We start from the raw sequence: 1,123,319 nt of genomic DNA, 5'->3' as shown, positions 1-1,123,319 counted from the left end.
ATCGAGTTTGGCATTTCTCTTCTGAACGATAAGTTGAAAAATCGAATCTTGGTACGTACGCTTGTACGCGCGATCTTACGTTTTTCTTTAATCGAACGTTCATCTTCGAATGATCTCTGTGCTATACTCTCGTTAAGGTACACAAGAGCCTGGATGAATTGAAAACAGCGATTGACCCAAGAATCTTGCCGAAAGAGTACGGAGGAGAAATACCACTTAGCGAGATGATCGGTATGTATATACGTATTGATAATCGTTCACCGTCGACGATGTAGTTTTAGTTTTAGTCAAAGTTTCAGTTTGTTTTGCTTTTCAGCAAATTTCAAGAAGACTTTGAGGGAACAGAGGAATCGAATAAAGGAGCTCGACGATATGTACATAGAGATTACATCGGCGGATTGTCATTATGTTTCGTCGAACGACGATTTGTGCGGTATCTCTGGCTCTTTCCGCAAACTCGAAGTCGACTGATATTCTTTCTTCCTCTCTCGCGTCTCTTCGCATTCTTTCGCTCCTAGCGAAACGATTTAAACGAAACTCGAATTTATTCGCGCTCCTAGATAAATATTTATTCTTACCTCGTGTATCAGAATTTTCCTGCCGGTGGTATTAGTTACCTATGATCGTTTCAATTTACGTACAACATAGAATAAGAAATGACACACGTTGCACATTCTTAGGAAAGTAATTCCATCTTTAACGTACAACTGCAAGGTGTTGCAAGTTCGCAACTGTCCAAGTACGAAACAGTGTACGTGATAATGTAAAACGTACCGAAGAAAACAAACATTTTACGTACGATTATATCGCATGAAATTTCTTTTTAGAATTATACAATACATCCCAACTCAAAAATTAAATATCATTTGAATGATGAAAAATTGTAAAATAACACTCGTAAAAACGTATTTTGTATATATATATATGTATGTGTGTATATATATATATATATATATCGACGCTCTTTCTTCTCCTTCTCCTTTCGCTCTACATTTATCAAGCTTCGTTAACATGTACAAGTTCGCACTCGTGTAGAATCTCTCTTAAAAATTCTGTACTCGCGGGAGCTGTGGTGTAGAAATTTCCTGCAACGTACAGAACGGTATCTGTGACCGTATTGTCGATTGAATCGTAGAACCGCGCGACGTCGACAAAATCTTCGATAAGCGATCGAACGATATATAATTGAAAATAAAGCATAAGCTTACAATTACTTACCCAAAAAATTTTTCGCGTTATTATCGTATGAAATGACCTTACAATTGCTCCTATGTAATATTTTAAATCCTAAGCAACGAAATCGCTCGTCCGTTTTATAAAGAGTACTATTTTTCTGTAGATTCAAATGTGGTTGTCCGCTAAATGGATTGATGAAGTCTGCCCAATAACCCATTCTCCTCAATTTTGCACAAATGTCTGAAGCAGCTAGCACAAACTGTAAATAAAGGAAGAAACAATTTGTACAGATCGTATTGACAATACGCTGCCTGGTTTACACCGGCTACTCTTTAAATACGTAGACAAGGATACTTTTTGGAAGAATTTAATAAAGTCGTACATACTTACGTATTTAGCTAGCTTCTCGATTTCTGTTTCTTTGTTCCATTTCATAACTTTTGGGTTAATCGATTGACTGACAGTGACAATAGTAAGCTGGGGAGAACCAACGTCTAAACATCCAGGAAATAGCTCCTCTATACCTTTTCTTAGCAACAAAGGGCATTCCTGTGCTACATAGTGAAGCTCTGAATTCTGATTGCTCCTTTTCGAACGACTGAACAAGCGAGCAGATTTTTTTTTTGGATCATCTACCAAGATCTGTTTGTTGGGTTGCAGGTCGACTAATTGCGTCCTGACCTGAATGGTCGTGGTTACATCCGACCAGCCGGGACCAATGCTTCCTGGTAAATAAAATCTGAATCCCCTTGGTGTTAAAAGCTCCCAATTGGAATTTATTCCAAGTACAGCACCATCCACATCTGGAAACGATCGAGAACGACTATAAGAAAAGGATTTTTGTTGTCGTCGCGAAGAAACGATTACAATTACCACTTAAGTTTTCGCTATTTGCCTGGACGATTTTGTACGAATCGGTGCTTTTATCGCTACGTCGAGAGTAACGACTCTTTGAAAATACGTTATACAAGACCGTAGCACTAGTTTTCTTGGCATATTTTACGCAAAGCATCTGAAAAAGTGACGTTTCATAGGTTATGTACTACCATTTCTCTTCGTAAGATCGAATTCAATGAATAAGTAATTGTCGAATGATCGTCGATTGAATCGTATTTACAACTGTGCGGCAATTAAGTTAGTATTGTTAAAAAAAATCTCGTTACCGTTGGATCACGATTCACATGCTGAATTAGAAATTTCTTGATTAAAGATACCGTTTTGTGATTGGATTATCTAACCTTACGAACGTTTAATTCGTCCGTATATATTCAACTACATAGATAACACGATATCGAATCGAACGCGACGTCATTCGTACAACAGAATTTAAGGAGATGAACATGATCGTTTCATCGCCAGATGGCACTATACGTTCGTCCTTCTCACGACTGTGTATGTATACAGCTGTATAATTAAGGGGCATAGAACCGTTTGTTACCGATTGCGCACGATCTGCATTATCGAAAACGCGCGTTCGAAGGAAGAACACCGCTCGTATTTGATTCACGGTATACCAATACCAAAATCGACAACGGTGTCGTTGATATCGTTCGAACGCGCGTGACAAAGTTGAATAAACGCAGGGTGTGCGTCACAGGTGTGGGATCTCTTCGAAGATTTTGATCGGAGACGGATGTTTGAATAATTGAGAGAGTTCGCGTCGCCTCGTCGCTTCTAACCTAAAAAGTCGAAATGGCCGAGACGGAGCAAGATTTAGGAGATCGTGCTGACAACGACAATTTAAAACCGGATAAACTGTTTATCTTAAAAAAATGGAACGCCGTGGCTATGTGGAGCTGGGACGTAGAATGTGACACTTGCGCGATATGCCGAGTTCAAGTAATGGGTAAGTTAGCATTCAAACGCATATAGTCCATAGATTAAGGCGTTTCTTGGAGACTCGTTTTGTTCTCCGTTTACGATAGATAAGATCGAAACGATATTAAACTATACCTATTCGACGAACATACTTACGAACACATCGATCTTGCCGTTGTTAGCGACTTTGCGTTTCTTTTCGTATCCTTTAGTCAACGATCAAATTTGTCCCAATGAGCAAATATATATCGCGTATATGTGGAATAACGTATGGTGTTACCTTACACGAAAAGCAAGACGATAGAATCGACCGGGGGGGGCGGGTATAAAAAGTCGCGTGAAAGAGCAAGGACAATGAAACGGACAAAGCTAGAGAAGAGAAGAGTAAAGTGTATTTTGTCAAACGTTATATTTTAATAACTTAGAAATGTACATGTCAATTTAACGCGAATGGAAATAATAGTAGTAAAGTTATAAATCTTCGAGCGATATTTTCTCTCAAAATTTGGCAAGCACCCTACGCCTAAGCGGCACGCGATAGAAATGTTAATTGGGTAAATAGAAACGAGAATAAAAAGGTAAAAGTAGAAGGAAAAAGAATGGGTTAGGGCGTACGAAACAAAGCCTTTCCCGAGGGAACACGTATTTCTCGTGACGCGATAGATCTAGATCGTACGTGAAAGTACACGAGATAGGAATGTTTCGTAACGTTTTCTCCTCTTGTCCCTGTGATGAGATTCGGAATGATGATGCGAGAATAAAGGCAGTTTAACCGCACGACATCGAGAACGATGCGCATATATCCACGCATTGAGAAAGAAGAATGGAAGAGAAATAAGGTGTGAAGAAGGAAAAGAGTATGAGGAAAAACGAGTTGGACCGGGACACGGGATAGGACAGGACGCGCGACGCTTAAGTACAAACGAGATTCGATTGAACTGAAACAGATCTCGGTACATATTATCGGAAACTAGGAATAAAAATGAAGAATTAAAAGCGCATACTGTGTAAAAATCGCGTTACAAATATATATCGTTGTATAACGAGAACCGATTCTCAAAGTATATACATGCATTCAGTATATACATGTGTACGCAAGAAATGCGATATGTCGTGCGCCATTGTGCGCGATACGTTTCTTTCGTGAGTTACATCAATCTCAACGATGAAAAAATAAACGCGTATTATTTTACCTCTATTTCTTAACTTATATCTGAATGATACGATTTAGTTCGTTGATAGATGACGCAATTGTTCATTGACGCAAATCGGTAACTACATACATATGTACAAACGCGACGGTCGATATTGATAGAAATGCACAAGAATTATCTGTACGACCGTCGCGTAAAAATTTTATTGTCGCGATGATACAGAAGGAAGAAACGTTTGTTTTTCCCTTTTCGACGTTGTTTATAACGCATTTTCTTAAGTACAACATATCGGTGTACTCGAATCTATACACACGTGTACTAATTAAATAATTCATCCTTGTCGTTAATCTACTCGTATACCTTTAGTAAAAGTACTAATTTGAGGTAGACCCTGTAAAGTATTTGAAATAAGAAAAATAACGGTTACGTATGACGTCTAGTCAACGGATCGTTCTCTCAAGTTGAGCTTGCGTTCGCGATTATGTCGTTAAACTATCAGCCGGTCTTGCGTCAAGCAAGCGTTTTTCGTAAGTACATACAAACAACAAGCTGATCTACCGAAACTTCCGCTCTCTAAAACTTCCTTCGTCTTTCCTCTTTGTTTCTTTTTCTTTTTCTATTTTCGCGCGTTTATCCTGTTACTTCCTTCGGCTGCCATCTGCTCGCACCTTTCCAGGAAGCTAGACGCAAAGGAAATAGTTTGTCCGACAACAAAGAGTATTTGGTGTTTGGTTTAGAAAGAAATAAAAAATTGGTGTTGTCGGAGCGAACGGTTTTACGTGTAAGGTCGTTTGGAAAGGGGCCGGAATAAAGAGACGATCGGAGAAACGAAAGTGAACGAAGCAGAGAGCAGCCGCGTACGAATCTAAAAAGGAGAAAATCGATCGTCGAAAAAGAAGAGAATCGATCCGGAAGACGGTTCTCTCTAGACACGTGCCCTTCGCTCGTTCTTACCGACAGACCGAAGGAACTATACCTATATAGGATTCGTTCGTTTCATAACGAAGCGAAACACGCGCGTGTTAGTGCCGACGTCGCGATCATCGTCACGTTAGTCGAACGGACTGATTGGCTAACTATCGACGTTGAGAGCGAACGAGAGAGGAACAATTAACAGGCCATAGGCATAGGCTTCATGTTAGCGACCGCACTCATTCTTCTCACCGGTCCGGTGAATCTTTTCTCGATTTCCTCGAGAGATCTACCTCGCGTTTCTGGTACGCTGACGATTACGAAGATGAAACCAACTAGAACGATCGTACCGAACATCCAGAAAGTGCCGTACGGTCCGATCACCGAAACAATGTCTTCGTATGTCTTCGTTACGACGAACGTGCAACTCCAGTTGAAGGCCGTTGCTACGCTGGCTGCCGAGCCGCGTATCTTAACCGGTAAAATCTCGCCCATCATCAGCCATGGAATCGGGCCAAATCCCAGAGAGAAGCCGATTACGTAAATTATCAGACTCATTAACGGTATCCAACCGAACGCCGTCACGTCCACTCCTGTCGCCTTCACGTAGAAGAACGTACCGAATGTGAATAGAGTTAGACACATCGATATAGCGCTTATGTACAGCAACATTTTTCTGCCTAGTCTGTCTATAACGGATGCCGCGACGAACGTTGAAATGAAGTTTACGATACCTACAACGATGGTAGAGATGTTCTCGTCGATGCTACTTCCAGCGTCCTGAAAAATACAATCCGAATAATCCGAAGGTTAATCTTCGCTTCTTTGTATATATATATATATATGTGTGTGTACATTTTGTTCTGTTTCTTATTAATCTCCACGCGAATAAGAGCAGAAACTTACCCTAAAAATTTGAACGGTATAGAATATAACAGCGTTGATTCCCGAAAATTGTTGGAAAAACATTAGGCCAAGCGAGATGAAAAGTGGCTTCAGATGATTTTTCTTGAACAGTTGCATGAACGCACCCTGCGAAACGTTACGTTCGCTCTCGGTGTGTAACTTTTGAACGGAGGACAGTTCGTCGGTAATGTCGGTGCCTTTGCCTCGCAGCCATTGCAGCGATTTTCGCGCCCTTTTTGTCTTTCCCTTGGAGATATACCATCTAGGAGTCTCGGGAATCACGAACATCAGAATCATGAACGGTATCGGTAAAGCAGCGCCGAGTAACGCGAGATTTCTCCAGTCTAGATACATGCCGGCTATGAAGCAGACTAAAATTCCTGAAGAAATCAAAAGGCAAACAAAGTTGGTTGGATTTCCATCGCGATATCGATACTTGGATATCTCGATAACCGGAATGGAGAAGCTGCTCACCTGTATTACCAAAAGCAGTTGGTAAGAGACCGAGGGTACCACGCACCTCGGCTTGTATCGTTTCACCGAGATACACCGGTAGCGAAAGCGACGCGATGCCAACGCAAAACCCACATAGAGCACGACCGGCGAGCACCATGGCAACGTTCGCTGCCAGGGAGATTAGTAGCCAGGCTGAAACGATATCGATCGATTAGTCGAGAAGTTAGCGACATCAGGGGATCGTCGCGATCTGAACGATCGTCGAAACGTATTGTCCGTTGGAAAATTGGAACGGGAACGCAGCCGTACCTGCGATGAAGGGTAACGCGGTGGCCAGAATAGTGTTTCTTCTACCAATGTATTCGATGCTTGGTCCACCGATCATACCTCCGAAAAGCGCGCTCAACGGCATAATCGATCCTATCCACATGCCCTGAAACAAGAACGCATAACGCATAACTATCGTGTCCCGATCGGTTCTCGATCGTTTCTCGATCTTGGCTTCCCGATCTTGTCGTAGGCGCGAGCGGGTCTTGTTGTCCTATTCGAGCTCGCTCGTCGACCTTCGAATATAAACAAGTTCGGGGTGTAAAGGAAATACGGAAGGAAGGAAGGAACGAAGAAATTGTTTAAGGAACGTTATCGCGCTAGCGTAGACCTTGATCTGCGTACGACGGCGATCGTCGAGAGACGGCGAGACATTGAGGAACCCGGAAGCATTTACACGGCGTTTATTCACGCGCGCTATTAAACCTCCAGGCGCATCATCGACCGATCGAAGGTTGTGGTAAATCACGGCAAAAGTCGCATGGCGTAACAACGTAACGACTACCGGGAGGTAGCGACGTAGCAACTAGCAACGTAGAGCGACTTAGCGGCGTGCCGGCATCGATCAACAAAGAACCAATCGCGTGTCCCGCCAATCGAGGCTGGACAAGGCGCGTCGATGGTTGTTGAACGAACGAAACGCGACACAGGGTCGTATGGGAAACGCGTCGAATCGTTGATTCTACGTCGCATTGACGCACTCGATGGGTTAAACGCTCAATCATTTATTGACCCTTTCTCGATATCGATGGTGTGTATATATATATATACAGACACACATACATATATATATATATATGTGCGTGTGTGTGTATCTTTCCTCGCGTCGTTGTTATCCATTGTCGTCGTCTCAGGATCGTCGCCCTCTTTCGAACGACCGACGCGAAACGATGTTTTTCGCGTAACGCATCTTTGCCAAACGCGATCGTTTTACCTAGTTACGCGTGGATTGAAAAGAAATTCGCGATGGAACGGTAAATCACTGGTTCGCGTGATCGAGAACGACGACGGAAGCATAATCGAAATACGTTCGAAAACAAACGTGCCTCGGTAACGATCGCTCGACCTTGGCTCGGTCTTCGGATAAGAGGAGAATTCGGATAACGTCTTCGTTACGTACGGTTTCTCGTTTCATCGAAACACCGGAGATTGCGCGATCTCCTCGCGAGGCACGTTTGTTTAAAAACAATTTTGTCCACGAGAGACGGTCGTCCCTTCGGTCCCTTCGTTCCTCCCTCGGTTCACCCTTCCGCAACATCGTTCTTACATCTCGATACGTAACGGAAAAACTTTCGTTCCTACTTACGGTTTCTTTCGTTACTTCGAACGTAGCCGTCGCGTTGTCCCGCATCGAAACCAAACCCGGGGAGGTATAGGAGCTCGAGTAACCTACCACCATGGAACACATGGACACCGACAAGGCAGCCAACACCTGAAAACATTTCGATTAAAACATCGATTAATACGGTGGAAAGAAATTATCGCGAAGCGTGGCCCGATCGAAGCGACTCGTAGAATCACGTGGTAACAACTCGCGGTTAGTTTCATCAGCTACGAAATAAGCTACTGGTTGTAACAGCGCGATGTTTACGAGATAATATCGGTCGAGCGAGATCCGGTAAAATCTCGACCGATACTCGATACGAAAGGTCGAGCAGTGGTTATACGCGTAGGAATAAACGACGAACGAACGAAACAACGGAAGACGAGGGACGCACGCACGCACGCACGCGTAAGATCGTTGATAACATCGTTGAGAGATTTCTATATAAAGTACACAATGCCGTTATGTGGATACCTGAGTGAAGGTGCATTTAGCGACTGGCGCGTTGCCCGGTAATTCGATGTTCACATGGGTATCAGCTCGCATAAGAATCTTCATGATCGAGAATGTAAAGGAGACAAGGTCGGACGAAAAATTTCACGGAAATGTCCTGCCAAAGCGTCACGATCCTTCTCGCCTAGACGTTAACCGCTCGATTTTCCTTTCGAATCGTAGGTTGCCGGAAAAACTGTTCCAACACGCTCGCGATTCGCGCGTGCCGATCAACGTCGATTTAATTTTATTATTACACCGTATCGGATCGTGTCCTTTCGACCATTTAACTGTCGGCGCGTCGCGTTGGCGAGATTTGCTGTCACTATTGTTGGCTTCGCGTCCTCGTATGAAATATCGTCTCTGGTCCTGTTGTTGTTATCGTTCTTGCTATTCCTCGTTTACTCCTTCCTCTACTTTTTCTTCGTCTCTTTCTACTTGCTCTTCTCTTCTTGCTGGCGCTGTCGCTGCCAATGTTGCTGTCGTTGGTGCAATTGATATTTTTTTTTTTTTTTGTCGTCAAGGTTAACGGTATCGGTATCGTTGTCGTCGTCGATACGATGCGGTCGGAGCTGTCGTTAACGTTGACGTTGTTCCCGTATATCAATTACACGCTATTGGTACTCGTGGACCGACGGGTGGTTCCCTGTTTATATAGGGAAACGATGCTGGGGGGCCGCGACTATCCCTTCCCTTGTCATTGCGAGGATCCATCCGTCCGCGAATCGGACGATTATACGTACCTACGGTCGTATGTGTGCGCGCCGCTTTCGCGTACGCGGGGTTCTATGCGTGAGCGTAACTCGTGCCATTCCTTCGTGCACGTTACTCGATCCCGGCACGTGGGACTAATTTCGAGAGATCGTCGAATAGAGACAGAAGAAAAGAGAAAAAGAAGGAAAAGAAAGAGAGGAAACGAAGGTGTCGATCGCGACAAACGGCCGGTCGAGTTATCCCCTTTAGCCGCTGGCCGCTTCGTTTTCTTCGAATACGTTGGCCGCGATCGAACGAGTGGCTTATTTAAAAAGAGAGCCTTGCCTCGGAATCTCGCGACGGAACCGCGTCGTTGTTGCGACCGGCCGATCTTGTTACTCGCGACCTTCTTTCGCGTTGCGTAATCTTCTTTGTCGGAGCACAACGCATCGCTCTTCTTTTTCTCTCCCGCGTGCAAGTACGAGCTACCGTGTTTCGTTCCAGTTCGTTCCATTCCGTCCCCTTGGTCGTTGCATCGACGCGCGATCGGCGGCAGACGATCTCCGTAAACCGAGATATACTACGCCGTCGACTATGTCGATGGAAGATGCATGCAAAAGCGTTTCTGTGATCGCGAACGAGAGAAAACGGTGTGATCGAACGACGCGGTGCGATTCCACGGCATCGTTCGTACGCATCCGTAACGATGCTCGTGCGATCTCGACAGATCGTATTGAAAAGTTTCGTTGCAATTTGACGTTCGTTCGGTAACGTTTAAGATCGAACGGGCTGATTTAAGGACGATCGAACATGAAATTCGCGATAACCGTTGATCGGCTACACGCCTCGCTTCTCTCTTGTCATTTTGCACTATTAATTGTTTAATATGATGCGCAAACGTCTCGAGCGTACGTCAGCGATGTACATACGTGGAAGGAAATTAAGTCGTTAGTTATTATCAGAAGCGTGCAAGGTCACCGTAGTTGGGTACAAACGTGCATGCACGCATGCGATGCATGCATTCGCCTTTTGTTTTCCGCAATTGCCTCTTTCGATAGAGAGATCACGAAACACGCGCGAGATCAATGCGCAATTCCTTCCCCTTTCCTCATTTTTACACCTGTCCCGTTTGCTTTTGCATCCTTTCCCATCCGTCTATACGTACACCCACATCTTTCAATTCATAGACGCGACTCGTGTCGTCTTTTTCTCTGTGTGTTCTTTCGGACCGATTTAGTTTGCTTTGGATCACTATGTAGCATAGTTTAATTCGAGTCGGACGCGTGCCACGAATAAAAAGAGCGTGGCGTGACGATGAGTAAAATATAATCTTGTTAGCGATGGTTTAATTGCGAGTTCCGCGCTCCACGTTCAACGCTCGACGTACGTACGAAGAACCGACGACAGCTTTTCGAATACCGGATGCCCATTTTTTCGAATCGAGCAGCATCGCGTTCGTTTTGCGTACTTTCGTAATATCGTGTTGTTCACGATATTTATCCCGTTTGCGCAACACAAATATAATTCTGAATATACACACACATATATATATTATGTACACACACATGTATATATGCACACGCATACGTAATGTAGATGTCGTAAGCACGAAGATCACGATGCCCTCGAGTTTAGATCGAATGACTGACAGGGCGGAGAAGGCACGCATGGCATTCGATTCGCGTGAGAAGGAAAAGCGTCGAGGGCGAGAAGCTTCGGGATCCTGAACCGCTATCGCGATGCCGCCTCGTGCAACGGTCGTGCAAGATTCTTTTGAAATCGCGAAACCTTCCTCGATCGTGATATTCATATATTCGCGCGTATTCGATCGTAAGACTCGCGTGGCGGACGAGTCCGGATTCTAAGAGACTCGAGGCGAGTCGGAAGGAAAATGGATCAAGGATGCTTCCTCGAGTTATCCTTGAAACTCGTACGCGAGTAGAAAAGAACGTGGCCTCTGTCGTTTTCTCGCGGTACGTAACTATCTTCTCGTCGAAACTCGTACGACGTGGAAAACGGATTTGCGAATGGTCCACGTGTTTCAGCTGTACACGGTAACCGGTTTCTCGACAATCGTCTTCCCTCACGACTCGAGAATTACGCGAACGCGACTTCGCGATATATCGTTCGCGGTATTTGTTGCAACGCGTCTAAAGTTCTGACCACCGTGTACGAAAGCAACGAAAAGATTAAGAAAACGAACGACGAATTACCTGATTGGCAAAACGCATGATGGATGGTTTCGGTTCCTTCTGGAACTGCGTACGCATAACGGTGTCCGAGTCTTTGGTCGGTTTGACATTTTGAGAACTCATGCTTGGCTTTGCGAGCTCAATCCCTGTATACGGGGGTTCACCGACCAACAATGGATCGAGTTGTTTGTAATCGTGATCGATACCCTTGTCGAGGGGATCGTACATATGAGACCCGCTCAGGGTCTTCTGATGATTGTTCCTCAAGTTCTGCGCATAGTAGTGGTTGCTGGAGGCGGTGACACTGTTGCCGGAAAGAATCACCTTTTTCTCCGCGATCAAGGCTGTCTGGCTGTTGAACGGACTCGCGTTCGTCGCGATCGTCGTGTTGGACGAACAATCTAGGTTGATACCCGAATCGTTCGTGACCGATCTCGTAACCGGAGGCACCCTCGTGTAATATTTTGGTAAAACGTTGTGTTCCTGTAAACAGATAAATTTTCCATCGTCAATTTTTCGTTTCTCTCGCTCTCGCGTTTCTTCTCTTCTCTTCTGTTTCTTTCCCTTCCGTTTTATTTCGTTCGATCTCGCGTTCGCGTGTCATCGCGCCATACGAGATATCAGTTTTTTCGGTCGATAGTCCGAGGCAGAACGAAGCAAAGGCGAATCATCACCGAAAAAATAATAAAGGCGATTCGACTTTCGATGGAAAACCGAATCAGCGTTTATTCGACCGATCCGAACGAAAATCGAACTTACTTGCTTGGTCGATCGGTCCTTCTTCTTTCTTCTTTCTCCTGGTGGGGACGTGCACCGCTTTCCCGTATACGCTTTTCGTGGCAAATTTTCTTTTATTCGAACCGGTTTAACGGAATTTATCGGAGAGTATAAAGAGATACGCGTTTAGTCAACGAACAGCAGAGAGCTACGCGAATCCAGCGTTCGCCGTGGAACGATCGACTGCATATATCAAGGGGATGATGGAATTTTCAAGTTGGAGTATTTATACTAGTTTCGTTTATCGGGAGTCGTATAGAGAGAAACAACATGGAACGAAAGAAAGAGTAGGATGCATGTAACGATTATCGTAACGAACCAATGACGAAAAACGACAAAGAACGAGAAACAGCGTGTGATTCTTTCTCTACCATTAGATGACTTTTACTCCTGTTTATCGATGACCTATGTTGAACCCTATGTTCACGATCGAATCATGAGCTCTTTACTTTCGCGAAAGTTGTGTTTGTGACTGCGACGCATCTTGACACGTATGCCGATTCTACTTATCTCGAACTGTATTACGATCGATTCACCGATTTCTCCGAATTTTCCAAATTCTCCGAAAATCGTATCTGACGGCAAGCAACGCGTATATCACAGACCCGCTACAATCTCACAATGACTGCTTATCGACGTTCGTACAAAATTGAAAACGTACGTACGTCGATTTCCCGAATGATCTAGACTTGCAAATATATCGTTTTCGCATTCTATTCGAATAATACCGATTGTTTTTATGCGAATGTTATATAGCATTTTCCACGATCGATATTCCATATTTCCTATAATTATAAAACAAAATATTTTCTGCTTTCAACGACTATCTATCTCCCTTTGGCCCTGGCCTTTATACCCGGTACATTTTTTTTTTATCATTTCTCAACCCCTTTCGTCCCAACGCGACGCGCTCGTTTTCCTTCTTGTTCGTCTTTCGCGTCTCTATCGTCCGAAGACTATTACTTCTCTCGCTAATTAGATTTCCAATTGCCGGAAATCTATTTTTTCTCTAATTCCCTTATCAAATTGAACTCGTCGTGCTGGATCAGCCGGCCGATAGTAAATTATAGTCTCGTTGCTCGCATTTAAGAAACGATGATTTCATTGTTTTCATTTGTGCTATCGTTTCTCCTTTGGACTCAATAGCCGATCGTCCTCGATACGGACACCACATATTCGCGATTTGTACTAACTTGCCGCTCATTGTCCTTCGTAGTGCTAAATAAATATAAAAAGAACAATGAACGCGCCTTTTTGCTGTGTAGTTCTCGCACTATGTACACTGTACAAACGATCTTCGACCTTTACGATCGTGACACAGCGGTTCGTGAACCGAACCACTCCAACTAAAAAAACGTTTAAAAAAACGCGGGCACGAGCGTGCGCCCGAGGTCGCCCGCTATGTACATATATAGGTTCGATATCGCCAGATTCTCGTGGCGCTATCTAACGTGAACGTTGAGCACCGTTAACCGACGGACGAGAAACGAATTGGAGTTGTGAAAATGGTGCGGCGCGTACCCTGCGATCGCTGTGTTCGCATCACGGACCATCGCCAGTATTATCTTTCGAGTAACTCTCGTTTGCTCTTGACATTTTCCGTTCGGCGTTTCGCGAAATTTTTCAATCTTACTGCTACAAAATCGTGAAAAATTCATCCTACGTCGATCTTTTCGAAAAATCAACGATTTTCATAGGTACGTCGTTATTTTCATCCGGCTGCGTTCATAGATCTTTAACTCTCCAACGTTGTCTCTCCTCCGTGTACATATGTACGTTAAAATATCGCAAATATTTATATTTCGGCCTCGTCGACGTTTTTGATACGTCAAAGTCGCGTGATAGAACGTATTGCGAAATAACGAGCGTAAATGCTAATGAAACGTAATAAATTCATCGATTCCAGTCGTGCTTTTGAAAAAAAAAAAAGACAGAAAAAACGTTCGTTACATCGTCGACTTCAAACATACCGCTCGAACGGAATTACGTAAACTTCCATTAAGTGCGTTCGATATTACATTTGCTATTCTGTTTTGGAAACGCGCGTAGGCCCGTGCAACAAGCACGTACTTTCATAGTTCCATTTGCCGTAGTCTAAATCGTACGACGATACTATTTTCGTTTCTTCCGAACATTGCCGAAGAAAGACGTGGCTATCGTTTCGTAAAAAGAAAATGAAATTAACGCGACATGTGCTTGCGTGGAACGGGAACGTAGAAAACGAGAGCAACAAATGCAGCCGATAAAACAAGGGAAAAGAGTATACAGAGAAGAGAAGCGGATACTTTGCAGCATCTTCGTACAAAGGCGCACCGATTTCAAATCCAAATGTAACATGCGTGATCGATATACATTCGAATCGAAATCGAATCTCTTAACTCGATGTTACGCCTCTGTCGTATTTACTATCGGTAAGAAAATATGAAATTCACGATATTCGTAACATCGTTGTGGTATTACATAGTTTAAGTTGTGTAAGTTGCTCATGAAAATCAATTTGTCACGTGTTTCGTTTACATATGAATGCCGTATATATATATGTCGAAGACGCAGGAAGGGATTTCATCGATATGCGGAATACGTGTGAATGCGCGCGCATCAGTCTAATCCCAGTGATCTTGGCCCGACCGTGAATTGACGTTGAATGCTGGCGTTTGTGCGCACGTTTTAACGATACGTACAAATACCGCGTGAATCGAAATCTGCATGGATGTACATTGTACACGCAGATCTCGATTCGCTTATGATACTTATATATAATGTTCAAGCTCGTCGATTCGGTTATATGTCACCGAAGCTCGTACGTTTATGGCGGAATGTATTTCTAGAAGCAAATTGATATTTCTATCGATGATACGTAGTCCGTCTTGGTTTAGCCTAACAAAGATAAGGTGCGTGTGTAGCTAGAATCGTTGCAAAATTCTTTTTACACGAGGTTCGCTTCGGTAACATTTTAAGAAAAACTGTAAAGACCGTTCGAATCCCTCTCGTATTGTAACTATGACTCGACGAAGGGCATAGAACGCAAACACATCGTATGCATTTATCGCAACAAACAGAAAAGTAGAATGCGAAAGGATGGAAAAGAAAGAAACAAAAAGTGGCGACGTTCAAGGATATCGAATATCAAGGGTTACTTTTGCGTTTATGTATGCGAGCGTGTAAACGAGCAGAAGCAAAAAAAGAAAGAGAGATTGTCGGACCATACATCTACGACATGGCATACTCTGCGCTTTCACTCGGCGATTCCGCGCTCTATGACTCGATCGTGTTCTATCCGTACATCGCTCGATCGACTGGATCCTCTCGACACGACGAATCTTGCATGATGTTTCGAATGAATCTCCGTGTGGAGGAGATCGACGGGAGAAGCTACGCACATGTTCTCTATATGCAGATTTCGAAATGAAGGTGCGGTTGACTTAGAGCAATACATAGTGTGACGTACCAGCGGCGTAGACACTCGTGGCTGACGAAGCATTTTAGCGCTGCGTCCGTGACAATTAACGTAGAGATAAGTCGACTGCAATATCCACATCTTGCTGGCCGAAATATATTATGCTACGGAAAGCGGTATAGCGGGGAGCATTAGATAATAGTTAGTAATCTTTGATATCTAGCCTGTCAGTGTCTACGATATACGACTCTTTTGATGTTGCTACGTACCTATGTATCTAAGCCGTATGGCGTCTTACCTACTTCCCCTCATTTCTTCCCCGTTTCTCGGCGATTCGCGACAGTACAGCATCGTCGTCGAACGCGACGCGATACAATGTATAATAAACACGAATTATGCTAATCCATTTTCGAAGCGTAGCAGCTTTTTTTACGACAAACACCGACATACGTGATCTCGCGTTGCTATAACTCCCGTTCCGTAAAATTTCCCGGATTTTCAATAGCGAACACGCTTCTAATCGAATTCCGACTTTCCTTCTGCATTATCTCTTTCCGTTGCGTTTTATTCTTCGTTACAATCGTATTGCGTCGAGTGTGTCGATATTCGTGGTATCGAAAAATGAAAGAGCGATGAACCCCCGTTGCACCAACAACCAATGTTGATTTTGACAATTAGCTTGACAATGGAAAGAAATGCTTCGAGTAAAACGCGTGATTACAAACGGTACGTATGTATTAAACAGTGCCCTTAATGGAAACACAGTGACGAAGAACGTACGATGGTGAGAAGATTCGTCTTTCGAACTATCAATGCACATCGTTTACTCTATCAATATACGATCGGTAAAGGAATAAGATCCATACGGTTTGACAGCGTGCGCGTGCGTATTTGTACAGGGTGTAAAAAAAGTAAGTGTAAAAACCACTATAACGTAACTCTACACCTTCGGGTCGATGGAGATTCGTAAAAAAAAAAAAGTCCGCGTAAAATTGATCTTGATCTTGATCTTGGAATTCTAGGTTAAGTCTTTCTTATTGCATCGTATTCTATTCATCAATAAGGATCAAAGTCTCGGAGGAACTATGGGTCGCAACTCAACCGTTCTCTCGAAAAGAATTTTTAAAGCTTCGGTAATTCTTAAAGTGTCTTCGGCTCTGGTATTTTATTCGGATTGGAAAATATTTGACTAGAATGACACCTTTTAGGGGACTTTGAGGTTGCCGAAGCCGATAACGAGGCTCTTTTCTCATGGAAATAAGACTTAAAAAATGTAGGTCAATCTGTCGATGTGTATCTCGCTCGTGGATTTTGACCGTACCTTTTTTAAATTTTGGTGCTCTTAACCTGCTGTATGACTTACTCTCTATACATTTGAGTCACGAGTATTGTATTAGGTTTGGGTCGATCGTTTATTTTTCGGTCGTCGTGAGACGACCGCTTAAGCCGTGATCATACAGAAAGCTGTAAGCGGTGAAATAGGCATTTGGAACAGTGGTATTGGTTGTTCCGACACTGATTGCGCCGCTTACCGCTAACCGCTCTGTACGATCACGATGTTGCGCGGATTTAAGACCTTCGTCGGCCGAATGTTCGTAAGACCGAATTTTCAAAACCGTTCTCATTTCCGTGAAAAATGAACCTCATTCTCGGCTTTAACGACCTAACCGATACCATCGAAAAGGCACGTTGAGATCAAAAATTTTCCTGTCCGAAAATTATATTTCATCCCAGATTTGACTTTATTCGCAATGTGTTTACATTTACAATCAGAAAATAATTAGCGTGCGATTGACAAAGTAGATGGAAACTATAGACTAACTCGCAAAATGTTATTTTTCGACAAATTAGCGAGAAATAACGGAGATGTTTACGCGTGGATGAGGTTCGAAGGCAACGTGATTTTCAGCGGCTACGATTAACAATTTGATAATCAAGAATACTGCAGCGTCTTAACCTCCCGGGTACGGCGTAGAATTTCGCTTTTTTATCCTAGCGGCAGGCTGCGTCTCTTGCAGGCGCGACACTCGATACTCCAATTTCGTGTGATAGAGTTAAAAAAAACTCGAAACTTACGATTTCAAATTCTCTCGCGGTAATACTTTTACTTGTGACGGGGCAGAACTACGTTTTGACGGAGCATTTCGAATGACATTCTCTACGTGTAATCTGAACTCGTCCAAGAAATTGACCATCTTATTAGCCACGCTTATTGGCGCCGAAATTGCAACGCGAACCACGCTTCTCTGGAACGTGCGTTGTTCGCAAATGAATATAGCTGTTCTAGTAGTAACACGTTCAATGAGCAAAGTGTCAGGAGCTGAGCTCGTAGAAATCCCCATGCAATGATTGAAAAATCTAATCGAGGACGTTCCACCATCGACGTATGGGTAGGAATTTTTGGCAACCGCATTATTAGCCTCGTTTATTTACCTACACCGATAAAACGCGCAACATATTCGCAATTACGGCACATTGTGAATTCAGTAAATTTAATCTTTTCCAGAGCTACGCAATCGCTCTTGTTCGCGGCCGTCAAGCGACTACGTGCCGGACAAACGCCGTCGCACCGAAGAGGTTGAGAATTATTGAAACTTCTACAATTTCTTTCCGAGAGAACAGTTGAGTCGCGATCGATAGTTTCTTTGAGGCTTTCGATCCTGACGATAAAGAGGAAAATATGCTGCGCTAAAAAAGAATTTAACCTTGGCTTTTAAGGTCAAGGTCAAATTGCTTTTTTTCTTTACAAATCTTCGATACAAACATTTTCTTTTTACAAATCCCGATTGACTCAAAGGCGCACAATTGCGCTATCAATTACGTTGGTTTTGACGCTTATTTTTTTTTTTTTTTTTTTTTTACACCCTGTACGTAAGTACGTGTACGCATTTCATTTCCAAAACAATTGGTTTCTTTTACGTGCGATATTTATCGCGGATACGTGGTTCGGCTGACGCGCTCTGAGACTTTTTAAATGGAATCTTCAATAAAACATTTCGAAATAAAATATACGACGAAAAGAGAAAATAAGGCGGCAGTACATACAAGGTAGAACAAATTTCGATTTAACAAAAACAATGAATGTAGTATGTATTCGATGATTAAATGTTCGAGTGTGAATGGTATGGAAGAAGCGGGTCCGAAAACACTTAGAAACTATTGTTAACGATTAAAAAATACCATTTATTGAAAAATATGTTTCTTGTATTACAAAATTTGTCATCTTTTGATCGGCACACGCCGATCGACGATTCTGGTGGACGACATGTCCTAAAATTCAAACTTCGATATTATATATATATTTCGCGTTTCGATAATTAGGAATTACGAATATCAATACGAACGCAAATGGTTAGAGCGGTAACGATGACTAACAGCAACAGCGTTTAAAGGTCCTCTTACTGTCGCGACGACGCAATCTCGTTTATTCAATGAAACAGGCGCGAACACCATTTAACCGATAATGATGCAGAGGCGTGATGGTTCGTCAGTGACCGAAATTAGCTACCTCGTTGATTAATGCACGAAACGTTACAATCGTCGCTTGCGTTTACCAAAATCAAATGCTTCTATGCGATACGTATTTAACTGAATCGTAATAATATAGACGCGCGGTTTTAACTGGACGATCGATATTTTTGGACGGTGGCGGTCACGTACCAAGCGCTGCCGAGATTCAAAAACTCAAAGAAATACTAAAGACAAGTATGAAAAATACATATAACATAAACGCGCGCGAACACATGAACGTTACCGCGATGAACAACACCGAACGTCACAGTCGGTATGTACCACGAATGTTCAAGTATCGTTCGCTTTGCGTGTAGCTTTCGACATACGATACACCCGGCAACCTCCGCCGACATCGATGCATGCGATCGTCCTTTTTAAATATAGAACGAAGAAATTTCGGTACGAACGAAGGGATGCATACTGACTGAACAGAAAAAGCAATGAAACAGACTACTGGTGATGTACGGTAAAATTTCAACATTTTCCATAAGAGAGGGGATAGTCAAGAAAGGTAAAACGGAGAGACAGAAAAGTGAGAGGGTGAAGTAAGCAGCAAGTAAGAGAGGAGCAGAATGGAAAGCCCAAAGATTCGAGTGCTAGTTAAAAGGATCGTAGAATTTCACGTGCGTTCAAACAAAACGTACGTATACTGGAGGTATCGATCAGCGTGCGAGAAGTACAAGGGCATGAGAGAACGGTAACTGAAACGATTGAAAGTGAAAGAGGAAGCGGAAGAGGAAGAGGAAGAGGAAGAGAAAGGCGGCTAAGGAGGATAATTTGAAATGAGATTAAGATGATATAAGCGGTGAATGAGAAGGAAGATGATATATGATGAAAAATTGCGAAGAGTGACGATAGGTGGTGACGTGATGTGACGGCAGAGGCGCCGGCCACAGAGTATACCGGGCGACCGGGCCTAGCGACGTCGGCGGCGGCGGTGGCGGTGGCGGTGGCACGTACAGTGGAACTTTCCAGAAGCACGGGAGGGGAAGAAAGAGCAAAGCGGTGAGAGTGCGGAATTGTGGAAACAGACACGGGAGGAAGAGAGAAAGAAGGTACCGAAAATGAACGAGGGAACACGAATTGGCGACATGGTTAGGCGAAAACGAGCCGGCGGAGAACGGACGGAATATACGTCGATTACGATCGGCCGAAACCGCGTTACGTGAGAGATAACGTACGTACATATCTTACCTTCGTTTTTGAAAAAGACACAAGGCACAGAGGCCATGGCTGCATCATCTGTCTCCTCTGGGAATTGGACATTTTGTTGGCAGGCCTCAAAATGCTCTCGTTGTGTTAGTGCTGCGTCGATAGTCGGACTGGTTCGCGTCACCTGAATCCCCGTGTTCTACCCACAACCAGATTCTCGAAACTCCCTATCGACTTTCTTCTCTCTCTCTCTCTCTCTGTCCTCTGCTATCTTTCTCTCGCGATTCGATACGAGACTCGCTTTGTGTTTCCTCGTTTCACGCGTTTTCACGATTGCTTAGAATCGCGTTTACAGTGCGTCGTTGACACTGTCACGAGGTGCGTGAAATCGTGCGCGATATACAAGCAGAGTATATATATCGCGCTTCCTTCGATACTTCCTTAATACAAGTATAGATTCGAATAATGATCGATGCGAGTCACGCGGTCTTTACTTTTCAAATAAACGTTCTTCTTCCTCTTCTATCTCTTCTCTCAACGTGTGTACACAACCACCCTTACGAGACTGCGCGGCAAATGACTAAAGTCTAAATGATGCCGCGTGGACGATTCAACGTATTTCTTAGCTAGCTCGAGCTTCGAGTTCGAGACCGAACCCACCACCACCACTGCTAAGCGGTACCAGCGACACCACAGCTACCCTCCTCTCTGATGTGCTGCTGCTCCTGTTCGTGCTATGCTGTTCCGTGCCGTTCCGTGCCGTCCCGTGTTCTACTGTTTATCCGTCTATATGCTTCCAACGTTCTTGCGCTATTCCTGCTACATCTGCCGCATCTGCAGCACACACGTTTATCCGTCCCTGTGTCAATGATCGCGGGATCTATTAAACAGTCGATCACGACAAATCCTTTCGATCGTTTCTGTTTTTCTTTCTTTACCGGTAATTACCGACTGCAACGTCGATTTCCGTTTACCGATACGCTCGTTTCTCGTCTGAGTCACTCGAGATTAAGAGCAGCGTGGTTTACACGTAGTTCGAACCGTTTTTCAAATTATTATCGTATGTTTGTTCGTGATGTTGTCCGTAAATTTAGATGTTACAAAATATGAGTGAAATGCACTTTTACGTGTGTTGGAACTTTGCTAATCAGATCGGGGGGTTTGTCTCTTTTATATAGAAGCCGGTGTGGTCGTAAGCACCGCCTCCTCCATTGGGGCGCGCGCCGCTGGTGGGGGATATGCGCGCTGACCTGGCACTTCCTCTCACCCTTCTTGTCCATCGGTCGGCTACGTTTCGCCTCGTCTCTGGCCTCTCGCCACCCCGTACCAATACTTCGTCTCGTCGCACTTTATCGTGTCTCGCTTCACCTCGCTTCATCGTACCTCGCTGGGCATAGCTCTGCCCTACCTCACCTCGCCTCACCGTGAATCGCATCGCCTCGTCCAGCCGCGTCAGCTTGCTGTAGTCACGATGCCACGCGTTATCCTGCGATTTCTCATATGAATTCGATGCCGACTGTAAACCTAACGTATACTCCCTTGTAGTTTATATGCAATGCCATGTTACACCATTAGATCTAATATATCACACCATTTAAATCTCGTTTATTTTTCGGACTTGTCCGAAGTCGAACTTGGATTCGCTTTCTGTTTGCTTCCTTCCCTATCTATCTCCACCGTAGATTCCGAGTCCGACAATTGTTTCACTCCCGACTATGATATTCCCGTATGATTACGATTCAGGGACATTTCGCAAACATACACATGTATACATATGTATAGTTGGTTTCTTACAGTAGGAACAAAGAATACACGAATAGTAAGAAATGAAATCGGAACGTCGGGTTTCTCCAATGATCAAACTACGACGCCAATATCCTCCGGACTTTTCACGGAAGGTTCCAGTCGTTCGACCTCGTTCGGTCGCGACCGTATACAGTCGCCCTCGATCCTGTCCATGCGTACACGCGTATAAAATCTCATCTCTTAACTGCATTCTCTTTCGTACTTTTGAAAATAAATTATAATCGAGATCGTACATTTTGATTGCACTCAATCCGCAATGTTTCAATGTTTCACACGCTCGATCGTATATAAATTACGATAACACAGAAAATAGTCTATTGGATAACCGGTTTTGTTTGCGTCACTAATGTTTTATTTTTGCCCGAGAAAATTTTTCCCTTTTCTTTTTTTTTTTTTTTTTTTTTGTGCTTTTACTATCGTAAATTACTTTGATAAATTTTAATACAGCGGTCGAATATTGCCTGCATGTACTGCAATTTACATCCATTTAAACGAAAGCAAAGGACGTCTAAAAGGCAAAAAGACGGTAAAGGTCTTATAAAGTTCTGCCTTTACACTTGAGGTTTGTCTTTATTTAAATTCACGAAGCAATCTTATCTTCGTTCAGACCGATAGATATAAAAATCGTTAAATATTCCTAACGAGATCAAAGTTGTTGCGATCAAAGCCGTATTTGTTGAACTTGAACTTTACATCGGTATGCAAAACGCTATTTAAAATGACATCCAATTAAGCATAAATTTTTCTACGCATTATCAAAACGTAATATGCGATTAATAGTCGAGCATCATCGCATCTTTAGCCGTGAGTTGTTTGCTAGCAACGCACATACATATGCATAAGGCAATAAAGCACGTGTAACACAGCAGAATGTATTAATATACGCGTATGTACATATACGTGTCTCTTAGTGGATATACAAATGAGCAGCGTAACGTGCAGCGATTGATCGCAATTAGCATCGTCTAGGGACAAAAAAATTACCAAATATCAAAAATCGCTATCAAATTGAGGAAAATTTCGATGCGATTTGAAAGAGAGGGGAGGGCGCGAGAGACGATAGGAACTTAGGAGCCAATGAGAAAAGAGTATTGTTTTTTCCTCTTATTAGTGTTATTCTTGTTAGAGTGCCATCTGATAATCGTCTGTAGTCATCTTATTAGAGCGCCTGAAGCGTGGCATCGAATTCAGATTTTGATATTGAATTCTAGATGAGAACGACGACTACGTTGCAAATATCGTTTCGACCGAAGATCAATTTGTTGTCTTCTCTCCGTTTCTCCGATGATCAGAGTTCTTCGACAATTGTCGCATATCGTTACATCACGGAACACGGTCAACTCATTGATCGATAGGGGTTAATCGATGAAGCAAATTGTTAGTATTGTATCGAAGGAAAAATACCTGGTAGTTTCAATGATTGATAAAAATTTACGAATGCGACACTCTGACGCAACAAAGCAAATCGAGCCAAGTTGGTTCGTTCGTAACTTGATAATGTTTAACGTCGTTTCGAATATTCGCTTTATTTATACGTGCAGAGAAAGAAAAGTCGAGTCGGAAGTAAAAGAAATCGTTCGTCAAAACGTGTTTACGTTTGATAAAGCGAAAGGTATTTCGTATTAAACGGTGTGTTCCTTTCGCGTATATATAGAAGGAAAATGTGAATGGGCGCGGCAATAAAAAACGACTAAGTGTGATACGTTTACATGCAATATGTATTGATCTATATTGCGAACTTTGATTCGATACAGATGTTTTCAAAGTGTTTTCGAACATACAAGTAGTAGCAAGGTAAGCTGGAATTAATAGCGCGCAATTTTAATAGCGCAACGCGAACATCGGGAAGGAACATTCGCACGCGCGCGCCATTCAATAGTTCTCGTTGAAATATCATGCAGTTCCGTCGTCATCTGCCGTCTGCCAGGCCAGGCCTCCTAACGACAGAAGTTCCTCGATCCTACGTTCCTCTCCGTTGAAGTCCAAGCGTATGATGTAAGTACATATGTACGTTGCTCGATCGTCGATCCTCCGCATGACTGACTCGAACATTTCGATATACCTAATTAATGCTAATCTCACGTTCGTTTTGACGGTCCAGACGACGTTTATCAACAGAACGAATTAATTAAACGATCGGCGTACGATATATCGATATCGATCGGTCTTTATTGGCTGTCGGATCTCGCGAGAAGATATCATCTATAGGGCGCGTTCTTCGAACGTTCGAGAAACTCGTTAGTAGAGAATCGAAGCGATGGATGCAGTTAGATTAGAGGCATAGCTCGTTGACTATCAGCAATATCATCGGCGTTAATATCCGCCGATCCTTACCTTTCCCATTCTAAAAACGGAGTACGATAAATTATTTTCTCCTGTTACCAACCGAATACGATTACTCGTTGGTCGAAGTTTGAATCTAATCTTAATTCCGTTGCATCGATAAATTACGCTTTGAGGAAAGTTACCGTTGTTTACCAATGATTGCCGACGATCTGGGTTAACCGAAGAGCAGACGAGTAAAGTTAGTTGGATTGTTGTCCCGAAACGGGTCAATTCCCGGCAAATGTATAAAAAGATACGTTTGGTTAGGTCGCGTGTTGATTGACGCGGTTGATGACAATAAGAAAGTAGATGGAAAATAAGAGAGAAGGGAAGAACGCTCCAGAAGAAGCCTCTAAGCACGGTGGCTGATGCACGAACGCCTGTCGTTGTCCCGTTTGTCAGAGTTAATTGGCCCGATACCCTGCTCGCCTAAGACCCGGGGGCACGACTGATACGTTTGTCAGGATCCCCCGGTGTGGGTCAACGAGAAGTAGTTCTTGAGAATCGTTGTCGAAGATTAATCGACCAACTATCGTTTCTTTAGAACCGTCGTGTCGTGTAACTCCCATCGTAAACGTTTCAACGTTCGTCATATATCGCCGATCGTCGACTCGGCTTACTTTGACTTATTCCAGCTAAAAATATTATACCCGTAAATGATACGCGTAAGTTTATTTCTAATTCTCTGAAAGATTGATTTCTTAGTATGTAATTACTCTCAACACACACACACACACGCACATCGTATACACGTTCATCAGATAAGGCGGTGGAATTTTACAAGGCATACACATACACTTGTACATACTTAGGTACTTCGTATACCCGAGACAACAGAGGCCAACCGAGACGATATCGATGATACTTGTCGATCGTCGGCTGGTTGGTGAATAAACTTCTCTTACACGAAGAGTATATTTTGGCTTTTCACAAACGATTCGTCGCTGAAAACTTGCTAAAAGTTATATTCTCGTTATTGCAATAAGATTCTACGACTTTACTATTACAGTGTAAGCGTTGCTTTATATGTTATCCAATTAAATACCTACTCACGTGTTTACGTCTGGATTATCTACAATTTTCCATTAAATTTTATCAATGTCATAAAGGTATAATACACACGTGATTAATAAAAAAAAAATTATAGATACCGCTTAATCACCCTATTTTTCCTTTTTTTAATTTTCAGATGCGTGTCTCCGGTGTCAAGCGGAAAGCAAAAAGGACGATAGCCGACAAGATTGCGTCGTAGTTTGGGGAGAATGCAATCATTCGTTTCACTACTGTTGCATGTCTCTTTGGGTGCAACAAAACAATCGTTGTCCATTATGCCAACAAGAGTGGTCCATTCAACGAATGGGAAAATAACCAAACCAAACGAGCGAGACATTAACCACAGCCTCTTTATTTCCTTTATCCATTGTTTGTTCTCATTCTCTATCCCCCCTTCTCATACACCACGTTTTCTACGTTTTTTCCATTATTCTTCTTCAAATACTTCCTTTTTTTTCCCCCTACCGTTCTTCAAGTTACGCGCTTTAAAATTTGAATTACGTAACTACAAAATCATCCTACTTGATCAAAGGTGGAAGCTGCTTGAACTTAGGATCCTATTATAGTCGGTTTTAAATTCGATCAAAGTATGAAAATATGTGCTTAGTACGTAGGAAGAAAATCTTTCCTGATCGCCTCTAGTCGAATAGTATCAAATTATCGAATTTAACGTGTCACTGGATAAGTTTAGAGGGTGGAATTTTTAAAATTAGACCGTTGCTAATTGTATCGATCAATTGCAAACAGCGATATGAAATTTCAAAGTGCGAAGTGCATTTTGTGCGCATGTCTCCTTATCTATTATAAGATAATGTGATTACTTTATTCTTAATATCTATCGATATCTTATTTAGTTCCAATTCAGTTACATCATAAATAATGCTAAAAATTATCGGTTGATATCGAAAGAAAAGAAGAGAGTTCAATGTCCATGCTTCGAGTTACGCAAATATTCTTGACTAAAATAGTGTTCTGCCATGCGGGCTAACGATTCTCATAGCTCATTCGTTTGGATTATTTTTAAATAGTTATGTCACCTCTATAGAACTCTTGCGAAAAATCGATTCAATCGAATTTATTCTAAAGTGCTGTTATATCTTGAGTGCTCTATATTGTTTGTAATAAAAAAAAAACGAGATAGACTAATTCGCTAGTATTAGGTTTTATTGACGGTTAAACAGAATTCTGACGAATTCGGAAAATTTCGCGACAAAATACAAAACGGGGTGTACTACGATGTGGTACGACTCGACTAGCACGTAATCACCACAATCCGACGCTCGAAGGTCGCTCCTTTCTTCTCTTCTTCGTTCGTAACCTGTTCGTTTCTACTATCCCCGTCTGGTTCGTCTTGGATCTTTCTTTTTTGTTCCCCTTCCTCCTTGTCAGGGCACCCGCCACCGTGTCGATTGTCCATTCTATCGTTGCCTGGCGTTACGTGTCGTCACGACTACGGAGGCTCGTCTGGAGGCTCGACCAATCGGATGGTAGAAGGGCATAACAGCGCTTATATTTATGACCTCGCAGTTGCCGTCACCTCTCGTGTTCCTTTTTTCTTCCTCTTCTATACCCTGCGCTCTCTGCTCCCTGCTGCTATCCTCTATCCCTTCTTGATTCTCCTGCCTCCGGCGAGTCTTTCTTTCTTCCTCTACCATCGTTACGAACCTACATATACTATACGTAACATACGCACACATGCACGCCTAATCTCTCCTACTCTTTTATGCCACCATTTTTTCTCCTGACTATTTCAACTTCAGTATATTTCTTATATGGAATTTACCTGATTTTTGAGAATTTAAACGACACGATAATATAATATTTCAAATTTAATTTTTCATTAAAATTCTCAATCGATCGATTAATCGATCGATTAATCGATCGATAATGTCAAATTTATCTGCAGTTTTATATACAACCTCACCATGTTCGGCTACTGTTGTGGTAGGCAATTAAGGGTTTTACAATTTTTACGTAACGACTACTAATAATATTCTCTATTTTCGTTCAATTTTTTCTATATTATATTTATGTGGAAATTAGCATCGTCGGCGTTTATCGTTAAAATTATCTCACTTGTTATTTAAGGACATCTACATACATTATTGATAAAAATAAAGTTTCGTGATTACAATAATACTTAGCACGAAGTGATACGATATGTTAGGTCGTGCTAAACTGTGAAAGATACGTGATTCAACAAGGAATAAAGTGAAATAGAATTATTTGAGAAATAATTAATTATTTTATCAACATTTTATATAAGCACACAATCTGACGTATACCATACCGAAATTGCGTGACTATACACACGTGCACGTTTGTGGAGAGAAAAAGAGAAGAAAGCGAAAGAGAGAGCTAGGGAGAAGAGAAGAGAGAAAACAGTTAGGCATTGATATGGAATGACGCAATACCCCACAAGTTTGTCCGTCACGTTTTTCTTGAAAGGCGGACACGCGACGTAGGTATGTAGACTCGAGGTCAACTTGAGTCGAGCCTCCACAGAACTTGCCTTCTCATTGGTTCTAATTTAGAACTGCGGGACTGGACTGTGGATCTACAGTATAAAGTAATTTATCGTTTTGTGATATATATCGTTAGCTCTGCTGCACGCGGTTATGAATATTTAAACATCAGATAGATTATATTCCAAGTATGTCGATAAGTATAACTGTTCGTCTTGTACGTTAGAAAACGTGAATTTATAAGGTCGCTAAAGTAAAAAGTCACGTTACGATATATTTCTTAAAATGAATAGCGAGAAAAATAAGCAGATTAGCACATGCCGGTATGCGAATACGCTATCGCACACAGTCACGTAGTAATAAACAAACATATATGCCTTGTAGATTTGTAGATTGTATTATATTGGTTGCTTTTCTCTTTTTATCTTCGAATTTTATATAAAAAATACGCTCAGTCAGTGAAGAAAGCATTGTTGTAAGCAGATTGTATATTATATTTTCGTTACGATCACGGAATTCTGTTACTTTCTCCAACAAATATTTGACATATGTATCGCGCAATGCGAATTCCTTGCAGTGTAGTTTCCGAGAAAACATCGGTTAAATTTGGTTGAGAAACGTCAGTGGCGCCAATGACCAAGCATACTTAGCGCGAAGGCTCGTCACATTCCACCAATCGGCTAAATGGTATTTCAAAATATCTTTCTATCCGAATCGTACGGTATCAGCGCCTCTGACGATTATAAGGTAAGATAAATCGATTTCGTTTCATGTATTCATACGATTTCTATCTTTTCTTTCGTCGACGTCTCTTAGTCATCGCATAATACATAGTATATATCCTTGAAAGAATCGATGTTGCACGAGAATTTGTGGATTTTTTCGAATTTTCATATATTTTCTATTCTAATCGAAATATTTTTTGAATTGGAAGAAATATCGAAACGTAATGTATACATTTTTTAATTACGCCAACATGTATTCCTTAATGGATATCGAATTAAGGTATCGAATGTAATGGGATCAACGATTCAGCAATCGATTTATTTTTTTGCCATTGTAATAATGTAAATTCTTATAGAAGATATTGTGTTATTCGTGGAATAAAAAATGCATAATAGACTTTTTATTACGTCTGAAGTATATTTTTGTAAATCTATTGATTAAATTTATTTTTTATTTTGTCATATATTTTTGATTTCATTCTATTAAATTGTTTAATATCAATTATGGATAGTCAATATGTTATCGTATACATACATACAGATTCTGTAGTCGCAGGCGTGCACCTCCATGTGTACAGGTAGAAAGAAAAAGAAAGAGAGGCAGAGGCAAATGTCATTTGTGAAGTATCTTGTAAGGATTACGACAAACGCATAACGATTGTTTCGCATAATTTTTGTTTCTTAAATTTCTATAAATGGCGAGTAGCTAGGTAATTCATTTCACTGTACGGTCAACGTTCTTGCTTAAATGTTTCATCTATGTAATGAAATTCGATAATATCTACATTTTGCAAAAATTCTATTGCGATGCATATCTTAAATTATCGTTATCATAAATCATCTATCCGATCGATGGCCTTTGTCCGTATTGTATTTTGATCTTTTATTCGATCAAAGTAAATGGCATTGGGTATGATTGCGGTTTATCTTAAAATATATTAATTAATATAATGGAACACCTATTGTTCAAAACTTCTCTAGTTAACTCCACATGAAATATCTACATGTTGAAAAGTACGTTAATAATTACAGATGTCTATTTACTAACGGCATATTTTTCTTAACGCACTTTTGAACCTAAGATATTTTGTTATATGTTGTGTTATATGTATATTAAGAATACTGAAGAAAGCGCACTGGATCTAATATTCGAGTAATTTGAATCACTTTATGGCGATTTTATCACGTTATTTTATCAGCCTCAAAAGATTAGGCGATTGTTTGCCGAGCTGCAACAACTTTTATTCCAGTCGCGTACATTTAAAGCGTTATACCAACGCATATCAAATAAATTAGGATAAAAAAATCGATGTTTTGCTTTTTTTAAACTACACGACATATAAATCGTCGATTTAAGCAATGTATTAATCGACGCTAACTATTCCTTTCTCAGAATACTTCAATTTGTCTTATTGACACCCTTGAATTAAATATCACTACTTACTAGTTATCTTAAGTACATGCATGACAGCAATATTTTAGCAAAAATATTTTTATTCCGCCGATTAGTAATATCTCTCGTCGTCATTTAAATCAACAAAGGGAATGAGATTTGTGTCTATTATTTTGTGAATGATTTCATAGGTAACAAATAGTGAAATCGATATCGAAATGAAAGTTCTAAATAGAAGAGCACAAAAATAGTGCTGCTTAAGGCACTTGAATGTGTACAATACTTCGTTAAATAATTCGGTATAAAAAAGTATCTTTTACAACGTTAATGCCTATCATAGGCAACGTAGATAAATGATATAACGCTTCTACATTAAGGCCACAATGGAATGTAAGTTTCTTTTTTCAACAATCAAAGGCCACTTAAATGTTCCTATATTCTATATATTCTAAAATGTACCATCTAACAACAAACTAAAAAAAAACAATCGTAAACACGATTACGTTTGTAATCTATGTCCGTGTTAATAAATCAATTACCACACCCGTCTTTTTACACCAACTTCTCAGCACTTAGCAGTTCGTATGCCTGGAACCCCTCATCAATGGAATTAAAATACTTGGACTCTGTGCTTGCCTAAGAAATGGATGTTGTAACAATTCAGTAGCCGTGGCTCTTTGCGCCGGATCACGAACAAGCATTCTTTCCAAAAACCCTTGAAGACGCGGACTGACCTTTTGAATAACAACAGTGACAATCATATTAATAAATAATCCATATAAACCATATCATTATGTCTGCATAAATAATATATTGTGGAATATTTTGAACTCACTTTATGAGAATTTTTCAACTTTGGAGGAGGCATATCTCTAATACGTCTCATAGCTTGTAAAGGAGGTTCGTTAAAAAACGGTGGCTCTCCGTCAACCATTTCGATGATCATTATACCTAATGACCAAATGTCTACTTCAGGACCGTATGGCAACCTGAAGCGGTGAATGCATATATGAATACATATACATATATATACATGTACACAATATATCATTAATGAATCGAAAATAGAACACTCGTGCGAAATTGAACAGAAAAGTTATAATTCACCTAGAAATAACTTCTGGGCTCATCCAATATGGCGTTCCAACGAGAGACTTTCGCCTGGGCAATTCTTGAGACACTTGAGCACAAAATCCAAAGTCGGATAATTTAACTCTACCATCGGCTGTTAGTAATATCGAATCAGACTTGATGTCCCTATGAATAACACCTTGAGAATGTAAATATGCAAGTGGTTTCAAACATTGAGAACACACTGTGGCAATCTGACTTTCGTCCATCCGAGAATGAGTGACAATATCCGTAAGCGCTCCACCTTCAAGGTATTCCATCACGACCCATAATTCGTCATCTACCAAGAAACTGTCATACATTTCGACAATATTCGGATGGTGGTAGTCTCGCATGATAACCACTTCGTTAAAAAGTAGTTCACGCCGCTGCTGTTTTCTTAAATCCATTTTCTTTACTGCCACTTGCCGATTTGTATTTTTTTCAGTTGCTATACATACTGTTCCAGTGCTTCCTTCTCCGATTTTAAGAAAATTTTCTAAATTTTCTCTTGGATCGCCACGACTTACCTACAGTATTACGTAGTATAACAGTAACGATTAAAACGAAATAAAAACTGTCAAGTATCGTATTTTTTTCATATTGATTATTGATGCTAATCTTTAGTTTCTTACCACCATCTGTAAAGCCGCTCGAAATTGTTCATGAGTGAGTCTTTGTTCTGCTGTTTGTTTGTTCGTCGTACTCGAACTTGAACCGACTGCTAGATTTCCCGAAGATAAAGCACTCTTCATATTTTGATTTTGATCAGGTGTCGAACTGTTTCCGGAGGACGGTAGATTGGACTTTGACAAATTATGCATCGATTGAGACGTTTCAATAGGTTTTTTTATATGAGATTGCAAAATGGATGGATTTTCTGGCGTACTGTAGGCTTGTGAATATTTATTAACATTATGCGTACTCAATTGGCTCAACGGTCGCTGTGAAGCGATGGATCCAACAGGTGAAATTTTAGGTTGCAGCTTATGCAAAAGAGTATTTTGAGTTACTTGTTGATCCCTCGAGGATGTTTCGATATGTGAAGCCTGTATAAATAATGATATAAATTTTTAAACATTGATAAAATGTAATAATACTTATGCATAGCACTGCTTACCTGAACGTTTCCGTTGTATTGTCCAGACGTACTTGTAGTCATCTGAGTATTTAGCCTATGAAATTCAGAATCTACGAGTTGGGGAGTACTAGGACTTTGTATAGGACACTGTGGGGTTGTAATGGGACTCAAGTTTTGGAAATTTAAAGATAAATTCTGGGCATTAGAACCAACATGCGTTAAATTGGGAGATGATTGCATATTTGGATTGAGATTCTGAAGATTTGGGATCATATTTTGCGCATTAGGATGCAACGTGCTTGCAACATTGGGTGAATTTTGTCTCATTTTATCAAGGTAATTATGTTGCTTTCCAAAATTAGTATATCCTTGTACTTGATTGGTACTAGAAGGTATTTCTTGACCTTCTGGCACAGATGGTGGCAAATTACTATTATGCCTGTAACATAAAAGTGTAATAAGATACTTAATAATTATAATAACACCTACAATAACACGTTTGTTATATACAATAACACCTATAATAACGTCTTTCTTATTTATAATAACACCCTAATTTCACACATATAGAAAAAGGTTACCTGTAATCCCTTCTGAGTCTTGGTGGGCTTGAAGAACGAAGAGAGTTAGATCTAGCAACTGTGCTGGTTTTGGGCAATCCATTTTCAGTATTTTTGTCACCGGTAGAAGTCCTTCCTTTTGGATCATTATGCCCTCGAACAATAGTTTTCAGATCTAAAATTTCCGTGGGTGTAATTTCACTTGGATCCACCAAGGGTAATGGTCTGTTTGTAGATTTCAAAATTTGATTGTTTCCAACAATAGAAGCCCACTGCAATGGAAGTCCAATAAACTTTCCTTCGCGTTTATCAAATCCAGTATGTACACGATGTTCAAAATTTGTCGGAGTAGATATTTGTGGTTTCTTCTTCTTTTTGGCAAACATTGCCCTTCCTACAATAATTATATTAATATTAAAATACTTCAGATACAATTAAAATCAAAGAGTATAATGCTTTAAACATCTGTATATGTTAACATGTTTGCAAAACACGTAGTCCAACGAGTATTTAATCATATATTTCAAACGACAAGAGGATCCTGGAGAGTAACAGATTTGAATCTGTCAATTGTATTTGTTGCAAGAGCATCATCTTCTCAAAGAATAATTTTGATGTATTATAGAATATATGTGATAATCGAAAATGATTGAAAGATTAATTGTTACGTTCTAAGAGGAAATAAAGATGTAAATCGTAAAAAATTATGCGGTAGAAAATTTAGAGAAAATAATAAAGAGGAAGAGAAGCCAAATGACAGCAACGCCTACCAGTACGTGATGCGACCGCCTTCAAATAGTTTCTTTGATCTGTTGGTTAGATTTCACAGGAATTATTGTTTTCCGTTAACGTCACACAGTTTTGAAAAAATGCCAAACTTAAAATAGTGCCGAAACATAAAAAACTTGGGTAATTAAAATAAGTAAATACGACATTTAGCCTTTCGACAGGTCGTTCACACACCGGCGCTCCGCGCGGAGAGCTTACGAATCTTTCTTGGCATTTGGCTCGTGACAATTTACTCAAATGTGCGTGAGGTAGCACCTGCAATGAGATTACCACAAAGAACGTAACGCATAGAAAACTGTGTCGGGAGAAAGCAATTGCCGATCATGATTCGAAAAGAAAGGATACATCGATTCACAATCATTCTAACTCTGCCTGTTAGCGTACGTATTGTATATTATGCGAACTAGGAACACATTTTTTCGAGAAACAAATTGAATGAAAACTTTTGAAATTGTGCGAAATGTTCATAAAGGAACATTTTTTGATCTTAAATAAAACAGATACGAGTATTTAAATTTTGAAATAAATTTTATCAAAAAATATCTGAACTTTAATACCTGTATATATATAGATCGGAATGATAAAAATACTCGATTCAATATCTCCACTGTTGTGTGTCTTCCTACGGAACCTACTTTCGCTTAAACGTATATATACGTGTAACAGTTCTTACATATATTAATTACGAGTCTTGAGTTTAACAAATAGCATTTGGGAAAGATATTATACGTATAAATCAAATATGTGCAGTTTGCTGTACTCGCAATCTGTATTTTGGAAAGATTGTTAAATTGTATAAAGAACGATTGTACGGTAGGAAGATATCATTCATAATATCGTGAAACGTTTGGTTTTTCTTCGAAAGAAAGCGTTTACAGGATCTAGTTGATCGATCGTCCGAACCTATCAGAGCTATTAAAAATGTACGAGAGAAAGGAGAAACGAGAAACTATTTCCCCCGTCTATTTAAAAGTTAAGTTGACAAAAAAATGTTTCATCGTTGTTGTTTCCAGTTACTTTCACAAGTGAAAAAGTAACCTGTATGTTAACAAGCAACGACGTTAGAAACAAATTTCGTTTCTCACGCCCGAGAACAAGTAAAGTATTAAACATTTTACTATCTTTTTCATGTTGTAAGGTTATTATCGTGAGTATTTAACATTGTCATTTGACATTTTTATTGCTGTTCACGCGTAAGAAAAGAAAGAAACGATAACAATAGTATTTAAAAAAGTTTGAATGCTATGAATATGTCAAAGTCAAAGATGGAACGTTCAACAGATGTATTTTATAATTAGTTGACATTTTTCAAATAATTTTTGTTTATTGTTAATCTTAATCGGATTTTCGTTGCTCTCTTAAAATAAGAGTGGCAAGAACAGTCAATATTCAGTTATATATTAGTATATATCTTGATATGGCTGCTGATGATTCTACCGAGATTCAGTATTATTATTCGATACGTAATGAACGGAACAGATGCAAGAAAGCTCCTCCCATTGCCAACCTATTACCCTTATAATGTCTCCAAAACATTATATTTTGAAATAATGTACGCTGTTCAATGTATCAATTTGTTGATAGCATCATTTTGTTATATCAGGGTCGATAACCTTTTTGGAGTATTAATCCTTCATATTTGCGGTCAATTAGAAAATTTTCGCTTTCACCTTGCAAATATGAAAGATTCGAGATATATCGATAATCACGTTTTAGGAGTTACTGTAGAAGATCATATACGACTCATCAGATACATATGAATTTCGATTAACATTGTTACACAGGTCTGCATTATTTTCTCTTATTTTTTCTTTCCAATTTACAAATACATATGTATTATACTATGTTTTTATTAAATATACACAACTATAATTATAGAGCGATTAACGTGATCGAAAATATATCGACGCTGTTGTTTTTCGTATTGTTGATTAATTTCGAAATAAGTGCCTGTATCTATAGGTTATTATTAATCACAGCAAGTGAATTGATTTATAGAATTATGAAAGGTAATTGCGAAACAAATCGCAATGTTAATGATAGTGATATTTAAATTCTGATATTTCTTAAATATATATAGATATCCGCTGGGAAAGAGCGATTTACCGTACTTCAAGTGGTCTACTTATTCTGTAATTTTATAAATACATTTCTTCAAACGTCTCTTTATTTCTTGGCAGAACAAATGTTAGTAAGTCAAATAGATGGAGATGCTTAATACCGTTTATTCACGATTCGTTGCATCATTTATTGGTGTTCATTCAAAGTCTCTTTACGACACATGTATGCATATAGTCCGAAGGAGTGCACAATACTGCGTACGAATGCGAGTGTGTAAGCCTGAAATTCACGAAAGCGAAAAGCTTGATTATAATCATGGCAAGATCAAAGAGACCGCTCCATTTAACCACGGGAAAATTATTTCCTCTAACGATGCTAACGTTTTATAATGTAAGAAGCCTACTTTTCTTTCCTTTTCTTTTTCTTCTTCTGTCTTTGTCTTTTACCTAGCATCGTTTACCAGATATTAAAAGTATCGCTCTATAGCTATATATCCTTCCTACTGATAGTGTTACATTAAGACATTACAATTTATGAACATTCACCAGCCAATCTAATAGAGTTCTCCCTAGTTTACATCACCAAAGATGCTTAAACGAGGCCCTTTCTATGAAATAGATCATAAATTTTTGGAGAAAAGATAAACATGGATAGAACATTGTGTGCTTCCAATAATAAATAATAATATCATTTATAATAGAAGCAAATACATAAATTAACGTTAGAAATTTTTAATTCATTATTTTTGTCTATATATACATATACTTCTCTTCGTTATATGAGCAGTAAAGATACAATATACGTCAATTTAATCTAATATTATAATCTAATTATAATCTAATTTAATATAATCTAATTATTATAATTTAATTATTATAATGAGGTAGAATGTATCGAAATAAACAGATTTTTCCGACTATTCGAATAAAATAAAAAAATACATTTAGAAAATAATAATATTTCTATGAAATATTATCAGTTATGTTTAACTAGGGTTATCAGAAGAATGAAGAGGAGAAAAAAGATATTAAAATAGATAATTAAAAACGAATAATTTCATATAAAATATTTGCAATAAATAATTCGAAATAAAAATAACTTGATCCGTTCTCTTTTTTTGTTTTAATAGATATACGTCATAAATAAATATATACACATATAGTATGTATTGAAAAAGATGTGTTCTGTATATATAATATATCGTTATCGAGCGCGATCATTCAAGTAACAGTTCCGTGTAAAACTTGTTAGATAGTGGTATGGTCAAGCAACGAATTTACGTATGTCTTATATACATACAATTGTGCAGTAGATGTGTGGTATTTATGTAACGTGTGCTTGTCATGTGTGGTAGAACGCGCAGTATAGTTTCGTGATATAGAAGTAAATCGATCGATTCAATAGATATAATTTTTTGCAAGAAAATAAAAAGATATCTGTATAATCGTAAAGAGTACAAAAAATTGAATACGCTAAAACGGAAAACAAGCAGAATAGCAATTAACAGATTTTGATTTGCTCGTTCTGCTCTGTGGGTGAAATGTGTAATTTCCGTAGTAAGTATAGATATAAAAAAATCATCGTGTGCACTTAATTTGGTTGTAACAAATAACGAAACGGAATTATCGTATGAAATAGAATCTTACAAATAAAATGATTGCATGCGTAAAATTCTTTGAATCGACTAAATCGTTCGCCGTATATATACATTTAAGGTTACACGACTCTACGCTATTATTGACTACATTTTTAAAACATTATTTGTGCTTTTTATGCTATAATCAGGTTGTTTATATGCAAAACATGATAAGACCAGATAAATAAATAAATTTCTCTTTCAGACTAAATCATAGCAAATGGAAGATTTTAAAGTGAAAGATGAACCGATGGATGCGTTAAACATAGACAGTCAGGTTATGGTAAACGTTTTCTATGAAACAGCAGCACCATACAATACAATGCTTCCACAAGGACTCTAACTTAAACCTTACTTTAAGGACGAAAACATTGTAAGCGTTGTACTTAAAGAAGAACCAGGCGATAGATTTGATCCAGACTACATGGAGGACATCTGCTCTGGGACATTCGAGAAGGTATTTTTACCTATCGAAAATAACGAAGTTGACTTCTCTAATGAAATGGTAAATTTCGTTCAAAATTGTCAGCGGTTGAGTTTTGTTTGTAGAAGAGTCAATCGATCCAACAAAACGATTCTAGGTAAAACTCGAATTGGATGGGGAATCCAGTAGTCATCAAAATTGGACGGCACAAATTGCAAGCACAAATTTGTGTGAAAAAGAAGATGGTGCTATGCAAAGGTGCTTAACCAATCCAAACTTTGCTCAAGTACATGACGCAGAGAAACATCCTGGGTTTTGTCAAAATGGACAGCAACCGAAATTTTATAAAATACAATGTTCAATTTGCAAAAAATGGTTTTTGAATAATGATTCTATGGTTACTCATTTGAGAATGCACTGTAGTGGAAATCAATGTGAAGTTTGCCAACAAAATTTTCAGGATAATTCTAGTTTACATGCTCACATGTTAACTCATGTTGGAATGAGCCCACTAGAATGCAATGTCTGTCAAAAGCGATTTGCTTACAAATGGTGTTTGCGTAGTCACATGCAAATGCATGTGCTAGAAAAACCATATGACAATGATGCGTTACAACAAGTGTTTATGAAAAGACCAGATTCTGAGCATGATCAATCATTGAACATAGAGGAAAGAGTATTTGAATGTGATGTTTGTCACGCGACATTTAAAGAGAAATCTAGTCTAAATCGTCATGTGCTTACTCATACAGAGGAACGTCCATACAAGTGCGATGTATGTTTTGCAGCATTTAGGGAAAAAGCAAAGTTGAATATGCACATGACATTACACAGTGGAAACAAACAGTTCAAGTGTACAATGTGTCATAGATCGTTCACACAGAAAACAGCATTGAACAACCATATGTTAGCGCACAGCGGTGAAAAACCGCACGCATGTAATATTTGTGAAAAAACGTACAAACGAAAGTCAGAATTAATAAGGCATACAATGGTTCATACTGGAGAAAGACCATACGAGTGTAAAGAATGCCTAATGACCTTTCGCGAAAAGGCAAAATTAAATTCTCATATGCTTGTCCACACAGGTGAAAAACCACACGCATGTCAGATATGTCATAAGGCTTGTGCTCGAAAATCAGATCTTAATAGCCATATGCTATTACATACCGGGGGTCAATATGATTGTAAAGTCTGCGATAAAATATTTACACGTAAGTCGGATTTAAATCGACATACTTTGATACATACGGGCGAAAAGCCATTTGCGTGCGAGCTATGCGATATGGCCTTTAGAGAAAAAACTAGATTAAATTCTCATATGCTTATGCACACTGGCGATAAACGGCACGCCTGTCATATTTGTCAAAAATCCTTCAAAGAGAAATCTTCGTTGCGGAAACATATGTTAAGTCACACTGGTGATAGACCACACGAATGCTACGTATGTCATAAAGCATTTATTCAGAAAACAACGTTAAATAGTCATATATTAGTACACGCAGCAGAACGACCATTTGAATGTAGTGCATGTCAGAAAATATTTAAGGATAAAGCAATGTTGAAAAAACATTTGTCCGTGCACACAAACGAAAAAACCCACGAATGCCTGATTTGTTTAAAAAAGTTCACCCATAAAGCTGCATTAAATAGTCATTTATCAACAAATCATACATCGTAATCAACGGGATCTAGTCTATTATATTTCGGCTTTTAGTTTCTTTCTATTAAGCACTGTTCGTATATAGCCGCGTAAAGATGATTACGTCTATCTACATCTGTTTTATATGCTGACCGACCCAAACGACCATATTCTTTTCTGTATATCTTTACGTACAATAAATTAATTTCTAAATAATTTTTGACGATCCCATCTTTTTACCTCCCAATACCTCTATATGACAAATGAAATGTGTTTCATTTATAAAAACATATGTATATTAGGTTTTTGAACGTTTATTATCACAATTATATTAGCTATTAAGTTATAAATTATATTAACGATATAAAGTTTTTTACGACTACAATAATTAACATATTGATAATTGTGGTAATAGCAATATAAAAATGATTTTAATACTTTCAAATTAATTCCAGGAATTTCATATACGCGTACAAATCGAAAAAGATCCTACCACAGGAAATCTTTGATCCTACGATCCGATTTTGTGCTACGTAAAAAAATTCCCTAGTATGACGTAGCTTTTTTACCAGATTAGTAAAAGGAACAAAATTTAAGTTTAAATAAGTTTTATCGTACATAATAGATATATAATGTTTACATTTTGATCATTGTGTCAATTTATTGTTTACTATACAAATTACTACAAAAATTACAATTTTCATTTTACAGGTTAACTAATTATCATTAATTATATACGAAAACAGTTATTTACAAATACGAGTCGTTTCGAAATCTACTCAAAAAGTTATTCTTTATTAAAATATATGTAAATATACCAAAATGATAAAATATATAAATTCTCTGTAACTGGGAATTGATTGAGAGAAGAACTTTGCAAATGGAATTATCACAAAATTCTCGCATTTCGTCTGATGAAGGAACAAAAGGATTTGATTTATCTGCTGGTAAAACATGGATATATCCTGAGAATTATCCTATCAGAGATTATCAGTTCAATATAGTTCAAGCATGTTTATACAAGAATACACTGGTTTGTTTACCCACTGGTAAATTATTCTTTTAAAATATTGCATACAAAAAAGCATATACATATATTCTATTTCTCTCTTATATATATATATTTTATTCTTATTAGGATTGGGGAAAACATTTATTGCTGCGGTTGTAATGTATAACTTTTGGAGATGGTATCCGTGTGGGAAGGTTGTATTTTTAGCACCCACCAAACCATTAGTTGCTCAACAAATTTTCGCATGTCATAATACAATGGGAATTCCTAGTATAGAAACTATCGAGCTTACAGGTATATCAGTGATATATTAATAATCCGTTAAATGTTTTAGATATTATATTTACTTTACTATCAAAATATGATATTTTTACAGGAGCAGTCAACCACAAGCAGCGTGAAATAGCTTGGTCAAAAAAGAGAGTAATATTTGCTACTCCTCAAGTTTTCCATAATGATTTAGACAAAAATGTTGTACCTAGTGATTTAGTAAAATGTGTAGTTATAGATGAAGCTCATAAGGCATTGGGAAAACATTCTTACTGTGAGGTATCTATTCCATACAAGAAAGTTATTATTCATAAATAAATAAATAAAGGAACATCAAAAAGTTTTAATTATAATGCTTATTAATAAATTGAATAATGTGCAGTATGTTTTATATTCATAGTGCATTCGAATATTAAATGGGAAGAATCAAACTTTCAGGGTATTAGCCCTTTCTGCTACACCAGGAAATAAAATTGATAACGTTCATGAGGTACATTTTGTTATATAAAAATTACTAAAATGTATATAGACATTACTAAAATACTTTTTATAGTTGTACTATAGTTTATACAAATAACTAAATTGTCTTTTATAGGTGCTACAGAATTTATTAATTGCTCATATAGAATTAAGAGATGAAACCTCTTTGGATATTATACCTTATATTAATAAAAGAAAAGTTGATATAATTTTAGTACCACTTAATAAAAAATTAGCTGAATACAAAGAGAGGTATATCTTTATCATGGATCGTCATGTTAAAATTTTACTTCAACATAATATCCTTCATGGACATACAGCAAATATTTCGAAAGGAAGGGTAAATTATACTACTAGATATTAGATGGTAATAATAATAATGTAAGACGATTTGTTTCATTGTTTTAGATATTTCATTTATTAAAGGAATATCAAAAGAAAACACATAAATCAGGAAGTTATGGGCAAATTATAAAGACATTAAATATATTAATGACAATGTATCATGCTTATGAACTTCTGATTAGAGATGGACTTCGAGCATTTCATAAATTTTATCAAAGTATGGAATTCTCATTTTGTTTTCAGTTTATTCATAAAATTCACATTTAACTACTTATTTCGTTGTTCAAATAGATCATTCTGATAAGTTTTGGATGAATGATGAACCACAATTGCAGACATTGCTTGAAGATATTACAACATATCTTGGCCCATTCCCGGATATACAGATTTTATGCGAAGAAGCTGGAATGGAAGTTCGTATAATCTTATATAAAATGCAGCAGATTTGATATTTTTTATGTGTAACTCGAAAATTAATTTCAGATACCACAAAATCTTATATTTGGACATACTAAGTTTGACAAGTTAAAAGAATTACTTCTACATCATTTTAAGAAAAGTGAAGAGAAACAAAGCGATACAAGAGCTATAGTTTTTGTCGAGGTTTGTGATTTTCAAGTTCATTGCTGCAGTACAATTTTATTATTGTTATTTTATTATTTCTCTTGTACAGTATCGGGATATCGTGAGTGAAGTTTATATTCTATTGTTACAATGCCGACCATTAATAAGGCCACAAATGTTTGTTGGCCAAGCTGGACAAAAACAAAAGCAACAGATAAAAGCGTTAGAGAATTTTAGAAATAATCATGTTAATGTTCTTATATCTACAAGTATAGGTATGTAGTGTAATATATAGAATAGTATAAAGGAGTAACACACTGTTAATGAAAATAAAGCTTTGTGAAATATTTTCGCCTGATATTTAATAGGAGAAGAAGGATTGGATGTTGGAGAAGTAGATTTAATAATATGTTTTGATGTATCTCAACATTCACCTACGCGGTTAGTACAAAGAATGGGAAGAACGGGTCGAAAACGCGATGGGCATATAATTATTCTAGTTACAGATGGAAAAGAACACGAGGTAGTAAAAAACATAACATTCCAAAATATTTAAAATACTTCATATATTAGATGATAATGTTATTATATTATAGACATTAAAATCCACAATGGCTAGAAGAGATTCTTTGAATTATAAGATATTAAATACAAGTAATATTTTCTCTTCGCTTTATCAAAACAATCCTCGTATGATCCCTGATGTTTTCACACCGGAATGTCTAAGAATGCAGATTTCTGTGCAACCAAAAAGTCCAGTTACAAAATATAAACAGAACAAAGGAAAATCAGATAAAAAATCAGAAAAAAGATGCCAGAATACCTTAAAAAAAATTAGCAATACAGGTAACAATCTTGTAAAATTGTTTTCATTACAGTGTTTTTTTGTAAGTTGTTTTAATAAATACGTTAATTGTATAGGTACTTTAGAATCCAATTTTGAATCGCAAAAAGATGGAGCTAACTTTTCAATGATGAAATATTTGAAAATCGAACAAATTAAAGAACACAAAAAGGGTAGTTCCGAAATATTTAATTCCAAAATAATTCAAAATAATAACGGTTGTAAAGCTATACCGTTATCAGATGTGAAAATTCTCTCTTGCGATAATGAGGCTGTTGATTTTCTCACGATATGCGCTTTAAGGATCTCTGAAAAAGAAGAGAAAATAAAGAATGAATGCAAAATCGATAAATGTCACATATCATCATATTCTACTAAAAAAGATTTTTTTGAATTTTCTATACCTGATATTAAAATTCTTGATTGTTTAATCACATTAAACGATGTCATTCCACTTAATTGTAATAAAAATAAATTAGATAACGCTAGTGAGAACAACGATGATAACGATTTGTATTATAACGAATCTGTATTGGAAAGTAGAATAACAGAAGTCGTTGACAACTCTCAACGATTATCGTGTTCTAGATTTGAAGATTTGCTCGACGATAGTAGTGATTCAAACGAAAACGATTTATTAGATAATGAAGAAAATAATCCTCGAAATTCCAATATACACTCTATTTGTGATCTTTCGATCGCTTCCGGTCGATGCGTAAAGAACGACATGTTAGAACCAGTCGAAGCAGGAAATAAAAATAACACGTTGCAAGATTTGGAATTTAGTACGTTTGAAAACCTATTGGACGAAACATCCGATGATTCTGAAATTGATAATTTTGAACGAAATTGTACAAAAGATACCGATGTTAATAACGATGTACAAATAAAAAATTCTCCCAATGATATAAAGTTAGATCATAATTTCAAATCAAAAACCAATATACGTTTGGAAGGGACGATCGAAATAAACGAAAATTTGTCTTCCACTTCAATTCACCAATGTAAACGTGATTTTGAAAAAAATTGTAACGAAGGAACGGCAGATAAGAGTAGTTACTCGTCGAAAATGCTTGAATTTGAAGATAATCGTATTTTTAACATAACGCAAGCAATCAAGGAAATATCTCACATAAATTCAAACTCGATCGACTCGAAAACCATCGAGGAATCCGAAGATGATATATTTCAAGACGACAGCTTCTTACTGCAAATCGATGACCAGTCAAATTCTGATAAAGAAATGGTTAACCCAATCGAATATAAAGATGAACAGACTTTTGATAAACCGGGAGATCCAAACGTTTCGAACGATACCGAGTTAAAAGTGGAAGAATTCGAATGGGACGACGATTTTGAAGTTCCGACTGACGCTGTAGAAAATTATACGAAATTCAACACACTTGGAGAAAAACGAAAGAGCGAAACATTGGTAGAAACGGAAATCAATCACGAGGCATATTTTTCAGATAACGAAGGATGGATTTCGTTTAAAAAGCCAATGGATATCTCAAAGCAGAACGCTTCTCAATGTACGACTATAGCGAAGAAATTATCGAACGTAAGAAAATGTCGAAATTCAAAGAACAGTTGCTCGAGAAATAAGAACGATTCGATGAGCGATGAGTTATCCGCAAAAGAGGAAAGAAGCATTTACTTCGTCGGCGAATCGAACGATACAAGAAGATGTAAAAGTCAGAAGAACGAAGTAGAACGTTTCCGAAGGCGTAATCGCAAACGAAAGTTAAGAAAACCAAAAAATGAGTTTATATGCGAGGAAGCCGAGGTCTCCGCAAATGACGATACAACGGATGAAAGTTCTGAAACCGATGATGATCTAGAAGATTTTGTTAGGTATACACAGGATATACATGATACATCTGACATGCACGCTCATTACTTACAAACCATTAGGAGCCCGATAAAAAGACAAGGTGATTTCCTTTTCAAGCAGCAACGTACGCCTAATTCTAGTATAGATGTATATTCACAGGCTGTAGCTCAAACACCAGAAAATTATATTAATGTAAGTAAAACAAATGGTCTTGCGAATATAAAAATAATGTGCAAACGCATAGATTTAAAAGCGGTGATGCTGTTTTTCAGGATTCCTTTTGTATAGCAGAAGATAAAAGCGACGGCGAAGATATTACTCGAGACAGCGAACTGTCTGAACTAGAGAAGGCTGAACTAAAGCTTGAGAAACGAAAACGTAAACGGTCTCGTGGTAAACAATCGAACCGGCAAGCGAAAAGAAATAAACGGAGAAATATAATAAATTATTTTAGTAGCAGCAGCGAAGACGAGGCTGAGATATTGCGCAAACAGATAAAGGACGAATCACTGTTGTTAACATAATTATGAGGTATCCTTAACGCGATCGAGTGTACATAGTGATAAACCGATAATTTTTTTTCACTTTTGTAATATATATTTATTCCATTCATCGGGGATAAAGAATAAATAATATAATTCGGATTTCGTACTTGAATCGTCATCACAACCTTTTTCAGAATAGGAAATAGCAGTAACTCGTAATGCACACAAACAAACGTAACGCGTTATACGATCACAGGTGTGCGAGGAAACGCCATTTCAAAAGTGAAATTTCTATTCATCGCTGATCAGTCTTTGATTATACTTGGAATTTGAAAACAAATAACTTTCCCCGATGGTAATTTACTTGGACGACCTTCACTCCTTTTTCAGTCTTGAAAGTATATGAAGCTAGGACTACGGATATTTTGCTCAGTCATTTGGATCGAAAGATTAAAGATTTTATGAAAGAGTAAAGATTTTATTCGTTCTAAAGGTATCTACTAAATTCTCGTTCAATGTTTGCGAAGCGGAGCTATGGTTTTGCCGTATTTTGTAGTTTACCGATTCGTAAACGAACGAATTTCTACTTAAATGTCGTTTGGCAGGTAAAAAACCAGGTGGTAGAATTAGCTACAAAGACCGTAAACGCGGTTGCCTTTTTAATTTCGAAAGCTCTTGATAAATATGCAGCCATACAAAATGAGAGATGCGGAGGTACCAAACGAGAAAAATTGCAGGAGGCGATCAAAGATTCAAGCACCGAATAATGCTTTCATATGGGGACATTATCAAACGTTGAAAATTTATTTCGTTCGAATTATTAATTGAAAAGAAGGTGAAATTGTCTATTAATTGGTAAATACTAATACGATGGAACTATTTTAATTGTGTCGGAGTTGATTTTTATATAAACCTAAACCAATGCAAACGATGCTACATGGTATTATTTTTAAATAACAAGTAATTTCATGTGAATTGTGAATTACGTTTGTCTGGATCGCTTTAGTTATTCGATTTACAAAAATAAAGACGATAAATCGAATATTTAAGTATTAATATCTACTCTAATCTCTATCCAGAAAAAGCCTGTTCGTTTTTGATCGTGTGGTCAGCGAGTTGTTCGAACGAACGCGTGAACAAAGGACAGACAGACAGACGGACGAACGAACGAATGAATAGATAAGCCGACCAACCGGTTTCTTTTTAGTTTTCTAAATACCCGTTGGATGCTGGTTGATTGAGATCAGCACATCGCGAATCGTTGTATTAATAGAATACAGTGTATCGCGCGGAATTGTTCGTGTAGTATTCGATAGCATTGTCTGGACTCGTCGTTGTTCTTATTCCTTATCCAACAGTAAGTTGAAGTCGAATAACCATGAAACGTGTCGTTGGAATAACTGGAATAATGGGTAAGAATAATTTATTTTTCTTGTGGAGAACATAAAAAACATATGAAAACATAATCGAGAAGTGAATTCAAACGATTTTTCAAATGTACACATAAATTTTTCCGGACGATGTAACAGATGAACGATGACGTTTACTTTAGCTTAACATTTTCACGACCGGTTTTATTAATTCAAACTTGATGTTTCTTTTTCCTTATTCGATCGCTCGGTCCATAATCATGTTTGAAAATCACGATCGTCGTTTACGATCATACGGCGATATTATTTACTTTCAGGATATCTGCTGGTTTCGTATATCGTTGTCGTGACCCTCGTTATAAAACAATGTAAGTCAGAGATAACGAAATCTCCGTCTTATTTGGATACGAACGGAACTACAAGCACTGGCCCTGTGATCGTTAACCGCGACGAAGACGATGAGATTTTTGTACCTTATCAAGGAGAACGTTTTAGCATATTCGATTGGGCATTGTTTAGAGTAATAAGCATCAACTTTTAATTACACAACAATTGTATACATACACATGTATATATACTTTCATTTTGACAACATTCAATTCGCATTATCGTAGACTATGAGCAGGAAATATTCTGGCAATATGTTGCTCTCGCCGATATCCTTAAAAATCGCATTGATATTATTGTACGAAGGAGCTCAGGATGAAACTGCACACGAACTCGCTACCGCGATGCAATTGCCCGCCAACGAAAATGTTATACGAAAGAGATTCTCCACTATTTTACAATCGCTCCAGGTAAATTTCCGGAAGTCTGAATCTCGTGAAAATCAACGTTAAAAAAAAAAAAAAAACAAATACGACGACACGCAGATTTTCTTTAAAAAATAATTTCTTGTCGCATCTCTCACAGACCAACTCTTCAGCGTACGTTTTGAACATTGGAACGAGAATTTATATTGATTCAAGCATTTTGATCCGACAAAAATACGAAGCCACTGTGAAAGCCTATTACGACACCGACGTAATTTCCGCGAATTTATCTGACGCGCAGCCACTCGTGCAAGCGATTAACGATTGGGTCAGCAATATTACCGATGCTAACATAGATCGAATGATAAAAGATGGTAAAAATTGAACAACGATAGTAAGCAGCGATAAAACCAAGTACTTTCGACAAACGAGTTTTTCTTTTTCAGAAGACAATATTAAGAATTCTTTGATGCTGATCATGAACACGCTTTTCTTCAAAGGATCGTGGCGTCGTAAATATTTTTCTCCGGAAAATACACGAACGGGAAAATTTTATACGATCGATAACCGAACTATAGACGTACCTTTTATGCATACGTTTGGTCGATTTTATTACACCAACTCGCCTGAATTAGACGCCAAAATTCTACGAATTCCATATGACGTACGTTCTTCCTCTTTCTTTTTCGTTTTTTTTTTCTTCTTATTTTACCTTATTTTAGGGGCGCAAGTTTGCCTTGTACTTGGTATTACCACGAAATAGAACATTAGACGGAATAGAACACCTCATCAACGAAGTTACTCCTTTCGTGTTGACACGATGCGTATGGCAGATGGAAAATCTGCCTATCGATGTTTCTATTCCTAAGTTTAAATACCAGTTTTCCAGTCACATGGAACCCGTTCTCCGTGAGGTAGCTTTTCTCCTTTCACTTTCTCCACCTTTTCCCATTCCATTCGTTTACATTTGTTTCGTTTCAATACTTCTACATTTTTGTTTCATTAGGTTGGTATTCGCAATATTTTTGATGATACCGCGACATTAACGGGCATAGCTCAAACCAGACGAATTTCGAGTAATCTCAAAGTTTCTGATATTTTACAAAAAACTGGAATCGAAGTGAACGAAAATGGCACTATGGCTTACGTGGCTACTGGTAAATTTTCCTCTTTTGCTCTCTCGTATACGTATACATATAAAATATTACTTTCTCCGCTTTGTTTCCTAGAAATTGATATTGGGAATAAAATCGGGGAGGAGACCTTCCATGCCGATCATCCGTTCTTATTCTACATCGAAGATGAGTCCACAGGAACGGTTATGTATATCGGCAGGATGATGAATCCTCTTGATACAACCGGTAGTACCGCTAGCTGGGAACAATACTTATCTGAATCGTCGCCCAAGCCTAACGCAGGGATATCAAATACAGGTTAATCTCTTCTTCCCGGCCTTCGTGACAATGGGTTTTGAAACAACAATTTTACTTTACAACTAAATACCAATTTCAGATAACGTAATGTAAAGATACAAGCATGATTTGATAACTATTCTATACATTCGTTTCTTTCTATACTAATCGTTGCAGAAATAAGTACTTAAACGTCTTTGTATACCAATAGTTAATAAAATACAAACATCTTCCTTTTTCTTTACATTTACTATACTGCTTTTTACTACTTTACTATACTATGTATATTTGTCTATGTAACATAGCGACTGCTGCACTCGTATTGTACGAAGGTTCTTTTCCTAGGTATACTTAAAAATTACGCTTATTCTCTTCCTGTTTCGTGACATCATTATACGGTTCTTTAATAACTTGTATCAGTGGTAACGGATAATGGTCTCCTGTCTTCCTATTTCCACAATGAACGAGATAACACACCACATACGATTATTAATATAAAACTATTTTTAGACTCGATTTCCCAAGCAGGCTTGAATGCCGAAGATCGAAATAATCTTTTCAATATATACTTTCCACAGGTAAGGTGAACTCGACGTCACACGGGTCGAATAATCGAAAGAAATTAAATCCGATATAATCTTTTCCCACTGTAGGCACTAAGCAAGAAATATAAAGATGGAAACCTAGTATCGTCGCCTGCAAGTGTTAAAACAATCTTGACAATGTTAATGGAAGGTGCGAATGGTAATACGAAATCGGAAATTATTTCGGTATTAAGATTACCGGAAGGCAAGTCGCGCAGAGGAGAACTCGCACAACGTATTCTCGCTTCTTTAAACGTACGATATCGAAGTTCGTCAAAATATATGTATATAGAACTGCTACGACTAAAGGCACGAAATCTTTTTAATTTCAGAGAAATGAAAACGGGACGGAAATTGCTTTGACCACACGATTGTGGATACACGAAAATTTACGTGTATCAAATAATTACAAAAATATTCTACGATCACGTTACCAAGGAGATATAGAGAGTGTAAATTTTATGGAATCGCAAAGTACCGCGCGCCATATCAATGAATGGGTTCGTCGTGTAACGCACAATACGATCTCTTCGGCTTTGTTATTAAATGACCTTCCACCTGATACGCGTCTCATTTTGACTTCAGTCATCTATTTTAAAGGACTCTGGTTAAAATCGTTCGATAAGGCGAACACGAAATTGCAATGCTTCTATATTCCTAATGGAGAATGTCGAAACACGTACTTCATGAAACATGGATCTATTTATCGATATGGTTATATACCCTCCATTGAAGCATATGTTTTAGAAATTCCATACTCGGTAAGACAAAAATCTCAAACGCAATCACCGAAATAAATGTAACATATTTTATTATAATGATGCAAATGCATTGATAAATTTCCCAGGATGGTAAAACATCGATGTTGACATTGATGCCAAGGTCTAGAGAATATGATCCATACCTTCGGATATTATCCGATGATTTAATTACTATTCCAGTTTCTGCGATCTTAGCAAATTTGAAAAAACAAGATATTACTATTCATCTTCCGAAGTTCAATATTGAGAATAATCTTAATTTAGTGCCCACGCTACGACACGTATGTATTATCGTACACGAATTTACTTTTAATGAGAAGCAAAGTATACTTACTAGTAAGTAAAGATTAGTGTTAGAATTATTCTCGTTTCAGTTGGGTATCGAGAATATATTTCAACCTAATACGAATCTGTCCAAAATGATTTCTGACAGTTCGATACATGTGACTAGTATCTTGCAAAATGTTAAGTTGGAAGTAGATGAAGAAGGAACGTTAGCTGCAGCCGATACAGGTTTTTGAACCTTTTTTTTTTTTAATTTGATTCATCTATAAAATAGTTACAAAAATATAGTAATAGAATACTGTTACAGAAATCGGATATAAGCTTCTGTCATCATGGGGTAACGACGTTAAAATGGACAGACCATTTCTTTTTATGATTATTGATTCCGTTTTAAACATGACTTTATTTTCCGGTCGCTTTATCGAACCACTGTAAGTAGTACCGACTGTTTACGTTTAAATTAATTTGTGTTACATTATGCAATTAAAAGTTATATGAAAATATTAATAATATATATGATTTTTATTTTGACAGTAAATAAATAACATAAACACAAATGATATTCAAATATTATATTTAAAAACATAATACGTGACCATCACGCATGTTGGAAACTTTTAAGTTAAAGAAAAGGGGAAAAAAGGGAAATTGTGGAATGAACGTAGCATGAAAACAAGGAAATTTATTATTTTATTTCGCGTTAAATGTCAAAAATTAACTAAGAGAATAACGTACTAAAATCAACAAAAATGTTTAAGGAAGTTTTTTCCATACTAATACGAATGTAGACGAATATAGATAGTAAATAACTGTAAGGATAAATAAAAAATATTGTACACTTACTTTACTGACGCTTTGCTACAGCCTACAACTGAGAGTGTGACGAAAATTGAAACACACCAGTCTTATTTTATTGACGGTCAGTGATGATTTGTTTCGTAAGGAGTGGGGTAATCGGTATTCCCCTCTCCCCTGTCTCTCATCGACGCGCAAAGTTTTGAGTACAGGTGTTTCGTTTTCGTTACGCTCACATTTCTTAACATGCAAACTTATACTACCGTGGTATAGGAAATTTGGTTTCTCTAAGCAATATAAATTCATATCATATTTTATTCGAATTGTTCTTTATTTATACAATAGCATACCTATATGATGCACACAAATATACACATCTAACATAACATAATTAACACTTTTCATTGCTGTTCTTCATATTGGTGTTTAATATGTTTCCACAGTTTCTGAAACAAAAATTATAGATCATGTTGTCTGACTCTTATTTTCTTTTCTTTTTTTTTTTTTTTATTTTAAGTCTAGTATATCTGTTATGCAATGCTTTTTATAGAATTACTAAAATTACATTCAACTTATGTAAATGAAATATTAATTTATATTACTTTACATAACTTCATTCGTGTACAATTTACAATAGCGTATGATATATTATTGAATGCTTTATCAAAAACATAAAATTAAATGAGATTGAGCATGAGATTTATTATACAATGAGAAATAACTAAATCGAACTAGTACTATTTTAATCAATTTGTTATGCAAAAAATTAATATATTTTTAAAATATACAATATTTCTTACTTGTATTTATATATTTATACATACCCCCTCATTCACACTCTCGAATATTTTATCCCCAATCATATCAAATCCTCGTTCGAAGAAAAAGGTGGCTGCTAGAATGCTGAATGTGAATGTAGAAGATCTTTTAAAAAGGGTATATAAAATAGCCATTATCTTGACTTCGATAGCTATTTTTCGAACAAAATTATTAATTTTACAAGCTCCTTTTATTATCGACCGCAAGACAGCAGCGCTCTTTATATACTTATTCTTATTACTCTAATACAAGACGAAATGACGTAAATGATCGTTAGGTTATGTCACAAACCATATATAATACAGATCTATCATTCAATGAAAATTTTTATCGTATATTTCATGTAGATGAGCACTTTGTGTCACTTGCAATGTAAATTAGTATTGAGCATAAAATAAAATTACAACTACAGAAAAATCTGTTACAAGTTACAACATTAATAATGATATGAAATTATATAGTACGGGGCGGGCCATCGACATACGATTGTAAATGGGATAGAAAGTGAAGAGTTCTATACGGGTATTCGATTCGGCAACGCGCCAGTCCGACATTTGCCGAACTACGTATTCAAATTATCAAGTACATATGTTGGGATACTTCAAATTTTCAATTAATGATTGAATTATAGTACTAAATTTAAATTCCTCTATCTTTTGATCCGATTCCTTTTCCACAGTAAAATTATTTATCGTGATCTTATTCGATAGAAATATTTATATGGATTATATGATAATAACTTACACGAGATATATTTAACATTAGTTAGGACTTTATTTCAAATATACAATTTTATTATAACAACCTGTGTAAAATTTGCGGCTAGTAATAATAAAATAGTTTATGTTGTATGTCTTTAATTCGTATATTTTGAATTATAAAATCGTCTTACAATTAACTTAAGTACTTGAATTTAGGTCTTTCCCTTCAAGAGATAGCTTATATTAAATCAGAGTCATAAAAATATATTTTGATAAATTATATTAAAATACCTGATAAAGTATAACACTGTAATGTATTCTTTTCTATCTATCTATAATGGATTCTTTTCTATCACGTTTCAATAAAAATGAATAATCAGCTAATAAACAATTATGCTGATTAAATTACTTTCAAATAGCGTCTTCATAGTTTGGCATTTAGATCTTGAATTTTTTTCTTGCTGCATTGTAGATTTTCAAGGATATTATGTACTTTTCAAATACTTTTTAAATTTTGTTTATTAAAATATTAATGTGATTTCATAAGAATCCCAAACAGTGTACATTTTAGTGATTTAAATCAGGTGCACAGGATGTAGTAAACAAAGAATGCAGCAAGAAAAGAATATTACAACAATGTATAGTTATAACTTGTTTAATAATTCAGTCATATCTGTAATGTAAATTAAACAGATTAATCTACTTAAAGGATGGCACGTATGTATATATACATAGTAATAAATTGAGTTATCACAGAAATGTGAGAAAATTTATCATGTAAATTACTACATTTATAGGATTTAAAAAAAATTAATTATCAGTAACTTTCTCCTTCCCTTGTATCATTCAAGATTTCTTACACATGTATATCTATTAGATACATGTTTGTATCTCATAAGTACATTATAAAAAAAAGGTTCTTAAATTATTTTCATTATATATAAAATGATAGTGAAATAAATTTCACTTGTCTATCATTAAAAAACAATTTGTTTCATATATCTTCGCATAGTTATATGTTTAGGTATAAGCAAATATATGAGTTCATATAATTCAGGACATAATTTGTTACAATTGACAAGTTATATCCAATTAAATGCAGGTACTCCTCTTTTTGTAAAATGCTCATTTAATATTTATCTATTTAAAAAGTCTCTTTTCATATGAGAAAAGGCTATGAACATTTCCTTCTTGTTGAGCAGAATATGTTCTTCTTTCAAATTTTAATTCTCCACTATACATCATAGATCTTAAGGTAGATATAGACTTTGCACCGATATCTTGGCATCCATGTTTAATGCCATATATTAAATAGGATAAAAAATTTAAAACAGTTCCTCTGTCAATTATTGAGCCACTAACACCTTGAGCTATTTTCAACTTGTCCATTTCATTATGAAAGTACCTATCCATTGCTGAACCATGTGCATCTTTTCTATTCATAGCTTCTAAGGAGCCCATGCCTCTATATTTCTTTAGACGTACACCATCACGAAAAAAATATTCACCTGGTGCCTCTAAGGTACCAGCTAATAAAGATCCCATCATAACTGTGCTAGCACCCAAACTTAAGCTTTTAGTAATGTGCCCAATAGATTGAATACCACCATCAGCTATAATAGGTACACCAAATTTCCTTGCATATTCTGCAACTTTATATACAGCAGTTGCTTGAGGTCTTCCCACAGCCATAACTTCTTGAGTAATACAAATAGATCCACAACCCATCCCAACTCTTAAAGCATCAGCTCCAGCTTCTATAAGATTTTTAGCTTGCAAAGTTGTTACAACATTCCCTGCAATTACCTGCAATTCTGGATATTCTGATTTAATGTACTTAATCATATCAATTTGATATATAGAATTGCCTTGAGAAGAATCCAAAACAATAACATCAACACCAGCTGTAGTAAGATGTTGCAGTCTTTCTTTATCAGCATCGCGTGTACCAATAGCAGCACCAACCAACAATTGTTTATTCTCATCTTTACTAGCATTTGGATAGCTACGATTCTTTTTCAAGTCAGTTCTTGCCATTAAAGATACTAATTCCCCTTCCTCATTGACAATTGGGAGTTTTCCTTTTCTAGACTTCTCAAGAATTACATTTGCCTCTTGTAATGTTACACCAGCAGTTGCAGTGATCAGATCCTCCAATTTTGTCATTATTGATTTCAATTTTATGCATTTTTGATCTGTTGTATTCTTCAAAAAATCAATATCCCTAGATGTTACGATGCCCAATAGTTTACCTCCAACTTTTCCTGTATTTGTAATAGGAACACCAGAAAAGCCATGTTCAGCTTTCACATTTAAGACATCTTTGACTGTGTGATTAGGTGATAGAACTACTGGATCCCTAATGAAACCATGTTTATATTTCTTGACCTAAAAATCATAAAAATTGAAAAAAAAAAAAAAAAAAGATTTAGACACATTGATGTCTGGAATAGCTGAATTTCAGTTCAAGGGTCATAAAATTATTGTTCTTTTTATTTAAAACATTCATCTTTACAAACGCATAACTTAAAATTAAAACTTACATTTTTGAATTTTACGCATAGAAAATTATTCAATGACAAAAAAAGGTGTCAATAATTTTATGTCTCTTAAATCGAAGTTAGATCGGAAATTATTTACCGTTGATTTATATGTTGTCACTAAACACTAATAACATTATTATCCGAATCGAAAATCGAAAATCGAATCGAATTCGAAAAAGATCATAGATACAGATAGACGAGATGAAACCTGTATTCCATTTATATTAACGGCAAATGTGTCTGTGAGGGGATGTGTCGTGAGTTCCGATAAAAATTTCGCGGTTGTACTAGACAAACGAAAATGTTTAAATTAAAAAATATATATATACCTTATGTACTTCGTTGGCTTGATATTCAGGCGTACAATTATGATGTATTATGCCAATTCCTCCACATAGGGCCATGGCAATAGCCATGTCAGATTCTGTAACTGTGTCCATGGGAGATGATACTAGCGGTGTTTTAATCATAATCTTCTTTGTCAATGGCGATAGTAAATCAACCTCGTTGGCAGTAAAATCGATATAACCGGGTAAAATAATAAAATCATTATAGGTGATACCATCGCCGGTAGCGAATAATTGTGCTGCTGAAAGTCCATCATCTGGTAAGAGTACATCTGCCGGTTTTCTATCACAGTTACCAATCATAGAGTCTGCCATTGTTTTTTTCTTAATCGACGATTATTTGTGTGAATTCGTGTCCTTTCTTGTCGTAGAAGATTATTTGTACTTCATTAATATTACAACTACCATATGACGAGATGATATATCACGCTTTTGTAGCACTGACGTTAAAAATCGCGCGTCTTTCCCACTCCCGCGTGTGTTGAACCGGAGATCTCCAGGCAAAATGACCGAAGTCAACGTGCGCACAGTGCATTTATAGCTTGTAGCAGCTGTAGCTTATGGCGTTACAGTTAACGGCCAGCGTTGTTGTTGTTACCGGGTGGAGGGAATAAAGGGAAAGGTCGGAAGGTAGTGGGGGAAAATAGTACAGTTATTAACTAGTGATGTGTACTCGTATTGTAGATAAATGAAAGGATAATAACGATGTCTACTTTAAATCGATCACTTCTTCCCTTAATGCCTGCAATTTTATACAAAATGGGATATGATGTTATTCACATGAAATTAGGGGGGGTTTAAGTCATCATTTTATTCCTTTCGAAACTGTTTGGGAAATATAAGCCTTCGAATTTTGTGATTTTTGTTCATTGTTGAGAAAATGTGTTGTACGTTCCAATTTATATCTCGGAAACTATTTATCCTATTGAGTAAACTTCGTTTCGTTTAAATCGGAAAAATAACTTTTTCTGAATAAATGTTTATTACATTGAAAAATTATGAACAAATTTTTATTTTGCAAATTCCACTTCAAGGTTGCGTTTTTAAAAATTCCGAAAAGTTACTATCAGCTTAAATAGCTTAAATAGCTAAATCTTGTGTAAGGACCACGTGGTCCGCTTTATGGCTTTCATTTCATTACAGGGTCAATACTGTTATTTATACTTACAACAGAATTTGGCTGATCCACTTTTGGCCAATAACAATACTTTTATAATAATCAAATTTCTACAAGAATCTTATTTGTAAAGAAATGTCATTGTATGGTAGGATCCACGAGAAGATGGTGGATTCTTTCCATCAGGATAGAATAAGAATGGGATAGAAAGGATAGGATGGATGGCATGGATAGAATTATAGGATAATTTTATGAGTCAAGGATCTCTGTTTTTGTCTGAGACATTCATAGCATGTTATACATGCGCAGAATGAGAACCTTCTTGCATTCTATGTTGATTTTTTTATATTGAATTTTCAGACTGTTTCTTCTATGCTTTCGGTATATGATAGTTGAGACCTGCTTATATGCCCTTTGCCCACTGACATGTATAGTTTGATATAATGTATACTGTTTATACGAGATATGAGATTACCATAAACCAGCTATACTACAGTTGAAGCAAATTAGAGACTATATATGCCAGCGCCTCTATTGTTTGACTGATGTATTAAGGGAAAATGACGCAAAGTTCAAAAAGTGGAGTTTATAAGAGACTAAACTAATAATGTAATACAATAACATATTATTATATTATGTATGCAATATGATATACGAATAGCAAAATAGTAATGCAAATTGCTTGAAATTCAAAAAAGTTAACTACAGCAAATGAAAATAGTGTTGTTAAAATACGCATATAAATGTAATATGAGGTAATATGAAGTAATGATTAATGAAGTTCACAGAAAGGGAATAGTGAATTTAAAATATTTCTAACATTTCTCTCTCTAGTTTATTATTGTGGATAAAGAAGATGTACTTAAACAGTTATATCACATCGTATCTATTAGTGACAGTGCTGAATGCTGTGAGGGCGAAGGGGAATACAGGGAAGTAAAGTACAATGGTTGAACGATAGTGGCGCTACATATTAAAGCCATGATATGTCCAAGATCGAGTCGTTTCATGGAATCTTGTATTCATAGTGTACATATCAGTGTCTTGATCTGGTAACGCTAGTCATAGGCAAGGATTACACATATATGTTATATATACGTAATCTTACTTTATACTAGATCAGTTATGTTAGAAATTAAAAGTGCAACATTAAAATGTTAAAAGGATTTTACGAAAACTCAAGCCATGTAATATATCTATTTTATACCTTATCTGTGCTAATATAAAAGCAAGAGAAATCATGAGCCACGTCAGCGTCTGCTCAATTTCAATTAATAAGCAACTTCTCTTAAGAGTGAGTGACGGTGATCAATGCGTGTCATTCTTGACAGATTGTCATTGTTCTGTCAGAAGTTCCGGGAGATTTCTGTAAATTTTTTGTGTAATGGCACATCATTTCGAAAAATTTTTGGTATGAATTTGTTATGTCGAATAACATGGAGCCCGAAGAGGACGAAATATCTTTGGATTCCAATGTCCCAGAAACGATTACAGAGATGTCAGATCCTATTGAAAAGCATAACCTAAAAGTTAGGCGAAGGAATGTAATTGAAACAGTAAATTTTGTATCAAAAGAAGAAATTTCTGATACGAAAAGTGATGTACCTCTTGTAAGAATGTCCGATTCTACGAAGGCATGGTACGATAATATTATGCCGCAAATACCTGACATCGCAGATTTTAATTTGTCAGGTAAACAAAACGGATCGTTAAATCACGAAGACGATAAAAATTTATTAGAACATAATTTTGGTGATACAGAGCCATTGACGAATAGAGAACGGATGAAGATAAGTGTTATTCGAGGAAGCGTCGCCAATCCAAACCTAACATTAGGAGAACTGAAGCTACTGGGTTGCAGCAGTGAGGGTTTAGTTAATGGTATTTTATTGACATGATCATGGATTATTATCAATAAGAAACCTTTACATGAATAATACAATGTAATTTGCTGTTATACCTTTGTTAAATGAAAATTGTATTGTACAAACTTATTTAAGATAGTAAAACATAAACTTGTATAGGTTCCTTATTGAAAATAATTTTATAACATGTAATTAAATCTTGTAGTCATAAAAATGATCTATAGATGATATACGAAGGGCTTTGTGGCCAACACTATTGCGGCTCCCGGAAGAAACCACTTTTTCTGTAACTGGACTAGAAACTATACACAGTCATATACCAAATGAGGTCTACCAACAAATATTAAAGGATGTAGCACGCAGTGGCAGCCATATTTCGCAAAATGCTACACAACATGAGATTGATCATTTCCATGAACAGCTAACACAATTAATGTGTTGGGTTCTTCACAAACATTCTATGTTGAAGTTAGTATTATATATACATTTACACATCACATGCAACATTTCCATATTGTTATCATTGTGGGAAAGCTTGCTATAGACATATGTATGTTGATAATACAAAATAAAATAATACGTACTTAGTTATTACCAGGGATATAATGATATAGCAGCAACTGTACTTCTTGTCATGGGCTTAGAAAAAGGTTTGCGTGTACTTGAAAGCATTTCTTTAGAATTCCTTGAAAGATTTATGGAGAAAACAATGGAAAAAGTGAATCAAGAATTATTTTATATATTTGCACTCTTGGAGAGAGTGCATCCCACCTTATTAGAACACTTGGAAAAGTTTGTATAATATAAACATATATTATATATATTTGATAAATACATATTTTACATGATATTTGTACAGAATTTTAAATTGAATCTATTTTATGTTATAGTGTAGAATTATTTCCGCATTTTGCATTGGCTGAATATACAACATGGTATGCGCACAAGTATGCGGAAAATAGAAAACTGTTACACAGATTATTTGATTACTTTCTTGGCAGTCCTCCATTGATGCCTCTTTATCTAAGTACTGTGATCGTAGCACATAGAGCAACAGAAATTTTTAATACTACACCTGATATGGGTCACACGCATAAAGTTTTATGTACTGTGAGTAATGTTTAATAAAGTAAAAATGCACTAAAGTCTGTTTATTTTATATAAGAATTATCTTTATTTATAGTTACCGGACGACCTACCTTTTGAAACGCTTCTAGTTGAAGCAAAAAATTTATATCGTGAATATCCACCTGAATCTATAAGTAACGATGTTAGAGAATTCGATCGAAAACGAAAATGTAAAGAACAAGAATGGAAAGCAAAGGCAGAAGCAAGTCGTCAAGAAAGAGAAAAGCAACGTCAACTCAGAATCGTAAAATCAGCGCCAAGAATACCGTATCGTATCAGAAGTTACAAAACGATCACGGTAGTAACTATTTTGGCTCTGGGATTGTATGCCTTTTTAAGATCTTCATCTGGTCTTAACTGACATTAAATGAATATAATCTATTTAGATTATAGATTCATTTATGTGTCCTTGAAACAAAATTCCATTTTATTTATATGCCATTGGTTTGGTAAATAAAACAAATTGTTGGGCACACAAACATAATGAAATAATGATGTACTATTATAAAATACAAGTGATAAGGACCGTTGATAATCTTATTAATCAGTGATTAAACGAATTTGTTTCTGAATGTGTTATAAGGAACATATTGAGCATTCCTGTGCTGCCTTTATGCTGTGTTCTTTGAAATCGATATGAACCTTTTGTGCACATATATTTACAGTATCAGAAATGTAAACAGATCTTTGAGATTGAAAGGGAGGGCAGAGACAAAGCATACATGTGCTTGCGAAAAAATATATCTGTAATATGTATATTTTGAAACATTAAAAAAGGATTTTTAAACGTGAAAGATATATTTGTTGTTTAGATTATTATCGTGTTTTTACGATCTGTGATGCAAGTATGTATATATTCAAATTTGCAAGTAAGAATTAACTTAGTATAACAACAAATTAATGGTTACTAATAAAAAAATATAATTTTATAATTTTATTTATTCCCATTTATACATTTTCAGTTATATTTCTCTTTGTCGTGTGTGATTTTTATCTGAGACTTATTACAAGAAATATACATTGCTGTAAACAATTTGTACTTTCAAAGGCTTTGTTTAAATGTAAACAAATTAAGTTATATTATAAATAGAAAAATCACATAATGTATGTTCTAAATGAATTTGTACCTGAGATATTAAGATAGGAAAAGTGTGCTAATAGATTTTTAATATATTACATAGATATTATAATTAAGAATAAAATTTCAAAGATAATATCAATGTCTAAAAGTATAAAATAAATAAAAACTATAATATATCTTTGTAACTGTCTAGCCATAGATGAACAAAAGTACAAAGCTGGAGTGTTATTATATTTTTCTAATATTAATATTTACTTAATGGAAAATATACTAATATTTGTATATATGTACACATAATCAAAAAAGTATTATTTCTCATTGTAATTTCTTATCGTGAAATATCATTATTGTATTTCTACAATTTATTACATCTTCTAGTTATTTGATTTGGCAATTACACTGGAAATTATACTTAAAGACATAATTCCTTGAGTAATATCATACTTTTAAAAGAATTTTGATATAATTTAATACAGAACTATTGTTAAGAATTTCCATGTGATTTACACCAGGGAAGACTTGAGAATAAACTTTCCGTTTTTGCTTACCCTGCCAATACTTACAACCCTCCAAACTTCTTAAATTTACAGTACCATCACCATCACCGGGAATTAACTGAGGAGTTCCTTCTATTGATATACCAGGCTTATAATATAACCTAGGAATAATTTATATGTAAACATCCCACGAAGCTTGTAAATTGCTATTAAACTGATGATAAGGATAGAATTAACATACTTTTCTACTGTATCTATGCCGCTTCCATACAAACAATGAACCTCAACCTCTGGAGCAGTAAAATCTAATTGATATTTTTCATTATCTTTCCTAAATTCCCAACCATTTGGAACATTTATATCTCTACAAGATTTAATAAATATCATTTTTAATAACATAAGAAAACTATTGAAATATTATTAATACTAGTAATTACATAATTAATTAATTATCGTATATAGTATATCTTACATCAGATAATCTTGTAATGTGAGTAATGTGTAGTTCTTTTTTTCTGACTGTACCAATATTTCTGTGTCTTTCCAGAATAATCTTGATGGCAATAACCATCCTAAGCTAGGACTAGTTATCTGTTCATCTTTCAGAATACTTTGGCGTAAAAGGTATGCGCCTAAATCATCTCCTACAAGAGGGGAATAATAAAAGTATAATTGCTTATATATATATATATAACATGCATACATATTATGCGTACTTCATACCAACTGCAAAGACTTTAAGTGCTTTAACACTGCCACCCCAAACAGCTGAAAGAGTAATCAGACAATTGATGTATTTGTCCTTCCACTTCTGAGATTGACGTTGTAAGAATATAAGTGACATTGGTCCACCCATACTGTGTGCTAGTAATGTTACAGGGACTTGATTATTATTGTTATATGTTTCTTCAACCAAATCTTTCAATCTATTGAAAAACATTTCATTTTCATCTAAAAAAGAGATAAAGATTTTCTCTTTGCATCATGGTAAAATTAAAATATAATGATATGTAAGCACAACTATGTAATATATATTTTAATAATGAATTATACATACTGGGTGCTTTTCTAAAATCATAAGGTGCACCACGCAAAGAATGATTTCTGACATATCCAAGTTCATTCACTAGCATGTTACCAATGTCTTTAAAGTATGCTCCAGGAGAAGCTTTACTTGGATCTAAATATTCAACAACAAATGGATCACCCCAACCTGGTATACGTATATCAACACCATCTTGATTTCTTGTTGTTCTTGTAATATTGTCATAAGTTAATTTCATATTGTCAATCTAGAATGCAGTAGACATATTAAATAAATAATTTGTTATATACTATTAAAAGTATAGGAAATATAAAATATAACAACAATTACCCAGCAGTCTATGATGACTGGTACAAGTAATTCTAAATTTAACCAGATATTAAAATATTCAGTAGAAACTTTCTCACATAAATAATGCACCACTGTGGTTTTGTTAATTTTTGCTTCCACTTGACTGCCACCATCGCCTGGAACTTTTAATACAATAATTATTATATATGAATACAATAATTCAAAATAATGCATTACGAAATTACTTCATATAATGAAAAATAATTACCAAGTATAACGGGAGATATTTGTTTATTTCTAGAATGCCACGACTTTACAGATAGAAAGCAAGATAAAGAAATAATCGTGTATATAACAAGATATAAACGCATTTTGTATTAAACTCTTCTACTGATTAGATATGCAATGACATTAAAATTGTACATTTCAATTTATATTGTATAATTGACACCACTATTTGGGATAGCCGTTGATTCAATCACAAACACGCACAATAAACAGATCGTTGCACTAACAATGAATTTTTTTCTTTTAGTCACGTAGCTGATAGTACGCAATCAGCTGATGACGCACACATTTGAGATTCGTCAATATGGAAAATATTGTACTCAATACGATAGTCGCCGATAAGCATGGGAAACATTCAGCCAAAAATAAGTTCCAAGAATTGTTGCCTCTAGCGGTCAAACGGCTGAACTATACGCACATTTCTCTCTCCAGTGCAGTTTGGTACTTTTGATGGGAGAAACCTGTGTATATACGACAAGAGGAGAAATTTCCACATCTTGAAAATGACGTCATATTCCAGGAATTTTTCAAAACTGAAGTTTTTGAGATTTTGACCAGAACTTTGAATCGACTTTACAATTTTATATGAAGAGAATATGATCTTGTAGAAGATGACAGTACTTCGATAATTCTTGGAGTTTAGTGTTATCTCTCGGAATTTTCGAAAGCTATTTCGCGGTCATTTTATTCTTCCTCTTTAAATTCCGCATGTTCTTAACCATTTTTCGATTTCATTTTTTTAATTCTGGTGGGTTTTTGTGGGATTTAATAGAGAAAAGAATAAATAACATGATTGTTGCTGAACTATTCTGATTTATTGAAACTCTTTCCAAATACATTTTGTATAAGTAATTTAAAATAAGTAATCTCATTTTTTACTTTCATTGTATTATGTACTGTATTGTGTGTTACGTCTGGCGACACTCTATCTAGACCAGGCCACACACCGCGGGCAAGATGGCAACCAGATGTCTACACATTTTTACTGCGTACCCTAAATAGCCTTAAGGACCTATCATAAATCTCAGGAATTTTCTAGCTAAGGTCTTTCAGATCTAACAAAGATCTTTTTACTTAGCCGTTTTCTAAAGTTTGTTTACTACGAGAAGACACGGGAAAGTTAGTTTTTCTCACGTATGATGCTTCCCACTAGCAACTTTCTATCGAGGGTGGCTAAGACACTTCCTAGTCCACCAACCTTCTTATTATCCAATTAGAAGCAATGTCTATTGCCCTCACTTTCCTAACCAAAATTGTCATCAACAAATCCGATGATCCTGTGTGCTAGACACACCCATCACTAGCTTTCCTCCAACACAGCATCGTCACTAAAACTTCCCTTATTCTTCATCGTTAGAATAGTCAACATGTCTGTACCGAGTTTCTATCCTTAAATCAATCACTTACTTAATTTGTACCTATGCATCAACGTAACAATCTTCTTTACAAAGTTGCTGAAATAAATATTAATTTATACGTGTTAATTCAGTGTAAACTCAATTGAACCACCCTTATTATCCTAACAGAAATAAGGGAATCGAACGATTCATGGCGTCGATTATTCGAATCGTAACGGGAATTTACGACTCCCGTTGACGCGTTTCTTCGAGATCGCGTCTCTCCGCGAACGGTTGAAACACTTTCAATGCACATCTTCATGCGCATTTTTAACAATGAAATCCAACTTTTCACAAGAGTCCCAAACACATAAATTTCATTGATAATAACGTACCGAATCAGTTTGTGCAAAAAAATTTTCCCGGTAATGGATGTTTTGAAGATTAATCTGACAGGTCTACTTTTGCAGCGACCTCTACCCTATACAGTGCGCACATTTTTTTTACGAATACACTTCCTCTCTCGCCGTTCATACGCATGTTACTCCTACCAAAGCACCGGAGAAGAAATATGCGTAGAGTTCGGCTGGTGACCGCTAGAGGCTTCTATTCTTAGTGCGCATATTTTGGCTGACTTTTCTAACATTGCATCGGCGATCTTCCTACTCATCCCTAGTACAATCTGTTAATACACACATATACTATAAGATAAATATCATGATAGAAGCTTGTCTAATGTCTGACAAAATAAGTTATAAGATAAAAACAATTACGCAAAATGTAGTATTATTGTAGGACAAATGATTAAAGCTGAATTGACTGAACAAAAAAATTATAAGATATAAAATAATAACATAAAATTTATATTTTCACAAAACAGAATAAAATACTGTTCGATGGAAAATGAAAATATAATTTATAAATCTATTACTAAATGATCAGAATGATATTTACGAAGCAATATAGGTATATATATATATATGTACACATACACATGTATAGACAACGTTTGAAAGTTCTAACCTAAAATTTTTGAATAATGACTATTACGTTATTTTTTAGCTGATAAATATCGAAAGAAATGTGGATAAATATTGTGTTGATATAAAGGAAATTAAAACTTTTGTTTAGTAATATATAAAGATGCCAACAGTTATAGCATTAGATGTGTCTTTATCAATGAGGCGTCCTATATTAGGAAGCGGATCTGGTGAAAATAATCAAATTGAACAATTAACAAGACATCATTTAGCTGTACATGGCATAAATGCATTATTACATTATTTGCAAGCAAACTCAAAATTGGAATTTGTGGCTTTAGTAAGTCCTTTCTCAATAATAAATAGTTCCTTATTACTTGTATTACTTGTACGTTTCTATTTTAATTTAGGTTGTGTTTTCCTCATTGTACGAAGTTATTTGCCCATTCACTCGTGATTATGATAGCATACGTTCGAAATTACAAAATATCGAAGAATGTGACAAGACTTGTATTGAAACTGCTCTTCATGGTGTCAATAATGTTATTATGGCAGAATGGGGTAATACTACTGCATGTCAAGTAGTGTTAATCACTGATGGTAATCCTGGAGTAGGACCCATGTCTTTAGGTGATTCTTTGAATTCCTTAAATGTAACAAGAGATGTAAATCCATTTCCGCTACCTTTTCCTTATCCAGGAAAATTAAGCGTTATTTGCCTTGCATCGCAACAAGGTATGTTATAATATGAGCATGCAATATTTCAGTAGTCTTAAATATGTTAAGTAATTTTAATCTTTTATCAGATGCTGGTTTACACATTGGTTTACCACTGTACCAACGTTTAGTTGATCTTGCTGGTGGTGATAGCGTAGTATTAGTGCCTGAAGCTCCACTTTCAAAACATTCGGTCACAACTTGTTTTCAAAAATTATCAGAAACTAATTATGTGTCTTTTCAAGGATATTTGAAGTGTGGAAATTTAGGTTCTCGTATTCTTCTTTCACCAGCACCTATGGTAAATAATAATGTGTAAAAGAAACTTACTTCAGGTTTTAAACAAAATTGTTACATTTCAGCCATATACTAAGAAGACAGATTTTGAATTAACATCTGGGTTAATGATATCAAAAACCATAGAAATTTGTGGATTTATATCGGTAGCAGATGTTGGTAGTCCTAGTGCTATATCTAGACATTTGGTGTTACCATTAGCCACAGAAAAGAGTCCAAGCATGCAAGGAATATCTTTAGAAGAAGATTCAGATACAGATGAGAATGGAGATGAAGGAAAAGTACCATCCTTTTGCGTGTTATTACATGGAGCATTAAAGGTAACAAAATTTCAACAAATTCAATACTTTTTAATTATATAGAAATTATAGAATAGATATTTTCTATAGGTTGAAAATATGGTAGCTCTCTGTTTGTTAAACAGTGAATGGTATGGATTTATATATTCATGGGCAGATACAAAAAAAAAGTCAAATTTAATGTTAACAGTATTAGAACCAGGTTTAGATGTTGTGCCTTGGTTAGGAAATTTCAGCAATTTAGGTCCTATTGATGCAGCTAAAGGTACTGCTGTTAGTTTTCCAGTTAGGCCAAATGACAAAAGGAGTTATACTCAAAGTGGACCTTCTTGGATTCGTCAAGGCGGGTTACAGTCAGATATTCAGAAAATTTTAAGGCATGCAAGAAAATTACCTGAGAAAACTCAAAACTTTTATAAGGTAAAGTAATAAGAGACAACAGAAAATTGTTGCGAATGTTTTTATCCATAATATTTTTATATTTTTCTGCAGGAGGTGAATCGATTACGTAAAGCTGCATCATCAATGGGATTTATAGAACTTCTAGAAGCAGTGGCTTGCATTCTAGAACGAGAGTGTACATTATTACCTCCAAATCTAAATCCTGACTGTACAATTCAAATGGGTCATGTAGCGTCTTTGATAAGGAAACCAGAGTTTTTAGAGCTTAGATACAATATACCACCAGCACGTACTAGATTTCAACATGGAGGATCATAGATAAAGTAACAACATATCTGTGACATATATATATATTTATATAAAATAACAATCATTTTTTTACATTAAGAATAAATTTAGTATTTTAAATAGTGATTTATTAAATACTACTTTGGACATACACACATACAATTATAACTTTTATATTATAAAGCTTATTGTCTATTGTTTTTTCATATCCTCGATAATATAATATAAAATTTCATATAAACCTTTTGCACTTTGTACACTTGAATACTGATTGAAATCTGGAACATGAACAAATAGTGTTCTTTTAGGTGCAATCTGTAGAGATTTATAAAATATGTATTCACATAAATATCTTCCTGCATTGTATGAAATACAAGCATTACATTTTGTTTTGTCTGAACTTTCATTAATTATGTTACAAATTTGTTTGGCATTTATTTTAGTTTCAAAAATTTCAGATTCAATATTACTTTCGTCTGGACATTTGTTAAATATATCTTTTCTTAAGTAACCATTACTATGAGCACGACATTCTATAGTTAAACATCGCGCTTGGCGACTTACTCCTAAATGTAGAACCACCTAACAAAAAAAAAGGGAAAGTAGAAAGTTGCTATTCATCGAATCGTAAGGTATAACTTGATCACAAATCAAAATTTACTATAGGTTTATACTCTTGCCAAAACTTTGGTACATATTTAGTTACATCTTCATACGAAACTGGAATCTCTTTTACGATTACTTCAACGTCCATCAATTCTTTCGAGTTAATGCATAGTTTACTTAATTCCTTTGCAGCTTCCCAACTAGCGTTAACGATATGATTATCAAATGGACCAAATCCAGTTACTAATACTATGTACTTTTTATTAACTTCCATTGTTAAATTCAACTATTTCACTTGAAAAAGCGAAGTTTCCTTCATTCCACTAATATTCCAGTAATTCACACAAAACTTTTATGATTTGTTGTTATCATGCTGTTATCATTTTGTCACAAGTTGATAAGAGTGATCTCATAAAGATCTGTCAATAAGGGAAAAAATGCTATTTCATTTACCTAACCATAATGTTCTATCTATATTCATTTATTTGATTTCATTGTAAATTACATTTTTCATTATATCTATTTCTAGGATATATGATCAAAAACGTTTATAAACATTAAATGAATATGGCTCTATAAGACATTTGACGTATAATATTATAATTTATTTGTGAATCTAAAATATATTTTCTTTGTCGAATGCGTGAGTCGCTATCTAGTTTGTATATTACCAATGATGCACAAGGGAGAATCAGTTGGGGAAAATGGCTGACGATACATTAGGTGATGTTTTGACAATTTACTCCGTTCATTACATTAATTGAGAGAGAAGTGTGTTATATTTTAAGATATGTCTTCAATTGTATTGTGAAATACGTACTCTGGTGAAGACTAAAAATATTTGTCGACACACGTGCCTAAATTGAAGAGGGAAATCTTGTCAAAACCTGTCTGGACGTGTTTCAACTAGCTGCCATTAAGAAATGTTCATTATGAACGTCTGAATAATCCTTTTCTATAGCCTTTGTGAAGATATTATGCTGTAGGATTTTTATATTGCTGGTAAATATGTATATGCAATTAAAATTCATATCTAAAGTAGATGAAATTTATGTTTGTATTAAATAAGTCTCTTTTTGTTAAAAATTGATACCATTTTATTTTAAAAAGAATAAATAATTGTTTTACAGGGAAATAACAATTACTTGTAGTATTTTAAAACAAGATAGTCTTCTATTTTAATTGATTTTTAAATAGTATACTTTGTTGTAGATAATCGAGACCTCCTTCGATTGAATCGATTGGCAAATTTATCTGATATAATAATACAATGATATTGTATAACGTAAAAGTGTTAATAACATTTCTGTAGAGGAGAAATGGAAATGAAATACTTTTGAGGGCAATAAGATGCCTGTCAATCCATTCAATAATGGGACAGCATTTCGCTAGTCTCAGGGAATTTTTTAGAATGGATAGTGAAAGGCAGTCTTCCGAAACATGTACTAATGTTATCCAGCCAACGCAATTAGAAATGATGAATCAAGATGATATAGAAAATTTACTGAATTTAAGTTTGATTCTTCATGAAGAATGCAAGACAGATGGGAGTTTGGATAATGATAATTTAAATTTAGACCTAGATAATCATAATTCTAAATTTGAAACTTTATACAGTCAACCAATCGAGACACAGGATTCAAAAAAGATTTATAATAATGGAAATGTTAATAAGGAAATATGTTTTAAGCAACAGGAAGCGTGTTGTAGTAGTTCTGGGGGTAGTAATACTAGTAGTAGTTCTGAAGATAGTAGTCCTATAAATCCTCCTTTAAGAAGATCTTCTAAAACATTATCATTTGGAAAACGAAAAGGTAAAAAATATATTTTTTATCTTTCTCATGTTTATATGTTTGTTGTGGATTTTATTAATTAGTTTTATAAATTGATATGAAATTTAATATTATTAGGTAAACAACGTAATAAGGATCAAAGTCCAGCGTGTACTCATATTTTATCTACAAAAAAGAAGCGAAGCAGCTGGGTATTAAAATTTAACTGCGCTAAGAATAAAAGTTCTAAAAGTACAGATATTATTCCTGGTCAAGGAAATAATAGTTTAGATTGTGTTTGCACTGGTTATAGAAGAACCGAAGAACACCCTATGGGAGCTGGTGTTATATTTAATAGTCGGTCTGCTCCTCAAAGTCCAGTACTACGACCGCTTCCTCCCAGCCCTGTAATCGACTTTTCAAGATTCAATCCAGAAGAATTTCCAATGGAAGTATGTCTTATTGCATCTGTAATGAACTTGTGTGTTAAACATGGTACTTAATAGTCTGCATTACAGGATTGTGACAAAAGAGCACGACTACAACGTGCACGAGAAATGGAGGAGGGAGTCGAACCTCCTCCGGGTTATAAACCTAATTATCCTTCGGCAATTCAAGTACATCCAAATGGAATAACAGTAGACAGTTTGGCAGCTTTGTTCCAAGCGCATGCCGGTATACAAGCTGCTGCTTTGACAGCGTTATCACAAATTGACTTTACGTTAATTCCAAATATCGAGAGGCCAGCGCATACGCAGGTAGATTGATTAACTTTTACCGGAAAAGAAGGAATAATTGATTTGAATTAGGTTGGTGATTATTAACCAGTATTTGTATATATTTTCACAGGTTGATTATGTTCATTGTCTTGTGCCAGATCTTAAATCAATTACGGCTTGTTCTTTTTATTGGGGTAAAATGGATCGATACGAAGCTGAACGTTTATTAGAGGGCAAGCAAGAAGGTACATTCTTGTTACGTGACTCGGCCCAGGAAGAATTTATTTTTTCCGTTAGTTTTCGAAAATATGGACGATCTCTGCATGCCCGAATCGAACAATGGAATCATAAATTTAGTTTTGATTCACACGATCCGGGAGTTTATGCTTCAGAAACGGTATGGAATATAATTGCATTTTTAAAAATATAAGTAGAAGAAAAAGTATATGTAAATAGAGGTATACGATGTAATATATACTCTTTCCAGGTGTGCGGTTTAATCGAGCATTATAAGCATCCATCGTGTTCTATGTTCTTTGAACCTATGCTTACAATACCATTTCATCGAAATTTTGCTTTTCCTTTACAACACTTATGTCGAGCAGTAATTACTACACGGACGACATATGATGGTATAAATAAGTTACAATTGCCAAAGACGCTTAAGAGTTATCTCAAGGAGTATCACTACAAGCAAAGAGTACGAGTTAGGCGATTAGATACTGAGAATGATTTACAATCAGATGGAAGATCCATATCATATTTACCTTTAATATAAATCTCTGTATTCATATTTAATAGAGTTTGTCAGGCATTATTTTATTGATTTTGCATTCGCATCTATCACTTTATTACAGTGATATATGTCTTATATATAATAGCAGAATTAATATCACTGCACGGGTATCTATATATATATATATAAATATATATATATATAAAAGCTATAATTAATTTTTTGTGAATGTTATAAAACTGAAAAAAGCTATTTCATTTTTTCTGGTAGTATCCGTCCTTTGTTTTCTTCACGTTGTAATATATTGCATATTTCCGATTATAATTACATTTGTTCGATATGTATCTCCATGATCGCAAATATTTCGGATAATTAATTTAAGAGTTTGCAAAACGGCCGATTTGGAACTACTACTTCCTTATTTATAATATTACAATGTTAAACATTGAAATTATGTTTGCAGAACACTTTGTGCTTAATAGAAAGATCACAATACATATTAGCAAACAAATCATACGCATATTCTACATAAAACGAAACATTAGTATAATTGACGTAGTTGTCGTTTTTATTTTTATCATGATCTCTTACATTTGCATCACAAATACATCTATATGTTAATTGAAAAATAAGAAAAAAGAAAAAAAAACAGTAACATGTAAATATATTAAAATAGCAGTTTGAAAAATACTTCATATTATAAGTTTTATGTAATTTAGTATTGAAATCTTTCTTATCGTGTCTTTTTTTAACATTTATTTGTAATTTAATTTAATCGATATTCATTTGAAATATAATTTGGTTTATACATAATTTTAATTATGGTTAAAAAGAATTAAAAATATCTGCAATCCAATACCATTGTGGTGCTTTATATCAGCATATACCTGTTGACTTTTATTTTTCAAAAAGTTTGATTCTCTTGCTCTGTCTATTTATAATATGAAATGATAGTTGTATTGAAAAACTGTCTGGTGTTGATGTTTGCTGTTATTAAATACAGAAAATAACAAGAATATGTTCTAAATGTATATAATTATCTTTGACCTTGACAGAGTAATTATCAGCAATCATATTACACTTTGAAAAATGCCAATATTTTATTACATATAGAAAGAACGAATGCTTAACATTTTACTATACATATAACACACATGGTCTTGGATATATAAAGACACATTTCTTTATATGATAAATTAAATTAATTTAATTTGTGAAGTAAAACGTTAATTAGATTAATTTAATTTATTAAAATAACTTAACAGATTAACACATAACTTTGAATGTAGAAATTTACTATTGGTTTAACATGCAATATTAACTATAAGTTATAATTTCTTTTTACTTTAGTCAAAACACAACGTAGTATAATTGTGTTACAATAAACACAGTGAATTAAGACAATATTTCTTTTGAGTGTAATGCGTATTGTATAATAGGCAGCATTATTTTACAATTAAACCAGAAAAAGAAAAAGAACAACGTGATCAGAAATATATCTGTATATAATATAGGAATAGTATATTAATTTTCAAATGTTTCATCACGATACTTTGTTAACATCCTTGAAATATATAGACTTACACGTTATAATATCGTGATCGAGTAAATTTTCACTGATGAAGTTTCGTGTATACTTTTGTGTAGATTTTTAAAAGGATACTGATGAAGTTTCTTTCCCATTCTTCAACCATGTATAACTCCGTAACAAGCATGTATCTAAAGTACCAATACTTTAAGAAAGAAAATAACCTTTGAAGCGGATTAATCATATTTGTTATTATTCACGAGATGCTCCAATCGAAATAATGAGGTTATGTACTACGAGTTAGAAATAAAAAGAACGTGAAGCGTGACGATGCGTTGATAAATTGATACCAGTTGATATATAAGATAAGTAAGTAAGTATATAGATGTGATACGTACCAACATTAAAGCGTGAAGTCTCACGAAAAATCGAATTCGATTACTCGAACAAATGATTAAATTAAAACCATGTTTAAGCCAAATGTTAACAATTCATTGGGAACCGATAATGAAACGATAGAAACAAATTTCAATACGCTATCCTTAATTGGATTATATACATAAGGAAATGTATAAAAAAAAATTTGCGAACACCATGGCTACCGTTAACTTACAAACGAGATTATGGGGAAGATCTTATACGTATATGTATCATTTTGGAAGAAAAGATAACAATTTTGACAATAGCGTCAGGATTTGTAGAAACTCTATATTACTATTTAAGAGAGATTTTTTAATATATAATCGTTAAAATTTCTCAATGTATTTTGCATTTCTTTATACTTTGCTACGGAACAAGCTTCTTCCAGTGGAAGCCATTTAAATGCTTGATGTTCGCCTGACAATCGAATCGGTTTCTCAGGATCTAATAATTCTGCTAACCAATAAATGACAATTTTCGGTTTTCCATTTGCTTGGTAATTTTGTTCTTCCTTCACGTTTTCGAAAATATTTAAATCATTAATCAATAGGCCCGCTTCTTCTTCTGTTTCACGTAGCGCGGCTTCCATGTCCGATTCACCAGGATCGACATGACCTGCACACAAAATATAGGAATCTATCACATGCATAATAACGTAGAAACGGTACCGTTCTTTCCTATAGTCCGCAAAAAACAGATTCGACTCTGTTGCTTTCTAAAAGGTTAGGTGTTGAAATAACGAGTAAACGAACGAACGATTATATTACAAACCTTTCGGTGGGGTCCAATGATGCGTGCCGTAAGATACTTGCATTAGAAGGTATTCGATTATTCCTTGAACACGTCGAAATACAACGAAACCGCAAGCGCGTGCCGTCATTGTGAGTTCACTTAAAAAATTGTTACTAGTGTTTATGTTTCATTCAGCCACGGAACAGATAGGCAAGTGGCGACAAAATAGCGACAAGAAAAAGCTCTAATTTAATTATTTATGAAATTAGATTCGAATAGCTCGACGATAGACGTTACTCTATTTGAATACTAATGTAATTAAAAGAATTGCATTACAGTAAAAATCGCATGGAATTATCTTAAATAATATAAAACTTTTGAAAAGTTCATTCGTATCTATCCATTTATCTTAACATTTGAATAGATAAAGCTAGAAGAAGAACCAGAAATATTATGCAAATATTATCGGAGAGCATTACAGGATACGTTACGGTATTAGGATTCCATGACGATTCTGAGAAATGTTTGTGAGAAATAGATATTATTCTCTGACAAATGAAATGTTCTGTTTTGCCTCGAGTCATATATTGTTTAACATTTCTCCTTTTACATCAGTGAACAGGAAACAAGTGTTTTACATATTTTTGTAGAAAGTCGAGGTTTTGGATATTCGTAATGAAAACGCGGATTTATAAATAAAAATAAAGAAATATATATTGACGTGTTTTTCAATTTTGTCTTGGATTTGTTTTCCATTTGCATTTTTTAGCATTCTTGTTCGAGCGATCGTATCACAGAACATTATGGCATGTTAAAAAATTGTTTAAAAGGATAGAACGTTTACCCTGTTGCGCGTGTACAATTTCGAAAGGAATTGGGAAACAATGTGTGTTACCATTTTATTATAAATGTTTCTGCTACATTTTGTTGGCTAAATACCGATCACCAGAAAACACTTAGCAAAGCTGTATGTACGTACCTATCTACAAATTGTTACGTGTATGTCGCATATGTTTGTCCGTGTGTTGTGTAGGTGTGTGTATATATGTGTGCGTGCAGGGCGAAGTGATGTCACTGGATGGATGACGAACCGAACCGAACCGTATCGAATCAAACCAAATCAAATCGAATCGAACCGGATCGGACCGGATCAGATTCGGTATTCGTTTCTCCCTCTATCGTTTTACTACTTACATAATAGAAAAATCACAAAAGCTTTTTGTTTCGCGGTGCGGCGCGATGAGGGTAAACGCGCGACACGAGCGAACCATGCGCTCGCCGTTTCGAATCGCTGCGCTGGTGTGTCATCCGTTCAGCTTTTCCATCTTACGATTTACTTGTCCACTAGTATTTCTCTTAAACTCGAGTTCTTCTCTTTAAGCATCGATCATCAATTTACATATTTATTTGACGAAGCAAGCGAATGGCGAGCGGCGAGCGAGCGAGCGAATGAACGAACGAACGAACGAACGAACGAACGAACGAACGAACGCACGAACGCACGAACGAACGAACGCACGAACGAACGAACGAACGAACGAACGAACGAACGAACGAACGAACGAACGCGCGAACGAAAGAACGCGCGAACGCACGAACGAACGAACGAATGTGTATTTATTTCGTTACAGTGGAATACCGTTTTCGCGCCTACTTGCATCTTACAGGGATATATCATTAACGCTACCGAAGGATCTTATTTTGTAACATTAATTCATAATTGCTATGGTAAAGATACAGTTTTCTACAGTATCGTGTCTTTTTTGCACAACGACGATTGCATCTGGAATTATACACAGTGCTGTTTCATTGACACGCGTGATCATTGCGAACAGATTCTACATTCTTTTTTTTCCCCCTTTTTTCGTTTACTACTTCCTCCTCTACTTTTCCATGTCTGCCGTTGCTTCAAACATCTCCTCCTTCCTCCCTTTTTATCTGTTCCTTTTGCTTCCACGTCCGTTTCTTTTCTCTTGCTTTCTTTTCTTTTTTATACGTAAAGGAATCGACAAAGGGAGAGTTTACGGATCGGTAATTCGGGCAGCGATTCGACTTGTGTCGCAAGGATCTTCCGTTCGCTGTATTACATATCATTCGTCGAAAATCGTGTCTGACATAGCATAATTATTCGTATCGAGCCTCTCGATATGAATAACACTTCAAAATACGAAGCTTCATCGAAGACTAGTCGAAAGATGATTTTTGCTTGCAACTTATTTGGGTCGTAAAAGGAAAAGATATTGATGAAGTTACACTTAAACGCTATACGCACAGTAGTTAATCGTAGATCGAAAACTGAGTTTTCGCGAATTCGTTCTACGAACGCGAGAACGACATTGTCACAGATCGTTGATAATAATACTTGGTCGTTATCGGTCGTTTCCGGCGACTCGAAAGAACCATGCACCGGAGAAACATGCGCTGAACAATGAAGAGTTTTCATCGAATTGAAAACGAAGATTTTGCTCGACGTTTGGAGGCACGTTCGTGTGATTTTTTTTTTTTTTTTAACGCGTGTTAGAAACGTGAAAAAATCATTCGAGTTTTGTATTTATTTAAATAAATTAGTCATTGCCTGCTGTGTAATGTAGACGATCGATCTTAGGCAAATATAAAAAGATTGCGCGATACTCGAGTCTCGAACTTTCTCTCTTTCGTTCTCCTTGCTTTGTTTGAATTATTCTTCTTGTTCTTTCTTCTTTCCCTTGCCTCCTCTCCTCTTCCTTCCTCTTTCCGCTCCGCTATTCCTTTCTCTCTTTTTCCTTCCCTTTTTTCGCCGTTTTTGTAAATTTCTTATTTGCATTCATAGTGTATGAGGCTTCATTTATTTGGTTAATTTAGTACCTTCGTATATTATATTATGTATATACACCAAGTCTCTCTAGACGCCTCTACATTTACAATAATTCCTAATTTAAGTTCATTCAACCGCGAATACATCTGCGAATAAAAGGTTAAATAGCGTAATAGTATATAGCCAATTACAATACTTAAATATAATCTTACATATTATCCTTCGTAGAAATAACAGATCTCGTTATCGACGATGTCGTGCGCGCGTGCATATTTGCTAGGTATATCCCGGAATCGCTTCGGAGCAAAGTACTTACTTGCATCGTTACTCGCGCGAGATATATACGAGTGGATTCGATCAATAATAATCCTTAAGTTACGATAATTAGTAGCTCCTCTTTCTCTATCTTGTTTCGACACGTTTAACATTGTGTCGTAATATTATTGGTACATTATTGATAAAAATAAAAATAAAAATATGTATAATAACAATAATAATAATAATAATAATAATAATAATAATAATAATAATAATAATAGTAATAGTAATAGTAATAATAACGCGTTAATTAATTAATTTGGCTGATGCCTACAATGTTGCATAGTTTTTAAACTTACGATATAGATAAAAAAGTAAGGTGTTGTAAAAATATTTGAAAGGATAAATGGTTGGGCGCGGACGTGTTGACACATTCGCGTAATATTACGAAATGGTTGAATTTCCTTCAACCTTCAACGAATGACAAGTGTGTAAAGATGCTTTTTTGTTACGAGTAAAAGTCTACGTATTCCTTTACAGATTACTCGAATAGTTTGATCGATTATGTACAAAGAGACCGCTTGTCTTCTTAAGTGCTCTTCACATATAAAACAATTCGAAAAGTGAACGTTGCGAAAAGAAAGACTCACGACGTGGTAGATGTTCTGCACAATGCGCGCTCGATCGAACGTCTCGCTCTAGAACATTCGTTTTTCTCCGAAAAATGCGGTTTTTCATCCCCTTGTTCCCTACTTTGTTCGCAGAGAAGACAGTTTGTCAATTCTATCGATACGCGTCGTTAGGCACAGTTTACATAGAACGTAATATGTTTTTCATTAACAAGTTTCGGCCCTGACGATTTAGCGGCAAGAGAAAAGAAATTCGAGAATAAAGAAAGCTCGAGTGTAATTCTACAAAAGTATAGAATGTAACCGAATATAAGATTGGCCTGAGTTACGCAAAACGGCAATTTTTTCAGTTTCACCGGAAACAGTGTTGTAACATCGATAAAATAACTCTCAATATATAATACTGTAAACGCGTAGCGTTTCGAGTTCTAACGTGACGGCGACCGTTCCTATATGACGTGTGCATGATCGAGCATGTCTCGAACGATCGATACGACGATGCGTACGATACCACCGAGGTATCGAGGTTGTCAGGAACTATCCTTTGTATACCAACGAAAAGAACGTCAAAATCGTGTTACCGCGATCGTAGCGTTCGATGATAATTCGACATTTCTGTTCTCCTTTTTCCTTCTTCCTTTCGCCTCGCCTCTTTTCCCATTTCCGTGGCCATTGGATTCTTTCGTTCATCGTTGTCCGATCGGCAACACTCCATTCTCCTCGCACTCCCAATCTTCCTGTCATTGTATCGGTCCGCGTGCAGTAACGATTTCACGAAGAACCGACTGTTTCATTTCGTTTTGGCACTCGGGAGTATTTGAATACGCGCGCGTTCAACGGTCACGGATCACAGTATCTTCGAGGCTTCCGAGTAAATAGCAGGACGACGACGTAACGCGTTGATAGATCGATGATCGACGATCGGTGATCGATGATCAGTGTGAGAGTTTGATTCGGCCGACGTTACTTTCGTTGTTCGACTGGGACAAAATTCGGGCAACCGTTCAAACGAATATTTCTCGGTTATTGGTTTCGGAACGAGGGTTAGAACCGGAACCAGAACTGGAATCAGAATCGGAATCAATATCGGTATTGGTATCGGTATGGACGTTGATGTCGGTGTCAGTGTCGGTATCCGTATCGGAATCGGTATCGGTATCGGCGTCGCCATCGGCATCGGCATCGGCATTGGCATCGGCATCGGCATTGGTATCGGTATCGGCGTCGGCGTCGGCGTCGGTATCGGTATCGGTATCGGTATCGGTATCGGCATCGGCATCGGCATCGGCATCGGCATCGGCATAGGTATCGGTATCGGTATCGGTATCGGTATCGGTGTCGGTATCGGTATCGGTATCGCTATCGGTATCGTCGACGAGGTTGAAGTCCCAGAAGAAGGAAAACTGAAAGTCGTCGGTAACCGTGAATCTGCGTCATCGATCACGAGAGCGTTATGGGTTGGCGCGAGTGGATAGAGCGCCTGTTGTCGGCAGTCACAGCTTGAGTTCGTTCGCTATTTTGCTAGCAATGTTTTTGAAGCCGATCGATGTGCCTGAGATCCGTTTGAACCGTACACCGTTCAGAGAAAGTCGTGGCAGTTTACAGACTTCTATTTCCCACTGTACTTGGCTATCTGTAGCCGCGTCTCCATGTGCGCACAGTAGCAGGAACCTTTCGCGTTGCTCGTACTGACACTTATTGGCGTCCAACACCTAGACAATCGATCGACACACATTAGTAAATCCTTTATACACGTTGTTACGATATTCGAAACTCGAGAAATATCAGAGTTTCCACGAGGCACACGAACAGAAACATTAAAAGGATATTTTAAGGATATACGATCCATTGCAATACCTTTCGAATTTCGGACATGATTTCGTTCGGATCTCGACTACTCGTAGTTTTCATACTCCAAGTGAAACGTAGACTGCGTGGTTTAACCTGCTCATCGTTAGTGGTCGCTCCGCTGTAACAAAAGAACGTTTTAACCCCTTGCCCTGCGATTTAAATAGCGAATGCGACCAAGAAAAGAAAGTGTTTGTCGCCTGTATGTAGCCCGAGGAACATACGTTTCATGCTCGTGTTGTTTACGATTGGCCCGAAGGGCGTACCACGTTTCTCGCACGTGTTTTTCGTGTTTGACTCGAAGGACGTACCACGAGTCTAACTCGACGTTGTGGATTAAGGGGTTCGATTTTTTCGATCAAGTTACGCGTTATCAGTACGAAGATTTTCGAGCGACTGAAACGTATCGGTTAATTGTCAAACATTCATCTATCGTTACCGCTCTTTTTCTGCGTTCTCGTGTCATATCGCATCCATGTCCCATTTCCCGTCTCGTCGTTCACAGAGATCTCGATAGTTGCGGAACACGTGCATCAAGATTCCGTAAGCCGTTGATCATTGAATGATACGAAAGACGCAACGTAAAACGTGACATGCGTGCACACATGCATACATACCGACACTTTTATAGGAGAACAAGCTAACAATTTTCCCGAGAAACGTGTTAATTATACGTAAAGACGGTCCAAGATTTCGAATTTGAAACAGCGTGTATCGCGGTTCTCTAACGTTCGATTTCTTTTCCTGTCCTTCTTCCGTTGCATTCCGTTTCGTTTCGCATCGTTCGAATTATCGGCGTGCGACGCGATTACACACAGAAACTTTCTTCCTTTTTTCTTGCTTGTCTCGCGATCGAATCGTGAGATATGAAAAAAATAATCGATCCGACCTAATACATTACAATATAGTTAAAATAATCACACAGCTGTAAGATAAAAGAGAAAGAAAAGAAGAAAGAGTGTGTGAAAAATTGAACGAGGAACGTTTTGTTCCTATGACACGTATATTGCTGTCTATCCACCCGATCGTTCGGGTGGTTCGTATACGGTACACGGTATACAATACACAATTACGATTATTGCGTGGCAAGTAACGCATCTGTATCGTATACGTATGCTTCGAGTATATACATCGGTGCTTTTCTATTGATATACATGTGAAACATTGCTCTTCGAATAACGAACACATTGCTTTACAGAAAGAGGCGTCACTCTATTCTACGTCGTAATGAGACTGTATGGTTTTACATAGCAGTTAAGCGTCGATAAAAAATAATCCAAGTAAAAATACAGATTCGAACGATTCATGATAACGAACGAAAACTTGAAAAAAAAAAAAAATGAAAAAAAAAAAGAAAAGAAAGAGAAGAAGTAGTAAGCGGTGAGAAAAGAAAGACAAAAAGAAAGAACGAGACAACAGAACAGAACAAAACGGATAAAATACGAAATTAGAATATGTGGACCATGGTATTATGGTATGTAGCAACGTACCTCACTACTGGGTGCTTGGGAGGTACGGATGGGTCCATGGGGCTGAAATAACAAAACAAAGGTAGTTGCAAATACTAAATATGATAAATCATCAAATCAAATTCAGGCAAATTCAGTTCATACGTTTAAGCACCACCATTCTTTCTATCACCATCGCATACCTATCGCGAACATTGGCGAGTTATACCAGAGATTGTTACAACGATAGATAGCATTGATTAAAAGAGTGAAACGAATTTTATTATCGTTCTTTTCAAGCATTTCGGGGCAAGATAAATAGAAACGAAGGTTAATTAAGCGCTTGTTACTCGTCTACGATGGGTCATACTTGTTGTCAATGGTACAAAAATACGTCCACGTATTTCCTGTCTCAAATGTTCGAGGATCTACGGTTCGAACTAAAGCTAATTGCACGCAACGCTTTTAACAAAAACGATATATCATACAACGCACACGTAGAATAATTTAATTGCTTTTGAATAGAGGATTGAGAAATAAATTGATACAACACATGTATAAGGCAGTTTTAACATATTTATTAATATGAAATTATTACTATTATTGCTCCTTAAAATTATTTTAAATAATATTTCTATTCACTTTCTATTAGCTATTTACTGCCCTCCGTATCGTAAAGATCTAAAGTAATCGCCTTTCAGATAGATCAATGAAAATTCTCGGTTCTCGGTCGATGATCCATCGACGAAAGGGGGGAAAAAACGAAGAAAAAAGAAAAAAAGAGAAAAGAAATATGCCAGACGTTTAAACAGTTGGATGGGAGCTGGAGTGCAGCAAAGAGCATTTAATATCATTTACAGGTGTGCTATATTCGTAAATCTTGCGTATAAAATCTTGCGTTGTTGGTGTCATTTCTCTTTTCCTTTATCCCTCCTATCTTTATACGTATTACAATATACACGACAAGTTCGAGATGCTTAAATTCCATTTCCTGTATCTTTCTCCCGTGCGCGTGAACTAGCGATCTACTTGGTGATCTCGGGAATGCGTTATCAATTGTTCTTTTCCATCGTTGGGATCTAAAGAATTTTTCAATGGAACCGAACGTTTTCTTTCGATTCGATACGAACGCGTGTCGTATAATATCGAAAATTACCAAGTTAGGTAGAGTAACTATAATAAAAGAATAATAAAAGAAATTTTGATCGATGATTAATCACGATGAACTGTTCTTTGATTCGAGAAAAACGTTGGAATTAACGCGCGAAAAGGTACTTTCGTATATCAGCAAGCAGCAGTCGAACCTCGTTCGATCGACGAAAACTCGTGACAAAATAAAAAAAGATTTTCGGCAGTTTTAATCGTTAAATTCACCCAAGGCCTTTCTTCATTCATTCTTTCGCTCGTTCGCTCGATCAGGCACCCACTTTCGTCACATGATCCTTTTCTTTCTTCACTTCACACCACAACGTATTACAAATCTTTATTTTACTTTCTTATTCTCTCTTTTGTAAATAACGATAGTTATTGTATCGTTCGGTATGTACATATTACGCATTTTCATCGGACTGTGTGAAATTTGTATCGATGCTTGAAAAACTAGTGCATAAGGTTTCGTATTCGTTTCATCGTTCTCTTTTTCTCTTTTTTCTTTCCTTTTTCTCATTTTTTTTTTTTATAGTAAAAATACGCATGAAATGTATAACATCGAAAAGAGGAAGGCACGCAGTTTCGACAATGATCTGGTTTACGCAATATTCGAGACCATTTAGACGATCAATTACCTGACAATTATCTGACAAAGAGGACGCTTGTATTTAAATATAGGATACTGTTTGCTCCGTTCTTGTGGTTTGCTTACGTATCTCTCGTACAAGTTATAAAACAAATAGGTATTCGCAAAAATATGACGTCGATCGTAATGGAAAAACGACTTCGAAGTTTACGAATTCGTATTATCGGACGTGAAACATTGTTGCGTTAAAGAAAAAAGACGTTTGAAGAATAGGTAATTTTCTGCTAAATCGCGATTACCATAAAAAATAAATTGTATATGCTTTTACTAAATTAACTAACTAGCATACTACATCAATCGCGATAGGATAATATCGCATATAAAAATATGGAACAAACCGTTCGAGCGTTGTTCGTTTTAAATCTTCGACATTTTCTTTTTTTCTTTTTCTTTCTTCTCTTTTAACAAAAGTTGCGTTTCTCTTGGACGCTACAGATAACCCATTGTTTTAAAACTTGACCTTTTCTTTATTCTTTCACTTTTGCCTCGCACTTGTTTAGTATTGAGATCAATTACGAAACAATATCGCGTTGCTTTAATGCAAAAGAAATGGAAAGCCTGATGTCGCTTTGCTCTTTTACTCCTTTTTCTCTTTTCATTTTCCTCGTCCGTCTGTTATCGTAATTATTACTATTAATATTTCTTTGCTAAATAAACTGTTTAGCGGTAGGAAGAAAATGCATTATTCGCGCAACGGAATAGTTTGCTGTTCGTTTACACAACTCGAACTCGAGGATCGAGCTGGAATTCGGAATTCGAAGGTGTCCGAAGGAAATCTGAATTTCCAGGATAAATACGTCGACGAGCAACGGATGGTTGCCGTTTCGATACGGCGAGTATGTTGTTAAAAAAAAAAAAAAAAAAAAAAAAAAAAAAAAAAAAAGGCATGCGGAGGAGAAAATACAATGGAATGCCTTCGACGATATACGTTACATCGTGTTTCGTAGCGATTCGGAATAGAAGTAAGAAAATGCATCGCGTATCGATGGAATCGGATCGGCCGATTCGTAACAACGGAGTGCGAAGCACGAACGTTAAGATAGGATAAGAGTGTCAAATGTAAAAAGGGAATACAACGAATATAAAATAACGAATGCGAAAGCTGCTTGTTAGCCGATAAAGAGGTTCAACGTGTCTGATATCGATTCTTTGAGAATTCGTCTCCGAATTCTTGTACGTTCGACGATTCATTGAATTGTTCTCGGTTCTTTTTCCATTTTGTGAGATATAATTTATTTTCATCGTTATGTTAGGAAGCTGTACAAAATACTTTACGAATGCAAATACTGAAACTATATATCATGAAATGTATGAAACTATATATGTCATATATTTACATAAATTACACGCATATGTATATTGCGACATACATGTACATTCGTATAAAAAAAGAAAAAGAAAAAATACATTCTCGGTTAAACAAAAGAATCGATATAAGAATTTTCTTATAGTTGATGATTCAGTCGAGTCTATCTTGCATTCAGCATCGAATGGAAATTTGACAATTGCGAACTTAAACATAATTCGCGTTTATTTCCGACGTAAGGGAACAAATATTTTGGATATCGATAGAAAAAAGGAACAGACACTGATAAGTAACGGAGAAACAAAGAACGAAGAGTCGATAAAACTCGTAACGCTCGGTTATTATCGTCGATAACACGTGTGTTAAGCTGTTCTCTCGTTCTCTCGGAAGTGAAATGGAGCGATTAATAATAAAAGATCGAATAAAGAGACGGTTTCAGCGTGTTGGTGTAACGAAGCGACGAATAAAATTACGTGGTTCTACTCGGGAGAATTTTGCTCGCGAAACGATCGACGAGCGCGTTTAAAAAATTATCGATATCCAATATATTTCCTCGAATTTACGGTGTATCATCGCTACGAAGTTTTAATCATTTCTCGATATATGTCTTTGATACAAAATCTAAGTAAAAGTTATTATCAGACAAATGAAGACAGAAAGAAAAGAAAATAATAGGAATACGCTAATGTTAGAAGTTATAGTCGGCCGGTCGATCGGACTTTAATTACTGTGCCGGTAAAATGTCTGTATATTGCCGTTGCTTGATATTCAGCGTGCGGCTCGCTCTCATTTCGGCTCGAGGGAAACAAGGCGAGACTTCAGCCTTCACTTAGAAAACCTGTCAACGTACGAAGAATTCTCATGTACTCCATTATTGTTGTGAAATGAACCGTGTGACGTTTGTTAGTACAATTATACCACTTTTACGAGGATCAAAGGATAGGTATTCGTACGTTTTTCGGTAACAAAAACAAAGCTATAGAACGTTCACGCGATGGACGACGATTGACGAACGTTGTCGCTTCATCGACAACGTCGAATTCGTCGGTAAAACAAACGTTCTGGTCAACTGATCGGACCTAAAGTAGACAAACGACAATTACTTTTCGGGAAAGGTCGCGAGGCTAACGAGGCAAAAACACGCTGACATTATTAAGCGGTACACCTGCATGTTTTCTTCTTCGCGATTGTTAATACGACAACGATGGATTTTACCGAATGATTCGAACCGTCAAGATTATATATTTTGTCCGTGCGACTTTTGGCACTGTCCACGCGTAAAAGGTCACGTTTGCACCGACATCGTTTCACGCGTATTTTTCTTCTTTTTTCTTTTCTCTTTTTTTTTTTTTTTTTAATCGTAAACACGGTAACAGCGATAATGATGGTAACGGTAACGGTAACTGTAACGATAACGCTAAAGGTAATAATATCGGAAACGAAAACAAGAACTGAAACGAAAATGGAAACGGAAATTGGCAACGATAGCGCGTAACGGTGTACCACGTGCCACGCGCGACTTAAGATCACGGTACGGGCGAAATACCTCCATCTCGTCTTTACCCTATTTCTCCTTTAGATTTGACGATTCTTTTTCCTTTTCCTATTCTTCCAATGTAACTCTCTTTCCTTCCTTTTTCCATTCCATCCTCTCTCTTTCTCTCTCTCTCTCTTTCTCCTGCTTTCTTCTTCTTCTTCTCGTCGTTCTTTTGTCAGTTTGCCACGAGACTAAAGACAGGAACTGGACAGACGGGCGAACGAGCACATCGTACCGCGACTACTCGCGAGCGCTACGCGTTACGTACAAAAGTGGATAAGTCTGTTCGATCAAGTAAACCGTTCAAAAGCGTTCAAAGGATCGGGTTATTCAACAAGATCAGGAATGATCGATTCGCATGAACCAGATCGACGAAAGATCGACGAAAGATCGATGAATTATCGACGATGAGTGGCCGACGTTTGTTACACGGTTATTTTAGGACGAAGAAGGTAAAACGAAGCTGACGTACGACGCGATGAATATACGTATAAAAATAGAAAGAGATTATGTATAGATAGGTACGTCTTTAAAAGATGAGCGGCATGAAAGTGCACGTTCACTATAGCTGGCAGGCTGAATTAGGAAAGGCACGATTTTCAACGCTAAGTCTAAGGGGATAAGGCTGCGGGCTGGCAGTTGCGGCGACGACGGCTGCGACGGTGACGGTAACGATGACGACGACGGTAGTGACGATGGTGACGACAAAACAGCGACAGCAACGGATTGTTGGATCGTCGCGCGTCAGGAAGACACTTCGCGTTCCGAAGGATCGTCTCGTTATAGGATGAACGCGAGAATGTCGCACTCCGTGCGCCTAACGGTAACAATATCGTAAGAACTTTTCTTTTATAATCAACGACAACGATCCGTCGACTCTGAAAAGCTTGACGATACACCACAGAATAACGGAGCGAGAGACGGAACATGTTATTTCTTTTCTTTTCTCTTCTCTCCTCTTCTCTTCTCTTCTCTTCTCTTCTTTCCTCTTCCGTTTCCTTTTTTTCTTTTCTTTTCGTTTCGTATTGTCTCGTTCGTTGGTCAAACGCATTCCGACATCCGTGGATCGTTGAGCCGGTAACACGGATGCTGTTACCATTGTTTCAGGCCGATAGAACGCGACGAGCTTGGCTCGCTGGTCTTGCTGCGTTCGCGCGAATTTCTCTCGCGCGCATCGGTCGTTAAGTTTTGCGCGTCTCTACGGCCATCGTTTGACGAAGCTCGAGCGATGTCAAGATTTAATCGGTTCATGTCCTGTAGCATACAATACACCGGTAAACATTAATCCAAGTGTGAAGAATTTGAGCGATGCACCAATGGCTATTATGCTGTGTCGGCAAATCGGACAGAATTTTCGCTTTGATCGAACAGTTGTGTCTATAGTACGTATCGACGATGCGTACAGTGACCATATCGTGAAAGTAGAAAAGATGCTGACGGTGAGACGAACAATCTGCATTGCTCTCGTTATTCTGTGGCCTTGGGTCTTCGCTTCGAACCGTTTTATCGCCTACGCTTTATCCCTCTACTCTACCTCTATTCTACGCGTACCAATATAACAACACGCATTTTTTCACTTTTTCCGATTATTGTAATGATCGTTGTATGCGACAAAATCAAGGTTCCATATATAAAGTATAGGTAAAGTACTAAGTCAAGGATATGCCTCGCTACAGTCGAGTCAAAAAGGGATGCACAATGAGTATGCGAGGTGGCCTGAACTCGAGCTGGCCAAGCGGTATTACTATCGTCGATGAATTCTTAGGATTTTCTTTCGTAAATAGGAACGTTTGAACATTAAGCAGACACGATAACGGTACGTTCGCTATGAAGGACACAGAACGGACGACGAATACATTTTTCCTATAATCGTTCTTCGTGCTTTTCTTCTCGGTTAACGAATTATATTCTTATATAGGAGAACGAGACAGGAATCGAAGGGAAATAGGTAGATAGATAAAGACAGATGAGAAATAGAAGAACGGTCATTGTCAAGATGTGTGCGTTTATGTATTCCGTGTGTATGTTAGTTTCAGTCTTTGTGCGCCTGTTTCTTTGTTTGTTTGTTTGTTTGTTCGTTTGTTTGTTTATTTGTTTGTGCGTGTATGTGTAACGATCGGTTAACGAAGAGAGTAGAGTCGAACTAAAAGGGTGCTATAGAAACCTGAGAAGCAGATGCTTATGGGATAAAGAAACGGCGAAAACGGCGTACAAACAAATACAACTACGAGATCGTATCGTGAACAAGCTACGTTTTTCGTCGCTTTCACTGATAATGGTCGCTGCTCGCTCATCGGGTTACTAATTGATCGTACTGTATATCGTTTTTGCAGTATATTACGTATACTTGTATAGAAATGTTACGTTAAATACGATACGGAAATATTTGACGTATCGATAAGAAATTTTTAGAATTACATAGTCATTGTGCATCCTTAAAACAGAAATATCATATCACATGCAAAACGATAGGTTCGACTCGTTTAAATTATTGTAGCATAAGTATAAATATACAGTTGAAAATCGTTCGTTTCACGGGATTAATTGCTACGCATGCATCGAAAGGCCCACTGTAAAAGCTTTTGTGTTTCCAACTTTTTCTTTCCGATATATAGACACAAGCGATGATTTTATAATCGGATTATAACCGTATTACAAGATCGAATGAAATACAAGCCTGGCTCGCGAATTAGAATCGAACGTATCGTACGTACACCACTTTTTTCATCGACTATCTTTTCTTTTTTTCTCTCCCTTCTCTTCTTCTGCTGCCGTTTCTTCTTCTTCTTTTCTTTCTTTTACTTTTACATTACTTCTACTACAACTTTACGTTTACTTCTTCTCCTTTCATTTCACGAACAAACAACGTTTTTCAAATCGGAGTGTGGTCGAGCGCGATTCGTTCGGTAAGAGGATCGGTAAAAAATTTGCATTTCCGAAAAGAATTTCATCGTTTATCGTACAAGGTTGATCGATTGTCGTCCATCGAAATTTTACGATTAGACACTTGGCCGAACTTCGATCGTAAGCTAAAGATATATTTGTGGACGAACGGTGGTACTTTACAGTGGTACATGTACTAGCATGCTGTCGAATACGAGAAACCGTTTTTTTTTTCTTTTTTCTGTTTTTTTTTTTTTCAATGTATGTACGTATAACGAATCGGCAAAACTTACCGTTTGGAGAACCTCGAGGATAACTTGGAGAAGAAGGACGGTCTCGCTAATGGACTAATTGCATTTGTGTCCTGTGTATGCGTATGACCCTAGAAAGTTCATAGAACACAACTATACATGGTAATACAAAGGCACGCGATAAATCGACTTAACGGTTTAGTTGTTAGCTTACAACGTCTATTTCGATCATCTTCGATCTATAGATCATGAAAATTTTCTAATCGATACTATAAAAAAAAAAAAGAAAAAAAAAATAAAAGAAAATGTATCGAAACTTACGAACCTGAGTATGATTTCGCTGAGCTCTATTCTGGCCAGAATGGAACGTACTACGGCTTGGGACATTTCTGGGAAATGCCGGTGTTGTAGGCGTTGCCAGTCTATTGCTTGGAGATACACCCAAACTAGTTGAGAAAAGATGATGTTTTTATTATTATTCTCGTAATTGATGGATAACGCGCGTGTCTATCGGTGCATAATACGTATATACATGTGTACTTATGTATATACATATCGATAATGTTTGCTTTGCCCGTGTCGGTTCTTTTGCTAGAAATTTGTGCATTTAAACGATACAAAAGATTCCTCGTTTCCGTTTCGTACATCTTTCGTTACAAACAAAAAAACAAGCAAAAGACAAGGATGCAAAATAAAAGAAACATAGGATGTAAAGTAAAATGTTCACTTTTCACGCGAATTCTTCCGTGAGGTTCAAGGGGGCAGTTGTAAAAGTAGATAATGCACAAGCGATCTTTGTATGTCTTGCAAAACAAGCTTCGACAGTCTGAGCTAAGAAAGCGGAATTTGAAACGAATTAGTTTGGTTTATCTAGTGAAAGTTAAATATGATTGGCGGGTATTATAAAATGCAGCGAAACAGTTTTGCGTTCTATTTGCGTATGCGTCGATAGGAAGTACGATTGTTTCGAAATAATTTGCTCCATCGAATTGACGAAACGCCGATTAAATTCGTATCGGTTAGAGAAGAAAGAATCGGACACGTTTGGCAGATCCGAGTTATCGATACGCGCGCGTGCACGTCGCACGGAAAATTTTATTCAAAACGATAGCCAATTTGATAGGACGACGACGTCGCGATCGTCGTATCTGGATACTCGACGATTCCGACGTTACGTTGCGATATTCTTTTCTCGCCGAGGCGTATGCCGTCACACGCGTTGCTATCTCAAGGCACACGCAAATTGTCGCGTTGCCGCGGCGTTTACGTTAAACCGTTTCGTGTTACAACGTATGGTTATCGGCTAATTTTAAAACGAAAGACAACTTGGAGCAAAAATGCGGAATGGTGTTTGGCTGTTCGTGTGTGAACACGGTGATTGTAGTCGTAGGCGCAGAATTATGTGCGAGAAACAAGGTAGTTTGGATAAATGAGAAACCGGTGACCAAAGCCGATGATCGCTAGTAGATAACTAACAACGACGATACTCATGCAAATTAGAAACAGAAATTAGATAAAACGAAGGTGATTATGAATAAATGACCAGAAACTGTCCTAGGACGAACCTACGAGGGCCGATTTGCATCGCGAACAACACGTTGTGCAATTTTTATGTTTCTTTCGAAGCACGAACGCGCCACACACAAGTTCTAGTTCTAAGAGAGTTAGTGGCCGAAGAAGAAAATAAATATGTAAAATATGAACGAATGAAAAGAATGTATTCGAATATCTTTTGTAGTTACAGAGTGCTCCAATAGTCTAACGTAAAATTCTGCCGAGTCTCGTTGAAATCGTCTAAGGTCAGCGACGATCATTTTTCCATATGGAACAGGTCCGATGGTCTCGACCGATCCGATCGAATCTCTCGAGCGGAATTTGAAATTTTGCACTTAAATTTTAAGCGATCGCTTTGAATTGAAATATACAAAGGTTCGTGGTAGAACGATGTAATCGCTGTGACCGGTAGAGCGGTACGTTAGACTTTTGTCGCATATCTAATAGAGGACTGTATACAGGTTGGCTGATAAGGCTTTGAGGATCTGTACCTCTGTCTAAGAGGGTCAGCAGTGGCGAGTAAGGAGTTGTGGGCGTTGCGTGGTTGAGGGTCCAGTAGTGAATGGTCGCTGGGGGGTACGCCACTCGAGGAACGGTGACCTGCGCTGATGCTCGCAGACTTGGTGTGACCCCGCGTTGGTCTAGTGCCCTCGCCAAGGCTGTGTACAAAACTAATCAGCACTCTGCCCGGCCCTACTTTTCTACGATTTCTATAGCTATTCGCGTCGACGTTACGTTTACTTTCTCGCGTTTCTCTTTACTTTAATTTCTCTCTTTTCTTCCCCTTTTTCTTTCGTTTTCTCTTTTTCTTTTCTTTTCTTTCTTTTTCTTTTCCTTTTTTATTTTTTCTTTTTTTTTTGCTTTAAACGTTTCTAAGATCCTCGCTGAATTTCTTTAGACGTTCGTGGTCGAATTTCTTCGTGACACGTATCGGAATTTCATAACGGAAGGTTACGTCATTCCGATACGCGAATGTTTCCTTATCGCTTCAACGTCAAACGACATCCCGTAACTCTTTTCCTTTTTTTTTTCTGTTTTTTAGAAACTGTTCGAAAGGGTAGGAACAAAAGAAAGGGAAAGAAGAGGAACGGAACGAACCGATGGTGGGTGTTGATTCGCGTGTTCATTCATCTACGTTGATCGTACTACATAGATACGTAGGTATGTTTCGTAGGACGCGATCGAATTCACTGAGAACTAGAGGAACAGGGTGTGCTACGCGGGGGTTGGGTGGATAATGGGTAGAGGTTAAGGTGAGCGGATGACAAATGAAAATTCTATCTGGCGTTGCCAATGATATTAGCACGCGAGAACTTCTACGATAAGGGGAATACGGAATGTGACGCTAAAACATAAACAGTGACGTATGTATGATGATGTTAATGACTGTTTTTATACACACACGCTGATAAATCTAGACATACGCTGGTAAAAAACAGAGTAAAGAGATATGTGAATGTAACTGTGATTCGGTATAATTTTAGCAAGCACTTGTATATGTATACACGTTTAATTAGACTATCTGTTTCGGTAGATCTGTCAAGCCATAAAGAAAGTGATCTGCAACGAACGATTGGCAGGCAGCAGCCAACATGCTAGAGCAACGCAACAAACAAAGAAACTCCCTGGGGCTTATCATGACAGATTTTTGTTATCGATCGGCCGGTTTTTCTACGTTTGTTCGTTAAAGTTAAAGAGTTAATCACCTATTACGTGGTTAGTAGTCGGTACAACGAAAACATTGTTGTTTAGTCAACAACGGAACACTGTAACGTATATACGATTACACGGGCCGCGCCTATTTGTGCGCGCGTTAACGAAATTTAATCGTTCGATCGACGTACACACTGGATCGTGCTCGCGATTCTTTCCAATACTTGCTGGAAAAACGATCGCGCTGTTACTTTTACGGTAGCAGGATTGAACGTATTGCCGCACTATCGCGCGGATCCAGCGTCTACGTTTCATCGACGCTACTCTACGATCTTTCTCGCCCTTTGATTTATCGTGAGAAAAAAGAAAAGAATTCTTTTTAATAATACGATTTGAAAAACAATTGGATATCACTGTACCTGGGTGCGTCGTTGGTTCTTTCGGTAGACGAGGAGGACGTTTTCGCTTGATCGTAGGAGATGGTACTACGTCGACCAACAGAACCAGGGGCAGGTGAGGTAAGAGGCCGACCACCACCTACCCCTGCGTTCATCGTATTGCTCTTGCCTGCCCATGCCCTACCACCGGGACTTGTACCCACGCCTAGAATGAACATTGTCACTGCAAGCCTCATTAGATATAGTTCAACACAAAACAAAGCAGCGTACTTTACTAAATTATAACAAGCATGGCAACGAGTACAAATAAAATTGGGGAGGGGCGCGCGCGTGTTACACCGCGCAAAACATTGCACAGCGTCTCATCTGCTTCCATTCGTAAAGAGAATCGCGTGGAATTTTGTTTTTCTTATTCGTTGAAACGATAAATGGTAGGAAACGTACGTGATAAATTCTCAGTGCAAGGATCATAGAGAGGCAGATGCGACGCTAAAATTACACGTACACGTACAATCGTAACTTTGTAACTGTCGTCGGTGTAAGCGAATGCGTAGACGTCGTTACGATCGATGTATTGGTTCAAAAAAAGAAAAAAAAAATGTAACTACTTTCGATACACGGTGATTTCGCTACTCTCGGAGAGTAAAGGACTACGACGATCTAGAATCAGCGCATAGCATCGATACGTCCTTGCGGTAACGTTTACGAATTAGGGGTAAAAACAAGACAAAGGGTAAAAGAGAAACCAACAAGATATAAATAACGAATTAATCGAAACATTGGTGGATTAGGGTACGAATCACGGGCAATCTTATTCAAAGCAGATACACGTTCGTGGAGGCTTTATACAATTACAGCGCCGCAAAAGACAATTGAACAGATACCGATCGAATTACGGTGGTACAAGTCACAGGATAACGAAAATAACTCACTAGTATCTAATTGGCCAGGACTGTTTTTAGGAGCCGAAGGTCGACTCGCAGAAACACGAGCGGTATTCTCCTTGATGGTGGCCGCGTCCACGGTATTTTGTCTCTTAAAATTACTACCGCTGCCACCAGTCACTGTTCCACCAGTCGTAGCAGTCGCGTGATTATGGTTCGTTGCGTTTCCTGGACTTGGTGCTGCTCCTAGCAAAATATAAACGTCGTATACGAAACAAGAATAGGATCAGTCGCGCGCGTAACAACGTGGGCTTTAGTCGTTACTAAGAGTTTTCCTACGAATATCCTCGTAATTGCTAATCCTTTAGCACGGGGAAACACTGAAAATCAAGAGAAACTCTCGCTGAAACATAGACACGTTCGATGATCGAATCTCGCCGCTACTACCTACGTAACAGGCTTCGTGATAATCTCCTAATCAACTGATAGATTTACTTCGTCTTTAAGGTTCGTCAGCGTGGCATAGCGTACGTTACTAAGCGATACGTCCAATTCGGATTGACGCAGAGGTTATTAAATAAGTTTACAGTGGTAATCGTTGATCTGGAATATGGCTGGAACGAGAGGTTTCACGGTATTTACTTACGAAGCGTTTCAAGACCGGACGAGACTCGTCTACTTGGTTTTGGGTTGCTAGCGGAAATACTTCTATGAACACCTCTATGCGACGGACTCTGCACAGCGCCACCTGTGCCTCCGCCGCTTCCGCCACCTCCTCCTCCGCCGCCGCCGCCTCCCGAACCAGCTTGCGGTGGAATGTTGCGCAGCGACAATGAACTGCCTGACCGCGAGCCGTCGGATTCAGGCTACGAAACGAACCATTTTCATTTCTACTTCTTCACCGATCGCGTTAACCTTACGCGGTACTTTCGATAAATCGAGTCTCTTTCCGTACTCACATCGGTTGTCTTTCTTCCTAAGAGTAAGTACGTGGCGAATACGTCATCGTACTTTGCCTGTCCTAAGGAATCTTCTATTTCGCTTCTCGTGTACCCCATACTAGCCAGGGCCTCTAAAACAAACAGGTGTAACGGCATAGTCACAACCACTAAAGATATCAGAACAACACGATCGATTCGATACAAGAGAAACATTACATCGCTACCGCTTTATACACTTTCGCGATTTTATACACTTATCGATACAAAAGAAACATTTTCAAAAGAAGCCCGGTGCTATGCTGTGCGAAAAATATGCATTCACAGACGCCTCTTACTACTATAATAATGCTATGGCTATTACTACTACCACTACTAGTACTACCGTCGCTAACACCGTTTCTAGTACTATCGCTATTACTATCGCTATTGCGCATAGTTTGGCGCACACATTAAAAACACAGCCAGCTCTCGTACGTAGTAAGATCGTCTGACGGTCCTATCGATGCGAAGAGTTCAAGAATCGTTTAATTACGACCAACCGTTGCTTCATTAAAGAGTCGTATACCGTTCACGGAACTGTATAGCACGTTCGATCCCGAGCAGCGTTACACGATGCGACGCGACGTTAGTCGACGTGACAACTGGGTGGTCGTAAATCATGCAGTTTTATTATTTTATGTAGAAACAATAAATAGTAAGTGTTATGTACATACTGGCAGACTCACCTATCCTCTTGTGGTCTTTATAATCAGGTTCAGGTTCTAAGTACGGTTTTAATTCATCGTCGTCATATCCCATGTTCATCCATTTGTCTCTCATAATAGTCTAGAAGCAGAGAAAAATAGGAACGCTCTAGAAGCAGACACCGTACACGGCCGACGATCGCGTTAATGTTCGCCGTGATTATCGTGTCTGACCGCTTACCTCTAGGGAGGCCCGTTTCGTCGGGTTGAGCACCAAAAACTTTTTCAACAGGTTTTCGCAATCCGTGGACATGTAAAACGGTATTCGATATTTTCCTCGTAGTACTCGTTCCCTCAGTTCTCTCAGCGTCGAACCGTCGAACGGCAGTGATCCAGACACCAACGTGTACAATATCACTCCCAACGACCAAACGTCTACTTCGGGCCCGTCGTACTTTTTACCTAAATGGCAAACAAATAGATCGATGACATCGCTGCTTTCTCTCGAAAGGAAAAAGAAAAAAGAAAGAGAAGAAGTAGAAAAGAGGAAAGACAAAGTATACCCTGGAAAAGTTCGGGTGCTGCGTAAGGAGGTGAACCGCAGAAGGTATCCAACTTATTGCCCGGAGTGAATTCATTGCTGAAACCGAAATCTGCGATTTTGATGTTCATCTCGCTGTCGAGTAGCAAGTTTTCCGCTTTTAAGTCCCTGTGAATGATCTTCTTTTGATGGCAGTATTGCACGGCAGAGACGATCTGCCGGAACTTTGCTCTAGCCTCCTTCTCCTTCATTCGACCGTGCAAAACCAAGTAGTCGAAAACTTCACCGCCACTAGCGTACTCCATTACCAGGTACAATGTTTTCTCGGTCTCGATTACTTGGAAAAGCTTCACTATGTTCGGATGGTCGAGCATCTTCATTATTCTTACTTCGCGGAACAGCTGTAACACGCAACAAACATCGATCACGTCTTCTCGTTAATAGCTTCGTTCTGACGATGATTCAACGGCAACTCGTTCCTTACCTTTTGAAGACTACCGGGATTTAATTGAGTCTTGTCGATGATTTTGATAGCCACTTCTTTCCCGGTAGGCACGTGCTTGGCAAGCTTTACCTTGGCAAAGTTACCCTTGCCGATCGTTTTGAGTAATTTGTACTTGCCGATGTGGGGCTCCTCCGAGGTCCGACTTCGAGACGAGAGTCGACCACCGCTACTCGACACTCCCACGCCATCCCCTGTCTGAAATAAACGCAGTAGATCTCGTTAGATTAAGACCGAATACGAGGGACGGTGGTAATTCTCGCATGGCGTTGCAGCTGCTGCGACAAAACTGAATTCTACCGACCGACTCAACGTTTCGATCGTTTACGCGAGATTTCTCTATTTCCATATATGATATATATATATATATATACATATATCACTCTGTGCTGACAAAGTTCGAATTTTGCTCGAATTCGCTCGAGTTTGTTCGATCGACTCGAGCTTGTTCGACTTGTTACCAGAGCGCGTCGAGCTTTACGCGTGCAATTCGCGTGTCGCGACCACGCGACCACGCGATCACGTTTCACATTTCCAGGGACGGAAACTCGTCGATAGGATTTAATCGAACCTCGTTAAAGAAACTTCATGCGAATTGCGTTTCTAATATCGCAGCGTTCCAGCGTACAGGCTGTGCAAAAATTTGTCGACGAAGTTGCATTGCAAAAGAAACGTGAAGATAGCTCGGAAGATGCAGAGATAATAATTTGCACAAGGTCAATTACCCGCGTATGGCCACGAGTGACCATCTTGCAAGAGGAGGCTGCAGCAACTTTCGAGGCCGCCAGTTTGATCGGTTTTTCTTCGGCGTGTTGCAAAGAAACAAAGAAAATCGACCGGCAATCGAGAAGATGTTGCTCGCAGCACCTTCTCCTTTATGGCGACCGACTCGATCGAAACAAGCTTTCGGCCGCTTCGGAGGTTAGCAAGAAAAGGGCATCAACGATCGGAACGCTCGAGCGAGTATCATTCGCTTCTCCGTCGTACTCTTCCCTGGCCATTTTCGTTCACGGTCGATGTACACCAAGTCCTTATCACCTTATTCATAAATCAGCCAGATAAAAAAGCGCGTATACGACATCGCAGAGGTAGGAAGATGCGTCAAAGCGGAACAAACTGTTTTCTGTCTTTTCTGCGAGGGATCCTTCCCTGCGAATCGCATAACGACACACACGATCGTTTTCTTTCACGCTCTGTCGTTCAACTATTTCATAAACGGTAGCAAGAAGACACTCGAGTTATCGGTCAGAACGGAGGCTTTTCCCGAGGCAACGACGGTTCGCGTTGACTTTCAACGAAAGTGGCAAAGACAGGAGGGGAAGGGATTCGTACGGTTGCGATCGGCAGCCATACAACTGCGTGCGCGTGTCCAAAGCGAAACGAAACGAAACATCGTCTCGTTCGAACAATCTTCGCGAACGATTGCCGAGTAGCTTCCTGTTTCCTTTCACAAAAACCAGTCCGAAAGCGTGCACGAATGTCGACGAATATTAGAAACAGTCGTTTACGAATCAGCACGTATCACTCAGACACTGTTTGCGTCGCAAGATTGGTCGCTCGACAACAGCGAAAGTGCACACTCGGCTGTTCGCACTGTCGCCTCGATGAATTCAGCGACGAGTAGTTCCTCCATTGGTGACAGCGAAGAACGAAAAAGGGGCGAGGAGCGTACATCGATGGGAAGAAACGTAGACTGTCCGGTCGGCCGACCCGAAACTCGTTAAACGAATCGAAACAGCGCTCGAACGGAAACGAAAAAAGCAGCGATCGACGCTCGAAGACAAAGTCCCGGAGGCGTGCCACGAACGCGAACGCGAGCGCGAGCGCGTACGCGTCTGACGTCACTAATCACAATTGGCGGCCTTCGTCTCTGGGTTAGGTCGCGCGAGGACCGAGCGGAACGCATCCTCGTCCTCCGGTCGGTGACAGATCCAACTCCAAGGTGTCGCCACGCGATATCACGTACGAAACAGGACGCGTGACGTCCAAAGAAATTTCGCTCGTCGTTGCGTCACCGTCCGACGACTAACTTCTTCCTCGTATTCGTCGGTTAGAGCAGACTCGCTTGCCGGCCGAAGAAGTGCACAGCCGAGGGATGCGAAAGGAGAATCAATACGCGTAATGCCGCCACCCCCTACTGCTGCTCTACAAGCGAACCACCCTTGATAGCCGAGCTTTCCCAGCTCTCCCTGCTTGTCCGCTTTCCCCTACGATTGTCTCGACGCGACCATCGCAACCACGAGCACGAACACGACCACGACCACCGGCGGTATCGCGATCATGGCGATCACGATGACGACGATTACGACGACGACCACGACGACGACAGACACGACGACGACCACGACGGCCGCGACAACGGCGACAACGACGACGAGCACGACGATGATCGCGTCTGCGCAAGCGTCAACCTCGGGAATAAGTACCGACTACCAACAACCCCTCTTACCAACTTTCGCGAATCATCTCCGTCCTCTGGGGCGCGCGATCGAAACCGAGTTTTCGCGTCGTCAGCTGATCACGCGTTCGATCGACGACCATCGCTGTTTCCGAATTCGCCACGTTCTTAATTCGATGGGAGAAGAACAAGAAGAAGAAGAAGAAGAAAAAGGAGAAGAGAAGAAAAGGAAGACGATCGAGCCGTGTCGAGCGAGTTACTTAACGCGAATTCGGTGTATTGCTCGGTTCGCAACGAGATACGATTTAAAGGGATTGGCGAGCCAAGCGCTGGTTTAACGCGTGAAGAGATTCGATATTTTGGACCGGGTCGCTTCCAATCTGCCGAGTCTGGAGGAAAAAAAAAGGGGAGGGGCGAGGAAGAAAGAAGATAAGAAACGGGATGCGAGGTAAAGCGTGTGACGCGAAAGTGGGAAATCGACTTTGATGGGTTTCACGATCGTTAGACGATACACCCTCGTACGAGCGAGTAGACACGCAAGCCATCCGCGTCATTCTAGCTGAAACGGACGAGAAGCAGACTGCGAGTCTAAGTAGGTAGGTGATCCGGGCGTGTATGTAAATGCGTTTACGCTGCTGTGCTCTCGTTATACTCGACTGGTCAGCCAGGGTTTGTAACTACGTTCGCTGAACGTGGATACGACGATACGACCGACCATCGGTCTCGACATCGCTCAGCATTCCACTTATTCTATCGATTCGATCGTTCGATCTGTATGAGTTTCGCTGCGATTTAACGTCGTTGTTCGGAGAAGAGATAAAACGATAGACGAAAATCAAAACGGAAAGAAATCGAAGAAGAAAAGAAAAGAAAAAGGTTTGAAAAGAGAAAAGATGAAACAATGCTTGTCATTGGGAAATTTCCCTCGACCATCTCTCTCTCACTCTCATTCTCTCCGTCCGCTCTCCAAAGGATTTACTACTTCTATTTAATTGCCGTCCATTATAAACAATATCTACCTCCTTCTCATTTATGCCACTCTTCTGCATGATGTCTGACGACGGTTTGATCGCGTTGTTAACCGCATTGGTTTGTCGCCGTTGTTGCTGCCGTTGATCTTTCTTCGCGTTGTTGTTGGCCCGTGCCGCGACGAACGCACGCGCTTGCTGCACCATCCTAGTCTGCGCTCGAAGGGGCACTTCCGCTTCCTGTGCTCGCCTCGTGTCCGAGGCTGTCCTTGATAATTTCGTCGTCGCTTTCTTCGTTGTAACGCCCGCGTTTCCCGTCGAGTTCCTCGTCGCGTCTCCTCGATGCAACGGAGAGGCCCTTTTCGTTTTAATTCATCGGTGGTCATTCTCTAATTCTGTCGTTCGTCGTTCTTTTTTTTTTTTTTTCTACGATTTTAGGCGTTAGATCGACGTGCCTCTTCGTCGCGCTTGCCTTCGCCCGGCTCTACGGGGCGTATTGCCGAGCGTGTTCGACGCTTCATAAAACGAACGACACGTCGATGATCGCGATACGCGACGCGTAGCACGCACGAGAAACGGATCTCGCAGAGTCACGCCTTCCCGGACGAATCAACGAACGAGAACGGAACAGATTTAAGGGAACCGAGAAAAAACAACTAAATGGATAAAAGATAAAAAAGAAAACAGAAAAAAAGACGAAAAAAAAAAGAAAAATGAGAGAAAGGAACGGAAATGGGACGGAAGGCCGTAGTAGTGCGCGTTGCGAATGCATGTACATACGCGAAAGAATTATTGTTTCGGTATGATGAGAAGAGAGAAAATGTTACCCCTCGGCTTCGTCATCCGTCACGTTTCGAAGTAGATCCTCGTGTTCCCTGTATCGAAGGTCCGTGTATAGAATTTCTGGCTCGAAATCCGAGCTGATCTCCAACTGGCGCGTTCTGGCTGCGAGAGTGTCCATTTCGATGGCCTTGACCTGCTGCTCCAATCGTTGAAGCATATCCGTACTCTCTGCACCCGAACCTTTTCGCTGTTTCAGGATCAGTTCGAGTTTAACCGGAAGCTTGGCGTCGCTGTCGGAACGATCGTCATCGCGTCGAGGACGAACCGCGATAGGCTGAACGATGTTCGAGTTTTTGAACGCCTTCAATTTTTCCTCGAGGCTCGCTTCGATCGCGATAGCCTTTTTACCGGCGATCGATGTCGCGTCGTTACCAGCGACGCTGGGTGAACGTTTGACGACACCACCCTTCGACGAAGGATTCGCCATGCTTCCCTTTTCTATCACTTGGAGACGATGATCGTGCTCCACCAACTCCCACTGCTTCAAATTGTCCATCGGTGTACGTGCTGTCGCCACGTACCTTCCGGGTGCCGATGTGAGACTCGTCGGTTCTCTGTTCGCGGATCGGTATCCACCGATGTGACGTTGTTTGTTCTCCGTCGTCGCGACGTTCGGCGTATCGAGGCTCTGTCGCTCGGTTTGCGATCGAATCGAGCCTCTGCTCGGTTGGGCTCGAGAGAACAGACTTTCTCGACCCTCCATGATCGATCGACAGAGAGGTTATCGCGTTCGAACGCTCTCTCTATCTCTCTTTCTCTCTCTCTCTCTCTCTCTCGTCGCGAGAAAGAAGAGATACACTCGGCGGGATTCGATAGTTTTCCACGCGTCGTCAGCAAACTTTGGGAAAATGTTCGAACGTCGTACAGCACCAGCGGTAATTCTTCAACATGGATCCTTCATCGACCGAATGGATCGGCTTCCACAGGCAGCTTGGCAGGTCGCGTTCTCTGTTAGAAAAACATGCGTTATCCTCGTTAAGGAGCCGCTGATCGCTTCGCTGGGCGACGATCTTCGTCGACGAAGGGACGATTATCACTCTTCACACGTTGAGACATTTATGTATGTATATTACCCAAAACCCGAGCACGAGGAACGAGGCACGAGGCACGAGACACGATCCAGCCGATTATCCTTCGCCGGTCTTATACTTTATTTCTTGTTGGCAACAATGACATATACATGTGTGTATGTGTATATATATATATAGAGGTATCGACAAGCAAAAAGCAGCGGCGCGTACAGACACACTTTATGTGAACACGAAAGCTTTCCTCGACCGAAGCGAACGGTCGTGATTCGTGATACTTTCTTGGCGATCGATCTCGCCAGAGTACCAGGTGCGTCGACTCGCGGACAGGCGATTTCGATTATTCGCCGATTCGAAAAATCGAAGCGTGAAGGTGATTATGGTTGCGACGATTGCGGCGAATACACAGGCCTTGTATACGTTGTCCGGCACGAATTTCTGATCGATGGAAATCGATGGTGGAAGGTGTCGATACACGGAAGGACAGGCAAACGAGGAAGAAACGAAAGAAAAAAAACAACTAACGAGAAAAGAAAGTGGATGGCACCGATGTTACGGTACTCCGCGCGATACATCGAACCGACCGATAAAGATATGCCACGCACGCGTCTTTCCAAGGTGTTGATTCGTCGATCTTCGAGTTTATTTTTTCACTTGCTTATCGCTCGATGGTCGCTAGTAGCTCGCGCTCGAATACGAAAAGGCACGTTTTCTCCAGCCGAACGAACCGACTGTTCCAATAGCCGGCGAATAGATATCGCTCGGCGGAAATTGTTCGAACGGAACGCCGCGGTAAAACTCGGAGAAAGCAACTTCGCAGTTAATTGCGAAACGGATCAGGGTGCGTTCGATGGAAAAGTTGGAATCGTTTCGAGTGCAGGTTGGTAAGCGCGATAAGAAACGCGTCTCTTTCCGTTGTAATAATCTCACGGTTGGCCTCGATGGCGGCGCGATATCTAAGAAACGGTACCGATTTCTCGACCAGAATAAACGCTTCGCACAAACCTATGGAAACGTATGCAAATTTCAAAAACGTAAACGGATAGGAGAAGAGAAGAAAAGAAACGAAGGAAGCAACGAATCTGTAGGCGGTTGCGAACGAACGTCGATGGAAGGTCGGAGAGGAAATATTTGCTCGATCGACCGTAGTCGTAATCGTTATATATCGAATACGCGCGACAATCTTTCCTTCGATTAAGTCACCGGTCGTCCAAGATGGAACGCTCGAGCGACGCGGCGGACACTTTGCGAAAAAAACGCGGATCGATCGCCGAAAAGGAACGAACGCTGCGAGGTTGCGCGTCAACGGTCGGCTACGAACAACTGGGTCCATTTCCCTCGAACGATAAGAGCACGACCGGCCAACTTGACTTCGTTAGACCGTTATCAGCGGTAGATGCTGATAAGCGATACAAGCAACCTAACTCGAGCTCGATTCCAACGCCCAAGTTGCAAGAATTTCTAACACGACCGAGCCAAGAAAAATATATTTTCTCCTTGTCGGTGGGAGTCATTTTTTTTCTTTTTTTTTTTTCTTTAATCGAAACGACAACAACGAGTAAAACCTGAAAACTGATAAAGGCGAGTCTTCGAACGAACCAACTTACTGAGTAAGGCGAGCCCTCGTCTTTTTTATCTAACGATAAAAGTATCTACAATAATTCAAAGTATCTGATAGATACGTATTACTCGAGGATTATCCGAAGGAGTTTCGCGTCGTAATTTTCCGAGAATTCTGCTTGTAATCGATTTTCGACGGTTCGTTTCGTTGCGACGATTCTCCGATCCGGTTTACCAAGACGAAATTCCCCTCTGCGGATTTTCTTTCAGAAATTTCCACGGAAAGAGACAATTTTTGAGCGGTGCATCGTGATCGATAACAAGAGATTTCCGTTTTCGCTTACTCGCGTCGACCGATTGTACAGGAAACGAGTGAGGTCAAGGAGAGACGGAGATGGAAAAAGAGAGAGAGAGAGAGAGAGAGCCTTCTTATCGCTGGTAAAGACGTTTAAATCGCGATTTCCGAGAAGGTTAAAATCTACCAAAGACAGTCAGCTATATCTATATATGTGGTCTGGAGGATAGATTCGTTGTCGAGATGATAAAGCGGAGGCCGCGCATTCTGCTTGCGCTGAATACGTAGAGGCAGTAAAGCATAAGTCGTGGTTAAGAATGGAACAGGTGGCTAGCAAGGCTAACCTGGAAAAGATATCTCACTCTTGTCCGATCGAAATCGCGCTTCACCCACGTGAACTTGATGCGAGTTCTCGTTTGCATTCACCGCGTGGCAACGTGCGTACATAAGTAAAAACAATCAACGCGAAGCAGCAGCAGCCAACTGTTTGCATCGAACGTTCGCCAGCGTTCTGGTCCATCGAGCGCAGATACTTGGATATCGGCGGTAAGCAACGCTAAATTTTTAAACATTCATTTCCATCGTACGCGTATTTCTCGTGGTTAATTCGGTGTGTAAACTTTCCCTTAAGTACGATATTAATCCGCGTATGGCGAATTATCCAAGATACAAGATAAACGACTGGTTCGAGAGAACTTGGCAAACTACGCCTACTCACGTACCAATTAGTCGTACGATTCTCGAGTAACGTTAAATTACACGCAAGTTACGTAAAGCCTCGGCGTCCACCTTCCTTTCTTTTACATTTTACCTTTCCGTATTCAGGCTTTGTCCTTTTTCGATCGTTCCCAATCTTATCTCGCTCGTTGGATAAAGAACAGGGAACCGTGTACAATCGTCGCGTAACGATATTCTTAAGAGTCTCGAATTCGTTATTCGAGTTGCGAAATGAAACGTATTCTATGCGCGTAAAGCGATTCCATCGAAAGCGAAATCGAGGGAAGAGTCGGAGGAAGGAGCGATCGAGCGAAGAGATTCGTGCGACGCATCGCCGATATATATCGCGTACATGTAAATTAGCAAGACGCGTCAGTTTTCGCACTTATTCACTGTGTTTGCCCGATTGCTTTCGATCGTTTCACGTACGAAAACGATAAAATCGTGAAAAGATGGAGCGCGTGTACTCGACGAACGGCCACTGAAACGGCTCGCGTCGGGCAGTCTCGCCGATCCCCGATGAGACTGCATCCGGTGGACGCGACGAAGCGCGTTACGTGCCGAGCCATGCCATGCCGCGCCACGACCATATGCCACGCTATATGCCGTCTTCGGCGCGACGCGAAAACTTCTCGCGAGTGCGAGCGCAACCGCGTACGCCAATTGCGGTCAACTGTACGCGCGATCGACGAAAGCCGTGCTCGTGAGTCACGCGCGCGATTGATCACCGAGTCGATCGAGTAAACTTCGTTTCTCGTCTCTCTCGGTTGTCGGCGTTCCTTTTCCAACGCGATCGGCCATCGTGTTAAGAGCTCAAAGTGCAAGTGCCGATAGCAGGTCTGCGTTTGATCGCTTCGGTACCCTCGAGCCGCCATCTTTTCTACTGCCGAGACCATCGACCTTGAGATCTGTTGGATCACGCTCGCGACTTCTGCTTTCGCCTGGTTGCCGTAGGCGTACCGAAACACGCGAAAATATTTTTCTTCCACCGTTCGACTCCACTAGTTTCGTATAAATCGTGTCCATTTCTTTACGAACCTGGCGCGTTTGTCGGTATAAACGGATCGGCGTTCAAGCGTTATTATCGTATTTCGAGTTTAGATCTTTGGCTGAAATTTTCCACGACGTCCGAACCGACCCACATGTCGGAGGATCTCGCGCCGTTCGAAAGGTCCCTTCCCTGAAGAGTCATTGAAAGTAGCTGCGAACGATACGTTGGTCGAGGATCGACGAATCATTAAGCGGCATTATCAACTGGAATAAACTCGACGAGATAGTTGCGATTTCTCGTGACCTTCCGTAGACTAGTCGCGTTCGGGTCACACATTTCTCTAACCTTTCGCGGAGAAGATTATCGCGTCCCAACGTGCACGTTTGACGCCGAGTAAATATGAAAGTTGACGTGCGCCGATGCAATGGCCCATTTCGCGTTACCTACGCATCCGACGATCGAATTCCGTTCGATTGGATTCTACCTTCGACGATTCGGCTCGAGAGGAATCATCAACTTCCGAAATTTACGTCTGACCGTCGTTTGTTCAAGTACGTGTATACAGGATGAGTCAATAAAAAATACTTTCTGAAACAACTCGTTGTCCGTTGGTTTCGTCGAAAACGTCTTAAACGAATTACGCTGCATTTCCCCAGGGTCTCGATGCTATTTCATTTTCTAATATCTTGCGTTTTCTGAGATATCGAGGTCATTCTTGAACTTTTCAGATACCGTGCCGTACATTCGATGCAGCTGAACGTTCTCTTCGAAGTATTAGAAAGGTATTAACTTATTTATACCGAAGAATCGTTAGTTTGGCAGATACTTTAGCTCCAATTTGTCAAATTCAATGTACGAGAGGCGAGGAAAGACGTGGGACGGTATTCTTTACCTGTTTACGTCACCTGTTTTTCGTGCGTTAAATTTGACAAATTCAAGTGAAAATATCACTTAAACTAATGGTTCTTCGATACAAGTAGATTAACGCTTCTTCGTAGAAAATGTCTAAACAAAAATATACGGTGCCGTTTAAGAAACTCAAGGCCAGCCTGATATCTAACGCGATATAAAACGTAAGATATTAGAAAATAAAATTGCATCCATCCTGTCGAGTCCCTTGAAATGCAACAGAATTTATTTAAAAGTTTTCGATAAAACCAACGAGTTAACGAGTTACTTTAGACAGTGTTTCTTATCGACTCACCTTGCACGTTAGTCAGGCCGATGGTTCGCGGAAGTGCGACGGCGTGAAAGAATTTTACGTACCTTATCACGCTCTCTATGCATTTATGGAGAACGAAAGGATAGGAAACAAAGGAAACAATGTTACAAAATAGCTTGTTAGATGGAATTTTACAAGAAGATAGGTCGGTAGATTCAACCGTTTCGTGTCTACGTTTTGGAAGGAATTAGCTTTAGCCTCTGTAACGAGGCGTAAATTTTCGTACCGCGTGTAACGGACTGTTCCGACAAAGGAAATTCGCCGTAACAAAGGAAATTGTGGGGTAGAACGAAGATCGCGCTCGTCTCGCGACTGGCCGTGAGCCGCGTACGAGAAGAGAACCCGATGAATCGATGCGAAACGAGAGCCAACGATTACGAAGAGTCCTTCTATCGTAGTTGCATCTTTTCCCGTTTTGTTATCGATCGGATCAATGAAGATCGATAACCGCGTGACGATAAATCAACGATAACGGCGATGTCGCGAGATAGCATACTTTTTTCTGTTGTCATCGCGGACATATCGAATTAGCGACACTCGCGTCATAGACGGCGAACGAAACGAAGAAACACGAAAAGTGGGAGAGTAGTTGTTTACCGAAAACCGACTAGACATCGTCGATTCCGCGAACACGATCGACCAAGTAATTGGCACCGATTCGTCAGTGACTCGCAATTTGTCTTCTTCCTGGCATCTCTCTCTCTCTCTCTTCCCCTCCCTCACTACTCGAAGATACGCACGACGATCGTTTTCTTCCACTTCCATCGTTGTTGTTGTTCGTGGTCGCAAGACAGGGGCACTTTCGTGTTGCGAAGGATCTCGCGATTATATTCGTTGGCGATCGTCGCGGGGAAGATAAACGACGAAAATTCCAAGCGAAATACGCACGCACGACTCCGAGTTGAACTCTCCGTATCGATACACTCGAGGTGAGACTAATCGTAAGAAATTTCATTTAGCGAGGAATGCGAGTCTTGGTATCGATGGAATATTCCCGTGTAGGCCGTAACCTCGCAGAAAAGTCAGACTTTCGCAGTAACCGAGTTACATTGGACGCCTGGCACGCCCCTTTCTATCATAGAGATAATTTACCAGCACCTTCAACGAGAAACTCTGTTCTCGTACGGTCGAGCGCACGCTCGTTACGACGGCTGCGAACGAGGAAACAGAAGAGAAAAAAAAAGAAAACGATTTAAAAAGAAAAACCACGCGGCCACAATCTCGATACGAACTGGTTAGGTTTCCGTTAACGTACATTTGCCTCTACCTTCTCTGTTCTTTCGGTCGGCAAGCGATCGAGCGTTTCGATTCCTCTTGTTTCCGTGATTCCAAAATCGAATCACGATAATGGGTTTATACGCGTTGCTCGCAAGCGCCGAGAACGCTTCGCGCGAAATACCGACTCGTTGTGTTTCAAACGAATAATTTCCTAATCGCGTTTTACAACTCGATAAACAAACGATGATTCTTATCGGGTTTTAATAACCACCGGAATAGCCACGCAACTCGTTCTGCCCTTTTAAATAATTCACAGAATTCGAATTCCCCAGATCTACACCACGCACCGACATTGGCCCGTTCAGTTCTCGGATCGACCGACCGTTGCAAAATGTATGGGAGCAATGCAACATTGTCGCTGTTTTCGCGCGATCTACCTATTCGTGTTGGTCTATGCTTATCAAAGGCTTTTTCGACACTCGTTATACTCGCGAGATAACGAACCGTTCTGTTCCTTGTTTACATCGTAGGAAACGTTCAACGGATGAAAGAACTTGTAAAATATACGTCTCCATAGCGATAACAATTTTACGATTTTCATGGAATTTGTTTGCGACATCGACTCTGTGTTTCGCCATTGTCCAAGTGTAACGGAGTAGAAGAAAGACTACGCGGAGACAATCGTTGCAAGTAACGAGAATATGTCGAAGCATCTGAATCAGGAAACAAGGTCTAGCGTCTACTAATTGTTTATCATGCACGTGTCCGTCCGATATGACCTAGCGTTGGCTTTGCACTTGTGCATGCCACGCGTATGAAAATATCTAAGTTGGTTTACATAATTCCTCCTTAATCGGTATCATATGCGCAATTGGGAATTTCGAATCGACACAGGAGCACAGTTATCACTACGATACTGAAGTGTCGATTTTCTTCCTAATCATCGCAGGCGAATCGATACTCGATATACGGCGACAGCTTCCGCGTTCCGACATGCGCGCGAACGGCGTTGTTCCTCCGAATATTCCACGGTACGGCTAAACTTCGAATTCGTTGCTAATTACGTATTTGTTGCATAGGCGCGGCAAATGCACGCGTCGCTTCGCGAACAACCACCGATGACGTCAAGCTCGTGTAATTTGTCCAACAAATTTCTTTCTCTTCTCTTCTCTTGCCCGATCGCGCGAGATCCGATCCGAACAACCAGCGAAACGCTAAAGAAAAGAAGGCGGAATGGATCGTTAGGGAAACTACGAAACACCGAATATCCAACGCTGTTCGATACCAAGAACCTATTTCACCAGCTGTTATATTTTAAACGGTGTCCAAAATAATTTTCAGTAAGACTACAGTCGGCTACGGAGGGGAATGTCGATTCGTTAGATGGAAACGGCCTTGATAAAACTCCCATCCAATGTCCGTACAAACGTTGCATATGCACGTACGGATGGACAGTCCCCTGATGGCTATCGCGGAAGTGAATCGTTTAAAGTACATACGAGCCGTTGTTAGCCGGTGTCGGCGAAAGATAGTTTACCGTCACCAATGGCAACTAGCTGTTTTTTTTTCCAGCGAGTTTCACCTCAATAGCAAAATCGCAACGCTGGATATTTGGACGTCGTAGAAAGCTGCTACCGTATCTCTTCTTCTCCTTGCAAACGGATTTTTCCATTTCCATACAAGCTGTTCGTAGCTTTGTATAAAAGAAATCGTAAGAATATCGGTACGTACGCGTGTTGGATGCGATTGCACGTTCGTGCTTCTCGATACATCGGACAACATTGAAAGTGTATTTAGCGCTTAAGTAAAAGCAAACTTGCACTTCGACAGTTCTTTTGACCCCCGATAATGTACGGAATAGATAGCTCAGCCGAAATGAATTTTAATAACTTCTCGTCGTCTTGTGTAACTCGAACGAGAGTTTCGACAAGTCGGTTTGAGAATAGGTGTGGCTTTGATCGAAGATTACGACGACCTTTGTAATCGCTTGGAAACTAGCGAAATACTATCGGACGTTGATCGCTGACAGACCGTAGCGAGTATGAATGACGAAATGCTAGGAACGTAGTCGTGCCGATTTCCTCTTATTCTACTTTTCTCTAAGATCGCGTAGAACCGATCGTGTGAACCGTGTACACGTTGGATGACGTCACTGTAATCGTTACTAAAAAGATACCGCCCACTCGACCAAGCTTTCAATCTCCGAGAAACGTCTGGCGTTGCGAAGGAACGCTATTCGCATATTCAAAGGCAGAATAGGTGTTAGTCACGTATGTAACAAATAAATTCGTTTCGTTTCGTTTCGCTAACCTAATAACGCGATAAAATCGCGCGTCCAGTTCGCCGTTTATCAAGGTCACGCATGTTTCATAACCATCGCTATATCTTGGCGATGCAGAAAGCGCGGATTCAACGAGTTCGTTACATCGAAATTGCGCAAAACTATGGAAATGTTGGATTTGCCTTCGAGGAGATGGCGAAAGCGAAGAAAAAGTAGCTACGTGTTGCGCGTATTTTCTCGATATCGAAAGAAACAACTTGTTGGAGTAGACACGGAATCGTTAGACGATTAAGTTGGCGATTTAAGCGGAAACCGATGGCGTATGATCACGCAGCCGAGTTATACGGCAATGTGTACGGCTGCGCGTACATTCTTCGATGGTGAAAGGAAAGCGAGTCGAGAAGCATACGCCAAGGTATGTATATATACACTGTGCGCACAGGTAATCGAGAAACGCACACTATCGTTCTTCTCACCTTCGTAATTCCTCGTCTGTTGTCTCTGTCTCGAAGAATGGGTCGTACAGGATACAGCGAGACGCTTAATCAAATTAACAGAGACGCACGAATGTTTGGGAAGAAAAACGCACACTCGTACGATAGATTAGATATCAAGAACACTACCGTCGTCGTTATGGCGTAAGTGTGATGTAAATGAGTTTTCGTAAAAAGGGAGCGGCGGAATATACATCGCCATCGCTTAAACAACGAACCGAATAGATTTCCTCTGCCAGCGGACCAATCGACGCGTTGCGTTGCAAAGGAGCACCCGGTCAAGAGAAACGGGCGTTTCACAAGCTACGATACATCTACGAGAATTCATTGTTCCGCAACGAAGGAAGAAGTAATTATCGCTTTGGAGTTTGCAGACGCAAACCTAATCAACCTTGTTTCGACGTTTCTAAGCAAGTCGTGCGCCGCACGCGTGTCACCGTAACACGCTCGAATCTACGATACGAGTAGAGTCGTTTCGCGACGTCTCGGCTCGTTGTAACCTTTTGCGACTCGTAATTCTAAGGGCAATTAAGCAGCAAACAATTATGCTATTGACGACTAGCACAGCTGGTTCGCGGAGACGCTCATACAATACCCTTATATTACAATAATTAAACAAGATCCATAAAGACGGTTCGTCGGAATTCGCACCGCTCGAACACGCTCGCGATGGAAACGAGAACGTTGTTCCTTTCTTGCGAGTTTGGCCTTCGTCGCCTTGCTGCGCCGTTCGACTCTTTTTCGTCCATTTTCTTAAGATCGAACGTACGCTTTTTTATTTTCAAAAGGCGAAACTCTGTCTGCAATGATCGACGCGTTGCGCAAGCGTAGACGATATTCTTGGCAGCTCGTCATTGCAGACATCAAGAGAAATAAATCGGTAATTTACGAGAAGGCTGATCACAATGCGATTACGTAAACGCGTGTGAACCGACCGAGCAGAAACCCGGTCGAATCGCACCGTGACAAACGGAACAATGAACCAATCGAGAAATCTGTAAGGCAGATGAAACAATCGATACGGACTCAGCCAAACCTGGCCGAACGAAGCGGGAAAATCGTAAAAGACACGACGATCGTCGAAAATATCTTCGTTCGCGCGAGACGTGGATTTTCTCGATAAAATTATCTCGACTAGCAGATAACTTCCAGCAGCATCGCATAGATAGACGACGACAGATATTCCGTATGCCGTTCGCACGCCTGGCGCTCGCGCGAACTATAGCGCGGAGAAAGGGAAGAATATCGCGAATAATTTTTCCACGACACGGCGTCGTTCTCTTACCTGAAGTCTAACGCGCAGCCTGGAGTGTCGTCTTCCGTAAGTGTTTCTGCTCGAATGTTGATCGGAAGATGGCGGAAGGGGGGGCTGAGATCTTCTGGCGGTTGGATCATTCGCATTGTTCGTTTTATTCCTTACAATGGCCAGGTTATTCGCGCGATTTCCATTTGCCGCCTGCACGGCCGCAGCGGTGTTCGAGGACGGCGCGTCCCGGTGACTTTTTGTCCGACGAAGCAGACGGCGCACGGTATTTTTCACGGTAGCGGCCAGATGTGTACCGCCACCTCCACCGCCGCCGCCGCCGCCGCCGCCTCCGCCACAGCGTTCGCCAGTTTCGTTAGCCGTTTTGTATTCGACCATTTTTGATCTGATCGTGGGCGCAGGTACCACTTTGTGGTTACCTGTCTCTGTCACGTACATTCCAGCCACGTTGTTGTTCGGCTGGGGCCCAATATCGCCGACTTTTCCTTTCGGTCTCTCTGCGCGATACCTGGCTTGCTGTTCTCTTTCCGACCGCTCTCTTCTTTTCGATACACTCTTTAGAAAAGTTCACACGTTTGTCGACACAACGACGGATCGGTTAACCGATAGACACAAAATGTTCTTCCACTTGTTTCTCACCGTGTATCTCAACGATACATCGATTAAATGGAACGATTCTCTGATGTTCTTTTCCACGGAAACCATCGAATCGTGGCAGAAACGCGACAGCTCGTTCAAATTCTCGCGCGTACAATCTTCCTCTAGAATTTCTGTTTCCTAGCAAGAAATCGATACACGTTTTACATTGCCTACGCTTTGTCCGTTGTCGTCGATTTCAACTCGAGAGGATGGCAAAGTATTTCTACGGGAGAAGAAGAGAAGAGAGAGAAGAAGAGGGAGAAAACGAAGGAAAATGAAGACTTCGGAAAACCAATACGATCGCTTCACGAATAACGTAATTGACTTGCGTTTGCTTTATCGAAAGACCGTCGATCGGATGGCGAGACGAAGAAACACGAGCGATTTTGTGCGAACGAGTATGAATCTATAAGGGTGCAGGTGTTGCCAGATTGGCGCGGCAGGTGGAAGCGAAGAACTTGTTTGAGTGGCCACTGTAAGTCTCGAAATACAACGAGTAAGGATTACAAGCGGTTTTTGTTCGAGAGTTTAACATCTGTCAAACGTGGCTAACTTTGCACGTCGAAACGATTAAGTTACTTTCACAAAATCGTGAAAAATCCTTTATTCCTTTCGAATAAGATATCTCTCTTAAGAAACGGATCCTCGTTGTTAAATACCTGGTGGTATCGTAGAAACTTGAAAGAACAGGCGAGCGATAACGAACTAATCGTTGGCAAATCCCTTTCTGTCAAACTACCTTATCTTTCGCCCCACGTTTCAATGCCGTTGCCGTGAGATTCCAACGAGTCAGAAACTCGTCTCTTTGCTCGCTTGCCACGCGTCGGCGACAATGGAAACTTTTGCGTACGCGATCGCACTAAGATTACGCGACTCGAACATCGTGTCGACATATACGTACAATTGCTCACTGTATGCACGCCGGACAATCGAATCGCCCAACAGCATGACAAACGTGTCCCCCCTCTTTCCGCAAGAAAGCGAAACAGCCGATGATATTAGACTCGCAAAATGTTCGATATTCCGATAAACCGACCTTGTCTTCAACCTATTACTCAATCATCTTACTATCGTGAATTATGTAATACATCCGAGCGTAGCTAACTCCTTCGGAACATGGTAGGACTATTCTATCGAAAGAGGAAAGTAACTCGCGATTAGGTCACGATTCGATGCAACTGGGTATCTGTCATCGATTCGATTCGAATACGCGTGCAAAATTCAACACGGTTTCGGTTCAACGACCGCCTATAATACACCTACATGTGTGTCGTTAAGTATTATAAGTTCGCGATAAAGCAAAGAAGTTCACGACACGAGATCAGCCGCGATCGGCAAACACGGCGTTATCCGCGATTCGTGCTTCGTCAGTTTCCAATTCCCTTTAAACGTAGCCACAAAACATATCCGTTACGATGTCGCGAGGACGAGTCTTTGAGAAGAATTCTTATCGAGAGTAACAAAATCGTTTCTATTCGGTTCCGTTTCGACTCGTCAATGACGTCTACCTGACTTTAATCCTTTTAGCGCTACCCGAAATAACACATCGTTGATCGTTCCGCAAACCAATAAACAACGATCGTTCACAGAGAAAATGATGTTCGCGTGGATAAATTTATCTATATCGGATAGTAGTGGTCGATCGCTCGGTCAAGTTTAAAGCCACTTTTGTCAAACCTGTTCACTCGTACCGTCGAATTCGCGTTCAAGCGGGATTTCCGAGGTTTTCACGAACACCGGATGTCAGCAAGATGTTGTCGCGAACGTACTCTGTTCAGAACTATGCGACAGTTTTGACAAAGACAGCTAGACAAACAGACTATGAAAGAGGCAGAGGTGGGGCAGAGATAGGAATGGAAGGAGAGTTATATGTATATATATATATATATATAGAGAGAGAGAGAGAGAGAACGAGAGCGCGTACCCGACTTCCTAATGTCGTTAAGTTAAACTAATTAGGCCAGTTCTTCGATACCCGAACAAGTACGTAACCTTAAGCTATATAGCGGTGCAAACGGAGATCGCGTGGTCCGACCACGAGGTACTTTGCCTCGTAATATTTTCCAGCGATCGGATGGTTGACAATTTTCGCGCAGACCGTGCGCGCGCGTGGCAGGCGTCAACGTTGACGTAACCGAGACGGTGTTCGACGACCCTTTCCATCGACGAACAAATACTCGATATCACTTTCGAAATTGCTTCTAAAGCGAAGCTCGTTCGAAACGAGATCCGTCGAGTTGCTCGGTCGGGACGATCACCGGGTTAATAATAATAATAAGTATATATATGTACACGCAGCTCGCTGTTTAGACTAACGAAAGAGTATTATAGGTTGAAAGACCGGTTCGACTAGATTTCTCGTCGAAGGTGCGAAAATTCGTACCGGGCTGTTTCATGTCGCAAAACACTAGAATTCCGAATTTTTCTTTCGGAATTTTTTGCCAAAATAGCGACAAAGAGAACGATAACCGACGGGCGATCTTGGCTAAACCTGTTGCATCGGCGGAACGCAAATTAAAAGACAATGATAGCGCGCAACGAGCGTACCAAACGAGTCGCGCAATGTCACCGATCCGTTCGTTACTCGCGTCACGCGTCTCTTGGTTGTTCGCTGCTCGCGCTAAGCTTTCGATCGATAATCGCCGTTGGCCGGTGTGAGTCACCGGCGAAAATGTAAATTCTTCTCGCGATCGATGCGCGGAATCATCGATAAACGACGATGGCGTTTGAAAAAAACACAGCGACTCGATGTTTTCGATATCAGAGGTCAGACATTTTTAGTTGTTCTTGGTATCAACTTCACTTTGCCGAGCATTGCCGTTAAGCCTACGTAACGTACAGTTATCGTCGATAGAGTTAACGTTCCAGACTTATCCTATCGCATACTAATTGACGCGCGCTATTATGCGATTCACGGTCGACCTACAACTCGAAATGTTCGTTCGCGATAAGACCTTTCGGGAAGTGTTCGAAAGAATGAAACGGAAGTGCGAATGAACTAGCGATCGAATGGTTTTCGCGCATCCTTCGCTTTCCACGCGTTCGTTCGTTACGATGGAAAGGCAATGGAACAGACTGGAACAAAAGGATACGGAAAGAAACACGGTGTATACCTTGAAGTTACTCGTTCACCTTCCGTAGAGCGCAGCATCTCGAGCAAAACGACAACAACGAGAAACGTTCTTGGGATAGGTAGTTCCCGCACGATCGACACACGCGCGACGAATTTCGATTCCGATCGCGTATTTGTTTATTAGGGGCAGCGACGAGCGATGAGAATCGTGTCGAGTTATGAGACAAAAAATCGAAGCGCGGTCGTGTCGATTTCCCGCTCTGTTTACCGTATCGGTCGACTAAAATCGAACGGAAGGCACAGGGTGACTCTCATCGAGCGAACCGCGATCGAAACGGAATTAGCAAACGAGTCGAGCGAGTATGCTGCTCGATCGCGAGTCTCTTGCTAACTGAACGTAGAACGGCCGTGACGGAGACACGCGAGCGCTCCGCTCGACCCGAGCTCTTTCGTTACTGGATCTTACACCGCAGCCGATACACTCTCTCCCTTTCTCGCTCCGTCTCTCTTCTGGCACGCATATGCTCTTTCCCTCTCCTGCTGTGCCCCCCTATGCCGTCTCGTGTCTAAGCGTGCACGCATATCACCGTATTCGACGCAACACGCGTAAACGACAATATCGTCGCTGCTGATTCGTTCGAGTATCGTTGCCGGAAATCGCAGACGAATCTCTTTCTCTCGTTAGATCGAGTCGTTTCGGGAAGACGTTGATTAGATTCGAAAGGTTACTCGTGGAACACAGTTGCGCACGAACGTGCGCGATATACCGACTCGAAATCGGTTTCGATATTATCCATTGATAAACGAGCGGCGAGACGTCGACCGTGCAAGCATCGGTAACGTTTAACGCCGGCGGCGGGTTAGGTCAGCAAATGCGCTTACGACTTGAACGACGGCCCTCTTTTATGCACCGTACGTTTACCCTAGTCACGTACAGCATCGCTGGACGTGCATGCATTTCTGCGTGCATCGGATGCCGCCGCTTGAATAGAAATTAAACAGTATCGCGCGCCTAGATACGTACGTTCGTTGTGCAACGAATATATTTCAAGCGAACGAACGCACGAGGTAGATGTGGATGGAGGAAAAGATAACACACAGAATAGATAGATAAAAAGGATCAGAGGTCCATTACATTAATTGACTTTAGAAGTCGGTGCATGGTAAAAGATGCACGAAACGAGTCTCCCGAGACCGTGTCCACGGATAAAACGTTTAATGTCAAGGTAAACCGGTTTGACTTTTACACGTGGTCCCTTAATCCCTTTGTCCCGTTTCTCACAGGAGATGGCGGTTTTCATCCCAATGGGCACCTTTCTCCGCCAGAGCGCCTCGTCTTCGCCATCTTCCGAGTACTATTTGTTTCTCTCGGTGCGCAGACGAAACCGAATAAGAAGATGATCGATCTGTGCGGCGCGATCACGCTGCAAGATGTTTGCCTGTCAGAGTGGAAAGTTCGGGGTCGATACGTTCAATGATCGGAAAGTTTCTCGACCCGAAGAAGTCCGCCGATATCTCACGTAGAAAGCGAACCCTATGCAACGGTATCGACTCGATGGATCGTGAAAGCGAGTGAGAGAACGGTTATCGATTCTCGAGTTAGCTTCGCGTACGCATCCTTGACACGATCCACTTGCACCCGTATCTAGATACCGACCTAGTTAATCGTTGGTTTACCGTTTCTTACGGTGAACCGAGCGCGAGGGAGGAGATTTTTTATTTTAAACGCAAAATGTGACACGCACGGGGGGTGCTACGCTGTGCTCTCGATTCAACGATCGATCATCGGGTACGAGCCCGCGGAACAAATCGTCCGATACGCTTTGCAAAGTTACGTCGAATCAGTTTTTGTAACTATAGAACGAACGATTCGTGCGTTAAAGCCGGCTACGATAAGCGCACCATAGACCAACTTTCTTACGATTTCTTCGAAATATTGACGATACGTTACTTGGTGTATTATCTATACGTGACGAGATTTCTAGAAAGCCTAGTCTTATCGAAAAGACGATATTCCTTTCCAAAGTCGAAAGTTTCGACATGTAATTTCTATGGAGCAAACCGCTGCAAAAAGACCTTTCTAATTAACGTCGGAAAAGCTCGTTTGTACGTTGCGTAAAATGGCTAGGAGAATCTTAAAAAAAAAGATAGGAGAATTCAGCTCGGACCTCGTGGTTTTAGAAAGAAAGGTTTTAGAACCATAAAGTATACAATATCGGTAATTTCGGCGTCCAAATTGCCGTATTCGTTACGATATGAAATTGCCATACTCTGCGCTTCTGAATTGTTTGTTAGTGCGCGCAGTAGAAAGTACAATCAGCCAAGAAATTTTTCCCTAGAGAGAGAATCTCAGACGTGCACGAAGAATATGGAATATTAGTGTGTCAGCGTGTTTTACTTTTGATGGATACTGTCGCGCTACAAATATCTTAATTAAACTGTTTTCCAGTCCTCGATACTTTTGCCACACAGTCCGTCGTTCTAACGAAAGTGACGCAACGATCGTCATCGTTCCTGTTTACGTCGCTTCGATAATAAAAGAAATCTTGCCTTCTCTTTCGATCGACGAGAGAACAACCAACGACCGAACGCGAAAATAGCTTTTCACCGAGAAGAATGGAAGGTTCCTTTTACTTTGTTAAAGATTAGCAGTTTTCGTAGGAATCCTGTGCGACGCGGATATTATTATTCTTCACAGACGACGAGTCGCGTGTATTTAACCTTCGATTTATCGATCGTCCAAACCTGTGCAATCAATGAGGAGTGGGTGAAGCGCGTCCTTGGCATTGTATTAAAAATAGAAGCAGTCTCGAAAGGACCTACGCACGGTAGGAAATGGGTTTAGGGATTAGGAGAAAGTGGACGATCGTCGACGATACGTATACTTGAAAACTCGATCCTCCTCGGTTTGGAAAGCAAACTAAGAACGGCGACGCCCCTTAATGCATTGCGCCTCGAACATATACAGGCAAACATATAGCCTGAATTTCCGCGTATTTTGCGAATGATCGAAAAGATTAAAAAGATTGCTCGAAAAGTTCCTTTCGATTTACATTTCGATTCCATTACAGTTATTGAATTATATAGGTGGCATTTTGTCCCACGACCTTTCTCCCATCTTTCGCGCGACTCGAATATTTCATCCTTCCAGAATCAGGTTTCTCGGCGAAAAACTTTTCGATATGGAAAGTTTTTTTATGTAGGACAAAGAGTTAAAAATCAGAAGGAACTTAACAAGTGCAATATTTCATTAAAAGTGAATGAGCACATTTAAAGATACTTCTAGCGACGTTTTTTTAATGTAATATACTTGAAAACAATTTCCCCGATGGAGAGGTACTAAGCAAAGTTTATTATTTTATTAAATTCCTTAAAAATCGGAACGAATTTTCCGAGCGATCGATATTATGTCAAATATATCGATAACGGTATTATTCAAGCATATCAAGTAATGTAAAAACGCATTTGTAACACTTCGTTTATAGCATCCACTGTTTCTTTTACCGTTTTAATTAACAGTAGTTAACGTTTTTATAGGATACCGCACGAAGTACGTAAGACGCGAGTTCGCGTCCCCCGTCCGTAATGTGTTAAGACGTTTCCGATCCTTTGAAAGTCAAAAGTTCGTGCCTACTTTGCTTTAAGGACAAGGAACGATCGCTATTAAATTGCTTGCTTCTAATATTGGCCGAGAGATACGATGGACAAGCACTTTCGTCAATCTCTCGTTGCACGCTCGCTCGGAGTAAACCCCCTCTCCAGCGAACTTCCCACCGTTCCTCGTCTTTGCTTTCAAACAAGAAATTATATACTTGTTATCGCGGCAAATCTTTGCTCCCAGATGTTCGGGAATAATAATCAGAGCACGAATCGATATCGTGGCATCGTTTTTTTTTTTTTTTTTACCTGATCCCTGCCTAACGACAACGAGATTTAGAGAGTAGGAAACTAACCGAGTAAAGTCGAGCAGAGTTACGTAATCGCACCGGGAGCGACGTAACCGCAGGCAAAAGAAGTTTTTTAAGTTGCGGTTTCCTTTTAACGAGCCACTCGAGGGGGGGACAGATTTTTCAGCCGAGCTGAAACGTAACGTGCAAATAATTCGACGAACGCGAGTCTGCTGTTGCAACGTTTGCCGTTCCTGTCAACGATCAGCGTCAAGATCAAACACGAAAGAGGACGAGACACGTGAAACATCCATAGTCGTCAAGCGCGCTCAGTCGATCACTCGACGTCGCTTTTGTTTCCCAATCTCGCCCGTATTCGATTAATCCGCAAAAAACTTTGTATCCTTGTCAGCGTGAAGACGTCTATAGTGACACGAAATCGCGTACAAGCCTATCTTCGAGAGATCAACGACGCCCAACTAACTACGGACAGTTAGTTTCCCGTTTCGTCTACACCCAGCATTCTGATGTTTTCCTCCTTTTTACGTAGCGTGTCTCAACGGCGGAATCGCGTTTTCGCAAAAAGTGAAACGCGGTCGCGCAACACGAACGTTTTCCTTCTGTCGGTGAAATCGCGAACACCTTTTTCTTTCGCGATGAAAATCGAGGATGAAGAAGACGCTTTGCCATGCTGGAAGAAAAATTCTTTTCCTTTTCGATGACCGCTGATCTACTTTGCCCGTTCGTACACCGATTTCGATCGAAATTCTTTCGACGTTTACCGGCTGAGCGATGGAAAGCGCAGATTTTTTAAGCGTTTGGTATATTCGAACGATCGTTCGATGGCGTATATACATTGTGTAGAGACACGGTCGCGCCGCGAAGCTGTTTACCGTTCGTAGGTGGAAATCGACGTGGAAACAATTGACTCGAGCCGAGACAGCGAGCTCGCAGAAGAGCCTACCGAACGTGGACAATTATTTCTCGATGAACGACTACGCTGCCATTTATGGCGTTCGCCGCTGTCGTTCTTGACCATCCAGCAGCTGTCTCGCGTTATTTTACAGACGCATCGAGGATAAAAGATTCGACGTTGCGCTCGAAGGCCAAAAGATGCATCGTTTCGAAAATTCGGAGACCCTGCGGTACGATCGAATATATAGAAATATTATTCAAATCGGTTTCTCCATAAAACTTGCACCGATGGAGGCCCAAAGAAGGAAACTTCACATCGTGAATATCATAGCTCGTTCGATATATATCGAAATATGTACCGTGCAGCCAACAAAATACACCATAGTCGATCACTTCTTTTGTCTCTCTCCTCCCTCTTTCCCTCTCTTCCCATTATATGGATTCGAGCGGAAAGACAAGGCTCGCCATCTGGCGTTGGCCGTGTTAAATAACCTTAAAACTCTATCGGTGCCCCGTTTATCGTCTACTTATTGTTAAAGTTTGCGTGTTTGAACCGCGACGCTCGGGGATTATCTGACGAGCATGTGCGTACACGGAAGAGCAACAAGAGAGTTTCTTCTTGCTCGTTTTTGGATAAGGCGATGGGAAAAAGAAGGATGGAAATTACAACGGCGGAAATAGGAACCGAGTCACGCTACAGGAAAGAATCTCGAACGATCGAGAAACCAGTTGAATCTTTCCAACGTCTTGGACGAGAAGGCTGGGAAAAGTACGTAAGGCAAACGTAAGGCGAGGCTTTCGTACGAAAGACGGTACATGGAGCTTCGATAATACGCGTCAGAGTCTGCGGCGAATTGGCGAAATGCCGTGAACTAAATTCACGAATAATTATAAACGAATGCGTTTAAGAAAGTGGCTAAAGTTAGATATCAGCTAGCGAGCGTAGAGTTCGCGGTCAATCGGATTCGCACGATTCAAGGTGAACGGATAACCCCGACGAGCCATGGACGAAGAAGCGTCGATGGTTCTTTACCAACGGATCCCGGTAACGTCACCCTCGTCCTTTGTCCCTAACGAGTCGCGTTTGATCTACTCGTTACGATTATAATACGCCTTACAAGATCGTAAATACGCTTTTTCAACTTAAAATATCTGCGTAAGTCGGGGCTTTCGCGGAGGCTGATTTGGCTGGTTCGAATCGTCGCTTCGAGAATTTAGACGATCGAACGATGTTACGACTTAAAGTTTCGCCGGTTGCTTCCACGTCGGTATACGGAAGGAGATGAACGAGCGAAAGAGCAATCGTTCGATCGATCCGACTTGTCGTTGCTCGGTATTGCCGGCTGAAACCGACAATTACCAACGCCAACGATTAAACGCGTCGGAAACTCGTACCTCGTCGACGCAAAAGAGAAGCTAGCACGACTCGTGGGTAAAAGAGAGACGGAAAGAAAGGGGGAGTGACAATGGTGGAGTGTCGTGCAAGTCGAATTAAACTCGACTGACGTACACGTATGACCTTTATAAACGAGTCAGCGCCCATGCAATCCTGGTCGACGCATAGTCCAATTGTCGCCGCGATTTGACGAGCCGGTAATGCTAGACATTCTCGTCGATCTTTTATGAAATCGATCGACTAATTCTTCTCTATTCCGCCTGCCCCCCCTCTCTCTCTCTCTAATATCTAAAGAAACTTAGCTAAAACAGTCGATGGAATTCCATCAACCAGAGACGATACTTAGGCGACTTAAAGCGGTACAACTCGAAATACGGGTCATTGTCGGCGTCGACTACGCCTAGATCGCTCGAAAATAACTAGTTGCGATTAAACGTACAGTTCGTTACGTTTCATCTGGCGCAGTGCGACGCTGGCCAATTTCTCTCCGATCATCGAAGCTTCTCTTCAAACTTAACCGATCGGACGGACCGTCTGCATTTTAAACGACGCGAAAATATAGAAAATTCGTATACTAGTCTATTGGCTAATAGGAGCAAGAAGAAGACAAGAATGGACAACGTGCCGTAGTTTGTACGGGCCAGATCGACGAACACCGGATGTACGAGGGTTTCGGCCGTTTAACCGGCCGATAAACGGATCGCGCGTCATCGACCGTACTACCGAATAAGTAGATTCTGGCGAAACCATATATATACACGTTCGATGTACCCTATTCAAGGTGTATGGGACGTTAAACCGGGCAGAGGTTGTACGCGATCGAGGAACCGACGATCGTTTCTGTGACGCATACGAAACGAAGACGTGAAAGCTCGGCCGGTCCGGAGAATAAAGCGTTCGACGGCCACTACCGCTGCGAGAGAAAATTCGAAAGCAACCAGTCGTGAAAACCTGTTCAGCCGAGTCATCGAGTATCGTTCGTGTCCTGATCCGCGAGAACAGAATGCCAGCTAGTCGATCGAGGAAAAATCGAGTATTCGCGTAACGATCGCGATAATTTTCGATCGAGTAAACATCGCGAATCGGTATCCCACGAATTCGATCGTTCGGGTTCTCGATTATCTCATTTTATCGAGAAGCGTTACGTTAGTACACTGCGATACCTCGAACCAAAGACGTCACGAAGCACCTTTAGAATTACGCGTCCGTCACAACAGAGCAACATTACCAAATATACACGTTTACGCTCGGTGGACGACTACGCTCGCGGTAACCGTATTCTCCGCAGCAACGACCATCTTTTTATCTTCCACGATACCAGTTCTACGATTCTGCTCGCAACATCAACGCGTCGTTTCGCGAGGTCGTTACGCGAATTCGTTTTTCGGTTACCGCGGACGTAACCCTTCTTCCAGGCGTAATCGTTCAACCTTCAACCATACCCTTAACACGTTTTGCGTGACAAGGCACATTATCGACCGACGAAACGGCGACCGTGTCGTTCCTGCGGTGATTACATTTTCTTCGGTCAGAGAAATGGAAAATATAGTTGGAACGCGAACCTACGAAATCGCAGCTCGGAGCGTCTCGGAGCGCGCGCCGACCGGAGATCGGAGAAGCCTGACATTTTCAAGCACTTTATGGTGCGCGGAAAGGACACGTTCGCACGAGCCCGCAAACACGGCGTGCCGTTTCGTCCTCGAGAAAGAACAGTTACGATTACACGAGCGTAACGAGCTTGGCGTTCCTCATGTTTTCGTACTTACTTTGGAGTTTGTGACGTGGTCGGCCGGCACTGATTCTGGAACGGTTTGCAAAGTGCTCCGCATACTAGCGGACATTGTAGGCCAGCCAGTTTCACTGCCTCAAACCCTCCAACGCTTCGACGATGCACCCTCTCCCCCTACGCCTGAAACAGAATGTACGAACCAACGATTAAAACTTCCTTTTCGGCAACTGCTTTCAGAATAGATTCAACGGTTTATGAAAATGTATCTCCATAAATTTGAAAGACAGCCAAAGGTACGGTCGTCCTCGTGACCGTCGCGTCGATGGTCATCGATGCGAGATCCAATTTAATAAGTTTGGTCCATCGATCATCGACCGACCGTCCTTTGTTAATAACGCGGCCAACCGAATACGTTCGTTTCGAACGGCAAGGAAAATCTGCTTCGTTGAGACGCGTGCGTTTTTCACGCAACGCTCGGAATCTACGCGCTACGCTCAGAATCTCCGCGTGGATCGAGCGAAAATATTTTCAATTCGTCGGTGACGTTACCGATCATCGTGACGCACGATCGAGGAACATTGCCAAATGCCTTCGATCCGTTTCGCCGAGAAAAGTTATTTGTCAGCCGCGTACCAATTCCGTGGAAAACGGCCTATCGACGATTTCCAAGTTTGATCTACCTTCGAGAGGAGTTGGACGCAAACCCGAGGTTCTACGATTCGGTACGCGAACGGGAACGTGAATCCTGCTGCGTTAAGTCAGCCATAGAAACCCGACCTGTACAGGTAGGCGAGAGAGTGAATCATACCTTGCTACCGACTGTACATCGGAACGTAACATCGGGCCAACTTTGGCTCTCGCCTGTCTGACCCGTGGTAAAAGTCTCGCGCTTCGTGCCGGTCTTTACGTATACAGGCTCGTGCGATCAGAGCTAACGAAAGCTCGGAAAATAGGAAAATCGCGTGCGAACGTATCGACTCGGGGAAAGCGGCGACGTTTCCAACGGCGAAAAAGAGAAAACGATAAACTTCGCCGCGTGGTGTATCCGAGCGTTCCAAATAGACGTTGCTTCTCCGTGTGACACTCGCGCACTGATGTTCGCTCGATTACCTTCTCGTCGACGCTTCCACCGTGTGTCTCCTCGGACAAAACCGACTTTTTCGCCAATCGATCGAACAGTAAGAATTCGAGAAAATGATCACCGAAGCGTAAATGGTGGACGGTGGATATTTTCAGTTTGGTTTTTGTCAAAATTTCCATCCAACCATATGGAACGAAATCTCTGACAACGAATACGAACGGAGGCCGGCTACACGATAGCGTGGAAAAGGAAGTTATCGATGAAATCGCGCGCCTTGTGTCAACCTTATCGCGCGTGTACGCGTTCGGACGTTCCAACGTGAATTTCTCGGGTGAAACAAGGTTGGCGAAAGTCGTCCCTCGCCACACAGATTATTAGTTCGTCCTGCTCCGTTGCAAACATTATCCTCGCGATACGAAACGATTCTGTGTTGCTGCGACTAATTTCGACCGGAGAATAAATTGTCCAACGTTCGCTGCGACGCACACCCTTCGTCGAGACACGAAACGCAAAGCGACACGCTTCCGCCTTTGGTCGACGACCACTTTACAACGGGAAAGCCACAGACCGACAGCTCGAACATATCAAATATTAAGGACGTGTACGCGTATCTTGTGTATCCACTGCGCGTATCGCATCGGAGATAGTAACCACGCGACAAGATCCGTCAATGGGCTCGAATCCGAACGAAGGAGAAACAGGTGTTTCGAAGATAATTTTATTCGGACACCTGCGAGGCGTTTCCAGCTAATAATAGAATGAGCGAGGGCGAGCGTGAGCGAATCGTTTGTGAATCGGTAAAACGCGGTCGCGTTCATATTCACGCTAATCGAGAAGAAGTTCGATTGGGAATTTCGCGGCGAAGGAATGACGCGTGCGCTAGCGTGGAAGGTTGAGCCGGCTGTTGAAGTGCGCGCACGACCGTGTCTACGATCGTGACTATACTCGTGGCCGCGGTACGAGAGATCGCGAACGCGGCAACGATTCTCTCGTTCGGTCGAAGGTGGTTTGCACTGGGAGCGTCGCGTCGGGCGAAATTAGGTTTCAGACCATCCCTATGAAGTGGGTCAGCGGTACACGCGCAGCAAGACGTGGCCGCTACAACTACTCCGAAAACTTCTCAAACCACCGGTCACCGCCGCCGCTATCGCTGCCGCTGCCACCGCCGTCCCCTTCGCGATCGTCTTTACACGCAAACGAAACGTTATCGTTTCGAGCTTGAGAATCTAACGAGCCGACGCGACTTACACTCAACAGAGTGAGAAAAACGCGTGCGCGTTTCCTATTTCGGCTCAGTGATTCGGTGAATCGCGAGGAAAGTTTCCCGTTTGTTTTGCTTCGCTTTGTTTCGCCTTTCCGTTAATTGTAGCGCGCTAGCCACGGACCAAGACTATTACATAAACTCGCGAACCAGGGTTCCATAACGTAATCCAAGAATAAATCGTTGGCTAACGAGTAACAACCAGCACTCGCACCCCTCTCCCTTTATACATCCTACCTACCTGTTCCCCTTCCTATCTATTTTCTTCGCTGGCTCGTTCACTAGGAAAAATAAAGTTTCAGATCGATCGAGAAAAGAACGGCAAAGAGACAAACGTGACGCTAAGCGGTGTAAACTTCGACGATAATAATACCAAGCTATTCGACAACAACCGGCGATACCTAACCGACAAACGCGCGCGCGCGCTCGTACGCAGAGGTATACATACATACACACACACATACGTATATGGGCACGTACATAGATAGACAGTCGAAGTACGAGTAACGACAAAATGCCAAGCTTTTCGCGCATCGAGCGTGTTTGCCTTTTAAGAAACGGTGCGCAATCGTTTGGAGAACAATGCTCGGATATCTCGGTGATCGTGAACCGATGGTTGTGAAAGTACAGAGGGTTGTTAAAAATGATCGATGCTCGTGATATCGTTCGAACGAGTCGCGTTAAATTCCATCGACATCGTCCGATCGATCGTCGTTGATGCAAACATCGACTTGTCGTTGCAAAAATTGAATACTCGCAAAATTGGTGCAAGTTCAAAACGAATAAACGAAATCGAGATAAGGAGAGAAATCGCGACGAAAAAATATTTTACGACGAACGATTGTAACAGTTTCGTGCAAAACAGGAAAACGCGATGATTCACGAATGATCGAAGACATCGATAAATCGATATTATAGCCGGTGATCGTTTCCCTGGGTCCGGACGCGTCGATCGAAAAAGGTTGATAGCATCGAGAAGCGCGAGTAACTTGCGGCGAAAGGTACAAGGGGGTCTGAGACAGGTAAAAATATATTTCGATTACGACGTGCAACACGTATGTACGTATATATGTACATACATATGTTACGCGAGAAAGCGATCTTGACAACGAGTAAGCGTTGGTTCGGCGACGTGACCATTTTTCCTTCGCTTTTTGCAGCCGAGTCGGTTTCACGCACTTTGACCGCTTTTTAGTCTGGAAACACGGTATTTCCGTGGTCGTGTATACCGCTCCGACATCGAAACGATACGTCAACGAGAAACCCGGCCTCCGGTCAGGCTCGAGGCATGCTCGTGACAGACGCGAACGAACAAAATGTGGGGTTAGGTCGGCGAACGAAAGCACGAGTAGGTGAGAGAGAAGCAGTGAGAAAATACGACGAGAGTCGCAGTCAAGGGGGAAGAAGCCTTTTCCGAGTTGAGAGCCACATCGGAGGAGACAGCAGAGAGAAGGAGAAATGAAAAAAAAAAAAAAAAGGAAGCAACTTCTCGCGACATGGTTCGCCGGCAACTCCTTCCTCTCGAGCCTGATTTTTTTCATACTTACCACCACGTTACACGATCGTGCATATAAACGAGCGATATGGTACGCGCGAGCGCAATTTCACGTATACGTAGACGGGAACACACGCGCATCCATACACGCCAGTCATACGAACGAAACCCACACCCACTTGTACTGCTAGGTAGGACGCAACACGGGGATATATCACTAGTCCGTTAAGATACGTACGCGTCGAGATGCATATACACGCGTACGAGTACGAAAGCAGCACGCGTTTATCTAAGGTAAAGTCTCAGCGTCGAAGTCGAGGTGCACGACGAAGACAGCGGTGGAAGTGGCGGCGGCGGCGGTGACGGCAGCGGCAGCGGTGGTAGCAGCACCAGCGGCTGTAGCAGCACCAGCGATTCAAGCTTCGTCTGCCGCATGCAACGAGTCTCCGATCTGAGATCGGCGACTAACACGAGAAATACACCCGAGAGACGATGGTGATCGGGTACCTCGGAGGCCGCACATCGGTACTCGCTCGTGTATAAAGGCGTGAGTGAGTGAGCGCACGCGCTAGCTCGCTCACACGCTATTTTTCTTTCTCTTCTCTCCTCTTCCCTTCCTTTCCTTGCTCTGCTCTTCTCTTCTTTTCTCTCTAGACAACGTTCCCTCTCGTTCGTTCTCTTTCCACTACGCCTCCTTTCCTATCTTTCTCTTACTCTTTCACTCTCTATCCCTCTCGTGTGCGCGTATACTCTTTCACTCGGTCGTTCTCTGTCACTCTCTTTAGATGTCCGTCAGTAACCTAGAAAGCGGTGGCGGCGGCCATTCAGGATTACGGGACTCCGTCCGTACGTCCGCCTTGTCCGACCGATCGACCGAGGGGATACAACCTATGTTTCGTTCCGACCACGAAATCCCAATATTTTAAACTCGATTCGACCGTTATGACCGTTGCGATCGATTTGACTAATTCGACGATTTTCACGCCACGAACTCGCATAAGCACATACTCCGTTTTCGACGGTCGACCACGGCGACGACGTTGCTTTCCTAACGGTGAGACGACGAAAATGCTATCTCGACCATGTGATTGACCTTAAAATCGTGAAAACTGTCCACAAAAATGACACTGTACTCCTTGGACGCAAGCACTACTCACTAGCCGCGATCTTGGTTGAGAGAACGCACCTTCGCCACGACAGATCGGCAAGAGCACTACGGAACTATGGGTGTGCTCCTTTTGCCAGCGTTCTTACGTTTAGCTCGTCGCGAGATAAATCAAAACCGAGCCGATCCTTTGATCGAGCGGCTTCGATACAAGAGATATTTACCCATTTGTGACAGATTTTCCGTACGAGACGCACCACATTAACGACCGTCCCCCACCTATTACCACATACAGACATTACCACACTTCGATTTTTCAAGATGGCGACGCACCGTCGTCGGGTCGAAACACGATGCGGATGGGCCGTAAAGTCGCGGCGCTGTAATCGTACTGATCACCGACGCTACGCGGCGGCGGCGGCGAACCATGCGATAACCCGCCAACATTCGAATCACCTATATATGCTCGCGACGCGTACCCTACCATCAACGACCAAATTCCCGAATTCGCTTCGAACGGAGGATATGTCTAGGAAAAATATCTCGTTTTCATACTTTTCTACGAATATTATTCGACGAATGTACACTGATACAGTTTAGCTTTGTTCGTTTCGAGTTTAACCTCAAAACATGGGATACTTCTGTCAGAGAGTCGTCTAATCGATAGCAAAATATTTTTGTAACAATTCCTCGTATATGTCTTTGTCGGTTTTTAAGAATAGACAAAAGATTACTCTATCCACCTGCAATTTCAAACAGGTATCAGTATCTTGACAAGCTACATCGAACTGGAATGTAGCCATATTTCATCAAAATGAAATCTTACGCTGTCTTTGTTGTCGAGTAGGAACTTCTTGACCGTTGATAAAGCCACTTTGGCTGCTGGTCTTTGAGGATATCCATAAATTCCTGTCGATATACAAGGAAAAGCAATTGTGCGCAACTCGTTTGCTCTGGCAACCGTCAGACTATTCTCATAACACTCCTTCAACTTTTCTGGCTTTTCACCTTGCGGACCAACCGTATGAATGACATCTAAAAAGTTATACCCATGAAAATACTATCCCTGACTATGAGTTTGTCATACTAACGCTTTGCAGGCAACATATAAGCCCCGGTTATCTTTGCTTCACCAACACGACATCCTCCCAGAGTAGCGCACTCTTTTTTTAAATTTGGTCCAGCAGCTTTGTGAATAGCTCCATCAACTAGGGAATAGATATTTTACACTTCTCGATATACCGGGCTATGCTTTATCGATTCTTATTTCTAGGGAATGTCCCTATGTATGAATACCTCCGCCGCCGCCGAGAAGACTCGAGTTTGCTGCATTAACGATCGCGTCTATTTCGAGGGAGGTGATATCTCCTTGCCATATCGAAATTTTCTTAGCCATTTCCTCCTCGACCTTCTCGACTTTCTCGAGATTCATTATACCGATATTTCCTTTATTTTTAGTCCAATATTCCACCCACGTTGGAATTTGGTCCAACGTAATTACGCTCCCTTTATAATATTTTCTTTTTTCTTCTAGTGGCATGGTCAAGAATTTCTCTATTCAACAGAAATTCAATGATAATCGACGACGTTTCGTGTCGTTTTATTTCCTATCGTTTCTACCAACATAACAAACAACCAACAGCAATCAAGTGTTTGCTCTATTTTAGAACGATATAATTTACATATCGATGTTCGCGATCGTATCGAACGATCGACAACATCAGCTTTTACGTAACTATCGAAATAAACAAAATAATCGTTTGCCTTACGTTTCTCAACTTCGAACGACATCTTCGCTTCAGGTTGATTGACAGACGTAGCAAAACTCTTCCGAACTAAGAAACGTTCAACTATGGGTCGAACTACGGCGGTAACTGCGAAACGATCGACGACGTTCGCCTGGAAATCAAAAATAATTCTCCTCTCACTACGCAGTTCACTTGGCCCTTGATATCCCCTCGTCCCTTACTCTGAGTGTCAACATAGTCTTCCACTCGAATAAATCGTTAACGACTTTTACCGATCATCGAATTCTACTTCCTCGAATCAAAAGTTCAAGCCAAATTCGAACCTTTGCAGCTTCGTATAGAATTCCAGTTTACACAGCGAGAACTATGCCAAAGTCTTGTTTTGTTTCTATCTCATCTGCGATCGTGACCGGTGAAAACGTAGTTGGAGGACAGTCGTTGCTGCAACGAAACTAGCATAGAGACATCTGGTGGAATGCGATGCAAATGTATCGCTAATTCTGCAATGCGTATGCGCCATCTGTTTCCATCATCGAATACTGTATTTAAACCGACATCTCTGTCCATACATGGTTCATACGCAAGATTCATTATAATTTTCGCGTTTTAGATATATACGATAAATTCTTTCCATAGTTTACCGTTCTTTGGCCTCGTACATTACGCTCCATATACCGCGTATGCAATTAATTTCCTTATTTTTATAATTTTCCTGAAGCTGATTAAAATTCAGCCTTCCATGATAATAAATACAATATAATAAAATACAAAATTTATTATAATAGATGTAACGTTGGTACGTATGGTGATTACCCATTGTGCAAAATCACTAGATTCGACGAACATAAACTTATTCACGTTAGGTAAAAGTACGTCAGAACGCAATTTTAATAATCGAAAGTTAGAAGGATAATGACGTAAGTGGCAAGTAACGGTCGTCATCGTTGCGGTTCCTTTTCGAAGAAGGTGGTTTATATAGATATCGAATGACAGAACAGAGATATACCGTTATTTGATATCGTTCTATTTATGGGTCAAATGTCCAAGCTTTGTCAGAAAGTTCTATCAAAATAAGGATAATATAATCATTAAACGTAATATTTCCGCGTACAGAGATGCTTGCGTACCTAGATACCTAACTTCTTTTGTCACTAGTCGTAGCTAGAACGGAATATTTTTCACGTTCGTTATTACCACCAAATATTACCGATAAAGAAAACATTTCGAGCTATCTGTCGAAACGAGAGCATCGTTCGATTTTACTATTCGTCGTCGTTTCATTCAATACAGTTGATGAATCATCGTTAAATAGAAATATCTATAGATCGAAGGCGCATAAAATTAATGAAAAGCGCGCCGACGCCGACGCTGACGCCGACGCCGACGCCGACGCCGACGGTGACGTTGGTGCCGATGCCAATGTCGAATCCAACCACAAAGTCAACGCCAACGCTAACGCCAACGCCAGCGCTAACATTCAACGTCATCAGCAACGCCACCCCGAAGAGAAATACCGAACGAACCTGTATTCTTGTGCTTTATTTCACTACGTTTCTGTGTATAGGGAAAGACTTTGCAGCGCATGCTAAAAGCTCCAATTATCGATCCATCTGCGCCTGAGCTTTCGCGTTCGGCACACAAGCTTCGCGTACGTCGCCTAGGTGAAATCGTCTTACGTGCAATCGACACAACCGACCAGATCAGGCTTATTTGTTTCATACTTGTCGACGTTGCGAGTACAGGCAAAGAGAAAAAGATGCCACACCGTATGGATAACACCAAGGCGATATTTATATTCTGTGAGTTTCTTCGATTAACTATCAGGCTTAGCAATAGGGCTGCTAAATTAAACTAAAAATCCAACTGATTCGATCGTGACGCAGCCAATCGACTTATCGTGCTGGTTAACTATCAAGTTGCCTTGTTCTACTTTCATCACGTTTGCAACATTACATCGAATATCACGTTGTAAAACTAAGGATTTTAATTAACCGAATAGTCGGAACGAGAGTAGGGGACATCGTGTCAGTCGAATTTCGCTGACATTTTCACGGGATTGAGATTTTCATCCCAGTGGTGCTGTATCCTTCTTGCTGTATTTTATAATTGCATCGTTAATTCGCTATGTTCTGTCGAAGAATAAGATTTTAACGCGAAAATAAGGGAGCAACGTTTCACCAGATGCTCCATGCGATAGCGCGCGACGTCATTTTCACGGGGCGGTTTTCATAAAGTCAACTACCCTGAATCATTCATAGGGAGTGACAGGGATGAGAAACTTTCATTGAGAAAGTCATCGACGCGCGCACCTTCCTGGGAAGAACAGTGGCAAAAAAATTATGATCAAGAAGCCTGGCTCGTCGTATCGTAACAAATGACTTTTTCTTTCAGGGTGTGTCCTGAGTACCGCGTTCAGCGTACCTAGCTCATCGCCGACGCCGCAAAAATTGGACGATCAACTATACACGACACGTCGGACACCGAAAATTCTCATCGACTTTCCAGGTTCCAAGTCCAAGTCGAAGACTTCGCCATCCCAGACTTTGGTAAGAACACTCTGCCACAACGTGAACGAACGCAATCGCGCAAACGATGTAGCAAAATGTATTCGTCATTCCCGCAATCTGCATCAAAGTTCGTTTCTTACATCTAGCTTTGATAGTAGTTCTCGTCATCGATGTACATACATACATATACACGAGTAGTTATCTAATTGAAGTCTTAGTAGATACGTATGCATTTGTTGCAAAACTATTATTTCCCAATCTGAACGTTTTATCAGCGCTCGCGATCTTTTTGCACACGATTCTATCGTGTGACCTACGATCATGATTCTTCACCTCCCTTTTTTTTATAAATAGTCCAAGCATAACCTGTTGCTCTTTTCGTATTGTTGTATCGATTACGATACCTGGACTCGATTAGCGATTCGGTTTGCAATTTTCACAAGGTAAAGGAATAAAGCCAGCTATTATCGTGCCGGAATATACTCATAGTAGATCGATGTGCGATCGATTAAACGATTTAAACGTAGAATATGACTCTTTATTTATCTAGAGAACGGACATTTATTTTAAATCCTCTTCTTGCAAAGAATAATCTTGATATCGATGCATTTTAAAGCTGGTGGGAAATTTGAACGAAGCGAAAAGTACTACTACAATGTCCTCGGAGTCAACAACGACGCATAGATCATCTTCCGTGGAGCAACCTTTGTATCGTCTGGACGGTAATAATGGGCAGGCTTGTATTCTTCTGCAAGTAGATGCCCTGATCACCGTGAAATATCGAACGAAAAAAGGAGAAGATGATGTAAGATAAGACAACGTAAAGAAAATGCAAGAGGAAAATTGTGAGAAAAGAATAAGGCATCGAATATTTCATTTTTTTTTTTTTTTTTTTTAGGAGGCGAATATTTATGTTCCGACCGACGCTACCGTGACCGGCAATTGCGATAACGAAAATACAGTGACTATGTTGCTCAAGTGGGATGCGTATATACTATCATGGAGCTTCGCAAAGGTAGGTAACACATCATTTTCTCTTGGCTACTAGTTTCCTAATTATTTAAAGCCTAGAGCTTATAGGAGTCGCAATATCGTCGAACGACCTGCCAGCTGATTTCCAAATAATTTTATCAACGTCTTCCTGATGCCGCCGTAACATTGAATAACCTTGAAATGTCCTTATCGTACGATAAATCATATATAATTTGACTTACATAGATATCATTGTACTATCCATCACTGCCAAAAGTACTAAATTTTTAATTACTTTGAAGACATTCAGGCAAGTGGATCTATTTTTACCGCGTAGGTTTACATCTAAATTTAGAAGCTTCGACCCCGTCCATAAGATGTGCACAATTGCTAACAATTACTGTTTTGTACCGAAGTTTCCCTCAGTTTCTTTTGGCGCGTAGTAAGAGTCGTTGTTTAAACTTTTGTAATCTATACGCATTTTGCAACTGCGTTTGCAATCTAACGAGCTTCTCCCGTACATGGAAATTAAATTAAAAAATTCAGATCATTTTAACGAAAATATCGTACTTCAGGGAAGCTACGTTTTTAAGGCGATAAACTAATTTGTCTGAACAAGTAGACGCGTAATAATCTTCTTTCCTGTAGTTATACGCTTAGTTATACACGAGCCATTCCTAGAAACGGCCGAGGTCACGAATGTTGCGTTACCCTCTCTCTCTCTCGTACAAATCGATACGCGACCAACCCTTTTTCCTCCTTCCAATTTTCTGCGATTCTATTCTTTCGGGATTTTCATCCGTGCGCGACGATTTTCGATTTCCGTTAATGCGGTTTCATCGTCCGAAAAATTCATCGTCCATCCTCCGATCGAAATTGAACCGATTCCGAAGACGACGGTGAAATAACGGAGGGAACGAATTGCTTTTTCAGACACCCGGTGGTGAACGTTGGTACGTGGAGAAGATCGAACTAACGTACAACTCCAGCGATCGACACTTCGTAAATATCGATCAACCAAGTAAGTCGATTCGAACGGAAGGCTCGCCGCGCGAGATGTTCGTTTCGCCGATCAGGTAATCACGAATCATTTTTGTTTCAAGACAAAACGATTAGATTGAGTACCGGACAAAAGCACAGCTCCATGCTGTTCCCGACACCGGTTGGAAAGTCGTATGCTTGCAGCGAAGAAACGGAAGTTCAATTGACCGATGGGAAAAATCACGCCATAGTGCTCCTCAGGTATTAACAAATATCAAGCGCAAAAATTAATCTTAGGAAATTCTGCCTAGACTATAGAGAATCGTGTTGATAATTAAGTTGACGATGGCTAATAATCGGCGGATGGATTTTTATTCGAAATTTCAGGGACATGAAGCTGCAGCCGTTCAAATTCAAGAACAACGAGTTTGCAGTGGAATTCTCGTGCACGTCGTTGAGCGCGCGCGGATTTCGGGACGAAACAGCGCCTGTCGCGGTTGGTTCGACGTTGGCTGCTGCCGTTCTGCTTACTATCACCGGCTATGCGGCCTATCGTTACTTCAAGGTGAAGAAAGTCAAATACGACACCATGGAGTAAGAGCTTTCTGGGGGACGCTGCCTAAGGCGATGCAACACTTGGAGAAGGACCAATCTTTTCTACGAGATGCTCTTCTCTGTGGTCGCGTAATCGTCGCTGTCGTGACGACGTGATACGATATTCTTTTGGTCCACCTTGATACAACAACTCATCGATGCAAACGTTCCTTGAAACTTCCGGAGCTACGTTCGTTTGAAACTTATATCCCGACAGTATACCAACGTCAACATTTTATCCATGATCCCTGAACGTTTGTAAACCATTATTCGCGTCGAACTATCCTATTCAGAGTTAACGACATTAACCGGAGGAAAAAGGAAACATCCGTGCGGTTATGATTGCCCAATTCGTGAAACGCGTTCTTTGCCATCCGTTTGGAACTCGTATCGATGCGTAGGCGTCAGATGAAACTTCATCGGTTCGTACTTTTAGGTCGGTCGCAAACGGCTACAACTTGTCTCTGTAAAAGTCGTTGGTTGCAAAAAAAGTCGATTGAGACGGATCAAAGTAACCAACGAGCAACGTTCGGGATAATTATTAATTAAAATACACCGTGTTCGTGTTAAATTCGTGTTCGCGAGCTCTGATGGTTGTATCGATAGATCTCCAATTGGTAGATATCGGTTCGCTTTTCCCTGTCGTGGATAACGCGGATTAATAAACATCGTCTACGTAGGAGGGAATACTCGGAAGACTACGTCGTTCGCGAGATACACCACTCTCTTTCTCACAAATCGTATACTTGAACTAAAATGTTTGTATCGTGTTTCGTACTTTTTATCGATAGCTAGTTGCGACGCGAGTCGCGAGCAATCTCGTATACATAATTCTAACGTATAGCGAGCGATCTCGAAGCGGATTAATCTTTTCTACGTTACGATATTCGTTTATACGCGTGTTGAGTTGATGCCGTTTGCTTCCGATGATTTGTCAAATCCTTCGCTTCGGTAATTTATATCATAAAACGATTAAAAAAAAAAAAAAAACAGAGAGAGAGAGAGGGAGAGAGAGAGAGAGAGAGAGAGAGTGTGAGAGAATCGTTGATTTCCTGGAAATTCCGAGGAAGGAAAGCCCTGATTGGCAGCTGAGAGTAGATTCGTTAGAAAAACGAATAGCATAGATGAGTACAATTCTATCGCGGTGATACTCAGATCATTCGGCATCGGTCGACGGTTTCAGATTGCTAGTTTTAAGCTTTCGTCATTTCTTCCGTTTTCAAATGTACATATAGTATTTAACAGCATCGTCGTAAACGTATCGTGTCGCAAATGACAAGACTCAAATACGACATTTACTTTCACGTAAACGGCCGAATAAACGGTAGATTCTACTTCGTCGAGTAGAAATCGTTTCGCTGTTTTATTTTAAGCGCGTTTGAAGTAAACCAGCGAGACAAAAGTCGTGCGATTTACGAATCGTGGATCAGCGTGTGGCATTTGCATTTTATATGTGTGACGATCGCTAGATTAAGTCGTTTCATTTTTATCTTCTAATTCTCGATGTAATATATCGTGTAAATATATTAGGACGCGATCGGCGAAGCTCCCTGTATAGAAAGCCCAACGTTTCCAACGAGAGAGAGAGAGAGAGAGAGAGAGAGAGAGAGAGAGAGAGAGAGAGAGAGAAAGAGAGAAGCACAGATACCTACGTTGCTCGAGGGAAATTCAACGTTAACGCGTAACAAATCGCGTCCCGATTAATTATCCGTATCGTTTGTCCGATCCGTCTTCTTATTCTTCGCAACTTCTTTTTCTATCGTTCGCGAAACGAAACCGCGACGCGATTCGCAAGCTTTGACGATCGCGTCGAGTTTTCGTCTACCTTAAGTCTGTTCAAATTCGTTACTAATCTAAAGTAACATTCGTTACTACTCTATAGCGTATGGATAGACCATTGTTACGTATGAATACATATCTTAACGCGTAAACTTATCCCTGAGACGATCGAGCGAAGGAATCGACGGTGAGCCGTCGTGCTTTGGGAACAGGCGAGGCGAATAAGCGAATGGACACGTGGTCGTCGATCTTTAATCAACGATATCGTAAAGGTTTTTGCTATGTGCGAGAAAGCAGAAAGACGAAGCTTGACGAGACGATTCAAGGGGAAGGATATCGAATCGAACGGCCGATCGACGACTCGATCCCAAACGTCGTACTTAAAAACGTAATGTGCACGCGTGCGTATATGTTCACGCGTGTTTCGCAGGAATAATATTACAATTAGGGATATGTGCGTAACACGAACCTCTGTCTTCCAAGCGTGTATTAAAGTTAAACTTTTGTGTGTATATACCTATATATATATATACACGCATAGAATACGTGTACATTTATATATACACACGTATTGCACATGTATATGCATATATTTATGAACATTTACACACACGTATGTTATATACACTACCATACATACACAGACACACGCGTACACACAGAAAAAATGTATTTGGAGAACGAAGGAGAGATATTATGGTTATCGCGTATCTCAATTTATCGGCATACATATCTAATAAAATTGAACGTGAAAATTAACGTGGTAACGATCGATTCGTGATGTTTCGTCTACAGAATGGAGAAACGTGTCTTCTTTTTCACGTAACCGAAGAAATTCGAAGGACGTGCGTCTCGAATCGAGTCGAGGATATTCTGTATAGGGTGGCGTGTGATGTCCGTTTGAATTTTTCGATACAATACAATTAGTTAGAATACGCCGGCATTGTTGATACGCAAAAATATGGTCTAGATGTAATTATAAAAATGTATTTTTGTGCTAAAGTCAATCTTATTATAAACATTATCGATAGATAGCGGTCGATTGAAGCGGTAGCTCGATGCCTGTGACTTTCACAGTTTCCCGTTACGAGGCGTTAGCAACGACGCAACGCGACGCGACGCGGCACGGCGCGGCGCGGCGTAGCGTCGCGTCGGCTAGCAATAAAATACACACATAGCAGGGGTTGTAAAGTACTTACGTTTATGGAAAAGAGATTACAGAGCAGGATACAAAGGTGAAACGAAGGCGCGAGGCCGCGGAAAACTTCGATGGAACGGGATGGAAGCAACGAATCTCGTATTGCTTGACATACGCATATGCAGCAAGCTTTGAGCCTCGTAAGAATCGATGTAACGAGCGGCACACGAGAAACAATGCGAAACGACGAGTTACGTGGTTAGCGCGCGTCAAACAGAATTGTATCATATCGATCAAAAAATAAAGGCTGTTATACAAGTTTGTTTGTTGCGTTTTCGATTAACCGGAAATTGGTTGGCAAGGTGTCGATGAACAGCAGAGACGATTAGACGGAGGACAGAATTTGCGCGTGGACCGTAGGTAAGTACGTAGGTGTGGATGGGAAGAGAAAGAAAGAGAGAGAGAGAAGGGGATCGAGCGACATAATAATTTCGGCTGGTAGTCCGTGGAAGAAGGCGTGAAAAGCACAGTCGAACAGGCTTACATTGGTCTCGTCGTCGTGCGGGGAGTCCCCCGGGATTTGCGCAACGCGGGGTACAGTTGTCGATATAGTTCATTGTCGCAATGTCCATTGAAATCTCCGCGACAATAGGTGGAGCAGGCTGATCGCATTGTCGTTCGCGTACATCTCGAATCCCTCTGGCTGGCTGGCTGGCTGGCTGGCTGGTTGGCTGGCTAGACCGATCTTTCGGAAAGATCGGGTCGGTAAGGAAAGGTTACGTCCGTTAATCTCTCGAATCTTACGCGACCTTCTACTTTTGCTCGTTCGTCGATCGTAAAAAGTATTCTCTCGAACGATGAAAATCGTTTGCGGAGGATGACGCGACGACGCGTAACAACGGCATCGCGAGATAACAGCGATCAGGATGTAAAAGGGGTTGGCAAAATAATTGAGCGTAATTGGTCAGGTTTGATGACAGATGCGATCCTGGCGGGGGTTCCAGGCACAAAGCAGGAACGGACGAACGAAGGAGGGATAGGGATAGGCAGAGGGATGCGGACGGGAAAGGGGATGGCCTATAATTTATAAACTAGGGGCTGTTTTGGGGTAATTGCAGATAACGATGAGGCGGTCCGGATAACAAGCCGACATGGGAGTCACTGGACACCCTGCCACTCCAGCATCCACCGGTAACACCATAACCTTCGTTATATACGGCTATTCTCTCGTGCTCTGTATCGTTCGCATCGCTGTCCAACCATAAGTTACGTCACGCGTGACACCGCCGCGCGAGGGATCTCTTAATAAATCGCGGCTTCTGCACTCCCGTTTGATGGCGTTGCTTTAATTTCCGCCGCGTACGCGATTAAAGGAACGACGAGCGATGGGAAGAAACGTCTGGTGAAGGATAGCTGGAAGAAAAGAAAAGACGCGGAAATCATCTGCGAGAAGACAATAGCGGGCGTTTTACCTAACATTTCGTAGCACGCGATCCGACTTTAACGGTCGAATAGGTTTTTCGTTTCCTCTTTAAAGCGTACTTCACACCTTGTTGAGCGAAATACGTACAGCGGTTAGCTCGCCGGGAATCCGTTTAGTTCGCAACAAAAGCCGCTCGAGCTACCTGTCCCCCCGGTCTCGAAAACAAATTGCGACCATATTGTGACAAGCTAGCGAGCCTCGAGTGTTTGCTTTCGAACGGTTAACTACACGATGAAGTTTGCGTAAACCGCAAAGGAGAAACGCCTACTATCGGATCGGATGTCGACAGCCGGTTAAACGGCGGGCGTTCTTCGATTAGTTTTCGCGCGTTGTCCCAAATTCGATCCGTTTCCTTATTACATCAACGTAAAAAGAAATACGGTGACGCGTGATATTATCGAAGCATCAGCCTCGCAGCACCAACGCCAACTCGTCCGAGGTTGGCTGTCGCGTTTTAATCGGCCATACACGTGGATGGACCGGAGAGACGCTTCCTGGAGGCGCTATAAATACAACTCTCGGAGGTATGACGCGATAATTACACGATTCTCATAACGCAGCGAATAGCCTGGACGACTTGACGGTGATAAGCCGATAAAAGAATGGCATGGCCTTGAAATGTTTGCACGGTCAGCGCAAAGAATCGTCGTAACATCGCGCGTTTCGATTTCGTCCCTACGAACTCGTATAGACGTGTCGGGTATCGCCGGTCGAAAAGTCGTGCGAGCTTCTATCGCGTTTCGCGACTATCCGACGATCGAAGGGTGCTTGTAGAGCACACTGTAAGCGCCGGAATTGAAAAACGTCCTTTCTCTATTGCAAAATGTTCTACTCGCCAATGAGAATACCGCGGCACAGAATTTAAGCGCAATTTCCTATTCCAAGTAGCTATTAATAACGTTAGAAGACGGTGCCACTGGGATACTACAAACGTTTCGAGTCGATCGTTTCTTCACTTTCGTTTACGCCATCTCTCTAAACGAATAAAAAGTGGCGCATCAGGATTTTTTCTACAGATACGTTTTTCTTTTTCGCGAACCTCGACCACGTTACGACGTACAAGTTTTCTCTTGCCGTTGAAAAATTTGTTTCTCATCGCTTACGGTGTTTTCTACAAACGCGCTTCGATCTTCGGCTCGACCAAACGAACGAAATTGATTTGTCGTCAAGAAAAATTCAACTTGGTTTCCCGAGGATGAACCACGAACGCGAAACGAGGGTGTAACGTCTAATTAAATAAATCTTGGTTGCGGTACGGACGATTTCATCGCTCGAAAGCCAGTCCCCGGGTGGAAAAGGGGGACAATGATACGCGGAACACGGGAATGAGAGACGTTGGAGGGCTGACGCTGGTCGCCTATGTACGCGCCTATCTACACCCCTTTGGGGTGCTCCGAACCGACAGATTCAACGATGTAACGCGACGCCCGCCAAACTTTCTCTTCGTTTGTTTCGCATTTTTTACCCCGTCGTTCTATCTTGTTTTATCGCGTGTCGTTCGTTTTATCGCGCTAGAACCTTCGATATTACCCACGAGGCGAAGAAATTTACGACAGAGGATCGAGAAAGTGGACGTCCGACGATTCGCTGAATTTTCGATTTGCTGTCGATCGACTCTTGAATGCGCAGGATGTCGTGTACGCGTACGTGGATACCTACCTACTGGTTGCGTCGTTCACGAGGGTTTGTCGGAAAAAGAGGACCGGAGAAAGTTTATCGGATTGGAAAGAGGATGAAAGTAGAGGTGCAGGAGATGGGGAAAAAAGAGAGAGAGAGAGAGAGAGAAGGAGACCGAGAGAGGGGAAAGGTTACAGGGAAAGACAGGAACGTGGCATGAATGGAGGGAGTTCATAATAACATCGAGGGGGCAACAGGGTTCTCTGTGTTCAGATGCTCTTTTCAAGAGTGAGAACCCTCCTCGACGCGCATTCAAGTGTTGCCGCTTTGTAATACCTCTTAATACCGCTCGCTGTCGACGTTATTAAGGATCCGGAACATATTGTCGACATAACAGTGGCAAATACCTCTATGGCGTCAAGCCTTTATTGTTGGTGTCAGCGCGGGCGCGGCCACGGCCACGCTGTTCGCGACAGGAAGCGGCGGATCCGGAGGAGAATTTTTTTCGTACAAATTTCGTGCTATCGTTCGAATCGATGTTCGGTTCCGTGGAACGTTTCGTCGTCGCCACGTCCAAGATTTCGCGAAAAGATCGTAGATCACGTTGTTCACGTTGTTCGAACGGATCGCGAGTTCGCTGAATGTCCGAACTACGAAATTTTGAAACGCAATAAACCGAGTGTGAGAACGAGTTTCTAGGGCTTGGCAGATTTATGCCACGATGCCACTATGCAACAGTCGTACTTTACCTGCAGATAAATCGTGCGAGTCAGCGTAAGACGACGCTAGTTAGAGACCTGCGTCCACCTTTTTTTCCCACAAAACTCACCTGACACAAGCCTCGCAGATAAGAGAAGGCCGAATGTGCCAGGTAGCATATATTAGGAACGGTTTTTTCGAGCGAGTGACACGTGCCAACGCCAAATCAAAATACCAAACGCGTGCCAACGCGCAATACGTAGGAGTTTCGTTTTAACGTGCGCGCGTCTTGCAAATGCATTCCGCGTTTCCTATCGTGCGAATAATATAGCATAGGTGTCCGATGTAAGAGGAACGAGGATACCACGTTCTTGCCGTTTCCATTTGATCGACGGCCCGTATAGTTGGCACGGTGCAACCGAGAGCCAGAACGCGAGAACAAAGGCTGAAACGTTAAAGAGGTGGCGCGTTCCTTTCGATGTTTCGAGGACGTAGCAAACCCCTTTTAATCCAGCGACTGCTTACCATCGGGTTCGTTTCCCGCGCGACGCGTCCAGCCGATGCGCGTTACAACAGGGACGATGACAGTCCACCGTTTCGACTACCCTCAAATCACCGAGCGCGCCTAACTAACCGTGTAATCGACAATTTCAGCCTATTAGGAGGTCCTACGTGTTCCCTTCGCAAACTACCTCGAACACGATTCCGTGGATACGCGCGACAAACGACAGCAAACAGCGATCAACGAATCTCCGTGCGCGTCTGTATTAAAATCGAAGCTCGCGTCGGATGAACGACGCGACTTTGATTCCACGTTATGCCGAATTTGCAACGTCGAGAGAAAAAAAGGAAAGAGAAATACACACGTCGAATCGACGTGGCTTTCTTCCCTAAGTCGGTATAAGAATTCGTTTATGACCGATCTTTAGAGAACTTAGTTGCGAGAGTGATAGCCAGCGCGGCCAGAATGGAGAAAAAAAAAACGCGCAGAAAACACAGAGAAGAACGATAGTGGGGTGCAAAGTTGTAGGAGAAATCGGTTTTTCGAATCTGGAACGCGAACCCACTGACACGGAACCGTGGCATAAAGTGGGCAGTGACACATAAAGAGCATATTTTCTGGCATTAGGAAGGTCCTGAGTAGCTACCTGTGTTCACGCTTGTTCGCGCTTTCCAGCCGAAGAATCTCCCTCACCGATCTTTCCACCAACCGTTAATGGGAAAATAACCGACGGATTACGTCGCCTAATCCACTCGTCAACGCGATATCGCATTGTTCCGCGAGACAAGAGGAATCTCGCGCTTTCGTTTTTTTTTTCCGCTTGCGAGAATCTCGATCGCGCCTCGTCTCTTCCCATCGCCAAGGATCTCCGTGATTTCGACCAGCGATCGCGTGTTTTCTCGGGAACGTGCATTTTCTCGAGAAAGCGAATCGAAAGGGAAGAAGGGAAAAAAAAGGAAAAGAGGGACAGCGTGGACGTATTAGACGCGGCCTGTCACCTGCGTATGCACCGAGCACGTACGTACGGAATAGCTTTCTAAAAATAATCGTCGACGATTCTAGTCGTCTCGCTTATACGCGATATGTACTCGACCGCGCGAAGATAGCCGCTATCTCGACGAGCCGGTGTCCGATGTCGGCCACCAACGCGACCACCGCGTTGCGTCGCATCGTGTCCGTACTTCCGATCCCCGCGTGCCGTACGCGTCGCTTATTGTTCGCCAATATTCCTTTCAGAGATACGGTAACCGCGCGACGACGTCGTACTCCACCGCGTAAGTACGCGTTTGTACGGAAATACGAGATACCCGATGCGACAGGAACGCGGCCCATGCAGAGATTCGTCCGTTTTCTCGCGAAATTTAACCCAAGTACGTATCGTCGTACTGCTACTGTACGTGTAGGTGGAACGACGGTTCCCGGGCAGCTGGCGAGCTTAAACGTACAGAAGCTTGGGAAAAAGACTCGGCTTCGTTTAACGAACTTTACGTAGGTATATATAGGTATAGGTATACGCGTTTCGACAACGTCCGTCAGGAAAGGTCTCTACTTGCATCGGAGCGTTGCTCGCGTGCCACTTACAAACGCATCGTCGCAAAGCCCTCTGTGTGCGCTTTGTTCGACGGGTTCAGGTGAAACCGTAGATACTTGACATCGTCGCGGACAGAGCGGTGGAACGAGCGTCGTTGTGAAACGTCGCGCTTTCGAATCTACGAAAGGCAGTCCGGTTTAATTTATCTGGATTTACACCGGTGAAGATGCCAACAGGCCGCTTGCCGACGAGTTTCGAGGGGCTGAACGAGAGGACAAACGGAGGATCGTCGAGTCGATTTTGCACAGAGCCATTTTGGAATGCAATTAAACGCGGTACAACGAAATACGACGCTGGTGCTGTGCTACCAGTGACGGTGCTCCGCTCCGTTCCGCTGCGTTCCGCTTTGCTTCGCTCCCTTCGTTTCCTCCCTCCTCCTGTCATCCTCCCATGATCCCATCGTGGCGAGCCTTCGCCCCGTCCCCGCTGCCTCCTACTCATCGAGCTAGGAATACCTCCGTTTATCCAGGTACGAGCTCGCTGCTCGCTCTCCGACCGAGCACGAGCTCTCTTTGCCGCGGCCCCTCGCAAAATCCAATCGTCTCGCGACGATCGTCGTAATCAACCGGAAACCGTCTGTCCCGCGACTCGCCTTCGAAACGGCAGCAATTTCGCGCCCAGCGAATTTTCCGGCACTCCGCGAAAGAAGACGCGAACGTACGAAAAGCGACCGACAAGAGGAAGAAAAGGAAAAGGACGAGGAAGGGGAAGCGCCGGGAATCGTTTTGATAAGAAAGCGCACCCCTGTCCTACGGGAACTGCGCCACGGGATACAAAGAGGGTACTCGGGGGATGAAGGCGAGGGAGGGAATAGGAAGACGAGGAAGAGGAAGAGGAAGCGGAAGAGGGGGGAGAGAGCGAGCGAGAGAGAGAGAGAGGGGGCGGGAAAATGGCGGCTCGGAGGTCATCCGACACCAAATCGAAGGAGACGCCATCGCAAAGCGCGGCACCGCCCCTCTATCATCGGTTCTTGCCTCTGCGAGTGTTATCGTTCCGTCTGACGCGCGCTTTCCAAATTCCACCGACTTTTCCTACGGACGACGCAACTCGCTGGATACGTCGAGATGTCTCGAGTCGAGTTTCGAAATTCTCTCATAACCGCGACTCGAGCTCCGATCCGTCGTCGGTCCGAACGATCGGTCGTTCCCGTCCAATAACCGGGTTTCAGAGGAACCGCGATGAGACGTCAACAAGCTACGCGCCAAGAAGCAAAACGCCAGGGAAAATCGTCGGAGACTCGCGACGCGATCCGTTTCTCGGCGGTGAAGTCACAGCTTGGGGAGTGACGCGGTGGGCAATTAGTCGGAAAAGGCGGAGCGGATTCAAAGGATTGGCAAGGCGTGGCGGACAGGATCGAGATTTTCGTGGCCCGTTAAAAGACACGTTCGTTTGTCTCTGCCAGAACATCGGCTTTCATTGATCTACGTAACGCCGACGGTGGTCCGTCAAGCTCGATGCTATTTTCATCCGCTTCCTGCCGACGGACGAGACAAGGTCCTGGCAGACCGCGCGATTCTGTTACATGCGTGTATACGTGTGTACAGATAAATATACGTATACATTGCCGTTACCGGTCGCAAATCGCTTTCTCGATCGAAAACGCGTTTCGTCGTTTACGAAGCAACCGGGTTGACGCGAAAGCGGCGAGACCGAGCGTAACGGAGACTCGAAACGATTTTTCCATCGTGTAAATACATCGGCCATGGGGTGGAGAGAAACCGGCGAAACACGCCGGTAGCGAACATCGCGTTGGCCGATAACAAGTTTTCCGCGCGTAAAATCACGCGCGTTCTCAGCCGAGAGAGAGAGAGAAAGAGAGAGAGAGAGAGAGAGAGAGGAAGAAAGATCGGGAATAGAAGCGAGGCGGAAAGAGGAGGACGAGCGAGACGGGAGAATGGTTGCCGGTGTTGTGAAATTAATCGAACGCGAGACGCGATAGCACCACGTAGAATCACAACACGGTGTACGGTAACGTTGTCGCGTTCCGTTTCCGGTGTTTGTCGCTGGCCTTGCGCGGTCTCGGGCGACGCGCGGACTCGCTCGAGTCCCCGCTTCGTCGCAGCCTGCTCGCTCGCTCTCGACTTTCCAGCGGTTCGACTTGCCGAGACGGAAGCAAAGTCGCTGGGAATTTTTCTGGCAATGTCAGAACCTGACTGGGGACGCGGCAACGATCCGGACGATCGTTCCTCGAGTTGGTCGAAGACGTTCACAGGTGAGGAAACACCGGCGAGAAGAAGCCGGTCTCCGTGGACACCGAATGGGGTGGCTTTCGGTCGGGGGTAGAAGTATGCGCCGCCCCCGTGCTCCTCCAATGGGACGAGCTCGCGCGCTCCCCGGCGACCAATGGCGAGAACCAACCGCTTCGCACCGTGCCGTGCTGCGCTCCACTCCTCGTCGTACGAGCGCGCCACAAAAAAATGAAAAAGGAGGCCGACTGGAAGACGAAGAGAGGGAGAGAGAGAGAGAGAGAGAAAGAGAGAGAGAGAGAGAGAGAGACAGCAGCCACCGACAACCTCCTCCGCCAACTGCATCGGCATTGGCATCGGTGCGGAGCGATCGGCAGTGCCATTGGCACCGCTACGATAATCGTTCGAGTTGTCAGTAGCAGCAGAACCGCGTTAACGCGCTTCCACGCGGAACTTTAGCCGACAGTTTTTTACTCTTCCTCGTACGATTTTCACTATCGCGGTCCGGTCGTCCAACGTCGACGTCGAATCTGTGAAGCAAGTGTGTTTCGAGCGGTGATAATCGGCGGATATCGGTGCGGTGTGAGCTGTCTGAATCGTCCGCGGCCAGGATGTACGGGACACGCGACCATTGAGGAACATCGTTTCTGGATTCGATGGAACTACGTCGCACCGGAGATACGAGTGACGCGCACCGGCAACAAGGATTTATGAATGAAGACACGAATGGCGGGGACGTGAATGAAGCGTGGTTTATCGAATAAACGTCGACCGTTCGAGCTGCGAATGCTTATTTTCGCGATAAGCTACGTCGGATCGTAGGTACGCACGGCACGAGTTGCAATCGCGTTTATTCTTCGATCGATAACGCGAGTCGACGATCGTGGTCGTCGCAGCTGGAACGCTCGAACGTCCGACGAACGCGGCGGCGGCGGCGGCGGCGGCGGCGGCGGCGGTGGCGGCCGAAGGGAATTTTCTTGCGAAGACGCGACGCGACGCGACGGTGAAACGAGCATCGAATGATCGGCGAGAAACGGAGAATCGACATCGAGAATGCCCGATAGCTCGGACCAACTATCGTCGCCGAACAGCGAGTGTAACAGCCAGATCGGTGGCATGCACCGAAACGCGTCCACCGGACAGTTTGACGATTCGTCGATGCCCGGCCTCGCGTTAACGCATCATTCGCATTCGCAAAACCTGACGACGGCGTCGAACGGTAGCCTGCAATATCCTCAAGAGTTGACCACTTGCAGTTCCGCGAATACGTCTACCAATATCGGAAACATCGGCGGACTTTCTCTGGGAATTACGGCCAGTAACTATACGCCGGATCAGATATCTTGTATGTGCAAGGCGTTATCGCAGAGACAGGATATCGAGAAGCTCACGAGGTAACCATCGTTCCTTGTTTCATATCTTTTACCTTCTTCTCTCTTTCTTTCTTTCTTTCTCCTTCCTCTCTTCTCTTCTCTTCTCTTCTCTTCTCTTTTCTTGTTTATTTTCTTTGCCTTTGTCTTCTGTTTTACCGATTCGACTGGTTCTCGAACGATCGCGATCTCTTTATCGTCGAGAAATTCGCGTTTCAGCCGCGGCCATTTCATGATTTTTCATCGACGTCGTTCGCGGACTCGCGGTCGATTCGACGCGACGCGACCCGTCGGTCGAAGCGGATCGTATCTAAAAGGAAGACACGATGTGTTTGGATGACAGGCTCCTATGGTCTTTGCCGCCCGGCGAGTTGCTTCGTCGCGACGAGAACGTGTTGATAGCGAGAGCCACGGTGGCCTTTCATCGAGGCGCTTACCACGAGCTCTACTCGATCCTGGAGAGCCATCCGTTTTCACCCGATCGACACCCGGAGCTACAGCAGATGTGGTTCAAGTCGCATTACAGCGAGGCGGAGAAGATCCGCGGTAGACCGCTCGGCGCGGTCGACAAGTATCGGCTGCGCAAGAAGTATCCGTTGCCGAAGACGATTTGGGACGGCGAGGAGGTGGTGTACTGCTTCAAGGAGCGATCGAGGAACGCGTTGAAACAGTGCTACATGAGAACCAAGTACCCGCTTTCCGAGGAGAAGAAGAATCTGGCGAAGGAGACCGGCTTGACCTTGACTCAGGTGGCCAACTGGTTCAAGAATCGACGGCAGAGGGATCGCACGCCGCAAACGAGAACGTAAGTCCTTCCTAGCGCGTTCTTTTCTCGCCTTGAAAATTCCTCGAGGACGACTCCCGACAGAGATGCGAAAGCGTCCTGCGAGCAAAACTTTCCTGCATGGAGGGCACGTGTGTCAACGGGGGGTCCTCGACTTTTCCATCGAGCAACAAGTGTTTCGACATGTGTATAGGGACGTGCGTTTTTCCTCGAGGGCCTGACCGCTTTCAAGACGGTAAATCATTCCCCGAACGAGACGCGTCTACGGAAATTATCGTGTTATGCGCGCGATATTAACGGTTCGTCGTCTTCCAGGCAAACATCCCGATCCACGATTCGTTCCCCATCGATCGAACAAAACACGAACTTCCGTCTCTTGTCGTTTGCTAGATCGATGCGAATCAGCCACGCAAGGACCACGTCGAACCCGTCCTTTTACACTTCGTTTCGACTTTCCGCTCGCTTCTCCTCTCGACGTAACTTTTTTCTCAGAAGGTTTGTGGCAACGATCGGCCGCGATCGCTCGAATTTTGCCGCTACGTAGATCGAGCGCGTGCAAAATGGATAAGGGTAATAGGAGAGAGAGAGAGAGAGGAACGTTGTTATGGCTACGACGACGTGGCTCGGTCACGGTCCGCTTTGGACCGTACGCTGACGCGACGTCGCACGCTCGCAAGTCCGCGATCGCTGGTTACGTTCGTTGTGCCACCGAGTTTCATCTTCTGCCTTCGAGTCTTTTCTTCGCGAAACTCGTGCAGAGGTTCGCCGAAAACGTGGTCGTTTTCGGTCGCGACAACGCTTCGGTCCGAGCCTCCTTCTCGTTCCGCCCCTAACGTCCCACTCCCTCGTCAAAACCTCTACGAAAAGGAAACGCGACGCCCTATTACCGTTTTATGACGCAGCTTCGGTTACGTCTCTCGTTTCACCATTGAGCTGTTCGCACTACCAATAGTTTACTACATAAAGGCCACGACCGGCCCTCTCCGATGCTATTTCCATCTATCTCGGCCGCGTTCCGTTCCGACAACCTTGTTTTTCCGTTTCCTCGCTTTCGTAGCGTTCTTCGGCCGCCTCGCGTCGCTTCCTTCTTTCGATTCGCGCCCGGTTAGCGCGCGATTAATCGCCGCCACGAAGGGTGCGCCGCCGTGTAGATGCTCGAAGGAAATCGGCTCCGAGTCCGCAGGCTGCTCGAGGAGCAACGGAGAAAAAGGAGAGACGCGTTTCGAAGTTCAGACCTTGGAGCACGACCATAAAAATGCGCGCAGTTCGTGGCAGGGCGACGAGGGAAGGTCGACGGCGGAGCGGTATAGAGACGAAGCGGCAGAAACCAGTGGTCAGGGGCGGAGCTGGTTGCACATGGACCACCGTGCGTGCACGTGCGTGTCGTCAACATTAACGTTAATACGAACGTTAACGCGAACACGTATACGCGATTTCTAGCGACTAACCGTGCGGAGATGGACGACGGCAGTGCGGCGACCGGGTGACGGGGAGAAACGTTCGCGCGTGCAAATGGCCGGGGAACGTTTCTTACCATCGACCGCGGAACAATGCGTCGCGAGCAGCCTGCCTTTGCTCTCCTTTTCTTCTTTTCTCCTTCCGACCTTCTCCCGGTGTGCCGAGGAAATTCTCGGAACGAAGGAACGCGTGTGCACTCGCGTGTGTGCGTACGAGTCCCTAATCGTCAGGTCCCTCCTAGGCCAAGGGTCATAGGTTTTTTCCGACTCGTAAGACAATGAGCAACCTCGCATATGTTTCTCGGTTCGAGCCTTTCCCTCGAATTTTCATCCTCGTCGAGACCCGTTCACGGGACGGACGCGAAGATTTATGACGGGTCAAGAGCAATTTCTCCTAACGACATTTTGTTTCTTCATCTAGGCCGAACAAGCCAGTGCCGCGCGTGTCTTTCGCGTATTCCAAGTCGAACGATCGACTTTCGTTCGAGTATCACGTCGCCTGTTGAATTCGCCTCTATACCGTTCTCCTCGTTTCAGGGATATGTTGCCGTTAAATTGCCAGAATAACGCTGGCAACGTGATCGGCAGTTCGGTGAGCAACGGAGAAAGCATTCAGTCGTTGCAAAACATCGATTCGAACGGCACGAATCTAGCGATGTCGCCGCTCTCGACGATGAGCATGTCGCCGGTCGCCGTGAACCCTTGCAGCCCGATGGGTATGAGCCCCATGGCTCCTCGTCATCCCAGATACGCAACACCGATGGTCTCGTCTTCCGTGCACACCACGCACCCTCACAGCGGCGGCCTCAGTCCCATGAACGACGTGAAAGCGCTGTGCTACGGACGTGGAATCTGCGAAACCGGTAAGCTCTCTTTTCCCATCGATTCTCTATCATCGATCGTCGTTACTCGTATGCGATCGAAATACTCTGGTTTCAGGTAAGGACGCGGAACAGAGTTCGGTCTATTACTCGAGTCACTCGAGCATGCATCATCAGTATTACCAGCAAACGCATCATCAGATGATGTCCAGCGCTCATCACTATCAACACCATCAACAGGGGATGCCGACCGGATACGAAATTACGCTTCCGCCCCCTCAGCACTCGACGTGACCAACCGACTACGAGACCGATCGAAACGACGCGACTCATCCAGGTCAAGCCGACGATTTGTTTGCTCGTGTCCACGCGTTTGCCTGACTCGGTGTCGCGCCTCTATGCCCGAGCAACGTTTGAAGGGAACCGCGCCACTAATCCTATCGATGCGCGGTCGAACCGCTTCGTTCCTAACGCGCATAACGTTCATTGTACATTTTTCCCATTCGCGAACGTTACTTTTTCCAAAAGCGTAGAAACGATTCAACGTTCGCGCGCGTGTTTTTCAGCCAATCAAGGCGCAATCTCTTGCGTAAAAGTTCTGGGAGGAGCCTTCCCTCGAAGGAGAACTGGTTTAACAGGCGCACCCTTCTCAAAGGTGTTCGCGATGGAGTCTCGTCAGCTGCTCCTCCCTCCTCTTTCTACGTACGAGTAAAACGACCGCGCAACCAGCGTATTTCACGAATGCAAATCGATATCGCGTCGCTGCGCGAATCACTTCCTCGAGCGTACGGTCTCTTCCTTTCGCACAGTCTCCTCGTAAATTCTTATCCGAACGCGTAACAGGTTTGCCAGAGTGAAACGCGCTGCGTGGCTCTTTAACGAAAGCGAGCCGCTTGCGAACGAAACCTCGCAGCTACGATTACTTTCATTTCCCAATTTTAATTCGAGCACGATCGATTTGTGCTATTCCTCCGCTCCGAAATTTAAATTCTTTCGATACGAAGAAGCGACTTCTGCTAGGTACTCGTTTAGGGTACGTGCGTGTGCGCGTGTGAAAGTTTGCCAATGTACATACGTATGTGTAGTACGTATGCATGTGTGTACGCATGTATGTATATATAGATCGATCACAGTGTTCAATTTCTGGTGCGAAATATATTTTTGACCGTAGAATCGAGCGTACGAACGGGCAATTTGCCCTTCGATAACTCGACTCTCGTGTCCCGAAAGAAAAGAAACGATCTCTCGGCAAACGATGTATCGCTTTGACGAAAATGTATTGTACAACTACGAGCGCGAGAGCGTGAGATGCGTTAGATGTATAGTTAAGTAAATCATAAATCTGTGAATCACGTTTCGATTTTTGTTACACCAAATTTTCATATTCCTTGCCTTGTAACGTTCGCGTTTCTACAGTTTAATCGCACGCGCGCGATATTAACGTATAAATGAGATGATATGATCGATCGTTCTCCGATTGATCTATTCCCGATTCGAATCACGTTCGAGATTAGTCGTTGAAATTTTAAAACGCATATCGCGAACCATTCGACGCGCATCGACGTTCAAATAGATATTTTCGGTGACATTATCGTCGGGAAACTAGATTATCGACCATGGGCAACGTGCCGTTAGCGTCCTCTTTTAACTCGTAAAGGAACTAGATTCGTACGATATGCTTTTTCCTCGTTACCTTCCGTTCCTTTCGATTTACGATTTACGAGTTTCAATATCTTTCGAGACTGGCAACGAACGCACATGAAAATGCATTCGATCCAGCGATGAAATTGTTTTCAATGACGCGCATGTACATAGCTTATTTATATTTACGAAAACTAATCGAATGGCTGATGGAAAAGAAGGGCGGAAACTTAAATCAGGCAAAAGATCTCGTCTACGTTTCGTCGCCTTTTGGCGTGAAAACGATGTCAAATATATATGTTTAGATAACGTATCGATTACAATATACACGGTACAACATATGAAACGTGTTATTCGATTTATGCTTTGATCGGTATGAAAGACGTATCAAAACAAGAAAGATGCACGCGACTCGAAACTCTATCGCTTTGTAGTCGTAAGGCGATCGAACGAACAGTAAAGTGGAATAAATCGTCGGTTAATATCGAATAACGCGAAAACACGAATGCAATAGGAGACGCCATCGATCGATTTTGAAATCAACGAAACAACGATCGAGTGCATCTTGAGATAATCAAGGTAATTTTAACCTGTACGACATAACGCATCGTTTAAAAACTTACAATCTGCTCGATCTCATCGATGATGGAAGAAAAGCGAGCGAAGTGACGCTTGCTAGTTGTTTGGCTTGGTTAACGGTTGCGCGCCATTTACGAACTGGCTCGATAACGACGTACGCTTTCTTACCCGTGGTATCGCGGTCTGCCATCAACGCCATCTACAGAGAATATCGAGTACTTTGGAAATAACCGACGCGTTTAAACGTTCCTCGTCTCTGTGATTCCAGTAAAAGTTTTTCTTCTTGGATTCGATATTATATTCGATCTTATAACCCTGCTTGTCTCGCGTTAACGATGGACAACGATAATCACTTTGGAAGAATCGTATCCACGGAAGACGAAGAGCTGGGCTTTCGACGTAAAAGGATCGTGTACCATCGTATCGAAGGGCTTGTCCATAGCGAATAGGTAATGTACGTGAAACGAATTATACCGAATGCTTTCTAATTATTCGATAAACGTAAAGTGGCGTTACGTCGAAGGTACGTGGAACTCGGTGGTGAAGAAATAAATTACCTATCAGCTCACGTACCTCTCATATACAATATATCACATATCAACAATTTTATTTAGTCTCGTTTTATTTAACATACAAGAGCTATCTTTTAAACATGACGCACGATTTCAATATGCATACGAGTTTGCATATATTAAATAAAGTCTAGGTTACATTGATATGACATTTCGTTACGGTGAAACTGTACACAAAAAGGGCGCGCAAGCACGAGACTATTCGTTTCTCGGTGTCCTCCTCGGTTGGCTGCTTTTCACCGCGTCTCCACCGCTCCGTGCTGAATTTTATTATTTTCGCGAACGTTTCGCGACGATCGTACCGCGATGTACGCGGCGGTCTAACGCTTCTCCGCGTTTCGTCCTCGATAGAAAATGTTGGGGCCAACAGTTGGAGAACGGCGAGCAGTGAACAGCGAACAGCGAGTTCAGGCAGAGATTTCCAAGACGGGACTAGATGAGATACTCTATTCTCGTTTAAAGGTTTTGGGAGCGGAACGCGCAGTAAGAACGCGGTGAAGAAGGAGAAACGACAGAGGCTCGCGCATCGCTGTCGCGCGTCACGGGAACATCGTACGAACCTGTCGTCGATACATATTGTCTCCAACGTACATTTACACGTACGAAATACAGTCTGCGATTAATCGACGATCGTTCTACATACGGTAGACACGACGCGCGCTTCCAATACGCGTACACGCGGACAATTTTAGCATTACTAGACGGTAAACGGTTAGAGACGATGTACAATAAGACGCGAGTGTCGCATTGGAAAAATATATGTACGCGTTAAGTTTAGGAGAGAAGGAATGATAAGACGAGGTTTCTAGGTGCGGGCACGCGCGTTTGCGTCCAAGCACACAGAGATATGTTTAATATACGTTTGCACGACAAATCGGTTATTTCGCGCGTTACAACAACGATCGGCGTCGGTGCGCCACAAACGAGACGCAAAGGAAATTCTTTCGTATTTCCATTAGGCTACGCTATTCGAAGGCAATTCCCTTCGATCGCCACTTTTTATCCTCTTTTTCTCTGTTTCTCTCTCGCTTACTTATACTACAGCTGCTATACATGCATCCACGAGTAGGCGCTCGCAACCTCCCATCTCGCTTCCCCTCTCGCTTCCCCTCTCGCTCGCTTTTCTCTCCCGTTCCTTTCCGCAGTTTCCTTCTTTCACAGTAACTAAGTACATTACAGGCTATGTTATAGCTGCGTCGTTATCGCTGCTGCGCGAGATACACTTGCTGCGTGATATCGAGTCTGTAAACGAGCACGATACACTCGAACGATCTCGTAGAACGCGCGCATCGCTTGTTAATATTTAGCGAGTAACGCCGCCGGGATGGCAAGATTGTACAGGACGAGTAGATTCTCGGATAGATATGTACAGGTTTGTGCAAAGTGAAAACGGAGCAGTGCATATTCGAAATTGCTCTGGATCAAAATCGAAAAGGGTTGGCAGAGGGACGGGGTGGGGGGGGGTGGGACGGAAGACGCTCGAGACTTCTTTTATCTTTCGTTAGAAAAAGATAAAAGAAAAAAAGAAAATAAAATAAAACGCGGAATTTGGTCGCGCGGTTGCTTTGAAATAAGAACGTCGCGCTTAATCGGAGATAAAATACGTTCGATTCTGACTCGAACGTAAGCGTTACGTTTCACAGAACGAAGCATACACGTCTTCATGTAGGAACAGTCTGTTTAAGCCGCAGGATCAAGCCTCCCAGCTTGCTGACTGTTCGTACGAACGGGGAAAGGATTATTATTCCCTCGTCTCGCGCGGTCGCTAGTCGATGACAAATTACACGATTACGACGATTTCATCCGCAATGGTGGAAGAAGATGACGTGCTATTCCGTAGTCGAAGATCTTGCGCGTCGACAGGATGCATCGTTAGAGACGAACGCAGCTTCAAGAACAAGGGACGTCGTTTAGTAATCGTTTGAATCGACGACGACGTTCATCTTGCTTCCTTGGCATCGATAGAACAAAACGCGTTCCACGTACGAACAATGAGAACGATAAGAGGGAAGAGGAAAAGGCAGGAGAATCGGTGGAAAAGAGAAGGCGTTATACCAAAGAAAAATAGGGGCACGGCGCGTGGGAATGGCATGGAAAGTGGCGAAAATATGACGCAAGTATCGGCAAGGCGAAACACAACGATGGTCCAGAGATCGAGGAAACTAATACTACGACTAAGTTAGGATGATCTCTACTAAGTTTATCGTTAGCGTATTTACTTCTGTTTACCTCTTCGTGATAATCACGCTAGCTTTTATATCATAATTTACACATCGCAACACGACATCGCATCGAATTAGGGATGGGGTTGGTAAGGGGGGCGTCTGAGAAGCTACCGATAGCCGTGGCTCACGGCTTTCAGCTTCGGTAACATTGTTCCAATTGTCTTCCCTTACGATCGAAAAACCGTCCGCTACTTACAAATAATACTGAATCTACAATATGGTATTTTTAACCGGTCGAACGGCAGGTTTGGACTCGCTGGCGGCGGTCGCGGTTTCTGGCGCCGTATAATCTCTCGTTCGATCTTCGTTCTCTCGTTCGACGCTGCGCGAAGACGTAGCCGCGCTTAAACACCGCCTGTCCAACCGTGTCTCGTGTTTTGCCCGGTTCGTCAGACAGTCTTTTACAAAGGTACGATTTTTTCGTTTCGATGCACCGGCGTGTCGTACGCTGGCACGCATTTGTAGTACTGCGGAGGGTAGCTGGAGTAAGAGGCGTCGGATGGCGAGAGACGAGCTCGGAATCGGCCGCGAACGATGTGAACGATCAACAGCACGCAGAGCAACGTCAATATCGCGATCAAAGTGATCGGTACCGTGCCCCAGCCTTTGCCTGCCGGATGATGTCCGCTGGTCGCTCCGTTTCCTTTCGCCGGCTGAAAACAAACGACGAATAGCGATCGATCGTCCACCGTGAGAACTCGAGGAGAAGTTGGTCGACAAGTTGGCGAATCGAACCAAGTCCGCGAGCTTACCGTAATTGGACAGACTGGACAACAAGTTCCCGGTTGCGGGGGCAACGGATCGTTGCAAGCTACCGAGCAAACAGTCTCTTTGCAGCTGAGCTTCCCTCCGGCTTCGCAGGTGCACGAGGTACACGAGTTTTGATGCCAAGTCGATCCTTCTGGATGCGTTCCGTTAAGATGGTCCATGCAGGAAGCACGACAGCGACACATCTACGGATCGATCGTATTGAGAATTCCACTCGGGGCAAAGAACAAACGGAAGGGACGTTTACTTACCGGACAGCCGCGTTTGTTCGTCTTGTAACCAAAGGCGCATCGTTTCCTGCATCCGAGCAGAGGCGGGCAGCCCGGCGAGTCTGATTCCCGGCACTTGCAGAACGTGCAGTCGTTTTCGTCCATCACCAATCCCCGTTCGCAGTGCAAGTCGCACTTTACTTCGGGACAAATCTTCTTCCCCTCGTCGTCCGTCGACACGGTGTCGGTGACAGGCTGCTCGAAGGTTTCCATATTTTGGCAAGTGCACACAGGGCACCCATCTTCGTCCTTCGCGATCTCGCAATTGACCTCGCAACGCGGCGCTTTCGGGCAAATCTTGCCGTCGTTGGTAGCCGGACGTTGCGTCATCGTCGCGTCGTCGTCCTGCAAATGGAATTCGATCGGACGTCGGCGTCGCATGACGTTTCACCGTTCGATACGTACCTTGGATTCGTCGCAACTGCACACCGGGCAATTATTTTCGTCCGTGGCGTAACCACGCTGGCACGTTAACTCGCATCCTTCCAACGATGTTCGACAGGGCAGTTGGGCTTCGTGAAACGTCGCGTTCGTAAGCGGCGGACAGTGAGGGCAACACTCGCCAGGATCGGGAGGAATCGCGTTTTCGCAGGACTTGCACATCGGTTCTTGACAGGATACCCCGTCCTCTTGACAAACGCAGTTCACGCAGTCCGACTGTTGCCATCGTTCGCCCAACTTTCTCGCCTTGCCCTCGTAGATACAATATGCTGCCTTCTTCGTCGTCTCGGTCGCCACTTCTATCCGGTAGACGGACTCTGCGAGACAAACGAAAACGTCGATGCACGTTACACGTGTCCGCGTACGCGATAACTCGTTCTTCGTCATCTATACGAAGGAGAATCGACACGGTCGCGATCGATAGGCTGACTCGACTCGAGGGAGAAACCGGTGGTCGAGAGATTCGACGTATCGACGAATAATCGCATTTGGGGAGCAGGAAAACGAACGCGCGTTACGTTGCCAGCGGCGAATCGTACCGGAGCTAACGTCCCGCGTGAATCGCGATCGGATATCGAAACGAACGCCATCGAGCTTCGAACGATCGGTCGCAGCATCCGAGCGCGGTCCTCGGCAACGCTCGGTTCACCAGAGTAACGACAAATTCGTAAGAGTTCAACAGGTATCGACGGGATGATACCTGCGTAAACTGACGATAGGATGAGAAAAGAGCACGATTAAGAGGAAAAGATTACCTGCGGGTCTACACTCGTAGAGTGGGCAACAGCTTCCGGGCGTCTCGCGATCGAGGGCAGGCCTGACTTGAACGGGCCGATGTCCGGGTTGACATCTAGCCGGCGGGCAGGGCGCGCACTCGCATTTTCCATCCTCGGTGAGCACGCTGTTCTCCGGACACGGTTCCGATCCTCGAGGGTCTATCGTACAAAACGGAACAACGCTTTGAGCGGAGTTTGTCCACGCGAACGGTTCGCTGCGTCGTATCGCGTCCAATTCGATCTCTTACCTGTGGGCACGCAATCGTAACGAGCGCAACAGCTACCTGGCGTTTCAGGGTCCGCTGGCTTCACTTGCATCGGACGTTGACCCGCTTGGCATTCGACCGATGGACAGTCGATGGCTGCGCATTTGCACTCGCCGTTCTCTCCTCGGACGCTATCCTCCGGGCAGTCGATGCCACGCGTGCCTCCTTCGAACAGAATCATCGGGAAAGTTAAATTTTTGACGATTTAAATTTTTCACGCCGACTTTCGTTACCGAACATCGGCTTCGTCTCGATTCGAACGTCAGGAACGAACGTGGAAACGCGTTATATTGCTCGACTGGCCGGCGATTTACGATCGTACGAAGCACTCGCGACCTTGCAGTTACTATAATGTAACGTGCACGTCGTCTCTCGATATTCGTCTACGCGACATCGTCTCGAGAGCATCCGAATCGGAACGTCGCACCACAGACTTTAGAAATCTCTACGCCTTTCTTTATCGACGTCACTCTCTCTCTCTCTCTCTTACTCGTCCTATACTCGAATACGCGTCTGTCGTTTAAACTCTTTGCACCGTCAAACATAAACTACGATAAGAGAGGATCCAGCACAGGTTGCTTCGTTCTATAGGATGTGACATCCTATGTCATCCCTTGATCATGCTTATAAAACCCTGATGCGAACGTCGAATATCACCTCGCTCGAAGTTTGAAGAATTATCAAGGACCTCTGCGTTCTTTATAAAATTACTCACGGACGAACCAACAACCAACTTACTGTCTTATCGCTTGTCAATTTTAACGCGCCAACCAGTCCCTCCGAACCGCCAATAGTCTTCAGACCATCGATCTATTCGTCTCGCTTCGATGTGGTCGACACTGCTTGCTCGAACGTATTCTCTTGCTAATCCTTACAGCGACAAAATTGACGTTTTTTTCGGAAAATGCAAATGGGTTTTAAAAAACTCGCTCTACAGTGCCAACATTCGATAACGATGGCTAGCTTCCCTATGCTAAACCGGGCTCTGTCTTATTGTCTTCGTTCGCTTGATCGTTCTCTGTATCGTTACCTGCTCGTCTTTCTTTTTCCTTCTTTCTGTCTTTTTATCTCTTTTCTATATGCTACTTTGTACGCGATTACGTTCGTACGAAAAAGAATATTCGAGTCGTTTAATACTAAATTAAATTAAATGAAAAAAGAAGAAAGAGGACCAGTCTTGGAGGGTACGGGAGCGGCTATCGTTCGGCGAAGCCGGGATGAAAAATGCTTTGGTTTTTTACCGTCGCTTCGAACGAACGCGCCGTTTTTTTCCATCGATCGATTCGTTTACCGTAATCTCGGTTGCGCTGCAGAGAACGACGTTGCTTCCCGTTACTGAAATATTACTCCCCGAGGATAAGGCAGGATATGGCACATTCCCAAAGAAAAATTGGCCACGCAAACAGCACCGACCCGGAGAAATCGTCGAAACCATACAGCCGCGTTTACCTGCTGGTCGCGAACAGGTTTCGATAAAAGAAGTCGAGATTGGTTAAATACGCTCGAACTTGGAACCGTTGCCAAGGCCGCACGATCCGGCTCTTTCGTACGACCTCGATACGAACATCAACGATAGCCAGAATTACGCGTGAAAATCGTTCCAACGTTCGCTGGCCATCGACCGGTCTGTGTATGCCGAAGGGATAACGATATTTTTTCGCCACCAGAAAGCGAACCGTTGTTTTCGTTTGGGTTCTCGGTCGGCTCTGTTTCGCAGTTGCACATTTCGATTTTTGATAACATCGCTCCGGTTGGCGGAAACGACGCGAAAGAAAAATAGCGTTGAGATTCGCCAGCGTGCCACGTGCCGGAAGGGACGTCGGTGAGAGATCGACGAGAAGCCAAACCATCTCCCCTCTGCCTCGATTGTGCGTCGTTCAGATCGACCGAATCTCTTCCCCCCCTCTCTCTCTCTCTCTCTTTTCTCTATTTTACAGACAAAAAGAAACGTAAGAGAATTTGGTCCCTTTTGCGTAATCATTGTTATTTATTCGGTGGCATCGGCGAGATAAATCCTTTGTTACAATAAACGTACAATTACATAAGCGTGTCGCAAAACAGAGGTGCACGTAGCAAACGAAAAAAAGGAAAGATCGATTCGTACGAGATTACGCAAGCGATTTCAGGATTTACATAGGGTCACGCGAGCAGAGTGGCGAAAGGTAGTTACAGAGTCAGGGAAAAAGTGGAGTTCGTTGTAGAAATTGTTGCCATTTGTAACTAGACTTTAAGGCGTATGGTTGGATCATGGCAGTTGGCCATAAAGCGCGCGATCGTTTTCTAACATAATTCGCGATCGACGAACGAAGACGACCGATCTACGGTATTTTTTTTTTCTCTCTCTCTACGAGGAATCCTTTGCACCGCGTTGCGTGGTTTTACCTCGTCGCGCAAGTATGGCAAAAATCCCGACACATTTCGAAAAGAAGATCGACTTTTGGTTTTCGCTTTTCATCCAGCTCGTCGCTTCTCATCGTGTCAAGGTCAGCGATCGATGCTTGGTCGTGAGAACGCGCGCGCGATAAAACGCGGCGTCCTATCAGCGAGCATCGACGATAATTTCCGCTGGCCAGCTTCGTCCATCCGTCAACGTCAAAGTCGACGTTTTCCTCCAACGGAACAGGACCCGATACTCTTTTCGACCGGCAATCGCAACTTTTTCTCTTTCGTCGCAACGCGTAGGCGAATAACCGAGGCTACTTTCGCGCGGTATTTGTCCTTGTGCCAGGTTATCCACGTCGAAGCTAACGACGTCGTTGGCTATAAGCACACATCCGCGTTCGTCGAATTCTCTCATCGAAGCGAAAGGTTTTCGCACACGTTGGGAAAACTCGGTGCGACGCTCGCCTCTCGACCGAGCACGTCATCCTCGTGTACGCGAACCCTTCGGATATAAGCAAACATTTACGGCTACCCTCTCTCGCGGATAGTTTGACGTTCGATAAAGCAATCAAGCGAAAGGTACCGAGGTTCGAGCTTCGCCTCGCAACGGACATCACGCGCGGCGTTCGCCGACAAAATTTTAAACAGCGTTGGAGAAGACGAGCTTCGTCGAACCGTTCCGGTGTCTGGCCGAGAGTAATCGAGCTTCCGCTTAATTGGCTTAACGTTTCGACGACGGACAACGAAGTGAAACGGTACGTCGCATTTCGCATCTTCTACGAGGATAAAAGAGAGTTGCTATCGTTCAGCGACGATGGAATTGGGCAAACCTCGTTTGCCGACTTTGCTTGCTTTTTGCCATTATCTTCGTATTTCTCTTCTTCTCTTATTTCTCTTTGCTTCTCTTTCTCGCTCGCTTTTTCCCATCGCGCCGAGAAAACGAGAATTTCCGGAGAAATTTTAACGGAAGAGCGCGCGAACGTCGAGCGTATCGACGACGACTCATCGGTCATCGCGAGACGCACGACGATCAAACTTGGGTCGAGCTCTCGTTCCTTCCGCCCTGATCGAGCGTCGTGGAAGTCGTTGAACGCATTGCGTGTCATTCCTAAAGATGGATGATCGCGGCGAGAACGACCATTATCCATGGCACGACATTGTCTCGAGTAATATCGTTGATGGCGTAACGCGTTCTCGATGGCATCGCGCGTTCCTCGTCGTTCGAGAAAGAAACCTTGCGGCATTTTCAAGTCGCCTTCGTCGCGACATATTGACTTTCTGTCAACGAGGTCGGGCCTCGCGTTTCTACGCCACTTAGCACACGTTACCGCCGTTTCTTCTACGGCGCTGGGTTTCATTAGACGTAGCTGCGGTCATTACGACAACCCTTGTACCTTAATCAGGATTTAGTACCCTTCTTTATACTCCCTCACCTTGTCTCGGTCATCTGGCAATCTCGTACGGCCAGGCAAAGAAAAATTAGTTTCAGAGGACTTGGAATTCTTTTCTCAGGTTGCTTGCTTATAAATCCTGCTAGGATATTGATAAAGGCTGGCCAACGAACCTCTACGCCTCTAAATATAAATTCTATCCACTAGCAACCGGGCGATCGGTTACTCAGGCTACTTTTCTATTTAGAATCTTAAATGGATTTATCGACTGTCCACAGTTCCTTAGCCGTATCAATTTCCAAAGACCGTGCTACTTTTCTCCGGACCGCTCTTTCTTATTTTATCCTCCGTGTTTCTCCAGATTTCGCCACATGGACGCTATCGGCCGTGTGTGTGAGCTGGGCCACGCTTTATGCAATAGAATCAACTTCTCTTCCACCTCGACCAGCTGTCTGAGAAAGAAGATCTACGAAACAGAGCGGTTTTACTCGGTTCACTCCGCAGGAACACCACGAACGAAACGAGGACGAGAGCTCCGTTTTTCGGTGAATCGCCTGCTGCGTTCGTCCAAAGTGAGACAGAGTAATTCTGTCCCTAAAAGAAAGACGAAGATTCGCCCTTAGCTAGCCACAGCCAACAGCTAGCGTAGCTTATTATTATATCCACATGTTCGTCTTGTTCTTTGGCGGCAACTGTATCGTCCCGACACTTATCTTCCTCCTATCGGATTGCACGCCCGCGTGCAGACGATTCTCTTTGCCGTTTAATAAATAAATAAACTTCACGATGATTCTCCGTCGCCAGTGACATATCTAGACGACGTTTCCGTCGTGCAGAAATCGTCGGTGCCTTTTTCCTAACGTCGATTTCGCAGCCCGGCGGATTTCTCCTCTCGACAAATCGGTTTTACGTGGTCGCTTAAATCATCGGGTGTGGCCAGAGCAGCAGGGGAAAGAGGAAGAAGATAGCAAACTGTCGGCTGTCAAAACGAAATTACTTAATTCCGGCTGCATCCTTCTGCTGTCGCTACGCTGCCACGACTCGCTCGTAAATTCACCGGTGATATCTTTTAACGAAAGAGACGGATCCGGAGATGGAGTCGAGAGGCTCTCGATATTCTTTCTCCTATGAATCATCGACTGGAAAAGCGCGTTACTTTGTTCGTCCGCGCCGCTTCACGACCCAGCCCCATCCACTCCAGGGGCAGAGCTGCGTTATCCGTTATTCGCTTTTTTCCTACATCAGCTAGTCGGACCGTACAGATATAAAGATTGAGTGCACGATTGATTTGAAAAACCGATATAGCAAGAGAGAGAGAGAGAGAACGCTGTCCTTGTGCGATAACGCGTAGACATTCGTACAGTGAACATAGGCTTGGCAACTAAGTGATTGCGGATTTTGTCATTAGCTGGTAATTACAAAATCTGCAATCACTTAGTTGCCAGCTCAATACGTAGAATGCAACTTTGAACGCATACCGTGCGACGCTTGTAAAATCGTATGGCAACATACGGACGGCGTTGCTGCGTCGCTACAGGAACGCAGAAATAAAGTTCTTCTGCGCCACGAAACACGGATACGCACGTATGTGTTTCCTTGTTCTTGCAACGTGCTGAGGTGATTCGTCGCAAACAACCGCTCGTCTGCGTCGGGTCTAACGTTTATCAACGTTATTTCATTTCGTACGTATCGCTATATTTGCAACTCGTTTACAGCGAACTTAGAGTTGGAAGACGAGTAGACGCGGCGAAATGGTAAAAGGGGGAGAAAAGTGGAAACGGTGAGTCAAAGCTACGAACGCACCTAGTTTCCAGCCACCGTGAGCTTCGTTTCCCTTCGCTTTGAAATCGCGCGAAGCCCTCCATCCGCCATTAATTCCTTCCGGGTCTTTGTCTACTCCGTAGGTAGCAGATGCTCGGCGTTCCGCATTTTCCACGTCGCAGTCGTGGCCGCGACGCGTTCCACCGGCCAGTCATCTACTTTTTTCCCCTTTCTATCCTCCCTTCGTCCCCTTAGTTTCCCGCTATTTCTCCTCGTTGCTTTATTACCTCGCGAAAATGCATCTTGGAAAGATATTTCGCGGTTTACGAAGTCGAAGAACGTTCGATTGCACGACCGCCACCGGTGAATTTTCGCGTTTCCAAGCGCGATCGACGAGTAATCGACGTTATGCAGCGAAGCTCGACGCGAATACTAAAAACGTAGGAAAAAGCTTGGATAAATCCAATCTGGCAAATGCAGGGTAAACAGCCGAGCCAAAAAGCGGCCGACGAAAATGATATATCTTGCTGAAATCATTAGCCTAATTGAAATCGGATATGTGGATGAAACGAACGTAATGACCGAAAGAGACGAGCCGAGCCGGTTCGTTTTCAAACGGAGCGAAACTGCGCGAAATCAACGCGATCGATCGACGAAAAAAAGAAGAATTCGCCCCGAAAAATCACCAGAGTGGTAGATCTTAATTGGCTTTTCCTTTCGCGGTGAAAAAAACACACTTGTGGCGAAAGAACATGAAACGAACTGTTCATTAACGGCATTCTATTCGCGAGTGGTTACAAGATCTTGTTCGATAGTTGGAATTCTTTTGCCGGGGATCGCGCTTCCTCTGATCACCGGCTTTTGTCTCTTTTCTTCTTTTTCTATTTTTCCTATTTTTTCCTTTTTTCATTTTTTTGGAAAAACAAAATTCACTCGTACGTCCGAACGCACGAACAGAGCGGAGGGCCAATGCGTACGCGCGCGTATACTCTGGCCTTTTCATCCGGGGCTTCGTTTCGCTTAATCCTTTTCATTTCGTTTGAAAGGACTCATCAAGCGTGAGAGATAAATCTGCTGCGCGCACCGGCGCACGGAAAACCGTGACGCGAGCTTGGAGCCTCGGTAGATTCGAAAAATCTTGTTTCGCGTGTCGAGCCTGGGCTCGGTGTTTCCAGGTGCATCGCCGATCCGTTCGAGCGCAAATCCTCGCCAAACGGACGACTTCACGCGATCGACGAGGGAGAAAGCTTTGCGGCGCTTTCGCGTCAAACGCGTCGTCGACAGAGAAAACATCGCTACTCGCCAAGGATTTCGACGGAACGAGCATCGCTTCCGATATTTTCGTCGAAACGAAAGACGCGCGCGCCGCTTCTCTTTCGGCTCGTGACTAGAAAAATAAACGGAGGAGCAGCGTTTCTAAAACCTCTTTCCATCAAATCCTACATCGTCGAAAGTTTTCTTTTCTTTTCCTCTCGCCCGCCGAAACGCGCGTTCCTGCGAGGAATTTTCGGTCTTCGATCAAATCGGATGGTTTTTCCCTTCCAGCAGCGCGTTTCCTTGGAATCGCAAACGACGATCGCGGTTTACTTGCTTAATTCGCGCGTACTTGCCAGCCAACGCGGCCGCAATTTCTTCTCGTTTCGTGGACCTCGTTACGCCGAAAAATGCGGTTGGGTGACGCGCGACATTCACGCGCCACGGACTCTAAATAAGCTGGAACTTCTTCTCTGTACGGTGCTCGGTATCGCGGTCGGCGAGCTGGGCAAACGAGTCCGCGACGTATCGTTCGTTGGAAACATTCGCGAGCAGCTAGAAACGCAATTTCACTTGTAAACGCGGAAATGAACTGCAGCCGAAAACCCATTACCGAGGCGGTGTTATCGACTCGCTTACTCGATAATATTGCGCGGTTGCTTCGACAGGGAAATGGCCGTTCGATCCGTCGGTAGTTTGGCGAAACCGAGATTCGAAGATTACACGGGGAAATAAAAGTTACGAGGACCGATAAGAGCACTTTGCTGACGCGAGTCATGCGCGTCAGCGCTACGAAACTCTACAGCCATGTCGCCAGGCAAAATTATTTACTTCGTTTATTCGTTTATTTATTCGGTCAACGAGCCGCAGCGTAGCCCTGTGTTGGAAAATAGACAAAGAGAGGGAAAGAATTGATCTGATAGGGCACAGATATAAAAGTATTAGCTAAAAGTATGCTGCGTTTTAAGAGTAGGTTTTAGAATTTTATTTTAAAATTCCTACTTCGTGTTATATTTTTTCCCCAATGATGTAATGACTTTCGTAACGATAACTAAAAAAGAATGATATAACGAATTTTATCTTGTTTTCTATGTATTCAAACTGAAAATAATTTTGCATTAAGGCTACTTATACCAATACCAATGAAAATGAGTGGTACTTGTCAAAGTGTTAAAGGATCCTGCGATCTGTTTATCGAAGCTCGATTAACCATTTTCCTCGTTTTGTACAACTTCCCACGCGTTTTTAAAATTTTTACTGCGTATCGTTCGACACGATGATACGAGCTATCAGGAAAATTCCGGATCGATCGCTAGATCGCTAGATGCTAGCGCTAGAAATAGCACAGCAATCAAAACGACGTGTTCTACAATTTCATAAATGTGTCAACCTTCGTTTAGGGATTAATAATAGGAAAAATCTACTGCATAACATGGAATTCCTGAAAATTCTGCAAGAAAGTAATAAATCAATAAATATAAAAATATTCTATTATTACGTATTTTTTAAAGACCAGTCATTTTCATTGCTTTTGGTAGAAATAGCTTCGTGTCAACTATCGGTAGTTCTAGCGTTAACGAGGAAGACTCTCCGTTAGAAAGATGCGACGCTGGGGAAAAACACAAAAAGAAAGAAGGGGAAAGATATAGACGGAGGTTCGTAAGTGGCGATGAATATAAAAACTGTCGTATATTTTCTAAGAAACGTGAGATCGATAAGGACGATAAGGACTGCTGAAGTAGATGGATATCGTGGCGTACAGCTGTACAGAGTTAACGAGGTGGGCGATTCGATTAATGCAGTTCAAATAGCCGTAGGTATTACGGCGCTGCTGCTGTTATTTCGAAACGAAAGAGATTCTCGCTGATGGCTATAGCCGAGAACGTTATCGAAAATCGCGATTAGCCGCGCGAAAAAACGGCGTGGCGGAAGGGCAACGAACGAATTATACGAGATAGATCTAAGAAGAACGCCGTCGGTGAAAGAGACTCCCGGAAGGTACCGAGTCGCTCGGCGACGTTGCGTCGTCGACGTTTTCCACGCGGACCTTGATCCGTGTGGGCCGTCGAGTGGAAAGCATTGAAAAAGGGGAGATAAAAAAATTTGCAAAAGAAAGACGAGCGCAGAGAGGGAGGGAGGGAGGGAAAAAATGTAGAAAAATTGTCCAGACGAGGCTGAAACGAGCAACGTTCACCGACGTGTTCGTTTGGCATGAATAATGTAGTTTCTGGCACGAACGGGTAAAGCGAAGAACGAAAAAAGAGAGAGTAAGAGTGGGGAGTGCACGGTCGTTGCCGGTGCTCGACGAACTCTACGTGGTAGTAGCCGAGGTATAAAGGATGGAAGGGTGCGAGCGAGCCAAGAGGGAAGAAGCTTTGATCTTTTGTAACCGTCGAATTTACGTTGAAAAGTTAGTAAACGTCGTGACAAAGGCTCTCCAAGTTACCTTCTCGAGATCGGTGTTCGAGCCGCTTCGGTAAACGCCTTATTTCGCGCGTTCGCCGGCTAATCGAATCTCCTCGAAATAAGTATCGTTCGAGTCGGCCATCGAAGTTGCGATTAATCGGTGGAACGCGAATTACGACGTCGCGGAGACACGATGAAAATTCCGGCACGTAAAAAGAAAAATGGCAAACCGGGCAACGACGCGCGTTGCTGCAATCTATGTAACGAGGAACCGGGCAAGCCGAGCGAAGGACCACGTTACGTGGAAAGCCGGTGTTTGCATTGCCGCGTCAGCTGGTCCGTTACCGCTGATAGCTACGCCGTAGACATCGTTATAATGGAACGCGTCAGAGTGCCTTTATGTCTTTCGCGATACCGAAAGCGTGGCTGTCCCTCTCGCCTCCCATGAACTCGCTTCGCCTGCAATTTCCCTCGAAAATCGAACCGCTTTTTTTCAGAAACGCTTCCATATGTAATTGTACTTTTGATACCAACGTATCGTTTGCTTGCGAGAGATTGAAATTTGTTAAACGGCCTCCTTTGAACTTTTTTAATCCTCGATCCTTCGAACTATTACAGCGCACCGTAATTGGACAACGCTTGGAGAAGGCGGCCGTCATCTGGTCGTCTAATCAACTAAAATATAAACGACTCATTGAGAGGATGTAACACGGTTCCCTTAGGTTTGCGGCTTATAAGTTGGCTCGGCGTATCACTACGATTACACAGGCTAATTATATCCTTGTTGAATCTGCGATCGACCAGAGTCCTGTAGAATCGTCGCGGTTTTGTTTTTGCTTTTTAAGAATCGTCAATGATGCTATTCGTTGTCCGCAACTTATCCAACTGTTAAATCTCTGTGCTTCTCCTCCGAGGTCGTTTAGATTCGCAAGGACTTTTTTACGAATCGTAACCGGTAGGTTCGCAGCCTTTGAACCTCACTAAGCACCGGTTTAGGTCTCTTTAGTATCGATATCTGTAACTTCGGAAATTCGCTTGAAAATATTTTACAACGCTTCAGCCAGTTTCAATTGCGTGTGACGCGTGTACTTGCGTTTACGCGATCCATGACCTAACCCCGTGAGAGATTTCTAAAATTAAATTCCGCGGTTAACTGGTTGATATAAATATTTATCGTCACGCGTCCCTTGTCGTATGCGCGTTCATGTTACCACTTAATTACGTATTTGCCATTATGGATGGGGATTTGTCATCCGAATAAAGATAAATAAATATATATTTTTTTACCGGCGCCACTTTGAACTTTGGAGTTACATTTTCATCTAATCTTTCACATTCTTATCTTTCGAAGATGATCATATTGACAAAATGACCAGTACAGCGTTCAAAATACGTAATCGGTTTCATTTACAGAGCATCTACTTTCAGATTATTTTAAGAGCGTAAACACATTAAGAATTCTATGCTGCACCCGTGTTCGTCCTCGCCCGAAGTATTGTTCCGTTATTTGGTCGCTCTATTGTCGAAATTGTCTGCATCAGATTGGAAGATATTCAACGCAAGTTCTTGCGTCTGACTGTCCGCCTCTCGAGTAGTCCTATGTTCTACCATGGCCGTAAATACTCAGTTACAACGTATCGGCTCCACCTAACGACGTCTTCCGTTTGACCTATTCTTTGCACATAATGTGTCAAACGTCCTAATACAATAGATCGTGCCGAAAGTTTAGCGCATTCCGATCTTTGGATTTCTTCGCCTTCTATTAGACACCGTCCCCTTCTCTGCTAAAAATTCCAACGAACCTGCTACGGCCAATATAATTGTCTCAATAGGATTAAACCCTAGCTGTAGTTTCACCATTCTCCAATAGTTCTCACATTGCACGTTACAATACCTTCTCCAGTTCATGCCGCAGTCGCTAATCTACTTTACAGTCGATGCAACGTAAGACAATAACAAACAACAAACGTAAATTTGTCAATAACGAGATTCATTTCTTTTCTTTCTCTACTTTCATGCAGATTACTTTTTTCGTTCTGTATCAATCGTCGTATGTTACAGGGCGTACGTAATCCGGAAATAAATAATTTAATTATACTTTAACATATTTCTGAGCTTAACGACGCGTTCCTGCTTCGCTTTCGTCTCGCTCGTTAACTTCGAAACCCTCTGATCTCGCAACTCCTACATTCGTTTTTCCCTTTCAGCAATATATAGATAATCCTATTATCCCTTTCAGATATAACATAAGGATTAACAAGCACCTACTAATTACTCAATTACTTGACACGATCAGATCCGCAGGCTAAAAACATTACTCTCTAGATTTAAACATTAAATTCAGCTAGAATCAAACATACGATCATCACTTATTATTCACGTTATAGTAACACGCCAGAATAATTTAATTATAATTCTCAATGAGAATTGATTCGAAACTACTTCCAAATAAAGAACAAATTTTCCCTACTATATCACAGGGCCAATATCCGTCAATAAATAATAACGATAATAAATAAACGAACGTTTGCTCGTCAAAAATGGCAGGTTCGTTGCGTTTCGTTCTTTGCGAGGAAAGAAAGTTCGTCGGCTCGGTAAACCGGATCTCGAAATTGCCATTATTTCGCATTGTTCCATGGCTGGAGGTACGGCTGGACGCGGTACAATGCCGTGCGACGCTATTCGGTGTTAAATGAGCGCAACGCTCAAATTTTCAGCCGTCATGCATCCAACTGTTTGTTCGAGTAGCTCGACCACCGGCCGCCAACTTTCCAGAGTTTATCGAACGAGCGTACACGCGACAGTTCGTTGGGTCAACCGTTGCGCCGGCGATTGTTGTCAGCTTGAAATATTTGTCGGTGGATTTTATAGAAGAGCGGTGATGCGTCTCGACTGTTCCGCGAAGTCATCGCGTAACTGCGACCACGATCTCTCCACCGACGGAAACGTGGAAGCACGCGACGAGCCACGTTTCTCTGCCTGTGCTCGTTTAACTCGATTTCTTCGAAGGACTCGCTACCGGAAGAAGGAACAGATCGCTGATCGAAATCGTTCTCTTCCGATCTTTCTCGACCAAGGACATTCGAATCTCTGTAAGCACCGCCAAGTATAATTCCGTTCGCGAGCATCCGGACACCAACCAGATTGGTACAAGACGCGACGATCGATCGTAAAGTATCGACGAAACGATCGTTCGATGAGAATTTTATATTCGCGCGAGATCGCGGTGCAATGCTTGAAATAGAAGAAATTTGTCAAAACTGGACGATGAAGGTTTTCTAAACTAAACTGTATCGAAAAAATTGAAGGTAGATTAGATAGGATAGCAAACTCCGAATCTGTATTGTAAAATCACCTATACCATAGCATCTATTTTTTTCATTTTTTTTTCAAAAATCTACCCCTCGCGTTTTCCCTGTCCCGCTTCCGCATACAGAGGAGGAAACGCCAGGTGCACCTGTCTCGGGATGAAATCTCTTTAAAATACGTGGAAAAGCGTTCTCTGCAATCCTATGACGCATTCCTGGGCTCGGATAACGAGGGAACACGATAATATCGAATGACAAGAATGACAAGATCGATGAAAATGATGATCGAACACGCGGCAAGTATCCACAGACGAGAGGAGAATTAGTTTTCGTTCTATCAAATCGACGAGATTATTATTACAACATAGAATATACATATACGGAACCTTTATACGGTGTAACGTTTCTTAATCAAGTTCTCATGAGTGTTACGATAGGTACTTATGAGGAGCGGGTATAAGTCGTGAATAGCGGCGTTGAGAAGCTCGATTAAACCGTAGAAAGGTAACATAACGTTGGTTAAAGCGGCAGACCAGCAACGGTTACGAACCCGAATATCGGATCGTTTTCTGGCGGTAATTTTCTCTCTTGTCCGAAGGCTTCTCGCTTCCCTGGAAAACCAACTCTGGTTCATCCGCGATCTCTGTCGATTTCTCTCGACGAAACGGGCGCGAACCGAAAAAAAGGGGGGGGGGAGGGGAGAACATCGTGGAAAATCCATATAAACGGGGAAACATCTCCTCGTTCGTCCGAGAGAGATAGAGATAGATAGAGAGAAATAGAGAGACGTGTACCCGACGAATTTAGATTTTCATCGTCTCTGGCAAATAAAATCGAATAAATTCGATTTCGAATCCAATTTTCCTCGACCTCGGATCGCAAGCGTACACCAGGACGTCCATTATTGCCGCCATCGCGGCGGTCACGGAGAGGGAAGACTAGATTATTAGGTTTTCCCTTCGTTTTCGATTCATTCTCCGGTTCAGAGTCCTTTTCTCGACCCCTATCGGCCATCCTCCCCCATCATCGTCGTTCCAGCTGTTCCACGTTCGTTTCCGCTTTCATCTCGCAGACCGCGAAACGTCAAAGCTTTCGACCGTTCGCTTCCGTTCCGGTATATCCGGCTACTCATCGCGATCGTTCGTCAAAGGTTTTTCCAGGGAAATACGTTGCATAGAGGGTAATCGTGAGTTCCGCGGGAGAACCGTGCGGCATCGAGCCGACCGTGCGCTAATCCCATTAACGAGGAACCGGAGCATTTTATTTAAAGTTCGGAGAACCGAGCGCTCTAGTAATGATCCAAGCACGCCGTTTCTGCTCGATTATTATTAGCCTGGGATTATCGCGGCCACGATGTATTTGAAAACGAATTACCGGTGGAACAACGGACAGGCTGGCGCCGGTGGTAGGAGGGCAAGGGGTAGAAAACGAAGTGGATCGAAACAAATTGCACCGAATTGTTCGGCGATAGAGGGCGGAAAGTGCTCCGGACCGTTCATAATCCTTAAACTTGGTAAAATATTTGACGAGACGCGGCGAGCGCGTTTTCCCGCGGCACGCGTCACGCGTTTATTTAACGCGTCGCGTTTCCCGGTTCGATACGTTCGACGCGTCGAAACCTCGCACGTGTCGCATGTAACGAGCGTTATCGAGAGCTACTAATCGAACGTAACGAATTTCACGACCGAAACTCGTCTTTTTCTCTCCTCGCCAAAACTTTTCAACGAGATACAAATTTTTGTCACACGAATCCAGTTAACCGGATTCCGTACGCGACGCGTACGCGATACGCTTCCGACTTTTTCTCCGATTTCACCGACAGATTCGAGTCTCGTATTTACAAAATCTCGTAATATCCGCAACGAAACGCGCGTCCTTTCTTCTCTTCTTTCTCTAATCGCCCTTATCCTTTTATCTTTCATCGTATTCTCTTTTTCCTGCTTTCTTCTTTACGCTCTTCGTTGTTGCATCGCACCGATCCTTTGCGTATTTTACACCGACTCCTTCCACGCTAATGAGAATCCATTACCGTGCACGATACAGACGAACGAGTGGATAACGTCCGTTTGGTTTACGTCGTTTCGCGATCAAATTCGGATCTTCGTTCGAAACAGTCGAAACCCATCTACGAATACGTACACTGCGAAACGATTTTTACGATCGACGGATTGGACGTCCGATGGAATCTTTTTCCTTGCGACGGGTACGGGTCGTCTGTCGGTATTTTCAGCTAAAAGCATCGAAAGATTTTACAGAGTCGAGTCTGCGAGGAAGCAAATCACTGATCGCAACGACGATCGCATTCGCGATACCGATACACGCGCAGCAACGAGTCGGAAGCAGCGGAAAGCTCGGTCGCGGATATTCGAGCGAAGCGAATGGCTTAGCTCGATCGCAAGCGAAGCTGTCTAGAGCATTCAGCGAAGTAAAGGCGAAAAACGTAGCTACGCTCAAAGGGACGGACAAGAAGAGTAATCAAGCGTTTTGCGCATTTCCGTTGGTCGTTGGCAAGCGAGTGAAAGCAAAAGGAACGGAAGAGGGTAGCGAAGGGAACGCGAAGGGTGGGATGGGCGGGTCGGAAGCAGAGAGGAAAATTCGCGACAGCTCCGACGTCGAGGACGACGAAGCAGAGGCAAAGGCAGAAAAGGTGCAATTAGTTAGCTAACAGGCTGCGGGAATGAAACGCAGCGGAATTAGCGGACAGCCGCTGTGTCGCAGTTTCTCGAGACGGCCGAGATCGAAGATCAGAGAAAAGTTTGTCCGACCGCGGATACGCTGTGTTGGTCGGTTTCTCGATTCTGAGATAGAAAGACGCGAACGAGCTCGAGGTCGAAGACGAGACCGAGAGAAACGTCGTCATCGATGGCAAGAGCAAGGTAAATACCACTTTGGGAAACGTACGGATCGGCCACGATCCAACAACAACGGCAAGATGCTTCCCCTTCGAAATATAGTTTCGCCAACGCCAAAGTCCCGTCGGACTAAAAAAAGACTGGCAAGTCGTTGTTGCGTGGAATGGGTGTGTCGGCCGTCGGTCGAGCAAAGAAATAAGGTTAAACCCTGCGGGGTAAAATCAGACACCACCTGTTATCGCAACGACGTAGAAATCGATAGGTACGGCGAAGAAGAATCCGTTTCCCTCGTCTTTCTCCTTCTTCTCTCGGTCTTTTTTCTTTTCTTCTTTTTTTTTTTTCTCCTATCCTCGCTCCCTTTATCTTCTCTTTTCTCACGGTTTGTTCGTAATTTTTCTTTAACGACTCGAAACGAACACCGGACTCCATCGATTCGCTCGTCACACCGAGAGACGATTGTTGGCTTTAGTTTTCTTTAGAAGAAACTCGAGCGAGATCGAAGGAAGAAAGAGAACGTGCAACGAAATTTCATGGAACGCGAGCCGCGACCAACATCGGCGATTCCTCGGTACCGTTGCAGAAAAACCTCAGTCGGCGTATCGCTCGGATCGACCGAATTCTCGCACCGCTGCGTTCCCCTTCGATCTACGCTTTTCATTTAGCCACCCGACTATATTAATTATCGTCCGCGCAATATGCATATCGTACGAAAGTCAGAATAATACGTTTGCCGTTAATCACGCTCGTATCGATGCTGGCGGTGTTGCCCGAGTTTGGATAATACGGTGGAGTTCGATTCTTTGAAATTTATAATACACGGCGCGCGTGAAATAACCCCGCGTTTCGACGTTCGCCTCACCGTGCCACCCTGTAAAATCGAGGACCGTTATCAAGGAGAATAAAGCGAGCGTGATAAATTTGGTGACGCGCGTGATTCGTCGCCGACGCAATGGGAAACGACGCGATACGATACCTTCGATAAAAGCGCGTCATTTAATTATCCTCGGTAACTTTTTAGCCAGGGACGTCGATCGAAAATTACGGGTTGGCGAGCGACGCGCGACGCTGCAATTATCCTGCTACATCGTTTTCAGCCGTAACTTGCGCGTAATCCAACGAAATTCACCCACCTTTGATATCGAAACGAAATTATTTTCCGGAACGCGCAATTTCATCGCGCAACCGACGCTACACCACGTCGATCGTTTTACGTTGCCGCGCGAAATCACCCATGAAAAAAGTACATCTTCTCCGGCAATTATCGTAATGGCTTCGGTAATTAAATCGATTTCGATAACGTTCCCGCTCGTCCGTTGTTCTCTAGGGTATCGTTAGAAATCGATATTTCGGTTTCGCTCCTCCTCCTGCTTCTCGTTTCGCTTTCCCTCTTTGCTTCCTCTCGTCGCTCGTCGCTGTCCGTTACAAGCTCGGTTCTACACGCGTTCGCCTCTCCGCTAACCCAAGTACGTTTCACTAAGGTTCTCGAAAACGCTCATGCGCGTCTTTCCAAGATTCCGATCGCTGCTCCGATCGGATCCACAGATCCGGACGAAGCGACTGCGCGAAAAAAGCACAGCTACCACGTTCACGGAAGTATACGCGATGAATGGATAATTGGTCGCCTCTCGTCGACGACAGACCGATCGACCGACTCTCGTTAACGCCATTGTCTCGAGAACCGAAAACCATCGTCGAGCGATATCCGTGCCGCTGCTTTTTCGCCTTTTCTCTCGTCTCTTTGCCTCTCGTCGTTGTTCCCTTCGTTTCGAAAATTGTTCTGGCGGACAACGCGAGAACTCGCCGCGTTCTTTCTCTCCTCCCTTTTTCCCGCTTTTCTTTTCTTTCTTTTCTTTTTCAACGGAAATCTTTCAACGTCGAACGCACGCGTTAAGCGCACAGCCGGATCTTAAGAGGATTCGTTAAAGTTACGGTCCGCTCTTCGTTACCTCTACCATCCCCGGGGATTCGCGCTGGCAAGATAGAGGTGTCGCGCTTTAAGATATTCGGTTAATTTCACCGATCTGCCGGATAAAGCGATTAATTTTCCAGCAGAGAGATACGGCAGCCGGTGCAACGATAAAAACGTCGCTATATTTTACGGACAAAGAGGCAAACGCGAATTCGTTAATTTCGACAACAACGACGTCTCGTTCGTTGATTGCTCCGCTTTCCGTGTTCGACGAGACAACGAAGATGAATTATTCGGTCGGATACCAGAGGTGCCTGTGCGACGTCGAACGAAGCTACCGGCAGATGGAAGTACGAACTTTCGAAAATCGAAACGCGATGGGTTACTGGCTTTTCCCTCCGTCGCAGTTTCGCTTTTCCAAGCCGATGGAGGTTTCGCCGACGGAGGATACGCGTGGCGACGATGCCGACATCGGCGTCAACGACGACACTGAAATTTTATTACTACGAGCGGCTGCGACGCTCCGGTCGCTCCCTTTAATCCACTTTAGCAACACGCTGCCTGCTGCCGAGTTGGGCGCTTATAAATTTGCTGGCGTGTGTGCAATTATGTAAAACTCTGGCGACCGTACGGCAAGCTTCCTGAAATTGTTTAACGTCGGAATAACTCCGCCTTTCGGCATGCGCAAGTATGACAGACTCGCGGAGCAAGTTTCTGCGCCGACGACCGTGCTTTATCGTGTTTCTTCCAACTTCGTGGCGTACCTCGACCAACATCGGCACGTAATCGGCTCGTTATCGAACAAGATAGGTAGCCGATGGAGATCGAGCGTCTGCAAAGATTGGGACGCGTCTTTGCCGTGGAAAAGAAAAGCGTAAAACGAGCGATAAGGCGCATGCAACGTTGCGATGGTGATCGATCCACAGCGTCGACCAAGCTCTGCCTTTGCATTGGGACGAATTACGGTGGTCGAGTAGGCGCGTTTGATTTAAGCGAACGACGACCGGCAATCGATAACGGGAACAACGTCTAATAAAGTTCTCTGCGTTAGCGCGATGAGAGATGGAGCACGCTGCGATTCCGTTTACGCCATTAATGTTCCGAAGGCTCGATTACCGCGCCGCATCTTAGCTATAAATCACGCGCCTGGCTAACACGTGTGCCACGCTAATCGAGCGATTAACATTCCGAGTTTAATTTGTAGTACGAAGCTGATGCGACAGCCGGAGGTGACGCTCCGCTCGATCCGCTCGAACGTCGATCCCTTCGCAACCGAGGGGATCCGATCTGCTCCGTCGCGACGCCTCCCTTCCAAAGAATGTTCGCGCGGAAGAGGCTTCGTTTCGTAATTTCGACGACGGCCAACGGGGGGAGAACTACGAAGACTAGTCAACGCATTAGGGCGATTCGTTTTGAACACTGTCGGAGGTACTCCGCTAGGAGGAAACGTTAGAATATGACGAAGAAGAACAGGTTCAAGATACCGCCTACGTACAATATATAAACGCGTACGTAAACGTGCTTCGAACGTTTAAAGCTCGAGTTCAAGCGGAGGTCTTCGTGTTAGGTCTACGCTTTCAGTTTCGATTCTAACTCAACGAGAATACGAGAACGTGGGAAGGTAGGTTTTGTGGCGAGATCGGTATAAGATAACGAAAATGTAACCAGAAGCCATCTACAGCAGGAAGGTAAAAAAATGATTAATAATAATACTTTGCGGGTTAGGAGACATTAGGACAATTAAGCCACGAACGATTTATTAGTTTTGTCCCGAAAGATACAACGCGCGATACGAAATACAATTTCACCGCTAGGTAGAAATCTATTAACTTAATCGCCCGTATCTACGAGTCAGGCGAACATCACCAATTACCGCTGGATCTTCTTACTAAATGTCACGCTTAAACAATTCGACAACTTGGCTGCAGAGAAGCTTCCCTCTATCGCTAAGCGTTATCAACGAGCATCCAGGGTCCTATCTCCTTGATCTTTTCTCCAATTACACGTACTGGTCCAAGGGTTTGCTGGCACGAGCGAGTGGACGTCCTATTTGCGAATTTTCATTAAGCTTCTCTCACACGATTAATCGCAATGTCTCGATGAATAAGTTGGCGTCCCTTGGCATGGTTGATTCCATAATCTCCTGGTTGTCACGCTGTCTCGAAGGCCGTGCCCGAATAGTTAGATGTGCCAATACATTCTCCAGACATAGCAGAACGTCTTGCTCCGGAATATCGCGACTCTCTCACCTTGGCTCCCTTTTATTCCACTTATTTATCGACGACATTGGATACGATATTACACACCTCTACGCGACCGACGTGAACATTTTTCCTAAGATCGAATACCTCCAGGATATGTGTTACTTTTACGGCAGCACTTAGCAAACATCGCTAACCGATGCAGATCCAATTTCACGATTCTCAACATTTCTAAGCGTAACGTCGTGCAATTTCAGAGGAAGCACGCGCCTTTTTTCTATCATTACGCTGTTGCTAACGTAATATCACTGCTTTACGGGATCTTGGAATTGAAGCGTTTGCTTCAACCTTGTCCTTCCGGCCGATCGCATTAAACGAATCTTTATCTTTTAAACAACCGCTGCTGCCTGCGGAGCTGTGGGTCTTATTACGCGAACAGCATTCAACTTCACCAAAGTCAATCCCCTCGAAATCTGTTACTCCGCTCAGATCCGCTCAGACCGTCTCGAATATCGTTCGATCCACGCCATCGAAATCGCACAGGTTCCATAGGAAAAATTTCAAATAAATTTCTCTCTTTCGTTTCCTATAAAATCCATCAGCCAATCTCGCAAACTTCCTATAATTACTTATCCCATGATTTAAGCAGGCGAGGACTTTGCAGCGACTCGAACAACTTGCGCTTACATTCCACTTATCCTTCATTTCTCAAATATTAAATTATCGCGTTGGCTGACCGGACATTCTCGGTTTAGTTCGATTTAATGCTCCGCTCTGCGGAACCTTAAGCGTTATCCGTCTTGTTCCATGCACTTGCACGTCGAACCAAACCAGCGTTGCTGTTAACGATCGCGATTAACCGCATTTGCAGACAGGCCAATTCGTCTAGCCAGCGACTGGATTTTTTCGCCTCTTCTTTCCCTTCATTTTTAAACCGTAACAAAGCACTCGTTACGCGATCTTTCTTAGCTCGGTGGTTCGCGCCCTGTGCGTGCATTATATTCACTTGTTTCTCAATTTATTAACACGTTGACGCCGGCGTGTACCACCGGTGGGTCACGCGAGTTTGCGCGCCCGAATGCACGCCGTCTCACGGAGAAAACCCTGAATATCGGCAACGGCGTCAACGTGTTAAGCTTCCGAAAGGCTGCTACCTTTTGTTCCGCTTCTCTCCCGCTTCTCAGACGGTCGAAGACTGTTAATCGATGTAGATAGATAAACAGACAAAGAGATAAAGAAACAGCGGGCGCCAGAGACATTCAAAATTGGACGAAACGATTGAAAAGTTAGAAGAGCACGGATTACATTCCCCGACCGGATTTTACCTGCAGAATCGTCGAACGTCTGGTGTCGTAATTAAAGGATTTAATCGGAGAAACGATCGAGCCACCCCTTTCACCCGTATTATCGGCCCGTTCTCTCGTCTTTGGTCGTACTCTCGCGATCGGTGAAACGGCGGAAGCAATTAACCGAGAGCCGTGCTAGCTCGACGGAACGACGCGGTGATATCTCGCAGCCCACCTCTTATCTGTCTCTTCCGTTCTCTCACGGAACGATTCTCCGTTCGAGAACGCAGTGTTCGCGTTTATCGCCGCGAACGAGCGAGCTTCCTCGTTTCGTTCGAACGACGCGCGATCCCGCCGAAAGATATTCGCTCGCGGGACAAACGACCCTGACTCGGCTAAATGTATTCCGCTCTGCGCTACAGCTGAATCAGTTGCTCGTCAACCTTAAAACGCGTGCTCACGTTCTCCAGAAACGATCTGAATTTTTCCGACCTCGTTAACGGAATATGCAGTCACGCCGATAATAATATTGCTGATAATTTCGACATTTTTCTTTCTTCTGCTCTTCTTTTCTTTTTTTTGGATTTCGTTAACAATTTCAAGCAATCAGTTAGAGCGTCTAGTTTATAAGGCACACCTCTGTTTTTGTTTGTTCCGACACTCGCCGACAGCTTTATTCCGCTTACTTTTCCGTTTGTCCGTCTCCGAGTGGAATTTCCGTAAACGAAATTTCAGCCATTTGCCAGCTAGAAAGCTGACATTTTGAATGCACGCTCATTTCCGATGACGGTACGATATAATTTCAAAAAAATTGGCTCTTTGTGTATTCGCTTAACATAAATACGGGCCGAACGCGTATCGTTGGACGACAGAAATCAAAGACTCAAAGTAAAAAATTAATTTGTACAAATTGAGAAGATTGAAAAGAATGGATTTTTTATTAAGAAACCGAAGGAAGGAAAATAATTTTCTTCGTCAGGTACCATCGAGTGATTGAATTTAACAATAATATACCGCCAAACCTGTATATGTTGATTATAAATAAGGTATCGCACAATTGTTGGAATCGTATTATTAAAAATAAAGAAACCGACGGATTGATATTGGATTACTTGCAAAGTTTTCAGAATTTTAATACTCTCAAAGACTCTCTGTTCGATTAGATAAATCTCGGATTTACGACTTGCGTCGAATATTCTTCTACCTTCCAAATATTCAAATATTCCGTTACCTCGTGATCGTTAGACGATCGCCTTCGTTAGAATTTTTTTCATTCAAAAGAATAGAAGATACGTTGGCCAGACGCAGGATGCATCGCAAGGTTAATGCAATCAGCCAGTCAAGGGCTTTTTATTTCTAGTAATACGAGATGAACAATAATCGGGTGACCCTGTTACACGGTTATCGCGTGTGCTCATCATACACAGGTTTCTCTCTGTATTATTGTTACATTCAATTACTTCATGATATCTGATTAAGAAAATTGTTTTCCTCTCTTTAGATTCTTCTTTAATTTCTTTTATTCTACATTTTTAAAGAAAACTCAGATTTTTAACTTTTTTGTAATTCATATATTTCTTTCTCCTATTTGCGTTTCATTCGTTTATTTTATTTATATTATCGTAGAGAATTATTTTTATACATTGGAAAAATGTATGCTCGTTTGTTATTTTAAATAAATAAATAAATAAATCTTGTCGGTGGGAAAGGTATTCATGAAATTCGTAACGCGCAACGTCAATCCATTTTTCTTTACGATCTACGCGCGTTTTTTAAACGTCGAATATTCCTTGCGCGATCATTCATATGTCATTCATCTCTCGTCGCTTTTCTTTCTCATTTTCGCGAACACGACTGACCGTTCGCCTATTCTTTCTCAAACGCGGATTAGATATTTCCAGCCGTTTCAAGGAATCGTTCGAGGAACAACGAGAACTGTGCGATCGATCGGACGTCATTCCGCGATCCTCCACGTCGAACAAGTATCCTGACGCGTGAGCGCGATTCGCAACGAACGTTCTTCGCATCGTTTTTTCGTGCCTTAATCGTGCATTTTGTAACCTCTGGAAATTCAATTTGGATTTCGACCAGGCACGGCGTTTACCGAGCACCGGTTATCGGATTACTTGACATTTCCCATTAACGGGCAGGCTGGCAACGTCTAAAGCTTATCGTCTCGATCCGAGAGGTATCAGTTTTCCCTCGGATTTAATCGAGTTTTCTCGAGGATTTAATCTTGTCCGGTTTACCGGTTTACGATATACGCGTTACCGCGTTAGCAGCGCGCTTCTTCCTTTGTCGCGATGAAGAAACACTACGAGTCGATCGTCTCTCGAGCTCCAAGTGTTTTCTAATTCGATCGGAATCGAATTAAACAATATCGAATAAGCACCCGGTGGAACAAACGGACCGGAGTCGATCGACGCTTTGGAATATGTAACACAGCTGGCAAATTAATTACAAATTTCGCTTGGCCCACTTCTCCCATTCCATCTACGAAATTAAATTCCAAATTGCACGTGGATAATGTTTACTTTGTCGTTTACTATATCCACGAGTTCTATCTAACGGACGTGGCGCGCTTTCTCATCGCTGCGCTGCACCGGACGTCGACCGAGGTCGCGTCTCATCCCACCTGAATGCTCGTCAACCGATCAGTGAAATTCTTGAATGTGAATCCCCATAGACGCGTAAAGATTAATATTGCTTGACCTATTTGTATTTATGCCCTCCAGCGAATACCATTGTATCCGTACGATGTGACGCGCGTAGAATTATACGTCCTACCTATAACGCGCTCATCTCCACAGATTTACCGCATCGTGCGCCAAAAACAGATTGAAAATTATCTGCAAACGTCATACAATTCGCTTTAATCGCCAACTCCATCGTTTATCCGTACGCTGTAAACGTTATCAATCGCGCGCGTGATCTTGCAACGTTCTTTTCTATCAAATAGCGGAAAAAGAGCGCGCGGTTTGTTGGCTGGTAATCACGGCAAATCGAATTTCGCGCGGTAATTGATAAACGCGATGCGTGATAAATTGGTTTGTCAGGTCCGCGAATAAAACAGCACGAAACATTAATTTAGATCTTTAAAGAAACCGCATGTTATTTCGGTGTCACGCTCTCGTGCCATTTATTGTCTAATTAGCAGTTTCTCTGACCGCGTAGACTTCTTCTCCGTGAGCGACGACGTGTCATTCAAGCGAACGAACTGCGACGCGTTATCTCGATCCTAAATTTATCTGTCGTTTTAAATGCATGTATTCTCATCCCCGTATACGAATAAATAAATAAATAAATGAATGAATGAATGAATAAATAAGTGAATAAATCAATGTTTATTACTGTTACAAAAGGGCTTTGCTCGTTCGTTATACCAACGAATAAACAGATAAATAAAAACGCGTGGTCGATCGTTGTTGCATCGAATTTACAAGCGCGTCTATCGTCTTTACGTTTGAATGGCTTTGATCGGACTGAATTACTAAAGACGTATCTCTGCACGGAAAGATAAAGTTCGCGCGATGGGTTGCGAAATGCGAAATCCTCGATCAGAGGCAACGGGACGCGCGATACGAAACCGATCGAGAAATCTGTTGCGCGCGTCATCGATTCGATGCAGGCGCCAGTAAACGTGATAAACAGTGTCCGGAGATCCATATCCTTTCGCGAGAACATCGACTTCCCGACGAACGTCTCGATCTTAAGTCGTAAGATCCAAATTCGATAAGCTTGGCCGACGCGACGGCTCTTCGTCGAGCGTATCCGGTAACGTCGACGCGTCGCGTCGTATCGCATCGATCCGCTCGTTTAATTAAGCCAACGAAAGGATTCGACGATGTCGCAGGATTCGACTAATATTTGACGAGTAAAATTGGAAACGAACGGGAGCGAAACAGGGCGAAACGGAGTGGAAGGAGGTTCGGGCGGAGACGGAAGAGGAAGGAAGAAATACGTCGGCCCCGTGACCGATGAAAATTTCTTTGTTTGATCTGGCAAATCGAAGTAGCGAGATTTAATAATTATCTGTCAGCCGTGATTAGTCTGTTCTTAATTATTATTAAGTTCTTATCAATTGTAACCATCGATCATAGAATACCCGTTTAGTTGTGTAACTTTCCCCCTTTTTGTGTTACTAATGAGGTTTTTCCTTCAACAGAATAAAATAAAGTAAAATAGAATAAAATAAAACGAGACGAAATCAAATGAAATGAAATAAAATGAAATCAAGTGAAATAATATGAAATAAAATGGAACGAAACGAAATGAAACGGAATAAAATAAAATAAAACAAAATAACATTTTTTGTCTCTGGTCATTTCACATCTGGAACATGCCTCTGTCATATGGCACTTAGCGAGACCGGCTTGAAAAAATCCCACATTTTTCCGTCACTTAAGACCGATACTCCTATGCAATGGAATAGCCACAATGGCATAATATTCAGATTCAACTTACAGCCCCTAAACAATAGACGTACCGTTGCGAACATCGTATTTCTTTGCAAAATCGTTAATAATAGGATTTGCTGTTCTGCTTTTCTTCATCCACTGAAGTTGTACGTATCGCCCCACACTCTCAGACATTCGAACCTATTTTTATCAACGTTCTTGTACATCCGAATGCGGTCGCACGGATATCATCGATGGACTTTCGCGACACGGCTAACAGATTTCACGATCATTTTCATCTTTTCTCCTGTAGAGTCGAACGTCCCATGTACCTCTTTTTTCGCCGTATTATTTACGTACTAATTTCACCTGGATGCGTGTTGATCGACGTATTAATTCGCCTTCGTTGCGCACGCACAGACACACTACAATTAACTCGCGTAACCTACGCGTAATATACGCTGCTTCGCGATCTATCTACTTGCGCTTTTCATCGAGCCAACAATTTTGCTTTGTTTCGCTCGTTCGATATTGCTCTAAAAGAGACCCGTTTATTATACCGAGCAAACAGATAAAACGAAATAGAAAATAAATCTCGTTTCGCTCTTTTTTCGCTGCTCGAACCGCTCGTTTTCCCGTACGCGTTGTCGTCTCTCGTCCACCGCAGCGGAAGAAGATCTTTACACGCCGTCGGCTTCGACTTTGGCCGACGACCGCTGAAAATCGTGGAAGCTTTGGTCGACGCGTTACCATGTACCACTGATTCTCCACCGCACATCCATATTTCACGAGTATTTCGATACTCGTTGTCGCACAAGCACCTAAATACGCGTGAAATAATGAACGAGTATACGTCTTTTTCTTACTCGCTTTTCTCACCGATTTAACACGTTGACTGCCACGCGTGCTTTCGATGAAATCTCATTCAGGCCACGAGTATGGTATAGATTATTCCCACCAAATGGTTTCTGATGCCACCACAATTAAAAAAGGAATCAAACGGTACCGAAAACTTGGCGTTCAACTCCTCCTGCGAATTTCTCTTGTAAACGCTTTGACGGTTTACAAAATTGCAACAAGGAAGGATGTAAATATTAGAAGATTCAGAGAATTATTACCTGCAAAAGAATTTAAAGAAAACAACAACTTATTGTCCAAATCGTCCCGACCAACCTCAGCTTTGTGTAGAATGCTTTAAAGTTTTACATTCTAAATAATTTTCCTAATAAACCATTTTCGTATTATGTTTATAACAATTCAATAGTTTCATTACTTCCCGTGGGCGATCTTTTCAAATACCTACGACGATCCTTCGCAAGTAGTCAAATAAGCGTCGCTCTAATACGGATGACGCGGCCCTATCAGAAACTTTGCTATCGTCCGAATATGGGCGACACGTCGATCAACGTGTTAAGCCGCGTCTGTTGCAAACGAAACACAGGTGTAATAATGGCGAGAACTGTGAAAGAATAGCTGAAAGAGAATGCACCTAGGGCTTTTGACGACATCGTTTGGAGGAAGCGATAAGGAGGAGAAGCTTGGTCGGGAGAAGCTGGAAGAAATTGCGACGCAAGCTGAGTTACAGGAGCACTTGGCGAATTTGTCGAGGTATCGCGCGGCCCTTTCGAGATGAAGCGCGTGAACGCGAAGAGAAACGAGATTCGATCGAGCCCCAACGGAGCCGATGCAACGAAAGCGATTAACCGAAACGGCCGAGCGACTCGAGCATCGGAGAAACCAGCGCGAAAGCCACCAGGGGAAATCACGTTGCGTCGTACGCTAAAGGTCTTGTAACTTATTCCCGACTGTTCTAGAGGCTTCATCGTGGAGAAGGAGAGGCGGTTAACGTGTTTGCGAGATTCACGACGCGAGACTAGATCGTTTCCTTTCATGGACACGGAGCGGCGCGGAGCGACGAATCAAAGCGGCCAAGAGCAAACGAGCGGATCTTCGGATCGTCGAGGAAACGTCGAGATATTCGGTAGAGAAATCCGCTTTATAATTACGCTACTTGAATAAACGTAGCCTCCGGAAGAATGCGAAATTACTTGCTGTTAAGCACTGTGCAACGTCGTACCGCTTATGGTTACCATAGTTGTTTTAATAGGTTGATGAACTTGGCTAACTCCATCCACCATAAGATTGATATATTTAATTAATCTATGGAATCCCTAAGATCCTTCTTAACACAGATTTTACAACTTGTCTATCTTAGTTCTTAATACTACACCTCAGCTTCTTCCTCCTAATTGTTAATTATCTTTTCTTCACTTTTTATCGGCTTACGTCTTACTATCGTTCCTGTACATCCTGCGTATTTCTTCCCCGCTAAAGGGATTTTTCTTTCCGGTGAAACCAACAATAAATTACCAAATTTTTACCAAAGTTACCGACGCTCGAGATTCTTGGTTTCGTATATACAGCGCTAAGGTTTTTCAAGCCGGCCAACGCTCCGATTAGGCTTCGCTTAGGCTACTGCTCCGTCACCTGATCGCCTTAGCACCGATATCTCATTAAGAATATAGAACGTACGCGACACACACTGCTACGCTTAGGTGGTCACGTTTTAGACTATCCCGTGTCTCTTAACGATCCACGATTATTCTCAAATTTTACACTGTCTAAACCTAACGATGCTCGGACGCGCAACGCTTCGTCTAATTTTTCGTCTAATTTTCTACAGAAAATACCGAACGGCATTGTAAATGGCGCCGAAATTACGAAGCACTTTAATTTATGGACATCTCGGTTCTCTATCGGACACCTTCTTAAGCAGCCTTCTCACCTCAACGAAATTATATTTTAATAGGCTCGTCGTAAAGATCGATCTGTACTGCCAAGAGATTAACTGTCCTTGTTCTACCTACACCTTCGGGCGTATCTTTATTTTCTTTGTCCTCCAGTTATCTACATTTTTCCATTTGCGAGGATGTATACCGCAGGCTGCGCGTATAAATAAATCGGCAGAGATCGACGAGATCGGTGGCAGCGTAGTAGCGTAAACGAGATTCGAAACAGAGACAGAGAGAAAGACCACCGGCTGCATTGGATAAATTCGTCGAACAAATCGGCGGTCCGCGTGTTTCGTTTTTATCGAACGCCTCGTTGTAGCAACAACGATCGACTCGCACATATCCTCAATGGAACTGTGCAACTCGACCACGTAGAGTCTGCATTTTACCATCGACCATTCGAGTTTTCGTCAACCGCGTTGTTCGCGGAAGAGACTCGACCCAACGTTCCACGCGCGCGTCGTTCCCGGGACGACGCTTTCGTTGAAGTTGGTCTCCGCCACCGCGCGCCTCCGATCGCTTCGAGAGTATCGCCGAGTTTTGCGACGATTGAAAATTTGACGCGCTGCTCGGCGATCGATCGAACAGGATCGAGAGGAACCGACCGAGTTCTGTTCTGTTCCGAATCGGCGATACGCTCGAGGCGCTGCCCCGAAAGAGAAGGACGACGAGCTTACGAGATTCGACGCACCGCTGAACCGACCAATGATTTTCCCCGGACACGGAATTGTAGCCGCGTTCTAACAAACGTTAAACGCGTTTTAAAGAAAAATCAACACCGTCGCTTTATGGCGAAAGCAGCGAAATAAACACGAGGATGCGTTTGTCCTGTTTCGATGCGTGTGCGCGGTTGATGCTTCGGGCGACTGCAATTATCATAAATTTCAATAGTACGTTAGAGCGAACAACCGCGTCGTTGTAATATTAAACGCACCGGCGTATCGGCTCGCCCACGTGTTTATTTTTACAAACGAATCGGACGAAACGCAGCGGGACACGGCGTGGAAGGGCGCGTCGCAAGGCGGACGGAGAGAGCGCGCGATAAATCGGGAAATGGAAAAATAAAAAGTCTGCTGGAGCGAAACGTCGAAATCGTTGGAGGGCGAGGCTAGGGAAGAGGGAGGAAGGCAGAGGATGCCAAAGGCTGACGAGGTAAATCTTGCCGGGTTCGATTCGAGCCTCGAAATTGCCAGGGAACGCGTATAATCGAATTGCCGATGTCCCATACCGTAGGCCATCGATGCGATCAATTAAAATAACAATATGCTCGATGGACCGCTTTGCATATAAATTAAAGGGGACACGGTTCGACTGTATCGGCAGTTTTCGCGGTTGCAATCGCTTCCCCTAGTCCGGTACACGGCGGTGGCGGGCCGACGCGACGTCCGGTACCTGCCACACGGTGCCCACCCAGTCCGCAAAATCCGCTCGTTTCCGAGACTGCTGCGTGGAGCAGATTCGAATGCGTCGCGTCGGATCGAACGATGGTAACGCGGGGCAAAAAACAGGATGGAAAAAGCTCGGCCAAAGGTTCGCGAAAAAAGGACGCGTATTTCCACGGTTTAATGGCAAATAACGGTGATACCTCGTCCCGCGCGCCGCCCCGCCAACCACCGCGTTTTTCCAATGTTTCTCGTTCGATCGCATCGTCCCGCGAAATTTACATCGCGTATTCCTATTTTCTATGAGCGTTCCTCTCGCCGGTCCGAATCGATTCAACGGATTTAGATGGACGCGGAGAGCGTTCGAGGGCGGACGTTCTCATCGTGGAAACTCGGTTGGAAAAGTCCGACGACTCTTCTCCTTCCTGTCAACTTCCGATAGAATCTCGGCAAGGCGAACGCGCTCCATCTCCTCTGCCGCCTGACAGCGATCGTACTTGCAGGCGCGAGTCGCATCGTTTTTTCTTTTTTTTTTTTTTATGTTGTTCGCACGATTCTATGGAATTTTCCGGAGTTACGGCTCAGATGGAAGGAAAGAAGAGAGAGAGTAGAGAAAAATCACGGATATTGTTCGGTTCGAGAGGCAAACGACGAAGAGAGAGAGAGAGGAACGGGAATCTCGTGGACGTTACGCGCGGTTTTGTTCCGGAGGGAACACGATCTCGCGTGGTCAAGATGAAAATGCTTTCGCGGTATCAAAGTGCAGGCATTTTTCAAGCCGGCGAAGCATACATTGCGAAAGAGAGATGAGCCCATTTCGGAAGATTGACTGGCGTTGCAGTTGCCGCTTTCGAGGGAAATTTTCCCCCGTTTTCGATTCTTTTCTCTCGGTGCATGGTGCGAGTGTTACCACGCTGCTTCCCATTCCTCTTCGCACATCGATCGGACGAGACCGCGAACGCCAACGTTTCTCCACCGATCTTTCGCTCTTCTCGCGGAGGAGAGGGCGAGCGAAAGGCAATTTACGCGTCCGCGTCGTGAATCACGCGGTTCGAATTAATTCGCTCGACGTTCCGGCCGTTCCAAGGTTTAAACTGCGGAGGCAAACGCCTAGGAATTCTGCTTTCGGCTCGATCGGTCGACGGCTCTCGCCAGACGCTCGTTTTTCTTCTCTCTTGCCATCGACGAGCTCCGGGAAAACTCGAAACTCGGAACTTGGATGGGAAAAAGTTTAGGTCGGAAGATTCGAGTCGGCTCTCTGCGAGTTCGAGGGAAACGGTCACGAGGAGCTTGCCCCGAGTGGTTCGTAGGTCGAGACATCGGTCCGTTTTAACGCGTCACGCGGATTATCGAGCACTCGGCAACCGTGTATTTCAGGGAATTACCGAAATACTCGAATATTCGTCGACTCAGTTGGCGAAAGTTGATTCCGTCTGAGTCGTGGACTCGTATCCTCGCTGTTACTCCGCAAGTATATCGATCTTTCTTCCGATAGAATCGGAATGCCACCGTCGCGCGTCGGTCTCGCTCGACGTACGAGCCCTGCAGCGGCGTTATTAAAATTTCCCACCGTTGCTCCATTTCCTTTCGCGCAGAAGCGTGGCTTCGAAAAACCGAAAGCAAGTATTTCGAGAAAATTGGGTCGACGAAGATTAGAAAAAGTGGCCTGGAGCGAAGCAGCTGCTCGTCGAGGGAACGAATCGCAAAGTTACGCGAAAGCCACGGGGCAAAACGACGAAGAAGGATGAGGAAGGGAGAAACGTGCGAGAAAGAGAAGAAAACGACGCGTGACGAACGGTTTCTTTGAACGATCCCGATCGAGGAAAATCGCGAAGCTGATGCTGACACGGCCGTTATACATCCGCGATGAAATACCGATCCGAGCTGAACCGAACCCATCGGTTCGAACAGTTTCACGGGATCCGCGTAGACTTTGCGAATCAATCCGCTCCAAGCTCAAACGAAACTTTCTTAGCCCCGATAACGCGAAAACGCGCGTGTCGCTCGACGCGTCCGACCCAAAGTGTTTCCTTCTGTTTCATTACTATCGCTATCCTTGTATGTAATTTGTTATTACTTGTTACTTTCGCTTCGATACGTTAGAACTTCCTTTGCATTAAATTGTTGCCTTTGGTTGGTTTGCTGGTCGAGCAGCGATTAAGTACATTCGCGCGTCAGAGACGTACGGTAGAAATTTTGGAAATTTCCCGCCTTCGAGTCGGAACTTGCGACGAATATCGCTGACGGCTGTTATGCGTCGATCTCAAGTAAACTAAACTTAAGCTCGCTCGTCTCACGGAGGATGCCAGCGACCTTGATCCTACTGTTTAAGTCGACGAATGGTCCGTCTCCGTTTACCTTTCGTAATCGCATAAATTATTCAATCTCTACACGGTCCTGCGAGGATATTCAGAAAGCTTGATACATCTTTAGCACGTGGTTTGGCTTCTACGAATGGCAAATAATTTTTCGTTTCCTCGGGTCGTTCGGCGCGTTTAAAAATTCTTCGTTTAAACTCTTGTAATATGTACGTGTACTTTGCGATGCATCGAAATCCAATCGGTTCTTTCGCGTTTATTCGAACGTCCAAATTGAAATTAGAAATTTATATCGCGTCAACTGCGAGGTCGACTGCATTGGCTTTTCGTTTAAGCGACGCACATTCGTCGATGCGGTGCTCTGCTTTTGGTACTGAGACGCCGGTACTCCGATGATCTCCATTTTCGCCATTGTTTCTTCAACGCGACGAGTACACGATGGAAACGAGAAAGGATTAGAAATCGCGTCGTTTGTCGAACGCGATAGCCGGCGCGTAAAATCTGACAAAACGCCGCCCACCCTTTGAAAAATCTAACGGAAGGGTTTGTTCTCGCGTCGAGTCGTTTCTATCTTTCTTTCTCTCTGCTTTCGTCCGTCCATCTTCTCTGGCGCGTCGTCGTTTATCGAGATCAGACAAGATGAAACGAGTATCCGATATTCGGGAACGAACACGGTGCAGTGCTATATATATCTTTGTTTCGTTATTTATTCACCGGTGTTTCGATAAGCTCCACGATATATATATATACACATATATTTGCAGCAAAACGAGATGCCTTTCGCGTTAAAAAAAATTGGCGAAACAGCGAAGGGAATTCTGTTTAATTATTTACGGGAGCGGTGGAACGTGACTACGCGCGAACGCGAACGCGAGCCATCGGATTAGTTAAATGGATTCCGACTGCTTTAGACGTCGTACTGTCGGCGGTGAAACGACGATAAATAGAGAAACTCCGTCGGAGGATAATTAAATGGAAAATTAGCTTAGAAAATGGCGGTGCCGGCCGACCGTTGATGCGATGGCAGGACGGAAAGGCGATTCTCCCCCGAGAGGTACGATTTCGTTTCCAAAGATAGCCAACATTTGGCAGAGCTCGTTACATTAACGTAAATTGCGGAGAGATTTGAATGGGACGAGGAGAGCAGGATGAGTCGTCGTTTGCCGATATTCAACGAGTTTTACCTGTAATAACGCGACGACGTATGTACGCTTGATGGCGATGATCGCTGTAAATCCGCGTCGATTAATCGACAATCCGTTCGCTACAGCTAATCGGAAAGAGAGCGATCTCTACGCGGAACGAGAGAAACGTTTCCGACCGCATAATCTCGTTATATATCGTCGACGGATTAGACCTATCTATTGCCTATTTATTTACATCTATTTTGCAGTAATATCCAGTCTCCGCAGCGTAATTCGCGTATCAACGACATTGAGTGTTCGGCATAAATTGTTGACGAGACTCGTTGTCAGACATAGCGGTGATCCTTTGCCTTCTGACTCTCGCAATTACTACACGCAGTGCTAAACAACTATCGAAATATGTATAATTTTGTGTGCTAGATTAGATTGGTCACGTGTGACACACGTATGTGAATACGAGTGTGTGGAAGTATGTGTGTGCGTGGCGTCTCGAAAAACAGATGAATGTATTGGCAGTCTTGTATGGAAGATGGTGAGACAAAGAAAGTGCCGAGACGCGTGCAAATGTATATCGACGAAGATCCTGCAGATCGTTCATTAAATAAATCTATAATTATTTTAATATAAATTCCAAGTGTAACCTTTGCGTTCCTTTACTTTTATTTCTGCAATTAAGATACGCGATTCTCAACGATAACCTTAATCCTCTGACGTCTCTTCTTTTTTTTTCATTTCCAGTCTTTTATTTGTACATATTATTCGCAAGTAGTTTTACGCGAAACAAGCAACGATTGGCTTTCGCTGTATCAAACGATAAGTATGTGCGTGCTGTTATTGCCTCTGACATTGAGTAGCAAGAAGAAAACATCTTGACATCGTGTCCGTAAGTAGAGTAGACAAGGGTCTTGTAGCTTGGCCCTCGTTCATTCGATCATTGTTCTCTCTTTACGTATGTACCTCCCGCATCGCTGAGAAATTACTCCGTTCTACGTACACGGCAGCAGCGCAGTACTTAAAGCTGTTTTAACTGCGTTAATCGAATTACACATCTTGTTAGCTACGTACGCTACAACGTCGGTCTATTTGGCCAATCCTTATCATCGTTAACACGCTCCTTAGAACGTGTAGTTTAGATTTTACGTTCATCGCTACTCTCCCAAACCTCCGTCTGCATCTTTCTCTTTTTTCCCCACTGCTTTTCTTCCTTTTTGTTCCGTGCACGCGTATAATTTATCCTTCTCCGTATCGCATCCTCGTACCCAAGGGTTTATCTCGTTCATAACCACGGTAATAATAAAATGCGTTTAATCGATCGTCGGTAGAAATCGATTTAATCAAAGAGTCGGCGGTATTCTTCGCGCGAATCTCCACTTTTCTAACTCATTATTACGTCGTTGGACGAGCTATGAAAACTTTAGGACTTGCCAGGCGTTTCTCGCTTGATTTCCAACTTATTTCCATCGTTAATCTTTTATACATTCCTCCGGTTAGATCTCATCTGGAATATGTCTGAGAAGTACGAGGCCGGCGTACAAGAGATACGATTCTCTTGTCGGAAGAGTTCAACGTAGAGTGCCGAGGTTTCCAACGTTCGTCAAATTCGCTACGGACGTGGTCATCGATAACCACGATTATTTAGCGTATCATCGTGTCAGCTTCCAGGGTCTTCGGCTTTATCGCTGGAACGTCCGCAAACTTTAGAAAACCTTCAGTTTCCGGAACGCTCTATATCGCTTTGGTTCTCCTGCATCTTGAACGCTGCTGCTCCATCCGCGCCATCGCGTACCGATTCCATCGAGAGAACGCGACGTAAATCTGCGCGCTTTTTGCCTATAAAATTGGTAAACTCGTAGCAACGACTTGCTGCAACTACGATCCGCTTTTAACATCCCACGGACACTGTTTATATCGTGAGAAGGTAGACTCATCGCCGGTGCTACATTCGTCTTTAAAATTGTAAGCAGCTATGCGCGTAAACTGCTTGGAAATTCTCCAGCTATTAAAGCTCGATGCTCCTCCGAGGACGCTCGGCAGATTTCCTTTATCGCGCACATGCAAGCATAAGACCGACTACGTCTCTGATAGTTCTATCAATCATATAGTAACTCAGCTCGCACATCAGCCACGCTTCTTCTGCGAATCGTCGTCGACGTTGAAGGAAAATATATTTTGAACCACGCATCTGACGTATGTTCGTTTATACCGACTATTGCTATAATAACGATATAATCGTCGTTTTGTCGAACGCTAGGCCGATATTTAGCCCGGTGAATTGCCAAGTGTCTCTGTCAATTTGGTCGTTTCGTTTGGTCGCGCCGACCGTAACAAAAGTACGGCGAATCTACAGGAAGGAGCGAAGGAAGAAAAAGATGCGGCGGAAGAGGTAACGTTTCGTAACGCGGGGAGAGCACAGCTGTCTCTGAAACGATCGGAACAACGAGGGTGGACCGGGAATGTTGGTCGGAGGCAATTTATCTCGGTGGTGGCAGGGTCTCGACGAAGCGGATCGAGCATCGTCCTTGAAGCAACCCGTGATGCGGGCTGGTAGCGCTTCTACATCCGCTGCCGTCTCAGCTCCGAGGACGCGTATACATCACCGATTTGCTCGGCTTACCAACGACGGAGTAATTTTAGCCGGAAGATCGATAACCGATGATAGTTTAGGAGGCTGTTACGCGTTGTCCTCGGCTCAACCCGGAGAGTGTCGTGTACGATTGGCGCGCGGATGTCTCGCGAGGTCGGCCGACGTTTCACGAAGCGACGTAGCAATTAGGTACGCGTACGTTGGGGCCGACCGTCGAACCCACTCTATTTACGAGAGCCGGTTGGGCGCGAGAGCAGCGTGGAGGATGCCAGCGAAACCGGGTTAAACCGATACGTCACGCTCGGATACCGAACCACGCGACACCATCGAAGCTAGATGGACCGTCCGACATGGAATATCGCCACGAGCAATTTCAGAAATGTCATTAAGAGCCTTCCGAGCCGTAGCCAATATCCGACGATTCGCAATCTCTCCGTCTTCGTTGCCTCCCCCTTCGTGTCTCGCGTTTCGTCCAACGTCTGAAAATTCGGCCGATACTCGTGGCACAAGTCGACGAAATAGTCGTCCGGCTTTTTCTCTTTTCGTCGTCCCGATTTTCGTCGCAACTTCGATTCGGCGAAATTCCGAGGACGCGTTCTTCGTAAATCCAAAATCGACGAACATATCGCCGGCTTTCGTCTTGCTCCTCGCGTACCTCTAATCCCGGCGAGTTCCCACTTTCAGCGAGAAGATCCGCAAACTCTCGCACGCGTCTCGGCGAAGATCTTTCGACGGTCGATCGCGATAACGCGTTTACTTCTCAGCTCGCAGCCTCGTGAGTGGCGATGGTAGCGCGCGGCGTTTCGTCTCTTCCTCCTATCCGGTATCGATCCACCGATTTCTCCGCGGTAATCCACCCTCGACGAACGATCAAACGTATAGCCGGAGCACCGACAGACTCCGTACTCGTCGAGAACAAAACCGAACAACCGAGTTACCGGACTTTGTTGCTACGAGTTTGCCGACTACCGGCCGAAACGATTTATTTTCGTTCTCGTTGCTAAACTCGATTAAGTCGATGGAGAAACAAATTCGCCCAACTTTTTTGTGGCAACGGCTCCATCATTGGTAAACCACGTTCGCGTACGATGCGCACGGTGAATCTACACGACCATCGTAACGCGCGTCGGAACACGCGGCAATTTACCACTGTTCGCATCGGTTATTGCAATTACCGATGCGAAGACGATTAAGCGATTCTTCTCGTTGACAATGGCCCGTGCTGTGACGAACGTCGATTCCACCCGGGTACATCGCGAGAGCTTGTCGGTCCGGTTTCTCCCCCTCGTCGCTTCCACGTCAACAATATCGCGTTATTATGTCGCATTGTCGCGATTCGGATTAATTACGCGGATTCCTGTTACTGTTTTGATCTATCGTTGCTTTTCCCGTCGAATCACCGCCGATCGACCAAATTCGTTTGCAATATTCCACGACCAAAGGCCGTTGCATCCATCTCCTCTCCACCGATGGTTAATTAACGTCCGACCAGACGGGCAATCGGGAAATCTTTTCGCCCGTTTGTACAGGCGGATCGGGATACCGAAGTCGATACCGATACCGGACACGACGATGAAAATTACACGGCAGAAACGACAAAGCGTACAATTACCGGTACAGCGTTCAAAATATGTACTCGGTTTCATTTATGCAATTTCCGACCACTCGAACAGCTTTAGACGTACGAACAGCTTCGTATCGCATTCTTCTACGTCCTCATTTAGAATATCGTTCTATTCTTTGGTCGCTCGTATTTAACACAATCGTCAAATTTCTTTCAGCGCCACTGCGAGATTGTATTTAGGCAATCTGTTACGTTTCTATCGCGTTAACGCTACATAAGGCCATATTAAAACCTGTTTGGACCTATGGGATCCAACTATGGAGAACAGCGAGTAATTGGAAATTCTTCGACGATTCCAATCGAAAAACTCTAAGATTCTTAACAGATGCACCTTGGTATGTTAGCAACGAAACATCGCGACCTTAAGATACCCACAGTTAAAGAAGAAATATCCAAATTCAGTAACAAATATAACATAGGAGTTAACAACCACCAAAACCCACTGGTTCCTCGATTAATTGACACGACGGATCAGATCCGCAGGCTAAAAAGACATTACCCTTTAGATTTAAGCATTAGATTCAAGTAGAATCAACCAAACGATAAACACTTATTAAACACGACGTGGAAACGCGCCAGGATAATTTATTTATAACTCTCAATGGGAATTGATTGTAAAATTCTTCCGAATAAAAAAAGAAAAATTTCTATCGCGTAGATTTCCCTCCGAGTACGGTAAATTCTGATCCTGTTTATAGAATGCCGTGCCACTGCAAAACATTTTTCCCTTGTACTTGTTACTTTTTTCCATTTCGTTAAACATCAATTAACGTTTGTTCTTCCATCGATACTTTGCCCCAGTTTAGCCACGTAATTAAGAACTTGCCGTACCGTAATTTATCCTAATCTATGGTAGTTTGTAACGAATTATATCTGTAGGAATTTGTGATAATTTCACGTTATGTACCTAATATGTCCGCTCTAATGCGTTATGTTTTCCCTGTAAATAAATGAGTAAATAAATTCTCGCGTCTGGTTGCTCGTTTTCTTCGTAGCCACGTGTCCTACAATGACCACGACCACTCACCGACGATGTATCGATTCGATCTAGTATCTAATATCGCTGGAACGTCGACGTCTTACGGCGGACCTGCTACTCGCACGTAAAATTCCTGCTACATATACCGTTCGGTAAGTGGCGAAATTTCATCCTGGTTTAAATAACATTTTCCTCGATCAGGTCGTTTCTTTCTCGTGCAACGTCGTTTTAACTGTATCAAGCGCATCGTTCCAACGTCAACGTGTTGTCCGAGATTCCTGACTTTCTCTGTTCGCATGCCAACTTTGGACGGTGTCTTGGTCGCGTGACGCTGATGACGGCGATGATCGTACTATCAGGTTGTCGGAAAAGTTTCTCTAGTTTTATAAAGAAATAACAGACGAGCAGTATTTTGTGTATCCACTGCATCTGTTATTTCCTTGCGAAAGGAAAAACCTTGCATTTACCTGTACGCCGGAAAACGATTCCTCTATAACCCGTTAATAAATAAACGAATAAATAAATAAAACGCTCGTCCGGCGTAGTCGAAACGCCATCGAAACGAGCATCCGTCGATGGAGGTAGCGCAACGCCGGAATAGAGCGATAGTCGGTGGCTTTTTGTCGTTGGCTCTTAGCCAAATCTCTGTCCAGTCTCCGACGAATCCTTCCTCCGTTTATATATGGAAATGCAGTCGCGGATGGCGCCGCTGCGTCAGCCTTCGCTGCTCTCGCGGCGAGAGAGTTGGCGAGCGCAAATCGCGCTCGAGGAACGCTTCTTTCTCTTCGCTCGGGAATATCGACGCGGCGAACGAACGCGTAAACGAAAGCGGTCGGGTCGAAAGGTCGGCGCGTGGAATCGAACAGGCCGGCGAGCAATCGTCCGTCGTTCGTAGTCTCTGGAGACCGAGACGATTCGGTGATCCCAAATCTCTCGATCCTCTTTATCTCGCTTTCCCCCGTTCATCTCCGCGACCTTCCATTCTTTTTTACACCTACGATTTCTGCGTCGTCTCGAGCGCCGCCCATCGAAACCCATTTTTATCGTAACGCGTTACGACCCTTCGAGAACGACCGCTCTTCCTTCCCCTCTCTTCTTTTTTCCCTTCTTTTTTCCCTCCATTTTTCCTGTCCGATCGTACGACGCAGCACGAACGAGTAACGAGAATTCTCATTGACGAACTTTCAACGCCATCGGCCAGAATAGACGAGTGGAGCTTATTTCCTCGTGGAAAATTAGTTATTCTGGAGGCTGAATTTGCAGCGCGCGCGCGCGCGCGCCCTTTCGATTGGGGGAACGCGAGGCTGCAGGGCCGGCAGAGTTTTGGATTAATTAATCCAAGCCGGTAAGTATACGTAGTAGTTGGGAGGCGAAGAAGGCACAGTTTGCGCGCAGTTACCGGGAACTAATTACTCGATACTTAGTAATGGGCAGACCGGTTTAAGTTTCGCCCCCAGCTGCACCAACTTTGATAAATTGCGGGTTCGTTTGTTTCGCCCTCGTCCGATGTCGCGTGGATCTTGCAACGGTACGGCCGAGAAGATGCTTCGACGATCGCTCGTCCGTCGAATCGATCGACTTCCGATTCACCGCCGACTTTCCACACCAGTTCCGTCCAAACTTCCATCTCGAATCTCGCGGCTACAAAGTCCGTACAAACGACGATGCCGATCTTTCCTTCTTTCTCTGCGCGTATTAAAAAGAAACAAATCTCAACTTGTATCGTAATGTTTCTGCGAGCGCAGTTTGTACTCTTCTTAACAAACAGTTCCTTTGGTATATACATGACATACACGTAAAATTATCAACGTATGTTACACATGAAACGTGTTGGGTTGTTCGAAAAGTGTCTTTCTTTCGCAAACGTGTTTTTCACGACGGTGCACCTTGGTACAAACGTGAAACCGAGTCTGTGAAATGTCGCGGTGTTTATCTCGACAGAACAGAATGGATATAAAATACAATAAAATAATACAAAACTGTTGAGAATTTCGGATCTTAATAGCCAACATAATGGTGTATGAACACTAAATTTACACTTGGAATTTATATTAGAATAATTGTATATTTATTTTATAAATGATTCCAATGATATTCATCGGTACACACTTGCACGCGTCTCAGCACTTTCTTCCATACCCTACTGTCAATCAATTGAACAGTTTACATTCATTTGTTTTCGAGAAACCGCGAATGCTTCTACACACTGATATTCGCATACAAGTAGTACTATTACGCATCTAACCTGATTTAGCACATAAAATTGTACATACCTCGATAAAAACAGAAAACGTTGTGCGTCTATTATTTCCTCATAAAACGGAAGAAACTTTCCGGACAACCTAATATTATATTTAACTACCCTTTAAACGATCACGCGTCAACTTTCCTTGGTTCAATACGCGATCTAGTTATCAGTTATTCCGTCGACTAAACGTTTAGCGAAGCTTTCATAAATATCGTATCTCGCAGGTACGGGGCATTGAACTACACACACACGCACACAGAATTGCCAAATTCTTCCAAATACACAGATACTGTAAGGTTATTGCATTGTACCCTAGTTTGGCCAATATTGGAATACGGATCCATAATCTGGGCACCGTATTTCAGCATGTACCTTCTCTGCAAAGGTTCCGGCATAGATTTTTACGTACAGACGCGAAACATTCTAACGAACTCACGTCGTTTACGCGTCGTGATTATCGGCATAACGATCGTTCTTGGTCGAAGAATAGTTCACGATATCCTATTTGCCCCAACAGCGTTATAGACGAGAGCTGGAATCATCGAGGATCTGAAAATCAATGCCCCTGTTAGGAACCTGCGACGTTACCATCTCCTTCGTGTGCAACCTGGCGATACATCGTTCGGTTACCCGAGCTGCTTTAATCGCATTGCGTTAAATACCAACAATGCGCATCCTCCCCGTCTATCGATATAATCTGTGAAATTTGCCGAGCTATTAGCAACTTTCCATACCGTGCCTTATCTCGATTCATAATCCAATCATAACCATAACTTATGGTACGTAATACAGGTAGGATCAACTATTTTAATGGGTTTTGTTTCGCAAAAGCGAAGCGGAGAAATATATCGTTTGTTGCTGGAAAAATGGATCTCTAGTTTCGATCGCTAGCCGTTTAGTTCCGAGCGAATCGCGTGGCGTTCTCGCGTGTTGCCGAATTACCGTCGTCGAGACGAAGCGTCGTCGTTACGAGCGTTTCTCTCGGGAAGAGCACGCGCAATTTCTCTCTTTCGGCCCGCTAAATCGGTCGCTTGGGACGATCTTCGATCTTGACGATGGAACAAGCTATGCCGCGTCGCGACGTTGACGACGTTCGAGAGCGGGACGGTTCGCGAGAATCGTCGGACCGGATAGGTCGGCGACGAGGATCCAAATAAAAGTTCGTGTTCTAAAGCAAAACGTTTCACGGCGACCCAGAGTATAACCACGTTTATCGGCAGCTTCTACGTCGGAAAGGAGATACGGTACGTACGTTAGAGTACGTGCGTAGAGCGCTGCCATTCGAACGAGTGCGCGAGAAACCGACTTTACGAGGGTCACACGTTCCCTCGGTTTAACTCGACGACTTCTACAGCTTCTAAAATTCTCGGAAGCTTGGACACGGCGTTACGGCGTCTCTTGGAAATTGGCTACGTTGGCGCGAAGCTTGGCTTGCGAGACGGAAACGCGGCGACTCGGCGATTATTCGCAATTTCCGCGAATTCGTTCGACGGAAGGCGAAACAACGAAGCTACGAGGAGAGTTCTACGTTTTCAATTAAATGGAAAGCGTAGAAGGCCTGTTAAAAAAATTTGAGCCAAACCCTGTGCGAACGGTTTCGCGTTGAAGTAACGTTACAGCGAGAAAAGAGAGACTTTCTAATTGTGCAGTTACTTTAACAAATTAAACGTGATTAACGAGTTGACAGAATCTTACCTTGGACCTGTTTTATTTAACGTTTCGGTTAATGACACCGGCTCGATGCTCGAAGTCTATTTGCTTCTCTTACGCGTTGACGATTCAAACATCTTTTTTTAGAATTAACACTCGTGCCGATCAATTATCGCTACGACAAGATCTTGATCGATCGGCACAGCGGAGCATACGTAATCGTCCGTACTTGGATATCTCTGAATGCAAAGTTATTTGTCCCTCTCGTAGAAGATATCACGTAACGTTTAGCTATAGTCTCTGTCGTATCAACTTAACGTCTACTCGAACAATTTGTGACCTAGATATCTATTCCAACTGCCAACCTCTCTTTCGATTATCACATTCCAGTTATTACAGACGAGCAACTCGAAACTCTCGTATTTAGAATATCAAAATTTTTCCACGACGACTAACAATTCGCGTACGCTGTGCTGTTCCTTTTTCCGACCTCATCTGGAATTTGGCTCTCAACCAGTAATTTCGGCTTCCTATTATTCGCTCAGCACACGATCGAAAGAGTATACGTCATCGTCGTTTCCTTCGATCAGCGTCTTCTCGCGCGAACTCTCCCACGAAGACTACGTCTCGTGCGTTTTCGACCGTTCGCGGAGAGACGATCGCGAGGAGTCGTAAATTCGACAATCGACGCCACGAACCGATCGATCCTCTATTTCGATTAACCCATTTGCATCCAAGCGCGGATTATTACGCGCGCTGCGACTGCTTTTTATTTCATTCGCCAAAGTATTCTTCGGACGCGAGAGATCGCGTTTGACCCGTTTGTCAGCATCTCGTCTACATCAGTTTACCGTATTGATCGTTTTAAAGAATTCCACGAGAAATAATATGATTTAATTTCCTATTTCTGATTTTTTTTTTTTTTAACAAATAATTTTTTCTTCTTCCCCTGTTATAAAGAATGTGAGATGCGATGTTTGCGAAGTAACATTGTCTACCAATCGGTTCGAACAGAAAAATTTTGGAAAACTCCAAGAAGAATTCGGATGTCATTTACTGCACCTCCGACCGACCGCGCGTGGTCATGGGGACCAGTCGTCGGTTGAACGTCGCTGATGCCTTCGACTGTCCTCTTAAGTAGAGCCATGATGCAAATGCGCTGAGATAATGGAGGTAGTTTAACGAGTATAATACTTGATCAACAGTTCAAAAATTCACAAAGGATATAACCTAGCAAACACGACGATGGTACCCCGCAGGGGGTAGCCACTCAAATGCTATATTTTTATTTTTATTTTTTTATTCACTAAGATATAATATTTTACCAAATGTCCTTCTGGACAAATTGTAAAATCCAAATAAATAATTAAAAAAAAAAAAAAAAAAAAAAAAAAAAACAGTTCAAAGATATTATATATCTCCAACAACTCTGTAGAAAAGATAGTTACGCTGGTGGGTAAGGTACAAGTTTGTAGAGCTTTGTAGAGGATTGGTAGTTAGAATAACGAGAATTTGCTGTTGCAGCCAGTCAAATATATTTAAGATAATTGAATAAATAAGTATAAATAATTTCGTTGAGACGCTCGTACAAACGTATTCGCTAAGACAGTGTACAATCGCTGATTAGATACTCGATAGAAACTCGTAGATACTCGTCGATAATTAAACTCTTTTCCATTGCGTTCGTTTATTCATAGTGGTCGGAGGAGAGTCGGCAAATTTTTGTTCGACGGTTGCACGTAGCGGCGACCTCGTTTTACCCGCAGTTTATTTATTATCGCTGTTGAGGTTATTAGATGTACGAAGAAAGGAACGCGTGGATAAATTGTAAAGTAGAAAATATATTTTAATACAGAAGCGTAGATACAAGAAAGGAATATAATTTGAGCTGGTCCAGATCCGCACGCTAGCAGTGTTACTCTATGACTGAAAGCCCCGAAGCCATCGTCGCCTGTTTATGGTCTCTGCCTTCGTCCCGGTCTTTCGTCTATACGCTGTCGATGGCTTCGGTGCTTGAGAAAACTAAAAAGACCAGATGTAGAGTTTTCTTAGTAACCGTGACCACTTCAACAATCACATTGCGTGTTTCTTAACGATATTGATACTCCGAGGCAAAACAACACGATTCGATTTGTCCTCTAGCTCGGTGTCGCATCGAGTTAAGTAGACGAATGATGGAAGAGTGGGAACGCGGTAAAAAGACGTTGAACGTTTTAAAGACGATAAACCAGTGAAATCAGGTGACGAAGGAAAATTCTTGTTCGGTGGTGATCGCTCCACCACTTGTAGCTCGCGGGTGGAATCCCGGGAAACATGGGAAAACCCCAATTTTTACCTAATGGAGCAATAACCATAAGGAACCTCTTGACTCGAAGATGTTTCATGCCAAGAGACGGCCTTAACGGTAAATCAAGAAACCTCGTTTTATGACAGTTCCTTAGGATTCTTGCGGTCCGCTTAATTCTATGTGCACAGCTGGTGGCCACTTCGAACGTAAAGAGTCACCGGATGTAAACTACGATCTCGTTCCCTCGAGAATTAACCTTGCGACGATGGAAGAAAGACGACTCGCATTGTGCGATATTTCACTAGTTTATGAACTTCTTCGTAATCGTATTGATTGCCCGGAGTTGTTGTCTCTCGCGAAACTTTACGCTCCGGTTGCAAGTATCAGACGTCGTTCGCTTCTTTTTCATACGTACACATTGCGTCCTTTATTGGCAGTTTAATCGTATCGATCGCCTTTGTAAATTGTGCCACAGCTACGGTCGGTCTATCGATCTTTTTCTACGACTTCGCGTGCTCTTTCGAGGGATCGCGCGTATCGACGCTCCGAGCCTCTAGACGTTATTCCAAAGGGTTTTGTATATGTGTAAGTAAACAAATAAACTACAGGCCTTCGATATTGGCAAATAAATGACAATAATAAAACGGAAGAAGCTGGACGCGCGATCTTCGTGGAGCGAGCGCGTCGATATGACGAAAAATTCCTGGCTGCAGGATCGATTGTCCAAACGAACCAGTTGCGCGCGGCTCGGTAATCGTTAATGAGAAGTGGGAGGAGAAAAAAAAGGAACAAAAAGGAAGAGGAAGAAGAAACGCGCGGCGGAGCGACGCATATAATTCATCGGTACACATCGTCGTCGCTTGGTGCTTTTTTCTCTCGTCGTGAAGTTTCTACGGGAACATGCCGGGCTGGGTAAAACAGCAGACGCTTTTGCGTAATCAAGAGTTTGTTCGCGAGATTGCGTGGCTTCCACGAGCGACGCGCGAAACGCTGGCAGACGAAAGTCGATCGAAGGCAGCGATTCCTTCTCGTTCGTTTCGTTTTCTCTTACGCGTTTGAAATACGGCTCCGGACAACGTATTATAATGATCAGATCGTTGGCAAATTGAAAAAGCGCGGTATAAATTTCTAGGACTTTCCGCAAATCGCACGAGTCCGCGTGTTTCTTATTAGGTTGTCCGAAAACTTTCTTTCGTTTCATAAGGCGATAATGGATGAACAACAATTTCTGTTTTGTATAATTTTATTGAATATTATGATCCATTTCGTTCTATTTCTATTTTTATCTTCGTGCATAATTCGATAAACTAATATAAAACAAAAAACATTGTGCGTTTATTATTTATTTACAAAACGAAAGGAACTTTTCGGACAACCTGATATATAACCGCGAAGCGTTATTTTCTGATATAGTAAATAATCGTACATTTCTTTAAATAATCCAACGTGTACTCGCTGAAGCAGACGCGAATCTCTCGCGCGACAAAATCCACTCATACACATTGAATTACAGTAAATGTAACCATATTACATTTACACTAAGAAAAGGGAAACCACCAAATATGCAATTGAATGACACGCACGAATAAGGTAAGTTAAAAACCTAGGAGTCCATTTCGACACTCAACTTACTAAATCAATTATAGACAAAATACGGATGAAGAGAAGACAGATGTATTGGCTATCTGGTCGAAACTCTAAACTCAGCATAGAAAATAAACTAAAAATCTACAAAACGATAACAAAACCAATTTGGTCGTACGGAATACCACTATGGGGCACAGCGACAATGAGCCACGTAAATAAACTAGAGTCGCTACGATCGAAGATGCTGAGAACAATAGTTAACGCTCCGTGACATGTTAAACGCGTGAATATACGCAAAGACGTAAAAAAATATATATTAGGTTGTCCGAAAAGTTCCTTTCGTTTCATAAGACGATAATAGATGAACGACAATTTCTTGAATTAGGTATGATCCATTTCGTTCTATTTCTATTATTATGTTCGTGCATAATTCGACAAACTAATATAAAACCAAAAACATTGTGCGTTTATTATTTATTTACAAAACGAAAGGAACTTTTCGGACAACCTGATATATAACCGCGAAGCGTTAATTTCTGATATAGTAAATAATCGTACATTTCTTTAAATAATCCAACGTGTACTCGCTGAAGCAGACGCGAATCTCTCGCGCGACAAAATCCACTCATACACGTTGAATTACAGTAAATGTAACCATATTACATTTACACTAAGAAAAGGGAAACCACCAAATATGCAATTGAATGACACGCACGAATAAGGTAAGTTAAAAACCTAGGAGTCCATTTCGACACTCAACTTACTAAATCAATTATAGAGAAAATACGGATGAAGAGAAGACAGATGTATTGGCTATCTGGTTGAAACTCTAAACTCAGCATAGAAAATAAACTAAAAATCTACAAAACGATAACGAAACCAATTTGGTCGTACGGAATACCATTATGGGGCACAGCGACAATGAGCCACGTAAATAAACTAGAGTCGCTACGATCGAAGATGCTGAGAACAATAGTTAACGCTCCGTGACATGTCAGACGCGTGAATATACGCAAAGACGTAAAAAAAAATATATATTAGGTTGTCCGAAAAGTTCCTTTCGTTTCATAAGACGATAATAGATGAACGACAATTTCTTGAATTAGGTATGATCCATTTCGTTCTATTTCTATTATTATCTTCGTGCATAATTCGATAAACTATTATAAAAGAAAAAACATTGTGCGTTTATTATTTATTTACAAAACGAAAGGAACTTTTCGGACAACCTGATATATAACCGCGAAGCGTTAATTTCTGATATAGTAAATAATCGTACATTTCTTTAAATAATCCAACGTGTACTCGCTGAAGCAGACGCGAATCTCTCGCGCGACAAAATCCACTCATACACATTGAATTACAGTAAATGTAACCATATTACATTTACACTAAGAAAAGGGAAACCACCAAATATGCAATTGAATGACACGCACGAATAAGGTAAGTTAAAAACCTAGGAGTCCATTTCGACACTCAACTTACTAAATCAATTATAGACAAAATACGGATGAAGAGAAGACAGATGTATTGGCTATCTGGTTGAAACTCTAAACTCAGCATAGAAAATAAACTAAAAATCTACAAAACGATAACGAAACCAATTTGGTCGTACGGAATACCATTATGGGGCACAGCGACAATGAGCCACGTAAATAAACTAGAGTCGCTACGATCGAAGATGCTGAGAACAATAGTTAACGCTCCGTGACATGTCAGACGCGTGAATATACGCAAAGACGTAAAAAAAATATATATTAGGTTGTCCGAAAAGTTCCTTTCGTTTCATAAGACGATAATAGATGAACGACAATTTCTTGAATTAGGTATGATCCATTTCGTTCTATTTCTATTATTATGTTCGTGCATAATTCGATAAACTATTATAAAAGAAAAAACATTGTGCGTTTATCATTTGCTTATAAAACGAAAGAAACTTTTCGGACAACCTGATACTGTCGTTGCGATTATGAAAGCGTTGTAACGCGGACGAGGTTATCGACCGTTGGACAGCTTCGCGCGATAGCGGATGCACCGTTTGTTTGCAAGATTATTAATCGGCCGATTAATTCTCTCCATGTTCCACATCATTTGCACTTGTACATTGCCGTGCGTTGAGCTAGAAATTGTTCTCCTTCTGCCCACGACTCGTCGCTCGCTCTACAGCTCGCATACGCTATGTCTCCATCGTTCGTCCATAAACTCCAATCGCGTTTGCAATGCCGCGGAAATTTTTGTCGCCGCACTCGTTTCACCACCAACTTTCTCTCTCTTTGCTTTACTCTCTGCTCTTATCGTATCCTTGTTAACGTACAATCTGTTCTAATGGCGTTGTACTCGCTATCGTGACAAAAGGTTTCTCGTTTTCTCCCAAGTTATTCGATAAATCCGACAGACTTGAGATGGATAGTAGGTGACAGTGCTGCTGCTGTATACGATTTTTGTCTTCATCCGTGTTGCCTTCCTCTCAGTTAGGAATTGTGTAAAAAACAGGACTGTGAGTGCCGGGATTCGAACCTGGTCTCGAACGTTCGTAACCAACTGCGCTAATCGCAGCTCTGCCGTCGTCCTGTCGAGGGTAGCGAGGTGTCCGTGTAGCAAGCCACGGGACAGAACCCGTTGGAAAGTTTGCTGTCGAGTGCCGCTACAGGTTTAACGTAATTTAATTCGCGCGCGATTTTCCCGACGATCTTTCGCGCCGTTAACCTACCCTTTTCCTTCCTCCTTGTTCCTCCGCCATGGAAAATGGACTCGTGAAATCGCCTTTTCGGACGAGAAGGCGGCAGAAAGAAGTTTCGTTCGAACGCAGAGAGACGGAGGTGATCGAGCGGAATCGGTGCGGCTGGCAAACAGGGCGAAGAGGAAACGTTGGCCGCAAAGAAGGTGAAATTCGAAGAGGCGTATTCGCCAGGGCATCGTGGAAGCATCGACGAGCCGAGTGACGACGAGGCGAGAGAAGGAAAGCGAGGGTTCGTAATAAGCGAGCCAGCGTAGATACTGTCGGTCCTTTCAGGCACAGCGAACCGTACGGGAGCTCGCCTTGCACAAACGAGGATCGCGTAAATGCGACATCAAGAGTGACGCGGCGAATAATAACGTCTAGCCTAGTAGAATCTCGTTTCGGTTCGTGGTTGCGGCTGCGGCTGCGGCTGCGAAGCGACCAACCATCCAGTCGGTCTATAAAACCGCTCGTTATTAATACCGCGTATTAAGGGCGTGCGCGTTCGTCCCTTCGACCATCGTCGCGTACGAAGAAAGGAAAACTGAGAGAATAACGAGACTCCGGCTTTAACGAGTCGTCCGTCTTCTTTCGGGACGTCCGTTGCCGCGGCCTAAACGCGTTCTTCGCTCTTCGCGTTCGACGAATCTGCGGGCGAAGGTATCGCGTTTCCACGACCGATTACAAGCTGCGGGTATTTTCGTTGTCGGCCAAGACTTCCGGTTTCGCTCGATGGACGTTTCGTGCGAAGCGCGACGATGGTCCGCGAAGGAGGAAGATCGCGCGAGCCAGTGGAACTCCGATCCTTTTCGAATAGTTGGTTTTCGCCGGCAGAGAAGCGTGCTCGCCGGCCCGTGAAACAGACGTAATTAAAACGGATGTAATTAGCGGGGTGGACGGGCCGCGAAGGGTTGAAGTCTGACGCCGGTTGGCGAGGGTCGGAGATTTCGCGAACGTACGCGCGTGCCGTTGCTCGCGGTCTTTTAATCCCTTGAGCGAGGGTAAATTTTCGCGGACTTTCGAGCGCTAGAATTATCGCTGTGCTGCGAGAATAGCCTCTGCGGAGGCTGGCTTCGCGCGGATCCTCGTCCAGAGACACGGATGCGTTAGATCGCAAAGACCGCTCTCGCCACTTTTTCATCTCTCCTTTCTCCTTTCGTTTTGCAACGCGTCGTTTCTTTGCAACCGTGCGCTGATGCAACAACAATTACTCGCCATCTCCCTTTCTCTCTGCGCTCCTCTCCGTTCACCACCGAGTTTTCGCGTTTCCGTGTTTTAGCGTCAGCCGGCCGAAAGCTGGAAACCCGTTTCTCTTCGTTTCCCGAAGCCCTTTGGCTGCAACGACCACCGCGACGACATCGTCGCGCGATTAACGAGCTACGTAGTCGGCGAGAGAGCGACTCGTCGAAAGTCAAGAAAAGAGAAGAAAAGGCGTTCGCGGAGCCGACCGGAAGCCAGCGAAGAGCGTTCCGCGACGATGTTCCGGACTCGTCTTCTCGAATATTCTGCGGCGGTGATTTATCGGTGCCGCGACTCGAAATCGTACTCTCTCTTTCTCGGAAAAAGGGAAAAGAGGAAAATTGCGACGAGCGTGTAGAGCGTAGACCGTAGATAGAGCGACTGCGGCGTGTACGTCGAAGGGTGGGAAATTCTTTGTCGGAGCGTGGCGATTCTTTGCGCGGTCGATCGTTACGAACGGTCATCGGTACGGGAGCGTTCTTCGCGAATCGCACGCGTGTCACGGCCGCGTCGTCGAATAAAAAACGTGCGTTTCTTCGCGGGATACCCGCGAGAAAAAGGAAACGACCAGAGAGACTCGGAATACGTCGCATTTCCGATCGTCGCCGTGCGAGCAGAGATTTCTAGGTCGACGGAAGCAACGGCAATCTGCTTCTTTCCTCTTTCGTTCGCCGCATCTTCTCTTCGCGTTGCTCGCGAAATACGACGTCCCGCGATTTCTTTCCTTTCCTTCGCGTTCGCTCTAGCGCGGCAAGTGAACGCGTCGAGTCAAGTCAGAAAGGCGATCCCTTCATCGTCCGAGAGATACGTCTGCCGAATCCCAGCAGCGTCGTGCTCGCGTAGCTTCCACGATCGCACGCCGGTCGAATCCTTCCGGCACGATCTTCGACGAGCTACGAAAGCTCGACCACGGTGTTTGCTAATTGCAAACGGTCGAGAATAAACGCGCGAGCGCCGTCCGTGTTTGCCTATTATAACGTACGTAAATGTCGAGATCCGCGAGTTCCTGCAACGCGGATCTTGCTAAAATATTTGATCAACGATGTTTCCTTGAGTCTTCTGCGTTCTGCGTACGAGAGACGCTACGGTGCCCGTTGCGGCAGAAACGACCGTTCCGCGAAATCTTTCGACGTTTTCCGTGTGGATAGTCGATCTCGCGCAGCGCCGAGTGCTCCGGCAAATATTTTGTTCGATTCGAAACTTTACCTTGGACGGGGATCGCGTTCAAATCGACGGCACAGTCGGTCGAATCGACGTCTAAATTACTTGCCAGCTACTTTAACCCCCCTCCCCGGTTATTTACCAACGATACGACGAAAAGCAATTTCGCCTTTCCATTTGCCGTCTGAGAAACGCGATCCGCGCGTTTTCATCGACGAGAAGGGGAAAGATCGATCGCGCGCCACGATCTTTGTCGTCCAAGCGTCGACGCTGCGAGGGGGCGAGAGCCTTTTCCAACAGGACTTCTTCGCGCGAATCCAGCTCGCAAGAACGTGGAACGTTTCCAAGATTCGTGAGATTCCCAGAACGGAGTTTCCTCTCGTTGGCGGATGTCTGATCGTCGCTATCGACGAAAAGGAAGACGACGATCGGCGTAGCAGTACGCGATTTCGAGAAACTTTGGCGTGATGCGAGTGGACGAAGAGGAACAAATCGAACGGGTAAGCGCATAAACCGTTTGTTCCTTTCGGTAAATATTTCGCCGGTCAGGATTTCGCCGATTGCAAATTCTCGAGTGGAATTCTCCGTACGTCGCACGACGTTATTCTCGTAAATTCGCGGTAATTCGCTCGGACCCGTTGCACCGAGTCGCATCTAAATATCGATGTTCGGACAGCTGCGAGAGATATTTATTCGTTTGTCGTAATTAACGCGCATTAGCTGTGTAATACCGTAGAGAAAACTAAATATACGAGTCACAGAGATACGAAAGTTAAGTTACGAGTACAACGCAACGGTAGAATAAATAAGTAGAGACACGTAGGTACGTTATGATGGTTTAAGGGGGTCGCGAATATCGCCAGCATCTAAAGTTGCCAAGGGAAACAGAGAAGAAATCAACCTGATCGGCTATTGCATTAGCATACGTACATAGCCTGGTAATCGGATCGCTATTTTTAATATCGTTCAGGAAGAATTCGACCCGCAAGATCGTAGCACCGTGCGAACGTGCGCTGAAATTTCTAAGGTGGAGAGAAGCCGAGGGTAATCGACGAGATTATTTATAACCTCGAATGAAAACAGAATATCGACGACCCGTCTCTTATTCCCTAGCGCGATCGTATTCGATTTACGACGGTGGTTCTAAGTCCGTGGTCAACGAGCCAGTTACCGTCGTATTGTTCGAATAAAAGATATTTCGTATGTGTATTTATTTACAACGAATCTCCCCTTTCTAGAAATCTTGGCGACCAGCGGTTCACGCGTTTTTTAATCGGAGAACGTAAACGGAATTTATTTTAAGGAGAAAATTAACAACGATAACGAATTGATCTATCTCGAAAAGTTTCTTTCGTTTTATAAGAAAATAATGGATGCGCAATATTTTCCGTTTTACGTTATTTCATCGAATTCCGTGTGATTCATTTTATTCTATCAAAGTAGAGATCAAAATAAAGAACGCTCGACAGATTAGGCTTCGCGGTTGTATAAAGATGCGTCGTTGCAAAAGACGTGCCTGTAAAAGAAAGACCGCACATCGAACGTCACCATCGGACAAAACCACAAGAATTTAGGCCGTGTTTTTTCGCGCTTTGATCGATAGGGAGGAGATTACATACGACACTGGCATATTCTGAATGGGACAAAACCAAAGAATCGCAAAGAGTTGTGGAATTTTTCAAATTCGTACCAAGTGCAAGTATAAATCCAAGCGACCTGTTCGCTTCGTTAGCCGCGTTGCTAATGCGATTAACGTAAGACGGTAAAATCGCGTACGTTGTTTACGGATAAAATAACGTTCTTTTTTTTTTTGGGCAGCTGCGCAGTGGTAGCCTTCTCCAGGATGATATTCGGCGACGATATTTCGCAACGCTTGAGAAGCCACGGTCATTCCCGAAAAGGTGGATCGCGCTGACTGGATTATTCCGAGTCGGTCGAGTGTACGAGGAGACCGGTCCACCGACCGGAAAAAAGTGGCCAGTAGGATAATAATCGCTCAACAGGTTTTCTCTGCGAACCTCGAACCGTGCATACGCTTTTCTCCTTTCGTTTCGCATTGGCGTCTTTGTCCCGCGTTCGCGTCTCTGCTACGAATCGATCGCAGCCGGAACGTGGCTGCAATGAAATTCCAATCGCGGTCGAGCCGTGGCAAGTGCGACGTAAGACGAAGCGATAGAACGTAGTACGCGATAATAAGCCTAAGAGAAACGCGATTTCTTTATCCGTCTACGATCTGTCTCTATACCTACGATTTACTCGAATCGATCGTGCGATTCTCGCACTACGCTACAGCGAAACTCGTCCATCGAGACTGTGAAAACACGAGGATCGGTGGTCGTTTACAGGGAAAAACACGACCGCGTTTTCTAGCGACAGCCGCGAGCCGATATTCCAGGAAATTGGACGCCGGCGGCCAAACGTCTCTCGACGAATTAATTATTACAACGATATCTGAAACAAGCGAGGTACGTAATGAACGTAGCCGATTGGTCGACGCTAAAGCGATTTGATCGGGACGCGGACGGATTACGATAAATACGATTAAGCGGCGCAGTCGTGGCGGTTGCTCGATATATCCGATTAATCGGTCGAGATAAAATAAACGTCCGTGGGGTGGGGGGAATTTCCATTCGCGGTCGTCGCATCCAATCGATCATTGAGAGAAAACGGTGGCAATTGCCGGACCACCGAAACTTACTTCGAAAGGGCGGAATAATTAGCCGGAGTAATTTGAAAGGGACGATGAAACTGGCGCGTGGCTTGTCGGAAGTTGTAGGACGCGGCGCGATACTTGTACTCGCGAACCCGTTCCAGTTTCACTGGCAAATGCCGTAAATTGGTCGCGCGAATGGCTCGAACCGAGGCTCGCTATTTGTTTTCGTTTCCGCAAAGGACTTTCGGTTTACTTCCGCCAGGTATTCCACGCCGATGTTTCGCTAATTTACCTACAAAGCGAACGTGCAACCGGTCGTTCGCAATCGCGATTCCTCTCGCGAGCGCCAGCGATATCTGTTATCGTTAGAACTTCCGCGCCGTTTGCGCTGATTAACCTCGTTACGTCGTCCCCGATATATTAACCCATCACCGACAAATTCCGCGCTAACGATCAACCATTCAACCTGTCCCGGACATGATTTTAGGACGCATACGCCTATGCGATAAATAAATAAACGTTACGTAAACGTCTTAGCCGATGCAACGAATCTTCCGGCGATTCTCGAATTATTCCACGTTTGTACATCTTGCAACGGAGCTTCTTTGCCTTGCAAATTCCTGTTTACACTTTTCGTACGACGCCGTACCTCTTTCACGGTAAACTTAATACTATTAACCGAACGCGTATGTCGGTCAACAAGCTTGATAACAAAGTTGATATTTTTCATGATTCTGTAACGGTCTCGAAGCGAGCCACCTTCAACTTGTTATTCGTAGCGGTAGCTGTTCTCGGTTATCTTTATCGATTGTCATTTTCTTTATCTTGCTTGTTGTCTTTCTTATTTATCTTCCTACCTGCTTCTTAGTACGTTTTCTTAGTATTTAACGTATGCCAAATGTTTCTTTTGTTTCATAAGGAAATAATAGACGCGCAACGTTCTGTTTCTTTTATATCGTTTTGTTCTATCGCGATGGAACGGATCATACGTAATCGGATGGAACGATATAAAACGAAAAATTTCGCGCATTATTTCCTTACAAAGGAAAAGAAACTTTTCGCCTAATATTTACGATATTTCTATATTCTAAACGGCACCGCTCTTTCCTCTCTGTTAATTATCAGGTTGTCCGGAAAGTGTCTTTCTTTCGCAAACGCGAAACCGAGTCTGTGAAACGTCGCGGTGTTTAATCTCGACAGAAGAAAAATGGATCGTACGTAATTCGACAAAATAATATGAAACAAAAAACGTTGTGCGTCTATTATTTCCTGATAAAACGAAAGAAACTTTCCGGACAACCTAATGTATTGTCCTCAAACTTTTCGTTCGACGAGCACATCGCCGAAATTACGGCTACAGCGTTCGAAATACTCGGTTTCATTTATAGAACATCTAGGTACTCTAAGAGCGTAGTCGCATTAAGAATTCTACGCTGTTCTATTGCGCGTATTGTTCTATCATATTCGAAATTAAAGCCATATTAAAGTCTGTTTGGACCTATGGGATCCAACTATGGCGAACAGCGAATAATTCCAACATAGAAATTCTTCGACGATTCCAATCGAAAACTCTAAGATCCTTAACAGATGCACCTTGGTATGTCACCAACGAAAGGAAACATCGCGACCTCAAGATACCCGCAATTAAAGAAGAAATATCCAAATTCAGTAACAGATATAACATAAGAGTTAACAACCACCAAAACCCACTGGTTCCTCGATTAATTGACACGACGGGTGAGATCAGTAGGCTAAAAGGACATTACCCTTTAGATTTAAACATTATATTCAGCTGGAATCAAACACGCGATAAACGCTTATTATTCACGTTATAGTACCACGCCAGAATAATTTACTTATAATTCTCAATGAGAATTGATTGCAAAATTCTTCCAAATAAAATGAAAAAGAAAATGTTCGAAATAAGGTTCGCAAGAAGATATTAGACGCATGTTCTTGCGTCTGGTTGCTCGTTTTTTGGTCTTACGGCGACCGTATTTGATCTAATATCGCTCGACCGCCAACGTCTTAAGACGAAGTTGCTACTTGCGCACAAAGTATTAAACGCTATAGGTAGTGGAAAGTTTGATCTCGTTTCAAATTGTGCGTTTCTCGGCCCGGCTGGAGACATCGTCTTCTTCTCACGCGACAGTCGCATCACGCTCTTCATGGTCATTTTATAAATGTTAATGAGTTGTGCGAGGTTCTTGACTTTTTCTGTCCACGCGTTTCAACGACGCTTCTCATTCCTGTCCCGTTTTCGAACACACGACGAAACCCATCGTAGATTTACTTGTACGTTAAAAGATTCTTCTTTCACTCGTTGGAAAATAAATCAAATATTATATATACGTCATTCATTGAAAAAATTGTTAATTAGCGCGCCGACTACCTTTTAACATCTTGGCTTTGGTTCAGTTTCTCAGGTCCTAACGTTACCGTTAATCGCCGTATTTAGCCGTATCAGGCCAACTCGTACGCTCGCCAACTTCATCTTTCGCGTCTTCTCTTCGCTCTTCTACGGTATAACGTTCAGAGTCCGAGTTACGCGATGTATCTTAACGCTGTTTCCACGTGCTCCGCATTCTTCTTTATGTATATATATCGTTCGTTCGTTTCTTATTGCGTTAAATTCCTCAAAAAGGTGTTGCCAGTTAAACGAACGAGTAAATAAATAAATAAATAAATAAATAAATACTCGTCACGACTCGTATTGTCGCGTAGGCGACAGAAGAGATCACGAAATTGACAGATCACCGGTGATCTCGCGTCGCAGTTCGAACGTTTCACAAAGAAATTGAACTTTAGATATTTCTTTTTATCGTTTAATTTGTACTTTACAATTTATCCAGCTGGACATTTGGTACATTTTTCTAACTTAATTGTTAAATTCATGGCTACCCCCAGCGGGATACCATCTTCGAGTTTGACCATTTTATTTCTTTGGCGAGGTCTGTGGGCTGTTTTCCTTTTAGTCTTTCTTCTATGGAAGATAATTCTAAATATGGTAGTCGAATTTACTGTACAAATCCAACAGAGAGTGTCGAGAGCTGATTTTAACAAGTTTTATATACTTTGGGTATGGGTCCCATGGAGAAGGTGTCGCCGGAGCTCGGGTCAGAGATGGCCATACTGTTACTGTTTCCTGACACTCGGACACTCTCTACGTTGCTGTTTCTGTTAGAATTTAATCTTGAAATTAATTAAATAATCTGTGGAAGACACAACGTGTTGAAATAATATTCACTGATGTTTATTAAACGGAACTACAGAACCTGATGTATATCAGCGAGTGGAGATTGTTGGTCGTTGGCTCTCATTGTTACTCTCAGACTAGACTGTGGGTAATGACCCACGATCCCTTAAATAGTTTGAACCCCACTCTCTATACAGTAATGAGCATGACCTGTGCAAGTGTCCTGTTCCTGTGTTGGGTGTCTGTGTAAGAGTGTTTGTGCCTATGCGTGACACATCGTTGTATTGCAACAGTTTCGATGGGCCGCGGGGTGTTCGTTAGACCCGTTTGGTTTTCCTATCGATAATTTATGGCTCTGTGACGTAATATACGTAACAACCGTCTATTAGAAATCGCGACGAGTCGGGAATCGTTGGCGATACGAATTCGACGAAACGAACGCTGGATAAAAATGTCGGTAGACGAGGGATCCTTCGTCCGGATCAACGGGGTTGTTCGCGATCTTTTCCGAGAATGCACGCGCACGCGTGCGTCATCGATCTTCGAGCAAAAAGACGACCGTTTCTTCGCCTCTTTCTACTTCGTTCGCGTTCGGCGGCGAAGGAAGAGAAAGAAGAAGATCGATTCGCGTTCGACGTCGAAAAGACGCATTTCGTTCCGATGATTCACCTTTGCCGGAATTCGTTCGCTCTCGATTCGAAACGCTCTTCGTCCCGCTCTATACAAGAGGCATAGAAAATACTGAAATACTGTTTCCATTCGAGTCAAACACGTCAGCGCCGTTCGAAAGAAAGCTTAGTTCACCGCGTCGAACAGCTCGCCCTACGACCTTTAGCCAATTTAACCGCACGATAATAAACGTCGCTGAATTTTGCCACCCGATACGCTTTTTCTCTTCGCAATCCTGTCTTTCTGTACGATGTTACAAAGCGTCGTAACGTCGTATTAGATGTACGATATATACGTCGCTCTCTTCCTCTTTCATCTCAGATCCCATTAGCCGCATTCGTAAAACTACGAACTCTTTGAGTAAAACGACATTGATTTGTTCAACGGGTCTATTCAATTTCTCAAGAGACGAATAGTTACGATTTCGCGACTGTTCCGTTAATCGTGTTCTCTCCTGTTTCTCTTTCTTCTTGCGTCTGTAACATACTACTCTTTCTTTTCTCCGCCTGTTGCATTCCTACGCGTTGCATCTGCTTACTTTTTCATAACCACCTTCCGTATACTCCGTTCGCTGTGCACTTTGTTATTTATTACGTACGTACGTGCATTACGCGTACACTGCTCTATCGTACGCTAACGAGAATTGTATCCCGTTGAAATAAACGAACAAACGTTAATAGACAGCATTGTCACCCGCAAACGACTTGCGATCGAACGATGTATTAAAGGGTTACATGGCCGCGAACGCCGCTAATAAAGATAATTAATACAAGGAGCGACGGCTTGTCTCGAAACTCGTCAATTCGGCAACATCAAGCCCGTTCCGATAACACGCCGCTTAACCGGTTAACCGTATCGGACGAGTTTACTCGTCGTCGCTTGTATTCTTTCACAAACTTCGCGATCTAACTTCACGAGAGATTTCTAAAACTAAATTCCGCGATTAACTGGTCAACGTGCGTGGGATTGTTCGCGCTGAAACAAACCGGAGACTCGTAAGCTGACGTGATTTGTCTCCAGTGGAAACTGTGTCTATCAATACAGCATCCGTTAACGTGCCGCGTATTAGACTCGTCTCGCGAATCGTTTTGCAGAAACACGCGAGAAACTTGCGTCTGCCTGGGTAAAAAACGGCGTTACTCGAACTTATAATAAATATAAATAAACGAATATACACGGAGTTTTCTATTCTCTGTAGCGCAATCTCGATCTCGCGGGACGTTCGTGGAGAAATTTGCGCGAGAAGAAGATATTTGCGAAGGGAGGGGGGAAGTCGCGGGTGGCGCGTCACGAGGACAAAGTCGAGCTCGCGGTTACAGCGAAAGAATGCAAGGACAGGGAAGAGTCGTCTCTGGTTCGCGAAGGTGGGGCTCGTCGGTATTTTTCGTAGTCAGCTGTACAAAGATTGACATCACCGCCGCGTGCCAGAGCGCTGATTCATCGAAAAGAAAGCACTCGAGTCGATAGTACCGGGAAATGAATTAAAGTAGCCGTTTGTCGTTGATCGAGATAACGAGCCGCGCGTCGCGTTCGGCAAGAAAGACTTCTGTGTTCGTTTCTGTATGAGCCGGCACGATATCGCGACGAATCGCGAAACTCCTTTTCGAAGAATCTTTTATCGCGTTATCGTATTTTTTACGCCGTATGACACGCGCGCGAGCCAAGATTTTTCGACGTTCACGCGAACGCCATTCGTATGTAAACGTCGACGCTAACGCGCGACACGCCGAAACAACGCGACGGTGACGCGACGTTGTATTTGTTCGAACGTCGCAATCCGTAGGATACGGTTCGACGGTCGTTGGAAAAACATCGGACGTCCCGATTTTTTTTGTCGTTGGAGCTGCACTGCGTTACGAGTTCTTGGACGTTTTCGAAAAAAAAAGTGGCGCGTGTCGCGATTCCAATGTCGCAACGTCGCGCTATGAAAAACACTGACACGTATCCGCGTATTGTAGACGGAAACACACGGCTCGCGAGAAAAGCGCAATGCCGTTCGTCGACAAACATCGAGATTCGCTCGTCGATATCGTTCTTTGTTCCTTGGTTTTGCGCGACAAACTCGTTTCCACGGTGTACGTTCAGAGCGTTTCCTTTATTTCATTCCTCGTTCGTTCTTCGTCGCGCGCGTATTCCAGAGACCGGTCTCGTAAAAAGACGGTAAAAAACGCACGCGGCTCGAATAGATCGAGTCGAAGGAAGTCGGATGAAAACTAGAAAAAGTGGTAAAAAGGAACGCGAGATACCAGTGTCGTTAGACGTCTCGACGAACGCGATCGTTCGATGCGAGTCGCGTAATTTCGCGACTCTGAAGCGTCGACGACTTCGCGAGAAAATTGCGTAATCTTCGTTTCTCGTCTTTGACGTGTGCGTGAATTCCTAACTCCGATGACGTATACGTATAACGCGTCTCGAATCTCTTCCATCCAACGTTATCGTTAACGATATCGAGTTGGTACTAAAATCCTACTTGCTTCTCTTACGCGCCGACGAAACATCTTTTTTAGAATTAACACCCGTGCCGATCGATAATTAAAACCGATCGGGACAATCGAGCATCCGTAATCGCTCGTTCCTCGATGTTTCCGAATGCAAAGTTAGTCGTCTCTCTCGCAAACGACATTTCCCAGCATTTAGCTATACTCTCTCTATCTATCGCGATACTGACTTAACATCTACGCGACAAATTCGTGACCTACATATTTATTCTACTACTGGCAATCTCGCTTTTGATTATCACATTCGAGTTATTAGAGCTAAGGGACGAACGGAGCAACGAACGTGCGCGAATGTCGGTGAAAAACAGCTCCACATCTGTCAGATTACAAATTGTTGAGTTTAGTAGTTCGTTCTCGAATACCGTAAACGAGTTACGTCGAGGTTCTCATCTCGGATCTCTACTTCTTAGTCCGTTTATTAACGATAGTACGTTCGATTGCTTTCTCTCTTGCCTCTTTCTTTCGTTCGCGGACGATTTAAAGCCGCTTCGATGCCCTCAAGAATTCGACCAGCCCCTGTTTCTTATTCAACGCGATCTTTTCAATCTTGAACCTCGGTGTGAAGCGAAATAAGCCATCTCTCGATATTTCCAACTGCTCTGCTATCCGTTTTCCGCTCTTAAAGAGTAGCTTACTGTGTAATTACGTTCTCGTTCGATTTTCGTGCTCCTCGGGGGATATTCGAGATTCAGATGCTCTATCTTTCTCCAATTTATCCCATTTTATCCCACGTTTGGAGCGTTCTTCGATCGTTCGGCCGCCCTATCAACGACACTTACGCGTCGAAATAGAGCACGTTCGACCTAAGTTTCTGCGCTTAGCCGACCGTAATATGACCAGTTCTATGCGTCGTTCCACCACCACGTCTGACTTATTGTTCGTCCACTAGGTCTACAACGACGCGCTGTTACTCGTCCTCGAAATTGTATCTACTTTTGAACTAATCGCATCTTGGCCAGCGACAGGACGCAGCTGCGATATCTATTACGCGAAAGGCGGTATAGCGAGCATAGGACTCTTTACGACCAATTTGAATTCCGCGAAACGCGCTTCTTTCGTATCATAGTTCTTATCATTCTGCAACGTCTCTCTACGATCGTATCTACTTCTTTGTACGCTAAAAGGGTTTCTTACTCGTTAGCCACGACGAATACGTAAACAAGAACGCGGTTCTAGACTCGCGAACGCGGCGATCGCAGAATTTCGATTAGTTTATCGCGTCGGATCGCGACATTTGCGAGGATAACGAGCTGCCAGTCTCTCGGTGAGGCCGGCGTATTTCATTCCGATCTGGATGGGAATCACGATTTCGCAAAGTATCGTTAATGAACGACGACGCGTTGAATTCCGTGCGCGCCGTTCCACCGCGCGTCGTGACGCACAGGCCAAAATACGCGACTCGAATTCGTCCATTCATTCGCTAGCGCGTTCCCTGCGACACGCACCGCGTTCGCGTACGCACGGCCGCGCGTACGCGGCCACGCACACGCCGCCACCGAGCGGCGTTCATTCACTGACTCGCCTTCCTCTTCTTTCCGTTCCAACGTCTTTCCTCGTTTACAACCGGCGTGCTAACAGCCCGCGTCGACCTAACGAATACGCGCGCTCCTCGCAGCTCGTCCACTTTCCTTCTATGCGCGCGTTCTCCGTCCGGAGGATCGGCGATTCGCGACGGATCGACGCTTTCGTGGAAAAGAAACTAGCGAACGTTCTCTCGTCCGCGTTTCGCCTTTCGACGAATTTCCATTTTTCGTGCGAGGCTTTCGTTCCACGGCCATCATCACTCGCTTCGTTTTCCATCTGGGCAGCGCAGCGGGTGAAAGTCACGCGATAACAGCGTCGCCGGTCTTCTAATCATCGCTAAGATCTAAAGCTTCGGTAATTGGGCAAAGAAATCGGGATACCCTTTCGCTGTTCGACCCTCGTTTCCGTTACGATCCTATAAATCAGCAACGGCTACGGTGATTAAATAACGCTGCGGGCGCGTCACGTTCTCATTATCATCGTCGTTGCGAACCGCCGCAAAACCGAATCGTCAAAATCATCGGCAAAGAAGATCTACGATTCTGGTAGACCAGTTTTTTTTTTTTTTTTATCCGTTTAGCGGAAAACTCGTAGAGGTGACGCGACATCTGGCTGCGTTGGTTCGTCGACAAACGATCGTTCGGTTCGTAATACGAATACGATGGCGGGTCGCGACGCGCAGTCACCAAGGGCCATCTGGCCAACGAGTCGATATTTCAATCGGAATCTATATACATAGACGACGAATAATTATCGATTGGCTCGTAAGCGCGATTCGATTGCGCGAGCTTTAACGAGTACAGTCGCGTCATCGGCCTTGACGCGATACAAGAAAGATAAGGGCGTTCTGTGTCGCTATTTCGCCAAGTTGCGTCATCTCGGCCGGCCATCCGCGCGGAGAGGCAACATCCTGTGCACCTTGCACGTCTGGGAAACTCTTTTACGCCTCGCTTCGACGTTCTTCCACGTCGACATTGACTTAATTCGCAATTCCGTTGCAAACGACAAGATACCTCCAGTACGAGGAATATGCCAGCACGAGCAACTTAATTTCGGAGAACGACGGGACGTTGCACGCGACTCGCGTTACGCGAACATCGATCGACCGTACACGTTCCGGTAGCCTCGTAACTCGCAAAAGATCGAAATTTCGTCCGAACAACGCGCGCGGAAAATACGCGCGTGGCAAAGGGGACAGACGATCGCGTAAAGCGGAAAATGCGTCGGATCGAATTGAAATTTCTCGCGCCGTTACACTTTCCCGCGTATCTTTCAAAGAGGTCGGATACGCGACGATCGAACGGTCGTTCGCCTATTTGTTAACCGCGCTGGCATATTGGACACCTCGCAGCGGCTTTCATCGAGAGAATTTAACGGCCTCGTTCACTGCCCCCGAATTATCCCCGTCGCTTTAAACGAAACGTTCCTGCGAGAAATCTGCGATATTACGACCTTGGTCGTGTGCCTAACCGCACGAAAGGCTGTACGAGCATCGTAGCGATATAGATCGCACAGAGTTTGAACATCGACAGTGTCTTCTCCTCCACGTTTTGTGCCACGACATCGGAAACTAGATCATCGCGCTAATCCTCCTCGTTCAACCACTGCTGAAGGAACAGGCTCCTGGAACACTCGGAAGACGGTGGACCTCAAACGAGGTATAGAAGGTCACGAATCACGACGTATAAGGAACCTGTCGAGGCTGCAACGGCCAGCAAATCATCGTATATAATCCTCGCTTCGGCTCTGAACGCTCACGGAAAGAGAAGAAAGAAGAAGAAGATCGTTTCGTCCCAATGTAGCCACGTAATTGAGAACTTTTTGCATCGTACATTATCCTAACACACACACACATATATATATATAAAGCTCGTAGTGAATTTAATTTGTACGAACTGGTATGTAGCTTTATGAATTGAATTTGCATGAATTTGCAATAATTCCAGAATTATCTACTTGTATAACATGTTTACTCTAATACGTTATTTTTGTCCGGCGAGTAAATCGACTGCATCGAATGAATTAAAATGCCGCAGAGTGCCGAACGAATTCCACGAACGGATTGCGCGATTTCGTAAACGCGTGTATTACCTCGGTGCCGGTCGATCGACCGGTGCACGGCTACGGCGCAAAGGAAACCACAAATTACCTTCGATGTTATCTCGCGTTCTTCGAATGCCGGTGTCCTATGGCGAGAAAGAGAGAATATCTTCGGCTAAATCGACAATGGAAAACTCCAACAGCACGCGTGTCTTCTCTCTATCGAGAGCGCACACCAGCGCGGCTTTCGCGCTCCGCTTTTGTGTCCCGTGACAAACACGCGGACTCGCGCCGTTCCTTTTCTCCTACGCCTTTTTCCCCGAGCGATCGTCTCTTCGACCAACCGCCTCCGTTACAACGCGCGTTCCATTTCCAAACGTCTTTCCGGATGAACCGGCGATCGTTCGCAGTAGCGTAGCGAGTAAACTCGAAAGTATAGTCTTTCTCTGTGCGCGCGAAAAGAGAACAAACGATCGATCGGGTGCAGCGTACGAAGGAAAACTCGACTCTGTCGGACGGTGTCCTGTTCTCGAAAAAGGGATCGGTAAATCGGAGTTTCTCGATCGAGAAAGGAGGCAGTATCGTCAGCAGCTGGAAAGGCCAAGAGCAGCTTCTCCGCTCGGTCGAGCTCGCCGAACAACTTTGCTCGGTGGTTTTCGATGGCAGGATAAAACTTTCCGTAGCATCGGTTTCAAAGGGGCAACGAGACCGGTGCGGCGCGCCATGCCACGGCAGGGACAGGCTCGTTAAAGCGAGATCAGCTAGCCGTTTCTGCTTCTTCTTCGTGTACGTGCAAGTACGTGCCGTACCGCTGTCGAGTCGTTCTCCTTTTCCTTCTCCTTTTCCTTTCTCTCTTCTATTAACGCAACATCGCCGAGTCTCAGTTTTCCGTTTTTCCTCGTTACCTTTCATCCGTGCAATTTACGGAAACTTTCTTACCCGGGCCAGTCCGCTTCTCGATGTTTTCCGACCATTAAAATCACCGATATATCGATATCCTATCGGACGGCAGCTCCTCGGCATCGAACAACGTCTCGATCAACCAGGATGTTTGTGCGCGGTCGGATCGCGAGATCGTGCGATCATTTTCGAGAAACAGGTTTTTGAGATCGAAAACTCGCTCCTAAGAAACCATACAACCTACAAGCGTAACTGCATAAACCGAATAATTACGATTAGGTGAAGTTTGGGAAACTCGGTGAAATAGGTGGGATTTTTTCGATGTTCCTTCGGTTGTAATATCTACGGCACGTTGCTGTCTGCAACCGGCTGTTTGTCATCTAAATTGCGTATACCAAAGGGTATATAACCGTGAATAAACAAACGAACGAACGAATAAAATAAATAGACGGCTGGGAGGATAACGAGAAGATTTTTCGAGTGTCGGCGTGGAGAAGGTTTGCGTTGGGCGAATTCGCGGGGCACGTTCGGTCTCGCAGCGTACCGAAGCAGCGTTTCGACTTGCTGACACCGCTCTTGGTAATGCCAACAACCGCTCTTAATTATAATTTTAAATAGTCGCTGTTACGTTCTAGTCTGCCGCGGTACTTTTATTAACCGTGAAATATATCGCGAGAGTCTCCTCGACGAGAGAGGAAATTGCAGCGAAATACAGTGAAATACGACAGACAGTAAGAGAAAGCGGGAGCAAAAAAAAAAAAGGCAGGGAGAAAGAGAGACGGGAGAAGCGGAAACTAGCGCTGAAATGTAATTTAATTCGATCGGGGCCAACGACGATGTGAGTAATTTACATTAGGAAAATTGCAGCCGGCAAACGTAAAGGATACTTTTGCCCGTCATAGAACAGATATCGGGACACTTTGCGACGAAAATAGAAGTACGCGGGCTTTTAACAAGTACCAGAAATAATTGGCGTCTGGGATGACGCGGTTCAAATATTTCGAGAATGATGCGAGCGTTGCTCGCGGCGCGCCTCGCCTCGCTACGCCACGGCGGTTTAATAATAGACGCGTAACAACTCGTCCAGTTCCAGCGTTCGACGTCGATCTTTCCAACTCGCGGAGATCGATCGTACGCGACACGACGAATCGGCGAAATTCTCGCCGCGATTTCATCCACGTTGTCGAGGAACGGGAAGCTATCGATGCTCGATGAAAAACAAAATTGACGCGCGGTTTGTGTTTCGCGTTGCCCGAGCGTACACGGAGAAACGGAGAAACGAAGGAAGGCGCGAAGGTCGCAAATCGAAGAAGAAGGAGAATAATAAGCGCGTTTACGTAGCCGTAGCTTGGATCGCGAACTAAACGAGAAAAGATTGGAGCGAGGATGCGACGAGAGGAGGTTGGAGGCGAACGAGAAAGAGAAAGAGAGAGGCAAAGAGCACCGCGGAGAAGGATACGTTCGCGTGTTTCGCTTGGCGTTTATTTCTGTCCGGTATGCTCGCGTAACCACCCGTTTTAATCGCGCGGCCACTAATAGCCGCAGCGTGTGCATGGATGCGCTAAAAACGCGGAGAGAGTCGATCAGCTGAGCCGACGTTTATTCGTCGGACGTCGCTCCGTCGCTTCTCGCGTCTTCTTTCTCCGCTTTCTTCCCTTCCTGTCGTTCTCGTATCGCGTTCTACGCGTTCTCGCCACGAAGCAGATCGGAACGCGATCTTACGCGTAAAAACCGTTTTCTCGCTTCGCTGACCGTTGATCGAGTTTCTCTGCGATTCGATTCGATCGAGAACGTTTCTCGCGATCGGTCAGCCACGTAATTCGAGACAAGGATGGCGGTGATCGTCGAGGGATCGTTTGGAGGAAGGTGGACGACACTCGGCACGGTTACGAGTACATAGAAGACGTTTATAGAGACAACCGGTTTATCTCGGATTTTGTCCGAGAGACGTTCATTAGAGAACTCGTGACGCGCGATTATCGGCCTGTCGCGGTATTACTTCCGGATTAATCCGACGAGCTCGGAATTACTCGGGTTGCTATAATCCCATGTGCAAACAAAGCGGTTACGCCGTCTACGGGGTGTACGCCTGTTCTCGCCTTCCTCTTCTCTTCAGCCACGGAAATACGACGGAACGTCGACGATCGACGACGTTTTTGCCACGGACCGAATTAGCAGAGCGATCGATATTAACGGACGGCAACGTGTTTTTCATCCCATCTGCCGAGTTTTGCTCGGAACAGCCACCGTCCATGAAAATAATCCGCAACGAATGGTTAAACTTGCGCGTCACGGTGGATTTATATTACACGACATAGGACACGAGCCATCGCCTAACCGCGTACCTGTCGCTGACGGATATACGCAGAGTTTTGTTTTTAAAACGCACGTTTCGACGTTCCGTCGTATCGACCACCGTAACGCGCGTACTTCACGCGTTGGCACGTTTTATACGAACAGTCCCGCGTTATCGTTTACTCCGTCGTTCGGAGCTTCGTCTCGACGATGCGAACGCAGCTCTCCGACCAATTTCCCGCGGTTCCACCGCTTTCTCCGGTGGTCACCGCTTCGAACAGATTCAAATTCTGATCGAACCGAAAAGCAAACGCGTTAGCATGCGATAAAGTTTGTAACGTGACGAATAGCGTCAGAAACGAGCGAATCGACGATTCCAAAACCCGACGTTTGCAACTGCGGATGTGGCCTGTAAACGGGCAAAGTATCATTTCTGCGTTCGAAGCGGAGATTAAACTTCTCGGCGCGAAAAAAAGGGCACGAGAAACGAGGATGAAACGTCACGGTTCACCGTACGATTGATTCGCCAACCTTTTATTCCGCATTGCGACCTCGCACGGCCCGTTTCATTCCAGTTACGGATGTGTACGGATGCTCGAGCACACGTTACGCCGTAAAAACCGCGTAAAACGTTAAGCACGTGTTTTTCGGCAAACGTCAAAGGCCGTTTCGTTTCGCTGCTTCGTACTTGCTCGCTACTTCGTTTCTCGAGAAAACGATCCTTCGCGGTAACCGAGAGACCGTAGCACAGAAATCATGCCCCGTTTGCCTTTCCGTTTCCGTTTCGCCTTTACAATCGCCTCTCTCTCTGTCTCTCTTTCTCCTTCTCCCTGCCTCTTCCCGCGACCCTACCGCCCAGTATAATTAGGGAAATCGTGGCCGAAGTAATTGCGAGCAAGTAGCAAAGGGAAACGAGTTACAAAACTCTGGTCCGAGCGAACCGGATGCCGGTCGTCTTCGCGCCTTTGCCCAACCACCGCCTTTTTATCGTAACGACGCAACGAAACGCCGTTAAACGTCGTTCAACGAATCGAATTTCGTAACGCGTAACAAAACGTCGATGCTTCGATGCGTATTTTCGTAGCGATCGATCTTGCGGGAACGCGATGAAACGTCCATCTCGCGTCTGTTCGTTAGCCAAACTCGTCTGTCGGGACGCAGCAAGAGGAAGGCGAGTTCCCTCGATCATGCAACGACTACTTTCCATCGTCTGGACGGTTGGTCTCGCGTCGCTAGACACCGAAAACGCGTCAACGAACCACGCTTGCGTCTACCTTTCCTCGTAGACGATTGGTGGAAGAACGTTCCCGGGAATATTATCTCGCAAAAGGGTCGAGAGTAAAGCGTCGAGAGCAAAGCGTCGCGCAACGCGACTGAATCTTAATTAGAAAATTCATTTCGGACGTCGTAATCGGTAGCTCTTGGGCGCTGGAATTTTCGGAATTCCCGTTATGCTCCGTCCCCTATGTTCCGTTTCATCCCATTTTCCCCCCGTCTTTTCCTCGCTGGCTGCTTCCTGTTTCCTCGCTGCGTCGTATTTGGCTGGATAATCGCCTACTCTTCGGTGTATACGTCGCGTCGTTTCCTTTTGCTTCTCGCACGAGCTCACCCACGCGGAGCGCGTCTCGCAACGAACGAGTCTATTCCGGTAAGAAATAACGTCCGTAGGTTGGAAAAAGGCCGAGCGACGTCCGACATTTTACTAATTTACAAACTTCTCCGCAATCGTGTTCGTTGTCCGGAGCTGCTGCCAGCGGCGACACTTTGCGCTCCGATTACAACTATTCATCACGCGTCATTCGCTATTTTTCATTCCTACACAGCGCACCCTTTAATCCGGTTTAGTCGCATCGATCGTCTGCGTAAATCGCGCCGCGAGTACCGTCGGTCTATCGATCTTTTCGGCAACTACGATGTGCTCTTCTAAGAGGTCGCTTATCCACACTTCGAACCACTTCTCGCATGAATTACGACGTTGTTCCAAAGGCTTTTTCTCGCCTATGCATGTACCTACCTACATTCATACGCGCGCGTGAATAAGTAAATGGAACTTCTCTTCGCGAGAAGATCGCGGTCTCGTCGAATCAGCGTGCCGAGTCGACCGATTGGAAAGTAGGCAGAGCGCGATCAAACTCGCCTACGGAAACGAGGCTGGAAACGACGTTTTACGAACGTTTTACGTTTGTCGTGAAATCGGACGCGGTAACGGCCAAGCGAGGCGATAGAACGTAAGCGCGTCTTCCTGCTGCGAGAATTCGAGAGGAGCGTTGTTTCTTCGATGAAAAAAATATGCGAGGATGGCATCCAGATGAAAGTACGTACGCGTATCGCGAAATTCGGTCGGATCTGTTTCACGGGATCGCGTCATCGTTATTAAAAGAAAACTCGCGTGTTTACGTTTTTCGGCGCGGCCACGTTTTCACCTGCCTCGCTCGTCCTTCGACCGCTTTAAAATCGCATGCAGGTAGAATGACGTCAGACGGCTGCGAGCAAACCGGTTGTCGGCCGAACGAAAACCGCTAGCCGCGACCTCGACTCTCCACGAAACGCACCGCAGCCTTATAGCGCACGATCTTGCTCGCCGTCGCTTCGTTTTCGCGCGCTGTCCCGCGTTCTAAATTCGTTCGTCACCGCTCGGTCGCGATCTTCGCGTTTCGTAATCGAAACGATAAACGCCGCCGCGATAACGACTCGATCCACGACCTGCTAGAGAAGAAAACGGCTGTGTCGCGCACTGTGGCGACATTCAGGAAAAAATATCCGGCTCAGATACGAGTGTTTAATTTGTCAGTCGCGTTTCGCTGCAATTATCTCGCGCGTCTCTTTCGAGGCACTCCTCGTTAACGCTGCGAGCCAATGTTACTCTAAAAGGTTTTTCCCGTGCAGAAACACACGCGTACGTTTATGCGCCTATGTAGATAAATAAATAGACGAATAAACAAACAAGTCTGGTTATTTGAAGTCTCCGGGGCTTATCCAGCCAGAGTATCAAAATTCTTTCGTAGAGTCAACATACTCGGAATTTCGTACCGTCTGCTACCGACTAGACCGATTTTCGAATACGTTTGTCTTATCTGGTCGCCTTAGCGCAAATCGCATAGTTACGAAATCGAAAGTATTCGATGTAAATTGTCGAGAGTCGGTGATAAGCATCGTGGCTGTCGTACGTCTCCTTTTGCTCGCGTTCAACGTTGCGGTTCTTGAATGTTTGGTCATCGAGCAGTGAAAGGACGACGTTCGGTGTGATTGTCACCCGTAAGATATTCGAGGCTGTTACACATTGTCCTGGCATTGTTCGGCTAGTCTCTCTAAACGCTGCTTCTAGAATTCCGAGGAATTTCAATTTACCGCCTTCTCAACAACGTCGTCCCCCACACGGCTATTTTAATCGCGTAAATCGCATAGCTGTCCGCGTTGACGCCGTACGTTCGACGATCGATCTGTTCTCTTGATTTCTTCAAAGGCTCTTCGACACGCTCGCTATATACGAACACGCGTCTAAACTATACGTTTGCCTTTTTCCTTCGCATTTTCTACTTTTATAACGCGTGTTTTCGCCTATTCGCCTCTTTTTCCTCGCTCCGTGCACAACAAAGGATTCGTTCTTCTCGCGAATAAATAAATAAATTTGTCTCGGAAACGGAGCAAAGTTAGGCGATCAGGAATTCAGCAGCGACGCTTCGCAAATCCAATCTGGACAAAGTCGTTTCTCCGATTCCACGTTGTTACGAGTCGTGACCCGCGCACACAGCAAAGCGAGGTACAAACCGTGCTATTGGATCGGAAGTATCGTCGCGTACCACGTATCGAGCATTAATCTTTGCCCGCTGTTTATCCGTCTTCGGTGTTTAATTTCCTCTTTTTGACGTGCTCATTTCCGTGACGGCCACGCGATGCGTCTCCCTTCGTACGTTTGTCGACGACTCGTCGCGCGACCGACACCGGAAAGCGAGGCGCGAAGAGCAGAAACATCGAGGCCGAGCTGTTCCATCGCCTCGTCAAACGTCTCGCCACTTTGCCCGCGAATATCTTCGTTCGAGGTAGTCTCTCGAGAAGGAAAAGGAGATTCTTGTCGTTGTCGCTAGCTTTCGTCCTCTCTTTTCCCCTCGTAGAAGGAGGATAGTCGCGCGACTCGACTTTGTTGCCCGCGAAACAAAGGTAAATTCCGCTCTCGCGATCGAAACGCTCGAGAAACAACTGTAGCGACACTCGACGGCAAACGTCCCAACGGTTTCTGTCCCGTGGCTTGCTACACAAAAACCCTATCCTAGACCGGACGACGGCAGAGCAGTGGTTAACGCCGTTGGTTACGAACGTTCCAGACCTGGTTCAAATCCCGGCACTGGTAATCCGATTTTTTCTCCATGATTCCTAACTGAGAAGAAGCCAACCCGAATGAAGACAAAGATCTCACAAAATCCTATACACCAGCAGTAGCACTATCGCCACGACCTATCCACCTCACAACCATTTCGTTCCCTCTGCTCTTGCGAGCTCGTTTCCTCGACCCCGAGGCGCGTTATCGTCGTCGTTACCAGTCGCCCATAGACCAGAGAGACCCCACTCTAGCGTCTTCACGCCGATTTTCCAATCTAATCGAAAAAGACGGGGAATCGTCTTCGCAATTAGACAACGCGACGTTGTGCGTTACGTCGCGGCGAACAAATAAATAGTTGCGAAACAGTTCGCGCGACGTCGACGGAAAAACGCCAACAACACGCCAAACGGGGTCCAGTTACGCGACGCCGATCGAAATTTTAGCAAAAGTTTCTGCCCGTTGTCGTCCCCGAGAATTTACAGGAAAACGATCGGCCGTCCCATTTCCGCACTCGACCACGTGTGGAGGAGCCCTTAACTCGTCGACGAAAAGCGAAAGCTTTTCCCCTTTTACCGCGGCGATTCGTTGGCGCCGAGAAATCGAAATCGAATTTAAAGCTTGCCGATAAACGTGGAGATTAATGCGGCCGCGAAACGCGCTCCGAATACGAACGAAAACGATCGTTTCCCCTGTACCGTGGCGGAGAACCGCCCACGATGGAATTACGAGCAGCCGTTTCGGAAAATACCGAACCGGCTGTGCACCGAGCTCCAATTATTTCCCAGACTAGCTACCGTTCGAAACCTGCGAATTTCAACGCTACCAACCGAATCGGAGAAGAGGAATTCGAGCGCGATGTATAACGCGCACCGGGATACGTATTTACTTGCGCGCGTGTACGACCACGGACGGTTGTTTCTACTCTGGAAACCGTGTACGATAAATCGCGCGCCTACATAGACGACGGAGAACGTAGGGAAATGACGATCGCGGCACGAAAGTTGGCCAGCGCGTCGCGTCGTCGTCCGTCCAAGTTCCGGCTGCGTGCAATTCGACGAAAGACTCGTACGACGACGGACGTGCGCAACGTGCGACCCGCTAAAGAAAGTGGAAAGGTGTAAGGCGAGAGGTAGCGAGCGAGGAAACTTGCGCGAAAAGTTGGGACAAAAAAGTTAGCGCTCGAGAGACTACTTGCGACTCATGAAAGTCAAGTTGATGGTCGTACGTAAGAGCGATAGCGGAAACGTATGCGCGGCGGCATCAGAGGACACTCGCTGCTGCTCCCACGGAAACACACCTAAGTGCGACGCGCTCCGATCTTTCTCTTCTTTCGAAACTTTCTCTTCGTGCGATCGCGAGAAGACGGATCGTCGAACCGACCGACCAGGAATCTGCTCGACGAGATAAAATGAGAACGCGACCCATCCGTGTGGTCGTTGGTCGACGGTCGACGAGCAACGACCGACGACGACCGAGCGTTAATTTTGATTCGAAACGCGCGCGCGTGACCTGTCATCGTCAATCTCCACGAGACCGATTCGTTCGCGTTTCGTCCCCACGTTTCCCCATCGACTCCATCGTGACGATTGCCTATGCGAATATTCCAAATTTTCCAACAAAATTCAATCTCTACCGTTCGTCCGATCTTTTGAAGTGTTGGGTTGGCAACTAAGTCATTGCCGATTTTGTCATTAGGTGGTATTGAGAAAATCCGCAATCACTTAGTTGCCTACCCGATAGAACCGGCCGAATACGAGTAGCAGGATAATTTTATCGAAATTTATTTAAAATATCGATGTATCGAGACGTGCGGCTAATTAGACGTCCGTATAGCTCGTAAAGCAGGTGTAATTAGAGACGAACGCGTGGAAGCGCTTCGATTGTTTCTTGCACGCGGTGATATTGGAAAAGTGATCGGAGATTCGCTTGGTGGCACGCCTCTCGCAAAAAGTCTTAAGTCCTGACACTAATCTTGCGTCTAACTTTATGTAATGATCCGATTAATCAATTTCTCAATCTTTTTTTCCTTTTTCTTTTGTGTCTAAGAATTTACATAAAGTTAGACGAACAAAAAGACAATTCCAAATTAGATTTTCAGACCGGACATTCTAGCGGGCCAGGTAAGGTTAGTCGTGCAACGTATCGAACGTCCGACTCGAAATTTCCAAATTCCAAAGTGGATGGTCTTCCAAATTTTTGATCGACTTTCGCGCACGTAAAATCACGAGAAGATACTGCGAATATTCGAGGGAGATCTCTTTGAAATTTCCTTGTTTGGAAGAAAAACGTGTAAAAAAAACTGATCGAACGAATCGGAGGCAGTCGCGTTAGAGGTATATTCCATGTACTTGGAACTGGCGAATTCGCGTGCTTCGACGTCCACGTTGACGATAGTTCAAAGAATAACGGCTGGTCTACACACACCGCGTGGACGAAGACTCGCGTTATGGCACCTTTCCGTCTCTCGAAGCTTCCTCTTTGCACAGTCGATGGTGAGCAACGCCAGGTGGCCGCCTCAGGTGTACCAACCTCCATTTCCTTACGAACGACTCGATGTATCGAGACGTACCCAACCGCGTTCGTCGTGGATCGATCGTAAAGGAAAAAGAAATATAATTTTCAAAAAAAAAAAAAAAAAAAAAATCGCGTACAGAGGGTGACGTGAAAAAATCGAGCGCGAGTCGGTGGTATCGCGATACTCTGGCATGCTATCCAGGCCAGGCGATAATCCGTCCCGTTGAATCGACCGAAAATCAATAGCCTCGTGACGCCTCGCCACGGACAATGCAGACTTCTCTCGAACCTTATCTCGTTCACGTCCGATAAATCGTATTCGCGATATACTTTTGTCGGTGTGCGCTGACAGGCAAACCGGTGCCGTTACGACGCGATTATTTCTCGGGCCGCGAGCACGCCCGCCACTGTGAACGGGCCATCGACCAACGATTGCACCGTTAACGTTCCGTGTGCGCGTTACGACCAACTTCGTAATTGATCTCGATAACGACGAGAACGGGCGAGCACCGATCGCCGCGCTGGTCGCCGCAAAGGCGACCCAACTATCAAAAACCGCGAGCTAAATATCTCCACCTCCGTGCGTCCAAACTTGTTCTTTTTTTTTTTAAATACATATATTTATTTACCCATTTACCGAATGTCCAAGTGGATAAAATGTAAAGTGCAAATTAAATAATAATAAAAAGAATATATGTATTTAATCATTTGCAGTCGGGAGGTGACTCTCGGTCGTCGCGGCTGGTTTGACGCGGTGACGATGTCTATTTAGGTTTGATGTCTTTGGAACTCGAAGCTTCCATGCCGTTACAGCTTCTTCGCGAATGGCTTCCTAAGCTTTCTACGTGCAACCGTTCGAGGAACGTGAACCCTAGAGCGATACGTTTCGAATGGTCGTAAGATTTTCTTATTTCAAGTCAGTCCGTGATCACGGATCGAGCTGCGTCTTCGGCGTCGGTCCAAGCTTGGCAGTCGTGGCGATAGCGATATCATCTTCAAACCTTATGAACCCTATGAGCATGGATCGTGGTGGCGAAATCGGCTCAAACGGAGATAGGTTTGATCCTTCATCGTTAAACGACAAAGTTCCATTTGTACACATGGTACTTGACGATACAGAGATTCGAGATATAAACGAGCGAAAAGAATTAAAATATGATAGTTTCTTACGTTAATTTGCATATGAAATGATTCTAAGCTAGCGGCAAAGGAAAAGGCGTCGAGCGCAAAGGTTAAATCGATTACCAGGAAGCGCAACGCGACGAGGATTCTACCAGGAGAAAGATCCATTTTCTCTCGTCCTTTAGCTCTCGACTGGAGCTTTCTAAATGTTCGAAAGTTTCGCAGTTGGTGGAATCGTCGCGCGAGAAACAGACGATTAACCAGCGAATAACGCGATGTTTGTTTTAATACGCTTGGCGACACGATGGTCGCGCCGACTTCCGTCACGTCGCGTCACCGCGAAAATATTTTCGTTCGGTCGGTCGTTTAATCCGAAGCTACTCGATAAGCGAAGCAACGATTCGCGAGCCGCTTCTCTACGAAGCAGTAACGCGAGAATCCAAGTTATCGGAGACGGATCCGAGTTGCTGGTGCAACGCATTCCAACGACTCCTGTCCGAAGGTATCGGTATCGCGTATCTGCCACTCTGTAGTTTCTACGGTGCGACTAGCGCGAAAGCGTCGGCAGGAAAAACAGTGCTTATCGACGAAATCCAGATTCGTTGGCGGCAGGAAAGTCGAAAGTATCGTGGACGAGGCGCATTTGTAAATCGCCAGCAATTAATCCAACTCGATTGGCCCGTTCGACGATCGATACGAAATCGTCGAACGGCGCATTTTGTATATCGCGGCGCGAAAACGCGTCCCTCGGTGAAGCGCGACGAACGGTCCGATTTGACCGCAATTACCGAGCAACGATTGCGTTACATCGCGCTTTATCGAATTAATGTATGCGCGAGTCGTGTCGCCTCTCTGCTCCGTCACCCCACGCGCAGCCGGACGAAAACTACATTTTCACCCGTTATTAATATGGTTACGCGCGACTCTGCCCCACCAACTTTCAAATTTATGTCGCACGATCGGACACCGTCGATCGGACGTTTCTAGGCTACCGTGTAACGTCGTTTGGGCGCGCGATGCGTCGCGAAACTGGATGAAAAAGCGCGATCGAATAAATTCCTGACGCGACCGAAAAAAACAAGATGAAAAACGACCAACGATCCGGCCACGGTTCGTTTGTTCGAACACGTGGAGAAAAATCCAGCGTATCGCTCCTGCCTGACAACTCTGATGTTTTCTTCTTTTCCGTTGCGGCGTATTTTCCGAATTTCCCGCCACTCGAAAATAAAACTACGACGAGACTCGCGCGTGTCGCTATCAGCGCGACTCGAAAGAACGTCGAGAGACGCGTTCTTTATTTACAGCGTTTTTTTTTTCTTCTTTTTTCGAACGTTCGCCGTTCTACGTCGACGAGAACTCGACCAAACTGCAAACGTTCGAAAACCGACGCAACGATAAGCGGAGGGACGCGTGCTGTCGAAAAACTTGTCCCCTCTACACCGACGTTATTTAGTCGCCGTATTGCTCTCGATGCTCGACCAAGTATTTACTACTATTTACAAGTATTTACTAATACTCGTCGAGTATTTACTATGCTGTCGAATCGACGCGATTCACGCGTTATGAGCTTGCAAAAGCGATCGATTCTCGCGTACGAATCACCGAGCAGGTTAACTCTGTCTTCGTACACGTAATTGTCGCGATATTTCTACAGCGAAATGCGAAACGCGAGGAACGAAAAACACAACGACTAGGATAAGAAAAGAGAGAGAAAGAGAACCGTTTTATCGCGACTTTCGAATCAAACAAGGCAGTTCGTTGCACTTGAATTTACCGGTTGGGTTCCGTTGACTATCGTTCGTCGAGAGATGATATCTCCATTCCCAAGCGTATCCCTCTCGAACGAAAAGGAGACGGTAAAGCACTTGGTGTGACAAGAAGGATACCAAGCAGACCCCGCCTATCGTTCTTCTACCTCGTTAAGCCAACTCGCGATCCAGCTTTTATTTCTTCTGCCTTCTATCCTCTCCTACACCCGGAACTCGTGACCGCGATGGATCGTGCCGATAGCTCGCGATTAGCTGCCGCTTTTCCGGAATATTTTTTAACCGTTGTCCCTCTTCTATTTCAACGTTCGACCCTCGTGTATCGATCCGATCGACCCAGTGCTTCGGATCGCTGCTTTCTTCTTTGTCGCGTGGCTACAGATTCGCAGCAAATTAGTCTACTTATCGGACGACGACCGTCGATTCGATCACGTTGCCGGACGTTCGAGAGCCGAAGGAAAACGATAGCCCGGCTATCGTGGAAGAAGATCGAGTTGAAGCAGATGAGAAACCAAGGAAAACTGGATCCCATCGACGCTCGTTGCCTGTTCGATCGTTAACTTTCTTCAGACTTCTAGCCTACCGTTGTCATCCTCTTTTTACGTTGCGATCTATCCGCGCGCAGGGCGAAACTTTTCTCCTCGTCGAATCTTTCGAAGCCGAGTGTTTCCACGAAAAAACGAGAAAGAGAGAAAAAGACAGCGGCGACGGAGAAATTGAAATTGACCGCGGCTAAAAACGTGCCTTCGTCGAATCGCGAACCGACGTCAGTTTCCTCGTGTTTGCTTCACACCGGTCGATCGATGCAAAAGTTTCCAACAACCGATTCGCAACTTCTCGACCGAATTCCGTTTCGGTAACATCTTTGATCGTATTCGACGTTCGATTTCCAATAGCCAAGTAAGTGCATACTTGGGTACGTCGCTCGAGACGTCGCGTCGTTTCAAGTAAACGTGATCGATTTGCGAGCGGGCGGTTATGTTAAGGATGATGAATAGTCGGGTCGCGGCTGACAGAACCATGTCTATAGGAGAATCAGGTGTCGAGCTTGTGGTTTATTTGCGCTCGACGATTCGCGTTCCACGCTCTTTTCGTCCATTATCCGCTATAAATCAAGCGTGTACGCCGCGTGTTACCCTAATTGACGCGGCCAACGTAGACCAGAACACGGCTATCGTCGCATCGGTGTCTCATTAGCGGATAACGCGTGTTCGTGGCGGAAAAGACAAATATCGCGTTGCAAACGGTACTTGATTTCGCTGACTTTGCGAATAACGCACCGCTGGACAAACCGCCAACAGCCAACGATTATTTTTTTAATCACATCCTCCTACGAGTTCGATCGAAAAAGGAGGCAGCAAGTTTTTCGTACGACACCGTACCGCCTTGACTTCGATCGTATCGATAGACCTTGCTCGACTGCGAACTACGTCAACGAAATCGCTTTTCACAGACCCGTAAGCTTCTTCGAAGCGTCCGTCAGTATCTCGAACGTAATTGTAAAAATCATTGCTTATATTTAGCGCTGGATCTTTTTTCTATCAACTCGTGTATCCGATACCGGAGAAGCTGTGCCAATTAGATAAATAAATAAATAAACAACTATCGGACGTACGGCTTCGTTTCGAAAATATCCAACTAGAGCATAAGGACAAAGGTGAAGAGAAGAAATAACTCGGGTTAAACCTTCTTTCTATGCAAAGTAGTCAGGCTATCGCATAAGTCCGTTGGCCGCTATTCTGCCGCATCGATTAAAAAATTTAATAAACGACCGGAGGTCCCGGCGCGATTAAACGCTATTTAACTATAGCAAGAACGTGTTACCCGTGGGTTTTTCTTTCGTCGAGTCCCTCGATGAGAGACCGGACGCCGTCGTTCAACCATGACGTAATTAATAAACGAAATACAAGAACGAGTTTACATCGATAACCCGCGTCGTGTCCTCGATACGTGATCCTATCTGGCCGGCCGAATAAACACCGATTAAAACGATGAAAAATAAAACGAGTCGTGTCGGTTTCGTGGAAAACGATCGCGGGGCAAAGGAGCGAAGGAACGAGCGAAAACGGACGCGATCGATCACGAGCACGCCATTCGCGTGGTCGAGAAACGTTCGCATTCCACGACCGCACTGGTGTGGCGCATCGCTGCAACGAGTATTTTACGAGACGACGCTGCGCGACGTATGACGACGAACGCGTCGACCGTGTCCGACCAGTCGCAGACTGTTTCGCTTTCGTTTCGATCGGCGAACACGCGGATGGAAAATTTCGTTCGACCCAGTGACCGGCGCCGCCATCGCGAGATCTCTTTCGATGCGTTTTAAACGGACGTTACACTCCGTCGAGGTCTCGAATCGTCGCGTCCGACGCTTCTGCGATTCTCGAGAACGGACAGCCAGTCGATACGCCGAGATATCAAACGTTTCAAGAGATAAAACGATTCGAATCTGCGGATCCCCGTGGCGTGTTGGCGACCGACGTTGTCTCGCCGCGTTTCCGCAAACCGGGTTAAACAGTTTGCTGGAAAATTAAGAAGAACCGAGCGTACCGGCCGTGATTTATATCGGCCGCTCTATCGCGAGTTATTTAAAAGGCTGACACTATAAATCGCGAAACTGGCTGCCGCTTCCCAAAGTATCGCCGTTTCGCCTAGATACACGCGCAAGCTCTTCGCGGCAGTTATAACGGCGGCTGGTCTTTCCGAAGAAGCATCAGCGTATCCGACATCGCGAAACTTTTCGCATTTTCTTCTCGGGTCTTTTATCTTCCGCGACTGTTCGCAATAAAACCAGCGCTCCGACTCGACCGAGTCTGTGCACGCCAGACCACCTCCGCCGCCGTTCTCTGCTTCTCCTCTGCCGCTCTTTCATTCGCGTACGCTTGAAATACGGTTCGAGAGATCGCGATTCACCTACGATCGGACAACTTGCGCCATATACTTTTCATAAAGCGCTGCCTCTCTTCCTTCCCGCAACATTAACTCGTCGACGGAACGATATATACGAGACGATAGAACGGCACGCGATAACGGCATTAAAAACGACGTGATTCTCGCGGTTTGGTCGGCCCTCGATAACGAACGAACGAGTGTCGCGTCCGACTCTATCATCGGCGACGACGACGACGACGACGCCGGCCGGTGACGAGGGAGACGGTGACAGCGAGTACTGTACAGGTTTTCAAGGTGCAACGGCAGCAGCTCGCTAACAATCGGGTCGGATTTAATGGTTCGTGTCTGCTGACGAATGTTCAAACGCAACCGCGCGATGCTACGGGAAGATGGTTCCGTTTCGACGAAAAATAGATCGGCGTGTAACGTAGAGAGGCTGACGATTCGCTACTGGCTACGAGCAAACGACGAGACGAACGACGCGTGGAGAAATAATCGTTCGGTTCGCGATAGGGACGAAACCCAGAGACCACCGAAAGGAATTCTGGCTTTCATGAAAGATACATGACCGACGTCCGAAACACGATAAACGACTCTCGGCCGTGCGTTGTTTCCTGCGGGTCGATTTTTTAGAGAATTGCTCGACCACCGCACCCTAACACCGGTCGATTATCGATTCGAATCACACGCGACCGATCCCGAATTCGCGTAATCGTTCGCTCGATAAAGATGGAGTAGAATTTTAAGTTTCCCGACGCGTTTCGATCGACGAACCTTCGAGCGACGGTTCGAAACGCGTTCCACCGAGAAGCCGATTAATTTTTCTACGAACCGGCCCGTACTCTCGAAGACTCGATGATCTCTGCCGACGAGAGAGGAAACGAGGATATCCGGAGGATTGCGCTACAACCTCGCGTTGCGTCTGACAAGGAGGAAACTCGCTGTTCCGCGAACCTTTACGACGTATCAAACGTAACACGACAACAAACGGCCTGGCGAAGGAAACCTCAAACCAGCCCGCGCCAGTTCTGACATCTTAAAGCCATTAAGATAGCGAGTTTAACCAAGATTCGTTGGTATCGTGCAGCTGCAAGACGCATTAATCCGATTTGCGTCGATCCGCTAATTAAGTTATCGCAGCTGACACGGAGGCCGGACAACCTGCGCGTATAGGGGCGCATTCTGCTTTCGTTTCGTCCGATAACGCTTCGACGAATCGAACAACTAGTTTGGTCTCGTTGAGCGCGACTTAACCTCGGCTAACGACTCTTTAAATTCGCCGGAACTCGTAGTTCGGATAAGGGGAAATTTGGTGGCAACACGTTTGTCAGGCTGTCGCGATGAAAAGTTGCGAGGAAGGGGGCGAGAAAGAGGGAAAGGAGAAACGAGAAACGTACACCGATACGGCCGAGAATTACAACCAACGATAAAATCCATTGTCCGTGGAAGCGACGGAGACGGCGATCCAACTTTTCTCCTTACACGATTTTCCGCCACTTCTCACCGATGTCGACGACAAAGTTCCATGGATCGACCTTTCGCAATCGACTGCCTTTACGCTCTTTCCACTTTCCTTTCGCTCCTTCCGCCGACCCATAAGCTACCGATTCCGTTATTTTCATCGTAAATCGATCGGCGTGACAACGCGACTCGCTCTCTTCTCTCTCCCTCGCTCGCTAAACTGGCAAAAGTTTCACCGGTGCATGAGTTATAGCCGTCTGTAAGCCATCGAGCAATCGCAAACAAGGATTTTTCCTCCGCTCGCTTTCTTCTTTCCGTTCGTTTTTCTCGATGCCGATCCCGCGAGGGGCGTGTTAAACGCTCTCGCACGCGTCGAATATGATCGGAACACGGTGAACGTGGCTCGAGTATTCGCGAGGAAAAACAGGATTAGTAGGAAACGGGATTAAAGACTCGACCGTGTTCGATGTAGCTATTCCAGTTTCGTTTCCACTTGACGCGTTCCGCACGAAACGTTACGCGAGCCGAAGCGAAATCCGAGATCCATTGCCGGCATTATCAAGCGCTCGGCTCGGCTCGGCTCGGCTCCGAACACAGCAGAATCCAATACTCCTTACGTGGTAATCCACCGGGTCGCATTTAACGTCGCGCAGCCGAAAGCCGACCGCTCGCGTGTGACTGACGCGCCGTGTAAAAATATGCATGACGCGGAACGTGAAAATATTTTTACGCTGTACGAGGATGTTCGCAACAGACGCCTGCAACGCCTGGCCGATTATCGCACCGAGGTGAGCGTAAGCTCCTATTTCGATCGATCGGCGAGAAGCAGCGAATAATATCGATCGTAAGAGCGGCAACGAGAAAACCTATCGTACTGTACGGTATCCTTTAAACGGATTTAACGCGATCCCACTAACGAGCATCGATCTCGCGGTGCAACGAAACGTTAAACGTTGGCAAGAGTAGGAACGTGACGGTGCTGCTCTGTTTCGGCCGAACTCTCCGAGAACCGATCGTCCGTTTTCCCAACAAATCGTACGTTTTAAGCGGAGCGTATCTGCGAATCAAATCGGACACATCGGATAGCCAAGAATCGTTGCTCGCATACAGACGCGCGTACGAAACACCCTACCAATTACACGAGGTTACGATCGCTGAGATTCGTTGCTCCGCCAACTAATTCCAGCAAAAAAAGGCTACTCCTCCTACGAACGTTATCGACGATTTTATTTCACCGGTAGACGAACCGGTCGGAAACTTTTCATTTAAAGCTTTTCGAGCGGTTCCGCTTTAAAACGGATTACGCTTTTACGTCGCGATTTTGCGTCACCGCACCGACGTCGTCGCGGAACCGACTTTCCTTGGTAACTGCAACAAGCACTGTAACTGACGTAATTACGGTACGAGAAACGCGCGACGGTAATTCCAATTGTACACGGCGTGTATCTTCCTACGAGAAGAGAATATGCCGCGGAAGGATATCTCGTTGGTGATTAAATACGGCTACGCGTACACAGGGTTGTTTCGTCTTTATTCGACGTATTCGGACAACGGACGACGCGAGGCGGCACTGCGTTGTTCGGATAAGAGACGGACGTAAAGCGAGGGCACGCCGGTGCGGTATCCGTCGAGACGATCGATCTTTAACCTTTTCGAGCATAGGCCGTGCCGGTTAGGAGAGTCGAAACGTAGCAGCAGCGCGCGTGTTTCGTTCGTTTTAAATTTATCCTTCGGCGAACGTGGCCTCTCGAACGCTGCCTCTACGGTCTATCGAAAGGTTGCGTGAAACGACGCGACATTTCCAACCGTCAGTACCCCCGCGCCTAACAATTTGATTATCCGCCGATCGTTGCCACGTATTCGTCTTTCCAACGAAATTCCACCTTTCCGCTCGCGTACCGGCTTTCACCTAATTTCGCGCGTACGCTCGCGGTCGCGTCCGCCAAGGCTACGCGTTCTACGAGTTTACATCTTACGGTCGAGAAAGTAAACGGCCTTAAAACGACGTCCTGATTGGAGCAACTCCTTAAAAGGAACACAACACCACTAACCACGCTCGAAATCAGACGTATAAATCACAATTTAATTTCTTTTATAAAGCAATTGCGACGCCGATCGACCGTGAAAGTGCAATTAATCTTGGTTTACGATACGAGTGTCCGTCCGCAACGGCGAGCATCGATGAGACGCGCGAGAATCGGTGACGCGCGGCAATCACTCGAGATTGAATCAATTTGCTATATGACGACACGGTTGGAAAAGTTAGCGCGTGGCGGTCGGACGACTCGCTTCGCGGCATTTTCCCATTGCGAACGTAGCGATCTACGGATCCGATCGGTGAAGAAATCTCGACGAGAGACGCGAAAGAAGCTCGAGAGCGGGGCCTCGACGTAAACGGATTTGTTTCGAGGAAGAAATTATCGGAAAAAGAAAAAAAACGATAATCGCGTGGAAACGCGCTAGTATTAAGAAACTCGACTCACCGATGGCGCAACAGAGGATCAACAGCGCAGCTACTCGAGACGCTCTCATGGTGGATTTCCTTTCTGGAATACTCGCGATGGAAGTGCACCAAAGCGTTTTCCTCTCGTCACGTCATACCAGGCTGTCTCGCGAACCAACGTCGTGACCTTCCCTCGTGCGTTCCCGCTTTCAACGAACCGCCATTATATCCCGCCGCCGCTGCTACTACTGCCGCCGCCGCTGCCGCCGCCGCCGCTGCTGCTGCTGCTGTTGCTGATTAACACTCTTTCACACCGACGCTAGAAACGACGCTGTTCGCTAATAACTTGGTTCCACGGTTCTTCCTCTCTTCCTCTGCTTCGCGCCTCTAGTTCGCGCCTCTGCTTCTCTTCCTTCCACTTTCGAAATACCGCGCTATACTCGCTGCTGTTGCTCTATCTCTATCGGTGTACGTATCGCGCTCCAGCAAAACCTCTCAACTTTGTCTCTCTTTTCTCGCGGCACTGCGACGCGACACAGCTTTTACTCACGATTCTTCGTGTTCCTTCGATCGTCCAAGATCGACCGATGCCTCTCACCTTCTCGCATAGAACGCGAAAAGCGATCGTCTACGTTCTCGGACGTTTGCTGGCGCCGTGCCAGGCAAACGCGTTCTAACACTCGGATCGAAGAAGCTATCGACCGCTCTTCCCTTTCGATTTTTATCTTCTTCTATTACCGCGTTTGCCGTTTCTTTTCTCTTCTTCTTTCTTCTCTTCTCTTCTCTTCCCTTCTCTTTATTCTTCTTTATTTCTCTTTTCCTTCGATACTGCCCTACTACGCTTTCGTAGAAATTTTCCCTGCAACTCCGGTAATTAATAGGCTGGTCGGTTCGATAATCTCTTTTCCCAGCCGGCGCTTCCTTCCAAGTTCTCTGGAATCTATCGTTTCGTCGGTCGAAACTTCGTTATCGTGGCAACTGCTTGCTCCAGCTACGCCGTTATCTCGAATTTGCTCGCTGCTCGTTTAATTAAATGATTCCGAAAGTTTTTCTGAAACCGACGCTCTCCGTTGTGTACGGGTTCGTCGGATGGTCCGACTCGATGGCGCGGTATCGATGCAACTTTGCGGCTAGTCACCGGCCTGTCACTTGGAAGACGCGCGCGCGTCCCGCGCGACGCTAATTAGAAAACTTGACAGTCGATAATTCTCTGGCGTACGTGATTCCTGATTTTCCGATCTTTGCTTTCCTCGCCTTCTCCTCGCCTCTTCTACTCCTCCTCTATCTTCTATCGCCTCTAATATCCAGCGATGTTATTGCCTGACAAAGTTCCAGCACGATTTGGTAAATAGATTACGCTAAAGTTACCAGTCGAGGCGTCGATATTGCCGGTGCCGGTATCTCGTTAACGGTTGACAGAAAAGCGCACGTTCGGACGATCCAATGCAATCCCATTCGAAACGAGATCGATCGATATAACGCGATCGCAACCTCGAAATTCCCTTTCTCTCTCCGCTTTCTCGTCGTTTTTACGTTTTCCCGCCGCCGTATTCCACCAACGCAACTAGTCCAGGGCGAAGAATTTACGCGTATCGGACGTGGATCGCGCTCTGTCGCGTTACTTCTATTCCGCAATTTTACCTGCTCGTGGTGCTACGTCGATACGATAAATTAGTTATCTTAACGACGATCCGATCGAATTCTCTACCGCGAAACCAAACAGAGCTTATGAGCGATATGGTTTCGATGCTGGGTCACGTTCTTCCCTCCCTTGCTTCTCTCCTCGTTCCATCGCGTCATCCCTCTACGTGCCTCCCCCGGCCATTTGTCACAAATAAAGAGATCTCGTTGAGCTGCTCGAAGCTTTACGATCGAGGTAACCTTTCCGCGCCAAGATTTAATCGTCGTTGTTCTCGGCGAAATATGGCTAACACAACGACTGGTACGCGCTGTCGCGAAACTATCGTTCCCAAACTCGTTGAGAAGCTGTATTTTTGGTGGACGCGATCCAACGACCTTGAACTTCACCGACCATAGCGTTTGCCGACAAATCGGTGCGAATCGCAGGCTCGATACGGACGTTAGACGCGTCGCAGGCAACGAAGGGTTCCAGGAACCTAGTGGAACGTAGTTACGTAAGTACACAGTAGTACTGTACATACGGCGGGATACTCGTTCACGGGATCGCATACACGTTCGAGAGAAACCTGGAAATCACGGTTTATCTTTACAACTTAAACGTGCTTTATCGCGCGAAACGATTACTTGGCGCCGAACGACCAATGCGTAAGCGGTAATTCAGCTGCTCGTTCGAACGTGGACACGGTCGTATCGGTCGCTATCTGAAATTACACGAAATTATGGAAAATTAGGTCGCGCGTTGCCCGATGTTCGCGAAATACGCGTTTACGCTTGCCACGGAAATATCTAAATTGTACGCGTTAAAGTTTCGAACTCCGCTCCGTCGCCTTTCGTTCTTAGGCTACTTTCTACGTTCAGCTTCGAGCAATCGGGATTTTCAGTTTGTTCGAGGGGCGACGCGACGAAAGCGGGCAACGCGCGTCCCCACAGTTCCACCGACGTTCGAGACAAATTTTCGCTCCTCTGGTGGGAAAATACTCGGTTCGTGGCTTTTGAAAGCCGACGAGCGGAATTAGCGGATGCGTGTTAATTTGGCGAAACTGTGGAACGGAGAGCGCGTGACAGGAGCAACGAAACCGTGTTCCGATCAGGCACACCTGTTTGTCCGCGCAATAGCGATCGACGCCTTTGCAGCGATCTATACGAACACCTGTAAGCGCGCGAAAGCACATGGTCGTTAATCAAGTCGATACGTTTCTCCAAACTGCCATGCAAATGAATCGCGTACGCCGGTCGTGTTCCGTGCCAACGAACCCTGAGCCTCGTCGATCCCAGCCGAATCCGGTCGTATTTCCAGAAGAAAATTGATCGTGCCGTTTCGAAAATAGCCACGGAACGTGGTCGACCGATCTAATGATTTCGCAATGTTTGGACAGGTGACAGGCGGAACGCGTCGACTCTCTGATACGAAATCGACGATATTCCACGAAAAGCGACATAATCCGAAGGGGACGGGACGAGCCACGGTATCGATAAAGTCGCAACTTTCCTTCCTTTTCCTGCTAGGAGGTCGGCGTCGCCAGAGAATCGCCCGTTAAACACAGTTTCGAAATTCGTGGAATTCCAACGATTCGCCAAGAAAACAATTAAGTGGAAAAACGCGAAGTTTGAACGTGATCGTTCGGGTAGAAGAACGGATCTATGCGCGAGATTATGTACATTCCCGTCCATAAGTATACATTCGGACACTTGTCTACATACCTGGCAATTTCGTCTAAATATCTTACTTTAGTTTCTTCTAGAAATTTATTACATTGCCCTACGTTATCCCCGCGTTATTTTTCCACGATGTTAAGCGATATTCGTTAAGAAATAACATCGATGAAATTATGATAAAGTGGAGGTAAGCGTAAACGTACGTATAGGAATGATATAGCGGCATCGAGATGACAAAAACACGGTTTCCCATGATATTGTCTGCCGTCTGACTTTTTTCACCGTGCGATCCATCTCATACTTTCGTCTCCCGTAGAGTCTGATATTTTTGCATCTTTGGACGGGTATTAAAGTCGTCGTCGCTTTAAAGAGAAACGCATAATTTTCCCATTATATCGGCGTATCACCAAAGCGTTTTGCATCGAGTAAGATGTTGCTCCCCTCCCGTCCAAGGGCTTAGGACTTGAATACGTAGAATACCGATTAGTCCACGCTGAACTATACTTTATGCGTTGGAATATCGCCATCTCGACCGTTGTATATCTATTTCTTTTACATTTTCTTGTATTACGTTGTTCGATTGGTAATCGTAATTAATAACGCATATCGATAACGTATATACGTTATACGACTTGCATAAACACTTCCACGAATTAAATGAAAATTGAATGGAAATGTAAGCGGACACAAGTATTGGAGCTGCAGCCGCTGAAATTTCCAGCACTCTTCGATCGTGCGACGTCATCTTACTAGTCGAAACGTCGCTTCACCCTGCTATGTGTATCTACTCAGGTCTGAACTTTAGTCGCTGAATTATAATGTTTATCGCTGCGATCGATCAACGCTCACCGACAACGACTTCACCAAAGAGAAGTTTCGATAGCAGTTAAAAAATCACTTTGTAGCTTTCGTGTGCATTTTTCCAATAATCATACCGAAGTTGTGCACACGCGTTCAAATAATTCCGTATATATACGTAGCAGACGATTTCAATGGGAATTACCAAAATAATATTAATCGCCAACCAGTTTTGCAATACCATTCGCATCTTCCGTAAATCTGTAGCTTCTTTCAAACCGTCAGCTATCGCATATATATTATCGTATATACGGTAATCATCAATTGTACGTTCCATCTTATTATTTTCTTTCCCATTTATCATATATCGCTTGTTACGTAGCATCGTTACTTTTTATTCCAACTCTGTCTTCCGATACGTAACTACGCGTACAAATAATAGGTTTCCCTTCCTGTTACTTACAAATAAATAGTACCATTATTATTATTATTATAAAATCCAACCTCTGGTCTCTTCTGCGGTCTAAAGGAAGCTAGAAGCTTCGCTGGAATTTTTAGTCGGCAATTTCAACTGCCGCGGTCGAGTCCAGATAAACCAAATTCTCGACCGCTTCCGATCTTCTCCCGATCTATTTTTCTTCGACGATAGTTTATGGCTTCGCTGTCTACGGTTACCAACCTACGTAACCGAAACTGTCACAATGTCCCGGCCAGTCTTGATCGTTTCGGTCAAGTGAACACCGATATGGCCGGTTTATACCGATGTTGAGAAGGCTGTTGGATACAGCGTGTCATGGAATTCTTTTGCCAAAATCGTATTCGTTAGGCTTCCGTAAGCCGCTGCTACCTTGGCTGGCGAGCTGCTCGCGTGACCTTGTAAGGTTGCAGATCGACGTCAGGTGTTCCACGGGGATCTCATTCGGGAGCTCTACTATTCACCTTGTTTGTTAATAACATCGCCAAAGAGCTTCAACATCGCCGCTTCCCGCTATACATCGACGACTTAAACGTCTTTAAGGAGATCACGAACACGTCGGACTGTTGTCTGTTGCAACAAGATTTTAATGACTTGGCACACTGCGGAGTGGGATCAACAACGGCGTGCCATCGAACCGCGACAAATGTTTTCTTACGAGGTCTTCCCGGAAGCTACGTCCCGTCGGGTACAGCTACGAACAGGATGGAAAGACTGTTGCGTCGACTCGGCGATACCGATGAATCTGGCAGCTTCTTTCGCGCACCTCTCGAACTTCTTCCTTCGTATCCAGGATATCACGTCAAATGGCAATCCCGTACGACTAGACGCAGAAACCACGTACAGAGAATCCAGCACATTTCTGCGAGGTTGCTCGCTTATAAATCCGGCCACCCGACGAACGTTCGTGACGCTTCTATCGTAGCTAAATATAAATTTTGTCTGCTTCCTACCAGGAGATTGACTGACGAAGCAATTTTTCTATTTAAAATCTTAAATGGATTTATCGACTGTCCGCAGCTCCTTAGCCTCGTCAACTTGCATACAGCATCCTGGGTCTCCTTATTCCACTCTGCGGCATTCCTCTCCAGATTTAGCTACGCAAACGCTATGAACCCGTAGAGGTAAATTAGGTAACACCTTGTGCAATGGTATTAACTTTTTCCCACTTCGATCGACAATCTCACGCGGAAGGTTCAGGTAGCCTTAACCTAACCCGAGCGCTGTACCAACGTAGTTTTGAGTTTGACGTATTCGTTTGTCTCTCGGTATCACGGTGACTGTACGCGTGTCCCGACGCTGCTTTCCCTCTTACCGTGTATCATCTTCTTGTAAAAAGGGATCTTTCCACGTTTCGTTGATAAATTAAGCAGCAAATTAAATTAAAAAATCCCAACATCCCGAGGCTACTGCATTGCGCTGTAATTAGACGTCGTTTCAAATACGCGGTAGTTGTTCCATCTCGGTGTCTAGTGTCGCATCTTGAGGTTTGTCGCGTACAGGTTGGGACAGAGGATGGCGATCGTTGATCGTAACTATAACATTATCTTAATTAGGCTCAACTTGAATCTCGTACACCTGCGTTGGATTTTCTAGTTCCGCTCATACTTGGGTGATACCGTCCGTTGGCCTCGACTTCTCGAGCTAATCAACTTGTATGCACACGCAAGGCCATTGAGAGCCTTTTCTCAGGTAATTTTCAAATATCTGTACGCCGAATCCAATCGATGTAACACGCATGACCGTGAACATGTTTTCAGAATTTTATAATCCACACGGTACGCGTTTCTTTATTTCTCCCTGCTTATTTTCTTTTCTTTTTCCTCTGTTTTCCCGTTCGCCTGTGGGGTCTTCTTATTTCTTTAGTTTCCTTACCTATCTGCTCTCTTATATTTCTCTCTCTCTCTCTGTGTTTATCTTCTTACTGCGTCGGCGTGCTTTTACATTACGCACAATTCCTTCTACTCTAGTGCGATTTTATAATAAGTAAACAAATACAAAGGACCGATGAACACGAGAGCGGAATAACACAGGCGCTCGGACGATTTTAGTCTACGTACGTTTCCTCTTTCCTGTCTTCCTAACAATTCTATCGATATTATCAGCTAATAAATATCGTTTACATCGTCCAAGAATAACATCAAGATCGTAGGACACCGTAAGAACGCGAATTACCCGAAACCCATCGAATACACACTGTCCGGATGCTTACGCCGTACGTGCAAACGCCGATCAAAGCGAAAGTTCGATCGCGATCTTAACACGTTGACGCCGGCGCCGATATTCAGGGTTTTCTCTGTGAGGTGGCGCCGAACAAGCTCGCGTGACCCACCGGTGGTACACGCCGGCGTCAACGTGTTAATCTGTGTTTGCCTTAGGAGTCGACGCAACGCGCGTTTCTTCGCGACGTTACGATATCGCGAGCGAATACGCGGTCACTGTCCTCGTTAACGGGTTAAGATTCGACCATAATTCGTCACAGGGGAAAAAGTATTATCGACGATGGCGGTGCCTTGGTTGGAACGTAGCCGACGCACGCTAAGACTCTACCTCTCTCGTGCGTATAGCACACGACGAGCAGTTCGTTCTGACATCACCACCCATATTACACGTTCGCCTACGTAAACATTCACCGTGAGCACGCGTATACGCGCGCATACTCGTTCGTGCGTTTACATACGCGGTAAGCAGGCACTTATTTTCGCCGTGTAGCGAGCCGTTTGGTTTTCGTCACGAAGAAACCGAGGATATCGGCTTTGATCGACGACGGTTCTCCATACGAATTACGATCTCGATGTTCGTGGCTGCGCGGAAGAAAGCGCGAGCGAGATCCGCGCGACGAGAAGTCAAACCGTACAGAGCATCGACGTGATTCGACGATCGGCGAGAGAAGGAAACGCGGAATCTCGGGCGTGCGAGGCGTCGATTCTCGGGGGAAGAAGATCTTTGCAACGCTCTCGGATGGCGTACTAAGCGGAATAGGTGTCTAAGCACGTTCGCTAAACAGCCAGATACGTTCGCCAGATAGCAGATACTTATGGCACTTTGGGGTATGAACTCGTGACCGTACAGTCCCTGCAGGATATAGTCGGTCTTCCAGTTTACCTCGGGCGTGGATATATTCCACGATATAACGACCGTGTTTCTCGCCGCGGATCCAGAACTCGCTGGAATCGTGTCTGGCACGCGCGTCCGCGTTCTCGTTCCGTGTTAGAAAGCGAGACAAAAAAAAAAAAAAAAAAGAAGGAGAAGAAACCTTTGGATTCCTTCCAAGAATATGGAAAACCGCGAAAGCGGAAAATTTTGCTTCGCGGTTCCGTAGGTATCGCGGAATCGACGAGAAACACGAAAGCCAGCGTGTAAACCTGCAAATTACCGATAAAGGAACGCGTAACCCCGAAAATCGCTCGCGTAATCTCGTACGAATTAATCGCACCTTTATATCTTACAATTTTACAATTTACGTTGCAAAATTAATACAATTTACGTTAACAAAATTTTCCAGACGTTTATCCCCTCCATATTAACGAATAAAATAGCAATAATAAACGTTCCGACAGGAACATACAGGACCGTTTTCGTTAAAGGAACCAACCGAGATATAACGATCGTTTCCCGGGCCATGAATATCGATATGTGCTACTTTAGCGAATGGAATACGCGTCAGAAAATTGCTTTTTCCTCCGTTATAGACGCTATTCATTGAATCCCGATCTACCATCCTCCCCACGATATCTCGCGCATCCACCATCCTCGTTACCAGCGATACCATCACCGACCACCATCGCGAATGCTAAATTGAAATTTAGATAACCGCATTTGCGCTGGCGCGGATTCGCTTGTTAACGGACTATTCGGGTGTCTTTACGAGACTCGCCGAGCGAAAGAAAGCGATCGCCGGCTCTTTTCCACGTCCGCCAACAAAGTCTCGTATCGATGGAAACGCAGGCTACGCGCAGCGTAAGATATTTTCAACGAGTAGCGAACGAGCGACTCTGTGTCCTCATCGAGCTATACGCTTACGCTTTGCTCAAGGTACTTGGATACACGATACGTCACATGGGAACATCCGCGTGGAATACACAGACATAAGATAATGGAGAAGGAACGGCAGAGGATGTTTGTACGATCGGATGGCAACGACGCCCTCGCCCCTTGTCTTTGTAGATCGTAGTCGAGCCATTCCACATGGAATTAGAACGGAGATCGGCCGAGCATATCAGAAGCCACAGTGGCAGTGAAACGCGATTCGATCGGACCTATCGTTAAATTACTATTTCGTACTGTACGAACTTTGCAACGCCGGTTTGCGAACTACCGGTTTTAAAATTTCGTAATTTTTATCAATATACGAATTTCGTACGGTTACAATTTTTAATGAAATTTTGAAACCGATCATTCGGTTGATCCCGGTAATGTTAGCGTTAAATAACGTGCAACATTTTCTCTGCACTCGGCTATCGATGACATTTATGTTCCACCTAACTCAACTGTTGATGTCGATTGATTGAAAAACGAGTGGATAAATTTGTAATAGAAAAATATATTGAAATAATTAGAGGTATAATGTATAAGTTTATGCTGATTCAGATCCTTACTCTCTCTTATTGTTACGATACAATGGAATGGAATCGATAGGAAGCACGTTCGTATATTTACAGCAAAAGGACATTACCAAAAAAGTTAAGCTTATAGCTTTAGCTAGAGGCTACAAGAAACATAAATAGAGATATGTTCATTAGTTCCTTTGTACCTAAATCTCGCAAGCAAAACATAACATATATTCAAGGGTACAATAACATGTACCTCTCCTTATTTAGAATATTTCTGCGTAATAGCCCGTCTCCGGGTCACGGATATACATAAATAAAGACGTAGAGTTTTTCTTGAAGTAGTTACCTCGACATCAACATCAACATCTCACCATCACTGTACATGTATTAACGAGATGCCGTCTGTTGTTCGCAACAAACCTCGAGTATGTTTTGTGGGTAATCAGAATTTACCTAATGTGACATCGCAGATCCCTCGTTAACGAACAATAGCATTTTCCTCGTTCCTAGCACACTCGCGGAATTCTACAACTTGTGCAACTTGAAGCGACATAACGATATTATTAATCTAGAAATACGCTAGACCTAATGTTCTTCGATCTTCCTATCGATGAACTCCTTACATCGCTCGATCATTTACTTCCTCTTGACTCCTATCATCCAGCGAGCTCGTTCGTTACAAGTGCAGCCGACTGCAACCTTATTTACTCTACGGTTTACGACCTGATTCTAAAGACGCGTTATTCCGTGGCAATTAATTACTTAAACGGTATTAACCAGCACAATTTTACGATTCATTTATCTGTGTCGATCAGGCGCCTAATTTTTTCTATCTACAACGATACTGACGGACGTTCGATTAAAATTTTCACGTCTTTCCACTCGCGATCGTTTTCCAACGAACCTACGAGATTAATCGCGGAGAAAGAAACGTGCTCTGATTGTGATTACGCGATTGTCTAAAATGCTCCAACCTCAGACGTAAATGGCTATCAAAGACGAACTAGCCGATTTTTATTCGCAACGTGTAAAACACCCTGTCCGCGAATCCTGACAGATTCTACCGACTCAACGATCCGGCATTCTCGTTCGCGCGAAGTGGGTGAACCCGAAGAATCGATTGCTGACTCATTCGCCCGCATTTTTTGAATCGGCGTGCTCTTCTTTTTATCGTCGCTCGCACTCCATCGATAACTTCGCGAGCTTCGCTCGATTTCACTTAGACGATTTATCGGCTAACGCGAGTGATGTATTTACCGCGACTGGTCGTACGAACGCCGACAAAGATCCCGAAGACGATGGTATCTTCCTGTTATTTTTACAAAAAGCCATCGATGTATCGTGTCCCGATCTCTACGGATAATATTCCATGGATCTTTAATCGTCGATTTCGATCTTGCCATGTAAATGGCAGTCTAGCTAAATCGCGTCTATATGGAAATCCGGTGATGGAACGAGGGTTATGAATTACACACCGATATCAATCACGAGCTCATTCGCGAAATTATTCGAGAAGATTATCGCCGTTGCTTAATTAATGCCAACTATCAAGGAACTATGTGTCATTTCAGCAAACATGATTCCACGCCTGGCAGATCTACAGTCACTGATTTCGTCCTACGTAATAATTACGTCACACGTGCGCTTGATAATATTAGGTCGTCGCGAAAGCGTCTTCGCTTTACAAACGTCTCTTTCACGGCAATGCATCTTTGTACGAACTAAACACGAAAGCTGAATGCTCTTGTCTTTATCTTGATCGAACAAACCGGATCGCGCGTAATTCGGCAAAATAATAAGACAAAAAATATCGCGCATCTATTATTTCCTTATAAAACGAAAGAAACTTTTGGAACAACCCAATGAATTTCATCTGGTTCTTCCATACTCCGACTTTGGCAAAGCGTTTGATCCGCTCGACCGTATAGCGTTTTATCCGCTAAACCACGTACAATTTTGGAATCAGCGGTAATCTCCTATGTTTGCTTCGCGATTACGTTTTAAATCGAGTTCACCGCGTCTCGGAATTGGCAATTGCTTCTCGCGGCCAATTCTTGCCTCGTCGGGAGTGCGCTTCGAGGCTCCCATCTGGCCCCGTTGCTCGTTATCATCGTCTTTATCAACGACCTACCTGATATATTTCATAAGGCTAAACCTCTCCTGTTTGCGGGCTTAAGTTGTTCACGAGGATAAGCGATTACTGCAGGGCACTTGAATTACAAGATGACCTTAATAGGCTTTCAAATCGGTACACTTGCAATAAACTGTATCTAAATATACCGAAGCGTCGCGCGATGAGAATGTCGCGTACTAGCGATTCTGTACGATTTCTTAACGATACTCGGCTACTTGGTAGAAATCGTCAGAGGCCAAACGTATTACGAGCATCGTCAACAGGGCAAACGGGTTCCTTGGTTTTATCTTTACATTCTCTATGGATTTCCCGCGATCCATTTACAATACGTCGAAAACTCTGCACAATTCGTTGATTATACCTCGCTTGGATCGTGTTTGCGTCGTAGTATGGCCTCTCCATCGATCCATGTACGTTCCAATTATTGAAAGAACTCGACACAAATTCCTGCGATTTGTATCACGTGCGCGGTTGGTCGTCCAATTCGGAGTCGGGTCCGCGGCTATGACCCCGTACTCGGCACGCTGAACACGATACAACTGGAGGACCGAAGAACGATAGCGACAACAACGATTCTCTTTTTATTTAAAATCATCGATAATCGCACTGACAGTGCTCTATTACTTCGATTTATTAATTTTAACGATCGCAAGCGTTCTTTACGCGTTACTCCGGTCTTTCGGTTTCATTTTCAAGCGACTCTAAGAATCTAATTGTAAAGATCGATGATCTTAAGGATTTCAACGTTGAAATATCAATTCTAAAGATTTCTGAATTATAGTTTACGTTTGTCTGTTTAAAGAACTTTAATAGTTTCTTTTAGTCTTTGTGTATGATATAAATTTAATAATTTTCAAAACATGTGTATATTAAAAAATTAATATTACGAAATATTGTTTAAATTTACATTTAATTTTTAAATATTTTAACATTCCATTCTTTTCAATTAACGCAATTGCTTAAGATCTTCTCCCTCTTCTCTCTCACCAGAAATACGCAACTGTGACGATAGTATCTCCGAACGAGTCGATGTCTTCTCCGGATCTTATCGTAGGTCAAGACGATCAACGTTAAAGTCACTTCTTTTTTTTTTTTTTTCTTATATATTTATATTTTCTTTCCATAGCATATTCTTTTTTACGTTTATTCGTACTCTTCTGCTTGCGTCTATTGCTCGTTACTGTAACTTTGTTTTCTTTTTTTTCGCCATAAAGCTTGTGCTCGTGATTTACCAAACAAGCAACTAAATAAATTTCTTACACGGTACGTTCACGTGCTACGTCGTGGCACGCGACGTATTGGTAATACCAACAAATTTGCGACCACCGCTAATTCCGAATTCCAATTAACGATAACCGTTATCACGGCTGACAGTTTCGTTTGGCGATCCAATTAGCGTAATAGATCGTCTGATTCTGCAAACACGTTTGCTTTCGTTCGAACTTGCAAACCCTTGCGACGTATAAATACGTCGTGCATCGCCTAGCGTACCGTAACGTACCGTACGAAACTCGACGAAGCGATAAATTCGGACGATCGTTTTAATCGACGACTCTCCTCGTCGCTGTACGTTCGATATCGACCCCTCGTTCCCCGAACCGCTCAAACGTATCATACGTTGAATCGATCAACGAGCGATTCGTTTCCCCGCTAAACGGTGATCGAGACGACTAACCGATACGCCGAATGCAACTTACTTCGTCTAATCGATCAAACTATCTCCTTCCTCTACGTTTCGCACGAATCGTATGGTTGAAACGTTCGATCGGAATCGCGCGATCGAAGCTTCCGTCGAACGGACCACGACGGAATGTGTAGCGACGAAAGGTATGCCGGAAATACGCGACAAGGAACAGAGACAGTGCGGCGAAGAGGAGACAAATCGTTTATACGAGAATCGCGTTAGGTATTTAACGAGCTATCGCGGAATACTCGATGGTTTGGCGATGCTCGCTTTGTCAGAATGAAAAACGAGCGGTAAACCTGGTGTACTGTGCGTGAGAAACGAAGAAAAGGAGAGAAAGGAAGCGGCGGGGGAAACGGATTATCGTCGGCTATGACGTCGGTGAAAATAAATTGGCAGCGAGGTGCCCGTGTTTTCCGAGGCTGGTCGAAGAGTACCGACGGCCACCACTGGCTAACGTTTAATCGATCGTAGCGCTAGATATCGAACGCTCGAACCGGTTTTACGTGTCTCGTCGACGAGGAAATCAAACTGATAGCGTGACCATTCTAGTTACGCGATCGACCCGGAAAGAGACAGCGACGTATCGATACGCGGAATTCGACACCGGGGTAATCGATACAGAGGCCGCGCGACGAACACCTTTGCGAAAGATAATTTTTGCCAGTCGAGAGTTACCTTGCGGGGAAAACGGAAAAACGGCGACCGCGAATTGAGCTCGCCTGGACGACTCGTTGGATAGAAATTTCGCGGGAGTACCGATCGTTAAAAATTGCCAAGGAAAGGAGCGATCGCAAGGAAATCGCGTAAAAATGCGGGTAAGCGAGCTGCGGATTATGTCGACCGGCCATTACGACGAACGGAATACGCGACTCGTCGCGACTGAATTATCGATCGCAAGCGATCGTCGGTCGGGTTCGCGAACGCGAATAGTCGGTTTCCTCGTGCAAAGTGCCGTTATCGGAGTTCCGACCGCACCTACACACACCGTATGCTCGCGAGATCCGTCCGTGTGTAGCATTTTCGACTCTGACAAACCCGCATCTCCGTAGAGCGGCGCAGAGAAAGGGAGACACGCGGTTGAAACCAACGGGACACCGGCAAACGCCTACGCGATGCGACGGGAAACGTATCTGCCGTTGACGGTTCGTCGATTACGCTTCCACTCGTGTAGCCGTCCGGCTCGTTGCCCATTTCCATCGACCAGCTTTAAAGAACTTCCATCCACGACGTTGTTTAAAGTTTAGCGGCCCACGCGACCTATCGCCCACGATCCGCTTCCAACGAGCTATTATTTTCCTTGCTTTGCCAAATGGAAAACGCTCGGCCGAAACGAACGAAAGCGGCGTCCGGTTGTTCGAGCTATTTAAGCGATCTCGCGTCGGTATCGCGATAGATTACGCGGCGACCGATACGACCGGTTTATCGCGACGATTCCCGTTTTCTTTGGATCGTGTTCGACCACGTCGTTCCAACGTCGCGTGTCAATTGGAATTTGAGAAACCGCGAGACGTCGTCGAACAACGCCGGAAACGCGAAAATTTCACTCCCGAGCTACGGTTTATCTTCGCTCGTAGAGATAACGAAAGGTCAGCAGATTTTTACGCTCGTTGCGGCTCTTCCGTCCATTTTCCTGTTCGCTCCGACACGATAAAATTATATAAACTCGAACGTGGTATTCAACGTCAAGGTCCGGCGAATTTCCAGTCGCCATTTTCCAGCGGTCGTCGTTAATTATTCGAAATGCAAACACTCGGCCAGACGTTTCTTCCATTTCGCGTACTTTTCGAAATTTCACATGGTCGGAAATATCGCTCGAACAGCGAAAAGCACCGACGTTCGTATCTTTGAGCTGCGACGAATGAAACGGAGCGAGAACAGAGGAGATCCGACTTGGTATAAAGGAAAAGGAATTACAGAAATGGGACAGCCAGTCAGTCGTCGCGAAAAGCCACCGATATCTTCTACCTCTGCGTAAACGTTCCTTTTCTGCTCGATAACGTCGTGCAGAAAAAAGGAAAATCAATCAAGATACATATATATACATCTATGGATCTATGCTGGCACCGTATATACAGAGATGGAAAAAATCCTGCGTCAGACAGGATCGCTTTGACATCGATGCACTCATAGATCGGCCGCTTGGCAAAGAGAATCGGCCGGTAAGCATTCTCAAAACGATGACGTAGTCTGATAAGATAAGCGACGGAAATAAATCTCACTTACTCGATTTGTCTGCCGAATCGAAGGAACAGAGAGGCGAGGGACCGAACGACTCGAATTAAATTTATCGACGAAAGATCGAATCGATAAACGATGTTCGAAACACGCGTGGATGTTAAAAATTTGGGATTCTCGCGCTCTTCCGCGGCATCCAAAATATACCGACGAATCGTCGTATATTTTTCTATGCCGTTTCGAACGTTGCTTCGCGTTTTCGAACGGTTACGAAATCGTCCAAGTTTCGCCGTTAGTTTACGATCGATCGTCCGGCGAAGGCCGATCGTCGCTCGAAATACCCTGCGAGACGCAACGCGATGCGACGCGGCAGTGGCGTTAAATCGATGCCACGTGCCTCGCGAAATTTTCAACCAAAATACTAGCCAGCCTCTGGCAGCCGGACCTGTGGCAACCTCTCGGTGCTTGTCTCTCTGCCGCTTCTTTCCCTGCATCATCGGATAACCCGCATCATATCGCTTCGTTCGCGATCGGCATATTTTGCCATTACGCGTTCATTCGCGTCGTTTGCCCCACAGAACCTGACGGTCGATATCCCCATGGTAAATGCTGCAACAGCGCCGGACATCTTCTACCTCGCGGAAAAGCGATTACGATTAACGGCGAGTAGCGAAATTCGTAACGTCAGTCGTCGGAACGCTGCTTCCACGCTCAGATACGCATCTGTCTCGCGAAAAGTACCGTAGCCAAGATGCACGAGACGAGTATACTCGAATCGCGAGTATGGTCGCGCGAATTTTCTTCTATCGGTGTACACGTACGTTCGGTCTAAATGCGTTCTCATGCCGAACCACGGTAACTTGCATTCGAACGTCCGCGCGTGCCACTTTGCGAGAACCGTCGACGTCGACGTCTACGTCAGCCGAGCCGAGACTCCGCCGCCGCAATTTCCCTAACACGTTCTAATTATTACCTAGAATTCTCGGAACTGGCGAATAATTTGCTCGCTGTCGGTGCGTGCGACGACGAGCACTGCTCCATTTGCATAACGCTGGCAAAGTGGTTTCAACGCGGGTACCCCGGCTAAAGGTTGAACGTTGTGCAATTTTATTCGACGTTCGAACGTCGCGGAAGGAAAAGACGCGCGTATTCTCGTATTTTTCGAGCCAACGATTATGTAGGTAATTAGCGCGCGTCGATCGGCCGGCCTTCGTCGTCCGACAGCAAAGCCGGAGGAAAAACGAACGTCGCGAGCGCGCGAAGCGAGCGAAAACATCGTTTGACTTGCCCCTTCCCCCGCCCCACCATTGATTCATTCTGACCGCCACCTGTGGCTTTGCTCGTCTTTCACGGCCACCGCGAATTCCTGAGAAACTGTAGGTTGGAAAAAGCACGAGCAACCGACACGGCCGCGCCGAGCTTCGTAGTTAACGTCTCGTGAAAAATAAACATCAACTCGCGACGCGATAAGCGAAGCGGTCTCCAAGGTCAACCCTGAAATTCCAGTTTAGTTTCAGGCCACCGATAAATGGGAGAGGCGCGGGGCGAATTCAAATTACACGATATCTGGCTGGCAACGAGAAAACCGCCAACTAAAATCCCTTGCACGCCCTTTCACCATAATTCTCTTGTCTTCGCGGTTCTCTCTTCTTCCTTCCTATAGTTGTTCGTAATCGTTTGAGAGAGGGGTAGAGGGAGAGAAAGAAAGGCCGCTTACTCGATGGCCTTGATCTACGCACTAGATCGTCCTTGAATGGTGGTCGCTCGTCGAGAGAACACGCGCGTTCGTTACCGATGATCGCGGGGCACCGGCAATCTTCGCCGTGTCTACACGCTACTTACTCGGGATATCCCTCGGAAAGAAAACATCCGATCGACGAACACCGTAGGATCCTATCGCATCGCCCATCTATCCCGTCAACCATGATAATAATCGACGCTGTATCACACTGTTTCCAACGGCTCGTACAACGTTCCACCGAACGAACGAGAATCTCCAACGATCGGGTCCGAGCTTATCGATTCACCAAAACACGCGACAAACGACGTAGACGAAATCGCGAAACGACGCTTTTCTTGGTCGGACGAGTAGAAATTGGTCGACGAGCGCGGAAACGACGACGCGTCGTTATCTCGACGACCGCGAACCGAAACTCACGCGAGGCGCGAGCGAAACTGACTCGAGCCGTGACTCGGACTACGGTTTTATACGAGTGACTGGTTTCCCCCCCGACACGCTACGGCCGCGATGCGTATACACTACGCACTACAGCCAACTCGGCCCAACTCGCGAACCGTGCTGCCTAGCTTCTTGCCGTTTCACCGTGCGAGCTTCGCCCTTCGTCGTCGATCTTAAATCCAACTCCTACCCACCCCCTCGTGCCGAATTTAGTTTCCATTCTACCGAAGGAAACCGTGCTCGTTGCTTGTACGCGCGAGCTTCCCCGTCCGACCGTGAAGCCAGAGAAACCGGCGTCACTCTGTTTTCGCAGCAATTGAAAGCCAGCAGCACCCATCCGATACTCGACGCTATGGAACGCGACGAGTGGTTTGTAACGATCGCGGCAAAAGTTGCATCGTTGACTAGCGAATTCTAAACGATTTCCACGGGGGAACCGGTGTTCTCCGCTTTGACCCTCTTTCTCCAACTCTCCTTCTTTTCCCTCTCTCTCTCTTCTACGTCTTCCCATTTTGCTTTCTAGAAATCATCGTGGCGGCAAGAAGCGAGAGAATCCATATCCTCGACCCGACAGAGACAGATCCTGCCGCTGTCAGATCCTCGCCAACATCTCGAGACTCGTAGCCCGACTAGAGCCGTAAGATAACACGCGTCACAGACCTCCGAACGAAGGCGTCGAGTTTACTCACGGAAAATTGCCTTGGCGTGCACCCACACAGTTAGTACGTGCATCCGCGTTTATACAGTCACACAGACGAAATGCCGTACGTACGAAAGCAGCTATGAAAATACGTGTATTATTATCATGGCGAATACCAGTGGGTGGGAAAACGTTGAGAATCGAAGCGAAATCTCGATACCGTTGCATCGCCAGATATCCGCAAAGATTCGCCGAGTATGTGTGGAATACGTTTGCATTCGCGCGACGCCATCTCCGATCGACCGCGAGCATCGCGTTAAAAATCAACCGGCGCCGATAAACGGAACAGCGTACTGTTACGATTGGCTACGTCGGCTGCGATGGTCGAACGTCGGCGATTACGCCAACGCGTGCGTGCATACGCGATGCCTGAAACCAGGCGAAGTATTAATTTCCCGGTCTGTCAGACTCGCACGTTCTCCGTTCTCTCCTACGTCGTTGCGTTTGCGTGACCGCGCGTATACATAACGCGTTAAAGCTTCAACGTAGCGTAACGTGATGCAACGCGTTGTAGAACGAGGTGCGTTGGCTGCGTTGCTATCACCGGAGAAACTCGCGTATCTTCGACTTCCAAATGGTGGATTAACGCGCGCATCCGCTCGAGATTTCGAGAAAGGTGCCGCTTGGTGGACCCTACGCGTTTTCCCTTCTCTTCCTTCTCGTCTTCTTTCTATACGCGCGTATAGACGCTTTCCCTCGCGTCGTTGTTTCTCAGCTATAGAAATCGTTCGCTGCAAAGCTGGAAAAGATTATGGGGAAGCGGAACGGTTCGAGCTGCTCGTGCCGACGTATCGCGATTATGAATTACGATCGTTAGGATACGGCGCTATGCAGATGGTCCGGATATAATTTAAGATTTAATCCGGACCGCGACGCAAGCTGCGGCTTCCACTTGGCTTAAATCGTCCGGAGTCTTGTCTTACCTTCGGAACAAAGGCTTCTTTATGAACGGCACTTTGCTTACTCCGTTATACGTTGCTCCGCGATATCGGGACGTAGGATCCACGACATTACCTGCACGTGTAGCGCAGGCGAATAGAAATATTTGGCGCGCGTCGACTTCGGCCAAGAAATGAAATTTCCAGGCAAACTTCTCGGCCGGCGTTTTAATAAAACACGACGAACTCTTCGACGACGGAACGACAACTTTCTATCGTTCTTTCCAACGTCTCCGAGAACTCTTCCTCGGAAGAGAACGCGCGTTTATCTTTTCGTGCGTCGAGGCGTACGCGAGTAAATCTACGGAAAGAATTCGACGCGGCACAGACATGTGCTCGCTACTCGAATACGTCCGCTAAGCTTTGCTAAGCCGAAAGCGTTGTACTACGAGAACGAGGAAACTGCGGAGCCGAAAAAACGAGACCCCAACGGAAGAAAGTAGCGCGAAAGTGATTTCTTCGTTTCCACTTGTTCGTCCGGAGCACCGGAAAGTTTCTCGTTGCGCGTATTTCCACGTGTCCATGGAAAAGCCAAGTCTGTAATGCGCGAACGAGAAATTGGCAACCGTCGTCTTCGATATTCCAGCCGATATATCCATATTGGTCAGATTAATCGTCGACTAATCCAAATGGCAGCTCGCACGAACTGCTAATTAAAATTGGAACGCGGTTTAAACGTATCGAGCGATACGCGTTGTCGAAACTCGGGTGACGTCGAATTCTCGTTTATACCGCGATTTCTATAAACGACGTATTTCTATAAACGAAGGGCTGCGAAGTCGGCAGTCGAAATTCCCGACGCCGATTCCGACTGCTTTCTTTTTATTTTTTTTTTTTTATTTTCTTTTTTTTTATTTTCTTTTTTTTTTTACCTCTGACTCCCACTCTGACTGCGACCCCAATTCCATTTACGATAAATTATTAACGCATTAATTTATACGTGCACGTGTATGTTGTACGTTTGACGAACAGCGACGAACTAATTTATGCGTCATAAAATACAGATTTATCGTGGCTAGGATGACGCCGACGATATCGACGTACGAAGAACTATTTCTCTAAATGGGAAATGGGCTATTTGTCCAAATTTTTACAGCGATTTCTTTTATTAATTAGAAACGCGAATTCCAGTACTTCTACTTCCAGGAAACAAACTACGGCACGAATTTCGCTCTGAAACGTTTCAGAATTCACGGTCTCTCCTCTCTAATACGAGAAACAGTAAAGTTCAATATTTACAACACGGTTTGGTACAACGCGACATTTCATAGGAATGCAGCTGCCGTTTTACACGACGATTACCCACATTTTCTACTTTTGTGCATCGATACGAACGTTGCGCTTTTAATATGTAAACAGTTCTATGACAACTTTCGATTATTTTCGCCACATTTTTCATTTTACGTGGAATTTGCCAACACCGAGCCGCAGTCAGCGTATTTTCTTTCAACTTCGCCTCCGACTCCGATGATCGGAAATTCCCTCCGAATTCCGATTTCCACTAGACGACTTCGAATCCACGTCGTCCTGCCTGTAACGGTATCGAGCTCGTCGTATCGCAGCGACGACGACTCGGTGGAAGATCGCGTGTCGATATTTCCACCGTTTAAAATTAGTGATCGCGTAGCGAAGGGTAAAGTACTTTATCGATCGAGACGAGTAGCAGCAACGACGTTTCCGTCACGGAGATTTTTCTCGCGAACAAGATCGTTAGTAGATGGGAAACCGGTGTGCGCGTAATTTAAAACGATAGCACGAGCAGCGGCGAACCGAGTGCCGCGCGCGGAGAACGTGCACGGACATCGAATGGCTGTAGCTGGATATTCGTAGCGACTCGAGTAATCTCGGATTATCGGATGTCTTCCAATATCGGGCGATACTCTTAGGTAACGGAGCCAGATGATTTTTGTGTGCCGAGGAAATTGCGTCGGTCGGAGAAAGCCGGGGATGCTGGGTGAAAAATTACGAACGTTCGCCAGGCGGTAAAGTCGAACGCGATCCAAGGATTTTTTGGTCTGTACGAGCCACGCGGCTGATAAATAAACGAAGTGTGCTCGGATCGTGGCAGAGATCCGAGGTGCGGAAGTTTAGACTGTAGCGGGAAATTTACGCAGCGTTGGGACACGAAGAGCGAGTGGGAAACGAGGAACGAGAGTGACGCGCGTTCGAAATTCAAAGGTAGTTGGCCCTTGGATTCGGCCGGTGCGGTTGCATCGTTTCGCGAGGGACATTTACGAACGAGCATCGATTTGCAAAGCCAACCGGGTCGACCGCTGCCGGTCGACCAAAAGCTATTTCACTTTGTGATTTCGAAAACCGCAACGCCGCTCGCCAACTTTCAAGTTTTCGAGTCAAGTTTTGCTTTGTAAAACGAACGCTATGTTTCACCGATCACCTCCGCCGATGTCCATCGTCGTTCGTTCTCATTGACGTATCGCAAATATTACGTATTCGTGGCACACGGAAAGCGAAGTTTCTATCAATTTGTCCGTAACATTGGTTTCCGATAAAACTAAATTTAACCGGCAACGGATTAAAATTACACGATAAAACGCGAATACGTGTTTTATCGACTTTTTAATTTGCCTCTCGATTAAACTTTTATTTTCTCCGCCGCTCGGATGGTTCGCGCTATTCGCGCAAATCGCTTCGCCCTTGTTCGCAAAATTTTCTCGCGGTGTTTCGGTCAAAATTTAATCGCTCGACCGGACCACCGACCGAAAGATTTAAGGTAATGGCGTAAAAGAGCTGGCCATTGCTTATAACGAAATATTAAACCGACCGCGATCTACCTTCCACCTCGTCGCTAAATTTATCAACAATTTTCGAAAATGTTATTCCAACGCGTATCCTTCGGGCTGCGAGTTGTGTATTTAGGTATCCAGACGATGCAAGAATGCCAAACAACAAACTACATACCGGTTTTGCGTGCTCGTGTCGTACAGTCGTGAGCGTCGACCGAACGAAAATACGAAGAAACGGACGGTGAAACGATCGCGTTTTCGTCTCGGCGCCGCGTTCGTCAGAGCTTTCTGTTTATGTACCTTCCAACCGTCCCACGCCATACCGCATTTCCTCGCTACGATCCAATAATAGGCGAATACTTCGAGAGAATGACGAACGCCTATTTAACTCTCCGTAAACGCGCCTTTCTCTCGTCTACGTTGACTGGCATAGGCGGTCTACGGTCGCAGCACGATGTACGGAGACCATCCATACACAACGTCGTTTGTTCACCAAAAATGAACAACCGTGCGAACGTGCTGGACGTTTACCAGCGATTTGAAATCGGTGCAAGATCGCCCGACTTTCTCCACATCTTCCGAAACCCGTAAACTCCAGCACTCGCACGCTCCTAGCGTCCACGTCTGCTCGGTGTTTCCAGCTATGTTTTCCAGCGTAATTGCTGTCGCACGTTGTATTAGGTGTCCTTCTTTCACAGACGCGTCTTTTACAGCAACGCATTTTTATACAAACACGAAACCTAATCTGTACATTTTTATCTTGATAGAAGAAAATGGATCATACGTAATTCGATAGAATAATGCAAAACGGAAAATGTTGTGCATCCATTATTTCCTTATAAAACGAAAGAAACTTTTCGGACGACCCAATACGTTGTATCGTTTAATTCGCGGCAGAAGAAACAGCGAACTATTAAACTATCGCGGAGATTTTTTAGTTAATTTGGAAGGTTATCGATAGATTTTTACGTATCTGTAGGAAAATCTGAAAGTACAAAGAAACAATTACTCCACGTGCAGCCGTCGACGAGTCTTGCTGTTCTCTATCGACGTAATTACTAAGAACCTTTGTATGCAACCGCTTCTCCGTATTTGACACCTGAGGTCCAGGCGAGCGAACGCGAACCCTGTTGCCTGATATCGGCAGCCATCGAAGGAAAAGTTGCAGTGGACAAAGTACAAAGGAGCCTGTATCGCTGACAACGAGCCTCGCGTCTTATTCTTTCCTTTGCAAAATCTCTGACGCGTTACTACTTCCACCGCGTTATCAATTCTTCGCGTTGCTGTTGTATCGTATTAATAAGTGGCGGCACTCGGCAACAAAGTATATCGCCGAAGCGAAGTGCCTAACGAGCCATCGATATCCCAACGAAGAAGGCGTGCGTGGCAATGATCGCGGACCTAAACCCATCTGATAGACAATTAGGTTTGAACCAGGAAGCGATAAAGTGGAGTTGTAACTTGACTAGCGAAACCGAGAGCGAGACGCGACGCGATCAAAAGAAGACGCTTGTAATTAACCTAATTAATTACATAATTAACTTTAAACAACATTAATAATTAACATAAATTGACCTATACACCGAGTGATTATTTAACGCACTATACCCAATATCACCTCAAGTATATATCTTTATATTATATATAAAGTATAAATATAAATTTCATATAAATTTCTAACAGCTACATCGATTTCGCGTTCTTTTATAAGCTTTCCGATGCAAAGTATCGTTGACAGTTGGTCGTTTTATTCGCTTCGTAGTCGCATTTCATTTCGCTAGGAAGACAAGTAGAAATTATAGAGTCGGTGGTCGGGGATTTGAATTACGAAGAGAACCGCGGCCGCGAGTCTTAAACAGCGGCGAGGACGCGCGCTCTCGAAAGCCATTCGTTAGCCAGGAACCCGCGCCTTTGTTAGTTCCCTTTTTGTTAAATTTAGTTTTCGTAATACGTGGCTCAATGCCGAAGACGCGACGCGCGGTATAACGTACCCTTGGCACGAAAACTCGTGCAGCGTGCAAAAAACCTATTGTCATATACGAGCCAAATTTGCACCGACAAAAATACACGAAATCGACGAACAATTGCGTTCTATACTTTCCACAACGTTCTACCGATTCTCTTGCTATTATACGTATCTGACGTAAGAGCGCATGGTTTTAAAGTATACAGGTAGTCACCGCGACAAAGAAAGAGAGAGAGAGAAAAGTAAATGTAGTTGGATCACTCTGAACATCTTCTATCTTTGCGTTTCCTGTTTAATTACGGAGATTCTTCTCGTTACTCTCCAGGATTCGTAGAGCCAGCCAGGGTAATCGAGCACGCTTGTCATCGAATGTCTGTAGACGGCCGCCACGTCGGAGATCCACGCGGTACCGTCTTCTCCGATCCGGTGGGAACCGCAACCGATCGACGCACGACCGAGTCTACGCGTTGTACAGGATTGATTTTTACGTAAAGGATCCGGCGTACGACGTGAACTTCACGCCGACGCGCCTATTAGTAGGCAACTACGGGTCTGACCGAGCTGCAAGATCGGCGTACGCGCGTGTCGACGCGTGCCCGATTTTAAATGTAGGACGAAAGATCGCGAAACCGTAACGTCCGTGAGGAATCACCGCCAGATAATTGTACGGACGGCACGTGACGTTCTTATTCAGAAAAATGTGAAACTGCGCAACGATCCGCGGTCTAGTTATCGGCATGGAAACGACGATCTCTTTGCTGACATACATTGTGATCTCTTTGCATCTAGAAGACGTCTCCGGATTTAGGAATTTCGTAAGGATGTCGGAGAGCGATTTCGAAATGTTCGCGCAGAAAGTTGCTCCAAAAATAGAGAGAAACGCGTGAATCGTTGCCGAACCGTTGGCGTTGTCGAACCGTTGCCAACAAAAAAGAAAATCGAAGCAAAACGAGCCTGTCAGCGAAAAGACGATTAACCGGAGCTGCGTGTTGCCCGTTTGCACGTTCATCCAACGTTTGCTCGCGGACGTCGAAAAGGAAATACTTGTCCACGGACTCGCCTTTTACCTTCGGTTATTTCCAGATTTTTCCTGGTATAACGTACGCGTATCGACTACGCAAGATCGTCTGTCCTGACTCTCTTCGGATTTGAATTTTCTCTCCCGTTGTTCGCGGATGTTCCACGAAACACGAGTCCGCGGACGAGTATCTGTCGACGTAGATCAGGCTCCGCTAAACTTCTGCTGCAGCTGCAGCTTCGACGATGTCCACGATGATAAAATATCATGGCGATTTATCGAAAAGAACGAACAAAATAGAATAAATATCGTCGAGACTCGTAGTTGGAACTATCCGGAGAAAGGCGTCATAGATGGGCGAATTAAGTCGTATGTGTCAAAGAGTTGAGCTGGAAATTGCCATTTCCGTGGGAAACGGGAATCTCTTACGCGTTCGCCGTGTTCGAAGGACGATTCCTTCTCCCGTGGAAACTGGCGGGAGACGGTGTTCGAGATTCGCTTCTTCTTTCGCATTCCTGCGAGTCACTCGTCGATTTCCACGGTACGTGACAAGATCGGTCAACCGTGAGTACTTTCAGGATTCCAACAGATCCAAACTTTTCCTCTTTATCTTTGCTTTCCAGCAACCATGTTCTGTGACTGGATTGTCTCGTTTCCTGGTTGAACGAAGAACTTGATTTCGATCTTCCACCATAACCTACGTATACACCGTTGCGTGAAAGGAATGCTAACTTTTTTTTCGTCCATACGATCCAATTTATACTTTCGAATATTCTCGCTCGGATACACGTAAGAAACGTAAAAATCTTACGAACGAACAAACTGGAAAGAGAGAAACGAGATAGTATTTTACGCTCCGTGCTCTCAGACCGCGTGGATAGAGTTCTAGACTCGGCTAGTATTTTGACGAGAGAAGTTGACGAGTGATTCGATACGTGGGGAAACACAGGGAAAGAGAAAGGCGGAGTTGCAGAAACCACGAAATTTGTAGTCAGTCGGAGGTTCCGTAACGGTAGGAGCAACTACGCGGAGGCACGTCAAACACTCGAAAATGGTTTAGCAAGATACGGTAGATAAGTTGGAGGGCGAAGCTCGTCGACACCTTCCGGCCCGATTTTCCGACATCTCGCCGCATTCCCTCTCTCGTTGTTGCGAAACTCGCTAATACCAACCGGTTGGTCGTTGCACGCTCCTTTGCATCCGGTTTCGTGTCTCGTTTCATCGTCGATTACGCGCTTCCGCGTAGAAGAGAAGACGGTTAAGGTAGCGGGGAAAGTGCGATAAGCAACGATTCGATCGTTCCTCTCGGGAACGAAGAGCGCTCGCGGTTGTTCGCGAGTTTGGTAAAAAGCAACCGGCGACGAGGCAAGAATGCGCCGACTAAGGAGAATTCGAAATATTTACGTCCGGCGCGCGCTCCGTGCTTCGAGATAAGAACGTTTGCTCGCGAAACACTTGCACGACATCGGTAAACAAAATGTTGTACTTAAAGGTGAAACGTTGGCGTCGTTCTCGCGGAAGCTGCCCTCCGGCTCGACGCTTGGCTCGCAAACTGCAAACACGTCCCGGCCAAGAATCGATCGGTCGAACCGAACGTCAAATCCTAATCGGCGAATCGAAACGAACGGATCTTGGCCGAGATTTTCGACTCTAGCGAAGAAGAAACGTAACGTTCTTGGTGAAGTTGCAATCGCACCGACTAAGGCAAACATCGGGAACCCGGTGAATCACGAAACGATGGTAGGTATCGTGATAGGGGAGGATAGCTCGTCGGGATACGGAAAGCGGAGCATCGAGCCCAGTGTCGGGTCATAGAAGGATCAGGTCGAATGGATGCTCTTAGTGATTACATTTGCAAGTCAAATGAGCTAGTCGACAAGATGCTACGTATACTTATATACATAGAAAGGACAGCTATCAGAAAAGGGTCAAAGGACCGGGACAGAGACCAGCGACGCGGCACGGCGAAGGCTAAGACGGGATGAAAAAATGAAGGGATATCGGTCGACCGAACTTCCTTCGCCTTGAAAAGCGTCTGAAACGGCCTCGTGAAGAGGCCAGAATCGTGGAGGACGGTGAATGGAAAGGGGCGCGGGCGGTGAAGAGAAAAGACGGAGGAGGAAGAACCTTCATTTCGCGAGAGGGCGAAATTGGGTATGGAAAACGAAACGAATCGTCGAAGAGAATGTGTCACGGTTCTCTCCTTCTCCCTTCTTCTACCTCTCGCTTTCCCCTCTCCTCTTAGAATTCGTGGAAAAGAAAGAAAAGTCACGCGGGCTAAGTAGCGACGAAGGGGGAGTGCGGATCGGAGAAAAAGTTGGGAAACGATGGAGAACGTGCGAAGAGAGGACGCAGAGAGAGAAAGAGAGAGAGAGAGAGACAGAGAATCGACCGGGAATGCCGGCGAAATGACTTGGTAGGTTTATCCTGGACTAGCTTCATTTTCAGCTCTCGTCTGAATATAAAAGACAATTTAATTATAGAAGGATTTTCAAAGGCGAGTCGGCTTTTCGTTCTTTCACGCTCCTCGTTTCCCCGTGCTTCGTTTTATCCCTTTATCCGTCGACTCTGGAACCATCTGGTAAAACGGACCGGAGCACAATAAACGGGACTAAAAGTTAAAAGGTAAAAATCTTTAGATTACCCAGCCTAAGCTAATCTCGATAATTTTGTCGTCGTTGTTGACGCGACGCGGTTCGGTTCGATCCAGGAAAACGGTAGATTTTTATAAAAACGCGGCTCGTATCGCTGAATCGGCGATCTACGCGCGTCGGTCAGAATGGAAAAAAGTTCGAGTCGGATACGAAACGGGAACCGTCACAGGAAAACTACAATTCGGTCGATATAGCGCGTACTTTGGCGCTTATGCATTATGCAGTCGGATGAATCTATACTATTCCGTCTGACGATTTATTCGCGGAAGAAGCATCGTCGACAAAGCTTAATCCGGCTGAATCGCGACGTTGGAAGAGTCGAACGTTATCGCGTCGGGTGACGTTCAACGCAAAATCGAGGTACGCTATTATGTAATTCGTTGAAAAGCGTCGTAAACTGTCCATAAAGTTACCACGCCGCGTAACGTCGATTGTTTCGTTCGTGTTGAATCGAACCGAAGTTAAACACGTCCAGCAGAAAAGCCAGTAAAACGGAATTAAACGCATTCGATATATGTGTGTAATTTGCAAGACGATTGTCCGCGCTGAAGAGGCGCCGGAAAGCGTTTCGAATCCGCGTCTCTACGATTCATTCGCGAGTCGACCTCTTTTTCTCTTCCAATGGCGCATAATCCTCGCGTGTTTTCTTTTCCGGTGAAAACGACGCATAATACCGGAAGGTAGAGCCGATGCGAACATCGCGTGGCGTCCGCGCCTCGTCCTCGTTCATCGTCGATTTAATTAACGCAACGTTGAAACGCGCTCGTTTCAGAGCCGCCGCCGGCAAACGAAATTCGAACCGTCTACCCGAATTGGTAAATTCGCAGCCAGGCTTCGCTCCGCCTAAAGACGTTGTCGTCCAGTTTTTCGATGATCTCCGAAAATTTGGATACCGTAGGAGTTTCAAGATCGCGTTCGCGTTTTGACGTTGCAACGATCAAGTATTTAATTATCGGTACACATCGGTATTAGACAACTATACGGTTCTTTCGTTCGTGGAAAACTCGCTCCAAGCTCCTCTATCGGACTTTGGCATGAAATCTTTGTACGAACGTGAAAATATTTCAGCCGATCCATATTCGTCGGCCAGGAGGCGGAAGAGCGCGCGGTCGTGTGCAAACTTAGTCGAACGGCGCGTCAAAGGCGTGTCACGCGTATGCATCGTGCAAGATGCAACAGATACCGGATCAATCAGAAATAATTGGCATGGCTGCATCGTGATCACGGTTACGTGAATAACGGCGTAAGAAATTTCGTCTGATGTTCGCGTTATATAATCGTGATAATTAACGAATGGCAGGCATGCGACGATGCGCGTAATTAAAACGCCGTTTACTTGGCAAATCGTTCCAAAGACACGATATGTAGTGCGAGCGTACAGTTTCCTGCCGTTTCGTATCATTTCGTACCATTTTCTATTAAGTTGGCAACTAAGTTATTGTGGATTTTGTCAATACCATCTAATGACAAAATCCGCAATCGCTTAGTTGCCAATCCAATATTTACAGGCTGCGGCCAGCAGAAGGATAAAAATTAGCAGACGCGTTTTATTTAAATGGGACAGGCAGCAACATCGATTTCAACCTGTTCTCGGCGCAATACCGTCTTTATTAGCGCGAGTTACTCGATACCCGATAGAAAAATAAATACGCGATATTTTTATGGGAAACGAGTAGACGTCTGTTTCGGTTAAAGCGAATTCCAGCTTTATGAAATAATCATGGGAGGCAAGAGCGTGGGATCACGCCAACGCTCGGCCTCGAGCCAAACGAATTTGCATCGTTATTTCTCTTTCGGTCAATGGCAAAATTAGGCAACGAAAGACCGACGAGAATCGATTTATTCGTTGCTATATCGTCGCTGGTTTATCGACTCGAGTTCGCGATCTGCCGTTCGAGTGTACGTAGCGGATTTCGCGCGAAATTGTTAAACACGAATTCTAACAACGGCAAAAATCCGTATAAAGGATGGGGTAGGAGTTCAATTTGGTTGTGCGAAGCGTACGTTCGAGCGTGGATTAGTTTCCATGGGGAATCACAGCGACATCGAAACAAAGAGCGTTATTAGACATCTGTCGTAGACGAAGTGCCGTTTGTGGCCGAAAGAGAGCAGACGGAAGAAAAGAGACCGAGAGAAAGAGAAAGAGAGAGAGATATTAGAGAGATCTCGGATGTAGCTGTAGAATGGTCGTAGTGTCATTTACATATAAATTGCCCACCTAAAATCATACTGGCGTTTAATTTTCCGCTTGCAAGCCGGCTATGCACCGCCATACTCTGTAGCGTCCTACCACTTTGGTGCTTTTAAATTGCCGTAACGTATTATCTCTCTGGTTTGATCGCGCTTAAATCACACTCGCCATCACCATATTCGTCTGGTCGGTACGCAAGCACGCACAAGTAGTATATACGTAAAGACGAGTTTAAATTTTGATAAGATAAGAAACGTTAATATACGCTGAATTCCCAAGATTAAGTAAGATTAAATCGCAGAGAATAGGGAGAGAACGGGAAGTCGTAATTTCACCAAGCGATCCCCTTACTTTTTTTTGTCACGTTCACCCTTCGAACTCGTTACATCGTCCCCCGTCCGTCGGTTCTATTGACACAAACGGCGACTTCGAGTACCCTGGAATCTTCTAGCGCCGCTTATCGTACGTTAAAAGGCGAGTAAGGCCGAATTTGCGCCGTTTCATCGTCCATGATTCATCGAGAAACGTGACATACGTTCTCGTCCGATCCGCGCCGATCCTTCAAAGCGAACTGTGCGTAGATTCGGCTTTGCTCGCTGCTTCGCTGAACTACCGATCGTAAGGTCGGACAGACTGCTCGTTCGGATCTTTATTCGTCTGGGACCGCGAAGTAATAAACGACGTGGCAAAGCGACGTGCAAGTAACGCAAACTCGTGTGGAAGAGGGCTATCGTACCGTCGCGTTCCAAATCTATTTTCATTGCGATACGATCGATACGCCGTGCGACAGCGATTGGGTTTCAGGGGGAAGCGTTGTCGAACGGGAAAGAGTGCGAGCGGGAAATTAATCGATAACGAAGGGAAGCGTTCCGTGAAAGAAAAATGAACTCGAGAAGTAAATAGAAGAAATAGAAAAAGAAAGAGAGAGAAAAAAAAAGAGGAAAATGGAGAAGGGGAAAGGAGAAACAGACGAAAAGTAAGAAAACTGGCGGATCGAAGGGAGCCGCCGCGCCGTAAAATTACACGTAACAACGCGGCAGACGACAATGTCTCGACGAATCCTCGCAGACTACGGCGGAATAATCAAGCTTGGCCTTGCGCGTTCGTGGAAATTGCAGAAATGCCTCTAGCTGTGCTTGTATATTTCATATTTTACGATGTGTACGCAAGTCCATCGTGAGAGCAAATAGAGAGGAGGGAAGAGGGGGAGGGAGCTAGACGGTGAAGGAGATGCAAGAGGAAAAGCTGAAACTTCCTGCGGTGCGTTCTACCGGAGGGCAAACCCGGTACGGTGCATTAACCGGGCATTTACGTGTAGGTAAAGCCGTGTAGCGTGCAAATGCATGCCGACAGATCGTTGTAGTCACGGTCGTTTTTGCACTTCACGTTACCCATCGTACCTCGGCGCTAATTTTTTCATTGAAATCGGCCGAACCGATGACAGCAAAAAGGTCACGCTGGTAAAGCATTAACGACACGTTTCACCGGTAGATCATCAACGTGACGTTATTTTTAACTTTATCGTTTGACCGGAAGGCTAATTCCGGATATAGGAATACGCATTCCTGATATTCGCGACGAAACGTGGCCTCGATTCTATTATCTTTTCGAGTTGTACGTTCACGTGAAAACAGTGTATATATATATATATACACACGTATCACGTACACGATATACGTATAATATAGAAAATTGATATCGCCGAGCGTAAGCTTTATTTTTAATGTGGCTCATTCGGTTTATTGCTTGACCCAATTAATTCCGGCAGTCGGAATTTATCGACAAAACGTCAGTCGCGCAATTTGAAATCTCATTTGAGATTTATAACGTTACCGAACCAACATTTACAACTAAATATCCGAGAATCCAGAGACATAATGCTACGAACGAGGCTGCAATCGTTCGATCACCGTTGCTGAACAAATCGTTCGACTGCCGGTGAGAGACGCGAGGTAAAAGCGGTGCAACCGGCTGCTATTCACGCCAACCCGTATCGCGATATCTTTGAAGCCGCCGTTACTCTCCTCGTCGCGATAATGACGATAGCATCGTGATAATTTTGTCGCGAAACATCGCTAACGATGCCGTCTCTCTCTTCCTTGCGGAAGAGAAACCGACGAAAAGAGATCGATAACGGTAAAACGCAGAGATAATAAAGAAACGGTACGAAACGAAAAGAAAAGCATAGGAATGAAATTTATCGAGATTCTCGCCTTGTGGCGAGCGTTGTCAAAATTGAATTTTCCTACGTTAGTTAGAGAGAGAGAAAGGGGAGGGGGGAGAGAAGGAAAAGAAGAGACAGAGAATCGGAAGAGGGAAAAGGGCGAAAGGAAGGCCACGGATACAGCGGCTGTTCCATCGTTATTTATGTCCTCGACGTACAACGCGGCACAGGCGTTCTCGATATACAATAGAAATTTGTTCGGGCAGACGTGTCGAGCAACCGGAATAAGATAGAAAAAAGAAAAAGGGAAGCAAAAATAAAGAAGGCGGCGGGAATAGAGAAGATTCGAACACCGCACCGCGGCGAAACGTTTTCGGATTCGAGCGAGTATTCCAGGAGCGCGAAAAGTGATTTGGAGGAGGTGTTCCTGCGGAACGAGTCAAAGGGAAGAAAAGCTAGGAAAAGGAAACACCGGGGTTAGATTGATTGCCCCTTTCACCCTCGCCTGCTTCAAGGCCGGACTATAGATACATTCACCGAGCAGACAGTGCGCCATTTCTGACCCGATATCGGATCCCATGTTCGCTACCGATTTCGACTTGCGTTTTCCACCATCCCGATATTATTCTTCCTTCGTCTGTCAGTCGGACACGAGAAATGGAAGAACAACGCGTTCGATTCCTATATTCCTCTTTCCTTGCATCTCTTTTGTATTCGTAGAATTACGATCGAGTCTACTGTTAATGCCGATCGACGTAATTACCTCTCCAAGTAAACTACGAATGCGCGGGCTAATTCGATGCGTTCGTCTCGATAGTCGATGAACCGATTAACTGAATTATCGGCAGCCCATTAACCGAGAACCGTCCGACTTTCCCTAATGCACTTACATTGAAAACGTGCTTTACATTCGAAACCTGTGTGAATTCCTTTCGCGCGATTCCCATAAATTTATTCGGCTACGCCTCCGCCATCCCACGCCACGGTGAAGATTACCATCGGGAATGGAATTACGTGCAGCTACCGAAAGAGCTTTTCACCAACGGATGCAAATATGAATAAGAGCGCGACGTCTGAGTCTTTTTCGACTTTTTCCTCGGCTGTTCCGGCTCGTGGAACCGTGGACGGTACGCTGACAACGCTAACACGTGCTAGTTTATAACTAAAAATTATCGCGATATACTTACACGGTAAGCTACTTATGTATCTACCTCGATGGCCGTACTCCACGAGAAGTTCCTCGTATTCAGAGATTTGACGACCCGCGTCGTTTCGTTTCTCCTTCTTAGGTCATTTCGCGTGGAAATAAGATGGGAAATCGAACATTTGAAACGCGGCATGCGACTTACGACCAGCTTTGTCCCTTCTCGAGTACCGTTATCTGTCGGTTTTCAGTCCTTTTTCGATCCCATTGAAAGGAAGAGGATGACCGGCAAACGTCAAATTTATAACCCTTCAAAAACCTAAAATTCTGATAAGACATCGTTCTATAGATCCTAAGATACCGTGCAAGTGCCATAACTTGTGGCAAATGCGATGGGAAAGTTGTAAACAACGTAGACGAGATTCACGGTACCCCGAAAAACGAATTGATACTTTCCCACTTGAAACGATCGTAATTTCGAAATGAATACGCGAAATTGCAAATATTCCAACGCTATTTTTTAAAGGAAAGTCGATATTTTTATAGCGTGTTAAAATATACTGCCCAAATTGTTTATCAGTAAAAATGAAACTCCACGAATTAAGGTAAAATATCGCCATACGAGTATTCGCTTATTATTAGGTATACTATAAGTTACTTCTACATACGACGATACAATATGCATATATATATATATATATTGTTACGATAATTCTTCGTATTCGATACATTCCACTTCGTTTCAGAAGTAACAATATATATTTATGCATGTTACAACAATAATTCTTCCTACCATACATTTCATATATAAATTCGATACATTCTATATATATATATCGTTACGATAATTCTTCGTATTCGATACATTCCACTTCGTTTCAGAAGTATATATTACACGATATAGTATATTCCGTCCTTCTCTTCTTCGGAAAATAGTTTTTCGATAAAATCTATTTGTGGCCTTGACGTGTCGTACAATAGTACAATTTCCTTCAATTTCTTTCCTGTCCTTATCGCGTACAAGTTGTCGCAACAATGACAAACAAGGAATTAATAAACAGTTGAAGAATCCTTACGCTCTTCGAAACTTCTGCGTCTCCTTGGCGTTATCCTGCCTGGATTGTGTCCGGATTATCTGGTCACTCGCTACTAAGAAATTTTGCAATCTCTTCGACAGAAAGTTGGACATCGTGTTTCTTGAGAACTCTTGACTACAAAACTCACTGTCCTCTTGCGAACGATCATCACGATTACGTGGCAATTAAGAATACTTTTAACATAAAAGCTTTCGAGCAGCTTAAAACTATTAGCTAACTTTTCCTACTTCGCAATACTATAAATAATAAAATCAATAACCCTCGTTTGTTAGGCTCGATCAACTTTAACTTGCCCTCCCGCTCTATCGGATACGTGTTCTTATTTTATGTACCGGCTTCTAAATCGAGATTCGATCACACCGATACGATTGTTAAAATATGCAGTACACCGCGAATGAGTAGACTTATTCGTCGATACCCTATCGCTACGATGGAACGTTAGAAGATTTCATCGAACACGTTTTAAACTCACGTACACGTTGCTGAATTATTAATCGCGCGTCTATGCGTACACTTGTCTAAATTTTGCATAACAGTACCCGATATTATTCACGTCTCAACGCCGATATATTTTGTATCGTGCATTATTTTACACGCAAAGGACCCAGGTCCGTAAATGGAATTAAATTTAAATCATCGTTAACGTACGATGAATTATTAGAATTTCAGGTGCCCGAAGGGTTGTAAATTCGCTACTTTCTCGCCGTCTTTCTTCGCTTCTACGCGTACATATTTTAATCTATCTGCTTCGCGCTTCTGTTTCGATCACGAAAATTGTTACAGAACGTTCCCTTGCAGGAAATTCCCGTTTTAATTGAGTTCGCTCGATCGTCCTACCTATTTAAGAGCGTGCGTTCGAACCATTGTTGCTATGCTCGTAATGTTTAACGCAAAGTTTGTACATCCCATTTTCGTAATAGCCGGCTGGCCGTAAAATTAGCGATCGATATTGGTCGGGTACAAACGTAATAGAACCGATATAAACTTGGATATAAACTCTTTACGTATCATCGAATCTATTCGTAACAGGATAATTAGATGAACGGGGTAACTGGCGTGAGGCGTTTGAACAGGAATTTTGGAACGCGACAATACGTGTTCTCGTTGAGCGGCAAGCAATGATTCGTTAGCTTTCAATGGGAGTCATTTCGTGAGTGTCGGACGCTCTTGTTTCAGAGAGGATTAACGCGGCATCGCGCTGCACCGAAACGCTTTGAAATTCCACTGTTAAGCCAAGCTACGCTGTTTTCTCCTTTTCGTCGTTACGTGTAACTTCGTCTGGGACTATTTTAAAGAGAAAGATGGTGCTCTCCCGGCCGAGAAAGTAACTTTTTTTTTAACGAATAGTTTCATTGGATTCTTCCAGCCGGGAGTTTTCACTCACCTTGTCACACTTGAGATTTCCTTCCCCCGGACACCCGGTACCTTTATGAAGCACTTGGATTTCCCACGGGAACCGATATACCGACTACATCGTTACTCGCGCTTTTCGAATTACCTACTTTCCGGTATACATGGGAAACTTTCGCACGTCGTTAAATCGGCGACAACTTATTTATTAAAAATACGATACGGCGGAGAAAAACAACGGAGGAAAGAAGGAAAATTAATTTCTGCGAGAAGCAGCTTTTGACGGAAAGAGAGAGCGAGAGAGAGAGAGAGAGAGAGAGAGAGAGGAAAAAAAAGAAAAAGAAAAAAACGAAACGGTAGATTCAGTGGCTAACGGCGCTAATTGAACTTCTCGTGTTACGGTGAAGTTTCACTGGCGCGCCGGTTAGAACAGAAGACAAATTTTTAATAAAATTAACAGTTGTAAAGAAAGTATTTCGTTAGGAGGAGATGAATTAATCCGTGCCCTGTGACATTCTCGAGACTTCTTCGACGAGCAGCGGAAACTTTCGAAATTCGCTTAAGCCTGGAACGATTTTTTAATAGAAAGCTTCGTTTCATTTAACCCGGTACGGATACAAACTTTATTTTTCATCGATATTTCTTCTCTCTTTTCTCTCTCCCTTCGTCCCTTTCTCCTCCGTTCTTCGTCCTTCCGCCTTTCTACTCTTTCCTTCTTCCCCTCTTTTTTATTGCCTTCGTTAACAATTTTCCTCCGTCTATTCCTTTTTCCTTCTCATTCTATCCGCTCTTTTCTTTCCCTTTTTGTTTAATCGAGAACGCGATAGAACTTTCATCACAAGTACGCCAGCGGAGGTAACGATATTCACTGGTGCGATTTCTATTTCGCTGCGTCGAAGTGGAACCGTCTTTTCTTCCCCCTTTGTGTCCCTTCTTCGGAGTCTCTGATAAAAGGGGTCGTCGCCGTGGAACCCGGGACAATCTATTCGTTTTATCGGTGCAAATATGCTGGAGGTCCGCAAGCGGAGCTAACAGTTGCCGCGTACTCTCCTCCCTCGAGGATTACTAGCTCCGGCAGCAACAGGAAAAACGCCAATCCGACTATATGAGTATACATTCTGCATGCGCTCATCGACAAATGTACTGCCAGCTCTTTTTTAATACGTCCAAGTATTTCTTCGTGCTACGATGAAACGCTCTCCGGACGAGTCTCTTGAAATTCGAAATGCTACGCGAATCCGGATCTACGGTCTACGTGTAACGATCTTTTAACGACACAGCTCTCGTTACCTTTCCCATCGTTCGCCAATGACTCGACAAATTAGCGCAATATTTTTTCTTCGCACGTTTTTCGTCCGAATCGGTTTCGAAGAGTCCAGGTCCGTTGGAAAGGAAAGACATAAATATGAATGTGCGATCTGAAATGATTTGTTTCAGAGTCCTGTGGGGACTCTGAACGTGAACGTGGGAACAGGACGAAGTGCCGGAACTACTACTCGGCTGCAGAAATTCGAAACATACCGGAAGTTGGTAAAAACGCCAAGACATTTCGTCGACTTTCACATATTTGTCGAGAACTCGAAACTGGAAAAGGACACCTCAACCGTGTTTAGCCTGGCGATACTAACGAGTTGCAAAGATTCTACGATGCAACGAAGAATGTTGACTCGATGGAAAGGAAACAAAAAACGTGAGAAAGATCCGTGGTTTTTCGCTGCAAACGAGGAACTCTTCCTCTGTGTATGTGTGTGTGTGTGTCTCTACTCCGCGTGCAAATTGGAGCATCGAGTCCAAAATTGGATCGAATCGCATTTGTTCCCCTTACCTAGGTGAATCGAATACCTAAGTGATTCGAACAGAGAAAAAAAAAACGGAAATCTTGGATCATTAGTTCGCTATAGATAGTTGTGGTATAGATGACCGAATAACCGTTGTAATTTATCCTTGTTATTATCACTATTATTATGGACCGAGCCTGATAATAAATACAAAGGAATACAATAGAGAATACAATGGAGGGAGAAAGAAAAAGTAAAAAGGATAAAATAAGAGAAAGAAAATACTCTTCAAACGTAGAGTACGCGTGATTGTTATAATATAGAATTAAGTCGTAATGAAATGACTGTTTTATCTGTTAATCTTATTACTGCAATTTACTGCGATTACAAACCAGATAACCGATGTGTAGCGTAATTGCGGTTTAACTAACGAAGCATAGACATGTTCGTACGTTTGATAATTCCCGAGACGTACGCTTAACGAACCCAAGAGCAGCATTTGATGACCATACTTGCAACAATTTTTTATATTATTGTATATTAAATCATTGAAAAATTCGCTAGTTATATTCGCGATTGGTGACTCGACGCTCAGATTGTTAACGTTTTTCAGGAGATACCACGAAGAGGATCGGATTTTACTTCCGTTGAAAATTATATCTCTGTATATAATTTCTGCTTAAAACGCAGCGTGTAGACTTTTTGGCAAGACGTGGGTATCTGTCGCGGAATTCTATGTAGATGGGACTCGACTCACCTACCTAAAGTAAACTTGGCGGACTTGATTTCTTCGTAAGTAGGGAAAGCAACTGGGACTCGACTCACATAGAGAAGATAAGCAGACGATCTCGGCGCTCAATCTACCCCGTCGTCCTTTCGAGGGAAGCCAAGGGAAATGTAATACGTTTGTAATTTCTGAAAGAGAAGCCAGTCCTGAATTTTCGTCGAGCTAGAAGTCACTTGAAATAACATACGCTTGAAACGCGTCGCTCGTTTTTCTGGAATCGCCGTTTAACTTTACCATCCTGACACAGATTGCTCCGTTATGATCAACGACGGCGATGCGATTTCTCGATTAAACTCCTAATCCAGAGCAGGTTTAACTCTCCTGATATTTAAACCAGCGATTCTCCAGCTGTCTGATAATTATATCGAGGGAAGAAACTAAGACGAGACGATCCTCGACTCGATTACTCCAGTTCGAGAATCGACGAATTAATTTTAGCAAATTGAATCGATATCTTGGATGCACGGGAATTCTTATTACATTCGATCGAATAACTTTCTCGAGGCTGGCGATCCTTGAAAATACGTTGCCAACGTAAAATCACGGTTCTCGATATTCCCCGTTTGACGCAACGTGAAAGAATATCCATTATATTAATCGCGTCCTGAGAAACCATACGCGAGAAGAAAGATTCTTGAATTTGGTATCTAACGTTTGACAAAGACACCTGGAATTTAAACCGAGGGAAACGATTTAATTACCGGCTTCCGTTTTTATGTTGACTTTGATATCTCGAGCCGCAAAATTATCTAAAATAGGGCAGTTTATTAAATTGTTTCGGAAACTTTCCACGTTATGCGGCTCAAGAGGATTTAAACAAACAAATAAAAAGTGGGAAAAAAGGAGAGGAGGGAAAAAACAGAATTAAAAGGAAAGGAACGCGGCATCTCTAGCTAGCTCTTCCACGAATGTTGCGAAATTTACGGAACCTCTTTTATCATTTGGTCCGTTTCTCAGCAATGTTTCGTCCTTTTCCCTTCCTCTCATTGATTGTAATGTACCGCGTGAAAGAGGCGAACGTCTCGCCTAAAAAGGGAAGTTCTTATCGCGGTATTGTTGCTCTTTCGTTCTTGTTTCGTAGAAGACCAAACGTCCGCCTACCAAATTGAATTAGTTCTTTGCGTCTTGTGGATCTGACGTGGTATGCCGCCAGGTCTGGTTGGACCTCGCCACCGTTTCTCGCCGTCTCCTTCGGTAATACAATTCCTTGCTTATGCTCCACGTGACCATCTATCTTGACACCCTATTCTATTCTCTTACTTGCTGCTTCGCTCTCGTTTAACTAAATAAAAACCGCCCAGACTAGATTCCTTCCCTCGTATCTCTATACGGAATAAAATCTACCTGAATGTTCACGGTAATCAGGCTGCTGATCAAAGCTACTTTATTCTGCTCGATTCTACCAACCGTGAACACGCGAGAAACGTTTGAACGTTTCTTCTTCCTCTGTCCTTTCGTTTCTATCCGTCTCTACCTTGAAACGGATATCTCTTCAAAAATTTCAACGCTAATAATACTCGACGGGTACGAGACACGCGCTGCCTAACGCTGTTGCTATTGTGCCATTGGCAACGAAACTAATTCCAAGTGTCTCGTTACGCTGTGTGCTAATTGTGAATACAACACCGGTCGCTTCTAATTAGTCGATCTTCCTAAGAAACACCACTGACGGCACATCGCGGAAACGCATGAACAGAACACGCTAACAGAAAACATCTCGCACGGAGACTCTTTTATCGTGGCTGTAGTAGTACACGTAGTAACCGGCAACACGGAACTCGTTAAAAACTCTGTCTGACAGCAAGCTTTTTCACCATTTCCACTATTAGCCTTTGTGAACACACGCGGATACACGCGTAAAGCAATCGTCGCATCGATCAAATATGGTAAACCTCTGGCTGTTTCATTTTATAGGAATAAATCGTTTCAGAAAATACGCGTACCCTTGTTTATAACGTTATATTCCCTTTCTAGTTGCGAAGAATATTATAAAATATTGAGAGATATACAACGATCGTTCACATCGGCAATATTAATATCCTTATCTTTTGTACGAATTCAGTATTAACCGTGCAACAAATTGAATTAAATTAATAACCGTCGCTGGGATACGTAAAAATAACACACTAGATGAATTTCCGCGTCTCGGCATAAAGAGAAACGAGATTTTCACGTATTCCGGCCAATTTATCGTTATAGAGATTATCGTTCAAAGGAATATCGATAGCGTAAAAAAAAAAAAGAAAAAAAAGGAAAAAAGAGAGAAAGGAAAACGTAAAATAATATAGATATTATGGAAAGCATTATAAGGAATTTATACCTTTGTCGGGAAAATGTACTATTCGAACGATTCATCGTGGAGACGATGTAGAGGTAAAAGTCGGAATAAACTGAAAGCTACGAGCGCGATGCGGCGTATAGTTCGTTAACACAAGCGTACTCGTGTAATTTCACTTTAATCCCTCAAACTCTCAATCGCCGATGAATACTAAATACACTCAATTAAAACTCCTCCCGGGAACTTTCGAAATTGACTAAAAGTGACTCACCTTCAACGTCGTCGCTTGGCGTGTTTCCGGAATTAAAGAGGTCATCTGAAACAGAAGTTCATCAACATCAGCCCAGAAAGCGGTTACACATATCTACGTGTGCTTACACACGGTCGCGCGGCTCACACCCGACACAGATCAATTCAATCGCTATTTTCTCCACCTCGTAATCTGTTTTATTAAATTACGTAACGGAGCGACGCGCAAATAAATAAGAAGATTAAACTACCGAACGATACTTTTTCACCAATTAATCTTTCGAATAATCGAATTATTTGTCCATCTCGACAGATAAACCAAATCGAAGGATCTTGCTCGTTTACATCGCTATATTAGAAACACCGTGTCCTCTTTTTCTTCGCAAAATGAAAGAAAACACCGAAAGCAATAATAACTTTCTGCGAACTTCGAAACCTACTACGCACCGAATATTCACGTCCGTACGACCTATCAATGGTAGAGTTACAATGATACTAACGTACACGGCTACATTATCTGTTTACTTGTACTTGAGCAACACGATATTTCACCTATGAGGGGACATTTATTATGTAAATACTCGAACGGATTAGCGAAAGACTAATATGGCAAGTTTCCGCACATCGACACGGATCCTGAACAAACGTAAAGTTATCCGGAAGTATCGACCACGAAATCCTCTGGTTAATCTTCCACGGACAAGCATCGTGGTATTTGCTATTAATATTTGTAGACACGTAACAGCACTTTACTCTCATCGATCATCCGTTCGGTGTGTTGGAAAATTTGGATATTTTCAACATTTACCCCGTGCAGTTTGAAATGTTCCTACCTATCGAAAAGTAACAACGATCGAACGATACCGATCGACGATTCTATGGAGTTTTGTTAGTTTTTAACACGCGCGACCTATTGTATTTTATAACAACGCGCGTTTCACAAAATAGTAGATACGCGCATCGGTCCTATCTTTGTTACCTTTCACAACATCGATGGCTGACTTTTCACCAAACAGATTCATCCTTGCTTCAGTGATATTCTATTCCAAGATATCCTTTGTACACAGTTTGAAGTTGTGGCAAACTCGTAGCTGACCACGTCTTCGAAAGGGATTAAATTGAATTTCGCGATCAATAAACCGTTCGTGTAATGACCCAATTATGAAGTTATTGCTCGCCCAAGTGTACGAAAGAAAGTACCTCTTTCATAAATTTTTCCATAATCTTACGTTCCATTCGCGCTAATCTTTTCCTTACGATCGACGGAAAACACGCCTATCATCTACAAACGTAAATGATTTCGAAAAGAAAAGGAAAGAAAGTATTATTAACCTCGCGCGATAACGCGACTAACTTATTCAAGTAACGGCTAATATTTCAGTTGCGAGCGTACAAAGCTGTAAACGAAACTCTACGAAACAATCGTTGAAGCGATCCATCTATCGGTTAGTTTCACAGTTGATTTCCACAGAGAAACGTAGTAGCAACTGAATTCTAACGTACGGTAGGGAATGAAACCAAAGCAATACACTAATATAAACTGAAACTAAGCTTGTTATAACGTTGATTTAAAGGCTGTCATACGGTTAACGACACAGCACGTGCAGCACGGTGTACAGTTTCTCATTCAGAACTTCTCAACGTCGATGTATTCTATATTTTTTAAATTCAGTTATATACCGTATATCTTACTGTCTTTTCTTTACTCTAACAGAAAATCTAATTACGTTGTGTTACGAAAAAAGAAGATTTAATAACGTAGATTATTCCAACTACAATGCTATCTTGGAGATAAAGATAATTGCAACGTCGTTCTTTCGTGATATTTCCTTTTCTCCGAAATATACTTACCAAAATAGAATATAAATACAAATTAATAGCGTCATCGTTGATAGAAAAGAAGAAGAACTACTCGTTTATAGAAAAAAAAAAAGAGAGAAGACTGATATTATAATAAAAGAAGAGAAAAAGAAGAAAAAGAAAAGGAAGCCAGTTAGCTGGAAATTTATAAACTCGCAAGAGACCGAGTAAAAACGCTTGCTATTGCCATTATTCGTGGAAAACATATAGTATATAAGAAAAGCGCAACGATTCCGAAGTTGAAAGTTATCGTCGTGAAACAAACCGAGGCAGAAGTTTCGCCGTTCGCTTCTTTGTACCTTTCTTTGATGGATTTCGACTTGTACTTGGACTTGGATTTCAACTTGGATTTCGGCTTAGACCTGGACTCGGTGCTGGACATGGACTTGGACTTGGACTTGGTCTTGGAAATTTTAGTCGTGTACTTAACCTCGACAAAAGAACAATCCGTCTGGTTTCCACCTTCAAAGTACGTACACGATTAAACTTTGCCCGACGAATCGAATTTAACTTTCTGCACCGTTGCAGGTAACTACTTTTGTTACTCGCTAACAACTTCGTTACACGTTCAACGCCAAAGTGTGCTGGAATAGATGTGCTGAAAGTTTGCCTCAATGAAAAGACGAGTTAACTATCGATTCTATATATGCAACGATTCGAGAGACTCTCTAGCCGTAATTACCGCAAACTTATTTCATTCGAGTAAGTATTGGTAATGATGCGAAGTAGAACAACGCGAAGCGTTCCTCTCTTCCATGCTCTAGCTACTACAACACGTACCATAGAAGATTGTCTAATATCGTGGAAACATAGAACGTTATCCTATTCGTTAGACCGTTCGTCGAGTACACGATGAGTTTTGCATGTCAATTATTACGTAGATAACTTTCCGATTATCTGCCATAATTTGTTTGCTCTACGGTTACTCTAGTTAGTCTGCGTTACTCGTTAAGCACGTGTCCGTATCGAGGTAGCAGATGTTATTTTCGGTGACTTTAATCCGAAACAAAGAAAGGGAAAGAACGAGAGTTACGTCACGAGACGTAACCCCTAGTTATGTCTTTTTCTCATTAACACCGGCCATATACACCTCTTCACCTTCCTGACCTTTCGTTCCTCTTAGTCGCCATTGTTCCTTCTTTCGCTACTATTTATGTTTTCTTTTCATTAACGGGCAACAGCCGCAGTTTCGTTATTTCAACTCTGCTCTCCTTTCACGTACTTCATCCACTTTAACGATTCTCATTTTCTTTCACCCGTGAACGCTTTATCGTCGAAACGAAACAACCAAACAGATCAACCACTCGGTTTCGCGTACAGGATGCACGTACGTATGGATTACAATTAAGTAATCCGAGGAGTAGACCGCTTTATTCACCGGTAAAATACGACGGTGTGATATTTTATAAAATTACAAGGCAATAGTTGAGAAAAATTTACACAGAACAGATGCTCTTTCTTTTGGCATATACGCACAGGCCAGAGGCTATAGTTTCCAAGTAACGCGCGCTTTCGATTTTACGGCGGTCTCTTTTGATTCTTGAGATACGCGATTTTGTAAACCTTACTTGTTTCGAAACTCGCAACCAAACTAAACGGCAATGTCGAAGTGTACCGACAGTGACGGAATATTAAGCAAACGAAGAAATTTTACATATTTTCGTAGTTACTTCGCAACTGTTTACTAGTCGGTATATTCTTGCAGCTCTGCGTCCTGATTCTGATTTCAAATGGAAATTGTTTCGGAAGCCGTCTACGTTGTTGCAAACAAACATCTTTGAAACATATGTCAAGGTCAGACTAAATTTCTTTTCCCCAAAACATTACGTTTATAATATTTGAGAATCGCGTGTTACTCGCGAACGTATTCTCTGTGATATACATATTATATCGAAAACAAACTGATCCGTGCTGTGCAAATTTTTATCGACTCGTAACGATTACAATAGTCAACAACCAATGGCAATACTGACAAATTGACGATATGATCGTTGAACTACAATTTACAAAAAAAAAAAAAAAAAAAAAAAAAAGGAGGACCAACTGTATACATAGGCGAATACCTATAACCGATTTGTTTGACAATTTCTATTTATTCTTTTCAATATCCTCGTGAAATGCAAACAAAGAGCGGAATGACTACACAGAAGATTATATGCGTTGCATTCTAAAATCCAAACTTTTTTATATCGATCCATCGTTGCAGATAGAAAAGGCAATGTCTTTTTCGTTGTACCGAAACTTGAATCGGTATCTTCGATTTGGTTTCGTTTCCAGCCCGAGAATCGTAAGAAGAATATACGTAATGTCTCGTGCTAATAATGGTAATTCCTTACCGTAATTCATCTTTGCAGCAAGATTCAGCGTGCACTCGCGTCGAGTAGAATAATCGTAGGGACGCGGTTCGTTCGGACACCACGGCACCGACGGCCCACAAACGCATTTTCCTGTTGCAATCGTATTTCCGTTCTGTCCGGCGGTCCCCTCAGATACCAAGTTGCAACCAGGTTCGGACATTCTTGGTCCGTGCGGGCAATGTCTCCTCCATCTGCCTGGGATCTCTGGAAAAAAGGGCCAACCACAAAAAACAAGTTACAACGGCTTACGATATTTCTCTTCTCGTTGAAGTTTTACGCTGTTTGCAGTTTACGAAAAGAGGATGAGAAGAGAGTAGGAAGAGGAAAAAAATGGAACGCCAACTAGAAATGGGCGTAAGTAAACAACGCGATCACGTATACACATATGTCGTTGCCGCAGCTTTATTTGCAACTTGCCTTGTTTTATTTACCTTTCCCCCTTTATGTTTTTTTTTTTTTTTTTCACGAGCTAGCTATGAATAATTGTAAACGGAACATCGAGATAGATCCGAAATGGAAATCGAAACTGCCAGACCGTTTGTAACTACCGCAACGTAAAAATTTTTATTTCGTCCTCTGCCTTCGACCTTATTCGCGTTCGACTTTATTCGATTATACGTATCGCGACAAATATAAATATTTAATCGTACGGATCGTAATAAAATAAAAAACAGCACGCTGAAAGCGTTAATACACCGTACGTACCTGCGTTTGATAAAACGCGGCAACGAAACGGACACAAAAATTCCAATGGGATCTTATTTCGTGTCGAGGTAGGCAGGTTGTCGTTGATTGTGATTCGTTTGGACATTAACGACCAAAGAAAGAATAATCTATATTTACGACGATTAGAGAGAACGTGAGGTCGTTGGGGATGCGAAGCGAGTTCTCGTGGGGGACAAGAGGACGCGAGAAAGTCCATGCAATTACGCGGTTGCTAACATCGGTAAACGGGACAGGTACAATGTATGTCAGATCGGACTAAGGCTCCTATCGTACCCGGGAGAATATAATGCGGTTTCCTAACGATACTCGCTACGTGCTCCAACGACAAATTCGGATTCAATTACAAGCGGCGTGCAAAACCGGATTGCGAATCCACCGAGAATCAGGCGAACGGTTTAGAACCTATTGGAATATCGTATACACGTGCACGGAAACGATTCTCTTCGAGACAGTTGCTTTCGCTTTTATAGAGTCTTAAGCGCGAAGAAGCAATAAGAAGAACGAAATTACTCGTCGGAAGGACGGCCGTAACTTCGCTATAAGCAAGTTGGCAGCAGATATAGCAAAGTCAGGCTTATTCGATCGATAAGTTTAATAATCCACGGTCGAGCGTCCCGGAAATCGAATTTACCGATTGGTTTACCGATCGACGTTCCACGCTGAAGCAAATTGTAAACGCGAATTCATTTCGGGCTAATGGCTTGAATGTGCTTCCGGCTAATTGGCCGTGGTTCGCCGAGTACACACCAAGAGAGCGAACGCACTCTACCGAATTGCCACCGCTGCTGCCGTCGCGCCGCGCCGCTCCGCCACCGCCGCAACCGCGTTCCACGTCCTTAGATCAAGACAGAGCGAAATTTTCGGACAATGCGATGGTCGGAAACGCGCGAGTTAGACAAGATCATCACCGACTGACAAAGATGTTCCATTTCTGATAACGAGAATGTCTTCAAAGTAAATCTAGAACGCAAGCTTGAACTTGCTCGTTCTAACGATACGCGCAAGTACGAATACGTAGACGATTTTGATGCCGATTTTGATGCGAACGATGGCGGCGTGTGCGTGATATTTGGCAATTTCCGATGCATTTCTTGCTTTTTATTTCAGCGGAAACCGGTGGTACGAGCGCGTACATTGCACGGATGTAGAAATCGTATTTTACGCGCGACATTCGGCCAACTATATTAAATTTGTGATTTTACGTTCCGAAAGGTAAAGGATTGAGAAATATTCGCACGGCGCATGCCAGCGGAACGAAAATGCGCGTAAAAATATTGTAAAAGTTTATTGCTTCGGCGCAAACAGAACAAAGAGATTATCTCTGATCAAGTTTTGTTACGACCGGCCAGTATTGCGCGCGCGGCGAAAAATCAATAGTTAAATATTTTGCGTTCGCGGAAGCTGATTTTCCTGCAGCGAACGAGTGAAAAAAAAATTCACCGCACGTCGCGATCTGTGCGAAACGTCAGCGCGGGACAGCGCCAACGTATACGTACGTCCCTGGCTACGAAGCAAATACTGTTATAAAAAATAATGGCTCCGCCAGAAGCTAATTGTAAGTAAATTATACGCGCGAAACGAGAGACGACTTAATCAGTTCGTGCGCGTTTACCAGAAGTCACGGTGGAGAATCATCCGTTGACGGAAAATGCAAAATTACCGGCGCTAGTTGGCTACTTTTTTTTCAATCCCATCCACGCGCATAGTGCAAAAACCGCGAAATCAGAATGCACCGTCCCCGGCTTGACAGCTATCCGTTTTCCGACCCGACGTGCGCGTCCGTAACAATTAAACGAACCGGAAACTAAAACTATGCGTTCTCATTACCTGTCACGCGAACGATGATCGATCATCTACAACAATTACGAGCTACGTTCGTTATTGTTCGCTTCGAGCGAAACTCCTAATCGGACGGATTTATTCTATAACTTTCTTCTGTAACCTCTGCAGAGTAAATTATTCATAGGAAAAATAGCGAAATAAGTGCGGCGTCTTTAATTCGAAGAATCGAACAGCGCGGTACGAAGCTCGATGTATGGTAAGACGCCCTGGAAAATTCCATTTCGCTATCTGTTAGTTCGCGTTACCGCGATTACGTTTGTTTAATTAAATTTCCAGTTTGCGGAAGTATAACTTTCGGAATGGAACGGGGAAATATCGGGAGAACGAAAAGGCCGCGTCGTTGTTTGCAGAAACGTGCGTATTTGCGAATCGAGTTCGAGTGGACTTTTCCGTAATTTTATGAAAAATCACGCGCGAAATTCGTTAGCGAGGGATAAATTACGCGTATTTGTTGCACGGCGGGACGATAAAAACTGGTCGGTTCCTCGGGTAACCACCGGATATTATGTAGAGAATTTTCCATCGAGATCATAAATTTTCCACAACCACTGTCTACTTACGAAGTAGAAGTTCCGTTTCCAAGTTCTTATTTTTCCAGTCACAGAGAACAGCTATCGGAAAGAAGCGAGCTTGTTTTTACAGCATACGTAACGCACGGTAGTACAGAAAATTATAGTAAATTCAATGAAACATCTCGACGTTGGCGGAAAGGGTAACGATACGAACGTTACGAGTTTCGTTGATGCATATACTACATGCGTATCGACTGTGAATCGAGCAAATTTTTCTTACAATTCGCGGAAAGTAGGTTGAAAACTGGCGTTGTGTTACCGCAGAACTCGAAATAACGCGTTTGAAAAAAGCGGAGATTCCCTTGAGCCGTTCGCCGTTTAAAGTTTTAACGATGAGATGGATCGTTTTTGATCGCGTGATCGGACAGGCGTCAAGACACGCGACTTGTATCGAAACCGGGATAGAATAGAATGCGAACACAAGCGCGATACGTTCGACGATAGAGACATCCACAACACGGTAAAAATTGCAGTTGCGTGTTTGCTTTCTCTCGATCAGTATCCTATCAGATATAAAATCGCAAAATCCATGCGATGCATTCAGGTCATCCCGTGCATCCATCGATGTTATAACATCGTGTATCTCTCGCTTCGGATCTACTGTCTCCTACCGATTCACGTAATGTCACGAATTGCACATCACTCAGTCTGATATCCTGCAGCGCACGCGAGCGCACAGGCGCATTCGCACTCGCTCGCACACTAACGCAACGCGGCTGCCAATGTAATCGCACACAGCTCGGTGAAGTCCCAGCGGCTTACGCGAAATAAAGCAAGTAATCGATTGCAGTCGTACACAGACCGACAGACTGCCTATAGACCTCGCAACTCGGCGTACACAACGAATCCTTCGCTCGACTTATTTACTCTATCCTTCTTAAACTAAGAACGTACTCGCTGCATCTATCGCACAGGCGAAAGTCGCGATATACCTGCCACAATATCTTCTTTGTCGATTTCTGTATCGACCATTTATGTTCACGCGATTACGCGTATTCTTCTCCCCTTTTCATTAAACAACATCTGCGTTTGCAAATCTAGTTACTTTCTATCTATGACGTCGCTCGCCGATACACACCGATCGAGAACCTACGAACTTTAATCGAGGCAATTCCATCCGATTTTCCATTTTTTCTCTTCCCCTTTCAAAGATAGCTAGCGCAAGCTTTCAACCAGAGTGTACATAGTACGCGTATGTATTTGGGTGAAGACACGTACGCTTTTTCGGTTGTACAGCGTTAGAGCGCAGGAACGGTAATGGAAGATGCGCAATGAAAGCGTTTCGACAGTTACGTTAAATATTTCTTTGATCATAAATGGAAAAGTACGTTCGATGGAACAACACGTACCGAATAGCAGGGATGATCTACAGACTTTTGAGCGCGTGTGTTCGTTCTCGTGCGAAATTCATTTGGCTCACAGTTACGGAACGCTAGATACAGGCAAACGAAGAGTTGCATAGAGATGCCAGCCAGTAGCGCGTACGCTTGCGAGCCATTCTAGAGATTTGTTGCTCGACATTGAGAAACTGGGCTTCCTACGCTGCCTCGCCGATACGTAGGCCACAGAGTTACTCGCGATGCTTTTTCTTCGTCGAAATCGCAATCCGGTCACGTACATTTATTAATCTCGGCTCCGTTTACTTTCCTTCTTGGCTATACTTTGCGATCGTCCCGTTAGCGATACGACTTCTTTACTCGGACGTAAAGACCGCGAAACCGAAGGGGAAATCAGCCGATGACTTTCCAAGTTTCGAGCGTTCGAACGTTCCAACTTTGTAAAGTACCAAAGCGATTCGATAGAACTCGCTGGCAAAATAAATATTCTTTCCCTTCCCACGGTTCCACGTTCTTCCACGCTTATAAAACGCGCTCTTTCTTCGAACGTTACCTTCGAAGCATCTAACTTTCCCCATATTTCGTTTTAATTTCGACCGACGTTAACGCCACGATTCTGGCAACGTAGGATCGCGAATTCAAACGATTTCGACTTTATCTCGAATCCCAAAATGTGACGCGCGAATGACGAGGAAAGAGAGTCTATAGACACTCGGAACGCTGTAACGTCTAAGAGCGTATTAAATGCTAGATTTCTGCCACGCCATGGTAAAATATCACGCGTTCGTGATTCGCGGGTCGCACGAATCGCGCGATACGTGCGAATTAAAACGCGAATCGACACGAATAGAAACCTGTGCCACGCGATTCTCGCGAGCAATTCGAGTCGTTCTTTAACCGTGTAAATTGGAAGCGGCGTGTATTTCGGGCACATTTGTCGCACAGCTAGCAATTTTCCACGTACCAAACTAGTTGAAAAAAAATACGAGAACCGAAACATGAAACCCGTTCTAAAATCAAAATATCCTCATTCGCGTGCAAGCAGAATTTCCACTCACGCGATTCACGTATTTTTTCGCGTGTCTGCATTACTGCGCCAATGTACATACGATACATTGTATACGTACACATAGGTTGATACATACATGAATACCTGTGTGCGTACCTGCATCTACGTATATACAGCGAGGACAAAACTACTCGTACACTCTTCGAAATAGAATAACTTTTTTTAAAATAGCACCATACGACTTGAACCTCTTTTCGAGAAGTTAAGAGGATTGGTTCGCTAGATGAAGAAATATGTAGGGTAAAAAATTTTTTGAAAAAGATCGCAATCGATCGGTCTAGCACGCGCAAAAAAGATGTAACTGTCGCTTTTAACGACTTTTAATCTGGGCTTGTAATGAAAATTTGTGCTACGCATTTGGAAAATGTACACCAGCTATATACATGTTGAAAATTTCATCGAAATCGATTAACAACGCTGTAAGCAACAAACGATTAAAAACGGTGAAAACTGCAATTTTTCGCCACTTTCGGTTCAAAATCTGATCATTTTTACATCTTTCGACGCCTGCCGCTTGTTCCCATATTAACCGATTTGCATACAATTTTCCGCATATATACAGGCTGTGGCAGAACATGTGTCAACCATTTCCAGAGCTGATCGTACATTTAAAAGCAATGGAAACAGTTCATACAGACATACGCGTGTCCTATCCCTCTTCGTTTATGCGATATAACGAATTTTCTGCTACGATTCTTTTGTCGTTTAATTAGCTACACAGAGAACTCTCGAAACGACCACCTTGCGTTTCAAAGTAAACTCGTAGATGTCTTGTTATCTTACACTGTTCCGGTTACACGATCCGGTTACGCTATGGCCGGTTCCTGATGTTTCCAAAATTCGTTGGGAAACTCGTCCTATTCCGAATCTTGGTATTTCGACATTTCCAATAGGCGTCACGAAATTATACCTTATAAACGAAGATAAATAGATCGTACGTTTATGTGAACCTTTTTCATCGTTTTTAGGTGTACGATCGACTCTCGCAGTGAGTTCCGCGTGTTCTGTTACATCCTGCATACCTGACGTGCCTCTTCGAAACGCGTTGTTTCGATTTTCATTAGGGACCCGGATGAAAAACTCGCAAAAAGCCGATCTTTGCTATTTTCCTCGCCATTCCGACCAATTACGATTTTCTCAATAAATATTTTACACGCCATCCAAAGAACTAATCGCTTCAACTTCTCAAAAAAAAAAAAAAAAAAAAAAGAAAAAAAAACTGTAAAAAAAGTTATTCCGCTCTAAAAAGTGTACGAGTACTCTTGTCCCTCGCTGTGTAAATACATATATAAAGGTAATATATAACATAGGTGTACATATAATATAACGTATAACAGCGCGAGGCAAACTCGTGCGGACCGATGTGACGCGATGTAAACTACTGTTTATACCAGAGGCTATTACGGACGGTGATATTCCACGCGTGGTATGCATACAGCCGCAATCTATATGCACCTGAACGGAAGAACATCTGTCGTTGGAAATGGACTATTCTTCGTTTATTTGATTCGAAACGAGGTTTCCCGGTATGGACGTTGAGTCGCCTCGATGGCCGACTCGAAGCCTGCCATCGACCACAGACTGACTATTACTCGCGACCCTTGCGATTTTATTGCGGCCTTACCAGGCAATCGAATATCCAACATCGATATGTGAACTGCCGCGATTTCGTTTCAATGTTGTTGATCGGTTCGCCATCTTTTTCTTCAGGGCAATTAAACGGAATCAGGCTCGATACTGGTATTCTGTAAGCGCCCTTAAAATCGATCCATCGCGATATTATTACGATATTCGCTAGACGCGGCCGGGCCTGTTGGAAATTCTACATTTTATTACTAAATTAGCCAGCGAGGGAGAAATATAACTTTGCGTTCGTGTAATATTCTCTGTCATAAAAGCAAGCTTAATATGCGCGCTCCTCTTTTTTTGGCATACCGGACTCGACTTCGTAATTACACTGTACTCGGTGACAAAATGTTAAGGGTAGGTTTAAAAGCGAATACGCACGCTCGGTACATTACTCTTTTCGACAAAGCAACGTTTTCGACGTAGTAGCGCGCGTAAACGTGAACTCTTTTTCTAGAAAAAGTTGGCGCGTTCGTTAAAAAGGAAAAATAGTTTCTCATTGTCCGTCGTTGCTGGTAAATCGGGCGCGAAGCAAAGCGCGTAAAAGCGATCAAACATCGAAATTGCGAGCAAGCTCTTTCACGCAGCGTTGTACCGCGCGCCGCGCCCAATCTTTTTACCATCTGTCGTCGACAGCAACGACGTTTTATCAGACTGTGTCGTTTCAAATATTTATAATACGCGTTCGCGAGGATAGAGAAGTTATCGCGTGTGCACAGACCACGGTGAAACGCTTTAGGAATCGCGCGAACTGTCGCGTCGCCAAGAGTAAATGGAGTTTAGCGCGTTTCATCGTCTCGTTTATGAATATTTGAAGGAAACACGGCGCACGACGGCACCGCGTTGTAAACTTGCTCGTACTATTTCAACTGCTACGGTACAATGTATCTCGTAGAATGACTGCTGTATGGTGGAAAAGCAGTCATCCGAAGGTTTACGTAATGCCACAGTACGAACTCACGGTTGAAGTAAAAAATACTCGAGAATGACGAGCCGTGGCAGGGGAGTTAAACGAATTCATCTTTAAAAACCCGCCGCTACCATCGGCCCGGTCGTCGTCGCGTTTCCACGCCTTTCCACCGTTCCAAAATGCATGGTGTTCTCGCGCTAAGGATTTTCTTCTGAAAAGCGAATCATCTCCGTTACGCTACTGCATAAGACATAGAGCCTGAAGCGTGTACTCGTGACGCGTGTATGCATCCCCTCGACAACGAACGAGGACGAGCAGCTTTTTTTCTACGCCAGCGTTCATTGAACTCCGTGTACCGATGCAAAAACGGCCAGCGATTATAGATTTTTCGCGATAAACGAAAGAAAGAGAAGAAGCATTCGCATTTTCAGGATATTATTCGTATTTTAGGCTGAATATTTCGCACATCTTCCTCGACCGGTTGTTTCCATTCGTTCCGGAAATTTTCCAAAGCCGAAGCTTCACCGTTTTTGACTCGCCAACTGTTGTTTCTCTGTCGTCTCGCTACGAACATATTCGCAGGAAACTTTATCGAAGGAAATTAAACAAGGATCAACGGACTTATCAATCAGTTTTCTCTTTGCTTCCATGTTGCCACGGAACATTCCTTGAAAATTGTTCTATGCAACGACGTTCCTCAATTATCTAGGGTGGTTTTAGTTGAAATCCTCGACGAAAGTATTTCGTAATGCAGTTCCATTACGTAGATAATGCAGTGTTCCGGTACCAACAGATACTACATCAGGTAAAATTCGATAAGAACGCTCGCAAATTCTCGCGATTTCTTTCTCACGGCAGTTTTGCGGTGCATTGGTTGAATGGCGCAACGATATTACACGTATACGTAGAGTAAAGTCAGATTCGTCGTCGTAATTTCGGCATACCGTGATTAAAAACAGATCTCTATGAGATCCCGGCGATGATTATTAAATTATATAGAATTTCCTCGCAGTCTAGCGACTATCAGTTTCATCGAAACTTTTCTGCGAAATTAGTCACGGTCCGTGGCAAAGAACTTTACCGAATGTATACCACGTTATCGTTTGCCAAACTTTCTTCGGTTTCCATCGACTCAGGCATGCAACTCCTATGAAAGAGCCGCTCCACGTTCTTTTAAGTAGTAACCCATATTCACGCCGAGTAAACACGGTGGTTTTGGTTTTAATAGGACTCTCGTTACGAAAGAATCTTGAAAGAATAAATATGTAAATATAGTTGGAGCAGTGACGCTTAAAAATTCGCGAAATTTAACTGAGTCTCATAAATATATATATATAATTGATATCTTCTTTCAGTCTAGTAATTAATAACTTCCCGTGTCGTTCCCTGTTCTAATCAACGATTATTGATACGTTGCCCTTAATGAATTTTACCTGTGTAAATTGGCGTCTATGTATTTTTATGAATTTAATCCGTGATACTTTCATATTACGTATTTAACGTGTTTGCTCTAAATGCGTTATTTTTCCCGGTAAATAAATAAATACACGAATAAATGAATAGATAAAGAAATAATTGAAACTTTCGGTCGAATAGTCTGGTACCATAGACTGAACAGACAACAGCTTGCAAACTTACAACGGTGAAGCGGACGGTACAGGACACGAAATTCGTTTAAAAACTCAACCTTCCCTGTAGCGTTTGTTAAGCGCTCGCGCAATTATGTTTCGTACAACAGAGCTTTGAAGTGTTGTGATTAATTTATCGCATAAACGTTGTTCATGGCTGACCGAGGATCTCGCCTTACTCGTAAGAGGGTACGACGTGCTCGTGCTGGTTAATCGAGCTCGATATCACTTTGCGACCATGCAAACGATGCGTACACGCTGTTTATATATGTATGCGTATACACGTACGCACATACATGATTATACGATACGTGGCTCGTGCAGATAATGTTACGGTCAATATTTCACCACAAAACTTACTCGAGCCTGCATAATCTAATTTTTAATCCATAGTCGTACAAAGAGAAGAAAACGAACTATTTAACGTCGTTTACTTAACCATCACGCTGTACGATTGTACAGAGCCGATCTGCCGTGTCTTCCCTCTTTCCAAAGATATACGAGTATCGTAGATCGTAGAACAAAATCCGTATGAAGTGTCTATATGCCATAGATGTGCGAGTGTCCTTGCCTCGAGTTATCGTACGAAGGCAAATTCACGGATTTCTCCTATTCGAATTTTTACCTATACGTATATCTATATAAATACTATGGAAGTGAAATGTTAGTACGTTTAAAAAAATGGGCCACTGCAACGAGCAATTACATAAATGCTAGGTAACTGGATGCAGCACAGTCTGCATTTACAGGGAAATAATAACTGGCCGAAGCAGGAAAAGCATCTGTCCGCTTCTATCTTCTTAATAAAATGGAAAAGAACGTCAAGTTTCCCTTTGCGTTTCTCTGAATAACAGCAACGGCACACGGCGCATCTAACGGACGAGTCCGACAGACTCGATATCATCTAAACGAAATGCAATGTACAAAGGGATTAAAAATGCTTTCAACGTCAAGGACGTCGTTGAATGCTGCCGACGATATGACGATTTTAGAAAACATAAATCCACGTATACGACATTCGTACGTCGCAACGGTCAAAAGCGGATGAGTCCGGTAATGCATCAGACGCGTGCTTGATATCGTTGGTAGAAACGAGCAACAAATTGAATCTTCCTCTCGAATTCTCCTACAGATTTTCTTGTGTAACGTGTAGCAAAAAGGAACGTAATATTTGTCGCGAGTACTGGCTAATTCAGATGAATTTACATGTCCGCTACGTCGACCGAAAACCGATAATGTCTGTGGTTAACGAATTCTGATACAGTTTTACCACCAACCTCCAGCCAACCTCGAAAAGGCAATAACGTCATTATGAGCAACGGCGAGGAAATGGCCCGTAAATGCTCAGATATCTTCTACCGTCTTTCCCATTCTTTCTCTTCTTTTTCCTTAACCACGCCGAGATCGTCGAGACAGACTTGTTCTCGTTTCAATGGACTACAACGCGTCCTACCGCGAGATAATGATCGCCTTCCCTTTTACGCTTCGTCGTTTGTTCAGCAACCCCAATTCTATCCGCGCTCGTCCTTTCCTTCGTCCGATATTTCGGATAACTTACGCTTATCGATGGATCTTTATCCGTTTAAACATTACGTTTTACGACGTACGCGTACTCTCGAATCCCAGACGCGAATAAAACTACAACTGGCAATCTTACCACAGAGTTATCGCATCGATGAATTATACAATATCCAAGATACCGCGAACTTGCTTGAATCGCGTGTTCTCTCCATTTTCATTTTATTTCGTCGAAACGATCGATCGTTCATTCGCAAGAACATCGCGATTCGCTAAATAAACGTACAGGCAAAATGTAGAAAGTATCCGAGAATGCGATAAATTCGATCTACGAGATTGGTTTCGGTGCGGGTGTAATAATAATCTGAGGTGTCGCGTGAAATGCGCTCGCAAATCGCTAAAGTAAATCACGCTGGTTAATTGAGTTGCACGTTATACAAATCGATGTAACGTACATTGGTTTCTATCTAACTTGGCTATCGGTAGGCACGTTGGATACCAAGCGGATAAAATATGCGCAACTGCACGCGTTCCATAATGTCGAACGAAATTTTTCCCTGGAAACGATGAAATAAATATACGCAGTGTAATTAATTATTCTCATCTACGTTAAATAACGTTGCACGAGCGGAAAAGTTTCAAACGTGTAAAAATTTCATCGTTTTCTCCTCTTCGCGATTTTATCTCCGTGCTTATTTTTCCTGTTTCGTCTATCTCCATTCGTGTTCCATGTGATCGGTTTCGTTAGTACGGATTACATATTCACAGAGTTCCTGGTCGTTCTATTGTCCCTATTTAAAATTACGAAACGATAGCGAAAGGATTTTACCGAGGAAGCTTACGAACCGCGAAACCTAAGTTGGAGTTTTACGATGCGTGCGTGCTTATGCCAGCGGTTTTTAAATGAAAGCACGGTAATGTAAATATAAAGGACCTAAACTAATTTGTTCGTCTCCCTCTATTCCCCTCGTCACGACCTCTTACGTTCGAGCAACGATATTCCATGAATACTGAGTACCTGAGCTTCCACGTCAAGTACCAGAGCATATGCATCGACTTAAATTCACGGAGGCATGCATATTCGCGACCAAAGTGTACGCGCAGCTCTTTTCTTAAACGGTTTCCAACGAGACTTTCGGATCTTGCGACAGATTGAACGGTCGTGAAAATTGATTTATAACTTTCCCAAAGGCTGCAGCGAATCAAAAGGTTAATAGATTTATATAAATTATATGGTCTGATAGGATTATCTGTTTACGAGGAAAGTAAAACCTAAGCCGAATAGAAGTACGGAACGATAGGAGAGAACGTTGCGTTTAACGGGTAATACGCAGATAAAAATAGAGGAGAAAGTAGCGGCAAAAGAGCAGGTAAGAGTATTCCATGTCAAAGAACGAAAATCAAATTCTTTCAAACTGCATTTTCTCGGATTAACGTCGCCGACCAGCTACGTTTCATATACATCTATAAAAGGTAAGATAGTCTTGATTCCCAACGCGAGGAAATTGAGTCAAAGTAACTCAATTACCTGCCACTTTAAGATAATAACGAGAGGATGGTACGAGTAATTAGTATCGAAGCGTTCATGAGCTGTTGGATCTCGAATCTGAAGAGCGTTCGATCGAAAGGAAAGAGATTTCGAGTACAATCGCTCCTTTATTTTCTTTCGCCATTAACAAGAGGAACTCTTTCAATTATGACGGCGCTTCGGAATTGAAAAGCGCTGATTTTACTTACAAACGGAGAAGACAAATCGTTCTGCGAAAACAACGATTTTCAAGGCACTGCAGGATTAGGATACGCAAACTTAATGACTGCAAATAAGGAATCACTGATATTTACTTCGTTATTAGCTGTCCAAACTCTTTTATGCGCGCTACTCCGATGACTGTTCGTGGTTCCATTTAATCTTTCTCTCCTTTCTCTCTTACCTTTCCTTTCGCTATCTTATTTCACTTTACCTTATTCTCTCGTATTATCTCGTAATTCGCATTACCAAAATTATTATCATTATTTCGTTCTTACACTTTGTTTCTATTATTATGCTATCTTGCGCGTTTATTCCGCTCCTCGTTTAATCTTGCTCGTGTAATATTGTTTCGCTCGCGTGACTGCTACTCGTAAACGTTCGGATCAAAGGATCCGTCCCGCACTCGATCTAAGTAAATAAATTGAACGATAATTATGATATCGAGATGTTAACGCGATCCAAGCGATCGTACAAGAGTTTTTGCTATCGAGGCACCTGCCAATTTACAAAGTTACCGATCACGATCGACTCTTACAAGCAACTCGAGTCGCTGTCACGCGTAATCGACTCGATGCCATTTACAAACGTACGTAGTAGTCAGGTTGGGTATAACACGACGATTGCAATGTTCGGAAGAATCCACGATGAGGCACAGCTACCAAAACAGGTAGCTCGCTATCCTTCCAACTTATGTAAGACTTCAAAATTACGATCACGACCCTAACGCATATATCTCGCGACGATACCGGATAACTTTAAACATTCGAATCTTTTTCTTCGTATCTCAAGATTTTTCAGACAACGCGTTTCTAGTCTCTCTTTTTGTACCAAATCCAAGATTTTTGTTCTTTTCTCTTTTATTTTCTTTTTTTCAAAGTTTCCTCTATTATCTTCTTCTGCTAACCTCGCTAGAGACACGACACAAAGTAATAACGACGCAGAGTAGCAGCGGAAAAATTGTTCAATTAAATTCGCGGCTGTCTCGTTCGTATCTAGCCGGGTCCACAGTCGTGGCTCGAGTTGCTCAAAGTCGAAAGTTAAGAACTTTCAACGAAGGGACCGTAGGTCGAAGCTAAGAGGAGAAATAAAAGGTAAAGTCAAAAGAAGAGGAGAGTAGAGTTGGCAGAGTTCCATGGAAACGAGATAAAGCTCTTGTATCGTTTGTAGGTGTGCACAACTGTTAATTGGCAAACAGCTGAAATACGAAAGACCACGAAACATCGTCGCAGAAGGTGCGCCGCGACGAAACGCGAGTAGAGAATGTCGAGCGAAGCACGGCTTGTAAATGCTCGTTTGAAATCAATTCTTATTATCGCGCATCATCCTCCAACCCTCGAGGTAACCTACTCGTCGGAAACGAGAACTTACGAGAAGCGTTTATAGAACTTACAAAAGAGTCGCTTCTTTGAAAGCTCGAGACGAATCGATCGATATCGATTGACTTCGTGAGATGTATCCTAAGCTACGCTTCTGCTTTACTTCTCTCGAAAAGCCGCTTAAAACGATATACAAATTCGACCGAATTCGAAAACTTGACGGCTATAGTTGGTGCATAACGACTGGACTTTTAACGGGATATGCGCTTAATAAACGGTTCTGTAACTACTTCTATTAATAAAAGTTGCCAAATGTTTTTCAACTGTCGCGAACGTTTACACCGTGATAATGTTTACGACGCAATTTGTATTCTAAATCGTGTCCCGTGATATTACGAGCAAATAAATTTATATTACGTTCGCATTTACAACCGCGCGAATATAGAAATAATATGTTTGTAAAATTTTCCAAGCATTGTTACCCGTCCCTGGCACAATACTATTATTACCTCCCCATGTCGATAATCACGACCGCAAAAGGTTGTCCTCGTTAACGTCATTTCAACACGATTAGCAAACGAGTGGCTCTTCTTTTTCTCGATTGCTCTCGCCACATATCTATCGTAGTTGTTATATCCACGTAACCAATGAATTCCGATCGTTTCTAATTAATCGATTACTTTGGAAAGCATCGCGCGAACCGATAACAGATACGTACGTATTCAAAGGAAGAACGTAACTGTATTGACGCAGGATAAAAACTGCCGTATACATTACTTTTCGTGCCTTCGTCAGATGCAAATGTCATTACGTTAATGTCGTCGATGAAACGATCGCTTTACCAAAGTTTACCATCGACCGTGCTAAATTGTCGATTGCTATCTATATACTGTATACATATACATGCGGCTGTAGAATTCAGTACTTAGAAACGTACTCTCTACGAAGTACTCTCTGTATCGTAAAATGAAAAAAAAAGAAAAATGACCCGTGATGCTGTGTGAGTTTTCATCGAATTTGACGCTACAGAGGATAAGAAAAAGCAGAGACGAAAGAACTGTGCGTTATGGTAAAAATCGATCGGTACAAGTTTGAGGAACCGGCACAAGAGTTATTAATCATCGTGATTCTAAAGATCGATTCCTAAAGAGATTTAAATCGCTTCATAAATCTACGCACCATTATTCTTCCTTCGCTATCGGACCGGCATCGATTCCACGCATAAAGGTAATAGATTCCACGTACTTTGATAAATCTGAGAATAAAATCGGGATACCACTCACTTGTACAGACTCCCTCGTCCACCTCTCGAGTGTTGGGCAGCAAATTTTTGATGACACATTGTAAGCCGTCGGCACAACTTCCGGAAAATCCAAACAGGCCACCGCACGGTTCTCCCTCGACACGAGCGCACACTTTGCAGCATCTGAAAACCATTACAGGGTATTCACTCGTACACGAAGAAGCTTGAAACAACTGCTTTGTTTGTCTGCACGGCGCGTGAACAATAACGTAATAGAAATGACGAGAAACGACTTGGCGAATTTATAAAAGCGTATTAAAATAAATCGATTCTCTATGGGAGTAAGTATCGTATTGTTCGTTTCTTGGAAAACAAATTCAGACGTAATATAGTCACGATAAGTAAACGAGCTTCAACTTGTTTTATATAGAAGGTCCAAAGATAACGCTTACGTTTTATGAAAATCAAGAATGCTCGGCTTCAGAGGGGAAAGAAATACGAAGCGAGGGTGAAAGAAATGGGAAAAGGGAGGGAAAAAATAATGGGAAAGAACCGGTTGCGCCTTGTACAGAAAATTTCCGAGTACGAGGAGCAATTTTATTACTTGGTCTCATTGTTGGATCGAGGGCAATCAATTCTTTTATATTGCGTTCTCTCCATCCTCTTCACGAAACAATTTTCCTTGCCGTCACGCGTTTTATAACCAGTATAATACAACACAAGATTCGTCTACATCCGGTTTACCTCGCAATGAAGTATTTACTACTGTGACACAAAAACTTGATGAAAAATACTTTCCGCTCGGAATCTCTACTATCGTTTCCGTATAATTTCGGAAAGTCCGAATGATTTTTCTCTATCTAGCCACGATATATTTTAATATCGTAAACGAACGAATAAAAGGAACGAGTACAAGGGAAGAAAAATTTACCATATAGATAGTTATCAACGTGTACGTTTAACAAGGTGATTCAACGTTGAAACGATAACTCGCGTGTTCGTTAGGATAACACGCAGGTATAATTGTATCGTGGAACGAGCTTTTTCAAATCGAAACTCACGAATGCCGTAGAAACATGCACAACGGTACATCATACGGTAACGTGCAAACCTTAGAGCGCGTTTCCCCGATTTCGTAAATGCCGTTGCACGAGCTACGATTAAAGGTCGGATTATATTATCCGCGCAAACACGAGACTGATGTATCAATTCAGCACCGATCAGACAAATATTCTTTAACGTATTTGAGTACACATATTTATACGTATCGTATGATATCAACACAGACGCGTAACGATATCGGCCCGGCCGTCCGGCATTCTCGCGTAATATATTGGATCGCTGGGGAAGTTCGTTCCGAGTTTTAAGCATTTTGGTCGACGTAAAGAATCACGTGGGAAAGTTCTTCGCCGAAAAACCTGAGAGCCTCTGGAGGGATGGAATATTCGAGTTGAGATGGAAAATGGAGAAAGGTTGTGGAACAAAATGCCACCTCTATAATTCAATAAATGTGTATCGAATCGAGTGTAAATCGGAACGAACTTTCCCAACGACCCGATACTTTGCCGCACATACGTCGTCCACGTTTGTCGAAACGTGTCGATGCTGACAGTGTGCGTCGTATGTTCGAACGTAACAGTAACAGCAACAGGCGCTAATGATGGATTCTGAAAAACTTATTGGACCTGTCCGAGATTATATTTTTTTACGCGATCAACGAGATAAAAATGGTGGATAATGAGAGAAAAAAGGAGCAGCATGGATTAAAATTGGAAGGAAACTAAGAGAATCCGGTAAATGTAATACGTACTTATATAATACATATGTACATAGTTCGATGAAAAAACACTTTTGCTCGGTATTATTGTGTTGGCAACTAAGTAATTGCGGATTTTGTCATTAGGTGGTATTGACAAAATCCGCAATCACTTAGTTGCCAATCCAATATACGCCTTTACGAATCGCTTTGTGTTGACCGACTGATTGAATGCCATCGTTCGACAAACGTACGTATAATACAAATACTAGCGTCTGTGTGCGTGCGTGCGTCGAATACGATTAAATAATAAATCAACCTCAAAGGTGAATTTACATTGTCCGTACCGGCACGGCACGGTTCCGTCCCGACGAACATTCTTGCGAGTAGTAAGATAGGTCTGTTCGTATATGTATAGCGTAGCGGATCCGTTCCGACACGTTACATACGGAACGACGCTGGCACGACAGAACATCGAAACATGTGTTTTAGACGAGACCGTTCACACTATCCGTCACCGAGCGGTAAACGAGCGACGTTACCGTTACTGTATGGTACAAAGTATAAATCTATCTTAAAGTGTCTGTTGCATCGCGCGAACCTGGTTAAATCGTTCGAGCCATTCGAACAAGGAAACCGCGCGATTCGTCATCGGGATGGTAACGCGAAAAGACGTTGCTATCGTACGATTCCCGTTTACCGCACGCCATAAACTATCGATAATTAGTCATTCGCAGAAAAGATTTTTCTAGTATAACCAACGAAATGAAACGCAACCTGATCATCGTATCGCTATCACGACGGAGCAATTTACCAATACGAGAGACTACGAATATGAACAGAAATATGGCGAATTTCATTTTCGAAAGAAAGACTCGAGGATCGTGAACTGTTTACCCTGTGCAAAATCTAGAGCGCAGATCCTTCGCCTTAAAATATCTCGTTTACCGGAATGTTACCCTTCCGTTTACGTCTTCCAGCTCGATTTTAACCATCGCATCGCGTCCCATCCCGTTCCAGTAATTCCCTTTACCTAAAGGACTCACCGAGAATTCCTCGTCGTGATAAACGTTAGCTACGCGTATCGAATTCAAAACGACCTCACAGCCCTTACAGATGGAGAAGATCCGTCGCGAATTCAATCTTCGCATTTTCAATTTGACAAACGAGGGCTGCATCGTTAACCCATAGAAGGTCTTACTCAAGGAAAAGGAAGAATTTCAATCGGATGTTGTTTGCGTTCGAATTTCTATTAGACAATTATTATAGATCAATGAATATTATAAATTGTAGTGTTGATCGATTTATTGTTTACCGCTGTGCGGGGAAAAAAAATTGGTGTTATGGCGGAAAAACGATCGATTCGCTGGTCGATCGAACGTGCAAGCAAAAAACGGCATGAAATTTCAATGACTGACGCTTTTGTTCACTCCTAGTTTGAATATTCAAGCTTCGCTTTATCAAACGCTATTTTTCATCAGTGCGCCGCTAATACCGGAATAAAATTCACCTGACAAAGAACGCTGCGTAACAAAGAGCAGAACTTTTTCCTCTTCGTTGAAAAAGGAACCGGAATCTCTGTTTTACTAGGGATTTTAATTGCACGGGATCTCTCGTTGAATACGACAGACGCGCGAAAATGTCGAATGTTGTTTACAGGAAGAGGGAAAAAAGCTAAATATTGGTTTTTGGTTGGCGGATGTGATTAACGATGCCTGTAACATGTACCCTATGTGTAAGTCGTGGCTGTTGAAAGAAAATTGTTGGCTGACGAGTGGAGTGAGAAAGAGATCAAAAGTTTAACCGATCGGAAGAGCGCGAGGAACGCGGAAAGAATCGTTCGTACGCGCGACAAACTTCAGAGCGGTGGCAAGTTACAGAAACGAAACGATCGCGCACTCTCTCGTGACAGACGTTAATTCGAAGAATAAACCAGTGCCAGGGATGTAGACACGATTCCGAAGAAGCTCGATTCCCGTATAATAATTTTATGATCGTAAAATCGGGCGAGTATTAAAATTTAGATATTCGGCCGAATCGCGTGGAACAGACGAATCCTTGGTAAGAGCCTACGCGTTCTACATAGCTCTGAATACCGATGCCTTACAACTGTCGCTATACCACGGAGATTATTTACGATGCTACGTACAATATCTGTATCTTACGTGCTATAACGTATGCTTATTATGGTTCGTCGGAGCGAAAAATCGTTGAGAATTCCGGAAGAGAGTTATCTGAGAATTAGCGAGGAAAAGAAATTGGCGCGTGGCTTACCTGCAGGGATCCCAAGTGAGGCCTCCGGGACAGTCGTCGTCGGTGAGAATGTCACACTCGAAGGGCGAACATACGCAGGAGAGAGCTCTCGCGACCGCGAGCGAGAATACCACGATGCCCCCCAGCAACAGCAACGAGGCCCTCATTTTTCCTCCTCCTCCGCCGCTTTCTTCTTCGTTCTTTATCTCGTCCCTGTTTGTCCTGGCAGCCACGCACGATCACGGACTCGACCCGAAAACGTCGTCGTCCCTCGAATCGCGAGATCAGTTCATCGCGAAACGACTCGCCAGGACGTACATCTCAGCTCCGGTTCGTCAACCGCACACCTAGACACATGTTCTATCGTTGTCTCGCCACGAACAAACTTTGTGTTTTACGCGAGGATCGAGTTACCGATTCCAACGCGGAGTCCCACCCCCCCCCCTCCCTGTCTCTTACAGTGTAGAAAACAGCCACCGAGAACGTCTCGTCCTTGTCAAGGACTTTTTTCGAATTACCGTTAAATAAAAACACTCCGGTCCAGCCTCGTCGTTCTAACGATAAACACGCGTTTTTCTAAACACGCATTACGCTCGAAATACGAAAATTGAGAAACAATCATGCCGGCGTACCTTTGGATTATACGAATCGTGACATTGGCGCGCGATTCCAAACTCTGGAAATATTTACATTACAATTCGAGATCGTTCGTCGTCGCGTCGATTAACGAGCTAAATTTCCGTTTGGTTGAAGGCAAACAGAAATTTGATCTTAATCGGTCATCAAAATAATAAACAGAGACGCAAAATAATGGAGATAGAAGTTCTCGCAATCGGGATTATTCGCGCTATCGTTTATTGGCCAGGTACGCCGGCGTCGCTAATCACGTTCAGCTATTTTCCCACTCGTAACCGAAAGATTTTCTGCCCGGTAATCGAGTAATATTGAAGGCGGTGTCGAAAGAAAAAAAGCCACAGATTTGGCGAATCGAGCTGACGTAACGAGCAAACACGAAATTAATTTCAGATCGCCGCACCGCAATCCAAACGATTGCGAGCAAGTTCGATCACCTTGCGTTGCGATCGCACAATTAAATTACGAGAGTAAGAGGCCACCGAGCAAGAGCTCGGAGAACCGCAGTGCCGCATACGCGGTGCAACATTCTGGAATTTCGGGAAGTCCTATTAAACGCGAAAATACTTTTAACGCGCACCCTGTACATGCTACGTACGCGTCAGAGAATACTGTACGTACTCGAGGTTGTATTTCCCGACGGATGCATCCACGGTAACAAGAATCGCGACGTACATACATTATGGAAACAAACACGTCCGGGAGCAGCTCGAAATGAAATATTCGTCGACTTGTTCGTAGCCCTCTGAACCTGTTCGCTGTTGTTGCGTTCCCCAATGATTTCACGCTTTACGTTTAAAAGATACTTTCGAATATCGCGGATGAAACATCGAGCTAAACGATCGTCGTACGAGCTTTCCGTCAATGCTCCAATGAAATTTCACTTTCGTCAAGAAAAATTCTGTAAAAAAAGGGCTTCTGGGAATATAAAGTACGAAGAAACGAAACAATTTACGAGATGTCGCGTACTGTAGCTTATTAATCGTATAAAATACGCAAAATACGGAGAAGGGCAAATCGGTCGTCGAACAAACGGATCGCGAAAACGCGTATCCCGTGTGTTTCATCGATTCGAAAAGTAACCGATTGTCGAAAAAACAGAGATATTTACAAGAATGATGCGTAGCAGGTCGCATAGTAATCCCGATAAATGTACAGTTTCCTCCGTTGATGCACTCACGCTGGCAGCAACAACATCGTGCACAACCGAACAAAACGTAATTTTCCGTCGACAATGTAACACCCGATTCGCTCTGTGTTCAAGACGAACGTGCACTGACGAACAATCGGTGTCTACGACGCGGCGTCGGCCGTTTCGACGTCTCGCGTCGGCGCTCTAACGCCACTTCTTTCCTTGCGAACCACTTCTTTACCTGCTACTGTTCTATCGAAACGATCTCGTTTCGTTTCTTCTACAGCAGCTGTCATGACACCTACGCACTTTTTTCATGTTATTTTTATTTTCATGTAAATTTCTGATTTCGCGTTAACGATAACCGATTCGACATTTGTTACTTACCACAAACTTCAAACGTATCGGCAGATCGGTGTTGCCCCGAGAAGCTTATGGTTTGTAGCGGACAAAATTTCCAGCTTCTTTTGATGGATAACAAGCTTGTGTAAGAAGAAAAAATATATGATCCGCCGTCGACCAGTAACCAGCGTGATAAGCCAGTTGCCAACTTTCTTATACCTAGTTACAGGTATTAACTGTAACAAATGTATCCGACATCTGTCTCTGTAACAGTGCTCTTTTCTTACTATCTCGCTCTCTTGAGACTGATTTTTCTTTCTTACTTCTTACAAACCCAATCTTTATTCCTAATGTTTATTGGGTACCAACTCCTGCCGCTCGTATCTTTACGAACTACGAATCTTCGTTGTGTTTAGAATAACATATGCATATTTTACTGTAGTCTAGTCAGTTACTATAGTATGAGAAATATCGTGATTTATACGCAAAACAGACGATTCTAATTCGATACGTAATCGCGACTACGACAAGAATATTGCGTAGGGTTCTGATAGAAATGGTTCCTTCGATCTTATTCATTTTTGCCTAGGACGAAAATTGACGTTCACACAATAACACAGTGTACTACTTATTCATTCGCGAAAATTAATTAAAACGAGCGATACCACTACACGATAATTCTTGGACATCACTCAACACCCCTAAAATTATGCTAAAATAAATATTATCAGGTATACTTGCTTCTTGATACTAGCAACATTAATTTCTGTACAAAAATTACAAACTTTCCAGAAAGAATCACTTTCATTCGACTAACGAGAAGCCATAATTGTAACTACGCGCCACTTCTTGGCGGGAAATCTACGACAGTGCGACCAACGTAAACTAATATAAAATCCCTAGTACATCATCGTTTTAGGAATATACAAATCTATTGTCCAATTAACCGAAAACTCGTACGTTGGTATCAGACGAAAGATTTTATATGCCGATTGAGGTTACGTCTCGGTCGTTGTGTATAATATTAGTTTTAAAGACATGTTAGTAAAATAGGAATATGATGTTTAAATGATATATTTAGTTGAATTTCGTATACCTTAAGTATATATAAGAAATTTTTAACATATTTTACATGTTTTGTATAAACGAATGTATTGAAAATGGAAGTACCTGCCGTAGGAAGCTTACCGTAAGTAAATAATATTTGAAATTTTATTTAATTAATGAAATCTTTGCTATTTCTATTGCTTCATAAAAATGAATCTTTTTCATATTATCACTGTCACGAACGACGAATTCATGTTATATGGAATATAAGTTATTGCAAGGAATTATGGTTTTTAATATCGGATACGGTGTGCCGGTGTGAAAAACAATTAGTAGAAGATGAAATTAAAAAGGAAACTAGACTACTTAAAGAAGGGCTATTATTTTTTAAGCCATATACCGAAGCATCGCTTCAAAACATTCCCAAAAATGATCCATCTCCTAAAATGTACGAATTAATCAGTAAACTGGCTCCGCTTCTCGTACGTATTACAAATAAATTTTTGCATCTAATTTTTCTTTCCTTAATTATTATGAAATATGATCGATTCATTCTGTTTTTTTCTTTTTTTTTTCTTTTTCTAGAATTTAGATGCCATAATTACATGGGATTTAGTATGTAATTTTATAAAATACGAGTATCGAAATTGCGCGGAAACTTTCGCATCGCAACTTATAGATTTTACATCGATGAAAGCGTTGATCGACGATATTTGGGAATTTTATTACTCTGAAAGAATGACCGTGATAAAGTGCCTTAAACTTATGGTCGAATACAAAGATAAAGGACATCGTTATCAAAAAGAATTTGCAAAGTTTTTCGATGATGTCCTATTTGGAACGCTATTAGAATCTATTCGAAAACAGATAGAAGCGTTAAAAACGGTAAACCCACCAATACGATCGCAGCTGTGTACAGAAGAGTACCTACACAGATTATACAACAGTAGCCTTATAGAAATGCGGGAATTACTGCATATATTAACGGTTATCATTCACGATATTCATATCGCCGAGACCGAATTTATGAAATTTTATGAGAGCATCGGAGTAAGCATTGCCCAAAGTTTACATATCTTGGTATATTTTGTGGATAGTATCTCATATCTAATAATCTGGTAATTTAACATTTACAGGGAGAACCAAGGCGATTAGCAAGTACAAAAAGTCACGAAGATAAAAAAGCAATTGCCAGAAAAATTAAAGAAATACAGTATAGTCAAGCAGCTTTATTTTTAGTAACATTAGATGTCAGAAAACAGTATGTTTTTTTTTATATTTCTACCTAGAACGAACTATAATTTTTATGTTAAAAATATTTCTTCTTCTTTATAGTCCCAACATGGAAGATTGGATACAGAGCGTAAGAAAGAGTATGCAAGAAACTTTTGAACAAAAATGTATTCGTGATAATTCTCCCCAAGATAGTCCGCTATTCTTATCCTGGATGTTAGCTAATTATGCCATTGATCCTGAAAATATTGATACGATGAATCGATTTAGACCATTCGGTATTAAAGCTATACAACTGAATGTTTTTCATTATTTACAAGATTTGATGAATAGCGAAATGATTTGTGAAAAGACCCACTATGCTGAAATTGTACGAAACAGTGTATATAATCTTCTTACTTTGGTATGCGCTTTCGTTGACGAAGATAAATTGAACGCGCTAAATGATATTTTCGATGCTGTAGCTGCTACGGTTCAATTTAGTGAAACTGCGGCTCGATTTTGGGAAGAGCGTAACGATGGTTTGTGGCTGATTTATAAATTCGCAGCTGAACAGTTTCCATACGAGTTTGAACCGTTAACGAACATTGCGATCGGATTGGCGAGCGCGTCGGAATCAAGTGCCGAAAAAATCGCAGTGGAACTGGATAATCTTCAATCGTTAACATTGGAGATACCACGACAACGAGACCATAACAAACCGTTGAGACCATACGAGCAAGAATGTACAATTCACAAAAACTCGTATACGATATTAGAAGGTTGTCCTCGTGAAAATATACGTATATTGTCAAGTGAAAGGGAAATAGTGATATTTCGTCAAAAGGCAAGCTATTGGGACGCTTTACATCACAAGATAGAACAACTTTTTTCTCAAGCAGGTGGCAGAATTACAGGAACTAATGAAATGAATAAAAATTTGCCCGAACACGTTTCACAGGGCTTAAAATTGTTAAAAACATTAGCCAAACGTACATGGATACGACAAAGTATGGTCATTCCAACAGAATTAAGTTTTGAAATTATAAACAGATTTTCTTATTCAGTATTGCCTGAAGAGAAAATGTACATATACAAAATAGTTGCAGCTTGCATCGGTATTTCGTCCGAACTCGTATTGGAGTATCCGGAAGAAATATTGTCGCGAATGCGAGCTGGTGTTTATCCAAGATTCAATAATCGGTATCAAAAAACATTAGATTTTGCAGAAGCGGTTTCTTTCGATGGTGGTATAATCGCGTCGTGGTTATCTGCTATAGAAACGATTGCACACTCCTATCCAATTCTAAACGCATATCTAGATATTTTATCGAAATATTTAATCCGAAAGTATAACGAGGAAGCTCTATATACAATAGAAATACCTGGTATGGTATTTTTATTGCAAGGTGTTTTACCGAAATTAGATTCTTGGTATTTCGATTTGGACGCGGAAAGAACCGACTTATGGTTAAAAAGTATGTTTTGCCTTCATAGAGCGCTCGAATCTAGTCTACCAAAGGAGGATATACGTAATGAATTACAACTTGTTGTCGCGTATAGTTTACTCTATTTAGAACCACGACACGCATTATTAAAACTGATTCGTACTGGTGAACGTACTTTGCATAATAAAATGATGGCGGAAACAGATTGGATTCGAGGAAAGGGATTCAAAGCGATGAAAAGCGTGCAATTAGCCTTGTCCGTAGTAAATAGATTACTAATATTTCGAAAATCATTGGGTCTTGAAATAAGAGATAGATCACCGTTAGAGGCTGCCTTATATTCTTCACCTCGTGTACCAAACGGTCTCTTAATAGTACCTACAATTGTGAATTATCTGTATGTCTGGTTTAGTCCGCCTTTGCAAGCGATGGCTGTTAGACTGTTGAAAAAATTTGCCGAAGGATCATCCATGTCGCTTCTAGTTTGTATGGGTATGGACGGTACCGCTATACGAGAGACCTTTGCTTCTCGTAGAGGGCTTATGTCGCCAACCTGTGTGGCGGATGTTAAAGTCGCTATTCTTGAACTGGTTGCTGTATGCCTAGAAAAGCAACCCGGCCTGACGGAAGCTCTATTTAATATTGTACATCCAGCAGAATGCAAACGAATATTTCCTCGATCGGTGGAAGAATTTTTTACAGAAGGATGCAGACAATTTCTAGTTAAATATCTAAATCGAATCTATGAAAAAGACAACATCGTGTGTGACAAATTGTATAACAGCACGATGACGTTATTACGAGCAATGTGGTATCATAGAAACGAGATTCTTGTCAACTTCTTTCGAAAGCGGGAGAACTTTTGGACTCAATTATTTGCTCCGCTTTTTAGAGAAATAGTACCAGGTGTTAAAGGTTATTCTCATCTGCTGGATATAATTACTTTAGAGCTATTCAAGAGTACCACGTTGGAAGACGATTTCAACACGAACCTGAAGAAACTTTTAGATAAATCAACGGATTATTGGAAGAAGCTGACGATATATATACTGGATGATGTACACACCGACAGCGAAGAGTCAAACAGAAATGAGAAGCGAGATAGTAATGTTACGGATTCCTTGTATGAAACTAATTTGGAATCTTGGTATAATTTTATCGTCACGTTAACCGACGAAAGAATAGCAAAAAATTATCCTATTAACGTATCCCAAGCGCAATTGATAACGCAACGTTCTTTAGAATCGTTATTGGAACGAATCAAACAATCTTATAATGTTTCTAGCCAAAAAATTACAATGTTACTGGCGTCTTTAACGCTTCGATGTATCACTTCTTGGAAACAGATGTGCGTCGATGATTCTAGAATTTTTAAATCGGGATTGACCCAGCTAATGCAAGAAATCGGCCAAGCTTATCGCAGTTATGGAAAGTCTTTGCGTCAAACGCTGATTTCTCTACTTCTCGGATGCGTGCAATGTGTGAAAAGCACTTTACGCGAAGACGTGACGAGTCTCGAATATCTTTTATCGCATTCCTGTATAATCGCTGCCAGCGAGTTAGAGGAGTTGAAGGAAGCCGCTACCGAAATGGAGAAACGAAAACAGCAACAGTACTCGGTTGAACGAAAGGACAAAACAGTCGCCATCGATAGTGTGATCGCGCAAAAGAATGCCGATGAAAGAAATGCGGAAACCGTTCGCGGGATTCGCGAAAGTTTACCAGCAACATTGGCTGTTTGCATGGTTAGCCAATTATTACGCTCCTACGTGGAACGAAGTTCTACTTTGAAGCATCAACGAAAGTCTAGCTGCGTGCAACTTCGACAAATGATACCGGAATTGATGACCTGCATCGGTATTACTTTGCAAAAGTATCCATATTTAAGGTTTAGTACGGCCGCTCTTAATTTGCTCAATTTAATCATTCGTTCGCCGTACACTCTACATCCCGTCCATGAGAACGATATTGCAAAACTATGGTTGAGTCTAATTCCTCCCAGCGACATTGGAAACAGTATGTTGGACTCGTTGTACAACGATTGCACGAATGGAAAGTGGCGATGCCAGGATTGGTGGCCACTCTATACGCTTGGTCTTGAATTTGTAATAGGACTCGTGACTAGAGAAACACCTACCATCTACATAAAGTCTATCATCACATTCTTTAATTCTCACGAATATCAATTAATGGTTGCATCGACCTTGTTAAGACATACAGCGGATCTTTTTGCTGCCGATCTGGTACAATCCCTTGTCGCTCTTATTCATATCGTAGCAACGCAGCCGTACGTTTGGAATTCGATACAGCCAAACGTTTGCGAGACTCTGATCAAATGTATGTATTTGGCATACGACAATACCGTGAACTTGTTACTGCGACCGCGAATTCTCAAGTTCATCATCGACGGTATCAGCGTAGAAAGTGCCGAGGAATTGGAGTCTTGTGACAAAAGATCACCAAGTGGTGAATTAAAATTATTAGTTAACAAATTGATCGTCATAAACACAACTTGTGCGTTAAGCTTCGTTCACTTTTCACCGAGACTAAACACTCTCGTAGACACTATATATACGCAAGACTTTTGGTATACTCCCATGGCAGAAATGAACTTCGGACCACCTCAGATGAGCATGAGTTCCGGCCCGCGATTAACTTACGGCACGATAATCAGCTCGACACAGTTATTTACGCAGGCTTTGCATTCTCGATCTCAACCTGTGAGTACTTTGTCCGTTTCTCTCGGTGGCCAACCAGATAAATCAGATTCCGCTAAGAAGGAATGGGAACATGCCGCGCCAGAGGATCGACGAATGCATTCGAGCAAAGATTTAAGGAGGATCATCCATGCGGCATCCGGTTCCACTTCGAGATCATCTTCCAACGTAGCGAGTGACTTTCTGGTGTACGTTAGTGGCCTAGATGTAACTGTGCCGCTGTTAAGTAGCCCAAGACTTGTGCGCAGACCGTACGATCCACTTATTTGCGAAAATACTATTCTGTCAAGAGCAACAGCCTTGACAAGCGGCAGACACGTAACGAAAGGAGTGTCTGCCGGGAATGACAGTCCCGTCGTAGCGAAATATCAAAAATTTAGCGACCCGTGGTTCGAATCTATGGACGAAAATAATACGAGATTCGCTCTTGAAGTCAATCTCGTGTTAATTTTGTGTCAAGCCCTAGAAGGGGTCAGGAGTCCAAGAATCGCGCTTCGAGATCGTCAGCTAATAGCGCGCGAAACGGTGACCGAATTAGGAGTTTTCTTCGATTTTCTGGAACATCGAGGTACTCCCGACGATTGGCAGGTTAAAGGATCGTTAATTAATCCGGACGCCAAAAGCGTAAGAACTGTTCAACAAACTGTTGACTTCAATCAAGCTGTCTTACCCGCCAGATTAAAGGAGGCAGAAAGAAAGAAACTTGAAGAAGACATATTAACTACGGGAAAATTCACGACCAATATCAGTAGTGTACAGTTTTTACCTTTGATGAGGAAATTATTGAAAACAGTGGTGGAATCGCTAGATTTAACACAGTATCCATAACAGCATCGAAATTCCATTAAATCTTTTAACTCTTTGAAAAGGAGAAGAAAACGACAGGAAAATATTCGGTATCGTACAAAAGAAGTAAAAATTTATAATTATTTATAGTATATACGGAAATTCACAATAAAGTAACGATTTTTTATTTAAGATATAATTCTACCTCTTCAGCGTGTGTAAAGGATAAAGAAGGATTAAGTGCAAGGATACACAAATGTGCTGTTTAAAATTTGTTTTGTACGAATAGAATATGATAAAACGGTGACCAAAGTATTTAGAGTCGTCTAACATGTTGTGCATCCTTGGTGAAAATACAAAAGAAAAAAAAAAAAAAAAAAAGAAATAAGTACAATTTCCTTAGATTTCATTTAATTTAACCATTTTAGAAGATTATCGAAATTTTGATTTTCATTAAACTTATAGATCGTTTTTTTTTTTTTTTGTACACTTAGTAGTATCAGGAGCTAGACACGTGTTTAGTAGAGATGTGCGAGAACCAAAAATATCGGGAAGAGTCGGATCAGATCTTGAAAGTATTATTATAAAGAGAATATCGAGATTTGCTGAAAATTTTGTGAACCCGAACTCATCACTTTTTCATCAGTATCAACAGAACTAATCCCAAAATGTAGTCCACATTCTCGAAATTCTCGGGAATGCCGATGTTCTCGAGTCTTCAAATACTTTTGAAGTATTTCATTGACTATGGGATTCTAGCACATCCCTAGTATTTAGACGACAACAGTATAATAATTTTCATAAATTTTGCATCCAGTTTATACAATCCTGTCATTTGTCAAAGTTGATAAGTCAAAGTTTAATTAGTTTTTAAAGTACGAATCATTTTCATATTTCAAACTCATCTTCCTGTATAAACCTCATCTACGGAATCAGAAGTAGTGATCGGAAAGTAGAAAGCAGAAAATGGAAAAAGCTATAGTAATTCACGTTCACGTGCCACTTATCCTATTTAATTATCTTTTCGATTTACTTACTTTTTGCTATCGTTTTATTTTAGTTTTGCGAAAAACTTGTTCTCTGCTTTGTTTCCGTTATATCGATCGATAATCATATTTATACGATACAGTACAAAAATATAATTCATGATATTAACGAATATTATATGTTACGACAATAGTGATAACGCGAATGTTAAATGGATCACATCGCACCAAGACATAGGACGTCTTTCAGGTTTAAAACCTGAAAGTCGTGTTCGACGCTAAGGGGGCAAATGAGGTAAAATGTTCTCTGGCGATGGTGAATCGTGTACATCGTTGCTTCTCGACGTCACTCTCGAATGATAAAAATTATTGGAGGCGGCAGAAGTGATGGTAGAACTGCTTGTAACCGTACTTGTAATTCCAACGGCCGTAACCATCGGAACGGTGCTAGTTGTTGTCGTATTTATCGTAATTGTCGTTACAATAGAGGAGGTAGAGTGACTTCGAGACGTCAAATTCGACCACATATGTGGGTTAGCGTAGCTAGAATCGGACGGTGAACATTCGGAATGACGAGTTGACGTGGTACAATATATAGATGATGACAATGTAGTTGAAACAGAACCTGAGGACGATACAGACACAGCGGTTGATACAGGTGGTGGTGGAGGTGGAGGAGGGAGTGGCGGCGGTGCTGGCGTTGGTCCATTCGAATCTGCTAAAGGATCAATTACGGTACCATCCCATGGTTCCGCCGATTTTGCTTCGTCATTGTTTGGTGCATTAACGGTTGACCTTTGCCGTTTCGCATCACCATACAATAAGCAATGAACATTTGGTGAGCTGCTACGGTCGCGTACACCCTCTTGTTCTTCCAGAAATCGGTCCATATAGTCCCTGCTTACGATTCAACGATCTTGTCATACTTCAAGTTTTCAATCGTAACATAAAAATATAACAACAGAAACTATATGATTTCATTGAAACTTAATTTAATGAGGATTTATTTAATGAAATAAAAGGAGAAAAAAGATATAAATACAGTATATTCGATCATTGTGGCAATTTAAATTTATAAACATTTGATCTTCTAAACAATTAATTGTAATTGTGTAAATCAGAGAAAATACTCACGTGATACCAGGATGTAAAGCATACTTCTTCTTTTCTAAGCGAGCCTTATACGTAAATATATCATGCCGTTCCGTTTTCTTCCAAAGATAATAAAATTGCACCAATTCGCCAACAGATCGCGTTCGAACCTGTTACGATGACCCTTATGTTACGTACAATTGTTTCTTGCTACTGGGAAGTAGTTCGAGGTTGATGCATACCTTATTCTTCTGTATAAGATGAAAATCTTTTCCGTAACTTCGTAATCCAGATTCAAAATTATGACATTCTTCTTCCGACCAAAGACTAACTGCATCCGTTGGCGGTACGACGTTCATTCTTCGTCTTCTTAATGCCTCCTCAAGATTGTAACCACATTGTAACAATAGATATAAAGCTTGCTCATCGTCTCTAATATGAGATCCTGTCGGCAGAGAACCACCTTTTACGGCTGGTAATTGCGCCCGTTCTAAAAACTCTTCAGTTTCCTCTTCGGGTATATGGCTGGGATCCCACAGCATTTTGTCTTCATTCTCGTAAGGTAAAGCATCGTCGTAATGACAGAGACCTTCTGGTATAGCCGCTTGGTAATTAATACCGACCATGATTGTCTTCTTCCATTCCTCTTCGTCTGGACTATAATCGCAATCGTCTTCTTCTTCTTCGCTCTGTGGTCGTGAAACGCTTCGCAATAATCTTGACGTACCGCTACCTATACCACCGCTAACTATTCCATCTTCTCCTCCATCTACTATACCACTGCTAACACTACCTTCTACTCCGCCTCCCGTATTATCGTTTGTACAGCTAGCAAGCGCGGTTATGCTACTGCATTTGGTAGTAGTAGTGCCACCCATTGTTGAAGTCGTCCTTGTATTTTCATTGTTGCTACAACCATCGATCATAGAACATTCTTCCCCTTCACCTTCTTCATCGTCTTCATCATCATCGGGAATTCTGTGTCGTCTGTTATTGTCTCCAGTACCTACATCACTGGTATTACTTCCTTTCATCGTCGATCCTGACACCAACGACGACGAATCTTTTCCTTTTACCAACATTTCTGTGTAAAATTGCTTGAGATCTGGCTCGTTACTAGTTGCATCCGCTTCGTCATCATCTTCATCGTCATCCGCGTCGTTATCTCCCTTATCTGAATACTGTTCTTCGATTTCTGGATCGCCGCTTCCAGATGGGATTAGCATTTGGTCTGAACTGTTTGAATTTTCTGTAGACGGGTCCCCGTATCCATACATCGCAAGTAGGTCTTTTAGTGGCATATCACCTTCCTGAAAGGAGACAAGAACACGAATGATTACTATGCCACATATAGCAAACCGACTAAACATACGAATCTCACTACGAGAACGCACTTTGAGTCCAAAGTGTTGTAGAAACTTATCATAATTGTAATTATTTATGGGCTTGATTTTTTCATTTCACAGGCTTGATCCTAGAATAGTTGGGATCAGAATCTTGTTACAAAATGAACATCGCATATGTTAAATATTTAGCTCTGTCACTTCAGAATTATACCTTTTGTAAGTTGGACAACTCGTTGTGAGAATCTTCACTACCTTCTAAAGCTTCTTCTTCATCTAAAGTCCGTTCATCATCAAAATCATTTACCATCATTTCTGTAGTTGGACCCATTTCATAATCTCGATCTGCCCTATAAATTATTAAGTACATAAAAATTTGTTTACATATTTTTCTTTTAGAATAGTTATTGATTATTAGATATATTAAAACCTATTCGTTGATTTATCTATACTAACATGTTTATATTTTTTGCAGTAACCAAAGTTGAAACATATCACGTAGATGTTAGATGGCTGTATCTAAAGTAATACACTGAGCGATGCACACTATCAAAATGATGAAGAAGAATGTTCTTGAGCTACCTACGTTGTAGATTTTCTCTGGTTTCAATAATTTACTTATAAACACTTTTATCATATAAACAAAGTAATACTAAGAGAATGTAATATGCAACTTGTAACACGAATCTAACCTTAAATTTTTATGACATTAATGCTGACATTTACATTCACGACAACCACTCATTTTTTTAAACAAACAATATAATACAAATTAACTGTATCCTAGTTTCTTGTTTCTGGCACTCCGTACTATTCCGAATTTCACTGCACCTCACTAAGAATCTTTGATTACAATGTACATATTCACAAAGAATAGAAAATTTTTTCACACAATAGTTTTATGATATATCTAACATTTTTCTAAGGCACATTTTTAATCGATGACAAAACAGTCTCCACCGTATCAAAAAAAATCATACAGAACTCTGACAAATTTTGAGAAAACAAACTGAAAAATGCACAATACATTATTTATATTCATCAAATGTTCCATTACGCTTCTATATCATTCTGAAAAGCGGGAAATTCATGAAACGCGTTAGAACAACCAATCACGAACACTTACGATTATATAGAAAGTGTTTTACCATTGGTTGAAGAACGTGTTTTCCTAAATAACTACTTTTGTGGCAATTTTTGTAAATGCATCCTTATAAACTTTCAACTTTTCGTTAATTCTTAATATTTACATAGTATAGTTATATATTAAAACATAAATATATAAGTCTTATACATATTTATATGTTTAATTAAAAAAGGAAAAAGACAATGTATTTGTAGTACTATGAATAATGCATATATATTACATATGTATATGCTATATACACTCTCTTCTACTACATGACTATAAAATTAATACTAAGCATTGCTTTAAGAATGATTTAAGAGTATCATTTATTTTAATAAGTACTGACGCAAAAAAGATATTACTCGATATATTTTGTCTATTACAATTTTACTTATCATAATTTATAGATCCATTTTTATAAAGTTTGATATATATATATATATATAGTGTGTACCAGTGTAAATAAAAACTATAGAATAAGTACAATATGCTGCCTTTTGTATTTAAACGTAATTACTTTAAAAAGGGACTGGTAAGAAATTCGCCAACTTTATTTATTTAGAATATGATTTATATACAATGATTTTATGATTACAATAAAATATTTATATTTTAGATTGAGCAGGGTAAAGTGCAATTATTTTTACAAACTCCAAGGTAAATAACACTTGAATATTCAAAATATTACTAATAAGTAAAACATTATACTCTTACCATAAAAAAGAAAAGGAGAGAAATATATATATATACATATATTTTTTCTACAGAAGTATATCTGTAAAAGGAGATGAAGCATATCAATATATTGAAAAAAGTAAGACTCCAACAATGCATTTTCAACCATCTCTACCACGTTTACCTATTCCAAAATTAGAGGATACATGTAGAAGGTACCTAAATGCACAAAAACCATTGTTATCTAAGGAACAGTTAGAAAAGACCGAAATTTATGTTAATGAATTTTTGACTAAAGATGGTATTAGATTGCATAAAGAATTAATTGAAAAAGACACTAAAAATCGTGATACTAGCTATATTAGTGAACCTTGGTTTGATATGTATCTACGAGATCGTAAACCTTTACCTATTAACTATAATCCTTTCCTAGTCCTTAATCCAGCATCAAATCCAGAATATAATATACAATTAGTAAAAGCCACAAATCTTATTGTATCATCATTACGATTTATGAAGTCTTTAAAAGAAAATGTTTTACGGCCTGAAGTATTTTATTTAAAGCCTAAAACAAATGAGAATAATGTTTACCATACTATTACAAGACTTCTACCTCCTCAATTCAGTTGGTATGGAGCTTATTTATTTAAGGTAAAAATCACAAGTTCTACATGAATTATAAATACTATGAAATAATTTTTTTTATCCCAAGTAAAAAAATTTTTTTCAGGCCTTTCCATTAGATATGTCACAATATCATAACTTATTTAATACAACAAGACTACCAAAGCCAGAAAAAGATCAAATTTATGAGAATGCAACTGGCAGAAACATAATTGTCATGAGAAAAGGGCACTTTTACTCTTTTGATGTAATAGATGAAAATGGCTATATTCGTAAACCAAAGGAAATAGCCAGTTGTTTGGAATCTATTTTAGGAGCTACCATATCCATCAATGAAAAGCCTATTGGAATACTTACAACATCAGAGCGTGACTTGTGGGCCGACACAAGAACATATTTGTCACAAATTGGTAACCAAGAAATTTTGCAAAAAATAGATTCTGCTATATTTACAATGATATTAGATGACGTGGATATTGGTACTGACTATAATGAGTTAATTAGGACATATCTCCATGCGGATGGGACAAATAGGTGGTTTGATAAATCATTTTCTCTAATTGTTACAAACGATGGATATGCTGGAATAAATTTTGAACATTCATGGGGAGATGGTGTAGCTGTCTTAAGATTTCTGAAGGTAATTGAGTATAGATGAATTAATTAGTTTTTAATGTTCAATTTCATTTCTTTTTCCTTTCTCACTTTAAGGATATAGGTAATGATATAACAAAACAACCAAAATTCTGTGCTGATGATATTAAATATCTTCAAAAAGGAGCAGTAAAAGTCGAAAAACTCAACTTTGTCATAGATGACAAAGTACAAAATATTGTGAATAAACAAAAGGAAAAGTTTGGAGAATGGATAGGAGAATTAAGTGTTGATCATATGATATTTAACGAATTTGGTAAAAATGACTGTAAAGCATTTGGTATAAGTCCTGATGCAATTATGCAGTTAGCTTTCCAGCTAGCTTTATATTATCAAAGAAACTGTGTAGTACCAACGTATGAATCTTGTAGTACAGCAGCGTTTAAACATGGTCGAACAGAAACTTTGAGATCATGCACAATCGAAACGAAAAAAGCATGTGAAGCTATAGCTCAAAAGAATAATAATTTGTCCAAATCTGAATTGAAAAATTTAATAATTAATTGTAGTAACGTTCACAATAAACTCTCCAAGGAAGCTGTTATGGGTAATTATAAAACATTAAATTTTATATCAATAAACATTGAAATGATACTGAAAGTTTATTCACATATTTCCTTATAGGGCAAGGATTTGATAGACATTTATTTGCGTTAAAAAAAATTTGGGAGCATTCAAATACTCCGAAACCAGCTATTTTTTCGGATCCAGCGTATGATAATATAAATCATAATATTTTATCTACATCAACTCTTTCAGATCCAGCTATATGTGCTGGCGGTTTTGGACCAGTAGTAAACAATGGATATGGAATTGGGTAAGATATAGTTCTTCTTTATTATTTTTACAAGTATCATATTTGCAATTTAATAATATATATGGAATGTTTGAATATTTTGTTTGAAACATTATTCTAATGCTTAGATACATGATTCAAGATGAAAGATTGGGAGCTATTGTGACAAGTTACAAAAGGAATAATAACGCAAACGAATATGTAAAATGTTTGGAGAAGGCATTTAAAGACATTCATTCTATAATGACATGTGGGAAATGATAGTATTACATATGTGCAATTATCCAATTATTAATGTATTAAGGATGAGAAAAACCTTTAATATTGTTGGTTATATATATATATATATATCTTAAATTTTTATACAATGTGTTAGTTAAGAATTTTTATACTATTATAAAACAAAGAAGTATATTTTGTGTATTATCTAATAAAAATAAGACAGCTCATAAATAATATTATACATAGTATATTTTACACATATACTAATGAATGTAACATAGTATCATATTTATTTAATGTAATATTTCGGTTAAAAAAGATATATACAGTAGACACATTTGAAAGAGAGAGCGCTATAACGCACTCAGAACACCAATCAAAAGACTGCATTACAGCAATGAACTTTACACTAGCAGAAATAGTTATTTATACACATGGTTGATACACAAAAGTTTATATATCTAAGTTATTAATTTGTAACAGCTATTCAAATTGAAATCTCCCTGGAACCTCTTGTAACAATAAATACCACGTTGTATAAAGGTTTTTTATACTAATTTAAACAGACAAATTATGCTTTTTAACATCTTTTCCAGTATTTATTTTCTTTTCAATCAATACTATTTCTTTTAATAGTTTCTTTTATATTAATCTTCTTTTTAATCGTCACTAAATATGGAATGAAATATTGTGATTCTAAAAAATACTTCATGGTTTTTTCGTAACATCCCTATTTATTTTAAACTTATACCTTATCTCCCATTTTTACTTTAGATGTCTATAAATGTAAACAAATTAATTAATATTTTTAAACATAACAATATTTTTAATAAGTAACTTACCATATAAATTCCAACAATTAATCCAAAGAGTCCAATAGCAGAGCCAAAGATTTCTACAATTAGAATCTTAACAAAAAGAGCAGAATTTGCTGCGTCAGAAAGAGCTGCACCAGAACCCACAATGCCAACGGCTATACCACAAAAGAGATTAACAAGACCAACAGCTAGGCCAGCTCCAAATATTAAATAGCCAGCTAGCCAATTTTGATTACGAATTTCCTCCTTATGAATAGGATAACTAAATTCATCTAACATTCCAGATAACACAATAGCAGTGATTAATCCATAAATAGCAACAGCTTCACAAAATATTACAGAAATTAAATTTTTTGTTTTGATTCTTGGAGCTTTTACACCACCTCCAATAATTGAAACTCCTGTTGTATGAATGCCTCTGAAACAATGAATTTATATTATTATCCAATATATATATATATATAAAAGAGTGTATTGTATATATTTATAAAAGAATGAAACTTACAATGCAGCACCAACTACAGACAGAGCAACTGCAAGACCAATACCAAGAGTTGCCCACATGTGTGGTGATGTATTTTCTAAAAACCTAATAATGTTGTCCCATAAAAATATCCTTCTATACATACATACATATATACATATTTATAACTTTTTGTATTTTGGAACTTTGAATAAAAACTATATTTAACTTAAATGTGCTTACTTACCAAGCGACACTAACACGCTCTCCTTTTCCAGTAAATACATGATACAATACTGCAATAAAGCATTATTTATGATATTTAAGATATTTAAGATATACAAAATTTTACAAAGGTAAAATGTCTATAATCAGTTTCTTGTTAATAAAATTTGCAACAAATTTGAATAACTAGTTTTTGTAATATTTGATTTTATTTGAGAAATTGATTATTTAATTATTTAATAGATAAAAGTCAATTAATACCTAATACTAGAGTAGTTGCAGAAGCAGTGCCTGCAAAAGTAGTGCCCAAGATGTATCTCATTGTGTTAATTTTAATTTGTTTTGCGTGTTTTCCTTAAGAGAAATACGAAAACGCTAACAAATGATTAATTTCAACTTTAAAATATACGTTAACAACGTAGTGTTTTCGAAATATTTAAAATAAGAACATTTCATGTACGAAGTAAGAGAACAGCGCTCACACCCGTTTTTATCATGTGACGTTTAGTATTCTTGATGGTACCTACACTAGTGACATCAACTGTAAAAAAGTTGTATTAAAAATCAATGTTTAAATTTTAATTTCTAACAGAATTTGTGAATTGTTATATTTAGAATTACTTAAAATATTTCATAAGCATACACTTGTATTTTTTGTAGATCACTAGAAATATTGAAATATATGCATTATATTAATTTTTGTTTATTTTTACAAATTTGGTTATATCCATTTTATTGTTGAAATTTTATTAAATACTAAAAGCTGGTAATGCATGACAATAGTATTAATAATGTTAGTCCGTTTAATGTGTTATTTCTTAATAACAACCTTAAATTTAAAATACAATGATAGGTATTATTTACACGTCTGAGTGTGGAATCTAAGATCTAATTTTAGAATTTCTTACAGCTCATTCGTCTTGTTATGTATCTACAATAAACGTGCAACTGCTAATTTGATGATAATTACATAATTTATCAATATTTTATAAAATCATGTCTTTTACCAAAGGGTAAGCAAACAATTTTTCTTATGATTTTTTATACATTTAGAAAAATATCTTTTGTATCTTATTTTCAAAACTGAACTATAGTTAAGTCTACGAGCACATAAATTAATGACAAGGTTTAATTTATACGTTAAAATACCACCGCAAATACATGTGTGAAAGTTAAAAAGTTATTACTCGAACTATTTCAGTTTTCCGTTAGTTAGCATCTATTAACTTCCATTAGCACATTTAGAAATCTAAATTAGCTACGCACATGGCTATTTGAATTATGCGTTAATTATTAAATTAATTTTATTATTAAATACGTATGAATGATTGAAATTTGTCATAGGTACATCAACTTCAGCGAATTTTTCAAAGTTGCTTATAATGCTGCAATTGTAGAACCATATGCAAATCGTTTCAAGGAATTGTGTGAAAAGGGAGATAGGGAGGGAATGATAAAGATTCTTATAAACATACCCTATATTGAAAACGTAAAAATAGTTGAGTCATATAGGGGTAAGGATGATATTAAAGCAGCAGAACTTTACAGGAAATGTCGCGGAATGATAGCTAAGGATGGAATTGTGCACGAAGAGAAAGATAAAAGTAGTATCCTTACTGAAACACTGTTTAAGGCCAGTGTAAATAGTAGATTGTTCCTGGATGCGCTTCTAGATTGCGCACAAGATAGTTATAATTCAAAAGCTTTCGTAAAATGCTTGAAATATTGCGAATGCATGCTTGCACTTCCTGAAAACCTTCACGGTAAAACTACTGAATATCTGAACGATTTCTCGAAATGTAGAAAAGCATGTATCGAATTAGAGCGTGAATGTTATAAAAATTTGAAAGTATCATCTTCTCAGGACAAAAGATTGCATAAAAAATACAACAAAAGTCAAAGTGTTACCTTCGAGAATGCATTAATAGAAAAAAATGCATTAGTGATACCGATCGTTGATGGGAAACAACATACTATTCTTAAAAGTTGTTCGGATGCTGTTGAACTACAATTTGATGAGAAACGAGGTCGTCATCTCATAGCTACCAGAAACATCAAAGCAGGATCTGTTCTTATTGTCGAAACACCATTTGCATTCAGTACAAATAAAGAAGCGCTCGATAGAAATTGTTTGCATTGTCATATTACTCTTAAATCGAGCGAAAGTGTTAAAATTCCTTGCCATTTTTGTCAAACAGTTAGTAATATAAATAATCTTGATTCGTTTTTATCGTGTTTCACGTTAATGTTTGTCTTCTCGTATTTTATTATTCTATTAACACGATGTTAATATATTATTTTAAAAATATGAATAAGTCTGTACTTCTACAGGTATCTTTCTGTTCGGAAAAATGTCGCAGAGAGGCGTGGCAAATGTATCATCAATACGAATGTTTTATATTTGATGCTTTCTATGGAAATGAGTTTGAATCAATGCAACATACATCGCATTTGTTGCTAGCGTATAGAATGACAATTTCAGCATTTTTATCTTTAAGTACTGAACAAACTAACAACAATACGGAAAAAAGCAAAATTCCTTTTATGAATGACAATTTCCTCCGAGATTATGTTACAATAAAAAATAAGGAATATAACGATTTAGGCATAAATAAAGCTTATTGTACTTACGATTACCATACTATATTAAATTTAGAAACTCATTGTACGAAGATAGAGTCTAGTATAAATCTTGCTCGTGCTATTGAAGCTATATTTTTAGCGAAGTGCTTTACTTTTGTCTTGAGTAAAATGGACGTTATTTGCTTAAAAGAATCTTTCATCTACTTGGCAGTAGCAATGTTGCATAACTTGCAGGCTATTAATTGCAATGCTTATGAAATTGTAGAAAATATATATGATAAAAAAACGCATGTTTGGGAACCCAGACACATAGGTGGAGCAATTTATCCTTCAATTAGTCTTATAAACCATAGTTGTTATCCGAACGTAGTTCGTCATTCTTATCCGTCAGGTAAAAAAATGTGCTTTTAATTGCTTTTAATTAACGATTTTTTATGTTTTATATATTATAAATAATCTAATAATAATATATAATAAATAATCTTCGACAGGGACAGTTGTTCTAAGAACATTACGTTTTATCGGTAAGGGTACTGAGATCCTTGATTGTTATGGGCCACACTGGCTTAGCGAGAAAAGGTTATCAAGGCTTGAATACTTATGGAAAAAGTATTGTTTCTTATGTGCATGCGAAGCTTGTACACAAAATTGGCAATTTCCGCTACCCGAAACAATGAATTACAAATGCAAGATGTGTTCAGAAATTATCGGTACAATCACGTTAGACGAAAAACATACGCAAAACGTATCGAGTAAACAATGTTGTAAGTGCAATAAGAAAATCGATTTAAAAAAGATAAAGAATCAATTTCGAAAATCAGTTGAGAAAAGATTAGATGCCATTTCTAAAATGTATGAAGGTTATTACGAACAGGCTCTCCCCCAATTGCTTGAGCATATACAGTTTATTGAAAAGTGTTTTACCACACCAAACATGGAAGCTATCAAAACGCAACAATGTATTATTCAGTGTTACAATCAGTTTGGCTGTACTTCTTACTAACAATAAATCAACAAAAAATATTAATATGTGTATATATATATGCATTATATGCATTATATACACGACACGCAAACGTACACACGACTTAGAATCTGTATCACAAGTATTAAAAAAGAAAACAAGATTTTTTATATTATATACCTTTTGCATAGACTACTATTCATTTTTCAATTTTTTCATATGATGCAAAATTTTACAAAATATAATAAAATGCTCAGCATTCGTAATCGTTTACATTTGCTCGTACATTTCGTAGTTATAGAATGATTGATGTTTTAATGTAAATTAGACATTCGCATAACTTTGGTAAGGCTTTCAAAATTGCGGTATGAGCACCATTATTATAAGTGACAATATTTTGATCATTTCATATACGACAATTTCGACAATTACTATAAATGCACATGTGACTGTATATTTTATTCCTTATATCTCTAAAATAAAACTAAAAGAAGATGTATATTAAAATGCTAAAAATTGTTGTTGTAATTGTAAATACTACTTGAACGAAAAATACAAATTATATACAGTGTTTAGACGTACATGTGATCTTATCTGTCAATTTATCTATTAAACCATCAAATTGTCTATATTGAACTATAAATTAATCATGTGAATAATATATAAAATAAGTTACCACATGTGCGTTTCTCGGATTTCACTAATAATGTGACCAGCTTGTGTTAGTGCCTGGAATAAAGAAAGAGAGAAATGTACAAACAGATCAAAAATTTAGATTTATATCAAGAACAAAATTATTATTATTTTTGTATGCATACCTTTAGCATATCTGCTGCTTCTTTGCGTCTAACAGCAACATGTTCACTTTCATTTAAAAGAACATCTGCGTGATCTGATTTATATAAATGTGTTACGAGTTCGCTTTGTAAATTATCTTTTACATAGTTGACTAGGAAATGCATGACAGCTTTTGGTACACTATCTTGTATAGATTTTCGTACAATATAAAAGTATGATTTTATTAATCTTTCTGTAAAGAAAAGGTTTATATAAATAGAAACAATATAAAATATTATTTTCAGAAAAGTGTACTACATTTCTATCCTTACCAATTACATCACAGTCTCGTTGTTCTCGCTCGCTCAATTTACGAGATGTTTGTACTGGTACTTCCGGTAATAGATTTACTGGTTTCTGTTGTGGAGATGCTTTCTGCATCTCAATTACTAGATTTGGATTTTGTTGAGAAGTACTGTTCTCACGATTTCTTATTGGAGAACCATCAATCGAACTAGTCGAATCACTTCTTCCTTGAGGCATAAGATTGTTTAACAACCAGTTACTTAATACCATTTGATGTCCTTGTTGATCCTTGCTCTGCTCAGGAAGAGATGCCACTTCATCTTGATTATTGACTGACTTTACATTCTGTTAGGAACGTTATATGCATTTAGTTACACAACACACAAAATACATTGATCAGAGAATATTAATGTTTTAATAACGAAATAAAATAAAATTTTGTATTAATCACATGTTTATAAAAATACGTTTGAGAAATTATTAAATATTAAAAAGATATTTTTAAAGATATTTTTAAAAATATTATAACAATGAATGATAGTAAATACACTGATTATACATGTTTTATCACTATTATATAAGTTTAATGATTACTACATTTGAAATATTCTAACACAATTGTGAATGTAATGAATAATTACTTACTGTTTCATTTGAAACTACAGTATTTGTTGTGGTACTTGTAGTAGAAGTAATTTTCCTGTTATGTTTTACATGATCCACATTAGAATTTTTTAATAAAGATGACACAAGAGCCGCATCCTTATGAAAATCTGGATGCTTGGTATTAATATATGCTAATTCTATAGCAACTAAATTTTCAACCATTTGATTAGTAGGTGGAAGACGTCGACGTAGTAAATGCGTTACAACATCAACGATACGCTCGTGCAATTTTGGAAAACGTAACATTTCTTGTTGTACTTCAGTACCACAGTGTTGAATAATTCTTTGCATTTCTTCGTGTACAAGTTCTACGCATCGTAATGAAGGTTCCTCGAGTCTTCGAATTTGCCGCTTAACTAATAATTCAAAAGAAACCTCTGGTACAAATAGTGCTGGTCGTGGACCGGTTGCATTTCGAATCGCCGTCAAAATATCCATTTTTGTAAGACCTGCCAGCGGGTGTATAGAATCTAACGTTTTCCCAAATGTTTCATGAAATATATAACAAATTCGAGCACCACCGCATAATTCCGTTGTTTCTATGTTTCTAGCTGTTCCTTCGATTGTAGAACAGTAACTGCTTGCAAATTTAGTAATAATTTGAAGTAAAGTTTGACTTTTGTCACTAACATCTTCACCGTATGAATTAAGAAGGGTTTGAAATTGTGATACCATTACATTTACTCTTGTCTGTTTTTGAAAAATATAAATTCTACCAGATTATGTTTACTTTAATATTTTCTAGCTATGTACTATAAATTATTAGCAATCAAAATCCATATTATTACCTTTAATTCTGGGAGACAGTCCCGGATATGGTGCATGAGTAAGCGGTTTAATGTTTTAGCTAAATAAGGAGTTCCATTTCTATTTGCCAAAGTAGGATATTTACGTTGCAAAAATGCAGCTTCATCCTTTAATGCATCTTGAATACTTTTGTTATTCATTATATCCTGTTGAGAACGATTAACTACTCCAATTATTCCCAATTTTACAGGAATAACTCTGCCACATAATATATCTATAGCATCAGTTCCTAGAATAGTATATAATATGATGATTTTACAAATTATTATGATAAATTAAAAATTCTAAGTAACAGCAAATAAGTATTATAATAATAATAATGATAATAATAATAATAATAGGCTACCAGCATCCATCAGATCCAATTTAGTAACAACAGCTAATGTACGCCTTCCATCTGGATCTACATCTTTGCTAAGCTTTAAACTTTCACTTGTAGCCATATCAGTATTGGCAGTAACAACAGCCAATATAATAGAATTAGGATTACATATATATTTTAATACAAGTTGTCGTATTTGACCCTCAATATCCTCTGGTTGGTCTCCAACTGGTACCTTTGTGATACCAGGGAGATCTATGAGGGTCAAGTTAACAACTGATGTTGAATATATCTTCAAATTAATTGGTTCTGGACAAATTCCTTTGTTAGATCCAGCCATACGTTCTGTTTCAGATTCTATTTCCATACGGATTTCATTAAAATCTGTGTAGACTTTATTTTTTGTGTGTAAAAATGTGCCCCATTCATCTAAGTTTAATGTTCCATTCTCTGCACTTCTATGTTCACGCTCATCTTTAGGTGCATAAACAAGTTGCAATACTAAAGGACGCCTAGTAACTATACCAGTACCTCGTGGTAAGAAAGACCGACCAACCAAACTTTCAATTACAGATGATTTTCCTGAACTCTAAAAAGATAAAATGTTATATTTAATGAAGACATTATTTATAATTTAAAAAGTGTATGTTTTTACATTCAAAAAAAGAAAAAAAATTCAAATTGAGGTTGTAGTTACCAATTACTTTTTTGCCACTTAAAAAATATTAACTGACCTGTGTTCCAAGTACAACAATTTGAGGCAACTGTATAGCATCAGCACCAACGGTATTAAATACATCTTGTAATTTATTTATTACAGGTATTAAAGCTTCCATTATAGTTATAGAATAATCGCAAGGTAAATCGATTCTTGCTTGACTGAAGACAGTTATGCGTTATAAGCCGGTGTAAAATGCTCTTTTATTATATGTAATTACATGCGTCAACAATAGTATTTAAAGTATTTTTGAGGGAAATACAATTATTTGCAAGTGTTAATGTCCACTGTATTAATTTTTACTGTGCAAATACTTTCGTCAAAATCAGCACAACAATTCTACACCTCCTGTTTCCAACCACCCATTCCCTGCCTCATATAGTCCACACGCGTACGCATCCTATGATGTTTAACGCTACATATACCAACGTACTTTATGTTTAAATCTTATACATAAAGAATCGTTTCTAAGTAATTTACAAATATGCGAATAATTTTTATAGAAAAAATTGTTACCCTTTTATGATAACTGTACATATCTGAAAATCATTAACTAAGGGTATAAACTTCATAAACATTTTAGATCAATAATTATTTTTAAACCAGAAATATAATAAATAAAAGAGACATAAAAATAATGCAAAACTGTGTAATTACGATTTGGTAGAAGTTGGTAGCAACTGGTAGCAGCTGGTAGCAGCTGATAGAAATAATATGAAAACTGGCCAAAATGCTGGATAAAATAGGGAGTGAGAAAATGGCGTTATTACTAGAGAATCGTTGGAATCGTTGCAGTTCGTATAGGTAGTTCCGTGCCGTAGTCTATGCCTCCTATATTCGTCATCACTCGTGTGACAGTTCATCCTAGAGCGGGGATCGACTGATCACCCGCTCAAGATTTTTTAAATTTTGCGATATTGATTAACGAAAGATGGGTGACTCCTTGGACGGCACCGGGGAACCGTCCCCGGAGTCTCAAATTGTTATAGTTGTATCATATTCAGCATTCGCTAATTATTTAAAGAAAGTCGTAACGGTCCTTCTACCCGATGAAGATGTGGTACCACCCGCGTTCAATTCTGCTCTAGAAGATAAGAGTAATCAAGAATGTGTAAGAAAATTCTTAAGCGATTCTCAAGTGTGGGCGCTTTACATACAAAGAAGTTCCAGTAAAGGTACGTGGATTGATTTACAATAAATAATTAATTAATTTACTGCTGGGAATTCTGCACTCTGCCCTCTTATGATATCCTCCATTGCAGTATTTCGATACAACGGTACATCAATCCGCGACAGGAAACGTATCTTGAATATTAGTGCGGAGTTTGTCGTTTGATGCATTTAAATTTCTCATAAACGTGACTCATACGTTAATATAATCAATACACGTAATAGGATTGATACGTTCTTTTTCGTTAATATTCCGTATAATCCCAGATGTCATAAATATATACCGGTACATATTTTCTTACACTAATTATGTTTTTATTTTCATATTTAATATAATATTAAAATAATTTAAATTATAATGAGTTAAAAAGAAAAATACGAAGTTAAATCATCATGCGCAACCTATTGTAACTACAATTATATATCATATATCTGCTGTCATGAAGTAACATAATGCTTTGTGAAAAAAAGAAATGTGTGGTTCCTTATTATTTTAAATTACATTATTTTTTGAGAATGGAAATTGACTTTCCATTCAGTTAAATTCTCGCCTTTCTTTTTATAAATGTGCCATAATTAATTTATTACTTTTCAGAGGAAGATAACAATGAAGGAGACGAAGAAAAAGAAAGTACTGTCTTTTATATCTCAAATGAGATATATTTTACTAGTCCTAAAATGGCCTCCTTAGTTTTAACAAAACGTGCAGCTGTAATTGAAGCTGATAAATCTATCCATTCACAGCTGCGTTTAGTTACATTCTCAGATGGACCACCATATGAAACATTGCATGCAATAAGCAAAACTATGGCACCATATTTTAAAAGTTATGTAAAAGAAACAGGCCGTGCAGACAGAGATGGTGATAAAATGGCACCATCTGTTGAAAAGAAAATAGCAGAACTTGAAATGGGTTTATTGCATCTACAACAGAACATAGATATTCCTGAAATTTCATTGCAAATTCATCCACTTGTAGCACAAGTAATTAAACAATGTGCAGAAGAAAATCGTAAGCCCAAAGTTGCTGATTTTGGTGACAAAGTTGAAGATTCAACATTTCTAAATCAATTACAAAATGGTGTTAATAGATGGATTAAAGAAATTCAGAAGGTAATGCTCTTATGAATTTTATATATATATATGTATATGTATATATATATACACTTTATATATATTTGTCTTTTCATAGGTTACTAAATTAAATCGTGACCCAGAATCAGGAACTGCTCTGCAAGAAATTTCTTTCTGGTTAAATTTGGAAAGAGCATTGCATCGAATACAGGAGAAACGAGAGAGTATAGAAATCACTTTGACACTCGATATACTTAAACATGGAAAACGATTTCATGCAACAGTTAGTTTTGATATAGATACTGGCCTACAACAAGCTTTGGCTACTGTCAATGATTACAATCCATTAATGAAAGATTTTCCAATAAATGATTTATTATCAGCTACAGAACTTGAAAGAATAAGAACTAGTGTTCAACAAATATTTATGCACTTACGCAAAATTAGAAGTACTAAATATCCTGTTCAAAGAGTATTGAGGTTGATAGAAGCTATTTCTAGAGATCTAGGACAGCAGCTTCTTAAAGTGTTAGGTACAAGAAGATTAATGCACATTCCATTTGATGAGTTTGAAAAAGTTATGGAACAATGTTTTGAAGTGTTTAATACATGGGATGATGAATATGAAAAATTAACTGGTTTACTAAGAGATATTGTTAAGAAAAAACGCGATGAACATATGAAAATGGTATGGAGAGTATTACCAGCACATAAAAAATTACAAACTAGAATGGAGCAAATGCGAAATTTCCGTCGGCAACACGAACAACTCCGAACAGTAATTGTTCGTGTACTTAGACCTACCGTTCGTCAAAATAATAATAACTCTTCAATGGAGAATCCAGATAATGATAACGTAAAAGTTGAATTTGCTTTGGATGCAGCAGACGCAAACGCCATTAGTGAAGTAAATTTGGCATATGAAAACGTAAAAGAAATTGATTGTCTTGATATTACTAAGGAAGGTGTTGAATCATGGAAAGCTGCTGTCCGTAGATACGAAGAACGTATTGAGAGAGTTGAAGCAAGAATTACTGCACATCTTCGAGATCAATTAGGTACTGCGAAAAATGCAAATGAAATGTTTAGAATTTTTTCACGTTTTAATGCACTTTTCGTAAGACCGCATATTCGAGGCGCCATTAGAGAATATCAAACACAACTGATACAGAGGGTAAAGGATGATATTGAAGCATTACATGAAAAGTTTAAGGTATAAAAATATGGCACTCAAATCTTTTAATTGTAATTAATTGTAATTAATTTGTACTAATAGCTATATTGTCAATTTAGGTTCAGTATGCACAAAGCAAATGTTGTAGAATGAGTATGGTTAGAGATTTACCACCTGTTGCTGGCTCTATTATCTGGGTTAAACAAATAGATTATCAGCTTACAATGTATTTAAAACGGGTTGAAGATGTCTTAGGTAAATATTAAAATTATTTTATATAGTTGCATTGGATTTTCACTTATGTTTCTTTTATAGGAAAAGGATGGGAAACTCATATAGAAGGTCAAAAATTGAAAGCTGATGGGGATAGTTTTCGCATGAAACTGTCAACCCAGGAAATTTTTGATGATTGGGCACGTAAAGTGCAACAAAGAAATCTTGGTGTTACTGGAAGGATTTTTACAATAGAAAATGTACGATCACGAACCGGACGTGGCAATGTATTAAAGTTAAAAGTGAATTTTCTTCCTGAGATTATTACATTATCGAAGGAAGTTAGAAATTTAAGGAATCTCGGCTTTCGTGTACCTTTACCAATTGTGAATAGAGCACATCAAGCTAATCAGTTATATCCCTTTGCCATCAGCTTGATTGAGAGTATCAGAACCTATGAAAGAACACTTGAAAAGGTAATACTTCGTTTCATTTTATTGTTTATAATCATAGTGCTATAATTCATATATGATTTTAAAGAAATTTTATTGAAATATTGCAACGTAATTGTACTGCAATTCTTATTTTAATAATATGAACAATATAAAACTTTAAAAATACAAATGAAAGGATAGACAATGATAGGGAATAGAACCAGGATAAAATTATATATTAGTAATATTGATATTTTTAATTCCTTGAGTGTCCAACATTTTTAGCTTACCAATCGGAGTCCCCACTGCCCCGCACTGAAGGTAGTCATATATGATGCTTTCAGGAATTATGCATTTTGCCTATATCTGCGAATTATATTGAATGCCTGCTTAGTTCTTGTAGAAAAATGTGTACTGCAAGATGATATGATTTTATTTTAGTAACGTAACAAATGGAAGAAACTAGTGAAAAAAGTATGAGTAGGTGAATCATAGGATGTGCGGGAACCCCATAAAATTAAAGCTTTCTCACTTTCGATTACAATATTAATTTTTTTATTCTTTGTAATGTTTCTGATTTTGTTGGCTTTCGAACATCTTACAAAAACTTTAAAACCCATTGTGAAGAAACCTTTGTTTCTGTTCCACGTTCATAGCACTTAGCCAACCGTGCGCGCCATAGCGAGCTATACGTTTCTCACTGCGCTTGGACAAGCCAACTTATACGCTGTCCATCGCGCATTTTTCCAAGTATCGAGGATTAATATTCACTACTTAAAAAACAAAGAAGTCTAAAAATTATTTAAGTGGTCTCTTATATTTTGAGGTAATGATTTTATTTAACATTTTCACATATTGTTTATACAAAACATCAAATTAAAGGTATATATTAAAAGTATAAAACAATATAGGTAAAATTAGAAACATTAAAGATGATTAAAGATAAATAACACAACTTGAACGTGAAATTAAAAATTCATAATGCATTTTAATATCATTTTTACAATGTAGTATCGTTTGATTATAACTTCATTTAGTCATAACGGGTAGTGTAACTTTCTAATTAATTTTAACACCACCAAATTGATGTATTTTATTATATACTGTACTTTATAAAAACAGAAAGAGTGGCGCAATTAATTGGGAACAATTCCAGGCAAACAATAACTGGTAACAAAGAAAAAAAGAAAATAAAACGCGTTGCAAAAGTCAAAAGGGAGATCTCCCCGTTCGATCACGCAGCGATGTACTTTACAGAGGGGAAACCTCCCTATTCGGTTGGCTAAGTGTTACTAAGTGTTACTAAGTGGTACTTGAAATTTGCATTATGTAATCATAATTAATTTACAGGCTTTAAGTGGCCGCACATTCAAAAAGTTTAATTGCCTGTAATTGATATAGTAATATCTTATATTTCTCAGTTTTTGTAACATGTTAATCGGAAATGAAAATTGCCATATAATTTTTTAGCATAAGCTATGAACATGTAAAACTTTTGTTTGCCTTCTTGTCTGTACATTATTGAATGGTAAATGGTAATTTATGTCGTAAAATTGTATTGATATAATTCGTAATATAAGTTTTTAAAATTGTATTTCATAATTCATTTTTTTTTTCCTAGATCGAAGATAAAGCCAGTATAATTCCCTTGGTTGCTGGAATGCGTAACGATGTATTATCCCTTATTTCCGAAGTAAGTTTTAGTTATGTTATTACATTATAAAATTTTACTATTAAGTATAATCATGTTTATTTTTGAATTTAGGGAATTGCTCTAATTTGGGAAAGTTATAAATTAGACCAATATGTGCAACGCCTTTCCGATGCCGTTGTTTCATTCCAAGAAAAGGTGGAAGATCTTGTGGTAGTTGAAGAGCAATTGGATGTTGATGTCCGATCTCTTGAAACATGTCCATATTCAGCAAATACATTTGCTGATATACTTTCCAAAATTCAAAAAGCTGTAGATGAATTATCTTTAAAAAATTATTCAAATCTAACTATTTGGGTATCTAGACTTGATGAGGAAGTAGAGAAGAATTTAGCAGCTAGATTAGAGGCGGGAATAAAAGCATGGACTGATGCACTTACTGGTCAAAAGAAAGAAGTAGATTTAAGTATGGATACTGATGCACCTTCTCAGCCCACTCATAAACCTGGTGGCGATCCAAAAATTCAAAATCAGATACACGAAGTTCGAATAACAAATCAAACAATGTACTTGTATCCAAGCATTGAAGATGCAAGATTCCAAATAATGCAACAATTATTTGCATGGCAAGCTATTGTTACTTCTCAAATTCGACTTCAAAGTTCGAGGTATCAAGTGGGTTTAGATAAACCTGAATCAGGTACTTACAGAAATTTACTTACGAAGTTACCCAATGGAAAACAACCTTTGGAAGCAGCTTATGAAGCGGTTGAATCTAAAATGAAAGATATTGCCGATTATGTAGATCAATGGTTACGTTATCAAGCACTTTGGGACTTACAACCAGACAATTTATATGGAAAGTTAGGAGAAAATATAAATTTATGGATGAAATGTTTGAATGATATTAAAAAGACCAGAGCTACGTTTGATACATCAGATACCAGACGAGAATTTGGACCTGTTATTATTGATTTTGCAAAAGTACAAAGTAAAGTATCTTTGAAATATGATTCATGGCACAAAGAAACATTAGGAAAATTCGGCACTCTTCTCGGCAATGAAATGGCAAGCTTCCACGCACAAGTATCAAAATCGAGAAGCGATTTAGAACAACAATCCATTGAAGCTGCTAGTACTTCCGATGCTGTGGGATTCATAACTTATGTTCAATCATTGAAACGTAAGATGAAAGTCTGGGAGAAACAAGTCGATATATATCGCGAGGGTCAAAGAATATTGGAACGTCAGAGGTTCCAATTTCCTTCTTCATGGTTGCACGTAGACAACATAGAAGGCGAATGGGGTGCATTCAATGAAATAATCAAGAGAAAAGACACAAGTATACAGACACAGGTTGCGTCGTTACAGATGAAAATAGTAGCGGAAGATAAAGCGGTTGAAATAAGGACTACTGATTTCCTCAGTGATTGGGAAAGAGGAAAACCAGTCGAGGGCCATTTACGACCAGATGAAGCTTTGCAACAGTTACAATTGTTTGAAAGCAAATTTGCTAGATTAAAAGAAGAACGAGATAACGTAGCAAAGGCTAAAGAAGCGTTAGAATTGCAAGAACCGGGAGCAGTATCAACTAGCGAAGATAGAATGCAAGTAGTATTTGAAGAGCTTCAAGATTTAAGAGGCGTTTGGTCTGAATTGTCGAAAATATGGGCACAAATCGATGATACGCGAGAGAAGCCATGGTTATCTGTTCAACCAAGAAAATTACGTCAACAGTTAGATGGAATGATGGCGCAACTGAAAGAGCTACCAGCTAGATTAAGACAGTATTCTTCATATGAATATGTTAAAAAAATGTTGCAAAGTTATACCAAAGTTAACATGTTAATTTTCGAATTAAAATCTGATGCCTTGAAAGAAAGACATTGGAAACAATTAACAAAGCAACTTCGAGTAAACTGGGTACTAAGTGAACTTACTCTTGGTCAAGTTTGGGATGTAAACTTACAAAAAAATGAAGGAATAGTAAAAGATATCATTCTTGTCGCTCAAGGTGAAATGGCGCTAGAAGAATTCTTGAAACAAGTTCGAGAATCCTGGCAAACTTATGAATTGGATTTAATCAATTATCAAAATAAATGTAGATTAATTCGTGGTTGGGATGATCTTTTTAATAAAGTTAAAGAACACATAAATTCCGTGGCTGCTATGAAACTCTCACCTTATTACAAAGTATTTGAAGAAGAAGCATTAACATGGGAAGAAAAATTGAATAGAATCAATGCATTATTTGATGTATGGATAGATGTTCAGCGACGTTGGGTTTATCTGGAAGGAATTTTCTCAGGAAGTGCTGACATTAAAACATTATTACCTGTTGAGACATCACGCTTCCAAAGCATTAGTTCTGAGTTCCTTGGTTTAATGAAAAAGGTATCTAAATCTCCCATGGTTATGGATGTTCTAAATATTCCTGGTGTACAAAGAGCACTTGAACGTTTAGCTGATCTACTTGGAAAAATACAGAAAGCTTTAGGAGAATATCTTGAAAGAGAACGAACGTCATTCCCGCGATTTTATTTCGTGGGTGATGAAGATTTATTGGAAATTATTGGTAATAGCAAAAACATTGCTAGATTACAAAAACATTTTAAAAAGATGTTTGCTGGTGTAGCAGCTATTCTCTTGAATGAAGATAACACTATTATTACTGGTATCGCTTCTCGCGAAGGAGAAGAAGTACTTTTCCAAAATCCTGTATCTACTATTGATCATCCAAAAATCAATGAATGGTTGACGCTTGTAGAAAAAGAAATGAGAGTTACATTAGCATCGAGTCTTGCAAGAGCAGTACAAGATATTAAACAGTTCAAAGATGGAAATATTAATCCTCAAGCGTTTATGACATGGTGTGATAATTATCAGGCTCAAATTATAGTTTTAGCAGCTCAGATTTTATGGTCAGAAGATGTTGAAGCTGCATTGCATGAGTCGCAAAGCGATCCAAGTAAGAATTCCTTAGAAAGAGTGTTACTACAAGTTGAAGGTACATTAAATGTCTTAGCAGACTCTGTTCTCCAAGAACAACCTGCGTTAAGACGGAAAAAGTTAGAGCATTTAATTAACGAATTTGTACATAAACGTACAGTAACAAGGAGATTAATTGCAAATAAAGTTTCCAATCCCAAAGCATTTGAATGGTTATGTGAAATGAGATTCTACTTTGATCCGAGGCAAACTGAAGTTTTACAGCAACTTACGATACATATGGCAAATGCGAAATTTTATTATGGTTTCGAATATTTAGGAGTACAAGATAGATTGGTACAGACACCTTTGACAGACAGATGTTATTTAACAATGACACAGGCTTTAGAAGCTCGTCTTGGAGGTTCTCCATTTGGACCAGCAGGGACAGGAAAAACTGAGTCGGTTAAAGCTCTCGGTCACCAGCTCGGAAGATTTGTACTGGTGTTTAATTGCGATGAAACATTCGACTTTCAGGTAAATAAAGAATATTATCAAAGCAATGGCTCTACAGCTTTTAAGAAGTTAATTTACTGATGTTTTATTGCATTTCTTAGGCTATGGGTCGTATCTTCGTCGGTCTTTGTCAAGTTGGAGCATGGGGTTGTTTCGACGAATTTAATCGTCTCGAAGAGCGTATGCTTTCAGCTGTCTCTCAGCAAGTGCAAACCATTCAGGAAGCATTAAAAAGTCAGATGGAAGGGAAGAAAGAAGGAACACTCTGTGTAGAATTAGTTGGGAAACAAGTTAAAGTATCCACAGATATGGCAATCTTTATTACAATGAATCCAGGCTATGCTGGACGATCAAATCTTCCTGATAATTTAAAGAAGCTCTTTAGATCACTAGCTATGACGACTCCAGATAGGCAGTTAATTGCTGAAGTTATGCTTTTCAGTCAAGGATTTAGATCTGCTGAAAAGCTAGCATGCAAGATCGTACCATTCTTTAAGTATGTTCTAAGATTTTTATTCTTGTACATCATTCAAGTATATATACCTTTTTTCTTTTTCTTACTAAACATATGGTATTGTTACTAGATTATGCGATGAACAACTTTCCAATCAGTCTCATTATGATTTTGGTCTTCGGGCACTTAAATCTGTACTTATTTCCGCTGGAAATGTTAAACGCGATCGAATTCAAAAAATTAAAGAAGGCATGCAGAATCGTGGCGAAACTAATATTGATGAGGCTTCGATCGCTGAAAATTTGCCAGAGCAAGAAATTCTTATTCAATCTGTTTGTGAAACAATGGTACCAAAATTAGTCGCTGAAGATATTCCATTACTATTTAGTTTACTTAACGATGTATTTCCGAATGTAAATTACACACGTGCTGAAATGAAAGGTAATTACTACATTTAAAGTCACATTTTGATATCTTATACATATGCTGATTTTCCATTACGTACTACAAATAAAATATATATTCATAGGATTGAAAGATCAGATTAGAAAAGTATGCATGGAAGAGTATCTAGTATGTGGTGAAGGTGACGAGCAAGGAGGAGCTTGGCAGGAAAAGGTAATATACATATCATAATATAGAGAGCAACAAATAATCATCTTCTCATTATATTCAGTCTTATCATTGGCATAAAGAAAGAATAAAAAGAAATAGCATACATAAAATATTAAAACTTCTGTTTCTTCTGAGAACATGTTATGTAAGATAGATAATATCTTCCTAATTTTTGAATTTTTTTTTATCATATGCATTCCCTAGGAAATGGTCGGTGAGACCTGGGTAGAAAAGGTGAGACGAAAATTAAATCATGGATAGCATTGCATGGTCAACATTTTTCAACTTCATAGATAACATCCTTCATAAATTCGCATGATTATAATCTTTTTCTTATTTTGATAGTTACTACTTTTATAAACCTTTTTATTTAGGTACTGCAACTTTATCAAATTTGTAACTTAAATCATGGTTTAATGATGGTTGGTCCAAGTGGTTCTGGGAAAACGACGGCGTGGAAAGTACTGTTAAAAGCCTTAGAAAGATTCGAAGGAATAGAAGGTGTGGCACATGTAATCGACCCTAAAGCTATTAGCAAGGAAACATTATATGGTGTACTAGATCCAAATACACGTGAATGGACAGATGGCCTCTTCACACATATTCTTAGAAAAATTATAGACAACGTAAGAGGGGAGATCAATAAACGACAGTGGATCATATTTGATGGTGATGTCGATCCAGAATGGGTTGAAAACCTGAATTCTGTACTCGACGATAATAAACTACTCACGCTACCAAACGGCGAACGTTTAAGTTTACCTCCGAATGTAAGAGTTATGTTTGAAGTGCAAGATCTAAAATATGCCACGTTGGCTACTGTTTCTCGTTGCGGCATGGTTTGGTTCTCTGAAGACGTACTTTCTACAGAGATGATATTTGAAAATTACATGCTGCGTTTAAGAAACATTCCTCTCGAAGATGGAGAAGAAGATAATCTTAGCAAAAAGGCAACAGAAAAAGACGATACTATGTCTCCTGCATTATCAGTACAAAGAGAAGTTGCTAGCATTTTACAAAGTTATTTTGCTCCAGATGGATTAGTAGTGAGATGTTTAGAGTATGCTATGAAACAAGAACATATAATGGATTTTACACGTCTGCGAGCATTAAGCTCTTTATTCTCTATGCTAAATCAAGCTGTGCGCAATGTTTTACAATATAATCATTCACATACAGATTTTCCGTTGCCAAGCGAACAACTAGAACGTTATATGCCGAAGTGCTTGGTGTATGCTTTGCTATGGAGCTTCGCAGGTGACGCGAAACTGAAAGTTAGATCTGATTTGGGAGATTTCGTTAGATCTATTACCACTGTACCTTTACCAACTCAAAGTAACATTCCTATTATTGATTTTGAAGTAAGCATTCATGGTGAATGGTTACCTTGGAGTAATAAAGTTCCGCAGATTGAAGTAGAAACACATAAAGTTGCTAGCCCAGATATTGTTGTACCTACTTTAGATACGGTAAGGCACGAGAGTCTACTTTACACATGGTTGGCAGAACATAAACCAATAGGTAATATTATACTTATAAAAATTATTATAAAATTAGAAGCATATAATGATATAATGATATAATTTTTATAGTGCTTTGTGGACCACCTGGCTCTGGTAAAACCATGACGCTCTTCTCTGCTTTACGAGCTTTGCCTGATATGGAAGTTGTTGGATTAAACTTTTCTTCTGCTACTACGCCTGAATTATTGTTAAAAACTTTTGATCATTATTGCGAATATCGTAAAACACCTAATGGTGTTGTACTTTCACCAGTACAATTGGGCAAATGGCTGGTTCTATTTTGCGATGAAATTAATTTACCCGATATGGATAATTATGGAACACAACGCGTAATCTCATTCCTCAGACAGTTGGTAGAACATAGAGGTTTCTATCGAACTAGCGATCAAGCATGGGTTACTTTGGAACGGATTCAATTTGTCGGAGCGTGTAATCCTCCAACAGATCCAGGTAGAAAGCCGCTTAGTCATAGATTTTTACGACATGTTCCAGTTATATACGTCGATTACCCGGGAGAGACATCTTTGAAACAAATTTATGGTACATTTACACGGGCTATGCTTAGGTAATAATAACGATAACGAATGATCGTCTTAAAATTACTGGAATGAAATAATGAATAACTCTTTCACTCTACAATTTATTATTACAGGTTAACACCCTCTTTACGAGGTTACGCAGAACCTTTAACGAATGCAATGGTAGAGTTTTATCTAGCTTCACAAGAAAGATTTACACAAGACATGCAACCACATTACGTTTACTCTCCGCGTGAAATGACACGTTGGGTACGTGGAATCTGTGAAGCTATTAGGCCCCTCGATAATTTATCGGTCGAAGGTCTAGTACGCTTATGGGCACACGAGGCTCTTCGTTTATTCCAAGATAGATTAGTAGAAGATTCTGAAAGAGCTTGGACCAACAAAAACATAGATACTGTCGCCATGAAACATTTTATGGGTGTCGATAAGGAGAAAGCATTAGCCAGGCCTATATTATACAGTAATTGGTTATCTAAAGATTATGTGCCAGTTAATAGACAAGAATTACGAGATTATGTTAGAGCAAGATTGAAAGTATTTTATGAAGAGGAATTAGATGTTCCTTTGGTACTTTTCGATGAAGTTCTTGAACATGTTTTACGAATCGACAGAATTTTCCGTCAGCCTCAGGGACACTTATTACTTATTGGTGTCTCTGGTGCTGGTAAGACAACTCTGTCTAGGTTCGTTGCTTGGATGAATGGTTTATCCATTTTCCAAATAAAGGTATTTATCTATAAGCTGTTAGAATTATTCATTTTAAAAGATTTACAATTTATTTAACGTGTTGATATTTTATATGAAAGGTTCATAATAAATATACCGGAGAAGATTTTGACGAAGATTTGCGTCAAGTGTTAAGACGATCTGGCTGTAAAGATGAGAAAATAGCATTTATTCTTGATGAATCGAACGTTTTAGATTCTGGCTTTCTTGAACGTATGAATACGTTGCTTGCAAACGGAGAAGTACCTGGTTTATTTGAAGGTGATGAGTATACAACACTTATGACTCAATGTAAAGAGGGAGCACAACGCGAAGGTCTCATGTTAGATTCTAACGAAGAATTGTATAAATGGTTTACTGGTCAAGTTATGAAGAATTTGCATGTAGTATTTACGATGAACCCCAGTACCGATGGTCTTAAAGATAGAGCTGCGACATCACCTGCATTGTTCAATAGATGTGTGTTAAATTGGTTTGGTGATTGGTCAGATAACGCACTTTTCCAAGTTGGCAAAGAGTTTACCAGTCGTGTAGATTTGGAAAGACCTATGTGGAAGTATCCAGATTTCTTCCCTTCAGTCTGTTCTTTAATACCATCACAGCCTTCTCATAGAGATGCTGTAATAAATGCTTGCGTTTATGTGCACCAAACATTACATAAAGCTAATGCTAGGCTCGCGAAACGAAGTGGTAGGACAATGGCTATTACACCTCGTCATTATTTAGACTTTATACATCATTTCGTAAAGTTGTATCAAGAGAAGAGAAGTGATTTAGAGGAACAACAATTACATTTAAACGTTGGTTTAAGCAAAATAGCAGAAACAGTAGAACAAGTAGAAGAAATGCAAAAAAGTTTAGCTATAAAATCTCAGGTAAGATAATGAAATGAAAAAAAATATCTTGTACAGCTTTTTCTCACGTATATCTTGTATATAGGAATTACATGCAAAAAATGAAGCTGCAAATGCAAAATTACGGCAAATGGTTAAGGATCAGCAAGAAGCAGAGAAGAAGAAGGTGCAAAGTCAAGAAATTCAACAACAATTAGCAATACAAACTGTTGCTATTGACCAAAAACGAGAGGATGTAATGGCCGACTTAGCACAAGTTGAACCAGCTGTTATTGATGCACAAAACGGTATGTATTATTTATACTCTAGTTTTAATCGGCGCAATGAGTACAAACGGTTGTTATACTTCTGATACATAACTGTAATCGATGTTCATCCGTATTTTATTTTGAATATCTGAAACATGTGACGCGCATTGTGTTCAAACGTTTGCAATGAGTGTAGCTGTCAAGGGGATTAAGCGGCAGTATCTTGTCGAAATTCGATCAATGGCAAATCCTCCAAACATCGTAAAGGTAGCTTTAGAATCTATATGCTTGTTACTCGAGGAAAATGCTACCGATTGGAAACAGATTCGTGCTATTATTATGAAGGATAGTTTTATACCGACCATCGTCAACTTCAACACAGAAAACATCACGTAAGAAATGATTCTGGATCTGTTGAATGTTCAATCTCGCGTGGGCATTTACCGAGGCAAATACATATAATTCTATAACCGCTTGACATATGTATATGTATATGTTATGACTTTTGGCTGTATACAATATACTCACCTACGTATAGCATACGTTCTTATAAGTAGAAAGAAACTTCTAAATCAATTACTTCTAGACAGATTATTTTACTTTAATTTTCAATATATGAATTTTTAAATATTTTCTAGCAACAATTATAAGGACGTGACATGATACGTAAATACTGTGTTACTGTAAATAAAATGTATCGTGTTTTTTATCTCTAACTGTCTATAGGTGATTTAAAACGATGTGCAGCCTGCTGCGGAGCTTTCTTCACGTAACATCGTCATAACTGTTCTAATTGCACATGCCTGCACTGTATTTTCCTTGTACTATATAAAATCGTTTCGTTTTTCGTATAGCGGTGAAATCGATAAAGAAACAACATTTAGTCGAAGTTCGGTCCATGGCGAATCCGCCGGCGATCGTGAAGGTTGCACTGGAGTCTATCTGCTTATTGCTCGGTGAAAATGCCAGTGATTGGAAATCTATCCGCGCTGTCATCATGAGGGACAATTTTATCAATACTATTGTCTCTAATTTCAGTACTGAGGATATTACGTAAGCATGCTTTCATTGTTTGTTTACCTTTACAAATGGTATAATTCTTTGATGTAGGGATCAGCGAACACGGTTCGTTGATACAAATATTTCCTTAAAAATTCATCAAATAGAAGTTCATAATAAGAAGAAGTTGATGAATAATATAAGAATGTCTGAAATGTGTAATACTAATATTTGTTGTATGTATCTACAACTAATCTTTGTGCTTGCTGATCTCAAATCTAAACAAATGTTGGACAAATCACAAAGCACAATTGATACTTAGAGCATGTGAACGATAATTGACAATTTTGTTACTAACCAAAATTATATGTATAATATAGTATACTAAACTTGAAATTGTTAAAAATCGTTATCAAATTATTGAATTAAGAAATTTAAAGAATTTTTTTATACATTTATTTAGGGATGAAGTAAGAGAGAAAATGAAGAGTCGCTATTTAAGTAATCCTGACTATAATTTTGAAAAAGTTAACCGAGCCAGTATGGCTTGTGGTCCTCTCGTTAAATGGGCTACTGCACAGGTGAATATTTAAAAGCAGATATTTAACATAGATTTCGTTTTTCAAAAAAGAAATCATTATTAAAAATATATGATTTAAAAATTTTAGATCGAATATGCAGACATGTTGAAACGAGTAGAACCTTTAAGAGATGAACTTCATTCGTTAGAACGACAGGCTGAAACAAATAAGCAGAAGGGTGAAGAAGTAAAAAATTTGATTGCTCAGTTGGAACAAAGCATAGCGTCGTATAAGGAAGAATATGCTCAGCTTATTTCTCAGGCGCAAGCTATTAAAGCCGACTTAGAAAGCGTACAAGCTAAAGTAGATCGTTCTATCGCTTTATTAAAATCGTTAGTGATTGAAAGAGAACGTTGGGAAGCAACTAGCGAAACATTTAAGAGTCAAATGTCTACAATTATCGGAGATGTACTCTTGTCATCTGCTTTCTTAGCATATGCTGGATATTTCGATCAACATGTAAGTATTTAATAATAGTTATCGTGTATGTTTTTTTTATATAGAATACTAACATATATCAAACCCTTGATATTTTTTAGTACCGACAAAATTTGTTCAGTACTTGGTGTCAACATTTACAACATGCAAACCTACAATTCCGACCGGATATAGCGAGGACAGAATACCTCTCAAATCCTGATGAACGTTTAAGGTGGCAAGCTAATGCTCTACCAACGGATGATCTGTGTACTGAAAATGCTATTATGTTAAAGCGATTCAATAGATATCCACTAATTATCGATCCATCTGGACAAGCAACAGAATTTATAATGAACGAATTTAAAGATCGAAAGATTACGAAAACAAGTTTCTTGGATGACTCGTTCAGAAAGAATTTAGAGAGTGCATTACGCTTTGGTAATCCTTTGTTAGTACAGGATGTCGAAAATTATGATCCTATACTAAATCCTGTTCTAAATAGAGAATTAAGAAGAACAGGTGGGCGTGTACTGATCACCCTTGGGGATCAAGATATCGATCTTTCACCATCTTTCGTAATCTTTTTATCAACGAGAGACCCAACTGTAGAATTTCCACCTGACATTTGTTCTCGTGTTACCTTTGTAAACTTCACCGTTACTAGAAGTTCGTTGCAAAGCCAGTGCTTAAATCAAGTTTTGAAAGCCGAACGTCCGGACATTGATGAGAAGAGATCTGATTTATTAAAATTACAAGGTGAATTCCATTTGCGGCTGAGGCAGCTTGAGAAATCTTTATTGCAAGCATTGAACGATGCTAAAGGAAAGATCCTTGATGATGATTCTGTGATAACTACCCTTGAAACTTTGAAACAGGAAGCGGCTGATATTAGTAAAAAAGTCGAAGAGACAGATAAAGTAATAGCAGAAATTGAAACAGTTTCTCAACAGTACATGCCTTTGTCTCAAGCTTGTTCAAATATGTATTTCACGATGGACAGTTTGAATCAAGTGCACTTCTTATACCAGTATTCTTTGAAAATGTTCTTAGATGTCTTCACATCTGTTTTATCTCAAAATCCAAGATTGTGTAATATATCAGATTATACACAAAGGCTATCGGTTATTACAAGCGATTTATTTTCTGCTTGTTACGAACGCGTTGCTCGTGGAATGTTGCATACGGACAGATTAACATTTGCATTGTTATTATGTAGAATTCATCTGAAAGGTATTGCCACAGAATCCACTTACGACAGTGAATTTACATTTTTCTTACGTGGAAAAGAAGGTGTATTAAATATACGAGATCCTATAATGCCTAACTTAAGTTCAGAACAACAAGAAGCTATGATGCGCTTGAGTCTTAGACTGCCAGCTTTTAAAAAATTGCGCGAGAAAATTCAAGAAAATGGAGAATTCAATACGTGGTTACAATCACCAACGCCTGAGACGTGTGTGCCGAAGCTTTGGGATGAAGAAAAGCCATTGACGCCAACTGGAACAGCTATGCATCAGTTATTGATAATTCAAGCATTCCGACCAGATCGTGTAATAGCTGCTGCATCTTTAGTAGTAACTTCCGCTCTGGGAGAATCATTCATGGCAGCTGCAGAAGTAGAACTTGATTTTGCTTCTGTAGTTGAGAATGAATTGAAAGCTAATGTACCTGCGTTGCTTTGTTCAGTACCAGGTTTCGATGCCTCTGGCCGAGTGGATGATTTGGCAGCTGAATCAGGCAAACAAATAGCTAGTATCGCAATTGGATCTGCAGAAGGATTTAATCAAGCAGATAGAGCGATAAACATGGCTGTTAAAGCTGGTAGATGGGTATTATTGAAAAATGTCCATTTAGCACCACAGTGGTTAGTACAACTTGAAAAGAAATTGCACAGTTTACAACCACATGCTAGTTTTAGATTATTCTTAACCATGGAGATCAATCCAAAAGTACCAGTTAATTTACTTAGAGCTGGTAGAATATTTGTCTTCGAACCACCTCCTGGAATTAGAGCAAATCTATTACGAACTTTCAGTACAGTACCAGCATCGAGAATGATGAAAGTACCTAACGAAAGAGCCCGTCTTTATTTCTTACTGGCATGGTTCCATGCTATCGTTCAAGAACGTCTTCGTTATGCCCCGTTAGGATGGGCTAAACATTACGAATTCAATGAGAGCGATCTACGAGTAGCTTGTGACACTCTGGATACATGGATAGAGGCTACTGCTATGGGCAGAACTAACTTACCACCGGAGAAAGTACCTTGGGACGCTCTAGTGACACTGCTATCTCAATGCATATACGGTGGTAAAATTGATAACGATTTTGATCAACGTCTTCTTGCATCGTTCCTTCGGAAACTTTTCACTCCGCGATCCTTTGAAGCCGATTTTGCGCTCGTTGCTAACATTGACGGTTTGCAAGGAGGTCAACGACATATTACTATGCCAGATGGTACCAGACGTGATCATTTCCTTAAATGGATTGAATCATTATCTGATAGGCAAACACCCTCGTGGCTTGGGTTACCGAATAATGCGGAAAAAGTACTGCTCACGACCAGAGGCACAGACTTGGTATCTAAATTATTAAAAATGCAACAATTAGAAGACGAAGATGAATTAGCGTATTCTAACGAAGAATCGTTAGATACACCTAGAGAAGCGGAAGCTGATGGCCGACCATCATGGATGAGAACGTTACACAATTCAGCATCAACATGGTTACAATTACTTCCGAAAAATTTACCGACACTGAAAAGAACTGTAGAAAATATAAAGGATCCTCTCTACAGGTATTTTGAGAGAGAGGTTAATAGCGGTGCTAAATTGCTGCAAGATGTGATCCATGATCTAGAAGACGTTGTTTTAATCTGTCAGGTATTTTTTCAATTTACATTGATATTGTTGTTAGGAAAGAGTGATCTCTTGACATCCAATACTTTATTTTTAATAAGTACTACATTCAATATACGTATATTATCATTGAGGATCATACAACAACATTTGATATCATTTGATGTGAGAAGCACATCAAACATGATAGCTTTCATTTGAAAATGAAATATTAAATTTCCATGAAATATATTCTTCTAAAGTAAACAGTTAAAAAATTGAGAACTTTTAATATGATCTACTAAATATAAATGTTGTGTTTTCTTTATAGGGTAAAAAGAAGCAAACCAATTATCACAGAACTATGTTGTCAGAATTAGTGAAAGGCATTCTACCAGGTGGTTGGAGACGATACACAGTACCAAGAGGATGTACAGTAATACAATGGATAACAGACTTTAGTCATAGAGTATCACAATTGCAAGAAGTTTCACGATTAGTATCTCAAGGCGGAGCTAAAGAAATTAAGGTTTGTTTAATTAAGCTTATTTGTGTAGTTAATTATTTACATTTCCTATAACCATATTTCTTTTAGAGTTTCCCTGTTTGGCTTGGTGGATTATTGAATCCCGAAGCATATATTACGGCGACGAGACAGTGCATAGCGCAAGCAAACAGTTGGTCACTGGAAGAACTGCAACTCGACGTAACTATAGGAGACAGTGATAATATTGCAACGGACGATTGTTCGTTTGCTGTAACCGGTCTTAAATTGCAAGGAGCGCAATGTAAAGATAATCAGTTGTATTTGACTTCAACTATAATGACCGATTTACCAGTTACCATGTTGAGGTGGATACGATCTACCACCGATGATGTACGAAAGGGCAAATTGTCTTTACCGGTTTATCTTAACAGCACACGTACTGAATTATTATTTACCGTTGATTTAAACATTGCTCCTAGTCAAGATCCTCACAGTTTTTACGAGAGGGGAGTCGCTGTTCTTACATCTACTGCTTTGAATTAATACTTATAAAATTAGCAAACTACGGTATTTAACAAATAATATAACGATAAAGTCATAAAGGAATGGGCAAACGAACTTTTCAGAAATGAAGTAGTAAAGAACCTCCACATATATTGTACCGTTTGCTCGAGATGTTTAATTAATCTGTTCATCTTTAATTATTTATAAAATATTAAATATTACGAGATCCAATTAGCTAGTATAGTATTCTGTCAATGTCACAGTCATCAATAAAAAAAAGTTTGCCCGTTTCTTCTAATATACTAATTGAATACGTAGTAAAGATCATTATTTATCGCTTCAAAACAATTTTTAGCACAATATTTTGTAAACGTGCATTAAAAGGAATCATTTTCTTGATAATTAACATAATTGAGAAAGATGTAAGACATCTGTTTTAGAATTGATGTAATACCGAGATTGTAATATATATAGTTTATTTAGTTTTGTATACGTTTAAAACTCAAAGACCGCTTTCTGTAACAAAGTTACATTGTGTTTGCTTAAGTGTAAGTACGAATGTATTGTAGAATCTATATTATTTGAATGGTATCTAATAAAAAACTTAATGTACGATTTACAAGTGTTATTAAAAAAGTAAAATGAGTACCGTTAAAATGCTTTGTACTTTGTTGCTTTGATCAATTATATTAATATCTATTTCTGTAATTATACAATATTTAAAGTATGAACGTTGTTTAAATCTTACCATTATTAAATTAGATGTCATAGAAGCACTATAAATTTAAAAAAGAACATAAAAATTTTATTATGGTCCATAATATCAGGTATAGCAATTACACGTATGAAATATTAGAATATTTGTACGGTAAAATACACACACACGCACATATATATATACATATACATATATATATATATATGCTACATAATTATGTAAATAACATTGGAGTTCTCCGCTCTTTTTTATTCAATTAGTTCAATAATTATTCATTTTATGTATATACTCTCTGATAAATAATTTCAATTACAGTACATGTTTTCTCCACGATTTTTTTGCAATATTTTAAAATAAAAGAATACGCCGTATATATTTTTTAACCATTGCACAAAAACTAATACACATAGGCTTTGATGAATGTTGGACGGATTATATTATTGTAACATTAGACAACCATCATGGTTAATGAAGAAAATGCTTAATAAGCGAATTTATGATTCGTTAAAATAGTATGTACACTAATATCATAAAACTACTAAAATGTTACAGTAGTATATATTACATAAATATTTTAGTTACACAGTCTCGATTGAAAATGCCAAAATGCTAAAATAGACTGATTGAAAGCAAATTGAACCTCAATAAAGTTCAACATATACAATATAAAATCGATGTCTATTGTAGTAAGTAACAAAACGAGTTTATTATATGTTTCACTGCTTATAGCTATCCAATTTTCATTTGCGCGTTATACAATTGTCACGGTAATTAAAGTGATGAGATTATGCACTTATTTGTCAAGTGTGACAAGATTAGAAAATACTGAATTCAGTCTGAAAGATAAAATTATTTTTTCGATCATTGATCGATGAAATCATCAGCAACTTGTTTATCTTTCGTAGAATAGCTTGCGAAAATGAATATTGAATACAAGTTAAACGAGGAATAAATCACCGTAACACTATGCAGCAGAAATTAAATAACCAGCTGATTATTCTTCTTATATGCTCAAAAGAAAGATATAGTCTATATCACAGAAACAGAATCATCCGTTTCTTCGGCAGTCTTTTTATCGTCGCTATTACTGTTAGCCTGTTCATTAGAGACTAGAGACACGTCCTTTGGAAGGACCAAGGATTCTTCACCGATCGGCGCTGCAGCCTCGACTAGATTTTCAACGGACGCTGCTACCGTTGATTCGTCGTGGCAGAAACTCCTACGCAGGGACTGTTGAGTTCGCGTAGTCCCTCTCCTAATGCTACTACGAAGTAAATTAGCCACATCGGCCGCAGTTAAATTAGAACTGCTCGATGAAGTCATACAAGGTCGACGAGGTCTTTCGAGCGTCGAATGCGTTCTTTCTATCGAGCGTTCTACCACACCGATTCTTGTTGATCTATCTATCGTATTAGGTCTATGTCTTTCAGTAGCATTACTTTGAGTGTTTGAATTGATGTTTTCGTTTCTTGCTTCAGTTATATGAATTGTTACATCTTGGGTTTGCCTACTTTGATTCATTTCTACAAGTACAGTGGCGTAATCAGGAGGTGGAGGTTGTAGCGCCGGTCTCTGTCTCGGAGTACTGCTCTCACCGAGCACATTCGCTATTCGACGTACACTTCTTCGAAAACTTTGCCGCAACATCTTTGCTATTCTCGCTCCCGTTGCGGTAGTGTAACTCGGAGGAGGTGTATATTTTGGCGGTGGATCTTCAAATGGTACTTCCGTCGTTGTATGTACGATACCATTGCCGTGAATGCTGGTACTCATATCGTTTCCAGTATGTGTTTGCGCATCTCGTGGGTCATCCGGCTCCAAAGATGGTCGATACAATAATTGAATTCTCTGTGAAATTAAAATTTTTTTGAAAATTACCTATATTAATTATAAATAAGTTCAAAATAAAAATTTATTTCTATGTATAAAAACAGTGGATGTAAGACATACACACGATTAGAAAACTTACACCATTACATTGTTCGCAGTGATTTATATTAACTTCCACTTGATTGTTCTAATGTTAGCACAAACAAAAATTGATGTCAAATGTATATTAGTATGTTAAAATGGAAAGTAAAAAATATTATTTAATAATTATTATACTAGTTTGTTAAAATTGTATCGAATTCTTACATCAAAAATATCGGGTGGACCGTTGTTCAAGTATCGACATGTTTGTATAATCGCCACTGCCGGTATCGTCAATATTGGTACTAATTGAATCGTAGCTCCGAGTTGTTTTGCCCAAACTGTCCAGTACTCTCTAGCGGTACGTCGGTAAGAATAAAGTTCTCGAAATCCAGCATTTTTAAATACTGTAATGCTAAGTACCTGTTGAATTTAAATCAATAACTTGCTTACGATATTGCTATCTTTTTTTTAACGTATAAATATTTTGATAAAAACATACCATAAGAATAACAGGCAGTATAACGTTCCATGTGAATGAGAGAAGAGGACCAGCCCAGTGTCTGAGACATCGACCAGTTGGAGGAAACAACTCGGCTACTACCGCTTCACCACTATGTGGACGTCCGCGCACTGCGAATACAGCACCAACTTGCACCAAGTATAAGATCATTATCCACCATGTACCACCAATTGTGTAGTCTAGATAATATACGACGTGTATGCCCAACTATAAACAAATGATTAAATTCCTATAAGACAAACAAAATCTACTTTTACTGTTGTTTAAGGATAACTACATTGTACAATTCATAGATACGCGCATTTTCTTCAATGTTTATATTAATAATTTGCTTTAATATTGCGGCTATTTATGACGTTAGAGATGGCGTGGAGATACTAGTTTTTATATCTTTCACTTGAATATCTAAAAACAATGCATTGTCTTTAACATATCCAGAATATCGAGTTAAAGTTGTATGCGGGATAAACATATAAATTCCAGCTTCTTTATTCATGTCTTCAGAGTTCGATTTATCTTGCCCTATAGCTTTAACAATTTTTTTTATATCGTTTGCTGGATTTTCTTGATTTCTCAATGTAGCTGTTGCTCTAAGGACACAAGGCCAATCCAACAATGGATCCCATTTTCCGGTTTCAACTTGTAAGCATCCGATAATATGTCGATCTTTCCACTGTCCTATACCATTTAGAAATAGCTTCATTCTCAAAGTATATCCATATTCTTTATTTAAAAATTTTGGGCTATAAAGCACGCAGTCATTTTCCTTTGCTTCGGTCATTTTTTCTTTATAACGGTCAATTCTCCATAAAAGACGACCATTACTTGAATACTGTTCAAAACATTCCTGTTTACATGGACACTCGACCAATTCCGGAATATTTAATTTTGAATTATCCGTAATCAATTCCTCCAGATACTTTAGATTTTCTTTCATTTGAAACTTCAACCCTTTAATATTACTTTTCTGGCTAGTTGAGGTTTCTGATTGCCGTTCTATTTCTTCTTCTAAATTTTTTATTTTCTCAATTATATATTTTTGTTGATCCACTAATTCCTTCGAATTCTTACATCTCATTTCTAATTCTAGCTTAAGATCGTGAATTGATTGCTGTTGTTCTTGCCATATGTTATTTATGTGTACATTCTCTTTTGTTACGAAAGCTTTTAGATCATTTAATTCTATGTACCAATCACCAAGTACTTTATTATGCTTACTTTGTTCATTAGTCAATTCACCGTGTAAAAGTTTCAGTTGTTCCGAGATACGTTGAAAACTTAAGCTGGTGCGCTGTTCCATGTTGTCACTAGTTACTTCTAAATCATTTAATCTTTGATTTAACGTTGTATTATATTGATAACATACTTTTGTCGTTTCCGCAACTTGAAACCGGAAGGAATTAATCAATTCTTGTTGAGAGTTCAATAATTTTAAACATTGAGACATATTACCCTGGAGAATTTTGCGTTCGTTTTCCTCGTGGTTTATTACAGAACGAAGCAATCTTAGAGCAGAGAACACTTTACTTCTCCATAAAGAATCTTGAACTTCCTTCATTTCATTATTCTCTTTCGTAAAATTTCTGCATGTTTTTCGATGATCTTCCATATTTTTTCGAGGTACGTAAACTCCACATTTGAAAGAACATTCTTCTAAAACCGATCCGCAATGTTTCACGTGATCGTATAGATATTTCTCCTCGAAAAAATCATTACAAAAGTAACAAGGTACGCTTCGCCGTACTATAGAATTAACACGATTACTCATTTTCTGAAACGCACGGTGACTCCAACGATACTGATGAAATACTTAATCATTTCAGTGCTTGGAATGATAATCGTTATCTGTATAAATAGAATATTACATGGTCTGTCTGATAAGAAGAGAATTTTAAATCCTCTTGAACGCTTGAACAGAACAGCGACTTAATTTATCTTTAGTAGTGACGATATAATCATACATTAACAAATATTATTTTATTGAAATTTACTCCAAGTTTCAGTTCGAAATATTGCACAAATGTATTGGAAAATTAAAAATTACCAAGTAAATGTAAATAATTATATTTACCTCGGTAGCCATGGGTAAGCCTAGTATATAAGCACAAGCACAACTGAAGAATGTAATAGTAGTTTCCCATAACTTCATCATTTTTGCATTAATTGCCATAATACCAGTTATTACACAATGCCATATTGCCAGCTATAACAATGAAACTTTTGTATTTTCGATTTTGGTTTATCATATATTTTGAATTGAATACCTGTTGAGCTATTCCAAATAGGATAAGAATAAAATAGAAAAGAACTGCCCAAAATGGTGATACTTGTTCAGTGCCTAGTAACGCTAACGTTGCAGGAACCAATTCAGTCGAAAATCTCAAGGCTTGATAACCAGATTCAACACTAAAGTCTGCACCAGGGCGAGTTATACGTTCGCCAACAATAAACGACGCATGTGCCATAAATCTTTCTGGTGTACTGCTATATCCCGGTGGTGCCGGCTGGTTCACAGGTCGCATAAACATATACGATGATATTCTTTCTGAAACAGAAATTTATTACGCTTAAATTTTGAGATCTTCGTTTGAGTTGATAATGAGCTGTTACTTGCTTACCAAATGAGCTAGGTATGTAAATATATCCATGATGTCGCAAAACTTGCACGCAAGTATTTGCCAGAAAAGCTGCGAGAAGTAGAACTGCGAGAGTTAATACGATCACTAGACTCGTATCTCGTTGTAATAGATGTTTGTGCTTATTATGAGCAGCTATCTAGAAGAACAATAATATCCTCAAGTAAAAATTCCATTTTTACATCACATCACAGTACGTCGTAATTACCTGCATAGCAGCTGCACCAAGTAATCCCCAAGTGAGGAAAACCTCGATGGATGCTGCTACCCATGATTTGCCATTAATGAAAAACTCAGTCCACACAGTGGCAGGAAAAAGTTGGTGTACAGAGCCTGATGGCGTAAGGCCAAGTAATTTCGTACAAAGAACTAGTGTACCAAATACAGGCACCAACGTAAAAACATATACTACTTTGCCATAAGATCTCAAACCTAAAACAATTATCAAATATTAGAAAAAAAAAAAAAACAATAATGAAAACAGATATGTATATCGTTTGGTAAAATCATAAAATACCTTTGCTTAATGATACGAACACGATCATCCATACAACAGCTAAATTGAAAGCCACTTGAAACTTTAACGTTACGACACCGGGATCTGATTCGTTTAAATGATTTCTTTGCAAGACAACTCCGCTAAAATAATCTGGTACTGTCTCATATAATTTATGCAAATTACTATTATTCTGTGTAGGTTTATCTTCTCTGTACAAGGAAAACGGTTCTGCCCATCGGTATTTATCCTGCTTCGTTATAAATGAATCTCTGAAAAAGATTATAAAAATATTCTCTCGTTATTATTGGTCTTTCTTAAAATGAACAATTTATCATAAGAAATCTTATCACAAAATTTATCAAAATTATAAACAAATCAACACACCTAAAGTAGACGAACATCCAGGATACACCAACGATACTGTAGATACCGATGAATGCTTGTGCAATTAGAAGAGCTATACCAACGCCCTGAAAGAGGGGTGAAATCTTCCACATATCTACGGACCCAGCCGCCAATCTTTGACCGAGACACACGTGCAACGTCAAAAGTGGAATACCCAATACCAAAGACAAAATCAGGAACTGTACAATGAAATTTGCTGAAAGAAAAAGACAATTAAAGATGCGATGATAATGGATAAAATTGAGTAGTAGTTTATACAAGTATTTATGTAATATCAATTTCTACACTCACCTCCAAATTGTACACTAAGAATAGAAAATCTACTTATATTAAAAAGACCAAGGGTGCAACTAAGACACGCCAAGGCTGGACTAAGAGCATGTGGCCATTTTCCCAATGGATTAGCATCCTCATCCTCATCCTCTCCTCTATCCTCATCCCTATCAACGTCTCTCTGTCTGTCACATATTCTAAACAAACACATTGTTCCGTAAAAAAAAAACGAAATCAAAAGAGAACAAGAAAGTAACCAATACTATTGCATCCGTTTAACTTCTTCCGCATATAATAAACAAAGTATAAAAAAAGGTAACAAATTAATTAAGGAATTACAGCTCATCGCCTGAGAGGTAGATAGTAAAACAAAATAGTATGCTGCACAAGTAATGGTTACAATGTTAAATATACCACAGCATGGCTGACAGCTGCTGATAAGAGTATGTAAAACAATCATGTTAAAGGTCGTATCGATTTGTCGTAAAACTGGGTCGAACGTAATTGTATCTTATTTGTCGCTCTTGCCGAAGAATATTCACGGTCGATCGAGACTGCGTTGCGACAAATGAAAGCCTATATTAGGATTCAATCGTGAGACATCGAATACGAGATTTATATTACAGAGTATTTGCATTCGTATACTGTCACTTTTAAACCTTATGTGCCGTAATGTTAACTGTACGTCTATATCATTTGGTCACTGTACAATAAACTGTGAAATACGAGTACGAATTAAGCGTAGAGAAGAAAAGAAGAAAATAAAGAAACAATTTATAATAAGTAGGAGCTAGGATTGTTGCCAGCATCGATAAAAGATCGAGAATCATCAATGTACCGTTATCACGGAATAGAGAGATGAATACCTAAAAGAAACCGAACATTCCTACTGGATTTCAACTTAAAGACACAACTCGACCTTGTTTTGCGTGAGGAATACGAAGGAGTTAGTATGTCTGTGCCACCTTCATTGCACCAATCTCGCAATTCTCCTGACGTTTTAAACGACAATTCGTGAATTATTCATATACGTATGAATGCGAAGATTGTGTCGATTCTGGTTAACGAATGCTTATTACCAGACTGTCTTGTCGTTCGTTCGATCAAGATTGAAACTCCTTTCAATATTGATCGATTGTTCTCCACCATTCTTACGTTCATCTAAAACGAATATAAAGTTTTTATAATTGTTCCATAAGCGACAAAATAGCCCGTTCCGATTACTATTCTGTAAATTATTAACATTAAAGGCGTAGAAATACGTTTAGACTGACTTTAACGTTATATAACTGATCTCTTTGAATCCTGAAAATTTGAAAACTAGTCGTGAACTTTCGAATCTTGAAACTCCAATGGTAGAGAAAAGCAAGGTTAAAATGTTCTATCGATTAATCAATAAACTGACCACTTCTAATGACCACGATATCTTTAGTGGCGTGTCCAAATAATATAGAAGATTAGAAACACGCGAACAGTAGCTTCGGCACGATCATTGCGTCAGACTAAATTTACCACTCGATGGAGTTTGTTTCTTTGACTATAAAAATTCCAGACAAAAACAACGTTTGTAGAATTAGATATTTGTGCTTCTAACGATTGTTGCCAATCGCGTATATTACAGCGTACGTACAATGAAATCGTGGGAACGACGGAGATCTTGTGCTCTGAGTAAGCTTTCAGCGTAATATGTACACTTAATAGTGTATACTATACTGCGGATACCCGTATTATTAAACCTTCCCGACAAAAACAGTTAGTGAAACACGTTTAGCTTCGGCAAATAGCTGCATCAAGTACGTAGGATAGTAATAGTATGTTTCAAAACGATTCGTAATTGATCAGTGACAAACTTGATACTGAACTAATATTATTATTATACGAGTCATTTTCTTTTGAAACGATCGCTGTCTTCCTATCTTGATGTTTTTTTTTTCTTTCTAAAAGCTAAGTATGATCAGTTTCGGAGCCTTGATAATAAAACTGTCTAGCTTCAAGGTCTTAACTTGATTTCTCAAGGGAAACAACTCATCGATGATCGTTATAATTCCTCTTGGCTCAATCTATAAAAGATTAAATTTGTCACTGAAGTAAATTAAATATCGTTACAGTAGTTAGATATAATTTACAACTTAAAATTTGCTAGGTAACATCATCGAAAAAATCAGATCGTCGAACGACTGTTTATCTACGTAATTAATCGGATAACCGTAACAAATCGGTATAAGAAACTCTTACAATCGTAGGATATACCTGATACGATGTCTACGTTGACTACAGTAAAAGTATTGGCGACAAATCGTTGGATCGTGGTTCATCATGAATACATGTTACGCCAATGATGTCGATGACCGTTCGTTTCCACGGAGTTGAGATCGATTTTCCTCTTCGTTCAGTCGGTTTTATTATTCTATCCTCTTTCTTCAAAAGTCGTTCTACCAGTAACAATTGATACATATAATGAAACTAAGTTTCACGACAAATTTTCGATCGATCGATTTCCCAAGATTAACAAATTTTGAAGAAATAATTACACGATATCAGAAAATCGTGTATTAAATTTCACAGTCGTTCAAGGTTTCAACGCTCTGCATTTAACGAGGTAAGAACAATCGAATTTCAAAACTGTGCCATCCCGGCGTCACGGGATCTCGCTTTTGAGAAACGATTTTACGGTTTCGTTCGTCTTCTACTATTCTCTCGATCTCAAGATAGGTCGTTGGTCTATTTTCACATTCACGCAAAGCAACGTGTTTGTTCCTCTATTTTTTTCCAGTTTGTGTTCGTGTTCTTCGTATTCGTAAGATATTCTTCACGCGCGTTTGTTTTATGTTCGAAACGTTTGGTCAGTGATTCGGTAATATTAATCGTGTCACGCGGTATGCAATTTATTTAATCGACAAAGTGTAAGGTCAAACGTATTCGTTTCGCAAAGTGTTCTCCAAATATTTTCAACTTCACTTTGTAGTTCAGGCGTTTTGACGTAATCGATTGATATTAAACACACTGCACTGCTGTTGCTTTTACGCACGATAATCGATCGAAGAACCGTGTTGATTTTCGATCGTTCGTTCCTTTTAACGAAAATGGCAAAAGTTTTCGATCCATCTATCACAAAGTTGCAGGTGCAATAGAGCCGCTAATTCAAATCACTTTCGTTCGATCATCCGTTCGGGTAAAAAAATGACCGGACTCTCTTAAAAAGAGTAACAAATCTCGTCTATTACAGAATTTTTATAAACCAACATTCAAAAAGTTTACCGAGGCATATGGCTTCTTAGTACGACGATCGATTCTACAACTAAGGCAACCAGCGCTTACCGGGATTTGCCAACTAATACGACGCTTCGGGCAAAACCCTTGAAAGATATAGTCATCGTTTCGTACGTGTTCATTGATATCCTTCGTTCCTCTGAATTTCTCCACGAAGCTATATGTATACAAAAACGACATTCGTATTAATTATCACGGGTATGACATCATAGGACCTTTTTTCAAAATAAAATTCTTTTGCTGTGACCAGCGCACAGTTTAGAAAATCGCAAAAAATTTGTATCTTTGTAGAAACATTCTTTTATTTTTGACACGAATACGAAATGGAATGTAGTTAGTCGATAGCGGTTCAGATATATACCACGGTATTCGGAGCAAACTTGTCTCTTTGTGCGAATTATCGATCAGTAGTAAAACGCCGCGAAAGAAGCAATGCAACATCGACATTTATTATCGTCGTTACTTTTAATTTCTCCGATCTCTTTCGTTTTTAAGATACGCATGAAAGTAAGGCGAGTAAGGTAAAAAGCGTTCGAAAGGAATTACCGACACCGTGGAACAGTTACACAAAACTGATGCACAAACAACCGATATAGGAACCAGTTAATACGACGTCGTTGTCTTCGATGAACACTCAGGAACAAATTGTCGCATTACCGCGATCAAACTTCCAAAGATTCCACGATCATTCGTGCTTCCAACGACTTGCTATACTGAATACACTATTCCCGGTGAACCGTATGTATGTACGTGGGATCCCTCCGAAGCCAATGTATAACTGTACTCGGTTAGAGTCACGTGACGAACAAGGTAGATGAACGCACGTGCATATTTACGCTTGCGTGCTTGATCATTCGTCAAAATAATCAAAATTACGATCGATCGTCGTCAATCGCTTATTGGCATTTAACACGTCGATATTCGTCTTCCATAAAGAGGAAAACCTTTCCAAACAGAAATCTTCGATTTTGACCACGAAACACGCTTATAGACTGATCGTTACGTACATATCGTTGAATATAAATAGGAAGAGAACAACCCGCGATACGGATGATCATTATACGTAGTTATTAGTAGGTTAACTCTTTCGTTCCACGTAACTTCGTAAAAATTTGTTTCCACGCGAGTCTCTATCGTTCTACTTTACCGAATAACGATATCTCATTCTGTTAAACGACCATTTGATGGCATTCTCAGGTGTCACATGCGATAGGATCTAAATGATCGAAATTACATTATTTTTTCAAGAAAGCGTCGAATTGTTAGAGTTATGGGAAAATAATCGCCGATAAAATACGACCGTTACCGTTAAAAGAACATTTCACAATTGACATTCGCGAGTCAAGTTTCGGCCAGTATTTCACATTCATTGTATGCATGTATCCTACCAGGCACGTACGCAATTGCATTCAACATAGTACAAACAATGACAATGAGTAGGAAGGTGAACCGAAGCGAACGAAGTCACGCACTCTGGCTACTACATGACGCGGTAGAGAAATGAAAAAAAGAGAGCGGAGAAAGAGAAAAGGAAGGTTACATGTTTAGCCTGATAACGTTATCTTTTTCAAGCACGAGAATGTCGTGAAAAGAACCACATTGTATTCGAACTATCGTAGAACTTCCAGTTTCTAATTGTCTAGCATCGTATCAAAATCGTGCGTATATTTTAGCCGTATTTCTAACTTTCTCCGAATACTCCATGCTACAGTTATCGCATCATAAATGTAACAAGTACGTGTTTGTTCTCTTATTTGTTGTTCTAATTAACTGTTTCGATAGTTTTACCTTCGAAAAAACAAGTTTTTTCAAACTTCTCAAAGAAATGAAAGATACAAAGCAAACACGAGAGAAACCGGTTACTCATACGCTCGTTAACCGCATCTAAGAAAAAAGTAAGTCTTTCTGATTTCTACGACAGATATCATAAAAAGGTCAACTAATTTTATATATATCGAATCTTTCCATTATGATACAAAATTTCATACGTTCCTTTTTCATTCCCTGATTTTTCCATTCGTTGCGAAGATACGAAATGTCTTGTGGTTGGCACCGTTGTTACGAACATGTACTTAATGTCTGTTTGTCAAGTACATTAGTATAAACACCTCACTTGGGAAATAATCAAGAAGAGGAGATGTCGGTGGTATACGTGCAGATTAATCTAATATCCAAGCGGAACACACATCCTTTTGTTTCTATAAATCTATGAAATTTTTGTTATATAATCAGCTATAATAATAGTTAATAATCGTACCGTGTTTAATCTTTCTTTTTATGCGTCTTACTAATCAGATCTCAGATGAGTTTAACGAAACCAGTCAATTATAAAACTTTAAGAAAAATAACACAATTATAGCACCGATATACCGTTAAGGGAGCTACACCAGGCAGTACCGTTGACCTGGAGCTGTGATATTCCTATGCTACCACTGACCCAAAAACAACATTCATTGTTTAAGAATCAATACAATTACACGTTACACTCTGCATTAGCATACGAAGAATGTACGTATTTACACTCTAACGAATGTATTAATGCTCTATGAATCTTATTCTCTAAATAATTCGTATATATAATTATATTTTGAACAAGTGGCGAAAGGTTTCGTTAAGAATCGGTAAAATGTGATTAATATAGAAATGCGAGGATATAAAAATACATCGCGTGTCGCTATAAACGAAATAAATATCGTTTAAAATAAATATACGAGTAAGTGGAATATTAATGGAATAGGTATTTATTTAAGAGCATCACGAACAGTCACGGTCCAGAAATCATTCGTTTCTTTGAACCCTCTCGATTCTTAATTTATTAAGTCCATAAATGAAATTAATAAACCAACAGGAAATATGCTTCAGTGACGGAAAAATCGCATCGTGAACTTTGGTAAGTACATTCAAACAACCAGCGAAACTTTGATCTGTTTTCTTGTTCAATTGCATACGTGCGTTCTAACCATCGAATTACAGGAGAAAGTGGCCAGGTTAAATTACAATGGTTTCGTAAATGTTAGAGTACGGATCGAGTATATATGTATGAGTATCGGATTAAATTGATCTATTTGTCGATCAATTGTCAAACCTACATCAACGCAAAGCTGATATAACTCTGTGGATGGAAAAAATGAAATTGTTGCGGTCGAAGCACGAATCTCTGAAAACAGTGAAATTTTCTCACGTCGAACAGACACTAGCAAGGAAGTTCTCTCGACTTTTTCCCAAAAGATCATGTTCGACGACATTAGAATGTCGACATTAGAATAGTGGATTGCGCAACAGGTTGCGCGGTTCATCGACGGTGAAACAATCTGTGTGCGATCGAGATCATTGGCCTTTATAAACCTGACTAAATAGCATGCAACGGCTAGTAATATTTTTTTTTCAGCAAGAACTAATTACAAGTAATTCAAATTTTGAAATTCTCCGTTTCTCGACGACTCCGTGCTTTAAGAGCGGGGAAGAGCGAAATATAAAAGAAAAACCATCTTAAGATTATAACGCTACACGAGAAACAAAATCGATTGTCTGCGTTGTATGTAGCAAGAAAATTGATTAAACGACATACGTGAAAGAAAATAAGATCTATTTGTTAGGCTCTTACCGTAACGCGTTTCATCGAGCGCATGCATTCGTGACGAAACTGTAAAGCATGCGCACGTTTAAACAGTACACAGGACAACGAACAATTATCGCAACTTTCGTCGTTGACCATTCCTGACATGCACCGCGCGCGTGTTCTAGATCTTCAAGTTACACATTTAATCACAATTAATCATAAAATGAAAGAATTCGTCGGTTGCTTAATTCTTAACGCACAACACATTAGACGCCGTAATACGAAGGAAACGAGCCAGAATTGCTTGCAACGTCGATTCGACGATCTCGTTGCTGACAAACGAACGAACGTTACTACTTTCCAAGTGAAACTAGATAAAAGTAAATGATATACAATAAAGATATTCATAGAAATCTATATACATAGAAATAATTTCTCAAATTACTTTTCTACTATTCTGTCCACGAAGTGTACCGGTGGTTTGCGTAAGAAGGATCTAAAGCGCAAGTACTGTCAAGCATGGATGAGTAACGACCAACAACTAACTCGTTAAGCGAATTCTCGTTTCCGGTGAGTGTGGCAATAAGATTGAACAAACGAGAATGAAAGATGCGGTTCGTGGATTTAGCAAGCATCTAGAACGGAATAGTTTACTGTCCTTAATAATAACCTCGGAAAATACAATATTAAAAATAAGAAACCGAGCATTAGTAACTTTATGTTCCAAGTTTTGATCTATAGTTGGAGACGTGTGATCTATGGAATATTTTCCTGGGTCCTAGTGGTTTCTATCGTTGACGTGGTAAAACTTTAACGAGTAATAGCAAGAAAGGGAAATCTCACCGTCTGGAAGCGATGCGTTGCGGACTTGTCGCCGTGCTGGAAGGTGGACTCGTAGAGGCACCGCCAAAAGAGCTGGAGCATGTCGTGATTCCTGAAGCAGTTGTATCACTGCCCGTAGTCGACGATAAAACGCTGCTTTGCCTCGAAGTAATGTCGCGACTTCGCGTTCTTTGCGATCGACTTGCTCTAAATTGTCTTCCGCCTCTCCGCGATGGCACTACGTTTGAATTATTCGAGTTTCTTACAGGAGCGCTGGATGGCCTAAGGAGGGTGCCGGAAGTACCGTTTGTTTGGGCAGCTAATATCTCTGGAGCGATTAAAGCGATATCTGGCAAAGAATTTGGCGCGGATACGACAGCTCCGTGGCAACTGTTCAAATCAATGTTTCGTTGTCGTTCAGTTTCTTCCGGTAATCTCAAATGACGCAAACGTCTCATCGAAGCCCGTACCCAAGAATTAACAAGCGTAGGGTTGTCACGTGTTTCGCGATCGATGGTTTCGTTGCTCGCGTTGCAACGTACATTTTCATCTTGATTATTGCCGTTACAATCGGACGGCGGATCGGAAGTTAACCATCGCGAACCACCGACCACTAGGGACTTTACTGTCCCGGAGACAGACATCGCGGCACTGCAGCCCGCCTCGGTAGCACGATGCTCGCGACCGCGCCTGCGTCTTGCGTTTTCACTGGTGGGGGATGCATTCCCTCCTTCGGTGTTCTCCTGAACCGCGTCAACCACACCGGGTGCTAACGACTCCGTAGCCCGCGGACATTCTACTTCCTCTAACCACGACCAATCTACTTCCGAACATTCTGAACATCCGTCCTCTTGATCCTCTCCATTCGTTTCCAATCCTTCCTCCGTTGAACAACTGTAGACAATCACGATTTTTAGTTTATCGTTTCCCGTGTTTATCTTAGAATTATTACGTATCTTAATTTAAGAGAGAATATAAATTATACTTTAAGAATATAAATTATTCTTCCTGGCTTTGTTAGGCGTGCTACCTAGATATCTTATAGATGATAAGAAAATACTATATACCTTAGGAAGACACGTCCGAGGCACAAGCCATATGGAGAAAGTTTTAAACCAAACCTTTGTTTCTCAGGCGTGGCTACACGTGCCACTTTTAAAGATCTATTCAATGTCGACTTGAATCCACGCTTCTCGCACACAACTCGTGCCATTACTTCCGGCTAGTCACTGTGTTGTCTGACGGAGAATCTTTTCGGAGATTCGAAACGAAATTACGCGCGTACGAGTATGTATTTACATCGTTGCTCGTAATCTCTGTAAAAGCAGCCTATCCTCCGTCTCTATCAATCACATTACTGATTTCAATTTAACTCATGAATTTAACATGTTACGTTTCTCTATGAATTCGATGGAAATCAACAACGTTCTAACACCTTGCATTTCGAAGATTAAAAGGAAGATTTAACTATACTCTAGAAACTGGAGTAAACTATCGAAAGACCCTCTCTGACCCTTCACCTTTACTTCAACTCATAAAAATATAACTTACGAAACGTTTTCTACTCCAATAAACACGAGATAAGTCGGACCTATATTTATTTATATTTTTATACAAGCACTGTTATACAAACTAAACAAAAGTCTTTTAAACTTTAAGATAAATATTAACCATATCTGAAGGATTCAGCTCAATTAGGAACTGGAATATTTGTGAATAAACTCGCTACTAAATAATTATCGTATATATTATTAATGTTAACAACGATGTCACATTTCCTGCTCCTAATAGCTGACGATTCATTACGTGTGAAGAAGCGTGAAAACAAGTAGTAAAATTATCGTACCTGGAAATAAAGCTGGATTGCCGATGGATGCCATTGGAAGTTGATGACGCGTAATTATATCCTCTTAAACTAGTTGACCTATCGAACCGAGAAAATGTATCCTGTGTTGTATTTTTGAGTGTAGTTCCTTCCGTCCAAGATTTACGATGTGTATGCTGAAATGATCTTCTTTTAGCTGTTCGTACAAACGTTTGTTCTTCGGAATGATTTTCAACCACATTAATGCTACTCGCTCCAAGCTCGTAATCAACAGGATCAGATCTAGGTTTCCTCGAAATACTTTCAGAAGGGTTGCCCGAACATAATTCAAAAGCTGAATCATTTAAATCCGTGTCTGCTTTCCAGCAGTTTAGTGCTTGTGAAGCACTTTTACCATGGTAATTCAATAAATCTTCGTTTTTTATGGTACGAGAGGTTAATAGGATCAGTCCATGTGAATTTATAACTTGGTCATAACGGTTACATTTCGCTTCAGCTGGATCATCGTTGTCATCGTGTTCCGTGAGAAAATTGAAAGCATCGTTGATCTCCTGTGCCTCGAACGTATCGTCTTCGAGCTTTTCACTAGAATAATGTCCGTCTTTGTTATCCGATGAACTTCCATAATCAACCGTGTCTTGATGCTCCTCATTAATGTCGGAACAAGTCTTTCTTATAACTGGTTCTAAGTTCCTGGTAATGTCACGAACCCTTTTTATCGTATCGGATGAAACGACATCGATTCTTTTACGAATCGGTACCACTTGATCGTGACCTAACGTGACTAATACATCACCGTTGTCATTTATGCATTGTACTTGTTCTTGCTTCCTGGTTAATGACAATGCTTGTTCTAACTTCGGTAGGCACACATCGAGAAGATGTTCTTGCTCGTCAGACGATGATTCTTGAATCGATACTCGTGGTACACAACTATCGTTTCCAAGATCGATCAAATCACCATCTTCGCTCGAAGTCATTCTGTAATGGTTAACTACTGCAAAGAAAAAATGAACGTTTATCTGTAATAGAGTAATAATCCTGTGCATTGTTTTAAATGTTTAAATCTCTACGATCAGGCTAACTTAACCCCTAGAAGTAGCAAGTAGGCCGGTACTTTTTCGTTTCAAATATCTAAACCTCTCCTACGTTCGCTTCACTTGGAAACCAAGTACATATATATCGTCATCGTATCTCGATGCGATGAAAACTGATTCTAAAACCGCTCTTTCATGTAGAAATTTATTACACAAATTACTTTCTTTAGTTCTTTGTGTCAACCGTAGAACATGCTACGACAGACTCACTATTTTGGAAATATTGAACAACGTTATGAAATATCCATATAGCTGACATGATTTAAAATAATAACTGATTGAAATGGATGTTTAACCTTACGGTATAAAGAAACACGTATGAATGCCGGGTCGTTGAGGAAAATAAGTTGCAGCTTCACCCACGATGTTATATTATTAGGAATCATTAACGATGTAATGCTAAAGACAATTTGCGAACTCCGATTATTTATAAACTAATTCTACTACCACAGTACTAACGTGATTGTGATAAAAATGAAGAAATAAACATGAATCATTCCTCATACCTACCAAAATACGCATACAATATCAATCATAAGTATTATTTACATAAATTCATTAAGTTTTATTATTATTTAGTAACATTTCATCTAAAACGATTCGATTGTCGTATCAATTATCATCCATTAGCATCTATTGTCGACTGATAATAGTTCAAATTATTATCTGGTATTATCTAGTAGGTGAAGAAGTAAGTAAGAACTGATAACCGATATAAATTAAAAATTTGACTACGTACATCATATCAGAGTTGGTAAAAAATATGATTCATTCATTAATTGATTCATAATCCTTTAGTACTCGGGGACGGAAGGACACAGAAGCATTTCTGCAATATTACTCTTCCGAACGATGCCTGTCCCTTTACAAAACTCGTAGAGAAATACTAGTAACAGAAAGAATAAATTATAACAATTTTTGTACTTTTTAACATTTTTAACAACTTTTACACTTCTGTATATTTTAATAATGGATGCATGATTGCGAAAGTCAAAAGGAAGCTATCGATCGATATTGTCGGAAAACTATCGATCTAAAAGCTGTGACTGGAATCGACTGGAACGACTGTCACGGTCGATACTTTAGGACAAGCCCGTTGCCAGCACACTTGTCCAGGTAACAGGTAACCAGTAACCGGACCTTCTCAGCTGGCTACGGCTCTATATAACTCATTCGTGAATCATGAACCAGGACAACAACTTCAGAATGCTTTTATAGAGTTTCAAACTAATCAATATCCTAAAAACAATACTATAGCCAAATAATCTAATTCATTTTCCTTGTTCACGTACTCGCACAATATTATTTTTCTATGAAGAAATTTTATTTTACATGAAACATATATTTAATATGTTCTTCTATGTGTGTGTTTGTGTGATACTTGCTTTTATACATAGATACATCTATATAGCCTGTAATACTTGTTATACAATATTTATTTGATTCTCCTCGATAAAATATCAATAATAAAGTGTACAATCAATAGTTAATAATAAAAAATAAATAAACTGACAAAAATGATCTACTTGTTTTGTCGTTTGTATAAGAGTAGTTTCATTTTTCTTATAAATATGGTTAAACTAGTACACTAATGATATTCTCTATTACATACAAACAACGTGTAATAGCTGTCAATGTTTGAAGGCCAACTACATATTCGTAAAAAGAACTGCATGATTTTAAGGTTTAGCACATGTGACATTTTTTTTATCATATTTGTACGTTTTCTATTTTTTAATTTGCTAAATACTAAATATATATAATTTAATAAAACAAGTTTAAAAGTAATTATGATTGAAGTCTTGTAAAGTAAAGTATTGAATAGCTTTCATATCTTGTAAATTTTACGTAAATTTTCACAAAGGATGTCTGAAAATTAAAATCCTAGAATTTTCAGTATAGCTGTTCGCGAAAGATATAACATTGCAAACCTCGATAAACGATTTCATTTCTTCTTGTAAATTTTTGTTATTTAATCAATTGTTTATTAAACAATAAAATGAGATATATATTACAAGTACATCTCTTACTTACGCCATTTTATAATATATAAAAATTTATATGTATATTTCAAACAAATGAAAGCTGTCGATGTTTTTTTAAAATATAGCAATGCTCTAGAATTTGTAAACCGATCATAACTGAAGATAACGCCATCTAAAAATATTATAAGCTTATTTAGCCCAAAGCGCGCCTATTAGAACAAAAAAAATTCTCTATGTTCTATTATACAGCTTCTCTTATACACTCATTATATTATAAACAAAAGTTCAACATTGTAAAATTCGGAATAGTCGTTATTACTTCGAAATCACACACATTTGCGCATAGTTTAATATTTTCTATCAAATTTTTCCCAGTTATTTGGATTCATCTAAAAGTGGTATTATATCTAATTACATTATTCATTATGGTTTTATAATCTCGCTTTTTAAATGATAATTCAATTAATTTATTAATCCAAACTTCGAATTTTCACTTTTATTGGAACTTTCTTTTTATCTGCATTTGAAAGATCTATGAACACTTGAGTCACCAAATTTGATCATGCAATTCTTTTTAAATAAGATCAAGATCCGTTTTACACTTATTATTGTCCGTTATTCTTGGTACTGGTTACGTCGGCCCTCGAAAAACCAAACAGAGCACTGACATGATTTCAATAGCACAGTTGCAGCAAACTCAACATTCATTGTTGATTTCAGCGATTTTCAAAAAGTATCTATTAGTCTTTTCACTTCCTTTCGTAATCCAGAAATTTAAGCAAATTATTCACTACAATACGCCACGTAGATAATATGAAAGAAACAAATACTTTACGTTATCCGCGTAAGGCGTAAGGCACGCACTGAAGAAAGAACGAACGTCGGCAAGGAGAGTCCGATGCGTGCATTCACCAATTCACTGCCGATCTTCGACACGTCGATGTGTGCGTGCCTGCTTGCTTACCCATCGGAAAGAGAATACATATTCAGACTGAATGGTAGATAGAAAGGGAAGCAAGAGGACAGAGACAGTAGTGACAGGGTGAAAAAGAGTAGGCGATTCAAAGAGAACGAGTATGTACATATATACAGGCGAAAGCAGCAGGCGAACTATAAGATATGCCGACCAACGATACTTGCTAATCTTGAGTACATCAAATATAGCCATATACATTTTAGTTTATGTTATTATTATTTCCAAAACACTCAGGTATTGATGGTCGTTAATTAATTAATTTTTATTTATTGATCACGCATTCGATTAACATAGAAGTCAATATATACAGCTATGTGTATTCAAATGAGATAATTTTTTTACACTTAATATATCATACCGCGCATTTATCGTTTTCGATTTTGGAAGACTTCTTGTAATTTTCTTTCCAATAATTCTGAATCTAAACGATGTTTACAAAGAAACTGCCGTTCTAGAAAGAGAACTGGAATTTCATATTTGTACAGTTCCAAATATCGTTCATTTCCAGGCGTAGTAATATCAACTTCTTGCAATTGATAACGACCAGAAAAACGCAACTGCAATTCATTTTTTAAAATATCACAAAGTGGACAAGGATGTTTTGTATATAATGTTAATATTGGTGGAGAAGACATTGTATGATACCTATAGAACGAAAGAAAAATTTTATTCCTTCAAAGATAATTATTCTTACTTTATTTTTATTATTATTTATTTATCGTAACAATATGATATAAAAAATAAATTGTACAGGTATAAAAATTGTATATCTTTGTGCATAGTAAAAAGAAATAAAAATATTCTTTACAACCATTATATAAAATATTACATAAGATTAAACAACTATTACCACATAATTATATATCACATTTGAATATATGAAATATAATATATGAAACTTCTTCCATTATAAACTTACAATTTTTCAATTAAAATTGATGAGGCCCCACCGCCTCCATTGCAGATAGATGCAATACCCTTCTCTCCAGCTTTTAAAGCGTGTACTAAATGTACTACCAGACGAGCTCCAGACATACTAAAATTTTTAATGTTTGCAATTTAAGTTTTTATTCGTGTTCACAAAAATAACCAAATACTTACCCAATAGGATGACCAAGAGACACGGCACCACCATGAATATTTACTGTATTTGGGTCCAGATCAAGTAATTTTTGATTTGCGATTACAACAACACTGAAAGCTTCATTAATCTCCCAGAGAGCTATATCATTCTTATTAAGTCCAGTCTTTTCTAACAGCTAAATGTACCATATATTATACAATTTTTACAATAATTCAATATATATCATCGCCATGATATAATAATTTACATCATCAAAATTTTATTAAACATTCTGTTATATATATCATAAGAAGTTTACCTTAGATATACCAAAAGATGGTGCAGTTGGAAAATCAATGGGATCAGTTGCAGCATCTTGAAATGCAATAACTCGTGCTAAAGGTTTCAAATTCATTTTTTGTGCAACCACTGTAGTTGTTAGGATTAATGCAGCAGCTCCATCATTTAAAGTTGATGCATTTCCAGCAGTTACTGTACCATTTTCCTTCTGCAATAAATAAAGTCAAATTATTATTTGAAACTTGTATTAGTAATTCTCAATTAACTTAATCTTGTACCTGAAAAACTGTATTTAATTTACCAAATTTATCAAAATTAACTTTTTTATATTCTTCGTCTTCGTTAAATACTATATCAGGATTGCCTCTTTTTTGAGGCACAGGAACAGGAACAAGTTCATCTTGAAAGATTTTATTTGCATATGCTGTAGCACTACGTTTGTAACTGTTAATGGCATACCTATCTTGTTCATCACGCGTAATATTTAATTTTTTGGCAGTATTTTCTGCACAATTTCCCATATGAAACTTATTATAAACATCAGTTAAACCATCAAATACAATACCATCCTATTAAATTACAAATAATCAATATGAAGATTAATAAATTACAACTTTTTTCAAAAAGGTACAAAAACATTTATTTTTTACACATTAAATATAGCATTTATTATACCTCAAGTTTTATACCACCATACTTAATTTCCCCTCGTGGTAGATAAAATGGTACATTAGACATTGATTCCATACCACCAGCTAAAACAATTTCTTGATGCCCACATTGTAATGACTGAGAAGCAAGCATAATGCTTTTCATACCACTTGCACACACTTTGTTAACTGTTGTGCATATTGTCGACATAGGAAGACCTGATTTAAAAATTTATCAATATATATATTGATATTATAATGTAGAACAAATAAAATAATAGTACAAAAATACCTGCAAATAGCGTAGCTTGCCTTGCCGGTGCTTGACCTAAGGAAGCTTGACAAACATTCCCCATATATACTTCTGTAACTTCATCTTTGGAAATTCCAGCACGTTCAATTGCTGCCTGTTATAATTTATAATTATGTTTTGTTCATATGTCTATAGTAATTCATTATTACTTTAGTAAATATAAAATTGATATTTACTTTTATAGCTATGGCTCCAAGTTTTGGTGCAGCTAAACTTGATAATCCTCCAAGAAATGATCCCATAGGGGTTCTAGTCGCACTAACTATAACGACATCATTTAGTTTTACTTTAGAACTATATGAACGTAAGGTCATGAGAGGAATCTAAACAAAAAAAAATTTGGCTAAACAATAAAAAAGAATTTTTCATAAAATAAATTTTTGTAAATTACATGTACATAAATTAAGCATATTAAGATACAATTATTATTTATAGGACACAATTAAAAAATAATAAAAATGAAATAGTGCAATAATTCTTGTTTAATTTTTATTTAAAAATATATATATCAAAAATTAATTTTATTTTACAATAAACAATTTATGAATGACTTACTTTGTTTATGTTCTTTAATAGCAACATTGTGACAAAGAGTTTAACAACTTGCGATTGTTATACTACATAAACTGATACATAAGATTAATCTATCTCGACTTCTTAGTGATTAATCTTATATTCCAATTAATCACTATATAAAAGTAGCAATATTTGAATCCAGATCCATGGTTTCTTTATATTTCATTAATTATAATTAAATTAATTGCATACATATAATTTATTTATACTTTGAGTTTAGTATAAATGTAAACTTTCATTTGTATAGATTTGTGATTTCTTTAATTTGTATTATGGATATATTTTTAAAAGTTTGAACAAAATACGGACACCCTAATAAAGACGGTCCTGAAATATTGCACATGCGCAGGAGTGTAACCTTTTACTTATATTTCGTTACTTTGCATTAATCTATCTACATTACTATCATATAAACAGATCTGAGCACTGGCTAGGGAAAACTGCTCGAAAATAAAGTCCTGAAAAATTAACATAGAAGACATCAAAATTCTCGTTCTTGCGAGACATACAGAGATCAGTAGAAGGAATAACTTCCTCTCCTCCATTTTTATTTTCGATTTTTCGGATTGTCTCTTCTATACTTTCAGTATATGAATATCAAAACTATACACATATGCATATATCTATGGTCGAGATTTGTTTATTGGATTGATCATGGTTTGTATAGTATAACGTGATTATTACATCAAATCAGTATTTCTGTAATAACAATGAAGCTTTCAACGTAAAATATATACGATAATTATTTTATGTCTACATTATAAATCGAGGAAAGATGAGATTCGACGCTCCATTTAAATTTTGCGTTAAATGACTATTGGCAAATGCGTTGTCCTTTAGACTAAATGTACACAAGCGACATTTTACCGTGCGACGGTAAATATAGACCTTCCGCGCGGCGCTGCGTGGACATCCGTAATACCTATAGTTAGCTGTCTAAGTAGAATCCGTAGACAGTAGGAATGGCCTGGACCAAGTTTGGAACAAGTTTTAATAAATGATCGAGTTTTGTATAATAATATTAATAATAGTGTTTCTCAAAGATTTGGCAAACCGACGAAGTCAGGACGTGACATTTGATATTGGTATGTTATCTCTGTAATGCATTCTTGTTTTAACAATCATATAAATATAACATTTTTCGATGTTTCAAAAAAATGAATTAAAAACGTCTTTTCATTTGTCCAAAAAAATGACAGTGAAATTCATGGACTCAAATTGTTAATAATTTACACAAGTTTATAGAATTTACATAAATTATACAGAAATTGTGTCTTTCGATTAAACATTTCAAATATCAAATAACATTTAAATAATACAAATATGTAGTAATTTATATAGTCACTCTAGATTTGAAAAAACAATGTTTAACTTTTATTGTAAAGAAATAATGAATTATGTTTGGTTAAAACTATCCTCCTTGCATACCAACTTCCGTTGTGTTTTCCCACTTTTTCCGCTCCTACTCTTGATTACATCGTTTTCAAACGTGATAAACGCAATCTTTACCTTAGAGGACGCAAAATGATTGACTTTCCTTGCAATTTTGTAATTTTTGACCTAAAAAACAAGTTTTAAGGTGCGGGATCTATTCAAAAAATTATGCATGTAGAAAATCAAGCAGATTTGGCGTATTTGAAAGGTTATTTCAACGCCATATTGGCTTCTATCCATCTTATGACTGGTTCGCATAGATGGGCATTGAACTAAAGTTCGCAGGAAATTAGAGATATAAAGATGGAGTACAGGTGGATATGTTTCCGTGTAAATGGATGGGATATACGCAGAAATCTGTGAGAATATGAGAATAGAAAGAAAACGTTGCATCGAGACCTCTTTTGCCCTTCTCTAATCAGCTGAAACCACTCGTTAATCGGTGTTACACTTGCATATTTATTGTACGAATGTGCACGATTAAACAAAGACACAAGGAGCCTGTAGCAGCCTTCTCTTTCTATTCTTATATCACTTTCTCAGCCCACTTACGCACTCTATCTTTATATCTTCATGGTCATAATCGGTCGGCGAGTAAATTATCACCTACATCTAATCCGATATCAAATTAATAAGTAATAATTTGAATCACGATTTAAAATCCCGCCGCAAAATGGCTGTTATCCACGTGCACTTATTTACAGCCAGCAACTCCATTCACTAGACAAATCGTGGCTAGAAGTCAATATGGCGTCCAAGTAACCTGTCAAATACGCTCAAGATGCTTGACTTCATATGCTTACAACTCTCAAATCAATGGATTTTTTAAACATATTTCAATTATTGTAAAGCATTTCCATATCAGCGTTGATACCACGTTTCTCTTAAATAAGGACATTAAAAGAGTATGTGTTCTGAAAATAAGAGGAAAAGGTCCATTACAGATTTTCAGTATACAATTTAACAAACCGGTTTAGTGATCTGTATAAACTAACCTTACATAATAGTATTAAAGTATTATTACTGGATTAAGAATCAAAGTCTTATAACGTTGTATGTGAAAGGTTCTTAATTTTTTTAAATCAAAATTTAATAAATGACCACCGTATGCAATAAAATGAAGTGATTAGATGTTTGTAATCGATCAATAAGTTTAGTAAAATTTTATAACATGAATTTATAGCATTAAATAATATAAAATGTCAGTTGCTATGCTTTTTCAATACAGTTCGTTCTCATGAACATTCAATGGTATAATGCAATAAAAGAAGTAGAAATTTGAAATACGGGCCATAAAAGTGGCAACGTTGCACAGGTTGATATCGGTGATGATATGATGAACAGAACATGAGCCTGTGTAAACTATAAGGATCGAGAAAGAGTGAGATAGATAGAAAGAGAGAGAGAGAGAGAGAGAGAGAGAGAGAGTTCTCGGAATTTTAGGCTTGTGTGCGATTCGTAGGCTGCGTCATTTCAATGTTATGTACTGCGAAAAGTGATACTCCGTCATTCACGAATCATAACGGCATTGCAATCACTATCGAATTTAGAATTCTTCCCCTTTCCTCTTTCTTGCCAAATGCGGATGGTATGTTCCATTAATGTATAACACAGCAGTATATATATTTAAATATGCGCACTCCATATGTTGCACAATTTTATTACATGTAATTGCAAGTTAACTTTACTTATTTTCATTAATAAAACGAAACTGATGCTATGAAATATACTTAGAGTAGAAAAATAATTACAGGTCAACAATATTTTAATAAAAGTTTATTTACAATTAATATTTTTAATAGGTTTGAAGACATTTTTAACAATAATTCAAATAAAATGAATGGTACAATCACACATTGGAACTTGGAGAATGATTCAAACTTAAAAACTTCAGGGAATACACATTTATCATCTTTAGTTGATGTAACACATGATATAAGTCGTGATGAAGTAGATAATATTGATTACCGTTTTGAAGCAGCAAGACTTCAAAGTTTTGAAAATTGGCCCATAACATACATTGAACCTGAAAAGCTTGCAGCTGCAGGATTTTATTATACGGGTGAAAGTGACAGAGTGAAATGTTTTGAATGTCAAGTTGAGATATGTAAATGGGTAGAAGGTGATATACCCATGGTCGATCATCAGAGATGGTCTGCAAGGTGTAGATTTATTCGTAAACTGAACTGTGGTAATGTACCCATTGGAGTAGATCCCAGTACAGTGATACCACCAAGACCAAGAGGTAGAGATGTATGTGGTCCTTATGGTTTAGAATATCGACCTACATCTGGTCCCGATGACCATAATTTTTCAATGGAAGTACAACTAGCAAACACAGCTAAACTTGGCTGTTTAGGACTGGGAAAGGCTAAGGGACCAGTACATCCAGAATATGCTAGTTATGATGCTAGATTACACACATTTTTTACATGGCCTAAATCTATGCCACAAACAAAAGAACAATTAGCCGACGCAGGCTTTTTTTATACTGGAAAAGGTGACCAAACCTTGTGTTACCACTGTGGAGGTGGTTTGAAAGATTGGGAACCAGAAGATGATCCTTGGGAGCAACACGCAAAGTGGTTTTCTAAATGCTGTTATTTATTAATCGTGCAAGGGCAAGATTATGTAAATAAAATAACAGGCCAGCATATATCTCCACCTTCTAAAGAAGTAAGTACACAAATCTATATCCTTAATTGCATATTTTATGCCATGTGCATAATAAGTAATTGATAACTGGATTACATACTTGGATATTGTATTTATTTCAGGAAACAATGCAGATGAATCTACCCAGTTTTATTAAGAAAGTACAACCTACAAGTGTAGAAGTAGACAGGAAAGAAGAGATAGAAAGCAATCCAGGATCTAGTTCTCAAAATAATGATATTTGGGATATTGCAAGCAATACAGAACCCATAAAAGGAAGTTTGGAATCCAAGCCAACAGAAAATCCATCAAATATAAAAACACAAAATACCAAACCTACTGATGATGCAAGAATGTGCAAAATCTGTTATAACGGAGAATTAGGAGTGGTATTTTTACCATGTGGACATATGGTTGCTTGTGTAAAATGTGCTCCTGGCATGATGATTTGTGCAGTATGCAGAAAACCTGTTACAATGACTGTACGAGCCTTCATCCCATAGTATTCAATTGAATGTATCGGGTGTATAAAAAGTAAGTGTAAAAACCACCATAGTATAATTCTATATCTCTGTATCAGTGAAAATTTGTAAAAAGAAATACGTACAAAAATGACTATGACCTTGAATTTTAAGGTCAGACATTTTTTTTTACCTTATATTCTACTCATCATGAAGATAAAAAACTTTAACCCTTTGCGGACTACCGCCGCATATATACGTTCTGCGTAAACCATCAATTTGGCCGAGTATCTCATATATGCGTTTGGCAAAAACAACTGATAGTGCCGAAAAATATATAAAAAACTCATATCTGTGTCATTTTATTTATCCTGTGGAAATTCTGTGCATGTACATATGGCTAGAATTTGAAATCTTGTAGTGCTATGAACGAAAATCGTGTCTAAGCAGAAATGTGCGCTGGCAATTTTAAATGACTATCGCGGCAGCAGCTCGACCCCACGGTACGGTTGACTTCGAACCGTCCTGTCCGCAAAGGGTTAAGGAACCATGGATCGCAACTCAACCGTTCTCTTGGAAGAAAATGTTAAAGTTCCATTAATTTTTTAACTTACTTTATTTATAATGTGCTTACATTCTGCAATCAGATGCAGGTAAAATAGCATCTATCGTTACGCATAAATAACCCATATCCACGATTATATATCCTATATTTTTTCTTCCTTCCTTTCTTTCTTTCTTCTTTCTTCTTTCTTCTTTTTTTCTATTTAAACCGCCCCGAATTCGTATTTGTACATTTCGACCAAGTTTCTCCTCGAGATTACGTATTGACTTTGTATGATAAAAACCACATTGAATCGGATTTTTTAATTGTTCAGCGGAAATAATTTGTTCACTGGAACTATAAACATTTTCGTTTCCCACCGTTTCAACTATGATTTATAGATTCTGGCATTTTATTCATTGAGGATGATATTACGTGAGAAACAGCTTTCATTTGTAAATAACATATGTTTCGAAAGCGTAGATCACGTTACGACTTATGTAGCATCCAACGGGAAAAATTTCGTCGAGTGACATAATTATTTGGAGTTCTTGAATACAGTGAATTTTATAAGGTTGAAGCCCTTCTTATTATATTCATTGCAATATCATATGATTGATTCCTTCTCGACGAGCTATTTTGTGTAAATTTATTAGTGGATAAACACAAGCAAAAGCTACCAATTTTATGGCTCCAAGTTTTGGTGCAGCTAAACTTAATAATCTTTCAAAAAATGATCCTATGAGGGTTCTAGTTGGACAAACTATAACGACATCATTTAATTTTATTTTAGAACTATTAGATTGTCCGAAAAGTTTCTTTCGTTTTATGAGGAAATAATAAATGCACAACGTTTTTTGTTTTATATTATTGTATCGAATTACGTACAATCCATTTTATTCTGTTGAGATAAACACCGCGACATTTCACAGACTTGATTTCACGTTTGTATGAAGGTGCACCGTTGTAAAAAACACGTTTGCGAAAGAAAGACACTTTCCGGACAACCTACTATATGAACGTAAATCATGAGAGATATCTAAACAATAAAAAAGAATTTATTATAAAATAAATTTTTGTAAATTATATGTACATAATTTAAGTATATTAAGATATATATAATAAATTAAAGAATAATAAAACATATGTATTATAATCAAATAGTGTAATAATTCTTATTTAAAAATATATATATCGAAAATTATGATAAAACTGTAGAAAATTTACTTCTCCACTGATTTCGACGATTTTTCGATATGTTGTAGAAATCAACATTTTCAGCAACTTTTCCTGAACATATAACTATTAGTCAGTCATTGTGAATGAAATATTCATAAAAAAAACTATATGTAGATATCATTACAGTGAATTGTGTCTACAATTGTACGTCCGTAACAGCATACGCGTTAGTATTGGTTACCTATTTTGTGTGTATATAGTAATATATGAATAAAGGTTGGGCGTCCTTAAAGCCCCATGCACAACTACATATGCAAGGCTGTAAGAATTGTTTGTTATAATTCAATTAAAGCAGAATATCAATGTACATATTGGGTTCGAATTTGGGTTAACTTTTTCAATCCGGCCCGCGGGAGGCAGCTGGCAACGCTTGCGTAAATAATAACAAATTAATTATAAAAATAATAAGAGAACGAATAATTTGTATTATCAGATTATTTTAAGAAATAGAGATAGGAAACAATTGTTATTGTTCACGTTCACGTTCAGGAGATTCGTGTCCTACGCATCATGACGCGTGACTTGCTATGAACATTTCAGACAGAGATAGAAACACTCTATTTATGCTGCGTGTCGCAGAACGAGAACTTTGTTGTCTTCCATATTCATTTTTCACGATTCAATTTTCGGACGGTTTTCACTAACGAGTATCGAGACTTGTTTATAAAATAGTTGCATATATACAATTTATTTAAATTTTTATTTATTGTAAATATAAACTTTTATTTGTATAAATTGGTAAATTTTATAATTTGCATTATGAGTGTATATTAGTAAAAGTCTGAACAAAATACAGGCACCCTAATAAAGACGGTCCTGAAATATCGCGCACGCGTAGAAATGTAACCTTTTAATTATATTTCCCTACTTCGTTATTAGTCTACATATTATGACGTGATATTTAGAAGATTATTTTATCAAATCAGTATGTCTCAGTATAAATACAATATCAGTATAATAATGAGGCTTCCAACGTAAAATACATACGATAGTCATTTATTCTACGTTGTAAATCGAACATAAGACTCTATTAAAATTGGTTAATTTTTTCTATCTGTAACATTCAAATAAAGGTAAATGAATTGCTAAAATGAATGTTGAAGAAAGTAGACTAAGAACTTTTACGGATTGGCCAGTAAATGCCACAGTTGATGCTGCTCGAATAGCAAAAGCCGGATTTTACTACACTGGACATGCCTTAGAAGTACAATGCTTTTTATGTGGAGTAAAAATTTCTGATTGGAATTATGGTGATCAAGCTATAGTGCGCCATCGATTAGCCGAACCTAATTGTCCTTTTGTTCAAAATCCTTCTAGTACTTGCAATGTCCCTCTGATACCAATACCTATTAATAATCTTGGATTAGCCTCATCATCAACAGAAACATCACAGGACAATAACATAGTTGAATGTCAATCTATAAACCTTTATCAGAATAAAGAACCTAAAAAAGAATGTAAGGTTATGTCACAAAGATTACAATCCTTTACTAATTGGCCAATTTCTTCTATTGTATCGCCTGAAAAACTTGCTAAAGCTGGATTTTATTATCTTCAACATGATGATGAAGTAATACTACATTTAAAAATTATAAATTTTACATAATACATATTTATATAATATATAAAATCATACCTTTTATAGGTACAATGTACATATTGTGGAGGTATTCTAAGAAAGTGGCAACTTGGTGATGATCCAGAGAGAAAACATAAAGAATATTTCCCTAATTGTAACTTCTATGTTCATCAAGATAAAGATGGTATTTGTATGCTAAAAAAGCTTTTTCTTTTTCTGTACAGAAATTATTTTATTTCAATTTTTCTTTCATTAGATAATTTATATTTAACTAATGTAAAATTAATGCCTGGTGCAACATCAAATCTCTCAGACTTAGGAATACAAATACACACAACTCCTAAAAAACCAGATTGTGCAACATACGAAGGAAGATTACGAACCTTTAATGGCTGGCCAGAAAATATTAAGCAAACTCCTGAAATATTAGCTAGTGCTGGATTTTATTATGATGGTATAAATTATATAGAACAAAGATATTATAATACTAAATAATACTTAACTAATAGTATGAAAATATTATAATAGGGTTTGGTGACCATGTTAGATGTTTTCACTGTGATGGTGGTTTACGAAATTGGGAAGCAACAGATGATGCATGGACTGAACATGCAAGATGGTTTCCTAAATGCGAATTTGTGAATCTTGTAAGAGGACAAGAATTTATCAAACAGTGCATTAACAACAGACCACCTTTGGATCAATCAGTAAATATTATATAACTATATTTATATCATATGTTTTGTAAAAATTTGAAGTTATTTTATATCCATATAGATTTTTGAAGGTGTAACAGAAGATGAAAGCACAGATATAGCTGAGATACCACCTACTACTATACCTTCATTAGAAATTACCGAAGCAACATTAAAAAAGTTACTAGAGAGTCCACCAGCAATGGTAATAGTTCATATATTTATTTAATTATTTCTAAAATACATTTATTATAATTATGGGCATTATCTTCTCCCAGGAAGCTTTAGAAATTGGATTACATGTGGGCAGAGTAAAGAGGGCATTAAAAAAACGAATGGAGGAAATAGGGACACCATATACAAATTCTGATCAACTTATAGAAGACGTTCTTTCTGATCAAATTACGGAAGAATTTACAAGGTTAGTAACAAATAAAATTATTTGCTATATATCTGAGCCATCTCTTCTAGAATTAATTATTGTGTTAAATCATAATGCTAAGGAAGCAAACCAATAGTGGTATAGAACAGTGTAATACTGTTAAAAAAGATGAATATAGAGTATGTTCAATTGAAGATGGGAACTCTGTAATATCCAATGACAAAAGCAATACTGACAAAAAAGCTAACTTTAAGGAATCTAGTAAGTAATAAAAATAAAAGATTGATCATAAAATCATTGACCTGAATTAAATTTGTATATAATAAATCTTAGTATATACTTAATTTAATGAAAAATACTGCCCACTTTTCCAGCAGCTTTGGAAGAAGAAAACAGAAAATTAAAAGAAGCTCGTTTATGTAAAATTTGCATGGATCGAGAAATAGCTATTGTATTTTTACCTTGTGGACACTTAGCAACTTGTGTTTACTGTGCACCGTCTCTTACATATTGTCTAATGTGTCGACAAGAAATTAAAGCAACTGTCCGTACATTTCTATCATAAAACAGATAGTAAAATATTAATTGATGAATATATCGTTAAATTTATTTATGCAAATTTAATAATTTAAAACATAAAGATATACATGTATAAAAATATATTTTTTGTATATTTCGTGAAAATAATGTATGTATATCATTGTATTTATAATTTAGTCATTAAAATAAGAGTATATATCAAAAAATAGTGAAAGAAACAAATTATGTACTAATACAGTATTTCTCAAATAGAAAATTGTGTTATTACGTCTAATGGTTTCAATAATTAATAAACATATAATATTAAATATTACAATGATAATATAGATAATGTTTACCCAAGCAAATAAAATTTTATATCTTCATATGTAGTCGATATTAATTTTAATTATGTACTCTGAACGAAATGAATTTAATATTGTTTGTAGTGTATTGGGTTGTGTTGCATTATGTTACCAGGTTTACGATTTGTTTTACGATGTTTAAGATTTGGTTTACGAGATTTGAAGATAACTCCTTAGTACAAATTCCATTTTTTAACACGTTGAATGCCACAGGGGTTACCGGTAACCGGTATTCAACTTGGCCGTGGCGCTGTGGGGATCACCGATGATCGGCGCGCTAAGATTAGTAGAAATACAGCAAATGTCAATAGTTATAAATTTGTTATTATTATCAGCGTTACTACAATGGTATGACAAAATTAATGCAGTATAAAACATATAAAAATAATTCCATTTATACATGGAAAATAGATCTATTATGTGCGCCCCCCACCAGTGGCTGCCGAACCCGTTGGGAACCTGCTTTTCGTGTTTTAGTTGAATGAACAATAACCCCAAGGAATGTTTTGATTTGAAAGATGTTTGATGGTAATTAAGGGTCTTGACAGTAAAGTAAACAATGTTAAATCTTGTAACGGTTCTTTAGGATCATTGCGGGTCTGAATAAATTATATATTAATAAAGATAGATGACAATCTTGACCGAGGGGTGGATTATGGTTTTTGATCGGTCCTGGGACCTAAGAACATAGAATAGTTATTTAACAACACGAAGAAACAATATGATAATCGCAAAGAATAAGTGAATAGCGCAAAATCGCATTTCAGCGTCACGGGAGGCCACCGATGACCTCAGTGAGATAAATTCATTAATGGTGATTATACACCGTAACATCATATGTCTTGTAGGTAATATTTCAACATTATATGTACTGTATAATATAAAAAATTCATCGTGGCGCCACGGGCAATCTCTGTAAAACTAGTGTGGTATTCAACGTGTTAATTATAACACTCGACTAGTTTAACGATAAATTTCGGAATTAGACTTGTTTGCTTGAAGGAATTAGATTGTTTCATTCGGATGTTGAAATAAGATTGCCTCCTCCTTAGAAGAAGAAAAATTCAGAAGAAAAAAAATAGATATAGATTTCAACTTAGTAATAAGAGTTATAAATTTTATGTGAAAAAAGAAAAGTACAAAGCTAAAAATGGAAATTGTTATATGAAACAATTAGCCACCATTACAAAAAAAAAAAAAATGTGGAAAAATGTCCATTGTAAAAATCCGACTAATGATCTGGAGTGTTTATAGAGAGTATGTGCGGGTACCTTTTAATTAATGCCTTCGGTATATGGTTCTTCCAGGTTTGGCTTGTAATATTCCTGAATAGAACATTATCATATAATTTTACAATATGTCTATTCTAATCATACAACATTTTTAATTGAGAGGGTAAATGTTACATTATATATAATATATGAAATTTTCCAGTTGCGATAATAAAAAATGTATAGTAATATATTTATCATTTTATATTAATTTTATATCAGTGTATTATTTACACATTAAAAATAAAATATCTCGTTTTTAGAAAATAACTTTAATCAGTACATTTTCAATGTAATTTAAAACTGAGATAAGCTATCTTAGATTATTTAATACTATAAATACTCCTTGTTACTAATACCTCACTAGTTGTTATTGTAAAACTGATGTTATTAACTGTGTATTTCCCGATGCAAAGTACGTATATAAAATAATATCTTTAATATATTTCGTTATAATAATTCTATAACAGATAATATTATATTTCTAAAAACATTAAATTTGTATTAAATATAAAAATGCTAAAAATACCAGAGAAAAAAATTTCATATATATAATTCTGCAGAAGTCATATAAATGCTGAAATGTAAATAAAAAAAAGTTTAAGCTTGACGATATTTAAAAAGATAGGTATATGTACATATGTATTGATTTTATCAAATTGTTATTTTAAGAAATATTTCCAAGAAATTTACGCACTGGATTAATATGCAACTAAAAATATACATACAAAGAAAACGTAGTAGATTGATCGGTGCTTTTTCTACGAACTTCATTATTATTATTACGCTTCAGTTAAATCAAGTTGAGTGAGAACTACAGGGCTTAAGGAAGAACTTCATTGTTGTTTCCTAAGGACATTCGATATTAAAACATTCGATCATATATTTATATTTATCGTTTGAAACCTCTTCATTATGTTTTTTAGATGTATGTATATTCTTTTACTTAAAAGATTATATTAGTATGTTTACTAATACATATTTATTTTAATGATAATAAAAGTATGAAAGATATAATAAATAAAAAATTGCACTAAAGATGCAATATATATGTACATGTATTGCCGTGTGCTGCCGTGTCTTCTTATATTATATTGCAAAATTGGATCATGGTAGAAAATATTGAGATTCGATTTACGAGTATCTGATTCTTTATTGAAAGATAGCTTTAGAGTACAATTCTATTCTTTGAATATAGAACTCGGCTTGTGTTTATCAATAGATAGAGAAATTGACTAATCGTTCTCAGAAGAATTCTTGCTTAATTGTATAGAATTGATTATATCGCTTGACTTTCGGTATTAGACCTATTTAATTGTTGGAATACTAAGATTAGATTGTTCGTCGGAAATATAGTCAATTCATTGGTACAAACAACGAAATAAAAAAAAATAAAAATAAATGTAAATGTGAAATTATATATAGTAAGATATTCGAGGTTTCATTGGATGCAACGTAGTGATAGCAGATGATGGTTGGAAGAATTACGTATAAAACAGTGCAATATAATGTTAAAAATGAAAACTATCACATGGAAAAATTGAATACCGTCATATAGAAAATAAAATATTAAAAGATGTCCGGAGTAGAAAACTGCAGGCTTTATAGATTGTATACATGATTAAGTACTTTAATTCTTTGATATGCGATATAGACCCAAATTATTTTCTTGGGTGTTATTGTTTTCCAGATATTATTTCAGGTCACATTTTTGGGTCCGATTTTTTATATCGTTCTATCGATTGGGATTATTAGGGTCATAAAATACGCTAGTCATAGGATTATTTTAGGCTCATAAAAACTGACTCATTGTCTCAACTGGTAGGAGAACAGAATGATACATTTCTCAAGTATACATATTTGAGTAGTATCGGATCAAATAAATGAAATAAGATTGTATTACATTTAGAAGTTATGATAATTTTGAAATTATATCCTAATTATACTCAAAGCAATTTGCATTTTCGTATTATTAAAAAACTTTGAATTGCTTCAAAATTAATTCAAATATTTATCATCTGTTGTTATCAGTAGTGACATTTCTTTAGTTGGCCCACAATGGAGACCCGCTACATCGTAATCTTAAATAACAATCTCGCTGGTATGCACATAAGCAATAGCGCCGGAATCCCAAATTATATAGAAATACTTACGAAAAAGAAAAAGATAAAATACAGAGTCCAAAAGTTGTACTTAGGTGTACGTGAATTTATGAATTAATGGGAGGAGAAATGATATCTTCTTTAAGGAATTACATTTTTTCACAAATAAAAGAAACGCAATACATCTCTACAGCTTGGAACGCATAGAATTTAAGAAGAAAATTTCACGCTCGTGTGAAATATTTCATTAATCGTACTTTGTATTTCTACGCTACGCGATGTAGGTTTCCGCGAAAACGCTGCACGAATGATACATATATGTATGTACTCTTTCTAATTCCTCTAGATAGAAGCATTATATTTTCAGGTGGAAGATAATGTTTATGAATGAATAAAGCGTAATTATCTTTAACTTTACTTAAACTTAAAATTGAGTAAGCTGAAAAAAGAACTGAATTGAAGTTAGATAGATACGTTAAGTATGTTACGAAATACGACTATAATCATGTATATAAACTTCTGCTAGGAAATTAATAATAATAGAAAGATGAGATTCGAAGCTCCATTTAAATTTTGCGCTAAATGACTAATGACAAATGTGTTGTCCGCTTTAGGTATAGGTAGATTCTTTGCGTGGTGCTGCACGCGCATGCGCAGCATCGATAATTAGTTGCTTGAGTAGGATCGTGGTAGGGTTATGTGGTAGGGTAGGGTAAGTGGGAGGTAGAAACAGAAGTTTTGCCACGTTCAGTGTCAGGCACGCAAAAGGTATGAGTGAATGGACGAGTTTTGTATGATAACGTCGATAACAGTGTTTTTCGAACATTTGGCGACTTGTCGAAGTCAGGACGTCTGATATTGGTATGTTATATATGTAATGTATTTTTATTTTACCAATCGTACAGATATAACATTTTTCGAGAAAAAATTAACTGAAAACATTTCTTTATTTGTTAGTGAAAATATGAAACATGTTAGTGAAATAATTTCATGGACTCAAATTGTTAATAATGTACACAAGTTTATGGAATTTACATAAATTATACAGAAATTGTATCTTTCGATTAAATATTTTAAATATCAAAATGTGCTCTAAATAGCATAAATATATAGTAATTTGTACAATCACTTTAATTTTGAAAAAACAATTTTTAACTTTTGCTGTAAGAAGATAATGAGTTATGTTTGGTTGAGGCTATCTTTCTTGCATACCAACTTCCGTTGTGTTCTCCCACTTCTCCCTTTCCTACTCTTGATTACGCTGTTGCCAAATGTCATAAAATGAAACAGATGTGAAAGTTCAGTGTAACTTTAAGATTTAATTCCGCGATGTATATATTTTATATTTCTCTCTTTCTTGTTTACGTATTGTTAAAATATTTTCCTTACTTTAGAGACGGAATATAAAAGTTAATTAATCAATTAATTACTTTTTTCTGATTTTAATTATATCAAATTTTATTAATCTTTCATGAGAGAGATACGAACATTAAAAAATATATACTGTTTGAAAAAGTTTGTTTCAAAGTTAGATAAGTTGTTAGTAACTGTATCATTTTTTATTATGTGTATATGTATTTTATATCGTATAAACATGTTTTAGTTATTGTAAAATTTTTCGACATTAGCATCGGTACTACGTTTCTTTTAAACGGGAACATTAGAAAAGTATGCGTTCTGAAAAGAAGAAGAAAAAGTCCATTACAGATTTCTAGTATACAATTTAACAAACCGGTTTAGTGATCTGTATAAACTACAACTTTTCCTAATAGTATCACAACATTATTATTAAATTAAAAGTCAAAAACTTATAACCTCATTTGTGGAAGGTTCTTAATTTTCTTTAACTAAGATTTAATAAATGATCTTCGTACGTATTAAAATATATATTATATATATATATAGTATTTATTACATATTTTCAGTTTTATATAAAAACATTAAAATAAAAAGTAGCATGAAGTGTTTAGGTGTTTGTAGTTGACCAATAAATTTAGTAAGATTTTGTAACATCAAATTATAGTATTAAATAATATAAAATGTCAGTTGCTACGCCCTTGTCGATGCATTTCATTCTCATGAGCATACAGTGGTGTAATGCAACAAGAGAAGTTGAAATACGGGCCATACAAGCGGCAACGTTGCACAGGGCGGTGAACAGAGTATGAGCCTGTGTAAACTCTAAGAATCGAGAGAGAGAGAGAGAGAGAGAGAGATTCTCGGAAGTTTTCGTTTGTGTGCGATACGTAGGCTGCGTCATTTCAACGTTATGTACTGAGAAAAGTCCATGATACTCCGTCATTCACGAATCATAACGGCATTGTAATCATCTAACAAGTTTAGAGTCCTTCCCCTTCCCTCTTTCTTATCAAATGCGGGTGGTATGTCCCATAAATATATAATACGATCGTACATTCAACGCAGTATATATTTAAATATGCATATTCCATATGTTGCACAATTTTATTATATATAATTGTAAGTTAACTTTACTTATTTTTATTAATAAAATGAAATTGATGCTATGAAAGATACTTAGAGTAGAAAAAATAATTGCAGGTCAATAATATTTTAATAAAAGTATATTTACAATTAATATTTTATACAACAGTTGCAATTTTTTTAATAGGTTTGAAGACATTTTTAACAATAATTCAAATAAAATGATTGGTATAATCAAACACAGAGACTTGGGAAGTGATACAAACTTAAAATCTTCAGGAAATGCACATTTAACACCATCAGTTTCTGTAACACCTGATATATGTCATGATGAAGCAGATAATATTGATTACCGTTTTGAAGCAGCAAGACTTCAGAGTTTTGAAAATTGGCCTGTAACATACATTGAACCTGAAAAGCTTGCAGCTGCAGGATTTTATTATACGGGTGAAAGTGACAAAGTGAAATGTTTCGAATGTGAAGTTGAAATATGTAAATGGGTAGAAGGTGATATACCCATGGTCGATCATCAAAGATGGTCTGCAAGATGTAGATTTATTCGTAAACTGAACTGTGGTAATGTACCCATTGGAGTAGATCCTGGTACAGTGATACCACCAAGACCAAGAAGTAGGGATGTATGTAGTCCTTATGGTTTAGAATATCGACCTACATCTGGTCCCGATGACCATAATTTTTCAATGGAAGTACAACTACCAAACACAGCTAAACTTGGCTGTTTAGGACTGGGAAGGACTAAGGGACCAGTACATCCAGAATATGCTAGTTATGATGCTAGGTTACACACATTTTTAACATGGCCTAAATCTATGCCACAAACAAAAGAACAATTAGCCGACGCAGGCTTTTTTTATACTGGAAAAGGTGACCAAACCTTGTGTTACCACTGTGGAGGTGGTTTGAAAGATTGGGAACCAGAAGATGATCCTTGGGAGCAACACGCAAAGTGGTTTTCTAAATGCTGTTATTTATTAATCGTGCAAGGGCAAGATTATGTAAATAAAATAACAGGCCAGCATATATCTCCACCTTCTAAAGAAGTAAGTACACAAATCTATATCCTTAATTGCATATTTTATGCCATGTGCATAATAAGTAATTGATAACTGGATTACATACTTGGATATTGTATTTATTTCAGGAAACAATGCAGATGAATCTACCCAGTTTTATTAAGAAAGTACAACCTACAAGTGTAGAAGTAGAAAGGAAAGAAGAGATAGAAAGCAATCCAGGATCAAGTTCTCAAAATAATGATATTTGTGGTATTGCAAGCAATACAGAACCCATAAAAAGGAGTTTGGAATCCGAGCCAGCAAAAAATCCATCAAATATAAAAACACAAAATACCAAACCTACTGATGATGCAAGAATGTGCAAAATCTGTTATAACGGAGAATTAGGAGTGGTATTTTTACCATGTGGACATATGGTTGCTTGTGTAAAATGTGCTCCTGGCATGACAACTTGTGCAGTATGTAGAGAACCTGTTACGATGACTGTACGAGCTTTCATCCCATAGTATTCCATACATATTCATAGTATTACTACAATTATAGATAAAAATACATTGCATACATGGATGATATATTTATGGTGATTCTGTCCTTCGAATTTTACTTTTAAGTGTTTTTTCGAACCACCAGAAACAGCATTAAAAATAAGTATAATACAACTAAGAATAAATCGAGTTGCAGGTGTGCTGGTTGAAAATCGACTGGGACTCGGATTCGAACCTATGGATCTCTCTCGTTTACGAATCCAAGCCCCAGCTAACCGAGCCAGCACAGTTCTATAGTATTTATATACATTCTGATAATGAATAATTTCGCCTTCCCGAAATGCTTCGATACATTTCGAAAAAGCAAAAAAAATCAAATTGCAACGAAAAAACGCGCCGGGTTTTGAGAGTAATAAAGCGAAAGAAACATAAACCAAGTCATCGTCATGAGTGTACATTAGACTTTCTCAATTCTTCACATCAATGTATAAAGAAATTCATTTTTAACATGTATCACGATTAAAAAATATTTATCACCTATCATAGCAATTGTAAGTATTTGGTATAGGGGATTAAAGGATTAGAAAATAATAAAATAGAATATGAAATGCATTAAAATCTTGCATTTTTATTAAATTTCTCTAGTTAAATATTATTTTTTTTTTTTTGAAGACAGTTAAAAGTAAAGTGCAAAGTGCGAAATTATTACAAATATATTTCCTGTATGTAACAGATCTTTATCTACAATTGTTCCATTCATTTCCACTGCAATTTCTACTTCATGCGTTAAATAATTTATGTGAACCTACAATAATACAATGAAAATTACCGTATGTAAAAAACGATTTCGGTATTTAAAAATACAATTACGAATGCAAAGTACAAACACATTTATTAACATTTCCAAATTTTTAAATTATTATTATTGTTATTTATTCAAGTAAATTGATTCCATGTGAAGTTGAATATTGGGTAAAATTGCTAAATTTTATGTAATATTCTAAGATATTCTAAAATTTTGTATATTCAAAATTTACACATGAACATTATTAATTTTCTATTTATTGCACCTTTTTTTATACATATGTTAAATGAATTGTCGTATCTTTTTTGTTTGTTTTTTTAACACGTTGTTACATATACATTTACATGTTTTGTAAAAATCATCAAAATCCTAAAAGCGTTTTTGTAATATGTCGAAAATAAAATACAAATTTCATTAAAGTATATATGTATATTAGAAATATAACTTTTTTAATGACCATGTATAATAAAAAAAATACGATATCTTTATTATTACCCTTTAAATGACCTTTAAAACCATACATATTGTAGTCTTATCATTAGTTGAAAAATAATTTCTATTAAATTCTGATTTAAAGCATCTAATATTGTATATGTAGGCTTTTTGTTATACATACTCTGATACGTTCATTTTTATCTAACGTTCTCATATACATATGTATATATTATGATATTTTTTATTTTTCAAATTAAAGTATAAATATATAATAAATCATACAAAGATTTTAACGTGTAAAAAATCTAACCGATATAGGATAGAACATACAAATATAATTTAAATTGAAAATAAAATAACTATATTACTCTTAGGATGATGTATGTCTATTTATTTATAGAAGATATATAAAATGTTTTCTTTCTACATAGTTTTAATTATTTAGATGTCGCTGTGATTGTTAAAATGGCGACTAATGGTTCAATACGATAGTATGATATAAATGAAATGATAGAATGTGATGTATACTAATATCTTAAATCGATACAGATTTAAATATTTGTGTTCTTTATAATTCATTACAATGAATTAATATCAGCAATGGGAGATTTGTTTGATATTGCAAATTTAATTACAACTGTCGGTGTTGATAGAATAAAAATTAAGCCGGAACCCGGACTGCCAGAAAAATCTTCAAATGAAATTTTAACAGAGTTGTTTAGCACATTTGATGCTGAAGAAGAAATAGTATCATCAGAAAATACTGATCAACAAGTTCCAAATGCAAGTGTTAAAATTGAGAAACCTATTAAATCTCAGGTCAAGAAAAAAAAAACTAAGAGGAAACATAAGCACAAAGACAAAAAACATAAAAAAAAGTCAAAGCGAAATTCTTCTGAGAGTAACAGTGATCTTGAAAGTAATATCAAAATATTATTAATAACTAGAGAAATAGGTAAGTGTATATATTATTTACGATTAAACATTATTTGTTTTTATAACAAATAGATATTAAAAAGAAAAGAAAGCATAGAAAGAAAACAAAACGGAGACATGAAGATGATTCAAGTAAGTCGTCAGATTCAGATGAACCCAAAAATAAAATATCAAAACTTGATACATGCAACAATATGAAAAAGAAAGGTTATAATAAAGATAATGGACTAGGAAAAGAAGATGTAGATGGATCAGAAAGTTTTGAGAAATTAATAATTAAAAAAAATCCAAAATTAGAAAATATGTTTACAAAGGAACCCGATAGTCCTCAATTGCCACCTATTTCAAAAAAAATTGAAGATGATCCTGAAGAACAATTAATATCTAAAGTTCTTGGTTTGTACCATTTATGTTAAAAATGATTTTGAAATATATTTTTGATTAATATACATTTTTTTTCATTAATCTTAGTTTAAATAAAAAATCATTATACATATTGATATATATTGCTACTGTAATATCTTTTTCTATACACAGAAAAACCAAAGCAAGGACATCAAGGAAAAATATTGATAAAAGATCTTAAAAATAGTATAGTTTACAATGATACAGTTAGAGAAATAGAAAATAAAGAAAAGGAAAAGGCAGCTCGAATGGAAGATGGTGAATTATCTGATAGTAGTACAGATAATAGAACTCCAACATTAAGTCCTAGTCCAATTCGTTGTACTTCATTTAGATCATCAACTTTGAGTCCGACTTTAGAAAAGGTAGAAAACAGAGCCCCGTTGAGTCCTGTGAAAGGAGAAGTAACAGCAAGAAATGATTTAAGATTAATTTTAAGAGAGAAAGAAAAGAAAAGATTAGGAGATGTGGATAAAAGATCAGAAGGAATAGAAAAATCAAAATTGTATATGGATAATGAATACAAAGAAAAAGCGTATAATTATAACAGCAAAATTACAATAAACAAAGATAGCAAGCACACCCATAATTGCCATTCTCAAGAGAGAAGAAGATCTGAATCTCGTACACGTGTGAGTTTACGTAGAAGTAAAAGCAGAGAAAGGGATAAGCGAAGAGATAAAAGTAGAGATAGATACAACAAAAGTCGAAGTAGTGATCAACGAGAATCTTTGAAATGTAGAGAGCGACGAAGACATAGAAGCCGCAGTGATGATAGAAGCAGAGATAAATATGTACGAGGACGAAGTAGAAGTAGAGAACGAAAGTTAGTATTATTTTTTATAACTATATGTATATGTAATTTATACAGATTTACAGTTACATATGTAATTCATTAATTTCCATATCTTGTAAGGGAACGGATAGAAATTGATAAAAAGAAATTGTTAGAAATAGCAAGAAGAAATGCAATAAACATGATTAAACAAGGTACATTACCATTGGTACAACAAGATAAAGCTATTGCTGCAATACAAGCTGGAGGGAAAACTGTGGATGAACTCACAGGTATATACTTTGATAAAAATAATTATTTTTTAATAATTTTTAGTAGTTTTATTTTCTAATAATTTTCTTTTATAATGAGGATAGTTGGTCGTGTGGTAGTTCAATGACGAGATTATTCTATGTTGAAACCGTCAAATATATTTTAAAATAATTGATACAGAGTCAACCGTAGATTGTTCGATACGGGTGGTTAAGAGAATGTACGCTATGACGCTCGGTACTAATTGATTCGCTAAAGACTATGTGTTGATCGCTAATAAAATCGCTCGACACTGAAACTGAAAAACTGGTCACCTTACGATCATGTTCGTTTATTTATACTGGTCGAGGGGGTACCGGTAAATTTTCATTCGCCTTTGTTAGACGGTTACACGTAGCAGCGACATTATTTTGCCCGGAGTTGGCTTATTATTGCATTATGTATATCCTAACGATATTGGTACTCCGAGGCAAAACAACAGCGTGGCTCGAATTGTCCTCTAGCTCGTGTCCCGCTACGATAATAATTATTTTCTTATTTCAGACTTCTGCAAGTCATTATCAAAATCTGAGGCATTAGGAGAACTTTCAAGTATCTCTTCAGAAGAAGATGGAAGTGAATCTGAAAAAGGTTTTCATCATCCTTTTTTACTAAAGGGTCGACCTAGTTCTATTATCATGAATATTAAGGTAAGTTTAATATATATATATTTTTAAATACATATTGCGTCTGTATATATATGTATTATGTTAATAAATTATTTATAATTATTGCGTTTTAGGATGCAAAGCAATTACCAACCAAAACATTCCAAGAAAAAACAATAGAATCATCAAATCAATTACGTTTACAATTTCCTGTATCAAGTGGACAACATCATAGAAAAAGCGGTAATGTTTTTGCTATTATAATCAAAATGATTTTATCATTCAAAACTTGTTTATTGCAGAAAATGAATGGATACCAGTTGCCCCAAAGAAACCAGAAACGAAAAAACAATTTATACCAGCTACTGTCCCAACTGAATCTTTTCCTATAACACCTTCAACTACATCTGTATATCCAGTGCAATCGGCAGTTTTTTCTCATTCGATAGCAGCAGAGGTATAGAAAATAGATAATTATTATTTAATTGTTTTACATATATAACTTGCATTTATATGTACATTATATTTTCAGCCAATAGATATTGGTTCGATAGTATCTCAAAGATTAGCAGCAATGAGAAAATTAAGAGAAAATCCAAATGATGTATGTGCTCAAAATGAAATGTACAGAGCACAAAATGAGGTATTGTTGTATGTAATTGCTTAACAAATGTTTTAATATTTTAATATATTTGTTATTTGTGTATTACATAGATGAAAACATGGGCTGAAAGTAAACAAATGCCAGGTCAATTTACTGGGAGTACAGGAGCCAAAGTACTTTCACCTGCAGAGCTTACTTCAGGTTATCAAGCCTGGGCTCGTAAGGTAACACTATTACTAGATAATTTATCTTGTTATTTGTTGTTCTATATATATCCATATATCCATAGTATATGTGTATATGTGTGTATATATATACATACATACACACACTATGAAAACTATTTTAAGCAATTCTGGTAGGAATAATCTAATTAAATACATATTTGTAACCTAATTTATAATTCATAGTACTAATAAGATGATAAATATGAACATTAAGACATATATTGACACTGTTGTGTTATATATATGTACATAATACAATTTTATTTTTTTTCTTTCCATATCTTTTTCTTTTCTTTTGTTTCTTTCTTTTTCTTAACAATGCATTACCTGATACTGATATTGCCTGTAACAAGTTTTCAGGTACAGTCTCTGTCAAGATCAATGCTATATTCTGATATATAGCAGATCTGATAAGAACTGTAATGTAGGCACAGACTATTTCTTACATAGAAGTAGATTCTGTGCCTGCATGGACACAGGAGCGCCATTATTTTATAGATTTTTGTGTTGTGTGATTAGACTATATAATTAATGTAATTATACTTTACATTTAGTATTTAAGAAAATAAGTTGTAGGTGTACTTAAAACAAAGATAAGTATATAGAAACATTGATTACATGAAATTCATTTATATAATGGGCTCTTGTTAGATTATTGCTAATTATCATCAGCTTCCTATCACAGGATTTCATCTGGAGTTACTGTATCTTTTGTTTATAAAGCTGGGATATTTAGCATTAGTCTGCATCCACCTGAGGGTTTGTTACAGGCACATAGCTACGTCAGAGAAGAAACAACTTCAGCGGCGTGATGTCAAATTTTGATTTTTTTGGTAAGTATTTTCACCCCAAAAATATTAGAATAATGTTTAAAAAAATATTAATTGCATATAGAATAACTAAATTATTTTATTAATTTTGATTATATGTTCCTCTCATTTTTAACTTTTAATTTCATTAACATTGTGAAATTCATTATATCTTAATTTAAAAAACTATTTAGGACCAATTAGTATCAGCACAGCCTGTTTCGGGTGGGATGGGTATGGCTTTACTACAGAAGATGGGTTGGCGACCAGGGGAGGGTTTGGGAAAAAATAAAGAAGGTACTCTTGAGCCCTTGCAGCTTGAAGTAAAATTGGATAAACGAGGACTTGTTTCTGAGCAGGACATTGGACAAAAAATAGGGAAAGCAACCAAACCACTCGTACCAGCAATCAAAACTTTAGAAGGTATATTCTAGTGAAAATTTACATATTGTAGCAATTTGGTATAATAAATAATTTTAAATTTATATATTGCAGGTAAACATCCAGTATCATTATTAGGCGAATATTGTTCAAAACGAAAACTTGGTGCACCAGTTTATGAATTATGTTTTGAATGTGGACCAGATCATAGAAAAAATTTCCTGTTTAAAGTATGTGTAATTTTGTGCTAATTATACTTGTGTGTCTTTTTTGTTTCTAAATTGTGTATATATGTTTAATACTATATCCTAGGTGAAAGTAAATGGAATTGAATACAAACCAAGTGTTGCGAGTCCAAACAAGAAACAAGCTAAGGCAGAAGCAGCACAGATTTGTTTACAAACATTAGGATTGTTACCTGAGCCTAATTCTATGTCTATTACAAAATCTTGAAAGTAAATCAACAATTTTATTAAAGTACAAGTAACAATGTATAAAAATTGTAAATTTGGAAGTATATTAGTTCATTCTTTTTACTGTATATAACCTTCAACATTTCAACACATTTCATTTTTATTTTTAAATATTTAAATATTTAGTACTAATTATTATTTTAAACATAATCATCAATGAATATGGTGTAAATGAAACAAATAAAATATGTATATCATACTATAAGGATTTTTTTTATTTACATATTTATTAATAAATGAAAAGAAGACATAAGGATGCTCACTGTCATATTATAAATTTATGTACCTAAATATTTCATATCTTACCTTTTTGATACTGAATATTTTATTATCTTTATATTTAATAAATTGCTTTTTATCATATAAGTGAATTATGAATTTTTATATAACAATTCGTCTAATAATTATTAATTAAAAAAAAAACTATATCAGAGCGTAGAAGTGATATTGAATAGGTTATTGTTGACATCAGGTATAAATTTTAAAGTTCTTAATAATGTTTAACTTAATATTTTATTTTTTTATTTTTATAGATATTACAATCGTCCCCAAGAAGATTATAATTATTATTTAATTAGAATAAATGAAATGGCATCTCGATTGACATTAAATTGCCATAATAGTGAAACACCGGCAAATTCATTTCTGTTGTAATGGACGATGCAGAGGTTCCAATTGTTTACGACGATGAAGTTGATTTTGTGGAGCACGAATATTTACAAGATGTGGAATATGAATACGAATATGAATATGTGGAAAGAGAAACATTATTTGAATTATATCAATATTGTCTTCGACCTACTATTTATGATACAGTATCATATATATTGCCACTATTTATTTCTACTATAATATTTAGATTATGTGCATATTCTCGTAAGACACATTTTTATAAATGTACCTACGTATATGATAAAAAAATATAAAATTGGACAATTAATGTTTAATCTAATGTTGCAGGACATGTATCACATAGAATTTTTCATGTATTATCAATGTTGATTGGTATATTTAATATTTATCATTATGTAGCAGAATGTTTATTTACATTACTAATACTTTGCACGATTTCATATATTACTTTACATATACCCAAAAAATATTGTAAATACATAGGCATATTTTTACCATCACTTTTTGTTATAATATATTGGTAAGATTTAGGCAGTAACTACTTTAAATGTCAAAAATATATATATGTATATGTAATAAATTTTCATCTATAATTTTTAACGTTTTTCAGTGAATTTACTATGTCATCTATAGTATGGCATAAAATACGGAGTGTAGTAATGACTATGGCAATGAAAACGATTAGTATAGCGATAGACCGATCTGATACAAATGATTTACCTAATATCTTTGCCTATATGGGATATATGTTTTGTAGTGCCACTTGCCTCTTTGGCCCATGGATATCATTTAAAGATTATATATCAATACGTTACACAACTCATCAAGTATGTACAATTGTTATTATTGTGCATGTCATATATTTACTATGAATAAAATAAAAAATTTAATATTTCATAATTTCAGGATAAATGGTGGGTATTATATGCTATTCAGTATGTATTCTTATCCATCCTTTTTTTATCTATTTCAAATTGTTGGGCACAATGGGTGATTGCAGATACTTCTTGGATGTTAGTACATATTATTATATATATATTATGTGTTATAATATGATAAGTTTTAATATACTTTCATATTTTTAGATGGTTATTAGCCTATAGAGATGCATTATCTTTCAGAATGTCTCATTACTTTATTTCATACATAGCATCCAGTTTATTATTACTAGGAGGATTTCCATCTGCATTAAGTACTATAGTGAAACCATTAAAAATAGAATTACCACATTCACTTGTGCATGTTGTTATTTGTTGGAATATACCAATGCATTTTTGGCTAAAAACATGTACGTATGAACATCCAAACTATTCATGTAATTCATACATATTTAAGATTCTATCATTAATAATTTTGTAAGTATTATATGTCTTTATATAAATTTTCAGATATATTCCGTCCCAGCATTAAATATTTGGGAAAGTTTAGAGCTGTAACAATGACATATTTAACGAGTGCCCTTTTACATGGGTTAAATTTTCAGTTAGCGGCAGTTTTGCTTAGCCTTGGATTTTATACCTATGTAGAATTTCAATTTAGATATATGCTTGCTAATATTTTTGATGCATGTGTTGCATCAAAGCAGTGTACCAAAACTAAATGTACACATGCATATAACATTCACAATTCATGGTGGGTGCTTTTAATAAACATGATGTTTTCTGGACTATCAATTTTTCATCTAGCTTATTTAGGTCTTATGTTTGATACATCTGAGTTACAAGAAACAGGATATAGTTACTTTCATACTGTTGAAAAATGGTCTCAACTTGGATTTGCTAGCCATTGGGTAGTATTTGCTACATACTGTATATATTTTTTGATCAAATAGTACTAATTGTAAGCATATAAATATTTATTTTTTAAACACATTTCTAATAATGAACACTTAATATTGTTTTTTGTATCAGTAATTCATATACATCACATATATAACTTATTATATAACTAAATTTGAATATAAATGTTATTTTTTCTTTAATAATTGAAATATTCAGCATAAGCCGAAAAGTATCTAATAGATTTTTGTAGGAATTATCTACGTAAATGAGACAAGCACAAGATTTCTAAAAATTGTAGAATAGGTAAAATACATGGTTTTTAGTCGTATTAATCATATAACAACTATAAAGTATATTTGAATGTAAGTGTACATAAAGCATAATATCAAATAATTAATAATAAATCTATATAACTAATAATATAATTAATATCAAATAACGCTAAAAATCTTATGTATTGTTAAATAAGACATCAGTAACATATATTATGCTATCAAGCTGATGAATATTATTAAAATTCAACATAATTATAATAGCGAATAAAAGTATTTTTTTCAATCAAAATACAATAATGTTGTATTTTAATTTTTATTGCTCACAATGTATCATACAATAAAGAATATTATGTTTGTAATATTATGACATAATGTGCTGTATACTGCATATAATTAGAAACACTAAAGCAAAAATGTTTTAGAATTAGTTGTATCCTAGTTTTTAATAAAATATATGACAAATTTTGTATGCAATATCAAATTACGTATTTAAGGCAAAAGTTGAAATTATATGTTCATACATACCTATTTCCCCTTCTCTTCATTTCTCTTTCTCATATAACACATTACATACTAGCAAAACATTATTTATAAACCAAATTATAATCAATTAAAATAAAATACTAACTCTTGTACACATAAAGTTTCTCTAATATACTGCCGTGAGAGCATATTTTATGTTTTTAATATTAGCTGATCATGATATAATACATAATTCTATATTCAATTATATAATTTACAACTACAAAATTATACACGAAAATTTTATACACGAGAGATATTCATAATTTTTAATAATAAATCAATTTCTTTTTCCTAGATAATGATGTTTATAATCTATTCAATAACTTTTTAATTAACAAAAATGTACTTTCTTTTTAGCCTTAAATATTAATAACATACAATATGTTATTTTACATTAATAAAATATCTTTCCATTATATGTATATCAATAATATTTTTTCAAGAAATGCGTCAATTTATTAAAATATTCATCAAATTTGTTTGTATATACACATTATATGTATATATACATATTATAAATTATGTATACAATTATATTTTTCTAAAAGATATCTGTAATTAAACCCTTCATATTTTCGACGTATTACATATTAGTACTGACATATTTACTAACTTGTATATATATTCTATTAATAAAAGGAATAAAACAATAATTCTATATAAATCGTACTATGTATCGTGCATAATCATACACGAACACATTCCCTCATACGAGTATATTTCAGTTATTGTTCTATTATCGACGCAATGATAAAGTTCGCGCAATTCTTTTTACATATTTAAAAACTTAGGGATACAATATTATTTTTATAGTATTATTAAGTATATTTTTCAAAATATACTCTTATCAAATTGAGATTTTCAAATGTGGAGTAACATTATGTAGCAAAGAATACAGATGGCATTTAGTAAAGCAGTTTAAATAAAAATAGTAGACTATGAAGAAGTATAAAAGTTACGAAAAAATATTGATCAAGCTAGATGTTTTGTTTTATAAATACTGTTATAATTAAGAACATCCAAAAGCAGTAATTTTTATCTGGAAAAAACAAAGCATGAAAATATATAAACACTTATAACAGCAACAATTTATCACCTTATTTTTATATTTAACAGCATTTCCAATATTAAGCTTACATCCTCTATTTACACTCTATATAAGGCTACAAAATGAAAGTTAATACATATAACTGTATCCTCAGATTATTTGAAGAAATATGAAAGTTTAGAATTATTTTTAATTGGGTTTATATTAAACAAATGTAATAAAATTGTTAATGAACCAAATCGTTTTTTCAATATATTTTATTTCATTTGTTTAAATTATATGTTTTTTTTTCATGATAAGATATGATGACAAGAAGTTTGTATTGTAAAACAACTTTAATGATATTTTTGAAATCGGGTAGAAATAAATAACGTGATACTGTGCAACTCAACAACTTTGTTTCATATAACGGAGTCACACATTCATGTGCACCGGGGCTTAATTACATTTTCTATACGTTTTGTGTTAAAGACAATATAAAAAAGTAAAGATATAAAATAAGATAACCTGAAGACCCAGTTAAAATTGTTACATATCGTTAGTATAATTATACTGATCACATAACTTCATGTCATGTAGCACTTATATAAGTACTATACATAAATTGATCTCTCTTACATTAGGATTGCAATTTCTTATTAAAGAATACTATATAGAACAGTAATATGATTAGCACAATAACAAGTTTCTACAATCTATCTAGTTACAAAATTTATACTCATCACAAAATGTTGTTTTAATTTAAAGTTCAAAAATCTATTTAGTATACATAATATTCTTCTATAATTCAAGAATTATATATTGGTGACTTTACCTTTTACATTAAGATAAATAAATTATGTTAATTGCATAGTTATAAGTAAGAATGCACATATTGGGATTTTAAGTTTCTATTCATTTCATTATTTTTCTTATTTAATGTAATAAAACTTATAGTACGTAAGAATAATTGCTACGTAAATAAACATTAAAATCAAATTTAACAATTAATAATAATTCAAAATATCAAAAAAAGGAAATGATCATAAATGTTAATCGTTTTATACAAGTTTCTGTATATAAGTTCTTGATAACATATTGAAAAATGCTGATAACATGATTTAAAATAAATAAAAAAATTCTACATAAGAGAGAAATTACCATTTTGACAATAGTTACTATTCTTTTAATAAAATCGAAGTTTGAATAAAATCAAGTAATAGATAAATTTATATTAAAAGAGTAATAAGTAGACAAAGTGGAAATTTTCGAATTTAATTATTTGAAGATATTTATCCATAATATTATTTTTTCTGACCAGCAGAAAAATAACATAGTAAATCAAATTTGATAAAATCATATTATTATATTTTTATTTTATTTATCGTTCAATGTGTCGCGAAATAAGGAAGAATCTTTAAAAGCCACAAAGAGAAAAAATTGTATGATTATGAGAAACTTATAACCCAACGTTTCAAATATAAACATAAAATGTAACTACAAGAAACCATACCTAAACAACCTACCAGTGAACCATAGAAAAAACTATGATAACAGCTGTAGATCTACTTGATCTTCGTTGATCGCGACAAAAACAACAATTGTTTGAATTGAAGATTGATGATTAGTATGATGTTTTTACTGAATGATTGAATTTAAACGATGAGATCTTCTGCGATGTCGAGGTGCTTGAGCTACCGGATTGTCTTCTCCGATGCCATTGAGAATATCGGTTAGTCATCTGATAAATGCAGTTTTATAACTTTTGGTCGTACGCGCACTGCAAGTCATAGAAAGAATAGAAGCAATTCGTTAGCCACTTTAGCGTTGCTTGTTATATAAGCTTTAATTGTACATTATTTAATTTCACAGAATAAATGGTAATTGCATTTAACAAAAAGCTACTTAAATTCGTATTCTTTTAGTATTTAAACATGTTCTGTGTCAGTTTAGCAAAAAGTTCTTATGTATAAAAGTTAATAAATATATCATTTCATTTTTAAAGTCTGATAGTCTCTTAACCTTTATACTGTGATTTGACTATGGTTGAAGATAATAACACAACAAATACAAAAAAGTTAAAAATTAAATTTTTTTTCAAATTGAAACATTTCCAAGAAAGTTAAAAATATTAATTATGCAATGCGAAGGTTAAAAATTACTCTGTATGTTTTAAATAAATTAAATAAATTTCTTGACAATACATGCATATTTTAAATTAATAAAAAATTCAAGCTGCATGCAAATTGATGTTAATGACAAATGTAAGGTTTATATATATAGTTTTACATCTTTCTAAATACAAATATATACAATAAATTATGATTCCCAGATGAAGTAGACAATATATACAGCTAGTTATATGAAATCTTGTTACAGTATTGTCTCATACAGTATTGTTCATTTTAAATATAGTATAATATGGAAAAAAACCCATTTAAAAAGTGCAATCGAGAATTGTTTATGAAAAGAACTATATAACTGTTACTTAATTTGTTTAACCTTTTGAAAGTAACAGTTACAAAGACTTACTGTCTTAGAGAATGATAGCGATTTACTCGATCTGCAGACCTGAGGATCATATTCATGCCTCGCTGCGGTTGTGTTATCAAATTGTTTGCGGACGAATTTGTTGATTGTGTTTCTGTGATACAAGAAGTTTTGATACTGGCCCTTGTCACTGGTTTTGATACAGGCATCGTAGTAACACGAGTAGTGGAAGATGTGTTGTTGCTGATATTGTGGAGCCGTGTTGTTGGTTTAGTAGACTTAACACGAGGCGGAGATGGTTCACATGTACTGTTGACTAGCCAACTGTTTCTATAATTTTTAGTATAGACTTTACATAAATTATATGTTTATATACTTTTAAATAAGTTTGTATTTACTTTTATGACATTTATCAGTTAAAATGCAAAGTAATCTAACCAAAAGTGAAATGGGCAGAAAGATTAGTGTAAATAACTTGTGAATTTCTTTTTTTTTTAATATATTGAATACATTTTAACTAACCTTTTAGCAATAGTTGTCGTAGTAGATCTAGGGAGAAGTCTTTTTGTAGAATCCTTCTCTTTACTTCCAGTTAATGTATTAATTGTATTTTTCTGAGTTCTTGTTTGTAATAATGACCTCAAGTAAGGACTGAAAGGATGATATTCATGTATTAACTACGACATTCTGTATATCCACAATAAGTTAAATTGTATTATTATGATTTTTACTTTACTACTGTTGATGGTCTAGTAGTTGTGTTAAGAGAAGTATGGTTTGTTGGTAATCGTTTTCTTTTGGCTTTAATTTGATTTAATTTATCACCCTGAGTTAAGGTTGTATATTTAGTTGCGCTAGTGCTTGCATGATCATCTAATGTAATTCCATCCACGCAATGCATTATTCCCGAAACATTATCTTGCACCATATGAGCACTTTTTAAATTAGATAAGAATGATGTTTTCGGTCTACCAGTTATAGAATATATACCGTATTCATGAACTGAATTTCCATTCTGAGGTTGTAGTGGCTCTTTTAATAAAGAATGAAGATATGCTTCTTTCCTAAAATATAAAATTATTAATCTTTTGGTGTCAAAAGATAATACTATTTTTAAAACATAAGCTGTAAATATTGATATTTTAATAACGATGCACACTTCTCCAACCATTCCTGTTGATGTCCAATTACAGAACCTGGTCTACATATTCGTATCCATGCAATTGTTTCATGAGCTGTTAAGTGATAATGTTTCATAATGTAACAACCAATCAATGAACCTGTTCTACCAAGTCCTGCTCTACAGTGTACAGCAACAGCACCACTTGCATTCTCTGCTATTTTAAGAAATTGCCGCATGATTGAATCTGTTGGAGTTGAACCATCAATAAAAAACAAATCTTTATGATCAAATCCTGCATCTGTGAAGATTGAAGCATCATAAATTTTTTTATTAAGACGTATAATTGTAGTTACATTATTGTAATGGAAATATGTAAAGTATGATTCTGGTGCATGAAGTGGATATCCTGTAAAAAAGAAAAAAATAAAATTAATAAATTATAGAAATGTAGAAAAGAATCATAGGTAGAATAGGTAAATTTATTTAAAACTTAACTTACCATTTTCTATTTTAAATTTAGCATAAGGACCACAAAATGCTATAAATTTACCAGGAACAATCCAATTTAAATCTCCATTTTCAACTCTTTCAAAATATTCATATTCTTTAACACAAAAATCTTGAAAATTAAAAAATCCAAGTTTGTGGCACTTATATATGGCACTAAGACATTCAATCAAAGATATTTCAAACCAAGGTGTACCAACAGAAGCATCCCGAAACATTATAAATGATGGGCTGTCAGGACTACTATTTAAGCAATTATATGCTTCTTCTGCTGTACGTTTACAATATAATATCTAAAAAATGTATACTAATGAATCTTATTTTTCTGAATATGTATAACAGATATATGTATTTAACAATGTGAATGAAACTAATATAATAACATCTTACTGCATAACTTCCTATAAGAAAAGCAGCATTGACTCTTTTTGGTGGATCCATTGTTGTATAATGTACGATCTTTTTTCTTCTAAGAGTTACTGCTTTAAGTTTTTTATTAACCTTTTGACAATAATGATATAACATAGCAAGATTCAGTGGACCAAAATCATCATAGAAATTTTCATAGACTAATTCATCATCGATACTGAAATAATGGATGTTTGGAGTACTCTTTGGCTTTGTCCTCAATGTTATAAAATATAATCGATCTACAACATAAGCAAAAAGATATAAGTGATACTTTAAAAACATTTAAATAATACATTATTTGACATAAATTAAGTACTATAATAGCATATTATCGTATACTTTTTTTAATTTCTTACCTTTTATAAACTCAGATGCACATACTAGTAAGTCATTTGTATCCTCCATCATTGGTTCTTATTTATTATCTGATATTGTGAATACCAACTGAGTAAGCCTGTCATCAGCGTAACCGATATAAGAAAGGATACAATTTAATTAACACAATCAGAGATCATAAATATAAACACACAGAAGGTTAGAATAGGTGTAGTAAAGGTAAACTGGATCCATCTAAGTACCTACACACGGTTACATTTGCATGGTATGTGTAATACAAACGAATTTATAATTATTATGTCGTACGCGAAGATACGATATGTACTATATTAAAAAAATGTTTACTTACCTATGCGACCGTTACAAGATTCAAACTTGGTCAATGAAGAAATAATAATGGCTGATCAGTTACGTTGTCGAGTCCTTCCGGTTATATTGTATATTCAAATATACGATATTTCATAAGTATCATGCAACTTCTTTTTACTATTCAAATATGACCATTTTATAAAATATCAGCAAGGTGTTTATTTTGTATATATATTAACATCATTACCCCCTATAAAAACGAAAAGTACTTTTCAAATACACTGCCATTTTCGTTGCCTTGTAATATCAAACTTTGATGACGACGTACGAATTCAATGTCTAGAACAAGAAACATTGTAGACGTTCACTAGTACTACAAATGTCTCATATAATATTTAAAAACTCTGAAGTTAATATACAATTAATGTTACATGTTTATAGCACAATTATGTCGTGATGATTTTTAGTTTTTATTTGGTAAGGACTAAATGATTATTTCATTAATTACAAAACAGCGTACTCTATTAAATAAAAATTCCCTACATTTTCCATAGTCACGCTGTTATTTGAAATGAAGTTGACTTTATGCTTATCGATATATACATCAGGTGCACGAAATTTTAAATCGTCTATATATATATACGAAACATATATCTTCAATCTTCTTCGTTAGTTTAATCATCACTGGAATCTTCTTTATCCGGTAGAAATGATACGACAAGAAAAAAATTGGAGTTCAAAAGCCAGGAAATAAACTGTTCAGAAAATTTTATATTTAATTATTAGCAAACGTAATAAATTAGTAATTTCTCAAGAAATGTACTGTAGATAGTTGATCTTAATCAGCTCACGCCTTAAAAATAAATAATTCATAAATTTTTTTGAGAACGTATTCTCTTTCCCTGACTGACATGTTATACAATGTTGTCAAGTACTATGATGGAACGTTTTCATCTCGACTGGAGATAGAATCAGTCTGGAGGTAGAATGAAGCCAAGAAGAGGAGGAGGATTCTAGATTCAGGGAGGATCAAAGCAGAAACGTCAATAAAGAAAATTTTTCTGCATCGTAAACAATTAACATCTCAAAATTACTTTTTTAAAAGTTATTTTTGCATCCTAATAACCATTTTCAATTTTTTACTCATTTTGTCAAGTAGAGCGGTTCAATGCTTAATAGTACCACTGTACACGTGGTACACTACATGTGGAATAACTCTTAAATAATACTATATATAAATTATCATTAGTCCTTTTTGAATTTGAATTAAATTAATTTATATTTATATCGTTCACAATGCATTTTATCTAAAAAATGTTTACGTATTATGTTTTTATATTAAGTTATATGTTTAAACGAAAACGTGAAACAATTATTATAACCAATCGCTGTGATAATCTTTTCTGGTAGTGTAATAAATCACAAGCATAATTTAACTCTAACCAGTTATTATAACTACGATCATTTAAACATGTCTTGGCATTTGCTAGGAAAAACTGTTCGAAAATTGAGCCATGAAAAATTAACATGGAAGATCAACGAAGTTTGCGTTTTTGCGAGACAGACAGAGATGAGTAGAATATCTCTGTCTCTGTGCAAGAGATTCATAGCACGTCACGCATGCGCAGAACGCGAATCTTCTTGTCTTCCATTTTGATTTTTTACAACTAGTCACCGCTCAGTTTTTGGACGGTTTTCACCAACTTTTGCAGAGATGAAATTTTCTCTCTTCTTTTGATATATGAGTGTTGAGACCTGTTTATGTGATTATGATTATAGCTACGTTAGACATGTCGCCGTTAGTAACTAGAAGACGTTCGTAATTTGGAATAACGTTTTTGACATTCACTGAATGAAATTTGAACAGGAGAGGAGAAAAGATGGAGTGTGAAGAAGACATTCAGAGGGATATATTTTCGTCAGAACGTATGATTTCGAAAACATTTATATTTTCTGAACCACATGTACTTAGTCCTCCTAGACCTGTTAATTCTGGGATTAATTTTGAACAAATATCAGATGCAGCCAATATTAGGAGAAATTTATTTACCTTTGCTATGCCAATTTTAGCAACGCAATCTAATAATCAAGATATATCTGCTCTTCAATCGGACTTATATGAAAAGCAATATAAGCCGAAAATATCAAGAAATTATTACAAACCAGCTGTTAATGTATTTGCTCAAGCACTTAAAGATACTGCAATGTTTGAGCAGTTAAAAAGAAATTCCAGGTCACAAGTTACTAAAATTAATCCAGAAAATTCAATAACATGCACAAATGTACCTCAATCATTACTTACAAAAGCAACAGCAAAACGATATTTTATTCAATTTGGGAATCTTTTAAAAATTACTATTCGTCCCAGAAAACAAATAATTACTGTTATTTATACTACTAAGGAAGAAGCAAATATAGCTTATAGTAAAAGTGGTGAATATTTGGGAGAAAAATTTAGTGTAGAATGGACAAAATTATCCGTTCCACCAAAATCTCCTACAAAAAAGAAAGATTTACAAAAAAACAAGATTTACAATGTATCACAAATTGTATCTAATTTTTTTAAATCATCTGACGATGAAATTAAATCAGAATTAGATGCTATGACAAATCTTGAGCATAATCTACATAGTAGAAATAATTATGATGAGACTTTGGCTAAAAGACATAAAATATTACAGTCGAAAAGTATGTCAAAGTCATTTACAAGATTAGAGAAAACATCTGCAAAAGCTGAAAAACTTAAAGCTGAAAGTCAAATATCTGATTTATTACCAAATGCTACTATCGAAGAATTACAAAATATAATTCAACAACCTGCATACACCTCTGAAGACAAGTATAAGGTATTAGAAGCAAGAGATCGACTTATAAGGATGAGACAAATTAAATCACATACATTAGCAGCAGCTAAAGTAATGATTGGAACATGTCCTGATATGTGTCCTGAAAAAGAACGTTTAATGCGTGAGTCAAAAAGACAAGTGGCATTGTATGAACAGCTTGAAATCAATGAATATAGAATAAATCACATGGTTGCAGTTAAACAATATTCTAGATCTTCTGCAGATCAAGAAGAACCAATGGCACATGAATTGAGACCAGTAAGGTCTTTAAAAATGACTATGAGTTATTTACTTCACGAAATAGTAAATCTTTGTGACCAACAGGGTACAAACTTGGGAGAATGGTATCATTTTTTATGGGATAGAACAAGAGGAATTAGGAAAGATATAACACAGCAAGAGCTATGTTGTATTGATAGTGTAGAGTTAGTTGAACAATGTGCTAGGTTTCATATAGTATGTTCAGAGATACTTTGTGCAGAACAACCATCTGTTTTTGATAAAAAAATTAATTCTGATAATTTAACAAAATGTTTACAATCATTAAAGTACATGTATCATGACTTAAGAGTAAAAGAAATTACCTGTAAAAATGAACCTGAATTTCGGGCATATATTATTTTATTGAATTTAAACAATGGCAATTTTATGTGGGATTTACAAAGGCTACCAAACAACATACAGAAATCATCAGAAGTCCAGTTTGCATTAGATATATATTCTGCCCTTGAGTCTAATAATTATTATAAATTCTTTAAACTTGTTCAGGAAACTACATATTTAAATGCATGCATCTTACTTAGATATTTTTATCAAGTGAGATTAAAAGCATTATCAGTATTAGTCAAGGCTTATTGCAGGACTGCATCGACAGCATATCCATTATATGAATTAATAGATATTTTAGGTTTTGAGGATGAAAATGAAGCTATATATTTTTGTGAACAAGTAGGATTAAATGTTTCAGAAGATGGCTTACATGTATTATTGAACAGACATAACTTTACCATGCCTGTATTACATATAAAACAAAAAAGAGCATGCAATTTAATAGACTCGAAAAGAACTATGCAACATTTATCTATTGGAGAATGTATAGCAGGAGGAAAAATGCCAGAAAAAGCTTATAAGTATCACAAACCTCACAATAGTTTTGATTCACATGGTTACTTAATGCCTGATTCAATTAATGCAGAAGATCAAAATAAAAGTATCATTTCTTCATCAACTGATCCATATGAGTTTATAGATGAAGATATAATGCACACTGAACAATCCATATCAATGTCTGAGAAAAGTCAAAATAATAATGAAAATGCGCTTACTACTGAACACACAATTACATTAAAGACTGTTTCAACCACTGAAGCTAATACAAATTTTTTAACCATGAAATCCAATACTAATACCTCCTGTGTCTCTAAATCTCAAACACAAATGAATAAATTTCAAACAAATACAAATTCAGAATTAATAACATCAAACATAGGAAATCAGAAAGATTCAAGGATATTTAGTTTTGTATCAGCACCACAATCAAATGAATCTTCCATTTTGTCTAATGTATCGAATGTAACACCAACAACTTCTAAAACTTCTAATTTATTCTCCAAGCAATTTGAACCCCCATCAAACAATGATATTGCAACAGTTACAAATAAAAGCATATTTTCAGGGATGTCACAAGGAAATATATATATGAAAAATCCTACATCTTCAGTATTTTCTAATACATACTCGAATTTACAAACTATTTCAAAATCACCAAACATTATAAATCCTGTAACTTTCATGGGTAAAACTATACCAAATGAAACGTCAAATGTCTTTGTAAAAAGGCAAGTTCCACAAGAAGAGAAAACTGAAAAGTTAAAATTAGAAGAACAAGAATCCATTGAAAGGACACAGCAAATTAATGATATTGCACAAGACATACTAAATACTTTAGAAACAGAACTGGTACAAACACATTGTTCTGCTATAGTAAAGGAAGAAACAGATAAGATATATATTTACAACACTTTTAGCGAGGATGTCAGTAATGAAATTTTTAACGAGGTAACTTCTGAAATTTGTGATAATTTGTTAGAGAAGGAAATTGTTAATGCACGAAAATTACATGAAATATCAGAGAAAATAAAAAATAGAGTAATTGTAAAATATTTCAATAAATGGAAATTTAATGCATTGAAGAAAAAACAACAAAGAACAGCATTAGAAAATACACCTGTGTGGTTGCAAAAACATACTAGTGAACAATGTGCAAAATTATTGTACACTACGGAACAAGATTTAGTTATTAGAAGCATGTGCAAAAAACACAATGAGATAAGAGATATTAAATATTATTCTGAATCTTTAGCACCAATTACTGTTATAATCTACATTGGTATTAAAGAACACTTGAAATCTTTAAACATTGACATACATTTCAACTGTTATTGGAAATTAATTATTTCTTGGCCAAACTTACATAACAAAACAATTTTATGGCATTATAAAAAAATAATGAATCAGTATCTTTGTCCTGAAGATTATTCTGCAGATCCTATTATAAAATTGTATCAACCAAATCAAAGTGAAACATTGCACATTTGCATTAGACATTTTGAAGGCCTGATTAGTAATCATCATCTAATAGGATCAGATGCTCTTTTATTTACGGCAGATGCTTCTGAAGAAATTAAATTTATTGTAAAACGTTTAACAAAAATTGTGTTATCCAGAGACAGGCTGATGCCTATACCACTTGTATTTCTTATTTTGGGTGACTCAACATTTCAAACTCAAGATAAAGAAATTATTTCTACTTTAGAACAATTTTTGAAATCTGGATATCTGTCAGTGTACACAATCATACATGAAAAAAATTTAAATGAGAAAACAATTTTAAATTTAACACAAAACGTAATTCTTTGGTTGTCCATTAATAAATCACCTCAGAATCCACTAGAAATGGATTATTTACAAAATATTTATAATACTTGTTTAACAGAAGACTTATGGCTAAGGTATTGTAATTAAAGAATATTAATTATTATAAATCTATGTAATTTTTTATAACATTTTGTAATTTTTACAGAATATATGATAATTCGTTTTTCAATGAAAAATTATTACATGCTCTGGAGAAGCCTAAATTTATAATTGATTTACATAACGAAGCAGTTTCTCATGTAATAGACATAATCTTAGACCCTGAATCTTTTATGTATACAAAATTTGCCCCAGAGTTTAGAAAGTTCGTTAAAAATCAGTATATGATGCCATGTAGTTATGAACACTTTGATGATGTTTGGAAAAGTGAAGAGTATAAAGCAAAATTAGAAACAGTAATGTCTAACTTTAAGTTGCCTCAGTGGAAGTAAGTAGTATCATAAATATTTTATATTATATTTAATACTGTTTACATATTTAATTCAATTTATTAATATGTATTCTAGGTATCCATGGCCTATAAATAATAGTATCATATTTCGCCAAAATATGACAAATTATTGTCAAGAAGCATTATTTACTTCTGCTGGTGACGAAATATCTGGTAATATATTAAGTAATTTGTTTATTACAACTGGAATTTCAACTGTGTCGAATTTTATCGATGTATTGTTATATATTATTAAGCAAAAAATATATCTTCTTCCTAAAGATTTGAAAGTAATTTACAATAAGAATTATATGAAATGTTTTCGAACTTTACCATGGTGGTTAAAGTCTAATCTATTAACCGAATATAAAATTGTACCAAAAAATATTAATGTTCAAGAGACTGAAAAAGAAAATAAGAAAACAATCGATATTAATGAACCAGTGGTAAAGAAACGGAAGTTAAATAAATTTCAAGAAAACAAGTATGAACTTGAACCATTAGCAACATTTTGTGAAAATAGTCGTAGTCAAGTAATGGAAGTACATAATATTTCAAAAAAAATTGAAAATCGTTTGAAGGAGCATCAAGAACAAAGCTATTTATTTGAAGAAAAGTTAAAGAATGCTTTGTTAAATGAAACGAAGTACGTGTAATAAGTTGTAACATATAAAAAAGTTAAAATTATTTTTATCTGTAAAAATATCTACAATATTTCAGAAACTATGTTTATAGTATTATATAAATAACAGTGTATTCATGTATATAAGTAATATATAGAACAAGACTGGAAATATTGTCATAGTAATGTATTAGAAATATTGTATAGTGCAGAGAAAGTGTGATTCCTTATGTAAAAACAAATCAAAATGTGTAGATAACAATTTTTTTACTAAAGGTTTAGTTTCCGAGAAAATCGATTTTGCATTTGCCCTATCTCTTATATTATAGCTAAGATATGATTCAGATAGATAAGATAGTACACAATAAATTTTCAACATCAACTTCCTTGAAAACTTTTTTGGATATTAAGCATCTTTTCCGAATAGAATGTATATGTAATAAGTGTGAATAAAGTAAAAATATTTAAAAACTGTAAAATAATTCTGGAATTATAAAAATACATACACTTTATAATGTCTTACATATATTCTCGTTGTGGTTATTTATAGATTAATATAAAAATTAAAAAATTAATGTATTTGCATAAATAGAAATTGATTGATTTTTATTTGTTTTCCTATATTTCATAAAATAATCATATAATTTATAATCTTATAACAGTTCCAATTTATAAAGCAATTTTTATAATTAAAATAATAATATGAATTTCAATTTGAATTTTCAGTAACTTTCATATTACATCTTTTTTTGTAAAAACTTTTATATATTTAATTTAAATCTAAATATATTATATGTGTACACATAAAAAATATAAATAATCTTAAATTTATTTCAAATTATTTTCTGTTCAATAAAGTTGATTACTGTTCTATGTTCATGGTGGTTCATTCTTGAAAATGCTCCTTGATTCGTAGTGCGGCCTCTATTGGAGAATTATTATACAAAGACTTTTAAATTTTAACGGACTTTGTAAATATTGAGTACCTTTAGCTAGTACTTATTTACTCATTCGTTTAAAACCCATTAAGTTGTGTGAATGGAGAATTTGGTGTTTCTTAACGTGGCGTTATAATATTTTTTCATAATTCTATATATTAATGCTTCTTTTCGTTTTACAACTAAATTTGTCGTTTAATAAATCTTAACTAGAAGTCTAATAACTTAATTGCTTAAAATGCAATAATATTATAAAGTATTTCATATTTTTAAATTAAATTATTATTGGTTAGTTTTAAATATTTTCATAATGTCTCACTTAAAATATATGAAAGAAATAAATAATCTAACTCGCATGGATGAAACTATTAAGGGGCCACTTCCGCGTTGGCAGAAAAAATGTTTAGAAACATCAAATTCCAGGTACTACTTTATTAATTCATATTTATTTTATTATTAGAAGTAAAATAAAATATATTTTATTACTAAAATAATTCATGTGTACAGTGTCAACCTTAGTATTAATTCATCACGAAAAATTACGAACGGATCATTTGCAAATAGTACTACAGGAAAAACACCAACGAAGAAGAGTGACACTCGAATGAAGAAAACACCATCTAAAACTTCTAAGAAATCTCCAAGTATGAAGTCACTTTGATAGTTTAGGATATCTATAATATAGAAATAGAGTAACTGTTGTCTACATATATAAATAATATATAGTGATATATAGAAACAGTTCTACATAGTTTTTTAAATACTATCTAATTAGGTCGTGCTTCTACACCAGCTAAGACACCTAGTGGTGGTGATAGATTTATTCCTTCAAGAGCAACTACTAATTTTGATCTTAGTTATTATAAGGTATATGTATATTATTTAATATAAATTTTATTATCTTGATATAGTAGATGGCAATATCTTAAATATAAAATCTTTCAATTTCAGATTCAACAACAACCAAATACAGAAAAAAATGAAGAGAAAGTAGACAATATAAGCCCTTCCAAAAGGGAAATGCAGCGACTCATGGGAGAAAATTTACATGGTGGTGATATTAATCAGATGAGAGTTTTGTCTTATCAAAATAAAGCACCAGCCCCTCCAGAGGGTTATCAAAATCCATTGCGTGTTGTGTATAGCCAAAGTAAAACACCAGCAAGCATAAAAGCTTCTACAAGATATATACCACAAACTCCTGATAGAATACTGGATGCTCCAGAAATTGTTGACGATTATTGTAATATATGTTCAATATATAGATATGTTTAATATATATTGTTACCATACAATCATAAAAATTTGGAAACATTTCAGATTTAAATTTAATTGATTGGTCGGAAAATAATATTCTAGCTGTAGCATTAGGTGCTAGTGTATATTTGTGGAATGCAGCTACTGGGACTATTGAACAGTTACTTGAATTAAGTGGCAATGATTATGTTTGTTCTGTTGCATGGATTCAAGAAGGTCCCTATTTAGCTGTAGGTACTACAGTGGGAAATACAGAATTATGGGATTGTAGTCAAATAAAAAGAGTACGTGTAATGAATGGTCATGCGGCCAGAGTAGGTTCTCTTTCTTGGAATTCACATGTTTTGACAAGTGGTTGCAGGTATGAAATTTCATAATACATATCGATGACAGAATTTTAATTATATCCTTTATATAGAGCAGGACAAATAGTGCACCATGATGTTAGGCAAAGGGATCACTTAATATCAACAATTAATGCACATGCCCAAGAAGTATGTGGTTTAAAGTGGTCACCTGATGGAAAGTATTTAGCAAGTGGTGGTAATGATAATATGCTCCAAATATGGCCATCAATCTCTGTACAAAGTCATACAAACACACAACCAATTTATTCATTAAATCAACATCAAGCTGCTGTAAAAGCACTTGCATGGTGTCCTTGGCAGAATAATATTCTTGCTAGTGGAGGTGGTACTGCTGATAGAACTATTCGATTTTGGAATTGTAATACAGGTGAAAAAAGCATCAGTTGTGTATATTGTACACAGTAAAACCAACAGTAATAAAAATTGTATTGAAATCAAAAATCTTTTTACAAATATTTGTTCAACAGGTGCATGTTTAAATATGGTAGATACGAAGTCACAAGTATGTTCTTTGCTTTGGTCTACAACGTATAAGGAGATTGTATCTGGTCATGGATATGCACAGAATCAGTTAACAATTTGGAAATACCCCGCAATGACGAAGGTCGCAGAACTTACAGGTCATTCTAGTCGCGTTCTACATTTAGCAATGTCTCCAGATGGTACTACAATACTTAGTGCAGGAGCTGATGAAACCTTAAGATTATGGAAATGTTTCCTACCTGATCCACACAAGAAGAAAGATACAAATGAAATAAAATCTGTTGCGTCTAGACTTAAGCAATCGATTCGATAATATTTTTATACTAACAGGCGAAGTAATTTACTTCTATATATTACTTCTTAATCAAATAAATGACTAATGACTCGTATTTTAATAAATGTGAAAATTAGTGATATAATTTTTTATATTATTTATTTTTTTATTAATATATTTAAAATAAAAAGTCAATATTCATAACTTAAAATCCCGTCGCAAAATGGTTGTTACCCACGTGCACTTATGTATAGACAACGACTCCACTATTTAGACGAATCATGGATAGAAATCAAAATGGCGTCAAAGTAAGGTGTAAAATACGCTAAAAAGTTCAATTTTACATATATATAACTTTGGAGCTGTAGATTCTTAAAATTAAGACTTGCATTTTTGGATTTTGTGCATTGAAAACTAATAATATATAAATAAAAGTCAATAATTTAGTGTTCTTTAAACTGAAATAAAGCCAAAGTATATTTGAAACATTGAGTATCTGAAATAAGTATCGAAATATTTTTAAATTAGAGATTTAGTTTAGTTTCTTTTTCTTTTCTCAGGTCAGTAATTGAAAAAAGCATAACATTGAAAAGAACTTCTTGCCTTTATCTTTTGGCATCTCTTCTTCCTTTTGACATCTTTTTACCTTTTTCTTTGTCTTTGGTTGATTTATAGTTCTAGGTGGCTTCCGAATCATCAGAAACCGCGTTAAAAATAAGCACAATACAACTATGAAGAAATGGAGTTGCAGAGGTGCCAGCTAAAAATCGACCGGAACTCGGATTCAAACTGCGGGGAAGGGCCGAGAATTGAAGAGTAAGAGCTGCTCGGTTATGAGTTACGAATCCAAAACTCCAGCCCCAACCCAGTTCCAGCCAACCGTGTTAGCACGGTTCTTTTAATTTGTATGCTGTTTTTGTAAAAACATTTGACATCAAATGAAATGCATAACATTATTGAAATTTTGATTCTTTTTAATTAGACTAAAAAATTGGCAAAAAGAAAAATATAGTAAATAATAAACTCTTTTGTTTAATTTATTCTCACATTATGTACTTCCTAAATTCTTTCTACTGCTAGCTAAAGATGAAAGTGTAGTAAATCTCCCCACCTTTCGAGTGCCGACGCCGACATTAAACTTTACAAATCATTTCTTCAGGAAAATGATTTAATTAAACAAGACATAGGTAGTTTGTGTTAAAATAGAATATAGCGATAGTTTAGATACCTTCTCTTTAAAACTTAATATTAAATCGTTAATATAATCTCTTTTTTTATCAAATAAATTTAAATATAGTATATAAGCTATTGTTTAAACAGAGAGAATTCATAATTGGTTTTAAAAGAAATGGATGAAGGAAATTCTAAGAATGTGTCAATGAAATCACAATGTAAATATATTGATCAAATATTTTCTTCAGAAAATGTGAAAGATGATAATGAACATGATTGGTGGGCAAGTGATAGTGGATCAAGTACTGGTTCATATTATTCAGATACAGATAGGTAATTAACTTTTTAGTCGTTTTTATATTATTAGAATATACTACTATTATACAATTTTACAATTGTTATAAATTGTTATATGTAGTTCCACAGCAGAATGGGAATCAGAAATTAACCCTAACGGAGAATTGATTTATATAGAATCTCTAATAGACAATATAAATGATGAACAATTTTCATTCAATGAAACAAAACTTGATTCTCAGCCAGAATTGATACGACGACGTAGTACTAGAGCTGGAAAACTTATGCGACTTATAAGACGTAAGGAGAGTAAACGTTTGAGTACAAGGAATAAAAAAGGCAATTTCAATATCACAGTAAACAATATTGGAAATTCGGGAAAAGATGGAACTACAATTAAAGAAGTCACTTTTAGAGATTTTCAAGTAAACGATTGCAATTAAAATTTGAACATTCCCAATAATAATAACAATATACTTTATATAAAAATTTATTTTGTGAATTTTGTAGGCAGGTGAAATTCGTGAAGTTATACTATGGGTTGATCCAGATAGACGACATAAACTGGGAAGAAGAGCCACATTGTGTGAAGCATATTTTGGAATTATCCCAGGTGTCTTTTCAGACAAAACACGTATCATGGTTGCTGGATTTATACCAGATGGAGAAGCAATGAAAAATAAAAATATTAAAATTGGAGATTGGCTACGAAGTGTGAATTCAAATAATGTTACATATCAAAATTTGGATCACATATTATCTGAAATAACTGTTTCAACAAATGTAAGAATTAAAATTTAGTACATATCATAAATTTATATTGTTATTATCTTGTGAAAATATAAAATACTTTATCATAATCAATTTTCATTTTTTGTTTAGGTAACATTAGAATTACAAAGAGTTGCAGGTGTTGATGTTACAGCAACATTGTCTGGATTAAACTGTCCTAAAGTAATTACAATTTTAAATAATATATATATAATTTAGAGAATTTATAGAACTGAAAGCATGATGTCTTCTGTTATTAGCAATCTGTATTGGTACAAAGACTGTTGAATAAGGAGGAAAGTAAAGATTTAATGCATTCAATAGTAGATTATCCACTTGGTGTATTATATCTACAAACCACAGAACTTTCAGAAGTGGGACCTGAACTACAAGGTGTTTTATATGCATTTCCTCGATCCGAAAGCAAAAATATGCATTCTATTTTGTGCACAGCAAGAGGAGCTTTTATAACCCTTAATCATTTACTACCAGGAATTGGAGGCCTACAACCTACAAGGTATAATTGAATAGTTTTATTACTCCATATAAATACATAATCTTTATAACATATATGCAATCACATTTTATAGTACAACTTTTATAGTACAACAATACAGATAGCAGAAGAGGAAATTCATGTTGTATATACGCCCCGAAATGATGAACTATTTTTAATGGCATTACCAAAAAAATGGTAAACTATAATTTATATAACAATAAATGAATATAAATATACATATGTTTTCGGTTTAAATTGTCTTTAATATTTCTAGTTGTAGCCTTGAAGAAGCTGTCAATTTATCATGTGATATAGTGAGAACATTAGAATTTGCATATCAGTCACTGAAAAAATGTTTCACACTTGAAGAAACTCATTCTTCTTTAGATCATTTCTTTATTTTAATTATTGAACGATTGTTAGACATAAAGAGTTATGCAAACAATGCAGGATTAACCACTTCATGTATGGAGATTCATAATGATATTGAAAGTATGGAAAGTTACAAATTTACAAGCACCTTTTCAGTTGCAAATTTTATAGAGTTATCAAGAGATGCACAAATTCAAATTGATGCAGCTTTAAGTGAAATGGAAGCCATGGATTACAGAGATTGGGTATGTATTGTATAATAAAATAATAAGAGAAAATAAATAATGATGAAAAATAATATTATACTTTTAGAATGAAGATCCTATGGACTGTCAAAGGTTGTATACAATTTTGGGTAGTTGTATTTATCACAAACATTATCTTCTTGGATCTCATTTAACACACAGTGATTTAATTGAAGTAGAATCTTATCTTAGGCAAAATAGTATTTTAAATTTGATAAATAACGAACCTGTAAAGAGTCTTGTTATTTGGAAAAAAGTATATCCTTCTTCATGTAATCGTAACAACATAGAAAACAAAAATAATCAACCATTTGTTCTCAATGGAAAATGGTACTTACTCGTTGTTGGTTATGGACATGATTTATTAGCAGTTCTTCTAGAATCTGGTGGATGTACTGCAAAGTAATTTTTTATAGCATCTATTATATTTTTTATTGGCTTAGTCATTCTCTTAAAACTTTTGTATGCATCATTTATAAATGTTTCTATAGATGCAGCGAAACTATAGGTCCAGATATATTTTATGTAGAAGAAGCTCAGGAGACTTTAAAGCATATACAAAAAATAGGGGTAACAACATTAGCAGCTAAATGGATTTCATCAAATACTAGACCTGAAATAATAACTTATGAAGATCCTGTGCCTGTAAAACCATCATCTAGCATCGCAGAGAATATTTTAGGTCTCATAAAATCAACAGATGTGCAAAATTTATCTGTCAAACCACCTCATACTTTAAGTATTAACAAAAGATCTCAAGAAATACCTTCAATTCTAAAAAAACGTAATACAGAAGAATGTCCTGTAATTTTAGGATCAGGTAAATAAAATTATTTGTTTTTATTATTTTCCATTATGTAGTATACATATAGTATACATGCAATGATATGTATTATATAATATACATGTAATATAAATTTTTAAAAAATATAATTTTATCCTACTTTAGTATACTCTTTGCATACGTCAGAGGATTCATTAAGTCAAGGAACTGGTGGAATTAGTGAAATAAGCGATGAAGCATTGCCTATATTAGGAAGACGAGCGACAAGAGAGAAAATTGTTAGTAGATCAAGATATTCTGATGATAGCGATTCTGATCTTGATGTGTATAAGGTAATCAATATAATAAATTTATTGAAATATTTGTTCTCCATTATTCTGTTATCTTAGACAATTCACATAAGGTATATTATTGTAGAATGATTGCCGAATGTTAAATATGGACATATCTAATATAAGAGAAAATTTATTAAATCAGGCTGAATATTTAGTACCAAAAGTATTGACAGTGGGTGATAAGAATTATTTATATCATTATATACATTTGGATATGATTGAAGGAATTCTTCTATCCTCAAACCCACTAGAACATTTAGCAAAAAATCCTAATTTCCTTATTAATTTTAATAAATGTGTTCATATTATTCATAAATTGCTACATAATACAGTAAGATTTAAAACTATGTTAAACTCAGATGTGGACAAAACCGTTATTAATAAGAGTTTAATTGCTGTTAAGGAGCATGGAGTGTTATTTGAATGGGAAAATTTAACTTATTGGGTTGTTGGTCGACTATATACAACTCCTCATCCAAAGGAGTTGTATATATGTTATCAGGATTCTGCACCACAAAATTTAATTGAAATAGCATTTAAATTACATTCATTACACACGCTAACATAAGTTTTAGTTCTTTTAAAACATCTTCGTTTTGTAAAATTTAAAAAAACCAATAACATTTTACTATTTTATCATGTAAAATATTTGATTTAAAAAAGACAAATTTTTTTTTCTTTAGGTATTTTAATTGGTTTTTTATTCATATATCTTAAGAGATTTTAAAAAATATAGAGCATTAAATACTTTTATTTTTTATAATTATGCAACATTTATAAAATATGATATTACATATACATATATATCATTTGTGTAAGTTTGCACAAAATGTTAATCATTGTAATAATTATATTATACAACATTATATATTATATATGCTCAAAATTCATATTACATTGTAATTTTTATATACAGTTTAATAAATATTCTTAATAGCTCAATGATAAGATATACAAATATTTATAACGAAATATTGTACTTTGAATAATATAAATATTTTGAAAATAGTCTCTAATTGTATGAACATGATTAATATTTTTAATAAAAATTTACTTCAATTTCATTCAATAACATATTCTGCATTATATTTTATTAGTTCACATGAGGTGTTATATTGATTTATTCATTTTCGTGAAGTTGACAAGTAGGAATTTTCACATATACACATGCGCCTGCCATTTTACTACCATAGTGTCCAGCCCAAAATAATTTATCAGCACCACCATGATAAAAAGAAATTTTTCTGACTCCAGGTCCATAGTTTTTAAACTCATGTGACATCTGAAGTAAAATGTAAATGTATTTTGTTACTTCTATAACATTTTATCTCTATATTATATGTATAAAATATACCTGATGCCACTGATTTTGTTTTTCCCCTTCAATACTATCACGAAAGTGAAAAAGGTCTATGACGCTATTATTTTCCCCTAATAATTTGATAGCACATTCATATATAGCTGGACAATCCCAACGACAACTGTACCACTCACTCACCTATAAACATAAATATAAATAATAATATAGGTAATATGTTTCCTACAAAAGTTTACATTAAGTACAATTAAAATTTTGTAATACCACTATTATAGGCTGTAACTCATCTAGCATATATGGTGTCAATCCTTCGGCTTCTAGGTCAATTATTTGTGCTTTAGTGCAACTACGGTAAGAAGTAACAAAACAGAATTGTTTTCCTTCAAAAATAAGTTCGTTATTTGGCAAAGGTATAACTCCCACTGGAGGATTTTCTACTTTCCAACAATCACCACCTTCACTAAGAATTTTCCAGTATTTGTGCCTTCCACATTCTCCAGAATGATTTTTCACTAAGTTTCTTTCAAAAGGTTTCTTTTTACACATTAAATAATACACATGCCAAGGCACTTCTTTATACAAAAGAAGTGATCGACCGAAAGAAATTTCTGCTTTTTTACGCCAAACGTAAGTTTGAATTAAAATTTTCCAAAGTTTGCAAACCAATTGACAATTTAATAATGATTTATAATCAACATAACAAAAAATTTCTGCTAATAGTTCTTCTGGTAAATATTTTCCACCAAGAACTAATCCATTATCGCTTTTTTCATCATACATCACGCGAGTAGTCATACCACTGCCATGAAACTGTCCCATTTTTATTTAGGAATAAATAATAATTGTTTTGACAAATACTATAGTAGAACTATTGATATTAATTTTTGGAAGAAGAATATTTTCTGCCTTTTATTTGTACAATTTTGATGTTTAGAATAATTTTAAAATTTAACAATGTAAATAGAACTTAAAAAATTACATATGCTTCTTCAAACATGAGTTATTTACATAACCTTCTTGAACTGCTTTAATAAAATTATTGACTGGACTTGGATTATTTTAATAAAACTATCACTTACATTTATTAGCTTTGTTATTTTAATCAAAATGATAAAAAAAGTTAAGAATCTATACAAGTTTCAACATTGAAATCAAATCCAATTAATAGTAATGATTCATTTATGAATCATTACAAACTAAGTATATGTGTAATTGTAGTAGTAATATGTTTATATAAACAATTTTGACATCATTATTCACTTTAACCAAGGTAAAAAATCAGATTAATTTATATAACTATTTATAATAAAATTTTAAAATTGTAAAAATTATGAAACTTATTTAGAAGATAAAAATGGGGTTATATATATGTATTAACTCAGGTAAACAATTGACAAGGTAGTGCATTATGATAGATGTTTTATTTCATTTAGAGTAATATATTTGATGTCAATATGCAAATCATTTAATTCAAAACATTTAAAGGAAATAGGTACGTGGTTTTCGAACACTGAAAAGTGGCATACGATTCCTATGATGAATACGTTTTGGCAATGGGAATTTAATTTTCGAATCATGGAATTGCTTGACTTGAGGTCTTCTACAGTTTGCCGCTTTTACAACTTCGACTTTAATGATCTGAATTGAATGAGCACGGGCGCGATGACGAGCTCCCATATCTCTGTAACATTGTGTTACAGCACCACTGACAGAGAGATCTCTATATTCTCTATACATATTATGAGTTCCAGACCTTGAGTCATATCTTAACCAAATTCCAAAATTCTTGATTTTAACTGGAGATTTTTCTGGTATCTGAAAGATAATATATTTCGGATAAAATATTTAATAAAAGCTTTTTATCAGTATTTAATACATTTAACAATTACCTGTTTCAAAGAAACAATTTCTCCCGTAGATTTCTTAAATTTTTTGAGTTGGCGCAAAAAATACCAAAATCTAGATTTTGCGACGATAGCATCAGGTGCAAATATTCTCATTTTATACAGTGGTGTAGTTGTCTCTTTTTCGGTCGGTAACTTACGACCGATTACTTCAAACTCCTTCAACTGTACAAAGAATATTGCAGAGAGATTATTTCTAATATATAAACAATTTTGTTTAGTATCTATACACTTATTTCCTATCTCATTGTTTCTTTATTTTTTCTTAATTCAGTTTAAATTAAATTGAATGCTTTAAAGCCAATTTATACATTTCTTTTCGCATTAATTATATTGTATATGGAGATGAAAATAAAAATTATTCTACATTGATATCTACCGTATTTTGTACTTCCATTTAACAAAATATAAAAATTATTAAAGCTTTAAATCATATTTGAACATGTGTTAGCGACAATAAAATGTTAGGTTAAGTCACTGTTAATATGTCATCTAATTATTACTTTTATAATTTTGAATAAACTATTACAATTTACAAAATATAGGTATTAAAGAGGATTTTCCTTAATTGGCAAATTTAGTTTTTAAAGATAATTTTAAATATTTACTTACTTCACCCTTGGCTTTCATTTTGCTGTACGTATAACACGATGATACACCGGAAAAAGATCAAGGGATTTTTGGTTACTTCGGAAACGAAGCCATTTAATTTTCTAGTGAAATATGATTTAACCATAGACAAAATGTAGTATAGATTGTAGACTTAATAACCTTATACAATCTGATCTATTCATCTTGGATACAATTTCGTATCCTTTTATGCCATACCAAAGTAAAACTAACTGTTGCATTATATATATATATATAATCTTATTATTACAAGATTATTGCTGAGTAATTAAATACTATTATGTCATTAAATAATGTTTTATTGAATGTTTTATATAATAAAATTAACTTTGATTAAATTTCTTTAACATTACACCATAAATAGATGCTTGTTTAACAGCAAAAGTATTCACATAATATAAATTTGTGTACATAAATAAATTATATTATACAAATTTTTGATAGTTCATTCATTTAAAATTAATATTTGTTAATGAACTCGGATTGCACATGGAATGTTGTCTGGCTTATGTTCGACCGTCGGTATATTCAACCGATGAAAGACATGTAATATGTCTTTTACAAACTGATCCATCATAGATAGAGTATGTTTTGGAGTTGGGGCAAGTCTTAATTTTTCTTCACCCTTTGGAACAGTTGGATAATTGATCGCTTGAACATAATGCCCCTTATCTTTTATTAATAAATCAGCTAATTGACTACATAATAATGGATCACCAATCTGAAAGATAATTGTAATTTAATGTAATAATATTAATAATGCGTAGAAAACCTAATATAAAGAAAATTTACTTTTATCGGTATAATGTGAGAAGGTGATTGTTCTAACGGAAGACCTGCAGCTGTTAAAATGGATTTCATATAAGCTACATTCTTTTGATGACTAGCCCTTAATGATCTTCCTTCATCAGAAGTTAAAATTTCAACAGCTGTTAAGGTACCATATAGTACTGTTGGTGGTAATGAGGTTGTAAAAATAAAACCTGCTGCATAACTTCGTATCATATCTATTAATTTAGTGGATCCAACAATGTAACCACCCATATTGCCAAAAGCTTTTCCCAAGGTACCAGATATAATATCCATTTTATGAAGCACCCAATCTCTCTCTCCAATGCCAGCACCTGAATATCCATACAATCCAACAGCATGAACTTCATCAACAAATGTTAAAGCATTATATTTATGTGCAATATCACATAAGTCTTCTAAAGGACATATATCACCAGTCATAGAATGTACTGTTTCAAATGCTACGATTTTTGGTACAGTTTTGTCTACTTTGGAAAGTAATTCTTCAAGATGTTTTACATCATTGTGCCTAAAAATATGTTTTGGTACTCCACTATTTCTTATACCCTGAATCATAGATGCATGATTTCCAGCATCAGAGAAGATATGACAATGTGGTAAAAGTTTGGCTAAAGTATATAAGGTGGAGTCATTAGCAACAAAACAAGAGGTAAATAATAAGCCAGCTTCTTTCTGATGCAAAGAAGCAAGTCTTTTTTCTAAGATCTCGTGCCCTATGGAATTTCCGGATATATTTCTAGTTCCTCCTGCTCCTGCACCAAATTTATTCAATGCTTCTTGAACAGAATTTGTCACTGCTGGATGTCGTGACATCCCTAAATAATCATTAGAACACCAAACTGTGATAGGTTTCTCACCCCAAGAGTATTCTATCCCAATTGGGAAACTTTCTGCTAATCGATTAACTTTTTTAAACACTCTATAAGAATGGTCTTTTTTCTTTTTCATAATCTGTTCATGAAAAAATTCTTCATATGGAAAACTTCCTTTTTCCTTTGATTCTAAAGGTGATACATTGATAATATCTTCTTCAACCACAGGACTAGCTACTTTTACAGCATTTTGTTCTTTAGCAAGAAATGGACATTGACTATTTATAGCTTTTTCAATTTGTTCAGACTCAGTACTATCTACTTGAGTGCTAAAAAATTGAGACATCACTGGACAAAGCTGACGGTAGTTCATAATTACAGAAGCTCCATAATTACGAATGTAATTAGCAGAAAGATGTGTCAAAAATGGACAGGGCATGTTTTTTAAGTTGCCTAAAACATATAAAATCGAAATACATATGGTATAAAGGTTACACATATTATTGTTAATTGATATATATTTTAAAAAATTATGTAATAAATGCGATTGTTTAAATGATAAAGAAGAATTATTTCGCTTAAAGAAAGAAGGTATCGAGGTCAGTTGTGCAGAAAATAAAGTCGATGAAAGAAAAAGTGAAACTACAAGTCATGATGATACGACATTTCAAAAGTCAAAAATTTGTTACCTGTTATAACACTGGATAAATGATATACGTTGACGTAATGGATATATTGACGAACAAACTGAAATATAAAAAATTTAATACATTTAATTATCAAGGTAAGAGAAACTTGAATACTGTGATTGATAATCAAATAAACTCAATTTTATGAAAGAATTGGATAGCAGACCTAAAACCTATCACACCGACAGGTAGGCATTAAATGCATGATATACATATTAGTGCAGGTGTAGGGTAGGGATAAGTTACGAAGTCATAATCACGGTCATATTGTCATATACTAGATCTGAAAACTCCGTTGGTGTGAGTATGGCTCTTGTGTGTGGAGATGTTTCTCAAATAAGGCGCTTTAGTCGATTAGGCTTTAACGTGTAGCGCGCTCTGTGTTTGCAATCTACAATACGATCGTGTTTACAACTAAACTCTACCCTATTATGTAAATTTACATTTATTTAAACAACATTTTTCCGTAACATATGAAATACTGTATGTTTACTTCAAGTACACTGAAAGAAGTTATGAAAAATGGTTTAGTTTATACCTTCTTTACTTTCAAACGCAAGGGTGGTGCTAAATGTAAAAGTCTAACAAATCCACCGCAGCGCTATAGTTACGACCAATTTATGAAACACACCTCTGAAAGTTAAAAGCCTTACCCCCTCTTCTGGAGTTTCTTCCTCGTGATTACATTTGTATAAGTCTATGGTCACAATTAAAGATAACTAGGTCATAACCCCAAACTAGTCATCTCTATCACAACATATAATTACAATTATAGAGATATAAAGATAGAGTACGTGAGAGCTGAAAAAGCAGTATTAAAAAGCGAACGCTACATAGAGGCCCCTTCTGTCCTTGTCTAATCTGGTATGCACACTAGCACTCGTTAATCGGTGTTACCTGCATACTACTGTACAAATGTGTATGCGTTATTAGACGAGGACAGAAGGGGCCTCTATGCAGCATTCCCTTTCTACTCCAATATCGCATTCACTTACATGGTATCATATGATTCGAGTACTCTATCTTTATATTTCTATGTAACTCGCAGCTCGCAATGCTTGCAATTGATGTATTAGTTTTGCGAAGTTCGCTTATTAACAGTCTCAAAAAGATTGGGTCGATTCGAGCGATCGGACGATATCGAATTTGTTATGCGTAGGACTACTTCCATTAATCTTTGAAAAATTGTCATGCGCAATTAGGTGATAAATCATTAATTTTGTTATGATTTTGAAATGAAATGAATTAATTATCAAATACTGTTATCAATTCATTTTCCAGAATATAAACATCAGTACTGTATGATTGCTTAATTGAGAAAACTGATATGTAAGGAAACATTTAGCAGTTCATTCACAACATTTATCAACAAGGTACGAATCTTACACAGAGTATTTAACGATCAATTCAATTTAATAGCAAACATAATGTATTATAGAGAAAGATATCAAATCTATTCAAGTTTTTCTTTCCATTTGATCTCTACTTATATTAATTACTTGTATTATGTATTAAAAGTTTTAATAAAATGTATGAATATTTGAATATCCATATGAAGAATGCATAGAACATTAAATTTTATTGCAATAATGTCGCAAACACTTACCATAATGCATGCTAATTGATATCTGTAGCGTTAGCTAAATAGGAAAGATAAATAAAATTCTCGTCTTCCTAATATTTTGTAACACAAGATAACACAGCGTCTTTGCAACTAACCAAATTATGCTTTTGTTCCCCGTATCCCCGTTTTGGTTACATAAGGCTTTTCCTTTTCATTCTGCAAATTCATGTTCACGTTAGACACACGCAAACAACCAATCACTATCGTTCAAAGGATTATTATAATTCCATTCATATTCAATAGGTTTGTGCGCCGAAATTTGCTTTATTGCGGTTACATACATAGCACTACTACAAATGCATACACGCATTTCCACATATAATTAATTATTTAACGTTAATCAAATCAATAAATATCATTTTATCCTAAGAAAACATAGCAATAGCAACACACTTGATATCTTTTTATATTACTTTGTCATTCTTTTTTATGTATATTTATGTATATCTTCGATCATGTATTATGTATATTATGTATATTATGTATATCTTCGATCATAACAATGTTAACAAACTCTTTTGTATTAAGAATCATTTCTTATTGTTGTCCGAAATTCTAAATGCTAGATTTTTTGCATTATTATAATTATAGTTATTGTTAATATGATAATACTATGTAAGTGACTTTTCAATGTCTTGTAATTGCAAAATATCTATTAATATTGTATAAACAAATATCGCGCTTTGTAGTAATTGATAACTAAAGTGACAAAACAATCTATTCTTCACTTTGTAATCATTTTATCGGAAATTCCGTGTAAAATGATAAGTTTTGATAAGTAATATATCAATGAAAAATACTTAAATATGCTTAAAAATGCTTAAACATTGTCACGATTACAATATTATGTAATCTGAGATATTCCTTTACATTTTTATTATTGCACAAGTCTTTTTTTAGTTCGACATTTTATTCGGAATTTTGCGTACATGTAATGATAAAAAGCTTTTTGTTAATTCACACCATTTGTAATCGATTTTTTGTATCTCGAAATTAGTTTAATTTAAACAAATAATCTCTTTAAATCGAATGTTCCCAAAATCAATATTTTGTTGTCATCAACGTACATATTTATTTTTATTGTTTATCTATTTCACATAGAATAAATATAAACTTTTATATACAATATACACTATACACAAATAAAATTGTTACATTTTATTATTTCAAGGATAGAAAGATGTATTACTACAAAATAATTTTCAATTAAGAAATTAAGTGATGTAAAATATGAAAGACGATTTTTTAAAATTTCAACTTGACTCTTGTTTCAACAGCCATTGTTTGAAAAAGCCACGGGCAATGATCCTACTTAGTTCACGCTGATTACTCTAGAGGGATCTGAGATTATCATTTTTTCAATGTATTTAACTTTAGAACCGAATTTTTCATATATAATTGATAAATATCATGATTTAAAGTTAATATGTATCAAGTTTTTAATATCGATACTCCAGTACTAGTATTAGTATTGTGGTATTTCAACAAAATAAACTCATTTTAAATTTAATTATTGCATATCATTATGTTATGATTATTATCAGTATTGTTACTATACTTAAATTAAATAAATAATTAAATTATATAAGACATGTATGAGACATTCAAGCGGTTGTATTAATGTTAAAATATATTTACGTTGAACATCATGGTTTATATTTAAAGTAGATCATTCCGCGACGGAAGAAATTCTTTGCAATGATACTGTTATAATTTCTTTTTCAGTTTCCCCCACCAAAGCGAACGTCGACGAAATACATTTTGTTACTGAGAGTTGTTTGGAATCTTGCTTAGTCGAGTGTGTAGGTGTCGGATCTTGTGTAAAGGAAATACATCACACACATTCAGAAGCAACGGCCAATCAGAACACGACAGCACTGCGTGGCTACCCTAACTTATAACAAAAGCCACGTCTTCGACAGGCAGTGCCTTTAGAAGAAAGATTGCGTTCCGAATTTGATTTAGAAGCAAGTACTGTTGTCCACAATGTTGCTCAAGTATTTTACCTTTCTTTCCTTGATCTTCGTTAATGTCTTGGCTGAAGAAAAAGATGTGGTGGAACTTACCGATGATACTTTTAGCCATGAATTAGAGCGGCTTGAGAATACGCTTGTTATGTTTTATGCACCATGGTAAGTAGTTTCTTTTACAATAATTGTATAGAACCAAAAATAATTTTATTTTCATATTGTTCTATTGTTTCAACTGTAATTATAAGAAAATTGATCAAGGGAAGTATTTTCTAAGTTTCGATTTCGATAATTTCAAGTATACCGGCTTATGACATGTTAATAGTTGAGAATGTGTTACATTTGAAATTCTTATTCTTGTTTCTATATAAAGGAACTGTTATTGTTTTAACGTGCACAACTTTTGTGAATATAAAAGTAGCTTAATTTTACACTTGAAACTAATTTTTTACCTATGCTAATACTAAATGTTCAGGTGTGGTCATTGCAAACGATTAAAACCAGAATATGCAAAAGCTGCTGAAATGCTCTTCGATAATGATCCTCCAATTACTCTTGCCAAAGTAGATTGCACAGAAAGTGGAAAGGATAGCTGCAACAAATACTCAGTTAGTGGTTATCCAACATTGAAAATCTTTTCTAGAGGTGATTTTGTTAGCGATTACAATGGACCTAGAGATGCTGCTGGTATTGCCAAGTATATGAAGGTAAATAGGATTTTGATATATATAAATTATTTAATTATATCATATAAGTACTTGTGATGTATTCTAGGCACAAGTTGGTCCAGCATCTAAAGAATTAAGTGGAGAAACTTGTTTGAAATCATTCTTAGACTCTGATGAAGTAAGCATTGTAGGTTTCTTTGAAAAGGAAGACTCAGCCTTAGCAACATCCTTCCATGCTGTTTCTAAGAAACTTAAAGAAAAAGTTAGATTTGCACATACAACAGCAAAATCACTTTTAGAGAAAGAAGGACATAAGTAATTTATTTACATTGGCATAAATTTACTTTAAGACTAAAATTACACATAAAATAAAATATATTTTCTTGATTTTTAGGAATGCTATAGTTCTATATAGACCAAAAATTCTGCAGAACAAATTTGAATCAAACACTGTAAAATATATAGAGTCTATGGGTGACATTCAAGAATTCATTAATAAAAATTAGTAAGTTTCATGAATATTTGTTTTACTAATACGATATTTAAATCATAAGTATCTTTTTTAATTAAATGTGTATTCCAGCTTTGGTATTGCGGGCGTTCGTACCCGGGATAATGAAAGAGAGTTTAAGAATCCATTAGTTGTTGCATACTATGCAGTGGATTATGTTAAGAATCCCAAGGGTACAAATTACTGGCGTAATAGAATCATCAAAGTTGCTAAGGACTTCCCTAAGTTAAATTTCGCTATTTCTTCCAAAGACGACTTCCAGCACGAATTAAACGATTTTGGAATTGATTTTGTTAAGGGTGATAAACCTGTTGTTTTAGCAAGAAATGCTAATAACCAAAAGTTCGTTATGAAGGATGAATTTTCTGTTGATACATTTGAGGCATTCTTAAAAGATATAGAAGCTGGCACTCTAGAACCATATCTAAAATCTGAACCAATACCCGAAGATAACACTGGAAATGTTAAAATTGGAGTAGCCCGAAACTTCGATGAAATTGTTACAAACAATAACAAAGATACATTAATTGAATTTTATGCACCTTGGTGCGGTCATTGCAAGAAACTGGCACCTATTTACGATGAATTAGGTGAGAAACTTGCGACCGAAGATATCGAGATTGTGAAGTTCGATGCCACTGCTAATGATGTTCCTGCCCCGTACGAAGTTCGAGGATTTCCAACACTTTATTGGGCGCCCAAAAACTCCAAGAATAATCCAGTAAAATATGAAGGTGGCAGGGAGCTTGATGATTTCATCAAGTATATCGCTAAGCACGCGACCAATGAATTAAAAGGATTTGATCGTAAGGGAAAGACTGTTAAGCCGAAAAGTGATGAATTGTAAATTTTTTCACATTAAGATGTGGAGTTGTGTATTACAATTTTTACATAAGTCTCAACAACAATGCTTGGAGTGAAATTTTCCTTGTAAGACTTATAAGTGTGAAAAAAGTGGCATGTAGTTAAAAACGTAAAAGCTAAAAATTTGATGAATGAAAGAAATTAAAGACATTTGGTAATATGACTGCATTTATTTTACAAAGTATTTGAAAAACAAAGTGAAAAAGTATAATTAGAATAGGATTGTCTATATATATTATGTAACTTTATAATGTTATATATCATGTAAAACTATGCAGAACTGATTTAGAATTATGATGTCAATATTTTCCAGATTTAACAGATTATGTCTAAGATTCAATTTTGCATTCCATTTTTCGTATATATCTGACTATATAATAAGTTGAAATTAATACATTACTTTTTCATTTATATCCAAAGTAAAATAAATTCTTTTTTATACAGTTTTGTGCATTGAAAAACTATATTTCTATTCTTTAAGTTTAAAAAAGATTCCTGATACGTACGTGATATTTTAAGAAATATTTAAAATAAAGAAAAATTGTAAATGAAGATTCACTTTATAAGTGATATATTTTATACATTCATGAACCTTCATAGATTCCTTGTAAATTCTAAGAAGTATCCTATTGCTTGAATTTTGTATATTTAAATTTACAGATATTGAACTGCTTTAGGAGTAATAGTTCACAAGCATTGATTAGTAATTTTTATTGTTAATTACAATTTATTATAGTAATCATGGAGTAAATATCTTATATTAAGGCTAATTAACTATAGAGCGGTCTCTTAAAACTCAAAAAAACTTATCCTGGCTTCACTCTCCTAATCGTAAAAAATTTTTTTCTCCCTTTAAAATTATACTAAAAAAGTGCTACATACAGATGATTGAGTTTTCTCTTGGAAGTAACTTTTTCAATTCGCTACTGATACGACGAATTATAACGTCGTAAAACTATTTATAAAGAATTGTGAAGATGTAGAAAACAGTATTCAGTATTCTTTCTTTTTCCGTATGTGTCTTAAGTATACAAGTACTTATGTCCTTTTGATCCTCGAAGTCAAAGTGATACGTTTATTATATATATTTGTTCGTAACATTATGGTAAGAAAATAAGGTAAAGCGATACGTACTTTTATTGTTGTTTTATATCATGAAATAGACAAAAAAATGCTTTAAAAAATCACGGGACATTCATGAAGGCATAATATCTCATCTATTCCAAGAATGGTGACATTTTATGTACAATCTTTAATCCTATATGGACCAAACATATAGACCAACAAAAGAGTTCTTTATCGCTCTCTTTACGTAGATAATAATAAATTTAATAGATACTATGATATATCTGAAATGTTACTATTTTAACCCTTGTTAAACATAGAAATTTAAATTTTTTAATCTTATCTCACAACTTTGTGCACGTAACAATATTTAACTTTTTCTTTAGAAAGATGTAATTACGAATTTATTCATCTTTTTTTGTTTCATTAAAGCATATTACCGAAAACCCAGTATTAATAATTTTGTATAACAATATCTGAAAACCATTTTATTCTGATAAGGATCAAAACGATAAGTAACTTCTATGATAACAGTTAATATATTGATATATCTTGTAACTCATAGCATATCCTTATAAAAACTGCAGTAGTGTTTGTACAAATTCTTAGTAATTTATTTCATTTAAAACACGATCGCACTTATTGCAACATTAGAGAGAGTCCATAAAGGATTAACTGATACAATCGTAATTAACAGTACATTCTTTGCAAATTATTATAAAAGAACACTTGCAAATTTTGCAACGGATTTTAATTTGCATATATTGTATATATTGTGGGCGTATTTTGTGGTAGTTTTTCTTTTTTTTTTTATAGATTTGTTTTATTGTGTAAAATAATTGAAGATAAGTTGTTGTTGTTATATTATAGTTTCCGCTGGGGGCTTCCGGCATAACAACTAGCTTCATTGCAACTAGCAATTCCATTAGTGTTGTCTCATTATCGGTGACAGTTCAAGAATTATAGGAGCCAACATCTTCCCTTTTTCTTCTTTTTTACCTACGAACTCACATAGTTTTTATAATAACGTCTGATCAATTTATATTCAATTTCATGCAAACCTGTAATGAATAATGCTTACTTGTAGCGCTGCCCGAGTGGCTGTTTCAAACACTTCCCTAATACCTTCCTTACTCTTAGCAGAACATTCAAGATAAGCAAAAGCATTGATTTTTTCAGCCATAGCTCTACCTTCTTCTGGTTTAACTGGTTCTTGTTTCATCTTGCTAAGCTCTTTGATGGTATTAGGATCATTGCGCAAGTCTTTTTTATTTCCAACAAGGATAATGGGCACATTTGGGCAAAAGTGCTTCACCTCTGGTGTCCACTTCTCAGGAATGTTCTCCAAGGAGTCGGGACTATCGATAGAGAAACACATTAGGATTACGTCTGTGTCAGGATATGACAATGGACGCAACCTATCGTAATCTTCTTGCCCAGCTGTGTCCCAAAGTGCCAGTTCAACCTGTTATGGGAAATGTTCTTTTAATATATTTGGAAAAAAATACAAAAATATTAAATATGTGAAACAATTTCTTGTAGCACTTACCTGCTTTCCATCAACTTCAATGTCTGCAACATAGTTTTCAAACACTGTAGGTACATAAACTTCAGGAAACTGATCTTTGCTGAAGACTATGAGTAAGCATGTTTTACCACAAGCACCATCACCCACGATAACCAATTTCTTCCTAATGGCTGCCATGAATTCTAAAATGTAAATCATTAAATACTCCTTTATTAGTACTCTAATATAACCTGCATCATTAAAATTTTAATTTTATGCATATAACTTTGATCTCTTTAAAATATATTAATGCAGAAAATAGAAATATAACATCCACTTCACATCAATTGACAAATTTTTATGTACATAATTTAGAGATATTGAATATGTCAATTGTTATGTTTAATAACAGTTATAAGTGAGTATGCATGTGTTTTAATATTCTTTCAATAACTTACCCATATATAAATATTACAATTTTGTGTAATATATTTGTTCAAATAAAAATGAGTGTGTATTTAATTTTAATAATTTTTGTTTGTAGCGATGAGTAATATATACAGAACATATATGCTTGATCTTGGTATGTATCATAGTAAAATAATAAAAAATATACCTAACTTCTATTCTTTTCATTTTATATGTATACATATATACACATACAAATATATGTATATACAATAAGAAATCTATAAATTATGAATGCTAATATGTAAATTGTACTGTATCAATAAATTCTAATTGCATTTGTATACAATATAAATGCATGAAGTATCTTAACGACTACTCAAATACTAGTGATAATGGATCTAAGTTATTTGAGTTAATATCTTGGAAACACCACCTAAAATTAGTTTAACTAAGGGCATGCAGTGAGTGAACACATAATACACATAAGATAAGATAATAACTTAATGGAAAATATGATGAATGTTGAAAAGACTTAATCAATATCAATGTTAACAGAAACTACTTTTCCTGCACCTTGGTAAGGCATAAACAAATAAAAAGCAATTTTAAATACATAAATACAAGTGTAAATAGATATAAAGACATAAAGGAAGTAGTGAGAAAGATAGAGAAAAAGCATTCTTCAGGATAGAGTTAGAAAGAAGTCAGGGTAATCTTTTGAAACTGTTCAATTAAATTTATCTTTTGACAATACTATAAAGAATGATTTGAATTCAAACCTCGTAGGGTATAAAACTTGTTACCTGAAAATATTGTATCCATTTGTGTTTAAACAAAGTACTATATTAGTACTAGCATTACAAACATAATAGCATACACTCCCTACAGCCCTCTGTTTACTTAAATTTACATTGCTAAAAATTGCTTCTAACTTCATAACTGTTTGCTACTTATATAGTGGGTACGATAGGTAACATCTTTTTGTGTCTATATTTCATATCTACTTTAGTACTATTTAGAAAGCAACCTACGAGGGCTGAAGATTGAAAGGATATTGATTGGGTCGTACCTGATCCAGGGTACCCCGTATCGTCTGGACCGAGGCATCGGCCCATATTGCATCCCATGTTTTTAGTTTTTCTTTCAGCGTCTCTGCTTTAAGTGGACATTTTATATGTTAGAATGGATAAAAGGTTGCGAAATAACTGCATGTACTACACAGATGTCATATAAATATCATATATATGTAAATATGTATGCATATGTCTTGTTTCTATCACAATTATGTATTTAGATGTTTGCAAAAGTATTACATATAATCTATAATCATTGAACAACATCTTTATAATTTTGATTCATAACTCTTTCCTTCAGATATATATAAAAATATGTACACTACAAGGCTTTATAAGAATACCAAAAACTAAATATAATGTGAATTTAATGTTATCATAGTGTTATCATAATGTTATCATAATGACTTCATGTATACATTTAGATGAAAGATTACAGAATTCCGAAATGCATAAGGTAGAGCTTTAACTACGATGTGTGTAAAAAAGGAAATATATATTATATATATTATTTAATCAATTTCTTAATTCATATACAAAGGTCTTTACATATTAATATATCATATGTAAGACCATACCTTATGCCTTACAAAAGAATAATGATGTCTTCAAAGAACATGCATAAACACATAAGATTGGTACTTTTCTGTATTAAACATGCACTATTAAGAAACATGTGTACCCAGGAAAAATTATTTTTGAAAAGCATAAATTAAATGTAATAGGCAACACATTCATATTGTACACAGTTAAGATGCTTTATAATATTTTAATGAGAGAAGTTATGATTATTCACTATTTATTTAAAGACAGTAATAAATAAACATGTATATTTAAGAAATATATGTATGTTATGATATAAATTAGAGTACTAAAACTTTTTAATATAGAATCCTACTTGTTAAAAGTATATTTTTGTTATAACGCAGACATTCTTCTGTTTTATATGTCACACTTGTTAATATACAGAGGAGATTCTAATTTAAAAGTTTTCATACAGATCAGAAGCAAGGACTTTAGCATTAAAGAATCTAGTGTATAGCAAAAGCAATGCAAATGAGGATTGTATATGTTAATATTAAGGCAATTCAATTTATATAAATCTTTAAATTTTGCATCATATTTGAGTATTACAAAAACTGTTGATTACACAATGGTATAGTATTTCATTTTAGTATTCTTCAGAAATTAAATTATTCACTTTATATTAAACTAAATAAAGATCATACGACTTATTACAAACTTTGGTTTATCACACATATAGAATATTTAAAATGGAAATTATATATATATATATATATATATATATATATATATATATATAACAAATATATACTTAGAATATATATATACACATATTTTCCAAGTATACAGAAGCCAATTGTTAACCGAAAATCGATGTATGTTCACCTAGTACTTTTATTAGCATTCGGAAATTCCGATGAAATCATCCCAAAGATGTAAATTGTAAAAGCAGAATTAAGGGTACGCGGATATTTTGAAGAATGGATAATAACACGATGATTTCTAACATATCAAACAACGTACCGGACCTTTTGTTTATCGCAGTTCTGACAGGGTAAACGACGGCGAAGGAATGTCAAGATGAAGCCGTGACACAGATATTTACTTACTAGGTTTCCAGACACGTATCCGGAGAGCTTTTTGCCGAATTTTGCACAGCCGGAAGTGCACAGCCGAAACCAGGGGAGAGAGGAGGGGATTTAAGCCTAAGAGGTGGAGGATGGGGGCGCTAGGGGTGCGACAGGATAGCGACGCAGGGGTCTAGAGCCTGGGGGACGATTTACATACTGAATTAAAGCCCAGGTCGTATTTGAACTGGTAGAAACGATCCCAAATCAGTGATTGAATGTAGTCGCGGTGGACAGCGTGTAGCTTCTCGTATGTTGAATTAAACGGTCGTCATGCGAAGATGCTGTAGATTCGTAACGCATGGCACTCCCTCGGCCCTCTCTCTATCACAGGAGGAGGAGAACGTTTTTTCCCTCCTTGACACACAGAGTTCCCCGTTGCGCCGTTAACAAAGCGACATGTAGCACGCTTAAACCACCCGGACACACATCACAGCACACTCTCACACTACTCCAACCAGTATTACTTAAGAAATAATTGCGTATTTACCTGAAATGTTAAGCGACAGAAAGTCAAGAAGATGGCAGCCTTCGATGGCCACACCTCAATCTGTGAGTGTGCGGCAATCGGCTAGTGAGGGGGGAGCATTATACTCAGGATCGTATTGTTGTTTTTGAAACCCCCTTTCCTAGAATTGCAAATATTTCCCGGCCAATTTTCCATAAAAATTGTCACGATATTTATCAAACACAGTATGTATTTTATATGATTAAATTTTCATAGCAGAAGAATTGTAAGCGCGTTTGAAACCAAATATTCATAGAACATTATAAGTAAAATTATTAATCATGAATATTTTTACAAAATTAAAAAAACATATGTCTTTATCAACTTTACATTTATTAAAACGTTTCTGAGCCTATCTACGTATTGTTATAACAATTCTTATTTACCAAGTAGTTTTATTTACGATGTTAATATAGTAATACTAGAAAATCGATAATAATATGAATATGTTTCAAAAATTTGGTATTATTATTATAAATTTGAATAAAATCTTATTTTATGTCTAATCAGCTAGTCTAATCTGTCTATGAATATATAGATGTCTAATCTACGCACCATTTAATGATACGTTCCTGGGCAATGCTACAAAACCAACGAATCATACGCCACCGCGCATATCAGGAACCTGTAGAGGGACTTTGCGCATGCAACATCATGTTTCACGGATGTATGTATATGTGGGTGAATGACGGGAAGGGTTGGAAAATATGTAAATAATGCTGCATCGCAGCTTCGTCACCCAGCGCCCCTTGTATGTAACACGTGAAAATCATGACATTAACTTCATAATCATGAAACGAATAAAAAACTAGTATGAATAAACTATTTGCTTTTAAGATCGATTTAATTTTCATTATATATATATAATTATTGTTTTTCTGATAAAATGAACATTATCTTTTATTAAAAAAGCATACGAGTAATAAATTATATGTATAATTCACGTAATAGATATAACATTACTTACATACACTTATGTTTTCGTAGATTGATATGATAATGTGTGGCATATAATTTCGAATGAACAATGCAAACACGCCTAAAAAATTAAACTTAGCCGATATAAGAAAAGAATGAAACGTTATGTTTTCATATAATATTATCGTCTTATTCTTATCATTATATCACTTTACCTTTATTTTTCAAATAATTTACCGGTTTCATGGAAATTCAGGAATGACAGATGTAATTTACAACATAATAGAAAAAGTCATTCTCCAGGATGAGAATATACGAATAGACTAATCGATTGTGATATTTATTTGTGAAGGCGAATAGTGTATGAATTTGCAATTATCCATAAATATGAATTTACATACACATGCAAATATGAAAACAAAATAGAGTATGAAGTTTAAAAAAGTTTGTGTTTTTATATGTATGCTTTGATACACTAAATAAAAGTGATGTCACTACTGTACACTGTATACGACATACGATCGTGATAGTGTATGACGCACACAGAATTGACATGTACGTTTTATTAATTTGAAAAAATGTATGAAATAAGGCTCTGAGGATTTGTATTATTTTCTTAAATATACACTTATTGGATTAAAAATGTATTTTTTATTTCATAGTGATTATTTCTTTTAATAACATTTCTACATTATATATAATACTAGTTGCGAAATAATTGAAGAAATGATACAGGAAATATATTTTGAAAGTATTTAATAATATGATTGTTACGTATTTAGAATGTATTTAATTATGTACATTTTTCATTGTGAAGGTAGCTAACATTATAACTTTTTAAATATTTTGAATTTTCTGATACTTTCACAATTTTAAAACAAAATAACTATCATTAAAGTAGGTGGTAAGAAACATAATTTCTTTTTAATTTTCAAAACATAGTAATTTATCAAACAGAAATTATTTTTATGGTAAGTAAGAAAATGTATTGTACTATACAAATCAGTTAGAATAGATTCAAAGCGATGTTGTAAGACATAGAAAGCAACACAGTACATGTTGGAATATCTATCTCATTCACGAAATATTCACTATATTCTATATTATAACATTTATTATTTAATCTTCACATATCAAACATCATCAGCACACATCCAAAAAACAAATTATCATATTCTGTTCAATAATTCAGTCATAGGAAAATTTGTATAGTATATGTATATGAATATCATTTTAAGATAGTGATAATGTAAGTTAATCTTAATCATCATTTTTCACATTTTCATATTAAAAATGATACACACTGTTCTGTAACTATGTATGTGTTCCAATTAAATTTAGTTATTTTCATTTTATGTGGAATTTTTAAAATATATCATAATCATAGATTTTTTAATTTTGTTGTGGTGGATCTGGATCATTTGGATTTCCTCCCATTTGCCTTCTTAAGGATTCAATTAATTCAGGATTCGCATTTTGTAATTGTTGAGCAAAATGTTGACCACTACAAAATTTTTAAATATGATATATTTTTTAATGATATTAGATAGCAAATGATTGAAAAGTATGAGTGATACTTACGCTTCTATAAGAGCATCCATATGTCCTCCTTGTTCTACTTGACCACTCATAAAATTGCTCACCATGTTTTGAAGTGCTGGATTAGATAACATCTGACGGGCCATGTTCATAAGAGCAGGGTTACTTAGGAGTGAACTGAGATCCATGCCTGGCAATGTACCTCCACTTAATCCCATATTGCTCATGCTTGGCTGAGCTAATTTTTCTTCTGCTACTTGTAAATTATTTTTATAACTTTCATTGTCAGGTTCCATCTCCAAAGCTTTCTGATAACTTTCTTTAGCTTCTTTATGTCTTTGGAGACTAGAATATGCTAAACCTAATCGTCCATATGCTTTACTATACGAAGGATCAATGGATAATGCAGTATGGCAATCCTTAATTGCTTGTTGATAATTGCCAATTTTACTATATGCTGCAGCACGGTTACAATAATATACTGCATTACGACCATCTAATTGAATTGCTCTAAACAAACAATATTATACTATTATGTAAACAGTATTACAATGTTTATAGAAAAATATATATCTTTATTCAAACAAAAAATATATACTTTGTATAATTAGTAAGAGCTTCATGATGTTTTTCAGCTTTCATGAGAGCATTTCCTTCATTTTTTAATCTTTCAGCTTCGGTTTTTGCTTCTGGAGTAGCTTCTGGAGCTAAATTGGGCTTTGCATTTTCGATGGAAGACTTGTATATTTCATATAAGTTAAAATTTGTTGGAGTATCAGATGCTTGTACATTATAAGCACTTTCTAAACACTGTATTGCTACTTCAAGGCTCTCTCGAGAATCTGCTGTAATATCACCTTCTTCTAATTGTTGGGTTAAGAATTGAACAATTGCTGCTACCAGCCCCTTGACAGCCATTACTGCCTTTAAGGAACTGCTCTGTTTGGAATGACAAATTTAATTATAGTATAATTACACGTTACGCTATAACGGTGACACAAACATAGGGTGTTTAATATCATTTAGTAATGGAAGATTTTTGATACGTGTCATAACCTTAAAATAGTTTACCGATTAAAAGAATAAAAAGATTTCGTTAAAAGGAAAACTTAAAATTATTGTTTTAACTTTAGCAAAATCGATTGTAACAATATTATCAGTATCGCGTTAATGAATTGTTAAATGTTTTATTATGCCAAATCATCATAGATTAACATAACCAAAAAAAAACATGCAGAATATAAGGAGACAATTAAATTTCGTTGAATATGTTTTAATTTTTTGAAGTCGATGAAGAGCTTCTATCTACCGTAATTATATTAAATAAGTTAATCTACATACACTAATATTTGAACTATAATTTGCTTACGGTTAATTACAGACAAATAAAAGTTACCCGTCTATGGTGATATGATACCCTGACAGTTTCATTTTAAATCATTGATTTTGCAACATTTTTAATCTTTCTGTATATAAAGAAACACTTTTTATACTTGTATGTACCTTAAAACTTTGAATATACTGCCACACAGCAACAATGAAGAACCTGCAATGTGTTTCGATGGCTTCCACTTTGTGAAAAACTGAAACCTTAACACTTAATATTCCGACAGTCACAGAATTCGTCGTGCAATATTATTACGCCTATTCTGAAAATTTTTGCTATTTAATTGATTTAATTACTTGTATTTCCGTGTGATAATTTTTATGCCATTGGTTGTCCCTTAAATCTCTTTTGTAGAAACGAACGAATTAAAGTCCAATACTTTCGTCTGAATCGCGCTGGCGCAATTCGATTAACACTAAATATATTTTTTTAGATGAAAATATTATAGGTGTCTCAATCCAGAACAATAAAATACAACCGTATACATATTAAATACTAGAAATATATTAATACTTTGATGCATATAATTACAGATTTATGTTATATATATATATATATAACATATATATATATACATGTATGTTCTAATTTATTTTACACTATATTGCATACCATGTATGTGTGTGTGTGTGTACATTAGTTTATAGATAATACATCGATAACGGTAAATAAATTCATATACTGAAGTTTTTGTAAAATATTATTAGGGTCCCTGCTTTATTATTTTCAATGTCGTGCTATTCGTGCTTGTACCCTTAAAAATATAGTAATTTTCTAAATGATAGAATGGCACCATCGTTTGTAAATCATCCATGCGGTGGTGTATTTTCAATTGAAACTTCTGAAAATAACCATTTTGTGACACAATCTACATATACATATAAGCTAAATTATTTCAACAACTTAATTGATGGATCAATAGAAACTTACCTGAGCATACATATATTCGTAAATGTAAAACTGATCGTTCTCCGTCGTAACGATGATAAAGGAGTCGCTCTTCCCAAAATCTGAAATAAGATAATATCTTAGATATGATTTAAAATTTACTATATTACAATGTGAATGTTATTTTAGCGTAATATCAATTAATATTGCTCGTACCATCTGTATAGAAACATTCTACTCCATGGATTCGCGAATCATGAAATAGACTTTGATAGTCATAAAAATTATCAAATTCTGGATCATAATAAAAGATATTTATCGCATTCGTTTCAAAATCGTCTACCAAAACGAAACAATCCTGTTCTTGGATGAGACTTTTCACATTATGCGTTTTACCTTCAAAGCTTCTTATTATAATAAACTAAAAAATAATACCTATATCAGATCATCGCCCAAAATATTTTTATAAAATAATTAAAGACGAAGTGCTCATTACTTTGGAGGTAATAGTGTCCAACTTATACAGATACGATTTCTCGGAATTTCCGAAGCAACCGAGCAACAGATATATGTCGCGATGATTTGCTTTGAAAATGTCGATAGCCCAAGCTCCATCGGTGGATATATTCTGGTACAACGATAAATTATTGTTCTCAAAATCAATCTTGTAAATTACAGAATTTGTGTGATGTGTTGCGAGTAGTGTATCATAATATACTGCCAATACTACGAAAGCTGCATCTAAAATATATACATATATAAATATGTTATGTACTGTTTAACAAAAATTATACAAATAATTTTATTAGTTTAATAGTTTTTATCTTAAGAGTTTTTATTAGTTTTAAATGTCATACTATCATGTGTTGTGAAAATCTTTGCGTCCTTTATATAACCTCGAATTTTTAAAGACGTTTCCTTTATATTAGCTAACGTTTCTTCTGTACCGACCAGTCCAGATTTAATCCAAGAAATCATGATGAATTCGTTTTTGCTATTGTTTGAAGTACATTCACGGCTATATGATATTGTGTTTGATACTACATTTATACCAAATGTACCGTGAAATTCGTGATAATTTCGTATTATTTTATTATTATTTATTCTTCGCATGTAACAATCGTTTTCGGTGAGCTCAGCTATATATTCAGTGGGACAAGAACAATTATCTGGAAGTCCGCAAAGAGATCCTGGTTCTTCTCCAAACATGTTCAGCTTTGTGATTTTTTCGTAATAAACAACATCAATCTTCTTGATGTTGGGCGCCTGAATTTTTAACTTTTCATCTACCTGCTCCAAATACAAGAAAACATTGCCGAGATTTTCAGAAATCGAAGTAGATCGAACAATGTTCTTCTCTATCTCAGATTCATTCTGCGTGAACATGTGGAGGTTCCGACGTGTCTCTTGTTGTAAATCGTAGAAAATAGTATTTAAATTTATTCCATTCATTAAGTTCGAAACAAACACATTTTCTGGAACCTTCGCTTTCGACTCGAAAATCTAGAAATATCCAATTTTTTAATATATTATACCGCTTGCAAATATTGAAATCAAGCAACATTACCAAGTCTCCTATGATTTCCACGTCTTCGTCGTTTTGTATACCATTAGAGTATTCTAACGATACGTTTACTTCATTAACGAACGATGTGTAAATATTGCCATTTATTACGACGTTTTCTTCAAAGATTTTCGAACCAGATACCACTTGTGTTTCCTTTCTTTCATTCAGAACCAAATCGGAGGGATAGATGCCATTAATTCGCGAGAGATTCGTGTTCCCTAAGATTTTTTGAAAATATTGTAATCTAAGAATTTAAGGTATATATTAAATAATTCATATAATTTACGTAATTACGTAAGTATCGTATATGCTTTACAATTGAAATAATGAACCTGCAGCTTTAAAAACTTAATGGAAAAGGAAATAATAGTTATCTGATCTTTAATGCGATCTATTTATAATTATATACCTGTTATTTCAACAGTGTCATCAAATTGTACGTCAGCAAGTATTTCGTGTTCTCTGTCGATGGTTACACGATTTTTTAAAAATTCATCAAAATTTACTTCATCTAGATTCTTTAAATATATATCCTCCAATATAACAAGATCTTTTAAAGATGTATACGTAGGTAATTTATCAGTCACCAGAGCTACCCCATTCAAAGGAACATTATGAACGTCATCGTTAACAAGGATTTGATCGATCGCTACATCATCGAGGAATGTTATAGTTCCAGTTATTACTTCTTTTTTACTTTTCCTCGCTACAGAATTATTAAATTCGAAAATATCGATATTATTAATCATAGGAACATCAATATCATCGGTCATTGAAATAGTATCGATATCTAGATTATCTTTAAAAATCTTTTGGCCAATTATTTCGATGTCTTTATCGTCTATCACAGCGTCTACAATGATATCACGTATTTCGTCGATTTCTTTACATTGCCCCGCAATTGTCGATGCTGATATATTTCCCTGAAAAATGGTGTCACCGTGAATAGTTTGATTTGTAGTTGTAGTTACCGCGTTTTCGAATAACGATGTCAAAGAAGCAGAACTTGTTGAGGGAAAATCCCAAGAAATGTTCCCGTTTACTTTTAAATCAATAATTCTTGATACTGGTATGTTAAGCATGCTCTCGTACAACTGTAATAAAATGTTCGAATAACTGAGTTCAATTGAATAATAAGAAAACAAAGGTATCATGAATTCATATTTCAGTGTTTACCTCGTTAACATCGATATTGTTTAAAGTCTTTGTTATAGCATCCCCTTCTACAAATAAATCATCAAATTTAATATCCTTCATTAGAAATAGAGGCTTGTCGATCCATGTCAACTTAGAGATGTTCCGATTATTGATGAAGTTAGTTTTAATGTTATCGGTTGTAACTTTGTAAAAAGTGAACTTCCCAGATATATTTTGTTCTCTAGACTTTGAAAGGAAACTTTCGAAAATATCGTTCACGTCATGACCATGCAGAGATTTTAACGTAATATTCCGTACAGTTAATTCTTGGAATATTATCGTATTTTTATTATTAAACACATTTTTTTTATGGATATTCCTTAAATAGTTCATCGATGGCTGATCACCAATTTGAGCTACTTTTAAATCATCTCTAACCGTTAGATTACCATTTATTACCAAATCTTTTATGTCAGGTATTTTCATATCTTTTAACAATGAAAGTTTCTTCATTTCAAGATCGTTAATCTTTTCAACATAAAGATTTTCTACATGAAATTCTGGAGTCTTTATGAACTTCGTTCCCTGACCTTTGCTAACATTTCTTGCATTCTGTAAGAAGAAAGGGAAATTAAGCTCGTCTATGTTTATTTGTTTAGTCTGAATTGTCAAGAAATTCATATCGTCTGGAAAAATATATGGCTCCTTTCCGTTTAAAATGTCAGCTACTAGGAGGCCATTAAAGACGCCAGTCAATAATTGGTTTCCACGTAGATGCTTTAGGTGCAATCCTTCTCGAATGGTGACTGATTCTGGAGCGATTTCAAAAAGATTATCGCCCTCTTCTTCGGTGAAAAACATATCGTCTACGTGAACGTTTTCAAAATGTAGCCTTTTAAAATGTTCTGGAATAATACTTGCAGTAGTGTACAAAAATTCATCTTCAGAAAATCCATTTATGTATTTTGCATTCAAACGATCTATAGTTAAATTATTTTCAAAAATGACATCGTTTTCGATTATTTGATCAGTCGATTTCGTCCAAAAGGTACCAAAGACGTTAGTTAGATCTATTTCTTCATTATTTAGAAAGATTTTTGTGTACTTGTCTAGATCTAGTGTTCCAATGTTCAAGTTACCATAAATAGTGACATTAGAGTAAATTTGATGTGACGGACCTATCGGTGAGTTAATGCTTGAATCAACTATAAGTTTCTCTGTTACGTGTAATTTCGCAATTTTCGTTTCCCCTGTGAAACATGAGAAAACTTCGTGTGAATGTAGATAGTACGAAAAGATTTCAAAAATTGAACTAATCATACTTCGTATACCTTTGATTACGTTGACGGAGGATACTCGCGCTGCTTCTGAAACCGGAACACCATTTATCGAATCGGTATATAAATTTTCCACTTGAAGCTTTCTCATGGTAAAGTTACCAAAAGTTTGATTGGTTTTTGTGTTCATATAGTTATTCCATGGTTTTCCATTCAACATTTGTACCATAAAATTGTAGATTTTTAACATATTATTGAAGGTAACATTTCCTAAAAAATTTAATTTATATTTAAATATCGGCCTATTAAATCAAAGAGTTCATCTCAGATGATTTGCTTTGGTTTGAAATCTACCTTCAATTCTCTGATTACGGTTAATGATAAATAATTCATTGAAGAGATCATTGATATTTATGCCGTTTAACATTTTTACGTTTAAATTTGTTAAAGATATATTTGAATTTAAATATATGATATTGTTTGAAAATTCAATTTCATCTTTCTCTATATTTATGTTCATTCTCGATGTATCATTGGTTAAAGCCCAATCTAAAACGACATCATATTTTTGATAAATATATATATATATTCTTTCATATCATCGGGACATTGTTATTATTAGATAAAATAATATTGAACATACACTGATATGGGATTCCACAAATGGAATCTACTTTAAGATCATTTACAGTGATATTTCTTTTCTGCGAAAATTCTTGTATCTTATCCGAATTATTGTTCGAATGCATATCAACATCATTAAGAAAATCTACAATCATTCTATCAATCTGCAATTGTTCAATGAATGCATTTCCATCGACAAGAATATCTGCATTTATAGAATTCGTGTTGTTTATCGTTAAATATTCGTTAGATGATAAAACATCATCAATTTCGTGGATTAAATTTTCTAAGCGTTGTTCCATCACGCCAGGCGCAACGATGTCTTCGTTTACGAAGATGTCGATGTTATTTACACTTCCTGCATCTAATATTAAATTTGGCAAAACGAAAGATTGCGATATCGTTAAGTTCTCTTGTACTGGTTGCAAAAGGGGCCATAAAGACTCAGCTTCTTCCACGAAAAGTTCTCTTTGTAGCAATATCTCAACCAGTTCCGCCAAATTTTTCGATAAAGTATCACTTTCCTTAATCGAATGTTCTGAAAATACCATTACAGTAACTAAATTAATGCATAATTTTGGAGGGCTATTGTTTTAAGCAGAATAATTAACCAGAGGGAATTTCTTCAATGCGTAACTTCCACGATTCTACGCTATAAGTTTTATCCGAGTTAATAACAACCAGCACCATAATTATCGTGGACTTGTCGACTTGAGTTCGTATATCAATCAGAATTCCATCGGTTAGCTTCATAGTATGTATTAAGATATAATCCGATGCATTTTCAAACTTGTACAGTTGCAAGATGTTCTGTGACACAATTAGTATTTACGAACAAAATTCCGTAATCGTTGATTAGTTATCAAATTCTATGCTTACATCATATGCTACAAAGAAAAAGGTGTCATCATTCATATTTACTATGCTGACTAAACTGAGTGTTCTTATTTCTGGCAACTGTTGCCAGCTTAATAGTTCGTGTCCTAAAAGAATAAGTTCTCCATAAATCGATAATAAGTAAATGAAAACGAGCAAAAAGAAAAACCAACCATCCCACCAAAGCAAGTTGCTCGGTGTATATTCGTTTATTAGCAAAATGAAATTAAAGTCCGCATGTTTGTAATGATGAACGGAAATCGGATTGGAAGTTTCCAAAAATTGTATAGTATCCAGGCTAGTTTCCTTAAACTCGTACACCATGGAACCGATTCCGGATGCATCTCTATTATTCTGTGCGAATATTATAATCGTCGATTGCTTATATTTGAACGTAGTGACCGATATCGCGGCGATGGTCATCACTTCCTTTATTATATCCATATACGTTTCTCTCCAATGATATATTCTACATTAATATAAAATATATGTGAATTTCGAGGCACAATAATTACAAAATGTATGGTTTACTAATTTCGCTTACAAAGAAGGTACGGAAAATTGACCAATGTTATCGGCTACTACCAGATAAAGTCGATTGGAACGAACGAAGAAATTGGCATCCGTAGGACATCCTTTATGTTGAATGGTCTGCCGATATTTTAATTGCAAATTATCCATTTTTGTATAGATATTACACGATCCAGTTTCGTAACAAATTAGTAGATAAAGTACACTTTTCCAAACGATACTCTGTAGCATATTAATTGAAATGACTTACTATCGAATGTGATTTTAAGTAATCGTGATTAGCGTTAATTTACCTACCCTGACAAATTTAATGGAACCATTATTAAGAGTTGGGATTATTCCTTGCGACAAGGTATGATTAGAAGAAGGAGAATTAAGTGAAAATTCTATGAAACGATTTGCTTCTATTAAAAGTATCTTGTCGTATATATTCGCTATGAAAGGTGGATTATTGTAGATCTTCTTTGACCATAATTCATCCCATTTTACATCGTAGAATTGTTTATGAACTACGATTACCATATTTTAAAGCAGCTTTAGAAATATCTAACATGAATATTTAGTCTGTTTATTGATTTCTTTTACCTGGTGGTTCTTCTCGAAAATAGAGCTTGGCTATCTCAACTTTTGTCTGCTTTAACTTTTCGTCGAAATGATCGGTTAACGAAATGTGCATAGAAATGAAACTGATGTAGCTGAAGAGAAGCTGAGGTAACATAAAAATATAATCATTTAAAATATAACATTATAAATTTGAATTAAAAAATTAAATTTGATTTTTAAGCTTTGAATTCGAATTTTTAAATTTTAAACGGTTTAAACGGCAGATTTACACTTACCAAAATTTTTAAAGATCCCATGATCTTAGACAGATCGGATGCGCGGATTCATATTCACTCATGAAAGCTTGTTGTACTAATTGATCACGAAAGACAATTACGGGTCGTCGACTGAATACACATACAAGCAGCTATAGTTGTGTTAAATATAAATAAGTAACGGACATTAAATTTGAATCATTCATGATCAGAATTGTGTGATAATTTATTGAATATGATAAGGGTGAGTAAGATTTTTGTTAAAAGGAATTTAACATAAGCATATTAAGAACGATAATTCAGAAGAGTAAATAGAATAAAAATCAAATGAAATTGTCTTGCTAAACAAATTTTTATTTGTACATAATTTATCATTAAAAACAAAAACGAATGCAATTTACAATAAGAATTCAAATTGCAAGTTAATTTTAGGACTATGGAAGAGGACGTATTGTAAAGAGTTCACAGAAATTTAAAAATGATCGAATCCAGTGAAATGTTGGGCCGATTCCGATTAGTCAACTGTTATTAATGGAATGTATAAATAGACTTATATAATGAACCTGACAATTGAATGAAACTAGCTCAGGGTCCAAATACAACAATTTTACGCTTTCCTATTCTTCTAACACTCTCGTTTATCATATAAATAATATGAATTGTGTTTTATTAGTCATTATTACGTATTGAAAATATAACATAAAATAACATCGATACAGTTAATGACGTATCTGTTTTTTATGATATTTGATTAATTTTAAACTTACTTCTATATTGAATATAAATATAACTATACTTATCTCTTTTTATCTAGAAAATGTTATTACGTCCGATGATGTTACGTCCGATTTTAATCTATGATATAATATAACAGCTTCCTAAGATAGCATATTGGTATAAATATTTATCAAGATAAGATATAATTCTTAATTAATTTCGATCAATAAACATACCATAACTTATATTGTTTTACATTAATATACGAATCCGTGTATGTATTCGATTGGGGCCCGCGGGCCCAAATGATTCAGAACATAATCATCGAATGAATTAAGTTATGAGATGATCCTCCCGCTGTCGGACCGATCTTCGATTCTGGATTTCGTAGACACAGATGGCGCCTGGAATTCGAACAAATACAATCCCTGTAGCGTTTCCATTGGCTAGAAAGGACTCGCGATCTTAGCATGGATTGGCCGTTGATCGTGATCGAGGGATCTCGACAAATCCTGACTGTGTCCTGTAGAGCAAGGAAGGAGGGTACACGAACTGTATGTAAAGTGATTGTGCCGGTATCGCAGGTTCGTGCAGTTTTGGTCCATTGTCATCGTTTTTGACGGGATCACGGGGAGCAGCGAGTGATCACGAGAAATAGATTGCACGTATGCACGTATTGAACGATAATAGCTACATTGACGAGGGACGTATAAGCAAGTGTACAAGGCTGTACATCCGATCAGTGTGTGTATGCGAGCACAACCGCGTGCGGGCGGTTCCCACACGTCCGTGCAACAAGTGTCATACACGGGAGCGCGGCGAATAACCGATTATTCCGAAGAGCACCGTGCATGGTGCTCGTTCTTTCTTCACCGAATAGAAAGAACGACCGGCGAGAATGGGTTGTGCGGTGAGCACCACCGGCGAGAAAGAAGCTGCGGAAAGGTCTAAGAAAATCGACAAGGATCTCAGAGCCGATGGGGAACGGGCCGCCAGTGAGGTCAAGCTCCTCTTGCTTGGTAATTTCTACTCCTTTTCTTTTCGTTTATATACTTTCTCCTTGCAAGAATCGTTCCATCGTTATTCTTTCATTTCTTTCTCCACTTTGTTCGTGATATTGTTTTGCAAATATCCGCTTCTTAGAAGACGACGTATTCCTCGACGTTTTGATAATTCGTCGTAAAAGTAAATCGCTGCACTGTACTACTATTGACAAAACGTTTTTTTCCGCTCATTTTTCCACCAATTCTTTAAGGTAATATTTCGATCGAGTTTGGTTTTTACTCCAAATAATATTTTCACGTCATTCACATTCCGATCAATTATCGGATTTGCGCAATCGTGCAACCGTAGCGCGGGCGCTTTTCTGAAATCTTTGAATCATCGTTTAGAATGAATCATTGTATATCGTATTGAACACTTACTCGATTACCGACAACTGCAGTCAGATATAATTTCCATTCATGAATATCGGTATCTTTATCATCGTTTTAAAGTGAAAAATTTGAAGATCAAACGCTTTGACATGCACAGTAACACGTGTTTATTAAACATACGAATGTATTCGTTTTAAGGAGCTGGAGAATCTGGAAAATCTACTATAGTAAAACAAATGAAAATTATCCATGAAACTGGCTATAGTAAAGAAGAATGTGAACAATATAAACCTGTAGTTTGTAGTAATACAGTTCAAAGTCTTATGACAATAATTAGAGCCATGGGTCAACTTAGAATTGACTTTGCAGACCCTAATAAAGCGGTAAATACATTAATTTTAAATAAAAATGTTTCATATACTATTACATCATACATGTTTTATCAGTAATAGAGAAATCTAATCATGTTGTAGGATATAGCACGTCAATTCTTTACCCTAGCTTCTGCAGCAGAGGAGGGTGAGCTAACTGGGGAACTGGCACTATTAATGAAACGATTATGGCAGGACGCTGGAGTACAACTTTGTTTCACACGTAGTAGGGAATATCAGCTCAATGATTCTGCGGCATATTACCTTAATGCTTTAGATCGTATAGCACAACCTAATTATATTCCTACTCAGCAAGATGTTCTTAGAACACGTGTGAAAACAACAGGAATAGTAGAAACACACTTTTCTTTCAAAGGCTTACATTTTAAGTAAGTTTATTTCAAGATGTTTTTATTAATTTTGTATTATGAAACATTACTAAGAAATTTTCTGCTCTACCAGAATGTTTGATGTGGGTGGTCAAAGATCAGAAAGAAAGAAATGGATACACTGTTTTGAAGGAGTTACTGCAATCATATTTTGTGTTGCATTAAGTGGATACGACTTGGTTCTTGCAGAGGATGAAGAAATGAATAGAATGATAGAGTCGATGAAATTGTTTGATTCTATCTGTAATAGTAAGTGGTTTGTTGAAACATCAATCATTTTATTCCTAAACAAAAAAGATCTTTTTGAGGAAAAGATCACTAGGAGCCCATTGACTATTTGTTTCCCAGAGTATAAGGGTGCCAATACATATGAAGAATGTGCTTCTTACATTCAAATGAAATTCGAAAATTTGAATAAAAGAAAAGATCAGAAACAAATTTACACACATTTTACATGTGCTACTGACACATCTAATATACAGTTTGTGTTTGATGCTGTAACCGATGTTATAATCAAAAACAATTTGAGTAATTGTGGTTTATTAAGTTAAACATACCAATACCTTATTAAATCAAAATGAGTAAATTGAAATCTAAGATGTATAAACTTACGTGAGTGCACAAAGGATACACATGAGACTGAGAACAAATTGTTAGGAACAGAAATATAATTTGGGTATACCACCATGTATACCAATAATGCAATGTCTTCATTTTGTCATCTCCTGTTGGTTTTTACAATATTTTTATATAGTACTATGAAATAATTTGTTAGATCCTTATCTATATCTTTCTCATGCAAAATATCATGACATTTTGTTGTAATTGGTTACTTTTAACTTATTACTTTATTTTAAATGACTAATGTAAAATTGGAATATTTGAAAAATTAAATTGTAATCTTACTAAGAGAGCAGATACTGTTTCCAAATAAACAAATATCTGGTCTCTCTGCTAACTGTGTTTAGTATATTAACCAGAACTAGTTAGCTGTTAATTTAGTAATACCATTTTGTATATAATTTATTCATTAAAAATAATATGTTTATACTGAATGGAAATGCATTTCCATAACAGTGCTCGAAGCTATTCATTCCTCTTATAATAATTTGTCCGTACTGCAATGACAGACACACTTCATCGTGTTGACATTATATATTTATACAAGCTAAATTTGATAAAAAATTTTGTAAAAAAACAAGGACCTTTTTATACGTATCATTAAATAATGTTTAAAGGATTGTCATTATTGCTCTATCTGCCAAACAAATGACAATGTTAGAATTAGTTACAGATTTAGAAAACAGTCTTATTATATTGATGAAATAAATAAAAAACTTTTTTAAAAAAGTGATATTTTTTTGAAATCCTATGCTTGGCGTTCTGAAATACAGAGTGATGGTAGCAGATTAGTGAATTTTAGAAAGTAACAACATACATAATGTATTTGGTGTATGTAGGAAACGTATGTCAATTACAAGAGTTTTTCTCTTTTTTCACTAAAGTCATCTCTATTTACATTTCCATCAAATAGATACATGATTCAATTTATAAAAGTGTTTAAGTTCGTGTACTTTTAATATTGTTTTAGATTTGTAAATCATGTGTCATTTTAGATTTGTAACATTTTCGCGAAATTTTCCGTTTAGAAAAGACTCATTATAGAAATGATAATACTCGCACATTAAGTACTTATTATTTCAAATCTTCCAGAATAATTAAGAATATTTTCTTCGTTGTATAAACACAGAATCTCATTTTAGTTGTAATTCGTATCGATCTCTATATTATATGTATATGTACAATAATACAATACATGTGAAGCTACAAAATAAATATAGTAATATTTTGTTTTTCTGACAGTGTTTAAAACCTTGATTTATACATACAATATATGTATACTTATGGAAAATATTTTGTATGAATACTGTTCTTTGAGTCTTTTATTTTTATCATTATAACTAGCAGTAAACATAAATTATCTCTTTCAATTTTTAAAAATCATGTTTACCATCTGTTTGTAATAAAATACAGTAAAATGTAACATAGTTAATAAATCATTTTAACATTGATTGCAAAATTAATATATCATAAAAATATAACGTTTGTGGCTTGTGTATTTTATAATAGTATTAGTTTTTTTTCTTTATATTTAGCCACAATAAACTTTTTCGAAAGATTATATTAATATAACATTTTCAACAGCACAAATTTCATTAACATAATTATTAGTTTATTTGTTTTAACGATCATTAAGAAGTATTTAAAGTGGATACATCTTTAAACTCTGTATATGTTCTATGATATACAGGGTGATTCAGCTTTTTTTCGCAAAAATTTACCAACATATGCTATAAGCAAGATTAATTTAATTAATTAATTATAATAAGCATATAAAATGATAACGAACTGGTATTTCGTCAACACAGCATAAGAACATTGCTGATATCTATTTGATATGTTTACACAAACTCTAATGTTTACTTGCTAAGATCATTGATTTGGTCAACCAGTACAGCAATCATTAAATGATCATTACCCTCAACGATGGATAGGTCGAGGAGGATCAATTCCCTGGCCTCCAAGATTGCCAGATATCACGCCAATGGATATTTACTTATGGAGAACTATGAAAGAAAAAGTTTATTAAATACAAATTAATATGTCAGGGGTTAATGCAAAGGATTCATGATTTATTTGTTGCAATTAAGAAAAATGAACAAGAAATGAGTAATGCAATAGATTCTATTTTCTGAAGATACCAATTCTGTATTCATAATAATGGACGACATTTTGAAATGAAATTATAATGTGAACCGACGATCTATTCCTATGTAGTATCGAACAAGAAAGCAGTCTATTACCATTTCGTATTTATGTTATAGCTTGTTTTAATAAAACATTTAGGAGCATATATTTGTATAACATCTTTTTCTTATTACTTATAGAATATGCTGGTAAAGTTTTACAGAAAAAACTGAAGCACCCTCCTACATGTATAATCAAATCTTTGAGGTATTTAACAGATTTGTTTATATGTAAAGTATAATAAGAAAATGCACGACGGGAAGCATAAATTCTTACAGTGTCTGAAAACTGAATTTGACTAACCAGAATAGACTTAAGATTTATAGTATACTACACAGCTGTACATTACATAGAAGCAATCTATTCTGTTTTTAATCTCTATCTATATTTATAAATAATTAGCTACACAATGACAAATAACGAGTCAATTCCGAAATTATATAGACCACTGTTTAATGTGGATTTCTAGCTGGAATGGGTGGTCCACCTGATGTTCTTGCCGGAATTGGTGGTGGAGCATTTGACGCGGGTAAACTAGGTGGTGGATGTTGAGGAGGAGGAGGAGCTTGCCTTTGAGGTAGTGGAGGTGGTTTAGAATTGGGTGGCCTACTAGGTTCTTGCGAAGGATCCGTACGAGGTAATGGAGGTGGTGGACGGTTTGGTATGGGGTAGTTAGGTGATCCATCCATTATTTCTTCATAAATTGCAGATTCCGGAGATAACCTTTCGCTTTGGTCAAATTCTCTTTCTCTGACTAAAGGTGCTGGATATTGATTGGGCAACACGCTAAATACACCAGCTCGTGGTCCTTGTTTTCGATCTTGTACTGGACTTTTTGGTGGTTGAGTTGGACGCCCTGGTGGAGCTGGTCTGGGTGGAGGAATTACTCCATTTGGACTACCTCTACTAGGGGATGATCGTTCTCCTATATCTAATTGTTCTAATCTTTGCATAGGGCTCCTCATTGGAGAATTTGAAACAAACTGTGCAACTGTGGTATTACTGCAAAGTTCTATTTCTTTTTCAATTAGTTGTACCCAGTTTGGAGATTTCAACGATAATTTCAAGGCTTGACCACATACTTGAGTCATACCTTTCCTTGCTGCTGACAAAGCACATTGTCCATCTCTAAATGTTACCCAGATTGTTTCACCGACGAATCTGACAAGGATTACTTCGCCAATATGAGAGAAATCTTGCAATAGAGCCATCATGAAATTTTCATCGAACACGCTGTCCATATCATCCGATTCTTCAACTGCTTTAACTACTATAGTGCCATCAGGTGGACCCAAATCTTGAATCACTTCTTTGAATACTCGTTCACGTTTTTCAGATTCAACACAATGAATATCTATATCTATAATGGCAATAACCGGCCGATGATCACTTTGTTTCAATTCTGCTCTGCCATAATGAATTAATTTTCCTGGATTCCAATCTGTAGGGGAATCTAAAACAAATGAGCGAAAATGTAATTAATGAAAGTGACAACAATGCCAACAAGAATCATAATTGTATGGAACTAACCGATATCAGGTACTTGTTTTCGACGTTTCCACAATACTCTATCCGTCCAAGCGGGCTGTCGACATTTTTCACTAGTATCATAGTCACCAGAAAAAAGATCATACTTGTATGTTGGAGCAAAGTTAATAGGACCTTCCAAAAAATTTTTAAAAACATTTCCTTGCTCCTGTTGAACCTAAATTCGAAATATGTTAAGGAAATTATCAAACATGTTTGTATAAAGTATTTACTTTACAAATTTATTGTCTTTACCTTCAACTGATCATATTGTAATATTTGATCAAATTCGTTTCTTTTGATCATTTCTTTCATCTCATCCTTATCCATATCAACCCTGTAATTGAAATCTCCACACCAAAATACGTAATCGTGAGTATTTAATGTTCTTCCCATAGGGAAGGTGATTTTTCGCGTAATTTCCGCATAATCTGCATTGCGTTCATTCACTTGAGATTGACCAGCAGCAAAATGTGCACAAACAAAACAAAAAGATGTGGAATACAATACGCATCTAATAGCAGCAGCTCCTTTATTTCCTGTTGCACCTCCCAAACCGGTTTTTACACAATCTACAGCTACATCTCTTAAATAAGGTGCATGCTCAGGTCGTATGAATAAATAAAGACAAACACCGACTAATTGTTGATATGTGACCAAAACATATTCAGTATCCCGCGAAAGTACTTTTTGCAATTCCTCTGCCCAAGCTTTTGCATTATCAGTACTAGCAGCCATTATGTTACTAGCATTCAAGTCAACGATTTCTTCGAATCCTATTGCAAATATATCTACAGGAATATTGTCATATTCAACTGATACTAGAGCTGTAAAAAAAGATATAATTAATTCGTAAAAATTTATTTTATTAATAGTAAAAAATATATATAGGTTTAGAACTTACATGATGATTTTCGTGGAGCATCTAGTAACCAATCAGAAAGAGACACATCTTTGTACACGACACTTCGGAAGTGTTTCCCTCCATTAACGTTGTAGGTACCAACACTTATTCTGAGATTCATTGTAGCTACATACTCATTATATCTTTTACACATTTCTCTGAGAACGCTCGGCGGAGCATGTAGCATATTTGAAGGTAAAAGTAATCGAGCTCTATCCGCTAATTCAGTATTTAAAGTTGATCCCAATAACAAAATGTCAATAGCTTCTTGTTTACTGGAGTCTAATAAATTATTTTGTATTGTTCTAGCTGCAGATCTTGCACCATCCATTAATTTTGAACTTCCTTGAATTGCCCCAGTACCAGCATATATTTTACTTACTTCATTACCATTGTTGATCCACATTTGTCTAAATACTTCTTCAAATCTTGAAACCATCTGCTGTTTTTCAAGTAACTTTAATAATCCAAGTTGTTTGCTAAGTATCTCCAGTGCAAAAAATGTTTGTACACAATTTGTTCTATCTAAACAATCGAGACAATTTGTTCTAATAGTCCCAGTTTGTTCAAGAATGACAGTATTACCAGCCGCGTAAAACAAGGAAAATGATTCTAAATATTTATCTACTTTTGTTTTCAACTTTGAAAGGTTTTTCATATTTCCACCTCTGCATTCTTGGTGGTAATCAAATAGAATATGAGGTACATCAGTATGTTCTGACATATTATGATGAGTTTGGAATAATTGACTTAACATTGCTTCTCCTTCTTTACTTCCAATTAGACTAGATCCAAGAAGATTGATAATTACTTGCTGGCCATACCTTTGTTTAATCATATTCAAATGTCTATTAAAGGCTGGTGCAGAAGCTTCAGAACCACGAGAAATTTTCACTTTGTGAGAACCAACCTGTATACCAGGCTGCTCCCAGAATAAAGGAACTGATCCTCTGGTTTGCACATAAGAGGTTACTTCATTATCTAAATATATTACTTGCTCTGTTTCTACAAAATTTGCTACATGACCATCATCATTAGTTCCTCTGACATTAAACCTAGATAATAAACATAAATCTATAGAATATTGCTAATGTAAAATTCAGGCTTGGTTTTAAGTGATTAATATAATATTATCAAGTATGATTGTATTATATTACATGATAAGAACTGATATGAGTGACACTGCTGTTTCGGTGTTGTAAAATAATTACTTTATGGATTATTTGTATTCAGTTAAGAATGAATTAAGAATACCTTGTGCCTGCCCGTTCACAACTTAATCTAGACATGAGGACAGCACGAGCTTGTCTATGACCAACATACACAGTTCGAATTTCTACACTACCACACATTGCTTTAAGTAACCAATGGGATGTATCCACACCATATCTTAATAAATGTATATGTAACATTCGATTCCTATTTGTTACATGAAAAAGAAAGAACATTGAGATTTTTGATACTTACAACACATATAATATATATTATGTACTGACCAAAAAAATCTATTGTCAGTTGTTGTAGATTTGCATCTCCTCTGTGCACTAAGGGTAATATCAAGAGGCTCTTGATTAGCAGACCAAGAGAAATAAAATGTGCCAGAGTTGAGAACTTTTCTAACTTCAGATACACGATCTTCGTTACTTTGTGTATAATGAAGTGGTACAAAATGAGTCTGTGTAATTCTAAATACTTCGGATTCTCCTATTTTGCCAACTGAAAAACAGCCAGTCACAAGAACAAGATATAATAAGGTATTTTCACCTGCATTTAACTGCAATACGCCTAAGCATCCATATGCATCTAATAATTTTGTATATTTTCCTTTCAAAGTGTCTGTTTCTTCAGCAGCTGTAATATTTAAAAAGTTAAGGAATTTATTTGATAGATACCACTTCTTATGTTTTCTAAATGATAATTTAAAAAAAAAAAAAAGAAAAATTGCAAGATTAAAGTTAAAGGATATTCGCAGAAAAATATTAATTATGATAAACTACTTACAAAGAACAGCGACTGCCTGTGATTCGAAAAGAACAGTTTCCTTTCGATTTCGTTGTTCCAATATAAGTGAATGAGGACTAGGTGGTTTTAGCTTTTCGTAAACGCGAAACCCTTTGCCCATCGCCATTGTTGTACTAATGTCTTTGAAAGTTTCGGGGATAAATGTACGCTTTGGTAGAATATGACAGCCCCGTCTGTCATACGGAGGAGTGTGATCACCCTACTCTTACTATGTTTTCTTTCTTTCTACCGACTGATCTTTGTTCTTCGCTACTGACAGTAATACGCTTTTCCCTACTAGTTGACGATGGAAGGTAGCGCTCTTTTCGCTAATCCGTCGATACTTCGATATTTTCGCAATATATACATCGCGATTTCACGGAGTCTACAGTCTGCTTGTCTAACCGTAACAATCAATCGAACGCGCCATTTTGAAATTTTGAAAAATCAAATATGCAACAATCTCGCGCCACAAACATCGGTCAGTTAAAAGTTGCTTCATCAGTTACATAGAATTGTTGTGATTGAAAAAACCGTTCTCCTTTCATGACTTTTGAACGTAAATAAAGTAATATGTGAAAGCTAATGTGAAAAATTCAAGCAAGAATACAAAATTTTGTGCACACAGTGAAAGCTTATACACAGAATTTATCAAACGTGAATTTTTGATATAACTTATCAATTTTAATTTTAAAAGGTGTAATTTTGACGAATGTTTTAGTTTTTAAGGCAACCTCCTAATCTTTTTGTGCAACTAATTTTAAGTATCAGAAAGAATAATGTTCCAGATCTCGTCAAAAGGAGTTTTGGATTGAAGGTAACGGTCTTTTAAATTTAATATGTATTATAGAAATAACCATTATACAGAAGCCTTACCATATTTTAAACGTATACCGTTGACTGTGAAATAAAAATATAAAAATTTCTTCTATGGTTTCCACCAGTTAAAGTGAACGAAAAGATATTGTGCGCCATATTGAAATTTAAAAAACTAGATGTTTAATACGATAATATTGTTGATTTTCAAGTTGTATCGTAACAAATACTAAATAATATATAAGAATGATTAATTCAATTTGTTATAAATATTAGAAAACAAACATTTCCTGTAGTAAAAGCAATCGATGTGTTTTTTAAAATCATTCAAAATAACTTGTTTGATATCTTCTAGTACAATATATTAGTTACTGAAACATAACAGTTCGATGATTCATGATTTTATAAAAGATATTTTCAAAAAGATACAATTGTTGCGGTAAAGTTTATTTCTTTTAGTGATATATTAATTATTACATTTGTTTTTCACAATGGTCGTGAAGTTTAAACGGGATTCTTTATTAAAAGATCGATCGTATCTATTCTAATGTATCGCGTATAAATAGTTGAAAAAAAGTTCAATTGCAGTTTTTAATGGATGTCTTTGATCGTTGCATGCACCTCAAATCTAATTATAGAAAATGTCACGTTCTTTTACATTACCACAATATTTACATGTTAAAGGTACCATTTATTGGCACCTAATTAAATTGTTAGGCTATGTATTTTCTTCCACTTTTTTTTTTATTTTAGCCAGTCGTTGATACTAAAATGTTTTTTAGTAGTAGTAATGCTTTAAAGGAAAAATTAGAGAATCCATCGAATCAGCACAAGCGAAATTCATATTTAAACTCATGTGATAAAAAATACATATCATAATCCATAAAATCAATAATTCTTATAATATCTTTTGTTCAACTGTGTGATAAGCATCAATAAAAACAATTTTATAAATATGGATTTCAAAAAATGCAATTATATAATATTCATGGAAATATTCTTAGACTAGGAAATTATGCATTATATATCAAATTTTAATCAGTCAATAAAAATTAATACTTTCCTACATCTCATTCTTCAATGATGCTTTCTCTTTCCTTCTCTAATCTCCTTGCCGTCTTTGATTAAGATATTTATAAAATTTCTTATTTATATAGGATTACATAAATAACAAACAGATTCAATTTTCTTTTCTACAGACACCACTTTTAATAAAAATGTAAAAATTATCTGATAAAAATAATTTAAAAATCGTTTAATCGATAAAGAATACTTAAATCTAAAGTTATTTTCTAAAACATTGTCAATTGAAATGATTCTACGCACTATTCCAAACTTTTTCTTTAATGACGAATGATTAACTAATGCGTAAATAATAGCTGTTGTAATATAATACTTCAAGAACTAAACTATAGCTGTTTCGTAAGTTTGGCATGATTGTGAAAGAGACTGCAATGATGTAACAAAATATTTACGATCACTTGGTATTTATACCTCAAGAAAATCCTTCAGTAAAGTGACTCGACGTTTTTCAGCAATATCCATTTGATTTTCCAAATCTCCACGATTTGTTGTTTCTGCATGTTCTATTTTCCAAGAAAGATCTTCTATTTCCGCTTCCAATTGCGCTTGTTGGTATTCAAACTTTAAATATTTATTATACATTTTATTACACATTTAGCTTTCTATCTGTAAAATTACTTAGTATCTTAAAATTTTAGATAGATATTTACTAATTCTTTTCGCGGTCCAGGTTCCATATAATAAGCATAAGGATAAGTATACTGTAAAGTATACCGGCAACGCGTTAAAAGCGACGCAGCTGCAAATAAATGTTGCCAATCGATCCACGTTCCACTGGAGTTCATTACTTTCTTGTTTATTTGCATCTTTATAGCTTCTAAAGTTTGTTCTTCCAATTTTAACGACTTACTGTGATTTTCCCACTGAAAGCATGTTTAAAAATATTGATAACATGCCAGTTAAATATAAATTTAATTCTTGAAGAAAATAATTTACTCTTTCGTAGTAATGAAGATATTTTTTTAAAGCTTCTCTTGCTTGTGCAAGAACACTCTCATGAGCAATGTTAGGATTCTCTTTATATCTTGAACATACATAATATTCGCTTCCGTGTGCTTTCCAATCTCCAAGGCACATCCAACAAAAATCATACTTACAATTATAACATTGCATATGATTGCAACCACCATTTTTTTCTATGCAAATATGGCATTTTGGACACTAAAAAATTAAAGGATATTTGTTATAAAACTACATATAATATTCTACACAGAAATATGAGACTTAAATACTAACATCTTTGGTGTGGGCACTAATATAATTAGCTGTTTCTGAATCATCTGCACATTTTGTTAACCATTTTTTCATAGTATTACAGTCAGTGGGTGCGTGGTAATCAATACCACATCGGAAGCTGCAACAATTACACTCTTTGATTAATACTGTACTAGAGTAATATAAATATTCAAAAATTTTGGTTGCATACCAAAACACAGTTCTACATGATGAACACATCACTCTTTTTGCTCTTTGCTCTTTCGAACGCATAATCATTTGACAATTGGGTCCAGGACAAAACCTTAATTGTGGATGGGATTTTACATAATCACAAAAAGCAAACTGTTGATATCTTTCTCTCATGTTAGGCTTAGTAAGTAGAGATAAAACAAAGTCTTCTGGAGCTAAGACATTACAATCCTGTGCCATGCAACTTATTCCTAGTTTAAATTAATTTAGCTGAGCTCGATTCAATGGATAATCTGATCTACTTCAATGAACTTACCTGTAGAAATACCTTGGGTTATTTGTACTTCAAAATGCATGCACCAACAGTCTTTACAAAATGAATGTCCACACGTTAGAGTAGAAAATTTCTCAGTTGGATATATTGTAACACAAACAGAACATAATCCACTCCTTTGACCTTTTAGTGCTGATAGTGAATCCAATGGAGGTAATAACCTTATTTTTGAATTAATTAACAAACTGGAAGCATTGGTACGATACTTTGCGATGATGTCTTGTAATGCCCAATTGTGTGCGTGTAATAAAACTTTGGCTAAGGATGGTGTTATATGGAGACTATTACTTAACAACTCTACATCTTCATTTAGAAGTCTTTCCACTTCTTCAATTCTTAAACAATCATATACAGCATATTCAGGATCTCTTCGGCTTTGATCATTATCTATATCATTGTCACCTTCACCATCCCATGGGTGTACATTATAATAATCTTCATAACCTGGATCTCCGCAATCTGAGTCGGAGTAATCCATTTCAGTGTCATATTCCTCAGTCGTCATCTGTCATAAATATTATATGACTATATTATTTTATTATAAAGAAATATTTAAAATTGCATATTTTACAAGGCTTGCAATTAATGTACAATTTACACACATACAGTAGGTATATTATTCTTCTCATAACCTTATAATTTTTAGTATTTATTTATAAACATTAAAATATTAAGTGTGTTAATATATGAATAAACAGTGAGAACATAACAAAGAAGTAATTAAATTACCGCTTTATTAAGAAAGGGAATAAAAGATAAAATTTCAACACAAAGGGTTTTCACTAACCATACAGAAACAGCAGAGTTTTAGAATACATATTTTCAGGTTTTGTACAAATTGTACAATTACTTAAATAGTCAATTTATTTATGTAGCATGAAATGATAATTGGAGGTATTAAAGGAATGGTAGTAGGTTCATCGTTTGATTATTTCTTGTTTAAAATGTATTTTTGTGACGTTTAGTAAACATTTTGATGGGATCTCGATTATTGTATTATAATGAGGTGTTTGTTCATTTTGTTCTATTTACATAGCCCAAAAAACATACCTTTATGTTCTTATGTATCAAGAAAAATGCATTGATACGTTTACTTTGTTAGTTAAATGAAAAAGTTATTAAAAGGCTTTATTGTAGCCGTTTATATCGATAGTTACACTGGCGCATGAGTTATGTGTACATCCTTCCATGTCAGGCGTATGATGTGAACGATGTTGTAACAGATGATTTCATTTAATCTGAAAGAAGATAAGAATGTCAAAATCACCTGATACAAGACAGCTGAGTTTAACAAAATGCATATATGTTAATTCATGTAATATTGTAAAAAATATGAATAATTTGTTTTTAAGTATATATAATATAAATGTATTTCAAAATTTTATTTATAAAGGTTAGTCATTTTGAAATTCATGTTTAAATCAATGAGTATACTTCTTCACTGTACTGTGGAAATTCTAGATAACATTTAGTATATATTATTTTGAACGATCTATTTATATATTATATTAACATTATATTCTCTTATGATCATTATATGTGTATATACACGAGTGTATACACATTTTGTTCTTATTTCTTAAATATGATTTTATATTTGTACGAATTACCTAAGAATATTAGAAACTTTAATATTAAATATATTATATAAAAATTCGTATATGAGATAAGCAATGCTACTCTATTTTAACATGTTGTGTTTTCAAATTATATGGAAATCGAAATAAATACTTTTATAAAGTTACGTTCTATTTCAAAGAAAGAGAAAAGGGAGGCAGAAAGAAAGAAAGAATAGAATTATGTAGACTTTTTATTTCAAAGAGTTAGCTATCTATATGATTCTTATAGTTAGCTACCTAAGTATACATATACATACTTTCGTATGCCATCATATGTCGATTCGTGGTTTCGTTGTGATTAGTGGTGAAGTGTGTGTTTCTAACCTCTAAGCTTATTTAAAAAATCCAATTATTACGAACTATTGAAATTATGTCTGTATATCACGATGAAGTAGAAATCGAAGATTTCGAGTATGACGAGGACGAAGAAGTATATTACTACCCATGCCCTTGTGGGGATCAGTTTCAAATCTCTAAAGCAGAATTAGCTGCTGGTGTGGAAGAAGCCACATGTCCTTCGTGCTCTTTGGTTATTAAAGTAATTTACGACAAGGAGGCATTTGCAACTAAACAAGAAGAACTTGTCAGGGATGAGGAGAAACAGCTTATGATTCAAAAGGTTTGAGTTACATTGGGCGACTTTCTAAGATACTGATACTCTGCATTTTTCATACATACGTTCAAGCTGAACAAAGTTGGACGCACGAACAATGGCCAAAGTATACATATATATATATATATGTGTGTATATATATATATTATTATTTATATACAATATATTTATATATAATTACCAGTAGATTTGAAACAAATTTTCAAATTGTCCTTAATTCTCTATTATATTGATTGTTATTGTTAAGAAATAGAACGTGTATAATACAATTATAATAGATAATAACAGAGGAAGAAGAAAACTTTCCACGTCAATCCGCACAAAACAACGAGACTCTGCTAAAGTAGAGGTATTATCACCACCAGTCTGACAACTTAGACAAATATCCTCTCTTGAAGTAAAAATATTTGCTCTTTGATATTAATCCAAAAGCGAATTATCTGATGGAATGAAAAGATTAACAATGTGTTGTTTCTCATAAATAAAAGAGATACGAAGAAGTATTCGAATAAGTACCAAGATCAGTAATAAAAGTAGTTATAAGAGAATGTTGATAGTATTGAAATCTCAGCTGTAAAATCATAAAGGTCCGAAGAAGCCTAAAAAGGAAAAGGAAAAAGAAAGGAGAAGGATGATGGAGGAAAAGAACTAGACAAGGAAACGAACAAGGGAATCAATAACACGAATAATTGTATAATTATTCTGACGATGGAGAAGGTTACCACGATGAAAACGATAATTTAGATGATGGACCTATTTATTAAGATAGTTTTTATAAGAATTGAAAATTTCTCTCTGTTTTCCATTATTGGACTAGGATACTTATAAGCTGCTAATTGAGCACTGTATGGCAATGTATATATGTATCTTTTACCGAATTGTGTATATTGATAATAAATTATTTTAGGATACTTAAATAACGGCAGAGTCTTATGCGCTCGCGCGTATTATTTCATATTCCTCAGTAATTATGTTTTTTAAGGAAATTGGTATCGAAGGGTGATGGTGTGGTAGACGGCAGTGTATTAAAAAAAAAAGGAAATTAATTTTTCGAAACACAATTAAAAGAGTCCAGGGTCAGAGGAAGCGTCGGCGTGTTCTTTATTACGAGTATTTCAATTTCTAATATATAATATATATATTTATATATATATATATAATATATATATAGCCATAATAATCTGCAATTATTGTAATAAATGATCCTTCTCTACGATGCAATCGGAGAGTAAAAACGCAATTTTGGACGAGAAGGGGATGCGCAAAAGTACCGTAGTGTTACGTAATGCTTAACATTTACGCTCGCCGTGATAGTTGTTCTTTTGTAACAACCCACGTTAAGTAATCATTCTCGTTTCCTTTCTTTTGCTTTCGTTCGCAAACAACAAATTTTTACATAGATCATCGTCGGTCCCGGAATGTGCACATTGAGCGTGGGAAGGGAATATGAGAAAAAAAGAAGACGGTCAGTGATCGCGAAAGAAGAAGTCGGTCTCCTGAAATTTCCAGCCGCTCGTTATCACGTTTTCGTTATTTATTAAATCACGTGCGATATCGAAATAGAAGATATTGGAATATCGTTGCCTAAATTTCGGAATCGGGATCGGATGTATAGCGATCGAATCGTTTGCGGTAACGCGACAGGATCGTGGAAATTGCGTTTTGTATATCTAGATATCATGACTTGGCAGTAAGTCGAAGTTAAAAATTTCGCGTATGATTTAAAATTTCTTTAAATTTTTATCTTGAAATATCTTGAAACGTATCCTTGCAGGGTGTTGATGAAATAACAAGATGTTACATTATAGCAAACGATTCAGATCCGATATTTCATCGACATAACGAGTGATTATGTACTTGATTGAAGAAACGCGTACATAGATTTTCGTATGACAAAATATAAACGAAGAAACACTTCATCCGTATACTTTTCTGGCATCGTCGATCACGATCGTTCAACTTTGCAGTACTCGTTCGATTTCCCTTGCTACTGTCTGTCCATCTGTTTTGTAAAATACGAGAAATCTTGTCGTGTCGCATTCCTTTGTTGCAAATAAACCGATCAATGATTTATGTTCTTCCTAAAAAGAAAAAGAAAAAAAAAAAAGAAAAAGAAAAGGAAAAGAAAAGTACTAGAAGAAATCGTACGGTTCCTGATTCGAGATTATTAACGTTTTAAGAAAATGAAGAATCGACCCAATCAGTACCGGATAATCATTCATTCTATTCGTTGTAAAGCATACTCGTCGTCGTTATTTCTGCGATAATAGTTGATCAGTTACACACGATTCTCTTATTCTGACAAAACAGCCTCTTTGCTTTGCTTTATCCCCTCAGCCTTTTTCGTTTAAATACCATCGTTGTTCTAACGTCATCTTCTTTTCACCCGCATTGTTTTTTAATAATATACTATATAATGTATATAGACATATTTATATGTGTTTCGCACAACCTATCTAAGTATGTATAAGTAGGCATAAAAACTGAGGCGAGAATACAGGCGAAACCCCAAACAGTAATCACTCGCGTATTATATCATTTTATAATTTCTTCCTACTTGTTTTGAAAGAAAATGATTTTCATGATAGCAGTATCTATCATCAGAGTTTCTACCTAGCCAATGTTTGTCGCATCGTAAAGATCTGTCTCCTAACGTATTAGAAGACTATACTTTTACTCCGCGTACTACCGGCTTTTCTCTTCGATCTTGAATCGTTGGACACAGAAAAAATGCGCGTGTCCAGAACGTGGCCAGCACGTTCACGGGATTTGCCGTTTCTCTTAAGGCCCGTTCGTCGATGGTTTTGCAAGTTGTTTTCGACAGTGATAGAATCTGAAATCTGTCCACGCGTGTACGCGAGAAGAAAAGCTTGGAACGACGAGAAGCGAAGCGTTGGTTCGACAATTTAAAAGGAGAAAACGTTTACGCGAAACAACAAATCGTTCGATCGACTAGAAGGAAAAGATTATGATAAACATTCGATCCTCGAATTTCCAAGCCTCTTCCTAGACATAATTCCTTTATGTTTAGACACGCGTAATCATATAGAAATGAAAGAAAGTTTTATACATATAGTGAATTTCGCCTAACAGAAGGGCGTTGTTGTAGTCTTGCGAAAAATCTTACAAACGGTTCAAGCTCGATGTCCATTGATTATCCATCGACATACACGATAAAAATAAATGTATAAAGGTTTGAAATGCTTGATTTCTCCACGGTGTTCGCTTCACCTCGTTAGGAAACAGGAACAATTTTCGAATACACGGCGGCCAGTTGATAGGTCTGATAGGTTTGGTTTATGAAATTGCGTTTCCTCCGCGCCATGCCGCACGCGTGTCTCGCGACTTTTGCTTCCAGCAAAATATAGCAGTTTATATATATAATAGCCCTACAAGATGGTTGGGTGACGTTCTGGAAATCACAGGACAAATCAGCTTCTAAATTCGGATGGGCAGTGTAAGCTTCTGCGAGGTGCTTCTTCGACATGTTTAAAGCGGCTACGAGCCTTGCCGATCAACGTTTCCGTCTCCGTTTTTATGCGCTTACACCAAACTGTTCAATGCCTTTCTCTTTCTTCTCTTGCGCTCCCTTCTTCTTTGCTTTTCGATTTAGCAACAAAAAGGAAAAAGAAATGGAAACAACATGAAATTCGTCGAATCGGTGGCGCTTTCAAAAACCTTCTAACGCACACTTCTAACAAGTGGCAACAAGTAAATATACATTATCACAATCATCGCAATTACGCAATTAGAATAATCATCGTAGTAACAGCGCAGTAATAATAATAGTTTGTACAACGCCACTGTTCCGAGTGAATCTCTTAGAAACATTCGACAAACTGTCGTAACAGCGTTATTTCAGTTTCTGTTCGTTCTAATTAAATAGTAACTCCAGTTGCAAGGCTATTGCGCGCGGAATGGAATAATTGAGCGCTTATCACAATAGATCGTGTTCACCGAAATGGCGAGCGCGTTTAAAACAGCTTCCGACACTTGACACAAGTTCGCTAAACGAAATCTGCTATCGTTGACCGTATTGTGCACAAGAGTCTCTAAATTGAACGTCGAAGCTGAGACGGATTTAATACTAAAAGTCACACGTACATCGAACATGGATATTTGAAAAAATAATGGAACAATTGTCCTTACGATTTAGAAGATAAGAAATTCGACCCGGAATATAGATTATAGAATTTATTTAATAATCCGCCACTGCATCGAAATTTTCAAGAATAAATAATAAATCTCTGATCAAAGCCACGTATTTCCTGTATCATTTTACACGCATTCCATCCAACCGTGTTCGCCTCTGTCGTGAATCAGACAGATCGGTGTAAGCAGACGTAAAGGTTGCTAGTTTTTAAACGTAACCGAAGGAAAGGAAAGGGATTAATCGAGGGAAAAAAAGGGATAGACGGGATCGTAACTCTCGTAGAAAAGAAAGAAGAAAACCGTGTTTCCGGTTAATCTCTAATCGTACCGATAGTGTCAAACTGTTTGGAACGATAGCTTAATCAACGATGAATTTCAATATTTTTGCTATCGTGAATAATCATGATCACATTGATATTTTCTGTGAGAAAAACGATGGGATTAGATCAGATCGTTAAAAAATGTCGTAAAAGTAAACAATTTCGAATACGAATGATCTGTCAAATGAGAAACTTTCGAAGACGTTAAGTTGATTCTTTATAGAATTACTTGGATCATTTTCTTCCTTTCGTTTCGTAGAAAGCTACGAATAATTTCACCGAAACGAACAAAAAGGGAAAGGAAAAGAAGTAAAACGATCATCATTGATTGGTTATCGTTGGGTCAACCATTCCCAAAAATGTTAGCCACGATCTTTCGTCGTTATCATGATCTTTTTTACGCTTTCGTCGAATCCCTCGTCAGTCGTTCATTCAGTAAACTTTTTACCATACGTCTTTTTTTTTTTCATTTTTTTTTGTTCATTTTTTTGCCTTAGTAGTTTTTCTTTATTATTAGAGTATCGTTTATCATATTAATCATTATCATTATACTGCTTCACTACGGTTGGTTGACTCTTGGACGTGGATCTGGATGGAGTGTGGTGTACCGGTGTACCAAATGCGCGTGAAAGAGAGAAAAAGCTCCATCGTTTGATTCCTTTCGTATTTTTTTCTTTCTTCTTCGCATTTCTCTTTCCTCTCCTTCCATCGTCCTCGAAGTGAGAACAAGGGGCTCCTATCTCTCCCCCTAATCACGAAATATGCCTCATCCTGACAGTTTTTGTTTCGGTGTCATCCGTACGGTTTCACCGTCAACTGTTACTTTCTCGAATTATATTGTTGCTCGTATTTGTTGTTTCTTGCGTCTGCTCGCTTTCTTCCCTCAAGACAGGAGCGCGACCCTCGTTATCGAGCCCCGAGCTTGTCAAATTTCTCTCCTCTTTCCTTCTTCGCCTTCGACTAGCTCGAAAGAGAAACGTACGAATGAATTTGTCATATAAGAAATCAGACGGAATGCAGCGTGCAACGGGAGAATAGCGTTCACCGCTTCTTCCTTCGTCCCGTTTCTCCTTCGGTTTAACAACTTGTTCCGTAACGATTTCGTAGCTCCGTAATTTCGATGCATTTTCGACTAGCACCAAGTTTCAAATCGTAAATCGAAGCGACGCGTGAAAGCGTGATTTTTGCGCGAGATTCGAAGGAATTGACCCTTCGTTTCACCTCGATTCTCGTCGGTTCCCGACGATTTCGATTAATTCGTAAGCACGAATTCTCCTACTCGTCTTTCTTTGTTGTCCTCGGTTGTTCCTTCGATATCTAAATCGTGAACCTCGAGAATTCCTGTCATGTGTGAAAAAAACACTACGCCTCACTACAGTAATTCGTTTCGCTTGCTGGTGGTAGTTTCTATTTGTCAGGCTTCCGGGAAGTTCTTCGTCGTACGATGCTCGATCGTCCTTCAAGAAATTTTGTCGGGCAAATTCGCGGAAACATTAGCGTATATATGTATATAGAAAGAGAGAGGGAGGCTAATGATCTTCCTTCTACTAAAAACGTGACAGAAAGAAGAATAGAACGGATAATTTTTATAAATCTGTATGAACTTGCAAAGTCGAGGAATGTTAACATTGTGCAACAATAATGCTTGATTCTGTAAATTTCTTTTAGAACGATCGAGAATTCCACGCGGAAATGGAACGAGTTTCCATTTCCTGAATCGGCAAACGCCCGAAGAAAATTATTTCGTGTTTAAAAGAAACTAATCTTTCCACGGTGCCATCGATAATTCAACGGATCTATCGGACGATTAATTTTCTTGCTAAAAATCTTTCTTTCTAAATACATATAGAGCCAGTGATTGAGGAGATGAAAGATCGAACGATCGACGGGAAAGATCCGAGGAATTTTGTCGGTACCGTGATCGTATGATCCGCGAGTGCGATACCCATTAACTGTATACATTCATATTCGTGTATACGTACGTAATTGTTTTCTGTATATAGACTTATATAAAACGCACGAAGCGGCCGAAGGCTATTATATCCTTCCTTTCTTATTTATAGCGACAAGCCGTATTTTATTTCCTCGCGATTCGATTCGTCACGATATCATCTTATTTTCACTTTTATTCTTCGTTCTTTTGTTCTTTTTATCAATGGAAAAAGAATTCGGGCTTAACTACGGCAGATCTCTCGAGATCACTTGAAATATCCTAGAAACTTACTGACTCGCGTGTGTTCGTCTAACTGCGTGTCTTTCTATGTGTCGTTTCGTGTAGTATCGTGTGACATTTTGGTGTATCTATGGGTAACCGAGTATCCGCGTGATCTGTGTGTAAATTGGAAATTCGTTCTTTCGATTCTTCGATCGTCTCAAAGTCAAGATCGATTTTTGCTTGAATGACTATGATCGCTGTAACTTAACAAATCTTTGCCGGTGTACGCGCGTGTATCGTGTAGATGTGTACATGTATATTCATCGAACGCGTGTCTCCCAACTATTTCTCGAGTTTCAACGAGACTGACGCGTTGCCTGCACGCACCGTCTTCGTTCTCGATCGTCTTACGGAGCAGGTGTTCGTCAATTCTTCTTCGCTACGAGACGTTTCTCCTTCGAGGTACTTTATCGATCGCATTCAAGTACTCGCCTCTAAGCCTGTTTCTCTCCTAAAAAAAATCCTCTCTAATCGTCACGACTCTTCTTCTCGTTCCGGAGACGTCGAACATAAAGAAAGCATCTAGATCTCTCGAGGCTTTTCAGGACGAACGAAGAACGTTCAACACGTGATGAGTAAGACGGAAAGGAACCTACGAAATATCTCCTTCCCGCTGAAAAACAACAGGAACGAGCAGACGAACCACGAAAGGAGCTTTCACAGGAACCTCGTCGAATTATTTCATCCCTTACTCTTCGTTTTCTTTCTCTACCTTCGTTTTCCTTCGTTTCTGCTTGCTCCCCCGCTTTCGAGGACGTTAACTACTACGTTTATTTATCAGCTTCCTTCGAACGCTCTAATTTTCCGAGCTGCTGCCCTTCCCCCAGAATTTATCGAAGCGATTTCGCGCCTTTTCCAACACCTCGCTCGCTGCAGAACGTTGTGCGGAGCCTGGAACCACCGTTGGTGCTTCCAGTACGTGATAACCACCACCGCTACTACTTCCTAACCCACCCATGCTACCTCCGCCGCCACCACCGCCCTCGGTGGTACCACCCTGAGGCGATTCAGCTTCTAGGATACGATAACCTTGCTGAGGAACCGTAGACGATAACGGTGTCGTCATCGTTGTTGTCGTCGCGGGTTGACCAGCTTCTTTCTTTCTATCGTATTCGAAACTCGGATCCTCTAGGCATCTTAAACTCGTCCCAGACACAGGTTTTATCGATGGCTCCGGTCTCTGTTGTTCCTTGGGTTCTTCTTCGGTACCGTCTGTTTCCTACAACGAGCGTACGATTCTTATTTTCGCTAGAAATTCCTTCAGCTTCGGATCGAGATAGAAATAAACAAACTCTCACTTTTCTTGCAATATCATCGACAATGTTTCGATTAAAAACAGAGATTCTTACATTTTCATCGAGTGCGGTGGTGCCGCCAGCCTGAACGTTCGAAGGCAATGGACTATCCCTTTCGGAATCCATGTCCTTGTGCCCGTTCAAGCCGCTAAAGCTACCGATAGAAACGCTTTCGCTTTCTGGTGACTTATATCCGGAATGCTGGGAATGCTGCGATTTGTGCTGTGCCGCCAATTCAGGTGGTGCAGATTGCGGGGCCGACGGAACCGACGAAGGTGCCCAGCTCTTCGCTTCGCTATGCGGACGCGTCAAAGGTTCTTAAAAATAAACGGATTAAAGAGATCGTGAGAACCGGTCGCTCGTCTCTTCCGTAACCCAGCCTGTCCGAGACATCACGTACACGTTTCAACATATCGAGTTCCATCGTTTAGAGTCGTTGACAAAACGATTCCAAACTGGCTTCGACGATGTCTATCGGAATACTTTCTCAATTTTTCTATTCTATTAGAAGAACGAAAACGCTCGAAGAAATATGTAAATATTAGCTACCTTCTCTGACGTTTTGAGTGACAGTGAATGTTTTTCCGGTGTCCAATGGCACCGTCCAGTTGACCGGTTCCGGGGAGCGCATGATCATCTGCTCCGGAGACTTTACCCTTGTCGGTTCTGGCGGGCTTTTCACTACCGGCTCGTCGTCGATCCACGGGCTTGCGGTGGTGGCCGAAACGGGCGGCTGCGACTGCGTCTGTGACGGCGGTGTCGACGCGACGCTCGAATCTCCTCCGGTCACGTCCCCGTTCACTTGCGGTTCTGCCGTCACTGAAACGTTTTATCCACGCTTTCAACGATTTGATATATACTCGTCGATCCGTTTCGTTGCCCGAGTTCGGGCGGAACTGCACTCGATGCTTCGAATTGTTACGAGGTTTCCTTTTTTTTCTTTAATCGAATCTCTAACGAAGATCGGAACGTCGAATACCACGTGTGACGCTAAAAGGAGAGAGGACTCTTATCTCGTCCTGCGTCGAAGGATTTATATCAGTGGCACCGGCGTAAAGGAAGGCAACAAAACAGCGTTGGTCGAGTCATCGAGCGCTGATATCGAAAATCGGTTGTAATTCGTGGCTAGACGAGAGGTCTACACAATGGACACAGAGCATCCGAATAAAAAGTACACTAGCGTACTCAGAATGCAGGAAGAGACATGTATACACAAATACATAGATCATAGATAGATAAGTAAATACATAGATTTAGTGTGTCGGCATAGTATGTGTGTAAATGTGCGGCTATGTTGCACGGCCACGCAACAGGTTGACAAAGGGCTCTAACATACAGGCTATTGTTCTTTCTCTACCGCAGAAACATTTACTCGATTGCACGTCGACCGACCGGTGGTGAAACATCGCGGATAATCTGCTTCCCTCTTTTCTCTGCTTCCTCTCGTAGGCCCTTGATCTGACGAAACGCGGCACCCTGTGAGTTATACACGACCAGAGAAAGAAAGGCAGAAAAAAAAAAAGAAAGGAAAAAAGAGAGTACAAGAAGGAAAGAACGAAAGAGTCGCGCGTTGCTCGATACGCATATCACGAGCCAAGCAGAATCACGTTGCGTCTGTGTTTGTCTCTTTATGCGTGAAAAAGAACGTTTTCGTGTTTTCTGGCCGGAATGATCGTTCGTCGGTGTTGGAAGCACACTTACGTTTAACTGCCACCTGATTCGTTCTTCTTAACTCCCGTACATGTTTTTTTTCCCTCTCGTTCCTTTTGCTCGAGCGTCTGCGGAGTGTGACGACTCGGATCGTGGTTCGGTGCAGGTGTTGGTGCGAAAAGCTGATCTAACAAACGGTCGACAGCTCCGACTACGCACAAAGGCACGTCTGCGAGACGGATTTAGCGTGGTGGAAAGAACAAACCACAATTGGATACGAAGCTACCTCGAATCCCTTGATTTACCGCGAGACGCCGCGGACAGAGCGATAGAGAGATGCAGCAGCGGAGTGGATTTTTAAAAACACGGTTGCCGAGAGGCGCGTGTGCCGAGTGAAAACGCGCGGTATGTAATCTGTACGATGAAAGCGTGACGAGAAAGGAGGAACGCACAGAGAATCGGCCGCTCTATTTCGCGCCGGAAGTACAAGTTGTGCGAAGGATATTCCCCGGTTGTTGTACCGGAGGAACGGTAAAGAGCGCATAAAGAAAATAAGAGAAACGTGAAAAGAAAGACGGACAGACGAGATGAGATAAAAGAGGAAGAGTAGGGATTCGAGTAGCGATTATATACGAAGACGAGAATAGGCAATCGAGAGTAAAGAAAGATCGGAAAAGCGTACGGTTAACCGGTGGAGGAGAGAAAGACAGAGAAAAGATGTAGTTATATATAAGAACAGCACAAAGACAACAACAGCGATAACGGTAATGGTAACAACGACAACGACAACGATAATGACAGCAACGAAGACACGGAAAGCGTTGTTTAGTTGTGTTCGAGCGAACAAAATTATGTAGGCAACGGAGAAGAACACAGGCCTTTTTTTTTTTTTTTTTGGCAGAGAGCATGCTACTTACTAGGTTGGACGGCAGTAGCGGCTTGGTTTGACGCGTATCGACTATCGGAGGATGATTTGGATGGATCGGCGACGGCGGCTGCGGCCGCAGCCGCAGCTGTCTGGTCGCGGCCCGTTTTTGCCTCGTTCGGACCTTGGTGGGACCGGCTTATATCTTTAACACGGTCCGGCCTGGCCGCAGCAGCAGCGCTCGACGTAGGTGGGTGATGGACACTCGTATGAACCGAATGCTTTACCGGGGGTTTTACGCTTGTACTTGTCGTGTTTGTGGTAGTGGTAGTTGTGGTAGTGGTGGTTGTGGTAGTAGTGGTAATTGTGGTGGTACTTGTGGTAGTGGTCGAGGGTTTCGCGTGATGAAGAGGGCGATAGGGGGGAGCGGTGGTTGCGAGGAAGGCTAGAACATACGGTACACAAAGTACAATGATGAATAAAGCCCATCGTCCTCATTAAGGGAAATTAGTAGAGAGCGTAAGACAGTATTCGCTGATGCATCACCGTGCTTAAAATGTAACATCCGCGTGTAGAGCGAAGCACCTCGAACACGCTAGCTCGGATTAGATTGGATGGAATATTTGGAGAACGCGTTGCTGTAAAAACGTTCCTCACGTCTTCTAGATTTTGCAACGATGTATTTCGTTAAATTCGATCCCTTTACGATGCAAAGTTTCTCAACGATCCACTTGAACGTTTAATCCGCGTTCCGTAGTCCACGTGGCTCGTATATTCAAAGTTCGTTCCGATTAAACATTTTAAGCAAGGCTGCACCGTTTCGTTGAGATTCATTCTTATTGGAGAGGTTGTCGAGGGCTGAAGGGTCTCCCGGTGTTATCGAGCCCGCTCAGAATTACGTCCACACTCGAATATCGAGGTCTCTTCGTATTTGCGTTTCCAAGTAGTCACGGTATACGCAAAAGACGTGTCGCGTCACGGTAGACGACTAAGTTGAGACCGCGGAATTTCACCGCGATACGGACACGTATGTAAAGTATATAGCCGGTCTCGACGTTATTTTTTCGAAAATTATTTCGAATCGTCGTCAAATTGACCAGATAGCCGACGCGCGTAACGTCAAAGAATATTCGAGCATAGATGAATCTTGAACAGTTGGTACAGCGAGAGAAAGAGATAGAGAGATAAAGAGAGAGAGAGAGAGAGAGAGAGAAAGATAAAAAACGGATAAGCTTCGGTTGATATTGCGGCGGTATTCGCGATTAGAGAATCATTTAAACGGGAGAATATTCAACCGCGTGTTGAACCACACAGAACTTCCCAATTATTGCCAGCAATAATAATTCAAAAATCGACTTTAATCCTAACGTTTCTCAACGAATTTCTTATCGAGTATCTATCGTCGTTGGGACCAACGCGATTTCATACACGGTTCAACCCTTTAACAGTTTAATCGAATGAAAAGAAAAAAGACACGATAGACTAACCAAACTAGATAGACAGACACTGCACTGTATCGTAATAGTAATTTCTATGTTTAACGTTCTCTTCTATCCTATTTGAGCATCTAAACTGTTCAAGGGTTAAAGGCAGAAGGGTTACAGGGTATAACGGTGATCGGGTGGTAACTGGTGCAGGATGAAGGGTTGTAGAGATATCTAAAATACGTGAAAGTCGGGCTAGCGGGCAGCAGGTACATGGTACAGAGAACGTACATTTCCGATGGACCTGCGGGGACCTCCTGTAGAACGGAGTAGGCCCTGGGCCCGAGGGTGGTGGCGGTAATGGCGGCACGCTGATCGACGAACCCGCCGAGGAAACCGTCGACGGTTCCCGTATGCTCCAACGCACGCGGCCAGGGCCCGTGACTGAAACACCCGCTACCACTCCTGATCAATCCGATCACGATGCTCGGACGATCGTCGATCTGATCGCGATCGATTTCGCGCGAGCAACTTTTAGCCTGATTAATGACTGAATAGATTGACAGAGGACAGAAACGGGGGTTGGAGGTAGAGGGCTGAATGAACGGGCGCAAGGGATGTTTGTTTTATCAAAGATTTATCTCTACCTCGATGCATCCAGTGATTTCGATCGATAGCATACTGTGACAGGATATATCAAATAATAGATAGTACGGTTTTTCGTTTATCTTGTGACCAATGATTTCAATGAGTTCAGATGAGCTGAAGTTGCAGCGACGCGACTACGACCGACGTACGAATGCTTGTTGCTCACCGCCTCGGTGTTAGATGGTTCAATGGATGAGTCGAAATGACGATGACTATTTCGCTGACTACACGACCGTGACGATGATGAAGGACGATGGTAGATCGAAGAGATGTGACTGGTTACGATGATTACGAGTGAACGAGAGGCGTCACGTAGGATGAAAAGTCATGGTGCTAGGTGCAGATATATGAAACAATATTATTGATACGTGAAACAACGTGACAAGGATTATCTATCGATGATGCTTGGATCAAGCGCGTTGATGTGTTATTTTCATAAAAGATGACGGTATTTTCTTTTTTCTTTTTTTTTTTTTCTTTTGCTAATGCTTGGCGTTCAAAAAGGGACACACTTATCCAGGTAGCTTTAATTTACTCGATCGATTCCATTGTCCGATACTATATATGTTTGACATTGAACATTCTGCTATAGCTAATTGTAAGAACGGTTAAACGAGTTGGTTGGGCTAATTCGCGGTTTACGGAGGTTGTTGAGGAAAGAAAGGGGTAAACAACATGTTGCAAAACTTTCTGCACGGACAATCAATAGGGCTACTGATTACTAGAGATTTGGACTCATAGGCAGAGACAAAAAGATAGAAACGATTAAACAGGAGTATCATGCATTTGCCTAAAACATTAACGACCACTTGGCAGTTAACGCGTTCGACACACACCGCTTAAAGAATTCATTTGACAAAGAAGACGCGAGTTGCAGATCGGCCCGCGACGAATCTTTCTACGGTCGACACTTTTCAATGAAGTTACGGTCTGTGGACAAAGAAAGATACAAACACGTACAGCGATACTCTTAGAAGCGGTGGATGTCTCTTGCAACACGATTCGAACAGGGTAAATACGGTCAGGTATGACGAACGGTTTGGCTTTTGGGACCCACAAGAGCAAACAGCAGACCAAACTCGCATAATATGTATATAAATAACGTGTATAAAGACTTCTATCCAAATCAATCAATCAAATTCAATGGTATATGCGAAATGCAAAACACGGAACTCGTAATTGATTACGAGCGCCAATCGATTTGGGTTACGATCTCTTCAATACTAAATCGATCGACTGTACCGATACAAAGAGATGACGAAGGACGTATCGATGCCTGTTCGTGCTACTTACTCGGTCGTGGGTGCCTTTCAGGCTCACTGCCCTTTTCCCTTTGCTCTTTCTCCTTGTCCTTCGGCTCCTTTTCTTTCTCCTAAACAAAAGGCACTCGATCGATAATGTTGTATCGTTGAATTAATCTTGGAATTATTTCCAATTTACACGTGATCGAGTCTTAAACATCGACTAAATCTCTTTGACGAGAACATAGCTAGGTGCCATCGAGTGCTTTTCCTAAAGAAATACCTTGGCGTCTTTAGTGACGGACGGTGCACGCGGTGGTTGACGTTTAGGTGAACGACGTTCGGTCACGGTAGGACCAAGACTCTGAGAACGACCGGTTCTTGGACTGTTCTTAGGACTGGACTTGGTCTTAGGCTGAATCTCCTCGCGGTGCTCTTTCGTTTCCTCTCGACGTCGTGGTATTACGGGCTCCAACTTCTCTCTCGTTGGAGAGGGAAGTAGTGCACCGTCACCTGACGGGAAAGGAGAACAGGGTTTTTCTATTTTCATAAAATTTGTTGTTGCACCGTTTGCAATTACTTCGATGTACTTACCCACGCCAGTTGTACGATCCAAATGATGGCGGATCAAGAAATCTTTCCTTGCGCGAGCAATGGCTCTTTCCGGGTCCTGTCGGCCGACATATCAATTTTATCGATATCGTTAGGATCAACGAATCGTCAGTCGACAAGTACGTACCACTTTAAAATCGTCATGCAAAATTCCGTGAACGGGTCTAGCTTGTACCGATGATGGTCGGCCAGCAGGGGGCATGGTCATCGTGGCGGCAACGGGGGCGACCTTCCTCGTGTTCTCCTTTTCTTTCTCTTCCTTCGTCACTGACCTAAATATGCAACCACTTGTCACCGGGTTTTTTCTTCGACTGACAATTCGGCACGAGGCACAATCGCGTGGAAGAAATAAAAGGCAGCTACGACAAAACCCGTACGAAGATTCGAACAATTCGTCCCTGTACAACTACGCTTGACTCTCTTCTTTTCTTTTCTTTTCTTTTCTCCTCTTTCTCTGGCTCGAGTACAGCGTGTACATGAATGGAGGTGTCTCTGTCTCTGACGATAATTGGTTAGCGAATATTCACGGTAAATGCTACAACTCATCGTCAAATTAATCACCGATGTCGCATTCCTGATAAGTCGAACGCCAGTAGAATCCAATCGTGCCAAGTAAAACGCCGATGCTCCCTATGCATACGCCGATACTGCTACGTTCACAGTACTAGAGAATTATACGTACCAACGAAAATGGATAATATGTAAATTTGAAAAATTGTCGATCGATCGATCGTGCTCGTAGCTCGATGGATAGCCATATTCGAAAATAACCAACAATCCGTCTGATATCGCAAGAGTGCAACTACTTCTAACGATTTTTTATCCGTCAATTCACCGGCAAATTTCATTTCCTTCCATTCGTACAATCAGCTTTCGTTTACGTCTAATTTGTTTAACGTTTGCTATCGATGTTCTTCTACCTTTATATTTCTGTTCATCGCGTTGCGAAACGGATACCGTTTACCATTGACATTGATCGTCAAGAGTAACATGGAAAACTTGAATGTTTGAGAGTGGAGTAGTGTACTGGCCTGGCAAGGGACAGCGCGTTGAGAGCGTGGTTACTGGAGACTCGTTTCCACAGCGAAGCCTCGTCCTCTGCTGCCAGACCGCAACCCCAGTCGCGATGCTAATATAAATCAGAATCAATCATTCTGTTGCTTTTTACTTCCTAGGCGCTAAGCTATAACGCGTTTGCAGCGGCACTATGACGCGCGCGAGCGCACATACGCACACGCACACACAAACACACACGCGCGCGCGCGTGTATAGAGAACATGCTATGGAAGACACAGATCGTACTACGTTTCGTGTGCAAACGATTTTCGTTGATTTCGATCGATTTTGACGTCTGAGGAATATATGCATGCACGTGTACGATGAGTATATGAGTTTGACGGAAGATCGTAGAGATTTGTCGTGATCGGTGACGATGATGGCCGATTGATATTGAGTCGTGTTGTGAATCAAACGTTCAGAAATCGTTGAAAAAAAAAAAAAAGAAAAAATGATAAGACGAACACATGCAAGTTTGAATGCACTCGTAAATCGACAATGTTCAACCTTTGACTCTGTATTTGTAACACTTAGGATATTTACAAAGACACACGTACACTAATGGTTCTATGGATGGCGAAAGCCTGCCTAGGGAACACTCGAGAAACGAAAGACACTAAGAAAGGTGTAAAGGGGGAATATCGTTTCCAAATTGAAACTCGAAGAACAAATATCGGCGAAAGAAAGGATGGAACAGTGGCATCTTTGTTCCCGGAATTACCTTGTACTCGTCAGCGAGTCGTCTAAGCTCGATGACATCAGACGTAGGAAACGGTTTCTTCTGCGGTTTGCTCAGCCCTTTATCATCCGATATCCTTACGGTCCTACCTGACTTTTTACCCCTGAAAAGAATCAATCGTGGTTGTAGGGTATTCTATGCTCTTCTTTTTTTTTTCTTTTTTCTCATTCTCGATCAGTGTGATATACACGCGCGAAATACGTCGCAATCGACCTCGGATCGTCGTAGATGCTTTCTCGTTCTTCCCTTCGAATCTCTTCGTCTACGCGATGCTGCATACGGGACCGTGTACGATAAGCTAGCTCGAATTAATATACGTCATCTTGAATTCTGACCTGAAAGCTATTTTCAAGTCCGGCATATCCTCCTCGCGCTCGTCGCCCTCGGGCACCACTCCGTCGATGGTGTCGGCCCCGGTTCCTCCGACCAGCGGCTCCAACTCCGACGCTTGCATCCCTGTGATACATCCACAAGAAGAAAAAAAAAAGAAAAAAAAAAAGGAAAGAGAAACAAACGAACGTTAAAAAGATTCCAGAAGGAGAAACGTCTTCGTAACTAAATAAATCGATACTTTTTGCTACTTGAAATGGTTCAAGACGTCTTGGAAAGCAAACGCAAGTTGGATCGGAGGAGAAAAAATTTGTCGAGATGTTCCATTTACCATCGCGCTTATGATCGACATCACCGGGTCGTTTCTTGTGAACCGGGGCAGGTCCTGTAGGGGCGATACCCTGCTTAAGAGCTCCCATGCTGAGAGATTTTCTAGGTGGGCCTGTCGTACCTGCAGGAAGTCCAGCGGCCAACACCTCCGGCGCCATTGTCTCGCCATTCGTCAGTTGAGGTCTTCTAGGCCAGGCGAACTGCAGCCGATACTCGGTGCTGATCCGCGAAATCGCTTTGCTCAGTTGACTCGGTGGCAAACCTGACTGCGTTGTAACTTCCTGTAATCACGATTTCACGATCGTTAACTTCACTACGCTATTCCATGGTTACGACCTCGCGTACTTTCACGAGGAACGCGCGTAAGAAAGGGGCGCTCGTACGGGAGAAGCGCACGCGTCGATGTGCATTCGCAAAACAGGTCGAGCGAGAGGAAACTCGATGACGACGACTTGTTGACAGAGAACTTGAGGAAATTGGCCTGCGGGCTACGCGTTGGAAGAAAGCTTTGAATAAACTTTTACGACTCCATTTACGTTGCTTCCATCCCTCCCCCCTTTTTTCTATCGTCGATTAAAAATAGGAGCGAACCGATTACACGTTTATCGATTTCCCGATTTTCGATAAGCGTACAACATGGATAACGAGACCTATAGGTTTGTCGGTCTCCAACCTTTTTCTCGGTCGTGTTCGAGTAATCGTTCGTTTTGTGTGATATCTGAAAAGTACGCGGAACGTTCGCACGCTCGTCGACTCGCACTTACTCGAACTTTGTCAGCTACAACGTTCGAATCGACGGCGTCGATGCCTCCCCCATCGGCTGCCGTCATGAATTCGTGCGTTTTGTACGCGAGCTCCGGGCATTTCTTTCGCCGTGGCAATGGTGGTTCCAAAGTGGGTCCTGAAACGAATAAACGTGGCTGCTTGAGATCTTTCACTTAGTATCTATCGTCTTTCGTTTACACGAAAGGGACACTACACGCGTCGCGTTCTCGACCGCTTCTCCTCCGAACGAGGGGAAAGAAACCTTTCGATTCGCGTCACGACTCGAACGTACGATCGTTTAGAAATCGATTCCGTTGTTTCTCCCTATTGCTGGTAGCAATTTCGCATGGTTAGAGGAAATTTCGAGCAGCTAAGAGAGACGCTCGAGTGGCTCGAGACTTCGTTTGGAGACGGAAATCGATTTCTGATAATAGAGGTAATTAAACAGCGGCCGAAAACGTGCACGATGTCACGGGAAACGAATTTATAAAAAGAGGCGAACATCTCGAGGCGACAACACACAGAACAAGCGGGAAGCTGCTACATCTTGCAGTATCTGCAGGCACGCGCGCGTACGCCGCACACAGAAAATCACACAAAGTCGTAGAAAGGAAAAAAAGCGTTCCTCTGTAAGAAGCAGGAAAGAAGAAAATGAACTTGTAGTCTTTCTCTTTTTCATTTTTTTTCATTTTCGAAGCAACACGTCCACGCATAAGCATCCAGCAGCCGTTGTTCGCCCTCTTGCCAACACGCTTGGTAATTAACTCTCTATATTTTCGCTAGCCGCTTGTCGGAGCAGAAACTGGAAGAGGCACTTTCTCCTCTCGAGGCTCGAACGCTTGGAACATTGCTGAAAGACGATTATAAGCGACAAAAGCTTAGAAAGCGTCTCGAGTGGCTCATAGTTTCGCGAAGGTTGCTTTTGTGAACCGCTGGATGTTTTCCTGGGTCTCGAGTTCTCGCGGAGAGATCCACGCCGTGTTTAACGATTCGTCGTTTCGATTTCACTGGAAATCGTATTTCGTAGAAATCGACGCGACGCTACACCGCGTTTCCATCGGTGCTGTTTCGTCGCTGACGCGCCGCGCGTTGAATTAAGGTCAACGGAAATCGGATTTCGAAGAGACGGCGTTGAAATCGCCGCACAGGGGTTAAAAGTTGAACACGAGACGAAGTTAAGTTGTCGTTTCGAGGAAAAGTTACCGGATACGGTAATCCACCGGTACTTTGAGGATAAGTCGTGCCTTGCCGGCTTTCGGTCACGCGATTCCGAGCTTCGAAGTGATTCGGGAAAAGCCAGGTGACAGAAAGAGAACAGAAAGAGAGGATAGTTTGAGAGAGACAGGTCGATTCTTTGCGCGTTTCCGTTTGCATTCTGTCGTTTCCGTGCAACCGATTCGTCGCGAATGTTCCGCTTTCAGAGCGGCCATTATCTCTAGGCGATGCTAGGACAGTCAACAATAACGTGCACACGAATGATCGATGCGACGTTGAGCGTCTATGCATTCGTCTCTCCTCGTTTCTGATCGTCTAATGCGACTGTTTTATCTGTGTGCGTACGTACGTGACGCGTGTGTTTGCACGTCCATGTTTGCGTGTCTCTGCGTGTGACGATGCGTGGATTATTAACTCGGTTATATAAGCGTCGTTGAAACTTTAATACGACGATATCGTGCACTTTGGTGTCAGTGTTGATCTGTTTGCTGTTGTTAATCGAACTAGATTTGTTACCAACGAGCCAGTTTGCAGAACGAATCGAATCGAAAAATCAGTATCTTGTTGGAAATGGCTCGATCTATGCCTAAATCAGATAGTAGGAGAATCATAGCGAGATCTATCGAACAAGGACGATTCTTCCGGTGTGTTTTGATCGAAGCTAATCGCATCGGTAGGATGTCAGCTTTGTGCTCCAGTTGCGTAGGTGAATAGAGATCGACGCTCTCTGCTCGATCATCCGTAAGGGAATGCTTCGTTTTATGCCGTCGAATTATTAGATCATGCACCAAGGGAAATAATAGGAAAAACGGTTTTATCGTTTCATCGCGACACAAGTCGAACGATCGCTTCGAAAGATAACACGGTACCGTTTTTTTTAGAGGAATAAACATGCATCAGCTTCGTTTCATTCCGCAGATAGATGCTCTACTTTCAAGATCTATGAATAATGTTAGGCTTAACTTCCATATGCATGGCAAACACGATCGAACGCAGTGATACCAATGGTCTAAAGGACAAAGAAACGATCAAAGTTCCGATCACTCGTAAAGATCGTGCAACGTGCAAGTATTCGGTCGATCGACGAACGAAGGTGCACGCGAGATTGATTTAATACCGAAAGAAAAATAAAAATTTCCTGTGTTCGAAAACATAAAAAGAACGAGACTCGATTCGTGGAAAGGAAAGAAAATGACATAAAAATAGGAGAAAAATGAGGAAAACTGGACGCTCGTTCGTTAGGCATTGATACGTAAGATCGTTTGCCCCTTTCGCTTTGTTAAATCGAAAAGCAGACGGAAGAGTCACGGACGAGACTTTTCCATCAATCATTTTCCTATTTGTTGCTTTTCTCTTTAATTGGAGTACCATCGTGAGCTATGACAGTCGCGTAATATAATTGTCAGCCGGCATTTCTCGGTCACCCATGTCGCAGACTTTAGTTCATGCCAGAAAACTGTCAGAAGGATTTCCGTGCATATCAATAGCCGGTGTGAGACAGATAAAACCGCCTCCTCTTTCACTCGCACCTACGCCTTCTAGTTTCAACCGTCGCTCGACTTACTGGCTATGAATTAATTATCTCCACGGGATAACGTTCTCATTTCAACCAATGAAACAACTCTCATTCCCTTTGAATAAGGATTTACCGAGAGAAGTTTCGATGAAAGTAAAAGTTCGCCGTTGCCAGAAGAAAAGAAGGCGAGTAAATAACAGGTAGGAACGAGAGATTTGCCCGTTTTCGTCTCCTTTCTTTCCGTCGCGTCACGTTTCGACGATTCCCAACGCGCGCGGGCTGCAAATAAATTAATTAAACCGAAGCGGCTGTTCGCACGCGGGGAAAGTTATTTTCGTCGAGTGTTTGTTTGATGTTATTTACTCGCCAATTTCAACGTGTATTTACATGGTAGAACGTTTATTTACGCAGTTGATATTTGCCGCGTGATCGATCATTTTTTATAAGTTTCCCCTTCGAACCTGATCGAAATGTACGCGCATCGGACAAAATCATCGAGCCGGACGTTCGCGCGGTGATTGGAATCGAAACGATGGAAAGTATTCATCGGACGTGAATTGCTGTCGATATTAATCAGAGACTAGAATTACAATATTGACCGTGTGTGTTCGTGTATTTGGATAGCGTCTACGTCGAAACGAGCACGATACGCGTAGAATCGTATGCTTGCCTGGCTTAATGTATTTAAACAGAGATAACGATGGGTGATTCGTCAACGAGATCGAATCGAACTAATAACCGTCGAGGCCACTGTCATAAAATATATGCACCGGATTACCGATACTATAGTCGTTCGACTATGTTACGAGCCACGCTCGTTTCTCGTATCGTGTTTTCTGCGTGTTTCCTCGAATCGATCGAATTTTCGAGCAAATTCGCGCCACTTGACAGCGATTAGCTATTCGAAGAAGATTTCGCGGGCAATACGCAATGGACTAGCATTGATTAGTCGCGTCGTAACGTTGGCAGTGGAAAACAGGTCAGATGGGAATAATTTTCAGACCGAACAGAGTGTAGTAAACCGGTAATCGTAGCGAAAATGTGGGTCGCCGCTAGTCTTCCGAAACGGTTGGGCTCTTTCCACCGTAAAAATTGCGGAATATTTTCGCGATAAAAGACTTTACGTCGTCCGTAGCAACTGTTCCGTGTATACAACTTTACGTTTGCCAAGAAACTAGAATGGCGAGGGAAGGGGGAGACGGAGGAGAAGGAGAAAGAGGTAGTCCGATGCATCGAGGAATCGAGTACGTTTTCAAGCGGAAAAAACGTAGAACACCAGGGTGACCGTCGACGAATCTACTACGATCGTGGCCCGTGTAATACGTTGATTAATCCCCGTTAGGCGAGTCGGTGGTTTTGCGTGGGCGTAATGTGCCGCAAATTCATCTAATATCGGCGGTGTCTCGCATCTCCCGGCCGATAATTAAATTCGTTGCTCATTAGCCAGTGACGGGCATTAGCCTAGTCGATGGTTTTCTGCGTACAACACGGGAATTAATTGTCTCGTGCGATTGTCTCGTCCGATCGTAGGGACGATTAATCGTCGCAATTTCACGATCGACAGTTTTCGAACGCAGACGATCACGCGTCTCGGTCGTACGAGATAATCGCGTACGCGCATATACGCGTATCTACTATCTATACACACGTGTACACGTAGCACGAATAGCGGCGTGTATTTTGCCAATCGCAGGGACGAATCGGGATTGAAAATTAATTAGCTGCGGTCTAATTGCAACGATTAATCGCTACAATCGGCCTGAAGTCCAATGGGAGGGCGTACACCACCTACAACGCGGTAAAAGTATAGAGGCAAGCGCCGCTGAAAAATGTTTCATTGCCGTGCAGGCGAAAAGAAATGCGGCGAGCAGAAAAGTCTAAAGAAACGCGCGCGGTACCTTCGACGTAACGATTTCCATTAAGAGGCTCCCAAACGCAGAAACGTATGCAAAACTGAAATGCGTTTCTACTGCGCTAAATCGAAAGGCGCGATCGACGCAGCAAACAAAATGAGAAACAGATACAACTAGAAAGAAGCTTTCTTTCTCGATGTTTAAAAAAAAGAAACAAAAGAAAAAGGAAACAATTATAGAAATAGAATCCGTTTTCTCTTTTCTTCGTGTTTTCTCCGTTTTACGTAAAGTTGAATAAGCGGTTCGTCGAAACGTCTTGACAAGTCGAACAGCGCAAGCATACTATTCATCGTCGTTCTATTTTATGTAAATGGAGAAGGGAAATCCGCGTTTGTCTATAGAAGGAATTGATTTGCTTCGGAGTTTTTGCAATACGCAATGTTTATCGAGCAATCGTTGGATGTTGAAAAATCGCGTGTCGTCTCTTTCTCAACTTTCTCGGGCGAGAATTCTTTGGCGAAAAGTGTGAGGGGGCGAGGGGTTATTTTTAGCGCGAATCGCGAAGCTGATAGTTCGAGAATTCTGGAACAAGTTGTAACAAGTTGTATAGAGTTCAATATATGTATATGCTGCGTATATACAACGATACATTTTCGAGGCAAACCACTGTGCGAACTTTCGTGCAAGTAAATGCGGAGGCGCATCGTGCACTATCTATCTAGCCTATGTATCTACTTGGAGCAGAGGTAAAGGTTGTACGTGTTTCAAGCGGTCCATGATAACGGGCAATCTGGCTGGCAAACGTTAACGTATAAAACATTTGAGAATGCATGAAATCAAAAACAAAAGGGAGTAGAACGTCTTCGAAGGAATACCGTTTCCAAACAAGATTCTTCCAAGGGGCAAGATAGAAAAACAAAAGGGTGCACCTTTGTTCGTTTCGATTCGATGAGATACGCTTCTCGACGAAATACGTTCCTTCCCCCCTCCTCCCTTTTTCTCTTATTTTCTCTGTTTCTTTGCTTTTCAAGATCGTAGCGACTGTTTGCGCGTTTCCTCGAGAGAAGTACCTCGATCGGTTATGCCAACATGTCCTACGTATACAAGATCTAACGGGTAAAAAGAAAAAGAAACGCGTGCCTAAGGACAGTCGATGCAACCTAAACACAGCCTGCACAATGGATGCATTCACACACCGACGTGACAGATGAGAATGTTCGCGCGAGATTCGTCGCAAAACTCAGAGGCAAGCGCAGAGAGGAGATTGGAACGTTCAGACCTGGTTCGCACTTGTGTTTTAATCCGGTGCAATTTTTTTTCGAGCTCGCGAAGCTCGAAGGTCGCTTCGAAAGCTTCATAAACATTCTATATCGAGCACGGCTTTGCCCTCGAGAAATTAATGCGTATGTAACGGTCGAATAAAGCGGAATTGTTTCCAAACACGAGACCGACCGGTGGTCTCTAATCGCACGGTACTTTTCTACTTTTCTTCGACACGCTATATGGCTATCGCTATGATTGTTCTCGGCGATGTAAAACCGCGATTACAAAATAGCAAAATGCGAACCGAGTCTTAGGAATCATCGGTCAACCGCAAGCAAGCATGCTCCATTAACCCTTCGACCGTGAAACTCGCGAATAGAACGTCGACGAGTATCGACGGTGTCGCGGCACAGAGCTCGGAAGAAGGTGTCTGGTGACGTTTCCGAAAGCGAAAGTTACTTCAGAAGGGTTAATTACGTTGGATGGGATCTCCTCGCGCCTGGGGAATGGGACGATTAAAAGAAAAGAAGGGCGGAGTTGAGAATGAAACGGAGCAAGGCCAAAGTGGAAATTCCACCCCCCAAAAAGGTGTTAAAAAAAGGGGCTAAAACGAGCGAAATAAACCGTAATAATCTAGATGTTTGCGTAGCTCCGATCGTTCGTCTTACCTTCGTTGTTCTCATCCTCGGTTGACTTGGCCGATTGTAGCTTCGCGCTCGGTTGCTTCGCTGCAATCAAAATTCGCAGCTGGCACCGTATTCGTCTTTCTTTTTCTCTTTTCTCTCGTTCCCATTTTCTTTTCTCGTTTTCTCTTTTTCCCTTTTATTCGTTGTCTTTCGTTCACTTTTCTTTCCCTTTACGTTCTTCGCTTTTTACTTCTCTCTCGCTAAACTCGCTCTTTTCTGGTTATCCGTATTTCGGCTGCCTGGTCTAGTGACCCGTTTCGGTTTCGATACCGCTTGTCTTTCCGTTTCTTTTTCAATAACAACAACGATAACAAAAAAGAGAGAGAGAGAGAGAGAGAGAGAAATTGGCCCGAAAACCGATCCCACGTTCACGAGAACGTCCAAGCAAGCTCGTTGCCAAATCAAACGTGAATCGTTTGTAAATTCCTGGCCGCTATCGATAACCGATAGCTACGCCGAGTGATTAATTAATTATTTTCACGGTAGCTCACGAGCCGTGATTGGGTTGATATAGTCTGCGTGATCGACGGCCACGTGTCTCGAGACGTTTTGCGATCTTATGAATCGCGACTCTGAGGATGTATAGGACGTTTAGGCTCGTATCAATATAGAATCTAGGATAGCTGTATATATAATTAAGCGTTTTGTCACACGTTCACATAAACGTCGGTAATCAAAGTAAGGAATAAAGATGGAGAAAAGGAAAGTGTGAAGAGTTGACAACATCGACAAGACTGAACAAAGAATGTACACGTTATGGAGAAATCAGTGGTATAATTGGACGTATAAGACAGACGTAGTGAAACAAAATGTTATACATACTTATATATGGTACGATTATACGAGTCACGAAGGTGAGAGACATGGCGGTGGTGGTGTGAAAACGGGAGGTGAAACGTGACGACAGAGCGTGTGCGGTATTAATGAGACCAGATGTATGATGACTATAAGTAGCACGATCAAAGAAAGAAATAAAATCGCTAAACACCTTTTACAATACTAACAAGGGGAAGAAAAGATCATGAGAAAAATGGAAGTCGATAAGTACGAATCATCTGGAGCGTGATACGAGCGTGAATTTCTTCTTTCATCTAAAATGTGATTATAATCATTATTATTATCGCTATCAACATCGTCATCGCGTCTATTTAAATTTCACATTACACGTTTTTCCACTTAATTCACTGATCGCGTTTTCAATGCGTATTTCTCTATAAGCGTCACCGCGTACCAGAGAACGCTCGTAACGTGAAAACTAGAATGTCGTTCGCAGGATATTTCTACGTATGAATTTCGAGGATACGGTACGTTAATCGCGTCTCTAACAACGTTATTCACCCCGACGATTCAGTGACGTTGTTGCAATAAAAGCGAGGAACGCGTCACTATTTTTACCTCTTTTTTTCTCTTCTTTTTTCTTCTCTTTTTTTTTTTCTTTTTCACGCTCGCGACTGCTGATATGATTCTAACGAATTTATGGAGACAATTATGTAACCTTTAAACAGCACGGTATGGATGCCTGAGGAAATTTATCCGGTTATCGTTAATGAGGTTCGTTGCTCGTTTTAGTTTCTTTGTAAAAACCACTTCGTAGATTTTTTCTTCTTTTTTTTTTCTCCTAAAGCACTCTGCTGCTGTTTTATTTACTCAAACACCATACCGATATTGAAACTATGCGACGATTTAGCTAAGAGACTAGATCGTACTGATCAAACGACTGACTTTTTCTAGATCGTGAACAGAGTATGTATATATATAAACGGAGAGTTAAATAATAAATAGAGTGAACTTACTCGACGTCGGCGGTGGTTGCGGAGCTCGACGAACGACCGTATGCTCCTGATGCGGCCCAGTGTACTCGTGCCATGTGTACGTGCTCCTATACTCTGAATGGAGCTGCTGCAATACAGAATCGATGCAGCGAGTTATTACAAAACGATAGCTGAAATATCGCATAGTAGATTTCGTGGATCTTTCCCTTTAAGCACCGCGAGCCGTTCTGAAATAAAACTTCCACCTCCTCTTCGTTTCGCGCATTTTGTTGCGTTTCTCCCTTTGGCGCTTTCGACACCTATGACATTCACCGATCCGATATACCTTCGAAACACTAACGATATAAAGATCGAGCTCAAAATCATTGGGAGAGGGCAAACGTTTGAAAAGAAAGGCCGGGAATTTGAATAAATAGGACGATCCGTTACGTCGAACTTGTTAACCATATCGTGGCAGAGTTAATCCAGTACAAACGGTTAGGCGATCGATAAAACGATTTGCCGATTGTCCGTGACGATCGAAGCATAAGTTCGGCCCCTTTCGGTGTCGTATATCGCGTGTACGATTCAACTTCGGATATCTGGATAGACTTTACATTTCCCTGCGACAAGTAGAAACGAGAAGTCAATCGTATCTGCTGTTGGCGAGAACGTTCGAACCTATGCACGTACAATCGAGTACGATGACAACGGGTATTGATTCGCTGAAGTGCCCAGAAACGACTCCTTCCTTCCTTCCCTCTCGTTTCTTTCTTTTTTTTTTTTTTTTTGTTTTACTGTAAAAAAATGGAGTTTCCATGAATGTCGATCAGTTTTCCTTCGACGAATGTATGACGCTGGTATAAAAATAAAACGCTAACGCGGCTTCGTAAAGGTTGCAATGAACAAAGACAGAGGACAGATAAGGAAAAAGGAAGAGAATTATAGAAAAAAAAAGAAAAAAAGGAACGACGCCACTTTACCGGCGCGAAGATTTCGACAAACGTCAGATCGTTTTCATGGACCGTGGATAGGCGAGGAGAAAAGACGTTTTCTAAAAGGCATAAGAGGAACGAGGCTCGTATTTTATCGTATTAACAGGCAAGTCGGTAAGCTGTCTCTTTCCGCTGGATTTTATAAACCTGACAGATTTGTAGCGGCGTCGCTAATTGCGTTGTCCTGTTTTTTCAGAGTTGATTGATTTAGTTACTTAACCCAGATACTGTCGGTTCTATGTCCGAGAACGCAGAGGTGACAACGTGGTCTGGACACGCGTACCAGCGCGTATGGTCAACCCGGCTACGTTCTCTAAATATTTTCATTCGTTTCCATGCTCATCTGTCCGACCGGACTTTTTCCCATTAACAAGAAGCAAGTAAAACAACAAGCACGGTCGCCGTTGTTGTATCTTCAAATATTGTAGTACAGAGCCGGATAAACGTAACCACGTTACGCGTTTCGACATTTTCGAAATAAAAAAAAAACTGATATTTAACGATTCGAGGACGACTCGAGGAGCATGAAATATTTCCAACGTCGTGTATCTGGGCGTTCATTGTACCAATTAAAACATGCTGCAAGGTTTCGATAGATAGACAGACAGGTCGATGCATGGGGCTTCCATAATCCATTTGCAAAAGCTTTAGGCTCATATGTCTATCGCGCAGCGAAATAATTACTGTAATTTAGGCCGAGATGGTACCAACGTCATGCTAATCTCTTTGTCTTCTTTTTTTATATAGATTTCATAATATCTTGTTACAAAATTGCATTCTCTTCCTCTCTTGTATTATCAAAGAGTATTCGACCTCGGGACACGATATTTATGCATCGGTTACAAACCGCATTTCTTCCGTTGGATTTCGAAACAATTTGTTCCGGCGTGGTGTACGTGAACGCAAAGTAGAGGAGAGGCGCGATCAAAAATGGATCGGTTGATTTAAAAGTATAGCGTCGATGCAGAGCGGCAAAGCAGCACCTACGACTAGTGCGGTGGACTGCCGTATTTACGACCGTCTATCGATCCTTATACGTTCATTTATTAATGCCGATGTGGGGCACTGTTAACCTTTTCGTATGTCGCCGCGCCCACGACACGCCACGCCGCTTCGCCACTCGCCCTACCACGCGAACATTTCCATATTTTCGTCCGATCGCTTACAAAGTCAACGATAAGCGGAATTTGATGACCTACTCCGAAATTTTCAATCGACGTCGTTCTGATCGCTAAATGCCGATAAAATGTAAAATTTAAGACGCGGAAATTTCTTATTTGCCATAAAAAAAAAAAAAAGAAAAGAATGAAAAAGGAAGAATAAAAAGAAGCGAACAACGCTACCTTCGTTGTTGGTGGAAACTAGTTTCGCGAAGCGAAAGAACTTCCGTTAACTTAATCACGATGTAGGCGGTGGAAAGTCTACCAACGGAGGATTCGATCGACTTCGAATCGTTGAAAACTCGTAGATCGCGGAAATGAAAAGCAGGAGCGGTGTTCGAGGAAGGGAGGGCAAAATCAAAAGGTCGATGTGATTGTTCCGATGAAATTAGATAGCGGTAATTGGACACGGAACACGCGAAGGCTCGCGGAATAATTGTCGTTAAAAGTCGCATTTAACGAGATAGCCGGTTAATTGAAAATTACGCCGTAGTACAAAGAAAACTGCGCCGAACGATGTCGCGTGTGCAATTAATAGAGACACCGCTGTGAACGCGTCTCGTAATTAAAACACGAATAACTAACGAGAAATTATACCGAGCGCGCTCGAATCTGCGAACGCGTGCGAAAACGGAACGAAGACGACGAAGTCGGCCGTTTCGCGACTTCGATAATTGTCTGAAAAGTTGGCCGATTATACGCTCGTTGACTCGTCTCTGAGAGGAAATTCGTCGAGTCGGCGAATCATTCGCTTGCTCGAGGATTCGACGCAATCGTTCGACGGCGGCGTCGACCGATCGATATTCGTCGAAAATAGATGAATATAAAATTCGCGAACTACGACGTGAAGGCACCGGCAGTTCATTAACGAATCCGGGTGTGAATGAAACTCTCCTTTCGTCGAATACAACTGTCAGCCCGGTGTTCTCGACCTCTTCTTTCGAAGGATCTTTTTCTTCTCCAAGTCGCTTCGACTAGGAATATTTCACGCGCTGCCGAATTGCGAGGAAATCCCAGAGGCTTCGACAGTACGTCGTACACTACGCTAAAAGCGATCGACGAATTCCATAAAGTTCGATCGAAAAGTGGACACGCGTTTGAATATTTACAGCTCTGAAAAGTTTCCACTCGTAACATATATTCGAAGAAAAAGGAAGAAAAAGAGGATTCTGCTATCTAGAAGTTACTTCGACGAATTCAGAAAACCAACTGCGGACGTTACGTACCGAGAGAAATATAAAACGAGGTCGAACGATGTTTCGAGTCTTTCGTTCGCGTATAGTGAAAAGATTGTTGGTGGTATTTCGACCAAATAACTTTCGAATCGGCAATTTAAACTTTTAATTACTCCTCCGTTTTCGCTACTCGAACGTCAATGGTTAGGAGGCAAGCAGATATTCGCGAGAGAACGTTCGGAATAGGCGCGCTGCTACGCGCCGTCAGCCGACAGATCGACGAAAATGTTGCGCGATTCCTCGGTCGGCGAAACGACATCGCCTTTTTCACTCCGTTCGCGTCTCTCGTTTCACGAGGTAATTTCCAAGCGATCGAAGATTTTTCGCCTCGGCGGAGTACGGAGAGAAATCCGTTTTTCCAACCGGCTGCATGCCGATGAGACGTCGAGATGACATCGTCGAGAGAGCGATCCTATCTCCTTTCCCTTGTAGCTCTTCTTTCCTCCCCTAGTTAGACTTCCAAGACAATTATCGTTCTTCCTATATCCCAGCACAGCCTCGCTTATCGTTCTTCGATGTTTTTATTAATCAATTTCTTTCCACGTACTGCTCGTCTTTCGAGAGGAAATTCGTATCGAAATTGTGGTGAAAATTTACGAAGAATACGATGATTTCTGCATTCGCGAAACCAGCAACTTGACGACGAATGACATAAACAAACACGCGGTGCTAAGAGAAAGCGTTAAATTCATACTCGAAGGACTCTTTTGGTTTCGCTATAAAAACTGAACAGTCAACAGATGGAAGAGATTGGATTGGCAAACGAGCCCGGTAAATGTGATATCGCGAGAACAGAGTACGCTGAACGGTTGCTTTTTGTTGTTATTATGATCAACAGCACGATCGTCATCGTCGCGATCGGTGTCAGTGAAGTGAACTCGAGGATTTACGAGCCACTCGTTGCGATATCCGACTGCTCGGAACGTAGCCCGTGACACAGCAGGTCCTCGAAGCGGTTTAACGAGGAAACTCTTTCGCTATTGCAGTTCTGCTTTCTGCTCTTTCTCGTGTTTGCTCTCGCTTGCGTTTCGGAACTTACTTGTTCGAAAGAAGCGAACGATTCGACGTGCAGTTTCACGAGGATGTATTTTTAATTTGTTATTTAATTCATTTTTACGACTCGAAGGAATTGATCGGTCGAGTACAGTCGTGCAATCGCGTGGAAACCTAACGTGGCCTGCACTCGTATTGACGATCTTGCGCGACCTCATTTTCCTATCAATCGTAGGGAATTCGAAAGGAGCAAAACAAATCGGAGCGGAAAACACCATAGCGCGGATAAAATTAGATTCGCTTGTTTGAGATTCAGATGAATCCTGTTAAACGAAGATGGACGCGAAAGAACTCGCAGGATGAGCGAAACACGGCGCGTAGTCGAAAGAAAAATTGCGGGGACGTGTTAGCGACGAGGTGGAAATAACGATGCGAAACCGTGTCAGAAAGAATAATTAAAACTGTGGAGAACACGACCCCGATTGTGAATGAAAAGACGAACGAGTCGGGAAAGTATGTACGCTGTGTCTGAATAATAAATAGTAACTCCCCGGACGATTATTAATGTAAGTGGAAGGATCAGCAAACAGAGTCGCCAGATACTGATCAAAGGGAGGTAGCCCAATGCTTGTTCAAAGTTGAAAAGACAAACATTTTGCAGAAGTTACGAAGCGTAAGATCGAGTCTTGTCCTTGTGTAACTTGCGCGTAATTCTTATCAGAGGAAGAAGAAAAGAAGAAGAAGAAGAGGAAGACGAAGTGGAACAAGATGTTTCATGGAGTAGATCTACCTCTTGACGAAGAGAGGAAAGAGGGGAACGTACGATGGTCGAAACTTCTTCACTGTGTGTCGTGCCGCATTGGCGACATATTTCGCAGAGTAGCGAAACGGTTTTGTACCGCTTGCCAAGAAAAGAAATCGAAAATATATAGCAAGTTTCTTGGAACTACGTATCGTGTAAGACAATGTAGTGTACAAGCGTGTAAAGGTAGAAGACTACGAAATAAAATATAGAGTCGATTGATGCATTGATGCATATATATATAACGTTGAATGGAATATTCTATAGAAACTAAACCAAGGCTAAGGACTATATATACGAAGTCGATGCTGCCCTAGCTAACCTTTCAGGTGGTTCTTGTCTTTGTAGATTTCTGTCAATTCAATCCGAACCCTCGCTGCGCGCCCTATATACTGTAATCCTTGAAAAACTCGTACGTTAAGGGTCGATGGAAGAGGTAAGATAACAACGAATTCTAATACTTCCTAAAACATCCCCCAAACTAGAGCGATCGTTTGGTATCCTCGAGTGCAAGCATAGGGGAGAAATTCCCCTAATTCTCTCCGCCCAGTAAACAAGATTCCTTTGTGCAACGTCACACAATCAAAATGCTTCGTATAACGCGAACATCTTCGTGTATTCTACCCTTCGATCTTATCGTTTTATAGCATCCGATAGAATCAAGCAAACTTACACAAACGGACATAAAGAAGATGTTGTATCTCGTAAATCTTTTGATACATCCGATTCGACCAAACGTCCTTCGTTTTTCTTAACAAGTATGGGGAAAAAAGAAAGGAAACGAGCGACGTCTTGCAGACTTCGAAGAGGACGAAATGCCAGCAAGACTGGACGATCGGTTGCGCGTCGCTCGCTAACCGGAAGAAACGGAATACGACGAAAAGGAATAAGAAAGAAAGGAAAGGATAGGAACTGCGGCGTAGGTAGTGACGTAACAGAGACACGGCCTTTTGACTTGGCCGGTTGCAACCTGTACAACACGGTGCAACACGCGGCTTATCAACACGATTGCGCGTTGTAATCTATGCTCAGAGGCATATAGTCGAGTAGTAGGAGTCAACGTACTGCCACTCGCCGACCGGCTACACCGGGAATATCGACGAAGGAGAAACAGTGGCGCAGTGCCGGTGTTCTCCTACTACTTCGACCTCCTGGTGCCAGCTGCATGCAAGCGGCGAAATACTGCGTGTCAAAGTTGAATTCATCGTGACAGCTTGCATTCTTCCATGGGCTGCTCGTACATTCTTCGTTTTCGTTTCTATACTCTGTCCGCGGGGAGAACTCGACTTCGTCTCGGTTAAGATTCTGCCGCCGGACATGGACGAATTTCGTCCAAAATGTTTGAGAACGTTAACGTTAATAGGATTTTGAATATTCGATGAAAATAGAGATTCGACACGAGTCGAATAAGAGGGGAAATTTCGTAGTTCTCCCTTTTGGAGTGGCGAGCAATTATTTCTGGACAAGATGATAACTTACGTACCGTATATCAGGGCACAGTCTTTTGGGGTTAATTTTGCCTATGAAAATAATGAATCGAGTACACGCGAGGCCTAGTTCCACAGAAATTTTAGTAGTTGAAACGCTTACAGTCGGGTAACCTGATTTCTATCACCTGCTATTTATCGAAGTGCTTCCTCTTGCAAGCGCAGTTTCTTCAAGGTTTACGAATCAGTCGACGTATCCGCGTATTTTTATTATATTTATAACCCATTTTAAAAATATGCCACGGAGATATACCGTTTTCGGCCAGTGAAAGATAATTACAAGTCGTTTGAAAAAAAAAGCGATTATTTCAACGTGAATGGTTGTTTCGAAACGTCAAGCAAAGCAAAAGAGAAGCATTCTTTCCGGGTATTTTTACCCTTCCCTTGTTGCGAACGAGGCTTATTATCCCATTTACCGTGACTGGCGAAAGGGTCGTTTCGCGAACCCTTCGTCTAATTTAGCCGGCGTTGCGCATTGCAGCCGTAGTCGGGCGACCAAGTAGTAAAAGTCAATGTACGTCCGACAGAAGAATGGTGCACGTGATAGTGCATATCGACGAATGAAGAGTGGCGCAGTGCTGGTGTTCTCCTACCACTTTTCATGACGCTCGGCCACGCGAATTGTTAGACGATTGTACCGGAGGTGACGGGGCGAAACATCGTTCGAACTCGATGCGATGCACTCTGAATGCCTCGCTTCTTATCTTCTCGATCGACCTTAAAACGTCCGGCCAGCACGGCAATTCGCCGTAGATACGATTTGACAAATCGACGATAGATTTCCATAAGGCTGAAAGAAAAGGAATGTATCGTATAATTTCATGTAACGTACGCGTTCGATCTGTTTTACGAAGAATCGACTTGTGGAAGGTATTAGAGCGAGCTCTATTACAAATTAATCCCGCTAATGGCATAGCTCGTGTTGGAAATATAGCAACAACGATATTTTTATGTCCATCGCGAGACTATAGCTCTAATTTGAAATTAATCGTCAAAATCACCTTTCTTTTTCTTTTTAACTTAATGTCGTTTTTTCTTTTAATCGTCGTTCTAACAGTCGTACTAACACGTCCTAGTTTCTTAATTCGACTTTCGTGGAAAGAACGTTGCAGCGTTTTATTAGTCGGCAAGGTGACCGACGAGCGTATTCGTCGAAAAATCGATACGCCGCATCTTTTTGTCATCGTGTCAGCGAGTCGGTGAACAAATGGTGTTTCTTCTGACTGAGATGGAAGAGACAGGAAACAGACGACATTACCGGGGAAATATTCCAGTCGTCGATGTTACCGCGCGTGTTGCGATCTCACATTAAACTAATTTCATCGCGTAATCGGCTACCAGAGCGTAGAAGCACAGTCGATGCTCTACTTTCGAACAGAGACAGAGAAATAGAAACGGATGTTCATCGATACGATAGAAAGAGGTTTTGTTTTTTATCGAAAAGGAGTACAGACGTTGGGAAACAACCGGATGACGATAATAGGAAGACGTATCTGTACGTTTTTCGAAGCTGTGCCAGCTTTACAGCCTTCTCCTTGTGATTAATTCCCGGATAAAAGATGGTCTACGTGTACGATGAAACATTCTACTTGTTCTGCCGTTCTTGTTGCCGTCTACTTGTTCACGCAATTGATTACGATCTAATGAAATGTGTAATTACCCAATGGGTATAATATACCGTTCAACTACGAGCCATTAATTTGCCCGTCTTTGCCTCTTTTATCTCTTTCCCTTCTCTTTCTTTCGTTTCACCTTCCTTTCGTTTCTCTATCGCCTCCTCTTTCTTCGCAGAACAAATTCACGGTCGCTCGTTAGAAAACAAACGGAAGAGGATTAGCATTGATTCGTCAGAATACATTTTCTCCCGAGCGCAACTAATCAAGTTTGCCATCTTAGTCGAGTTTGTTGTTCGGGATTTATACGATTCCTATCGTGATCGTTTCGACTATAGATTGTAAATCACTGTTGGCAGCTGTTTTACGAATCCCGTAGCACGAATGCTATGGAACTCCCACGTTGAAAATTTCGTACGTTTAATACGAACGATCATAGTAGTTTGGTACGTGCTGTTATCGCGTGAAGGGGTGAGAAATTGGGACAGGAACAGCGAACCGTCGCGTCGCCGAGAACACGGCAATTCTCCAGTTTCGAGATTTACGAGACGCGCCTTCAAGTAAACCGCAATGCCAACAAACCGGTTCCCTTTTCACCCTTTCATCCTCGTACACGAATTAATCCAAGAGGCGTGACAGTCGACCCGTTTAACCGGCGTGTCGTCTTTATCGCCCGTAGAGAATAATAAATTCGAAAAAAGATAGAACCAAGAGCGACAAAACACGTATCAAACTGTAACCGCTTTAAAACAATTGGACAAACCTTATCGCGAATATTCGCGCGTATTATCGTTGATGAATTTGAATCGTCAAACCAATACTTTAGGAACGAACTACGTTCGAAGGTATTCCAGACGAATTATTACCGTTATTGCTAATCGAACGATATTGCGAGTTCTAGGAATGGTAGGAATTATCTGTTCCACGAGCAAAGTAGATTCGCGAAATAATTTCCGTGCAGACGTATCCCCGTCGATCAATGTCCAACTTCGTATTGTTCGTTCCTAACAATGTGCACGCGGATGATTGGTTCCTCTGACCGATAATCCGTAATACGTATTACTTATCGAACGTACACTCGTGATTTCCGAGTATTCGATAATTTTTGCAGCTATTTGCGTGACGAGAGAATCGGCTCTTTCTCGTGCAAAAATTTACCAGAATCGTACGTGGATAAAGAAAGAAACGGGTTTAGTTTGGCGAGAAACTTTCATATTCGAGTAAGTCGCACCCTCTTTCCGACTGGAAAATCGAACCAGCCTTACCGACACCTTCGATTCCCGAGTACTATTGCGCGTATTTGCGTGGTTGCGTGCACCTCGTAAATTTCCACGGAGGAATTGTTCGAAAGTCGTCGAGTTTCTTGTACGCGAGATGCACGGGATGTCTCGTGGAACTTGAATTGTCATTGTAACAATTTGAGATGCGAGGAGAACTTTCAACGCGGTATTCCACGTGTCTATAATTCCATACTGTGTCAGCCGCGCGATTTCGTGTTTGATCTTTCGTTGTCCCTTTCAAAGGAGGAAATTCGTTTATTCGACGATCAAGTGGTAAAAGCTAAATAGTAAAAGCGAAGTAAAAGTCGATACGCCGGCATCGATTTTGATATTGAGGAGGACACCGTGTACCGCGCTGCGGAAACACGTGTTGTCTCGAGCGTAGACGAATAAAAGGAGTTCGGTTTTCGAAGGAACGATCGATAAAGCTGTAAAGCGGTTTCCACGGACGAAGGCGACGGAAACAAAAGTCACGCGTAGTAAAGCCTAATCGAGGCCGGTTCGGTGAAACAAGCGCTACCGAGCTTTGATATTCTCCGTGAAAGGAAGAACGCGTAGAATTAACCTTGAATAGCTAGAGCAACGGTTGAAGTAGCGCGAACGCGGCTCGCAAGGTTTGCTATGATTTTTGTCGATATTTCATAATCAGCGTTACGTAAATATAATTCTTGCATGGCGAATCAAACTGCTAGAAGAGAATAAAAACCATCGAGTTTTAAGCTTAGTCTCGATTAGGAAGATCGTCGAGCTCGAGTGCTAGCCAAACTTTCCTCTCTCGTCGGATAAAATCGCCGATCCCTCTTCGCTAAATCTCCGCTATACACAGAGATTTCGATACGGTGATAACATCGATCGTCGAGATAAAGTATACGGCGAGGCAGTACCGAGAGAATCTGAATACCAAACTATAATAGCGAGAATCGACGAGGAAGAAACTCGGCAAACTGTTACTATTTTACCTTTGTGATCGAGCCACGGCTCTTTCAAAATTCTTGATCGTGTATTTCCGGAACCGACGGTTCTCTTCGAGTCGTCTACATCGTCGAGGATCGTACAATACGAAAAAGAGCCACTCGATCGAATCCTTCTTCTTCCAATACCTCTGACAACCTATACTACTCCTTTAATAATATCCCCTACGAGTAGCAGCAGACACACACACATACTCGTTCCAAGAGATACGCCATCGATCCAAACGATCGAGAACTATCGTACGTTAGTATCGGAAGTACTGTTGCTTTGGGTATTATCGAGAAACAGCCTCGAGGGGACGACAAAGAATAACCGAATCTCTGTATATCGTACACCGATACCATTGACGTGTACTATTCGAGAATATTTGTAAGCGGGGCTCTCGTATCCAACATCTTGCGGCGAATCTACTCTGTGAAAATATCGTTAGAAAATCAGGAAGACGATCCACGAACGATGCAACGATCTTCCGGTCAATTTCTCTCTCACCTTGTCAATTGGCATTGAAGGGCACGCACGACAGAGGTTCCAGAATGAACCAATCATGAGGCCGCGGTGTGTGGGGCAGTGGAACAGTAGTGACACACAGCCGCTGCGGTAGCGACGGGGCCGTTTAGACGACGGGCACGGTCGTCAGGCCAGGTTGATTTCCTCCCGAGGACGTAACTCCTCGGCGTCGACGATGCGGCTACACTTGCTTCACTTCCTCCTGCTTCTTCTTTGCTTCTCGCCTCTCACCTTCGCCTCTCTTCGCTGCTCCTCTCTTCTCCGCCGCCGCCACCTCCACTCTACCACCTGCTCCTACCTCCTCTCCTCGTTTTCGTTCTCTTCTTCTTCTTCCTCCGGTGGCTATACTCCTGCTGCTTCTTCCTTCAAGGCAGTATTCGCGAACGGTGGTCGGACGTCCGTCTTGTGGCCCGTCTGAGCGTACGTGTGTACGAGCGCACGAGGATGGTAGACGGGCAGGCGAGTACGAGCGCGAGCACGCGCGCGCGCGCGCGCGAGTCCAGTGAGTGCGTGCGCGCGATCGACGTAGAGCGCCGGTGTGCGAGTCACCAGCGTGGCGATGCCGATAGGGAGAGATTGGAAAAGAAAGAACAGAGAAAAAGACATGACGTATGAGCGTGTCGTAGCAGCAGCGAAAAGGGAAGGAAAAGGTGTTTGCGCCGGCTCGTCCAAGGATGCGGTCTCCTTCAGGCTTGGGCTTTAACCCTTTGCGCTAGTACGTCTCTACCCGCAATCGCAATCGAACCGAATTTTGTTACGTTACTTTCCTGCTATCCACTCGATCCGATGGAATTTCAATCGTGTAGAGTAGATTCGCGGAGATGGCCTATGTCGATCTTGCCGGTGACTAATGCAAAGGGTTCGTTCGTGATAGTTCGTGGCTAAAAAGGATAGGGTGTAAGACCGGGGTAGGCGATATTCGATTTACGGTGTAGTTTAAATCGAATGGTCGAAAGCAATCGAATTAAAGAGGGAGGAGCCGGCTGTATTTCTTTCCATAGAGTACGATAACAATGAGCTGAAAGAAAGAAGAAAGAATCGCGTACGCAACAACTTTGTTTAAAGTATCGTTAGAGTGACGATCGTGTTACGGAAACGGTCCGAAAGGGAAGGACAACGACCAGAGACCAGGGACATTGGAACGGATTAAACCGTATATCGAAGGAAAGACAAATGTAAGAGAAGGAAAGGCGAAGACAGGAAGCGGAAGGCAAAATAGGGCTGGGTCGTATTCGAAGCCTACCACTCCATCGTCTCCGTCGTTGGGGGTTTTCCGCTGTCTTCTCGTAGACCGATATATTCCTGCTTTCCTCTTCTTTCTCAACTTTCACCACTCTCCGAGGACAGTCAAACTCGTAACCGTGATTCGCTGATGGATCGCGTACCCAAGAGTATTATTGGCCCGGCGTGATGTTCACCGGCTGAAATTCACCGCATCCGGAAGTAATCTTTTCGCGTGCATACGTGCGTGCGTGTTGGTTACGCGCGGGTGTCTATGCGTGTATGTCGTGTACGGATGTGTGTATATGCGCGAATGTGTATATATTGTATATTATATGTGTATATAGCGTAATGTATTACAAGCGACGATGCAAAGTAACACTGGGACGCGTTGTACGTACGGAATAACGAGACGGAGGGCAGAGCGAGAACGGAATCGTGAGAGGCACTGGTCCCAACGTCGCACCGATCGCACCGACGACTTTGCGTAGAGCGCCGCGTCGCCGGCGAGACGGCTCGACGGTAGAAGGGGTTGCCAGAGCGCAGGCGCCCAACCGGATCGGGTCGATAGTCCGCAACGTTACTCCCTGTTTTCCTCTCTCCTTCTTCGCTCCAGTCCCCTCTCTGTCTCTTTCTCTCTCGCTCTCCGTTTCGTATCGCCTTTCTCTCTGCAATTTCTCTTTCTATCTACCATGTGGCTATCTTCGTTTCTCCTTAGATCCGACTTCCAACTCTCTCCCACTTTTTTAGCATTTTTGCGATTTTTCACGTCGCTGTCTCCGTCTCCCGCTATATTCCTCCTTACGTGCCTCTTTCTTTTCTTCCTGTTGTCTGTCGCCTCTCAGCCACCTTTGTTTTTCGCCCCGTGTATAGGTAAGGTACACTCCCTTTTGGTCAACCTGTCTCTTTCATCCCCCTACGAACACCGTTACCCTCTCTGAATTTTCTTCCCGTTTCTTCTCTCTTTCTTCTTTGCGCTTCTCATTTACTTCGACTATCTCGCTTCTACGTTTCGACGTTCCCCACATCAGCGTATAAATTTTCAAAATGCGCTCTCAACCGTGACGAAAGCCATGCCCCGCAGGATCTTACCCTCCCACACCGATAATAGTCCTGCGGTCCTTACTCTCGAGATTTATCCGATGAGTCTCGTTGCTTTAATACATACACGAGTACGTGTATTTACATCGTTCATTTCGAAATTACCCCTTAGCCAGTGTCTCAGAGGTTTATTTTTAAACATTTTCCCTGTGCAACATCGATTTACCGATCCGATCCATGCCCTTTTCGTCGTAATACAAAATCTGTGCGAAAAAACTTTCGAAAAGTAGCTCGACTACAGAGAGATAATGGCACGCTGGTACCCTGAACACATTTCATATTTGTCGATGCATCTTCCACGCTGTTCCGCAGAGGATTTCCTGCGTAAAAATTCCATCGTCTTATCCTGACGTGCGCGCGAGATTTTCTCGTTTTTCCGCGACGCTTCCCTTCTTCTTCTTCCTCGGTGGCTGTCTCCCACCCACGGGAACGTTAGGCGGCACTCGATCGTGCATCTTTCTCCCCCTCTCGACTGTTAGTCGTCCCGTTCGCGTAGCCGGCGCCGCTATGTCGGGCCAGCGTCGCGACGCTGCTAACCTTCCTGCGGATGCAGATATAGGCGCGTTTTGCGGCGTTCCATGCTTCGACCACAGCTTTTGATACATACTTGTTCATTGTTCGTTTTTCGACTAAATTCCTCCGTTTTTTATTTTTACTTTTTATTATTTTTCTCTCTTTTTTTTTTTGGTTTCCCTAATTTCTAAAAAACGGCACGTGCATGATTTTCTCTATTCCTCGATGTTCTCTCTCGATTTTTTAACGGGTGAAAGACAATGGAGAGAAAAGGCGCGGTTGAAATTCGTACGGTAAGTTTTGGACACGCAGCCGGGGATATGGGTTACGAGGGGGACGCTGATTGTTCGAATAGACGAATAATGGTTCGGCCGATGCGCGAATTGAAAAGGGGCGAGACACGCTCGAGGGATTCGCCGCGATCCGCGGATCGTTTTCGATATTGTGTCCGCCAGTGTACAGCCGTGTCTGGCTTCAGCCGACTGATTCAGCCGACTATCGCGTATTGTTTGAATAAGGAACAACGGGTTTATGGCTGCGGGAAAGATCTAAACCGATAAGATTATTAGGCGCGATCCGAAGAAACCCTGGCAGATTCTGTTCGAAAGATAGAAATAAGTATCGTACGCTCCGAGGCAAAAATATATGAAAGAACGACGGAGAACGACGAGCACCGGTATCATTTGCGAGATCTTGCGCTACGATTGCGTTACCGCGTAGAATTTTCTATTTCGATCCCGACTCGACTCCAGTCCATCGTGGCCATTACCTGTGCATCAATCATACCTAATCGACTTCTAGATATCGTTTCAACCTTGAGAAACTACAGCTCCGCAAACATTGCCAACATCGCACGTAGATACGATTCGGCTTATCTTTTGAAGGGATGATCGTTACGTAACACCACGTAATATATCCTGTTTAGCCGTGAAACACTTATTTTCGTTGGCGGGAGGGACACGCCTGCCAACCATTCCCGAGTAGCACGTTTCCATCGACCCGGGGACTCTCTTTCCCAGCGATATTCTCCGGCACGTAGATATTCCTTCGTGTGCGTTAAATAACATATCCATGACCTAAATAATCCTGAATTTCATCATCTTCGATAACCAGACGTAGAATGCTAGACGTCGGCTCAAAAAAACCTCTCTGTAGATCCTTTCTTATACGTCGTAGTATACTCGTACTCGCGAATGCAGAACTGCAAATGGAAATATCTCGTCTGTCTCTCGAAGGAAGCGTATCCTTCTTCCTGCCGTGAATCTTGGATCAATCGTGCAGAAGGCCGATAGACGGTTAACGCGTCTCAAATTGTATTCGGAAGAAGCAATCCGAGCGTTCGTTTAAGCAAAGTACGAATCGAATTTAATTGATACTTTTACTCTGTCTTTAGTTAGTAGCTAATTATTCTAATTTTGCAAGTGCGTACCACGTCGATAAAGTTCGATTCGTAGCGTCCATAGTGTAGATAGTAATTTCGTAGAATCGTCAAATTGGTAAGTACAAAATTTGAACCAACGATAATTGGCTGACGAATTTTCACGGTTAGCGCGTCTACGTGTACTCTTATCTATCCGTCGATCGGTTTCTTTGAGACGTCGAATTGCACCGTAATTAATTCGAGCTGCGGCTCGGCCGCAGCCACGCGAAGTGCATGGAAATTGTTAAAGAGCAAAGCTTTAAAAGAAAAAAGTAGATAAAGTAAGGACTAAGGAATTAACCGTTCGCACTCGACTATTCCAATCACATTTTCATTAAATTCTCCAGTAATTTTAGCAATTCCATGAAATCAACGATTTCAACTGCTGATGAAACTTACAAGTGCCTCGAATTGATCGCACTCGCCGTTTTAATCCTACATTCTCGCGGAATATCGAATATCTGTTATTTCTATTGGATCCCGAACATTGAGAATCTTTGATTCGAAATGCACGAGTGTGCGGTCATAGATCGAAGAATTAACGATTCGCAATTATCGCGAAATTCCTGCAAACGTGATCGAGAGAGAAAAAGTAAGTACGTACGGCCGACACGCGAAATTTATACTTACCTGCGGTATTAATATATTTAGTTCCACGCGGCCGCATCGTATAGCGTGCAAGCTACAGAATAAAATGTTGATTTTTATATTCGTACGTGTACCACCATCTACTTGCGACTATGGAATACAGGCACTGGTGAATCGCGTATGCGGGCACGAGTTTTTCAACTTCCTACGTGTTCTCAAGGCTGTGTGCGCCTAAAATTCAACTCCATGTAGAGACGAAGATTCAAACTCTAACGGCGGGGGCTTCGGTTGTCAGATACAGCGTTGATCGTTCCTGCTATCGTCAAAATTATTTTCCTCGGGAAAAACGAATATGAATCTCGAGCAGCTCGCTTCTCATTCTATCCTTTCTTTCTCAGCAAAGAGATAATCCGCGCACGTTGCTCCAAACAATTGGATACTTTTTAGAGACAATTAGGTACTTAACGTTCCGTTTCTGCTCCTTAGAATCTAAAAATTGTCGCGAACGAAACAATGTTCTAATCGTTCCATTTACGTCTACGCTCGTTGTTCGGCTATGACGCGATATAGCAAAAGGATTATCCGATCTTTGTATCCGTTTGATCGTCACGCGAACAGCCGACTGATCGTGGCTAATTACTGTAATTGCGCTGAATAGGGAAAAAAAGAAAGGAAAAGAAAAGAGGAAAAAGGAAGTACATCCAGTGTCCTTGACAACGCAGCAGAAATATACCGAAGGAGGAAAATTGTTTTGTGAGAAAAAAAAGTGGGGAAAAAGAGGGAAAAGAGAATAAAAAAGAAAGCAAAAAAAAAAAAAATGCTTTCGCGTGGAGCACAGCCTCGCATTGTTGTTTCCTAAAGTTCCCATCCTAAGCAGGTAACCGGCCTAATTTTCGTGGTTAATTAAAAGGAGACGAGGAGACGCGCACGATACCGGAAGCCCGACGTTTTTTCATCTCTGGAAATTTCAGACGGATGGGGGGAGCAGGAAAAATAATGAAATTATAGAACATTATGATATCCAACAAAGAGCACGTCGACGGCTTGATTTAATTTTCCTCCGCGAGAATCCTACCACCGGTAATCACCACGGCTCGTTAAAAATGAGTCGAGCCTAGAGGCAGCGTCTATGCAGCCGCAAGTGGGTTAATTAAAATCTTTAGCCAAGTATCGTACCGGTGTACGCCTATTTTGCAAATTTATCGCCGATCAACCAGAGGAGTTGATAAAATCCTTCGGATGAACTTCCTCCGAGACGTCTCTGCCACGACCAACTAGCAAATTTTAATATCACTCCCAGCTGCAAGAAGCAACGAGGAGCACGATAAAACGTAGAATAATTTAAGAAGCGTTTCTACTAATATCGATCTTACGTCTAAACAATATTAATTCGAATCGACTTATTTAGAATAAAGTTATTGCCGAGAAACGAAAGGACTTAAATTTACGTACAGCTCTGGAACCAATAACGTGCTTAAGATACACTTGTTTACTTCGATAGATTTTCTTTATTTACAACGCAATGTAAATAGTTCCCTATCCTAGTTTCCATGAAAGTAAAGGAAGATCAATGATTTGATGTATACAAATTTCGAAAAAAAAAAAAAAAAAAAAAAATGGATTTGGGTTAGTCTGACGTTCAAGTACAGAACGTGAAGTACGTTGATGTTAATTTTATGTTGTTCATGCGCTGTGCTGTTAAGTGGGTGACAGCCTTTAACAGGGGTGCCGGTCGGAGAATAGAAGAAACGTTTGGTCGACACGCAAAGTTCACTAAAGCATAACGTTGAACGTGACCCAGCAGCACATATATATACACGCGAGTACCCTGCGCTTGCCGATGATAAGTTACGCTCGACTTCCGCTTCCGTTCACTGCATCCACGTTCGGTCGCACGTACGGCACCTGCTCGAATTGCATGAATTACATCGCATCCGATACACGTTGGTGTGAAATAGAAAAAAGAAAAAAGGAAAAAATAGCAGTACGCCATATGCCGTAAATTTATTTGCGATGCTTTAACCATTCTCTCTCCCTTCCCTCCTTTTTCGTCCGTCATCAATCACAATAGCAAATGTCAATCGCACATAGACGTTTATAATTTATTCCATTGGTCGGTTAGATTCTCGACGATCGGGTCGTTAATCAGGCACGAGATTAATTTTAAGCATTCGACGAAATTAGAAAAATAAGGTGTCTCCGGAATTTGTTCACATGTATAGGTAAGCCAATACGTCTTTGCCAAGTTCTACACCTACAACACATAATAGCAAGTGGTTCAAGTGGACTGCAGAAGTGGAATTGGTGTCGTCTTTTGTTCTCGCCGAATCAGCACCAACCTCTTTTTCTTGGCATTCTTAGAAATCAATACGTGCTTCCTAAGTTTCTAATACACGGCAGGCCTATCGCTAGTCTATAATATTATATACACGTTGTTTGACACGAATCGTCGAGTTTCTTATTACAGATACCTAACCTAAGAACCTGTTCTTTCAAATCTAACCTAATGAAATAATTCGACGATTTCGTGTCTTCTATCTTATATGATGGAACGCTTATTCTATCCGTGTGTCTAGATCTGTGCGGATGTATACGGCATAATGACCCTCTCGTAGTTAGTAGCAATGGGGCCACGCAAACTTGGAACGTGTTTAATCTATGTAACATGTAAAGGAAGGATTGTATAGGTGCTAAAAGGGTAGAACCAATTCGACTGTTCAAAGGATAGGAGGGGTAAAGGGTATACAAATGCAAGGCCCGTGAAAAAATAAAACATTCAACTGATGTATTTTAAGAAAGGTTATTTTTATATATTGTCACATTATACAGTAGGATTTTGAAAAGTTTACTCTTTCGATATTCGCCGAAATTCGTGTTCGCGGAGCAATACATCGTGTGAAATCCCTCGTGATTGCGGATTGAACCGAAAATGCGGATAGAGACCGATAGTCATCCTTCTTCTTTCAAGGAAATTTTATCACGTACCAATTCGATAATGTTAATCTAACGTTACCAATGATAATGGAACGTATCATGGTATCGTTCAGTTTCTTTACAAAAGACAAAGTATTAAAAAAGTAAATGGTTTATATCGTATAAAAAGTACTAAAAAAGACAAACTAGTGAAAATATTTTACAGATAATACCTAAATCAAATTTATAATATTTTTATCTAAGAGTTAAAAATGCAACGTGCTGATAAAAATACGATATTTAAGTAGAAAGAATAAGAAAGACAAAGAAAACGAATCGGTACGAGATAAGCGTTTACCAAATACACCGCCGTGCCGGATGAATAATTTATCGCATCCATAGAAGAGAAAAATCCGAATATCGCACGTATAAGTTTGAAGAACGCCAGCGAAATATGTAAATTACTCGATCGTTTCGGCTTGGCATTAAATCACAGGAGGAACTTGAAATGAAAATTGCATCGTGACCGGCACCAAAGCATGCTCGTACCGATCGATCGTTGCAACTTGCAACTCATAACACTTCGACCATGCATCAGTAAAGGTGAACAAACTCTACGTGTTTCGACTCGAGACAGCTACGCCACATAACCTACTCTACCATTGCGACTTTTCCAATTTTACGCTTATATTTCGTTCGTAGAGATAAACAAAATATAGTAGAAAGAAATATAATCGAACGTCGAAATTAATTGTAATACTTATAAGGGTTCGATCGTATTTCTCGTATCGAGATTTAGCGTAGGTACGAAATATTTCATATCGAAGACGCTCGTGTCGCTCCCGACTCGATCGCAATATGGCCGTTCATTTCGCAAGGAATTAACGTTTCGTTTCGCTCACTCACCAGATATTGCTTGCAATGTCTTTTATGCTTAACGGTGCAGCGTTTCTTCTTTTTGGAGGCACCCGTGGTCAAACCGTTTCCGGGCTTTTCTTTATGAGGCGTCGACAGGTTTCCCTTGTTCGCGGGCATCGCCGTAATCTTCGAGTCCACGGAAATTGGGTCGTTTTACCTGCCGACGACCGCCGAGAACAGATCCACCGTTCGGTCCACCGACGAAAGTGATTGATAATGCTCGAAACTTCTCTCTTCTCCGTATATAGGATGCACACGTGAGCGATAGTACATGTGTACGTATAGCTACTGGATATGCGCAAGGACACCGGACTACCCTGAGCTGATTATTCGAGGCCACGCCTCCCGTCTTCCGACCTTACATCGTAACAACCGCCCCTTTCGAATTTTCGAAATTCACCTACAACCTGTCATCTTCAATGCCTTTTTTTTATTCGTCACACCCTAATCAATCATTGAATTTGATGTCGTGGTTATTTTACGCGATCGCGAGTGCCCGGTGTTTAAGCGTCTTTTGAAAATAATAAAATTAAAAAAAAAAAAATGTGGGGGATGTTTGTTAGATACCAAAAAAATGCTCGGCCCTGGACATTTAGTAGCGCCGCTGTTCGAAAGTGGTAAATCACTTAACTACGTGATACGAATGGTTTTAAACAAGGATGAAAGAAATATGTACATACTTATATATGTTTAGTATTTGTTTTATGATAAGCGTCAATTAATTTCTGGTTCCACTGTCGGCAATAAACAATTGACTCTGAATTCGTTAATAACGACCTAAAAGGAAATATTATTTCTTGCGTTCACTTTTTATTTCGAGAATTGTATCGGAATTTCTCGAAATGTTTATAATTCAGCTCATAGTGATAATTATTTTTAATTTATATTGCATGAAAGTCAAAAATAAAATCTCTGTTAAAAGTAATTGTTTTGCAATACTTGAAAGGAAGCAAAAGATACGAAATTTCAACCGGAATACGATCGTTGTGCAATTATGTATCAATTATGTATGAACTGTAAATTGTGATTTTTTTAACAATAATACACAGTGCTAAATGAGGAGGAAGAAAGTACTTTTACCGACTGTTTTGGTTTTAGTTGCTAGCTTTGCCTGTATTTGGTAAGGTGACGCTGTACGGTATTTATCAAAAGGAGAGAAAGGGAGACGAATAACGTGCAACAGAGATAGTTGAAATAAGTTGACCTGTGTCTCCGCGGTCGAGCGCGCTCGTTCTGCTCGAAACGTTCGAGCACGAAACGTTACGTTAGTTTGTCGTAAATTGAGTTACGTCTCGTCGTATCTGTCGTACGGTTCGGATATTGCATCGTGTAGTCCTCAGTGTGTGCATGTGTGTGTGTCAATGATTCGTTATTAACGGTGCAGTTCGGTCTGATATATCAGAAGATAAATTATGATGGTCTGATCGCGGTTCCAACATGACTGTGGATTTCGCCGACTACTTTTGGGTGAGTGTCTTTTCGCTTGTTATCCCAGAATGTCATCCTCGTTAGATTTAGGTTAGGTACGGAGAGAAACCCTTTTCCTTTCCCTTTTTATCTTACCCTGCGTAAGAAGTCTTAACAAACTCTTCTCGTGACTGTCCCTACGTCACGCTACCGTAACATTTTTTGTTTTCGTCTAAATATTATCGTGTTTCACCTAATGAAGTCTTCTTTTCTGTCTTTCTTCCACCGTACTATAATCATTCTCGTTCTTCTCCTTTTCTCTTTTACGCGGTACGTTTGTCTTTATACTTTTCCGCGAATACAAGGTTATTCATTTCACCTCCTTGTCATCTCGTTTTCCTATCATCTCCATGACCTATGGAAAAATGATCGCACGTTGACATATGTATTGCGTTTTTTATGCATGTTTATAGTTTAAGTGCAGAAGAAAATAAAATTGTTAGGTTTGTTTAAAAGTTCCAAGATCTTTTGTCATAACTTGTATTATTAATTATATTTTCCTATTGTATAGTTTTACATATTTCGATATAAATTTTTGTATATTTTTCTTTTAAGATGATTGCAACACAGATCTCTACTAAATGAAAAATTTCTCTTTGTAGACAAGAATTACTGGAAATTTTGAATTTTTTCTATGTTTTAACAAATTTTAACGACATAAAGACTTAAATATTTATTATAGCTTTGTGTTAAGGGCTTTAGTTTTATAAATTTGTTTGGAGGATTTGACATTGTTTTCCTGACAGAAGCATGGTACAGATAAGATAGCTACCACTTCCTTTCATTTCCCTTAAAATTTTATCTATTGAAGATTATTATATGTAGGATATAATTATTATGACTCAAATATCAAATTTTATAAAAAAAGGCTATAATGATTCATTTATTTTTTATGGAGCCAATTTTTTATTATAGTATTTAAGAATTTATAAAATAAAAAGGATTTTTATTAATCTTGCCTCCTTAGCTTATCTTCTATTGAAAAATATTACAAAATCTATAGAAAAAGAGTTATAGTCTATCAATTTAACTAAAACAAAATTTTGTAAATTTTGTTATTCTGTACTAATAAAATTTGCAATAAAAATTTATGCCATGTGTCATGAGTGACAAGTAATATGTACAATAGGATGATAAGAGTAATAATATGTAATGACAGCTTATTGTAGCGACGTTACTCAAGTGTTCTACTCTGTGTGAGTTTACAGCATGATCAGGGTTCAAGTGTTAAGTGGCTAAGTGGTCTTAAGTATAGCTTTAGTATATGTCTTTTAGGCATGATACTTTAATTGCAAATGAAATATATTTTCTATTAATAAAAAAATCCTGATCCTAGTAACATACCAGTAAATAGTTCTCAAGCATTTATTAATATGTATTAGAAGTAAGAAATGCAAGTGTGTTGATATGTAGTATAATACATTGTGAATACACTGTAAAAGGGATAGAAAGTATTTAGACAAAAAGAACATTTTTCTGTAATTCAAGGGCGAAAAGAATAATGGATATGACGTGTTATATCATAACATGAAGCATGGTGCAGTTGCAAGCAAGGAGTTGGCTGAGTTTCTGAAAGAACGATCAACCATAGAAGAAAATAATTATAAGGTTCTGAGTAAGCTAGCTAAACAAGCTGGCAGTAGCAGTAGTACACAAGGAACATTTGCACCTGTTTGGGCTGCCTTAAGAGGAGCAGCAGAAAAACTTGCTGGTTTGCACTTGCAAATGGCCCAAAGGGTCACTGAACTAATAAAAGATGTATCAAAATATACAGATGAATTACATAAGAAACACAAGGCTGTATGTAACTTTCTCTTCTTAATTTTCTTATATAGAGATAAGTCAGAGTTTTAGATATTTTCCTCAAATAATTGTTTATGTAGAATGTGTTAAAATTGCTAAGCCTATATAGTAAGTAATATAGTATGGATTATTCTAGTAATACATAGAAAAAATATTTACAATAAATTTCATTGTTTTATATTAATAATTAAAGCTTCTTTTATGTTGCAACATGTTTTTTTATTTGTTGCACTTATTGTAACTATTTATCATATTGAAGTATGAATCATTTTGTATATTTTGTACCCTATCAGTATCCGCCCACAGTCGGGTCACTAGGTTCTCTCAGACAGTAGTGTTTGTAAAGATATAAAGATAATGCTTATCAAATAACACTGATAAGCAATTATTTGAAATAGCCAATTAATTAACATATTACTTTGTAGTTGATTTTGATGTTTGGTTATATTTACATTATAAAAAGACATATATGTAAACAAAACAAATAATATGTAGGTAAAAGAAGAAGAGTCATCTACCTTGGAAGTTGTGCAAAGTATACAGAATATCACTGTGACATTACATAAGGCAAAAGACATGCGTATGCAAAAGGGTCTTGAATTGGAAAAATTGCGGAAAGACAATGCTAGCCAAAAAGAATTAGAAAAAGCAGAAATGAAGTTTAAAAAAGCACAGGATGATTATAAAACTCTGGTTGATAAATATATGGGCATAAGAAATGATTTTCAAACCAAAATGACTCAAACATGCAGGGTACTTTCCTAACTTATCACTCTTAAATGAAATTTTCTATGAAAATTGGTATAATACTAATGAATCTATTCTTTCCTTATTAAGCGATTCCAATATGTAGAGGAGACACACTTAAAACATATGAAGGAATTTTTAAACATCTATGCCGATGTTTTGCAGTCAAATCATGAACAAGTTGGTCAAGTTCATATTGATTTTAAACGGCAATGTTCAGACATGACAGTGGACAAATTATTAGAGCAATTTGTACAAAGCAAATATACAGGTTTTGAGAAACCAGGTAAAAATCTTTGTAATATATGGACAGAGTTTAGTATTTAGTACATAAATCATTTTCTCATAAATCAGGTACATTCGAATATGAAGAGATCATAACAGGTTTAGGAGAAATGACCAGTCATTCTCAGTTGGAAAGCAATGTTGAGACACCTAAGGAAACATCAAAAGGAGCTAATGGAGAAACAGGCGTTGCTGGTAACATTCACAGTTCAAAAAACGATCGGGGATTAAAAGGGGAGGGTTGTCAGGTGGATGAGGAAAAGGGGACGGTACAAGAAAAAACAAATGAAAATCTGAATGAAAGAGACAGAGAATTGTCACATGCACAAGCCACCAAGGCTTCCCGGCGTACTACCTCGCTACTCAACCTGTTCATGTCCAACTCCCAGGGTAGGTTCTTAAAGTTGAATAGAATGTACAAAACCTCATTCTATTTTAATTGCAATAGTTTTTATCTACCTTGATGTAATGTAACTTTTGGTTATTATTACAAAGTATCATACTTTAACATAATCAGCATCAATTATAACAAATTTTATGACTAATAAAATTGTTAAAATTTAAGCCCATTTAAAAATACGTGAAATTGATTTTTCCATTTACACATTATGTCTTGGTAGATGTGTTTTGCAGTTTTTTATTTATCACATCAATACTATTTTATTATTTTATTCACATACATACACTTGACCAATTTATTTTTTAGCACCGAATCACAAATTTAATTAATCTAGGCATATGCGAAACAACTTTATTGACTTATGCTTATGTGGTTGTGTTACAATGCTTGCGCGTTATAATCTAACAATAGGTGGAGGATGACATTGCAAGTTATCATGTATTCCAGGGGGTTCATAAATGTATTTTTTTTTCTTTTTCTTTAGCATAGATATTGAATTTATAAGTGAATGAATTTACTAAATATAATTAAATCAAATTAATAATTAAATTAATTATTAATTAAAAGTAACTTATAATTAAAATGTAATCAATACTTATTTCACTTTATATACTTATAGTTTTTATTACAAAATTATCAAGTTCTTTTTAATACAAATCTGATGATAAAATGATATAACTTAAACTAACATCCCTCTGGAGTGCTATTGATGCCACTGAAAGTGCATAGTGTAATTAAATTTTAATAGATATAAGTATGAAAATAGCAAGATGAAGAAAAAAGGGCCATTGGAGTCACAGATCATTGAAAGATATAAGCAATGAGTGTTGTTTCAGACAAACAGAAGCAAGCAGGGTCTGGTTCGGCACCTGCAACTCCTCAGGGGAACAACCTGCCTCCTGCTGTTCCACCTCCCAGCATCTCCAGGAACCCTCTCAGAGGATCTAAATGTAACTGCTTACATTGTCATTACCTATACCCTTGCCATATCCATTACTCGCATTTTAATGTAATTACTAGACTATTGGTACTATTTTACACATCACAGTATAGGTACTGTTTTACACATACACATACAAGAGATCTGTATGAAAATATTGCTTTCTTTGGTAGTTAGATTAAAGCATTTAAGGTGAGGGTTTATCATTAGTAAATTTCTGCAGCTTCCTATAACATTTTTTCAAAACTTTATTAAAAATTATTTAAGAAAATATCGATATTCATTAAAATTTACAAATCTTTCGAAATTTTGCTGGTGTATTCTAAATGTTTGCATTGTTATTAATTATATCTAATTGTTCTTTTTTATGAGGATTTGATCGATTTTTTTAAGCACTATTTAAATGTAATTAATTATAATGAAAATATCAAGATCCATCATATAATTAAAATATAACTAAAAACTATATAAAATATAATTAAAGTATAACATAAATAAATGATTGCGTTCAGTTGAAATTAACGGAGAGATATGTTTGTATAGAATTTTAAGCGAACCACTTTTTTAACGAACCACTCCTTTCACACACCTTTATCTTTATCTTGCTCTATTGGTTGTTCTCTATCTATGGTATTTGGTAACAGTTTTATTACCATAGCTCTTTCAATATAATTCTATTGTCATACAGGATATGTGGTTAAATAAAATATCTGGTGACTTACAGTGGTAACGTGTATTATGGTTCCTCCACTCTGCACTCTTTTAGATCAGCAGTGTACGTATACTAACATTGTTCAAGCACACTAAATTAATGTTACGTGCATAGAGACATATTGTAAGATAATAACTGGAGATATACTGCTAATTCACAGATAATTAGAAGGATACATATCTAACATTAATTTATTCTTAGCTTTGAAAGCACATTTAAAATATTTCTTCAGTCAATATAAATGGTTTTATATTTGTAGATACATCTCACACATTAAAGGGAAGAAATATTTTTTGTTCTTGTTTGACTAACACTGAAACAAGCTTGCTTAGACAATAGGCTTTAGTTCTAGAATTACATGGTAATCTAATCAGGCAACTTAATATTTTGTTTTTTTTTTTTTTTTTTTTTCATAAAGTGTTACTTACATAAATTGTTTTTCTAACAATCTTTTATGTAAACTTATATCAAGGGGTTCTTCTATCAACACGGCTCATTGTGAAATTTTTATTTATATTTTATGCTCACTCTACCTTGATAAAAAAGGCATTATTAATTTAACATGAAAGTTAGAGTTAAGAAGAATTGTGCATTTTGGAAAGTTTCTGAAATTGAAACTATCTATGGTGTATTAATAAAATGGTAGCAATTTTCATGTCATACACAGTGATATCATAGATATCTCCCATTTCCTTTAAAAAAAAAAAAAATCAGTACCTAACGTCTCGAGGCCGATTCTTGAACGGGTCAATTGTAAATTAATTTTTGAAACTTTCTCTGTTGCCTCTATAACAAACACATGTCCTCATAGAATTAATTAAATAAAGGGAGTTGGATTTGGATAAAGTTGAAATACGAATGTGGGGTTGGCTACTGACGGGGCCTCAGGTGAGCCTCTTATGAGTCTGTTACTGCATGGCTCACTTGTAATTTGTATTTATTTTCCAAGTGCAGATATTTTTTATGATATAGCGTAATGTGATTCTGCAAGCAACCCTTTTTATATTCATTAGCCGCATCATTGTCCAATGTAGTTATTGTAAATGTTCCTTTTGTATCACGTTATCTCTTTCCCCTCTTGTACTTCTTTTTTTTTTTTTTTCTTTATTTAATTGAATGTTCGTAATGCTAAAGTTAATACGATTAATCGATATGTACAAGGTTCAAAATTATTATACGAAGTTATCGTATCTCATTTTCGAATTATCGTCACTTTATTCGTAATTTCGCATGTCGATAGTTAACATCTTTGCTTGCAGAACATGTGTATCGTATGCCCTACCGATTCGTAGAGAGGTGTACAAGAGATATACGAACACGAGATGAAATTGCGTAATCTCGTATATATGGTTAACTGTTGTGAGAAAAATCGAGAAAAGAATATCCTTTCGTTAATATCGTAGGAAGTACATATGTTATTATTGTTAGAAAAACAATTTAAAAGAAGAAATTGGACTTCTGCAGATCTGTATATGATTTGATGGTGATGGTGTATGGGTTTTCTTATACCTCTGCTAATGTAACGTGCTATACTTTTTTGCTATTATCTGTATCTCCTATCTATTATTTTTAATGACTTAATGCAGCAATTAAAAACTATTTTGTCGATTTTAGAATGTGCTGATATGTTTTTCTGTTGAAAGATCGTTGATGTTTCATAACGAATATTAAGTTGTAAGAGAACATAAGTGTAGTCGACACAGAAATTTATGTCAGCATAATTAGAGAGAATGCTGTCAAAAAAGAGCTCGTGAAAAGTGCATCTGCTACTTGTTGATCCGGTGACAATTATTTTGTTTGTCCTGTAGATATTTAATCACGTTGCGCTATGCCTTAAACACTTGGAAAGTAAATTGATTTCTATCTGTCGTTGAATCGGAGATTTTATATTAATTTCTCGATTAATGATATTATCTTTTTCGATACAGATACGTTGACACCGCAAACGTAGTTCCTTTCTGCTTCTTACAATTAGTCTTACAATTAGTTTATAATTATTTCCTTTTACTCTGTATTAAGAAGAGTAACGCCATATTAATTAAGTTAATCAACAAAATAATTATTTGATAAAAATTGCTTCTCTCGAGAGTTATATATATTATTATTAGACTCGATCTGTGCATCTAAATGTAGCGTTTGACGCTAACTGCGATTAAGGTACAATTTATTTTCCATAATAATAAACGAGTTTCCTTGATTCTCATATACTATAGAGAAGAGAATAATTTTTATCGTTTTTTAATATTGTAATAATTAGAAGTTAGAAATATTACATGTCATTGTAAGAGAACTTTTGATATCGAGTATTCAGATTTACTACGAAAAGTTAAGTGCTGCTTTGTTCTCTACATACCGTGTGTCCACAACCAACAGGGTTTCTTCGCAGCAGAAGAGAGAAAAGAAAGGAAAAGAAGGCGAAAAAGAAGAAGGATATTGTGGAAACGAGCAGCAACAAAGAAGAAAAGTCTGACCTGTCAGTATATGCTCATTCAGCAGATCTAGTGCACCAGAGATCAATTCCATGATCGAGCTTAAAAATTTATCATTGGAGAATATTAAAACCATAATAACCAGTAGCACAAATAACATTTTTATACAAAAAGCTTGATCATAGAATTAGATCTTATGCCTATGTCCTCTATTCTTTTTTTTAATTCTTCTTTTACAATTTTTATTGGCACGTTAGTACCGCTAAAGCACAATGACGTTGTAATGTAAAATAACGCACAATTATTAATAACTTAGTTTCTGATACGTAAAATAAAAGACAGAGAAAAGAAAGAGATTTTATCATGTGTACATGATGCACTGGGCCTGCTGGAACATTTGAGGGTATATCCTACTGAACTGCGCTAATTCTATATAATAGGGAGGATAAGGATGACAGTAGAAAGTCTGAAACACCGACACCGGAAGTAGATGAGGATGGTTTCTGTATTAGACCAAAAGCAGAGCCGTGGGAGAATGAGAAAGGATTTTATTCTAGCTCAGATACCGATTCAGAGGATGAGAGGGAACGAAAGATCCGAGTGGAAATAAAACCACTAAGCAACGGTGGAGCACCGATGAGCGCCAGTGTGGACGAACTCAGGGCGACTGTGGAAAATCTATCGTTATCGCCTGCACCGACGGTACGTTCTTTACTTTTCTTCGATTTTTCTTTCTTAGGTGTTAATACTTTCAGAGGATCTTTTTTCTCCAACGATATCGTTCCAATTACGTAACAGGGACGCAGAGGATCAAATAACGATTCAGATCATCATATGAAAAGGTCTCAGTCAGTGTCACAGCAATTAGGAGGTAAGCCAAGCTCGGATTTACTTGGCCTAAACTTGTTCAATCCTAGCAGTACACCATCGAGCGCCTCAACGCCGACTGGTAGTCATCCGTACGCGCCATTGCAAAGTCCTCCGCCACTGTCTTTGTCACCGACGCCTCAACCACAGCCGCCACAATCCGCACCACCTACACATCCTCACCCACGATTCCCTGGTGAGTTTACGGGAGTCACGTCGTCACACTCTTAGCTTATCGGGGCGCTTTCTGTGTCTTGTCAAAAGTATCATGTCGTTATATGTATACTATATGGGAACTTAGGCTATGTATAGGAAATGTAGAAGATTTCATCGTTTGCAGATGGTGATTTGTTTTCGGAAGTAGGAGACATCACTCCGGCCTTACCTCCCAAGCAATCCGCATCCTCCACTCCGACAGGATCCATCATCATTCCTAGACCTCCGTCCCGAAGAGGAGAAGGTCCTTCGCCAAGGGGTAGAATGTCACCGGCAACTATATCCAGAGCCGATAGCGTGGCTAGCTTAGAGTTTCGTACAGCTGGTGTTGGTGTTGGCTCTTCCAGGGGCCCATCTCCGCTCACGATTGGACTCGCAGACACTATACCTTTAGCAGTTGCTTTCCATGAGATAGTACACTCTTATTTCAGAGGTACCGATGAAACACGGTGTCAGGTGAAACTCAGTGGAGATATGATGTTATCGTTCCCTGCTGGTATCGTCGCCGTGTTAGCGAATAATCCAAGCCCTGCGAAACTTACGTTTCGCGTGCGAAACAGTAATAGATTGGAAAAATTGTTCCCTAATAATCAGCTTGTCAGCATGTAAGTTAACGATAGGATGAAGATTGTGGTAAATAGTTCGTACGAGAATGTTCGAATATTGATATTTTCTGCAGGGATGCAACGCAGACAACTGTCGACAGTACAATTTTTGAATTCAATATGAGTGCCTTAACTACGTTGTTACGCAAACAGGCTGAACAAAATCCCTCAGCTTCGTATTTTAACGTCGACATACTCAAGTATCAAATCAAGTGCAAGGAGGGCGCAGGTTCATGCCCTTTCCAACTTGTTGCCTATTGGAAGTGTGAAACGACTCATACCGATCTTAAGGTACTTATCGTTGATACATTACTACAGCAATCTTTTGCTAAACAAACGATTTACGCGTGTTTCAGATCGATTATAAATATAACAGTCGTGCTATGGCTTCTCCAAGTCCACTGTTAAATCTTCACGTGGCTGCGCCTATAGACGGAGGTTTCAAGTCACTGAATAGTAAACCTCAGGCACAGTGGTTGCAAGACACGAATCGGGTACTGTGGAAGTTCACGGAACTGTCGCAGCACAGCGAAGGTAACGGCGTAGGCTCGTTGAAAGCTCGGGTGGAACTCGCGCATGGGCCAGGAAACCAAGGAACCATATTCACACAGTTTAATTGCGAAGGGACCACATTATCCGGAGTTGAGTTCGAGCTTTTAGGCCCGGGATATAGATTAAGTTTAGTAAAGCGTAGATTCGTATCTGGTGAGTGATTTACTTTCTATATTTTTTCCTCTATCTATTTGTTTCTTTAGTTACAATAGTGTCCTTACACGAGCGATGTTCTTACAAGTTAACAATGCATATAAATTACATTAGGAGAACAGTTTCTGTGTACTTTCAGGAAAGTATATTTGTGATGGAGATTCCGACTCACGGAGTAGATACGCTGCTCCACCATCCAATGTGGATTGACGACTTCCAGAATGGGCGCCTCAATGGGAGAGCCTGCCCATTTAATATTGGCACTTGCTTGTTCATTCACTGCCCATACCACGACTAATGTTCGTTCAAATTCGAAATCGGCGTGGGGAAGCCTGTTGGATACCAAAGAACGTGTGCGATACAATAATAAGATTACATAGTAGACGAATAATTTGTACAGATGCCGTGATGCTACGTGATTTCCATATAGCAGAATGTAAAGTTTATTCGCGTTACGTGTTAAAAAAAGGAAAAGAAAGGATCTTGGATACGAGAAAGCGGCAAATGAAGATCACATAAATTCGTACCCTTCATAAATTAAGATGCGTATGGTACGATATATATGATCCTAGGTGAAGAAAACATTTGGACAGAAATGTAACGAAAAACATAGTTGGACTTCGTAAGTCACTCGCTACCTGATGAATAGCGTTCTGTGTTTTATAACTTGTATATTTTTCAATTTTTCTATATATTCTCGATTAGATTGTACTATTTTAGTAAAGTTTGTACGTGATGCGTAAACGAGGTGTAACTACGACGACGATGATGACGATAACGACAGCAGAAAACGTTTAAAACGTCGAAGAGTAAGTAGACCTTTCTCGCATAAAACCTTTGGTGTCCAGCATATTTTTCACCACGATATTCTCGCCATATTATTGTGTCTATATATATATATATATATGTATATATGTATATATATGTGTATATATATACATATATATAATCAAAATACATACGTTATGACTTTTTTTACCTAACAGCACGGAAAAGCTCTAGAAAAGATCATCAAACAGTACAATGTTCTTAATCTATTGTTAAATTTTGCGTTAATTTTAATGTAATTATTATATATTGCTATCTTATCGTTAAGAAGTTTTGAAAGAAATGTAAAGATTCTGTAACACCAATTAACTTCGTGTCTGTACATTAGCGTTTCTATTTTACACGGAGGCTTTATATTTACTTTTTAAATTTTTCGATGTAGTCCTGTTGTATACGTTTTCAGATCTGTTTTTACCGATATCCGTGGAATTTTTGAAAAAATATTTGGTTACACGTATATTTAAAAAATTAATGATTCCCAAAATGAAATCGTATTCTTTGTTTTACAACACATTCAACTTTATTACGCAGCGATTCCTGCGTACGTTAACGTAAAGAAAAAAAGAAAAAGAAAAAAAAGAATTGCAACGTAGTTTTGCTTTATTTATGAACAAAGAAAATAGCGAGGACGTTAAGAACAAAATGTTCGATAGATTAGTAATAGTTCATACGTAATACTAAGTGAAATCGGCAAGTAATGAAAAAGAAATGCTTTATTAAAATGATTAAACATACGATTTTAATATTATAACAAACAAATTAGTTGCGCGATTTGCGATTAATTTTTTAGATCTTATGAAATGTTCGAAGAATTGCAAGTTACATTTCATGGTAATTCCACAATAATCATTTCATTCTTTTCATTATCGCAAAAATAATTCTATATTTTTTCTATAATTATCATTAAATATTTCCTATATTTATTATTTTAAAACGAAAATTACTACGTTTAACTTTTAATGCGAATCGACTGTATCCTATCGTTTTCTTGTTTTTCCTTATTCTTTCATTTTCAGTATTGTTTGCAATGATTTTGCGATATATTCATAAAGCGAATCGACCGTTTTTAGAGACAGTCCATCTCGTTTAACAGTTACATGTGCATACATACCGCCTGTGTGTATATGTATATGTGTATATAAAAACGAAGTAATAACTCTAAGAATAAGTCTGAAAAAATCGAATTCGAATATTATTATATAGTCCAGCACACACGATGCTTCCTTTTGTGCAAGTTTAGATTATCGGCAACAAGTTGGCATCTAAATACCATGTGCATAAAATACCTCGTGCATAGTTGACATAATGTAAAATATTTTTTTACTTTTTCCAAGTAAGTTATAAAAGTTATAACATTGTACTTTTTAATTTTTTATTGATATTTTAGCAAAGTTATTAGATTTTATGAAAAATATCTTGTTTATTTTTTTTTCTAATGTTATATTTATAACCTCCGATAAAAATGACAAATTCAATTAACATACTCAAAGATTTAGATTGTCTAATTTTAATCTATGCACGAGTTGCAGTGATACTTGTTGCAAGGTATTCGTTACCTGGCTCTAAAAGTGCATTATCCTTTAAGCTATGAAGTAATTCGTAGAAAAAGTGCGAACTGCTATGTTTGGTTATTGGATGACAAGCACGGTAAACTTTTTTATAGCTATCATTCATTTGAAAGGTACATTGTAAGATGATTTTATATTTTAAGAAAACTATTTAGCGTTTAACCGCGAAGCTCCACGTCTATTTTACGAATTTACATTTCATTTTGTTATTATTATAGTAATGATTACTATTATTATCATATACTCATGTGAAAAAAGAAAACAAAGAAAAGGTCTACGAAGAGCAATATAAAGAAACCATCTAAGTAATGCGATAAAATTGGTGACCACTCCATTCGATGTTGTTTAATACTTAACAAATATGTTGATATGTTTCTTTTAGTAAAGCTTTTACATTGATTGATCCTATTCTGAAAGCATTTGATCGGAAAAAGTTGTTTGGAAATGTTTGATTATGTACATCGACGATTTAAAGATTAAATATCTATCTTCGGTACATGATTGGGCATGATAATGTTTAAAAAAAAAAAAAAAAAAGATAAATAAGGATGAAGAAAAAAAGAAAAGAGCATACGATTATTATGGAGTGGTTCCTGCAAAAAATCGACTGAGCTCTTCTGTGATACGCAGATGTCACTATAATTTCGTAATAAATGTTTGTAACGAAACATAATTAATGTTACTACGATCGCGTTCACTTTCTTCCTGACTGAATTCCCGAACAAAGAACTGACGGTGTTTAAAAAGAAAACGTGGTTTAACTACGGCTTTTTATCACCCTTTGATATCATTACGGTCGGGCATAAGTTTTTTCGATTCCTATGCGTACGATTACGCAGAAGTAAAACATATGATTAGATTTTATGCGACTCGCTTTTTACGTATTATTGTAATAATGACGAGAAATACAATTTTATCAGATTCTGATAAATAAAATCACACACACACACACACACACACACACACACGAAAGAAACTTTCAACAAACACGCGCATTTTGTGTTGGAATTGACACGCATACAAAAAACTAAAGGCAGTCGTGTGTACAGGACTTAAAGTCATGTGTGAGAGAAAGGGAGCATGGAAAAGGAATGAAAGGAAGAGAGAGAGAAAGAGAGAGAGAGAAATGCGTTAAAAGATAGGATTGCAATGCAATTGCATATACATAATAAACTCTTATACATAGTATAAATACGAACAAGAAGATAAATTAATACGATATACATGTTACATGATACATAGAATGGTTATGTAAGCCTGTTGACATGTAATGTCTATGTTCTAATAAAGATTAGGATATTTTATATATAAATAAACCATCAATTGTGTATGTGTGCCGTGATTATGGACATCCTTCGTGTCAATACACATATTGACATTTCATTTCTAATGTATAAAATCGTCGATATAATATGTTTAATTAGAGACGAGAAAGTTTGATAAAAAGGATTAATGATACTTTGTACGCTTAGAACAAAAAGAAAAAAAGGAAATGAAATGGTACGAATGAATCAAAAGAGAAATTGTGAGTAACGCAAGATACATAAAGATGAAAAAAAATATAACACCAAGTGGAGTACATCGAGTGTTACGAATTGATTTCATATAATCAGTACAAAACACTTGTATAGATGTCTCGCAAGTTCTATACCATCCCTATTATAAAATAAATTTTATGTATTATATATATATATATAATGTAATGTAAAAATAACCTGCTCGGAATTTATATAAGCAATCGTACTAATGTTAAGCAATTTAACGTCGACATTTTATTCGAAAGAGCCTACTGTTCGATACTGATAAGGTACATAATTTCAATAAGCGACTCCGTTATAAGTACAGAGAAACTGAGAATTTATAATTAATTTATAATTCAACGTATGTTTACTAGGATTCACTGTTTTTGTTAATGACTATCAATGCATCTTCTCAGGTCCCAGTTTGGATATTAGGTCAGATTTTACTAACCATAAAAATACATATATTACTCTTTTAAATTATTCTTCTCCTGTAGAACTTCTGAAATTGTAGCAAAATGTTGTAGCTATCTATCACAACCATTCATACTTCTCTTATAGAGAACTTTTCAAAAAATGTTTCAGCAATTCATCGCTGTGCATATACTGGATAAGCATATCCTCGTACCTGAAGATCAAAGAAAGATTTTAAGACAATAAGTTACTTAACGTCTTAATACTTAAAGCATTGAATATATTATTTACTTAGGAGGCACTTGGATGTCCTTTCCCTCAAAAGGTCCTACTCGTTGAACTCTTTTCAAGATTGCCGATGCTAATACTCTCTCGTATTCGAGATATTTCTTGTCCTGAGTGAACCATAGCGCCAAAGCGCATCTCTTACCCTGTAAAATACCACGAACTCCATGGAGATTTTCTTTACCAGCAGAGAAGGCCACAATTCGTCCGCAACGTGGTGAAACAACGTTATCCATCGTTCGAGTAACGCGATCTTCGGTGAAAAAGAATTCACCACCTTGAAAATCATCATTCAGATACAAAATCGCAGAGTAGTCTCTCCAAACATAAGCTGGACTCTCGCGAAGACAGACATCTCTATCCTTCAACAGACAATTATCCGCGTGAACTTGATGACTCAGATCGTCTCGATCCACCGGCGAATCTAAATTAAAATGAAAATGATTTGTTGCTTTATCACGGAATAGGTATTCATTCTTTTCTTTTCTGTGTATATGTCTTTTCAGATTAAAGAAAAAGGAAACATCTGGAATTGATTATTCAGTTATGTTTTGACTGGTCACCGTTACCCACAAGTCGTACCAAGTGAATCGGTGCAACGCGATTTCGGCTGCGAAAGGAACCAGAAGCACGGTGATGCATCAGGTGAAAATTACCGGGTAGAGCTGTGCGGCAGACCAAATGAGTGTAGGTGAAATACAGATGTCGATGATTTAGTCCGAAATACCTTTCCACATGGTCCCGAACTTGTTCGGTCTTTTCTAAAAGCAATTCCAGCCATTCTGGTTTTATTTGCCCAAAGTATACCATCTAGAATCAACATCATTATCATTAATACATCAGCATATTATTGTAGCCATTATATAAAATAAGAATATTTTACCAAAGCCGCTCGCCCAACAGTTATTCCCTCAAACTTTTCATATTTTGAATGTGGACTTTTATTTTCACTGTAACCATCTCCTTCTACCGCAGTCATCTATCATTATATACATACATATATGTACATTAAAATAATTGTTAATACAGATACAGACTTTGAAGAGTAAAATAGAACTTGCTAATGATACATACAGTAGCGAACTGCATCATAGATTCACACTCGGTGGAATTAAGGAAACCATCAGCAACATAACGATTTTGCCCACCAAGATCCTCCTCTTTTAAATAAATATCGTTTTTGTCCTCAAAATATCTTTTATCGTGTATTTTGTGGTCCTCGATTCGTTTCATTGAAAAATTGTTTGATAATTTCGTGTAATAAAACAACGAATAACCAGGTGGTGGATGTAGTATTGCTTTTGTATCTGATATCTGAAAAATAACCGGTTAAAAGTGGAATCCTATAAAAATGTAATTAATCTACTAATCGCCTACATGTTTGTACAATAAATGCATGGATGCATTTTGGGTTGCATCCCATAGGCGTTTCAACGAAAATTCGAATATGACATCTAATAGAAACGTAAGTAATTCGAGTGGAAAAAGAACTAGTTATTTGATAAAAAAAAGTATTTCTGTTTGTGAATATTTTATTATCTTTTTCTTTCAAAAGATACACAGAGGTAATCAAGAGCTTTTCTTAAAGTACAAACATGTTAGACTTTAGAAAATAACTGACCGATTTGTACGCGTAAAAATCGAATAAGTGTTTCAGTCGATTAGTTTATTAGTATCAAATATGTATTTTCAATCTTTTTTACATCGCATTCTTTACCTTTCCCAGCTCTTTTTTTTCGGCATTATTCGTTTCATTGTCCTGTTCCAATTTTTTTATCTTCTGGAATTTTTCATTTATAACTGAAAATTCATTAGAAATGTAATGCAGCAGGTTCAATTCGTATTCCTGTCTTTTTACGTAATTGATAGCGTCCTAAAAAAAAAAATAAAAAAGGGATATAATTAATTTTGTATATGTTATTAGCATTTATTGCATTTTGTATTTTCATATTTTTAAGTGATAAATGGTCGGATAGTCACCTCTCTCGGAGAAAAGTAGTCAACTTTGACTTTTGGCTGAGCATTATAGTATTCTTTGTTTTGCAACATCGTTTTATCCACCGGATCAAAGAGCAAGAAACTTCCTACAGCGGCACAGGCTGCTTTTAAGTTTCCCACTATAAAAACACGTAATGATACATACTAATGTAGTATAATATTTTGCAAGGCTGCCCATGGTGAGAAATAAATTGGCTCAACGAGAGATTAAGTCAGCGGCAAAAAACTAGATTAGGCAACAGCTCGGAGCTATTTCCACGGATAAACGATGTCGATCATTAAAATGGAACAGCCTAAGCACTTACACAAGATTAATCCAATTAAACCTCCTTCGAGCTATGACTAAGAACATCCTGAAAAGCTCTATTCACGAAATTACAATTAATTTGCCATGGTAATTGCAAAGGTGTAACATTTATAAGTTAACTATTCGTACATCAAGGTGTTATTATCGGTAAATTTTATGAATAACTAACGCATATATGTTTATACTCTTTTCTCAGAGAAAACTTTGCTACATTTTACAAACAAGATACTGGTGGCGATAAATGCGCCAGTATATATATATGTATATTGTTAGCTTATTTGGTACAAGGCTATGCATTTTTTAAATACGAAAAATATACAGCGTATATTATCACGGAAGTTAGAGATAGATACATGTTTTGTGCAACTATGATTAAAATTTTGCGTTCCTAACTTCTAATATCCCTATTAACTTATCTTATGATCGCATCGCATTTCGACCAGCGAGTATACTCACATTTGTAATAAGAGAACTGCAAATAATCGTAATGACTTCTGAACATGTGTCTGCGGTAATCGCCATTTATATTGTTTAACATACGCGAACACGATCGTTTGCATTTCAAACAGTACGTAAAATGATCTGAAAGAAACGGAGGGCTATTTTTAGGAAACGATAATATACCGGCTTTCTTTTATGTTCCAGATCCACTCACTTGCGATGGAGGAAGTAAATTCTGGATGCCAACCCTGGTCAAAAGGACCTTCGCAGTAAAATCTACATTCCTCCTCGGCTTCTAAGTACGATCGTAATGATGTCTCGAACAGACCGGCGGCTTCTGCATAATCTCCGTTTTCATAAGCTGAGACGCCTTTGAAGTAAACGCTGACATAAGTCGGTGTTTCTAGATTTATCACCTTCTCCTCTTCCACACCTGGCAGTGTTAAATAGCGTTTGAAAAGATTCAGATTCACCTCATGATTAGAATGTACGACTAGATAGGTAAATAGCGCGTTGGCTGCGTCTTGATATCGATGTGTCTATAAAAAATATATTTATTAAAAAATGATTAAAAAATCAGGATAGAATTTATGGAATTAAGAGATGATACAACGTATATGAAACCTTGTACTAAAACATGGGATCAGTGTGAAAAAGTTGATTAGTATTGCAAAAGGCGAAAATTTATTAGAATCATATTTCATGCAATTATGAGATCTGATTGTTTGAAGGGACATTTTATGAGACGCATATGCAATACGCTTCGGTATATTGCTACCGAACATTAGCGCGCCGATTACGTAGGCTAGGCTTTATGGTCGAGTTGACTGCTCAGAGCATTAAACTCATTATTTATCTGCTAAAAAAGTCACTAGTGTAAGGTTTGCGAAGCCACGATTGCGTAAGTTCTCTTATTAGAATCCGCCAGCCTCTTTTATGGGATACTAAAGAAGCATCGATCCCTTGCTAAATTTAAAGAGTGAAAGCTACAATAAATCGGTTAATTTATCCCATATTTTATAATATACATTTACATAATAATATATTTGCTATTTTATAATTTTTAATATTTTTTTGCTTCTTTTAATTATCTTATGCGGCACCAAAGAAAAAAAAAGGATTAAATCATAAGATAATTTCTAATAGTTATTCTTTCTTTTTAGTTACCTGATAGTAGCAAATATGCAGGTATTCATAAATACCATTGTTCAACAATTTCTGTTCAGTTTCACGTGGTAACATCTTCAGCACGTTCGAGCCAACGATCTCCCGATATTCGTTATTGCACGTTAAGAGGCATAGTGTCTCTTTGATCTTTTTTTCATAAAAGTGTAAATCCTCGATGTTTTCTGGAAAAATCGGTGGTGCACCTTCAGCTTTGATACGGCATTTTCGTCTACAATTTGTTATCATTCGCTTGTAGGCCTTGTATCTAAAAAAGTATCCAATGGAAAAAAAGAATATTGAAAAAGATATATGTGCACAGTGAATCACTTTATATTTTGTTATGTTTGCAATTTAAAAACTGAATTTCTATCTTCTAGTAAATAGTAGAAGTATACGGTATAGGATTCTCTTGCACTAATTACTAAATAATTATTTTTTTTTACCAACTCTTTTTATAATTATCTATAATTATAAATTAGATATAATCATTATTCTTATAATTCATAATTTATATATTATAATTCATAATTTCAATTTGAGATTTACCCATGAGAAACGGTGTTGAAGTCTTGAATGCAGCGGTCCCAGTCTTCATCCAGATAAGCGTGAACAGCATCCTCGTATATTTCGTTCAGAGTTCTATTATTTGCGAGCCTATTCTCCTCGTTCTGCTCTTCTAAATCCAGTAGCTCGTCGCTGGGGATTACGTTGCTCAAAGTGTCGTTACTACCAGCGATCGCGCCGCAGAAGAACAAGAGTATGACGAACCTCATCATCATGGATACTGCTCTCAACCGTCCCGATTCATACTGAAGTCCCTCAAGGAGAGCTGAAAGCTGGAACTGCGAGATGTGATCCACACGCGAGACATACGTAATCACCTATCCCCTCCATGTTCTCTCTAGTTTCCAAATGTAGCTGCAGTGCTGTATCATAATCGTGAATCCTCGATCCACCGACATCTGATGCGTTTTTTACCATTTTAGGAATATCGTACTGTCAAAAGTATCCATGAATATTTTAATTTAAAAATAGAATAACAGTGGACTCGTTAATATTTTATGCGGGGTGTCTCAGCTTAATGAGATCACATAAATATCTGCCTTATGTACGGTTGTACGATAAGCTTCTCAGGACAAAGTTAAGGTATTTCAGGGGGCACATGTATCGGTGGGAAGAATTTTTTCTGAAGATAATTTTTCCTCAAATTGTAACGTTTTAAATGAAATTCTATATTTTATTATTCATCAATCGACGCGTTTTCTTGTTCCATATACAAACGTATCAAGATACTTGTGCCTGAAACGGTTAGTTTAAAAGATATTTTAACCTTAATTTCGTAACACTTGCTGTCTGGAAGACAAGGAAAGTACATAAGTGCCTTAATACTTTTATACAGGGAATAAAAAGTTACATCCACTGGTGTAAAAAATATATAGAGTTTTATTAAAAAACATATCAATGACTTTGAGGTCTCTTAAAAAAATAAACTTGAAAAAAAATTCTTTCTTAGCTTTAGATTGAAATACTTCAACTTTGTCCTGACAAGTTCTTTCATAAATAAAGCAGATATTTAGGTGATCTCTCTAATGTCGAAGATTTTTAGTACAGATCTTAAGTATTATAACCTTCATCAGCTTAAGAAAATATAAATCCTTCGTAGAGCGTTAAAGGAGGCGGAGGATTTATTAAATAAGATATCGAAATATTTATTAAAGATAAATAGCTATATTTAGTGATATTTCTGCTGACTTCTCCTATTGTATTAAATAAAAAAGCGCCAAGCGATATCACGTTATGAAGATTGATTTAACAATCACACGTCGAATCGAATACACATTCCGTTATGAATCAATTTCAAAATGGTTAATAAATATTTTGTTATTTTTTTTTTGCAAATGATGCAAATTATTATAATGTCATAAATCACTCTTTCGCGTTCAACTTAAACGATTAACAATAAAGTGCATCAAAACTTGTAAACGTTCCTATAAAACAATTTAACATAAATTCAGATTTAAAAAGGTATATACGAAGAATATTAGAATGAGAATTGAGCAACGTTAATGCTTCGCTAAAAATTGTGAAGCTCTAAGAGAAGCTAAAGAAATATGTATTTCATGATATAGTATTTCAGAGTGTAAGAATTTGCTCGAGTTCTTTAACTTTGAACGGTAATATTAAATAAAAAAAAAAAAAAAAAAAAAAAAAAAGAAAAAAAGAAAGAAAAAGACGCCATAGTTGGAAGACACTGACACAAAAGGATGATACCAAAAAACGTCTCCCAGGTACGTTCACACTTGACCTACTTCAATTTTAATTTCTCTCTTTGTCCGAACGTTAGCTTGGATCGCACGCTCGATATTATAATATAAATAGAATCGGAAGGAGAAACAACAAAGCGTGTAATAAGAAACGAAACTGTATTTCATCTGGAGAGTGTGTAATATAATTATCAAACGTTCATCAAGTTCGCTAATAAACATTCTCATGGAGAATATCCGTTTGCTTATCACAAAGAAAAAAGAACAATTAAAAATAAAGAAGTAAGTTATCAGAATTCGAATATTGATCGCAAAGCGTCGCTCTCCTGTGTTTTCTTTTTTCTAAAATTATTTGTTCATCGTTGATTAAAATTGAACTGTTCCAGACGAATATATGATATCGTTTTATATGTAGAAATATTCGTCGTTATTATTTTTACGCAGTTACAACATTTTTTACCCTCATGAAACAGGAAGGAAAAACGCGTACTAAGAAGCGACATCCTTGAAGCTGTTTCGAGTTTTCCACTTTTCTGTTAACAAATTGAAAAATTTTAAGGATTCATCGCTTGAAGGATACAACAACGCTTGGCGTCAACAAAGAATCATCTTTAACGCTTGCTTGCCTCGTAAAACAACTCTCAACAAATTCATGAAATCCCTGCAGCGATCACAATCCGTATAAATATAACGAAGCAATGTTCAACAAACAAAGCATTGATCGTCTCGTGCTGTACATCACTTAGATCGCATACAATACGTAGAAAAATCTCTTCTCAAAAATTTCTCTTTTTTATTTTCAAATAGAACTTATGACGGATCAATTAGCAGTTATTGTAGCTTTCGAATTTCTACCTCGTCCATTTATGATTTGTTCTTACAATTAAGGACCGAAGTTACTCCTGCCCATTGACCCATCGCAGAAAGCTAATTAGTATCACTTACTCGTCTACGTGCAGAACGAGAATGAAAATAATCTATAAAGCAAAAATAATAAAAACAACAACGATCGTGGCTCTTCTACGCTTCTACAAAGAATAATAGCCATATTATACGTCTACTATAATAGATTAATAATATCTCACCATCAAAATCTTAGGGACGATTGTTTCTTATTCTTTCGTTTCCTCGAATTTGTTTTGAATTCTAGAATCCGTGCCGAATATACATTTCCGTTTTTAAAAAAACATTTAAAATCGTACGAAATGTCCGGAGAAAAACATTCAACATTTCCCTGGAGCTTCTTTGTCTCCTATCACGTCACATTTGTATTTTTATTCGTTTTAATTTTCTTATTCTTAATTTCTCTTAATCTGATTAGCCTCGTAGAGCAGCGAATTCGTCGGATTCGAAAAAACGCACAAGCTGCCTCGAAATTCTTAGGAAACGCAATACGACTACCGGACTCTTAACTAAGACGACATCAACGCTATAACATCGACCATATATCAACCATACGTTAAGCAGAGGAAAGGGCATACGGATAAAGAGGAGAGGTGCAATAATGGCTGTCTGAAAAAGTTTTAGCAACGATGCAGAAGATTATGCGATCGCCGAATAATCGACACGCGAGCTTTTTCTTATTAAGCTTCAAGGTTAATCGTGATGCTTCACCTGACTTCGAAGAGTCATTTCGTAAACGGATACAAAGATCGAACAGAGCCAAAGAACTTTGCATGTCAAATAATTTAATATAAAGTAAACGATATGCCAATAATCTCGGTTAGAATTTGTCGTGAATACTTGTTAACGAAAAGTCCTCTAGGAAGGTATGTGCAAAGATAATGACAATGGTACTCGAAACTGTGCCTCGTAACGCTGCTTACTTCTCTAAAGCCAGTTTCTCCTTAAGTATTTCCTTATCGTCTATCTTTATATTTAAAACGGTGTACAATACATAACGCAATATGAGCTCGTACTTTACTCGTAAATGATCAATATCACGCGGCTAATGTTATTTCACCATTCCTTGTTGCTCTAGCTAATAGACGAGAAACACAAATATATTTCATTTTCTTGAAGAGAAAGAAAAAGGAAAGAAATATATAACACAATTGCTCAGTTTATCATTAATACGATGATCATGGATATGTTTAAAAATCTATAAGAGCAAACTGTAACTTTTTATGGCTGAGACACACATACGTTATATGTATATATATACCGTGTTGCTCCTTATGGCAATGTTTCCTTTTCCGTACAATAAGCAAGCTTTCGTGAGGAAAGCGCCGATAAACGTGGTAAACAACTTATAAAAACCAAAGACTGCAGCCTATCTCACTCACCATTTCTTTTCTTTTTTCACAATTAAAACATACGTTTCTGCCGTTAACTAATACATAGTTTTTTATATACAGAATAAATTAACGCATACCTAATACTAAAAAAATGATAACATTGCGTCTCAGAGGACCAAGTTTGCCCTTCGAAACAGTCACAACTTTTATTCTTCTTTTATCACTAAAGAACTTTCAAGATGCTTCCAATGCGATATGTTCGCTATTTCGTGTTTTTTAATGCTATGTTTCTCTTTCTTGTTTCTTTTTTTGTTATTTCTTCTGCTTCTTATTTTATCACTTCTTCTAAACGAGTGAGTGATTTAGGTACTTGAAACTTGTCTGAGAGCACCAGTTCTCGCGAAGATACCTGAGTGGTAAATATTAGCACCAATTCGCATTAATTTCAATTAAATACATCACAGTGTGTGGTCGAATAAAATTGAGACAGGTTAATATCACTGTGCATACGGGAGCATCTTGTATACTAATCATTGCGACGATAATTATTTACCGTATATACTCGCTCTATAGGCCGATTTTAAGAGAACCCTCTCAAAGACATTCGTTTATAATCGATATTAAATGAAACATATAAGTCGTAAAAACGAAAGTTTCATTATTTCACAAAACTTACAAATATGCATCTTATAAATATTCAACGTGTAAACCTGGCTTTTGTGAAAAAATTATAACCAGATAAATTATTCTATTAAATAAATTAAAAAATATCATTAAAAACTTTTCTATCTGGATCTGGATTACGAGTATATACGATATACATTGCTTCCATTTTTTTTCTTTAACTTCACAAATATTACACATACTGAAAACCTATCTGTACGCGATTCGCTGACTGCTATATGTTGATCCATATATGTATGATGCGCTAGTAATAATTAGACGTAAATGTAAATGAGATCGTATAAATACTGTAGCCCGAAGTGTAAATTACTCCAATTTTTTCGTTCTTATTTTCTTAATTTCTTGGAGAGAATCAGCAACTGTAATTTCAACAGACTGCGCTCATTTAAAACCGTTGAAATGGTAATTAATTGCAATTATCCTCTACTTTCATCTGGATTACGTTTGTATTCAATGATCGTATGACAAAAATTACGGTTACAGAATAGCGGTAGCGGTTTAAATACCACCACAAGATAGAAATACCAGCTAAAGCTATGTGTTCAGGTATGTTATTCGATGGAAGCATATAAATACTTAATTCGAATACAAACTTCCTTTTAAAGCTGTAAACATTAAACCAGTTTACCCTTCTTTTTTGATTTATCATCTTTCTGATCTTACTCGAGTTACAATATGCACGTCCGTCTATCTATCAGACATTCGACTTTCTTCTTTCGTAAAATTGTATCTTTTGTAAAACAGACAATTTGTTCCATTGGCAGAAGAAGTCGGATCATTACGCGCAAACATTTTATCTCGTTACACTCTCAGATCTAAACGACCGATCGAACGATAATTATTTAATTGTTTTTCTTGTCTTTCCCAGTCCCTATAGCCTCAAATGTGTTCAAGTGTTGTGTGGAGGAAGTGTTACTTGAGCCGTCAGAGCTATCAATTTTGTACTTCTTCGATATTTTTCTCACTTCTAGATTAGCCTCTGAATTTTTACCAGCTGCCTTTTGTTCAGTCACTTTATGAGGCACAGATGTTTTTTCATTGCCTTGAAGTAGTTTCTGCACTGCAGCCGGTGACACTTTCTCGTTGTTTTGAGATGACTTCTGCGATACACCTTGCACGAAGCCTCTTTCGTTGGCTTGCGATAATATTTTCTGGGCGGAAGATTGCAAACTCTTTTCACTGGCTTGCAACAATATTTTTTGACACGTAGATTGCGGGCCTTTTTCACTATTTTGTGATGATGTCTTTTGAGACGTAGCTTGCGAACCTTTTTCAATGTTCTGAGATTGCTTGTGAAATGTGCTTTGCGAACTACGCGCTTGTACATTAGAACAATTATCTGATTGAGCGCCGTCCTCAATCTTATTAATAGATAAAACTTCTAAATTTTTTGTACACAAATTCTGCCTCTCTGTCTTCGATTCAACACGATCACTACGATCACCAATATTCTCTGATTCTGTCAATTTACTCATAGACGTGTTATTTTTATCCATCTTATCTAAAGGTAGAACTTCCTTCGAGTAATCGTCAACCTTTGAACCGGTTGGTGAATCCTTCTCCTCTGCTATTCTGGGCAACTGTGTGCTGCCGCAAGAATTAGATATACCTACGTTTCCCAAATTGATTGATATCCCATGAGATATTTTCGAATAATCCGACTTTGATTCTGTTGACACCTTCTTCTCCACTTTTGAGTCGTTTGGTTCTTTGAAGCTATCACTGCACTCCTCGGAGGTTTCTGAATAGGATTGCGCTATAGTTGTACGTGGAGTTACTTTCACCACAGTGTTTGCCAACGGTGAGATCGATGTTTTGTTCTCCGCAGATCGAGGATGAAGTCTGTCTGGACTAAGCGCCCTTCTTAACAACGGGGAACCGGGCTCTGCTGACTTCGGTCGTCCATAACTTTTTTTCTGATTGTTTGGCGTTGATAAGCAGACACCTAAGTGTTTCAAACATATTTATATCGATCATCTTATGATCATCTTATGTCCGCTTGTTTATGAATGCAACAGTTTAATTTAACTCTATGTATAATACTAACTTTTTCTATCACGATTTTATATATAGGATTACTTAAAGTTAAAAATTGTTTGCTGACAATTCAAAGTTAAATCAAGTATTATTTCAAAGTTACTAGCTTCGTATGTCGATTTATATATTACCTGGGCTATAGGACTGCGTAGTATTCGAGCTACCAGGTTGATGTCCCGTAGGAAACGCTAGCGGACTAGGACTTCTAGTAGGACTGGCTGGAAGGGGCGATGGACTCGGAGTTCTCGCCAATGGAGACAATGGTATATGTCCCACAGATTTTCTACGATTCGGCGAATGAATGTTCTTTGCGGCTGTGTGTAATTTATGCTTCAAACCGTGAAGCGTGCTCGGCCTCTGGTAATGAGACTGATTGGCGATAGTCGGTAGATTTGCAGCAGACGTAGTGGAGCCCGGAGATGAAGAGTTTGGACTGGAGCAGGGACTAGAATTCCCCGTGGAGTGATAAGAATCCGAGTTAACGCGATTTGTTGGAGGTGACGGGCTGCAGACGGACTTTGTACAGGCTGCAAAGTATGGTGACGTTTCTTGAGAACGTGTGAATGACTGGAACGACCGACTAGGTGTTACCATTGACGGCGAACAGATTCCCGCAGCCATCTGCAAAAAGGTCATATAACGTTTCTAGCCAATAGGTATGCTAGTATGTACTAGCCAGAAGACGAAACATCAAACTCTCTTCTTTCGAACAGTCAAATATTTTTTGTGATCAGTGTACAGTGTAAAACTTTGACATTGTCACGGTCAATTAAAAAAGAAAAAAACAGATATGTAAAAGCTGTGATTTAGCCACGGGATTGTATCGGGCAAATAAGTATCGATCAAAGAAACAGCAACTAAAATGAAGTTAGCAAGAAGTTCACGGAACGTTACGAAAAATCATACCATAAGTGGAGGTTTGCTGTCGCTGGATAGAATGGGTGCTGACAATGGACAACTGATAGTTAATGGCTGCAATAAAAAAAGTAATACTTAACATAATAAAGTGTGTTGCATAGAAATTGCCGGTGCTTTAGTATTTATGCCGCGCGTAGTATAGTAGTAGCAGTAGTAGTTTTGTGTTAAAATAAAAAAGAAGATTGTACAGATATACTCGTACATTCGCAATTTAAGGCGTTCTTCAAAATGTTCACAAGTGATCTGATAAAAGCCACTAGCACGTATCTTCAAATTAATTCGTTTAGATTAATAGAAACAGAGAAAGATTAAAAGTAAAAAAGGAAGTACACTTTTTCTATACCTGTTGCATCTCTACACTAGCTCGTTTCGAACTAATTCGTTTAAAAAGGGACGTCTTTCGTTTCTTATCGGAATGATCACGTTTTAGTTTGCGCTGTTTATGCAGCGTTCTGCGTGCCATTTTGCTCTGAGTCAGATCTCTTCTCCTTCCACCCGTCTTAATACTAGTATTTTCTAATGGTGTACTACGCAATGTTACGTGATCGCCACCACTCAACATCAATTGAAGAACTTGTATATGATATAAACCCTGGACTGGCTCGCCATTTATATGCGTTATAAGATCTCCTGGTCTTAAACCAGCTTCAAAAGCTGGACTGGATTGATCTACAGCCTAGCGAATATGGAATAAATTCAAATAAACTATACATACTGAAATTTGACTTTATGTAACTATTTGTAACATACCATAACCAAATGATGCATAGTGTAAAAATCACTGTCACCATAATAAACCCTGATAGTGTGCACAGTGAAGCCAAATCCACATGGCCCTCTTCGAATGATAATAGGAGGTTTTAGGCTAGTTACCAGTGGACTCAGTTCGCGACAAGGGGATGTATCTCTTGAAGAGGCAGTGGATGATCCACCAGGAGATTCGATTGGTTGAGTATTTAATGACGCATCATCTAAAAAGTGTGACTTCGTAATTAAAATTGAACATTACAACGTAACACGAAATAATTTAATTCATAATAATATGTACAAGAGAAATCACTGGTTGGTATAACTAAGGACAATCCACTAGTGGATGCGGACTTAATTACGGACCGCGACTTTTGTTTCGCGGATGGAATAATTGATATGGCGTTGAATGATTCGAAAGAATCGGTACTAGAATTGTGCTTGCTTTCCTCAGTTGTATCTCTGTTTGCAGCAAATAAATCCAACCTGAAATGAAATTTATTTGTTATAACTAAACATATATAATTTTTTATCCATCATGCTTTGAAAATTGGATGGTTTATATACATATTATTGAATTCAATGACAGTGGAGCTAATTTCGTGATAATGATTATAATGTTCAGGATGATGTATGTTTGAACGACTCACATGTGTTCATCATCAATGCATATACTGAACCTGGGCAGCTTATCACGGGAATGCACGTGTCGTTTTCTCTGGATCTGCGGACTGATATCTTCAGACTCCGTTTGCGAAGAATCGGGTGTACTCAAACTGATGCACGTCCCTTCTATGTGACTGTTTTTAATAACTGTTAGTTGGGACTCGCCACTGGTCACCGTGGCAGGACTCGTGAATGACGTGTTCGACTTGTCCGCCTTTGGAGGCGTTTCGATGTACGTGGTATTTCTAATGGACGAAGAAGATCGATTCTTTTCTGACGGAGTTGATTCCGCTAATTTGGATGGAGGAGTAGTTGAGCTATTAGATCCGAAAGACAATTGCGCGACTGTGCGTTCAAGCTCAGTACGGAATAATTGTTTCTTTGAGACATCCGACTCTGTTTGTTCAGGATTTATCTGCGGTGGACGGGTTTGAGATATTTTTCGTGACTGCGGAGAATAGGAGGAGAACGACCCGAACAAAGGGGAGTCATCGGTGTCATCAGTATCGTCGCCTATATCGTGATTATATCTATCCATACGAGCTAAAGACACAGATTTGTTAATTTTCAATATTAATACGAGGATAGGAATTATATCGCATGTGTTATACGTACTATCAAAGTAGCTTGTATCTTCGTCATTGATTAATTGAGGTACGAATTCAGCCTTTTGTCTGAGTAAACTATTCCAATTTACTCCATAAAAATATGGGTGCTCTTTTACTTCATGAGATCCACCAGTGCCTAAACGATCTCTAGGACTTTGTTGAAGCAACGCTGTTATAATATCTTTTGCTTCAGGCTGAACAGGCCAATCATCTTCATCTGGCCAATCGATATCATCTAGGCGTAATTATTTTGTTTATATTATTAAGTACTTCTCAAATATTTTTTTTATATCTTATATTAATATTTACCGTTAACAGTATGAGCAAACAATTCTTCCGGAGTATCACCAAAAAATGGTACACAGCCAATTAGAAATTCGTACAATATAATGCCCATTGACCACCAATCAACAGGTTTACCATATCCCTGCCGTAATATAACTTCAGGGGCGATGTATTCAGGTGTGCCGAACACTTGTTTATCAGAAAATTGTCTCGTATCCCTATCTATGTATCCTTCGTAAAGATTTGTCGCCACTGAAAACGAGAAAAGAACTTTGTTCGACGATCATTAAGGTATATTTCACGAACATCGATGTTTTGTGTCACTTACAGGACATAAGACCCATTTTACTGAGACCAAAGTCAGTAAGCTTAATGTGACCAAGGGCAGTAATAAGTAAACTAAAAAAGAAGCAATATATGAAATAGTGAATGAATTAATAACATGCTTTTCTTACGTACTTGTCAGGTTTCAAATCTCGATGAACAATACCGTAACTGTGCAAATATTCAACAGCTAAAACGGTTTCTGCGAAATAAAATCTTGCCATGTCCGGTGGCAATGGACCGATATTTTTTAAAAGATTAGCACAATCTCCACCCTCTACATATTCCATTACTAAGCACAAGTGCTTCTGTAATAAAATGTTTGTTAACAGTTATTATTTAAATTATATATATATATATATATATATATATATAATTTCATATATACGTATACTCACTTTTGTCTCGAAGCTGCAATACATAGAAACTACAAATGGATTGTCTGTAAAGCTCATTATATCTCTCTCAGCAAAAACTTGTTCAACTTGATTTCTTAGCATCAAATTGTTCTTATTTATTTTTTTCATAGCAAATCTTTGTCGTGTAGTTTTCTCCTTAACCAAATACACTGCGCCGTATGCACCATTACTAATGAGTTTCAATACTTCATAATCGCCTTCACAAGGAACGCGGTGAGACTTTTCATCGTCTTTATTTGGACTTGAAGCGATTTGTAAATTGCTATCGCTCGAACTTGCCGAATCTTCTAGTTTATTTAAATCTTCTTGCAGTTCTAAGATATAGTGACATAGTGAATATGTACAGAATTTATATAAATAGAAGAAAGAGTTATACAAGAAATGTTACCTGATATTGGATCCCTATTAAGAGAAAGCTTGTTAATAATATACTGAGGTATATCGTTTTTTATTCCCGCATTAATTTTTGCTTGACCTTCAGCTTGTTCGAGTAAATGATAAAACTCTTCTGGATCAAATTCTAAACATTCCAATAGACGAGCTGGACGTGATATTACTAATAGTAGCTTTTTGATAAGCCCCGTTAATCTTGTTGCTGCATCAAGTGATTTATCTTTTGTCTATAAATAAAGACGTTTATTCATTGCTTATTTGTTTTATCATGTAAATTTGTATACAATTACCTCCATCAACAAATGTTCCAAATTTTCACTCATTTCGTAAAAATATCTAGTTGTAATTAATTTTTCCTGAGATTTTTGTAAACAGTCCCTCGCCATTTCAATTACTTGATGATGCACAAACCGTAAAATCGGTAATGAATCTTGGGTCATATTTGCCATTACTTCATATTCATCCAATTCCTTATTTTCATTAATAAAATTAGTTAAACGTTCTTCCATTTGTTGCGTTGCCTAATCAAATAAAATTCTTAAGTGAAATCGTAAATATAGTATTACGTCATCACGATATATATATATTTTTTATTAAAATGTACCTTTGGAAATCTTTCCTTATAAAGAGTATTCATCATAACAATTTCGCTGTCCAATACAGGAGATCGACTCGGACTGCTATAATTTAAACAAATGCGTACAATTGAGCAAAAATGTAATGTCTGAAAAATAGAAATCATATCAACAGTATTTACCTTAAACTTCGTGACCGTGGTCTGTGTAACGGTGACCTACGACCTTCTTCATCGAGACTGAGAGATACACTGCCTGGAATACTAGAAATACTAGATCCTGGAAAACCTGGATGCGAAGAACACGGCGTGCCGGGTTTAGAAAAATGGCAAGAAAGCATACGTAATTCGTCCTTGGTGGGAACATTTGGAAGTTGGTGCAAGCGTTCTTGACTCGAGTACTGTGACTAATCGAGTATATTAGTTAATAGACTTCTTTAAGATTATTGTAGGTATCTTTAAACGAATTATCGAGATAATTAACTAACCGAAACATTACTGGAACCTGGTGTCGTACCATAACCACTAGATGGTAAACTAGCAACTGACCATCGTCTGCCATCTCCAGTTCCTGTGGTACCTCCACCAATCCTTAAATATTATATACATTTAAGTATGAAAACTTAACTTTACAATAGATGATACATGCTACTTAATAATGCTAACATATACAAAAAAGCCAACCACTTGTTAACAAGAAATCTTACAGCCAAATTCTCAGTTTTTTATGAAAGATTTCGCAACCTAGTTTCTGCATCAGCATTTGTTTTCTTTACTATTAATAATGTATTAAAAATATAATGCAGACAATGACGACACCTACTTATATAGGTAAACAGATCAGATTTAGACAAGACTAAAAGTAGTTATGAAATAGATACCTTTTAATTGGAGCAAAAGCAAAATGTGGACTGGATGACATCCTAGGACTCTCTAGAGGACTGCCTACAATCGGGACAAATGCTATATCAGGAAATAAGCAATAAAAAAGAAATTAGTTTTCTGTGATAATTGAATTGTAAAAATAATATAAAATACACACTTCTAAGTAGTTAACAAGTAATTCGTTTTTAAGGACATTTTTTTTAAAGGCAAAAGTTAAAATTTCTAAATCTAACTGCATAGACTGCAAATTGCGTTACGATTTTTTAACCAAGGATGTATGTATTTATGATGTATATATGTATGTAAATATATGTATTTAAAAATCTTGGATAAGGGTATGCCAGAATGCTTATATATCATCCTCATAAAATACATAGCACTCATAAATAATTTGTACATAAACAATATATAAAATATCATTGAAGAATCATTTGAATAATCAGAAGCAAAGCATTAAAAAATAAAATTTCATATCACCTGATAATGGTGAATGACAACGTGGTAAAGTTGGAGATGTTGTTGCAATAAAAGATTTACGATGAGCTGCTTTAGCAGCACGCCGGGGAATGTTAAAATCACGCTAAAACAGACAATATGCATATTATATATTTGGCTTATGCGATAATTATTAATAGTCTGTGTATTTATATTTAACATTTAATTGTAAATGTCACTAACCACGTGAACGGATAACGAAGGTGCAGACTTCCCAATTGCAGAATTCCTCATTCGAACCAGATTTGACAATTCTCCACTAACTGCAGATATTAAATTAAATGTGAAGAACTATAAAGAAATAAATAGGCAAATAAATGAAATATGATAATTCTTTATTAACCAGGTCGAACTGGAGCTTCCTTGCTCTCTACTTTTGGTGGAATTGGACGTTTTTGCACTTCTGCTTCAGTGCTGCAAGCAGATTCTTCGCTTTCAGCTTGATCAAACACGAGTACTCTCGCAGAATTGCCATGAGTACGAAGACGAGGCCTGCTCGGTCTATTCCTGTCCATGTCTTTTTTTTTCTATTTCTTTTACCCTCAATTATTTATGTTACCTATAATTATATCAGTCTTTTAACAACTTTTCATCTTTTTTATTATTTTGGAAGAAACATTGACATTAGTAAAGAATTAAAGAAGAAATTCGAAAAAGAAAATAAAAGGTGAATATATACCTGATTCAATTCGTCTTATTCAGACGAAAGCAAAACAAAGCGATAGGTAAGTCCGATAAACAAAACTGTCGAAAAATTCACAATCCATTCTTTCTCGTGAAAGTTCGATCGACGTCAAGACTGACAGTTCAAAATCGGCCGAACGTACCAGTCGAGGAACCATTTGTGTGTCCGTACTTTTGATGGTTTTAAAATGCCGTCTCAGACACAGTCCTTTCTTCTGTTGGTGTTGTTGCATGAAAATTCATGACATATAAGAAGACAGGAAATAAATTATGCTCTGGTCGACTGAAAAAGGAATCGTAGAGGCGGTTCGAATAATCGAACGGGGAGACCTGTTTTAAATAAGATGTACCTGTAGATGAAGGACAGAGAAACGTTAACCCGATGGAAGGGCAGAACCAGGGATATAGAAGATTCGGCGAGAGAAACAAGGGAAGAAAACACACAACACTAAGCACACATAATGCATACGAAGAGAGCAGAAAGAAGATAAAACGTGCACGATTTACCGGGCACAACGGGCATGTCCTCCGAGGACAAGCGGCCCGGGAGTGAGCTGGTATCGTAGTCCCGAGTCTAGACTCGCATTTTTCTTCTCACCGTAGAAATTAATTACGAAACGCGGACCGACCATGGGTTCTGACTCATGATGGCCGTATACACATGTACGTACTCGCCACACATATATACATAAATACATACAACGCGTGCGCCTGCATTTACACACGGACGCACGCGCAAATACCGGCGCATGAAAACGCGCTCAAATCCAAATACACGCATCCTTGGCCGCTAGCTGCACCGAGAATCAACACTGAACCCTTTATAGCAGACATACGAGTACGTGCTTTCTGCTTCGTTTACTGTATCGGTATATTGTTCTTAGAAATTTCACCGTTTTCATATTCAATATTCAATCGAATTCCTTTCTAATTTGTATCTCCATAAATTAATTCCTGTCCGGTTTATTTTCAAGAATGATCAGTATATATGCATATATACGTCATATGCATTTTAGTCTCATTTGTGAATTTTTCGTTTTATTTTCATAGTAATGCTCGCACGAGTTTCTTAAATATTCTTATTCTAACCGAACCGACTTGTTTTCGTTTTGTTCTCTTGAAATTGATTACTGAAAGAGGAGACTAATATGTACCTTAAAATAACGTTGGTCATTTACATACATATTGTTCGAAAGTTGAACATTATAAATAAACATAAACAATTATGCAATTTTCCAATTATTTGTGAAAAAATAATTTACTAGTTATCTCTAAAGAATGGTTTAAGATTGAAAGACATAAATAAAGTATGTATATAATTGTTTTTTCAACATTTTCTATACAAAGTGATTTTAAGATATTTTACATTTGCAGAGATATATTGTGTATTGTACGTTAAGAAACGAGAAAATTAATTGAGTATCCTCGATTTGTGGTTAATTTGGAAAAAAAATTATGTTATATGTATTAGTTTTGATCAACTATTATAACAGCTATTAATCGATTTTGTTTGAATTATGGATTATAAGCTTGTGACAAATCTCTAACATTACATACGTTAAATAGTTTTTAAATATTCAGTTAAAAATATATTTAGACATAATAAAATTGCGAAATTCATTTAAATACGTTGGAGCATTTCATTTTTTTCCTAAATACAATGTTGCAATACTTAAGTACATCTTTATTCGTTAAAGGTCATTTAAAGTATCAACAGTTCACATCTGTACGACGGAAAGCGAAGCTGCCTTTTTTGACACATATCAGCTGATGCATCAATACATTGATACCATTATAAAAAACATTTGACAGGCATTCGTATACCGGATTTCTGGTTTTCTTTCTAAAAATACTGTACTCTTTAATGCAAGCAACATACATTACAGTGCATATAGCATATGCTCTTCCTCTTTTTTCGCTTTAAATTTTTCTTTTTTTATCTGTTCTTCAGCAACAAGAAGTATCCTAACCTTATATTATGCCATACAAAATAATTATCGCTTCAGGAAAGACCTATGCAAAGTTTTTCAGTTTATAACCTTTATAAAGATTTATTGAAAAGTTATACTGCTATAATGGTTTCATTTATATAAATGTTCAGAATAAACAATGTATTTCAAATATCTTCGATTAACTACTGGTAGAGCTTTAACATGTACAAAAAGAAGTCTATTGTATAGTACCAATTATGGAACATTTTCGATTCAATGTAAAAAACTTGAACTAAGATGGCAGGGTTTGAAATTTCAAATATCAAATTTTCATACAACTCAAAGATTAAATTATCCTGCGCCATTAATTCTGTGCTTTGGATCAATCTGTTGTGGTCATTTTGTAAGAAAATGGTGGTTGAAACAAACTATAGAACAACAGCAAAAATATATAAGATGGTTTAAGCGAAGGAAATATACTATTTATGGTACACTATCTGTCACTTATAAGTATTTAAAATAATATAAGAAATATATGTTATATGTATTTCTAGGTTCTTTGGGATTTCTATCTTTCGTTTTATTTGTTTATTGTTTGACACATTTGGAGGAAGATCCAGTAAGAAAGAAACCACGTTTAATTTTAGTTGATCAAGCTCAACAAATTGAAAATTCTAAAATTACATTTCAAGTATGTATTTAAACAAAAATCTGGGCGAACTGAAAATAATGGCAGTATTTCACATATTCACAAATTTATATAGGTAATAGTGCAAAATCAGAAGAACGTGGTACCATTACATGATCCCAAATATAAAATAATTGCCACAGCACTAAAGCGGTTGATAAACTCTAATAAAAATTTATTTAAAGACACTGATTGGACTATTACTATAATCCATCGTATGTTTAATAATATAACATCATTTCCTAATGTTATGATCTTACCAGTATGTAGATCATCTACATATATAGAAAAGCAGAATAAAATTTTACTCTACATAATAAAAATTACATTTTATATTAAATGTTTTAGGATAGAAATATTATTGTAATTATTGACATCTTCAACTTTATTAAAAGCAATGATCAACTAACGTTTATTTTAGCCCATGAAATGTCACATGATATGCTTCTTCATATAGTGAGTTATAATTATTTTGTAAATGATATTTTTAATATTTCATAATTAATATTTCATAAAGGAAGAAAATACTAATCTAGGAAATAATAATTAATGATAATATAATTGTTCCTAGTCAGAAACATTGTCTGTTGGAATGATATATTACGTTGCAACTATTGTATTTTCATTTCTAATTTGGGTATTTTATGAAAGTAGAGCAGCAGCTACACTTTGTTCAACTATGTATATATTATTTGCTGCTATTTTTTCTTGGTACAAAAGACAATCTGAAACTGAGGCTGATGAAGTTGGACTTGAATTAGCTGCAAAAGTGTGCAACTTTTATTTAATATAGCTTTAGAATCTTGATAATTTGCAATTAGTTTTAAAAATATTTCTTATGTTTTTAGAGTTGTATTGACCCTAGAGAAGTTTTAGTATTCTGGGAGATGATGAAAAAATTTGAAGAGCTTACATATCAGAATAAATTTCAAATACCATTATTTATGGATCACCCTACTTTAGATAATAGAGAAAAGAGAACTATCCAACTGATGCCTACAGCTTTGGAATTAAGGAAACAAGCCAAGGTATACTTACAATCTTTGATTATTTAAAAGTATAAATGTTACATTAGAAATATATAAGTTGTAAATATGTTTTATATATGTAGTGTCCCAAATTACCAGCGAAGGACCCACGAGATCGTTTACCATATTACATGAAGGATATCGAAAAACACATGCTAAAAAATTCAAAAATTTTAGGTATGCGATTCTAAATGCGATTTTTATATAGCCTTGTAATACGACGATGAGTTTGATGAAATAAATGATTCATTAGTCACAGTTAAATTGTATTATGATGACACATATCTCAACGATTGTATTATCATTTGTCTTTCTGTGCTTGAATAAAAATTTGCGATAGTTTTATACTTTTTTCCGTCGAGCACGTAAAGTTTGAATTCGCCACGATGGTTTACAGAATACTTGTTATAGAAATATTCCTCTTGTTCGTTGGAACAGTGTATGGATATAATATAGACATAGATTTTCCTATTATTTATTCTTATGGTGTTAATAATTATTTCGGTTACACTGTACGTTTATACTATGAACCGGACACTGATACACCCTGGTAATGTATATTATTCCTTGTATGTGAAATATCGATCAATTTATTCTCTTAGATCGTATTTAATTTTTATATAATAATTACGAAAGGTTGATAGTTGGAGCACCGAAAGGAAATTATTCCTCGCCTTCTATACAGAGATTTTCCTATCTGATCGAACCTGGTGTCGTGTTCCGGTGTGCGATTAAAAATAGCAAATGTCAAATAATTAAGCCAGAAAAGATTGAGAACGAAAAAGGATACGAAACGCGGTTCGCAATGAACATACTTATACGGAAACAATTTGGTTGGTTTGGGAGTGCCATTTCTGTAGACGAAATAAATGGGATTCTGACAGTAAGTGGAATGTTAATAACAATTTCGTGATATTAAATATAATTTTTAATGACATTTTAATTATAGGTATGCGCACCACGGACAATTGTAGTGATTTCAAAACCATTCACAAATATTAATTTCGAAACTTTGCAAGGCATGTGTTACAGTGGAAAAGTTTCTTCGGGCGTGTTGTCAATCGAAGACAAGAATCTTATGTCCTATAGTATGTAATTAATGATTAAAATTATGATTAATAACATATGTATTAAATAATTATATCATTTCGATCGTTTAGGTTTTGATTCGAAATTTTGGTACAATCCGCTTCATGGTTTTTCTGTTCATTATGCTTCAATGAAGGTACATAAATAATATTTTAAACTGCTACATTCTTTTATACCATATAGTAATGTTTTTATAATAAAATCTAGCAAACCAAAGGCAATGAAGGCAAAAAAGAGAGAAAAATAAATCGTATCGTAGGGAAGCCAAAACACGAAGATTACGGCACTGTGGATGTAGTATATTTAAATGAAACGATGTCCATAGAGTTGTCGTTTCTTGACAATTTATCTCAGTTTGGTATGTCCTTTATACCGATAAATTTATTTTTATGGTTAGTATGCAACGATATACATTTACAGGATACAGCGTTGAATCTGGATACTTCTTCAAAAAAGATCAATTACTCTTCGTCAGTGGGGCTCCCGGGTGGCACTATGTTGGCACGGTAATTAACAATATCTCGAAATTATATCAAATTAAAGATTTTCCATGAACAATTTCTTTCTCTAGGTAATAATAGTCAACCCAGAGTCGCGTGAGTTTGTTACAAAGCTAGATGGAACTCATATCGGCGAATTTTTTGGAGCCAGTTTGGCCGTAGGGGATTTAAACAATGACGGTCTAGATGATCTTCTAATTGGAGCACCCCTTTGGGGAGAAGATAACGGCAGAGTCCATGTATTTGTCGGTACATCCAAAGTAAGAAATATTTCGCGCTGAAAATATATTGTCTCGCAGCATATCGTACTGCATAGTGCAGAGCCCTGGCATAGGTACTTTATGTATTTTTTGCAGGGACAATTTGAAATGTCTCAAATATTATACGGGACTGCAGAAGGAGGTCATTTTGGATATGCTATAGCTAGCGGTGATTTGGATGCTGATGGATTCGATGGTAATCCGAATCTATTTATATCAAATGGCATAGGTTTTCGTAGAATTTGTTTTCTTATTGCAATAGATATTATTGTGGGATCACCTTGGGAGAATGATGGCGTGATCTATGTATTCAACGGCGGTTCAGATTATCTGGAAGTGTCGGAGCGAATCGAAGCTGCAAAAATTTTACAGCGTCCTTCGCAGAAAATACAGAGATTTGGATTTTCAATATCGAAACCGGTTGATATCGATGCAAATGGGTTGGTAAAACTTACCATGCGATATTTAAATCTATTTGATCAGTACAGGTCCAATAATCTTCTACGCGCAGATATTTGGATATCGCAGTTGGAGCATACAAGTCAGGACACGCTATAATACTACGTAGTAAACCAGTAACAAAAACACAACTTTTAATTGAGACTGTACCTAATACTTTAGAAAGAGACGCTAGGCAATTCTTAGTTAAAATATGTCCGCTATACTTTGTACGTAATGTACGTTATAATAGTGAACAAGGTACATGTATGTAATTATGTAAATCTTCACATACGGTTAAAGCTGTTTATATTTTACAACGAATCATAATTCATTTCTAGCTATAAAATCTAAGATTACAGTTACTATAGACGAACGTTACCAGCGAACTCAACAAACAATTTTGGAGTTGAAATCTTCTAACTTGACGTCAAATGTTTGCCTATCTGCTCAAGTTAATATTACGGTAATGTTAAGCATATTTTTGTGTCAATTTTGTACCAACTTATGTTTTATTTAATATGATATTTCACAGAGAAACATACGAGATTTTATCGAGCCGATTAGTATTTTTGCGAAACATGATTTTTTATATGATAATACGTCGAGTAATTTTTGCAAATACTGTCTTGTTGAAAAGCGAAACAATAAATTACAAACTGCTCAAGCTTTCCTTCCTTTCAACATCGGCTGTGGAGAAGATAAAGTTTGTAATTCTAATATATCCGCTACTGCAAAATTTTATGATATACAATACAACGATACGTGGATTATTGGTTCGAGCGATATAAGTTTAGAAATCAGTTTAAAAAACTATGGAGAACCTGCGTACCTTACCATACTTGAGTTCACATTCCCTGAGAGAATAATGTTACGTAGCATTTTACCCTTTTGTCAAGAAGACAATTCGAAAGAAAATTTGATAGTAATCTGTGATACAGGAAACCCCATTTGGAACGGAGAGGAGGTACTTTGAAAATTTTCTTACAAATCGTATTGTTAATGTATGATAATAAAAATTTATGCTTTTCTTTTATAGAGAAGTGTTAAATTAAATTTGGATATGAGACACCTAATTAATGGATCGCTGTATGACCGTAATAAATTATATTTTTATGCAATCATAAAAACTCGTAGTACAAATCATGGAATGACGAACGTAAGCAAAACTCTTAATTTAGTAAACGAGGTTTCTCTATCTTTGCATGGGTTCGTATTATTTAGATATATTTGTCTTGTAGTAAACAATGCATTTGTTTTTACAAACATTATTTTTCAGGAAAGCAAATGAAGAAGCCTACTATTTAACTACTTTAAACGAAAGTTCTTCGAATATTACTTTTCAACATACTTATCAAGTGTATAAACTTGGAACATCGCCTATAGAAGATGCACAACTTGTTGTTAAAGTGCCATTAGCTACTGAAGACTCGACAACTTTGATATACATGTACAAACCTCAAGTAAGAATTTATAGACTCTCTTTCTTGTAGGTATAAATTGTCGATGAAATATGCTTTTAGCTATACATATCAGGAGAACTTTTTGAATGCTCTTCCGAGAGTATTTTAATGGATAGTCAACTAGGTGAAGTTCAAGAGGAATCATTTTTAGATAAATTTGATATACACAAAAGAAACGTAGAGGCTTCAGCCGTATACCTAACTAACGTGAAGAATGTTCAAACTCTAGAAACATTGAACAAAAATTTGACAGATAATATTATTTATATAAATTGTTCAACACCTGAGATAGCTTGTACGACCATCGTATGTAGTTTAAATACGTTGAAAACGTTACAAGATGTTGGAAAGTTAGTGATTAAATTTTTATTAAATGTCGATAAATTTAAAGGTAATCACTTACATTACATCTTCATACATATATATACATACTATAACATACGGTTACATGTTTCATTCATTTACGCTTTTTTCCATACCTTAAGCCAACTTTAGGAATAAAAGAACCGTTGTCAAATTTACCACCGAGGTAAAAGTAGAAATCGTAAAACCAGATGAAAGGCTAGATATCAATGGAACCCGGTAAATACATTTCACATTTTATTACATATTTTCTAAGTATTTATATCTATATATTATCTGAATTAATTTAAAAATGATTAAAAATAGTTCCACGGTAGAAGTTATGACAATGTTTTATTACACTCCAAAAATGGAAAAGCTACATCTATGGATTATTATTGTTTCTGTTTTGGTCGGACTGTTATTATTATGCATTTGTGTCGCAATTTTAAACATGGTAAGATATCTTTTTATTGAACGTGATTATAACATGTTTTATTTAATAACATTTTTCAGTTAGGTTTCTTTAAACGGAAAGGAAAACAGAACTTAACGAAACAAGAAATTGATAAGGTAAGTATTCTATGGCATCCTATGATTTTAGAAGTAAAAATTAATTAACTTTTTATTCCCAAGTGATAGAAAGCGAGATCTCGGCGGTGATTGAGCCTGAAAATACGTAATATTTCGTGGACGGGAAATATTTAAAAAACATCAAACACCACATTTATTCTGTAAAAACCAAATTTTATTTAACAAATTTATAATTTTTATTTACATTATATTAATATACAAATATCTTAATTTGACAACTATACATAATGTTAATGCATAATATAATATTTCTAAGATTATACATTCATGATATTGTAGCCTTATTAAATTTAATGTAAACTAATCTGTATCAAATACATAATGATGCTCATTTCATTTGAGACAGTTTAATCAAAGAAAGGCACAAATAATTATATAGTATTATAAAATTGTCTATTTACAAACGTTAGAGTACTATCGCACACGTATTCTAGGATGGAATAAACGTATCAAATATAGATTACTTGAATCACAATATAAAATGCACATCATTATATACATACGAAATATGATTCGTAATTGAACTAGCAGTGCGAAAAATCTAAGTATTATTTGTGTTTCTCATAATGAACACAATGCTCATGTTCGATATAATTCCAAAAGTGAATTACAATTGTATGTTGTAAATAATTATAAGAAATTAAAATCTGAAGTTTGGAATATCGTATCACTGTACGAAACTTCAGACATACAAAAATGAAAGTCAAAATCAATTGTATCGCACACTAGTATTAACATCCCCTGAAATTTTTTAAAGCTAAAATCATGGCTAAATTTTAATTTATGAAAGACAACTACTCTTAAAATAAAAATAATATACATCTTGTATTCTTTAATGATAAAAGCATTATGCATTTCATTGACATAAAAAGAATATTGCTGTTAAATACATTACTTCGTGGAAAAAATTATTGGCCGTTTTCAGTATTTTACAACAATCTTCTTTTTATTCGCTATAAAAATAATAAACGCATAAGACTTTAAGCAGTAATTTCTTATAACTATAAAGTAAGAAAAAAAAGTCAATGTCCATTTGTAACACATAATGAATACGATTAAAATTAACTCCCTATTTTTAATGAGAAAAGAAAAAGAACTACTATCTAGGAAAACTGCACCTTTACACTGATTACAATACAAATGTATCATGTACCGTAAAGATACATGCAACAGAAAGGAATAATGAATAAAATTGAAATTTTCCTAAGTCTTACTTCTTATATATATAAAATTACATTCTTATTTATTAAATGCTTCCGCTGGTACTTCTCCCCGTTTGTAAAATTCTTGAAACGCTGAAAGCGCATTGTCATAATTCCATGATACTTCTTCTAAACACTTTAAACTCCATTGCAAGTTCATGTTTGTTTGTTGGCTGAGCGTCACCGTCATTTGTTGTTTTACGTCTTCGGGTAACTGAACCGTTAATGATTTTGCATTGTCGCTAATCGAAGGAGTCTGTGATTCTGGATTTGTCATTTGCGCTTGTTGTTCACTACTCAATTGTTTTAATTGTGTCTTTGTCGGTTGACTGATATGTAGTTGTTCATTTCGAATACGGCAACCATTTCCTTCCGGTACCATTATAAAGGTTCGATTAAAGTATCGAATAGGTTGTTCTTTCTTGTCAAGCTCTTTGAACAGTCCAGTGAGTGTAATCATCATCATTACATCCTAGAAATATAAAGCTGCTGTATAACACAACGAATAATATATTGCACATTTCGTTTTTGTTTACAAAGAAATAAGATCTTACTGTAACCAGGTTGATGTCCATTGTGAATGTATTCAGATAGTGGGAAGTTCGTGGCATTTCGGAAATAAATGAAACTACGGGCAAACGACCATGTTTTAATAAATTCTGCCTTCTGTTTGTATCGTCTGTTCTGTACAGGTTTCTATTGTCCGTTAGGTACTTGTTTTCCATTAGGTATCCATCTAATCTGTAATATTCCGTTTATTAGTAAAATATATGTTAAAAATATATAAATTTATTCCTGAGTTAACTTGTATGCAGAAACTTACTTGTTAGTATAGCGAGGAGGGTAAGACACGGTCATGCTAAAACACGCATCTTCGACATACGCATCTAGCAATGGTTGGCGATTCTCACTATCAAATATAAGAAAGTATTGCTGTAGAAATTGACTGGCAATTTCTTGTGCTTTTGCATTTGCAACAAACATCCTCTGAGAAGGGGGTATTTTGTTTTCTTCGTCCCCCACATCGAATGTGATTGGCTTTGGGAGATCCGTACCATCCTTATAAAATATTAAAAGTAGTTTAATCATAATAATTCTATATTTTATGAAGTATAGTGATTGATAATACGATTATTACATTATTACATACCAGTCGAAGGAGTTTGGGAAACCTTCTCCGCACGTCACTGTTGTCATGAAAGAAAAACAAAAAGCTCCACGTTAATCGTAATAACAGAAATATTTACCTTATTAATGAAAAGTTTAATGTAATGGAACAAATACATAAATAATTTGGAATTTTCAAGAACTACTTATTACTTCATTTCATGCAACTTAAAAATATGATAGATATTCTAATAAATTAATAGGTTGATATTTTTAGTGTATATACTGTTAATTGTTGGTATTAATTAAAATTTTTAAACGATGTCAATTCAACCCAAATCTGGAGAACGATAGTGTTGAAAAGAAAGATAGTGTTGAAATAATATATTACCTAATGTAATCATATTGTTGAGATTTATACTTGTTGCATATAGGGTTCCCTGCCAATTTGAGCTCCTCCAATTTCAGATCTTTGATAATATCCAATTGATTAATATCTTTTATCTGCAAAACGTTAATTATATATTGAATCAATCACTGTGATATAAACGATAAAATACACATAGCTTGTATCAGCTTAAATTACGTACCCTGTTATCTCCAATATACAATATCTTCAACTTTAAAAATTTTCTATTCAGAATATTTAAATTTTGGATTGTCTGCAACTTATTTCCATCCAAATTTAATGCCTCTAAATCTGGTATGTATTCTGATACAATGTCTAACACTGCTTTTAATATTGCAGGTTGGAATATCGCACAAAAGTAGTCGGAAGCAAGATCTATAACAATCAAAATTACTACAATATTCCGTATAAAGAAATTTATGTGTAAAACATTACTTAAAATTTTTCTAACCTGGATCTCTGTGGAACCTTGACAAGTCTAGTGCATTTGTATCATGCACAAATCGTTTAGCCATAGCTTGTTTCAATCTTTCTTTCAGTTTGTCATCAATTTCACATTGAGGAAACGGTGATATCGAGACTCTTACTAATAATTTGTATCCATTAGTAGTTGTAATTTTACGATCACAGTTAAATAACGCAACTGCTATTTTCTCATCGTCTACGTAAAAATTGGCTTCATTTTCGAAAACCCGATACTGTTGACAAATTTTTACATTTAGCACAGAGTTAACACTTCGTAATTATTTTATTTGTAATTATATAATGTAATTGAAATGTTTCATATTTACCATTATTGGAAGAAAAGTTTCTGGTGCTATATAACTAAGAAGATTATTTATTATATAATCTTTATCGTATTTCTGTCCATATGGTATCTGTAATCAAAAATGATTTTTATGACTAAAACTAAAACTAAATTGAACATTAAAATTTATGTCCTGATATACTTACAGAAATTTTATACCAATTAGTTTCTCCGATTGGAAATCTCTTAGGTCTAGGAACCGAACTAGTCCGATATCTTCTATGTGGCGCAGGACTATTTCTTCCACGTTGCGTCCTTCTATTTCTTTCTGTCATAATAACTTGCCTATTATTATTATTATTATTATTAGAACTTGTTGCCATTTGTACATCTTCATCTAACAATGCTAATGCCAGACTTCTAGGCACATCCCTTGTTGGTCTTGCTTGTGTTTTGAACGATTCTCTAGGCCTCTTACGAAGATATGAACCTTTGTCGTTCCTGGGAACACGGTCATCGTGCTCTGTGCAAAGCAACAAATTAATGTACATTATTGTAAACCAATGTCACCTAAGTTTATCACGAGTAATGATGAAAGACTTACCAAAATAGTGTTTATCGTCAAAATTCCCACATCTTCCGCCTCGGCTAGCCCATTGCGGTTTATTTTCTTTTTTCGGCATCTTCTACAAATTACATAACAGAAAAGATCATAAACAAAGTGCGAACGATCATTGCAAATTTCGATAACTAATTTCGAAACATTCAGAAACAAATAATCCTTTTGTGTACTTAATCAAATTATATATATTATATCTGTAGCAACAACAATGATAATATATTAGTAAAAATACTAACATTGCCACGTATTTTCCTCTGTACTTTAACAAAGAGCAAAAATACACGCTTCACGAAGTGTCTCGCTCACGGCGCTTGACTAACACACTCCACCAGTGTCGAACGATCTCTGGGACTGAGGGTTGAAGCAACCCTGTTCTTATAACCTTCGCTCCTGGCTGAATCACATCTGACCAATCAGCTCATCCGGCCAAACGTCCTCACGTGATCATTGAATATCGTCTAGGCGTAATTATTTTTTATATATTATCAAGTACCTCTCAAATATTTTTTTTATATGTTATATCAATATTTACCGTTAATAGTACGAGCAAACGATTCTCCCGGATGTATTTTAACGAAGAGCAAAAATACACGCTTCACGAAGTGTCTCGCTCACGGCGCTTGGCTAACGCACTCCACCAGTGTTGAACGACCTCTAGGACTCAGGGTTGAAGCAACCCTGTTATTATACCCTTTGTTTCTAGCTGAATCTCAACATCCGGCCAATCATCCTCATCTGGTCATTGAATATCGTCTAGGCGTAATTATTTTTTATATATTATCAAGTACCTCTCAAATATTTTTTTTATATGTTATATCAATATTTACCGTTAATAGTACGAGCAAACGATTCTCCCGGATGTATTTTAACGAAGAGCAAAAATACACGCTTCACGAAGTGTCTCGCTCACGGCGCTTGGCTAACGCACTCCACCAGTGTTGAACGACCTCTAGGACTCAGGGTTGAAGCAACCCTGTTATTATACCCTTTGTTTCTAGCTGAATCTCAACATCCGGCCAATCATCCTCATCTGGTCATTGAATATCGTCTAGGCGTAATTATTTTTTATATATTATCAAGTACCTCTCAAATATTTTTTTTATATGTTATATCAATATTTACCGTTAATAGTACGAGCAAACGATTCTCCCGGATGTATTTTAACGAAGAGCAAAAATACACGCTTCACGAAGTGTCTCGCTCACGGCGCTTGGCTAACGCACTCCACCAGTGTTGAACGACCTCTAGGACTCAGGGTTGAAGCAACCCTGTTATTATACCCTTTGTTTCTAGCTGAATCTCAACATCCGGCCAATCATCCTCATCTGGTCATTGGATATCGTCTAGGCGTAATTATTATTTTTATATTATTAAGTACCTCTCAAATATTTTTTTTATATCTTATATCAATATTTACCGTTAATAGTATGGGCAAACGATTCTTCCGGATGTACTTTAACAAAGAGCAATAAACCGGAAACAATATAGCGGGTTTGAGATATTTTTCGAGACTGTGGAGAATAGATGGAGAACGATCCGAACAAAGGGGAGTCATCGTTGTCATCAGTATCGCCGCTTATATCGTGGTTACGTCAATCCATACGAGCTAAAGTAGTGCAGATTTGTTAATTTTTAATATTAATACGGGTATAGGAATTATATCGCATGTGTTATACGTACTATCAAAGTAGCTTGTATCTTCGTCATTGATTAATCGAGGTACGAATTCAGCCTTTTATCTGAGTAAACTATTCCAATTTACTCCATAAAAATATCGGTGCTCTTTTACTTCATGAGATCCACCAGTGCCTAAACGATCTCTAGGACTTTGTTGAAGCAACGCTGTTATAATATCTTTTGCTTCTGGCTGAACAGGCCAATCATCCTCATCTGGCTAATCGACATCATCTAGGCGTAATTATTTTGTTTATATTATTAAGTACTTCTCAAATATTTTTTTTATATCTTATATCAATATTTACCGTTAACAGTATGAGCACACAATTCTTCCGGAGTATCACCAAAAAATGGTACACAGCCAATTAGAAATTCGTACAATATAATGCCCATTGACCACCAATCAACAAGTTTACCATATCCCTGCCGTAATATAACTTCAGGGGTGATGTATTCAGGTATGCCGAATACTTGTTTATCAGAAAATTGTCTCGTATCCCTATCTATGTATCCTTCGTAAAGATTTGTCGCCACTGAAAACGAAGAAAGAACTTTGTTCGACGATCATTAAGGTATATTTCACGAACATCGATCTTTTGTATCACTTACAGGACATAAGACCCATTTTACTGAGACCAAAGTCAGTAAGCTTAATGTGACCAAGGGCAGTAATAAGTAAACTAAAAAAGAAGCAATATATGAAATAGTGAATGGATTAATAACATGCTTTTCTTACGTACTTGTCAGGTTTCAAATCTCGATGAACAATACCGTAACTGTGCAAATATTCAACAGCTAAAACGGTTTCTGCGAAATAAAATCTTGCCATGTCCGGTGGCAATGGACTGATATTTTTTAAAAAATTAGCGCAATCTCCACCCTCTACATATTCCATTACTAAGCACAAGTGCTTCTGTAATCAAATGTTTGTTAACGGTTATTATTTAAATTTTATATATATAAATATAATTTTATATATATGTATACTCACTTTTGTCTCGAAGCTGCAGTACATAGAAACTACAAATGGATTGTCTGTAAAGCTCATTATATCTCTCTCAGAGATACTAGATGGTAAGCTAGCAATTGATCATCGTCTGTCATCTCCAGTTCCTGTGGTACCTCTACCAATTCTTAAATATTATATGCATTTAAGTATGAAAACTTAACTTTACAATAGATGATACATGCTATTTAATAATGCTAACATATACAAAAAAGCCAACCACTTGTTAACAAGAAATCTTACAGCCGTATTCTCAGTTTTTTATGAAAGATTTCACACCCTAGTTTCCGCATCAACATTTGTTTTCTTTACTATTAATAATGTATTAAAGATATAATGCTGACAATGACGCCACCTACTTATATAGGTAAACAGATCAGATTTAGACAAGACTAAAAGTAGTTACGAAATAGATACCTTTTAATTGGAGCAAAAGCAAAATGTCGACTGGATGACATCCTGGTACTCTCTAGAGGACTGCCTACAATCGGGACAAATGCTATATCAGGAAACAAACAATAAAAAAGAAATTAGTTTTCTATGATAATTGAATTGTAAAAATAATATAAAATACACGCTTCTAAGTAATTAACAAGTAATTTGTTTTTAAGGACATATTTTTAAAGGCAAAAGTTAAAGTTTCTAAATCTAACTGCATAGACTGCAAATTGCGTTACGATTTTTTAACCAAGGATGTATGTATTTATGATGTATATATGTATGTAAATATATGTATTTAAAAATCTTGGGTAAGGGTATGCCAGAATGCTTATATAACATTCTCATAAAATACATAACACTCATAAATAATTTGTACATAAACAATATATAGAATATCATTGAAGAATCATTTGAATAATCAGAAGCAGAGCATTAAAAAATAAAATTTCATATCACCTGATAATGGTGAATGACAACGTGGTAAAGTTGGAGACGTTGTTGCAATAAAAGATTTACGATGAGCTGCTTTAGCAGCATGCCGGGGAATGTTAAAATCACGCTAAAACAGACAATATGCATATTATATATTTGGCTTATGCGATAATTATTAATAGTCTGTGTATTTATATTTAACATTTAATTGTAAATGTCACTAACCACGTGAACGGATAACGAAGGCGCAGACTTCCCAATTGCAGAATTCCTCATTCGAACCAGATTTGACAATTCTCCACTAACTGCAGATATTAAATTAAATGTCAAGAACTATAAAGAAATAAATAGACAAATAAATGAAATATGATAATTCTTTATTAACCAGGTCGAACTGGAGCTTCCTTGCTCTCTACTTTTGGTGGAATTGGACGTTTTTGCACTTCTGCTTCAGTGCTGCAAGCAGATTCTTCGCTTTCAGCTTGATCAAACACGAGTACACTGGCAGAATTGCCATAAGAACGAAGACAAGCTCTGCTTGGTCTATTCCTGTTCTGATCCATGTCTTTTCTTTTTTTTTCTATTTCTTTTACCCTCAATTATTTATGTTACCTAAAATTATATCAGTCTTTTAACAACTTTTCATCTTTTTTATTATTTTGGAAGAAACATTGACATTAGTAAAGAATTAAAGAAGAAAATCGAAGAAGAAAATAAAAGGTAAATATATACCTGATTCAATTCGTCTTATTCAGACGAAAGCAAAACAAAGCGATAGGTAAGTCCGATAAACAAAACTGTCGAAAAATTCACAATCCATTCTTTCTCGTGAAAGTTCGATCGACGTCAAGACTGACAGTTCAAAATCGGTCGAACGTACCAGTCGAGGAACCGTTTGTGTGTCCGTACTTTTGATGGCTTAAAATGCCGTCTCAGACACAGTCCTTTCTTCTGTTGGTGTTGTTGCATGAAAATTCATGACATATAAGAAGACAGGAAATAAATTATGCTCTGGTCGACTGAAAAAGGAATCGTAGAGGCGGTTCGAATAATCGAACGGGGAGACCTGTTTTAAATAAGATGTACCTGTAGATGAAGTACAGAGAAACGTTAACCCGATGGAAGGGCAGAACCAGGGATATAGAAGATTCGGCGAGAGAAACAAGGGAAGAAAACACACAACACTAAGCACACATAATGCATACGAAGAGAGCAGAAAGAAGATAAGTAGTCCCGAGTCTAGACTCGCATTTTTCTTCTCACCGTAGAAATTAATTACGAAACGCGGACCGACCATGGGTTCTGACTCATGATGGCCGTATACACATGTACGTACTCGCCACACATATACGTACTCGCCACACATATATACATACATCATACAATGCATGCGCCTGCATTTACACACGGACGCACGCGCAAATACCGGCGCATGAAAACGCGCTCAAATTCAAATACACGCATCCTTGGCCGCTAGCTGCACCGAGAATCAACACCGAATCCTTTATAGCAGACGTACGAGTACGTGATTTCTGCTTCGTTTACTGTATCGGTATATTGTTCTTAGAAATTTCACCGTTTTCATATTCAATATTCAATCGAATTCCTTTCTAATTTGTATCTCCATAAATTAATTCCTGTCCGGTTTATTTTCAAGAATGATCAGTATATATGCATATATACGTCATATGCATTTTAGTCTCATTTGTGAATTTTTCGTTTTATTTTCATAGTAATGCTCGCACGAGTTTCTTAAATATTCTTATTCTAACCGAACCGACTTGTTTTCGTTTTGTTCTTTTGAAATTGATTACTGAAAGAGCAGACTAATATGTACCTTAAAATAACGTTGGTCATTTACATATATATTGTTCGAAAGTTGAAATAAAAGTTGATTATAAATAAACATAAACAATTATGCAATTTTCCAATTATTTGTGAAAAAATAATTTACTAGTTATCTCTAAAGAATGGTTTAAGATTGAAAGACATAAATAAAGTATACGTATAATTGTCTTTTTCAACTTTTTCAGCATTTTCAACATTTTCTATACAAAGTGATTTTAAGATATTTTACATTTGCAGAGATATATTGTGTATTGTACGTTAAGAAACGAGAAAATTTATTGAGTATGGATGTAGTATATTTAAATGAAACGATGTCCATAGAGTTGTCGTTTCTTGACAATTTATCTCAGTTTGATATGCCCTTTATACCGACAAATTTATTTTTATGGTTAGTATGCAACGATATACATTTACAGGATACAGCGTTGAATCTGGATACTTCTTCAAAAAAGATCAATTACTCTTGGTTAGTAGGGCTCCCATATATATACATGTACAAACCTCAAGTAAGAATTTATAGACTCTCTTTCTTGTAAGTATAAATTGTCGATGAAATATGTTTTTAGCTATACATATCAGGAGAACTTTTTGAATGCTCTTCCGAGAGTATTTTAATGGATAGTCAACTAGGTGAAGTTCAAGAGGAATCATTTTTAGATAAATTTGATATACACAAAAGAAACGTAGAGGCTTCAGCCGTATACCTAACTAACGTGAAGAATGTTCAAACTCTCAAGCCAACTTTAGGAATAAAAGAACCATTGCCATTTACATTTTATTACATATTTTCTAAGTATTTATATCTATATATTATCTGAATTAATTTAAAAATGATTAAAAATAGTTCCACGGTAGAAGTTATGACAATGTTTTATTACACTCCAAAAATGGAAAAGCTACATCTATGGATTATTATTGTTTCTGTTTTGGTCGGACTGTTATTATTATGCATTTGTGTCGCAATTTTAAACATGGTAAGATATCTTTTTATTGAACGTGATTATAACATGTTTTATTTAATAACATTTTTCAGTTAGGTTTCTTTAAACGGAAAGGAAAACAGAACTTAACGAAACAAGAAATTGATAAGGTAAGTATTCTATGGCATCCTATGATTTTAGAAGTAAAAATTAATTAACTTTTTATTCCCAAGTGATAGAAAGCGAGATCTCGGCGGTGATTGAGCCTGAAAATACGTAATATTTCGTGGACGGGAAATATTTAAAAAACATCAAACACCACATTTATTCTGTAAAAACCAAATTTTATTTAACAAATTTATAATTTTTATTTACATTATATTAATATACAAATATCTTAATTTGACAACTATACATAATGTTAATGCATAATATAATATTTCTAAGATTATACATTCATGATATTGTAGCCTTATTAAATTTAATGTAAACTAATCTGTATCAAATACATAATGATGCTCATTTCATTTGAGACAGTTTAATCAAAGAAAGGCACAAATAATTATATAGTATTATAAAATTGTCTATTTACAAACGTTAGAGTACTATCGCACACGTATTCTAGGATGGAATAAACGTATCAAATATAGATTACTTGAATCACAATATAAAATGCACATCATTATATACATACGAAATATGATTCGTAATTGAACTAGCAGTGCGAAAAATCTAAGTATTATTTGTGTTTCTCATAATGAACACAATGCTCATGTTCGATATAATTCCAAAAGTGAATTACAATTGTATGTTGTAAATAATTATAAGAAATTAAAATCTGAAGTTTGGAATATCGTATCACTGTACGAAACTTCAGACATACAAAAATGAAAGTCAAAATCAATTGTATCGCACACTAGTATTAACATCCCCTGAAATTTTTTAAAGCTAAAATCATGGCTAAATTTTAATTTATGAAAGACAACTACTCTTAAAATAAAAATAATATACATCTTGTATTCTTTAATGATAAAAGCATTATGCATTTCATTGACATAAAAAGAATATTGCTGTTAAATACATTACTTCGTGGAAAAAATTATTGGCCGTTTTCAGTATTTTACAACAATCTTCTTTTTATTCGCTATAAAAATAATAAACGCATAAGACTTTAAGCAGTAATTTCTTATAACTATAAAGTAAGAAAAAAAAGTCAATGTCCATTTGTAACACATAATGAATACGATTAAAATTAACTCCCTATTTTTAATGAGAAAAGAAAAAGAACTACTATCTAGGAAAACTGCACCTTTACACTGATTACAATACAAATGTATCATGTACCGTAAAGATACATGCAACAGAAAGGAATAATGAATAAAATTGAAATTTTCCTAAGTCTTACTTCTTATATATATAAAATTACATTCTTATTTATTAAATGCTTCCGCTGGTACTTCTCCCCGTTTGTAAAATTCTTGAAACGCTGAAAGCGCATTGTCATAATTCCATGATACTTCTTCTAAACACTTTAAACTCCATTGCAAGTTCATGTTTGTTTGTTGGCTGAGCGTCACCGTCATTTGTTGTTTTACGTCTTCGGGTAACTGAACCGTTAATGATTTTGCATTGTCGCTAATCGAAGGAGTCTGTGATTCTGGATTTGTCATTTGCGCTTGTTGTTCACTACTCAATTGTTTTAATTGTGTCTTTGTCGGTTGACTGATATGTAGTTGTTCATTTCGAATACGGCAACCATTTCCTTCCGGTACCATTATAAAGGTTCGATTAAAGTATCGAATAGGTTGTTCTTTCTTGTCAAGCTCTTTGAACAGTCCAGTGAGTGTAATCATCATCATTACATCCTAGAAATATAAAGCTGCTGTATAACACAACGAATAATATATTGCACATTTCGTTTTTGTTTACAAAGAAATAAGATCTTACTGTAACCAGGTTGATGTCCATTGTGAATGTATTCAGATAGTGGGAAGTTCGTGGCATTTCGGAAATAAATGAAACTACGGGCAAACGACCATGTTTTAATAAATTCTGCCTTCTGTTTGTATCGTCTGTTCTGTACAGGTTTCTATTGTCCGTTAGGTACTTGTTTTCCATTAGGTATCCATCTAATCTGTAATATTCCGTTTATTAGTAAAATATATGTTAAAAATATATAAATTTATTCCTGAGTTAACTTGTATGCAGAAACTTACTTGTTAGTATAGCGAGGAGGGTAAGACACGGTCATGCTAAAACACGCATCTTCGACATACGCATCTAGCAATGGTTGGCGATTCTCACTATCAAATATAAGAAAGTATTGCTGTAGAAATTGACTGGCAATTTCTTGTGCTTTTGCATTTGCAACAAACATCCTCTGAGAAGGGGGTATTTTGTTTTCTTCGTCCCCCACATCGAATGTGATTGGCTTTGGGAGATCCGTACCATCCTTATAAAATATTAAAAGTAGTTTAATCATAATAATTCTATATTTTATGAAGTATAGTGATTGATAATACGATTATTACATTATTACATACCAGTCGAAGGAGTTTGGGAAACCTTCTCCGCACGTCACTGTTGTCATGAAAGAAAAACAAAAAGCTCCACGTTAATCGTAATAACAGAAATATTTACCTTATTAATGAAAAGTTTAATGTAATGGAACAAATACATAAATAATTTGGAATTTTCAAGAACTACTTATTACTTCATTTCATGCAACTTAAAAATATGATAGATATTCTAATAAATTAATAGGTTGATATTTTTAGTGTATATACTGTTAATTGTTGGTATTAATTAAAATTTTTAAACGATGTCAATTCAACCCAAATCTGGAGAACGATAGTGTTGAAAAGAAAGATAGTGTTGAAATAATATATTACCTAATGTAATCATATTGTTGAGATTTATACTTGTTGCATATAGGGTTCCCTGCCAATTTGAGCTCCTCCAATTTCAGATCTTTGATAATATCCAATTGATTAATATCTTTTATCTGCAAAACGTTAATTATATATTGAATCAATCACTGTGATATAAACGATAAAATACACATAGCTTGTATCAGCTTAAATTACGTACCCTGTTATCTCCAATATACAATATCTTCAACTTTAAAAATTTTCTATTCAGAATATTTAAATTTTGGATTGTCTGCAACTTATTTCCATCCAAATTTAATGCCTCTAAATCTGGTATGTATTCTGATACAATGTCTAACACTGCTTTTAATATTGCAGGTTGGAATATCGCACAAAAGTAGTCGGAAGCAAGATCTATAACAATCAAAATTACTACAATATTCCGTATAAAGAAATTTATGTGTAAAACATTACTTAAAATTTTTCTAACCTGGATCTCTGTGGAACCTTGACAAGTCTAGTGCATTTGTATCATGCACAAATCGTTTAGCCATAGCTTGTTTCAATCTTTCTTTCAGTTTGTCATCAATTTCACATTGAGGAAACGGTGATATCGAGACTCTTACTAATAATTTGTATCCATTAGTAGTTGTAATTTTACGATCACAGTTAAATAACGCAACTGCTATTTTCTCATCGTCTACGTAAAAATTGGCTTCATTTTCGAAAACCCGATACTGTTGACAAATTTTTACATTTAGCACAGAGTTAACACTTCGTAATTATTTTATTTGTAATTATATAATGTAATTGAAATGTTTCATATTTACCATTATTGGAAGAAAAGTTTCTGGTGCTATATAACTAAGAAGATTATTTATTATATAATCTTTATCGTATTTCTGTCCATATGGTATCTGTAATCAAAAATGATTTTTATGACTAAAACTAAAACTAAATTGAACATTAAAATTTATGTCCTGATATACTTACAGAAATTTTATACCAATTAGTTTCTCCGATTGGAAATCTCTTAGGTCTAGGAACCGAACTAGTCCGATATCTTCTATGTGGCGCAGGACTATTTCTTCCACGTTGCGTCCTTCTATTTCTTTCTGTCATAATAACTTGCCTATTATTATTATTATTATTATTAGAACTTGTTGCCATTTGTACATCTTCATCTAACAATGCTAATGCCAGACTTCTAGGCACATCCCTTGTTGGTCTTGCTTGTGTTTTGAACGATTCTCTAGGCCTCTTACGAAGATATGAACCTTTGTCGTTCCTGGGAACACGGTCATCGTGCTCTGTGCAAAGCAACAAATTAATGTACATTATTGTAAACCAATGTCACCTAAGTTTATCACGAGTAATGATGAAAGACTTACCAAAATAGTGTTTATCGTCAAAATTCCCACATCTTCCGCCTCGGCTAGCCCATTGCGGTTTATTTTCTTTTTTCGGCATCTTCTACAAATTACATAACAGAAAAGATCATAAACAAAGTGCGAACGATCATTGCAAATTTCGATAACTAATTTCGAAACATTCAGAAACAAATAATCCTTTTGTGTACTTAATCAAATTATATATATTATATCTGTAGCAACAACAATGATAATATATTAGTAAAAATACTAACATTGCCACGTATTTTCCTCTGTACTTTAACAAAGAGCAAAAATACACGCTTCACGAAGTGTCTCGCTCACGGCGCTTGACTAACACACTCCACCAGTGTCGAACGATCTCTGGGACTGAGGGTTGAAGCAACCCTGTTCTTATAACCTTCGCTCCTGGCTGAATCACATCTGACCAATCAGCTCATCCGGCCAAACGTCCTCACGTGATCATTGAATATCGTCTAGGCGTAATTATTTTTTATATATTATCAAGTACCTCTCAAATATTTTTTTTATATGTTATATCAATATTTACCGTTAATAGTACGAGCAAACGATTCTCCCGGATGTATTTTAACGAAGAGCAAAAATACACGCTTCACGAAGTGTCTCGCTCACGGCGCTTGGCTAACGCACTCCACCAGTGTTGAACGACCTCTAGGACTCAGGGTTGAAGCAACCCTGTTATTATACCCTTTGTTTCTAGCTGAATCTCAACATCCGGCCAATCATCCTCATCTGGTCATTGAATATCGTCTAGGCGTAATTATTTTTTATATATTATCAAGTACCTCTCAAATATTTTTTTTATATGTTATATCAATATTTACCGTTAATAGTACGAGCAAACGATTCTCCCGGATGTATTTTAACGAAGAGCAAAAATACACGCTTCACGAAGTGTCTCGCTCACGGCGCTTGGCTAACGCACTCCACCAGTGTTGAACGACCTCTAGGACTCAGGGTTGAAGCAACCCTGTTATTATACCCTTTGTTTCTAGCTGAATCTCAACATCCGGCCAATCATCCTCATCTGGTCATTGAATATCGTCTAGGCGTAATTATTTTTTATATATTATCAAGTACCTCTCAAATATTTTTTTTATATGTTATATCAATATTTACCGTTAATAGTACGAGCAAACGATTCTCCCGGATGTATTTTAACGAAGAGCAAAAATACACGCTTCACGAAGTGTCTCGCTCACGGCGCTTGGCTAACGCACTCCACCAGTGTTGAACGACCTCTAGGACTCAGGGTTGAAGCAACCCTGTTATTATACCCTTTGTTTCTAGCTGAATCTCAACATCCGGCCAATCATCCTCATCTGGTCATTGGATATCGTCTAGGCGTAATTATTATTTTTATATTATTAAGTACCTCTCAAATATTTTTTTTATATCTTATATCAATATTTACCGTTAATAGTATGGGCAAACGATTCTTCCGGATGTACTTTAACAAAGAGCAATAAACCGGAAACAATATAGCGGGTTTGAGATATTTTTCGAGACTGTGGAGAATAGATGGAGAACGATCCGAACAAAGGGGAGTCATCGTTGTCATCAGTATCGCCGCTTATATCGTGGTTACGTCAATCCATACGAGCTAAAGTAGTGCAGATTTGTTAATTTTTAATATTAATACGGGTATAGGAATTATATCGCATGTGTTATACGTACTATCAAAGTAGCTTGTATCTTCGTCATTGATTAATCGAGGTACGAATTCAGCCTTTTATCTGAGTAAACTATTCCAATTTACTCCATAAAAATATCGGTGCTCTTTTACTTCATGAGATCCACCAGTGCCTAAACGATCTCTAGGACTTTGTTGAAGCAACGCTGTTATAATATCTTTTGCTTCTGGCTGAACAGGCCAATCATCCTCATCTGGCTAATCGACATCATCTAGGCGTAATTATTTTGTTTATATTATTAAGTACTTCTCAAATATTTTTTTTATATCTTATATCAATATTTACCGTTAACAGTATGAGCACACAATTCTTCCGGAGTATCACCAAAAAATGGTACACAGCCAATTAGAAATTCGTACAATATAATGCCCATTGACCACCAATCAACAAGTTTACCATATCCCTGCCGTAATATAACTTCAGGGGTGATGTATTCAGGTATGCCGAATACTTGTTTATCAGAAAATTGTCTCGTATCCCTATCTATGTATCCTTCGTAAAGATTTGTCGCCACTGAAAACGAAGAAAGAACTTTGTTCGACGATCATTAAGGTATATTTCACGAACATCGATCTTTTGTATCACTTACAGGACATAAGACCCATTTTACTGAGACCAAAGTCAGTAAGCTTAATGTGACCAAGGGCAGTAATAAGTAAACTAAAAAAGAAGCAATATATGAAATAGTGAATGGATTAATAACATGCTTTTCTTACGTACTTGTCAGGTTTCAAATCTCGATGAACAATACCGTAACTGTGCAAATATTCAACAGCTAAAACGGTTTCTGCGAAATAAAATCTTGCCATGTCCGGTGGCAATGGACTGATATTTTTTAAAAAATTAGCGCAATCTCCACCCTCTACATATTCCATTACTAAGCACAAGTGCTTCTGTAATCAAATGTTTGTTAACGGTTATTATTTAAATTTTATATATATAAATATAATTTTATATATATGTATACTCACTTTTGTCTCGAAGCTGCAGTACATAGAAACTACAAATGGATTGTCTGTAAAGCTCATTATATCTCTCTCAGAGATACTAGATGGTAAGCTAGCAATTGATCATCGTCTGTCATCTCCAGTTCCTGTGGTACCTCTACCAATTCTTAAATATTATATGCATTTAAGTATGAAAACTTAACTTTACAATAGATGATACATGCTATTTAATAATGCTAACATATACAAAAAAGCCAACCACTTGTTAACAAGAAATCTTACAGCCGTATTCTCAGTTTTTTATGAAAGATTTCACACCCTAGTTTCCGCATCAACATTTGTTTTCTTTACTATTAATAATGTATTAAAGATATAATGCTGACAATGACGCCACCTACTTATATAGGTAAACAGATCAGATTTAGACAAGACTAAAAGTAGTTACGAAATAGATACCTTTTAATTGGAGCAAAAGCAAAATGTCGACTGGATGACATCCTGGTACTCTCTAGAGGACTGCCTACAATCGGGACAAATGCTATATCAGGAAACAAACAATAAAAAAGAAATTAGTTTTCTATGATAATTGAATTGTAAAAATAATATAAAATACACGCTTCTAAGTAATTAACAAGTAATTTGTTTTTAAGGACATATTTTTAAAGGCAAAAGTTAAAGTTTCTAAATCTAACTGCATAGACTGCAAATTGCGTTACGATTTTTTAACCAAGGATGTATGTATTTATGATGTATATATGTATGTAAATATATGTATTTAAAAATCTTGGGTAAGGGTATGCCAGAATGCTTATATAACATTCTCATAAAATACATAACACTCATAAATAATTTGTACATAAACAATATATAGAATATCATTGAAGAATCATTTGAATAATCAGAAGCAGAGCATTAAAAAATAAAATTTCATATCACCTGATAATGGTGAATGACAACGTGGTAAAGTTGGAGACGTTGTTGCAATAAAAGATTTACGATGAGCTGCTTTAGCAGCATGCCGGGGAATGTTAAAATCACGCTAAAACAGACAATATGCATATTATATATTTGGCTTATGCGATAATTATTAATAGTCTGTGTATTTATATTTAACATTTAATTGTAAATGTCACTAACCACGTGAACGGATAACGAAGGCGCAGACTTCCCAATTGCAGAATTCCTCATTCGAACCAGATTTGACAATTCTCCACTAACTGCAGATATTAAATTAAATGTCAAGAACTATAAAGAAATAAATAGACAAATAAATGAAATATGATAATTCTTTATTAACCAGGTCGAACTGGAGCTTCCTTGCTCTCTACTTTTGGTGGAATTGGACGTTTTTGCACTTCTGCTTCAGTGCTGCAAGCAGATTCTTCGCTTTCAGCTTGATCAAACACGAGTACACTGGCAGAATTGCCATAAGAACGAAGACAAGCTCTGCTTGGTCTATTCCTGTTCTGATCCATGTCTTTTCTTTTTTTTTCTATTTCTTTTACCCTCAATTATTTATGTTACCTAAAATTATATCAGTCTTTTAACAACTTTTCATCTTTTTTATTATTTTGGAAGAAACATTGACATTAGTAAAGAATTAAAGAAGAAAATCGAAGAAGAAAATAAAAGGTAAATATATACCTGATTCAATTCGTCTTATTCAGACGAAAGCAAAACAAAGCGATAGGTAAGTCCGATAAACAAAACTGTCGAAAAATTCACAATCCATTCTTTCTCGTGAAAGTTCGATCGACGTCAAGACTGACAGTTCAAAATCGGTCGAACGTACCAGTCGAGGAACCGTTTGTGTGTCCGTACTTTTGATGGCTTAAAATGCCGTCTCAGACACAGTCCTTTCTTCTGTTGGTGTTGTTGCATGAAAATTCATGACATATAAGAAGACAGGAAATAAATTATGCTCTGGTCGACTGAAAAAGGAATCGTAGAGGCGGTTCGAATAATCGAACGGGGAGACCTGTTTTAAATAAGATGTACCTGTAGATGAAGTACAGAGAAACGTTAACCCGATGGAAGGGCAGAACCAGGGATATAGAAGATTCGGCGAGAGAAACAAGGGAAGAAAACACACAACACTAAGCACACATAATGCATACGAAGAGAGCAGAAAGAAGATAAGTAGTCCCGAGTCTAGACTCGCATTTTTCTTCTCACCGTAGAAATTAATTACGAAACGCGGACCGACCATGGGTTCTGACTCATGATGGCCGTATACACATGTACGTACTCGCCACACATATACGTACTCGCCACACATATATACATACATCATACAATGCATGCGCCTGCATTTACACACGGACGCACGCGCAAATACCGGCGCATGAAAACGCGCTCAAATTCAAATACACGCATCCTTGGCCGCTAGCTGCACCGAGAATCAACACCGAATCCTTTATAGCAGACGTACGAGTACGTGATTTCTGCTTCGTTTACTGTATCGGTATATTGTTCTTAGAAATTTCACCGTTTTCATATTCAATATTCAATCGAATTCCTTTCTAATTTGTATCTCCATAAATTAATTCCTGTCCGGTTTATTTTCAAGAATGATCAGTATATATGCATATATACGTCATATGCATTTTAGTCTCATTTGTGAATTTTTCGTTTTATTTTCATAGTAATGCTCGCACGAGTTTCTTAAATATTCTTATTCTAACCGAACCGACTTGTTTTCGTTTTGTTCTTTTGAAATTGATTACTGAAAGAGCAGACTAATATGTACCTTAAAATAACGTTGGTCATTTACATATATATTGTTCGAAAGTTGAAATAAAAGTTGATTATAAATAAACATAAACAATTATGCAATTTTCCAATTATTTGTGAAAAAATAATTTACTAGTTATCTCTAAAGAATGGTTTAAGATTGAAAGACATAAATAAAGTATACGTATAATTGTCTTTTTCAACTTTTTCAGCATTTTCAACATTTTCTATACAAAGTGATTTTAAGATATTTTACATTTGCAGAGATATATTGTGTATTGTACGTTAAGAAACGAGAAAATTTATTGAGTATGGATGTAGTATATTTAAATGAAACGATGTCCATAGAGTTGTCGTTTCTTGACAATTTATCTCAGTTTGGTATGCCCTTTATACCGACAAATTTATTTTTATGGTTAGTATGCAACGATATACATTTACAGGATACAGCGTTGAATCTGGATACTTCTTCAAAAAAGATCAATTACTCTTGGTTAGTAGGGCTCCCATATATATACATGTACAAACCTCAAGTAAGAATTTATAGACTCTCTTTCTTGTAAGTATAAATTGTCGATGAAATATGTTTTTAGCTATACATATCAGGAGAACTTTTTGAATGCTCTTCCGAGAGTATTTTAATGGATAGTCAACTAGGTGAAGTTCAAGAGGAATCATTTTTAGATAAATTTGATATACACAAAAGAAACGTAGAGGCTTCAGCCGTATACCTAACTAACGTGAAGAATGTTCAAACTCTCAAGCCAACTTTAGGAATAAAAGAACCATTGCCATTTACATTTTATTACATATTTTCTAAGTATTTATATCTATATATTATCTGAATTAATTTAAAAATGATTAAAAATAGTTCCACGGTAGAAGTTATGACAATGTTTTATTACACTCCAAAAATGGAAAAGCTACATCTATGGATTATTATTGTTTCTGTTTTGGTCGGACTGTTATTATTATGCATTTGTGTCGCAATTTTAAACATGGTAAGATATCTTTTTATTGAACGTGATTATAACATGTTTTATTTAATAACATTTTTCAGTTAGGTTTCTTTAAACGGAAAGGAAAACAGAACTTAACGAAACAAGAAATTGATAAGGTAAGTATTCTATGGCATCCTATGATTTTAGAAGTAAAAATTAATTAACTTTTTATTCCCAAGTGATAGAAAGCGAGATCTCGGCGGTGATTGAGCCTGAAAATACGTAATATTTCGTGGACGGGAAATATTTAAAAAACATCAAACACCACATTTATTCTGTAAAAACCAAATTTTATTTAACAAATTTATAATTTTTATTTACATTATATTAATATACAAATATCTTAATTTGACAACTATACATAATGTTAATGCATAATATAATATTTCTAAGATTATACATTCATGATATTGTAGCCTTATTAAATTTAATGTAAACTAATCTGTATCAAATACATAATGATGCTCATTTCATTTGAGACAGTTTAATCAAAGAAAGGCACAAATAATTATATAGTATTATAAAATTGTCTATTTACAAACGTTAGAGTACTATCGCACACGTATTCTAGGATGGAATAAACGTATCAAATATAGATTACTTGAATCACAATATAAAATGCACATCATTATATACATACGAAATATGATTCGTAATTGAACTAGCAGTGCGAAAAATCTAAGTATTATTTGTGTTTCTCATAATGAACACAATGCTCATGTTCGATATAATTCCAAAAGTGAATTACAATTGTATGTTGTAAATAATTATAAGAAATTAAAATCTGAAGTTTGGAATATCGTATCACTGTACGAAACTTCAGACATACAAAAATGAAAGTCAAAATCAATTGTATCGCACACTAGTATTAACATCCCCTGAAATTTTTTAAAGCTAAAATCATGGCTAAATTTTAATTTATGAAAGACAACTACTCTTAAAATAAAAATAATATACATCTTGTATTCTTTAATGATAAAAGCATTATGCATTTCATTGACATAAAAAGAATATTGCTGTTAAATACATTACTTCGTGGAAAAAATTATTGGCCGTTTTCAGTATTTTACAACAATCTTCTTTTTATTCGCTATAAAAATAATAAACGCATAAGACTTTAAGCAGTAATTTCTTATAACTATAAAGTAAGAAAAAAAAGTCAATGTCCATTTGTAACACATAATGAATACGATTAAAATTAACTCCCTATTTTTAATGAGAAAAGAAAAAGAACTACTATCTAGGAAAACTGCACCTTTACACTGATTACAATACAAATGTATCATGTACCGTAAAGATACATGCAACAGAAAGGAATAATGAATAAAATTGAAATTTTCCTAAGTCTTACTTCTTATATATATAAAATTACATTCTTATTTATTAAATGCTTCCGCTGGTACTTCTCCCCGTTTGTAAAATTCTTGAAACGCTGAAAGCGCATTGTCATAATTCCATGATACTTCTTCTAAACACTTTAAACTCCATTGCAAGTTCATGTTTGTTTGTTGGCTGAGCGTCACCGTCATTTGTTGTTTTACGTCTTCGGGTAACTGAACCGTTAATGATTTTGCATTGTCGCTAATCGAAGGAGTCTGTGATTCTGGATTTGTCATTTGCGCTTGTTGTTCACTACTCAATTGTTTTAATTGTGTCTTTGTCGGTTGACTGATATGTAGTTGTTCATTTCGAATACGGCAACCATTTCCTTCCGGTACCATTATAAAGGTTCGATTAAAGTATCGAATAGGTTGTTCTTTCTTGTCAAGCTCTTTGAACAGTCCAGTGAGTGTAATCATCATCATTACATCCTAGAAATATAAAGCTGCTGTATAACACAACGAATAATATATTGCACATTTCGTTTTTGTTTACAAAGAAATAAGATCTTACTGTAACCAGGTTGATGTCCATTGTGAATGTATTCAGATAGTGGGAAGTTCGTGGCATTTCGGAAATAAATGAAACTACGGGCAAACGACCATGTTTTAATAAATTCTGCCTTCTGTTTGTATCGTCTGTTCTGTACAGGTTTCTATTGTCCGTTAGGTACTTGTTTTCCATTAGGTATCCATCTAATCTGTAATATTCCGTTTATTAGTAAAATATATGTTAAAAATATATAAATTTATTCCTGAGTTAACTTGTATGCAGAAACTTACTTGTTAGTATAGCGAGGAGGGTAAGACACGGTCATGCTAAAACACGCATCTTCGACATACGCATCTAGCAATGGTTGGCGATTCTCACTATCAAATATAAGAAAGTATTGCTGTAGAAATTGACTGGCAATTTCTTGTGCTTTTGCATTTGCAACAAACATCCTCTGAGAAGGGGGTATTTTGTTTTCTTCGTCCCCCACATCGAATGTGATTGGCTTTGGGAGATCCGTACCATCCTTATAAAATATTAAAAGTAGTTTAATCATAATAATTCTATATTTTATGAAGTATAGTGATTGATAATACGATTATCGTTTATTACATACCAGTCGAAGGAGTTTGGGAAACCTTCTCCGCACGTCACTGTTGTCATGAAAGAAAAACAAAAAGCTCCACGTTAATCGTAATAACAGAAATATTTACCTTATTAATGAAAAGTTTAATGTAATGGAACAAATACATAAATAATTTGGAATTTTCAAGAACTACTTATTACTTCATTTCATGCAACTTAAAAATATGATAGATATTCTAATAAATTAATAGGTTGATATTTTTAGTGTATATACTGTTAATTGTTGGTATTAATTAAAATTTTTAAACGATGTCAATTCAACCCAAATCTGGAGAACGATAGTGTTGAAAAGAAAGATAGTGTTGAAATAATATATTACCTAATGTAATCATATTGTTGAGATTTATACTTGTTGCATATAGGGTTCCCTGCCAATTTGAGCTCCTCCAATTTCAGATCTTTGATAATATCCAATTGATTAATATCTTTTATCTGCAAAACGTTAATTATATATTGAATCAATCACTGTGATATAAACGATAAAATACACATAGCTTGTATCAGCTTAAATTACGTACCCTGTTATCTCCAATATACAATATCTTCAACTTTAAAAATTTTCTATTCAGAATATTTAAATTTTGGATTGTCTGCAACTTATTTCCATCCAAATTTAATGCCTCTAAATCTGGTATGTATTCTGATACAATGTCTAACACTGCTTTTAATATTGCAGGTTGGAATATCGCACAAAAGTAGTCGGAAGCAAGATCTATAACAATCAAAATTACTACAATATTCCGTATAAAGAAATTTATGTGTAAAACATTACTTAAAATTTTTCTAACCTGGATCTCTGTGGAACCTTGACAAGTCTAGTGCATTTGTATCATGCACAAATCGTTTAGCCATAGCTTGTTTCAATCTTTCTTTCAGTTTGTCATCAATTTCACATTGAGGAAACGGTGATATCGAGACTCTTACTAATAATTTGTATCCATTAGTAGTTGTAATTTTACGATCACAGTTAAATAACGCAACTGCTATTTTCTCATCGTCTACGTAAAAATTGGCTTCATTTTCGAAAACCCGATACTGTTGACAAATTTTTACATTTAGCACAGAGTTAACACTTCGTAATTATTTTATTTGTAATTATATAATGTAATTGAAATGTTTCATATTTACCATTATTGGAAGAAAAGTTTCTGGTGCTATATAACTAAGAAGATTATTTATTATATAATCTTTATCGTATTTCTGTCCATATGGTATCTGTAATCAAAAATGATTTTTATGACTAAAACTAAAACTAAATTGAACATTAAAATTTATGTCCTGATATACTTACAGAAATTTTATACCAATTAGTTTCTCCGATTGGAAATCTCTTAGGTCTAGGAACCGAACTAGTCCGATATCTTCTATGTGGCGCAGGACTATTTCTTCCACGTTGCGTCCTTCTATTTCTTTCTGTCATAATAACTTGCCTATTATTATTATTATTATTATTAGAACTTGTTGCCATTTGTACATCTTCATCTAACAATGCTAATGCCAGACTTCTAGGCACATCCCTTGTTGGTCTTGCTTGTGTTTTGAACGATTCTCTAGGCCTCTTACGAAGATATGAACCTTTGTCGTTCCTGGGAACACGGTCATCGTGCTCTGTGCAAAGCAACAAATTAATGTACATTATTGTAAACCAATGTCACCTAAGTTTATCACGAGTAATGATGAAAGACTTACCAAAATAGTGTTTATCGTCAAAATTCCCACATCTTCCGCCTCGGCTAGCCCATTGCGGTTTATTTTCTTTTTTCGGCATCTTCTACAAATTACATAACAGAAAAGATCATAAACAAAGTGCGAACGATCATTGCAAATTTCGATAACTAATTTCGAAACATTCAGAAACAAATAATCCTTTTGTGTACTTAATCAAATTATATATATTATATCTGTAGCAACAACAATGATAATATATTAGTAAAAATACTAACATTGCCACGTATTTTCCTCTGTACTTTAACAAAGAGCAAAAATACACGCTTCACGAAGTGTCTCGCTCACGGCGCTTGACTAACACACTCCACCAGTGTCGAACGATCTCTGGGACTGAGGGTTGAAGCAACCCTGTTCTTATAACCTTCGCTCCTGGCTGAATCACATCTGACCAATCAGCTCATCCGGCCAAACGTCCTCACGTGATCATTGAATATCGTCTAGGCGTAATTATTTTTTATATATTATCAAGTACCTCTCAAATATTTTTTTTATATGTTATATCAATATTTACCGTTAATAGTACGAGCAAACGATTCTCCCGGATGTATTTTAACGAAGAGCAAAAATACACGCTTCACGAAGTGTCTCGCTCACGGCGCTTGGCTAACGCACTCCACCAGTGTTGAACGACCTCTAGGACTCAGGGTTGAAGCAACCCTGTTATTATACCCTTTGTTTCTAGCTGAATCTCAACATCCGGCCAATCATCCTCATCTGGTCATTGAATATCGTCTAGGCGTAATTATTTTTTATATATTATCAAGTACCTCTCAAATATTTTTTTTATATGTTATATCAATATTTACCGTTAATAGTACGAGCAAACGATTCTCCCGGATGTATTTTAACGAAGAGCAAAAATACACGCTTCACGAAGTGTCTCGCTCACGGCGCTTGGCTAACGCACTCCACCAGTGTTGAACGACCTCTAGGACTCAGGGTTGAAGCAACCCTGTTATTATACCCTTTGTTTCTAGCTGAATCTCAACATCCGGCCAATCATCCTCATCTGGTCATTGAATATCGTCTAGGCGTAATTATTTTTTATATATTATCAAGTACCTCTCAAATATTTTTTTTATATGTTATATCAATATTTACCGTTAATAGTACGAGCAAACGATTCTCCCGGATGTATTTTAACGAAGAGCAAAAATACACGCTTCACGAAGTGTCTCGCTCACGGCGCTTGGCTAACGCACTCCACCAGTGTTGAACGACCTCTAGGACTCAGGGTTGAAGCAACCCTGTTATTATACCCTTTGTTTCTAGCTGAATCTCAACATCCGGCCAATCATCCTCATCTGGTCATTGGATATCGTCTAGGCGTAATTATTATTTTTATATTATTAAGTACCTCTCAAATATTTTTTTTATATCTTATATCAATATTTACCGTTAATAGTATGGGCAAACGATTCTTCCGGATGTACTTTAACAAAGAGCAATAAACCGGAAACAATATAGCGGGTTTGAGATATTTTTCGAGACTGTGGAGAATAGATGGAGAACGATCCGAACAAAGGGGAGTCATCGTTGTCATCAGTATCGCCGCTTATATCGTGGTTACGTCAATCCATACGAGCTAAAGTAGTGCAGATTTGTTAATTTTTAATATTAATACGGGTATAGGAATTATATCGCATGTGTTATACGTACTATCAAAGTAGCTTGTATCTTCGTCATTGATTAATCGAGGTACGAATTCAGCCTTTTATCTGAGTAAACTATTCCAATTTACTCCATAAAAATATCGGTGCTCTTTTACTTCATGAGATCCACCAGTGCCTAAACGATCTCTAGGACTTTGTTGAAGCAACGCTGTTATAATATCTTTTGCTTCTGGCTGAACAGGCCAATCATCCTCATCTGGCTAATCGACATCATCTAGGCGTAATTATTTTGTTTATATTATTAAGTACTTCTCAAATATTTTTTTTATATCTTATATCAATATTTACCGTTAACAGTATGAGCACACAATTCTTCCGGAGTATCACCAAAAAATGGTACACAGCCAATTAGAAATTCGTACAATATAATGCCCATTGACCACCAATCAACAAGTTTACCATATCCCTGCCGTAATATAACTTCAGGGGTGATGTATTCAGGTATGCCGAATACTTGTTTATCAGAAAATTGTCTCGTATCCCTATCTATGTATCCTTCGTAAAGATTTGTCGCCACTGAAAACGAAGAAAGAACTTTGTTCGACGATCATTAAGGTATATTTCACGAACATCGATCTTTTGTATCACTTACAGGACATAAGACCCATTTTACTGAGACCAAAGTCAGTAAGCTTAATGTGACCAAGGGCAGTAATAAGTAAACTAAAAAAGAAGCAATATATGAAATAGTGAATGGATTAATAACATGCTTTTCTTACGTACTTGTCAGGTTTCAAATCTCGATGAACAATACCGTAACTGTGCAAATATTCAACAGCTAAAACGGTTTCTGCGAAATAAAATCTTGCCATGTCCGGTGGCAATGGACTGATATTTTTTAAAAAATTAGCGCAATCTCCACCCTCTACATATTCCATTACTAAGCACAAGTGCTTCTGTAATCAAATGTTTGTTAACGGTTATTATTTAAATTTTATATATATAAATATAATTTTATATATATGTATACTCACTTTTGTCTCGAAGCTGCAGTACATAGAAACTACAAATGGATTGTCTGTAAAGCTCATTATATCTCTCTCAGAGATACTAGATGGTAAGCTAGCAATTGATCATCGTCTGTCATCTCCAGTTCCTGTGGTACCTCTACCAATTCTTAAATATTATATGCATTTAAGTATGAAAACTTAACTTTACAATAGATGATACATGCTATTTAATAATGCTAACATATACAAAAAAGCCAACCACTTGTTAACAAGAAATCTTACAGCCGTATTCTCAGTTTTTTATGAAAGATTTCACACCCTAGTTTCCGCATCAACATTTGTTTTCTTTACTATTAATAATGTATTAAAGATATAATGCTGACAATGACGCCACCTACTTATATAGGTAAACAGATCAGATTTAGACAAGACTAAAAGTAGTTACGAAATAGATACCTTTTAATTGGAGCAAAAGCAAAATGTCGACTGGATGACATCCTGGTACTCTCTAGAGGACTGCCTACAATCGGGACAAATGCTATATCAGGAAACAAACAATAAAAAAGAAATTAGTTTTCTATGATAATTGAATTGTAAAAATAATATAAAATACACGCTTCTAAGTAATTAACAAGTAATTTGTTTTTAAGGACATATTTTTAAAGGCAAAAGTTAAAGTTTCTAAATCTAACTGCATAGACTGCAAATTGCGTTACGATTTTTTAACCAAGGATGTATGTATTTATGATGTATATATGTATGTAAATATATGTATTTAAAAATCTTGGGTAAGGGTATGCCAGAATGCTTATATAACATTCTCATAAAATACATAACACTCATAAATAATTTGTACATAAACAATATATAGAATATCATTGAAGAATCATTTGAATAATCAGAAGCAGAGCATTAAAAAATAAAATTTCATATCACCTGATAATGGTGAATGACAACGTGGTAAAGTTGGAGACGTTGTTGCAATAAAAGATTTACGATGAGCTGCTTTAGCAGCATGCCGGGGAATGTTAAAATCACGCTAAAACAGACAATATGCATATTATATATTTGGCTTATGCGATAATTATTAATAGTCTGTGTATTTATATTTAACATTTAATTGTAAATGTCACTAACCACGTGAACGGATAACGAAGGCGCAGACTTCCCAATTGCAGAATTCCTCATTCGAACCAGATTTGACAATTCTCCACTAACTGCAGATATTAAATTAAATGTCAAGAACTATAAAGAAATAAATAGACAAATAAATGAAATATGATAATTCTTTATTAACCAGGTCGAACTGGAGCTTCCTTGCTCTCTACTTTTGGTGGAATTGGACGTTTTTGCACTTCTGCTTCAGTGCTGCAAGCAGATTCTTCGCTTTCAGCTTGATCAAACACGAGTACACTGGCAGAATTGCCATAAGAACGAAGACAAGCTCTGCTTGGTCTATTCCTGTTCTGATCCATGTCTTTTCTTTTTTTTTCTATTTCTTTTACCCTCAATTATTTATGTTACCTAAAATTATATCAGTCTTTTAACAACTTTTCATCTTTTTTATTATTTTGGAAGAAACATTGACATTAGTAAAGAATTAAAGAAGAAAATCGAAGAAGAAAATAAAAGGTAAATATATACCTGATTCAATTCGTCTTATTCAGACGAAAGCAAAACAAAGCGATAGGTAAGTCCGATAAACAAAACTGTCGAAAAATTCACAATCCATTCTTTCTCGTGAAAGTTCGATCGACGTCAAGACTGACAGTTCAAAATCGGTCGAACGTACCAGTCGAGGAACCGTTTGTGTGTCCGTACTTTTGATGGCTTAAAATGCCGTCTCAGACACAGTCCTTTCTTCTGTTGGTGTTGTTGCATGAAAATTCATGACATATAAGAAGACAGGAAATAAATTATGCTCTGGTCGACTGAAAAAGGAATCGTAGAGGCGGTTCGAATAATCGAACGGGGAGACCTGTTTTAAATAAGATGTACCTGTAGATGAAGTACAGAGAAACGTTAACCCGATGGAAGGGCAGAACCAGGGATATAGAAGATTCGGCGAGAGAAACAAGGGAAGAAAACACACAACACTAAGCACACATAATGCATACGAAGAGAGCAGAAAGAAGATAAGTAGTCCCGAGTCTAGACTCGCATTTTTCTTCTCACCGTAGAAATTAATTACGAAACGCGGACCGACCATGGGTTCTGACTCATGATGGCCGTATACACATGTACGTACTCGCCACACATATACGTACTCGCCACACATATATACATACATCATACAATGCATGCGCCTGCATTTACACACGGACGCACGCGCAAATACCGGCGCATGAAAACGCGCTCAAATTCAAATACACGCATCCTTGGCCGCTAGCTGCACCGAGAATCAACACCGAATCCTTTATAGCAGACGTACGAGTACGTGATTTCTGCTTCGTTTACTGTATCGGTATATTGTTCTTAGAAATTTCACCGTTTTCATATTCAATATTCAATCGAATTCCTTTCTAATTTGTATCTCCATAAATTAATTCCTGTCCGGTTTATTTTCAAGAATGATCAGTATATATGCATATATACGTCATATGCATTTTAGTCTCATTTGTGAATTTTTCGTTTTATTTTCATAGTAATGCTCGCACGAGTTTCTTAAATATTCTTATTCTAACCGAACCGACTTGTTTTCGTTTTGTTCTTTTGAAATTGATTACTGAAAGAGCAGACTAATATGTACCTTAAAATAACGTTGGTCATTTACATATATATTGTTCGAAAGTTGAAATAAAAGTTGATTATAAATAAACATAAACAATTATGCAATTTTCCAATTATTTGTGAAAAAATAATTTACTAGTTATCTCTAAAGAATGGTTTAAGATTGAAAGACATAAATAAAGTATACGTATAATTGTCTTTTTCAACTTTTTCAGCATTTTCAACATTTTCTATACAAAGTGATTTTAAGATATTTTACATTTGCAGAGATATATTGTGTATTGTACGTTAAGAAACGAGAAAATTTATTGAGTATGGATGTAGTATATTTAAATGAAACGATGTCCATAGAGTTGTCGTTTCTTGACAATTTATCTCAGTTTGATATGCCCTTTATACCGACAAATTTATTTTTATGGTTAGTATGCAACGATATACATTTACAGGATACAGCGTTGAATCTGGATACTTCTTCAAAAAAGATCAATTACTCTTGGTTAGTAGGGCTCCCATATATATACATGTACAAACCTCAAGTAAGAATTTATAGACTCTCTTTCTTGTAAGTATAAATTGTCGATGAAATATGTTTTTAGCTATACATATCAGGAGAACTTTTTGAATGCTCTTCCGAGAGTATTTTAATGGATAGTCAACTAGGTGAAGTTCAAGAGGAATCATTTTTAGATAAATTTGATATACACAAAAGAAACGTAGAGGCTTCAGCCGTATACCTAACTAACGTGAAGAATGTTCAAACTCTCAAGCCAACTTTAGGAATAAAAGAACCATTGCCATTTACATTTTATTACATATTTTCTAAGTATTTATATCTATATATTATCTGAATTAATTTAAAAATGATTAAAAATAGTTCCACGGTAGAAGTTATGACAATGTTTTATTACACTCCAAAAATGGAAAAGCTACATCTATGGATTATTATTGTTTCTGTTTTGGTCGGACTGTTATTATTATGCATTTGTGTCGCAATTTTAAACATGGTAAGATATCTTTTTATTGAACGTGATTATAACATGTTTTATTTAATAACATTTTTCAGTTAGGTTTCTTTAAACGGAAAGGAAAACAGAACTTAACGAAACAAGAAATTGATAAGGTAAGTATTCTATGGCATCCTATGATTTTAGAAGTAAAAATTAATTAACTTTTTATTCCCAAGTGATAGAAAGCGAGATCTCGGCGGTGATTGAGCCTGAAAATACGTAATATTTCGTGGACGGGAAATATTTAAAAAACATCAAACACCACATTTATTCTGTAAAAACCAAATTTTATTTAACAAATTTATAATTTTTATTTACATTATATTAATATACAAATATCTTAATTTGACAACTATACATAATGTTAATGCATAATATAATATTTCTAAGATTATACATTCATGATATTGTAGCCTTATTAAATTTAATGTAAACTAATCTGTATCAAATACATAATGATGCTCATTTCATTTGAGACAGTTTAATCAAAGAAAGGCACAAATAATTATATAGTATTATAAAATTGTCTATTTACAAACGTTAGAGTACTATCGCACACGTATTCTAGGATGGAATAAACGTATCAAATATAGATTACTTGAATCACAATATAAAATGCACATCATTATATACATACGAAATATGATTCGTAATTGAACTAGCAGTGCGAAAAATCTAAGTATTATTTGTGTTTCTCATAATGAACACAATGCTCATGTTCGATATAATTCCAAAAGTGAATTACAATTGTATGTTGTAAATAATTATAAGAAATTAAAATCTGAAGTTTGGAATATCGTATCACTGTACGAAACTTCAGACATACAAAAATGAAAGTCAAAATCAATTGTATCGCACACTAGTATTAACATCCCCTGAAATTTTTTAAAGCTAAAATCATGGCTAAATTTTAATTTATGAAAGACAACTACTCTTAAAATAAAAATAATATACATCTTGTATTCTTTAATGATAAAAGCATTATGCATTTCATTGACATAAAAAGAATATTGCTGTTAAATACATTACTTCGTGGAAAAAATTATTGGCCGTTTTCAGTATTTTACAACAATCTTCTTTTTATTCGCTATAAAAATAATAAACGCATAAGACTTTAAGCAGTAATTTCTTATAACTATAAAGTAAGAAAAAAAAGTCAATGTCCATTTGTAACACATAATGAATACGATTAAAATTAACTCCCTATTTTTAATGAGAAAAGAAAAAGAACTACTATCTAGGAAAACTGCACCTTTACACTGATTACAATACAAATGTATCATGTACCGTAAAGATACATGCAACAGAAAGGAATAATGAATAAAATTGAAATTTTCCTAAGTCTTACTTCTTATATATATAAAATTACATTCTTATTTATTAAATGCTTCCGCTGGTACTTCTCCCCGTTTGTAAAATTCTTGAAACGCTGAAAGCGCATTGTCATAATTCCATGATACTTCTTCTAAACACTTTAAACTCCATTGCAAGTTCATGTTTGTTTGTTGGCTGAGCGTCACCGTCATTTGTTGTTTTACGTCTTCGGGTAACTGAACCGTTAATGATTTTGCATTGTCGCTAATCGAAGGAGTCTGTGATTCTGGATTTGTCATTTGCGCTTGTTGTTCACTACTCAATTGTTTTAATTGTGTCTTTGTCGGTTGACTGATATGTAGTTGTTCATTTCGAATACGGCAACCATTTCCTTCCGGTACCATTATAAAGGTTCGATTAAAGTATCGAATAGGTTGTTCTTTCTTGTCAAGCTCTTTGAACAGTCCAGTGAGTGTAATCATCATCATTACATCCTAGAAATATAAAGCTGCTGTATAACACAACGAATAATATATTGCACATTTCGTTTTTGTTTACAAAGAAATAAGATCTTACTGTAACCAGGTTGATGTCCATTGTGAATGTATTCAGATAGTGGGAAGTTCGTGGCATTTCGGAAATAAATGAAACTACGGGCAAACGACCATGTTTTAATAAATTCTGCCTTCTGTTTGTATCGTCTGTTCTGTACAGGTTTCTATTGTCCGTTAGGTACTTGTTTTCCATTAGGTATCCATCTAATCTGTAATATTCCGTTTATTAGTAAAATATATGTTAAAAATATATAAATTTATTCCTGAGTTAACTTGTATGCAGAAACTTACTTGTTAGTATAGCGAGGAGGGTAAGACACGGTCATGCTAAAACACGCATCTTCGACATACGCATCTAGCAATGGTTGGCGATTCTCACTATCAAATATAAGAAAGTATTGCTGTAGAAATTGACTGGCAATTTCTTGTGCTTTTGCATTTGCAACAAACATCCTCTGAGAAGGGGGTATTTTGTTTTCTTCGTCCCCCACATCGAATGTGATTGGCTTTGGGAGATCCGTACCATCCTTATAAAATATTAAAAGTAGTTTAATCATAATAATTCTATATTTTATGAAGTATAGTGATTGATAATACGATTATTACATTATTACATACCAGTCGAAGGAGTTTGGGAAACCTTCTCCGCACGTCACTGTTGTCATGAAAGAAAAACAAAAAGCTCCACGTTAATCGTAATAACAGAAATATTTACCTTATTAATGAAAAGTTTAATGTAATGGAACAAATACATAAATAATTTGGAATTTTCAAGAACTACTTATTACTTCATTTCATGCAACTTAAAAATATGATAGATATTCTAATAAATTAATAGGTTGATATTTTTAGTGTATATACTGTTAATTGTTGGTATTAATTAAAATTTTTAAACGATGTCAATTCAACCCAAATCTGGAGAACGATAGTGTTGAAAAGAAAGATAGTGTTGAAATAATATATTACCTAATGTAATCATATTGTTGAGATTTATACTTGTTGCATATAGGGTTCCCTGCCAATTTGAGCTCCTCCAATTTCAGATCTTTGATAATATCCAATTGATTAATATCTTTTATCTGCAAAACGTTAATTATATATTGAATCAATCACTGTGATATAAACGATAAAATACACATAGCTTGTATCAGCTTAAATTACGTACCCTGTTATCTCCAATATACAATATCTTCAACTTTAAAAATTTTCTATTCAGAATATTTAAATTTTGGATTGTCTGCAACTTATTTCCATCCAAATTTAATGCCTCTAAATCTGGTATGTATTCTGATACAATGTCTAACACTGCTTTTAATATTGCAGGTTGGAATATCGCACAAAAGTAGTCGGAAGCAAGATCTATAACAATCAAAATTACTACAATATTCCGTATAAAGAAATTTATGTGTAAAACATTACTTAAAATTTTTCTAACCTGGATCTCTGTGGAACCTTGACAAGTCTAGTGCATTTGTATCATGCACAAATCGTTTAGCCATAGCTTGTTTCAATCTTTCTTTCAGTTTGTCATCAATTTCACATTGAGGAAACGGTGATATCGAGACTCTTACTAATAATTTGTATCCATTAGTAGTTGTAATTTTACGATCACAGTTAAATAACGCAACTGCTATTTTCTCATCGTCTACGTAAAAATTGGCTTCATTTTCGAAAACCCGATACTGTTGACAAATTTTTACATTTAGCACAGAGTTAACACTTCGTAATTATTTTATTTGTAATTATATAATGTAATTGAAATGTTTCATATTTACCATTATTGGAAGAAAAGTTTCTGGTGCTATATAACTAAGAAGATTATTTATTATATAATCTTTATCGTATTTCTGTCCATATGGTATCTGTAATCAAAAATGATTTTTATGACTAAAACTAAAACTAAATTGAACATTAAAATTTATGTCCTGATATACTTACAGAAATTTTATACCAATTAGTTTCTCCGATTGGAAATCTCTTAGGTCTAGGAACCGAACTAGTCCGATATCTTCTATGTGGCGCAGGACTATTTCTTCCACGTTGCGTCCTTCTATTTCTTTCTGTCATAATAACTTGCCTATTATTATTATTATTATTATTAGAACTTGTTGCCATTTGTACATCTTCATCTAACAATGCTAATGCCAGACTTCTAGGCACATCCCTTGTTGGTCTTGCTTGTGTTTTGAACGATTCTCTAGGCCTCTTACGAAGATATGAACCTTTGTCGTTCCTGGGAACACGGTCATCGTGCTCTGTGCAAAGCAACAAATTAATGTACATTATTGTAAACCAATGTCACCTAAGTTTATCACGAGTAATGATGAAAGACTTACCAAAATAGTGTTTATCGTCAAAATTCCCACATCTTCCGCCTCGGCTAGCCCATTGCGGTTTATTTTCTTTTTTCGGCATCTTCTACAAATTACATAACAGAAAAGATCATAAACAAAGTGCGAACGATCATTGCAAATTTCGATAACTAATTTCGAAACATTCAGAAACAAATAATCCTTTTGTGTACTTAATCAAATTATATATATTATATCTGTAGCAACAACAATGATAATATATTAGTAAAAATACTAACATTGCCACGTATTTTCCTCTGTACTTTAACAAAGAGCAAAAATACACGCTTCACGAAGTGTCTCGCTCACGGCGCTTGACTAACACACTCCACCAGTGTCGAACGATCTCTGGGACTGAGGGTTGAAGCAACCCTGTTCTTATAACCTTCGCTCCTGGCTGAATCACATCTGACCAATCAGCTCATCCGGCCAAACGTCCTCACGTGATCATTGAATATCGTCTAGGCGTAATTATTTTTTATATATTATCAAGTACCTCTCAAATATTTTTTTTATATGTTATATCAATATTTACCGTTAATAGTACGAGCAAACGATTCTCCCGGATGTATTTTAACGAAGAGCAAAAATACACGCTTCACGAAGTGTCTCGCTCACGGCGCTTGGCTAACGCACTCCACCAGTGTTGAACGACCTCTAGGACTCAGGGTTGAAGCAACCCTGTTATTATACCCTTTGTTTCTAGCTGAATCTCAACATCCGGCCAATCATCCTCATCTGGTCATTGAATATCGTCTAGGCGTAATTATTTTTTATATATTATCAAGTACCTCTCAAATATTTTTTTTATATGTTATATCAATATTTACCGTTAATAGTACGAGCAAACGATTCTCCCGGATGTATTTTAACGAAGAGCAAAAATACACGCTTCACGAAGTGTCTCGCTCACGGCGCTTGGCTAACGCACTCCACCAGTGTTGAACGACCTCTAGGACTCAGGGTTGAAGCAACCCTGTTATTATACCCTTTGTTTCTAGCTGAATCTCAACATCCGGCCAATCATCCTCATCTGGTCATTGAATATCGTCTAGGCGTAATTATTTTTTATATATTATCAAGTACCTCTCAAATATTTTTTTTATATGTTATATCAATATTTACCGTTAATAGTACGAGCAAACGATTCTCCCGGATGTATTTTAACGAAGAGCAAAAATACACGCTTCACGAAGTGTCTCGCTCACGGCGCTTGGCTAACGCACTCCACCAGTGTTGAACGACCTCTAGGACTCAGGGTTGAAGCAACCCTGTTATTATACCCTTTGTTTCTAGCTGAATCTCAACATCCGGCCAATCATCCTCATCTGGTCATTGGATATCGTCTAGGCGTAATTATTATTTTTATATTATTAAGTACCTCTCAAATATTTTTTTTATATCTTATATCAATATTTACCGTTAATAGTATGGGCAAACGATTCTTCCGGATGTACTTTAACAAAGAGCAATAAACCGGAAACAATATAGCGGGTTTGAGATATTTTTCGAGACTGTGGAGAATAGATGGAGAACGATCCGAACAAAGGGGAGTCATCGTTGTCATCAGTATCGCCGCTTATATCGTGGTTACGTCAATCCATACGAGCTAAAGTAGTGCAGATTTGTTAATTTTTAATATTAATACGGGTATAGGAATTATATCGCATGTGTTATACGTACTATCAAAGTAGCTTGTATCTTCGTCATTGATTAATCGAGGTACGAATTCAGCCTTTTATCTGAGTAAACTATTCCAATTTACTCCATAAAAATATCGGTGCTCTTTTACTTCATGAGATCCACCAGTGCCTAAACGATCTCTAGGACTTTGTTGAAGCAACGCTGTTATAATATCTTTTGCTTCTGGCTGAACAGGCCAATCATCCTCATCTGGCTAATCGACATCATCTAGGCGTAATTATTTTGTTTATATTATTAAGTACTTCTCAAATATTTTTTTTATATCTTATATCAATATTTACCGTTAACAGTATGAGCACACAATTCTTCCGGAGTATCACCAAAAAATGGTACACAGCCAATTAGAAATTCGTACAATATAATGCCCATTGACCACCAATCAACAAGTTTACCATATCCCTGCCGTAATATAACTTCAGGGGTGATGTATTCAGGTATGCCGAATACTTGTTTATCAGAAAATTGTCTCGTATCCCTATCTATGTATCCTTCGTAAAGATTTGTCGCCACTGAAAACGAAGAAAGAACTTTGTTCGACGATCATTAAGGTATATTTCACGAACATCGATCTTTTGTATCACTTACAGGACATAAGACCCATTTTACTGAGACCAAAGTCAGTAAGCTTAATGTGACCAAGGGCAGTAATAAGTAAACTAAAAAAGAAGCAATATATGAAATAGTGAATGGATTAATAACATGCTTTTCTTACGTACTTGTCAGGTTTCAAATCTCGATGAACAATACCGTAACTGTGCAAATATTCAACAGCTAAAACGGTTTCTGCGAAATAAAATCTTGCCATGTCCGGTGGCAATGGACTGATATTTTTTAAAAAATTAGCGCAATCTCCACCCTCTACATATTCCATTACTAAGCACAAGTGCTTCTGTAATCAAATGTTTGTTAACGGTTATTATTTAAATTTTATATATATAAATATAATTTTATATATATGTATACTCACTTTTGTCTCGAAGCTGCAGTACATAGAAACTACAAATGGATTGTCTGTAAAGCTCATTATATCTCTCTCAGAGATACTAGATGGTAAGCTAGCAATTGATCATCGTCTGTCATCTCCAGTTCCTGTGGTACCTCTACCAATTCTTAAATATTATATGCATTTAAGTATGAAAACTTAACTTTACAATAGATGATACATGCTATTTAATAATGCTAACATATACAAAAAAGCCAACCACTTGTTAACAAGAAATCTTACAGCCGTATTCTCAGTTTTTTATGAAAGATTTCACACCCTAGTTTCCGCATCAACATTTGTTTTCTTTACTATTAATAATGTATTAAAGATATAATGCTGACAATGACGCCACCTACTTATATAGGTAAACAGATCAGATTTAGACAAGACTAAAAGTAGTTACGAAATAGATACCTTTTAATTGGAGCAAAAGCAAAATGTCGACTGGATGACATCCTGGTACTCTCTAGAGGACTGCCTACAATCGGGACAAATGCTATATCAGGAAACAAACAATAAAAAAGAAATTAGTTTTCTATGATAATTGAATTGTAAAAATAATATAAAATACACGCTTCTAAGTAATTAACAAGTAATTTGTTTTTAAGGACATATTTTTAAAGGCAAAAGTTAAAGTTTCTAAATCTAACTGCATAGACTGCAAATTGCGTTACGATTTTTTAACCAAGGATGTATGTATTTATGATGTATATATGTATGTAAATATATGTATTTAAAAATCTTGGGTAAGGGTATGCCAGAATGCTTATATAACATTCTCATAAAATACATAACACTCATAAATAATTTGTACATAAACAATATATAGAATATCATTGAAGAATCATTTGAATAATCAGAAGCAGAGCATTAAAAAATAAAATTTCATATCACCTGATAATGGTGAATGACAACGTGGTAAAGTTGGAGACGTTGTTGCAATAAAAGATTTACGATGAGCTGCTTTAGCAGCATGCCGGGGAATGTTAAAATCACGCTAAAACAGACAATATGCATATTATATATTTGGCTTATGCGATAATTATTAATAGTCTGTGTATTTATATTTAACATTTAATTGTAAATGTCACTAACCACGTGAACGGATAACGAAGGCGCAGACTTCCCAATTGCAGAATTCCTCATTCGAACCAGATTTGACAATTCTCCACTAACTGCAGATATTAAATTAAATGTCAAGAACTATAAAGAAATAAATAGACAAATAAATGAAATATGATAATTCTTTATTAACCAGGTCGAACTGGAGCTTCCTTGCTCTCTACTTTTGGTGGAATTGGACGTTTTTGCACTTCTGCTTCAGTGCTGCAAGCAGATTCTTCGCTTTCAGCTTGATCAAACACGAGTACACTGGCAGAATTGCCATAAGAACGAAGACAAGCTCTGCTTGGTCTATTCCTGTTCTGATCCATGTCTTTTCTTTTTTTTTCTATTTCTTTTACCCTCAATTATTTATGTTACCTAAAATTATATCAGTCTTTTAACAACTTTTCATCTTTTTTATTATTTTGGAAGAAACATTGACATTAGTAAAGAATTAAAGAAGAAAATCGAAGAAGAAAATAAAAGGTAAATATATACCTGATTCAATTCGTCTTATTCAGACGAAAGCAAAACAAAGCGATAGGTAAGTCCGATAAACAAAACTGTCGAAAAATTCACAATCCATTCTTTCTCGTGAAAGTTCGATCGACGTCAAGACTGACAGTTCAAAATCGGTCGAACGTACCAGTCGAGGAACCGTTTGTGTGTCCGTACTTTTGATGGCTTAAAATGCCGTCTCAGACACAGTCCTTTCTTCTGTTGGTGTTGTTGCATGAAAATTCATGACATATAAGAAGACAGGAAATAAATTATGCTCTGGTCGACTGAAAAAGGAATCGTAGAGGCGGTTCGAATAATCGAACGGGGAGACCTGTTTTAAATAAGATGTACCTGTAGATGAAGTACAGAGAAACGTTAACCCGATGGAAGGGCAGAACCAGGGATATAGAAGATTCGGCGAGAGAAACAAGGGAAGAAAACACACAACACTAAGCACACATAATGCATACGAAGAGAGCAGAAAGAAGATAAGTAGTCCCGAGTCTAGACTCGCATTTTTCTTCTCACCGTAGAAATTAATTACGAAACGCGGACCGACCATGGGTTCTGACTCATGATGGCCGTATACACATGTACGTACTCGCCACACATATACGTACTCGCCACACATATATACATACATCATACAATGCATGCGCCTGCATTTACACACGGACGCACGCGCAAATACCGGCGCATGAAAACGCGCTCAAATTCAAATACACGCATCCTTGGCCGCTAGCTGCACCGAGAATCAACACCGAATCCTTTATAGCAGACGTACGAGTACGTGATTTCTGCTTCGTTTACTGTATCGGTATATTGTTCTTAGAAATTTCACCGTTTTCATATTCAATATTCAATCGAATTCCTTTCTAATTTGTATCTCCATAAATTAATTCCTGTCCGGTTTATTTTCAAGAATGATCAGTATATATGCATATATACGTCATATGCATTTTAGTCTCATTTGTGAATTTTTCGTTTTATTTTCATAGTAATGCTCGCACGAGTTTCTTAAATATTCTTATTCTAACCGAACCGACTTGTTTTCGTTTTGTTCTTTTGAAATTGATTACTGAAAGAGCAGACTAATATGTACCTTAAAATAACGTTGGTCATTTACATATATATTGTTCGAAAGTTGAAATAAAAGTTGATTATAAATAAACATAAACAATTATGCAATTTTCCAATTATTTGTGAAAAAATAATTTACTAGTTATCTCTAAAGAATGGTTTAAGATTGAAAGACATAAATAAAGTATACGTATAATTGTCTTTTTCAACTTTTTCAGCATTTTCAACATTTTCTATACAAAGTGATTTTAAGATATTTTACATTTGCAGAGATATATTGTGTATTGTACGTTAAGAAACGAGAAAATTTATTGAGTATGGATGTAGTATATTTAAATGAAACGATGTCCATAGAGTTGTCGTTTCTTGACAATTTATCTCAGTTTGATATGCCCTTTATACCGACAAATTTATTTTTATGGTTAGTATGCAACGATATACATTTACAGGATACAGCGTTGAATCTGGATACTTCTTCAAAAAAGATCAATTACTCTTGGTTAGTAGGGCTCCCATATATATACATGTACAAACCTCAAGTAAGAATTTATAGACTCTCTTTCTTGTAAGTATAAATTGTCGATGAAATATGTTTTTAGCTATACATATCAGGAGAACTTTTTGAATGCTCTTCCGAGAGTATTTTAATGGATAGTCAACTAGGTGAAGTTCAAGAGGAATCATTTTTAGATAAATTTGATATACACAAAAGAAACGTAGAGGCTTCAGCCGTATACCTAACTAACGTGAAGAATGTTCAAACTCTCAAGCCAACTTTAGGAATAAAAGAACCATTGCCATTTACATTTTATTACATATTTTCTAAGTATTTATATCTATATATTATCTGAATTAATTTAAAAATGATTAAAAATAGTTCCACGGTAGAAGTTATGACAATGTTTTATTACACTCCAAAAATGGAAAAGCTACATCTATGGATTATTATTGTTTCTGTTTTGGTCGGACTGTTATTATTATGCATTTGTGTCGCAATTTTAAACATGGTAAGATATCTTTTTATTGAACGTGATTATAACATGTTTTATTTAATAACATTTTTCAGTTAGGTTTCTTTAAACGGAAAGGAAAACAGAACTTAACGAAACAAGAAATTGATAAGGTAAGTATTCTATGGCATCCTATGATTTTAGAAGTAAAAATTAATTAACTTTTTATTCCCAAGTGATAGAAAGCGAGATCTCGGCGGTGATTGAGCCTGAAAATACGTAATATTTCGTGGACGGGAAATATTTAAAAAACATCAAACACCACATTTATTCTGTAAAAACCAAATTTTATTTAACAAATTTCTAATTTTTATTTACATTATATTTATTGCATCCGATGAAAAACGCCTATATATTATGTATACAAATATCTACCTTTATTAATTATAAGTTATGTATTTCCATTTTATATGTTATGTTCAAATATCTTAATTTGACAACTATACATAATGTAAAAATTTATCTTAAACATATACATTAATCAGTTATTTACATATTTTGTTTAATTAAAGATAAAGCTACAAACGCAATGGTTCGCAATGGAATATCAATTATATTCCCTACTGAATCAATCAATCTATTACTACATATGTAATGTATATGATAATAAAAATATCTTTTTCACATTTTTTGTATTTTCCTGTTTCCTTTTCTTCATTTTCTCTTGTTTCTTTTTACCTTTTTTTGAATGACATTCTTTCTATATAGCAAAACGAAAAACATTTGATTACAACTAGTAGTACATTGGAACAAATATTTTTCCCAAAGAACTCGCAATACTGCTACAAATATTCTGTCATTTTAATAAGATCTGTACAGAATATGAGCATAAATTATACTTTCGGTAATACATCAATCATGCTTATTTTATACAATTGTAATAATAATTCTATGTCGTAGAATAATTCTTTTAAACAAACTGCGTTATATCGAATACATTTTGTTCCATTCTTTAGTTTCGTTGTCATACATTCTGATCAGTTCCGTGTGCCAGTATGATTTACTATGTCTTTCAAAGAGACACAAAATTGAGAGCCGGTTATAGCTCCTGTCTGATCGACATCAATACAGCACGAAACTTTCTGTGGGTTCAGTTCACAGGAGTAACTGATACGGTCGAGTGCAGTTCAGCCTTTTCGATATTCATGTCGTTTCTTAACATTGCACAAATATTGTGTGACTGTTTGTCGTAGCACATTTTGTTGCACATCAACAAGCTTCGACAAGAAAGTAGATCAAACTTCTTTGTTAGAATCTCAGCTGATCCATCAGAACTATTGTTTTTCGTTCTTTCATCAGCGTCCTCCTTCCTCTTCGTCACAAAGGCGACTCGACCATTTTCAGAAATGAATAAATTGAATAGGTTACATATCGCGAGGGCTAATTCATCTTCATCCTCTGGATATGTGTAACATAATAGAGCGATATCGTTTTATTAAACGCACGTTCTTTATGGATACCATAGAATAATTTATGCTCACGAACTGTAGCTAATCTTTGGATTTGCAGATTTAACCGAAACATATAATGATGGATATAGACATTAACAATGAATCTATATATAAATTTGCGCAATTTCCGAAAGGTATAAAATTAACACGATATTTCAATTCCTAACAACTGATACAAATATTTCAAGCTGGTTGATTCGTATTTCTTTAATTATCGATGTTAAATTCTTTTGCTAGAATTACTTTATCACAATAACATTAATATCAAACTAATGAAAGAAATTCGCTATAGAGAGAATAGATTTTTTTCACGCTATGTGATGGCTGTTTTCATTACTTAAATGTTCATAAAATTATGTAACATATTTGTTATAAATACAAACAACCAGCATGATATGAAGTGAGATGTGATATAATATTTCTAAGATTATACATTCATGATATTGTAGCCTTATTAAATTTAATGTAAACTAATCTGTATCAAATACATAATGATGCTCATTTCATTTGAGACAGTTTAATCAAAGAAAGGCACAAATAATTATATAGTATTATAAAATTGTCTATTTACAAACGTTAGAGTACTATCGCACACGTATTCTAGGATGGAACAAACGTATCAAATATAGATTACTTGAATCATAATATAAAATGCACATCATTATATACATACGAAATATGATTCGTAATTGAACTAGCAGTGCGAAAAATCTAAGTATTATTTGTGTTTCTCATAATGAACACAATGCTCATGTTCGATATAATTCCAAAAGTGAATTACAATTGTATGTTGTAAATAATTATAAGAAATTAAAATCTGAAGTTTGGAATATCGTATCACTGTACGAAACTTCAGACATACAAAAATGAAAGTCAAAATCAATTGTATCGCACACTAGTATTAACATCCCCTGAAATTTTTTAAAACTAAAATCATGGCTAAATTTTAACTTACGAAAGACAACTACTCTTGAAATAAAAATAATATACATCTTGTATTCTTTAATGATAAAAGCATTATGCATTTCATTGACATAAAAAGAATATTGCTGTTAAATACATTACTTTGTGGAAAAAATTATTGGCCGTTTTCAGTATTTTACAACAATCTTCTTTTTATTCGCTATAAAAATAATAAACGCATAAGACTTTAAGCAGTAATTTCTTATAACTATAAAGTAAGAAAAAAAATTAACTCCCTATTTTTAAAGAGAAAAGAAAAAGAACTAATATCTAGGAAAACTGCACCTTTACACTGATTACAATACAAATGTATCATGTACTGTAAAGATACATGCAGCAGAAAAGAATAATGAATAAAATTGAAGTTTTTCTAAGTCTTACTTCTTCATGTATTATATTCCTATTTATTAAATGCTTCCGCTGGTACTTGTCCACGTTTGTAAAATTCTTGAAACGCTGAAAGTGCATTGTCATAATTCCATGATACTTCTTCTAAACACTTTAAACTCCATTGCAAGTTCATGTTTGTTTGTTGGCTGAGCGTCACCGTCATTTGTTGTTTTACGTCTTCGGGTAACTGAACCGTTAATGATTTTGCATTGTCGCTAATCGAAGAAGTCTGTGATCCTGAATTTGCTATTTGCGCTTGTTGTTCACTACTCAATTGTTTTACTTGTGTGTCTTTCGGTTGACTGATATGTAGTTGTTCATTTCGAATACAGTAACCATTTCCTTCCGGTACTATTATAAAGGTTCGATTAAAGTATCGAATAGGCTGTTCTTTCTTGTCAATCTCTCTGTACAGTCCAGTAACTGTAATCAACATCATTCCTTCCTAGAAACATAAAGCTGCTGTATAACATAACGAATAGATTGCGCATTTCATTTTTGTTTACAAAGAAATAAGATCTTACTGTAATCAGGTTGATGTCCATTGTGAATGTATTCAGACAGTGGGAAGTTCGTGGCATTTCGGAAATAAATGAAACTACGGGCAAACGACCATGTTTTAATAACTTCTGCCTTCTGTTTGTATCGTTTGTTCTGTACAGGTTTCTATTGTCCGTTACGTAAATGTCTTCCATTTCTAATCCACTTGCTCTGCAATATTCCGTTTATTAGTAAAATATATGTCGTTTATTTCTGAGTTAATTTGTATGCAGAAACTTACTTGTTACTATAGTGAAGAGGATAAAACACGGTCATGCTAAAACACGCATCTTCGACATACGCATCTAGCAATGGTTGGCGATTCTCACTATCAAATATGAGAAAGTATTGCTGTAGAAATTGACTAGCAATTTCTTGTGCTTTTGCATTTGCAACAAACATCCTCTGAGAAGGGGGTATTTTGTTTCCTAGCACCACATCGAATAAGATTGGCTTTGGGAGATCCATACCATCCTTATAAAATATTTTAAGTAGTTTAATTATAATAATTCTATATTTTATGAAGCATAGTGATTGATAATAAGATTATCGTTTATTACATACCAGTCGAAGGAGTTTGGGGAACCTCTTCCGCACGTCACTGTTGTCAGGAAAGAAAAGCCAGAAGCCCGGAAGCTCCACGTTAATCGTAATAACAGAAATATTTACCTTATTAATGAAAAGTTTAATGTAATGGAACAAATACATAAATAATTTGGAATTTTCAAGAACTACTTATTACTTCATTTCATACAACTTAAAAATATGATAGATATTCTAATAAATTAATAGGTTGATATTTTTAGTATATATATTGTTAATTGTTGGTAATAATTAAAATTTGTAAACAGTGTCAATTCAACCCAAATCTGGAGGACCCCATCATCGTGGAAAGAAAGATAGTGTTGAAATAATACATTACCTAATGTAGTCCTTTTGTCGAGATTTATACTTGTTGCATATAGGGTTCCCTGCCAATTTAAGCTCCTCCAATTTCAGATCTTTGATAATATCCAATTGATTAATATCTTTTATCTACAAAACGTTAATTATATATTGAATCAATTACTGTAATATAAACGATAAAATGCTCCTAGCTTGTATCAGCTTAAATTACGTACCCTGTTATCTCCAATATACAATATCTTCAACTTTAAAAATTTTCTATTCAGAATATTTAAATTTTGGATTGTCTGCAACTTATTTCCATCCAAATTTAATGCCTCTAAACCTGGTATGTATTCTGATACAATGTCCAACACTACTTTTAATATTGCAGGTTGGAATAGCGCACAAAAGTAGTCGGAAACAAGATCTATAACAATCAAAATTACTACAATATTCCGTACAAAGAAATTTTTGTTTAAAACATTACTTTAAATTTTTCTAACCTGGATCTCTGTGGAACCTTGACAAGTCTAGTGCATTTGTAGCATGCATAAATCGTTTAGCCATGGCTTGTTTCAATCTTTCTTTCAGTTTGTCATCAATTTCACATTGAGGAAACGGTGATTTTGAGACTCTTACTAATAATTTGTATCCATCAGTAGTTGTAATTTTACGATCACAGTCAAGTAACGCAACTGCTATTTTTGCCTCATCTACGTAAAAATTGGCTTCATTTCCGAAAACCCGATACTGTTGAGAAATTTTTACATTTAGCACAGAGTTAACACTTCGTAATTATTTTATTTGTAATTATATAATGTAATTGAAATGTTTCATATTTACCATTATTGGAAGAAAAGTTTCTGGTGCTATATAACTAAGAAGATTATTTATTATATAATCTTTATCGTATTTCTGTCCATATGGTATCTGTAATCAAAAATGATTTTTATGACTAAAACTAAAACTAAATTGAACATTAAAATTTATGTCCTGATATACTTACAGAAATTTTATACCAATTAGTTTCTCCCATAGGAAATCTCTTAGATCTAGGAACCAAACTAGTCCGATATCTTCTATGTGGCACAGGACTATTTCTTCCACGTTGCGTCCTTCTATTTCTTCCTGTCATAATAACTTGCCTATTATTATTATTATTATTAGAACTTGTTGCCATTTGTACATCTTCATCTAAGCATGCTAATGCCAGACTTCTAGGCACATCCCTTGTTGGTCTTGCTTGTGTTTTGAACGATACTCTAGGCCTATTTCCAAGATATGAACCTCTGTCGTTCCTGGGTACACGGTCATCGTGCCCTGTTTAAAGCAAAAAATTAATGTAGATTATTATAGACCAATTTCAACTAAGTTTATCACGAGTAATGACGAAAAATATACCAAAATAGTGTTTATCGTCAAAATTTCCACATCTTCCACCTCGGCCAGCCCATTGCGGTTTATTTGCTTTTTTCGGCATCTTCTACAAATTACACAACACAAAAGATCACAAACAAAGTGCAACGATCATTGCAAATTTCGATAGCTATAGGAACATTAAGACACAAATAATCCTTTTGTGTACTTAATCAAATTATATATATTATATCTATAGCAACAACAATGATAATATATTAATAAAAATGCTAACATTTCCACGTATTTTCCTCTGTACTTTAACAAAGAGCAAAAATACACGCTTCACGAAGTGTCCTGCACACGACGCTTGATTAACACAAAGAGGAAACAATATGGCGGGTTAGCAAGGAAGCTGGCTTAAATTACTTCCGATCAATGAAAAAAAGCGCGCGAAAATACAAAATATTAAAATTTAAGAATATCTTGTGCATCTGTTCAAATTACAGTTATGAATTACGATGAAAAGATAATTGTCATGTAGTATGTAATTGTAGTACAATGTAGTATGTAATCTACATTAATAGGTAAAGGAATCAGTTAATTTTTCTTGAATTTATAACTATCTCGTTTATCGCTATTCGAGTTCGTTCTGTGGCTGCCCGGGAAGTCGGAGAATTTCCGATTGGTTCAATTAAAATTGAATGGTTTGATGAAACTGACAAGTCGCCTAGAAATGAACAAAAACTTGAACGAAATAACCTTTGAAACAAATAATTATATTTTAATAATTTAATTACAACTTGAGAAAACTTTGAACTATAACAATGTTTGCGCTTTTAGGAAATACATCTAAACTGAGTTCAGCGTTACAATTCTCCCTTATTTTTCAATCGTTTTTTTCTCTACTTATATATATGAATTATACAATTAAAGAAAAAAGCATTTTATTTACGATCCAATATAAATTTGTGTAATATTTCTGTAATAAAAATTGATTTTATTGAAGTTTATCATATAGCAAAGCGAGTGATTTATGTCTTAGCAATGTTTTATTTTATGGTAATAAAGGTAAATATGCAAATTGGCGAATGATCATAATTATAGTTGATAAATAATTTTAACATTTGATTGATAAATTTGTTATTAAATTCTGTTTGTTCGATATTAAGGTATATAATACTATCAGGTTCATATTTTAGGTTGGCATGGGTAATAGATAATTAAACAGAAAATACTAGTGTTGGTAGTTCTGAACAGTTTCTGTACGTGATTTATAACGCAGTATATAATTTCAGATGAAAAATTAGATTATCGATATATTAATTTTTATTGTAAACATTATAGAGTATTGAATATTAAACATAAAAAATGGTAAATAACATTTTATTTATAAAATATTACATTTCTTATAAAATATATTAAATGCGTATTTAGGTTATGTTTCTAAATTTTGATATTGCAATAATTTTGTTTAACTTATGCCCCAAAACATAAAATTATTTTTCAACTTATTTGAAATGTATAGGGAAAAAATAAGAGGACGCGAAGAGTTGTTATGCAAAGATTTGCACTAATGAAAAGAATGATAAGCCTGACAGATTCAAGAATGTAAGTCAATTTTATTATCAGCCACAAAGTAAAAAAGTGTTACTATGTAGAACCACGTACACAATGCATATTTACAATTTGTAGAAAACCAGAGCTTCGTGCACCATCAAAAAAAGTTAAAAAAGAAAATCCAACTGAAATTAAAATAACAGAAGCGTAAGTATTGTCGTATGTGTTGTAATATTTTTATAATATTAGATTATAAAATTATATCATTATGATGTTATTATAGTCCCCAGCAGTCCTCCGCGTTATTTTTCCAGTATAACACACAACTAGGTCCTCCTTATCATATTTTGGTAGATACAAATTTTATAAATTTCTCTATTAAAAATAAATTAGATATCATAGAAAATATGATGGAATGCCTTTATGCTAAATGCATTCCATATATAACGGATTGTGTATTGGGTGAAATGGAGAAATTGGGTCAAAAGTATAAAATAGCTTTAAAGATTATGAAAGATCCTAGATTCGAAAGGTTAAACTGTATGCACAAAGGCACGTATGCGGATGACTGTATCGTCAATAGAGTAACTCAAGTGAGTATAATTTGTTCCAAAATCAAAAGTCTACCTAACAGTACTTATAATTTATAATACTTATAATACTGCAATTTTTTAGCATAAATGCTACATTGTGGCAACTAATGACAAAGATCTAAAGAGGAGAATACGAAAAATACCTGGTGTACCTATAATGTACGTTGCTCAGCATAGGTACACCATAGAAAGAATGCCGGATGCGTATGGAGCACCTAGAAAATAAACACACTTTTCTTATTGTATAAATTTATGCAATAAAGCTTGTACATCTTACTCTCTAATAATCTTCATCGATGAATAAATCTTTGACGAAACGATTTTTTTATATACAAAAGAAATTTCTTCCCTGGTTTTCTTCATTGTTTTTTTCTCTTCCATTTGAAGGTAGTCCAGAAGCAACCGACAATCGACACATTTTGTGCGGTTGTCCAACGGTCGAAGATAAACAGAAGAGAACGTGTTACAGTTATTGTTCGGTGAAACAATGAAGCTGTTGCATGTAACGCCCACGTGACACACCGCAACTCGATAGAATTTTACTGTTTTGTGAATGATGCTGCTCCGTATATGGTAGCAACGCGAAATAATGTTAGACAAGTGGGCGCAAAAGACCATTTCGAGTGAAGAACGATCTGCGGTAAATTTATACGGGCGTGACTCGCAAAATAAGTTGTTAAGAAGTTTGCAACGATCCACTTTCGCACTCGACCAAGATATCGCGATTCGGTAAAGACCGTGTTGGCGATCGTTACGCTTACCTACGCGGAAAGCGATCAGATTTCTGGTCGAACCGTAGCTTTCTCGACGAATAACGATCCATCGTGTACCATTGCGGATCTACCAATAAGATGTACGAAGTACGCTTTGGTGGATGCGCGTTACCGCGATCAAGTGATCTACCTTGTACAATTATATTGGTAAATCGGCCTACAGGAAAGTACGTTCTCTACGTGTGTTCGGAAGTTGAGATACCAAGTTGAGATACTTGCAAGATAAGAATACCTAATATACCGTTTGTTGAGGGCCGCGGATGATTTAACGTCGAACGGAAGATTTCAAGAATAACAGCGATTATTTCGCTTTCTATTAAATTTATCACGTTCATTTATGGGAAGCGTGTCGCGGATAAATCACCCTTTGTACCGAGATTAGTTATTCCTACCGCGAGTCATCTTGGCTGACTTTTCATGGTTATTACTACTTGTTTACCGCGTCTTCTACTTCCATTCAAAACTCGCATCCAATTAATCAAAGTTACGTTCGAGAAAATCGTTTTTAACGTTGCAGTTCTTCTCACACTAACGCGATCGCGATACGGTTCGAGCGACCAGATGAATTGTAAAACTGGTCGTATCACACAGAGCTCGTATCGTATCGTCTGGATAAATGTCAGGATCTTTTGTCGTCTTTCGGATCGTAACCTTTCGAATATCATGGACCAACAAATGGCATATGCATGCACGTTGTCGTACCGCTGAACATCGGATATCAAGCACGCGGGTACCGGCGGCATCCTGCCGCACCCTCTTTCACGACAAATGCTTGTCGTTAACCTTTGCCAATCAGGAAGTTGATATAAAACCGACACGTTGTCGAGCGTCACTTTATAAAAATCAAGTAAAAGATCAATTTCCGACGGATAGCTTCCGTTCGAAACGCCTCGACCAGATTCATTTGGATAAAAAGATCCTTAAAACGTTCAAGTCGAAACTGTTGGCAGGCAAAGCTTCGAGACTCCTAATTTTCCATGGCATTCCATCCCGCGCGCGTAGTAGGTATGTGCATACTTTCCGTTCTTGCTAGATAACGATTTCTCAAACGTTCCTCGGACCGTCCGCACACGGGTTTAATCTTATCCACGCGACGTTGTGTTCAAGATTCTACGTTACGTCGTGAAAAAAAGGAAGAGGAGAGAGAAAAAAAGAGAGGAAGAAAGGAAGGAAGCGGCGGTGGGCGCATACGCGTAAATCGGGTTAGCTATCGATACGGTAATCGGCACATACGGTCGGTAGAGGGAGGAGGAGTCGGTGGTGTCCATATAGCGGCCGGTACCCAGTAAACTAGATTAAAGGAAAACAGCGAAGAGAATCTAGTCGCGCGTGTAGCTCGCGCGGCCGTGCTCTCGATCGAGAGAAAAAAGAAGACGGAAGAGAGCCGAGAGGGAAGAGAGGTGGAAAGTTCGAGCGAAGCGTTCGATCGTGGTAACGGATTAGTTATAAAAGTGGCTACAGGGCCGCGGATATATATCTACGGCATCGTGGTTCTAGACCTCTCGTTCCACCGCCTCTCTTCCTCGCCACCCCACACCCTTGTCAACCTAACCGCCTCTTTCTCTCTCTTGTCCTCTCCTCTTCGTTCTTCTGCTACCCCTCCTCCCCCGCGCATTATTCATCTCGGTCGTCCTTTCCTCGTCCCTCCGATACGACGCAAGTCTCGTCCTCGTCCCTCGGCTAGCTCCATCTCCGTTTCACGGGCAGCCGGTCTCTTTCCCTGGTTCGCCCGTAAGCGGTCCTCGTTGCGAACGCTTCTCAGCGGCGGCCATCTTGCATACCTGAGCCTCCGCATTGCTCGTTCCTCGAGGGCAAAAGGGAGAATATCTCAGCGCGAGACGACGCTGGGATGCGCGAGGATAGAGTCGAAGGTGGGAGGATAACGGCCGCGGGGACAGAGACGGGGAACGAGGGCGCTATGAGGGGCCCGGCCACCTTCCGCAGCAGAATGGAGGGGCAAGGAAAAGACACGTAGGGCCCAGGGTGGGAGGGAACGTGCACGCCGGTGGTGGAACTAGCATGTCCCAAGTGGAGAGAGAAAGCACGACCGACGAACCTCGCATCAGACGAAGAAGAAACAATGTAAGATGGAGACACTACCGGAACGGACAAAGATGGGACGAATCAAAGAGCCTAGATGGAGGAGGATAGAGGCAGAAGGGCCGAGAGAAGGAAAACCGCGAATGTTTCTCTAGACGAAGAGGGAAAACGCTATCGATGCCTGGTTAGACAAAGATGGTCTGAGTTCCAGAGAGATAAGGATGGAAACCGGTGTCTCGGAAAAGGAGGGTTCGCGAATGCTTTACTAGACGAAGAGGAAAAGCAACACCGATCGCTAGAGGGAAGGAGTTAGAGAAGGAGGGTAAGAGAGAGAGAAAGAGGGGGGAGGGAGAAAATGCGATGTAGATAGGTTGCCTGAGAAAATCGGAGAGAAAAGAAAGAGCATGCGGGCCCAGATGAGGCTTTTCTAAATACGTCTGAGAAAGAAGGTTGTATCGAAGAGCAGTGGCAGGAAGTGTATGTGTGTGTGGGGGGGGGGGGAGGGGACGAAAAAACAGAGATAAGCCGAGAGTACAGGAGACCAAAAGGGATAGAACGTGTCGAGCTTGGAATAAGACGATGGATCAAAGAAGTTTGTACAAAGTCGAAACGGGAGGAAAGATATTGATAAAAGGGTGGCAAAGGAAGTGGAAGCGAGAGAGGAACACCGACAAAGAGCGTTGGCGCGTGGAAGAGAGAGGAAACGCGAAAGACGGTGGCCGAAGAGAGAAAGAGAAGGCCGAAGGTTTCTTCGAAGAAAGAGAAAAAGTGATATCGATGGAAGGTGTGCGAGCGCGCGGCAAAGGAGCGGGGAGTGTAAACGGTGAGAGAGGAGAAACGGAGAAGGAAAGAGAGGGGAACGAAGGAAGAGCGAGAGAAACGGATGCATACATCGGGCCCGATGGATCGGAGAGGGACGGCGTCAGCAAGCTCGAAGAATGCTTCTCCTGGCAGCGGCGAGGTTCTGGGACCGTCTCGGTTCAGTCGAGTCAGGTCAGTCCTCGGGAAGGTGATATTCTTCGTCGTCGTACGTTCACAGGGCCTTACGTCGTCGCGTTTACGGCCCACGTTACTCCTTCTTTTCGCTCCTTTCGTGTACGTGTGCGCGTGTCTTTCTTTTTTACCCTTTCGTTTCGTTTCTCTTCTTCGTCTTTCGGTTATCTTCCCCCTGTAAGTTTCGCTGGTCGCGCACACTCGCGTCTTTTCGCCTCTAGCTCTCGCGTCTCTCGCTGTTTACCCCTTGATCTTTTTCACCCCGCTCCCCCCGTGAAACCAACGTTTCGCGAACGTGGACGCACGGGAGAAGCACGGTCGCGTGCGCGAGTGCGAAACTCATCGCGACACAAACTGCGACTCTGATACGACGACGTTCGAGTTTCCACGAGCAAGTGTCCGCCAACCGCCGGTTGGTCGATGGATGGTCCGATCATAACGTGTAACGTTCGAAGAACGATCTCGTTACGACGTTGCACGTCGTACTGAGCAAAAGCGCACCGTGTCGTGCCGCCGGAAGACCATCGTCATCCACGAGTCAGTGGTTATCGTTCACCAACGACGTGTTTGTTTTGTGCCGTTAGTGGTGGATGTGCTGCTGGCAATCAACTTTGGATGTTTGACTGTGCGAAGCAAAGGCTCGATATCGGAAAGTGATTCGATCTCTGATCCCATCCGCACGTGACACGGCAACTTTGAGAAAGTGTCGTGTCGAGAGGAAAAGCCGATACAGAAGAGGGTGAAAAGCGGTGGGAACCGCGGAAAGCGGAAAGATCGCGCGTGTCGGTGTATCGAGTGACACGGAGGAACGCGAGGGAGCAGCGACCGCGAACGTGGTCGGAAACCGTGGCGGCGTCGCGCGAAAAATCCTGATCCGACAACGTTCCGCCACCGAACCACCTTACCCTGTTTACCGTGCGCGTATCACAGGGTGGATCGTTCAGATTTCGGAGAGGATCGAAAAGTTGGTGGTAGTGGTGGAGGTGGTGGTGGTGGTGGTGGTGGTGGTAGTAGTAGTAGTAGTAGTGGTGGTGGTGATCGGTGGAAGGTGGAAAAGTATCGAGGATCGGAGGCGTGCAGCATCCGCAGACGCGTTTCGCGAGGCGCGGCTCTGCGGGTCAGTGCCCCCTCTGTCGGCTCGAGTCTCTCGTGTTCACTTGACTTTCCGCGGCAACGAGCAAAAAGGAGCGAATAAAAAAGAAAACGCCCACACCTTCGAGGCATCCTTAATCCGATTTCGAGCCGAGCCCGGTTAGAACGTAGCCCGGTTTCGAACGAAGAAGCCGAGAGAAGCTGAGAGACACGGACCTACGAACACGGATGAGCAAACGGATAGAAAGAAGGAAAGAAACGAATACACACAGAGAAAGATCGAAAGCATGGAATCCGTTAGCGATCGAAGCAACTGGTCGGCCGCTCGTTGACTCTCGGATCGTTTGGCCTCGTGGTTCGGTCGTGCCATGTCGAGCGTGCCAGCATCGACTACGTGAAGAAAACGTACAAGAGGGAAGATGAACGTGCGGCCGACGATGAGGAAAAAGAACGAGAGGTAGTATCAAAGGAGCAGCGATACTTTTATGTCGTCGAAGAGGAGAGGAATTTAGGTAAGGAAGGGGGCGCGTTCGAAGGGACAGAAGAGATGATCATTCGAAGTTCGATGGTCCTAGCCCTGGTCCTGGCACTGTTGTCGGTGGACCAAAATGGCGGCCAACCGAACGGCCAGGAGAGACACGCGTCCGATTATTTTTCACGCAAACTACCTCAAAGGGTGACGCGACTGGTGCCACGACGGTCACCGATGTTACCACAGGACAGCGCGGCCGCGATGGGCCTGGCGATGCAGAGCAGAGCGGTCGATACCAGGGTTCAACTGGAGGTCAGAGAAGGCGAGCCGAAGGGGACCCTGGTAGGCCTGATACCGGTCAAGCCTGGCTTTACCTACAGGTTCAACGAGCCGCCGCAGGAATTCGTGCTGGATGCCGAAACCGGCAAGATCAGAACGGCCAAAGTCCTCGACAGGGAAGCGTTGAGCAGCGATAGGTTCGACCTGGTCGTGTTGTCCAGCCAGCCGACCTATCCGATCGAAGTGAGGATCCTCGTGCTGGATATCAACGACAACGATCCGGAATTTCCGGAGTCGAGTATAGCCGTGAGTTTCTCGGAATCGGCGGTGGTGGGGACGAAATTGTTGCTGGATGCTGCCACGGATAAGGATACGCTGGAGAACGGCGTGGTCGACGATTACTTCATCGTGAATGGGAACACCGATGGGAAATTTCGTTTGGAAGTGACCGGTAATCCGACCGGTGAAACGTCCTATCTGCATTTGGAAACGACGGGAAAATTGGATCGAGAACAGGTAGAATTTTATTCGTTGAACGTTTGCGCGAGGGACAGAGGCCGACCACCGAGGTTGGGTTATCTTCTGGTAAACGTGACCGTGTTGGACGTGAACGATAATCCTCCGATATTCCAACAGAGCGACTACGTGGTCGCTCTGAACGAGAGTGCCCCGGTAGGAACCAAAGTGTTGACGGTTCGCGCGACGGACAAAGATTCCGAGGACAATTCCAAGCTGACGTATTATTTACCGGATACCGAGAGACAATTCACGATAGACCCGGAAACAGGCACCATAACGACGGTGGAGCCTCTGGATTGTCCGCAACAGAGTTGTACGATCGCGGCGCGTCTAGGAGACGGTTGTCCAAAGAGCTGCGTCATAACGGTCTTTGCTCGAGATCACGGCTCGCCGAGGCAGGATGGCCGGACCTACGTAACGGTGAATCTATTGGACGCGAACGATCACGATCCTGAAATAAAGTTCAGCTATTTCCCATCTACGCCGGGGTTCGCCACCGTCGACGAGAACGCCGCCAAGGATTCGATCGTGGCCGCAGTCGCGGTTATCGACAACGACGAGGGTCTGAACGGCGAGACCACCGTGGAAATTCGTGCTGGCAACGAATTGGGCCACTTCAGACTGGACAATACTCCTAGTTTCGATATAGTTCGCGTGAACGGTCGACTGGACCGCGAGGAAATACCGAAATACAATCTGACCGTGGTGGCGACCGATAAAGGCACGCCGCCGCGATCGGCAACCGCCTACCTCGTGATCCACGTGAACGACGTTAACGACCACGAACCGGTCTTTCAACAGAGCGAATATTCCGCGGTGCTGTCGGAACTTTCGCCTACCGGCAGCTTCGTGGCTAGCATCTCCGCGACGGACGCCGATTCCGGATTGAACGCGAGAATTTATTACGATTTCGACTCGGGCAACGAGCAAGGTTGGTTCGCGATCGATCAGGACACCGGTCTGGTCACCACCGTGGCGACCCTCGACAGGGAGGTGCAAGGAAGCATAGAGTTGCACGTGTCCGCCAGAGACGGTGGTCCGAATCCCAAGTACGCTTCCACTCACCTCAAGGTTACGATTCTCGACGAGAACGACGAGGCGCCTAGATTCTCGCAAAACGTGGTTCGCGTCACGTTGTCGGAGAATACCCCGCCGCAGAGTCTCGTGGCCACGTTAACGGCGGTCGACAACGACCAAGGAACGAACGGTAGCGTCGCGTACAGCTTTCACTCGAGCGTGTCCAGGGATTATCCGAAAACGTTCGCCCTCGACGGACTGACCGGCCAATTGACCACGAAGGTGAACTTGGATCGCGAGACCACCGCCGAATATCAGATTCTGGTAATCGCCAAGGACCAAGGTACTCCGCCGCAATCGTCCACGGCGACGGTGATATTGACTCTAGAGGACGTCAACGACAATTCGCCGGTGTTTTATCCGTGGAGGTACCTAATGCCCATACCGGAGGACGCTCCGCCAGGAACATCGGTGGGCAAAGTGACGGCGACCGATGCCGATGCTCGGGAGAACGCTCAGGTCAGATACTCGCTGGAATCCGGTGGCGAGGGACTCTTTACAGTCGACGAGAGAACCGGCGAGATCACTCTTCAGGGTTCGTTGAGGGCGGCTCACAAGACCCTCTACGAATTGAACATATCGGCCAAAGACACCGGGGACAGAGTGGCTGGCAGAAACGCTCTGGTTGAGATCATTCGCGAGGAAGACTTGGAACACCTGGAGTTCGACACTTACAACGGTTACGAGTTCAGGATAGCCGAGGACAGGGGAGAATGCGGCGCGATGTCGAACGTGTTCGCTCGAGACGCGGGCACCGTACAGATTACGCAATACGACAGCTCCAAGATCTCGTATGCCATCGTGTTCGGCGATCCGAAGGGTAACTTTAAGATAGACGAGAGTACCGGCACGATCAGTACTTCCGGGTGTTTAGATCGGGAGCAGGTGGCTTACTACAGTTTGCAATTATCGGCCAGAGCCGGACTCGCTTACGGGCAAACGTCCGTAAACATCACGGTGCTGGACATTAACGACAACCCGCCGAGATTTCCCAAGGGTGAGATCGGCGACGAGGTGCTTCTGAAGGAAAACGCGGCCGTAGGACAAGAGGTGTGCCTGGCTCGCGCCAGGGATCGCGATGCCAGCGCCAACGCGAGGATCGTCTATTCGTTGACTCACAATCCCGGAGGACAGTTCAGAGTCGCGGAAAATTCTGGCATTATTTATCTGGACAAGCCGATACGAGCTGCGCCGGGAACGGTACTACACCTGGAGGTAACCGCCACGGATTCCGGAAATCAGCCGTTATCCGCTCAGCATCAAGTCAGGGTAACCATCGAAGACGTGAACGACCATACGCCGGTGTTCAAGCTGACCAGCTACGAGACGTCGCTACCGGAGTCCACACCGGTCAACGATAGATTTTTCTCCCTGACCGCTATCGACGTCGATCTCGGAGCTAACGGCCGGGTGTTGTACAGCATAACCGACGGAAATACCGAGGATCGGTTCGGAATATTCCCGGACGGCCAGTTATACGTGAAGAACGTTCTTGATCGCGAGGAGCTGGACTATTACGCGCTCGAGGTAACGGCCACCGATCAAGGTAGCCCGTCTAGAAGCTCGGTAGTACCGGTGGTCGTTCACATAATCGACGAAAATGACAACGCGCCGGAATTCACCAATTCGAGCTTCGTCCTCCACCTACGCGAGAACGAGCCACCGGACACGTTCGTCGGGAAATTATTGGCAACCGATCGAGACGTGGGTCGCAACGCCGACCTCGTCTTCTCCCTTCCAGCTAGTCAACAGGACTTCACCGTCGATCCCAGAAACGGTTTCATCAAGTCTCTTCGAGTGTTCGACAGGGAGCTGCTGGTAACCAATACCGGTAGCAGCTACATCACCTTGGAGGCTACCGTCACCGACAACGGAGTCAATCGACTTCGCGATCGAGTCAAGGTCGTCATCTACATCACCGACGTCAACGACAATATCCCTCAGTTTCAGAGGTTACCGTACAGGGTACAGGTAAACGAGGGTGCCGCGATCGGCACGCAACTGTTACGAGTGTATACCACGGATGCCGACGAAGGATTGAACGGGGATGTGTTTTACTCTCTGGAGGATGGAAATCAACACGGCCGATTTGCCATAGACGAGGCGACCGGACAGATCTCTCTGACGAAGGAGTTGGACCGCGAGACTACGGACGCGTACGTGTTGACTGTAGTGGCGCACGACGCCGGCTTGGAAACTCGCCTGTCCTCGAGCACGACCGTTCACATCGAAGTGCTCGACGAGAACGATAACGTGCCCCTGTTCGTCGACGATAAATCAAGCATCTCCGTTCTCGAAACGACACCGACCAACACGGAACTACTTAGGTTCAAAGCCACGGATAACGATCTGGGACCGAACAGCGAGCTAGCCTTCGCCATATCCGCTGGCAACAGGAGGGACACCTTTTACATCGATCCTCTGACAGGGACGTTGTACTTGAGAAAGCCGCTGGATTATGAGGAGCTGGAAAAGTATACGCTGAACGTGACCTGCAGCGACGGCGGTCATCCGAGGTTGAGCTCCGTTACCACGTTGATCGTCGAGGTTATCGATGCCAACGACAATCCGCCGGTGTTCCCCAACACCGCGATAGCCAGACAAATTAGAGAGGGAATTCTGGTGCACACGCCGATAGTAACCATCACGGCGGAGGATCCCGACTCGAACGAGAACGGAGTGGTCACGTACTCTATCGCTAGTCAAGATCCGGAGGATCAGGTTCGAAGATTCGGTATAAATCCATCCACCGGTGTCATACACACCCTGTTGCCGATCGATCGCGAGGAAGTCGACACCTACAAGTTGGTGGTCGTGGCGACCGATAGCGCTCAACCAGCTAGCGCCAGGCTGTCCGCGGAAAAATTGGTCATCGTCATCGTCGAGGACATCAACGACAACGCGCCGATCTTTGTCAGCATGTCCGCCGTCGTGTTACCGCTCAAAGGAAATTACTATCAGTACCAAAAGGAGATTACGGTTACTCAGCTGGTCGCCAGAGATCTGGACTCGAGCACCAACGGTTTGGTCACTTACGAATTACTTAGATCGAGCATCAACTATCCGGACATGTTTCGAATTCATCGAAACACGGGCCACCTGACGATAAGACTGCCGCGATCCCTGAAGAGCAGCTTCGAGCGGGTCTCCAAGTATCAAGTAGGGATCCGCGCTACGGACGAGGCCGTTCAGGCGGAACGAAGATCCACGGAGACCTATTTGACCCTGATAGTGCCCGGGGAAGATGGGGACGATCAACCAATATGGGAGCACCGTGGCCAGATCGAGGGCAGCGTGTACGAGAACGAGCCGATCGGCACAAGCATTTTGAGAGTGAGTGCTCGCAGTCGTAGATCGAATATCGATCTCGAATACTACGTGACGAACGTGACTGCTGGTAGCGGCGGTCCGCAGGTCGACAGATTGTTCGACGTCGACACGAAGACAGGTATATTGTCGACGGCTGCCGCGCTGGACAGGGAAACAGGAATCCAGTGGTACGAGGTGGAGCTGTACGCCATCGGTGTTGGTGGTACCAGGCCCAGTACGACGTCCACCAAAGTAAGTTCACGTCTTTGATTGATCATCCCGGAGATATTAATGATCCGGTGCGTTCTGAAAGTCATTCGCCGCTTTTTGTCGAGCAGATTCGTCTTTCCCCTCGTGTAGCTTTCTTTCTCCCTTTCTCCGGGGTAGAGAACCGCGAGCCCACGATTCTAGCTCGTTCCTTTTTGCGTTTCGTCTTGCTTCACGCGGCGCGCACGTCGACGTGCTAAAAATTCCATCCGGTGCTCGCTCGAAACGATCCGTCCTGAGGAAGCGAGCGATAGCGACGACAGTAATGTGCGGTTTAACACGCGCACAGTTTCCCTCTCGATTTGGAGGGAGGCGGTAGTCGAAGAGAAAAACCGAAAGAAAGAGATAATCGTGAGAAACACGGGGATGCGATCGACGCGCAGCCAACCGTCCTGCAAGCTTGTTTATCACCGGCGGCTCGTTCATCACCGGTTAAACGCGACTGCATGGATTTATTAATCCACCGTCAGGGCGCGTTACGCGTACAGGCTTCTCGTCTTACGACACGATAGACACGGCGATTCGTCTGCTTGGGAATCGCGTTACGTAAGAGAATGATCTTAACGTAATTAGGGTCAACGATGGAGAGTCGCGGCTAAGAATCTGCAAGACGAGAGTATCGTCGGAAACAATACGTCGTGGAGAATGAGCGAGAAGAGAGGAGTAGCGAGGAGGAGGGAGGCGATCGTAATAGCGGCTCGGGAGAACAGATCGGATTAATCGCGAGATGGTAGGAGAAATCGATATCGACTATGTACGTACTTACGTTCTTCCCTCCAGCTATTAGCCTTTGCGATCGGGAATTACGCGAAATACGCGAGCGTGGAAAAACGAAACGGCCGTGGCTACGCGGGACCACTTTCCTTCGAATCGTTTCCGAATTGAGAAATTCACGGTCGTCGAATTTGAAAGAGGCGGGGCGGCTGGACCGTCGGTCTTCCGATAGGACATTTTTCACCGAAAATTAGCCGTAGAATTTCTGGTGGTGGTTAGGCGGCTACGCGACACCGTGTATAATTCCCAACTAAAAGGCAGCCAGTGGGCGACGAGGGGAATAGGATAGTTGTTCGTTTTGGAAAAGGGCACGTGTTCCAGAGCGCGGGACCATCCCTCGTTCCAGCACTATCGTCGACTATCTTTGCGATATCCATATAGCGTAGGTACGTGTGTGTGTGTGTGCGCGCGTGTGTGTATATGCGGTTATATACGCGTAGTCACGCACACGTCCATAGCGGGGATGATCCAGCAAAAGCGAAAGGACGAAAAGAGGGACAAAGACGACGAGAACGAGCTAGAAAGACGCGCGACCAAAGAGTGGGAGAGAATAAACGACAAGATGAACCGCGTGCCAGGAAATCAAGTTGGATTCGAGTCGGAGCTGCTGGTGCTGCTGGCTGGCTCGCTGCCGGAGGTTCAGAACTCGAGAAAAACTTGATCTCGGGTGAACGCATACAAACAGCCGGACGTAGGTAAAAGTCGGTCCATCTTTACCCCCGGTGCGACTGCTGCTGGTTGTTGCTGCTGCTTCATTTCTGAAGATTCTCTCTCCCACCCTGATCTCTCCCTATGGCTTGCCTGGCCCTCCTCCCCCTGGAGGAGTGTGCTCCCAGTTTCGGGCCCTGCTTCTTCCTATCTTTCGTTTCTTTCGTCTGTCCCCGTCTTCGTCGTTTCGTTTGACCCTACCTTTATCGCTCGCTGTGGGATCTGTGACTCTCTTCGGGAACCGACTACAGTTCGGACGTTTTTGTTCCAGACCCGACTTTTGTTCTCTCTTCTCTTCGGCTCTGCTCCTTTCTCTTTCTTTTCGTCCCTCCTCTCTCTCTCTCTCTCTCTCTCTTGTTTTCTCTGTTCTCTTCCTTTCTTCCTACGTCTTTGCCCCTCATCTTTCTTTTACCCTTTCCCTTTCTCCGTTCGTTTCTCTGTTGGTTTCTCTGCTGATTTCTCTGCCGGTACCTCGGTGCGCGCAACCTTTGCAACAGGGCCCGGCGGTTCTTTTTCTTCGTTCGGCCATCGACTTCGTATCATCGGTTTTTTGCACCGGGTGCACGGGGATGAAAGCGGGGACATATTCGTAGCCGATGTCGTCTCGGATCGCCTGGCATTTTTGTCAAACCTTACCGCGCCCGGTCAATTAGAACATTCCTCGACCGGGGTAATTCAATTTGCATGTTGGACAAGGCGAGCTCGTAGTAGAGTTTCCAGGGGAAAAATTAACAGGGCCATCGGCCTTTAACTTTCATCCGCTGTGTTCCGTTGATTCGAGAAGTTGGTTGTCGACGATGACGTTCCGATAGTCCGTTCACGATCGCCTCGTTGACGAATTTCATTAGCGCGGCCGCCCTATGTACACACCAGGAACCGAGGCGTTTCAAGGTGAAAGAAAAAAGAGCGAAACGGGTCGTGGATTCGATCGTTGGCAGGAACGCGCGCCTGAGCGTGAGTATTATTCAATTTCCTTCGTTAGGATCGCGATGTTAACGGACCTAATTACCGATATTAAACTTACCTTTGGTAACTTGTATTCGTAATACGGTGTTATTAACGCGAGTGCCGTGATAATTACGAACTTACCGTATCTGTTTAAGAAACGACTAACGATATGAAAACAATTAACGTTAAGTAATACGGTCAAGTAAATTAGCTTGGGTCGCGAGCCAACCGTCTCACGATAGTTTCAACCGACGGTCCATCGCGCTATCGGTATCACGCTCTCGATTTGAAATTCTTTTTCCGACTTATCATCGATCACAATCTACTTAAACCCCTTAAATCTTCGAAGGAGAGCGTGCCACGACCGGCTCGTTAATCGAAACTTTCCACTTCCATTCGTCCTACGTGAAATATCGTTTGTATCTAATATTAGAAAGTTAGAACGGATAATAATAGCATCGAGTAATAGCCGGCGTGCCCCGATAGAGTCGTCGAATAAAAAGGATCGTCTCGGGCAGCGGGGATCGTTGACAATGGGTCGCCATCGGGTCGAAAAGTTGCGATTTCAACGGGAATACGATAATCCCCGGGCGACAAAACGAGGGAAACACGGATAAATAAAGTAAGTAGCACGCCGTTTGATTTAAGAAAGTGGCTTTAACGTGATCTTGATGTATGGGCGCGCGAGCCACGGAACGGCAAACCCACACACGTTCGCGCGCCAATGGGTGGGTCCAGAGAGCTCGTGCGAAATGTAGGCGTAATGTTTCCTTCGTCCTTTTTTCTTTTTCCTTTTATTTCGTTTTCTTCTTCCTTCTTCTCTTGCCACGTTAGATAAATATATCTGGAGTAAAGCGTGAGCTCGCTGGCGCGCGTAGCATACCGGTCGTGTACGGCCGAGTGAACGCGCGCGAACGGGCCCAGAGAATTTAATAATAGTCGATGATAATTATGTCGGTGTCCGATTAATAGCGCTCGTTTAGCCGCGATAAACCGTCAATTAACTACGCCGACGTTTTCGTCCTTTCTGAAATATGGCCGCGTAATAACGTATATAGCGATACCAGCGGTTAAATCGTTATTGCCGTATTAAGGATTTGGAACGGCGAACTGCGAGCCACTTTTTCGACCCTCTGTATTTAATATTTCATCGATGATCGTTCGAATTCCGTTCGACTTCCGCAAACGCGGTCCAGCTCCGGCCGAAACCTCTCTACAAAGTAAATCGCTATCCGTATATCGTACGCGGAACGTGTGACCATTCACGATCGACTATCTCGCCATCTTCGCCAGATAGCGTACCGTTGAAATTAATTCGCACAAAGGTGAGACGAAGGCCGCGATTAGATTCGCTGTCTCTTCTATTGCGAATCGTATGATTAGTTTATCGATACCAACCGGCCGAGTGGTGGAAACATGTTGCTTGATAAAGATTCGACGATTCTTTGGAGAGGTCGATATACGAAAAAAAAAAGAAAGAAAATGTCTTTGAAAGAGCTTCCTCGATATTCTTCGTAGCTATCTACGTAACAAAACGGGTACTCGCAAACGAAAGTAGTCTCCTGGAACTTTCGTTCTTCTTTCCACGTAATCTCCATGCAAGTACGTCGTTTATGCATTTCAACGATCCCATTTCTTCTTCTTTTCTTATTCTTTTCTCGCCATTTGACGACAGCGATTCGTTCCATCCAGTTCCATCGATCCGCAACCATCGTACAACGTGTTATTATCAAATGCACTTATCCAATGCCTGGCGATCGTGATTTCCGTATCTGTCCTCCCGCTGCTCGATATAGTTTATGCCGCTAAACGCGAAACCGTACTCTCTACTTACGAATTAATTTTCCATTCGTCGTTTCTGCCGTCTGTCACGGAGAAATTGTCGTGACACGATACGCTATCCATTTAAGTCGCGGCAGAGAATTTTTAACCCCGTGGAACGATCTACGGGAAAGCTGCTCCAAAGGGGAAAGGTCTACGTTAATACCCTGCTCGCTCATCATCATTATTTTCTCTGTTTTTTCCGCTGTTCTTTTTTTTTTTTTTTGCTCGCCTCGACGTTGCGCCTGTACCGTTGCAGCAACAAAGTCTAGCCGGTAGCCTCGCAAAAAAAAGGTCCGCTACATGAAAACCGCCGATCGAGCGATGCCTCGCTGTGCATTCTGTGGTTAACAACGGTATCCCGCGACCATTTCACGATGTTTCCCCTCCCATTTGGTTTCACAGGGAAATAATCAACCCCGATCCGATGAGCTTTACGTAACGCGAATTCCCGTAAACTTTGTCACGATCGAAACGTGGATCCATACCGGTCGTCGATTCGTTTTATTATTTCTATATTTTTCTATAGATTTAATATATATCTGTTTTTCTTCTTTTTTTCTTTTTTTTTTTTTCTTTTCGCGACGCTTTAACCGTAAGTTATTGAAATTAAAAGCTTGCACCATTAAGAGGCGCGGAGCTGCGAAAGGAGCAGAGAAAATGATTTACAAGGGTGCATTTATAAAGTTCGTCGCGTTCATTCGTCGGCCGGTGGATCTTCACGGGGCACGAAATAAAGGAAATCGGGATGGCACCTTTAATGCTACGCTAATCTTCTACTTGCTCATCATCATCATCTTCGTTCTCGCTTCGTTGCTGTTGTCCGTCCCTTCGTAATCACAATCGTCATCCTGTTCATTTTTCAACGTCTTCTTTAGAAGGCGTAGCGCGAAGAAGAATCGGAACGAAACGACGCGGACGGAGAAATCAAATCTGTGGGCGTGAGGAATTGCGAACACGAAAGCTCTAAAATCGTTTCTCTGTAGCGAGGCTCGCTCACCTTCGCTCGCAAAATTCATCCCCATCGGTTTCTCTCTTCTCTCTACTAGGCTCCGTATCGTACCGTATTCTCGTTGCGAAAAGATTCTTCGGACGAGACGAACGGATGTCTGTCGTTGATCGAATTACAAGAGCGAAAATCCGTGGCCGCGAGATAAGGAAATTAGCCGCGGAAAAAGTAAGAACGAAGAGAAAGAGGAGAGGTGTGGTAACGGGGTAGGAGAAAAATGAATCGTAACAGAAACGAGACAATTTAAAGGCGGACGGTGGACGGTGTACGGAGGAGAGGAAAGGAAGGTAAAGAGAAAGAGAAAAGGAATGGCAGCGTTACTTAACGAGGGAGATTTAAGCTTCGTTCCGCCCGCGCGCGCATTCCTACCACGCCGAACGATATTTCAAAAGATATGATACCGGATGAACTTGCACATTTGAACGAAAGTCGGCGTATCGATCTCGGTCGTACGCGCAGAGAGCGAGAGAAAGAATTACCTAAAGTTGCCGAGGACGGGCTGTAGATCGATTAAAAAAAAAAAAAGAAAAAAAAGAGAGAAGGAGAAGAAGAAGAAGAAGAAGAAAAAGAAGAGAGGAAGCGAAGCGTGACGGGGAGGTCGTACAGGATTTTATCTTTCCTCGCTATCGATATAGACGTTAAAGATTCGAACGTGGCTCTTTTAGCGTCGATATATTTTCTCTAGATATACGCGTCGGTAAGATTCTGCGGCGAAGATGCAACAATATTCCTGTGCGCGTCGCAGCGAGCAGACCAAACGCACAACAGAACCCCCATTGAAATATTATTCTTGTTAGTCTTCTGAAAATGTCACCGTAGAATACGCGCAGCGGGAACCTATGCCGGTCTCGAGATTCGTCTATTGAAATCACCGGTCGCACAAAAAGGACGAAATTCCAGAACCGCATACCGTTTATCCCATGGATGATCGTTCCGTGCCCCGTGGGGATATCTTCTCGATCTCTGCGTTCCGTTCTGTCTTTCTCTGCCTCTCCGTCATCTTCGATTCTCGCTCCGTTCCACCAGCATAGTCGAATCCTTTAAAGGACTTATACACCTCTGTTGCCACTCGTTCACCGTCCGTCGTTTGTCGTTCGCCTTCCCAATGCGGGGCCACTGGGCGCGCGCATTGTTGTTCCTCCTAATCTTTACCTGCTTTCCCAATGTCCTGGACATTTGACACGAGCACTCGAAAACCAGGTATTCTCGCCATATAATTTCACTGGTATGCTTTGCATGAAACCTACCTCCACTATATTCACTCTCCTCTCTTTCTTTCTCATTCTTTCTCTCTCTCTCTCTCTGCCTTTCTTCACTCTGCCTTTATGGATTTTGATCACCGATCTCGGATTTATCCACCTTAGGGCTTAATGAGCCTCTTTTGTCCCTTCGTTTACTTTGCCTCCTATCGATGTCCATGGCTCGGCTCGATGTTTCCTCTAATTCTTACCTTCTTTCCTTGTTTTTGTTTCTTGTTTGTTTTCTTTTTTTACCTTCGTACGAACGTACCTCGTTCGTCACACTCGAGTTACACGGTTGTTAAGTTGGTAAACGTTGGACGCTGGACCGACGAAAACGGACTTCAACGACAATTCTAGGCGAGTATTTGCAAATAAGCGTGGAAAGACGAGCCGATGCGGAGAGAATCGATCAATTTGTGGATACGCGTTACAAATTAATACTCGTTACTATGATCGACGTTTTTACGAGGCGGCAGCATCTTTTTACTCGACGTATTTACGTGTGTAACTGCTTCAATTTAAAGCGATCGACGAAAAGCGACGGCAAGAAAACGGCAAAAAGCCAGATCCACGGAAGATTATGGGCATTATTCAATTATGACATCATTAAGGGCTTGTTGCGCTTTCGAGACGTTTCACCGTCTGCCCTCTTCTGTTCTTTCATCACTCGTAAACGCGTCCAGAAATAACGCGTTCCACGATATGTCCGTCCCACTGGCCCCTCTTGCTTGCATCGAAAATGCCGCTCGAAATTCGACGGAAATTTTTAAACGATACTCAACGCGAAATTTATACCGGAACGTAACGTAAAGTAGAAGCGTAAGTGGCAAATGAAGTTATCTAAATGTTCCGCGTGTAAACACTTTTAATGCTGTGCGAATGTTTCGCGGAACAAAGTTGCGAAAAAAGAAATTAACCCTTTCAGGACGTTTCCTCCGTTTTTATTGCCATATTCGTCGCGATAAGGGAATATTACCCCTTGCGTTTAGTGGTCGTTCGGTATCCTTCGAATTCCATATTTTTCCCGACGTTTCTCCATCGTCGTTTCGGTCTTCGAAATCGCAGGCACGCGAACAACGATATTTCAGCTTAATCGTGCAACCTCGATATCGGATATCTCCTATAAAGCAAGAAGCTACGATTAAAAAGGATTTATCGACGTTCGCGTGCGAAAGTATAAATCGTCGATGGAATTCGAGGGAAAACGGAGAAGAGGAGAACAAGGGAAGAACGATTCCACGAACGCTATCTTTTCATAATCGGTTGACCTTCGCATAGTGATCATTCCTGGGAACTATGTCCCCGGTAAAATACTACTTGGTTGGTCCTCTGGTTTTTATCTCGCGGTTCAGAAGCGCGCGCTCGCTAATGACCGTCAGATACGATTCCAACGTTTTCGGCCCTACTCACGCTCTTACCCACGACGACCAACCACTCGGTGGAACCTGTACCGCTGTTGCTGCCACCGGTGCCTCTACTTTGCTTCTACTTCTGCCGTATCGAGTTCGGTCTGCGTTCCACTCGATGGTCCGCGTGCTTGTTCGCCCCATCATCGTCTCATCCGTTTCTTTCTTTTTTTACAATTTTTTCTTCTTCTTTTCTTCTTCTTCCGAGTTTCCACGTTCCTCTGAAACACAAGCGGAAAAACACGTTCGTGTTTATCGTAAGATCGAACGTCCATTAACCGACTCTCACCATCGATGCAGCCCCTTTTTGTACTTTTCACTTATCCTACAGCGCCGTCTTTTTATCGGTCTTCTTAAAAGTTCGACGATCGGGACTCTGCCCCTCCTTCTCCTTCCATGTTTTAATTCGTTTGGTCGCAAACAACGCATTCTTTCAACGGTGTCGTCCGAAGATTCCCGTCGTCATCGTGACTCAGAAATCAGTCCGGCTAAACGTAAACACGTTACATCACGTTACAGGCTTGCCCATTATTCCGACGAATTTTTTGACCGGCTATAAAGGGGAACAAAACGAGCATTTACAGACACGCGTTCGTCGGTTGGTCTTCGATTATTCACCGGCTCGACGAAAAAGTTGACTGGAAGCTCGCGGAGCGAGAGACGCGACGACGACCGTCGTTGGAACTTGGCGCGGACGACCGTTTCAACCTGATTTCGTCGCACAGCTGCTATTTGTTTATCGCTCGTAAACCTTCTTTCTCTTCCCTGTTCGCGTAATTACATCGGACGGCGACTGAAATATCGATCGGATATTTTTGCTTACGTAATAATAAATTATACGCGAGTAGGGTACGTCGTGCGTTCGCGTGTCGCGAATCTTCGCAGTCAAGCGAGACCAACCGAACGTAAACGTTTCGTTTTCTCGTCGTTTCGACTAAATAGGCCGCGTGACTTCGCCTGGAGAAGAAAATACGAACGACTCGGTGTATATCCTTATCGAAAGTTATAGGCGATGAGTGGAATAAATCGATCGAAAAGGCTTGGCAGGCTAGTTTTGGTGGTTGGGCCTCTCCGTTTAAAAGGAGCAGGTAGTGAAAAGGTTGAACGTCTGTCTCGAGTGGCCTGCAGGAACACGCGTCGCCTAAACGTAAAATCGAATGATGCATAGCATCGGTAGATTCGGTCTCCCGTGGCCCGCCGTGAAGCTTCTCCTTGAGATTACCGCGCTTGATTTACATTTATTTAGGTCCCCTAGACAAACACTCGAACAAGGAACACGAATCTCTACACGTCTACCGGACTCCCAAGCAATTTCATCTGTCAAACCCCTTCGTATCGCGACGTTCTTTCTTCTCTTTCCGCTTTCTTCGAATACTACGAATCGTCGATTAATCATCTCGTCGACTATACCACCACGTTTGCCTTGTATTTTCGGTAAATCGATGTCGCGTACGAGTTTGAAAACAGCCGATCTGCCACGATAGCGATTTTCTTCGTACGGATATTAATGGCGAACGAAACACGTTGGGATCCGTCTTGTTGCTTAACGACCAGGCAATTGTACAAAATAATTAAGCAACAGATTAATCGAGATAATTACCGCGAAACGGAGCCCCGTATGTTAATAGAAGGTTAATTAAGCGCGCACAATTATGCCGCGAGAGATTTTCTGAAGATTCGAGAGCCGATAATCGGGCATTCGCTTTCGTTGCTCGTATCATCCTACCTAAGAGAACTAACAGTCATCTGTCCGTCGATTTATTCGGTGCACGGAGACGTCAGCGTGAATTAGCGTTAGCGAGGCTACGGGAGAAAGGAGAAAGAAAGACGCGCGCGCGCGCGCGCCTTCTCTTCGTTTGCTGCTGCGCCTCGCGTATGTGTACGATACGTATCAGGAATGTAACTATTCGAGCGATAGAAAGGACGAAGAAGAGAACCGATGAGAGAGAGATAGAGGAAGAGGTAGAAGGGGTGGGTAGGATGGGTGCGAGGTAGCGGGCAAAAGAAGAAGGAACGAGCGTAGGGGAAGAAAAAAGGGAAGGAAGGCTTAAGCGCAAAGGAAATCCGATTTTTCCTGACGATCGGCCGGTACCGGGTTTCTGTTCGATCGGAGGCAACGTTCGTTGGAATTAAAAGAGAACGGCGAGAGAAGATCGTGAGAAGACGAAGACACCGATGGTGAAGCACCGAGACGGTATAAAAGAAGAAGAATGTTTCGAGAAGAAAGATGACGAAAGGAAGGGAGAGGAAAAGGGAAGGAGTAGTAGAGAGGCTAACAAAAAGTGCAAAGACAGGCAAAGAGACGCGTTAACCCCGAGAGTTTAGATTCTTCGGAGGACTCTCCGGAGGAGTCTCGTTTGTCTCCTTCGTTGGAGCCTCTTCTTCTTCAGCGGGGTCGAGCCTCTTCTCTTCTCTTCTTCCTTCTTCCTCGGGTCAGAGTCGCGCGTTATCCTCCTTCGTCCTCCTCTTACTACCATGCAGGCTGCTACGTCTACGGTATTAGTCTACCTTGCACGCAGAATACTACTCTTTCCTTTTGCCGGTCGTCGCTGTCGTCAGCCTCCTCGTCGTTCTCTCGTCCTTGTTGTCGTCGTCGTTGTTCGTCGTCGCCGTCGTCGTCGTCGTCGTCGTCTTCGTCGTCGTCGACGTCGTTGTCGTCGTCGTCGTCGTCATCGCCGCCTCTGTCGCTACGTTTATCCTTCTCTTCTCGCTTCTTTCTACACGCTTACTCACTGTTATTCTCCATCTTACACGCTCCGCGGTCTCTTCCTGCTCGTCCTTTTCATCTCGTCCACTCTCTCGTCTCTCGTCCTCCTGCGGTCCTCTCTTTCTTCGTTTTACACGCTGCCGCGCTCCCTTCCTCGTACACCGGCAACGATGCTCTTACTCACTTCTTACATTCTTCCTCACGCATTCTTACCATCTCCTTCTGCTACCCTCACACTTTCCCTTCCCTCTCTCTTTCTTTTCTACGCTCTCTTACACTCTGCTCGTCCCTCCCTCTTGGCGCTTCTTTCTCCGTTTCCTCGCTGGTTTGTTTGCTCTCTCTCCTTGTATTTTCTCTTCTCCCTACCCTTTCACCTCTCTTCCTCCGCTTCTTCGTCGCCGTCGTCTTGCTCCTCTTCTTCGGCGCCTCTTCTTCCTCTCGTTTCGTACCTACGTAGAGCGTCGTCCGTCTCTGCTGCGTGCGAATCGCGCGCTCGCTCGCTCGTTCCTTCGTTCAGGGCTCTTTCATTCCATAGACATATATCCATCCCCACTTGGCCAGCTCGCAGAGTGGTCACGTTGGCTCGTTCCCTCGGCAAGGCTGCTCTTTCTCTCGCGCGGTGGCCAACGGGTCCTTATCTTATGCAGAAAGGTGGTGCGGAACCCACCGGACCCCTTTGCAAGGCCCCGCATGACATTAATTTTGAAATATTATTTGGGCCCCCCTCCCGTGCCGCCGCGCGTGACGGCCTCTCTTTTCTCTTCGGATCTCTGTCCCTCTTTCTCTTACGAAAGCCTGTGCCCTCCTCCCCCCTTGCTGCGAGCCACGGCAATTCGAGCCTCTCCTCTTCTTATACCTCGAAGCTTTTCAAACGCTTCGGCTGTACGAAAATTCGAGTAAAAATCTGCGCGATCCACGAGCAGAGTTTGCAGGTTCGAGGAACTTTGCGGCGTTTGGGTTATCGCGAAATCGTACGCGATGCCCGCAGTGTTACCCTGACACGATTTTCTTGGAAATCGGTTCTCGCGTCCACTCATCTCGAAACCACCTTCGATTCGATTCCACTGAATAGGAAGGCGTCTCTCGTCTCGACCACGTTCCAGTGACTTGATGGAGAAACGTCGCGCCCGAAATTTCCGGGGCATCGATGTCCCCGATGCGACGGCAGGATAACCGGTGGCTTAGAGGAAAAGACACGGAATTTCGCGGCTGAGAGAACGCGCGAAGATGGATATTCGAATCGCATTGTATTCAAATGAGGCTGTTCGCCCGCGACTGCACCGTACGTCACAATCGTACGTACGATTTCGGCCAGAGCCTATGAAAATTTATCGGTTACCACCCAAGATGCTCGTCCGAGAGTGGTATAACCGTAATCCACGGTGATAGAGAAAGATCTCGATGCGAGAGAGGCCGGCGTTGGTTTACCATCGACCGAGATGGAAAACGAAGAGAGAGAGAGAGAGAGAGAGAGAGAGAGAGAGAGAGAAGGAGAAAGATCCAGAGTGTCTGAATCATCTGTACGGCGGCGAGTTTAATTCGCTGTCGCGGAAGAATTACATTGGATTTACGAATGCATCACGCCGCGAGGGAATTATGAAAAATATCCGTGGAATGCGTGTCGTCGTTGGTTCGGTCGTTCGCCGCGTACATAACGATTCTCTCTGTTGGTACGAGCGTACGTACACACCGCGAGCAATTGTCACGGGATGCTTCCAATCGTGGATAGGGCGCGCGCGTAAAGATAACGACGGACACAATCAGCGGTCCAGACACACGGAGCCGCAACATTTTAAGCCTGCCGGACAACCGAATACTCTTCCAGAAATTCGTTAAAACCAGATAACGCTGAGCTACGGTAATCTGTGGGACCGGGTCGTCGTGTTTTTACGTTGCCGTCGATGCGTATAATAACGCAGTTAACGAAATTCAGTCTCGTCTCTCGGCCTTAATTTATCCTTAATTTAGTCGTAATTTTTCTCCCGTTTACCACCCTCTCGTTTCAACGAATAAACTAGATTCGAATCTCTTTCGCGGTGAAATATTAATCGCTCCGGTGGTAAGATAATCCTAGTGACTGTAGCTAATAGCTAATCGTGGTTAGAAAAAAAAAAAAAAAAAAAGAAAAAGAAAAAAAAGACAAGAGAGAAAGGAAGGGAAGGAAAAGTAGGATGTTCGGTCGATCTGATCCTTTGTTGCATCCTTCTCTACTCGGCTACCAGGAGTACGTGGGTTCAACGATTCGAAAACACGATCGTGCTTCCTGCTCGAGCACCGGCATGAAAAATAATGCGGAATAGACAGATAGAATAACCAGACCGAGAGATTTTCTAATAGGATGGCTTGGAAGGGCGTCGAGTATATCGTTTCCTCGTCGACTCGGCTCCGAGTGGTTGGCTGGCAATAGGGGGTGTAGAAATTGCGGAGGGAATCGGCTCGCTTAATTTCCAGCAAATGGACCATTGTATTGAAATATTCGAAAACGTTTCGTGGAAGTTCGCCCGTTCTCCCCGGCTCGCTTCCCGAACGTATAATTCTCCGGCAGTACCGTACGCCGGGCTGTGTAACTTCTCCGGAAGGAATCGACCTCCCAACGATATCTAACGAGCTATCTTTGGCAAATTAAGCGACACCCGACCGGCGAACCGAGAGACACACGGTGGCTGGCAATGCTGGTGCTGGTCGAACGGAACCGGCCACGGTTACACGCGCGATTCTACCGAGCAAGCGTAATCACCCGTTATTTATGAATCCCGCGATGCGTACATAGAAACGCGTGGCAAGCTTTTAGCTATGCGGACCGATCCACCGTCCGCTAGTTCTCGCTAACTCTCTTTATCTCTGTCTCTGTCTCTGTCTCTCTCTCTCTCTCTCTCTCTCTCTCTCTCTCGATGTCGATATCGAGGGAAGAGAACGAAACGAAGAGAAAGAAAAGGGAGGCGCGATGACTCGCATCTCGAGCCCTCGAGAGACAACCAAACGCTCTTCCAGATTTTCGTTAAAAGAAGATAACGCCGGGGTACGAAACGGCAAGGTAACGTAATGTAAGGCACGCACGCACTCACACCGGCCCAATAATGTACACGTACGTGAGATCGAGGGCGTGGGGCCCCTGGGCTTCACTGCTGGCAGAAGGGGACTTATATATACCGAGGCACAGCCGGCTTATCGGGCATACATCCTCGCTCGCAGATTAGCATAATGTCTGCTGCAATGCGTAGGTACTCTACCCCTTCCCCTCTCCCCCTCCCTCACACTCTCTGTCTCTCTTTCTCTCTGCCCTCTTTCCCCCTCGACCCTTTGCTTCGCCCCCCCCTGTACCCCTTCTCTTTACTTCCCCTCTCACCCATCTCGCTACCTTCCTCTTGCTCTTCCTCTTCGCTTCTGCCGCGTTTTACCCTTTTCTACTCTTTCGCTCCACTCTTCTCGTTGTTCCTTCCTCTTCGTCCTCTCGCTACTCTCCTTCTTCCACTTTCGCTTCTTCCACTTCGCCAAGCATCTCGTCGTCGTCCTCCTTCGCTCGGCTCTCGAGCCGAGCACCATCCTCGTCACCATCGCGACGGACTCGTTCCGCTACCCCTCGGTAGACACCCGAGGGAGCAACACGCCGATGATAAAATAATAAGGATAACAGTGACGATAACGACAACGATAATAGGCAACGAGCGCTAACAACGATCGTAACGCTAATTACGTTATCTATGAGCCGGTATCGACGTTTCATCGGCGTATCGATCGGCGCGTTGGAACGGCAGGCGCGGCGAGTTGGTGGTCGAAAATCTGAACGCGGGCAGACGACTTTTAGAAGGGGGAACCCGTACGCGTTTCTTTTTTCGTAGGAGACTCGCTGCAACGCCGAGGACGAGAATTTTCTGGCTATCGCGTGGTCGGTTTTTGCTCGTTTCGGCGGATTTCTCGCGTGAAATCTGCTCGTCCCACGTGCGACCCCGCGCAAACGGACACCGCACGATCGAAACGCCGACACGACGCACGATAATTCGACGAAGCTCGTTTCGCGTCTCGGATCGTGGAATTCCAGAGTTTTCATGTGGAAAGAGCTGCAGCCTATTGAGAGAGCGCGCACAGCAACAACAATACCTATCGTCCGGTGGTGTAGAACGCCGACGGGTTACAGGGTCCGGGAACCGAGTCGTGGGCCCAAGATGCAAGAGAGAACAGGGCCCAGCCTCGGCTGCCACTGCTATTATGGCCAATAATTCATTGAGTGACTGTCAGGCCCTCCGCCGACCAACCCAGAACTGCCGCACCCCTCGTATGCATTGCGCATACGGGGTGCTACAGAAATACGGATTCGGCCCGATAATAAATCGAGATCGCCTTAACGCGACCGTCCATAGAAAACGCTCTCCAACGAAAACCGCGTGGGTGTGAATTTTGCCACAGGGCGCGCTGGAGGGGGTCTGGTCGCGAAAGCGACCATACGAAACGCGACAACTTCGGTGATCGGACGTCGCACGGCGGATCGGGTCACGTTCCTACGGCCCTACCGATGGAATGCTCCCGTTCCAACGTCGTTATGCCCGAGGAGAACCGTCTCTTCCGCCTCGATACCATTTTCGGTTTCGAAGGTCGAACACGCTTATCGGCTTATGAACGCGAGTAAAGAAAAACGAACAGCCTTATCGATGGCGGGTGTCGCGTTCGCGAAATTGTCTCTCGACTTCGGCGAAAGAAGAAGGAACAGGCGTCGTAGTAGGCTGGCGCGTACGGCATTTCGACTGAAATTAAACAAATACCAACGAGGACGTCTTCCTCCGGCATCGACGTATCGCATACGCCGGTCGCGGAAAAATCAAATTCTCCGATCGGCAGAGGGAGGAAGAGAGACGCACCGCCGTAGGGGTAGGGGGAGAAGAAGGTGGAGGTACACGGTGCAAAAGCGTTTCGAGAGGGGAACAAGAGAGGAGAGAGAGAGAGAGAGCGAGAGAAGCAAGAGTGTGGAGCACGGAGCGGCGGAGAGAGGACAGGGGGATAATTGCAGAAGGGCCCCTTCGCGTTGCTCTTGCAAAGAAGTCTTAAGACGAGATAAGGCCCCGGCGATAACGATTGAGCCCCGCGGGAACTCTTGCCTACGTGTTACACGCACACGCACGTGGAACACGCTCGGTGCTCACACACGATGGCGGATTTAGAGCCCGTCCTCACACGTGGCATACGTAAAGGCACACAACGTATCTGCTCTCTGCCGTACGCAAAAATGCGTAGCCATACCTTTGGCCGTGCACGTGTCCGTTGCGCGCGTTCGTGTGTCCATGGCTGTGTTGCGCGTATCCGCGTGTGCGTGCATGAGCGCGCGCAGAGAAAACGAAAGAGGGAAAAAAAGAAAATCGCGCGAGACGCAGCAACGCGCGAGGCCGGCGTGTACTCGCGCGCAGGCGAACGAGCGAGCGACTCTCGGGACAGGAGCGCGGCAGCATCGCAGCAACGACGCTCGTGAAGAATTCGCTGGAGGAAAAAAATCGGCCGGTCGAATTAATTAATAGCGCTATCGAGCGAGTAGAGCGAAGCGGCGATAGGACTCGGTACGCGACCGGACAAAAATTCCTCGAACCAGCCGAACGCGATTTAATCGATTTCCACTTGCTCGTCGATAGCCATGACCGCCAAGTAAATCATTCATTTTTCGCTTTCCGGTTAGCATCCCGTTTAGTCGCGAGTCAGCGTCCACGGGATCTGCGCCTCCTGTTCGATTTTCGTCCGTACTTACGTATCGATTCCGTTTGGCTGCGAAGTTCGCGTATACACGCGAGAATACTTGTTCGTGCGCGAGAAAGAGAACGAGAAGGAGAGACAGGGAAGCGAAAGGTGAGAAGAAGAGAAATACGCGTCCATGCATGCATGCTGAGAGGTGCAACGAGCTGAGTCTCGTCGATGCGACGCGACGCGGGGAATAAAAAGGAAGGTGCACGCACGGAAATTAACATAAATCGATCTTCGAGCGGAGATCTCCAAAAGAAAATATTACGCGCTTACGAGGCCCGGATGTACAGATCTCGAAGAGCCAAGCTTTCGATCCAACGGCCATTCTTTTTCTCTCGTTTATCCCTTTTCTTCTCCTTTTCGTTCCGCGTTTCACCTTTCGTTCCGTAGAAAACGCATTAAAACACTCATGCGACGATTCGACGCGAATCTAGAGCTACTCTAACGTCATGAGATCGAACGTTGGCGGGATATTGGAAACTTAAGAAGAGCGTTCTTGTGTAGCGACGCACGATACAGATGATTTTTATGAATTTCCTTTCGAACTAACCGCCGGTTACACCGGACTAGACGCGTTAACTTAGCGCGTTCGTCGCTTATATTCCGGTTCGTCTTATCGTTTATCCTAAATTGTACGAGTCTTTGACGATGTAACCATCGTTGGTGCGCGGCATAGCGTCTGTCGTAGTCGGCATAATGCAAAATTTAACAGGTTCTCGTAGATGTCCATGGTTTACGCCGCGATCGAACCTATTTTTGAAGGAAAGGAGCTTGGAAAGTTCAGAAGAAAGATTTACCACTTCGATATAAATAAAAATATAAATAAACGACCGAATAAAATATAAATAAAAGGCTCGATCCTTGGAGAAATTTCTGACGAAATGAACTCGCCTCGCCCGAACTGATTAACCAATTAGTATTTCAATTATCAGGCTTTCAAAAATTAACAAACGACGAAGAAGAGACCGAGACGAAAAGAAATTACATCTCCGCTTCAGCGCTACATTTACATCTCAAAAACATCTAATCCCGCATAACTAACAGTTAGCCTAAACAGAATTCAGAAAAATCGTTCGCTCTTATTGTCGTTAGACGAGAATTCCTCCGTAAGCGGTCTAGTCCAGTCGTTTCGTCGGATCTCCACCTTAAACCGTTCGCTTCTTCGATTATGATCGGCGGTGATGAAACTTTGTATGGAATTGTGGATCGTCGGAAGAAGATGTGGCATCTAGCGAGACGTTCGACGACGCATAGCTCGTCGAGAAAATCGCAAAAATATCTTCCGCGCCTACGTATGCATTCACGTACGTACGTGAAACGAACACGGAGAAACGGTGCGAGCATAGAGTCTAATTTCTCTCTTATTTAAACTATCAACCGGACTCGGTCTCTACGTGCTATTCGTACGTAATATATTTCATTTGAAAATTCTCTCGCAACAGCGATCCAGCGCTTCCTGTATCGTTTACCGCGCACTATAATTCTTTGCCGCGGTAGCTAATAATTTCATGTAAATAATCATCGATCATTGGACGGATTTAAACGGCGAAACGATAGCGCGACGTCGAAAGAAAAACGGCCAATGACGGATATAATTATATCGATCGTTGCGCAACGCGTCTTTGCGAAGTAGCAGATCCTTCGTTCGTTCGTCGGTCTTTTTACGATTTAGCGACTCTGTCCGGCAAATTCACGAGGAATTCCGCGTAATTGCCGTTGAACCGTTCGCCATCTCTCGATTACGCGTCACCGGTCCACCGTGGTAACGTCAATTTCTCCGAAAATCTATCGGAAGCGCACAGGGTAGAAGCGGAAATTGATAGCACGCGTCGCGTTTTAACGGACGATTTTGTATCGTAAAAATTGCTCGCGGAAGCCACGATATCGAAGATTTCTGCAAAAGCTATATAAAAATTCGTACGAACAAATCGTACGAGACTCGCGCGATGTTATTTTGCATCGTAGGAAAAAAAAAAGAAAAAAGAAAAGAAGAAAAAAAAGGGGGGAAAGAGAGTAAAAAGTGATTAAGAAATAATTATCGTACGTGTGGTCGGTGTGACGGAAAGGGAAAGACTGAAAGTAACCTCGCGTCGCGTCGAGTCAAGTCGAGTAGAGAACTAATGGTCGGACCGAAGGTGGCGCACGACACGATGTCCGGCGTTTCACTCGAAAATTTACCTTAGTCATCTCGGCTCGTGTTTTTCTTTTAGTAATCACCTGGAGCCGGCGCGATCGTCGCTAAAAAATACGACGATCTTTATACGCGGGGGGAAAGCGCTTTGTTCTCCGAGAATAACGCTTTCGAGGCTCCGTCTCTTGGTTTTTTCTTTTCCGGGAAGACGGACGAACGGCGTGGGTAGTTTAACGAAACGGTGTACTTCGTACGAAAGAGATTCTTAAATATAAATAATAGAACCTAGGAGGAAACGAAGAGAACGCGGTACGTTCTTTTCTCCGAGTAACCGACGCGTCCGCGAGTCGCCGGTTCAAGTTCGATTTTTAAAACGAAACGAGTCCCGGTATCGGTACGAATTTAAACGACGACAGGCGAAAGGTTGGGGATCGCGTGAAAGTTTCACTCGGCGATTACACGTTTCACGCGACAAGTGCGTCGTTCCTCGATGGGATATCTCTATCCGCGAACCGCTTAAATCACCGTCGTTCTACATCGAACGAATTCCTTGCCCCCGATCGATCGAGAAAGATTTTTGATCCCATCGCCGCCGGTGGGATCACAGACTTTAAGTACGTTTCCTCTAAAGATCGATGGACATTAGCGTCATAAAGATTAGTTTACCGCCGACATACGCATCCCTAATGACGATCGTTTCCCGTGAGAACGCCAATTAACATAAATCGAACGCTTAGATGCCGAGAATCGTTGAATGAACACGTTACCGAAATGGACCGTTTGCACGCTCGATTTGGTTCCTACTACTTATTTTAATATACATAGCCTGTTGGCCGACGAGTTTTACAACATACCTATGTAAAATACTTGGAAAAAGATTCGGCATGTGCGTATCTGTCGGATCGATCGTGATCTCCGCAAGATTGATACTTTTCGCTTATCTTTAATCCTAATTTCTCATTTTAATCACGATTATCTTTCCTCATCGGCTATTATCGTATCTATTTCTTCGCATACGAAAGAGATAAAATTCGACGTATGGTAACGATGATTTGGTTGACGATAGTTACGATTTCTCGGCTACGTGAGTTCGCCTTACGGTTGGCTTTCAAAGGCCACGAGGTTGGAAAGGACGCAGGAAAGCGGAGGGCGGAGGGCGGAGCCCGCTCGGTCACTTGGCTCGTTCTTCTCGCCTTTTTTTCTCTCTCTCTCTCTCTCTCTCTTTTCCTCCTACTTCTTTTAATTGTATCTCAAACATAGCTATTGGATCGTGCCGAACATCGTGTAAACACGTGTAAATTTTTCTTCATCTGTCGCGTCTCTCCCCCGAGAACCTTTTTTCCCTGCTCGTTTCTACTGCTCCGCGTATCAACGTCTTCCTCGTAGGTTCAGCCGCACGGTTGCCGCGATGAGTCGCGTTCCGAAAGGCCGACTCCCCCGTGAACGCGAATAGGACGCGAATACGCCACGATTTTCTACAAATTGAAACGCGGTATCAGCGCGCTTCGTTCGAACACCCGGTAGCGACTGAAATATTCCAGGCATTTCCTGAATTTCTAACGGTACGCCAGAAAATATACGACAATGATACGGGTTCCTTAATCCTTTCTATCGAAATCCCGAGAAAAAGAGGAGGGGAGAGAACAAGGTTTGCCAAACGCGACGTTCGTCGAAACGCTTATCAACCGGAATGCCCGTTAACCGGTGACACGATCGCGAGAAACGATCCGTCCCTGTTCTCGAAGCCGACGTTTCGCGATACAGTTGTACGCGGAACGCGGTACGCTCGTCCCAAGAAGAAACGAGCGGAATATTAATTGTTCCGACCACCGAGTCGCTCGGCTCCCTCGCGCTGGTCGCTCATTTTTCTTTCGTCCTCGAGCGTCACCGCGTAACGAACCGTCGACGCGTCGTCTATCGTCCAAATGGAAACATAGTCGCGTCGCAACGATGTTTCCACGTTGTACGCGGAATCGACGAGCGCTTACGACGAAGAAGAGATTTTCACGAGAGTGAAAAGATTCCGTGGACTCGAAGGACACGAGGCCGAACGACGACCCTGGTCTTCCGGCGATGTTCGTCGTTTTGCTTTCAACTCGCGTCTGTCGAGACGCGCGCGTAATTGTTATATACGAAGTTCTTACGTCGGCCGGCAATCACGTTCATTACTATTCCTGTTTTTAGCCCGGACCGTGGAGCGTGAGCATTGTTCTGCGGACGGGTAATAGTCGGTCATGTAGGTGTACGACGATCCTCTGTTCGAAAAGGTCCCGCAGCCCCGCTGGCGGAGCCGGCGACACTAGACGCGAGAATACGACAGGGAGCTGGGAATCGTTGGTTCGGTAAAGGATCGCGCGTTTAGTTTAAGGACGACTTTACGGCCCACCATGCGTCCGGTTGTAAACCGAAGTTTATATCGGAGTTCAAACTGTAAATCACCCTTTCTTCGTTTCGTTTTATACGAATTCCCTTTTCCCCAAACGGCTGATCATTTCCTCTGCGACGCGACGCTACTAAAAAATTGATTTATTCAAAGGGGCGCTCGCTTCCATGTGTCGCGCGTTCCCCCTTCGATCTTAGTCCGAATCACGATCATCCGTAAACTTTGATATTTCCATTGTTCTTCTTGCCAAAGAAAACGCACACACACACACACACACACACATATATATATATATATTAGATAAGAAAGATGCAGAAAATCTCGTAGAGTCTACGTTAAGGATAGCGCCGAGCGTTGTAATTGTAAAACGCGCGTACGTATATTGGCAGTCGGTTTTCAAATTCCCATACGATGCAGCTAAAAGCGCTAAACCGAACGACGCTAATCCGCACGGGCTAATAAGTAGGTGGTTGGCGCGAACGAAAGAATACGAAGGAGGAATGAAAGATAGGAAAAAATACGCTGACACCCGGTATACCGTGGCGAAAGAAAGGGAAAAGGTGAGCAGACGTGGAATGAAAGAAACTCGGATATAGAGGCAACTCGGATACGAGCGAGATCTTGCTCGAGAGCGTATACAGGAGAGACGCGGATCTCTTTTCGCGGGCATTGTTGCGAACCTCTTTTCACGACTGAAAGAGGCATAAGCCGGCGAGGCTGACCTCGCGGAGAACAGGCAGACGCGAGGCCTTGGAAAACGGTGCGCGATGCCAGGAATCGAGCTGACCGGTGACGACGCTTGACATCCCTGGCGGTACGGTGCGGTACGGTACGACGCGACGTTTCGCTCCACTGCTGCATTATCTTCTTCTTATACGTCGGCGTTCGCCGGATCGTTTCGCGGCTAGCGACAGGATTTTCGAAGCAAGCGTTTTCTGTCCTGCGCCGAATCTAACTGGCACATCTCGAAAGGCGACCGGTCTCACGCAGCTTCGCCATTTAGCGGTAAAAATGCCAACGCCTCAAAGTTTCGAAATAATGGAATCGTCCGAGTTTTAACGGCGAACCATCTTCTTCTGGTTATCGCGCGCGTGACTGATTCGCAGGTCGGTCGCGTGATTCATTAAGGATCGGTACCTGTGTACGGACGAAATGTCACGGATTTTCAATCAGCCATTAAACGGTGCAAAGCGTTTAAACATGGGCGTGAGAAGATTAACGACGAGTGTCGCGGACGAAGGCCGACCACATTCTCTGAATGTAATACAGAAGCTGTTGCGTAAATTTCAATGAGAACGATGGGAAGAGCCACCTCGTGGTTCGTATTTGTCGCGCGATTTCCACGTGCTCCGGACGAACAGACCGTGAAACAACCTAAGTTCACCTCGTCGAACGCGACAACGTTCCTCTCTTCCTGCGTATGTTTTCGTAAGAGCGCGCCAACGGATCCTAATAAGGCTGGCACCGTCTCGTGGAGCGCGACTCCTCGACGGAACGCCCGAAATACGTCGGTCAAAGGGAAATAAGATCTCGCAAGGGGAAGAACAGCCAGCAGAACGTGCTGATCGTGCGGGGGATGGCGAAGCGGACTAAAAAGAGTGTCAGCCAGCAAAAGACGGTTAAAGAAGAGAAAGAGAGAGAGAGAAAAGAAAGAAAGAAAAGAAAAAAGACGAAGATGGAGAGGGGTTGCATAGAGAATACCCTCATTAATAAAGGCTCCATTTTGAAGGTCATCCAGCGGTAGACGCGAGGCGAACTTTTGTGCAGGCATGAATTAGAGCGCCGCGAGACAAAAAGCTCTCGGTAAATGTGCAATCGGTACAATGGTACTCGGTGGCCATTGTGCCGGTCGAGACTTTCGAACCGTAAAAAAAGGAAAAAAAAGAACCGTCCGCCGGGTAGGTTAAAAAATTCCCTTATAGTACGGCTACTTACAAAACGGACTAATTCCAACCTTGGAAACAACAGTCGGTGTATCGAGTGTCGTTTTCTCGGCTTTACGAACGTTGGAACGGGCTCCGATAGATTTTTCTACGTTGTCGAGCACCGTGGAATATCTCCGATCGAAAATATCGCAGAAATCACGCCTTTAATCGCCGGCGTGTTTCACCGTGCAGCTTCGAGAAGTAAGTAGAAAATGCAGACGTAAAAGTTGGCGCAGCCTTCGGTCCGACTCATAGTTGGCGATCGTTCGAGTTAATTAGCCTATCAAGCAGTACGTTATTACCTTGCTATTTATGTATTTCCGTAGACGCCAGCGATTTTATCCAACGGCGGTGGTTGGAACAGGGTATCGTAAAGCAACAGGGCTACGACAATACGATGATATAACGTTCGGCTGTAAATGCGATCGCAGCTGCGCGAAGCAAAAGGAACGATTCGAGGCAGGAAAGTAGAGGCAGAGAAAAAAAGAGAAGGAAAGAAAAAAAGGAAAGGAAAGAAGGAAGAGAGAAGGTATCGATGGTGGTTTTTACAGCGACCAGAAGGGACTTGGTGTACGTTTCTTCTTCGTTTTTACGCGTGTCAACCGGTAACGCTCGCTGATAGTAGAAACTGTAGGTACTTTATAGCCGGGACCGTCGGGTCAGATACTTGGCCGGATATTTACGAGTTCGTTTTATGACATAAAACGACGCTAGAATTCATTACTTTGCACATAATTACGAGCACGATTTATATACTAAGCGACATCGAAGATACGCGGCCACGTACGAATCCGAGCGAGGAATTCTCGCGATTAACGTCGCTGTAACTGTACCCCGGTGATTAACATCCCCCTTCTTCGCGCTGGATTTCACCTGACAACACGTTTGTAATAAAACTCGCCCCTTTTATCGGTTTACCTATGGATTTTACCGAGTTAATTAACACGCGAGGCTAACCAACGCGATTCGCGGTTCGTCGTTAAATTTCGTTTTCTACTCTCACGCCGTTCGTCCTCCTTTTCTTTCGCCTTTACACTCTCCCTTTCTCCTCGCGCCTCCGCATCGGCCGAGGTTTTCCTCTCTTTCTTTTTTTTTTTTTTTTTTGTTTCACGCGTGTTTGTTCGTCTGGCAGCTCTGTATCGAAACGATTCGCGGTCGTTCTCATCGATGAGATTCGCTTTCTTCCGGATCAACGTTAACGCTTCGCTTTCGATCGTTCGACGAGCCGATAATTGAATTTATCACGATTATTATCCACCGCTCGACAGCACAACCTTTCAATTGTCTTTTTTCTCTCCTCGTAACGACCAACTGTCTACATAGAGACGCGTAAGAGACAGGGTTGCGCGGTTTCGTTCGACTGGTATCGAGCATTCAGTACTTGACCTTCGATTATCATTCCGTCCTTTCTAATATCCCCACCGCGGTCTACCGCGCTCTAAATAAATCGTCTAACCGTATCGACGCGGTTTAGAAAGTGGCGCCATGGAAAAGTCGTCATTTTTCCGCCGGTTTTGTCGCGTCGCGTCTCCTCGTCGCTTTGGTAATCGCGGTTTTCTCCGTCGTCGTTCGCATCGCTGTCGTGCTACTCCTTTTGTATCATTTGCCCACTTTGGGCAACCTTATCCGAGCCACTTTGATCGATACTCGATGAAAGCAGAGAAGAACGGATAGGTATCCAATTTTGTTGGCTGCGTTTATCTCTGGGATAAGAATAATTTAGCAGGCAGTCAAGTTCGATAATCGGACGCATTCCCGCATTTCAATAAATTCCAGGAACAAACGACTTTACTTAAAGCTGCTACGATAAAACGAAAGCAACAGAAACATCAAATTCTACCCCGATGGAAAATAAAGAAAGAAACGGGCTGGGGAATTAAACGTGTCCGTGGCGATTGGACACGAGGAGCAGATACGTCGTCGATATCGGCAAAGAGAAAAGAAACGGTCGAAGAGGAGAGGAAAAAAGAAAAAAAGAAGAAAGAAAAGAAAAAAAGAATAAAACAAAATAATGTAAAAAGAGGGGTACGCGGGATGGAAAGAGAAGAGAACGAAAGAAAGAAATGGTTGAGATTCTTTGAAGGATCGTGGTGCGCGAGACATTCCATCGCAATCTATTCGTCCACTTTAAATCTCGATATTTTTGACGATACGGTGGACGGTGGGTCGTCGATCAATTTAAAACGAACCTGAACCGGCCGGTTGAACGGAGGAGATCCTTCCTGGCCGGCCAAAGTTTCTCTCTCCGATTGAACCGCTCGCCTTGTGAACCGACTTTCAAGCATGCGAAGCGAAAGAGCCGCACGAAGCCTACGGCTAGCATGACGGGAACCAGAATGCTTCGTTCCACCATCAGCCGAGAACGAGACTCTCGAGAAAGAGTCTGGAGAATCGAGTCGAAGAAGCGAGTCAAGCCCGGACCCCGGGTCTCAAGCTGAGAGACGCTGAATTCCACACTCTATACTCTATACCTTTTATATTGCCTTTGACTATGCGAGCCGTTGGCTATGAGCGACACGCGAGTTCGTGCAACTCTCTTTCCTCGCTTCTTCTTCTTCTTCTTCTTCTTCACCATCTTATTCTTCTTCTTCTTCTTCTTCTTCTTCTTCTCTTCCTTCTTCTTCTTCTTCTGCGTCTTCTCCTTCTTCTTGTTCCTTTAGCCTTTTTCCCTCCGCCCTATGTGTGTTATCCGGGTCTCGCGCCCGCACCCGTGTCCGTGGCCGTTCGCGCGATTTCCTCTCCGCGCCTCACCCTCGAGAGGCAACATTTAATTATGCATCTTGCTGCCTGACAGCCTGAATTTCGTGTGCTGCATTTCGTACGTGACTCTTTAGACCAGCGGCCGCCGGTGATTATAACTTTGTGAATATCTTTCCTTCGTACGATACCACACAGGCTCGGCAGGCTGTTTTTTCTTGCTTCCCTGCTACCGACACCGTCGGTGCCGCTGTTGCTGTTGCCGATACTGTTTGCCGTTGCTGTTGCCTGGCCGTTCTGCGCCTATCCAGCGTTTCGCACGAGACAGCGTAACAGCATAACAGTACACCGAGGGGGCCCTCTTCTTCTTTCGTGCGCGATATCGCATCTGCCTACCATCGAAATTTATTCGGGCTTGGTAAATCGTTCGATCAAGGTCGTACGATCGCCGCATTCCGTGCCTGTCGCTGCGTTTTTCTTTTATTTGTCGGTCGTTTCGCGCGGCACAATGCGGTCGCGTGTTGTTTCCCTTGTAATTCGTAAAGAGGAAACAACGCCCGCGGTCGAGAGAACCGCTTAAATTCCTCATGAATGAAAGCGAATCGTATTTATTCCCCCCTTCTCCTCTCTCTCTCTCTTACTCTCTCTCTCTCTCTCTCTCCCTCCCTGCCCTCCTCTTCTCTTCTGCTCACAGCCACCGCCCCGAAGAATACGAAGCAATCGTTCCGCCTACGATCGAGATACGCTTCAATTTCGCCACGGTGTTCGTCCGGCGTTACTTTTCAATGAACCAAGTCGATCGATTATCTGGAATTTTTCCCGCGTTCCTTGGAATTCGATTCCATATACCACGTTGTCCTTGACTTGGTGAGCCGCGTTGGCTACGAGCCACGTACGAGTCCGTACAAGTATTCGAAGCCCTTCAGCGACGCGAAACGCAGTCCACCTTCCCGGCCAAGGGATTGGCCACGAATGTTGCGAAACGGCGCGAAATTAACGCTTCGAGGATCGTACGCCCCGACAACCGCAATTGCCGCGTATTTTTTCACCGATCCAAGAGATTTCATTCTGTTCCACGATCTTCCAGCGTTTTTCGCGCAACTCCAACGTTCCATCCTTCCGGAACGTCTCAGGTTTTCGGCGATGTGACTTTTCAGGTCGACCAAGGAATTAAAAGTCGGAACGAACTTTCCGAGCAGCGTTCAACGAGTGCGATATTTTCGTTAAAAATTGTTAAGGTTTTTGGATGTATGTGAATACGAAGGAACGCGTGGATAAATTCTAAGGTAGAAAAAATATATAGTTTGAATATTAAAGTGTAAGTACGAAGTTTAGAATACAATACGACCTGGTCCAGATCCGCACGCTAGCAGTGTTACCCTAAGACTGAAAAACCCTGAAGCCAACGTTGCATGTGTATCGTTTATGGTTTGCCTTCGACGCAGTCTTTTGTCTATGAGCTGTCGATAGCTTCGGTGTTTGAGAAAACTAAAGACCAGATGTAGAGTTTTCTTAGAAAAAATCAACGCGCTTGAAAACAATTTTCCCGATGGAGAGGCACCGAGCAAGATTTATCATTTTATCAAATTCCTCGAGAATCGGCACGAACTTGCGAGCAATATCGTATCCGACACATCGATAACGGTTTCGTATTGTTCAAGCACGTAACGTGAAAACACGTTCGTAACATTTCGTTTGTATTAGCATACATTGCTCTTTTTACCATTTTATACCGTTGTTAACAGTAATTGATATTTTTGTAGGATACGCACGAAGTGTGTCTAGTCTGCAAAGTGTTGAACGATCTAATAAATCGAATATAGTTTCTAGTTTTTAGTTTCTAAAATCGTCCATAGATTCGTCGGCTGTTTGGAAACTCTTCAAATTTTTTAATTAACGCTCCTAGCGTACCCATACCAGTTGCAACGAGGATGCGTCTTCGCATCGTTCCGTACGTAACTTGGATCGCGTCCACAGATTTCGCTGAACTGCGAACGACGAAATCGTGGTAAAATCGACGACTCTTTCTCACGGATTCGTAATTTCCTTTAAAACATCCTCCATATTTAACTCGTACGAAATTATAAAAATCGTAAAACCGAAATTCGTGCTACCGTTTTTACACTTTGGTTCGTGTGCTCGATGTTGCATCCCGACATCAGAGACTGTACGATCGTTAAAAAGATCGATAAATAAACAACGCATGATGACGAAAGAGAAACGTATCGGTGTTGTTTCATCCGCTTCTCGATAACCTTTCCGATCATCGTCGAGATACACGCGAGTTTGCCGCTTGATTTCTATTAATTGTTTCGAGAATCGTTTACCGATCGCAGCCGACAGATAGAAAGCCAGTCACGGTTTTCTCGAAACGCGATTCTATTTGGCTCCCTACAGCACCGTGAACAGCCCTTGCCTATCTTCGGGTAATCGGTTCCAGGAAATTATTTATAATGCTACCTGGCCCGTTGACTGGCCTTCGCGAGAGAGGATCCGAGAAGGACGTATCCTACTCGCGAGATAACGCATCTACGATATCTTAGAGCGTACCGAACGCGTTGATCGCCGTTGAAAACCGCCTTTACGATAATTACCGGGCCGATCGACCATCGACCGCCGATCGAGACCACCGAAACGAAAATCCTTGGATGCGCGACGCATTGTCCCTCCGGCAGAACGAGTAGAAGAAGCGAGGACGAGGGAAACGGGGAAGAAGAAGAAGAAGAAGAAGAAGGGAAAACGCGAGACGAGGCAAGAGACGCGGAAAGAAGAGAAAAATAAGCAGCAGACCACGAAGAAGCCCGAACAAGATTATTTACGATGCTTCACGGTTTCCTCGACGCGTTTTTCGGGGTTTCGCGAGAACCTTCAACGGGCGACGTCTCTACGACGGGCAACAGCGCGGCAGCAGCATCAGCAGCAGCAGCAGCAAAAGCAGCAGCAGCCAGCGAAGAAAGAAAATCGACGAAAGACGCGCAGACACCGAACGAGAGGGAGAAGAAGAGGAGAAAAGACGACGGTGCTGAAAGAAGATGCGACGAGCCGAAAGAGGCGCAAGTCTTGGAATGCCTTTTCGAGTTCCTCGCCAAGTGGCCATCAGTTCGGAGCGCCGGTCATTCGAGCCAGCCGGAGTCAAACGAAATCACACGGATTTACATATTATGATTTACATCCTTGTCCTCTGCCTTCTCTGCTCTTTCTCCTCTCGGCGTCCGCGTCTGCCCTCGACCACGCACCATGGACTCGACTCGTCTTCTCTTTTGTCTCTCTCTCTCTCTCTTTCTCTCCCTCTCTCCCTCCCCCTCTCGCTCTCTTATTCTTATTCTCGCCGTTACTCTCGCACTTGCTCTCCTACGTTTTCTCTCGTCCTCTCGTTTTCTCACGTTCGTCGCGCAATTGGAACCGATGAAAAATACAGGTTCTTTTTTTTTTCACGGCAATCCCGATAACCAAGAATTCGAGACAAGTTTTTTAATCGATGGTCGCCTAAACAGGCTGGGACAACTTTCTTCGACCTTTCACCGGTTTCTTGCTCTGCCCTCCCCTCGTGTTTTTCTTCTGCTTGTTCCGCGGAAACTTTAGATGCCGTTCGCCGCACGCTAATTGAGTCGTAGAGATAGCGTTTTTTTCTCTCCTCTGGTTTTGCCTCTCCTCCTGATCCGAACAAGATTAGGATCGTCGGATAGCCGAGACCGATCGATCGCCACTTTTCGAAAAGGTTTCGTCCACGTGTCCAAATCGATTAACGTGGCGCCTTGTATCGCCGTGCTCTAGATCGAACGTTTTTCCTACTGCGCGCCGCATGATTTGCCTTCCTGTCCTCCGTTCGTCTCCTACGCCGATTTCAACGCGTTCCATCGACAGGATTTCCTTCGAATCTGGAACGAGACGCGAGCAAATATTTACCTAAGCGAATCGTCGAAACGGTACTCGCGCAAAACCCAACGATTTCTCGTCGCTCGATTCCGAGAAGATTCGCGGATTTCCGATCGCGAAGAACCAAGAGAAGGAAGGAGCTTCGCCGGCGTCGACTCGGTTCCTACGATCGTCTGGCCGCACATTTTCGAAATTCACCTCGTTGGCCCTGCCTTTCAGGCTCGTACCTAATCGTGAAAGTAACCCGGTCTGTTCTACGATCCAATGAATTTGTAATATCTGCGAACCGTGGCGAGCCGCCGAGAGAAACGGAATAATGGAAGAGAACATGGAAATGTGCGCGTGTTTCAGCGAACCAGCGTTCTAAATATAGCTGGCGCAAAGAGAAAGAAATTCCGGGATTATCGTGCGTACCGGTTGACGTAGAGCGATCGGTTAGAGAGGTGGTTAAGCGAACGATTGCGCAATCGGAACGGCGAGACCGGCGATAAGGCGCGCGATAATTCCGTACTCGATAACGCGATACGAAATTATTCGACGTATTTCCCGGAATTTCAGTTAACCTTTTCCAACAATTTATTAACATTAATACGCGTATCTACTTGAGCGTGACGTTCACTTTTAACTCGCCCTATGCGTGTACCGGGTGTCGTGAATTCGTTAGTTTATAGTTTATGGTCAAGGTTTGCGAGATTGGAAACGATAGCGCGACTAATACCGTTTCGATAGCGCTTGTTGCACAGCGACACAGACGTTCGATCCTGATCAAGGTATCGCGTAATCGACCAACCATTTGCCAAATGTGAATAACGGGCTTCTCTTATAGGTCACAGTGGTAGTAACGATTCGGAGAAGGAGCAATCGCGAAACCGATCGAGGAATTATTGTCTCGATCGAATGGCATTCTCGATCAGGAGGAGAAAGATAAAGTTATATGAGATGGTTCCGCGCGAGAGAGATATCTACGAAGGGAAATTAACGAAGGAAAGTAGAAAAATCGGTTAAACTATAGATCGTTGGGCGAGCGAGCACTTTACTCCGCGCGTAAAGCTCGAGTCGAGAGGGTCGGGACACGTGGCGGGTCGCAGACGCAAATATAAGGCTGGCTACCCACGTTATTGGAGACGCAGAAAATCGAGGAATGTGCATGTCGGTGCATTATCGCGCAGCCCACAGCCTCCGGCCGAATGCGAGAAACGTAGCGGCCGGTACGTACTGTTGTACGTGCTGTACGTATTACAAGGGCGTAGCCGCGAAACCTCTCGGCCAGCGGTGGTCGTCTTCGCACGGCCAGACTTATCAGACGACGAGAACAATACGGTACGTCGATCGTCTTCCCGAGTTTCGCGCTCTCCCTCTTCCTTCGAAAGTCGAACGTAGCTGAAGAAACGTCGATTGGAAACGGCGTCTGACTCGCGCGTCAACCGCGGCGCGAATTCGCCCGCTTTACGATCGAAACTCTCGACGACAGAGAGTTTCGTGGAATAGCTCGGCGAGTCGATACGAAGGCTACGAATAGTGGAAGAGTGGCGGAGACCGATCCGCGGGCTTCGCGATCGAAAAACCAACAGATCTGGAAAAAAGAAAAGTAACCGCCAACGAAAAAGTGACAGCTCGCATACCAGGCATTTTTCCGATAACTACTACCCTTTCCCCTCTGTGGAGAGGAACGTGTTCTACGCGCCTGCACGCTCATATACGCATACGTACCTACACTCGTGACTGTCGTGCAAGAGTTGTTCGACCGGCGCGTACTTTTTATTCTCCACCATCGCCCTCCCGCCTTGCTTCTTTCTCTTACTCTCTCGCCCAGCGACAAGGAGAGATTGCTCGCGCGCGAGCGCGCGACAGAACGAGCCCGCAAGAAAGAAAGGAGGAATGATAAAGGGACCCTGAGAGGAGAGAGGTGTGCAACGAGCGAGAGAAAGAGAAAGGGGAGAAGGAGAGAAAGGGGAGGAAAATAAGGTAAAGAAAAAAAAAAAACAGGCTGCAACCCTTTGTGCGGAATGGCCCTTTCTCTTTCGTTGGCACGAACAGAGTGTGTCGTATCCCACGTAAGTAAAGCGTACACGGCGAGGAACTCACGAAAGAGAGACACGTAGTGTACCGTTGCCATAAGCCACGTCCCCGTATAATTGACGCGACTTTCTCTCCGTGGAAGCTCGACGATATCGACGAGCCCACCCGGTCGAAGAAGCCGTCTTGCTTCTCGCCATCTCCTCCCTCTCCTTCTATTTGCCACGATTTATCGTCGCTATTTCGTTCGCCGATCCGTGTCCACGTCGATGTCGATTCCGATATCGTCCAACGACGAGCACGAAATTCGGCAAATTAAAGGAAATCGTGGCAACACGCTCGGAACTATCATTCCGCACGGATTAAGAGATAAATCGCGCGGAATCGTGCGGTTCTTCGACGTTGTCGCGGTCGCAACGATTAAAATAAATCGACCAGCACCGGCTGAACGAGAAGACGAGGGAACAGGAGATCGTCGGTCGAAAGCGGACCGCCTTGTGGAAAATGTCGGTCAACGTCGATCACGAGAGTCGGAATCGGAATTGCCGAGCAACGTCCTCCACGCGATGTATCTCCATGCGATTTTACCGATTCCAGCGAAACTTCGTCTGGTCGATCCGAACGCGTCGCGATGAATACGACGCGTCGGATTAGACGCGTTCTAATTACGTAGCGACGTCCGATAAGACGACGTCGTTGAATGGAAAGGGGGAAATTAAAGTCAAAGCCGACACCGTAGGCTACGGAACGAGACAGAGTGTCGTTACGGGACTCTCTGGTTATCTGGAATTACGGAAGCTTTACAGAGGCTTGGCAGTTGGTCGAGATTTTATGTATCGACGAGAATGTTTTGGTTAAAAAATGGGCCCGTGCCGGTGCCGCATGGCCATAAGACGGCACGTAAAGTCGGTGGCGTAACCGGTAGCATCGGCGGTCCTCTTTCAATTAATAACGTGATCATAGGTTGTTAGAGGTTTCTTCGGCAGACAATCTCCACCTCGTCATCTTTTTCTCCCTTATCTCTTTTTCTCTCGTTATTCTACTTCCACGCACGTCACACCACTTATCTTGCGCCACCTTTTTTTCGCCGTTCTCATCGCCGTTCCTCCGTCTTCCTTCATCTTCCCTTTCGCTTTTGCCATGCTTCTTTCTTTTCCTTCCGTCCACCGCCACGCGGACGGATCGCCGCTTCGCCTTTTCTCGTCCTTTTCCACTTCCCCTTTCATTCCCTCCTCCGCCACCTTCTACCTTCCACTGCTGCTCCGTTCGCCGTTCGCCGTTCCGTGCTTCCGTTCCATCCGATTCGATTTGAATTTGGCCAAAGGTGGGGAACGTTAGCTCTCCGCTATTAGGCGCAGTTCGCTAATTTCCTCTGGTCCACGGCCAAACATCGAACAAATCGCGAACCTGCGACGATCGCTTTATTTATTCGACGCTCTGGGTGGTTGCAGCGAGAAGATTCAAAGTGTCAAGGGAAACGGAACGCGACGGGATAATTTTTTACTTGTCGCGCCACCTTCCTCGTCCACTCTCTTTTCTCTTTCTTGCATTTTTGTAAAATATGATTATCATTTCCTTCGGGTGGAAACGAATTCTTTTTCATCTTTCCCCGTTCCTCTTGACCTTTTTCTTCTTTCCTTACTCTTTTTAACGTCTCGATCATCGTGACGCGCATTTATCGTTCCGGGGCAACGGTATTCATTACTCTTCGTTTGAGCTGTATTGTAATATAATTTTAACGAATTCTGCGAAGCCACGAAATAAAAATATAAATCGGCCGAGGATTTTGAAAAGGATGATCCATCACGACTCTCTGACGGATCTTGCACAAAGAACACCTGCCTGACCGACGTTTCTCTCTTTTCTCCTCTCTCTCTCTCTCTCTCTCTCTCTCTCTCTCTGTCCTCGGCGGAGATACACCGAGACACAGAGTAGGAGGGAAATAATCGTCGCTAAATTAGGATTTGGCGTGTACGTTGGACATTTCTCAAAGAAAAAAAAAGAAGAAGAAGAAAAGGGATCCTTCGAATATTAACCTGACAATAGCGAGATACCTACGTTCGATATACCAGTGAAATAAGCGGAAATCAACGGTGCTCCTAGGATCCGCTGATCACTCCATTTATCACGCTTCCTCCTTTCACGAAAGCGTTTACAAAAGTATGTGGATCGCGTTCTTACTTGCTCCTTGACTTATACGCCTGTATCACCGTAAGATAAACGAGAATGTTTAGCCCGACATAACGGTACCCGGATATCTTAAAAATCTATATGCATTTCGCTAATTTATCCGGCCAACTGTCTTTACTTGGCGGTCCCGCGGCAACGATCCTATCGATGAATGCATCGTGCGCTCGGCGCAAGAAAATTCGAAACATACCTATTTACGTACCGGTATACGGATAGCCTAACGAACCTAGCGGTACGTTCGTAATACACCAAAGAGTAGTTGAACGCGACCGTATGTTCCCGATAAACGTTGTTCTATCGAGAGTTGACGCAAAATCTACGTCAGTTGGAACACTGTCGGCGGCGCGTCTATGTGGGTTAAAAGAGAAACCATAAAAAGAAGAGAAGAGAAGACGAACCACCGATCTGTTCACGGCCATTTTCCGTGACATATTCCTCTTGTAACGGACACTTAACCCGCAAGCTGCGGTCTGTACCATCTCGCATGAGGCCACGTCTCCCGGTATAAATTCAATATCTTTTGCCTGTCTTCTTGGCCCATCGAACGAAAGTCCACGAGAGGACCTCTCTCTCTCGTAGGGGATGAACGACGGGGCAGAAAAACAAAGCGAACCTGTTGCAGAAAGCCAGTGACCGCAATAGAAACTTCCATGGCTTCTCCTCGCTGGTGTTCGATACCCGGCTCCCTTTTTTTTTTTTTTTTTTTATTCCTCCCTTCTTCTTCCCATCTTTTCCCTTTCTTCTCTACGTACTTTACTCCCCCTTTTTGCCAACCTTCTTGTCTTTTCTTCTTGCTCGCTTTAATTTTCGTTTTAATCGCGTCGTCGAGTTCGATGGGGGAAAAAACGTTGTAGCTCGTCGTAGCGTCATACGCGCACCTCGGCAAGGTGCATCGTGAACCGTTCTCTACGCGGCGATAGTCTCTGGAGGAGGGGAAACGTGACGAGAACCGGGCATGACACTTTTACGATCGATCGAGTCCAATTTCCATACTGTAACCGATCCGCTCGTTATCCGGGAAAACTGCTGGGTCGCTGCCGATCGCTGCCGTGACCATCGGTAATTCGCGTTTCAACTGCAGTTTCTTTGCCTGCTCGCGTCTACTTGCAGTCTACCGCGTTGAAAACGCGTCGCCAAGGGAACCGAGAGCAACGGCAGAGAAAAACTCGACGCTCGTGCGTCGTTGAAGAATCGTGAAACGGGCAACAGGTGAAAAATAAATGGAGGGAAAAAGAAAGAGGAAAGAGAGACAGGCGATCGACTTATTCGTATTTGTGCGTCTGTGCGTGTAACGAACGCTGGTAGGGCTACTTGAATTTCCTAATTTAATACGTTTACTATGTCGACCTGTCCCGACATAAATTAGTATGTTTATCACGGAGCAGAGAGTGTCGCGACAGAATTTAACGTCACCACTCGCGAGTTAATCGTACGGTAACTCGATATATCTTGAATCTTGTATACATATATAGATATATACTCGTACATATAAATATATCTATATCTATATCTATATATATATAATATTCATATATATATATATATATACACATATACGTAGAGCCGAGCGGGTTTCGCGTAGAATTCCTTTCACGATGGCTCGCAGTATGCGAAAAGCTGGCACGATCGCCCGCGCGCCGTATGCCAACTAACATATCACTCGTAATAAAGATACATACTTACAACACGGACCAAGTGTGTAACTGGTTGCGCGGACGGTTACATAAGAGAAGCAGCCGCGATCTGGAGCCGTCCGTGCATAAAGAATGCTCATTAATACGCGTTACGTTGTTGTCCGCCGATCATCGTTGTATTTTATTACGCTCGTGCCCCGGCCACGGCCGGCTTAATTTCACCGTCGGAAAATTACGAGCGAAAATCTTAGCCTCGCGTGAAATATTAACGGCGCAAGATCAAGGACGGGAATACCGGTGATTACGTTTAATAGCGTTTATCGGAATTGCAAGTGCTTTTTAACTTTTCCCCCGGCGATTATCGCTCGCAACTTGTCCGATGAGGTCGAACGGTGACAAAGCTCGCTGTTACGCGGTGGCAACCGGCTTTCGCGCGAGCTCGCATCGTTTTAATTAAACATCGATAGGCGAAAGCGAGTGCCGTTGCTGGTTATTTTAGAGCGCGGCGATTCTTTTTCGATTGGTTTCGAACGCGACACCAACAAGACTTTTGTCCGTCCGATCGGTGAATTCCCTGCGAGATATTTCCCGTTTCTTTGACCGATTATTTATGGAACGTCACTCGTTAATTTATGTTTACTCGTCTGCTTACCGGCCGCGGCACACTCGACCGCTGTCTTTTTTCGGATTATTTTTCCACCATATTTCATATGGCACTGCGCGCCCTACAACGGGGCGCGTTTGCATTCGGCGCGACAGAAAGTTATAAATGATCGAAAGACAACTTAACTCGAACGTAAGCGCGAGTATTCATCGGCGAGGCTGCTTTGACGTAGACATATCTACGGCGAAGTCAAGCCCGTCCACGAACGGACCGTTCGGTGTCGTGCCACTCGAGAGAAAACAAAGCTATTAGTCGTAAGAACCGTAGATATATATCTTATTGTCTCCAGCCGCTAGACAGAATTACAGCCTACCCTTTAACTTACCCGTACCCTATGGGAATTCATTCGAAGAAGCGTTATTAACCGAACGGAGAAGTCTCGCGGCTTGTGCCACTCGTACAGGGACATCGTTCGCTAAACAACCACGAACCCTATACACGAGAAACTCGCCGGTTAAACAATCTTCTTCTCCTTCTGTGATTCCGATCGTATCCTTCGGCGTTAAAACTGTTACGACGTTGAATTTGTTCGAGTTAAAAAACGAGGAAAAAATTGGATGGTCTGTTGTCAAAAGAAAAAAAGAAAAAGAGACGAAAGAAACGCCGCGCTGGTCGCGATAAAATTCGACGCACAAGGACCCGAATCACGACCGATAAAAATAGAGGAGCAGATGCAAACGATCGAGCTAATGCACCTCCATTTACTAAATATCTCTATCCCGTCAGACTATCGCGATGCGGACCGGAAAAAAAAAAAAGAAAAAAAAGATAAAAAAGAAGAAACATAGGACAGCACGGGGGGAATTATTAATAGATATATATCTTATTGTCCCCGATGGGTATACAGAATTCCGTGAGTTTCCAATCCACCTTCGTTCCTAGCCTCGTCGTTCTCCTCTTGCTCGTACGTTCGTCGTCGTCGTCGTTACCGTCGTGGTCTATGGGGGCCCCCACGAAGATACGTTATTAATCGGCCAATGTCAGTGGTTCGACCCCTCATAGAGAACCCATAGGACCCCGTTCGGTAAAAGGGACAACGAGGTAGAGGTAAAGAAGAGAGAACCGTGAGCGTCTTGGTATCGGTTGGAAGCCGAACAAAGAGGGGCGATAGAGAGACTCGCACGGAGTACCGGCCTGAGAAAAGACAGAAGCGTGCGAGGAAGAAAAAGGGAGAGCAAGAGTAGCCAGAAACGAAGAAAGAAAGAAGAGAGACAGAGACGACGATGACGACGACGACGACGACGACGACGACGACGACGACGATGACGACGACGAGGAGAAGGACAAACGTCGAAGAGGTAGAAGAAGACGAAAAGAAGAAGAAGAAGGAAGAAAAGAAGAAGAGGAAGAATAAGAAGAAGAAGAAGAAGAAGAAGATGAGAGGAGAGGAGGCGTGGGGCAGGGCAGGGTGAAGGGGGCAACAGAAGAATGGGACTCACTTCGTGCATGACCCAAAGAAACCCCCGCTGAGCGACTCGATCCGATCCGCTGATCCCCGACCGCGCTGACGCAGATACCATCTTTCCTTGCACTCCGAATGCTCTCCGGGCGTTTCTTACCGCCCATATACCTCATCCCTCTCTCCTCTCGGCCGCGACCAGCAAAGAAGAAGGAATATTCTATCCGAGACAGCTATATGACCGCACTGATTTGTCTGCTTATTGTTGCCGTTCCCGTATCCTTGTTTTCCGATCGTGACGATGACGCGACCATCCACGGATATTGTTTCTACGAACGTCGCGAGATTCCACTTCCTTGCATCGATCCCCTTAACGAGCCAATAGACAGAGGTCGGGACGAGTCGAGAAATACCTAAGCAACCGGCTTGCCGACACTCTCGCGATCCGAGCAAAACTCGAAACTTTAACCGATGCCTTTGACCGTCCGTTCGATCTCCTCGTCGACGATCATCCTAAATCGAAATGTTTCGCAAAGCGATCGAGAAATTTGCAATTTTCTTTGACTTTGAAGTTTACTATCGATCGTTCGCCGAGTCGATACCTACTAAATTTCGTGAGCAATTTCTTCCTCTTCAGGATTATCGAAACGTTACCGGATTTATCGCTGTACACGATAACCTATCTAAGAGATCGTGCGAACTATGCCTTAGGACAGACTTCGACCGTTTAGCCTAAAGCTGTGGATAGGTAGAAACGTAATTAGCGACACCGCTGCGGTTTGCTGGAGTCTCATGCTGTCTCGAAGGTAGCCGCTGTTCCAAGGGATTTTGCATAAATTTATAGTTTTCGTGTTCCTGCGTATTCGCGTCGAACACAGCCACCATTAGAAACGATAGACGGAGGAATATCGGTATTTTCGATCTGTGGCAATAAGCGACGCGAGACTTCGATGTCGTCGCACCTTTGAATTTTAATGACAAACGAACACACAGCCTCGCCGGTCGTAACGATTAATTGTATTCGTGTTCGAGCTACTTAAAGGAGGCAGCTACAAGATCCGGCACTGGAAAATAATTAAAAAGTCAAATTTATTCATACGCGTGTCACGCTGAAATCGGCCGTTTAACCGTTGCGAGAGCCAGCGACCGACTATTGTTTCGTCATCTCGAGATACGTACGTTCTGGCACGCCTAAACATTTTAGGCCAATAATCGATGGCACGCACTTTGTCAATGACGGCCGAACTCCGACTAATTACCAGGAAGATCGATGCGTTCCAGCCAGGGATTACATAAGCTTGAAAGATCATCTACGTGCTTCCATATTTAGTATTCTTCGACGTGGCAAGATCGTGTCAGTTATGAAGAAATCGATCGCGAACAGAATGAGAAAATAGATGTATACGTCGCCGTTTCTTCGTCGAGTTTCGGCTTTCGTGGTTCTTCGATTTCGTTCGTAAAACGAAAATTCCAATACGAAACGACAGAGGGATAACAAAATAATAAAAGAAAAAAAAGGTCTAACGTCTCGGTAGCGATTTTCTATGCTACGCGCAACGCGATCCGATTACGTTCAAAGTTTCTAGCGTGGAATATAAAGTTTCGTACGGTTACTCGAATAAATCTTTCCACGGCCTCAAGAGCGACCACCGTTCGTTCCTCGATCGAAAAGATGTTGCCATCGCTAGCGCGATGCTTTTCCAATAGTACCCCATCGTTGTTCCTTCGAGCATCGAGTCGTTTCGATACACTGGCTTCTGGTAGTCACATAAACCTTGGCCGCTGACGTGACTGAGAATTTAATGAAATGAGACATGCACAAGTTGGATCGAAAAACTAACTTTCTCACGATTCTTCGCATGCATACCGTGACTCCGCCGCAACAACGGCCCGTAGATTTATATTGATTGCACATAATTATATCCTGGCGACTGACAAAACTTCCAGACATTCTCTCTCTCTCTCTCTCTCTCTCATCTTTGTACTTTTTTCGATTTATCGTTAACACGCGAGGAATCGCATCCAAGACACTATTAATTAGAAACTCTTAATTGTTTGGCGCTCGGTACCGACGACGCGTAACTTCTTTTCAATATCGTTCCGTAATTAATTAACCGACCGATGATCGAATAAAAATAATGCTCGACAAGACGGAGCTGCGAACGACTTTTAACCCGAAATCATACGCTTCTCTATTGCTTACCAGACACAGCGTGTAATTACGAGCAATTCTTAGGATCGAACAAAAATTTTTAATTACAGGTTCGCGTGACGGTTCTAGACAAGAATGACGTGGCACCGACCTGGGGAACCGGCACCTGGAAATTCAAAATCTCCGAGGAGGCGCCGCCTAACACCGTTGTCACGGTCTTGAAAGCGTACGATCCGGATACGATCGGAACCTTGACTTACACCCTGGTACCGAATCATCGGCCCGATCCAGGTCCTGGCACCGCTCTTGGTTTCTACCCGGCCAGCCAACACGAGCTTCAAGACGAAAGCCAATGTCAGTTCAGACTTCATCCGACCACGGGACAACTGACACTCGCCGAGGCTCTCGACAGAGAGACCAGAGAAAAGTATGTCCTGAAAGTTCGAGCCGATGATGGATTGCAACACACAGACATCGCGTTAACCATTCAGGTACGTTTCGTTTCCATATATCATCCCCTTGACTCGACATAATTTTTTATCCGGCGATCGTGCTTCTAATTAGAAACCTTTGCCGGATTTTTTGATGCAATTACTCATGGGGCTCGGTTAAATCGAAGCGTCGCGTCGTGTCCTTCCAACGATTAACGATTTGGTCCGATACGAAAAGTTACGAAAAGTTAGTCGGAAATGAAACGAGGACGATGAGCGTTCGTTTAAAAGAACAAAAAAAGAAAAAAAAAGAAACAAAATGGAGGAAGCAAAGACAGGAGATAAAGAAAAAGGACGAGGTAAGAAGAGAAGGAGCGCGCACGAGGAAGGGATCCGGTCGCGTATCGATGGAGTCCTCCATCGAGTCCCGTTGCACACTGATTATTATCCTGCAATTATACGGGGATGCTACTGTTACCTTGATCATTGTGCGACCCACTGTCCCGTTATTCAACCACTATTCATCATTACGGGATCAATCGGCGTGATTCGCGATATATTGATGCTGAGAAAGAGACGCGTCTATTGCTCGAAATGACATTATCGTACAGGATGGGACACCGCGTACGGCAAAGAGACGGAAACGACGAGAATACGAAAGCTTCGTATAATACTAAAACCGATGAAAATTTCCAAGTTTTTCGCGACCTATCGATCGACGGTAGCAGCCAGTTTGATACTCGGGGTGGATCGATCGAGAGAAGAGAAAGCAGATTACGCGAGGTACTCAAGGGCGAAGACTGGATTTCTCGAAGCCCGTGGAATCGCTCGGTTTCCGTTCGTTTCGTCTTATAATTCATTACGGTGGCCAAGCAAAACGATTGGCGGCGATAAAAAAGGCGAAGAAGGGCAACCGGGATGTTTAACGAAGATGGAAAGAAGATGGTGGTAGTAGCGGGAAGGAGTTGGCCACAGGCCAGCCAAGGATCCCTCGGAGACAATCGCAAAAATTATCCTTATGACGTGCAATGGCTGGAATTCTTTTAAGGTTCTCGCTGCCCGCCGTCCGCTATTCTATCCGGGTCTCTTAAAGGCAAAAGGAATGCCAGTCCCGATCATAGCTCGGCTCTTTGGGGCTCCATGAAAGAGGCCCGCTGCCGACAGTTGCGGAATCTGCCTCTTCTGGCCCCTTATATCCTCTCTCCTCTTCTCCTCGCTCGACCTCGCACAAGAGTTTCTCTCCTTCGACCTCCTCCCTTCGCCCCGTCTTCTTCCATCTTCCCTCCTTCTCTCTTTTCCCTCCCGTCTCCTTCACCGTCGCTTCTTCCCTTTCGCCCTCGTCTTCCCTCCTCTTCCCTCTTCTTCCCTCCGTATCCATCTTCCTTTCCTTCCTCTTCCTTCTTCCACCGTTGGTCACCGTGTTCTCTACTCTGCTCTCGGTTCTCCCCTCGTCATCCAACGTGTCTCGGGGTAACCGTCACTTTTTGCAAACGTCTCCGAACCCTCCTTAATCAAACCGTGCCCACCTCCGCTTCATTCCTTTATACCGCCACCGCGTGTCGATCCTTCTTGACGCTGGAAACCTATTCACCGGGCTCGCACCCTGACTTCCGACCGGGATCGAGATCATCCTCTCGAGTCGTCCTATTCGAACAGAATTATTCGCGGCGAGAACGAGGCGCGACTTTCACTAAAGGGCTGTTCCAATCAAAAATTCCAACCATCCTGCGATTCTCCTCGTTCTACCTTCGAACATCGAACTCGTTCCGTGGACCAGCAAAATACGATTGCAAGTTGTGTACAGTTTCGTCGTTGCAGATCGTTGCACACTTACGTTACGCGCCAAACGATTTTAAAACGAAATCATCCGCCGATATATTATAAGCTAACGTTCGCCGTTTGATCGCGCTACGCTATCGACGAATCGAGCCTCCGTAGAATCTCCCTCTGGAAAAACATTCTTGAAATTCCTCGCGGAGCCCGTTCCACGATTCATCGCCACTGTAAAAACAACAGGAAACTTTCTTCGAAGCGCAAACCGGCAGCGGTTCGAAGGTGAACCGAGCTCCGCGAGCACGACCGCTTGTCTCGAGCTTTGATTGAAATATGTTTATTCAGGAACGACGTCGAGTACAATCGAAAGAGAACAGGAAGCGTTAGCTCCGATTCTGAATTGTTTATCCTGACCCGTTACCTTTCTTCTTCTCTTGATCGGACAGCCGGCAGCTCTTCCAACAGCATGAATCGAGTATGATCAAGAATAACATCGATTATTCTTTTCTACTTCTTTACGCGCACCTACTTCAACTACCTACTAAAAATATATAGAACGGGTGTCTCTCGTCAGAAGCGTCAAAAAATCGATCCTTCTATCCTGTTCCGATGTAACTCGACGTTAGCACCGTGGAACAGGTGCCCGACGATTTTGTGAAACGAGCCAGTGAAACCAGAGAGTCGTTCGATTTTACAGGTGACCGACACCAACGACAATGCACCGACGTTCCAGAGCACCGCGTATTCGTTCGACGTGCCGGAGAACGTGCCAAGGGGCAGCCGAATAGGTCAGGTCGTCGCCACTGACGCAGACGCCAACGGGCCCAACAGTCAACTCAGCTACACTTTGATTTCCGACTGGGCCAACGACGTTTTTTCTCTGAATCCTAGCACCGGCGTGTTCACGTTGACGGCCAGCCTTGACTACGAACAGGTTCGTACGATCGTCGATCCCTGGAAATCGATCTTTAGAAAGCGTGTAAAACGATTTGGGAACACGGTTCACACGCGATACGTCGCTTTCGTCTTCCAACTTAAAACATCGAATACGATTGCTATTAGGAAATCGACGTTCCATCGATGTTCGCCAGAGTCGGAAGAGACGACACCGATGATGCGTTTCGTTTAAATTCTAAACGCGAGTTACGCATCGTTCCCGACCCACAACGTACTCTTTTCCATTCAGAATTCGCGGATTTTCCTAACACGTCACAGGATCGACGCGTCCACGCGAGAGATCCACATACCGTGAAACGCATAGCAGCCCGGGGCAACGATTATAACCATGAACACGCCTCTACGTTTAACCTCGAACGCGCCTATTATATTAGCTTTCGGCTAGAAGGCTACGCTAGAATTTAGGGTTTAACGTTAACAGTCGGACAGATCGATCAACGGACGTTTTCAACTGTCCGATGGTTACGCTTCGATGGAGACAAGCCATACTTATTTCGAGACGCGCGCATAAATTTCATTTTGTCCAACGTCGTCACCCACAATTTTCGTTTTCAACCGTTGAAAGCGTACGCTGTGATCTGTAAATCGCCGTCGTTTCTTTCTTCCCTTTGTAACTGAAATTTTGCGCCTTTACGGTATCGTAACGAAACCTTTTCTTTCCAAAAGTCACATCCTTTCGTAGAGCGAAAGGAGAGTTCGAAGAACAAAAATTAACGAAATTCTGCGTAATCGCTAGACGTAAACGACAGACGCGTACGACACTTTGCCATGTACGTACGGAACGCGGCTGAATAACGTGTACAGAAAATGCAGGTTGAAAATTTATCGGTTCATACTCGAACGTGGTTAATTCGGGACTGGAAAGTACTAAATAATCGACAGAAGATTGTTCTACGTGTAAGGATAAGCGGAAAACGTGGAATAAAATTTTTCCGCTCCAGGTTTCATTTTCAAGAGAATAAATATAGATACAGTACACGAGACGTAACTTTTATCGCATTTTCGATTTATCTTCGCACGTAGGACAACCCGTTGTCGATTATTTAGTCCTGTCTAGTCAGGAATTGACTTGATAAATTATCAAACTTGATTCTCTCGAAAACTAAACTTTCGATGAACAAATTTCATTCCATATACTGCTCTTATGTTTTCATAATGAATCGCCCGCTTGTACGTGTTATTCGGTACGGTCTAATATAGAGTTTCGATGAGAAGCGAACGGAAGGACGCAAACGGTGCATAGAAGAAGAGGGTAGTTTATAGAACCTTTCATCATCGTAATTCGTTTCCAGATATATTGGGCGGGATCGTTGGAGCGTTTGCGAAAGCGCTTTACAACAGAGCCGGGAATATCGGAGCGCATCGGAAACGAAGAAACAGCACGTTGCTTCCACGAAACTCGTATTAGTCTTTGCAAAATTGTTAGGCGCCTCTCCGTAAGAGAACCCGATGCAAGCGAACAGCATGTCTAATGCGAACAAAAAGTTCCCCCCTCCCTTTTAAAACATCGTTCGAAACAACTGTTCTTCGAAACGACCGACTACTTTTTACTTTCCTTTTTCGACGATTAAGTCGTTCGCGTTAAACGACCATTTTCGACTATACACTGTTCGGCAGTCGTTGCCCGTGTCACTTTCATTTTTATATCCGTTGCTGGCCGTTCGTACGTTTTTATTATCGTCGCGAATATATTTCCCACGAGGAGCGAATAACGCGTTCGTTGACTAGTTAAGAAAACAACAAGTTTGATCGTTCGACAGGTGCAGCACTACATTTTGGTAGTCCAAGCGACAGACGGCGGCATCCCGGCGCTTTCCTCGACGGTGACGGTCTACTGCAACGTCGTCGACTTGAACGACAACGCGCCGATCTTCGAGGCGGGTCCGCACGCCGCGGATATCGTCGAGAATACGACGATCGGTACACCGATCCTATCCGTGGCCGCCCAGGACTTGGACTCCGGAGATAACGGCAGGGTAATTTACGCTGTCGCCGGCGGTGACGAGAACGGTGACTTCGGAGTGGCACCAAACGGCACCCTTTACACTCGGAAGTTACTCGACAGAGAACAAAAGCCACTTTACAATTTGATCCTCAGCGCCACCGATAGCCCTTTGCCACCTGCTCTGCCTTTGTCTTCCACCGTACAGGTTTGTCCGCATCTTCTGTAACGAACTATAATTCCAGTCTCGCGCTATCGATTACCGTTCACCATCCAACCCAGCTATCGTATTTCTAACGATAATTCGCTTAGTTTCTACCTTTAGCTTGGAAGAATTTTTTCCACCGCAAACTATACCTGATATAATTTTAGCGAAAAATACCGTTAAAACGAAAGGAATTTTGTCGATGAATAATATGGCGAAGAAAGTTTCGATAGAGACTTAATCGTGAACGTTATTGGATCGATAGGTGACCGTGGTGTTGCTGGACGTAAACGACATGTCGCCGGAGTTCATATCACCGACGAAGATTTCGATAATAGAGAACGCGCCGAGCAACACGGTAGTGATGGCCATTAAGGCGGTGGACAGGGACGAAGGACGGAACGGATACGTGGAGTACTCCCTCGAGGACACGACGCTTCCCTTCACCGTTGGTCCCGTAGATGGACTATTGCGCGTATCTGGCTCGTTGGATCGCGAATTAAGGTCAAACTACACCTTGGAAGTAACCGCGAAAGACCGCGGTGAACCACCGAGATCGTCCTCGACCGCAGTCACTGTCACGGTCCTCGACGAGAACGACAATTCGCCGGTGTTCGATCCGAGACAGTACTCGGCCACTGTTGCCGAGAACGCCAGTATCGGAGCTAGCGTGCTGCAGGTTAGCATTTTTCGTATTTCCTTTTCCCTCGTAAATATATCTGCGAATGCGGTTTCACCGCGCGAGGAGTCACCATAAAATCAAGATTACACGAGCAGTTACGTCACGCTAATTAAAGTCGCAACGAGTATGTTCTTGAGCGAGAGGCGTTGCAACTGAAGCGTGAAGCAAAGTCCCGAAGAACGCTTAACCAGCGTTAAAAGGCGTTCATACTTTTATTTCGTTCCGATCGATGCGATCCGGTTAATTTCAATTTTAGGTATCGGCGATGGATCGCGACGAGGGTGCGAATGGAAGGGTGAGATACGGTATCGCGATGGGAGACGATAACAGAGATTTCACCATTTCCGAGGACGGCGGTGTCATCAGAGTGGCGAAGAATCTCAACTTCGAACGGAAATCCAGGTACTATTTGACGATAAGGGGTGAGGATTGTGCGTCGGAAGTAGGCGAAACACCACGGGGCGATACCGCTCAGGTCACCATCACTGTCATCGATATAAACGACAATGCACCGGTTTTCTTGGATTCGCCCTATTTGGCGCACGTTATGGAGAACATGGTACCACCTGGGGGCGGATTCGTGATACAGGTAATTTGACGAAACGGTTCGTAATCGCTAGGCCGCGATCGAAATCGTTTCCCAACGTTTCAACGTGGAAAATGAAAAAAAAATCGTTCGATCTGTCGGTCTCAGGTCAAAGCTTACGACGCGGATACTCCACCTTACAACGACCAAGTGAGGTACTTTTTGAAGGAAGGCGACACGGACTTGTTTCGAATAAACGCGAGTACCGGCGACATTTTTCTGCTTCGACCCCTCGACAGAGAACTGGTGCCGGAGTACACCCTGACGTTAGTGGCCATGGATACCGGTAAGTTGGTTAAATAATTCTCACGACTCGGATCTTTCCTTAAACGTAGCGTCAAAGGCTAATTTATAATTGCATAAACAAAGTAAAAGAAAGAGGAGGAGAGGAAAGGACAACGGGAGAGCAAACACGCGTGCAAGGGAATAAAGGATAAAGAAATCGCGGGTAGAAGGTATTCCCAGTAGATTCTTTGCAAGCGTACCTTAGGGGAACAGCTAAATAGGTATATACCTGGTAGGATGTGCACAAAGAGACGGCATTGAAAGGGTAGTCAGTATTCTTCGGAGAGAATATTTTTCCGGCCACCTTAGTAACCGGTCTTAGGTTCTATGTAAACTGGTTGCGAATTAGCACGAACAAAGGACTTAATTATATTGGGTTTGGCACTTCTAAAAAAGCCGCGGTGAATCGAAGAAGAAGGAGAAATAAATAAAGAAAAAAGAAAGGGAAAAAAAAGGAAGAAAAGACGAAAAGGAGAAGTCGATTTTAACGCTGAAAAGACCTGCTTCTCAAGCAGTTCAACTCCCGTAATAAGAAGTACACAGTCAACTATAAATTCGTCCGACTGCTTTGACAAATGTACGAAACCGTGTACAAATTGTTGCCGTCCCATTCCGTCGACGCAACGAACGAAATGTCATCAAATGTCAAAGACAATATACGTATACGACGATACGCGTGGCGATTCGCCAGACCGATCGTTGCATGAATTTATTTTTCCATCTATAAATTCTCTCAACTCGAACCGTCGCGTCGAGATTGCACAAACTGTCGTGTCGCCTCCTAAGACGACAAAATGTCACCTCCTCCCCCTTGTCCCTTGTTACTCGTTCGACGAATAGACGAAACAATAGACGATATACGGGATGGTTTTAAGTAATGAGCGGTAATATACAAATTGGATATAAATTTGTGGGTTGTTCGATGAGATTCTTTAAGCGGTGGGCAGTTCCTCGGCGAAATCTTTTTTATCGTTCGTTCCTCTGACGAAGCCAGTAGTCCCATTCGAGGGTGCCCCTCGCCCGCCCCCTTCGACCAGCCATCGGGGGCCGATGGCCCAATCGGTCCCCGCCGAGGTAGACAAGCCTGCAGAGTTATGACGCGCGATTATGATAATCGCTCTCAAATGCCTTCCTCTGCCTCCACGCTGCACTCTCCTTCTCCCCACCCTCTCTTCGTTTTCCCTTCTCTCACTCTCTCTCTCTCTCTCTCTCTCTCTCTCTCTCTCTCTCTTTCTCGCTCTTGCTCTCTTCTCTCCATCTCCGCCTCCACCTCCACCTTCACCGCCACCACCTCCTCCTCCTCCTCCTCCTACTCTTAATGCTCCCCTTCACCCCACCCGCTTTCGTTTGTTGGATCTTTTGGACCGTCTCTTCGCAGCCAAACGCGCATCTCTCGAGATCCTGCTCGAGCACGCGCATTATACTCCTATTTTATTCGTACGTCATGGCTGTCGCGTGTATCCGCCACCTATAGCGCTTATGCCAACCGTGTCCGCTCGGAAACGGGTGACCCTAGCACGGTTGACCACGATGCCAGGTATCCACCTTACACCGCGTTACGTTTCGTGTCATCCGAATGAAAAAGGGGCACTCGAGGCGAGACCATCGACGAGACGTTGCAAGGAAGTAACGCGAAAGGGGAACGAATGATACTAATGGCTCGTAACAGGCGAATCGAAGATAGCGACGCGAACGACGGACAAGAAGATCTTTCGGTCGGGATCTCGCGTTTTCTCGCCTCTTCTTATTCCAAACTATACCGCGTATACACGCGCCTAATAACACGGGACGAATGTGAAAAGAAAGAGACAGAGGGTGAACGAGAGGGGGCGGCCAAGGGGGGCTGTTGCTTCTTGTCCCCATCAATTAAGCAGACGAACAAGCGGCATACGCTCCTAGTGTAAGTCAGTATATTTCTGTCGGATTGCCCACCAGGCGAACACCGCCTATGGTGGACCACACCATTGTGCTTTGCAATTGTTGTGCCCGTAACCCTCCCCGTGAGAGGTCCACGTGATTGAACGATATACGCTTATAGAGGCGCGTGGCCCAGGGCCACGCCGACGCGTACAATGTACCTGCTGCAATCAGAGAAATCGGGTCCCCCGGAGAATAATGGCCTGTTTTAGGCGGCGCAATTAACTCGCCGGTACCCCGGCCGTTCGATACTTTGTGAAATCACAATTTGTCTTACTCAACGTTTGACGATCGAATCGTTCAAACACCTCCCGCTAATATCGGCTATCTCGTGCGAAACCTTTCCATCTGAAGGAAAAAAGAAGAAGAAGAAGATTCGCGAATAATCGCAAGAATAAATGGGAAAAACGATTGGAAGAGAAAGAAATCGCGGATGAGGAAAGTTTGAAAAAGGGAAACGACACGTTTTCGCGTTTGAGGTCGCGTTGTTTGTACACGTTGGCTCGACCAAATCTATTCGCGTAATCATAGAACGATCAATCTACGATTACCGAACCTGTTTTACAGGTTCTCCGCCTTTGACTGGATCGGGCATCGTTAGAATCGTCGTGCTCGATGTCAACGATCACATTCCGGAATTCACCAGGCAGGAATACAGGGCAACGGTTACCGAAAACCTGGCTTCCGGAACGTGGGTCACCAAACCTCACGCCACGGACAAAGACGAGGGCCTCAACGCCAAAATCAGGTACATTCGCAATACGTACGATTTGCAGAAAGAAAAAAGGACAAAAAAAAAAGAAAGAAAATAGAATCACGATCTTTCTAAACTCGTCGTAAATATCGAATCCTTCCTATCATCAGGTACAGTCTGCTGGGAGAAAATTCGGAACGTTTCACCGTGGAACCCGAAACTGGAGAAGTGTTCACGGTGGTACCGCTCGATCGGGAACAAACCTCGGTCTACCATTTGACTTTGGTCGCTCAAGATTCGAGTCCCACGGAACCTCAGGCCTCCGCCGTCAATCTGACGATCTTCGTGAAGGACGTGAACGACAATGCCCCTAGATTTTCTAGTCCAAGATACACGGCCTACGTGCCGGGTGCAACCAAACCAGGTAAAGGATTTATCATCGGCAAATGAACGTAAAGGAAAAGTAAAAATGAGAAACGCGACAAGTTTGTAACTGGTTAACCCGTCATTCGAGAACTTGAACGCGAGCCTAAACGCGTTAAGTAACACCTGAATAACAGAGGCTCGTGAAGCTAGCGTAGCTGGTACGGTACGCAACATCGCTAAATACACCTAATTTCCTTTAAAGGGGATTTCGTGTTCGGTGCGAAAGCGGTGGACGACGACGACGGAGAGAATTCCCGGATCGTGTATCGTCTCCAGGGAATCGATGCGGAGAAGTTCGTGATCGATCCGAACAGCGGAGTGATAAGGACGACACAGGAATTGGCCAATGACGAAACCACCTACCAATTGCAAATCCAGGCGTCCGATTGCGGCGTCAAGCCGCAAACGGTCACCGCCGACTTGGTGATACACCTGTGGGAGAGGCAACTGTTTCCCAGCTTTCGATCCACCATTAGCACCAGGTTCACGTTACCGGAAGACGTTCCAGAGGGTCGTGTGATCACGAAATTGAGCGCGACCACGCCAAAAGTTGGAACCGCCAGCAATCTGGTCTATGGAATGGCTGGCGGGAACGTCGGCGACGCGCTCAAGATCGATCCTCACACCGGAGAGGTTTGTATTCGCCGTGCAATTCCATTTCTATTTTTTCCCATTATTCCTATCGCGTTCCGTACACCATGAAATTCGTGCCATCGCCATCGACATTTCTCCCGATATTTTGTTAAATAAAACAGATTTCCATATGACAGATGGTGCAGAGTATAGATCGCGATATTTTCCGATCTTTGTAACTGTGCGCGAAATGGAAACGAATTATCGATCGTTCTCGACGATTACGCTCGATGAAAGGTAAAACGATGGGTCGTTTCGTTTAGGTGTTAGTCGCGTCTGGATTCGATTACGAAACCGCGCCGTTCTACGAAGCCTGGGTAGAGGTTCGTGATTCGGACACTCCGGCTCTCAGGAGCGTTGTGCAACTGCTCGTGAATGTTACGGACGCCAATGATAATGCACCGATAATGGAGGCGGCCATTTACAACGCTACGGTTCCCGAGGACGAGTACCCGCCTCTCTTCGTCAACAAAGTCTCGGCGAACGATCGCGATTCAGGCGAGAACGGCCAAGTGTCCTATTATCTGGTCAACGATTTCACCGAGACTTTCGTCATCGATTCCGATACAGGAGAGATTAGCACGAACGCGAAACTGGACCGCGAGGAGGTGAGTGTCGGTTATTTGAAAATATCGAGAAAACTTAAAGCCAATTTGCCAGGAAAGGGAAAAGGAAAGAGCGTCGTTTCGTTTTAGATCGCCTCTTACGAGTTGATCGTAGAAGCACGGGATCAAGGACAGCCGTCGCTTACAGGCACCGCGACTGTGTTGCTCACCGTGTTGGACAAAAACGACAATCCTCCGCAATTCACTCGACTATTCAGCGTGAACGTTACGGAGAACGCGGAGATCGGCACGTTCGTCATAAGAATCACGAGCAGCGACCTGGACATCGGTCAAAACGCTAACGTCACCTACAGGTTCACGGAAAATCCCGGCGAGAAGTTCGCCATGGACGCTCTTAGCGGTAACGTTACCGTGGATGGACACTTAGACAGAGAAGAACAGGACGAATATCTGTTAAAGGTTCGCGTTGATCAACGGAAACGAGCCTTCGTCCATCACAATTTTCATTAATCGATCGTTCGTATTGTTACAGTTGGTGGCAGCGGACGGTGCTTGGCAAGCGGCAACCGCCCTTACCATTACCATCCAAGATCAGAACGACAACCCTCCGGAATTCGACGAAGAATCTTATCATTTTCATTTCCCCGAGCTTCAACCGCCTGTTGCGCACGTTGGCCAAGTCACCGCGATCGATCGCGATAAACAAGGTCCGAACTCCGTGATATCCTACAGCCTGTTGCAACCGTCCGACCTTTTCACCGTTGATCCAGCCACCGGTGACGTTTTCAGCAAGAAGACTCTCAAGTACAAACACACTCATCGGCCGTCCTCGCCGGAAAACCTATACTCGCTGACGGTCGTAGCTACCGACAACGGGAAACCTCCGCTGTCGTCGAAGACGGTGGTTTACGTGAACGTAGTGGACGCGAACAACAACGCGCCGAGATTCGACCAGAGATCTTATCTCTATCCCGTGCCGGAAAATTACGGAGTCGGCAAGAGGGTGGTGCAATTGATGGCGAAAGACGATGCCGACTTCGGCGTGAACGCAGAGATCAGTTACTTCATGACGAACGTTAACGGGAGCGAATACTTTTCAATCGACGAGAAATCCGGATGGGTGTACGTTCGAAACACGTTGTCCAACGTGCCAGTGAGAACCACCTTCTTGTTGAAGGTTCAAGCGATCGACAAAGGCGTGCCACCGCAGAAGGATGAGGTCTCGTTGACCTTGGTTATATCCGGAGAGAACAAACACGCTCCCACGTTCGCCGCTGTTAGCCATCAGGTGAGAGTTCCGGAAAACGAACCTGTCAACACCACCATTCTAACGGTCAGTGCCACCGACGGCGATGACGGGCCGAACGGAATGATCAGATACAAAATATCGGCTGGAAACGAAAAGAACGAGTTCTTCGTGCACTCGATCACCGGCGCGGTAACTATACTCGAGCCTCTGGATTACGATCTGGTGCAAGAGTATAAATTGAACATCACCGCTACGGACCTGGGATTCGAACCGAAGCAAGCCGTTGCCATATTGACAGTGAACGTCTCCGATATCAACGACAATCCGCCGACGTTTAATCAGAGCATTTACGAAGCCTACCTGCCTGAAAATTCTCCGCCAGATAGTTTCGTTTATAAGGTATATTATTAAATTTATCCCATGTTCCTTTCGCGCGAAACTATAATTTCTTGCTTTAAATCCCACTTACGATACTCTTTAATCGCAGGTGATCGCCCGAGACATCGACTCGCCCAAGTACGCCGTGATCCAGTACAAAATTCTCGGAGGAACTGGCAAGGATCACTTTCGTATTCGCGAGGATACCGGCGAGATCGCTTCTTTGATCAGTTTCGACTACGAGGAGGCCAACGAGTACACGTTGGACATAGTCGCCGCCAATCCGGACTCCAATCCGCAAATGGTCGGCTTCACCACGGTTCTTGTACACATCACAGGCGTGAACGAATACTATCCCAAGTTCATTCAACCGGTGTTCCACATGGACGTGTCGGAAAGCGCAGAAGTTGGCACGTCCGTTGGCCTGGTTCAGGCAACCGATCAGGACGCGGGCGAAGACGGAAGAGTCTACTACCTGTTCGTCGGCTCGTCCAACGACCGCGGCTTCTCGATCGGCTCCGAGACCGGAATAATTCGTGTCTCGCGAAGATTAGACCGTGAAACGCAGAACAGAGTGGTGTTAACCGTGATGACGAAGAACGGTGGTGGAATTCGTGGCAACGATACGGACGAAGCTCAGGTTATAGTCTCGATTCAAGATGGAAACGATCCTCCGGAGTTCCTGCAGAGTACCTACGACGCTACCGTGTCCGAAGGTGCGGCGCACGGCACGCGAGTTTTGACCGTTAGAGCGGTCGACAAGGATATAAAGCCGCAGAACAATCAGTTCTCCTACTCGATCATCAGCGGAAATCTGGGCCAAGCGTTCAAGGTGGACCCGCAGACCGGAGACATAGAAACTGCAAAACAACTGGACCGAGAAACCATCCCGATTTACGATTTGACGATCGGTGCCATCGATACCGGGTCTCCGCCGCAAACCGGCACCGCGGCTATTCACATCGAACTTTTGGATATCAACGATAACGGGCCTACCTTCGATTCACCGGAAGTGGTAGGCTACGTGAACGAGAACGAACCAGCTGGAACGATCGTGATGACACTGAGCGCCACTGATCCTGACCTACCACCGAACGGGGCGCCTTTTACGTACAAGTTGGTTGGTGGAAGACAGAGCGATATGGTTACCTTGGACAAGCATACCGGGGTATTGAAAACTACGAGAAGTTTGGACAGAGAAGCTATGCCTCAGTTGGATCTTGTGGTTAGTAGAGATTTTCTAACGAACAAATACATGTAGCTTCGAATTAATTCGATAAGGCGTAATGATTGATCTTCGATTGATTTTCACAGGTCGAAGTGGAAGATTCCGGAGTACCGAGAATGAGAAGCGAGCACACGATAACCGTGATCGTCACGGATCAAAACGATAGCCCATCGTCGCCGAGATCGGTTCACGTGATAGTACACTCTTTCAACGAGCAGATACCATTGGGAAAGATCGCCGACGTACATCCTAACGATCCCGATGTCACCGGCAGCTATTCCTGTAAGATACTTCAAGGATCGAATCCGAAAATCCTTAGTATTCCCAGCGCTTGCGATCTTCACACGAAAAAAATAACACCAGGTTTGTGTACGAAGAGTATCTATTTAAAGAAATTATTCAGATGAAAAATCTCGATCGAAATACATCTGCGATTTTCGTGTTTCGAAACAGGAGTCGGCTACTCTTTAAGCGTATCTGGGAACGACGGTCGCCATCCTAACGTGGTATCCAAGGTCACAGTGGAATTTCTCGTTTTCACCAACAGCACGATCGAAAATAGCGTGACCCTACAAGTAACGAAACTAAGCTCGAGAGATTTTTTAGGTCAATATTATCGTGCTCTGTTGGACGTTCTACAAGAAGAGGTCGATGTTGGAGACACCCTTAAGATCTTCAGTCTTGGAGAGACTGGATCCGACTTGAACATTCACGTAGCAGTAGAGTCGCCTGAAGGTATTTCACATTGCGTAACCGTATTTTACAGAGCGAGAACTATGAAAAGATTGCAAGATTCGAAAATTGACAAGTTTAAATGCAAACGATTGAATTTCATTGCACAGGATACCGCAGCAAATACGAAGTCACCGAATTGCTAAACCGTAATCGGGACAAAATCCGATCGCTTCTCCAGGGAATGACCTTCACCGTTGGCTACTCGCCGTGCAAGCACATACCTTGCGAGAATGGCGGCTCTTGCAGCGATAAGTTGGTCATCTACGATGACGCCAGAATCACCGACAGCCAAGCGCTGATTCTCACGTCGCCGAGGATGATGCACGAGATGACCTGCAAGTGCCGCGACGGTTTCACCGGCGATAAATGCGAAAGAAGACAAGATCCTTGCTCTCCGAATCCTTGCTTATTGGTAAATATTCGTACCGACACTACGAAAATTCGCCGATTTAGTTTCATATCTTTTTCCTGACGTTTCGATCGTTTCGTTATTTCACGACGTTCAGGGAGGACAGTGTCGACGACTGGGATACGATTTCCAGTGTACGTGTCCGATCGATCGCGACGGAAAGCTATGCGAACTGGAAAGAGGCGATGCATGCGCGAGTAATCCATGCAGGAACGGTGGATCGTGCAGGAAGAGTCCCGATAGCTTCAGTTTCTTCTGTCTATGTCGAGCTGGTTACAGAGGAAACCACTGCGAGGCGGTTACCGACTCTTGCAGACCGAATCCTTGTCTCTATGGAGGTTTATGCGTAGGAGAAAAACCTGGGTAAGTATTTTTATCGACCATGTAACACGCGACACACGACTACATATCCTATTGTTCAAAGTTTATCAACGATTAACGTTCCAATTCAGGTACACGTGTAGTTGTCCAGAGGGTCGTTACGGAAGACACTGCGAACGATCTACGTTTGGCTTCGAGGAATTGTCTTATATGACTTTCCCAGCCTTGGATTCCAACACCAACGACATAACTATCGTGTTTGCCACTACGAAACCAGACGCCCTACTGTTGTACAATTACGCGCCACAAGCCGGAGGACGTTCAGACTTCGTGGTATTGGAGCTGGTGGACGGAAGAGTGGTGTTTTCATACGGAGGTGCAAGAAGCGCCATCACCTCGGTCACTATAAAAACAGAGAACTCCGTGTCGGACGGAGAATGGAGGAAGGTAACGGCTACTAGAAACGGCAGGGTCGTGTCCTTGAGCGTGTCCATGTGCAGAGAACACGGAGATATCTGCGACGATTGTAGACCCGGTGATGGCACTTGCTACGCGGACGACGTAGGACCAACCGGGTTAGCATCGCCTTTCGTTCTTAGTTATTCGTTTTCCAACGTGAAAATCGTCTGACTAAACATCGACATCGCTTTCTACAGGACTCTGAATTTCAACAACAATCCGCTTCTGGTGGGAGGACTGGAAAACGCAGATCCGGTGCTCGAGAGGCCAGGCCAAGTGCATTCCGACGATTTCGTCGGCTGCGTCCACTCGGTTTCCATAAATGGAAGAGCATTGAATCTGTCGAATCCGCTAGCATCGCGCGGCGTTAAGTCCACCTGCATCAGATCGAACAACAATTCTTGCTCGAGAGGTGGAAAGGACTCGGCCAGCGTTTGCGGTGCGAATTCCAAGTGTTACGACAAGTGGCATCAAGTGACCTGCCAGTGCGGATCTGTAACCGCGCCCAATTGCGAAGCAGCTCTCGAATCGATCACGTTGAGCGAGGGTGGATACGTCGAATTTAAAGTACGCGCAAACTGTAAAACGCGGGCTTTGAATTTTAATTCCCAGCCGAGTAAAACGGCCAGTCGCGAATAACCGTCTTCTCGTCGTTTGCAGATTTCGGAGAAACACAGAAGAATGCAGTTATTGGAATATCTTTACAGAGGCACGACCTTGTGGCATAAGAATCGAGCGAAACGCACCGTCAGCGAAGACACCAGCTTCATAACCAACCCATCGCCCTTCAAAACGATCGGTTTGATGTTCAGAACGGTCAAATCCGATGGTGTTCTCGTGTACGCCGCCACCAACAAACACTTTACATCGGTAGAGGTGAGCAACTCTTTCCTCAACGATATTAGAAAAGATAATCCCCTTCCTTCTTTGTTTCTTTTCAATTCACGACACGAATCTCGTATTACAGCTTCGCAACGGGCAACTATTCTACGCGTCTCTTCTTGGATCGCCAGTGAACATGACCGCGAACATCGAAGGAGGCTTGGCGGATGGCCGTTGGCACAACCTGACCCTGCACTCTTACTTTCGAGGCTTAAGACTGTTCGTCGACGGCGTTCAAACCGGCGAGGAATTAGACCCTGTCGGTGTCCACGACTTCCTGGACCCGTATCTATCCGTCCTATCGATCGGTGGGGTTAGCCAAGACCTGTATTACGCTCACAGCGCTGGCGCTAGGAGTTTCGAGGGTTGTTTGGCCAACTTCACCATCAACAACGAGATTCAGCCGTTCAACGGGTCCGGCTCGATCTTCAAAGAGGTGCTGTATCACGCGAAGGTGAGCACCGGATGCAGAGGACCGATCGGAATCAGCGCAGCGGCCACGGCCGATCCTCTCAGCATAGGAATCACCCTGGTCATAGTGTTCTTCGTTATTCTGTTGATCGCTATACTGGTCAGTTTCATCGTATTCCGTTTAAGACGACAGAACAAGGAAAAGTCAGCTCCGTCGGTGGTGAACAAAAATACCAACGCCATAATGACTGGAAATCCGTTGGTTGGCTCGGGTAACGATAATCTGATGTCTCGCCACGAAAATACCTATATATCCGACACGTCCGACCTACGGGGCGTGGGTCACATGGGCCCGGAATTGATCTCGAAAAAGTACAAGGAACGAGAAATTAACGCGACCACCGAACATCGACCTCAGAGACCGGACATCATCGAGAGAGAAGTAACGAAATCGCCACCCATTCGAGACGAACATCCTCCCCTGCCTCCGCCCGCTCAAACTTCTCTACATTCTCACGAACACAATCCAGAACCTGACATGCCCGAACACTACGACTTGGAAAACGCGAGCTCCATAGCACCGAGCGACATCGATATCGTCTATCATTATAAAGGTTATCGGGATGGTATGCGGAAGTACAAAGCCACTCCTCCGCCCATTAACAACTACGCCAATCATCATAAGCATGCGGGTCAGCAACACAGACACACCGGACCGTTCCCACCGCGCGCCTTGCCACCTCCGAACGTGAGCCAACCGCCAGGACCGACCCAGAAACTGTTACAGAGCACCCCGTTAGCCAGGCTATCGCCTAGCAGCGAGCTATCGGCTCAACAGCCGAGAATACTAACGTTGCACGACATCAGTGGCAAACCTCTGCAAAGCGCTCTGTTGGCCACCACGTCTTCCTCCGGCGGAGTAGGCAAAGACGCTTTAAACTCCAACAGCGAAAGAAGTTTAAACTCGCCGATCATGAGTCAATTGTCCGGATCAACGGCCAGTCGAAAGGCGCCTCAATCGAACAACGAAAATTCCGTGAACAACGTATCTTCCGGACCGATGGGATTAACAGCGGAAGAGATCGAAAGACTGAACTCGAGGCCAAGAACCTCGAGCCTCGTGTCCACTTTAGACGCCGTAAGTTCCTCCAGCGAAGCCAGAGGACCGCCCACCCACGGTCCTCTGCATCTCCACCGACGACACACGCCACCGGTCGAGAGACTCGAACGAAGAAACTCGTCGACAACGGACGAAAGCGGCAACGACAGTTTCACCTGCTCGGAATACGACAACACCTCGTTGGTCGGTGACAAACGGTCGGACAATCCGTTCGCGAAACAAGACGACGAAGAAGTTAATCAACGAAGCAACGAGTCCTCCCAAACGACGAAACCACCCCTGCCACCAAATGTCAATTACGACGGTTTCGACAGCTCGTTCCGTGGATCTCTCAGTACTTTGGTAGCCTCCGACGACGACCTATCGACGCACATGGGAGGATTGTACAGACCGAACAACAGCGGATCGCCATCCACGACGACCACCGCGCTAAGTTGGGACTATCTGTTGAATTGGGGACTCAACTTTGATAGTTTGGTCGGAGTGTTCATCGATATCGCCGAACTACCGGACAGTGCCAATCGTGTTCCAAGTACGCTTAGATTACCAGCTAGTATACCTAAGCCATCCGAGGAATACGTCTGAAAAGTGTTTCAACGTCCATTATAATAGAATTGTTAGGTAGCATAGTTCTTAGAAAGAGCCACGGCACAACGATGCCGCTTTTTTCTTTTTTTTTTTTAAATCGAAGAAGTTCAGCTAGATGAAAGGTACGCGCGAATAACCAAAATACCATCGCGAATGGAATACGCTTTAATCGTCGATTAGGTGAGCGACAAAAATCGTAAGGAGTAACGCGAGCGATAGAAGAACGAAAGAGGAGCGTCGTTACATTTTTCCTGGATTTTCCTGGCTCGTTCGATAGCTCAAGATTGCTGCTCTACGAAGAACGTAACCGTTATCTTGCCATAATAACAGAACTCGAGTTACGCCATGATTCGTCTCGAACTCGTCTGGACTTTGTATCGTGTCGAGACGGTATTGTGAATTTGTAAATAATCCGCGATTTTTTTCAAGTGTACCGAGACTACCTTTATCGTTAGAAATACGAGCCACGATACGACCGTACTTTCGTCGAGTTTTAACGAATTTGTATCGCGTATCGATCTGACAATCGCCTTGCAACACTTAACTTTCGCTGTTAGCAACGAATTTCGTTACGAGAATTCGACAGTCGATGAGAAATGGAATTATTGTGCGACTGTATCGCCAACAATTATATAAATAACTATTATAAGTACACTAGGTTTCCTTGTATATAAAGTATTTTGAGACGCTCTGTGCCAGATAATCTCGATACAGTCGCACAATACCAAACGATGATTAATTAAGTGGAGAGTCAAGCGATTTTAAACGAAATAGAAGGAAAGGCATCGATCTTTTCTCTACGCTTTTTGCGTTCCTGATGGTAGCCGTCGATCGCGACGACTGCACAGCTACTCGTTCAACGTTCCGTTAAGATCGCTAAAGTAATCGACCAACTTTGAAATTCGTTAAACGTCTCGTTTATACGCGGTTGTATTTTACAGCATTTCATCGAGAACGTTGAACAGAGTGTAATTGCCAGACTGATTTTTCCCCCACGAAGTTTCGAAGCGTTATAATAGATTATACTACAATACCATCGATCGTCAAAATTTTGTAAATTACGCGAATTGCCCGTTGTAAATATCGTATGCCTGATCTGTACAAAATGTGTGAATGATCTGCGTGTGTACTACTTTATCATCGATCGTATTTGTAATAAACAAGACATTTGTAAAAAAAAGAAAAGAGAGAGAAAAATCGATCATATTCTATTCCTTCCTACCTGAAGCTTTTTTCTTAGAATATCCCACCGATTTTATACCGCACGACGATATCAGAAACGCGAAGACATTCGACTGACGTTTCCCGTCCTGAACGTATTTCGAGTCCTCTATCGTTTCGATATTCGTCTCGAAAACAGGCCGATTAAACGACTTGATTCGCGAATCTACCAACGCAAACCAAAGATAATACACGTAGAACGGGATATTATCGATACGTCTTTTAATCGTTTGCTAAAATATTACTCGATACCGGTTAGAATGTTCAGATAATGATATCTTCATTCCCGTCGTACGATGAAGAGCTTCTGAACAGCGCCTACGCGAACATAAGTCTAATCGCTGACAAAGCCTGGACCTTCGACAAGGAGGATCCGTTTCAAAAATTGAATCAATCTCTGTCGATTCAGGTAAAATACTCGCAAATTCCCTGAATCGTTCTGTTTGTCTTTCGATCGTTCCATACGCTAACCACCTACTAATAGAAAAATGCAAAGGTATTAACGATACGTCTTACGACAGAATTACAAATTGACCGCAAAGTACAGAGAGAATGGTACCGTCCATCGAACGAAAAGCGTTCGCGATGTTATTCCTAACTCGCGTTTGGCCAGCTATGGCAATTACGAGTACAACGAAGACCGCGAGAACGTGTACAAATCAGACGACGATTCAGCTCCTGTTTCGCTACCAAATTTCTGCTGGACGGAAGTTACCGAGCCGTGGATGCTACCGGAGGTGGAGAAGCACTTCGCCTGGTTAACATCGAGTGGGCCGCGTACGAATCGTGAATTGTTAGCTTTTACACTTAAACGTTACCAAATGATTCGCTGTGATCCAATACTCGATCGTTGTGTGTTAACGTTCGCGCGCAAGATCGATGCTGCAAAGCTCGGCAACGAGGATATCGGAGCCCGACGACGAAGTATCGAAGATCGTATGCGGCTACAAGTCGCATTGGGAAGACTGTCGACACGCGCAGAGGTTCGGCCAGACGGAGAAGAAGAACAGAACGAACCACGAGTCGAGCAAAGAAGCGAACCTGATCGGTAACACGGTCGCGATCAATCAACAACGTACGACATCCTTCTTTTTTCAAATTCGCTAGAATAACTGGCTATATTCCCTGCTAGAAATTCTATTCGATTGTCGCTAATTTAAAAAAAAACGATGTCTGTCAAGAATCAGATGCTACGGAAAAATTGGACAGTTATTACGAGTATCAACGTTACACCATCGAAAATTCAATGGAGATGCAGCTACACATTCGCGTAACTAGCGACGCGGTTCGAAGCTTATGGAAAGCGGGCGGCAGCAACGTTCATCAACAATTCCTCCAGCAGAGAATGCGTTTGCAGTGTTACAAGCTACAACAATCTCGAGAGCAGAATTGTCAGGGCAAGCAACAATTCTATTACGCGGTTCAATATCGACCACTGATACTTAGGACAGAGTGCCAAACGGTAAGGACGGAAACTTATGGAATGAGGAAACATCCGCCGCCGGTTCTCAGCCCGGAAGTGCCGGAATTTTTCCCCAAAGTTCCGCTAACGCGGTTCAACAGCAACAAGGAACAGAACGTTAATCGTATACAATATTTTCCATCCCTTAACGAACGAAGTTACCAAAACGAATTGTTTCCTTACAACAGGACCTACGAAAATACCGCAACTATATACCAGGTTTAAAATCCTATCTTGCTCCTCTAACGAATGTTTCTAATTACTTACGAAAGGATAGTCGCCTCTGGTTTCGATGATCTAGAAATGAATTATATTGTCGGCAGCATGATACTGAACGACACGCTTCTACGCGCGTTATCGTCGCTCGGCCTTAGTTTCCCGGATATTCGCAAATATATTCCCAGAATATAAACGTGGATTTAGATAGTAATAAAATAGAAATAAGATAGAGTGGTTTAGGTGAATAAGCAATTAGTTACAGCGAGGCACGTACGATAAATATAGAAGGTTGAACGAAAGGAATTGTAAGAGAATTCCATTTTTAGACTCGCCAGATTGAAATTTAATAAAAGATACTAATGATAATCTCGAAATATATTCGATATATATACTATAGAGGGTGTTGGGCTACAGATCTTCCACAAATTAAGGGGTGATTCTTGACGCCAAAATAAGACGAAAAACAAGGATAAAAAAGTTGCGTTTTCGGCTTTGTTTCTTAGTTACTTGCAATTGAAAATACCCCTGCACGCGAGCAAACCTCCTTGCACGAACGAAAGGAGGTTGGCCTATGCAGTGGGGCGGACAGTGATCCTCGATCGATCAAAGATCAAAGTCTCTTCCGTATTTACACTCTTATTCTAATTATCGTTACACATGGTAGAAAATCTAAAATGAAAACAAGAAACTTTAGAAATATTTCTGCGTATAATTCGGAAACTAAGACCCAGCGACTCATAACATATATAAAGAAATTTAAAGAAAAGTTGTTCACGATCTTGTCCGCGGAAAACGTGTTTCAAGATCGTCGAAATCAGTGCAGAGTATACCCTATCCCTTTGCAAATAATATAAATAATTATCTTCTGCGCTATCGCTGGTCGCAACTTCATATTCTATAAAGCGACCCTGAACTTTTGGCCCTAGGAGCCAACGTTCGCCCTAGGAGAGAATAGAGAAACGCTTGTGAATTTCAGAGTACGGGTATACCTCTGCTGTCAGCTACCGACACGAGCACGTTTATCAGACCTCCTCAACAATGGTATCAGAGGATTCCACCGCAACCGACGCAAATACAAATATCTGGCTCTTCGTCGACCCCGATGTGCACCTCCGTGCAACCACTGCGAACTGCTACCATTACTCATCATCCCGTACAGGTGGAAAATGAACAATCGTTGCGAACGATTATCTCAATGCAAAGTAAAGCTAAACATTGATCGAAGGTAATAATATTGCAGGTGCAAGAGAAGTTTTTACAATCGAATCCTATACCGATACCGGTGTATCAGCATCCGATAGAACTTTATCATGAAACGGGGCAAAAGAGGAAAAACCAAGGCGTTGATTTCAAGAATTTGATACTATTGACGAGGAACGCGATGAAGACGCATCGCGGACAATCGAAAAGCTCGCAACACAAAGCATCTTATCTGCTGGAAGGGAAAAATCGAGGTTGCAAATCGGAATCGGAAGTCCTTCAATGGCTGGATAAAAGTTGTTCGTCGAAAACGAAGGAACTCGCTGGCGGCAACGCTCTGGTAACGGAATTGAGGAATTTTGAGGGGAGAAGCGACAGAAAGACTTCGATTAGCAAAAGGGAGAAGGACAGCGCGAGAATCGGCGAACGAATAAAACCAGAAGTACAAGGGTTGAAGGCGAAGTCGATCGGCGAAAGGGATAAAAATGATACACGAAACAGAAGAAGACTTTACAGAGACGTGTTAACCAATGCTTCCGCTAACCAAGCCACCTTGGAGAACGTGTTCGAGAAAAGGTATAAACAGTCGCTATTTAATCTACAACGGTTCGTGAAATAAATTCCATTGAGACATAAAATTACGCAAAATATTACACGTGTGTTTCGATATGTGATAATTAGATCGCGGATTTTTACGCATTTCTATATCTTTTAGGGCGCGTCTAAAGAAGTAGAATTCGAATAAATCTACCAAATATCATAATAAATACTCTGTTGTGTCTTTAAATTTCGCAAAAATGCGTAAAAATCCGCAGCCTGGTGATAATAATTGTAATAATGCAAACGTGTCCAACGCTAGATACGACGAATTAGAGCAGCAAGCAATGGAGCAATATAGAACGTCCGAGGAATCATTGGCGCTTAAATATCAAGTATAATATTTTATTCTTACGTTTACTTACCCCGAGTCGCCGATCGTCTCGTCATTTGCCACGTTTCAAATTGATCACTACATTTGCCAAATTACGAAAATTATTCGCACGCGTAGCCGAGACGCGTCTTTCCTCTACGACGATATTAACGAGACTAAAATCGAAATGGTATTTCACCTGTGTGCGCGAGAGCGCCACGAAAATTTCGAAAGACGAACGATTTCCTTTTCGTAGGAGCTCGAGAGACAGGCGATGGAACAATACAAGTGTTGTGGAGGAAGCGTACAGGAGGAAGCAGGAGTTTCGCGTACGCTGATGGACGACAAAGACACCTGCGAGAGTTTTAAACAAAATTTTAGAGAAGAAAATTGCTACGATGGGGAGAAATGTTCCGGTTTTGGACGATGTAGTCCTATGAATACGGACGAGAAGAAAGAAGGTTGGAACGAACAAAACGATATATCAAAAGGAACGTAGAATAGTAAATCAATAATTTATTTAATAATCGTAGATGATTTTCGGGAAAACACGGATTATTTTGTACAAACAGAAAACAATAATGAATGCAGTATCCCTGGTCGATCTTTGTCCGATAAAAATAGTCGATCGAACATTCTATCAAAAAGTTTATCAACGTTGTCTGAAGAAATATCTCGTAAATCGAAAAACACAGCTAAGGGTGCATCAGGTGATGAAATGAACAGAAATGGTAAATAGTCCGATTCGATAATCTCCTAAGGTTAAAATTGACGTTTTAAATATCGTTTCCTTTTCCGTGATAAATCTAACGAAATAATTATCGCAGTTTCAGTCCGGGCATCGTCAAAAAGGCGTCTGATACTGGTGTCACCCTTCGAGAAAGAATCAGAAGCCAAATTAACAAGATCAACCGATCTAGAAGAATTTTATTGTATAACGCAAGCGAATAAAAATATTTTCGGCTATTATAATAACTCAAAAGTGGGGAAAATTGGCGGCGGAGATGAGAATATAACTATCGTTCAATCACCCAGGACAGAAGGTATAGGTGATTTGGAGATATGAAAATGGAAGAGATATATATAGTAGTAGCCTTTTAATATTTTTTTCTACTAGTCTGGCTCTCAGGCTTTTGGACCACGTGAAAATTGGAACTTTAGGAAGATCATCGTGGAAGGAATGAACCTTAGCGGGTTAAATTCATTGAAAAACGCAACCATATTACATGAATGAATGTATTTAAATATTATAATAAATGCTTCTAAAATACTGTATAATATACATACATGTATGTATATTTCAATAAAAAATGACTTGATATTTTTCAGTTACTAAACACGCAAGCACAACCCGTTTCACGCAGACACATACACGTGATTTATTCTGTTCGTTAATTCATCTCTCACGACATAGAAGAACAAGAAGAGAGCAAGTAACAGCAATTATTCTAAATTATCGTTATTACTATAGAGGACTACATATTTAACCATTGAATAGTCTGAATAGTCTATATAAAATGTATCATCGTACGGTTGAGAAACCAGTTAATGGCGAATCTTATCGAATATGAACATAGTAAAAGTGAAATGAGATAGCCTCTTCAGTCTTTCATTAAATATTCTTTATATAACTGACGACGATCTTTCATGATCAGATAATGAAAGTCAATGATTATCTTAAAAAGATACACGTAATATAAAATCGTAAAAATTTCTCTAAATGAAAATACAAATACTGAAGCGTCAATTCCTTGTAAAATGTTTTTCTCGGTGTTCCTGATTATTTTCTTTTTTTGCATATATCAGTAGATATATGTCGAAATTCCCGCACATAGTATTTAGATGTAAAAAAAAGGCCTCTTCATTATAGCGATAGAGAATTTACATAAATTGTACAGAAACTCTGCTGTATTGAATATGCATACATTACCCCCCGGTTAAACTCACAAATTCGCAACCAATACATATTTCATAGCAAAGTTAATTCGCAAATGCAATTTGAGATCATAAGTGACATTAGAAAATATCTAGAAATGTACCTTAAAAAATGAATATTATGTAAAGAAATGTTGATCAATACCGTCATGGCATTACCGTTTTAGGAACTAAAATTGTACAAACGCGATTTAACGTAAACTTACATTAATAATTAGTAATAATACGTAGCAATTTAAATGTAAACGTATCTAGTATCTCGTACGTATCACGATATATCTACCAATTATCAAGAAATTCAAAACCAGTTTTTGGTATAGTCCTTTCTTCTTCTTCCTGATTCAATTGAGAAGATTGAAAACTACTGTAAGAACTAGGAGTCTCTAATAGCGCTGTTGACTCATTAATGTCACTTGATTTTGTACGCGACATAACCACTAATGTATTTGTTTGACTTTTATCAGTATCCGAGTCCCTTTCCCTGACTAAACTTTCCATATCATCTGCCAAATTGTTTTGTAATTTTAATAAAGACGTTTTGTTCATCAATTTAGCAAATATACTTTCAGAATGATCGTTATCAACATTGCCTTTCAACAAACTGCTACACTGCTCGTTCTCAAAGATATTACTTGAAAAACAATCAGATTGGAAGCGGTTAACCGTATGAGATGAAGTATAAGCATCGTTAAGAGAGTTTGAATTGTTTCTATGTGATTTCGCTGGGCTTGAGAAATGTGGTAACTCTCCAAATTGAGTTCTTATTAATTTTGATTTTGCATCCTCTGTTGAATCTATTATACTAAGATTCATCTGTGACTGAGTCATGAATGAAAATGGAGCTGAATGCTCATCACGCCATCGCAATGTCTATAATATCATAGTAAAGAAAATTTGCTTTAACTAAGGAGTCTTAACTTAATGTTTTGAACTTGATCGCATATATATATATTAAGTCATAAATAGTAAAATATTTTAGACTCAAAATATTATATATTTATGATAGTCCGACATTAATCGACATTTGTATATTAAAGCAAAGAGTATATAATTTATGACATAATATTACTATAAACTTATAAATAGTACTTACAGAACCAGTTTCATCGATAACATATTTCATTCCTGTCTGTATACGTAGTTTCGGATACCATTCAGGTAATTCTCTACTGAGCTCATGTTTTTTTAAAGTATATTTTAATGCAACCTCTGGTTGAATGATAGTTTCATTAATTGCTTGATTCCGTTCTGCTATGCTTAATGTGTTCCATAGGCCTTCATAAGCTTCCTTAGTTGCAGTTATATCTTCTCCTATTCTTTGTGCCAAGGGATTTATGCTGTAGAAATATTGTTCAGCTCTTGAGCTTAATGTAGCACTCATAACGAAATTTTCAAACTAACGCGAAGAAAATATCTGCAATAAGAAGGAATAAACTTCTGTCAAAAACAAAATTAGATGATGGTAATATTATGTGATAAAAGAGTGAATCCAAAAATTGACGATAGAGAAACCAGAATACAGGTTACGATACCATTCGAAAATTATTAATTACTGATAAATAGAAGATGACAAGGCATTCGAAACACAAAAAATTCAATTACAATGAGTATAAACTTTGTGAAATGAAACTATTAGATTATCTATAAAAAGAACTATGTTTCATGCGCAGCTTAGACATTGAATGACAGAACGTCACAATTATGCAGCGCATATGTGAATCCACACTAACACATGTTTTTACATTAAATCTCTAAACTTCCCTTTCTTTTAAGATACATGTCACTGATTATAAATTATTTGGGACATTGAGGACAAAAATATGTTAAAAATATGTTAAAATAAACATTTAAATTATTGAAACATGAAATTATAATTTAAAAATATAATTCACATACGCGATTATTCGTAATTATATTAAACGTTACAACGTATATAACATTAAAATAGATGAAATTAAAAAAGTAAATAATTTATACAAATTATAACGCATATCATAAAAAACAATAAGTTCTAACAAATAGATAAAATATGAAATTATCAATTGCAAAGTAAAGAAAAATATAATTACAATTTGAGACAATAATTAAAACAGTCGTTGGCGACGTTTCTTAAAACTGCGGTAAAAAATTTCAACCGGAAATAAAATCAAATCATAGTTTTATGATACAAATTATATTTACTTCCTCACTCTTTTTAATATATCTTCGTATTAATTCATATAACAATATAATTAATATTTATTGCATTCGGATGTGTAATAATATAATTAAAAGGTTTTTACAGTAATTGTTTTTAAATAATATTAATTAAGTGGAAACATGATATTTGATTAATAAAAATAAATCTGTATTAATTAAATATATTGTTTAAATAAATCTGAACATCTTGTAATATTTAAACTTATCAAGAATAAAGATTTCAATAAATATAGTAGTACATTTAGTAATAGAGTTAGTAATACATTCAATCTATTCGAATTTCTTTACTTTACGTGAATAAATATTTATAAATATGTATTAATTGGAAATAAAATGGGAAGGAATGTATATTAAATCATTCATATGTATTAGCATATCTCCTAAAAGATTTATTTTGTTCTGTTTATTTAAAATTATAATAGGACAGTTCCATATCCTTCATTAGTTCTAGAATACTATTTTTCAAAGCAGTTAATAATGAAAATGAATTTTGAAGTTTCATGAATCATTTAAGAATAAAATTTGTTTAAACTCATATTCTTTATTGTAAACTTAGAACAATATAATGCCCCATTATTAGCTATATAACTAATTAGATTTCATTAAAATTATCATATATGTATATATATATATATATGCTTCACTTTTTTATTATCATACAAATATATACAATATTATTATTTTAAATCAGTTCTTGCGCGTTTTAGTAATCGTTTTCGTTTTTTATAATTTAAACGGAACGGATCACTTATTTAAAAATATACACAGTACACAAAAAATGATAATTATTTACATACAATAATGTTTGAATAGGAATGACAATAAATAAAGATCGCTCGTGATTTCATAAGAATAAATGTTCGCTGTTTAAGTATCACTTACGCAACTACTATATGGTATTTTTATAGAGTTTCAAGTTTCAAGTACAAACAAGCGTATGCTTTAACTGTAATCCTTTTTAAAAAATATATTTACAATCAGTATTACATCTCAATAGTGTGTACGAATATCGTTTAAACGAAATCGTTTGACAAAAAAATAATTAACTCTTATAGTTTCATTGTATTAACTCTGTAGGTTTTATAATTTATAACTCTTTCATTCAAAACACGGACGTAATTTAACAACACTGTATAATACAACTACTTACTGCCTGAAAAATCGGTTAAAATATCCAAGATAATTCCTTACATGAACGAATCTAGTAATTAGGTACCTTCGTAATTTTCATAATGTATATGTTAATGTTCCCAATATCAGATTCAAAATAGTGTATCACATATCGCAAGTGATACAAGATCACACAACGATAGTTTCTAGTATTCATTCAAATGAATGATATTTTTGTCGAGTAAAACCAATGTGATTTTTCATTAATCTTAACGAGTTGCTTTTTTCTAATTTCAAGCAGCAGGGTTCTAATAATTTAATATGTTTGTATAACTTTATCAATGACTTTTGATACATTAATGAGTGGCACTACGTTTGGAACTATTGTTTATCCATGAAGATTGTATCTTCGAAAAGTTACTTCTGAAGAATACATTTGATGAGTCTCCAATTATTTAAAAAAAAAATATACTAATAATGGCGATAATTTACGCGCAACTTGAATCTCGCAACTTTCTCATAATATACTATATGATGTACATATACACTATCTTCACATAATGATTGTGTATCTCAAATCTTGTTTTACATTACTCTAAATTAACACAAACACCTCTTCAGCTTTCATTACAAATACTGTATTGCTTTAGAATTACATAAACTAAAATTAGTGATATAAACAAAATAAAAAATGTAAAACTGCCCGAAATAATGAAGAACACAAATAAACTAAAACGTGTCGAATTTATTATTATATAAAATTCTTAAATAAATCGAATTTGTGCCATCTAATTTATCTATAAAATGGAAAGAATAAAAGCAAGTCTTTTGCAGTAAATAAGCAATGCAGTAATACTCATAATAAGCAACTCTTATTGTTGAAAATTATAGAAAGGCAAAAAAACATTGCACAAAAAACATAGATCAAATGTAAAATTGTCCACAGTTACCTGTTTGACAAATGTTTAAGGGGACCCAGACTTAGGATAGATGTAGCACCAAGCGCACCTAAATTACAAGTATTAGGATTTCGTGCACCGTCTATTGTAATTATAGGTAATCCAAAATACCCGCCCGTTTGAACACTTAGTTGTGACAACGGGATGTAGCTCTGTATACCAAGATTTGATAAACGATTCAACACATGGGGAGATTTCAAATCTACGACCGGTAATGCTAATTCTGCACCACCATTTTGTGCTACTGTGTCTACTTCTTTATGATACGCTTGTTTGTGCGTTGTTAGCGCTTGAGCTGTTGGGTATTGGGCAGGACAAAGATTACACCTAGTACCAAACATTATCATTATATATATAATAGTTTTATAATTATTATCTAGGAAATCTCTACTCTACATTATTGTTGAAAGTATACTTACTTGTGAAGTAATTTACTTGGTGCACGATGGGTAGCCATGTGTTGAGTTAACATTTCCTGATTCTGGAAATTTTTATCACACACTTGACAAGTTAATAATACTCTGTAACAATGAAGAATATTATATTATCAATAAATGTGGTAGAATCTTCCTTTAATTTATCTTACCGTGGAGGTCTTCCACGTCTAACTACTGGCATTTGTGGTGGGGTATCTTGTGTTAAATCTACGGTGGGAGGTCTCGGAGGTCTTTCCACTTCGTTCACAGCTGATTTGTTTTGTTTATTGTGGGGAACAGCAAACTGACCCTGATCTTGCTGTTTTTTTTGTGAACTAGCTGGTATGATAGAAATAGCAGAATTCAGAGTGAGCGCTGTAACATTTAAAGGCTGCTGTGAAGATGTAGTCCTCTGTTGCTGGGGAAGTATCTGCTGTTTGTTTTGTTCACTTGATTTATTTTTATTTGCTGCTGGAGTAACAGTAATACCTCTGGCTGCCAGAACATTAGCCACAGCCTTTGCATCAGACTTCTTGCCCCCAGCACCTGATGTGTTCTGCACTTGAGCTGGAGCGGAACCTTTAGATTAGTAAAATATGTTTTTTTTATTCTTGTAATGCACCTCTTCCACGAATAGTTAAGTTTTCTTTCAGAAAATATAATCAAACAAACGTAAAAGTAAATTTAAAAAAACAAACATAGAAAAATGATAAAAATATAAAATCCTATTTCTAATATCGAAACTAATCTTAGAAGAGGTATTTAGAATTAAATACATAAATTACATACAGTAAAATATACATTAAGGAAGAAATATATAATCAAGTGTTAAAAGTACCTGGTTGTCTAACACTAAGAGTTATGGAATCCGTAAGATGTATAGTAGAATCATTTCTATTTGTTTGTTGAGTTGTAGCACCTTGAACATTTTGTATAACAGGCAGACCGTCATTTCTTTTTTGCTGTGCAATAATATGACAATCTGCATCTTCATTTCTATCTGGTAATAAAACATCCATCCGTCGTTGTTTCATTGCAGAGTTATTCTGCTGCACTTGCATTGATTGTTGCATAGGACGTTTCATACGTTGCCGCGGTGCTGATCCCGTTTGTGGAATCCGCGGTGCCCTGCAATACATACAATGCAAATTAAACTGCTTAATAGTTTATTTGAAAGAGAATTCATCATGTTTCGTATCTTGTTCCATATCTTGTTAACTTTGATTAGAAACATATTACATGTTTTAACGATTACTTCATCAAGAGTACTTGCCGACTATTTTGTGCAAGAATAAGATACCTTCCACGTAAAATTTGCTGAGGCAATTGTGGATGCATTTGCGGCGGTGCAGTCATTTGTGGATATGGACCTGGCCCATACTGAGGATATAAGTGTGTTATATGAGAAGGATAATGCATGCCCTGTGGACCAGGAACTCTATACAACGGTGGTCTTCCTGATGGTTGTACAAAGTAATTTGGACCAGGGATCATTGTATTAGCACCTGGTGGAAGACTTTGAGGCATTTGCGTTTGCGGAAGTGGCATACGTTGTACTTGTTGAGCTAGTTGTTGAACAGGTGCGGGTAGTTGTTCAAAATTCACAGGTGATATTATTTGCTGCCCAGCACTAGCTACTGCATTATATGTAGGTGAATTTGTTTGATGAGGTGAAGTTAAAGGAGAATTCCTATTTATTTGTTGCGAGTTTGTTGTATTTGCAGATTCCATTGATACTGTATGAGGTGAATGTGTATTTAATTGTGGCGATGCTTGGCTCAAATGGGGTGAATTTTGATTCAAATGAGGTGAACTTGTATTTAAATGAGGAGACAATTGGCTCACGCTCGGAGAAAGGGGCGTTCCATGCATTTGAGCTTTATGCATGGAGACTTCCAATAGTGAATGAAAAATAAGATTTATACATTCCGGAATATTGCATTGATAATGTCCAGCTTTGCTCCGATGCTCATCTAAATGAGCAATATCTTTAAACTTTTCGTTGCAAACGCGACAAGTACTAACGGTCTCAGCTAATTTTTCAAGCGAAACGTATTCGGTTTCCGAAGGTAAATTATTCGATAAGGTTTCATTTTGATTATGTCTTTGGTGCTCAATCAAATTTTGTAAAAGAGACCCAGCATTCTCAATATTATTATCACCCGCATGTTCTTCATTTTCTTTAGAATTCTCATTATTCTTATTCGATAAATTAGTTGACAGTTGATTCCAATTAAAACCAGTTGTGCTTTCTGTTGATTCTTCAGGTTTATCTTCATCTTCAGAACACACTGTTGTACAGTCTGTTGTATGATTTGAAAACGTAGAAGACTTTGAAATAATATTAATAGTTGGATTCTTTGCTAAATCATGTATCATGTTTGATTCATGACCTCTATCATCATCCTCTTCAATGCCTGCATTATCAATTAATCGATTCATAGATCTACATCTAAAATGTTAAATAATGAGTTATAGTAAGGATACTTTCTCATTCGAGGATTATTTTTAAATACACAATATTACCCGGATTGTTCACCAAGTTTCTTGAGGTTTTCAATTGTTTCTCTACATGTTGCTTCCAATGCATCTGATTCTTCATGATCTTCTGTTTCGGAGAGTCTTTTATCTGAATTATCATATTGATCTGTATTTTGTAGGTCATCAACATTTTGATCTTCCTTTTCAGATGGATTTGCCATATCACTTCCTACACCTGAGTCACTTTCATTGACATCTATGGATGGTCTATCATTTTCCTCCAATGGATTATGTTCGTCGACATTGAACTTAATGCTTCCATATTCATCCTAATAATAATATTTTCCATAGAATTACATCAATTAAGATTTCTCATATTTATAAGTGTAACATACCTGTTGTTCTACCATCACGTTTTCAAACGGCTGATTAATCGAACTTTCTGTATCTTTTTTCTTTCTGTGTCTCTGATCATTCTCTGTTGCTCCAGCCACGTCTCTGTAATTGTGATTTTCAGTTCCCAGATTAATGTTGCTTTTCACAACAGTAAAATCCTCTGATTTTGATGACTTTTTGAGTTTAAGTTTCAGAGGATCGTTGAAATTCTGTTTTTTTAACGTTAATTTCAAAGAACCCTTCTTTACTGGGTCTAGCCAATATGTATTGCTATTCTTTTTCTTGACACTTTTCAAAGTAACCCTTTTTAAAACTATACGTGGTCTTCCCAAATGTGTATGAATGTGACTACGTAATTGCTTTTTTGTTACAAATTGTTTTTTACAGACTTCACAGTTAAATAATGGAAATCGTAAGGAAAATATCGTTCTTTGATTGTCTATGTGTTTATCTGAAAAAAGAAAACCCCAATAATTACAATACACTCATATAATAATTTTACATTACAATTACATCTGTCAATTGCATTACTTTATGAAAAATGTTGTACTTGAAGATGAATATTTAATAAAAAAAAAAAAGAAACTGGATGTGTCCAATCACCTTTTTAATTAAAAGACTGAGAATAGTAAGAATTAAATAATTTGCCGCGCTTTCATAGCTATTATCAAATCCGCTAAACTGATATAATTTCCCGTTGGATATATCTGAGAACTATACGTCGATTATATTCAAACATGTTTATTTCAAAGGTTCACTCACTATCATCAACGCGCATTCCGCCGTGTTACAACGGATGTAAACAATCGATGCCGGTGTATATGCAGCAACAGCAAGTGTTCACGCAAAATGGTTGCAGCAGCAGACCACCTAGCACAAGCGAGATAATTGCCTCAGCTTTTGCCGAGAATTGAAAACGGGATTCTCCAATCGATACTAGCTAAAGAACGAACATCATTGGTTCACTTCATATTAGCGCAACGTTCCCGCCGCGAAATGCATCGTATCAAAATGCATTTCATCCGATACCATTGCGGACGTACATAAAAAATTGTTTTTTACCGGTCTTAGATAGTTATAGCAATTTATGATAATGTTACTTATTAAAATACATATATAATCAATGGGATATTTCCAATTAATTATACAAATGGGCTAAAAAGGTAATAATATTATGTTTTACAAATTTTATTATCATAGCTCTAGTTAAGGAAAGGATATCAATTTGTGATTTATTACAATGAAATAAAAAAATGTAAATTATACCAAATAATTTTGTTAACGGAACATTATTAACAAATAACAAAAACCTCCAAGTTTATCCAATTATTATGCAGCACTAACAGAATCCTAACCTCTCCTCAAGAGTTTAGAATATAAATTTTCATTAATACCATTTGCTTATAAAGTACAAATCCATAAAATTTGCTCAAAGTACATTTTAAAGTAAAAAAAAAGTTTATTAAATAAAAAACATAGTATTTTTATCCACATTTTGATAACAATGTTAAGATTTGGCTAGAGAAATTTTGCAAAATAGATTTGCAAAGACAACCATAAATTAGTAACACAGTATTAGAAACATTAATCTTTTATAGCAATATCTTAAATGAAATATATTGCTTTCTGCAAAAAAAAATGCATCTAATGGAATGAGGATATTCCGCTAAAATATTAATTTTCAAGAATGTATTCTATAGAAACTAACCTACGCTTAATACTATTTCTTGTGTATATTACATTTATGTATATCATTTGTTTCATTTTCATTCAATATTTTAGAAAAAAACATACCAAATTTTTGCAAATCATCCACTGCACCGTCTTTACAAATTTTGCTTTGGTCTGAAAATCTAAATTCCTCAAAGCCTTGATCCAATGAATTGCTCATTTCCACTCTGTAAATTAATCATTTATTTTCTTTATTATTGTATAATATAATCGTTATTAAAGTTTTTTTAATAACATTACAATTATGGTTGATTATTATTGTATATCATACTTACAGGCATTGTTATTAACAACGCAAATTGTCATGAAGTCATTAACAATGATCAATTTTGATTTAGATAATTATACACTGGTAACTAAATACGTCAATAATATTTATAAATTAACAAAATCCACATATTCTAATTTGCAGTAATAAACAGTTCACAGAATTCTTAGTCACTGAGAAAATTAATCAGATCGTCGTAAAAATGATTCCTTACAAAATTTATTTTTATTTAATCTTATTGAGAGATGTTCGTTAATGTTTACGATTATATTTGAAGATATAAATGGTAATAAAGTCAATTGAACACGAGATAAACTTTCAACATATATCAAATAAGTATTTTGTTAACTAAATATATTTGTATATATATATAAGTAAAAAGTATTATATTTGCTTTTAATTAATGACAACCGACCCGGTGTCGATATTACATGTATCGTTTCAAAAGAAGAAATGAAATCACGATTTATTCAATGTATATAATTAAGTGGAGAAAAAACACGTAGTTCCATTTATGTTTAGTCGATGAAGTTTTTATCCGATTTGTTACATATAGTTAAGTATAACGGCCAATATTATGACTATGACATGATCACTGCGCTGTTTATGGCACATTTGTAGTAACGACATTCAACGACGGTAAAATCGGCGCGTCAACTGCGATGCCTACCGTAACCAATCTGAACTTATTATTAGTACGTGTTATATCGAGCCGCCAATATGGCGGCGACGCGATGAAATCCGCGCGTCCGTCAGAATAATCAACTCAATGTGAATTCGTGCCGAACTGTTGAAGCGCGTTCAGCGACGGGTTCAGAGTGTTCAGATGCGTTGTTTTGTAAGAACACGCGCGCGCGCGCGCGCGGGGTAGCGTGCGCCGATCGCTGCAAACGCTGAGCGCTTCCCTCTCCTCTCTTCTCCTCTCCTTTCCTCTCTTCTCCTCTTGACGTTTCGTATCTTTGTGTATCTAACTTCTCCTCCACTGCACACCAACCACCACCTTTATCCACTTCCTCTCCTCCCTCCCTATGCCTTTCCCCTTTTCTCTTCTCTTTCTTGATTTTTTTACCTCCGCACTGTCATATCTTCCTTATCAAAGATAAAAAAGACTCATTCCCTTTCATGTTTCTACTTATTCAAGATATATAAAGTAAGTGTGTATTGCAACATCTTGTACGCCCTTCGTGTAAAACCCAATAAAACAAAAGAAACCAACCGAAATATATGTTGGAACTGAAAATGGTAGGGAGAAGCAGAGAAGGAGCCCGAATTGAAATTAAGTCAACCTAACATGCACTCAAGTATGAGTAGGGAGCCAATCCGTTCATAGCAAGTATTGTCGACGCAAGCGCAACTCGAACATCACTGTGAAACTCTTTTCTTCTCTCCCATTTTCTACCCCTCCCTGCTTTTCCTCTCAATTCCTACTAACAGGCCATCTCTTTCCCTTCCTTTTTCATTAACTGATTCTCTTATTTTCTCTTTTTTGTTATTTCTCTCTTTCTAACTTCTGCTGTCTCCGTCTGTTATCCTTTCAATGTTCCACGCTGTCCCTTCTTAATCCATACCATTCTCCAGCAAATTCTCGTCAACGTTAACTTCCAATTACTATCTATCAACCATTGCGCCTAAATTCTGCAGTGTAGCGATGACAGTTTTCATCCACAATTTCTGATGATTATTGATTTTTGTTGGTTTCAAGAAAATTGTATCAATTTATTACTACGACATTTTATATTAAAATTATACAATTTAAACATATATTACGTAAGAATATGTGTACTTACATCTATTCGTACACATCTTACTACTTTAAAATATGGTTGTAATTTGTTACAGATGTACACAGTATATAAAAACAATTTACTGTTTTTAAATATAATTTATGTGTCTATACATTTTGTATATGTCGTACACTACCATCTGATATTATATATGCATATCGTATGTTTCAAATTTCAAATTTGTCTTTCTCGATCAAATGGAAAGTCAAGGTTTAATATTGATGTGATAGTAGGGAAACGTTTTTACGTGTAGTTTTTCTATGGAAAAGCGTGAACCAAGAAGAATGCCTGAAATAACCGGTTTTGTCGGGAAAATACATGTGAACAAGGCGTGGCAGAAATGGTTGGAGGCCAACAGGAATGAATATAGTAGGGGAACTTAACGGAACATGTCGAAAACGACCGAATCTGGCATCTATTGATCGTAGTAGGTTCTGTACAGTTTTCTACAGATACTCAAACAACTCGAGCTTAAAATTCTATATTTAATTCGAATAGAATCCCATATTATTCTATTATGGGCATTAAATGATTGCGACTTTATAGATTCTTATATCTACTTAATAGTCTTTGGCATTAATTTTTTGTAATACATTCGTATCTATGTTGAGTAATGTGACCTCGAAATAGTCAGGAATTACATTCATGAATCGTTGTTTACACAGTTCTACACTAGTTTCGATGTGTATTTTATCTCAAAAAATAAGAATAGTTGCTGTTACATTAGTGGTTCACTCTCAACTATTTTTGTTGCTTTGTTTACGATAAATGAAACTCAAGCAAGCAGTTGAATGGTTAAATATAAGTTAACATTCTCATTCCGTGGAATACTTGACTATTGATTTCATCCCTACCACGGACTTCTCGTCCTTTAGTTGGCAACTCCTAGTACATAGTATGCGCTGTAGTCATGATAGTATGCGCAGAAACGTAATCGTCTTTATGGAGAAGACGAGTTCACCACGATATAGTAGTGGTCTAACTTGATGCAAGGAGAAAGGGGATACTTGGATACGTACGTTGACCCAACATCCCTGACTACTCCTCCCTCTCCAGCATCTCCTCCCACAAATCTGGTTTCACTACGAGTTGCGCACAACTTTCTAAGCTCGAACCTTCTCTGGCAAGGTTTGTTCAAGTTATGCTCATTGCGTGCGTAGCAGGGATAGAAAAAGATAAAGATTTCAATGAAGGCTCTGCTTAACAGGACTGCACCAACTTGTTCAAGGTTATTAATGGAAAAATCTCTAACTTTAAAATAATGAAGTTTTTCTTCTACATTACTTATCAATCATTTAAATAGTTTAAAGCATATTATTTTTCATCTTATTATGATACATTTTTATAAATAAACAAAAGATATAAACAGAAATATAATTAATTCAATGTAAGTAAAATGTTCATATTAAAAGTTGAAATAGCACTTATAAAGTTTGAAATAGAATAAAGTTTACAAAAATACAATTTTTTGTTTTAGAAATTCATTATTATTGACCTTGTTATTGTGTATATACATCACCATACAAAACATTTCGGAATTGAACACGCAGGTAGAGGAAAACTTGGCAACACAGGGAATACCAACATATACATACATACATAGTTCTACGGTTCCGCCATGTATCTTCACAAGAATTATTTTACTTGTAGACTTCACTACACACAACTTTCTTTTTTCTTATTTTCAACCATCCGAATTTATATTGCATGACAATTAGTTATTAGTTATTCTAAATGAAACTAGAAAAATAAGATATTTGTATATACGTATATACATAAATACCACCCTCTTAAAATTGTTGTATTTTGACACAATTTACAACTATAGGTAAAGTAATATAATATATTGTACATGAAAAAGAACATAATAATAATATTTTTTAATAAGATTTTTTTTTGACTGAAATATTTGTCACAAATTTAGGTTAATGTATTAACTATCTATAATTTCATCTTAATGTTAGTAGTAATGAGTTATATCGTCTCTACTTTTTGTTCAATTAATATCCATTAAAATTACCTAAAAGTAATTTAATGTATTATTTCATTAGATTTATATACTGATTTTTCTTACACAGGTAATTTACAATTTGACCTCGTTTGTTGACCTCACTGGTTGCTAGGCACCAGTCATATTGTCAAAGGGAAGGAGTTAAGCTTTAACGATGTTGCCAAATTGTTTCATGTTGAAAATGTATAGTCAAAATCTAATGCACTAAATTGTTTATGCAGTAAAAATCAGGAATTCGTCATAAACGTAACAAAAATTATTTATTCATGCTTACTTTACAATTATCCTTATAGTATAGCATAGTATAATATCGAATCCATATGAATATAAATAGTTAACATTTTTATTACTTAACATGTAAACTAAAATTTGTAAATGTAAAATTATATCTTTTATAAATCTAACACACATAATGTTAATGGAATATTATGTATTAACATTCGATATATAAAAAATTATTATTTTATGTATTTTAGAAATTTACAATACCATTATTTGTAGTTTAAAACAAAAAGTAATTATTTTTGAGGAAATGTACATATGTCTGTGTGCATGGATTGTCATTATCAGTGTTGCCAACTAACAGAAAGGTTGCGCAGTGTCATATCTTTCACAAAATATGAAAAAATGTATTGAAATTAAAACATATGTACATAAACTAATTATATGTTTGGATTAAGTAAAAATCATGAATGATATGTTGAATAATGAATTTTTTATTATATTATATGTAATTTGACTAATTTTATATTTATTATGTTTAAAATTAATATTCGAATTATAATTTCAAATGTTTTAAGTTGTCATTAACAATTGATTTTGGAGGTTTCTACATGCAATACTACATGAATGAATATAAATAAGCTACTATTAGTGTCTTCAAAATAGAGGTTATATTGACGCTGCTAATATTTACAATAACTTTTCATTATAAATATTGTGAACTAATATGTGTTATCTTATATCAGTATTTCAATGCAAACAAGTGATCAATTTGATATAAGCTATGAAAATCAACTCGGTATGAACAATTTTCATTATTGATAATACATGTGTCAACAAAAAAATTATTTCATATGATAATGATACATTTAATAGTACACTTTACATATAGAAAATATAATATAATAAATTAAATTTTATTAGTAATTTATGCAATAGTATTAACTAATTTGAAAGACTTGAATTATATATACCATTATAATCATAAATTTAAAATAAAATAATTTATAAACATGTTTAGCACTTTGCGTAACAAGTTTCAAACAGTTCAAGAAGGTATATCTGCTAGGTAAAAGATTTAATTTTAACCTTATATAAATAAAAACTAAAATTAAAGATAATTTACTATGTATTTTATATAAGTCTTGGACTAACTTTGTTATTTTAGTATTAGAGGATTAACTGTTGTTGAAAATCCAAAACAAAAAAAGACTGGCAACATCAGAAATGTTAATTACAATGCAGGAGCTGATATCTTACATAGATTTCAATTGCAATGGAATGAACTACATGAGTTAGCAGAAGAAAATGCGGGTAAAGCTCAAGAAGCTGATAAACTCATTGGAACTATTTATGAAAAACTTGAACAAGAATGGAAAAACATTACGTGTTTAAATAGTACTTTAGCTTATATTCCGAAAATCAACAATGCAATACAGGATCTTATGGACCAAATAGGTATTCCTATATTAAATGCATTTGTAATTCAAGAATAATATAAAAATTAATCATAAATACTTCATGTTATTAAAGGAACATTACAAGAAATGTTTGAGGAGGTAGAAGGTGCTATATATCAATTAGAAAATTTAAATGAAATGTTAGATTTGCAAAGTAGACAATTGGATCACAGATTTCAATTAGCCTTATATAAGGAGAAAAAACTTGCAGAACTAAATGTTATTAAAGGTAGCTTGTATAATATTTAAAATGTGCTAATTATAAAAATGCTAAACCTGAACGTAAATTTTAGCAAAATTGGCTGATGAACATATTGAGAGAGTATCAAAATATGAACTTAAACAGCAGAAAATGATGAAAGAAAGACGTGAAACATTTGATGAAGCTTTTAAAGAAGAGCTTAGGGAATACAAAGCAACAGGATCCATATCAAGTGTGTTTTAATATATTTCAAGGATGCAAGTTTAACTTAATTTTAAAGTCAGTTTTGTGAAGCTTATTTTTATTTTAGAATTGCCAGTGACACAACAAGGGCCTTCATTGGATGAGATAGTTTTGGATGTAGATTCAACAATATTTAATGAATTTCTAAAAAATTAACACTTTTAAAGGAGAGGAGGAGGATTTATTAAGGAAATAATTCTGTTAAAATCTATTTAAGTGTTTTAAAATATAAGAATACAATAAATAATTATATCATAAAATATATTATAAATTATTAAATATATTATAAAAATGTAATACACAATTATGTAAAAATCTATATAAATTGTACAAGAATTAAATAGTAACTTTTAGAAATGATTTTTATATTTTTTATTTAAATGTTATGAAATACGAAGTACAGAAATATATCAAATTTATCAATATTCAAGTTGTTACCTCATTTGATTGAAAAAAAGATTGCATAATTATAGGTTCGTTTATTTTTCAACGCGTTAGACTTACGTCTTACATCGAACGTGTATCAGCTTAGTATTTATTTGAGTAGAGAGCACCAAACGCGTTCCTAACCTTATATATAAAAGGCTTGATCTTTAGAAGAAAGATAGAAGTTAAAAGCTTTTTAACTCTATAATACACTGTTATTTTATTTACTCTCGTATAGAGTAGGTGCTTGTAACAAATTACGTAATTAATAATATAAACTGAAATACATTTTATTACGTTTCTTAGTTACACGATTTGTGATAGTAATTATACGTTTTCCAGGTTTATATGTTTTAAAAACTGTTGATACAGACAAAAATATTATTAAAAATGTTGCCAAAATATGCGAAAAGGAGCTATATTTTAGATAAACTTCACAGAGGAACTGTAACGGTATTAATGGGTATAACAGTAGTTTCTGGAATAGCTTTAGCGTATAAAGGGTTTTGTTATTTTCGATATATTCGACCAGCGCTACGAGAAATACAAATGAAGAATGATGAAGAATTATTAGAAGAAGGAAAATATGTAGCAGCTGTTAATTAAAGTAAAAAAGTAAATTAGGATATGTATGCAGATTGTAATAAAATACTAATTTAAATAAAATGTTTAGAATTATTTTCATTCACTAATATTGAATTTATTTTATATATTTTAGAGGACATTGTCATATTTAGAAAATTTAAAATATGCGTAGGTGATGCATGAAATATTTGTTAAAATATAGGAGAGAAAGTACACTTGTGCGTAAACTTTAATTCATAATATTTTTAGAGTTCTAATTTATTTAAATGTCATCACAATTGTGCACATCTGTTACTCAGGTGCCATTCAAATCAATATAAAAAGATATAAGACTATACCCTGAGAAATCTTGAAATAACAAATGCATTTTGTATTTTATTTTTGCATATACTATATCTTTGTCTAATTACTTGTTACAGATAAAACTTGTAATGCTTGATTTTTATCACTATTAATAAAGTATTATTAAAAATTAAATATAGATTGTAATATGAAAATACTGTGCATTTCGTAAATGCAAATATTTTCTTTGTTAAAATATTAATTTTGAAATACATTCTTTTATAATTATATGCTGATCTCTGTGCTACTAAATACAAAATTAATAAATCTACTTAATAAACATTTAGACAATTACTATTATATTCACATTGTTGGCAATTGCAAATGTTGAATAATGATATAATACATTCATACTCATTTCATTTTGTTGAGTATGTTTCACATTTATAGGATATTATATAATGTGCCTTATTTCTTGATCAACATCACATATTTTATAAATTAAAATATATTTTTCTTGCATTTAGAGTATGTTGTATCTAAATTAATATCTAGTTCTAAATGGAAGGTCAACTAGTGTTAACAACTATAAAATATTTTTATGTTATAAAATTTGTATATTAAATAAACATTTTGTTTAATATTTACACTTATTTAAGTCGAGTGCACATGATACATTTACAAAGTAAAACATAGTCAAAGGTGTTATCGCATCATTTCAAATACTTTGTACCTCAATTTAAAATTTTTATGTACGAAAAATGCTATTCATCACAAAGCTTAACCGTTTGAAAGTGCCAGATATTTTTCGAGATTATTGTAAGTCTTACAGAAGGCAATAGTTTTTATACAGCTTCCAAAAGGAATTTTCGAGTACAAAATACATCGTACATACGCCGGATACTTTATATACAATGCTTTATCTTTTTTTTTTTTTTTGTGTAATAGACATAATTTGTACTCAGTTTCTTGATCATACTAGTTAAATAGCAGTATGTTAGAAAAATTTTCCAAAGCAGATATACATACATTTCAATTTCAACGAAAAGTTACAATAATTGAATGCTATTTACATTTATAAAAATCAATCAGTGTAAGACTTACCCTTTAAAGTGGATTTGTATATTTCGACAATATAGTACACCAAATTTAAAATATTAATATCGTTACTTTGCATGTAACAACAAAATAATACGGAACTTAGTCTTACATAGATCGATCTTTAAATCATAAATGTAGAATTGAAAGTACTGAACCTTAATAATCGATATTTTATTCGTTTGAAAAAATATAATATTTTTATCAAACGAAAAAATATCTTGATTTCATTTTTTTTTTGAACGTCTTACTTCTATGATTCGATCAAATACTTGCACAAACCCTGTAGCCCATAGGCTGCAATTTGAAATTCTGCGAATAAAAATCTTAAACAATAAACATTTACGAACTATTAGTTGTAGGATTAGAATTTGACGACTCCACGCGCATTGAATCAATTCTGGCTACGATTTTCAATGCAGGACCCAATTTTATGCTCATGGCCGACATAAGGTGATCTTCTTTGAGTAACATTAGTGCTTGACCATCTATTTCTTGAATAGCAAAATCTTCCGCGTAATCAGCACACCCTGGTAATCCGCGTATAAAATCGCATACTTCACCAACCTGTAAAAAGCAGGAGTTTTCGATTATATCAGTTTTCTTCATTTTTAATAAATTTATGTATATATATCTATACCGTCCACTTCACAGGATTAACTTTCGGCAGTGTTTCATCAACGGAAGAACTAGTAGTTGTACTAGATAATGACTTTTCTTCTCCGTTCTTTTTTATATCTCCATCAGTTTTTGATTCAGTCTCTATCTCAGTCCATTGTTTTTCAGTACCGTCACGATCTCTTGCTTCCCGCTTTTTGCTATTTGATTCAAAATTTATATTACATTTTTCTGCAAGTCCAATAACTAACTTACGAAATAATTTATTTACTAACCTCTTCGCACAACTAGAGGAACAAAACCGTTTCTCTTTTTTGAATTTAGTATTTTGTTCATCTACCAAATTACCACAAGCTTCGCATTTTCCCATTTGAACATTATTTACATCTTCGTCATTCGGATAATTGGGTGCATGTTTTTTCTCTATCATACACAATAAATACATATGATTCATTTTATATCTTACAGCAAAAAGATACACATATATTAAAAAAATATTGAATTTTTAAATCTTACTTGGAGGTTCTTCGTGACTATCTCTTTCAGATGATGAATTAGTACTACGGTTTAAAATATTACCTGTTTCTTGATTACCTGTATTATTCAATGACGTTCGATTAACAGCGAATGGTTCAGACGCTAAAATATTTATATAAATATCAATAATATAAATATAAAGTAATATAATGATATCTATTAATAATACAATAACATCTATATAAAATATTAAGCTTGTACCTTCTTGAATAACGAACCCTTCAATTACATGTGTAAGAACTTGTGGTTTGACCATTGCCTTTGGTGGTACATGTTTACTATTTGCGCTAACCGATACAGAAGCAGGAATTGCCGCTGAGTCTTCATTGTTGATACCATTCGTAATAGAATTAATCGTATTTGCTAATCCTGCTAAAGGATTACTACATGATTTTTCTTCTAACTTTACCGACAAATTTTCTTCATCTTTTAAAGTTATCTTAGATTGGTCCCCATCTATGACAATAATGAGATGCAAATGCTTATACAAAATATATAAATACATATACATTTATTGAATGTCACAGTAGTATATATCATCAACAAACCTGTCGTTTCTGGCTGAGATATAGTCACTTCTTCTATTGGAATTGGATCGTCCTTTTTCAATATTGATTTAGAATTCTCTTCATTTGCTGTAGGAGTATTTGCAGCAGATGGTAATGCTAAAGAACATTCAGCTTGGTGATTACGATCGGGTGATGCAATCATTATTGCAGAATTGTTATTATCATGTGTTTGTTGATCCGCTGACTGATTTATCATAGACATCGTTTGAACCTGTGTTGTTCCACTAACTATTTGACTACCAATTATTGTCGAATTGATTGCCTAGAAAAATTACATTACATATAATGAAAATATTTTTTAATTAAATTAAGGAAACTTTATTGCAGGAAATAAAATGTTTAATACTTGTAATGGTAATTGTTGTACAGCAGACATGGGAGATTGTTGTACTTGACTCATTTGAGATGTAGCAACGCCAACTCCGCTCACCGAAACTACGGGCATAATCGGACGTTCCCCACTAAGGACTACACCTGGTTGTTGTTGTTGTTGCAGAGCCATGTTCGCTGTAAAAAAAGTAACAATTAGATATACAAAAACCTATATCATTTTTCTATAAATAGTATGTATATGAAACGTCATCTCACTCATTATTGGTTTTGGTTGTATTTGCTGTTGCGATGGCTGCACTTGCGGCTGTTGATACTGTTGCTGCATCTGCTGTTGCTGCTGCGTATGCTGTTTCTGTTGAATAAAAACCTGTTGATGTTGTTGTTGCATCGTTTGCTGTGACTGTTGTTGCGGTTGTTGCGGCGATTGCAATGGCTTACCACGGCCTTTACCGCTACTACCGCTTCCTTTGCCACTCTAAGTTATAAAACATAAAAAAAAAACTTCTTCTTCATTATACGAAAACAGAAGAAAAACTTCTATATGTTTGCACGTGATTCGAAAATTGCAGCAGTCGAAATCATTTTTCTAACTGTTGCTATTAATTATAGTAACCTGTACATGTACCGTAGTTTGTACTCCATGAACAGTTTGCGTTGAAACAGAACTGGCAGCTCGTATGTTAGCAGCTTGTACTGCTTGTAAAGAGGACGGCAAAATACTCAAAGGTCGTTGTCCACCTGAACTTTGCTTACTTTGTTGCTGTTGTTGTTGTTGTATATCCATTACCTTTGGTTTTCCACTAGCTGCAGCAATTTGTTGTACTCCCTGAATTTGTTGCTGCGTAGCTAGTGCTGGTCAAATATGATGATGATAAATTAGTTCAGTTGACAATACAAAATTTATTAAACCATTTGCAACTAACCATTATGAGCTTGGATTGGTTGTGGACTTTGTATAAACATATCAGGTTGAGTAGGACCTCTAATGAATATTTGATTAGTTAGAAGCGCCGGTGGTTGTATTCCAGTCCAAGCAACTTGTGGTGTAAATTGCCAAGGAGCAAATTGCATACCACCTCGTCCGCCGGACGGAGTAGCCGCTGTACACGTAGTATACTACACATTTTGAAAACAATATATATAAAATATGAACTAAATATAGAATATTTGTTACAAAATAAAATTAACATAATAATACCTTTTGTACTTGATCTTGTTTGTTTGCAGACTGCTGCTGCTGCTGTTGTTGTATAGATGGAGGTGGTTGTGGAGAACCCAGTACACCAAGTTGACCAAATACCAGAGTTTGTCCTGCACCAGGTGTAGCTGATGTAGGTACTGGTAAATAACCTGTAGGGAACCCTTGAACTTTAGTTCCTCCAGCTGCAGGATGACCACCTCCTTGACCTGGTGTCGATGCTGTCGTTAGCATATGAGGTGTCAATTGAGCAGCAGATTGAAATGGCTTTCCAGCTGTAATGACCTGTAAAGTATTCTACTTAGAAAGGAACTTATATACTTCAATAATAGTAAACATCAGGATTGTATTTAAATACCTGTATGGACGAAGGATTAATGCCTGCAGGATGGAGAGCTAAATTTCCTGGCATCAATAGTGGAGTTCCTTGGGTGTTGTAAAGTTGTTGCAAATGATATGCTTGGTTTTGCATAGGTTGTTGAATAACTTGTACTGCTTGTGGATGCGCAGCCATAGTAGTTATAGTTGTTCCTCCTTGTTGACCAGATAAAGTCATAGATACACCTCCAACACCCTGTTGCTGATGTTGCATTGACACTGCAACAGCACCCTAAAATATTTTATTTTCAAAGATGAAAAATTTTAAATCTACTGCTTAAAGCTGTCTCAATAATAATATGCCTTTGTGTAAATTTTTACCTGTTGCTGGGGCATAATTGCTGCTACCTGTGGCTGTACCTGCACTTGAGTAGGAACAACGTTATGTGGTCCACTATTAGATTGTTGTTGTTGAGGTTGTTGTTGTTGCTGTTGTTGTTGTACTTGCTGTTGCACTTGTTGCTGTACCTGCTGCTGCACTTGCATTTGTTGCTGTGATTGCACTTGCTGTTGAATTTGTTGTTGTGGTTGAACTTGCTGAGATTGTACTTGCTGTTGCGCTTGCTGCTGTACTTGTTGTGGCTGAGATGATTGTTGCTGAACATGCTGTTGTTGTTGCTGTACATTTTGCTGTTGTTGAATATCATGGGTTGCAATCATCATTTGCTGTGGTTGAGATTGTTGTTGTTGTGGTTGCTGCTGTTGCTGTTGTTGCTGTGTTTGTTGCTGCTGCTGTGACTGTTGTTGTGTTTGTTGTGGCTGATTTTGAGAAATTCCAATTGGTTTAACATCTGTCATGTTTCCTTATACCTTTTTAGATAAACTTCCTTCAAGAAGTACTCTTCCTGCTCTTATATTCTTAACAATTCAATGTTTTTTTTCCTTGCCATTTTATATAGATTTCTTATTAAAATGTCACTTTTAATCTTTTTAATCTGCTGCACCTAAAAGGAAGATTAATATTTTTCACATAGATAGGTTTATAAGTATAAAGTAGATTAATATTATATATTGAAAATAACAATTATTTACATTTTATATAATTTATTTACAGTTCTACTTAATATAATCCCCCCTCCCCTCTCTCTCATTCATTTTCTCTCACTCTCAAACAAATATTTATTAGAGCATAGATCTTATAATAATTTTAACTAAAAAGTTGATGTAAATTTTTTATAAATTTTTAGAAACAAAGAAATAGCTATACATAATATAAATCTTTTATCAATTAATATATCGAAACGTTAATTGCAACATATTTAGTGTAAAGATATCTAAAATAATTACGCAATGTTTATTGCTCATAACCTTGATAACTTGATACACGTGAAATGTGGAGCGTTCAAATTTGATTTCTCTTCTTCGTTTATTACGACGTGAAATATCAATAATAAAGTGTGAAGGTGAATGAAGTGGCAAATATTACTTTAAATGTAAGTGTTTTACAATAAAGAATTAACTGTTGCATACTTATAACATAAAAAGTCATTTTGTTTAGTACCAATGTATGTAAAAATTAATTCATAATATTTAATGTAATTATATATGAAAATATGAAATTTGCGATAAACAAAATATATCATTATATTAATTTATTAACTTATTTGATATATAATACATAGTATTACTTATTTTATTATAAAATATGTATAATGTTCAATATTTTGAATATGAGAAATAACCTTAGATAAATGATCATACATAGAATACACAAGGTACTAAACATAACAACAATCATTATAAAAAATCATCATATTGCTCATTGCACGAATTAGAATAATAATTACAACACACATTGAAATGTAAACATAAGATGGAAAAAGCACTTAAATTAATCGTAAACATAGTGCAGTGTGTTACGGTATATTTTATTTCATAAATATAAAGCTATATAATTTATTTCAGATAATAATTTTTTAATATCATTTTATTGTTTAGTGTTTTAAAGTTAAAAAATATGAAGTGAAATAAATTTAGAAGCGATGCTAATGATATTCATATAACCTATAATTTTGTATACTCTTCGAAGTTTTCCATGTGCATAGTATATAAATTCTGATAAATTGCAATAATTTTGGGATAGTTGTCAATTACTTGTATGAGATCATTGACTATTCAAATAGTTAATAACGTTAATTATATTAAACATTATAAAAATATATCAGGTTAGAAATATTTGTGTGGCACTGACATAAAGTTTGGTAGTATACAAAATATTTGATAAATTAATTTAATAAAGAAATAATATATATGGTATGTATCTAAAGAAATATATACATCGGAAGGGTGAAAACAGTTAAGACACGATGATCAGATGGTAAAGAAGAAATCTGTATTCATGCATGAGTTCAAAGTATCGATGAACTGAAAACACATGATCCATCTTGAGTTTTAGATAGAACGAACAAAATGTCGTCTTACTAGCACCATAATTAGTAGTATGATGAGGGGTTCAGAGAGAAAGAGGGAATATATCTCACTGAGCGGGAAATACGATTGAAAGTGGGGTTGAAGAGAGAAGTAGGAGGAAGGGGGAAAGAAAAATAAGAGAAGGGGAGAAGCGACCGTACCAGGGGGCGGTTGACAACATGGATTTCGCCATAATGGTAATATCGACGATAATGAGAATAACAACACACACGGTTCTTTAGAAACTATCTATTCAGCGGTAATTTATCAAAAAATTATAAGACGCACAGTAGAGGAATTGTATCTCGGTGAATACCGAACAGCGTCCCTAACGCCGACATATTGGATTACAAAATAAAGCACGTTCGAAGATCCGGCGGGATATAATGCAGTGTGTTGTGTGTTGTGTATTTGTTACATTTGTCGGTTATCATGAAATGTTACGTAGAATATAGTGTGATTATTATCGATATATCAACAATATATAACAAAGAAATATTAAAGATCCAAAATACACGGTATAACATGGAGTTTCAGATACTTGTTCAGGTACTCACATGGCGACTGCGCAGTCACACCTATCACGTTTTCGAACACGCCGTAGAAACTGTCACCTCACGATTCCAGTGTTAACTTGACCAAACTTTCAATCATACACGTCTGTGTTTCATAGATTTTTAAAAAGCACTGTGAGTATTTTAAACAAAGTTTTGTTATACGTTGACGTCGTGAGGTTTCGTAAGCAATCGTCGTATTCGTTGTCTGCTTCCCTGCTCCCACACGATCTGCGGAACCCCTCGCTTCTCTCAAATCTTTCCCTCCCCCCTACCCCTCTTCCTGTCTGCTTCCCACCACTTCGTTTCCTACAACCTCACCTCTCCCGTCGCGTATGACAAACTCGTTCGCTCATTGGTCCAGCGAGGACAAATCCCAAAGGCATCGTTTGCACCGTGAAAGGCGGGGCCATTGGATATGGTGGCTGGAGGCGCATGCCCCGTAACGGTACTCATACTCTTACTTCACATACTTGTACACTCTTCACTAATACAATTACTACCCGTCTGCTGCATGTATACGTGATTATAGTCTGCAGAATATTTCGCAGTATAACTTCACGATACCATCAGGAACGAATCTAGTCACATAATTCCCCGTTGCATTTCATTATATTATTGGACTTTATCTTTTTTAGTCTACCTGTATTAAAATTCTATGTTATTCATGAATATTATACATACCTTATAATATTTCTACATAACTCTATTATATATTTGAATGTATGAAAAGTAAAAATCTTTTTCATTAATATTTATATTACCTTTTTATATATGTACTACATATTTCTTTAAGATTGAATATTTCTAATGTAATTTATTTATGATAAAATCACGTATCGTACTCGACATTGTTTATTACGTTGTTAATGCATATATCATCGAAGTTACAATATAATTTCATCTTTTAATACAATTGTTATCTTGTTTTTATATGTACAATGAACATACATAATAATATATATAAAACCGTCAACCGTGATACTCTAACGAATTGTTTAAGGAAAATAAATAGTTTTATAATCGATTATCAATTAGAATTATTTCTAAGTAATCCGCAGTAGCCACATAATAATTCGGTATAATTAATTATAGAAAGATAGATTTTGAAAGTGAATAAAGTTTTTAAAATGCATAAATAATACAAAATTAAATACGCGTACATGCGTGTGCGTGTACGTGTGGCTATGTGTATGGATGTATACATTCAGAATTGAATTTTATATAACTATTTATTAAAATTAGACTATTATATTCATATAAATAATAATTTTTGTAAATTTTTCAATTTTTGGTACTTTTCGATCCAATTTCGCGAATATACGCTACGTTCCTGGCACAGCTGTTTCTAAGTTGAGCTTCATACTGTCCTGTTCAAAACCTTGTAATGGGATTTCATATATCATTGGCTTTTTTGCCTTTATGGGGACGATAATTTTTCGCAAAAAACTATAATTATATTTTTCAATTACGAGATAAAATACTAGTTTACTTGAAAACATAAAATTTATGTTATTTTATATTTAGTTTAAATTGTTAAAACTGTGACTTAAATGGTCTACTATTACATCCTAAACGTTATGGTGTAATGATTCTTACTTAGTATCGATTGTAAATTATAAGTTTGAAATTTTATTTGCTATTATTTATAGATTTAATTCATCCGCGCTTCGTTAACTAACATCACCAATATGTACTTTTCCTATAAATGTATTCTTTTTTCTATATCTTTATGCTATGATTAAGAGGGATTCTATATACGTACAACATATATGTACGTGCTACTATACATATATGCAGTGTTAAGAATTGTTAATAACCAATATCGTGATTCGATATAAAATGTTAGAGAAGGTGTACATATAATAAAGCGCTAAACGTAGCTGATTTATCGGTCATCTTCTAATACCGGTCATGGATTTCGACAAAGAGCGAGACAGTAGAATGTTCCGTGCAGAGGGTAGGAAGAATCGTGGTCGCGCCAATCCCAGCAACCGCGTCCCTACGGTGGCATGCCTGACATATACATACAACAGTATATGTCCGATAGCATGATTGTGTGAGTCGAATGAAACAGCGACAGTCTATACTCCTGTCCACGCGAGGTTAGGAAAATTACAATATTCCACGAAGGAGTGTGGCGGCGTGTGTAGTTTGTTGTTCGACCGATAGAGCGTGCAAAGGGAAAGTGGGGGAAAGCGACAGCCAATGGTTTAGGTCGACCGGGGTTGCCAAGGTAACAAGTTAATGATTCGAGCCGCCACTGAGAAATTAGCTTTACTCCTTGGCGGTGTCGCGCATGCGTCCTTCCTTAGAAACCCGTAGCTACGTATCGTACGTTTCGATATAGCAATATCTTACATCTATATCGACTACATCTATGTCCCACTGAATATCGTACGTATATTTCGTTCCTTTGTGTTCGTAGTCGAGTTTCTGTGTGTCGGATTCTCTGCTGTACACAGCTGCGCGACCATGTATACGTGTATGTATATGTATGCGAAGCGAAAGAGTGTCGTATTCTTTGCTACAAGCAAAGCATACACAAGCGAACCGAGTTCATGCATGTACATCGAAACGCAGAATGTATTAGTCATCGCGACGATTGGTCCCCTTCCCACTCCAATCTCTTACTGGCTTCTCTCTCTCCGATTCGTGTTCTCCTCTTTCCTCTTGCCTCAACAGATTTGCATCTCTGTCAGTCGATTCGTCCTCTTTTTCCATCGAATTCTCTCTTTGCTCTTTCGATCCCTCTACCCCTGACCTTATTTTCCCCACCGCTTCGTACAATTGTAATTCTACCACGCGTCGCCGCGAATCCTCTTGACTGACTGGGGGCAGGTAGGGGGTAGTGCGTAAGAAGGAGGGGAGTTACCCATCAACATTCATTGTGGATTATAATATTCGATGTCCGTCGATTGAGCATCAGAGGTGAATTAGCGCGTAGAAAATGGAAGCAGCCCCGGGCCCGTAATTACGCCACGCCTGGTTTTTACCATGCTATCACGATATCATTTGAGAATCACGAAATTTCATCCTATCGTTCTTCCTTCCGTTCCTTTCTTCGATTTTCTTTTTCTTAGCTCTTGTTGTCGTATACACGTTCTTTCATCTTATAACAAATAGTATATACGATACTTTATAATTATTTTCGTTCGTATTGATTTAAACATTTAAAAGCGTTAAACAAAAACCTAACTACGATCCACGCATCGCATCTTGATACTTAATATAACGTAACACAGAAATTAATCACGCTGTAGCATTTAAATATCGCTTCGATCCTCCCACGGATATTTTCATCGGTTGAATTTTTGACCGGGTTACGGAAATATTCTGTTTCAATTAGACACTGCCATCCACAAGCTTTAACCGCGGTGAGTAAAAATACTCGTTGCACTAAATTTATCCAATCGCCGATGAGTTGAAATGTAATTCCGTAGTAAAAATTAAAGGAACGTTTAAATTATCACGAACGTTTCTCTCGGAGATCAATCGAGTCGCTAATCACGGAATACGCCACCGGAAATAGTAGATTGGCGTGACACCGGAAGAGATTCGTGCGCTCGCAACGAACGGATCTCCTTGCAGATGATAAAAGAAACGCCGGTAACACCGATGCGAATTACTTTGAATCGACAAGGCGAATCTTTTACAGAATATGAATTCCCGAACGCTGCTTAGGACGCTCCGGTATACCTCGACATTTCGATTTTTATCTACAAAACCGGCGTTCACGTGCGATAGATACAAAGTGAAAAGAGGCCCGTACGCGAACATTTCCAATGATCACGTGGCATTCTTCAATGAATTGCTCGGACGAAACAGGGTCATCACGGATGCAGAAGAATGCGAAGGATACAACATAGATTACTCAAAGATCGTCAGAGGTAAGAGAAAACAGCGCTCCTCGTCGATCATTCGGACTGTGCTGTATAAATTTTTACGAATTTTAAATCGAATTTACGTCTTCGTACGAAGTAATAAGGTATCTCGGTGTCGTAACGACGTTCCATGTCTTGCTTGCGAATTGACGAGTATAGCGTATCGAACAAAAAAAAACAACGTAAGCGCTGATAGATAATAGATTGCTTGGCGTTGAAACGAATTACTTACAGGAAAGAGCACACTCGTATTGAAACCAAAAACTACCGACGAAGTATCTGCCATATTAAAGTTTTGTAACGACAATCGGTTAGCTGTATGCCCCCAGAGCGGAAATACGGGCCTAGTAGGTGGTAGCGTGCCGGTCTTCGACGAGATCGTTATTTCCATGAAGCTTATGAATAAAATCATCGAGACGAACGAATTGGCAGGTTGGTAAAAATTCGAAATAATTCGAACCGATAATACTCTGGGATACGAAATGGGAAAGTGAGAAAGATCGGAGATTTCGGACAAAAAGGCAAGGTCATCGATATTGCAATGGCCTTGTCTAAATGACAAACTTTGAGAAAGCGAAAGATTCTTTTATCAGACGATTTTTCGCATTAGGGGTGCTGACCTGTGAAGCCGGTTGCGTGCTCGAAGATTTGGACAATCATTTAGCGACAGTAGGATTAATGATGCCGATTGATCTCGGTGCTAAGGGTAGTTGTCTGATTGGCGGCTGCGTGTCCACGAACGCAGGAGGTTTGAGACTTCTTCGTTATGGTAATCTTCACGGAAACATTCTGGGTCTCGAAGCCGTGAGTTTCCAAAGTTCGAGGAACGAACCGCGACATTTTCTCGCCAGTGTTCCCCGTGTTCAGCCGTTTTATTTTAGGTGAAGGCGAACGGGGACGTGGTAGATTGTTTGAATACGCTGAAGAAGAACAACACTGGCTACCATTTGAAGCATCTTTTTATCGGGTCGGAGGGAACCTTGGGAATTGTAACGAAAGTCGCGATTCAATGTCCACCGCTTCCTGCGGCCATCAATGTCGCGTTCTTAGGTATTACAGATTGTCGGAAGTGTCCTCTGTATTTCTATGTAAGAATTCATCGTCTATTGTAGGGCTAAACAGTTTCGACAAAGTGTTGAAAGCGTTTCGTCTGGCGAAAAAGGAATTGGGAGAGATTCTGTCGTCGTTCGAGATGATGGACAAGTTGTCGTTAGATGTTTCCATCGAGGCCTTCGGCCAGAAAAGTCCACTAACATCGAGAACCGACGGTCACGAATTTTATGTGTTGATGGAAACTTCGGGTAGCAACGCGAATCACGATGAGGAGAAGCTCGCCTCGTTCGTAGAGAAAGCGCTTGCCGACGATATCATCGAAGACGGTACTCTGACTTCAGACCCCACCAAAGTCAAAGTTAGTAATTATATTGTTTATTTGAAATTTTTTTGAAATTATTCCTTTTTGCTTTATTACTACGTTCTTACTTTAAACATCATTTTCGATTTGTAACGTGTGAATTTTTTCTCTTATGTTTTTTAAACTTTTCAAACTTTTGGTAATAATTTTTACTTTACGCACTTACGGTGGATTTCTTTTTTCTCTTTTTTTTTTTTTTTTTTTTTTTTACAAAAGATTCATATTTTTGGTAAGAATTAAAATGTGATTTTTTTCAATTAGAATATATGGGCACTAAGGGAACGGATTAGCGAAGGAATATTACGAGAAGGTTATGTCTTTAAATACGATATTTCTATACCTCTTCCGTCTTTCTATAAGGTGATAGAGGTACTTAGGGAACGATTACATGATTCACGCATCATAAGAATCAGTGGATATGGACACCTAGGTATATGACTGAACAATTACCTATTAAACATTTCAATTGGTTTATATGCGAACGACTTGAGAATTTGTTCGAGCAGCTGAAGACTTTAATGTTAAATCATACTTTTACTTGTTTTCTACCTATTAGGTGATGGAAATATTCACGTCCAGATTTCAATATTGTCGTACGAATCTGAAATAGCATCGCAACTACAACCTTTCATTTTCGAATACGTGTCTGGTCTTCGTGGTAGCGTAAGTGCTGAACATGGAATAGGATTCACAAAGACAAAATATCTACATATGAGTAGAACTTCTTCTGAAATCAAACTTATGCACGAATTGAAACGGATGATGGATCCAAATGAAATACTTAATCCGTATAAAGTGTTATATCCATTAGAAACTTCCGTATAATAATAGGATAAGTAATATTATAAAATATACGATAAGTAGGTACATTTAGGAATAAATAAAATGCTATTAAATAAATGAAATATATATTAAATGAAAAAAAATAATACATGAAAATAATATCTATCCTTATTTATTATTCTATCTTCTCCTTGTTATAATTATCATTTTTATATCTGTTAAATGTTCTTATTCATCTTTTATATTTTCTGCGGTAAAAAGATTATTGGAATTGTTTATTAGTTTAGTCTGAGGAACGTGATTTTATTAAGAAGTTTTTAAATTTTTCGCGCTTATGATTGGTGAATTCTATCATATCGGTCCACGGTAAAGAAACAGATTGTACCCTATTATACCGACACTGCAATTGTTTAGTGCATTGAGTATTTGTAAGACTATAGAGAGATCGCTACCATCCAGACAACATATTTATGAAACGATGTCTATCTTTGGATGAAATGCCAAACGCATAAATCAACGTTCGATATATATATGTATCTATTCTACTTGTATGAATCAGTAGCTAATTTTTCAATTCCTTATTGCGTTCTCTCGAAATTAGCCTCTATGCTAAAATATCATGGAACAAATTCATTCGTCATCGATTAAAATTGTTCGTTAAATAATATTTTTAGAATAGCAAATATTACATCATCGTACATCAGTACATCATTGATCTTAAATTTATCCCTGATGACTACTGAATGAGAGTTTGTAAAGATTACTATGGTTACTGAAATAGGAAATCTCAAAAATACTATAAACAAATACAGCAATAAATTCTTTCGTGTAATCGAATATTCTGGAAGAAATCATGATTTATACTCTAAGATAACTTTAACACATGTTCATTAAATATAAAAATAATCAAAATATGTTATAATATTTCAGTTGTCGTAAAAAATAAAATATTACAATGTACTTAAATACGTTATACACGTTATCTAAAGTATTCAGAAGATATAATTTGCAAAAAAGGTAAAAATATAAATATGCATGGATTGGAAAATATAAAGAAAAACATAATGTAAAACGATGTATTTTGAATTGTGTGAAAAAAGTAGAAAGTACCCGAACAAACGAGAAGCTGCCTAGTGCTAAGAATAAACGTTGATTGGTTGCGATACGGTTGCTAGTAAATTCGAGTAGGGACTTGGACGCAAGAAAATTCGAAACGGTATGCGTCTGCGCATGAACAGTTCGAAAAATCTCGAAAAGCGCGCCACATCAAATATAAACCCCAGCCGGCAATACTGCGCAGTCAGTTAAAAACTGCAACTTGAAGTGCAAGGTTCGTGCAACGTTCCGAGCTACTAACGAACGACTTTATACAAAACGAACGATTATTTCTTCTTGTGAGTGGTTTATAAAATAAGGATATCCAACGAGAGGTATGTATTCTAACTTTGTTTAATCTCGTCAAAGTTTTCTAGTAATTTAAGTAACTTTTAGATCGTTTTATCACAAACTTATTTTCCTTATTCTTGTTTCCATTGTTTTAAATTGTATTTATAATTCATTATCTATTCTTACGGAAAAACGAAAACGAAAGAAAATAAAAGTGGATACCTTTAGAGAGAGAAAATGTTGTAACTTGCAGGAATCAACGTAACGTTGATATAACGTATTATGGATATATTTCGTGTATCTAAGAATAGATATTCTTGAAATGCGCAAAAACACGGTGCAATTCGATTGGTATTCCAGCAAGTATATACATACGTGCTTTTGACGTGACATTCAATACTTAATTTCTTCATAGAACAGTACGAAGTATTTACGTTTGTATATGCTATTCTAACGTCGTCGTCGATGTTGATCTTTCTTATATCAACGTTACGTTTGATTAAAAATTCATCGTTATTTTCATTTTCCAAATTTGTTTTGTACTGAATATGTTTAACCTTCGTAATTTTCAACTTTTTTTCAATAAAATTGCTTCTGATGGCCACACGTTAGAAATTACGCATTTAACTTATGCAGATCATTCGCATCGATATGGCACTGGTAACTAGAGATCTTTTCCGCAACTGGTGGAGGGATATGGATCGTTATCATCAAGAATTGGAAGAACACTTCAAACGCCTTAGCACCAGAGACGATTTCTGGAAACTACCACCAATGCCATCCTTCAGGGAGTTCTTCCAGCCATGGAGGAACATGATAGAAGATTTGGAACATCAAGTTGGAGGTTCGACCACCGTTGAACGAGATGAAAACAAATATCAAGTGATTGTCGATGTACAACAATTCGCACCAGAAGAAATCACTGTCAGAACGGACGACAAATCTATTACCATCGAGGGTAAACACGAAGAGAAAAAGGATCAACATGGTTACGTGTCAAGACATTTCGTGCGTCGATACGTGTTACCACAAGGATACGATATCGGCCACGTTAAACCGAGTTTGTCGTCCGATGGTATTCTCACTATCACTGCTCCAAGACTCACTCTACCAGCACCAGGAGAAAGAATCGTACCAATCGAACGAAGTAACGCGCTAGCAATTAAGGCGTAAATAATAAATGATATTATCATTTTTCTTCTAATCGACACCCGTGTAATACATAGAAATTCATCATGGAACTTCTTCTTTAAGCTTAAAAAAGATCCTATATATTGAAACAGTATGTCAAAGACATTTAAATGTAAAATTCAAAGTACAGTATCAGCCTAAATATATTCTTTATGTATACAATGTATTTTATTTTTAAATATAGTAGCACCCACATATCCGCGGGAAATTAGTTCACAAGACTTTCCAATGGTGTGGATAGTAGTGAACTAGGATTCACTATACAGTATAGTTAACTATATACTAGTTTATATTCGTAATAGGTTACGTATTTAACATCTGACTTATTGCCTTGGTGAGCTTGTATAAAAAATAGTAACTAAGGTTTTTCAATGTATTGACACGTTTTTCGTAACTTATAATTGTAAATAGTAAAAATGTCAATATATTGAAATGTATAGGAACCGCGGACATAGAATCTATGAATATGTATGGATAACTATGAAAAGAAGGATCAAAACAAATATCATGAATTGAATTTCTATATAACGGCATCATTATACCGATATGTTTAACTAGTAATTTAATCGCATTATTACGCAATTCAATTAATAATATCTATATTCTGTATGATTCAATATTACGAAATTTAATTGCACAATGTCCTGCCAAAAATTTGTTATAGGCATTGTATTTGTAACTATAGTTTAATATACACTCGTATACACTATTGTATCTTTAATAAAAGTTTTTTTCAGTAAATAAACGTTAAATATTGAAATAAGAAGATTCTTTATCATTAATCTATAACAATAATATAATTTAATACTATATTTTAATAAAACGAAAATATTTACAAAGCACACAGTGTATCGCGCAGTGTATTTATCACGACCTCTGTCAGTAAACAGATCTTTTTTGTAACTTTGGTAGCGTTAAAAAATTGTATCTTCAAATTTAAATAATTTAAATACCGCTTAATGTACTTTATTATTTACGTACTTTATAATAAGTTCAATTTTTACGAAGGACCTCGATTTTCTTCACTTTCCGAAAATGGTTGTTCATCTTGATCCTGAGACGGCATTAACTCTTTCAAAACCGTCTCTTCCGGAGGAACCAAACCATGAATATGTCTAGTAGCATGTTCCTCTATGTGTGGAATATGTTCGTAAATCTCTTTCTCGACGTCCACTTTGTCTAGTTCAATTTGAATACGTCTTTTAAGTGGTCCTTCTATTGCATCCATTATCTGATACCTATAAAAAGATTATTCCTTTCTGAATAGCATTATGAATCGATGGAAAAACACGCTAATCGTATACGTAGAAGCGGATAAACATCGAGATCGAACCTTAAAAGGTTTGGTAATATATTAATGCTTGCTTCGATTAAGTAATCGACGGTACCAGCTCCATGCACTCTTGCTTGAATATTACCCAATTCAAGATCAAGACCTTCCATGTTCGGCTTTTGCCGAGTGTCCAAAGGTTGGCTTAATTTTACTTGAGCCCTGAAATATTGTATAGTAAAGGAAACTATACCGGCTCTTGATAAAACGCCACCGATCACGCTTATTTCCCAATGAGTCTTTCCTTCAATTTCTTGGGTACCAGCATCGATCGTTGCATACACCTTTAAATGGAAGCAACCAAACAATACTTATTAGAGATGCACCAACGCCTACAAATTCGATTACAGCAGAACCGAGATAATTACGGATTATAATTAAAATTAATTAGCAAAGCTTGTTTACGATTTACGATGTACGACGTAATAACTGATGTAATCACGTTAATAAATAGACACATTGTGTTGTGTTTACATAATATATCAACAGGTATCATTCGTGTCGCGTTATTCACTCGTAACGCAACTGTGATAGAAAAAGTTTGAACTTAAACAGGCTGTTTTGGAAATTATTAAAGCAAATTATTTACTGTTTTGTTCTGTATGCTTAAGGTAACGTTTCCCATTCGGTAAACGCTTCCCAGGCCAGTGATCCAAGTATGAGTCGACATCACTGTGAATATACCAACGGTCTGGCTATAATCCTTCACCTTGAACGGATCGTAGCCTTTTTCAGATATTTGTCTGCGGATCTCCGTTATTAACATATCGAAGGGCGATATGGAATTCGGGAATTGTTGCGGCAATTGTGAGATTTGTTTGTTAGCTTCGCCCCTAAAATATTTGGAAATTTTGTAATCGTTTTTTATCTGTAGCACATAACAATGTCAAATTAGATGATCTTTACCTAGCTTTCGTATTTATTTCCTTCAATATGAAAGGTTTGATACTGTCAAAAATAAAGGTGCCTATAGAATTGATCATGCTTTGAAACACAGAGCCCAAGAAGCCCAAATTCTTGAAATCCATGTCTATCTTTTCAAATGTCAAATCCAAATCGATGTTTTGTGCTTGCAGTTTACCATCGCTGCCCACTTCCAGCCTGCCGAGTCCTTTCACGTATACTCCCGATAATTTCACGGTAAAATTACCAGCCGATCGTGATAGCCAAGAAGAGAGAGTATAGAATCCACGAATGTTCAGGTTTTTCATATTTAGAGTCACTGAAATCTTTTGAAAGCATATCAAAATGAAAATCGATATTAATGCGTTTTTTTTTAAATTCGATGTAGTTGTAACCATGCAATTATTTTTTATTCGTTCTATAATATTCGTGTGAACCAATTTAGCAAAGATTCTAGGATCGCTCGATCATGCGACGCGACGTATCTGTAATTAGTCACCGGTGCGAAACGTTTTACATTACAGTCGTATAATTAGCATGTATTTTTTTTTTTCGTAATGATAGACGTTCTTAGACGAAGCGATGGATATCTTTTTAAAGAAGAGTCGACGCATAGATAATTGTTCTTTAAATAACGAATGTTATAGACTATTGTTGTCATTTATTGACCGCTAGTCGGCATTGAAATAAATTTCCGCTTCAGACCTCTAAAGCTTTCGTTTTCAAAATACTGTAAAATTTGTGAATTTATCGTCGATTGCATTGAGCTGCATTATCGACGGTGTTACAAGTAGTTCGCATGTTTAAGACTTTTGCATCGAATACATATATATATATATAAATAAGCTTGGAAAAAATCTCACTTGCATCAGAGCCAGTTCTGATTCCATGTTTACTATCCGAAATTTCGATAAATCGTAAACATTCATTTGTTTGAAATTCATAGTATACATAGAAAACGAATGCTTCATATCCGGTACTGGCAAGGGATCGGGTATAGGCACACCAGGTAGACCTATCGGATCTTCTTGCTGATAGTGCTTTAAAATCGCGCGAATATGATCCTCGAGTCGCTTCTCGCCAAGCGCTATTTGTGCTGTGGTATCATCTTTTCCTAGAAAGCGTTATCACTTGAAGATTGAGTTAAATAATATGAAAAATGGTGATTACGTTTCGGTATACTAGGAGAGCGCATCGATCCTACTAATACTGCACGTAATAAAAATCATAATCATAAATTATAAATTAACAATCGATTTATCTCATAGTTATAAAACAAGTGAAAACTTCTGTTTAATAAAATATGAAATCACTTACCAATAGAATTTTGAACATCACATCGAGCTATTGTGATAAAAAAGGAAAAAAGAAGAAATAATTTTGGAAGATGCATTTCCGGTTTTGACATACGATCGAAATGAACGACCATGACGAAAAGTACCGACCAGTATGATGTATAGTAGAAGAGGCCACGCACTCGACTGAGATGCGTCAATGAATTTAGTGAACGATATCTCTCGGGTCATTGAAGGGGCGAGGGTCAACCGCTTTATCTGACCCCCCTTACCCCCTTCCTTATTCTTGCGTTGTTTCCTCCTTAGCTTCTACATACACTACTTCAACAATATCTGTATATTAACGTATACACAATATATACGTTTCATTAATAAAGCAACGCATGCAAATGTGTGTTAACAAACTTTGGCTTTTCAGAAAGCAAAATGCTATATGAAATTATCTGCAAAAATTTAACCTGGAAAAAAAGACAAAAATATTTCAAGGTTCCAGTAATAAATACATATTTTTTTATCTTCTAAACCGATTATTAATTTCATTAGATTCTATGAATCTATGATTCTTTGAACTGTAAATGAATAACTGACGTGAAAACTTATTTTATTTTTTGGTGGAGTACAAATATTTGTTTAACATGTATGTGTTAAGTTTATGTAAGAAATGACAAAAGTAAAGAAGATAAAAGTAAAAAGATAGTGAAACTTGGAACTACTGGTAGTATTAAATAAAATTTATTTGTAATTACGTTTTATATCGTTTATTTCCTTTAGTCACATATAAGTAACTATAGTTAGGAGTAATTCTTAACGTTCAAAAAGCTTTTTCTTTTAGTTTCAATGCTTAACTGATTAGTTTAACTGATTTTCAATACTTTGGATCTATATTTAAGAAGTCTATATATAAAATTGAAATTGGATTTTTCTTTGTTATTTAGTTATTGTATTTGATGTTTAATAAATTAAGAACAATCATTTATTATTTATGTTTTACGTCTGTTCACTTAAATCGAATCGAATCGAATCGAATCGAATCGAATCGAATTGAATTATGAGACGTACGAAGTTAGTAGTCAATAGTCCTTTCTCATACAAGATTGTCCAATAGTATTGGACGGTGTATTAGAGATTATACAACGCTACAGTTGGTACGATTTGTCAGTGTTGCACCATTCTTGTAGTTTTGAATAAGTTTGAATTTGTAGAATTTAACGTACTCTTCAATTATTGTGTGTCATTTTCACTTTTTGTGTGTTAATTGCATTTTCTTATCTTTTGATATGAGTGATATCAACGATAAATTAAATAATCAAGAAAGAGGTAAAATTAATGATCAGTGTGGACATTTAATTTTCTCTTTGTATCCTATATCATGTTAATGTCAAATCGAAAGTTGCAGTATGAAATTGAATGTTGTAGTAATATTGTTATGGAATACATATTTAGATTTTAATTCTTTATTTAGAAGATAAAGTTTTGCAGGGACGGATATCCGTAAATCAGCAGATGAAATGGATGAACAACGTCATAAAACAGTTGCTTATGAATACCTCTGTCATTTAGAGGAAGCCAAGAAGTAAATATTTTGCCAAGTTTTTAATAAATTGTTATTATCCTGCTTACTTAAAAATGACTAAATATTTTAAATAATATAAATAGGTGGATGGAATCATGTCTTAGAGAAACTTTACCACCAACAACCGAGTTAGAAGAGAATTTAAGAAATGGAGTGTATTTAGCAAAACTTGCCCATTTTATGGCACCTGAATCCTTGCCTGTTCATAAAATATATGACTCTGAACAAAAGCGCTATGCGGCAGTTGGTTTACAATTTAAACATACAGATAATATTAACCACTTTTTAAAGTGTTTAAAATCCATGCAGTTACCACTAGTAGTTGTTTTTTTACATAAGATTAAATTATTGTTTATAATTATATTTAATTAAAATAATAAGAATAATTTTTTAATAGACTTTTCAGCCAGAAACAACAGATATCTACGATAAAAAAAATATGCCTCGTGCAATATATTGTATTCATGCTCTGAGTACTCATTTGTTTAAACTGGGCAAAGCTCCACAAATTCAAGACTTATATGGGAAAGTGAATTTTACTGGTACTCGTGTGATTCTACTATACTGTGAAAAAATGCATGGAATTGATCATGTTATTTTGTTACTATTTCATTTTTTCTAGAGGAAGAAATAAATGCTGTTAGTAAGGAATTAAAGAAATATGGAATTCAAATGCCTTCGTTCCAAAAAATTGGCGGCTTGTTAACAAACAGTATGGAGATTGATGCAGCAACACTTCATGCTGCAGTAATTGCAGTCAATCAATCTATTACAGAAAAAGTATGGATGTCTCTTTTATTTATAAAGTACTTTAAATAATAATTTGAATAATTAATGAATGAATATTTCATTTTAAGGATAACGAAAAAATATTAACTGCTCTTCAAAATAAAGTAGTGCAGTTGAACAATATTATGCCTTGCTACTGTAAGGAATACACTGATGCTTTGTTTGAAGCAAAGGAATCTAAAGCACAAGCTATGCTTAATAGAGTAAGTAATGATTCTCCTAATCAAAATTTCTTTAGTTATATTTCTAATAAGTATTAATAATGTAATTTTAACAGTCTCTTAATGATACCTATGTGCCAGATGTATATGATGAATTATTAACTCAAGCAGAAATTCAAGGTCATATTAATTGTGTTAATGGTAAGTTATAATGAGAATCATTATTTTCTAATTATTATTTTTTGAATTATGTTTCTCTTTCTAACTATGCACATCTTTTTTAGTTCAGTGTACTATGAAAAATATAATTCAGTCTATTCGTTGTAAAAATAATGATTTTATGGATATATTAAAGACGTCTACATTGTGTTTAAAAGTATGTTTTATCTTGACATTTTTATTAATATATTCGTTTATAATTCTTCTATTATCAGTATTATTTTATTTTTTTCAGAATATCATTCATGAGAACGCGCAATTGTATAAAGAACAACTAATGCAATTATTAGAAAGCTCTGAATGGAACAATATATATTCAGAAAGCAATTATCATCATTGGAAGCAACTATTTCAGAAGGAAATTAATAAAGCAAATGAAACCGCACTTAAATCTCAGAAACGTTAGTATTGCATAACAAAGATTATCTTATTAAATGTAATTGCTATTCCAAATATTTTTCTTAACGCAGGTGAGGATTGTGTAAGGCTTTTAAATCTAATGTTACAAAATGATGTACGAGATGATTTCTATAAACTTCTAAAAAAACCTGATTTAGGATTGAGAGAAAAAATTGATGATTTTGCATTACCGTTATATTATGAAGAGATGAAAATTGATCGTATCGAATCTCAGGTAAAAATAGAATATGTAAGATATAAAATAATGTAAAAAATTTGTATTAATAAAAATAATATCCTTAATAGAACGACCTTTCATATAGCGATATTGTAGCCAGTACGCGTGTTTTATCAACGATTGCAGAAATTAGTAAAGCTGTAGACACGGGAAATCCAGATTTAGTTTATCAAGCATTGACAAACCCAGATTGCCATGTTTCTGTGAGTTTACATTTTTATAATTATAACTGTAATGAGTAGTTATTTTTGTGTACATATACATATATATATATAGATATCATATCTTAGGAATTAGATCAAGGGAATAAAGTAAAGTATTATAGAGCATTAGTAGCAGTTCGATGTAAAAAGCAGGCAACTAATGAAGAATGTCCTTTATTAACATATATCGATATTCAAGACTGCATTGATGCTGTCAATCAGCAGTGCCAAACTGATGATGAGGGTATATTTTGTATAAATTATGTACATCTATGTAAATTATACAATATTTTTAATTTTTTAATGTCTTTACAGTAATACAAGTTCTACGTCAATTAAACTCTGCTGTCGTAGAAAACGACCGAAATGGTATTATAGCTGCTTTAAAAAATTCTATTTTAAAATTACAAACCCCTGTTTCATCAGAAGATGTATCTCTTTATTTGAAATTATTTAAAAGATGCCTCGAAGAAAAACATATTGATGGTTCTGAATTGTGGCTAGAAGATGTAGAAAATGTAACAAAAGTTGTTAATACAGAATCTTCGAACGTGAAAAATGGTACAATGCATGCATATTTTATTTATTTATTATTATGCTTATAGTGCTTTAATAATATGTTTCGTCTTTTTTGCAGTCTGTAAATTTTTATCAAACATTAATAATGGATTAGAGCGAAATGATGAGTTATTTACACTTCAATGCCTCCAACAATTTGGTATTAAAATACCAGAGGAATATAAAGCAAACTGTTATAAAACCTTATACAATTCAAAAAACATGAAGGTATAATTGTATAGTGAACTATATATTTAAATGCAGAATGTAATTTAATAATTTTCCTCCATATTTCAGAGTGAAAAGTACAATTGTGAACTTGTTCGTTATGTTACTCATGAAAATAATGAATCCTATTTAAATTTAAAAAACTACAGTTATACTTGGGATTGTCCAAAAAATATGACGGAAACATTTTATATTGATATGGAAGACATAAAAGTATTATACAACTAAAAGATTTAAGCCATTTAAACCAAAAAAATGTTAAAAGGTATATCTGTTCGTTATTTTCAGGAATTAATAAAAAATATTACTGCAAGAGAATACGAAAAGTGTAGAATAAATAATCAGATAATCTGGTTCCAAGCTTATGCCCGTGGATATTTATTGAGAAAAAAACTTTCTAATAGGTTTATATATTTTTATAATAATGTAGATAAAATTATTCGAATCCAAGCTTGGTGGAGAAGAGTAGTACAGCGTAAACAATATATGAAATTACTAGAAGATAAAAAAAGATATAATGAAAAAGTATTTCAAAATACGTCTTTGAAAGTGGAAACTAAATATGCAAACATATTGGATTATTATAGAAAACATGTAAATGATCTATTTCTTTTTTGTTACAACTTTATATATGATGCATTAAGAGTTGTATTAGTTTATTTAATATATCATATTTTTTAGGAAGAAAAAATTATAAAAATACAAGCCTTGTGGCGGAGTCGTGCCGAAAGACATGCTTTCCGTTCACTGTTATATAAGGAAAAACCACCATTTCCTGTAGTTCGTCATTTTTCTGCGATTTTAAATTTTAATGCAGAGGATTACGACAAAGACTTACAGTTACAAGTATAAGTGTTTAACATTATAACAATAGTTCAATTATTTATATTCTATAGTAAATTTACTGTTGCAGAATTTAAAACTCGAAGTTGTGCAAAATATACGACACAACCAGGTTTTATCCCAACAATTGGATAGTATGGATATAAAAATTGGTTTACTTATACAAAATAGAATTACACTACAAGTAATGTTTGAAATAAAAAAAATATATTGAATTTAGACTTGATTAAAAATATATCTACAAGACTATAAATTTTAGGATGTTATAGCCCATGGGAAGAGCTTAGAAAATCTTGCAAAGCAAAAGCATTCCAACAGAGATCAAAGAAACTCTTTATCAGATGGTGTTGTTTCACACAAAGGCTTAAAATCATTAACTAAAGAAGGTCGAAAAATGTTGGAAGGATATCAACATTTGTTTTATGCACTGCAAACTAATCCAAGATACTTATCAAAACTTTTATTCCTCTTACCTCAAAGTAAAACAAATAAGTTTCTTCAAAATGTAATTTTGACATTGTTTAACTTTGGATCAAATATCAGAGAAGAATATTTGTTATTAAAATTATTTGGGAGTGCATTACAAGAAGAAATCAGGTATAGTGACCATTACATAAAAATATGATAAAGTCAAATGTAAAATAACTAATAATTATAATTTTATATATAGATGTAAATTTCAAAAACCATCTGAAGTCGTTACCGGAAGCCCTCTTGTCTTGAAAATGGCAGTAAATTATGCACGGCAATTAAATGGCCAAAGAGCTTTGAGGCTAATTGTTGGACCAATTATTGAAAAAATTTTAACCGATCGTACATTAAATATAGAAACGAATCCCGTTGATATTTATAAGTGCTGGCGAAATCAGTTAGAAATGGAAACAGGAGAAACATTGTAAGTTTAAAGCAAATATGTAAGTCAATGGTGTTTTATAATCATTTTTTCAACAGGAATTTGCCTTATGCGGTAACACAACAACAAGCTTTAGATTATGAGCAAGTACGAATTAGATTAAATAAAGGAATAGAATTATTGCAAAGTACTGTTTTAGAATTTTTGACTAAAATAACTGAATCACGAGATTTAATACCATATGGAATGTTATATATGGCTAAAATTTTAAACGACTCCTTAACTGAAAAATTCCCAAATGCTCCAGAAAAAGATATTTTGAAAGTAGTGGGGAATTTGATTTACTATCATTTTATAAATGCAGCTATTGTAGCTCCAGATGCTTTCGATCTAATTACATTACCAATTGATAGATCATTATCAAATGATCAACGAAGAAATTTAGCAAGTATTGCAAAAATATTACAATTTGCTGCTTCTAAGAAAGGGGTAATTACATTCATTTTAATAATCATAATCTTTAGAACTAAACAAAAGACACACATTTTACATAAATTTTTGTTTTAGTTTGGTGAAGAGGCCACACATCTAGTTTGTTTGAATCCATTTATAATTGAATGCCATGAAAAGTTTAAAAAATTCTTCCGTTATTGTTGTCAAATTGAAGATCTAGAAGAACATTTTTTTATACACGAATATACGGAAGCCACGCTCATTCACAAACCTGAGATTTATATTTCTTTACAAGTAAACGAACTGTAATAATCACGCAAAAATCAGAAATATCTCATTATTAATCTTTCTAATTATATTACTTACAGGAAATTTGTGACACTCATTGTCTTATGTTAGAATATCAAGATCAGATAGCATCAGATCCAATGGATTCCTTACATGATTTATTGGATGATTTAGGTCCTGCACCAACTGTTGCATCTTTACTTGGAATCTGTAAGAAATAATTTATTATCATTCATTTTATTTAATTGAGCCTAATATGTTATATTACAATTATTTATTAGCTGATGTTGCTTGTGAAACGAATTTAATACGCCTTGGGAAAATGGAAGTATGTCTGGTACTCACGAATAAATTTCAAGTACCAGAAGACGAAGACGCTAATTTGAACAAGCTCTTCATAAAAACGAAAGAATTATTGGTTTCTGTACTGCAGTTCTTAAAAGGTCAAACATTAGTTAAAGCTCTAGAAATTCCTGCATGTTCTCCTGTGCAAAAAAATCTACACAACGCAAAATACTCCAGCTTATCGCCTACTTTAACTACTATTCATAAGAGGTATAGTAATGAAACAAATTATTAATTATTAAACAAAAAAAAAAATAAAAATTTATTTACAGTTCATCCTTGAATGATTGTAAGCTTCAGTTACGGGCGTATCTTAATAAACTCGAACTTGACGGATGGGTAAGTCGAGACGATGGGTATCAAAATATTATAACTGCAGTGGCCAAAGATCTTTGTAATAAAGGAAAATATCGAACTATTCGGAATAAAGAATTACAGACTTTACGAACAACTAAACAAAGACTGGAAGAAAAACGCAAATATTACCAAGAACAAGTAGAGTACTATAATGAATATATACAACGATGTTTGGAGAATCTACACACGGGCAAAGGGTATGTATATAATTTTTCCTTACATTTCATACTTGTAATGGATACGAATTGTTTACAGATCTTTGCAAGCACTTAAAGCTAGTCAAAAAAATAATCACATTAAATTAAGATCTAAGATGACACTGAAATATTCCGCGGCCAAACTACAAGAAAAAGGAGTACTGTTAGAAGTTGATGGACTTCCACAATCGCAGTTTAAAAATGTAATTTTTGAAATAAGTCCAACAGAACATAGTGGTCTTTTCAGCGTGCGTTGTAAATTTATGGGAGTAGAAATGGAAAAGATTGACATCGACATACAAAAATTACTTGCGTTACAGTTTGAAGGTGCACCAATTATGGATATGTTTGGTAAAGCAAAAATTAATGTAAATTTGCTGTTGTATTTATTAAATCGAAAATTTTATGGTAAAACTTGAAAGGAAGAGAGGATTAAATTATGTTACATATATAGCTATATTAATATGAAAATTATGCACTTGTGCAATGTCCTCTTGCAATTATGAGCTTTTAAACAAAGATTTGTCACATATTGATTCCTTATAGTTCGTGACAGTTTTAGATTTGATTTACAAAATTCACAATTACCATATAACAATTTTTAAAATATGATTAATATTTGTAAATAATTATATTTAGAAGAATCTAACTTTTTTTAATACAAGATTTCGCGGTATGCATCTATCTATTATTGTGAATGACCAGTATAACATAACAAAGTATAGAAAAATTTTACGAGATCTTACAAATTTATATATAATGTAAAACTTGCCTGCAATGATTCAATTGCTTTTAATTTCATGTAATAAGATATATTTAACAATAATACACAAAGAAGTCTATGGAACAAAAGCTTTTAAATATGATTAGAAATCTTAGAAGAGAGAAATATATATTTTTTAAACTTTATAAAAATAAGTAAACTAACGGTAGTAAATATAACCTACTGCTAAGATAATACTCTTTTTAAATTTATTTGTATAATTAAACCTAATTCCATCGATGTGTACCACTCGTCATTTTGTCCCTCTTTTTTATAATGGATGTATTGAGTAATTGTATATATATATATATCTTATACGAATATAAATATTTTTACGTTGCACCGTTAAAATAAGATAAGGCATATTCTCAGAAATCTTTTAAAGAGAGCAATAGGTTGTCTATTATTATCAATATGTTTTATAATGCTATACATGTAATTTATATCATCCTTTAAATATTAGACAACCTAGTGTTCTTGTGCATTTTATAAAATCTAAAATCAAATCGTTTGAACACAAATTTTGACATTTCTATCATATGCGTGTTAGAGATACAATAAATTCTATTTTATAAAATATACTACATAAAGGCCTGTTTAGTGGATATTGGCAAATAAGCCTGCACATTTAAACTGAAAAATATAAAACAAACTAAAAAATCATACATCAATATAACATTTGTCTAGAGTTGGTTATATATTGTGTTAAATCTTTGCATACTATGAGCTTGCATATTTTGTTATCAAGAAGAGTATCTAAAATAAAACAAAATATCAAGAACAATTGTTGAAGCATAAATGTTTTTGCTTTTATTACGTTTTTGTTTTGTTACAGAGTATATGAGAGCAATTTGATTTTTGATATTATTACATTAAAATACATGTACGTGCGTGTAAGAAAATTTCAAATTTTAAATTTGATATCTGTAGAACAAAAGTTTATTTTATCTCATATAGGTCATATTATACATACATATTATCTAGATATAGTATGCAAGCTTGTATCGTGTACTTGGTAATATGTTAGTACACAATTTTTTTTCTGCTCGTAATTATAAGACATTAGTAATTACAAAACGTAGAGTAAACCATCCGCATTTATCTCACGCGCATTGTATTATAAATATTTATTTTTTTTTTTTTTACATATTCGTTTTTCTCAAAGTTTTACTTTTACTCAACTTTATTATACAAATCTGCCTTTACATAACTTACGTGACAGATGCTAACATCCAGGTACTATGTCACGAGGTATCTTGAAAGACATTTTTATAACTTATGGAGCATAAAATGTCTGTAATATCAGATTGGAAAGTTCTTTTTCTCTTTCATCGAATGAAATATTTCGTACTTTTAATATAATTGATTATGTGCAAGCAATACAGTTCATTAAAGCCTCCACGAAGCAGGCCATAAAGTGCATTTCATGTATTATTAACTGTGTATTACATATATCACCATATTATTAACTTTGATAATAAATAGCATAGTAACATTAATTTTTCTTAATAAATGTTGGTTCTTTTCTAAATATGTGCACACATTGGGACACAACATTTGATACAGTATATTCAGTAACTGTTATCGTTTGTTTAAGATATTGACAAAATTTCTAAATTTCTGTTGGGCATCTGTCATCTGTGCTAATGTTTCCTCCATCATGTTGCGCAATTTTGATAAATCCGGCATTTTATCGCACGATTCAATATTTAATAATTCTGTAAAGAATTGCTCCCAAGCAGCTTTTTTAGCATACCTGTATTTTTAAGTAAATCTTTAATGTATCATACCCTTTACAACTTTATAACTAAAAAGTACTTTTGTTTAAATATAAATACCTTGGTATTTTCGATGTGATAAACCAACGACCACCAATATTCGAAACTCTCATATAATTACCAAATAGTAAACAATGGCTTGTCGCTGCTAAACAATACAGATCAGTCTGATACGTCCATGGTTTTCCAGTTTGCATTTCGATACACGTAAAATCTTCCGTTTTTATGACCTGAGTAAATGTCGTTTTTTCTGGTAAAAGACTCATATCTATACTACATCCAAAATCTATTAACTGTATCGTCGGCCTTACATCTTCCGTCGGTCTAAAATTACATTTATAAATGTAATACGATAGATTTGTTTCATAAAATACAAATATATCATGTAAATATACATACAAACGCATTAAAAGAAAATTGTCTGGTTTAATGTCTCCGTGGATTATTTGACATTTGTGTAAATATTCCACAATTTGCAATATTTCAATTGTGAAAAATATAGCCAAATGTTCTAACAATGGTTTTCCCGTGGTAATTTTTATTTGATTAGTTACTGCTAATAATGTTCCAAATCTGGAATATTCTGAAACTAATACACTACTATTATTCGCGACGTATGCCATCGAGACATCCATAAATCCACGTAACTAGAAAAAGAATTATTATTTATTATTTATTAAAGTCGTTATTTATGAATACTATAAATAAATATTTTACCATATGTGGGTTAGTAAGACGATTTTTTATTTCTCTAGTGATATAAAACTCCCAAACCCAAGCAGGTTTTTGAGTTTTCAGGGCAACTATTTGACCTGTTTGCAAATTCACTGCTTTGAATACTGTACCGTACGTTCCCTTTCCAAGGCACTTTCCCAAATCGTACGCTTCAGTACCTAAATACGTGAAACAAGTAAAGGTAATAAGTATCGAAAAAACGAGAAAATGTTTCCATATGATGTTTTTACATTGAAATACACTGACCAAGCGTAATCATAGTAGAAGGCACAAGCTTATTTAAGTTAATATTTAATCTCACATATCCCTCTGCATGATATGGCTGAGGAAATTTTATTTTTTTTAAAAGACCAGTTATCAAATTTCTATCGAAAGGATTTATATTTCCCGAAGGTAATTGGAAAGTTTCTTCCTCAGCTTCTTCCATTGGTTCGTGGTGCTCTTCACATTCCATTGTATCGACTTTTTCTTTTTGTTCTATTTCGTTAAGTTTAAAATTAATTGATTTTCGTAGATCACAATTCTTCTTAATTTCAGAAGTAATTTGATCCACGTTACGTTGTACCGTACGTGGACTTTGAGCGTGCACAGCTTGAATTTGGGTTTGTAATTTTTGTTCGTAAGGTTGGTTTGCAGAAAGAGTAACATCTTTTATTTCATCTTCTCCACCTTGTTAGATAAAAAATCTTCCTTCATATACAAAGAATGTTATAATAAATAAAAAAATGTTAATATATTTGATTAAAATACCTCTAGTAATACTTTGTTCTTTTATAGGAACCAGATCTTCTTTTGTTAATGTAAAGCCCAATACAGTATTTCTTGTATGGGTACTGCTGCCAGAACTGCTCGAAATATATTCTCTAGTAGATTCTAGTATGACACTCAACTTGTCTTCAGTTTCTCCGTTTGGTGCCTCTGAAGAGCTGTAAATGAGATATGAAATAAATATAAATTGGAATGTTGTTGTACTAATTAATTATGTAATTAAAAAGTCGCATACGGTAGAGGTGCAGCACACTGATTTGGGTATTGTGAAGTTCCTTCTGCTACTTTGTAAGAGTGCCTAAATTGATTAGTCATAGGTGTAGAACTTGTTAATTGTGTATTAAATGCTTCTGTATAACAAGTATCATTATTTCCCGTCAATGGACTAATACCAAGACTTTCATCAATATATAAGTTATTTTCATCTGGTACTTTTGGCGTCATATTTTCTTCTAGTGGTCCATTATAATCAACGACGATAGCATTTTCTTTATCTTCGGCACTTTCAAGATATTTAATATCTCTACGATTCATTCCTGGAGACTTTATATACGGTAATTCGGGTGGCATCCTGTATGGTTTGCTAGTTTCAATGTCTAATTCGTTATATGGGGGATAATGAAGCTGCTTTTGAGGCTCTACATTTTGTTGTATTAAGGTAGATTCTAGCTGTGAAGGATACTGCTGATAAGCAATGTCATTGGGCATTATGGTGCCATAAACTTGTTGAATATGTTGTATGTGCTGATGTGCTTGGTGTGGCTGATGGTGAAGATGTTGATTATGTGATGGTTGATGTTGCTGAGGATGAGATTGATGATGTTGAATCTGACTATGAGACTGCAAGTGCGAGACATGGGGAAGAGTATGATGATGAGAAATCACGTGAGCCTGTTGATGTGCTTGAATTAATTGTTGATGATGCTGTGAATGATGCAGTCGGGAATGAGGTTGTTGTACTTGTTGCTCATGTACTTGTTGCTGTAATTAATTATTTTAAGAATTAATATAATAGTTTCCTACATATAAAAATCTTTCTTTATATATAACTTATATTATACCTGCATTTGATATTGGTATGTATTATGTAATCCGGGGTTACTATAAGTGTTTTGATGTTCTTGATTAGAATAACTTTGATGAGCAGAATAATTCTGGTGATTCTCTTGATCATTATAAGGTTGTATGTTATATCCCGAATGATGTTTGCTATTTGACATCGCATGCTGCGTCATTGAACTATCCATATGTATATCAAAAGATAATTTGGTCTTGGCATCTGAAATTCTAGGTGTCATAGGGGTACGAAAATTAGGCGTTGTAGGTACTGTATCCGGAGAGCGCCACATGTCTTGTACGACTGACATTGCTTCTTTCGTATTAACCGTAAGGCTTTGTCCGAGTAAATGTTCTTCAGGCTCAGTGTTTAATGATGATGTATGATGTTGATGCATAAAACTAGATTGTAATTTTCGTTGCGAATTCAATTCTGCTTCCATTCTCTGCGCTTCGAGTCTTTCTGCTTCGATCCTTTCGGCTTCGATTCTTTCTGCTTCTAATCGTTCTAATTCACGTTGTTCTGCCTTACGCCTTTGAGTCTCTAATGCTTGATTTTCAGCTTCATATTGCTGTCTTTGGAGTTCCTGTTGTTCAGCTTGAAGTCTCTGTCTATCCAACTCAAGTTGTTCGGCTTCCCTAAGTTGCTGTTCTACTTTCCTTTGTCTCTCTGTTAACTCTTGTTGTTCAAATTCTTGCCTCTGTCTTTGCAATTCTTGTAAAGATACATTGTGTCTCTGATGTTCAGATTCAAAACTTTTATGCTGAACTTGATGATTAGTCTCTCTTATATCTGATACATCATGCTTTTTATCTAAAGTTTGTGCTCTATAAAATATTGATCACAATTACTCAAAATAATTTTATCATCTAAATAGTTATTAACAAAAATAAATTACCTTTGTAAATACAATTGGGCTCTTACTTCCTCCATACTTTGATCCATATTATTAGCATAAACTAATTCTTTGGGATAATGTGGCCTTAATATAATATTTGGATTTGGAGGATCTGGCACAAATACAGGCACAGTTAAATGCTCTGGGTATTTGCTACCATCAAAAAAATATGTATGGTTTGGAAATAATCTTAGATTGTTTACATCAAAATCATCTGGCTGATCCTCGTGAACTAAGATTTAAATAACAATACAATGCATTAAAAAAGCGATCTTACACATTAGTAATATTATTTTGTTGTAAATAAAATTGCACCTTTGAAAGCTAACTTTGTACTAGATGTCATTAATGGATATCGTCTACCTCCACCATTCCATGGACCAGGTTTAATCGTATTTTCTTTATGTATTGTATCTTCTACTGGTACATGATCTAATATACTTGAATTTTTCATTTCAGCTGGCATATCATCCTATAGAAATATCTCGATGTATTTCTATACTAATGTATTTTGAATATCTTAATATTTTTATACCTGATATACTTGTATCCTGGAATTCGGCCGAGTATGATGCATCGTCGATGAAATTTGTGGAACTGTACCAGGAAAGTGTTCGCGTACTCGATGTCCAGTACGTATACTACCAATTCTTTTCCCAGCTTTTATTGCTTTTAAAGAACTAAAAGCCTGACGTTGTTCAAGCAATGATACTTCGTTACGATCATCCGTACGTCCTAATGTTTTACGCGCAACTGCGAGTTGAAAGTTCCTATAATGGATGAAATGCATGTTATTGTGTTAATAATTTTGTTAGTATTTGTATGTTTTGTGATTAATACTTGTGCGCATAATCTAATTCCTCCTGTGGTTCTGCTAAGGCAGATAAACCCATTAAATAAACTTCATCGGCACGTTTGTAATCTTCTATCTGTTCTAATTCAAAAGCCCATGCTCTGTACATATCTGCAACCATAGTCCCAATTCCATTGTTATGCAAAAGTTGATACAATTCTAATGGATTTTTTTGCATACTTATCTGCAACCAAATGCTTATTTTATAAAATAACAAGAGAGACATTTCTTTAACACAAAATATGTTTTAAATATCTTACATAATTAATCCAAAGACGTATATATCTACGATCTTGGTGATATTTGGTCTCTTTTTCAAATATAGCTAAACATTGTTGCAAAAGTTTCCCAATATGTGACTCATGTCCACTTTTTGGGTAACTTTGTTCCACCCAAAGTATATATTCATACCAACTTTCTAAAGGATCATCTCCTTCATAATTTTTTATTGCATCTTCATACATCCTAAAAATATAACACGAAATTACTATTTTAGGATATAATGAGATAATCATAATAAATCATAGAAAAACTTTACTTTGAAAACTAATAATTTAATCATACTTCAATAAAAGGAATTGTTAACTGTTGAACTCACTGCTTTTCTTGTAAGAGTAATTGTTGAACATCTGCATCCTCTTGTGCCCTTAATGCAGTTCCTAGCTGTGCAGCATTTCGTCCATAACGCAATGGTTGAATATTTTCCTTACAAAGCGCAATAACTGTAGCAGGATCCATTCTTAATTCTATAATTTCTTAATTAAATCACCTTATATTCTAAAAACAAAAAGATTAAAATAATAAAAAGTTGATAAATTATTTTTTAAATGTCTGTATTAAAGGTATTTCAAACTGTATTCAAAAATTGGAACAATAGAACTACATGTTAAATTTTAAATGACTCATTATTCAGTGTGTCACAATGCAACATATTAGTGATTATATATTGTTATAAAGTGTGAGAATGTAGGAAATCGAATAGATCTCAAGTCCGTAAGTACTTAATCCATAAAATGTATTCAGTTAAACATAATGCAAACAGTCATTCAAGCTATGAAATAGTAGGGCGAAGCGTAAGCGACGTCTTTTTAGGAAACACTTAACCTTTCACACGTACTAAAACTTTGCATAATATTCTTCGAATCGCGGCAGACCTTCAAATTTGAATAAATCTAGTCTTGATAACTCCAATAAGGACGCTATCAGTCTAGGTTAGGTTAGTTTTTCATTTAACGGCTACGGCCAACAACGGTTTTTCACTGTCTTCTGCTATGCTGTGCTTCAAATGATGCAAGAGTTACCGTCCCACTAATCACGAATTTTAATTGGATCTACTATGCGAAATAATCGAGAACAGATGCAACCAGAGATTTATCGTGCTTAAATATAGTTTTCACGCAAATCTCTATTGAAAATTACCAATAGGACAGCTGTTGCAGAGGGACTTCGCATGATCTTCGAACTTCCACTTCGTCACTGTTTCTATAGTAACTTGGCAGATTGGTCCAAAATTGGTACGCCAGTGATCTTATCTTTTTCCTTTTTATGATTATTATGAAAATTCATTTCAAATCATTTGGAAGTTTCATTAAAAATTTTTATTTATCAAGACATATCATTTAAAATACACATACTTATGTATTATATATAAGAGATAGTATAAAATTTACTATATCTTCTTGTTGCAAATGCTATTATTAAATAACTTTGACTCTCATTTCATTGCATAGAAATCGATTTCTTTTTACTTTTCAGCATGCGGCTCTAACTTTCAATTTTATCCGAAACAAATGCAATATGAACTCTTTATACTCTTATATACATTTTTTACGAGAATTAACAAAATTACTAATGAAATACAACTATAATTACATACTTTTTTATACATTTGTACAGTACGCGCTTTTTCGATTAAAAACATTAATTGGTACAAAATATAACTGGATTATTTTGTCTGAATTTATTCTGAAGAATTTAATAGAACAATTTTACAATAAAAAGAATTATTATATAGACTATAATTCTTGCTTATTGGCAAACATAAAATATGTTAGAATTACTACACCAACTTGGTTTTATATATGTTCTACAGTATCAATAAAAAAATATAAAGTTTTAGTTGTACCTTTAAATAACACTGATGAAATTGAAATATTTACATCAAATACTATGAAATATAATATAGAAAATGCATTGCAATGCACTATTGATAAATGTTTTTTATGTAAGTACAAAATATATTTTAATGGACAAGTAATTAGAAGAATTTGATAAAAAATCAATTTTTCCAATTTTTTTCAGTGCCAGCAAAAGATGACACTATTAACTTTGCTAGAGAAGCCAAAATTTCTATGATTTCTAATCAATATGAATGCGCAGATAATTTAATAAGTACTTTATTAGAAAATTATTTCTCTGAACCTAGATTTTTAAGAAAAAATGATTTATTTGGCATTAATATAAAGGAATATATATTAGGCCAAATGTATTTGCATACCACTCCTTTAATGTCTGTAATATATTTTAAAGTTAATTCTATCATCAATGATAATAGAGATTTTACAGATAGTGATACTTCTTATATTTTATATGGAGAAACCACGCTCATTCAGGAACCAGATATACATAGTTATCTACCTCAAAAACATTTTATTTACAATCAAACCAAAGAGAAGTATGTAAACTCGTATCCATCAAGTTTATCAGCACCTCTGGAACAATTAGAGCGTTGCATTTTGCCATTTATTAAGCATGGTAAAGATTAATGTTTAAATATCTAATTGCATCTAAGTAATATAAATTAAATATTTAATGCTTTATTTCTTAAACAGATGTACAATTATCAATGAAGCCAATATTTCTTATTAAGGGTGCACAGGGTTCAAATAAACATAAATTAGTCCAAATATTGGCTGAAAAAATAGGTTTAAACTTTCTTAATACAGATTTTGCTGAAGTTCAAGCTTTAACATCAGCACAGACAGAGGCTAAATTACGTATTGTACTGCATAGTGCTGAACAATCTGTACCGTGTATCCTGTGCTTAAATAATATAGAGGTACTTTAAAGATATTTTTGTTAATTTATTTGCAAATATTCTAAAATAATATTTGTAGGTATTTGGAAGAAATTCTGAAGGTCAAAAGGATGAAAGAGTGATATCAACCTTTTCCAACGAAATAGATTCATTATATAATAAACATTTGAAATATCCAATTATTATAATAGCTACTACAAATGAGTCTGATATACCGGCTGAACTAAACAGAATTTTTATCGAAACGATTCACGTGGAACATCTAGATCAGAATGAAAGAACGAATTTAATTTCGTGGTTACTCATGAAACGAAATCTCGATCATCAGGTCAATTTATCAAAAATTTCTGGGATATGTTCGGACTTTCGATATTCAGACTTATTGACATTAATACTTAATGCCGTAAAATTTCACTGCAAAGATAGTACTAGTAATTTGAAACCATTAACACTTTTACAAGAAGATTTTGATAAAGCTTATGGTACACTTTTAATGCTGTAAAAATAATTATTGTTTACAATATATCAGCTTTAATTCGTTCAATTTCATTTACAGAATACATGCAATCGGTATATACAGATTGCGAAGGTGCGCCGCGTGTACCAAAAGTTTATTGGGAAGACATAGGTGGTTTAATGAAGCTGAAACATGAAATAATGCGGCGAATTCAGTTACCTTTGATGAACAGTTTAGGATTCGGACAATCTGGTCTTCTCTTGTATGGACCACCAGGAACCGGAAAGACGCTTCTCGCTAAAGCTGTAGCGACAGAGTATCAGCTTCACTTCTTATCAATTAAAGGTCCTGAAGTGTTGAATATGTATGTCGGTCAAAGCGAAAAGAATGTTAGGCAAGGTAAAGTAATGAAAATACGTATTAAACATATATCTGAAAAATAAAAAATGCAATATCGTAGTGTTCGAGCGGGCAAGAGCAGCAGCACCTTGTATAATATTCTTCGACGAATTGGACTCGTTAGCACCCAATCGTGGACGAAGTGGAGATAGCGGAGGTGTAATGGATCGTGTGGTATCCCAATTACTCGCTGAAATGGATGGTCTTGACTGTTCCAATAGTATATTCATTATAGGAGCCACAAACAGGCCGGATCTGATTGACCCAGCCCTTCTTAGACCTGGTCGATTCGATAAATTATTATATGTAGGGATTCATTCCGATCGTGATTCACAATTTAATGTGTTAAAGGCACTGACTCGTAAATTCAAATTCCATGAAAATGGCGAAGAATTAGAAAAGTTAATACATCAATTACCTGAATACACAACTGGTGCAGATTTGTATTCTATCTGTTCAAATGCATGGCTGAACGCTGCGCGAAGAGTTTTAAGTAATTATCACGATAACTCTAATGAAATTAAATTGGACAAATATGTTGTCGTAGAATTGGAAGACTTTTTAAAAGCCGCACACGAACTGATTCCTTCGGTTAGTAAAGAAGAAGCAGAAAGATACAAAAAAATGCAGATAGAATTATCTTCGGTATCGTGATATACCGAATTGTGTTTTAAGCATCAGGTAAAACATCTTCCAGTCTTATAAACGACATGTTATTTTATTTGGAGAAATATGTAAAATAATTTTTACAACGAATAATTCAATCAAGAAAGATATCTACCTTCTATTCTAGGTATTGCACCAAACGGTTCATCTTACATGCTAGTGCGCGATAAAGGACGTAGTAGTATCGATTGATTTTTTTCGAGAGAACGGTCTTCAAAATGATTGTAACACGTTACAATACATACCAATCTCAAAATAGTATACAATGTAGAAAAATAGAGTAGCTGAATTCATCGAGTACCTATATCGAATTTACGAAATTTTGTAACAGAGGCTAATAATTCTTTTTGCAAATGGAATTGAATGATTATTTTACTACACTTGTTAATAATGTATGTAAATAAACATCTATTTTTGTTAAATATAATCATTGTGTAAGTTCGTAGGACAAATCGTATTCATTTAAATGACCGTTATTTTATTTATGAAACAACGCTACTCACATTCTTGCATTTTGCAAGCACAATACTGTGATTCTTGTCCAATTCTTTTAAACATTTTAATCGCCTTCTCCAAAATATACAGTCTAATATAACGAATTGTTCCTGTTTTACAGGCGGCATTTAACAACGTACTTCATTCGATTACAGAATAACGACATTCCTTTGGTATGATCGCGAGGTAGGATCGATTCCAATATAATTTGTTCACGACATTGAAGTATACTTCGTTTTCTTCATCGTTCATGGCGACAATATTTACTTATTACACGGAAAGAATTAAGTCTTTCTTTACAATTGTTAAGATATGACTTGATACGACAAAGAAAAGTCACAGAATTTCAAAGAACCATCGTTAACCGTAAGTTCAATTATCTTATAGGGAGAGGCTTTACAATTACGAGTATTTATTTTTGAACTTTCGTAGATTACTCAAATCAAAACTATTAAAAATAGTTTTAAAAGCAAATCGCTTGATCTAGTATTCGATTCTTTCTCTTCATACTTTTCTTTCTAAATATAATTAAATATCGATTAACAATTTTCACCTCTCATGCATCGATGGGTCTATTCAGTGCAGTCGAAAATTATTAAAACATAAGTATCACATTTGATAAATAACGCTAATCACTACATGCGATCGACGAAACATTTCATACAGTTAATATCAATTCTATGGAGCACATGAAAAATATTCAAGGGTATTTTGCATCGGATTGGAACGAATATAACTTGCGCGTAGTTAAACTCGATTTATATATTATATGTATATGAGGTATTATTTCAAATATTTTGTAAAAATTTGATCTGAATATTCCTTTTCTCAAGGAACAAGCAACGACAAATACATATGTGGATAAAAAAGGGAGAATCATTTAAATTAGCTTATTAATAAATTTGGCCACTGTACAATCGTGTAATTGCATGCAGATGCTCTTTTTTAAAAATGTATATATAAATTCTTGTCTTAAGTATTTAGATTGAAAAATGTAGTTATTGGAGAACTACGTAGGGAAACATGTGGTAGCAATTTTCGCTTGCATCGATCGCGGGAAACGAAAGACTTTGTACTCAGCGGCCGCGAACTATTCTTGTAAAGTTCAAAACTCTTACTTACATTTGTAACATTTGTCGCGTCTTCTCGCAGTTTTAAGCAGTCTTCTTCTATTTGTATTGATCGTGTATATATGTGAATATGTGTAAGGAAAAGAAATACACTGGTATTTCAGAATATCTTCTACGAAGATTGTTTCGACATTATGGTGCGTGCAAAAACGATCGAAGATATTGCCGATTAACTGGGCAGGAAATCTTTGTCGGCTCTCGGTGCGTGTATTGCTCGAATTTCCAGATATCTGAGCTTGTGGGGGGGAAAAAACGATTTTTTCCAGTAATCAGCGACAGCAAGTTTTACACGTTTCTACTTATAATGTACATTAAAAGTGCGGCAAGTAGAGCCAGTTACGATTCCTCTGTATTTAATCCTGAAACATAAAAAATAAGGAAGAGACCGTGACTAAATCTGGTCTTTGTAAAAGAAGAAATGCGGTTACTACTTTTTTTCTACCGTATCAAATTTATTAGTCTATCGTGTATTGACTCTTTTCTTTTTCTTTTTCTTTTCAAAGGAAAACACTATCGTTCAATAGAATTATGAGGTAGTGTCCATTAAAATGTGAATAACACGATAATCTGTTGCTGCTTTTTTTTTTAGGTTTGCACTTTATGCATACCTGGTCAAGACGATTTCGTGGCAAATTCGTGTAGTATGTCACAAGCCATTTCAAGATTGTTCCTAGTAATACCGAGAGCTCTAATCACGGCGTCTTGTGCGAATCCGAGAGCCGTCAGCTTGGAAATGTGTTCGACGTTCACGTTCTCGTATGCCGCGGATTCTGGCTTAGAAGAACCGGTGGGATTGTCCTTACCTCTCATCAGGGCGGACAATCGAGCTGTATTCGCTTCCAGATTAATGTTCCTCACGACGTGTTGTCTCGTACCGGGTATCACGATCGTGTTCTCGTAATGGTGATCCTGTCTGTTGTGCTCTTTGCTGGTTGCTTTTGGGGGTCGTGGCACCGACAATGGTGGTGGAACCGGTGGCACATTATTGCTAGACGCAATTTGGCTGGTCATCGCCGAAGATCCGCCACTGATACGACTAGATTTCTCAGGTAAAGTCGGCGGTGGTTGCTGTTGCGTTGTGGACAAGTGATTTCCTTGTGATCGACGAACGTGACTTCTGACTACTGTAAACGGCGCAGGAGGTATCGGTGGCATTGGAGACGGTGAAGAGGCACGATGTAGCATATCGTATCCTGTTTCGGAGTTTACTGGTAAAATAAAACAAACATCGATGTTATAGAACAACTTAGTTAGACAGAATAGAAAGAAATAATTAGCATCGCAACAAATTCTGTTTCTCTAAATGGTATTAGTTTTTATTGCTTACTGTTATTATTTTGCTGATTGTCAGTATTAGAATTGAATGTCGTTTGAGCTGTCGATGAAGGCGGTGGTGGAGCATTCTCTTTTGGAACAGTTAAGAGACGACCATTCCTCAAATGATTATTTGGCGTGGGGGATGGAGAGGGTCGTCGAGGAGGTAGCGGCGGGCTTGGCACAATTCTTCGTGTCGAAACTGGCGAGTTTGTTGGACTGGAATCTTCTTCTTCATCCGAATCGTAACACATCAATCCACAGTGACCATTACACAAATCCATGATTTCCTAAAACATTGAAAATAAACGAGAAACATGCATTAATATCTGTGACATTGGCCAACAGAAATAAGATTGTTTTAGTCTGATAATGTTTGCTATTATTTAACGCAAGAAGACGCATAATTGCGTAGAAAATATATTTTGTTCGATTCTGATTTTAAGTAACGATAAATTTGTTAATAATTAATAAAATTCTATAATCGAATAAATCTTTTTAAAACTATATTAAGTAAACAAGAATTGTTTAAATTAATATAAAGAAAAGGAATGTAGCAAAAAAACCTGTATGAGAAAGAACATCACAATTAAGAACGAGCATAATTACAAAGCGATAAAGCAGAAGGTCATAATGCATTTGTTCACTTACCTGCGTTCAATGAGTCAAAATAAATTTCCTTCGGCTATGTACATTATCGATTAGTTTTCGATCATGCAGCGGGCAGAGCAATGGACCCAGTAGATAACATTATGAAATAAAGATAAACGATCATGCGAACGATATAACGATGTAACACCTTGGTTCATTTTCAGTAGTTCCCTGTTGCTGGAACACTGATTCAATAGGCGTGGAAATTAGAATCCAGCAAAAGGGATGCATGTATACAATATGCAAAAGTAACACGATGTAATGATAATACAATTTTATTAAAAAAAAAAGAAAATAGAAAAAGAAAAAACGAAAAGAAAACAAAGAACATATTTCTCAGATCCCTAGTATCTTACAATGAATAGGAAGAAATGTACGCTACAATTTGTAATGTTTATGAATTATTTATTTTAGACCTCTTTCATTGCTGGATATGCACAGCATGAATGGATCTAAATGACTGATCAATTAGCAGCACTAGTCATTGTACAAATTACGCTAATGGATACACGTGAACGCAGTAAAAAAATCTATCTTTAATTTTAAGTTTTTAGTGCAACATGTCGTAAACTTTGTTTACTATCCATAGATTCGTAGATATAGGGATACGTGATACTACGCTTAAGAAATTATTACTCCCCTTTTTTAGATTACTAACTGCCAATTTATATCTTTAAAAAATATAAATTTCATTTTTATGGTGAATTCGAATTTTTAATTGCTCTTGCATGCATCAATGCATACAGGATCTACAGCAGTAAGGTATTGAAAAAAAGGAAAGGGAAGATGATAACGTATATACCACAGCATCAAAATTCGGCATGAAGTGCTACCATACAATCACTGGTATAACTCCTTAAAGTTCATTTTATGCGCGAATAGAATAAATAATAAATATTTTAAAGTAAAGAAAAATAATAACATCTTTTCCCTGATAAAGATGTCGCATGTTATTACATTGTTTCTATCGCCAACAGGTACATAATTAATTCTAATAAAATACAACGAATGAACAACTGTTCATCCATGGGTTACGTAGCATTCCTATTGCTCGATGTAAGCAACGTCATTTCCGTTGGAAGATCACTCTGTTTTATATATCTGACTCTTATTTCTTAGTACTACAAAAATCACTATTTCCTTTTGTTCTATACTTTTACCATGTCATTCCTTATATTCGTGAAAATAATTCGATATACACATTAATAAAAAACCAATTAATAAAAAGAATTTAAATTCATATCAAACAAAACACGAAGCGAGGAGTGTCGAATCAAGGTCTCGTTAAACGGATTTCAGTTACAGCGAAAGATTTCCTAATTGTGCGGACATAACGCAAGTTTATGAACGGGTTAATACTCTGTTGAGAAAATATTGACGTTACAAATATCTTATTTAATAAATAATGCAATCATATGTAGAGATGAAGCATTCTAACTTCAAGTCTTGTATGCATACACCACAAAGAAGACGCTGCCAGCTATACATTGGCACATGCATTTAAAATATGATTGGTTTCTTGATTAGTCGCGAGCAAAAACCTTTACTCTATTGTACAAATGTGATCCATATGTAATTATTATCGTAAAGTTGATATGGGCATCGACTACAATGTTATCTCTAAATATTATCTGTTTGTCGTAAGTAAAATGTACGTTCAATTATTTTAACTAAATCGTTGTACAGCAAGTACAACATAGTGATGTGTATGTTAAACGGTACGAAGAGTGTGACTGAGTGCAAACGCAGTTGTAGTAATGAAACAAGAACGGTGACTCGTACAATAAGCCCTCGATTTTGTAATGCAAAAAAGCAACCTACCTTAGGGTCTCCATAAACCGGAAGATTTTTTGTAAATTGTGACACATACAAACAAGTAATTTAAAAACACATGTTAGTTTAAATAAACACGTGAACTGTAAAAAACATTCATATTAATCGTTTGTAAACTTAAGCTTTCTCAGAATTATTCTGCGAATCATTCTATATACAAATAATGCAAAAAAAAAAAAAAAAAGAAAAAGAAAAATGAAAAGAAAAAGAGAAAATACAATTCCAACGAAGCTTATATAGAGACAAAAAAGTTGGTCCCTTTTTACATTATTTACTTTCCGAAATATTAACTTTAGTAAGTTCGTCATTATATTTAAACTTGCATACCTCATAAAAGGTATCACGTTTGATGATAATTCTATAAATGACATGACATGACAATCGTACAAACTCGAGATCTCACATGAATTGCATGAAGCATTCTTTAAAAATGGGGTGTGTTGCTAGAAGTTGTTATACATAGAGCACACTTAATGTAATGAGGGTAGGTGCTACTCCTAGTCGGATACCTCGGTGTCCGGGTCAAGATCCCGTGTGGGAGTCGACGCATTACTAGCAGATGCTGATTGTGTTCCCGGTCGATGTGTTCTTCGTGGATCGAATGGATCGATTACTATTTGTTCAGTCCCTTTAATTTCAGCTCGACAAAATGGACAACCTTGTCCCTCAGAATCCTACAAACGTATTTACTTGTTTTAATTCTTATTGCAAACAATTCTAAAATATATAGGTTAAATAAAATATTAATACCTGCCAAGCTGTGAGACACGGAGTACAAAGAAGATGTCCGCAAGGTTCTATCCTCACATCTTTGTCATTCTCTGCACAAATTTTACATAATTGGAATGTACTACCCATTTCGCAATATAATTCGTACTGTTCTGCTGTGACTTTTATGTGTTCTTCAGGAGTGGGTTGAACTGCCCATGTTAAATCTGGATTTATATTACGGCCATCAGGGTATAAGTAGCTAAAAACAAATTATTAAGTTTAATTAGAAATTTTAAACCAATAATTTTTTATGAGTAAAGAAATATTGTGCTTACAATCCTTCCCTATATCCATCTAGCAGTGCTTGACAGAGACTTTTGTTGTGAGGTATTGTTTGTAGGATATCGCCATCTGATGTAACATAACCAATAGCCCACTGTCCTAACCTCGTGCAACTTAGTCTGAATACATAACTTCCAGGTCTAGTACTACAATACTTTTGTAAACGTGCTTTCACTTCGTCATAAGTAAGAAAAGCTACATATCCAGGATGTGTCACAGCCAGAATTTTCCAGTTACGAAGAAGTGTAGACCATGGTTGAAATAACCTATAATAATAAGTAAATTTATTATAATTATATAAGACAAATCGCTTTCTATGTTTACAAACTTACCTCGTAAATACATCGAATTCAAAGTTTGAGATATAATCATTGCACGTGAGATCTATCGTCGATTTTAATGCCATGGCTTGTAATCCAGAACTTATTGGATGAACTTCATTTAACTTGTCTTTGAAAACTTTCCATGGAACCAGCGTACTGAAAACATATATAAAAGTGACTTTTTAATAATATATGTACAAACAATACCACTCCAATAATACGATCCTAACCTAACAACTAACCGATATTACATTATTTATAACGTACATAGTTATTGTAATCTAGATCATTATAATTAATAAAAATTAATTTGATGTCATTTTTTCTTGTTACAAAATATTGAGTAACCGGTTCGCATACAGGTACGTATTGCGCCTGTATGGGAGCCAATAAAATCTGTAAGTTCATAACTGATACGCCAGTGTAAAGACAGAGCTCTTGGAGTGCAGTTCTATCCGTAGTTTTCTCTTTCTGACATTTGACTACATATTGCTGGTAAGGTTCATTTAGTTTCCCTTACAAACGTTATATTGTCAAGTTTCATAATCATTTCATAAAAACCTTCATTACATCGCACAAGAAAATCCAAAATTAAAACAGAATGATTAGACGCAAAATATCACAACTCATGCAATTCATTGAGCTTTATCCAGTGAACGACAGATGGCAATCGATTTAAAGTTGTCGTAAACATTGTCAAAAAATATTCATTTCATCGTTTTACTTTATTCTATTTAATAAATTATTTCGAATATAATTAACTTTTACTGCGATTAATAATGAAAAATATTACATAATGCGTACAAGCAGCACAAGTTTACTTAGTTGAAGTAGCATATAGCTTATCACATGTAATCTAAATAATCAGTTGATTGCAATACAATAAATAGAATGATAATCTTTCGCTAAGTTACAAAAGAAATACAAGTAGTGCTTATATAAAACTTCTCATAATATAAGATGTAGTGTTTGTACCGAAAAATTTCAGGAACATAGTTGTGCGTCATTATTGACTTCCTCCCCTATATATTGCACAAAGAAGAATGAATATTTTAAAAGTACTACTACCGGTGGGCTTTGTTCAAGTCAGAAATTTTTCAGGCACGTACTACAAGTTTGATATCTACTGTTTCCCTAAACCTGTTGTTTCCCTGTTGCAAGAAAATGAAAAAGCTTATTTATATAAAAAATACCATTATGACAATATTATTTTGGAAAAAATATCATTTTTGGTATAGACACCAAAATCTAGTCATTAACTTCTAGGTGTGCTTTCAAAGAATCTATTTCTTCAAATATTTATTTCATTGAATATTCAAATTTCAACATATCCGGAAAGTCATGACGCAGCGTAAGTGATGAAACGACGTACGTCTCACATATCATCTTTACTGAATGCTCGCAGTATCACGATACAGTGTTACACAGATATACAATAATATCACATAAGAATATTGTAACAATGAAAATAAGATTGTTATGAATATCCCGGTAAATAACATATACAACTATCATGCTAAATGTAACCTTGTTGCGTACGTGATCGATATTGTCTCATGTTGATGACAACACAATCTACGCACATCTCAAAATCACGAATTATCATTATACGACGTAACAATCAGTTAGAATGAAAAGCTTTATAATAAAAAATATACCTCTTATATTTAAATGTTAAAAAGATGAAAAGGGTGAAAAGTACAATATATAATTTTTATTTCACGCTGTGTTTTCTGACATTTCTCCCGATAATAATAACAATGACAAAGCTCAGTAGTAGCAATATCCAATTTACTAATGTTATTAAAAAGTATTTTACTTCCTCCATGTTTGGTATATGCTTTTAATATCCTGAATAATTCACTTGTCATGTAAATTACATTTTTAGAATTCATATTAGATTTTTCAATACATAAATTGAGATAATTTAAACATCGATCGAAATTATTTCAGTTATAGCAGCAACCATGAGTGGGAACGATAATTACAAAGAAGCGAAATCGATTTACGATTTCACTGTTAAATCCATAAAAGGCGAAGAAGTTCCTCTATCCAAGTAAGTAATACATTATGTGTTCATCCATGTTCAGGGACGTGCGAATATATTTTTTACCTACTTACAGTTACAAAGGTCACGTTTGTTTAATCGTAAACGTAGCATCAAAGTGCGGCCTTACAGCCACAAATTACAAGCAACTGAATGAACTGTACGATGAGTATGCTGACTCTAAAGGTAAGATATAAAAATTATATCTGGTTTATTTTCCGAAACGATCGTTGAAAGATTGTGCTTTTAGGTTTACGAATCTTGGCGTTTCCCTGTAACCAATTTAATGGACAGGAACCAGGAGGTGCCGAAGAAATATGCAGTTTTGCCGATCGACAAAAGGTATAGGAATGCGAATCTCTTAATCTGATGAAAATTCTACCATTTTGATTTTTATACTATTTTATTTTGCTTCAGGTTAAATTTGATTTATTCGAGAAGATTGACGTCAATGGAGACAAGGCGCATCCTTTGTGGAAATATCTAAAGAAAGAACAAGGAGGAATTTTGGGTGATTTCATAAAATGGAACTTCACAAAATTCATCGTAAACAAAGAAGGCAAAGTGGTTGAACGTCATGGTCCGAACGTGGATCCCAACAGTTTGAAAAACAATTTCGAAAAATATTTCTAAGCATTTTTCTACTATTATTTAATATATATGCAAAGTTTTTATTAGCAGCACTATTTGCAATGGACTATATGGACTGTGAATTATTCTTATCCATTATAAGCTTTTAGATAAACAGTTTTTTTATTCAATGAAGTTTCTTATTTAGTTATCGAATATTGCACATCTTCTATTTGTAAACAAGTGTTGTAAGTATTGATATTATATCAACGAAGAAATAAATGTTATATCATCAAAAGATCGCGTTTTCAGCACAAGAAGATATACTTTTTATATGTATAATATATGTACTTGTTAGAACGTTCATTTATTAAAATTTTTCATTTCACTACGTTCATAGCATTGTTTCATTTAAATGATTTTATATTTTAGTCATACATTTTATGAAAAATAATGCTTTGTTATAAGCTTTTCTCGACGTGTTTTTCTTTGCCTCTTTTTATGGTGGCAAACGTCCGTCCCGCGCGCTTTTACGCTACGTCACGAAATTCACATTCGTTCCTGACCTTGTCTATTTTTAGCGTCATTAGTGTCTTTTATTTAGCCATCAATCTCCAACCCTCTTCTCTCCATCTTTCTTAACATAGTGAAAATCAAACATAGTCAGGCCTGATTCGATGTCACGCGATTTTGTCTGGTTTGCAACGGCCTGAACAGGGAAACTGATTCAACGTTCCATGCTTGGAAAAATAGGTCAATGTATCCCAGGCAGATTCGAGTAATACGATGACATAATTACAGGCTATCATGTCCCCAGCGGGTCAAGGCGAATACTCAACCCGGTCCGTGAAATACTTCTCTACATATAATGTCCCTCCCCCTCTCTTCCTTTTTCTCGTAGCGCATTTAAAATTCATATTACGAAAGTAGACACCTGGCGTGTTCGAATAAGAGGATGAAAAAGAAATAGAAGGAGCAAAAGAAGAAAGAACTACGATTCACGAAGTTTCGTGTCCTTCCTGAATTTCAATCCTGAGCCGCTTTACGTCATCATTAAACTGGGTCACGTCCTCTATTGCAGGAGTACTATCTCGGAATTGAATGTTCCGTGATATATCTGTATTGCACACGCGTATGTATACATCGGCGATGCGTGGCTAACGTACAAAACGAAGCTGAGAGATACTACCGCTACAATTAGTCGTCCTTGCTTGCCGACCGATCCAAGCCTCACCTCCATTCATAGATCGCTGCTTTTCCAACGTACCTATCTTTTCATCCGTATGATGTTTTCGATTTCCGTGCAACTACCGCTCCAAATCCAATCGTCAAATCTAACGTCGAATATTTCTACTAATCTTTCATCATATTTCATAACTTCAGGGTAATAGCATGGCTCCTTTTAACAATTTTAACTCGCGATCGATTCTGCACTGTTATAGAGATTTGGTTAAGGCAAGTACTAAAAATATCGTGCGGTAATGTATTAATGATTAGATGACTGGGAACGATGCGATGGTAAGAATCCACGTGCCATCGTTATCACGCAGCTCTTTCGAAATTTATATATCCTAGCGAGCAAAAAAAAATCCCGAAATGATCAACAGGTAATTATGTTGAACCTTAAAATCCAACACACAGTTCTCAAATTGATACGGAATTTTATTCCAGAATTTTACTTTCTCGTTGTTCCATTTACTTTAACAATGGACGTAGCGCAAAAGGGCAACCCGAACTTGAAATTTGCGACGCCTGCTTCTAATTACACCTTTCGCATTCACGAGGTAAAGTTTCTAACCATCGATGGCTAAATGTGACTACGCAACAGACAGCAAAAATATACCCATGGAAAATGTCAGTGGAACGATCGGAGTACACAGCGCGTTTCAAGGATGGTTCGCTTATTTCAAAGGTTTTGCACGCTCGTGTGAATCCGTCGGCTGATTCCCTTGACGATGGATGCCTGTGTTAATCGTATTATCGGTATTATATCGGGTATCACAGTCGTTGCTCCGCTAAGCTAAGGATGGTTTTAAAGGCAGACACAGAACTACGTGTCGCGTGTCCACGCGTTCTTTTATACCCGACCGATATGTAATTAACTTTTAAACACATGCTTGTCTTTAACGTCTAAATGCATCATTGCGTAATCGGTACACGCTTCAGAGTCTCCAAATTATATTTGAAAGACGAAAGAAACAGCTAAGAACAACTATGAAACGCAGTACTTTACTGCCTGAAAGCATATCGTGTATATAGCATCCCACGGTTAAGCTCTCCAATTATTCGACACCTTTCTACCTCATCGAGAGTCTCTTTCGTTCGAAACAATTATCTGCTCGTAGATACGACCGACGCCAAACTCCAGTTCTCTCGCCGATAAGAGATACGATTTACCGAATAAACGAAAGGAAGCAAACACTTGGCTGTTCTGATAAACGTAAGTAAAGAGTAGGATCCCGGTTCGTGGACGCGGCCACACCGATTCGTACAGTTCGCTCCGCTTAATTCGCTTTAATCGCGACGTCACGTCCCCTTCCTTCCGCTTCGGCTCACGTCCGGATGCGAGCTTAACTGGCCGACTACGAAAGGGGAGGAGGGTACAGACCTCTTTGCTCGTAACTCTTCAGACACGGATAGCTGATACGCATCGGTCCTACTCTATCAACGTGGTTCCAACCCCTGCCGACCGGAATTAATATAGTATCCTCCGCTAACAATAAGTATCCACCGGGACGAGCATGTCTTGCCTTTCGCACACCTCTATTTTTCCCACCCACGCCGTTTTACGTCGCTAATGATTTTCAACAGTTTGCCTGCCCAACCTATTTCCAATACTTCGTCATTCGTGGGTCTCCTCGAACGAGGTTAACGCGTTTCGTCTACCGGATTACGACGATTCCTATCTGCTGCTCACCTTCTTCACTCTCGTTCTCTTCTTTCTTCGATTTTATTCCATCTCTTGTGTTTGGGATTTTACTACGTTCTACGCGCTGCACGCTTCAGAACGGAAAATGTATTTGTTTAACGAGTTAAATCGCGTAATTCTTCAACATTTACATTGCCTTATTCTGTGTGAAAGTTAAAAAGGAAGGTCGAGTCGTAAAGCTACCCCCGCAAAGATATTTGTATAACGATCATAAAAGAAGCGTTTTTCGTTGCTTGGAAACGCAGTATGGTTCCGATGGTATTTTCTTTTGTTCCATTCGATCGAGGTCTCTTCTTGCGAACAAGAGACCTTCGAGGGCCAGAGAACGCTGCATCGTACTGTATAAAGTCGAACGAGGCTCGCAAACGCGACATATTGCATCCGCGTCGACGCCCTCTTTTCAAGACATCAGATCCGCTGTGCACCTGATACCCGATATCTCAAGAATAAACAGAGGCGTGCAAACATCGGGATTCTTTCCAACGGAATTCCAAATATATCGATCGCTTCGACGTCGTATCAGTCGAATTAACGTGTTGCTCTCTTTCTACCTTTAGTTTTAGACCGGATGCCGTAATTCGATGATTCACACTCTTTCTTCTGACTCTATCTAAACGTTTGATACACCGCTACGTCGTATAAAATATAACGCACGAAAGTCGCTGTGAATATTGGCCACTTTGTCCCCGAAGAGGACAAGAGACTCTGGCGTTCAATTATTTTCACCAGAGGGGAAAAGGGAACCGGAGATACGTTAATGAAATAATCGTAGGAGACGAAGAAACCGGAATGTTCAACCTCGTTGAATTCCATTCTGCCTCACCACTTTTTTCTCATATGGCTTTCCCAACCCACATCCGGATGTATCGTTGTAAGTATACATCGTAGTGAAAGAGCAGAAGAGAGAAGATTCTGCCCCCCAGCTCGAGCCAGCACAAAGTACAATCCTTCGTGACTATAGATTACAGAACGGTGCAACGAATCCACTACTATCCTCCCATCTCCTCTCTCTGTGTCACGGATAGATGACTTCGATCTTCTTTTCGATAAAAGCTCATCCCTTGCCACCGTTTCCGGTATACTCGTCATTAAAAACATCCATTAACAAGTCGAGGATACGTTCGCACGCGAAACGTGGATTTCATTTCATCCGAATACATTAGCGTGTTACGAATCGATGCGCCGATAAAGGAAAAACCACGTTTGGAATTACAAAAAAAAAAAAAAAAATGGTACGTGGGACGAAATGAAATTTTCTCAAGGAATAGTTTCGTATCATCGTGATGCACGTTCGATTTGTTTTTCGAGGTATTTTCTTCTTTCGAGTTACGTCATCGCTTTGTAAAGGTCTGTGTTCGATTTTCTGTGTTAATTGCTTTCTTTGAAAGCGACGCGCATTATGCGCCGAGAAGGTCGATTAAAAATACCGAGATACAAGATAATATTTCAAGATATCTTACACAGCGTAATAACGATAAATATTGTTTCCGGTAAGATAAATCACGACTTACGTTTATCTCATCGACGCCGAATTGAATGCGCAGGAAGAATACCCAGGGGTTTTGCTTGATTAAAGAGGCAGAACGTAACAGCGCAAAGAGCGTAACATAGGCCGCCGGATGTCCGCGGATCATTTGACCGGAAACTGAAAGTTCGCGCATCGGCGTAATCGAGTCGGCTCGCCGCATGTTAATCATACTGCAATCGCCCGCATCCTACGTTCAAAACAAGAACAGTTCCCCGATAAAAGCTCTTTAAACTCCTGTTTAGCTTTCTTGGAAAACGCGTAGGCTTCGTACTTCGTCTACGAACGTACGGTTTGACGAAGCGGAAAAAAGGATGGGCGATGGAAACGATTTCGAGAAATTAACCGAGAGAGAAACGGAAGAAGTACAACCCACGACTGGAATCTCTCCTTTGCTCTTCTCCCTGGCGATGTTTAATTTAACTGATTCCGCGCCGCATAGAGTATTAATGTTTTATCGTTTCTCAGGAAATTCATTCTATTTTTAGTCGCGTATTTTCTACTTTCAACAACTAACTAACTAAACAATTGTGTATAGTCCGTTACTATCGATCGATAATAGACTATATTGCAAGATCATCGTAACGTAGAGAAACATAGATTACAATTAAAAAATTTATGCACGATGTATATGTATACATATACGAATGAAGATGAAATGATAAATAGTTGCATTTATATTCTTATAACGGAAAAGAAAAAGTGAGAGATAACCGCGTATACGTGATGTGTATCTTAGTGTGTATGCAAAATCCATGGCGATGAGTGGCTGCGGAGCGCGTGTGACGAAAGGGTATTCGTTCACGAGTCTCGTGTTCTGACAAATCGTGACGATCTCTCGCGACACCGTACAGCAGTCAGTCATTCATGAATTGGCTCGAACTGCTGCTCGTTTATTTATACCGGCTGATAAATCGCTACGCGGCACGTAGCCCAGAGCGCACGGCACGCGCTTCTCGATACTGTGTCATGACGTATTCCAGTAAAAGTAGGTGTATCAGTTTTGTAAAACGATACTAAACCACCGGCCCCCCAAGAATAGTAACCAGGAAACGGATCTAACCAATCGATCCGCCGTTCTACCAACTTCCCCGCCTTACACGTCTCTGTCCCTTTCTCTCTCACACACTCTCTCTCTCTCTTATCTTTTTGTCAGGATATAGATATCTCTAGATTTCAAATAATCGTAGATCGCTTTCCTAGTATTTTCATTCGTATGTTGCAATACCTGTCAATGAGCTGTAACCGATCACTGACAATAACTCGATAACGATTCATTCTGACAATTCATTTACACGGTTCAACAGTCCACAACCAAGTATAAATGAAATTCCGATTGCACCGGAAGCAACTTTGTGCCAATACAGCGGTAACTGTTACTCGATATACCGAACTAAATCAACGACCGCGTTTATCGTTTCATCGTCTAAATAACAGATATTTCAGACCGGAAACATAAAACACGATTCATCTTTTTTTTTTTTTTCAAAGTTGAAAGGGAAATGATACCATAATGTTTTTAAATCTATACGCTTTACATACATTAATATCGTTGTTTCTACATTTCTAGTATGTAACTAATTGTAATTTTAATAAGAAAAAGCTTGTAACAATAGTAACATTGTTAAATTATTATCAAAACAATAGTAAGTACGGAGTGACTAAGGTGATTCGATTTTCATGATTCGAGGACATGCGAAAATACAGTTCTTCCTCTATACGAGTTCGCACATAAAAAAGAACACTTCCGCTAACGATGAAATACATTTCACGAATGGCGTCAGGTGCAAACCAGCAAACACGTCCCGGTTTTTGGTGCATGTTACTAATGTCAATATCAATGAGACGCAGAGCCGTTTTTAGGTTAGGTGTGCGCACGTGCGAGCCACAGAGCGCGCGTTTATTATTCGTTTTTACGCACGTCAGAGTGGAAAGCACACGCGACGAGACAGGTGTCCTGTTTACATGATCAAAACAAAACGGAAGAACAAAAGAAACGAAAAAAAAAGGGAAAGGATGATTAAATGATACGCACCTGATTCCAAAGCTTTCTTTCCAGAACTCGGCCGCATCTGCTTTAGTAATACGGAATTTATGTCCAGCAAACACACCATTTGGGAAAATGGCCTTCAATTCGGACAGCATGTGGCTAAAGACAAGGCTAAGTTTGGTCAAATTTCTACGATAATGCGAAGTCTCATCGAACATCTTTTCTTTGCCTTCTTTGAACAACTTGATCGCTTGCTTGCACTTTCTCATAAGGTTGTTGATGAATACACAAAAGTGTTCGTTGCTATGTAACACCTGCATCCTGTCTTCGTATTTGCTATATATCAGTCTCAATCGTTGATACGTATCTGGTAGAATATCCAGGATAAACGGTGGCGAATTTTTCAAATTCATCCTCTGATGTTGACATAACTTGACTACCTTGTCCATTAGTTTCCAGGTCTTATCCAACATTCGCTTGTCGGTCGAAAGTTTCGGCAGTGTCATAGGATCAGCAAAACGACCATGAAGCTTCTGGAAGATCGAACCTATGTGTACGGCTCGAGTACGACTGCTATGTCCTCCCGACGACATCTTGACGTGTGCGTGCATATCCCACGACACCGGGACTCCTTGGTGCTCGCTCTCGATGCGAGTCCCGCGCACTTTTACACTTCACCTTCGACAAACCCACCGACACCTTGCTTTAGGTTAGCTTGCCCTGCACTCGCGTGATACAATATACTGCATTTCCTTCAACGAGACGCGTTCATTACCTCGACGACCTTCTCACGAAGTCGCAGCCACGAGATATACCATAACGTTGTACGATACCGCATCCTACTCTTTCTACTCCGTACTGACAACACCGGATACCTACGAGTCTACACTGACACGACCAAGCGTGCCCATAGCTCGTTAATTATGGTTTCATTCGCCTCCGCGTGACGCTTTGTGGCGCTCTTATAGCGCGCTCTATTTAAACACTGACGACTTTTATTAATCGTTTGGATATATTTTGATCCAGTGTCAAAATTGAAAAAATAAACACAGCGGTAAAACAAGACGAACGTGTATTTCCAATGTTTGATTTTATGATACAATATTTGTAACATTATTCATACAGGATTTTTTGATGATATAACAAATAAATTAGACGTACAAAACAAAGCGACGGAAATAGTTGAAATTATGAAAATTTAATTAATAGTAAATCCTAAAATATTACAAACGCTTACAATCCTACAAAACTATACAAAACTATAGCCCTGTGTCTGTTAACTTGGCAGTAATGGTTCGCGAAATATCACGTTATCTTGTATCAACAACAAATAAAAAATAACGAATAAATGAATTGTTTAAATTATTGTATGTGTGCATTGTTTCTAGTACTTTCTTTTCTGAAATTCCGAATAACTTGGTAGCTGTTTACTATGTCGCGCTTCATTTAATTAACTATATTGATATCTTTTGGCAAAGTTTGAAAGTATAGGTAGTTCTACTGAATCAAAGCTGTCTTTACCTGTATTACTTTTTCGTTTTTTAATCGGTTACTGATGGTCATATTTTGATCTACTATTCATAATTAAAGCTTGATAATCATACTCCTATTTGCATTTGTAATACAATATAGGCTATCTGCTATCTAAGTGATCCTCCATTGTAACAATATGAATGTTGTCACCGATTTTTCAAATAATAACTTAATCGTAACAAAATAAAGCTTGTCATTAAGAACCAACTTGCAGGGACCGATGCCAGTACGTAATACCTTTCGTCTGGAACATTAAAGAAGCAAACACATTAAAATTTCCCGAAAATTCTCAACAATTAATAGAGCTTTCATATAAAATTCAATTGTTGATTTTGAATTAAGTTACGAAACCACAGGCTCTCACATGATTTCACTCATACATAGATATACGTACGCTTATGAACAACAACAAGATATTCGAGGTCATATATTTATTTATAAACAGAAGTCTGGGACAAGGATTTAAGGTAAATGTTAACAAACAATTCCATAGTACCAAGTAGTTATTAAACAATCTAATACAAATTAAATTAATTTTAGCATTTTACAGGGAAAACCCATTGCCATCAAACAAACACTGACTCTTTTTGTTTATGAGCATGATACATTTACAATAAGCACATGCAGGTGAAGGGTAGGAATTCAATAACGAATTAAATTACGGCGGAAAGTAAGGAATATAGCTTTAAATGTACCTAAAATCTCAGATCTTACTTGCTCGATATTATAAAATTTACCTGTCATTTGTTCAGATCTCTTTACTGCAGCCCAACCTAAACTTCTTTCAACTGCCATTTTCCATTTTGTATACCTAGCATCTCTCTCTATGGAAAAAAGAAAAACATTTCGTAAAAGATAAAATGTAGATGTCATTAAATTTAAAAGTTTTTTACCTTCTGGTGTGGTCGTTGGTAAAAACGTATCACTGGGCACTCTTTCTATCTCTTCACCTTCTAATTCCCAAACATCTATACCTTCTGCATGTCCTGCAGCCATTGCAGCACCTAACGCCGTGATATCCGGCATCGTTGATCTGACTGCCAATAAGTAAAAACATTAATGCATACGTTTATTTATTTCTGGTAATACTTAATAAGGTGTACTTACATACTGGCGTACCGCAAAGATCTGCTTGCAATTGCATAAGAAGATTATTTGTTGACATTTTTCCATCCGTATTTAACTTGGTCAATGGAAAACCACAATCTTTGTACATAGCTTCTAAAATATCTCTAGTTTGGAAACAAACAGCTTCTAATGATGCTCTTATTATATGCTGTTTCGTTGTAAATGCAGTAAGACCACAAATAATTCTGTAAAACATATTTAAATAAACAATATGTATATCGATTTTATATGTAGCAAGACTTCATAAAGTTGTATTTACCCCCTCGCATCTTTTCTCCAATATGGAGCGTACAGTCCTGTAAAAGCTGGTACAAAATATACGTCGCCAGTACTGAAAACACTTTGAGCCAAATGTTCGCTTTCATGAACATCCTTTATAAGTTTCATATTATCTCGCAACCATTTAATAGCAGCACCTGCTACTGCAACCGAACCTTCCAGCGCATAAACAGCTGGACTATTTGGACCCAATTGATATGCCACCGTTGTAACTAATCCATGAGACGAATGCACACGCTAAAAATTGTAACAGTTTATAATTCCTAATCAAATACTAGGACGAATCACGATATATTATCTATCTATACTACATACTGTCGTTCCCGTATTACAGAGCAGAAAACATCCACCTCTATATGTATTTTTCGCTTGTCCTTTCTTTAAACAATTTTGTCCAACTAACGCTGATTGCTGATTTCCTAAAATCTAAAAATATGAAGAGTCTTATATGTCTGACACATACATTAATTTTTTCAAATGTCTGTAGAAATGTAACTTACACCGGATATGGTGATACCCTTCAATGGACCAATCGCAATACTACCGTAAATTTCAGCGCTGCTTTTAATCTCTGGCAATATTTGCATAGGAATGTCGAAATATCTGCATAACGTGGGATCCCATGAGAGGGTCTCTATGTTCATTAACATGGTCCTCGACGCATTAGTTACGTCAGTAATATACAATCCACCATCTTTGCCACCCGTTAAATTCTGTAACCATTTTTCAATGAATTCTCTGGATCATGCATGTCATCATCTATCATTCCTTTTGCTGTAAGGTATAATAATTGTTTTCGAATCCTAGACAGGCTCTACGTTCAAACGTACAGTACTCACATACCCAAACGATCCAGGTGTCCATCGTGCCCACTTTGCATCGCTTATCTCGCATCGCTTTTCTAACAGTGGGCACGTTATCTTTCATCCAACGAATTTTTAATGCCGAAAAATACGGGCTCACTGGTAAACCGCATAGTGGTTTGATATGATTTTTACTTTGATCCGGAAACTTGGCTATTATCTGATCGACGATCGGATTCGTTCTGATATCAGACCACACTGGAATAACAGAAGGATTAATAAGCATTATGATGAATTTAATATCCTCGATCATTCCGATTATTATCAAGACACACCTATCGCATTATATAACGGTTCACCGGTCGTTGAATCCCATGCCAATGTAGTTTCTCTTTGATTTGTAATACCAATCGTTATTATTTCGTTTATCTTCAATCCAAGCACATCCAATTTCCGGACAACATCTTTGATGCACGTCTTTACCGCAAAAAGAATCTCTCTCGGGTCCTGTTCCATCCATCCTTCTTGCGGACTTATTTGTTCTATGTCGATTTGATGAGATGCCACTTCAGCTATGTGTTTTGCATTGAACACCTGCAATGCAATTCAATTTTATTTCCATTTTATGTTCCTCTTATTTCCGAAAGGTATAGATTCAATTAGTAAACCGTTAATGTTAACAACTTTATATACACGAGCAATGTATACATTCATAGCAAGGATCCTAACAGTTGTTACAATCCAAATTAAAGAAGTTATAGTATAAGAAGTACTATCCCAATTGAAATGATTTCGATCAAGAATAGCTGGTATTAAAAGGATTCTACATGAAAAATCAACTCAAGTAAAGTCAATATCGAACAACTATACACTGTACTGTAAAAATGTCTCACCACAAAGCGAACGGTCCGTGTGCCAACATCAATTACTCCGATAAGAGGACCCGATCTCTTCGTCAAGTTTGGCATTGTATCTAAAAAGCAAACGTAATATTATTACAGCGTTACGTTTACAAGATCTGGCAAATACAGTTTTGAATTGTAACGTAAGAGGAAAAAGATGAACATGCCACGTGCAATGCACGTCTTACAATTTTATTCAAACGACGTTACTTGCAATCTGATTTAACGATTCTGTAGTACTTCTGTTACACAAAGAAAAGGATTATTAACATAATAAACGATATGCTCTTTTATCATGCTTCATTATGTCCTTTGATAACCCGTGAGTAGGTTGGGACGATAATGGTAAGATTAGAAACCAGCTTGATACGTGATACGCGAGAAAATCTTCAAAAGATTTCTCTTAGTCAATAACGCGATTATTAATCTTGCAACGTATTTGCAAAGTATTTGGTAACCTTCGTATATCGAGCTTATGTCATAAAATTTATCTAATGATATGCTATATATTGTTCGTTAAATCGTTATACAATTATAAAAACCTGTTTTCCTTTAGATTTTCCATACGATTTATACACATATATGTACATATCTAGTCTTGCCAATTTTAAACAGAATTCACATCCACTATTCTTCGATCGTTCACCAATCAATTGTTTGTTATTTACTTTAGATTGCAGATCTCAGTCTGATCGAATCACCAATGTAAGATAAACCGAAGTCTGTTGCAATAGTTCCAAGTTCAATTTTCTTCACTGAGTCCAGCCTTCCTTGCACCGATGTAACGTCGTATAGGTATTACGAAGATTAAAACGCTTACCGATTAAAGATAAAAAAAAGAACAGATTATAACGATATATCCTTCGATTAGGAAACAAACACTTTTCGGTCGACTTTATTATCTCGACACCTTCAATTACACATCACGAAATGTCTTGATGAAAAAAATCTAATATCGTTTTTCTCGCTTTACAAAAATCTTTAGAAGAATTCAATGAAAATTTCACGGGAGATTCTCCCCGTCGCATCGCGTAGTACGAGAGGAGCGGGAGTGAGCGTGTGAGTATCGTTGCGACTTTTTAAATCGGAATAGAGCAATACGGAAGAGGCATGAATTCATTGTCGCTGAAGGCTAATTACCTCTTCCTGCTCTTGACCTGTTCTCCACTTTGAAAAATTTAAGATACGTACCTGTTACAAAAATACTGAAAGGCGCTTCGATACGTTAACGAAATATATCGAGTTAATTAATAAAATTATTGAATAGGCTTGTCACTTTACGAAATTTATATCGAGCGATCAAATCATTCGCCTGTAAACTTATTGCTACTATTACTATTGCTACTATGTGGATATATATACTGTGCTTCAGTATATGAAATTCAAACTGGTTTTTCGATGGTCTCGGTGTTTCGGGCGGTTCTTCTTTGTAAATCAGTAAGCAGGATTTTATCGGATGCCCCCTGATCGTGAAGAAGCGATAATGGAATTCTTCTACAGATAAAACTTCCTTGCGATAGGTGTACAAATGGGTGGCGAGAAAAAGAATTTGTCGGGTAAAAATTAAATGGAGGAAAAATCAAAATTATATAGATAACACATTAGTGAAATGAAATATGGAATTTTTGTGGTTTTTTTTTTTTGTTCATTTACTCTGCTGTTATGTGAATCGCTTGTTTACGCAAATATTATGCAGTTTCGTAATTATAAAAATATCGAGATGTCCACAAGCAACCAATAACATCATTATCAACGTTGTTTAATTAACTGCATTCGTTCTAATCGTATTAATTTTACTTCGACATCGTATTGACTCGACAATATAATTATAACATAACTTCAACATCATATGCCTTTTCAAAAGGCCACTATTAAATCCTATGCCCTCCGCCAGAGGGACATTAAAAATACGATTGCTCGAAAGATTATCATCCCTTTACAAAAACACCATCTGACTTATCTTCCACTATTCTAGACGATCCATCTGGAACCACTCCAGATAGTTTTACTAACAAGTCTGAGACTGATAGACACCGAAACACACTCTTGTTCCTTCTTATCGCAATGGACTCTCGATCTACCTTCCACCATAACTGCGTTCAATATGTCATATACCGCCATCCATATTTACTTAAATCGCAAATTTTCTCCATACTATAGGAATTAAAATTTCCGACCCAATTTTTGTCTCCTACCAAAACAAAAGTAAACCGTGTCGAACGACCAAGGTAACTAGGTCTCCTGCGATTCTCCTGCAGACCTGCTCCAATTTAAGGCACGTATAACATGCGATCTCGGTGCATCGAGAGCTACAGCGCGCAGCAATATAGATATATAGATGGCGATAACCCGAGATGCACACGCGGGCTCGAAACATATCATCTTTCAACTCGAATGCATCGTGATAAAAATGGGCTAGATTGCCCAGTCGCAGAGGTTCGCTCACATTTACAAATGACGATGCGTCGTACAAAATATTTTATCCTCAACTGTCTACACGATGTTGCATAACACACTGCTGCTATAAACGTGGATTTTTGCCTTCTACTCCCTATGCTCATCTGTCTGCGAACAGGTTTACGCTCTTCGACCGAGTTATGCTATCGATTTTGCTCTTCAATAGGAAGAAGTGAACGAGAGCCCTGAGGAAATGAGGCCCGTCTTATTGTGCGCAACAGAATCATTACTGAAGAAATACTTTTGCATTTTTTAATTTGGGTCATGTTCGAAATTTGAAGATGTCGTTCTTTGTTTAACATACTGCAACTGGGACGTAAATACATCTTTCTCTATGATTCAAGTTCCCTATTGCTCAACGTTAACGAGTATATACTTTATATAACATCATTTATATAGATGATAGTTGTTATATAAATAGTATAGTATATAAATAGCAAGTTAATAGTATATAAGTAGTAAAATAAATAATATAGATAGTAGTTTATATAAATTTCCCGTTTCGGAAGCCAAAAACTATTTTTTGTATGATCGTGACCTACCTTAAATAACTGATTTGATCACGTTTACCTTCAAAACGTCCATACGCAATTAGAAAGCGTTTGACACATACTTTGGCAGAAGGATCAGCAAGATACGAGACCGTCAATCTCGTGAAACTTCGCGCGACACGTTATGCATCACCTATCGTTGCATACACAATGCCAATGCTCCTTGTTCCGATTGCAAAATCCCATCCATCGTGTTTAAATACGAATATATTTATCATTCTTTGAACGCTACCAATAACTAGCCCACATAATAATAATGCAGTTTGGAAATTTAAATAATCTTATTTACCACGTTAAAGGCGATCGATCTGAGAATGTAATCAAAATCACAAGCGCGCGTTAAATTGAATATTCTTTCTATCAATCGTTTCCATCCGCTATGCACATGCGCATAAATATATTTATATCTTAATTATGCTGTATTCTTACATTTTTAAACAGACTGCTGATGCGCTGTATAATCGTAAGCACACATATTATCACGTTTTCTTCAAAAGATTCGAATTTCTGATTTTTTACCTTATCTAATATTTCTATTTATATCTCTCAATTCTTGAATTCCAAACAATATCGACAGTTCGAAGATCGACTGTTCGAAGATCGATTGTTCGAAGGTCGACCGTTCAAAGACCGACAGATCGAAGGTCGACTGTTCGAAAATCGACTGTTCGAAGATCGACGTTTCTCTATCGTTTATTATCGGATATATCTGATAAAAACTTTGGCTCCACATATAACTCGCGATAAAAAGGATTAACTTACAAAGAATTCGACAACTGGACGAACACAAAAAAAATCATCGATCGAATGTTGCATCGATGTTGCAACCTGCAACGACTGGGTGGCTTTCTTTTCTAATTTTCCAAAACTGACAACGATGTAACGATTCCTTTTTACACGTTACAATTTTATCGAAGACAAATAGGCCGGACTCACCTTTCTTGTTGAACGAGTAATACTTGAAGATACTCGTTCTGCGACCGGTTTGCGAGTGGTCTAGCTCCGGGTAGCTCGATTCGTCGAACGTCCCATCTTCGTCCTGTTTCATTTCTTCGTCCACTTCTGAATCCCCGTTTTTGTTTGCAATCCCATTCACAATTTCTTCCTCCATGATCAATAGATCAATAATTTAGTCAAAGCGGCACACGTGCCAATTCTTCGCGAAACAGAAGAATGTTTGCACCGTTGACTTTTTGTGCTCACCACCACGGTCAGAGTCAAATGATTCAAACACAGTTCTCCGACTAGAAAAAAAAGCGAAGGTCATTTATTAAAATCGTGTTTATTAACACACCTTCCCGATGCATCGGGCACGCTTCGACCACGAGAATACGCGCGAACCACCGGTGCTTTTGTTCGTTCGCCTTCTGCTTTCCTCACCTCTCGCTTCGTCTCTTCGCAAAACTTATTACGTACCGTTCCAAGTTACGTTCCTTCTCGTCTCTCTCTCTCTCTCTCTCGCCTCTCTCTCTCTCTCTCTCTCTCTCTCTCTCTCTCTCTCTCTCTCTCTCTCTCTCTCTCTCTCGTCTCTCTCTCTCACTATCTTTCTCTCTCTGTCTCGAAAGATATTTGTCCGTTTGTCGCGGTTATCGTCAGCAGCAACAGCGACATTCTAAAATTAACTGTCTATCGTTCGATCCCACCCGCTTTCTCGTAATTCGCGCGTCCCCTATTACCATTGCAGATTATCCGCCGTTACGAGCATTTTCATGAATTCCCGCGCTTTTCAACTGATCCATTCATATCAAAACTAACTGATCGCTACTCGCACGACCTCGTTTCGGTTTCTCCATCGGTGATGTTCAATTTTGTATAGTTATAGTAATAAAGAATTGACTCAATCGGTCTTAATCTGATTCAAGAATCACGGATATAAGCATTCGTTAAACATTCTTGTGGTACAATTGCGATTGTAGCTTCATTTAATAACGAATACTGTTCAAAATGTAGACCGATAAATAAAAATTAATACTACAATTTATATAAAAGACACAATGAAACGTTAAAGAATACTAGAAAAACAAAATTTAATACCTAGACGTCGAAAGACAATAAAATACAATATTTACATAAAAATGGCAAAAGATAGTCCATATATAACGCTTCCACGGTGATAGTTTTACACGAGTTATGCAAGCAAATTTTTGTGATACGTTCATAAGGTTTTAACCATAAAGTACCGGACACATAATGTGGTCTTGTAAAATGGCCCCAATATGCGCTGATCGTACCCGGGAAGCATCTGACTATCCAACAGTACTTTTAACATCTTGCTCTTATATATAAACTGAACACAAAATCGAACACTAACGAGAATACAACAGGCAATCGTAGCCACCTAGTGGCAAAATGAGAACTAAAGCTTCTGCTATTATCCACAAGTCGCTGTATTACTTGGCGCGAAAATACAAAAAACTATTTACGATGGTATAAACAAGCAAATTACTATCAACGTGCACATAATGTCACTATTACATTATATAAAAATTATTGATCGATTTTACTTTATCCATATGTTCGTTTTTAAACAATTCCTATTGAAATAGAAGATTTAATTCAAAATAGAGTTTAAAAACATTTCTTTATAAAAATTAGATACAAGTTATGATATTATAAAAAACGAATTATTCATCCGATAATTGTAGTGTGATTGATTCAAATAACTTTTCTAAATTAAAATACTTGCAACCTTATTTAACCGCATTACCGATTATATTTGGCGCCCGTCTTTGAGCATATATTTATATACGTAAAACTAATTCATTTTCTAATATGTGATATAACTCAATCTTTAAAGGATGGAACTGATATTAAAATATGCTGCGATACATAACGATATCTAAAATACAGAAGTTAAGTATAATCACGCAAGTTTGCTTTGCAAAATGATTGACCACTACATTTTTCTTTTTTCTAATATCTTGTAATCCAGCAATTAACCCTAAAGTTGACTCAAGTATGAAAATTTCTATGCATAAGTATATCTCTATGTATAAATCAATGAAATATAGTAAAATCTCGTTTTAATATATTCATATATAACTATTTAACGTACGTCACCCACGTGCTATGGAATTATGGGATTGTTATATCATCTTGCGAATTACAACGATGAAAAAAAAACACGAATTATAAATGAAACATCTTTATTGAACAGTTTCTCGTGACTAGTGATTATATTCGTAAGAAAAGAAAAGTTGTTGAAGTCATCACAATAAGAAAAACGCGTTAAATACTTACGAAAATGTTACAGTTGACGACCGGCAGAAGAACACTTAACGCCCCAGTGTGAACGCAGTTATGATTAGTATTTAAATACACGATCATCGACACGTTTTCTAATTTAACGCATATCCGGCTGATAGATAATAGGACATAAAAATCAAAGAATATTGGCGGCACACGTAATAGAACATATTACTTGTCATATTGCCTACTCTACTATGCCACAGCTTGTTGTCGTCTGGTGGAGAACTCAAGACACTAGCAGCAGCCATATATCGAAGGTAGCGCAATAAATGGCGATGTTCAACGTGGTAACACTGTATTTACACAACTGAAATTCTATTTCCAATGTTTGAAAAAATTGTATTAGAGCGCATAGACGGATTGTTATTAATGTTTTCTTCGAGAAATTGATGTAAATACACATTATTTTTTTATAATTATACATAGATATCATAATTGTAATAAAGTAGAGGTAAAATATAAATATTCGGAATAAAAATAGAACATATTAACGTAAAAATATATGTGCTACTAAATTACTGTGAAAAGATTCAAATAAAAGAAATATAAATAAGAAACAAATCTAAGTTGTTATATTATCTATTATTTATTGTCATTTAGCGTGACAGAACATATTATAACACAAGCATTTCATAAAGTCGGGGAAAGTATATTGATAAGGTTATGTTTACACGAGGGCAACCTTACAACCTTGTCAGTATTGCCAGATTAATGTTCCTTATTGTTTTATATTATATAAAATTAGTAAGTTGTCACATAACATGGCATACAAAAGAAGAGTCTGATTGATTATTTCTGATAGAACCAATACAATCATAAAAATAAACTCGCATTTGGCTGAAGGCTTCAACATTTGCAAATAAAATCATACACTGAACTCTAAACCACGATCATATAAACGGGTTTTATAGAAGATAGATTTCACATAAGAAACACTTATATATTGACGCCTAGGGAAAATTATCTGAAAATTGAATTATGGCTAGTTGTGAAAAATCAACATGAAAGACAGGAAGGTTTGCATTCTGCGCATGCGTGACATGGTATGAATGCTTAGAAAAAGATAAAGATGCTCTACCCATCTCTGTCTACCTCATGAGAACATGAACTTTGTAGACCATCCATGTGATTTTTCACGACTAGACGTGACTCAATTTTCAGACGGTTTTCCCTACTCCAGGTTGAGATCTATTTATATATGGTGCTCTAAACTATAATCTACTATCTCTGCTACTACGAAACTAATTATAAAGTGTCGTAGTTTTATTAAAGTGTAGCAAATACATGCAAAATAACCTTTAAAACTTTACTATTATAACCACAAAATTTAATATTATGCGTGTAACTTAAACGTAAAATGATTCCAAATTTAGATACGCATCAACAAAATGTTAATGACCCGGTTGAAGAAATGTTAAAAAAAACTGGTTGTATGGAATTACATTATGAAGTTCAAGTATTTACTTTGTTATTATATTATTATATATACATATATTACATGTGCAATTATGAAATCATATAATGTAAAAATATTATTAGTTTTTCATTACATTTTTAGGAGTGTATAGTAGAAACTCAAGATTGGAGAAAGTGTCAAGAGCAAGTAAAAAGATTCAAAGTGTGTATGGACAAATATCAAAAAAAGAAAGAAGAGTCATACTTAAATGAATGAACATGTCGTTAATGAATTATATAAAACGTGTGTTTATTTATCCTATAAAATATTCAAAAAGTGAACATTATAAAATGGTGCTAGTTGTAAGATCAGACATATCCATGGGAAAGGGAAAAACTGCTGCACAATGTGCCCATGCTGCAGTAGAGTGTTGTCGTCAAATATCAGCTAACAAAAAATATCAGCAAATATATGAATCTTGGTTATTTCAGGGTCAACCTAAAATTATATTAAAGATATCTGATAAAGAGAAGTTAATGTCATTGGCTACTAATGCTCATAAAGCTGGTTTAATTATTTCTATAATAAAAGATGCAGGTAAAACTCAATTAGAACCTGGTACAACATCTACTCTTGGAATTGGGCCTGGTCCAAAGCAATTGATAGACGATCTTACTTCACACTTAAAGCTATTGTAAATTTGAATAAGATTATTTGTGTAAATAAATCTATAATTGATTTAAAACTTTTATGGTTTGACTAATATTTTATTAATTATTAATGCTTTGTTTTTCTACGTAGCTTTCATACAAGAGGATATCAACAAAATGTAGTTGTTAGAAACTCTATGTATTAAAAGACATACATACAGAATATTTTTAATTAGAACATGTTTAGTTATCGCTCTATTTCTTTATAATATAATAACATACAATCCTGGATGCAAGCTTATGCCAGCATAATTTGCACATTTGTCTTTTACTTTTGAAATTACCAATCTAAGAATAATAGGTACATATTTTCAAAATTGATTCACATACATTAATTTACAAACTTTCAGCAATATTTTAAAAATAGAATAAACATTTGTACATATCAAATATTTTGATCCTCTTTATAAAATAAAAAAGCACTGCTATGCATGAACAATTTTTTTAGAATTATTTTATTTACATTCTCTTGGGTGTGAAATTTTTATGAATGAATCTAAAGAAAATGTTATAGTTTTAGTTTTCTATATTGTAATAATTTATTTTTATAAGTATTAATATATTTGAATTATTGTATCTCGCAGAATACATGCACACAATTTATAAGTATACCAGGTAAATATTTTATTACTTTAATACTTGATTTGTTACAAGATTGAGCAAAAAAGTTATAGTTGTCTATAAGAGCATAAATGAATGTTGATGAATGAAACTCTCACATAAAGCATTACAGCTTTATATGTTTCAAATAACATATATTTGAATGTTTGTGGTGCTATTTATTTAAAAGAAAAAGTAAAAGTATGGTTATAGACCAAAAAATATATTAAGACGATAACAGCCATTATTAAAATACATATAAAACATATATTTATGATAATACCATTGGTTCAAATTTTAACACAGTATTTACTGCAATATAATACTGAAAAAATTATTAATGCATATAGAATACTTTTTATGAGTACCTTATCTATAATATATTGATAAATGATTTCATTTATGTACATTAGAATCATACATGTTTTTACAAATATATACTAATAAAATAAACATAAAGACAGTCAATTAATTTATTTTCAGCTTTCATACTTTTCTAAAATGTGCAATGGAACAGTTTTCATACAGAGCAAATATACATAAGTACATGTAGAATTAGAGATAAAATTAGACATAAATCTTTTACAAATACAACTGTGTATGATTACCTCATTGAAATTTTTACATATAATTAATAAATAGTGATGGATGAATTGGTGTTAAATTCTTATGATCAAAGAGTATGACATGAGCAATCTAAAGTTGAAATTTGACATTTCAATTACAGGATTGTATTTACTAGTATTGTAAATAGTAAAAAATATGAATAAAGACTATACCTATATAAGTACCATTATAAATAACAAGTAATCCCTTAAATATTAAATACTGATAGCTAATTATTATTATATACAGTAGCATAAAAGTTATACAGAATGTTTTGTAAAATATGGTAAACATTTTAAAGGGTATTTCTACAAGTCAAAATAAAACGAAAGTGAAAAACCAAAAATTGCATTTGCAACTAATTGAATTAGTTACTGACATGTAAAAATCAATAAAAATATTGTAAAGGCCTGGCAAGATGATGGTAACTTCAAGCCACCAATGCAAGTCTGTGTCTATTGTTCTGATCTTTGATCTAGAGGTGATAAACGTTCTTTAAACATATTTGGTAAACAGTATATATGTTGCATAATGATCATATCTTTATTTGAAAACGATTTCTAAGATATCGTCGCCATTTCTTACTTAGAATAATTTCAGAACGACAGAATTATTGTAACAACGAAACCGGAACGTTGGAAAAACTATTTGACGTAATAACTTAAAATCTCCTTTTTATTTATATATTAATTCGTAGTTAATAACTTGTAGTACTAATATCGATTTAATTTATTTCTCTGTAGTTGTTCTTGCTTTCTCACTTTTTATTTCGTGTATACCCGTGCATATATAAATATTACTGTGTGTAATAGTTATTTTTCGTTTGTTTTGATATGTGTATATTCTCTGTATTCCGTATATATCATAGCACCACTTCCATCCATCCACATTCATGTAAAGAACTTTACTGTAGCTATTTTAGTTGATTTCTATTCTTTATTTTTGTCTTACTTTGGCTTTTAGAAGTACCCTTTAAATTTTGTACCATCTTTTAGCAAACACCTCGCATAGAAGATAACAACATCTATTTATATCTACAAACTGATATAGCTCAATCATATGTCTATATTTTTCTTAAATAAAAAATTATTTAAAGATACTCATATCATACTCACCAATTTTTTTTATTCTTCATTGTGTCAATTATTAGCTTCCTATCACAAATGTAAATTTGATTATTAGTATATCTCTAATTACACAGTGTTCAGAATATATCAGTCTCAAGTATATAGCAGAGTATTATCAATTCTATAAAATTTTTGTTATTTGGCAAACAGTATGTATCAAACTATAAGTTTGAGTTTTCATATCTGTAATTCTTTGCCTTTTGTGCCTTGACATTAAGTAATTATTTTAGTAAGTTCTGGAGGTTCTACATAATTATTCAATACATGTGGCGCTTCATTAAATTCATCAAGTTCATCCCCATTATCTGCTCCTTGTGCAAGTAAAAAATACTGTTCGCTTCGAGTTGGCCAAAGTAAATGTGCCATTACACAATATGCAAAACAATCAGCAGAGTATGTAATACCTACAACCATAAAGTGCACAAATAAAAATGGTGTTATATTTAAAATTTTATGACGTACTTACCCAATAGTAGTTTAAACCTCCACAATGCACTTACTTGAAGAGCAATAAGTGCTATAATAGGTAAGTAAATAAACCAAACCAATGAAGATGCACCAAAATGAAGTAGAAAATTTAATTTCTGAGTATTATGTTCATATGTCATAGTGTTTCTAAGTTCACATAAAAACCAAATCATTATTGCACTACGAAATAAAAGTATAAACCAGCCTGGCCATGTTTGATACTCATCAATATCTTCAATAATATCAACCTCAGTCTAAAAATATTATCTCTGTACTTAATTGAAATTTTATTTCCACAGAAAGAAATATGTATGAATAGAAGCATACCATGTTCCACACATATAAGAGAATATGAACTACTCCATAACAAAGCCATATAGTAAAGACCAATGGCTTCCATGTCAATTCCATTCTAGTTACAGCCCATCCTTTAGCAAGTAGGAGAAGAAGTAACATGAATGATGTCTAAATCACATAAAAATAGTTATATAAAATTAAAGTATTATAGGTAATTTGAATATAAATAATAAAAAAGACAAAAATTATTTATTAAAACTCACTCTTGATAAAATATCAAAAATATCTCCAGCAACTTCTAATTGTTCATATCCGACTCCATCAAGAGCAAATTTTAACACGTGTATCAAAATTAAACACACTGCTATAAACTCTAATAATAAACTAGCTGTGAATAATCTTGTTACAGGATGCTTTTGTAATCTTACAGCATATAATTGTAGTGGCACAAGTATAATGTAACACATAAAAAACAGCAAGTACAATTCTATAGTATTCTGTCTATCATATGAAAACTGATATGTTAAGCTATTTAGGCCACTAGTATTTGGATTTCCATTTACTAGCCAAATATCGTATTCTAATTCATCATGTTTATCATAGTATTCCCACTGACAAGTAGTTGTATTTCTGTAACATGCCACTAGACTCATATACCAAAAACGTGGCTGCCAAAAATCTTGTACAACATATGTAAATTGATATCCCTTTACAATGTTCCATATGGAATCTTCATCTGGACATAATTTACCTTTTTGGCAAGGTATTCTCCTTTATAAAAAAAGACATTAAGTAATTGAAGTTTCTAATGCTACTTTGAAGAATTATAAAACAGAATTTAGAAAAACAACTTACCTCAAAAAGTCTTGTCCTTTTTCATTACAATGCATATCGTAAGAACTTTGATTCAAAGTGTTAAACATAAGAGTACAAGCAGTGTTTTTGTCTCTTAATGTACGATTACCATAATATTCTAAAAAATAACCACGATCTAAAACTGCCAATGTAATTGGAGCAGAAAAGTTGCTTTTCGACGTTACATTGCCGAAAATATATCCAACCGAATCTTTTTGACGATGACGATCAGTTTTTTGAAAACCGAATTTTATGAGGAAACGGAAGAATTCCTTTGTATTAAAGGTACCCGAAATATGTGTACTTTTAACATAGTTGATTTGTGATATGATACACAATGTAAAGTAAATTAACAAAATTTCTCGAAGTATTAACATTGTTAAGCGCAACTCGATATCTCGTTCCTCAAATTAGATGTCAAGAAGCATCAATTACATAGTTTTTTAACATTTTCCTCTTATTGAACACAGCTGTTAAAGATAACCAAGTACGCACTACATTCAGTCAAATAACGTGTCCATCAAGAGACGCCACATTTTGAAAGCGTCAGTGTAAAGATTTCACAAACACAGACACATTCATATGTATATCGCGATATTAAAAAATATCACTATAAGATTTATTCATTAAACGTTAATGAGCCATACTCGTGATTTAACCTCGGTTTTCTTATTGATTTTCCCCACCCAAAGAGACCGACCGCTGCAAAACGTTTTGTCACTACTATTACCGCACTGTTCTCATAAATTTTCGCGCGCTTACGTAGGATACCCATGCTTCGACTAATCTATCCTGTTAATCTTTGTTTATTTCAAATTCACTTTTACGTTCAATTACATAAATGTAATCTTAAATGTAAAAGGCCAATAAATTCGCTTGTACATATTTTTTTGTAGATTAAACAATTGTCACATGATATGCAAGTGAAACATATATCGCAAGTTTATGTTCACATTATATAATGAATTCATTGAAATACAAATTATTATAAATATACGTGTATGTATTCAAAGAATTGTATTCAAACCCAAACTCGATACAATTTTTATGCAGTCGAGACATAACCTCAATGTGAAAATTTAATAAAAATGTATTGTAATCTAGTCACAAAAAAATTAACCAAATTAATATGTATATCAGATATAATTTTATTTTTATCAATTTTTCAATAAAATATAATTCAATGTAAACAATTTTAAGTTAAAGCTTGCTGTTCTATTACTGTACCTACCCTAAATTAAAATAATGAACCATTATTTATCTTTAAGCATATGTAAACATATTCTATGTTGTGTAACTTAAGTATAAATAATTTCTTCAAAGTTAGGGTTGCCATCGCTAAATGAAAGTACTCTTTTCGAAGTTTTCAATGATTAAAGGATATTTGATGAATAATTTCGTCAAATAATATTCTTTCGTAACAAAGCAGCTAAAATTGTTGAAATTTCTTAAACTGCTGGCGCACCCTATGTAAAAGTATCTTACTTTAATTTATAACTTCATTTCTGAACATATAATTTATTATGTTTATATATATATATGTGTGAATAGTACTTTATTAATTATATGATAAAAAATGCAAATCTTTTCTTCCAATTTGAACATATACACATTAAGAAAAAAAAAAAATTGAATTTAAGAGGCGAATGCTAAAAAATAACGAAATAAATTCCATGTGTTACCTGATTATTGTTTTACAAAATACTGTGACACACCAATAATTTGGTAAATAGGATATTTTGCTGTCATAATAAAAGATTATGTTACTTTACGACTATAAAAGATTATGTTTAAAACAAGATGTCTACTTTAAACGACTAAGCAACACTCTCATCTCAAATAAATAGATGTTTTGATAATTTTGCACCACTTTTGCGTTAAAATAATTATGTTATATACCTACATTATAACTGTACATATCATAGAAATCATGTATATTACAATTTATATAAGGGAAATTTACAATTTTGTTATAATAAGACGTGAAACCATTTTTTACGCGCAATAGACGCTTAGTATCCATCTTATAATGCAATCTTTATGTCTGCGTCACATGATTTATATTGTTATATATTGAAAACGATTGTTTTCTAGAAACTATGTATGTCGCATTTAAGTATTTTAAGACTCTAAATAGCTAATACGATTTTTATAAGAATAAAAATTGTTCACACATGCAATACCAAGTTCGTGTTACCATCACATCATCGATATGTATGTTGCTTTCCTTTTTATGAAATTTCTTTTTTCCACAATAATTTTACCTGGCTGAATTTAATATTTTTTTCAAAATATATTTTGATTCTAGCAAAGAAACGAAAATCAGACTTGATACTGCATGAATGGTATTAAATAACTCGTTTTTTTTATATACTAATGAGGTTATGACTTTTGGGCATCACATTCGAAACAAACATATTGAATTGGTCTTTTCTCAATTAATTTTCTTATAAATTTTTGCCACTTTACCATTATTCTATGGTATCAATGTACGATTCATCTAAAATTACATCAATTTTATACCATAGATCATTGAGTTATAAACATCAAGACAGGCTTCGTCGTCCATTCTCTTGAAGACTATCCATTTCGATAGTGTCTATTTTAATCTCGTAATTTCACAACTATTAATCGAATTTTCACGAAAAATGATTGATAATCAGCAGCGTTAGTTCTACTAGAATGATTAACAATGAAGATTACCGGGTAATTTTGCAATAATTAAAGAATTTTTATTGTTTTTCCACAAGCTATCCTGATGCTGTGAAGAGACACTCGTTCGAAAATCAGGCTGTGTATGAAAGTAAATAATATTTAGCAAAAAATAAAAGCCGCTGAATAAGACCTGATACACGTGGCCATTTACTCATACATTTTTTGTACCTCGATCGATGCATTATTTTAAATAATCATGCATTAATTTAACCGATTATTTACCGCTTCACCGTTTTTCGAGAAACTCAACGCTCAACATATTCAGTAGGCTACTCTCTATGGTCGGCAGTCACAAACGTATACAAGGGTAGTGTACGTCAGTAGGCATTGTCGGCATACGTATCAACTGTGCTCGTCATCTTCTGCTGAAAAACGTTTCGTTTAGTTTCATTTCGTTTTTCAAGGAGATTATTTGTACTTATAATTGAAAAATGGAGGACAAAGCTGGGAATAGCTCCGTGGAGAGTGTGGAAAACACCAGTTCAGTGAAGAAGACAGCGAAGCCGAAATCCGCAAAATCACAGCGGCCAAAATCTTCGCACCCACCAACTTCTGAAATGGTAAACGCTGCCATTAAGGAACTAAAGGATCGTAAAGGATCATCTTTTCAAGCAATTAAGAAATATATTGTATCGACGTACAAGGTTGATGGAGAGAAATTGGCACCATTTATTAAAAGATATTTGAAGTCAGCCGTTACCTCTGGCGCTGTTGTTCAGACAAAAGGTAAAGGTGCTTCTGGATCATTTAAACTCTCTACAATTAAGAGCTCTGAGTCGAAGAAGATACATCGAACTGTCACAGTATCGAAACTGAAGAAACCCAAGAAATCCGTAGAGAAGAAAACGTCACCGATTCGAAAATCTGTGTCGCCGAAGAAGTCGAATTCTCCCAAGAAAACCGACGATGCTAAGAAATCGGCAGTTGTGAAAAAATCTACTGTCAAAGCAGCTCAGAAACCTGAGAAAGTTGAAAAAGTTAAATCTGCAACTGAATCTAAGGTTATGTCAAAGAGCAAAAAGACAACTAAAGCACCAGCAGCTAAGACAAAAACCCCAAAACCGAAGAAAGCCGCCACGGCTTCCAGAACAGTGAAATCAACAGCAAAAAAATAATTGCTTAATTTTCAAATTTTATTCTACATATAAATGGCCCTTTTCAGGGCCACAAATTCATATTTGATAAGGAACAACTCTTAAGACAACTTAAACAGTATTCGTTTTCATCTTTATTTTTTTACACGACAATAAAGAAACCTAACCTAGTCATCAATTTTAAATTGTCCAAATCTATCCTCATATTACATATTCTCGCATAAATTGGAAAATTTATATCATTTGACGTTGATATTAAATCAACTCGAATTTTAATTACAAATTACTGAAGAACTATGGTTTTAATTTGAAAATTATAATTTTAAGTACAAACATTCTTACTTTTTCGAAATTTCTAAAAATAATGTCGTGTTATATCATTAATCCCAATAATTCTTGTAACCAGCTTTGTAGAACGACATCCAACATGTTTATTTCATTTACAATTTGTATTAGAAATTCGATATGCACTTGCGATTTCTTAGACCTCTATAATAATAGTTTACGGTATAGCTAGATCGAAATATAATTAACATAAGGATATAAAATCTTGACAGGACCGTGTAAAAATTTTTGATATTGACTTCCCATTTTCTAACTTATTAAACTACTTGAAATGGTTAATATTTTCAATTTCATTTAAATGAAATATCATTAACTTCTAATCACTAATCACTAATCAAAAAGTCATAAATTATCTTTGTGTACAATTATGCGACTTTACATGTTACTTGACGTATATACATTTTTCGCATATAAAACATTAGGAACTTATTTTAATTAATATTAAAACTGGTATATATTCTGTACATACTTTCGAACTAAATTTCTTAAAAGATTTCATCATTAAGGCTCATTCTGTGAATGAATCCAGTAATAATTTGTGTATGGGTCATAAAGTGGTAAAAATACATATGAACGGAAAATGTAGAAAAGGATAAGTTCCCATGAGTTTAAACATTTGTAGCCCTAAAAAGGGACACAAATAACAAGTAGTTTCTTCACTAACCGCATGCTTAGCCAACTCCAAGGAAGAAACAAACGTACTGTTATTTGAATTTCTCGAGAAGTAATTGTTGATCGTTTATTGTAGTGCGCCAAGCGAGATGCTTCTGCCGAAATGCGTTCAAAAATATCATTTACAAAACTGTTCATGATACTCATGGCATTACTAGAAATACCAGTATCTGGATGCACTTGTTTCAAAACTTTATAAATAATAAAATAGTAAATAGCGTAGCTTTCCTTCCTCCTACGTCTCTTCTTCTTGTCAGCTTTACTGATATTTTTCTAGGCTTTACCAGCCTTCTTCACTGCCTTCCTACTAGCTTTTGGCGGCACTATTGATTTACGTTTATTTCTTATACTGTTATTAATGGATTCATTTCGAACTTGTATAATAAGTTAAGGTCAAAAAGTTCCAATTCCAAATCACCGTCAATTTCATCTGTTAATTTACTTATAATTCACAATGAAAATTGATTGTAAATAGTCTACCAAAAAAAAAACCTTCATATGCATTTTTTACAAATTTCTTATCACATTGATCATAAATGATTGTACTTTTACTTTAAGATAAAATAAATTCGGGTAATAAATAGTACATAATTTTTATTATATAATGATATAACGTAATAATAATATGTACAACAATGATGAAATATTTTTCTGTTAATAATACGGACAATTTTCCAATACGTTTACATGTCCTTTGTTATAACTTTTAGCATCGTTTGGGGCCTTTCATATATCAGATGAAACACAGCTTGTCCGTTACAGTTTACGAGGGACATGAAAGACATTGGTCTATCAGGCAATGAGCCTTACGAGGTAACTCTCCAGAGATTAGGTTTATAGTATTTATGTATATAGGATATTATAAAATAATAGGCTATATATAGCTATAGAAAAATGTCCACATATTTTATGTAAATTTGAAAATTTTCTGGCAATTGTGTAACTCCGAAGGATTAAAAGAAAAAAGCAAAATCCGAAAAGATCCTACATCTTGAAAATAATTTGTGGCCCTTAAAAGGACCTTTTCGTATATATATATATATGGTTTATGCCTTCCTCTCCGTTTTTCTTGGTAAAAGTGCCGCTTGAATGTTTGGCAAAACACCTCCTTGACTGATGGTGACTCCAGATAGTAATTTGTTCAATTCCTCGTCATTACGGATGGCGAGTTGAACGTGCCTGGGTATGATTCTGGACTTTTTATTGTCTCGTGCTGCATTTCCAGTCAATTCCAGAACTTCAGCAGCCAAATATTCCATAACTGCAGCTAGGTAGACAGGAGCACCAGATCCAACGCGTTCGGCGTAATTACCTCTCCTCAGAAGTCTATGGATACGACTAACAGGAAATTGAAGTCCCGCTTTGAGCGAACGGGATGACTTTCCCTTCGCCTTTGTTTTCACTCCTTTTCCACGACTAGACATTTTAGATTTATAGTAAAATGAAGACAAACGATTGAACAGAACCTTCCTCGCTCGAAGTACTACTGCGAATGAACAGCACAGGTCGGTTCATCATATTTATTAGGAACCGGACCAACAGCAGCGCACCAATCAGAATGCAGCACCTAAGAAACACTCGGCTTTTTAGCTCTTCCCTATATTTAATGAGCTTCTACTGCCATCTGACAATTCAAAATCTCTTTCTTTTAACATTAAAAAATTTTTTTTTATTTTTCATCGTGTGGCTTTAACGTGGTACCTGAGGCTGTGTGCCTTAATGCTCGCTCTTAACCTGTAATTTATTGGTTAGGTACATTGTTGATTGGTAGTTTATTTTGTTTTGACTTCAGTAGTGATAGGATAAAAGTTTCAAAACCCATAAGTATAATGGTTATTGTAATGGGCCTAAGGTTCTGGATAATTTTGTTTAGTTTTCCTATTTCTTAATTTCCTTTATGTTGTATCGTACTATTTTGTTTATTAGTGGATTGTTGTAATTGTTGTTCAATCTCCTGCATGTTAATCCTTTTATGCGTTTATATCCGTGTGTTTTTTAATTATTACTGGAATTATATAGTTGTAATTGACAGGGTGTGTTGCATTTTGAATTTGAGTTACTATTTGTGTTGCAATAGTTGGTGTGGGAATGTTTGGTATATTGTGGAAAGTTGTGACTAATAATTCAGCTTTCTCCTTCTTTAAAAAGGCCTGGGTTTCTAGAGAAGGTATTGATAAGTAGTTATTGTGTAGTGTGTTATATATTCTCTAGAGAGTTATCTGTTATGCTGAGGGTTTAGATTTGGTGGTGCCACTTTGCTTGTTTTAATTTTTCTATGTGGTTTTTGATTTGTGTGGTGAGAATGTTTCTGGCTAGTTTGTGTTTTGGGAATCTTATTGTCCATTTTTGGATTTGATGAGCTGGTGTAGAAAATGATCAGAAGTTATTGTGTACGTGTATGTCTTGGTTTTTAAAGTGGATTTTTTGTATGCGTTATGTAGCTTGTTTTCTGCAGCTTTTCTATCTTGCAGTCAATATTTTGCAGATTAATAAGATATGTGTTTATTCTGTGTCTATTGCAAAGGTTTCTGTTGGGGTTTTTTTTATTATAATTTGACTTGTCCATGTGCTTGGTAGTATAAGCATTGTATGAATGGTTTTTTGGAGTCATATTTTTCCCAATGCATCTATGAGTGAAATATGACTCTCTACTTTCCTGATTTCTAATACAGTGGTTCCTGGAGTGAATGTGATTTTGTATATTGGGTAGCTTGAGAATTGGTCATTTTGTATTTGGGTACAGGATGTTGGCTTTAGATTATGGCTTTTGAATTCTGTCAATATATCATGGTGATCTATTTTAGGAAGTCCTTTTAAGGACATTGTTATGGCCTTCTCTTGTGTAAAGAGTAATTATGGAATTGGATATTGTTTTTGGTACAAAATGTCTTAAATTTGATATGTTGCTGAGTGTTTCTAAAGATTACTTTAGTTTAGTTTAAAAAACATTTGATTCAGAAGCCATCATCATATATATTATAGAGATCTTTTTGTGTGTGTATGTAGAATAATGGACCAGGATGGTTTACATGATGTGTGTTTTGTTTTTATATTATCTATGTATGTTTCTATGTCTTTTGTTTTGTTTGAGTTTATGAGTAAAGGGGGTGTGCTTTTTGGGGATTGGTTGTGTTCAGTGTTGAAGCAGTTCCTAAGTAATTTGAATGGATTAAAGGTTGTTAAGTTTAGTGTGAGAGTTAGTACCATACTCACAGTTTCTGGACCTTGGACTTGTATGGTTACTATTTTGTTTTAATCTTTTAGTAACATAGATCTTCTTTAGTAGGGTTCTCTATTCTGTCTTTTAGCTTGCCTGGAGGTTGTTCATAGTTTATTTTGTCATTTTTCCTTGACTTTGAGACCTTGAAAGGATAATCATGGTACCCGCCAGCCCACAGTCGTTTTAATGATGTTGATTTGTGCTAGACTTTCTGATGAATGGGTGTATATTACATTGTAAATGTTTTGTTTCCCCTGGTTTCGTTGTTCGCTAAAGAACTCAAGTTGCGAACCTGCTGATCAGTTCTTTTCGTTTCGTTATCAAGGATGAACCTTAATATACCTATTCTCAATGAATGTTATCGGATAGATTAATAATCGGCAATATATATTCGTAACAAAGACAAAATTATAATTGTACTTTAATATGATCATTGCAAATTTCATATTTATACCGAGAAATTTATGCATATTGTATGATTTTACTCGGACGCCATATTTGTTTCATCTGTAGTCAGTCCAATGAGTCGAATTGATAATAAAAAATACACGTGGTAATAAGCGGTAATTCGATTGTGCACTGACCTAACCAAACTTGTCGTTGTAACCAAATAGTCCTTTCTATGCATTCGAAGCACGATTCTTACAGAGTTGGCTGATGTTACTCACGACAATACGAAAACAAAAATTATACATACATATCATTTGTAACTAGCTACATATTTGTAATGACAAAAAACTCAATAAATCACTTTCTGTAAGAATAATAACGCTATGAGATGTACTGCCAGATATTCACGTCGAACTTTTACCAAAGGAAAACCATAATTAACTTTTCAAACACAAACGGCCCTTTTCAGCGCCAATAATTCTTTCTAAAGGAATAATAGAATAATAGTAATAATAGAAGCGATACCCTACAAACAGATTGTATCGAATTATTCAATAAATTATTTGAACATATGAACAAAATTAATCAGGAATTACAAATACATAAGGCAATTTTATTTGAAAAATATGTATCACGAGGTATTCTAAATGAAGAACGAGTGTTCTTATGTTAGGAAAAAATTGTGGCCCTGAAAAGGGCCGTTTTGCTGATTGCATATCACAATGATTTTGTATTTTAACCTCCAAAACCATAAAGAGTGCGTCCTTGTCTCTTCAGAGCGTATACAACATCCATAGCTGTTACAGTCTTTCGTTTAGCGTGTTCGGTGTACGTAACCGCATCACGAATGACGTTTTCTAGAAAAACTTTTAAGACACCACGAGTTTCCTCGTAAATCAAGCCAGATATGCGTTTAACACCACCACGACGAGCCAAGCGACGAATTGCTGGTTTCGTGATACCCTGGATGTTATCACGAAGTACCTTCCTGTGACGCTTCGCTCCTCCCTTTCCCAATCCCTTTCCTCCCTTTCCACGGCCAGTCATGTTGAAAAATTTACTGCTTACTAGTGAAGGATGATTTTGTTCTGATAAATACCACGTTACCTCTAAGGTTACTAGATTCGTCTCTGGTGTCGCATCGAGTGCCAGCGCTTTTATACATTCGAGTAGGTATATTCCCCACCACTTTTATATCAGCCAATTAGATGTCGCAACGTATCAAGCCGAGATTATATATATCAGTACCGTCAAACATCTGCAGTACATATTCAAAAGCGCAGCATCCTAGAAGGTTCTTTGCTCATATAACGAACCATGACTCGCATTAATCAGTGCAATAGTAAGATAATGAAACCTAAAAGCTCGAAAAGTTACGTCATTCGAAAGGTGCCTCCTTATCAAAAATGCACGAAATTGTTAATACCCAAGAAATCATTGGAAAAGCTTGTACACGAAATCTGTCGGAATGTACAACAAAATAAAAAAATAAATAACATATGAATGTCTATTTGAATAATCAATCGGAATAGTTGAATTATTCGTATCTTTATCGCTAAAAGGATAAACGAACAAAAAACATTTCACATCTTTTTTATGGGCTACAAGATTTTAGAAGCATATGTATCTTTTTTACGATGACATTTGCTGTAAAATCTAATATGTACATGTGTGGATCGTTTAGAGGATCAAATCGACAACAACTCAAGTTAATAAGGATCAGAAATCGATGGCGACTTATATAAGTATATATACCTGTACATCTGTCATGGAATGGGTTGTCATTGGAATGCGGAACGTATAATGAATCTTCCTGTGAGTTGGCCATCGTTGTTGTATACCAGATGATATTTATCGAAGAGAATGTATTACAGAGTTTAACAAGTGATAGCGGTGATTGAATAATCGAGATGTCGATGACGATGTGTTTAGGTTCGATACGGAATACACTGTCAACGGGATGACGATTGTAATTTGGGACTCGACGTACTTATTCACTGGACTAGTCGAACTTATCGGATTGAACCTCAGTTCAAGTGAAACTGTCCTTATATATTCCTCTTTGTACCTCTCTGTAACCCACAAGTCAATATTTGATTTTAAGGAAAGCTATTTAATTCCTCCATACCTCCGTTACCCGTCAGGTACCCGTCCCTCCCGTGACCGTGGCTACGTTCAACGACCCATTATGTCACTTTGAGACAAACATAATTGGCTTAACTCATAAACAGCTATTTCTCAGTTTTATTGTTTAAGTACGACTATAATATAAAGTCTGGACTAAAGTATTGGGGACTTCCCCAAACATTCCAAAAGAAATAATCTCCGACACATATATTTCGGATTTAAAAAATCATGTTTTATGTGTTTACGTGTAGAAAGTACGTGGGAATACAAGATAGATAAACACTCGAAACTTTGGCTATATAGAACCATACATACGCCCAAAGAAACTTAATATAGAATCAATATCCCTCTCATTGCTTAATACATACTTTAAAAAATTAATACTACGATAATAAAATTAATAATACGATATTACTGCATACATTCTATGGATTATAACTTTGTACATTGAAACATGGAATAGATGTTACTGCATAATCTTTGTTGCTTTTTTCAATTTTTAATGAAATATTTAAGAGAAGCGTCCGATAATGAATTACCATAAGAAATTTTAATTATCGATTAAACTGTTATTATGCCGTAAATATCACTACAATTTATTAAATTTAAACTGAAAAGGGAAATCACAAGACCAAGAGGAAGCAGAACGTTCTTAAAAATATCTTAAATCTTGCAGTTTTGTTCAAGGCCCTTTGCCCTGAAAACGAATATCTATCTTCCAAATGTAGCTGCATTCTTCGTCGGTTAGTCGGCATATGTATATGTATACATGTAACGTATACTACATATGTACTTTAGAATCTCCGGAGCTATGCTGTTGAGACCTTACTCCACCAACTACATATCACATGGCCAGTCGAGTCAGCAAAGGGATCTCCCCTCCGTTTTGCAGCTGCCCAGGTGTATCCGTTGAATATTTTCTGAGAACAAAAGACCCGCCGGCACACCGTCTACCAGTCCACCTTTAGATATTTGAATTTACGTTGCTTCCAACTTATGTACATACACTAAATCAAAAGATATTTATAGATACAAAAAGATTACAGACATATTAATTTCTAATTTACATACGTTTGAATTTTTTATCTCATACTTTGGTTAAGAAAAGATACTTTTGTTTCGAGATACTTTCGAAAGACTATTACAAATCAACTATTAAGAATCAAAAAGTGATTTATTGATTATACGGATTAAAGACAACTAGTCGCACACAGATTAATACTCCTCAAAACAATATTTGTTAGTAAAAAAAAAAAAAATATTTCTCAATCAATATCTCTGAAGGTAATACTCCATGAGACGGTATGTACTTCACAAGACAATACTTCGCGAGACTCATCGCATTTGTCACGTAAAATAAAAAAAGAAATTTAAGAAAAAAAGAAACTTTATTTTTTTTGTTGTTTGCAATACACTTCCGAGCTCTAGGCTCACTAGCTCTGTTCAAGACTGACTTGGATGATTTTAGGGGAGTATTTAAATTCTTTTATTCGTGGGAGTGGGTAAAGGCTTCGATCATATATTTCTGAGAACGGATAGAGTGACCGAATGTGATCCGATGGTCACCCATGCTAAGGTGCTTGGAATTTCGCTATCTTATCGCTTTGTTTAGTCGGATTTCGTCTGTGACACATTCGTTGTCGATAATGTAGATCTTCTTCCTGTTGGATGTTTTTTTTCAAAAGCCCAATTTTTTACGAAGCGAGGCAGGAACGTAAGGCGAAAAGGTTTACGATGCGTCGATTACGAATTTAAGAATCTGGTAATCGGTTTCGTAAACGGTTTCCTTGGAATCGTGTTAAAATGCGGAAATTTCGATAGCATCGTAAACGTAGCTACAAGCTGCGAATGACTAAAATTTTCTATAACCCAATTTTATTTATAATACATAGAATATATGAAAATATGATTAACAGATAGATAACAATAACCACCATTATTCTTGTAAAACCGCTAATATAATAAGTACAAGATTTTTTTAAAAGCGAAGTTTGGTAACTTGTTGAATCCAATCGACGAATTTATTGACTCGGGTGAACACGCCAGGTTTATTACTGGGACAATATCCGTCTCCATAGCTAACGATTCCGATTTGAAGAGGGACATTATTTTTTAATACGATCAACGGGCCACCGCTATCACCCTGCATTTTCAATAAAACCAATAAAGTTTCGTATTTTTAAGCAAAAAATTGCAAAAAAAGAGGAAACGATAGGATGCTTTACCTGACATGCGTCTTCATGGTATGTGGCTGAAGTGCATATGTGTTTCTCCGTAATAGACCAAATCAAGGAGCATTGATTATTCGAAATAATTGGTAGAAACGCGTACTTTAGTCTTTTCGTTCCACCTCCGGAAGGTCCGTCTTTTCCCCATCCGATGACCACACCCGTTTTGTCAGCGAATGATGTTTTCATGTAGTTGTAACCTGCGAGCTTAATAGGTTGAATGCTCTCTAAAAATTAAAAGAATGATTTAATACAGACATAATATATTTTTACATACGAATCTGCTTGTTGGACACGTTTCTTCTTTGATAATGAGAATCTTACCACTGAATGGAATATTGCGTGGCATGTACAATAGTGCGATATCATTCAAGGTTGTTTGATAATTCGGGTGACGTATAGCTTTGTTCGTCAACATCGCTACACCAGGCCCGTTATAGAAATTATAGTCTATCCCGGTTTTGTTGCAAGTACCAAAAACAACAAGAAATTGACTAGGTACAGATGCTACGCAATGACCTGCTGTTAACACCCATCTTGAGGAGATAATCGTTCCACCGCACTGTGAGATCATTCCATTGCCCATCAATCGATGCACCACGGCCATAAATGGAAATTGATTTGGTATTGCGAATTGTCCACCGGCGATTCTGGCCGGTTCTAATTCATCCACTTCTTCTTCTTCTTTGTTTCGTTTTGTTTTTTATTATCAAACTCAATTTAATAAATTAATTGTATAAAAACTCAAGCGTCTTTTTTAAACCAATATATCTACTTACCATAAGAAGATTCGGATATCAAGTTTGTATCCCATTGATCGCAGAAGACATTACGGTTCACAGCTAAAGCGAGGAAAATGAAAATGTATAAAGACTTAACACTTATCGAAATCATAATGGCTTGTGTAAAATCCACTGATAGATTTTTCTTTATATACCTACTCTTTGTTTGCGCTTGCTTAAAAATGATGTTAGTGTTTTTATTGGAAAAGTACTAGAACCAAAGGCAATTAAGAAGCGTAAAAAATCTCATTGGAAAACGAAGTCGGCTATGCCTTTCGAAATCCACCCTTCGAGGCATCTAACTGTTGGGATTCTGTCCCCACTACGTTCACGATTTTTGTTCTTTGTTTCTGACAAAGGCAAAACGATCGTGTCGTTTTTTATGCGGTGCAACAGCTATGCAGAGAGAGAGAGAGAGAGAGAGAGAGAGAGAGAGAGAGAGAGAGAGAGAGAGAGAGAGAGAGAGAGAGAGAGAGAGAGAGAGAGAGAGAGAGAGAGAGAGAGAGAGAGAGAGAGAGAGAGAGAGAGAGAGAGAGAGAGAGAGAGAGAGAGAGAGAGAGAGAGAGAGAGAGAGAGAGAGAGAGAGAGAGAGAGAGAGAAATTTTTATCGTACGAAGGAAAATGATTTCGTATCATGGTATGCAGAAGGATAGTGCCGCATTGGTTAAGTGTGTCTTTGCTTCGTTAATTGCCTGTCGCCGTTATCACCACCCAGAGTTGAGATTGACTTCGTGAAGCCAAGAGAAAGATACTTGAAATTTTTTGGAAGTGTATCTCCACTTGGTTGGTAATTAAGAAAGCATTTCGAAAGGCATGGAAAAGTAAAACCAGATTACTTTAACGTCTCTGCTGGTTACTGTTTAAATTTAAACGAAACATTGGAAACATTTCAGAAACATTGGAACGATTGATGAACGCGTTACATTTTCGACCAATGAGAATTGAACGATGTTTTCTATAAAAGCAGATGAACCGAATATAAACGCGAGACGAGCGCGAGACAACATTGTGTATGTTAGTATTTCAGTAAATATAGATATTCTAAGTGTTCGTTTTCCAATTAGTATAATAGATTGTTTATATTTTAACAAGTATAGATATTTTGTGTGTTTATGTTGTAATAAGTAAGCGTATTCAATAATGACTCTCAAAGCCACGAAGGTAATGAAAAAAATAGAAATGAATCCGAAAAATATTAGTATGAAGAAAATGGATCGAAAGAGAAAAAAAAAGCGGAAGGAGACTTATGCGATTTATATCTATAAAGTACTTAAACAAGTTCATCCAGACACAGGTATTTCGAGCAAGGCCATGAACATTATGAATTCTTTTGTACATGATATATTCGAGAGAATTGCTACCGAATCATCTCGTTTGGCCAAGTATAACAAGCGAAGTACTATTACATCGAGAGAGATACAAACCGCTGTCAGGCTTTTATTGCCTGGAGAACTTGCTAAGCACGCAGTTAGCGAAGGTACAAAGGCAGTTACTAAATATACAAATACCAAATAAACAAAAGAACGTCTCCTTTCACAAACTTAAAATAATTGGCCCTTTTTAGGGCCACCAATTTCTTTCTTTCATTGGAACTTTCTCTTGTTTTCCTTTCTAATTCTTCTAATCGATTAGAATTGTAATCTGAGTAGAATTTAAATAAACATCATTCGCAATACTATCTATTAAGTATGTATTATCCAATCAAGATACGTGTATGTAGCAAGATCAAAAACTATAGAATAACGGCACCGATTAGTATCATAGACTTGGAGTTGTAACATTGTATTTGTATCACGCAATAAACGATATATGATTACCTCATTTAGAAATAGCAAAACTGCAAATATCAATTACTATTTTAACAAATTGGGAAACAAGGAGAACAAAGTGTAATATAAATATAAATATCTATTTATATTAGAAGCCCAGAATATTAAAAGAATTACAAGTAGGCAAAATCGTTATTACGGTCTTATAAAAGAATGTATATGTAGTACATAGTACTAAGAAAGGTTGAAAACTTCTTTATACAACTCCTATCAAAATTTTAGGTTCTCGTGTGCCCATATTTCTATGGCTCCATTTGTCTTCAAATACATATATCTGAAATATAATTCAGAAACTTAAACATGTATATCTTATTAACTACATCGTATTAACCACCTGTTTGTCATAATAATATATCATCGACCTCATCTAACGACAGACCATAACGAGAAATTAATGTTTAGCTATTAATATTTATTTTAATTTTAAACGTAGTAAACTGTCTTATTGTACAAACGGAGAATTACCATACATTTAAAAAGATGTGATAGTTCTAAAAAGGATCGATTATACAAAATTAATCTCAATTTAACCTCCGAAATCGTACCATGTTTTGCTTTGGTAAGCAGATAAGGTATGTACAATATACATAGATGCAAGCTTGGCGAATAAGAATTTTAAAGTTAACTGACAGTTAGATTGTAATTTTATTGAGCGGGAGCAGAACATAGCTGGTTTTATGGTGCCTCTTTTGGATTGTAATTGTAGCGATAATTACTCTTTTAATTAAAAAGTTATTAAATACCTCTGTATATGATAAACACTGATCCCCCACTATTATCGAGCTGGCCAATCCAAAATATCTTCCCTTAATTGACTGCCCCTTCTCGATTGCAACGAACCAATCAAACGCTCAAAGCTCCTGCCTCGTAAGATATATAAACTCCGAGTCGTCGTCGGAGCTAGGACGAGTTCCTATATTTATATTTATGTACTGAGTTCTGCGACCGTATTATAATATTGGAGTATAATGGCTCGTACTAAGCAGACTGCTCGTAAATCAACTGGTGGTAAAGCGCCCCGAAAGCAATTGGCGACAAAGGCTGCGCGTAAAAGTGCACCTGCAACTGGGGGAGTGAAGAAACCTCATCGTTATCGTCCTGGAACTGTTGCTCTTCGTGAAATTCGAAGATACCAAAAAAGTACTGAGCTTTTGATCCGTAAATTGCCTTTCCAACGGCTTGTTCGTGAAATTGCACAGGACTTCAAAACTGACCTGCGTTTCCAAAGTTCAGCAGTTATGGCGCTTCAAGAAGCAAGCGAGGCCTACCTAGTTGGGCTCTTTGAAGACACGAATCTTTGTGCTATTCACGCTAAGAGGGTTACTATTATGCCAAAAGATATCCAATTGGCGCGCAGAATTCGCGGAGAACGGGCTTAAATATCTTTCTGGCAGCAAAAATAAAAACGGTCCTTTTCAGGGCCAACAGTCCTTTTCTCGAAAGAACAGTTCGGTATTCGCTACATTACATTATTCATGTACATTTTATTCATATATTCTTTTGATTGTAATTCATAATAGGAAGAACTACAGCTTAAATTAAAAAAGAACATTCTACAACAGAGTATAATTTGAATTCTAACTTGTTAATTTTTATGTACAGGTCTATTTCGTCTACATAATAGATATCGTTTTGAGTAAGTAGCTTGTCATTAATATACTTGTTTATATGTATATGAGTTTGACTGGTATTATTAAACATACAATTAAACAGTGTTTATATTGAGATATTGGAAATATTTGAAATTTTATTATGTTCTATAAAAGAACAAAAATATGAAAAAATCCTCAATATTTTTAAAAACCGTTGTATCTAGAAAAGTGAAATTTGGACAGTATATATACATATTCATTTTATGACGTACACATGGAAGAAATAATTTTTGGAAATGCGGACTCCAAAATGGTAGAAAACATTTTTTTTTTAAAGATATTCCACTCCACCCATATTCCACGAGCTGTTTAATATAATAATATATTAAATGACTTATTATATTTAATGACTTGATATATTAAAAATAATTTGATATATAATTGATACTGTACGCTGTACGAAAAGGAAAGGAAACGCATAGACATAGAAAAGAGTCATTCTAGTTTCTATAAGGTTTTCATTTCAAGGTAACATTCAGTAAACTTTATATATAAACTTATTATAACTGAACTTATTTTTATTAAAGTATTTAATGAAATTAAAATATAAGTTTTTTGTATAATAGTTATATCATAGTATATTATAATTATACTTTATATAATCAATTATGTAATTATATTAGTATAGACATTCCATTTGGGATTAGGTTATGTTTCAATCTTATGTTTCACGTTTTTTCATACGAGAAATATGTTGTTTCGATAATTATAAAATATCAATTATTATGTAATGATGCTTGTAATATATATCAAAATTGAAAATCAATTTATGCAAATCAATTTATCTATATTAAAATTTTCTTTATAAGAATAAATTTCAATATAGTGATAAAAGAGAAAGATAAACTATCTTTTAAATCCTTTTCCAAGAATAGTGATAAACAGATCTTATATTTTAGATCTCATCAAGGGAACATATGGCATATGACAATCGTGATTGTATCGTATGGATAGACACAGAAGTAAATATTTTATGAAACTTTTTCTAGGTTAAGTTATAATATACACTCATGAGGATTTATATACATATTTGATTGCTTTAGTTTTTCTGAATATACAATCACTGTAATCATAAACTTAAACGTACAAAAATATTATGTTAAACTCCTTTTTAGTTAACTGGACTTGATATAGAAAAGGATACAATTTTGGAAGTTGCTTGTTTGATAACTGACAAAGATTTGAACATTATAAGTGAAGAATTTAATGTTGTAATTAATCAACCAGATGTAGTGTTAGAAAATATGGGTGAATGGTGTACTAACTGGCATACAAAGGTGAATCAACTATCTTTTATTATAGTAATTATTTGAACTTTAAACATGCATTTATAACTGATATTTATCATAAGATCATATCATATTTTTCATATTTTTCCAGACTGGTCTGATAGCAGAATCTAAATGTAGCAAACTTAGTTTAAAGGATGTAGAGCAAATGTTACTTAACTTGTTAAAAAAGTACATTCCAAGTAAAAGTTGTCCTCTAGCGGGTAATACAGTTTACATGGATCGTTTATTCTTACTAAAATTTATGCCATTAGTCAATGATTATTTACATTATAGAATTATTGATTGCAGTGCGATTAAAGAATTAGTCAGGTATTTGCATTTAAATTATCTATATACTCTAGTGATAACTATTATAGATTATATTTAATTTACATTACTTTTAAAAATAATGCATAATTTATTTTAGGAGATGGCATCCAACAATTTATAAAAATATGCCAAAAAAGAAACTTTGTCATAGAGCTTTATCTGATATCAAAGAAAGTATAAATGAACTAAAATATTATAAAACGAATATATTTACAGCTTTTATGGTGTAGCACCCAGGTTCATATTCTATGGGTTACAATCTCTCATGGTTATCTTTACAAATAGCTATGTTTTATTACAAATGTTTTTATATAAACCTCTTATATAAAGAGGGGAAGTGAAAAGTGAAGTTATTGGAAAAAGTTTGGGAAGGAGACACTAGTATAGCAAAATATCTTAATTTATGAAATATATTAATTTATTACATTTACAGTAGTATATGCAAACAATTCATGAACAGTTCTGATCCATGTAGATGCAACTGAAAGAAATTTGAATAACTAAAACATTAAGCACGTTTATCAGTAATACAATTTTAGGATTACATTTATATGTTTCATGTAATTCACTCAAACTATTAAGAAAATATTCTAATCCATAATTTTAAAAAGAATCAATTTCTTTTGTAGAAAGATTTTGTCAAATCCGTAAAATTAATGAACTTACACGAGTTTTGAATAAAACAGTACAGAGTCCATGCCTAATCTGGATAATTTGAATTATTTTCACTTTAAAACATGGTGAATATTTTTAGAACATAAATAAATAGATATGGGAAAGTTAATACTATAAAATCTTATTACACGTACAACGAGGAATATTTCTTTTACAAAATTTCAAGATTATCATCTTTTTTAAGTAAAACTATATGTTCATTTTTTTTGTAACTTTGTAGAGCGCGAAAAAATAAATTTAAAAACCTTAATAACCATATCGTCCCCATAATTTATTCTTAAGATATTTGCGTCTGAACTGTCCGTATGTAACATCTAATTATGTTGAATCGACAAATGGCAAAATTAAAAAATTCAAATTCTTCGACTCCTAGGCAGAATGTGTTAAATTTTGACGGCTCAAATGAAACTTTACAATATGAGGGATTATTTGAGATTAGTTTTATCTAAATATTCTTTCTTCTTTTTAGTTTCATAGCAATTTTAAAAATCGCCCCATTGATGGATCTAGGAACTTTGAAAAATTATAACCATTTAACAGTAAAACAGTGAAATTAATTTCTTTATAATTAAAGAATGATATTTCTCGAACCATAAAGCGAGTTCTTGAACTGTTCAAGAGTTAAATTAAAGCTTCAACTCTCATAAATCTAGTCTGTATATTATTCCGATTTTCTACGTAATTCTATTTATTATATGCAATTAATACAATACCCTTCTTTCATTACGTATTTGAAGGGATTGGAAGTGTTTCAGAGCGTATCAGTAACTGTACATTTATCTATAGTCTGTCCAACGAAACGAGACAGTAAACGAAAAAAAATTTGGTTGCCGCGATTGCAATTATTGGTTGCCGACTAGTAATAGTCGAATTTCGCTTCTTCACTGCCTTGTCTCTATAATATATGTAAAAATTTTATTATTGATTTTGAAAGTTACATAAAAAGATTTATAGATATTTGATTTTTTTGTAATCATTACACAATAGATTAATATAACTATTGTCTTCGTGTAGTTAGTTAATTACTTAATTTCTTTTCTCTTTGGAGATTGTAGAGTGATATTTTGGTTTCGCTTTGGTAATTTATAGAGTAACTGAGGATAAATTTTTGTGATTTTATGTACAGTTCGATGTAAGAGACCTCTGTTGGGACTGTTGTAAAACATAGAATTTAAATTGTTCAACGGTTAATAATATAAGGAAGCGTTTATATACAATGTGAAAGGTAGTGACTTATTCTACGAAAAAAGAGACGAATGTTTAAGGTGAAATAACTAAAAGCGATCAGAGTATAAAGAAAATTTATTCCACAAAAATGAACGACACGCGTAATGCGAAAAAAGAGAAAAAGCAACATATACAAGTCTTTGTCCGTGTCAGGTAATTACATATTAAACTATGAAGTACTTATACAAAACTTTATTTTAAAATGTAATTCTATATTGATATTGCTTTGTTTTATGGTAGGCCAATAAATAATGCTGAGAAAGTCGGGAAATCGGTAACAGTTGTTGATATACCATCTAATAAAGAAGTGGTCATTCGGGAAAGACCCCATGATAAATTTACAAAAAAGTTTACGTTTGACAAAGTATTTGGACCTCATTCAAAGCAGGTACGTCTTTCAATTAGTATTTAGTATTATATAGATAGCATTTAAAAAAAGATGAATAATTATTAATAAATTTTTAGATACAAGTATATAATGCAGTTGTCAGTTCTTTGCTGGAGGAAGTTTTGGCTGGATATAATTGCACAGTGTTTGCATATGGACAAACTGGTACTGGAAAGACTTTCACAATGGAAGGAACTGACAATGATCCATCATTACATTGGCAAACAGTTGGTTTAACATTTTCTTTCTACAAATAGTAGTCTTGAAATAGACAACATAAAAGAATATATTATATATTATAATGTATGCATATATATATAGAGATATATATGAATACACACATATATATATGTATATATGTATAAAATTTATAGGATACCACTGCTGGAATCATACCTCGAGCTTTAAGTCATTTATTTGATGAGTTGCGTGTATTGGGCGTACAGGAATACTCAGTAAGAGTAAGCTATTTAGAATTATACAATGAGGAAATATTTGATTTATTATCTCCTAGTGAGGATGCTGCTAAAATAAGGTATTTGATTTTTATACCTTTTGTTCATGTATTGCTATTTTGGCCAAATCAAAATTCTGTATAATGATTTAAAAGGATATATGAAGATCCAACTAAAAAAGGTGCTGTAATAGTACATGGTTTAGAAGAAATGTCAATACATACTAAAAATGAAGTATTTAACATCCTTCAGAAAGGATCAGAAAAACGGCAGACTGCAGCTACTCTGATGAATGCTCATTCAAGGTTAAAAAATATTCTGCTTTTATATTTTAAATAGCTACTTATGTCTATCTTATTTCATGAAATTCAATATTAATATTATTTGCGTTTTAGTCGTTCCCACACAATATTTTCTATTACTGTTCATATAAGAGAGAATACTATAGAGGGTGAAGAGCTATTGAAAACAGGAAAACTAAATTTAGTTGATCTGGCTGGTAGTGAGAATGTTGGAAGGTCTGGTGCTGTTGACCGAAGAGCAAGAGAAGCAGGCAATATCAATCAATCTCTATTAACCTTAGGTCGAGTTATAACAGCACTAGCAGAAAAAGCTCCACACGTACCTTATAGGTAAAATTAAGTAATTATTAATAAATTAATATAAATTCTGATAGTTAATTTATAACACACATTCAAATATTGAATTTTCTTGTTTATCTTTTGTGTACAGAGAATCTAAATTAACACGGTTGCTCCAAGAATCATTAGGTGGACGTACAAGAACTTCAATAATTGCTACAATATCTCCTGCTAGTATTAATCTTGAAGAAACCTTGTCAACATTAGATTATGCACACCGTGCTAAAAATATCACAAATCGACCTGAAGTTAATCAAAAATTTTCTAAGAAGGCATTACTTCAAGAATATATTGAAGAAATTGAAAAATTAAAGAAAGATTTAATAGCATGTCGTGAACGAAATGGTATTTATTTAACTCCAGACAGTTACAATGAAATGCAATCTTTGATAGAATATCAAAGCAAAGAAATAGAGGAAAAAGTGAATCATATTAAAGCACTTGAAGAATGTATGAACTCTAAAGAGGTGATTGTTGATCAAAGTTTTATAATTTCTATTATGTTCTTATTGTATTACACAATGCAAAAATCAAAATTATTATTTTAGCGAATATTTAACGAATTAAAATCAATAACTTCCAAACAAGCAAATGAACTATTAAGTACAAAAAATGAATTGAAAAGCACAGTAAATGCTTTAATGTCAACGTCAACACGCTTGGCAATATCGGAACGAGAAAAAGAGGAACAAAAATTTCTTGTTGAAAAACATGCAAATACTGAAAATATTCTTTTATCACAAGTACAAACAGTTTTAGATGTTGCTGATACAGCTACCTCAGATGTAAATAAACTTCATGACAAAATCTTCCGTAAATTGTAAGCATTTTCACTCAGATAAAATTCTAAATTTTAAATTATATTTGTGAATTTAAAATTAACATTTTATATTTATAGACAAATAGGACAACAAAATAAATCTCTTGGACAACAGTTTAAGAACAACATTAAAGAACGAATCCAAAAAATTGAAGCTGATATTGCATCACATACCAAAAATTTAATGCAATTCTCTACATCTATGAAGGATCATATTGGTAAGTAGAATGTTCAATAGAAATATTGAATTTTGTAAGTAAATACTTACTATTTTACTTCTTTAGAAGCGCAAAGTATATCAGTTAGTGAGGACATTGGAAAGGCGATTCAAGTTATGTCCCAGGATCTTGTTAATTTTAAACAAAATATTATCAATGAGTTGATGAAAAATATGGATGATTCTGTATGTAACAAAATACAATTAATATTTTTATTATGAAATTCATCAAATTATAATATTTATTTTTTAGTATTTAAGATATCAACAATGGTTAGGAAATGAAAGCGAAAATGTTACAGCTATGACTAATAAAAAGATTAGTATATTAAATAATATTTCTTCCCATATTGTACAAAAATTTCATCAGTTATTGGAGAATAAACTAGCTGAAGGTTTGCAAGCACTAAACACTGATATTTCTCAAAATATTGATAACTTAATAGAATCTACAAAAGAATCAATGACATCAATTTCTAAATGTTCAACTGAAAAGCGGGTTCGCTTAAATAACGATATGTTAGAAATTAGAGAACATATTGAAAATATTCGACAAGATCAAAATGATATTATCGAGAAACGGACAAATTTTGCAAAGGTACGTTACTTTAAAAAAAGACTATATTGTTGTAGTCCTGATATTGTCTACTTGCAGATGATGGACGATTTGCAACGTTGTTTCAATGAGGTACAAAAGGAGCAAGAAGAGAATCATTTTTCAATATGCAATATATTAGACAACATTGATGAAACTTGTAGAACTATAAATAATCAAGCTTCAGATACTTGCAAAATAAAGACAGAAAAACAAAATGATTTACAAGAAAGATTTCGAAGTGATCTAGAAATAGTAAAAAAAGTAGTTGTTGAAGGAACAGATAAGGTAAAAAATACTGAATTTCTTAGGAAAGCAGATTCCCTATTGCACAATATTATGAGGTAATTTGATATTCATTTCTTTTGATAGTCTCGATTGTTGAACGAAAGCGCTATAGCACAAGGTAAAATATCAATAGATCAGTTCCAATCGAACATAAATAAGAATTGTGATACGTTAATGAGTTTTAAAAATTACGTGGAAAATAATATTACGGAAATGCAGCAGAAGATGGCAAAAGATAAAAACTTTATTTTATCAGTAATCAATGTAAGTTGGCACCTAAAATTGTTCAAGTTATTTCGATTCTCATTTTATTTTTAATATTATGGTTTTCAGGATATGTATATGAAAGTTTATAACACTAGCAATGAACATATAAAATGTTTTGATGATTGTAAAATGGCATTTATGACTGTATTTACAGAAATGAGTAAAAAGCTTGAGAGTGAAAATATTAATGCGGAAAATGTGAATAGTAAAATTATTTTAGAAATGCAAGCAATACTTGATCAAGTTGACAAATTCTTTACAGAAGATTTATATCGCGATAATCCAACAGGTATGATCAATTATTCACTAGTATTTATACTATTGTTATATATATTGCATGCATATCCATAATTTTGAAAAATTATTTGTTTAACTGAAATTAAATAGGTTTAACTCCTGCAAAGAAGGAGTTTCAGTATTCTAAAAAGCTTATTAAAACATCTCCACATGAACGACTACTTAAAAGGTATAGAGAAACACTTAAAGATATTGAAGATACAGAGAATGAGGTAAGTTTGGATGTACAGTACTTTTAATATAGATTTAATAAAATATTTTGCTTATTGTATTTATCTCCATTAGCCTGTAATACCATTGAATACATCTATAAAACAAGCTGCAGATACAAGCTGAGAAATAACCTTCGAAGAAATTATAACATCGTATTTAGTATGTGGAAATTTATTAATTATGAATTTTTAAATTTTATAACCATAAATACTTTATAACCAATGCGACAAAATAAAATTGAACATATGTATATTAAAATAGTAAACGTAATATTTGATTAAATCTTTTTATAAACCTTTATTTCTTCCTTATTTTATTGAATTTACCTTTAGTTTGTACAAACGGATTCATAGGTAGTATCTGCAGTAGTTCATAATAATTTTTATTAGTTTGATACCGTTTTCCGAAGAGTAGTCTTTATAAAATATAATGCACTGTATCAAAATAAGTATAAAATTTTTTAGTTCAATATGTTACAGAAATCGATATTTAAATCTTCTCAATGATGTTTGTACATGTATAAATATGCATTTATCACAACATAATTTGTAAAGGATGCGGAGTGGGGAAAATCTTATAGTAACGACTACTACGTTATGTGCAGTGACAAATTCCTTGGCGTATTCTAACAAGCATCAATTGATGCTCTCTGACGAGATCAATTTCATACTTTGCAATGCGAAGTGTGTGTGACATTAAAAAATGGGTTTCTTGGAAGATACATTCGTGATTTTAATCACACAGGTGGAAATTTATTTCCACTAATATAAATAGATTCTTGCCGGTACTCGTAGATGTTACAGAATTAGGTTATAAATGATTGATATTTTTATTAAAGGATTGTAACTGTAATATTTATGTTTTTCTATTATACATCATTTTTATTAATAACATATTTACGTTTCATAAATATTGAAATGCAAATTAATAAATTAAATTTTGTGAAATTATTTTAAAATTTCTGTGTAATAGTCAAGCGTTAGCTTTATTAAATTTTTATAACGTACTATGTATTGTCTGTATTAATGTTAATAATTTTATAATAAATGTGCCAGTCCGAAATTGTGTAATCTGTTTTTAGACCTAATTAGTTTATTTTTACCTTTTTATGTATTTGTATTGCATATTGCAGATTATCTTCTTCTTGGGAGGATGGGTATTTTTTGTAAAAAAATTATTTCGGGATTATGAAGTTCATCACAGATTAGTACAACTAATTTTTTCCACAACATTTTCACTATCTTGTACTATGTTCGAACTAATTATTTTTGAAATAGTTGGAGTTCTTGACTCCAGGTAAGTAAATGATATTTTTAAATTGATTATTAATAACATAATGTATATTTAGTTCTAGATATTTTCATTGGAATGTTGGCCTTTATATGCTGCTATTTATGGTAATTGTTTTGATTCCATTTTATATAGCATATTTCATCATTAGCAATATCAGATTTGGTGAGTGTATTTTATAAATATTTACATTAGTATGTAATACTAAATATATTAAATGATCATTTTTTTTATAGTAAGACTGAAATTAATAAGGCCATTAACAGTTGTTGTATATCTCTTTTATCTTTACTTGTTTTGGAAAGTGGGAAATCCCTTTCCAATCTTAAGTCCAAAAAAAGGCCTATTATCCATTGAACAAGGTGTTAGTAGAATAGGAGTTATTGGTGTCACTGTTATGGCACTATTATCAGGATTTGGTGCTGTAAATTATCCATATACTTCAATGGCCTATTTTATGAGACCTGTAACATATGCCGACGTACAGGCTATAGAAAAACGATTATTACAAACAATGGATATGATCGTGGCTAAGAAAAAGAGAATGGCATTAGCTAAGAAGGGAGAAGTTGTAGGGCAAACTGAAGCTAGATCTCGACTTTGGGGGATGTTTGGTCCTTTAAGTGGTACTAAAAGTAATCAGGAAAGTATGTATTATATTCTTTGATATGATTAGGATATAAAATAGTTTTGTTTACATGTACATTTCATGAAATGTAATCGCAGATATTAAACAGTTACAAACTGAAGTTACAGCGTTAGAAGAATTATCTCGGCAATTATTTTTAGAAGCACACGATATTCAAAATGCAAGAGAACGTTTAGAATGGGCTGCTACTTGGCAGGGGAAATATTTTAATGTTTTAGGGTACTTTTTCTCTGTGTATTGTACTTGGAAAATATTCATTGTAAGCATCTATACAATAGAATTGCATACAAAATTATAGATTTGAAGTCTATGTTTTCTTCTAGTCAACAATTAATATTGTTTTCGATCGCGTGGGCAAAAAAGATCCCGTAACTAGAGCAATTGAAATTGCAGTACACTGGATTGGTTTTGATATCGATGTTACATTTTGGTCCCAACACATCTCTTTCTATCTTGTTGGTTGTATTGTATTAACATCAATTCGTGGTTTATTACTAACACTCACGAAGGTATGTTTGAAGCAAATATTCTTTGCACTATTTCGAAAACATTTAGAAGTTTGAAAATATCTATTAAATACTTATTATTCTGTTATTTCAGTTTTTTTACGCGATATCAAGCAGCAAATCATCGAATATTATCGTACTTATACTTGCTCAAATAATGGTAAGATTATTTTATTTCATATGGATAAAAGTTTATTGCTTTTTTGATAATATAATTATGTGTTTTTTATAGGGTATGTATTTTGTCTCGTCTGTGCTTCTAATGCGAATGAATATGCCTGCGGAATATCGGATTATAATAACTCAAGTTTTAGGAGAATTGCAATTTAATTTTTATCATAGGTGGTTTGATGTTATATTTTTGGTATCTGCATTATCATCAATAGTATTTTTATATTTAGCTCATAAACAAGCACCCGCAGAACGTATTTAATTTAATAAAACATCTTTTTACGATGAAAATAAAAAATTTCTTTGTAATTTCATGTTTACAGCTCCTTTGATTACATTTTTACAACAAAATAGGTTTGTTTAACGAAATAAGAAATAAACAACATCATGTAGAATTAAAAATTAATTATAAAATATATGAACATAAAACTTAATGTATTAAGTATTTAAATATTTATTCAAAGGAACATATTTAATGTTCCTACCTCTAATATGTACTTACATATGATAATGCTCCTATATATGTTTTGTCCAAGTTAACATGCATAATTATAAATTTTACACATTAAGTAATAGTTTTACATTATCTATTGTTTAATTAATTCAAAGTAATCTTTAATTTGGTGAAATATCTGATATATATATCATTTACATTAACTCTATGTTGTATTTATCTCGTTACGGTATACAATGGCATTTTGATCACACATAGCTAACAAAAATACGTGAATAATAGAAAATTGGCATTAATGTATGATTACTGAGTCTATGATGAGTAAACTTCTAATGGATCAGTTCGATAGACCATTCTTCTCCCATATTTACACCTGGCTTACGCACGGTTAATACATTATTGTTTGGATTGTATTTAGTCTCCAAATTAACCTTTGCCATACCTAAAACACAAATAATTCGTAATTTAATTATAATGTTAAATGATACGTTTTTTAATTGAATTAGGATGATACATACTGCGTGAATTTAATATAGCAGATTTAACACCTTTAGGTGGATTTGCAATATCTACCCTTTCCAACCAGCTTTCTGTCTGATATGAAGATGATTTGTCGATAAATGTAGACGTTAATTTATTTCTTTCAAAACTGAGTCTTAAATATAAGTATTTTCCATGACGATATTCAAAGCTAGCTTCGTCATCGATGTACAATGTGCCATTAGCTTTACCCGCAGAATCTGTTGTAACTATCAAAGTATAGGGATCATTTTTCATTGCGACTGTACTACGACGTATTCTCATTTTACGTGGAACGATAGAGCCGCCTCTTTGGAATACCGGAATTTTATGAAGAGTCACCGGAATATTAACTAAACCTGGCCGATAATATGGTTGCATGGTATCAACGTCATACCAAATTACTGTGCCTTCTCCAGGGAAATATACGTTGACATCTGTAACTGATGGTTGAAAGACCGGGCGTACAAGTATAGAGTCACCGATTAATATTTCATCATCGATAGCATATGTCTCAGTTTCACTTGGATAATGAGCCCATAAAGGTCGCACTACCGGAGTGCCATTTACTTCATGTTCTCGGAAAAGTGTATACCATAATGGTAGATATGAATATCTCATTCTAAAAGCCTCTTTGACAATTTGAAGAGTTTCTTCGTTAAATAACCAAGGTTCGCGCCGTTTAGTTTCAATATGAGAATGCTGACGATAAAAAGGAAGCCAGGCACCAGCTTGATTCCATCTAATGAACAGTTCAGAGTCTGGATTTTTGAAGAAACCAGCAACATCTGCTCCACAGAATGACATTCCAGAAACGGCTAAAGAGAGGCACATTGGATAACTTACACGTAGGTGATCCCAATCGCCTGTATTATCGCCAGTCCACATAGCTGTATAACGTTGTGAACCAGCGAAGAAAGATCTCACAAGTGTAAATGGCCGTAGTGTGCCTTCTGATCTTCTAAATAAAGCTTCATACGTAGCCATAGACAAAAGAAGTCCATTAATATTGTGAACACTTCTATGCTCCCAACCACCATAATGGATTACATCTTTAGGCATAGTTACTTCGGGACCATTAAATACGCTTGGTTCGTTCATATCATTCCAGATGTACACATCATTAGTGGTACCATGGAATTTATCTAAACTATATTGACTGATATAATATTCTCGTACCGCCGGATCGAAAAAGTCCAAATACGAAGATGATCCTGGCCAACACCAACCCTCGTAGTCTTTTCCATCTCTTGTTTTAATGTAATAACCCATTTTTGTGGCATCATTATGCAAAAAGTAACCAGGATCACGTTTAATATGCGGATCAATAATTACAACCAATTTTCTACCTTTTGCAGTTAAATTATGCACCATTTCAATAGGATTTGGAAATTTTCGTCCGTCCCAAGTAAAATATTTTTTACTGTCGGTGTACTCGATATCGAGCCACATAACATCCAAAGGTAAATCATGTGTATCAAAATTTTCTGCTACTTGTATAACATCATCTTGATCGTTGTAATTCCAACGACTTTGATGATAGCCTAAAGTAAACATTTGAGGTAATGGTGCTGTACCTGTTAAAGTTGTGTACTGTTTAAATACATCCAGAGGTTTAGGACCTAACATAAAGAATACATCTATTACACCAGCTTCTGACATGAAATGAGCATCCACTTGTGATTTTTTAGCAGATCGAGATACAAAGTTTACAATACTTTCTACAACATTATTGTCTGTACTTGATAAAATATCGACCCACGTTTCTGCAGCATTATGCCAAAAGATGCCAGTTGTTCTTTCTTTACCATGAGCATAGAGAACAGGTATTGCTCCATAAATTGACATTCTTTCATTGACTTCATATTCAAATACATCTAAATTGTATAATCTGTAAGGATCAGATTGTTTTGTAGATTTTAGAGCAAAGGAATCTGCATGTTCTGGTACACCATATGCATATTCAGCACCAGGAAAGCTGAAATCCAAAGCAATTGCTTCTGGGCCAAAAGGTTTTGAGTCATGATGAGTTTTAAAACTTTCCTCCCAAGCGCCTGGATCATCATCTGCACCATCACCTGGAGCATCACTATTGCCATTTATTTCAGCATTTTCAGCATTTTCAGCATTTTCTTCTTGTTCCGGTTTCCTGTTAATCGTTATTAAAAAATGTAATTAATTATGTATATTTAATAATAGCTTTATGAAACATACTTAGGTTTTATACGATGATGTTCAAATCTCATAAGACCTCTTGCATTTGCAGACACAACCAATATATTCTGAGAGTATAAATCCACTCTAAATGGACTAGTATATAATATAACTTTGTTTTCTCCACTTGTTATAATTATATGATCTGTAGTTTTTTCAATTAAATTTAATGTAGATACTTGTGGTTGATCCTGAAGAGCATATTCAGGCTCATATCTGTCGTGTAATGGATTTTTTTCATTGATATGGAGTCTAAATGTATTATCCTTTAATGCAGTTAATTGCAATATATAAAGAACTCTTGTATCCTTATTAAACAACTCTATACTTATACTGGATTCATTTTGAGTTAAAGTATTTGTTAAAAGTTGATATGGTGTTTTTCCAGGCTCAACTTTTCTGCAACGTCTAATAATATTGATATAGTATTAATATTAGTAGCATAATTAGTTAAATTTTTAGAAATGATAGACAGTATTGGAAACTTACCTGCAAAAGCTACTCTGTTCGCATGTTTTAAATACATCTCTATTAACTGCATCGATAAGAAGGAAGGAACAGACTAATAGAAATATTAATCCCAATCTACAATATAAAATATTAAGCTCATAAAATTTTCTGTTATGAAAAATACTTTAATTTATTAATATTAATTACGTTTTATTCCTGAACAATAGCGGAAAGAACATTATTATGTATTTTGTTATTTGTTATTGTTGCTTTTGTAATACACTTAATTGTATTCTCATTTTACGTTAAAACGGCCTCCTGTTTTTAATGACTCTGAACTGATAATAACATTTTTATAAACAAATTAAACAGAGAAAAGTAATGCTGCGTGCCGAATCAAATCACGGTATTATCATGGACACGTCAGCGTAATCATGATTGGATTATAACAGTAAATACATAAAGAAGTCTAATTTGTTATTTTGTATAAGCAAGATGAATTAAGTACGGAATAATTTATGGAGTGATGTATTCCGTTCATGAAGAATTAACTTCGTTTTTTGAAGGTTAAAAGGCCGAAAGTAAGTAACTTACCGCACGTATGAGGCCATGTTGAAAAGTGATTTTTGCCACAGATGAGATATAAAATAGACTCATTACCTTATGGGACTGGGTATTCCATGTTCTGAAATACCGATTGCACAAAAAATCAGAAATTTCGTTATGCTACAAAGGAGGTCCATACAATACACATATGTTGATGGGATATAGAATAGATCTGATATGTAATCAGAGATGAGAAACGAAGATCCTTTTGCCTATAATATGATTTCTATATTTGCTGTAGCAAATCGCAGATTTTTCTGAAGTCGGTATTTCAGAACGTGAGACACGTAGCTCTATATAATGTCGTATCTATTTTGTATTTAGACAATGGTTATATCATCTACGTTTCAGAGCGGCAAGTTTAGGAATTGTTCAGGATTCTCTATATTTTGTTTCGAATTTGGAAATATCATTATTTATTATCTATCGTAAAATATATTTGAAAAGTTATAATGGAGGAAAGAATATTCAACACAGCAAAGTTATATTTCTTCCTTCAAGGCATGAAATTAACTGATCAAAGAATAGATTAATCATTGCCAGGTTTATAAAGGTAATTATGATTCGTCCATTTTATATAACATCGCACATTCAGTTTATTTGAATTACAAGAGTAATGCATTCAGTCGGCAGGGAAAATACAGTCCTATATAACTATATATTACATAATATAGAAGTTTGGCACTCGGATCGATTCATTTTGGGGATGTAAAAAAGCCTAACTGTTCGTTTCTAGCATATTCATTAATCAACACACGTATCTCTGTTAAAAACGTTTTCTTATCTCTCTTTGCCACACGATTGGAACTATCATATTAATGCATATGCTGCGAATTTGTGAAACAGTGTCTTCTATGTAGGAGTGTATATATTTCATATATTTATATATAATAATAATAATAATTATCGTTATTATTATCATTATCACTATATTAACATCGACGTTAGAGCATTTTCTTAATCATACGTTTCCTAGGGTTTTTATAGAAATCGTGGTTAAGGTCACTGTGAGTTTGCGCAGCCCTAAGAGACATAACGTTTAAATATCTGTCGAAAAATCGGCGAGCGCGCGAATCAACAAGTTGATATCGATTGATCGAGCGATATATTAATTTATTATAATACTGAAGAAAATGTGTGTATCTCTCATTGTTGTGCGTTCTGTACGCCGGTCGATAATTTACGAATACGGTACAATAAAATTTGTCGTTGCTGTTGGAAAATTGATTCACGATAAATTTTTCAACGTCATAGAATATTCATATAAGAGGATTCATGTTCGATCGACAAGTTTCAATGAACTTAACCTTCACGACGTCGACGAGATAAATCTTGGTAGGTGTAAAGAAAATGATATCATTATTTTTGTAGGGATAGAAAAAGATGTTTTATACATATTTTTCGAGTTATCTTTTGTTTCCGAATTTCAATTTGGCAATAGAAATTGCGAATCTTTTTGTTTCTATATGTACATATATGGGAAGATTTTGCTCGAATGGTAAGATGGTGTATCGGAAAGAAACGAGGGCGACCTCAAGTGATATAATGACAATTAAAAAATTCGACGTTGTACGATGTGGAATAGTAGAAATCGCGGGAATCGTGTAAAAAGATATGTGCGAAAACTCGAGCGTTTCTGGTTGTACTGCATGCTTTGAATGTGCATATTTTTTTAGAAAAGTCGCGAATATTTTTATATATTCGTCATATGTGTATATAAATCGGAAATACGCAGTCGGTTTTGTAGTCTTTTTCTTTACAAAACTTTTTCAAGTAAATACATATGTATAACGTTTCGCGTCTGATAATACCTCTAAGTACTCCCGGTGTTCTCGAGTTAATATTTCCATGACATTTACCCTCGATATTTTATCGAGTGTATGTAACAGTGACGGTTTTCTTTTTAGTTTTCATAAAGAAACAATAATTCTGTATTGACGAAGAAAAGTGTCACCATGAAGCATCGAAGGAGAAGTATCCCGAGTGACGTAGATTTGGCTGAGAGCAGACGAGCTTCGAAAACGATCTCGATCGAATTAAAGAGCATCGTTCTGAACTTGGACATCCAACCGGGGAAAGACAGCGAAATCGACATCGTGCAGGCCTCGTGGAAAAATTCTTACAAGAATCGATAATATCTTAGGCACATTCGATCCATAATAGCGATGATAGTCTTCGGTTCGCAAGGACTTTTTTTGCAGTACTAACAAGATACATCGCAAAACATTTTACGTGCAGACCACGCAAAAAGGTATTCTTTCACTAGGTATTCGATTATATGTATACTTAGCGTTCTTGTTGGAGACTATGATGTAAAAAAAAAAAAAAAAAAAAAAAAGAAAAACGAAAAGGTTGATGGAAACTCTGATGCTCGACATATTGTTAACGACAATGTACTTACAATTTTAGTATTTACGGAGTATGAATAACCGTTAACTGATAGCAACGTAATCGAGTACGTGTTCTTATCGAGGCTTCGATTACGCATGAGCGTGTCGGGAAAAGAGTTTCCGTCAAGGTTTTGGTATAAAATCGAGGCTTTCGGTAATACTCCCATCTCGCAGAGTCAATTATTATCTTTAGGCACATTAAGACCATAGTTAATCGACGATTAGTCTCAAGGTTTTGTAACAAAAACAGTCTTCAGGTTTGAGAAAGTGTTACGGCCTGTTTCGCTTTAATCGCGAACAGCCCTCCTTTTGCTAGACCCAATATTGATTTCTTCTTAACAAGGGGTTGTTGGTCCTCTGCGTGGTGGCCGATTGACAAGGTAGATCGGACGTGTCGAAGCTGCTCCATTCGTCCCCATCCGCGACACCGTACGGATATTTCGCTGAAACGTCCACTTCGGATCCTGTGATACTTTCCAATGGACTCAGAGGTATCACCTTGCACTGAGGTAGGGTCGACGTCATCGTCGGTAGAACCGGTAACGGTGTACTGGCTGCAACGCTATTGTGATCGTTGGCGTAACGCTTCACATGAGGTGTCACAGGCATTAAATGATCTGGAGGTCTTGGAAGAGGCATTACACCCACCGCTGGAGTTGGTTCTGGTTTTTCTTCTTCGGCATGTTTGTATTTGTTATGTCTACACCTGATGGTAATGATCACCACTACACCGAGCAAAAATACGCCAAGGAGCATTCCTAGGATTAACAGGTAGTCGTTGCTCATATTGGGTGCGATCGCCATTTCACCTTCGTGACCCACCGGATCCATCGGGCCACCCAGCGTCATATTATAGTCGTCCATGTCGAGTTTCACGCGAAACTCGAACTCACCTACGGCTGGTTGAAAGATAGAGGCCGCTAAGATGAACACGAAACTATCGATTACTCCCTCGTACTCCATCGTTGGAATTTTTCTACAAACCATGTAAATCACACCTGACATCACTTCCTGGTGTGAGAATTTCGTCACTTCTTTCTCTCGAGTTCCACGTTTCTCGCCGGAAGACGAAGAACTTCTGATGATTCTCTTTATTTTACCAAATTTCGGCTTTTTCATGATCGTATATATGGGATTACTGCTCGTTAGCTTCGCCAACGGTGTGGCGTCCATATATTGCAACGTTATCCTGGTCTTTTCGCCTGCCAGAGCGATCATAGGGTTCATAATCATCAAGGGTACTATCTTTATTTCAATTCTTATGCGTTTCTGTTCAAATCCGCTGAGTCGTGCGGTCAGTTCGAGACTGTCGTTCGATACGGTCATGTCCGTTTGCATGAACATGACGCTCTTCGACAGCAAGTCTGTTTGCTTAAAGCTAGCCGCCGCACCGTCGCGTACGTACAACACCCCGTACTTTGGAATCGCCGTTACTTCGTAAATGACCAAGTCTTGTCTCGCGTTAGTATCGAGCTTTACGTTGCTCTCGGAGATCAGAGCTACGTTCGAGCCTTGTTGCAGGTTCACAGGACCGGGAACGGTAACGTTCAGTTTGATGGGTAAAACGTACACGTTGAACACCGTATACGTTGGATTGAAACGTCCATCCCACACCCTGAAGTAAAAGGAAGCTGCTTGAAGCGGACCATTGTGCTCGTATACCAGTCGATTGGAGTCGACATCGTGCTGAGTGAATTTGTTCACTTGACGAACTTCCGAAATATTTTCGTTGAATGGTAGAAGCAACAGACGACCGTACGTTGGCCTAGATATCACGTCGTATGCGATTTCCTCTGGCGGAGTGTCCGGATCGGTTGTCAACAAGTTCTCCCTAGTTATCGTTTGATTTTGATTTTGCACCACTGTAATGGATGGCGCGTTCGTGATCAATTTGAACGGTTCGTCGTTTACCGGTTCGATTATTACCGGAATGCTGGTGTTGCACAGCAGGATGTGACCAGGGGTCAGGTAAAGAGAAAAATTGATGCGATCTTCCAACGTATCCGAATGGTCGTGATAATAAGCGATTTTTCCACCTTCGATTTGTGGCTGGGAGAAAGTGGTGACATTTAAATCTGGAAGAATCATCACATGGCCGTGGCTAGGTTGACTGACTAGTCTCGAGAGCACCGCTGGATTCTCGATACCAGCGTGAGTTTGAAGAAACGACACGATTCCGCTGATGTTCATGATGACTTGGGCCGAACCACCTTCTTCCACTCTCACGTTCTTCACTGATACGTATCTGTCTAATCCGCCACTGGAGACTGAAATATCTATTTGAAACATCTGCAACAGAAAACATATATAACACAGTTAACGACACCTTGCACCTTGCAAACGTCTAACGAATCTTAAGATCGTAATCTCGCCTGATTAGTTAAGGATTCCGCAAAGTGTGCTTCCACGTCGAACGTAAACGAATCATTGGCGGTCAAGTCCATAAATTGTTTAGTATGTTCGTAGAAAACTTTGCTGTTGTTGATGTCTCTTTGCGTGAACCGCTCAACGTTCAACCACGCGCCCTCGCTCGTCTCCATGATAATCTTGCCGAGATGCGGTCCATTTCGCACCGTGTATTTTATTTCTCGCGTTTCGTCCGAGCATTTCGTCAACAGTAGTTTGTTCGATAACATTTTTCTGGTCAGTGGAAAAACATTGAGTGCGGCGTTCTGCTCGATAGTCAGTCGAACTGGTTTAGTTGCTATCAGTATCGTATAAGATTCCGTGGTGTGTACTCCGTCGTAGAGCACGAAATTGAACTCAGCGTCGGATCCATCTGAAACATAAAGTCTCTTAAGGAATTCATGTTTACGAATAAATGCCGGGATATTTCGGACAATAAAAGGCGAAGCGCTTACTCGTATGGGTAAAAATGATTTTCGAGTCATCGATCTGTTGCTGTGTGAAATTGTAAAGATCCAGCTCCGGAGAAGATTTTAACGAGATTAATCCGTTCCTGACTCCGCTTATGTTGAACGTTATGTCACGTGCCATGGTATCGTTATCAACAGCGGCTAATTTATCAGGCGTTAACGCGATCGAACCACCTTGCCAAACCGTTAATTTAGTTCTGTTGACGAGCACAGGCACTTCGTCGTTAACGGGTTGCACCGTGACCCAGACGTCGAAGGGTTCGCTAGTTTTATCACCGGCAACGAGTACCATCTTGAACGAATCTCTGGAAGATTCATCGCCGTTGTGTTTGTATAATATTATTCCTCCGGTTAGGTGTTTCTGCGAGAATTTTTTCACCTGAGAATTCTTGGTTGATTCCAGAATCACACCGTGTTTCGGTTTTTCTAGAATTCGATAATCCGTTACTTTGCCGGAATAGTAAGGAGTGAGGATGGAGAAGTTCGTCTCATCGAGAATGGTGCTCTTTCCCTCGATCACGACGACACCCTTCGTTTCGACGTACAGTTTTTCCGGGACGATCACGAAGTTCACGCTTAGATCGCGCAGCCAAGTTATTCCGTTCGTTACATCGACGACAAATTTGTCGTTCGTTTGATTCATCACGGATTGTACGTAGAACACGCGACCCTCGTTTATCATACTTTGGTCGAAAAATTTCACCGCGTTTCCGATATAATCTTCTCGTGTCTCGTCGCTGTGCTCGTCGTGAATCTGTAGCTCTAGATACCCGTTCTGTGGCCACTCTTTCAAATAATAAATTATTTCGGAATCCGCTATCTTGGGATGCATAATTTCCAAGCTCTTTTTGCTTAACAAGATACTAGTGGCCTCTTCCACGAACACAGTTTTATTGTTCTGCACGATCAACGGTTGCCAATAGCTCTCGGGATAAATCTTAATTAGAAATATTCCCTCTGCCTCTGCTCCCTTCGTCGACACTTTGAACTTAAAACCGTCCTTTGCCAAAGATCCGCCGAGATGTTTGTACAAGACTATACCATAACGCAGATTCTCTTTGTTGAACGAGTTTGTTTCTCTACCGTGTTTCAACAGCACCCCGTGTTTTGGTTTCTCCAACACCGTGTACTTGATATCCTTGTCGGAGGTATACACGTTCGTTTCAACATCCAACTCGTTGGGTCGGAGGGCAACCGATCGATTAAATTGCACGACGGACCCGTTGCTCTCTCTCAACCTCACGTAAGGAGGACTGGCTTGAATTTCAAGGACTCCGGCCGTGTAAAAATGCCCATCGGTAACGCCGAATTCGAACTTTCCGTGGTCATCGCCCTGATGTTTAAACAGTATCTGATTGTCGTCGATGTCTTGCTGACTGAATTCATGTACCTGCGACGTAGGATTGGTCACCCTGTATATTCCATTCTTCTGGGTATCTCTTCTCGTGTAAATCAGCTCGTTAGGCTTCGTATCGATGTCCTTGTCTATATACGCGAGATCTTTGTTCGTCAACAACCTTTCGCCCTTCGACACCACGTGAAATACCTTGTGAACCACTCGCTCTGGAGCGTTGTCGTTCTTCATTGTGATTTCGATGCGGAACAAGCCCACGTACATAAAATCCACGGCGTCCGAGGCGATAGCGACGAACTGAAACGAGTCTTCTCTAGTCTCTGAGTCATCGTGCACGTAGTAGACTTTTTGGGAGGAAAGTTCTTCGGAAGTAAAATAGAACGTGTTGTTCCGTGAGTGAGACTTGGAGTTGTTCGTGACGGTCAACCAACCGTGATGCGGAACTATCGTCAAGTTGTATATCAGCGACGTAACTCCGTAATCCCTTGGATTCGTTCGCAGTATTCTTAGAGGTACTCTAGAGCCTTCGTCCACCCTCAGAGTTTCCAGGCTGTCCAAAGGTTTCACGTTCTTGCTGAGGTAGTGCCTAAACTTCAAGATCGAGTGCAAATCGATGCACTGTGGGGCGCTCACTTTGAAGGCGAATTCATCGAGAATGGTGGAATAGGCTCTCTTGAACAATCGATATTTCAATTTACCGGAGTCGATGTCCTCTTGGGTGAACGTGTCTCCGGTTTCTAGCTTTCGACTCGAAAGGAACAGATTACCGTACCTTGGTCCCGTTGTCACGGTGAACGCGATCTTGTTAAGCGTGGTTGTCAATGGATTCGTTTGGAACTTCAGATTTTGCCCGGTGACCGACACCTCGGCTACGTTGGTGAAGTTAATCGGCACCCTCTTCGTTTCTTTCAATTCGAGATCGATGAATGTGATTCGAAAGTCGTAGGTGTGCTGCGCCGTTACCTCTCTAACGCTCGCTTGAAACTTAAACTCGTCTTGATTCGGGCTGCCCTCGTTGTGAAGATACCGTATCGTGTGTAGCTCGATATCCCTGCTGGTGAAACGGTCGACGTTCATCCAGCTACTCGAGACGTCTTTCAGCTTCTGAATCGTCCCAAATTGTGGCTGCGAGACGATATCGTAACGTATATCGATAGTGTTGTCGTCGGAATTGGTGACAAAAGAGAGATTCGCTGATGTGAGGTACGAGTAAGACCGATGCACCACGACCAGTCCGGTATTCTGCATCAACTTGATTTCCAGGGGATGAGCTGCCACCCTTAAACTCGCCGGCTGGCTGCTTTCTATTCCGTCGCTCACTCGAAGATCCAGCTTCGCGTTTGGTTTCGCTGAAAAACGTAATTCAAGCGTACGTTTGATAAAGCGTAGCTGCGAATAGACGGCAATTAACAGGTAATAATGTTTGTTTGTATAGCGAATATCGATGAAGCTGTTACCGTTTCCGCGGTGTACGTATGCAATTAATCCTTGCATTAATTCAGCCTGGGTAAACGTGTCGATTGGTCGCGACGGGTAAGTCACTCTTTCCACATAGCCAGCATCCGTGTCGGTACGTAAGACCGTGTAAACCAACATGTCTGACGGCGTGTCAGCATCGATCGCCCAAATAAATTCTTTCGTCAAGATTTTCCTCGTGCCCTACGAATTATAAACGGCTGATTATATTTGTTTATCATCGGATTCGATCAGTTAAGGAGGCCAATTCGATTCTATCTAATCGAATAAGGAATGGAAACATTAAGATTCGTAGTTGATAGATTTCATAGATTTCAACGCGGCGAGGGTGGTCGATTTTTATGACGGAGCAAGTTATTCCATTTAGGTAGATCGCAACTCTAAGTGGTTAATTAGGAGCAACGACTGGGGGCGACTTAAATCGATTTCGTTACGACTCGACCGCCATGCTCGCCTAAAGATACGAACACTGCATGCAGGCCATAATTTCTTCAATTCGATTAATTGATTTAGTGGGGTCGTGTGAAGCATTCAGACTGTTTCGCGTCAATTAGGTTCACGTGCTTTCGAGTTCTCGGACGGAGGCTTGTTCCGAGGAAAAAAAATCGCGCGGCCGTTCGATAGAAGAATTATAGGTCTTTGTGTCTTACTTGAGCGAGTCGTAGCACTTTCGCGGTCGATATTTCGAGCAACGGCGGATCATTAACGGGTGTAACGTTGACGTGAAGTGGAAACCTAAGTCGCCCTCGCAGGTAGCCTGGCAACGTGTAGCCAGCTCCTGCCACTAATCTCACATCCAGGATCATACTGTCCTCTGTGGTTTCACTGCCATCGTGCATGTATTGTACCTGTCAAGGAGTTGCGTCACACTAATGAGACAATGTAGCCTGTGGTAGACAATGTTTCTAGTACTTATGAATATGCATGTTTCTCATCTAAAGATGGGTAAACACGCAATGATAACGATTTATAGCAACGTCGGCAAACGGTCTTTACGATTCACCGAGCATGGTAATTTTTGCAAAAACGGACAAAAAGTCGTTCGTAGATTCGCCATTAACGAGACTCTTATCTCACCTTATTTCATGATTTATTCACGATGTACATGCGTCTGCAAGGAGAACTTTTCTTCTTAACGAACCAATAAACTTCCTTAATATCTTGAAACTCGTACCTTCCGCGTGACTCGCCGCTTTTAAAATTAAACTTCCTTAAAGATTCCCTTTACGCTTTCCCGTCGTTGAATCATTGCCGGCGCTAAATCTGCCGTCTGCCCGCGGTTCAAATTAATTAAAGCGGCGGAGGCGAGCTTATGAATCGACGATTAGCATACTGAATCGACGCGAGAGTTCTGCCGATTTTGTCCGTTCTCTGCGTAGGCTTTTCGAAAAAAGTTTCGCTTTTTTAAGCTCCGAAGAAAACGTTTGACGGATAAGCGGTTTCGGCTCGACGTTAACCCTCGAAAAAAAACCGTTAATAAGTGATGGTGGTGGTGTCTATAAATAGACGTAGTGTCGTTGGATAAATCGGGTATAAGTAGAAGAAGAACAGACCGAACCGAGAGTTCCGACGACACGAGCCCACTACGCGGCCCCCCACGGTTCTAAAGTTAGTCCTTGTGCCGCGGACTATCTATAGCTCGTGGCCTTATGACAAACTGGAAGAACACGTGATTTTCCACTTTTCTTTGTGTTGCTCGAATATATCGGTTACCTGTTGGATCGTTGCCGTTCGTCGATTCATCCTTCTCATCGATCGTTCCACGTTACGATATTTCACGGATATTGGAAAACCGTTCTACGCGTACTGGTAGCAAAAACACATTACCTTATCTCGATTAACGTCTTGAAGAGTGAAGGAATGCGCGGTTCTGGTCGTTAAAAGATCCAGGGCCAAGGTACCGTACGTGGGCGGTGTTACCAAGTTGAAGATAACACCGTCCTCTTCCATCCCATATTTAGCAATGTCTAGTACCATGGCAATGTTATCGCTCGTCAGCAGCGCGTGTTCCCCTTCGGATAGTAGCAAGGGCCTTAGCGAGAGTATCTCCAAATTCACGGGCAAATTTACCCTCGAGTGAACCTACGGAATTTGAAATTGAGGCGTATCACGAAGGTCCTTGCCTCCCTTCTTACCTAATTTCTCCTTGGGTGACAAGATGCGAGCGAATTGGTGGAAAAATGGAAGATATGTCGGAAGGAGGTAGAAATTCGATCGCAAAGCAGAAATGTTATTCGGAAAGAGGAATTTGCAAACGTTTACCTTGTGATCCTCGGCGTAGTTTGCTTTGATGCACAGTGGTTGGTCACAGTCGCACTTAAAAGAGCTGACACCTAGTTGCGAGCAAACTGCTTCGGAAATACAGGGATCTGCGTCGATACAGGGATATCCCCAAACGCAGCCAACGACGATACCCTGGCTGATTTTAACGTCCGGCAGACCGAGCTCCTTGTTATCCAGCAGCATATTTCGCAAGCAACCATTGTAGCTCACGTCACCGGATTTGAGGCCTTTGCCGAGCGCTCTGGCGCGTTTATTCAGCTCTGTGCCGCCTATGTAAAGGGTGTCGGCCAGATCGAGGTAGCGATTTCCACCGGAGGGTAGAGTGATCGTTTTTTCTTGACGGTCGACCGTGATCCCGATTCCGCTCGGATTGAAGTCAACGGCCACCCGATGCCACTTGCCGTCCGCCACCGGCGTGCCGTGTATCAACTCGGTCGGCCCGTTCCCTTTGTTCATCAGAAGTCGAATTTTACCCTCGAACAACTCGATCCCGAGGTAATCGGCGTACGACGATTGCCCAGTGTTGTAGAGCAGCAGGCCACTCTCCGCGCCGGTCTTCAACTCGAATTCCCATCTACGAAACAACGAAGGGAAGGGGAGGATCGATCGAAGAGGGCAAAATTGTAAAGGAAGTCGTTGGCCGAACGGCACTGTCCAACTTTACTTTACGCGAGTCGAACTCGTCAAACCGCGTTTATCCAACATACTCGGATACACGAAGCGAGCCACGGTATTTGAGAATAACGTTAAAACTCCAGTAACAACATCGCCGGTTCTATTCACGAGCGAGCTAGAATTTCGTAAATTGACTTGTTCGGATCGCGTCTACCGCCTATGAATGGGGACCTGCTAAACCGTTAAGGGAGCGCCACGCGAAATTTCCACTTTCTTAACTGCTCCAGCGAAATTACCCGATCGTTCGCATCCTTTATCCTACGCGAAGTTTCGCAGGTCTCGCGCGAAATGTGTTTAACGAAATACTTGAAAATCCTCTGCTAGAACTTTATGAATTATTAGCTGGTGGAAATGGGAGCGCGTTCGAACGCTGTATTGATGCGCGATAAGAATAATCGGATGGGAACGAATTAAAAGCGGCGCGATATCATTGCCAGCGAGAGTTAAATGGATCGCGGGATAATCACGCGGCTTACGAGTATCTCGCGATACTTTTATCAAATTGAAATTTTTTGTCAAATGTTTTCTGTAAAACTGAAAAGCGTTTCTTCTCAATTTTTAGGACTGTCATCTTCTCGGGATTGAACGCAATGTTCGAAATGCGACGATACGGGACAAAAGATGGCGTAAATGCGCGGAAAAACACGGACGAGAGCAATGAAGACGCGGACGCGTGGAATTAATGGTCGTCCTAGATTGTTGGATTCCGTGGTGATTAACGTTTTGTTTACACGTTTCTGGTTGAATTCGGTCAGGAGTGTTTAAGAGGACCGTCTAAACGACACCGAGCGCTTTCATTTCCGCCGGCGTGTTTGCAGTGCACGCCGCTCGTTCTGACGCTCCGACAGAATTCATCAGCCGTCGATGTCCAAGGATGTTCCACGTACAATACATAGAGGCGAAGGGAACAGGATTGTTGGCATTGTTTCGACACCGTCGTTACCGTCGATACGCAACAGGTACCGTACCCCCTTTGTCCCCTGTATCAAGCTTCGAATTAAGAATCGTGACGAGCATGTTTTTAATTTGGAGAGACAAAGACTTCCAGGTGCCCGACCTTTCGTTACGTCGCGTGCAATTCGAAGAAGTTGTTTCAGTCCTTCGCGAAATGAATTCTATTCTATCCGGGAATATCGAGCTCGGATATTCCTGTATATTTGTTAATCGGGAAAGATAATTCGGTTACTCGTGTTTTAATTATCGCGCGGAAGATTTTCGCGATATTGTCGTTTTAAGGGAATTTCCCTGTTCCATACCGCTCTTTTGCATATCGTGCAAAATTCATGCACAATGATACCGATTAAAAGTTAAACGAAAGAACTATTATACGCCAGAGATGCGATACCTTACATGTGTACATTATGAATTTCTTTTTTACGAGTACAGTTGCCAGTAGTATTAATTTCGTAAACGCTATCCTTCATTTAACCAGAGAGAAAGAGAGAGAGAGAGAGAGAAAGAAAGAGAGAGAAGTTTGCCGTTGCGATTCGTGGAACCAATCAAAACTCTTATACCTGGAACTCTTTGTTATTCCGAAAAATGAGATCAAAGTGAGTACTTCTTAGAGAGCAGGAGATACGAGGAATCGCGGATATTGTTGTAACTAGTAGCGATGTCTTCGTCGTAACGCGATTGCGGTTTTTGTTTGGAGCTTTTCGAAATGCTTCACCAGTGTTCTCGTTGGCCTTTGTCGTTGAAAGTAGTACGGGCATTCGTCAAAGGTTTGCAACAACATTAAGAACATTACTCGACTAATATCTGCTACGAAAGAAATACAAAGATACGTTCCGTAAAAGATATCTACCTTTGATATCGTCGCGATTTTACGATTATAAAACATCCTGGCGAATGTCTTGCAATTGAAATTCGGAGGAAATTAAATTACCTCCGTCGTGCCGTGTTGCTAGCTGCTTCTTACCTTGCTAAATTATTTATCCGATTATTAATGGTTCATCAAGCTCGGCACGATACGCTGGGTAACTTGTATCGTCGATTAGTTTTGATAAGCACGCAGTCTCTCACAGACTGGCACTAACATTGACTTGGAAACTAGATTTTACATCTACCCGACGCTTTAAATAGACACGCATCAAATATTATTGTTAGTTTGTATTCATAGCGGTTCATCCGTCTATCGATAATTTCTGAAACCGCTAATAACAGCTGTTTGACGGTTGACGAAGCGCCCTAGATCGATTTATTTTCTGTTACAAAATCGGCTACGTCTACGCGTGCATATCTCGTTGGAACTGACACTTAGGCAGTCGAAATCGCGGCCGCAAACCGTTGCGTTTCAGAAAAGCGCAAGATCGACGAGCGGTTAATAATAGAAATAACGTTTCTATTATGACAAGCCTTGCTCGAACGTTAATTAATTTGACTACCTACGGCAGGCTTAAGGCCATTTTCGAACGAGTTCCACAAGTTGAGTGTTTGGATGTAATTCATACGGCGCAAAGGAGCGTATTTATCTACGTACTTGGAGCCCGAGCGTGGAATAGGTCTTGGGATCGCCGTGAACGCACCATCCTCCACGAAACTAACTTCCGTGCTTCTTGTAGCGTCGAATTCCGGTGAACAGCTCCACGTAACGGCAGTCGCCTCCGACTGGCCTTTTCTCGACTTGGCGTATTCTATTACCCTGGCGCCATTGTAGATTATGTCAGCCATGCAGCCTCTCAAGTAATCCGTGTGCCCTGAGAATAGAGGAACATATGAAGGAAAAGATATCGTCCACGTCAACGCGCTGTGGTCAAATTTGAAAAAGGAAACTCGCTGGATTTCACGTGATCGACTGGAACAACGGTCCAAACGATTTCGTTCGAGTCGTTAGCGTCGCGCGACTTTCGGATTCGGCGTTTGCAAATTCCTTTGAACGAACTGCTCGCACGAGCAAATAACGAAACAGGCGGATATTAAATTCGATGGCTAGGTTGATTCTTATAGTCTCGCGGAACGTAGAGAACGCGGCGGCACCCTTTGGCATCGGTTCACGAGGTATTATTCAGTGGTGAAGGTCTTCGCGAAGGAACGGTGTAATGAAAGCGTCAGTTGCAAACCACATCGGGGTTGATGGCCAGATAATCTCAGTTTCGTTGGCTGCCAGGGAACCAACTAGGCTATCGAATCCACCTATTCCATTATACGATCGCCAAACATAATTCACGAAAATAATCGCGCTGTAACTCGGTTAATTTATTAGAACGAGCCCGATCTACGTAGCAATTTCAACGATAGGTAATTCATTTCCTGATAAAGAGAGTTTGGTGTACGATTGAACGAATCCGATTTTGTTCGCGAGTGGTGGTATCGGCCTGAAAGTTATGTTTATAGTCGAAGCGGTTCCGTGAAAGACGACGGTTATATACCTGCGGTAAGGTAACACGAGACGCACAAGGATGCAAAACCGTACGGGTGTTTACTGACAGGGGTTCGTGATGACATTTTCCGGTGTAGCGGTATATAAACCTCGGCAATAAACCCAGCCGTTCATAGTGCGGTAAATCGTTCATGCCGCAACCGTGCCACAGCTTCCATTCTACGTGATCCTCTCGCGTGCTTCACGATTATATTAATTGGAGAAGTTTCGAGGACGGTTTTTCCTACAGGCGGCTAAAGATACCGCGGATAACCGCAAAATGGACCGAGGTCACTGGAAAATGTCCCGTTCCGAAGGGGAGAGACTGCGCATCGCTCTTGCAGGATTGTAAGGTCGATAAAATAGCCCATTACCTATCGACGACGAGGAACAAGAACCTACAGAATAAATATATACCACTACCAGCAATTTTTCGAACGGGACCGTTCAAGGTGACGGTATGTTCGGAATTTTGGCCCATTCCCTTCTTTAAGAAATTCCGAATTATACGTCCTCCCCGAGCTGTAAACCTAATGACTCCGAGGTCAAGTAAAAAACCCCGGGAAAGGAACAGCCGGAAGGACACGAGGGACAGACGAAACCCAACGGTTGGTAGGGACAATCAGTAACGTAAGAGGACAGTTTATCATCAGACATCGTACCTTACGGGTGAAATACTTCACTCCCGACAAGATCTTACCACCGCCGTGTTCCTAACATCACACTTTACGTTTATACAATAAATGCAAATACAGTGCTGGATTACTCTAACACTCGATCTATTAAACCTCCTCCATTTTGAGCGTTAATTCATTCGAGGTTTGCAACATATTTAACATCCATTTGGCAAAGTTCATGAAAATATGGAATTTTTTGGGTTGGCAAATAAGTCGCTCTGCCGCTCAGGTTAGCGAATAAGTCGCTTTACAGCTCAGGTTGGCAAATAAGTCGGTGCGCCTTTCAGACTGGCAAGGTGACACCCAGCATGGTGACACCTCTCGGAAAGAAACGAGGCCTAATGCTGGGCAATTCAGAGCGCAACTGCCCCTGAAATCAGAGTCTAGGCATAAAAGTTCGGGTTAGGCGGAACCAGCGAACGATATCGCACACAAGGCGCCGACAATATCAAAAGGACAACTTCGGAGCGATACAGCATCGGATAAAGATCGACACAATGAAGCAGAATGGTTACATACGCATGCAGCTATAAATCCTAATCCACTGTATCCAATCGAATGAAAGGAATCTGAACAAACGGAGGATAGGATATCTCTTATTTTGCCTTCCGCGGATAATTGGGCCAAGAGACTTTGCTCTAACGGGACGACGAAGAGTCCACGGGCCAAGCAAGTACAAGCACCACGATTCGGACGGTTTATCGGGAGGAGCCCAGTCTCCCTATCAGCTACAAACATCTTTCACATTTGCACGACGGATCTACAGATGGACCTCGCTCGCGTTTGCTGGTTTTGTGCACGTGGTTGCGAATGAAATGCGGAATAAAACGCTCTACAGAGATTACAGATACAAGGAGTTCTGCTTTACTTGGCGACTGGTAATTCGTATTCGTATTCGTATTCATTTAAAGAAAGGGGAGTAGTTTTCGCTGCATCGTCGACGAGAAACAGACAAAGAGAGAGAGAGAGAGAGAGAGAGAGAGAGAGAGAGAGAGAGGGAGAGGAAGAGAGAGAGCGATAAAAAAATATTCTGCAGTGCGTTTCATATGTATCGCGATATTTCGTCGCTGCGGAGACGGTGATATCGCAATGTTCGCAGATGAAAACGATTCGCCGTATTCGCGGTCGTGAAGCCGAGCGACCATAAAATAAATAATTTCCCCTGTCGCCACATTCAAGACTGTTCAATTTATTTGGACGTAACCGTGATCGAATGTTTCGCGATAGAACATTGACACCGACATCTCGGTATATACTTTTATTGATTTCCCGGTATCGGATGTATGTCTAGTGGGGAGTGTTCTCTATATTTTCGCGTAGCCACGGAAACGTCACTCGATAAACGAAATTCATGCTGAGAATTTTATTTTCAATGTTACCTATATAACGGAAAGATTCGAATGAAAAGTTATTTTAATGTTTAGCTGTTTTATCGTCGTTGGCTTAATCCGCGGATAGTCGACAGAAGGAAGCATCCGAGTCTCGCAGTTAGATTAACAGCCTATACCGTTTTCATGCATATTTCAGCAAGATGGATGGAAAATGAAAAGTCGCCGCGATTCTAACTTTACGCGAACTCTTCTACCGTCTGGTCGCATAGAAGCGACTTCGTAGGATCGTTCCGACCTTTCTTCTTAAAATTGCGCACGAACACGAGAACTCTGTATACGAAAACGAACGAATAGACCGAGAGTGGCGCGACGTAGACGGTCTGTTCGCCATTTTCCTCGTTCTTTATTCCTCGACTCGGGGAATTTAGCGGGGTTCGCGGGGTAGCAGGAATTAATAAGAGATCCTGGAGGGGTGGCGGGTACAGTTATGTCGTACCATGGGGTACAAATGAATTGTCATGAATATGTAAATTGAATTTCGAGCTGGTCGTCGAGCGTTGCACGAGATGCTCGAGGGAATAACGGCGGGGAACAAGCGTCACCGGTACACTCTCTGTTTGTACTGATCGTATTCAATTTGGAACGCGTCACCTCGGTCACCTTCCGATGAATTTTTGCTTTTTAACCAACCGGTCTCTATCGCTGTCTCTGTGCTCTTGCGATCCAAGTTATTGCCGTTTTAGCTTGAGGCGAACCATACCGTTCATCCTTGCGCTGTGATTTAACCCGCGGAAATAGCTGCGAGAGATACGCAACAGAGATACCAGAGACAGAGCTCGACCGCGCGGAAGTCTAGTGGAATTCGCGAGTAGCAAAATTCATAACATATATTTCTCGCTTGGATTGTTTCTCATCGGGTATAATCTTGTCGGAGTTGCTACTTAGATATCATCTGCATGCCTAGCTCGGAGTGAAAGGAGTAGCTTCTCATTCTCGAAACCGGCCTCCTGTCGGTCAGCTATACGCACCGTACACATCCAATTTACGATTTCACGATCCCGATTAACGGGCCGGCCATCCCGGTAAGCTTCGATAATTTCATCTTGTCGGGGAAGGAGATCGATGATCGATCCGTCAGCGACTAGAAATTAGGTTTAGAGAGTACGGCCAGTGTCGTGGTGTCCTACTATCAGAATATTCTCCGTGCTAATCTTGCTCAATGACCGTTGCTGATGGTGCGCACGTCAATGATGGATGGAGTAAATATCCCCTATGACGTACACTAAATAATATTTCACTAGATCGATGTCGAAAGATACAGACTGGCTATTTGATATATGAGGCGAATCGCTCTTTTAATTGCTTACTCCGATTTACTCACGATTGCCTTATCGATTTGCTTCTGCATCGCTGTTTATCGTTAAACACCGAACATCGATCGAGATCGAAATCGAAAGCTTTTATCAGTGAAATTTCGTTGCTACTAGCACGAAAAATACTAGAGTCCTCCTGAAAAATTTTCATACCTTTTTGTCCTTCGAATTTAACGACGAATAATAACTGTTCGAGGATATTCCAGGACACTCAAAGATACTCGTGAGAAAACGAAGAGAAATACGTGAGTCGCGTGTTAATTTTTATGAAAAAAAAAGAAAGAAAAGAAAAAACCAGCGATTCTAACGATTGCTTTCGAGTGATTCATCCTGTATTTTTACTTATCTACGTAATCGTCGTTTGTCGTTTTCTCTTTTTCTTTCTGACTGGTACGATATATCAGCTACTTTACAATTTGTACAAAAGTAGAAGAATCGCGAAAACAGTTTGTAATCGAAAATTCGTAAGTGGAAATATTTTTCGCAGATTCGATCGTACCACAAGAAATAATAAATAGAAACACTGGACTGCCGAATCGTGGGATCCGTTGCTTCTATTGTACGTAGAGCGAGAAAATCTCTGCAATAGAGTAGATATTTTGCCGCAACAAACGCAATACGAATATTTGAACCCAACTGGTTGTTGCCGGGCCGTGATCACGTAACACAAACCTTTGGTCGTCTCTGTATAATCCGTTTGCAGTTGTGAAAATATGAGTTTTTATACGAATGGCGTGTGGAATCGAAGTGGGGCTTGTCAAATCTAGTTCCACTCGACCGCGTCAATGAAATATTTTTCGTCGAAAGTCTTTATATTGTTTTTCTATTTCAATTCCGGCCGTGACGGATTTTATCGTTGGGGTAGTAGTAAAAATTTATCAGTGAAAATCTTGGTTGAAGATAGCCTCGTAGACGATACTCGTAAATTTTCACTCCGATAGATGTTAAAGGCTGTGCTGGTGAACGTTCAACCGAGCAAAAGGAAACGAAATCGTGGTCTTGTTCGATTCGAAGAAGAAAATGGTTTCAGATATTTGTAACGTAACGGTATCTGTTGAAAGTAAAACACACCGAAACTCAAAAATCATGTTCTCCACGCGTGTATGAGATTCTCTATGAAGAAATTTCGTAGCTATCTGCACGTGCGCGTACTAACGAATAATTCAGAAACGGACGTAACGACACCTTCGCGTTGTAATGTACACAACAATTTCAATGCGGAGATTACCGATATTACGATATTTCACGTTACTTTTAGTCGAAAACGGCTGCGTGAAGACTAACTTTCTTTCTGAAAAAAATTCTCTTAATCATTTTACACTACATATTAGTTTTTTAAGAACTTCGTAAGAACGGTTCTTTTGCAATTCATCAAGAAGTTATTTTTACAACAGCTCGGGATGCAGCAGCTCTATAGGGATTACGCGTTAAAACTTACAACTTTGAAGATGAATATTTCCATTTCGCTAAAGCTAGGCTCTCTAAAAATTGAATCATGTATATATATATATATATACGTCTGTGTACATATATACAGATAATATGTTAAACAACGTATCGTTAAAATTTCAAAGAAATTACAAGAAAGTCGCTTTACGTTACAAATATCTTAAACGAGAAACGTTAAATGCTGTGAAGTAATTGCACGAACTATGACGGGTTGGCTCGAGGAAAAAATATTTGTCTTCTCGATCTAACCATGAAACTTCATCAAAATCGATGCGTGGTAGCTGGTGCGGTCCTCGCGTTGGAAACGAGGCGTAAGTTAGTAAGCTAGTGCAGTCACGTGGCGCGACGATTTATCCGAGTGAGTCAAGCTTGCCGGTGCGCCTTACCTAGAAATAGCTCGTTAAAGTCACCCTGTCCCCCGATGAAGACTCCGTAGTGTATATTCAGTTCGAAGAAACGTCCTGGTAGAAGGGACTTGGTCGTGTGTATCACGTCAATCTGTAGCGTGATATTCGCTTCTCGTCTCGTCAGGTTTACCTCGTGCCAGCTCAGATCGTTCAATGTCAATCCACGAGCACTGGCCATCTCGCTTTCACCTGCGCCTAAATTTATGTGAACCTGTGAAAAAATCAAAAGAAACGATCTTCGTAAATCGTTCGACTAAAGACAGATAGAATTACATGGACTTTGAGGCCAAAGTCGAACAACTTTTTTCCAAGGATAATTGCTCCTTGTTGGAAATTTAGATAAGGTGATGCATAGAAGGAGAATTATTCTTTCGATGGTGTACAATTTTGGGTTTATGTGTTCTTATTATCTAGGAAGAAACTCGGCTGTGAAAAGATTTAGATTTCTTGCGGTTAGCTCGTTCTAGTAATACTTTTTGAAATTTCTCCGACAAGCCGGGCCGAGAGAAACCCTTGGCGATTCAACGTCCCATTTTTCATCCTACTTTAACAAGAATCACATCCTCGGTTCATGCATGCGTAGTGTAAAAGGATACTCTAGAAACGTATTAAATATTGATCTTCCTCGGATTGCCATCTATTGCTCGTTTATCAGACTCTACTTCTAACTAGATGGCACGTAATCGGATTTTCTGAAACCTGTGGGCGAGTTTTTGAAAAGCTGCGAAGAACACATACCCGAGAACATAATTCATAAAGAATAGCAAGGAAGGCAAACAGCTCACCGTATAATCTTTCCCTTATTTAGGAAACTTACCCGCGCCGACTCCTTGACTCCGGCATCTAAGTAAATTAGAATAAAAATTAGCATCTATTTACGTAACACTTGCTTCGCTTAAAATCTGCAAGGAACTGTCCGTCCGGTGAAAAAGGAAAGCGGCCACGATAATCCAGGTACCGGTTAAAAAGAAACGGTTGACACAGTAGTCTAGCTAGTACATTTTATTAATCCAAAGCTCGACCCTTTTGCACAGGTAGCCGGTACGACGCCACAAACGGCCAGGGATTACGCGAAGCTTTTTTTTCCGTTTTGCGGCATCTTGGGTCGACATTATGAGACTGGTTCGAGTAATGCATTATCGAGTTAGGATGGTACACGACACGCTTTGCCGAGGGACGACGCGGTAGCCTCTGATAAAGAGTCTTTAATCGCGACCTAAATCGACCGATCGAGACTTATAGCGACGTCTTCGATGTAACTGCCACGATCTCTTCGTCGTTGATCTTGAACAGGGGAACGAACCGCCGAGACAGCCGTGGTAGAATCGTACCTTAATGAAAAGTCGATCGTTCGCAGAGGCGGGTCGAAATTACGAGGTTGCGCGATTGGCATCGAAGCCGATCGTAATACCAACGCTTCAGACGGTCTCTTCTCGTTCTGCGATCGATTCCGTAATAAAGGCGTGAGCTTTTGCGAGTTGCAAGTTCAGCCGGTAGTAGCGTGATGTCCGATGACTATGCAGGAACCCATTAATATGTATAAGCGCGAGAGACACGACACTTCGTTGAGTGTAAACGCGAATCTATACGTTTCGAAGGTCGAAGAGACGACCACGTCGGTGCATTATCGATGCAGCACCGGTGATTGGAAAGGGAACAATGACAAATATTCGACTGGTCGATTACAACCAGGAGAAAAACGATGATATTTTCCTTCTCTCTCTCTCTCTCTCTCACACACATTCTGACCACCAAACCGAATTCGGAATTGCGTGCTTCGGCGGACATCGAATCATTTCGACGGACTTTCGATATAAAGCAAACGATGCACATTTGATTAAATTCATAGAGATTTTTCGATCAGTTGGTAAATATAAACGCTGTAACGTGCAATAGAATAAATTTTCATGCGAATTTAACGGGCTGCTGAAACAATCGGAAGTAAACGATACTTCTCGTCGATGAGCTCCAATTTCCGAATAATTGAATAACCGTGAAGATGGAAAAGATTTTAAGCGAGTAAAACCACGAAGCGAGAGGCGAGGCAGATCCGACAGCGTACCGAGGCATACAAGGCTGAAACGATTCCATTGCACTTTTTGCTCTCTCGCTTATCCCCCTTCTCATCCTCTTTAACGATCTTCTTAACAAATTTAATTAAGCTCAGACACCACCTACCCGTCTTCTCATGGTTCGACCTGTGGACTTAACCCTTCGCGAAATTAGATTCGCGCGGTTTTCACCTTGGATCCTAGCGCTCCACCGAGAAACGGCATTTTCCTCGTCCTCTAATGCACTTAGACGGTATTTCAACACTCTATCGCGATACTGGATTACCCTAGTCATCGTCTTAAAGTTGTCGCAAAAAGGCTCATGTTCGACGATTTAAATTTCCTAGAAGACTGCCGACAGTTACGTTCACGCATTAACCACTGCGTAGTAGTATCGAAGAAGTCAGTTGCTCTGTAATTTTCTCTACGTTTCCGAAAGATTTAAGACGAGTCCAGAAGGGAACTGCTTTCACGACGTTCTAGATTTTTAGCTGAATTATAGCAATTCGCATTTCCAGGGTCTCGCTCGGCCAGCTGAATAGGCTGATCGGTCTGCAATTTTCTGGATTTATTAGAGTTCGCGAAGGAACTGGCGCTTTCCTCGTTTTTCTTCCTTGCTGAATTAGATCGAATTAGAGTTTCGTTCGAGAATTTTTCCACTCGTATTCGTATTATCGCGCGATATGGTACGATGGCAGTTAAATGTTCGCCGCAGATGACAAGACTGTTTTATCTAACCGGTTGCTTTTTGTTTGCGTCTCTTCCCTTTATGTAGCTTCTTAATTGAGAGTTACACGTTCGCAATTTCTAACGAAGATTCATCGCCGGTGAAACGTGGTTTGTGTTACGATCTCGCTTGCGTCTATCGATTCACGTTCGAACGCGTTTACGAAGGATGAGAGACACGAAACGCGACTTTCGCTAATCGCGTTAACCCAAGTTAATGCCAGAATCGGTCTAAAACGTTCAATCAAGAACGATACGCGTCACCGATTCAAAGTTTGCAAATCCCCTCTCGCTAAAGAATATTAATGTCCCTGGTCTGAGGCCAGGTAACAATAACCGCTGACAGACGATTAATAGCCAGCGCTCTGTAAATGTTTCGGGCTTTCGCGTTTGTTTCTACTTATCAAGCGTTTGCGTCGTATGAACGCGATCGCCGGATATAATATATTCGAATTAAACGTAACGAGCGTAGCTGGATTAACAACTGGTTCCTATTTATCGTTAGATAGTTGTACGCATGTTGTGGCGATGTTGCTCCTATTCGTCATACTTATAGCGATTCTTCTCACGGATTCATAATTTGTAACTAGAGCTCGACGACGATTACTATCTAAGAGCAAAGTGGTCCATCTGGGCACTGTCGTCCCACGTGTATCGTTGTTCCTCGTAATGCAACCTGGTACGTTCGTTGGAGCCGTTTAATTCCTCGGCAACGAGCATTCGTTTCGGGCCGACGTCGCGGCGTCACCGGCGATCGTTAATAACCGTGCACGTTCATACGAGCACCGAGAACTCGTGGTTGAAACTCGCGTCGACGAATCCTTAACGATCGGCACGCTTCAACGTGTTACAGTAAAATCATCCGGAAGAAAACAAGCATAAAAGTTTCCGACAAAACCCACGACGGCACAAATTATGACGTATAATCGCGACCCGACATAATTGAACGAAACGATCTCGTGTTCCTCCATACTTTTTCGTTAGATCGTGCGACATAGAACGCTGGATTTTTTTTTTCTTTTTGTTAAGTTAAAACGCAACGATTCGTGTTAAAAAATGTCGATCGCGTTTTAACGACAACCATGGAAGAACAGTTTTCATGATTATTTGCAAATAGAAATTTTCACGGCAGTTTACAGAGGATGTTGCTTTGAAATAAATTACAATGTTTTATTTCATGTGGCGTGCGCGTGAAAGTTAAATCCCAGCGTGTCATATTTAATTCAATTAAAAATAGTCGCGGGCCGCTATTGTATTTTTGAGACACGCGACGAAAATTGCTTGTCTCGTGAAACGGCGATCGATGGGTTGTAACGTCGTATTGTTTATTTCAGCTGGCATAAAGCGATCATTCCGATGCAGTAGTTACGCGATGGATTATTAACTACAACAAAATCGTGTCGTAGCAGTATGTATTTTATATCAAAGTTTACGCTGAAACTCATTATTGGCTTGGCGCGTTTCATGCCCGGCTGATTCAGAGAGAACTTAATGCCCTGGAATTGATTTAAACAAAGTCAAAGGAAGGCGTTAACTTTGCTCGAGAGTGAATTTTACGAACGCTTTTTACGTAATAGGAAAGGGAAAGGAAGAGAAAAATAGGCAAAGAGAAGAAAAAAGATGGTTGTTTTCTTCTTTCGCCGATAAATGTTATTCTGCCATGAGATGCATCGATCTGCCCTGTTTCTCCCCCTTTTAGCCGTTGCTCGTGCTCCTCGCAAGCAACGGCGTACATAAATAAGATGTTTTTACTTGCGGAGTTTTAATGGTTCGAATAAAACGGGGCAACGATGCGACGTTAAAATCACGGTTTTTATCGAAGTTATAAAACCAACCGGTAAAACGTCATCGTTGGACGTGTGCATGAAAATCGTATTTCACCTTTCGCATTTTTTATGGCGGTCGTGGTGTAGTGTTTTAGCTCTATGCGTTTCCCCTTCTCTTTTTTCATCCCTTTCTCTACGTATCAAAGCAAGCCTAATTTCTTAGCCAGGTTGTAGAAAGATAGAGAGTCAAAGAGAAAGAGAGAAAGAGGGACAGGAAGAGAGGGACGTAAGTCTGACTGTCGCGTCGTACTGTAGCACGTGCGGTTGGTTAACGACGAGCGACCACGAAGCTCCAAACAGAAAGCCTATTAATAGAAGTAAGCATTGAGGGCAAACGAACCTTCAATCTGCCGGCTTCGAGTTTGATCAGGCAGTAATCCGTCTTGCCAGCGGCCAATAGCAGCATAGCGTCCGCGAGATGAGTTCGAAACCGGAAGCTGATGTCAGTCGCACCCTTAGCTTCTTGTACCGGAAGATGAATGTAGCTCGCACCATAAAATGACACTGTAATAAATTTGAAAAATTTATTGTTCCTTCCGGATGGCAATCGTTCAGCTATCGATGCGTGAAATATGAATGTATAGTATATGTTTGCTCGTTTCTTTGTCTATGTTACTTAGAAGGTGTATACGTTTGGAACGTGTTCATAAGCATACACGTTTCTACTTAAAATAAGTTAGAAAATGTAGAGCGTATTTTTACAGACGCATAAACGTACACTTTAGTATCTTAAAATCGTTCCTTAAAAGGATTTAAGAGAGGAAAACAACACGATAAAATGGAAATATAATCGTATCGAGTTTGTTGTAAAACTCGAGTGGTAGGTAATCTCGTTTTGTTGCTATGAAAGTTTCGACTTGAATAAAAAATAAGGTAAGTTGAGAGGATCGGATCGTAGGGTCGTTAGAAATCAAGGTCGTTCAAATGACATGGGAGTTATCGAGGTCGTTTCATTGGCGGTCAAGGTCATTTTGGATCACGACAATATATAGAGATCGATCGACAAACCAATAGAATCTGTGAAACAATTCGATACCCTTGTTTGCGCATATTTTCCGTTCCCTTAATTTTATTGAGGATGAGTTCTACGAATCGATGCAAACATTGCGAATAAACGGAAACTTTAGAAATTGTTGATTATTCCTTTTCTGCGTTTCGTGTAGGAACGTACGCGTTGTTTGCACGGTTTTCCATTTTATCGATAAAAATGTTCGTTTTGAACGCGCCGCTTTATATCGTAGATGTTTAAGCGATTTAATTCTTCGAACAATCAAATTGAATTTGATATTCGATTTTGTCGAATCTCGGTATGTTTCAACGTTTTAATTTTCGCCTGTTTGTTCCGTACATATCATTCGTATAAAAATTTCATACACGTTGAAACTTTATTAAAACCTTGATAAATAACTTGCCTTGAGGAATGCGATTAGACGCGTAATGGGTGTTTTCGAGAAAATTCTGTACATATGGCACAGTTCAATCTTTTCAACTTGGTAGAATAAATAATAATTTCAGTGTAGATTTTTATACGATAATTGATCGCTCTTAATAACGTTAAAGCCTGCTTATAAACTATTTATCATTTGGTCGTGAATAAAAGGTTCGTGCAATTTTTATCGATGTAAAATATTCACCTGCTGTGCGTTTGCAACTGTATCAAAATGGATTTTTAGCTGTTTAATTCACATCGCCGCGATGATGCTTCGTAAAATATGGGGAATTTTACGGAAATCGAAACAACTGCGAAAGGAGAACTATAGCCGTGGCAAATAAACGACCGATGCCGCGCCACGACGGAGCAAAATTTATTTGACGTTGTCGATCGTTATAATTTCATATTTTTCATCGTTCGATATACTTCGATCGTGTCGAACACGAAGAAAGAGGACAACGTAATGAAGAGAAGAAGAAGGGATAAAAGAGAAGAAAGAAAATACAGTAGGCGATTGAAAAGGTTGGCAAGACCGATGAATGAACGACTTCAACTCCTTTAAACGACCGTTGAAGGAGAGATCTCGTATCTAGCTGTATACCGAGAAATCGGACGTCCTCTTACACCGAACGTTGAGACTTGTAAAGAGTTTATTTCCCAGTGGCGTGTAAATGATCTAAGAAAGCGGTCGAGTACGTAGAATAACCGCACGGGTCATTAACTACGCAGGATCCTCTTTTTCTCTTTCTTCGGGGCCGTCCTTTCATCTCTGTTTCTTTCTCTTCGCTTTTCTTTCTCTATCATCGTTGAACAGCGCATAAAAGCATTAACGTCGACCGCGAATCGTTTTCATCGATTTCAGGTTACCGTGTAGATCGTAATATTGTTATTCACGCATAGACTACTTCTGTAGCTTCGTATCGCGGTTGAATGTAGTTTGGTTGGCGATGGTAAAGTTCAGCTATGATACCGTACGACACTAACGCGTGCCCGTTAACCAGAGTCCGTCGATTTTTACGCACAGGATTTATTGTTTTCACGGTTCGAATTCATCGGCGCAAGGCACAACCTAGAAATAACGAGGTCGAGATCCTTATCCATTTACAAGCAGATTTTCTCTTATCGGAAATGTTGATCGATCGCTAATTACCAAGATAATAGGGCAGAGAAATGGCGCAAAATCAGTCGCTTGGGGGTAGCGTTTCTGCAAGTTAACCCCAGATTTGACCAATAAACGTCATTCTTAGCTAATACTTGACGTCGGACGTGTTCGTGGAATCGTAACGAACTCGGCCTTGTCTCTTCTTAACTCGCGTATTACGAATGGTAAAGCATCGAGCGACTGCTGCCGCTCGTATTCGTCTTCTTTTCGGTAAAGTAATCCCACGTTGAATTCGAGACGAGACAAGATGAGACAAGTACACGGTACGTAGTCGTATGGTAGATGCGTCCCGTCGGTGGAATTGGTTTTACTGAGCGATGCACCTGTCGGTTCGAAGTTTCCAGCGAACAACTATAGCAGTCTATAAAGCACAGATGAGCTGGATAAACGGGAAAGTGACTACGACGATATTGTTCTTGTATCGCGATTCCGTTTTTGTCGCGTCGATGGATTCCGGTTTTCAATGGAGCGCGTGAAATGCGTTGGATTAAGATGCCACGTTTCACGGTATTCACGATTTCCCGCGAATCGACGCGCGAAATTTCCGCATACCGCGCTGAATAGAGATTTCGGCTTTTCAACGATGATTGGCCGTTAAACGGCCAGTCGTATTTAATTAACAAAATCTGTCGATACGCTCCTTTCGACTGAGAAAGCGTCGACTGCTCGAAAAACGGACGCTTTCGAATCGCGGGCCGAGCGTCGACGTAGCATTAATTTCCCAGCAAAATGATGGATTAGTGAAATGGAACGCGAGATAAACGGGAAATTGATTAAACTCGTGTTGCTATTGCTATTTCCATCATGGTATTTCGATGTTCGGCTAGATTGCCCTCGACGTTCGGCTATTACAGAAATACGTAGCCGAGGATCAAGAATGGTTTCTGTAAAATCGATAGCGATAAATTTCGTTTTCGACTCAGTTACAACGAAAAATAGCAGGTAATTGTTTTTCAAGCTTCGGCTAAAAGTTTCTACCTCATATAATTCGATCGTTGGCGTTCGCAATATCCGCTAAACGATGGATTAGCCGGTTAAATGAAAAACTGATTACACCTTGTTGGTCGATGGATAAACTTCTAGCTATCCTTTCTTCGTTTCTTCCTCGTATCCTTTCGCTAAAATTTAATACCCGATCAAAGTCACGAAGTGAGTAGATGAAGCGCAGTTTACGTAAAACTGATAACCGTCGCGGATGTTGGCGGTTATACGCAAATCCGATGCGTTCTTCTCCAGGCAACGCTTTTTTAGATGGAAGGTTTCGAAAATCTGTTAATCGGTCAAGTTCGTACTTTGTTCGTCGAATGATCGGCCCTTATGCTCTATACGAGGATTAATTGAAGCTTTATCGGTGCATCGATGATCGGTTAGTGATGCGTAGCCTCGAATAAAGAGATGGATACGGTGGCTAGTTCCGTTTTTTTTTTTTTACACGCTCCATCACAGTCGTGTCAAGATGAAAAATCGCGATTCCACGTTTTCAATTCGATCGTCGTTTCTTCTTTCCCTCTCTCACCGCTAAAATTAAATCTCCCGAAAGGTTCGTTGTCTCTGTGTATCGAATCGTTAACTATAAATCGTTCAAAAGGAAATAGAACGAAAAGACAACGTCATACGGATAAACAGTGGCCACTGAAAGTAGCTTGATCCACTCAAATCCTTTTTCTATTTATAACGAACGTAAATAGGCCCATGTTGTTTTGATAAAATAAAGAAAGTGCAATGACGCGCTGTGTGTATAACTGGATTTCGAAAAACGTAGACTTGGGTCAGGTTGGTTCTCGGCTACAGAACGTAAATAAGTCGATATCGATCTGATGCTGTTCATGTGTCGTTAAGTGGGCGGTAGCCATAAATAGGTAAGAACACGAGACGAAAATCACTGAATCACGGACTGTATCGTGGCAATTAGAGACGATCGAAACCGCGGCTGCAGATATCATACTTTGGTATTTCATCTGCGTCACCGTGAACCGAGCGAACCACATCTCATATTATTACGTTATTTCTCTTTGCTATAATTTTCGCGAAACGAAACAACGGGGCATACTAATTTTGTAATTAATGCTTGCAATTAACCGTTCCATATTTGCTGTTTTGTTTACTTTGTCATCCAATAACAGCGAAATATTTTTTAGTTCTGACGCGATTGATGACTCTAATTAAAAACGGGCAGATTCCGTACGAAGTGATACTCCGTCGTGACTGTTCATTTGCTTCTTTCTCGATACTTTCGGTCAACAGTTTCTGAATTACTGTCAAAATAGAAATTTCTCTCGCGATATTATCCGCGAGAAAATAATTGGATCCTTGAAAATCCATTTTTACGCGCGTAAAGCCTCACGGTGCATTTTTTCTTTTCACATCCCTTTTTCCGTTATGGCATCGCCATTGTATCGTTGAAATTTTTGCGTCCGTTCGAAAGAAACGAGCAAACGTTCGACGAAAAATTATCGTTAAAAGGATACACGCGAGCTTCGTCGATCCAGGAATCGTTGGAAAATAGGAACCGTTGGATCGATTGATCGTAGAACGAGCAAGTCGTATACCCCGGTGTTTACGACTGGCGCGTTTTCGTTGGTTATTAAAAGCGCAGTGGTAGACCGTTGGGCCATTGAAAAAGAGGTCGGTATCGGTGATATAAGTACATTCGCGGCGGCCACTCGTTTCGCTGACCATAAAAGTTAATCTCTGTCGATGTTTGCCGGTTTTCCATCGTGCATCCCTGGATTTACGATCGCGCGATGGCAACAGCCGAAAGCAAAGCTCGCGTTTCTTTCGTCACCGTCCAAGTGACGTCTATACATTACCTTTTTCATCTGTTTGGCAATAACCCAAAAGAGAGGCCGTTACTGCTAAGAACATTAGCAGCTCCATGTCGTTGAGAAACATTAGGCTCCTTCCTGGACGTTTCCTTTTATATCCTTTCTCCTTTCCTGCTTTCTCGTTTTTTCTCCGATTGGAATCTGGAGACTGCACCACGTTTTTCGCTCGCCACTGTTTCCTCCGGTTCGTTTCGCTCGCGAAAAGGAAAGAAAGTCTGCGTACGCTTGCGAAACAACCCGACCGGGGATATCGCCACTTAAGGGATATCGGAGCCGCGTGACGAGAATTACGACAGACTATTTACAGGCCGGTTAAGACTCGAGCGTACTCTTTCCATCCATTTGGGAGCGTCGATCGTCACGCGCAGTCACGCCGCTCGAATCACCACCGTTTCCCGTATCGTTCTCACGTCAACGTTGATTCGCTGATGCCGACGTCGACGAGGCAAGCGGCGACGTTTCGTTTGTTGGCAATGGTCGCACGCTTTAGTCAACGTTCACCGGTCACTCGCCTCTATTTTCGTGTACGAATCAAAAGGCACAACCGTCAGGCCGAAACAACACGGAAACGGTGATCGGCGTAGCTCGTTTCGTATAAAAGTGTAAAATCGAACGGTGTTGTTGCGAGTATCGGTTCGACCACGTTCCGCTCGCTTCTGGCTGCGTTCTACCCTTTGACGTCGTTCTGGCTGGCATCGTGCACGTACACTCTTCGTTTCCTTTTCCTGCGCCGGCGAATCCGTTCGTTTCTAAAAGGATATCGGGTCACGGCTATAGAACGACACCTACGTTCGCTTAGCCACGATTTAATCAGCAGAACGGTTTTCAGATTACGCGACGTCTATCGTATACTCCAACTGACTCTATTCACCGACTATTCGTTTTACTCGCGAGACGCTCTTACGGTTAAAGCTGTTCTTCTTGCTCGAGAAAGGATACCGTGCGGTCCGCGTTTGCCTCTTTTAACGAGACTCGTTTCGTTAGATCTGATCGGGATTGTACTTCTTTCTCGAAAGACGTTCATTCGCGGGAAATGTCTCATAAAAGAGACGAAACATTGAAACTTTTACCGTGATGTTCGTGTTCGCCGAACCGTCTAATTCATCGTCGTCAGGACGGTCACGTCCGCGCGTTTCTTCGTGTAGAGACGACACGATCGCGACTGGAATTTCATCTTCCGGAGAGGAATCCGCTCGCGTCCGACGATGTTTTGCGACTTTTATTTCTCAATTGGTACTGATGTATCTTCGTGTCAAAAGGTTTTTAAGTACACGATGCTGAAATTATAAACCCGAGCTCTTATTGTACCGCTCGGAGAGCTTGTTCTGATTTTTCGCTGATTTATTTGCTTCTAGGACCCGTCGAGCATTTAAATCCGTTAAAAAAGCTCGGAGCTTCCTCTTGATGACGATAACCTCGAACGCGAGCGGATTTTTAGCGGTCGATCGATTCGAATTGCATCGGAACGGAGAAGAAGAGTTTTGCCACCTGGCAATCTAAACATTTAAACAAGCTAGTTAATCCGGCACTTGCCACCCTCTTCTCCACGCTCTCTTTGTCCCTCTCTCTTTCGCGGTGTTTTCCCGTTTTTCTTTCGTCGTGATTCGGTTTGCTTTCACGCCGTGAAGAGTCTCTCGCTAGACGCGCCAAGTGAAGGAAGAAAGCGCCGGTCGGACCGGAGTTAGATCCGGTTCGCGCGGTTACGTTTTCGTTTCTACGAATCTCATTTGCAGTGACCGATATTCGGAACGGTCGACGATTCTCGAATGCCGGAAAAAGAAAGAGAGAGAGAAAAAAAAAAAAAAAATAAACGGGCAAGTTGGATCGACGTAGCACCCGGGCCATATTTTTCTCACCCCTAGCCCTCCCCCGAATTGTTCTCCCCGATGGTTCGTTCCGACACAACGCCCGACGCCAGAACAAAAATAAAAAAATAAAAAAGCGCGTAGTTTGGCATTTCTATTCAACGAGAAAGAGTAGAGTACGACGGGAAACCATCGACCCTCTGTGCTCGTCTGTCCCACGGTTACCGATATTCATTCCCGCGCGATCGAACGGTACCGGGAACACGCGCAAGGCCGCGGATCCAATTCACGAAATATCCAGAGAATCTGCTGCTGTCTGTTCTGACCACGAGTCGAACAATCGTCCGCGTTTCCATGGAAAAATTCTCTCTTCCTCGACCTTGCTCTCCGTGAATATAAATATTTCACGGGATGGAAAATGGAGGAGGCTACCGGGTATATCTCACTGCGGAACGAGATCATTGCCGATTTTGCGGAGTCTATCTATCCTCTTTACGCCACGGAGATAAACGTTTACCGGAGAACCTTAAACCGAGATAAGGAAATGTACGCGATATCTTCGAAAAGTCGTAAAATCCGTGGATTTCCATAATGCAAACTTGCTCGATGTATATGCGCGTATAGTATGCATACGCGTATACACAGCCGTCTGTACATGCTCGTCCGTATCTTTTTTCTTTCTCGCGGAAGAACCGCACCATCAAACCGAGTTCCGATATCGGAGAATCGGTAATGTTTACAACGTATTTACGATTGCTCGCCGCCACCCAAAGGTTTCGTACCAGGGAGAAAGAGAAAACGCCGCTATCGACACTACGCTCTACTTTCGTCTAATGTAACAAGCTTTCGAACAATACGCTTGTTCGTATACCGCCAGCCACTTGGCCTCTCCGATAAAAAGATAGTCTCTGTTTTACCTCTTTCTATCCTGGTCTTGGAGGAAGCAGACAGCGTGGAGCAGTCGATGATTGTGTCCGCCGCGTCGCGTAATCGATCATGATGTTACGTTTAATCCAACTCTTACGAACTACTAGCAGCGTGAAAATTTAATGTCAGGCCGTTCAGAGAAATGGGAAGAAAGGAGAAACGGTTCGACGTCGTAATATAAATGTACTCTTTTTCCAACGAGTTATCACCTGCGGGCATTTTGCTACGCGAGAAGACTCGCGTAGGTAAACGTTGAAACCGCGCGAGCTTGGAGAAAACCGTTGAATTACGATTTCGCGGACGATCAACGTTCAACCTTTGTTCGATGAAATGCCTACGAGGTACGATTCTCATCTACGGAGCCGGTCTCGTTCCGAGCTCTCTCGTGGATCGTGATATTCGAGGAAAGTCGTCGCGAGCGTAAATCATAGCGACGTAAATATTGGTTTCGTTCCATCTTCGCGCACAGGCGAATATATGTATTATACTTGGAGCGGATTTTTTGCCGTAAAACGATTCACGAACATTCGTCTGGCTTTGGTCGGAACGGAGACAAACATCGGTCGATCTCGCCGATTCTTTTTTCATCGTTTCATCGTGAATTCGCGATTGCCTCGCAACTGGTTGTTCGACCCGTCGATTCGCGTACGAACGTGCATGGAATCGCGAATTCGAGCGGAGAGCCATGGGAACGAGCGCGACTCGGCCAGGACGTCGTATTGCCCGTTTTCGTGCCGACTCTATCGAATCTCTTCGCTGTCGCGTTCGCGAAACAGATACGCACGGACGTCGGAATGGATCTTTTCGGCGAAGCATGCACTCGAAATCCATACGATGGGCAAGAGACACGCGTCCACGCACGCGGCAACTCTGGCGGAAGAGAAGTGGCAGCGGAGACCGCTCGGTTCGCGCGTACCAATGCGCTACCGACAAAAAAGAAATTATACAGCACCTCGAGGAGCTGGACCGAAATTTGCATCCGCGAACCGTGACTGGCGCTCGTATATCCTACTCGGTTGGCGAGAAAGTCCGTGGACCCGTGTAATGGCTCACGTACGTGAACCCGAGCACGCGGCTGAAATTTAAACCTTCACTACCACCAGCATCCCTGGTATCACTGCCGTCGCCGCCACCACCACTATCATCATCACTACTACCACCACCACCACCACCACCACCACCACCACTAGAAACACTACCACCACTGTGTCCAGTATCGCGGCATGCAATATCACTACCCACCCTTCGCCTTTCACGGTGTCGCGAAAGCGAGAGAGAGAGAAAGAGAGAGAGAGAGAGGGAGAGGGAGAGAGAGAAGAACACAGAGAGACGGTACAGGCAAGCAAAGATTCGGAGGAGACAGGTTGACTAGCCTAGACCGGCGTCGATGTTCGTACGGTTGTAGAATTCACGCAGAGGATCGAGCTTCGTACATTGCGGTGACGTGGAGTTTCGATGTTTCGATCGTTTCTCTTCCGAATGTTCCGGTTGTTGTCGGGATTTTACCGTATTGGTCGCAACAGTTTCGTTGGATATACCGAAACGCCAGCAAACGTCCTCGTAGCTCCGTTTTCACTCGTAGCCGTAGCACGCACCGTACCGACCGAAGGGAGGCAACGAGCGTGCGTCCGACCGACCAACGGAGGAACAGAGAGGGTTGCAAGTGAGACGAATCGAGAGAAGAGCAGCGTGCTTCGACCGGGCGTTCCTCGGTCCTCCTCTGCCGCACGACGACTGAATCTTCGGGGTGGACTGGGGAGGCTGCGCGCAGGGTCGGCCCCGCTCGTTCCGGCACCCCGGCTCTCCTTTCCTTCTCTCTCTTTCTCCCTTCTTCATTCTCAACCTTCTCAGTCGCGTCTGCTTGACATTTCCTCCTCCCGAGCGATAGGTATTCGATCCCTTCTGTCACGAATTTTTAAGCAATTTGCTTAACGATACACGAAGATCCGGCATTAACGCGACTTTGAGAGCGTCGCCAGGCATTTTAGATGCGTTGTCGAATTTGGCAACGTTAAAGGACCGTACTGCTCGGAAAGTATCGCAGACCTGAAAGGTAGATCTTTCGCACGTTACGGTACAAAGATACCGCAACGCAGGCACGTCGAATTTACGTTAAAATTGTTACCATTTGGTTGGTTCGTGCCAAACTTTCGACATTCCAAGTATTTTTTTCCAAACGAAGAGGTTACTCGAGTCTTTGAAATTTGTAAGTCTTGAAATTAATTCCATAGAATGGAATTCGCAGCTACGCGAGATTTATCGCATATTGGAATCGAGTCGAGCTCCGCCTCTACCCTCTTTGCCTCTCTTCGGCCAATTTTTCCCTCCTTTTTCGTTCTTTTTCTCCTTCCCTCTTTATTTTCTTACGTGTCTCATTTTCCCGCATCGTTCTCATCTTTTTCTTCTTGCTTGTGCCGTTACGTTTCTCTCTTTGCTTCCTTTTCCCGTTCTTCCTCTTGTTTCCTGGTTTTCTCTCAATTTCTTCATTCCCTGTTCTTCTCTTTTCCTCGTTCGTTTTTCTTTCCCTCGTTCATCTCCCTGTCTCGTCTCTTTCTCCGTCTACCACTTTCCTAGTAGATAGCGACGATGGTGGTAGGAGGAGGGTTGGAGGTAGCGGCGGTGGCAAGCCGAACTACGAGGTAGATAGGGATGCTGCTAACTTTTAGGATTTCTCTTTGTAGAAAGACGCGTTTATCTCGGGTTCAAAGGCAGCTGGAATTTTTAGCCGCGTTACACCGAATACCGGCGGTACTTTTTTCTGAAAAGGTCGTCCATGAATTTCTACTATTTCAAAATTTATGCCGTTTTCCTCCTCCGGCCCGAAGATTAATAGTCGAAGAGCGAGTTGGAAAGAAAGGGACACAGGCGACGACGACGATCTGCGTTCACTTGGCGACGTGCATCCACGTTTTTTCCAATTACATTTACCTATTCCCTTTGACTCGCGCCACGAAACAATCGCGATTCCTTTTTATTCTCCCTTTTACTCAGCGCCGGTGGTTAATCGTACTCTCCGCGGGCATTTAACGATAACGGACACGGTTCGAATGGAAAGAGAGTGGCTAAGAGAGGAAGAGGCAAATCGGCGAAGCTCTATATGATATTTTTCTGACTCGATGGCAAAGTCTCGATTTAAGGGTGGGTAAGACGAAGAAGATATGGAATAAATCAAGTTGCCATCGCTTTTGGATCGCGAGATAATTCGACGATTACCAGGCTAAGAAGGCCACGAATTTCGAGACTCCTACTCGGCGTGACTTTACGAGTGTACGAAGTAACGCGGAGGGAAATTTTTGTAAGACCAGAGCGAGCTACCGAGATGATGCTCGTTCGCGTTCTCAAGAGGGCCGTTTCCGTTCTCTCGAGTGCTTATCTTCACGAATCGCGCACGTACGGCAATTTCAGGCAAATTGTTTGTAGCGAATCGTCCGCGGGTTCAAACGAGCCTATTATACTACTCGAAATGCGTTTATCCGTTTCTCTTCGCGATCATATTCCGCCGAATCGAATTCTTCGAGTTGCGAGATCGCTCTGTCGTAAAATAGAGGTTGCTAGTTCCTCCCTCTCCACCCCCTTCCGCAGCATCTACACGTTTCACGAATCGTTACATACTCCTGTAATACGATATCGGTAAATTACACGGAACATTCGCGAACGTGTGCCCTCGTTAAAAATTCGGTCGAATGGCAATCGTAACTCGTAAAGCGTAAATGTTTTCAAAATGCAAGCCGTTGCAAGCTGCATTTATTGCGTATCTATTGGCACATCGATCGATGGAATTTCGTCGTATTTCCGTATGAATCACGGCCGTGTAGCAAATACATTGACAATACGCCGGATCGTTCGTGGCATTTCAAATATTCATCTCTCGACACGCAGATTGAAAGTACGAGTATAGTCGCTCGACGGCTTGTTTTTCGGAAAATTAACGAGCGCTATTAAATGCGTTCCGGGGTAGTTGTAGCGAGCCGTAATTAACACATCGCGTATGAAACAAAGCGATTTGCAAATATTTGGCAATTTCGAATATGACCGAGCCACGTTCGTGCCTATAACATGCTACTCGGACGTGACACGGCCACGTGGCTGAAAATTTGCTCATCAGCGGGCATAGTTTGCAACGTTCGTCACGCGTCTACCGACTTCTCTTGTCGATACTCTTTGCTTTTGTTACGATTCGCAGCGTGCAAGTATCGACTGGTCTTCTTCGCGAAACTTTTGTCGCGCAAACAGATCTCCTTATGTTGTCAGCGAAGTACATAACGGGTTGATTTATATACCGAGCTTCTCCTTCTAGTTTCTTGCTATACGGAAGAACAGATATTTTCGTTCTCTCATTCTGAAATTGACTCGCCCCGGGGGATGCATCGTCTCGAACAAGGCAATACAAACCGATGCACCGAACACGGAATACGTTCCGCGATGCGATACGACTTTGGCGCGGCCGCGTCGCGCCACGCCGAGCTTGTCGGAACTCTTCTTATTTCATGGCGCAACGGTTCTTTCGTTGCCCCGTTTTATCTATTTTATACGATTCTAGTTACGTTTAACGCAACGCTCCGCTTGCGAATTCCAACGTGACTTCCACCCTTCGACCAACGTTCGATTTCACCCTGTTAAACGTCATTGCCATTTCCACCCGAAACCAATCTGTCCGAAAGCGGTCTCTTGCATTCGAATCGAAGAAATTATCGAGCGCGTTCCGCACCTTTGAAGTAATACGCGCGGACGCTCGCGCGCGGACTTCGTCGAGGAGTGTCTCGCTATGTTTTTTGCTCGGGCTGAACGCCCGCTACTTTTTCTTTCGTCTCGTCGGTCGGTTTTCTCTTGTTGCACCGGCAATGATCGCGAAGATTCCAACGTCTCCAAGTGCAAACACTTGGTCCAGGATGATGCTAATGCGATTCCCCGTTCGTCGAGCCGAGTCTTTTGGCAACTTTAATGCCGGCGTAAACATATCCGCGTGGGACGTACGCGTGTGCGGCACCGCCGACACTTGCGACCGGTTTGTACGTCGACCTCACGTCCAAAGAAAGGAAGAGTTTATAAATATTTCGCGGTTTCGCAGCGCGACCCTCGGCTCCGCGCGTTGGAAAGTAATGTCTGGAGAAGTCCGGTCGGACGCACGAACTATGGAGAGCGGGTTCGACCCTTGCGGAGGCACGGGTCGATAAACAAATTTCGAGCACGATGGAAGGGAGCACGCGTGCACGATTCGTCACACACCGTTTCGTGTCGATTGCTAATTGTTCGTCTAACTGCGTCGACAATCGTTGCTTCCTTTGATATCGAAAGGAAACGTTCTCTTTCTTCGTTGATCTTTACGCGCTTCCTCGGAAAGTTTCCGGTCGAACGAGCAAAGGTTGAGCAATTTCGATGTACGTTCGCGTTCAACCTGTCGTAGATGCGGCCAAGTCGCCAGACGCTTGTTCGTCTTTTGAAACGCGTATTCTCACGAAAGAAAGATCCTTAGTTAGCTGGCTGTGCTGAGAAAATTAGACACCAGGGGTTTCTTGTGTGACCGATTCAATTACTGTCTGGTTTATTGCGCGTCTCGAGCATTCGCCGCGATGAAAAGAAAAGAGTGGGAGGCGAAGAGGGAAAAGCCGACGCCAGAAGTGGCTGTTCGAGTGGTACCGTGTGATCGAAACTTTATGCGGTTCTTAATATCGCGATATCACGAGGCCGCAAAGAAGTTATAATTCCGAGATTACAGCTGGCTGCGTTTATTCTCCCTGTTTTGTGCTTCGAGTTTCGAAGAAGCCGAGAGGAGAAGAGCAAGGACTAGATTTGTCGAGTAGTTCTCGCTAATAATTTTGATAGAATCACGAGGAGAGCGTCTATGTTAGAAAACGGGAACGGAAGTTGGTTACCGAACCGCGAGCTAGTAGCAGAGTAGTAAACTGTTGCCTCACGCGTAGATTCGTACGTTAGTTTTGAACAGTCGTAACCGCATACGGAAGTACGAGTATCGCGTACACCTGCGTTTGCAGTATTACGTGACACGTCGTCGATTCAATGACAATGATACGATACGATACGATATTATAAGATACGATGCGACGCGTTACTAGTAACTAGCGTTTAAGACAACGGATCTGCTTCGTATCGATTATCGTAACGCGCTTAATTTATTTAGAACGTGACAAAGGAAAAAAAGAATGCCCCCGACAGGGAGAAATAGACGATAAGTTTTTTCTCTTTTCTTTTTTTTTATCGTTTATATGCCATTAATCAAGTCTCGTGTTCAATTTTTCTTCGACGAGGATAGAGAAAAAGAGAAAACTTGGGATCGGTAAAAATTTACGGAAGGAATACTTGACTCGAAACGACTACTTTCGTTCCAATCGTCGCTTTTACTAGTTATAATTAGAGAACGCGTAATTGAAAATATTTTTCTCTCGTCGGTGGGTACTTGTGCCTTTGTTTTATCGAAAAACTACGGCCGTGTTGCTTTCAACTTTTCTGCTTTTTATTTTATTTGATTCGTTAACAGCGGCACGAGTCTGTAAAATTGAACAATGCTCGTACGCTACCGGTATCCTCGTTCTTTTCTTTCCGTATCTCTTTTGCTCCTTCCTACCCCCTTCGTCCCTTCGGCCACCCGTTTACCGCCGCTATTTTACTAAAGCTAGTACAGTCGTAATTTCAAGACCTTGAGCAACGTTTTCTGAAACTATTTCGTTGTTGACCGTCATAAATTGCGCATAATTGTAGCCCGGAAAATACTACAGGCGGCAAGTACACGCGCGGAACCAACGGAAAAAATAGGAGGAAATTCTCCTCTCGTATGCGTAAATCTGTCCCCTGGCCGGTTATACCAACGAAAGAGTAAACCTTCTTTGGGTATAATTAGAAAACTTACGTTGCCTTTTAAATATTTTAACGTCATGGAATTTCGACGAAGCTGAAAATCGTCCGTGTCCCTACTACCAAACCTCTCTTACCTCTCTTTGCCCTTTATCGCGGCTGAAATATAAAATTTCGCTACGTGTCACCTGACCGAGTTGTTTGTGCATTCGGAAAATATGCAAATTACACTCGTTCCAGTTTCTTTGGTCGCGCGTTGATCCACGCGCCAGCTGAAATTCTTCGACTGCCTGGCACTCTGTAAAAACGTTGCTTATTCGATTTTCGAGGGAACGGCCGAGGAAGGGAAGCGAGCAAGTAGTTTCCCCTTTGAAAATTCGACGCGTTAAAAAATTCCACTTCTCTCCTCGAACTTGCAGGCAACAAGTGTTTCGCATTTTTCCACCGATCGCAAATGCCTATGCGCGTACCGCGGATCAGACGATGCAAAGTAATTAATTAATCGCAATTCGAGAAGAATCGAACCGGATGATTAATCGATCGACAAACCGGAATGCAAGAAGAACAGTTAATATTATCCGATCCGCTTGAGAGCGGTCGTTAACGAGACCATAATATATCTCTAATACGATTATCGATATAACCGTTCGTTTAATATGTGCGTGGAATTACGGAAGATATCGTCTGTTCCACAGCCGATGAACGAAATTTATTACTTGGCCGCTGTTTTGTAGCGTTAATCTGGCTTTCGGCTTTATTTTTTACTCTCTTTGCGCCTTGTTCGACAACCATTCATCCTCGACGATTTGTTTAACCATGTATTGATTATTCGACGGTTATCTACCACCAACAACAACAACAACAACAACAACGATATAAGTCGAACGCGTATTCGTTCGGCTTTCGTCGTTTCATTTCTATTTCGCTGCCTTAAAAGGATAACAAACTCTAAAGAAATTTTCAAGTTCTTCCCTGTGGAAGGTAGCTAAGCAGCCGCCGATCTTGATCTTTCAAACAGCGAAACTTACTATACCTCCCCATATACATCCCCCTATATATTCTTTTAAAAGTATCAACGGTGAACGAACGTTGCTCGCGGTTCAACGCCTCTGCTCGCTTATATTTTATTTTCTCCTCCATATCTATATTTATGCAGAGGGATTTCGGAAAAAAATACGGTGCATAATATTGGATATCGGATTGATCCGCGTTGGTGCAGTTCCTGGTCGCGTTGCACGCATATGGCGCACACGAAGAAACGTACGGCGCCACATGGAGACGGTAACCTCGCCTCGTAACTAACGATTCTCCGGTACCCGGTACGAAAATAAACTATTTATGAATCATTCCGAGAATACACATAATTCCCTGGCTCCCTTCTACCAATCTTCTCCCTTTTTAAACGCCTCTGCTTTCTCCCATCCGCCCTTCCTCCCTTCCTCCCTCCTGCTTCTTCTGTTTTCTCGCCGCAGCTTCACCGGAGGATCAGCTTCGCAGCAGTTCGAACTTTATTTCGGTTTACTCGTTCCTCGTCTTCTCTTTCTCTTATGTCCCCTTAATTCCCGTAAAATGCAGCGTAAATCTTTATCATCGCTTTCATTTCCTCCGTATCTTCGCCATCTTCTTCCGTGGCAGAAATTGTCGCGCGAGCTCCACAAATTCTGTTTTCTGTTGCGTCTGCGAATACCAGGTAATTAACGGGAAGTCTGCTAGTTCTGAAACCAGAGTTTCATAATTATGTGTACCTCCATTGCGGTTTATTAAGACGAACTTAATAAACCGCCGCTCGTTGGCGAGTTTTGTCGGGTCCGTCGAGTTCGTTACTCCGTACTCCATTCTCCGCTCCTTTGTATATTTTCTCGGACCGTTCAAATAAATCCTACCTGCCAGTTACGTTATTTAACGTTGCATTCGGCACAATTCTACGTCATTTGTAATAATTCGTAATTGAAAGAGATTTTTCCCATTACCGTCACGTTCGTATAATTATCGTATTACATCTATTTTCTCTTCTTTAATAGAGTTCCGTTTTTACGAATATCATCTAAATTAATCTAAAACACGAGCATCGAAGGTGGCACCACCGATCGAACATCTCTCTTCGACAGTCAACGAATACTACCATCTATTGATTTTTCAGACGTTGCCTTTTGTGCAAAGTAACTCGTAAATAGTCTCTCCCTCGTCGTTACGAAAACAAACATTCGAAACTGTCGTTTGTTTATGTCGGTTTACATTCGTACGAGTATTTCACTTTGCCATCGTCAATTTTCACGTTTACGACCGCTGGCAAACCCAGTGTATCTACACCGAATGTCCCGAGACAACGGTATCGTCTGTGGTATCGTTCAACGTCGACTGATAACTCGCTTCACTTTCAGCTGCGTAGTTACCGTTCGATGGAAAGCTCGGCATTCGTTTCGTCCTTTTCGAACACGATCGATGCTCTGTAGGATATACGTACGTACACGTATACATACACCGACGAGGTACAACGAATGCCGACAATGATTTAACGTGCTTTAATGATCTCGATGATATCGTTCGATGATATCATTTTTATATTCGTCGTTGCAAATCGCAGAGGGCGTGGGAGACTCTTTGATTTTTCTCGAGGCCGGTATTTCAGAACGCCAGACGCAGTCCCATATATCAATTATGTTATTAATAACGGTAACTTGTTACATTTTTTATTACGTTAAAGTATTCAGAGATACAAGTGAAAGTTAACTTGTTAACTCCTCGCGATTTCAAAGTAGAACGTTACTACGCTATTCGGATAATGCTACGATATTCTAGAGTTGTATTTGCGATATATGTTTCATTCTAGAAATCATAGTTAATTACTGGCTCCGTGATTAAGTAGGAAACGTAACACCGAGTCCCATAATCTGGCAGGTTTAACATGCGCGTATCTTCAACAGAGCCAAAAGTACATCTTATATCGGTAGTTGCGCGTATTACGACTATTCTTAAAGGAGGGAAAGGTCGATTCGCAATTAGCAGATAACTTTTACGATGCACCGCAACTCGGAACATGTAAAACCAAAATGCGTCTACGTGTTATCGTGCAAAATACGAGAAAATTATCTTGCGACTAGGTCGCATGCGTTAAGAGAAAGATAGATGTCGAATGGTCGAGCGTGTTTCACGACATCTTTGCCGCAAATAGAACTCCATTAGCACACGATAACGATCGACGGACAAAGGGAAAATTACGCGGATATAACCGCTTATCGCAGATATTTAGCTTTTTCATAAATCATGTTGCGTTGATTCACGATCGTCGTTTGCGGCAGTACACGAAGATGATTCGAGGCATACTCTGCGTTTAGGCAGAACGAAATATGCGAGTAATCGAACAACGCGAACATGCCTCTTACTCGCATTTGTTCCGTCTATAATCAAAAACTGGAAGCTGTTCGACAAAAATCGAATGGAGAAACGTTTATGGTGCAGCACGGACGCATGCGTGCCTCTGGGCCAATTTTACGCCCACGTAAAACTCGCGCGTGCGAGTGTGTGCACGCGGACAGGCACATCGACTCACAATCAGTGTCGATAATCCGTTTTTCTCGTTTAGAGATATTCACGTAAAATAGATATTTCATCGTACTACAAAAACGTAATTCGTTCGAAATATTTACGCAACTTGCGACGTAAAAGATGTTAAATTTAAAGTCGACTCGTAATTAAACCAAATGCAACTAATTGCCCGCGAATTATAAACCGAAACGTTTGAAATTATCGGTCTCGTCGCGGTTCAGCAGAGCTTCGCGTACGATGTTATTCGCGGACAGGTAACGTGTTGCATACGCGTGGACATAGGCGACGATTCAACTGGCATCCCTTCAAGCTGGTTTGGCTAAGGGTGCGATCGAGCTCGCGGCTCGTGCAGACCAACGGTACAGCCAGTGACCAGAGAGACGTGTGTGACCACGAAAGAGAGGATGTTCCGTGCGACGATTTGGAGGCGCGTGCGCTCAGCTCGTCCAAGTCGATGCGCCCGCGCCACGTCACTCGCACACTACTTCTCCTCGGTTGCACACGAACGCATCCTCTCTGCGTTACACGTGTGTAGACACGAGCGTGTCTGTGCTGAACGCGAGTGCACACAGAATCGTGTACACGCCGCTAAAAACTCGGAACAGAGCCAGCGCTATGTGCCTGGAAGCTTGTATCTGGAACTGAAAAATTCGACTAATCGCGCGTACAGCCGCGCAAGGCCAATACGTTGTGCTTCTTTTTTCCCTTCTCTTCCTCCCTTTCTTCCTGCGGCAACAAAAGGGATCGTTTCGTTTCGACCGAAGAGGGGAAAACGCTAGGTTGATGGAAAGAGCGCGGCAGAGACAGCAACACCGAGACAGAGTTAGAAAGGGAACGGAAGGGGTATGATAGGAAGACAAAAAAGGAAGAAGGAATCGGTGAAAAATGTTAAGAAGAGCTAGCGGGATGGGTAGAACGAAGTTGGCTGCTACCTTAGATCGTGGTAGCACGATTTACGGTAGTTTGGCGGGAACGTATTTGGGTCAGCGTTTGTTATCGGTCGCACGACGGTCTCCCGGCTTTTCTAGGACGCTGCATTACGTAATCAAGGATGACCGATCGTCCTGGACTCGGGGAATAAGAAGCAAAGCGCGAGACCGTACTCGCGACGTAGTCGACGCACGATGCAAACGACGAACCCTCCGGTGAATATTCTTTGGAATTCGTCGGTGGGAGAGGCGTTTCGAAACTCCTCGGAGGCCGCGTGCAGCGTGGGGATAAATCGGCGGCGACACTGCTGTTCGTAGCAGGACGTTCGATAATGGGGGTGGTTCCACCTTTCGACCGGAGAGACGTCGAAACTTTCGAGGGTAGTGTAGCGTATATATCTAATCTGTGGATACCAGCTGGTCCTTTGTACACATTCCGTGTACACCCTATACACGAGTTCCCTCTCATCGACGACAAGCCCGGGGAACCTGTCTCCGATGCGTTCCGTAATTGGATCACCGACTTCTCGTTTTTCTATTTTTCTACCTGTGTTCCGGTAATTGCCATTATCTCCGATCGACAGTAGATTAAACGATCGTGAGAGAGAGAGGCAGGTCGATCGACTATTCTTGTCACGGGACACAGCGAGGATTCGTGCGATCTCGCGAGAAAGAATTTCGCGATAGCCGAGTTTCCGCTCGTCACCAGCTGACGAACTTGACGAGCGTCCGTTTCTTCGGTGGTCGATATCGGAGGATAGACCTAGCGAAATGCTAAAGCCGACCGACTCGTGGTCAACGCTCACACGAAAGCAGACATCGCCATCCTCCGCCCCTTTAAGCAAAGAGAAAAAAGCGTGAAACTTTTGAATCGGCAACGAGGAATAAACGCGATACGCGTATTCCGGCTTCGCGACTAAAGTGCCGGTGAACAAATGTCCTTACTTCTATGGCACTTGCCCGATGAATCTCGACGCGGTGGCTAGCATAATAATTACACGAAGCCGGCAGAATGATACACTTAACTGTAATAATTTCCCGCATTCTGTCGGCCGTCATTATCTGCTCGTTATTTTCCGACAAGAGTGCTTTCTCCCTTCAATCTCGATGTAATATTTTAAGACCTGGTTCTCTCTCTTTCTGCCCCTCTGCCCCTTCTCTCTTCTATTCCGTTCGTCCTGCCACTGTATGACGTAACGACGCCGTATATCGAGTACGATAACGAAAATTCATGTTATGTTAATGCATTTGAAGAATGTCTCTAAGTCGGTCTGAATCGATGCTATCGTATTAGAGGCGACGTATTTCCGTGTAGCCAGATGTCTGGCACAAAAGCACCGGTGGCTCGGTTTCAGACTTTTACTCCATTGAACTGGAAAATTGAGCGGATACATTTTTTCCACGGCCTGTAATCGTTCGCTTGTCTTCCGGTTCGTCCTATCGTTTTTGGAGCTGACAAGATCGCAGCCACCTTTAAACCATCCGTTTTCTCGAATACTAAAAATTGTTCACGACGCTCGATCGTATTTATCGATCCGCGAAGAAACTTTTTATTTAACGCGAGAACAAGACGTTGATACTTGACGCGGAACAGGCGATAACCGTGGAAGGTAAAGCGAGATTTCGCTAAATTATCGTCAAAATGCGGAGGCCGCGAAGCTAAGAAGAGCACGTCGTCGTCCGCAGCGAGCGGATTTCGTTTAAAATCGAGCAGCACAGCTTTTTGTCGGAGAATTTTCTCTCGCGTGTCGGCTAGCAGCAAAAGCGGAAGTCGCGGAAAGGTGAAACGAGGCGAAAGTCTCCGGTCGCGGTGTTACTCGTCACCCGCTGATAATTGTAACGACCTCTGGGAGATAACGAGCTGGCTTTTAAGAAGGACATCAAACCGGCGAAGCTACGTCGGCCACAGAAAGGAAGCAAGCGAACAATTTGCGCATCACGGTACATAGTCGCACGTGCTTCGTCACTAGCTTTGCATCAAGCAGTGGTCGCGCGTACCCTCTCATTTTCTCTTGATTCTTTTTTCGCGACGAGATTAAGGAAAAGGGCCGCGAGTCGAGTGTCTAAGAAATTGCAAACACAACCATAAGATTACTCCGTGCGTGCTAGTTACGAATTTTCTATTATCCTTCGACCACGAACCATACGTCGATCAAGATATCCCGCTACCCTGCATAGTCCTCCTTTTTTAGTCGGTTTTGAAGATAACGAGAAACCAGAAGAAGAATGTACTAGACGTGATTTCATTTCGGTAAGGCTGACGAGGAAATGTGACCGGCATGCTGTATTTCCAACAATTTCTCCGATTCCAAACTTTACGTTGAAACTCGTCGTCGTTGAGGAACTCGTCGAATTACATACGTTAAGCCACTCGATGCGAACGCGCATAATAGCAACCGTGGTGACTGGCAATTATCACGCGACAGGCTCATTGTTTACAGTTTAACGGACGTATTTTACATTTCCAGATATCTTCCCGTTTATTACGAACATCGATGGGCGATGTTACAAAGTTGCTACGAAAAATAGATCTCGGACGTCTTTCGCTCGCAAGTACAACAGATCTTTGACGCGAAATCGCTCGATAGACCCGATGCTCGATGTATCGTGCAAAGTTTGGACATTAGACGTCGCTTTGCTCGTACCGTTACGACAGCATCGCACGGATGAAGGTTGAACGCTGTCCTGTTTAGAAAACATACAGGTTCCGTGGGAACGATTCTTTCGCGGAACGTTCCGAACCCTCGGCCTACTTCCATTCCCTTCGCTTCGACCTACAATCGCCGTTAAAGGTGAATACGCTTTGGAAAATGGTTTATCGCTTGAAATTTCAACAGCTGGCTTTGATCGGCTCTGATACAGAAATACGGTCAACGATTTCTCCGAGTGGCGATACGCGCGTCGTTTCACCACACTGTAATTCATCAACGAGATTCCTTGCAGCCGATGGAACGTCGGGTTCTCGCGATTAGCTAGCTACCCGTTGCCAGAGCCGTGACTGGAAGTAGGGAGTGGGCCATCGAGTCAGGTGCAAGGAAAACACGTTTGCGAGCAGAGTGACCGAGCCGACACCCGGTATATGTGGATTCGTAGAGTAGTCGTAGAGTCGACTCTCCGATATCGAGCGGGAGGCCCAGCGAGGGTTGCGCTCGCGCACACCTACACGTTTTACCGACCAACGTACACGTACGTTACTCGAGCTTACACGTGCGCAGTCTCCCACCTCTACGATCTACCACCAGCGCGTGCCGCGGATGGGGAGGAATTTCGAGAGCAACGAAGAGGAAAGCAGGGTGTAGGGTAGCGGCGAGTGCAACGGCGAATATCAGGGGGTGGCTGGTGCCGCTGTCCGCGGAGAAAGGAGAGAGGGTGGAAGAGAAAGGAACGAGCAGCCGAAAAGCAGCGACGAAAGAGACAGAAGAAGTAGAGAAAGAGGACGATGGGAACGCGTGCAAAGGAGAAGAACGAGGGGTACCGTCGCCGAAGTAGAAGCGGGATACGCTACGTTGGTGGAAACGAGACTGGCACAGGGTGGGGTATAGGATGTAGAACGAGAGAGAAGATACGATTCGGTGTGCTCTGGTCGAAAGCGAAGAGGCACGACGACAGGGCGAAAAACAGAGAGGGACGGAGATCGGAACGACGAGGAAAGAGAGCGGTCGGAGGGTGGCGAGAAGGATGGAGGATGTCCAATGTCGATGAAGGAGATGGAAGAAGCTGATGCGAGCAACCACGTCGTGGAAACGCGAAGGAAGAAACGAGAGGGAAAGAGATACGGTTCGAGGGACAGCGTAAAGCGAAAAGGAGACGGGTATAGGAGAGGGGTGAAGAGAGAGCCGATAGCAGCGGAGGGCGGGATAAAGAGGGTTACGTAGCAAGGCGGTGGTAAAGGTGGGAAGGGGGCAGGGAGGAAGTCGAGAGAGAGAGAGAGGAACGGAACGGAACAGGGTTGTTCCAGTGTGCAGCGAGCGGGCATCGCGGCGGGGGCGCCGTTCTGCTGCTCCTGTATATCCATCCAGAGTTATATGCACCATCTACCGCATCCTAGCGACCACGACGGCGACGACGACGACGACGACGACGACGGCGGCGACGACGACGACGACGACGACGACGACGGCGACGACGACGACGGCGACGGCGACGACGACGGCGACGACGACGACGACGACGACGACGACGGCGACGACGGCGGTGGTAACAACGACGACGAGGACGAAGATAGTGACGGCAACGACGGCGACGACGAAGATAGTGACGGCGTCAACGCCGCCGGGAAGCAGGAAGAAGAGGAGGAGAAGGAGAGACAGGAAATATCCGGTGACATCGTTCGCGTCGAAGGCTAGAGAGTGTGACTCTTCGCGTAAACGACAGTATCTACGTTAGTCATACCGATAGAGTTTATTAGAATTCGTGGAACGCGTCGCGAACGTTTCTTCGTTATTATGTCATGTGCGTCGTGGACGTTAACCAGTGTCATAGTTTGCGAAACGCACGACGAACGTGTCTCTGTTCTACGTAAATAAGGAGGAAAGAGACGAGGGGAAAAGAGAAGAAGAGCGAAAGGAAGAGAACGGAAACAGAGACTGCGCGAAGACAAACAGGAAGAGAAGCTGAGAAGCGTTTCTCGTGGAAGCAACGGAAGAACGTACAGAGAAGAAAGCAACGAAGAAGCGAAGAAAGGAAAGACGGAGCGTCGGTTCTACCTGTGGTAGAGAAAACAAGGGAAAGGTGGAATAACAAAGAGGAAAAAGGAAAAGTAAAAGGTAGGTCCACTCGTCGGAGGGAGCCATCGAAGGTGGAGGAGCATGCGAGAGCAGCTCCTCGGTGTTTCAACATGACCCAGCCTTAGTAGGGTACCTCTGCTGGCGTACACCCTCCGCGCCGCGACACGATACGACACGCAGAAGAAGGTGGTGGAGGAGGTGGAGGTGGTGCCGGCGGAGGAGGTGGTGGTGGTGGTGGAGGAGGCGGCGGCGGAGGCCAGAGAGGTGGTGGAGGACGGAGGAGAGGAGGAGGAGGTGGACGGAGAAGAAGAAGACGAAGGAGGAGAAGGAGGAGGAGGACGGTGGACTCGCTAACGACGGCGAACGTCCTCGAGGGTGCAAGATATCAGCACCAGCAACACCACCGACGACGATGATCGTGACAGGCGGCGATCGACGTACATGTTGGAGAAGGAGGCGCCGATTCGCGGTTGCGGTACTGGCCTCGGTTCTACTGACCCTAGCGATCGGTCCCGCGCCAACCGAGGGACACAGGCCAGCACCGAACAATCCGATCATTCTGCAGACGAGCACCAGCACGACAACTACGCCCTTCTACGTGCACACGGTGAATGGTACCGTCTTAACGAATGGCAACTACGATGAGTTTGATGTACACGCGGAGGACGGATACAACAGTACCATCCATCATCACCATCATAAGAAGGTCGGCGGTAACATGACCGAGGAGAAGGCGCCTCTGTTTCCCGAAGATCTTTTCACCGTCCATCAACGGCGACGCGGTGCCGTGATACTTCACGTAGTCGGTGTGGTGTACATGTTTGTCGCGTTGGCGATCGTTTGCGACGAGTTCTTCGTGCCGTCTTTGGACGTGATTATCGAGAAACTGGAGATCGCCGACGACGTTGCAGGTGCTACCTTCATGGCGGCCGGCGGTTCGGCCCCGGAACTCTTCACATCGATAATCGGCGTGTTCGTGTCGTTCGACGACGTCGGTATCGGCACCATCGTCGGTTCGGCCGTCTTCAATATTCTCTTCGTGATCGGCATGTGCGCTATATTCTCGCGTACCGTGCTCTCCCTCACATGGTGGCCTCTATTTCGCGACTGCACCTTTTATAGCGCCAGTCTGCTCACCCTGATCTATTTCTTCCGTGATAATTATATTTACTGGTACGAGGCCCTTGTACTCTTTGGATTCTACTTGGCTTACGTGAGCTTCATGAAGTGGAACCAACCGATGGAAAAGCTGGTCAAGAGAGTGATCTACAGGAACAAGGTGACCCGGGTGAGGTCTACCGATCAGCTGATGCCCTCGGTATGTACACTGTTTCTAACGCAAACGCGGTATGCACACTGAAACGAACGCGATACACGCTCTTTCGAACCAGAACTCCCAGACCGATCCTCTCTCCTAGTCATCCATCTTCTTTACGTGTTTTCCATAATTTTTCTCCATTACTTCGAATCGATCTACGACCTACGTTCTCTACGTTCTACGACCGTTTAATCGCGCTACTCGCTGCCACACCGTTCCGTCCTTAGAACAAAGTCGCGTGACTTTACCTACTCGCACGGCTACTCGTGGGCGGTGTTTTGTCCCGTTTACGGACATTACCACGTTCGCCCTCTTATCGGCCGCGTTTTTTTTCTTTTCCTTCCCCTCGTCGCAGATGATCGGCCTGATCGAGCATCGGGGTCGCGACATTGGCCATGTTACCGATTATTATCCTACTTCCTCCCCTATCTTTCGCTTTTTCTCTCCTATTCTTCTCGCATCTCTCGATTGCTTTTGATCGCACCGATCCTCCTTCGTATCACGGAACGTATACTCTGTGTACTTTAGATAATAGAATAGGATTTTCAAACGGTTCGCTTTATCTCTCGCTCGAACGTCGTTCGTCTCATCGATTCGTTCTATTCGATGCTCTGCTAGTATTTCCGATAGGAAAAGAGAACCTACGGCCTCGAAAATCTCTCGTTTCGAGAACCAGGTGAACGAAGAAATTCGGTACGACGAAAATGCTTGACTTTGAATCATCGCGCGTTGCTTTTCCTATCATCCGCACTTTGCGCAAGGTCGATCTCGTCGAAGAAATTCAAGCGAAAAATTCCGATGCGCCAAAGATGTCCCAATTACGCGCGTCCCGTCCAACGACGCGCTTAATTAATACACTTTGCCACGCGTATCCAGTTCGAAATTAGAGAAACGCGGCTTCGGATACGAGTGGCGAAGCAACGAACCGAAAACAACGTCGATCTCGTTTCTTCCACATCTTTCGGAACGTTTCGCGCCTGTTAAGATTCTGTCGGACGACGATCGATCGACCGCTATGCATAATAAACGATTACGCGTTTCGATCGCGATCGATTCTTTCCACGGCCGTGACTACCTACGTCCGATTAAACTTCCGCCAGTTATTCGCTTCGTTGTCGTATCCTAGACGATGCACGCTCGATCACGCGCGTCACACGTACGGCAAAGAACGCTTCGACGCGAACTTGGATGGCGAACGCCGGATGGAATTTATGGGCCCGATCAAGCGCGATGTAAACTCGAATAAATCAATCGGTCGAATTGAATTCTCCGCGACCGAGTAATTTACCTTCGCCAAAGGTGGAATTTTGATTTATCGATCGAACCTTTTAACAACCGCCGATCACCTATCGATTCCCTACTGCTAACAAACTCGATCGATTTCAAACTCCGGACAAATCAGCAGAAAATTGATTATCGAGAGGACACGCTTCACAGTGTTCGGCATTTCCTTCGTGAAAATGCCGCGGGTGATACGAAAAACATTTTTCTATTGTCTGTTCGAAATCGATCGCTTCGGTGTGCTCGAACGATTCCCACTATGTGCACAGCCTATACTCACCGTATCCCGCTGATCGCGCAACTTTGTCTTTCGTCTCCTCGCGCTTCCTCTCGGTATTCAACGATCGGAACGCGGCACACATTGTCTGAGAATTGGGATAGCGGCACATATATTTGACCGTGCTGGAATCTTCATGGTCCTTGTTTCGCAACCCGATGATCGTCTATGGATGCGGAAGATCGTCGGGCAATTACGAGCTAGAAAAACGACGATCGTGCGATCGGTGTCGCTGTTATTATCGTCTCGCGCAGACTGAAACGCGAAAAGACGAATCGCGAGTTGTAATGGGAAAAGGTTGCGTAATATTTCGTCCCGATGATTGAATTTTCATAGCGACTTTCCACTCACCGTACACGATCCGAGAATCGTGTGTGAAAATTCGCTTGTCACGCGGCTGGAAGATGGATCGTGTGCGTGGACTGTGACAACGTTAATTACGTTATCAAGATCGTGCTAGATAAAACGGCGGGGCAATCGCTGTAGCAGCGGTGTGCAAAAGCGAACGATTCGCTGTCGTGAGACAGGGCCGTAAACTCTCCACTCGCTTTTAATCAGCTAGTCATGATTTCACCGGTTTATATCGGATCGTTTCGCCGTTATTTCTTCCATCTTGTATATCGATATAGAAATACATTATACGCATAAGCTAACTAACATATACGCTGACGCGTACTTCGTCTTGTCTTTGCCCGCAGCCGGTGTTTCTATCGCGCGAATCTCGTGTTCGGCCACTTTCTCTCTCGCACCGCGATTCTCTGTGTCGTTGATATCGTAGAATAGCGAAACTCCGCTGTCGATCAGACACGATATCGAGAGTGTGAAATACAATTCTCTTATTGACATTGATTAGTGATTGCTGAAAACGGAAACCCGATGCGTTAATGACTGCATAATTGTACAGTGATAGAACCACCGATCGGAATTTACCTTCTCTCGCCGATTTTCACGTTGGATTTAATACCATCGCGAAAATTGTCACGCGTTCATCTTTATTTCTATATACATATTTCCTGGAATAATCGACTGCCAATACGCTGTAGCGTGCACCTTGCGTATCGAAAATTTCACCAAGTATTATTCGATCGATTTGCTATTCAAACTACCGAGAATTCGCATGAAACGTTCAGCACTGGATAAATAATACGCGGAATCTTGCTTCGAGAGACACGCAAAGTTTAGCCCCGACATCATCCGAGGCAACGAGAGGCAAAAATCGTATCGGGACGAGGAAGCCGCGGTTCGAGGAGGCAATCGAGAGATTAAAGGTTTAATTAACGCACGAGTCCTCTCGACAGCGAAGGCTAGGGGCTCGCGAGGAATTTTAAATCGTCGTCCTCGCGATGAATTTCCTCGAACGACAGGCGATCGGAAAAGTCTGTAAGAAGAAAGACTCGGCAGCGGTTTAACCGAAGCTGATCGGTACTTCCTCTCGTCATCCTTCTCGTCCATCCTATTTCCATTGTTTGCCGGCTGTGGACGCCGGGTGCTTCTGCCCTCGCGAAATCTTCCTTCTCGGGGAAGTTACGGCATTGCAGTGTGCTGAGGCCCTCCACCCATCGTCGAATCGATTCGACAGAGGCCCTTCCACGCTTAACCTCGCCACGACCATATACAACCACTGACGGCCGAGCTCGTGCACGCTCCACCTTCCTTCTCTTTGCGTTATATAAAACGTACGTACGCTGATCAAATGCACGCTCGAGTTGCTAGCAATCTGCCTACAAAACCCGATTGACCGAACCGACCTAAAGTGTTTCGACAGCGACCGGTAAACAGACCGATGCTAATAATATGATTAGCCGACGGTCTGGCCTCTCGTTGTCCGGCTGACAACGTTTACTCGCCGGGGACACGCGAATTCGTGCGTTCAAAGAACCACGTAGAGTCTTGAGCGTTTACCACGATGTTTGGTACCGTCGTTCCATCAAAGGGAGAAGCGTTTGATCTACGACGTCGACAGAGAAATCGTAGCGATCGCGGGTCTGTTCGTACGTTAGTGTGAGGTGACGCGGAACCAGTCTCGTCGATTTCAATCTGAAAAACGTCGAAGGGATACCCGAGATTGTCGCGTACATCGCGTCGAACAGGAGGAGCGGAGATTTCCATCGTGAGAGTAAAATGCGAGGCGCGGCCTATGGTACGCGAAATGGCGCGCAGCAAATTGCACGGTAGTAGCATCTCTCGTAATCCTCGATTCGTCCGAAGTGTAACGCGGCGCGTACGAATCTTTCCACGAAAGGAAGAAATACTATTCCTGACGAGGATAACTTTGCCTGGGAAAGAAAATTTCGAAAGTTTCTCGACGAGGGAGAATTCGGAAGTAAAAAGTTTCGCGCCGGGAACACAAGTCGCCGATTCGTCTACGAAATTGCGATCGTCCCCGATGAAGGAAAGAATTTTCTCGAGATAAACGAGTTTACGATCAATCGGGAGAGCCTGTTCCTGACGTTATATCGGCTACCATTCGCGTCTCGATCGGCTGTTTCCTTCACAGGACACATAATATCGTTCGTTTTCTCCCGATTGCTTGATTTTTCTATTAACGCGAACGACCCGTTTCTATCGAGTAAACGGTTCTTTCGGGGACAAAGTTTCACGTGAAACGATCGTACTTCGACACGAGGGATTAACGTTTACGGTCGCGGTACCCTGTCCACACCGGGCGAACGAGTTGGAAGTTTCATTTACCTTCCAATTAGGGATGCCTACCTCTTGGAATTAAGCGTAACTTTTGATTGGATTTCCTACGGAAGTGACGCCGTTCGAATTATGGTTTGTTTCGCTTTGTACCGTACACAATTACTCGGCCGCAATTACGAGAACGGTCTTCTTCGTCGATTGTTTTCTCCCCTCGACGGATCAAGGTGGTAAATAAAATGATTGAAATAAAAGTCTTGGCGAACAATCGAACGGAACCGCGCATCCAGTTACGTTGGTAGACGATTGTTCGGAAACGGTGCTCGGAAAAGGAAAAAATTGTTTCAAACTAGCGTCGCTTGTTTTTCATCCGAGAGAAAGGCATTTTCGTCGGTTAACGATAATGCGCGGCCGACATTCTTTTGTTGAAATATCGATTCGCGGTTGGAAAATTCGTTCCGCTACCTTGACCAGTGACATTTCCGCGCTTTCCAAAAAAAAAAGAGAAAACAAAACGTGACGTCTTTCGGTGCCGTTTTTCTCTACTCGCAGAGACGATTCTACGCGGAAACGCGTACGACGATCGATCGATAGCAGCTTGCGATAATCGAGCCGACGCGTATCGAAAATTGGCGTACCGAATTGTCGCGACACGTCCGCTTGTTTTCATAAAAGCAAACAGGTCGACGAAAAAGCACAGGCACAGGAGGAGACGCAGACGAGAGGTGAGGTCGCGAGAAAAAAAAAAAGAAAAATATTTACGCGCCTCTGTTTCACCGTTGAACAGGGAAATCGCAGTCGTCGGTTTGTTTTCGATCGCTCGGCAACTTTCGTAAACGTCGAAGGTCGCACGATGGTCGCGGGCCGAATCGAATCGAACGATGATTCGCGGTAACGACTCAGTTTACTTTGATTTATCGTTCGATTCGTTGAAGTTATTACGGTTAGACGAGGAACTTCCGATCGGTTACATCGATTATACGGAACGACCAAAAGAATCCGGGTCAACTTTCCAGGTATTAGTGTCTGTATCAAAGACTTCTTTGTCGAAAAGATGGCGCTAATTAATATTTTTCGACCAACTGGAACGTTAAACATCGAGAACTTGTAACATCGAACATGGAGAACTTGTAAGTTATCGCATTTAACAAGTAGAACGTACGTCGAACGTGAGGAAACGTTCTCAGTGGAGAACGTCATTTCGCTGGATCGCGATGTACGTATGTTCGTTGGTACGAATAAGCGGAACGCGTTCGCGAAGATACTTGCAGAAATTCAGAAACTTTTCCTAATTAAATTTCGTGCATCGTCATAGTTGAACCGATTTTCTTCAATGCGCGAGACACTGGCGAAGGAAAGTTAGGGCCGTGATCGAGACTAGTTGGTTTCGGGTCTTTGTTGTCCTCCGACACCATTGCTTTATCTTCTACGTAATTAAACTTGAGCCGTGCAAAAATGATCGATTCTGGTGTTACGTCACGTTCCCGGCGAATATACGATTCGATATATATATACGAGGCCGATGTAGGTTCTTCCCGCGGGGAAATACGCGGTTAAGAAATGTGCCGTTCTTGTCGAAAGACGGAAGAGGCAGGAAAACTTTGAGCGGCGAAACTTGCACTCGAGGCAAAACCTTCTCGTTTCGAATATGCCTGTGTAATCTGGACGACGCTGTGGAAACGTCGAACACTCAAAATCTACCGCGTACTTTTCCCTCGTTTCGTTTCGTTTCGTTTCGTTTCTTGCAAACGGCGGCTTGTATTTCATTTTCTCTCGCAGTTGCATCGAGTTACGCGCTTCGAGTCCGTTGTTTTCTTATCGATACGTATTTCATCCTGAAATTTATTATATTCGCGATGGTCGTCGAGAGGTTTTTTCCCAAGCTCTGTATCGATCCGTCTTAACAGCGTCGGCGTTCTTTTTTTTCTAAATCATCCATAGTTTGGACACTTTGAAGCATTGCCCCGCCTGATGGCCTAATTTACGTCTCCTCTTTTAGATCCGACCGGTCTTTTATCGCGTTAATGGCAAGACTCCTTTCCTCGGTAACGAAGCAAATAAAGAAATAGACAAAATATGCTCTCGTGCTTGCGTTAGCGTTTTCGCGACACGAGAAAGAAAAAAAAAAAACGTTAGTAGACATCGGGGTTTCGGCGAGCAGAGGTATCTCGATCTTCTCGTGGCGACGTTGGATGCAGCCGTGCGAGATAGGTCGCGCGAACACGCTGCCACGCGAACGCGTCGACGAAACGAGAATCGCGACGCCGCTGATTCACTCGCGTTATTCTCTATCGATCGTCCGCGCCGAATCGCTTCGTCGATCGGTATATCGAACACCTCAGGAACACCAGGACCAATCATCGTGCCTCGTAATTACCGCAGAACCAAACACTCGTTGTGGTTGACGACAAGAGCCTCTCCCTGCTTTTCCTCTGCAAGCTTGCGAGATGTCGCGAAGGAGAAAACGAAACAGACTGTATTCGGGAAACGAGATGCCGTCGTATCGATCGAAGGTCGCAATTATTTGCACGACTGAAAGTAAGTTTCAAGGATTTCGCTTCTTTTTCCCGCTCTGTTTTTTTTTCTTCTTCCTCCTCTTCTTTTCTTTTCTTTTCTACTTCTAGTTGTTCCGTCGTTTCTTTTTCTCCAACCTTTGTTCGCTAATTAAGCGGCGACCTTCGGCCAAGCTTACGACGCCGCATACTCTTTCCTTCCTTGCGACGCGTAATCTCTGTGCACAAGTCTATGTGAAACGCTTCCGCGATTACTGCATTCTCGTGTGATTGTGTGCCGCTTGCGAAATCACGAATCATCAACAAACGATTACTCGATTGTCGTTACTGTGATTGTAACTGGGTGTTTCTTGCTTGCAGCACCAGAGCGCCGCCCAGGCATTGGTGAGTCGCATGTCTCTATCTCTTTTTTCCTCTATCTCTACGATCTCTATATTTCCTCTGCGTTTCTTATTCACGACCGTTGACAAACTTTCTACACACTGTTCGTCGGCTGCTCGACTCAGGCGCAGGAACGATTCTCCCTTGTTCGACGAAGAAACACGTCACCCTCGATCGAGGATCTGCCCCCGCGAAAGTCGAGCAGCCGACGCGTCGACGCGATGCATGATTCTGTGTCTCGTACTTTGCCACGTCATGTGCCTTTGATCGATGTATTTATTCGTAACAGCATCAAACTAAACCGAATGTTCCAGAAGTCGCGCAGACCCCTCGCGGCTCGTTTCTCTATCACGCGACGCATCCAAGTTTTTGCGTGCGAGAGACGCGCGACTTTTGGACCGAAATTTCACGCGTTATTTTCACGGTTAATCGTATAATATCGACGAATTTGACACGGATGATATCGGCGGGATTCGCTGACGATTAACGAGGTCCAAGACCACGAGGAAAGAAAATTGGTATCGCGGTAACAACGTACGTAGATATTCAAGGGTACAATGGGTAAAGTGTGTTCACCCTCGTGGGATTTCGGTGCGCGGCCTCATTGTCACCTTCGACTTTAGCCGCTGCAGCGTTCTGATCTATCTCTCTTTCATCAAGCACTCTTGGTCGATTCAGGATGCACCGATGCAGCCAGGTCGCTCCGCGCATGAGAAGTGGCAGCTGCGACAAAAAAGAATCGTTTATCCACGCCCTCAACCCCGTTTCCGCATAATAGATACGTAGACACGTACACACACACTCACACACACATACACACAGACACACACGCAGCATCCACTGACAGAGACACTTACGCTTACACACGGCCAGACAGTGACGCGTAGAGAACAAGAAAGGGAAGAAAAAGAGAAATTGCTTCGATCGGTCGAAATTGCGCGAGTACGCGAGTCTCGTTCCATAACAATATCCATCGTAATTCTGGTAAGTACTTACGAACAATTCGAAAGCACTTTGAACAGGTGCGGAAAGGTACGGGGATTTTAACCGATCGAAACGCTTCGTTCGTTGCTCGTTTCGGCAACGATAACTACGTATACGCATTGAGCTACGCGTATGTACGCGTACGCGAATAAGCTAATTAAACAGAAGCTAGAATTTCATGGAAAACTAATACGAGAGGGTCTGTGCGTTTGCCGAGTAGCGACCGCGTCATCGGTTCCTCTTTGATTAGATTCCGCGAATCGAGACGCGTTCGATGCAAAGTAGCAATCGCGTTTCTGAAAGTCTGATCATCCGATTGAATTAATCAGTAGCGAACGCTGGTTTTCCACCGCGATCTCGCCCCTACTCTCCTCGTCGCTTTTGCAATCCTATCGGGCGATGTTTTGAGGAAAAACGTGAATGATTCACGAGGTCGGTCGAGCCCGTACATAACCAAATTAAGTGGCTTCCTAGACGTCCGATTGTCTATGCCTGATCGATGAAATGATTCCTGGAAGCGCGGCGTTCGTTTTCCTGGAAAATCGCAATTATGTTTCGATTCGATCACGATCGACCTAGTTCGAGCGAGATAAATCATCGGCCTGTAGCCGATCGCCGAGCTGCCTCGAAGAAACCAACTATCCGTTAAGATTCGCGAGAATCCAGGCGAGACTGTTGTCCTTTATCGCGTATTCTATATGAGAAAAGTTGCACCGAGTGATTTTCTATGGCAAGGCAAACTAGGTCGGAAGTAAAAGTTGTGTAATTGCGGGTCTATCGGTTCCGATAGTCGATCCCTAGCGAGAAAAGCTATCATAGCTATACGTAGAGGTATATTTCAGTAAGAACCGCGGAAAGAGAGACGAGAATATCGGTGCTAGTTTCGCGAAGCAAAGTAATCGTAGTCGGTGTAAAGTTGATTTGCTGCTGCGACATTCTCGAGTGGCTCTCTCGAATTTAAATAACGTTTACTAGCTCGTCGCTATAAACCCCATTATCGCGGCTCGCTGAAACATCCTGTCGAGACGGAAATCGTAATTCAATTCGAAACGTTCCCAGGCGTTCTCTTCGTCTCTCGCAGATTCTTCGAAACCTTTCAGTTTCATCGGAGACGTTGGCGAACGACCACGACGAGAACGAACGGTTATTCGTTCTTTTTCACAATCTTATCCGCCGTGTGGAGAAATCGAGCCGGCAGAAATTCACTGGTCTCTGGAGTTCGATTCGCCACTCCGTTTCCACGTATTTTAATTTCTCCTTGTCTCGCTCGATCCACCGCCCTCTTAACGACTCTCGCTTCGCCACGCTTTTCCTCCAGCCATTCGAGGCAGCGCGTATCTTCGCTAACGTTTGATTTAATCGCGACTGTTCTGCTCGGAGATCGTAACACGACGATTACAAAACCACGGATCGCTTTATCTCGCGTTTCGCGATACTTCGTGACGCGTCTCGTTTGTCGAAGGATTTTCGAATTACGGAGAACGACGTCGCTCGTACAAAAAGATATCGCGTTGTGTTCGATCGCGTTAAGAACCTCGCTATTGGCCTGGACGATTTAGCCCGCGTTAATGTCCCATTAAATTCTGCTAGTCTCGGTTATATCGTTCGCAATGCTCTACGAACCGCGCTATTTATCGCATCGCCAACGACCGTATGTTCATCCTGACAGACGACTCGTGTCGATTATAGACCGCGGTATTATCCAACGATGTAAAAGTTTCGATTGTCATCGAACGCTCCACTTTTGTCCGTTGCGTTTCCAATTTGCTCGGGGCGCGGATAAAAACCGCAACGTTTTCCTACGATAACTTCTTGTCATCAACGGTGGTAAAACCACCGTAAAGGCCATCAGGTTCTCCGTTCGAAGGGAACAATTACGAAAAAGACGATGGCTGAGTGAAACACGAATATATTAAAAACCGATGATATCGATCGGTGCAGACGATATCGGATAGACACTCGATTATACGAGGATGGCCTACGGGAAACGACTACGTAAGGATAAGATTTCGAGTTTGTATCTGAAAGAGTAGAGACGAGAAGAGATCTTGAGGATCGCGCGCAAACTTGTCTAGGTAGGAAATGGCCAGGAAAAGGCAACGGCAGTGAATCGAAGCCGGCCGGCCGATCATTTATTTACGAATGTTCCGGCAACCCTCGATTCGAGTGCACGCGAGTCTCGATACGCCTTAATGCACACATTCTCTATCGGATGCTTTAATATTAGTCGCCGTTCCATTCATGCCGTCGAGAGGCTTCTCGATTCATTGTCGTCCATCGAACGCACCATTTGTCTTCTTAATGGTATCGCGACTAGCCGCCCGATTTGGATCGTATTAAGAAAGAAAACGCGTAAACGACACGGCAGTGAGCTCACCGATGGCAAAACGCGTATCCTTCGAAACGGGCTATTTATATTTCCCTTCGAGCTAACGATTTTTCCATCGTTCGTTTCAACGATCACAAAATAATTAGAAAGTTTTTTGTTCGCGTCCTAATTGCTCGCCCCTGCCCCCATCCAGGTTCGAGTAGCTCGTTCAATGTAGCTTACTTTTCCACTGTTTGACCTACTTATCATCGATGGTGAAATATTTTAACCCCTGTTCTCGTTCAATTACGTCAAACCGATTTTCGAAACAAAGGATTCGATAGACAGCCGAGAAATCCCCTCGTGCTACGTCATCCGACGACATCTGTCATAGGCACGCATCCGAACCCTTTTATTTTTCACCCTCTGCGCTGACAATTTCAAGTTCACCCATTGTTCCAGCGTGTTACTCACCGCTTTATCGACCATACCGACCCTTCGTCCGAAGGTCTGGTTAAAAATTTCAAGGATCGACTCTCTTATCGAGGTGGGCTCGACCGGTGGCTAAATCGAAGGCATAAATAGCGCGGTAAACATCGAAATACCCAAGGTACGGCCTTAATCTCTTAAGGGTTCGTCGTTGAATGCGAAAGAACGACGAGTCGGCACGGTTTCCGCCGAGGAAAATCGATCGAGCCTGCGAGAAAATTCGCGAATGCGATCGATGGCCCGCGGACGGGATATCGCTCGCGGGGGAAAAAATGGAACGTTTATCTCGTAAATATCTAGCAGCAGAAGCGAATCTCAGCTTCCACGTCGGAGTTTATTTGCTGGTTTATTTGCAGGCCGAATTGTTTTCGCATCTAACGGATGCGCCCCTCGAAATCGGGGTGGAAAAGTTTGTTTGTTCGAAACAGCGTTGTCCTTGGCGAGTCGTTGGAAGAGATGTCGCCGACAATCGAGTGCCGAGCTGGCTATTGTTCGAATGTGACGAAGAACCGAGTTAGAATGAATCCGACTGGCTCGGCCTACTCGCCGCGTTTGCCTAACGGTGCACGCTCTTGAAATATTGCCAGCTGCGATAAACGAACGCCTACACCGTTGTTCAATGCGACTCCGTTTCCCTTCGAGCGGCCATGTTACGCCGTGAAAAGGGAGAAAAGCGCGAACGAAAAGGATAGAAAAGGACGGAAGGGGGGAAAAAACGAAGAGAGAAAAAGAAGGGAGACTCGTGTATGAAGGGAACGCGTGTACGCGGCAACCGGAATACTCGTTTTATTCGCTCAAACATTCGCCGGCCGCCTGTCCCTTTCAACCGTTCCACTTGTTTTTCGCGCGTATCGACGTATCGACAGTGCAACGCGCTCGCACACCTCCAACTTTCCTCGCGGTTTCCTCCGCGTTCTCCGGCTTCCGTTTCGTCTTCCATGCCGCCATTCTACTCGTCCTGCAGGAATCTAGGATTCCTGGTAATTGGAACAGTCTCGGAGGAAATTTTGATGAAATAGAGATAAGACGAATAGCGGGTGAATAGCAGGCTGTAATTATGGCATCACTGCCAAAACACGATATTTCTGTTACTTGGTCTGCACAACCCAGTTTGCTTCCAGTTGCTCCTTCTATACATCCCCTGTCAGCGAATAGTCGACGTTGCGTATAATTAATTATAACGCTGTTATCGGTAACAGGCCATTAACCGCGTCTGCTGCCTGCGATCGATCGTTACTCGTAGTGGTTGATGTACGCGAGCTTTCTTCTCGTTTTCCGTCGTTTCCTCGCGCTCTGGTCTCATCACCTAAATACGATCGTTACCGTACCCTCCGAACGACGAAATCGCCGTTAAACGATCAGATAAATCGACGAGATTTCGTTTCACGGTTCGACGTCTTCGTTCGTTGGGGGCCGTTTCTCGTTTCTCAGCTTATCCCCTTGGCTCGTCGAGCGTCGAGGATTCATACACGACCGCGCACATACATGGCCGTCGTTAATTGCACGGTGAGATCTCGTCCTGACTCATTTGTCCGCCGCACTTCTCCGTTATTCTTCTCTTCCGTCCTGCTCGAGTTGCCAGTTTCTTTTTTCGGCGAAAGTGGGTCAAGGTCAGGACTGCCGGTACCCGACGTTCGTAGGACACACGAGCGCGAATATGCGCCGGTAGCACGAAAACGCTTGGAAAGCGTCGTAAAACTGACTCGACCGGCTGACGTTTGCGACCGGCCACAGCGGAAAGCTGTATTACGTATGTAGGTTAAACTTTGAAAGACGGAAATTCAGCGTGGCAATATTCGTGACACGGCACGCGCGGCTAACACAAGTCACGGCGCGCTCTACCGCTTCTGGTTCGACGTTAATTGGTCAATTTCCGCGATCGTTAACGATCTCGCAGCGTCGATGGCGCGTCTTGATTAGAAAGTTCGGAATCGGTTCTCTCTCCGCTCTAAATTCAATTACTATTCTCGATCGAGTCGCGCAGCTGGCGTTTAACTGGTCGTCGACGGCGATTCGACCACGCGAAAACGATAATCGTCGATATCGTCGGAAACGATGGGTAAAAATTTGACGCGTGGTTTGTTAGACGATCCTCCGGCCCTCCGTTGTGGCTGAATTAAACAAGATCGATCGAAATGTCACGATACTTGCGTAGCCCGAAAGATCGCTTCTCTCTCTTTCTCTCTCTTTTTTACTTTCATCGGCAAAATCGAAACGTGCCACTCGTTCGTTTACGATTCGTCGATAATTGCTCATTTTTCCAAGTGTTTTGGTCCGCTCGATACGGAACGCGCTCGATACCGACGAATTGGCCGCGTCTCGAAATAGCGAGCCATTTACGACACAAGCAGAGCTCAGGTTATCCGAGAAATTTCGAAGAAAAATGAAATAGCGCTCGATCGACGTACGAGCGCCAGCGATCGTGCTAACTCGTATAAATTTGTCAGCGGCTCAAGTAAGCAGCTTACCCGCCTCTCGTGCGCTTAACTTAGCACGCGATCGTGCAAACGCGCAACTCAGAGTCAGCCCGTTCGACGTACATCCACATGGTAGCGGTTTCCAATTAACAATATCAATTGGCCGTTTTTCATTCCGTGTATCGTGTACGCACCAACCAGAAAACGGTACGACAACAAAGGCCACGCCCATTTCCATGATACACCATCCGCGACTAGGGGTTGATTTTCCTATATTTCCAGATGAATACGACGCGTCACGATACGTCTGCCGAATATTATTCCGCTCTATTTGTTATTCTTCGATTCTGTGCTCGTTCGCGTGTCCTATTCTATCGTGTGCGTACGCGTGTACGTGGCTAGCCATTTCGTCTCGCGACAGCGGCAGGGTGAGGCATATTTTACTCGATCGAGACGCTTCCTCGCGAACTTTCTTGCCGCATCGACATTTTCCTTAGCAAATATACCGGCACGGCGGTCAGTATTTATGGCCGCGGAGGGAAACTTTGCGTTCCTGCTTTCTCCGTGAGAGAGAGACGCTGGATTTTCTAGAGCGAACCTCCTTCCCGCGGGAATTTGCGGCGGATGTACACAAAGGTCGCAATAAAACTCGCCGATGACGACCAAATCGGCCGCGCCGACGTTTCTCGCTCAACGAGCTTCCTCGTAGCGTGTCGTCGTTTCTCCGTCAGTTTTTCCTCGGAATTTCGCGATTGATAAATATTTAACACCGACCGTCTCTTTTGGCACTCGATGGCTAAATTTAAATCCGCTTAGTCGACGAAGATTCGTCTCGGACGACACGAAGTAGTTCTTGGCGAATACGAAAGCTTGCAGGCAGTGCTTTTACCAATTTTTTGGCGACGATGCCCCGAAGCTTGGTGGAGAGTTCGCGACGTCGCGTCGGTTTCCGTCACTCGACCCACTGCTGTTCCGCTAGAAGCCCTTTAACCCGAACGAACTCGTGCAATTTTTAACAACGCGAGCAAATATCGCCGCAGGCTCGCTGGCTGCAAATCGAAGGACGTCTGCTCCGTTGGCACTGGTCCGCTAAGAAATTTCCTCTGTCAAAAGCAGTGCCGTTCCGCGCCAGTTTCGGCAACTGTTTTTCCCCGCGTAAATCCTACGAATTCTTTGGTCCTGTCGTCTCGCGACCGTGCAAACGATCGACTTAATGCGATCCCATGAATCACGTGAAAAATGTCCGAGAAGCGTGGTTGGTCAAGCGCAGTTATCGGCGATCGAGAGATCTTCGTCGTTCGGAAGGGATTATATTAGGTCGTCGGAAAAGCGTCTCTCTTTTACAGACACGTCTTTCACAACGATGCATCTTTATACAAACATGAGACCTAATCCGTCGAACATCGTGATCCTTATTTTGAGAGAACAAAATGGATCATACGTAATTCGATAAAATAATACAAAACGGAAAATATTGTGCATCGATTATTTCCTTGTAAAGCGAAAGAAACTTTTCGGACGACCTAATAGAACGCTCTGCACCAGCGGTTCTTAACCTATGACGAACACGGGGCATCACGAAGTGCCCGTCACCGGCAAGTTATTATGGTATCGTTTGAATAAGAAATATTTTATCTCGTATTTATTTATGATAAATCTCTTCTCTAGAAATTTAGAGATCGTCGACGAACAGTCGACGAATATTTTATCGAGAAGATTGAAATTTTGAGTGCAGTCCGAGGAAAGTCGCGATAACGAAAGAATTATTTAACGGAAGCTAGGAAAAGGTTCGGAACCGCTGCTCTGTACAATTGAGAGAACGACAGGAGAGAAAGTTGAGCGAACAGGCATCGTGATTTTAGACGCAACGAAACTCTCGACAAGTCAACAGAACTTTTAGTCGAGGGCACTTTTTACCGAAAAGTGGGCCTCGGTGATAGACGCAAGGAAACGAACTCTCTTTGCTCTCGCTCGCGTTTTTCCTTCCTCTTGCTCGACAGTCTGCTAACGAAAGTTACGAGTTTTGACTGACGCGATTTCAAAAATATCGCTGCGGTCTCGTTCGAAACGGCTACGTAATTCCTCGTTCATTTGATTCACCTCGTCGGCAACTCGTACATTATTTAACCGTTTCATTTCCCCAATGGATCGCAATTCACGCAACGTTGAAATAGTCTGTTTAGCTTCGTCTCGAAGGTGGCTCGCTACTCCCAAGTGGTGCAGCGAACTCGAAAACGCAGCGAAAATATCTCGCGACGAATTGCAGGCGAATCTGTGACGAGAGATTACACCGTTTGCAGTTAGCGTGGATTTCGGTGGAAAGAAAATTGAATATTCCACTCTGGCGCTCGCGAAGCCAAAGTAAACTCTGATATTATTGATTTTCAAACGAACCGCATCTTTCGGTAGCACAAATACCGTCATTAAATTCCGACACGATTCATCGGCAGCAATTGTTGCCCGGAATAATTATTAAATCAGGAATTTTCGAATAAAACCATTCTAGTGAAAATCGCGCGTACCCGCCGAGAAAGAATTTACAAACCGAGTCACGCGCGCATTCCCCTTGTTATTATCGTTATATTTCGCTTGTGATTTCGTTACTCGGTTACGGTTTCAGTCCTCTAGATGCTCGCGTGTGAAGGGATGCGTTGCGGTCCTCGTAGTCCATCTCGTTAATTACAAAGTTCATTACCTCGTCGACGCGATACGACAACCAGGCACACAGTCACATACCCGCACACATAAAGACGTACCCCGACGACAGAGTTGACGGCTAAGCGGAAATATGGCACTCGCAGCTTCGGTTACACCACTGTCTGCGTTTATCCGTGTCATCTTTGGGTAGCCACTAACAATTCCACCTCTATCAACGTTGAAACCATTTCGATCTCCGTAGCTCGCCACAAATCGTAAAAGAAAATAGAATCGCGTTGCTCGTTTTCTGCGCCTCGTTTAAAGAAGCTACACGCACCTATCGCTAGGGGAAAGAGAAACACGAGCAGACGCGAAGAAAATTTCGAAGAGTTGCATTTCCTCTCGCCATACGATCGACCTTTTACGTTTCGCTTCGTCCCTGCTGAAAGACGATGATTCAACGCGTATATCGCGACAAACTGAGAGTTCGGAACGGTGGAAGATAAAAAGAGACAGAGAGATAGTCCTGGAATCAAAGATGGGACTGTCATTGAGGAGGGAAATTGAGTTCGAGCGCTTCGTTAACGAGCTTTTCCTAAACCCGTGTGACGATGCCTGAGCGAAACTTGTCGGCGACGCGCCTTCGAATTTAAGATTCTGGTTCCTTTCACGGAAAACCATATCACCGGGAACGATATTTACAAAGTTTCGCTTGCTCTTCCCAACGACGTCAACCAAACTCGACGAGCCGACCCAACTGACATCCGTTCCGATCCGCCTAATCATTCGCATCCAGCAAACAGTAACTGTTAAGCGGGGAAAAACAGCTGCCGGCAGTATAGCGGAACAATTATCAGCGGCCAGGGTGGAAACGTAATTGGCAAACGCGACGGGATTCAGTGCGACGTCGCGGAATTACGAGCTATCCAGCTTATACGCGTCGGCTACACCGCATCATTATCTCGTTCCGTGGAGTGTGCGCGCTCATCTCGTCGGTTCTGTGCAAACTATGTCGCGAGTATGCGCGCGGAAAACACGACCCTTGACAAATTCGTAAACATCGGAACCCTTGTACGACGTAACAGGTAACAGCGACAGAGGGACTAACAGAGACGCGAGCGTTTCTCGAATTTGAAAAGAAATTGGAGGCGAAGATACGAGGCAGGGCAACGGATGGAGGACGAAGAAGTACATCTCGTATTTATTCGATCACGGTTGTTTCAACCACCTCCTCTGTCTTCGTCCCTCGACGATCCCGGTTTCATCACCTCTGGATATTTTTCGCCCGAGCGAAATTACTTTTCATCGCGTCAACGTGTCGCGTATTTTCCACCTCTTTAGTTATTCATGGTGGCTCTCTTTCCTCGATCAGCCACCCATTCTTCTTCTTCTTCTTTCTCTTCGTTACTCCTCTTCCGTATCGTTCTCAACGGATCGATCTATCGGGTAGAACGCGAACAACAGAGTCTGTATCCTATTAACATCGTTGTTTATCGAACGATGGAAAAACGAGTGGGATACCGTCAGTACACCTTCTTAGGAATGTCCGATTGCACGTGGTCGAGGATAGCTGCAGGAAATCGAATAGACTATTGTTCGGAAATCGTTTCGCTAATTCGCGATGCGCTTATTGTTGCGCGGTTAAGTCGCGGCTGCCTCGGTAACCTCGATTCACCCGCGTCTCAACGAACAAAAGGACAGGAACTTTGTGTATCAGGCTGGAAGCAATAGGCGCGAAACTCGCGATCCATGACCAAAGCGTGTTAATCGGACCGCCTGGGAGCATCGTGAAAGCGAGGAATTCGAGGGAGTTGCACGTCGAGTATCCCTTAACGTTTCATGCATAGTAGACGAGGAAAGTCATTCTCCTAGTCATTCGTTTGCGGCCTCGAAAAGAGCAGGGAAAGGGAGGTAATAAAAACGAGCGAAAGAAACTGTGTCGCGGATGAAGACGTCATTCTACGCGATCGCTCGAACCCGTGACTATATGTTCGAACATGTTGAAACGTGAGTGACGTTCGAGTTGCTTCGCGCATATGTCGCTGCTGCTTTAGAGATCTCAGTCCCCTACAATCTTCATTGTCTGGCGAAACGTCGATTTGAATAGGAACGTAGAAGCGCGTCGATTGTCTGATCTCGTTAACGTGTCTAGTGGATAACGACGGTAGCACTTTGATTAGCTGCAATTTCCAGCCTGCGAAGGATCTGCAGGTTTTTACAGGGACAATGTTTTTTCGACTTTCCAATAGGATGGCGTGAGCAACTTTTAGGCACGCGATCGCCTTCATAACGTGTACTTCTGTGTTATTTGGTAAAGTCATCGATCCCAAAGTCTGCCGAGTATAGATATCGTCCGAGTTGGCTGGAATCGAAGGCATCGAAGCCACGAGGGTGATCGAAAGCGTAGGTAAGATTGGAGCAGAGCGCGCCGCGTCCGGTTGATCCGTAGTCGAATCTGAAGCACCGTTCGTAAACACGGAACGGGGCATCGGGTAGTCGAGCCGAAGGATGGCCCAGTGAACGACGAATAGCGGCGTTTGTAACAACCGAATGTAATAATAATAAAAAAAAAAGAAAATATGAAACAGACAAGTAAAAATTAAAAATTAAAAAAAAAACAGAAAAACAATAAAAAAAAAGCAGTATGATAAGGAAAAGTGTAAGAAGCGGATGAAAGAAGGAGATCGATGTTGTATTGAGAGACGAAATGACGTGTGTGTTCCAGCAGCATCCGAACGCGACGAACAGTAGCGAGACGAGCGTGGGTGGCGTGTCGGGTGCATGCGGAAGCAGCGGCATACCGGCGGGTGGAGAGGCCGGGTGCAGCAGCAGAGGTGGCAGCAGCAGTGGTGCCGGTGGCACGGCCGGACAGGGCTGCGAGCAGGCAGCCCTCGGTGGCTCCTCGTCTCATTCCAGGGAGAGCCACGCCAAGTTCAGGCACGGCTTGCTACAGCTTATGATCCACACGATCGATCCGCTCCACGACGGTCAGTCCCGCGCCGGTATACCAACTCCACACTCTATCACTCTCGCTTGCCGCTTTGCCTTAGCGCTGACAGCACGCTCTTAGCTGGTAGTCGTTATATTTTAGCCATAGTTTTCTTTCTTTTTAGACGTCCTACGATCGAACAATCGGACCGTACTCTCGCGGCCAAGACTTTTAAGCGGAATCCGGTAGAGAAACCGGTAGTCGCGTAATCGAAACGACGTCGTTTTACGTTTTACGAGTTTCGATGAGATTCGGGTAATTTTCCTGGCACGAACGTCGTAAACGCTCGCCAGTCGTCTGGTTTCGCGGCGATGGAAATCCGTGGCTGAAACATCGCGACGAACCGCAAACCTTCGGAGAGCTCTGGCGGATAAAGTGCTTTTAAACGTAGAGTCACGGGTACGCTTACGAAGACCTCCGGGACGGCATTCTTTCAGCCTCTTTCCTTCTTTCTATCGACAAGCAGGTGAAGCCTGTAATCCTTAAACCGGAGTGTAACGCATCGGAGAACGTTTCTTTCGGTCACGAAACATCGAAACGTGATTCGGAAAATATCGAAATATGTAGAGTTCCACGGTAGTGTCTGTAATTGTAGAGGTAGTTCCGTGTCATCGAACGGTTTCCCAAACTAACTTCGTTAATTAACTGGCAGCCGTATGGATGAATATCATTAAGCGATGCTCGAACGAATTTTAAAATCCCAATTGAAATATATTCAAATCCGAAGCAAGTCGTTCCAGAGGCTCTGCGGTCGTAACTCGTTTAACCTACATACAGATGCCATTCTATTTTTCTCTCTCGTCGCCGACTCCCGAACATCTTTACGTTCCGTGAAAAACATTTCCTTTTTTTTTCTTTTCTTTGCCATTCCTCCATCTACGGTCTACGGTTTGGGAAACACGCGGGAAATCGAATAGTAGCATTTGCGTAATTGTCCATCTAGCTGTACTGGTTTGTTGCATGACCGATCACTGTGTGCCGTTGCGTCGGACCAAGTAATTAAACGTTGCGAGTACTCGACGATAACGAGCTCACGAGAAGTTCAATGTCGTGCACGTTGTGCCTAGGAGCCTGCGTACGATACAACCATTGGATGCACGTATCACTTAGAGATCAGTAGAACGACTGCCGTCACGATCAGACGTTACTCGTTACGCGATCGTCGAATAATCTTCGCGGCGAAGCGATGCAACCAACGTGGCGTTTTCTCTTTTTGCTATTGGATCGCCAAAAACCTTGAGACGGAATAACACCTATGACACTGTAGTAGATACGCATCTATCAGCGTATCGACTAGCGATCGGGACAACAGATTAAACGCTAATGCGACGTTTCGACGATGACTGGTAAATAAATGAGAAAACGTGCTCGTTACTCCGGCCCTCTGTCCTTTGTACGTATTTATAGAGCGTGGCCTCATCGCGGGAAAAAATCCAATCCAGGATACTATTTTTCATTGCGCCGTCCATGTTTCACGCTGTACGTATAATAACGACAGATAAAACGGTAAACGTCGTTCCGAGAATCGAACTGTGTATTTTTTCGCGACTGATTCGGAATCTCACGGGCGAAAGGTAATTACCGTTGTGATTCCGCGTATCGCATTCTCGTGACGTTTCTAACCTCCTCCTCCTCCCCCCAAACTGGCATTCTTTTTTCTCGCTCGTAGATCGGTACAGATCGGAGAGATTAGGGCAGCCGATTGACCTAGAAATTAGGAGGGAAATACGAGCCGTTCGTCGGAAAAGCCTCTGTAAACGTTCTCGCAACAAGTTTGACAAAGACAGTCCGGTTTCGTTTATCGTCGATATAAAAGGGGCGATCGTGTTCCTGACATCTCGCGAAACGAACATCGTAAATTCCTTTACAGTCATCTCGCGTGAAATTCCGATCGATCGATCGATAGCTCTCCGCCACCGTGGCGAATAATCGTTACGCCTGGCCGCTCGGCTCCGCTTCGCTCCGCGTGTCGGAGGACGGATCGCGTGCATTTTCGGCCGCGAGCCAGCCGATGAAATTTGTACGAGTGTCTGGACGGGCGTTTGTTAATCGGCGAACGTAACAAAACTGGAGTGAGAGAAAGATCGCGGTTGGCGTGATCGATAGGAATCTGAATCCAGAAGGTAACTCCCCGATAATCTCGACGTTGAAATTGATTTTCGGCCCGTGCACCTATGTGTACCGGAGTCGCTTATATAAATGGGTCAGGTCACGCGCGTATGGAAAGAAAAGGGCGATCATCAATTAGACGACTCTTTCGCGTGGATCCTCGGATGGCCTCGTTGTAACTTAACAGTGGCCGCGCGTATATAACGTTCGAGAACTCCGCACATAGGATCGTTCTCTCTAACAGACGATGCTCTCGTCGATGTTGCTGAAAATTATGGTAGTTAACCTAGCTTAAGAGTAAGAGATCGAGACACTCGTTATCGCGAACGTAATTTAAGCGATAATTCCTCGCCACAGCTTTATTCCACAATCTCGTGTAAACCTGTCGATCATCGCTATATATCTTTGTATTTTCGTTCTCCATTTCTGCTCTCTTCTCTTTATCTTCCGCCGATCGAGCGAACACGCCCACGAAAGGACGTCGTTAATCTCGATCGCGTGCCAAACGCCCGATACACGATTTCCCTTCGATATTCCAGTCGGTGCGTACGAGTACCGACGAACACGCGTTCTTCCATGACGCGTTTGAGAAACAGCCACCTACTTCTCTTCGTCCCTGTTTCGCTCCCTGGTTCGATCCTGCGTTCTTTCCTTCCTTTTTCTATCGATTTTCCACTCGCGAGTTACTGAAGCACAAGGAAAAAGGGAAGCAACGGCAATGGCAACGACGACGACGAGAATGAGAACTGCGAGTGTTTTGTGGGAACAGAGGAAAAGCCGGATGGTTGGCTTCGAATGAATTTGCGGGACGCGTTTTGAGCATGTATCTCTGAGTAGCGGTGAGTGGCGAGTATGTATCGGGACCCTGACCTAGAAAGCGGCGCGTATCGATCGTAACTAGCGAATCCACACTTGGGGCTCGCCTTCCTTTTCCCTTCCTTTAGCTACGGGCCTTTAACGTCATCCAGACATCACCTTGCACCGCTACACCAGATAATATTCAAGACGAGTAACTATCCTTCCTGAAGGATTCCACTCTCCGCTCTACTCTTTCCCGCTCGCGGAAATACTTTAAACCTCGTTTGCTCGACTCGTGGCCGAGCCCTTCGTTCCTAAACGAGCGCGATTTCGTTCAACGACGCGGCGATACCGCGTCCCACCTATCAGATATCCGAAGTGCCTACACGGTTTCGCTTTATCGAGTTTCTTCCCGAGTGTCCTCGAGCGATACGATTTCTTTCTTAAGAGCGACATTTTCCAAAACAAGTTGGGAACTCGAAAGAGGATGGAACGGTAGATCGTGCGACGTGTTTTTATAGACTTCGCGTTCGCCTGGCGTGAACGAGAGCGAAGATGTGGAAATCTGTTCTGTCGTCGTTAAACGATCTCATAGCAATACGGAAAATGCACCGAAATAGCAGCGATAGTTTTAGTAAATTGACAGGTCGGGCCATCTATAACGAGGCTCGTTCCCAGGTACGTATTTAACGTGCAGAGCTAGTCGTCGCGTTTGAGTGGTTTTCTCCGAAGTAGCACTCTTCGTACGTCACTCGTCGTCGTTGCCGTCGTCCACATCGACATCTACATCCGCTTCGAATCTCGTCCCAATTGAACGCGTTATTTATAATGAACGTGGCGCAAGCACGTTCGTTAGGTTTTTTAATAACTTGCAGAGAATACGAGGCAGATGAGCGGCATCGTGGCGAAAGGCCAATCGAAATCCCCTGTGACGTTTCTATATAGCTCGGAGTCATTTTATCGAAAATCCTCATCCTCCCATCGCTCGCGTTCCCCGAGGTGCAGTCACGATTACCCATCTCCGTTAGGAACGATATTAACAAATTGGACCGCGTTGCTTTAATCCCTCTGCCCGTCTTTATTTTCGAACTCGTCTCCCGTGGTTAACGTCTCCTCACACTCTAGCTTAATTTCCGTGGTACTCTCGGTTTATAGTTTATAGTCTTCGTTCTATTTACAGAAGAACGTTTCTCCAGTTTGTCCTAAATGTCAGCCTCGTCCTCCATCTCTCGTTCGCGTTCCTCCCTGATCCTGCCTGATATATAAAAAAAAAAAAAAGAAAAAAATAAAATACAAAAAAGAAACCTGAAAGTAGGTACGCGCTCGTATCTGTGTGCCGGAGAAATTAGAAGGAAGAATCACGGAAGAATTACATGGGCTGAGGTATCCCCTGTTCGATATCGAAAGTCGAGCGAAGAAATCGAGGACTCGGTGACCTTCGCAGATGGAGGTTGAGCCAACCACGAGTCATCAATCACGTCAGCTTTTGCATTACAATTATCCGTTAGCCGCGTCTAATCCTTTACACGCAAGAACCCGTGCGAGAATCCGACACCGTTGAAAAGGGCTCGAGCGAACGATATCGATCGAAGCTTCCCGTAGCTTCGATGTTACGCTACTTTTCGCTGGAATATCACGTGTATCTCGTGCATCTCTTATCTCGTATTCGGTGGATAATATTTAACCAATATCGCGCTATCTCGAGTTGCGAGCAGTTTGCCGCACAATATCTTCCAGGTACTCCGATGAGAGTTAAAATTGGATTTCGTAGTTGTTTTTTTCACCTTGAACACCTTCTACAGCGCACGCATACAACTTTCCGCGTGGAAATTATAGCTTCCTTTTCTCTCGCCGTTGTACCCTTCGCAGAAACCAATTTTCGCAGCTGTAAACGAAAGCCGAGGGAAAATTGGTATGACGATACTCGAAGCTGGGCTTAATTTTCTGGATAATTTGCCGAACGACACCGGAAGACAACGGAACTCGTTATCTTCCAACGTTGGCCGTTCTGGATTTAATGGCAGATTAGCAGCCGAGACAAGGCAAAGTTATTGAAACGTACGCCACGCCGTCGAGAAACGACGATCGCTCTTTTCATCGGATCTCGTATCGCTGCCTCGTTAACGTACTTAATGGTCCTCGATCTGGCAGTCGTTCCGCCGTACCGAACATACGATACAAACTTATTCGGAGGAGAACGGGACGTTCGAAGGATGCCGTCGCGTCTTCTACCGTCTCTTCTCGGGGCTATCGATGCAACTTGTTTTTCTCGCTAAACTTTCCACTTTCCTCCCTTAGTTTCTTCTACGCGTCTCTTTCACTCGTATTACGGCTCTCTCTGCCGTCACATCGGGAAACCAAGAAGAACAGAAAAGAAAAGAAAACGAGTACAATGAAATTCTTGCTCGGTTCGGATGAAATTGTCTCCGTAGCTACGAGATGGAGAAAGTCGCGCTACCTTGTCCTTCTTCGTCGCTGACCTTCCGCTACGCGACGAACGCTATCTCGCCATTCGACGAACGCGAAGATATTCGTTTTATCTAGGAGACGGGTTTATGGCTGCGCGAAGGACACCGATCTATATCTCCGTTCTTAACGATCGCTTCATCCAACGTCCTTTCTCCGTACGCCTATTATACACAGGCCATTTCGGTGTTTCACGAGCGAAAGCACTTGTTTGCTTTCCAACCGATCGGTCCGCGCTCGATCAAATGCCTGTCTCGTGTCCTCCTTCGCCAATTGCCAGTTGGAAAAGCGGCGCTGCTCCGCTTCGATTTAATTGTCCTCAAAACCGAAACGCGTCCGCTAACAAACCTAGGCTGATCGAGCTTTGTAGGTTAATAGGTAGCACTTGGGCCGACCCGCACGGGATTATTCTACTTGATTCGTCGTTCCTCCCTTCTCTCTCTCTCTCTCTCTCTCTTTGCCTCTTCTTTTGTCTCGCTCGAAAATTTCCATCGCCGGTCGGAGAACGCGAATATCCCGCTGTTTCTTCGCGTCTTAATTTGTCCACAATAAAGAAATTAACAAGATTCTACCACTCCGATATTTGTTAACGCTCTTTTGTTCGCGATACTCGCTCTTTCACAAGGCTTCTTTTCTCCTGATTCGTATCGCCAACCATTAACTGTAATTTATCAAATGCAGCGACGTTGATTTCTTTCTCTAATCGTTGCTCTTCCTTTAAACGATTTCTCTTCCTCTCTTTTCTTTCTTTCTATTTTTACCGCGTCTTTGTACTTTTTCTACGCGAACGATTATACCGCTCGAGGAAGGTAGAAAACGCAAAGGGTAAACAAAATTATCGAAGCTTAACTGCTCGAAACCCGATAGGCACGTCCTTCTTCCTTTCTCTCGCTCTCCATCGCGGACGAATCCCTCCCTTTCGCGTATTCTTCTACCTTATACTTTTCCATCTGGCTCGAGGCGACCCAAGGGTCGATACTTTCATCGCGGTCCGACTTCTCGCCGACGGCTCTACGCCTTTATTTTCTCGCCACGTTTCCAGTTTCGAGAACGAAGGCCACTCGTTACAGCCTTTTTCCTCCTTTGACCCAGTACCATTGGCACGGGCACACGCGATTGGTCCAAGCTAATCGCCGAATTACCGTCTTCTTCCTTTTCCTCGCGGCCTTTTCTTCGCGTACGAGTCTCTCCGCTTTTGTCGCTTTTCACCTTTCATCGAAAGCAATCAAAGCCTCGCAATATTTCATGCGTTCGTTTTAGTCCTCGACTCGAGAGCGAAATTGCCACTAAAGGGGAACTTGGAGCGAGTCGGTAATTAACGGAAGAACGTTCGGTTTAATGCCTCGTATGAAAGACGATATGAACGATCGAATTGCTCGCACGAAACGTTCCTCCGCGCGGTATCAGATTATAGTTATTGCAAAACCTATCCGTCACCGCGTTCAACGTCGCTTGACGTTCAAATATTTAAAGGAACGCGTTAAGCAAAGTTTCTCTTCTGTTGTTTACCCGCGGTCGGGTTAATCGATAAACACGACTAATGATGTATCTTAAAAAAAGAAACTCTTAGAGGCGGCTGGCGTACAACGTATTTTACGTATATAGAAGGAAGACGAGACAAGGAGCGAGAAAATGAGGAAAAAAAGGGAGAAGAAAGGGGAGGGGGAACAAAGGTGAAAGAGAAACGAGATAAATAGGAAACGAGGTAGCCTCCGGCTAGACACATACTTTCGTATCGCGCACACTTTTCAGTGTTCTTCTCGCCATTCTTGCCCGACCCGTTCAGTTTCTTCTTTGACCTAGTATCGTGCGAATAAGCGCAGAATCGGCTCGCATCGTGGCAACGAGCTAGCCTCGGTAACGAACGAATTTCGAGTGCCTCGTGTCGGTTGTTTCCTCGCTACTTTACCTATTTAAAGACGAATCGCGATGCTCGGCCCTGATTATCGCGGTTACAAGGTTAAATTAAGAGGCAGGAATTACACTGGAGATGGTGCTTCGAGGTCGAGAATCGTGGGAATTTACTTGCGAGGGAGCGGGAAAATATTTGACGACTCAGAGGCTGCGTATTCCGTCCGTGGGATGAAAAGATAACAGTAATTTATACGCCGAGTGGGATTCTTGCCCGTTTGAAATTCTTCTGCTTGCACGTCATACCGGAGTATCGCGAAAGCGCCATTTCAATGGGAATATTACACGATGCAAATACTTGCGTCACTGTAGAGACGTAAAGCCCGCTTCTGAATCGCCATTCCATTTTTTTTTTTTTTTTTTACCAATTTATTTCAACGAATAAACAGGGAGGACGAGCGGATCTTGCAGTAATATTTCACGGCACGTGTCTAGTGTCTGTGAGAATTTTCTATGTCTCTAGTCGACATTTTCGTCGCGATAACGAGACGGAAGTTCCGGATGATTCGAACGTCGGATTCGCTTCTTGCCTGTTCGCTGTTAATTAACGTCATCCCCGGAAGACGAAAGAAACTCGCGGCGCAGAAATTGGTTTTCGCCTTGTCGAATCCTCGCGACTCGCTAAAATCAGAACGGACGTTTTCTTGAAAAGCGGCGATCGCTTTATCGTTTGCGAAGATAAAAAGGACACGCCATTTGGCGAAGGTAGCTTGTAACGCGATGGTTTAAACGTGTTTTTACCGAGCATGACGACTCAACACGAATCGTAAATGAATTTCACTGGCTCGACCGTTAATCCGCTCGCTGTAATTTTCTTAAACACGATTGACCGACCGATCTACTCACGCGCGATAGCATTCCACTCGGATAATCCAATTGCGTGACGATCGCGCGAGTTAAACTTATTATACGAGCGCGACAAACGGCTTCAAGTCTCGACAAAGTACGTCGTGAAATTCGTTAGTGGCATTTCCTCAACGTTGCCTTTTCTACGCGAGCTACGGGGAATTCCATAAACGCAGATTCTTACGCGCAAATGGCTTTACAGCGATTCGTGGAGCAACGTATTTGCAGATCGTTAACAGTTAAGGTCGGTAGGCTGGCGAAATAGACCAGAAAACGGTAACTGTTACGTAACGCAAGGTTGTTTTAGGTAATCGGGCGAAGTAGAACGTAGCAAGGAAGCGCACGAAAACGCCTTTGAATGACTCTTGCTTATAATTATTTCGTAGTTTCAGCTTTAGCTAGATTTTAAATGCACGCTTAAATGGAACCTATGTACGTATATCCACGATACCTACGGCAAATTTCCAACATCGCCCTTACGATGTCCGATGCACGGATCCCGTTCGACGTTGGAATTTAGTTGCGTGGGTCGTGGAAAAAGTTTCCTGCTTGCGAGTTGCACTCTGTAGCATCGTAAATACTGGTCATGGGCGTCGATCATTTTGTTACTCCAACTAACGTCGTAAATATCCTGTTTGTATCGGCTCGTTTAAACCGTAGAATAAAACGATTGTTCTTTTACGAACGAGAATATTCCGCGGAGTATGCCGATTCCGAGCGGAAGTAAAAACATCGTATTTCTATGTAGCCGATACTCTGAAAACTCTACTACGTAGAATTAGTCGTAACTCGATCTCGTGTGTAAATAATCGTATAGAGAGAGAAACGCTTGCCGGTATACCATCGATGCCTGTGACGCCAGTTTCATAGACGATCAAAGTTGCTAGAATAGATTGAGAAGCAAAGCGTTTGATCGTAGCGCGTGACTCGATGTTTTTCCTCGTTAACCTGCATCTCTGGTGCTGTTCAGGCAAAGTGGACGAGAAAGCGACGCAATTGCACGCGATAGCTTCGCTAAAGGTGCTACTGGATGCCACCAGGCCGCACAACGGCGCTGCTACGTCGACCGCCGCCCATTATTCCGGTGCCTCGTCGAGAGAGACCACTCTGCAGCTGCAGCAAGGCTCCCAGGGCACCACCACGACCACCACTACGACGACGACCACCGCCGGCACCACCGCCGGCATCCAGGAACTTCCCAATGGCGGTATAGCCGCTGGCCTCGATGCGGGGCTCGATTCGGTAATTGTCAAATTCGACGAATGTCTGATCGTTTCCATCTCGTCCTTCCGATTCTTGCGGCCATCCTCGAATTCCCCTAAGTTCGTTTTATTCCCTTTTCCTTCGAGCACGATCGAAACGTCAAAGGACAGTTTCGTATTTCCATCGGAGACTCGAGAGCTTGGGATCTCGGCGCGTGTCCTTATCGACAGCTTACGAATGACGCGCGAAGGTGGTTTAACAACAGCGACGAACGATAGCAGACGCGTTCCTCGTCTGTGCCAAGTGAGAGCCAGCGACGATACCCGCAATGCTGGCGAAACGTCGGGTCGTAATTTCCACGTAGACAGGAGTCGCAGCCGAGAGGCTGGATGGTCCAACGACAGGAACAATGGCCGCGCGACGGCCCGAAAACGTTAATTCGGTCGTGTCCTTCGCGATCCCATTTCCGAGATGGAAAAGTCGACAGAGGCCGAGCGACGTTAACGCGGCAAGAATGCGTGGGGCTTCTTTTTTTTTCGCTCGACGACCCGCGTACGTGAGATGGTAATTTGAATTCGTTCGGTCGGTTGGGAAATTCGCTCGTTTCTGATTTCTAGCTCTCCCTCGGTGGCCGTTTCTAAAATAACGGCAGTAGCTGTCGGCACGATTCGACGACCAGGCCAATTATCGTCCATCGATCGAACCGAAACGAAACGGCCAGTGTATCGCAAATCGACGGACCGTCCGACTTTCGGTACGTCGCGACGTGTCCTTTCTCGTTTCTTTGCGTCTCGTCGCGAAGAAAAAGCAAGCGACTGTGTTCGGCGATCGATTCGCCCGCCAAGACAATCTTTATTAGGTCTGACGCGCGATTAATACCAGTTTGAGAAACGGATAACGGTTGATAAATTGTTATCTATGCGATGGAAATATTTCTCGACTATTTTCCTGTGGCAGATGGTAGCCAGTTCGCGTCGACCGGTTGTCGCTCAACTTGAACGTTCCAGCAGCGATATCGCTGTTCTCATGCCGCTCTTCCCGCGCTATCTGGCATTCCAGCCGCCTGGTTGCGGACAGAGATAGATGCTCGATAATTCGGATGGACGCGATGCGATAGGAAAAATGAACCGAGGAATTCCTTATTTTCCGAGCGGTCGGTCTCTGACAAACGATCGAGCGTCATCTTCTCTCCAACGTGACGGCTAAGGGAGACGCGGTAACGAACACATTTATAGTCGAAAAACATCGGCTGACAATGGCCGAGCGCTCGAGGATTGGGCCGTTCTGTATAGCAAAAGAACATCGGGCTGGAAACAAGGCAATTGCGGAGAGTGGCTGTTTCCCAAGCGAGACCTTCGTTTCCGTGTGATTCGCCGTCAAAGTTGCCGTCCCGATCCAAACGGATTTTTCGACTCAATGTTCTTTGTGACCGTCCTTTGTCGTTCATCGTCGAGACGTTCGCGTCTCCTCTTTGCTCTTGATATTCCGATTGGCGAGAACAAAGTGCCGTGAAACGTCTTGGTCGCGAGGAAAAACGCTTCATTCCGTTTCCATTTTGGAAACTCGCATGGAACGAAGGATGGTTGGCGGTGCTATGGGTTGACTCGAGGAGAAATCGAAACGCGAGCCGATTTTCCGCGACTTAGAAATTGGCAGTGCAAGCTTTCGCCCGATATTAGCTGATGGCGGTGGGGAGCGCGCGCGGATCGCGGGGATTCTCGAACCTCTTTGTCCTAAATGAGTGAGAAGGCCTTTTCATTTTGAATGCACCGCGAATCTGGGTCAATTCTGGCTACACCCGGCGTCGCTACGCTACACATTGCCTATTTCAGTCCCTCTTTTAACTCTCGGATAATCGAAGCAAAGTCACCAGGCAATGGCTTTTCCGCCCGAGTTCCGCATTTTCTAGCAACGCCATGCTTCTTCTCTACAAATTTCGCCCTTCAAGGTCGCTTATCCTTTCGCGATTATTCCCTTCCGTCTCGTCTCCTTTGTCTTCTTCGTTAATCTGTCTTCTTCTTCTTTTACGCGTCTCTCGGCCTCGTGTTCGTCGAATCGCTGAGACGCGCGTACCGGGATCGACTGTTGACGTCGGTGATTCCGTCGGTGGAATAGCCGATTTCTCTCACTACAGCCGAAATCAGCGCACTGCGCTAAATAGTCGCGCGCGATAAAATTATCGCTATACTCGGCGGGAATTAATCGTCGCTGTTGCCTCTCGGTGGCAATTATCAGTGGCGAGACGAGTGCAGCTGGAAAATCCAAACATGAACCGGGCCATTGTGACGCGGTTAGCCGAGAATGGATCTAAGGGATCTGCTTTGTGCCTTTGCCGAGCTACCCGCGGTATTTAGAAGCCTATGTCGCTTCACCGCCCAGCTTCATTGTGTTTTCCAACGATAAACGACGATCGAGTGTATAGCGGATAGGAAAACTCGGCTTCTTTCTTAACTCCATCCGACCGGATACAGCAAACGGATTAAGCGAGCGTGTTAATTAGAGAGAAAATCGAACGCGAAAGAGGTTACCAGAGGGAATTTCGCCTTTAAAAAGAAATTCTTGTTTCAGGGAGAGGAGGATGAACCTCCGGAAGCCTTGGACATGGGCTGGCCCAGCAGTCCCAGGAAAAGACTAACTTACATTTTGGTTGCGCCAATTCTGTTCCCTCTGTGGCTGACGTTACCGGACACAAGGACACCCAGAGGTAAGCCAGCGAAAGATGAAACGACACACTGGATTTCGTGCAGAGTTTCGAACAGAGTCGTTTCCTCCAGATCCTTTAACCTACCGCTGACCCAAGACTTTGTTTCGATTATCGGGAAAGGAGCGTGTATTGTTTCAAACAGCGGGATCAGTGGGACGAAACGAGAACAGCGCGCTGCTGCATCCTCGTTCCGTCCAGAGCCAGTAAATTTTTAGCTTTCAGTTTCATAGAGGAATATCAAAGGCATAGTTTGTTCTACTCCGGTTCGCCATAAAAGACAGTCCTCTCGAGGATCCGTACGAGTTTACGGTTTAACCGTAAGCCAGGGGATTCTTCGCCGAGCAGGCTCCTCTCGTTTCTTTCAATTTTCCAAAAACCTCGTGTGTTATTTTCCAGGGTAAGTAGATTTTCTATCGATTTTTTATTCGTTTATTTATTATCTTTGTATCTGACGGCCATGGATCGTTTGCTGTCGGATGCATCGGTACACGAACCGAAGTATAAAAGAACGACCGCTAACTTTAAGCGACGAGTGTTACGATTTCATGCGAGTTAATACGGATGCTTCAAAGCAGGTTCGCAGCGGAGCAAAGTGTATCGTTGATACGGTCAAAGTTGCCTAAACTAGTCCATAGCATGAAACGATACGTAATCTAATTTAAACAGGACTTAAACGCGACGTGTAATTTAAAAAGTTGAAGATTCTGTGGACAGTCGACGGACCGATCGAGAATTTAAAAAATCTAAGATCAGGTACGATCCTACACCTTATCCTATATCGAGCATATTCAAAGCGTTAAGAGTATTTTCATAGCTATGACAAGTTTCGAGCATCGGCTCGTTAATCTTGGAGGCGACGTATCTTCGAAATTTGTGTCGCACGCTCTCAAAGCAATTTCATGTGATTCGATCGTGCCGGATTCCATAATCGAGATGCGTGTTCGAGATTGCGGTATAACTAGAAACGAGAGAAATATTTTAGAGAATTTTTAAAATTCGTGGCGTGCCTGATATTGAGAGACGGCGATTTTAATGCGTTGTTTTTTTTTCTTTTTTTTTTTTTTTTCTATGGTTAAATACGGTCAGCAAATATCGACAACGCAGAGGAAAGTAATACCTAAACCGGTCGTTGTTTCTCGTTTATGCGGTGGTGCATCATTTATGGAGTAGGCGAAATCAAGTACTGTTTTTCCACGCGTGAAACGCGTAACATGACGTTTCGAGATATTAAACGGCTGCGTGTTTTTGACACTCCATTCGCGAAGTCGGAATAAATCGTTTCGTATATTCCAGGCATCGATTTAAGGACGAGTCGTTGTTAACTTTTTAAATCATCGACCAACGATAAAAGTTTACCGTGTGGAGAAATTTTTGACGTGTATCGGTTTTAATCAAGCGCGTGATCGAACGATCCATTTTCCTCTGTGCATGGCCATCGCGAACGAAAATGTTGCACTGGAAGCGTGTGATACGTTTCTCGTGTCGCGGTATCAGCAAAGCAAAACGCCGCTGAAGCGGAATGATGTAATCTTTGTAGGCGAACGGTTAGTCGATTCACGAGCAAGGAAACTCGCTGCTGGGTCTGTAGAACGTTAGAACGATAACCCAGTGGACCATTCTCCTTGCTCGTCGTTTTTCTTTCTTTTCTTCCTCGGGCATTTGGTTAGGACGTCGAACGAACGTGCTTGCTCGTACGATAATAAAATTTTCCAAAAATAACAAGCGAAACTTTCTTCCGTGCTTGGCGGTGCAACGAATAATCGCAAGCGGATATTTCCGTCCGCGTGCTGCATTATTTAACGCGACCGTTCGATCGCGCGAGCTACGCAGAAATATTCCATTGTCTTCGAAAAACTCTATTCTCCGGCGATTCGGTCGTATTTCACGTTCGACCGGATCCCTGTTATTTTCAACTATTAATCTTTGGTTTCTCTCTTACGACCGAGTTACGTCCCCGACTCTATTGCTTTCTATCGCGTTTTATATTTAATGGCTTTACGTTGGCGGTAAATTTGCATTCGTTGGCCGTTCGCCGTACCCCGTGGGACGTTCGAAGATACGTTTTCACTAGTTTTCGTTGATCGATACCGACGCATTCGTGACGTTTGAACTTTTTCAATGTCGCGTAACGCATAGACTCGCCGAATGGATATCGAGATCGAACGATGCAATTAAACGACGCTGCAAGATGGACGACAGGCGGCACGCGCGTCTGTTATTCAAAACGGTTTCCTGGGCTGCCATCAATCACGGACGTGCTGCATTATCACGGCCTATTAACGGGTCTGCATTTGAACGCGACACAATGCCAACGACGAAAGATGATATTGACACGCTAATTTCGAATCGACGACTGATTGTTACCTCGCGCTGGTATTCAGCCTGCCGCGACGAGCAGTAGCTTTTCATCGTTGTACAAAATTTCGCCGCGGCCTCTCCGTTTCAATTTATGCCCCCGCAGTCGGCAAACGTTCGTTTCTCCGCGATAACTGGCCCGTTCGAAATCGCCACCGAAATAAATCTCGATATATCGTCTCGAACGTTATTTCGTTGTCCCGTGGCTACACGCGACTATAACGAGAAAATAACTTCCTTTAAGAGGGACTGTTAATTCGAGAAATTCACGCCCGAGCTTTATTCCCTGCACGCTTTCTAAATGCCAGCGGTTCGTTTTCTTTCACTCGTTCTCCAGGTATTCGCTACCGATCTTCGTTAGATATAAATTAGACCCGATGATTAATTGGAATCTCAATGTCAGGGTAATAATTAAGGGGCGCTCCGCGAAGGTCCGTTCTTTTTTTTTTTGCAAGCTCGTGAAGAGGGAAAGAGAGCCAAAGTCGAACGCACGAAACGATTCTGTCAGATTTCTCGCGATCAACCTTTTTTCACTGTGATGAATTGTAGCCAGAAATAACAGCACAGGATCTATGTGGGGTACCGAACGAAGGTAACGATGATAAGGATAATAACAATGAGAAATTTTGCCAGCGGATGTTATCTTATCGATCCGACAGATACGTATCAAATTTTGATATCTCAGAGAAAAAGAAAAAAAAGAAAAGAAAGAAATGAGAAAGAAGCAGGAACAATTAAAAAGAAAGGAAGCAAAGGTGAAAGGGTGAAGCAGAGGAATTAACGAGTGACAGAGAAGACAAGGGAAAAGAAAAGAAAAAAAAAAAAGAAAGAAAGAGGGTTCGTAGTACCTTCCTTTGCTAGAAAGAGCGTAGAATCGCGAGTTTGAGTCTCGTTAAGTCGCTTCATTTTTCTTTCACTTCTATCGTTAGAATAAACGATCTGACGGAAAGCTCGTTCTCGCTAGCAATAATATTAATACCGGCAGGAAATGTTTCGATTCTTATCCACCTTAATGCGGTTGCAAAGATTCCAGCTTAGATTTCGATTGTCGCGATACAGAGTCTTGGGCGTGGTACTTTACAAATCGACTCCCTCTCCTTAAACCAACCTCACGAAAGCCTACGCTCTCACGAAAGTTCGCCGCGATATTCTAAATTCGATGTTCGAGCAAACACGCCTCACAAAAAAAAAAAAAAAAAAAAGAAATAAAAGAGAGAACAAGAGAGGGAAAAAGGAGAAACAGCAAACGCGAAGTACTCCGAAGGAAAGAAAGGAGATTCGATTTAAGCAGGATATCCTTTTAACCGGATACGTGGGAAGGGGGAAAGGAGAGCGAGCTGCCACGTTTCCGAGGTCAATTCGTCCGTTTTCTTGCAGGGAAAAAGTTCTTCGCGGTGACGTTCATCGGCTCGATCTTCTGGATCGCAGCGTACTCGTACCTGATGGTCTGGTGGGCGAACGTCGCCGGCGACACGGTTCGCATTCCGCCGGAAGTGATGGGCCTGACGTTCCTCGCTGCCGGCACCAGCATTCCAGACCTCATCACCAGCGTGATCGTCGCGCGAAAAGGATTCGGCGACATGGCCGTCTCCAGCTCCGTTGGCAGCAACATCTTCGACGTGACCGTTGGGTGAGCTCTATATTTTCCATCTTACACCGGATACCAACGTATTTCTCTTCTTTTCTTGTCTCCCTTCGATATCTTCGGGAGCATAGCTACCACCACGCGCGAGACCGTCGAAGCTGGTGCACGGGACACGGATGAACGGAATTGAAAGAAGAGTACGATAGCTTGATTTTCGATCTTAGGGACTCTTGGTCGACTCATCCACGCGTGGCGATTGGTTACGAAAGTAATGCGCACTGTTCGTAACGATGGGTAAGGGAAGCGACACGGGAAATTGCGAGAGACAAATAAACGCGAGAGCTTCGTTTCTTCGGTTCGACTCGACCAGATAATTTATCGATACTTGTTTTGTCTGCAGTCCGATGTAGGTCGCATATGGATTTATACGGCTTGCTCGTAAACGGCCATCGCTCGACGTTATCGAGGACATCGGTTATGGCAATTTTCATGCGGGACACACAATCTGCCACTGACGATAAAGCTCCTGGAAAATCGCGACGCGCTTTACCCAACGTCGATGAAGGAACATCGATTTCCAGCGTTTTTAAAATTCCACGAAAACGATTCGCGGACAAGCTAAATACTATCGGGTTGGCAACTAAGTGATTGCGGATTTTGTCAATACCACCTAATGGCAAAATGCGCAATCACTTAGTTGCCAACCCAATACATATTAACGTCAAGCGTATCGCCAATGAAGATATCGTGTACGCGTTACATCGACGATCGTATTTCCTCTGGCACGAACGTTCCCGTTTGCACACAGAACCGCCAATTGAAATTTAACCGCGTCTATTTCATATCACAATTACGGGAATTTACGTTATAAAGACGGAGATGGGTGGAGATAGATGGTCGGCGCATTATTCTTCAGAAGGCGGTTAAGGCGCGAGTAATAAGATTACGTCACTTTGAGCCAGTGGAATCTCTCGTTAGCCGGTATTCATCTCGGTGAAACACTTTACGACGATCCTCGCCGGGTCTCATACTTGTCTACGATTATTTCAGAGAAATCGAGATCTTAGTTGTATGACGCATTCAAAGACTCAGGAAGAAAGTCAACGTGGAAAATCCTGCGGACATTTGTCGCGTTCATCGTTCTAAACGTTGTGTCGTGATAATATAACGATGATACGATAATACAAAGTACATTAATTATTATTATATATACATACATAGGAGCTATACGCCTTACAGTATACATTGTTTGTTACGATATGAAAAGTAGTCATCTCGAGAGAACGGATAATGAGCCACGTCCGAAGGTGTAGAGAGCACAGAAAAAGTTGATTTATTCGCAGCAAAGATCAATATGTTTGCAAATTTGGACGTTTTTGTTGGCTACGATTTGAGGACCGAGATTACCCATAAATAGAATTGCTATTCATCATGCCATTAAGTGTCTTATGGGCAACGATTAAACATTCCTATTAAAGCGTCTGAAGTTTTATACGGTTTAAGATCGGAGAATAGTCCTGATCGACGAGAGGAAATTTAATTTAAAATCGTACATTCGTCGTTTTGCTCGTCCGACTTTGTGTAAATTCTCATATTGACGAAAATTGAGAAATTAATCGATCGAGTAATATAAGAAGAATGAAACGAGGTCTGACCAGGACACGATATAGCAGGCTGAAAGCGTCGGCTTTATTGAAGATTATACTCGCCGTTTAGAGTGGCTGGGATTTTTCGTCGGACATATCGGAAGAAAACTTAAAGAACAGTCGTCATCGTGCATAGTTTTTCAACCACGATCTCGACATAGCTCACGCGATTACGAGACTTTTCCTTTCGTATGTCGGATAACACGCGAAGTTTTCTTAAGACTTTCGATCGATCTGGCCGCGGAGAAAGAAGGTGTCTTCAGGGAACGGAAATTGCTCGACGTCGGGAACGATTACCCGATGAAAGGAACCAAAGAAACGATCTTCCGACAGATTCGCCAATCGCCCACCTATTGGAAATATCGGAAACATGTGCACTGGTACAATCTATTTAATTGTATAATACAGATAGGCGGGGCGGGGGGACATTGACCCGAGGTCGTCGCTATCGGCGAAGGAAAAGTTTCTTCGGTTCGAGATAGAATTTGATAGAATTTCAGGCCGTTTTAAGTATTCTCGAATCGTTTAATTATTTAAAAAAGTCTGGAAACGCGAAACTACGATAAAAGTTGGGTCAACGTTCGAACTGACGTAATTCCTATCAACTTTTCATTTACGCTACGACTTACACGGAAATCAATCTCGATATAGACACTGTTCCGTATACTTTTCTTTTAACAAGCTACGGTTACTGCATACGACAAACTAAGCGTACTTCGTTTGCATTTATTGCTTTTCTATAACGTAAAACGTAGATATCATTGAAGATAAATAACATGATTGGACGGAAGATCTACGTAAGCGATTTTTAATACGTTTACAATCCTCCTAAAAGAGGGTTGCCGTGTATCGGAAACTGTTGGCCAACATAAAGAAAGAAATCGTCCTTCAAACTTGGAAAATATATTATCTTTCTTCTCGGGCGGAGCGATACCGCCAGAGGATTTAAATATCCATTATTCCGCGGTAGTTAAATGACATTCAAATTCGAGATGATTAAATTACAAAGTTTCGAGACTCGGAGAGCTCTCGTGCGCCTGAAATTCTTCGAGGTCGTTAAATGTGTCGCGATTTTGAAAATTCCCATCGAGTCGAGACACATGGTCCGACTCGGATTCGCGCGAACCGAATTGTTAGAAAACTCGGAAAGCAGCAGAATCGCGCGGCCGTTAGCTAGTTATTGTACGAACAGAATTCAAGCGTATAAATTGGAATTTCACCGATGATCAAACGAAGCGAAGAGGAGACGCGTAGAATTGGTCATTGCGCCAGCCCATTGAAGTATTCTCGCTATTCCTCTGTAATAACGTTCGCGATTTACCATTCGCCATTCGTTTCTCCCTCCAACCGTCCTCTTCCAAGCACACACGCGCGCGCATCCTCGCCGGGATTATTATATCGTTGGCGCGTGAAATAGCAGAAATACCAATGCCAGATGCGACTCATTTTCCACGATGATATCAGAGAGGCTGTTCGACGATCCTTTTCTTCGTCCGCTGGCAAAGAATCATCCCCTCGTCCGCTAAATTCGTCGGCAAATATTTTCTCGGTTACGACGCGCTCGATCGTACTCCGTGCTTCCTCCCGATACCGATATTTTCGTCAGAGAAAAACAAATAACCGAAGCTTGACCGCGAGAGTAACGCGCAGTCTGCGAAGCAAGTTGTTAGGAGTAATCGAGTTAATTAATTTAATCGTCTTAATGGCGATAAACTTCGATGGGTAAAAGTTTGTGGGGCGATAGCGATACGAGGGCGCAGGGAATCGACCTTATCAGCCAGAACGATATATCCAACCGGAATCCGAACCGATGCTGCGGATAATCGTCTCACAGACAATAACAAACTCGAATCGAAATTACGGTGGTTACGCGTACGCTTGCTTCGCGACAACTGTAAACGCAAACAGAGTTTCGTCCTGGTGTCTGAATTTTTCTCGACCTGAACCAAGCAACCAGTCGGCCTCTTTCTCCAATCTCTCTAAACGTTACGCGTTTGCGGATGAGAACGCGCGAGACACGACGATCTATTCGACACCGCGATTTACCAAAACGTGCGCGTTCTGTTAAATACAGCCGTATACAAAGCCACGAAGAAGGTTACCGTTTCTGGGCGCGCATTTCCTGGCCAGCGGATTCGACATTCGGCGGCCTAGTCGATGGAAGATCGATTCGCTCGCACGCATCCGTTGCAGGCGTGCCAGCTGGCAAATTGCCCGAGAGGAAAACGGGGTAAAATACGAAAGGGCGCGTGCGTATCGCGCAAGACGCGATTCTACTTGGAAGATTACGATTAGAAGCCGCTGGACGCGTAGATGATGCAAGGCGATTCGACATGAAACAACAGCCGCGTCTGCCAAATGCGATTTATCGTTTCTGCCGCGTTGCCCGTGCTTCGCAGTTTGCCTTTAATATCCAGGAGTAAAAACAGGTAGCGAGTAAACTGACAAGCGACGGGATAAAGAAAATTCGGCCAGGTCGAAACCTTTGGTTACGAGGATGACGTATGTACCGGATGCTGGAAAATCTTTCTTCCGACCGAAAAGTTCCGATTTGCTTCATCGTCAGGCAGAACGAGGTCACGGGCCATTTGGTTAAAAATAGTCGAGTCTGAAATATTTACGTATCGAAAAGAATCGTCGGTCGTTTCAAAATATTTCCCATATAGATACAAAAATATAGAACGTTCCCTCTAGCTAGTTGATAAAACCATAGAACAGGATTAACGGATAGTGAAATTCGACTGGATTTTCCGTTGTATTTCTGTTCTCAGGCTTCCGGTACCGTGGCTGCTCTACGGCTTGATCTATGGAAAACCCGTGGAGGTGAACTCGGTGGGCATGGTGTGCAGCATAGCGATCCTCTTCTGCATGCTGTTGTTTGTCATCATGAGCATCGCCTGTTTCAAGTGGCGAATGAACAAGGGCCTCGGGTTTACGATGTTCCTCCTCTACTTCGTCTTCGTTGCCGTCTCGCTGATGTTCGAGTACGAGTTCCTGGTTTGTCCGGCCTAGGAACGCGGATCAACCGAGCGATCCAGAGGTCCAGCAGAGACGGTAGATGGACGCACATTTACGGGTCTCGTCATCGTCATTATCATCGTCGTCGGCGAATCGTCCACGGCCGATGAGAACAATCTTCCTCGAGCGCCGCATCGATCGAAAGAGGAACGACAGACAACAGCCTTCCCGAAATAACAACCGAAACAGTGTTGATGCACCACATCCCCTTCCCTCGTTCCCTAAAGAATCTCGTTACTCTCCCATCGCCGGTTTAACGATTAAACGGTTATTACACGTCACCCAGGTTACGAAGCGTTTTTGTTCTAGTCGAGATACGTGTAAATATTGTAAAAACCTTGAAATACCTGAAACAAAATACTCGTCTCGTTAAGAATTTTAGCGGCGAATTCTGTTCGACGAACAGCCGTAGTCGTCGCTTTGTCTGAACACAGCGAGCGCGTCGGCCAATCGTGCCAACGATCGCGTCAACTATATCTACGTTTGCGTAATCTAGAGAGAAACAGATCGCTACAGATCTCATTCCTTTTTGCCATTTCTTCTTCCTTCGTCGCTACTTCTTCTTCTTCCTCTTCTCCTTCTTCTTCTCCTACCGTTTCTTCTTTTATCTCTTCTCCGTAATTCTACTCCTTGTTGGTTGTACTCCTATTCTACTCCTTTTATACCACATTGTTTCTTCCCACGATACTTATCCTAGATGTAGCGTCTCGATTCAAACAACTCGCTCGTCGAAGCCACTCGTTAGATTCTCGCACGCTCGAAGCTCGACGAAACGCCGCTTTCCAACGCGATTTCTCTCGAGGATCGTCGAACGCACACGACCGAGTTTAGAGCTACCGGTTTACCCGCGGCACAAGGCATCCGATACGTCGATGTTTTCGCTTTGATACGCGACTCGTCAAGTGGCGTTAGTCGAACTGCCAAATTGTTCCACGACGAAAACAATGAATTCGATACCGTGTAAAGTAAAATATATCGATCGGACGAATGTTCGATTCGTGCCGCGAGTTCCCGATCGCGATCTAAAACCGGTTGACGCGATTACATCCGCCGAGTAAGCGATCGACGATCTCTCGTTGCACAGTGAACGGCCTGACGGCTCGCTGATTTCTCTCTATAAAGTGCAACACTTTCTTTTCGTCTATAACCGTAGGATCTAGCCAAATCTACTCTGTCGTGTTCGTAAAATCTGCACGGACGCGCTTCCGACGCTCGACGCTTCGTTTTCGAATTCGTTACAAGCGATAGCGTTAGGCAACGTTTCCCTTTCGCGGTGTATTTTTAGTCACGCGCGAAGAACAAGGCAACTATCGGAACAACGTTGCGAAAAATTCATTCAGGGACAAAACATGCGAGTGACAAACGTTTCGGCTAATTGGCCAGCAGCGTGTCAGCTCGATTAATCGCTCGAAACTCGCAAAGCCGTTCGATCCGCGTTGTGTTTGCTCGATACCATTGTTTCGCCTAACGCTATCCCCCGAGGCCGCTTTTTTCCGCGTGCTGCTCCGCGAAATTACATTGTCTCGCGAACGAAAACAGTAGCCGTGGGAGGAAAGAGACGGCGCGCGAGGGTCGGAACCATGACGAAACGCGGCGAACTCCGGCTCGCCTTCAATCGATCGGCCACACGTCGCGTTTTCACTGACCGGAAACGAATCCGCCGATCGTCAGCGCTCTAACGTTGTACGCAGAGAACGGAAGCGCCGATTCGGATCGCGAATCGCCGAAACGACGGTGGATCGATCGATCGTTTCGACCATAGACAAATTTATTATCTCTCTTCTAATTATTCTACAGTTGTAAGAATATCTTCAGAATATTGAAAGAATCGCCGACGTTGAAATCGAAAAAAGACCACCCTCGTTTCAGCAACGATTTTACCGGTAGAACACGCGCCTCCGGTTTCCGGCGTGCCTGTTTTTAACTTCGATTAATAGCTATTCAAATAATCTACGTAAGAGACACGAGAAGAGGTGGAATCTTCCTAAACGCGTAGCGAAACTGGCGAAACGCAGTCTCCGAGGGGAACGTCGTGCAGTCGACTCGAACGTCATTCGAATCGAACACCCGCGACGCTTGCTCTGCACCTCTCTCTTGATGGTATTCAGTTTACGGTCGAGTCGCTGCACACCGTTCTTTCTCTGTAGAAGAGTAACGCTAACGAAACTCCAATACCGGAGATCACGGGGCAAGTAGAAAAGTCAAACGCTCGAGGCAAAAACGAAAAAGAGACTTTTTGGTTACTTAAAGGAAAAGAGAAAAGAGCATGGTTCCGTGATCCTGGATCGAAAGCGATTCTCACTAAGCTATCTTTCGCTAACATTCTTTCGAGTTTTCGATGTCACGTTACGTACGTTTCGAGCGCGTAGATTATAAACAAATAGGTATAAACGTGATATCGACTAAGATAAGGATACTGAAAGCTTTAGAAGATGAAATCGCAGCGCGACTGCGGTTCGACGAGAGGATTAAAAGGAACGACGTATATATCCGGAACCGCCTGAACGCCTAACAGCGGCCTAGCTTTTTACTAAAGAAGAAAAGAAGAAAACAGGGAAAAAACAAAAAAAAAAAAAAAATTACTCGCACGACGCAAAATGCTGTTTGCGGATGCAGAGAATCAAATCGTAACGAAGAGAGACCAGAAATCACGGTGAACCGGAGAAGAAACGGAGTAGAAAATGACAAGCGAACCTAACCGATTCGGTAACGAAATTAAACGAGAATTCACTTCGCGCATACTTTAAACGTTGTCACACTTTTGTATACTCTCGACTATCGAAACTAAGAGAAGGAACCATCGCGGTTCACGGTTCAAGCAGCTTTACGCTCTAAGAAGCGAGCTCGTGTTTGCGGCGCGTTCACCGTACCCACGAATCGTAGTTGTTCTACTCTTTAGCCGCTGCTACATCTCGTTAATATCTCGTTCTCGCTCTTCGCTACGGGACTCTTACGAAAAACGTCCGTAGCCGGGTGCTGTTTGACTCTCGCGTTTCACCGACTTTTACATCTTCTAGCATCGAACTAATCTTACGCTTCTACTACTATTACGATAATTCTACGTTGATCCGTGGCGATCGGCCGTGGGAACGCGTTCTCGAGGACCGACTTGGCGATAGCTCGAAGAGAGAAGAGGAACGTTCTATCGGAAAAGATGCGATCGCCGATCGTCACGTGGTTATTACGCTGCGTCGCGTCTAATTGTCAGCCGTGTTCGCCTTATCGTCTATCGATACTACTTCAACGATGAAGTTTCGTAGTCTGTCGAGAAACGAACGGACTAGGCGCTCGTCACGCACATGCTCGCCAAACGCTGGATGGTTTAAATGGATCCTTTCGCATCCGCGGATCGTTCTTTCGAAAGTGGGCTCTCGATCGTGCCGGTTTCCATCGAGAAAATCGCAGGATCAAACGGGAAAAGGCGAAGCGTTCTCGACGCGTCCGAATGAAAGGTACGGGAAGGACAATGAGAAAGTGAATGCAGCGGCTTCTCACGAGACGATTTGACATAATGAGCGAGCAACAAGCGCGTAAATATAACGACGAAAACAGGAGAGGAACCTTTAGCGCGAAGTAGCTGGTAGGACGTAGCGTTTCTTAATAGTTTCGTAAACGATTACAAGAAGCAAGTAGCGAAAGATGCACAATACGATCTTCCCGAAGTACCGATCACCGATTAACAAAACGATTAAAGGATACCGGAAAATGTACATACACACACATGCGTACACGGATATACATACGCATACACACGCATACACACACACACACGCGCGCGTACACGTACACGTATACGCGAAGACACGTACAGACATATGGAAAGAAGAGAAACAAACGGCGGCGCCTCTTTTTTGCAATTTAGCATTTTTAGTACCACGCCGAGGAAGAGAGTGAAAGAGTGTGTATGTGAAAGAGAGAGAGAAAGAGAGAGAGAGAGAGAGATTCTGTGTAGCTTCGATTATTATAAACGTTTTCAATCAAACATTTGTTATCGTAGCGCGTACTGATACCGTAACGATCGATTATTATTATTATACAAAGCTCGTCGAAACATAGAGAAATCACACGCAACCAATAGGTTCAACGCTGGCGACGTTTGATCGTCGCAGAAGCGATCCGACCTGCGTCGAGCACGGGTGTGGCCGAGGCCGCGAACGAAGTAACGCAATTCCTCGAGCTTCCGGCCTTCCTCTCGTACGAATTCCTCTTGCATTCGATCACCGACAGAGAACGAACGATTGACAGAGAAAGCCGAGCATCGTCTCCATGAAACAAAAGTTCTTCCTGGATTCAACGACGAGAAATGTGAAAACGAATCGTCCGGATGGGTAACGAAACTCCGTACGTTCTTTTCGCGGAAATTTCTCGTCCCGAATCGAAATCCTGTACAAAACGGAACGCAACGTAGTTTAACGTATTCGTGCCCTTAAGAGAAAAGAGGGTAACGATAAATAGAGAGTTCGTTAGGTTGTTCTCGTTGAAACGAAAACGGATGAACGGGAAATCGCGTGATAAGGCGAAGGTCAGACGGGCGAAATGCTCGAAGCTCGGGGTATTATCGCGCTCGTAATTTGTACTTTATAATACTTTAGGATAAACATCGTTGAGGGTTGAAAGGGGACATCGAGTTTCAATTCTAATCTTTGAATTTTCGACGCGCGTCTCGCCGTGAGACGTAACGGGACACACATCGTTGCGGCCGATCCCATATTTAACGGCTCGAGATTCATTTTTATATATTAAAAGAGAAAATAAAAAAGGAACAAAAAAAGAAACAAATACGCGTATGTAAGAGCGATCGTTCGAGTCGAATCTTGCGTTGTCGAAGACGTCGGTACACGAACGCTACCGATGCCAGTGTTGACCGAAACCGTGTGTTGCGAATTGTGTTCATGGTTCAAGAGTAAATTCCTTCGTTTTCTTTCGCCGTGTTCGGGACGCATGTAGATCTAAGCCGATGGAAAAGGTTCCTTTTGTTCGAACGATGGAAACAGGAGAACGAGGAAGGAAGGATCTTATCGAAGTATATTTTACGACCCACTTTCTTTTCAACGCGATCGTCATCGCGGTTGCCCTAATTTCTTTTTCCTTTCGCTCTCGTCTCTTTTCGTTATTGTATTCTAAATACGGCAGCGATAAAAGAGAGAGAAAAAAAATATGCTCGCGTCAAACTCCGTTGGTTGATTCTTTACACAATCGTTGTGTAATTCGTATCACGGGATCAGGGTCGTTCGTTCGAGAAATTTTTATTCTATTCTCGTATCGCGATTCTTCGAGCATCCGCAAATAACGAGACGGGGACAGCCGCTCTTCGTCAAATAACAGAAACGGAGTACCAATGTGAATCGAGGGAATTCGGACGTGACACGCGAAACGCTTTCCAGCGAACGTGGTCTCGAGGAAAACACAATGCCGTGACGATAGAGCCGAATGACCATAAACCTGTCGAACGGTTCGCATCCTTCGCGATACGAGAGGACAAACTTCTTCCCTCTGTATGACGTACGGTCGTATTGAAAATATTGCTTTTCATCCCGATAACGTTGCTTTAATTATCGTTATATGGTTTATTTAAAAGAAGGAAAGGAGACGGGGAGAAAATGAGGAAGAGAAGGATCGGGAGTAAGAGCGCGAGCGCGTACCAGAACGCACGAGAGAACGAGAAAAATAATTGTGAGCTTGAATGTATGTAGATAGGGATGTGAGTGAGTGAAAGAGAGTGAGGGACAGAAGGTTGGGAGGGGAGGGGAGGGGAGGGGAGGGGAGGGGAGGGTTTGTGGAAGAAAACCGAACAGAAGAGAACAGAAATTCCGCTTACAAAGGCTTAAAAATACATTCTCTTGGCAATGACAAGGCGCGAACGCACATATCAAAGAGAAGGAGACGCTGACGATTTAATAAAGTAACTAAATACTTAGCGATATTATTAGATACTTATATTGTAAGATACTTAGGGAAAAGTTAAAAAAGAAAAAAAGGAAAAGGATAAAGGTGTTACAAAGTTTCTATATATGATTAAAGATTATATTATTAAATACGTATTATATATATATATATATAGTACATATAGTATATATATCGTATACACATATAGGTACGCATCTATATGTATATACATATAGATATTATATATACACGTACTGTTTTCGGGTGGTGATCGAGCCTGTCGAACGATTCGATCGCATGCACAGATTGCAGATCGTTGTTGGACACGCAGTGGCGGGCGCGGGCGCGCGCACACACTTACACACGCACATCGCACTATACATACTATAAGACGTGTGTGCGCGCGTGCGAAAGTTGCACGCGTGAAAGATGCCAGTTAATTATCGATCTTCGGCGTATGCTATACGTTCTCTTACGATTAGTTACACGCAACAATACAGGTGCTCGCTTGCAACGTGCGCGCGCGCGTGCGCGTGTACGCACGACACACATTATATATATATAAATATATACATATACGTGTGATATCGTTTGTTGCGATATTTTTTTTTTTTTTTTCACGTATGTTATACACAAAGCACACGTATATATATATATACGTATATACATATATATATATATATATATTTTATGATTGTCGTTGTTGAATTCGTCGCATTACATAGGGTTTTACCCCCGTCCATCGCCGCAGTAGTAGACGTACTGGATACGACGTAATTGAGAAAAAAAACTTCGGATTTTACGAGGTAAACGGAAGACGAGAGAAACCTAGGTTACCGCAGAATCTTAGATGAAAATGGATAAAGTAACAAAATATTATAAATAATTATACTATTATACATTATATACATACATTATCTACATACTTATATACATAAAGGCGCATATAAATATGTAAAGGTCTAACGTTGTATACGTCGGGATGAGAGAGTCCGAGGATAGGATGATTTTATTACGGCAACGCTTTCTTTCGCTCGTGCGTACGGATATATTTGATAATTGTCGCTCTTCTCTTAACCCTTTCTCTGCCCTTGAGTATTCGCTCCACGCGCGCCATATATTTCCCCGCGATCGTTCCCTTCCAAATTACACACCTTTTACATCGGTAAGTGGATCTTGATCGCTTCCCCGATACGATGCGAGTAGATCGAAAGATCGTGTCGCGATACTCCCGCGTTTCGGTATTAGAAGGGCCGTTGATCAACGATCTGAACTTATTTCTTCGTTACTCGATGTATGGTGGTAAACAGAATATTTTTATGAAACTATCGTTCTAGCGACACGACCGTAGAATAATTTCAAAGCTACATTGTTAAATTACTATTCACCGATTGTTATATCAACGTTTATCTATTGTTTTTATCGTACAAACGACGACGTAGACGATTAGAAGGGAAAGAAATTTTTCTAAAGGAAAAGCGTGGAGTTGGAGAATGACGACAGTACTAGGGTTAAATTGGAACGTACAAAGGTCGATTTTCTGTTTTTCGCGGATATTTAGGATACATGCGATTAGACGAAACCAGCCTAGTACGTATATGTACATGTATATGTATATGCAGATGTATCTATATGTACATGTATATATATATACATACACACACACATAACATATATATGTATGTATATATATATATTATATACACTTTCACATATACACAGGCGTACACGTACAACACACCACACATACACAAATATACACATATGTATAAATATAAATATGAATTTTAGTACGGATTGCAGCGTGCACGTGCAATTTGATCGGGAAACAACGAGGTCTCGATAAGCGTTCGATTTGACGATTTTTGTGATACCTGACAAATATGTAAACGGCAAATCGATCTTCTCGATAGACGACCACGCTTTTCGTTTGTCTCAGCCACGATGTAATTTCGTACGGATGCCGGTACGAGAGTATTTTCAACGGGGACAAGACAAATGCTGCACCAACGACCATATTATTTACACCTCACGCAGGATGATTTTCGGCTTATATCTAGAGAAATCGCTGATCGCGTGCGAGTTGAACGTTAACGAGGATATTACACGCAAGATAACGAAAAAAAAAAAAAAAAAAAAGGAAAAAGGAAAAAAAATCAGTACAGTGAATATCTCGCAGAAACATAAATAAACAAATGAAAATATAACAGGCTGATGTTAAAGAGAAACGTCGCGGTAGAACCGATAGCGAACGAACATTTAGGATCGGTAATTGAACGTAGCCGATCGCAACGTTTTCCTTTCTTCCGTCTTGCTCGATCGTAAAAACATATTTCACGTTGTCTCTTCGATTACAATCGAAATTACACGATTTGTCCTTTCATTCGAAATATCGAAATCTTGGAGTCTGTTACAGTTCGCTGGGAGATTTTAATTAAACGTCGTGTCGTGATCGTTAACGGAAATTGGTGATCGGCCGAATCAACGATCGATCGGATACTCGACTTTCGTTCGACGTGTCGGTGCTATCGCGACCGATAACGCGTGCAATAAAACAGAACATGTAAACAATATTAATATCATTATATACAACATTTTTACGGCATATACGAATACGATGTAGAGAAAACAGGTGAAAACAAGTTTAGGATAATATTACTTGTTGTTGTCTACCATAGCGTTGTAGTTATATACAATACAGGTAGGAAATTATAGGCAAGCCGAAGCGAATGAGAGGGAGAACGAGTGCGAGAGTGTAATGGAACCGAGAGTAAACGCGTATGAACGATGTACGAGTGTGTGTTAGAGAAAGAGAAAGAAAGAAGGAGAGAAAGAGATGCGAATGAGACGAGAGAAAAAGAGAGGAGAAAATTTGATGCAATTGACGAGCGTACATGTTATTATTACGTAACAGCAACTATATATATATTCACATATATATGTATTGTACATATACCTATGTGTATATATATACATACTCGAGAAAGCTGCTTACTCGAAAGCAACCAACAACCAACAGAAGAAAACAAAAAAATCAATGATTAACATTATATACAGAAGTCTATACATATAAACTTTAAAGAACGTGTGCCTATGTGCGCACGTGCGTACGCGCGCGTACGTGCGGACACTCGACAACCCCGAATCCACCCGATTCCCACCTCCTGCCCAACCAACCACCCTTCTCTGCAGCCTCTCTCTCCTTCCTCGACTCTGACATCCATCTGTCCCCCTCTCCGCCCCTTCACCCTCATCTGTCCATCCATCCATCCATCCATCCATCCATCTATCTATCTATCTATCCATCCATCTATCCCTTCTTCCCTACCCCTCGTCCTTTCTCTTCCTGTCTTTCTGTATCTCCCTCCATTCTACTTCACACGCACTTGCGCACATATCCATGACGCATTACCGTAGCCGTGTTGTGTAGGGAATGTCTTTATCGAATAAGATACGATTTCTCATGTTACATGTTATAAGAAGCAAAAAAAAAAAGAAAAAAAAAAACGAAGCAGCAAAAGTAACTCAAAAAAGAAAAAAAAAACGATAATAACGAGACAAATCTCTTCTCCGGTCAGTTGCAGGATCGCTCGAACGTTGTCGAATCGATAATCCTGTAGACGATTCCGTGTTGTGTCGGAAAAAAGAAAGAAAGAAAGAAAGAAAGAAAGAAAAAAAAGAAAGAAGCAAAATAGAGAAAAGAGGAAAGGAAGGAAGGAATACGTGACACGAGAGAAAAGGCGAAGGGAACTTTCGTTGAGGAATGTACGCATATACTCTGTACATTACAAGTTGTTCGTATTCATTATTATTGTTATTATTATTATCGCTACGATTATTATAATTATTACTATTATTGCTACAGATATGTGTATATATGTATACATGTATAGCAGTATGTATATACATATAGACACGTATTACGCGTGTTTTGCCAGCCGCGGTGTTCCTTTATTCGTGGCTCAACTTTTTTCCCCTCTTTCCAGCCGACCCACTTGCTATGCCACAGCCAATGATCGTGCTTTTCTCGTCGCAAAAGAAAAATCTACGAGTCGATTAACAAACCGGCCGAAATATGAGAATATGAAAATGCGATTGAAAATGCCATCGGGATAGGTTGACGCGTTCAATCGTTCGTCATTCCGTTTCGTTGCCACCCTCTTGAAATTAAAGATCTTTCCTTTAAAACGAAATTACAAAGAGTTAGACTATGTTAGTTGTTTCATTTTGCGTTCAAAGACGAAACGATTACCGAAATACATACTCGATGTTTCGTTATTCTATTCGTTTGAGACGTCAGCCTGTAAAAGTATGTATGTATTTTTTCATAGAATGCCATCACGCAAGGGCGCATGCTTTTTCGTCCAGTCGCTGGGAGACGCGGTCGCTTTGAAGCGCGTCAACGGGAGTCGTAAATTTTCGTTACGATTATAATAATCGACACCACGAGCAGGTCGATCTCCTTATTTCTTGTGGGATAATAGGGGTGTTTGTTTTGGAATACAACCGTAGTCTACAGTTATATATCATGTATATATTTACACCAGCTTACGATACTTGTTGCGTAGACAGGAATTGTTTGACTTCGTGGTGTCGGAAAGTACACCACCTTGCACGACGTAACGGTACATGTAGAATGTACATACATATCTTTAGAAAAGTCCCTTTGAAATCACTTTTCAAGTTCTTAAAGTTGCTTTCTCTTGTTCCATCGCTACGATTATATCACTTCCCCTTGCTTATTGAAAAGTATTTAACACTTTGTACTTTGATCTATCTACGATTCGTGTTTCTGCATTTTTCCATCTACAAATTGGACGATGAAAAATTAGAAAAAATATTCCATTATTTTGTTTAATAGAGCTAATCGAGTATGTCATTCTAGTCTAAGATATTTTCTTGGATATTTTTATTCTTTCGTTCTAAAGTATTAGTCTTAAAAAGTAAAAAATATCACGCTATCGGGATAATCGCGATCGAAACGTCAGCATATGGCATGAGAAGGAGAAAAAGAGACGAGAGGATGCACGATCCGCGAACAATGAATCGGATATGCGGGTCAACGATGTCAGCCAGCGTTGTGACCAGTTTTTCCTTATACTTAACTTTGACCGAAAGAGTCCTCACGGCACGGCGTAGATGGAAAAGTCGGGCGGTGGGTTATCGATCATTAAGAACCAGATATATATGCATTATTCCGTACCAAGTACGGCTAGAGCTATCGAGTAATTTAATATAGAATTAAAACAGTCAACTGTATCGCGATTAACGGAGCACGAACGAAGAAAGGCCTGCATCGACCATCTTTCCTCCACACTTTTAACCCGATTTCCCGTTCCTTCCGAAAAAAAAAAAAAAAAAAAAAAACCCAGTTCCCGTTATTCTAATATTCCTGCCTCCCTCTAACCCTCAACAAAAACAAGATAACATATTGTAATCTATTGTAGATTGTTGTAGATAAATTATACGGTTTGACCGTACATTGTTACTTTTTGTCGACAATATAAAATACACAGATATATAAGTAATTAACGCCTTGTTCCAGTTATTTCATTCTTCGTTTGATACATTTTATGGTGATGACATTATGGAAGGAGGAAGATAATTCAATTTTGCCATTTCTCTTAAATTACTTTTAATCGTTTCTAATAAAGAGTAAAAAGAAATAATACAAGGAGAGAAACATCAATTAAGCGTAGTCGATAATTTGAATATGGGATTTCAACGTACAAGAAATTATTTACAGTTTTTATCGTTCTAAGCTATTATAGATATTAGTGAGTAATAGATGGCATACTAGGTGAACCCACCACATCTATTATGTCTGCTTTAACTTCTGGCTCGCTTTTCGGTAACAAGGCAGGTGGTATCGTTAATGTCTGAAAATTTAATGTAATGTTATTTCTTGGAACAATTGAGATTCCTTATTTAAATAATGTACCTTCCCTGGTGCTAAAGCTTCGTATTGGTGCCTCAATGATTGCAACTCGTAATCGCAAGTCGATAACGCGCTTCGAAGTTCATAGTGTAAAACGATATCGCTCCTTAATTCGTTAAATTGTTGACATATTTGCTCCGTGGGTGGTGGATTTAACTCTGAAATATAATCGTATTATTAAAGTAAAATATAAAAAAGAAGAAAAAAATGAAACAGTAAATAAATTGGGTTTAAAGATACCTATACGAAGTTCATTAAGCATTTGTTCGATACCCTTCATTTTCTTTTGACCTAGACTACTTGGTAATTTTATTCGCTGAGAACGGAGGGAAACACCGCTATTTTTAAAATCTGGAAACTTAATTCCAGCGGATTCTACTGTCTAAAAATTTAAAATTATTTATAATACATCTTTGTGTATAAACACAGTTAAGATCATTGACAAAATATTTACATGAGAGGTATCAGCTTTGTTTGGTCTACTTCGAGCTGAAGCTCCGCTCTTCTTTGCAGGTTTTCTTTCGTTCTTCCTTGGATCAGCTTGATGATCGGCAGCTGTTATTAATTTTTGCAAATCTTGAGTCTTTCTATCCCTTTCCTTCTTCCTTTGTTCGATTTTTCTTAGCTCGGATAATAGCATTTGTTCCTCTTCTACTTGTTCCGGTGTCCTTTCAAACAATTTTTTTAACTGTTCTTTCCTGCGTTTTTCGTGTTCAGCGTCAAACATATAAACCTTGTCATTGTGAGACTTTGCCCTTGTTAAGGCTGCGCACACTTGATAATACCTAAACGATTATACAAATCTATAAAGAGAAATTATAAAATATATAATGTTTACTTGCCTTTCTTTTAAGTCCTCTACGGATCTTGCAGGGAACTTTGTACAATCCCACCTGTCTTTGATTATGATAAACCTTAGATCGAACCTCCTACACAAATCAAACAAGTGATCGGTTTCTGCTCTTGTCCAACCATTTGTAACTAAATGTTGAACATATTCTGCATTAGTATATGTTGGAACAGGAACCTTTTTATTAAATTTAGCAAAAGGATATTCCTTTCCAGCATCTGCAACTCGTCTCCAATGGTGAAAAACAGCACCGTCTGTCCTAGCGGGATTAGTAAATGGTGTCCACTTCCATGGTCTTACTTTTTTCATACCAAGTTTAGCTCTAACTTGTTTGTATCCTTTTGCGGTATCCGTTGGAAATAACGGAGGTACATCGGTATTATCTTTACAGAGCAATGCAAAGACTTCACGATGCATGCCCTCCGGTCTCTTCGGCACTTTGTATTCATATTTTTTACGATTTTTCTTGTCACTACCTATAATTGATTCCTTCGTGAGCTCACTTGTGGTAGGTACCTCGATGTCTAATATATCGCGGACATCTGCCATGCTATCAAGTTTCGACAAACTTTTGTCCTTCCTGTGTTTAGACATTTTACATTGAGGTTATGTTACAATCCAAAGTATTCGATGTTATAGTAAATTTATAAGATAAAAACTTTATAACATATTTAAAAAGTAAAGCTTTTTATTTATTTTGTTATGTACATACATTGTTAAATATTCGCCTTCTCCTCATTCGCGATTCATAAACACCCAAAGCTGTATTAGTTCCTCGAACTGACTAAATTCGTACGGATTTTTTGAATGATTCCGCTAGAGGTTGTGAAGATTTCCCCCACCTTTATAGTTGCGGAACGAATGAAATTAGAAGTTATACATGTAATAAGTAATATCAATTATAAAACACTGAAAACAATACAATAAAATACCGTTTTATTGCACAAGCTAAGGTGTACATTAATAATTTTGAAATTATATTAATTATCCAGAAGATTATACAAATTAGACGATACTATAATTTTTTTCTATGCTTATGAAAGGCTTCTATTTAATGTTTCATGTATATATCACATAATAATTCAGTTCTTTTGAAAGTGATAGGTAAAAATTCCACTTTTTCTAGATACTAATTGAGTAACCAATAAAATCCAATTACTTAAATCTATAACTTATAAAATTATAAATTTTACTATTTCTATGTACAATATACTTATTATTACATCTATTTAAACATATAATGATCCATCTGCTGGACCTAAATATCTCATAGATATAAGCATCACATCAATTAATGTCCATACTCCAAGTCCTCCAAAACTAAACAATTTACCAATTCCTTCTTGCCAATGACCTAAATAAAATCTGCAACACGTGTTTAAAATAAGAAGCATTTTTAGTAAACATTTAATGTACTAAATATAACATACCGATCAGCACCAAAACCTCCTAAAGTAATGCTCAAGAATAAAGCAACAGACCAACGATATCCCACAGTCCAATTGCATAATAAATTTTTCATAAACCTACGCCTTCCAAGACATAATATATCATCTTTTACTGTACAATTTGTCCTATAATACTGTCGTGGAGAAGCTATAGAGCTACATGAATTCTTATGTTGACATTCATGTTCCCAATGGTCTGTTTGATAGCAATAACGACATATATACTTCTTTTGAAAGAATTGTTCACCCTTGAAGTTTCACATGTTAATCAGTATAAATACATGTCAGATACTAATGTAAGATAAAATATATTATCTTGTTACTTACAACACAATCAATATTCTCTAAAACAGAACAATTAGCTACATATACAGCACCATATACGCAATTGGGATTTAAATCACATTTTAAACAATCTCCACTTAATTCTGAACAAGCAATGCCATTTGGACATAGTCTTAAAATTTCTTCCTATCAACATTGTAATTATTTAGATAATTTCTTGTTATTAAAACAGCAGTAGTAAATTTTATATTACCTTTGTACTAGTATAAGCTGGTGTTGAGTTTACATTAGCTTCTTTTTGTGCATATTTGATTGCACTCTCTGTGATCAAAATTGTTAGTTGTAAGTATCTTCAGAAATAATTTGTACAAACACTTAAGCGAACTATAATTACCATGATCATAACCCATATGAGCCTGCTTGGCAGTAGTCGAGAAAATCGCCAGAAGAATAAAAATCACATTTTTCGAATTAATACGAACAACATTCATTATGAATACTATTTAATTAATCAAACCAATGCTCCACGTATACAGAAATTCGATAATCTTTTACTTATTTATGTATAGAAAATCATAATTCTGTTCATTCTAGTAGCCCGTTCGAAATCTGAATAAAATTTTACTCCTCCTGATAATTAAAAACCAATCTTACAATTAGTTATAGATAAAAAATGATTGAATTTGCTCTTAATCAAAACAAAGCATTGTGATCTAAAAACTAATGATCTTGGACTTTTTGCACACATTCGTTCCTTTGACATTATCTAAATTCCTAGATAATATTTCGTAAATATATCTTAAATGTGAAAAGCGTGTCAGTTTGTAACAGATTTTTGTATAGGACCTATTATCAATTTAGACATTGTTTTATTATAACATTTAAGTACTTATATATAAATTACATTAATTATTTTCTATTATTAGAACAATTTTATTTACTATTAAATGTACAAATAGACATATGAACCTTTACGATTGGCTGATATTTTCCTTGACCTCCGAGAGTAGATTATTTGTATTGCGTATTTCTAACGAAATCTGATTTAAAAGAGACTCTATATAATATTTCTTTTCAGGCAAATCATCTAACATATCGTAACTTGTAACGCGTATGATAATATTCTGTAAATATTGAAAACTTGATTATTTTATTAATGTGAAGACAAGACGAGAGAATTTTCTCTCAAAGTCATTTGTGTTCGTATCAATAAAACCAATGTGAATTACTATCTAATGCTATAAACGAATAGATAGCTTTTTCGTAAAAAAACGTGCAAAAATAATAAACTTGTGTGTAGCTACATTTGTTTCTACTAATCAGCTGACTTCCGGAACTAATACGAGAGAAAATATTAGTGAGGCTTTTCATTCTTTTCACTTGACAGAACAGCATACCTGCAGAAGCAAACAAATCTTTTATTTGTTGACAATTTTGTGCATCAAAGACTGATAACGACACGAATAACATTTTGTAATCTAGACTTGCTTGGAAAGAAAGTAATGATAAACTCTATATAATCGTAATATTAATAGAAAATAATTCGGAGGTAAATAGTATTCACTAACACATTTTTGTGATGTACAGTATTATAAGACAGTTATAACAGTTCTATTTAATACAATTTTACAACTATACATTAACTAAAAAAATAATGTATAATTAATAATATTTCTGTATGATATATTCATAATTTAAAGTAAGCAAGCAAAGTAATTTTAGTCCATTTTTTAATAGATAATTTGCTGCTATCATCTTAAAAATAATATGAGTTCTGAAGAAGGTGCAAGTAACAGTCAGAAGAAAAATGAAACAAGATTAGAAGAAAGTTTAAAAAAAAATGGTAATCAATCAATTGAACAGTCGACTAAATCATCTAAAGTTATACAACTTGAAAGTAAATTAAATGGAGATCAAGCAAAATTAAGTAATAAATTAGGAGACAATAGTGCCAAGAATCATTTGTCTTCAAAAGCTTCGATTGCATTTACTAATGGTACAAGATCTGTGCAAAGTAATACATGCAGTTTTACCAATAGTATGGATCAAGATACAAGTCAAGATATATTGAATGCAAGTGTATCTTCCATGTTTTTAAATACCAACAATATTAAATCTCAAACTATGAACACTGCTGTTACAAGTCAATTGAAGCATAAGACTGTAATGAGCACGAGCGCTTTAAACTTGCCTAAGCCTCCAGTGCACATAAATTTATCTTCCAGTCAAAATAACACACATGTGAATCATTGTATATCAGGTTCTTATAATACTGGCGCTACGTCCAGTGCTACTTTATATTTAAATAATTCAGCACCAGTTTCATCTGCAATACAGTCAAATATATCAACAGCTAAACCAAACGAGGATATTGATATGAAAAATAATGTAGATTATATCTCTGGAATTGAAAAGTGTCCATCAAAAGTGTCATGTAGTTCAGATTCTAGTCCTGAAATGGGCAGTGTCTGGGCATCAAGGTCCTATGGATCTAACAGCCTATTAAATAATATAGGGGGTAGTATAGGTTCAACAAGTCAAGGAACATGTTGTTTTTTAAGACCTAACATTAATGGGAATAGGGAAGTGCCAGGACCAAGTGGATTACAAAAAGTGAGTTTTATTGTTGTGCTATAATATAATATGTTATAAATTTACATGTTTGTTAACTAGAATACACAAAGAGAACAGAATGAGAGGAAGGATTCAAGTTCTGGAAATGAAGGTGATATGTCGGATGGGGAAGATTATTGTATTTACATATACAAAGGAAATGATGATGTAGTTTATTTAATTCAGAAGGAAGAGATAAATCAAGGACAAGTGGAAGAACGCGAGGAAGATGAACAATGTCATAGTGGTAGATCAAGTCCAGAGATGGACTTTTTGGAAATGGATTTTGATCCTGGGCCTTCTTGTGAACAGGTATTGAATTGTGATGAGAAAATCATAATTCTCTTTCATTAGTTACTTTAACATTCTTAATATAGGACACAGGAGACAGTGATATGGCCTCTATAAATGAAGATATACAGAATATAGCATTAGATAATGTAGATCCAGATCCAGTATTAAATGATTTAAGTAGTGGTAAAGTTGTGGCTAAACAAGGAATTACAGCAACATCTCAAAATCCAAAGCAAAGTATACAAAATGTGAATAATGCAGAGCTTCAGCAATGTTCCAGCAGTAATCCATCTGTTCCTGAACCAAGCATACAGCCAAATTATCCTTCACCATGGATGCCAAGTACTAGTAATAGTGGAGCAGGTACTTTACTTTTTTTATATTAATACACTTTGAGAAGATACAGTTTGTTTAAATCATTGTATTAAATTATATTAATTTATAGCAAAATGGGAAACTACTAAAATGCATTGTAAGAGAAAGTGTCCTCTTCAAGAATCATATGGATATCATAGTACAAGCGGAGATCTTATTTCACCTGGTGACAATAGAGATTCAGATGCTGAATTGTGGGTTGAATCTTCATCAGCTTCTGTTCCAGAAAATTCGAATTTAAGCTCTCGGAGAGTGAATCTCAGTTCAACTCTTTACCATCGTATGATGGCAAAGAAATTGATGCTCAATAAGCAAGCTGCATTTAATCAGAGTGGTGACTCAAATCTAGTTAATACAGCTTATTATAATTTGATATATTTTTATTTATTACGTGCAACTGTAATAATTTATGCAAGTGTTTATTTATATACATTTAGGAAAACGAATTATCTAATGAACGATTAGATGGCCTTATAATAGTTGAAAAAGTTATGCTATGGAGCGAACAAGAAGCTACAGTGAAACAAGTAACTCAAATAGCAACTTCTGCATGTGGTGCTACTGCTGCGATAAACGCTTTAGTATGTTTAATATCAAATATTTGTACCATTTCAATATTTTTACAGTTATTCGATTAATTAATTAAATAATGATTTTTGTAGTTGGCTTTAAATGTACCATTTTCATTAGAAACATTAATAAAAGGTGTCAATACTAGGCAAAGAGAACTGGGTACGCCACTACCGCGATATTTATACAGTCGATCAATAGCTGGATCGACACACGGAGATTTGGCTCGTGGTATAGCTTTATGTACAAATGGGTCAGTTATAACAAAGTTTTTTGCATTTTATCCGGAAAGAAAAGTTTCATTGTCCCATTGGTTACACTATTGGATATCAAAAGGTACGTAATCGATAAAATATGCGTGGCAAAAATATAAACATCCTAGTTTACTTTAGGTGCTGTACCGATAGCAACGCTAAATTTGCAACATTGTGGAGGAGGATATGATATTCCGGATGCATGGCATCATCAAATGATATTTGGTGTAGGACAAGCAGGAATTTATTTAACTAATCCATTAGAATGCTTACCTGAACAGGTAAGATTATAAACGAAATAAGTTAATTATTTAAATAATACATGTAAATTTTTATCAATTTTAGTATGTCTGGCATCAACTTGTAAGTCCTAGCATTTTACTAGTACGAAGAGCGGATGTTTTGGCTCATTGGAATCCCAATACGGATTTAACACCACTTGCTGTTATGGATCAAAAGTGGCGAAAGCTCAATGTTTTTGGTATGTTTCATATTTATATTGTAAACCAATATGGTAAACAATGAACACTATTCTTTTGTCATTTATTACTAGGTCAAGTTGTAAATATGATACGCGATACCCAGAGGCGCCAACTTAAGAATCAAACTACTAGTGTAACTCATATTCGTATTCCTGCATCTTATCAAGCAGGTATTACATTAGTTATGTGTGCAGACTCTGCAGCTGCTTCCGAATTGTTACATACCGAACAATTACCATTACTCTAGTCTTGTTGATCAAAATTATTAACATCCAGGCTGCCCCTTTTTATTTGTAATAGATTTAATTAGCAGGCTGGTCCGCACAATGTTATTGACAATGGCTCATTTACTAAGTAAGACAGCTGGGGTCATAATCGAAATAATTTACATTTTTAACGCAGATGTTTGTATTCAAAGAGAATATTAAGGATTAAAATATATTTCAATAGAATATTTCCGTTTTATATGCAGTTATATTTATCAATTCATACATTAAAAAAATATTAACAAAGTTAAGGAAGTTTAGTGGAAAAATAATTTATTACACATAATATCAAGAATTCATCTTTTTAATTAGATATAATAAAGGTAAGTATAACTTTCTTTCTATCTGTCTAATTTGGTGATTTAGTATTATTTATTTTTTATTTTAAGATATTTTTTTAGATACATTCCACTCAATAGATTATATTTATTTGGCAAAAGTTGCTCAAATGGTCCATGTAAGAACTTAATAATATATTTAGTGTAAATATTAATGTAAATTTTATTACAATTATAAATTATTTTGTGTCAGAATTATACAGAAAGTGAGTTTTACTGCAGCTGTATTGTTGAATGCATAATGCTTATTGTTTTGTGCAGTACTGACATAGTCTTAGACATTATTTATATATTCCCTCAAAGAATTTTGTTTTGATTAAGACATACTGAAACAAGTAGAAGATATTAGTTAATATCATCGTATCTGATTAATGTTATCATTAAGACCTAATGTACATTACCTTTCTATAAGTGACGCACGCATAGTTGACGTAATAGAAGTTGGAACAGCTTCATTAAGTTTGAAAACGCTTTCAATAACTGAAAGTTCTGTCGAAGTTGTATCCATACCACAAAAGGCAATCCAATCGTTTACAACCATTCCTCCAGCTATAACATCACTACCTCTATTCACTGTGCCTGCCTGTACATGGTATTTTATTTTGGTAATTAAACATTTAACTTCTTTGTCTTTTATGTCTTACTTTTTAAATATATGAAATTATCTTACCGCAAGTGGTACTTGTAACAAAGATGATAATTCATCTTGATCTTGTATGGATGTTTTTGGATGTACTAAACCACCTTGATTCGATAATATAGAATACGAGCCTACAAGAACATTACTTGCCACAGTTTGCCTAAATACTTCTACATTCAATGTGTCAGTTAAAATTTCTTCTGTATCCTATAAAATAATATCAATGCTAAGTATTTCTACAGAAAAGAAATTAAGATTATTCCTTAGTATAATACTTGCCCTATCAAGATCAGGATGTACTAAAGCAACATGGTCGTTGCAGGAAATAACATTACCCAGAGCAGATAACCTTTCTTCGACTCTTTGTACTTTAACATTATCTGGTAGGGAATTTCGTATGTGCTGCAGTTCTGTATCTGTTGTTGTGTTTGGCACCAACAATCCATTTTTGTTTCCTGTTCAAATTTATATTTCATGCTTAAAGCTTTTATCTGAACATGGTTAATTTCAAACTTTAGAGATTGAACTCTCATACCGTGCTTACCTACGCATAATCGACCAATTATACGACATCCTGCAACTGATGTGTGAATTACGGGTACGGTTTCAGCTAATTCTGCCTCAAATACACTGCAATTACCAATAATATTTGTTTTATGAATTATACAAATATAATACGTGTTATGTCAACGCATATTGACAATGCAGGGTTATGAAATTGTCAAGTTACTGGAAAAAATTATTGTATTGCACAACATAAGTTTAAGTATGATTGAAGATAAAGTGATAATGACTCATTATTATTGATACCTGTAAAAATTCTCGGAACCACCAATTGCTACTAGACAATAAGAATTTGTTAGCTTGGAAAACACTCCAACTTCGTTGTTATTTTCGAATTGTACACGTACCGCCATGACTACAAATTTACTATTAACGTATTGTGATTTCAACTAAAATTTTGAAACTATTATGTTAGATTTTAATCAGTGTTTAAAGTATACGTCGCGGTATAAGGATAACCGGTATTTCACGCTTGCCCACGTTAACACGAATAAATCTCGATGGAGATAATCTCGCATACGAATGGATCATGTAAACATGTGAAATGAAAGTTACTCGTTCATATGGGTCGAGCCATTGTCTGCCCTCATGCGACAGAACATTGCAACTAACTACTTTCGAAATTTACCACGAGCTTTCTGTTTCATGTGGCAACTTGTATACGTAATTACATGTAATCATTTGAAATCGTTCGCGTCTTTTAAAATACAAATTGTGTTATTTTCGTATACGAAATTGAGGTAAAATTAAACACGAATTGCTTCGCTAAAAACATATTTAATTACGTAAGTTACTAAACAAAGCATATTTTTTCTAAGACAACTCAACCATCGTTATATCAGATAAGTTTTACTTACGTTTGTTTAATAACAATGATATATTTAACACTTTCTTTTTTACTTATATTATACAGTCTCCATAGAAGTAATATCGCTAATCCAGTACGTCAAGATAATTTAAATAAAATGAAAAATTTTAAATAACTGACGTCTTAAAATCGTATAATCAGGTATCATTAGTCAGTGCTTACAATTAACGAAGACAAATGATGTTTGCACAATTCCTTTATTGAAAGTCTTTTGATAATACTGGCAACAGTCATGCGAAGGTAAGAGAAACGTTTTCAAACGAATCGTTACGTTGCGTGATTTTTCGAACGTTCGATAACTCGCAGACATGAGCGTAAGTTAGACTCGACGTTCGCATAATATTAATAAAACCAGCAATTGTTAAAAATCACCGCTTTATTAACAACATTATCGCAAGCATTATAAATACTTTTTGATATAGTTTTCATTTTGATTGGTACTGAAATCGTAGAGATCGTCTTTGTTAGAACATATTGGCAGTATTAGTCGCGCGAAAATGATTTTTCATTATGCAATCTATCGATTAACGTTAAAAGTCACAATCCTATCGGTGTCTTCAGTAGTCTCGAATTTTATCGACGCCAACAATACCGACCGAATGGCACGTGTTCAGTGTTCTCGTTCGTTCGAGCGTACTCTTGGTCGAATCTGTACAGGAAAGGGAAATCTGTCGCGAAAAAGGAAGAAAGAAAGAAAGAGAAATCAAAACAAAAGTTCGTTGACTGGAAGTATCGATCGACGATGCAAAACATCTCACTCTGCGTCGAATATTTTTCCTGCCGAATCATACAAACGAAATAGGGACAGGAAAGAAATGAGAAGGAGAGGTAGAGAGCGAATTATTCGTAAATCTTGTCTGTTTTTGATTGCGTGCCACTATTCAGTCTCGTCCTATCGATTCTTCTGCCATCTCCATCTTTATCTTCTTCTCGTTTCTCCTGTTTGCCTCCGGTTCCCCATAGGACGCGTGTATGTTTGTGCGATCAATGTGTACATCAATAGAAAATAGAAATAGTAAACTCTTCAGTTGTTCGAGCTCGGCTTGAACGTCGTGTACTGCGGCGGCTTCTCGATCTTGCAATGGGGCTTCAGGGTTGCTAAACGATCTGGTTTGAGAAACAGCTGCTCCCCCTGCACAATTTTCATCTTAAGGATCTTAACCCATTAAGGACCAAGCGGCGAGATAATGCACAAAAGTTGCGAAAACGCAACATTATTGAAAAAAACTGAACTTATATATTCCTTTCTTAAGATACAAAAAGTGTATTGAAGTAATAGATATATTACAGAAGTCCATAGAAAAAGATAGGTTATATACAGTGGTGTAAATATTTACTTCAATGTTTTCAAAATTTCATTATATCGTAGGAACTGCGACGAAGAGAAGAATATCAAGCAAATGGAATTTCCTTTCACAACCACAACGATAGAATGCAAAATGATAGGAAAAATTGTGAGTGAAATGTTGCGTTCACACAACGTTGACTTTTAACAGCGGCGGATCGAGAGGAGGGGCGATAGGATGATTAACCTACAAAAATAGTAAAGTATAAATATATCACTATTGTCACATTCTGAACAATTTGTTAGGCATATAATTAAAGTATATATAATATCAAATAGAGATATTAAAACATAAATTACCTACGAAATATAAATGAAGTATATTTTAAATCTTGTGCGCATTTCGCTCCTCCTCCAAGAAAAGCTACTGGATCCGCCATTGACATTTAATGGGTTAAGAGATTGCGAATTTGATCGCATTCAAGGTAAATACGCGCGTAACCGTAAGCGCCTGGGTAATAAAACTCTACGGATAGTATATGCTACGGGTGATTACTTAGCAATCGGAAATAATAAACTATAGAATATATGTAGGTGCGGTTTGTGCAAATATTCTGATATGTACGTAGAAAGAAACAGGGCCGTTTTATTCTTCGGGTTATGATCGGTTCATTGTTCTTCACGTTATTATTAGATATTTATTGATGCCGTTCATTACGATGCGCCGGTATTGACGCGGCAATGCTGCCAAAATGATGCGTTTTATTATGTAAATACGCTACTGACGAGGAAAATATCGTGACAATTGGACGGAGCAATTACCAATTGGAAATTGTCATCGAATAAAGTAGGCATTAATCGCATTGTTTCGATGAAATTTTTCAAAACGCATCACTTTGCTGCGACATAATTTTCAACGTGTCTAATGAGTTTCGAATATCCGCAAATACGGAATAAATATTCGCGTGCATGTTAATATTATCGACATCGATGTAAATAACGTTCCGATAAACGTTATGAATAAATATTTAAACTAGTTTGGTAATCGAAATTTCATAAAACGTTGGAATTTTCGTTCGATCAAAATATTTGTTCTTTCAGGTTGCATAGGACAAAAAAAAAAAAAAGAAGAAAAAAAATATCGTGATTTCTCGTCCTATAAAACGGTCCTGGGTTCGTTTGGATTCTTATATCAAACGGGATATACTGGGAAAGTGAAGCAAACAGTGCTCGATGTTACGCAAACGTGTCACATACTGTACACGGTTCCAAACAGGTTGATATCGATAATTTGTATAGGTATGTAGTTGCGTGGCATGCTCGCGATCGTTTCTGCAACGGTAAAAGGGATATTACGGGGTCTGATAACAAACGGACAAGCACACGCATCTGTATGATTATTTTTTAATGACAACATGATACACGAAAGAGAGTACTCGAAGCTCGTTCGAGCTGCTTCTACACAGAGCGTCATACAGCGTCATTTCACGTAGATTGCTTGGTTACAGGCATGGACGAAGTTCACCGACGGCGATGACAGTCTCGAAACGCAAGCAGCGAGGCTAATTAATGGTTACAATGATCCTGTGCTAACGATGACAATGACGTGTTGCGATCAGACGAAGCGCGATTGTGACGAGGAGAGAGAGAGCGAGAGAGAGAGAGAGAGAGAGAGAGAGAGAAGGGGGAGGGAGGGAGAAGAAACGTCGTCTCAACGAAGGTAAGTAAAAGATATGTACACAGAAATGTCAGCATGCACGCGAAATTTGCGAGGTCGTAACATGCTCGGTAATAATCGTCGTCGAACGCAAATCAAAGGGAAATCCCTTCGAACGATTAAATTACATCGTAAATTAACGTTCGTTTGGTAGCGATAGCGCCCACGTTGCGCCTTTTCACGGTTCGGTTTAAGTAATAGCAATTTGCTCTCTTGTCTATCGATTTTCGGAGAAACCAGTTAAGCGTGTGTACAAGACGGAACTTAACGTTATCGAGCCGCGGAATTGTTCTGAATAATCGTAAACTTCGATTAGTAATTAACATTACTGTAACCTATCCCAATCGTTCGAAGGGGTAATTCTCAGTAATCGCTGATACGCTTATTCGAAGTTGGATTATTTAAACGAATAGATCGGTAATCGAACATGCGATTATCCGTGGCTTTTAATTACATTGGCGGATGTTTGCCGTCCGGTTATTATAATAACAATAAATCTGTCGGTAATGAGATTTATCGTAAATAATTATCTTCACAACCATCTATATGTACCGTTACGTCGTGCGAGATTGTCCGTGCGACGTCCCTCACGGTCTGGCTGCCAAGGCCTACACCTCCTTACACTGACCTACGATAAACCCAAGGAACCACCATAAACCGAATCCTTTTAGTTTAATTTCTATTCATATAAGTATTTCCGGTTTATGGATCCTTAGGTTTATTTAGAGTCACATCTGCAGGAGACTTTCTCCTCGTATTTTATTTATTAACATTGGCTATAACCGATGGGCATCGCGGATCGTTACCCTCGCTTTTCTACCGAAAAATGTGAACAACGAATCCGCGTTCAAAAAGGGCACACCCACACCGAGCTTTCCTCCTTAATAGTACGAGACGGGTCTGTTACTGTTCTATCAATCCTCGGGCAGTCAAGTCTACCGATTTTCAAATCGTCGGCTATTCAAGTTAACTCAAGAAAACTGTTCTTCCTATCTTCGGGTAGTCGAGTCAAAGCTTGTTCTTCAACATATCAAAGCGAGTCAAATACGGTGCTATTCTCTAAACACTCGAATAATCAACTACTGTATTTTCCGATACGACGAAGTCAATCAATTTCTGTCTATGCAACTAGTGTTGTAAGTTATTGTAAATATATATTATATAACTGTAGACTACAGTTGTATTACAAAACAAACACCCCTATTATCCCACAAGAAATAAGGAGATCGACCTGCTCGTGGTGTCGATTATTATAATCGTAACGGGAATTTACGACACCCGTTGACGCGCTTCAACGCGAACGCGTCTCCCCGCGACTGGACGAAAAAACATATATATATATATATAAATTTTCGACGTCTCCTTGATACCTCGATATACAGTGATCAGGCAATGATTCAGCCGATGGTATACTTACGAAATAAGTATACGTATGTATACTGTTTTTTAAAATAAGAGTCAGTCTTTCGTTTAGAAACGACAACGCCGACAAACGCGCGCCCGTCCTGGAAATAGTGCTGTTTGGATGCAAGAACGAAACGAAAGCGATGGGAAAGATGCAAGCCGGATGGACCAAATCAAACTCCTAACCCAATCTCGTTCTTCGCGGTACAACAGCCGCTTCTCTTATAACGCGCGACCAATTTCTGGTTTCTGTTGAGTAATACAGAGACAACATTCAAAATTCTAATACTTAATTTACCTGCTGTATGTTTTCCACGCGATGCCCCGCGGAAATGGGTCAGATTATATCATCGAAATAGCTCGAGAGAAAAGTTAAATTAGGATTCCTTTCCTTTTTGCGGCCGACCTGCAACGTTCGTTTCTACTTGCCGTTACTTCCAAGACACAGTCTGACCCCCGTAGCACCAACCGTATAGAAAACGTTCGTGAACCGATTATTCGTTCGATTGTTCACCGTTAATTAAGAAGGAAAGGATCTAATAGTCGGACTGATTTGAGAAAGTGGCAGTCGCGTTAAAGCAAAAGTGGCTGCAACCGCTACTTACGTACGCGTATCTAAATGACGTTACCTACGACCTACAAGGACGTTGCGGTAATTGGCAGAGGGATACCGCGATGTCTAGATGCAACCAAATGCATGCGTAATGTACCCTACTGGCAGTATAAATCACTCAAACGACTATCTCGATCGGGGTAGGGACAGCGGCTAGTGGTCAATACTTGTGCAGGTCTATATTGTCAACGTGACGTTATTGCGATACGAGACGGAAAATGTGACATACTTTCGACGTGTATGTGTATATACAAGTTTACACGACGATGATCGGTAATTGTATAATATATGTATCATTTTTGTAAAGCGTTACACCATGTCTCGTGCATAGCGGATGCATGCGTATCCTTTGATATCGTTCCTTTTCCGTTCATACGTCGACGGAATTTGAACGAGCGAACTGCCGATCGAATGGTATCTAACGAGAAGACACAACGCGATCGACGATATCGTAAAAATAGGTGGAATGAAATCATCGCGGTCTGATACCAGCTACTTTTATTCGCCGACGTTATGGAACACGAGAATGTGTATTTGTAATACTCTCGCCGTAAATGCTCTCGATATATCATTTTAGCGTGATGCTTTCGACTATCGTGAGATCGTTCTAAGGTAAGCGCGAACACGAGAAAGAACGACGAAGACTGCGAAATGCTCAGTCAAGACCAAGCAAGACATACAGCGATGTAAAAATTTCTTGGTTAGCCGTTAGACCGATGGATTCTCTCGTGCCAGACGAAATTGTACGTCTTGCGGGCCTTCAAGTCATGCGTAAATATCTGAAAGGTGTAACGGATGCTAAACTCTCGAATATGAAACTCTTGTGTTACAACCAACGATAAAACGCTGAAAGATCTTTGATCTTTCTCGAAGCTTTAAACTCTTGACAAAAAAAAAAAAAAAAAAAAAAAAGAAGAAGAAAAGGGATCGTGCTTGGTATTCTGCATCGAACGAGATGATACGGTAATGTTGAAAACCGAAGTAACTTGAATGCAGCCACGGACCGAATGCTTCTACGCGTTGTTTTTCGCGTACGTTGGCTCACTCTCGTTTCTCGAGTTTTCGCGGGAGCAAAAAAATTTCACTTTTAACGTGTACCTTTGCACGGCTGCAATGGACCGAACGCAACGCTCATCGGATAAAAATCCAAAGGGAATTTCGTTTCGTTGCTTATTTTTTTCCTCGAGTTGGCGATTTAAATAGATAAATAAAAAGAAAAAAAAAAAAAAGAAACGGAACGTGGGAAGATCCCAGGAAAAATCAAGAGCGAAAGGATCGATGGAAAAACTTGACTAGGCGCTGTTGGGAATGGAAAATTAAAATGAGCTGCCCGGGGGATGGTGTTGCGTCGTGTACGTTTCCGTTAGCAGAGATTCGCTCGAAAAATGAGCAAGAAAAGCACAGTGTCTAGGGAAGTTGTGCTATGCGTATTGTGTACCGTTCGTGCATTCGTTCAGCTATACGAAGGGAGAGAGAGACAGTCAGGTCTAAGGGAAAAGGGAATAAAACAACGTTTTGCAGGATGTCGCTCAGCGACATCGTCACTCTACTCTGTGAGAATAGTTTTTGTTTCTTGTCTCTCTGTCTATCAACTTATCTGACCTGAAGCGTATACTGTGGTCCGTGAGGCTGTCCGTGGTGATGATGATGATGCCTCTGATAATGTTGCTGTTGGTGCGGTGGATCGTGTTGATAACACTCTTGCTGATACTGTTGCGACGGGACAGGTTTCAAAACGTGGTTCGGTCGTTTCTCGGACGCGTACTGCTGGCTGTTGCGTTCCATCGTGTCCACGGCTAAGCGAGGATCCTCTATCATCGTGTTCGAAGCCTTCGTGCTGAAACAGACCACCACTGTCTGTTCCGCTCTCCACTGTCGCTGCTTTAGCCTCGTAGCTTTCTCGCTTTCGCGTAACCCCTCGGATTCGATCGGTTGATAAGCATATCGCGTTGGATCGCGTAAGATGGCGTAAAATCGCCCAGAGACGAATTAACGTCGATTCGCGACGCCAGCAATTAAGCCAACCGAGGGAAATAGCGCGTCGAATAATTCATTAGCGCGCACGTGCTCCGCGAGGATGTGTCTCCTTGAAAAGAGTTCTCTAGGTTTTCCATGTAAATTGCTTCGACGTTTATTCGTGCAAATCACCAGGGGACGCAATATCGCGTGCTTACCAATGCACTTGCTGCAGCGCAGGCACCGTATTTCTGGCCACGCAGCATCTATCCGAGCGTAGGAAACAAACGAATCCCATTACCAGCACCGAGAGCACCGTAAACCCAGCGACAGCGCCGATAACGAGTGGAATCTGTAACAAATACGCGGCAGGAAAAAAAGAGCTTTTTCCCGGAACCCAGAAAACATTGTCTCGAGCGCGCGTTCTAGCGAGCACGCGTGTACAGAATATATATGTCCTCGGCTATTTTAATTTAAATACCAACAGACTCTGTTCAATTATTTAATTAGGCCATCTGTTCTCGCAAGTTGAGAGAAAAAGACAGGCGAGAACGTTTGCTCGAAACGCGTCGGCTAGTCGGTTTATTCTTTCACGTCGAATAGATATCGTTATAATTACCTGTCCTGGTTCGTCGACTTTCAACATCAGGGATCGGCGATCGCTTCCACGATCGTTCTCCACGATTACGTGGTACAGTCTCTGATCCTCCTTCACCGTGCTAGTCAGTTCTAAGACGGCAATATAACAATCCTCGACCGCTAACGGCTCTAGATCCAGCGCCCGATATCGTGATTCCAGAACTTCACCTGCAAACGTTTGCCGAGTAATTAAATCCGATAGCGTCATCGTTATAATCGTAAACGTTCGATCAACGTAAGATCATGGACCGCTGAAACGAGATGAATTGTATGGGAAACAACGAAAAGGGAAGGAACGAAAAGAGAAAGAAAGAACGAACGAGCGAAAAATGTCGAGGAAGCAAACTCGTTCTACTTAAACAACGGCCGATAAAAAGTGTGAACTAACGCGTGGAAAGGGTCGAAGCATAGGGTGATCTCGAGAATGGAGAGACGGTCGAACGTGGGGAATCTGGTGAAGGATCGAAGGCTTGTCGTAGAAGTTGGAGGTTCGGCTCGTTGAGGAGGACGCGAGAAAAAGGCGGGTAATTAAAGAGGAGCTTGCGGCTAAAGGGATGCTCGAATTAATTAATCGCGAGTATACCACTTTTCAGTAATAAGGAGTGCCAATTAGTGAGAAGAGACGTACGTAAAAAAAAAAAAAACTGAAAGAGCAAACCAAAGACTCGAATACTTTTGGCGGTAGAGCTAGGAAGCAGTCTAACCGGCGTGGAGTCTGGTGCTGCCCCATTCCCAAGCCACGAGCCGGGGCTTCGGGTCGGAACACAGTCTGATCTCTAATTTCGCTGGGCTCCCTTCGGTCGTTGCCACGACAAACTTCTCCGTGATGGCCGGTTTCACCACCTGCGACACACGTTAAGCAACTCCTTCTACCCTACTTTTCTCAATGTTCTTCCATCGTCTTTGTCCTCTATCGCGTTCTCGCTGTTCTACTTTCCACCTACACGCCGTTTTAATGAACACGAAAGTTTACGAGTGCACGAGTCCGGTTACTGGCAAGGAACCGTCGATAATTGACTTTCATTTCCCTCTTTTCTTTCTTTTATCTTCCAAACGATTATCATTTGACGAACATTTCGTGGCTAGCGCAACTCTCGCGCAAGAGTGAAATATTTCGCGTCGATTGCACGGAATATTCGGGGGTCACAAGTGGTGCGCGGATCATGGAACACAAAACGTAGCGGCGCGTATGAAACCAGTGTAACTGCAATCAACCGACGAATGTATCGTGAAAATGACGTTTTACTCCACCCCCGTATATGCACGTGCGTACGTATATTTTTCCACTTCCTCGTCCCCTGTACACGAGCTCGGGATAAATACGAATTTCCCGTTCCATATTTAAATATGTCAGAGCGGAGGGTGTAGTCGCGGGTTTGCGTCAACAGATCGACGAGCACGTAGAGCGAACAAACATAATTTTGTTAATTAATTGCAGATAGCAATCGTTTGTTTTCCGATCGCATTGATTTCGTAATAAAAGCGTAGAACGGACAATCCATAATCGCAGCGCGTTAAAAATCGGTTAACTTCCGCGTTTCTCTTCTCCGACGCGTATCGTGTGTCTCGCGAATCGATTCAATTTTAACTCGACCATCGTCCTTTTTCGCTCGATTTTCCTACGAACCGAATTTTTCCAGTTAATCCGCCCGTAATAATTCGCAGTCCGATTGCATCGTTTCAGCGCCGTGTTGACCTTTCGAGAACGCGTACAGGGCTCGGGATAACGTACTATACGTAAGGAGTTTGATTTGCGTCTTACCCTGGGCGCGCCGACCACTTGCAGGGATACAGGATCGCTTTTAACTTCTCTGACGTTCCCATTGATCTTGTTCGAGGCGAGACATATGTATTGACCCTGTTGCTCGTACGTCACGTTCGTCAGGATCAATCGCTGTCCGGTACCGCATTCCAATGGCATCCGACCATCGGTGAAGATCTGGGCCCATCTGGGGCGGAGTTGAAAAAGCCATTGTCGCATTTCAGTTCGACACGTTCACCCATTGCTCTTTCGCTACTGTATAACTATCGCGTGCAACGACGTTTACCATTACACTAGCGGGAACCATTTTAACCACGTGATTCGGGACGCTCGTAAATACGGATAACGTCCGTGGCACGTGGCGAACGTAAAGGTGCAACAAGTATACAAACAAACGCAGATTATGACAAGCACACGTTTACAGAACAAATAAGACAAAATGGTAAATTATACATAGCTTATAGCGAGTCCATTTTCAGGATGATTCATGGCGTGTTGGCGTGCAAACTAAAGATTCAAAGGTGAAAGTGAAGCGGCAAAAGCTGGAGGATGAGAAAAGGAAATGATTTGAACGAGAAGAAAGAAAAAGAATGCGAGGGTTGGAAACAGTCGACGAATAGGTCACCTGTATTCAGCCGGTGGCATCGCGTCGGCGTTGCACTCGAACGAGGCTCCGGAAAAAAGTAACGCTGTAGTCAGCCGATCCGGGCCCACTGAGCTGATCGTCGGCGGATCTGCGTGAAAACCAGACGGTTCTCTAGCTCCATCGATCGCGTTCGCCGATATCCGGAGTAAGCGTTGGAATGTTCGCTAACGGTGTTCGCGTGAACCGAGTGCCGACGATGATCGCGTTTAACGGTTCTCGTTTTACTAATTCTTGACCGCGATAGCTGCTTGGGAAAGTTTGTGTAGGACGAGGAACCGAAACTGTTGAAAACAACCTGAAAGCCGGCAAGTATCTCGCTGCTCTAACGCAAATACCGTCTCGAAACTATTCAGCGAGCCACTTGCGAACGCGTTTCGACGCTTCGATGATTATCGTGTCCCGGGGTCGACCGTCTTTGCGGTCGGGCCGCGTTATCGAGCCATAATCGAGCACCGGCCGGAGATTCTAACGCTATTTTTATTCACAAAGCGGTTGGTTGAAAGTATACGGCCGTTTACAAGCCTGTCTCGAGTATAGAAGGGTTAATCGCTGATACTTTGAGAACGATTGGCAGACCTCGAGTAGCAGGAAGCTTGGAAAGTGGAAACGAGGCCGACGACACTTACAGTTGACGGACACTTGAACGGACACAGGGCTGCTTTCACCCTCGGTGTTGGCCGCTTCGCAGATATAGACGGCCGCGTGATTCCTATAGATCGGCGAGAATAGCAGCGTTTCTCCGATACTCGCCACTTCGGCCACTCCTGGGCTTTTCGTTCTCCTCCAGAGGATCGAGGCTGGGGGATTCGCGTCGGCTAGACATCGAATCTCCAACTGATCACGACCTTCTTCCAGTTGCCCGGTCGGCACACCGACCAGTCTCGTCTCGGGCGCGTCTGAAACATTTTCATTTCGTCCGATCCTCTTACGCCGCGCCTTCGAACAAGCGAAATTTTAATTATACTTTCGCGGTTACACGCTCGTCACCTAACGGCCTAGAGTGAGGAAATTAATTTTCTCCTTAAAGAAAGGAAAGAAAAACTGTCGGTGGTTGGGGCAGGGTGGTTGATTCGATGGAGAAGAGAGGAGAGTTTAATTGAAATCGCGGACGAGAATTGCTATCAGAGCTTTAATCATAGCGCGCCGACTCGCGGAACACGGCGGAAAAATAAACACCGGTTGCGAGAGTAAACGCTGGTTGCAGTAGCAAGTTTTCAGATTCAATCCTTCGTTAATGAGCGCGTAATTAAAAGTGGATCCGGATCGTATCATCTGAAAGAAGCGGCACATAGAGTCGAAGGGTTGGCCCGACGACTGCTACGTGTCGACCGCCCGTTCGATCAGTTTATTCTCGCGTTCGATCCGAACAAAGATGTTTCTCTCTCGGTGTTCCTTCGGACCGGTAGGAAAAAAGGCAACACACTGAGAGAGCCCGATAATGGAATGGAAAACAATGGCACGCGAGCGTAACACTCAGAAAGAGAGAGAGAAATAGAAAGAGAGAGAGAGAGAGAGAGGAAGAGCACGCAAGCTAACATACAAACCTCGAAATAATGAATCAAAGTTGGATCAGTAACCCGCCGTTTCGTTATTCCTTGTCAGAAATAATTAGTTAGCCGCGGCTCACGAAAAATTCAATTACACCTGCGCGCAGTTAATCCTGCGGCTGTTTTCCAAACGGGAAAAACAGAGAAACCAGCTGAAACAGCACACTGGCTGATTCCGGTCTCTCTGGTTAATCGATGTGTGCGCGTCTCGTCCCAGCCTAGGAAAATTCTACCGGCCTTTTCCTTTGCCTCTTCTGTTGCCCTCTTCCTCGTTTCGGTTTGAATCGACGTATTCGGATCGATCGACGGATCAACCCTTCGTCCGCGCGTAAAGGGAAAGGAAAATGAAGGGAAATTTAATTGGTCTCTTACGATAAAAGATGGCGAGGCAAAGCTTGTAACCGAGATGAAATAATGCATCGGTCGAAGCATCGAATGGATTTACTGGAAATCACGTTTCGATAAATGCAGTCTATCAAACTAGTTGATGCCGCTCTCTCTCTCTCTCTCTCTCTCTCTGTATTCGATTAACTTGCATTGAATTGACGCGTTACGTTGTATTTTTCAGCGAAAGCAATTACGCGGTTGAAGGGATCGATCGACGGGGTTATGGTTGAAGGCCCGTCGAAGAATATCGCGAAAGGGAGGGTCGTTCGCTTTTCACCCTCGTTTGTCCGGTTTTGATCCCGACAAAGCTCTCGATTAAAGGCACTGGACGTGGAAAATAATTTACCGTGTTAATATACAATTACCCCCTCTTGGCTACCTACAGGCTCTTCCCGTTGATTTAAACCAATGAAACTGCGCGGCAGCCACCGGGAAACGTCACAAATGATGGTTAATTAATGTTGGAATACGGATCCAAATTGTATTAATTAATAATTTCAGTGCCGACCTATTTCCCCGAGGGCCAAAAATAACAAGCTCGTATTCAGACTTGGAAATACGATTACGCAACTCGCAAAGAGAAGCGGCTAAATCGGATAGACACAGCCCGTACAAACTCGTCTCCAACCTTCTCTTGCCTGTGTCTCGCGAGAACTCGGCTACACCGTAACTCGATTCTCCGATTAAGTGTTTCTTTTGTCGCGCAACTAACGAACATCCTACCTACTTCGGTTAGGATCGAACGATCCTTTCGCGCTTACTTAAACTTTCCATGAACCGTGACGATTTAAGAGACGATTTTCGATGGACAGCATGACGAACGGATCAGCGACGGTAATTTCAAACGACGAAAATCGATTTCGCGCTTGAAACGACGAGGTTCGCGTTTCGACAAATCGTATTTCGAAGTGCGCCTCGAACCTCCGTTGTAAAAGTAATACCAGGCGAAGAAGCATCGGTGTAAGGCTCATGGTGACGCACGTTAACGTGGAATTTTTTTTTTTCGAAGGCTGATGGATTAATTTGCGAAACACGGACAGGTCCCGTACTGTTCAGGTGTGAAGCGGAACGTCCTAGGAAGATGTGGAAAATGAAAAAGCCGGTCGGCGCGATGCTGTCGAATCGAATCGAATCGAATCGTCGTGTAGGTAGAGTGCAGGTAGCTCGCGCAGCTGTTCATTTCACGTAACAATGATTTCGAAATACGCGCGAACGAACACTCGCTGACCCATTCACAATTTCAACTGCATCCTCTCTTTGTTTGTTGCTCGCTCTGTCCACCCTTTCCCATTTTCCTTTCCCTCTCTCTGGCTCCCTTTCCCCTCTATTACCCTTTTTACCGTGGCTGTCTGTGTTTTATAGGACACTGGTCTGCTGTGCGCGTGGTTGTGCACGCTAGAGGTGTCCCTCTGCCAGTGTGTGTCAAACCGGTCAACCCTATTTATTTGGTTGCACCGCGTGTTTCTCCGCGGAAAAGCCTGCACAGCTGTTTCGATCGACCAACCTATTTTCTTTTGTTTTTCTTTCACCTGTTCTCTGGAACTCTATTCCGCGCGTTTGTTCCGCATCGAGAGACGCAAACGCGAACGTTAGCCGCCGTGATTGGCATCCTCGAAAGCGTGGCTCGTCGTTGTCATTTCTGTTCTTCCGGTCTCTCCTTTGACTCGTCACCATCGACAACCTCTCGACGCTCGCCATAAACCGAACGATTATATTTCTGCTTTCTTATAAATTTCTTTGCTCGTAAATTCGTCTCTGGCGGCTGAAGATTCTAAGGATACTGTAGCGTTGTATACTTGGCCGCGTATAGAGTTTCCATCGTCGAAGCCATAATGAGCACGAAGCGAGTCTGGTCGATCGGTCCTATGTCTTCGATGTTGTTGTATTTTCGATTATGAACGAGGAGCGCAATGGAAATAGACACGAAGGAAAAGCAACGGGAGGCGATCGATGGTGAAAAAAAAATTTGGCGTCCAGGCTTACCACGCGGCTGCCGTGCTACAACGCTGTGTTACAGTTGCAACCGTTTTGAAGTTTGCAGAAGACTGCGGGAAACACACCGGCCCGTCAGCTGTACATTGGAAAACTACGTGCCCGGTGCATAAATCGCGTCAGCCTCTCCTGGAGTTTTCAATAAATTCTGTAGCTCGGTATTCGTTTTCGAACAATGCTTCATGAATATTCGATCAGCATCGGTACCAGTAAATTACGAGCAAACGAGCGCAACGTTGATCGAAACAAATTCATTATCACGCTGGGGGAACGAAGCGGAGGGACGATAAATTTGCGAGCGCGCGACGAAAAATTTCCGATCGTTTTGTTCGTTCGCAACGATTCGATTCGAAACATCGCGATGCGATATTTGGTCCCCTTTTATCTTTTATTCGCTTTCGAGGCACAAGGTTAGGATAAAGAACGTCGGAAGCGTTTTAGCTTTGTTTGCAAATTGTCCGGCGCACCACCACGCAGTAAACGGTATCGCGGAAAAAGAGGAACTTTAACGGTTGTATTTACATTTACTTTGTTATTTTATCTTGGCTTCACCGGTAAATATATGCTTTTATCAATATTTAAATATTTGTCAGCGTGTCGGCGTTTTTCTCGTTTCGCGTGTACAGCCTGTTTTGTAGATGATACATCGGATAGAGGTTAATTAACGAATTCGCGTACGGTGGGTTAATTAGCGAGGGTCGACGATGAAAAATTTTCTCCAAGGGGAAACGGGTTGAAACGGAAATTTCTGTTTCGCGACACAAAAGCCGGCCGCTCGCGCGCCTCCGCTTTTTCACTCTCTTTGTTTTAACCCTTCCCACCTTTTGTTCGATCCAACGTCATCACCGTCTATAAAAACACGCCCGTTTGAAGTTCACCTAAAGAACGACTGCCAGAAATACGCTTCAACGAATAACCGATTCTCGTGTCAGCCTGCCTTAGACGCGTTTGCTTTACATCTTCTTGACCGTTCGTGTCTCCCTTTGTTCAGAAAAATCTAATTATTCTCGTTACCGGGAATATTGTTAATTCGACGAGCGTCGCGCGAAGCTCGTTGCTACGCTCATCCACACGCAACCAATGCCGCCACTTTGTTCGTCGCGCGTCTCCGTGCTATCGATTCGCGCGGTAAAATTTTCAAAAGTGCGTACATGTATCGTATAGACATTTGACAAAATTTTGACGAAAAAGCGTGCGTCCGAAATAGGCGGAAACGAGCGGATGTCGATCCGCTTGCATCGGTCGTGACCGATCGGTGAAAAGCGTATCAACGCACTGTAAGCTGTCGTTGTGGCAAAGTAAACGGTGTATCGGCCCTGGATTGAACAGCGCGAGAAGAGGGCGGGTCAGAAGAGGACGGTCAGACGGGGCGAGGATAGCGAAACGACCGGATGATTCGAAATTCCCGTGGGCGTTTCGATCGACGCGGCATGAACATGGAATATATCTGCGCTTTGAGGCGAACTTTTCAATTTGCCTCGGAAAGTCCCAGTCGGCTAATGCCCCTAATCAATATACGCGTCAAGCCACCTCTGTGTCTCCATTTCTGCCCGGTAATACTTGTAAACCGCATCTCGCGCGTCTACTGTCGGCAGGATTCCCGTAGGAATCGCGGGCGAGGACTCAAGCTCCAACTCGATTTCACCCGGAACGAATTACTTGGCGTCGATGGTAGAGGGTCGAGAGTTTGAGTTTGGGGGTAGGACGGAATGGGCTGGGACGGAACCGATTAATAGAAGAAAAATTGCGATCGATTCGCAATTCGATTACGAATGACAGTTGGTCGCGGTTAAATTACAGATTGGGTATCGAGATAAAGAAGGGAGGAGTGGGTGACAGGCGGTGGATTGGTTATACTTTGCTATACGCGCGTTATTCGAGCGCCGATCGAGAAAACCGACGATTGCTCGCCGTTGGCGAAACAGAAATCTCGATTATTAATATTTCCTTGGTTTCGTTTGTTTGATCGTTGCTCGCCCGAGGCTGATATTTCCCCGAGGCTACGAAAGTGTGTTGGAGGCGTCGTTTCGGCCGGCCGAATCGATTCGCCGGCCATTAGTCATCGTTGTTCGTCGCGATGTTTCGTAAAAAACGATTCAAAATTGTTGGACGATGCAGCGGAGCTGGAATTGTCGATAAGGTCGAAAAGCAGGATGTCGAGGCGGCGCGTTTTGAGGGAGATTGATGAGGGCACCGCGGTTACCAGCGCCTGTGTACACAGTTAAATCGTTGGCTTGGTAGAGGTTCCTGCTCCGCTAGGGGTTGAGGTCAGCACACGCACCCTTCCTGTCGATCACCCGTTAACAGCGATTTATTTGTTGCGCTCATGTTTTTTCACCCTGCTCCCTCGGCCAAATCATCGTCATTGAACGTTCTAACCAACGTCATAACCAACTCTTTGAATAATCCCCGTTTCGCTCGATATCGATATCCTTCGTAATCGTCTTTGCGCGTACCAAGCGTTTCTAGATAAGCGCAATTAATCAACGATACCGCACGGTATATCGCTTCCACCTTTGCTACGCGTAACGTTTCACCAACGTTACAACGACAGCGTGGTAATGGACTCTCGCGTACCAGCAGCTCGGCTAAAAGCAGAAAACGAGCGCTGATTAAAACGTTCAACGTACATGTGTACGCGGGATAGTCGGAAACCGGGATATCGAAGCGTGTCTGGTTGCGCGAATGCCGGAGAGGGCAATGTTTCATCAGGTGGCTAAAAGGAACCATTTTTTCCCCGCTTTTGTCTGTTCTGCACGAGTCGAAGCATCGCTAGAATTTTAATTTCGCTCTTCGTCTTAGGTTTCCTCGGTGTGCGTCGGTTCACGGGAATGCATACAAATTCAGCGCGCCAGCCGAGCGCGATCGAACTTCCGTGGATATCTCGAAATTACTTGCGCGTCTTTCGACCGACGTGATTTCGCTGCATCGCGAAAAATTGTTTTCAACCGCGGAGATCTCGTTAAAAAAGTTGGCGGCTCGGTGGAAAGTTGGCTCGAGGGTCGCTTGATCCGCAAAGTATCTTCATCCTTGAGAGCCGGTCGGATAACGATGATTATTATTAAATATTAATCTCTTTGCTAATCCCTGTTATTAACGAGAGCGACCAGCACGTTATGGTAGGACTTATAATAAGGGTAACCTTTATGGCAAACCTAAATTCCGTTTATACTAAAATCATTAAGCCGCGACGTTGTTGTAACTCGATATCGTTTGTTAAACTAGTTTCCCGAATTAATTTCCCTCGATCTTAATCCGTTGCGCCTACCACGCTGCCCGCTGCAACGTTAAAATAAGACATTCTAGAAACAACATTTGTTCACAATATCGACTAGGCGTCGATTAAAATTATTGCTCAGCTGTGCGATTGAGCTTCGTTCCCTTCGCTCGAACGAAGCGAAAGTACGTGAGCCCGTAATCGTTGAACAGTTACGGCCGTAAATGTTTCTTAACTCGGTAACTCGGGCAAATTTTCTTCTTTAAGACTGTCCCGAGCGAGTAACGTAACGTAAGAAGACATACTCACATCGAACGTCGAACCTGACTTCCGTGCTCGAGGACATGGTGGGGTTGTCGTAAGCTGGATGAATGGCGACGCATCGAATCGGTTGTCCGTAACGCGATCTTTCCGCCATGATCTCGCAGATGCTGTAGGTAGCCCAGGTGCGGGGGTTGTCTATCTCCGTGGAGTTTACCTGAGGCCTCAGAGTCCTCACCTCGGTCTCGCCCACGTACCTACGAACATTTCCCCCGAAAATTTGCATTTCCAATGGCTGCTTCGTAACAAGCGTGCACGGAATGAAATCTCACGGACACCGAGCCCTCCATCTCGCCGCGATCTTCTTCGCAGACTCGCACCGTGTTTCTCTTTTCCCTCGACATCGCCCTCCCTCTCTTTGTTCGGCCCTGTCTCTCCCGTCTTCTCGTTCTCCTTTGCTCCTTTTCCTTTTCTACGAAACCAAAGATCGAAGCAGGTAATCAGCCCGAGTTTGCCTCGCCATTCCGAAATCTCCGAGTATCTCGAGTCGCGAAGCAGAGATTTCATCGTTGTTGCGAACGGTGTATCTCTCGAGGAAAGCAGCGATTTTCTGGCCTTTGCGTCGTCGCGAGAAACATCGATGGGGCGAAGAGGCGAGCAGGGAAACCCGATGATCGCCATAATTTCTCCTTTGACGCGGCAATTTACACGCGTCTTTGTAAAACGGCTGAATCTACTTAGTTCGGATTATTTATCGCGCTGATAGGACGCGGCGCACGCCGCTACGCTGCAGTTCCTCCGATAAATAACAACGCGAACGTATCCGTCGATACGTGGACCGGCGGTGCATAGAAGGTGGACTGGAAGAGGATACTCGAAGAGCTAGAGAAATGCAAGATGCGCATACGTGTAACGTGTACAAAGTTGCCGGATTTGCATGTAAGAGAGAAAGAACGGGCATAATCAATTCTTCGGGTTAAAGAGCGTTCTCCGTTGGTTCATTCGATGGCACGAGTTGCATCCTTTTGTTCGATCGAACCATTTTTCTGTCCTCCTACAGAAACATTTAAATATTCCTCGTGGAAAGAGTAGTACGTACTTCTCTGTTTATGAATTACCGTTTTTATAAAAACACGATGGAGAATTATAAACGCGGCTGGACTTAGAGGTTCGATCGTTTTTCAGAGTCGTTTTTCTCGCGGACAAAGTACCCGACGAACGATTCGTTTCGTCGTTCCGATCGATCGCGGCAACGAGCGTCATCTAAAAAAAAAAGGAGCGCTCGTAAATCGTAAAATCCTTTAAATTATAAGCTGCCGAAGTCTCTTACGAATTTATACCGATCGCGTTACATGGCTGCAAAGTCGATTCGTTGCAGTAATCGCAAAGTCTATCAGAGCCGTGAACGCAGGGTCCGTAAACTCGGAAACGATCGAATCGTTTTATGCGTGTCGCATACACTTGGCGCCTATCGATCAGTATAATTTCAGCGAAAAAGGGCGAGGCGTTACGAGAAGAGAGAGAGGGAGAGATGCTTGTCGCGACATTGGCCCGAATTTGACTAGACCGACGTCGAAGTTACCGCGTTCCTAGCCTGGTCCGGTGATTCGTCTACAAGTTAATCAACGTTTCTCGCGTAAGCTATCGCGTTTGCTAGAACCGTTGGTTTCGTTCGGTCGCGTGCTTTCTGTTGTTTCTGCGCCTCTGGGGTGCAAGCAAACCCTGGTAGCCTCTTAACTTCGTCTAGATACCGGTCGGAATGGATCATGATTATTCATGGGCAACCGACCGAGCCGTGCCACCATCGGCAAGATCCACAGGGTGCATTACGAGCTGGGATGTTCGCACAGGGAAAACTAACTGGCTCCTCGAACAAATGAGACTGTGCATGTATCGGACGAGACTCGGTAGAGCACTGTCTCTCTCTTTCTCTCTCTCTCTCTCTCACTCTCTATCTCGAAATAATAGCTCTGGAACGGAGGACACTCTGCTCCGTTTCTTTTTACGATTGACAAAGTGACTTCGTTGCAACACGGGAATTCAATTTAAAAATTAGATTCGATCCTTTACGCGTTTCTCTGTGCAGTTCCTGCCGGCTCGTACGGTCGCGACTCGGCCATTTAGTCCACCCCATAGTCGACGAGGCGCGCGTTCGTCTGGAGCGTCGGCAACTCGGAGCAATTACAACGGTAATCGTTCGATTACCGAGAAACGACATCCGCTCGCTGTGTCGACGGTGAACAGCGCGTGAAAGATACGGCTGGAATTAAGTTGTCGAAAGTCCGCGAGGCGAAATCAACTGGGAGCCGGCGCGAGCTAATCGAATCAATCCCGAAAAGGAGCAGCGTTACTCGACGATGATTGAACGCGAGCACACCGTCTAGAAAGCGGCTGCAATCTAAAAGCATTCAAAGCTTCCTCTTGGAAACCAACGTTATTACTCGGATCCTTCCGGCACGAGCTACTACGTTTCAATTTCCTGCTTGACCTTTTGCCGATCTCTTTCATCTCGCTCGATTTGCGACAGACGGCTCCTCGAAATTCCCGTGGCGCGGTTCGCTTCGTTTCGGCTCGGTCTGCTGCTGAAATTCGAACAAACACGGCGAGCGGCGGCCTCGAATCGAACGAAAACGGAGATCCAAGGATCGACAGTATATTCTCGTACATTGTGTTGGAATAGAATCGATGATCTTCCGGCTTCGAACGGATTCGAGGCAGCTGAAACGCGAGAATCGAGGGGGGGAAAAAGACCGCGACGAGTAGGGGCTGGTGGAAGACGATAAGTAGTACGGAATCTACGATGCAACAATTACGAACCATTTAATTAGAGGCGAAGGATTCCCATACCGCGCTCTGCAAGTGAGCGTAGCGATCTCACCTGCTCGGGCTGTCACGTTGCTGCCAGGTATAATTAGACGATCCGCGTACTCTATCTGCGGTCGCTGAGGGCTGACTGGAATGAGAGAAAATTAGCAGAGGTTAATTTGGCCGTCGCGCGACTGGATATTCCGAGTCATGCGCTCTGACGTTTCTCTGGACGTCGGCCGTTATCGTTGCGTTATCATTTAATCGCTTCGTCGTTGATTACCCTTGTCAGATCTATCGATCGTTCGCCACGACTCTACGTACGCGCGTTCAACTGCCTTCCCACGGTCGCGCGCGATAAACTTCGTTTTCTTAGAGAACGTCGCTCTTGACTTTGAAAATTATTCGGACAACTTTTCCATCGCTTCGATCCGGTGAACGCGAACGTGCAAACACATAGGTAGTCGAAACGATCGACGAATTACGAATTAATGGGGTAACGCGAACTAGCTGAATCGTAAAACGCCGCTTCTTACACGTACCGTGGCGAAGCTCGCAACGCGTGAGAAACAATAACGTTTTGATCGTCGATGGAATTTTCCACGACGGCCCAGTTTCGCAACTTTGCCTTCGGCCCGGTATTGTCCTGCCGCGATACTGGCCTTCTGAACGAGTAACGCGTTAATTTCGTCACAATGGCAACAACGACGATGAAAATCGACGAACGTGGCTTCGACGACCACGCTGGTTTCATCGACGGACGATATACTCGGGATTCGAATAGAAACGCTATGCGCGCAAGTGGAAGAATCCCGTTAGGCCGCACGAGATGTTTCAACGCGTTGATCAACGATCGACTTAGCTTTTCGTAGGATCGAAGCAAGTTAAATCGAAGATTTTTACCTCTGACGACCAGCCTGGCCGATTCGGATGCCAACGCGTCCTGCGTTGTGAAATCGCTGGCTGTGACTTGACATTGCCAGAGACCGTCGTCGAACTCCAGAGTGGCGGATCTGACCCAGAGAGAGCAATCGCCGATGTCTGGCCGTCCTACCCACTCGTATTTCTTCAAGTGCATGCCGATCGGCTGAAACAATGGAGATTCGTCTTGAAATCGATCGGTCGAACGTCGTTGCCTCGATTCAACGATCATCTTGTGTTGCGGCAGACTCGACTCGCGAATGGTAATCAACTGGGAATATCTGAAATAGTTTCATGTTTACAAATGATTCGAAGACGAATCGTTAGCGAGTCGGACGGTACGTCGTAAGGCAGATGGGAAACGAATGGAAGGTAAAGAGAACCGAGTGGCATCGATAGATTCTATAGACAATGACCGGCGTATGTCAGCGTTTTGCGCGATCGTTTAATCGACGAACGGAGGGACTTGGTGGATCGCTCCTCGTTACCGGAATCCTCTCAAGCTCCGTCACTGGTATCGCCTCTCTCTCGTCGCATCGTCCTCCGTTCCTCCTCGATTTCTAAGCGTGTTCCATCCGAAATGAATCATCGGCTTCCGGGTTCGAGGCTCTTCTCTTCTTTCGCGTAGATTAATTCGCTGCCTGGTAGGAAAGTGCGGCCTTAGCAAGTTTCGCAGTCATAATGTGGCCGTAATTCAAGGATCGATTCTCCACCGGGGGTGCCCATATAATCTATCTGCTCGTTTTACTCGACCACCCTCTGCCTCCTGTTTTAAAGGACCGTTTTCACTCCCTAGCTCTCTCCAACTATGGCTTATCCAGGCCACAGTCACGCTCCCTGTACGTTATCTGTGTACCGTGTGAAACTGGATCGCGCCGCACGTCGGTTCAATTCTCTCCTGTTGGCCGGAAAAATCTCGTCGTTCGTCATTTAAGGCCATTAGCTGGTTAACGAGTTTTCGTAATCCCTGGCCGACTAGCCGCGCCATGAAAATCCTTCTTGAGTTAACGCCAGCTTGCACCCCTCTGGGGAATTGCAAATTTTTTTGCTGCCCCATCGGTTGGGCTGTGTAAGTAATTTTCAGCGACGCCGTTTTTCCAGCGCGTGGTTGGCCGCGCTTTAGATTTGAACGTTCGCAACAACGTTAATCGTCGGGGGAACGACTCTTTCTTTGTTTAGCGGTGAAAGTTTCTGGCAACTCGTAATTACTAGGAAACCTGTTCCGATTGGACGTGTCAACCGAGCAACGCGCAATTCCACGCGATACACGAATCGCGTTCGCTGTTTCGCGTTTCTGCAAGGGGAAACGAAATTTTTGTTGGTCGCATCCGGAATTGCGTGCCGCGACTATATTAGTAATGAATACGACGCAGTTCTCGAGCAAGCGTGCAGTTTATCATTCAACGGCAGACACAATAATACAATGGGGATTCCTCTCGCGATGATTATTTGCGCATAGATGAAGGCGGAGGGCGGTGGCGCGCCCTCAGGACAAGAAGAATAATGAGTTGCCAGCGCGTTGACGTTTACCGTCCCGACGAAGCGACGCGTACGCAATTACACGGATATTAGCGTCTTACCCGCCCACGCGATGCTATTCGCTTTTTCCCCCTTCGTTCTGTTTTTTCATCCGTCCTCGAGAGCACGAATTCGACTTAAACCGATATGCCTCTCGCCTCGCAAGATATCGCGCGATGCTTTTAAATCACGCAACGTGCCCGCGACGAGAAGACCGATATCGCAGACGGCAGCGACGAAGAGCTCGACCGCCTTCGTGTCCGGACGTCGAAGGGTCGACGAAGAAGCAGGATCAGAGGGCGAATCAGCGTCACATTCATTTAAAGGATTAAAAACCGCGCGCTCGCCGCCAATGTACGAGCGTTCACTTACTTAACCGGGAAGGGCCCTTATTCCCTTTTCTAGTTCCTCGGTCGGTTCACCGTCGGCTCTGTCTTCGTCACACCCGACACCGGCCTGCCGCCTGCCATCTTTCCGCCTTTTCGTTCCTCTCGGCCTTCGTGACTATGTTCTCCGGAGAGGCCGCGACCAGCAATCAGCGTAATGCATCCGCAGACACGCCCCTCCTTCCCTCTGGCTCACTCTCTCTGTCTCTCTCTATCCACACAATCGCGCGCCTACCCCACATCGACGAACACCCATACCGATATCCAGACACGTGCACGTTCGTACACGTACGAATCTGCTCGGCGGAGAAGCAAACGGCCAGAGTACATACCCTCTGGGCCAAAGGCCCTGATAACACGAGCTTGAGTAATGCAGACGCAATGGCAATCTCTTGGAGAGCAACGAAATAGATCGCAGGACGTGGATCGATGCCGCGCGAAACCCGTGCTCTTTCTCCGAACGCTGTTACTCAACCCCTCCGCCGCATCCCCTGTTCTCCGCAAGAACCTCCTTTTCTCGAACCGCCTCCGTTCCCTATCAGCTCATCCAGCGTCGCGTTGCGCTGTTTCTATCTACCTCCTCTTCTTCTACCTCCTATTTCTTCAGCTTCTTCTTTTTCGCCGCCCTCTCTCTCTCTCTCTCTCTCTCTCTCTCTCTCTCTGTCTCTGTCTCGGACGCACACGCTAGCCAACGGATCAAGCTCCTTTCGCTCGGTGAAAAAGTTGTTAACTCGAAGATTCATTGCCGGCTCTTTGGAGGTATGAGTAGTGGCGGAGCGGGTCCGGCCGTTGGAAGGGTTGGTTCACAGGCGAGCAGAGGCTGCGGGGTTTTGAAGGAGCGTAAAAGGCGCGGCAGAGGGTTCGCCTGGTCCGAATGTTCTTCGAGGTAAAACGAGGCTACGAAGAAGCTGGCGAAGAGAGACGGCAGGGAAGCAGAGGATCTAGCGGCGGTGAAAGAATCGAGAGAAGGGGCGGTGCGCGGAAAAGAGCTTTCTGGTAATCCGGTGAAGACGATTCCGTACACCTATTTCGCTAAAGTGATTTCGTGCCTTCGAAGGATTCGACGTTTTCTCGTGAATCACGCCGCGTCTCCGTGAAACTTGCCGGTTTGCTTTTTCTTCGTTCTATCGCGCGGAAAAAGGCGCATCTCGTGAAGCTGGAACGCGTGTCCGGTTCCTTTCTAATTCCTGTATTACGTGCCGCGTTACTTCTGCGAACAGGAAATCCTCCTTCAAGCCGTCGCCGTAAGCCGAACTATCGCAACTATCTCTTTCTCTGCAGAAATTTTAGCCGGTGCTTCTCGCGTTCGTAAGTCAAGACCGGTCGGGTCAGTATGAAAATGCAAATTCTGCTTTATCTTCGTTCGAGCGGTCTGAAAAATCAATTAGGAATACGATACGAGCTGCCTATTATCCTCGGCGATCCGAATTCATTTCCCGTAAAATAAACACACCGCTCTTTCGCCGTGTTCCACGTTCTATCTCACGGCGTGGAATGCGAATCGAGCGAATTTTCTAAACAATTTTCCTGCAGCCGCAGCGCCTCGATAGTCGCAAGCAAGCAAAAACAATACGATCCTCGGTTGCGTACTACGCAAGGCACCCGAGGGCCAACGTTGTAAACAAGAGTAGCTCGGATCTCATGAGAAAATTATCCCGCTCGTTATTTACATCTTTCATAAATATTCGCCTTGAAGGGAAGACGAAGAAAGAAGGATCAGTTTCCGGGTTAGAAGTCGAGCGTAAGAGAGAGAGAGAGAGAGAGAGAGAGTGAGGGAGAAAAAGAGAAGTTTAGCAGAAAGTAACGAGAGACCACGAACGACATAAATCTCGAGGCTTTCGGAGGCGATCTCGTTTCAGGATCACCTACCGGGAGAAGGGTTGCTAGCTTGTTGCTTAACACTGTAAAACGATATTCTAGCCACCGAAATGCGTCCCTGTCTGCTTCCCGATGCAGGAGAAACCCCGTTTCTGTATACCATTTGCATCATTGTCCCCGAAAAGTCATGAAAAATTTGCCCGCGCGCCAACAGTTCGTTCCCGGTCCAAGCGAGATTCGTTTAAAAAAGATCCTCCGTTTCCAGCGTGAACTTCTCACAGTTCTGCTATCCTTTGATCGCCGTGCTTTCTCTCCTCACGACTACTTGTTGAGAGCGAAATTTTATTACGGTTATCAGGTTGGTGCTTTCATCGGGAAACGATTAAGCAGAAACAGCGGAAGGGATCTTAAATATGCTTCGTCCGTCAGCGTACATATTTACGCTTCAGATCTCTCGAACTCGGTAACTAGGGGTAAACTTATTTACAGTCTGTCGAACCATTTGCCATCTTCGTTCGATGTCGACTTACAATTGAAATTCGCGGCTTAACCGAGCAAACGTAAATGCGGCACGGAGCTTGTGCACACACTCGGCACCCCGATGGTCTATCGGGAATTCGCAAATTCCACTAGCGATAATAAATAGAGGAATTCGATATCGCCCGTCCGCGAGGGACATCGTCGAAAGGTTGTCTCTTCGTATCCATCATCCGCCTTCCGAACGTCTCATCGATTTGACGGAATTATCGCGAAACGTTTAAGGGTGGATCTCGCGAGGAAATCAGAAAATATCAGCGTCAGCCTTCGAAACCGTAGACAGACGCGGAACACTCGGCTACGAAGGAACGGAATTCCGCGGAAGAAGCGGTTGAAATTATTTCAATTTCCGTGGCGCGCGTTTTTCGCCGACCTGTTCCGCATTCTTCCTTTTTATCGTTTCTTGCAGCGGCAGAGAAATTCGCGCGGCCTTCCCGGCTCCACGTAAATATAATCGACCACCTTGTGCAAACCGCACGAAGCGAAATCGCACGAGCCTGGCGCTCTTACTCTCGCATTCTCTGCCCCTTTTAATTAACGTATCTCTGGACGAATTGCCACGGAAAGAAGCTCTTTCGGATGGAAAAGAACGAATTGTTGGAGCGGCGCGCGCGTCGCTCGGATTTAGGTCGACTATCGGCGCGCACAACCGCCAGCCAATCTCTCACGTCGAAATTTTCACGATTCGCCGTTGAAAAATTACGGGCCACGATGGCGAATAAATCTTAACGATGATTTTGTCTCGGGCAGTATCTAGGTCCTCGCGGTCTTGTCCCCGAAGACGCATCACTCGATAATGAAGATGGATTCGCGGACGAATCAGGGGGCAAAAATATGTTTGCTTCCGGTCGACAGAGCTCGTATTTAGAGCCGGTAATTCTCTGGGGAGCGAACTGTCTTTGCGATCGATTAGCGATTGCTTCTTTCAGAGGCGGTTGAATAGCTTCGTCGAGCGGGAATGAAACGAAGAGAGAATGAAATGGAAAAGTCGCAAGGTTTCACGATTTTCCAGGTATTCGATGGACGATAGGCGACGCTTCATCGACTTAACTCTCGGTCTTGATCGTTTTTGGTTAATTACGCGAATTAATTATACATTCGTCGGCATGGAGAAGATGGCAAGAGACAAACGTGCTCCGGCTTTGTATCCAAATAACGAGGCCGCGGGTGAAAGAAGCGGAGTGGCCGGTTTTCACGATGCCTCGAGGGGTAAACAAAAAGGGGTCGCGTACAAAGTGGACGGATAAGTGGCGGTCGAGTGGTCGCCGGTTGCTTTGGAAATTTATCATTTAATCTTTTCCGTGCGGTGTTCACGGCATTGTGGTCTACGGACGGTCTCGTCGCCCGCGGTTAAATGCGTTTCAAGAGACTCCACTCTCGCCGCCGCGTCGTGTATCTCTTACCGTGTGTACGCGTTTCGTTTCGCGTGCACACACAACGCGAGGCACACGTACGTTGCACACGCGCGTTTATTCCGCGCTGCTTGTGACGATAACACCGGTAGTAGTGACGCCGTTGGTCACCGCGTCCCAATACGTGCCTATATTCTCTCGGTTATATAAAACCGATGTGTGCATTAATTTACATATTAATTCGCCGGAGTAATCCGCTTTAATGACATTTGGATTAGGGGAAATGTCGCCAGGAGATACACATTCTGCCGCCATGTCGCTATTCCCGTCCGTTTCAAGAATATTCCCCGATACGTAATAAATACAGTTTCATAATCATTTCCCGTTATATCGGCCAACACGGTTTAGGCGTGGCTTTTGATTATACGCGTGATCTCTCTCCGTCGAATCGATCGCTTTCTGCCAGATTTCGATCGAGTTTGTGGCTCACGGTCACGCGCCGTCGATTTCCCAGCATTAATTTCGATATTAATTCCCGGTCACTGATAATCCGGGTTAATGACATCAGGATTGCAGAAAACGCAGCTGTAGTGTACACGCGCACCTGTTCTTCCTTCTTGTTCCAAACCATCGATATTCATCGGGGTGGTTTTAAACGATACTTTTGTTCCTTTGCCCGGGAACGCTGTTTCCATGTGTCTCGCTGGTATTAAACGTTCCGACCTTTGTCAGGAAAACAATTTACTTTGACGTTTCTTTTAAAACCGTTTCGACTCGCTTTAATATCGTACACCTCGTAATATCGTAGCCGATACAAGCTTTGAATAACATTCTCCGCTTCATCTGCAGCGTCAACGTGTATTTGCTTCTTTAATTAGTAGAGACAAGAGAAAGAAAAGCGGTAAGGTAAGTACCACTGTCTTCGCATCAATGGGCGGTCTTCTCTTCGCGCAAACAGACGACGCTCTGCCAGGTAACGCGTGCGTTCATCCGCGAATCGTTTACCACCAAGTTCAACGATTCCGCTATCTTTCGGCACGACACGATGTTCCACTGACTTCGAATTATTTCGTTTAATTAAGCGGTTCGCGCGTCGATTATTGTACACCGCCTCCTTAAGTTCGATGCAGTCGCGTGCTTGCGCGGACAAGAAGCTGGTGAAAAAGGAGCTGAAAATACGCGTGCAAGAAGAAATTGCGTCAAAGATCTGCTCCCAAGCAGGCTCGGTCAAAAGCTTTGCCCGCGTCTGAAAACTCGTGGACCTTTCGTCGCCCTTTTCGTTTCTCCGACAATCACCGTCCTCTTCTCACCCCCTCGTTGGCACGCTTTTGCTCGAACGCGGCCGGCTTTTCACCCCTGGCTGCCGACTTTTTTTCAGTCGAGCCGTTGTAACGACTTCAATTTAGAGGTACGTTCGCAGCATACCCGAGGACGACGAGCACGACCAACCCCTATCCCTGCACGCGAGCTCGCCCCTCGTCCTTCTTTCTCTGTCACGACGCGTCGCGACAAACGGCAACGAAGCAACTTTTTCGTCGCGTAGAAGCAAGGCGCGTTCGCGACTCGCTCTCTTTTCTCTCGGACAAGGAAAAGGGAAGAAGGGACACGAGTCGCGATGGCGGAAGAAAGTCAAAGTGGAACGGAAACCGGTGGACGCGAGTCGGACGCGCAGAGGAAGAGGAAGCGGTGCAAGAAACTCGCCGGAAACGTGGCTGAACGACGCGTTTAGCTTCGCAATTGCCGTAATAAAATCGTCTGGCATTAAATCTTGCAGAAGAGACGCGGCATCATCCCTTTTTCCTTCGTTTCTTCTTACGAGGCGGCTTTCACGAGCGCGTTAACGCGTTTGTTTATTCCGGAACAAACCCGAGGAAAAATTTATCGTGCTCAACGGGAAACAAGTGGGATAGGGAAAACGGAATACGGAAGGAAGAAAAGATTAAGGGGCGGTTACACGGCGTCTCTTCCGAAAATTTTGGGACGCGCGGCCAAGTATTTTTCTCGTGACCCAGCTTCCTGGAAAGCGTAATTTGCTGGCGCGAACGGCAGAAAAATTACGGCTCTTGACCCGCCCGACAATACGGCCCGAGAAAAACGCGGCGGACTCGGTGCAACTGTAGCGTATTTATATTTTGATTCACCGGGTTCGCTTCCTTGTCGCCATTACCGCGTTCAACGATTTTACAAGCCGTCTGCAACGCGGTAAAGGCAAACTCTATTTTTTCCTCTCTGCTGCGTTTCAACCTGGCGTGTAAACGCTTCATTCCTATTCGAAAATTTAATGAAAACTGAAAACTTCCGCTTGTCGAATGAAAACGTTAATCGACTCTCCGATCAAATTCAAAGTTCTCGATGATCGCGAACGATCGTTGAAGCTCCAAGTGGTTTCGTACGATGAAAAAGCGTAGCCGGATCGACGCCACTCGATAATTTTGCGGTAACGTCGCGATACTCTCGATACGATGACATGAAATGAAAAAAAATATATATATGTATACATATAGGTATATTAAGCGCATGAAAATATCGCACAGTTCGAACTTTGACGTCGAGATCGTGCTACAGTTATCCTCCATTGTTAGCCACCACCGAGTCTTTTCATCGTCTGGGCAATGCGCAGAGGACCATGAAGAACTTAATTACAAGGAAAAGACGATTACGCGAATAGAAGAGTGAGTAGAAAAGAAAGTGGGATAGTAGAGAGAAGAAGGATCGAGACGAGGAAAGTCGGCCGGTTTGCGGAGGCAGTTGCGCGACGGAATAAAAAGTTTCGTCAGGATTAACGATAACGACGATAATGAAGCCGCGTGTCACCGACGACCTGGACGGACGATCATTGTTCGACGTCGGATATCCCAGAGTCTTGGAAATCTTTTCTTCTCCATCGGTTCGCGAGATGTTCCCTTTTTCCTTCGATCGTGAGACGATGCTACACCCCTGCCACTTTCTCGAGCAAAAGATTTCGCAGGAAGAAACGAAGGTCTCGGAGATCGACGAGTCAGCTTTTTGCATAAATATTCCAGTGGAAATTCCGTCGCTGGTCCTGTACCTAGGCGAGCGATAACGTCGGCCCATTGAATGGTAGAACAGCGAATTCTCATCTAAATTCACGCAGAGAGTGCGTTCCAGTTATGAAATTGCACTTGGGCAACTGTTTCGCGTAGCGACGTCGCGCGCAAGCGACCACGAGGTCGAACGAGTTGCACTGACCACAAGAGGACACAGACGAAGAACGATGCAAATCTGTTCCCAGGAAATTGCATCCTTTGTTAAACGTCGTATCACCGCCAACCTTCTCCCTTTTTCGTCCTATTCGCACGCTAAAACTTTGCTCTAACTCTCGACGTCGCTCGATCAACCGCAATTCTTCGTTCGTCTCTCTTATTCCTGCGTTCGTACCATCGAGCGTCAAGAATTTCCCAAAGCTTTCAGACCATCTCGTCTTCGATCGCGTGTCAGACGGATAAATATACGCTCGCGCGCTACGTTCAACGTACGTGGCTCGCATAGGCGGCGAGGAAAAGTTACGCGCCTCTCTTACGTAGCGCGACTCTGTCCCTCGGTGGCCGTACGTACATTAGGCGACGTATAGATACAAACGACCTGGCCTTTTTTCCAAAAAAACAATTGGCTCGGCGACGAAACTCGAAAGAAGTTGTCGTCCTCGAAAGAAGACGAATCGCGTTGCCGTTGCCAGTGGCGAGTGCGCGTGCTAACGGCGGCGGTGTTCAGCCAAGAAAAGTCGAGACTTTTCGAGCGGAACGAGCTTTCTTAGATCTTTTCAAATTCGTTGGATTCGTTCCGAGAAAAATACGCAGCGCGGATGTGGTTAGTGAATACCTTCCTGTGGCAACAACCGCCTGTTCCTCGCGGACTTTAAGTAGGTAATTGTGAGTAAATGAGGTGGTCCGCGGCCGCACACTCGCGCAGTTACGCGGTAAAAAATGTAGACGCGGCTGAAAGGATGACTCGGATTTAATTAAAAAATTTTTTTAAACGGATAGTCCGTGCGCCCACGTTGAATACCGGCATTACCGACACGGTACTTTCTTTAACCGTAGACGCATTCACTCGGCAATTTGTTCAGCAGCTGTGCGGCACGCCGTACTAGACGTAAGAACCTGGTTCTGAGAATAGATTTCGAAAAACTGAAAAGACGGCGACTCGTTTAAGGATCCGTAAGCGCTTATGCGAATACACGCCGTATAGTTTGTATAGTGTTCGATATGTACATATATGGAAGGGCAAATAGCGGCGCAGGGCCATCGTGCGCGATCGCAACAGATTTCAGTAGTCGTCAATGGTACGTGATAAAAATACGAATAATTTTTGTTTTAATTTTCAATTCTTTATGGAAACTTTGACCATGCGGGAATTCGATTGAAATTGATTTACACGGCAGCCAATATAGATGTCGGTTAATCGAATCCGTTGCTTCTGCCCCGTGTATTTGTTAATTTAAAAGGTAATGTTCATGTACACGCATGAAATACCATAGGTACTTGCCAGGTTATACCAGATAATCTATGGAGTATTTATTCGACCGTATTGCCGCGTTTATTTCCCTTTTATTTTTTTATCCATTCTCGATTACACTCTACAATCACGAACTCCAACTTGAAATTCAACCTCGCGCTGCGATGAGTTTCGCATCAATTTTCTTTTTTTTTTTTTCTTCTTCTTTACTTCGAATCACTTTGTAGCTTGTTTTCTCGTGGTTTTTCTCTCCAAGACTCGTCTATACCCCGTTGGATCGTAAATGCGTCCGTACGATACGATGCGTCGTAATATTTCACTTAAGTTCGAGCAGTCGACTCGGTTGCCTCGCAGTCAACGACGAACAAGTATTTATTGTCGGTAGACACGTAACGTCCACTTTCGGTCAGAAACTTATCTCGGGCGAAGTTTACTGGCACCGAGGCAAACGGAGAAAAGTTGGCTGCCAGGAGGTTACAGTGCTGGTAACAATGAACTATCCGGAATCGCGATAGACGGGGGCGCGCCAAGACGAAGGTCCTTTTCTTCCACTCTCCATCTCCCGGGTGCTCTCGGTCAGAGATAACGGCATGCGTGATTTTTCAAATTCTACGTACTTCAACCGTCGTACTTGGAATGCAAGTCGACGAGGGGTGGAAACTTTTTGTTCTAAAAAAAGAAAATACTTCTATCCTTTTCTTTGCTGACACAACTTTTAATTATCTCTGTCCAATCATCATCTTTTTCGTTCCACGTTATTCGACATTCGAAAGACCGACGGTTTGACCTCGCTCGAGCAGACCGGTCTTTCTAATTCGTTGCACGTCGTCCTGTTTGTAGGTTAAATTTTTTCAAGCTCTTTTCGTGTAAGTATCCTTTTTTTTTTTCTAATATTCTTTTTCAATAGCTCTTTTAGCTCTTTTCACGTGCGTTTTAAAATTCGAACGATAGGAACGGCGAGAGTCACGCAACCGTTTAGGATCGCCGATTTATTTCACAGGCAAATTCGATGAAAATGGAATTCACAGTCGATGGGTTAAATCCTGAACAGCTATGGTGAATAATAGACACGTACCCTACTCACCTATATATCGATACGATGCGTCGTTCTACCGTTACGAGAACAACTGGCGGATAAATCGTTCGTACTTACTTTTTGATCCTTCTGCCAGATACACTGTCCTCTCTTGCCGAGTACGCGGCAGATCATCTTGGCGTCTTGGCCGGGATTCACCTCGGTATATTGCGGTGACTCTTCGAATTGCTGAATGCCACGGCACACTGTAAGCAAGCGAACAAGCGAAGTCATTAACTCCGACAGGGATTCTTGCGAACGATACCTTTAACGATATCGACTGGCGCCTGCAACTTCTCCTCGCATAGTTTAACGCGCGATAAAAGAAATTCTCGCATCGGGGCCGAACCAATGGAAAGTTTTGTTTTCAAGCGATGAGGAGATAACAGAAGCAACCGTATAAGCGTCGGTTTATCTAGGTATTAAAGCAGACCGGCGCTCGTTAAAGTTGTTATTTAATTCGCAACTTCGATAAATTCGTTTAACTCGCCCGTTCCCAGTCCGGACCTTCGGTTTTCATCTCGCAGCTTCCCGATAAATTCTATCAACGGGATAATCGGGTTCGACGGTGAAAACGATGCGTCCTTAATTTTCACGATAGAGAATCTTTACTTTGATTAAAATAGAACGGGTGTCGCTGACGCGCGCGTCACTTGTTCGTCGGATCCGAAAGTCGTACTCGGTAAATAACGAACGTCGGCTGAACGGAACAACTGCGATGACAACAGAAGCGGATAAGCACCGTCGTTTGTTATTCATATTTTTCGATGACAAATCCTGCGTGAAATCTGGAACGACCACAGGGACCGCTCAATGCTTGGCGTTCTTGTCCATTTGACGTTTCGTTTGCAACGTCGGCGACGTGAAAATTTTATGCGAGCGAGCACGGCCGCATCGTTCCCGTCGGATTGCAATGTTAAAAATTCAATTTTTTCACCGAGATGGGAGTGTTTTTTACCAGGTGTACGTTTACGCGGCCACGAAAATAACTTTGCAAAATTAACAAACCGCCGTGCCGGTACCGTTACGTCCTCGGCCCGTCGTGTTTTATGGCCGTGAAAATGAACGTTACCTTGCGAAACGACCGCATGACCGACCAACCTTTCTTCCGCGCGCCACTTCGTGCCACGCCGTCACGACGACGCGAAACGATGGCCCGCCCGGGATATTGAAACCATCGCAACGAATGCGAGTCGCCGGCGAGAACAAACAGGCGTGAGTTCGCGGGGATCTTCGATAAGCCGGCGGCGGACTCGCGGAAAATAATTTATAGCGGTGATTCACGGCCGAGACAAAGACCTTAGCCAAAGTTACAGCGTAACTTGCCGAGAATTATGCATTCCCGGGCCGAACTGGCCGACTTATTTTCACCGACTGGCAGAGATAAAGCGGAATTCGCGGAGTTCCGGCTAGTTATCCCGCGAAGGGCTTATGAATTAATATCGCGGGTATCGAGAATACTTGGAGAGAATATTTTAGCGGAATATTCGGGTCGAGGTACGAGGATCGGATCGATCGGACGGTGAAATAAAATCTAATATTCATCGCCGTAACTATGCTCGTAGAATCTCCGGTCGAGCCGGATGGCAAGGAACGGCGCCCGAGGAAACCAACCGATCGCCGATCGTCTGTTTACGGTAAAAGTTAAGGAGTTTCGCAACAGGTCGGGCACTGGATAAATTCGAGGTTTCCCATTTGCCGCTTTACACTTTGCTCGTCCGTCGAGTTTGTATCGCCCGTTTCGAACACAGCAGAGCAAATATATTTGCAGCAAAATCCAGCAAATTTAACGATCCACGATGCTCAATGTGAAACGAAACAAACGAATTGCAGTTTTCCCTGTCGATTCTTTACGGTCAAATAGAAAGAATCTCGGGGCCAAAACTGATACTCCGAATCGACAACAGAGCTTTCGTTTCGACGTTGCAAAATCGCGTCATCGATACGCGATCAAGTTAAACGATCGACGTGTTTTCCACTTGGCGTAAAGCAGGAAATTTACGAGACCCTTTGGCAAATCAACGCGTTGTCGCGAGCATTGTGCGATAAAAATCCTTTATCCTGTTATTAGTAGCGGGCCGATGTTTCCCTCTTTCTCGATTCCTGCATTTCAGTCGCTCTCCTCTCGATTCGTCGACGTGCTTTCGGTGCTCGCCCGTATTACGGTTTTCCGTCTCGCTGGTTCGTACTGATTGGCTTCTGAATCGTCCAATTATTAATCTCTCATCTGGTTTTCCATGGAAGGCTAAACCGGTCAGGTGGCGCGTGATAGGTCGTTTGGCGGAATCATTCGACTGTACGTATTAATCAAGTTTGTGGGCCAAGCACCAGCCGTGTCTGTCGTTGGCTTGCCGCGATTCTCTGTTATCTCGTTTCATATCTCGCTGGGGGCACGGTTTAATCGTGAACGATAAACGATCACCTTCTTTAAATCGTTTCATCCCAAACGAGCTTCTCCGTTTATTTTAGCGACAGTCGTTTGGCGGATTCGCGACCGACTGGCCGAAGCTAATCGCGCACGGTCGATCGAGCCGACCGGTGCCAAATCTGTTCTATTAATTTCGAAGTTTCGGCCCGAAAGAGTACGGAGGGTTAATCTTATCGACATGCTCCGTGGTATCGATCGAAGAGGGCAAAAAGCCGGAACCTTGTCTAGGAACGAACCACGTAATGCCGTCAATGCGAGCAATTTCACGCCAAGCGACTCCCGCCCCGATTCGATGTTCGATTGTACCCGCGGATTACGAAGCAATTATACCCGCTTCTCTCGTGTCCGAACGGCTAAAGAGCTGACCTTTCCGACATCGTCGACCGTTCGTAATTTGTTTCCGACCCGGCCGACCGATTCCGCGCGCTTATTACTCTCGTATCGCGAAATCTTCTTAATCGATCCAGGTACCTTCAACTCGTTCGTGGAAAAATACTCGTTTCTTTAGCGCTCGAACGTCGGCTGAAATATCGTTGAACTTATCTTCGGTAACGAATCTGCCAGACATTTTCGGAAAATCTTCGAGGCACTGTCGGCTGCCCGACGTAATTAATTATCGGTATTTGTCGTGGTAACGAGGTCATTATCTTGCTACCATACACTTATATCCCAGAATATTTCACGAGTAGCTCGGAGAACGTCTTAGCTAGGAGCGCGCGAACGGCTGAGCTAATTTTCCAGAGAAGACCAATTTTTATGCTCGCGCTTACGCGTACCGGGGAATCCGAAACAATTTAAAAGAAGGAGAACAGATGGAATTACGAAAACATCGAGAACCGAGGCAGTTGGAAAGAGCTTCGTGTCCGTACGATGGGCTTTTCCGATCTACTCGTCGGTCGGACATCTTTCTACGAAAATGTAAAACAGATACGGCATTTGCAGAGCTCGGTACTTGCCGTAAAGTTTTACGACCGCCTTTCCCCCTTGTATCGAACTGAACAAAGAGAAATTATCTTGCTCTACCTGTTTCTCCGGAAACGGAGAAAGAACGTAAGGACAAAAAGAAGCAGCGCGACGGCAAAAGGTTTCTGTAACACGTGTTTGAGCAAGGAAAAATTAACGACCTGTTGTTTTCGCAGTTCCTTTTGCTCTGGCCCATTCTACTTAATGTAGCCGGTGAATACTTTATTCGAATCGAGCAAACGAATGGGCATCTTAAGTGTTCTCTAAACGAGCGTTCCTCCGCGAGATTAACTCGCGTCTCGCGGACCGACGAATCCGCCATGATTGGTCACCGGCGAGAATGGATTGCAGAGCAAATTCTTCGCAACTACAGCGAACGATTTTCCGATAAACAGGGAGAGAGAGAGAGAGAGAGAAAGAGAGAGAGACGATCTGTGAAAGCCGGTTACCGCCCGAGCGCATTTACATCGATCCATCGGTACGCGGAACGATAATTTAAAAGGACAACGTTTTCGCAGCACTTCCGCTTCGACCTGTCGATCGGAAGAAGAAAAAAGGAAAACAGGCCGGGGGAAAAAGGGGAACGTTACATTGCGCGAGGGATAACAAATGCGCCGGCTGCTGTAACCTGGCGAGCGACGTTACGACGTTCAAGCTTCCAGCTTCCAGGAGGGGAGAAGGTTTTAGATAAAAGCGCGCATGGGAAAATCTTTATTCGTACGATCGACGTACGCGTCGGCTACCTAATTTTCCTTTTAATCCGAGCGAGGCGGAATCAACGCGACGATAGAGACAGTAAATCGCGTCGGATATATTTTCTTCGTAAAGACCGGTCTCCTTTAAAGAACTTTTAAAAACACAGCAGCTCTCGGCTCGCACAGCTTTTCCCTTTAATTTATTTTCTGCAGCCGAAACGGTCTCGGCGGAATTTCGCGAATAACGAACGTTAGGATACATTTCTTTCCCGGTTAAATGAAACGGTGACGTTCGAGCAAAGGGGGTGAATTAAAAAGGAGGAGGCAAAGGGGTTGCAGGTAGTAGAAGAAAAAACTGCTAGTGTCAATATATCGTCGGACCTGTGACAGTTTTTAATCGTAGAAGTACGTTATTGGTGATTCTCTGTACATCGTATTCTCTCCTACTCGAACACCGCATATATTTTTTTTCCCCGCTGTGTACATACTCGCGTCGGACTTTTGCCTCTATCGATGTTGCCGTTATATTCACGAGACCTGCACGTATCCACACGGTGGTACATACCTTTTCTTCCTCGACGCTCGTCGATGTTGTTGCGAATTAAATGCGACGCGATACGTATCGAACCCGTTACGAGATACACGCGGAGTTGGTTGCAACGCACCGCGTTCTTCCGATACGAGTGCCACGATACAATGGCGTTCGATATCGATCCGTTTTGGCCGGGCTGGCCTTTCAATTTTCAAAAATGTTGCCAAGTCATCTTTCGCTCCTTACGCGCGTACGCGCGGGGCCTGTCAATCTCTTCGGGCGCAAACGTTCGTTTACGTTATCGATGGCAGCGAAATAACAATAGGGAAGAACACGTATCTTCCGTGAATACGAACAGCTTGTAGGATTTGCAAATTTAAATTCACCGTTGCGTCGGCGGCAATAAGCGAGCCGGCAGCGCGATGTCGCGCTTTATCGTGATTAAATGTCAACACGATCGGAGGCCAGTGATATCGAGTTATCTAAAATTTTTCCAATTACGAAACTGGCGAAACTATGTACGAGGCCACTTGACCGGGTCACTGGCATCCGATCATCACCGATCTACCTGGTTCCATGGTATTTCGTATCGCCCCAACAGTTTTATCGGTATCGTGGCCGACGATCGGCCAGTTAACCCGTGTCGTTGCACCGCTCGAAAATTGTTTTATCGCCACGACGGCTTGTTACATCCTTGGTCGCGTTAGAGTCAACCATCGATGCTCGCTACCCGCGTTTCATCGTTCATTGATTAATTTCGCCAAGGCGAAACGCGCAAATTTAATAACAACCGAACGTAATCAACGAGCATCGACGACTCCCACCGTCCCTTATCCGCCCCCCTGCCCCTTCGCCGCTTGTTAGCAATTTTTGCACCGTCGCTGATGCATTACGAATTCACGCGTAAAAACTCGGTGGGCGTCGACACGTAAAGGGGGAATAACCTCCTTTAAATCCCCGCCTCGATCCACCGGATCGGTAATTAAATTGTTGCGCGAATTAGCGCGAGCGCTGGCTCGTGCACACAGAGCCGCGCTTTTCCGTCCCCCCGTACGCGTTCACTTTCCGCGGTTCGACCGAGTATCGCGGAATAAAATTTCTCGATGGCCTCTCTTACCTCTATTGCCTCGGTTACGCGGCAAACACGCTCGCCCGGAACGAGCCACTCCACCGAAAAATTACGGTTTCAAAGAGCTACTGGTAATTCCCGTTGTTTTTCGTCTAACCGGTCTCCGAGCGTTTTCCGCGTTTTCCAGCAGCGGTCGTGCGTAAAGCAAATTCGCCGAGGCTTTGCGTCATCGTTACGGAATGTCGCGAGATCGTCGCGAACTGCTGCTTTTGGTAATTGTCAGGCAAATGAACCTATCCACGACAAGGGATCGAAACGGAACGCGCAAGGTTTCCGCAGAAGCTGGTGGAGCTCGACGCCGTGAACGCGATTTCAGTTTTCACGGTGTCGAGTATTTTCCCTCGTTTATCCTCGGCCACGGCTTTATGAAAGGCTATCTGTCTTAATATTTGGTCGACACACAGCGTGCGCGAGGTTTGCGCATCGAACGCGAACGCGTTTCACCGACCAGCTTTCCCTCGAATTATGTTGATACAGTCTACGGGCAGCTTTAGCTTTTCCATTTTTCACGCATCGCGTACGCGGCACGGCGGCGAGCCCGATCCTTTCGCCCCGTAGAGATTCTCTCTGTCTGATGGCGATACGCAGTTCTGTATTTATTTTCTGGCAAGTAGGATAGTTTTTTCCACGATTGGACAGCGCTTGGGCAAACGGATTTTATTTGGACGGCACTCCGGGAGAACTGTTTGCAACGACTATTGGAAAATATCGGCAACGATTCGTTTCTCTGCGAATTTCCGCCGTCTCCGCTGAGAGTAGATTAACTTTTTTCGCGATACTCGCCGGAGGATACGATCGTAACGAATAATTCCTGTCGGTACCCCTTCTTTTTTCATGCGTCATGATTTTATCGTAAAACATTTAGTACGTTTCGATCGATCCCCCCTGTCCCTCGGCACAGGCAAAATATTTCCATACGCTCTGACAAAATTGTTTTCGCACATCGTGTAAAACCAACCGTTACCGCTCTTCATATCTGTTGCAATTTTCATTCAAGCGTTTCACTGTTTTACGAATAAAACTATGCAAATAAAACGCTCGACCGACGGATTGTCGATTCCTCACGTATCTAGCACGAAAAAAATATTTATTGCCAACAATGACAAAAGTCACCGCGTGTGTGTGTCGCTAGCATACGGTTTTTCCAACTGCAATCGTTGGCCATCCCATGGAATAAACCGTAGCGTTAAACGTAATCGCGCGAACGCAAAGGATCGTACTGTCGCGTCGTCGTGGCGAAAAGTTAAACGCGTTAGAACGGGAAAAGGTGGCCGCGACAGCGCAGTGCCGCGCAAACTTCTGTTTCAATTCGGATTACACGAACGCGTAAAATTACCGGGCCGGTGTAATATACGAGTGACGTGGATCGGGTATTAAATTACAGTAAAGAATAGAGGGGGAAGGGCCGTATCAAAATTTCGTAGGAAACGTTTCAGCACTTTTCGAGGAGTGTCGGTGGAAATCTAATTAACGCGAGTCCGTTTTTAGCTTGGTTTTTTGACGGGCGAAAAAAATTTTTCAGCGCAAAAAAATAGGGGATAGAAGCAAAGGAAATAAATGGGGAAAAAAGAGAGCGGCGAGGGAAAACGGGCAGCGATCCTCCGCGATTTCTGTATCCCGTGCAGCGGCGCGCGTTGAAATCCACAGTTTCGATCGATTTAATCTTTCGCATTTCCGACGTAAAACGTCATCGAGAACGGGTCAGCCGAATTTTTTCTCTCCCTGAAATTTTCATACGGTCCGCTCCACAATTTAATCTACACCCACCCCATCTCTCCCCTGTCCCTCTCTCTATCGGCGTAGCTTCCTTTTTTTTTCTCCCATAGCCTCGAAATAGTTGAACGCATTAATCCCCGAGGAATTCGCTGGCTAAAGCGACCTATATATAATGAAAGCTATTAGAACGATCATTGAAAACTGTCACGGTTCCACGAACATCGTTGACCATCGCAATTTTCATGTCGAATACGCGTGGTCGCCGTCGCTCCGTTACCGAAACGATAAACCGACTTAAACGCGGCTGTTACGTCGGCCGACTCTCTACCTGGACCAGGCGTCGCATCGCGAGCGGGATGGCAACCATATGTCTGCACATCCTTATTGCGTACTCTAAAGAACCTCAAGGACCGACCATAAATCTTAGAAAATTTGAACTAAAGACTCTCAGGTCGAACAAGGATCTTTTCTATGAAAGTATTTTCTAAGATCTCTGGTTTGTGTCCGGAAAACACTTAAAAATTAGTTATTTTCACACGTGCGATGCTTCCCACCACAAACCTTCTATCGAGGGCGGCTAAGACCCCTCCTAGTCCACCAACAATCGTAATGGCCAATAGAAACAATGTCTAGTACCCTCACTTTCCTGGCCAAAAAACTGTCATCTACGAATCCGATGATCCCGTGCGTTAGACACACCCTTTCCTAGCTCTCCTCTGACACAGCATCGTCACTCTCGGGGTAGTCTATTTTCATCGTCCGAACAGTCAGTAAGTCTACCACGGTTCTACCTTCAAATCAATTCGTTTGCAAAGTCCAACTATCTCATCGAGAGATATCGTCAAATCGGGTCACATTTTCTGTAACGCATAAGCTGTACTCATCGTCAAATACCTGTGACGCTCATAAGATTGTATAATCCATTGTTGAATATATCTATCATATTAACCTGTTAACACAGTGTTAATTTCAATTAACCACCCCTGTTATCCTAATCGAAACACGGGGAACGACTACTTCGCGGCGTCGATTATACGAATCGTAGCGAGAATTTACGCCTCTCGCTGACGCGTTTCCTCGCGACCGCGTCTCTCCGCGAACGGTCGTAACATTTGGTCCTTCGAGCCGGATTCAGTGGTAAGTGAAAAGTGCACACCAGTGACACCCACTACCATACAGTGCCACATGAATTCAACATAACCAGCAGCGGAAGCGTTACCACTCCAGCGAAGTCAGTAACGTCAAGGGACCGTCACCTTGGAAGAGGCATAATTCGATGGTTGAAGACGCAACCAGGCAGCCTCCCGCCGCAACTGGACAATCGTAAACATAACGATATTCAACAACTTCGATCGCACGACAAAACACGTCACTCTCGGGAAGAATCGCCTTCCTCACGAAACGTACGTCAACGACATTCCACTGCACAGGGACAAGCGACAACCTGCAGTCGGAACAACTTCAGTCACTACAACACGAGTGATCTTCGGGAAGAACGCCTTCCTCGCGAACATCACGATATCTCGCTGCACAGTGACCAGCGAGCACTGCAGCCGGAACAATTCTGCATCGGGAAACACCGATCGCACATCACAAGTACCACCTTCGTTAACGAAGCATCTTCATCACAAAAAATGGCAAACGAAGCAAGAATCATCGCCTTGAAACAGGAGTACGACGATATAAGCGAAGAATTCAAGACCATATGGAGACTACTCGACCAATACGAACAGTCCGGGAAGCGCAACAAGGGCAGCTTAAAATTTTATCAAACACTGGTCGACGACAATTGGAAACAATTCAACATTGTCGTTAACGAATTGCTCGACATCGACGACAACGAACCTGAGGACTTATTGGATGTCTATACAGACCTGAAGATACGATTGGTTAGACTCAACAACATTGACTCTTCCTCAACGGATGCCTCCAACGCAGCGGCGAATCCAAAACTATCGGAATGCAACAGCAATACTTCCAGCAGTTACCAGAGACGTAAGAATAATCTAAATAATAACAGTAACAATGATCATACTCCGCCGACGGAGAATCTCGTATCGAGTCTAGCGCCGATTCCGTCGCATGACACGCGAAGTTCATTGCATAATACTCGCAGCGCGCCAACACGCGACTCGACGACGATCAAGTTCGCGTCCTCATTATCCGAAAAATCTGATTCAACACTACCAAACGCCGTGAATCAGACAACCTCTAACGTTCTCTGCTCATCGCCTGCATGCGACTCGACGACGACCAAGTTCGTGTCCTCATTACCCGAAAAATCTGATTCAACGATACCGATCGCCGTGAATCAGACAACTTCTAACGCCCGCTGCTCATCGCCAATACGCGACCGGACGACAATCACGGTAGCATTATCATTACCCAAACAATTTGATTCGACGATACCGATCGCTGTGAATCAAACTACCTCTAACGTCCGCTGCTCATCGTCAATACGCGACCGGACGACAATTACGGTAGCAACGTCTCTACCTGAACACTCTGATTCAACGTCACCGATCGCCGTGAATCAGACAGTCTCTCACGTTCGCAACTCATCGCCAATACGCGACTTAACGACAAACAAGCTCGCGTCATCATTATCTGAACGATCTGATTCAACGCTACCAATCGCCTTGAAACAGACAACCTCGAAGGTTCGCTGCTCATCGCCAGCACGCGACTTGGCGACGGCCAGGCTCGCGTCATCGTCTGAACAATCTGATTCAACAATGCCGATCGTCTTGAATCAGACAACTTCTCACGTCCGCAGCTCATCGCCTGCATGCGACTCGACGACGACCAAGTTCGCGTCCTCATTATCTGAAAAATCTGATTCAGCGATACCGATCGCCGTGAATCAGACAACCTCTGACACCCGCAGCTCATCGCCTGCATGCGACTCGACGACGACCAAGTTTGCGTCCTCATTACCTGAACAATCTGATTCACCGTCACCGATCGCCGTGAATCAGACAATCGCTCACGTTCGCAACTCATCGCCAATACGCGACTTAACGACGAACAAGCTCGCGTCATCATTATCTGAACGATCTGATTCAACGCTACCAATCGCCTTGAATCAGACAACCTCGAACATTCGCTGCTCATCGCCAGCACGCGACTTGGCGACGGCCAGGCTCGCGTCATCGTCTGAACAATCTGATTCAACAATGCCGATCGTCTTGAATCAGACAACTTCTCACGTCCGCAGCTCATCGCCTGCATGCGACTCGACGACGACCAAGTTCGCGTCCTCATTATCTGAAAAATCTGATTCAACGCTACCAAACGCCGTGAATCAGACAACCTCTAACGTTCGCTGCTCATCGCCTACACGCAACTCAACGACGACCAAGTTCGCGTCCTCATTATCCGAAAATTCTGATTCAACGCTACCGGACGCCGTGAATCAGACAACTTCGAACGTTCACTGCTTATCGCTTACATACGACTTGACGACAAACAATTTCGTGTCATCATTATCGGAACAATCCGATTCAACGCTACCAATCGGCTTGAATCAGACAATCTCTAACGTTCGCAACTCAGAGCCAAAACGCGACTCGACGACAAACAATTTCGCATTATCATTATCTGAACAATCCGATTCAACGCCAGCAAGCGCCTTGAATCAGACAACCTCTGACACTCGCAACTCTTCGCCAACACGCGACTTGAAGACAACCTCTCACGATCCTCTGGACCGGAAAAAACTGAATCCCGTTCAGGACAACAGAGGCAATTTCGAATCAAAACCTACAGCAGGGGTTTCGAAATCCACGATAAGATTCTCCAGGAACATTTCCTCCTCAATCAGCATCTCAATGTTCAGTCTGTCTTACAGCACGTTACCTGTATCATCTGAGAGCAGGAGTATCGTATCGGAGAGTCATCTTCCTGAACATAACAAGAAGATGCCACTCTCGCCATTTCCGAAAGGGGCCACATCTGCGAATTATCCGAAGCGGAATAATCATCACGTTGTCACCACCATTGCTGCATCGGACAAGTCTCGGGAAAAAACCACGAGGATCTCACTGGAGTCACCCCTGGCTCCAATAACGCCAACATATTCTCCAAGGCCAAGGCAAGTCACAGTTACGACGTCCAGCGTCACGACGCCCAACGCTCATTCTCCGCCAAGGATCATCACTAAGAGAGCGCGATTCGGGCGGATCATCGGGGGGAGCCCAACCTCCCAATCAACTACAAAACTCCGCATCGTGTTGGACGACTCAGCATCAGGCAACACAGGAATTCCGTTCAACGACACCTCATGGGCAGAGGTGTTCCAAGACACGTCCTGGGCAGAGGTGTTCCATGACACTTCCTGGGTCGAGGTACTACACGACACCTCCATGATCGAGACATTCCACGACACTTCATGGGCAGAGGTGTTCTACGATACTTCATGGGCAGAGGTGTTCCATGACACTTCCTGGGCAGAGGTGCTTCACGATACCTCCAGGATCAAGGCACAAAACGACACTTCCTGGGCCCAAAAACACAACCGCAAATTCCTAAAACGACGAGAACCACAGCGATCGAAACTACAAGGAGTTTCCGAACAGGACAGAAACAACAAACTTGTCAAATCACTATAATTCAGTAATTTTCAGATGTAATCCGTACTCTACGAAGGGAATCTCGCCCATTCATCAACCTCGGAATCATCTATTGCAAATCGTTTACGTCAAAGAGCGAAAGGATCGCAACCACCGCAGAATCCAGGTATTCGTATCCAACTTATACGTCTTGCAGTTCAGGCAGTCCACATCGAGCTGGTCAACGATCTCATAAGCAAGGCCTTCGTCGCGTCTCTGGGAAGATTCATCGCTCATCGAAGGGTCAGTCTTTCTAGCCGACCGATGGATCGAATGGCACTTCACAACTCTCAACTCGCCTCATTTCAACGGATTGTGGAAGCTAGCAGCAATTCTTCAAACGACATCTCAGACGTGTCGTCATAAACAAGCTTCATACAATTAAAACGCGAAACACACTCCCTATCAAAATCAAAACCAATCCTCAACTCCAGACCGCCAACTTCGATATCTCCAGATCGAAACGATCTCTTTATCCTTACTCCCAGTCACTTCCTCATCGGAGACTAACAAGTTTGCGAGATCGAGCTTTCAGGGACACTCCGTCCAGCCGTCTCCAGCGAGCATCAAGAGTATCAACACGAGTTGAATATCCAAAAAAGATGGAGTAAGGCAGTCACGGCATACGAAAAGGCATCATCATCCTACTCAGAGGAGACAACGTTCCCCCAACGCAATGGCAACGCAATGGGCAGATTCATCAAGATCCAGCCCGGCGCAAACAGCATCATACGAACGGCCACCGTTCGAACTGCAACGAGCGCCCTGGATCGGAGCATCAAGCGGCTGGTACCACTGCCGATCAGATCGACCCCAGATGACTCCGACACAATCAACAATACCATTTGATCGGGAACCTCTCAACGGGGGGAGGATGTTACGTCGGCCGACTCTCTACCTGGACCAGGCGTCGCATCGCGAGCGGGATGGCAACCATATGTCTGCACATCCTTATTGCGTACTCTAAAGAACCTCAAGGACCGACCATAAATCTTAGAAAATTTGAACTAAAGACTCTCAGGTCGAACAAGGATCTTTTCTATGAAAGTATTTTCTAAGATCTCTGGTTTGTGTCCGGAAAACACTTAAAAATTAGTTATTTTCACACGTGCGATGCTTCCCACCACAAACCTTCTATCGAGGGCGGCTAAGACCCCTCCTAGTCCACCAACAATCGTAATGGCCAATAGAAACAATGTCTAGTACCCTCACTTTCCTGGCCAAAAAACTGTCATCTACGAATCCGATGATCCCGTGCGTTAGACACACCCTTTCCTAGCTCTCCTCTGACACAGCATCGTCACTCTCGGGGTAGTCTATTTTCATCGTCCGAACAGTCAGTAAGTCTACCACGGTTCTACCTTCAAATCAATTCGTTTGCAAAGTCCAACTATCTCATCGAGAGATATCGTCAAATCGGGTCACATTTTCTGTAACGCATAAGCTGTACTCATCGTCAAATACCTGTGACGCTCATAAGATTGTATAATCCATTGTTGAATATATCTATCATATTAACCTGTTAACACAGTGTTAATTTCAATTAACCACCCCTGTTATCCTAATCGAAACACGGGGAACGACTACTTCGCGGCGTCGATTATACGAATCGTAGCGAGAATTTACGCCTCTCGCTGACGCGTTTCCTCGCGACCGCGTCTCTCCGCGAACGGTCGTAACAGCGGCATTAAACGTTACGTGGTAATCACCGCGGTGTAACGCGATTGCGAATTTTACCGACGAATTTTCATCTTTCGTTTAGTTATCGGTTCGTTCGAACGATCGTTTTCGTCGTATCTGGCTCGACGTCGCGTCGCGTCGCGTCACGATCGATCGCGAAAGTTGGTGGATCGTCAGACTTGCGACCGCGTGGAGAACAACGGCGCGACTTAATCGAAAAAGTGACGGGCGCTGGATTCGAAGTTTAATCATGAATCTTGAATGAGCGCGTCGAGCCACGTCGTACTCCCAAGAGTTATTTCGACGTTTCCTGCGAATGTCGGTCGCGTTCCCGTTCTTACGTGTAAGAGGCGACGGACCGACTACGAACGCCGCGATCCGAATCCATCCAAGTTTTAACCGAAGATTTTTTTTCATGATTCTCGTAAAACGCATCCAGGGAAATTCCGTTGTAACGCGCGTGACCCGATTCTCCAGGCCGTGCAATCTGTTCGGCCCGATTTCGCGCCACATCTGCCTCCAACGTCTATTTCTATACCGTGCGAGAATCCCGAAAGGCACGATGTTCCTTTAAGTAATCACTGCCGGCTGTTTCGCGTTCGTTCCGATTGCGATCGAACGTGGGATTTTCATTTTCTCCTGCGCCAAGTTTCTCGCCATTTCAGAAAGTAGTGGCGCACACATGGGCGCTCCGTGTATCGCGTCAGTCGAGTTACGAGCTTTCCACGTGCTTTCGTCGCGACGCGACACGCGTTAAACGTTCAAACAGGCGAGAAAGAAGGACGTTAGACCGATTGTTATTCCACAATTACGACTTCTCCCCGATGGTGTTCTCCGCGCCCTTTACACGGTTAACGAGGCAGCTGTGCGAGCACGTTTTTAATTGCGTTCCTTGGAGGCCGGCGGATCCTGACGTCGCTCGTCTAGGACGAATTCCGGAAACGGTGCGTTACAAAAGCCTCGAATTCAGAGGAAAAACGCGTACAAGAAAATATCGCGCGCTCGCACGGGCTGACGGTCGCGCCGTAGCGAGGACGCGTCTCGGGTCCGGATGCACGGTCCATGGTAACGACGTTTCCGTGTTTCGAGAGTCAGCGTCGTCGTCGGGCGAAAAAAAGGGCTCTCGGTAAAAACTCGCGTGGATCTCCTCGTTAACGAGGATCGCGGAGGAGCCTTTGTAAAAGGCGCGAGAAAGAGTCAAGGGGAAAAGAGTTTCAACGCGATGAAAAACGCGTTGCTACTTTCTCTCCGAGCGACGCGCGGAAACTCGCTTCGCTTCTGGATTCTCCTTCTTAAACGTCTGGATCGTCGATGCCATTGTTCGTCCCATACTCGCTGCCATTCATCGTCTCGCGTACAAAGCTGTACATAACAAACGCGTCGAGCGATTCTTTCGATTTTCCATCGATCGCCGCGTAAAAGACGCCACGACGCGCTATGCTCGTCATCGTTCGATCAACACCTTCGAATGGCTCGTAAAGAGCGCCGTCACCGAGAATATTCACTCGTCGCGTAATACGAATACTTGTTGCTCGCAGGATTCGCGTCGCGTTCCTTCCTTTTCGAAAGCCAACTTGTACAGCTTTGCGAACGTATCGATTCGCGCGCTACGTTCCGGCTATACCGTCGTCGGTGCAGGCTCGCTACACAATTTCGTCCGCCGAGGCTGTCGCTCGCTTATCTTCCGCTCGGACGTTTAACGTTCTCAGTTCGGTCTCGATTGTCCCGGACAATGGAGAACCGGCTATTCCATCACGATACACCGAAATCGCGTAATGAAAATGGCGAGCGCGCAGGGATCGAGGGCTCGGGACGAGCACGGATTCGCGATACGTGGAAACGAGCACGATACGGCGAAAAAGAGAGAGGAGGATCGAGCGTGGTGGGATGTGCGAGGCAAGGGGAAAAGGTATGGCTGGGTTTGTAGTACGCGATAATTCACTCTCGGTCGCAGAAGCGGCAGCCTCTGGAAATGGAGTCACCACCCCCTACGAGGCACCGGTCCCTGCGGCCCGGCCAAGGGGTGGCCGGCTTAAACGGGTTTGTATCCCCGATGAGGACCAAATTAGGTTAGCACGAAAACAGCCTATACACCGTACTCTCTTCTCTTTCGACCTTCCTGCAATCTACACCACCGACTACGTCCCTACAGCTCGGCCTTCCCCTGCAAGCTATTTTCCACCGGTTCTCGTTTGGTCAACTATTTTCTACTTAGCTTTCCGGCGCGGTGATCGCCTTGCTGCGTTTACGCGTTCCAGATGCGATCGCAACCAGCTGTTCTACCAAAGTTTCAGCGTTACACTTGAGGATACGCGCGCTACTTTGCGCGGCTGTTCGTGCCGCCCTCCGCTCCTCTCTTGATTCAAAGTAGAGGTAAATTGAAAGTAAGATTTCCAACATCGACGAGGAAAATATCTCGTTCGAGGGAGATGATTCGACGAGGGGAACAGGTGACGGCCATTCTCGGTAGACGAAACAGCGAGCGTAAACTGCCCGAAATCGCCCAAAATAGTCGAATTATTACGCTAATTAGATAGGTGGGTGGCAAATTTCTATCGAACGTAGTGACGCCGTTGAATAGACTTTACCAATATCACTACTACTACCATTGAGCGGTTCGCTGTCAACAGCATCTGTACAGGCGCTGCAGACCTCGGCCGTTGTGTTGTTTCGCGTTCGCAACAAGCCGCCGATGACGAATTTTGAAAATGCCCGAACAAACTGGTTGACGCGACCGAACGAGCTAGCGGGGCGCGGCGGGGAGAAGGCTCGGTTCGCTGACGAGAATATTCCACGTTTTGTATTTTGATAAACGACCTCTAGAGAATTAAATTCCCAGCTCCCCTCCGGTTAGTCGCGGCCCCCACCCATTTTCCTAGCGTCCAACAGCCGGTTTTCCTCGTTTTTGACCGGACCATCTCGCCCTCTTTTTCTCCGTACCGCCTGTAACCCGGCCACGGGCCGCGTCCAGAACGTAACACAGATTAATCTGTTTGTTGATCCTATTCCCCTACGCTTTTTTCGCATCCGACCCCTTTTTCGTTGCTGTCCTCCTTGCCGTCTCACGCCGCGAGATTTTCTCTTGCGCCATGGCTGCGTCCAGCTGCACCTTTTAAATTCCACCGCATACCTTTCCTCCCTCCGACGAGCATCGCCCGTCCACGTCGTTTCATCGCACCTCCTGCTATCTCACGTTTTTATTTCCGCATACCTTTATTTCTGTTCACCACCCATCCTTCATCCTTCACCGAGGCGCTACGAGACGTTCCTAAAACGGTCGGTGAAATTTCCCGTTTTTCCATCGACCCGAACGCGCGAAGAAGACGAATCGCTTGCGAATTTTTGGTGTTTTCTTTGCGCGCGTGCAAGAATTTCAAAGGGAAGCTGCGGAGAATTGTGGTTAGGCTTCGACGTTTCACCCGGGGTGTTTGGTCGTTCGTTTTAAAACAGCCTGTAGAGGACACCGGGCGGTGGAATCGCTCGCCCCTTTGCCCGTCGCCGTGCTTTTGTTCGCGAAACGGCGCGGCGGTGAAAGACGGGAAACGGTGGAAAAAAGGGAAACACCGAAGTAGGCAAAATTTCCACCCCACCGGCAGAAACGCTTTAATAGAGCGCTTTAATGAAACGTTCGAATAGAGAGATCGAAGGGAGCGACCACGGAAGAATAGGATGGTCCGCTTCGTTCTCTATTTTTCCCGAATGCCGATGACCCACGGGCGGAAGAACAAAGGGAGGGCGTGCGAGTCGAAAGTTGGTTCGGTTGGTGGGTTCTGCGAGAAAAATTGATCGTTTTCCCACAGGCTGGTTGGCTGAGGGGAGAGACAGGTTTGCCGAGGTTCGACGTAATTAAGATCAAAAGTTCGCCTATCGGCATCGCTTAACGAACAAGCAAGGCTATTTCCGAGAAGCTGCATGAAATTAGCGACCCTTCTTTCTCCTTCCCTTTCCACGAAACGTGTAATCGTCCCTGAAAAAAGGCTCCTTTCCATGCAAAGTGCCTCGAGGATATAAACATCGGCTCGTTCCCAGGCAACTTGCCTATGAGATCATTTTTCCCGCTTATCGCCATAGCTAAGAGGGAGGAGATATTCGGTGAATCCTGGCGTGCATTCGAATCCGGATGTCTTTATCAGCCACGGACGCTTTCCCCTTTCCTACTTCGTGTCCGAGCTAGCTGTCGCTTGCTTTATTAAATAGGGCAGTCCTTCCGTACACACGAGGGAACAATGCAGAGTCGTCTCTGATCGAATACCTCGACACCCGATTACCCTCCGCTCACAGAACAGCCAGCGTATATATGTACATCCCAACGCGCGAATCTCATAGTAGCAGTCGACGACGACGACGATGACGACGATGACGACGAGTGTATTTTGACAATGTCCCTGTGAAGCGTATACCTCGAAACGACAGAACGTGGCAGTAGTCTATGAGCCGAGGGAAATGGGAATATTCGATCTTTGTCCGAGTCACAATGGATGTCCCGCGGAGTTGGTAGCCTCCTCCCCGAGAGGTCCGAATACCGAAAAGCGGCAGGAGAAGAGTGGCGAGCGAACGACAGAGCGGAGGTTCGTGGTCGCGAAAATGGGGCACGGTATGCGCTCGTACGTGACGAAGCTCGACGAACCTCGACGATGCTGAGTGTGATTCGGGGCGAGCGCGTGTCCTACGGTTTGTCTCCTATATCACAGCCTTGATATACGGAGGTCGCCGGCCGGGAATCCGGCGGATCTACCGGTGCACGTTTTTAGAGACGTCGTGTCGCGCGGGCCCGGCACGCGCGACACCATTTTTATTCCGCTCGTTGTCGTTTCGTACGTGCGGCTATGCGAGATTCGCGGCAAACTGCCGCTTTGTGTCGCTCGACGGTGACGAAACTGGTCGTAAACGCCGCCCCGCATTACGCTGCGAACCGTGTACCACCCTCCGCCACCGCTTCTCTCGCCCCTGCTTCTCTTCTTTTAATATTCCGCTACTTTCCGAAGAGCTAGAAAACTTCATCGGCGTAAAAAAGAAAATACCGAGTCGCTGATGATGCTCGCTCGTAACCGAGTTTCACGGGCGCCGTGTAATTTTCCGAGTTACCGGATAAACTCGACGTCAGTTCCGGCAACTTGGACGTCGATGGCGGGGAGACAGGCGTCGATATCGACGCGGACGATTATCGAGTAGCGTCTTCGCGCGACCAAATCTTCTCAGGGATTGAAAGCGTAAGCGCCATCGTAAAGTTGCTCCAACGACTGCGTGTGAGCAGAGGAATTTTAAATCTTAACCGACGAGGCGGAATTTCCCGATCCCTACAGATGTTACTTCTTCGAATCGTTCGACGATTACGCGAAGGAAGGGCTTGGTGTTGGTTATGTAACCCCCTCGTGATTTTCTATGTTCCAGCAAACGCATTTAGCGGCGAACGATGTGATTCGTTGCATGTACTACGTTTACACGTAGAGAAACAGATTTACTTTAGATAGCGGAGTGTAATTGTTTCTGCTAACGAGAAGCATAAATAGCATAGCTTGAAAAACAAGTTTTCCATCCTCCCGAAAAATATTTCTTGCAAATTAATTCGGTTGAAGTATTTGTGCCGTTGGAATATATTTGGAATATATTGGAATATATCACTTAGTCTTTGATGTTTTTAAAAATACAATTAACGTTTTCGAAATTACACAATTACTATGCTATAAGGGAGGGTCATACGGTCCCGGAGGATCATTTTCCTCTCTATTTACGTATCAACGTTGTTTCATGTTTTATTTATGTTATAAACATACACACACACCTCGGACAAATATTTCTGCGAGATCAGGTCGTGAGGCGACGTCTGCTCGTCTCATAACGAGCATACAGCGAGTGCATATCGCGCGAAAAAAAAAAAAAAAAGAATATTTTGAATTTGCCTCGCGTATCCACTTTTGATCTGGAAACGTACGAAAGAAAGATATTTTTCTGACTTTTATTAGTCTCGTTACCCTCGTTTTCCTCCAAGTTGCAAAGATGTCTTACCCGCGCGAAACACGTGAAATTCAATGAAATTCTTTTTCATTTACTTTCACCTTTCATCGTAGATAACCACCTCGCTAGTTTACGAACGTTTTACGCAAAAACTTCGAGCAGTTAAAATTACGAATCGGATTTTACGAAGAGATATAAAGCTGTGCAACCATATTATCGCCTTTTACCTTTACCCTAGCTACAAAGACTGGACTATATCGAAGAAGATACCGGATCACCAAGAAGCAGTACGTGGCTGGGTACTCGATTTTCGCTCTTATAAGGAATTCACGAGGTTCCACTAAACCCGCCTCGCCGATTAAGGGTTAAGCGCTCGTGAAACTTCGTGACACGCGATACCTCCTCCATACTCGATGGCTCCGATAATTCTTCCAAATCCCTTATACCGATCGGCGATGCTATTTACTGCAGTTAGTCACGCCGCGTGCTACGAATCTGTCCGTTATTGTATCGGTTGAATCTGTGTCGCATGACGAAATTTATCACGGGAACGCGTCTAACTGCACGCAAATATACGCGCGTGTATTTCCATGCGTCGGTCGTCCCAGAGCGGCGCGTTGGTCGGGCTTTAACAGCGATATACAATGTACAGCCGCAGCAGACTCGACACGATCACGCGTATTCGCGTATTCCTATTGGTGCGGGTGAATGGACTAGCCTCGGCTAGATCCCCGAGGTAATTAATATTAAGTATCAAAGTAGTTGCCCGGAGACTGCGGCTTCCAGTTCACTCGTATGTAAGCTCGATTTCAGCTCACGGACGCGCACACCAGATCGCGACGCCTAATCGATTTTAAATCTGTTTTCGGTAAAATTGAAAAATAAATGGCTCGTCTTGCGCAAGTTACGAATACCTTGAAATTAAAGTTATTCGAACATTTGCCGACGAAATTTTCTCATTGGCCGTTACTTAGAACGCGAATTTTCTTGACGATTTAAGCCTCGTTCTTCGCGTCTAGTTCTTTCGGTAAAAGGAAGAGCGCACGGTGTTCAGATATCGATCACAGCTACGCACGATCCAGCCATAATGCTGTCGATGTAACAAATAAGGTCGCTTCGAAGAGATACGATTGGTTCGCTGCAGTGGCAGACTGTTCCCGTTGGATTGAACGGGTGGGTCATTCCGGTGACCAGGCACGACCGGTATAGGCAATGTGTAGATTATTCGTGTACACAGGTCGGTACACACGCGACAGGCTTAACGATCTGGTCACGCGCGCGGATATTAATTCCGTTAAATCGCACGGATAAGCCGGCGGACGACGAACCGAGGGAAAAACGTGGGAAATGAAAAACGGGGCCGATGTGTTTCGCGGTGGTCCGACCGATATTTTAACCACGAACGAACGTGGAATTTATCCTAGCGCCGTTCCCAGCCAACGGTTCGTTACGGAGAAATATCGATGCCGCACTCCGCTGAATTTCTTGCTTCCGTCTCGCGCTACCTTACCGCTGTTGCATCTTACGTAGCAACACGTACGAACCGTCGGATTAGTCGCGTATCGTAAAACGGTATATCTCGCTCGATTAATCTCGTTCGTCTTGCGCCACTGAGATACGACGTCGCGACGATCCACTCGTAGGTTCGTGCATGGTCTTTCCTAGCAGCGGCTTCGAAACGCGATTCTTCTTTCGGGAAGCGCGTCGACCCACGCCGATACCTCGCGGTGGATACTCGGCCACGAAGAAAGGAAGGAAGAAAGGAAGATCATCAGCATCGACGGATGCTTTTAGAAAACCATTAAACCGGCAGCCCTCGCCGATCGTTCAACCCCCTCTCTTCGCACCCCTTGATTTCAGTTCTCTCGCAGAGACGGGAAAAATCTCCGAGCACGCTCCGCGAGAGTCGTTGAATATTTATTCAAGCCGCGTTTCCAGCCTGCACGGTTGGAAATAGATGGGAGTGCATACGACCACCGCCTACGTACGCGGCCTCGCACTCGGAATGCAAAATAAAAACATACAACGTTAACGCACCATCCTGCCATCGGTTTTCACTCTGTTCCGCCCCTTCGTGTCTCGTTGTATCCTCTTTCCACGCACCCGACAAGCATCGGTCCTCGTGTCTCTTCGCGAATCCTCGATCCTGCGTGCTTTTCTTTTTGTCGTCCGTTTAGTATTTCGTGCCGCGGCAAAACGAAAGGGCAGGCCGTTTCGTTGCCGGAGGAATGACGCGAATGCGCGTCGTACAAGGAAACCATCGGGTCCGGTCTATGCGGAAGGGAAATCACGTGGTTCCGGCTAGGTGATCAAACGAACAGCAGCGTATGTGAGGCACGTGCCGCCGATGTTCATAGGTGCGCTTCGACATAGCTGGCATTTTCCACGTTGGAACGCTCCGCGCTATCGGACAAAGGGACTCCTAATAAATTCCATTCGACTCGGTATCGAACCGCGACCCGGCAAGGATTTTTTTCATCCCTCCACCCTCCACCCTCCCTCGATTCCGCTTCTCATCGACCGCCACGGCTAGCTTTCGTCGTCGTGTTCTCCTTTTCTTTCTCTCTCTCTCTGTCTCTCTGTCTCTTCTCTAGTCCCTTTCTTTCGCAAAACCACCGGTCCAGCTCGTTGGAATCTCGCGACCCGTTAAATCGAGCCAAGCCGAGATTTACGATTACCGATTCTTACTGCCGCCCCGCTTTATTTACGAGCAGTGCCGAGAGGCGCAAAACGATCGAGACTTCTTTAACGGTCTGCCAGGGAAAACACGTTCCCTTTAAATACGTCGGTGCGCGAAACGCGTCTACGCCAATGTGTCCCAGTGGCACAGGGTTGTGTCTCGGTAGGGCGGCGAGGAGGAAGGAGGAATGAGAGAAACAAAAAAAAGAGAGAGAGAGAGAAAGCACGCGGAGTGGCAGCGGTGGACGGTGGAGGCGGCTACAGCGGCGGCTTCTGCCCCCCGCCCCCTTTTCTACTTTATTTGCTTTGCAGCCACGGGAGGAGAGGGAGCGGAGGTACGGTGACGAGGGTGAGGAACGACATTTTTCACAGAGCCGCGTGCTTTCAACTGTTATTTCAACGAAAATTCGCCAACGGCTCGCCATTGTCCCCAACCGTGCACGGCTACACACGCTGGCTCAGATATTGCCGCGATTTTTTTCTCCGCCGCAGAAACGAGGAACGTATGCCGTGGCGCGTATCGCGCGCGCGCTTTAGGATTTTACGCGTTAGTTTGTCGGTACCGTGTGCTTTTTACCAAATGCAAATGACTCCGCGAAACGGGGGCCAACTTTGAAACGGTTCGATGCGTATGTCTGGCGCTTGTATTACTTGAGCAAGGATGAGCGTCGAGGGTATAAGATTATCTCAAGTTTACGATACGAGCAGCGCATCTGCTATTTTTGGCAAGTTGGAATTATCAAATTGCAGGTTACAGAGTTTACAACTCGGACCACGTCGACAACTTAATTAGCATCTTAGCGCTCGACGAGTCCGTTCAATTGCAAACGACGTCTCGTAAACTTTAGCACCAGATGAGAACTCGATAGTAGGCCACCGGACCAAGTGCCTACCGGGACGTTACGCTACGCACCCTCGGCCAGGAAAACGTCGACGAAAACACACCGCTTTGAGAACAGATACTACTTAACTTCATACCTCATTTTGTACTTAATTTTATACCACACAGACTTCGTAATTAGACACTTGCGTTCAGACCTCGTACTTGGAACATACTAAACACTTACGTTCATACTTTATAAGTCAGATCATCGTACAACACGTCAGGCAAGACACTTCGAGAGACGCTTCAAAGAAACACAAAATCACGATCATACTGGAACTCTTTGATCTATCCTCCACCTTAAACCGCGTTAATATCGTCCAAGGTTCGCGAGTCTAATCGAACAATTTCGAAGCAACTGATCGCCAACTAGTTGAGGATGCGTCACCTCCGGTGGCAAGCCGACGCGACTTACGAAAACAACAGCGCCGATTACTTCTTTCGTCTTCTCTCTTGGAAACGCGCACGACGACGCGGCGTATTGGTCGTAAGCGATTGGAAATCCGTCGTCGATCGAGGAACTTTCTGGTTTTCCAACGATCTACTGCCACAGAGGGAAAGATTATCTCGCTCAGTGCAATGGACTTAGGTCGAAGCACCGCGAAAGCGGGTGCGCGTTACAAGAACGCGAAATTTGAAATCCTCGGCAAGTCGGTGGAAGTCACGTAGCCGCGTTCGTCAACTTGTAATTATATATCGGTCCCGAGAACAAATACTCGACTGGAACCGGTCGTTGTACGAAGCGGGTTCTTCCTTCACGGAATCAATCGTCCCAAGGGAATTCTCGGCGCGTCCGAATAAAATTTAATTTCCTCGGAAAGATCCCGGCTCGAGTAATAGAAAATCTTCCCGATGCGAGCAAAATAATCGATATACCGGCTTTGCCGGCGCCGTCTTCCTTCGCTCGCGTTGCTGCGTCATCCTCGTCCCGCGAGCCTCCTCCGGCTGGCTTTGCCACGATTTGCCTCCAGACTCCAGCGAATCGCCTTCGTCGTCGTCGATCTCGTTCGTAACGCGAGGAAGAGACGCGGGTTTCTCTTTGAGAAGCGATATCGCTATTCCGCTGGTCGACGCAGCGGACGAATCGGAAACGAATCGAAAGCCAACCTCGACGCTGCTGTAAATTTTATCGGCGCGGCTCCTTCTGGGAATTAGTCGGCGAAATTGATTAGTCGGGGTAAAATACGGAGGCAGGAGGCGGATCGATGGTTCGCCGTGAGCCGGTGAGATCGTTTTAAAACTGGCGTCTCGTTAAAAGGGGGAAGGCTGGCGCGGATGGAGGAAAAAATCGATGATCCCCTCGGCCGACAGAACGGAACATATTTCATTCGACGGGACTGCGTCCGAGAGTCGAAAACAAGGGTGGAAGAGCGAATGCGCGAGGGTGGGAAGGGCTGTGGATGTCTTCCGACAGCAACGGTATCTGATACGTGGCGCGTTCGCGGCAGAAAGAAACAAAGAGGGTTACTAATGACCCGGCAAACGAATCGGTGGCTCGAGCGGGAATGCATTCGGAACCGAGAGATTTCCGGGGAAAACGTTGACCTCGACGTCGACTAATTTTTCATCGGGACCTGGTTCTAGCTCTCTCTCTCTCTCTCTCTCTCTATCTCTCTCTTTCTCTCCGCTTGACGCCCAACGAAAACATCGCACTACCGAGAATCGCGTTTTTCGCTTTTTCACCAAAGAACTATGTGGCTTGAAACTGTGTAAGGTCGTGGAGGAGGATGGATACCGTGGAAAAACACTTCGTTCGATTAAGAATTGTTTATTATCGATGAAATCGCGGAAAGAAGAAAAGCAGTGGCTTCCTTAAAGAGCAACTATGATTTCCGCGCGTGTTTGTCCGATGTTCTGCCCGTTGATCGATCTCCTTGATTCTATCTATAAATGTAATATTTCACCTAGAACCTAACGCAATCTTTTTCCGACAAGACTCAGCCTTCCCTCGATGATGGACGAAATTGTTCGGTTGGTGTTTCTACCGACGCGATACTCGGCTCTCTAACTCGCATAACACGAACCTTATTCGAATAGCGCTGGTAGCGCTACGCAAACAAATAGCCGAAGTTAATTCGACGAAAACCGAGAAGACTTTTGCGGCCACTCGACCAACTCGTTCTCGTCGCACGGGATCCACTTCGATCCGGATTATCGTTTTCCACTAGGATGAAAATCTCAGCGCGACAAAAACCGATACGCGCTCCACCAGTTTTCTCCTCCTTGATTTTTAATCGCCGCCTCTTCGACACGCAACTACGTACTTACATAGCTCTTCTAGTGGGAAACGATCGAGCCAGTTTCCACCGCGTCAAACCGTAGAAACGTGTCGTCGAATGATCGCAATTGTTCGACGACGGACGTGTGTCGCGATAAATATCGCATCGGCGGAACGAGCGCTAGCAGAATCCACGGAGCGCGACGCGACCGCGAACAACCTCGAATACAAATTAGGTGACAGAGCCGGCGAGCAACGCTCGATCCGATACAGGCATCGACGATAAAGCCTACGAGGTGAATAAAAATCCGATACACACTCGGATGAACAGCAACGGAATAAACGAGACAAATAAATGCAGCGAACGGGCCAAATAAATATTACAAAATGTTAAATGTCGCGGCGAGATAATCCGCTAGCTTGTCCGCAGCTGCGGATAAACGCGAGATAAACAACGGGGGTAGGAAAACGCGCGTTTTCCGACGTATAACGCGACGCACTTGCGACGAGTCGTTCGCGTCTCGGGGTATTCGTTTCAGGAAATAACGTGATACGCGTTTGGCTCGGTCCAACTTAAGAAACTAGGTCGATCGTTCGTTTATTTGCTTATTCGGTGGACGGATTCGATTAAGAGCGAAAACCGGGGCGTTTGTTCGGCGGAGCGCGAATGTGACGAACGAGCGGACGAACGTGGAACGAGGGTGGCGCGTAACGATCTACGGATCAAAGATTCGAGTTGATCGGGTATTAAAGCGACGCGAAACGATTCCTTATTATTTATCGGGTAAAATACGAGGATCGTGTCATCGTACGACGATCGTCGACTGTTCGCGATTCCGAGGCAGCAACGATCAACGTGGAAAGAATGGGAGAAGGGGACGGGGGATGATGCGCGAGCGATGACGTTCTACAGCGACGATGAATGACCAGAGGCGGAAATCGCGCGACGAGTGACATTGAAAAGTTTATGGCTGCGCGAGGTGTTTTTGCGCGGATCGGGTCGCGTGCAGCCATAAAAATCTCTGGTTTCGAAAACAAGTTGCAAAAGGAAGGACGTAAAGAGGAAAGGTTTTTTGTTGGAAAGAACCGAGTGCCAAGAAGGGAAGAAAATTGCCAACGAGATTATCGACGATCCACTTGTATTCTCTGCCGTTGGACCAGTCACGTAGAAAAAAAAAGAAAAGAAAAAATGGCAACCGAAAGAAAAAAAGAAGCAACGTCCGTGACTGAACGGCGATCTCTGTATCGGAGAGTCTGAAACCGCGATTATAAATTATTCCCGGTATTTATTTCCATAACGCGGGAGACGCCTCGAGAAGAGGAATTAATTGCAGCAAGACGAGTGGAACCTTTTGTCGCTCCATCGAGGGTAATAAAGGCTGCATTAGTCGCTGGAGAAAAAGAAACTGCGCCTCTGCATATCGCGACGCCGAAAGAAAAGAGAAAGAATTATTCAAAACGCGCGGATCGGTAGAAAGGAGAGTAAGCCCGCCGATGGAAACGTCAAAGAAGGCGACGTGACTTATCGACGGTCTTTACCACAAAGTGCAATGTCGGTTTCCATCCCCCTCGTCGTTTGATCCTCCACGCGCGATATACATTTGTAGGTTCTGGTTGCACCGGCAACCAGGAAAACGCCTCTCTGACTTAAGAATTCCGCCTTTGCCGTCGCGAAACCCGCGTCTCTCGCTCCACTTTCGTTTCGCCGCTGTTGCGCGTCATTCTAACGAGTCGGATTTTCGTCTACTTTCGCGTACGAAATCCATAGCACGCGCCTATGTCGGCAAAAGGGCCGATAAATCGATACACCTGACCCGGGACGCCGATCGACGTCGGTTAGCCGAGAAATTGCTTCGGCTGTTTTATCGTTTGAAAATCCTTCCCTCCTTTCCTCCTTGCATCGCTACGGTTTCACGGGATTCAATTAAATCGGAAGACGAGCGCACTGCTGGCCGCTAACGCTCGTTCTCGATTTATCCGGACGCGATCTCGGAAAGAGTCTCGGTCGGAATCTTTCGCTTCGTTCGAGGCTCGAATAATCCGCTCGACCTCGATCCGAACAGCACCGTGCAATTTCATATTCGTCACGCGTACCTAATTTCATTAATACCCTCGGGGATCGATGGCTCCGCTAATGAATTAATATCTTCGCATGTCGGATGAAAAGCAATGGGTTGATTTTCGCGCGCGTACACACCGAGGTCAAAACGGTTCGATCGCGATATTTTCAGCCACGCCAGCTAGTAATAGGATATCGGAACGATCGAAAACACGAAGGCACAGTGAGAAATTTATACGTTTTCGAAGGGCTCTCGAACGATTCGGTCCTTCAAGTATATCGTTCGTGAACGCTTTCTCCCGCGAGCAGCTAGAAATGGAGCGGAACGAGTACTGCCAATAAGCCGCTTTCCCATGCGCCCCGCGATTTTATTATCGGTTCCGATTCTCTTCTTCGATCGAGTGCCTCGCAGACCGATCGCAAAACGCGCTACGCGTTTCTATCTCGTTTCTATGCCCCGCAAACCTTCGCAAATCGTATCGAGTCCTCCCGTTACGTTCCATTGTTACGACTCTGTTGTTGTCGTAACGTTTGCAGATTTCGCGTTCTACCTCCCTCGCCTTACAAGCGATAACAATTGGAGCCTTAAAAAGTTTATGAAAAAAAAGTTATCGCCGCTAGATGACAACCCAGCGACGCCTGCTCGATAGCTGTCCACCGTATAGGAGGACGTACGACGGGAACTCGTCGAAAAGGACGAAAGCCTGGTCAGGTTCGAGAATACCGGTTCGTCGACAGGGATACGATTCTAAGCAGATTTCGACGAAACATCCAACAAATAGGGAACCGTTTGCATATGCATGCGGAGCGACGCGGCGCAGGGAGAGCGCAGCGCGCGTCTACCTCGGCGTGGCTCGCCGCCACCGGCGCGGATGTCGAGATCCGCCGGTTACTCTCTCGCAGCCACCTACGATGGATGCCTGATGGCTCAACTCGATATACATACATATCGGATAGCCGCGCATTAAGCTTTGAATTACGTGACTCATCATGCAGAGTGGAGCTTAATGCCTGAGCTTGTTAATTACATGCAGGCCCCGGGCTCCCTTTCGTTCCGCCTCGCTTCTACCCGGCCTATCCTCGCCCGCTCGTCCTCGTCTACGTTCGCCTCTCTCGTTGTTCTCGCGATCAAAATCCGACGATGCGTGCGGCGACCTGACGGGTGACGTGACGCGCGTTAAGTCGTCGACTCGCGACCGCAAATGCCGCGCGTCGAACGCGAGACCGGTCGCACCGCGGATGAAATTATTTACGATCCGCGGCGCGTTTCGGCGCACGGACGTTGCGCGTTCGATCGACGCGTTATGGACACCGGTTGATATCTCGCGAAAGCTAGGATCGGCAGGAGCTCGAGATATCGGTAATATCGGAACGACAACGTTGATATCGCGGTCGAAAGTACGAACAGTGAATCGAATGGTGGTAGAAGAGAACGAGAACCGAAGGTATTAAACGGTGAAAACGCTCTCGTGGAGGATCACGCAGCCCGATATATCCCGGTCAAAATCGACGCACCACCCTCTGTCCCGCTACTTTTTTCTCCGTAGCACACTCGGCCAATACGTTGGGAAAACTGGGTCGAACGTGATTGGCTTTTTTCCTGATTTTATTGTGCGTATTCGTTGCGTCGCGCCGCCGTGGTTTGATGAAAACTGCTTGATCGGGAGAACGTGAATGGGACTCGTGGGCAAAAATGAGCAGCAACTTCCGCGTGCCCGAGCCTATCCTAGCCTATTCCTGTATCGATTATTCTTTTCCGACGATCTTTTCGTCTCGTTCGTCTCGTTCCAAGCTTCTCGAAACATCGCACAACCGACAGAGTACGAACCGAGAGAGCATCGTCGTACGTGGTGCGTGACTTTTTTCTACGGCCGTGACACAGCGACCGCGAGCACGTATTTCACGATAACGGTAACGATAAATCTTAAAAGTCGAGCATCGCGTGGCTCGGTGGCGCAGCTACGGTTCATCGATCGGCCGCATACGGTTCGTGGAATTCTTCGAATGGAATTTCAGGTATGCGATCGAGGATGTAGTCTTTGAAGGTTCGTTCGTTCGAGTTAATGGACCAGGGTAGGAGGATCGCGCGGCGAGTCTTGCCGCGTCGCTTCATTCGCGCTGCAATCTTTCAAGGATATTAGGAAGGGCGAGAGTGGCACGGGCGAGTCGCGCGAAGGCCGTGGAATTCAAGACGCGAAACGGGAAAGTTTTGCGGGACTAAAACGACTCGAGCCAAAGTTCTCGAGAGTCCGCGGCGAGAATCGAACCGCGACGAGTTTCATTTGCGATATGAAACGGTGCGGGTTCTTCCTTTCGGAGTAACGTTTCGGTTTCTTAGCGCGCTCGAAAAACTTTGACCGATCCAGCGGAGAGAAAAGGAAAAATACGAATTTCCAAACGAACGTTCGTTAGCCGTTTGGAGGGCGAGTGGCGTGTAACTCCGACACGGTTAATTACCAAAGGAAAATATCACCCGAGTTACAAGCTCCTCTAATCACTATAACGCGGAGCGGCGGCACGGCGCTGGGTAATTTCGAGGGATACGAACAAATTCTTGCACAAGATTCGGTGTAACGAGCGCAAAATAAACGATAAAATATCACGGTGGAACGAAAGTCTCGCCGGTGGCTCATTAACCCTCGTTTAGAGAGCAAGTCCGGATTCCCCGATGGTTGTCTTTCTGCCCTGAAAGAAAACGCACCGTGGAGACGAAACGGTACGCCACGTCTTTCCGGCGCAAAGTGCAAGGACCTTCGCTCCGGTCCCATTAGTCGCCGCGGAGATTGGAATAAATTGATACGATTTACGGCAGGGGTGGCATCTTTCTCACCGCCTACGATCGCAGAAGCAACCGAAGCCAGGGCAAGATTCACGACGGAGGGTGAACGTCAATTTCGAGAGCTTGCGATGGTTCGCGGTTAAGCGATGGGTGCAGATCCTCGGAGCGGTGAGCGAGCGTTTTCCTCTCGTGGAAGCGGCTCCAACTCCGTACCATAGCCGCCAACTTTGTCTTCGTAGCGCTATTAGGCGGTCCGGAAACTCGGATAAATCACGACCGTTTCTATCGCACCTAGACGCAAGGGTATGTCTCATCCATCGCGAATTCCAGCAGGCAAAGGGCAAAGAAGTTACGAATAACGGGAAAACGGAAATTCATCGACCGTTCGGTAGTCTTTCTCGCGAGACAGTTTTTTTTTTTTTTTTTTTTTTTTGTCGGAATACAACGATATTTCACGCATAGGCATAAGTACCCTTACACAGACACCCACACAGGTCATATTCATTACTGTGTAGAGAGTGGAGTTCAAAATATTTAAGGGATCATGGGTCACTACTTACGTCTAGTCAGAGAGTAACTGGTCAACAATCAACAATCTCCATACGTTGTTGATTATGTCACTCGCTTATATACATTTGGTTCTGCAGTTCTGTTTAATAAACATTACTGAATATTATTTCAACATTGTCGAAGTGATCGCCACTTTTCTCAAGCGCCGAGGCCATCGATAGCGCATAGACAAAAGAATGCGTCGATCACAGACTATAAGCGGTACATGTGCGACGTTGGCTTCGGGGGTTCTTTTAGTCTCAGGGTAACATTGATAGCGTGTGGATTTGGACCAGCTTACATTGTATTGCACACTTTGTACTTTAATATTCACAATATATATATACTTACAATACCTTACAATTTACCCACGCGTTTCTTTGATTTCATATCATCAAATAACCTTAACAAACATAAACCTTGTGTCTTCCACAGATTATTAATCTTAACTTCAAGATTAAATTCTAACATGTTTTTTATTACTATCTTTTCCAGAAAGAAATTTCTTCCCGAAATTCGACGAAAACAATCCGACGAGATCATAGGCTTTCCGATCGACGGCCTGTCGAGACTAATTTAAACGATATCGCGTTGTCCGTTGATCAGACATCGACGAAGAATAAGTACGATAATTATCCGTGGCGATGAATCATACGAGAAAGCGGGAATAAATCATCGGCATTTGCATAGCCGTGTTTCGAAGCGCGCTACCTGAACCGACGTATCTGATCTTGAGCGAGTCGGACACGCGTCAGTTTGCGTTGTTGGATTTACGGCAACGCGCGATCGCGTATCGTTCCCGACCTTGTTAATTACGCGTCGATCGTACACCGCGGGAGAAACCGAACCGCCGCCGCCACACGTACGCCTCGACGAACGCAAAGTCGAACGATTCGGTGACTGAAAGTTAGCTCGTTCGTCGAAAGGAAGCTAAGTATCGATGACGACCGACGACCAGCAGTCCTTGTAAATTACTGTTGAAGCGGTCCCCACTTCTAAGAAAACTCTACATCTGGTCTTCTTAGTTTTCTCAAGCACCGAAGCCATCGACAACAACGAACATCGACAAAGACAAAAGACTGGGACGAACGCAGACCGTAAACAGTAGACAGGCGCCGATGGCTTCGGGGCTTTCAGTCGTAGGGTACCGCTGCTAGCGTGCGGATTGAGACCAGCTCAAATTATATTCCTGCTTGTACTTGCTTCTGTATTAAAGTATATTTTCTACTTTACAATTTATTCTCTGTTCATACATCTAATAACTTCAACAATTAACAAACGTTCGTTTCATACGTTGCGACGTCCGTCGATCGTCGTAAATCGCGTCGTGGGTCCCGCAGGATCTCACCGATCGCTCGTCTAATTTATCTACTGGGTTGGCAACTAAGTGATTGCGGATTCTATCATTACCACCTAACGACAAAATCCGCAATCACTTAGTTGCCAATCCAATATATTTGGAAACTAACGATCGCGTAGTGTCCGCGGTCGGCGGATACGTAAGAATTCGGACGCTGTTCGAGCTCGTGCTTCGAGTTCCTGCTTATTCGCTCGCGTCCTTGCGCTTCTATAAAACCGCGCGATACCCGAAGCCCCGTGTTCGTAGACGCTGAAACCAGCCTATACAGCGTACACAGTTCTTTTCTCGCGGTAGTTTTTCAAGTTTCTGTTCTGTTGCGCGTATCGTTCGGTGGAATAAAGTTTCGCCAACCGTAAAGTGCCTCCAGTAGCGGCGCAATTTATTCGGCCTGCTCGAAACACCCTACTTGTAAACTATTTACGAGCTTTCCGAATTAATCGGTAAAGGAAGCGATCCGGCCATCGGACGATTTCCTCGCGATCGAAATCAATTTATCCCAGCCAGCTTTTTCGATCCGCTCCCCGTCCCATTTGTTTCCGGATATAAAGAAATATAACAGAGTTTGCCGGGACGTCGTTCGTCTCTCATCCTCGTCAAAATCATTCCGAGGTAGCTCCGTGGGAATAGCCGAGGAAACTTATTCCATCTGCTCGAACGCGGGCTACGTCTTCGCCCGTCCCTTGATCCATCTTCCATTCGACTCGATCGATTCCTTTCCAACTTGTTACGAAATCCGCCTCAAATTTCCAGTTAATTTACGCCGCCTTGTAAAGCGTCGCCGTATATTCTTCCAGAAACAGGTGGACGGCCGTTGAATCTCGTAGAACGTAGAAGAAGCGGCAATTTCAAAATCGCAAACGGTGTTCGTGAAAACGCTCGGAGCGTAGGTTTCTCGAAGATGCACGGACCACGCGCAAACTCCAAGTTCACCGTAAAGAATTCATTGAGATTCATGGGAGCGTGGCGGTTGCTTTCGCAGCGTGACACGGAGCCAGTATCGGCTCTAGGTAGCGCGTCCATGCGTGGCGATCGATATTCCGTAACGGATTGTTTTCGTACAGAAGCTGACAAGTCGCGTGCAGGATCAAAGCGCCACCGTATGAAGAAGTCTACGGTATCTCGCGCCCCCTCCACGTACCGCGTAATCCATTATGCTTTGTTAAATCTCTTTTGTGCAATTGCAGAACAAAACATTGGTCTTCCGAATGCTCGAAGGAGAAGAGGCGAATGGAATTCGTAACGACTACGCGAAGATTCTGCTCTGCGAACGAGGCGTTCAGTTTTGTCGACGTTGGGAGGAGGATGATTTAATCACGGTGTATCGGCGAGGCTAATGCGAACGAGGAATCGTGAGGAACGAGATCGAAGAGCGCGATGTCAAACGATACTTCTTGAAATTTGCTCTGTGAAGTTGCTACGCTCGCTATAGCGAACTGGAAATAAACCGAAGTAAAGCGGAGGAGAGAAAATATCTGGACGAGTAAATCGAGGATAGAAATCGAGGATGCAAAGGGGAAAGGAATACCGTCGATTAACCGGGAAACAGAGGAGGAACAACGATTTCAAGCGTAGGAAAGAAAGATCGGGCGACGACGCTGGGTTTAAGCGACCATCGCTGCTGTTCTCGGTCTGTTTCCCTCTGTTTCTATCGTGTTCCGGGTAACGCGCGTCGGATGCCGGAAATAGCGGAGGATGAGAGGTTTGGTAGGTGGTGGATGTCGGGGTGGCCAGGCCGGAGGACGAAGTCAAGCGACCGGGTGCAGCACCCGAGGTCGGAGGTGGCTTAATTGGCCGGTAATTGCCACTGTCTGCGCCACGGCGACAATAGGACGCGAAGATTGGAACTTTACCAAATGACATAGACGCGGCCGGAATACGTTAACAATAATTCCGTAATAGGTGGATCTGGCGGACTAGCGCCAGCCGCGTGTTTCGTTGCGAACGATTTTTCCTTCTCCTTCGGCGGGCAGACCATTCGCGCGCTTAAACGAGCCGGAGATGAGGTTGCCGACCCTGGCACAGTTACGCTCCGGCCACACAAAGAAATTTGAGCTCGTCCGCGTGGAAAATGAATCGAACGCTGTATGGACGATAGTTTCGAGGGTTCGAAATAGTTGAGTAATTACACCTGCGCGTACGAGTTCGTACGTAGCAGTTACGCGAACGGAACGAAGTTCGACACTCGTCAGGTACAAGCTTAATATTCTCTTTGCTCTTCCGGGTCGATGCACGATGGACGAGTTCGAAAGCTTCGCTTCCCGGTAAAATTTATGGCGATGAAAAATCGCGTCGTTTAATTGCGTCACGCGTCGATGTAACTCGTAAATCCTGGCGATTCGCGGCCCTCGCGCACCCAGCATCGGCAAAATCTGGGTCACGGGAAGCGAGTTTACCCGGCACGGCGTGGCGACCGATCGCACGGGTTAAAATTTTCCAGCGACTTTGCGTCCAAACGCCGTAAATCTGCCGAAAAGAGGCCTCGTGTCGTTAAATCGCCGCAAAAATCGACGGCGATTCCATGGTCGCTTCGCTTGTTTCCATTCGAATGGCGTTGTCGCATCGGTTGCGCGTGAACCTGTTCCGGAAGACTCATTGCCGTCGATCCGGCTCGATGTTTTACCTGTCCATGCCGCTTCACACCTCGCTCGCTTCTTTTGTTTTCGTCATACACAGCCAGTTTGGTATTTCCGATGAAAGCGAGCGGTTTCCGGCAAACCACGCGGTCAAATTCGACGCGAACGCGCTCAAAGCTAACGTTATAAACCGCGGCTGACGTTACGAGATCGCGGATGCGATAACGCGGCAGAGTATCGCAAAGAGACGCTTGTCCACGCGGATCGAGTGCTTCTGGAAATGGTTCGCGTCTGCCGGAAACTCCGGTTTCGTTTCGCGATCGCTTAATCGTCCATCCGTGCGTTTCTCCAGAGAATTTCCGCTTTCAGCGTTGCGCGGAGAAAAAAGAACCGACGAAAATATCCGGACCATCGAACGTCGTAGTCGCGGCTTATATATGTGTATATATATATACGTTCCGCGAAGCCGAAGGGTGCAGTGAAATTGATGCGAAAAGGGTAACACGATGGGTGGTGAGTTTCTCGTGTGGCAACAGGGCAAAGCAATTTTGCGGGTCTGGTTTAAACACGCGGAAATATTCGACGTTAGGGTAATCGTTTTATGGGAAGCGATCGCTTCTCCGAACCTACAAGGAGGATGATATTGTAACGAGAGCATCGACGGTATCGCGAATTCGATGCTCGGGAGATCGATGTTATCGCGAAATATCGTGCGTACAAACGCTTCTAGCGCGTAAGATGGAACGATAACAATCGCCGCGTCTATGGAACGAAACGATAAATGCAGCTGGAGATAGGAAACTGACAAGAAGAAATTCCCGCTACGAGCTTTAAAGGATATCCGAAGATATTAAGACAGAGAATCAGTTAGGAATTTGATCGACTGTATCGATCGAGCAAACGAAACGCTCGACTTTCGGAATCGCGATATTCATTAAACGATACGGTTTACATTCTTCCGTTGCAAGATAAACGTACGTACCGATTGATCTTGCTTACGAACAGGATTCTCCGGTATTTGGAATACCAAGTTCGATGAAGTAAAAAGAGATATTACCCGGCTACCGTAGGACACGATATCGGGCCGTGTATTTCATATTCCACCGCCACGAAGACGGAATATCTAACGACATCCGTCGGCTCCAGCAGTGAAAACGAAAGGGAACTGTTGCCGCGCGAGATGACGCTACGCTGTGCAAACAACTCGTGATTTCCTTAGCGTATCTCCCGGAGCATACACCGACGAATAATTTCTTCGCTTAGATTTCTCGTCCCTACGAAAGCGGAAGTTGCTTAGAGCCACGTTTCCGAAATCGCATTACCCAAGAAATTTGTTCTTCCTTTTAATTCGCAATCTACAAACGTAAATCTATTTCGCGGTGTCGTTAATTCGCACGTATAAATCGCGCAATGTTACGGATAGATGGATCGAAATTTCTTCAGAAACGAGTGGAAGCTTCGGCCGATCGGAAGGAGGTCAAAAAAAAAAGAAGCGATGCGCCGTGTAAGATCGAACGAAGTAGTCGGAATATTACGCCGATAAAACGTTCGGTCGATTAGGCCACGTTAAATCCGCAATAACGCCGAGTACGATAACTTTTATCGTTTCCCATACGATGAGAAAATCGAGCAACGCGCGTCTCGCGTTAATTTCGCGATACCGAAATATCGTCACATCTACTAGAACGTAAACAAAGTATCCTACATGGACGAATTTTGGCGGAAATCTCCGTAGTTCCGGCGACGACTCGCTCGTGAAAAAAGAAAAAACTGTTACGCGGTGACGTTTTGTCGATACGCCACCGGAGGTGGAGGATAATGGAAGCGAGGTGAAAATGTCGCGAGAATCAGACTGTAGGCTTCCCACGGATTCAACGTGGCTGGCGGTGTGTGTGTGTGTCTATCTGTCCGTGTGTGTATCGTGGCGCCTGGACCGACCGGAAGAGCAGAGGAAGAGCCGCGTCCCCTTCGAGCCGTTCGCTCCACGCGATCATCCCCCGGTACCTACGCTCGATTGATTTCAGCATGTAGGTCGTACGTGGTACTCCATCTGTCGCGGTCATTACCACGTCGCATGGCTCTAACTCTTCCTTTCGCGCTCGAAATTGGCTTCTTCGATCTCGCGATACTCGTCGATTTGGGAATTAGCCATCGTCGAAGCGATCGTAACACGAATCTGGAAATATTAAGGGAAACGGCTGTTCGAGCCGAGTAGAATCTGAGACGAGTGAGAAATTGTAATAATATTGTAATTTCAAATCGCGGAAAAGACAAAGAGTGACATGCAATTGCGTCGATCGTCGCGCGGAAGCGATTAGTCGACGTGTGAAGGAACGGCCGGTTAATAAGCAACGAGAATTAGTCGGCTTTGCACTTCGTCGATAATCTCTGCTTCGTGTTGATACGTTTCCGTTGTGGTGACAGCCCCTGTTGTCTTTTTCTTTTCCTTTCTCTTCCTTTTTCCGTTTTTCCTTTCTTGCTGGCTCGTTCTTTTCCACTCGCTGAATTACGCGATCGTCAACGAGTAAGCAGGATTACAGAACGCGAGCAACGGGAAAGTAGAAAATGGAGAAACGGAGGCAGGAAGAAGGAGATAGGCGGAGGCGGGCATGGGTCGAAGCTAATGAAATAAGCCGTAGCCGATCGGTACAGTCGTGTCCCGAGCCTTAAAGCAATTAGTTGCCGCGTCGAACGGTACAAGCACAGACAGAAAGGAGAACGAGCAGATAGAAGACGATCAGATCCGACGAGAAGAAAAATTCGACTAGAGACATTCCTCGGATTTATTAGCGCCATAAGGGACGCTTGTTCAACGGAGGCAGAGATACTTGGTGAAATTTCTGCTACTTCTTTTCTTCTTTCGCGTACCTTCTCCGCGCGATGTCGCTTGTCAGACAATGGCGCGATAGAAACGACCACGGTAAGAAAGGAGGCACAAAGCGATTCTAAGACGACGATAACGAAATCAACTTTTCCCTATCGTAACAGCTTGCCTGAGAAGCCATTAACCTTTGAACCTGCGAAAATATATTATCCGAAACGTCGATAATTTCGAAAGTCGTGCGGTGAAAGTCCTGCCTTTTCGCTGGAGTCGCATGTTCTCCCGATACGCTTGCATTTCTTTCATGCACGGAACCTCGAACGAATGAACGAGAAGCGAGGTGAAGCGCGAGCGGAAGCGCAATAACGAAGCAACCTGTTTCCGATCGCGGCGGCTACACCTTGCAGCCCGAAGCAATTAGCCTGTGCCGCCGTGGCAAAAGCGGACAAAAGTGGAGAAGGAAGTCGTTGCCGAGAAAAACGTCGATCGCCGATCGAGAGGCAAGACTGACGCGACAATGAGAATCACATATATCGAGGCAACGAAATTTCCAGTTCGTAGACGATATTTCTTTTCAAAGATTTCTAAGGACGTCAACCGCGAACGTTCGCGTATCCGATTGTAATCGATACGCGATTGTTTATCCGATCGTTCTGTTAGCGTGTTTTATCGTCGATCTGTTCTATTCTTTTCGCTAGTGGACAAACTAAATCGCGAGCCGGTTTGCCTCTCGCCTGCTGTATTTATAATCGGTTATTTCGCAGGGAAACGAAAACCAATATCGCGGAAATGCCTGGCGGACTAACGATGCTCGAGGCGTGTACCCGTGCTATATGAGCTTCATGCTTAAGGGAAACTTTTAATTCTTCGTAAAGTCTGAGAATTCCTCTGGCTTTCTTGGAAAACAGCCCGCGGCGAGCAAGGGATTAGGAACTGCCGGTCAGTGGAATAAGGGCGTTCTGATCAGACCGTGGCAAACGTGCAGCGTCGCGGCCTACATTCGTTTTAGATTTTCCCCTTCGGCTTACCGTGGCGATCGTCGTCGTCGCCGTTGTCGTCGTAGTCGACGTTTACGTGTACTTTTTCGATTCACGAGCTAGCGAAATTTGTCCTCCTCTCGAATTGCACGCGTGTCGAACGTAATACAGCTCGCTGAGCCGATAAAAATAATTAGATTGTGCGCGTGGAGGGTTAAATTAATTTTATCGCTTTAATGAGCTCGCTTTTCCAGGCTCGAACCACTCGCAGCTGTTCTCGGGGTGGCGGTGGCGGTGTCGGCGCTACCGGGGCAACGGCTCGACTTTTTTCCAATTAATAACGGGCAGGAAACGTCGGCCAAGTAACTAGTTTTCCGCTTCGTTCGTAATACGCTCGCGAAAGATTCGGCTTCATTCACACCGAACCGCTCCGCGTGTTCCTACCAAAAGCAACGACCAAGAAATCTGCTGAAAAACACGACTGTCTTTTTTTTTGCCCATTTAACAATTCGAACGAATCGTTATCGTCCCGTCGTTCTTCCATATTTCCGCGAGTTCTCTCGCTCGAATTTTTCCGAGACTTGGCGGAATTTTAATATTCCTTCGTTTCACCCAAAATGCATTATACCAGCATTTTCCCTTTCTTTCTCCTCTCCCTCACTCCCTTCCTCCCTGCCTCCCTGCCTCACTCTCTCTCTTTCTCACCCTCTCACTCTCTCGGCGGAAGTTGATTCAGTTTCAGAGCAAATATCACTTAACGAACAAAAATATACGTTGAAGATTTTTATAATCATTAGATGGTATCCATTTCCTCGGTCGTTCCCCAGACCACGGCTATCATATTTAGAACAACTCTGGTGTTTCTCGTGAAAGCTCCGAGATTCGCTTCTCCGTGTTATTTTAACATTTCTGAATGTCTTTGTTGAAAGTTGGAACATCGATCCGTGTTTGTCGTTGGGAAATTTCCCATTTATCAGTTAATCAAAACACATGGTATACGGAGGACACGGATGTGCGTCCATAAAAATAGTAAAGAAATATTTGGAAAAAAAATACGTCGAAACCGATGACTCTGTTAATTAACATCCGAAACGTGCGACGATGTACATAAATCTGTCGGATGTTGGCTGGCGACAGTAGTAGTAGCTGGTAACTGTTTCGAGCGGCGAAAGAGTCGGTGAAAATTCCCACCGACGACACCATGGAAACGCGTCTATTTGACAGAGAGAAAAAATCTTCTGTGGCCAGTTAAATGACGCGCACGCGCGCGGTTCGTTATGCGCCACATCCTAAGCATATTACCGGCTTTTCCGGTAATTAAGTTAGTCGTCGTTGGGTCGGGGCATTAATTTCCGCACAAGTTAATGCCGTTGCCGCGGCTTTACCTGGTCACCGTACAAGCATCGAGCACCGGAGAAGTGTCTCGCGAGGCGAAAACTACGACGGACTCCATCCTCACCGTGTGTCCCGCGCTTCAACCATCCGGCGTTTGTTTACGCTTCGAAAACCACGAGAACAAAACTTTGGATTTTGTTCAGAGGCAGAACCAACGACCGTAAAATAATTACAGCTTAATTAATCGAAAATCGCGCTCTTTGATCGCCAACCTCTCTCGAAAACAATTTGTTATCCGCTCTCGGAACTGTAATCCTGGCGTGTTCGAATGCAACGTTTTACACCGCTGTACGTGGATATTTCCAAGGATTTTACTTCTCTATACTTGTTATGTTGAAAGTGCGCAGGAATTCCAGTCTCGGATATCAAAGACTATGCTGTACCGAAAACGACGTCGCGTCTTTAAAGAAGCGCAAGGTGAAAGACCGGAAGAATTGACAGATCCAGTAGCAACGACTATGAACTGAATCGTAAATTTAAGTTTCATTTAATTTGACGCGAATAAGTTAAATTCGCGACTCCGACAAGCTTCTCTCGTTGTGTCAGTCGTTCGTACAAATACGAGGGCTGCGCGTAAACTTTCACGACGCCTAACCGTTTTCACGACCTCGCGTATACCGCGGAGGCTACTACTGTCAACGTGCACGAACTGCGATACAAAGTTAAACAGCCGTCGTTTGCACGATCGATCACCCTGTCGATCTTCTCGGACAGCTCAACGAAACGGTTTTCCACTGTCAGTAGCGCTAGAACAGGCTCGGTCAGACAGCTGCGCGGTACACGCGCGCCGTTTACCGTATCAGCGGTCTCTGATCGGCTCCGAGCGGACACTGATGTACCGTAATCGGACAGCAGAGAAGGATGTATTCGAATCAGTTGGCACTGCCCGCACCGCATCAAACTGTTGCGCCGACCGATCGCCATTCCACGTACGAGCTAACTGTTTAGCACGAGAGCGTAACCACGTCGAAGACCGTGCTGTCGGTTAGTCACGACATCCTGTAACTTAAGTTCCATCGACGGAATCCTACGACGACGATGACGACGACGACGGTTCCAAGATCGGACGAACTATCGGATTTCGACGCAACGGATGGCAACCTGATACGCGATAAGATTTCTTTCGCGGATATAGAAAATGGTCGCGGATAAATAATACGTCCTCGTAATACGATCGATGGAAGCAACGTCGACGAAAAGAATTAAGCGACTAAACGAAAGAGGTAGGATAAAACTGGAGGGAGAAAGAGCGGCTCCGACGATTTACCAGCACCGTGTGTTTAACGAACCGCGTGATTTCATCGGCCACCTACGCAAACGATCGTTTCGTCGTTTAAAGACTCGCGTCTCTTCGGTGTCTTTAACGAGCGTCCGAGCGGAAAAGCGCTATTATACCACCGTGTATCGACAGAGTATGGCGGACCGTTGAACACAGCGACGAAAATAATCTCCGGTGAGAAAACTCAAGACGGGAGACTTACTTGCGTGACGCGTTTGCAGTTTGCAAAGTTGCCAACAGGAAATAGAGCTCGACGAACGCGGAAAATTATTTCGCGTGCTGCGAGTGCCAGGGTTGTGTGTACGGAACAAGGAGCGGAAAAGAAAGAGTCGACGTACACGGTCGGAATTTCATTGGGAACACATACCGTTACACGCTATGGCCACACGACCGCGAAAACAGTTCCACCTTTATCCGCCCCCTTCCAACCCTTCTTCCAACCTGCCTTTCGACTTCCTCTTTCTTTCTCTCTCTCTCTCTCTCTCTCTCTCTCTCTTTCTCTCTCTCTCGTCCTCTCGGTTGCCAACTTCGTCCGACCCGTTGCCCGTCCAAATAACGTTCTCGCGAGAGCGACGCACGTCGTCGGCAGACTTTTCCACGCGGCACTTACGATCGCCGGCTGCAAACAACGACCGGCACCGTTAATGGATGTGCCCGATAATTGAAACGTTTCATCGATCCACCGTTCGCTTTTTTCGCCACCTTTTTGAGACGAACGCCGCAGGGATAGCGTGGTTAACGGCAGAGCGCACCGTAAGCAGCAACTTGGAAAGTAACGGCAACGGAAGCTCGACGAAAACCTATCGAACCTTCGGCAACGTTCCCCAGCGCCAGGGATTACGTTCATTTCCTTTGAAAGCAGCCTACAATTCTCAACGGTTCGACGTTAGGATCAGTTTCTACGATCGTACGTGTATTTTACACGGCTGGTAATATCGCGACGAAAGAACGACAAATTTCTTTTACGTGCAGAGTGCATTGCGAATGGTCGATTAATTTCCATTCGCTAATGAAACGGAGCATTTTCAATTAGCCCGGGCCTGCCCTCTTCGATTCCTTCTCGGTCTGTTCGTCCATTTTTCTTCTCAATATACGATATCTATATCCCTGTAAGAGGATCGTACCCAGCCTTGCCGACTAATTTCTTATAAATGGTTTCCACTCGGCCGGGTTCCTGGCAATTAAGACGTCCTTTGTCTTAAGAGAACCTACCCCGGTCTATCCGGCAAGACGAGCAGAAGAGAAGAGTCCGGCGTACTGTACTAGACGGTCCAAAAATCCGGTTACCAGCTGCGAACGCGAAACCAGCGCCGGTCAGCTCTAAAAATATTCTCGGTAAATAGGGGTGCACGACCCAGCCCTTTCAACGACTTAATTGCAATTTCCATTGTTTGACGAGGCTGCCACCACTCTTGCGGCCATTGTGCTCACGAACCTCGAGGAAACTCGAGCGCAACGATAAATAAAAAATCAAACGGGGGGAATCGTTCGTTTAATCGCCGAAGCGGACGTTCGCGTCGATATTAAAGTTCTTATTCCGTTAACGCGCGATGGTTTTCAGAAACTTGCTAGTTTCCTCGCGTGGCTCGCTACGAGTATAAAAATTCTTTTCTCTTATTCACTTTCCCCTCGCCGTAGGGAAACGAGATCCATTGAAACATTTAAGCACAGTGGATTATACTCGAGGGTGTACCGCAGGCTGATACTTCAAAGTGCGTATCCTGCATAATTCACTTGTGCTCGGGCTTGAATTACGCGCACACGTCGCCACATTCTTACAGAACAATGAGCCAGACCACCCCACGAATAGACTGCATTACGCAATCCAGGGAAACATTTGGTGGACCTCGATCTACCTCTGGCGGTGCACTCTGGATAGCCATCGTTGTCGTTCAAAACCTTCCTGTTCCAGTCGATCGCCGAAGAATCGTTCGGCTCGTAACGCTGAACAACAGGCAACGACATTCGCGTTTCGCTTTCTCGACTTGATCTGCTGTGTCGAATGTTTCGTAGAATCTCTTGTTTCGTTCACTCGCGGAGACACGCGTTCGCGAGAAAGCACGTCAACGGGAGTTGTAAATTCCCGTTACGATTAGATGATCGACGCGGCGAAATGTCCGATCCCCTATTTCGATTAGGATAACAGAGGTAATTAAATTGATTATGACACCGATATAACAAGTTATTAGTTACAGTTTATTATAACAGCTGCTGTACAAACCAAATATGAGTCGATAGAGAATAATTGTAACTTCTAAGTTCGAGTAGAATAACGCAAGTTCGAATGGTGAAAGGAGGAAAACTTGTGATCCCACGGACATGAGATGAGCTGATTCGTTAAAGACAGGGTTTCGCTATGATCTGATGTAACAAATTATAAGTTACAGTTTATTATAACAGCTGCTGTACAAACCAAATATGAGTCGATAGAGAATAATTGTAACTTCTAAGTTCGAGTAGAATAACGCAAGTTTGAATGGTGAAAGGAGGAAAACTTGTGATCCCACGAACATGAGATGAGCTGATTCGTTAAAGACAGGGTTTCGCTATGATCTGATGTAACAAATTATAAGTTACAGTTTATTATAACAGCTGATGTACAAACCAAATATGAGTCGATAGAGAATAATTGTAACTTCTAAGTTCGAGTAGAATAACGCAAGTTCGAATGGTGAAAGGAGGAAAACTTGTGATCCTACGGACATGAGATGAGCTGATTCGTTAAAGACAGAGTTTCGTTATGATAGCGAGGGAAATAGGCTTCGTTGGTAGTTGGTTAATTTTCGTGGTTGGTGGGTGAGGAAGGGGCTAACTGTCCCTGAAAGAAAGTGGCGAGTGGGAAGCATCATACGTGAGAAAACTAACTTTCCCGAATCTCCCCGTAGTAAACAATAAACTGTTAGAAAATGAATTACTAAAGAGATGTTTGTTCGGTCTGAAGGACCTTAGCTAGAATTTGCTAAGATTTATGATGGATCCTTAAGGCTATCGAGGGTACGCCGTGAGGATGTGCGAACATCTGGTTGCCAACCTGCCCGCGGTATGTGGCTTGGTCTAGGAAGAGAGTCGGCCGACGTAACATCTCTGGAGCCTCGCGATCACAGCAGAGTAGGAGACTTCGAGTTACACGGAGTAGATGATCCATGATGACTTTACGAAAGGAAGAATCGGCGTGTTACGAACTCATCGAGCGACTCATTGTCAAAAGTATCTGAGACGCGCGAAGAACAACTGGTTGCAGGAATTCTTCAATTATTCACCGTGCAATTATTCCAGCAACGGGTACACGAAAAACAAGAGACCGCGACGTAAGTTTAATTCCGCGGACTGGCGTGCTAGGTAAATTGGATTTTTTCCACGCTGTCCCTTTAATAAGCGTTGTTCCGGATACGGTGCGCGAACCAACAAGCGTCGATGTAAAAACGGAAAGAATCGTAGGACCGAGAGGAAAAAGAATTCGCGCGGCTTAAAAATTTCGATGATCACGAGAACGAACCACGAGCGTTGCACGCGCTGAATAACAATCGCAGCGATAGCATCCGTTTCATTTAATTTGCCGCTGCAAAGTGCTTCGGAATTTACTCAATTTCCGGCACGAAGGCGTCGCGTAGCGATCGAACTCTCTCCTAGGGACAGCAAACCGGGCGCGTCCGCACGAATTTCCCCTTTCGAATTAAAATTTAGAGCTCGAACAGCGCACCGAACTCCTCCGCCTTTTCGCTACCGACCTGCACCGCGTCACACTGCGACGCGAAACGATGCGGCGAAACGAATCGTAGCGAAACTTGCCGTCAACTTTTCAAATTTTACTCGATGCGCCGAGACCCCGTCCTCCGACCATTACTCCCGAGATTACTCCGTTAACGCTCTGTTCGCGACAGCGATCTACATACACCGTTACACAAGACTGTGGTTGAAAAGATCGCCGAAAGAAGTGGTTCGCGCTCCAAGTACCGAGTATTCCACGTGGTACCGGCAAAGAGCGACCGAGGAATGTAGGAGTAATTAACGCCGAAAGAACAATCGCCGGTGTGCGAAAGCACGACGCTAAATGGCGTCTTCTAACAAAGCGCGGTCGTGTTTATATATATATATATATATATACACACACATATATATATACAATATAATTGGAGTTCTCTGGAATCGCCCGAGGTGACTGGATCCTGACTTGGTCAAAGGTAGCAAGGCCGCCTTCAGGTCCGTACTTGGCCACGTTCCCACAAGCCCTGCCACAACCCTATGAATTAGAAACGCGCGCTCGTGCGAAAAGGGTTTTCCTTGAATTTTAATGGAGAACACCGCGGCCAGCGTTGTATGGCTACGAGCCATACAACCGGCCGATGTATTCGCGCGAAGAATAAAGTTTCTACACGGCTGGATCAGCCAGTAGTAAAAAACTTTTCGAATCGTCGTCCACCATCTACCAACGGATCTTGTCCTCTTCCGACGTTTTCACCTTATTTCTCCTTTCCATCGTCAACTTCTTCCTCTTCTTCCACTTCCTGCTCTTCTTCTCCTCCTTCCACCTTTGCCGCTGCTTCTGCGCTCCAATTTTCCACGGTTCTTTGCGAATTCACGCGATCCTACCTGGCAGAAGGATACGCGAGAGGCCGACGAGAGTTATGCGGCTTTCGGCTGTGGCAACCGGAAACTTGTCCGCTGCAGAGCGACATTCCCAGCCTGCTTTGCCATCGCGTTTCACCCTCGCCTCTTCCACCCTCTGCTCGCCGCTCTTTCCCTCGCTTGGCCAATTTTTGGTACGTTCAGCAGTTTCCAGCCACCGAGATGCTCGCAGCGACAGGTCAGAAGTTGCTAGGTATTTCTCAACTATCTGCTCGTGAACCGATGTACGATGCCCCGAGACGTTAAATTTTCAATGCAGCTGCTACCATTTCGTTACAAGAAAAAGGTCGCTCGTCCTAAAGTCGAAGAAGTCTGCTGTTTGTCAATACCGAAAGAAGGCGCAGCTCTCTCGAGACGATTACTACCTCGAAATGAGAAAGAAAACCCGTTGCCATGATTCGCTAAACCATTCTGGCAATTGGAACGCGCGATCCCGCGGGGGATACGTGAGCACGGAGGTCGAGCAAGTAGCGGACCGTGTCGTGTCGGAAGGTCAGTGAAATTCGGCCCGTAATCTGCCAGAGTATCCCCGTAATCAATTGAAAGCCGCCAAGCTACCGTGGAGAAACGGGTATTGACCTAGCCATACGGTCGTCCGAACTCGCGATAAACTTTTCTGGAGCGTGGCACGTACGGTGGAAAATTCGCGAGCTTCCGGTTTCTCGTTTTTACAACGTCGTGCCGGGGATACTCGCGATCTCAATTTCCACGGATTTTCATGGATTTCCGGCGCGGATATACCTGTCAGTATTTTGGGAACCAGTCGCGAGTGAAATAAATCGTTGACCGAAACGGAGACAATTCGACGAACAACCGACGTCCGATATAACGGTATAAGATTATAGACAATGTCGTGTTCAACGATTTTTGCCGGCTGACGAGATAGTTATTTATCATTTAGGTATTCGATTTGTAGAAAAGTGTAACGCGTGTTCTGATAAGCTGAATATTCCATCCCCGATGAACGATGCGTAGTTAAATTTATTTTATTTACTTGCTTCTACAGAGATAAATATTACTCTTCGATACGAAAGATTAATTAAGAAGACAGGAAATAGAATAATGGATACATACGTGTGTACAAAAGAAAAATGACAAAAAAGACATGTACGTTAGGTTGTCCGGAAAGTGTTTTTTACAACGGTGCACCTTCGTACAAACGTGAAGCCAAATCTGTGAAACGTCGCGGTGTTTATCTCAACAGAACAAAATGGATCGTACGTAATTCGGCAAAATAATATAAAACAAAAAACTTTGTGCGTTTATTATTTCTTCACAAAACGAAAGAATCTTATATATATATGGAGTAACGAGACAAGAACAAAGTAATATCACAGGACAAAATGTAGGATATCGTCATAAGAGGTGCTCGAGGGAACGTTTTAAGGATGCCATAGATGAACCGAAGATATCGATACTCAGATGATAAAACTTCTTGCGATTGATCGTTCGATTAATGCGAGTAAAGTATCCGTACAATAAACGACGTAGCTCAGTGTGCAACAACACATGACTTCTTAAGCTTTTTGACGATACGTCGAGGAAGACCGGATGGACGTTATACGGACGTGTATCTTTAGCTGTTTTGCTGACGAACATCATATCAGATATTATCCTTCTCCCGCTTCGTCTGAGAAAATTTTAATTATTACGAATACCGTCACAATTGTGAGGATCGAACGACGTTGGATCTGTGCGGCTACGTTTGGCGGCGAGTGTTAAAAATTGGCGGCAAACGCTCGCGATATACTGCCATATAGCACGAAACTGGTGCTTCTCGCTTTGCGAATAGACTCGAGCGGTGTCTGTATCTCGCGATAAATGCGGTAATACCGAGTTGAACTCTCGTCGCTGTCCTCATCAGTCGTCGAAACCGATTTCCTAGAGCGTAATAAACAAACGTGACGGCTATTCCTGTCTCGCTCGCATTGGCTAAAGAACAGAGACGCTCGGAATCACCTAGAAACAAGCGACCCTGGCCTGACAAGATCTCAAAGACCCGTGACGGGTTAACGAAGCGTTGTACGTGAAAAAATTTGGCCGCTAAAGAGCGATCGATCGAACGGTGACAGTGGTCCGATGGTAAATGGTTTCAGCAGCAAGTTGGTTCTATGAGCTCGTACGACAAGAATACGAGCCTATCGGTACGCCCTGCCAGTAATAATTGGAATGTCTGTGTCAATAAAGGGACCGCACATTATAGCGCGACTGGATTCGAGTCGGGGGCGATGGTGCACGGACGTAGGTCGAAAACGCACTGCCTCCGGTGTTTCACCAGGAACACAGTGGAACGAGGGAACAACAGCGGTGATTATTGGCCCGGTCGGAATATAATTTCGTCGATCGGTACATGCGACGAACAATCGGTCCGCGAAACAAGGTTTCAGGCGGCGCGGCGCGGTGATTCGTCGTGATGCAATTAACTCGATTACCAGCAACGATGCAAACCCGGGGGAGGATGCGTACCGAGGTGGGAAACTCTAGCAAGGAATTAGATTATAAATTTAACGGAGACGATACACGAGCCGAGCGAGCAACGTCTTGGAGCCACCTGAGCCCTCGTGCATACATTCCCGAGAATGGGAAGCCTGCCGACCGCGCGAGATACCTTCCACCCGGGATTCTGGATTATTTTTACGAGCTCTTCCGCCTTAATTTCCACTTTTTCCCGCCGTTGAAATAACGCCGGCGATCGATCGGTCGACGGGACGAGCTAGTCCAGCCTTCTAAGTTGGAATTCTTTTATTTAGTTTGCAGGATCGACCGGTCTGCTTGGGTAAACGTTCTCTCCGGCTTTAAAAGACACGTTTTCGGCATTGGCCACGGGCTTGTCGGGAAACCACGGCAATTACGATTTCCTCGGATTCTCGGCAGCTGGCAAGAAATCGCAAAGTTCTCGACCGTGTGTACGCGCAATCGGGTCCAGAAGAAATTCAACCATTCGGTGCAGCTGGAGCTCTTAACGCCAGGAGAGGACGCGGCTGCCAAAATACGCCGTGGTTCGTTAACGAACGAATCTCGGCGAATGGAATGGAAAAACCTATACGATGGAGAAACACCTTGCAGTAGAATAAACGCGACGAGTGCGAATATTTTACTAAACGTACGTACGACGGGGAGAAAACGTAGACGAAAGATGTAATTTAGCAGCGACGAACGTACGATACGCGGAATGTACGAACGTAAAGTCGCGATGCGGTGTTGCAGCTGCGGGACTGGCAACTAGACGTTAAATATTTATTGGTAATTAACGGCGGATTGACCCGTATGGATGACCAGTGTCGATTAATCGCAGTTATGTGTGCATTTCCAACGCGCGATATTTGTTACGCAACGGTGTTTTCAGTGGGCGCCGATGCAACCAAAGGATCGAAATGCCTTTTCGGATAAAAATGACCGAGGATGATCATCGTACACTCGTCCCACGTCCTTCTTTTCCTCTCCTTGACCAGATTTCTGCGTGTTAATCTCGATGAAAAATCGCGCTCCAGTCTGTAACACTCGTTGCGTAATATTTATTTTCCGAACGTTCGAGAGAAACACAATTACCTGTTACGTTGCCGAGATTATGGCCGGCATTTGTGCGCAATTAACGAGCACGGCCCATCTGATCGATAGTCGTCGTTCTCCGCGTTCGTTCTGTCGGGTTGATAACTACGTTTGCCTGTCTGTGCTCGAATCGTTCGCGAAATCGCGTAATCCGGACGAAACAAATGGTCGCGCCGGACATCCGTCCCGGTCACGTCGTAACTCATCTTTTCCTTTCCCGTTGCCGAGCCACGTTTTAGTTTTTCTCTTCGACGTCGACGGAAACAACGAGGAGCACGTGCGCGCGCCGAAACCAACGAGCCATTCTCGCGAATTCGTAAAACCGCTCCTTTCGCAGCTCCTTTCGCGGAGAAATAAAAGTTAATTACCATAATTAGCGTACTCTTTGTGCGAGCACGCCGGTGAAACGGACCGTGTGCACCGGATATTGAATCGCAAATTTACAGTTATTAAAGCGGGGCGTAACGCGGTCGCGTCCCTTGGCAAAACCGTCCGCTGCATTTCACGGCTTATTATTCCAGTCAGGACGCGCAATATTTATCCGTAATTAGCCGGACCGCGTCGATTCGTAGTTTCGTAACCGGCGATATCGGCTAATCGGTCCGTGATAGCCCTGCTGCTCGCCTATTCCGTTCGTCCGCTCTGCCTATCGCCGATGATATATCGTACTTTATCGTCGCGTTACGATCGAAACTGCTCGTTTTACTTTTAATTTACGGTTCCACGTGACTCCCTCTATCCTCTCTGGCGGAGTTGCTCGATTCCGCGATCGCCGGAATCTGGCGGACAACTTTTCTTCCATCTCTCACAGCGTCGTCGCGTGTCGTCACGCCGCTTTCGAACGACTCGCCCTGCTCAGCTGTCTGTACCGAGAATACGTTTCTCTCTCTCTCTCTCTCTCTCTCTCTCTCGCGTTCAAAGCAGTCGATAACAATCAGCGTCGAAGGTGGTCGTAAAGTGGGGAATTAACCCGCTTCCACGGCAAGTCGGAAAAGTCACGAACCGAACGGTACCGAATGGAACCGAAGTGCCGAGGAAAAACATAATTGGTATGATGATAGCGAGGTCGGTGTTGGCGGGGTAATTCGAGCGACACGCGATGGCGCGATCAATCACGAGGATAATGGGAACAACGGCGTGACTAGGAGAGGGGAAATCGGTTGTAAAACGTGGAGAGTTTCGAGTCTGCCGGTCGCGTAGACAAGAGTGGCCGGTAATTGCGTCGAGATTTAGCGAATTTCATGCCTCGGCAGCGTAACTCGCGACGCATCGTGGTTAATTAATTAAGACGCATTCAGGAATATCCGGCGAGGAGATGGGGGAACGGAGGTAGAAATCGACGCGGCTCGATCGGGTTGCCTGCGAGCTTAGTTCTCGTCCTAGTAGTCGTCGTCGTTTCGATCCTGACGGTCGGTGCATCGCAGTTACGTTAACCGATAGCTCGGCTCTATACGTGTATATATATACACGTGTATACGATGGAAGCAACTCAATCCGCGAGTGTTTATCGTCGAGGTTCCCGTTTCCCGTGCGCCTGTCGGATTATCTTACGATTAGTTTGCCGTTACGAAGCTGAAGTTCAAACCAGACTAAATCAATTTCGTTCTCTCCGGTGAATACGTTCGTCACTTCGGCTACCGTACGGAACGCGTACGTGCCTGATTCGCAATAATGGAACAGATAATTTGATTCCCCGTATTTTCGCGCGCTTCGGACTGCAATCGCGCGAACGTTTATACTCCTGTAACCGGTTCATGCAGCTTACGAATCGTTGCTATCGTTTGAAATCGAGCTACCGCGTCCTCCTTAGGTGCGGATTTCTCGCTATAAATAATTCCTCTTAACGTATTCGCGAATGGTAATCGTACGGAAATCCTAACGTGCAAAGCCACGAGTTTCGACGATTAACGCGAAGCATTTCAAGACTTACGTACTTGCTAACTTTTACGACCGGTTCGCTTCCAGCCGTCACGGTGCATCGCGTTATAAAAATGTAAATGACACGCGGAAAACTTCTCGGGCCGATTGCGAGAGCAACGCGACGAAAGAAACGCGCGAATCTATGCTACGGTCGCTTTGGCGCGTTGATCTCGGTGATACGGCGATGGGACGAATATAGGCGAAGAAGCAGAGCACGAGGAAAGTTTGTAAGCTGGTGGGGAGCTTACAAAGCGTCGCCGCATTGCGATAATTTCCACTGGTAATGCTTTTAAATGCGGGTCAATATTGAGCCAGCCGGAATTGGCGTAATGCGCTGATTATTGTCGACACCGGTGGTTTGGCACCAGGACCTGTCGTGCGAACCGCTCGGTATTTTGTACGTAATGTCTATTAAATATTAATCCGACGAGCGCGCGGCTTCTCCGTCGACAATCGGTCGCCAACGCCGCCGCCCTAATGATCCGCCTCCATTCGCAAATACGTAAGCGCCGCGCAAACACCCGCGGCAATCATCGATCGGGATTAGCTGCATAATAATCGACACGGACAATAAGCGACACAGCCGCGTTTCCATCTCCTTTTTCGCTCTGCCTATCATTCATCGAAAACGCAGAGCACTTGCAACTTCGTCGCGTCATCCACTCGCTACGACGACGACGAAGCCGCGACTACTGTCCAACATCACGCCACTCGTCCACGAAACCAAACCAATCCGATCGAAGATGTTACCAGTGCCGATCACTAGAACCGGATAGAACGAACAAGAATTTCGGACCATCCGGAGAAACTTTGTTCGAAGTGGAGCCAGAGACGATGGCGGAAAAACGCGACGTTTCGTTCGTCTGCCGCAAAGTTTGCGCCCTTATTGAATTACACTCGCGTTAGACAAGGATTCGCCAAGGGAATAAAACGGGCAGAGGGAATTTCTTGCGGAAAATACAATGAACGTGTTACGCGGAATGCAGATAAGACTCTCTCGTCCCAAGAATTTCAATCGCGTGCCAATTAAAACGGAGGATTATCTGAGGAAAAAAGGGAAAAGGAGGAAAGTGTCCCATCGAATTGCGCGAATTCGGCGATGGAGATACGGCGATACCGCATGGTTTCCACGGTCTGATAACGCGGGTACGTTGTACTCGGTTGAGACAATTCCCATGAAGTCCAGATAATGGATGGGGATCGGGCAACGATTATTAATATTCATCTCGACAAACGAGGAGCGCGAAGGGTGAGATGACACGAGACAAGGTGCTACCAAGTTTCTCCGGAAAATTGGAGCGAAGCGAAGAAAAGGGAGAGACTAGGACGGTTTCCTTCGGCGACGAGCGGCCACAGGGTGGAAAGTTCGACGCAGGGTCATGAATGATTCAAACGACCGCGCGATCGAATAAACGTAAAATACGTACGCTGTCTGCTTCCTTCGTGTCTTTTAGTTCGTCTGGAGACGCGCGATTTACAATTCGTCGAAACGCTATTGTCCGCGGGGAAAAAAATAGTTGACTCGTGGGAAAATATATCTACGTGAAACGGGACGCGCGTACATCCTCGGCTGCTCGTCGATCGTTCGACCGGGATGGACAAAATCGATAACGAAACGAGTCGTTTCGGTTTCTGGGAAATCACGTCGCGACGAATATATTGTGCAAACTTTGTCTGCTCTTCGGTGTTGCGGCTCGTAAAACACGGCAATCACGTGGATATGACTTTATACTCCTATAAGGTTGCGTGTATATCGTATACGTCATTTTGCTCTCCGTTGGAAGACGCATCCCGAGACGGTTACAAAACCCTGGCTCAACCGCGATAAAAAGTTACATCTCGCGAAAACCTGGCAAAATCTCGATACGTGCGAGATATTTAACCTACTGACCACGTCGATGGGACGCGAGAAGAAAAGAAAGAGAGAAACGGGGAGAATTCGTAGGCGCGCATCGACCTACGATTCTGCAGCGGGCACGTGTGCAGATTTTACGGCGCGTAGCGACAAATTTTAGCAGCTTACAGGCAGAAATACAGGGGAAAGGGTGCAGAAAGAGGAGGAGGAGGAACGACAAAAACGTGGCACGGAAGCGGCGCGCAGTCGACGTGCCGCAGCCGTCGTCTGATTTATCGACTAACCTCGGCAAACCGAGTCGAGTGTACGCCGCCGTAGACCGAGCCGCGAGTGAATTCCAAAACGAAAAAAGAAAAGGAAAAAGAATAGAAAGAAATCAGAGTAATTCTGACTGCCGGTGGACCCCTCTTCGCAACGGCGGACTCTTGCACCGGCTTGATCTCGCGAAATATAGACAGACCGCGGCTCCGCGAATTTCCCTGCGCTCCGCTCAAATCGTTAAACACGAATAACTCCCCGGTGTGTTTCGCTCGGTCCTCAAACCCATTAAAACTAGCAGTAGCACCGGATTCTTCGTCCTCTCTCTCTCTTTCCCTCTCTGCCTCTCTTTCGATCGAACGATTCCCCGTTGCCGACGGAACAGCGCGGGAGCGACGTTTCGCGAACTCGTCGAGAGAAAGTTGAAACTGAATTGAGGGGCCGCGCGGGTCTCGCGAATGGCGCGCCAGTTTCCCCGTTCGATTACCGCTTTTTAATTTAAACGTTAGGCGAGACGGTTCACGGACCACTTAATCGTCGGGAACAAAAGACAGGCACGGAGCACGGGCAACTGGAAATCGACAGTTCCTTCTCGTCCTGGCCGTTCGAGACGACGCGATCGTCAACGTTTCAAATCGTCGAAACGACTCTTTTTAATTACGAATTACTAATTCGAGGTGACGATGGGGAAAAGGCGCGAGAACGCGGGACGGAATAGTCGGCAGTCGCGATGCAAGGATCGTTTCGCTCTTTAATACGCGGAAGCAGGATTTTCCCTTTTCTCCTCGATTCGTGGACGATGGAGCTCGCGCGAAAAAAGCATCTCGTCGCCGGTTTTCTTTGTCGGTGCGGATACTCGTCGGAGCACCGAAAGGTGCAGTGTGTTTAGCGAGCGTGCGAATTTATCGATACGAACGTTTCGCGAATTCCCACGGATATTACAGATATTTATATACGCTGCAGCGGTAAATCAATCGAGCAACGTATAATATCCGGTACGGGCACCGGGTTAATTAACAGACAATAAAATCCGATACCGACATATCGTTAAACGATACGTATCGCTACGGGAAAAAATACGATCGCCAGCCTAAGAGAGAAGGAGGAGTCGCTGATAAAGCGCAGCTGGAGAAAGAAAGCATCGAAAGTAGCCTAGCTTGGATCCAGTAATCCATAAATATACTGCGCCGCAGTGTCACTAAATCGAAGCGAAACGACATTTTTGGCCCGATATCGACTACCATATCTACGAATATGCACGGGAAATCTAGCGTATTGCGAGCAATCTTATCGAATGATGGCGTATTCGCGGGAAGAATACGACTCGTGAAACCTATGGATCCCCGAGAAGCAAGAAGGAAAGAACTTTCAAGATTTCCCACCCTATCTCTCGATATTCAACCCGGCCGTTTTACCGTTTCTTCTGGCGAGTTTTAATCACTTTCTCGGTAAAGCGACGTCGAATCCGAAGAAAGAAATCCGATGCAGACCGATCGTCCGGATGAGTAAGCAAGATCGATCGGAGGTAGTACGCGCTGGATTCTTTGTTTCGGCCCTGTAGGGAGGCCGTTGGCCAGGGAAGGGCTCGCTTAAGTGGTAAATCTTGTCGGGAGGAGACTGGCAGGACTGCGGTGGCAGCAGAAACGGGCCCCGGTTGGCCAAAGTTGACGGTGGTTGCGAGAGAGCGCGGCGCAAGGACAGAGTTTCCAAAGTTTAGCTGCACCGTGCTACGTCTCGATCGAATTCTATATTCTCTGTTCCACCCTTCTGCTCGCTTGGACGGTCGTTCGCTCGTTCTACTGTGTTTACGTGGTGCAGGCGGCTACCGTTTGATCGAGAGAGCGAACGCGTACCCGAGTCGACTCGGTCTGGTCGAGTCATGTCGGGTCGTCCCTTGAGTCGCGTCGACTCCAGTACAACCGAGTCGTGGTGGTCGGTAGCAACGCGCGTCGGTATATGACTCGTCTTCGCGCGTCTCTATTCGGGTAAGCGAGGACAGTATAGAAAACAGAGGATTGGACCGCGATGGTTGGCGTCCGTGTGGCGAGAGATGCGCGTGTAACGAGCATGCAGCATGTGCCACATAAGAGCAGGACCACGGATACATAATGCAAACAGTTTGGGCCAAGCCTCGGTCACAAGTTTAACTTAGTTTGCTACATAGGTGGAGGGTAATTGCATTTACTCTGACGTCTGTAGCTTCTCGCCGCGCGATTTCTGCCTTCCCCGCCTCCTTCTCGCCGACACGTCGCCTCCTCTCTGCCGTGCCGGCTACCCTTTCTACACCGTTCTCTTCTCTCCCCGTCTTCGTCCTTTCGACTCTCGAAAGCCGCGATCCGTAAACGAAGATTCCCAAAACTGCGCGCAAACACCGACCATCTTGCATCCCTGGCCTGACCACCACCCTCTCTCTTTCTCTCTCTCTCTCTCTCTCTCTCCTAGATAGTTTCTCGACGCGTCGTAATTCCGCAGTTTCGAGACTTCGCTATTGCCTGCATCCTCGTTCGCCGCATATCGAAGTGTAGTATACTTACGGCAGTCTCGTGATTTAAGCGTTCCATGCGCCACTTGATCCTCTCGCTGCCTCGAAAACCGTTCGCGGCGAATACGACAACGAGGTTAGAATCACCTCTATATTTTCCGTTTAATCGTCGCGCAACCGAAAACGAGGCGAAACGCGATCGTCCAATGGAATTATCGATATCCTCGCCGCCGCGATAAGGTTCGAAGGATGATCAAACGAGAGAAATAGCGCAACTATAGCGGAAAAAAACGGCAAACTCTCGTTAGAATCTCGTTCCTTTCCACTCGTAAATTCCACTTTCCAGCCTTTTAATTGAACCAGAAAATCAAGCTACATATTGTACCGGGCTTTTGCATCGATTTAATTTAGCGCGGTACACGGGTCATTTAGCAAGGCAAACCGCGCAAATTACGATGCGCAAAAGGCTATTCTTCGGCGTGCATTTCCGGGCTCGTTAGCAACACGATGAACAAGTCCCCGGGCGCATCGACTCGGCTCGTCCTCCCGTGCATATCGGCATCCGCACCGAAAGCATCGACGGACTGGAGGCCAGAGACCAGACCAGCAACGACAGGGAGAGCGCATCGTAATCCGTTATATTAGAGGCTGCATGCACATACACGCCCGTCCATTCTGCGGTCCCGTGTAAACTGTCGGCCGATGACGCACTGTCCTGTCAAAGTCAGAAGCTCTGCGTACACCGAAAAAATCAGAGAATCCGGGAAACGGCGGTGGTGGTATCGTGCGCCAATTAAAAGTCGAGAGAGATGGACGCATCTACTGTTCGACCGCGTACAAAAACCGCTTGCTATACGCCCGCGGAATAAGAGACGACCACCGGCAGCTCGTTAACTCTAGACACGCGTCATCGAATCAAAGACGAATCTGCCACGCTCTCCTTCTAATTGCACGGTCGCTTTCTCGCCGTGATTTTTGATTCCAAACGAATGCGATCGAATCGAGGCGATTCACCGTACTCCGATGCGAAGCGAACGACCGACGTTATATCCTGCGGTTGATCGTTTACAAAAAATGACTACGAGAATATTCGTCGTTTATACTTCGCGTAGCCACCGTTCGAACGAACCGCCCGACCTCCAGGCAAATTCTCTCGATCGACGCGCGAATGCAGCCAAATGAAGACGCTTATGAGCGAACTTAGGAGCGGTACCGAGGTCTCGATAATTACTTGGTTGCTTGTCTTTCGTCGAACGATCGGCGAACAAGGAACACGAACAAAGTTGGACGAAAGGACGGTTCCCCGCGCGACGAGAAGCTAAATGGTCGTTACCGCGAGACCGTGGGCGCATTCGGAAAGTCGGCGACGCTTCCGGCAGCGCGACGTCGTTTTCTATGGAACGTCGAACTGCAAAGTGCTCTCGAAAAGTTAAAAACGCGCGGAGTTAAAGCATCATATCTACTCGTAAACCATCCAGCAGAGTCCCTGCACCGACACGCCACCAGTGTACCTACATCGGTACCCAAACCTAGCCCACTTTTATCGACTCCCAGCCAGTCTAACTCGACAAACTGCAACTTTTCCGTCCAATAAGTAGCATACGTTTTCTCCGTACCTTAACTCGCCCTCTAATTATTACATTCGCTATCGTAACGGCGATTCGCAGGAGGCGGAAATACGTCGATACGGCTCGAAAGAACTTGCACCGATGACTAACAGGTAACCCGATTTCGCTCGTTCTTAATCTTCCTGCACGCCACAGTATATACGCGATAAACGACCCAACTGCCTCGTCGACGTTTCGTGGGTGTACGATCGCGCGGCTGATAAACGCGCGTAATTACGCGATCGCTTTAGCGACGCTGGGCCGATGTTACGCGAATTACGGCCACGACGCCGTACAAAATCCTTATTATTCAAAGTCCTTATTAAACACGGATGACGGAACACCGACGTTGATATGGTGACGTTACAATCGTGAGCCAACGAACGAACGGAGTGACGCGGTAGTTTGGATCGGACTGGAGCAGAAGAGCCGGAAAAAGAGCCCAGGCCTTAATCGGGCACTCTTTTCAATTACGATCACTCGCTTTTCCCCTGCTTCGACTATTCTCCTGCTCTCGAGGACGTTGCACCGATGCGCGTGCACTAGAAGCTACCAGACGCAGCAAAGGAAACAGAAGCTCGTTCCGCGGACGTTAACTCGATGCGTCGCATTTATCCGCACGGTATTGAAACCGGTGCTCGAAAGACTGCGAACAGAATCGAGTCTGCCGTTTATTAAACACAATACGCTTCGACCAAGAACCCCGCCGAGATCGTGTTTTGAAATCGCGTTTTCGAATCGCGCCATTTCCACCCGCCTGACGATTCATCCACGTTCGAAGGGCAAAAGATTGTCGGTTGCGTGAACGTCGAGCGACTAGCGCACGATCGGGCGAGCATCGCGCTCAACCTCTTTGTTACACGCGTCCGACTACTACGCGCTAATTCGCAAACAACGCCAACAAAGTTGCGTTTGCACCGGTGGACTACTCTCGAAATATTCGATTACTCGCGGGACTATAACCAACGACCGATTAATTATAAAAAAAATCAAAGGAACACAAAGTCCGCAAACTGGTCGCGCTCGACGACGCAACGCCGAGTTTTCCCCTCGAGCAAACGTTTTCAATTAACTATCAATTCTGTCGGATTCGACGGTGACCCAGATACGCGATTGAATGCCGCGTAACGAACTCGCTGGACCGGCCAACAAAACGGCGAGGCAAAAAAATAAAAGGAATACATATTAAGCCGAGGATTCGGTCGCGAGTATCGAAAAGTTATTTCGCGGCAAATGGAAATTACTCTGTAGCCTAACGCTACGGAATTGGCTCTAAAGCAAACGCGATCCAAGTGTTTGCGTTCTCAAATATCTGCAGCGCCGGGAACGTTGTCGCGTTGCCATATTGCTGCTCGCATATCGTGTATCTCGCTGCAAGATAGACGATTAATCGATGAATCGTTTCGATATCGACGAATGTGACGGATCAATCGAAACGTTATCCGTAAGCTAAGTGAACTGCACGATCTCTGCTATTCGATCACCTTACAAGGAGAACGAACGGAAACGGACGGGTTTGCGAGTTCGTCAGCACACGCAAACTTCCTACTCGATTTCCCATTAACCCGCTCTCAGCCATTTGTAGCTACAACGATCGCTTCGTTTATGAACGATAGCTGGTGACAAACGTGTTTTCATCCGTTTCTCCGACGACCATTGTTTCTCCCAATTATCGAGTATCTCGTCCCGCGCAACTGTTTGAAAAATTTTCCGAAACCGCAGATTAACGCAACAATTTTTCTCGAGTCATTGCACGAAACTAGATGTTTAATAAAAGCGTTCTAGAGTCTGCGTCGTTTTCGTCCTCCCGTTTTGTACATCTAGACGAGGCGAGCGAGCAGTACAATCTAGTATAGCTACGTAATAGGGAAAAGTTGTAATTTGTCCTTGAGCCGAAACGCGCTTACACGTAGGTCCGGGAACAAGGTATCAAAGTTAGGAAGACACTCGAGAACGGGTCAAACAGCACGGACTTCTCACGAGCGAGCGCAAGCTGTACCGTGGAACGAAGCACCGTGCGAACGCGTCGTGAGAAAATTGAGAGAAACAGGAAACGGAGATGCTGCACGTTCGACGGCTAGTTAACCAGTCGGTTAATTTTCCTGCTCGAGGAGAGTACGTGCGTAGTTCGTCTTATCCTCGACACAGTCCCTTGGTCCCTGCAACATCGATCCCACACGGATGGATGAAACGTTTCAACGAACGGATAAACGAACGAACGAGTATAGATACAGGGGAGAAGAGGAGAAACGCGTTACTCGTTCAAACGGTACGAATCGAAATGACGGAGGCTGGCGAGTGAGAGCGACTGACTGATATGTTTCTGTTGTCCGTCAAATGAGCAACAAATAACAGGGTATTGTTGGGAGCGGAGTGCGCGCGGCGGGCGCGCAAACGAGAGCTTGTGCTTAACAATGGGGCGGTGGTCCAGGACAGAACTTTTCAGGCCCGGGGAACAATGCCAAGAGACGGGCGACAGCCGGTTTAATTAAACGCATCGTCAGCTCTGTATGGCAACACGACGGTACCGCGGGACCACGCGTGCAACCCGACACACGTCTACGGCTGTACCGAACCCCGACGCGTGCGTCTACCACACTCCGCTGTACCATCCAGCCAGCAACGCTCGCCAGATTTTATATGTTGCAACCACGACGACCGTGTACGAACGCGATTCATGCAGAATTGAAAGGGTGCATGACGCATCGGGCGCAGATAAGTAAAACGGACCGAACCAGTCCGCCGTTGTTGTCTATACGAAACACGGCCTGCGAACCGTTCGGATAAATCGAGATACGACCGCCTTCGCATCGACGCGATTGTCCGGCCCAGCCTATCGCCATCGACGTCGATAGCTTCGAACGGACGTGCTACGTGTTTCATCGATATCCCTCCTCCAAATTCTTTCGAGGTGCCAGCCACGTCGAAAGCGTCACGGTACCAACTAACCGCGAGAGCTTCGAATCCATTCGATGCGTTCGCGCGAAATCCACGATAATTCCTACGATCCAACGATCGAAACTTTCCGATAGGGGATTAAAATCGAGATACTTGGGATTATAGAGCTGCATCGAACGTAGAGGGGTTCGTTCGTCGGAAGGAGCGTGAACATGGACGGTGCAATTTTATTCGGAGAAACGAAGAGAGCGTCGATCCGTGGAAACGATATCGGAGAAGGACAGAACCAGCGAATGCCGATGTCGTGGCTGACCGTGTGCCGAGGCACGGCCGGTAACCGCGCCGGTATAATTTGAGGTCGAGCACGGATTAAGCCGTTCAATTTCACCTGTACGCGACGAGCGTTCGCTTGGCTGGCTCGCTCGAACCGCGTGCGAAGCTACTCGCGCGTAAATCTTGCTCCGCGAAGACAAATACGCGTGTGTTCAGGAAAACCCTGAAAACGCCGAGCGAGAATCTCGGCATGTGTCGCCGAGCTTTTTTGCGTCCTTCGACCAGCGAGATGCGACGGAAAAACTCGTCGTCGACTACTCGCTCGTAAAGCCCGAGCGTTTCAACTTTTATCGTGGCTCCGATTTGTTCGTGCCGGAGGTCCGGGCGGGATCGTCGCGGAAAATAGCCGTAAACCTGCCATGACCGTGAACGAGTCCTGGAAAAAACGCGACTGCAATACCAGGCAAGGCGAGAGAAAAACGAACTTTGCCCAGGATCGTGGGTTTCCGGCGGACAGACTCGAGCCAACGGCCAGGGAGAATGGAAAAACGCAAAGGTGTGCAGGCATAGCGGCGTGCAAGTTTCGCGCAGCTTTTGTGCGCGGCCGTCGACCAAAGATAAACAACGGCGGAGGTGGCTCGTTCGTCGTTAAAAAGTTTGAAAAAAATTGCACGATATGGTAGGAGGCCGGCTAAAAAAAGAAACAAACGGCGGTAGAGAATCGAAAATCCATCCACCCGCCACTTTTACCTTCCAACATCTTCTCCCTTCCACCTATGTAAAAAGAAAAAGAAAAAAAAAACGCTGGAAGCGAGAGAACATGGACGCCTCGTGAGAAACAACGGCGCAAGAACGCGGTGAAAAGAACCGTACGCAGCTTACTTTCCGTTTTCCTTCGTTTCAAGCGATAATCGCAGACGCGTGCGTAAGTATACGCATGTCGAATAGAAACTGCACACGGGAGGTAGTTTTTCGCAGAGAGTGCAGGTTTCTAAGCATCTTTTCCGTGAACGGCCGCTGAAACTCGGCGAAATTTATTCGTCTGCACAACCCCTTAAATCACACGCCCCCTTATGGGAACGCCGGTACCAAGCCCCCAACACTTCCGGGCTGCTTCGATGCAGCTGGGGATGGCAACCATGTGCTCGCCCCAGAGTCACGACGCACCCTTTCGCCATTACCCCCTCGTCCCATCCGCCTATCCTCGCGCCAAGACGCTTCCCCGTGGTCGGAGGCAGCGGATGTTCCTAGACTCGGCCGTTTCTGCGGGGAACAGCAGCGCATATTTTATTTTCGAAGCCGGCTGCATTGACAATTTGCAGCGGTGTTATGTAAATGCAGCGTCACGTACGCGCACCACGACGCGCCGCTCTTTCGCTGGTGGCGAAGAATAGAAGAACGAGAAGAAGAAGGGCTCGAAGAGTGAAAGAGAGAGAGAGAGCGAGAGAGGGGCGGGGGAGTTAGGTTAGGGGAAGGGGCAGAGAGAAAAGATGAACGAGAGGGAAAAGTTTTGTCGAGCGTCGATCGTTCGGAAAAATGCAGCGGAATGCTCTTCGACGATGCGCTCTCCTACTGCGAGGACGCGGCCCGTTTCTGACACACGTCTCTCTTTCGGCGAACGCTTTTAGCGCGCTCGTTCCTTCTCCACGTCGCACGATTCCGCACTCCATCGTTCCCGCAGGCGGCGGCGTGGGGAACGAACGATTGAAACGTTTTCGAGAGGATACTCCAGGGACACGAGATCCTGAAAATCTTGGAGCTGCTTGCTCGCGCGGAAACGATCGTCTCCGGAATCGAACGTCCGCGTATTACGCGAGGAAAAAGCCGGTGCGAGAATGATAAACCAAGAATTTTGATGAAACGAACGTGGCTGATACTCGACGTAACGCGGCGGCTGATTTAACAACTCGGTTACCACGAAGTTTTATATTGACGCGATACCTAACGGTTCACGCAAGCTCCGTATAGTTTCGAGCCGTGTTTGCTCGTTATTGCCAATTTAATCGAGAATTCGATGAAAATTTCCCGTCGGCTGATACTGAAAATTACGTATACGCGTACAAATAAATATGCAAAATATGGCGGGCGACAGGGAACGCATAAAGAATTAAAGGGATCCGAGCGGAAGAGCGAAATAAACGTTAGCAAAAAAGGAGGACGGCGGGGGAGAGAGACTTGTAACGAGCGGGAGAATATGTTAATCTCGAGACCCGTGCTATACATATGGAAATGACTAGCGTAGAATCAGCGCGGCAATGCGTCGCCCGACATTCTCTTTCAACGAATTTCCCTGGGAAAAGCCTGGAAAGCTTCTTGCGCTAGGATTTTTACGTGCGACTCTTACATTTTTCAGATTGGACCCGTCACGTATCCGCTGTCGGACAAACTGCTTCGAATTTGCAAAACGACGCTCCGCCTACCGATTTTCCACGCCGTGGCAACGACAACGGCGAATAATTACCGGGACATTCGGTAATTACTAATTTGACAAGTATCGACCGGCGGATCGTTTAATTACCGGTGGGATAATCGACGCGTCGGGCCTGGTCGCTCTCGGGGCCGAGCGCTTCGCGGCAGGCTTTTCAAATTTTTTTAAAAGCCTTCCCTCGTAATCTGGCGAATAAAGGGAAGGGAAGGAAACGAAGCTCGGGCTCGCGCAACTTTCGCCCAAGTACCACGAATTATCAACGATATTCGGGAGTTCCGTGGAAGAGCGTAAAGGCGGAAATGCGGTTTCCTCTTTGGCCCAACTTTTTCGCTGTAGCTGCCCACTTTCCTGCCCTCTCGATTCGTCTCTGCTTTTCGTATTCGCCTCGAAAACCTGCGCGCCTCTTCTACGCTCCGGCTACCGAGATCGATTTCGCCGGACTCGGCGTCGACGACTCGACGCCGCGTTGGCCGGACTTCTAGAACATCTTCCACGGACTTTCGTCCCGATGAAGCGAAGCTGACGAAGGATCTCGCGTTGATCGAAGACGCCACACGACGAATTTTCATAGCAAAGTTCCATTCTCGCCTAAATCGATCACCCGCATATACGAACGATATACGAAGCTTCTTTACAAATTTTTAACCCTCGGTACACCGCTTCGTCATCCTCGAACATCTTGCCTTTAAGGTTCCCGTCCCAGCTCTGAAATCTTCAAATAAATTCCTCGAACGATCAACGTGTATGTACTGATGTATATACGCGCCGTGTGTAGACGCGTGAACAAAATGGAACATGTTTGCGCACTTGGACCGACAGGATACAGTCGCATCGACGTCCTCGCGCGCGTCAGGAAAAATATCAGCCCTTTGTTTTTATATAGAATGGATCTAACCCACCCGCATGTGTCTAACCCCCGTACGGTTCGATTCAGCTAGGTACCTTCGCCGGGAACGATGTTGCATCCCTCTTTGTAGCTAGCGTCCTAGGGTGTACACGAGTATGCATCACCTACCCTTCTGGATACTTTACCACCCTTTGGCTGCTGGTTGCCACTTTCCTTCGGTTTCTCTTGCCCTCGTGGCAGACCGATGCTCGTAGTCGTCGCAAGCACGGAAGTTGGGAACAATGTTTCAACTGCGGGGTGTTTGGAATCGTGAGTGGATCGAGAGGGTGAAAAAGCCTCGGGGGCGGCAACTACTCGATAGCGTCTCTACGGTGTACGGATAACGTTGAACAACGATGTCGGACGACGGCGACGATAACGTCCGCACGACGCGTTATTCGCGCTTCTGGACGAAGCTTCCGGTCTCGCGAGCAAAGAGGATTCACGGGTTTGAATTTAATAGCGGCATATCCGGTGCAAGCTCTTTAAGCCGCTAGACGGTCGGCTTGCTTTAATTAAATTTTGTTTTCGCTCTCGAGAAACTTCTTCCAGCTGTTTTGTTTTTTTTTTTTTTTCGGAACCCATTAAAACTTCCCTCTCTCCTCACTCCCGCCGGGTTTTTAATTCCCTTTCATTTGACTTCTTTGAGATTGCTTGGCCGTGCGACCAACGCTACTACCGGCGCGCACTTGCACAAAGTATCCCAGACGATTCTGGCCGCGAGATTAAAACGAAATCGCTTTGCCAGGCAGCGCGATCTTTCTTTTTTTTTCTCTCTCTCCCCTTTCCCGCCCTCATAGACCCCCAATAATACTCCGACAAATAGATCGTGCATCGTAACCAGAAAATTTTCCACCCGAGCTAACTCGTTTTAATTAAAATCAATTGGCGTAATGGGAACTTTTCGCGAACGGCGATGCTCGATCGAAAGGTAGCGGCTGTTTCGCTCGCGTGCTTCTCTTCTCGGGCTAAACAAACAACCGCATTGCAAACGATCGAGCACGAATTCTAACCAAAGATCCGCATAATTTTCCAACCGGTCAAAGTCTCCTCTGCGAAGAGATATCCATAGAAACGGTACGACTACGAGATCACCATTTCAATTCCAAACTCTCTTTCTCTAGCCCGCGGTGCTTTCGCTCTTTCACCGAGAAAAGCTTTCACCGGTAAGTTTTCGCCGAAAAAGCGGACGAACAAGAAGAAAACAAAAGGAGAAGAGAAAAGGAGACCGCGGGTTATAAATGACACGAGCGGAACGCGTGTAGGCGCAGCAGCAAAAATCAGACGGCAAATATGTACGTGTACATAAATATGCAAAAGGCAGACGAGCGATCGCTCGCCCCTTCGCGTGCGCTAAACGGCGTGGCCGAACCTCGCATCGCTTCGAAGCTCGCGTGATTTACGGTCCTGTACGTGACTTCCCGTTGACGCGATCCGCTATCGTCGATACGAACCGTCGGCTGCTCTGTCAGGCGACAAAGCGCACTCGGCAAACTACGCCTCCGACGGTCTGCAACAAACGAGATGTAATCGAAGAAAGGGACCCCTTTGCCACGCATGCACGAATCCATTCGATAGTCTTTGGACGAAACGTCTTGCTTCGACGAAGACCGTTACGTCGTCACGGGATTCCTTTGTACGTTCTCCTATGTTCGTGTCAGGATCTCCCGTGACGCGTACGGTGTTTCGTAAACGCTGGAAAGTTGAAGCGTGAAATTCACGCGATGTGATCGTGGACGAGTCGTGGATGCTTGGCTCGAACGAGTCCGTGTCTCCGAGAGCGATACACGCGTGGTAGCTTAATCTGGTATAGTGGCGTTGGGAGACAGATTGAAAGGAAACGATCTCACGTCCGGCGTATCGCGTCGCGGTTCGCGCTCGCGTTACGACGTCATAAATTTGCCACCCAACACGTTAACCAGGTCTCGTGAATCGCAACACCGCCGCGACCTGGCTGCGTTTTCGCGAATTTCTCTCGAGTTCGTTGCCTTGCCACGAGTTTCGGTCCTCTCTTGGTTATATAGACTGGTCACTAACCAGCCTATGACCGCCCAAAGTCTGCCCTCGACATGCGATGAAAACGCCGTGGAACGTTGAAAGACGCGAACCAGGAACGGCCACCGCTTTGTCTTGGCGTATTGTTGCGCGACTCGAAGCTGGAGAAAGGAACGAAACGCAATTAGAAGGAGGGAAAGACAAAAGGGCGCGCTTCGCGAACCCAAGTTTTCCCATTGCGTCCGAGAGACTCTCGACGAAACAGCAACGTTATATCGGATTAAGATGCCAATTACTGAAATACCGCTGACCGCTCTTCGTCGAGTTAAAATTCACTCGCGACAACGGGATCACCGGCAAGGCACGGTATACTTCTTTTCTAAGAGCGGGCAATTACCGCTAAGAAGACGCGGAGGGAAGATTCGGCGACGGAGGTTCGCAAATTTACGTCTGCCTCGTGTCTTCATTTGCTCATCTAATAAAGCGAATTTCGCGCGGCTTTGGATCGTTACCGGTGCACAGCGGAACGGAAGCTAATCCGACCAATTAGCGGCATACCTAAATTGAATTCCGGCTCGATTCCAGGTACCAAGATTCATCGGTTCGTATAGCTTTCGCCGTCTTCTCCGAGCTTCTCGACGGAGACGATGTTTCTTTCGCGCAATAATCGCCGTTTCCTTGCAACGGAACGGACGAGAGGGAAAATGCGAGTGGGAGAAAGAAAAAGAAGAAGAAAAGAACGCGAACGAACGAAAACAACTACTCGAGGACACGTGCGAAGTTTACCGAAATTTTCATCCCGATGGAATAAATACAGGAGCATCGTCTGGAAACTGTCGGACGAGAATTGGCCGCTGTATGGAGTATCATCCTGTTTTCTCGAGGATGCGATATAGCTGAACGAGAGTACCGACAGTTTTCATTTCATAAATATTCTTCATTAAGGCTGACTGCGAAAGTTAGAGAAGCGGGGCTGTGTGGGTGGCACGATAATGTTGTCATCCTTGAGACTAGAAACCACAGGACGTTGATCGGCGTGTCGTAAAGTTTCGAAATGAAAAGCGCGGATGAAAGACGACCGATAGAACCGCTTTTTCTTCGGATCGCTACACAACGCCGCGTTGCCTCGCGTCGATTCCCACTCGATGGCTAATTAATATTTGCCGGCTGTCGGCTATCGATTCCCTTGGTGCACGAGAGCGGGCGATCGAGCGTTACGCGGACCTGTCCCTATCCGCGCAGTGTCTAGTTCCTCGAGACTCGTTAATCCGATACTCCGGGATCGTCAAACTTTCCAAGCAAAGCGCTTGTGCACGGATACCGGCGACAATGCTGATTTACACCCCACGGGAAATGAACCGTTTAACGGAAGACGGAGTGCCGCGAGCAGCCAGCCTCGGCCGCGGAGCTGAAACGACTAGATTACTTGCCGGCCAAGTTTCGATTGTTCTTGTCCAACGGTGTATTTCCTAGAATTCCCGAGCTGTCTCTGTGATCAAGGGACCAGCCAGCCATAAGTCGACGCTGTGCATCGTCTAAACTCGCCTAAATACGTTCAAGTGCCAACGTGCTACTTTAAAAGATCCACAAGAATAAGATTCGACGAACGACTACTAAATCACGGCAGCGGGTTATACCGCAGCTTCGATCGATCATACTACGCGTTCTTAACTCAATTACCAGGGATCGAGCCTGGATGTTGGATTTCGAACGGCGCCGAATTATCGCGGCTGGCATTCGGCGCGAGGAACATCGAGATAAGGATGATGCGCGGTGTTGAAGAACCGGAGGAACGGTTCTCGCCCTTTCCTTTCGTATTATTGCCTTCCTGTAATCCGAACGAGCCCTTATAGATGCAATTTCCTCGTCAGCGGAATTGTGAAAAAAAAAAGATCGTCCCGATCTTCCGGTTTTTCCTCGTTTCGCCAGAAAGCTCGGTTGATCCGCTTATCGATAAACGCTGTTGTCGTTAATCTCGCGGTTCGACGTATCCTCGCATTTCCTCGAAATGAAGGGAGCACGACGGTCATCGGGCACGGTTTTCAAAATTCACGCTGCTCGGATGTGACGCAAGAAACGCACAAGCGTTGCCTGCAGCATACAGCAAGAGTTTATCGATGAACGACATCGCGTGATTACCGCTATCTGGCGCGTCATAGACAGGCTACGATTGTACCGTTGGAAATTTACATAACACTCGACGCCGGTGATTGGGCTACAGGGACACGAGATTTTATAGAAGCTGCGATCAGCGTGAACCTGCCGTCCACATCTACCCAACCCAACCGGTACGTCCATCGTGTAGTCGTTTTTGTAAACCTCGTTCGAGCGTAATTCTTTTGGCCCGGTTCAAAAATATTCTATTACGATCGAGAACCGTCCCTTGCCACTGGCGAAACACGTGGCAAAAGAATCGCTTTGAACATCGCACTGATCGATGTATCCAGGCGCTTTTTACGTGTTCGTCGATGTTCTAACGGACCGAAACGAAACACGTATCGAATTTTCGAAAGGTCACGAAGCTAGCGAAAGTCGGGGGTGACCTGGGTTTTTTCCCTCCCGATGTTTTTACTGCTGGCGTATGACTGGCCACGAAACGCCTATTCTCTTGACGAAAAATCGTTCGATAAACTTTCGACGTGGAACACGTCCAAGAGAGAAGCGTGTCGCTCGGTTTCGACCCATATCGCGAGAAAGTCGGCCAAATTGAATGTCAGCGGCGAGGCGTGGCGAGGAGAGGAGGCGATCATTAGCCAGTTTATCCCGGTCGCGAGAGGCAGTCAGCGGCGCACAATGCCTGTGTCCCCGTTCATGCGTGGTAGGCGCGAGCGGGAGCGAGCAAGAGCGAGAGGGATCGAGGGACCGAGCGCGAACACGTGTTCCGAATGCGTCGTTTGGCTGGGATAATCGTTCGCTCGGAAAACAGACGTTCCGATAATCGACGGAACGCCGTTGCGCCCACACTTCGCAACCCCAGCATCCCCGACAGTCCCGACAACCCCCATTGTCACAATATCGTCGCCAGATTGATCCGCGCCGATCGCCGGAACCTGCGCTCACCGCTCCCAAGTATACGAATCTTTCGCGATGTATTCGCGTCGCCGTGATCAAACAGAACGATTCGCCAGCAACGTAGAGAAAATAGAGATAGAAATCGTAACGTCGTAAACTGCGACGAGCAACTAATCGAGTCCGGCTGGCCGGAAGGTTCCGCGCGGATCGAGAAGTTATTTTATTTCAACGAGAGATGGTCACGAGAGAGAAAGAGAAAGAGAGAGAGAGGAAGACAGAGAGCATTTTTCGAACGAATAAATAAAATTTCACGGGGAATATAAAAGATCGAGGCCGAGCAAACGCGAGGGCAAACAAACAAACGGGCTCGCGCCGGGTGACAAAAGTTACAACACTCGCTTGCCTGCCCACGCTTTCGCTCCCTTCGACGATAAAACATCGTTGCACTCGGTCGATTTACAGAGCTCTGTAAACTAGCGACCCACGCGAATTTCCGCAGGCCACGGCGATCAGAAAGAATTCGATTAATCGACACCGAACGTTCCTTTTAACGCGAGTCTGCAACCGCTTCGACCAACCTCCGACGTAATTTCATTTCTGTCCGATTCCTCTCGCGGTTCCAGCGTTCCTCCGCAACTTTGTTGCGCCACCGATCGATCATCGGTTCGCGTGGAAAACGGAAACGCGAAACGTCGCTGCATCGTCCGGACGTCGTTGTCGATTTTCGTTGTAGCTGTGTCCGTCTTTCGCGCGCGCTTCTGCACGAACGAGAAAGAAACCGACAACCGATCGAAAGTTCCCGACGATTTCACGGTCCGTCGATATATCGATCTCGAGCCGGTGACGAGTGTGTCGAAGCGAAACGGGGACCGGATGCAAGCCACGCAAGAGCAAACGTTAAAAGGTACGTGCACAGCTCCAAACTTCCAACCTGAGGAGACCCAACGAACTTAAGAATTTATACGATTCGTCCAGTCGCTGTCTTCGATTCGATTTGCCCACTGCTTCCCCGGAAACGAACTCGCTCGACTGCCACCGATTCCTCGTATTTGCCAAGAACAGCTTGCCGATGCGATGGCACAGCTACTCGCGTTCGTCTAACCCCGAAACGCGGAAACGCCCGTTTGTTTCGATCAAACAACACGGTTCAATTGCCTCGAATAATTTCTCGCTATTTGCAATTCGCCGCTACCCGTTATCGTTATTCTACGAAAACACGATCGATTCGATTCCTTTTACCTTGGAAATTGTAAATGCCCGGCAGTGGAAATGTCCGTTGAAACGAGGGAAACAACGAGACTTTTCTATTCTGGAATACGATTTCGATATAGTAAGGTCGTGGCTCTTGGACAGCGAACAACGACGTTTCGGCAGGAAGCAATCAGGACGAACCGGATCATCCGATCGGTTGACGCTGCGGCGTCAAGCTCCCAAACGCCGGTAAACATCTAGCGAAAAACGATTCGTCGAAGAACGAGGACTGATGGTTGAAGAGCCGCCAGTTGAACGGACTAGATCGAAGAACGTGAAAATGGAATTGTAATTTTATCCCTTTTGTGCGAACGTTACGGATCGCGTATGTTGAAAGATAAAAAGGAACGTCGCGGCAGATGCTCCGCAACATTCAGCCGGCGCTCGTCTACCAGCAAAGCCTTCGACCTAATTAGGAGAAAATTAATCATCGTATTGTCTGGGAAAAATTATCGGAGAAACGAGATTCCTGGAACACCGCGAGGAATCCGCGTTCCCTCTGAGACAATACCGACTCGACTTTTTACCAAGAACCACGATCCGCCAGCTACTATCGGACAGTTTACGAACCTTAAAAACTTTATTACTGCGTTAATTAGCGCGCGTTATTCCAGATTCCCTTTGCCTGCTGCGAATTGGCCACGATCGTTCGCACAGTTCAACGTCGTCAACGTGGCAAATTTTCAGATTAGTAGCTAAGACGCCTCTTCTTTATTCCATCTCGACCGCTTTATCTCACCACGTAGAATTCCGCCACGTTTCGACGACGACGATTCGCGTGACTTAACGAAAAGCTAATTCGAGGCCGGATTCGCGAAGAGGGAAGCAAGATACCTGGCGTTGATTTCGACAGCCAACGAGACCCAATTCCTCGAGAACTTTTCGCATTAATAATTCCATCGCGCGTTAGGAATTATAAATCACGGTGCCACAGTCCGGCGCGCCCTATTGGAAATGTTTGAAATTCCCGAGCTTTCCGAAGAGGATGTACTTGAACTGCATAGTTCGGCCCGCGTGATTCTTTATTCGCCAACCTCGGTTGCTTCGTCCTCCCACCGACACATTCCTTCGAAAGTTTCGCAAAGCGGACTTTCGGTAGCCCTCGCGTCCCCGTCGCCTGTTCACGTGTCCAGGATATTCTTTGACGGGCGTTACACGTGCACCAGCACGCCGTCCGTGTCCTTTCGCGTAAATTTATATAACGAGCCCTGATTTGATTCGTATCGCGTACGCGATTAATTAACGATAACGTTGCGTCTATCATCGAAGATGGCGATTAAGCAAAGGGATAGACATCGATTTTGAAAATTTTCCCCACCGTCCTATTTTTGAAACTAGCTATGTGAAAGAAGACAATCGCATTACGCTATACTCCGTGAGGTCCGCGTTCGTTTCGCCAATCGACTTTCGAACCACGAAGAACGCGTACACATGGGTCGATGCAATTGCGTCGAAACGCGTTAAGGGAAGATGAAAAATCGTTGCGATTCGTGCTGGCTTCTAGATCGCGTTACAATTTGAAATTACACAGAAGGTTTCGCGTTCGTATAACAGGAGACGATTTCCATCGACGATACGACGGCAGAAGCGGCGAAGGGAGCGCGCGATGGTCGCGTAAACATGGAAAAACAGTTTTTCAAAATTGTCGTAATTCCCAGTGACACGGCGCAGGCTAGCGCAGCTGTTGCGGTCCCAAACGGGAGTTGGATGCACATACAGACATAAACTACGACAGAATGTGCTACAACCTCCTAGCGAGAACTTTAAATCCCGCAGCTACGCCACTACGTAAACTTCCTTGCCTGCTTTAAATCCACCTACCGCGAGTTCCTATTATCTTCGCGCAAACGTTTGCTCCGTTACAAGATCGAAGTTTCGTGCCTCCTGTTTTCGCGTCGCGTGATTTTTCCCCGGTTTCGTAAAAAACTCTCGACTCCGGCGGATGATCTGCAACTTTATCGACGACGCGACGGACTATAGTCAGAACCGAGTCGGACCGAGTCGAAGGAAACTTGTTCGTTGCGTTCGCACCGTTAGCGTTTCAAGCGAGACACGTTTTCAGAATCTGATACATCGCGTCTGTCGATTGTTTGCTCAGCTGTTACGGCCGAAAGCACGTGGCGCAACTTCGAAACTACAGTTACAGTTTCCTTGGACATAAACTCGTATTGCGACGACCGAATCTGTCCGGAGAATATATATCTTGGAAAAGCGCAACACATCGGGCTAAGGATATAGACGGAACGAGGGTGAGAAAGTACGGAGCGAGAGAAAAAGGCAGGCGGAAAAAGAGAGGAGGAAATGGAAAACAAAGTACGCGATCGAAACATTTCGTCTGGATGCAGGCGTTAGCCAAAGTCGAACGGCAAACTGCGAGTTACGATCGACGTTTGCGTCGTCGACGCGGTGACTTCTGATTCGCCCTCGTGCCGTTACGTGCTGCTGCAGTCGAGAGTTGCTCGTTTTTCGCTATAAAACCGCGCTGGACGTAAAAAAAAAAAAAGTACAATCCCCCGGGACAGACAACTATTTTACGAGGCATCCATTTGAATTTATTTACTGCAAAGACATTTATCGACGTTGTATCGTCCACGTGACGCGCGTAGCACGCTCTCTTTCAAAATTACCTCCAACTTCGTAAAAACACATTGCGCTATTCGCATTCCTTTCGTTATCGGGTCGACGAAACGAGCGAATACTTCTTTCGCGATGAGCAGAGAGAAAAACGTGGGATCGCGATCTGCACGGGAAACGTTCGCGAAATAACGCGGCTGAGAACCAACGCCGTAGAACTTTCAAGATAATTTTCGTTCGAGAGAATCCTGCGATTCTTCTGCTATTTATCTACAGCGAGATGAATTTTGACAGATGAAATCGCTCTGATTCGTCAGACCGAATTGATTAGAATACCGAGCGCGATCCTTGCTGTTAGCGGTCCGATCGGTGGCACGACTTGACGGTTTAATTTACGACTTTGTTATACACTGTGCAGATTTACCATAGGATTTCTGGCGGCAAGAGGCAAGGTATTTCATCATTGGGAATTTTCATTGGGAAAACGAAGCAAATAACGCACGCAAATCGATAGAAGCCGCGACAATAATGCTTGCCGCGTAAACCGAACAAGCCGTTTAAAACCGCTACTTGATTAACAGGAAAGCCTATAGATCCGTCGGTATTTTCTGCCATGGAAACACTGTCGACCACCACCGCCGATATCGGCTCGTGAAAATCAGAATCGAGGATTACAACGTGTCTCATTAAAGTACAAAGAGAGAGAGAGAGAGAGAGAGAGAGAAAGGGGCAGGGAGACAGAGAGGAATATAGGTTTTCCTATTAACATTAACGGGCTAAACTCCGTTGTCCGATGTCCATAGAGGCAAGGACAGTTACCGAGAGTTCATTAGAAGGAAGACGATCGCCCTTTCGATTCACGGAGAACGTTGTTCGTTTTATCTCCGTTTCAAGATCCAGGCTAATCGGATACAAGATTGCACGTCCGTGGGGGCTGCAGGCTCGAACGAATACGAAACGAAGCAAGAACCATTGCCGACGAGAGAGCACGGGATGCGATTGTTTCGAGCGCGTTTCCAAGACGAGCGTAGCAATTACTTAAAAGCTTCCAATTGTTTACGAACAGAATGGCTAACTGGGGGGAGTTTATGGGATTCGCACTCCCAACAGGTGGCGATGGCACGAAGCGAAACACGGCAGGCCGCGCGACCCCTTTCAGAAAAATCATTCTAGCTCGCATTAGACTTTCAAATTGCCGGACAAGCCGGATAACGCCATATTCCACCCTCGGCTCCCGTATAATTCACTCTGCTACCAACGTTCCTGGCCATGTAATTGTTTCCAGCGCTTCCGACGTTGCGCGTTTCCAACTCACCGGCCACGCGGATATTTTCACGACACCGCGCGAAAGAGAATCGAATCGGCCGACGAACCAAGATCGACCAACGAAACATCAGACTCTCTTCGTTATCGAGCTAACTCGACGAGATCGTGTGGCCGGTCGTCGTCCTACAGTTTCAGGAAGAAACGACGCGCAGTCACCAGAGGAATATGTCCGTTCCGCGGAACTAAAGCAGGCAAAGACAGGCTACGGCCTATTAAATGGCTCGCGTCGCATCCAGAACAAAGGAAAAGCTGCCCTCCGACGACTCGACCGCCTTTGGTTCGTCGCTTCAAAGGAGATACGCGCATTCGGAGACCAAAATTCACGCGAGCAACTAACGCGCGAGTAAAAAATCCGGAGTACCCGGTGGTCTTCGCGAATGCACGTTCCCCGACCTGATTTGATCAAACTTTCAACCTACGTACCATTTCGGCAAGGTTGCGTCGCTACTCCCAAATACAACCGGGCACAATCTTCTCTCGATCGAATCGGTTCGATGAAGGCGGAAGAGCATCGTGGTCCTTGTCATCGTTCGGAAAATTCAATCCTGTTTCGAATCCTCTGGGACGCGCATCTAATGTCCTCCTGTTCGCGTTTCGGATATCCTGTTTTAAAACGCTGCTCTCGTCGAGAAAAACAGCAAACTATGTTCGACCTTCCACGCGAAATCGTATACCGACGAGAACTCGTTTCGATTTCAACGTGAGCAGCTAGCTGGGAGCATTCTCGCGTTCTAACTTTCGAACGAAATGTTCACGACCGCGAGGTCGCGAAAGGAGAATCGCGATCGCGATGACTCGAAGAAGATCAGGATAGAGATATTTAGAAAAAAATCTGGAAAATTGCATAGATTGAAAAAACAGAACCGGCAAAAGCAGACTTCGGAACTGGACTTGAAACTAGCAGGACCGGTGGAAAATCATGGCTAACTCCGTTTCGTGGTCCCATCCGGCTGGCCAGCGGCCCGTTTCATCACTCTGCGGCCAACTTTTGACCTATATTTCCTCGTGCGAGAGTTAATACTCGTTAACAGCAAGGTACTGGCACAAAGGCTATTTTGTCATCCATGCGTGGCCGCAAATTTCCAACAAAATCGCAGGGAAAGTTGTTCGAGCCGAACCTTCTACCTGTCGTTCTCCTCGAATTCGTATCTCGTATGGGAAATTCCAAACGACAGAACGTAGCCACCAAATCTCGTACTCGAGCCTCGAGTTGTTTGACGATATCTTTCTTAGAGGTTGGCAGATTATCCACGTTAAAAGCATCCGAACAAGTCGGACAAATTATTAGAAAACGTTCGATAAGGGGAAGAACCGCGCGTAAAAATAACTTTGGCTCGATGGAACACGCGATGGATGTTTTCTGAGAACACAGTAAGTCGCGAGTCACGGAGTGCTCTTTTACCAAACGGAAAAGCCGCCTTTTTCTCCAAAAAGAACGAGATTCCCGGGAAAAACGCGAAAGCGTTCGGGTTCCGTGGCAGCGAGGTATCGATGGAGAGCCGCGAACAAAATGTTTGCCGAGTCAACGGAACGTGTTTTCGTGCCGCGTCCGTTTTCTCTCTTCCTTTCCTTCCTCTACCGACAAAAGACATTAAAACGCGCTCTAAGCTGGTTAATGTTTAAAAGACACCGAGCCTTTTCGCGATACTTTCCATCGTTCTCCAATCGCCGACATAGGGTTTTCGCGCTTGCCCTTCTACGAAAAATCAACCGGGTAAGCTGCGAGAAAGTTCGCGCAATCAACATTTTTTAACCAGAAAGAGAAACACGGCAAGAAGAGAAAGAAGAATAGATTCGCAAAGGCGAAGTTCAGCGGCAAAGAAACTGGAAGAAACCGAGTATCAACGCTATTCAAAATGCAATTTGAATATTCGAATCGAGCTTTCGGTTGCTTTCTTCGGATAAAACGAGACGAACCAACGGATCAAGGGAAAGACGGGAGACAAGTTGGGAAAAGCTGAAGCGAGCGAAAGAAAACGAAAGAAGGAAAAAATTGCCTCGGCTAATTGCATGAGATATGCGATTGTTTCATGCATATTCAGCGAGTTCTCCTATTCCTACCAGTTACACCCTTCCACCCTGTGTCCTCCGCTCCCACCTACTTCCAAAGGTCTCCTTTCTTTCCACGTTGTTTTTCTTTCCTAGAAGAACAGTCGACTCTCTCTCTCTCTCGCTCTCTTTTTCTCGAGCGAGTAATCCAATCCTAAGCCGTGAAGCGCGTCCTCGATATTAATTGAGTTCGCGATCTTGCCCCGCACGAATCGTACGCACCTGCTACTAGTTTCCTTCGACTCTTAACCTCGCCGCGATTCGCGAAATATACATTTCTCCCTCGCCATTGCCTCCGGCTAACGTTTTATCGTTGAATGAAAGATGATTCGAATCTCGACAAACGAGGAGATACTTGGAGCCGATTGCCATTACGAAGGACCGATGGTTTCTCTGGAAACCGGTCGGCACCGGCACTAATCGACGATAAAAATCAGAGAACGTAGAACGTCGTTCTGCGGTGAGGAAAATCGAGTCGACCTGGTCGGCACCGCGATCGAATAAAATAAACTTGCCAACTTCCATTCGACTGTTACGCCAGGTAGACCGCAATATTCGCCGATCCTCAAAGTTTCGTTAACGCGGAAACATTCTCGGAGAAATAGAATTTCGCGAGACAGGCCGAACGGCCGAAGCTTCTCATCCTCTTTCCTCTGCACGATTATCGAATTCCCGGGAACGTTATCTGGACCGTGGCGTCCATCCTGTGGATTTTCCACCGATGTTGGTCGTACTTTCAAAATATCGGCAGAATGATTGATAACGAGAAAACTGGGTTGTGGATTTATTTTTTCCCACCTCCCCCTCTTTTTGTTTTCCTGTTCGCTCGGTACCTTTGTTCGTACTTTCACAGACCGATTGCCCATTCGCCTTGCCCCCGCCTCTCTATATATTTATACGAGCGACTACGGCGTTTCCTGGTTTTTCGTTTACCTTCTACCATGCGTGTTTCCCATTGCCACGTCGAATTTGAAATCACGTCGTACGAAACAAAACTTAATAATCGCCTTGTTCCGACTGGTGTAATACACCGAAACGCGCCTTGTGTTCATTCGCTCTTCTCTTTTGTAACCGTCTTCTTCTTAGGTTCTTCCTTCGAACGAACGGTACGACGATCGCGAAAAATCGAAGGAAGAAGAGAGGAGCGAACATAGGCGTGGAATGAAAACACGTCGCAGATTCAAATGCAAGGATCTCGAAAATAGTCGACGTCGATTCTACCGATCGCTCGGAAGCGGACGATCTCGGTGCTGGAAAGAACTGGAAGATTTAGAAAGTGCAAAAATACGTCGCCTTTTCTATTACCTTCTTCCCACCATAGTATCGTACTTCTTAAAAGCACGTGCAAGCCTTGGTAAAACGATGCGCAGCTTAGCGCATTTACGAAGCCACTTAACTCGATTGAGAGAATTCAAGCAAATCTGCGTTCATATTCGAGTCTATTCGATTAAAGACGATCCCCGAATAGATAGCGTCGAACGGAATAAGTTTGTTCCCGAGTAGATGCAGCTTGGCGCGTAAGATTTAAGGTGCGACTCAACAAGTCTTACGAATTGGACGATCGATGCGCTGCGCTGCAACCGACGGGAACTTCCAAATTCGCGTATTTATCGCTTACGACCCGCATGCTTGGCACCGAGTACCGCGATAAATATTTTACGAATACGCGGTACGAAGATGCGCGAATTTCGACACGCGCGATAATCAGAAATTTTAAATTCTCGCTGTTCGCGTGACGCTTCGTCGTCGAATGTTTCGCTCTCGTTTGAAAGAAGAGAAGAAGAGAAGATAAAAGAAACATTTGGACTTTTAGCGCGATATCTTATTGGGAAAGAAATGTTCTTTTTAAACTCACCGCCAAGCAGGATGTGCACGAGTAGCGAGAGAAATCTGTATTGGCGCACTTTCGTCATGATTCTTGATTTTTCTACATGAACTGCTTTCCTCACCGTAAAACCTTCGACTGTCCAAACTGGTGCAATTTGTTCGTTCCTTTAAACGTAAATTAAAAGTAAACACAAAGCCGGGAATGTCGGAAGTTTCTTCGATCGCGATCGTAGTATACGTAAACGATCCTTAGGACGTAAAGGAAATAAAAAAAGAAACGACAACGAGGACGCGATAAATCGACGAGTCGAAAGTGTTTGAACGAAAAAGACCGTTCAACAGAGAAATTCGACGAGTAGTTGCGCGGACGAAGTCTCGGCTTCGACTGGCGCGCACCAACGTATCTGACCCCTCTGATAACCGGCCAGCCCCCCTCTGGTTCAAATCCACCCCTCTTTTCTCCTCTCTTCCTCTTTCTAGACTCCCTCTCTCGTCGATTCCACTTGCTGCATATCGTTATCCACGAGATATCAACCCCGACAAGACCCCTTACCGTCTGTTCTCTTCTAATTCACAGTGTAGCGTGAATCGTGACCGCGTACCACCTTGCTAAAAGAATTATGAATTTATCGCGCCGAATAACCAAAGGACCCGCAAGAACTTCGCTATCTTTGTAAACGTGTTTACCATATAGTCGCCTCGTGTCGTATCGTGCGAATTTATTAAGTACCGTGGCAAAACAAACAATGGAAATTGTTTGGCGCAAAATCTAACTATCAATTATGTCGACTATCACCGGTTCGTGCTATCGTTCAATTCAAATCGTACGCTTAAATTAATCTGTATTCCACTTGTCATTTTCGTATTCGATAGTATTCGAAACATTTCTTCGTTTACATGAACACAATGTGCGTACATTACGTTTATTATTATCGAGAAAATCAAGCAAATAAAGGTAAGAAACGACTTTTTAAATCTCAGAGGAAATTATAACCTAGTGTTATAAATTTATCAAAGAATATTCCAAATGTTACTCTATTTTACATATTTAATACTTATCAAATAACAAATTACTTAGACGTATCGTTAATAATTGAGAAGCAAAGCTATTATACTATAATCCGATGATGTAAATACACGAGCATGTCAGGGACATCCGAATGATTACTAAATAATCGATTTTTATCCATAAGCGATTCTTACCAATGAAAGGTACTTGTTGCGATTTCAACAGTTTACCGGACCAAAGTAAACCGGATCGAAACATTTCCATTTATACGAACCGTCCATCGAAGAAGGAAGGGATAGAATTTCCGTTACGAAGATTGCGTTTTGTGCGTCGGAAGTGAGATCTATAGTTGAAAATCAGCCAAAGATATAAAACGTGACGAGTTTTCGTGTGTAAAAAAAATCCAGACATTAGCGCCTCTGGTGAGTTGCGCAACAGCCACGAGTTCAGCAGCATTGTAACTTTTTGGCGCCAACCGACAGTAAGACGCTATATATTCTATTTCTAAAACAATTATCTTGCAAAATTAGTACGTATATGAATGGCGATATTAAAATCGGTTATTTCTCCATACATGACTGTCATAAAAAAGGTTTTATACATACATTTGTAAACATAACCTTGATATACTTTTAGTGCCGCCAAGGAAAGCAACAAAACGACCAGCTTCGGCTCCTGCAAAAAACCAACGGGAGCCAAAACAAATAAGGAAAAAACAAGGTAAGTTGCTATTTTTTCAATTTTAGCTAATATTTTTACGAGTATATTTTTAGCGGTGGAAAATTTATTAGCACAAAAAATCTTATTGAAAGTGCAAAACCATGAGGCACATGTGTTTAAGCAATGTGTTCCACGATCGATAATTATTGCTCCGTTTTAGTTGGCAGCTGGGAGTATACTAGTATCTTTAAAAAAAAGTTTCGTGAAATTGTCTTAATAATCTTTCTGTGTAGTGCCGCGAATATTTCGTGTCCTAAGGCAAATGTGAATCGACACAAATATACTTGTTTACGTCACTAAATTAAATACCGTAAAATAGCTAAACACTTGCATGCATTTCACAGAATTAGTTGTGAAACCCGATTTACGGCAATCTGCGACTGGCGGCGTAATATTAGTATTTGGACAAGGTGATGTTGGACAACTTGGTTTAGGAGAGGAAGTTGTTGAAAAAACACGTCCAGCAACAGTTCCTGGATATCAAGATGTCGTATCTATAGCAGCTGGTGGTATGCACAATGTGTGCTTAAGACAAACTGGAGGAGTATTAACGTTTGGTTGCAATGACGAAGGAGCATTGGGACGAGATACGTCTAGAGATGGTTCTGAAACTGAACCAGACTCTGTTGACCTACCCGGCAAAGCCATTCAGGTGACGGCTGGGGATTCTCATAGTGCTGCTTTACTAGAAGATGGACGAGTATTTGCATGGGGTTCCTTTAGGGTATAATTTTCTTTTGCTTCAACTGCTAATCCACTTATGATTTTAAGAAATAAATGACAAGAAATTACGATATTCTCTTTAGGATTCTCATGGCACTATGGGTCTAACTCTAAATGGAAATGAACGGTTCCCGATAGAAATGCTGCCTAATGTAAAAATAGTTAAAATAGCATCTGGTGCTGATCACTTAGTATTACTTGATAAAAATGGGCATATATACACGTGTGGATGTGGAGAACAAGGTCAATTAGGACGAGTAGCAGCTAGAGCAGCTAGTAGAAATACCCGTCATGGTATGGGACCTTTATTGACTCCTGGATTAGTTGAATTTAAAGTTACTAAGAAATTAGAATTTGATGATATATGGGCCGGAACATACTGTACATTTGCTAGAGAATATCAGAAGGGAGATATATATGTATTTGGACTAAATAATTATTATCAAATCGGTAAGTTCAAACAAAATATTAACAAATAACACTGATTTAAAAATCATTATGGTACGATTCAATTAAATATCTCATAAAAATTTTAGGCTTGAAAGATCCTGTCACTCATTTTCATCCACAAATTTCAAAAACCTTTAGTGGAAAGACCTGGAGGCACATTAGTAGCGGACAACATCATACAATTGCTCTAGATGATTCTGGTCAAGTATTTGTTATGGGCCGTAAAGAATATGGCCGCCTTGGACTCGGACCTAATTGCTTGGATGCAAAAGAATTAACACTAGTTCCTAGCTTAAGTTCCTTTAAATGTATTGACATTGCAGCAGGCAGTGCCCAATCTTTTGCTGTTACTGAATTAGGTAGAGTTTTTCTTTTGGTACCATCATAGTTTATTTTGTTGCTTCTTTATCAATATTATTATTGTCATCTTTTGAAACATATGGTATTATCATACGTCTGTATACAGGAGATTTATATTCATGGGGTATGGGTTCAAGTGGCCAGTTAGGTACAGGAGAAGAAGAAGATGTTGAGATACCTACACTAGTCAAAGGAAAGCAATTGGAGGGGAAAGCAGTGATACGAGTTGCAGGAGGAGGACAACATACACTATCATTAGCGACAATTCATCCAGTAAAGGAGAAAACTGCTGGTTAACAATAAATAATTCCTTAAATTGAAATTTGAACTGTTTCACACATAATGTGATAATAATTTGGACAACGAAAGGATGAAGAACAATTTTCATTCTCCTTAAACAAAAATTGCACTAAAGGAGAAAATATGAATATTACGGTATAACGTAATTTCAATATTAATATGATACTTAAATTTGTACATAATTTTTTGTGCTACCAAAAAATATCATTGTGTTTATATATCGACTGAGTTTTTGATTGTATTGTTAGTTTTTCTACTTAATTATGTATTACGAAAATAAACAATTTTCTACTTACAAATCATATGTTACAAAAAACAAAAATCGTTTTTGTTGTACAAGACAGCAACAAATTGAATTTTTATTTAGTCACTTCGAAATATTAAATGATTTGCTAATTATATTTACATTATTCATACTGTACAATTGAATACAGAATAAATTTGTTACTACAATTTATTTTAGTACTTTACAGAACATACAAAAAGAACTTCATTTTTCATTAAATTGCGTCCACCAAAAAGATTATACATCTCCTAAAGAGAAAGCTGTTAAATGCATAAAAATGAGATTTCTACTGATATTTATCTTAACAAATTAATATTTTATATCATTTTATTTAATTTAATTTTGGTTGTTCTACAAATTTGCTTTCTTGCATGGAAATTTGTTGAAGTTTTTTACCAATACGTTCTTGTACATCCAAATATTTAGCAATACAACGATCCAGACACACTGATTCACCTTTACTTAGTTCTGAACTGACATACTTTGGTGGAATACATTTCCTGTGACATGCTGCTGTCATACGATGAAACATATCAGTCATCATTTCTATTTCTATATCTTGCACTAGCTTCAATTGTTCTTCGCTAAACTGAGGTAATCCAGCCATTTTTTAGATAACTACCGTTTATTATCTAATAATATTTAAAATGAATAAATAATTCAGTTAGCAATATTAGAATCTTGTTGAACTTGCTTTGTTTTCATAATCTGATATCTTTTTTCCTGTATACTTCTTCTCGCACACGTAAAAGCATATACTCCTATAACAGAAGATATAGCCCTGCAAAAAGAAGAACTATTCAATGATGATTATGGAATATATAATGGTAATAATGATAATAATAAGCTTCAAGAAATATTAATCTTACTAAGTTTCAAATAAAAATATTTATCTTTTGCGAGTCTTTAAGTAAAAAGTTAACCACCAAAGAAGACTATTACGACAAAACAGCGATTGCTATATTTTATATCAACATACCTACCATCCAATCGCTATCTTCGTGACATTTTGCAAAGCCATTCTCTTTTAATTATTACAAAATATTCTTACATTAAAAATTAATTGTCTATATACCTGTACAAACGCTCATACGACTATGCGATATCTTTCACTCATGCCACTACGCGACCATGTGACTGCGACGATCATATAACATTGAACATAGACACAGCATAGATAGAGCATGCAGTGCCGGTGGAAGACAACTTTAGAAGTATTTCTAGTGCACATGGCAGCATTGAATTACTTGAATTATTTCCACAAACTTTTATATATTGAAAAATTTTCTAATAATAATTAATAACATCACTGACAAAACTTAAAAAGATTAAATACTTATCATATATTAATAATTTAAATATTTAGGATATCTGAAATGGTTAGTAAATTCTATATTACATAGTTAATCTAACGTCTAAAAGTACTACACTCAATGGACAATTATGGAAAACTGAGTCGTGAAAGATCAACATGAAAAACAAAAAAGGTCTCGTTTTGCGCATGCGTGACATGTTATGAATGGTAAAACAGAAACAGAAACATTCTACTCATCTCTGTCTGTCTCGTACAACGATCACTCTGTTATCTTCCATGCTGAATTTTTACGACTCAATTTTCGGACATTTTCCCTAGCGAGTGTCGAGACGTCTAGACCTGCTTGTGTGACTGTTACATACAGCGTTAAAACAGTGGAATTGAGGATAAAACTACAGTGGTTATAAAGGTAATTGTGTTTGATTGCAAAAGTTTGCAATAGTAAGCTATTTTGTAATATCTTCCATTATTATTTAACCATTAAATACGTACGTAAAATTTTAGTGTTGATGCGTAGATATAAAAACATAGTGTAAATGTAAAATGTTAAAACAAAGTAACTTTTTCTCTCATAACATCGATGTTACATGGAAAACATTCGTTCGAGAATCTTGCGAACCAACAGTATCTACAGAAAAGGAAGATCACTGCTTAGGTTTTCAAAATGATGAAGCAAGAAAGGCATATGATGAAATTACAAATGAAAAAAGCGATGTGTCTTCAGAACAAAAACATTACAAATCAAAAATATTCAACAATCAAGTTATAACAGCAAAACAGTTTTCATCAAATGAAAGGACAAAGTACAATCAAATTGCTACCGAAAAAGTGACAATTAATGCTATATTGAAAGCAGTAGAACAAAAAGACCTGAAATTTCTATCAAAGTATGTGACGTGGGAAAATGTTAATTTGACCGATGATTTTGGTTGGACTCCTCTCATGTCAGCTGCATATTGTGGTCACTTAGATGTTATAGAATTTTTATTAAATCTTGGTGCCAATAGAAAAGCTAGAGAAAGATCTGGTCTTACTGCAGCACAGTTGGCATTAAAAAAAAATTATTTAAATATAGTTGCATTGCTGAAGAAAAAGTCAGAACCTACACCTAACAAAATATTACCAGAAACAGTTACAAACGCTTCTGGAACAAATATTGATGTTCCATTACAGATAAGGTCAGAGCTTGTAGGACATTTGAATAATTGCACTGATATTATCCATAAAGGTAATGATGATAGAAAAGAATGTTCCAATGAAGGTACAGGATTTTATTGTAAAATTTGTAAAGTTAATTTTTACCAAACAACTTGGAAAAAGCATGAGACATCCACACTTCACATTTTCAATAGTAAACCAAAATTAACAAATATAATGTATGGAATATCAAAACAAAATAAAGGTTACCAAATGCTTTTAAATTATGGATGGGATGAACAAGGTGGTCTTGGTCCTACAGGAAAAGGAATGAAATATCCCATTAAAACCTGCCTAAAATCCGATAGAAAAGGAATAGGACAGTCCAATGAGAAAGAATACAGAGTGACTCATTTTAAACCTGGAGATACTACAGCAGTTAATGACTTTAAAACATCTAAATCAAAGTGTTTAAATAAGAAAGACAGGGAAAAATTACTCAATAGAGAAGTTAGAAAAGAAAGAATGCTGCGCATTGCTTTGTCATAAAGTAATATACAAGAATTTCATAAACCATTAATATTTGATAATACTTCTAAGACTGAATACAATGTAATTTGTGTTTTTTATATATCTTAAATGCGTATATGAATTTTCTGTTATAATTTAGTCTTAATGATGATGTTTATTTTTGCAAAAGTATTTTTGAATGTGAAATGATATTTGGTTAACTAATCATAATTCTTGTTATAGATGAATTTTAACCAACAGAAGGCTTTAAAACATTTACAACAAGTAGAAGAAAAAGCTAATGAGATCCTTACTGATCGGCAAGAAATAATTGCCTTGGATAAAAGAAGAAACAATGATAGAGTTGGAATGAGGGCACTACAGAAGCAGAATTGTGAGAAACTTTGGGTAAATATTGGACCATTATTACTCAAGATGCCATCCAAAACTGCAGAGGAATTACTTGTCAAAGGTACTTCTATGTTATTCTTTTATATATTTTTATGTTTTTATAAAATAAATAATAATTATATTTTTATTACTACATTAATTACAATTATTACATTACAATTATATTACAGATCAAAGAGAATGTAACATTGAAATTAATAAACTAAGAAGCAATTTAAAAATTAAAGTGAATGAATTGAGGGATTTAGAACTTAATCCACCTGTTCCAGGTTTAATGTTACAACCCATGTCTCATCAAGAAATGTCAGTCATAAAACAAATGTTAGGTCAAAATTCTTAAATGCATATAATAAGGATATTAAAGAAAATAATAGTAGTAACAAAAACTGTGCATTAATGTGTATATAATTTTATATAATTAAATAATTTTAGTAATTGTTTAATTTTTTCCATGGAATATGGAAGAATTTATGTTCTTAATGTACCATGAATGTAAAAATGTATATTCTGATTTATTAGTATTCAGTTCAAAAACAGCAATTGTATTTCGTTTTGGATCATATGTAAATTTATAAAAACACTTATCTTGCTCCTCGCAAATAATTTCTTTTATTTTCTCTAAAAATTCAATACAAAGGCTTCTACCCCTTTTTGTTGACCCTATAAAAAGTAATGAATGGAGATCTAAAATAACATCATATTGTTAAATTATTAAAATTGTCCTGATTACCATGATACAATGTTCTAATGTACTTCTCTTCACTTCTATTTTTGTAACATTACCTTCCTTATTTTTACTACCTATCTTTACCACAAGGATATATGATATTTTCAATACCTACAGAATAACACCGAGCTCACCAACTCAACATTTTGAAGCTGCTATTTGGTAGCTCATTAGAAAGTGCCTTATGATAAATGGTTTTTAATTCTATTAACACAAGTTCCTTCCCTACTATTTACTTGAGAACAGATTCCATCTACTTGAGCTAGATAAAGCAAAATATTGTAACTAAATTTTGACTTAAATATACAACAAAATTCTTAATTTTGGTTCACACATTTTGAAATGTTAGAATCCGTGAATGGTGTAACTAAATATTAAATAAAGTTTATATTAAATAATTTTTAATATTATTAAAGATAAAATATGCAGTGGAATAATGATTTGTTTATCTGTTTATAATTTATTTTATGTGCTACCATATATTGCTCAAATTTGTAACCCCAATTCTCTCAATGTTTAAGAAAATCACTTTTGGTCGATTCACTTTCTTTTTATTTCTGCATCAAACTTGCATAAATATATTGTACCTTGCAATTTTAAAGCACACATAACATTAAAAAATCTGAAATTGACCATTGTGTTAAATTCTTTGAGTCTTGTATTTTCAGAATGTCGAAATTGTCTAATATCCATCACAACATAAAATTGAGTTTCATATCTTCCTTTAATACATATATTGTATTATTAGTTCAATCAAGATCAAACTTGACATTTCTGCTATTTAATGGTTTTCTATAATATTTTAATTGTTTAATATCATTAGAATATTTTCTCTCATCATTGATACTATAATTACCTACTATTTCTAAACTGAATATTTTATGTACAGATCCCCTAAAATTACGTATTTTAAATGACATTGTAAAATTAAATTTTTCTTTCACTAAAATTTACTGTTGTTTATATTATTGTATATTATATATACTCATTACTCATCACTATACTGCGTATATACAAATACAGATACAGAATGCATAGAATGTACATATACTATACAGAGAGACAGTCCAGTACTACGCTCTGCTCTACTTGTCATTTATCGTCACGCGTTGCTATATGACATATATAACAGTTTCGGCTAATAGGTAATTGTATGCAATATGTATGTATTTTGTTATTTGAGGATTCGTTTCTAATGTTTTGTCAGTAGTATGTCTAGCCATATATAAGAAACAAAAAAATGTCTAGTATAATGCACGTGTAGTATTTGATGGTGTAACCTTATTCGCGGGTAACCATCGCATCGTATGAAAATTTACATTACGTATATAATTACAAGATGACATCTCGAGAAATATTAACTATTCAATTAGGTCATTATTCCAATTTTATCGGTAGTCATTGGTGGAATATACAGGTATTTAGAGGAAATATACCAGTCATAGAATATTAGAATTGTTTAATTTTTGTTTAAATATTTTTAGGAATCTAATTTCTCTTATGATCCTGATAATCCATCTGAAATAAATCACGATGTTTTATACAGGGAAGGTGAAAACTTAAAGGTATAAATGTGTAGTAATATGTTTTTAGAATGAAGCTATAAAAATGTACAATTTGTTATTAAGGGCAATTGAATATCTTTTTCTTTTTTAGAAACAAGTTACTTACACTCCTAGATTGCTACTTATAGATTTGGAAGAAGCATTTGGATATCTGAAAAAACAAGGGACTTTATATGATGTTACTCAGTCGGAAGAAGCCCAACAATGTTTATGGGACGATAAAAAGGTACAGGTCTTGAAGAAAGAAGCAATTGATAAAACTCCATTTATTAAAAGTTTAGATGAATCTTCTGAAGCATCAAATTCAACATCGTCACCCCCTAATTTGGAAAATAACATCAGCTCGTGGGTAGATTATCTATTACCTAGGTTTCATCCCAGGACATCGAATGTCATTAAGCATCACAAACACGATGGAGCAATGTATCCATTTAGTATCTTTACTTATGGAAGAAATTTATGGAATACAGAACAATTCTCAGACGACTTTTCTGAAAGAATAAGAGCTTACGTTGAAGAGTGCGATTTAATGCAAGGATTTCAGGCATGTGTCATTTATATTTATATACATAGTTTTCATATTATTCTGCAATATTGATAATATTTTGAAATATAGATAATTCTAGATTCTATGGATTGTTTTGCTGGAATCGGGGCATCATGCATACAACACCTAAAAGATGAATATGGAAAAAGTATTGTGTCATTTCCATGTATAGACAGTAAGAAGACTGAATCTTCTACATCCAACGTGATTAAAATACTCAATACAGCTTTATGCTGGCAACATGTAGGAGAATATGCTTCATTGTTTAGTCCACTATGTTGTGGAGAAACAGCTTGGCCACAAATTGGAGAACCGCGTATATTTAATCATTTGACGTACAATTCTGAAGTAAAGTATCATAGCAGTGCACTTTTAGCTACTGCATTGGATACATTAACTATTAGATACAGGCGAAGAGAATATCCAAACGTAGTTTTATCCGATTTATGTGCGGATCTCAATAAACTGGGTCGAAAGGCAGTCGCAACAAGCCTAACTTTACCGTTCCCGATGACTGCTAAAGCAGATTTGATCGACGTTCTGGACGAATTTGAAGGACCATTATGGACAAGTTTGACACCAAATTGTGACATACCAATGGATAAAAATATGCAAAGCATAGTATTACGTGGAATTTCCGAAGAAAGATTAAAACGACCTATTTCTGATGCAATGAAACAAATGTCAAAACCAGCATATAGATGTTCTACTGTACACGAAATGATGATGCTTTATTTAGCATGCACTTGTCATGCATCAGCAACTTATTTATCAAACATTTCATCGCCACTGAACATAAAACCTCCATATCCAAAAATTTTCAATAACAATATTACTGAAACCGGGGACGTTATTGGGTGGCCTGTAGGAACAGGTGTGTTTCTGAATTACAGTCATTTAATTTTCTTTCTTAGAATTTTGATTTCTTAGAATCACTATAAATGTACGATTTGTATCAAGTATTTATCAATTTTTATTTTTAGATGTTCAGTCTGTTCCTGTTATGGCTGGTTTACATAGCGGAAACAGCCTTAGTTCAATGTATGAATCTTTACATGATCAACTGAGCAAAATAAAAAGCATAAAGAAATTTCATGCGTTCACAGACTCTGGATTGGAAGAGGACGAGTTTAACGAATGTCTCAATCACTTGCTCGATTGCAAGGAAAATTACGAAGATCATTACATGTAAATAGTATCAATTTTATCGACGGTTAACTTCGTATTCCTCTATCACAATACAATTTTTCATTTATAAAAGATTTGTCATTTTAACTCCCTACTATTTCCATTACGCTATGTTGACTATTCGATTAAAAGTCTCGCGAGTGAAAAAATTAATAGGACTTACGAGAAAAGTAAACATACGGAAAATTCGACCTTTTTCCCCGTAAATTATTGAGTGAAACGTCCCTAAAAGTGGGAGCGGCAAGACACACCCTGATTATTAGATTTCGCATTGAACATTGGAAGTGCGAAAACTCAGTTGTAAGCTCTAACTGGTAAATGAAACACCGGTATAACCGATAGATTAACAGTTGTATCTGTGTCGAGCATTATTGTTACTATTAAATAAAATGGGAAACAAAGTAGCTACATTCACCGAGGAACAATTGGAAGATTATCAAGATTGCACGTTCTTTACCCGAAAAGAAATCTTAAGGTACTGCATGCACGATCTGTCTACACAATTATCGATCCTTCTTTTGTACATCGATACCTTTTTAGAATATATAAACGGTTTCGGGACATGGGAGACCCTGGGGCAGTTCCACGATCCATGACGCCTCAACAGGCATCGACACTTCGTATACCACTATCTTGCTTGACACGCATACCAGAATTAAAGGTTCTTTAGATTAATCTTGTTGCCCTCGTTCAATGTTAAAACTCTTTTCATACGTGAGCGCGAAGTTCTCGTCGCGGTGCGTGACGAACAGTTACAGTTGATCATGTTCCAGGAAAATCCGTTTAGACAACGAATTTCAGAGGTGTTCGCAAAATGCCAGAATTCGGGATTGTCAACGTCCGATGTATCAAACGAAGGAATCTGCTTCGAGGAGTTCCTTGAGATGATGTCGGTTTTTTCGGAACACGCACCCAGAGACTTGAAGGTGTTCTACGCTTTTAAGATTTACGGTACGAATCACCATGTGAATCAGACAGTTGAACGGATCGTGAGAAATATTCGAGGTCGTGTCTGATGTACCTATAACTATGCTATTGAATCACAAGTATATACGTTGTCTAGACACGACATTCGCGTTGCACAAGAGAATCATTTGCACGAAAGAACTATCGATTTTCTAGCATACACGATTAATTATATACTACGTTGTAATCCAAACGATTCGAACATAATATTCTCCATCATTTTCGCGATGACGTGACATTCGAACAGAAATTTTATACGAATCGTGGTAACATTTTATAATTTTCTGCGAACAGATTTTGACGAAGATGGGGTATTGGGATCGAATGATTTAGAACGAACCTGTCGACAGTTGGTTCAAGATGGTTTGAATACCGACGAAGTGGCCACCGTGTGTCGAAAGGTTTTGGAAGAAAGCGACATCGACGGTGACGGTGTTTTATCCTATCTAGAGTTTGAACATGTCGTAACGAGAGCCTCAGATTTCATGGCAACTTTCCATATAAGAATTTAATTCTCATCGCTGTCGAAAATTAATAAAATTTACTGCCAGTCAACAAAACACATACATTTATTTACTCTTTTTATTTTTGCTATATATATATATATACATATTACAAAATTACTTTGTCTGCGAATTTCAGATATCGAGATGTTTAGCGCGTTTGAAAAACATAGATGGTATATTTTTGATACTTTATGCGCTGCGAGTACCACAGGCAATAAGTTTTGCAAACTCACCAAGTATAATTATTAGCTCCGTGAATCTGTAGGCGCTTAGTGAAGCGCTACCATATAGTTTCTTACCAGTCACAGATATACTTTCTTGTACGGCCCCATAAGTTGCCCCTGTTGAGCAATAACGAGCAATGCTGGCTAAATAACCAGGCCATTCATTTTCACTCCAGACAGGAACCTCCTGTAACTCTGTAAGTCAAGTCTCCAATAACGTTCCGTATCCTTTACAAAGATGTATAAATCAATTTCACGTATAACAAAGAACAAATGGAAGGAAACCAGTTGAAAAGAAAGAAGGAAAAGCCGGATATTTAAAAAATATATAGTTGGAACGTTGCCTGTTCGATAGCGTTATCGTAGCGTGGTCCTGTTTTTAGCAAACCATTGTGAATAATCGGAAAGTACTGCAACACGGTGTAGACAAGATGCCGGTGTTTTGAGCTACGAATCAAGAAAAAGGAGGAAGAAAAGAAAGGGTAAAAGCCTATGATTTTCGCGTGTCACTGTAAAACGCGATGGAAGAAAGTCATGCAGAGAATAAAAAAAATGTTACGAGCGATCCATGCGTAAAAATGATCAGATCGTCCGGTATCGTCATTGGTGTTTTAGGAGCTAGTTCGTATCTGTGATGTGGCATTGCGCGGTACCGTGGCCCGTGGTCTTAAAAAGCGGTCGAAGTCGGAGATACCGCCCTGTGTGTTACGAAGTTCTCGACCAGTTATAGTCGGCCGCGCGGTAACTAACCAAGTCTTGGGACCAAGGCCATCCGGTCACTTCTCATCCTTCTCTCTTCCCCGCTCGCATCCCTACCGTTCTTCTTGCTGGCTCGTCCACAGGCCCTCGAGGTCCGAGAAGGCCCCCTTGCCTCCTGGGTCCACCGTCGACACCCTCTGCGCGCGAGCCCCCTTCCTCGTCTCTTCGACTCATCTCGCTCTTGCGCTCGGCAGAAGAGAGCTCACCGCTCTTGGGAGAGTCTTCCCCTTAAACATCTCAGCGAACCACCTTCCATACCAAGCTATCCGTATAGGTATATTGCTGAGCCTGGTCGACGCTATGCGACGCGGTGCGTCTCGACGAGATCGCGAGTCGACGGCGTTTTGGAGAGCAACCGTGAAGAGGAAGAGATCGAGATAAAAGCGGGATAAAAAGTCAAGGAAAACAGGAACGAGAGAAAAGGCAAAGATCGCGGGTGGCGAGAGCAGACGAATGACAAAAGGGCGAGAAACCGAAGAAGACGAAAGAGAAGCTAAGAGTAGTAACGGAAGAAGAGGGGAAACGGTTGGAGGATGATAGCGACGAAGGCGGTTGGTGGAGGGCAGATTCGAACCAAACTTTTACGGCACCCTACGTGGGCGAGTTCTCTCGCCGGAGATCTCTCGAACCTTCCTCGGGACCTCGACCTCACGATCGCCACGGTGACATCGTTTGCTCGAAATATACTTTCATGATTCCGGGATCCGACTTTCGTTCATTCCGAACGTACATGTATGCTCGATTCGATGTTTTTGATCGACGATGGAGTTTTAAACGATTCGAACGATCAAAGTACAAAAATACGAGCCATTCACCGGCAAAAATACATATTGTATTCGAATAACGAATCTTCGAGTGCTTGATCTTCGTTGGTGATCGAATGTAGTCAATATTCGAATGTTACTCGTCAATGTTCGTCGAATGTTGCGTATAGCGCGGGAAAAATATCGTATACGATATACGATATAGAATAATAGGATAGATGGAGAAGAACAGAGAGACGAGAAGGATGAACTGGCGTTCACGAACGAATCGGATCGAATGGAATTGACGTAAAGGATAGAAGAAAAAGAGAGGAATCGCGAAGGAGGACGCGTTGCTCGTGTTTTTCGAAAATTACAAGTTGAAGAGTAGCGCGGCGAGCAAATACGCAGTATGCGCGTTAAACTCGACCTTTGAGGTTTTCTTCCCAGTAACGTTTCACTCCGTGAAAGCAGATACCTATGCATTGCTCTCTGACAAGGTTGCGTCGAGTCGACCGCTGTCTAGTCGAAATAATATTGGCGGTCTTGTGGGCACATATCGTAGTGGTGCATAAGAAGGCGAGAGCTTGTATATAGAGAACCGTCTACCAAAGAGGGGGAGGAAGGGTTCCAAGGAGCCGGTTGGCCAACGGAATGTGGCTTGACCGGCCAACCATCCCCCGCCTCCTCTACCATGGATTCATCGAGAATAAGAGAGAAAGAAGGACAGTCAGATAGAGGACTGGCCCAACTACCTTTGGATCCTAATGGGCCCCATTGGGGTGCTCGAATATTCTTTCGCTATCTTCGGACATCTTCGCCGTGAGATTTGTAATCGAGGCGAGCGTCGTTTTTTGACGTTCCCTCGAGTACCTGCTGCTCCCTAATATTCCATGTCCACTATATCGAAACGCTTCAACAATCAGCCGATATCGTTTTATTCCCTATTCTCGTGGAACGAACCGTCATTTATTCACGCGAAACCAATGCGATTTATGCGTTTCAACGTACGATTAGGCAGGCTTAGGTAGGCCAGACAGGAGCCGCGTATATTATCGCCGGTCTATCTTGATCTGTTGCAATCGTTTAAGGCAATTGCAACTTCGCCGCTACGATTACCTCTCCATACGGACAACGAGATGATAAAAATGCCCGCGAACTATGAGGCTATCCATTGACAATGCGACGAGTTGCTTCAAAGATGCGTAACCAATACGTTCGCGATCTTGCTGCGTGTAAGCCTTCGTCTCGCATTAACGATTCAACGTTCTCTACAAACGTTTGCCAGGAATCGTACGCGCTCGATCGGCCGGTAAAGTTTCGCAAAGCACACGCAATTATATTTCTGCCGTACTGTCTTCGTGCCGATAATATCCTCGAAATTGCGCTTGCTCTTGATCGTCGATGATTCGCCTCGTTGATTCCACGTTGCATTTTATTCGAAGCTCGAAACGGTAAACCGGTGTATACAGAGAGATTCGAGTAAAATTTTGCGACGGTACTCAAAGAAGTTTCGCAACTGGTCGTGGCCGGTAGATCAGCTTTCCGCTCAAGTACCACCTAAATTTATTCCACGAACGTTTCGTGCATTCGAAAGCCTTCGCATCGTCCGTGGAATATCATGTGATTTCCACGTTTTTGGCAAATAAACGTACGGCTTCCTTCTATCGATTCGGGATAACCGAGAACGAACGGAGAAGGAGAAGCACACGAAGAAAAAAGGAGAGGAAGGAACAAGTGTAAACATAAAATCAAAATGTATCCGAAACATGTAATTTACGAAGCGAGGAAAAGAGTTTGATTTGTTAATGGTCGAAGCGTGGTTATAACGTTGTCTCGCGGCAGGAGATACACGCTACTCGCTATTCAAAGTTTCTTTGAAATTTCGGTGAAAAGGTGCACACCGTTTTTCTCTTTCTCTTCTTCTGTTTGCAAAGCCGTAATCGTCTGCACGGCTTGCACCTCGTAAGCAGCCGTGACAAGCGTAGACAGCCGCGGCAATTATTTGCACAATAACTCACGTTTTTCGTATCAACAAATAAACCGAGAACATTCGTGCGCATGAGGCACCAGTTTTTAATATTTCTTCTTTTTCCTATGCATCTTGTTTCCTCATTCTTTACCTTCGATCTCGTTATTTTCGACAGCTGTCGTCAAGTACGACGATTTCTTCTCTCATTTATTTCCGAATTACCATGAACGCAGGCGAAAAAAGGTCGAATTATTCTTGTCATTCAGCTGCTTGAAAGTTCTCGTACACATTGTCATCCTGTAGACACGTAAGTGCTCCCATAGTCGTTTGCTTCGAGAGATTACGAAACGGAGGACTGGTTAACGTTGTCGCTCGTTGTCGTGATAATCCAACTTGACTATTGCGCCGGTCAAATCGAAAGCGATGAATTATCCGCTGCCACTTAAGGCAAGGGATCTGTTGCGCCGAATAATTGCGGTCGTCGTGATATTATGACGACAACGCCGTCAGAAAACGTAGTTTCGTGTCTGTTAGAGAGGACAATGATCGATATTCGATCGTTCGCTACAAGTTCTTTTGGTTAACGTTGAGAATTCGAGGAAAGATTTCTACGCTGCGACCGTGTGTAACAGCGCGTTCCTTTCGTCGATCGATCGACACGGAACTTTCTGTCCCTTCGAAATGAAACACTGTAGTAAATTCAGGCGTGCTGTCGCCTTTTTAACACTAAGCTAGCAACGCGTTATACGTGCGTTGATTTACGCGACAAAAATTGCATAGGGATTAATCTCGATAAAGCAGAAGCAAAGAACAGGACGAGCGGTGTCTTTTAATTGCTCCGTCCAACCGTGATTTCTTTTCAAGGAATATGTGAAAAGTAATGGGTCCGCAAGAAGAATGGGAGAGTCGTGTCGATTTAACGAGGCACTGGAAAGAGTACGGGTGACGGGTAGATGGCGGCGATTTAATCGCCGTTCTTTCAACCGCGAAGTTGACTTGCTCGCGATCAACGAAGCTATTGTATTTCCCAAAAAGGATCTGTCGCACCTGAATATAGTGACAGCGGAATGGCTCTGTCTGTTCACTTCTTATTTCTTTTATCGGAATCGTTGAAACAACGATAGAAAATTATTGAAATTTTCCCCCTAACAACCACACATATATATATATCGAATAGAAGAATATCCCGATCTGCCAATAATCGCGTAATTCCTTAAATCACATTAAGACTGTATAGGTATATCGATCGATTCTTTATTTTCTGTCTGAAGCAGCTTCACCAGCTATCAGGCGAAATACCTGTTTGAGGGAAAAAATCCGTCTGTAAATAGCTTCGAGAAAGCTGTGCAATCTTCGTTCATAGCGTAGTACCTTAACCGTTTTTAACGTCTAGGAAGAGGTTCGGACGGAGCGAAGTACGAAGGGCGAGCAGAAAAGTCGAGAAAGAGGGACGATCGAGCGTAGGTATATCCGGATGATCGTGCGTAAAGGAAAAGCAACGTTGCTCGTCGTGAGACAGAGACGGAAGAAACTACGACAACGGCGGCTTACACGTGAACGGCAAACAAGGAGAAAAGAAAGACGGGAAGAAAGGAAACGAACAACTGGAAGCAAGAAATAGGAGGACTACGCTACAACGAGGATGAACGCGACTATGATGAAAACGATGACGATAATGATGATGACGACGATGATGATGAAGAAGAAAGAGAAGAAGAAGAGAGAAGAAAAGAAGAAGGAGGAGGAGGAGAAGAAGAAGAAGAAGAAGAATAAGAGACGAGATTTTATGTTGGAGGGTTTGCCGAGGGGGTCCAGACCAAGCTCCATCTGCATAACCGGTATATACCGGCAATGTAGACTGGCATGAAGGTAGAATCGAGCATGTCCTCGGCACGTTATATCGCTCGCCTCGTCCTCGTACAATATAAAGTGTAGAGGGACCTCGAGGCGGTGGAAGGAAGAGAAACGAAGCGCGGAGAAGCGAATGGAACGGCAAAGAAGAGAAGAGAAGCGAAAAGGGGAATAGAGGCAGTGGAGGTTGGATATTCGTGTAGAGTGGCTTCGAGAAGGAGCACACGCGGTATCCCTGCCAGTGAAACTGGTAGAGAGAAAAGCGTAGGCGCGAGTATCCGCCGACCGATGACATCATCGGTGTTCTGCCTCGAGTCATTCTCTCGGCAGAAGCCTCGCTTACTCTCGAAACTCTTTGGAGAACTCTCCTACTCGAACGATCTCGATTTTTCTTCGAACCTCTGGGGCTTCCGTTCGGCACGTTTCACCGTCGGAATCAACCGAGATTCTCTTGCTCCTGCTGTTGCCGACTTCCTACACGTTCGCCATTTGTTCTTTCCGATTCGGTTTACCAAGCGTCGAACGCTCTGGAAGCCCTATGGAAACTTGAAACTTTTGCTATCCTCGTAGGAGGAGCTCTACTAAGCTAAAACGTCCTAGGAAAATACAATTGTAAGATCGATCGCCATACGGCGTAAGAGACGTAACATGTTCGTCGTGTGTATCTAGTCGTTCGGAGACTTCGATACTTCCAGACCCGCAACCGCAATGTCGATTTCTCGGCAACGCGACCTTCTTTCACGTATCTTCCGTCAACGTCGAATCGAGTTCCGTTCGATCGAATTTTTCTTGTCTCGATGGAAACAACGTTCGTTTTACGCTTTCTCCCGCGTTGTACGGAAACATCGTCTCGAACGCATCGTAAAATTCGATCGACCGCGATGTTTCGAAGATCGTTAACTCTGGACGGAATGAAGCTGTTAACCTGGGGGATTAGCCTTTCAGATTCCTAATCGTATGGAAATGTGAAACGGTATCGCATAGAAAACGTTAGGCCGAATGCTCTCGTGAAACCACCAACGCGGTTATTCGTTGAAACCGCGCGATCTTTTTTCGGTAGGATCGAACCGAGTTTAAGAGATCTGTCGATCGAATCGAAGATACATTTCCAAATACACGCGTACAAAATAGGCAACGATAACTGGAGAAAGGTGGAGGAAATAGAAGGACTCGAACGATCTTTCTTAAAGCTTTGCTCGAGTCGCGTAACGAATGAAACGATTCTGCAAAAATAAAAGATTAGATTCGTCGTAATGGTACAGCCATTGGGAAAGTATCAAGCAGCGTCTCGCAGCAGAGGGCACGAATCTTCCCTGTGGATAACCGTGACATCTACATAGGGTACCGTTCGAAATCGACTTTGTCGTCGATGTTTCATCCGTTCCTTCTGCCGTAATCTGTCGTTGCCAGCTTCGTCGTCTTAAAATCTTCGAGCTGTACGCACGGTACGCGATAGCTGGCAGTGTAATTTTTCATACAGCAATCCAATGAAAATGAAGGCGAACCTCAAACACAAAATGCGAAATATTTGTGGAATAGGCAGGAATTATTATTATTCCAGGAAGGAATAGGCACGGAGGGAAAGATGCGACAGCGGCAACCCTATAAGAAAACACGGGAGCGTCGGAAATCTCTCTAAACCCGAAACCTGTGCCGGGGCCGTCACGAATAAGGGGCGAGACATCCATAAACTTACCTTGGACCTCGGGGCTCACGGGGGTTCTGGGTAGGTTTTTCTTTTTACCGGACCAGGCAGGTGCGAACCGATTTCTATAGTCTTCTCCCGGTAACGGTCGTTCATCGCGCCAACGGTTCGAGCTTTACGGCGGTTTCCGTCGAACAAATCTCTTCGAATGCAGAGAAAAACGTTTCTATCTGCGTGCGTTCGACGATTTTATATTCTTCTCTTTATGTCGTTTATCACGCACAATGGTCACGATTAACGGCAACGAAAAGCGATCAAAAATTCATGAAAAGATCTCTGAACATAAGGAACGTATTTCGCTTCTTGTTACGATTACGATTTCGTGAACTGCACGCCTGATCGATTAACGGCTTTGCGTCTATTCAAATTGCTTTCATTGGTAGTAGCGCATGGCTACCGCGTAAATCGTTTCACATTCTTCCGCGTAATCGTAACGAATGCGAATGAGAACCTCGATTCCACGATTTTCAGAGCGTTTTATTTTCCATGTGCCTTCGTATATTTCGCACGTATACGTATACGCGTATATTCTCAATGTAATAATTGGACGCGCCATGCAAGGAAAGTGTGATTTTTCTTTACTTTCGAACAGTTTCGAAATCGTTCGACGAACGAGATCGTTTGTTATCTCACGAGATCCGATGGCCGATCCAACGATTCGACGCGTAGCAGTGGCTGATTTAAGTAATAAAAAGTCAGGTGTATACAAGGAAAACGGGGAGAAACGCAAGGACGACATACATCCGGCGGAAGTCGAAGGGCGTCAGCTCGTGACGCCAACGCTTGTACGTAGGGCGGAATAAGCTTTATACCTGGACAGACGCAGGTGAGTTACCAGAACAGGGATATAACAGTACCGATCCTCCCGAAGGATCCTTCTTCCAAACGAACAATAAAAATCGTCCTTGACCGACCACCGTTCTCGGTTAAGGTTCAGAAGCAGCCATTAAGCGAGGAAATTCTTTGTCACAAATTGTAGGATCCAGACAGATTTTTCATTTACGTTCGAGGATCCTCTGGTACTATTCGTTCGCTTATTTCTCTGTTCTCTCCAGTTGTCCGATCTTGAATAGAAATGGTCGACCGTATCCTGGATTTCTCATCGATAATCTCGTACCTGCATGGAACAAAGGATGCGTGATAAAAGAGAAGGAAGAAACGCAAATATTCTTGCGGTACATGTCGTCAATTTGCCGTTGTAAATTTGTTTTACAAGTCGAAAAAGCAATATCGAATTCGACCTTCGAGGTCCTGCCACTCCAGGGCAAAGCGATACGCATGCAAAATTTCATTCACGTAAGCGTCACGTACGGCTTAACGTTGCAATAACATTCCAAGAATAAGTTGGGGTCCGAAAGTTCGCCGGTTCTTTGTTTCCTGCTGTTTCAACCGAATAAAGAACGAATTTATTTTCGAGAAAAGAACATCGTTAGTTTGCGTCTGTCGAAGCTTCAAACTTGGCTTCAAACTTGCCTCTTCTGGCTTCAAAGTTGCCTATTCCGGCTTCAAAGTTGCCTATTCCGGCTTCAAAGTTGCCTATTCCGGCTTCAAAGTTGCCTCTTCTGGCTTCAAAGTTGCCTCTTCCGACTTCAAAGTTGCCTCTTCCGGATTCAAAGTTGCCTATTCCGGCTTCAAAGTTGCCTATTCCGGCTTCAAAGTTGCCTATTCCGGCTTCAAAGTTGCCTATTCCGGCTTCAAAGTTGCCTATTCCGGCTTCAAAGTTGCCTATTCCGGCTTCAAAGTTGCCTATTTCGGCTTCAAAGTTGCCTATTTCGGCTTCAAAGTTGCCTATTCCGGCTTCAAACTTGCCTATTCCGGCTTCAAACTTGCCTATTCCGATTTAAAACTTGCCTCGCCCGATTTCAAAGTTGCCTATTCCGATTTCAAACTTGCCTATTCCGGCTTCAAAGTTGCCTCGTCCGGCTACAAACTTGCCTCAAACGGTTTCAGACGGCTTCAAACTTGCCTCAAAGTTGCCTATTCCGGTTTCAAAGTTGCCTATTCCGGCTTCAAAGTTGCCTATTCCGGCTTCAAAGTTGCCTCTTCCGGCTTCAAAGTTGCCTCTTCCGGATTCAAAGTTCCCTCGCACGGCTTCAAAGTTGCCTCGCACGGCTTCAAACTTGCCTCGAACGGCTTCAAGCTTGCCTCAAACGGCTTCAACAGACACGTGTAGTAGTCGCGGAACTTCCCAGGACGTACTTTCAGACAGCGGAACCGATTCTACATCGTTCAAGGAGGCGTATCTTTGGGGTGCATAAATGCGTTTGAACGTAAAAGGCGTCCGAACGAAAGAAAAAGACGGAAAAGAAATCTTCCCTCCGAAACTAATTATTTTTAGGGTTACTTTTAGCTGGGCCTTATTCTCCAACCAACTAAACAGTCGTGTAAAAAAAAAAAAGAAAAAAGGAAAAAGCGATTGCCTTGGAACAACGAGCGTCGAGCCGTGGCCGAAATAGCCGTCGTTTTCGTGGCACGCCACACGCTTAATGTGCGATTTAAACTCGAGACTGAAAATATATTTTACATTCGACGTCACGTACCGCCAATTAGTAAGTAAGACACGCGGATGGCGACGAGCAGACGATAAACGTTGCGAGTGGCAATTTTTCTACGGCAGGAGCAACGCATCCGGGTTAAAAGCTATCGGCCAAGTAGCTATCGCACCTCGAAACGAGTTATTAGATCCCACGTTCGAGCAAGAATTCGTCGTTCGAGAATACCGAAGATAATAAGCGACCGTGTTCGAGATAAAAGCGCAACGATTTATTTTGTTACGAAATTTTGCCGAGGAATCGAGAAAAAACGCGTATCGTCGAGGCACGCAGAGATTCCCACGCCAGGTGCGCTGCTGGATCGTCCCCACGAATTCTCGTGTTCCATCGCTAATAGATTCGACAGAAGCCGACGAAAAGTTTCCTCGTGAGCAAACGGAACGAAGAAAATCACGACGAATTCTTCTGGACGACCTCGTGTAATTGCAGGTAGGTAGAGTCGGGCTTGGGATAGATGGTCGATGCGATGGCACCAAACGTTGCATCGATTGGATTGGCAAAGGAAGCGCAAAGCCGAGGTGCTCGTTGAGGATATTCGAGAAGGGCCAAGTAAGAGAGGCGGTTCGGGCGTTCGAGAAATATTCGACTCCGTCGGCGATCATTGCGGTGACGTCGTGAATTTTCTTCGAAAAACGAGAGGACAGACCGGCTACGTAGAGAGGTACGTACGAGGCCGAGCCTTCACCTCGATCGCGGTGTACGCGGCGCACACGTACAGGTAAACGTACGTAGACAGGTACGCGAGCGAAACGACCGGTGAGCGAGGACAGAAGAGTAGAGAGAAGAGAAGGGAAAAGAAGACAGAGGAAAGAAAAAGAGGGACAAGACGAGACGAGACACGTGGAAACGTGCAAAATGCAGAAGAGAGAACAGGAGGAAGAGGAGAAACGGAGAAGGAGAGGATGTGAAAGGAAAGAGAAAAAGGAGGGTGGGAAGGAGGGAAAAGGAGGAGGCGCGAGAGATCGGTAGAGGGGTCATTGGTTGTTCGTTGCGCACTCTCAACGTATAGGAATCGTTATGGACCGACTATAGCCGTTGGAATGCGTCCTTTTTTCCCTTTTTCTGTCTCCCTATATACCTGGCGGGCTACTCTCGCTCCGTTGTGGCGACGACGTTGGCGGTGGCGGTGGCGATGGCGGTGGCGGTGGCGGTGGCGGTGACGGTGGCGGCAACCACGGCGGCGAACCTCTTGCGGACAATCTCGTCGGCCGGCGACCGGTATAGCCGCGACCGACCCGCAGGAAAGAAACTACGATTCGACTTGATGGATCCGCGCTCCTTCGAACGTTCGGATTCGAGTCGCCGACACGCACCGGCCAACGACACGACAGCCATAGACAGAGAAGAAGAGAGCTTCGAACATCGAACATCGCGTCGTACATCGTGCCGAACAGAGGAATTGGAAATCGGAGCGTCTACACTGACAGTGAAGAAAGTGAGAAAAACGAGACGATGGGGCGACCCACTGGCGAACGAAACGCAACCTCCTCTCGAAGAATCGACGAGGATCTTGGAGGACAAAAAGTGGGAAAAAGGCACGCGGGTCAACGGATACCTATAAAACGATAGAGACAAGAGGGGAATATACGAGACGCCGCGCCGCGTGGAAGGATCGTGAACTCGCGGCAAACCAGAAGAGTATTCGGGAACGAGGAGAACGAGAAGAACGAGATGCCGGCGTGAGGAAAGGCAAACGAGGCAACACGATAAAGAACGAATCAACCAGGTAGAAAGACAGGGATGCCGCGGTAAAGTTGCGAGAGAGCCGGCCAAACGAGAAGACCGACCAAAGAAGGAGAGGGAGAAGAAGAGAACGATAGAAGACGGATGTATATAGGTAGGAGGACAGGTAGTCGGCTCGAGGAAAGAAGAGACCGAGCGAAGAGCACACGGGGGAAAGAAGAGACGAAAGAAAAGGGAGGGTCCGCGAGGGGGAGTGGAGCGGTAAGCGGCGAAACGGAGCGGGGTAGAAAGCAGAGGGGTAAGGAGAGGAAAGGAAAGAGAAGAGAGAGACTCGTTCGAGAGAGAATCTCGTACGTATACCGGCAGTTCGGTTCGATGACGTCACGACGTCGATTTGAACGGACCAATGAGCGTTCGAAGCGAAGCTGAAGAGGTAAAGAGGACGTAGAGGGGACTGAACAGGCCGAAAGGACCCCGAGGGGGGCAACGAGCTCTAGGTTCCGGAGTTCGAGGGGGCAGGGGTAACGCGAAAGGTGCGTGCGGCCCCGGACGTGGGGCGCGGGGCCAGTTGATCAGTGAGTGCGGTAGTGATCTCATCTCGTACCGCGCCAGGTGTGACTCCTCTCTTTCCTCTTCTTTTGATCCGAGTCTATGTGCCCTTGGTAAGACGGAGCAAGCAGTAGCGGACTTAAAATTCACGTATCGACTCGGCCGTGTCCTCGACTCCGAGCAACAGGTATGCTCTCCTCTCTTTTTCGTACCAAAAGACATAGCCGCGTCACCGATTCGGACACCGTTCGATTCGATCTTCGAACCTCTAAATCCTACTCCAAATTTCGATTCCAAACAAAATTTTTATTTCGGAGCAACTTACCTTGAATTAAATTCTCTTCGATTCGATTAATGAAACGATTATCTCCGCAAGGACAACGCATTCTAATCCGAAAGTCTGATAAATTAGCACGAAAAGCTTTCAATTGGAATTCAAAGATTTAATAACGGAATTTGTATAAATCGTTGATCACCGGTAAATACGATCGCCTGACAAAGTCTAGGCGAAAATTGCCGTGTTTACGTTCTTACCTTTTTAGTTCTCGGTTATCCGTTTCCTTCCTATCGTCTATTCTCTCCTCGATCGGCCATTCCGCTGTTCTCTATTTTTTCCCCCCGTTTATCTATGAGATTTCGCGGTTTAAACTCGAAAACTTCGACGTTTCTTCTCGCTCGATTCTTCGCGCTGCTCCGAGAGCCGAGTCTACTCGTTGCCGATTCGCACCGTTTCGCGTGCGAATTTCCTCGAGCCTCTTAGCAACAGGTTGTATCTGACTACCGTGGAAAAATAACCGTCGTTCGAACGCTCTTGTTCCTCTTGTTCTCCCATACGCTCCAAATTTTACGCGACGTTCCTAATACCGTCCTTCCTTTTCAGATATCGTCCGCACGGATGTTCGAAAATGAACTCGTTCGAACCGAACGAACGACGTTTTTCAAATTTCACCTCGAATCGCCAGAGTTGACTTTTAAATTTGCCTCGCGCAGCGACTTCAAGTTCTTATTGACGTTAAAGCCTTAACTGAAAACCGTTTTCATCTCGAAACTGGTGTTAGCGCGAGGACGTAATAACATAACCGAAAACCGTTACGCGTAATTAATAAGGCGCACCGGCTATAGCTTTCAACGTATCAACCATTAAACGACTTAATTAATATACGACGTCTCCACGATCGTTCTCCTCTTATTTCGAAAAAAAATTCAAATCGATTCTCACGAACGTGACTCGCGCGTCTACTTCGACAAACCTGTTTGCATCGTTCTTTTTCTTTTTTTTTTTTTTAATGTCCGACAAGGAGCAAAAAAGATCGTCTTTTCTGCGTCACAGCTACAAAGATCGGCGCGACGCGACGCGACGCGGCGGTGCGGTAGCGTTATGGCATTGCGGAAGCCTGTATCGCGAACGATCTTCAACGTACCGGCGAATGCATTCGAGATTTGCACGGTAGAGCGAGCGACCGAGAAATAAAACGCACATATGCATAGCCGCGTTCGACTGCAGCGCGTGTATATGGAACATTGGTGATGCGAATCCTTCGATTCGTTGCGAGTGACACCGACGAAACGGGCGCGAGTGTCACCGAATAACCGGTTCCTCGTAAAACAGCAAAATTTTAATTTGAAAATTTCGATCCTTGGTAACTTCACCGATCCTACGTTATATTAGGAGATAAAGTCAAACAACTACGCAATTGGCGACTGTAAATTAATTTGCAAGTTAAACCGTTCCGTTTGTTAGGTAAATAACGAGACAGGTACTATTTAACCGTGACGTTTCCTCCTATTAATTGTGGACTACAAACACTTAAACAAAAAGATTACTTTTCGCTTGACTTAAGCGCTAGTTCATCCTTTAGGATTCGACCGCCAGAATCTGCGAAACGTCGTCCGCCTCTTCGACCTTTAGCGACTCTATTTTTAATCTCATTGTTTCAATCTCATTATTTAAGGCTGGAAACATTTTTGTCGAATAATCGTTGTATCAATTTGTTTTTCACAGGAGAGACAGTAAACAGAGGAAACTAGCTTTCGTAGAGGTGCGTCAATGACGAGTAATCACGAGACGCGAAAGATATTTTAGGAAATAACGAGGAAAATCCCGCGAATCTTCTCGTCGAGAGGCTTCTTTTTTTCGCGCCTTTGGATCCGTTGCAGCGCGGCAGGAAAGTTAAATCGAGCTCGATAACCACATTCGAAGTGATAATGACTATAAGTGAAGCGACATTAGCCCCGATTATCTCAAGTACTCGTACAGCTGTGTTTGCGTAAACGATTGGAAGTCGGATCGGAAATCGACCTCGTTAGGAAACCAATTTACCACGGGTACCACGTTCGAAACGTTAGCTCGTGAAATTTCTGTCCACCGGCCTGTTGACCTCCTGCCGTCATGATTTTTCACTGCGGGGGTAAGTTAGCGATTTAGAAAACACGCGTGTCGACGCGTAACGACCACGAACAGGATCTCTGATCGTTGCGCAACGAATTCAGGAACGGAACGGAAAAATTCTCGATAAAACGTATGGTCAATAAGACGTATCGTGCAAAGACCCTACAATGCCACGGTTGGACACCAGATTGTTAATTAAATCGTGAACTGTTAATCAGACCGTTAAACCGACCAGCATTGAGATTCAATAACGCCGAAAATATTTTTCAGCTCCGAGCAACGATCACCGATTCCTGCAAGAAATCTTCCCCATTATTGCAAAATTCTTAGCGAATTCTCAGCGCAATTTTGGTAACGAGCTACGATCGTTTCTATGTATTTTGGTTTTCGGCACTGGCGTTTTTTCTACGAAGACGTACGACAATTACATAGGTTAGCTACAACAAGCCGTGACGAACAAATGGAACGAATCGAAGGTCGGCTTATCATGAAAGATAGATACTCGCTCGTATTTGCTGTAGGTACGTGACGATGGACTTGTACAACATGGATAAGCCATTCCAGTGACAAAGTAGGCTAGAAATCTCAGTTGCCTTTGTTGCTGTAGCAGCTTTCAACAGGGAGAAAAAATAAAGAAAATTGAGTTTTAGAAAGTCGGGGATTATCGTTGAATCGAGTCTAAATCTTTCTGATCAGTCAGTCTTCCTGTTACGCTCGATACGTGAGCGAACCAGAAATAAACTGGCAGTTTTTCAGGTGAGTATATCACGGTTCTTCTTTCTTTATTTTTCCATCTTTTACTCTTTTCTTAATGGGATCTTTTGCACTTTCACTCTCGTGATAAAACGCGTGCACGGAGATGTAAGTACGATATTCGCTCGCGGCATCGTTTCTATCGAACCATCTACCGCCGTCGATTTCATTTCAGACAAATATTTCACCGTTGCATGTTCGCAAACGTATTTTTACATTCTCAAAAATTACGGATCAACGAAAAAGTAAAAAGTGTAAAGATCGTGTCGCAATTTTGTAAATTATCTGTTACGAAATTCGATAAGGCGGCTAATACTGGTGTATTTCCCCGCCTATCAGATTCGATAAGCGTGTTATTTAAATATAAATTTATTCGCAAATGTGTGTCAGATTCTCATTGTGCAAGGCGGTGGTCTTCCGAAAAGTCCATGCCCGTATTTCATATCGAGATTGAGAAGTTGCACAGATAAAGAGGCGAGGAGAAGCGCGGGAAGCACCGAACAGCTAGATGATAAAATAGAAGTCAGCCACGCGTGTACTACAGCGTGAGATCATAACTTTCTCCAAATGGTAGTTCTTACGAAACATTTGTACTGGTCTACTGGTGGACTGACCGAATGAAAAGCACAGAATTTGGTATCAAAATCGTTGCTACGACCACGAAATATAGATTACATTCCGAATAATAATCGACGGTAAAACCAACAATTGAACGTATGAATCTCCTTTTCTTTCTAACGAATATCGTCCGACTCGAGTATAAAGTACTTCGGTTATAACATTCGTCACATTTTACGTGCGCCTTATGATTTACACGTGATATTTCTCGGAATCTGAAGTTTATCTCTGTATCTGGATATATTCGTGTTCTGCAGATATAACTTTTATTAAAATTGTGAATCAGTCAGTCGGAAATGGCAACCAGGAAACTCGATGATACCGCAAGATGCACGGAGCCAATGTAATTATGACGTAACGATATAACGTGTTGCGCGTTCTACGATTCAGCAAAACCGTATCGCCTCGTTTCTTCGACCATTTACGTTTCACTTAAACGACTTGGAGCGAGCAACACAAATCGAAAACGTTACACCGTGTGACCGTATGCCCGCCGCTTTCTCTACATTCGGTGCTTTCCATATCATGCTTTTAGGAAGAGAATGACTTTGGCCTGGTAACGATGGAAAAATTTCCAGATATACGCTCGTAGCCTCTGGCTATCCTCTACCCGAAGGCCCGTCTTACCGACTAACTTTCACTCCGAAATGTCAACGGTTGTGTTTCACTTTTCAAAGCCGTGCGCATATCAATCAATTCGTGGTTACGCGACAAAGGGACGATTGTTGTAAAGCGATTTCCGATTTCTCCGTTCTTTCTGTTACAGAGTGGGGACACTATCGACACGTGCATGCCATTATCTGCACCGGGAAATAGTGGATTTTCGATCGAGAGGGAGACGCTCGCTCGTATGAACAGCCGTTAACGATCGATCCGTATGTTTACCGATTTTTACGATCTCGAGAATAGAAGGCCCGACATTGTCGGATGAATAAGCCGGCAGCAAAGAAGGTTTTCGATTCTCGACGGTTTGATTGGCTGGTACGACTAAACTTGCAAGTATTTCAACACACGAGGCAACAAGAAGATCTTGGCGCGGACATTTTCTTTGGTTATCTAGCTGTATGAGTATTATTCGACATCATAAAGCTAGGTTACCGGAGTTAAGCTCCTCGCCATATCAACTCCACCGATTCTTCTTCACCGTTTCGATTTGCTACTCGAGTAACCGCAAACCGATGGATGTAAAAATGACTAAAATCTTTAAATACATATAACCATAAGTATTAAAATAAAAAAAAAAAACCATGTATATATATATATATATTGTAAATAAATATAAATTTTCAAAAAGAAAGAATAAAAATATTTTCTAAAACCCCAGAAATCCCGATAAATACTTACTGACCATATCGATGAAAGAAAGATGTCTTGTAGAATAAACAACATCGAAACACGATGAATAGAAAAAGATCGCGCCTTACATGCTTCGAACATTTCTGTATTCCTTCTGCATGAAAATCTACGGGTTAGGCATTTGTAATTATACTAGTAGTGTCATTGCCACGTGACTCGATTACCTATTAAGGACATTTCAGAACTTACAGGCATCGATATTTCGTTTTCTTGCGTAGTCATATTTCGTATACCAAGAAATCAAACTTCGGCATTGTCTTATCGATTAGCACGTCTTAAAAATAAATTTGAACACGGGCGAATAAAAACAGGCAATTATACTCTTTCTATACAGAAGTTCTCAAATTAAAAGATATATGTTCTGATAGATTCATTTTCATATTACATCGGAAATGAAGAAAGAAGTAAACAAAATTGTAAACCGATATACACTTACCTAGGAGAAACTATAGGACTATATTTATTTAATAAAATATAAATTCCACTAATTCCTAACACTAGGACTAGATAAAAAATTGACTTACGTATTTGCAATAAACTTAGGGGGCGCCACGTTCCAATACATGGAGAAGTACGATCCGATACCGACTGGATTTTCGTAATTTTTTATAAATTTTTGTTCGTACGCCACCGTTGATTTACACATATTTCATTCGTCATTTTTTGATTCTTTGAAACATTCAACAATGAAATTCTTAAAATAACATACGTAAAAGAGAACTCGTATGCATTCATGCTTGTACAATTTTTTGATGATTTAATTTATCAATTATTAGCAATCTACTTCTTAGTATTCTCTTAAGGTCGCAACAAATATGCGTAATATGCTATGACTCATGAGATAAATATTTTTCTTAAAACATTCAACCGGAATAATAGGTAAATTACAATGACAAGGAACGAATTATTTCTAGGATCTCACCCACACAGGAAATTACGCTACGAATCTTTCAAATGATAAGATTTTTCTTAAATATGTTAAAAACAAAATTATTCGGAGAAAACTAACTGGAAAAGTTTTACTACGAAAACACTTATTTAAAACAATCAAATCATAAAATTTCATACGATTGTTAATAACTCAATTTGATATACCTGTCGATAACTTTTTATTTAAAGTAACCATAAATGAAATATTTTGATTTTGCATGCTCGTTGATGATGCTAATAAAATAGTTTAATCATAATTAACGAAAGTGCTAGTATAAAAATGATTTGTGCACTTGTATAATTGTACACATGTCTAATAATGTTGGATACATCAATTCATAACAAATTCCGGAAGTACCGCGCTAGGGAGAAAAAGAATCATTGTCGTTTTTATCGTTTGAACGGCACGCATTTTTGTTCGATTAAAGGAAAATTATGTGTTTTTATTTCTTGGCAGACGACCGATACCAATAGCAGAGACAAAAACGATTCATTGATTAAAAATCATTGAAACAGATTTAAATTCCACCGGATATGTAGTGTTCAAAGGGGTAAAAAAGTTCTAGAACATTCTAGAACATTCTAGAATTTTGGTGGGTATATAAAGAGAATCCTAGTCATTGCGCGCCTCCATTCTACGAATTCCTGGTGTCGAGGACTGTACGTACTCCTGTGTCGAGTGTATCATTTATTAAGTATATCAATTTAACTGGACATTGAGGCATAGTTGGTTTAAATTGATTGATAAAAAATATATGGTAAGTTTATATCAAATTCACATATTTAATAAATGTTTTAACTGATAAACTTCTATGCTTTTATGATTATGCTAAACTGTGTTAACGTTTTCATTACTGATGCTTTTTGTTCAAATGTAAATTATTAATTCGGGTGTATTTTATTCACGCGAATATGTTTCTGTGTCTTTCCAAAAATCTTACCACACCTAGATTAAATTCGTAATGAAACTAGCAAAGTGAAGTAAGTTTTGTTGCATCTATATGTATGTATACACACGTGGTACATGCCACATGTTTCTGACATGGATGTAATTATTACATATTAGAAAAAATAAAAGAAATGCACGAGATTTTTTTTATATAAAGATTAAAAAGAATTATATAGAATATATATAGAATATATGTTTAACTTTTTTTTTAAATATTTATTACAGATTACAATAGACATGGCATCAAAAGCGGAAGATGTGGAAACTTTCGCCTTTCAAGCAGAAATTGCTCAACTTATGTCATTGATTATCAATACCTTTTATTCTAATAAGGAAATTTTCCTGAGAGAACTGATTTCAAACTCTAGCGATGCTCTTGATAAAATACGCTATGAGTCTTTAACAGATCCTTCTAAGCTTGACAGTGGTAAAGAATTGTTTATTAAAATTATTCCAAATAAAAATGATGGTACTTTGACCATCATTGATACTGGTATTGGTATGACCAAAGCTGACCTGATAAATAATCTTGGTACAATTGCCAAGTCTGGTACTAAAGCTTTTATGGAAGCGCTTCAAGCTGGTGCAGACATATCCATGATCGGGCAATTTGGTGTAGGTTTTTATTCTGCCTATTTAGTAGCAGATAAGGTGACTGTTGTTTCCAGACACAATGACGACGAACAGTATCTATGGGAATCTAGCGCTGGTGGATCATTCACTGTTAGACACGATACTGGAGAACCATTAGGGCGAGGAACAAAGATTGTTCTACATGTAAAGGAAGATCAAACTGAATACTTAGAAGAGAGTAAAATCAAAGAAATTGTAAAAAAGCATTCTCAATTCATTGGTTATCCAATTAAATTAGTAGTACAAAAGGAACGTGAAAAGGAGCTGAGCGAAGATGAGGCTGAAGAAGAAGAAGAAAAGAAAAAAGAGGGTGATGGAAAACCAGAGGTTGAGGATGTAGAGGAAGAAGAAACAGCAGAGGGCGAAGAAAAGAAAAAGAAGAAGAAGACTATTAAAGAAAAGTATACCGAAGATGAAGAATTGAACAAAACAAAACCCATCTGGACTAGGAATCCTGACGATATAACGCAAGAAGAATATGGTGAATTCTATAAATCATTGACAAATGATTGGGAAGATCATTTGGCTGTTAAACACTTCTCTGTAGAAGGTCAATTGGAATTTAGAGCTTTACTTTTTGTACCACGGCGTATGCCATTTGATTTATTTGAAAATAAGAAGAGAAAAAATAATATTAAACTGTATGTAAGGAGAGTGTTCATTATGGACAATTGTGAACAGTTAATTCCGGAATACTTGAATTTCATGAAGGGAGTAGTCGATAGCGAAGATCTTCCACTAAATATTTCTCGCGAAATGCTTCAACAAAATAAAATCTTAAAGGTTATTCGTAAAAACTTGATTAAAAAATGCATAGAATTGTTTGAAGAACTCACAGAGGACAAGGATAACTATAAGAAATTCTATGAACAATTTAGCAAAAACATTAAATTAGGTATTCATGAAGATAGTACTAATCGTAATAAATTGTCAGATCTTTTGAGGTATCATACCTCAGCTACTGGAGATGAAGTATGCTCTCTGAAGGACTATGTAGGCAGAATGAAAGATAATCAAAAGCACATTTACTTTATTACTGGGGAGAATAAAGAACAAGTTGCAAACAGTTCATTTGTTGAACGTGTTAAAAAACGTGGCTTTGAAGTAGTTTATATGACAGAACCTATCGACGAATATGTAGTGCAACAAATGAAAGAATTTGATGGTAAGCAATTGGTATCTGTAACCAAAGAAGGATTAGAACTTCCCGAGGACGAAGAAGAGAAGAAAAAAAGAGAAGAAGACAAAGCTAAATATGAAAATTTATGTAAAGTAATGAAAAATATTCTTGATAATAAAGTAGAAAAAGTCGTTGTATCAAACCGATTGGTTAATTCTCCTTGCTGTATAGTCACTTCACAATATGGCTGGACTGCCAATATGGAAAGGATCATGAAAGCTCAAGCTCTTAGAGACACTTCTACTATGGGATACATGGCAGCAAAGAAACACCTTGAGATAAATCCGGATCATGCTATTATCGAAACCCTTCATCAAAAAGCACAGGCTGATAAAAGTGATAAGGCGGTAAAAGACTTAGTAATTTTGTTGTTTGAAACAGCACTTCTTTCTTCAGGTTTTACATTGGATGAACCACAAGTTCATGCTGCAAGAATTTATAGAATGATCAAATTGGGTCTTGGTATCGACGAAGAAGAATCTACACCAGAAGAGCAAACAACAGAAGAAGTTCCTCCTTTGGAAGGAGATACAGAAGAGTCTTCACGAATGGAAGAAGTAGATTAAATTTAAGATCTGAATATGACTACAATGCTTAACGTCGTTGTAGTCATGCTGAAATAGCCACGTTTTATGTGGTATTATAAACGAAATTGTCTGATACCAAATACTTTGGAATTAAGTAAAATTTACAATAAAATTTATTACGACATATATATATATTATATATATATATAAATAAATATATGTATTTTTATTATCCACACCTACCATATTAAATACTACATAATATATTAATACACATAGCAAAAAATTTAAAAAAAATGAATAATCGTTGTAGTTACGAAAATTTCTAGAGATAAAACATTAGATATTAGACACACTTATTTCGTAATGTCACATATTAGATGAAGTAACCTTTTTTTTTTTTTTTATTTTTTTTTTTTTTTTATATCGTGGGGAAATCCTCATGGACACTCGGCGCTGCGTAGCAACGACCGTGTAGTGTCGGACTCTTACCGACTAAAACCCCACGGTGGTCACCCCGACGTTCAGAGGTGCACCCGGGGTCTCTTGCGAATCACTACCGAGTGCAGATGAAGTAACCTAAATTGATACTTAAATTTGACAAATTTTTAAATTCAATACATTGCATTACATATTCCTCTTGCCTATTTATATTTAAATTGAATTAGATATACTTGAGCGAAGTTAAGTAGAAAAGTTGCTTATTAATTTCTGGTGATATATGTTGTTAACTTCGCGAAATTAATGAATTTAACACAGGTATTTGACGATTATTTTGTGCTCGCTAAGGTATGTCAAAACACGCCATCTACTTGAAGCTTTAAAGTGATCGAAGGAAGCTTCTGTTGCAAGTAAAACTTGGCCTTCGAATAAGACACAACAGAAACATATTAAAGAACAATTATGATGGCAAGCAAAGGTTGGAAGGTTAGTGCATCGGTATAATAGTAAAAAAAGTATACCGTATGTTAATATATGACTATAATAAAAACACTCAATTTACAAGATTTAAATTTTAATAGGTAGTAAAACCACATGTGCCCCTGATTAAATTTCGTAAAGGTGGACGTGACAGAGGTAATAATATCAAGCAAGAGTTACTGTTGACATCTGACTGAAATTCTTGTTATTGGTTAGTTAATTCAGGTACAGCCACACCATCTGTGCATGCAGGGCCGACTATGTCGCAAAAAAGTATTGGTGCAACAGGACCTGATGTAGTGGTTTTACCAACAATAGAAGATATTTATCTCCCTCCACGCTATCAAAGACGACCCATTGATGAAAAGGAAATTGCATATATTAATGTAAGTATTCTGTTATCTTATCAGTTACTTTATATAATCAAACTTGTCATTCATATAGAACATAAATTATTAGAATTTAGATGAATTTATGATATTTATGATCTTTATATTCATGTAATACTTCCTAAAATCCATATGCAATGAAAAAGGAACAAATTTTTATTAAATTAGTTCTTTTTTGTTATAGAGAGGTGGTCCAGAATAAATTCCGTAAGGAATTATCAACTCTGCGCTCAATATATAGAACATTATCAACTCTAGGGTATTATTACACATTTTCTGTATAAACAATTCTGTAAATAAATGCCAGCAAAACAATAACCTATAAATTGTATATATTTTTATCATCCATCTATCAGACAAGGTCTTTCTTTGCCTATGTGACATTGCCAGAACCTGCTATTTCTGGCTTGCTTTTTGGCTTATTCTTGTAACAGATAGAGTGTTTTGATCCTAGATAAAAAAAAGTTCAGTAAAATTACGTTATTCCTGTATAATGTTTGTGTATTGTTACATTAGTATTATCATTAAAAATTAGTCAGCTTCTAAATATAAGGATATTCCAAACTTTTTAATACAGTTGCTTTTATGTTAATCTTTTTAATATATTTATTGCGTTAGGTATAACAAATTGGGAAGACCTACACTTTTTAAATATGTTCTTTGCCACTTGATTCTATAAATGTATTTGCGAATTCTGTTAAGGATAAATTGAAGAAAAACGTTTTGGGAGTAAAAGCTGATAGACACAGCCCTGTCCCATGACAGAAATAGCAGACGACAGTGCGCTGCGTCTTCCATCCACTTTCGCGATCCCTGGACGTGCCAGTGGAAGATCTACAGTTGTTTTATCATTTATCGAATTTGCGAGAACGATACGAACGACAAATTTACGAATATGGCTGAAATAACGGATTTCGGTCCAAGAAAGGTGATTTTTGTCCTAGCAATTGTAATCGGGTGTTTTGCAGTATTGTGGCCGAAAATTTTCTATCCTATGTTCACAACATCTGTCAGTCCACATTATACGTCGGACAATTCGGGTAAGATTTTATCGAAATATCTAATTCATTGAAGATAAAGAAGAGCACGTGATATTACGAAGAAATTTTATTTATATTGAATTTAAAAAAACTAGCTACTTATTTACAATCACATATATTTTTCTGTAGCCTTCAATTTTTTTCCTTTTAATTAATTATTTAAAAGTAAAAATTATATTTTTTCCTTGTCAATGAATTAAATTCTCAAATGTTTATTAGCATGCTGCGATGTAATCTTTGAAAGTGATGTCACTGCTGCTGATATTATGTATGAAATATGTCAGAATATACTGAAACATCATCAAATTGATCCAAGAGTAAGAGATGTTTTGAAAACTGTAAAATTAACACCACAAGGTGCAAGCTTATGTAGAGAGGAAATTTTAGCTAGATGTGGTATAGATTTATCTACATTTCTTGCTGAAAGAGAACGCCTAGGAAAATCTTATAAACAAGTTTTAGAAGAAATCAGATCATTTAATAGTTCCCTCTGTCTTAAAATACATTTTGGTATAGCTCTTTCTCAACTAGGAACTCCACATCTAATCAGATATCATATTTTAATGCCGCACAGTAAGAATTATAAAAAGTCTTATTTAAAACTTTTGACATTAGCTATTAACAAGCATGAATAACTTTCTTTTATTATTAACATAATTATATCATTTGAATTGAATCACTGAATTAGTAATTACTTCTAATAAAGAATATCAGTTTGGTATTATTAAACTAACCAATTATATATGGAAAGGAGATTCAAGTTATCTCTTCTATTTGGCAAGTTGCCAAAAGAACAAGTATGTATAACTAGAGATGAGTAGATGGGAATAAGTTTGGCCTATAGTTATAGCTTTAAATGTGTGTAATAGACTAAAATGATAATATACTAATGTTTCTATAAAACCTAAAATAATTATAAAGGAATTATTACAAGGAATTTTGAGTTCTGTTTGCTTTACATGCTTTTCTTTTCAAGCAATATTTAAAAAAATAATATTTGTATCTTTAGGTACCATAAAACAAGAACGAGGTACACCTCCACATGCAGGTGGTTTACATCCTGCATTAAGAGAACGTGGTAGAACTATTCCTTCCTCTCATATTGTACCAAAGGTAGCAGATAGACCTGATCATGTTGTGCCAAAGATGAGACCACCTTTAGGAGGTGCAGGACATGTTGTTCCTGCACCAAAAGGAAATGGTACTATGGGAATTATTATGCCATTATATACTTCGGGCATTGTACTATTTTTCCTATATACAATTGTAAAGGTAAAATATTTTATAAAATTAGGATATTTAGGTAACCTTATTTAAATTTTATGAAATCTTATTGTAATTTATTTTATTAGGTGCTGAGAAAAAATTCGGATAGTGAAATCATTTCAGAATATCCAGGAGCTGCAGCGGAGAAAGAATTTCGGAAAATGGTATTTAGTCCTGAAGCTTTTGCTACTGCAATGACTGGTGGTACAATGCATTATCAAAAGGAGAGGTCCCCATCACCACAAAGGCCACCTACCATAGAGGAATTAAAGGACCGTAAGTTTTTTAAATGTTTGAGAGATATTGACAACACTTGATTTACATTATCATTAATGCAGTGTTTTCCTTGAAAGCTAGTTCCTTTAAAGAAATACTGAAAAATAAGGTACATGTTTTTTTGAGTATCTAATCAGATTTTTAAATGGTGTTGCATGATGCAAGGTTTGCACAATTAGAACACACACGTATTTATATCATAAATTTAACAAAAAACTGTTAGACTAAAATTAAAAATATTGTAAGTACTCGTGTATATTCTCTGAACACGTTTGGTAATGTTATACATGCTGGAACACAAGAAGCGGCAGGAGACATAGAGATAGATCAACTGAGACGACGTTTGGTCGAGACGGAAGCAGCCATGGAAAGAATTGTTGTTCAGATGGGCAACATATCACGTTCAGTTATGCATAGTCCAAGCCCACAACAAGAACTCAAGGTTTACTAGACTAATTATGAAACAATTTACATTTTCAGTTTTTTAGTCTTTAGAAATGTGCACGTTGTTGTGTTCTGATTGCGTTTCAAGTTTTACCTCTCCTGTTGTACACTATATACATATTCATTACGAGATCTTCGACATTATGAGATCTTCGGCATTTCGCTTTTTCTTATCCTCCAATGCTTCTGTATAACTATATTTAAATTATTGATCATTTTTTATATATTCATCTTCATATAAAAATGTGCATACTCATATTTTAGCTGAGTGAAGTACTCGTTAAAAGCATTTAAATTATTAAATATATTATAAATGATAGAATTTATAGTTCTTATTTTTACATTTAAATAGTAGATGGGCCTCCAAAGTCCAAAGGCCTGGCAGGGGTTGATCGCTCATCTAAGGTATATTCTTTGCCTCAAAGATTACCTAACAAGAGTAACCAGAGTTTGTGATAAATTGTTTGCGCTAAATTTATATTTTTCCACAAATAATAAATTTGTTATACTCAGATTGCCTTTAAATCATTGACAATCATTTCAGTTATTCACGCATGTAACTTACGGTGATTAATAAAGTAACAATGCGTATATGTCATAATAACTTCTATCTTTTGCCTCATTATTATTTTTATATACGGAAATGAGTATGTAGATAAAGACGCATTGTCGACTATAACACATGGCAATAAATACATATTCTCGGCGAAAAATTCGCAGTTAACGAAGTGATTGTCAGTGACTACAACACGTAATATCTTCAGTAAAATAAAAATATTTGTCATTTAAAGGTAACCTGTTATATTTAGGTATTTTTATATTCTAATATTAAGGAATCAACCTTGCAATAACAACGTTTCAGAGTATTTATGATGTATTAAAACATGTTAAAACATATTAAAAATTATTGGTACCGTATATTTTTTTTAGATATAATCTCTTTCATTAAATTGATATATTTAAATGCATGTTTATAAATTAACTATTGTTATTTATAGCTCCATTAATTTAGTTACTGTTACATTGTAAGTTTTTTTAACAGAACAGCATGATTTTTTAAACAATTTTTTAAAATGTGTGAATTTTTAAGCGAATGCTGTATTGTATTTGTAAAAAGAAGGGGATTAAAAACTTTGTTTATTTATTAAGTATTAACGATCATAATGCAGCATTCGTAATATATATTATATATATCTTATATTAAAAAATGTAAAGTAAAATATTATTCCCTTAAGGTAACATAATACACGAGATCAATTATTTGCATTATTTAATTTACAGAACGATACCATTGTCCAGGCTGAACATAGTATGACAGATAAAGAAGTAGAAAACATAGAACATTCACCAACTGTTAAAGTCATAGGTATGGAGATGACAGCTAGTTGTGAGGGTAAGGGTAGTAGACCTACTACTCCTATAATTCCAATTTCACAAAGGTAATGAAAGCATTTTGAAAAGATATATTTGTTACAATATAGCATATTTAATAATTGTAATGGAATTGTTTCAGCCATATTGAGAGAGAAAAAACACCACCAAAACCGATATATTTAGAAGGTGCACTTCCTCCACAATGTGAATTACTTGTAACAGATTCAGAAACACAAGCTCAAAAAGCAGAAGAGGATGTAGAGGCACCTGTTGTACTTTCAGGCAAAATGACCCTCTCTCTCATCAGTCTCGACCAAAATGCAGCTGTAAGAAAATATTAGAATTACCAACAGAATCAAATGAATCTGCGGAACCTTGTTTTATTTGGTGATTCTTTCATTCATTTAATTGTTTGCTTCTGTACAGATTATTTAATATGAAAATGGCAGATCACAGGAACTATGTAGGATATAAAAATTATTTTTTTCAAATAATAATTATAAATTAATAATAACATAATAACATAAATTGAACATTAATGTGCTATTACGCATCAGTAATTATTAATCTGTGATTTATTTTGAGCATTAATATTTAATTTATATTATCTACTAAATGGATTACTAATGTATTAGTCTTGAACTACAAACACTATATATATTACATCTTTTTCACTATTACAAATATTAACATTTAAATAACTAACATATAAATAACTGAATATTTAATTATAACTTTGTTACAACAACAGCAAACATAATTTGCCTGAACTATTTAAATCCACATAATCATTCTACATTTAGTTACACTGTTTAGTTATTCCTTTCCGAATTCATAATTATTACACTAGATTGAATCAGACATTATAATGTCATACTAAAAATAAAGATACTAAATATTGTTCCATTACTTTAGGTATCTGAGGCAGAAGATCAGAAAATACAAAATACAGAAGATACAACAATTTTGAATATGGATGATACAGAAAAAGCTCTAAAGGTTAGAACAACCAATAGAAAAGAAGAAGTAGATACTGAACTACAAGTTAATGAAATGAAAGAAATTTATAAAGAAAAACAACAGCAAATAAAAGGGGGAGAAAAAAAGCAAAAAATATGTATAGAACAAAATATATTTAAAGATGACCAACAAGAACAATTAGAAGAAAAAGGTGGAAAAACAGAGGTAAAAGAAGTTAAAGAAGCAGAAGAGATTCGAAAGGCAAAGGAAAATGAAGAAGATAGGGGAAGAGTAAAATTAACTGATAAGGAGGAGAGTGAAGAAGATGAAGTGGATAAAGGTGTAGAGGAGGAGGAGGAGGAGGAGGAGGAGGAGGAGGAGGAGGAGGAGGAGGAGAGCGAGGAAGAAGAGAAGGATGAGGAGGAGGAGGAGAGCGAGGAAGAAGAGAAGGATGAGGAGGAGGAAAGCGACGGAGCAGAGGAGGAGATGGAGGAAGAGCAAGAGGAAGACGACGACGAGGACGAAGAGGATGAAGGGGAAGAGCAGGGGGACGAGGAGGATGAAGAGGAAGAGAGAGGGGAAGAAGGAGAAGAAGAGGCGGATGAAGAGGAAGAGAGAGAGGAAGAAGGAGAAGAAGAGGATGATGAAGAGGATGATGAAGAGGAAGAGGAAGAAGAAGAGGATGATGAAGAGGAAGAGGAAGAGGAAGAGGAAGAAGAAGAGGATGATGAAGAGGAAGAGGAAGAGGAAGAAGAAGATGATGACGAAGATGATGACGAAGAGGAGGAAGAGGAAGTGACGGGAAACGAATAGGAAATGGAAAAATAACAAGAGAAAGGACAGAATAATAAAAATATATATTTTACTTTAAATATATCAGTGAGAGAAAACAAATATGGTAAATCAGAAGATAATGACAGTTGTAAAAACAACGAAATTGTAAAAATTTGGCAAGGGAAATTAAATAGAACAGATTAAAGATGAAAATAATGGGTTACATTATAATGAAAAGACAATTCAGGATAAAAAGAAAAACTATGATGATGAACTAACGTTTGATTGAATCAGTGTTTACCAATCTTGAAAATTTACAGATTATAGTAAGAGAGAAATAACAAAATAATCACGAATGGTATAGATTTTGGTTAAGCACTGCCAAAGACCTAATATGTTCATAAGAATCGAATTTATTATATGATTACATCTTTGCCTATTGTATCTTATATTTATATTTCATAGGATCAAAAATTTACTAATCAGAGGGGCCAAGTAAGAGGCAGTGCATCGTGCACATATCTGATAAAGTCATTGTGCAATAATGACCACAGAATTCAAGCACAGGCAATAGGCACTAAGTAATTATTAATATGTATTACTGTGGTATTAATGCTATATCAGGTATGGTGATTGGCAAGCACTGATCTGTATAACGCTTGTACACATTACCAATTGTTTAATGTTATCTAGAATTTTGTATTATGCTGGCAATTTATTAATTACTTGTTCATTTTTTATCACATTAAATTTTATATGGAATTCTGTATGCAGTATTTGAGTTACATTTAACTGAGAATTTTTTAATAATGTAGTTTATAAAACCATTTAGTATATAGCCATGTCATTTTCATACCTATGTTTAATTATGCAGTTCCATATTGAATGCAAACACTTTGCATCATATTATGTATAATTCCCTGACGTTCGTTATGTAAAGATGAAAGATATTAAAATACAAGTTGAAATCGTATTCAGTGTTGTATAAAAATTAAACAGTTTAATTGCATGATCTTCCATAATAATGTTAATAACGTATTTTAATGTTCAAATCATGTTTTAATAGCCACTATGAGATGAAGTTATTAGCACTGTTATATGATGTCTATATAAATAGATAATGTTAAATGTAAACTATCATTAAATATATCTTAAAATATTTTTATGTCAATAATACAGAGTTGGCGCATTTTTTTGTAATATGTATTACTATTAAGAAAACGCGGACCTCGTAAATGTTTATCAGTTATAGTTTAAAAATTACTCCCAATCGTAAAAATGTTAAAAATGTTCCCACATGCAACATTTAAAACAAGTTTAATATAAATAACTTTAATAATAATTAAGTGATTTTTTTTAAATAATTGCTTTAAGATATATATGTATGTATGTATAGCTAAATTCTAATGGAGGTAGGAGCATTTTTTAATGATAATTCGTTCATTAATAAAAATGCCGGTCCATTAAATGATAGGTTATTTAAGCTCGTACATTTTAGTAATATCAGTTACCTTTAACGTTGTTATTAAAGGAATAAATAATATTATTATATCAAAATTCATGTTTGTTTTTAGAATTCTAAAAATAAAATATTGATCTTAAATCAGTTTGTAATAAGATATAATCACCTATTTTGCATGAATAATTTAGACTTATGATGGAACTAAGTATAATCTACAAAGAACAAGTACCATTACTAAATAATTATTTTAGTTTATAACTTAAAACATTGTATAATTGCATTGGATATTGCAATCTGTGTATATGTAAAATATGTATGTGTCTGTAGCAAGATTAGTTTTCCTAACCTAAATGTATCACATTAAAATTATTTTGTAACCTCTACTTATTTCGAGTTCATAGTTTAACGAACAATAAGATCTGTTTAATACCTTGTAAATTATGAAAGTTTTATTAATATAAATCCTCGGACAGTATAAAAAATTTGAGACTAAAATAAATTCTCTGTCTTAAACTTTATGTGTTAACCTACAAAAGATTATTTCAGTTTATGAATAAAGAACTATATTAAAATTTTGTTAATAATTTTGTGATAATGAAAAAGTAATATAGATTCTCTTTTTAAAGCATCACTTCATATTTGTTATTGTAAAATTATAGTCAATAAATGTAATTTTGTGTACACTTATAGATGTCTAATTCAAAATATTTTTCTTATTCGTAGTCGATAAATGCAATAGATGAAAGTACGACATTTCTTTGCGGGTATCCTTATAGGCATCCCTATCGGGATCACTTTTTTGGATACAGTTGGTTACATAGCCAAAGTAGAAGGAGTTTCTATGCAGCCAACCTTAAATCCTGATGAAAGAAATCCTGATTATGTTTTTCTGAATCGCCGAGCAGTACGTACACAAGATATTCAACGCGGCGAAATAGTAACTGTAAAATCTCCAAAAACTCCAGAACAAATTTTGATTAAGCGAGTTATAGGACTTTCTGGAGACATTGTACGCACACATGGCTATAAAGCAGACATTCTACAGGTATTTGAGAATTTTTCACTCCACAAATCTTCGCTTATAAAATTTTATGAATAATAAGGAAATTCATACCTATTTATTAGATACCTGAAGGTCATTGTTGGGTAGAAGGTGACCATATTGGACGTTCCATGGACTCTAATACTTTCGGACCAATTTCTCTTGGATTGATAACTGCTAAAGCTACTTCCATAGTCTGGCCACCTAGCCGTTGGCGATATCTTTATCCTTCTATGACGAATCATAATTTTCCACTAAATTCACCAAAAGTACCAGCTAGATAGAGCTTGTCGTAGAGAAAATGAGGGCTGTTAGTTTTGTTAAAAGACTTCAATGGGACTTACCTGGCACTGTATGTAGACATGGTTTAACAATTGGAGATGTTGACAATGATGGTGACAATGAATTAGTTATTGGTACAGCAGAGGGAGAACTTTATATTTTTAAAGTGAATTGACATTACTAATTTACTAATAATTTAGTGTCATGAATCGTTACGCTGTTTATTCTAAATTATTATATTACAGGGCTCAGAGTTATGGCAAAAGATACCTGGGCTAGGCCTTATAACTAGTGTAGCGATAGGAGATATTTTTAACTATGGACGAAATGCGTTAGTTGTAATATGTGGAGATGGCTGGGCACATATCTTTTATAGCCCAAGATCTGTTAACCCTAGTATGAGCAACGTAACTTCTACTCAACAATTAATCAAGGAACCAATTGATCAAGACAACATAAAACATGGTGAGTTGCAAATTATATTATTGTGTTTTGTATTGCTGTTTAAAATAATTATAATTTGTATATTATTGGATAAAAATCATAGGCCATCCAAGCACGGATATCGCAACAGGTGTTAATATGACAAGTTCTTCAAGTTTAGATCAAATAGATGGCAATAATGAAATTAACGAATTATCTGGTAAAATGGAGTGCGTTCATGTACAAAGAATCCCAACTAATACAAAAATGGTCTTAGTAGCAGATGTTGATAAAGATGGTGCAAATGAAATGGTACTTGGTTTGACCGATCGTGTAGTTAGATCTTACAGATGGTCAAGTAATCTGGAATTAGGTAGAGGAAAGTTAGTTGGACTGAATAAATGGGAATGTGCCAATCAAATAGGAACAGTCACGTTACAGGTGTAGTAAATTTGTATAAAAGAAAGGTAAATTCTTTAATCTATGGTAATAACGAATTTTAATGTTTTTATTTAGCATATGGCAGATGGAACACCAACGTTGTTAGTTGCTCAACCTGGCGGAACGTTCATGCGAATTAAATGTAATCCAGAAGATTGTCATTTAGAAGATGAAATTAATCAGAAAAGTAACGAAACAGCAGCGAGTTGCGTGGATTATCAAACGTTGGGAATATCAAGAATGCGCAATCAAAATATTTCAACGGAAATCATCGGAGATCTAGAGTGTGTAGTAGAAAATAAGTCGAATTACGAATTTAAAGAGTTATTATTCAAATCGAGTGTTTTAAACGAAGTGCAATGTGGTAAGAACTTGAAATCTGTCTCATTAGAATTTAAAAAAAATAATTCGCAATCAGAGATAAGGAAAAGTAGCCTTAGTACGATGGAAGGACGTAGGAAAAATTCAACGATCGAAAATTCTAAAACGAATAAAGCTTTTGGAACTATCGATCCTTCTAGTCGGGATCAAGTTGATGGTAATGTTTTTGGAGGCAACGTAATTCTCGGTGGTTACGACATTAAGTCGGAAAAGGATTCTTTGTTACCTACATATAAGCATTTTTCGTGTCAAGATAATAGCAGTAACAATAAGATAGAAGATGCAAAAGCGAAAGGTAAAACCGAAACCGACGCGAATATACAAGATAATTTATTACAAGGAAAACCTTACGCACTTGCTACTTTAGATGGGACAATAATGTTAGTTAAGGACGAAATCATTCTATGGTAAGATTTCAAAATTGCAAATATTTAGCAACGATACAGATTACATAATGTTTCGTAGGTCGATGCAAGTAGATCATCAAATATTCGCTCTATGTCGATTAGACGTAACCGGCGATGGTTCTGACGAAATAGTTGCTTGCGCATGGGACGGGCAAACCTACATTTTAGATCAACAACGTAATAGCGTACGTTTTCAATTTGAAGAACCAGTTAGAGCATTCTGTACTGGTAACTATAATGTTACTCCTGGTTTTCCAACACCTTGTCTCGTATATAACAGTTTCAATAATAAGGTAAAGTATATTATTCGTTTGTAAATCAAACAAATTATAAGTATTAATGTTCGCAGATATTTCTTTATTACGATGTTACACTTCCAAGTATGGTTACCAAGCCTTTGAATCCCATGGACGAACTCGATTCCGAAGAAAAGAAAATTTTAGATAATCTCCTAGGAAACTGTACCGAGATGGAGAAACAACAGAAAATACAAGAGTTAACTGAATGGTTGCTGTATGGATTATCTTAAGATTTAATTCTGTAAAATTATAAGAAAAAAAAAAAAAAAAATTATAAAATTATAAAAAATTACAAAAATAAGGAATATATACAGATTCTTATAAAGCAATCCTGTTGTTCTTTCTCTACAAACTACTTCACTCTAGATAGGAACGATATTTGTTCAAGAAATTTATTGCCCGTATTTCCATATCATTTCTATTCGCGAGTACAGTTCTTATGCGTATTGACAGGACCCGTTCGTTTGACCTAACGTTCGTCGTCGTTTCCGTCTTAGAACGAAGGATATATGACCGAAGAAGATTCTTGCAAATTTTTAGCAAACAAAATGGGAATGATATCGGTAACGGAAGAACTCAAGATTCAGCCCAGCGACTGATTTAAGAATACTCAATTATTTACAGAACATTGCGAAAGATGAAACTTTATCTACCTATCATAAATTAGATAGATGTTCGTGCAGAATCAGTTAAACATAAAGCATTGTGCTGAACGTTATCATTATTAGTGAGAATGTGGCTTGCATCTAGTACTTTTCCTTCTTTTTACGAAATCGCTGAATTTCATATTTATAGATTGACCATTAATCGACATTTTCCGCAAATCTCCTGAATCAACACGCTGCATTTTGATTTCTTATTTACGTATCGATGAATTCGATTTTCGATAACGAGTAACAGAAATAGATCAATACACGAGTGCGACAAATATTGAACTACTATTAATCGTTTATCGTACTACATCGAACATTATCGTACTGTAAATAAAAAGAAAGGTGAAATAGTTTTGTCAGTTGCAATAGCAGACCAGAGTTTAGTTTAACCGGACGAGAACGAAAGTGGCGAACGAACGTTTTCTATCGCGAGTTAATCCTCAATTTCAATTTCATCGTTTTTAGAATGGCAGAAAACGAAACAAGATCACTGCTCGGACAAGAACTGAAACAACTTACATTCGGATGGACCGATTACACATTGTTCGGTGGTCTTTTAGGGATCAGCGTCCTCATAGGAATTTATTTTGGCTGTTTTGGCAAGAAACAGGATAACACTACCGAGTATTTGCTCGGAGGGAAAACAATGTCCTGTTTCCCAGTTAGCATGAGTTTAATTGCCAGGTAAAAAACTGTGGAAATTATATTTTCTAACGAACGCGTACGGATCTATCGAAGCGTCGATAAAAATAATTCTTTCACGATGTTGAAAATAGAAAAATGTTTTCTTTGATTTATTTCAGTCACATATCGGCAGTTTCTTTGCTCGCTGTACCCGTCGAAGTATATCAGTATGGTACACAATATGCCGCCTGCATTTTTACATCGATTATATCGTGTGCTCTCATTTCGCTTATCTACTTGCCAGTATTTTATCAATTACAATTGACCAGCACGTTTGAATACCTGGAGATGAGATTTACGAGGCCCGTTCGGACATTCGCCTCGTTTCTTTACACGCTTTCTTTGATCATTTACATCCCTCTGATCATATACGTACCGGCGTTAGCATTTTCCCAGGCAACGTCCATCAATCTTCACTTGATCACCCCGATAATTTGTACAGTGTGCATATTCTACACGACTATCGTAAGTTATTTCACCTACACTTCCTACTTTCCTTTTAAATAGCTTTTAAGAATCGTCGTATCGAACTCTAGTCTAACTAACTCTCCACTTGCGAGTTATTCGCGTCGACGGAGCTTAGTATGGAAAGTTCAATGTCCTTCTTGTAGGTTACGCTTAAATAATCGTTCTAAACCATTTCAAAGGTACTCGGTTTTTCCTTTAAGATTGTAAAGAACGAAATTGTAAATAACGTTTAAACTCGAGTCTATTACCAGACTCGATCGGTTAGACCGTTGAACGATCTTTAAACGTCCTCGCGTGAAAAGTTTTCATCGGTTGAAAAAATAAACGGCTGGGAATTGCGCAAATCGTATGGAAATGATAGACGACGATACGCGATATTTACAAATATGTCCAACGTTATCGCATATAAAGGACTATATAGTTGATAAATCATATGGGAGATACGAATAAAATGTAATTACGATTAAACATGGAATTACACGAGCCGTCTTCTTGGCGCGTCGATTTTCGTCAAATGTTTACACTGCTTACGATATTATCGCTAGATACGGCCAGCAATTACAACGATTACGTAAATATTTTGTAAAGAGCGGCTCGTTTCGTTTCACGATGCGTCGTTAACAATAACGCTATTAATACGTTTGTTTCGATAATCAATATCTTCCTGAAAAATATTTAGGGTGGATTGAAAGCCGTTGTATGGGCTGACACTATTCAAATGACTGTAACGTTGGGAAGTTTATTCGCGGTATTCATATTGGGTACTACGGCTGTAGGCGGTATATTCCAGACTTGGAGGATATCGGAAGAGGGTAGCAGAATAGTGTTTTGGAAGTATGATCGTCTATAGAACTTTTATTACTATTTTATTATTATTATTATTATTATTGTTATTACCTCGTGTCGAAGCGTCTCTTAATTGGCTATTTATCGCACGTCACAGCATGGATCCAAGTCCGTTCGTTCGGAATTCTTTTTGGGGCATGTCAGTTGGTATGACGATGACGTGGTTATCAGGGCTCGGTATCAGTCAAGTATCAATGCAAAGATTTCTAGCTGTGCCGAATATCAAGGAAGCGTATAAGTGAGTACTACAATAATATTTCTCGAAGGTGAAAGAAATTTGTAACGAGCAAGATTTTTATTTCGTTAGGTCAATAGCGTTTATGAGTTTATGTATTGTAGCTATAAAATGGATATCCGTTTTTACCGGTCTTATAATGTACGCTAGATACCATAAGTGTGATCCTATAAGCACACACGTACGTACCTTTCGTTTCTATATAAACAGAAATTAATTACATCCCCTGTTGTTAAAAAAAAAAAAAAAAAGAAGAAAAAAAAAAGAAAAAAAAAAATGTAAAGGTTCAATCGGTTCGCAGGTAATTTCCAGAAGCGACCAATTACTTCCATATTACGTGTTGGACGTTGCTGCAGATATTCCAGGACTACCTGGTCTTTTTCTAGCCGGTCTTGTCAGCGCTGGTCTGTCGACGATGAGTGCTAATTTGAACACAGTTGCTGGTACAATTTACGAGGATTTTATCGATCCTTATTTACCCGATAGTAGCGAGAAAGAGAAGAGAGCAGCGAAAATTATGAAGGTACATCATAAAGTATCATCTTTGCTCGTCCTTTTGGACAAAAGTAACAACTAACAACGTTATGATTTTCAGGCTATCGTAGTAGTCGTAGGATTAATTTGTATGTCGCTGGTTTTCATCGTAGATCGTTTAGGCGATATTTTTCGACTTTCTTTGACCCTTCACGGTGTAACGAGTGGCGCGATGTTAGGTATATTCACCCTGGGAATGTTAGTACCATGGGCAACGTCGAAAGGTGCTATCGCTGGTGGATTACTTTCCATGTTGGCCATGGTTTGGATCATAGTCGGGGCTCAAGTGAACATGATTCAAAAACGGTTAGTTTATCCACCTCTTTCTACGTCGACCGAAGATTGTTTAAACGCGGAGATCGCGTCGAACCAAACGACGATGAACACGGCTGACGTTCTATCGAGCGCGGACGACGAACCGTTTATTTTGTTTACCATATCGTTCATGTATTATTCTTTGATCGGTTTTCTGATATCGATGGTGATCGGAACGATAGTCAGTTTTTTGTTTGGCGTTAACGATCTAAGCGAAGTGGATAGAAATCATTTTCCACCGATAGTTCAGAGGTATGGAAATATATTCGTTTTAATTTCGATAAAAAATGGCAAAACTATTCACGAGCATGGCCGTGTCGTTTCAGATTTCTACCACCGAAAAAATACACCGAGGTTCCAATGCATTCGATATCGAACACGCTGGTGAAGAACGCAGAAATGGAAAAGCTGAATTTGTAAAACGAACGTAACTACTTTTATTTCTTCTCTCTGACGTTGTGTTCATAGAATACATAAAGTCCAACTGAACGACTATTAATTTGTACGTTACGACGAAAGAAAGTTTTTAATAAAATTAAGAACCATCGAAGACAAACGAATCGCCGTGCGATAAGCATCGAAGCGCAGTCCTGCTCGACCATTTGGCATAACAAAGTTCTACATAACTGGTTCGTTCTGGGTTGAAAGCACCCATTAGACCCTCGAGGAGGGTGTCAAATTGACTAGATTATATATCTGTCCCACGCATCTCAATACAAACAACTCGTTTATACATCTGGAGGAACGATGCCTATCGGATTAGGACGAATGGAAATGCGAAGGGTGTTTTTCGTCCAGTCATTCGTCGAGTTGATCTTGAAAATCCGCGAAAGATCGATCGTAAAATATGCGCGATGATGGTTGCACGTGTCTACGACCGTGCTTCTTCCATTCAATGAAATTTCAAAGATACGGCCCATTTCAAAAGAATCAAACAATGCTACGTTCAAAGGCTGTAATTTAATTTTATACGATGTTTTCATCGAACTCGAGGTCCGTTCGATACGGCATAAAGTTGTTACGTTTTATTGCAAATATTTTATCGTTTCACAAACGGCAACTCGCGACACAGATTGAAAAATTCGCTACGATTTATCGTCCAGTGGCTTACTGTTATCGTTCACAATAGAGACGACATTGTTGTAGTCTGTATGAAAAATCAATAGCGAAGATATATTAAAATCGTAGGAAAGACGCGTATGTGCGATAATGCTTTGACCGCGGTGCTATCAGTCACGGTTCACCGAACTTGGATGTGTAACTAACGCAGCTTTCTAAGCTACCGCGTTATTCTCTAGTGTTTAATCCTTTTACAAGCATTCGGATCGCGTTCATTACGGTGGAACGTTGCTTCACACTTTGGCGCATTTTTACGAAATTCTTTTCTCGTGACAACTCGATTTTTAGAAAACTACGTATGTGGATCCGGCGAAAAGGAATAAAACGTTAAGATTCCGAGGTGAAAGTCGACGAAGGAAGTAACCCTTATCAAGGATTCCAGATATTATCCTCGGCTTTCAGAAGAACTTGGCCGGTAGACAGAGAAGATCGTTGGAGAGAAGGCTGGTAGGGACGTTATACGGCTGACGTAGAAACGCCACTTCTGTCTCGAACGGGAGACCACATTCCACCGAACCATTTTATTTTATTGGACTGAAAGGTGTCAAATATAGGTGGCAAAGGCCCTCCTACTTACATTCCTGTCGCGTCCCGTCCTTCTTCCTCTACGGTCTCATTTCATCGCGTAGGTAAAATTTTCGAGCCAGAGGTCGGTCCATTGTCGTCGGGTGACAGTTTTTTGACAGATTCTGTCTGATTTGGTGTCGAGTGACAGAGCCACTATCTCGTTGCATTCACGCGATTAACTAGCTTTACCATCTTCGATCGACTCTCAACCGACGTTCTTCGCTCGAGCTTTGATCGCTCGTTAAATAAAAACACGCGATACCGATTAACGAAATCGATTCGTCGAAAAACTTGCGAACGATATTGCGCGACGGTTGTTTCGTTAATTAGCCTGACGAGAAGAGAATCGTTCGTGCGCGTGCGAATGTTAAAGCAGCTTCGCGAAGAGTTTGGTGAAAAAAGGAAAGGCAGAAGTCGGCCAGAGGATGAAAAAGAAGTATCGAGGAAGAAACGTATAGTTCGCACAAGTATACTGGTGGACGTATATATGTATAGAGACAGAGGTTTGGCTTAGGTCCTCTAATCTCTCCCTCTTCGTCGCTCTTTCTTCGTGTCTCGTCGAGTGTAACTGTATAACGGGGTTCCCCGGTTTTTGTGAGGTCACGGTATACGCGCAAAAGCGCATAAAAGCTAAGGGGGCGCGTACGGTGTGGGATACGGCTTATTTCGGCGACAATACGTAGGGCCAGGCGCGAGCATAAAGGAGCATAATGCACCCTGCTAACGTGAAAATTATTCTGTCAAACATTCGGACGTCGGATTACGGCGGTAACCTCGTGTCCTAGCAGGACACGCTTTTTTCAGAAAAGACGCGGCCAATAGGCTGCACAGATGCCGAAAGGATTTCTCGGTCAACGAGGCGATCGTTGATTTACGCGTCAACTCGGAAGATAGCAAATTGGGAGGTCGTGGAGGTAACGTGAAATTTATGGACGCATAAAATCCTAATATCAAGCGTTATTTAAGAGAAGAAGGGTTACTCTAACTCGATGATACAAGTCTCAACGGTATTTCGTTATTGTTTTTACCACCCGTTCAGCTATCATTTCGCGCTACGTTTAAACGCCTCTGGCATCTCGCATTTTTTTAGTTACACGTTCGCCTGTTTCTCGTTCTTTTTTCTCATGGTTGCTCCGTTATTTGTGTTCGCAGCTACCCTCCGATGTTACCGTCGAGAGAGTAAACACACCCTATGAAAATGAATACCCGACGGTCTGCCGTGTTCTTCTTGTATTCTCGAAAACAAGCAACGAGTGAAAACGAAGGAAAGAAGAGAGAAAGGAAACGCAATAGAAACGTAGCTGGGTAGCAGGCATGCGGAATATTGTGACATCTCTTCCTTGGCTGACATTCAATTTTCAGGCTGGAACGTCGTGCCCCAACCGCATACATCGTACGCCTGTATCCATAGAATGGAACACGATATACGCATCTACCTCCCCTTTCTCTTTTCACTGCAACCAATGCAACCAGCCGTGCCCCGGCTGCTCGTATAGCATATACAAACAAACAACAACGGTCGCCTGGCCATGTCCACGAGATCGACACCCGCTAGAAGGGATATCGTCGCGCGGAGACACTCAGCTGAGTGTGTATCGCGCCAATACGACCAATACAATTCGACCCATCAACCGTACAAAAACATATCTGTTCGAGTAAAATTACACGGGGCGAGTGCACGGGAAAGAGGTTAACCGCGCTAGAAAATTATAGGTACGCGGAAGCGAAGCGTAGCTTACCGATACGAAAATGGGCATCGAAAGCGTGCAGGATCACGCGACACGCACGAGACTAGCCGACTCTCACCAACGATATCTCTATGCCGGTTGCGATTCGTCCAATTCGATGCGAACGAGCTATTTACGTTTTCCTCCCGTCAACGTCAGGAGCCAGTCGAATAGAGAGAAAAAAAAAAAAACCGATATCGAAGGAAATTTTCATGGTTCGCTATCCTCCGAGAAAGAGACGAAAACGAACGAACTTTGACATTTCTTAACGTAGATATTCGTAACGTAGACACGAAAAGTAGAAGGAGAAAGGTAGAAGACAAAGAGAAGGAAGAGATACGGTGGAATACGGAAAAATATTGCCGGCAATTCGAGGACGGTATACGCGTATATCCGCGGTCGAGCCAACAGCTCGACCGCGTTTTACCTTCAATTAGCATCTCTCTTAATGACGATCACCGATCTACACGCGCGCTCGCGTGACACGCACCAACATATAGATGCTGTTTCGCGTTCACCGTACTCTCGCGTATACATGCGCGTATATACCCTGCCCATGGTACGTTTCGCGCGACGCATACGTTCTCACAGAGATACAGTCAGTACGGTGTAAGGGAGAAAGCTCGAAACAACGCGCGCGCAAGTGAGATAGAGATAGATAGATAGATAGATAGATAGATAGATAGAGAGAGAGAGAGAGAGAGAGAGAGGAACGGACGAATGAGAGGCCCGGAGAGAGCAAAGCTCGACGGAAAAGGACAGAAGGGATCTATAAAAAAGTCCTTTCCCCTACTCACCGAATCCTTACCCCGCTAGCGACGTTCGCCCCTCGAAAACGCGTAACGAATGCAACGTGCACCCTGCACTCCCGCTCTCCCCTTTCCACGCTGTTGCTCGGTATTTCTCTTCGATTCCCCTCCATTTTCATCCCCACTTTGCCCGCGAGATCTTTATTTTTATCGTCGACCGGTTGGAAGGTACGTGGCGTAACCTCACCACGCCCCTATCGTTTCCATCCCGCCAATCGGTCGGCCGGCGACCGGCCATTTTGGTCCATGCGGAGGCTGCGCGTTTACTCGCCGTCTTTGTCTTTCGCTTCCCACCGTCAGCTTCGTCTGTATGAGTGTTCCGTGGAAGGATGCTGCGCGCGAGTGCGCTTCGCGAAGGCGAAACGCGTGCACCAGTGGTGGGGCGTGGAACGAACAGGGCGAACAGCGGAATCGAGTTCGCTCAGTATTTGCCGAAATTTTTCCCGAATTTGGGGACGGTGAACTAGCTGCGGCCGTTTAGACGATATCGTTCAACGCGCCACGTTCCGATAGCTGCCGGTCGCGGTAAGGTCGTTCGGTTTGCCGCGGTTCGCGAAGCCCAGACGTCGCGTCGTTTCGAGGTCGTGCGCTCGCTTGGATTTCGAGGTAGACCGAATCCTTCGACGATGGTGGGGAGCGAAGGAAAGTAGTAGGAGGAGGTCGCTGCGAAGGTATCGCTTCTCCCTCTTTCGTATCAAACTACAAAAATATATACGAGTTTTCTTATTGCGTGTCGAAGATAAGTGCCGGTTGCCCGACGATTACCTAACGAAACGAGCACGCCGCTCAGGGCTGCGCGAGCCAAGTTATTTCTCAGTGACTGACAGATGACATTCGCAAATTTCTAGTTGGCCGCAGAGAATCGTCGGGTATCTGGAGGTGTCGATAGATAGTCCGCGGTAACACTTGGTCGGAAAAATTCGACGCGACACCGGGAGGCGGAAAGCTCTTTTTACGTCCGCGCTGAACGTTCTGCCAGGACTCGCGCGCTTCCTTTTCCTCGTTACGTGGAACGCGTAATACGATCGCTGTTAAAATTCTCGGCGAGTGTTGCATCGAACTAAATCGTGGATCGAAGGTCGGAGGGGGGTAAGAGGAGCGAGCAGGAGGACGGACCACGAGTCCGTACACACCTATTTAATTCCTTCTTCTCTGTCTGCTCCCCCTCGAGACTCCACCAACGTGATATCGCGTCGGTGTTCACGCGAGAAAGACAGCGCGCGTCCGATCAGGCGTACGCGTGTGTCCATCGAGGCAGAGGTTGGTCACGAGCTTGGTGGGGAATGCGATGAGAGAAGGTAGGAGAACGAACGAGAGTCCGCGATATTCTCTCCGACGTTGGAGGTTTGCCTTCCTTCTCGGATGTACGGGAGCCGTCGCTCCCTCGTATCTTCGTGTGTGTTCCATCGAGTAGCTCGATCGAGAGAGAGAGAGGGAGAGAGAGAGAGAGAACGAGAGAGAGATAGAGAGCGAGAGTGCGAGAAAGAGAAAAATATAACACGCGCTATAAGGGCAGAGGGGGACGAGGGGGCGCGAAAAGTCGAAGAAGAATAAGCGGAGAAGTTTGGGCGCACTCTATCCTCGTCTCCGTTAGCCAGCGAATTCACGGACATCACGGGAGTATCCTGGGCGAAACACGGACCGCGACACACCGAGCCTCGCGAGTTGGCGTATGTGTTCCCCGTGGATGTGGTAGAGGCTGGTTCGAAGGGAGCTGGTGGGGACTAGAAGGGAGAAGGTAGGAGGACGAGTTGGGAGGACGAAGGCAGCGCTATCGAGTGGCGGTACCAAGAAGCAACGGCGTCGTCCGTCGTCACCGCCGTGTATCGTCGCCGCTGAGAGAGAGAGAAGTCCACCGCCGAGGGACTATCCGAGATTTAGTCGCTTTTAAACGAAATACACGGACTCGTGACCCCAAGTGAGTTTCACGAAACGATCGTGCACGCCTCTCTCGATCTATCGATGTTAGTAACGATTTGGTTTCTTGATTTTGACGACAGTTAACAAGCTCGCGCAGGCTAACATCGAATTGTAGCACTTTCGCGAATCGGTTGCAGAATACGTGTGTTACAGATCGACAATCGTCCGGCTACGAATTGTATTGGCGCGACACGCGTGTGATACGAATAGAATTTCTAAAGAACGGGGCTACGAATTCGCGAGTGACCTACGGAACGTCGGACAAAGACTTTGGAATCGTACACAGCAGCGGCGGTACTAGCCAAAACGGGACTGCTGGTACAACCAAAGGATATCTACGAAGAAAGCAGAAGACGGTGCAGATCGAGGGTAATTATCGGAAAGGTAAGAGGAAACCTCTCACCCTTGTTCGTTTCTCTCCCAGTGGAACAATTACCGTTACAGTATTTCGATATAAATACATAGTTCTCCGTTTTGTACTTTTAACGAGGCAGGGATTAGTCCTGACAATAGGAAGGTCAAACGTTATTTTCCCGAACGGACTGAAAACCTTTATTCGGAATTTGTTTGAAAATTCTTTGAAAAATTTATTAACGTGTCATCCAAATGTTCCTATATTTTAAGGAAATACTTCTGAATGTTATTCGATATAATGTTTGCAACATAATGGTCGGCTATATTGAAATAGCTCAGGTAAACATCCCGTGTACGTGTTCTTATGAGAACGAGGACGGGCCACAGCCCATGTTTAATAACATTCCTTTGGTCGAACTATCATCAAACTGTTAGAAATATCTAGGAGAACTGAGAATCGTTAACGCATTTTGTATTATCGAACTTTGCTTTCGACTACCTTTACAATGATTTAAATATCGCTATCGAAGAATGGCTACGAATCTGTACGCCTGAGATATCTCTACATCGTGAGAATTCGCAAGAAACATTCGATGATCGACCGTTGAACTCGAATATTATAGCGCCTATTATACGAAATTAGGTGTAACTTCGTCGACATCGTGACACGCCCTACGCTTAGGTCCGATGAATGAAATCCATTACGTTCTATCTCCGAAATAAAATATAATTTTCGATTTAGGTAGACGTTCCGAAAACTATCAGCCTCTTGTGCGCGTTACACGTACACGATACCTTTTCGATCTTGATTATCCTTCTTCGTTCTAATTGCACGATACGTATGAAAAGCTCGGAAACTACGTTCGTAATTCGATCAACCTAATATAATCGAGAGAGAAAATCTGACGAGCGTATTGAAAAGACGGTCGGTGATTTCCGTTTGAACGAATGACGGTAGCGAATCGCGAGTTTATGCTGTTAATTGCGGCCAATTAACGAAACACCCTTCTCTCTTTTCCGTGGTATTTTATCACCTTTCGGGTCCATTCACGAACGGTTTTGCGTCTTCTTTCGGAACGGACATTCTGAAGCAGCGGTAAACCATCGTATAGATTTGTCCGAATAGCGCAACGTCATCTCCGTTAATCGTCACGAAAAGTACGAGCGTACGTGCCTTCTCGATAAAGACAGCCACCGTTGGTGAAAATGAAGTGCGTGCCGCATGCAAAAGACATCAATCTTTGTAACAGTTTTTTGTACGCGCGCCCGCAGTTTCGAACCTTCCCGCCGCTAACGTACGCTCTGTCGGCTATCCACCTTGCGCTATCGAGATCGTCTTCGTTTCGTTTCATAGCGCTAAGAAGCGTTTTGAAGCAAGTTGGATGGAATTGCGACGCGAGCATGGCCAGACGGAATTAGAGGCGAACGAATCGCGATACGAGATACGAAATAGTCGGAAATCGCGATATGAGATACGAAATAGTCGGAATTCGCGATGGCGCGCGAGCTGCTTGATTATTTTCGTGGCTTTCTGTTTCTTTTTGCGAGACACTTGCCGAGGATAAGTTTTCGTGGCAAGAAGTGGCCGACAACGGGGGGTTGGCGATATTCGTCCAGCGTCCAGGCACCGAACGAAATGACGGACAAACGGACAATGAGAACGAGGAATGCCCCGCAGAGCCAGACATGAAGACGTCACTCAGAAACGGTAACGGCTACGACGGGGTCAGGTTCGACCTGACCGTTCCGTGTTGCTTCGAACCAGCTGCGTTCTCGCCGACCGAGTCGAGTGAGTCAGCGACGAGCCTGGCAGACCGTCGGACGTCGTATCAAACGAGAGACCTTTCTCAAAGTTTCTATCGAAATCTATGTCTTGGCTCGATTCAACGTTTCCAAATGCAACGATATGCTCGAGCTACCGCGATTCCCCGTTCCTTCGGTAAATTTATCGCCTTCTTTGAATTCTTGCGCTAAACTATTGCGTACCTCTTAGCATTCGAATCGCTTCGATCGACGAGGACGTCTCTTCTCTACGCGTTGAATTTCTTCGAAAATGCTTGAAAATTCCGCGTAAGCTCGCACGCTGGTCGACGGACGTACCGGTCGTCGAGAGAGTCAACGATGTATCGACGTATCTTTTTCAAAGTACATTGACGTTTTTAGCGAAATCGACGACGAAACATCGATTCGATGCATCGGTGTGTCGTAATGCGGTCGTAAATTAAATCGCGCGTTGACCGGTATGTGCCGTTGGTACCTGATTTACGAGCGATGACACGCCGAATGGGAATAGGCTGTATCAGAAATGCGCTACGGCGCGGCGTGCGTGTATTTTTCTGACGTAGCTGCGCGATCTTCGGCAAAGTATTACGAAGAATCGGTGATAACGAAACAGCTGAAATACGTGAACTGGTCCAGAGGGCCTTGAACCATCTTCCGGCCGAGTGGAAAGTTTTCTTCGATGAATAATTTAGTCCAGCCTATGCTCATTGGGAGAAATTGTTCGAAGAAACCCGATCTCTCCGACTATCGACCGCGTCTAATTCGAGAACGACGAACATGTAATTCGTTGTTTGAGACAGCTCGAGAAGAAACGTTGTTGCCGGCCTGTTGTTGACTGAACGCGTAGCCCTTTGCAACAAGATTTCTGCCAATCAAGCAAATGATATAGGAGAAATTATCGGGATTAGTTTTAAGTACATCCGTTTAGACGACTGTGCACTTTCGCGTCCATAGAGAAACGTTTGATGGGTTTGCAAATAGATTTTGGTTGTTTGTCTTTGCGGTTTTGGCGTTGAAAGGAAAGTGGACAGCTTTCCTTCTGTGCGTGAACGATCACAGACAGGTACGATACCTCATACTGGGTCCATAACTACAACGGAGACCCCCTGGTTCGGTTAATAATCAGTTTCATTGTCATCTTCAAAAACAGCTTACGGCTTACGGTGTTCGTACTCCACTCCCTCTAGTTTCAAGCGAAATGTCCTCGACACGTTTTCCCTTTTGCACTATCCAGCGCCACTTTCTTTTCCTCTCCACCAATTAGTGGTTTCGTCGAAACTCGCCAGGGGTTCCAGTTATCCGGCAAAAGGTGCCAGCAGAAGCCTGGTTTGAAGGCACCTGGACACGCATCATCGTTCATTTTCTTTCCACAAGACTGCTTCTCGCTCGTGCCAGCTAGATTTCTGTGCCACGATATAAAACCAATGCTCTAACGAACGACGATATTCGAGGTTGGCAGAGGCTCGTTCGAACGTTCGCGCCAGCGAAACGTAGAAAATAAAAGTTGCTCGGTCGGTTAAAAAGACGACTTTTATTGGCGCGGCACTCTGGATCAGGATGTGACTAGCACAAATCATTATTAACGACTGGCATTGTACGACCGATGTAGTCCGTTTCGTTTGAAATATCGCGACCGCTGGATCTTTATTAAGCAGCTTTCGACTAACCTACGCCCCGCACTTTCTACTCTCTTCGAACGAAACAACATCGTTTTCACGAATAAATAGTCGACGCGATATCGTGACGTTCGATCGATCGCCGAACCAATTAACGCGAATATCTGTGCTAAATTTCTCGTTTGCCGTCTTGCGTTAGCGTCGCGCTTCCCGACTAAAGGGAAGCAGTCATACGTCGCGACGATGAATGTGTTCACCTCGCGCTTAGACGACGATGCGACGAGCCAACGATCCCACCGAATGGGATCGTGGATGGGAAAGATTGGGAACGGTGGGAAGGTTGACGCGCGATTACGGCCGCGTATCCGTGGGATGACCCGACGAATCATCGTAATAGGAATAATTCAAGAGAAAGAACGTATCGATTTGGTGAATCGTTGTTGGTTGTATCCTAGCGGTTCCCGGTCAGGTCGGTTTATAATAAGGCGCTATATGGAGCCGCACGCAGGTGTAAGGAGGTGTCCGGCACCTTAAGGCTTCCAGTAGGGTCGAACGGAGCGGCATATTTCATCCATTGTCGCCCCTCAACTCCGGCGGCGGCACTTTTCAACTTTTTATAGAGATTTTTATACCGCTATATCTATACCGCTCTACGCCGTCGGAGATGCGCTCGAACGAACGAGCACATAGGGAGATGGAGAAAGAGGTGAACAGTGAGGGCAGTAGGCGGAGGCGGTGGCGGAGAGAGGGTTTGCCACATCGCGCGGCTCTGAATATGAATATAATAATGAGAACGGGTTTCGTCGTCGTTCCGCTTCTCCGCTCTTCGTCCTTCGGTCGCTCTCCAGTTCTTCTCCTCTCACGACTAGCCGCTCCTCATCCCCTCGTCCTTTCTCATCCTCCACTTTTTCCGTTTACTTCGGCCTTATATACATATATGCGCGCGAGATGCACCGCGCCGCGCCGTGCCGTGCCGTGCCGGCAGCTTCGGCAACAACAACAAAACGAGACGTGTCACTGTACCTGTTAAATTGCCTCCTCGCACCGAACTCGACCCTCTGCTCTCCGCTACCGCGCGTTTCTCTGATGCAAGCCGATCCGTCGGCCTCTGCCACTCCTCCTGGCGTGATTATGCGCGCTTACCGGACCGTATAACTGCGCCAAACCACCGATCCACCGACCAATAAAAACAATTCCAATTTTCATTTCGATCACGGTAAAATGCCCTTGTTAGGTCCTACGAATCGACCTTGGCTTCGTCCGAGTTCGCAGTTCGTCCGTCTCGCGAAACCGTTAAACGAAAATGTTAGAACAACAGCTAGTACGACCGAGTAACTCGTTACTAGATTACTTTGGTCCGGAGTCTTGAATCTTGAAAGATGCTTTGCAAAAATTTGGATGTTTGAAAATATCGAGCCAGTTGGCTCAGTCCGGTAAAAGCGTCGGCCAATTAAGTTTCACGGTGACGATAGAAGAGGCGCGGGGCAGAAGCTGTGAAACGAAAGCCACGGTAGCAGCGGTGAAACGGGGCCGCGGTAATAGCGTTGAAACGGATCGTGCTACCGAAAACGTTCCATCGCGGCTAACTTATCGTAATCATGCTCGGCAGATTGTAAAAACCACAGGGAATCCTTTATTCCACGACTGTCCGGTGCTGCAGCGGTAGAAGGAGTCGCGGATCGTACGTAGCCGAGCGATAGTGACGATATAGGGGGCAGGGGGGAGGGGGGGGGGAAGAGAGAAGCTGCGAGCTTCGGACGGAAAGCGAAACGAGAAGAGCAAGATACGGCCGAGGTAGGACGAGGGTATGGAGAGAAAGAAGAGTCAAGGAATGTTGTACACAAAGGTGTTGAGGTAGATACTCGTGTGTACGCGAGAATGGAAGAGCGAAGAAAACGTCCGAAGAAAGGAAAAAGGGGGAAACGAGAGAAGGAAAAGCAGCGAGAAAGATAAGGAGGAGGAACCTTTTGCATCGGTGGATGCGTGTATCCCGCTATCGATATATTACACGGGTAGGGTTGTGTGCGTGCAAAAGGGTGAAAAGGAGAGACATATTTTATATTTATGGGTATTTGCCGCTACTGTGCTCTCGCGCCGGCGGCTTGTGGCAGAGAGCTAACCGGCCTCTCCTGCGCTCTCCTACCCTTCGTCTCACTCCTGTTTCGACTCTTCGTCTATCTTTCTTCGTTTCTCCGTCGATCTCTGCTCGGTGGCCTCTCTCCGCTGCTTCTATAGAAGCTTCCTTGTTCGTTCTACCGGCGACCATAGCGTATACGCGCGTTCCTCTCCCTCTGACACTTTGGTCGGCAATACAGGACGCACAACCGGCGACCAGACCATGTGTCATCTCCCATGCCATCCCATATTCCGTTCCTACCATGATATGCTCGAGGCTCGTTCCACGCTAACGTTGAATGTCCTTTATGGGTGTGCGCGTTTGTCCCACATCTATATATAGACGCGGGGTGCCATACATGGTACAGCCAACACCATAAGAACTTCGCTGCCAAACGTCTAGTCGACTTATCGCCCTTGTCAAGTCCGAGATAACGCGTCGTGTATCTTTGCGAACCGTCGTGGTTCGCGTCTTATTGCGAAGAAGAGCGTAAGCACGAGCCGAGGTAGCGACGCTTCAAGAAATTTGTTTCGCGAAACGAACTGAAGAATGGGAACAGAGGCGGTAAATCGTAATCGGCCTCAAAGTCAACGCGCGATCATTAGCGACGTTACTTGCACGCGTATTTCGTCGCTGGGGATTTTTAAATACGCACGGACTCGAAGGGCGACACGAGATGAACGCGAAACGTTCGAAGCATGGCCGATTTCGACTGCTTCGAGGAGAGAAGATAGCAGCGAATTCTTACGAGGACTGTACTTTTGTCGGAATCATCGCCGGCAACGGCACCTTCGCTCTCCTTTTTATTTCGATCGCTCTTCTTCTTTCCCCGACCACCGGACTTTTACTTTTTGGCTGCGTTTGCCGAAGAATTTATGAGCGTGGTTTGTGACTCGGGCCACCGGGTGCCTCATCCCTTAATTAAGGATTGTGCCACCGATTTGCCGTCCCTTTCGCGAATATGTCTTTTCTTCGTGGCTCGGTCATGCTAATGACCTTGACCTGTGCGCGACCCGAACACGCGGCGAAAACGTTCGGACACGGACGACCTTAATCTCTCGGTCGAAGATAAGGTGAAAGTTCTCGTACGTTATCGCGTTTCGCTCATTCTGTGACGTGGAAAAATTCTTTGGCATCCCGTTTCGTGGGAACATCGTCGCTGTTACCAATTTAATTTTTCACGGATAAAAGCAAGGCTTGTCGCGGGCAAACCAACCACGTCGAAGCATCTCACGGAAAAATCACCGACTACTAATCCTTTGTCCAAGGGGTGAAACGTTCCGTGTACCGGCGCGTAAAAATCTTCCTTTACGACTCGAATCGTCGAATTATAACGCGGTGCGCAACAACTTCTTTACGAGGTATCTATCGACGGAGAGAAAAGGAAAAAAGAAGAGGAGAGACCATGATCAAGGGAGCGGGGCAGAGAGATCGCGTCGAGCACATTGCGTGAATCCTTAATGCAAAGCGACTACGGGCGACGAACCGTGAGCACCCCGTCTAATGCCTTCTAAAAGCATCCTCCGAAACCCGACGAGAGAAGAGCTGAAACGAGGTTGATGCAGAGGCAGAAGCGGAGACAGTGGCAGAGGCAGAGGCGGAGGCGAAGGCGAAGACGAAGACGAAGACGAAGACGAAGGTGGTTCCTTGGACGAGAGGAAATACGAGGAGCATTAGCAGCGAGAAGATCGAAAGAAAAGAGCGGAGGAAAAATAGAAGCAACTCGAGGAAACGAGAGGGTCGAAAATCTGATAAGCGAGAAATAAGCAGAGACCGACAGAGAATCAAACACCGCGGTGGAAGGACAAACCAGGGTGGCTGAGTGTTGTACGGTAATTTGTCGAAGCGTTTTCAAAAAGGAAGAATGGACGAGCCTTCTCCTTTGCCTTGCTTCTCAGTTTGTCTTGCTTCGAGCTCAACGAATCGGTGGTTAACCCAACGATGCAAAACACAACGCCTCGTCCATTAGGGCGCACAGTAGCGTTCTTTTCATTCGCAGCACTGGCGCAACACAGCGCCTGTCGATTTTCAACGTGGCCATATAATTCGACGGTCACGAGAGAACAGGTTAACGTTGCCGAATGTTCGGGCTACCGGATCGATAGGACGAGCTACCTAATAAAGGAGTCACGCGTTTATCGCTGCGCGTTTAATTAAACGACTCGCTGATTCTCCTCTGCTGCGAAATAAATCAAGATTTTTACGACCTTGCGCTCGGTAAATGTAACCGCGTTAAAATATCGTACGGCATGTGACGAGCGGTAATTACGAAACGCGTTCGTTATCGTAATTTTTTTTTTTTTTAGATTCGCCGGCATCGGTGGACTCGTTTTGTTCTTGCGGCTTCCTTGCGCATTGACGAACGTTTGTCGAATGGCGTCGAATATAAAACGCGAACGAAATAGTAACCATTCCGATCCACCTAGTCGCGATAAGCACAGAAACGATGAAAAAGGAAAACGAAAAGAGAGCGGCTGAATGGAGGTGATCGCTCGTGACTGTGATCGTGATTTCGATCGCGCTTTACCTTTAGGACATCTGTCAGCCGTGAGATGGAATTTCAAACAGTTTCCATGGCAAAATAAGCGTGCGGTCTGGTCGTTGATCTCGATACCTGTCCGATCTGGACGTTCAGTTATCAATCAAATTATCAGCGATGGCGTTCAAACGAACGCGTCGAGCCTGTGTGCGTGCTCGTTGCTCGTTGTTTGACCGCGTAGAAAGGTTTGTTGTGGGTTAAATTTACGATGGAATAATTAAGGAATCGTCTTACGTATGTCTCTCGACGAGTTTCGAATCAAACCGGTTCCGTAACGATTGAAATTGGACGTTGCTATCGTCGATAGTTACGCGAACCAAGATTTCTAAACACGTAATATGGATTGAGAAGTTTTTGGAAACTCGGACAAAAGATACAGAAGAAACTGTAGTTGGAAGATCGCGTTAAAAGCGTTGGAAAAGCGTGTTCCTCGGCGCGAAATCTACGGAACAGACCAGTGGAGATTACGGAGGTTTTTGCGGTTCCTTTAGTGGGAAAACGATGTAAACTCGAAGGGAGATCCAATCTAGAGGACCTCGCGTCCCTTGACGACCGACGCCTGCGGTGCGAGCCTTCTACTTAGCTCCCTCCTCTTGCTTTCGAAGAACACACTATCCCCTTTTTCTTGCAGATGGGACAAATGTACCTTTTTGTACTTTGCATCACTTAACGCTTCGTTGAACGTTTTCACGTCCGTTGGTTTTCCGAAAACGCGGCCACAGGCGACCACAACGATGGGGCGTGTTGTAAGCACGGGCTGCGACATTTCTAAACGCTTTTCAAATCATAGGATCTTTAAGAACAGAGGTTTTTTTTACCCAATGGAATACCGATGAAATTTACTACTTGCAACTCGAACGACAGATTTTCGAACTAGTTCGATCGGAATCTCGCCGAACGAAAAGACGTACATAACGTGCTCTCGTAAGATGGATCTCGCGGTTGGTATTCCTTGGATCGATTAAGATTCCATGAATGAAAGCTCGAAGCCTGAACGAAGTACCGCGAGATCGTTGATAAGCGACGACGAGAATCGGAATGACACAGGTTTGACAATCCGAACGAGATTACATTCTTTAGGCGGATGTCTAATAGAACAAGGTCGAGTCACCTGATCGAGAGGCAACCTGTCACCTTAAGCAGGAAATATAAATTAATTTGACGCCTTTAAGGGTAAACGTAGTAATGTGGTAGAGGGTGAACATCCATTCGGTTTCCATTCATCGCTTTGGCAGGACCATAAATCCTATACCCTTAGCTTCATTGTCCGGTCCGACCTTACTTTATGAGAACCGGACGCGTGTATTTTCCTAGTACGTATATTAATTTTCCGTGCATTTGCCGGAACGAAACACAGGCATTGATGTATACGATGTTCCGTTAATTTCCCATTCTAGGACGATTTAAGGAGCGTTATTCGGTCCACTTCGCACCCCATGATAATTAATCGGTCGTTATCTTTCCACGGAGAAGAAGTCAAGGTCTACGTATCGAGGATAAAGAGAAAATCGATTTCAACGATAGATATTCGCAGAGAGGAGATGTTCGTGGTTCCATTTCGTGATAAAATCTCTGTATTCTATTAACGTTTCGGGATAGAGCCGGGTATTAGGTAACTTGCTACCAATAAACGAGTCGTTTGTCAGTGATTAACTACATAGAGAGATAGGAGAATCCCGAGGGGCGGTGAAAAACCCCCCATGAAGGCTTTGCGCAGTCTGTGCGGAGCACCGTTTCCAGTCGACGTTTTCTTTCTCTTTCGTTGGTTGGCCACGATGCTCCGACGGCCGAACATACACGTGGCACGATATATGCTATAGAGAAAAGGGATGTTTAATCCCATTGGGAGTGCTAATCTTTGCGCGCACGAAACCCCCCGCAAATACCCTATAAACGGCCTTCGCGGTACAATGGCCCCCTGCCACCAACCGTGAAAATAGGCCGCAATGTCAACCCCCGATTCATCTCCCTATCGCGACTCCTCCAGTCGTCGATTCCTTGCAAATTTGTTAATGTCGTTTACGCCTTCAGAACTTTCAACCGGTGGAACATATGCTCCACGAAATCATCCGTTTTATTTCCTAAATTATATACTTTCGTTCGTTGCTATGCTTATTACGTTGTATCAAGTTTGGACAAGATTAGAAAGGAAAAAATATTCCGCCGGGAACGGTCGAACGCGCATCCATGAGCTCGTTCCCGTCAGCTTTTGAGAAACGCGACGCTCCGACAGGTTGACGCGTGAGATGGAATCTGCGCCTACGAAGGACGCCTGCAGAATGTGTTCTACGTGTCGCCGGTGTCAAATGTTTAAAAGACTCGGGATACGCCTGGTCCGGCAACCCGATTGGTAGGGTGACCGTTGTGATCGTCCGCTTTACCCTCACACTTTCGACTTCCGTCGTTCTATAAAACTATCGTGAAAAATAGAGAGAAGAAAAAAAATCCATTTCGGAGAGGGGTAGGCCGCCTCCACCAAAAATTCTCGACTAGTCTGGATCTCGTTTGTACCTGTCGCCCTCGCGTTATACGCGCCACCTGGACAGGTGAATCTCGGAATATCGTGCCCTACACGGGTATATTATATCGTATATCCGTGTGGTGTCTCTCGATCGAAACGTCGCGTCACCAACGTGTCACCGGCTGCTGTCGTCTCGCCCCTTTCTTTTCTCCATTTCGTCACTTTTTAGTCCCGTAGCTTTTCATGCATTCGTCTCGCTAGACGCGCGTCCCCGTGTAATACGATAGCAGTACAAGAAAGATCACTTGGGAACGAGTAGGATACGAAAAAGGTATACGGATTTTGCGGTTCCAATATCTTCGAACGTCATTCTCTATGTAACGAGATCTTTGTAAAACAAAAAGTTTTAATAGTTTCAGAAAACACCAATTTCTTGTAATTTAAATATTTGGAAAACGATCTACCAAATACCGTGTGACTATATGATGCATTATCCTATGCTAACAAGAATGTTGACGGATTTCGAACAAATAATAAAATTACAAAACTGCATTGTTGACGGTAGCACATCTAAGTTATCTTCTAAGACGAAAATTCTATTGTGCAATAGAATTTCAAATAGTCATATAATAATCGTAATACCGACAACAGACAAGCAATCGGGTTGAAACTCAATTACCACAAGCCATTGACACCTTAATAGGATCTCAGAGTAACAGAGGCGAGGAGATCATCCTTCTACTGATTTGAAAACTATACACGGCAATAAACTTATGTGAGAAGAAAGGACGCAGCGAATTTCCAAATTGTGCAATTAATAATTCGAGCAGCCACGCTATATATACTATCTTCTACATTATCTTTTCCATTATTTCTCAGAAGCGAGCTTTCTACCCTTATTCATATTTTATTACGTTTACGAAGGAAGTTTGTTTATGGCAGTTAAAAAACATAAAGATTTAGAACTTTCTCCTTTCGAACCTACTATATTCTAAAGGGATTAGGCGAATATCTGCGCAACGTTTAATTGCAGTCTCTCGGTTTTCTTCGTCGAGGCTTAGCCGAGAAATAGCTTACGTAGGAAGAAAAGGCATCTGGTCAGATAAGACGGAAGTCGAATCGAATCGACCGATCAACCGCCTTTCTCCGGTGGTCGTGATTTTCGAAAAATGGTCGATCCAAATTTACCGTGAGATCGCCCAGCGGGTGTCTGACGCGATATTCCTCGCACCTACGTGGAGATGCGCACCTGTGCTCGCAGAGAAAGAGCGAACGCCCTTGTGCAGGCCCGGAAATTCGCCTAGCTTCTGCCGATTCTACCGACGTTACATACCCACATGCCCTTCTCGCGTGTATACGTATATACAAGAGATGTAGAATGGGAAAGACGAAGGGCCGGGACACGGTCGCGTTTTCAACGTTACCAATGCAACAATGGAGACTGCGATCCGAGGATCGAGACCGACACAATACGCTGCTGACGTGTTTATATAGCTGCAGAGAGCGAGAGGTTGGGAGAGGCGAGGTATACACGCGAGACCGTGTAATTTAGTTATAGATCAGTTTGTTGCAATTTGGCATTTCGTTTGTACGGGCCCTGTAAACTGTGTTTACCCAGGCTGCGATGATCGACGAGTAAACGAAGTTTGTTTAGGAGCCACGTCGCGCGCAGACCCCTCCGAGAAGGCTTGGCCTTTTTCACTATAACGCAAACCTTCGTAAAAAGTGAAACCTTCCTTAGTTTTTGTCTATCTGTCTCTCTTTTATTTTTTAATGTGTTGCACATCGATCACGTATTTTCCGGAATAACGAAACGTCGTTAAAAAGTTCCGCGATTAAAAAGATACGATCCTACGGTAACTATTCGAACGATCGTTCGAGTCGATGGTTCCAAACTCAGGCTGCGATTCTTCCAATTTTCCGAATAACCAAATTTCCGGGAAGTAAGACCGGCGCATAATAATAGACGCGGCGCGTGTTAAGGAATTCACAAGCGGACTTTTTCAAAGGCATGGTTATTCGAAGGATCGTCAACGAATAGCATTAACCCTTATTTAATCTAACAGCTGGCTAGCCGGTCGAACAATATTTTGTCCTGTACTTGAAAGCAAATAAGTGTGTTGCCGGTAGTCGCGTTAAGATGTCGAAAAATCTTCTGGTTTTGCCAATTAGGTCTTGGTCGAACGGAACTAGCAAAGCTGTAAAGAAGACGATACTGGAACCGTAGGAGACAAACCGCGGTGAGAAACAAACAGAAGAAACGAGGACGAACGTAACCAACGCAGGAAGAAAGACGGTGCAGCTCTTCTTGCTGACTGCGCGCAGAAGAGAACCTAGTTTAACGCGGGCTTTAACCAATTCAATTCATAGGCTCGGGTTAAGCCAGGATTTGTGGCTTAGCACTGATGGTGTTTGCTACCACCACGAGAGATTTAACTGTTTCTGCGGCAAACCGTCCTCGGACCACCGGCCAGGTAGAGGTATGTGTTACATGTATGCACGATCGAAACCATCGGTTTTCCACGGCGAATGAAACGAACTGCAACCTGTTTCCTTTGTTTAATCGTCGCTCGAGTATTAAGATTACCTTCGACTATAGATATTGGATAAATATTTTGGTAAATCGTAACAGAAACGAACAACGATCCTTGCGTTGCGTATTAAAATATTAGATTAAAGACTTTTATAAGTTCTAAACGAAAGAGACAAAAATCTCAAACGCTTTAAATAGAACTGTATTTATTAAAACAGTTATTTGTCCAATTAGGACTACAGGCAGATATCTGAAATAAAGCGGGTCAAGTTCGGTAAGCATTCTAGGGATGTTGTTCATGATCATTAACCAAAAATGTTACTTTAGGAAGGTCATTTTTGTTCGCAAAAAGAACATAAATCATACAATACATAAACATAGTTACATTCGTTTGACAAAATTACAGCGAGCATAAACCTTTGAAAATTTTTATGCATTCCGTTCACGGATAACGGGCATTTATACACAAGCGTATTGCCTATATTACTACGTTTATTACACGGTATTTCTTATTTTTAGTCCGAGTCTTTCGCTTAATTTGGAAGACTCTAACTATGATTGTACAACGGAATATCGTGCTCACCCTCGGATTTTTATACGCTTTTACCCGATTCAACAATACTGCACTGGTGAATTTCCTTTTTTGTAACAGGTGGTTATTAACGAACACTCTGGTTGCGAAAGTTCGACACAAGAACGAAACAAGGATCGCGTTTGACTAGAAAATCAGAAGTTGAAGTACTATAAATTACTCTTGAAATTATGGTTATTTATCAGAACACGGTTCATTTGGTCTTAAAATGACGTATATTCGTTTGAGTTCCATATGTGCGGCTACATCTTCGTCTACATTTTCCTGTGTAAGTATTATATGGTATATATATATCTCATTTAGAAATGCGACGAAAGACAATTAAGAATAATAGCAGGTAAGGTAAGACAGTACTAAAAACCTTCATCCTTATTGTCTATTGAAAGTACCAATTGACTTAAATATCCTGTACTTATGATGCCGATTGATTCGGCTTATGATATATAGTGGCGTGACGTAGTGGCTAACGTTGAAAAGAACGTTGGATAACGAAGCTACGTTTTAGAAGGCCGGGGATTTTTTCCACACGTTCTAAAAAGCATATTTCAGAAATATCCGGTGGTCGGGTTCCATGGCGAAACGCATCGAAGAAAAATATTTGCCCCCTTACAGTGGAACTTGACCGGTGAGGCACACGCAGTGAAAAGGCAAGCAGTTCGGTAGAAGCGAAGGTTGAAGCGGCGGATCGGAGCGGAGTGGAACGCGCGTCGGTGTGCCGTGGCACGCTGGTAAATATGTGCTGCTACGGCATATATGTATCCGTACATAGCAGCCCAGTTGGTCCTCTAATGATGATCTACGGTTAGCTACCGCGCACAGCTTCTATAAACCTCCTAATTTCTCCTCTATAAATTCGTCGAGGAAGCCTGGCCCCCTTCCACCGTGGCTCTCTCGTGGTTTTTACTCTTCCGCTGGGATCCCGCGAGCCGACGCGACCGATCGGCCCCATCTCTCTTTCCCACAAGCCGTCGTAAATACGCAACTGTATTTAACGTTCTGTGCGTGTGTTGTCTCCATGCTATCCATGAACCGTCCGTGTGCGGCCTCGCACCGACGCAGATCATTTATTATTTACCGCCGCTTATGTGCCTCTGCGAAGACACTGTGTGGGAGAAGAAGGTGGCACGACCAACATGCACCAACAAATGGGATAAAAGAGAGCGAGGAAGATCTTGGGTCCACGACGGTATTACGACGACGACAAAGCCGAGAGGACTCGCATTTTTTATACCGACCAACTGAAAAAACATAGTCCGGCTATCAGCGGGTTTGCGATTTTTATTTTTCCCTCGAGTTAGAGTGTGCCGGTGAAGAATGCGATCGCGCGCTACGTCCACGTGCTTATACGCCACTTATTTTCCATAGCTACAATGAACTCGACCGACGCTCTCCCTCTACGTAACTCGGTATCGAACGATTGATATAGGTATATGAGTGGAATTCGGTGCCAAAGAACGACGCAGGATGGGCGCATCGAAGAAATCCGCGTGTTTATAAACCGGTTACGCGAACGCCATTGGAATTCCAGTGAAAGTAATGATGTCGATGAAGCATGCCACGCGGACCAGCTTTTTACATATCGAATCTAAACGCAAGGTGTTTTCGATGCAGCTATAAAAATTGATTAGCCGTTGATGGTTACTTCAATTTTTCTGGATGACGCCATTGGTTAATCTGCATCTCGTTGTTCGCTAATTCTACGCTTCCGTAAATCGTAGAAATACTTTATAATCAATCGTATTACATATTCTTCTAATACTAGTAACGAACCGTGAAATTCGGAACGAGCTACTAGCCAAGTCAAACGTGAAGTTTTCTTATCGAGAAGAAGTTACAAAATTTACGATAACCATAAATTTTCATCGATACCAAATTAAACTTTACATAGTATTTCATTATCGGTATGAAGGTAGCAGTAATGAACGAAGTACAAACAATACTGCAATTAAGTTATAAAACTTCGGTAAATTCACAATACCAACGAAATTAGTTTTCCCATCTTAACCAGCTTTACCATAATTATAGGTAACGCAAAGAGCCTGCAAAGTGAGTTAGACCTGACTGGTGGAACAATATTCGTGCACCTCAATATAATTTTTTATTGCAGCCATAAAACAAAACCTTTTTATGGTGTATATATTTTTTTCTTTTTACAAACGAAAGATGAGATCGGTTCAAAAAGCATAGAAAAGGAAAAGAAGTGTGTTCTCTACTAACGTAAATCCATCACGTCAAGACTGATTCGATTCCATGATGTGAATACCGTCATCTAGATACTAAAATTTCGATACGAAATGACGACAAAGTACGATCCCTTGTGGTCTAGGAGGGATCGAAGGGCGAATGGGGAAGCTGGAGGAGTGAAAACATCAGGGCGGAGCCTGAACATAGGAGGAGGAATAAAACGCGCAAACTCGATACACGCCGCCCTCTTTCTCTCCCGTTTCTCCTGCTTTACTTTTCAAGCCAACCACCCCATCCGGTTTTCCTCTTTTCACCTTTATATGGATTTTTTACCTAGTCGACCCTTCTTCTTTTCGCTCGGCGAAGCTTGCGCAAACTTGTCTATGTAACCTATCTTTTTCTCGTAAGTCATATCATGTCATCCTTTTTTCCTATCATTCAACTATACCCGCCACTATAGTCGATCATCCATAGACGAGTCAATTTCCGATCGTAAAGATGATGAAGGTTACGCGAATCGATTCGGATTGTACGCGTAGCATATGTAGAACGCGATATGTACATATATATGTAATTATTATATCTCAGCCGGGAGCATAATAACATCCTACGAATGTCACGATCATTATTTACTATGTTTGCTCTCATTTTTTCTCAGTATTTACATATTTGCGAGTATTACTGTCATGTTTTGACTCAGACGATTTCTGCATGGTGTACAGTGGTATTTTGTTATTCTCGAGTGTCTGTGTTTATTTACCTTGTATACAAGACAATAACCTGATGATGTCAGGAGTTCGGAGATCATTATCTTCTAATAACCCATATTACGATGAACATTCAAGACTCGTGCCTTCTTTTGTCTCACCTCGTTAATACAATCACGAGAAAACCACACGAAACACGATTTCTTAATGAAAATGTCGCAAAAACTACCGAACGTAACTATGCACGTAACGGATTACATCACACGGCGGCCATTTTTCGTATTTCTGTTTTCCCGCGAAATTTTGAATACCTACTGCTACGGTCTATCGAGATAGCCGCAACGCATTACTAGCTATCAATTTGATTATTCATCGTTCGTCAGGTTCGTCACATATTATTAGATAATTAATTATAGATGCTTTAAGGAGATATAATTGTTGTTAACATGTTTCGAAGAAAGTAAGGTTAGTGTTTCCTATGATAAATCCTATTTAAGGAATCAGAGAAGAATTATTATCGCCAATGTCGGAGACATTAAGCGCATTTCAAATTACCACAAACTATATATCGTCAAATAAATTTGAAAATATTGAAATTCTATTAACTATATCAATATAATCGTTAGTATATAATAGAAATGGATACAATCGAAACAATCTTTCAAGTAATTTCTCATACTCTGTTCATTATTTTGCTAATTGGAAAAATTTAAACAAGAATGTAATTGCGGTATACGGTAGAATATTTAAGAATAGATAAGAATAGATGAAACTAGGTAAAAAGGGATAATAATGGGTAGGAATAGGAACCATGTGTCCCATATTCTGTTAAAACTTCTCAGGTATACAACGGCATTAACAGTATGTATTCTTTAAAATTGGTCACTGGTATACAGTACTGTTTGCCGTGCCTAGTTTATAGGTAAAAAGCATTAGCAGACAATGTTCAAGTGAAATAGACAACTCTTGCAGGGTTTTTCCAAGATATTCCTCTGAGCCGCAGAAATTACCGTTATACAAAGTTTCTTACAAAGGGTAATCCCGTCATGCTATTTGCGCGTTAAGAAAAGGGTCTACTACGTACAGTCTTATTAATTCTTTAGTAATAGCAAAGTGTATTTGCGGTGCAGGTAAAAAATATGTATTTTCATTGCTGACAGTTGATTCGACAATGCCTCTGAACATTTTATTTGCAGGACGTAGTTATTAGATATTTTTGAATTCCATTTTAATTATTTCTCCGCGAACGTGCTAGTAAAAATACTTTGTTTATTTATATATTTTTATTTATTTATACTATATTTTTATTTATATTACATTTTTTCTAATATATATTATTTTTTAATTTCTTATTTTACTTAATTTTTTATTTACAAGTGTAACATTAAGACTCGTTGGTTTTATACTTACATACGAATCTATTGTTTAATATAATAAGATTATTTATTGTGCTACTTTAACAGTTTCTACGAGTATAGAACGTAAAATGAAAACGTAATTTCTTTTTTCATAAGAATTCGTCGGTATATAATACAGTACAGTGGCACGCGATAAAATATTAGCAAATGATGCTTTATACTGTTTTTATATTATGATATCGATTCCTACTTGACACGTTGGCTTATCAACGAAGTTATTCCGTGATATGCTATAAATTGTGAAGTTACTTGTATATAAATATGCATGGTATGCGCATCGAGACATGTGTGATGCTCGTGCAACGAGTTGCACTAGAGTTCACTATCTCTCACTCAATTTGAGCCTCATCCGCCGTAAGCGGATCGACCAGGCTGGCCTTTTAACGTCGGATAGTCTCGCCTCTCCTGGCTCTAGAGCATAGACGCCTATAACAAACATTATCCGCCATAATGCCCTCGTGTAAACATACCTACCATCGTGCATCATCCTTCTCTCCTCTCCTCTCCTCGTTTCATCTTTTTCTGACACATCGTATCTCCCTCTGTCCATGGTCCACCGACTGGATAAAAACTTGGAAGTTTATTTAGCCGTTTAGCGTCTAGTGGGAAGTTAAGTTTTTCGGATAAGCCGCCTTTTTAGCATGTGCTCCACTTCCCTTCGTTTCCTTCCGGTTTAGCACGCGTCGTTATTTCATGTTTCATCGTCGTATACGTATTTCTCTCCTCCTATTAACTTCACAGAACCTCTTCGTTTAGTAATCCATTTTATACGAATGCAAGCTGTTATACATTTCTCAACATTTCGTCTAAATTATGTTGCGACGATAGTCATTTTCTATGCTATTTGCTATGCTAGGATTTCCAAGTTACAAGGGAAGAAATTGAAGCTCTTAGAATAATGATAAGAAACTACAATTAGCCAATTCGTATGCGCAGGCTTCGCACTTCCTTAGTCCTGAGAAGAGTTCTGATTGGGCCGTAAATACGAATAGTCCCACTCTTGCCGGGCCCGCTCCGAAATCCCTACCCTTATTTTTGAGGGTGGAGACCGATGGAAGGGATTCAGGTAGAGTCTGGTTAACTACTAAGGGACAATGAGCGGGGTTAGCCGTCAGTTCGGTTGAATATTTCTACAAGGCGCGCAGTACCTCTCTGTACTTGAGCTCGAGCAGTAGTTAGTTTTAATGTGCATTCTTATGTAGAAACGAACAACGTCGAGCGATCGGTTAGTGTCAAAAATAGATTATTTCACGATACAATATATTTTATATTTCGTGTGTTATCAGGCAGTGCAACAAAATAGTTTGTATTGTGTGGTGTGTTATAAAATGACTATAGGACAATACGGTTACACTTTGGATTTTCGTAAATGTGGCAACATAATCAATTTTCAGTGAGTGATACCTAATACGTTATTATATTAAACGTCGCACTATACATTTTAATGGGATATATTTTAAAGTAACAGATATACTTTGAAAAAAGTTTACGAATTAAGAGTAAAAGACTATTCGAAATACAAGAGAATTAATTTCTCGACGTTTAAGCATCGATTCAGTGACTCCGTATTTCTTTGCATTAAAACGAAGGTCATAGCTCCACGCGTAGTACATATCTATCTTGTTGAAAATTGTCGTTCACAACAATAGATGTAGAACACAAAAAGAATGCTAATTTCCTTATTGTAATAGGGCACGACACGAGAAGCACTACCGTCGGTAGCTTATACACGTTCGTACACTCATCATACGCCTTAAAGGTCAAGAGAAACATGCGTATAAATGCAATTGATTATTGACAAAAATGTGATAACTTCGATTATAAAGAAATAAGACAAATCCATAGTTTAAAGTGTTAACGAAAGACGGCTTCAACGAAGAATGGACTATAACGCGGCATAATTATCGTTATAGGTGGAGGTATACGAAGGCTACAATAGTGGACAAAACGTGTCGGCGCCGCAAGAACCGGCACCGGGATTATCTCAGAACAACGAGAGGTTACCTTCGCAATTGAGTGAGAATAATCGCCGCGAAGAAAACTTGTGGTTGACGACAGAGGGAGTAAATCAACAGTTAAGGCATTCTGATACGAGAGCCGCAGTGGCGGGTGAACTGGCTTGCCTCGCGGGTTACATGGCGGGGTACCTGAAGGCTACCGGCGCCACTTGCGCTCCGACCAGTAGTCCTCAGTACCATCCCCACGGTCATCCAGCAATGGGAGTCGGCACCCATCCTCATCCGCATTCTCACCCGCATCCAGGAGCCCCTCACCCAGGTCTACCGTCGCCGTTTGCACTCGCCACTCACGGCCATCCACATCCTCACCCCTTGGAGCATGGACTAGCTGCTTTCCCACAAGGTTAGTTCCGTTTAATTCATCTTTCTATTCGCATGAACTATCAGAAATCGATATTACACAGATATATAGATCAACGGGTTATCTCAATTATGGTTACTCTTTACGTTATATATTTACATGTTTGCTTTATATTTACATATTATTATTCTTACAACGATACAACGAAGCGATAGCAAATTATTGACTTTATTACAAAAAGATAATATTGCACGATGAAACATTAATCGCAATAACAAACTGTACGATAAAATTACATGATCCAGATAATCTGAATTAATTAATGATCGTAATCGGTCGTTGAAACATTCTCCACATGATCGCATCTAAATACCAAAGAGATTAATCTAACGCGAGACGATTCAAATCTTGTAGCGATTCCTAAAACTCTGTATTCTATCCATAGATATCACGGTTAATTACCAGAGGCACGCGATCACCGCTTTACAATTTGCGTATGTTCATGGTTGCGCTATAATACCGTTAATTATTAATGTCGCGTTCGAATCGCGATCCGTATTGGCGCCATTATTTCTCACAAGCGTTTGAATCGTTGAATGGTTGCGATAGGTAATAGAAAGAAGGAATGTTGATAATTTGACACAGGTAAGTGTTAAGACAGAGTCGTTACAGGTGGCGTTGGCTGTTCTCGTTTAAACACTTTTCTTGAAAAATCGAATTCCATCGTTTCCCCTTTCCCCGAGGTTAAATTATAGTTACTTCGGTTTTAGTTTGACGAACGAAATGGACACTGGCGCCATTTTGTTTACTACCTTTCCCATTTTGGGAAAGTACGAAATATAAGAGCCTATAGTTCTTTCTTCCTTCTATCGTCCTAACAGCTTCATTTTCTTCCAAATTTCAAGTACGATTTACGAGATTTGCATATTCTTTAAAATCATTATTCCTTCACATTTCTTTTTTTCATTTTTGAGGCGTAAAAGCAGCATTCGTTCGATCGCGAAAGGATCCCGAGGACTCGATACGATTAAACGGTTATTCGATGCAGGCTTTGGTAGCTGCAAACATTTCCTATCGTTTAGCCAACTTTTACTCCCTCGATCCCATTGTTCGTTTCTTATATTTCGCGTATCATACGGCCTGTTATCTCCTAGTAAAAGTATTTGGTCTGTCCGCCGTTCTAGCCATTATTGATTGCCATGCAAATCGATGCATCGACTGAAGCCCTATGAGGCCAAAGTAAACTCAGGGCTTCTTAACTATAGTCAACGTGCATCATTCTGTGGCAAGCGCTCGACTGCATTTCTTCGTAACGTTGCCTTTAAGGCATTGGCCGAATTTTTCATTTCAAAATTTCCTCGTATATCGCGAGTCCCGAGTCAAATAAATTCTTCGTCAATTTCGCGTATCGGCTTCCAATCCAACGCAATACCTAGTCCAAGCGCGATAGAAATTGTAAATTTGCATTCTCGTGGAAGTTCGATCGTTTCGTATGTGGATCGTTGATGGAAACGACTCGCGATGATTCTCATCGCATCGAAGCAAAACGTTTAAAAGCGGAGCATATTTCAATTAGACGCACGAACGTTCTCATTTTTCTTTCGCGCTTCCACGCGTGTTCGCGTACGTTGAAGAATATACGTGGACGCGGAATTGGCGTACTTTTCTCTTTTTCGCCTTCGTCTTTTTCACGGTGGTTTGAAAGGGGTACGGAGTAACGAAAGAGAAAGAGATAGTGAGAGGAAGGGAGAGCAGAGGGATTCGAGTCGCGGCAAGAGGGTAGGAGGAAGGGGCTGGAATGCCCCAGCGAAGAAGAGCAGAGAGAACCATGAGAGTAAGCCGCTTATCAGGGTGGCAGCAGGCAGTATAGGTCCAACCAACGCAGATAGGTGGGTTTCCATGGAAACACGGATCTGTCCGTTAGGTCCGTACGTACCCGCGTCCAGCCGCCTATCCGTTGTAGGCGTATCCGCTACACGAAAAGCCGTGGAACGAGAGAGGAACGAACTGAGTGTCCCTCTGTCTATATACGCGTTCGTGCGAAAGAGGCAATCGTGAGAGTCCAGGGTAGAAACAAGGTTCGCGGCTGCGAGAAACGAGCGAATCGGTGACCCGCGCCGAAGAGACGTGTTTTCCCCTTTTTATCGTTCCTTTATCAATTAAAAACTAAATATTACAGTTTGATCGCGTCCGTTAAATTCATTGCCGTTCGTCGTGTCGGACTTAGGATTATTTCATCGATCGTAATATCGAATACTTGCCAAGAATCTTACGAACCGCCCGCAAGTGTAAATTCACGGTCTTCGTCCTTCCACCCGCCTCCGACGAGAAATCGAGTTTCTTTTTATTCACCGAATACATAATGTACGAGCTGGAACGTTCGTTCTCTCGGTGGGAAATGAAAAATTAAAATGGAAATGAATCTTGCTAAACGACCGTCTGCAACCTTGAGCTACGCGAAGGAGTGGCAAGGAACCGGGATAGAATGTTAAGGTTAGAGCGGTTGTGGCCACGCGTGAAACTATGTATTCGTCGCGTGCGCGAAAAGAGACTGTCCGTGTTGGGTCTTTCGTAGCGCGCGAAGAATGTTTGGACGCGTCGAACGACGATATTTGTTTTATTATGCAATCAGGCGTGGGGTCAGGGCGGGACGAAGAAAAAAAAAAGTAGTAGCTCGGAGCGGAACGAAGGGTGCCAAAAAGGTGGGGTGTCGAAACGTTGTCGTTAACGCGCCGAGGTTTCTCCCCGATGTACAATGTACAGGGACGCTGCAGGAGCCACCGGGTACGTGGGAATCGCGTCACATGCCTCTCCCTTTTCTCATTCGACGACTACTATTTGTTGTCGCAGAGAAATTGCCCGTCCACTTAACTTCCTCCGCCTCTCGGTGGCATCGGCACGCGTAAACAGACATCCACGCCTCTGATTTCAATTCCACGTCGGAATATAATCAAACGGGAACCGGGAAACAAGAGTTCGAAAATTTCTTCAACGTAAACTCGTCGGTCGGATTGGTCTTTAAAATTTATAGCAGGATAATAGTTTAATCTTTCATCTGGGAGACTGCTGCCAGTTCGATAGAATTTCAATCACTCAATTAGACGTCAGGTTAAGCGTGGCACGTGGCGGGAACACGTGCCTCTATCGTCGTTACGAAGTGGCCACAAAATATCGAGCTAAACAAGCACGCGCGTAAGAGAGAAATCGTCGATCAAATACGAAACGATTCGCGTCGTTTGACGCGTGTCGCGAGTAAATTGAGTAGGCGGATGGTATCGTCTTCGATAGAGGGATCTAAATACGGGTCCAGGTCCTAATTGTAGGATAAACACTCGAGTCTGAGTGAAATATCACGTACAACGATATCGATACGTCAGTCTCTTCTCCGCTTCTGCTCTTTGTTTCTATTCTCTGGAACTTGGTATCGCGTAGGTCGGTGGACAAAGGTCGGATCATTGTTGTTGATTTCTAATATGTAGTTCCATCGATCGGTTCTCGGCTATTTTCATTTTGATACACTTTTCAAATCGCTAGATAAGTTACCCCGACGATAAGTAGGTAGAACAGAAGAGGAAGCGAATGAAAAAGCCATCGGTTGGTAGATGGTAACACGAAGCTTATCCGATTATTCGCTTGTCCCGGATGTGTGTTGGTATTTCGTTACTTACTTATGCTCGTCTCTGCTAGATTACCAAGTAAGAACGACTAGGACCGAAGGCCACACGCGTTTCGTTCCGTTCGTTCCGTCGAAACTTTGTGTGGTCTTCTCGAGCGCAGATGCTCCGTTTTCGATAACTTTGCACATTCTTTTCCCGATATCGAACTTTTGTCTCGAATATGCTCCCGTTTGACGAGGATATTACGACTTCGTAGGCACGAAAGGCAAATCAGTCGGATGCGGTTATCTGCTTTATGCAGCGATTTCACGGAGGTCATGCTGTAAACGCAAAGTCGGCCAAATGTTTTCGTAACTGATGGCCTTTTAGAATTCCGTCTCTCATCGGCAGTGGCACGTGCTATCATCCCACGGTCCCCTGAATAATCCATCCCTCCGCCTACATTCTGCGCCGTCTAGCGTCCTGTTCGCATTTTAGCTTTTAATTAATTTTCGATTCCCTTCTCGAGCGTATTCACTTTCCTTCGATATTCGTCGGTCATCCCTCTTGATCATTCACCGATTTGGAATTTTGCTACCGTCGCATCTTGCGCTCTATGAATAGCAAAGTAACCGCTTGCTCGTGAAACGAGTTTGTCGAACTCGGCTAATTTCGATTTCCTTCCGATTTCTCGATGTTTGCGAGTAATTTATGATTCTCCGCGATTTTAACGGTCTTGACGAATGAGTGGTCTCGTGGTAGCCACTTAATTTATCCAATAATTACGACGAGATTTTATTTTCGATTCTCCGGATCGAGCGATGTAATTGATATTAATTTGCATTTTTTAATTCGATAAGCATCCCGAAGTAACAGCGTCTCGTCTTATCTTGGGTATTTATTATTCAATAACGTACGCGCATACGCAATCTCGAGACAAACGCCTAGGGAAATTCTACGTTAAGCATAATCACGCCGCCGCGTCCCCTAGACGCGCCATAATTCATCGCATGCATAGTTTTAGATGGTATCGTGGATAGATAAGTAAGCACCGGTCGTGTAATTCATACGGTCGACTCACAACGTGCGTATACCGTGCCCGAGTACGGCGAGGGTAATTCATTAAATTCACAGGTTGCGATTAATTAGTAGCCTTTCGTTACTCTGTGTAATCTCTTATTAGATACGACGCCGAACGATCGTGCTGTATGTTCGAGGAAAAGCTCGATCGATCGAAAAGCATTTTCATTCGGTACCTGGCGTGTTCCGATGGTATTCCACCGGGCGAGACAAATTACTGTAAAATTTTGTTATCGGTTCGTTGACTTCCACGGATTCCATTCCGCTCGAGATCTCGAAACACGAAACCCTGTGCCGAGGGAAGGAAGAATCCAATAAACAGAAAACGAATTTGCTATTAGGGTGGCGTCTGATCCTGTTGTGGGCCAATGAGCCAAAGCAACCCTTGTATCAACCCCAGGTTTCGTCTCGCGCTGACGATAATAAATCGAATCATACTTCAGGACGCAGCGGGTGTTTGCCGTCCCATTAGAGCTGCTTAGCTAGCCGCTTTTCGGCAAACCGGCCTATTCGAATTTACCATCCCTCGCGCCGAAAAACTTTCGCGTCCAATTTCGCGTTCGTGGCAGGATTTTTGTCGGCAAACAGCGAAAGATGTACAGTCGATGAAACCGTAGATCAAGCGCAATGGAGGATCTCGACGCTCGAGTTTCGAATCTGTGCTCGCGTAGAATTCAAGCAAACGAAGGGCTTTCCCTCGCGCCCACTCGACGCCGTGTAGAAGCAGGCGGAAGACCATAATCGGAATTCCATTGTCTCGTTGCTGGATAAGGGCCTGGCTTTCACATGGACCGATGTATAGCCGGCAAAGGCCGTCGTTAACGGTAGCGCTAACGCCCACTCGACAATCAAGCATCCTCTCGCTGGATCTGTTCTCCTCTCTTTCGCCAGGAGTCTCATCCCTTCGGTCCAACCTCCGTTGCTCCGATCCGTGCCGTGCCGCACACCCAACGGAACAGGAGATACGGATCATAGATTCAATGATCGCGGGCGTGTCGTGGCCATCGTTGCGACGGTAGCCAACCGGCATGGAATTTTACATTGTGCCCGGCGCAATCTTTCTCGACGATCTACCTGGCTACCACGCTGATAGCCCACTCGACCAGTTCGTTAGCCATTCGATCGCGTGTATGCATCATCGTTGGCGTCATCGTCATCATCCTTTACTTCGACGTCCTGTTGTTACATATCGTTCTTAGCTTAAAGGAACAGTTGCAGGGTCAGCGCGAGAGATACGACCGATACAACCGATGTCCTCTTAGAGCTCACGCACCACTCCCCTCTCGAGATGATTCGCTTTTCATCGACGATGCTCTTCGCGCTTCTGTTTCTTCTGATTCTTTCCTCTCGAGTTATTTGGTCGAGTCTGTTGATCGTTGCGTATCCAAACACGCGTTCGTTACATAATTGTTACTTTCAACTTCGTTGCGTGGTTGCAGCGTTAAAGCATTTAAAGAGGAGAAATATGCAAATGTACGATGCGTACAATGTCTTCCTCACGCTTGCCTCCTCTTCTCGTCGTAAACCACTCTTCCAACTTGTTTTCGCGGTAGGAGTTGTTGCTTTTAATTCCTCTCTCCTCTTCTTCTTCTTCTGCTTCTTCTTCTTCCTCTTCTTTCTTCACCTCTCTCTCGCGTTCTTCTCTTTGCCTGCTGATGCCTCCGATGCTTTCTCTTTTTACGTATACGATGTCGCGACTTCGTTGTTCGAATTCGCCACGGTTGACTTTACACGCTGGCACGATCGCACAGACAAAACTCGCAACTTTCGATCGAACAATCGGTTTACGAGCGACGATTTCAAGAGCAGAGAGACGGGAGCACGTTGTGATTCGTAGCAGAGGTTTAGAGAAGTCGAGTCTTAAAAAACTGAGTTTGGTCGATCGCGGGGCATCGGACGATCCTTTCAAGCTTGGTATCTACCATTCCTTTCTCGACTTTACGATTCAACTTCCAACCGAGAGACACTGGCGAAGCGCAGTTTTCCAGCCTCTTCTTTTTATTGGTCGGAACGTTGTACGTTGGCGTGTTGGATACCATCGTTTTCAGAGAGGCAGCTGGGAACGAACCGCGACTTTGGTCCTCTGGATGGTCGTGTATTCCGGGGTGTACCCCACCCCTCCTCGGTCCCCGTTCCGCCGTCCTGACTTGTCCCCCGTCCTCCTCCCTTCGCCACCCCCTGTGACCCCCTCATAAGCGGATTACGTGGGTCCCGGAACGAGCCAAGCGAGGCTCGATGGCACGAGGAAGGTAGAGGAGGGTGGGTCGTAGCGGGGAACTGTTCAAAATTACGCTATCGCGACCTCGCAACGCTTACACCCCTCTGTGCCACCCCCTTTTCTGTCCTCCGGCCTGCGGTACTGATGCCTTACCCTTCCCCAGTTGAACAGCCTCGCGACTCATCTTCGTCCTTTCGACAAGCGTTTCCAATCTACCTTTTTAGCGCACGATTCTCCCGATCGCGTCAAATATTTGAACTGCATGTAATATTCGCTACTGTTATGATCGTTTTATTTCTGTTTCAGGGATGAATCAACGTAAACAACGCCGAGAAAGGACAACCTTTACCAGAGCACAATTGGACGTGTTAGAGGGACTTTTTACAAAAACAAGATATCCGGATATCTTTATGCGCGAAGAGGTTGCGCTGAAAATTAATTTGCCCGAATCACGAGTACAGGTAAGTTGGTTAAATTTATTTTCCTTGTTCCGTCCTCATCGCGAGGGTTACAGGAAAATCGTGGTTGTCAGCGAACTGGAAATCGACCTAGACGAGTCGAGAAACTAGTCGCGATTTATCCATCGCGTATAGGTTACGAGTCACGAGGAACAAGTACGATCTCGGCGGACGATAGCAACGAGTAAGAGAGGAAGAGGGAACGAGAGCGTTCCGTGCTTCGGCAAGCGTGGACGAGATTTAAGGTATTTACACAACGTGGCGTCGCGCTCTACGCCCCTCCGGTTTCGCCATTGTCCCGGTCGTGGCTGTACATTGATAGATGTGCCGACGAGCTCGTTGACGCTTTTATTGCGGTCCTCGTAACATCTTTATTTCGTGGCTGGATATCCCGAAGTCACGATCGTGACAGGAATATTAGAGCTCGCGAATCCCCCGTCTCGGCGCGTCTCTCCTCTTCTTTCCTTTCTGCCGCTGGGATCGCTATACGTCGCTATATGTATCGGTGTTCTGATTTATCGCCATTGTTTAATCACCAACGCGTATTTCTGATTCGATTGGAAAACGTGAACTCAGCAGAGCGTCGTAGCGTGTATCTTATAAAATATGGGGATAAGTTACGTGTCATCGAATTCGATGGGGCGACGCGTAAAGTAATCTCGCTACTCGGTGGTACCAACGACCGCCATCGCGAGATGTAGGACAAAGCAAGGAAATTCCGTCTAGCGGAGTTTCCACGCGAAGTTAAGCCCCTGGTGAATGAAGGCGCAACTGCATGTACGTCACGGGAGCACACGTGTGCACCATGTACATTGTAGAGGCGTACCCACGTGAACGAATAATATCCAAGGGGAAAAAGAGAGGTGGATAAGAGAAGGAGGGGAGGAGTAGAGGTCGAGGGGTGTGTGGATCTAAAAGTTTCCAATGGAGAAGGAGAAGGAGAAGGAGCAGAGAGAGAGAGAGAGAGAGACAGAGAGATAGAGACAGAGCTCGACATGGGATAGAGGTGTATATAGATAGAGGAACACAGAAGCACGATGTATGGAACACAACATATAGTTGATTTGTTCCTGGATTATAGCCCTTCGTTCTATCTCGCTCGCGAGTTTCTATACGCTCGTCTCTGCGAGTGAACGACACAGCTGCGCGCGATGTTTGCTACGTTTGAATGCGCCAGGTCGTTCGTCCATCATTTACGATCGAGGAACGCGTCAAAACGTTATTTTCTCGGTGAAAAAGAGAAGAGCCTACGGCTCCAGAAGCGGTAGTATCCGACAGGAAAAACGATAAACTTCTATTCGCGAACAGGTTTACCTTACAAATTTATACGTATTAAATTCTGCTCGACGATAATCTTGACTATCGTAAAAAATATGTATATCCGGATCTTGAAACGGCTCGTACGATAAATTAAAAATTTTCCTAAGCGTCGTTATCGGCGCGCACGCGAACGTTATCGAGGCAATATTCTAGCGTTCTCGTGCCCTTACGGTTTGACGCGGTATCCGTGTCTTTGAACAGACGGATGGACGTTGTTTCGCGTTTCTGCTAACACGGTGTGTGTATAGGCGCGTAACAGCTTCGATATCGTATTAATAGCGCAAATAAGAAAATATATTCGTCATAACCAAACGTCAACGCAGCTGTTCCAGCTCGTGACCAATGGGTTGGTTTTCCGCGTTGGATGCTAACCAGATGGTGATGCAATTTACACCTAGCCGTCGATACACACAGTAGAACTGGATGTGGTTGCCCCCTGAGGGCTTCCGGATGGCACCACGGCCTGTTGGTTGGTTTTTGGGGTAGCTGCGAGCTCCGGCCGTGTGTTGTTCCTGAGGGGGGTGTCGTTGTGCAAACATCGAGCGATAATGGGCGTTTTCTCTCTCGTTCTTTTTCCCCATCGCTCGTAGATCCATCTCTTCCTCTTCCTCGTTGGGATCATTTCTCTTACGGTTGATACGCAATATCCACGTTTCACGCGTCTCGAATCTCCGCACCCCATTTGCGTACGATGTGCTTGCGAAACGAGGATCCGTCTATTGCCTCGACGAATGATAAAACCCGAAACAGTTTCTTTTATCGGTAACATCTCCGGCGCGTTGCGGTCGCTCGAATTTCTGATTTGTTTACGCTTCGTTAATTTTAACTTTTCAACCCTACTCGACGAGACCGAGGCCTCTATCCTTCCCTCGTTCTCAACTCAGCCAACTAACACGAAATTCATGGCGACTGGAAATCTCCTGTTCGCTTCGGCGAGTCGTGTTCTTCGCAACAACTGTTACAATGCTGTCGATAATAACAACAATGACGACGGGTCTTGCTTTTAAAGGCACGGGCATAGATTCATAGGATCGCACCCCTGGCCACATTGTGTGCCGGGATTATGAAGGGTGCATGAGGGGGAGTGAAAGGGGGTCCGTGTGCGAGTACTTGCGGCCTACCGGGGGATACTTTTTGTCCGTATTTGGAACGCGCCTATCTCTAACTCGGCAAGGAAGAGAAAGCAAGACCTCGCTCTTTTACGAGATTTACGCACTTTTTCGATTTCGTTTAAAGAATTTGCTTATTTACATGCATACTATTACAATGTAAAATTATCGACGAATTTTTCACGATTTTTTCGCAAAATTTTCGCGAATTTTTTGCAATTTTTTCTCGAATTTTTCGTGATTTTTTCCACCTTCGCTAACACGATAAAAGCAATTATAGTGTATTCGATATGGTTTGATTAGCGCATGCGTGCCGACAAACATCGGTAACGGGAATCTCGAGGGACACACGTACGCAAAGCGCAAGCGTGTACACTAAAACTAGCACACGTACGCGTATAAAAGCCCTCCAACTACCCCTGCTCCAGTCCGTTGTTATTGTTGCGATTTAATGAAATGTTACGGCCGTCCGCCCGCGATTACTTTCCCATTGCACCGATTAACTCTCCATTTGTACGGTTCCATCCCTTGTGACGGGATACCTTTTCTTTTCCATGATCCCTCGGGCGATGGTTTCTACGGAACCTTCGGAGACTCCCCACGAAAGATCTGGCTGCGTTCGTCCTTGCCGCCCTTCAAAGGATGTTCGTTCATCGACGACCTGAGATATTCCAAAGTTTCCGAGACACTTTGTTTAACCAAATATCTATCCAAATATCTTCTACTTTGCGTAGGTTTGGTTCAAGAATCGTCGTGCGAAATGCAGACAGCAATTGCAACAGCAACAGCAAACTTCACCTTCGAAAGGGTCGCCGAGGTCGAACCAACCCCAAAACAATAGTAACAACAGCAACAAGATGCCGGCGACCTCATCAGCATCAACTAGTAGACGCTCATCGCCGGTTTCTCCACCACGTGGGAAAGAGGCTCCCGGACCGAATTCTCCTCTCTTATCGACAACATCGACGTACCCGCGTCTGGGTGTAACGCCGACCGGCGGAAGCGGAGCAAACAGCGCACTAACTACACCTTCTCCGCCGTTGACTCCGGGTGCGAGTCAATTGCCGCCATCGTCATATCCTCCACCGATGAATCAACTTCATCACAGCGAATATGGTTTCGCTTGGAGTTCATCGTCACCCGGCTCGGTGAACCCGAGCCAATGTTACGCTGGGCAGACCTACAATGCCTATCAGAATCCGTACACCAGCGGCGATTACTATCAAACTCAGATCTCTCACATGCATCACAGCCCGCAAGGAAATTACCATCCGCAGTATCACCACAACATGACATTGACGTCCTCTATGTCACATTTGACTAGTCATCATTTGAATCCAACAGGCAGCAACGACATGGCCACTTCGTCAGAGTCCGATGGTTATATATTATCTGACCAGAAATATCAGGCGATGGTATAGCGGCCTGATAGAAACTCTGGAATCTTTCAACGTACTCAGGAAACTACAACTACTGGATCCTTTGCCACTTATAATTAGATCGCGAATCTTTATGCAGATATCGTGACATGTGAAATACGCAAGGTATATACATACAGTACATATACGAGACAATTCATTTGTTATTTAATGACGAAGAAAATTTCTGTCCAGGCTCCAAAATAATATCCATTTCTTATCAAAGTATAGATTTTCATAGAGATCCGCGGTCTACTAGCGATTGCTTCCGAAATATAATGATAAATCGCGTCAAAGCGGTGACACCTATTTCGGTAATGATTAACAGGGGCACGGATCCTGTTCAAGTTCATTTTCCTGTCTGACAAGAGAAGATTCGAATAATGATAAATTATAAATTATATTACGATCAATGTCTTTCAATTCTATTCTTGCATCGTTCTATACATCACTTGTTGCATAGGTAAGAAAATTGAAAGACACTGATTGTAATTACCTCTATCTTCATTAATAATTATCTTACAAAATATAATTCATACGACTGGCTTTTACGATTATCGTTGCGGGAGTGATGTAGAGAAGGAGTAGAATAAAACAAAGGAACTCCCGATGTGTTTGTCTTTTGTTATGATCCTTCGGTATTCTCTCGAACCTTCTCGAAGCTGGTGCTCCTTTTCAGGAAATGTTGGAGTTAGTACCGATCATAGTGCGAAATAAAATCTTCGGGAACAATTCAAATTAATATCGTAATAGACTAATTCTATATTTGGTCAGAACTAAACGTCCACGGTAATTGATTATTACCTTCGACATTGAATTTTACCGCGTGTTTACCGCGAGATTGAATTTTACCGCGTGATAGATACATCAACTACTCAATGTTGAAGTCACGAATAATTCGTTTAGACACTTTTTTGTGTCTTTGAGTAGTTGATGTAAATATTGATGAACATTGATTTGTAGCATCATGATTTCTGTAGCATATATTCATTGAAGTTTTAAGTTGGGAACGATTTGAGTAAGAATAGATAAATAATGATAAACATCTAAGTGGTCTAGAGGGTGTTTCATTATCATTTATCTACATTTTTTTTAATTGCTTGTATTGTAATTAACCGACTACCAGATGATCGAGAACACAAACACAGAATTCTCTTGCAGCTATTTACAATCGGAAATGGAAAAGAACATCTGATCTGGACCCCTTTAACTCGATTCCATTCGACGCGTGTTCTTATTTTTATCGTTCGAAGCTGAAACGAGATTCAAACGTTTTTACAATTGACGCGAGAATGAAATTTCCTTTCTTCCATTCTGATTGTTTTCTTGGATGTGTTTCCGATTAATTTAATTTCTTGTTTCGCGATTATTTCATCGCCTTTGAGAATTTATTGACGCTCGAGTTATTCCCAAGATTATAAGTAGATAAGAATCGGCAACGATGTTTCGCGATCGATCGTAAGACGGCTATCGTAGTAGGAACATTGAGTTTCCAATTCAATTCAATTCCTAATTCAATAACAGTTGGGAAAAATAAAATAGTGCAATTGCGATAGCTGGAAGAAGATCGTACATGGTCGTTGATCTCTGGATTCATAAGTTTATATACGCTTATTATAATTATTCTATTCCTTTTTTATTTTTATCTTTTTTCTTATCGTAATTTTTAGTAGTATTAGAGAGTGTACGAAGCTGAAAAGGTTCGAGAGTGTTAGATAGTGTGCATACCTATCCAACTTCATCTGTTCCATTTCGTGACAAGGGAAACTGGTGTTAAATTATAGATCGTTTCTTGCAGTTACGACCAATTTTGGTCCCGATCTGTGAATTATTATTGTATATTTCGCGTATACAGCTCTAATGTATACTATCGTGAGTCGAAACATAAAGTTAATTGAAATAAAAACAAAAAAAAAAAAAGAAAAAAATATGAGATATCAGTAAATTTAAGAATAGAAAATGACAGTGTAAGCTGTAATTGATCATTGTGCGTATAGAATTAAGTTACTTTGTAACGATACAACGCAAGCTGTACATAATTATTAGACTTATAAGGTACATGATTATTCTATCATGTAAGAAGAGAATCTTACTACGTCAAAAAATAAATCGTCACATATTATTAATAATTTGTTGATTTATTTAACCATATACACGTGATAATGAGAACGGTCGCGACCTCGTGTCACAGCGATACAATTAATCACGGTCCGACTCTAATTAACGTAACGTTTGCGCGCACCGTGTGATTCGATGCGGCCCGTCTTATTTCTTTTCGACACAACCAGCTTATAGATCGCGAGTCAGCCTTCTATTAATCACATTGATGTGCGTAAGTTCTCGCTGCCGCGGGCTGTAATTTTGCTAATGCACTTGAAATTAATTAACATTAAAACGGCCCCGCGTCCCATTATTCGAGTGGGCTGCCGTATCGATCGCAAACCATTAAAAGCCATTATTAATTACAGACTCGTGGTCGTCGTAATCGCGAGTGCAATTTGCGTAAACGCGTCGCATGTTCTTTCCGATGTTATCCTGTTTTCCACAAAATTAAAAAACGTTCGCTCGCCGACGTAAAGTAACCAATTTATCGGACCTCTACCCGGAAATAACGTTTCACGCCCCCAGATTACATCGGAACAGCTAATATCCGTCGGCGTTTATCCCTTATATCGGTTTATCGTTTCTTTCCCTAACAAACTTTTTTTTTCGTCCTTTCGCTAAACCATCCAATCTCGTTCCGCTTATCTCAAAGTTCTTATTTCAAATCGAAAGCGATGACTATTCGCTGAGTACAGCGCGTAATTAGTTGTGTTATGAGAGGCGGTCGATGCACGAGGTTCGTCGTGGCACCGTTTATTATCGTGAAACGTCCCGTATTCTCTTTGATACGATCAAGCAAAGTTCCGAGCGTGTAAGAGGGGCGAGAGATGCTAGATAGACAGGCTGATCGAGAGGTTCGCGTATGCATAGAGCTCAGAGACGGTCCATTAAAGGATCGCAGGTGTACCAGGTTGCGTATACTACGTGGTATATATACGGCTTGGTGAAGCGTACGAGCATGTTGGTCGTTAATAGAGAGAAGGGTGGCAAAAGCGGCGTATCTCGTAAGTGGCCTAAACTCGGGGGACAAAGAACCCCAAGCAACCGAAGGCAGCACCAGGTCAGCCTGTGCCTGGCTAATTGGACAGATCGCGTACCTGTCTACCTTTTGACGTCATAATCCGCCACCCTTTCTAACTCATCAAATTAACGGGCTATAACAAATCAGCCGGTATACCTAAGTAGTAGCTTGGATCCTTTGCCCCTTTTGCACAGACGCGGTGCAAATCCTTCGCGACTTTGCTTTTAAAAGAGATTCTCGATTCATAGGCTATATGCCCGACAGAATTACTCGCATACTGGCTTCAAATCCACCGTGAGTTCGTTGAGCCTCTTGTGGTTGTTGGATTCCTCGTACTCTGATCTTTAGCCGAGAGTAATACATTTACAAAACGCTTGCTTAATTTGTCCGATTTCTCGTCTTTGTGTCAGAAATCGTTCGCTAAGAAATACGAAAACGGAGCAGCTGCCGAAGGGATGCAAAAGTTTTTTTTTAAAACGGAGACGCTATGCGAACTTTCAGACTTACCGAACCCGCTTCCTATAAAATTCAAACGGTCACTATAAGATTACGGGAAACGCTGTGTAGCATCGCGTCCAAGTATAGATAGGCTGCGAACGAAAGGGATAAAAGACGAAGGAAGAAGCGTCGATGCGAAACAATTATTCGAGGTTTTCTCCGCACGAGTTAACTGAACTCCTGTAGAAAGATATTCTGGACACATTTTAGATGGGTTTGCGAGCGTCGACCGTTCACTTTCAGTATGTTGAAGACAATGGCCTTGAACTTGGCCGAGTGCTGCGGCGAAGAGTTAAAATCGGCTTGCGTTTAGCCGGATCCCATTATAACAACTCAGAGCCGGCCGTAAGCTTCATGGCTTGGTTCTGCTCACTGTGTCACCGGGCTAAGCCCCGACTTACCTACCTATCCTTGCAAACCAACTTCTCTTACCCGTTTTCCTACAGCCTCTCTGTCTATGTCAATTTAATATACCCATTATACTCTACTGCCGCACCTACCGAAACTTGGTTGAAGAATAGGGCTGTTACAACGGTTCATACACTTTCGAATATCAGGTGTTACGCAAACTTTCACCCATGGAAACCCTCGGACCTGCCGACTATTTACCAGCCAGAACACTGAAACAGAATTACGCTGGACAATTAGTGGCTCTGCTTTGCTTCTATGCTATATATTTACGAGCTACCCTTGTCACATCGGGGATCGATAAGCGCCGTCTTTGTCACTTTCCATTGCACGTCGAACAGCATGACCATGTCATTCGGAACTGTCTACAGAAAATGGAATATCCTTTAGATCATGCTCACGCGTCGTTATTCATTCCTAAACGTTCGAACTCGTTCGAAGCGATAAACAGCCCGGAGGTAAATCCGCGAAAAGAGAGATTATACGAGTGTTCGTCGACATTTGACCTGTATTTTTTGTTTTTCTTTTAGTTCAATGGGATCACGGATGAAAATGTGTATCGGCCGGCATTTGCGCTCGAGTATTTACGTGTATTACATTTTTCACCTGCGCCCAGCACTTCCATCGACGGAGGTTGACACGCGAGTAAATCATATATTATGTACGGCGTTTGCGAAAAGTTACGCGTTAAATGTTCCGGCAACTCCATTTACAACTCCTTTCCCATATTTCATCCGATCGCGAGCAACATGGACGGGTCCGGCGACGGCAAGCCGTATAAATAATGCATCGATGAGAATCGGTTTAATAATTTTGCGCGAATTTATTCGTTAATTCGACGACGTCTCGCCGCGGCAAGTATCCCGTTGCTTCAAAATCCCGGCTCGTATATCGTGCAGAAAACGTTGGCAATTATCGCGACGTCCTATGAAACGGATGACAGCCACCAACGATGCGATTCTTACCGGGCCGATCGATTAATTATTTTTTTTTTTTTTTTTTATAAAAAATTAATTTACTTACGGCGAAACGAAGAGCGGAAAGATCGATCTCACCGATGAAGAGGATCATGTTGGCGGATGAAATTTTCACGCAATCTGGAAGGCCGTAAAGTCCGAAGGGGAATTTCCCCGATTGGCAATATTCTAACGAGAGAAAGAAGCGGTTGGGGTTGAGAGGGACGAGGAGAGACGGGGTTAGAGAAAGGATAGATAGAGAAGGAGAGAAAACGAAGGAGGGGAAGCGGCTGGATCAAAGAGGCCAGCTCGCGCTCTCGTAACTAGATTTCTCGTTCCCACTTTGAGGATTGCTTAATGCTCTATAAGCGGTCGTTTTAAACTCGATGAAATCGAATCAGCGACGAATCGAGATCGCGCCGCGCTGCAAATTCAATTGGAGGACTCTGCTAGTTGGTGCGCATCGTATAACGTCCGTGGCCTCGACTTTCTCGCTTTGATCTTTTTCCACACGTTCGAGCCGCGCGCCGCGCTCTCTTCCGATAGAAATTCGCTTGCGTCATACTTTGACCGATGCAACTGCTTTCTTAATTAAGCCCTTGCCATACCATTTAACTCGAAAGAATTCGGGACCAAACGTTGCGCCCGAATGGTCAGCAGAAGAGCCGAAGCGACGGAGGCAGAGTGTCGGAACTTGGAATTGATCGCGCGACTGAGCGCGTAGATAGTTGCGCCTGTGTTTAGAAAAAAGACACCGTACGATACATTCGTAGCTGGCCCGAGATTAAGACTACGAGTGACACTCGTGATATACACGTTTGACACGAAATTAGACCACGAGCCTGACTCGTGATATTCAGGTTTGGTTGAAAATTCTCATCACGACTCAGACTCGTAAAAGTATGGCAAAGGGTTAACGCCGTTTGCTGACGGTTGTGGTAGTCCTCCCGTCCGCTTACAACCTACCGTTGTCACGAATAACGGTTACCGTTTCTATTCAGGTATGTCCATTGTTGTCTTTAAATACAAATCTCGGACTTGGTTTTCCGATAGCAGAACCTTCGAGGAATCTCGGACCTTCTGCTAGAGTTCCTCCGAATATGAACTTTCTAGTGCTGTCGATCGATTCTCAGAGAAGGAGAAAGTCGAATCAGCCGATCGCGTACGAAGTCGAGCGGGAAGTTTTTTAGTGGAATCGCGGCTCGTTCGACCCAATTACGCTCGTCGGCCGGACCGAGGGATCAGAAGCTCCGGCAGGAAGTCAAGGGGCGCGAATGCATTGTTAAGCTCCCTCTGTCCAAACATTCGGCATGCTTCCAAGTAACCAACACACCTTTTTACTCTATCCGTCCCCCTATCTGCTTTCTGCTCGATTCTCCCAGCGGATCTCTTTCTCTCGCGCTACGCTTTCCGGTCGTACACACGTAGCTTGCGCGAGAAGCATCTACAGGTAATCCTAAAAAATGGACAGTTGGTTTCCGCCGCTATAGCGTCGGACACACGTGGAGATTCTATCGACGCTCTTTCACTACATCCTAATGGCTAGGAATAGGCACAAGATTTACGAGTACCTGTGATTTTCTGTCAACCTACGAGACGTACAAAAATTGTAATTATGAACAGGTTTACCGCAAGGTTCCTTAGGCTTGACAGATAATGTCACCTCAGCGAAATGTCATGTACTACCTGAGAATTTCTTACGTGCCATAAATTACCTTGAAACGAAGGACAACCCGAGACGTTACTCGGTTAATACGCCATGATGGTTTACGACGAATACATTGCGAGGATGCACGCACCTTCGGTTCCGTTTTTTCGTCGCAGGAGACGGTGTTTTTCTATCTATCGTAAAAATTGGGCTCGCCGTTCAATATTTTTGCAGTTTTTAGGACAGCTAAGTCGAGGGTTGAGGAAGAACGGTGCTTCACCCTCCGACGATCAAACCTTTCCCATTTTAAAGAACCCGAGGACAGTCCTCGGCAGCGTAAAAAGGACCGTGTACATATAACTTGGTTGTACAGAGGACGCAGAAGAGTATAGAAAGAAGAGACGGTGGAAAAGAAACGGGGAAAGACCGAGAGAGAGAGAGAAAGAGAGAGAGAAAGGGAGAAAGAGAGAGAGAAAGGGAGAAAGAGAGAGAAGCGAGGGTAGAGGGAGACAGAAAAGAGGAAAAGATCAAAGATGGAGGAAGAGAGAGGAAAGAGGATGAAGAAAGATGGAAGAGAACTCCTCTCGGCAAAGGATCTTCCGTGCACGAGAAGAGAGAGCCGGGAGAGGGTCCTATAAATAATTAGCGAGGAGTCGCTCTCCGCTCGGCGGGCGTAAGCCGCTTACAACCCCCGTTCACCCTGCTCCTCGCCGCACGGCCTGCTTTCCCCTAGCCCCTTGCCCTTGCAGCACTCTACCTTCCTCCGGTTCTTCACCACCCGATTGCTGCCCCTCACGACCACCGCCACCACCCTCTTCCTCCTTCTCCGCCTTCTCTGTCTCCTCCACCTACTACTTCTGCTGCTACTGGCGCTGTTGCTCTCGGTTCCTCTTTACGTTCCTCTCTACGACCGAGGAGATTCCGGCCAGCCTTCGTTCGCCCTTCAACACGGCAACCCTTCGTCAAGGGTCCCCGTTTGCAGTGATAGGAAGAGGCGAAGCTAGACGCGCACAACATCTCCAAGACGTTGCTCCGTTAAACTACATCCGCGTCGCTGTTTCGAACCTCCGTGCTCCGAGCAAGGGAGATACAGGGAGCTCCGATACAGCTTTATCGTTTCGGTCCGATCGAGTCATTGATCGGTACTAATGAGCGGCACGCGCTACTCCGTTGCTCTCGGTATTGTTTCTGCGTGAATGCGGGATTAGACGGAAGAGAGCCAAATCCGGTTCGACTGATTGGCGCTTTGGTACGAATTGCAAAGGATTTGCGGTGTCTATGTACAACGTAGACTGCTTATCGAACGTTTAACCAATCGTTTAGCTTCTTGCCCTGCTGATCGCCGTTGCGAAGAAAGATGTCGTGCGAATCTATCTTCAGCGTGTACAAGGAACCGCATTACGGTTGCCACTCGATAAAGGCCAAACTTCCCACGCCTAAGCTTTCACGACCGATCGAGTCGGTCGTTCTTCCGAAAGTTCGCTCGGAATTCCGCTTAATTACTCGCGGCACCCGATTCTAAGGACGATCGCGGGAAACCTTTTAGCGCCGAGTTAAAAGTCGAGGAATCGACTCTAGCGCGCAAACGAGCTTAACGCTAGCGAACTCGAACGCGTTGCCAAAACAGAATCCCCGAAGAAATTTCTGTCCCAGAGTTTGTTTCTCGACGGATCTTCGTTGTGTCTCGCGTGTTTTTCGCGAGGAGATCTTTCGTCCGGCCGCTCTCAGAAGCTGTTCCGACGATCCGTTAAAATTTAAGCAGCCGCACACTCCGCCGAGAGAATGGGGTGGTCGGACGTGTGCGCGTTTCGCAGGAAAGGGAGACATCGGGGATGAGTTGGTCGGTGCTACAACGGATCGGCTTAACATCCGAGGCGCCGATGTTGACTAACTGGGCTAACAACGTCGCGGTGTTTGCCACCGGAACGTTTGCCAGTCGGCACGTGGCACGGGCTCTCCGCGGCTGCCTAGTCGATTAGCCGAGCTTACGTTTATTCTCGCCTCGTTTGCTGCTCCTTTCAGCGTTTCGCCTCTCCGCGCGCGCTTCCACTCTTCTATTTGCTTTAAATTAACGTCCCTCTCGACATTCTTTCCCGAGAATTTCCCTTCTTTTCATTGTCTTTGATTACGTTCCAGGCCATTGCCCTGCTCCGTGGGTCGATGGTGTTTCAAATGATATTTCTCTCTCGGCCTTATCTTTTTATTCTCTTTTTTCTTTTTTTGCTTTTTTTGCTTTTCTCCATCGAACGATCTAAACACGCGCAGAATGGCCAGAGTCCGTGGACTGCGAGATGACGCGAGTAGGGCGTCGCGACGCGTGCATACGAGAGCATGCCCTCGGCTTACGTGCACGCGGAACCTTACGCACAAAGTGAATCTCGGATTACCGGTCTCTGGGGCTCGTGGAAACCCTATACCATCGGTTGGTGGTAAAAACAGAGAAGTACCGCCGTCTGGGGAGAGTAGCTAGAAACTAGATGGACAAGGAAAGAGATGAGAGAGGGAGGAAGATCGCGGGTTTGATGGAAGTCTGGTATCCGCGGTTCGTGTTTCGACCAACGCGCGTCTCGTCGTTGCACTGTATTAATGGGACCGTAATAGCCTATTTGTGATCGCTAATAGTCCAAGTCCCGTCTCTTCCCTCGCCGTCGTTTTCCCTACGCCGTGTTAAACTCCCTCGGGAAATCTGCACGGTATACCCTGCAAAATGGATCGCTGCTCTTCTCCGTTCAATCAGCAGCGTGCGATTTTTTTCTGACCCCTTGCATCGTCCTTTCGAAGGCTTCGCTCCTCCCGGCATCGTTCTCCGCTCGTTTGGCGACTGCAACTTCAGCAACGACGATTAATCGCGACGTCGTACTCTCGTTCACCTTCTTCGACGGAGTCCTGTGCACGGTTTAACGTTCGCGGTGTAACGTTTGTTTAGTCGTCTGAAAAGTCGACTGCCATCGCACAAAAAGGAACAGGAAGAAAGGTCGAGAGACTCGGTTTTGCTTTGTTCGAAGGAAATCTTCTTCCCGTTCGGCGGAATGCCGGATTTCTTGGACAATGGAGACAGGAAGAGGCTGAGGACAAAGGCGAAGAGATCGAGAAGCAGGTAGGCATAGATGGACGGCACCGATGCCATCGTGTCTATAGACCGACACGGACGGCGCCGATCAAAAACTCGTTAGTCCCGGTTTGACTTCAAGGATAATAAATGTGGGAAGGTGGATTCCGCCCTCGGAACACCCACTTCTGCCACCTTTATTCGGCCGTTCTTCCTGCCTCTGGTATTACGCGATTTATGGCCATCTCCGCGATCGGAACAAGATTCGTTTAAAGCAGCCGGATTTTTCTTTGCGATTATCCACGTTTTCCTTTCCGTTCTTCTCGTTGCTACGCGCAACAACGAAGAAAGACACATTACGGTTGAAATTCGTGGACGGTGGTGAGGCTTGGTTTGGTCGGTCTACGTTAAAATATATTTGTGGTTCGACGGAGATCGGAGTTCGTGGTAGGCCGACGACGGTGACGCGGGTGACTGTCGAGAATCAATTTCTTATTGACCGATCGGTATCTCGGTTCCCGCGAGTATTACGCGGCAGAATTACGTGAATGGGCCACGGGATCGAGGCCTCCGCAGGGGCTCTGCTCGAAGATCGGCCATTGTTTGGAAGAAATCGAATTACAAACGGACGTCGATCAAGGGACAAGTTGCGCCAGTTGACTCGAACCAGTTAAACGTCTTCTTGGCACGAGAGATTCGATATCGTCGACCGATCGAACGTTGCTTTTGCGCGTAATTCGACGTTGTCACGCGGTCGAACGCGATTTTCCTGGCGTTTCTCGTAACACCTGCGACACGAACCGTGTTGTGACCGTCGATGACTCCCGTGGGGCGTTTCGTGATGACCAGCAAAAGCGGCTCGCAGAAGAAAAGCCGGTCTATCTAGCGCGGAATCCGTCCGAAAGCGAGTCTCGAGATCCACCTGAACATGACTTTTCCTTCGTAGCGATTCTATCTACGGGTGCGCGATCAATCACTATCAATGGCGTTCGTTGTCGCCGTAGGTAGAGGGATTTGTTGGTTGACGAGACGTCGCGCGAGGATTCCACGGGCGCATAATGCGCGTAATAGACTCGGTCGTGTCGGTGCAGTCGATCGAATTTACATTACGATGGATGATTCGGTGGATCGAACGGTAGTCGGACGACGAAAGCGGTACCGACGAGATGTCTGATAAAAGATCTCGGGACGATAATCCACGGCGGGATTAACACCGAGGATCCATCGGTAGAATCCAATTAACATCAAAACGTTGGACGACAAGTGTCTTCTCTGATCGATCGAAACCAGACCATTGGGAAAATACCGGAGGCGTTCGGTCCGTCGTAAGGCATCTGCGATCGAAAAATATTCCCCTCGATCGGTGATTTGATCGCGAAGATTGCCGATAATACCCTGTAACCCCGAGACGTGTGTGACCCCGGCAGACTCGGTCGGCGAACGGAGTAATTCATTGACTTAGTAACTCGGTGACTTTCACCGGTGATTTACACGAAAGCCTCATAAGCGGCTTGCCTCAGTTTCAAATTCCCTCTCTCCCTGTCTTCTCTGTCCGTCTTTCTCTATTCGTCAAAGAGCCGTGCCTTGCGAGACCGCGAGCCAGAGAGGGAGGCAACTAGGTACTATCAGAAGCTACGGGATGAAAAGGAGCTACATGGAGACAGAAAGGAGGAAAAGAGAGAGAGAGAGAGAGAGAGAGAGAGAAAGAGGAAAACAGATGGGAGAACAGGGAAATCGGAAGGGATGGAAAGGCGGGCAAAGAGAGAGAGACAGAGCGAGGAAGAGGCCCGGGGGGGAAGGTCGGAGAACGTAGCAAAGGTTATTTGCACCGAGTTGTCTTTTTTCGCTGCTTTTTGTTCGAACCGTTTGTCGAACGGCTCAGCCGGCTGATCTTCGGGATGATGAGCATGAACTACATTCTATATAAAACCTGGCAGAGTACTTTAAGCCTCGTACGAATGTGCTTTCGCGGTGTGCCACGGGACGCCGAGCATCGATCGCTTAACGAGAGTCTCGCCCTTCGTTGATTGTGTATGTCCGAAGGTTTCCTGACTGATCGCCGCACCTCGAAATCCGTTGTTATCCTTCTTTTACCGATCAGAATCGCACCTCGGAGAGAGTCGCCCTTCGTCTCGTCGCGCGTCCTCTCTTTTCTCGTCGATCTCTCGGAACGTTCGACCGGTGACGAAAATTCACGAGAAAGAATTACTCGCGTTACTCTGAATCGTCCCACAGACGGAGTACACGTTTGTCCACGAACTCTCTTGCGTTTTTTAAATCAGAACGAGACACGACTCGGGTAATCCTGCGCTGTTGGATGACGCTTGTAATAATCTTTGAGCGCCGCGTTACGATAATTAAATCGGCGCGGCGGAACGAGTGCAGAAGATAACGAGGGCGCGAACGTTTGATCGATGCAGTGGCCGTAACGAGCTGGCTGCGCGTCAAAATACACGGCGAAAGTAGCGGACATTCCGATACTGATTTCGCGTTGATATAGAGCTGGTGATTTTTTTCATGAAACCCGACCGAAGCGTCGTCCACCGTTCGATGTCGTTCGAGGTACTTGAAGCCGTTGACGCGAGTTATGCGCCGATGCTTTATTTACGGAGGAATCGTAATCACGCGATATCGCAAAATAGGATACCATCATCGCTATTCGCGTTATCAGCGATTAACCGATATTAGCCGCATGAACGCTTCTTACCTCGACGCATTATGCATAATCGTACGATTTGACGCGAAATTGACACGAGTATTTTGTATCTCTTTTTCTCGATTTAAACGTAATTATAATCGCGACGATCGTACGAAACTAGACTCGTGAACGAACGAACTCCTCGTTTTCTTCTCCGTATTTTCGAGCATACGAGTAGATCCGTCTAGCGACAGGGACGTTTCTTCGACTCTTTACGTGGCAGGTAAGGCTTCTGTAATAACGTTGACTCGCGCGAGGTAGAAACCGTTTAAACGAGAAGGAAAACAGGCGTGTAAGGGGAACGAATGGCGAAGAAACAGTCATTTTTGTGTGGTCATGGATGCCGAGTCAAAACACGGATTTCCAACGAGTCGTCGGCGGGTTACCGGTGCGAAAAATAAGAAACTTGGGTGGTCCAGGCGCGCGTGTCACGTGGCGGCGAGTCGCGCGACGAGTCAATTGGTCAATGAGGAAAATTGGCTAAGAGTTCATGAATGGACCGGCGTGAATAAAGTGGCTG

General features: G+C 40.5%; 124 protein-coding genes, 2 long non-coding RNA genes and 2 pseudogenes across 308 annotated transcripts in view; 67 read left to right on the top strand and 61 right to left on the bottom strand.

The window, feature by feature from the left end:
• LOC139988295 (clavesin-2) overlaps positions 1-1,087 on the top strand; it is a 2,714-nt gene extending 1,627 nt beyond the window's left edge. Inside the window, exons 2-4 of the mRNA XM_072005527.1 lie at positions 1-51; positions 138-231; positions 317-1,087. The exon at positions 1-51 is cut by the window's left edge and continues 260 nt beyond it. Of these exons, the coding sequence (XP_071861628.1) occupies positions 1-51; positions 138-231; positions 317-471 (300 nt within the window). The 3' untranslated portion in view covers positions 472-1,087. The remainder of the gene's footprint in view (positions 52-137; positions 232-316) is intronic.
• Positions 276-2,501, bottom strand: LOC139988297 (cobalamin trafficking protein CblD). Its single transcript, XM_072005530.1, has 5 exons — positions 2,340-2,501; positions 2,050-2,188; positions 1,567-1,979; positions 1,219-1,435; positions 276-1,085 (listed from the first exon to the last, which is right to left on the bottom strand). Exons 2-5 carry the CDS (start codon positions 2,186-2,188, stop codon positions 997-999), a joined length of 858 nt encoding a protein of 285 aa, XP_071861631.1. The 5' UTR covers positions 2,340-2,501; the 3' UTR covers positions 276-996.
• A 115-nt stretch (positions 2,502-2,616) lies between these two features.
• On the top strand, positions 2,617-27,698 carry LOC139988305 (RING-box protein 2-like). The gene is made up of 2 exons (XM_072005540.1): positions 2,617-3,022; positions 25,610-27,698. The coding sequence occupies exons 1-2, from the start codon at positions 2,869-2,871 to the stop codon at positions 25,786-25,788; spliced, it is 333 nt and encodes a 110-aa protein (XP_071861641.1). The 5' UTR covers positions 2,617-2,868; the 3' UTR covers positions 25,789-27,698.
• Positions 3,387-21,433, bottom strand: Tret1 (trehalose transporter 1). 3 transcript variants are annotated; one of them, XM_072005485.1, is made up of 8 exons: positions 20,621-21,433; positions 20,332-20,589; positions 11,472-11,933; positions 8,056-8,181; positions 6,732-6,855; positions 6,441-6,614; positions 5,967-6,346; positions 3,387-5,840 (listed from the first exon to the last, which is right to left on the bottom strand). In XM_072005485.1, the coding sequence occupies exons 2-8, from the start codon at positions 20,401-20,403 to the stop codon at positions 5,259-5,261; spliced, it is 1,920 nt and encodes a 639-aa protein (XP_071861586.1). In that variant the 5' UTR covers positions 20,404-20,589; positions 20,621-21,433; the 3' UTR covers positions 3,387-5,258. The 3 variants fall into 3 exon arrangements, with proteins under 3 accessions (XP_071861586.1, XP_071861585.1, XP_071861587.1); XM_072005484.1 differs by lacking the exons at positions 20,332-20,589; positions 20,621-21,433 and adding an exon at positions 15,676-15,780; XM_072005486.1 differs by lacking the exons at positions 11,472-11,933; positions 20,332-20,589; positions 20,621-21,433 and adding an exon at positions 8,548-9,195.
• Positions 27,699-27,836: 138 nt separating the features above from the next.
• On the top strand, positions 27,837-39,575 carry LOC139988277 (uncharacterized). 3 transcript variants are annotated; one of them, XM_072005490.1, is made up of 4 exons: positions 27,837-28,685; positions 37,499-37,576; positions 37,655-37,798; positions 37,875-39,575. In XM_072005490.1, exons 2-4 carry the CDS (start codon positions 37,514-37,516, stop codon positions 39,396-39,398), a joined length of 1,731 nt encoding a protein of 576 aa, XP_071861591.1. In that variant the 5' UTR covers positions 27,837-28,685; positions 37,499-37,513; the 3' UTR covers positions 39,399-39,575. The 3 variants fall into 3 exon arrangements, with proteins under 3 accessions (XP_071861591.1, XP_071861590.1, XP_071861589.1); XM_072005489.1 differs by lacking the exon at positions 27,837-28,685 and adding an exon at positions 33,837-33,976; XM_072005488.1 differs by lacking the exon at positions 27,837-28,685 and adding an exon at positions 36,894-37,213.
• Mbt (serine/threonine-protein kinase PAK mbt) lies at positions 29,059-51,336 on the bottom strand. 2 transcript variants are annotated; one of them, XM_072005483.1, is made up of 7 exons: positions 51,201-51,336; positions 32,829-33,201; positions 32,287-32,686; positions 31,802-32,215; positions 31,164-31,696; positions 30,892-31,045; positions 29,059-30,790 (listed from the first exon to the last, which is right to left on the bottom strand). In XM_072005483.1, exons 2-7 carry the CDS (start codon positions 33,191-33,193, stop codon positions 30,629-30,631), a joined length of 2,028 nt encoding a protein of 675 aa, XP_071861584.1. In that variant the 5' UTR covers positions 33,194-33,201; positions 51,201-51,336; the 3' UTR covers positions 29,059-30,628. The 2 variants fall into 2 exon arrangements, with proteins under 2 accessions (XP_071861584.1, XP_071861583.1); XM_072005482.1 differs by lacking the exon at positions 51,201-51,336 and adding an exon at positions 33,578-33,779.
• LOC139988625 (odorant receptor 10) lies at positions 33,287-36,469 on the top strand. The gene is made up of 6 exons (XM_072006272.1): positions 33,287-33,379; positions 33,464-33,622; positions 34,967-35,343; positions 35,472-35,574; positions 35,677-35,808; positions 35,892-36,469. Exons 1-6 carry the CDS (start codon positions 33,287-33,289, stop codon positions 36,105-36,107), a joined length of 1,080 nt encoding a protein of 359 aa, XP_071862373.1. The 3' UTR covers positions 36,108-36,469.
• Positions 39,903-45,328, top strand: Fancm (FA complementation group M). Of its 2 annotated transcripts, XM_072005464.1 has the most exons (13): positions 39,903-40,408; positions 40,498-40,665; positions 40,748-40,920; positions 41,042-41,131; positions 41,237-41,461; positions 41,530-41,683; positions 41,758-41,879; positions 41,950-42,069; positions 42,140-42,305; positions 42,399-42,553; positions 42,627-42,876; positions 42,961-44,900; positions 44,981-45,328. In XM_072005464.1, exons 1-13 carry the CDS (start codon positions 40,240-40,242, stop codon positions 45,230-45,232), a joined length of 3,984 nt encoding a protein of 1,327 aa, XP_071861565.1. In that variant the 5' UTR covers positions 39,903-40,239; the 3' UTR covers positions 45,233-45,328. The 2 variants fall into 2 exon arrangements, with proteins under 2 accessions (XP_071861565.1, XP_071861566.1); XM_072005465.1 differs by lacking the exons at positions 39,903-40,408; positions 40,498-40,665 and having other exon boundaries at positions 41,080-41,131.
• LOC139988269 (uncharacterized) lies at positions 46,313-51,199 on the top strand. Its single transcript, XM_072005475.1, has 15 exons — positions 46,313-46,605; positions 46,881-47,083; positions 47,178-47,360; positions 47,476-47,689; positions 47,762-47,979; positions 48,038-48,229; positions 48,322-48,472; positions 48,545-48,748; positions 49,238-49,305; positions 49,381-49,566; positions 49,644-50,072; positions 50,159-50,353; positions 50,447-50,585; positions 50,665-50,788; positions 50,892-51,199. Exons 1-15 carry the CDS (start codon positions 46,572-46,574, stop codon positions 50,896-50,898), a joined length of 2,547 nt encoding a protein of 848 aa, XP_071861576.1. The 5' UTR covers positions 46,313-46,571; the 3' UTR covers positions 50,899-51,199.
• A 128-nt stretch (positions 51,337-51,464) lies between the features above and the next one.
• On the bottom strand, positions 51,465-52,427 carry Ox (ubiquinol-cytochrome C reductase complex subunit oxen). The gene is made up of 2 exons (XM_072005545.1): positions 51,977-52,427; positions 51,465-51,598 (listed from the first exon to the last, which is right to left on the bottom strand). Exons 1-2 carry the CDS (start codon positions 52,103-52,105, stop codon positions 51,554-51,556), a joined length of 174 nt encoding a protein of 57 aa, XP_071861646.1. The 5' UTR covers positions 52,106-52,427; the 3' UTR covers positions 51,465-51,553.
• Positions 52,428-52,721: 294 nt separating this feature from the next.
• Positions 52,722-56,261, bottom strand: LOC139988263 (inosine-5'-monophosphate dehydrogenase 1b-like). The gene is made up of 3 exons (XM_072005461.1): positions 56,004-56,261; positions 55,545-55,923; positions 52,722-55,060 (listed from the first exon to the last, which is right to left on the bottom strand). Exons 2-3 carry the CDS (start codon positions 55,875-55,877, stop codon positions 53,813-53,815), a joined length of 1,581 nt encoding a protein of 526 aa, XP_071861562.1. The 5' UTR covers positions 55,878-55,923; positions 56,004-56,261; the 3' UTR covers positions 52,722-53,812.
• Positions 56,262-57,698: 1,437 nt separating this feature from the next.
• On the top strand, positions 57,699-60,470 carry LOC139988222 (TBC1 domain family member 20). Of its 2 annotated transcripts, XM_072005375.1 has the most exons (6): positions 57,699-58,371; positions 58,441-58,560; positions 58,769-59,012; positions 59,133-59,336; positions 59,435-59,654; positions 59,728-60,470. In XM_072005375.1, the coding sequence occupies exons 1-6, from the start codon at positions 58,104-58,106 to the stop codon at positions 60,031-60,033; spliced, it is 1,362 nt and encodes a 453-aa protein (XP_071861476.1). In that variant the 5' UTR covers positions 57,699-58,103; the 3' UTR covers positions 60,034-60,470. The 2 variants fall into 2 exon arrangements, with proteins under 2 accessions (XP_071861476.1, XP_071861475.1); XM_072005374.1 differs by having other exon boundaries at positions 57,699-58,560.
• Positions 60,471-60,593: 123 nt separating this feature from the next.
• LOC139988228 (lysosomal phospholipase A and acyltransferase) lies at positions 60,594-63,221 on the bottom strand. The gene is made up of 7 exons (XM_072005384.1): positions 62,855-63,221; positions 62,626-62,768; positions 62,308-62,542; positions 61,974-62,201; positions 61,723-61,894; positions 61,492-61,614; positions 60,594-61,411 (listed from the first exon to the last, which is right to left on the bottom strand). The coding sequence occupies exons 1-7, from the start codon at positions 62,955-62,957 to the stop codon at positions 61,192-61,194; spliced, it is 1,224 nt and encodes a 407-aa protein (XP_071861485.1). The 5' UTR covers positions 62,958-63,221; the 3' UTR covers positions 60,594-61,191.
• Positions 63,222-64,818: 1,597 nt separating this feature from the next.
• Positions 64,819-67,377, top strand: Ints14 (integrator complex subunit 14). Its single transcript, XM_072005369.1, has 6 exons — positions 64,819-65,531; positions 65,602-65,926; positions 65,998-66,209; positions 66,271-66,525; positions 66,595-66,924; positions 66,997-67,377. Exons 1-6 carry the CDS (start codon positions 65,355-65,357, stop codon positions 67,222-67,224), a joined length of 1,527 nt encoding a protein of 508 aa, XP_071861470.1. The 5' UTR covers positions 64,819-65,354; the 3' UTR covers positions 67,225-67,377.
• Positions 66,951-68,613, bottom strand: LOC139988238 (pyroglutamyl-peptidase 1). 5 transcript variants are annotated; one of them, XM_072005415.1, is made up of 4 exons: positions 67,856-68,178; positions 67,578-67,776; positions 67,437-67,472; positions 66,951-67,241 (listed from the first exon to the last, which is right to left on the bottom strand). In XM_072005415.1, the coding sequence occupies exons 1-4, from the start codon at positions 68,072-68,074 to the stop codon at positions 67,219-67,221; spliced, it is 477 nt and encodes a 158-aa protein (XP_071861516.1). In that variant the 5' UTR covers positions 68,075-68,178; the 3' UTR covers positions 66,951-67,218. The 5 variants fall into 5 exon arrangements, with proteins under 5 accessions (XP_071861516.1, XP_071861514.1, XP_071861512.1 ...); XM_072005413.1 differs by having other exon boundaries at positions 67,437-67,776; XM_072005411.1 differs by adding an exon at positions 68,472-68,613 and having other exon boundaries at positions 67,241-67,776; positions 67,856-68,219.
• A 53-nt stretch (positions 68,614-68,666) lies between these two features.
• Socs36e (Suppressor of cytokine signaling at 36E) lies at positions 68,667-71,883 on the top strand. Its single transcript, XM_072005368.1, has 6 exons — positions 68,667-68,802; positions 69,013-69,614; positions 69,711-70,024; positions 70,091-70,330; positions 70,422-70,688; positions 70,779-71,883. The coding sequence occupies exons 2-6, from the start codon at positions 69,173-69,175 to the stop codon at positions 71,067-71,069; spliced, it is 1,554 nt and encodes a 517-aa protein (XP_071861469.1). The 5' UTR covers positions 68,667-68,802; positions 69,013-69,172; the 3' UTR covers positions 71,070-71,883.
• A 1,360-nt stretch (positions 71,884-73,243) lies between these two features.
• On the bottom strand, positions 73,244-74,091 carry Apf (purine phosphoribosyltransferase family protein Apf). The gene is made up of 2 exons (XM_072005417.1): positions 73,747-74,091; positions 73,244-73,590 (listed from the first exon to the last, which is right to left on the bottom strand). The coding sequence occupies exons 1-2, from the start codon at positions 73,853-73,855 to the stop codon at positions 73,274-73,276; spliced, it is 426 nt and encodes a 141-aa protein (XP_071861518.1). The 5' UTR covers positions 73,856-74,091; the 3' UTR covers positions 73,244-73,273.
• A 490-nt stretch (positions 74,092-74,581) lies between these two features.
• On the bottom strand, positions 74,582-127,842 carry LOC139988205 (serine/threonine-protein kinase MARK2). 22 transcript variants are annotated; one of them, XM_072005327.1, is made up of 17 exons: positions 122,568-122,706; positions 99,806-100,769; positions 99,030-99,336; positions 95,595-95,810; positions 95,133-95,511; positions 94,811-95,031; positions 94,600-94,711; positions 93,905-94,017; positions 93,592-93,811; positions 92,994-93,191; positions 92,083-92,284; positions 90,502-90,669; positions 88,782-88,902; positions 88,499-88,587; positions 80,727-80,768; positions 79,246-79,357; positions 74,582-79,100 (listed from the first exon to the last, which is right to left on the bottom strand). In XM_072005327.1, the coding sequence occupies exons 2-17, from the start codon at positions 100,522-100,524 to the stop codon at positions 78,882-78,884; spliced, it is 3,438 nt and encodes a 1,145-aa protein (XP_071861428.1). In that variant the 5' UTR covers positions 100,525-100,769; positions 122,568-122,706; the 3' UTR covers positions 74,582-78,881. The 22 variants fall into 22 exon arrangements, with proteins under 22 accessions (XP_071861428.1, XP_071861433.1, XP_071861432.1 ...); XM_072005332.1 differs by having other exon boundaries at positions 88,499-88,569; XM_072005331.1 differs by having other exon boundaries at positions 92,083-92,266.
• A 176-nt stretch (positions 127,843-128,018) lies between these two features.
• LOC139988235 (macro domain-containing protein PG1779) lies at positions 128,019-129,679 on the bottom strand. 3 transcript variants are annotated; one of them, XM_072005399.1, is made up of 6 exons: positions 129,544-129,679; positions 129,242-129,371; positions 128,769-129,026; positions 128,564-128,680; positions 128,299-128,507; positions 128,019-128,215 (listed from the first exon to the last, which is right to left on the bottom strand). In XM_072005399.1, exons 2-6 carry the CDS (start codon positions 129,261-129,263, stop codon positions 128,129-128,131), a joined length of 693 nt encoding a protein of 230 aa, XP_071861500.1. In that variant the 5' UTR covers positions 129,264-129,371; positions 129,544-129,679; the 3' UTR covers positions 128,019-128,128. The 3 variants fall into 3 exon arrangements, with proteins under 3 accessions (XP_071861500.1, XP_071861499.1, XP_071861501.1); XM_072005398.1 differs by having other exon boundaries at positions 129,442-129,661; XM_072005400.1 differs by having other exon boundaries at positions 129,493-129,659.
• Positions 129,680-130,657: 978 nt separating this feature from the next.
• LOC139988230 (lysosome-associated membrane glycoprotein 5) lies at positions 130,658-137,513 on the top strand. Its single transcript, XM_072005392.1, has 7 exons — positions 130,658-131,019; positions 131,612-131,766; positions 132,344-132,532; positions 132,626-132,742; positions 133,633-133,720; positions 133,803-133,941; positions 134,068-137,513. The coding sequence occupies exons 1-7, from the start codon at positions 130,803-130,805 to the stop codon at positions 134,276-134,278; spliced, it is 1,116 nt and encodes a 371-aa protein (XP_071861493.1). The 5' UTR covers positions 130,658-130,802; the 3' UTR covers positions 134,279-137,513.
• A 7,133-nt stretch (positions 137,514-144,646) lies between these two features.
• Positions 144,647-151,053, top strand: Six4 (homeobox protein six4). Its single transcript, XM_072005380.1, has 4 exons — positions 144,647-146,663; positions 146,983-147,444; positions 149,418-149,743; positions 149,820-151,053. The coding sequence occupies exons 1-4, from the start codon at positions 146,323-146,325 to the stop codon at positions 149,993-149,995; spliced, it is 1,305 nt and encodes a 434-aa protein (XP_071861481.1). The 5' UTR covers positions 144,647-146,322; the 3' UTR covers positions 149,996-151,053.
• Positions 151,054-152,502: 1,449 nt separating this feature from the next.
• On the bottom strand, positions 152,503-306,418 carry Cmpy (crimpy). Of its 2 annotated transcripts, none has more exons than XM_072005353.1 (11): positions 306,255-306,418; positions 304,532-305,064; positions 300,542-300,684; positions 284,944-285,168; positions 280,770-280,814; positions 157,221-157,403; positions 156,952-157,131; positions 156,161-156,513; positions 155,738-156,100; positions 155,471-155,671; positions 152,503-155,371 (listed from the first exon to the last, which is right to left on the bottom strand). In XM_072005353.1, the coding sequence occupies exons 2-11, from the start codon at positions 304,675-304,677 to the stop codon at positions 155,120-155,122; spliced, it is 2,091 nt and encodes a 696-aa protein (XP_071861454.1). In that variant the 5' UTR covers positions 304,678-305,064; positions 306,255-306,418; the 3' UTR covers positions 152,503-155,119. The 2 variants fall into 2 exon arrangements, with proteins under 2 accessions (XP_071861454.1, XP_071861452.1); XM_072005351.1 differs by having other exon boundaries at positions 304,532-304,857.
• Positions 306,419-307,567: 1,149 nt separating this feature from the next.
• Positions 307,568-314,026, top strand: Nup188 (nuclear pore complex protein Nup188). Its single transcript, XM_072005316.1, has 5 exons — positions 307,568-307,806; positions 307,936-308,146; positions 308,250-308,714; positions 308,801-308,925; positions 309,000-314,026. The coding sequence occupies exons 1-5, from the start codon at positions 307,778-307,780 to the stop codon at positions 313,867-313,869; spliced, it is 5,700 nt and encodes a 1,899-aa protein (XP_071861417.1). The 5' UTR covers positions 307,568-307,777; the 3' UTR covers positions 313,870-314,026.
• A 190-nt stretch (positions 314,027-314,216) lies between these two features.
• LOC139988213 (mesoderm induction early response protein 1) lies at positions 314,217-318,347 on the bottom strand. Of its 4 annotated transcripts, none has more exons than XM_072005356.1 (5): positions 317,705-318,345; positions 317,463-317,598; positions 316,148-317,215; positions 315,948-316,075; positions 314,217-315,713 (listed from the first exon to the last, which is right to left on the bottom strand). In XM_072005356.1, coding segments are annotated over exons 1-5 (1,956 nt in total). In that variant the 5' UTR covers positions 317,707-318,345; the 3' UTR covers positions 314,217-315,091. The 4 variants fall into 4 exon arrangements, with proteins under 4 accessions (XP_071861457.1, XP_071861458.1, XP_071861459.1 ...); XM_072005357.1 differs by having other exon boundaries at positions 314,217-315,710; positions 317,705-318,344; XM_072005358.1 differs by lacking the exon at positions 317,705-318,345 and adding an exon at positions 317,300-317,379 and having other exon boundaries at positions 317,463-317,523.
• A 292-nt stretch (positions 318,348-318,639) lies between these two features.
• Positions 318,640-321,999, top strand: Cpt2 (Carnitine palmitoyltransferase 2). Its single transcript, XM_072005355.1, has 7 exons — positions 318,640-318,909; positions 318,994-319,034; positions 319,145-319,703; positions 319,783-320,316; positions 320,388-320,877; positions 320,955-321,147; positions 321,255-321,999. The coding sequence occupies exons 1-7, from the start codon at positions 318,865-318,867 to the stop codon at positions 321,385-321,387; spliced, it is 1,995 nt and encodes a 664-aa protein (XP_071861456.1). The 5' UTR covers positions 318,640-318,864; the 3' UTR covers positions 321,388-321,999.
• LOC139988237 (V-type proton ATPase 21 kDa proteolipid subunit c'') lies at positions 321,580-323,372 on the bottom strand. Its single transcript, XM_072005409.1, has 5 exons — positions 323,116-323,372; positions 322,877-322,925; positions 322,672-322,755; positions 322,191-322,584; positions 321,580-322,126 (listed from the first exon to the last, which is right to left on the bottom strand). The coding sequence occupies exons 1-5, from the start codon at positions 323,174-323,176 to the stop codon at positions 322,094-322,096; spliced, it is 621 nt and encodes a 206-aa protein (XP_071861510.1). The 5' UTR covers positions 323,177-323,372; the 3' UTR covers positions 321,580-322,093.
• A 274-nt stretch (positions 323,373-323,646) lies between these two features.
• LOC139988211 (SET and MYND domain-containing protein 4) lies at positions 323,647-327,481 on the top strand. Its single transcript, XM_072005354.1, has 4 exons — positions 323,647-323,867; positions 324,199-325,051; positions 325,186-325,828; positions 325,929-327,481. Exons 1-4 carry the CDS (start codon positions 323,851-323,853, stop codon positions 326,438-326,440), a joined length of 2,025 nt encoding a protein of 674 aa, XP_071861455.1. The 5' UTR covers positions 323,647-323,850; the 3' UTR covers positions 326,441-327,481.
• Positions 326,324-330,437, bottom strand: Drp1 (dynamin related protein 1). Its single transcript, XM_072005350.1, has 7 exons — positions 330,014-330,437; positions 329,304-329,868; positions 328,939-329,186; positions 328,130-328,840; positions 327,511-327,829; positions 327,220-327,431; positions 326,324-327,130 (listed from the first exon to the last, which is right to left on the bottom strand). Exons 1-7 carry the CDS (start codon positions 330,113-330,115, stop codon positions 327,074-327,076), a joined length of 2,214 nt encoding a protein of 737 aa, XP_071861451.1. The 5' UTR covers positions 330,116-330,437; the 3' UTR covers positions 326,324-327,073.
• Positions 330,438-330,753: 316 nt separating this feature from the next.
• Positions 330,754-350,604, top strand: Dhc64c (dynein heavy chain, cytoplasmic). Of its 5 annotated transcripts, none has more exons than XM_072005311.1 (23): positions 330,754-331,172; positions 331,763-332,280; positions 332,360-333,454; positions 333,535-333,670; positions 333,731-334,104; positions 334,348-334,383; positions 335,684-335,755; positions 335,828-339,178; positions 339,259-339,653; positions 339,742-340,052; positions 340,141-340,229; positions 340,431-340,460; positions 340,601-341,747; positions 341,819-342,314; positions 342,402-343,017; positions 343,098-343,892; positions 343,957-344,158; positions 344,974-345,172; positions 345,582-345,699; positions 345,787-346,158; positions 346,239-349,001; positions 349,288-349,485; positions 349,552-350,604. In XM_072005311.1, the coding sequence occupies exons 1-23, from the start codon at positions 330,929-330,931 to the stop codon at positions 349,984-349,986; spliced, it is 13,992 nt and encodes a 4,663-aa protein (XP_071861412.1). In that variant the 5' UTR covers positions 330,754-330,928; the 3' UTR covers positions 349,987-350,604. The 5 variants fall into 5 exon arrangements, with proteins under 5 accessions (XP_071861412.1, XP_071861413.1, XP_071861415.1 ...); XM_072005312.1 differs by lacking the exon at positions 344,974-345,172 and adding an exon at positions 344,316-344,511; XM_072005314.1 differs by lacking the exon at positions 334,348-334,383 and having other exon boundaries at positions 330,755-331,172.
• A 526-nt stretch (positions 350,605-351,130) lies between these two features.
• Bdg (sodium-dependent transporter bedraggled) lies at positions 351,131-370,545 on the bottom strand. 7 transcript variants are annotated; one of them, XM_072005324.1, is made up of 14 exons: positions 369,520-370,545; positions 366,410-367,385; positions 364,585-365,457; positions 356,931-357,109; positions 356,619-356,835; positions 356,253-356,503; positions 355,944-356,167; positions 355,718-355,874; positions 355,364-355,644; positions 355,171-355,302; positions 353,079-353,306; positions 352,802-352,999; positions 352,635-352,682; positions 351,131-352,513 (listed from the first exon to the last, which is right to left on the bottom strand). In XM_072005324.1, exons 2-14 carry the CDS (start codon positions 367,366-367,368, stop codon positions 351,695-351,697), a joined length of 4,566 nt encoding a protein of 1,521 aa, XP_071861425.1. In that variant the 5' UTR covers positions 367,369-367,385; positions 369,520-370,545; the 3' UTR covers positions 351,131-351,694. The 7 variants fall into 7 exon arrangements, with proteins under 7 accessions (XP_071861425.1, XP_071861426.1, XP_071861427.1 ...); XM_072005325.1 differs by having other exon boundaries at positions 369,886-370,545; XM_072005326.1 differs by having other exon boundaries at positions 370,071-370,545.
• On the bottom strand, positions 353,194-355,164 carry LOC139988223 (TNF receptor-associated factor 3-like). Its single transcript, XM_072005376.1, has 2 exons — positions 353,377-355,164; positions 353,194-353,328 (listed from the first exon to the last, which is right to left on the bottom strand). The coding sequence occupies exon 1, from the start codon at positions 354,865-354,867 to the stop codon at positions 353,449-353,451; it is 1,419 nt and encodes a 472-aa protein (XP_071861477.1). The 5' UTR covers positions 354,868-355,164; the 3' UTR covers positions 353,194-353,328; positions 353,377-353,448.
• A 138-nt stretch (positions 370,546-370,683) lies between the features above and the next one.
• Positions 370,684-373,896, bottom strand: Acat1 (Acetyl-CoA acetyltransferase 1). Of its 2 annotated transcripts, XM_072005370.1 has the most exons (9): positions 373,328-373,896; positions 372,949-373,095; positions 372,752-372,866; positions 372,485-372,678; positions 372,088-372,378; positions 371,829-372,017; positions 371,548-371,705; positions 371,366-371,482; positions 370,684-371,091 (listed from the first exon to the last, which is right to left on the bottom strand). In XM_072005370.1, the coding sequence occupies exons 1-9, from the start codon at positions 373,352-373,354 to the stop codon at positions 370,812-370,814; spliced, it is 1,518 nt and encodes a 505-aa protein (XP_071861471.1). In that variant the 5' UTR covers positions 373,355-373,896; the 3' UTR covers positions 370,684-370,811. The 2 variants fall into 2 exon arrangements, with proteins under 2 accessions (XP_071861471.1, XP_071861472.1); XM_072005371.1 differs by lacking the exon at positions 370,684-371,091 and having other exon boundaries at positions 371,120-371,482; positions 373,328-373,569.
• A 403-nt stretch (positions 373,897-374,299) lies between these two features.
• Positions 374,300-379,654, top strand: LOC139988226 (baculoviral IAP repeat-containing protein 8-like). 3 transcript variants are annotated; one of them, XM_072005383.1, is made up of 3 exons: positions 374,300-374,433; positions 376,585-377,458; positions 377,560-379,654. In XM_072005383.1, the coding sequence occupies exons 2-3, from the start codon at positions 376,619-376,621 to the stop codon at positions 377,938-377,940; spliced, it is 1,221 nt and encodes a 406-aa protein (XP_071861484.1). In that variant the 5' UTR covers positions 374,300-374,433; positions 376,585-376,618; the 3' UTR covers positions 377,941-379,654. The 3 variants fall into 3 exon arrangements, with proteins under 3 accessions (XP_071861484.1, XP_071861483.1, XP_071861482.1); XM_072005382.1 differs by lacking the exon at positions 374,300-374,433 and adding an exon at positions 374,653-376,370; XM_072005381.1 differs by lacking the exon at positions 374,300-374,433 and adding an exon at positions 376,400-376,449.
• A 721-nt stretch (positions 379,655-380,375) lies between these two features.
• On the top strand, positions 380,376-383,151 carry Diap2 (Death-associated inhibitor of apoptosis 2). Of its 4 annotated transcripts, none has more exons than XM_072005366.1 (8): positions 380,384-381,251; positions 381,327-381,444; positions 381,574-381,714; positions 381,789-381,967; positions 382,038-382,160; positions 382,234-382,376; positions 382,459-382,598; positions 382,712-383,151. In XM_072005366.1, exons 1-8 carry the CDS (start codon positions 380,772-380,774, stop codon positions 382,900-382,902), a joined length of 1,515 nt encoding a protein of 504 aa, XP_071861467.1. In that variant the 5' UTR covers positions 380,384-380,771; the 3' UTR covers positions 382,903-383,151. The 4 variants fall into 4 exon arrangements, with proteins under 4 accessions (XP_071861464.1, XP_071861463.1, XP_071861467.1 ...); XM_072005364.1 differs by having other exon boundaries at positions 380,386-381,251; positions 381,517-381,714; XM_072005363.1 differs by having other exon boundaries at positions 380,376-381,251; positions 381,327-381,714; positions 382,715-383,151.
• Positions 383,152-384,826: 1,675 nt separating this feature from the next.
• On the top strand, positions 384,827-390,921 carry LOC139988229 (death-associated inhibitor of apoptosis 1). Of its 5 annotated transcripts, none has more exons than XM_072005389.1 (3): positions 384,827-384,907; positions 389,224-390,097; positions 390,199-390,921. In XM_072005389.1, the coding sequence occupies exons 2-3, from the start codon at positions 389,258-389,260 to the stop codon at positions 390,577-390,579; spliced, it is 1,221 nt and encodes a 406-aa protein (XP_071861490.1). In that variant the 5' UTR covers positions 384,827-384,907; positions 389,224-389,257; the 3' UTR covers positions 390,580-390,921. The 5 variants fall into 5 exon arrangements, with proteins under 5 accessions (XP_071861490.1, XP_071861492.1, XP_071861486.1 ...); XM_072005391.1 differs by having other exon boundaries at positions 384,886-384,907; positions 389,316-390,097; XM_072005385.1 differs by lacking the exon at positions 384,827-384,907 and adding an exon at positions 387,297-387,455.
• A 1,211-nt stretch (positions 390,922-392,132) lies between these two features.
• LOC139988207 (uncharacterized) lies at positions 392,133-397,533 on the top strand. Of its 3 annotated transcripts, XM_072005347.1 has the most exons (12): positions 392,145-392,717; positions 392,807-393,130; positions 393,272-393,965; positions 394,056-394,207; positions 394,731-394,876; positions 394,969-395,077; positions 395,137-395,291; positions 395,367-395,477; positions 395,549-395,662; positions 396,669-396,897; positions 396,970-397,085; positions 397,168-397,533. In XM_072005347.1, the coding sequence occupies exons 1-12, from the start codon at positions 392,399-392,401 to the stop codon at positions 397,306-397,308; spliced, it is 2,610 nt and encodes an 869-aa protein (XP_071861448.1). In that variant the 5' UTR covers positions 392,145-392,398; the 3' UTR covers positions 397,309-397,533. The 3 variants fall into 3 exon arrangements, with proteins under 3 accessions (XP_071861449.1, XP_071861450.1, XP_071861448.1); XM_072005348.1 differs by lacking the exons at positions 396,970-397,085; positions 397,168-397,533 and adding an exon at positions 396,389-396,498 and having other exon boundaries at positions 392,133-392,717; positions 396,669-396,748; XM_072005349.1 differs by lacking the exons at positions 396,970-397,085; positions 397,168-397,533 and adding an exon at positions 396,436-396,498 and having other exon boundaries at positions 392,138-392,717; positions 396,669-396,748.
• Positions 397,534-397,622: 89 nt separating this feature from the next.
• On the top strand, positions 397,623-399,930 carry Por (Protein-serine O-palmitoleoyltransferase por). Of its 3 annotated transcripts, XM_072005379.1 has the most exons (8): positions 397,624-397,800; positions 397,862-398,204; positions 398,289-398,481; positions 398,572-398,788; positions 398,868-398,974; positions 399,047-399,249; positions 399,350-399,593; positions 399,656-399,930. In XM_072005379.1, the coding sequence occupies exons 2-8, from the start codon at positions 397,982-397,984 to the stop codon at positions 399,666-399,668; spliced, it is 1,200 nt and encodes a 399-aa protein (XP_071861480.1). In that variant the 5' UTR covers positions 397,624-397,800; positions 397,862-397,981; the 3' UTR covers positions 399,669-399,930. The 3 variants fall into 3 exon arrangements, with proteins under 3 accessions (XP_071861479.1, XP_071861480.1, XP_071861478.1); XM_072005378.1 differs by having other exon boundaries at positions 397,623-397,800; positions 399,083-399,249; positions 399,350-399,930; XM_072005377.1 differs by having other exon boundaries at positions 397,626-397,800; positions 399,350-399,930.
• Positions 399,931-401,630: 1,700 nt separating this feature from the next.
• Cdc14 (cell division cycle protein 14) lies at positions 401,631-407,273 on the bottom strand. Of its 2 annotated transcripts, none has more exons than XM_072005361.1 (9): positions 406,786-407,273; positions 406,457-406,678; positions 406,080-406,339; positions 405,682-405,982; positions 405,219-405,588; positions 404,791-405,123; positions 404,582-404,710; positions 404,141-404,389; positions 401,631-403,349 (listed from the first exon to the last, which is right to left on the bottom strand). In XM_072005361.1, exons 2-9 carry the CDS (start codon positions 406,506-406,508, stop codon positions 403,307-403,309), a joined length of 1,737 nt encoding a protein of 578 aa, XP_071861462.1. In that variant the 5' UTR covers positions 406,509-406,678; positions 406,786-407,273; the 3' UTR covers positions 401,631-403,306. The 2 variants fall into 2 exon arrangements, with proteins under 2 accessions (XP_071861462.1, XP_071861461.1); XM_072005360.1 differs by having other exon boundaries at positions 404,102-404,389; positions 406,786-407,272.
• Positions 407,274-408,371: 1,098 nt separating this feature from the next.
• Xmas (RRM_XMAS2 and SAC3_GANP domain-containing protein xmas) lies at positions 408,372-414,098 on the top strand. Its single transcript, XM_072005318.1, has 3 exons — positions 408,372-412,602; positions 412,674-412,955; positions 413,035-414,098. Exons 1-3 carry the CDS (start codon positions 408,626-408,628, stop codon positions 413,612-413,614), a joined length of 4,839 nt encoding a protein of 1,612 aa, XP_071861419.1. The 5' UTR covers positions 408,372-408,625; the 3' UTR covers positions 413,615-414,098.
• Positions 414,099-414,509: 411 nt separating this feature from the next.
• On the top strand, positions 414,510-416,249 carry LOC139988231 (cell division cycle protein 20 homolog). The gene is made up of 6 exons (XM_072005393.1): positions 414,510-414,941; positions 415,026-415,162; positions 415,294-415,385; positions 415,470-415,761; positions 415,839-416,136; positions 416,199-416,249. Exons 1-6 carry the CDS (start codon positions 414,829-414,831, stop codon positions 416,215-416,217), a joined length of 951 nt encoding a protein of 316 aa, XP_071861494.1. The 5' UTR covers positions 414,510-414,828; the 3' UTR covers positions 416,218-416,249.
• Positions 416,250-416,329: 80 nt separating this feature from the next.
• On the top strand, positions 416,330-416,939 carry LOC139988624 (cell division cycle protein 20 homolog). The gene is made up of 2 exons (XM_072006271.1): positions 416,330-416,510; positions 416,611-416,939. Exons 1-2 carry the CDS (start codon positions 416,330-416,332, stop codon positions 416,937-416,939), a joined length of 510 nt encoding a protein of 169 aa, XP_071862372.1.
• Positions 416,940-416,944: 5 nt separating this feature from the next.
• Positions 416,945-422,448, top strand: In (inturned planar cell polarity protein). 3 transcript variants are annotated; one of them, XM_072005344.1, is made up of 13 exons: positions 416,945-417,213; positions 417,576-418,087; positions 418,221-418,406; positions 418,492-418,795; positions 418,881-419,153; positions 419,253-419,324; positions 419,402-419,658; positions 419,746-419,835; positions 419,915-420,257; positions 420,325-420,659; positions 420,749-421,077; positions 421,207-421,373; positions 421,459-422,448. In XM_072005344.1, exons 3-13 carry the CDS (start codon positions 418,249-418,251, stop codon positions 421,942-421,944), a joined length of 2,814 nt encoding a protein of 937 aa, XP_071861445.1. In that variant the 5' UTR covers positions 416,945-417,213; positions 417,576-418,087; positions 418,221-418,248; the 3' UTR covers positions 421,945-422,448. The 3 variants fall into 3 exon arrangements, with proteins under 3 accessions (XP_071861445.1, XP_071861446.1, XP_071861447.1); XM_072005345.1 differs by having other exon boundaries at positions 416,945-417,208; positions 417,576-418,406; XM_072005346.1 differs by lacking the exon at positions 416,945-417,213 and adding an exon at positions 417,238-417,460 and having other exon boundaries at positions 417,576-418,406.
• On the bottom strand, positions 422,110-423,928 carry LOC139988234 (F-box only protein 44). Its single transcript, XM_072005397.1, has 3 exons — positions 422,959-423,928; positions 422,731-422,874; positions 422,110-422,658 (listed from the first exon to the last, which is right to left on the bottom strand). Exons 1-3 carry the CDS (start codon positions 423,511-423,513, stop codon positions 422,497-422,499), a joined length of 861 nt encoding a protein of 286 aa, XP_071861498.1. The 5' UTR covers positions 423,514-423,928; the 3' UTR covers positions 422,110-422,496.
• A 184-nt stretch (positions 423,929-424,112) lies between these two features.
• Positions 424,113-425,370, bottom strand: Rpl18a (ribosomal protein L18A). The gene is made up of 3 exons (XM_072005416.1): positions 425,211-425,370; positions 424,584-424,763; positions 424,113-424,509 (listed from the first exon to the last, which is right to left on the bottom strand). The coding sequence occupies exons 1-3, from the start codon at positions 425,226-425,228 to the stop codon at positions 424,174-424,176; spliced, it is 534 nt and encodes a 177-aa protein (XP_071861517.1). The 5' UTR covers positions 425,229-425,370; the 3' UTR covers positions 424,113-424,173.
• Positions 425,371-425,506: 136 nt separating this feature from the next.
• Positions 425,507-429,333, bottom strand: Alas (5-aminolevulinate synthase). Its single transcript, XM_072005367.1, has 4 exons — positions 429,149-429,333; positions 427,543-427,600; positions 426,021-427,306; positions 425,507-425,949 (listed from the first exon to the last, which is right to left on the bottom strand). Exons 1-4 carry the CDS (start codon positions 429,149-429,151, stop codon positions 425,698-425,700), a joined length of 1,599 nt encoding a protein of 532 aa, XP_071861468.1. The 5' UTR covers positions 429,152-429,333; the 3' UTR covers positions 425,507-425,697.
• Positions 428,596-433,500, top strand: Erp60 (disulfide-isomerase A3). The gene is made up of 7 exons (XM_072005372.1): positions 428,596-428,744; positions 428,824-428,915; positions 430,892-431,298; positions 431,612-431,843; positions 431,911-432,119; positions 432,199-432,309; positions 432,388-433,500. Exons 3-7 carry the CDS (start codon positions 431,153-431,155, stop codon positions 433,160-433,162), a joined length of 1,473 nt encoding a protein of 490 aa, XP_071861473.1. The 5' UTR covers positions 428,596-428,744; positions 428,824-428,915; positions 430,892-431,152; the 3' UTR covers positions 433,163-433,500.
• Positions 433,501-434,834: 1,334 nt separating this feature from the next.
• Positions 434,835-439,516, bottom strand: Rho1 (ras-like GTP-binding protein Rho1). Of its 7 annotated transcripts, none has more exons than XM_072005403.1 (6): positions 439,378-439,497; positions 439,048-439,244; positions 437,232-437,317; positions 435,794-435,954; positions 435,326-435,709; positions 434,835-435,250 (listed from the first exon to the last, which is right to left on the bottom strand). In XM_072005403.1, the coding sequence occupies exons 3-6, from the start codon at positions 437,287-437,289 to the stop codon at positions 435,170-435,172; spliced, it is 684 nt and encodes a 227-aa protein (XP_071861504.1). In that variant the 5' UTR covers positions 437,290-437,317; positions 439,048-439,244; positions 439,378-439,497; the 3' UTR covers positions 434,835-435,169. The 7 variants fall into 7 exon arrangements, with proteins under 7 accessions (XP_071861504.1, XP_071861503.1, XP_071861506.1 ...); XM_072005402.1 differs by having other exon boundaries at positions 439,048-439,296; positions 439,378-439,461; XM_072005405.1 differs by having other exon boundaries at positions 434,835-435,243; positions 439,048-439,296; positions 439,378-439,395.
• Positions 439,517-440,941: 1,425 nt separating this feature from the next.
• Positions 440,942-443,649, bottom strand: LOC139988232 (small glutamine-rich tetratricopeptide repeat-containing protein beta). Of its 3 annotated transcripts, none has more exons than XM_072005395.1 (4): positions 443,249-443,649; positions 442,451-442,791; positions 441,895-442,362; positions 440,942-441,817 (listed from the first exon to the last, which is right to left on the bottom strand). In XM_072005395.1, exons 2-4 carry the CDS (start codon positions 442,768-442,770, stop codon positions 441,706-441,708), a joined length of 900 nt encoding a protein of 299 aa, XP_071861496.1. In that variant the 5' UTR covers positions 442,771-442,791; positions 443,249-443,649; the 3' UTR covers positions 440,942-441,705. The 3 variants fall into 3 exon arrangements, with proteins under 3 accessions (XP_071861496.1, XP_071861495.1, XP_071861497.1); XM_072005394.1 differs by having other exon boundaries at positions 443,356-443,649; XM_072005396.1 differs by having other exon boundaries at positions 443,222-443,352.
• Positions 443,650-443,800: 151 nt separating this feature from the next.
• On the bottom strand, positions 443,801-451,071 carry LOC139988201 (uncharacterized). Its single transcript, XM_072005317.1, has 18 exons — positions 450,979-451,071; positions 450,725-450,845; positions 450,437-450,648; positions 450,153-450,361; positions 449,782-450,077; positions 449,612-449,715; positions 449,344-449,542; positions 448,752-449,270; positions 448,463-448,657; positions 448,163-448,378; positions 446,871-448,081; positions 446,104-446,788; positions 445,695-445,912; positions 444,985-445,630; positions 444,624-444,868; positions 444,344-444,548; positions 444,170-444,249; positions 443,801-444,080 (listed from the first exon to the last, which is right to left on the bottom strand). Exons 1-18 carry the CDS (start codon positions 450,997-450,999, stop codon positions 443,943-443,945), a joined length of 5,520 nt encoding a protein of 1,839 aa, XP_071861418.1. The 5' UTR covers positions 451,000-451,071; the 3' UTR covers positions 443,801-443,942.
• Positions 451,072-452,177: 1,106 nt separating this feature from the next.
• On the top strand, positions 452,178-455,667 carry Galphai (G protein alpha i subunit). Its single transcript, XM_072006054.1, has 4 exons — positions 452,178-452,693; positions 453,249-453,433; positions 453,524-453,810; positions 453,884-455,667. Exons 1-4 carry the CDS (start codon positions 452,573-452,575, stop codon positions 454,359-454,361), a joined length of 1,071 nt encoding a protein of 356 aa, XP_071862155.1. The 5' UTR covers positions 452,178-452,572; the 3' UTR covers positions 454,362-455,667.
• An 815-nt stretch (positions 455,668-456,482) lies between these two features.
• Synj (synaptojanin) lies at positions 456,483-462,152 on the bottom strand. Its single transcript, XM_072006051.1, has 7 exons — positions 461,051-462,152; positions 460,546-460,900; positions 460,304-460,468; positions 459,050-460,104; positions 458,401-458,972; positions 458,149-458,323; positions 456,483-458,071 (listed from the first exon to the last, which is right to left on the bottom strand). The coding sequence occupies exons 1-7, from the start codon at positions 461,175-461,177 to the stop codon at positions 457,071-457,073; spliced, it is 3,450 nt and encodes a 1,149-aa protein (XP_071862152.1). The 5' UTR covers positions 461,178-462,152; the 3' UTR covers positions 456,483-457,070.
• Positions 462,153-462,292: 140 nt separating this feature from the next.
• On the bottom strand, positions 462,293-465,919 carry Ari-2 (E3 ubiquitin-protein ligase ari-2). The gene is made up of 8 exons (XM_072006052.1): positions 465,741-465,919; positions 464,673-465,195; positions 464,376-464,607; positions 464,186-464,303; positions 463,886-464,110; positions 463,600-463,812; positions 463,361-463,510; positions 462,293-462,999 (listed from the first exon to the last, which is right to left on the bottom strand). The coding sequence occupies exons 2-8, from the start codon at positions 465,193-465,195 to the stop codon at positions 462,991-462,993; spliced, it is 1,470 nt and encodes a 489-aa protein (XP_071862153.1). The 5' UTR covers positions 465,741-465,919; the 3' UTR covers positions 462,293-462,990.
• Positions 465,920-466,569: 650 nt separating this feature from the next.
• On the top strand, positions 466,570-467,842 carry Dph3 (Diphthamide biosynthesis 3). Its single transcript, XM_072005165.1, has one exon. It carries the CDS (start codon positions 466,680-466,682, stop codon positions 466,932-466,934), a length of 255 nt encoding a protein of 84 aa, XP_071861266.1. The 5' UTR covers positions 466,570-466,679; the 3' UTR covers positions 466,935-467,842.
• A 157-nt stretch (positions 467,843-467,999) lies between these two features.
• LOC139988123 (uncharacterized) lies at positions 468,000-513,108 on the bottom strand. 17 transcript variants are annotated; one of them, XM_072005133.1, is made up of 19 exons: positions 505,515-505,612; positions 505,136-505,313; positions 503,875-504,306; positions 492,891-492,996; positions 491,080-491,139; positions 484,564-484,700; positions 483,711-484,080; positions 483,475-483,595; positions 483,122-483,242; positions 482,376-482,473; positions 481,472-481,616; positions 481,327-481,402; positions 481,016-481,272; positions 480,785-480,863; positions 479,135-479,287; positions 477,472-477,864; positions 475,454-475,723; positions 474,959-475,221; positions 468,000-474,828 (listed from the first exon to the last, which is right to left on the bottom strand). In XM_072005133.1, exons 3-19 carry the CDS (start codon positions 503,929-503,931, stop codon positions 474,406-474,408), a joined length of 3,129 nt encoding a protein of 1,042 aa, XP_071861234.1. In that variant the 5' UTR covers positions 503,932-504,306; positions 505,136-505,313; positions 505,515-505,612; the 3' UTR covers positions 468,000-474,405. The 17 variants fall into 17 exon arrangements, with proteins under 17 accessions (XP_071861234.1, XP_071861233.1, XP_071861239.1 ...); XM_072005132.1 differs by lacking the exons at positions 503,875-504,306; positions 505,136-505,313; positions 505,515-505,612 and adding an exon at positions 512,555-513,106 and having other exon boundaries at positions 483,711-483,854; positions 483,921-484,080; XM_072005138.1 differs by lacking the exons at positions 503,875-504,306; positions 505,136-505,313; positions 505,515-505,612 and adding an exon at positions 512,555-513,104 and having other exon boundaries at positions 483,801-483,854; positions 483,921-484,080.
• A 650-nt stretch (positions 513,109-513,758) lies between these two features.
• LOC139988126 (F-BAR domain only protein 2) lies at positions 513,759-526,811 on the top strand. 9 transcript variants are annotated; one of them, XM_072005154.1, is made up of 14 exons: positions 513,759-514,033; positions 515,522-515,833; positions 516,332-516,589; positions 516,674-516,869; positions 516,938-517,258; positions 518,087-518,218; positions 521,294-521,393; positions 521,790-522,051; positions 522,148-522,197; positions 522,270-522,412; positions 522,557-523,037; positions 523,112-523,328; positions 523,394-523,742; positions 523,882-526,811. In XM_072005154.1, the coding sequence occupies exons 1-14, from the start codon at positions 514,004-514,006 to the stop codon at positions 523,950-523,952; spliced, it is 2,922 nt and encodes a 973-aa protein (XP_071861255.1). In that variant the 5' UTR covers positions 513,759-514,003; the 3' UTR covers positions 523,953-526,811. The 9 variants fall into 9 exon arrangements, with proteins under 9 accessions (XP_071861255.1, XP_071861259.1, XP_071861254.1 ...); XM_072005158.1 differs by lacking the exon at positions 522,270-522,412 and having other exon boundaries at positions 522,148-522,220; XM_072005153.1 differs by having other exon boundaries at positions 513,760-514,033; positions 518,105-518,218; positions 522,148-522,412.
• Positions 526,812-526,894: 83 nt separating this feature from the next.
• LOC139988127 (prolyl 3-hydroxylase 1) lies at positions 526,895-535,728 on the bottom strand. Of its 2 annotated transcripts, XM_072005161.1 has the most exons (12): positions 535,620-535,728; positions 532,817-533,266; positions 532,271-532,535; positions 531,318-531,642; positions 531,119-531,244; positions 530,338-530,474; positions 530,075-530,230; positions 529,432-529,671; positions 529,241-529,336; positions 529,014-529,167; positions 528,364-528,781; positions 526,895-528,286 (listed from the first exon to the last, which is right to left on the bottom strand). In XM_072005161.1, exons 2-12 carry the CDS (start codon positions 533,047-533,049, stop codon positions 528,214-528,216), a joined length of 2,223 nt encoding a protein of 740 aa, XP_071861262.1. In that variant the 5' UTR covers positions 533,050-533,266; positions 535,620-535,728; the 3' UTR covers positions 526,895-528,213. The 2 variants fall into 2 exon arrangements, with proteins under 2 accessions (XP_071861262.1, XP_071861263.1); XM_072005162.1 differs by lacking the exon at positions 526,895-528,286 and having other exon boundaries at positions 528,609-528,781; positions 528,940-529,167.
• A 2,357-nt stretch (positions 535,729-538,085) lies between these two features.
• On the bottom strand, positions 538,086-547,173 carry Dop (microtubule-associated serine/threonine (MAST) protein kinase dop). 5 transcript variants are annotated; one of them, XM_072005123.1, is made up of 23 exons: positions 546,841-547,173; positions 546,486-546,705; positions 546,150-546,365; positions 545,990-546,069; positions 545,789-545,891; positions 545,308-545,389; positions 544,915-545,017; positions 544,610-544,833; positions 544,457-544,532; positions 544,143-544,373; positions 543,848-544,079; positions 543,439-543,773; positions 543,176-543,348; positions 543,045-543,115; positions 542,741-542,968; positions 542,439-542,666; positions 541,808-542,366; positions 541,459-541,643; positions 541,161-541,381; positions 540,754-541,086; positions 540,399-540,464; positions 539,624-540,113; positions 538,086-539,400 (listed from the first exon to the last, which is right to left on the bottom strand). In XM_072005123.1, the coding sequence occupies exons 3-23, from the start codon at positions 546,319-546,321 to the stop codon at positions 538,298-538,300; spliced, it is 5,295 nt and encodes a 1,764-aa protein (XP_071861224.1). In that variant the 5' UTR covers positions 546,322-546,365; positions 546,486-546,705; positions 546,841-547,173; the 3' UTR covers positions 538,086-538,297. The 5 variants fall into 5 exon arrangements, with proteins under 5 accessions (XP_071861224.1, XP_071861227.1, XP_071861226.1 ...); XM_072005126.1 differs by having other exon boundaries at positions 541,838-542,366; XM_072005125.1 differs by having other exon boundaries at positions 545,308-545,371.
• Positions 547,174-547,356: 183 nt separating this feature from the next.
• LOC139988129 (metalloendopeptidase OMA1, mitochondrial-like) lies at positions 547,357-550,395 on the top strand. The gene is made up of 7 exons (XM_072005164.1): positions 547,357-548,909; positions 548,976-549,112; positions 549,186-549,371; positions 549,458-549,565; positions 549,681-549,878; positions 549,958-550,137; positions 550,221-550,395. The coding sequence occupies exons 1-7, from the start codon at positions 548,600-548,602 to the stop codon at positions 550,326-550,328; spliced, it is 1,227 nt and encodes a 408-aa protein (XP_071861265.1). The 5' UTR covers positions 547,357-548,599; the 3' UTR covers positions 550,329-550,395.
• LOC139988125 (integrin alpha-8-like) lies at positions 550,221-555,873 on the top strand. 4 transcript variants are annotated; one of them, XM_072005149.1, is made up of 19 exons: positions 550,517-550,687; positions 550,774-551,020; positions 551,087-551,225; positions 551,298-551,362; positions 551,434-551,584; positions 551,647-551,732; positions 551,798-551,986; positions 552,083-552,182; positions 552,249-552,426; positions 552,498-552,691; positions 552,766-552,890; positions 552,960-553,391; positions 553,464-553,633; positions 553,704-553,887; positions 553,948-554,278; positions 554,373-554,469; positions 554,557-554,686; positions 554,746-554,802; positions 554,866-555,873. In XM_072005149.1, exons 1-19 carry the CDS (start codon positions 550,524-550,526, stop codon positions 554,866-554,868), a joined length of 3,042 nt encoding a protein of 1,013 aa, XP_071861250.1. In that variant the 5' UTR covers positions 550,517-550,523; the 3' UTR covers positions 554,869-555,873. The 4 variants fall into 4 exon arrangements, with proteins under 4 accessions (XP_071861251.1, XP_071861250.1, XP_071861249.1 ...); XM_072005150.1 differs by lacking the exon at positions 550,517-550,687 and adding an exon at positions 550,221-550,314 and having other exon boundaries at positions 550,823-551,020; positions 554,746-555,873; XM_072005148.1 differs by having other exon boundaries at positions 552,498-552,685; positions 554,746-555,873.
• LOC139988128 (nuclear RNA export factor 1-like) lies at positions 554,956-559,276 on the bottom strand. The gene is made up of 11 exons (XM_072005163.1): positions 559,148-559,276; positions 558,894-558,975; positions 558,496-558,812; positions 558,333-558,419; positions 557,993-558,239; positions 557,723-557,916; positions 557,524-557,636; positions 557,176-557,212; positions 556,849-557,084; positions 556,580-556,766; positions 554,956-556,497 (listed from the first exon to the last, which is right to left on the bottom strand). Exons 2-11 carry the CDS (start codon positions 558,970-558,972, stop codon positions 556,063-556,065), a joined length of 1,932 nt encoding a protein of 643 aa, XP_071861264.1. The 5' UTR covers positions 558,973-558,975; positions 559,148-559,276; the 3' UTR covers positions 554,956-556,062.
• Positions 559,277-560,192: 916 nt separating this feature from the next.
• Positions 560,193-561,662, bottom strand: LOC139988534 (microtubule-associated serine/threonine-protein kinase 3-like; annotated as a pseudogene).
• A 2,843-nt stretch (positions 561,663-564,505) lies between these two features.
• Positions 564,506-565,133, top strand: LOC141445775 (uncharacterized). Its single transcript, XM_074111765.1, has 2 exons — positions 564,506-564,821; positions 564,882-565,133. Exons 1-2 carry the CDS (start codon positions 564,600-564,602, stop codon positions 565,131-565,133), a joined length of 474 nt encoding a protein of 157 aa, XP_073967866.1. The 5' UTR covers positions 564,506-564,599.
• Positions 565,134-565,558: 425 nt separating this feature from the next.
• On the bottom strand, positions 565,559-569,879 carry LOC139987936 (nuclear RNA export factor 1-like). The gene is made up of 11 exons (XM_072004766.1): positions 569,751-569,879; positions 569,497-569,578; positions 569,099-569,415; positions 568,936-569,022; positions 568,596-568,842; positions 568,326-568,519; positions 568,127-568,239; positions 567,779-567,815; positions 567,452-567,687; positions 567,183-567,369; positions 565,559-567,100 (listed from the first exon to the last, which is right to left on the bottom strand). The coding sequence occupies exons 2-11, from the start codon at positions 569,573-569,575 to the stop codon at positions 566,666-566,668; spliced, it is 1,932 nt and encodes a 643-aa protein (XP_071860867.1). The 5' UTR covers positions 569,576-569,578; positions 569,751-569,879; the 3' UTR covers positions 565,559-566,665.
• Positions 569,880-570,795: 916 nt separating this feature from the next.
• Positions 570,796-572,267, bottom strand: LOC139988623 (microtubule-associated serine/threonine-protein kinase 3-like). Its single transcript, XM_074111797.1, is given in 7 exon segments — positions 570,796-570,857; positions 570,932-571,120; positions 571,195-571,422; positions 571,497-571,724; positions 571,801-571,871; positions 571,932-572,104; positions 572,183-572,267. Coding segments are annotated over 7 exon segments (960 nt in total). The 5' UTR covers positions 572,240-572,267; the 3' UTR covers positions 570,796-570,843.
• On the bottom strand, positions 572,228-574,403 carry LOC139988538 (microtubule-associated serine/threonine-protein kinase 2-like). Of its 7 annotated transcripts, none has more exons than XM_074111808.1 (7): positions 574,157-574,403; positions 573,803-574,089; positions 573,456-573,682; positions 573,296-573,375; positions 573,095-573,197; positions 572,615-572,696; positions 572,238-572,324 (listed from the first exon to the last, which is right to left on the bottom strand). In XM_074111808.1, exons 3-7 carry the CDS (start codon positions 573,631-573,633, stop codon positions 572,282-572,284), a joined length of 486 nt encoding a protein of 161 aa, XP_073967909.1. In that variant the 5' UTR covers positions 573,634-573,682; positions 573,803-574,089; positions 574,157-574,403; the 3' UTR covers positions 572,238-572,281. The 7 variants fall into 7 exon arrangements, with proteins under 7 accessions (XP_071862216.1, XP_071862218.1, XP_073967909.1 ...); XM_074111807.1 differs by having other exon boundaries at positions 573,803-574,021; XM_074111809.1 differs by having other exon boundaries at positions 573,803-574,156; positions 574,334-574,378.
• A 702-nt stretch (positions 574,404-575,105) lies between these two features.
• On the top strand, positions 575,106-577,079 carry LOC139987935 (uncharacterized). 4 transcript variants are annotated; one of them, XR_011799983.2, is made up of 5 exons: positions 575,106-575,272; positions 575,335-575,424; positions 575,485-575,892; positions 575,952-576,008; positions 576,072-577,079. XR_011799983.2 is itself a non-coding variant. In XM_074111764.1 (4 exons), exons 2-4 carry the CDS (start codon positions 575,749-575,751, stop codon positions 576,072-576,074), a joined length of 204 nt encoding a protein of 67 aa, XP_073967865.1. In that variant the 5' UTR covers positions 575,247-575,424; positions 575,485-575,748; the 3' UTR covers positions 576,075-577,079. The 4 variants fall into 4 exon arrangements, 2 of the variants coding, with proteins under 2 accessions (XP_073967864.1, XP_073967865.1); XR_012453380.1 differs by having other exon boundaries at positions 575,110-575,424; XM_074111764.1 differs by having other exon boundaries at positions 575,247-575,424.
• On the bottom strand, positions 576,162-580,481 carry LOC139987934 (nuclear RNA export factor 1-like). Its single transcript, XM_072004765.1, has 11 exons — positions 580,353-580,481; positions 580,099-580,180; positions 579,701-580,017; positions 579,538-579,624; positions 579,198-579,444; positions 578,928-579,121; positions 578,729-578,841; positions 578,381-578,417; positions 578,055-578,290; positions 577,786-577,972; positions 576,162-577,703 (listed from the first exon to the last, which is right to left on the bottom strand). Exons 2-11 carry the CDS (start codon positions 580,175-580,177, stop codon positions 577,269-577,271), a joined length of 1,932 nt encoding a protein of 643 aa, XP_071860866.1. The 5' UTR covers positions 580,178-580,180; positions 580,353-580,481; the 3' UTR covers positions 576,162-577,268.
• A 916-nt stretch (positions 580,482-581,397) lies between these two features.
• Positions 581,398-582,869, bottom strand: LOC139988622 (microtubule-associated serine/threonine-protein kinase 3-like). The gene is given in 7 exon segments (XM_074111798.1): positions 581,398-581,459; positions 581,534-581,722; positions 581,797-582,024; positions 582,099-582,326; positions 582,403-582,473; positions 582,534-582,706; positions 582,785-582,869. Coding segments are annotated over 7 exon segments (960 nt in total). The 5' UTR covers positions 582,842-582,869; the 3' UTR covers positions 581,398-581,445.
• LOC139988536 (microtubule-associated serine/threonine-protein kinase 2-like) lies at positions 582,830-585,005 on the bottom strand. Of its 7 annotated transcripts, none has more exons than XM_074111804.1 (7): positions 584,759-585,005; positions 584,405-584,691; positions 584,058-584,284; positions 583,898-583,977; positions 583,697-583,799; positions 583,217-583,298; positions 582,840-582,926 (listed from the first exon to the last, which is right to left on the bottom strand). In XM_074111804.1, exons 3-7 carry the CDS (start codon positions 584,233-584,235, stop codon positions 582,884-582,886), a joined length of 486 nt encoding a protein of 161 aa, XP_073967905.1. In that variant the 5' UTR covers positions 584,236-584,284; positions 584,405-584,691; positions 584,759-585,005; the 3' UTR covers positions 582,840-582,883. The 7 variants fall into 7 exon arrangements, with proteins under 7 accessions (XP_071862212.1, XP_071862214.1, XP_073967905.1 ...); XM_074111803.1 differs by having other exon boundaries at positions 584,405-584,623; XM_074111805.1 differs by having other exon boundaries at positions 584,405-584,758; positions 584,936-584,980.
• Positions 585,006-585,710: 705 nt separating this feature from the next.
• LOC141445783 (uncharacterized) lies at positions 585,711-586,338 on the top strand. The gene is made up of 2 exons (XM_074111811.1): positions 585,711-586,026; positions 586,087-586,338. The coding sequence occupies exons 1-2, from the start codon at positions 585,805-585,807 to the stop codon at positions 586,336-586,338; spliced, it is 474 nt and encodes a 157-aa protein (XP_073967912.1). The 5' UTR covers positions 585,711-585,804.
• A 425-nt stretch (positions 586,339-586,763) lies between these two features.
• On the bottom strand, positions 586,764-591,084 carry LOC139988530 (nuclear RNA export factor 1-like). The gene is made up of 11 exons (XM_072006092.1): positions 590,956-591,084; positions 590,702-590,783; positions 590,304-590,620; positions 590,141-590,227; positions 589,801-590,047; positions 589,531-589,724; positions 589,332-589,444; positions 588,984-589,020; positions 588,657-588,892; positions 588,388-588,574; positions 586,764-588,305 (listed from the first exon to the last, which is right to left on the bottom strand). The coding sequence occupies exons 2-11, from the start codon at positions 590,778-590,780 to the stop codon at positions 587,871-587,873; spliced, it is 1,932 nt and encodes a 643-aa protein (XP_071862193.1). The 5' UTR covers positions 590,781-590,783; positions 590,956-591,084; the 3' UTR covers positions 586,764-587,870.
• A 916-nt stretch (positions 591,085-592,000) lies between these two features.
• On the bottom strand, positions 592,001-593,472 carry LOC139988533 (microtubule-associated serine/threonine-protein kinase 3-like). Its single transcript, XM_072006094.2, is given in 7 exon segments — positions 592,001-592,062; positions 592,137-592,325; positions 592,400-592,627; positions 592,702-592,929; positions 593,006-593,076; positions 593,137-593,309; positions 593,388-593,472. Coding segments are annotated over 7 exon segments (960 nt in total). The 5' UTR covers positions 593,445-593,472; the 3' UTR covers positions 592,001-592,048.
• LOC141445719 (microtubule-associated serine/threonine-protein kinase 2-like) lies at positions 593,433-595,608 on the bottom strand. 7 transcript variants are annotated; one of them, XM_074111800.1, is made up of 7 exons: positions 595,362-595,608; positions 595,008-595,294; positions 594,661-594,887; positions 594,501-594,580; positions 594,300-594,402; positions 593,820-593,901; positions 593,443-593,529 (listed from the first exon to the last, which is right to left on the bottom strand). In XM_074111800.1, exons 3-7 carry the CDS (start codon positions 594,836-594,838, stop codon positions 593,487-593,489), a joined length of 486 nt encoding a protein of 161 aa, XP_073967901.1. In that variant the 5' UTR covers positions 594,839-594,887; positions 595,008-595,294; positions 595,362-595,608; the 3' UTR covers positions 593,443-593,486. The 7 variants fall into 7 exon arrangements, with proteins under 7 accessions (XP_071862198.1, XP_071862200.1, XP_073967901.1 ...); XM_074111799.1 differs by having other exon boundaries at positions 595,008-595,226; XM_074111801.1 differs by having other exon boundaries at positions 595,008-595,361; positions 595,539-595,583.
• Positions 595,609-596,407: 799 nt separating this feature from the next.
• LOC141445788 (uncharacterized) lies at positions 596,408-597,417 on the top strand. The gene is made up of 2 exons (XM_074111816.1): positions 596,408-596,629; positions 596,690-597,417. Exons 1-2 carry the CDS (start codon positions 596,408-596,410, stop codon positions 596,939-596,941), a joined length of 474 nt encoding a protein of 157 aa, XP_073967917.1. The 3' UTR covers positions 596,942-597,417.
• LOC139988532 (nuclear RNA export factor 1) lies at positions 597,367-603,080 on the bottom strand. Its single transcript, XM_072006093.1, has 11 exons — positions 602,984-603,080; positions 602,734-602,815; positions 602,339-602,652; positions 602,176-602,262; positions 601,836-602,082; positions 601,566-601,759; positions 601,367-601,479; positions 601,009-601,045; positions 600,686-600,918; positions 600,429-600,615; positions 597,367-600,349 (listed from the first exon to the last, which is right to left on the bottom strand). Exons 2-11 carry the CDS (start codon positions 602,810-602,812, stop codon positions 599,915-599,917), a joined length of 1,926 nt encoding a protein of 641 aa, XP_071862194.1. The 5' UTR covers positions 602,813-602,815; positions 602,984-603,080; the 3' UTR covers positions 597,367-599,914.
• An 825-nt stretch (positions 603,081-603,905) lies between these two features.
• On the top strand, positions 603,906-605,162 carry Bka (FCF1 rRNA-processing protein Bka). Its single transcript, XM_072004813.1, has 5 exons — positions 603,906-604,062; positions 604,217-604,299; positions 604,384-604,455; positions 604,532-604,841; positions 604,924-605,162. Exons 1-5 carry the CDS (start codon positions 604,060-604,062, stop codon positions 605,065-605,067), a joined length of 612 nt encoding a protein of 203 aa, XP_071860914.1. The 5' UTR covers positions 603,906-604,059; the 3' UTR covers positions 605,068-605,162.
• Positions 605,163-609,672: 4,510 nt separating this feature from the next.
• Positions 609,673-675,120, top strand: Ft (cadherin-related tumor suppressor fat). Its single transcript, XM_072004778.1, has 22 exons — positions 609,673-615,647; positions 655,175-655,555; positions 657,966-658,202; positions 659,986-660,375; positions 660,638-661,051; positions 661,311-661,643; positions 661,749-661,926; positions 664,410-664,590; positions 664,707-664,960; positions 665,165-665,595; positions 665,859-666,203; positions 666,291-666,620; positions 666,694-667,809; positions 667,898-669,013; positions 669,103-669,379; positions 669,470-669,751; positions 669,859-670,163; positions 670,258-670,523; positions 670,613-671,056; positions 671,138-671,507; positions 671,601-671,816; positions 671,908-675,120. The coding sequence occupies exons 1-22, from the start codon at positions 610,287-610,289 to the stop codon at positions 673,936-673,938; spliced, it is 15,258 nt and encodes a 5,085-aa protein (XP_071860879.1). The 5' UTR covers positions 609,673-610,286; the 3' UTR covers positions 673,939-675,120.
• A 149-nt stretch (positions 675,121-675,269) lies between these two features.
• On the top strand, positions 675,270-678,984 carry LOC139988621 (uncharacterized). Its single transcript, XM_072006267.1, has 6 exons — positions 675,270-675,571; positions 675,684-676,210; positions 676,306-676,843; positions 677,820-678,002; positions 678,084-678,619; positions 678,903-678,984. The coding sequence occupies exons 1-6, from the start codon at positions 675,434-675,436 to the stop codon at positions 678,979-678,981; spliced, it is 2,001 nt and encodes a 666-aa protein (XP_071862368.1). The 5' UTR covers positions 675,270-675,433; the 3' UTR covers positions 678,982-678,984.
• A 236-nt stretch (positions 678,985-679,220) lies between these two features.
• On the top strand, positions 679,221-680,192 carry LOC139987963 (uncharacterized). The gene is made up of 4 exons (XM_072004812.2): positions 679,221-679,414; positions 679,487-679,684; positions 679,787-679,996; positions 680,071-680,192. The coding sequence occupies exons 1-4, from the start codon at positions 679,228-679,230 to the stop codon at positions 680,097-680,099; spliced, it is 624 nt and encodes a 207-aa protein (XP_071860913.1). The 5' UTR covers positions 679,221-679,227; the 3' UTR covers positions 680,100-680,192.
• LOC139987961 (uncharacterized) lies at positions 680,176-683,038 on the bottom strand. 4 transcript variants are annotated; one of them, XM_072004807.1, is made up of 3 exons: positions 682,958-683,038; positions 681,982-682,302; positions 680,176-681,758 (listed from the first exon to the last, which is right to left on the bottom strand). In XM_072004807.1, the coding sequence occupies exons 2-3, from the start codon at positions 682,267-682,269 to the stop codon at positions 681,168-681,170; spliced, it is 879 nt and encodes a 292-aa protein (XP_071860908.1). In that variant the 5' UTR covers positions 682,270-682,302; positions 682,958-683,038; the 3' UTR covers positions 680,176-681,167. The 4 variants fall into 4 exon arrangements, with proteins under 4 accessions (XP_071860908.1, XP_071860906.1, XP_071860909.1 ...); XM_072004805.1 differs by lacking the exon at positions 682,958-683,038 and adding an exon at positions 682,421-682,622; XM_072004808.1 differs by lacking the exon at positions 682,958-683,038 and adding an exon at positions 682,442-682,622.
• A 683-nt stretch (positions 683,039-683,721) lies between these two features.
• LOC139987951 (uncharacterized) lies at positions 683,722-691,428 on the bottom strand. Its single transcript, XM_072004788.1, has 10 exons — positions 690,456-691,428; positions 690,244-690,347; positions 688,449-688,900; positions 688,099-688,382; positions 686,846-688,024; positions 686,411-686,700; positions 685,743-686,151; positions 685,576-685,677; positions 685,148-685,483; positions 683,722-684,994 (listed from the first exon to the last, which is right to left on the bottom strand). The coding sequence occupies exons 2-10, from the start codon at positions 690,338-690,340 to the stop codon at positions 684,991-684,993; spliced, it is 3,153 nt and encodes a 1,050-aa protein (XP_071860889.1). The 5' UTR covers positions 690,341-690,347; positions 690,456-691,428; the 3' UTR covers positions 683,722-684,990.
• A 3,380-nt stretch (positions 691,429-694,808) lies between these two features.
• Positions 694,809-697,463, top strand: Dysb (dystrobrevin binding protein dysbindin). 2 transcript variants are annotated; one of them, XM_072004811.1, is made up of 6 exons: positions 694,809-695,534; positions 695,634-695,923; positions 695,999-696,154; positions 696,219-696,359; positions 696,422-697,039; positions 697,139-697,463. In XM_072004811.1, exons 1-5 carry the CDS (start codon positions 695,479-695,481, stop codon positions 696,472-696,474), a joined length of 696 nt encoding a protein of 231 aa, XP_071860912.1. In that variant the 5' UTR covers positions 694,809-695,478; the 3' UTR covers positions 696,475-697,039; positions 697,139-697,463. The 2 variants fall into 2 exon arrangements, with proteins under 2 accessions (XP_071860912.1, XP_071860911.1); XM_072004810.1 differs by having other exon boundaries at positions 694,812-695,534; positions 696,438-697,039.
• A 692-nt stretch (positions 697,464-698,155) lies between these two features.
• On the bottom strand, positions 698,156-705,588 carry LOC139987952 (uncharacterized). 4 transcript variants are annotated; one of them, XM_072004789.1, is made up of 14 exons: positions 705,361-705,588; positions 702,716-703,338; positions 702,375-702,626; positions 702,017-702,301; positions 701,742-701,934; positions 701,432-701,670; positions 701,074-701,293; positions 700,832-700,992; positions 700,465-700,747; positions 700,118-700,372; positions 699,896-700,018; positions 699,655-699,802; positions 699,402-699,579; positions 698,156-699,328 (listed from the first exon to the last, which is right to left on the bottom strand). In XM_072004789.1, the coding sequence occupies exons 2-14, from the start codon at positions 703,190-703,192 to the stop codon at positions 699,104-699,106; spliced, it is 3,039 nt and encodes a 1,012-aa protein (XP_071860890.1). In that variant the 5' UTR covers positions 703,193-703,338; positions 705,361-705,588; the 3' UTR covers positions 698,156-699,103. The 4 variants fall into 4 exon arrangements, with proteins under 4 accessions (XP_071860890.1, XP_071860893.1, XP_071860892.1 ...); XM_072004792.1 differs by having other exon boundaries at positions 701,444-701,670; XM_072004791.1 differs by lacking the exon at positions 705,361-705,588 and adding an exon at positions 705,092-705,216.
• D2hgdh (D-2-hydroxyglutaric acid dehydrogenase) lies at positions 703,696-711,603 on the top strand. Of its 3 annotated transcripts, none has more exons than XM_072004801.1 (8): positions 703,696-703,827; positions 709,016-709,247; positions 709,476-709,673; positions 709,852-710,045; positions 710,123-710,291; positions 710,354-710,652; positions 710,917-711,085; positions 711,212-711,603. In XM_072004801.1, the coding sequence occupies exons 2-8, from the start codon at positions 709,019-709,021 to the stop codon at positions 711,478-711,480; spliced, it is 1,527 nt and encodes a 508-aa protein (XP_071860902.1). In that variant the 5' UTR covers positions 703,696-703,827; positions 709,016-709,018; the 3' UTR covers positions 711,481-711,603. The 3 variants fall into 3 exon arrangements, with proteins under 3 accessions (XP_071860902.1, XP_071860903.1, XP_071860901.1); XM_072004800.1 differs by lacking the exon at positions 703,696-703,827 and adding an exon at positions 705,314-705,352; XM_072004802.1 differs by lacking the exons at positions 703,696-703,827; positions 709,476-709,673 and adding an exon at positions 705,219-705,352.
• A 1,110-nt stretch (positions 711,604-712,713) lies between these two features.
• On the top strand, positions 712,714-714,781 carry LOC139987966 (protein lethal(2)essential for life). Its single transcript, XM_072004816.1, has 2 exons — positions 712,714-712,868; positions 713,461-714,781. Exon 2 carries the CDS (start codon positions 713,476-713,478, stop codon positions 713,995-713,997), a length of 522 nt encoding a protein of 173 aa, XP_071860917.1. The 5' UTR covers positions 712,714-712,868; positions 713,461-713,475; the 3' UTR covers positions 713,998-714,781.
• Positions 713,595-717,750, bottom strand: LOC139987959 (uncharacterized). Its single transcript, XM_072004804.1, has 6 exons — positions 717,566-717,750; positions 717,112-717,362; positions 716,252-716,574; positions 715,935-716,178; positions 715,349-715,629; positions 713,595-715,253 (listed from the first exon to the last, which is right to left on the bottom strand). The coding sequence occupies exons 1-6, from the start codon at positions 717,675-717,677 to the stop codon at positions 715,016-715,018; spliced, it is 1,449 nt and encodes a 482-aa protein (XP_071860905.1). The 5' UTR covers positions 717,678-717,750; the 3' UTR covers positions 713,595-715,015.
• A 923-nt stretch (positions 717,751-718,673) lies between these two features.
• On the top strand, positions 718,674-727,523 carry LOC139987949 (ras GTPase-activating-like protein IQGAP1). Of its 3 annotated transcripts, none has more exons than XM_072004779.1 (26): positions 718,674-718,860; positions 719,023-719,116; positions 719,200-719,434; positions 719,514-719,658; positions 719,739-719,896; positions 719,974-720,108; positions 720,183-720,267; positions 720,351-720,442; positions 720,521-720,686; positions 720,756-720,919; positions 720,991-721,125; positions 721,213-721,369; positions 721,441-721,686; positions 721,763-721,911; positions 721,981-722,124; positions 722,200-722,505; positions 722,593-722,757; positions 722,825-722,938; positions 723,014-723,351; positions 723,425-723,649; positions 723,706-724,096; positions 724,175-724,354; positions 724,429-724,558; positions 724,630-724,903; positions 724,966-725,247; positions 725,306-727,523. In XM_072004779.1, exons 1-26 carry the CDS (start codon positions 718,821-718,823, stop codon positions 725,664-725,666), a joined length of 4,911 nt encoding a protein of 1,636 aa, XP_071860880.1. In that variant the 5' UTR covers positions 718,674-718,820; the 3' UTR covers positions 725,667-727,523. The 3 variants fall into 3 exon arrangements, with proteins under 3 accessions (XP_071860880.1, XP_071860881.1, XP_071860883.1); XM_072004780.1 differs by having other exon boundaries at positions 718,677-718,860; positions 719,015-719,116; XM_072004782.1 differs by lacking the exons at positions 718,674-718,860; positions 719,023-719,116; positions 719,200-719,434; positions 719,514-719,658; positions 719,739-719,896 and having other exon boundaries at positions 720,092-720,108; positions 720,208-720,267.
• On the bottom strand, positions 726,795-733,613 carry LOC139987950 (uncharacterized). 4 transcript variants are annotated; one of them, XM_072004786.1, is made up of 15 exons: positions 733,519-733,613; positions 732,698-732,876; positions 732,360-732,564; positions 732,087-732,283; positions 731,782-732,016; positions 731,562-731,718; positions 731,247-731,478; positions 730,353-731,175; positions 729,527-730,272; positions 729,274-729,449; positions 728,770-729,192; positions 728,506-728,681; positions 728,188-728,435; positions 727,849-728,112; positions 726,795-727,766 (listed from the first exon to the last, which is right to left on the bottom strand). In XM_072004786.1, exons 2-15 carry the CDS (start codon positions 732,835-732,837, stop codon positions 727,592-727,594), a joined length of 4,197 nt encoding a protein of 1,398 aa, XP_071860887.1. In that variant the 5' UTR covers positions 732,838-732,876; positions 733,519-733,613; the 3' UTR covers positions 726,795-727,591. The 4 variants fall into 4 exon arrangements, with proteins under 4 accessions (XP_071860887.1, XP_071860884.1, XP_071860885.1 ...); XM_072004783.1 differs by lacking the exon at positions 733,519-733,613 and adding an exon at positions 733,217-733,358; XM_072004784.1 differs by lacking the exon at positions 733,519-733,613 and adding an exon at positions 733,204-733,343.
• Positions 733,492-737,110, top strand: Pex6 (peroxisomal biogenesis factor 6). Of its 2 annotated transcripts, none has more exons than XM_072004793.1 (8): positions 733,492-733,626; positions 733,869-734,323; positions 734,401-734,853; positions 734,931-735,157; positions 735,216-735,618; positions 735,693-735,992; positions 736,054-736,673; positions 736,786-737,110. In XM_072004793.1, the coding sequence occupies exons 1-7, from the start codon at positions 733,550-733,552 to the stop codon at positions 736,644-736,646; spliced, it is 2,508 nt and encodes an 835-aa protein (XP_071860894.1). In that variant the 5' UTR covers positions 733,492-733,549; the 3' UTR covers positions 736,647-736,673; positions 736,786-737,110. The 2 variants fall into 2 exon arrangements, with proteins under 2 accessions (XP_071860894.1, XP_071860895.1); XM_072004794.1 differs by having other exon boundaries at positions 733,523-733,613; positions 733,855-734,323.
• Positions 736,692-753,412, bottom strand: Cbl (E3 ubiquitin-protein ligase CBL). 2 transcript variants are annotated; one of them, XM_072004795.1, is made up of 8 exons: positions 752,564-753,412; positions 743,467-743,613; positions 743,128-743,400; positions 742,832-743,051; positions 742,591-742,755; positions 739,611-739,887; positions 738,892-739,491; positions 736,692-738,642 (listed from the first exon to the last, which is right to left on the bottom strand). In XM_072004795.1, the coding sequence occupies exons 1-7, from the start codon at positions 753,127-753,129 to the stop codon at positions 738,896-738,898; spliced, it is 2,244 nt and encodes a 747-aa protein (XP_071860896.1). In that variant the 5' UTR covers positions 753,130-753,412; the 3' UTR covers positions 736,692-738,642; positions 738,892-738,895. The 2 variants fall into 2 exon arrangements, with proteins under 2 accessions (XP_071860896.1, XP_071860898.1); XM_072004797.1 differs by having other exon boundaries at positions 739,087-739,491.
• Gtpx1 (glutathione peroxidase-like 1) lies at positions 743,795-746,372 on the top strand. 2 transcript variants are annotated; one of them, XM_072004814.1, is made up of 6 exons: positions 743,821-743,952; positions 744,446-744,558; positions 745,411-745,513; positions 745,581-745,690; positions 745,755-745,846; positions 745,922-746,372. In XM_072004814.1, the coding sequence occupies exons 2-6, from the start codon at positions 744,501-744,503 to the stop codon at positions 746,135-746,137; spliced, it is 579 nt and encodes a 192-aa protein (XP_071860915.1). In that variant the 5' UTR covers positions 743,821-743,952; positions 744,446-744,500; the 3' UTR covers positions 746,138-746,372. The 2 variants fall into 2 exon arrangements, with proteins under 2 accessions (XP_071860916.1, XP_071860915.1); XM_072004815.1 differs by lacking the exon at positions 744,446-744,558 and having other exon boundaries at positions 743,795-743,952.
• Positions 753,413-753,573: 161 nt separating the features above from the next.
• LOC139987956 (glycerol kinase 3) lies at positions 753,574-763,674 on the bottom strand. 2 transcript variants are annotated; one of them, XM_072004798.1, is made up of 12 exons: positions 763,412-763,674; positions 761,108-761,415; positions 757,155-757,234; positions 756,597-756,855; positions 756,302-756,519; positions 755,959-756,171; positions 755,774-755,884; positions 755,439-755,695; positions 755,159-755,364; positions 754,945-755,088; positions 754,789-754,875; positions 753,574-754,295 (listed from the first exon to the last, which is right to left on the bottom strand). In XM_072004798.1, the coding sequence occupies exons 2-12, from the start codon at positions 761,280-761,282 to the stop codon at positions 754,198-754,200; spliced, it is 1,848 nt and encodes a 615-aa protein (XP_071860899.1). In that variant the 5' UTR covers positions 761,283-761,415; positions 763,412-763,674; the 3' UTR covers positions 753,574-754,197. The 2 variants fall into 2 exon arrangements, with proteins under 2 accessions (XP_071860899.1, XP_071860900.1); XM_072004799.1 differs by lacking the exon at positions 763,412-763,674 and having other exon boundaries at positions 761,108-761,540.
• An 875-nt stretch (positions 763,675-764,549) lies between these two features.
• Positions 764,550-765,118, top strand: LOC139987968 (uncharacterized). Its single transcript, XM_072004819.2, has 2 exons — positions 764,550-764,876; positions 764,979-765,118. The coding sequence occupies exons 1-2, from the start codon at positions 764,778-764,780 to the stop codon at positions 765,090-765,092; spliced, it is 213 nt and encodes a 70-aa protein (XP_071860920.1). The 5' UTR covers positions 764,550-764,777; the 3' UTR covers positions 765,093-765,118.
• Positions 765,089-765,531, top strand: LOC139987967 (peptidyl-tRNA hydrolase 2, mitochondrial). The gene has a single exon (XM_072004818.1). It carries the CDS (start codon positions 765,089-765,091, stop codon positions 765,512-765,514), a length of 426 nt encoding a protein of 141 aa, XP_071860919.1. The 3' UTR covers positions 765,515-765,531.
• A 1,054-nt stretch (positions 765,532-766,585) lies between these two features.
• On the bottom strand, positions 766,586-770,672 carry LOC139987958 (transmembrane protein 145). Of its 2 annotated transcripts, XR_011799988.1 has the most exons (6): positions 769,480-770,672; positions 768,888-769,395; positions 768,655-768,792; positions 768,326-768,581; positions 767,848-768,263; positions 766,586-767,773 (listed from the first exon to the last, which is right to left on the bottom strand). XR_011799988.1 is itself a non-coding variant. In XM_072004803.1 (5 exons), the coding sequence occupies exons 1-5, from the start codon at positions 769,854-769,856 to the stop codon at positions 768,073-768,075; spliced, it is 1,470 nt and encodes a 489-aa protein (XP_071860904.1). In that variant the 5' UTR covers positions 769,857-770,672; the 3' UTR covers positions 766,586-768,072. The 2 variants fall into 2 exon arrangements, 1 of the variants encoding a protein (XP_071860904.1); XM_072004803.1 differs by having other exon boundaries at positions 766,586-768,263.
• A 1,873-nt stretch (positions 770,673-772,545) lies between these two features.
• Positions 772,546-773,365, top strand: LOC139987944 (late histone H1). The gene has a single exon (XM_072004775.1). The coding sequence runs from the start codon at positions 772,626-772,628 to the stop codon at positions 773,307-773,309; it is 684 nt and encodes a 227-aa protein (XP_071860876.1). The 5' UTR covers positions 772,546-772,625; the 3' UTR covers positions 773,310-773,365.
• Positions 773,366-775,201: 1,836 nt separating this feature from the next.
• Positions 775,202-776,237, bottom strand: LOC139987970 (histone H2A). The gene has a single exon (XM_072004825.1). The coding sequence runs from the start codon at positions 775,727-775,729 to the stop codon at positions 775,352-775,354; it is 378 nt and encodes a 125-aa protein (XP_071860926.1). The 5' UTR covers positions 775,730-776,237; the 3' UTR covers positions 775,202-775,351.
• Positions 776,238-778,595: 2,358 nt separating this feature from the next.
• Positions 778,596-779,030, bottom strand: LOC139988032 (histone H4). Its single transcript, XM_072004951.1, has one exon. The coding sequence runs from the start codon at positions 778,960-778,962 to the stop codon at positions 778,651-778,653; it is 312 nt and encodes a 103-aa protein (XP_071861052.1). The 5' UTR covers positions 778,963-779,030; the 3' UTR covers positions 778,596-778,650.
• Positions 779,031-781,895: 2,865 nt separating this feature from the next.
• On the bottom strand, positions 781,896-785,799 carry LOC139988599 (chymotrypsin-like protease CTRL-1). 3 transcript variants are annotated; one of them, XM_072006237.1, is made up of 5 exons: positions 785,625-785,799; positions 783,050-783,112; positions 782,595-782,951; positions 782,268-782,497; positions 781,896-782,185 (listed from the first exon to the last, which is right to left on the bottom strand). In XM_072006237.1, exons 3-5 carry the CDS (start codon positions 782,875-782,877, stop codon positions 782,021-782,023), a joined length of 678 nt encoding a protein of 225 aa, XP_071862338.1. In that variant the 5' UTR covers positions 782,878-782,951; positions 783,050-783,112; positions 785,625-785,799; the 3' UTR covers positions 781,896-782,020. The 3 variants fall into 3 exon arrangements, with proteins under 3 accessions (XP_071862338.1, XP_071862336.1, XP_071862337.1); XM_072006235.1 differs by lacking the exon at positions 785,625-785,799 and adding an exon at positions 783,212-783,495; XM_072006236.1 differs by lacking the exon at positions 785,625-785,799 and having other exon boundaries at positions 782,595-782,954; positions 783,050-783,082.
• Positions 785,797-786,308, top strand: LOC139988603 (histone H3). Its single transcript, XM_072006245.1, has one exon. The coding sequence runs from the start codon at positions 785,850-785,852 to the stop codon at positions 786,258-786,260; it is 411 nt and encodes a 136-aa protein (XP_071862346.1). The 5' UTR covers positions 785,797-785,849; the 3' UTR covers positions 786,261-786,308.
• An 874-nt stretch (positions 786,309-787,182) lies between these two features.
• Positions 787,183-788,918, top strand: LOC139988601 (probable oligoribonuclease). Its single transcript, XM_072006240.1, has 4 exons — positions 787,183-787,495; positions 787,649-787,810; positions 787,914-788,134; positions 788,232-788,918. Exons 1-4 carry the CDS (start codon positions 787,451-787,453, stop codon positions 788,362-788,364), a joined length of 561 nt encoding a protein of 186 aa, XP_071862341.1. The 5' UTR covers positions 787,183-787,450; the 3' UTR covers positions 788,365-788,918.
• A 623-nt stretch (positions 788,919-789,541) lies between these two features.
• On the top strand, positions 789,542-794,499 carry LOC139988577 (kinesin-like protein Klp61F). The gene is made up of 16 exons (XM_072006176.1): positions 789,542-790,189; positions 790,277-790,424; positions 790,502-790,651; positions 790,799-790,959; positions 791,035-791,184; positions 791,275-791,511; positions 791,612-791,987; positions 792,069-792,340; positions 792,419-792,558; positions 792,625-792,743; positions 792,811-793,155; positions 793,213-793,440; positions 793,525-793,704; positions 793,774-793,996; positions 794,095-794,216; positions 794,290-794,499. Exons 1-16 carry the CDS (start codon positions 790,125-790,127, stop codon positions 794,338-794,340), a joined length of 2,967 nt encoding a protein of 988 aa, XP_071862277.1. The 5' UTR covers positions 789,542-790,124; the 3' UTR covers positions 794,341-794,499.
• A 285-nt stretch (positions 794,500-794,784) lies between these two features.
• Positions 794,785-797,131, top strand: Gphr (golgi pH regulator). Of its 3 annotated transcripts, none has more exons than XM_072006212.1 (8): positions 794,785-794,961; positions 795,350-795,513; positions 795,566-795,672; positions 795,744-796,154; positions 796,234-796,415; positions 796,480-796,665; positions 796,757-796,822; positions 796,895-797,131. In XM_072006212.1, the coding sequence occupies exons 1-8, from the start codon at positions 794,920-794,922 to the stop codon at positions 797,093-797,095; spliced, it is 1,359 nt and encodes a 452-aa protein (XP_071862313.1). In that variant the 5' UTR covers positions 794,785-794,919; the 3' UTR covers positions 797,096-797,131. The 3 variants fall into 3 exon arrangements, with proteins under 3 accessions (XP_071862313.1, XP_071862315.1, XP_071862314.1); XM_072006214.1 differs by having other exon boundaries at positions 794,788-795,026; XM_072006213.1 differs by having other exon boundaries at positions 794,789-795,001.
• A 344-nt stretch (positions 797,132-797,475) lies between these two features.
• Gcs2alpha (glucosidase 2 subunit alpha) lies at positions 797,476-801,210 on the bottom strand. Of its 3 annotated transcripts, none has more exons than XM_072006179.1 (5): positions 801,065-801,210; positions 800,510-800,605; positions 800,021-800,428; positions 797,806-799,955; positions 797,476-797,729 (listed from the first exon to the last, which is right to left on the bottom strand). In XM_072006179.1, the coding sequence occupies exons 1-5, from the start codon at positions 801,079-801,081 to the stop codon at positions 797,617-797,619; spliced, it is 2,784 nt and encodes a 927-aa protein (XP_071862280.1). In that variant the 5' UTR covers positions 801,082-801,210; the 3' UTR covers positions 797,476-797,616. The 3 variants fall into 3 exon arrangements, with proteins under 3 accessions (XP_071862280.1, XP_071862278.1, XP_071862279.1); XM_072006177.1 differs by lacking the exon at positions 801,065-801,210 and adding an exon at positions 800,678-801,028; XM_072006178.1 differs by lacking the exon at positions 801,065-801,210 and adding an exon at positions 800,678-801,028 and having other exon boundaries at positions 797,806-799,950; positions 800,025-800,428.
• Positions 801,211-802,811: 1,601 nt separating this feature from the next.
• Positions 802,812-835,230, bottom strand: Kon (chondroitin sulfate proteoglycan 4-like protein). Of its 4 annotated transcripts, XM_072006172.1 has the most exons (13): positions 834,859-835,230; positions 831,818-832,243; positions 830,733-831,496; positions 825,669-825,832; positions 820,705-820,936; positions 814,610-814,826; positions 811,435-812,029; positions 811,000-811,254; positions 809,823-810,020; positions 809,154-809,355; positions 806,328-809,045; positions 805,839-806,245; positions 802,812-805,755 (listed from the first exon to the last, which is right to left on the bottom strand). In XM_072006172.1, the coding sequence occupies exons 3-13, from the start codon at positions 830,812-830,814 to the stop codon at positions 803,779-803,781; spliced, it is 7,047 nt and encodes a 2,348-aa protein (XP_071862273.1). In that variant the 5' UTR covers positions 830,815-831,496; positions 831,818-832,243; positions 834,859-835,230; the 3' UTR covers positions 802,812-803,778. The 4 variants fall into 4 exon arrangements, with proteins under 4 accessions (XP_071862273.1, XP_071862272.1, XP_071862274.1 ...); XM_072006171.1 differs by lacking the exon at positions 831,818-832,243 and having other exon boundaries at positions 834,432-835,230; XM_072006173.1 differs by lacking the exon at positions 831,818-832,243 and having other exon boundaries at positions 834,913-835,230.
• LOC139988604 (uncharacterized) lies at positions 803,238-849,677 on the top strand. The gene is made up of 3 exons (XM_072006246.1): positions 803,238-803,327; positions 812,693-813,089; positions 847,233-849,677. The coding sequence occupies exon 3, from the start codon at positions 848,790-848,792 to the stop codon at positions 849,108-849,110; it is 321 nt and encodes a 106-aa protein (XP_071862347.1). The 5' UTR covers positions 803,238-803,327; positions 812,693-813,089; positions 847,233-848,789; the 3' UTR covers positions 849,111-849,677.
• A 75-nt stretch (positions 849,678-849,752) lies between these two features.
• Positions 849,753-901,780, top strand: Nckx30c (solute carrier family 24 member Nckx30C). Of its 4 annotated transcripts, none has more exons than XR_011800170.1 (8): positions 849,754-850,809; positions 857,881-857,904; positions 869,462-869,738; positions 878,826-879,097; positions 881,627-881,762; positions 885,495-885,747; positions 890,120-900,017; positions 900,239-901,780. XR_011800170.1 is itself a non-coding variant. In XM_072006195.1 (7 exons), exons 1-7 carry the CDS (start codon positions 849,904-849,906, stop codon positions 890,358-890,360), a joined length of 2,106 nt encoding a protein of 701 aa, XP_071862296.1. In that variant the 5' UTR covers positions 849,753-849,903; the 3' UTR covers positions 890,361-901,780. The 4 variants fall into 4 exon arrangements, 2 of the variants coding, with proteins under 2 accessions (XP_071862296.1, XP_071862295.1); XR_011800169.1 differs by having other exon boundaries at positions 890,120-900,046; XM_072006195.1 differs by having other exon boundaries at positions 849,753-850,809; positions 869,465-869,738; positions 890,120-901,780.
• A 90-nt stretch (positions 901,781-901,870) lies between these two features.
• On the bottom strand, positions 901,871-903,882 carry Dmap1 (DNA methyltransferase 1 associated protein 1). The gene is made up of 6 exons (XM_072006215.1): positions 903,753-903,882; positions 903,033-903,620; positions 902,645-902,975; positions 902,431-902,572; positions 902,194-902,348; positions 901,871-902,131 (listed from the first exon to the last, which is right to left on the bottom strand). Coding segments are annotated over exons 1-6 (1,323 nt in total). The 5' UTR covers positions 903,755-903,882; the 3' UTR covers positions 901,871-902,026.
• Positions 903,755-905,883, bottom strand: Amx (TM2 domain-containing protein 3 almondex). 4 transcript variants are annotated; one of them, XM_072006232.1, is made up of 6 exons: positions 905,168-905,638; positions 905,027-905,094; positions 904,816-904,959; positions 904,471-904,736; positions 904,264-904,405; positions 903,755-903,884 (listed from the first exon to the last, which is right to left on the bottom strand). In XM_072006232.1, the coding sequence occupies exons 1-5, from the start codon at positions 905,262-905,264 to the stop codon at positions 904,270-904,272; spliced, it is 711 nt and encodes a 236-aa protein (XP_071862333.1). In that variant the 5' UTR covers positions 905,265-905,638; the 3' UTR covers positions 903,755-903,884; positions 904,264-904,269. The 4 variants fall into 4 exon arrangements, with proteins under 4 accessions (XP_071862333.1, XP_071862335.1, XP_071862334.1 ...); XM_072006234.1 differs by lacking the exon at positions 903,755-903,884 and adding an exon at positions 905,743-905,883 and having other exon boundaries at positions 903,960-904,405; positions 905,168-905,382; XM_072006233.1 differs by lacking the exon at positions 903,755-903,884 and adding an exon at positions 905,743-905,880 and having other exon boundaries at positions 903,960-904,405; positions 905,168-905,403.
• On the top strand, positions 905,774-909,826 carry LOC139988580 (uncharacterized). 4 transcript variants are annotated; one of them, XM_072006189.1, is made up of 10 exons: positions 905,774-905,899; positions 906,511-907,386; positions 907,447-907,698; positions 907,764-908,043; positions 908,126-908,403; positions 908,493-908,636; positions 908,718-908,961; positions 909,018-909,160; positions 909,225-909,360; positions 909,433-909,826. In XM_072006189.1, exons 2-10 carry the CDS (start codon positions 906,541-906,543, stop codon positions 909,606-909,608), a joined length of 2,499 nt encoding a protein of 832 aa, XP_071862290.1. In that variant the 5' UTR covers positions 905,774-905,899; positions 906,511-906,540; the 3' UTR covers positions 909,609-909,826. The 4 variants fall into 4 exon arrangements, with proteins under 4 accessions (XP_071862290.1, XP_071862289.1, XP_071862288.1 ...); XM_072006188.1 differs by having other exon boundaries at positions 905,840-905,972; XM_072006187.1 differs by lacking the exon at positions 905,774-905,899 and adding an exon at positions 905,914-906,272.
• Positions 909,827-909,883: 57 nt separating this feature from the next.
• Eif6 (eukaryotic translation initiation factor 6) lies at positions 909,884-911,657 on the bottom strand. The gene is made up of 6 exons (XM_072006230.1): positions 911,416-911,657; positions 911,150-911,235; positions 910,885-911,060; positions 910,636-910,812; positions 910,367-910,548; positions 909,884-910,291 (listed from the first exon to the last, which is right to left on the bottom strand). The coding sequence occupies exons 1-6, from the start codon at positions 911,520-911,522 to the stop codon at positions 910,282-910,284; spliced, it is 738 nt and encodes a 245-aa protein (XP_071862331.1). The 5' UTR covers positions 911,523-911,657; the 3' UTR covers positions 909,884-910,281.
• A 558-nt stretch (positions 911,658-912,215) lies between these two features.
• On the bottom strand, positions 912,216-1,022,827 carry LOC139988584 (kin of IRRE-like protein 3). Its single transcript, XM_072006196.1, has 13 exons — positions 1,022,476-1,022,827; positions 944,430-944,557; positions 933,172-933,355; positions 932,281-932,416; positions 929,512-929,720; positions 922,686-922,955; positions 922,039-922,147; positions 921,414-921,600; positions 920,356-920,494; positions 919,632-919,819; positions 919,231-919,364; positions 918,659-918,893; positions 912,216-913,169 (listed from the first exon to the last, which is right to left on the bottom strand). Exons 1-13 carry the CDS (start codon positions 1,022,531-1,022,533, stop codon positions 913,062-913,064), a joined length of 2,085 nt encoding a protein of 694 aa, XP_071862297.1. The 5' UTR covers positions 1,022,534-1,022,827; the 3' UTR covers positions 912,216-913,061.
• Positions 1,022,828-1,023,791: 964 nt separating this feature from the next.
• On the top strand, positions 1,023,792-1,026,466 carry Rcc1 (Regulator of chromosome condensation 1). Of its 2 annotated transcripts, none has more exons than XM_072006217.1 (6): positions 1,023,792-1,023,937; positions 1,024,093-1,024,176; positions 1,024,521-1,024,900; positions 1,024,983-1,025,349; positions 1,025,436-1,025,708; positions 1,025,816-1,026,466. In XM_072006217.1, coding segments are annotated over exons 1-6 (1,296 nt in total). In that variant the 5' UTR covers positions 1,023,792-1,023,936; the 3' UTR covers positions 1,026,007-1,026,466. The 2 variants fall into 2 exon arrangements, with proteins under 2 accessions (XP_071862318.1, XP_071862317.1); XM_072006216.1 differs by having other exon boundaries at positions 1,023,817-1,023,985.
• Positions 1,026,450-1,027,438, bottom strand: Tim10 (translocase of inner membrane 10). 3 transcript variants are annotated; one of them, XM_072006252.1, is made up of 2 exons: positions 1,027,371-1,027,438; positions 1,026,450-1,027,076 (listed from the first exon to the last, which is right to left on the bottom strand). In XM_072006252.1, exon 2 carries the CDS (start codon positions 1,026,900-1,026,902, stop codon positions 1,026,627-1,026,629), a length of 276 nt encoding a protein of 91 aa, XP_071862353.1. In that variant the 5' UTR covers positions 1,026,903-1,027,076; positions 1,027,371-1,027,438; the 3' UTR covers positions 1,026,450-1,026,626. The 3 variants fall into 3 exon arrangements, with proteins under 3 accessions (XP_071862353.1, XP_071862352.1, XP_071862351.1); XM_072006251.1 differs by having other exon boundaries at positions 1,027,275-1,027,432; XM_072006250.1 differs by having other exon boundaries at positions 1,027,279-1,027,432.
• A 322-nt stretch (positions 1,027,439-1,027,760) lies between these two features.
• On the top strand, positions 1,027,761-1,030,271 carry LOC139988594 (G patch domain and ankyrin repeat-containing protein 1 homolog). 4 transcript variants are annotated; one of them, XM_072006222.1, is made up of 4 exons: positions 1,027,801-1,028,019; positions 1,028,115-1,029,152; positions 1,029,522-1,029,729; positions 1,029,839-1,030,271. In XM_072006222.1, exons 2-4 carry the CDS (start codon positions 1,028,154-1,028,156, stop codon positions 1,030,006-1,030,008), a joined length of 1,377 nt encoding a protein of 458 aa, XP_071862323.1. In that variant the 5' UTR covers positions 1,027,801-1,028,019; positions 1,028,115-1,028,153; the 3' UTR covers positions 1,030,009-1,030,271. The 4 variants fall into 4 exon arrangements, 2 of the variants coding, with proteins under 2 accessions (XP_071862322.1, XP_071862323.1); XM_072006221.1 differs by lacking the exon at positions 1,029,839-1,030,271 and having other exon boundaries at positions 1,027,761-1,028,019; positions 1,028,115-1,029,297; positions 1,029,501-1,029,637; XR_011800172.1 differs by lacking the exon at positions 1,029,839-1,030,271 and having other exon boundaries at positions 1,027,762-1,028,019; positions 1,028,115-1,029,390; positions 1,029,501-1,029,641.
• On the bottom strand, positions 1,029,579-1,031,315 carry LOC139988620 (uncharacterized; annotated as a pseudogene).
• Positions 1,031,316-1,031,501: 186 nt separating this feature from the next.
• On the top strand, positions 1,031,502-1,033,767 carry Mst (misato mitochondrial distribution and morphology regulator). Its single transcript, XM_072006210.1, has 5 exons — positions 1,031,502-1,031,812; positions 1,031,880-1,031,960; positions 1,032,052-1,032,504; positions 1,032,577-1,033,381; positions 1,033,491-1,033,767. The coding sequence occupies exons 1-5, from the start codon at positions 1,031,735-1,031,737 to the stop codon at positions 1,033,697-1,033,699; spliced, it is 1,626 nt and encodes a 541-aa protein (XP_071862311.1). The 5' UTR covers positions 1,031,502-1,031,734; the 3' UTR covers positions 1,033,700-1,033,767.
• A 127-nt stretch (positions 1,033,768-1,033,894) lies between these two features.
• Positions 1,033,895-1,035,233, top strand: LOC139988600 (calcium and integrin-binding family member 2). Its single transcript, XM_072006239.1, has 4 exons — positions 1,033,895-1,034,170; positions 1,034,236-1,034,356; positions 1,034,469-1,034,646; positions 1,034,956-1,035,233. Exons 1-4 carry the CDS (start codon positions 1,034,085-1,034,087, stop codon positions 1,035,171-1,035,173), a joined length of 603 nt encoding a protein of 200 aa, XP_071862340.1. The 5' UTR covers positions 1,033,895-1,034,084; the 3' UTR covers positions 1,035,174-1,035,233.
• Positions 1,035,234-1,046,926: 11,693 nt separating this feature from the next.
• On the top strand, positions 1,046,927-1,052,010 carry LOC139988609 (uncharacterized). The gene is made up of 2 exons (XR_011800174.1): positions 1,046,927-1,047,392; positions 1,051,732-1,052,010. It is a non-coding gene; the product is annotated as an uncharacterized lncRNA (long non-coding RNA).
• A 1,890-nt stretch (positions 1,052,011-1,053,900) lies between these two features.
• On the top strand, positions 1,053,901-1,056,755 carry LOC139988582 (heat shock protein 83). The gene is made up of 2 exons (XM_072006192.1): positions 1,053,901-1,054,009; positions 1,054,426-1,056,755. The coding sequence occupies exons 1-2, from the start codon at positions 1,054,007-1,054,009 to the stop codon at positions 1,056,577-1,056,579; spliced, it is 2,157 nt and encodes a 718-aa protein (XP_071862293.1). The 5' UTR covers positions 1,053,901-1,054,006; the 3' UTR covers positions 1,056,580-1,056,755.
• Positions 1,056,756-1,057,301: 546 nt separating this feature from the next.
• LOC139988606 (alpha-ketoglutarate dehydrogenase component 4) lies at positions 1,057,302-1,058,176 on the top strand. 2 transcript variants are annotated; one of them, XM_072006254.1, is made up of 4 exons: positions 1,057,302-1,057,467; positions 1,057,563-1,057,617; positions 1,057,687-1,057,847; positions 1,058,035-1,058,176. In XM_072006254.1, the coding sequence occupies exons 1-4, from the start codon at positions 1,057,444-1,057,446 to the stop codon at positions 1,058,050-1,058,052; spliced, it is 258 nt and encodes an 85-aa protein (XP_071862355.1). In that variant the 5' UTR covers positions 1,057,302-1,057,443; the 3' UTR covers positions 1,058,053-1,058,176. The 2 variants fall into 2 exon arrangements, with proteins under 2 accessions (XP_071862355.1, XP_071862354.1); XM_072006253.1 differs by having other exon boundaries at positions 1,057,678-1,057,847.
• Positions 1,058,177-1,058,604: 428 nt separating this feature from the next.
• Ric-3 (RIC3 acetylcholine receptor chaperone) lies at positions 1,058,605-1,063,536 on the top strand. Of its 7 annotated transcripts, none has more exons than XM_072006206.1 (9): positions 1,058,605-1,058,890; positions 1,059,110-1,059,463; positions 1,059,900-1,060,162; positions 1,060,243-1,060,432; positions 1,061,232-1,061,281; positions 1,062,158-1,062,315; positions 1,062,390-1,062,576; positions 1,063,166-1,063,367; positions 1,063,413-1,063,536. In XM_072006206.1, coding segments are annotated over exons 1-9 (1,551 nt in total). In that variant the 5' UTR covers positions 1,058,605-1,058,745; the 3' UTR covers positions 1,063,415-1,063,536. The 7 variants fall into 7 exon arrangements, with proteins under 7 accessions (XP_071862307.1, XP_071862306.1, XP_071862304.1 ...); XM_072006205.1 differs by having other exon boundaries at positions 1,061,229-1,061,281; XM_072006203.1 differs by lacking the exon at positions 1,061,232-1,061,281 and adding an exon at positions 1,060,735-1,060,874.
• LOC139988608 (uncharacterized) lies at positions 1,062,118-1,066,714 on the bottom strand. The gene is made up of 2 exons (XR_011800173.1): positions 1,066,576-1,066,714; positions 1,062,118-1,062,574 (listed from the first exon to the last, which is right to left on the bottom strand). It is a non-coding gene; the product is annotated as an uncharacterized lncRNA (long non-coding RNA).
• Positions 1,063,511-1,064,957, top strand: LOC139988565 (uncharacterized; the record flags this gene model as incomplete). Its single annotated transcript, XM_072006151.1, has 1 exon — positions 1,063,511-1,064,957. A coding segment is annotated over one exon (513 nt), but the record flags the coding sequence as incomplete, so codon positions are not given.
• On the top strand, positions 1,065,529-1,066,802 carry LOC139988602 (mitochondrial inner membrane protease subunit 2). 4 transcript variants are annotated; one of them, XM_072006241.1, is made up of 3 exons: positions 1,065,529-1,065,765; positions 1,066,170-1,066,491; positions 1,066,572-1,066,802. In XM_072006241.1, the coding sequence occupies exons 2-3, from the start codon at positions 1,066,186-1,066,188 to the stop codon at positions 1,066,770-1,066,772; spliced, it is 507 nt and encodes a 168-aa protein (XP_071862342.1). In that variant the 5' UTR covers positions 1,065,529-1,065,765; positions 1,066,170-1,066,185; the 3' UTR covers positions 1,066,773-1,066,802. The 4 variants fall into 4 exon arrangements, with proteins under 4 accessions (XP_071862342.1, XP_071862344.1, XP_071862345.1 ...); XM_072006243.1 differs by lacking the exon at positions 1,065,529-1,065,765 and adding an exon at positions 1,065,775-1,065,879; XM_072006244.1 differs by lacking the exon at positions 1,065,529-1,065,765 and adding an exon at positions 1,065,782-1,065,798.
• LOC139988585 (KICSTOR complex protein ITFG2) lies at positions 1,066,790-1,069,715 on the top strand. The gene is made up of 6 exons (XM_072006197.1): positions 1,066,790-1,066,936; positions 1,067,016-1,067,235; positions 1,067,318-1,067,634; positions 1,067,710-1,068,422; positions 1,068,481-1,068,715; positions 1,068,772-1,069,715. Exons 1-6 carry the CDS (start codon positions 1,066,790-1,066,792, stop codon positions 1,068,949-1,068,951), a joined length of 1,812 nt encoding a protein of 603 aa, XP_071862298.1. The 3' UTR covers positions 1,068,952-1,069,715.
• Positions 1,069,585-1,073,012, top strand: LOC139988586 (sodium-coupled monocarboxylate transporter 2). Its single transcript, XM_072006198.1, has 9 exons — positions 1,069,585-1,069,716; positions 1,069,840-1,070,058; positions 1,070,178-1,070,523; positions 1,071,206-1,071,360; positions 1,071,470-1,071,610; positions 1,071,680-1,071,788; positions 1,071,909-1,072,130; positions 1,072,203-1,072,708; positions 1,072,783-1,073,012. Exons 2-9 carry the CDS (start codon positions 1,069,841-1,069,843, stop codon positions 1,072,874-1,072,876), a joined length of 1,791 nt encoding a protein of 596 aa, XP_071862299.1. The 5' UTR covers positions 1,069,585-1,069,716; position 1,069,840; the 3' UTR covers positions 1,072,877-1,073,012.
• A 4,594-nt stretch (positions 1,073,013-1,077,606) lies between these two features.
• On the top strand, positions 1,077,607-1,112,547 carry LOC139987925 (uncharacterized). 4 transcript variants are annotated; one of them, XM_072004744.1, is made up of 5 exons: positions 1,077,607-1,078,982; positions 1,091,639-1,091,946; positions 1,098,814-1,099,261; positions 1,106,420-1,106,574; positions 1,109,735-1,112,547. In XM_072004744.1, exons 2-5 carry the CDS (start codon positions 1,091,872-1,091,874, stop codon positions 1,110,419-1,110,421), a joined length of 1,365 nt encoding a protein of 454 aa, XP_071860845.1. In that variant the 5' UTR covers positions 1,077,607-1,078,982; positions 1,091,639-1,091,871; the 3' UTR covers positions 1,110,422-1,112,547. The 4 variants fall into 4 exon arrangements, with proteins under 4 accessions (XP_071860845.1, XP_071860847.1, XP_071860846.1 ...); XM_072004745.1 differs by lacking the exon at positions 1,077,607-1,078,982 and adding an exon at positions 1,092,652-1,092,859 and having other exon boundaries at positions 1,091,858-1,091,946; XM_072004746.1 differs by lacking the exon at positions 1,091,639-1,091,946 and having other exon boundaries at positions 1,078,845-1,078,982.
• The last annotated feature ends 10,772 nt before the right edge of the window (positions 1,112,548-1,123,319 follow it).

The sequence above is a fragment of the Bombus fervidus genome, chromosome 6 (assembly GCF_041682495.2).
Source record: "Bombus fervidus isolate BK054 chromosome 6, iyBomFerv1, whole genome shotgun sequence".
NCBI lineage: Eukaryota > Metazoa > Arthropoda > Insecta > Hymenoptera > Apidae > Bombus > Bombus fervidus.
The sequence above is the reverse complement of the archived record's forward strand: the minus strand, read 5'-3'. Positions and strand labels throughout refer to the sequence as shown.

Coding starts and splice junctions, on each gene's coding strand:
- LOC139988297 (XM_072005530.1), bottom strand. CDS start 2,188: ATGCTTTGCGTAAAATATGCCAAGAAAACTAGTGCTACGGTCTTGTAT. Junction 1,980..2,049: donor AAATAGCGAAAACTTAAGTG/GTAATTGTAATC, acceptor GATCGTTTCCAG/ATGTGGATGGTGCTGTACTT. Junction 1,436..1,566: donor TCGAGAAGCTAGCTAAATAC/GTAAGTATGTAC, acceptor CTTTATTTACAG/TTTGTGCTAGCTGCTTCAGA.
- LOC139988305 (XM_072005540.1), top strand. CDS start 2,869: ATGGCCGAGACGGAGCAAGATTTAGGAGATCGTGCTGACAACGACAAT. Junction 3,023..25,609: donor ATGCCGAGTTCAAGTAATGG/GTAAGTTAGCAT, acceptor TTTAATTTTCAG/ATGCGTGTCTCCGGTGTCAA.
- Tret1 (XM_072005484.1), bottom strand. CDS start 15,765: ATGTGGATATTGCAGTCGACTTATCTCTACGTTAATTGTCACGGACGC. Junction 11,934..15,675: donor CACGAGTGTCTACGCCGCTG/GTACGTCACACT, acceptor ATCTGTTTACAG/GAACACAACGTTTTACCAAA. Junction 6,347..6,440: donor AACTGCTTTTGGTAATACAG/GTGAGCAGCTTC, acceptor TGATTTCTTCAG/GAATTTTAGTCTGCTTCATA.
- Mbt (XM_072005483.1), bottom strand. CDS start 33,193: ATGTTTGCCAAAAAGAAGAAGAAACCACAAATATCTACTCCGACAAAT. Junction 32,216..32,286: donor AATACAACGGAAACGTTCAG/GTAAGCAGTGCT, acceptor TTATTTATACAG/GCTTCACATATCGAAACATC. Junction 31,046..31,163: donor AGCCCAGAAGTTATTTCTAG/GTGAATTATAAC, acceptor TCACCGCTTCAG/GTTGCCATACGGTCCTGAAG.
- LOC139988625 (XM_072006272.1), top strand. CDS start 33,287: ATGTTTGCAAAACACGTAGTCCAACGAGTATTTAATCATATATTTCAA. Junction 35,344..35,471: donor GAAGATCATATACGACTCAT/CAGATACATATG, acceptor CAACTATAATTA/TAGAGCGATTAACGTGATCG. Junction 35,575..35,676: donor ATAGGTTATTATTAATCACA/GCAAGTGAATTG, acceptor AAATATATATAG/ATATCCGCTGGGAAAGAGCG.
- LOC139988277 (XM_072005490.1), top strand. CDS start 37,514: ATGGAAGATTTTAAAGTGAAAGATGAACCGATGGATGCGTTAAACATA. Junction 37,577..37,654: donor ACATAGACAGTCAGGTTATG/GTAAACGTTTTC, acceptor CCTTACTTTAAG/GACGAAAACATTGTAAGCGT. Junction 37,799..37,874: donor TTGACTTCTCTAATGAAATG/GTAAATTTCGTT, acceptor AAACGATTCTAG/GTAAAACTCGAATTGGATGG.
- Fancm (XM_072005464.1), top strand. CDS start 40,240: ATGGAATTATCACAAAATTCTCGCATTTCGTCTGATGAAGGAACAAAA. Junction 40,666..40,747: donor AGAAACTATCGAGCTTACAG/GTATATCAGTGA, acceptor ATATTTTTACAG/GAGCAGTCAACCACAAGCAG. Junction 42,306..42,398: donor TCTTATATCTACAAGTATAG/GTATGTAGTGTA, acceptor GATATTTAATAG/GAGAAGAAGGATTGGATGTT.
- LOC139988269 (XM_072005475.1), top strand. CDS start 46,572: ATGAAACGTGTCGTTGGAATAACTGGAATAATGG. Junction 48,749..49,237: donor CGCAGGGATATCAAATACAG/GTTAATCTCTTC, acceptor AACTATTTTTAG/ACTCGATTTCCCAAGCAGGC. Junction 50,586..50,664: donor GTTAGCTGCAGCCGATACAG/GTTTTTGAACCT, acceptor ATACTGTTACAG/AAATCGGATATAAGCTTCTG.
- Ox (XM_072005545.1), bottom strand. CDS start 52,105: ATGGCTATTTTATATACCCTTTTTAAAAGATCTTCTACATTCACATTC. Junction 51,599..51,976: donor TCGAGAGTGTGAATGAGGGG/GTATGTATAAAT, acceptor TTTTTGTTTCAG/AAACTGTGGAAACATATTAA.
- LOC139988263 (XM_072005461.1), bottom strand. CDS start 55,877: ATGGCAGACTCTATGATTGGTAACTGTGATAGAAAACCGGCAGATGTA. Junction 55,061..55,544: donor AAGCCAACGAAGTACATAAG/GTATATATATAT, acceptor TATGATTTTTAG/GTCAAGAAATATAAACATGG.
- LOC139988222 (XM_072005374.1), top strand. CDS start 58,104: ATGTCGAATAACATGGAGCCCGAAGAGGACGAAATATCTTTGGATTCC. Junction 59,013..59,132: donor CACAAACATTCTATGTTGAA/GTTAGTATTATA, acceptor ATACGTACTTAG/TTATTACCAGGGATATAATG. Junction 59,337..59,434: donor TTATTAGAACACTTGGAAAA/GTTTGTATAATA, acceptor TTTATGTTATAG/TGTAGAATTATTTCCGCATT.
- LOC139988228 (XM_072005384.1), bottom strand. CDS start 62,957: ATGCGTTTATATCTTGTTATATACACGATTATTTCTTTATCTTGCTTT. Junction 61,895..61,973: donor ACTTAAAGTCTTTGCAGTTG/GTATGAAGTACG, acceptor CCCCTCTTGTAG/GAGATGATTTAGGCGCATAC. Junction 61,412..61,491: donor GGCATAGATACAGTAGAAAA/GTATGTTAATTC, acceptor AATTATTCCTAG/GTTATATTATAAGCCTGGTA.
- Ints14 (XM_072005369.1), top strand. CDS start 65,355: ATGCCAACAGTTATAGCATTAGATGTGTCTTTATCAATGAGGCGTCCT. Junction 65,532..65,601: donor AATTGGAATTTGTGGCTTTA/GTAAGTCCTTTC, acceptor ATTTTAATTTAG/GTTGTGTTTTCCTCATTGTA. Junction 66,210..66,270: donor TTCTTTCACCAGCACCTATG/GTAAATAATAAT, acceptor GTTACATTTCAG/CCATATACTAAGAAGACAGA.
- LOC139988238 (XM_072005411.1), bottom strand. CDS start 68,074: ATGGAAGTTAATAAAAAGTACATAGTATTAGTAACTGGATTTGGTCCA. Junction 67,777..67,855: donor GGCAAGAGTATAAACCTATA/GTAAATTTTGAT, acceptor TTTTTTTGTTAG/GTGGTTCTACATTTAGGAGT.
- Socs36e (XM_072005368.1), top strand. CDS start 69,173: ATGGGACAGCATTTCGCTAGTCTCAGGGAATTTTTTAGAATGGATAGT. Junction 69,615..69,710: donor ATCATTTGGAAAACGAAAAG/GTAAAAAATATA, acceptor TAATATTATTAG/GTAAACAACGTAATAAGGAT. Junction 70,689..70,778: donor GAGTTTATGCTTCAGAAACG/GTATGGAATATA, acceptor TACTCTTTCCAG/GTGTGCGGTTTAATCGAGCA.
- Apf (XM_072005417.1), bottom strand. CDS start 73,855: ATGACGGCACGCGCTTGCGGTTTCGTTGTATTTCGACGTGTTCAAGGA. Junction 73,591..73,746: donor TCATTGGACCCCACCGAAAG/GTTTGTAATATA, acceptor TTTTGTGTGCAG/GTCATGTCGATCCTGGTGAA.
- LOC139988205 (XM_072005327.1), bottom strand. CDS start 100,524: ATGGAGGGTCGAGAAAGTCTGTTCTCTCGAGCCCAACCGAGCAGAGGC. Junction 95,032..95,132: donor AGCACCCGAACTTTTCCAGG/GTATACTTTGTC, acceptor TTTGCCATTTAG/GTAAAAAGTACGACGGGCCC. Junction 93,812..93,904: donor TAGGAAGAAAGACAACCGAT/GTGAGTACGGAA, acceptor TTCGTTTCGTAG/CCTGAATCCGACGGCTCGCG.
- LOC139988235 (XM_072005398.1), bottom strand. Junction 128,681..128,768: donor TCTTCTCGGCGGCGGCGGAG/GTATTCATACAT, acceptor TCTATTCCCTAG/TTGATGGAGCTATTCACAAA. Junction 128,216..128,298: donor TACTCGACAACAAAGACAGC/GTAAGATTTCAT, acceptor TTGAAATTGCAG/GTGGATAGAGTAATCTTTTG.
- LOC139988230 (XM_072005392.1), top strand. CDS start 130,803: ATGCTAAAAGCTCCAATTATCGATCCATCTGCGCCTGAGCTTTCGCGT. Junction 131,020..131,611: donor CAAGGCGATATTTATATTCT/GTGAGTTTCTTC, acceptor TTTTTCTTTCAG/GGTGTGTCCTGAGTACCGCG. Junction 131,767..132,343: donor CTTCGCCATCCCAGACTTTG/GTAAGAACACTC, acceptor TGCATTTTAAAG/CTGGTGGGAAATTTGAACGA.
- Six4 (XM_072005380.1), top strand. CDS start 146,323: ATGCCCGATAGCTCGGACCAACTATCGTCGCCGAACAGCGAGTGTAAC. Junction 147,445..149,417: donor CGCACGCCGCAAACGAGAAC/GTAAGTCCTTCC, acceptor TCCTCGTTTCAG/GGATATGTTGCCGTTAAATT. Junction 149,744..149,819: donor ACGTGGAATCTGCGAAACCG/GTAAGCTCTCTT, acceptor CTCTGGTTTCAG/GTAAGGACGCGGAACAGAGT.
- Cmpy (XM_072005353.1), bottom strand. CDS start 304,677: ATGAGGGCCTCGTTGCTGTTGCTGGGGGGCATCGTGGTATTCTCGCTC. Junction 156,514..156,951: donor CTACGAGTGTAGACCCGCAG/GTAATCTTTTCC, acceptor TTTGTCTCGCAG/AGTCCGTCTACCGGATAGAA. Junction 155,372..155,470: donor GTCCAGTCTGTCCAATTACG/GTAAGCTCGCGG, acceptor GTTTGTTTTCAG/CCGGCGAAAGGAAACGGAGC.
- Nup188 (XM_072005316.1), top strand. CDS start 307,778: ATGGAAGTACCTGCCGTAGGAAGCTTACC. Junction 307,807..307,935: donor CCTGCCGTAGGAAGCTTACC/GTAAGTAAATAA, acceptor ATGGAATATAAG/TTATTGCAAGGAATTATGGT. Junction 308,147..308,249: donor GTAAACTGGCTCCGCTTCTC/GTACGTATTACA, acceptor TTCTTTTTCTAG/AATTTAGATGCCATAATTAC.
- LOC139988213 (XM_072005356.1), bottom strand. Junction 317,216..317,462: donor AGTTGTCCAACTTACAAAAG/GTATAATTCTGA, acceptor GTCTCCTTTCAG/GAAGGTGATATGCCACTAAA. Junction 315,714..315,947: donor GCTTTACATCCTGGTATCAC/GTGAGTATTTTC, acceptor TTGAATCGTAAG/CAGGGACTATATGGACCGAT.
- Cpt2 (XM_072005355.1), top strand. CDS start 318,865: ATGCTGCCTTTTGTATTTAAACGTAATTACTTTAAAAAGGGACTG. Junction 320,317..320,387: donor CTGTCTTAAGATTTCTGAAG/GTAATTGAGTAT, acceptor TCTCACTTTAAG/GATATAGGTAATGATATAAC. Junction 321,148..321,254: donor AACAATGGATATGGAATTGG/GTAAGATATAGT, acceptor TCTAATGCTTAG/ATACATGATTCAAGATGAAA.
- LOC139988237 (XM_072005409.1), bottom strand. CDS start 323,176: ATGAGATACATCTTGGGCACTACTTTTGCAGGCACTGCTTCTGCAACT. Junction 322,756..322,876: donor GAGCGTGTTAGTGTCGCTTG/GTAAGTAAGCAC, acceptor CAACATTATTAG/GTTTTTAGAAAATACATCAC. Junction 322,585..322,671: donor TCTGTAGTTGGTGCTGCATT/GTAAGTTTCATT, acceptor TCATTGTTTCAG/AGGCATTCATACAACAGGAG.
- LOC139988211 (XM_072005354.1), top strand. Junction 325,052..325,185: donor CTTGCCATTTTTGTCAAACA/GTTAGTAATATA, acceptor GTACTTCTACAG/GTATCTTTCTGTTCGGAAAA. Junction 325,829..325,928: donor TCGTCATTCTTATCCGTCAG/GTAAAAAAATGT, acceptor AATCTTCGACAG/GGACAGTTGTTCTAAGAACA.
- Drp1 (XM_072005350.1), bottom strand. CDS start 330,115: ATGGAAGCTTTAATACCTGTAATAAATAAATTACAAGATGTATTTAAT. Junction 328,841..328,938: donor ACTGTCTCCCAGAATTAAAG/GTAATAATATGG, acceptor TTTCAAAAACAG/ACAAGAGTAAATGTAATGGT. Junction 327,131..327,219: donor AAGCAGCAGATATGCTAAAG/GTATGCATACAA, acceptor TCTTTATTCCAG/GCACTAACACAAGCTGGTCA.
- Dhc64c (XM_072005311.1), top strand. CDS start 330,929: ATGGGTGACTCCTTGGACGGCACCGGGGAACCGTCCCCGGAGTCTCAA. Junction 333,455..333,534: donor CATTACATGAAAAGTTTAAG/GTATAAAAATAT, acceptor TTGTCAATTTAG/GTTCAGTATGCACAAAGCAA. Junction 345,173..345,581: donor TTCAGTACTGAGGATATTAC/GTAAGCATGCTT, acceptor ACATTTATTTAG/GGATGAAGTAAGAGAGAAAA.
- LOC139988223 (XM_072005376.1), bottom strand. CDS start 354,867: ATGAGTAATCGTGTTAATTCTATAGTACGGCGAAGCGTACCTTGTTAC.
- Bdg (XM_072005320.1), bottom strand. CDS start 367,437: ATGCACAGGATTATTACTCTATTACAGATAAACGTTCATTTTTTCTTT. Junction 355,875..355,943: donor TTGGTGCAGCTGCTATGCAG/GTAATTACGACG, acceptor TTGTTCTTCTAG/ATAGCTGCTCATAATAAGCA. Junction 352,514..352,634: donor ACTGCGAACAATGTAATGGT/GTAAGTTTTCTA, acceptor TTAATTTCACAG/AGAATTCAATTATTGTATCG.
- Acat1 (XM_072005370.1), bottom strand. CDS start 373,354: ATGTTGCTATTAAAGAACATAAACAAA. Junction 372,679..372,751: donor GCAAGCTACGCTATTTGCAG/GTATTTTTGTAC, acceptor TTTTTAAATCAG/GTCTTCCTATGTCGACAATA. Junction 371,092..371,365: donor TCAATTTTAATTGAAAAATT/GTAAGTTTATAA, acceptor TTCGTTCTATAG/GTATCATACAATGTCTTCTC.
- LOC139988226 (XM_072005381.1), top strand. CDS start 376,415: ATGCGCACTCCATATGTTGCACAATTTTATTACAT. Junction 376,450..376,584: donor GTTGCACAATTTTATTACAT/GTAATTGCAAGT, acceptor TATTTTTAATAG/GTTTGAAGACATTTTTAACA. Junction 377,459..377,559: donor TATCTCCACCTTCTAAAGAA/GTAAGTACACAA, acceptor TATTTATTTCAG/GAAACAATGCAGATGAATCT.
- Diap2 (XM_072005362.1), top strand. CDS start 380,772: ATGAATGTTGAAGAAAGTAGACTAAGAACTTTTACGGATTGGCCAGTA. Junction 381,715..381,788: donor TGCTGGATTTTATTATGATG/GTATAAATTATA, acceptor ATATTATAATAG/GGTTTGGTGACCATGTTAGA. Junction 382,161..382,233: donor TAGAGAGTCCACCAGCAATG/GTAATAGTTCAT, acceptor ATCTTCTCCCAG/GAAGCTTTAGAAATTGGATT.
- LOC139988229 (XM_072005389.1), top strand. CDS start 389,258: ATGATTGGTATAATCAAACACAGAGACTTGGGAAGTGATACAAACTTA. Junction 390,098..390,198: donor TATCTCCACCTTCTAAAGAA/GTAAGTACACAA, acceptor TATTTATTTCAG/GAAACAATGCAGATGAATCT.
- LOC139988207 (XM_072005347.1), top strand. CDS start 392,399: ATGGGAGATTTGTTTGATATTGCAAATTTAATTACAACTGTCGGTGTT. Junction 393,131..393,271: donor ATTAATATCTAAAGTTCTTG/GTTTGTACCATT, acceptor TTCTATACACAG/AAAAACCAAAGCAAGGACAT. Junction 395,478..395,548: donor TGTACAGAGCACAAAATGAG/GTATTGTTGTAT, acceptor TGTATTACATAG/ATGAAAACATGGGCTGAAAG.
- Por (XM_072005377.1), top strand. CDS start 397,982: ATGGACGATGCAGAGGTTCCAATTGTTTACGACGATGAAGTTGATTTT. Junction 398,205..398,288: donor TAGATTATGTGCATATTCTC/GTAAGACACATT, acceptor CTAATGTTGCAG/GACATGTATCACATAGAATT. Junction 399,250..399,349: donor GCATTTTTGGCTAAAAACAT/GTACGTATGAAC, acceptor ATAAATTTTCAG/ATATATTCCGTCCCAGCATT.
- Cdc14 (XM_072005360.1), bottom strand. CDS start 406,508: ATGATGGAGGATACAAATGACTTACTAGTATGTGCATCTGAGTTTATA. Junction 405,124..405,218: donor CAACAGGAATGGTTGGAGAA/GTGTGCATCGTT, acceptor TTTATATTTTAG/GAAAGAAGCATATCTTCATT. Junction 403,350..404,101: donor CGCTATCATTCTCTAAGACA/GTAAGTCTTTGT, acceptor TATGACTTGCAG/TGCGCGTACGACCAAAAGTT.
- Xmas (XM_072005318.1), top strand. CDS start 408,626: ATGGAGTGTGAAGAAGACATTCAGAGGGATATATTTTCGTCAGAACGT. Junction 412,603..412,673: donor ACAGAAGACTTATGGCTAAG/GTATTGTAATTA, acceptor TAATTTTTACAG/AATATATGATAATTCGTTTT. Junction 412,956..413,034: donor TTTAAGTTGCCTCAGTGGAA/GTAAGTAGTATC, acceptor TATGTATTCTAG/GTATCCATGGCCTATAAATA.
- LOC139988231 (XM_072005393.1), top strand. CDS start 414,829: ATGTCTCACTTAAAATATATGAAAGAAATAAATAATCTAACTCGCATG. Junction 414,942..415,025: donor TTAGAAACATCAAATTCCAG/GTACTACTTTAT, acceptor TCATGTGTACAG/TGTCAACCTTAGTATTAATT. Junction 415,163..415,293: donor AACTTCTAAGAAATCTCCAA/GTATGAAGTCAC, acceptor CTATCTAATTAG/GTCGTGCTTCTACACCAGCT.
- LOC139988624 (XM_072006271.1), top strand. CDS start 416,330: ATGCTCCAAATATGGCCATCAATCTCTGTACAAAGTCATACAAACACA. Junction 416,511..416,610: donor ATTTTGGAATTGTAATACAG/GTGAAAAAAGCA, acceptor TTTGTTCAACAG/GTGCATGTTTAAATATGGTA.
- In (XM_072005345.1), top strand. CDS start 418,249: ATGGATGAAGGAAATTCTAAGAATGTGTCAATGAAATCACAATGTAAA. Junction 418,407..418,491: donor TATTATTCAGATACAGATAG/GTAATTAACTTT, acceptor TGTTATATGTAG/TTCCACAGCAGAATGGGAAT. Junction 418,796..418,880: donor TCACTTTTAGAGATTTTCAA/GTAAACGATTGC, acceptor TGAATTTTGTAG/GCAGGTGAAATTCGTGAAGT.
- LOC139988234 (XM_072005397.1), bottom strand. CDS start 423,513: ATGGGACAGTTTCATGGCAGTGGTATGACTACTCGCGTGATGTATGAT. Junction 422,875..422,958: donor AGTTACAGCCTATAATAGTG/GTATTACAAAAT, acceptor TTATGTTTATAG/GTGAGTGAGTGGTACAGTTG. Junction 422,659..422,730: donor AACAAAATCAGTGGCATCAG/GTATATTTTATA, acceptor ATTTTACTTCAG/ATGTCACATGAGTTTAAAAA.
- Rpl18a (XM_072005416.1), bottom strand. Junction 424,510..424,583: donor AAATTGTTTCTTTGAAACAG/GTAATTGTTAAA, acceptor ATTATCTTTCAG/ATACCAGAAAAATCTCCAGT.
- Alas (XM_072005367.1), bottom strand. Junction 427,307..427,542: donor TTTATCCAGTGTTATAACAG/GTAACAAATTTT, acceptor TATATGTTTTAG/GCAACTTAAAAAACATGCCC. Junction 425,950..426,020: donor CTCACATTATACCGATAAAA/GTAAATTTTCTT, acceptor ATTATCTTTCAG/ATTGGTGATCCATTATTATG.
- Erp60 (XM_072005372.1), top strand. CDS start 431,153: ATGTTGCTCAAGTATTTTACCTTTCTTTCCTTGATCTTCGTTAATGTC. Junction 431,844..431,910: donor GTATTGCCAAGTATATGAAG/GTAAATAGGATT, acceptor GATGTATTCTAG/GCACAAGTTGGTCCAGCATC. Junction 432,120..432,198: donor TTAGAGAAAGAAGGACATAA/GTAATTTATTTA, acceptor CTTGATTTTTAG/GAATGCTATAGTTCTATATA.
- Rho1 (XM_072005403.1), bottom strand. CDS start 437,289: ATGGGATGCAATATGGGCCGATGCCTCGGTCCAGACGATACGGGGTAC. Junction 435,955..437,231: donor TACGGGGTACCCTGGATCAG/GTACGACCCAAT, acceptor TTTACATTTTAG/AATTCATGGCAGCCATTAGG. Junction 435,251..435,325: donor CCACTCGGGCAGCGCTACAA/GTAAGCATTATT, acceptor AAACTATGTGAG/TTCGTAGGTAAAAAAGAAGA.
- LOC139988232 (XM_072005395.1), bottom strand. CDS start 442,770: ATGGCTGTCAAGGGGCTGGTAGCAGCAATTGTTCAATTCTTAACCCAA. Junction 442,363..442,450: donor GCTCTTACTAATTATACAAA/GTATATATTTTT, acceptor TTGTTTGTTTAG/AGCAATTCAATTAGATGGTC. Junction 441,818..441,894: donor ATGGATGCTCTTATAGAAGC/GTAAGTATCACT, acceptor AAAATTTTGTAG/TGGTCAACATTTTGCTCAAC.
- LOC139988201 (XM_072005317.1), bottom strand. CDS start 450,999: ATGGGATCTTTAAAAATTTTG. Junction 449,271..449,343: donor CATTGAAGAAATTCCCTCTG/GTTAATTATTCT, acceptor TGGTATTTTCAG/AACATTCGATTAAGGAAAGT. Junction 446,789..446,870: donor ACAATATCGATGTTAACGAG/GTAAACACTGAA, acceptor ATTTTATTACAG/TTGTACGAGAGCATGCTTAA.
- Galphai (XM_072006054.1), top strand. CDS start 452,573: ATGGGTTGTGCGGTGAGCACCACCGGCGAGAAAGAAGCTGCGGAAAGG. Junction 453,434..453,523: donor TTGCAGACCCTAATAAAGCG/GTAAATACATTA, acceptor ATCATGTTGTAG/GATATAGCACGTCAATTCTT. Junction 453,811..453,883: donor TTCAAAGGCTTACATTTTAA/GTAAGTTTATTT, acceptor CTGCTCTACCAG/AATGTTTGATGTGGGTGGTC.
- Synj (XM_072006051.1), bottom strand. CDS start 461,177: ATGGCGATGGGCAAAGGGTTTCGCGTTTACGAAAAGCTAAAACCACCT. Junction 460,469..460,545: donor ACTGACAATAGATTTTTTTG/GTCAGTACATAA, acceptor TGTAACAAATAG/GAATCGAATGTTACATATAC. Junction 458,324..458,400: donor TACAATATGATCAGTTGAAG/GTAAAGACAATA, acceptor TTTCGAATTTAG/GTTCAACAGGAGCAAGGAAA.
- Ari-2 (XM_072006052.1), bottom strand. CDS start 465,195: ATGACGACTGAGGAATATGACACTGAAATGGATTACTCCGACTCAGAT. Junction 464,304..464,375: donor TCATGTAGAACTGTGTTTTG/GTATGCAACCAA, acceptor TAATTGTTGCAG/CTTCCGATGTGGTATTGATT. Junction 463,511..463,599: donor CTGGACCGCGAAAAGAATTA/GTAAATATCTAT, acceptor AAATATTTAAAG/TTTGAATACCAACAAGCGCA.
- Dph3 (XM_072005165.1), top strand. CDS start 466,680: ATGTCTGTATATCACGATGAAGTAGAAATCGAAGATTTCGAGTATGAC.
- LOC139988123 (XM_072005128.1), bottom strand. CDS start 512,683: ATGCCCGCGAACAAGGGAAACCTGTCGACGCCTCATAAAGAAAAGCCC. Junction 484,081..484,563: donor TTGTAGCTGACAAAGTTCGA/GTAAGTGCGAGT, acceptor TCGTGATTACAG/GAAGTTACAACGCAGTCAGG. Junction 474,829..474,958: donor CCACCGCACTCGATGAAAAT/GTAAGAATCTCT, acceptor CGCTCGTTGTAG/GAAACAGACGGTACCGAAGA.
- LOC139988126 (XM_072005151.1), top strand. CDS start 514,004: ATGACTGTGGATTTCGCCGACTACTTTTGG. Junction 522,413..522,556: donor TCCTCACCCACGATTCCCTG/GTGAGTTTACGG, acceptor CATCGTTTGCAG/ATGGTGATTTGTTTTCGGAA. Junction 523,038..523,111: donor AATAATCAGCTTGTCAGCAT/GTAAGTTAACGA, acceptor TATTTTCTGCAG/GGATGCAACGCAGACAACTG.
- LOC139988127 (XM_072005161.1), bottom strand. CDS start 533,049: ATGATGATGAGGTTCGTCATACTCTTGTTCTTCTGCGGCGCGATCGCT. Junction 530,475..531,118: donor GCAGTTCTCTTATTACAAAT/GTGAGTATACTC, acceptor GTGTTTTTATAG/TGGGAAACTTAAAAGCAGCC. Junction 528,287..528,363: donor GACATCCAAGTGCCTCCTAA/GTAAATAATATA, acceptor TTTGATCTTCAG/GTACGAGGATATGCTTATCC.
- Dop (XM_072005123.1), bottom strand. CDS start 546,321: ATGGACAGGAATAGACCGAGCAGGCCTCGTCTTCGTACTCATGGCAAT. Junction 545,892..545,989: donor CTTCGTTATCCGTTCACGTG/GTTAGTGACATT, acceptor TGTCTGTTTTAG/CGTGATTTTAACATTCCCCG. Junction 544,374..544,456: donor ATAAGGAAAGATTTCCAAAG/GTACATTTTAAT, acceptor TTATTTGATTAG/GCAACGCAACAAATGGAAGA.
- LOC139988129 (XM_072005164.1), top strand. CDS start 548,600: ATGTATTTCAAATATCTTCGATTAACTACTGGTAGAGCTTTAACATGT. Junction 549,372..549,457: donor CTAATGTTATGATCTTACCA/GTATGTAGATCA, acceptor TAAATGTTTTAG/GATAGAAATATTATTGTAAT. Junction 549,566..549,680: donor ATGATATGCTTCTTCATATA/GTGAGTTATAAT, acceptor AATTGTTCCTAG/TCAGAAACATTGTCTGTTGG.
- LOC139988125 (XM_072005146.1), top strand. CDS start 550,524: ATGGTTTACAGAATACTTGTTATAGAAATATTCCTCTTGTTCGTTGGA. Junction 553,392..553,463: donor CCATTTGGAACGGAGAGGAG/GTACTTTGAAAA, acceptor TTTCTTTTATAG/AGAAGTGTTAAATTAAATTT. Junction 554,687..554,745: donor GTGTCGCAATTTTAAACATG/GTAAGATATCTT, acceptor AACATTTTTCAG/TTAGGTTTCTTTAAACGGAA.
- LOC139988128 (XM_072005163.1), bottom strand. CDS start 558,972: ATGCCGAAAAAAGAAAATAAACCGCAATGGGCTAGCCGAGGCGGAAGA. Junction 557,637..557,722: donor TGTATATTGGAGATAACAGG/GTACGTAATTTA, acceptor AACGTTTTGCAG/ATAAAAGATATTAATCAATT. Junction 556,767..556,848: donor CCTCCTCGCTATACTAACAA/GTAAGTTTCTGC, acceptor GGAATATTACAG/ATTAGATGGATACCTAATGG.
- LOC141445775 (XM_074111765.1), top strand. CDS start 564,600: ATGGATGTAGTATATTTAAATGAAACGATGTCCATAGAGTTGTCGTTT. Junction 564,822..564,881: donor TATACATGTACAAACCTCAA/GTAAGAATTTAT, acceptor ATATGTTTTTAG/CTATACATATCAGGAGAACT.
- LOC139987936 (XM_072004766.1), bottom strand. CDS start 569,575: ATGCCGAAAAAAGAAAATAAACCGCAATGGGCTAGCCGAGGCGGAAGA. Junction 569,023..569,098: donor CTAATTGGTATAAAATTTCT/GTAAGTATATCA, acceptor TTTTGATTACAG/ATACCATATGGACAGAAATA. Junction 568,240..568,325: donor TGTATATTGGAGATAACAGG/GTACGTAATTTA, acceptor AACGTTTTGCAG/ATAAAAGATATTAATCAATT.
- LOC139988538 (XM_074111808.1), bottom strand. CDS start 573,633: ATGGATCAGAACAGGAATAGACCAAGCAGAGCTTGTCTTCGTTCTTAT. Junction 573,376..573,455: donor GGAAGCTCCAGTTCGACCTG/GTTAATAAAGAA, acceptor TAATATCTGCAG/TTAGTGGAGAATTGTCAAAT. Junction 572,325..572,614: donor GCTTTTGCTCCAATTAAAAG/GTATCTATTTCG, acceptor ATAATATTTAAG/AATTGGTAGAGGTACCACAG.
- LOC139987935 (XM_074111763.1), top strand. CDS start 575,203: ATGGATGTAGTATATTTAAATGAAACGATGTCCATAGAGTTGTCGTTT. Junction 575,425..575,484: donor TATACATGTACAAACCTCAA/GTAAGAATTTAT, acceptor ATATGTTTTTAG/CTATACATATCAGGAGAACT.
- LOC139987934 (XM_072004765.1), bottom strand. CDS start 580,177: ATGCCGAAAAAAGAAAATAAACCGCAATGGGCTAGCCGAGGCGGAAGA. Junction 578,418..578,728: donor CAACAATATGATTACATTAG/GTAATATATTAT, acceptor TCATGACAACAG/TGACGTGCGGAGAAGGTTTC. Junction 577,973..578,054: donor CCTCCTCGCTATACTAACAA/GTAAGTTTCTGC, acceptor GGAATATTACAG/ATTAGATGGATACCTAATGG.
- LOC139988536 (XM_074111804.1), bottom strand. CDS start 584,235: ATGGATCAGAACAGGAATAGACCAAGCAGAGCTTGTCTTCGTTCTTAT. Junction 583,978..584,057: donor GGAAGCTCCAGTTCGACCTG/GTTAATAAAGAA, acceptor TAATATCTGCAG/TTAGTGGAGAATTGTCAAAT. Junction 582,927..583,216: donor GCTTTTGCTCCAATTAAAAG/GTATCTATTTCG, acceptor ATAATATTTAAG/AATTGGTAGAGGTACCACAG.
- LOC141445783 (XM_074111811.1), top strand. CDS start 585,805: ATGGATGTAGTATATTTAAATGAAACGATGTCCATAGAGTTGTCGTTT. Junction 586,027..586,086: donor TATACATGTACAAACCTCAA/GTAAGAATTTAT, acceptor ATATGTTTTTAG/CTATACATATCAGGAGAACT.
- LOC139988530 (XM_072006092.1), bottom strand. CDS start 590,780: ATGCCGAAAAAAGAAAATAAACCGCAATGGGCTAGCCGAGGCGGAAGA. Junction 590,228..590,303: donor CTAATTGGTATAAAATTTCT/GTAAGTATATCA, acceptor TTTTGATTACAG/ATACCATATGGACAGAAATA. Junction 589,445..589,530: donor TGTATATTGGAGATAACAGG/GTACGTAATTTA, acceptor AACGTTTTGCAG/ATAAAAGATATTAATCAATT.
- LOC141445719 (XM_074111800.1), bottom strand. CDS start 594,838: ATGGATCAGAACAGGAATAGACCAAGCAGAGCTTGTCTTCGTTCTTAT. Junction 594,403..594,500: donor CTTCGTTATCCGTTCACGTG/GTTAGTGACATT, acceptor TGTCTGTTTTAG/CGTGATTTTAACATTCCCCG. Junction 593,902..594,299: donor TTGTCATTCACCATTATCAG/GTGATATGAAAT, acceptor TTCCTGATATAG/CATTTGTCCCGATTGTAGGC.
- LOC141445788 (XM_074111816.1), top strand. CDS start 596,408: ATGGATGTAGTATATTTAAATGAAACGATGTCCATAGAGTTGTCGTTT. Junction 596,630..596,689: donor TATACATGTACAAACCTCAA/GTAAGAATTTAT, acceptor ATATGTTTTTAG/CTATACATATCAGGAGAACT.
- LOC139988532 (XM_072006093.1), bottom strand. CDS start 602,812: ATGCCGAAAAAAGCAAATAAACCGCAATGGGCTGGCCGAGGTGGAAGA. Junction 602,083..602,175: donor AAACTTTTCTTCCAATAATG/GTAAATATGAAA, acceptor ATTTCTCAACAG/TATCGGGTTTTCGGAAATGA. Junction 601,480..601,565: donor TGTATATTGGAGATAACAGG/GTACGTAATTTA, acceptor AACGTTTTGTAG/ATAAAAGATATTAATCAATT.
- Bka (XM_072004813.1), top strand. Junction 604,300..604,383: donor AGCCTGACAGATTCAAGAAT/GTAAGTCAATTT, acceptor TACAATTTGTAG/AAAACCAGAGCTTCGTGCAC. Junction 604,456..604,531: donor GAAATTAAAATAACAGAAGC/GTAAGTATTGTC, acceptor ATGTTATTATAG/TCCCCAGCAGTCCTCCGCGT.
- Ft (XM_072004778.1), top strand. CDS start 610,287: ATGATCATTCGAAGTTCGATGGTCCTAGCCCTGGTCCTGGCACTGTTG. Junction 661,927..664,409: donor GTTAGTGGCCATGGATACCG/GTAAGTTGGTTA, acceptor CCTGTTTTACAG/GTTCTCCGCCTTTGACTGGA. Junction 669,752..669,858: donor AGCAGTAGAGTCGCCTGAAG/GTATTTCACATT, acceptor TTCATTGCACAG/GATACCGCAGCAAATACGAA.
- LOC139988621 (XM_072006267.1), top strand. CDS start 675,434: ATGATATCTTCATTCCCGTCGTACGATGAAGAGCTTCTGAACAGCGCC. Junction 676,844..677,819: donor ATACCGCAACTATATACCAG/GTTTAAAATCCT, acceptor TGTGAATTTCAG/AGTACGGGTATACCTCTGCT. Junction 678,003..678,083: donor TTACTCATCATCCCGTACAG/GTGGAAAATGAA, acceptor ATAATATTGCAG/GTGCAAGAGAAGTTTTTACA.
- LOC139987963 (XM_072004812.2), top strand. CDS start 679,228: ATGGAACAATACAAGTGTTGTGGAGGAAGCGTACAGGAGGAAGCAGGA. Junction 679,415..679,486: donor TACGGACGAGAAGAAAGAAG/GTTGGAACGAAC, acceptor TAATAATCGTAG/ATGATTTTCGGGAAAACACG. Junction 679,685..679,786: donor TGATGAAATGAACAGAAATG/GTAAATAGTCCG, acceptor TCGCAGTTTCAG/TCCGGGCATCGTCAAAAAGG.
- LOC139987961 (XM_072004807.1), bottom strand. CDS start 682,269: ATGAGTGCTACATTAAGCTCAAGAGCTGAACAATATTTCTACAGCATA. Junction 681,759..681,981: donor TTATCGATGAAACTGGTTCT/GTAAGTACTATT, acceptor ATGATATTATAG/ACATTGCGATGGCGTGATGA.
- LOC139987951 (XM_072004788.1), bottom strand. CDS start 690,340: ATGAGCAATTCATTGGATCAAGGCTTTGAGGAATTTAGATTTTCAGAC. Junction 688,901..690,243: donor GGATGATTTGCAAAAATTTG/GTATGTTTTTTT, acceptor TTCTTTTTTCAG/ATAAACACATAGACAATCAA. Junction 688,025..688,098: donor AAACTTGGTGAACAATCCGG/GTAATATTGTGT, acceptor TTAACATTTTAG/ATGTAGATCTATGAATCGAT.
- Dysb (XM_072004810.1), top strand. CDS start 695,479: ATGTTTAGCACTTTGCGTAACAAGTTTCAAACAGTTCAAGAAGGTATA. Junction 695,535..695,633: donor CAAGAAGGTATATCTGCTAG/GTAAAAGATTTA, acceptor TTGTTATTTTAG/TATTAGAGGATTAACTGTTG. Junction 696,155..696,218: donor AGAACTAAATGTTATTAAAG/GTAGCTTGTATA, acceptor CGTAAATTTTAG/CAAAATTGGCTGATGAACAT.
- LOC139987952 (XM_072004789.1), bottom strand. CDS start 703,192: ATGACAGATGTTAAACCAATTGGAATTTCTCAAAATCAGCCACAACAA. Junction 702,627..702,715: donor CAATTATGCCCCAGCAACAG/GTAAAAATTTAC, acceptor AAAATATTTTAG/GGTGCTGTTGCAGTGTCAAT. Junction 700,748..700,831: donor TACAACAATTACCATTACAA/GTATTAAACATT, acceptor TAATTTTTCTAG/GCAATCAATTCGACAATAAT.
- D2hgdh (XM_072004800.1), top strand. CDS start 705,329: ATGGAGTTTCAGATACTTGTTCAG. Junction 710,046..710,122: donor ACATTCTGGGTCTCGAAGCC/GTGAGTTTCCAA, acceptor GTTTTATTTTAG/GTGAAGGCGAACGGGGACGT. Junction 710,653..710,916: donor CAGACCCCACCAAAGTCAAA/GTTAGTAATTAT, acceptor TTTTTCAATTAG/AATATATGGGCACTAAGGGA.
- LOC139987966 (XM_072004816.1), top strand. CDS start 713,476: ATGGCACTGGTAACTAGAGATCTTTTCCGCAACTGGTGGAGGGATATG.
- LOC139987959 (XM_072004804.1), bottom strand. CDS start 717,677: ATGGTCGTTCATTTCGATCGTATGTCAAAACCGGAAATGCATCTTCCA. Junction 717,363..717,565: donor TGATGTTCAAAATTCTATTG/GTAAGTGATTTC, acceptor AACGCTTTCTAG/GAAAAGATGATACCACAGCA. Junction 716,179..716,251: donor GAAATAAATACGAAAGCTAG/GTAAAGATCATC, acceptor CAAATATTTTAG/GGGCGAAGCTAACAAACAAA.
- LOC139987949 (XM_072004779.1), top strand. CDS start 718,821: ATGAGTGATATCAACGATAAATTAAATAATCAAGAAAGAG. Junction 722,506..722,592: donor TGGATTATTATAGAAAACAT/GTAAATGATCTA, acceptor CATATTTTTTAG/GAAGAAAAAATTATAAAAAT. Junction 722,939..723,013: donor AAAATAGAATTACACTACAA/GTAATGTTTGAA, acceptor TATAAATTTTAG/GATGTTATAGCCCATGGGAA.
- LOC139987950 (XM_072004786.1), bottom strand. CDS start 732,837: ATGGATCCTGCTACAGTTATTGCGCTTTGTAAGGAAAATATTCAACCA. Junction 732,565..732,697: donor TTACTCTTACAAGAAAAGCA/GTGAGTTCAACA, acceptor TTATATTTTTAG/GATGTATGAAGATGCAATAA. Junction 731,719..731,781: donor CCAGGATACAAGTATATCAG/GTATAAAAATAT, acceptor ATATTTCTATAG/GATGATATGCCAGCTGAAAT.
- Pex6 (XM_072004793.1), top strand. CDS start 733,550: ATGATCTTCGAACTTCCACTTCGTCACTGTTTCTATAGTAACTTGGCA. Junction 734,324..734,400: donor TATTGATAAATGTTTTTTAT/GTAAGTACAAAA, acceptor AATTTTTTTCAG/TGCCAGCAAAAGATGACACT. Junction 735,993..736,053: donor CGAAAAGAATGTTAGGCAAG/GTAAAGTAATGA, acceptor GCAATATCGTAG/TGTTCGAGCGGGCAAGAGCA.
- Gtpx1 (XM_072004814.1), top strand. CDS start 744,501: ATGAATATTTTAAAAGTACTACTACCGGTGGGCTTTGTTCAAGTCAGA. Junction 745,514..745,580: donor GAAGAAGTTCCTCTATCCAA/GTAAGTAATACA, acceptor ACCTACTTACAG/TTACAAAGGTCACGTTTGTT. Junction 745,691..745,754: donor TGAGTATGCTGACTCTAAAG/GTAAGATATAAA, acceptor TTGTGCTTTTAG/GTTTACGAATCTTGGCGTTT.
- Cbl (XM_072004795.1), bottom strand. CDS start 753,129: ATGCACGCACACGTCAAGATGTCGTCGGGAGGACATAGCAGTCGTACT. Junction 743,401..743,466: donor GAATTCGATGTATTTACGAG/GTAAGTTTGTAA, acceptor TTATTATTATAG/GTTATTTCAACCATGGTCTA. Junction 743,052..743,127: donor GATGGATATAGGGAAGGATT/GTAAGCACAATA, acceptor ATTTGTTTTTAG/CTACTTATACCCTGATGGCC.
- LOC139987956 (XM_072004798.1), bottom strand. CDS start 761,282: ATGGAGGAAGAAATTGTGAATGGGATTGCAAACAAAAACGGGGATTCA. Junction 757,235..761,107: donor TTACTCGTTCAACAAGAAAG/GTGAGTCCGGCC, acceptor TTTGCTTTTTAG/ATACAATGCCAAACTTGACG. Junction 755,885..755,958: donor AGGGTATCACCATATCCGGT/GTAAGTTACATT, acceptor TCATATTTTTAG/ATTTTAGGAAATCAGCAATC.
- LOC139987968 (XM_072004819.2), top strand. CDS start 764,778: ATGATTCCAAATTTAGATACGCATCAACAAAATGTTAATGACCCGGTT. Junction 764,877..764,978: donor AATTACATTATGAAGTTCAA/GTATTTACTTTG, acceptor TTACATTTTTAG/GAGTGTATAGTAGAAACTCA.
- LOC139987967 (XM_072004818.1), top strand. CDS start 765,089: ATGAACATGTCGTTAATGAATTATATAAAACGTGTGTTTATTTATCCT.
- LOC139987958 (XM_072004803.1), bottom strand. CDS start 769,856: ATGTTAATACTTCGAGAAATTTTGTTAATTTACTTTACATTGTGTATC. Junction 768,582..768,654: donor TCTTATATGTGTGGAACATG/GTATGCTTCTAT, acceptor TAATATTTTTAG/ACTGAGGTTGATATTATTGA. Junction 768,264..768,325: donor GAGGTTTAAACTACTATTGG/GTAAGTACGTCA, acceptor TTATGGTTGTAG/GTATTACATACTCTGCTGAT.
- LOC139987944 (XM_072004775.1), top strand. CDS start 772,626: ATGGAGGACAAAGCTGGGAATAGCTCCGTGGAGAGTGTGGAAAACACC.
- LOC139987970 (XM_072004825.1), bottom strand. CDS start 775,729: ATGTCTAGTCGTGGAAAAGGAGTGAAAACAAAGGCGAAGGGAAAGTCA.
- LOC139988032 (XM_072004951.1), bottom strand. CDS start 778,962: ATGACTGGCCGTGGAAAGGGAGGAAAGGGATTGGGAAAGGGAGGAGCG.
- LOC139988599 (XM_072006237.1), bottom strand. CDS start 782,877: ATGGCCGTGGTGCATCGATTGATGGGCAATGGAATGATCTCACAGTGC. Junction 782,498..782,594: donor ACGCAATATTCCATTCAGTG/GTAAGATTCTCA, acceptor TTTAATTTTTAG/AGAGCATTCAACCTATTAAG. Junction 782,186..782,267: donor ACCATGAAGACGCATGTCAG/GTAAAGCATCCT, acceptor TTGAAAATGCAG/GGTGATAGCGGTGGCCCGTT.
- LOC139988603 (XM_072006245.1), top strand. CDS start 785,850: ATGGCTCGTACTAAGCAGACTGCTCGTAAATCAACTGGTGGTAAAGCG.
- LOC139988601 (XM_072006240.1), top strand. CDS start 787,451: ATGGCATATGACAATCGTGATTGTATCGTATGGATAGACACAGAA. Junction 787,811..787,913: donor GTACTAACTGGCATACAAAG/GTGAATCAACTA, acceptor ATATTTTTCCAG/ACTGGTCTGATAGCAGAATC. Junction 788,135..788,231: donor GCGATTAAAGAATTAGTCAG/GTATTTGCATTT, acceptor AATTTATTTTAG/GAGATGGCATCCAACAATTT.
- LOC139988577 (XM_072006176.1), top strand. CDS start 790,125: ATGAACGACACGCGTAATGCGAAAAAAGAGAAAAAGCAACATATACAA. Junction 790,190..790,276: donor CAAGTCTTTGTCCGTGTCAG/GTAATTACATAT, acceptor GTTTTATGGTAG/GCCAATAAATAATGCTGAGA. Junction 793,997..794,094: donor ATATCGCGATAATCCAACAG/GTATGATCAATT, acceptor GAAATTAAATAG/GTTTAACTCCTGCAAAGAAG.
- Gphr (XM_072006212.1), top strand. CDS start 794,920: ATGGGTTTCTTGGAAGATACATTCGTGATTTTAATCACACAG. Junction 795,673..795,743: donor CATTAGCAATATCAGATTTG/GTGAGTGTATTT, acceptor TTTTTTTTATAG/TAAGACTGAAATTAATAAGG. Junction 796,823..796,894: donor TTATACTTGCTCAAATAATG/GTAAGATTATTT, acceptor TGTTTTTTATAG/GGTATGTATTTTGTCTCGTC.
- Gcs2alpha (XM_072006177.1), bottom strand. CDS start 800,709: ATGTTCTTTCCGCTATTGTTCAGGAATAAAAC. Junction 800,429..800,509: donor GAACAGAGTAGCTTTTGCAG/GTAAGTTTCCAA, acceptor CAATATTATTAG/ACGTTGCAGAAAAGTTGAGC. Junction 797,730..797,805: donor TGCTATATTAAATTCACGCA/GTATGTATCATC, acceptor TTTGTGTTTTAG/GTATGGCAAAGGTTAATTTG.
- Kon (XM_072006171.1), bottom strand. CDS start 830,814: ATGTTTCTCAACGACATGGAGCTGCTAATGTTCTTAGCAGTAACGGCC. Junction 811,255..811,434: donor ACTACGCCGAGGATCACAAG/GTAAACGTTTGC, acceptor CAAATTCCGTAG/GTTCACTCGAGGGTAAATTT. Junction 805,756..805,838: donor CGGAATCCTTAACTAATCAG/GCGAGATTACGA, acceptor TTTCTGTTGCAG/ATGTTTCAAATAGATATTTC.
- LOC139988604 (XM_072006246.1), top strand. CDS start 848,790: ATGCACCATCTACCGCATCCTAGCGACCACGACGGCGACGACGACGAC.
- Nckx30c (XM_072006194.1), top strand. CDS start 849,904: ATGATCGTGACAGGCGGCGATCGACGTACATGTTGGAGAAGGAGGCGC. Junction 850,810..857,880: donor CCGATCAGCTGATGCCCTCG/GTATGTACACTG, acceptor TCTTGCTTGCAG/CACCAGAGCGCCGCCCAGGC. Junction 869,739..878,825: donor CGACGGTCAGTCCCGCGCCG/GTATACCAACTC, acceptor GGTGCTGTTCAG/GCAAAGTGGACGAGAAAGCG.
- Dmap1 (XM_072006215.1), bottom strand. Junction 902,573..902,644: donor ACAAAGCTGATACCTCTCAT/GTAAATATTTTG, acceptor TTAAATTTTTAG/ACAGTAGAATCCGCTGGAAT. Junction 902,349..902,430: donor GCTTAATGAACTTCGTATAG/GTATCTTTAAAC, acceptor ATTATATTTCAG/AGTTAAATCCACCACCCACG.
- Amx (XM_072006234.1), bottom strand. CDS start 905,264: ATGAATGTTGTTCGTATTAATTCGAAAAATGTGATTTTTATTCTTCTG. Junction 905,095..905,167: donor TCATATGGGTTATGATCATG/GTAATTATAGTT, acceptor TTTTGATCACAG/AGAGTGCAATCAAATATGCA. Junction 904,960..905,026: donor CAGCTTATACTAGTACAAAG/GTAATATAAAAT, acceptor CAATGTTGATAG/GAAGAAATTTTAAGACTATG.
- LOC139988580 (XM_072006189.1), top strand. CDS start 906,541: ATGAGTTCTGAAGAAGGTGCAAGTAACAGTCAGAAGAAAAATGAAACA. Junction 908,404..908,492: donor AGAGTGGTGACTCAAATCTA/GTTAATACAGCT, acceptor ATATACATTTAG/GAAAACGAATTATCTAATGA. Junction 908,962..909,017: donor ACACTATTGGATATCAAAAG/GTACGTAATCGA, acceptor AGTTTACTTTAG/GTGCTGTACCGATAGCAACG.
- Eif6 (XM_072006230.1), bottom strand. CDS start 911,522: ATGGCGGTACGTGTACAATTCGAAAATAACAACGAAGTTGGAGTGTTT. Junction 911,061..911,149: donor AATTGGTCGATTATGCGTAG/GTAAGCACGGTA, acceptor AAATTTGAACAG/GAAACAAAAATGGATTGTTG. Junction 910,549..910,635: donor TGTTACAAGTACCACTTGCG/GTAAGATAATTT, acceptor TACCATGTACAG/GCAGGCACAGTGAATAGAGG.
- LOC139988584 (XM_072006196.1), bottom strand. CDS start 1,022,533: ATGACGAAAGTGCGCCAATACAGATTTCTCTCGCTACTCGTGCACATC. Junction 922,956..929,511: donor AGTCAGGTTCGACGTTCGAT/GTGAGTATGTCT, acceptor AAAATGTTTCAG/ACGCGCCCGAGACGAGACTG. Junction 922,148..922,685: donor CGTTCAAGTGTCCGTCAACT/GTAAGTGTCGTC, acceptor GTTTTCACGCAG/ATCCGCCGACGATCAGCTCA.
- Rcc1 (XM_072006217.1), top strand. Junction 1,024,177..1,024,520: donor ACAAATAAGGAAAAAACAAG/GTAAGTTGCTAT, acceptor TGCATTTCACAG/AATTAGTTGTGAAACCCGAT. Junction 1,025,709..1,025,815: donor TTTTGCTGTTACTGAATTAG/GTAGAGTTTTTC, acceptor GTCTGTATACAG/GAGATTTATATTCATGGGGT.
- Tim10 (XM_072006252.1), bottom strand. CDS start 1,026,902: ATGGCTGGATTACCTCAGTTTAGCGAAGAACAATTGAAGCTAGTGCAA.
- LOC139988594 (XM_072006222.1), top strand. CDS start 1,028,154: ATGTTAAAACAAAGTAACTTTTTCTCTCATAACATCGATGTTACATGG. Junction 1,029,153..1,029,521: donor CCAATGAGAAAGAATACAGA/GTGACTCATTTT, acceptor AACCAACAGAAG/GCTTTAAAACATTTACAACA. Junction 1,029,730..1,029,838: donor AGAGGAATTACTTGTCAAAG/GTACTTCTATGT, acceptor ATTATATTACAG/ATCAAAGAGAATGTAACATT.
- Mst (XM_072006210.1), top strand. CDS start 1,031,735: ATGACATCTCGAGAAATATTAACTATTCAATTAGGTCATTATTCCAAT. Junction 1,031,813..1,031,879: donor GTCATTGGTGGAATATACAG/GTATTTAGAGGA, acceptor AAATATTTTTAG/GAATCTAATTTCTCTTATGA. Junction 1,031,961..1,032,051: donor GGGAAGGTGAAAACTTAAAG/GTATAAATGTGT, acceptor TTTCTTTTTTAG/AAACAAGTTACTTACACTCC.
- LOC139988600 (XM_072006239.1), top strand. CDS start 1,034,085: ATGGGAAACAAAGTAGCTACATTCACCGAGGAACAATTGGAAGATTAT. Junction 1,034,357..1,034,468: donor CACGCATACCAGAATTAAAG/GTTCTTTAGATT, acceptor ATCATGTTCCAG/GAAAATCCGTTTAGACAACG. Junction 1,034,647..1,034,955: donor CTACGCTTTTAAGATTTACG/GTACGAATCACC, acceptor TTCTGCGAACAG/ATTTTGACGAAGATGGGGTA.
- LOC139988606 (XM_072006253.1), top strand. CDS start 1,057,444: ATGATGGCAAGCAAAGGTTGGAAG. Junction 1,057,468..1,057,562: donor TGGCAAGCAAAGGTTGGAAG/GTTAGTGCATCG, acceptor AAATTTTAATAG/GTAGTAAAACCACATGTGCC. Junction 1,057,618..1,057,677: donor TAAAGGTGGACGTGACAGAG/GTAATAATATCA, acceptor GTTATTGGTTAG/TTAATTCAGGTACAGCCACA.
- Ric-3 (XM_072006203.1), top strand. CDS start 1,058,746: ATGGCTGAAATAACGGATTTCGGTCCAAGAAAGGTGATTTTTGTCCTA. Junction 1,062,316..1,062,389: donor ATAATTCCAATTTCACAAAG/GTAATGAAAGCA, acceptor GAATTGTTTCAG/CCATATTGAGAGAGAAAAAA. Junction 1,062,577..1,063,165: donor GTCTCGACCAAAATGCAGCT/GTAAGAAAATAT, acceptor CCATTACTTTAG/GTATCTGAGGCAGAAGATCA.
- LOC139988602 (XM_072006241.1), top strand. CDS start 1,066,186: ATGAAAGTACGACATTTCTTTGCGGGTATCCTTATAGGCATCCCTATC. Junction 1,066,492..1,066,571: donor ATAAAGCAGACATTCTACAG/GTATTTGAGAAT, acceptor CCTATTTATTAG/ATACCTGAAGGTCATTGTTG.
- LOC139988585 (XM_072006197.1), top strand. CDS start 1,066,790: ATGAGGGCTGTTAGTTTTGTTAAAAGACTTCAATGGGACTTACCTGGC. Junction 1,066,937..1,067,015: donor GAGAACTTTATATTTTTAAA/GTGAATTGACAT, acceptor ATTATATTACAG/GGCTCAGAGTTATGGCAAAA. Junction 1,068,423..1,068,480: donor AAGGACGAAATCATTCTATG/GTAAGATTTCAA, acceptor AATGTTTCGTAG/GTCGATGCAAGTAGATCATC.
- LOC139988586 (XM_072006198.1), top strand. CDS start 1,069,841: ATGGCAGAAAACGAAACAAGATCACTGCTCGGACAAGAACTGAAACAA. Junction 1,071,789..1,071,908: donor GTGATCCTATAAGCACACAC/GTACGTACCTTT, acceptor ATCGGTTCGCAG/GTAATTTCCAGAAGCGACCA. Junction 1,072,709..1,072,782: donor TTTCCACCGATAGTTCAGAG/GTATGGAAATAT, acceptor GTGTCGTTTCAG/ATTTCTACCACCGAAAAAAT.
- LOC139987925 (XM_072004744.1), top strand. CDS start 1,091,872: ATGGTGTTTGCTACCACCACGAGAGATTTAACTGTTTCTGCGGCAAAC. Junction 1,099,262..1,106,419: donor ACTAGCTGCTTTCCCACAAG/GTTAGTTCCGTT, acceptor TTTCTGTTTCAG/GGATGAATCAACGTAAACAA. Junction 1,106,575..1,109,734: donor TGCCCGAATCACGAGTACAG/GTAAGTTGGTTA, acceptor TACTTTGCGTAG/GTTTGGTTCAAGAATCGTCG.